General features: G+C 39.2%; 6 protein-coding genes and 1 pseudogene across 12 annotated transcripts; 2 read left to right on the forward strand and 5 right to left on the reverse strand.

Annotated features, from left to right (window-relative positions):
- Nucleotides 1-3,635: 3,635 nt before the first annotated feature.
- HS6ST3 (heparan sulfate 6-O-sulfotransferase 3) lies at nt 3,636-669,101 on the reverse strand (the record flags this gene model as incomplete). Its single annotated transcript, XM_079722118.1, has 2 exons — nt 3,636-4,344; nt 668,395-669,101. The coding sequence occupies 2 exons, from the start codon at nt 669,099-669,101 to the stop codon at nt 3,636-3,638; spliced, it is 1,416 nt and encodes a 471-aa protein (XP_079578244.1).
- Nucleotides 189,608-189,808, reverse strand: LOC307065282 (guanine nucleotide-binding protein G(I)/G(S)/G(O) subunit gamma-5-like; the record flags this gene model as incomplete). Its single annotated transcript, XM_079722119.1, has 1 exon — nt 189,608-189,808. The coding sequence occupies one exon, from the start codon at nt 189,806-189,808 to the stop codon at nt 189,608-189,610; it is 201 nt and encodes a 66-aa protein (XP_079578245.1).
- LOC307065281 (putative palmitoyltransferase ZDHHC24) lies at nt 199,387-200,242 on the reverse strand (annotated as a pseudogene). Its single transcript has one exon. The product of its transcript is annotated as a putative palmitoyltransferase ZDHHC24 (transcript).
- A 46,439-nt stretch (nt 669,102-715,540) lies between the features above and the next one.
- Nucleotides 715,541-883,061, forward strand: UGGT2 (UDP-glucose glycoprotein glucosyltransferase 2; the record flags this gene model as incomplete). Its single annotated transcript, XM_079721667.1, has 39 exons — nt 715,541-715,692; nt 722,865-722,947; nt 727,223-727,353; nt 728,053-728,165; nt 737,466-737,640; nt 743,090-743,186; nt 745,776-745,848; nt 748,008-748,108; nt 752,544-752,643; nt 755,029-755,089; nt 767,948-768,039; nt 772,195-772,345; nt 781,748-781,867; nt 782,734-782,819; nt 783,367-783,502; nt 795,576-795,707; nt 802,923-803,087; nt 803,441-803,564; nt 803,661-803,759; nt 805,921-806,012; nt 813,909-814,115; nt 817,475-817,606; nt 822,995-823,116; nt 824,900-824,995; nt 829,851-829,953; nt 833,356-833,435; nt 835,540-835,723; nt 839,740-839,898; nt 840,249-840,334; nt 848,427-848,511; nt 853,617-853,699; nt 856,141-856,239; nt 857,336-857,420; nt 860,645-860,827; nt 863,134-863,294; nt 863,938-864,052; nt 871,362-871,478; nt 874,816-874,942; nt 883,039-883,061. The coding sequence occupies 39 exons, from the start codon at nt 715,541-715,543 to the stop codon at nt 883,059-883,061; spliced, it is 4,530 nt and encodes a 1,509-aa protein (XP_079577793.1).
- An 8,062-nt stretch (nt 883,062-891,123) lies between these two features.
- Nucleotides 891,124-976,504, reverse strand: DNAJC3 (DnaJ heat shock protein family (Hsp40) member C3; the record flags this gene model as incomplete). Its single annotated transcript, XM_079721817.1, has 12 exons — nt 891,124-891,300; nt 893,014-893,162; nt 894,043-894,175; nt 917,128-917,248; nt 917,332-917,437; nt 922,627-922,746; nt 923,212-923,393; nt 925,281-925,433; nt 944,625-944,699; nt 946,881-947,005; nt 957,100-957,210; nt 976,423-976,504. 12 exons carry the CDS (start codon nt 976,502-976,504, stop codon nt 891,143-891,145), a joined length of 1,515 nt encoding a protein of 504 aa, XP_079577943.1. The 3' UTR covers nt 891,124-891,142.
- A 24,925-nt stretch (nt 976,505-1,001,429) lies between these two features.
- On the forward strand, nt 1,001,430-1,051,062 carry DZIP1 (DAZ interacting zinc finger protein 1; the record flags this gene model as incomplete). The annotated part of the gene is made up of 20 exons (XM_079721939.1): nt 1,001,430-1,001,465; nt 1,001,578-1,002,132; nt 1,007,899-1,007,983; nt 1,010,799-1,010,923; nt 1,013,525-1,013,686; nt 1,017,508-1,017,645; nt 1,019,372-1,019,434; nt 1,026,965-1,027,105; nt 1,027,779-1,027,827; nt 1,029,319-1,029,375; nt 1,031,686-1,031,742; nt 1,035,727-1,035,786; nt 1,040,345-1,040,484; nt 1,043,618-1,043,780; nt 1,044,074-1,044,203; nt 1,044,782-1,044,835; nt 1,046,182-1,046,372; nt 1,047,511-1,047,641; nt 1,048,851-1,049,025; nt 1,050,986-1,051,062. The coding sequence occupies 20 exons, from the start codon at nt 1,001,430-1,001,432 to the stop codon at nt 1,051,060-1,051,062; spliced, it is 2,589 nt and encodes an 862-aa protein (XP_079578065.1).
- A 3,332-nt stretch (nt 1,051,063-1,054,394) lies between these two features.
- CLDN10 (claudin 10) lies at nt 1,054,395-1,145,767 on the reverse strand (the record flags this gene model as incomplete). 6 transcript variants are annotated; one of them, XM_079722014.1, is made up of 5 exons in its annotated part: nt 1,054,395-1,054,515; nt 1,055,479-1,055,586; nt 1,069,090-1,069,171; nt 1,069,260-1,069,421; nt 1,145,611-1,145,767. In XM_079722014.1, 5 exons carry the CDS (start codon nt 1,145,765-1,145,767, stop codon nt 1,054,395-1,054,397), a joined length of 630 nt encoding a protein of 209 aa, XP_079578140.1. The 6 variants fall into 6 exon arrangements, with proteins under 6 accessions (XP_079578140.1, XP_079578139.1, XP_079578138.1 ...); XM_079722013.1 differs by having other exon boundaries at nt 1,145,554-1,145,767; XM_079722012.1 differs by lacking the exon at nt 1,145,611-1,145,767 and adding an exon at nt 1,075,856-1,076,075.
- Between the last annotated feature and the right edge of the window lie 7,666 nt (nt 1,145,768-1,153,433).

Raw genomic sequence — 1,153,433 nt, forward strand, 5'->3', positions numbered from 1 at the left:
AAGAGAAATGAGAGGGCCTGGGATTCTGGAGAGATCACACACCAGACCAGTGTGTCTTTTAACTGAGCAAGCAATTGCTTCAATCTTTCGAAGTCACTATTATTTTGAGTTTCTCTGTTAAAGCAGCCAAATAGGAATCCTACTAAATGGACCTGTATTTATTGTTTAATGATCTTTGCTCACCTCCTTGCTAGGTCTATCTGGTAGATCTTCTCCCCCATATTCATATGACCTCTAGTCAGACTTTTGAACAAGTCCTTATATTTCAAACCCTTGATCAAACCATTTCTGACAAAGTTACCTCCTTTAGAGGATAAGGAACAGATTTTTATAATTTTTAATTACATCCACGATAACCTTAACTGTTACCTAACACTGATTGCTAATGTTTGCAATTATTAGAAAGAGTATTCAAATAATTCTCAGCGCAGGTTTTCTCTATTTGTCAGAAGTAGGTTGCCAAAAATTTAAAAGGAGACAGAATATATAGTATGTATCTTAGTCCTTAATAATAATTTAAACACAGACATCTTATCCCAGTGTGGTTACCGGAATTGCCATTGCCAGAGAAGGAAAGGAAGGTCTATCTGGGAATGGTAGGAGCTGATAGGACATGGAACTTAGGGATTATTTATTTATTTATGTATTTATGTATGTATGTATGTATGTATTTATTTATTTATTGCCTCTTCTTGGCTTTTAACACTAATGTATCTGGAATTGTTTTGCTTTGGGGTCTTAAGGCTGCTGGCTTCCCATGGATCCTTAGGCCCAGAGGCCTTCTGCTGACTGACATCCCTTCCCTGAGCTGAGCATCACTTGGCATGTAGGTGTGCAGCTGATTTTCAGAGAACAAACTGCATCCCCACCTCTTCATTTCTATCAACATAGGACCCCAGGGAGAGGATGAGTGTGCTGCTTTAGAATGAAATGGTACAAGGGAGGAAGCTCGTGTCTGTCTCTTTAATTTGCTCAGCACTGGCCTTGGGCCAATACAAAGAGATGGTTTCTCCCCTGAACATCCTGATATCGGGTCTCCAGTGGAGCCCCATATATCACACCTTCAGCAGCAAGGCCGAGGAAAGCCTTCTGATATAAATCCCGAGGTGCCTAAGGAACAGCGTGAAGTTAGCAGAGGCTGCCGCCAAGTCTCAGCTATGCATAAATTCTCTGCCAAAAATGTAAAGTGAGTTTAAAGGAAACACTCTGAACGCTTTCTAACTTGTTTTGATTTTCCACATGACAAAACACTGGATTGTTATTGTGCATGTGTGTATGCGTGTGTATGTATTCGTGTGTCTGTTTCTCAGTGGCAGTCAGAACGATAATTTGCAGCCCTGCCATTCTAAGCAGCATTAGATCCTAGCATCGAAATGGGAAGACGGAGAAAAAGCTGCTCATGAATCCCAGCTGCAATCCTCCTTCCCCCACTACCTTAGGAACAAATCATCAGGAAGGGAAACGCTAATATTTTGTGAGCCTAATCTCTACCAACTAACAAGCGATAGTTACTCAGCCCCTTTAACTCACCCCATCTGTGGCTCAAAAAGTACAATTGCCTATAACATCATCAGTGTCTCAGCTCCTTGATGGGTCAGTGATTTGGAAGGGGCTGGACTCACCCAAGGCAACATGGCTCTGGGTCCCTGCTGGCTTGGTGCTGTCACACCCACATGGGTTAGAGACAAACCCTTCTGGGCAATAAGAGGGGGCTTCTAGCATGATTGGCAGGAAGCTTTTATCCCATATGGAAAACACGATGGAGAAAAAAAGAGCTCGCCCTTTGCCGTCAGCCAGACCTAGCTCACAACCCTTGAGGAAGCTATTTATTGTCTGTGGTCTCACTTTCCTCATCTAACTGGGACTAATACTACCTACCTTCTTGTGACTAGATCTGAGGTATAAAAAGGGTCTCCCAAAGTTTCTGGCACAAGGGAGGCCCCAGTGATGCCTTTTCCCCCATGACAGATGAAGCCAAGGGTAGTGTAAGAAGTATCTAAGCCTCTTCTCCAGATCTCTCTTTGATGGAGACACTGGGTTCCCCTCTGTGCAGGCGAGCGTTCCGTGAACACTTGTGAGTTGATTAACTCTCAACCCCAGAGAGAGTATTCTGGAGGCTGAGACGAGGCTTATGTAAAGCTGGCTTAAACATCAAACATGTTAGAAATCAATGAAATAGGCTTTTCAATCTCATTTAAGGGTTTCACTCATTTTGACTTCAGCTCCTTGAAGGGATTGATCAGATCAATCTGTTGTGAAACTTTCTGCTCACTCTGATCTCCTACTAAATGCTAGGCAAGGATCTTCTATTCCCTCTGCCATAGGTCTCCCCTTATTACTCAAAAATTTTGTGTTATTGTAGTTGCGACTGGGAAAAGGTGAGAATAAGAAGCACTTAGCGATGCACCACATTTTTCGGTCCTGTTGTAGCCACGCTCTCACAACAGATAGAGATCATGTGAGGAGAAAGTGTTATCAGGCCAGAGATATTCGAGATATCGGGAGGTAGAGTCTTTCTAAACTCCTGGGATAAACACTCTGCTGGGTTCCATGTCTCATGGCCTAAATCAGTTATTTTTTAATTTCGTGACCTTGACTATATTTTGTATACATGCTAGCTGAGTTCCTGTTCTTCAGGCCAAATTCTTTTTAAACATCTTTTCCTCTGTGACAGAAGTGTTTCAAACGTGGTGGTCCTGTACCAAAGAAGATGACTGCTCCACAGAGGTAAAACTCTGAAAGAGTCCTTAAAAAACGAAGGTTCTGTAGCCAGATTGGCAATGCTAGACGTGTCGTTATCCTCCTGCTTTCCCCGCCCCCCTTAATTTATCATTCATTCCTTACGCTGAAAATAAAAATTGGTAAATGGTGATCTCCGTACGCATTCGTTAATAAGCACATTTTCTCCCGAATGCTCCTACCAATGTTCATTTCTCTGAGGCATGCCTGTCCTGAATCTACTAGCCTTTCCTTAAAAGATGGGGAAGGAAGCATGGCTCAGGGCTAAGATGCAGGGGCTGTGAGTCTCCGGTGATGGTCAGTAGCAGGGGAACCTTGTTGAAAAACAGCCGTAACAACAAAACATGTTTACACTACTTATGATTTAACCCACATTCAAATAGAGTTCAAAGATGACAGCCAAGAGCTAAGAGAGAATTGGCGTTAAACCTCATCTAAAGGCTGAAAAATCCTTCTCTTCCTCTCTCTTTAAACGCAGTATTTCCATGAAAGAGGCAGTATGAACAGATCAGTTTCAGCAGAACCTGCAAGCCATAGTTTGGCTTTTCACGTGTGCCTTGGTGGATTCCAGTTGCCCAAACTACAACCTATGCCGCCGCAAAAAAAAGATCCCAAGGACTCCTTCTTTTTTGGTGCTTCTCCCCTTGACCTTATAAAGTGGTCTATTATTGGATGCGTTCCTACCCTACTTAATATCACAGACTGAAAAATGTCAGGAGAAAAAGAAGAAGGATCATCTCCAGCTGGATAAAGGTGAAGACAAAGAGGAAGCAGGGGCCCCAGTCAAGCCACCTACAGCCAGCCAGACGTCCTCAGCGTGGTCTCACATTCTCCAAGGTACGGCAGTGCCCCCGCTCATCCTCCCCCTCCCGTGGAGGGGAGGGGAGGGCAGGGGGTCACCATCTCACCACCTGGCTGTTGTAGTCCTCCGTGACTGCCCCCTCTGGGTTCCCGTCCTGTCTGGGCCACCGGCGGCCCCTGTGCTCCCGCTGCAGCCTCCGCTCCCCGCGCCTCTTGGGCCGGTCCCTCTGGCGCTCCAGCTGCTTGGTACGGTGGTAGCGCTGCTGGAAGAGATCCTTCGCGTACGCGTACAGCTGCACGTCCAATAAGTTGAGCTCCTCGATGCGCTGGCGGGCGCCCTCGTTGATGTCCACGTTGGAAGCCCGCGTGACGTTGAACTGCGTGAAGGGGGAGATGAACTTGAGGTTGAATGTCCTCTCAAAGAGAAATTGCGTCTTCCGCTGGAACTCCGTGAGCCCGAAGAAAGCCATGTTCTTCAGGTTGCTCTTGGCGCTCTGCAGCAGGATGGCGTTCCTCTCGCTCTCGTTCATGAAAGTCAAGTTGTAGCAGCCCACCAGGCTGAGGTCGGCCAGCATGCGCACCTGGCGGTTGTTAGCCAGGTTGTAGGTGCAATCCATGAACTCCCGTAGGCTGACCCCAGACCAGTCGTCCCCGGGGTAGCAGGTAGGCAGCTCATCGGGGGTGGGGCTCCTCCCATCACACACGTGGAGGGAGGTTTTCCATGTGGCCCCTCTCTGCACGTGTTTCCACTCGCTCAGGTACCGGGACACCGGATCCCGCAACATGGTGATGTAATAGAAATTCCTGGAAGAGATTAGATGAAGAGCGTCAGTCCGCCGTAACTATAACCCTGGGACCCCGCGCCTCTGCAGCGTCTGTATCAGCATTGACTCAATGGGTTTTTCTGCCAGATGGTCACGTGAGAATATCTGCCTGGATTTGCACCTGTTGGGCCATGTTCCCCTATGTGCGTGTTTCTATAATACAAACACGCATGAATCGGCTTTCAGTACTATTTGCTGGGTTTTTTCTTTCTGCTCCAGGGTGGGGAGGGGAGGGGTTGAGGGAATCGATCAGCAATAATTCATTAAAAAAAATAATAATTCATTCAGCAATCATTCACTGTTCAATCACTACCAGCAATAACAAAACCTTACATTAAGAGAGCACGCCATGTTTATCGAACGTTATCACCCATCTGATATTTTATTTGATCCTTAAAAGGAACTTTTGTAGTAGACACGGGGGACTATTTGATAGGGAAACAGTGCAAGGGGGTTAGAGTGATTTACCCAAAGTCATGTGACTAGATAGAGCAAAGCTGGAAGCCAGGCCTCCTTAATCTTTCCTGTTCACAGGGGTGGTCTGGGTTAAGAGGTGGGTGGGGTAGGGGAAGGATGTGTTGTGTTTGGAGACTAATATTTACTGAGCACTTACTGTGTGCTAGAAACTGGGCTAGGTACTTTATGGATACTGGCACAGATAACCTTCAACATAACTTTGTAAAATGGGTTTTATCATGACTTTTTTTTTAAAAAAGCTGAGAACACAGAGACTGGGAAAGGTGAAAAATACAGCCCAAGATCCCAGAGCAAATTAATACTTGATGCAATAAAATTTAGGCCTATTTGATTTCAAAGCTTCTGTGCTTTCCTGGGCACCATATTGATATTTTAAAAACAAAAATGTAACTAATATTTATTGAATGCCTATTAATTGTCAGGTGTTGTGGTTATTATAATCACAGGTCTCATCTCATCTAATGGAATCTATTGGAACATTGAGAAGAGATACATTTTATAAATGGCGAGCTTCAGAATGATCAGGTAAAGATCAGGGCACCACTGGCTCAAAAGGGCAAGAGAGGTGTGAAGAGGCCAGAAGAGATTTGGAAAAGTCGACAGATAAAGACACAGCAGTATATATGTGTTAGCATATGGTATTTGTTTTTCTCTTTCTGACTTACTTCACTCTGTATGACAGACTCTAGGTCCATCCACCTCACTACAAATAACTCAATTTCGTTTCTTTCTATGGCTGAGTAATATTCCATTGTATATATGTGCCACATCTTCTTTATCCATTCATCTGTCGATGGACACTTAGTTTGCTTCCATGTCCTGGCTATTGTAAATAGAGCTGCAATGAACACTGTGGTACATGACTCTTTTCGAATTATAGTTTTCTCAGGGTATATGCCCAGTAGTGGGATTGCTGGGCCATATGGTAGTTCTATTTTTAGTTTTTTAAGGAACCTCCATACTGTTCTCCGTAGTGGCTGTATCAATTTACATTCCCACCAACAGTGCAGGAAGGTTCCCTTTTCTCCACACCCTCTCCAGCATTTGTTGTTTGTAGATTTTTTGATGATGGCCATTCTGGCTGGTGTGAGGTGATACCTCATTATGCTAACACATATATATGGAATCTAAAAAAAAAAAAAAAGGTCTGAAGAACCTAGGGGCAGGACAGGAATAAAGATGCAGACATAGAGAATGGACTTGAGGACACGGGGAGGGGGAAGGGTAAGCTGGGACGAAGTGAGAGAGTGGCATGGACATATATACACTACCAAATGTAAAACAGATAGCTAGCGGGAAGCAGCCACATAGCACAGGGAGATCAGCTCGTTGCTTTGTGACCACCTAGAGGGGTGGGATAGGGAGGGTGGGAGGGAGATGCAAGTGGGAGGGGATATGGGGATATATGTGTACGTATAGCTGATTCACTTTGTTATACAGCAGAAACTAACACAACAATGTAAAGCAATTATATTCCAATAAAGATGTTTAAAAAAAAAAAAGACACAACAGTAGGCATTAGATGAAAGCAAACATTGATTCCAAGTAAGGAAAATCTTTCTCATCATTTGAGCAGCTGCCAATGGAATGGGCTGCCCACCCCATCTTTATCACCAGGAGTGACACTCAGGGTGCCCTGGGCAGACAAAAACGATCCTGAAAAGCTCTGAAAAGACCAGTTTTCCCTTGACAGCCTAAACTGGAACTAAGAAAAAATGTATAGCTAGTAAAAGCAATGGCAAAAAAAAGGTATTTAAGGGTACACTCTTTTTCATGCTGCTTTAAAAAAGGAATTGATGAACTATAATATTTAAAACAATACATTTACTGTATTGAGTTATTTTGAATGTCTAGCCAGTTTTGAAATGTGCTAAAGAAAATTCAAAATCTTAAGCACTTGCTTCCCTTTAAATCAAGAGGAGGAATGTACTGAAACCGCCACAGAAAGGCCAGCCTGAGCCCTTGCTTTTGCCAGTCATCATTTTACATTACTCTGTTGTCTTTCCCTGTGACAGAATGACAATTCCATCAGTGAAAGAAAATTTCCCAAAAGGTCAGTAGGGAAAGCAGAAAATGACGGACATATTTCTGGGTTCCGTAAGGAAATGTTGACAATAAAGTTTTTCTCAGAGTGGATATTACCATGGTTGAATATTATATGACATGTCATTATTAATCCTGCTTTGGTCCTATGTTGAAACTTGTTCACATTTCAATTCTACAGGCAGAGACCGATTTTTATTCCACAAAACAATTACATAATAAATATATAAACAGTGATGATGATGATGATGGCTATAACATAACTTAGGTGGGTTAAGGATGACAAACACATCAGGACAGAATAATTTAAATCAGACAGATTTTTGAATGCTCAGATAAGATCACAGATGGGAAATCTGTAAGTTCCCTTGTTAATTGGACAAAATGGAAAACACAAAAGAGAATTTAAACAAAAAAGATGATGACTATCGATTGATAAGACTCAACCCCATTTGTGTGTCTCAAATTTAGACACAATCCAGATTTTTAAAATAATCATAAGAGCTGGAGGATTTTAGGGCTGGGAATTACAACAGTTTGTGACAAAAAGGGTTAACTGGAACTTGCTGCTGGAACCTGAGAGGCTTTGGTCTCACTTGGGAAAATTAATAGGCCATAGAGTTCCCTGTGCTTTCTTTGCGTTGGAATACACATGGTCTCAAAGCTAACTGAAACTAGCTTACACTTTAAAATGATCTTGGTTTCAAATTTAACTTTATTCAATGTTAACACCGCATTTAACAAAGACTAGCTAAGTTGTAGAGTGCTGTTTACATGAGTAAAATAAGCCCCAAATGTCCGCAAGTTCTACTAGCCAAATAGGTCAGAATGAAACGTTCTGTAACGAAAACTAACTCTGACATTAAGACACAAAAATGGACTAGGGCAACATTCATATTGATGAAGTACAAAGTTGTCCCATCCCATGGTTCTGGAACCAAGTGCCTAATAGCATTTGGGTATTGCTTTAGTCAGACATATTCTCATGTATGTTTTATTTGTTTGTCTCAATCTTGCAAAACAGTCAAAATAGAGAGCTAGAATAATAGTAAAAAGAGGGTTGAAGAACACCTAATTATTGAAGAAAACACAATTTGATTCATTAAAAGCATTTTTTCTCATCTCTATTTTTTTCTCTACTTTCATTTGCTCCTCTACTATCAGACAGAAAACTGCCAAAGTCATTGATGAAATGATGTCTACCTCCAGGCCACACGCCCAACCTTCATTGTGTACAAGCTTCACTCCAGTTTCATGACTCTCTTCCCTGCTCCCAAACAACGGAAACTCATTTTCTTCTGCTCCCATAACTCCCAATTTAGTTTCTAAGGAAAATTCTTTTTCTTTTTTTTTTTAGAAAATACAAAATATTTTATTTAAAAAAATTTTTATTTTACATTGGGTTATAGTTGATTAACAGTGTTGTGTTAGTTTCAGGTATACGGCAAGGTGATCCAGTTATACGTATACATGTGTCTATTCTTTTTCAAATTCTTTTTCCATTTACGTAATTACAGAATATTGAACAGAGTTCCCTGTGCTATACAGTCCTTGTTGATGATCTGTTTTGAACACAGCAGTGTGTACATGTCAATCCCAAACTCCCGATCTATCCCAATCTAAGGAAAATTCTTAAAAATACTCTGAAGGGCTTCCCTGGTGGCGCAGTGGTTGAGAGTCCGCCTGCCGATGCAGGGGACGCGGGTTCGTGCCCTGGTCCAGGAAGATCCCACATGCCGCAGAGCGGCTGGGCCCGTGAGGCATGGACACTGAGCCTGCGCGTCCGGAGCCTGTGCTCCGCAAGGGGAGAGGCCACAACAGTGAGAGGCCCGCGTAACGCACAAAAAAAAAAAAAAAAAAAAAAACTCTGAAATCTGCAACTTGCCTTTTCAAACGTTAATTGTTCAACAGCACAATGGGGGTTAAAACAGAGACCAGAGAAGAAGGACAAGCAGCTCCCAAGCAAAGGCCATGTGGCCACATGCAGAGGCTCTCATCAACACCGGCCCCTTTTAACTCAACCTCCTAAGCTGAGGCAGAGTCTCATCTGTTCCAACACTTGTCCTGGCTGTTAAACTTTCCCCAGATTTTGGAAACATTAATAAGCAAACTATTATTTCCTCCTTTCATCCATCCATTCACTCACCTGGTAATTCTCCAAACATTCATTGAGCCCCTGGTATTTGCCACACACTGGGGCTGGGCAGTGGGGACCCCGAGGTCACTAAGACATTGTCCTCAAGGAGATCTCAGGCATCCAGTGATTTTGGTAAAGTGGGAGAAATGCTAACCACCAAGTTAAGGGACTGTTCTGCCTGGACCTGAACGATCCCAAAGGGGATAACTTTTTCTGTCTCAGGGACAGCATGCTGCCAGCACATCTTCCATTTGCCACCTGCTTCATTGAGAGTTTGGGCGAATTCATTTACGAATGTCTGAAAAACAATTACAGCTCTTTAGAATTGTTATTCTTGTGGCCTCAGGGTAATGATGGCAAAGCCTGGTGCACTCAGGGGCATTAGGGGACGGACGGGGCACCTCAGTTAGTTCAATGATTATTTTAACTGATGATTATCATAGGGACCATCATGGCTTACGAAAGCACAAATACACGGAACACACACTTTTCAGTCTCTTGCTCTGCAGTAAGGTAATCCTATTAAAAAATTCTAAACACAGCACAAGGACATGACTGCCTTCCCTCAGTCTTTGCCTTTTCCTTCACTCACTTGCATCCTGCTCGTCTTTCCTGGCCCAGCTCAAGCCTCATCTCCATCTCCTCTGACCTTTCTGCCCTCGAGGATTTCCTGCATCACTTACTGCGCTTTTAATGTGCGTATGAAAGTCCTGGTCACATCTACCCTTTAAGTTCCTCTTTGACCACTGGACCTTAGGCCTGGTGTCCCGTGGCACCTCCACAAATCCTGCTCTCTGCAGGCATTCAATAAACGATGCCGTGGAAAAGAAGTGACCTTCATACGAGATAAGTGTATTTTAATGACTAAGGTTAATATTGCCTTTGATAAATAGACCCTTCTTTTCTCCCCTAAAAACTAATCTGACATTATTTTTGAATGTTCAAAATGTGTGAAAAGAATCAAAATACATATAATCTTCTAATACATCCATCATTCGATTGTGATGGTTGATAGGCAGAGAGAGAGAGAAAGATAGAGAGAGAGAGAGAGAGAGACAGTCAATACAGACTTTGGATAAAAAGCAGAATATTTCATACACCAGATAATTAATAGAAATGAGTTTTTTTTAATGTTAAACTTAGTAGTTTTCTTCCCCTCTGCTTCAAGAACCTGTATTTCACCAAGCAGTTTATTATGTAGTTGCTCATTACTCTAATTAGCAAGTCAGTTAATTAACACATGCTTATTGAGGGTTTCTTGTATGTAAGGAGCTGCTCTAGGAAATGTGGAGAATAGAAAAAAAATAGAACGTACTCAAGTATTGTAGGTGTAAAAGTGGTAGATTAGAAAAAGAGGCATGGATTAGCAAGTCATGGAGGTAAGCAGTAGACAAAGAATATTTAAGAGAATATTTCAGAAGGTACAGAGAACAGAGTGGCCTAATGAGACCAGGAAGTTCATGTTGTGCATTTCGCTGAATGTTTGGTCAATAAATGAATGAATGAAAAGAGGGACATAAGCTAGAACAGGAGGCTGAGGCCAAACTGTCACGGGCTCTACATGCACCTGTGAATTGCTAAAATAGGAAAAGTGTTGATTTAGGACGATTCACGGAGCAATAGAGTTTAGGATGGATAAAAGTAGGCAGAGACCAGGAGAGACATTGGACAGCCGTGGCGAGAGACCAGCAGGAAAGAACCCAGAACCGTGGGTACTGATGAGAAAGAATCAGAACTGAAGAACTATCACACGCCCAACCTTCACCGTTTGTTCCTCTTCCTCACTGTCCGCTTCCTCTAAACTACCTTTTCCTCCTCCGTATTCCCTTCTTCCTTCTATCTACTCCTTCCCTTTCAATTCTGTGATGTAAAAGAGGCAGTGCTGGTATGCGCATCAAAATGGTGGTAAAACAGTGAAACAAGGCGTAGAAGTCCCTGGAATCACCGTGCCGGTGGTGATTAAAAGATATTCACTTCCATGAGGCTATGACATGCCTGTCTAGTGAGAACATATTTGAAGGAACCTATAAGATGCCAGGTTCACAGGGAGGGTTAATAAGTATATTCCTTCTACCACCAGCTTACCTCTTGTAAAGTCAAGTGACACAGTTAACATCTCCACAATCCACAGTTCGAAGCATTCCTAAAAACCAGTTCAGGGCTTCCCTGGTGGCGCAGAGGTTGAGAGTCCGCCTGCCGATGCAGGGGACGCGGGTTCGTACCCCGGTCTGCGAGGATCCCACGTGCCGCGGAGCGGCTGGGCCCGTGAGCTATGGCCGCTGAGCCTGCGCATCCGGAGCCTGTGCTCCACAACGGGAAAGGCCACAACAGTGAGAGGCCCACATACCACAAAAAAAAAAAAAAAAAAAAAAAAAAAAAAAAAAACCAGTTCAGCTAGAAACTCCTCCCATCAGCCTCCTTGGATGTCCTCGGCAGAAGGGATCCTCTCCCTCATCCCCACCTGCTGAAACACGTGCCGCTCATGCTTTTAACTTCATTCCGGGACCAGTGAATATCTTATCCCTTGAACTGGCTTTATGTCTTACTCATCCTTCAGCCTCCAGAGCATATGATACATCACCTTGTACATCGTGGATGTTCAGTTGTCCAATGTTCATGGAATTAATAAATAGATACATTTTATCAGCCACTGTTTTAGGAATTCTCGTGATGATTGTCCCCAGGAAACTTCTGTTGGTGCCTTAGCCAACAGAATTAGCCCAGGCTAATGATTTCCCTTAGCCTAGACCTTGTGAAATGTATAGGAAATAATCCCTCCTCCTTCCTCTTGCCCTGCAGTCTTTGAAATGAGTTTTCTCTACATATAATCAAGTTTTGCCAAAGCTCAGCGTCTCACAAAAGAACACCACGAGTGACTGTAAGGTGGCCTTGGGGACATCTGAAGGAGCTCTTTGGTCCTCACCAGGGAGTAGGCACAGTCCATCTTAAACACAAGCTGATGTGCGCATTTTAAAAAGTGAAACTTAGCTCTCCCTCCACCCTGCTGTATTGTGTGCAGGAGTCATTTTCCAAATTCTCAGAATGGAATTAATTTCTTGACTCTCTCTAGAGCTGCACACTCATTATGGGCTGCCCATTCTTCATTATCTCAGTAGAGTATTATCTGCACTATTCTGTATCTGATAGGGGGAATCACGGCACTTAGAGCTTGGCAATCAGACTGAACTTTGACAGAGTGATGAAAGGGCCCTTTATTCGAGCCTTGAAAACAAATTAAGGAATTTAAGAATGATGTTCTAAGCAAATGGGAAATTGGGGACGATGATTGTTAAGTGTTGTAATAAAGAACTTTCAGGGGCTGACAATGGTGTGTGTCAGAGCAATTGGTCCCAAGGATGTCGGGCATTGTGATGAGAAAATGGAAACATTCACACGTCCTTATCTCCTTCATCCAGAAACCCTGGTCCCCTACCAGGCTGCCATCACCTCCTCCCTGACAGTGACTGACTTACAAAGCAGCCAGACCCTTTTGACTAAGACATATTTTATCTTACTTATTACCCAGAGATCTTGACACTTTTCAGTTGGTAAGATATTGGGGAGAGGAAAGCCCATTGTGCTTCCCTCAAGACGGGAGGGGCTCTGCATCCCTTTTCTTCCCTGTGTACCTGGTAACATTAAAGGGAGAATACTTTGGTTGTAGCTGGTCTTTTTTTTTTTAATCATTAATCCCCACCCCCAAACCCCAGTGAGAAATGCAACACACTGTCATTATGGAACATATGAGCAATGCAGAACCGTAAAAAAAGAAGATGAAAATTACTTATAATTACTTCACTTGGATATAACCACAGTTAAATATCTATTTCTTTCTTTGACAGATTTGAGATCATACTGTACATTATATTTTTAACATGTATTTTAAACTTAAAAATACAAGGGGGATATATTTTCCATTTTATTTAATGTTCTTCCTTAAGAGTATACTATTCCAATTATGGATGTCCCGGAATTGATGTGACCAATCTCCCAGTTTTGGACAATTTAGCTGATTCTTTTTGCAGTGGGGGCTACTATAAACAATAATCTGATAAACATCCTAAGCCATAAATATTTGTGCAGTGAATAAATTGCTAGGAAGAGAATTTCTGAGTCAAGAGCATTGCCCTCATTTCATCATCACAATGCCGAAATATAGCCTACCACGGTCAGCATAGGTGAGGACAGGGCCCTTCCATGAGGCCTGACATCTTCGGGTGCCAGGAAACAAGTCTACTTGAAAGTCAAGGGAAGGCCATGAAACAGACTCCTGGCTCTCCTTCCTCCCAGCTGGACCAGGAAGATGCCCTGTTCAGATCATGACCCTAAGATGGACAATTCCAGGACAGCCAGGTGGGGTTTGTGACATGGTGGCGAGGAAACATACTTCCTAAAAGATTTGTTTATTTTACACTTAATGAGTAGCTGGAATATCAAATTAGAGGCTAAACATTTGTGGAATCAAATCCCACTCATCAACACTGCAGCTAGATTAAAGCTGACATCTAGATCAGAAAGAGGGAAGTGCCTCACCTGATTATATTCAGGGCCGGTCCTCACAGAAACAGCCTCTTGAGATGGAGCTTTTCTGCAAGTCTAGGTATCAGCTAACTTTAATAATGGGAAGCTGCCCATGTTACTAAACCAACCAAACAAAAGCAAGAAATAGAGGTTTCTGGACGATACTGGTCATTTCTCCATGAGGGTCAGTCCACCCCCCAAATTCCCCAGAGGAAGAAGTAGTATTTATCAATAAGATAACATTTTAAATCTTGTCACATTGCTTCTTAATATTGACACAAATCCTAGGGGCCTCAGACTCACAAAAATGCCATGATTTTCGGGTGGTTGTCATGTTTGCTTTCAGTTTCCCCCAAACGGCTGCTACACGAATAAATTTCAGGCAGTGCATGTTCCAGGGACATGTTTCTGCTAGCTTGCTGAGTACAGTTCCTCCCAGTACAGTTTCAAATGTGCCAGGGAGGGTCCTGCTCTCATGCATTATTCAGGGACTTCTGTGATTATTTGGTTCAGAGGCGCCCTGCTTTGCGTTGCCGCGCTGGGACTTGGGCACGAGGACGTTTCCAGGCACTCTGCTCTGCAAAGCTATGGTTTATGCATGCAGGCATCCACCTGAAGCCTGGAGCCGCCCCAGAGTGAGATAAGGCCCAATTCAATCTCACTCACAGTTCTACTCCCAGTCAGGCAAAGCAGAACACCAGATTGTACACTCAGATTGTGTTATTAGGCCATGCGTGTTCAGTCGTGCTCACTCTTTAGCTAATTTCTCAGGCGCTGCTTTTCGGGAATGTGAGAATCATAGAAGCGAGGAGGTGTCTTCATTGCCATTGTTTTGTAGTAGCCAAGTTGGAAAGGAAAAGAAGTCAATCAAGGTATTCAAGGACAAGGCACATGTTTTGATATTTAGGCTTATACCTGACAGCTTTGATACAGGTTTTCCTAAAACATCACAAAACTGAAAAATAAATCTTCTGTGTCCAGATTTTGCCATATTCTTCCATGAAAGATTCTTTTGTGTTAGGATTTTCCTAGATTCTGCTATCAGGACTGGGCAATCGTTTTAGCATATTCAACAAAATACTTAAGAGATTCCCCACCTGATTCCATCCCTTGCCAGTTCTCAAAGAAAGAATGCCTTGAAGGTCATCCCCAAGCAATGATTAAAAAGCAAGCTAACTTAAAACATGGAAAGTTCCATGTGAAAGAAAAATGGATATTAATAGCGATAATAATAATGGCTAACATTTATTGAGTACATACTGTGTCCAAGTACAGTTCTAAATGCTTTACTTATTAAAACAAAAATTGAAATTTTTATTGAATTTTTAAATTCAGTGTATTTATTGAAAGAAAAATTGGTACTAATAGCAATAATAATAATGGCTAACATTTACTGAGTGCATATTATGTCCAAGTACAGTTCTAAGTACTCCCACTAATCAATTTGGTCATCAAAATAACCCTTTGAGTTACACAGGCTTTTAGATGGTATCTGAAATTTCACAAAGTGACGAGAGTCCCCACAGTCTCTTCCATCATCTTGGAAGTGGCAGGCTGTCTTAGAGATACTTTGCCACTTACTGCTGCAGTGGTCCAGGCTATTGTTGAAGTCAAAGCTCCAGAAGCAAAATAAGCACGTCAGGGTGAGGGATTTGTGTTTGCCTGTGGGTCGATGGGAGTGAGGCAGCACGTTGCAGGGGCTGGGGTGGCAGGGGTACCTGTCCCCTCTCAGGGTCAGAGGCTCTCTTAGACACTTAGAACTTGGAAAAAGTCCTAAACACAGTTTTCCTGAGCTCCCTCACAACTACATAACAAATCCACACTTGAGGAAACGGTGTTAGAGACAAGTGGGAATTACTGCAGTTCCATGCGTTTTTAACACTCCCAAGTAACCTGGAAGCCAAAAGCTGTAGTCATATCAGGACAACAAAGGGTGATTAGAAATAGCGATGCAAGGGAATTCAGATAAAGCCAAACCTCGCGCAATGCCATAATTCTGTTTCTGGTTTTAAAATAGGTCTTTTTAAACACAATGCTACAAAGACTCAGAAGTGTGTCCCAGAAAGGTTACTGGATCCTGAAGTTGGCTATTCTGATGCCTTTATTCAGGAAGAGAAGATTCAAGGAAAGTGCAAGTCAAGCTCTACCATTCGAATGGAGCATGAGCACAAAACTTCAGACATGTTGGGAACATCACCTAAGGTGCTGTGGAAAGAAAGTAAGTTTAAAGTGAGAAAGATCTGGGTTTCAATGTCAGGTCCATCTCACATTTGGTGTGAGTTGGTTAGCTTATATGACCTCTGGGAGCCTTAAGTTTCCTCATCTAAATAGCCAGGGTATAAATGCTTACTTCATAGGGTTGTGGGAGATAATGACTAAACTAATGACCATAAAGGGTCCAGCAGTAGCTGAGAAGCAGACCCTCAAGACAGTGCACACCCTCCACTTCAAAGATTTCCCTTTCTCCATGAATGTCAGAGCCTCAGAAACTACCCAATACAGTGAAATTTTAAATATTAAACAAGCTGTGTGAACAATTAAAAAAACAGCTGATAGTGCTTTTCTATTTGTATAACGTACTTATGGGTTTCAAAACACTTTCCTCATCCATTATTTCACTTGGTTCTCAGTACAACATCATATCAGAGGCAGAATTCACAGATGAAGGCACTGATGCTCACAGATATGAAAGGATATTCCTGAGATCAAACAACTAGTGAAGCTGAGACTTTTCTCTTTCTTCTTCAGCTACCAGACTAGTTTATTTGTTTATCTAAAAATATCTGTTGATTATGTATTTGATGCCAAACGCTATGTTAGATTCTCGGGGTATAATGGTTCACAAGACACAGCCTGACCTCAAGAGCTGACTGTGGAGTCATCTTATTTTGCCCAAATGTAGTTAAGAGTTAGAAAGAAAACATGCCCTTAGCTCATTATTCTACATTTGGGGTTTCACTGGTTTGTACATTAGCTCATTTTCTCCTTGAAATCCACTGAAAAGGGGGACCCAGAAGAAATAGCCAGAAATGCCAGGATATGGATACACCTTCAGGTAGCGTTTAAAATTGTGGAAAATAATCATTCTGAAATAATAAGCTCTTGTTTCTACAGAGGCAGTGCTGTGGACTTCAATCTGGAGCACGAATATCTGGTGGTTTGTCCTTTTGTGGCGCCATAGCCATTGGTGATCATTTGTTAGAGGACTGCAAGATGGTGACAGTCTAATACCATCCTTGCTTCTTCAGTTATCAGCTGCCATGCTTCTATGAAGACAAACTTCCCCCTATCAACTATCTGATACTCCAAGGTAGATGAATGCTTGACTCATTCTATTTACTGGTTTTCAAAATAACAATTTGCTTTCCTAGAATCCTCCAAAGGGGTTTTTGTTGATGTTTGTTTGCTTGTTTGTTTTTATATCATTACGAGCTCATGCATCTAAACATATAGGATGAGTTTCAATTCATTGCAGTCATTATCCCTAATGATGTTCAAATTATCTAATTTTTGGCCAGTAGGAGCTTATTTAGATGGAACCTGGGTCCTTTTGATGCAATCCTTGTAGATTTATGCATATTCTTTCTTTCTTTATTATTATTTTTTTTTGCGGTACGTGGGCCTCTCACTGTTGTGGCCTCTCCCGTTGCAGAGCACAGGCTCCGGACGCGCAGGCTCAGCGGCCATGGCTCACGGGCCCAGCCGCTCCGCAGCATGTGGGATCTTCCCGGACCGGGGCACGAACCCGTGTCCCCTGCATCGGCAGGCGGACTCTCAACCACTGCGCCACCAGGGAAGCCCTATGCATATTCTTAAAGGATCTTGCCCAAAAGATCAAGAAAGATGGTGTTAGAGCTTGAAATTTTCTTCAGTTCCTTAAGAATAAAGTGATTTCTTGGCCAGTGTTACCTGCACACCACAGTCTTCTTTTTCACTCCTACCAAGCCATGTAACTGCAGTTTGTGCTAATTACACCTGTGCATTGAAGGGGAAACAGACTAGACACCATCTTTAACTTTCATAGGTTCTATCGAGGCCCAAACACCAGAGGTTTTCTCTTTCCTTTTTCCTTTTCTTTTTCTTCTTGAGCTCACATGCATGACATTTTCCTTGGTGGTAGGAATAAAAGGCAGGGCTAGTGATTCATCTGTGACCAGATGCCAATGTCTCTCCACAAACTAATCTAGGAGAAACCAAATTATGCTGGAAGTAACTCAGAGCCCTAATCAGGTTCTCTCCAAAATCCACTTATTCACAATAAGAGCCTGAGTTCCTTCCAGAAGCCCAGCTTACCACATGGACACTCAATGACATCTTTCAGCTGCAGTGGGTTCCGAAGCACAGCTGTAATTTTGCCTAATTAATAATGCAATGACAGAAATTTAGAAAAATATATGCTCAATAGTTTAAATCTCTCAGAAAAAAAATCAATCCGTTGTGTCTGAACTTTGCCTTGGGTGTGCCCTTCATCAATTCAAGTGTGGAGTACAGTGACCTGAAGTTGCAAATATTTTTCTTGAGGCGTGATTGAAGCATCAGAGAAATAATAGCTTTCCGTATTCATAGAGATTTTAAAACACTCAAACAAGGATACTTATTTTCCCACTTTCCTCTGCTATATGTAAACCAGAGACAATAAGCTTTAAGATGTTCAAAATAATGTAGCTTGGGGCTGTGCTAGAGATGGCATCTACCTTTGGGCAATCAATACCTGGATTAAAAATAAAGAGGAGGCATCTCTTAAGAAATGGAATAATGCAGCTGCAATTCCCTTGTTTTGTGAACTTTCCCAAACATGTCCCCTCTGCGTTTATTATTTCTCTTGGTGATAAGAATCTAAGTTTAATAATCATAAAAGAGAAGTAGCCTGTCCTTTTAAAATTGACACCAGCTATCATCTCTGAGTCCTCCATTGAAATGACGTGGACTATGCTGATGTTAATCTAAAATTAAAAACATTCAAAACCCTAAAGCAAGCAAACAAATGTAACCGAGAAGAAAGGGGAAAAAATGAACAAAAACAAAACGGCAACAAAAAACCAGCTCAAAGCTTTTCAGCTGTTTTCAGGTTAGGTTTATGGTAGCCACAAGGGGGCCCTCAAATCGTTCCAAGCACAAGGTACGTGCAAGGTAAGTGCAAGAGCTGTTTTCCTAGTAATTAATTTCCACAAATCAATATTACCTATTAATGTACATTACAGAGACAAGCTATAGACTTCTGACACTTTACACTCAAGTTAAAGAGAGACTTTCTTATAAAAATTCTAGGTGCCCCGCAGTGATCGTAAGTCAAAACCAAAATGAGTTGCACCTGTGATTTCCTGTGTCTGCTCTAGCATAAAAATTTCCAACACTGCAAATTTCATCAAAGGTTAAAACTGAATTTGAAGCACTATGTATATAATGGAATACATTGACCTCCAATGGATTTTAAAGGCTATTCTGCCTCCATCTGCCACATCACGCACCCCCAAAACAGCCGTGGAGGCTGACACACAGAAGTTAAAATGCAGTGACCCTCTCTTGGGGCAGTGGGAAGTTGCTGGAGCCATTAGCTCTGGAGGTTTTCAACTCACGCTGAGAGCTTGATGGTGTTGATGGTGTTTACAGCTTGTACCACAAAAGACACTTGGAAGAAAGAAGGGATTTTAATTTTCTGTTCAAGCTAGAAGATAGGGCAGAATAGTATAGTATATATAATAGATAGTGCTGCACACAGGCAGAATGGAAGGTTTCAGCAATTAAGGACAGACTGGAAACGTAGCTTTCTCCAAAGCTCCAGCAGAAGAGAGAATACCACCCGTCACCCCCTACCACAGCGAAACTACGGAACAGAACAGAAACACCCCCAGAACATTCCATCAGGTTAGCTAGCTATCAAAATCACCTTGTACAAACCCAGAAAGCTCCTCTGAGCTTTGACATGAAATGACTCTTTGCTGATTGCCTTTTCTCTAATGGTAAAATAATCCCAACGAAAGGTAAGGATTGCTAACTGTTCTATTGTCATAGGGCAGGAGTGCTCCCGTGGCATTGCGGGGATGTGGTCTTTCTTTTAGACAGCTTGCTGTCTTGGACCTCAGCACCAGGAGGAGGGCTGAGGACCCATACATCATGCTCTCACATTCACTCGTTTCTGAAATTAAGAATTAGCATAGAGTAAACTCCTGGTTCAGAAAGGTCAGTGTTCTGCCTCTGACTCAGGCACTCAGGAGAGGTGTTTTGGAAAATGAAGTTCTCTCTTATGAAACCCTACCCTGCTTGACATGTGCCCCCAGTACAAATGGAACCCGACCTTGGTGCAAATTGTGTGGATGTTTAACTTACATTTTTAGAGCTGGTGGTTCCCCAAGTTTAATTTTCCATTTGAATAGCAGTAGTCCCTCTTACTGTGCCTTAATCATTCTTTTTTGAGAATTTCAAAGGGTGCCTTCTAGGAAGCATCATGTTTTTTTCAGATCTAATCCAGACTTCCGCTTAAATGTTTCCTCTTCGATACTCTGCAAGTGACTTTTGTGCTTTCCCGCATTCATCCCATCTGCCCCATATACTTTTGCTCATTCACGTACCCTTGGAATATTGCCCTTCTAGTGGGACAACCCTTGTTAAAGCATTCTGGCCATGACCTGGGATTTACGTTTAGTCTAAGGATACTGTGCACAGACAAGAGCCCTCAGCTGGGTCCTGACTCAGAGTCCTGCCCTGCCAGAAGGGCAGGTAGGACTAAGGCAGACCCTATGAAGGAGGGGGAATCAAGCACTGAGCAGGTAGAAACATCCAGATCCTTAACAAATCACGGGGCATTTTGGTTTTGGACAAAACACATCTAGTCAAGTTTATATATGTATCTTTGAAATACATTTTGATCTGTGTGCTTAAAGTAACTCAAATGAAGAGAAGGAATTTCCCACCTCTAAATGGAAGCCAAATAAATGTTATAGGCTGCATGTTTGTGTCCCCCCAACATTCATATGTTGAAACCCTAACTCATAATGGATGGTATTAGGACATGGGTCCCTTGGGAGGTGATTAGAGTTAGATGAGGTCTTAAGGGTAGAGCCCCACGTTGGGATTAGTGTTTTCACAAGAAGAAAAAGAGACCAGATCTTACTCCCTCTGCCATGTGAGGAAACCAGAAGACAGCTGTCTGCAAACCAGGAAGAAGGTCCTCACCACACATAGAATCTGCTGGCACCCTGACCTTGAGCTTCCCAGACTCTAGAACTATGAGAAATACATTCCTGTCGTTTAGCTCCCCAGTATGTGGTATCTTGTTATAACACCTGAATTGATTATGATAGCAAAGGTGGGTGTTTTAGAGAAAATAAGGGAACCCTTTCTCCTCCATCCTTCCTCTCTCATCTGGTTACAATAGTATGTGACCACCAGCTCTCTAAAGAAATTAATTGACTAAATAATCCGCTGAGATGAGGGAGGTTGGGAGTGAGGCTTTGGAGGACTAGTTTTTCTCAACTAGTCTTTCTCAATTCACCAGACCAACTGCCAATCTTTACTAATCAACACAAAACCCATTACTGATCTCCCACTGAGAGGTGTTATGGGTTGAATTGTTTCCCCTAAAAGATGCTGAAGTCTTAGCTCCCAGTACTTGTGAATGTGACTCATTTGGAAATTGGATCTTTGTAGAGGATGAGGTTAAGATGAGGTCATTAGGGTGGGCCCTAATCGAATATGACTGGTGTCCTTATACAGAGGGGAAATTTGGACACAGAGACAGACAATGTGAAGACACAAGAAGATGGCCATCGACAAGCCCAGGCATGTCTGAGACTACCAAAAGCTAGGAGATAGGCGTGGAATAGACTCTCCCTCGAAGCCCTCAGAAGAACCAACCTTGCCTGCACCTTGCTGTGGACTTCTAGCCTCCAGAGGTGTGAGAGAATAAATTTCTGTTATTTAAGTTTTGTGGTACTTTAACCACAGCAGCCCTGGAAAACTAATGCAAAGGGAGATACTTATTGGAGAAACAGATGAACATAAAGGCAGAGGAATTCTCCCTAGCTGCCTGCAATAATAAGACTAGTTTTTATCTATAAATATGAATGGAACATTAAGGATTATTAAACATTTGAGAAAAAATGAATAAACAGAATAACTGCCTAGAAGAAATCCACAATTTAAGAAACAAAAATATTATTACGACTATCCTGAGAAGTTACCATATCCACTAAATAAGAATAGGAGAGTAGGAAACAAAACATGGAGTTCTTAGAAATTAATTTATATTCATATATATGTTGGAATAAGTAGTAGTCGGAATAAACCTGCCAGATATGATGGGGAGGGGGAAGATGTGGAAAATATGAGAAATTCAGTTAAGACACAAGGAGATGGATTCTATAAGTCTAATGCCCATTTAGAAAAGATTCCCAATAGAGAGTAAAGAAAAACAAGAAATCACTGGGGAAAAATAATAAAAGTAAAAATAGAATATTTCTTAAGCCTGAAAATAGATGACTTTTCAAATTGAAGAAGCCTGTGAAATTCAAAGAGTGTGGATAAAATTTTAGAACTTTAAAGATAAAGACCAAAAAGCTTCCAGAGAGGAGGGACCTAAAAAGAGTTAAGATGGAATAAAAAGCAAACTGCCAACAATTTTTTAAATCAGAATTCTGAAAGCTAGAAACATTGGATCAGTGACTTCAAACTCCTGTGGGAAAATGATTTTAAATGCTGAATCTTCTACCTAGTCAAATTATCAATTAAGTGTAGAATCAAAAATATTGATATGCCCAGAAAATTTACCTCCTCTACATTTTCTGGAAAAAGAGAATTGTAGTCGAGAAAACATCCCAACATAAGTAAAAAGGAATCCATGAAAAAAGGGTGGGCTGTAAGACACTGGCATTAATGTCTGCAAGGGAAAGATCTATGAGGATGACAACTCAGATATCTCCAAGAGGAACTTACGTGAGAGAAAAGGGGTTCACTTTCCACAAATGCCAGGATTCTTAAATTGAATATTTTGGATAACAATGATGAAAGAGGCATAGAATTCTTCTCTCCACAAGATAAAAGAAAGGCAATGAGCAATTCCAAGAGAAAAAAGCTGAAAGAGAAAGTTACAAACAGAGGTGAAGCAAGCTAAAACATGGCAGTATTTTAAGGACTAAATTGAATGTTATGAGAGGAGAATCCACTCGACTTTGGTGGAGGTTGGAGGAACCAGTGTATGTTTCCTTTTTTGTGTGAATCTGATCACACCACTTGTGAATATTTTACACAGCCACATTAAGCATCTTGTTTATTGGCTTTTTAATTTTTCGGTTTTGGAATCATCCCATAGAACAAGTCCAGAAGCCTATGTTACATCGAAGGCTACAGTGCAAATGAACTCTAGCCTTACAGGATGAAGGTGAGGCCAACAGGTGCTAGAGGTGGAGTGAATTGAACGGGGATGGAGGGAACAAAATGTGCATGAATTTCCTCATTTTCCATAGTGGAGAGTCAAGACATCTCTGGGTGATGGAGAAATAGATAAGGCATTTATTCCTTGAATACAAGTACTTGTGGAGCCCTACAAAGCAGAGGCAAGAGGAGAAGCAGCACACTAGTCAACAGGCTGTGGTTCAGGGGTCTCAGTCTCATTGGACAGTGACAATATCCATGACAGAGTCTAGATGGAGTAGCTCCTTCTCAAGATGGAAGGTTGCAGGTTGATGCCTTTTACTACCCTTGCATTCAGCCCAAATTACATGACATGGGACAGACTCTCCTAACGCTGAATGTAGAGTTCATACCATACCCCTCTTCTGTATTTTTGACACTTTTTTACACTTCTGTATTTTTAACACTTATTTTTGCTTTTATTCCTTTTTATCAGATCCTAGAATGGCTGTGGGGCAGGTAAACCTGCACGTATGCTTCAATCTTCCTGGAAGTAAATTGCAAAATTTATCTGGAGAGCCAACTAGCCTCAGAAGCAAGGAATGTATATATAGCTACTCTGCCAGACCAGAAAAAAGATAAAAGAGCTGGCAGAGCTGATCTCACAGTACTGAGATCAGAGAAGAGGCACAGAGGAATCAGGCCCCGCTATCACCTGAATCCTAAGAAGCTGATAACCCTATATCAGATTCCTTCAGGCTCAAATCTGCAGGAGCCACTGACAACATGGAACCTTCCAGCAAACCCTAAGTCAGATATCAAAGATATGTCTCCAGTGTCCAACACCAATATCTCCCGGGTGTGTGTGTGTGTGTGTGTTCATTTTTAAATACAAAGGTAAGTCCTCATATTCAGAAGGAGAAAAGACACCATGATTGGTTGACAACTTTATAATGATCAGAGCTTCAGCTAATAGTTGGAGTAAGCAGTATCTCAAAGCTTAAAGAATGAAATGGAAAGGTTAGCAAGCTAACAATTGTTAGCAGGAAAACCGCCCTTCAGTGTAGATCTTCATTGTCTTCATGTGCTCGCGAGGAGGGAAAACAATGTCGAAAGGTTATCTTAAGGGTCAACTTCAGAATTCTTTTCAGGAGGAGAACTGAATTTGCTGAGCAACTTACCTGCATTGGCATGTATTTTTATATAGCAGAAGCTCTGTGCTCAGCACGGAGGGGCTGGGGCCAGATAAAGTGAGGACTAGGACACTTTCTAGAAGAAGCTAACTTGAATTTGGAGTAAAGGGAAGTAGGAAGGAAAAAGAAGTTTCAAGAAAGAGAAAGACAGTGATAGGTCATGCATCAAGGTGGAGGCATGTGGGGAAATATTAGCCAGCAGGAAGCTTCTGGTGGCACAGTGCTTGAAAGATTTGCAAAAGAGATGACTAATATTAACTTTTAAATTTATTTGTGTGTGATTCTGTCTTGGAAGTCCTCTTTGCTACCCCAAACCATCAGTAAATTCTGCTATACTAATATCTTGCGTGGGTGGTAGATTGGGGCAATCAAAGAAAAGAATTTTTGATCTGGGCCAGAGCTGGGATGCCACTGAATTCAGACTGTCAGCCAAAGGTGACCTTGAAAAGGAATGAAGTCCTCCCTCACAGGGCATAGAAAATCTGGAGAAGGATATGTGTGCCTTGCCTGTCCCCCAGGCCCTGATTCCAACTCTAAGACCCCAGCCCATCTGGTCGATCCCAGCCTCATCCCAGCAGGTACATGCACTCTCTGGCCAAGACTCCTCCATTACCTAAGTCTGTTCTAAACATGTTCTTTCTGATCTAATAAAAATTGAATTTGTTAGCTTAGCTGTGACTTGGCCTTGAGACCCAGATATTCCTGGTTCTTTCATACCTCCATCTTGAATTTCAAGCCTCAATATTCTTTGCATTTTAAACAAGGCTTTCTTTTGGTGGTAAAAGACTAAATTACAAAGGTAGATACTATATGTGTTCAACTTTCTAATTTGTTTTTTTTTTTGTTGTTGTTGTTGTTTTTTTGCGGTACGCGGGCCTCTCACTGTTGTGGCCTCTCCCATTGCGGAGCACAGGCTCCAGACGCACAGGCCCAGCGGCCATGGCTCACGGGTCCAGCCGCTCCGCAGCACATGGGATCCTCCCGGACAAGGGCACGAACCCACGTCCCCTGCATCGGCAGGCGAACTCCCAACCACCGCGCCACCAGGGAAGCCCTCTAATTTGTTTTTAATGAGGTCTCCTAGTCATATTTTTTATTCATTAATTCATTCAACAGATACTTAGAAACCTACTATGTTGCAGCCAGTGTATGTTCTATTCCATGAAGTAATTCCACCTTTTTTGTACACTGTAATAAATGTATTTGCTTCCTAATATAGAAAAAGTTGAATAATATTAAGCTTTTCTTTGATATCCTTTTTACAAATAACTTCATTTTTCCTGTTTACATAGAGCTCAAGACATTTATTGAACATTTTCCAAAGATCCTTTAACACTCCAGCCAAGTGGGAAAAAAAGAATTGCTATTCTGATTCAAAGATGATTTAGGAAAAGGGCCCAAATTGTATCAGAAGTAGAAAAGCCCTTTAAAAATAGGACCATTTCTTCTGGGTCTCTGTGCCAAAGCAGCACAGGGCACGTCTCCTGATGAGGCCTTATCACTTCCTAGCTCACACACTGAATGGATATTTCCTTTGCAGCACGGAGGTCAGTTAACAAAAACGGCTTTTCATTTCTGCTGTTGGTCTTACACGAGTAAAAATGTTCACTTTACTTTATTAATAAGAAAAAAGATTCACACTGTCTAGGAACCTGCTGCTCCTTCATATAGAACATTGTTTTCTTATCACTTGTCCTAAACAGACCCAAGGGAGTTGGGAGGTCTCTAGAGAATTTGGTTCTGGATGGTCCCTATTATTAGTACTTAGTGTACTGTGCACAGCACAGAGGCCTATAATTAAGCCGCAGGAGAACTTGAATTGTAATTTCTTCTTTTTGCGTAACACAAGTCATAGAAAAATTAACTAAGCTCTTTAGCTCTATTTTTTCTTGTTGTTTTGTTTTGCATCTCATGGACCGTTTTTCGTTAGACAAAGGCAAAACAGAGTCTCTCACCCCATGACATACACCCAAGCTTTAAGTTGGGAGCAAATTCCCTAAATTCAGGGAAACTCAAGTTTTCCTTCTATTTCAATTTAATTACTAATGCATGTTTAACATTGTCCTACATTTGCTCATTAGACAGAATCCAAGTTTTGACACCACTTACTTGAACAAATTATTTAACCTCTCCAAGGGTTACTTTCCCTGTGTCCAAATGGTGATATAAATAGTACCAACCTGGCTTCCCTGGTGGCACAGTGGTTGAGAGTCTGCCTGCTGATGCAGGGAACACGGGTTCGTGCCCGGGTCTGGGAAGATGCCACATGCCGCGGAGCAGCTGGGCCCGTGAGCCATGGCCGCTGGGCCTGCGCATCTGGAGCCTGTGCTCCGCAACAGGAGAGGCCACAGCAGTGAGAGGCCCGCGTGCCACAAAAAAAACAAAAAAACAAAAAAACAAAAAAACAGTACCAACCTCACAGGGCTTCCTGTGAGGATTTGGTGAGACACAATAGGAAGAAATCTCAGCGCGGTCAACCACACAGTAAGCACTAAATAAAGATCAGCTACTCTCATCATTCACAAAGTTTTGTGTCAATAATAATAATAAATGATAACAACCCAAACAAATACCTTTCATGGGGAGGGGTCCTTCCATTGTGCCTGGTGAGGGGAAGAGATTGGTCTGCTTCCTCCTTCTCTCTTTACCTCTTTGTCTCCCTTCCTCATGGAAGGAAGAAGAAGGAATTTCTAATAATATTGGATAAAGTCCAGAATGGGACGGAGCTACATGTTTTTGATAGGAAAGGCTACCGAACTGTCAAAGTAAGCCTCCATGGTAAGACCACCTTGTACTTGCTTTTCTCGTGTTAGGGAGTCAGGATGCCTCACTGGGTCATCCAGGTCTATATCACTTTCTCCAAATTAGCTTTTGCCTGATTTCAGCCTTGTGGTGTACTGGATGCAGTCTCAGCCCTGGATGAAGAGGAACTTTGATTCTATTGGACAGTTCTTCCTTGGTCAGGAACCCCAATGGTAGCAGTTTTGTATGCTGGTCATAATAGCATCATTAGAGTACCAAGATTTCACTCCAAATCCCTTGCCCCAGGCACTGTGCCAAGCTCTGTGGAAACATAGCCTCGTTGAAGCTCCGTAATCCTTAGGGAGGCAGATGTCACTGTATTCAACATTCAGAGGACCAAGCCAGGTCTAGAGAGGTACAGCCCCTATCCCAGAGCTAATAAGTCTTGCAGCCAGCATGTAAATCCAGGTCTATCCGACTGCTGGTGTCTGTAAGTCTTATATAGCTCTGCCTTGAATGTGCTAGGAATTATAATAAGTTCAGGGATACCAAGATAATGAAAACACAGCCCTCCCTTCATTGAACTCATGGTAGAGTCTAGAAGCCCAGGATCAATATTGTGTCCCTCCAAGTGAGGTCTGCAGATGCCCTGAACACAAGACCTGAGCTATTTCTTAATATGTAGGCTCCTACCTCCCTTGTCTTAGACTATTAGGGCTGCTATAACAACAATAACAACAAAAACAACATAGACTTGGTGGCTTAAACAACAAGCATTTATTTCTCACAGTTTTGGAGGCTGGGAAGTCCAAGATCAAGGCACTGGCAGCTTTGGTGTCTGGTGAGGACCCACTTCCTGGTTCAGAGAGGGCCATTTCTTGATGAGTCCTCACATAGTAGAAGGGGTGAGAGAACTCTTTGGGGTCTCTCTTATGAAGGCACTAATCCCATTCATGAGTGTTCCACCCTCATGACCTACTCACCTCCCAAAGGCTCTACCCATACCATTCCCATTCAAGATTAGGATTTCAACAAATGAATTTGGTGAGACTCAGGCATTTAGTCTGTAACACCCTTCTTCCCCTATTTATGCTAAATCAGAATCCTTCTGAGGTGGGCCTGAGAAGCATTTTTTAATGTGTCTTCAGGTGATTCTTCAAGTAATTAAAAGTTGAAAACTACTAGTTTCAAGTTTAAAAGTAAAAGACAAGACAGAATAAGGTATATTCTCAGGAAATCCTCCTAAAACATTCATCTATAACAGTGCTCTTTTCACCAAACATATCTTTCTAAAATCTTAGCCTGAATATTTTTCTGAGGTTGCTTAAATCCACCAAACATGATTCTTAGAAAGAATCGTGTTAGCATTGGATTACAATAAAAATTTTATTACTACACTTAACTTTAGAAAAAAAGAGGACATTATTATAGGGCTAAAAAGAAGCATTACTCAAATGTGATGAATGCAAAATCAGAGGTCCCAAGAGCTCTTTCCTTGAGTCTAAAATATTAAGCCAATAGCTCAAATGGTTAGAGGTGAATCTATAAATTCTCCCCATATTAGCATGTATTTTGTATTTTTTAAGTATTAAAAAAATTTTTTTTAATTTAATTTTTGGCTGCTTTGGGTCTTCGTTGCTGTACACTGGCTTTCTCTGGTTGCGGCAAGAGGGGGCTACCCTAATTTGCAGTGCACGGGCTTCTCATTGCGGTGGCTTCTCTTGTTGCAGAGCTTGGGCTCTAGGTGCACGGGCTTCAGTAGTTGTGCCACGCAGCCTCAGTAGTTGTGGCACGTGGGCTCAGCAGCTGTGGCTCGCGGGCTCTAGAGCGCAGGCTCAATAGTTGTGGTGCACGGGCTTAGGTGCTCTGTGGCATGTGGGATCTTCCCAGACCAGGGATCGAACCCTTGTCCCCTGCATTGGCAGGTGGATTCTTAACCACTGCACCACCAGGGAAGCCCTAGCATGTATTTTGTTTTGTTCTATTTTGTGACTTGAAGGAGAGTAATGCCACCAATTTAGGAAAACTTTTATCTACTCACATCTCATCTGCACCCTGCAGTAGTCAGACTGGGCTCCCTTCTTTAATTCCCATGGACCACTGCCTTCTTATGAATCATCAGATTAACTTCTCACATCTAGCCTCTATTCAAAACCAGTAATAGACTCCTGAAAGAAGTCCCCGCTTCTTACTCTGACATGCACAATTCTCTGCAATCTGGGCTCTCTTTTCTTTATTTTACAATCCACTTCTTTTCAAAATTAAGTTTTTTCAAAGAGTTAACCTACTTAAGATTCTACATTCCCATATCTATGCTTTCTCTTTTGCCTTTTCTCCTACAAGTGCTGAATCAGTAAGAATAGGCTGGGTTATCTGTAGTAACAAAACAACCCCTAACTCTCAATGGCTCAAAACGACAAAGGCTTATTTTTTGCTTAGGTCGCATGTCTGTTCTAAGTTAGCATGGGCTGGCCTCATCTTTCACACTACAGACTCAGGGGATGAAGCAGCCATTTTGGGCATCGCTGGTTGCCATATCAGAGAATGAAGACAGCTCAGCAAGACTCAGACTGGCAATAAATGCTTTGCCCTGGAAGAGACACATGTCACTTTCACTGTCCACTCATTCATCAGAAATAGCCATGGGGCCCCACCCAACTACAATAGAGTCAGGATGTACAATGCCACCAGTGGCTGAAATGGGAAAAAATAGTGGTATATAGCATTTATGAGAGTACTGGTTCAAATTCTATCAGTACTAAAGGCTAAGGTAAAAAATCTCTCCTCTGTTGCTTTTCCCACAGAGCCCAGGTGGATGGCAGTGGTGTTTTTTTCCCTTCACTTTTAGAAACTTTATTTTTTTGTTCCATTTATTTAGCGCTGTCATATTTAAACATATTTTAAGTTATTATTTCACGCACATGTCTTATCTCCTCTGAGACCAGAAACTCTGTCATTTTGGAAATCATTCACCTGATCTACCACAGTTAAGAGCACATGATAGATGTTTAGTAGCATATTGAGGCATTGATTACCTTTCCAAATTTCATTGAAAATACAGCATCTATCACACTACACTTTGATTTTGTACCACTATACATTAGAGCTTTGAACTCCTTGTTTAACCAGTTTAATTTTTATGATAATCATTTCAAATACTATATCCTTAGTTGTTTTATCAAGCACTTATATTTTATCAAACACTTATTAAGTATTTTTTGATGTTTTACATTGTATCCCAAACACATAGGATAGTGCCTGACAAATAATAATCACCCAATAAATATCTCATTGAATAATTCATCTTGTGTTCAAAATGACCCTATGAGAAACTATCCTCATTTTACAGATGAAGAAATTGATTGAGGTTTAGGGAAGTCTGGCAAATAATGCAGGATAGTATTCTGATACAAAATAAAATTTTCAAGCTTTGTTCTTGATGGCAATCGAGAGAAGCCAACTTAGCTAACTTCGGCAGAAAAGGCATTTTTGGGGGGGTGGTAAAGGAGAGCTTGTAGAGTTGATGAACTGGTTAAATAATGGGTTGGGAAAGGAAAAGCAGGATTGAAGAGCAGCAAGGCCCAGCGGCACTTCCACAGCAGGACGTCTGTTGAGGAAGCCCGCCCTGGTGCCCTTCCCACTGGACCCTGGCTCCACTACTGCTGGACTTCACACTCTGCTGTAACCCTCTGTCTGTCTTCCACTCACCTTGAACCTGTGAGCCACTTCCTCAAGAACTGAGGGGCTGGTACAAGCCTGGTGGAGCCTTTGTACATGTTTGTACCATAGATGCTCAATTATGCAAGATGGGGCCCTACCTCTCTGCCATCTTGGGAGAGGTAAGAACAGCAGCAAATGAACCAAAATGGCAAATTTCCAATGCAGTTATGTGGGGTTAATTAGACCCCATGAGCCGGATTGGCATTCCTGATCTCAAATCAAAAAACTACAGGGCTTCCCTGGTGGTGCAGTGGTTGAGAGTCCGCCTGCCGATGCAGGGGACGTGGGTTTGTGCCCCGGTCCGGGGAGATCCCACACACCGCGGAGCGGCTGGGCCCGTGAGCCATGGCCGCTGAGCCTGCGCGTCCGGAGTCTGTGCTCCGCAACGGGAGAGGCCCCAACAGTGAGAGGCCTGTGTACCGCAAAAAAAAAAAAAAAAAAAAAAAAAACCCAAAAAAACTACAATCACCATACTACTATATATAAAATAGATAAACAACAAGGACCTACTGTATAGCACAGGAAACTATATTCAATATCCTATAATAATGAAAAAGAATCTGAAAAAGAATATATATATATTCTGTGTGTGTGTGTATATATATATACACACAACATATATATACATGTATAACTTCCCATATAGATAGATAGATAGATAGATCTGATTCACTTTGCTGTACACCTGAAACTAACACAACATTGTAAATCAACAACAATAAGAAAAAACAAAAAACTATCATAAACCGTTGTATCAGACATGAGAGTGCAGAAAGTGTTTCCACATAAATGATCCCTTAGGGGTAGGGAGAACTGCTGTTATCTTTTCACAGTGGGAAAACCGAGACATCTCAGGTTGCCTGACTAACAGCACAGTAAGTTAGTGGAGGCTGAGCCTAAGCTTATGTCTTCCTCTACTGAGACACTGTGTTCATTTTACCACATAAGACTATACTTCAATCTATACTGGAATTCAGGGAAGATAAAATGTTTATTTATAAGAGATAGAACCAAATTTTCTTTAGTGAGAACACTGCTCCCAAATTCCTTCATGTAATGGCACATGTAGAAAATGAGCATTATGTTACAGCCCTCTGGGATAAATGGATGAGGCTGCTCAGAGCTAACTCCAGTGAAATCCAGACCCTATCAGGCTCCACAGAAAGCTGAGGGCATCAATATTTTAGATTATACAATGTGGGAAGCTCTGATTTATAAAATAGCTACATGAAAACAATTGTAGAAAACATTTTCTAACCAAATGATACAGCCCATGACCAGGGATAATCCCCCAAACACTGATTTCATATCTACTATGGGTGAAACTGAGTGGCCAGGGCAGAGAAGACAGGTTCATACACATGAAGAGCTCAGATTTTCAAAGGAAGCAGAAAATTTCTGTGCAGTGTGGAGTGGCCACAAGTCAAGGAGTGCTAGCAGCCACCAGAAGCTGGAAGAGGCAAGGAACAGATTCTCCCCTAGAGACTCTAGAAGGAGCATGGTCCTGCCAACACCTTGATTTTGGCCCAGGGATACTGATTTCAGACTTCTGCCCCCTGGATCTGCCAGAGAATTAGGCAAGCTAATTAGGAGCAGAGGTAGACTTTGAACCAAGATATTCAGATCCAGAACCCTTGCTCTTAAACTTTATGACATTCCTTCTGCAGGGAAGTCCATGTAAGAGGGGATCTGAGAGGCAATTGTATCAGGTGAGGATACAGATTTGGCAAATATCAGCTTAGAAGAAGTGTGGACATTCTAGAATCTGTCCAAATCTAAGAATATATGAAACTCACCTGCAATTAAATAGTCAACATTAACCTGATTCATAGTTATCTTATCCTATGTGCACATCAACCCACTCAATTAAGACTACACTTCACAGTCTGACAACCAGGAAGACTGAAGGTGCAGTGGGTGCTTTACTGGCACTGATTATTTTTTTGGTAAAGATTTCATCATATTTACTTTAATATGTTTTCTCCTAAACTGAGATTGTGTGCCCATAAGCTGACTAAATCCTAATATTCTCTTCAATTTCAGCTGAAATGCCATTTCCTCAGGAAAGTCTTCTCTCACCCGCTCCCACAATAAAGCAAACACCTGTTAAGGATGCTCCCAGTTTGTGCACCACAAATCTATCTGATCACGGTTCTGCTGGGCTTTATTTTAATCATTTATTTAGTTATCAGTATCTGTTAGTAGACTGTATGCTCAGTGATGAGAAAGGCTGGATCATTTTGTTTCCATGATGCCTCTAATACCTGCACGTCTCAGTAAAATTTCTCTGAGTGCATGAATACACGAATTGATTGAACTTTGATTATTCATTATTCTGGGACTTGGAAAAATTTCAAAGTTGTTTAATGAGGTATGTTCTGGCTCCACCCAGGGATATTCTCTGGGGGAATTTACAGTGACCTATTTGCTTATGTGTCTGTATTGGTCTCTACCACATTTATAAGATGGAATCAATCCCACCTCTAGCTATGGGTGTGGGATTTAACAAGTGTTATAGATATCTACTATTCCAGGGGCTTGTCAGGGAGCATATTTTAAAAAGTTTGAAATAGAATTTGTGGGACATTGCTTTGATGCTAGAACTATTCATGCTTCTAGGTACCCTAAAATATATCCTTGGGTTAGACAAAAGCGTTAGAGCCCTGCGTACCTGGAACAAAGGTGTATAGTTTTCTTATAGAACTTCTTTAACAAACTTGCACTTGGATAACTGTAGCACTGTAGCAACTTTATAGCTTTTCTAACGCTATCAAACTCGCTTAGATTCACCAGGAGAATATATTTGAGGAAACTGGTCACTATAGTTCATTGTGACCTCTTGTTGGTGACTCAAGTTCCATACTCTACTTCCTTTGGAAAATCTATTTATTTTTATCATATCATCAAGTCTTGGTTTCCTTACCTGAAAGATGAGGACAATAATAGTATCTACCTCAGAGAGTTTGGGACAAGATAAAATGGGGTAACACCAACAAAATGCTTACTTAGCCCAGTACTGGGTGCATGGTAAGCAATTAATCAGTCTTGTCATCATCATCATTGTCGTCATCCTGGTCACCATCACCATCACACTACTTTCTTGGCATCTATGATTAGAAAGCACCAACTCAACCAAGTAAAATTTACTTCATGGACAAAATAACCTTAACTTCATTCTTCCAGTCCTACTTTTCCCTTGAACTACTTTTTCATTTACATATTTCTAAGTGCACTTTTGTTCATACTCTTAGATGCTGGCTTACAATCTTTGTGGAACAAAGTGAGTTATTAGTACATACAGACGTACACATAGTGGTTTTCAAAGGGCAATGATGTACCACAGAGAGGTGAAATGACTTGATTCAAAGTAGCAAAGCAGGAAGCATTCCTGTATTCCAAATCTTAGCTTTAGGCCTTTTTTGGCTAGAGGGACACAAGTTTCCCTATGGCTGAATTTCTACGCAATCCCTTCCAAGAGTTTGATGTGGTTTTTGCCACATTCCAGGCTACTTATTGTTGAAATGAGAGCTTTCCCTCTTATTTGGTGCAGAAACTGCATAGAGAAGGACCCTGAGAGAACGGATCACAATAGCTGGAAAGGAAGAAAGGATTCCTGGAGTGTTGTGTACTGCCTAGGTAACCTAAATATCAAGTAGTGAACTGACATAAGCAGGGATTTCAATATTATTAACATGAATCCAGCCAGACACAGAGCCCTTGAGGATTTATGGCTATGTGCACGTGATGAACATAAGTTTATAAATACATTTGTAATCCCCAAGTTCTACCTTTCAATACTGAAAGCATCGCCCTCTTCTCTCTTGATACCACGTGGCCTTGGAAGCCGCATGAAGGACACTGGGGGCTGCCACCTGCCCTAAGTTTCTTTACAGAGATTGACTTTGTTCTGACCACTTCAGCTGCGTATCTGTCCTCCCTCCACCACTATCACTCCCATCTCTGGCCTTTATGCTTGTATCTTCTCCATGTGGATTTGGTAACTTGACTCCAAAGTATTTGCCTTGGCACAGAGAACCAGAAACCCCATGTGGAACACTGACACAAGCAACTGCTCCACTGCTCAGCCTTCAAGTTTATAAGCGCACATCTTGGCCTTCAAGTTTATAATCCCAGGTTCCCAGGATTTGCCAGTAAGCATGTCCAGTCTCCTGCAGAGTCAGAGGGAGAGATGGTCCTAGATGTGTTTCCTTCCGATAAGCTGCAGGTTTTTGAAGGCGGGGCCCACTTCACTCCCACAGTCTGTAGGTTCTGCAGAGCAGGAATCTTGTTAAAATACCTTTTTTTTTTTTTGGTATGTTCTGCCCCCCACAAAGCCATTTAGGGTTATATTCCACATGACCTGGAAGTGTTTATTTAAGCAGATTATAGGCTAGAAACAAAATCACAATTTCCCACTCCTGTTGTCAAAGGCTCCAGATACTAGAATTACACTCCACCTACCAACACACACAAAACTACTTGTCTTATCCATTCTCAACCGTAAACAAATAAACAAATTCAGGCAAGAGTTCAAATTTGAATATAGGCTGTATGCCAGAAAATACTGAGTTCCAATCTTGGTTTTAACTCAGAGCCTCTTTTTGGTCTTAAGAGAGAAAAACAAAACAAAACACATTTTCTCATCAGTTTGTGCAAAGTCATTCTCACCTGCCCCTGCCGGCACAGTGAGGATTAATGACTTCTATTTCCTAACGATACCCCAGTCCCTCCCTGGTAGTAGGTTAGGGATATGGGCCCATTAACTGCAAATGTTGCTCTAGTGGCCTTAAAGGATTAATGTACCTCCCAAAGCCCTTAACTTACTGAGACAAATCTGGCTCAATGAGTTAATGGGCTAATTAGTTAATTGTCAACTCTGCAAAGATGAGAAGTATTGTTATTTTGCACTTTATTAAATTCTCAAGGATTAACAAGTATGGGGGGAGATGTTAAGAGGATTTGAAAGAGGCTGGATGATCGTGACACACCACAAACTCTTGTCCAGCCTCTACTGGGGGAGGGAGGGGACAACGCCATTAATTATATCCCATGGGTATATGACCCAGAGTGGCTGGACATTCCCATCTCATGCCAAAGAGATTGGAATCCATCATATAAAAATCCTGTTGATGTGAGAATGCCTCTCCTAAAGTAAAACGAAGCATTAGCATAGTAGAATAATTGTCAGCTTCTATGCTGTTGAGTGAGAGAGACATTATGTAGTGATGTGTCAAGTGAGGCAAGGTGTGGCCGGCAGCATAACTGGATATGCAGAATGGCGAGGTGCTTTATAGGGAGGCTTTTTCATGCCACGTGAAAATACAGTTTACTTTAGAGCCAAAGAAAAGAGCATGGGGAAAGTATTTGAAAATGTGAATATTCTCTAAATAAGAATGAGGTGAGAGCAGCACAGGGCATCTGAGTCACAGATACTATTAACAAGGGAAAGTCACTGGAAGACGTTCAAATGGTGAGTTATGACCAGAGATTATATAGCTCAGGTGAATTGTTTCTAAGGAGAAAACTTGAAAATTGCATGAGTCTCTGGATGATTTGGGAATGTGTTCAATCCTTTTGCATACCAGTACATTTTGAAAAATTGGAAGTCCTACACATAACAGTCACAGACCAAATAATGGATAATTAAGCATTCCTGGTACCATGGGAAGCATGTTTTATTTAAGGCTCTTGCCAGAAAAGTAGCTCATTAGACGTTTGGAACAAAAGTATGTACAAAGAACAGCTGAAAATTTTTTCTCGTCAAAGTGAAGTTTTGTTCAAAGGGAAAAATGGAACATACACAAACCCAAATGTGCAGTCACAGATACTGTGCCTGAAGCACTCCTTGAGAGATGGAGTAGGCTGTCTGTGCAATAGCCATCTTCCCCCTTTCATGATGCCCAAGTCCTGATCTTCTGGTTTGCAATCCAGTCCCCTTACCCATGAATCAGGTAGATTTAGATAAGTCTAAGGCATTAGTGATGGTTCCACTGCTACAAAGGTAGGCAGTTTATAGGTAGGCATGTAGCCAGTTTTGTCAACAAGATGTGAGAAGATGTATACTGGAGAGCTTCTGAAAGTTTTCCTTCATAACAAATTTCATAGGTAAAAATTATCTCCTTTTCTACTGATGGATGGTGTTGTATGTTGGTGTGATTCTGTAACTACTTCAGCCATCTTGCATTTATAAGAAAACACAGCCTTTAGACAAAACCAACACAGAGAACAGCAAAACAGAGAGCTGGAAGGAGCTTGGAGGCTCCTTCTGATCTCACTGTGACATAAGTAATAAGTGCATTGAGATGATAAGTTCCATTATTGATTCTAGTTAACCTTTCTCTGTAGCTTACAGCCAAAGGCACTCTACAAATCCAAAAGGAATTGCCAACTCCTGACCCCAAATTCCTGTTTGCTCTAGAAATGCTAAATGTAACATTGTACATGTATTGAGAGTACCAGCAATAGAGTCAGACACAGGGATGGATCCTGGCTCTGCCAGTGACTGTATGAACTTGGATAAGTCACTTAAACTCTCTACACCTCAAGTTTCTGTCAATGAAGGGACAATAACCACGATGTTATATAGCACTTGGAAAGATTATGTAAGAGAAGGCATGCAAAGTGCACTCAAGAAATAATAACCAACCAACATACAAACACACATACATTCCAGCTGTTTTCAAATAGGAAACATATCAAGTAAGAAAATAAACACCATTCAAGCAGCAGGATTAAATAAAACTAGAAAGGCATATGGGATTATCAGACAGCATCTGAGTATAGGACTTAAAGCCTATTTTTTTGACACCTCGTGCAAGATGAAGTACAAAAATATTTGTATTTTTTTCTGATCCCTTAGGAACCTAGAATCTGAGGGGAGGATCCCTTAGGAACATGGGATCTGAGAGGTATTCAGTGTTTTAGGGCTTTGAGATTGTCAGAGAAGGATCACACAATGAGGCTGAGATGGAATAGCCAGGGATATAAGTAGGGCAACAAAAACTGAACATACTGATGCAGAAGCCAAGAGAAGACAGTGTTCCTAAAAGATGGAGTGGGCAACAGTGTGGAATGCAGCTAAGACACCAAGTACAGTGAGAATACAGAAGGGAACATAGGGATTTCCAAGGAGGAAGATGATGAAAAGACGAGTGGAGTGGATTGAGGAATCAATGAGGGTTGAGAGTTTGGAGAGAATGACCATACATACATTTTGTATCATATTAGGGCAGGATAAAAATAAATAGGGCAGTAACTGCAGGCCACCAAAGGTGTTTTTCCTTTCTTTCTTTTAGGGTGAGAGATGATAGGACATGCCTGTATGCTGATGCAAATGATGCACTAAAGGGGGAGAAACTGACAGAGTCAAGAGAAGAGGGATGATCACAAGAATAAAGTTCTTGAGGAAAGATAATGATGAAAAATCTGGCCTTAAGTAGGAACTGGGAAACTTTATATGTTACAGTGAGGTAGGAGGTATGATGTTTGCAGATGGATGCAGGTTCTTTGGTGGATTTGGGAAGATTTCCATCTGTTGGCTTCTATCTTAGACAATGGACAACATGATATAAAAGTCAAAAGATAAAGAACTTCCCAGAAACAGAAAAGTGTTACACATTTACCTTGTTCTGGATTTCAAAGTTTTGACCTTGGGTTAAAATTCAGAATTCTGAGAAAGAAGAGGAGAATTCACCTCTAACTGGAGACCACTCTAATGATTCAGACGCTGAGCTGCTCGGATGAAGAGCTTCTTTGGAGTAGGTACAGTACAAATGCTTTGGGATAGGGTAGTCATGAATTTAGCAGGAAAACTATTTCTCTGACTGTTGTCTAACTACTTGGTGGCAGCACAGTGTAGTAGAAAGAAAACAATTTGGGGTCAGAAGAAATGAGGTGCCCTCTCAACGTTAAATCTAACACATATCGAATAATATTGGGCCAGTGTTTTACCTTCTCTGCACTTCAGTTTCTCTAACTACATCGAAAATTATTATGATGATTATTTGTCTCTGACAGATTTGATATGAAAATAAAATCATATGAAAATAATACGAAGAATGTCCCTAATAGTAATAGGGACTATTGCAGTAATTCTAGGATGCAGTAATTCTAAACTCTGCTCTCTCTATATATACTGTTATGGACTGAATCCTGTCCCCCGCAAATTCATTTGTTAACAACCTAATGCCCAGTGTCTCAGAATGTGACTGTATTTGGACATAAGGCCTGCACGGAGGTGATTAAGTTAAGATAAGGCTGTTAGGGTGGACCCTAATCCAATCTGTCCATTCGGACTGGTGTTCTCATAAGAAGAGAAAATTGGACACACAGAGATATGCCAGGGGTGCACACACACAGAGAAAAAGCCATGTGAAGACACAGTGAGAAGGTGGTCATCTGCAAGCCAAGGAGAGAGGCCTCAGAGGAAACCCATTCTGCGGACACCTTGACCTTGAACTTCCAGCCTCCACAACTGTGAGAAAATAAATTTCTGTTGTTTAAGCCACCTAGTCTGCGGTATTTTGTTATAGCAGCCCTAGCAAACTAATACATAGTATAGATAGATAGATAGATAGATAGATAGATAGATAGATAGATATAGATATATGTATATATATGTATAATCTCTTAGTCTCACCTTAACTCTACAAGGTAGGCATTATTATCCTCATGTTATAAATGAAGACACTGAATATCCTATAATAAACCATAATGGAAAAGAATATGAAAAAGAATGTTTATATATGTATAACTGAATCACTTTGCTGTACAGCAGGAATTAACACAAAATTGTAAATCAACTATACATCAATAAAATCCGTTAAAAAAATAAATGAAGACACTGAGATTTAGAGAGATTAAGTGACTTCCTCAAGGTCACATATGACAGGTAATTTCTTACAAAGTGCATATTGACTATAGGATCCCTCTTAAAGGTAATTATAAAAACTGAAGTCATAGAAACAGAAATTAAAAAAAAAACTTTTTATCTGTTTCCCATAACCACTCTCTTAGATTCCTGGCTTATATGCTATGATTTCATAGCTTTTGTTCCGTCGTTATTTTCAGAGGTCCAACTCCACTCTCTCTTCAAGGTTATTAGAATTTTTAAGCATCCTTCTTATTGTACCTTTTATTGGCCCCTTGCTGCGATTCTATCACTCAAACTCAATCAACCAGATTGTTTATTCCCTCGGCCTTTGTTTCCATCTCAGCTGGATCACTCCAGGGGATTGCAGCTTGCCAGTTCTGCAAAGAGGTGCTTAGATCAGAACCCTGAGCTGGACCCCGTTTTCTGGGACAGCGTTGCAATCAGATGGCACCTATGTCAGTGCAGCCTGGACCTCGTAGCTTGGCCAAACATCTGCGCTCTCTGCTCTCCCCTGCAGCATTTTACTCCCATTAAAAGTGGAGCTTCAAATCTCCCTTGTGCATCCAGGCCTGGGCACTGGGTGACTTCCAGTTAAAGGGTCAATAAATATAATTAAAAGGCTCATCCAACTGGATCTCATGCTCTGAATATCTTCCCTTGGAGGGCCAACTCTCTCCCTCTCATAAATGGATTTTTTAAAAACAGGAGGGCTGTGAAAGGTTGCAGATGTCCTCAGCCTACGGAGTTGCATGGCTTTGTGTCTGGCAAGTTGTCTTCGGGGTCCTCAGACTCACAAGAACACATCCGTATGTGCAGAAAGTTAACAGACAGTGTTCACTGCATTATTGTCTGTCTAATGGTCCCCTGATGAAGAAATGGTCATCCGCTCAGACCTCCTCATAGACAGACAAGTAATAGTGCCATGACCCATCAGGAAATATCAGTGAGACAAAAATGGTCACAGCCAGTTTCTTGAGCAACTAATGTATGACAGAGCATTTCTTTGTATTCTGATATACCTTAGTCCTATTCCTTACCATAACCAGGCAAGCTGTCAATTATTACTTCTCTCTCATTAATAAGGAGACCAGGGGGAATTCCCCCCCTGGTGGTCCAGTGGTAAAGAATCCACCTTCCAATGCAAGGGAGGGGGTTTCGATCCCTGGTCACGGAACTAAGATCCCACATGCCATGGGGCAACTAAGCCCACATGCCACAACTACAGAGCCCACGCGCCCTGGAGAGAGAAAACCCGCATGCCACAACTAGAGAGAAGCCCGCACACCACAACGAAGAGCCTGCATGCCTCAACGAAGATCCTGCGTGCTGCAACTAAGACCCGACACAGCCAAAAATAAATAAAATAAATACATAATAAGTAAATTAAAAAAAAATAAGGAGACCAAAGCTTGGTGAATGTAACTAATGTATCCAAGGCCTCATAATTATGTGTCTGAGATGGTCTCTCCATCTCCAAAGCTCATGTCTTTTCACTCTATTAAACTTTCTCTCAACCAACCATCACTGACACTCCCCAAATATGAGTTTTCTTTAAAAGTTACCCTTTGAAAATTCATTAAGTTGAATGGTGCTTTCTTATACCAACTGTCTGAGCTGCTCTCCTGTTTTAGAAGTCTAGATGTTCAGTGATCCTTTGAATTATTGGTTTATTGCCATATCATTCAAAAGAAATGACAGTATGGTTCATTTTAAAAATTTCTTTTGCGTCTGAGGCTTTGCCAAGATCTGTTTATTGCTGTCATGTGGAAAAGGAAAACACGATGAGGCTTGAGACGTTCAAATGTGAAGTTTCCCTTTTCCCATTCAAATAAGGGCCGGCAACAAATCAAAAGGCAAGCTTTCATTTTCAGTGATTGACTTAGACAAACTAAAGGCGGAATAAATGTCAGATGAATTAGATGTGGTGACTGCTGCTTAAAATATGTGACTCTTGATACTTTTGAAAGGTAACAGACAGATTGGAAATAGATCTTCTATCAATACTAATGGTGGCATCAAGGATCATAATGATGGTAATTTGGCTTTGTGTTGCTTTTTCCTTTGCACCATCTCAAAGCTGTCAACAGATGTATCAGGAAGCAAAGACCACAAATGGACACATAGAGTGAGCACCACTGGGCTGGATTACTATGCCTCATCTCCAACAAATGACAGCCCCTCTAGGATGTGCAGCTCCTTGCTATTTGATGGAGATGGCAAAGGAGAATTCAATCAGATATTTGTTGCTATGGGGATAAGAGTTAGGAAATGACCTTTTCAATGAAAACTTGTCTCCCAACATAAAACCCTTCCCTTTAGATATGATTCTCTTTGGGTTGTCTGGGGGCCAAGCTGAAAATAATTTGCAAAAAAAGTCAGAAACTTGAATAAGTAAGAGCATAATCTTTAAAAATATTTTTTATACTTACATTTCTATTGCATTTTTTAAAAGTTTTAATTTTATATTGGAGTATAGTTGATTACTGATGTTGTGATAGTTTCAGGTGTACAGCAAAGTGATTCAGTTATACATATACATGTATCTATTCTTTTTCAAATTCTTTTCCCATTTAGGTTGTTATATAATATTGGGCAGAGTTCCCTGTGCTCTACAGTAGGTCCTTGTTGGTTATCCATTCTAAATATAGTGGTGCGTACCTGTCAATCCCAAACTCCCTAACTATCCCTTCCCCCCACTCTTCCCCCAGGTAACCATAAGTTCGTTGCATTTTTGTTTGAAGAATGTAAGGCAGATATTAATGAATGAGGAACAGAATCATCGTTTATACAATTTTGATAGCTTAGCAGTCAAGATAATGAGATTGGGATTCAAAGAGTCTAGCTTCAAATCCTGCTGCTGCCACGTGTTAGTTATGTGGCCTTGGAGAATTTCCTTAACCCCTTTTGTCTTTAGTCTTCTCAAGTATGTGAGGGAAACAATGTTTTACTTATAGAGCTGGTGGAAGACTTAAGAGCCAGAATGAATATCAAGCATATTTCAAGTACCTGGCACAAAGATATTAAAAATAGCAGATTTTAATATTAAAATTGATTATTAATATCATTACAGTACTGTGATGACAAGGCTGGGTAATAATGTCATCAGTTAGTTAAAAAGGTAGGTTTATAATATGCACTTCCAAAGCTAATAAAGAGGATGAAAAAGAGTGAATGGTTTGAGAGATAATGAAAGGATTTGGGCTGGAATGACTTCGCTATAAATAGATTTTTTTGGAGGGTAGGCTATTTTAAAAGAAACTAAGCTGCACATTTTTAAAAACCACACAGTAGGGTACTAAGGTGGAAATCACAGAAGAAAATCAATATGCTTTGCCAAAAATATAAATAAGAAAATTCATCAGCTGGAAGAAGCATTGCTACAATGCGCATGTTGCTTCCATCTGAAAGAAAAATGCCAGAAAGAAACTTAATATTCATGACTGACACATTTTCTTTGTATTGTCAGTCAGCTGGAACCAAAATACACAGCTGGTTAGAAAGCCCATCTCTACTTCATGTTTCATCTGATGACCTTATACATCAAGTCAACAACTGTGGGCTGAAACAACACTCTTCATTCTCGTTTATTTTTTTTCAGAGGATGGTACAGTGACCAAAATCTGCCACAATGTAGCCTGCTTCCTTTCTTCACCTTTCAAGTTCTTATCAGAAATCAACACCAGAATTCAAAAATAGATGTCCACTTAATAAACCCCTAAAATAACTGAGAAAAAAACACACACTTGGTCAAATATCTTCTTCACAGGCAAAGTAATTTGTCAAATAGAAGATTCATTTTTGTTTTCAGAGCACTGAAGTTATGTAGTGATATCTTAAATACATTTTTGGAGGAAACTTGGCCATAAATATTCAGGAAATCTACATGTTGGAAAGATCTTCATTGTTAAAATACATCTATTTTTTATAGACTGTAAATTTCTGGCATCAGATTCAACCTTTTATTACACAATTTCCTGGATCTGTAATCTGCATGGAGTATTTATCAGAGAACTTTGCACAAAGTACAAATAACTCATTTACCAAATTATATAAGTTCGGGGCTATACATTTTCACATTGAAAGGGCGTGTCAAAAGTTTTACTGTTTAATCTGTCATCAGGGATGGAAAGAAGCAAATTGACACATAAAAGATGACACTGAAGCATCTGGTCTCCTCAGAAGAAAATCATTGCCATTTGTCTGAGTGGAAGATGTCATAATTGCAAAATCAGTAGAAACAAAAGTAGTCCGCTAAATGCGCACCTAAATCTTCCTCCAGAATTCCATTCTTTCTTACCATGTCATTGTAACCAATCAATAAGAAAATATTTGGGTGATGATGAAAAACTAAAATACATTATTATCTTTAAATAATATTTTAGGCAGGAGGTAATTCTTAGAACCATAATAATATCCTTATTCCCTTTCCAGGGATTACTTAAAACTAGCACAGAAGTCCCAGAGCACTGTAGTGGAAATAAATTCCTAGCACTCTGGCCTTCTGAGAATTGACTGCAGATTTATATATATTTTTGCTTGCTATGGTATGGAGCAGACTGTAAGATCCCAAGATGACAGAGTGTGGTTGTGATTCTGCGGTCTGAGAGATTTAGTCATCAAATGTGCATTGTCTAATGATGGTTGTTTAAATGATCAAGGCACACACTGTAATTCTCATGCCCACATGCCGGAAGGATGCATGAGGTAAAAATCCAGTGAATTCCCCTTTGACATAATGGGATGCAGGGAAATACCATGTGACCACTGGCAGGCTCACAACTCACCAACTCTCCTTCGCTAATGTCTGGGCTGCTTTGTATTTCACAGGTGATTGCTGCTTATTGTCTGTCTCCCAACTACCATGTTTGCTCACCATCATATGGGGCAATTTCGTACTTTGGCTAATTTCACCCTAGAATAATGCTTCTGTTTATGGAAGCCTAGCTTCTGTGGCAAGCAACAAATACCCAGGAGTTTCCAGGGAAGCAATGATAACAGATGCTGGAATGATGAGGAGAGCCTCCCCAATCAGAAACCAGCCCCCACTTCTACGCCCTGTCAGTCCTCACCATCCACCGAGAAGTGGTGATTAGAACCCTGCTGTGTGCAGCTGTACTTCTCAGGACAGCCTGTTGGAGGGTGGGTACAGAGAGGGCACTTCATTACCATGACTTTCAGACTGTAAGGTAAAGAATAATGTAAAATGAATCCTTTCAGCTAAAGGTCAGGCAAGGCACAAACTCACTTACTTCTCAGGACTAAGCAATGTGCCTTATTTCCCCCCATCCCTCTCATGTAGAAGGCGTGGACCACACATGATGGAAGAGAAGCGACGCTTGGCCCTCGCAATAAACTGGTGTGGTGCCAGGAGGGAAGGAATACTTGATGATTAGAGAAGGATTGATGACTGCAAGTGTTTTCCAGCCATAAACCATCTAGGCAGGTGTCTTTTTGTGTGTGTGTGATATGCAGGCCTCTCACCGTTGTGGCCTCTCCCGTTGTGGAGCACAGGCTCCGGACGTGCAAGCTCAGTGGCCATGGCTCACGGGCCCAGCCGCTCCGCAGCATGTGGGATCTTCCCGGACCAGGGAACGAACCCATGTCCCCTGCATTGGCAGGCAGACTCTCAACCACTGTGCCACCAGGGAAGCCCTAGGCACGTGTCTTTTAACTAAGATTAATAAACATATGTCACCAGCAAGTTTCTCATTACAAGACGCATGATAATGGAGAATCAAAATTTTCAAGTTGCCAAGCTGCCACAGAGTAAAATCTCTCCAGATAAACAAAGCCGTGCCAGCTCGAATAGGAAAAACTGCCTTTCTGCACCTGGAATATTTTATGCCCAAGGTAAACAGTCCCCTTTCCTTCTGGAAAAAGTGAACTTGGACCAGAGGTCTCTCTGTTCAGGCCAAAACACAGGTTATAAAATTTCCTCTCAACTGGCAGTCTGTGCTCATACAGACCAAGGCAACATCCTGGCCTCTAAATTAATGCCTGAAGCCAAGTAAGGGACTATTTTAGAGACTGTCATTGAAATTGGTAGCCAGGGGGCTGGAGAGAGCAACAATTTCCCAGGACAACTACACAAAATGTGAAGATGATGGTGACAGGTGTCGGAAATGTTCCATGGAACACCAGAGGGGAACACAAGTGGCCAATTCAAAATTTAGTTTCTCTCAGAATGTCAAAATGGGCCAGGGCTGTGAGTTCTCAGGGAGCCATCTGAGCCATGGTTTGTGTTACAAATTCAGGATCAAAGTGTATTTCCATTCTACAGCTCATGTGTGTAAATCTATCAGTGAACATTAGTTTGAATCTTGCTGTGAAACTCTGGGCAAACTCTTTTCAGAGAGATAGTTAAGTGCTTTGAAAACAGCGTATCTAAGCTCCTTGTCTACAAAAGATAATTTTGCATTCTTCCACTTCCTTGAACTTGTAGTGGAATGGCAATCCATTTTTCACTTGAGACTCAGGGTAATGTGTATATAATATATAATATAATATATTATGTAATATATAATAATAGTAATATATTATATATTCACATGTATATATGTATATAAAATATCTGTATACATATACATGTACATATATAAATGCAATATATATGTTACCATATACATGGTGAAGTATATATGTGTATACTATTTATATATAAAAATATATACATAGAGAAATAATAACCATATTATTTTGTCTATAAAACTATTTTGTTGATGAGAAGTAGACAGGCAAACCCTTAACAAAAACTTATGGGGGCTTCACTGGTGGTGCAGTGGTTGAGAGTCCGCCTGCCAATGCAGGGGACGCGGGTTCGTAACCCGGTCCGGGAAGATCCCACATGCCGTGGAGCCGCTGGGCCCGTGAGCCGTGGCCACTGAGCCTGTGCGTCCAGAGCCTGTGCTCCGCAACGGGAGAGGCCACAACAGTGAGAGGCCCGCGTACCACAAAACAATTAAAAAAAAAAAAAAACTTACGGGAAGTCATCCTTAATTTAAAAGTTATCTTGTTATTTTCCCAGATTACACACATTATTGCCTTTTATAGCCTGGCATAGTTATGGCAACTAAGTTTCACTGCATGCATCAAGTCTGATGGCTTGCTATGGCTGCCTGGACCCCCTGTGTTGAGAAGGATTCTGAAGATGCATCTGGGCTCAAGAAGACAAGGGATAATCAACAAATAATATCTGCTCTGGCAGATGGTGAGTACATAATATATACTTGAAATGATTCACTCCGTACCTACTAGGTGCTTGTTAAATGTTTATTATTGATAATAAAGAATGGAATGTTAGCATGCAAGATGCCAAAACACCAAAAGTCAGAAGTTAGAGGATGGTGAAAATCAGCACAGCAAGGAGAAGCTTCCTCATGAAATAGAGGTTTAACAAGGTTCAATAACTTGAAGAAATGGACTGCGGCCCGAGGAAGTCATCTTCCAATGCAAAAATAATCTATTTCACATTGCAAAACTTGAGGACCTGGTACTAGAAACAGTTACCAGGAGCTAAATGAAGAAGCTTCTTCAGAACTGCATCTAATATCAGTGGGGATAACAGGGAGGAAAAGACCTTTAAAAACACTCTTTCATAATAACAATTATGATATTGTTACCTGAATAACAATTCAGGTAATCAAAATGTATATGTTCTTTTGTAATATTACAGAAATGTGTTTAAGGGGAGGAAATGGTATATTCAAGGGAAAGTTAGATAATCATTTATCAGAATTTTGTGAGGGAATTAATTCATGAGATAGCCAAAGTCACTCTGAATCAAGGTGGGGCAACAGAACCACCTGTGGAGACAGCTATCGAGCCATATTATAAAAACCTCAGTGCCTGGGACCCAGGAATATGTGTTTTATGATGTCCTCAAGAGATTCTGACACATCCTAAATTTGGTAGAAAATAAACTTACAGATTTAAGAAGCTCATAAATCCCAAACAAGATAAACTCAAAGAAGTCCATACCCAGACACATCATAATCAGACTGCTGAAAACTAAAGGCAAAGCAACCAGGGAAAAGTGTTGTACTATATACAGAGGAAGAATGATTCAAATGGCTATGAGTTTCTCATCAGAAACCAAGGAGGCCAGGGGGCAGTGCATTGTTTATTTAATATTTAAAGAAAAGAACCGTCAACTTAGAATTCTATATCCAGCAAAATTATGCTTCAGGAATAAAGGGGAAATGAAGACATTCTCAGAAGGAAAACTAAGAGACTCCATCAGCAGCAGCAGACCTGTTCTAAAAGACAAAAGTTCTTCAAAAGAAAGAGAAATGATATCGGTGGGAAATGTGGAACTTCAGGAATGAAGAAAAACAGAAATGGTAGATATTTGGTTGATATGGTAGACTATTTTTTCTCATATTAGTCTTTAAATATGAATGATGGTTGAAGGCAAAAATTATAATATTGTCTGACTGGGGCTTCAAGGTATAGAGATTATGACTACAATGCAATGAATGATGATGATAACATAAAGGGAGAAGGACTAAAGGACTCCTTTAGTGGTAAAGTTTCCACTAGAAGTGATAAAATATTAATTATAACTAGACTACAGAAAGGGAAGTATGTACATTGTAATCTCTAGCCAAGCACTAAGCATTAATGCAAATAGAAATATTTAAAAATTCAGTAGATAAACTAAAGTGGAATAATAAAAAATTCAAACAATCTAGAAGAAGGCAAGACTATAGGGAAAGAGAAGAATGTTAAACCAAGGGAACAAATGAACCAAAGCAAATAATAAAACGGCAGACCTAAATCTGAGCATATCAATAATTACATCAAATGTAAACAGTTCATGCAGCAATTACAAGTGAAAGATTATCAGAATGGCCAAAAACAAAAGACTGAATTATATGCTGTCTAAAACGACCCACTTTAAATATTACCAGGGATAAAGAAGGAATTACAAAATGATATGTGGGTCAATTCATCAAAAATATATAACAATCTTAAGGGTGTATGCACCCAACAGTAGAACTTCAAAAATCATGAAGCAAAAAATACTGATAGAGCTGAAAGGAAACATGGACAATCCACAATTAAACTCTTTTGAATAGAACTGAACAACATCATCAACCAATGGATCTAAGTGACATTTAAAGAACACTCCAAATAGAGCAGGAAAACTATATGTGAAAACTACAAAAGGCTGATGAAAGAAATCAAAGAACTAATAACTGACCTGACATACTCTGTTCACAGATTAGATGACTCAATATAGTTAAGATACAAATTCTCCTCAAATTGATCTATGCATTTAATGCAACTCCAATCACAATCCCAGGAGGATGTCTTACAGATATAAGCAGGCTGATTCTAAAATTTAAATGGAAAGGCAAAATAGTATAACAAACACAATTTGGAAAAAGAAGATTAATGTTGGAGGGATCACACTATTTGATTTTAAGACATTATAAAGCTATATTAATCAAAACGGTGTAATTTTGGCAAAGGGATAGACATATAGATCAATGGAACAGAAAAAGAGCCCAGAAATAGACACATCCAAGTATACTAAACTGAATTTTGAAAAAGCTACAAAAGTGTTTCAAAGGAGGAAGAAAAGTGTTTTCAACAAATGGTGCTGGAGCAATTGGATACCTATAGGCAAAAAAAGAAACTTGACCTCAACCTGACTCCTTATACAAAAATTAAAAATGGATCATCAACCTAAACATAAATGTAAAGCTATAAATTTATAGGAGAAAACATAGGTGAAAACCTTTCTGATGTTGGGTTAGGTAAAGAGTCCTCAGATAAAATACTGAAAGCATGATCCATAAGAGAAAATTGGAAAACATCAAAACTGAAACATTTTGACAGCGCAAACAACACTCAAGAGAAAGAATGGACAGGCTACAATCTGGGAGAAAATATTTGCAAATTACATGCCATAAAAAGAACTTGATTGCAAAATATATAAAGAACACTTACAATGCAATAATAAGACACAGAACTCAATTTTTTAAATGGGCAAAAATATTTGAACAGGCATTTCTGTGAAGAAGATATACAGATGAAAATAAGCATACAAAAAGATTCCCAACATTATTACCCATTGAGGAAATGCAAATTAAAACTAAATGAGATACCACTACACACCTGGTAAAATGGCTAAAATAAATTAGTACAAATAAATATGTATGTACATACATTGATGCATAAATGATAGAGCCAAGAGCTTTAGGAATGAGGAACCACTGTAATTCTCATGCACTGATGGTGAGAATGAAAACTGGTACAGCCACTCTGGGAAACACTTTGGCAGTTTCTTAAGCTAAACATGCATTTTCCAATCTTGTGGTAAGAATGACCTGACCCAGCCATCCTACTGCTGGGTATTTATGCCAGAGAAATAAAAACTTATCTTCACACAGAAGACTGCGCACCATGTTTATAGCTGCTCAATCTATAATTATCAAAAAATTGGAAACAACCCAAATATCATCAACAGGTGAAGAGATAAACTGTGTTACAGTCATACAATGGAATATTACTCATTAACAACACAGAACAATCAATACGTACAACAAATTGGATGGCTCTCCATGGAGTTATGCTAAGTGAATAAAAGCCCATCTTAAAAGGTTACACATTGTATGATTCCATTTATGACATTCTGAAAAGACAAAACTCTAGTGATGGAGAACAGATAAGTAGTTATCAGCGGTTGAAGTAGGGGAGGATTTAACTGAAAAAGAGCACCTTGAGGATGTTTTCATTCTGTGCCCTAGTTGTAGAGATTGTTTCAAGAATCTACACACGTGCTAAAACTCACAGAATTGCACATCTAAAAAAAGTTAATTTTACTATATGTAAATTTAAAAAATAAAAAAATTAGAAGTCTCTTTTGATCATATGTCAAATATTCCTGTTTGTAACGTTTTCATGCAAGTGTGTGTGTTTCATTGTGTGTTTTGCCTCTGTGTGTAACTCTCTATTTATCTACATACCCACCAACTGGAGAGCCTTTCAGTCTAATGGAAGAAACACATGCTTTAGGGGCAAATCTGACTTTAAATTCTTGCCCCCAAACTTTATCCATATATATACTGAGCACCTACTGTATGCCAGGTATGTGTTAGGTTCTTGAAATTGAAGGATAAATAAAACAGAGGTTTAGATATCAAGGAACTTACAGTCTTGTGGGGGAAACAAACAATAAACAGAAAAACACTAGAATAGGTAATTCAAGATGATTATAGACTGTGGTGAGTGCTACCCAGAAAATAAACAGGGTGATGAGCTACAGCAGAATGAAGGAGGGGCTGAGGGGACATTTGAGGTCTGAAGGATGACAATGAACCGCCCACGGAAAGGGCTAGGAGAAGAGGCATTGCTGCTGCAGGGAAGAGGGAGGCTAAGGCAGCAGAGGTGAGAAAGGGCTGGTGCATTCTGGGAACAACAAAGATGCTGGTGGGGCTGGGGTGTTGCGAGGGGAAAAGAAAGAGATGAAGTAGCCACATCACAGAGGCTTGTAAGCCATGGCATGAAGTCTGGTTGATTTGAAGAGCAATGGGAAGCCACTGGGTTTTGTTGTGTTTTTGTTTTTTTTTAAGCAAGGGAGTGGCCATGGTCTTCTTTATATTATCAATGTGACCTTTGGAAAGTTCTTTTAACTTTGCATCTCAGTCTCCACATATGCTAAGTGGCGATCAGCACACACCGAGCAAAATTTTTGCGAGATTACATATATTGGTGTCTAGAATTGTGCAGGTTATACTGGGTGCTCAATAAAATTTGAGTTTCTCTTCTTCCATTGTGTGTGTGTGTGTCCTTTTATTGCTTTTGTGTGTGTGAACCTCTCAGTTCTGTCTCTTTTTTCCTGCCACTCCATCTTTTGCTTATTCTGTCTGACCTCCAGCACAAGCACAGCCAAAGCCTCTGGTGTCTGCTGTCACTACCCACTTGCGAGAGTGGGCTGGGAGACAGGCAGCTTTGATTCTGTGTGGTTGAACCATACGAAATGGCTATTTGGTAGATCACAACTGATTAAATTAGGGTGAGCCAATTTCACATGATTCAGCTTTGTAGCACACTTCAATGTGACCATCACCATTCCGAGGTGTTTCTTCATCTGCTACAAATTAGATGATTTTTGAGACCCATTTGTTGTCCTAAATTCTGTGACTCTAATCAAGCCCATGTTCATCAAAGACATACCCTATCAGGAGCCTCAGAGGCCAGATGGCATGGGTTAATCTACTTGAAGTGTTGAAGGAAAGAAGCTGTCAACCGAGAATCCTGTATTTAGCAAAACTGTCCTTCAAAAGTGAGGGAGAAATTAAGACATTCCCAGTCAATAGAGAGTTGAGAGAGTTCTTAACCACCAGAGCTGCCTGCATCGGGGAGTCCTTCAGGCTAGGGTGAGGGACCCTGGACAGTAACTCAAAGCCTTATGAAGAAATAAAGATCTCTGGTAAAAGTAGATAGGCGGGCGATTAGAAAAGCTAGTACTATTGTAACTTTGGTTTGTAGCTCCACTTTCTGGTTTCTGTTTGATTTAAGAGACTAATATATAATTTAAAACAACAACAACAACAAAAAGACATAGCCTTTCTCACTAGTATAAGTGAGCATCCATCTGTCTGGCTCACTGTCTTAGTGACCAACAGATTGCTGGGTTCTCTTTACAGTCAAAACATTAATATACAAAAGAGTTTTCCCAAGCACTGCCTTCTGTATCAGAAGTGTTCAATCCTTGTCATCTTTTTATTAGGCAAACTTCATGGTTTCATTGCATGAAACATTATTGCCATCTCTTCCTTGAGAAGGACCCTGATAGAAGGTACAATCAAATGAGAAAATCAAGACTAACACAGTCAGTTGATAAGTCCTAGTTTGCATGTTCTATTTGAGGCACCCAATTTATAATTCCTTGAGGATGATACGTAACATCTGTAAAATGCAGTTTGTACAATGCTTCTTAAGCTAATTTTCGTTTGAAAGAGGAATCCATTCTCTACTGCTTTTTAAACAAAGCCGAGTCATTTTATCTGTCCACAAGCAGGAATAGCATTCTGACCCCTACCTGAACACTGTCCCACAAGATTATGTGTGTGCCACATATTAGATTTCAGCATAGGACATTTGATCCTTGACAAGAGATCCTTGCCTCTCCCTTGACAAAAAATAAATAGATAAACATTTAAAAGTTACAAACCCTACAAGCTCATTTCCTGAAAAGCAGATTGCAACTCCTTCCCTTTTCTGCCCTCCTTTGCTGCATCTGCTGACTCCACGTTTTCAAGCACTGGCTTTCACCAGAATGGTCCGTTACCCAGGTCATGTTAATTTCCATAAGGGTTTTCATTCCCACCGTTAATCTTTCCCCAGATCCTCATGAGGAGATAAAGCAGATATTGATACACATAAACATGCAACTTATTTATTCATATCAGATCTCCTTGCTTCTCAGCAGGAAATGAATTTCAGCCTCAGTCTCCAATCTCCCAATAGTGATGAATCAAAAGGTTAACAGCCAGAAGGACTTGAAAATATCAAGATGAAGAGAGGCCTTCAGGGTCTGGCTCTCCTCCGCGCTCGCTCTTTCTACTGAGTCTTTCTTCGGGGTGTTGTCATTAAGATCCTTGGTAAGTGCTGAGAAGCAGCGTGGTGGGAGTTTCTGAAGATCCATGATGCACCACATATGACGGTTTTAAGGCACCGTCTTCTCGACCCAATCAATAACAGCTTTGCTGCGATCTCGTGATGCAAAGTTCTTATACACGTTGCTGCCAGGTTCCTTCTAATCACATCTCATGTTCCTATTCAAGAGTTCCTACTGCTGAGAACTGCATTGCTCATCTCCCAGTAAAAGGAATCGGTTTATACTGGCTCAAATTGCCCGACAAAACTTCATTGGTTCCATCCTGTCCATAAACCAAGGTATTGATGCCTAAGCCTCTGGAAGACTTTTTTCCTTTCACAAGAGAGAAGAAATACCTTTATTTTTCTAATACCCCATAGTTGTGGGCGGCGGTGGTGGAATTTACAATTTCTTAATAGAAAAAAACAACTATTTTGAATTTCAAACTCAGAGACAGAAAGGGAGAGAGTTGGAAATTATCAGAGATTGCTACAGCCTGCAGCACGCTAAAATTGGATAAAAAATGAAAAATTCAGCCAGCCTTCTTGATGTCTAGCTGGTAGGCTATCAATGCCCTAAGGGGACAAGAAGTAAAGAAAGCAGAGTCATGACCCAGTATGGGGACAAATAGCCAAGTTCAGGAGTACAAAGACCAACTAAAGCTGTTGATGCCTAAGGAATGGTCCCAACACAAAGCCTTCCTGCACTAAGTGTCAGGGCTCATTCAGTGCCATATACTCTGTTATTATATTCTGGGGGTCATATCCATGTATCCACCTAAGACTCTTAATTCCTGAGACTCTTTGTTCCTTCAATAAATAATATGCTCCGTTTCATTTGATCACGTGGTTTGAAATAACTTACTCAACTTAGGAATTATTTCAGGTCTGGGGCCTCTGCCTAGTCTTACAGACCAGAATTCCTGGCCTCTCAGAGTTCATCTTTCCTGCCATAGACGGTATCTGCCCATTTCTTCTCTCCCGTCCTACTAGGGACCCAGAAATTCCAGCTTGAGTTATTTGGAGGGCTTCTCCTCTCTCTACTTAAAAATGACTGATTTTAGGGCTTCCCTGGTGGCGCAGTGGTTGAGAGTCCGCCTGCCGATGCAGGGGACATGGGTTCGTGCCCCGGTCCGGGAGGATCCCACGTGCCACGGAGCGGCTGGGCCCTTGAGCCGTGGCTGCTGAGCTTGCGTGTCCAGAGCCTGTGCTCCGCAACGGGAGAGGCCGCAACAGTGAGAGGCCCGCGTGCCGCAAAAAAAAAAAAAAAAAAAAGGCTGATTTTAAATGAACATCAGACACGCCTGTTTAAAGAAGCCTCTCAAATTCTAAAATTCCCTTTGTATGTTCACCATTTTAGAGCTGGCTTATGGCCACTTAGCGGTTCGCTGCCACACATCCATGTGCAAGGAAAGACACGAAAGCTGAATAGGAACAAAGAAAATTCATTCTATCTGGCAGTGATGTGACATGTTCATGGCAACCATTTTGGAGACTCTGGAGAAAACTGGCAATCCTTAACTCTGGGATAATTTTACTGTCTTCAGTTTCCTAAATAATTCAATGGCCTTCTTTGTTTGACCATTAACATATATAACCCGTGGAAACTGGGGGCAGCATCAGAGCTAGATGGGTAAATTGATTATATTCTCTGAAGAAAAGCATCAGACTCTGGGAAAAAAAGAAAGAGGAGCTGAGACAAGCTTGAAATTTCATAATCAATATGGATGCTAATATATCACAAAATATTTCTATGCATTTTCCTAATAGATTTCTAAGTTACCCACAACCATTCCTGTTTCACAGGAAAAATGTATATTAAGGCTAAGTGGCTATTGGACATGAGATAATTATTTGGGAATGTATTTATGAAAATAAGATTACTTTTTCAGGGTTTTAGTCTGTGATTTTCCCTTCAAGGTTTGACAACTAACTAACAATAAGGCCAATGAACACCAGCAATAACATATTTGTCATTCCACTATCACAGCTAAGTGGAAGCAATTTTAGCTAAACAGGATCATCTCTTGCAAACAAGATTTGGATTCACAAGGAGTGAAAAAAGGGTTCATGTTTTCCATAATAATGGAAAAGAGATTATTTTTGAGGCCCAAAGACAACATACGTTGCTTTGAATTGGGCTTCATCTCATTATTGATATATTTTCATTTGTTGAACTGCAGCAGAGTTATGATCTGCCCTGGATTCCTGTTGAGAGTTTTATCTTTCAATTTTTATAGTACATGCTTTTTCAAAAGAGTAAACTTCCAGAGCAATTTATTTAAGAAGATACAGCTACTGAATATCAAGATCACTGAGCAACTGTCATGAATACACTACAGCTTTTCCTGAGCACAAAGCTTTGTCCTTGGCTCTTCATCTCTGATAGCATTTTAAAAAACGTGGCTCCAGGCTGCTGTGTAGAGTTGGGCAGGTTGTTCACTGCACAAGAGCATCTAGCCAAGGGGTAAGCGGATGGAAATTCAGCCCATGCTCTGCTTGTTCAGCCGTGTGCCCTGGCATTGGGCTGCCTCCACTTGGAAGGAGGGCCTTTTACTAATTTTCACAGAGGCATTTACATGCTAGTGGAGGCCCTTATTTAGCCTGGCAGCTGACATCGAATAGAAAAACTCCAACATGTTAAGATTAATTTTTGCTCTGCAAAGGGCAGAAGGGAGGGTCTCCACAAGCAAGAGGGAGGAATCGGAGATACGGAAGGAAGAATTCCTCAGAGTCAGAAAGATATAGTTATCTGCCTCTGGATAAGTCAAAATGAACTCCTTCTAGCCTCAGTTTCCTCATCAGTCAATTAGGTGTAATAATGTATACGTGGCAAGGTAAAGTGTACCATACAGTGGCTGCTACTTAATAGGCCTACCTTGCTGGGTGGTAGCTGTTGCCACTGCTACTGTTTTATTGTGCTATGATTAATATCTCTTCCTTCCCCCTACTCCTAGGAAGACTATCTCTCCACCAAGATCAGCTCATTCATACTTACGTGTGCAACGAGGAATAACCAAGAGGCAGGGACATAGCTCAGCTGTACTCTGTCTTCTGCCGGCCCCCCACATATAAGGGGTAGGCAGAGCCTTTAACTTTGCTCCAGAAGCCAGATGTGCTGCGGGGGAGCTGACTTATCCTCATCCTGCACTAGCATTCTTAGCAGAGGGCCGAGAGCAGTCTATGAATCCTATAATTACAGGAAACATTTGAGGGTCCGTGGGTCCTAGCAAGTCTCTGCTGAGTGAGTCTGTAGCATTCACTCAATTCTGAAAGTGCCTTCAACACAAAGTTTAAGGAGCTCTAGACTAAGGAAAGAGAGAGGGAAGGAATTAAGGAAGATTATTTCTCCCTTTCTCCAGGAAATAGAGTTCTTCTCTGGAATGAATGTGTCAAGAATTGCCTTGTCCAGCTCTTTGCATCCTATTTATCTCTTTCTGTAAGACTTGGGCTGTCCACTGAAGGCTGCTGGTTCTTACTAATGCAGGACAATCACTCCTAACTTGAGCTGAAGCAAATACTTGGCATAGTATCAAGGGTCTCTCCTCTTGCTTTCTATGGATGCTGTCAGTCTCTCTGCAGGGATCCTTCATCCCAACCATCCACCTTCTCTTGCCAGCTTCTTAGTTCTTGATGCCTACTTATGTTTTCTTTCGGTATTCCATTCTCCCCAGTTCTAACTTTCACAGTTCCAGATCTGAGTCCTGCCTTAGGGATTGAGTTCCATGCCTGCCACTGAGACCCGTCTCCCCCATGCTTGCCTTCTACCTGCTCTGCTTTTTGATCTCCTGGTCCTAGTTGCCTGCCCTAGTGTCCTGTTCTACTCACACTGATAGAATCAAGCACAGACTTTTAAAATTAATCATGTTATTCGGCAATACATTCCAATAACTGCATTTCCACTCTGGGACTGAACAAAAGATCGCTGAGGTCTGCAATTTATGATTCATCTTGGCTTCTTTCCAGACCCTCAACTTGAATCACAATCTTGGTGAGCCAGACAAGGATTCAAATTCCCCTGCAGAAAGCAGTGTAAGTAAGATCAGAAGTTTTAATAAAGCAAATATACCTGCTTGATCTTGGGGCAAGTCCAAAAGTCAAAGAGCCATGAGTTATCTCCCCTGTGTTCATTGATCTGAGCCCATGTTTACTCTTGCACGGTGTGTGGTCCACTCCACAACTTTGTATTTTCATCTACTCTCTTTTTGCATCCTGTATTTTCAACAGCTATCACATCCATCCACACATGGATGTTCTGTTAGCTACTCCATATTCAAAATGTCCAAACCCTCAATCCACTGTTTTCTCCCCAAATGACCTCCAAACTCAGATGCTTTTTTTTTTTTTTTTTTTTTTTTTTTTTTGCGGTACGCGGGCCTCTCACTGTTGTGGCCTCTCCCGTTGCGGAGCACAGGCTCCGGACGCGCAGGCTCAGCGGCCATGGCTCGCGGGCCCAGCCGCTCCGCAGCATGTGGGATCTTCCTGGAACGGGGCACGAACCCGTGTCCCCTGCATCCGCAGGCGGACTCTCAACCACTGCACCACCAGGGAAGCCCCTCAGATGCATTTTTAACACTATAGTCGTAATGATCTTTCCAACATGCAGCTCTGATGTAGTTGTTGGCTACCTCAGAAAGTTCCAATAACATCCCATTCCCATAGAACAAATTCCAATAGGAGGAATCTATGAGGAATTCTCATAGAACAAATTCCAAACTTCTTCCATTCCTACAGGACAAATTCCAAAGATGACATTCAAGACTATAGTCTACATGAGGGGGAAGGACCATGCTTTAGCCAACATTACAATAACTTGGAAGGGATGCTCTTCTTATTGAATGTTCATTCTGCACCCACTTATAAACATTGATATACCTCCTTAACTTGACCTGTATAACTTGGTGCTCCTGATGCTATGCCTGACTCAGTGAAGATGCTTAATAAATATTGTTTTATTTCCTCATACCTGTGCTCTTAGGACAAGAAATATTTAACTCTAATATTTCTCCCTATATAATGTTTATTATAAACATATGTATATTACAATATTCCGAGTATTTGATGAGTATTTGATGACTGTGGCCCAACAACCAGATGGCTTTTTTTTTTTTTTTTTTTTTTTTTGTGGTATGTGGGCCTCTCACTGTTGTGGCCTCTCCCGTTGTGGAGCACAGGCTCTGGATGTGCAGGCCCAGCGGCCATGGCCCACGGGCCCAGCCGCTCCGCGGCATGTGGGATCCTCCCAGACCGGGACGCAAACCCGCGTCCCCTGCATTGGCAGGCAGACTCTCAACCACTGCGCCACCAAGGAAGCCCCCAGATGGCTTTTTTCTTTTGGCATCCATTTTCTTGCTCTGTCCAACATAACATTGCTCTTTTTGTTTTTCTTTAACTGGATGTGCTTAAGAGTATAGAATAGTGCTGCTGCAATCTACCATCCATGTTCCTGGTAGGCACTGAAATTAGGCATATCACAAACTCTATTAAAATAAGGTGAACCTTTACCTCTGGAAGGTAAATTGGGGATTGGCAGGGAACCAGCAACTGGTAGTCTCAGTAGCACCAATTCTGATGGCCTTGTTGAGTTTCACATCCCCCTTGGGTCTCGCCCACCTTGGTCAGTATAGGCCGTGCCAACATCTTGGCCGCCAGATGTGTGCTATTGTCCATATAAATGCTGGCCTGTGCATGAACCCAAATACCTTCCCTCATTAACCCTTAGCAAAGCTGGAACACTGTGGAATAAAAAAAGAAAAAACAGACTTCTCCAAATACGAAAGCAGAACACAAAAACAACAAAGAAAGAATAAGCAGTGTAAACTCGGTCATGATTATACCATATAGATTTGTGATATTTCATAGCTAGTATTTCACTGTCACTATCCATTGCTCATGCTTGTTAGAACTAGAAGCTAGGGGAAGACGGTCTCCTTGCAAAACACTATATATATTTAGTATCTCCTGGTAGTCTTGCTTCAAGTTGATGCCTGATCAGTTGAGGATTTTTTCCGTCGGGATGTAATTATGAGTATCAAAAGCAGGCATGCCAAGATCTTCTCTAACTGCCTGGGAGAGAATGGAACGCCTGCTGTGTAACAGGACATAGCTGCCAAAATCTTGGAAGGCTTGGCACCTTGATAGAGGAAACAGTGAACATTTGTTTACTGCAACCTTCCTGAAATGTACGTATGCTCTCTCAACTGGGGGCTGGAATGATTAGGCTTCTCCTCTTGTAACCCCTCAGCTATTTGTGATCTGCTTATGTTATAGCTCTATGAATAGTTGAGCCATTACATCATTAGAATGTTTATTGAGATTACCTGAATTATTTCAAAAGATGACTTGCTTTCGATAGATCATCAAATTTGCTGATCCAGCAGAAGTCATTCTGCCAATGGATTAATTACCTACTACAGCACTACCCTCCTTTCAGAGACAATAACTGTTGAAACATGTGTAACCTCACCAAGACTACTTTTGATAGGGTGCCCTAAACACCCCAAAAGTCCCCTAAAGGATGACCACAGACTGCAGATCCCAATTCAAGCTTGATAAAAGTGAGTACTGTTTTAAACTCTTCTATCGACTTCTGACAATTACTACCCAATAATTAATCAATCTATAATTTAATACCAATCTACTGAGTACTCACAGTGCCATAAAATCTACGATTTTTTCCTCAACATCTCCTTCTATTTCATCCCCACCAAGAAACTTAAGTATGCTTTGTTTTGCATCATGGTTTTCTATATATTGTGGCAAGCAAATTTTTGCCTTACAAAACCACTATTCATATGATATATAATATTCAATTAAGAATCACTTGGTTCTTTAAGGCAGGCATGTACATAAAACATGAAAGTGTTAGGTCTCACTTATATTCGCCTAAGTTCCTGGTCATTTAAAAAATGAGAACATGTCTGCATTAAAGTTACACTCAAGAGAAATTATTGGAGAAGTGCTAAATGGTAAAAATCACAACCAGCATCCATTTTCAATTCCGTTCATCCACAGGAGCTCCAGTCTGGTGTCTATAAATAACTGAACTGCATTGGGCAAGGAAGCCAATATTTAGAGCCAATAGCTGTGCACACACATAGTTCTGGATAATTTATTATTCTGTACAGTAAATGGCTGGCCCATAATTCACAAGCTGAGAGTTAATGAGAATATCTGTCCCTAATACCCATAAGAAAGATAAGGACTGGTATAATGTGGTTTATCTAGGACTTCTGAGCCTTTCAAGGGCAGAAGTGAAAGCCTTTGACAGCAAAATGCAACAAGAAATATTGCACTGACCCACAACCTTCCTGTTCTTCCATCAAACCAATCCATGTGTACATGCATTAAGGAGTAATTCATTCTGAATAACTCTTCCCAAATAACTTGATCCTTTTTAATCACTGGTATAATTAACTTAATGATATAATTGTGTAGCTCCAAATAAGAAAGGGGTAGAATAGGGATAGTAATTTATTTCTTCCTCATAACTCAGCAAGCAAAACTAGAAAAAAAATATATATATATATACACACACACACACATATATATACACATACATATATATAATACATATTATATACATTTAAAACTATATATAAAAAACATATATTCTATATATATATTAATTCAAAACTATCTATCTAATCTACATGGGGGTATATAGGGGTGAGAAACAAATTAAACAGGGAAAAAGTCCCCCAAATGACTAATTGTTTATCAGTATAAGTGCTTTTATTACAAACCTTTAGAAAGTAAATATACGCTGGGGGTTTCATCAGAGTGGTAATAAATATTAATAATTACCAATTGACTAGAGGTTTTAAATGGCCCTTCTAAAGCAATGTGTCAGTAATGCTGTGTTCCTAGGAAACACAGAATGGATGTCTGCATTCATGGCTTCTCCTCTGTTTGGGGTTTTAAAGTCAGGGATGTGCTCAATGGTCTATCCTAATGGCCTTCTAACTCTTTCGGCTATTTCCTTGAAGGTAGTTGAAATGTAAAGAAGATGTGTTACCACTCTATCCTGAAATGAACCTACTAAATCCCCTGCCTTAAATAAAAGCAGATTTTGTGTGTGTGTTTGTGTGTGTTGTCTTAGGTACCTAACAGTAAGGGGTTCGCAGTGTGGGCCCTTTGGCCAGGAGCAGTGCTCCCCCAAGTGGCTCATGGGCCAGCAGTATCAGCATCACCTCAGAAATTGTTCGAGCTGAAAATTCTCAGGCCCCTCCCATGGTCGACTTATTACATTTCTAGAGCAGAGCCCAGGAATCTGTGTTTACAAGCTCTGCAGGTGATGTGTTTGCTCCCTAGAGTTTCTGAAGTATTGGTCTAGCATTTTCCTGTGCTGTGAATAAAGTGGGTATAAGCAAGCAGATATTAGAGTCTAAATAATGTGATTGCTGGCATTTTAGATTTTATATAAATGGCTCATAGGATCAATGGCATTGCTTGTACGTTCACTGGAGAGTGTGGATGTTGCTTTTTAGGAAGGGCGTGTTTATGGAATCCAAAAAAGTCGTATTAAAAATCTTTTTTCCCCCACCTGTATTGTGGCTTACGTAGCAGGAAAGAATCCATTTTATTCTGAGTTTAAACATGCTTCCGTCCGAATAGAAGAAATGGAGTTTCAGTATTTATGTTAAAATTCTAGCCCCTTGAACAACTGTGTCTGAGGAGAAATGAAGGAAAAGCTAGATAAGAATGCAAAACTGACATAGTTGGAATTCGGGATCATTTGTTAAGAAAGTCTTGCGTATGTACTCAAATGTTCTGCTTGCAGAAGGCAGGCCCCGAATCACTGTTGGCAATTACTTTGCTACATGGTCAACTAGCTGAGGGAGTGACGCTAAGCATCTGTCTCTTTCATAGACAGTGTGCATTCCTCTTTCCCCTTAATCTATTGCCTCAAAGGCAGTTAAGAGTGGTGTCTGTATGCCGAGCCAGTGTGACCTACCTTCCAAGCATAAGCGAGGTAAACAAAGAGAGGAGGACGCTGCCGCTAGTGATTGGAAAAATAATGAAAGCGTTCTTCCCAGGTCCTCAGAAAGACTGTGAGTCTCTAAGGCTCTACTGTGCCTGCCTGAATGAGAAGAGAAAAAAGAAAACAAGGTATAGGATGACCTCCAGGAGGTTTTCCTTCCCAGTCTCTGCCTCATTCTTCTTAGCTAAAACAAGAAAGCAAAAATACTGTGGCTTCCAATGGGGTAAGAAGAACAAGGAAGTTACCTGATTTTCATATTAGCTCCTTCCAAGGACTCAAGGCATTCCTGGCCCTTAACCAGGCCAGGGTGATGGGTACCTCATTCGATAAAGTGGTGTTGATGCTTTTTTTTTTTTTTTCACTTTTAATTCAGGGCATGTCCAATTTTTTGACCACTTAATAATTAATTTCTAGGCTGATTGAGATTTGGGCAATATATGAAACTGGCTGGCTTCATGACTCAGCCTGCATTCCTCAATTCCCAGACTAATTTCTTCATCCTGATCCATTTCACATGGCTTTAGGCGCTATTTATCACCAAATACCACCCAGACCTCCCACAAGCAGAAATTTTGTCAAAATCCTATCCGCCACCACGTGCATACACCCAGCTTTATTTCAGGGTTGCAGTTCAAGAGGTTCTCAGACAAACACGGAAGCAGTGTACAAGATGTGTAACAGGTTACACAAACAGGCAACATTTTTAACGTTTTTGTATTCCCTCCCACATTTCCCCCCAAAGTCATAATTTCTCAATATTACACACAGATTGAGACACATCTGACCTTCATTTTCTTAAACCTTACCGTGGGGTGCCTATGTGTTAGTGTGTGCATATATGCATGTGTGTTAATCACAGTGTGTCACATGTCCTGCAGTAGATGTGAAACAAAAAGGCCATGGAGAGGATTTTCATGTGGGTCTGAGGATTCCAGGCCTGATGGCCTCACTGCAAGTTTCATAATTAATGGTTATTTATTAACTACAACATAGGAAACTAGCTCAAAGAGTTTGATGGATAGATTGCTGAAAAAATGTAGGGTAATAATTATACTCTGCACAAAAATACACTAAAGTTACAAATACTTGAGACACTCCACTCAGAGATTGGCTCCATTCAAAAGCAAGAGATCCGTTGTGCAACACTGTGCCTAGGTTAACAACACTGTGTTGTACATTTAATTTGCTAAGAGGGTAGATCTCATGTTAAGTGTTCTTACGACACTAAATAAAAATAAATACATGAATAAATGTATGTTATTCATAACAATATTTTTTTTTTTAAAGCAAGCTATCCCCGGAGTGAATTTGTTAAGAATGTTAACCCTTTCAGATTAGTAGGGTTCTGACAGGACAAAGTTAGTGCTATGTAATTTCTTGTATGAACCAGAAGAAGTCTCAAATAATCTTGTTGAAGGGCAAACATCCTAGCTGGGGATGGTCTTATAGCTATAAACTATATTTTGGTGACAAAGGGGGGATTGTTTTCATCAGAAAATAAACAGACTGAAGCGGATGCAAGGTTACTCAGAAATATTTCTCTGTGACACCCCAAAGGAAGTTTATCCTTAGAGAAAACTGCAGTTCTTCTGCTGGGTTGCAAGTGAAAGGATTCCCTTTAAAGATGTTAGAGAGGCTCCAAGTCCCTCAAGCAGTGAGCTGCAGTCATGTAATCAGTCATCTCCAAATGTTATCCCACCTAGGCTCATAAAACTTCTACTTAATGATTTTCTCAGGCATCTCCCTCCCAAGGGAACTTCTGCCTGAGGGAAGGAGGGGGAAAAATAGACATATGCTAAGAATCTTCCTAGTTAAGGGGTTGAAATAGCAAGCAAAAGACAATTAGCACATATAATCAGCACATAGGAAATTGGCTGCATTCAAGGATTTAAAATTCCCCCTTTTATGATGATTAACACCATATTGTCACAGTTACTTTTCCAAGGGATGTAAACAGAAACTTGGCCTTACATGATTGTTTTAATCATTTGCTTTAGTTTATAAACTGAGGGTCATAAATATTTCTTCCTGGATAATGAAATGTTGCCCTTTCACTGGAAGTACTGAGGAAAAAAAGGGAAATTCTAGTCTCTACTGTTTTAACCCTCTATGTTTCTTGCTTTTTTTTCTTTACTACCTCAGGGTGACAAAGAAGAATGGAACAGGGACCAGCTTGATTGACAAGAGGCTCTACTGCCAGTTTATGATCTGAATGTGTACATGGAAATCTGGAAGAATTTGCCTTGTACAATCCAGTAAAAATCAGCTGCTACCTGATTTCATTAACTGTAATAGCATTTATTACAGTGTCATTCCTACATCTCAGATGAAGCTTTTATCTCAAAATAGAAGGTGTCCTCACCTCTTTCTGAGACCTGGTTCATAGTAAAACAGCTGCCAACACTCATAAAAGAAAAAAAAAGCTCTTTAAAATGCTGAGGCTATATTTAGTACACAAAGCTTTTGTTGAATACATTACCATATTCTTTGTCAAGCACTTGGTTCCAACATACAAGGTGAATATAAGAGAGGTGCATTTTGCAAAATGGAGAGAGAGAGAGAGAGAGAGAGAGAGAGAGAGAGAGAGAGAGAGAGAGCTTGGGAGGGAGAGCCTCTGCTCACAGAATCCAAGGCAGTACTGCCAAACCCAAGAAAAGTCCCTGGAAAAATCACAGAACGCTAGTGCCAGAGGGATCCTACCGTCATCTAATCCAATCTCTCCACTCTAGAGATGCGTAGGCTGAGGCTGAAGCTGGGGGAGATAATATATAGTGCCTGAAGTAAGGCTAGTGCAACTCAGGGACTGAATTTTTAATTTTGTTTACTTTGAGTTCCGGCTTCAAGTTCAATATGCTCTTATGGCTAGTGGCCACCCTATTGGACGACCCTATACTGGCTATTCCTATGTCCTTCTCTACAACTAGGTTTAAAGACATGGACGATGGGTTAAAACTTGAAAGGATTAAAAAGACAAAAGTCACTCACAATTAATGAAATCCCCAAAGCTTTCTGAAATCAACCACAAACAGGACAGGCATTCCAGGTGGAAGTGATCCATAAAACAAAGACCCAGGAAAACCAAAACACTTGTGAGGACTTACAACCTTCCTCCGGAGCTGAAAGGATGAGAAAGAGTGAAAGTGGCACAAGAGAACAGGCAGGGCACACACTTGTCCCTCTGACGTCTTAACTAGTAAGAATCCTGCCTGAACAGAAATGGTGTGAAGGAAAGCTTGCAGAGATGCAATCAATGATTAATAAGAGGGGAACCACTGAGCAAGATGGCAGGGTTGGAAAGACGGAGAAGATCATCCTGCCCATCTCCTCTCCTCATCATGCACAAAATCGATGCCGAGAGGATGAGTAGGCAGCGGACACTAATCAAGTATATTGGATTTTTATCACTATGTTAGCAAGTTGGAGTGTGACCTTGAGAAGCACACTTAACTGGCTATCTCCCTTGCTTCACCTATTTAAAGAAATGATAATGAGACTTGGTTTCAGGTACCTTGGGAAGCCTAAGATGAAAGTGTAAGATATAATCATCACTTGTTCCTTTTCCATCAGGCCATACTTCTCTCTCCAGTTAATAAGACCAATCACTTTCAAACCACAGTCCTAGTTTCTTGTTATAGAAGCCTTCTTTGAAAACAGTCAGGCTTAACACTTTTTTTAGCTTCTTTCAAAATATAACAATCGGGGCTAAAATTAGTGTTGTTCATGTACTCAATAGAAAAGGCTTTAAAATATTTAAAGATGGAGCAAAACCATGTGAGGAAGTCCCTAGAATCTAAAGAAGTGGAGGTGAGTAAACATTGTTCTTACACCATGAACTATTTTTAATTAAAGTACAAATGGTTGTCATTCTGTAGGTATAACTGCCGGTCATTGTAATTTCTTTCATTTCTACTGTTTTCCTGCACACCACATTTTCCTTTGGAAATCAGCTTATTTTCTAACTTCAAGGTTCACCAAGAATAATTGTCTTCAAAAAAGCATATCAATGCAATAACGCTTGTAACCCTCTTGTCCAATTTTTTCCCATTTATTTATTTTTTTATTTTATCTACTGAGGAAACTATATAGTGCTTGCTATATGTCCAACATTATGCTAAGCACTTTACAAATATTACCTCATTTAATCAAGTTACCACTATTACCTCCAATTTATAGAGGAGAAAAATGATGCAAAAGGAGGTTAAAAATCTTGTCCAAGCCATGCAGCTCCTAAAGGTGGAGCCAGAGTTTGAACCCTGCCAGTCTGGGTCTCTTAACCTTTAGGTCGTGTTACTTCATTTTAGATATATACTTATGTTAAATTTTAAAATAACCTTGGTAAAATTAACTGGCTTGGAAAACTTTTTAGTAAGCCACCTACCCCCACCCCCACCCCCCGCAATGCTGTTTACCCACAACCTGTTTCCTCACTTACACTTTACTTCCAAAGAATCTAAATGGGCAATGTGCTACATCATCTCACATTTGCAAATCATTTCTCTCGAAAGGAACTAAATCACCACTTGGACAAGGACCATATTAGGACAGAACATCTATTCCTGTATCTCGTTTTTTTGTGTGTGTTGTTGTGTTTTTTAAGTTTATTGTATTTTTTCTAAAACTTAAAGGACTGAAATGGAGAGAAGGCAGTCTAATGGAAAAGAAAGAGGTGGAGGGGATAAGTAAAAGAGAAGAAAGAACAGTGGAAGGAATGGGGGAACATAGGAAAGATGCAAAACCTCTCAGCTTTGCCAAGCCTTGTAAAATGTTCAGTTCACACAAGATAAATATAGTAAGTGCTAATTATTTACAATCAGTGACTTGAGTGGTTAAAGAACAGGTTGGACTTCAAATAAAAATATCTTATTCTCCCAAAAAGAAGCAGTCTTGAAGAAGGCCGTTGAGCCAATGAATAATTCTTTGTTAATTTTATTCACAGGGCGACAAGAACAACCTGAAGAAAGAGAATAAGGTTCCAGTTGGAGTCTATACAGAACCAGCTTGCACGACTGTAAACATCACCTTCTATTGCTAAGTAAACCCAAGGTAAAAGGTTTAGAATTTGTGTCCTAACAACTCTCAATATTTAGAACATTTATAAGTAACTCTTCTACTCTGATTTGATGGTATATATTTAAATATCTACATATTTCAATTCAAGCAATGTTACTTTAATCTCATATATACACACACCTTATTTTTTCCGGTTTAATTGAGATATAACTGATATACATTACTGTGTAAGTTTAAGGTGTATAGCATGACAGTTTAACTTACATATATTGTGAAATGATTACCACGATAAGTTTATTTAGCAACCAGCAACTCATACAGATGCAATAAAAAAGAGAAAAACAAGAAAAAGAAACAAATATTTTCTTCCTTGTGATGAGAAATCTTAGCATTTACTGTCTTAACAGCTTTCCTATATATCATACAGCAGTGTTAACTATAATCATTGTGTCATACATTACATCCCTAGTACTTATTTATCTTATAACTGGAAGTCTGTGCCTTTTGACCACCTTCCTCCAATTCCCCAACTCCCCTGACCCCATCATTAGCCTCTCTCTGGTAACCACAATTCTGATCTCTCTTTCTATGAGCTTGTTTTTTTGCTGCTGTCATTGTTTTTTTGCTTTGTTTTCATTTTAGTTTCCAAATATAAGTGATAGTGACTCTATAATATATAAAAAAAGATAATACATCATGGACACATATGGTTTGTCAGGGAATGGAAGATTTGTCTAGCGTATGAAAATGAATCAATATAATTCACAATATTCACTAAAGCAAGAGAAAAATTATATTATCTCAGGTGAAGAAAAGAAGTGACAGTATTTAGTACCATTCACCATTTAAAAATTCCCAAAATTACAAAGGGGTTTGACAGTAGAAGTCTCTGCAGACAATTCACCACATTAATAGGTAAAAGGAGAAAAAAAAGTCATATATCCTCTCAGTACATGAAGAAAAATTCATAATAAAATTGCTTTACTCCTAATAAATATCATGAGTAAGCTGGAAATAAAAAAAGAACTTCTTTGGGGCTTCCCTGGTGGCGCAGTGGTTGAGAGTCCACCTGCTGATGCAGGGGACGCGGGTTCGTGCCCTGGTCCGGGAAGATCCCACATGCCGCGGAGCGGCTGGGCCCGTGAGCTATGGCCGCTGATCCTGAGTGTCCAGAGCCTGTGCTCTGCAACAGGAGAGGCCACAGCAGTCAGAGGCCCACGTACCACAAAAAAAAAAAAAAAAAAAAAGAACTTCTTGAACCCAATAAAGAGTAGTTCCAACAACCTAGATCTAAAACATCCTTTACAGTAAAATGTTAGAAGCAATCACTTTAAAATCAAGAGCAAGAGAAGTATGTCCACTATCTGCTTCTATGCAATTGGTATTATGGGTCCTTGCTTGCATATTAACAAAGGAAAACTAAAATTTAAAATATAAGAACTAGAATGGAAAAAACAAAAATGTCATTTTTCACAGATGATATAATTATATACACAGAAAATCCAAATTAATTATTAAATTAATAACAGAGTTTAGCAATCTGGCTAGAAATAAGATGAATACACAATCGCTATACCATCAATAGCAATTTTAAAAATGCAGATTTTTTAAGGTATCATTTAAAATAGCAACAGAAATATAAAGTATTTTAAAAATCTAACAAAAGATTTATAAGACCATTATGGACATAATTTTACAGCTTTCCTGAAAGACATTAAAGAAGTCATAACTAAATAAAGAGATTTAGCATGTTCAGGGGAAGGAAGGCTTACTATCATAAAAGGTACATTCCTCTCCAAATTTATCTAAAGATCCAAATCCCATCAGGGTTGTTTTTTGTTTGTTTGTTTGTTTTTAAAGAAATTTGCCCAGGTGTTTGTAACATGTATATTAAAAAGCAAAATGGCAAAGGCTATTGAAAAAGAAAAACAGGTGGTGAAGACTTGCCCTACAAGATCAATTTAAGGCTCCAGCAATTAAAACACTGTAGGATAATTACAGGGATAGGTTAGGGAAAAAAAAACAATAAAACTGAATAGACACAACAGACTTATGACAGAGATGGCAACACAAATCTCTCGGAAAATAAATGCTTCTTCAAGAATGTGCCCTGGGACAACTGGTGAATGACACGAGAAAGAAATTAAATTTGAACACTACCTCTCACACCATTCACAAAAATCAATGCCAAATGTTTTAACTATAAAAGGCAAAATTTTGCAGCTTTTTGAAGAAAATATAAGAAAACATCTTTATATTCCTGGAGGTTAGAAACAGTTTTAAAAGGACACAAACAAAAATTTAAAAATTAATAGATGCATTGAATTCCATTACATTAAGCTTTCATCATCAAGAGATATTATAAAGATGGTGAAAGACAAGACACAAACTGAGAGAAGATATTTACAACATATGTAACTGACAAGATATCTAGAATACATATAGAAATCTTAAATATCAATATGAAAAGACATGATTCAGTAGGAAAATGAGCAAAAGACATGAATAAATATCTCACACAGTGGGAAACACAAATGGTCTAAAAACTTATTTTAACATGCTTGACCAATGATCAATCAAAAAAATGCAAAATAAGATCATAAGATCCCATTTTGCATTTACTAGATTGGCAAAATAAAAGAGTTACACTACCAAGTTTTGGAAAGTACATGGAGCAACAGAAAACATTCCTACACCACTGGCAGGCGTGTTAATTGGTGTCAACACATTGGAAAAACAACTTGGCATCATTCTCTACACCTAAACTTGTGCACATCCTGAGAATTCGCAAGTCCAGTACGCAGTGGTACACGCACAGGCATGTTACTTAATAGCAAATAGTAGCAAATGCTGCAAACAGCTCCAGTACCCATCAGTAGAAAAACAGATGCACAAACAATGAATGTAGCACATGGATCAACTGTAGAAACGTTCATTGAGTGAAGAAAGCATCTCTGAAATGACTACATTGACTGTGATACCATTACATAAACTCAAAATAAAAGCAATATAGTATTTAGGGAAACCTGGCTTTAAAACTTTAAAAAAGAAGAATTGATTTTAAGTCAGAGTAGTTACATCTGTAAGCTATTCAGGGGCATGAGGGAGGCAGAGGACCACATAAGGAGCTTCATCTGTATTAGTAATAATCCTGTTCTTAAATTTGGTGGTCAGTTAATGAGTCTTTGCTTTTAAATTATTTGCTTCAAAATTGTTCTATTTGCATGAATTCCCTGGCCGTCCAGTGGTTAGGACTCAGCACTTCCACTGTCGGGGCCTGGTTTCACTCCCTGGTCGGGGAACTAAGATCCCGCAAGCCGCTCGGCACAGTCAAAAAAAAAAATTCTATTTGCAAGTTATGCAAATGATTATAATCTAAATAATTATATATAATTCAATATATATCTTAGATTATGTGTGTATATATGCAGTATATGTATGTATTATATGTATTATGTATATACATCACATTTTTTTAAGAGGGGACTTACAGTATAATCTCTCTCTCTCTCTCTCTCTCTCTCTCTATATATATATATATATATATATACACACACACAATATACAATTATACAATATATACCTCTGTCCTGGAAATCAGCTTTCCTTTTTTTTAAACACCATATTCAAGAGAAATCATTGCATTAGCTATGATTAGTTATATACTTACTCTTTTTGAACTATTGGAAATCCAGGCTCCACTTAAACATGTACCCAAATGTATCAATTTCCATGTGTACACAGGTATATTCATTTTCTAGGGCTGATATAACAAATTACCACAAACTTTTGGGCTTAAAACAACAGAAATTTATTCTCTCACAGCTCTGGTGGTCAGAGCCCCAAATCAAGATGGTGCTGGGTCTGTGCTCCTTCTAGGGACTCTGGGGCAGGTTCTGTTCCTTTCCTCTTCAGCTTCCAGGGGTTCCTTGTCAGGTTTCCTGGGCTACATCACTCCAATCTTCACCTCTATCTCATCCAGCCCTCTCTCTGTGTCTTTTTCATATCCCTCTGCCTTCCTGGTATAATGACAAAATTGGATTTATGGCCTACCCAGACAGGCTAGGATGACCTCATCTCAACATTTTTTTTTTTTTTTTTTTTTTTGGCGGTACGCGGGCCTCTCACTGCTGTGGCCTCTCCCGTTGCGGAGCACAGGCTCTGGATGCGCAGGCTCAGCGGCCATGGCTCACGGGCCCAGCTGCTCCATGGCATGTGGGATCCTCCCGGACCGGGGCACGAACCCATGTCCCCTGCATCGGCAGGCGGACTCTCAACCACTGCACCACCAGGGAAGCCATCTCAACATCTTTAACTTAATTACATCTGCAAACACCTTATTTCCAAATAAAGTCATAGTCATAGGTTCCAATGGGTATATCTTGTGGGGAGGGGCATCATTCAACCCACGACAGTAGGTATATCCACATACATTTTATTTTAAATATTATTTATAAATCTGAGATAATATTCAGAACATATTATGAGGGGGAAGAAAAAACAGTTGTATGATTCCCTTAATACAAATATACATAGATAGATATGTGAAAAAAGTTATGGGCCAGATTATGATTCTCTCCAGGTGGTAGATAATAGGCAATTTTAATTTTACATTTTTCTATATTGTTTGAAAAGGTGTTTCAATGAACCTGTAATTTTTTGTAAACAAAAAAGTAAGCTCTTTTCACTTTGGGACTAAAATGCTATTGACATGTTTCTTTTTTATATTTTAAAACCTTCACCTACATTTCAACTTAGGTTGACAGAATTTTAAAGGAAGCTAATGATATTTCACAGTAGGCTATGTCATGGCTGATCTCCTGCCTGTTGGGCAAAGTTTCCTGTCTCTCTTGAATGTCTTCATGGTTAATCGCTCTCTCTCAAAAGAAGGCACACAGGTCAGACTCAGATCTGAGTTCAAGGCCAGCAGAGCAATTCCTCTTTTAAAAATAGCTTCTTCTTCTTCTTCTTCTTCTTTTTTTTTTCTTTTTTTTTGCCAAAGGCATACAAAGCATTTTGAAAGCATTATCTCATTAACAATAACATTCCTGTTGATATAATGAAAGAGTCACAGGAAGGAGGTATGTGTCATGTACCTTTATCTTCATGTCACTGTCAAAGACAGACGGGCTTGTTGAAGATGGGATGTGGCTTCCCAGTGAGGAAGGGGAGGTCTAGGACTGCACCCAGGGTCATTCCTGTATAGGCTGTAGCTGTAGAATATTGCATCTCTTATAATCCCTGATTTTCCCCAGGGCTGGTACAGAACTAGGCAGCATGTATAGAAGCAATTTCAAAAGATGGTAGTTTTAGTTGGGCCATGTAACTATCACTGTGTTATTTTTTTTTTTAACTACTGCCTGCCTTGCAATGCCTGGTAACTGGTACAAGTCTCTTCAATGGTACCAGGGTAATTTAAATATGTAATTGAGGGAATTTGAAACATCTGATTATTGTCTTCTAGTTATTATGGGCAAAACACTTGTGGGAGATTTCTGCAGTTATTAAGAACCCTTTACACAAAATAATATCTTCTTCCATTTAATTATAGAAGAGTAGACTGAGATCCAAGGATTTTAAGTTTGATGTGTTCTTATGCCCATGGAGTAGGGTAATTGATAAATCCATTTAGTTATTAACTCTGGATTATTATACCTAGGGATATTTTGAATTAAATGACAAGTAAAATGCAGCAAAATAAAGCTGAAGAGAGCATAGAGGTAAACTTATAAAAGATAAAAGTAGAAATTAATTAACTAAAAAACTAAGAGACAATAGAGCTTAGTAAATATAAGTGTGAAATACACAAAGTTTTGACCAATCTGATAAAGCAGGAAATAAAAATAACATTAGAAAAGGGGCATTTCTGTAGACACAAAGATGATTTTAAAAGTTATGTGAGAGAACTAAGTACAAACGTATGCAACTTTTGAAAATATACATGAGAGGAGCAATTTTTAATGAAAATATAAATTACCAAAATTGACTCAAAAAGATTTAAAATTCTTGGACAAATGACCATAGATGAAATTAAAATTTAGTTGAATTTCTATCCCTAATTTAAAGTACCAACCCAGATTATTTTACAAATGAATACCAAAAAAGAAAATAATGGCAATGAAGAATACCGGTCTTATTTAAACTATTCCAAAGCTTAGAAAAAGCTGGGAAGTTTCATGCTCATTCTACAATGATCATATAATATTGACCCCAAACTATAAACTAAATGTGAGAATATTAACAAATTAAATCTAGTGGCGTATTGGAAACTTAATATACACATGCATTTATACATATATTTGCCTATATGTATAATTATATGTAATTACATATTTATATATATATAAAACAAGACAGATTATATATATTGTGCTTTTTTCACTTAAAATGTAAAAGAAAAATCTTGACTTCTTATCATCTTCAACAATGGTACTTCATCAGTTGCATAGAATTCCATCAAAATCACCATTTTAAGGCAAAATAAAGAAATAAGTTACTCGTGTTAATCACAGAGCATTTTTACAGTGATACTAGGGAAAAAACAAACACCTGACAGTTACTCATTTTATACTAGTCTCAGGAACTCCCCAAGTAACTGTGGCATCAACTGTTAATTTTCTATTTTAGTGAGATTAACACGGCAGAAAGAGAAGGTGGGCAGTGAGAGGTAATTCTAAAGATCTGGTGAACTAAAAGTAGTTCAATGTCTGGGCTATTAATTTCCTAAACTAAAAGGTAATAAGGGAGCCAGGGGGGTAGGAGAGAGAAGGATTTTGAGGGAGGCTACCAAGTGCCAACTCAAATAAAGGCAATTTGAAAACAGCAAGAACTTACACTGTTACACAGCACCTAGTGCCAGACTCTACCAGTCTCTCTACAAAGGGAAGAAAAAAGCATGATAATTCATTTCGCAGACATTTTTGAGGTTCTACCATAAGCCAGGCAGAGCAATATGCAAGACACAATCATTTAATGAAGCCTGAAAATGTACATTGTAATGGATGAAACCAGGCAAAAGATTTATGAAAAGAAGGCAGGCATACAAGGAGAGTATGTAAGGATGGCATGTGAGACCTTTGCAAGCTAGCTCAGCTCTGAGTAGCTAAATATAATGGCATGAGCTATATTGCTCGATTCTGCATAGGATTAGTCATGGTTAATTAATTCGCCAGGACCAAGAGCTCTTCCTCTGTATTAATTGAGGACTTTTGCTTTTGGCTTGTGGTCTTCTTTTCCAACCGTATTACAAGTTTTGCCCCAGTGATTTCCCTTTTCATAAGACATTGCACCTCCAGGTCACAGGGGTGCACAGCCCTGACCCAAACAAGCACTGCATCTCTATTTCTCCATCCATAGTTATTGGACCAAGAGAGGATACAAGATCCAAGCAGGGCTACCGAAAGTCTTGTCCTGGGAGTTGTATATGGGCTTTGTAAGACACAAGTTCTCTTTATACTTCTTTGCTGAACAAGGAAGTTGGAAATCTGGGGATACCCATGGCCATCTTTCATGCCATATGGAGAACACATGTTTGCAACAGCAGAGGTTGAAGTAAACATAAGGGTAAGAGAGACAAGCTAAGATGAGAGATAGATCAAGAAAAATGACCTACATGTATGAAGTGAGATTCACCTCCAGCCTTCCCACTTGTGTGAGCTAATGAATTTGTTTTTTACATTAGTTAAAATTTCTGACACTTTAAATTAAATGTTTCCTGAATGTATCTTCTTATTATCTACCCTGCTTCTAAGAGATTTCCATATGTGAATGATTCTTGTGATACCCCCAGCATCACCATGTTTTGATTATACTGTCTCCATGGCCCTGAATCTCAATCTAGTTCAAACACCATCGGGCCCTTGTCATTACTCAGAACTGCCACACTATGAAGGGCTATCCTCTAATAATTAGAGAGATACACATATTCATTAGTATCTGGATTATGAAAAATCAGTAGCAACAGATTGCTTAATATAATTAGGTGCTATAAAGTTTTTAAAAGATTCTTTCCTATTTGGGGTAGTAATATTAAAAAAAAAAAAGCTCAAGTGTTCTATCTAATTTCTAGCTAAGCATATGGCACATAAAAGAATAGATCTTGTTAATGATTTTCATGGCCCCTATTTTAAAACACATGGTATTCTTATATATTGATTGGTCTTTAACCAAAATAGACAAAAAGGGAAAACTGTATCATTCCCATCCTGCTGAAAGCTAAATATAATTGATCTTTTTTTCTTCACATTTCTTTTAGCCTTATGGTGCATTTTTAGAAAGCATATAGAATTAATTGAATGTGATGAGCAACTGAAGTGTTCTGAGATAGCATTAGGATAATAGAGAGGTAAGGAGCTGGGCCATGGTTAATCATTACAACATCCCACTTAAAAACTGGAATGCATCAGCAATCTGTGGTTGCCATATTGATTTCACTTAGCCCTTCTGGATGGAATATCAGGGAGGTTTTCCAATGCAGAATCAAGACAGATGGTAGGGAGGTTGGGGAAAAAAATAGTCTCGCAGTGTAATGGGAGTCAAAGCAAAGCTTTCTGAAAAATATTATTATAATTCCTTGACAAACAACTGACATCAAACTAAAAACATCTATTAGTACCATGGCAAGAATCAATGGTGTAAGAACCTTCCAGTCTTCAGCGATGTTCACTAGCTTTTTACTTTTTATCAGTGAAGTTAGACTTTACAGGGCTATCAGTATGACACTCTTATAGGTGAGTTCTTCAGATCATTTAAAAAATCAAATGACATAATGCCATTAATTAGACTGGAGTTTCAGGGGAAATCTTGACCTGAAAATGGAATTTTCAAAATGACATTTAATTACAGAGCAAGTGTTTAAATGTTATATCTTTAATAAAAAGATCATATTCATGAATCAAACATTAATGTTGATGGCTCATGATTTCCTATGAGATCAATATAGAAGCCCAAGTCATGTTACTCTTGTGATGCAAAAAAGATGGAAGTCCACTCTTATGTAGGAAGTGCCCAGTTTTCTTCATGTTATCCAAAGCTTTGGAAGTGACTACTTTAAACTAGTTACCTCTATATAGTTACTATACTCTATCTTCCTTAGATATATCTTTCACCTACTATCACTTTTTTGATCTTTAGTATTTGAGAGGAACCAAGGTAATTATTATTCTATGTACTTGCAAAAAGAGATAGCCTGGTAAAAAAAATAGAATTTTGGGGTCAAGGGTTTTAATCCAATCCTACCACATATTAAGTTTTTGACCTCAGACAGTTTACTTAACCTTTTAAACCTTCAATTCCTCAATGCAAAATTGGAATGATATCAAATAATGCTAAACGTTATTAAGAAGATTAGATACATAATTATATAAAAGTGCCTGGATTAGTCCCCTTACTTTCCCTCATTCTTGGCAAGGAAATCTACTCTCTCTTTAAAGTGAGAGTGGGGCTGGATAATTTTCAAGTGGAATTTCTTGCCTCTTCAATGAGTCTAATGCATTGCTTGGGTCTAGTCGTGATACTGCAGACTGACTCCCTACTTTTTTCTAGAGCTGACAACTTATGGCTGTAAGGAAAGCCAGTTCAACCAGAAATTGCTGCTCCAACTCATTGCTTGGGCTTCATCTTTCTGCAGCAGTGGAAAAAGCTGAAGATACAAGTGAGGCACCAGGACCAAGGCCAAAGGAGTAGAATCCAAGTTTCAAGGGAAGTTTGCTTCTGCATCGGGCCAACTGCCAGGGGGCTGCAAGAGCAATACTGGAGTCAAAGCAGAAAGTTCCAGGGGTGCGTATCCAATGACCTCAAGTGTTGGTCAAGCCAGAGACCTAACTAACTGAACGCACTGGAATCGGTTCTGAGAGATTAAATATACGCTAACTGTAACAGACCTGCGCTGGAAACTCTTTGCTCTCCACAAGGAGATGGCCTTGCCCTCGGCCTCCAAGCTGAAGCCAGTTCACTGAAGGAACTAAGGTGACTTGCACCTCTTTTGGTGCATTGCCAAAACATAGCTGTCTCCAGCTCTGCTCTGATACCTGGCTCCTAGAGAGATTTGACTCATCTTTTTGAAAGGCCCTGGAGTCACGCATGTCTCCTGAGACGAGGTCATCACTTTTATGACTCGGCTGGGCACTGCCTTAAATCCTAGCACATGTTGTCACAACCACTGTTTTGCAGTTTATTTGTTCTCTTTTTGCCTTTTGATCTCCTCCTTCTTCCTCTAGAGGTAGGAAGGCAAGTTCAATTAAGTTAATCGAGGACATAATGCTTGAGCTGGAAGGTGCATTAGAAAATATGTACTTAAATTTCCTCATTTTTACAAAGGCCAGGAGGTCAGGTGACTTGCAGTGGTCATATGATGAGTGGTAGAGACAAGAGTAGAACTCAGATGTTTTTTGTTTTGTTTTGTTTTTTAACTCAGATGTTTTGAGTGATGTTTTGTTCTTATGAAACAACATATCTTCTCTTGGATACAAATCATGGAATTTGTTGGACGCTTAGTAGGCCTTCAACTATAAATGTTGAATAAGTAGTTGCTTAACCAGTAATTGCCATGTAAGACATGTGAGCAGTAACTAGATTCCTCTGTGAAGTTGACGTAAAGTAGAAAATCCGATTTATGTGTTTCCATTTTCTCCCTGTTTCTTTAGATTTGAGAATTGTAAAACACAGTACGAGCGAGTGGAAAGAGCTTAAGTAAACCGTGCTGGCAAATGCACAGTCAACAGATTTGGTTTTGATGGGCAAATATGGTCATGTTTTCCCCTGTCATCTTGGCTACCTTGCTGCCTCCGAAAGTTCTGCCCTCTGGACTACAGTGCATTTGCTTATGTGAAGTTGATGTTAAAAATCTGGTTCATCAAAAGAGGAAAAAAAGATGATTGTCACAAGGGGAAGGCTTTTTAGAACTGAAGACAAGCTGCTCCTTTCCAACTGAAAATGTCAAACACTTATTCATATGGTTCTTACCAGACTTGATTTATATGAGCAACTGCCAATCCTCAACTTCCCCCTCATGCAAGTGCAAATGGGAAGGCTGTTCATTCAGCCATTAATATCATGTTAGTTTTGTTTGATATCCTGAAGAGAAAATCATTTCCCTCTTCCATGTAGGAGTTATTGATTTACCCTGTCATTCGCTTTAAAACTCTCCTAGTTTCTAAATATGTTTGTTGTTTACCTGCAGTGTTGTAAAAATCAGGATTATTTTTCTTATAGTTTTCTAGAAGTTTGGCTTTAAAAATATAAATGTTGCTTACAACATGACTTGTAAGTTAAATTCATATTCTCCAAGCCCAGTGAAAATTATACTCTTTATAGGAAGAGAAGAAAATCAAAAGAAGATAAAATTTAATTTATACCATCTTTCCCAGAAATAATATGGCTTATATACTGAAATCTATGCATTTTCTTAAGGACTCAAATATTTTAAATTTTTTACTTCTTGCATTTCTTAGATGAGATATGACTTTTATAGAAATAGTCTTTAAATGAACATTCCCAGATAGTGAGAGAATTAACAGGAAAAATGACATGTACACGATTGGGATAGATGAAAACAAGGTTCTCAGTGAAAATAATAACAAAAAAATAAAGAAGTAAAAAGAAAAAGGAGCAAGCTTGGCCCTACAGAATGAGTCACTTATTTCAGAAAGAGAAGAGGGAATCAGAAAGCATGATTTATAGTACCATGGTCTAATAAATCATAGCCAGGAAAAAGAGTTGTAAGGTACAAAACATTTCCTGTGATATGCCTCTTCGAGCACCAGATTGACAAATCTTCAAAAATTAGTCCCTACCCCCAAATGTATATTACAACAGAGAACTCTCTTGAAATCTCCCGATTCACAACACCCTCATTGTCAAACTAACAAAGACGGGACCACAAGCTGTGTTTTGGTTTTATTTCATACAGCACAAGGACTAAGAGCTCCAGAAAAACTGTAAAGAAACATGCCCCCGTTTCCCCACTTCAAAAAGAATAGAAAGATCAGTTATTCACTGAGCAGGATTTCCACTATTATGGGATTTTACTCACAGTATGTAGCACTCCTACAAGAGAAGAACAGAGGGTGTTTAATGGCCATGTTCTCCAGGTAAAGCTGGGTCATCACAGAAGTTTTCTCTCCCAGTACAAATGCTCAGTCCAAAGACTGCTAAAGAGGCGTCAGTATCAGGATCACCCGAGTGACTGTTCGATCTCCTTGATATTTTTAAAGCACGAATTTTGAGCCTCTCCACTTTTTTCAAACTCACTTTTTCCACATTAAATGACTTTCTTTTGAGACATGCCTGATGCATAACTCAGAACAAAGAATGACTTGAGACAGCATAACTTAACCACTGGTTGGACCATAAGGAAATAAACCACCTCCTACAGGATTAATGAAATCAGACCTGATCATCCAAGGTTGGCAGTGAAGCATGGGAAGGATTGGAGGTCACTTTGGACATCTCATACTTATTACTGCAGCCCTATGAGGAAATGTATTACCACGTAAAAAAACCAACCATGTTTCTCTGTAAGTCCTGGAGGATAAGAAAAAGGTTAAGGGGGACACTACGTATTTCCCGAGGAGATTCTCCCTCCACCCCAACATTGGCAATCTGAACTGGGTCTTATCAAGGAAATTGCCAGTCATTCCCTCAATTAGCAAGACAGGATGCAATTTCCTACTGAAATCTGTTTCATATTGAGCGTGTCTTCTTCTTTATCTATAGCATTATAATAAGAAAATGAAATGAATATCGCCAACCATAGGAATGTAACTCTATTTTATGAACATAAACTTAGAAATTAGCATTTTCTAGGAAAAAGATAACCCAGAATTTAAAAGAAGCCTGAATATTCAGCTGAAATATCATGCACCTGAAACTGTGGTATTTAATTATGTGTTCTTATTCCTTCAAGATGTGTAGGAGCTGGAAATCTTACAGCTACAGGTAACAGAATAATATGACTGCAGTGGCCTCAAATACATTTATTGTTAACATCCACCTGGTATATCTTTTTTCCTCCTCTCACTTGCAATATTTCTCTGTCCTTATATTTTCTCTGTGTCATTGTATGTGTGTCACTTATAAACAGAATATAGTGAATTTCAGTTTTGTTTTATTCAAACTAATATCTTTGCATTTTAAACTAGAGAGTTTGTTCCTCTTATAGCAACTGAGACTATTGATATATTTGGAATGAGTTCTAATCATCTTATTTTATTGTTCCCATTTGTCCTGATTTTATCTAGGTTTATTTTTTTCTCTTTTCTGCCATATTTTGGAATCAAATTTTAAAATTTCACTTCTCTGCTTTCTGCCACTGGCTAGGACGTGACACACTATTTCCATTCTCTAGTAGTCATTTATATTAACTAGGATTTGTTCAGAGTAAGTGAAGCCCTTTGTACTTTTTAACATTATCATAACTACTGGCTTCATACACCCTCTTTTAGTGGGATGTTGGTATAACTTCAAAGCTGACAAGACCTAATCTTGCTTACAGAGACATGGGATATTTTGTTAAACTTGTGAACCACATGAAGGCAGAGCAGCACAGGAGAAAAGCAAGTATATCCACCAAGCTCCCACACTTGGTCTGTGCTGAATTCATTCATCCACTCAGCCATGTACGTAGTCAAAGATCAGATCTTTGTTGCATGGCCTCATACTGTTGGTATATTACTTGATAATAAAACCAAATCGCTTTATATGCAAGGAGTTTGTCTTCACTGACTATATTGTGCATTTCAAAGAAACAAAGACACGGTCTTCTATTTATTTTCCATCTTTTCATTCAGTAGTTCTCAAACCTCAGTGAGCATCAGACCCACAGGGGAAGTCTGAGAGTCATGGGGGAGATCTAGGGATCTGCATTTTTAACCAGCGCTTTCTCAGATGGAGATGAAGCACAATCACATGGTCTGTCCAGTCAATTCTGCACTTAGTGGTGATCCATAAACGTTTGCCACTGGGAGGTAGATTGTTGCACTAGAATTGGGGGAGGTAGGAGTCTACATTTCTATAAAACAGTAGTTCAGGTATTAGTTGACAAGGTCTTGATAGTGTGGTGTGCAGACTAAAAGTTAATCAAGAGTGATAATAACCATGGTTACATTTTATCTTTATATTAGTCTGACCCATTTAATTCTCTAAAGTTGTACCAAGAACCTGACTCATCCTTGGCTGAGAAGCTCTCAAAATAGATGGGGCCATGTATGATGTCAAGGGAATCTTTGGGATTGCGAAAATGTTGCTCTGTGGCCAGAAAAAAGATGCACATTAAGAGAATTTCAAGACTTCAATAATGCCACATAATGTCAAATGGCAGCCAATTATACACTTTTCTAAAAGAAGACATATTTCTGGTGGCAGTGAATTGTCTTCCAGACTGAAAGTTACTTTGAAAAATAATAAAGGATGGATTTTTCCCCTTGTAAGTGTATATTTCAGTTGAAGGTGAAAATGCTTAATGTTAACAAGGTGACTTTGCTTAGCGACATCATAATCATAAACACTACTTCTAACTCTTTACAATTACGTGCTAGCTGGTATCTGGCAACTGTTTGATCAAGCATTGTTTCCGTCCCAGTCTTGTTGCCAGAGACACTGGGTGAGTCCATTTTGTGAGCAGCTATCCATCTGCCACCCTAAGGTTGGCCTTTGTCTTCCTCTTAGAAGAAATAATTTTGCTGTGGCTCAAGCTAATTTGATTTTGATCTCAAGAGCCCTGGCAAATTCTCTTAAAAAGTGGGGCAATGAAATGAGAAAGAAGGAACTAGTGATGGAGAATATCACCAACACTCCTCCTTACTGACTTGTATTAAAGTACCATGTAACTAGCCCAGAGCAAAAAGAGCGATGCGTGACCCCAAATGGGGAGGGAATATTTTACACTCCTGGCTCGAAATCTGTTACTCCATCCCAATTTTCAGTTGAGATTAGAGCCTTTATCTAGTATTTTAAAATTGTTTGTAAATGATCTAATTTGATTGTTTTAAATATGTAACATGGCATACAATTCAAAGTTTGAAAATAAATAGATTGTCCATTTGTCCCCCAGAAATCCAATTCCCTTCCACAGAGAAGCCTTTGTCATCATTTGCTTGTGTATGTCTCCAGAACTATGCAATGCCCATATAAGGAATTAATAACCCTTTCAGTAAATATTTATTGAGCACTCAATATATGTCAGGCATTGAATATGTGCCTATATATATATGAACAAAAGAGTCAATATTCCTTGCCCTCAAGGAGTCTACATTCTAGTGTGGGGAGACAGGCAATCAAATAAGATAAATGTGCTAATTTGGTAGCCTATTAGAACATGATAATTGCTATGGAGAAAATTCAAACAAGGAATGGGGGAAGAAAGTCTTGGGAAGATGTAGAAATGGGGGGTCAGAATAAAGCTTTACAGAGCGACACCTGAGCAGACTTAAAGGAGGACAGATAGTGAGTTCTGTGGTTATCAGGGAAGAGCATCCAGGAAGAGTGAGTTTGGAAGCAAAGAATGAGAAATGAGATCAAGGTACACAGTGGACTACATCAGGCTGAGATGTGTCACTATAATAAACTTGGCTTTGATTCTGAAGGAAATAGAGAGCGAATGGTGGGGGATGGAGTTTGAGCAAGGAGTGACATGATCTGACTTACATTTTAGCAGGATATCCTGGATGCTCTGTTGAGAGAGCCTGAAGAGAAGCAAGACTTATGAGGACGCTAAGAAGCACTTGGCAAGAATATAGTCAAAAGATGATGACTGGTGGCTTGGACTAGAAGGCAGCAATGGAGGTGGTGAGGAAAGGTCAGATTCTGGATAGACTTTGAAGGCAGAGTCAACAAGAATAGACTATGGCTTGGAAGTGGGCTGAGAAAGGAAGTCGAGAATCAAGAGCGACTCTAGGGATTTTAGCCGGAACAACTGAGAAAACGGTGGTGTCATTACTGAGATAGGAAGCCTGAGGGGGAGTAGGCTTTGAGGGGAAAACGAGAAGTTCAGTCTTAGCTACCTTAAGCCCAAGATGCTTATTAGACATCAAACTGGAGATGCTAAGCAAACAGTTGGATATATGAGTATGAAATCGCAGAACAGACCTGAGCTGGAGATACAAATTTGAAAGTCAAGGGCAAATTGATGGTGTTCAAAGCTGTGAGTTTGGAGGAGACCCCGATAGAAGTGAATGCAGGGAGGAAGGGAACAGGGTGGAGCCTTGGGATTCTCCCACAGTTAGTAGTGAAAATGATAAGGAGGAAAAAGCAAACTGACTGAGAAGAAGCAGCAACGGAGAGGAGCAAAGCAGTGTAAGATGTCCTGGAAGCCATGGGAAGGAACATATTTCAAGGAGGAGGCATGACAATTGTACCTAATGCCGCTAAACGATTTATCAAGACCAAGGTCAATGGCAATATTGATGAGAAGAGTTTTAGTGGGATCAAAACAAATTAGAATGGATTTAGAAGTTAGGAGCAGAAGAGAAACTTGAGAAAATGTGTATAGATTAAGTCTCTTGAGGAGATTTGCTGTAAAAGGAAGCCAAGAAGAGAGGTAATAACTGGAGGGAGAAAATGTGATCAAAAGGAGATTTTTTTTTAGTGGGATAAATAAAAAGCCTGTTTGAATGCTGATGGGAATGATCTAATAACAAGGGGGAGTGTGTGCGTGTTTACACATATTCATTCTGTTACACATGATATTGGGTTGGCCAAAAAGCTCCTTAAAACCCAAACAAACTTTTTGGCCACCCCAATACATAGTTACACACAAATCTGACCTTTTCTTCCCGCACTTAATGACCGTATTCCATCAAGTTCAAGTTCTCACTGACCAGAAGACACACCATTATTATTTTACCACTCTGAAAGAAACAAATATTCTGCCATTTAAATATGACAGGGCATTATTTGAAAGACACATCCTGATTCCAGAGATGTTAAAATGGGAAAAAATTTAAAAAAAGCACCTCTCATAAACAATGACATATGATCTGCATCTTGGTGATTTTTTCCATCTCAATTCAAAGAGAAAAGCATCTTTCATGAAAGCCTGAAGAATATTCCTTTTTATCAGTGTACCCTAGCTTATTTAACCAGTTCTTTTTGATGATGATTTACTTATTTTCAATTCTTTGATGTCATAAAAATGCTGCAGTGAGTACCCTAATATATACAGTCTTCTTTACCCTGTCTAGGTGAATCTGTTAAAGAAATTTCTGGAAGTGCAACTGTCATCTTATGGAGAATCCAAATGGCTGTGTATGAATGTTTTACCAGCCTTCAGCAATGTCTGAGCGTGCCTTCTGACCCACCACCAGCCAACATATGGTGCTGTCAAATATATTAATCTTTGGCAATATTGTGTGGGAGACAGAATAGTGGCCTCCCACAGATGCCTACATACGAATCCACAGAACCTATGACTATATTCCCTTACATGGCAAAGGCGACTTGGTGATTCATATAAGGATCTTAAAATGGGGAGATTCTCCTGGATTATTTGTGTGGGTCCCACGTAATCACAGGGGTTCTTATAAGTGAAGGAGGGAAGCAGGAGTGCCAGAGAAAGGGATGTGAAGAGATGTCAGAAAAGCAGAGGCAAGCAATATGATTGGTGGCTTTTTGAAGATGGAAGGGGCCACAGGACAAAGATGAATTCCTCTAGAAACTGGAAAGACAAGGAAACAGGCTCTCCCTTAGAAATGAGAGCTTCATTAAAATAACCTAGAAACTTTACTCCACTGCTCTGTACTCTGAAACAGAACAGCACTGGAGTTATCTATTATTTAACATTTCAGTAGAATGGTGCTTTGAAATAATTTGTTATAGAAGTTGGTCTGTATAAATTTTCTACATATTCTATTCTATTTACAAAGTCATCCTCTTCATCCATATTCTTTATTATGTTTGTATAGAGCTGAGCAAAATAAACTCTTATGATTCTTTCAGTTTCTACTGCATTTGTACTCATCAAAATTTTTTTTTTTGTATTTTGCTTTCTCCCTTTTCTCTAAGTCAGCTAATAATTTATCTTTTTTTCCTGTTACCTAGCTTTTAGATTTATTTATTAGTTCTATAATTTTTCAATTGTCCCATTCATTAAAATCTGTTTTTATCATTCTTCACTATTCCTTTGCTTTTCTAAGTTGGAAGTTTAAATTATTTTTCTTGTTCATTATTAAATTATTTAGTGCTATGACTTTCTCTGAGCATGACTTTAGATGTATGCTATAAGTGCCGGCATGTCATGCTTTCATCAATCCTTCTAGATGTATTACAATTTGAGTTTTGATTTCTTTATGTCTCAAGGATTAAGAGAAAAGTTTGAAATTTCCACACGACTGTGTTTTTGGTTGTTTTTAAGTAGTTATATTTTCAAATTTCTCCTTTTATTGCAATCGATCAAAAAATGGTTTTGAATCTATTCCAGCTTTCGTGAATTTGCTGAAGTTTCATTTATGACCAATATATAAATTTTTTTGCAAAATTAATTAAATTAATTACATTTCCTGAGCATCTAAGAAAGAAGTATTCTCTATTTTCAGGGTAGTGTGTCTGATATATATGTGTGTGTGTATATATATATATATATATATATATATATATATACACACACACATATATATGTATATATATATTCCATCTTATAAACTGTTCTTTAGGCTTTCTTAATCCCTTAATTATTTTTTGTCCATTTGGTCTATTGATGACTGTAATAAGTAGCTTAAAGTCTCCAATTTTGCCTTATATTTCTGCTGATTCTTATAATGATTTTTTTTTTTTTTTTTTTTTTTTTTTTTTTTGCGGTATGCGGGCCTCTCACTGTTGTGGCCTCTCCCGTTGTGGAGCACAGGCTCCAGATGTGCAGGCTCAGCAGCCATGGCTCACGGGCCCAGCCACTCCACGGCATGTGGGATCTTCCCAGACCGGGGCATGAACCCGTGTCCCCTGCATTGGCAGGCAGACTCTCAACCACTGCGCCACCAGGGAAGCCCTCTTATAATGATCTTGATGTTATATTATTTGGTGACTGGATAGTCACATTGTTTGAGCTTCATTGTGAGCTATACTCTATATCCTTATAAAGGGCCATTCTTTGTCTAGATTTTTTCCGGATTCAGATTCATCTGATAACAACATTGCAGTCAATGCTTTATTTTTGTTCCCATCTGCCTGGGATGTCCTTGTTTATCCTGTGACTTCCTCCCCTTGTTGGTCACTTGGTTTTAGGAGTCTGCCTTTTAAACAGAATATAGGTGGGTTCTGTGTTGCATGTCTGAGAGTCTTTCTCTTAGATGAGTTTGACCAGTTTAAATTTAATTATATGATAGATATAATTATTTCATTGTTTACAGCTTTTACTTTTAAAAAAATTACTCAGAATATGGTAGGAGAGAATACAGGTTCCATTTATTTAGTGCAGGGAATTTAAGAAGTCTGGAGAAAGGGAGACTCTTAAATGCCAGAAATGAAGGTCTTGGTTCTGTCTACCATTTGTTCCTCAGATACAAGGCAGTGTTCTGACTCAATATCCTTTCTATGTTCTGAATACAGTTTTCACATTTTGTATTTAATATCGTTCCTCATATATGTCAACACTTCTTTTATAGTGAATGCTTACAATGAATAAGAATTATTTAATTGGCAATAAGTATAGGTAACACCTATGATGAGTTATCGATGTGTTTCTTGATAACTTTCCATTGATTCTCAGCATTTCTAAACCTGCATGGTTTCCTTCCCATAGCTGTGTCCCACCTCTAACACACAAGACACATCAACCATTCTCTGATTTTTTTAAATAAAAATAAATTTGCCTTTAGAGATCCTGTGTGTTCCTCTGTTTTCTTCTGTAGGTGATTTTCATCATGCATTATCCTGGCCTCTTAAAAAAAAATTGTGCAGGTAAATAACACATTAGAACTTATCAGCTAATGAAATGCACCCAGCTGAGCAGTCTACTGAGTTGTTCAACTGAAGGCCCGATGACTTTACTTTGTCAACTTAACATATTATCTTCCTAATTTGAGTGAATAATAACTGTCAAAATCCTACATCCAAAATAGCCCTGCAGCATCTCAACCTTCAGCTTTTGGGGAGAATGCCAGAGTTTGTTCTTTAAGATGATTCTTAACTGCTAATGATTAACACCTCAAAGCCTGGAGGCACTCATGACTCCTCACTGGAAAAAAATACCCAATAGCATAAGATGCACGGGTGTGTGTGAATGAAGAAAAACAAATTTCTCCAGACACAGTGTCCTGAAGAGAGAATCAAATGGTGGGTGAGCTGTCACTTGATCATTCTCTGTGTTAATGCTGCTGCAGGCATTGCACATTTTAGTTTTCCATTAGCAAATAATCTTATTAAAAAGATGGTCATGATAACGCTGATTGAAGGAGAGGAAGCATGCCTGGTTTAAAATACTCACAATTTATAATCAACTGTGCTTTAACAATGTAAAAATGTCATTTAAAATGCTGTGTATATTTAATCTATTTCTGAGGGAGCAATTACATCTATACGAAATTCTAATGATTTGAATATAATGTTCATCAAAGGATTCTCCATTTTCATTCCAGTCCCCTTCTCTTTAACAAATAGTTACTTTCATCTATAAGAACTGCATTCTTGAATACTTCAATGATTATTAAATGTCAGTGTCTGGGTAATGAAGGTGGGACCAATGTAGGAGCAATCATAGTTTCACCATTTCTCACCGCTAGATGTCTGAGAAGTCTATTTTAGAACACTGACTTAGAAGTGAAGGATATGATCAAGTTGGGAGAAAAGACTTTTTCCCTCACAGCAACAGTACAGAGTACTCCTTCATCCAGCAAACATTTGTGAGTGCCCCCTGTGTATTAGGTAATGTGCCAGACAGTACCAGGAACGTGTTGAAATGACTGGTTGGTTCCTGTCCTCTTAGAGCTTGTGGTCTGAGGGAAGCAGTAAGATCATAAGTAAATAAGGGGGTTGCCTCCTTAGGTAGGTTTATTCTTAGGTATTTTATTCTTTCTGTTGCAATGGTAAATGTGAGTGTTTCCTTAATTTCTCTTTCTGATTTTTCATCATTAGTGTATAAGAATGCAAGAGATTTTTGTGCATTAATTTTGTATCCTGCTACTTTATCAAATTCATTGATTAGCTCTAGTAGTTTTCTGGTGGCATCTTTAGGATTTTCTATATATAGTATCATGTAATCTGCAAACAGTGACAGTTTTACTTCTTCTTTTCCAATTTGGATTCCTTTCATTTCTTTTTCTCTCTGATTGCCGTGGCTAAAACTTCCAAAACTATATTGAATAATAGTGGTGAGAGTGGGCACCCTCCCTAATCTTAGAGGAAATGGTGTCAGTTTTTCACCATTGAGAATGATGTTGTCTGTGGGTGTGTCATGTATGGCTTTTACTATGTTGAGGTAGATCCCCTTTATGCCCACTTTCTGGAGAGTTTTTGTGTAAATGGGTGCTGAATTTTGTCAAAAGCTTTTTCTGCATCTGTTGAGATTATCATAAGTTTTTTATCCTACAGTTTGTTAATATGGTGTATCACACTGATTGATTTGCATATATTGAAGAATCCTTTTATTCCTGGGATGAAAGAAATCAAAGAAAATACAAACAGATGGAAAGATATACCATGTTCTTGGATTGGAAGAATCAAAATTGTGAAAATGACTATACTACCCAAAGCAATCTACAGGTTCAATGCAATCCCTATCAAATTACCAATGACATTTTTCACAGAACTAGAACAATAAATTTACAATTTGTATGGAAACACAAAAGACCCTGAAGAGCCAAAGCAAACTTGAGAAAGAAAAATGGAGCTGGAGGAATCAGGCTCCCTGGCTGCAGACTATACTACAAAGCTACAGTAATCAAGACAGTATGGTACTGGCACAAAAAAAGAAATATAGATCAATGGAACAGGATAGAAAGCCCAGAGATAAAACCACACACATATGGTTACCCTATCTGTGATAAAGGAGGCAAGAGTATACAATGGAGAAAAGACAGCCTCTTCAATAAGTGGTGCTGGGAAAACTGGACAGCTACATGTGAAAGAATGAAATTAGAATACGTCCTAACACCATACAGAAAAATAAACTCAAAATGGATTAAAGACCTAAATGTAAGGCCAGACACTATAAAACTCTTAGAGGAAAACATAGGCAGAACACTCTATGACATAAATCACAGCAAGATTCTTTTTGACCCACCTCCTAGAGAAATGGAAATAAAAGCAAAAATAAACAAATGGGACCTAATTAAACTTAAAAGCTTTTGCACAGCAAAGGAAACCATAAACAAGATGAAAAGACAACCCTCAGAATGGGAGAAAATATTTGCAAACAAGTCAACAGACAAAGGATTAATCTCCAAAATATACAAGCAGCTCATGCAGCTCAATATCAAAAAAACAAACAACCCAATCCAAAAATGGGTGGAATATCTAAATAGACATTTCTCCAAAGTAGACATACAGATTGCCAACAAACACATGAAAAGATGCTCAACATCACTAATCATTAGAGAAATGCAAATCAAAACCACAATGAGGTATCACCTCACACTGGTCAGAATGGCCATCAGCAAAAAATCTACAAAAATAAATGCTGGAGAGGATGTGGAGAAAAGGGAACTCTCCTGCACTGTTGGTGGGAATATAAATTTATACAGCCACTATGGAGAACAGTATGGAGGTTCCTTAAAAATCTAAAAACAGGGCTTCCCTGTCTCAACCCCTGCAGTGGTTAAGAGTCCGCCTGCTGATGCAGAGGACATGGGTACGTGCCCTGGTCCGGGAGGATCCCACATTCCGCGGAGCAGCTGGGCCTGTGAGCCATGGCCGCTGGGCCTGTGCGTCCAGAGCCTGTGCTCCGCAACAGGAGAGGCCGCAGCAGTGAGAGGCCCGCATACCGCAAAAACAAAAGAAAACAAAACAAAAAAATCTAAAAACAGCACTACCATGTGACCCAGCAATCCCACTACTGGGCACATACCGAGAAAACCATAATTCAAAAAGATACATGTATCACAATGTTCACTGCAGCACTATTTACAATAGCCAGGACATGGAAGCAACCTAAATGTCCATCAACAGATGAATGGATAAAGAAGATGTGGCACATATATACAATGGAATATTACTCATCCATGAAAAGGAACGAAGTTGAGTTATTTGTAATGAGGTGGATGGACCTAGAGTCTGTCATACAGAGTGAAGCAAGTCAGAAAGAGAAAAACAAATACCGTATGCTAATGCACATATATGGAATCTAAAAAAACGGTACTGATGAACCTAGTGGCCGGGCAGAAATAAAGACGCAGACATAAAGAATGGACTTGAGGACACAAGGGGGTGAAGGGGAAGCTGGGATGAAGTGAGAGAGTAGCATTGACATATATACACACCAAATGTAAAATAGATAGCTAGTGGGAAGCTACTGCATAGCACAAGGTGATCAGCTCGATTCTTTGTGATGACCTAGAGGGGTGGGATAGGGAGGGTGGGAAGGAGGCTCAAGAGGGAGGGGATATGGGGATATAAGTATACATATAGCTGATTCACTTTGTTGTACAGCAACAAATAGAGACTAACACAACATTGTAAAGCAATTATATGTCAATAAAGATATAAAAAATAAATTAAAAAATTTAAAAAATTGGACTAAAATAAATAAACAGGGAGTTGGATTTTATTTAAAGTCAGGGAGAAGTCCCTGCAAGGTTTAAGCAATGGAGTGTCAGGATCTAACTTGCACTTTTAAAAGGTTAAATCCAGCTTCAGCCTTAACTAAAGGAAGGCTGAGTTGAACCAAGGAGACTTCAAGTCCTTTGCAGTGACCAGGGGCCCCACAGTGAGGTGGCAGTGGGTAAATCTGAGAAAGTGGTAGTGGGACTAGCTGTTGTTTGGATGTAGAGGTGAAAGAGGAGGCCTATCACAGGTCTCTTCTAAATTTCATGCTTGTGCTATGTGGCAGAGGGACCATATACTGCAATCAAGGAAAGGGGGTGGGGATAGGTCCAGAGCCCAACATATGCCAAGAGTTTTCCTAGTGCCTTATTATATTCACAAAACCTCATATGGTTAAACATGAGCATCCCCATATCCTTGATGAAGACACCGAGGCTGAAAGGGGTCACGTTACTTGCTTGAAGCCACGTATCTCATGAGTAATGGAGTCAGAATTCAACCTTATTCTAGCTTCTCCTCTCTTCTCTCTCCTGCCACTCTTGACATAGTTTAGAAGAACTTTAAAGGTATGTTTTCTTCCTTTCTTTCTCTTTTAATTGTGTCCTCTTTTGTCCTATGATGATTTGTTTTCATCTTACAGTAAATCCAGATTTATTATAAGCTATCTCAAATCTTATTAGAGGAATTCAGTCCAGTTACAAGGACTTCTTTAAAACTGATTAATGGTAAAGTTACTATAGAATATATATATATGTATATATATGTGTGTATAAATATATACATATATACACATATGTATATGGTATTTGGATATCTCCCTTGTTAATTATCTATATCAGTACCTGGATTAAGTTAGCATCTAAACTATAAAAAGAAATGGAGCATTCTTAATTATTTAAAAGGACTAGAAAAGTGCTAAAAGCTGTCTTAAAAAATCTGTTAAAAAAAGATTTATGTTCTTTTTTCTTTTTTTCTACTTTGGTAGGGGTGGGGAGACCCAAACACACTGAATAAATCAAATAGCTGGCCTAGTGACCCAATTTACTTCTACTAATGTTTATCTAGTGCTTATTTTCTTCAAGGTACTCTACTAGATTCTGAAACAGTCACAAAATTAATTTAAAATGACTGGGTATAAGCAATATCTGGAGGATTGGAAAGTGGCTGGCGAATCCTCAAAAAAAAAAAAAAAAAAAACCCTGTTAAAAGGCAACATGATGAACTGCAAAAAGATGACCAGAGGGAGGCAGGGAAATGAATGTCTGCTGCAGTTTGAGCTACAACTTTATTAATCCTCTGGAAGGCAACGTACATTAATGAAATTTCCAGATGATGCTAAATAGGGAATTGTCAAACACACCAGTGAAAACAGAGAAAGAATATAATGTGCAAAGGCTAATAAGAGCAAGAAATAAAGGTTAGGCATACAGAAAAGATGTCACTGCCTGCCATTCTACATTAAGAACCACTGTATTCTACATAAAGAACAAAGATTCAAATAAATAAATAAATAAATGCTAATTGGATTTAGAATGTACCAGAGGTGACAGAGACAAGTAAAACAGTAAAATCCAAAGAGAGCAAGGTGTTATATACACAGAAGACAACGAGGAAGCTGGAAAAGCAATTGCTAACCAAATGGACTAAAAATATTTTGGATGTTTTGCATATAGAAAGTATAAACGATTTTTAAAAACCTCAAACAAGCAGTGAAACAAAAGGCAACCCTGAAAAAGTTTACTGTCTGGAGCATCTTAGGCCATGCAGGTTCTGCCTCCAGCCTCTTGCTTTTCCTAGTTCAGGGTGCAGGATGGCTCACACCTTCTCTCTACTCCTTTGAAGGCAGAGTCTCTTTTTGCATCCTATCAGCTGAAATGATGGAAGAACAGCACTACTTTTTTAAGTCAGTGAAGGCTCTGTGTCCAAAGCACCTCTGGAGGGCTTCCCTGGTGGCTCAGTGGTTAAGAATCCACCTGCCAATGCAGGGGACACAGGTTCGAGCCCTGATCCAGGAAGATCTCACATGCCGTAGAGCAACTAAGCCTGTGCACCACAACTACTGAGCCTGAGCTCTAGAGCCTGCAAGGAACAGCTACTGAAGCCCATGTACCTAGAGCCTGTGCTCTGCAGCAAGAGAAGCCACTGCAATGAGAAGCCTGCACACCGCAACGAAGAGTAGCCCCGACTCGCCACAACTAGAGAAAGCCCGCACATAGTAACAAAGACCCAATGCAGCCAAAAATAAATAAATAAAATAAATAAATTAAAAAAAAAAAGCACCTCTGGAGGTTGGAATTCTAGCCCAGAGTGTGCATTCTATTTATTACCCTAGAGGAGAGATGCCCTGCCCACAACTCACCCCACCCCACCATGGACACTGTCATTAACTACTAAAACTAGAAACCTCTTCTTGTTATCTCCTTCTCGTTCTCAGATATACTAATTTTATCTACGGTTGTCTTTGGATTAGACAGTGAAAGGAGACCTCAAGCCTCGTTCCTCAAGCACGCAATGTGAATTCTCACAGATGAGTCACAGTGCTTAATAAGGCATGTATTGCTCACCTAAAGATGAAAACTCGCATGTTGATATTAAGCAAATATCTAGCTCTTTTGCTCTCTCTCTCTTTCCCATTTACACCAAATGAAGGAGGTAACTTCCACTACCACTACTACTCTGTTTTATAGTTTGGTTGTAGGTTGAATGGTAGAAAATACTTTTTTTGAAAGCAGAACTAGCTTTCATTTGGCAATAACTATATGCCAGGCTGCTGGCACACATTAGCTCTTTTATGCTCCATAACAATCCTATGACCTAAAGATCACCAACTCCATTTTTAGAAAGCACTTCTTTTAACAAGATCCAGAAAAAAATGTGGCTCTTCTTTGAACATGATTATTTTTCATGTATCCGACCAGGAATGGTTGATTAAAATCATGATTGTAGAAAGGTGCAAGTTTCATTAGGTTCCCAGATAAAACTTTTCAACATTTGAGCCTGTCATACTGTGAATATGGTGACAAAAAAGGTGAAATCATCGACTCTATAACACTGAAAAGGACTCACTATTATATTCATATTTAGCATAATTCAATAGCTAGAAAAATATTCAAGCAATGGGTGGCCTCTTCCTTCCAGGAGAAGACAATGTTAAACATTAGAAAAAATAACATTGTCTATATAAATATTTAAGGCATTCCCTGAGTTACATTTAATCTCAATTCTAGGGTATCTCTCTATTTTATCTACATTTTAGGAATACAGAATGATGCCATGTAAACGTGAACAGTGAATTTTAGACATAAGTTTAACACAAATTTGATAAATAGATATAACACTGGGCTTCCTTATTCTTTCAGTAAATATTTACTGAGCACCAACTGGAAGTAATCTCACATCTGAATTTATATACTGAAAGTATATCTCAGTTATTTATCTGTATTTTTGGTATTTATGTCCTTGTCCTTTCTACTTTATTTTATTTATTTTTTTAACAAGTATTTATTGAGTGGATAAATTTTGTTAGGCTAAGTGCTATGTGGGACTGTTTTTGCCTTCAAGAAGTTTACAATCAGTGGAGGAGACAGAGAAGAAAATAGACAATTACACAACTGGAGTTATGGAGAGGACAATATATGTAAGGAAACTGTCCAAGACCAAGGAGAGAACCACTCTACAAGATTAGAGAAGACATCATTTGGCTTCTCACTCAGGGCTGGGGATTCTACCTGTTCCCAGTAGTCAAACTAGATAAACTCAAAATTCACAGGCTATTGAATAAAGCACTATTTTTCTGGCCCCACTTCAAAAAATTAGATGAAAGACTTAATGAATCTATTTCCAAGTAACGTAACTGAATCCAGGTAGAAAGTTTAAGAATATTTATAGGAATACAAAAATATCCAGTCCAACAAAGTAAAAATGACAATGTCTGGAAGACACTCAAAACTTATCAGACATGCAAAGAAGTAACAAAATACCACCCATAATGAGGAGGAAAATCAATCTAACAGAACCAATACTGAGCCAGATATTAGGATTAGCAGACAAGTATACTAAAACTATATTCAGGATACTATCACTGTATTCCACATGTTAAAAAACTTAAGTAGAGACATTGAAATTATAAAAATAACCCCAAATGAAAACGATTTACTGGATGAGATTAATCACAACTGATAAAATATATACTGGATGGGATTAACCACAGATTAGAGACTGCAAAAAAAAAAAAAAGGATTATCAAACTGGAAGATATAGCAATCGAAACTATCTAAATAAAACAATCCTTCCTTTTTTTTTCTTTTTTTCAGTGAGAAGAGTACCACTGAGCTATGAGACAACCACAGGAGGCTTAACATGTATGTAATTACAGAGCCTCAGGGAGAAGGAGGAGAAGGGGGAACAAAAAATACATTTGAAGAAATATTGGCTGAAACTTTAAACACACAGATCCAAGAAGCTCGAGGAGTACCAACCAAAACAAAAACAAAAACAGAAACAAAATGAAGAAAATGACACCAAAGCGTATCACAATCAAATTGCTCAAAGCAAGTGATAAAGAAGAAATCTTCAAAGAAAAGACAAACACATAAAACATACAGAGGGTAAAGAAAACAATGACCCTAGATTTCTCTTTGGAAACTATGCAAATGAGAATATAATGGAACTGCAACCTTAAGGTACTGAAAGGAAAAAGATAAATAAATAAAAGTGAAATTTTTTTCAGTCATACTAAAGGTACAATAATTCATCACCAGCAGACCCTCACTCCAAGAAATGTTAAAGGATGTCTTCCAGACATAAGGAAAATGATACTAGAGGGCAATATGGATTAAGAATTAAGACGTAAGAAGTAAAGTTGTCTTTATTCTCAGATGACATTATTGTCTACACAGAAAATCTAATAGATTTCCCAATGGATCCAATGGAATCTGAAAGAAAAACTACAAGAATAAATGAGCTTATAGCAAGGTTACCTGATAAAAGTTCAATATTCAAAAATTCATTACTATCCATATATTAGCAACAAACACTGAGGATTCGAAATTTAAAAACATCACCATTTACAATAATATCAAAATATGAAATACTTGGGCACGAATCTGACCAAAGATGTGCAAGACTACTACCCTGAAAACTGCCAAGTATTTATGAGAGAAATTAAATGCGTTATGCCATGTTCATGAATAAGAATAATCAGTATTATTAAGATTTCAATTCTCCCCCAACTGAGCTATAGATTTAAAACAATTCAAATTAAAATTCCAGCAGGAATTTTTGTAGAAATTTTAAAGTTTTCTAAAATTCATATGGAAATGCAGTGGACCTAGAAGAGCCAAAACAGTTTTGGATTAAAAAACAATTTGAAAGAGTAGCATCACTTGAACTAACAATGAATGAATCTCAAAATAATTATGCTCAGAGATAGAAGCCAGACCAAAAAAAAAGAAACATCTATAGTTACAGATAGCAGATCAGTATTTTGTCTGGATGAGAGTGGCAGGGAGGGGTGGAGTTAGGGCCAATGGAATAATTTACAAAAGGGCACAAGGAGACTCTTGGAGTGAGGAATATGCTCACTATCTTGATTGTGGTGATGGGTTCATGATGCATGCATATGTCAACATTTATCAAATTGTATATTTTAAATATGTATAGTTTCTTTTATGTCAATTACATCTCAATTAAACTGCCTAAAAAGTTACAGATCGAACCAAAGTCTCCTATCTTACGCCATTTCCCTCCCTGCTTCCACATATGTAATCACTATTAAAGTCAATTTCTTATGTACTCAGTGCATTTTTTCTTACTTTTTCCACATTGCTGTGTACCCATACAATTTATACTACTGTTTTTTGTGTTTTAAGCATAATAAATGTTAATATAATGTGCACATTATATTTTATTGGCTTTAATCTCTCCAGAGTGTTGTGAAGGATATATGAGCTTCACTTCTGAAGCTGTACTGCCTTCTGGGAAGAAACCAATATAATCCCGAGAGGAATAAAGCAATGAAGAGGAAACTTTTTCTGAAATGGAAAAATGAGACTGAAAAAAAAAAACAAAACAAAGAAAAGATGTGATGAAAAGTTTTGGAAGAGAAGGGGCAAAGAGAAAGCCTAAAAAAAGTATTTCACAATGAAACGTCAAAAGAGTTCTAGAATCATAAAATAGGAATTAAAAGAATTTAAGATGAAACCATTAAAAAAGATCTTTAAGAGGCTGCAGGAAACGAAAGTAGGATAAAGCAGAAATGGCATGGAAAATGCCTTATGTAACAAACTGCTGGTTAAATCAAGATCCCATTGAAGTGTTGGGGAAAGAAGGCACCTGACAGCCCAGGATATGGGGAGGAGGGACCCACAGCCGGGCTGTGAATGCACCGTAGGAATTAACCAGTAAGCCCAAACTGGTGGGTTCCAAAGACCTGCAAAGAGTTTATGAGTGCCAATAAAAAGCGGACTGTGGGTACAGCTCAAGAGAACCAACATCTATTGAAAGCTTTATCAGTTAGAGTTAGGTTCAGCTGTAAGCATCAGAAATTCCACAATAACAGTGATTGAATAAGATGGATCTTGGCCTCTCTCTTGCATGAAAAAATTCAAGGGGCTAGAAGGGCTGTTTCACAGAGTTGTGAGGAGCTGCCCAGGTATGTTCATTAGGCCATCATCCCTAGGGTGGAGTCCTCCATCATGGTCCAGGGATGCCTGCTGGAGGCACACTGTGGGGATTCCAGGGTAGAGGAAGGAACAAAGGAGAAAGAACAAAGGGTACACCAGTTTCCTCTGGTTTCCTGGAAGGTTCCACCCAGCACTTCTGCTTTCATTTCATTGGCTGAGATTTTGTGTCATGGCCATACTCAGCTTCAAGGAAGGCTGGGAGATGGAGTCATTATTTATAGTGGCTATAAACCAGCTAAAAATTAAGGTTCTGCCATTAAGCAGAAGAGAACAGGGGGACTGGGCACAGAGTTAGCAGTCTTTATCACAAACTCCTTTAGGTTAAGTGCTTTTATACACATAGATTTTTAACTTTCATATAAACGCTACAAGATAAATATTATTACTCCCACTTTACAGGTGAATAAAATGAGGAATCAAGAGTTCAAGTAAATTATAGAAAAGTCACAATAGGATTAAAATCTATATCTATCGGGCTCCACAGCATATATACTTTTCACAGTTAAAAATGGGAAATTTAAGAGTCAATCCTGGGGGAAAGAGTCCTGGGAAGAGCATAAATGTAAATGCAAAAATGAGGCAGAAGACCCAAGCGGAATGATTAAAATTTTATAAAAAACAGGACAATGTATTGATAATTTGGGGAAATTGTTCTATGTGATGTCTATGGAACGTTTTTTGTTTTTGTTAGCGAAAACTTGGGCCTTTAATGTATATTTTGTATAGGTTCACAATCTCTTATTTATATGCCAAATGCTCAATTTCTGAAAACCAAATTTTTCCCCCCAAATCATTTGTTGGCAAAATATGACTTAAACTGATGTGAGATTCGTTATATTTGTTATTTTGTGTGACTATTCATAAGTTTCACTGCAGCAGTATCAATGAGCTTGACTATAGGGACTGCTATACATCCCTGGGTAATAATGGTATATGTACAATATTACCTTTCAAAGTCTGAAACTTTGTGTAAGAAATATACCTGGCCCCTAGGGTTCAGCTAAGGGAATGTAGACTCTATAAAAACCTTTCTAACTATTGAAAATCAGATAAGGTAATATCTGTGAAAGTGCATAAGGATGACTTGAGAAATTCATAAACGTGTAATATATTATTATTAGCTCATGGCCAGATTGGCTCATTTACCTTTGGCTCAGCAGGTCAATACCTGAGGTATATTTTCCTCCATAAAAAAGAATGTGTCTGTAAATTTACTTTGAATATAAATTTCTTAGACATTATTATTATTAGATAAATATTGTGATTTATGCTATTCTAATTAGCCTGGTTCAATTTGGTTGTGGCAATATCTTCCTCAGAGACAACACTTTATGTGTGGTTAATCCCTGAAGGCTCCTGACTAGAACACAAATCAGCTGCAGAGGCAAATATGAGGTCATTAAGTTGATAAAGATATAAAAATGCAGTGTCATGTTCTAAGAAAACATGCCTGGGCACCTTGCACTCAGGTGATATGCACCATAAAAACACATAAACAGCTTGTTTTTCAACAAGAGGAATTATCATGAGCCTCAGAATATAGGCAATCAGCATGAGAGGGTTTTGAAGAATTTAAAACTTTGCTGCAGTCTGCTTGTTAATTCGCAGCTTCTAGATCTCTACTCTCTGCTCACCATGTGTCTTTCTACAAATGGTATGACTTTTCTTCAGTTTCCGCAGTGGTTATCATTACGTTATCTTTCATTGAGTGCTTCTGAAGAGATGCAATGAAGACAGAACAGGAAGATGTGCTAATGTGGATTGTTCTTTTAATGACAACCTTAAACATGCGAGACGAATGACATAAATACTATTTCCTAAGTGAGCAGCGAACTTCCAGATACCACAAGGCACATCCACGTCATCAACTTAGGAGCCAGAGGCCTATCAAGATACAGGGATTATGAACAAAAGGAGAAAATCTTTATTTCCATATGGCTTTTCATCAGTAGAAGAGATTTCCTTTTGCAGCAGATATTGCCTTTTTACTTTTTTTTTTTTTTTTTTTTTGCCATTTCAGGATGAGGATAAAAGCAAAGGATAGTGAAATAGCAACAAAACAGGAATAGCAGTGGTTCAGTCAGGTTCAAGAACCATAGCTAACCAGCTATGTTAGCTCACCTAAAAGTCAATTAGTGAGTACACAGAAGACCATGTCACTGAAAATCTTTCTTAGTTCATTCTTTTCCTGACCTCCTAAACTCCAAGAGGTAAAAGAAAGCTAGTGGCAAACCCTCGGAAGGTAGGAGAATGGACAGTTGCTTCTCCAGGATTTCAGAGCTGCTTCAGGCCAAGCAGAAGCATCCTGCAGGGTTACTCTCTCCTTTCTGTATTTCATTACCACCTACTACTATGAGTAATACAAAAGGAAGGAAGATCACCGTAGACCTTGTGGAGCTCGTAACCTATTTTTCTGAGATAAAAGTACAAGAAAAAACAACTTCTATGGAAGGCAGTGCCCGTAAGTGACGGCTGGGTCTTAGAACCACTATACACTCTAGGCATTGAAAGGAGAGAGAGATTATTTAGGACTTCCCCAGAAGCCAAGTGACTTCTTTTATCATTGTCTCCAGTGTCCCAGTGACCTAAAGAGGCAGGCAGGAAGGAGAAGGGGTGGGGAGAAACAGGTGACACAGAACGGATGCTGTGGCATCTGGGGCCCCAAGGACACACACCTCCAATGTGTCAGCACCTTGTCAGTAAGGATGAGAGAGTGTCCCCTTGAATGCAGGGAGAAATGTGGCTGCCCGTGGAGGTATGAGGTCGGCAGCAGAGAGGGGAGAAGGAATAGAGAGAGAGGATGTTAGGAAGACTGGGATCTCAAGGTAGTGAGGGTTGTGTGGGTACTCTTGTTCGGGGCTTAACCAAAGACTCTCGAGAACAACTTTGTGGACGTAGATTCACAGTAATAGGTAACGGTGTAGGTGATAAATTATTTAACCACATTTTCTTTAGTCCTGCAAGCAAGAGCACCAGTAAACCTGTAGAAAAACTGATTCACCAAAAAAGCCGAGTGCAGATCGCATAATGTAAAACAGTAATTATGCTGGCAATTACTCATTTTAAAGTCTAAGCAAGCTGGCTTTAATGAACCACAAACCACATATCACCAATATTCTCCTTTTTATTACAATAAAATAGCACTTTCAAGCTTGTAATTGCTTTATAGACCTAGAAATAGAATGTTGATGAGATTATTTCCACAGGGTTCAAATATTTGTGAAAATCCTAATAATTTTAAAAGTCAAAACACAAACATTACCAAAAAAAACCTCATAAAATAAGACAGCCTCTCTGCTGCATTTTCTGTTGTCTTTAAACCAAGAATTAACATTGGTCTTACATTTTCTGGCTTCTCCAAGTAGGAGCTTCTTAGTTACCATTTCAAAGAAAAGGTTTCATAGAGAAATTTGGATGGTATATGTCTGGGTTATTTCTAAAGGAACAAGCTTCTTTATAAAGGTGCACCTTTACTAAAGCTTTTTACTGAAAAGCTTTATTACTTAAAGAAAGGTTTATAGGTAAGAGAAAAGAGGGGATAAAAAGTGAAAGACAGAGGAGGTCCAGAGATGGCCGATGAGTGAAGTGGAAATTAATGGCCATAGTTGCTAATGTGGGCATTTACCAAATGGGCTGTTATAACAAACTGCCATAGACTGGGTGGCTTATAAATAGCAGACAACTATTTTTCATAGATCTGGAGGCTGGAAGTTCAAGATCAGGGTCAGGTGCAGCTACTAAACTCTGCTTATGTCTTCAAATGGTAGAGAGCAGAGAGGAAGCAAGCTCTCATGACTTTTATAAGGGCACTAATCCCATTCATTAGGGCTCCACCCTCATGACCTCATCTAACCCTAAATACCTCCCAAAGGCCCCACCTCCCAATACCATCACACTGGGCCCTGAGTTTCAACATTTGAATTTTAGAGTATGCACAGATATTCGGTCCATAATACCAAATATAGCATTCATTCATTCATTTGTTCACTCACTTAATTCACCTAATTAAAACAGGTTTTAATTAGGGCCCCTTATGTTACCAGCACTATTTTTTGGAAGTTATATCAGTAATTATTCAATATTTTTTCAAATTAAATCTCACATTACATCTTATTATACAAAATAGATTGAAGGGGTATTTTATGAAGCTGGATTGTCATGTCATGAACTCAAGTTTATAATCTTTATTTTCTATGGTTAATCACCAAATAATATGGCTATTTTGATAAGCCCCCCAATTTGACATTGGCAGTTATAGCAGTCAGCATCCAATTTATTTTTTGCTCTTCCCTTTTTGTTGTTGTTGGTTCCATTAAAAATCTTGATTCATGCCAGAAAGGAGTCACAGTTGGTAAGAGTTCCCTAACAGCATGACAGCATGTGTCCCGTAATCTCAGGGTACTCTTCAATTAAATAGAGATGAAAGAAAGGCTTTGATCTGAGGTCTGCACAAAAATGATTTAACCTGGTATTTATTTATAGACTCAATAAGTCACTGCTAGAGATATAGTGGTGAGAAACTATCTTTGTCAGTCTTGTGAAATTTAGATCTGGCAGGGGAGGTAGACATTAAACAAAATTAATTATACAAGTCATTATTTAATAATCATTGTAATAAATGCTACAGAGTGCTCTCTGAGTATGTGGCTGGGATGCTCACTCTGACTGGGGATCCAGGAAATCTCAGGACTGGATGATTGGTTGGGTGTGGAAGGCTGGAATGAGGGAGGTGCCAAGGACTGTTGAGTGGAATCTGAGTCAGGGACCTCCAAGGTGGAGCAGGTTTGTTACTCTCATTTTATTTTGCAGGGCAGGGGGAGTCATACGTGGTGATCTCCAATGTGTTAAAATTTGGATATCGTACCTCTGAGTGTATTTTATTATATTTTTAATATACAACTGCCCCCCACACATGTGGAACATAGAAAGCACCTCTCTAGGATCCTCATGCCGCCCTCACATCAGAGTAGTTTTGAGGACATAACGCCAGGATTAAGTACAAGTTCACCACCTCTAGCTTGACAGCTGGAAAGTTCTGTCCCATTTCTGAGTGTTGATTTCCTCAGCTGTGAAATGAAAGCAATAGGCCTACCTTATGGAGTTGTGAGGAATAAATAAATTTAAGTATCAAGGGCCCCTTGAACAGTCCTTAGTAACTAATAGTCATGTAACACGTTAATATCAATTTCTTTATCTCTCTTCTTTATCCCTCTGCAAAACGGGAATGAGGATACACACTTACCAGGGTTAAAATGAGAATTAAATGCCATGCTCTATGTGGAAGCATGTGGTACACGGTATACGCTCAAAAAGTATCAGGAAGGAAAAAAAAACTGGGAAAAGCATGAGAAATACGGTACGTCACACTTGGGACTACACACTGTTACTCTTCCCAGAACCTACTCCCTCTCAGCACATAATCTATCAGCTATAGAAGAGCCAATATATTCCCCGTTACCTACCTAAACACTAGTCCCTGGGATGCATCCTTGGAGATTTGCTTCATGCATGTGGACAGCAAAAATCATATGATCTGCCACACGAGTATCCCTACTCTACAAAACTACACTTTTTTTCCCTTTCTGGACTACATCTCGTTCAGATTTATGGGTTAAAAAACTGAGTGATGTACACTGTTCACAAATTACTCCTGGAAGTTTACTGACATCCCAGACAGAGAGACTAGAGGTCCTCAGGCTGCCCGGCTTCTGTGCAATTTCCCATCAGAGCTCCACACTTCGGACTTTGTGATTTGAGGCTGGACCCCAACGTCCGGCTCGCCCGTATGGAGGTAAGTGACACCAGGTATTCTTCCATCACGGTCTGTGTTAGTTCACTACCTTAGAGGCTAATGGCTGCTCCTCTATGTGGCCCACTTCCCTGCATTAATGAGGGAGTCAGAGCATATTCTATCTTTACACATGCTCTTCTTCTTCTTTTGCTTGACTTTTACTGTATGCTGTTTTTTAAAAGTCTGAAAACCCCAGGAACAGAAATAAATGGCATAGATATAGGCATATATTTAGATAGATGGGTGGCTAGATAGGTGCTAGATGGAGAGATGAAAAATAGATTAGGTAGGTAGGTAGATAGGTAGAGAGATAGATAGGAAGGAAGGTGAGAGAGCTGTGGACAGAATTCTAAAGGTGCCCCCACCTCTAAGAGTCTCCAAACCTCGTTTATTCAATCAACCACTAATCTAGGTGCTGCTTTGAAGGAATGTTTACAGATGTAATGAAAGCCCCAGGTGGTCTGATCTCATCACTGAAGCTCTTCAAAGCAGAGAGCTTTCTTTAGCCGAGAGCAGAAGTCAGAGTTTTGAAGTTGGAAGATAGGAAGACATGCAGGCAGCCACTAGGAGCAGAGAGCAACCCTGGCTGACAACCAGCAGGGAAATGGGACCTCATTTCTAAAACCACTGGAAAGAATTCTGTTGACCATCTGAATAACTTGGAAGCAGATTCTTTCTCAGAGCCTCTAGACAACAGCCCAGCCCGGCTCACATCCTAATTTAGGTCTTGTGAGACCCTAAGTTGATAACCCATCTAAGTCCACCCATGCTTCTGACCTACAAATCTATGAGCTAAATTTGTGGTAATTTGTTATGCAGTAACATAGAAATAATACAGATAGGCAGACAAATAGATATCACTGCCAGCATATTGCATTAATTAAAATATTGGAGAGTTGAAATTACTCAGTGACATGTCATGGGAGGATTATTTGGTGGTAAGTCTAGATCAAGTATACCCTCTTGGTTATTACTAGATCACAGAATTTACATTGTGCCCTTGGTTGCTATTTCTTCCAGAAAGATTTTAACCCCAGTTTAATATAAAACCAAAGATCCAAAAATTCATTTAACATGTCATTTAACAATTATGGGTTATTCTTTCAAGTAGTAAGCTTTAGATTTCTAGTAGGCTACTTTAGTCATTTGTCCAGATTCATTTTTACTTAAAAAAAAACTTTCCTAATGGTATCAGCCCCTCAAATGGAATGCTTGATATTATGGGACATTTGAACAATTTTCAGAAATAATAATGGTAGCTAATTCAAGAAATAAAGGCAATTAAAATTCCAAGGAAAAGCCAAAAGCAATATAGGAAAAGAAATAAAACCATGATTCACTGTTTGGATCTATTTAAAACTGCATAAAATAATCACAGTAATATAAATATTCCTTATTGATTTTGATCTTTTAGAATTAGGTCAAAGCATGGAGATTTAATTATGATTGTGAAACAGAATGCAGAGGTTATTAATCTGAATAATGTGAAAGCACAAAAGAAAAAGTCTCAAAGGTGGAAGGGGAGGAAAACAGTAAGAAGAACCCATCTTAGGAAGGAAAGGAGCAAGAAACACCATCTGTAATTGATGGAACATGAAATGTAAGATTTAAGCATAAACATTTCTTAAAACTCAATATGAACCAATAAAGGAACTAAACATCTCGATATAAATATGTTTAAAAATTGTGGAGGGAAGGTAGGAAGTGGTATAAGTTAGTACAATCATTAACTTTCATCATGGGAAATAGGTAATGTTTCAACTGGTAGGATTTTCATCTTAACTAGAGATAGAGCAGTAACTGCTAGAAGAAATAGCTAAAGGTAGTTAATAATGGTTGCCTCTGGGAAGTGGCACAAGGAATGGAAGGGAGTCTGGATGAGAACCATTGTGTGTGTGTGTCTTGTTGTTGTTGTTTTGTTTGGGTTTTGGCCACACTGTGCGGCATGTGGGACCTTAGTTCCTGGACCAGGGATTGAACCCACGCCCCCTGGATTGGAAGCGCAGAGTCTTAACCACTGGACTGCCAGGGAAGTCCCGTGTATGTGTTTTAATTAGAAATAGTTCAAGAATTCAAAAAAAAGAATAGATAATAACAGAATAAACATCAAAGTAAACCCAGTTTTATCAAATTCAGTATTTTCCCACATTTGCTCCAGATTTTTTCTAATTTAAAAAGTGTTTTAAAAGTGTTTAATTAAAAGAAAAAAAGTAAGATATAATCAAAGAACCTGATGTACCTCTGTAATCTGTCATCTACCTTCCCTCCCCAGAGTTAAAAACTAATTGGAGGTGAGTGTTTTATTCCCTTGAATGTTTTGTTTTTCCCTTCACATGAATAAATCCATAGCATACACAGTATTATTTTGCATGTTTTTAAACTTGAAATTTCCAGTTTGCCATTTTTTCTCCAACATTACTTCTTGAAGATGTACCCCTGTTTTCCATGCTCTACTGCATTCAAGATGTTTGTTTTTGCTATTTAGTATATTTAGCAAAATGCTATTTGCATTTTATGACTGCTCTACAATTTTTAAAATAATCCTTCCATCAATGGACAGTTGGGCTGTTTCCAAATCCTCACCATTATAAGCAATCATGAATATCCTTATACATCCACTTGTGTGTTGATTCACCCATGCAAGGGCTCTTCTAGGCTGTAGCTAGCAGTGAGTCCTTAGAGAGTAGGGAAGGCACTCTTTCAACATTATCACATCTTGCCAAATTAATACATCAAAAGTAGTGATGCCAATTAAAATTTCTACCAGCAATGCATGAGTGCTCCTGTTGCTTCACAATCTTTCTAACTCTTGGTATTCCCAAACATTTCAATTTTGCATACTTGATAAAGTAAAGTGGCATTGCTTTGCTTCATTCTGCTTTTACCTGGTCATTAGTGAGGGAGAGCATCATTTTTTTTTAAATTGGGGTATAGTTGCTTTACAATGTTGTGTTAGCTTCTGCTATACAACGAAGTGAATCAGCTATATGTATACATGTATCCCCTCTGCTTGGACCTCCCGCCCCCACCATCCCACCCATCTAGGTCACCCCAGAGCACTGAGCTGAGGTCCCTGTACTATACAGCAGGTTCCCACTAGCTATCTGTTTTACACATGGTAGTGTATATACATCAATCCCAATCTCCAAATTCATCCCATCCCCCCCAAAAAGGAGAGCATCTTTTGACATATTTGTTGACATTTGGGTTTCCTCCTTTGTGATTATCCTACTCTACCCTTTCCCCAATTTTCCATTCCATTGTTTGTTTTTTCTTGGTAATATGTAGAAGTGACCTATAGACTCAGGATGCTAACCCTCTGTTATACCTAACATATATTTTTATAGTCTTTCCACTTCGTGTATGGTGCATTTTATATAGACGTTACACATTTTAATATAGCTTAATTTATCCATCTTTTCCTTTAAAGTTCGTGGGGTTTTGTGCCTTAAGAAATCTCTCCCTGAGCCAAGTTCAGGACATTGGACCACCAGAGACCTCCCGGCCCCACCTAATATCAATCAGCGAGAGCTCTCCCAGAGATCTCCGTCTCAATGCTAAGACCAAGCTCCACTCAATGACCAGCAAGTTCCAGTACTGGACACCCCATGCCAAATAACTGGCAAGACAGGAACACAACCCTAACAATTAGCAAGGAGGCTCCCTAAAATCATAATAAGTTCACAGACACCCCAAAACACACCACAGAATGTGGTCCTGCCCACCAGAAAGACAAATTCCAGCCTCATCCATCAGAACAAAGGCACCAGTTCCCTCCACCAGGAAGCCTACACAACCCACTGAACCAACCTTACCCACTTGGGGCAGACACCAAAAACAACAGGAACTATGAACCTACAGCCTATGAAAAGGAGACCCTAAACACAGTAGGTTAAGCAAACTGAGAAGACAGAGAAATACGCAGCAGGTGAAGGAGCAAGGTAAAAACCCACCAGACCAAACAAATGAAGAGGAAATAGGCAGTCTACCTGAAAAAAAATTCCGAGTAATGATAGTAAAGATGATCCAAAATCTTGGAAATAGAATGTAGAAAATACAAGAAACGTTTAACAAGGACCTAGAAGAACTAAAGAGCAAAAAACAAGGATGAACAACACAATAAATGAAATTAAAAATTCTCTAGAAGTAATCAATAGCAGAATAACTGAGGCAGAAGAACGGATAAGTGACCTGGAAGATAAAATAGTGGAAATAACTATTGCAGAGCAGAATAAAGAAAAAAGAATGAAAAGAATTGAGGACAGCCTCAGAGACATCTGGGACAACATTAAATGCACCAACATTCGAATTATAGGGGTCTCAGAAGAAGAAGAGAAAAAGAAAGGGATGGAGAAAATATTTGAAGAGATTATCATTGAAAACTTCCCTAATATGGGAAAGGAAATATTCAATCAAGTCCAGGAAGCACAGAGAGTCCCATACAGGATAAATCCAAAGAGAAACACGCCAAGAAACATATTAATCAAACTATCAAAAATTAGATACAAAGAAAAAATATTAAAATCAGCAAGAAAAAAGCAACAAATAACATACAAGGGAAATCCCATAAGGTAAACAGCTGAACTTTCAGCAGAAACTCTGCAAGCCAGAAGGGTGTGGCAGGACATATTTAAAGTGATGAAAGGGAAAAACCTACAACCAAGATTACTCTACCCAGCAAGGATCTCACTCAGATTTGATGGAGAAATTAAAACCTTTAGAGACAAGCAAAAGCTAAGAGAATTCAGTACCACCAAACAAGCTTTACAACAAAGCTAAAGGAACTTCTCTAGGCAGGAAACACAAGAGAAGGAAAAGAGCTACAATAACAAACCCAAAATAATTAAATGGATTAAATGCTCCAACCAAAAGACATAGACTGACTGAATGGATACAGAAACAAGACCTGTATATATGCTGTCTACAAGAGACCCACTTCAGACCTAGGGACACATACAGACTAAAAGTGAGGGGATGGAAAATGATATTCCATACAAATGGAAATCAAAAGAAAGCTGGAGTAGCAATTCTCATATCAGACAAAACAGATTTTAAAATAAAGACTATTAGAAGAGACAAAGAAGGACGCTACATAATGGTCAAGGGATCAATCCAAGAAGAAGATATAACAATTGTAAATATTTATGCACCCAACCTAAGAGCACCTCAATACATAAGGCAAGTACTAACAGCCATAAAAGGGGAAATCAACAGTAACACAATAACAGTAGGGAACTTAAATACCCCACTTTCACCAATGGACACATCAAACAAAATGAAAATAAATAAGGAAACAAAAGCTTTAAAGGACACATTAAACAAGATGGACTTAACTGATATTTATAGGACATTCCATACAAAAACAGCAGAATAAACTTTCCTCTCAAGTTCTCATGGAACATTCGCCAGGATAGATCATATCTTGGGTCACAAATCAAGCCTTGGGAAATTTAAGAAAATTGAAATTGTATCAGGTATCTTTTCTGACCACAATGCTATGAGACTAGATATCAATTACAGGAAAAAAAAACTGTAAAAAATACAAAAACATGGAGGCTAAGCAATACGCTACTAAATAACCAAGAGATCACTGAAGAAATCAAAGAGGAAATTTTTAAAAAAACCTAGAAAAAAATGACAATGAAAACACAACAACCCAAAACCTATGGGATGCAACAAAAGTAGTTTTAAGAGGGAAGTTTATAGCAATAGAGTCCTACCTCAAGAAACAAGAAAAATCAAATAAGCAACCTAAACTTACACTTAAAGCAATTAGCGAAAGAAGAATTAAAAAACAAACAAAGTTAGCAAAGAAGAATTTAAAAACCCCAAAGTTAGCAGAAGGAAAGAAACCATAAATATCAGATCAGAAATAAATGAAAAAAGAAATGAAGGAAATGATAGCAAATATCAATAAAACTACAAGTTGGTTCTTTGAGAAACTAAACAAATTGATAAACCATTAGCCAGACTCATGAAGAAAAAAAGGGAGAAGACTCAAATCAACAGAATTAGAAATGAAAAACGAGAAGTAACAACTGACACTGCAGAAATACAAAGGATCATGAGAGATTACTACAAGCAACTATATGCCAATAAAATGGACAACCTGGAAGAAATGGACAAATTCGTAGAAAAGCACAACCTTCCGAGACTGAACCAGGATGAAATAGAAAACATAAAGAAACCAATCACAAGCAATGAAATTGAAACTGTGATCAAAAATCTTCCAACAAACAAAAGCCCAGGACAAGATGGCTTCACAGGCAAATTCTATCAAATATTTAGAGAAGAGCTAACACCTAACCTTCTCAAACTCTTCCAAAATATAGCAGAGGGAGGAACACTCCCAAACTCATTCTATGAGGCCACCATCCCCTGATACCAAAACCAGTCAAAGATGTCACAAAGAAAGAAAACTATAGGCCCATATCACTGATGAACATAGATGCAAAAATCCTCAGCAAAATACTAGCAAACAGAATCCAAGAGCACGTTAAAAGGATCATTAAAAAGATCATACACCATGATCAAGTGGGGGAATGCAAGGATTCTTCAATATACGCAAATCAATCAATGTGATACACCATATTAACAAATTAAGGAGAAAAACCATAGGATCATCTCAATAGACACAGAAAAAGCTTTTGACAAAATTCAACACCCATTTATAATAAAAGCTCTCCATAAAGTAGGTATAGATGGAACTTACCTCAACATAATAAAGGCCATATATGACAAACCCACAGCCAACATCATTCTCAATGGTGAAAAACTGAAACCATTTCCACAAAGATCAGGAACAAGACAAGGTTGCCCACTCTCACCACTATAATTCAGCAGAGTTTTGGAAGTTTTAGCCACAGCAATCAGAGAAGAAAGAAATAAAAGGAATCCAAACTGGAAAAGAAGAAGTAAAATTGTCACTGTTTGAAGATGACATGACACTACACATAGAGAATCCCAAAGAGGTAACCAGAAAACTACTAGAGCTAATTAATGAATTTGGTAAAGTAGCAGGATACAAAATTAATGCACAGAAATCTTTTGCATTCCTATACACCTATGTTGTAAAGTCTGAAAGAGAAATTAAGGAAACACTCCCATTTACCATTGCAACAAAAAGAATAAAATTCCTAGGAATAAGCCTACCTAAGGAGACAAAAACCTGTACTCAGAAAAGTATAAGACACTGATGAAAGAAATTAAAGATGATACAAATAGATGGAGAGATATACCATGTTCTTGGATTGAAAGAATCAGCAATGTGAAAATGGCTATACTACCCAAAGCAATCTACAGATTCAATGCAATCCCTATGAAACTTCCAATGGCATTTTTCACAGAACTAGAACAAAAAATTTCACAATTTGTATGGAAACACTAAAGACCCCGAACAGCCAAGGCAATCTTGAGAAAGAAAAACGTAGCTGGAGAAATCAGGCTCCCTGACTTCTGACTATACTACAAAGCTACAGTAATCTAGACAGTGTGGTACGTTCACAAAAACAGAAATATAGATTGATGGAAAAGGATAGAAAGCCCAGAGTTTAACCCACGCACATATGGTCACCTTATCTTTGATAAAGGAGGCAAGAGTATATAATGTAGAAAAGACAGTCTCTTCAATAAGTGGTGCTGGGAAAACTGGACAGCTATATGTGAAAGAATGAAATTAGAACACTTCCTAACACCATACACAAAAATAAACTCAAAATGGATTAAAGACCTAAATGTAAGGCTAGACACTCTAAAACTCTTAGAGGAAAACATACACAGAACACTCTATGACATAAATCACAGCAAGATCCTTTCTGACCCACCTCCTAGAGAAATGTAAGTAAAAACAAAAATAAACAAATGGGACCTAATGAAACTTAAAAGCTTTTGCACAGCAAAGGAGACCAGAAACAAGACCAAAAGACAACCCTCAGAATGGGAGAAAATATTTGCAAAGGAGTCAACAAGTTATCTCCTTGTGGATAACCAATTATCCCAGCATCATTTGTTGACTTGTCCATTCTTTCTCCACTGGTTTATATGCTACCCCATCATACCACATTTCCATACATGTGCAGGAGCTTTCTAAGGAGCTTTGTTCTGTTCCAGGGATCATCTATGTTTCATCACCAGGTCTTCTGAAATATTTATTTTAACCATATATGTATATTAACTTCAAAATAATAAATATTAATAAAATAGAAAATCTAAGGTTTTCTTTACTGCAAAGGTAGAGAATTTTCCCTTTTCTTTTGAGCCTGTATTTTTTTTAAAAGTGCTTTCAGTAAAACCATGGATGGCTGCTTCTATAAAAGCACCACTCAAAGCAAATTACTTTTACAAATAGTCACAAAATTGTTGAACGCACATGCTTTGGAAAATATATTTTATTTAAAACATTGACTAAATTACTCAGCAGTGTAATCTCCTCTCTTGGTATAAAATAAAATTCATATATGGGAGGTGATCAGGACCTACTCTTGGAGAGGAGTTATAAACCGGCTCTAATGCATCTTCTGGAGCCATTAAGCCTTGCCAGGTAAATACTGTGTGTTTTAAACATCCCTGAATCTATGTTTACAGTCATATGATAAATGGTAATGGGTCCAAAGAGAAACCTTAAGATCTAATGGGCATTTAAAACAGCCCTTCAATATGTATTTATGCAGGGAATTCAAAGAGACTCAAAAGTGGTTTAGTTCTATTTGATCAATGGAGATCAATGGTTTTGAAAAATGTAGAATGTTTAGAGTCCATATTTAAAACTTCTATAACAAGCAGGCCTACGAGCTTATGGTTATAAATCCTTCTTTGTAGCTTGGGGCAGATGTGGAATTTTGAAAATATCCCAGTAACATCACACCAAAAAAAGGCCAAGAAAATTTAGCACAGAAAAAGATGACATTTCACAATAGTGAAGTTGTAGCACCAAACAAGAAAAGCTGGCTCATCCTTTTTATATCCTCAATTGGATTTTCGTTTGATGTTACTCAGTAGGAGTCATTTTGAAGACAATTTCTCCTGAAAATAAGCTTTGAAGCTTTATTGTTTTTAAAAATCTCATTTGATTCAGTTTTCACAGGCCTTGGTTTCTATTTCCGTTCTCTTCTCCCTTTAGAATCACTTACTTTTCCATTGTATTCTTTGAATCACACTTACTGAATCCTTTCAGTGCTCTGGGTGTGTGGGGGAGGGAGAGGATGTCCCAGAAGGAGAATTTGCATCAGATTCTTAGAAAGCCTTTATTGGCTAAACAAAGAGTGTCAGGAAAATGTGAGGGACATTTGGAAGCTACCCAACAGTTGCTTATCAACATATCACCTTGATTGATTTGGATGGTAAGCCAACACTTCTTACTCTAGAAAAATGGCTATTTGACATCTGTAAAGCATTAAGGTGCAGTCCTGGCAGCTAGCTCATTCTTTCATTGTCTCACCACACACCACCCCTCAACCCTCACCCTGGAGTAACAGAAACCATATGCTTTTGCTTGCGTGAGTTTGATATCTCATTGAGTTCAACATATGGAATTCCAATCCAACACAGCCTATCACCATGAAACTTGAATTCCATAGCTCCAAATCATCAAGTGATGTCCAATCCACCTGTTCCCTGCTTTATTGGTATTCCAAGTTCTTACAAGGCTGTCACATCAGGAAGTATCTACAGAAATCCTGGTGTCAAGAAAGATATATTTGTACTTCTTAGTGTTCATGCCCTAAAACTCTGTTTAATTCTCTCTACCATTCACCTTAGTTCAATTTGGTTCAATTTAGCCATTTTTCACAAATCTAGGCAGCCCTTACACAATCCCTAAGCTATAGGTCATGGAAGAAAAATCAGAACTGGTTCACACAATAGACAAGAAATGAACTCAGACCATTCCTGGCCTGTAACTTTCGACAAATATTCCATATTAGAGTATAGCATCTGTTATCCCAGAAAACTAGAGTTCCACATAAGTTATATATTTTATATTCTACTGGGGCAGAGAATCACAATAAAAAATCTTAGCTTCACATATAGAATACTAACTGGTCTGCTCAATCTATTACAATTATATTAGATACCATTCTTTATAAGGGATATAACTGAGATTATAAAAAATTCAGATTGATCACAATCTGGATTATAAAATCACAGGTAGGGATATAAATAAGTATGAAGTCATAAAGAAAACCCACAGAGAGAGTGTGGCACAAAATATATTGGGAAACACATGGAAAGTCTGGAATGAGACATGCAATGACACATAAATAGAAAATATGTGGGAAGGCAGCCCCTGAAAAAAGTCCTATGGATACGCAGGTGCTTAACTGATGCTTTAGATGGTGGCTTAATAAGGAGACATCCTTAGAAGTTAGGAGAAAAAATATATGTATGCAAAGTAGAAACTAAGAGGTTCATGCAAAGTAGAAACTAAGAGGTTCATAGAAGGACATGAAGTAACAAAACCAGAGAGAATGAAGACAGGCAAAGATGAGGACTATCTTGTCATAATTGCTCATATTCTATTTTCCTACAGAGAATTACTGAATAAACTTATGTATTTCTCACATAAAAATTACTCATCTCAATGTTAAAGAGTTTATTTCTTCTTCTTATTTTATTACTACTTATTAATAAATTATACACATATTTGGGAATCATTAGAGTGCCCAGTTACTTTATTTTCACCATGTAATTATATGACTGATGGGTGTTCTGGCTGGTCAGGCTCTGAGAACTTGAGAGAGTGGGTCATTCAGCCTGGGTTATGAGGGGATACAGGCTGAGGTGTGGCCAACCAGCGGGAAGACAGGTCAGCCTGAGTTTACTGGCCTGTGCAGGTAACGGTCAAAGAAAGATGCCCAAGCTGGGAATGGAAAAGCTCAGTTGCTACGGTTTGCTCACCTCCCTTTGGACTGGGCAGTTTACACCCAAGGCAGGTTACATCTTATGTAGGACAGACTCAGGACAAAAGGTAGATTTTTGTTGATGAGACCAGCGAATGCCGAAAGTGTGGAATTGTTGAGAAGTCTGAGAAAAACGTGCTATTCTGATACCAGCATAGTTCATTCAGGTCCCGCTGGCTACGTGCCCTCTGAGATAACCCCCATTTCATCTTCAAGGGTTGGGACAGTTCTCTAGGCCTGGTTTCCCCAGGGCACAGATAGATTCAGCTTCCATCCAGAATTCTCCAGCAGGTCCTCCTCGCCCCTGGGCGAGACATTTCTCTGCACACAGAGAGAATCTTATGCCTCATCGGGGGTCTCTCAGTCTGCATTTGGGAGAGGCAGTTGCCTGGGAGGCAGTGCCTGCCAGGAGATGGAAAGATGATGCGGGACCCACTGCAGTGGGGTCAGCCTGGCAAGACGAGGCTGCGGGTTGGGACTGTGCCTGGCTTAGAAGGTATTTGATAGACATGTGTTGTGTAACAAATGAAAGAATGAGTTATCTGCCTAATCTGTGCATTTCCTTACAGAGAGAATCCCCTCTGTTATTTGCATTCACCTACTAAATGCCAAGACCTCATAGAGCCCAGTTTTATCACTTTAGTCTCTGGGACCTGAAGCAGCCAGCTCTGGGTGGGCTGTGCTCCCAAAGCCTTGCTGGTGGGTGTGGGGTTCTGGGGAACCCAGAGTCAGCTGCCTTCAGGCAGAACTCTGCTGAGTCAGCCCCCAAATGAACATGGCCAGTTCAGGTTGGGACCTGCATTATGGTTTAATTTCTAAATTTATTGTTAAATGATACTGTTTAATATTTCATCCTACATCTTTTGGCTGTGTTCTTAGCCTTTTTCAAAATCTTAAGCTGTACATTTAGTAGGCTAATTATACATAGCAGGAGCATTAGAATAATAGTCATTGCAATAGACATTAATAGCACAAAGTGATTATTTACTCTGTACCAGAATTGTTTCAGCTACTGTGCCTCCCTTATATCTTGCAGTGATTGAGAAAGGGCACAGAGTTGCATTTAAGGACAGGGACTGCAGACACGGGTTCAAATATAGCTCTGCCACTTAGAGCCCTTTGTTTGAATTCTAAATTATTTTCTTTACATCTTCTCCAAGTTACAAAATGGTAATCATAATAAGGAAGATGGAGCTATTTCAATTTACCGCTTCACATAGATATTAAAATTAAACAGTATCTTAAAATGCTTCACCTTGAGTCACCTATTTGACATTTATTTATTGCTTACTATCTTAGCTCAGGCTGCTATAACAAAATACCATAGAGTGGGTGGCTTAGACAACAAACATTTATTTCTCACAGTTCTGGAGGCTGGAAGTCTGAGATCAGGGTGCCAGCATGGTCAAGGTCTTGGTGAGAACCCTCGTCCTAGTTTACAAATAGCCACCTTCTTCCTGTATGCTTACATAAAATCCATCTCTCTCCTTTCCCTTCTTTTTTTTTTTTTCTTCTTTAATTTCTTTTTTTTATTAGTTTCTGCTTTATAACAAAGTGAATCAGTCATACATATACATCTGTTCCCACATCCCTTCCCTCATGCATCTCCCACCCTCCCACCCTCCCCATCCCACCCCTCCAGGCGGTCACAAAGCACCGAGCTGATCTCCCTGTGCTCTGCGGCTGCTTCCCACTATCTATCTACCTTATGTTTGGTAGTGTATATATGTCCATGCCTCTCTTTCGCTTTATCACAGCTTACCCTTCCCCCTCCCCATATCCTCAAGTCCATTCTCAAGTAGGTCTGTGTCTTTATTCCCGTTTTACCCCTAGGTTCTTCATGACATTTTTTTTTTAAATTCCATATATATGTGTTAGCATACGGTATTTGTCTTTCTCTTTCTGACTTACTTCACCCTGTATGACAGACTCTAGGTCTATCCACCTCATTACAAATAACTCAGTTTCATTTCTTTTTATGGCTGAGTAGTATTCCATTGTATATATGTGCCACATCTTCTTTATCCATTCATCCGATGATGGACACTTAGGTTGTTTCCAGCTCCGGGCTATTGTGAATAGAGCTGCAATGAACATTTTGGTGCATGTCTCTTTTTGAATTATGGTTTTCTCAGGGTATATGCCTAGTAGTGGGATTGCTGGATCATATGGTAGTTCTATTTTTAGTTTTTTAAGGAACCTCCATACTGTTCTCCATAGTGGCTGTGCCAATTCACATTCCCACCAGCAGTGCAAGAGTGTTCCCTTTTCTCCACACCCTCTCCAGCATTTATTGTTTCTAGATTTCTTGATGATGGCCATTCTGACTGGTGTGAGATGATATCTCACTGTAGTTTTGATTTGCATTTCTCTAATGATTAATGATGTTGAGCATTCTTTCATGTGTTGGTCATCCTTTCTCTTCTTATAAGGGCACAAATTGCATTCCTGAGGGTTCCACCCTCATGACCTATTTAACTCCCAGAAACCCCATCTCCAAATACCATCACACTGGGGGTTAAGGCCTCAAAAAACAAAATTTGGGGGAATCACAAACATCTAGTCTATAGCACTTACCATTGGGAAAGTTTCCAGGGATACAAAGATGAATAAGATAAAATGCTTTCACTGAAAGAAACTGTACACATGTGCATGTGTGATTGTATGTGTGAGTTTGAGAAAGAGAGAAAGTAAGAGGGAGACACACAGAAAGAGGGTGGTGATGAAAAGACGGTTTTTAGGAAAAGGGTGGGGGGATGGGTAGTCAAACATTATTTTTTCTCCTATCCTTTCTTTCATCCTATCAACAACTGAACAGCATCTACTTTGTAAAACTGCCTTTCCATTCCCTTGTCCCTCATTGATAGGCATATCATTTTGCATCTTTGTGGCAATGCTGGAGAACTGCTCCACAAATGAGTTGAAGGAGTGATCACATTCCCCCAGCTCAGTTGGTGTGGTCTGACCAGGACCCTTGGGTCCCACACCACTGGGTTATTCTCCCTTGGAGACCCACATTTCTCTGAAGAGAATCAGTCTCCGGGCTGTGTATGAGAGCTGCTTAGTTAAATAAAAGCCTGACCTATGTGTATAGAGAGGGCAGGGGCCGTCTGAAGAAGGAAAAGAGAGAGGATAGTGTTATTGGCGATAAGAAAATAAGTGAAGGATATATTAGCAAATTGAACATTACTGCATCATTGCTTTTCTGACCTTCCTCAGTGAGACAGTTAGCCTAACAGAGGCCAGAGAAAGACACTGGTGCATTCTCAAATTAGACTGACCATGCCTTGGGAAGTCAGAATACTATTATTGAAAATTTCATGTTACGTGCTGCAAATACGAGGTCCAGACTTTTACATGGCCTCATGTTTTTCAGAAACTTAATCCAGTCATGAGCTGGTCTCAGATAATTATGGAAAAAAATGTAAAGTGACTTCTAAGTGCAATGTTTATTCATTTTCCACAAACATACTGTGAAGTAGGGAACAGGTCAATGATTTCTGACTGCTGTTTTCTTGAACTCATGACACCAGCGCTTAGTGTTTTTCTGCAGGCTGGCTGAAAGGTTCACAAATCCAATATCCCCAGGAGTTATTTCATTAGATTTCCTGACTTTAAAGCCCATCTGGAATGCCCTTATTCCTTTGCAGCTCTTATTGACTGATGCTGATTATGCCAGCAGCAAACCTCACTAACTCAACTTCTTCATTTAGATCATTAATGGTCAATAGAGGGCCTGAGATGGTTTACTATCAACTGTTTTGCATTCAGAGGACCTTTCATTCAGAGGACTTTCCTTTGTTTTTCACTGCCTGCTGAGGTTGGCTCTCTACAGGGAGAGGAGAAGAGAGTGAAATAAACAAATCCTGGATTCTTCCAACATCCTTCCTATGTGGACATGAGCCCTGGGATTGTCAGGGCTCCTCACATGAGCTGAACATGCAGAGTGCAAAGGAGGAGGAAGCATCCAGGGTGTCTGGCTCCCAGGGCATGTATGTAGAAGCCAGAGGAGGCATGGCCAACATGAAGCACTGCCACAGTCGGCTGCAGTAGTTCTCCAGTGTCAGCTTTTTGGCTCAGGCCTGGCTGGATGCATCCCAATGTCATGGAAAGGCTTGAAAACTGCAGATTCCTGGGTCCCACCTCTAGAGATACTGATATAGTAGAACTGAAGTGGAGCTCAGGAATCATTTTTTTTTTTTTTTTTCTTTAAAGCTACTCTGGTGGTTCTAATGCAAAGTGAAGTTTGGGAACTGCTGCTCAGGGAAGCTTTCAGCATCTCTCCACTGCCTAAAAGTGGCAAGGGTGGGAGAGAGAAGGAAGATTATCTGTTGGCGCTGCCAGAACTACACAGCCACGTGGGTACTCTGAGCAGGTTAATAACTTCCTACTCCTCTAAACTAACTTTTTTTTTTTTTTTTTTTTTTGCGGTACACGGGCCTCTCACTGTTGCGGCCTCGCCCGTTGCAGAGCACAGGCTCCGGACGCACAGGCTCAGCGGCCATAGCTCACGGGCCCAGTTGCTCCGCGGCATGTGGGATCTTCCCGGACCGGGGCACGAACCCGCGTCCCCTGCATCGGCAGGCGGACCCCCAACCACTGCGCCACCAGGGAAGCCCCTCTAAACTAACTTAAAGCCCATCTGGAATGCCCTTCATCGGGCATTGCCCCCAAAACTGCCCCAAGAAAACAATTAAAAAATATTTTTTGTGCGTGGGAGAGACAGACTGTTGCATAAGAAGGGGCAGGATTCTTGGAAACCATCCTTGTCCTCCTGAGGCTTCAACTCTGGTCCTAGGCTCATAGCAGCCACCCCCAGCCCTGGAAAACAAAAGCCCCCCAGTCACATGGACCCACTGTCCTGAGAAGAAATTTGCTTGACCACTAGTTGTTATCAAAGCCTGCCTCTTGAGAGCCTCAGTATCACCCCATTTAACTCAGCACCTATATTTCTTAACATACACAGTATCTTGCCTGCTAAATATAAGATATTTCCTTGCTATTATATATGCACTGATGTTTTAGCTCCCAGAGATTTTTTTTTTCACACCTTTTTGTTTGAAGACCCAGGTTGCTAACAGCTCTGCCTGTCCCTCAGTCCAGGTCTGGGTGTAACACATGAGCCGAACACAGCTTCCAGGGGCTGCCTGCTCAGTTTCTGGGGGGATGATCCTGGGTGAAGAGAAACGTGCTCATTTCCTTTTTGCTCTGTGGGGACGGATGTACTACAAAGAAGTACATTTCCTTATTTGTAAAGAGTTAAAAAGACGACTCATTATATTTTGTGGAAAAGTGCCACAAGGAAAGGAACCAATGGATTATTTCAAAAAGAAAAAAGATACCTAGATGAGCCTGGATTTGGCAAACACTTGTACTAAAAGTAGAGAACTAACCAGATATCTATGAATAAAAGAGGAAAAAGAGGCAGGAGCCAGTGAGAAGTTACTGTCATCTTCCTTTGGGTGAAGTAAGCAAGAGTTTAATGATGGCACCTCCAGCTGGAGATCTGATGAGATCGTGGTCACCTGGGCAGGTGTGCAGATCACAGGTAGATGGAGAGAGAGGGGCTGGAGTGAATCGTTGGAGCCCATGCTGGCTGCTTTTCTGCCCACCTGTTAGGTTCCTCATGTGCTGCAGGCAAAGGCTTGCTTTGGGGAAAGAATGCACAAAGCAGATCCCTGAGGACGTGAGTCATGGAGAGGATTATGAGGCTTGAGCCAGAAGCCACCCACCTTTGGGTTTCAGATGTGGGCCCGTGGAAGGGCCATCAAGATCTGGGTGCAAGAGGGGAGCTGTGAGAGGCTGGGATGGCCAAGTGGGCTCTAGTGTCTTTTTGTGGCACCCTATGGAACTTCTGATTCCAAACATGAAAAATTTGCTAAATTGCACAGATCCCATGAACGATATCACCTGGAAGAATTTGAGTAAAACAATCACACTGACAGAAGAGTTAACCTGAGTCATTATTTTGGCTACTTTTGTCTTTCCAAAAGTTATACTTACATTGGTTCATATGCAATTTAAAAAAATCCTAAGAAGTTGGGGGGAAGGCGGGATAAATAGGCAAAGCACAGAGGATTTTAGGGCAGTGAGACTATTCTGTATGATACTGTAATAGTGGGTACATGACATTATACATTTGTCCAAACTCATAGAATATACAACACCAAGAGTGAATGCTAATGTAAACCATGGACTTCAGGGGATAATGACGTGGTGATGTAGGTTCATCTGTCGTAATAAACGTCCCACCCTGGTGGGTGATGTTGATAGTGGGGGGAGCTATGCATGTGTGTGGGCAGGGGTTACATGGGAAATGCCTGTTCTTTTCATTTAATTTTTTTATGAACCTAAAATTGCTTTAAAAACATAATGTCTATTGTATAATGCCCTAAGAGAGTCTTTTAACAAATTTATTTGCTTTAACAGTTTCTGAAAAAAGGTCAGACAGCACCCATATGGGATCCCAGGCAACCTGGACCCTTAACAGCTCCCTTCCCATCTCTGATAGAGACCTCAGGGTGCCTATCAAGCTTAGTTGCAGGTTCAGATATTTAGGAACTTGGGAGAATTTCTCACTCGTCCAGTCTTGTGACTCAAATCTCCCTGAGGCCCTGGTGTCCCAGTTCTCAGAGTGTCCACCCTGCTTCCTCATATCTGGCTGCTTCTCTGCTAAGTGCCATGAGATTGACGCTTCAGATGGCCTGGATCTGCTTTCCTTCTCAGCCTGCTTGTAAGCCCAGGCCCCAGAGCATTCAACTCATGAGCAGTATCTTAATTCCAATACAGGAATTTAAGTTTACTGCTTCTAGATAGATTCAATAATTTTAATGTCTGGTCTTTGCTCTTGATCAAATGATAGCATTAATCTATAACTATCTTTCCACTTGAGACGTCCACATCCATTTGCCCCATCTAACTGCTGACGTTTGTCCTTGGCAAGATGGTTAGGGCAGGTCAGCTTGGGAATGAGTCCTGTAAACCATCCAGACAAGATCCAGATCCTGCATAGAGAACCAAAAGACTTTCAGGTTGGGATTTAGTCTCGAAAATACCTGGTGCATAATCCCATCCTATCTGTGTAATGTTGACCAGAGACAGAGCTTGCTGTCTGCTGATATTAGAACCCACTGACCTCTATTTGCTTCAGGGCAGGTTGTGGAGTTGCCTGAGATACTCAGGGCTAATTAGAAGTGCCACCTTAGAACTACTGTGAGGACAAGGACTGACACCAACATGTTTAAGCCAAGTTTTTGTTTGTTTGTTTGTTTGTCTTAATAACAGAAGACATCTAGCATCCTTTGTTAAGTGCCCCAGTAGTGAAGTAAGTAATCCCAACAAATCCAGCAAACAGAACATAAGAGAGAGATGATCAGTAAGTAGTGCTAACACAGATGCCTATGAATTTGCTGCATTTTCTTTGTTATCCCCATTTAGACACGTGAAAATATTTGCAGCAATTTTATGCAGAACAAAAAGCATGCGCTCAATCAGGCTAAGTGCCTCTGATGATAGCACACCATTATTTTCATTCTCCATTTTTAATTAGGATGCACCAGAAAATTACAGGTTGGTTACTCTTCTCACAACCTTAACAAATGCAGAGGAGAAGAGCTGCTTTCTGGGTTAATGCTAAAACTTGTCAATGCCATTTGTTAAATACAGTTCTTAAGCCCAGGGAAAGCCTCAACGATAGGCAATGCCAATGTCAACAGATCAGTTAGGAAAGTTAGTCTTTAGTGGAAGCTATCTCATACATATACATGGCTTGCTATTTGGAAGCAGAAACTCTTCCTGGTAACAGAATTACGCCCAGTATTACAACTGGATTTTAACATTAATGGAAGCAATTCAGAGAGCAAATATGTCCAACATACATGAATGTTTTAAACCAGGACTTGGAGATCCTCTAGTTCAACCATTTTATTGGACAAAGAAAGAAGTCTCAGGATAGTTGAATGAGGTAGCTCAAAGTTATAGAGCAGAAAATAACCACAAAAGAGCACCTAATGCTTTATTAAATTGTATAGTTTAAAAACACTTTCCAGTATACCATTCCTACTGTGCAAACTGAGGCTCAGAGAATTTGATCGACTTGCCCCGGTCACTTACCCCCTTCATCTCTCAGTCCCTTTGTTCCATGTCCAGCTAGAATGTCTTGTGAACTCAAATACTCATGGTAATTCTTGGGAGATATTTAAAAGCCCCTTAAAGAGACGTAAATCCAATGATCTTAGTATTTTTTCTCTTGGGACACTTTTCTGAAATTAAAACGCTGAACCCTCCAAAGCTTCTTTGTTCTGTATATATAAGCAAGTGATTTGTTTTGTAGGTTTTCAGTAGAGAATTGGGCAGTAGGTTTGATATAGCCATGCTGATGCCCAGGCTGGTATCATCAAGAAAGGTGTGGGCAATTCTCATTGCACCCTCATGGTTCCAACATTAGACTTTAAAAGTAAGGTAGGGGGGCTTCCCTGGTGGTGCAGTGGTTGAGAGTCCGCCTGCCAATGCAGGGGACATGGGTTCATGCCCTGGTCGGGGAAGATCCCACATGCCGCGGAGCGGCTGGGCCCGTGAGCCATGGCCTCTGAGCCTGCGCGTCCAGAGCCTGTGCTCCGCAACAGGAGGGGCCACAACAGTGAGAGCCCCGCGTACCACAAAAAAAAAAAAGTAAGGTAGGAATATGTCTAATTGGTTAATATTATTGATTTGGCTCGTTTGTACATACATTGACAGTATTTCCTTTAAAAAGTGCCAACTGAACTACATGGGAATATTGTCCCCAAAGGGCCATTCTGGATATGAAAACACCAGAATAGTCTGTCTAAAAGGCCCTAAAGACTATGAATAAAGGCAGAAAAATCCCTATCAGATGCCTTTTGCATCATCTTACTGGGATGATTGCAGACAGCTTTTGACCAAAGAGGAATGGACCACATGTTCTTTCATGGTCTCATCTGCAACTATGATTCTTCCCCACAACTAATGTGGAGCAAACAACAAATATTGTCTCTAATTGACTTTACCTAGATACTGAATTCCACAGGTTCTGCACAGCCATGCTTACTGTTCATCTCATCTCACTCATCACATCCTCTTTCCATCCCCTGTGAATTCCACTGATCACCTTGATCCAGCCTCTGCCGTTCCATCCATTGTCTATGCTATGTATTGTTTTCTTAATTTGCTTAATTTCTTAATTTCCTTTTGCTTATATGTAATTCTTACTTTATTTTTTGTCTTCCTCATTAAATTATAAACAATTGGATCATGGAGACTCCTTTTTAAGTCCACCACGTACCCAGAATACAGTAACGTGTTTGAGTATTAAATTTTGACTGACTTTTCTTCCCAGCTCTGTGAGTTCTGTACTGTTGGATTTTATTTTTGTGCCCAGAAAAAAAAAAATTAAGACAAGTTAAATATGTTTATTTAACCCTTTCCAATAGTTATTTAAAATCCAGCCTCTTCTAATTTTATTCTTACTACCATAATTGGGATTTGTCTATACATAATGTAGAATCTCAGTGAGCTACCATGGTATTTGATTAGTCATTCTCTACATCTTCAGACCAGTAATTAACATTTCACCTGTCTCAAATTGCACAAGTGTCGTAGATGAAATGAAAACAAAGTGAAAGGCTGGCTTTAATAATACGCCATGCCGGTTGTCCTAATAGAAATGTTGTGACTTTGGTAACTGAGGCTCCAGAATTTAATTGACAAAAGAAGAATAGTACTTCTTTTGTTAGATGGTAATTTTGATTGATAGATCAACCAGCTATTTAAAACAGCTGATTATTATCCAACATGTTTCTTCTCCCCAAATCAGCTAAAATAAAATTGTTCTGCTTATTATGATGATCAAAACAACTCTGTGAGTAAATAATTCCCCCCTTAAATCGTGACCATGTCATTCCAGGAGGCGAATTTCCACTGGTTGGATTGTTTCTTTGGATGAACTAAATGAGACCCAGATGTCCCAGGGCCCTTGCCATATACAAATAAGGAGTTTACACTCATTAAGTCATTATCTAGCTTAACGATTAAACCCAATGAAATAAGAGTGAACCATTCGCTCTATGGGAAGTATGTCACCTATTTTAGGCCAAAAAGAAACGATTTTGCAAATGACCTTTTCCAGTGTGACAAGCAGTCCCTATGGAGCCAGGAAGAAGCCAAAAGAAGGCTTCTTCTTCTCTACAGTGGATAATTTTTCCTCCTCTCCTACACAGATCCAGATATAGTAGGATGACAAGCAAAATATTCAAGTTCTTTCTTTAGCTTTAGGAATAACAGATTTATTAGTTTAGGTTTCATAGGTTAAGATAAAAATCATCATCTGCAAAAATGTTGACAACGTACATGACGGGCTTGTTCGAATAAAAAGAATTGAAAAGGGATAATGCAAAGCTTTGGACATAACTACAAACAAACAAATAAGAAATAAATGCTGAGGTCCTGAGCAAGGGAGATATGTTTTAAGGATACAGAAATGAAAAATAATTTAGGGGCTTAAACCGCCAATAAGTTCGATAGGATTTCACAAAAACTATTGTCACCAAAAGGGCTAATGCAATCTTAGTCCACTGCTCAGGAGAAGTAAAGTATTTAAAAGGAGTTATGTAATAAACCTGCACTATTAATCAATGATTAGTCTGTATCTGGTATTTTGTGTTTGCTTCTATGCATCACATCTTTAAATGTATAAAAATATATTATGCCAGTCTCTGGAGAATATTAGATTAGAATATAAAAATACTCCCCAAACAAATGAAATGACCCATCACTCCACCATTCAAAAATAACCCCTGGCTGGTAGAATTCTGTGATCAAAACTATTTCCCCTTACAGTTTTAGTTTAAAGACACTGTACCATTGTCTTCAAGCATGCATTGCTGCTCAGGACACTTCTTTAAGAGGTTGGATTTATTTTGTTTAAATTTTCTCTTTTTCTGGAAACTTTAAGGATATTTTCTTTACTTTTGGTGTTCTAAAATTTCACATGGATGTGTCTAACTCTGGTGTTATCTTCCCAGCTATCATTTGTCCTATTCAACACTCAGTGGAAACTTTTAAATGGAAGAATCTTGTCTTCCCTTAGCTCTAAAAATGTTCTTGCACTGGCTCTTTTCTAGTTTCTCTGGCTGTATTTTCTCTTCTCTTTTGGTGGAACTTTTAATTGTCATATGTTGGAATGCATGGGTTGACTTTAATGTCTGTAATATTTTAGCTCATATTTTCCTATTACTATTACTTTTATTGTTGCCGTATATTTTCCTCTTGTTTACACACATACACACATATTAATTTCTGAGGGACTGTTTTTGGTCTCTTTATCTTGTTCATGTTATCTTCTTCTTATTTTATGAATGTATCATCTTCTCAAATCTCTCTGAATAGTTATACATTATCATCTGTTTCTTGAATACTATGTTTTTTTCTGGGGCAGTTTTTCCATTGTGTTTTTTTCCCTTTTCTCTTTTTTTAAATGCTGCATTCTTCCTCAAGTGCCTAAAGATTTTGACGGGCCATTTATATTTAAGGACGAGGAAACAGAGGGGCTGCCTGAGAGGTGTGTCTGCGTCCGTGGACTGCACTTGTTCATTATGTTTTGGTTTGATGTGAGCAGATCTTGAGCTCACTGTCAGGCTGGGGCCTCTTCTCAACGCCCAATGATGCAGGCTTTCCTCTCGTCTGCCAACACCTATGTCCTAATTCTTCCCAGATGTTAGTTCTGCTTCCTTAGAGAAAAACTCTGCAATTTTTCACTCAGCTTTAAAGGTTAGTTGGATGATATCGTACAAGAGCACAAGGAAGAAAGATGTGGGGAAATCAATAGACGTTCGGTAAATATCTACTTTTCTGCCTCACTTCCCAGTCCTGCCTAAAAACTGTCCCTGGGGTTCTGCCAGGCTCCCTCCTCTGCTGTAGCCCTGCCAGTGTATTCTACATGCTGGGACTTCTTCCTCTCTGATTTATCAGAAAACATTCTGCCATGCATTGTCTATCTTCTCGGTGTGATAGTCAGCTTTATGGGTCAATTTGGCTTGGCTACGCTTCCCAGTTATTCAATCAAACACTAATAGAGCAGTTGCTTCTGAAGGTGTTTGTGGATGAGATTTAAAGTCCCCAATCAGTTGACTTTAAATAAGGCAGATTATCCCAGATAATCTGGGTGGTCCCAATTCAATTAGTTGAAAGGCCTATGGCAAAGCCGGGGCTTCTTTGAGAAGGAAGGTATTCCACCTGTTGACAGCTGCTCAGTCCCTACCTGAGAGTTCCATCCGCCCTTCCTGGCAGCCTGGCCTGTGGATTTTGCAGCTGCCTAGTGAGCCTGGACAGTCATGTAAGCCAAAATCTTGCACTAAAGCTCTTAATATATACTTCCTACTATTTCTCTGTTTGGACCCTGATGGATACATTTAGAAATTTGTTAAGCTCTTTCAACCATTCAGAGACTCCTCCCTACTGTATAGTTCTGCTGTTATGGATTTATATTTTAATAAATTATTATGAAGAAGGTATGAACATATATTCTCAGTCTACCCCTTGGTGCCATTAACCCCTGATGATTTAATTCACTTGTTAGTTTTGGATAATTCAGTTTTTCCAAGTTTTCATTATTATTATGATTGGTGTTATTATTAATGTGTTCCATATCATGTGTATGAACCTTGTACCTCTCAATATTTTTCTACACTAAGTTCCTACAAGAGAAATTGCTGAATCAAAGAGTAAGCACATTTTAAAATCTTTTTGTTATATATTGCTGAATTTTCCTCCAGGAATTTTATGCCTATTTCCCTATCCCACCTGCAGTGTGTGAGAGTGACTATCAAACTTTCTGAGGGGCCATGGAACTGGAAAACCTTCAAATGAGATTGTCCATTATGAAGGAGAGAATCAGAAGTTGTCTTATATTCAAAAGAACTAGGGATGATTGACCTAGAGAAGACTTTGATGGTACAGGAGAACCGTCAATATCTTGTCTCAAAGGAGTAAACTAGGACCAATGAGTAGAATCTAAAAAGAGAGAGTTTTTTTTTTCTGGGCAACATTAGAAAGAACATTAAATTTAAAAATTTAAAAATGATAATAATTAAAAAATAATTTTAAAAAGAACTACAATAGTACCCTTAGATGAAATGGGTTTTCTCATCACCCATCCTGTTCAAGCATTTAGATGGATGTTATCAGTCATCACATCGCTGGGAGTTTGAACCAAAAGATTTTTAAGGATAATTTTAAGCTGGAGTTTCTAGGTGTCTGTGTTTCTGGGCAGATGCGCGCGCGTGTGTGTGTATGTGTGTGAGAGTGTGTATGTGTGTCCCTTATTTTGATACATCAAGTTGGTTTTATTTTCATAAGATTTAATACTATGGACAGGGAAAGAAGAATGGCTGCCTGCAGAGAAGGATATTACTGCTTAAGCTCAGTTGCTTTTAGAATCTTAGGTCTGTAGGTTACAAACCGTTGCTGAGAACAGCATGAATTTAAGGGTCAAATCGGGGCCTGTGTTACTTTAATTTAAAGAAGAGTCTCTGTGACAGGGCTAGAGCCAAGTTCCAAATGAAAGATGTTTAGAGATTTAGAATGTGAATATGAAAGCAGTCACTTCTGGCTTTAACCTTCCTGAGGGATGGTCTCACACTAGCTCTGCCTAATTCTCCCCAAATTCTGCTTAGAGCCAATCATCATTTTACCATGAGAATAAATAGCTGAAACAATTTGGATTATGCAGTAACTCCAATGCAACTCTAAAGAATCTAGCTAAATTTTTTTAAATGGCATAACAAAGTCACATATATCTGACATTAGAGAAGGTTGTTCTATATTCAATAATGAAGATGGGATCTGTTTTCATCATTTTATTTTATTTATTTATTTATTTTTATTTTTTGGCCATGCTGTGTGGCTTGCGGGATCTTAGTTCCTCAACCAGGGATCGAACCCGGGCCCCCTGCAGTGAAAGTGTGGAGTCCTAACCACTGGACCACCAAGGAATTCCCCATATTTTTATTAAAAACAGGTGAAACAGAACAATAAGCTTTCTGTCTGTAACCTATAGAGAAAGCAGCCTTACCTGCATAAAAGCAGATAATAGATGAAGGGTGAATTCCATCTTAGAGAACTAAAATGAAATTGTAAATTGGGACTGTAGATGGACATCCACCTTTGGGAGTCACTGCAACTGAGTATGAAGCTTAATTTTTCCAATGGGGATTATCATTTGGCCACAAATGCCCTTTTCAAGCAAAAATTCCAAGATGAGCTTGGTAAAATATAGACCAGACCATGTTCTTCAAATAGCACGTTAAAAAATGCACCAAACAACAACATATTTTCTCTTACACAGTGATTTCTGAGACTAGTAATTGGATTTGTATAATTCTGAACACAAGATATAGATAAATAAAACACAAAAGAAGGGGCTTCCCTGGTGGCGCAGTGGTTGAGAGTCTGCCTGCCGATGCAGGGGACACGGGTTCGTGCCCCGGTCCAGGAAGATCCCACATGCTACGGAGCGGCTAGGCCCATGAGCCATGGCCACTGAGCCTGCGTTTCCGGAGCCTGTGCTCCACAAAACGGGAGAGGCCACAACAGTGAGAGGCCTGCGTACCACAAAAAAAAATACAAAAGAATTAACAGGAGACCAAAATTAGTAAATAAGCAAATGGAAAACTATACATTTTTGTTTACTAATTTGACCAATAATAACTATGCCAGAAAAAATGTGAAAAATGAACATGTTATTCCATGAAACATTATTAATATTCATATAGAAGTAGATGCTGCTGAGTCATTCAGTATGGAATCTTAATGCAGTTTAATTATTTTCATCTTCAGGATTTGTACAAGCTCCCTGAAAGCAATCTGTGATTAAAGTTCCCAACAGATTCGGGAATCTGTAGCTGCCTTACAGTATCAAGTGTCCTTGAATACACTATGAAATCAGTGAGGCACCCAAGGCTACATAATTCTGAAGAAATGAAGAAATGATTTCCCAGAAATATTTGTTGTTTGAATGAATCTGAAAATTTCAATCTGAGCTGATTACTGAATGATCAATTTTCATTGTTCTAAGTATTAGTCTTTCTCTGACTCACAGTAAACATGATTTAGTTCAGTTAGGGCTGTTGTAGTAAAAGGACACTGTATTTAGGCTTAGGCTCAAGTTTGAATGCCATTTCTCTCACGTGCAAATTGTCTGACCTTGAGCATACATTGTTTAACTTCTGCCACTGCTTTTTCTTCTGTAGAGCTGGAATATTAATATGTACCTAATGGTGATTAATTGGGGTAAGAGTTAAATGAGATGAAATAGTGTCTTGATTAAGAATTAGTTAAGAGTTAATTTCTTTAGGGCACACATCCACCAAATTTGCTATTTTTCTTTAAACTCTTCTCTCTGCTGAGTTGGTGTTCAGGTTGTTTTTATGATATAGGATGAGGAAAAAGAAAAAGAAAAGAAAAGAGAAAAGAACTTTTTAAAAAGCATAAAAAAAAGAAAGATAAAAAGAAAAGAAAGAAAAGGAAAGAAAAAGAAAAACTAAGCAGAGTTACCTGAGCTGGCTGTCAAACTCTCAAAAGACCAAATTTGCCATCCTACAAAGTCAAAAACTTAAACTATAATATGTTTATTTAAATTCCAACTAATTGTTCGTTTCTTCAGTTCTTTCTATATGACTACCAGTAGTAAGAAAAGATACAATGGGCTTCTTTCATTGGCCAACAAGTTGAGAGATTATGAAGATCAAATGAGCCAGGAGAGGGGCATAGGGAAGCCGGCTACCAGTCTTAGATTTAACAGCTCACTTTAAATCCCTTATCTTCAGTAGCCTGTCACCAGTGCAATCATTTACACATGGCCCTCTGACAACGTATCAATCATGAGACAGCTGCAAATTAAATATTTTGGCTGAAAACACCCCCTCCTTATGTCAGGACACATTAATCTGAAATAAACATTTTGCTGAGATGTGAAATGAAGCAGATCCATTAAAGGCGACTAGTCATGTGTTTTGATTTATTACTTTCTGATGTAGGATTTGCAGTTGTGCAGACACAGTAACTGTTGACCAATGTGAAGGACTTTCCATGGGACAGGAAGGGAACTGCAAATTATAGGAGGCATGCTGCATGCCAAGGACAGTGTTAGACACTTTATTTTCCTATTTCCCAATAATAATCTATTAGGTAGGCACTTATTCCCAATTTAGGAGTTGAAACATTTGAAACCTATCACAGCTGAACAGTGACAATGAGAAGAATAAAAGCCTTATTCAGATTTTTTTTTCTTATATCTCTTGTGGGCATTCATTTCCCAAGGAACAAGATCTTCCCATGTGTTCTGAATGGAGTTTCTTGTTTCCCTATCCCTGAGAGTTTCCATGCAGAGTAATGGTCTCTGTACAGAGGCACTTTGAAAGTGATCTAAACATGAATTTCCACAATTTCAGAAGTCCTTGACAGTGCTTGAAGGGTAATCTCTATCCAGGTAAACGGAGGTAAACATTACCAGATGCCAAAGCCAAGAGTACTTCTTCTTCATTCCCTCCTGGCCTGGGAGATGACTTTCATTTCAGATCATCTATGAAGGTCCCCGAGAGCACACTAGAGAAGTCTGTGTTGTATTTATAAGATATCCCACTTTCTGGTTTCAAATACCAAGTCGGAAGGGAGCCATGCATTAGCACCTAGAAAAGCTTTTGTTATGAAAACTCAAAATACCAATCTATCAAACAAAGATGACTTGATTGCATTTTGAACAGTAAACCATACACAGTGTACTGGCTGCATATAAATTATAACCTAAGTAATGAAACTAAATGCTCTAGTATTCTTGTACTTTTGCCCAATGTTTGGAGTTCGTCTATTCTTTGTTTCCAGTTTTTTTAAGGATAATTCTCTCCTTTGAATTTCTATTTCATTTAATTCAAAGGTTCATTCATGATTTTAAATCTAATATTTTAAGATGGGATGGTATGAACTTCCTTTGTAAGGACTGAGTCAAATATCTGAAATCTAGGATGCAACAAAGAGGTGATTTCTGTCCATAGTATCCATCACAGGTTTTCTTCACTGTAATTCAAAACATGAGCAATTAAAGGACACCCAGGGCCTTTCTCAAAATGGGCCAATTTTCCCTGCTTATACCTTCTCCTCTGTGAATCTTCAACCTATCACTTTATGATATGGCTAAATTATTAACATTGAAACAAAACCAAAACTGGAAGCTGCATATTATAATAAAGAAGAAGGTGTCTGTGGCCAGCATGATCTGAAGTTAATAATATATTTCTCGATAAACATCTATTGACAAATAAACTTCTGGATGCTAAATAAAGAAGAATAACCAAGGAAGCAGCCTTCTTCTTTCTAGGAGGAAGGTGAACCAAAATTTGTACTGCATTTATTTCATACTTATAAAGTAGGTGTACTTATGTATTTATTTCTATATGTCAATCAACCACACAATTACCAAAAAAAAAACAAAAAACCAAAAAAAAATACCCCTACAAACACAAATCCTGATGACTAAGCAACAAATTAATTCATTTTTTTGGAAACCCTTTTACTAGGGATAAACTACAAAATTGTGCCTATTCTTATATCACTGGCAATATAGTTGGGGATACAGGGCATACATGTAAATTACACCAGAATATAGTTTAGAATAAAGCTAAATTTGCTACAGATCAGTATTTTAGGAACTTAGATGAGGGAAAGATATGGGAAATAAAGAAGAGCCTGGATTTTATTGCCCAACAAATTTCAATCTAATTTCCAGTTCCTCCACCTACTAGCTGCCAAAGACAGTAGTGATTTCTACCTTCCAGGGACCCCTCTGAGGATTGGGAGTGATAAACATTTGCCTGGTGCTGACTATGTATACTCAGCAAACCCTTACAGATGCCATTTTATTTAACCCTCAGAACAATTCTAAAGGGTTGTAGAAAGTTGTATTTTGATTATCTCCATTTTACATAAGATAAAACTAGGACTCAGAGAAAGTAAATAACTTGCCCAGTCAGACTCATGAATCGATATCCACTGCTCTATACTGTCTCATAACCAGCTTTCTTGCAGGGAGTACAAGGACCTAACACAGGTGGAGATTATTGGCATTCTCTAAACGGTGGCTCTTTGGACCAGGGTGAGAGGAAAGGCTTCAAGGACAGAATTTCAGCTGGACTTGGAAGCATAAGTAGGGTTCAAATAAACAGGCAGCAATAGGAGGATGCTTAAAATGGGGGGGTCTTGCTAATAAGGACCTACTGTCTAGCACAGGGAACTCTACTCAATACTCTGTAATGTCTTATATGGGAAACAAATATTAAAAAGAGTGGATATATGTATATATATAACTGATTCACTTTACTGTACAGCAAAAACTAATACAACATTGTAAATCAACTATACTCCAATAAAAATTAATTTAAAAAATGGGGGGTCTTGGGTAAATAAGAATTGGTGGGCTTCCCTGGTGGCCCAGTGGTTGAGAATCTGCCTGCTAATGCAGGGGACACGGGTTTGAGCCCTGGTCTGGGAAGATCCCACATGCCGCAGAGCAACTGGGCCCGTGAGCCACAACTACTGAGCCTGCATGTCTGGAGCCTGTGCTCTGCAACAACAGAGGCCGCGATAGTGAGAGGCCTGTGCACCGCGATGAAGAGCGGCCCCCACTTGCCACAACTAGAGAAAGCCCTCGCACAGAAAAGAAAGACCCAACGAAGGCCCAACGAAGAAAAGAAACGAAGACCCAACACAGCCAAAAATAAATAAATAAATAAATAAAGCCAAGCATTTGAAGCCCTTAAAAAAAAAAAAAATAGAATTGGCAAAGCATCCTTGGTAGGTCCTAAGCTGACCACCGTGGCTAGGCAAAACATATATGCCAGGGACTAGTGGGGCCCTTTACATGGTGATGGACAACTTATTTAATGAAGATCATACATATATTTTATCACACTAAAGAGGTCACTGAAGAAGAGAGAGAGTTCATAGACAACTGACAGATTCACAGGTTCAAGAAAAACTCATTAACAAAAGCACACTTAAATTCCGAGATTGTGAATTTGACAGCTGATAGGGTTAGAATCAACCTCTCTATCAAGTGAGCATCTCTTCTCTATTACTCCTTCAGCCATACCCTTCAAGATCTGAAAAGGTGGAGCAGTAATTAAAAACAGAAGGAAGAAAATACCTTCGATCTACCGTCCTTTGGATCCGCACCAAACTAATCCTATCTCTTCATGCCACCAGCTGAAGGAAGTCACGTCAATCACAAAGAACAAAATCCATTAAAAAATTAAAGCAAATTTTATTTGCGCATAAAAGCATAGCGTCCAGCTGAGCTCCGCAGCCTAGCTTAGTACCACCAGGGGGAGAATTGAAAGGTTTTGGTTGACAGAATTGGAGCCAGAGAGAGTCAATTCATTTCAGAGGTCTATTATCCAAATGACGCAAATGAGGACTAACCTGGTGTTCGACTGTCTCATTCATTGTTTTAGCCAGTTTTTAATGAGAAATTGCACTGTGTCAGTCAGTCACTGTGCCTCACCGGCTTTTTCTTCTTCATCCATTGCCCATCCCCCTAAAAAGACCCTGGGACTCAATCCTTCCCAGCTTTCCTAACCTTTTACTACTCTGCTTCCAGGGCCACCAATCAACAAGCCTGCCCTCGTCCAGGGTAATAGTTAGACCCATCCAGCCCATTGTGGGAACTCCCTCTTGGATTGACATACACACTACAAGATCATTTTAGAGATAGAAAGTGTTTCACATTTTTCAGAGATTGGCTGATACGTGAGTTGGAAATATATAATCATTTCTGTCCTTCATTTCCTGCAAATCTAAAATACCAAAGTGAGCTCAAGTGAGCATGTTGAGAGACATTCTGCATATTGTAGTCATTTTTAAAATTCACCCTGTCTAGATGTGTTACAAACATAAGTTGCCTAAATTCAAAGTAATTGACTTTCAGCCAACTGCGACCAAATCAAAAAAAAAAAAAAAAGAACACGCTGTGTGTTACACCACGAAAACGCACCCCAGACTCAGAGCTTTCCACCCCAAAGGAAACTTTTAATAGTCTGCCTTGAAATCACACACATATTCTACAGTGAATAAAAATAATGTATTCACTGGGGGTGGGGCATGTAAATTTGTCTCACTGCACAGATTATTTTTTAACAGAATTATTTTGTCTATTTGTTATACTGAAAATATTCACAAAAGGAACATTTTACCGCCATGTTTGTAAAAAAAAAAAAAAGATAAATAAAGCCTCTTCTGTCTGTTTCAGAATAAATTTGGTATTTACTCCATGTTTCTTTAACTAAAAGGAGAAAAGAGCCTGGAGGAAAGAAAGCAGTAAGCATGCATAAATTAAATTGCACTTTTATCTCTGGTGAATATTAAATACCAAAACCCACATTTTAATATATCTGATTATCACATGCATTGGACTCCACAATGGGGAATAGTGTGAAAAGTACCTATAGACAATAGATACCATATAAAATGTATCTATAACATATGGCTATGAATCCCATTCCTCAACACCAATGTTATACACAGTCATCTTCTAAGTTGGTTTCCATGACGGAAAAATTAAGCGCTGGAGCTATAATTTTACATAGGGACAATGATTAGAGGACTGGAACAAACATGTGGCATTTTAACTTTCCTTGACTGTTAGCATGCTTGCTTTATCAAGGAGCCTTTTCTATTTTAGTATTTAGTTGCACAGATCATGAGCTTCTTGATGGAAGGGGCTGTCTTGTACATTCATTGTCTAAGGAATGGAAGTTATTAGATGCACTAAATTAAAACAACAACAACAGCAATAAAAATGACTATCAATCCTTCTCAGATGTGTCTAGACATTAAACCTGAATAGGTTCAGTTACCTTGCATTCGTTTGAAAACTACAATAACTCAAGACATTTTTTAGATGGCTTTGGCCTCTGAGCTGGATGTACTAAGCACCATTTCAGCACTATTTACACAGGTAATAAAATATAATTATTAAAAGGGAAGAAATGCAGTGCTGTGGGCTAAACCACAATCTGGTCTTCACATCAATAAAAATGCCTTTTCACTATGACAGTTATTTTCTTGGCTCAAAAGGTCATCATTTGCTGGAATAAATAGGCGAAGAGGAAGGTTTTCAAGCTGTGTTTGTAAGGAAAATGAGACCCCAAATTGGAGGAGACCTGTATGGTAATGAGAAAGTGTGATGATGAGTTGTGTGTAACTGCAGGCAAACACTTTCCTCCTTGTATGAAAATTTAATGATGGGTTACTTTTCCAATGGGAAAGTAATAACTTAGGTGAGTAACGTTGTACACTCCAAAAATGAAATTATTTTCAGTTTTTAAATATAACCCAATGCCATATACCTGCAACTTTGTCTGCTACTGTCATTAACCGAGAATCTAAAATGAACATCTCATTCTCTGAATTACCCTCTGGATTTGGCAGGGAGTTAGGTAACATGACGTGGACGTGGATCACGTCTCTCTGCTCCTTGGAAGTTCTGGGAAATTATTCTGGGCAAATGAGTGAAAACAGGAATGAAATGCAGTAGTTGACATCTTTCCCATGGTGTGTCTGTGTTTAAGAGGTGCTATTTTATCTACTTGGGGTATAATTCTACTTCTTTTCCCTTCGAACCCCATCATGGAGCAGGCACACTATAAGATGGGAAGGGGACAAAATTCATACATGGCACACACCTACGGAGTGGAAGATTTCAAACGCATAATAATACTTCAAATATTGCTGATGCTCAGCATACGTTGATTGAATTAGTGAATGACTGCCATGTTTATTCTCTATGTAGTATCTAACGCAAATATTATGTGCTGGTTGTATGGAACTCACTACATAAAATGATTAGAAACATACATTTGTGACGATGTAAACTTGTGTAAAGATACAAAATACAATATGGCCTTTGCTCGTCCACAGTCTTACGCCAGATATTTAAGAATTCTTTCCGCAACCACAAGCATTTGTCCTATTTCCATCTCTTTTATGACCAAAAAAACCCCTAAAAGAATGAGGTAATGAGAAGTAAACTATCCACATATAAACCCTATTGACCTAAGTAAAATAATCAATTTCTGGTCTACTTAGTGCCAAAGTGATTGGCTTGACCTGCATTATCTTTTCATTGGTTTGTTTTGGAATCACAGCAGAGAGAATAATGGTTAAATGATATTTCTCTATTAAAAATAGAAGACTGTCAGATTAAGAAACCAGTCCCCCTGCCAAATAAATCGATTCCGTGTGCTGTGTGCTGAATGCTCATTTTATGTACTGATCAGTCTTTTTCACCCATATGTTTTTGTTGAAAGCTAAAGAACCAAATAAAAAATGCTGTATAAGTATGTTTTTGTTGCATATGTGCATAATACACACACATATATGTACATATATATGTATATACACACATATATACATACACACACAGAGCATTTTTCTACTGTAACTGTCCTGGTAAGCAGCTCTTAAATGCACCTAGTAACTTCTTGCTTGGCTGGGTCTTCTGCTGGCATCCTTGCTGTCATGTGCCACTGTGGAGTGCATTGTAATTAGCTGTACATTTCATGTCATGGAGCTGCACTATCAAGTGATAACAGGTTAGGGCTGTCAGTTCAAGCATCAAGAGTATGAACGGATATTAAGTGCAGAGATGACAACACAATGAGAAGATTTCAAACCCAGGAGTCACTCAAAATTTAGGCCTCTATCGAGCAACAGGCTACCTTTGCAAGAGAATTTATTTGTAGCATCAACTGGTCCTCTTCACGCCCCTCACCGATATGTGCATACTGAGAACTTTGATCTCTGGCTTGAGTTTTGGAGAAGCCTCTAAAATTATACACACAAGTCTCTCAGTCCTATTTCCACTTATATTTCTGACTGCAAGTAAAGACTTCATTGCAAAAGTATTGGCTGCTATCAAATATTAACAGGAACATTTAATTCAACTACTTAAGATAGCTCAAAAATTAGAAATCCATTGGTCCTGCACATGGTGTCTCTGGATATACAGAAATGCAGTTTAAAACAGACTACCTTTTGGAGCATCCATGTAGAAACAAACAAAAAGGTACGTTAAGGGAAAAAAAAACTACAAAAGAGAGGTGAAGAGAAAAGATAATTATTTTACCCAGGTTCCTAGAAGTTTTATACCATAGAAAATACAGAACTTTTTACTCTGAGCAAAATAGTTTAGTTATTGGGGCAACAAATGTATGTGTGAGTTCAGCGTTTAACCTGTGCTACCCAGACCTATTGTCTCCAAAATCACACCTGCTTAACTATTTCTAGGTAAGTAAATATTAATGGGCTTGTAGAAAGTGACTTAGCTCTCTGCTTAACCTTTCAGATTCCCCAGTATATAAAGATCGTTTCAATTAGAGAGGTATGCAGAGTAATGCGTCAGAGAAATGCCTACTTCTATTAAAAACAAACACTAGGGCTTCCCTGGTGGCGCAGTGGTTAAGAGTCCGCCTGCCGATGCAGGGGACACGGGTTCGTGCCCTGGTCCGGGAAGATCCCACATGCCGCGGAGCGGCTGGGCCCGTGAGCCATGGACGCTGAGCCTGCGCGTCCGGAGCCTGTGCTCCGCAACGGGAGAGGCCACAACAGTGAGAGGCCCGCGTAGTGAGAGGCCCGCGTACCGCAAAAAAAACAAAACAAAACAAAACACTAGGTTTCAAATCCATCCACCCACATTTCAGTTGTTTTCAGAGTCTGTGTGGTTGGTAATGCTTATACTACAAAGTTTTAATAAACTGAAGATAGCACTAATTGTGTTCTGTTATGCTAAACGACTTGGGAATTGTTTACATCTTGTTATTATTATTACTGAAGATTTTTCCCCTACAGAAAAATGTTAAGACTCTTTCTTATGCAAGCAAATAATAGTCCAGTAACACCAACAGAAATGACACATACGATAAAAGGGTATTTCCCCCAAACTGAAGACTGTTTAACAACAATGCAATGACTTAGCCAAATAAACCAAGATCTGTTAGTACGAACGGCTACCAATCTCTTTTCCGCAGTGCTTGGCTAGCACTTGCTTCGAACAAAGTGATGACAATAAAGGAATTATGAACATATTCAGCCAATGATGAAATATCTGCTAGGATTCATGTTCCTACAATGTCTTAATGAACATGCAATAAAAAAGAGAGTGCTTTAGGCAACTGTCTCCATCAGTAAAAATTCTGCTAAGGCACACCAAGGTTTAATTAAAACATCAAAATGCGAGGGAGAAACAATTTGACAGATAAATGTGAATATCATGGCATTGTCACTGAGCTTTTCTAATGAGATTAGATTCTTCTTTAATTGACATTTCCAATTGAGGCACAGACAAAACAGATTTAATGGGAGCAGTTATATATAGCTGGACTCTAGCTGGATGAACAAGTGTTTGACATTTAAATACTGTAAACGATATATTATACGCTCCCCTCACTAATACACTGTCAATATTAAGAAGGATAAACAGATATGTTAAATACATAAGGCACAGAGAATAGCACAAGTGATGCAAATAAACCTTATGATGACACCATTGCATCAAACAAACTTGCATGAAATCAGTTTCATTCCGTGCATGTAGGGTCTTCTGTAAGAAATGAAAAAGCCTCACAAAGAATCACTAAAAGTAATTTAATCTTGTGTTTATAAAAAGGACTGGGAGGATATAAAGTTTCTTCTGAAAGTGTATCAAGGATTTTTTTTTTAAAAAGAACGCTCATCAGGTGCTTTTCTGGAATTGTTTTCATTTAGTGCTAACAAAAGACATAGGCAAAATCCATCAACTAATGCAAGGTTGCATCATGATCAAAACAAAAGAAATAAACCCATCATTTATTTTAAAATATCAATACAAGAGCTTCTTCCTTTACTGGCCTTTAACCAGCGTTCCACCATGAATGCACCTGAAGCACTTTAGCTTAATGAACAAAATGTGCCCTTATGAGGTCTCTTTTGTATCAGGCCTAGCATCCAAGTACTGCAGCTCCAGAATCTATGTGTGATCCACTACACTCAGTAATCCAAGAGTCACTGGTGGCCTCTGGAGCCAAAGTCATTCTCCTCCACTTGGCCAGTTTCTAGCTGGAGTTCCTCTGATAATTCAGCATGCATCAAAGCATCACTGTGTTTCTACAAATCCTTAACCGTAACTACACAAGAACAAATGATAGACTGAACATAGAAGACGAATAAAACATTCAGCCACAGGAGGTAAGGTTTTCCTAAGCATAGTGAATATAAAGAGAACATAAATGATATGAAGGTTGTAAAAAAGTTATTATGCCACCTAAATATTTCTGCACGAGCACAATTTCAGTGAGCTTAATACATATTTGTGAATATGAAGAGGTCATATATTCATGTATAAAGACATAAATGTTTGCATATGGACAGGTATCCTTAACATCCAGGCTAAGCCTTGTGTATTAATTAATGTTCTTAGAGAGGAATAATAATAATTACGTTTATACATTTTAGTTTTTTAGTTCCCCGAATATTTATGAAGCACCCGCTATGGTCTAGACACACAGATGAATAATACATATCATTGGTCTCCAGAAGCTCAGTCTATGGAATAGATAAGAATATACCCAAACAAATATAATAAACAGACCCTTGGTTTTGCTGGGGTAGTCAGCACAGGTTCTGCGGAGGTGGGGGAGGATGCCAGATGGAACCCTGTACTAATGGATGAGGAGGTATTTTTCACACAAAAGGAGATTTCTCGATGAGGCATGAGAACAAGGATTATTCAAAAAAAGGCCACAAGTTAGCAAGCCTAGACTGAGACAGTGTTTAAAAAGTGGGCTACACAGAATCTCTTGGTGCAGGAGGAAAGGAAGAGGGGAGGACATGGAAGAATGAGTGTTGGGGGCTCCTGACCCCGACCCACAGATCGAATAAAGCAGTCTCATTTCATTCATTTTTCATATCATGCTTGAAATTGGATTTCCTTTGAAGAAGTAGTCTGCTGCTAAGAAAATATATTTGAAAATTAATTCATTAAAAGTACATGTCCACAGTGGGATGTACAGGGGGAATACTAAAAAGAATCTAGGTTAATTAAGCACCTTGCATGAACATCCAAGGGGTTTGGACTTTAATCTTGGACAATGAGGAAAATGAATGCTGTAATAGGGTTACTGATAGGATCAGTTTTGCTTTTTTTGGAAGGTAAGTGTAGCGGCAACAGGATGGAGAATAGTTCCCAGTGGGGGTAGAATTACAGAAGCTAAGAGACCCATGAGAGTCTACAGCAAAGGAAACTGGGGTGGAGAAAAGGTATTGTCAAGCATTGTGTAGATGAAAGAACAGTCTACAACAATATCCCAGATTTGACAAAGGTGACTGGTTGAAAACAGGTGTCATAATTCCTTATTTCACAAAATATTCTTACCTTGGACAACATAAAACATACTTTTTGTGCCTAGTTTTATTTCAAATAGTCATACATCTAATCAATTCAAACAAAATGTATACAATCAAGTGTTATTATTCTTGTTGGGGCCGAAATTGTGGAGAACCCTATTAAGTGGAGCCCAGTATCCCAACTATGCGAAGGAGGCAACTACTTTTATGGCACATTTTGACGATTTGAGGAAAAAAACTAATGATGGCAAGTAGTTTCCCCCCATTTTACAGATTTTAAACTGAGGCCCAGAAAACTTAAATGCCTTACCCAAAGTCATATAGCTAGTTAGTGGTGAAGCCAGCATTCCAAATCACAGTTACGTAGCCCCCAATTCATCACACACTCTCTCTACCTTCTCCCACCCTACATGTTCCCAACTCTTTGCTATTATTTTTTTATGATGCCTGGGATTCCAGTGATGACTTTTATGAAGTATGGAATCTTCTAGAAATTTACATGTCCCTGGAGTGGGAAGAAAAATATGCCCAGGACTGGAGGATGGGACAGTTGAACCAAGATGATGGGTCATCTCCTGGTGCAAGAGTCTTCTTGACAAGTTGTTCATGACAGCCCATGCAGATATGACCAAGAGCTGTGGTCTAAACTCTTAGGAGGATGGTGGTGCTAGAACCTTGCTCAGCAGTGCTAGCATACTCTCTATACCTCTGCGGAAAGACATTTTACTGCATCTACATAAAGGAAGTGTCCTCTTCCCTGTGTCTCCAAACTGGTGTGCACTAAAGGGGTCTTATTTCATCACAGGGTAGGGGTCCTTAAGCGTTTCACTGCCTGGCTTCTAATAGCATTTAGTCCAAACCCACTCTCTCTACCCTCTCACAAACCTTAAAAATGTGCAGGAGATTTGCCAGGTTACACTTATCCATATTGTAGGGCTCTAACGTGGTACAATATCTCTTGGGTTCAAGGAGGGGTTGCTGATGCAATGTAGTGAAGAGATGACAAGATTCAGGGATGCCATCAAAAAGTGCAGAAATCACTCAGAGGTCAAGGGCTGTGTGGCAGTCTGCTTGGGTCAATTGTCCTTCAGAAAGAGTTGCTAAGATGGGCCTAGGGCCTTTCATAGAAATTTTTCCCATCCATAAACACTGGCATCTCCCAGGCAGCAAATCCATCCTGGAGGTCTGTGCTGGGATGGGCTCAGGGTGTCTTTCTTCACAACCCAGGGCTGTATTCTATTTCCCTTTCTTGTACTCCTTCCCCATGTTTCTACCACCTCTGCTTTCAAGCTAAGAATAGGGCCTTTGGGGTCTCAGGAACCCCATTTCTTATTATGCCCAAACTATCCCCATGACTTCTAATGCTCTCTAGGCCAGGACCTAGTCCCTTGGACCTTTTGATCCTGTTATTGGATCCCAGCAAATACCAGATCCTTAAATGTTTGATGAATGAATGTCTGACGTCTACCTCAAAGAAAGAAATGGCAAAAAAAAATCTGCTGCGTACAGCACGGTTGCCACAGTAACCAGTGGTTGACCTCCATGAAAGAAGGGGTCTGTGGAGGCAGAAAACAAGGGGAGAGCAACATTTCAAGTGTGCTACTCACAGGAGAACAAAAAGAAATCACGCTACAGAGACTAGTGAGCTGTATAAGCTAAAGGATTAACCGTCTTTGGCTGTGTCTTGCAGCGACTGCTGGGACAGGCTGGGGTCTGAAGGTTCCAGTGGGCGTGGGTGGTAGGCGGGATGAAGAATGGGGGAGTAAATAAAGGTACTCAAATATACACGTGTGAATGTGTCTGCGCAATTGTTTTACATTAAGCATTTGTGTGGTTGCTGCGGGGCAGGGTGATGAGGAGTTTCATGTCCTATCTCCTGGGGTGAGGTAGGCAGAGATGCTGCTGTGGGCCTTGAACAAACCTGCTCAGAGTTTTTTAAGGAGATGCTCATGTTTCTTATCATTAATTGATTAATTAGTTAACTAGTTCAGCCATCAGTCAACTTTTGACTGTTATGTTAAGATGCTGGAATGTGAGCATCTTGTAGATAATATTAAGATGCTCAGAACCCAGAGATAAGTGCTGGCCCTACCCAATAGTCTAATATGGGAACAGGTTGGATATCTGAAGATGATATTGCCTCGTGGAAGTGAAATAAGCACAGAGGAACCTGCCAGATGGATGAGGGTGCTGCACTAACTCCCTTTGTCCTAACAGGAGTGACTTCTTTGTCCTATGACCAGTTGAGAAAATACATGTAATTTTCCGATCTTCTCTGCACTCAGGGTGAATTTTGAGTTGACATTTCAATAAATGGTTTATAAATAATAAAAGCACCCATTTGAAATTCTGCTTTCTTTGTTCCTTCTTCCTAATGCTGTGCAGGCTGCATGAATAGCTGAATTGATAAGAAAAATAAATAAATGACAAAGTGCATAATGTGGTAATTAGTAGGTGCACAGTTAATGAGGTAAATCAGAATCTGAATCAAAGAGACTTGATTCAGAATTATTGTCAATTCTTCACATTGCTTTTGAGTTCAGAAGACCAATCTTTCTTTTATCTGGTTTTCAATATTAGCCAGAAAGCTATAATAATGTATTATAAATAGGAGTATTACCAAATATTGTAGGCCCACGTCCTAAAAAATATTTCTCTACATTAAAGAACTCAGTGTGAAACAATAAATAAATAAACGTTTTGACCAAGTACAATATTCACTTAAATTTGAAATGAGATTTATGTGAGTCTAGTATGACTCAAGTTCCCGAGGAGAGAAAAGAGATGTAATCAAATATTTACAACACAATGTCATAAGACGTATAAGAGAATTGAGTGCAAAGTGACATGGGCACAGATTTGCTAATAATATCCTGAAAATAAATCTCTTTTAAAAAGAAATACAGCATGGGGTATGAAAATGATATGTAACCTTCTCTTTCACTTTAATTTTTCTTGAACAACAACAAAATATGTTTGATATATATGCACGTACACACACACACACACACACACACACACACACACACACACACACGTATATGCCTAAGTGAAATTTAAAATGCTGAGAAACGTTCATGACCATCGTAGGAAGACCAGCCCACTCACGTCCTATTTAATAGAGAGGCTTTCAATCCATCTAGATGCCACAGCTGCTGGCAAAAGTAGGGGGAACCACAAAGCCAGCCAAATGTAATCAACATAAATCAGACTCATTCACCTCCCCTTTTAATGGTATTTCTCTTTTTACATTTTATTTCATCTTTATTGATAGAGACCAGGTATACTATCATAATGCAAACCAACCCAAACAACCTGCTTTAATACAGAAAACTCTGACCCTCAAGACAAGAACACAGATAGATGTTCTTGTACTTTACCTCCATATAATGTAATTTAAGACTCAATTAATGTGATGAGCAATTTTTTCCTTTAATTTGAAAATTTCTCCGACCATCCATAAAGATGACCCATGCTCTACCTCAGAGATCTCCTGCACATATCATGATGCAGTATTTGACAAAAGGCAAATAGAAAGCCACCTTGTCTCTACTGACAATGACCATGACCCCTCTTCCATTTCTAGTTCACTTGGAGAGATTTTCTAACTAAGAATACCTGCTGATCACCACCCCCAAGGAGAGGGTGCTGGAAGAACCAAAATAACTTTTTGAGGAACAAATCACAGCCGTCTAAATTACTCCTCTGACAGAGTAATGGATCTTACAGATGAAAGGGAACAGAAGGTGTCATTTATTGTGACTTCACAAGACTTGTCAAATTTTCTTGGTCTTTTCTGAAGAACACAATCATAAATAATTTAGAAAATTATGACTTAGACCTCAAAAACTTTGAGCTAGACAACCACAACCTGGGAATGGGGACTTTCAAAAACATAGTTGTCTACGTCTCTTAGGGGAGGAATGGGAAACATGAAGCAATTTATCAGGGAAATGTATTTATCCTGGCACTACCTACAATTGATAGGAGGGTCTCCTGTCTTGAATAATTCAACTTCATTTAATTCAGTAAGCATACATTTGTTTAATGGAGCTGTGATGAAGTTGAACATCGCACTGGGCATGTCAGTTATAGTGTCTGCACCTTAAGAGTTGGTTTCTGGTTCAAGCAGCTCTGCCCCCATAGACCCTGTTAAGAGTTGAATTCTGTCCCCCCAAAAGTTCAGAATTTGAATGCCTAACCCCCAGTAGCTAAGAATGTGACCATACTTTGGATATAAGAGTCTTTAAAGAAGTAATTAAAGTATAATGAGGTACACTCTAATCCAATATGACTGGTGTCCTTCTAGGAAATTAGAACACAGACACAAAGAGAGGGAAGACGATGTGAAAACAAAAGGAGAAGATGGCCATCTACAAGCCAAGGAGAGAGGCCTGGAATAGATCCATTTCCTTATAGTTCTCTGAAGGAACTAACCCTACCAACACCTTGGTCTTGGATTTCTAGCCTCTACAATTGTGAGGAAATAAATTTCTGTCATTTAAGCCACCCAGTCTGTGGTACTTTAGTACAGCAGCCCTAGCAAATTAATACAAAGCCCTGTGCCAATAAGCAGCTCTGAGTTCCCTGCAGTGCACAGGTGGCTCTTACTGGACCAGGGATTAGCAAGTGACACAAGGGTAACTCATATATAGGCTGACTGACCCTGTGAGGTAGCCAAGAGCAGAGCTTTCTGCCCAGTTGGACAATGATAGAGAGCTACCCAACCAGGCTGGCTTGTACCCGAGTTCACATGTTGGATACAGTGGACTTAGAGTCAAAGTCTAAAGACGGTGTGGATGCACACGGAGAAAAGCGACAGCATGGGGAGAGACCATGAGGGCGACTAGTGAAAACTGGAGAGAGGTTACTCCTTCAAGCTGCTTCAGGCTGATGGTTGTTCTTTCTCTAATTACTTTAGGTGTAAGTTTTGGTTGTTTATTTGATTTTTCTTGTTTCTTGAGGTAGGACTGTATTGCTATAGACTTCCCTCTTAGAACTGCTTTTGCTGCATCCCATAGGTTTTGGGTCATTGTGTTTTCATTGTCATTTGTTTCTAGGTTTTTTTAAATTTCCTCTTTGATTTCTTCAGTGATCTCTTGGTTATTTAGTAGTGTATTGTTTAGCCTCCCTGTGTTTGTATTTTTTACAGTTTTTTTTTCCTGTAATTGATATCTAGTCTTATAGCATTGTGGTCAGAAGAGATACTTGATACGATTTCAATTTTCTTAAATTTACCATGGCTTGATTTGTGACCCAAGATATGATCTATCCTGGAGAATATTCCATGAGCACTTGAGAAGAAAGTTTATTCTGTTGTTTTTGGATGGAATGTCCTATAAATATCAATTAAGTACGTCCTCTTTAATGTGTCCTTTAAAGCTTGTGTTTCCTTATTTATTTTCATTTTGCTTGATCTGCCCATTGGTAAAAGTGGGGTGTTAAATCCCCTAGTATGATTGTGTTACTGTTGATTTCCCAAATGGCTGTTAGCATTTGCCTTATGTATTGAGGTGCTCCTATGTTGGTGCATAAATATTTACAACTGTTATATCTTCTTCTTGGATTGATCCCTTGATCATTATGTAGTGTCCTTCTTTGTCTCTTGTAATAGTCTTTATTTTAAAGTCTATTTTGTCTGATATGAGAATTGCTACTCCAGCTTTCTTTTGATTTCCATTTGCATGGAATATCTTTCTCCATCCCCTCACTTTCAGTCTGTATGTGTCCCTAGGTCTGAAGTGGGTCTCTTGTACAGAGCATATATATGGGTCTTATTTTTGTATCCATTCAGCCAGTGTATGTGTTTGGTTGGAGCATTTAATCCATTTACATTTAAGGTAATTATCGATATATATGTTCCTATTACCATTTTCTTAATCGTTTTGGGTTTGTTATTGTAGGTCTTTTCCTTCTCTTGTGTTTCCTGCCTAGAGAAGTTCCTTTAGCATTTGTTATAAAGCTGGTGTGGTGATGCTGAATTCTCTTAGCCTTTGCTTGTCTGTAAAGGTTTTAATTTCTCTGTCAAATCTGAATGAGATCCTTGCTGGGTAGAGTAATCTTGGTTGTAGGTTCTTCCCATTCATCACTTTAAATATGTCCTGCCACACCCTTCTGGCTTGCAGAGTTTCTGCTGAAAGATCAGCTGTTAATCTTATGGGGATTCCCTTGTATGTTATTTGTTGCTTTTCCCTTGCTGCTTTTAATATTTTTTCTTTGTATTTAATGTTTGACAGTTTGATTAATATGTGTCTTGGTGTGTTTCTCCTTGGATTTATCCTGTATGGGACTCTCTGCACTTCCTGGATTTGATTGGCTATTTCCTTTCCCATATTAGGGAAGTTTTCAACTATAATCTCTTCAAATATTTTCTCCATCCCTTTCTTTTTCTCTTCTTCTTCTGGGACACCTATAATACGAATGTTGGCACATTTAATGTTGCCCCAGAGGTCTCTGAGAGTGTCCTCAATTCTTTTCATTCTTTTTATTCTGCTCTGTGTTAGTTATTTCCACTATTTTATCTTCCAGGTCACTTATCCATTCTTCTGCCTCAGTTATTCTGCTATTGATTCCTTCTAGAGAATTTGTAATTTCATTTATTGTGTTGTTCATCATTGTTTGTTTGCTCTTTAGTTCTTCTAGCTCCTTGTTAAATGTTTCTTGTATTTTCTCCATTCTATTTCCAAGATTTTGGATCATCTTTACTATCATTACTCTGAATTCTTTCTCAGTTAGACTGCCTATTTCCTCTTCATTAGTTTGATCTACTTCTTCATCTGCTGTGTATTTCTCTGTCTTCTCATTTTGGTTAACATACTGTGTTTGGGGTCTCCTTTTTCAGGCTGCAGGTTCATAGTTCCTGTTGTTTTTGGTGTGTGCTCAAGTGGGTAAGGTTGGTTCAGTGGGTTGTGTAGGCTTCCTGGTGGAGGGAACTGGTGCCTGTGTTCTGGTGGATGAGGCTGGATCTTGTCTTTCTGTTGGGCAGGACTGTATCCAGTGGTGTTTTTCTGGGGTGTCTGTGAACTTATTATGATTTTAGGCAGCCTCTCTGCTAATGGGTGGGGTTGTGTTCCTGTCTTGCTAGTTGTTTGGCATGGGGTGTCCAGCACTAGAGACTGCTGGTCGTTGAGTGGAGCTGGGTCTTGGTGTTGAGATGGAGAAGGAGAGCTCTTGCTGATTGATATTACGTGTGGCCAGGAGGTCTCTGGTGGCCCAATGTCCTGAACTCGGCTTTCCCACCTCAGAGGCTCAGGCCTGACAGCTGGCCAGAGCACTAAGCCGGCTGTCAGCCACACAGTCAGGTATGTGGGGAGTTTCTTGTTTTTTGGGAAGTCTGAGTTCTTCTGCCAGCATTCAGTCGGTGTTCTGTAGGAGTTCTTTCACATGTAGATGTATTTTTGATATATTTTTGGGGAGGAAGGTGATCTCCAAGTCTTATTCCTCTGCCATCTTGAAGGTCAGTGACCATTTTATTCTTGTGGAAGACCTATATTCAGTGAAATAACCCAAATGCCCTTTTTTTTAGAATGAAATAAAAATGTATCTTTTAGTATTGGAAGTTGAGTATAGAGAATATATATATAATATTTATTTATAATAGCATATAAATATATATATATATAGATAGATAGATAGATAGATAGATAGATGAATTATTCCCCCTCAAAATTGGAAAATACTGTTCTTGATTTTCTCAAATCTGGATTTAGCTTTAGATTTAGGAAGATCTAAATTTATAGAATTACATTTATACTTAAATTTTCAGTTTATACCAGTGTGTGTGTATGTGTGTTGATCTTTTGTTTGCATTCTTGTCCAAGCAGTGGCTTCCCAAAGATCAGGCGTGGAAACTGAACTCCTGCAGTAAAGGCATGCAAGCCTGAACTTCTCTCCATCTTACCTTGGAAGAAAGGCTGGGCATGGTGCAGCCAAACCTGGAATAGATTATGTGGATGCTACATTTACTGTTATTTTGCACTAAGGTTAAACATGGTAAGCTGAATCCATGCATTTATATTTGCCTTCTCCTGAACCATGACTTTTTCAATTAAAAAAGAAAAAAAGTAAAGAAGAAAAGGGCATACATTCACAAGGATATTTCTCTTGAGAATGGAAGAGGAGACAGAATCAAGTAAGAGACATCAAGAAAAATGTCTGAAGCAGAGCTGAAATAGAAGTCTACAGTGCATGGGGCTTGGGGAGGGATGGAGATGGGGGCTGGACCAAGAAGAAATGAGCCAGTGAGCACTTCTGAACCAGGCTCAGAAAACTGGAAGCCATGTGCTTCCAAGGCTCTCCCCCATCTCGAAGAAGGACTGTTTACTTCTGCTGAGGCGAAATCAGAGTAAGTGAACTCAGGAACAGTGAGTCCACTTGAGGACCATGGAAGACAGGCCGAATGGAGGGACTCAGTGAAAGTCTGCTCATGAGTGGTGAGAAGCCTGGGCCCTTTCCCCAGTCAGCTCCCACAATGCTAGCAGCCTGGCTCAACCTCCTCAGGAGGATGTTAGAGGGTTTCTCTCTCAGAAAAAGGACCACCTGTATGAAAAAAAAAAAGAGAGAGAGAGAAATTGACACTTGGAAGTCACCCAGTAAAAAAAGCTGACATACTTGGTGATCATCTTATAAAATTTTATTATCTCACTATTAAGTATGAGCAAATATCCAGACATTTGAAAAAAATCTTCCCACGTGAAGAGGGAGGTAAAAGCAGACCATTATTTTTAAAGCGCTTGGAAGAAAAAGAGATGATACAAGAAGTTTAAAAAAAACTAATTAAAAAATTCTAAGGGATGAGAAAATATCGTGATCATGAAACAAGAATTGGATGCTATAAAAAGGAGGAACATGATACTAGATATTAAAATTTTAATATCAGACATGTAAAATATCAATAGGAGAATCAGAAAACACAAGTTGAAGAAATCTCCCAGGAACTGGAAGAAAAAGTTCAAGAAACAGAAAACACAAGAGAAAATATAAGTAAATCAGAGGATTCACCTAGAAGGACTTAGGAGTGTCAACAATTGACAAGTAGGGATTCTTGCAAAAAAACAGGTAGGATACAGGAGAAATACATTCAAAGAATCAATAAAGAAAATATTCCTGTTATAAAGGACATGAGTTTCTAGATGAAATTGCCCACAAAGTGCCTACAAAGCAAAATAATTGACAAAAACTAACACCAAAACTCATCAGAAGTAAATTCCTGTTGTTTAAATCACCCAGTCTGTGGTTCTTTGTTATGGCAACTCTAACAAACTAATACGCTTGGGAACTGCGTCATGCCATTTGTTCTATCAAGGGCATGAATCCAGGACACATCCTTGCAGCTAGGCAGAGATTCAGTTGAAGGGAATTGCCACTGTCAGTCATCTTGGGAAGAGGGTAAATCCTGGTGCAGGAAATGAGCAGCCCTTGAAACACATAAGGGAGAAGAGACTTCTTCTGATTTGAGTTCTAAAGGATTTGGGAGACCGGGGAAATGATGGCATTCGGGCCTGGACCCTTAAGTTCTGAAAACACGTGCAGTATTCCTAGTAATGAAGTGAGCTACCCGCCGTCAATCCATGTGGAAGCAGAAAAGGAGTTGACCCAGTAGAAATTCTCAGATTTGGAGACAGGGGGTCCCTTCTTTTCAAAGTTACAAGCTACTCTCTGGCAGTGTACTTTCATTTTCCCTAAGCATTCAGTAAACTGCTCCTGAAGTTCATAGCTGTTCTTGTTGCAAACAGAGGTCTGATCTCAGGTATAGTAGGTCCAGCCAAGGGACAGTCACAGAGTGGAGCATCAGTGGTCGACCCCCAAGGAAGACAGCTATGCTCAGCAGAAAGCACTTATAAGATCTTTGGCTGCATAAACAACACATTTTCCATGTCTGTTAGCTGCTCTTTACCCACTTGGTACAACAGGTTTACAAGCATCAGTGGATTATTCAAAGGCTTGAGAAAATATTTGATTACCTGAAACAAAAATCTGATTCAAATACATACATAGAGCAGTTCAATATTTTATTTAATGAGCCAGATCTCTAAACCTCCTCCATCTGTACCCATATATGTGACTTCTACCCAGCAACCATAGACAGCTCTCCCTAGATGGATCTAGGATCAATACTCCACTTGTGTACTGGATACGATTCCCTGTCTGGAAGTTCCTCTCTCTCTCGGATCACCACTTCTCTCATTTCTCTCTTCTATGGAATTATTTCCACCAGTATATTGTCTTGCTGTAAGATCTCATTGCTTAAAAAAATGTACACTTGATATCACAGTCCCCTCTGCTATCACCCAGTTCTCTGTTCCTCTTTATATTAAACTCCTGGAAAAAGATGTCTATATTCACTAATTTGGCTTTTCATTCACCATTCTCTCTTGAATTTACCTCAAATGGACTTTGTCCCTATTACACCACTAAAAATGACTTTGCCAGGGTCAACAAGGACCTCTTCTTGCTCAACCTCTAAGCAGCATTAAACATGGCGGTTCCCATGTTTTTAAAGCTTTTCCTTTTTCTTTTTCTTTTTTTTTTTTTTTGCGGTACGCAGGCCTCTCTCTGTTGTGGCCTCTCCCGTTGCGGAGCACAGGCTCCGGACACGCAGGCTCAGCGGCCATGGCTCACGGGCCCAGTCGCTCCGTGGCATGTGGGATCTTCCCGGACTGGGGCACGAACCTGTGTCCCCTGCATCGGCAGGCAGACTCTCAACCACTGTGCCACCAGGGAAGCCCCAAAGCATTTTCTTTATTTGGTTTCCGGGACACCACATTCTCCCAATATTTTCTATTTCACCTCTGACCTCACTTCTTCTGAGTCTTCTTTGCTGGCTCATTCCCCTCCTTTCAGACCTCAAAATGCCAGAGTGCCCCAAGGGCTCAGTCCTTTCTATATTAACTTCACTTTCTACATTTACTCATTAGTTGATCTCATACAATCCCATAGCTTTGAAAATAATCCCTAAAGTGATGGCTCTTAAATTTAAATCTCTAGCCTCAATTTGTCTTCCCAACCCCACATTGGTGTACTCTATGATACTTAAGGCTCAAATTTCTATTCCTCCTCCCAGCCCCACTCCACTCGCATATCTTAAGTTACTGCAGCACCATTGGCCAAGTCAATAGAATGGCTATGATGACAATTTCTTACTACTTTTGTCTTAAAACGAAAGGTCTTTATTATGTACCTCTCTTATTAGAGAATTTTTAATATTTTTAAAATAATATCACTTTCAGGGCAGGATCCAGAGCAAAATAGTGATATGAATATCATTTTTTAAGTGTTAATTAGAAGACAAAATGTTACTTCTATCCAAGTATAGCAAAGTTGAAGAACCATCAAATCATGCATATCCTCTGGTTACCAACTCTTCAGAAATGAAATAAGAAGATATAGGCTTAAACCACCCCTGGAGAGACTAAGAGAGGCATGAGAGAGGGCTTTCTGGATATGAGCCCAGATGGGTCCTGGCTAGAAATGGGCCACTAGAAAAGGGAGGCACATTATCCCTCCCAAGTCCCCATCTGGAGCTTTCTTGGCCTAGGCAAACTCAGTAGCCATACAGGGTTTACACCCAAGGAGGTATTCACATATGTGTGCCTCCAGCATAGCTTATTTTATTTTATTTATTTTAATACATAATGCCCTTCAAGTTTCCTTTGAAGTCTACCACAAATAACAGGTTTTAGCACATCAGATGATATTTTGCCTCCTGAAGCATTTAAATTAATTTTCTATTACCAATGCAAATGTGTACCTTCCAATTTACCCACTGCACAATAAAACCTAATTTAAAGCAATTAATGTTCATTAATGGCCCCATCTGCATGTTTATCACTTTATCCTTAAATACTTGAGACATGGTATCCATATTTTATAGCTCACTTCTTATCAGCAAGAATTCTTATCCTCAAGGGTAAATGTAAAACTAATGTGCCAGTATCTCATATCTTTATAAGAAAACCACATTGCCTTTTTTTCCCCCCTGGAAAAAACTAGATGAACAAGGTAAATGTGCATTATACCAAATGTAGCTAATAAAAAAAAAAAAAAAAGAGGGTTTGTAATTGTGTGCTTAGCTCCCTCCATTATGTTTTATTTTTTTTCCCTAGAATGGGTGTGGCACAGCAGTACAGTAAGTGCGCTCAGGCCAGTCCTGACAGGATTTTGCCAGGAATGGGTGGAATGCAGCAGCAGCGCTATGAGGTTTTCCTGCCCCGCCCCCTTCAGTAGATCGATGCCTTGTAGAGAAAGGGAAGGTAGGGGGATCTTCTGACATCACAGAGCATTCTGAGCATGAGCGTTAGCATCAGCCAGGCCTTGCTTTGCCACTTGTTAGTTGCTTTAGTTGTGTACACTGGAGGACACTAAATAAACTTTCTGAACATCTGTTTTCTCAGCCTGACTGGTCAGGTTTTTCTCAGGACTGAATAAGATAGTATGCTAAAGAATAAAATCATATCGTGATTAAGAGGGTAGTCTCCACCGGTCCAGACTTCCTGAGTTCATATACTGGCTTTACCTCTCTCCTGCCTCGGTTTTCTCATCTACAAAATGGGCATCATAACAGTATCTATCTTAAAGGGTTCCTGTAAAAATTAAAATGAGTTAATACCTATAAATAGCTTAAAATAGAGCTTGGCAAATAGTAAAGACTTGGTGAACATTAGGAAAAAACAAAAACTGTAGGTACTTTGGAAACCACAGCTATTTTTATTAAAGGCTTTTCCCTAAAGTCACAGTCTGTGGTGCTAAAATGTGACTTCTGGGCTTAGAGACAAGAATCCTGGCACAAGGAAACATGCAGGTGGCTGGTCTCACACCCCACCCAGTCTTAGAGGAAGACAGGGTAAGTACCTCTTCTGTGACGCTATTATGTCTTAAAGCCCTGACAGCCAATTCCATATATAATTCTTAAAAGAGAGAGAGAAGGAAAAAACAGAAAAAAAGTTAAAAGTAAATAATATGTTTACACCATTGTAAGAGAAAAAGCAAATGAGTTTGGATGGGATTTTTTTTTAATCATGTTGCTTAACCAAGATAACCCATCTGATTTCTTTATTCTTAAAAAAAAAAAAAGAAAGAAAGAAAAGTTAATAAATGTTTCCACACATGTGATTTCAATGCAATTTACATTTACGAGTCATTATCATTTTGGTGGAAGGCAAAAAAATGATGCTCGGCTTCTACTGGAGGGGCAGATGGAGATGGAGTTTAGGAAGTTGACACACTAGCTGACAGAAATGAGTAAAATTTACGTTCCAACCCACCTAATGGCAAGCAATTATCTCTGAACTAGGATAACAAATGTGCTTTTTTATCCTCAAAAAGTTGACATGCATTATAGAAATTTCCAGAAGGCATATTTTCTGTAAAGAAGCAACTGCTTCTGTATTCAGCATTTAGTACAAGAGTTTAATTGGATGCTGACCCTTTCAGAAGATTTTATTAAAAGTTAAAGTTAGATATTAAGAGAATAGAAAAATCTACCTGAAGTTGTCTGCTACTTTGTATTATCTATTCCTCTGTTTAAATATTGCCTTACAAATGTACTTTTACTTCATATTCAATACCATTGATAGATTTTTCCTTTAGCAAAATACAATTGCTTTATGCACAATACATAGTCATACTATTTTATGCATATCATAAATAAAACAAATAAAAGTGTGAATTTGGTGTTTATCTTGGTTTAAAAGACCATCTTAGCATGAGAAAGACATTTTTGATTCCATGATTAGTTGACATCCTACATAACAAAAAAATTGGCAAATACAGTGGTATAAGTTATCATAAGTGACATTATATAATTAAAATGTATTGATATAAACATTAAGACAATTTAAATGTCTTATAGTGTGAATTTTGAATGTTTTGACTCATAAGTTTATTCTACATAAAAAAGCAACCAAAGTAGATGCAGTGTCCTATCTACAAATTACATATCTTGAAACAGGATGAAATGACTTTCATTTACTTTTTTTCATGAAGGCATAAAATATAGCTACTACATGATAAAAAGTAAAATTTTGAAAATTAAGTTACACAGAAAGACCAGAAATATGCATCCACAGGCTGTTAGAAATGGAAATGACCATAGTTATTATCTAGTTCAAATCCCTTATATTAAAAATAAGGAAGCTGAAGCTAAAAATATTGCCGTAACATTATAACTGTGGTATTAAATAACAGCGATGGTGAAGAAAAAATGAAAATATCTTCAGCCCTTTGAAAATTAACCATAGCTCTATTTTAACAGTATTAAAATCTTAATTTAGCAAAAATATGGAAAGAAAGGCATACCAGAAAAAACAAATCAGCATGAATGTGATATAGTTCAATGAACTGATGATAGCCCTGTCAGATCAAAGGAAAGGGTGAAAGAAAGGAATAGGAAGAAAAGAAATAACATTGAGTACCTGCTATATAACAATATCACATTAACATAACTTACTCAAAAGACTTAGCTTAAAATGTCTTAACACTTACTAGTCGGTGTCCTTGAGTGATTCAAGCCCTATCAATCTCTGATCCCACATTTCAAAGTGAAGGAAATAATACCTAGAACTATGTGAGGACTAAACAAGAGAGTGTATGCTAAGCATTAAATTATCCATGCAGTGTAGAAAGACTATCCTGTACTCTTGGATCTTCAGAATGGTTCTATCACTTAACGCTCATAACCACACCATGGCATAAAGTCAGTGGCAGAAGTGGGATTCAAATCAGTCCTGTCTAGTCCCAAAGCCAAGCAATATTCATATATCTGGCCTCAAGATATCTGTACATTTCTCTGCTGGGAATTCTTTCTCCACACCCCTCTCCTAAATCTTCAACTGCCTGTTAAATCCTATTCATCCTTTACAATTCATTTTAAATATAACTTTTTCAGTAAACTATGCCTGGAGCTTCTATTACGTGTTCTCTTAGTATTCTCTCATTTTTCCTTTGTTGTATTAATTAAAAATTAAAGTTGTTAATTCGTCTTCCAATTATTTTTAACTACTGTTTCTCTACTAGATCGTAAGCTCAAGCAGGGGCCGTTTCTTTCTTTCCGACCATCATGTCTCCCATCCCTAGGAGGGAACCTGGCACAATGTAGGCTTTCAATACAAATTTGTTGGATACATCAATTAATGATAAGTGAAGACTGAAAAAGAGGTTTGGGTTGGCAAATATTTTTGTTTGGTTTTATTTACGGCCGTGCTTCACGGCTTGCAGAATCTCAGTTCCCTGACCAGGGACTGAACCCAGGCCGCAGCGATGAAAGCCTGGAATACTAACCACTAGGCCGCCAGAGATCTCCCTGGTTTTATTTGTTAAAGACAATGTTAATAAGATCCCTGAGGATTTCAAAGAACTTGATCCAGGGCACGGAAGCAAGAGCTGCCCAAGAAAAGGAGGAGGAACAGTTCTGACACTGTGATAGGAAAGACAATTGTAAGATCATTGTAGATGCAGAAATATTTTCAAAGGAGATCCCTTCATAGACTTTCTACCCTGTAGAGTGTGGTATTCACATGTGAGAATGAGTGACTGAAAGGAGATGGGGTTCTGAAGGGCTTAGTGAAGAGAATGGAAGAAGGTAATAAATGAGAGTCCAGAGCTTCCAGAAAGCATCGAGCGTTCAGCCAAAGTTAGATTATGAATGCTTAGCCTTCCCAATCTACACTGACTCGGGTGGCATTTCCTGCTGCATGGCTCAGCAACTAGGGTCTTGAAGACAGATGGTTAGACTCAGTGTAAAGATGATGATGATGATGATGACAACACTGATTCACTATTAACTCCATCAAGCACCGTGTAAAGCAGTTTCTATGAATTGCTTCATTTCTTACACAAAGAATGGTGTGTATATCCATTTTTTTTACAAGTGAGAATGCTGAGACTTCTTTTTTACACAGCTTTATTAAGGTATTTTTACATGCTATAAAATTCACCCATTGCATATTAAATAATTAAATAATTAAATGATTTTATATAAATTTATACAGTGGGCAATTATCACCACAAGGCAGTTTTAGACCATTTCCATAACTCCAAAAAATTCCCTTGAGCCTATTTGCACTCAATCCTGCTTTAACCCCCAAACACAGGCAAACACTGATGCACTATCTGTCTCAATAAATTTGCCTTTTCTGGACATCTCATATAAATGGAATCAAAGAATATAGAGATTTGTTTTTTGTGTGGCTTCTTTCACTTAGGATAATGATTTTGTGGTTCATTCATGCTGTAGTATGTATTGGTATTTTGTTCCTTTTTTATTGCTGAATAGCATTTAATTATATGGCTACACCACATTTTGAAATTCACAGGCATTTTAATTGTTTCCAGTTTTGGACCATTATGAATAATACTGCTGTGAACATTCACTTACAATTCTTTGTGTGAACATATATTTTTACTTCTCTTGTGTAGATTCCTAGGAGTGGAATTTGGAATTACAACGCTGTGTGATAAGGTTATGTAAGGTTTTAGGAAACTGCCAAAATGTTTTTCAAAGTAGATGTACCATTGTATATCCCCACCAGAAAGGTAAGTGTCAAATGTGTTTTCTGTGTCTATTGAGATGGTCACGTGGTTTCTGTTGTTGATTCTATTTATGTGGTTATTACATTGGCTGATATTCAGATGTAAAACCAACTTTGCATTCCTAAGATAAATCCCACATGCTCATGGTACATAATCCTTTTTATATGCTGCTGAATTTGTTTTGTTAATATTTGTTAAGGAGTTTGCATCTATCTTTTTTTTTTTTGCGGTACGCGGGCCTCTCACTGTTGTGGCCTCTCCCGTTGCGGAGCACAGGCCCCGGATGCGCAGGCTCAGTGGCCATGGCTCACGGGCCCCGCCGCTCCGCGGCATATGGGATCCTCCCAGACTGGGGCACGAACCCATATCCCCTGCATCGGCAGGCGGACTCTCAACCACTGTGCCACCAGGGAGGCCCACAATTTACATTTTTGAAAGCACTTCCATGTCCATTAGTAGGCTTTATTCTTATAATAATTCTGGAGGTAAGTGTTATTATACCCAAATTACAGCTGAGACCTATTCTGCACAGTTAATAAGGGGCAGAATCTTGATTGGAATTCAGTTCTTCTGACGCTGTATTAATATACTTCACACTATACAATAGAGGTTCTCTTCATTAAAAATTTAATTCCCTTGCTAGCTTTACTGCGCTTGTATGGAACAAGGGTACATAATGGTTCAGTACATGTAAGAAAAAAAATGTAATAATTGAGTTCAAAAGCCATAAGGAATTAAGTAAATTTCAGAGCATCTATAAATTAAATCCTGTCCACTGAAAGGTACTGTGTTGAATATCATTATCAAGAGAATATAACCATAATATACAAGCAGAAAAAATTTACAAAAGACTGTGTGTAAACAGACTAGATAGTCCAGAAATAGATGCACACATATAGAGTAAACTGCTTTATGACAAAGATGCCAAATATTCAGTAGGAAAAGAATTTATTTTCAATAAATGGTTATGGAGCAACTGGATATCTCTATGAGAAAAAAATGAACTTTGTATCAGTATTTCACATCATACTTAAAAATTAACATGAAATGGACCTTGAATCTAAGTATGAAAGAAAAAACCCACAAAATTTCTAGAAGAAAACAAAGAATATTTTCATACTTTAGGGTAGAAAATTATTTCTTAATTAATACAAAAATTAATATACATCAAAGAAAAATGATAAATTGTATTTCATTAAATTTAAGGACTAATTTCTCAAAAGACACCAGGAAGAGAATGAAGAAAGTAATCCAAGAATGAGAGGAGATAGTTATACAGTTGGTCCTTGGTATCCACAGGGGATCTGTATCAGGACCCTCCGCAGATATCAGAGTCAGCAGATGCTCAAGTCCGTTAAACAGCCAAAGAACAGTCAGCGTTCCGTACCTCGTGGATATGGAGGGCCAACTCTAATACATATATCCAACAAAAAAGCTTATACATAGTATAACTCAGAAATTCCTTCACACTAATAAGGAAAAGACAAACAAACCAATTTTTCAAATTGAACCAAAGCTTTAAACAGGCACTATATAAAATGGAATACCTAAGTGACAAATTAGCAAAAATCAATAGAATCATCAGTGTAATGCAAATTAAAATAACTATGCAATACCACTACATCCTCTTTAGAATAGCTAAACCCAAAAGACCGATAATACCACTTGTTGTCAAGAATGTGGAGTAACTGGAACATTCATATCTTGCTGAAGGAAAACTAAACTGGTGCAACAACTTTAGAAAACTGTTGCCATTATCTACTAAAGCAACATATACCTTTACCCTATGATCCAACCATCACACCCCTAGGCATACACCCAAGAGAAATAAGTATATATATCTATCAAAAGACATATGCAAGAATATCCACAGAAGCCTTATTCATAATGGCCAGAAACTGGAAACAACCCAAATAATATCAATAGAAGAAGAGATAAGTAAATCGTGGTATAGAATAGAATAGTAGACAGGACTAAAATTTAACAAGTTAATGATGGATGAAATAATAAGCATAAATCTCATAGACATTTTGTTGAGGAGCCAGATGCCAAAAAAGGTTCATACGGTATGATTCCATTTATATGAACATCAGGAACAGGCATACTATTGATAATGTTGATATGTATGTGGGTGACAGTGATATGTAACTACAAAGTCAGGTGTCGCTTCAGTTTCAATGTACTTCCTTACGGCCAGTGCCTCTTAATTTTTATTCTGTTAAAGTCTGACTTCAGCTACTAGCTAAGGTGTGCTGGTTTTCCTTCACAATTGCTTTGATGGTAATTTTGAACAGAACTTTCCCATCTTCCTCCCTTCACGTCTTTTTTCACATTTACAGACAGGTAAGAGTCTAAAAGATTACACTGAATACTTTTGGTGTTGGCATGACCATTGCCAGGCGGCTTCTTCACGAAAGCTCTTTCTGCAAAAGTCACCAAGAGCATCTTTAAACCTCCAGCACTCACAGCAAAACATTTTTCAAACTTCTAAGACATTTCTTTTGAAATAATGATAACAGGATACATCTGGGCACACTGTTCCTGTCTTAACATCCTAAAAGTGAGAGTTCTAGATAATGTCTGTCTTTTTCTTTTTAACATAATCCTTATTATGTTTGTAACTTTGCTTTGCAATAACTAAAAATAAGGGAAGAACATGTCTTTTTGTTTGTGCTGAATAAACATTAGAGCTGGTTGGGGTCTACTTTTCTTCTTTTCTTGGCCACACTAATGCAAGTAGTGTGGCCACTTGAGGCATGTCTCAAAAAAACACAGAGACACATGCATTTTTCTCTCCCTCTCTGTCTCTCTCTCACACTCACACACACACACACACACACACACACACACACACAACTGAAGGAAGTCAGAATAATCCATTTTGCCATGAAACATCTAGGTTTTGACAACTGGCACCCAGCGGAAAGGCCTCCCAAATGTGGCTTTAAAGCAACCATGAGACTGTTTTAGGCATAATATCCACAGAACCAATCTGTTTGCTCTGAAATTTAAGGTTTAGAACTCACATAAAGCTTGAGGCACAGACATCAGTCCTAGTTTCTCAGTACATCCAGTTATTTGGAGAATCTAACCAGGATTTGTGATTGAAATAAAATGACATTTCCCTTTTTTTTTTTTTTTACATCTTTATTGGAGTATAACTGCTTTACAATGGTGTGTTAGTTTCTGCTTTATAACAAAGTGCATCAGTTATACATATACATATATCCCCATATCTCTTCCCTCTTGCATCTCCCTCCCTCCCACCCTCCCTATCCCACCCCTCTAGGTGGTCACAAAGCACTGAGCTGATCTCCCTGTGCTATGCAGCTGTTTCCCGCTAGCTATCTCTTTTACGTTTGGTAGTGTATATATGTCCATGCCTCTCTCTCGCTTTGTCACAGCTTACCTTTCCCCCTCCCCATATCCTCAAGTCCATTCTCCAGTAGGTCTGTGTTTTTATTCCTGTCTTACCCCTAGGTTCTTCATGACATTTTTTTTCTTAAATTCCATATATATGTGTTAGCCTATGGTATTTGTCTTTCTCTTTCTGACTTACTTCACTCTGTATGACAGACTGTAGGTCCATCCACCTCATTACAAATAGCTCAATTTCGTTTCTTTTTACGGCTGAGTAATATTCCATTGTATATATGAGCCACATCTTCTTTATCCATTCATCCGATGATGGACACTTAGGTTGACATTTCCCTTAATAAAGGAAAGGGTATGTGACATAATTGGGATACTGTAGAACATCCTGAGAAATCACGGATGGAAAGCATTACTGGGGAATAAATTATTAATTGCATTAGTGTCCTGCTCTGCTCAACTTAGCATATAACTTTAAACTATACCTGGCATCTAGGTCCATGACTGTAATTTACCTTCCTTGCATTTAAAAAATATTCACATGAATTATTTTTAACAATACTTTTTTCAGAGGTTCAAAGACAATCTTCATAATTCCCTTAGTTTATGAATAAAGACACAGAAGTACTAGTCTAAATTGGAAGCTCTTGAGGGAATGATATCCCTTGCTATGTTTTATACATTATCTGATTTTCTCTCAGCAACCAAAGTTCCTGAATTATAATTGTGGTCATCCTTGTAACAACAAAGATGAGGGAGATCTTTTACTACCATAAACTATGCTCAGCCCACTCCTTTGTTCTTGAGATGCAGGATCTCCTCTCAGAAGATGCAGAGAGACCTGAGCAGCCCGACAGAAGGCTGACAAGCACACAAGTTTAGGAGACACATCTCTACTCTTTATCACACTGTGGTCTGACTGTCTCGCCGTTTTTCCCCAGCCATCCCCACCCAACTTCCAGGGACAAAACGCACATCTGTTCAGTATGGAAGGAGCAAGATCTGTGGGGTTTTGGTAGAGTTTCATTTTACTCTTTATCACCAATGTCTGGCTTTCCACAGCACTAGGTGTAGTAGTATTCTTCAGCACACAATCAGAATTTTCTTCTTGGAGAAGGCTCATCACAGATATATCAGAGGGTCTTTGAACAATCTTGTAAATGAAAGGAGTAGTTCTTTTATATAGGCTTCCAGTAAGACTGACTATTTGGGCATAGATACGAATGAAAAAACCTAAGCAAAAATCAGCAGTCCTCCCATTGACAGCTCCTTCACAAGTTTTGAGTAAGAATTCAAAATGATGGTGTCTTCTATTGCATTCATCCTCCTGGAGATAAGCCATAATCATGTGCATTCCAAGCACTTTGGTATTCCCCGTTGAACTTGACTTTGAAGCACATTTTCTAACACATGTGAAATGTCCCCTGATTTAGCCTCCTTAAGAAAAGTTGATCACCCATCCATTGTCAGGGGTGGGGTCACAGTTTCTCGAGTCCCTGCCATTATGAGTGAGTTAGATTGAGAAATTCAGTTGAACTGAAAAGCAAGAAGTAAAGAACTAAGATGGTCATTTTGCTCTCCCCTGACAGATACTGGCAGAGAGAAAATATAAACGTAACAAGGTCCTAAGGGCTCAGGTGATCTTTTCCTTCCACTGATACACACCTCAAAAAATAACAAAAATTGCTAGTAAGCCAACCAAGAAGTTCCCTGAACTCCTGATGGGGAAAATTTGGTACTGACCTTGTCAAATTGAATAACCACTTCAAACAGGTTAACTCTAGTTTTTTTTTTTTTCTAATAACGATGGCTTTCAGAATAGGCACATCTAGGATGTGTAAAAGATAAAGATGAGATGTCTGTTCTTACACTAATGATTAAAAATAAACCATAGAGAGTCTGGTTCACTACAGACTTCATTAGTTTCCATTAGGATATTTATTTTTTGCCAGTGGTACTTCTAAAAACAAAAATTTCAAAAGATTTTATACATTGCCCACTATCCAACCTCTGTTTCTTTGGGATTGAGTGGAAGATAAGAATCAAATCCACAGTGAACAGACAATTGTGTTTTCTAATCCTCTTGGTTCAAGACCGGTATGAATAAAAAAGTGAAGCTCCCCTGCCTTTGCATTCACCTCAGAAAAGATTTTAGCAAACACAAGACACCAAATAGTACTGGCATTAGAAAAATTGTTTAAAGCATTTCTATTTTCTTGCAGAGCAAACAGTCAACCATCAGAGTTTGGTCATCAATTCATTGACAACTACTATGATGTGACTGGAATTTTGGAGCACCATAAGAAAATCCTCCCCATTTCCTTTATCAGTGCTGCATTTTTTAATGGCATTTCTAAAAAACAGGCAAATAGGAGGGTGATGATAGCCCAGCAATGCCTTTTTAAATGTACAGTTTTAGAGTAATTACGAGCGTTATTGCTGACGACAGCAATATTTTCAGAACCCGTATCCCCACAAAGTTCCTCAAAGACTGGATGCATAATTCGCATCAAAAGTTACTAAGCATCTGTTTGACTGCATTTAGTCTTCCCTTCAAAGAAACATAGAAAACAGTTTGCTCTAAGGCACTGTACAGTCAAGAACAAACAGGTGAGATGTTTTCAAATCTTAAGGCTGTACACCAACAATTCAATGCAAAGTGACGATGGTTACTTTAATCATCAGCTCCTTTTACTGTGTGTACCAAGTACATTGAAGCAGAGTCATACCTTAAAAATAAAGAGTGAGAAAGCAACAAACAGACAAACAGAAGGGGGAAGGAAAGGAGGGAAGGGAGGGAGAGAAAAGGGTAGACAAGAGATGGACTAGAACGGGAAAGGCAAGGAAGCAAAAAGTGTGTTTGAGCATCTCTTCCATAGATACTCAGACCATAGATGGAGACTTGATGATGTGAAGACTGATTGGCAGGGAGTGGATTATCTGTGTTTGAAAGAGGGGGCTTAGATTCATACTCAGAGAAGTGGGTTTCTCACACAGAAGAGCATCCAGCATGCCCCAGCCCTACCTTTCCCAACACTCCAGAAGGTCTGATCTCTTCCTGGAGAGACAGCTACTCCCAAGATGCAAAGAGAGTTAGGAACGAGTAAGGGGACCCACCCAAGAGGCACAGCATCAGGACATCTGTGGCAAAAGGATGGAGGTAGCAACTGGAAAAACGCCATGTTTCTGGTCCCCACTGGGGAGGTCAATGGGACACTCTCACAGCTCACAGCATGTTTCCTGCGCCAAGAGGAGTCCAAGGGGCCTGTGCTGACACCACTCATGTGTCACTGCTTTCACACACGTGACCCACATCCTGCACTTGATGGCCATGACACCGTCTTGCCTGTACTTCCTGCTAGTTAATGAGAGAGCTTCCTCGATACGTTTAGCCCAAGGGAAGGTGATGGTATTAAGCTTCTGTTATTGGATTGCATACCAAATTATATATATATATATATATATATATATATATATATATATATTGGACTGCATACCAAATATATAATTTTATCCATTTTATATAATTATATACATAAAATATATACACACACATGCAAATATGCATGTATATATCTATTATATATATACCAATTATATACATACAAATGTGTTTACATATATATAAATATAGATATATAGATATATAGAGAGAGACTATAATATATGACTACATTATATATACTAGTAGAATTTAATTAGATATATGTAATTAAATATATATATGTATTCCTGAGACTATACACCAGGTATTAAGCTTCTACATATCTGATGTGTGTCATGACAGTAATATATGGAGCAAAATATGTATGCATTCCTTCATTCCACAAAAATTTACTCAAGACTTTGTTATGAACAAAGAATCGGACCACATGCTGTTAGGGAAAGAGAGCCAAGGAGAACCTGGTTTCCAGAGTCCAAATGAGTTTCAAGCTGCATAAAGGAAAAGACACGTAGACAACTCATTGAATACCCAACAGTATGAAGCAAGTGCCCTAATAGAGATAAAACCAGATGCTGAGAAGACCTGAAGGAAGGAGGGATTATTATTGTATGGTCTGAGGGTAGAAGGAGACAAGGAAATGTTTCTTGAAGGAGATGCTTTTTAGCTCATTTTAATAGCTGGAGAAGGTGTAAGAATTCTGCAAGCCATTAGAGAAATGTGAGCCAGGCCTGACAGAAGGGAGGAATAACATGCTGAGGAATCACAGGGAGGTTCACCCACCTGGAGAAGAGGGTGCAGCAAGGAAGCTGTGCCAGGGACAGCAGGAGGGACAAGGTGGTCTATGATGTGGACACCGTGCTGAGTCTAGGTCAGAAGACAGGGCAATTCCTAATTCAGTCAGGGATGATAATGGGGAAGACAAGGCATTTTAACTAAGTATTGAAAGATAAATATGACTTCTACGTCAGAAGTGGGATGAAGGGACTTCCCTGATGGTGCAGTGCTTAAGAATCCACCTGCCAGTGCAGGGGACATGGGTCCGATCCCTGGTCCGGGAAGATCCCACATGCTGCAGAGCAACTAAGCCCGTGCGCCACAACTACTGAGTCTGCTTGCCACAACTACTGAAGCCCGCGTGCCTAGAGCCTGTGCACCGCAACGAAGAGTATCCCCCGCTCGCTGCAACTAGAGAAAGCCCACACACAGCAACAAAGATCCAATGCAACCAAAAATAAATAAATAAATAAATAAATAAATAAAAGAAGTGGGATGAAAAAGAACACTCCAGAAAAACAAGATGGCATTAGGAAAGAACTGGGGATAAGAACATATAATGTTGACTTAGGGGATGGTGAATGTACACTTAGGATAAAACACTTTTGCTCATTCCTGACACATGCTAGGAGTTCAATAAATATGTGTTGAATGAATAAATAAATGATTGATCATAGGGAACTAAGGGAGAAAGAGGTTTCAAAATATGGGTTGGAGTTGAACCTTGAATTCCAGACTAAAATGTTGGGACTTAATCCAGTCGCCAATGGGAGGCGCTCAAGGAATTTCAAGGGAAGGAGTGACAGGATCAGTGCTGTGAGTCCAGAACTGAGACAAAGGATGGACTAGAGAGGGAGCAGCGGAAAGAACAGCCTGTCCCTGTATAGCAGACTCAAGACAACAGGGATTTAGGTAACAGTAGGAATTGAACGGATAGAGATAGAATGAATTTAAGACACATCAGAAAGGTGGAGCTATCTACCGCTGTTACATAGCTTTCTCAGACTTACCCACTCACAACAGCACGGCTTTGCAGGCCAATAAATACACACCACCGGCCCTTCAGGCTTATTTTGGCCACGGTTTGGGTCTTTACATTTTGCTTCCCCTCCAGCATCACTCTCGTATTTCAGTCTTCTGCCCCATTCGTTCAATTGCCTGTTTCCACACAAGCATCCATATCGCTCTTGGACTTAAAGTAAGTTCTACTTCCCTGATTTGTGATTCAGCGTTCATTCTTGTACCCTTTTTGTTCCTGGTTGTTTCAGGTATCCCTCACCCCAGCCTCAGCCTTTGGACCAAACGCCTAATGGTGACCCACTTGTTCAGAACGTTAAAATAAAAGGTTCCTTAAAATAAAATGTCACCAGGATATCTGAATACTCCAACACATATACCATTGGACTTTCCAAATGGTCAATGTGGTTTCCGAGATGTGCTCAAAAACATTTTTTTTAAGGTCATTTGACATTTGGTACAAGGCATTGCACCAACAGCCAATAGGCCTATTACACTGATTAATACTAAGAAAACGCACTAGAAAAAAGGTGGTACCGAGATAATTTATTTTTTGTGTGTGTGCAATTAACTTCATTAAAGAAGAACAGAATCAAAAGATGATGGCTAATTCTTAATTACTTAGAAAGAAATCATGCTATAGATAACTAGACATATGTTATATCAATCAGACGTATGATACGACTTTTTAAAAGCTCTATTTAGCTTTGAGGTACAGCATATGTGTGCTAATCCCATTTCTAAAAATTTTCAGGACAATCTCACTGTCCTCATAAATGTGTTTGTAATTGTCAAGCCGTGTATTCTAATTTTTTTCGTTTGAAAAACATGAACACTGTTAGCAGATTTGCTTTGGGCGAAATTAAATTTAGATTCCACCCCCAGTGTCTGCCGGAGGGTGGAGAGAAGCTTACCCAAATCTAAGAATCCCACTATCTAGGGGAAAACACACCAGAAGCCTAACCCACGTGCTCTTTGGGTCTACACTCTTAGGAAAGTTCAGCTAGTCCCTGCTTGCTATAATGCTAAATGTTTTCTCAAATTGCTGTTGAATGTTTGCTCTAGTTCTTAGCAGCTGCTCTGATTCAAAAGGGCTCTATGTTCTCAGGACATTAAAATTATGACTTGAAAAACAAAACAAAGCCCGTTATTGCATTTTTCCTGATTTGAAAAATCAAGTTGAAGACAGTGACCCTCTTCCAAAAGGCAAGAGCATTGCCTCACGGTTTGGGGTCCTTGAGCAAGGTCCCTCAAGGCCTATACATGAAATGAGGACAATACGGAGACCCGAGCGTTCACATAATTGATCCACTTTCATCCGCGTAAAGGGATGAGAAAGTCTCAAATTATTAACAGTCCAGTGCTTTTACAGCTCCCACCTACCACACGCTTACTGCTTTCAGATTCCTCCTAATTGAATTACTGAGAGAAGACCAAATGACCTTAGTTGTCCAAGCAGTATTTATCACATTTTAAATGAATTCCATTATTAAAAGGAAACATTCTCTTAATTCATTTTCCATCTTATAGTAATTATATCTGTGGTGTCCTAAGTTTTCTGTGACTTTTCTTTTCAAGAAACAACTCTTAACCTTCCACAGAGTCAGTGACCTTGTTTGGATGACTCTTCCCCTCAGGTGACCTTGAGGCAAAAATTATAGAAGCATCAATTGGCAAGTTTGCGAGCATTCAGCAAATCATGAAAAGGGTAAGAGCTCTTCATTTCCCAGCACTGGTATTCATCATGGAAAGACACATAAAAAGAAAGGGCAAATTCCAATGACACGCATCCAGTAAATTGGAGACTCTTGTCACAGTAAATGCCAATTCAGCAGTTTATAATCACAATGCATAACATGATACATTACTTATTTTTTAACCCTCTAAATTGGGCATGTTATTACTGTTCCTCTGTGTCACCCTTTGTATCATTGAAAATCCTAAGTTTCTTCTGCTATGAGATCCTCTTTCTGAGTCTGTTGAATTTCATCTTGGTTATTAGTAACAAGTCCTCTTCACAATGGCATTCAATCAAGAATCACAGATTTTGAAGAAATCTGAAAGGTCACTTAGTTCCACGTAGACCATTGTACAAAATAAACTAGAAGGGAATAAACTGTAAAATTGTTTCTAAACTATTTGCAAATACAACAAACCACAGAACTTCTCTTAACAATTTGCCTGGCATTTCATCCATTTTAAGCAGGTAAATGGAGTCCAAATTCTCTTGCCTGCATTGGAGTTAATTTCAAAACCAACAATCAAGGTGAATCATCATTCCTAAATATATTTATTTATGAACTAAAGGAGAGGAGTTCAATACAGATTGCAATGGTGTCAACAGAGTGTCCACAGTAAGTGATGTTCTCTATTAGATGTGCTTGAATTTTTTCACATGGTAAGAATACTATAACCAAAGTGCAGTTAATAAGGTCAAACACATTTCTGGAGATTTCCACACATGTTCAGGGATTCTCACCTCAATATTACATTTCACCTAAGTGGAATATGTGAGGAAGAGCAGTAACATGGAACAAACACTGGACAAGAGGTATCACGGGTATGGAGTTAAGGTCCAGCTCTCTGACTTATGAATTCCATTAGACAGTCACCCAAACTCCCTAGGCCTTAGTTTCCTCATTCATGAAACTATTTCTGAAGTCATACGATTCTATAGGTCTATGTCAAATACTAGATTAACAGCAGGCTTTTGATGTTTTCTCCTAAACCAAAACAAAGCAAAGCAAAAACAAAACAAAACAAAAAACACAGAAAAGGCAACAAGAACACACCTGGCATTAGTTTATACCTAGGTGGTGTTGAATTTCCACCTTTGCAGTATTACCACCCCAAGCACAGTGAGAGTATTTAGTATTTAGCAGCGGAGTTATTAACCCATGCTCAGATGTGTCACGATGTTGCTTTAATCCTATTAAACAATATATTTCTTTAAAAAAAAGTCTCAGGTTTCTGAATCTCTTCACAGTTTATCTCTAGTGACTGAGCACATATATTAGAATTGAACAGTTAGTATTTTTGGTATAGGACTGATCCAGGTTATAAGGCAGAATCTTTCCTCTACCTAAAACAGAATCTTTGAGATCATCTTTCAAATGACTGCCATTTATGGAAGTATGTCATCTCTGCAGAAAGAGCCATAGAGGAAAACCAATTCCAGAGATTTCTTTTCTGAAGCATGTTTTGTCTATTTGCTATATCAACAAGCAAACAAGGTGTTTGAAAATTTTGTTTTCTTGAGGAAGGTGCTCCTATGACATTACTGATCCTAAGGTACAGCCATGGGTTTCTGCTATTGATTTTAGCATCCTATTTGGAGTATGCTAGCTACCTGTTACAAAGCCAGTCCTCACCACATCCCACCAAGAATGCCAATCAGCTTTCCATGCTGCTTCTGCTCTTTGCACACCACTCCCCTGAGGCAGTGCCCTAAATCATCCCACATAAGCCCTGGCAGATCTCCAGGCCCACGGGCAATGGCGGACTCCAAACTAGAGCCACTAAAATGATTAACGTCTCCTGCCCATATGATGCTGTTTCAGGTATCTCAAGGCCTTCCGTGCCTTAAAATCAAAATTCCACTTTTCTCACTGATGCTTCAAATTCCTTTAAAAGAATAAAGAGATGCTTTGACTCGGTACACATTTTCTTGGGAGAGGAAACATATGACCTGAAATCCATATAATTGATTAATCTGACAAAATTGATTAATATAAAATCCTTTTCTGAGGACAGACATTGATGAGGAGCCTTACTGGCAGGTGAAATGGGAAAAGTACAGCAAAAAGAGATGGAAGACACCAAATATTTTGCTTGCTTTTTGCTTCATAATCATTTGTAACGTAATAATAATGATATTCATCCCATGAGGTTGTTGAGCTAATAATTGATAACAATAAACACCATTTATCGAGCCTTTCAATAGTGAGAGGTAGCATCAGTGAAAATGCTGGTCAGGACATCCAAAAAGCCTCTCCTCTTTATAAAAACAATGAGAACACTGCCAAAAATTGTCAAAATTGACATTTTTATAACTCCGAAAATTAGCCAAACTCTTGCATCCATTCATAGAGCATTTTTTTTAAAAAAGGATAAATTTCATTAAGAAAAGCAAGCTTCATGGTGTTTTAACTTGCCCTATTCCCACCCCCCCACCCCCAGATCTGCAGTACCCCTGAAAACCAAGAGCCACAATCACAGCTAAAGCCAGCAGTCTGGCAGCCTTTGGAAGGGGCAGAATGGGGTTGGAGCATCTTCAAAGCCCCATTCCTAGAGAATCGGTCACTGTTTGACCTGTCTTTCGGTTCCCGGAAAGATCCCACTTGCAAGACTGTCTTTAAATGAGCTGACTTGAAGCTCACCCTATGCAAAAAAGCCTTTTCCCAGGGTTGTTGGAAATAAATCAGAGGCAATTGTTTAGCACTGCAACTCCCTGAAGCAGTGGGTAACAGTTAATACAATAGGCTAAACAAAAGCTTAAAAGGAAAAGATGGGGAATGAGATGGCCACAGGAGGCTTTGAAAATCCCTAGTATATGCCCGGTAATCTAGAAGCCCGTGCCTGTGTGTCGGGCTGTGCATCTGGCCAGGACTGTGTGCGTGCTCAGGTGGGCCTGAAACACACTAACCTCTTGCTAAACCTGAGGTTCTAGGCAAGCAGAAAATGAAGGCTAAGAAGCAACAGCCCAGCTGAGTGCTGAAGGTATTCTCTAGTACACACACAGAGCCCTTGGCAAAGACTGGGGGACTTATTAATCACAGGCTTTTAAGAAAGTCTTTGTTGAATAATTAGCTGACCATTAAGATAATTGAGCAGACTTCAGTGGCCACACACAAAAAAGAATACAGAATTTACAGAATTTGTTCAGAAAAGTCACTAAACAAACATCCAAGAGCAACAGCAACAAACCCTGTGGAGGATGGAGAATCTGATTTCCAGAGTTGCCGTATTATATTAACTAAAATGTTTAGTTTTCAACAAAAAGTAGGAGACATACAAAGAAACAAGAAAAGGTGGCCCATACACACAATCAATAGGAAAACTGTTCCTGAGGCAGGCCAAACGCTGGCACTTAAAATAATGCATTTAAATTAGCTATTCTAAATATGGTCAAGGACGGGCCCGGAGCCAACATCTGCACCCGGGGCGGTCCCAGCATCCTGCCCCCGCCCCCGGCCGCGACACAGTTTCCACAAACGGACACACATGGAGCCCGCACGGGGGCGAGGCGCGATGGCTTCCCTGTCGGGTCCCCCGGAGGCCGGTCCCCCGCAAGACAAGCACGCGAAAGGGCGCCCGCTGCGCTTTCCCTCCCGAAAGCGGGCTGTGGGGCCCAAGCGTGGACCCTGAGACACGAACACGCGCACCACGCCGCCACGGGGGACTAGAGGCCGGGTGCCCTGCATTTCTGGAATCACCGGGATGCCTGTGTAAATTTCCGTTTGGCCTGACATTTTCCAAAGGTCACTCAAGATCAGGGGACAGAATGCCTCCGTTCCAAGGGTCCTGCCAGCCCACCCACTGAAATAAATAAATAAATAAATAAATAAATAAATAAATAGGGTCAAGGAACTAAAGAAATTATAAAAAGGAACCAAATAGAAATTCTGGAGATTAAAAGTACAATAAATGAAATGAAAAATTCGCTACAAGAGTTCAACAGCAGATTTGAGCAGGCAGAATTAAAAATGAGTGAACTTGAAGATAGACCAACTGAGATTACCTAGTCTAGGGAACAGAAAGGAAAAAGAATAAAGGAAAATAAACATAGCCTAAGAGCATCATGCAGGCTAATATGTTTATAATGGGAGTCCCAGAGAGAGAGAAGAGGACAGGAGAAAAGGGCAGAAAGAGAATTTGAAGAATTAACGGCTGAAACTTCCCAAATTTAAGGAAAACTATCAATCTACATATCTAATAAGCCAAATAAAGTCCAAGTAAGATAAACTCAAAAAGATCCACAGCTGGACACTTCATAATCAAATAGTTGAAGCCCAAGGCCAAGAGAGACTCTTGAAAATATCAAGAGAGAAGTGACTCATCATATACAAGAATCCTCCATAAGACTAACCAATAAGCTGATTTCTCATCAGAAGCCATGGAGGCCAGAATGCAGTGATATGACATAATCAAAATGTTGAAAGAAAAAGAATGTCAACTAAGAATTCTAAATCCAGCAAAACTATCCTTCAAAACTAAAGTAGAAATTAAGATATTCACAGATGAAAACAGTGAAGAATTTATTGCTTGCTGAGAGCATTTATTTGTTTGCTTTTCTGCCCTACAAGAAATACTAAAGGAAGCCCTTCAGGCTGAAATAAAAAGATGCTAGATAGTAACTTGAATCCACATAAAGACATAAAAAAGCACTAGTAAAGGTACCTATATAGGTAAATACAAAAGATGGTATAAATTTTTGTTTTTTTGGCTTGTAACTCATTTTTCCTCCTATTTTATTTAAAAGACAACTGTGTAAAGTAATACTTGTAAATATGTGTTGATGGGCACAAAATGGATAAGGATATCATTTCTATAAAAATAATAGCACAAAGCAGGGTGAAGAAATGGAGCTATAGGAAAAAAGATTTGTATACTATTGATATTATATTGGTATAAATCCAAAGTAGATTATTATATATTAAAGTGTTAATTGTAATCCCCAGGGCAGTCACTAAGACAATCACTCAAAGAAAACATAATAAGAGAAATAACAAAGGAATTAAAATAATACACTAGAAAATATCTGTGTAATACAAAAGAAGGTTGTAATGAGAAAAACATTAAAGACATTAGACATATAGAAAACAAATAGCAAAATGGCAGATGTAAATCATATCTTATCAGTAATTTTATTTAACATAAATGAATTGAACATTCCAATTAAGAGAAAGAGATTGGCAGAATAGATAAGAAAAAAAAAAGATCCCATTATATGCTGTCTGCAAAAGACACACTTTTAAAGGCACAAATAGATTGGAAGTATAAAAGATATATCATGCAAACAGTAAAAGAGAACTTCAGTGCTTATACTAATATTAGGCAAAATAGACCTTAAAACAAAAATTGTTACTAGAAACAAATAAGAACATTTTATAATGATAAAAGGGTAAATCCATCAAAAAGATATGGTCATTATAAACATATATACACCTAACAACAGAGTCCCAAAATACATGTGCCAAAAACTGACAGAATTGAATAGAGAAATAGACAATTCAACAATAATAGGTGGAAATTTCAATAACTCATTTTCAATAATGGATAAAACAACTGGTAGATGATCTCAAGGAAATGCAAATCTTGAACAACACTATAAACCTATAGACCTAACAGATATTTTTTAAACACTCTACTCAACACCAGAGGAATACATAGTCTTCTCAAGTGCACATGGAACATTCTCCAGGATATGCCATATGTTAGGCCAAAAAACAAGCCTCAATAATTTTACATGTATATTACTAAAATGTAATGAATTAAAAATCAATGGCCAGGGAATCTTTTAAGTGATTTACAAGCATTATTTTATTTAATTCTCAAAAGTATCCTATGATGTATGATATGATTAGGTATAAGAAGTATGATTAGGTATGGTGATTATCCACTTATTGCAGATGAAGAAACTATAGTAAAGAGGGTTATATACCTTGCCTAAGATTGAACAGTTAATAGGAAACAAAGGTAGGAGCTACAATTAATGTTCTTCTCATGTTTGAGGTCTCAGGGTAAACGTTTCCACCCAATCTCTACAAGGTCCCTTCTATAATTCACTCTGACAGCATCCTATTCTCTTTCTTCATAAAACTTTTCACAATGTGAAATTATAATTCTGGGTCTGAAGATAGACAAATGGATAATATAAGTAGTGTGAGCAACTTGTTCTTGTTTGCCTGAGACTTTCCTGGGGTTGACACTGATAGTCCCAAGCACTGGGATTCTCTCAGTCCTGAGAAAATCCGGGTGGTTGGTCACACAAAGAAATAAATAAGCTACAAGTGTTAGCTCACTGATGCCACACTAGGTGTTCCCTTCATAAGTCATAAGAGCAATCACCCAGGAGATAAGTGTGCTGCAGCCAATCTTCTTTCCCCCAACAGCCCTAAGTGTCTTATAAACCACAGGAGGGTCTCTGTTTACCCACTACAAGGCACCCTTCTCAGTCACCATGGAAACACCATACAGAAACTAAACAAAGATGAGATTTTTAACCCAGCCTTTGAAAAAAAAAAAAAAAAAGAGGCTCTCCAAGAAAGCACTACCATTTTGGAAGGAAGGGAGACTCCATTATTGTTTCTTTACTTGTTTATTCTGCTTCTTTCCAGAAGCTATTTACTCCATAAGAGCAGGGGACTCACATTTTCACTCACCATCAAACATTCAGCATCTAGCAAATGCCTGACATCTGGTGCATATTCAATAAATAGTTGAGCCAGTGGTCATGTAACTTCTAAGTCTTGCTCTTAATCACCATCTATTACCTGCCTTGATTTAATACTTTAATTTTCCTGCCTTAGTAGAAATACAAACTAATAGTATGAACTGTTCACAACATCACAGGCATGATGTTATCCTAGTAAATTGACAGAATAAGCTTTTGAGGTAATTATCCCCATTTTCCAGATGAAGGAACTGAGGATAGGAGAGATGAAAGAACTTGTCCAAGACCTCAAAGTTAATCTGTATTTGTTCCACAAATGTGTGCTATAATTTCTCAATTCTATCATCCTTCTGGCAAGAAGTATTTCTGTACCCCCACAATGGAAAACACAGAATATCAGGTGTTTGATATATGCTCCTTATAGAGACCACTCCATGCCTCTGATACTGTTTATCATACCAATCTGGTAAGCTAAATATTTTTCATATCTGACATAAAGGCAGTCCAGCCGGGCCCCTCTTCTATTAATAAAGTGCAAATTGACACAAAATTATGTAAGGCTACAGTAGTTGTAATAATAACCTCTGAATTCATGAAGCACTGGCAAATTTTGAGTCCGCCATCATAACTTGCCAACATTTTTTTCTTCTTCTAGTTTTTAGGAGGCAACCAAAAAAATATAATTTCATTCATTATTTTATTTCTTATTTTATTTTATTGTCCATAACCAATATGGCTCTAAAACCTCTCCTTTGTTCTTCTTTTTTAAAGAGAATCCTCCAGTGTGCATGCATGCTATTTAAACTAAGCTCCCTAAAGCTGAATACAATTTATCTTCAAACAGCAGAGAGGAAGGAGGGCAGAAATCTTCAAATATATATAAATTCATAGCCAGCTTCTATCGAACTCCAGCCCTTGTCAACTTGTTTAGAACACAATTTTCCAAATGCCACTGCTTTCTGGGATTCAGGAGAGGGTAAGAGAGCTCTTTCATTTCATTAGATTTCTGTCAACTCCATCCTGAGTTTCTAGCAATAGGGACTCTCAGAAAAATATGCTGAGCTTCCCTTCAGGTCTGGGATGCTGTGATTCTGGCATCGCAAAGCGCCAAAAGTAAATAAAATGGCTCACATTGTGTTCCAGGCACAAGGGGGCCCAAGAGATAGGATAAGAAATCCCGCTGATGTGCCCAAGACCCTACCTCCAATTGCATGCTGCTGTTTTCTCAATATTCAGAGCTGCAGCCATGGCCAAATTGCACACTTGGAGCCAAATTCTCCCCTCAGTTCTGTGTACGCAACTTCATCTAAAGTCACTAGATGTAGAGCGCGTATCTAAAAGTGACATTTGCCAATAGCGCCATGGAGTTCTCTTATCTGCCACGTACTAACTATGCAATAAGTGTCTTTCTACCAATTTCTGCACAAACGTGAGCCCGTTTGCTACTCTCAGATGGCGGCACTTGCTGTACAATTTCCTCACTTTTTAAAGATTTTTGTGTTTTGCCAGTCAGGAACACATTTTGCAAGTCCCTGGCAAACACAAGTGTACTTTCTTCTTGGCTTCAACACTTGCGGAAGCCAGATGAAAGGAACAGCTCGCAGGGAAAGCTTTGGATTTCATCAGCCCATCGATGAAGCAGTCCTCTGCCTCCCAGTCAGGTTTTTAAAGGATTGTGTTTCCTTAACTGAAGAAGTAAAAGTGCAGAAGAGGATAAGTGAAGAAAAGAGTTAAAGGTTTGCCTCATTTGAGGAGTATTTTTGGATCCTTCCCTCTACTCTCCCCGCTCCAGGCTAAGTTGGTGGTTTCCACATCCCATGTGCATCTCATATCTTATTGTGTGTGTGTGTGTGTGTGTGTGGATTTGCTAGGTATTGTCTGATGTGGGCTCTCTGAGTCAGAGCCAATATCTTGTTTATCTCCATATTTCTAGCCTAGAGCAAGGAGTCTGGCAGTCAGGTCAAGACACATTTATTGTCCACCTACTCTGTGCTAGGCACCGAGCCTCCTCCAGAGATAGAATGTCCTCCCCTTGAGGAACTTAGAGTCTAGTCAGGACATGCATGCATCAGCATAACATTTATGCACAAGGCAACTAGAAGTTACATAGACTATGACCAAGATGCCAAAGGGAACACAGCAGATGGGTTCGTAATCCTGGTGGTAGAGTCAAGGGGACCGCTGGGAGAAGACTATGCCAGAGCTGAGCCCTGAAAAGAAATAGGAATTAAGTCAAGAGTTAGCAGGGAGGGGAGGGAGCTCCAGGCATGGGCAGCAGCATGAACAGAGGCAAGAGGGCATAGAACACTATGCAGTTTGCCCTGCAAACTTCAAGGCCCAGGCTGGGAATAGCAGGCCATTAAGACCAGAGAGGTGGGCAGTATCCAGGTAACCAAGGATTTTTTTTAACCTTATCATTTTTGAGAAGGTAGACATTGAAAGAGTTCAACCCTAAGGGAAACAGGCTCATATCTATGCTTTAAACTGTTCAAACTGGGAAATTAATAAAGGGGCTGGCTTTTCTTTGTGAAAGATTGAAAACAAAGAGTCCAGCTGGGAGGCAATTTTAATCATCTTGGTGAAAGACCGTGGGAGCCTGTATTAGGGCTGAGAGTAAGGCTACGCAAGGCATATTGAAAAGGCAGAATGGGAAGGACATTGTGCTGGGTTAGAGGCAGGAAGTGAGTGGCTTGAGGTACTCATTAGACCTTGAGATATATGAGCTTGAAGCTCAGAGAAGTGTCAGGGATTAAGATTAAACAATGTGACTCCTAATTTTATAGGAGCTGAAATTATCCTTGAAAGTAGATGAGATTTCCCATGAAGAACTCTTGTTAAAAGCGAGACCCAGTAGCTGGGAACCTCTGGGGAAAAACTATCATTTAAGGGGTGAGCTGGGGAGTGGGTGCCCCTGAAGGTGAGGAGGAGACATTTCAGAGACCTGCATGTGAGGCAAAGAGAGTGTGAGGTCCTGGAGGCTCAGGGACTTGCAAAATGTGTAAAGATTTTCATAGAAAGGCAGAAAACAGTGTCAATGCCCCATTGTGGTAAAGTCAATATAGAGTCAAGTCCAATAGCTTTGGCAATAAGGAAGTCTTTGAAGACCTTTTCTGTGTCAGAGACACATATGCATATTGTTTAATAAATACATGAATGAATAAATTAATGAATAGACAAGACCATGTTTTCAGAGACTCTCTTCCCTTAGGATATAAAAAGTGAGGCTTAATTTGTTGGGTGAAGGTTGATTTACAAAGGAGCCCAAATCTCTAGCCTTAAAAACTCTTAATTAGTATTGGTGACACAAAACAAGTCATTCTGTTTCAAGCTTTTTCTTATTGACTTTTCTTCTCCATACCCTTTGCCGTGCATTTTAATAATGATAGATGAAGCAAGTCTTAAGGTGAAAATGCAGAATCCAAGGATACTCTCCCTTCATCACTTGCCACGAATAGGACCCACATCCACATTTACACGTACATTTGGGGTCACAGGTCAGCAGAGGTGTTTGGAAGCATGGAAAACTAGATGCTACAGGGTCAGAATTTTAACACCAGCCCTTTCTTGGAGCAGCCCAGTGTCTTGATTTGAAGTAATAGATTCATGGGCTTCAAAATTTTCTTCCACTTTAAAGTTTTTGTCTAGAGTCTTCACTCTCAAATGCTATTGGAGCATCCTAGATTCACTCAGTAAGTGCTCAACAAAGATTTTGGTTGTTAATTCAGTCCTTTGAGACTAAAAGTCTTATTCTTTAGCAAACAGAGCTGTTTGCTGTTTGTTCCAGAACCAAGCTGAGATTTATTTTGCTTTCTGCAGTTGCTCTTCATTTCTGCTTTCCCTGTTTGTACATATGCCTTCACTTTATATTCCTGCCTTTCTCTCTGGATGTTTGAGAAACACTGGTCTCTGCCAATGCGTACACCCATGCTGACTGATCCATGGACTGGTACCAAAATCCACTCCTCCATATTTTGACTCACTGCAGAGAGGAGGCACACTGCCAACTTTGTAGCTTCCTGTGTTCGAAGAGTGACAGGAAAGCAAGATGAAGGAGTAAGAAAAGAAAGAGAAGTGTGGTTACAGCTGATGAAAGTGTGGTTCCCAGCACAGTGAGAGGAGAAACACAAACAAATCACCTGGCTGATTTCACCATAAACATGCACATCTCCTTCACGTATTCCCAGATTTTTACATCTACTGATGTCTTGCCTGGTGTATTCAGACGATGCACCATATGGACAGAGGCAATGTTTTCCTTAATTCTTAGTGTAGCGTACAGCCTGAACTATCAAAGTTCCACCACCAACACTAACAATAAAAAGAAATGGTATTGCTACTGCAAAACAGTGATTCGCTTTCAGTATGGAAGCTGCTGAGGGCAGGACTCCTGTTTACGTTATGTACCATTCTCAGAGCTCAGCAGGCAGTGACTAAATGGCAAAATGAGGGAGCCCACCTTCTTTCACTGATATCATACATTTCAGCCCTTAACGATCACCTAAATTCCCCGTGCTTCCGAGGGCTGGTGCTTTGGAACTGCTTTGCAAAGGTATTTTAAAAGATTTAATTGAAGTTCAGAAATCAAGTTTTATTAGCTAACATTCTGGGGCCCCAAAGAAGCAACTGTCCACCAGTTGATATTCTAGAAAGAAAAGAACTCTCTGTTAGGTTCAGTCAATGGGACAGTCCCTCACTCCTGTCTCAATAAACCTGAGCTGTAACTTGCATGGATGTTCAGATACATCTCTACTGAATTTGTCAAACGGCAGCCCTTTCCACTCCGGTTTGGCATGCAGAGTCCCTTGGTTTTCTTTCAAGGAGATTTTCAGGAGTCCCAGAGTAGTGATTCTGACATCCTACCATTGCAAGAAATGCTTAAGAAATATATAAAATCTCTACCAATGTGAATTAAAATTAATTGCCTTTTTGAGAAATTTGCAATATTATCTGGATATATCTAGAAAAAACCCTTGAGTTGATGTTTAAGAAATAAGATGAACAACCCAAGAATACTGATGTTAATTGCATTTTAGGAGTTTTGCAACATGTCTGGGATATCAGTAGATAACTGTAAGATGTTACAGACTGGAGCTGACAACCAGTCCATAATCATGACCAAATCTCCCAATAGAATTACTGGTAGTAAGGTTTGATGCAGAGAAGAAGAAAAATGGAATAAGTAGCTATTTCTTTTTCCAAATAAACAACATTGTTTACTCTTAGAACTTTCTTGTTTACCTCATTAAATTTTAAGACTGTTGGACAAAGTCAGTGTCTTATGTTATCAGTCTTTGAGAATGAAATTTACAGCATTCATAGCTGTTACTTCATGATAAAAACATTTATTATTGCTATGCCTTTTGATCTAAATAGGGCCATGGGCTGCTAAGCCATTATTTTTAGAAATAGAGAGGAATTAAAAGATGACACCCAGGCACAAAGGAAAGAAAAGGTCCATCATATATGCGAGAATAAAAGCGCTCTGAAGAAATGTTCAAGAAAAGATGAGCTGTTTTGTATACGCCTGACCCTGCCCTTGAAACTAAAGGAGGCTGCCTGACATATTGCCTCCACCTCACAGCTCCTTTGATTACAGCCCAATTCTGTAGACCTTTATTTCCTCAGAGGAAATTAGCAACAAGCTCTATCTCATATGCATTTGCACTCTCACATTTAGAATGTTTCTGCCTTGAATTTACATTTAAGAGTACTAAAAACCATTGATTTCTAATTATAATGGTGAGCTGCATTTCTAAAAAATGTAAAACTCAATAACATGAATGTCATTCATATCCCTTATCCCAATGGGCACTATTAAAAAAAAAAAAGGGCCCATGTAGAGAGGACTTCCCATTTCTAAAAGCATGGCAGGCTGAATTTTCTGTTTACCTTTGAAAGCTCCCAAAATGAATGAAAAAAATCATTTTTAAAGCATAGCTTTTTTTTTTAACATCTTTATTGGAGTATAATTGCTTTACAATGGTGTGTTAGTTTCTGCTTTATAACGAAGTGAATCATTTATACATATACATATATCCCCATATCTCCTCCCTCTTGTGTCTCACTCAGCCATCTTGGAAGTCTTGAGGAAAAAAGGAACCCCAGATGAACTGAATCCCCAAAATGAAGTAAAAGCCAGACCCCAGAGAGGTAAGGTAGCATCAAAGCCTCGATTGTCTTGAGGGTATTGGCCAAATCTTGTGACCTTGACTCTCTTTTTGGATGGATTGTCAGGGCATAGCAGGTAAGAGATAAGAGTCAAGGTCTGCAAAGAAAAAATTTAATAGAGTTCTAAATAAAGCTGAGATTCCAAAGTGGAAGAGTAAATAATAAACAACCCTCATCCCAGGAAAGGAGAGTAAGGGAACTTAAAAGGCAGTGCCTGCCATAACTTGACACTCGGTATGAGAAAAAATAAATCTCTCTGAGAATTCATCATCACAAGTCAATCCTTATGGACACTATGGAGTTTGTGACCCACATTTATGCTTTCTGTATGTATTGAAAAACCACAGCATAGAAAATAATTAAATATGCATCCAGGTTGGTAGTAAGCTTGGACAGCTTCTCTAGAGGAATTCAACATCAAGTTGGAGCTCTAAGAGTTCTCACAGATAATTCTAAGAAAAACAAGGCAATCACAATAAAAAAAGATCACCACACACAAGAAAAAGCACACCAAGAATGAGAGATGGCAGAATCATCTAAAAATTTCTCAGATACTGAACATATAATATTCTTAATATAAAAGAATTATGTTTAATATGATCTAAGAAATAAAAGATTCAGAAGCATGGAAAACAAGATATTTTTAAAAATAAATCAATGTTTAAAAGAATCCATTGGATTAAATTTTTTAAATGAAATTTAAAACTCAGTAAGATAAATTAGCAAATTCAACACAGCTGAAGAGAGAGAATGAATAAACTTAAAGATAAATCTGAAGTAATCTAACCAGAGAGAAAATTATTAAAAGTAGAAAAAATGTTGAAAAGATATAGAGAGGATAGGCTGAGAAGGTTTGGAGTACATCTAAATGGAGTTTCAGGGGGACGTAATGAATAAAATTGGGATAAGGAACTATTCAAAAAAATAACAACTAATACTCTCAACAATTTTTGGAAGATACTGAGCTCATATCCAAAAAGCTCAATGATTTCCAAGCAGACTAAATAAAAAGAGATTCACACCTAGACATACTGAAAGTAAAATTATATAACAATAAAAATAAAGACCAGATATTTAAAGGAAGCAGAGGAAAAAAAGAATATCATTTATAAAGGAACAATTATACTGATGACTGACTTCTCAGCACAGCAATAGAGACCAGAAGATATAATGCAATACATTGAGCCAAAACAACCATCACTCTAGAATTTCACACGCAGTACAACTAACCTTCAAGAACAAAGACAAGAGCATTTTAGAAAAGTAAAATCTGTAAGTATTCATCACATACATGCCATCCCTAACTGAAACTCTAACGGATATGTTTCAGGAAGAAAATTAGTCCAAATGGAAGGTCTAAAATACAAGATAGGATTCTGAGCAAAGATATTAGTAAATATATGATAAAGACAAACACTGATATACAAAACAGTTTATTGGTGAAGATTTAAAAATATAGAAATAATAAGTGGAAAAGAACAGTATGTAAGTTGAGAGGGCGGTGATGAAACCTAAGACATTCAAAGGTTTTTTTACCATTTGAGATGAGAGTAAGGTTATTATTAATTTTAAACTGTGCTAATTAAGCATGTTAAAATATCTACAGTAGCCACTAAAAAAAAAAGCACAGAGAGTAAACATCAAAAATAAGTACAGAGATAAAGTTCAAAAGGAAGGAAAAATGTTAAATAAATCAAGACATAAATTGAACAAGAAAATGTAAAATAAAATTCCAAAGAAATAACCTAGCCAGTATTTTTTTAAGATTATTAGAGTAGGCATACACACGATCATTATATAAATACACACACACACACACACACACACACACATTCTAACAGCTGAGGATGCAAAAGGATTAGTTATGTCAAATACTAACTGAAAATAGCACAAAGAGAATAGATTTTAAGGTGAAAAAAGTATGAGCAGAGATAAATAAGGTCTCTTCCTAATGACGAAAAGTTTAACTTACCAGTCAGTTATAACAACTTTAGACTTATGTGAAACATACTAATGTATCTTGAATTACATACATTGAAAATTTACAGGTACATAAGGAGAAATTGAAAAATTCACAGGATATTGGAATCCTTTAATACCATCTCTCATAAATTGTTAGCTCCAATAAACAAAAAATACCAGTAAGCAGATGAAGGTTTGGACAGCATAAACTTGATTTAAATGGACATATATAATATAGAACACTGCGCCAAACAATTTCAGCATAAACTTGATATAAAAGGACATATATAATATAGAACACTGCGCCAAACAACTTCAGAATATACCATCCTTTTAAGAACACATGAGCTATTTTTGAAAATCGTCCACGTAAGAGGCCATAAAATGGGACATCCCTGGTGGCGCAGTGGTTAAGAATCCGCCTGCCAATGCAGGGGACACAGGTTCAAGCCCTGGTCCGGGAAGATCCCACATGCCGCGGAGCAACTAAGCCCGTGCACCACAACTGCTGAGCCTGTGCTCTAGAGCCTGCAAGCCACAATTACTGAAGCCCACGTGCCTAGAGCCCGTGCTCTGCAACAAGAGAAGCCACCGCAATGAGAAGCCTTCGCACCGCAACGAAGAGTAGCCCCCGCACCCTGCAACTAGAGAAAAGCCTGCGGGCAGCAACAAGACCCAAAGCAGCCAAGAATAAAATTTTTAAATAATTAAATAATTTAAAAAATGCTTTAAAAAAAGAGGCCATAAAATACATCTCAATGTATTTCAAAAGTTGGTATCATATAGATCATATTCTGTAACATAAATTAAGTTAAAAATCAAAAACAAAAAGATGTCTAGAGCAAGAACTGTATTTCGAAATAAAACACATGCTTCTGAAAAACACATGGATCAAAGAAGAAATCATGATGGAAAATTTTAAATACATTGCTGAATAATAATTAAAGTATACACACACACACACACACACACACACACACACACACAATGGAATACTCCTCAGCCATAGAAAAGAATGAAATTTTGCCATTTGCAACACCATGGATGGACTTGGAGGGCATCATGCTTAGTGGAATGTCAGACAGAGAAAGACAAATACTGTATGATATCACTTATATGTGAAATCTAAGAAATAAAACAAACTAGTGAATATAACAAAAGAGAAGCAGACTCACAGATATAGAGAACAAGCTGGTGGTTACCAGTGGGGGAGGGGAAGGGGGAGGTGCAATACAGGGGTAGGGGATAAAGAGGTACACATTTTTATGTATAAAATAAGCTACAAAGATATTGTACAAAACAGGGTATATGCCAAAATTTTATAATAACTATAAATGGAGTCTAACTTTTAAAAATTGTGAATCACTATATTGTATGAAACTTTCATACAGTACTGCTGGGAAGGTAAACTGGTATAGTCATTTCAGTAAATGATTTGTTATACCTTGTGAAGCTGGACATGTGCATGCCTTAAAACCAGCAATTCTATTCCTTAATATAGACCCAAAGAACCTTCTGTACACATGCACCAAAATACTGGTTCGAAAATGTCCACAGACCCATTGTTTGATAGACCGAACTGGAAACAACCTAACATAAATTAACAACAGAAAACCAAAATTGTGTTATAGTCATTCAATAGTATATGTTTGCATAAATAAATAATACAGCAGCTGCCTACACCAGCATGGGTGAATATTAAAAGCAATACTGATGAAATAAAAGCAAATTAGAAAAAATATTGTATTATTCCATTTATATAAAATCCAAAATCAAGCAAAACTAAAAGAAATGTATTGCCTATGGTTACATATATGTGTGGAGGTGTAAAGAAACCCAATGGTATTAATAAATACAAAAATCAGCAGTGTTACCTCTGAAAGAAGTATGAGTTCTGAGATGTGATAAGTAGAGAGGGCTTCTAAGGAACTGATACTATATTATTATTATTATTATTTTTGCTTATTGTAGTTTTTTTAACATCTTTATTGGAGTATAATTGCTTTACAATGTTGTGTTAGTTTCTGCTGTATAAAAAAGTGAATCAGCTGTATGTATACATATACCCCCATATCCCCTCCTTCTTGCATCTCCCTCCCACCCTCCCTATCCCACCCCTCTAGGTGGTCACACAGCACCGAGCTGATCTCCCTGCGCGATGCAGCTGCTTCCCACTAGCTACCTATTTTACATTTGGTAGTGTATATATGTCCATGCCACTCTCTCACTTCGTCCCAGCTTACCCTTCCGCCTCCCCGGGTCCTCAAGTCCATTCTCTATGTCTGCGTCTTTATTCCAAGCTAGGTAATGGTACACAGTTTTTTATTTCCTTATTATTCTTTAAGCTGTATATATATGTATATATGTGTGTGTGGGTGAATACATATATCCATATACATTATGCATGTATGTCTATATATTACATTCTTTTTATATTTGATCTATTTCAACAGTCAAAAAAAAGATTTCACCAAAAATAACACATCACAAAAAAAGCCAACTCTTCCGTTTTTCAGGTACCTAATAAAATTTGACCTAAGATAAATACTTAGTGAAGGTGTGGTCTTTCCGATTTAAAAAAAATGATAATTGGGCTTCCCTGGTGGCGCAGTGGTTGAGAGTCCGCCTGCCGATGCAGGGGACATGGGTTCGTGCCCCAGTCTGGGAAGATCCCACATGCCACGGAGCAGCTAGGCCCGTGAGCCATGGCCGCTGAGCCTGCGCGTCTGGAGTCTGTGCTCCACAACATGAGAGGCCACAACAGTGAAGGGCCCGCGTACCGCAAAAAAAAAAAAAAAAAAGATAATTATGTGATCTCCACAAGCCCCGGGCTGTTTCCTGTCACAGAAAAAATAGCACTAAATAAATGTTTGTTGAATTGAACTAAATTAAAATGTGCATAATACAAGGGGCAAATATGTGACACCAGCTATTTTGGATTGTCCATCTCAGCCTTTCTTTGTAACAGAGCTCCAATTTTCACTGTATACTTATCCCTCAACCACACAGTCTATATGCTACTGGGGAAAGTGACCCCACTCTTAGCAACCAAGGTGGACTCTGATTGGCTTAAGTTATTTAGTATCTTCCAATTCTTGACAGCAGTGTTTGGTTCAAAACAGTTAACAAAATACGAGCCAATGAGAGACAAGAAATGAGATACAAGAAAATATTTATGAGAGGTTTGGTGTGTGTGTGTGTGTGTGTATGTGCGTGTGTGTGTGTGAGTGCGTGTGTGTGTGTGATTTGTGGGGGTGAGGAATCCTCCTAGGTCTTCTGAAAGATACTCAGAGAGGCACTCGCTGTGTTTATTGAACACATGAACAAGACTGGCAACCAATCCCTGCCCCGAGAAGCTGCTAGAGCCACCTATGTGGCATCTGAGGATTTAACCTTAAATTAAGCCCCAGGTAGGTCAGGGCCAGCCCTTCTGGTAATATGGTTGACTAGGTAACTACACCAGTTGCTACAGAACACTTAGAAATGCCAAATAAAACACAACAAACATCCTTTTAAGTGCATGGCTGAGCCCAAAAGAAAGTAAGGGAAATCTCTCAGCCAGGCCAGTTGATGAGAGTAGGGTCACCTTCCCCAGCAGTATATAGGCTGCATAGGTGAGAAATGAAAATCCAAATGAAAAATAAAGTGGGAACTGAAGACCAGACAAGGAAGGGTAGACTGGACAAGGGGCAGAGATTGGTTGCCACTTTCTATGACCAAGAAGCTTGCATTTTACAGCCCATGTGGGGACAGGAGATGGTGGCTTAGGTCTGCAAAATGTCAGAGAGCTGCAACTGGGACCATATGTAAACTTTAAGGTCTAACCCTCAGAAAAATGGTCGATTAAATATATATATATGTCCTCACCCCCTGTAAAAAAAAAATACACACACACACACACACACTCACACACACATACCAGCAGCACAGGGTGATACACTGGTGAATGAAAGTTTATACAGGGTTTGTAAAAGTTTCGTCCGAGAATATATACTCACAAACGTGCTCTCACGTAGATTTGGAGTATGCATCTTTCATACACCATGATACAGGAACCTACAACCTGAAAATTTAACATACAATATTCTTGCCAGTAAGTCTCCTGAGAGTCATGCCTCCCATCTCCACCCTAAAGCTTAACCCAGGAGGCATGAGATTCCAACAAATAAACTCCTAAGAAAAATATGTTCACCACCCCAAATTACCAAATAACCCCCCCAAAATTCATCATGTAAAAGTCAACAGATATATAAAACAGATGTCTGAAAATAGATTTCAGATAATAGGACTACAAGATATAGAATAAAAATTTAGTATATTTTAAATTATTGAGGACATAAAAAGAGAAATTAAAAATATCTTAAAATTATGATCACTATCACAAAGCCAGGGAGATTTGAAAAATTACCACCTGGAATTTCCAGGAGTAAAATAATTGAAATACAAAACCCAAAAGACAGATTAACAGCTAAATAAGACCTAGATGAAGACAAAATCAGTGAACTAAAATATAGAGATAATAAAATTATTAATAAAGCAGGACTAAAAAAAGTATAAAATATGAAAGTCATGAAAGATAGAATATGAAGGCCAACATTTATTCATTTCAAGTTCCAAAAGAGCTATATATTTAAGATGTGGGCAAGGCAGACAATATAGAGACCAATGGGAAGAGAGAGAAATAAGATATTTAGTGATTGTTAAAAGATGCTTGATCAAACCTTGCCTGAAGCCCTTTCCATTCCTCAGCTTTTATATTGTTAGCCTATACATTTTAAAAATTATTTTATCCCATTTATGTTGAGCATTTTGTTCTTTGCAAGCTAAGTTTTCCTAGCTGATATTGGAAGAAAATAAAGATTAGACTAAGAAAGTTTAAAAAAAAAGTACCTGACCATTAAACATCTGGAAAAATAGACTCAGACAAATCCAGCTAAAAGTTAACAGGGAACAACACTTCTCCCATATTGCAGCTGTAAAGTATCATAACGATCACCTCTTCGGGTGACTACTGCTTTTTTACTAAGATGCTTTGGTTTCTAAAATCATTAACTATCAAAAACTGTTTGTTAGAAATTATATCAGTAAAAATGAAACATCCCTCTCTTGCTTAGAGGATCTAAGCCCCTCTGATACAGAGGCAGCCTCAATTTCCAACCCAAGTGCAGAGCTTCTAATAAGGGGTTTCTGGATACAATATTCCACATTTACCTTAACTTTGTAGTTCCCAAGGAGACAGGACCTTAGATCCACTTCACAGTCCAGAGTTGATGTTAAACCCTTTGCACACAGCCCAGCTTTTCTCTGAGCCTATCCAAACACTGCTTTATTTAAATTTAACCTAAACTCCTAAACTCCATTATCCTTCAAAATCCTGGGCTTCCCTGGTGGCGCAGTGGTTAAGAATCTGCCTGCCAATGCAGGGGACACGTGTTTGAGTCCTGGTCCGGAAAGATCTCACATGCTGCAGAGCAGCTGGGCCCCTGCACCACAACTACTGAGCCTGTGCTCTACAGCCCGCGAGCCACAACTACTGAAGCCCACGCGCCTGGAGCCTATGCTCTGCAGTGGAGAGGCCACCGCAATGGGAAGCCCGAGCGCCACAACGAAGAGTAGCCCCCGCTCACTGCAACTAGAGAAAGCCTGTGCGCAGCAACAAAGACCCAACGCAGCCAAAAATAAATAAATAAAATAAATAAATTTATTTTAAAAAATCCTATAATAACCTTTGTCTTTTCCTTTATTGGGTGAGATGCCCCACAGTTCCCCTGGCATGCAGTCTCCCTCATTGCATTGGTGCAATAGAACTGACTGCTGAATAAAAGGTCATTTCTGGTGATCTTAGGCTGATTAAGCTGGGACAGGAGACAGGGTGAAGCAAACCAAATAAACCAAAATATAAAATTATATTTTTAGCATTTGCCTAAAGATAGTCATATAGAGAGGAACGGAAAAGAGAGGAACAGAAAAGGTAAAGGCTAGTTAGAATCATTTGGTTGGACTGAAACTAGAGAGGGTTTTCATTGATGATAGCTTCTTAGAGAAGGCCAGCCTTGAAGAGAGAGAGAGAGAAAGAAGTTCCTTCATGTTCCATTAAGAACATGGAACTAGTGGCAGAAGTGCTTAAAGAAAAAAAGCCCCTTTTCTTCTCTTCGCAGCTGCACATACCCTTCCAGACTGGGACACTTCCTTGTTCCATGCGGGCGGCCCACGGGGCTCCCAGAAAATTGAGTGCAGCCTAAAACAAGTGCCAAAGCACACTCTGGGATCCAGCTGCCTCCCAGGTCTAGGGCTGAGCTCCTGGGCTGTATTTTCATCAGTGAACTGGCAGTCATAAATGTCAAGCCCTGATCAGCATAATCCCCTTAGCTCTTCCAGCTTAGTTCACAGCAAGGAAAGGTGGCACCAAGATTTCCTATTTTGGAAAAAAAAAAAAAACTGCTGAACTTGGGCTGGCATAATATTAGCAGTGTCAACGTTCTATATCGCTTTTATCTCCAGTAAGTTCAAGATTACTTAAGCATTTGTGGGAATTAGATTTCTTTGTCATCAAGACAAAGCACAACATTTTGGTACCTTCTCTGGTTGCTAAGCATGGCTGTTTTTCAGGTGGAGGAACTAAGCAGAGCATATCTGGTGTAACACTGCAGTAAAAATAAAGTAAAAAGTGAAGCATCATGAAGATGTAGCTCTCTGGTAGCCTCTGTTTCAAGAAACCCCTGCTACCCTCTCTTGCCTTCTTCAGGTCCTATGGCTTCAACCTTGAAAAATAAAGGTCATCCCCATCCTCACAATGCCTAGGTAGGCAGCTCAGAGTGCCTGGAACTCAGAGTATTAGTACAAATAAACACAGAGGAAAACTACACAAAAACCAAGCACAACTGCATTTTTAATAGCTTGAAAACTTTTCTATCCCTAACTAGTCAAATTTAGATTACTGTAGCCTCCTGGGCTCTCCCAGTTCATGTGTATGCTTTCCTTGTTTTCTTTTTTTGTGTGGTACGCGGGCCTCTCACTGCTGTGGCCTCTCCCGTTGCGGAGCACAGGCTCCGGACGCGCAGGCTCAGCGGCCATGGCTCACGGGCCCAGCCGCTCCGCGGCATGTGGGATCTTCCCGGGCCGGGACACGAACCCGTGTCCCCTGCAGCGGCAGGCGGACTCTCAACCACTGCGCCACCAGGGAAGCCCTTGTTTTCTTTTTTATACTAAGTATTTTATTGTATGCTGCTGCCAGTTTATATAAAACAATTACCCTTGTGAAACAGAAATTCATGAATATTCAGAGACGTAGATGTTAAGGACTGACAAAAGTCTGTAGAGTACGGCACGTGTTATAGAGACAGGCTTTTGTACTGGCTTCAAATTCAGCTTTCCTTTGAATATTCACCGGTTTATGAAAAGTGGTTTAGAAAACCTTGCAAAGATCCATTTTACTACAAAAAGGAACAGACTTTCTGAGGTCTGAAGGGATTTGAAGATACTCCAGTCAGCAGCCGGTCATGTTGAGCATTCTGCAGACAGAATTGTTTCAAATCTGCAGCTGCCTGGGAAACCTTCACAGGGTTGAGCCTGGCCTCCAGCCCGACCTGTTGACCCACTTTCTTCATAGCAGCGACGGTGGAAGGACCAGACATGGCGCACGCGACAGCTGGGCAGATCAGCATGCCCACGTGTATGCTTTCCTAAGCAATTTTTAATGCCAAATATGTTGATTTTCTTGACTAAAAGCATACTGAAGAAAAAGCATTGTAAAGGTGTGTGTGTGCACGTGTGTGTGTGCATGCGTGTGCGTGTGTGTTGGGGGGAGAAGGGTGTTGATTCTAAACTGAACACTGAGAGATTGTTTGAGGACACAACTTTATTTTATAGCAATAGTTTTTGGCATTTTAAATAACTCAGATAGGTCATGCATGGATACCCTCTATCCCCAATGGAAAGCATCATCACCCAATTCCATCAGCTTTGCAGAAGGTGCAAAGCTCACCTCACCTGCCAGTCTCTACGGGTGTCAGCCTTGCATGAAAACATGACAGCCAGCATTTCAGAAAGGAAAGAGATCTGCCAATTCACCTACCTTGTATGTTTCACAGACAGGAAATTTGAAAAGGTTTCAAGTCCCAAAAGTTTGGTTGTTTACACTGATCCTGCCTCTGATATGCTGCCGGGGCCTGCCACCTGTCAATTTTGTCCAACCTACCCAAAAAAGGAAGCTGGAAGGGTGCATGTGCCATTACTGTAGAATATGGGATATTAAAATAAAAAATATTCCAGCTCTTTGATTTCCTTTGATTTTGTGGGTAATACAATAACCAGAATGAGATAGCTGAAACCAATAAAATCTGATTTATAGCATTAAAGGCAATCTTTATAGCACTTATTTATGGTACATTACATCTAAAATCCAATTTCACAGGCTGCTGTTTGAAACTTTCTTTCAATCATAAATACACTACATACACTGTACCTCAGTGCCATAGAGTTAGATTATATAAATGTCTGTACCCCCAGAAGGTATTAAAATTTGGTTACTATGGTGGTGAATGAGATTGACAGTAATTTTCCTAACCAAGTCTTCAACCAAAAAGATCCAGTCAGCACTTGATAAATACTGAAACTGCTAGCACTCCTATCATTAAACCAAAAAAAAAAAAGAAAAAGAAAAAAAGAAAAAAATCACTGCTCAGATAACTCTATATTCTGGAATGAAATTAACTGAAAAGAAGTCGTATAGAAATGTGATCATTGGTGATGCTGAAGGATACTTGCGTTAACGTTGCAGGGTATATTTTCAAGCCAATGAGCAAAAGTACTTTCTTGCACGACATCATCGGTATTAAGAAAAGACACATGGCTAGGTCTATACATGCTACTTTGGAAATATAACCTGAAGTGTCTACATTCATACACTTGAATGTTGAAGACTACATTCTGTTCAATTACTATAATCATTGTCAAAGAGAGGGCAAAGAATACATGTTGACTTTCAGAGAACTGTCATTTGAATCTTAAGCAACTTCCCGTTGATTTAAAAAGGGTTTTATCTTTAAAAAAATTCAACTCTCCACACACTTTGCTTGCCATGCATCAGATAAACGTAAAGAGAGGCTGGGATCCTCGCCTGGTCTGATGAGCAAGCGAACTCTTGCTCTGTGAGAGATCACATCCCTCAGCACTGAAGTTTTGTTTCCTAAATACATTTCAGCCTCATTGTCATCCAGAAATATGTACCATGCACCCATCATCTGGCTTATGTGCTATGCTGATAAGTCATTCGAGAATAAAATTCAGGACTCAAATATATCAATAAATGACAAAAAGTGGCAGAAATAGTGAATAGATTCAATACCCAAATAACTGCCAAGCGTTGTCCTATGCCAGGAGTGCATTGGGATACTGTGGGGCTTGAAGCTAATACAATTTGAAGTCCTCCTTAAAAAAAAAGAATACCTGGGCTTCCCTGATGGCACAGTGGTTGAGAATCTGCCTGCTAATGCAGGGGACACGGGTTCGAGCCCTGGTCTGGGAGGATCCCACATGCTGCAGAGCAACTAGGCCCATGAGCCACAACTACTGATCCTGCACGTCTGGAGCCTGTGCTCCCCAACAAGAGAGGCCGCGATAGTGAGAGGCCCGTGCATTGCAATGAAGAGTAGCCCCCGCTTGCCACAACTAGAGAAAGCCCTGGCACAGAAACGAAGACCCAACACTGCAAAAAAAAAAAAAAAAAAGAATACCAACTTCAAAACTTAATATTATTTATAAGGGACTTGTATATGTGAAAACCAGACACTTAAGCCTCATTAGTGACAAAGTAAAAGTATTTCTGGATCTTGCTTTTCCCATATCATTTCTGATCCTCACACAAGCCCAGCAAGGACAGCATTATTCTTCAGATGAGGACGTGAGGCTCAGATGTGTTGCCCCAGAGGACTCTGTTAGGAATCCGTTCATTAGGATGCAAGCTCAAGTTTGTCTCTCTTGAAACCCATGCATACTGTTGCGTTTCAGTTTAAGTTAATGGAGGTTTGGGTTGTTATCACCTGTAGTTCCCCGAGATGGGGTGGTGTTCTTGTTTTAGCCCCCAGAGAATCCTCTACAGCAAGTGAAGGCTTAAGCGTGAATCACAGTCACCTGGAAGTCTTGTGAAGTCACAGATTGTGAGCCCCACCTCCAGGGTTTCTCAATCAGTAGGTCTGGGTGGGGTCTGAGAATTTCCCAGGTGATGTTGATGCTGCTCGGCCAGCACCATGCATTTAGCTGCTGACCTTGAGAAACTGAGCTAATTCCAGCATTCTGCCCATCTATCTTCTTCCTCCAGTGAAACCACAGTTACTGTAGTTCAGGAGTACTCAACCAGCTCAGCTAAAATGGAGCTAAACCCCAACCCTTCATGAAAGATTTCAGCTGGACTAACAGTAGTCGGAATACAAAATATGCTGAGAAGGAAAAATGTTAGTGAAGAATTATGTTGGAAGAAAAGATAGTATTAAGATGCAATTCAACAATGAGAAACTCAGTATATTTAAATTAGCCTCACTATAGCACAAGTTAAAACTGTTATGTAATGGTAGTTAATGAAAGCTCATATAAATACCCTAATTTTTCTGTAAACTAATAGAAAAATAGAATCAATGAATATGGTGAGAAGCCAAGGAAAGAGAATCACCAGGTGGGGGTGGGGGGAAACTAAGGGACTAAGGGCATGAAATGTCATTTGAAATTGAGTTAGTAGGGTTTAATCAAGGTATTTAAATGCATTCTACAAGAGAGTACAACCTACATTCTGTATTTAAGTGATATTCAATATAATGATGATGGACTTTTATTACAGGAAAGCTATTCAGTGATGCTTATGAAACGACTGTAGACAAATTATCTCTATGACATACTACAAAAGTCACATCCATAAATTAGTTTAAGATGTCAGCACTAAGTATATTCAGGTTTGAAGGACTTTAGTTCACTCTGAACTCTTAATGACCCTTGAATATGTTTACGGAGAGAAAAGGTGATCCTTTTGCCATTAGTATCTCATGGATTATTCTGCAGTAAACATCCTGTGTATTTGCTCTTTGGTTGGAAGCCTAGGGGGCTCTTGGTTTATTCAACAAAGAATTATTGACACTAGGTACCAAGGATACACAAATTAATAAGATACTTATTCAAAGAATTAGCCAACTACATTATCCTCTTTCTATTCTACTTGAAGAAAGGAAATAGAATTAATACAACTATCTAGTAATTCATCTCAGAGAAAGAAAAATAACTTGAGCTTTGGGTTTATGGACTTCTTCTTCTGATAGGTGTACAATCTATAGGAATGGATGGTCAGAGATTCCATAGTTTTCTCACATAGTGATCTTTGTATTGGATAAAAGACTAGGTTTTAAGAAATAATGTGAAGGTGGGCCCCTTGTTATAATATTTTCTGCTTCCAGGAGCAGAGGTTCTTGGGCAGGGTTTGTGTGCAGTGGAGTTTACACAGGAATTGTTCAAAGAGTGGGAATTGGTGGCGATTCTGATAATGAGAAGAAATCAAGAGTTTTTCCAAATAGGATCACAGATTTTCAGAAAAGGAACCAGTGATTTTCTGAGGAGCTGGTAATAAAATTTGCCTTTGATCTAAAATCATACAAAAGAAAGTTCCGCATTTTCCTAGAAAATGTACCATCAGTGGCAATAAATCTTAGCTCTAACCTCCTGTCAATTATCTACCTTATGGATCAGTGCACAAGAAAACAATGAATTCTCAACAATTATCATGGGATACAGATACCTTCACATAAGAGAGATTTCATAAGAAAATAAATATATGCTCTATAATATCATTTAATACCACTCTTGCTTTCTAAAAATGACTTCTATAAATTTATTTTTCACTCCACATTTCATAGGCAGATGGTTGAAAAAAATACTCTTTAGCAAAAAAAAAAAACCCCAAAACAAAAAAGCCAGTTTTTCTTCCCAGTGTCAACTGTGTTTCCATTAATTTACAATATCTGAAAATAATTATTTTCATTCTCTTTAACGTTGTTAGCAGAAAAACAACAATTTTTGTGTAGTATAATTAGGGAAATAAAAAATTCCTATTAGAAGCAGATCATTTAAATGATGCAACTGCCTTACCAAGTAAATTTCAGGTCACATATATCAAATGGTGCCACGGCCAACATGAAACCAGCTTTTGGTACATTCCATCTGAGGAGATGCTGCCCATTTGCAGAATGCCTAGGATAACATGTCCAAATGCACTTCACACGTGTCACAAGGTCTTAAAACTTTCATGCTTCACTGAAATCTTCTAACCGATTCCTCTAATGGTTGTGTTTATTCTGCTTCATTTACTTTCAAGTTCACATCAAGTCTCAGAACTCTGAACTAGGAGAGACCATGGAGATGATTTAGTCTCTTCCCTTCCAAATCATCTTCAGGTGTGATTAACTGAGACCCAAAAAATCTAGTGAGATGTCCAGTGTCTACGTCTGGGTGATGAAAGGGCCAAGATTGATCGAAACTCTGGTCACATGATTCACTGTCCATCGACGTTGCTCTCACTGTGCCATTTGATCAATGATCTTCACAGAGCCCTGATACCTTCTTTGGAATTACATGTTCTCAACAGCAATCTGAGTGCAACGCATTTGAAGAGCCAGTAAAAAGAGAAGCAGGAATTTGTACATGGAATTCTTGAAGTAGCTACCCTTTGTCTAACCCACAGAACTGTTACTAGGATCAATTAATATAATGTAGGTAAAGTGATAAAGTGACAGGCTTTGTACACCAGAAAGCATGATACCGATAAAAGGAATTTTCAAGATCATGAAACCTAAGACGTTATTCTGTGAAAGTTTTGTAAAGAAAAACTAGATGTCTTGCCCAAGATGTATGGAATATCACAAAATATCTATGGCAAATTGTACCCACAAATAAAATAACTGGATACATTTTAAAGATATAAACAAATGTTAAGAATAATCTTATTACAAAAATGTATCTGAGATGGAAACAAATCTGAAATTCAGCAAAAATTTAACCAGTGTTTGTAGAACTTTGGTTGCTTTCTAAAACTGTAACAAAATGTCAATTCTCAGAGGAAGAAGTTAAAAATAAAACCATAATCTCACATTTTCATAATTAAAAGGAAATGCATTTTCAACTGCCTATAACATGATAACATCATTTCCTGTCAGCAATTTTTATACAGATGCAGTTCTGAGCCTTCAATAGTCTTAAAGCTATTTATAGCGCTAATAAGAAATGGGATTCTCACAAATTAACAGACCTTTTTCCCCCGTGAAAGATGAAACTGAACAAAGATTTACAACGTGGGAAGTTTCTATTATTCATGCTTTTTTTCTGTCTGGAAAGCCTGTAACCCACTATCATCACCAATACCCACCCCCGACGTCGCTCCCAGACCTGAGTCAGCCTTGCAAATACTCGCTAGCCTCTTAAGACACCTAACTTCCTCTCCTCCATCGAGCCTTCCTTGTCACCTCTCTGTCTTTGCCTGGTTCTCCAAACACATAACTCTATGTTCCTGCTGTCCCCTGCTAATAATCTTTGTACTTACTTACTAGTCTATCACAGTTCCCTGGACTTTGAACTCCATAGATGTAGGAGTACCTTATGGATATGTGTACTCACAGCACAGCACAGTGCCTGGCACTTGTGATGATCAAGATAAGCTTGCTCACTTTGATAAAGCTAACCTTCCTCATCAAACAGCTTTTTATTGACTATTTCCCACAGTGAAATTAAAAAGAGGAACTTTTAGAGACAAGCTTTCTTTTGATGAATTTGCTCAACTCAGTACATGACCATAAAAAAGCAGTCAAGTATTGAATATTTAGTATTTACTGCTGAGTTTACAATAACAGTGTTCTAACAGAAAATGGCATCATGCAGGCAGATTAAAAAAAATCCAGAAAGCACACACAAAAAAAGTTGTGTATTCTCAAAATAAATAGTATATGGTGATTGAACAGAAACAAACTTTCTGATTTTTATCTTTCTGTATTTCCACTGGTTTCTAACACAAGAGAGATTCTGTACTACCACCTCAACGTAATGTGGTCAAAGTTTATTTATTCATTGAACACTGAGCCAGGCCACATCCTAGGTACCAGCTCAACAGTGGACAAAACAAAGTCCCTGCTTTCAAAACACAGCACAACTTAGTAGTGGTGAGGGATGCAGACCACCTGGGTTTGAGTTCAAGCTCCATCACATACGAGCTGTGACATCTTATGTAAGTTACTTAACCTCTCTGGCTGCAATTTCCTAGTCTATAAAAATGGGAACAATATTACCTACGTCATGGGTTGTTATGAGTATTCAGTGAGTTAATATTTGTAAAGTTCTTTAAAGAGTGCCTGGAATGTATGATATAAGTAAATGCTTGACAACATTTCAAGGTGCTTCAATTCTACCAAAAAGAGACAGACACTGGGAGGGAGGGAGAGGCAAGAGGGAAGGGATGTGGGAACAGATGTATATGTATGACTGATTCACTTTGTTATAAAGCAGAAACTAATAAAAAAAAAAAAGAGACAGACACAAAACACATACATATGTAATTGGTCACGTGGTGATTACTGCTGTGAAGACAGTAAGAGGGGCAAGGGAAGAGAGGATGGAGGTCCTTGCTCGCTCACACAAGGTGGTCTCCCCCAGAAGGCCTCTCTGATAATGTGACTTTTGAGCAGAAACCTTAATAAGTGAGGAAGGAGCTCTGGAAATCTTGGAGGAGTGTCACAGGCAGAGGAACCAAGTGAACTAGCTCTGAGGACGAAGACAGCTTGGAGCATTGACAGAACCACAGGGGACTAAGGAGAGGTGCTGAAGCAAAGCCAGTGAGGAGGAGAATGGCCAGGGGCCAGGTCAGAGCAGGAACAGAGAGAGGAACCCCGTAGGGCCTTGCAGCTCACAGGAAGGAGCACACATTTTAACGAAAAACCACTGGAGGATTTAGAATGGAAGGGCAATGCTACTGGATTTTTTTTTTTATGAGAAAAAGTATATAACTTTATTGAAAACATTAAATAGAGAGATACACCATGTTCACGAACTGGAAAATTCAATTTCATGTTGATGTTGATTTTCCCCAAATTGATCTATAGATTCAGTTGGGGTCCATTCACTATGGTGATTTTTGTTGGTGGAACTTGACAAGCTGATTCTAAAATTTATATGGAAGAGCAAGGGCCAAGTATAGATCTTAGGAGATCATACACAGGGGTAGATAAAATGATCAGTGGGACAAGAGAGAAAAATAAATTGTGGTATATTCAATGGATCACTATACAGCAAGGAAAAAGAATGCTCTACAGCCACACACATTAATTTGGATAAATCTTAGAAACATAATATTGAAGGAAAAAGCAAATCACAGAAGAATAAACATGGTATGGCTCCATTTATATAAAGGTGAAAAACATGCAAAACCAGTACAAACATATGTAATAAAATCACAAAGCAAAGCAAGGGGATGTTTAAGACAGCACAGTGTTTCCTCTACCAGGGAGGGGCACAGCAGGGACTTCAAAGGAAACAGCATCCATTTCTTAAATGGGGGTGGGGAGAGTGCTGTTTCTCTTTATTTTATAAATATTTCCTTGTATCTTTTCACTATTAAAAAACAACAACAAGAAAAGATATTCTGGAGGGTGAGGGGTGAACTAGTGGCGGACACAGGAAGTCGGCCAATGCTCAAGGCGGGCACAAAGTGACAGGTGCATCAAGCTCCCAACAGAGTTAAAAAATCGTAACAGAGCACGATGCTTAGAAAAACAAAGGAGTCCTAGAAGCTCAAACCTTTGTGGGCATGCGCAGGGCCTGTCGGAAGGATGGGCTTCTCTGAGGGCTCTTGGAAGGCAAGCCCGCCACGTCAGTGGAGGACTACCGCCCTCCCCCAGCAGCACGTGTAGATGTTCACTTAACCCCATTTTTGGTCCAGTCCCTCACCCTCACCCCAGCGGGGTAGCTGCTTGGCTACAAGGGGTCAGGGGGGTCCTGGGGGGGAGGGGCAACCTAGCTGCTTCTCATAGAGACCTTGAATCAGCCCCTACTCTCTGCCCCAAACCTTGCCTTCCACCGTGCTGGTGGAATTCCTGAACCTCTCCAGGGCTCCTGGGGGCAATCGGGCTGCCTCTCGGCCCCTCCAAGAGGGGAACGCTTAATTTCAACTTCTGATTCTCTAAGAGTAGATGGGCCTCTACCCACTTTCCATCTTTCAGAATGTTGTCAGGCTCTTTGGTCTACTGCTGTCTCCCTATTTTCTTTGTCTTTGTAAATTTACAACACTTTTAATTTCTTTACTATCATTTTAGATTTTTAAGAGGAAACAAACTCACATGTTTAAACCTGCCACATTTAACTGGAAGTGTCTATTTACTATATTTAAATAAACGTGTTCAACAAGCAGCTCCTGAAGAGGCCAGAGAGGAGGAGGTTAGCAGTCTCAGCACCAGCCAGCACAGATGCTTGAACATCCCCACCTGATTTCTCTGCCTCGATTTTTTCGGCTGTTCAAGGGTAAAGGAGAAAGAACAAAGATCTGGGTTCAAATCCGGACTCCTCCATTTACTACCCTGTGGTCTTAGCACATCAAGTCTCAGAGCTTGATCACCTGCATCATTGCTGCCAGCTCACTGAAATTGTTGCTGTGAAATGCTCCGAACTTATTATAAAGCACTGAACCTGGGAAGGAACTCTGGACTCTCATACCCCGGATCACTACATTCTGCCTTAACCTGCTGGCCACCCCCCGCCCCAAGGCCGCAGAAGGCAGAGCCCTGGCTCCTGACACCCTCAGGCATTCTGTGGTTCCCAGGCCTGCCAATCAGAGGAACCAAAAACAGCAGCCCGGGCAACAGTGAAGGCCCACAAACCCACAAAGACGGAGGGAGTCCGAGAACCAAGTGGGCACTTTATTAACCTGGCAAAGGGGCAGCTGGGCAGGCCGAGCAGCCCCCTGCCAGACCCTTCGCTGTGCTCAGGGGCCACGGATAGAGGCAGAGCCGCAGGGCCCAAGCCCTGGACACTAGGAGTCCAAGCTGGGCAAGGTCAAGGCTACGGGTGGGGCCGGAGTTGCCGAAAGCAGGCGTCCAGTACCAGCCTGCCGCCCTTCCTGAGGCTGGGGGTGGGTCTGACATGAGTCCCCTCCCTCTTCCGTTCCCCACTCCTTGTACAGCTCACGCTGTTCCTGGAGTCAGGAAGCCACGAGTCCCACATCAGCTGTGGTCTGGAAGGTGATGCCGTCCCCCCGGCAACGGGGTGGCCCGGAAGGGCCAGAGCCCGACAAGGACCCAGCGGGGCCCCAGGGCCGCCTGCAGGTTGCGGGAGGGGCCCAGCTCGTAAGGGTGCCGCCCCGAGCCCACTCCCACGTGGTCTGGCCCCTCAGCAGCAACATCCCACGGAAGAGCAGTCCAGCCGCGCACATCGGTGCACACGCCACACACGTGTCGGTCACGAAGGCCAGCGCAAATGGGGCCGGAGACACTGCCTGCGAGCAGCCTGCGCGCCGGGGCAGCGGGAGGAGGGTGGCGGTGTGCAGGGGTGTGTGGGCTCGCAGCAGGGCTGATGGGTCAGGGCCCGGCAGCACACAGACGTGCAGCAGGACGCCTGCCGCGTGAAGCATCAGACACACGCAGGGCCGGTAGTTGTGGAAGCCCACGCGGCGGCCCAGCGGGCGGCCGTGGTGGCCCCGGCGCAGGATGCAGTGGCGCCAGGCGGAGCAATGCCCACTGCACGGTGGCCTCGGGCTTTGGCACTGGTAGCAGTAAGCCCAGCCCTGGCCCAGACCACGGCCGGCCAGCATCACAGCCCGGATGCTGGGTCCGAGCGCAGGAAGAGCCCCCCGCATTGCCCAGTAGGTTGAGCAGCTGGAAGGTTGCCGGCGCAAGCTGCAAGGTCCGGGCCAAGAGTCCCAGTGGGGGCGGCCCGGGACCCAGCACCAGCACGTAGGCCAGTTCCTGGCCCACGGCCGCGGCTCACAGCGCGGTGGGCCCAAGAGGCAGCCGCGCGGACGCTGCCTCCGCGCTCCCCACCGCTCAGGGCTGCCCCATGGCCTGGACCCACTAGCGGTGGATCCCGGGGACCCCGCCGCTTCCCGCTGCTGGATTTTTGTAGTATAAGGATCACCGTGGTTGCTGTGTAGAGAAGAAACTCTAAGGCAAGGAGTTAAGAGTAAACACAGGAGGATCTGTGAGGAAACAGCAGGCTAGGTGAGTGATGACGTATCTTGATGAAGATGGAGGGGAACATAAGATGTGGCCAGGTTCGGGTTATTTTCTAGGTTAGTCCCCAGCACTTCCTGACTGAGGGATGTTGAGTGAGAGAGAGAGGAGTCCAGGATGACTCCAAGATTTGGGGTCCAAGCTTCTGCAGGGATGAAGCTGCCACCGACTGAGATGCGCAAACTAAGGGGAAGCGTTATCCGTCATAGGTCAGATGATTTTCCTCCTCAGAAATCCTCAGTGGTCCCCGCTTACTTTGTAAAGTAAGTCCCCTGGGCCTTCCATTCAAGGCCCTGTTGACACCACATGCATTTCTCTATGCTGTTTCTGCTCCAGCCAAGCTCGACCCATTGTCTGGTCCCCAAACCTTCACAATTGGATGACTTTTTCATGATACTCCCTTTCCTGGAAGTACTTCCTCTTCTTGTATGCCTAAGAAAAGGTCACTTAATCCTTCCGTGACTAACTTGGATTTCCAATTCTCTGATGAAGGCTTCTCTGGTATTTCTTGGCAGGTGGCTTTGGGCTTTGTACTTTTGTCACACATATTCCATTTCACCTTAAGTTATTTTATATAGTTGTTTGTTTCATCAAATAGACCGAAACCTCTTGGAAGGTAGAGATCATATCTTATTTATGTCAGTGGGTCTACAGTTCCTAACACACTACTTGCATTAAATAAAAATATTTCTGTCCAGATGAAATTAACATGTGTATCACTTCAAATCTTTTGATATGAAAACAATCAAGTGCTCTCTTTACAATATGTTAATCTTAAAATTTTATTTTTCATCTCATCAAATGAAGTGAAATGTCTATGTAAAAATTTTTCTTCATTTATAAAATGTTGATAGGTAAATCAGAACAGAACAGAAAAGAAAAGAAAGTTATAATGAAAGGGAGAATTGATGTGTCTCCAGTTTTTTGCTTTTGTTTTTAAGCCTGATAACGTTTCTTTGGCTGATCATGAAGGTAATACCCTTGAGCTTTACATGATAAGCTTAAAAATGTCTCTATGATATCCCAGTATATAGTTCAGGCAATATGCCTTAAGATTTTCTTTTTCCTTTTTTTTTTTTTTTTTAGCACAGCTACAAGCTTCTCTGGGGAACCGGCTATAACACAAAGATTTGGTACTATCTGTCTCTTCCATTTCAGAAAACTAGAAATTATGTGCTTTGAGATACAAGGCAGTAAAATATTGATTGCACAGGACATTTCAGTAGAGTAGAAGGTATTCTAATTAACATGATAATCAACATAGGCTTTTTCATGGAACAGATTGTATAAATCGAAAATTTTTATGGATTTTGATAAACATACTTCACTCTCAGAGGGATTTCAAGCTTCCGGTGTTATTTCTCCTTTCTGGACACCATGGTACACAATTAAGGCAAAGGAACAAAGGAAGAACCCAACATTAACTTATAAATCAGCTATCAGTGACCGACTACGCAAGGGAGTAACGCCAGTCCCTGGCATTTCTGAGAGCTATATCATATTGGGGGTGCTGGAAATCACTAATGCCCTGAGAGATTCTCTAGTATTTTTGATATTCATGCATAAGTCTCGTTCTCCATCCAAAATTTTTGCTTAAAAATAAATAATTCTACCTGGGGCAGGAAGAGCTCAAGCTTTAGTATATGACATAGTTACCTTTTTTTTTGGAGCACAAATTCTGCAACTTATGGAACTGAATATTTTATATATAAAATCTTAATTTTCACAATAACCTAGGAGGTCATTAACTTTATCCCCAAAGGCACAAACTGAAGCTTGGAGAGATTAAGTCATTTCCCCCAAGGCTACAGAAGCCATTAACTGTAGGATCTGGGATTTGAACCCAGGCTATCTGATGCCAGAATCCATGCCCAGAGTCATTCCTTTATGTTACTGTCTGTGTCCTGAGATCCGCCTATAGGCCTATGTGCCCTTTACTGTGTTCTCACTAGGGATATGTTGGTGAAGAACAGCACAAAATCTGCTGTCATGCAGTTTACCTAAGAGCTCTGTAGCAGAGAAAGGAAAAGAACTTCTATCGTGTATGCTTTCTTGAAGATTTAAGGAGAAGGCTGTATTGCCCTTCCTAGAACATTTTCTATCAACATAATTTATTAGAAACATTAAAGTGTTGTATATTTCAAATTAAAGTATGTTTGAATGGAATTATTTCCATTAACCTCATGGGAAAATTTTCATAGAACATAATGATTTTTCCTCTGTTATATTCCTTCTTTGTCATTGAAGAAAATGTCCCTATGATCTTGAAAATACATAACTGTGTCAGACATGACCTACTGAGGAATCTACTGGCACATACTGGGAGGCAGTGTCAGCTGAGTTCTGTTCCTGGCATTGCCATGATGGACTCAGTTCTCTACCATAAGATGCACATCATATGCATTTGCATTATATTGGATTGTTGTCAATAAACACCCATCTATTATTTATGCTTTGTAGCTCATAGAAACATTTTGCACTGTCATCTCTCTGACCACAGGTTCTCAGAAACATACATAGTCTATTTTGAAACTAAATTTTACAAGGATATTAAAAATGAAAAATAAAAATCCCCCAAGGCATAACCCACGGAGAAGTCCTCTCTTTACAATTTGGTGCTATCCGTCTAAACATTTTTATATTCATATTCCTCCATACAGAAATCCTTGACTTCTTATATTGAATCATTTAAAACACTGACTCATTTAATTTTTGTTTCTTTTTTGCCTGGTCTTTAAATTTTAATGGAACCTTCTCTTGAAAAACTTCATAATATATCATTTACTTTATGCATTGGAATACAATAGTGCCAATTTTACTAGATACTCTGGTTAGTAATATGGGGAAAAAGTGGCTGTGGGAGATCATATGAACAATATGTGAGGCCCAAGAGACTTACGAAAATATAAGTATGTAATATTTCATAGACAGGTCTAAGGAGTAAATAAAAAGCTATAGCTTTAATCCATTCTGCTCGGGAGAAAGAAGCTATAAGTGAAATATGGTGGGACTAAAATGTGTGCTTCTAAGATGGTTCACCTACTTTAGACCTGGTGATTGGTATGTTGTCATGATTTTCAGAATTTAGTCATTATTTCAAAATAATATGAATGTAGAAGAGGCTCCTATAATCCACAGGAACATTGTTTCTAAGTATTTTCCATTCCCTCTGTACAAAATACCCCTTATCTTTAAAGGGAATAATATATCTCTACTGATAGGTAAGAAGACCCTCAGGTCCCCAAACCTATAAGAACTAGAGTAGAGGCTTTTAAAAATCTGTTGATAAATTATTTAAAACTGATTGAGCTAGAAAACCACCAGAAGAGAAAATATTTGGTAAATGATGTAGAAATGTTAAAAATCATCAATACTGGATTATTTTAAAGCTCTTTCCCTGTTCTTCTCCACCTCTCACCTCATCCATCAATTCTCCAAATGTCAGCTTGAACCCTCTGGCCAAATCCTGTTTCAGGGAATTTACTTGTGGACGTGGCACAGCAGGCATTAAAGATGCCATTAAGCTGACATCTGCTCCAGGACACGGGAACCTTAAGTGGCCTGAAAGCATCTAATGTGCCATGCCAACTCAAGAGAAATCAAAAGAAAAGGCAAAAACAAACAAAACAAAACAAAACCCAGCAACAAATTTAAAATATACTGAAATGAAATTTTAATTTAAGTGTGTGCCTTTGCGTGCAGTCACACATACATATATACACATTCATATGCTCCACTTGCTTTAGATTCGTAGCATTGAGTACAGAATTGGAATGCCATAAGCTCCGTTCCGATAGTGACATATGTTTTACATTATTTTTAAAGAACTAATCCTTACACTCTTTTTGCCAAAGTGTTATATTATCATTGATGCCATTTCCATCTCAGCAACCTTTGGCTATACAGAGAAAGGTTCTCTCTATGTTCTTTTCAAATAAGCTCAAACATATATAGCTTATAAAACAAAGATATGCATCACCCAATATGAATTGTGATCTCAAAGAACGGAAGTTCTTTCCCCAGCACCCTGACCCAAAAGATGCTCAGTTAGCTCCATCTCTAAGACGCACTCGAAATTAATGGAAAGTTGAATTACACACACTGCCTCTATTTTTTAAAATATTTTTACAAAGTAACAAATTGTTTCCACTCAGTAAAAATGATGGATTATTGTATAGTTTGAAAAAATTAATGAACAGATGGAATATCAACCCATTATTCATTAAAATATTTCACTGGGTTAATTCAGCAAATAAAAATGGAGAAGAGAGCAGATGGCCATTTATAGTTCTCTTGATTTCTTAAACTACTTCTTTACAGCCAGAACTGCTCCTATATTTAACTTGAAATGCACAGCTCTCACCATATGCACAGTAAGGAAGCATTCATGTGACCTCATAAACTTTTCATATAACACAGCAATGATTTTTATGATTTAGTTAAAGGAACACTATACACTTACAAAGTAAGTTATTCCCATAGCCCCAATATTCTGGGGATAATTTGAATTTCCTAGACTCAGTAGATACTTACCATCATTATCTGGTCTGAAGTAGGTTCAAGTAGGCACATGGGTAAAATTTCACAAAAGGAAGTGATCAGCTTTGTTACAAATGCTGAAGTATGCCAAGCATGCATAAAATTATTACAGAGTAGACAGTGTTTCTCTTAAGGCAATACTTTTTTTTTCATCGTATCCTACTCCTGTAAGTTACTGCCTTTTAAAAAATTCTATCCTCATGTAGAGCAAATGGGACTCTCACATATGTAAGTGGAATCAACCACTCTGGAAAACTGCTTGACTGTATCTATTACAGCTGAACATATACATACTCTATGGCCCAACAATTCCACTCCTAGGTATACGCCCCACAGAAATGCATAAATATACTCACAAAAGACACTGATATGAATACTCATAGATGCACTATTTGTAAAAGCTCAAACCAGGAAGCAATCCAGACAGAATCAATAAATAAGTTGTGACATATTTATACAATGGTATAATAAAGACAATGGAAATCAACAAACTTCTGCTATAAAAACAACAGGAGTGAATATTACAAACATAAAGTTGAGCAAAAGAAGGCAAACACAATAGCATATACTCTGCAATTCCATTTATGTAAATGTCAAAGGTTGACAAAATCACTGTGGTGACAGAAATCAGCATAGTGGTTGCTTTGGAGGAAAAGTGGGGAACAGTGACGGAGTCAGGCAGGGGCCGGTTTGGGGTGCTGGCCACGTTCTTTTTCCTGAACTGGGTGGTTGTTACATGGGTAGTTTCCTATTGTGAAAATGTACTGCATTGCACACTTATGATTTGTGAACTTCTTAATATGTATGATAGACTTCAAATTTTTTAAGTTTACTTTAGAAGATAAACACTATGAATAAAGAAAAAAGTCCTCTGTAGCAGTGCCAAGTGCAGTACAGAAATTATACCATAATGAATAGCGAGAATTCTATTTCATCAGAGTTAACCCAAGTGACATAATGCAAAAATATTCTCTAAATATTATTTTCATAAAGTTCTCCCACCTCCACATTCGAAGTCCTTGGTAGCCTCCCACTGATAGCTTTCCCCTGTGATAGAAGACGTGTGTTTCTCCCAAGCACTGGACCTTCCTCCTTCGGCTGAGTATTCTTTCACCTGTGAAACTCCTTTCCCCAATTCTCCTCCACATGGTCTGTGCCCCATGACACTCTTCCCAGCTCTGCAGGTGAGGCATGGATGGTTCAAGCCTGAGTTTCTCTCAGACACAAAGTTCTCATTCTGGTAGGACAATTCTTTGTTTTATGGGATTGACCCAGGCACTGTCACAAGGTTAGCTTCCCTGAATCTGAACCCAAGATGCCTGTAGCCTGTAGGGCCTGTAATTCTTATTACATATAGCATGGAGTTCATGATTGGGCTTCTCTCTAAGACATCAGAGACAAGAGATCTGGCATAATGTCCTGTTCATTGTTATTCCACCTAAGCCCAACAGTGCCTGGGTGTGATATCTTTTCAATAAAGGTCATTTGAAGTTATTTGGCATGTGTTCAGTAAATGTTTACTGAGCACCTTGATGTGCCAGGCATGGTTCTCAACAATAGGGATAGAGTGGTGAATAAAACAGACCAAATCTTACACAGATTGTTTCTCTTCTAGTGAGAGAGAAAGAGATGATAAACAAGGAACAAACAAATACAAACAGAAAAACAGCAGATAGCGATAAGTGCTAAGAAGTTAGGAAAATAAGATAATGTGATAGCAATCAAGGGAAAGGGGGCTGGTTACTTCAGTGGTTCTCAACCAGGCGTGATTTTGTTTTGAGACACTGGATAAGACATTTGTAATTGTCACAACTGAGGGACTCTAGTGGGTAGAGGTCTAGGATGCTGCTAAACATCTTACAATGCACAGGACAACCCCTCTCCACAAAGAATTATCCAACCCCTAATGTCAATAGTACCAAGACTTTCTCATCCTACTTTAGATGGGGATGAGGGGTGGGCTCCCTGAGGAGGTCCCATTGGAGCCACGACCTGAATGACGATAGAGAAAGCCAGGTGAGCAAAGTTTTGGAGAAAGGGCTTCCAAGCCAAGGGAATAGGCTGCAAGGTGCAAATCAGTTTGGGTGGTCTGAAGAAAATAAAGAAGAGTAAAGGGGCTCAACTTAGCTAGGAGGAAGGACAGTACCTTCAAGTTTGGGCAGGTAGTGGTGCATTCAAGATAACACTTGGGACGAGGGGTGGTCCAAATCATTTAGAGCCTTAAAAGTCATGGTAAGGAGTTTGAATTTTATTCTAAGTACAAAGGGAATCTCCTAAAACATTTAAAGGAAAGAGATGACATAATCAGATTGTAAGAAATCGCCCTGCCTGTTGTGTGGAGAATGAATTGTCAGAAGGGCAAAAGTGAGGCCAATGGGATGAGTGAGAAGACTACAGCCGTGGTCCAACAGAAATAGGGTGATGGCCTGGATGTATAAGTGGGTAGAGTTGCCAAATAAAATACAGGATATCAAGCTAAACTTGGCTTTCAAGTCAACAAAGAATGATTTAATTTTTTTTTGTATAACAAGTCCCCTGCAGTATTTGGCACATACTTATATAAAAAGTGATTTGTTGTTTCTCTGAAATCCAAATTTAACTGGGCATCCTTTATTTTTATTTGTAAAATCTGGCAACTCTATGCATGCCTGAATGGACAGATATCTGCATAGGTAGACATAGAATCATATGTACTTGGGAAATGAGCCAACCTGCTGTATTTCTCAAATGCAAAAATACAAGGTTGTGCATGAATGGTTTCTATATGTGAAAGAGGCATGTGTTCAAATATATATTGGTTATACAGGAGATCAATTAAGTATCTAATCAATGTTGACCTTTATCTCTCTCTCTCTCATTAGTTTAAAATCTCCAACCAGCTTCAGGTTATCCCTCTAGTATCTTACTAAAAGAAGGAACATATATTATACATTGGTTCTCATTGCTCCCTAAGCTGTTTTCTGTCCCCATCAACCAGGAACCCCACGTTCAAAATCTTGGGATAGGCTTCTTGCATGACTTTTATCTTCAAATGTGAGCTAATAAAATATACAAGCTCTGTCACTTCTTTTGCATTGATCTTCAACTAGATTCTCCTTAGGAGTATCAAAGAAAAGGGGGGATTGGAACCAAGCAGAACCCTGCAGCACCCCCCAACCACGAAGTCCCCTCCATGTCCCCTGCCCCTTGTTTATAGAAAAGCTGAAGTCTCCCAGGGTCCCCTGAGTCACGAAGTGCAGGCTCAAGCAGCTAATGATTAGCACAATAGAGTCACAGACTCAGTGTCTGATGCACATGCCAGAGTTGTTTTCCAGATACTGCAACTGCCACCAGAGGGAAAATGCTAACTGCATGATGACCAGGCTGCAGCCATGACATAAGCTGCTCCATCTTGATCAGTACTGAGTCTACGGCTAGCACAATGCCAAGAAGAGCCTTAAGAGAATGGCATTAGCGCTATTCCTCATAATAATCTATATCTTTGTGGGCATCAAAATAATTGTGGCTTATTCTGCTCGTATATGTAAACGGACAACTAAATTGTCAGCAAAGATATGTTACAGACCCATGTAGACATCTTCCACTCTAAGAATACAGCTCCCTATATCAGCAGGAAGAAGTTACAGAAGACGGACCTTCGCCCATAATCCCATAGAAACAGAAAGATGTTCTGACAGGTGGGGATTTGTAAGCAGCTTTTGGCAGGAAAGAGCTCTCCACAGGGCAGGGGTGGGCGGCGGGCCTTTTGTCTTGTTAGTAACCTTAAACAAGTCACACCCATGCTCCACTGATCTCCAGCCCTAGCACACCTTTCAAGTCTTTTGATCACACAATACCTTGCCTAATCTGTTGGTTCTTTCCATAGATCAAAGAAGTAGAAATGAAGAATAAGTAATCAACAGATGACCAGATCTCTTCCCTAGCTTCCCTTGCAGTAATCTCGCGAACAAACTGTGTGAACAAGACAGCATCTAAGGAAAGGCCAGGAGGAGTCGGGAGTTGACAAGTCTGCGCACAGTGGGGCATGTCAAGGACTCTGACCCCCTATCTCAATGGTTAACTGCGATTACTTCCCTTTTTCCCTTTAAAAACTTTCATGGCCGAGCAGAATCTTCAGAGGTGGTTTTTGAGGGACACTGAGTCCACCATCTCCCCCGATTGTTGGCATTCTGATTAAAAGCAACTTTCCTTTCTACCAAAACCTGCCTGTCGGTTATTGATCTTCGAGTGGCGAGCACCGGACCTGAGTTCAGTAACACTCTCAGGTTTAAACCTTCCAGTGTTTTTTATCATTGTAAAGAATTGTAAATTGGTCATTCTTAGGCTGTGTCAGGCCAGCAGATATTTTTAATTCGGCTCACATTGTAGTAAAAAAGAGTCAATATTTAAAGTTAAGAGCATTTTCTTTAAAATCTGGGTGTCTGACTGCCTCTGAAAGATCTGAAGATCTGGCCGCACTGGATCTGCATTTACCCTTGGCTATAACAGCTGGAGTTGAATAGAAACTTTCTTCTTTACACAGAACATGTAAGTCCTCACCTGCTTAGGTGACTTGATTGGCATCTAACAGTGTCACCAAAATTGGATTACATGCAAACACCTCTGTAGCAAACATCAGAGACCTTTCAAAGCTCTTTCCCTGTTCCCCACTTCAGTCCTATGTCCCAGTTAGGCCAACAGCCCCAAAAGTCTCATTTTTGTTTCCTGCTTCTTCACCACATTTTCTCTTCTTCAATCCAGATAGTTTTTTCTTTAATTTGACTTCCTATTTAAATTGTTTCTGTACATCTCACCAACGTTGTTCATTACCTTGGTTTTCTTTCTGAAAGTTAACATGCATATATTCTCTAGGTGTTTTGGGGCACTTGTCTTATCTCACCAAGACTCCTGTGTCAGCTCCCTAAGGACAAGAGCCTTCCTTGATACCTCTTTTAGTAATTCTGGGCATCCCCAAAGCGCTCAAAAATTAGTGGTTGCATGAAATGACTACACTGCAATCTAATCAGCATATAAAGAGAAAAGTGGACCTGATCTTATTCCTTTTTTGAACAGTATACTAGTATGGTTTGCAACTGTTTATTTTTCCTGAAATCCACTATTTTTAAAAAATAGCATGTAAGAAATAGAAACTAAGCAAGCTCTTTTAAAGTTCTGTTTAAGGTAATTTAATAAAGCCCCTCAATTAAACCACACTATCTCATTTTATTCCATAGATATATTTGATTCTATGACCAATAAAGACTAAAAATTTCACTCATTTTGTCCTTACTTCTTATGAGATTATTAAAACTCAAAGACCCAATTTTCCATCATTTTAAGGAGGCTGATTATTTAAATATTAAAACTTGAAATGAGAAAATAAAGTATTCTCTGTGTATGTATCTATTAAAACATAAGGGAATAGATGAGAAGCCTGAATTCTAAGAAAAATTTTCTAACTATACGAGCAGATACCAAAATCTATTTAAACAGCTTTGTAAAAAACAGTGAGTTTTAAATAATTTACTTTAGTTACATACCTTAAAAAAGAATAAGATTTAAAGAGAGAGGTCCAAAAAGCTAATATTTCCTCAATCAAAAAAAATTCTTTCCACACAATAATTACCTTTAAAGAAAATTTTAGGAAGGTTCAAAGGGAAAAAATAATTAGTAAGAAATCCACTCACAGTAGGAATTAGCAAACAATCTGTGTTTTCCTAAATCACCTCCTCTTGATGCCAGGACCACAAGGCATGACAAATTTTAAGTGGGCTTTTGCTGCTGAGAACTAATCCATAAGGTACAACCATTTCATACACACACACACACATATACACACACTGCAAAGTGGTGAATAAAGTAGCAAACATGGATTAACTGCTTCCATTATAGCCAGTTAGTGAAGATGAAAATAATATTATAGACAAATCTTTTAGAAAAGGCTCATATGCCAATATGCTTTGCAAAATATGGATTGCATTGTTCATAAATGTGTGTGTATATATATATATATATATATATATATATACACACACACACACACACACACATATATATTGCTTGGAAGATGCTTATGCACTAATAAATAAGAAAAAAAATCATTTCCCAGTCAAATTGAATCTTTGGAGGCAGTAAAAAAGAATTTGGAAGGAAAAAATATATAAGGACATTAGTTTCTAATTCAATTATATCATATAGTGAATCAAAATTGAAAAAAATGTGAAAAATCACTCAACAGAGAAAATTCATTATCAACTCAAATATAAGATAGCAGTCCTCAATTATCCAAGGGAGATTATATTGTTCCTAACCCAGCACCTGACTTACTGATAACAGAGCATTTGCATAGAATCATATCATATTACATTAGCACTTGGCATCTTAATGAGTGCCTAAGACCTGTCACTCAAGAAATACCACCAGGGAGACCCCTACAGTGCCTCGTGCAAGGTTGCTTAATTTGTCAGTGACAGAGGAAGGGCTAAAACGTGGGCTTCTTGCTTTAGAAAAAATACTGATGTTTTTTGAATTAGCTGAGTTAATGATTTGCCCCACTGAGATCTTGCCTGTTGTTTGTTGATTTCCTTGTTTGTTTGTTTAAACGAGAAACTAAATATTCTAGCTGTTATATGAAAGTTTGAGAAAGGTGTAAAAGGCTCTCTGGTGAGGGATATGAAAGCATTATTCCCATCAAGAGCCGGGAGGGCTTCCCTGATGGCACAGTGGTTGGGAGTGCACCTGCCGATGCAGGGGACACGGGTTCGTGCCCCGGTCCGGGAGGATCCCACGTGCCACGGAGCGGCTGGGCCCATGAGCCATGGCCACTGAGCCTGCACGTCCGGAGCCTGTGCTCCGCAACGGGAGAGGCCACAGCAGTGAGGGGCCCACGTACCGTAAAAAAAAAAAAAAAAAAAGAGTAAACTGGGAGATAGGACTGGAAAGTGACTCTGAGAGATTCTCACGTTCAACCTTATATCTATGGGCAACGTGAGGTCCAGAGAGGTGATGCAGCTTTCTCCGCACTAGCTGGTGGCAGGAATCGGACTGAACTCTATACCCATATAGTCTAGGGTTCTTTCTTCTGCACCTTGACCTTGAGTTGTGTCTTCAAGGTAAGGCATCACTATAACATTGAAAAGGAATTCATCGAGCAAGATAATCACATTAAATGTAAATGCAAACACCACAGTTGAAAATCTGCAATAGATGACGGTTTTTATTATATGTTGATTTGTTCAACATATCTATTATTGCTCCTTGTAATTATAATGGATAAACAGTCATTGCCTTGGGGTGTTGCTCATGTGTCTGTAATGTTCATCACAGGCCGACAGGGACCCAGGCACCACCAACAGCTCACAGACTGTAGAATTAAAAGCTGTGTCAAGCACTGGCTGAACCGGTGCACTAAAGCTTCATCGATTCGGACCATTTTGGGGAGAATGGGGTACAAGGTGGGGACAAGCGAATTGATAAAAAATAAAGTCAGAAATTAACTATTTTTGAAGAAATACATAACGATTATTTTTAAGTAAGTGAAAGCAACCACTTACATACTGTCAAATGTAAGTCCTGTAGGGCTTATTTTAATAACTGAATAACTCATCTGTAATTAGCAGATAAATTGTTTACATGAAAATGGCATCAGAAAGCATTTGAAAATACTTCTGCACATCAAAAATGTGCCATCAAATCTTATTTATTCCAAATTTTGCATGGAAAACATTTGACTACAGAGAGAAGAGAGGTAAATTTTAGTCGAGTTCTAGTTAAATGATCAAGAATTCTCATAGTCATAATGCTCTTAGTGAAGTGATAATGATAGTATAATGATTCCTCTCCACTCCTCACAGGGAGTTCATATGTATTTTCTAATTTGTGCCGAACAGACTTCTGTGATGTGAGGGCAAACAGAGGTGAAGGAACTTGCCCAAGATATAGTAGCAACTAAGTTCTACATCCTGGACCAGAACCCAGGGGTCCTCTGACCCCTGCTAAGTACCCTTTCACTCTTCCACATGCTCTCCGGGAAGAGTACAGCATTCTGGGTTAGGCTAGATGAGCTCTAATGTCATTTTTCTTTCATTCCCAGGGTCTATATTTCTTTACGTGCAGTGACCTCAAAGAGAAAAGTATCCATTACACATATGTGCGATTGGGGCTTAAATTTACTGGATTCCAGGGACTCTGCATTTCCCTTCAGTGGGTTGTTTCAGTATCTCATGGATCAGTACGTGTGTTCAATACCTTAAATCCTTGTTGATATGAGATGAGCATAAATACTCAAACTATCTTTGGTTTCTCCACCTCTTTTTCCTAAACACTAGGTTTAATGTATAAATGGAACTGAGTCAAATATCCCTTAGTCATTCTAATGGCAAGAAAAATGACAGCTCCTTTTCTACCATTAACATTACCAAGACCTAAACTCATGGATAATCTTCTCTTCTCAGGCAACAATTACTGTGAGCCTCACTTTGGTGGGGAAAGCAGAGACACCAGAAGAAAGAATCTTGGAGATTAATTTGTTAAATGGAGAAATACATGCATAATAAATGACTCTATGCTATAAACTTATTAATAAAGAGGAAGCTGAAATAAACATGCACTTATGTTCAACTGTAGAGTCTCTTTCACCTTACCCTACATGTATGGCAATATCATGTTTATTATTGACCTTACATAGCTATAAATACGAGCTTCAACACAGCTCAGTTTGGAGCTTCTTAGTGGTGAAATGTCACCTCTTAGTCTTTGTATATAATACAAGGGAGATCTTTTTTGACTGATGTGCGTGCACATGTATAACTGCCCAGTGACAGCAGATTAGGATGACCAGATGACTTATGACTGATCAATATGTAGAGCTGAGCAATGTACATGGAGAGGAGGAAAGAAGCCTTGAGCTTTAAATACTGCTGTGAACGGATTAAGTGAGCATTCCTGCCACCACTCTATCAGCCCTTTATCATTTAGAATATTCAGTTAGATTTCTCACCATGCATATCCTCCACCCCCAGACCTCCCGAACTACTTACTCATGGTTACTTCAACAACAATTTTCTGGCTAGTATTCCTTTGCAAATTATGTTTTCTTGGTTGAAATAGTCCCTTTCTCCCTTCGTTTCTCCACCTACAGAATTCTACTCATCTTTAAATACCCAGCTTATATGTCACTTTCTCAGAGAAGACCTAAGTAAATGTACAGTGGTCCCTCGCTATCTGCAGGGACCCCTGGGGATACCCAAATCCACAGGTGCTCAAATTCTTTGTATAAAATGGCATAGTATTTTCATATAACCTATGAACATCCTCCTGTATACTTTAAATCATCGCTAGAGTACTTATAATACCTAATACAATGTAAATACAATGTAAATGCTGTGTAAACAGTTTCCAGCTTGTGGCAAATTTAAATTCTACTTTCTGGAACTTTTTGAAAATTTTTTTCAAATACTTTCAGTTGAAGTTGGTTGAATCCACAGATACGGAACCCACGGATACGGATATGGAGGCCAACTGTACACTCATCTACATTCAAAAGTACTTTGGTCAAGCCATTCCTATATCACCGACCATAATATGCTGTAATGACTTGATTAGCTACCTCACCCATTAGATTGCACACCCTTCATGGCCAGGGCTGCTGTGTTATTCCTTGTTATATTTCCGCCACCCCTTGGTCCCCTGCCCCTTACACCTGCCAAGATGCTCCCCAGTTTCTTGCATACTGTGGGCATAGATTAAGTTCTATAAATGTTTATTGACTGAACTAGTGTGGGAGTGGCCAGTGGATAGTCAGGATCTAATGGGTCGTTAGATTTGTGGGTGATGAAAACCCTCCTAAACATAATGTGTTGACCCAAAGGCTCAACTCCCTGACCTTTCATTTAGGCTGCGAACCAGAGTGCACAAATCTTTGTTCATCCTTTTAATGTGCTATCCACTTAAGATTTCAGCCTTACATTAATCTGGGATATTAATTCCACCAGCACTTCTGATGGAAGCTATAATTTATATCACTGAAAAACCTTTCTGTAGCTTAATATCCAGAGGTGTAAGAATACAAGTGACATTAAACATTAACTAGGCAGAGAGGTATGAGTGCAGAAACCATGCTGTGTGAAAACTCAGAGCCAAAATGCAGGCTAAAACATCTCACAATTAAAATAGGATGAAATGAGCAAGTGTCACAGGTCCTCCTGCATTAATCAGAAAGCATGTAAACCAAACCAGAGGCATATTTATTGCTTAAAAAAATCCTGAAACCCCTGAAGTACCTATAATGATTAATTATGAATAAACAACACTGGAAGTATTGACATTGTACATTCCTATAAAATGAAACATAAAATAATAATGCCTCAATCTTATACAATCCTTTCAAGTTAATGTCAAGTTGAAAAGGGATTCTATGAAGTTCTAGGTGGGCAAGCGCTCATGACCACCCAGAAATGGAATCTGTTGTGTTAATACCTAGGTCAGCACTCTTAATAACACACGCTCTCTCTCTGACACTAACACCATATAGAGAGAGTATGAGGTGGCTGATCCAGCCCTGAGATCTAATCTCAATATGCCACAAACTTGCTGAGTAACCCTGAGCAACGTTTGTATTTCCTTGGGCCTAAAGTTCCCCATTTAAAGAAAAGGGCTAGAATAGGGTACCATTATGTCATTTCAATTTGAATATTCAATCATTCCTATTTCTAAGGTTTATTTGATTTGTGATCCCTGCTCTTACTCTTCTGTTAGAGGAAAATGTCGGTGGCTTGATAAAACTTGTGCCATTTTTAGCATATTTGAGAACTGCAAAGTGAGCTTATTCTAAAATGCTATCCATTGTGATGCTTCCAGCCTCAAGTAATACAATAGAAAGTCCAACATCATGCAAAAGTATTATTTCACAAATAGGATATCTAGAGTGTGGATGGGCTCAGGGCTGGGTGAAAGATATCAGCAAGGACCCAGGTTTTTCCCATCTTTCTGCTCTGACTTCCTGGGTGTCAGTCTCCCCTTCAGATTTGTAGCAAGGTGCTTGTCCTAGGGTACAACAGAGAATATGAAGACCAGACTTATAACGTCAAATCTCCGGGGAAGATGTCATCATCTTTCTCCAAGCTAAAAGCCAACAGCTCAGCAAAGCATCTTCTCCTCTCTGTCATATTATTAAAGTAGTTTGGGAAGTAGCTGTTGAACACCAGTACAATGCTAGAAATTGTTCGTGATACAATAAAAAGATGTATAAAGGAAAAGCCATTCAGTCTTTCATTGTGGTATCATGACTAATTCAGAAAATGAAGCACAGTTGCTCCACTATTTGGATACCAAAATCTGAGGATGCTCAAGTCCCTTATATAAAATGGCATAGCATTCACATAGTGTCTATGCACATCCTCCCTAGGCTTTAAATCATCTCTAGGTTACTTATAATACCTAATACAATTGCTATGTATATAGCTGCCCTTGCATGGCAAATTCAAGTTTTGCTTTTTGAAACTTTCTGGAATTTTTTTTCTTTTTTTTTTGCATATTTTCCATCTGAGGTTGGTTGAATTCATGGATGCAGAACCCGCAGATACGGTGAATCAACTGTAAATCTGTTTTAGAACCTTAAACCAGGACAGAAATACTCTTTCCATGAGGTTAACCCAGCCCTAGCAGAATCTCCAGGTGTGGTTAGACAGTGTGACCCTATTCTTACTTCTGAAGAAAACAAATTCCTTACTTAAGGATGATTTTTCAAAGGAATTTATCATAGACTACACTGACCTTACTTTTTTTTTTTTTTCCGGTACGCGGGCCTCTTACTGTTGTGGCCTCTTCCATTGCGGAGCACAGGCTCTGGACGCGAAGGCTCAGTGGCCATGGCTCACGGGCCCAGCCGCTCCGTGGCATGTGGGATCCTCCTGGACCGGGGCACGAACCCATGTCCCCTGCATCGGCAGGCGGACTCTCAACCACTGCACCACCAGGGAAGCCCCTGACCTTACTTTTGAAGTGACTAAAGCTCGGCAAAGCAGAATGCATTTCAGATCGCAGTGGATTGCAGCCAAGGGTTATTTGAGGTATTTAGACTAAGGTTTTCAGCAAGATAAGCATAGTGTAACAGTAAAACATAATCATAGCTGCTATAAATTAAAATATATGGCATATGGTATGTACAATGCATTCCTAAATCCACCATTCTCAGATATATCCTGTTTTTGTACTGGTAATACTATACTGTGGTCTAAAGTTGGACTGTGTGATGAAATAGTAATAGTAATAGTAATAGTAATAGTAATAGTAATAGTAATAGTATCCAGATACTTGAATTTAGAGATTCACAGAGTCAAATGGTAGAATTTGTTAAAAGCACTGTAGTATGAATATATTACAGAATACCTAATTGTGTCCCTATTTTATATTTCCAACAATATTGTGGTAATGCCTTCTGCAGCATATGAGTGACAGTTTCTCTGTGCTGGAGACCTGGTAGTGGAACTCCTTCTGGGTCACAGAGTATATGCACATTTTTCATTTTCATGAATGCTGCCAAATTGCTTCCAAAATGGTTGTACATATTCCCACCAGCTGTATATGAGAGTTTTTGTTTCACTACATTCTCATAAACACATGATATAAGACATTTTAATTTTTACCAATCTGGTGGGCGAGAAATGGCATCTCATTTTTCTCCTCATTTGCACTTCTCAGATTCCCAATGAGATTAAACTTAAACACTTTCTTCCATGTTCATTAGCCACGATAAGCCTTTCTTCTTCTGAAAAATGCCTATTTGTTCTGTTTGCTCATTTTCTATTGGGATGTTTTCTATTTCATATTGACATAATTTTTCTATATATGTTGGTTCTTGTGGGTTAATGTTTCTTTTACTCCTTTACTCTAATTTTCTTTCTTTCTTTCTTTCTCTCTCTCCCTTTTTCTTTCTCTTTCTTTCTTTCTTTCCTTCCTTCCTTTTCTCTCTCCCTCCCTCCCTCCCCCCTTTCCTTCCTTCCTTCCTTCCTTTTTGGCTGTGTTGCATCTTCGTTGCTGCATACGGGCTTTCTCTAGTTGCAATGAGTGGGGGCTACTCCATTGCGGTGCGCAGGCTTCTCATTGCGGTGGCTTCTCTTGCTGTGGAGCACGAGCTCTAGGAGCATGGGCTTCAGTAGTTGTGGTGCATGGGCTCAGCAGTTGTGGCTCACGGGCTCTAGAGTGCAGGCTCAGCAGTTGTGGCGCACAGGCTTAGTTGCTCCGTGGGATCTTCCTGGACCAGGGCTCCTTCTCATGTCCCCTGCATTGGCAGGAGGATTCTTAACCCCTAAGCCACCAGGGAAGTCCGTCTCATTTTATTTTTCCCAACTTTATTGAAATATGAGTCACAAATAAAAATTGCATATATATTTAGGTTGTACAACGTGATTTTTAAAGGGGTATGACATGATGATTTTATATATATACATATATATATAGTGAAATGACTACCACAATCAAATTAATTCACACATCCATTGTCTCACAAAGGAGTACTGATATTCCTTTGCCATACTGATTTCATTTCCTTTGGATATATACCCAGAAGTGAGATTGCTGAAATATGGTAATAGTTTGATTTTTTTAAATTTTGAGGGGAAACTTCATACTGTTTTTCATGATGGCTGTACCAATTTACATTTACACCAATGATGTACAAGGGTGCCCTTTCCTCTACACCCTGACCAATACTTGTTATCTCTTGTCTTTTTGATGATAAGCATTCTAACAGGTGAGAGATGATTATCTCATTCTGGTTTTGATTTGCATTTCACTGATGGCTGGTGATGTTGAGCACCTTTTCATATACCTGCTGACCATATGTATGGCTCTTTTGGAAAAATATCTGTTCAGGTCCTTGTCCATTTTTTAGTCAGGTTACTTGTTTTATTGCAATTGATTTATAGGAGATCCTTATATATTATGGATATTAAACTTTTATCAGATGTATGGATTATAAATATTTCCCCCCCTTCTGTAGGTTGCACTTTTACTCTGTTGATTGTTTCCTTTGCTGTGCAGAAACTTTTTAGTTTGATGTAGTCTAACTTATTTATTGTTGCTTTTGTTGCCTGCACTTTTATAGTCATAGCCAAAAAAATCATTGCCAGTGTCAAGGAGATTTTCCCCTATGTTTTCTTCCAGGAGTTTTACATTTTCAGGTCTTAATTTAAATTCTTTTGCATGTGATTGATGAGTTGTCTCAATATCATTTTGAAGAGACTATTCTTTCCACATTGTGTATCTTGGAACCACTGACCAAGGTTAGTTGGACATGTATGTGTGGGTTTATTTCTGGGCCCTCTATTCTGTTCCATTGGTTTATGTGCCTATTTCCATACCAGTACCCTGCTGTTCTGATTTCTGTAGTTTTGGAATAAAGAAATAAAAGATATCCAAATAAGAAAGGAAGAAGTTAAATAGACATGATAAATCTCACATACAGAAAACCCTAAATACCCCAACAAAAAACTGTTAGAACTAATAAACGAATTCAGTAAGGTTGCAAGATGCAAAATCAATATACAAAAATCAGTTGTTTCTATACACTAACAAGGAACTATCTGAAAAATAAATGAAGAAAGCAATCTCATTTACAATAGCAACAAAAATCACTTAGGAATAAATTTAACCAAGGAGGTGAAAAATCTATACACTGAAAACTATAAGACATTGATAAAAACAAGTGAAGAAGACACAAATAAATGGAACGATATCTCATGTTCATGGATTGGAAGAATTAAAATTGTTAAAATGTCCATCTACTGAAGGCAATCTACAGATACAATACAATCTCTGTCAAAATTCCAATGGCCTTTTTCACAGAAATAGAAAAATAATTCTAATATTCATATGGAACCACAATAGACACCAAATAGTCAAAGCAATCCTGAGAAAGAAGAACAAAGCTGGAGGCATCATACTTCATGATTTCCTTTATTCTCATTTTATAAGTGTTTTGGAAGAGGAAAGAGATAAATGTATGTGGCCAACCCACGATGTCAACCAGAAGTCCTGAGCTCTCCACACTTTAGACCCTTCACTCTGTCATACATGCTGGTTTAGGCACTGTAGCTGCAGCTTGCAATGTCACCATGGCCTCTGACCATGTCCTTCTAATATAACACCCACCACAGCACTTCTAATTTCTTCTCTCATCAAAGAGACAGGTGGAGAGAATGCTTTTATTCTGCAAGTACACATGAAAAATGGGTATTTTCCCATGGATTTTAGTAGAAAGTTTAATTACTATGAGTTCTTTAAATAATTTGGGTTTTGTGTTTGTTTTATTCTTGATATGTTTGAGCACTATCCCAGAAGTTAATTGAGTAATTATTTAGGGTCATGAGGAATAGCTTGCTTATTTTAAAACTCAGGATGGGGATGAGGGAAGATTCGGTGTAATGAGATAGTCTGTTATTTCTGTGAATTTAATTAAGAGCTCTTTATTTTAGATTTGCCCAGATCTTTTCTTAGAGAAAGTATCCCCACACAAATTCTCATGACCTTGTGCTTTCTTTTCCTTTTATTTTCATGTGTATTTGCTATGGTTTTAAAGAGTCACTCCTAGTCCAATAGGGAATTTCTTCTGGTTTCATGACTAAATGGTGCTTAAGCAGTATGCCAACAAGACATTCATTATGCAAGGTACTAAGGCAAAGCACCCAATGATCTGTGAAGGAAACAGAACTTCATCTTTGATTTTTTAAAAGTACTTTCCAAGACAGATTAGAACAGTTCACCATAAAGGGAAAAAAAAATAATCTCAAGTAATTTTATAAGACAAAAGAATAGTAAGTATGTACTTTCTTGACTTAAAAACACATAAACTGCATGCAGTCTGAGGTTTTTCCCAAAGAGTTCCTGAATAGATAGAAGAAAAGTTCTACAAAATGCATCAGCCAGAAGTACTGTGCTAAATTCTCCAATTACTCATGCTCTAAAGAAACTTTCAAGATGCAGTTCACACCTCTTGCTGAACTTTTTAGTTCATTTTCAATTGCAAGGAACAACAAAGTAGTTTCTTTTTCCTATTTCTGGGCGGTGAGAAATGAGTAAGGTCCTAAACTAGATACGTACCATTATCATTTATATCTGAAGAAGCTACAGCCAATTATATTATTTTCTGTGTTATCTGCAGGGCAATAAATAGAGGCAGGAGAAAAGTCAAGATGTTGTTTGCACACAGGCTGGCCGTACAGATATGGCACAGACCTCACACTTGGGACCAAAGCAATGGGAAGGGAGCGAGTGGGGGGCATGCGTTAACGTCTCCTTGGGCTTACTTATCTTACAGAAGCCCATCATCTCAGAAAGAGGCTGTGTCATAAAGGAAGGTGATGAGTTTTGGCATCAGGCTTGGCTCCCCAAAACACGGCATTAGCAAGTCACTTAACATTACAAGAAAAAAAGGTATGCTCATACTTTGGAGGCACTCCATGAAGACATGGCCAAGGTTGTACTGCACCTAACAGATGCACAATTAAGTTCTTTCAAATCGCTCCTTGCATATGCCGTCCCAATCATTAAACTGGTGTCATTACCATGCTGGGATGCTACACTAAAGAGCGGGGCACAGTTTCAAAACTGTTGAGCAGCTACATAAAGTGACATACCTGTACACCCCCTAGAGCATCTGCTGGTCAGGTCTGTGGATTATTACCTGTCCTCCTTTACCTTTCTTATATACTTCAGTTTCTTCCTCCCAAATGTAACTTGAAGCGTTTTTTTTCCCCCACTGCTTTAAGACTTCTTCAAGCATAAAAGTAAATATTTGAAAATGGAGCAGCTTTAAAGAAATTTTTTTAAGACTAATGGTTGTTCATTCTAAAGGAGCAGGGATCAAAAATAATAATAACTTTCAAAGCCAAACAAATGCTGTTGCTCTGTCACTATCTGAGACACCTGGGGTTTGATTTCTTTTTAAGGATTTTTTTCAGGCCTTTATAATACACGTAAGTGTGATAGGTTCACCCTTTAATCAGGAACGGATCTGAAACAATGTGATAGAAAGAAATCCCTTGCCTAAGCCATGGCCAGACCTGTGTCATGGGATGCTTTTTATTAAAAGCTCTATGTAAGATCATCACAAATTTGATTTATTAAAAAAATTAAATTGAGATCAAAAGAAAACATTTTATTGGTTGAATTGCCGACTAGCTTTCCATCTTGAGGCGCCTTTTTCGTTTTGTCTAGTTGAATCATGGCTCAGTACAGCTCCTGCTTTCTCTTTCTTAACCAGGAAACCTGAGTTTCTGTCTGGATCCCAGAGCTCCGCTTTTGGGGCTTTCTCTCTCTGCTCCCCTCCTGACCATCTGTGAACCTAAAACAAGGCACCTCTTGCAGTTTCCAGAACTATAATATCTCTGGAACTATAAGACTTCCCTGGTGGTGCAGTGGTTAAGACTCTGTGCTCCCAATGCACGGGGCCCAGGTTTGATCCCTGGTCAGGGAACTAGATCCCACATGCATGCTGCAACTAAGAGTTCACATGCCGCAACTAAGTGTTCACATGCCACAACTAAGGAGCCTGCCTGCTGCAACTAAGGAGCCCACCTGCCGCAACTAAGGAGCCCGCCTGCCGCAACAAAGACCCAGTGCAACCAAACAAATAAATATTTAAAAAAAGACTCCTGGATACAAGATCAATATGCAAAACAATTAACAACAAAATCACGAAGAAAGGTATTTTTAAAAAAAACAACTATAAGATCTCTTCTGCCTGAATACCACCTACTGCATAGAGAGCGCCTAGCTCCTTCCCTCTGGGTGAAAGATGCTGAGCCCAGTCACACTGTCCTCCTGCCTGTTGTGTGTATACAGTGCAACACAAGCCACAGAGGACCCTGTCTGTAAAACATGTATCTGGAATAATATTGGGAGGAAAGTAAATAATTTTTTCAAAACGAAATAAAAATTACTTTACTGAAATTCATTTGCTCCAAGTTTTTTTTTTTTTCTGTTATAATTCTGAAAGAAAGAGATTCAACTCACCTGGTCAGACCTTTGACTCTATATTTTTTAAAAATCTGAATGTCAAGAACAGCGTAATAAAGACTGTTTAGAAATTGTGTGGGAAACAAATCTAAATTTCCTGGTTCAACATCATCTGTAATGTTCAGCATCGTACATATAAAAAGCTACCATTTATTAGGTACTTGCTAAGGGCTCAACGCTAAGGGTTTACTTAATACAAATCATCTCATTTAATTCTCACAAGGTCACATTGTTCTCAGAGGCGATTAAGTAACATGCCCAAACAGGTAGCCTAGTACTAAGTGCACTGCACATCTTTGAACCCAAGCAAGCACACTCAGGAGCCCACACTCAAACTCTCACACCAACATCTACAATGAACAATGTATCTGTCCTTCATTTACTAGATTAGATAAACTTCAGGGTTGTTTCCAGGTATAAGCTTATGGAGGGCCTGCGCTGAAACTCTCCTAGATCTCAACCCTGGAATATGCACAAAGGAATCTTGAATACATGCTTTTTGATTAGGATGATAATAATTAAAAATAAAATTATATGAATGATCATAGGCAATACTGACTAGACCAATTTAATAAAATCTGCATCACCATTCCACTAAAGATACATTTTAGCGTCTTGATGATTTAATAGAAGATTGCTACACTGCAATTCCCAGCTGTACAAAACCTATTCTCAAGCATGATCATTATAATCTTGTGCTTTATTAAACATCTGAAAGGAATGGCATAATGGTCCTTCAAGGACAGCTCCATTAGGGAAAAAAAATAGAATAATTTACAGTATAATGTGTTTAAAATGCTTTTTAAAATAGTGTTGTCATTAAGGTGATCAGCACCTGGGTTATTCTCATTGAAACAGCCTGAGGTCTGCTGATTAAAGAGAGAGCTACACCCCCTTTTCCTGGCTCATTAAGTGAACCAAAGATATAATCCACACACCTCTTCCTGTAGTCTAGTTTCATTAGGATGAAAATCCGCAAAAACCAGTTAGATATCAGTGCAATAAACTAGGTTGAGAAAAGAGGAATGGAATGACACATAGCTTTATTGACCAATGAGATTTAATTGACTGTCTATATTCTCACTTAGAAATTGGTCAAAATGCCCCCAAATTCAGTTTGATACTAATAGAGCTTCCTTTTAAAGTCAGAACATGCTTTTCCAAAAGCACAAGCCTACCATTCTTCATCTTTCCTTGGCCAAAATTATATCAGGTATTCAGAATGCATCTTGTCTAAGAATTAATTAATATTCCCCAATCTACATCTTAAATTGCAGGTGGAACCTACTGGTCTGAAAAATGATAATAAGATTAATAAAACTTACATATCTATTGTAACATAAAGTCTACAATTTTCATGTCTGTTTCCATTTTTAAATTCTCACATCAACAATATTGATTCCCATTTTCCAGATGAGGAAAATGAAGCTCAAAAAGATTACATGACTTGGGCTTCCCTGGTGGTGCAGTGGTTGAGAGTCCGCCTGCCGATGCAGGGGACATGGGTTCGTGCCCTGGTCCGGGAGGATCCCACATGCCGCGGAGCGGCTGGGCCCGTGAGCCATGGCCGCTGGGCCTGCGCGTCCGGAGACTGTGCTCCGCAGCGGGAGAGGCCACAACAGTGAGAGGCCCACGTACCGCAAAAAAAAAAAAAAAAAAAAAGATTACATGACTTGCCTGAGCTGACATTTATCTTAAACGGCTAAAAGAGGATTCCAAGCCAGAACTTCCAACTGGCCCTGGGCTCTTTATAGGACTTGGTCTTTTTAAGTTAAAAATTTCCCCTTACCTGGCCCTTGCCATACAGCACAAATTCTCCAGAACATTATTATACTCTTTGTAAATGAATCTGTAAATGGTTTGTGAAAAATGAACCTCTTACGCTCAGCAGGCAGCAGACAGTGATAACTGTTACCTGCCTGCTGGGAAGCTGAAGGCAAGTTAGTAAATCTCTCTGAAACTTAACTTTCTCTTCTTAATATCAAAATAATAACATACATGCCTTTGAGAGAAATCAACAAAAGAGCGTGTCAGAGGAACTCAGAACTCGGCAGAGAGTGAGTTTGCGAATCCTATTTAATATGCATCTCAGGTTGAGCATTATTAGAACCTACGTGATAATTAAAGCTGTGAATGTAGTTTATTTCTTTCCAAAGATGGAACTGTTGGAGGTTAAGTAAGTGGAGAGTAGACTTGATGGTTTGGTCATTTGTAAAATAGGAAATAAAAGAGCATTGGGAGGAGATTGAGATGGGAAAAGAGCAAAAAAGGTAAACGCTGAGGTTAGTAAAAAAGAAGAATTTAAAGAAAAATGATACTTACACATATATGCACATATCAGCCTCTGGATAATAACTGAATGACCCAAAGCAGGTATAGCATTTATATCCTTATTGAATCTCACTAACCCAACGAGATTATTATTATTATTTTTGTCCCCATTTTACAGAAGAGTCACTTGAGGGACAGAGAGGTTAGGTATCTTACCCAAGGTCACACAGCTGAGATTCAAACCCTGGCTCTCTGACTCCAAAGTCTGCACTCTTATTCCATGCTGTTCTGCTCCTGGTCTGAGCTGGGAGTCAAAAGCAGCAGAGGGGTAGAGTGGATGCTGAAAATACTCAATTACTCAACTACAGGACATCTGTGTTGAAGGCAGAACCCACCTGAGTGTGCTCTGGTTTGGACAGACCTGGCCCAGTGCAGCAGGTCACTAGGGGCTTGGGATGATGAGACATAAAGCAGACACTGTTGTTTGTGCACTTGCCAAGACTGTTGAGGGATCACTTAAATTGAGAGGTTGTGGTTGAAAGACAGTAAATTTTCCCAGCAATCCATTCTAAACGTTGAGCTTGTGAAGACTGTCCTTTCGCTAAAAGCTCAGGGAGGGCTGGGCTTCCCCCTCGGTGTGGCATCCTCAGGGCTTTTCTTAGGCTCCTCCCTTCCCTCCTTACTCATAAACACAGCCACTTGAGCTCATCCCTCAGTGGCTCCTTTGCCACACAGACCCTACCAGCAGACACCCTTCAGTACCAGCTCTGCAGTCAGAGGCAGCCCAGGCCAGGCGGTACCATTGCTAGTTGTGTGACCTTTAATCTCCTTGAGTACATCTCCATCTACAAAAAAATGGTACAACAGGATCTAACTCCCAGGGTAGGTGCAAAGGTACATCAAGATTATGCCTGTAAAAATAATCTGGTGTTCTATAAATATGTACTGAATATGGATGTCAGTAGCAAATATTACTTATGAACAGCGGGACTGACTGTTTCGAGACCCTCACTGTTGGTGAATCCATCTCAACTTTAAAGATGACCTACAAATCACCTGGATTAAGTAGTTTAAGGAATTGGATGTGACATCAGATATAGGGCCACCTCTTTCCAGCACACCCAACAACGGTGCTTTGCTGTAGCTGCTGCTGTCGACATAACCGCATGCAGCCAAAATATCCTGAGCCATTATTATATATCATTAATGTCACTTTTAGCATTGGAAAACTGCTTTTCTGCCATTTTTATGAGTAATGACTCACCTGTGCCTGGGACACAGTTACTATTGTTAGCTCTTCTCATAGAAGTGGATGGTTTGGAACACACAAAAGAGTTGGTATCAGAATCAGGATAAAAGCTGCCTCACTTGCATTGCAGAGTCCAATCCTCATTGCCCAGGATTAAAATACACTCATATTTTCAAAGCAAATAATTTTCTCAATTAACCCAAAAGTACACCCAAGTAGAATTTTTTTTTTTTTAAACTGGAGTAATTCCAGTTGACAAATTTAGGGATAATGAGTTCTGGCCAAATCTGAGAGTGATTATGGAAATTTGAAGGATGCCAATTTAGGTTTCAATTTCTAGGAATGGATACGTAAGAATAATGGTAAAACTTAAATAAAATATTGCTTATGCTGGAAAGGAACTTTATTTTAAAGCTAAGGAAATGGAGGCCATAACTCAAACGACCTAGTTATACACCTAGTTAGTACAAGAACTAGCGTTAAAACCAAAGTCTCTTTCCTCCAAGCCCAGTGTTATTTTTTATAAAGCATTATAAATATACGGGCATGAAAACCTAAGGCATTCCTATTACTTTATGAGCAACTAGGGCCCTCTTAGTCTAATACTGGGAAAGCCCAGATGTATTTCTCTCTAAATTTAAGAATAGCCTAGGGAGGGCATATGGTCCAGTGGTGGTTGATCGTACGGTCAAGATCCATTTCCATTGTACGAAGAATGGTCTAGTTGCAAGGGGTAAAGGCATAGAGCCACCTTGACCTTCAGGCCCTTCCTGAAATTTTCCATTTCTCCTTAATTATATAAATAAGGAGATCAAGATATAATAATCTATGGTACTAACTTAAGGTGGCTGAGATACTGGGCAAATAAATTGTTTGAAGCAATTTTACTGCTAAAAAATTGAGAATTTATTGTCTCTGGCATTTAGTGTCATTGACATCTGTGAAGATTTTCAGACAAGAATGTATTGTCTTCCACATCTCACTTCAGTTCAGTGCACTGTATTCCATTCAGGACTTTTTTTTTAAGAACCATCTGTTTAAAATGACTTTATTAATTCCTTTTGGTGTGTTTTTTGACATGTCTACAAATTACAGATCATAAATTTTCCAATAACAAATCGTTCATAGAGCTCTAGGCAGAACCTAAGATGAGAATCTAAACATAGAATTGGTATTCACCTAGGCACCCAAGTAACTCTTACATGATGGAAGCCATGTTTGCTAACACTGAGGTCATCAGTAGACAAACTCCAATAACACAGAATATAGTGCAGTGGGACAGTTTCTCTTAGGTCTAGTGAACTCTGCAGGAAGGCTGTAATTTTACTCTCATTATAGTCTCTATCTTGTCTCATTGTTTTCTTAAAAAATATCATATTTAGGAATTCCCTGGTGGTCCAGTGGTTAAGACTTTGCCTTCCAATGCAGCGGGTGCAGGTTCGATCCCTGGTTGGGGAGAGAAGATCCCACATGCCTCGCAGCCAAAAAGCCAAAACATAAAACGGAAGTAATATTGTAACAAATTTAATAAAGTTTGCACTCAGACCATTATTCCTTCATTATGAATTACTGGATCACTGGCCCACTATCCACTGGTGTTCAGAAGAGCAGAAGGAGAATTCGGTGTAATACTGTTTGTTTACAAACATCTACACAGCATCTCACTTTATTCTGCAGACTGCAAAACTCTTCGACCATCACCCGCCATTAAATCCCACAGTGCCTTTTCCCAGCTCATGACGGGAAGTAGCCAAGGGAGGCTGGGACTCCAATGCTGGGCTATGAGCCTGCAAAAGTGTATGGCTGCTGCTGAAAGGACAAGGGCTTGCATGCCTAGCAGCCGAGGAGAAAGGGCTTTGCTGCCACCCTAAAGGGTTCCTTCCTCGACCCAAGGCCCACATATAAGGAGACTGTGCCCAGACTCTTCCCCAGAGAACCCAAATAAAAAGTAATGTGTGCAGTGAATGCTGGTTTTGTTGTCGCAGAAACAGGGAACTTCAGGCAGCTATTTTTTAGCTATTTACATTCTGAAAATGGATATTAATGGATGTATGTACTTGTTTGGCTATGATACTCTTATTCATTTTTTTTTTTTTTTTTTTTTTTTTTTTTTGCAGTATTCAGGCTTCTCACTTCTGTGGCCTCTCCCGTTGCGGAGCACAGGCTCCAGACGCGCAGGCTCAGCGGCCATGGCTCACGGGCCCAGCCGCTCTGCGGCATGTGGGATCTTCCCGGGCTGGGGCACGAACCCGTGTCCCCCGCACCGGCAGGCGGACTCTCAACCACTGCATCACCAGGGAAGCCCTCTTAGTCATCTTAATTGTTGACTTTTACTGTTCTGTCTATACCCCATTGCAGTTAATTACCCAAACACGTTTGTCATTAAAAAAAAATTTTTTTTAATCAAGAGCAAGCTATGGGGCTTCCCTGGTGGTGCAGTGGTTGAGAGTCCGCCTGCCGATGCAGGGGACACGGGTTCGTGCCCCGGTTCGGGAGGATCCCACATGCCACGGAGCGGCTGGGCCCGTGAGCCATGGCCACTGAGCCTGCGTGTCCGGAGCCTGTGCTCCGCAACGGGAGAGGCCACAACAGTGAGAGGCCCGCATACCGCAAAAAAAAAAAAAAAAAAAAAAAAAAAAAGAGCAAGCTATGATACCTTTTCCATGAAACTCTTATCTCTTGGCTTGGTGACACTTCTCCTTTCCTGCTCTCATCTATTCTGAATTGTCCTTTCTGTTTCTTTCTCTTCTCCCTCATTTCTCTTCTATCCCTTGAATGAGTATGAATGCCAAGGTTCCGAGCTCTCTTCTGTCTTAATCCCTAACACATCCCCTGAGCTGTGGCACTACATTCTAATTACTGAGCATGTTTACATCTATTTCCAGCTAACTGCCTCATCAGGCTATTTGTATTTCAGCTCTCGGCATTCATTCCCTAGCCTAGTCAAGTGCACATACACACACACACACACACACACACACACACAGGACCAACTCCTTCTTCTAATTTCCCTAATGCTATTTATTGTACCAATATTCTCTGAGTCCATCAGATTCAGACCTGCAGCCATTCTCGATTCTTTTCTCTCCATCATGAAATTGTACCCACCACGGGTGCTTCGTGCTGGAATCAGGGTTGCCCAAGCTTCCTGACATGGCTTTCTTCTTTGAGTCAACATTTAATTTACTTTGGATGAAACCATGCACCTCTTTGGTTGTATTCATCTTATGCATAAAATACTCTGGAACGACCCCATGAAGCTTCAATGTAATTTAGTGCAATTACAGGCAGACCTCATTTTATTGCACTTCACTTTACAGTGCTTCGCAGAAACTGAGTGTCCTACAAATTGACGTTTTTGTGGCAACCCTGCATCAAGCAAGTTTATTGGCATCATTTTTCCAACAGTATTTGCTCACTTCCTCTCTCTTCTGTCACGTTTTGGTAATTCTCACAAGATTTCAAGCTTTTTCATTATTATTTGTCCCAGTGATCAGTGATCTCTGATGTTACTATGGTAATTGTTTGGGGGTGCGTGTAAGACGGCAAACTTCATTGAGAAATGTGTGTCTTCTGACTGCTCCGTGGACTGGCCGTTCCTCCACCTCCCTCCCTCTCCTGGAGCCTCCCTATTCCCTGAGACAGAACAATACTGAAATCAGTTAATAACCCTACAATGGCCTCCATGTGTCCTAGTGAAAGGAAGAATCAATCAATTCAGCAAACGTCACTGTTGTCTTATTTTAATAAATTGCCAAGCCACCCCCGCCATCAGCAACCACTGCCCTGATCAGGCAGCAGCTGTCAAGATCGAGGTGAGACCCTCTGACAACCAGAAAATTACATCTTGCTGAAGGCTCAGATGTTGGTTAGCATTTTTTAGCAATATTTTTAATTAAGGTATGTATATATTTTTAGACATGATGCTATTGTACACTTAGACTGCAGAATAGTGTAAACATAACTTTTCTATGCACTGGAAAACCCCAATATTCGTGTGACTTGCTTTATTGTCATATCCTGTAATATTCACACCATGTGGCGGTCTGGAACCAAACCCACACTATCTCTGAGGTCTGCCTGTAATCTGACACTTAAGACTCTGTCAAATGTAGGCATGACGCATGTCTGTGCAAGCTTACCTTCCCATTCTAACCTTTTGTGTCCTGTTCTCCTAAATGCCCAAGCCTTCCTATCTGAACACCTGCTCTTTCCTTAGCCTTATCTCTTTCCTCTCCAGCTACTGAAATGTTACCCTCTTACAAGGCTCAGCTCAAAGGAGATTTCCTCTGAGAAGCCTTCTGTACCTACTCCTGGGAACCCCTTTTTCTGTCCCTGAACTGCTGCAGCACTGTGGACCACTCCCACTACATCTATGCCCTGACTTGTCCCATCTGCATCCGTGTCATAACTCACTACCTTTGCGTCAGCATCTTGACACTGCACCTATTTGACCACTGTAGCTCCCAGGGCATCCAGCACATGGCCTTGTACACGTAAGGAAAGCATATGTTGAACCTTGAACAATGGGTATTTGAGCTCCCAGGAAGAGGGAAGAGGTGCTATAAACCAAGGAATAGAGGGATCACAATGTAGAACTGACCGGGAATAAGGAAAATAAACTGTGTGTGTGGGAGCTGCATGGACCTCTTCAAATGCACTTTGAGTTTCATGAAGTCCGGTACTTTCAGTGACCCAAATGTCCACACCCCGCGGAGGACTCTCAGGCCCCTAATGTCAGGCGATCCTTTCCCAGCCCCTTCCTCACTCCTGTCCCTGTGCCTGGACACCTCAAACCCCTACCAGATTCCAAGGGCCTTTGCTGCAAGTTTTGCTCTGAATCTTTATTCCAGCCATTAAAACTGGGCTTACCTCTCCTTCCACCTATTACTCCAGGATGGCAGCTGGATTCTTTGCTTTATGCTGTGGCTACACCTTGTTAATCTTCCCTGTCCCCTGAGTTTTGGATTTTAGTCTGGGTTTCTCAGTACTGTCCTCGTGCCTCCTCCAACATAAACCCCTACGTTTGAACCTCAGGAGGAGCTGCCTACCTGCTGAAGTAGCTTTTGATACCAAGTGCCTACCTCCTGCAAAGCCACTGCCAAGCTCCAGCCACTGGTCCACGTGCCCCTACTGGTCCTACGGTAAACTCTCCCTTGCACTGGCTCTTGCTGCCCTGGATATTTACTTCGGCAGCCCCACTAGATCTGCTCCAAGAGTAGGCAACTGGATATCCATCCACAGTGCCCAGAGCAGCCAGGTGAGAAGGTCTGAATTAGGCCCCTGGACCCTTGCTCTCTGGCCCTTTCTGCTCTAGTTGACCTGGATCTGACCACAGATGTGACAAGTTGACAGGAGGCCAGCTGCAGAGAACCTAGAAACACAGAGCACAAACACCATGCCACCTTCAGAGCAGTCGGGATCCGCTGTTGCCTCCAGCTGCTTCTGCCCTTGGGTGACCCTGTAAGGCTGTGGTCACAAATATATAAAGGAACCTACTTCAGAAAAGCGGAACATTTTTAAGAGGAAAGACATTGAAAATATCATCCTAAGCTGCTATACTTCTGTAATAGATATATAGCATGCATCTGAGCAATAAATACAAGCACTTGGAATTGCTCCAAAACCATGGAAATAAACCAAATTTCATTTTTAATGCATGCAATAAACTTTTTCCCTAGGATATCAGTTAAGAGTACTCTAACTTTAAAAAAAAAAAAAAAACTGACTTGTTCTGTATTCCTATGGCTCAGAATAAATAGATCAACTAACTTTAAAGCTGGCAGGTTTACAGTTCTCACAGAGAAGGGAAATTAAAGCCAAACTGAAGATAAAAAGTAAGTATTTTTTATATTTATGAAGTCTTAAAATTACAGAGCTGAACATATAAGGTCAATACAGAGCTGGCAGAGAGCTGCAGTTAGACAGCTCCTACATTAGCTTTCTTTCCTAAAGTGAGAAAGTGTGATCTAGGGGGTGGAGATGTGGGCTGAGCAGAGACAAACGATGAGCTTTGGTTCCAGTGCTCCAGGCAAACTCTTCATCCTGAATAAACGTTTACAGGTAAATCCCCAACTCTAGGCTCTGGCTAAATCCCTTCCCAAAGATATGTCAAAATATGAATTGTGGGGCTTCCCTGGTGGCGCAGTGGTTGAGAGTCCACCTGCTGATGTGGGGGACACGGGTTCGTGCCCCGGTCCGGGAAGATCCCACATGCCGTGGAGTGGCTGGGCCCGTGAGCCATGGCCGCTGAGCCTGCGCATCTGGAGCCTGTGCTCCGCAACGGGAGAGGCCACAACAGTGAGAGGCCTGCGTACCACAAAAAAAAAAAAAAAAAAAAAAAAGAATTGTGAAATGTAACGCTCTCTAGAGTATTTGCAAATTATCATCATGTCTTTATTTTGCAATTATTTTGTGTTTATTTTCCTAGGTATTTGCATTTCCTCACCCACCAGCAGTAAGTTCCACAGGACAAGATTTCTGAATGCTGAGAATAAAGCCTGACACATGGCCATTTCTCAATAAAAATTTGTTGAATGAATACATTTTTATTCTTACTATGACCCCCTCAAAAGAGCTCACTAACCTTAGCACCTATTCAATGCCCCCAAAAAGAAAAAATTTGCTTGTTCACTAAATATATAAGGGCCATAGAAGCACTGTAATTTAAGGTGTCACTTTCAAAGGTAACATTTTATTTTATCACTTTGAGAGCCTGTCTCTAAAGCATGAGAAAGAATATTAATCTTCCTTGTGTTTATCTCTCTGATCACTAGACGTTTATTAACATTTAATTGTCTTGAATTTGAATTTGTTTTCCAGGAAGCTTCAAAGAAATAGAACACTCTGAGTAAATCCTTGTAAGATATTAGTTTTTGATCTTAAAGGATAGTTAATTTAGCTTGTTTACATGACAGATTTGGACAGAGTTAAAGGTTAAATTCTACTTTGGAAGTCTAAATATAACTGACAGTTGATATTAATAATTTTATAATTAATGAAACTATGATTAGAATTGTCTAAATATCTTGTGCTAGTAAAAAGTGTCACGATTCTGACTCATCCTCCTGGGATATGACCTGACTTTTGAATTTTCATTACCCCTAGAATTATCAGCTTCAAAACAGCATTTATGAAAAGAAATTAACATAGACCTTTAAATGAGGTTTTTCTGAAAAGCTACTTGCACGTATAAAATTGAAAGTCAACAATGAAATTACTTAAATTAATCATTCCTGCATTCACTCAACACATAATTATTGAGTGCCCGGAGTGTGTTGTTTACTCTGCTAAGTTCTAAGGAATGCAAAACTAAAACCAAAACCAAAGCCCAAACCATAAGATACTCTCCTTATTCTTCAGGAGTCTAGAGGAGGAGTCACTTTTTATTTGTTGATTTCATAAGCATTGGCATTTACAAATACAACATGGCTTGGGTTCACATGAGGCTGGAAGCTCCATGAGGGCAGGAGCTAGTCTGTGCTGCTCACCATTGAATCTCTAATGTCAGGAGTATCAATAAGTATGTATTTCTTTGTGGCGCTTTCCAAGGTGCTGGTGCATTAGAAAGACAGATGTGAAAACAGAGAACAACATACAATGTGACAAGTGAGATCATAAAAGAATGCACAGGGAGCTTTACGGCTTGATGGGATACCTTAGTTGGCCTCCTGGGGGCAAAGAAATACACACTGTTGGGCTGAAGCCCCACTGGGATGAAGCATGATCATGCCAGGCATGAGAGGGTGATCCAGGCAGATAGAGCAGCAAGTACCAAGGCATGGGAGCGGGAAAGAACACGGCACACTCTAAACCCACAAATGTTCTGTTACAGCTAACAAGGAAATTTGAAGAGTACTGTGGACATAATAAGAATTTTTCTCAGGTTTCCTTATAAACTGTAACCTAAGCAAAAACAATGCTTTTGCAAGTAATCAAAATGAAAAATTATTATTGATTTATTATAATTATTCAATCAAAGGATAAAGAATCTTTCACTATATCATTTACAAAGTTGAAGAGTTTTCTCTTCAAATATTAGTATTTTTGATGACTCTCACAAAACGAGTTCAACAATTTTTATATAAGTCTGAAATTAAATCAGAGTTGCAGCCATTCCTGATGCAATGAGGATTTAATATTCTAATCTTCTATACTCTGAATAAGCCAGCAGTAAAACCTCAAACCCCACACCACCATTTCCCCCAGTCTGATGAACTATCTCAACGGTGTATTGAAAAACACAAATAAATGAATACATGCATCCAACCAACAAATAAATGATGATTCTTGGAGGCTGGAGAGTTTCTTTATTCTGTGTGCACACCCAGGAATAACTTCTCCTGAATGCCTTAGGAGAATAAAGCCAAAAACACAAGTGAGGCTGGTCACCCTTGGAGAAATGGAGAAGGAAAAACAGCTCTGGTCCTTTGGGATAGGTCTTCGGGGATGAGGGAGGGTAGGGACAAGACATAGTGCAATGCACAGGAGGGCAACCAGGGTGCTAGTGTATCTGAAACTCAGCTGTATGAGGAATGACTGAAGGTCTAGGGTATTTACGTTGAAGAACTGCATATTGAAGGGAATAATGAACTGTCTTCAAACGGGGTAGGGAAAGTGTGATGGTTAATTTTATGTGTCAGCTTCACTGGGCCATAGGGTGCTCAGGTATTTACCAGCTCAAACATTATTCTGGGTGTTTCTGTAAAGGTATTTTGGATGAGATGAGCATTTAAATCAGTAGACTGAGTAAAGCAGATTGCCCTCTCTTGTGTGGGTGGGCCTCATCCAATCAGTTGAAGGCCTGAATAGAACACAATACTGACCATCCCGCAATTAAGAGAGAATTCTCTGGCCTGACAGCCTTCAGACTGAAAAATATGCTCTTCCTGAATCTACAGCAGCTTCCAGCCTTTGGACTTGAGCTGGGATACCAGCTCTGCAGATTTTGGACATGCCAGCATCCATAATCATGTGAACCAATTCCTTATAATAAATCTAGATAGATAGATAGATAGAGAGAGAGAGAGAGAGAGAGAGAGAGAGAGAGAGAGAGAGAGAGATGGGGAGGGGGGGAGAGAGATAAATGTATCTCCTCCTGGTTCTGTTTCTCTGGAGAACTCTAATATAGAAGATAATAATGAAGGGGGAACAGCATGAGAAAACATGAAGAGTTAAGTTAGTATAAGACATTTTGGGGTGACAGTGGATAGGACAGTTTATATAAGCAGAGTTCTTATAGCGGCATTGTGGAGAAGAAGATGGAACAGTTAAATTGGAACCATAAGCTTGATTCTTGCAGGTGTCCACATGACTGGATGTCTTTGAGGGGGTGGGGATATAATTAGCACAATGTTTCAGGAAGATGTGTCTGGATACAGGGCAGAACCTCCTGGAAGAGGAAGCGTCTGGAGGCCCTGGGTCTAGTCACATGCTGAGGAAGAGTAAGCTCCTCTCCAGAAACCTAGTTTTCAATCAAAAGAACTGGAAAATATTTTCAGTTAAAACCTGGGCTGGCCAGGGAGGGAAGGGGGAACCACAGTGCAATGAAAACAAACTCTTTGAACAAAATGTAAGAAGACTGGGTTTGTCCTTCTCTAAACACTACAGTTTTGTGATTTTTGTACTTTTCTGCCATTTCCCCTAAATAAAGCTTCACAGTGGAAGAGAACTGTCATGAATTCCTTGGGTGCTTCTGTGACAGCTTCATCTTTCAAACAAATCTCTAGGATAAAAAAAGGATTCACAGGCCTTAAAACACCCCATGGTCTTTTAAACCAAAAGCAAACTACAGACCAAGCAACACTAAGACCTAAAACTGGAACCTTCCCCATTGCAGCAGATCAACACAACTACTCATAGGAAACACTGGCCAAATCCCAAAAAACCCAGACTACAAATGAAGACAAGGCAGAAATAATCATGGCGACAGAAAACGCAGTGAGACTGTATAAAGGGTAGAGTTGATTAAAACACCTAAGTTGAGGGCTTCCCTGGTGGCGCAGTGGTTGAGAGTCCGCCTGCCGATGGAGGGGACATAGGTTCGTGCCCCGGTCCAGGAAGATCCCACATGCCGCGGGGCAGCTGGGCCCGTGAGCCATGGCCACTGAGCCTGCACGTCCGGAGCCTGCACGTCTGGAGCCTGTGCTCCGCGACGAGAGAGGCCACAACAGTGAGAGGCCCGTGTACCACAAAAAAAAAAAAAAAAAAAAAAGGCCTAAGTTGAATTCTTTCTTTCTCTCTCTCTCTCAGCCTTTCACTTTTTTGACGACAAGGGAACCACTAAGGTTAATCTTAAGGAAAACTATTCTATTATATTTAAGTTTCAAAAGCAATACTAAGAAAGTATTAAATATCTCATTCATATAGTACCTTTAGTTTGTCTCTAATGAAAGATATCTACTGATGGTAGGCTCTGTTTCCAGTGGCTTTTAAGGAATAAAAAATACTAGATAGAGGGGCTGGGCAAACCCCAAAAGGAGGAAAGAGATCCTAGAATTGCTGGTGGATTTACTCTGAGCTGACTTTGGCACCAAGTTGACATCCTGATGTTAATAGCTGCCTGAGCCATAGGGGACCTTCCCTGAACCTTCACCCATGCCCTGAACCCCCAGCTGTTCCCTCCAGGGTTAATTTCTTCTAGAGGATATTTACTGTACCCCTACTGATAGAAGCTCTCTCCAGTATCTCCTCATCTCCCCTCTGCACCCACAGAGCTTGTTAGTAACAGCAAGCTTTCATCTATTTATTCCCATAAAATAGCCCAACTGTTGCCAGGGACAACAATGCCACAGGCTTTAAGAACCCAGACCACTGTAACTTTTCACTTCTGTAACTTACCATTTTCTCTCTGGCATCAGCCTTGGGCTACCCAGATCATATTCTCCTCCTACTATTACCTGTAAAGGAATAGGCTGGAACAAATGTGGACATTGCTGGCCCTCTAGGAATTTTCCTTACTTGGTCTCAGGCCATTGCTGAAATATGTATTCTAGGGTAAATGCCCATTGTGACTTGAGAGTTTATTTTAAATTGAATCCTTAATAGGCAAATGTCAGATTCACCTGGGGCACCATAAGAATGAAGTCTATCGTCCATCCTGTCCTGCGCTCTTATATTAAAGGGAAGAAGAGTAGTTTTTAACACACCCTTACGATGGTTTTATGCAAATTCTTCAAGCTAGGCAAATTATTTTTGTGTTAAAAGTTTTCAACGCCATAAAAACAGGAGTTAATTTACGTGGCATTTTAAAGCAATGTTAGGCACATTGTAAAGCTATTTCATCTCATTTATAAAGAAGAGTGAACATAAAAACAGGCATGGCATAATTAACAGTGAAATGATTTATGGCACCAACTCTTTCTCCATACATATTTATGCATTTTCTGTAGGTGGTGCAAGTTCCTCCCCTCCAGACCCCAATCCCTGCCCTTACCACAGGAGAGAAATGGTATTAGGCAAAATTCACAATATGGGGCTTAAACTCTCTAACACACCTGCACACATGTACACACACACACCTGCATGCACACCATATCCTATAATAATTTTTCAAACTTAGCTGCACACTAGAATTTCCTGGAGAGCTCTAAAAATACTGATACCTGGGTTCCACTCCCAGAGGGTCTGCTTTAATTGGCTTGGTGAGCAGCCTGGGGCATTGAGATTTTTAAAAGTGCCCAGGTGAGGCTAATGTAAAGTCCAGATTGAGATTTATTACATTAAAGAATTCTAAGAGTATTAGGCAAAGCTACAATATGGAATTTAAATCCCCCCAAGTGAAATAACTTGAAAAGTAAACTCAAAGGTTGTTCCATTTCTAATTCACCCTACAATTTATTATAGCAAGTTCAACAAATATTTCATGAGCACCTACTATGTGCCAGGCACTGCAGAGGGCCCTGGAGATACAAGAACAAATAAGACAGAAGTGCCCTGTCTTCACAGAGTGTAGGGTTCAGCAGATATCTGTGGGCAGCGTTTTCTACTTCCTGTACTCCAGCCCAATGTTCTACCTGTTCTTGATATTTAAACTGGATCAGGTGATCCAAGTAGGTATTGGATTTTTCTACTTGGAACTTCTGTTTTTAAATTTCTTATGAATACAGATGAAAACTAGTGAACTCACTTATCTTTATAACAGCAATAAGAACACAGGTCATAACATGGAAACTAATGAGCACTTCAAAGAATCACCCGAAAGATAAATAGGAAACACTATCTCTTTATGAAGATTTGATCCTCTATTGTGACGTTTGTAAGAGAAGCACAACTGTACCTCCCACTCTTGATAATAATGGTCTGATCTCCATCAGAAGTACAGTACTGAGTTGCATCACTCTTCTCCTTCCTGTGATTACTGATGTGGGTTTGAACATAATTTTAAATAAGCTCTAAAATATTTCCTAAACTTTTCAAAAGAGTAGTTTGGGGCTTCCCTGGTGGCACACTGGTTGAGAGTCCGCCTGCCGATGCAGGGGACACAGGTTCGTGCCCCGGTCTGGGAGGATCCCATGTGCCGCGGAGCGGGTGGGCCCGTGAGCCATGGCCGCTGAGCCTGCGTGTCCGGAGCCTGTACTCCGCAATGGGAGAGGCCACAACAGTGAGAGGCCCGCGTACCGCAAAAAAAAAAAAAAAAAAAGAGTAGTTTGGGCTATAAAGGGAGCACAGGACAGTAAATATGCCAGCATCATTTGTAGAATGTCATTTGATTTCTCTTGACTGTGTTCAGCTGAGAAGTCAGCTCACAGCAGTTGGATGAGGTGAATTGAAATAACTGCTTCATTCTTACATGGGAGAACGTGAGCACAATGAGCTGAGTTATCAAATTCATAATCCAAACCCAGAGCAGAAATTCGAGCAGGAATTGATTCAAAAGTAAAACAAATTTTATTCCTGCATAGAACCCACCACAACTTTCTACACAGGCTGCATAAATAATGCCAGCGAGACTTCGAAAGCAGTATCCAGAGATGTCCTCAAACATTTCTATTACATATTCACCAGACAAGGAGTGCATTTTCCATTTTGTAATTATCAAAGATTCGTATGATTCTCTCTAGAATACCAATTTTGAAAGAAGTTTCTTCACTGTTATAATTTCCAGATATTCCTCTTAGTACAAGCTTCATTGCAAAGCAATACATGTGTGAATTTCTAACAAGGTTCATTTTAAAATAGTATAATGAGCTGAAGTCACTCCCTGGTAGACCGCTGTGCCTTCCAGGCCATTAGGGGCCCACTTATCACATTGCATCAGACATCCACTCGCGAAGATGGTATCGCAGAATTTGATGCAAACGTCATGCATGCACAAGAAAGCAGAAAGATGAGGGACTCAAAGCTGGAAAATATTCCTATTTTGGATTTTTTCATTTTGTGGGTCAAGAATGAAGACTAACAGAAGAAAGTCTTGAAGATCATAACTAAAACAAAATAAAGATTCCTAACAGTTATTTACATCTGCTCAAGCCCCTACTTGGTCATTTTCAGGGACAAAACACTCAATCACTTCATTAGGAAGCTTATTCCACGGTTAGGCTATTGCAGTGAAGAATTCCATCTATCCACTATCAGTGCTCTGGTATAACACAGTTTCTATCTACCCGTTCTGCTACATGCTAGCCATATAAATATTTAAAGAAACTTACCATGTTTATTATAAGCCTTTTCTTTCTGAGTTCAGTTCCTCAGTTCCAGAAACAGTTCCCTGTGTTACACAGCTTCAGATGTCCTTCCATTGGATTCAACCTATTTTGAATGCTCTGTGCTTTGTAGTTACCCCCGTTAGTGAGTTAGTCTCCAAATTAGATACAATATTCCAGATTTGAGTTTACCAGGGCAGATGTCTATGAGGATATATTCCCTGTTCTGCCCTTTTGTTGCTATGCCATGCTGTGGACATGGGGTAAGTTCACGGTCTGCTGAAGTTCTCAGGGTCTATTTTAACGTTAACTGTTGTCAAGTCATGTTGGGTCTCCCCAACCCTGAACTAATACAGATACGGTTTTGAATTCAGTACTTTATAGTTATTTCTGTCATATTTCATAACCATGGTTGAAATACATCATTCCATTCTGTTAAGAAAACGTTTTGATTCTGTCATCTATTCTTGGCCTTGGCCTGTTCAACATTTTTTTTTCTAAATAACTTCTATGAAGACCTGTTTTAAAATGTATTTGCCATCCTTCATACTTTGTGTCTTACACAAAATTCAGAAGTGGTTTTCCATGTGTAACTGAAGCACAATTTACCCACACTTTCCTAAGATGTTACTTAGACAGAAAAAGAATAGATCCTGAAATTGGTTCCTTTTATACAATGATTATAGGAGAATGTCCTGGTCAAGAAATTGGGTTGGCTCTAAATTTAAGGGAAACTATATTAATTGCAAAGTTTTTGCTCAATATAGCTAAGAGGTAAGTGTTGGCCCATAGGGAAGAGGTGGGCCATTTTTTTTATATCATTATAGATTTCAGTACAAAGAACAAACATCTGCAAATCAATAATGATCTTTCATGGGCAGAGGCAACTGTAAAGGTTATGCTTCTCTTTCTCAACATGTGTTTTGTCTTGTCTCTGAGACAAGGTTCTTGAGTTTGGGTGCCACTACCCAATGGATGAATACCAAAATGAGTGGACCTATTACACCGCATGCCGGCAAGCAGACTTTGAACCAACCAGACCTGGGAGAGGAGGCTAGCTAAAGTCTCCCAGGGAGTTATTCTAGACTGAATAAATCAGGTATTGAGTAATGCACTGCTACGCCCCAGATTATCTGGAGGGGAGATGGGAAGAGAGACAGAATCCTGTGTGAAGATACGCATATGGGCATGTAAAGAATTAAAAACCATTGTGTCTTTTCCTTCATAGCACTAGTTTCTAACTGAAAGCATCGTGTTTATTTGATATTTTTTGCGTAGGATTATCCATCATATTTTTTTCACTTGTGTCCTGGCACCTAGAACAATGCCTGGAGAGCCTCTCAATGACTATGTGAGGCTATAGGGACATATTGAAAGACAGATCGGGATGGGGGGGGACTTGAAATTAGCAGAGCAAGAGCCTAGACTGTGTCCCCAAGAGAAAATCCCTATTAAAGATTAACCTTATTAGTCCTTTTCCCTTTAGTGCACACCTGAAGAGGTCAAGTGAGCAGTAAAGGGATAGAGAGGTAGAGGTGAATGTAGTCACCTCCATGTTTACCACTCTGCTAAGTTCACAGGAAGGAAGACAGAACAAATATAGGGGACCGGGGTCAGGAGGTCAGAAAGGGACCAGGAATGAAGTGAATGCCCCTGATTGCATTAGCAATATGACATCAAACTCCGCTTTCCCAAATATGCCCCAAAAAGTTGACTCTTGAAAGAGTGGGAAACAGTTACTTTGTTTAATTATGTATTTGCATAACCATGAACAAAAACACCAAATGGGACTCCAGATTACCTTTCAGATGACATGAATCTAATACTTTGCATATAGGTCTTCAATAAGAGTCCATCTGACTCTGTTATCATGACATCCAATTTCTCCCCACTCACCACGAGCACATCCATATCAGTAGAAAAGCAGCAGGATATTGTAATAAAATAAAGATACACTGTATCCATGCTTTATGATTTTTTTTCCTCCTTCTGCCAGTCCAGTAATCCTAACCACAAATGTGAGAAAGTAACTTTGTCATATCTTGTTCTTAATGAGCCAGGAACCATCTTTTTCTTATGTAAGTGTTCAACATAATTTGTTAAGTATTTGTTCCAGAGGTTTTGTGCCCCTGGGGATCCTTGAATCAAAAAGGTTTTAGATCTATAAATATGCATAACGAATCCACAGGAGGTAAAAAATATTTTGATCCAATAAGACTGAGAAAAAAAGTAAAAACAAAAAAAACTATCAGGAAATGCACACCATGTCAAATTTTATTCCTATAGTGTTATACTGGATTTCAACTGACATAAGAAGAACACTTTGTAAATTGTGGAAATGCCTCTAAATCAAATAATACAATGAGTTACAGTCTACCAAGAAAATCACTTCATGCATAATTTAGCACTGATGATGCTACCTTATGTGCCAGGCCCCTGGGTGACTATTTTGGGCATCACAGTTGCAAGCCATGACTAATGGACAAACATTACTAGAGGTTCCACGAGGTCACACAGCATCAGTTGATTTGAAGAGGCACCTCCCATCTGGCCCTGGGCAGACATCATATCATCCCATTTTCAGAGTTTTCTCAGTAAAGTTATCATTCCCATTACATTTTGTATTTTCACAGCCCCTGTAATCATAGCTCCCAGGCACTATCCATTGTTAATTTATTATAGTCATTTCAATTTTGCTAGTTAGCTCTCGGGTCTCCTTACGTGTGAAGCCCCAAAATCGGTAGGAAGAACTGAAACTCTTAGGCACTCCATCCAGGGTACTTTCTCAGGAACCAGGAGTCCTGGTTTCTAATGCTGGATTTTCAACACATTGTCTCTGTGGCTAAGAGAAGTCACTTCTGATTTCTAGACCTCAGTCTTCTCATGGATAAAATATCAGGCTTGGACTAAATAGCCTCTGATACCCTCTTCAGCTCTAAGATTTTCTGGTTTTGTACATCAGCGCTCTCAGGAAGATGTAGCTGACACATATCTATGCATAGACATAGATTAGTCTGTTCCTGGGGTCACTCTTACTCTACACTCCTTAAGTGTGTTATCCATCCTGGTGCTTGTCGGTTGACAGCTCCCTGTGGAGGGCTCCATGTCAAATCTAATTCCTTAAGGTCCTCAGAACCAGAAATAAATAGGAATGCCTAGGGCTAATTTAGATGTCCCAAGCTAAGCAAAGAGAAGTGATTCCTTCACGAGATCTATTTTAGAACAAAAATGGTTTGCAGAGTGAAGTGAGGGAATGGCATTACATTACAAGAGCATCTCAGTCACTGATGACATAACTTAAAATGTCAATGTCAGAGGCTGTCCTCAGAGAGGGATCCAATAACCAAACTTAAACACCATTGACGAGGTCCCTTTGGCTGAGGAGGAATTGGGGAGGCTGGGTTAGATAGTACGGATCAGATAATGTCCCTAAATACTTCTAGACCTTTACGTGCTTATAATTTAGTAGCTAAAATGAATCAAACATTTAAGTGAAGGGACAAGTTAAAAAAGAAAAGAGAGAAATGTATGAACTTACAGCACACGATAAATAGTTGGGAAAACTTGAATAAGTTTTATACCTAAGTACGGTGACGACCTTAGGATGGGCATTCAGAGAAAGTTAGAATTCATTCTGGAAAAGTGGCTTAGAAGAAGAATAACTACAAATCATACATTGGAAAGTACCTGGGAAGAAATGCAATCAAGTTGAACTCACCAAAGAGTCCATTGTGTATTAAGGTCTAGAGCAGTGCTCACCACACAGCAAGACTCAACCTGCCAGAAGATTTCAGAACTCTGCTTGGCCAGCCCAAAGTTAGTTTTCAATGTTATGTCCCCATAAAGGAATCCTCCACAACCACTGGGTTTTTAGCCAACAGGAACGACCCCCTTGTATGGCCCATCAGTGACCTATACTCAACACTCTGCTCTTGTTATCCATCAGAGAGACCCAGGGAATGAAGGAATAAAGCAGATTCTCATATGGAGAAGGTCCAGTCCCTGGGCTACAGGAAAATAGCAAGCACATTGATGGTGTAGGCCGCAAGGGAGAGGGTAGAAGTAGGAGGTGGGTAATGCAAACTCACAGCACTAGTTAAGGATATTCAACCAGGGAACCAGGTGAACAAGCAGACATGTCAAGATACAACAGGGAACCACTGTGGCTTTCTGAACCCAGGAGCAGTTACATGAGGGAACTCAACATCTCTTATTCATCAGTTGATTATCCATCGTAGGGTTTCCCTTTTCAACTCCAGGAATACATTCAAATGGCAGGAAAACAATGAAGAGCCACCTGGAGATAAACAGACTTTAAAATGACCACCCAAACCAAGTTGGGCAAATACCTTCATTGGTTTGGATTTTATAGTCTTTGTAGTCATGTGATAGATACAAATTTGGGCTCAGATTACAGTTTATAGAGAAAACTAGTAAAACAATACAATGAATGCTAGAACAGGACATAAACTGATAGGGACATTTTTAAATGTATAATTTCCCTATTTCCCAACGAGTCTGCCCAAAGTATAAAGAACCTATGTTGTGTCAACCATTCTTTTTTCTAGATGGCCTGGGCATGAGAAAGACCTTCTGAGAAACCTCGGGGAATAAACCACTCTCATGCCTTGATGATACCACAACCTACAGAGACACTGGGGAAGGCAAAATGTTCAGATCATGCAAAAAACACAGAACAAGAGACCTGCCCAAATAGGACTCACAGACCAGCTGGAGATGCAGGATCTCCTCTGTCCCAAGTCCTCTGTAACCTACCTTCACCAAGAAACAGTGAACTGGTTTAAGAAAAATCTTCTGAAAATGTGGAGCTGGTAAAAATTTAGAGATAAGAGTTTTGGTAATTTAAGTCTTTATGGTCTAAATATTGCTAAAATCAATTTCCACGTATTCAAATATTACACTAGGACATCTCATACTATTTTTAAACAAAACTATTTTCCTCTCAAATTGTTACTAAATTTATAATGCAAATGATCTCTATAATTAATATATAAGGCATGGAGAGAGGCATGACCACTGTCTTTTTCTTTTTTTTTTCTTCAAAGTGTGATTAGAATTACCTCATAAATTATTCACATATTCTGCTAGAATAATAAAACAGCATCTCTTTCTACATAAATCACATCACTTATTTGGAGTGCGTAGTAAAATTAGCTCAAAATGTTGTTCTGATAACACAACAGCATCCTACCAGTCATTAGATAAAGACAGGGCACCTCGGGCTTCCCTGGTGGTGGTGGCGCAGTGTTTGAGAGTCCGCCTGCCGATGCAGGGAACATGGGTTCGTGCCCCGGTCCGGGAAGAGCCCACATGCCACAGAGCGGCTGGGCCCGTGAGCCATGGCCACTGAGCCTGCGCGTCCGGAGCCTGTGCTCTGCAACGGGAGAGGCCACAACAGTGAGAGGCCCACGTACTGCAAAAAAAAAAAAAAAAAAAAAGACAAGGCACCTCAAGCTATGATCAGCGTTTTGTTCCTCCTATTTTGAAGTCCACACTGTGAGCATCACACTTGCATTAGCAACTATTTCATCTGCAGCTGTTATACTTGGAGCATAACCTTTAAGGTACGCCAAGCTTCCAGCAGAATTGTGAGGTTGGGGGGAAGAGTCTCTTTGTCTCCCTCCACTGTTTCTGGAACCCTCTTTCCCCTTTGAAAGCATCACTACCCACACACGCTTCCCACCATGCCATACCTGGATCTTAAAATAAACCTCTGCAAATGGAAGCAAACCTCTCTCTCTCTCTTGCTCATTTATAAAATATATCTGCCATCCAACCTACTATCAAAAATGTATCAGTTCTACCTAGAGATTATCATACTAAGTAAGTCAGAAAGAGAAAGACAAATACCGTATGATATCACTTATATGTGGAATCTAAAATATGACATAAATGAACTTATCCACGGAGCAGAAACAGACTCACAGACATAGAGAACAGACTTGTGGTTGCCAAGGGGGAGGGAGAGTAGGGGAGGGATGGACTGGGAGTTTGGGGTTAGCAGATGCAAACTAGTATATACAGGATGGATAAACAACAAGGTCCTACTGCAGAGCACAGGAAGCTATATTCAATATCCTGTGATAAACCATAATGGAAAAGAATATAAAAAAGAATATGTATGTATATGTGTGTATATATATATGTCTGTATATATATGTATATATATATATGTAAAGCTGAATCATTTTGCTGTATAGCAGAAACTAACACAACATTATAAATCAACTATACTTCAATGAAATACATTTTTTAAAATGTATCAGTCCTAGCATTGGTTTATGTATTAGTGCCCTGGCTTGAGAGACATTAATGAAATTAACTGATCCAGGCTAAGATGATTTTTTTCTGTTGTATTATAATGAACACTTAACGATGTGAATAGCATCCTACCGGTCATTAGATACGTCAGTGATATAAGGTGTATAAAACATGTTCCCTGTCCTAAGAAAAGCTTATGATTTTATGATCTATAGGGAAGGAAACACACATGTATAAGTAATGGAATGAATGGTTTGAATGAGGGACCAGCACAGAGAAATAAATGCTCAATACAGGATGAACATGGAACAGGGGGTGGGAAGCTCTTTTCATCAAGGTTAGTAATAGAGAGCGTTACTCATGGTCTCGGTGGCAAGACAGAAGTGCTTTAGTCTCACTTCCAGGGTATAAGCTTCTCAACAGCTCCTCACATCATACAGAGAGCAAAGGGCCTACAGATGTTTAAAGAATAATTTTTCAAGTGAGAAGAGGCTAAAAGGGAGGACCATCAAGTATAGGTAAATGGAAGAGTCTCTCCCCAGAAGTAGGCCATTAGCATCCTTCTAAAACCACACAACTTAGGTAGCATCCACATGGGATGGACAGTTTTTACATAATCATTCATGCAGAAAGTATTGCTCATCACAGACTCTTTGAGACCCCTAGGACCACATTTTACCTGGCTGTTTCAGATTTTCCTAAAAGGAGGATGGCAAGTACCAGCTTGTCCCTTGGAGACCATAGTTTTCTACTTTGCTCAGCCAGCCAAAGACAGCATTGCAGGCACCTTTTTGCCTCTCCTCCCCCCAGGCACAGATGGAGAAGGGCCACAATTCCCAGCTGTCTAGAAAGAAACTAATGCCCTCAGCTAAGAATGCCCTTTACATTTGATCATTCAGGATCTGTACAGAGTTTTTCTCTAAGCATCCCTGTGTGTGTCACGCATGTGGATAGGGAGCATCTTGTTTTTATGTTGTGTCTCTAATAAATTATAAGTGTAACAGCGGGAGCTTTTTCAATACTCTTTGTAAATGCAGCCAGAGGCTATTAAGCGATTGGTGTATCAAATAAATATAATTAGTAAATAGCAAAATAACATGTTTGTAAACTGCCTTTGGAAATATGTGATTAGACCAAAGACAACAATTTCTGCCAAAGCTTCTAAGTGTTTCCAAGAGATATCAGAAAAAAATGCCTTAACAATTTCATAACAACTTTGAAAAATTTCTATGTAAATCTGCTAAGAAGGTAGACAGTACATTTACTTAGTCCAAATGATTTTTGAATGCTTCATGTTGAAAATTTAAGTGCAGGGGTATACTTAAGTGCACCATACTTTTTTTCAGGGGAGTTAAGATGTGCTTGATTATTGACTCTAAGTTTTTAAATTGGCATTTGATGAGGTTAAAAAGAGTTATAAATATACCTCCACATGCAGAGTGCTCTCAGGCTGTAGAGTTATTCTCAATTACTAACACTTCAAATTATTCCAGCAAGTCAATCAGTTTGGAGTGAGGGGAACTCATCCTGCCTTTCTCTCTTATCAACTTTACAAACGGGAGTTTGTTCCCTACCAGCAATGGGCTTCTCACTGTTGGGCAATGGAAACTGAAGAGTCATCCAGACCCATTTCTTCTTCCTCAGAGAAACGCAGAGAGATGCTCACGTGTGTCCCTCACTCATCTTCCCTTATCTCACCCCTGGTTTCTGCTGCAAACCCTGCCTCTTGCCCCCCAATCCACATTCATTACTCTTTCAAGAACCTCATTTCTCTATGTGACTTCCTGGTAAAGAACCTAAAACAGATCTCTATGCATACATATCAGGCCACAAGTTAAAACCCTACCTCACTTTCAAAGCTCTCCAAAATTTAGCTCCACCCATATCCATACAATTTAATTATCTACTAACCCCCAATCAAACCTTCTACTCAAGTTAGGCTGGTCTCCTTAATATCTCCCGGGACCCACCCACTCCCAGGTACATCTCCGTTCCCATGTCATTCAGGACTCTCTGCTGCAGTGACTTGCCCTCTAAGACCCAGATCCTTTCCTACTAACGCAGATTTCTCTATACACAGCTGAGCAGGCACTATGTTGAAATTCTATGCGTTTATGGTCTGTTCCACATTTCCCTGGTATGTTGTTCCAGTATATGTCTTTTCTTTTTCTGTCTTCCCAGGCACTTAGAAATCTCTTCTAGGAAAAGAGTAGATTTTACAAGTCTCTTACCTCCTCTACAACACCAAGACTGAGTTGAGCAAAGAGCATGTAAATAATCATAACCGTGATGAGGATCACTTTGACCGTGATGGCAACTAATGTATATTGAGTCTTTGCTTATGTGGCAGGCCCTGTGCTACCCAATGTTAATAAATGATTGCATTTAAATCTCATAACAACCACATGGGATAGATATGGTTAAATACTTCATTTAAAACGTGAGAAAACAGGGCTTCCCTGGTGGCACAGTGGTTGAGAGTCCGCCTGCTGATGCAGGGGACACGGGTTCGTGCCCCTGTATGGGAAGATCCCACATGCCGCAGAGTGGCTGGGCCCATGAGCCATGGCCGCTGAGCCTGCGCGTCCGGAGCCTGTGCTCCACAATGGGAGAGGCCACAACAGTGAGAGGCCCGCATACCGCAAAAAAAAAAAAAAGAGAAAAAAAGAGGCATATAAAGGCCAGTTTGATTAGCTAGTCAGTTAATTAAACTGAATTTCAAAGAGGCAGGTATACACAATTCTTCCTGAGACATTGAGTAATACAATCAGCATATACACCTGGATCAAATTCAGAAATATACGGCTCTTAATCAGAGTATTCTGCTGAGTTTCATAAGCATTTATTTACTATTTACTCATTCATTCAATATACATTAATCAAGCCACCTCCATGTGCCATATGCTAATTTCTAAGTTCTGGTGATTTAAAAAAATCAATAAAATATAGTTCCTGCCCTCAAACAGCTCACAGTTTTGGCATTCCACAAAATTACATCTCTAGTCTTATTTCCCATGGGTTGCAGCCTGGGGGGGAGAATACTGTGAAATGCTAGAGAAGGAGCATTTTAAAAAGCTATCAAGGTCCGACAGTCATTTTAGGGCCTAGATGATCGGTGCCTGGTGGGGTAAAGAATAATGAGAAAGGAAAGAGGTATATAAGGAAAAGACACATTGGGTAAGTGACTGGGAGAGCTGTGATAGAAACTTCTAGAAAAGCAAAGACCAAGTAAAGATTTCTAGAAAAATTATCTCTGGACCCCTGGGGCAGTGCGCTAAAGCCCGTATTTATCTGTCCATAGCAGAGGTGTGAATGTGTGCAAAGACCTCAAGGCCAGATCAAATGAGACTGCACTTCTTTCCAGGTTGGGGGCCTCTGGGGACTTTAATACTGAGCACTTAGTCACCATGTGTGATGGCTCTGGCAGCCTCATTTATCAAGGATCTATAGTTAAATTTAATTTGCCTGTGAGTGGAGGACAGCCATGGCAGCCAGACTCCTTGTCGCAGATCTGTCCCCGGTGATGCCTTCTGAAGTGGAAATGATGGATTCCACAAGTTCTGGCTGTGATTAAATTTGCTTTGACAAAGCAGCATGGAAATCTGATTTGCAATAGACTTCTGCATTTCACCCAGTGCTGAGTAAACAGATATAGAACATAATGCTTACATGGCTGTCAGGCCAATAGCTAATTCATTGTGCCCATCTAATCAGGCTGTTCATTAAATTATTATTTTTCAATAACACGCAGGATCATTTTTGAAGCTCTTGAGGAATGCGAAGCTTGTTTTTTTTTTTGTTTTGTTTTTTTGCAGTACATGGGCCTCTCACTGTTGTGGCCTCTCCCGTTGCGGAGCACAGGCTCCGGACGCGCAGGCTCAGCGGCCGGCTCACGGGCCCAGCCGCTCCGTGGCATGTGGGATCTTCCCGGACCGGGGCACGAACCCGTGTCCCCTGCATCGGCAGGCGGACTCTCAACCACTGCGCCACCAGGGAAGCCCCGGGAAGCTTGTTTTTAAGTAAATAAACTTGGAGGTCTTGACAACGTCCGGGGATTTTCCGAGGACGGGCCAAATAACTCATCAGTCTCCATGGCCCCTCTCCCCAGAAGAATCAAAGCACCATTTAAGAAGTTTTTAGTTTCACTTCACTTAGCTCCCATTTCAAATGCAAACAACATCATCCAATTACAACAGAGAAAGAAGCTACAAACATTGACACTTTAGCTCCCCAGTTTATCTTTAAAGGAGACTGAAGCAGAAAATCACATTAAGTATGCTTCTTATGTTAGAGCTTTTAACCTCCAGCCTAGCAGTGCTGCAGTGCAGACCACCTCCTAGAAGAGCCTTCTAGTTTGGGGGAAACACTGGGGAGAGCTGTCTCATCAGGCCAGTAAAAGTGGAAGAAAGTGTGATTGTTAATCCTTGGTTTTTCCTCCAATCAGTGGGGTAAGTATAAAATCTGGGTTCCTTGGAATATTCAGAAAGGTCCTCTTTTTATCCTAGCACAACTTTTTCCCCTCCAGCCCTGTTCCCACTCAGACCTCTGCACTTTTAGTACTTTTTGACCTACGAAAATTCAGGCCAAGCATTTTCTCCCTCTTCCGTGAGCCCTTCTTAGAACGTTGGGGCCTCCATTAACACCCTCCTTTTAAAATGACTCCTTGGGGCTTCCCTGGTGGTGCAGTGGTTAAGAATCTGCCTGCCAATGCAGGGGACACGGGTTCAAGCCATGGTACAGGAATATCCCATATGCCGCGGAGCAACTAAGCCCGTGCACCACAACCACTGAGCCTGCGCTCTAGAGCCTGTGAGCCACAACTACTGAGCCCACACGCCACAACATCTGAGCCCGCGAGCCACAACTACTGAAGCCCATGTGCCTAGAGACCGTGCTCCGCAACAAGAGAAGCCACCGCAATGAGAAGCCCATGCACCGCAACGAAGAGTAGCCCCCTCTCGCCGCAAGTAGAGAAAGCCCGCACACAGCAACGAAGACCCAATGCAGCAAAAGTAAATAAATAAGATAAATAAATAAATAAATAAATAAATAAATAAAATAAAATTACTCTTTGCCAACCACACCCATCTTCCTGAAATATATTTGCTGCTGGAACCCACAGACCTCATACCTTTCATATTACTAAAGGGCTAAAAGTGTGCAGCACACTTGCAAATCCACACTAGCTGAAAGGACTTGAGCAAGTTTCCTAAGTTCTCTAAGTGTTACATTTCTCATTGGAAAAATAATACGTATATTAAAGTGCAGTGGCAAGGGTTAAATGGAATAGTGTATATGTAGAAGGAGTCATTTTTTCCCTCATTAGTTACTCCTCGTGACCCATCAAATAGGAATTCCCCTCTCTCAGAAGTCCTGGGGAACTAGCTATCAGCCTCACAGTCATTGTTGCCTTTCCACAGAGAAGGGGTGACTGCAGAGTGAGGTCTGGCTGTTCTCTGGATTCAGCTGGGGCAGGTCCTACCTCATAAGGCTGGGGTTTCTGCAACAGACTGCAGTCACCTATCTGACTCACGGACTTTGGGAGGCAGGAACTTTTAATTCAGGTGAGAAGAAGAGATGAAACACTGGCCTTGTGTCCAAGTTGTGTTTTTCCAGCCAGCTTTACTTGTAATAAAACTGACATCCATAAGTTGTGTTTATTTCTCAAAGGGGAACGGACTCAGGAGAGAGGCAGCACGAACTATGAGGTACACATATTGCCCCGACGATGAAGACTGGTACACAGCAGCTACTCCATTCCCAGTGGCTTTACTAATAAACAGGTCGTTCTAGGCTATACAGAATTACGGTCATGCTTCTTGTCTCATTTAGCCCTCATGACACCCCAGGTAGGCAGGTAGGGCAAATAAAATCTTCATTTCCCATGTGAGGAGACTGAGTTTCCTAGATGTCTGGTGATTTGCCTACGTTCACAAAAGTAGTAGGATCCAGAACAAGAACAACCAAGCTTCATAATGCATAGAGGGACGGAATCCAGGCAGCAGTCCTCTGGGTTCTGAAGGAACCTTGGATCTCTCAGTGTAAGCTTTCTTCACAGTTTCCACGACCTCGGGCCACTGTGTTACTTTCCTTTCTCAAAAGCATTTTGTTGCCAAAATACTTGCACCCTCTAGGAAGCTGGCATTTCCATACCTCTTGAGGTAAAGATGGCCATGGATTAGCTGACGATCCTCTCTTAGCCAGAAGGATGGTTCTAGCTGCAACAGCACTAACAGTTCACAGCCCACCCTCTGCCCTGCTGACCTGCACTGCGAGAGCAATAAATATAAGAAACAGCGCAGGCTTTGACGTAATTATCATGAATTGAAATTTATGCTGATTAACACACCGTGAACACTGAGATGTTCCCACAACACTCTTCTGAAGTTTGGGCTTGTAATGATCTCAAAGCAACTACTTGGAAAACAATCAAATCCCACTTTGGGACTTCCCTGGAGGTCCAGTGGTTAAGACTTTGCCTTCCAGTGCAGGGGTTGCGGGTTCAATCCCTGGTTGGGGAGCTAAGATCCCACGGGCCTTGCGGTCAAAATACCAAAACATAAAACAGAAGCAATATTGTAACAAATTCAATAAAAACTTTAAAAAAATGATGTACAGTCAAAAAAATCTTAAAAAAAAAATCTACAGTTTGTCTGAAAGGCAATGAAGGGACATCTGTAAAACCATGTGGTTTTTTCCATTTTCTTTTTTTTTTTTACCATGTGTATTTGTTTTTTATGAGTTTTTTTTTAGTGAAGTATAGTTGATTTACAATGTTGTGTTAGTTTCTGGTATACAGCAAAGTGATTCAGTTGTATACACACACACACAGATATATATATATTATATATATTCTTTTTCATATTCTTTTCCATTATAGTTTATTACACGATATTGAGTATAGTTCCCTGTGCTATTCAGTAGATCCTTGCTGTTTATCTATTTTAGATATATAGTAGTTTGTATCTGCTAATCCCAAACTCCTAATTTATCCCTCTCCCCACCCTTTCCCCTTTGGTAACCATAAGATTGTTTTTTTATATCTGTGAGTCTGTTTCTGTTTTGGAAATAAGTTCTTTTGTAACATATTTTAGATTCCACATATAAGTGATATCATATGATATTTGTCTTTCTCTTTCTGACTTACTTCACTTAGTATGATCATCTCTAGGTCCATCCATGTTGCTGCAAATGGCATTATTTCATTCTTTCTTATGGCTGAGTAAGTATTCCATTGTATATATTAATATATACCACAGCTTCTTTATCAATTCATCTGTTGATGGACATTTACGTTGATTCCATGTCTTGGCTATTGTAAATAGTGCTGCTATGAACATAAGGGTGCATATATCTTTTCCAATTATAGCTCTGTCCAGATATATGCCCAGGAGTGGGATTGCTGGACCATATGGCAACTCTGTTTTTAGTTTTTTTAAGGAAGCTCCATACTGTTTTCCACAGTGGCTGCCCCAATTTACATTCCCACCAACAGTGTAGGAGGACTCCATTTTCTCCACACCCTCTCCAGCATTAATTATTTGTAGACTTTTTGATGATGGTCATTCTCACTGTTATGAGGTGATACCTCATTGTGGTTTTGATTAGTGATGTTGAGCATCTTTTCATGTGCCTGTTGGCCATCTGTATGTCTTCTTTGGAGAAATGTCTATTTAGGTCTTCTGCTCATTTTTCAATGTGGGTTGTTTGTTTTGTTGTTGTTGAGTTGTATGATCTGTTTGTATATCTCAGAAATTGAACCCTCATCAGTCGCATCATTTGCAAATATTTTCTCCCAGTCAGTAGATTATCTTTTAGTTTTGTTTATGGTTTCCTTTGATGTGCAACAGCTTGTAAGTTGGATTAGGTCCTATTTGTTTATTTTTCCTTTTATTTCTATTGCCTTGGGGGACTGACCTAAGAAAACATTGCCACTAGCAAACAAAATCCAACAGCACATTAAAAGAATCATACACTATGATTAAGTGGGGTTTATACCAGGAATGCAAGGATTCTTCAATATACGCAAATCAATCAACGTGATACACCACATTAACAAGTTGAAGGAGAAAAACCATATGATCATCTCAATAGATGTAGAGAAACTTTTGACAAAATTCAACACCCATTTATGATAAAAACACTCCAGAAAGTAGGCATAGAGGGAACTTTCCTCAACATAATAAAGGTCATATATGACAAACTCACAGCCAACATCGTCCTCAATGGTGAAAAACTGGAAACATTTCCACTAAAACCAGGACCAAGACAAGGTTGCCCACTTTCACCACTATAATTCAACATAGTTTTGGAAGTTTTAGCCACAGCAATCAGAGAAGAAAAAAAAATAAAAGGAATCCAAATTGGAAAAGAAGAAGTAAAGCTGTCACTGTTTGCAGATGACATGATACTATACATAGAGAATCCTAAAGATGCTACCAGAAAACTACTAGAGCCAATCAATGAATTTGGTAAAGTAGCAGGATACAAAATTAATGCCCAGAAATCTCTTGCATTCCTATACACTAATGATGAAAAATCTGAAAGTGAAATTAAGAAAACACTCCCATTTACCATTGCAACAAAAAGAATAAAATATCTAGGAATAAACCCACCTAAGGAGACAAAAGACCTGCATGCAGAAAATTATAAGACACTGAAGAAAGAAATTAAAGATGATACAAATAGATGGAGAGACATACCATGTTCTTGGATTGGAAGTATCAACATTGTGAAAATGACTGTACTACCCAAAGCAAACTACAGATTCAGTGCAATCCCTATCAAACTACCAATGGCATTTTTCACACAACTAGAACAAAAAATGCCACAAGTTGTATGGAAACACAAAAGACCCCGAATAGCCAAAGCAATCTTGAGAAAGAAAAATGGAGCTGGAGGAAACAGGCTCCCTGACTTCAGACTATACTACAAAGCTACAGTAATCAAGACAGTATGGTACTGGCACAAAAACAAAAATATAGATCAATGGAACAGGATAGAAAGCCCAGAGATAAACCCACACATATATGGTCACCTTATCTTTGATAAAGGAGGCAAGAATATAGAGTGGAGAAAAGACAGCCTGTTCAATAAGTGGTGCTAGGAAAACTGGACAGCTACATGTAAAAGAATGAAATTAGAACACTCCCTAACACCATACACAAAAATAAACTCAAAATGGATTAAAGACCTAAATGTAAGGCCAGACACTATAAAACTCTTAGAGGAAAACATAGGCAGAATACTCTATGACATAAATCACAGCAAGATCCTTTTTGACCCACCTCCTAGAGAAATGGAAATAAAAACAAAAATAAACAAATGGGACCTAATGAAACTTAAAAGCTTTTGCACAGCAAAGGAAACCAGAAACAAGACCAAAAGACAACCCTCAGAATGGGAGAAAATATTTGCAAGTGAAGCAAGTGACAAAGGATTAATCTCCAAAACATACAAGCAACTCATGCAGCTCAATATCAAAAAAACAAACAACCCAATCCAAAAATGGTCAGAAGACCTAAATAGACATTTCTCCAAAGAAGATATACAGGTTGCCAACAAACACATGAAAGAATGCTCAACATCATTAATCATTAGAGAAATGCAAATCAAAACTACAATGAAATATCATCTCACACCGGTCAGAATGGCCATCATAAAAAAATCTAGAAACAATAAATGCTGGAGAGGGTGTGGAGAAAAGGGAACCCTCTTACACTGTTGATGGTAATGTAAATTGATACAGCCACTATGGAGAACAGTATGGAGGTTCCTTAAAAAATGACAAATAGAACTACCACACGACCCAGCAATCCCACTACTGGGCATATACCCTGAGAAAACCATAATTCAAAAAGAGTCATGTACCAAAATGTTCAATGCAGCTCTATTTACAATAGCGAGGACATGGAAGCAACCTAAGTGTCCATCAACAGATGAATGGATAAAGAAGATGTGGCACATATATACAAGGGAACATTACTCAGCCATAAAAAGGAATGAAACTGAGTTATTTGTAGTGAGGTGGATGGACCTAGAGACTGTCATACAGAGTGAAGTAAGTCAGAAAGAGAAAGACAAATACTGTATGCTAACACATATATATGGAATTTTTTAAAAAAAGAAAATGCTCAGAAGAACCTAGGGGCAAGATGGGAATAAAGACACAGACCTACTAGAGAATGGACTTGAGGATACGGGGAGGGGGAAGGGTAAGCTGGGACAAAGTGACAGAGTGGCATGGACATATATACACTACCAAACATAAAATACATAGCTAGTGGGAAGCAGCCACATAGCACAGGGAGATCAGCTTGGTGCTTTGTGACCACCTAGAGGGGTGGGATAGGGAGGGTGGGAGGGAGGGAGATGCAAGAGGGAAGAGATATGGGGACATATATATATGTATAACTGATTCACTTTGTTATAAAGCAGAAACTGACACACCATTGTAAAGCAATTATACTCTAATAAAGATGTTAAAAAAAACATTGCTACAATTTATGGCAGAGAATGTTTTGCCTCTGTTCTCTTCTAGGAGTTTTATGGTGTCATGTCTTATGTTTAAGACCTTTGTAAAACATGGTTTAATCTAAGGAAAATCTTATTTTTCCAAATATCAGTTTGTCACCAAGCAGGATAATTTGAATCTCTCAGAGCCCAGTTGTGTGGACAAGGTTGGGGGAAGGGAAGCTTGCAAACTTTTACTTTGTCTCAAATAAATTTACTGTTCATCAGAATAATAACTAGAACAATGATGAGGCCAGAGAGGAGGGAGAAAGTGAAAAGAGCTATGGCTAGCAGTAGAGATTGGAGAGTTTCAGATTAGCACTGAATGCCACTGTGAAGATGTGCCATTTATAAACCATGTGGAGTGACCTAAACACTTGCTACTCATTGTGGTCCATGGACCAGCAGCATAGTGTTCATGTGAAAGTTGTTAGAAATGCAGAATCATCAGATCTACTAAATCAGAATCTGCGTTTTCATAAGACCCCAGGTGATTCTAACGCACATTAAAATTTAAGAAGCACTCACTGGTTATGGCTTTTTGGATTTTAAAATAGGGATTGACAGCATCAGTTCTGTCTTTCAAATCACAGGGGAACAACAAAAGTAGGGGGATAAATTATTAATAAAGAAATACCACACCAGGGCAGCCAATTGGGATTCTACTGTGATAGTACAAGTGAGGGATGATAAAGACCAAACTGATGTTGGAAATAGAATGGAGCGAATAGATTTTTTCAGAAGACATATCAGAAATACAAAGAATGGATTTGGAGACTGATCAGATGAAGCACACCTGTGTAAAGGAAGAATTAAGATGAAGTTCTAAGGCTTCCATCTTGGGTCATTTGTCAAATAAGGACTTGTTCACCTGGCACAGAGAAGATATGCATTTCATATGAGTTGGATGACTGCATGCACTACCTATGGATTTCAAATCATGTTCCACAAACACCTGGGGATCTGAAGAGGTGTTTCAGGAACCATCATGGTGGGGAGAAGGAAAGGTGGGAAGTTCTCCAAGTCCTTACTCCCCAAATTTATCTGTGAAACACACAACAACAACAACATATCTATCATGTTTTTCATAATTATCTTACAAATCTTTGAACCATGTAATTTGAGGATCAGTACCAACTCTAATGTCTGGACTATTACCCTCTGTATTCTTGGATTCATGTTATGTTTTGAGGTATTGAGACAAATAAAACTTAGACAGGCTCGGCCTTATTATTAGCAATCTCCAGAATGACAGAGGGGAGAAGTAAACATTGTTTAACATGGCAATTTCCTCTTGTTAACTTGATAACTAAAAGGTAAGGGTGATTCTATCTGAATTTATACTAAAGAAATAATTTGCTAGAAGAAAGCAATTGTTAATGTAAATATATTCAATGTGATTTATCTATAATATTAAAAAAATAAAATCACCTCAATGTTTTACAAGCAAAAATCATGAAAGTTATGAACATCAGGCCTCTACTTGGAAAAAAGTTTATAATAAAATGATAACCAAATAATGAAGAATATAAAGTGTAAGATTACTATGGTTGCAATTATATAAATTCATGTATGCATATGGTTAAAAGGTAGAAAGGCATATGGATAAATAAGGATGAGGTAGAGTATTATAGACATCTGAATCATCACTAAATGCCACAGGTTCTACCTTCAAAGTATACTCTAAATCCAGTATATTCTTACCACATGTACCATCACTACTCTGATCCAAGACTCCATCTCTCCCAACTGGCCTCCATACCCCCTCTTTCAATCTATTCTGATCTCTAGTAGTTACAATAATATTTTCATATAAATTAGATCTTACACTTAGAATATAATCCAAATTTCTAACTCTGGATCAGCTGTTCTCAAATTGGCCTCAGGAGCTCAAAATTTATCATTAGCAGCAATTAAATTCCTAAAAATTATTGAGTACCTCAAGGAGCTTTTGAGGTAATATCTACTGATATCTATTGTATTTTACATTAAAAGTAAGAAATATTAAAAATATTAATTTACTAATATGTTTATAAATAGCAATAATAAATCCATTACATGTTAATATAAATAATGCATTTTTATGGAAACAAAGATACTAACCTACCTCCCAAAAAAATCAGTGAGAGGAATGGCATTGTTTTATATTTTGCACCTTTTTAATGGCTGGCTTAAAAAAGACAGTTAAATTCTCATTTTTGCTTCTGGGTTGATATATTATTTTGGTTGAAGGAGATGAGAAAATCTGGCTTCCCACAATATGTAGTTGGAAAAGGGAGAAATATTTTAATGTCATTTTCAGATAATTCTGGACATTTGTCTTTGGTACCACATGCAAACTTGATGAGTGGTAGTATCTTCATGTTTAGTTACAACATAGAATCTGAAGCTTTACCAGTGAACTTTTGTAAGGTATCATGGTAAAATATACTGGTCTATCTTGCACTTTGAATGAATCTTCTTCTCAGGTATGATTTTTGACATTACACATTGGTCACTGGAAACTATCAGTTCATTGAGTTATGTAGACCATCCAAATGTTGACATATTTCATTACATAATATTTTAAAAGTCACATTTGTTAATATTACTACCAATCTCATCAGTAAAGTCTTAAAAGACTTCAAGTATTGGGTACCTGTCTTGAAGACTGATACAGGTTTTCCAAAAATTCTAATTTTCTCCTGAGAGCTCAAAGTTTATCATTAGCACATAATGGTCTTTGTTTTTTTCAAATGATAGACTCACTTTCAAAGTGATAGGTTCATTCTTGAGAAAATGTCTGCCAAATACCCAAGTCAGAATAACCGTAAGTTGAAGACATTATATCAAGCAAAAAATGATGTTCCATGAGAAACATTACCAGTTCTGCTCACCATCAAGTGCACCAGTGCTTTTCCTTGGGACAACCATCATATTTGGATCTGTGGCAAAATTCTTTAAAGTGTACTTCCCATTTCATGACAAAGAATGTTAAAGAGATGTGTGCTCACAGCTCAATATAATTAATAATTGCAGTGCTTTAGCAAGCTCATTCTTAAGTGAATTTGATACTATGTGCACTGGTCTTGAATGGCAATGAAGTATACAGTGACTAGTACAGTTTAGTGCTCCTGCCTTGATAGACATGAGGGCACCACCCATTGCCTTTCCATCAGGAGTGCAAATATTTACACATTAAATAGTTTTGACCTTGCAGAGGTCCCTGAAAGGTCTTGGGATCCCCAAGGGTCTATGAATCACACTTTGGGAACAACGCAGCCTACCTCTCTAAGGTATCTCTTAACCACTCTCCCACCTTACGCGGCCCAGCCAGACAGGCTTTCTTGCTATTTCTTAAACACTCTGAGCTTGTTTCTGCCTCAGGGCTTCTACATTTGCTATTTCCTCTGCCGGTGAGGCTCCCACTGTGGTTGGCCCAGCTGGTTCCTCCTCCTCACATCCGGTTTCTATTTCAGTGATAGCTCCTCCAAGATGTTTTTCCTGATGCTCCTATCCATGTTAGGCTCCATCTTCCCCAACAGAGCCTCAAGAAAGTCTCTTACACTGTCCAAGTTCTTCATATCACTCAACACTAAGTAGAATTCCATTATGCAACTACTTGCTTACTTGTTGTTTGTGTGCCTCCCCAACTAAATTATAAGCTCCATGAGAGCTAGGATTTTGTTTTATTCACCACTACAGCCCTAATGCCTAGGAAAGTGTTTAAATATCATACTCAACAAATACTTGCTTGATTAAGAAATTAATTTACATTTTTAAAAATCCCTTAAATGCTCTTCCTGTGTTATTTTTCAGTGAATAAAGGAAAGTCTTCTGAGTCATTGCTGTCTAACAAAAATATAATATGAGTCACAGATATAATTTTATATTTTCTGGAAGCCACATTAAAAACGTAAAAAGAAACATGAAAATAATTTAATAATCTACTTTGTTTAACCTAATAGATTAAAATTATTATGATCTAAACATGTAATCAATATACAGTTATTAATATGTTATACTTTATTTTTCTTACTAAATCTTTCAAATCTGGTGTCTATTTTATATTTATAGACCATTTGCACTCAGATTAGCTACATTTCAAGTGCTCAGTAGCCACTTGTGACTACAGGCTACTGTATTGGAGAACACAACCTAAGGAAAGATGGGGAGAAACCAAGTCAAAGAACTTTCTTTCTCCCAAGCCTAACAGAATGAAGAAAAATATTATAAACAGTAGCAAATAATAATAATAATTACCAAAAGCAATCAAATAAAGGAAGAGTCCAAGTTCATACTATGAGTTTTGCAAAATGGTGGCCATGAATGAGGTAAAAATTTTGTCATCGTTCCACACTTCTAATCATCCCCACCTCAATCCCCAGAAATGGAACTAGGCAAAGAAGATGAATTACCAGTTTGTTGAGAATTTTCACGAATGCCTCCTGATTTGGAAAGAATTAAATGGAAGAGGTGAGCAGGCAGCCCTTAACTATCACTGCCAGATCTCAGCAGAAATAAAATAAATCCTCCACAGCACCACACTGATTCAAGGGCAGAATTCTAAGTCACCACACAGCATCCAGAGTGACCTTTCTAAAATTCAGTCCTGATCATGACACTCACCTATTTTAAATCCTTCTGTTGTGTACCTCATTCTTTGGAGAAGTTCCAGGATCGTCAGCACATCTCTCAAGTTCATTGTGGTTGAGCTCCTGGGTCTCCCCGGTTCTTCATCCACTTTCATCTTAACCTTCCCATCTGCATGACACACTTTCACTATACCAAACAAGTGGCAGTTCTGCAAATCAGGAACGTCTGTGCCTTTCGCTGAGCTACTCCATTTGCCCAGAATATATTCTACCTTCCCTTTCCCTGGCTAACTTCAAAACCCCTGCAAATTCAACTCAGCAACTTACCAACAACCCTTCCGCATCCCCAAGGTTAAAACTAATCACGGGTCCCTGTGTTTACACGGTGTCCTAGGAAGCCTCTGGATTAGTGCACACACAGCACTATAATTGTGGCTCTGCATGTACATCTTGCTGACTGAAGCACAAAATCCTTGAGCTCAGGAATGACATGTCTCATTGCTTTGTCACCAGAGCCTAACACAATGCCTGGTTCATGGTTTACACAATATATAGTTGTAGAAAAAGTGAATTAATATGTTTAGACTTGCTGTCATTTACTGGTTCTCATCACACTTATAATAGGTACATTACAAAAGAAAATTGATAATGAAACAAAAACATTCTAACTAGGCAGAATAATAATTCCAGTTGAAGTTCTTTCAGAGTCACAGATTATATATGATATCATTGATAGCAAAACAGATCATTAAAGACCCCAAATTGAGTTTGGTGTGTGTGTGTGTGTGTGTGTGTGTGTGTGTGTGTGTAGGAGTGAGAGAGAGAGTATGTGTGTTTAGTGCTGAAACATTAGGAACATGTTCAAAGCTTCTGTGTCAGTATATTTTCAGTAGCTGGTGTGCTCTGTTGCCTGTAGAGGCAAGAGTCAATATTCCTGGTGAATCCCCAGGTTTAGAGACCACTGGTGACTGGGAGGGGTGGGGAGTGAAACAGAAAATGATGTGGGTAATTTAAAAAACACATTCGTTCCCTAATATCCCATCTCCACCCTAGCAGGTACTGAGAGTGAGAAGCTCAGAATTCACCTCAAGGCAAAACAAGCTAAAGACATCCTTTGTGACAGAAATTAATTTGCCTGTGGAAAACCAGTATGGGTTGAGAGAGCAATTGAGGGTCAATTTGCTAGCCTATTTCATACCCAAACACTCTCAATTAAATTGATGCTCAAGAAACATAATTCAGACAACAAAAGACAACTTTCAAAAGTGTCTTTTGAAAGTGAATATTCATTCAAAAAATGAATATTATTCTTATAGATATTTAAGAAGATATTGCCACCATAAAATAAAAACAGAATGCTATGAGAAAGAAACATATGTGAAAAGAAAAAGAATATAATTGTCTTTTATAATTATAATTATCAAAATAAAAATCCAAATAAAGAATTACAAATTATTTTTCTAGGAAATCTTCCAGAACAAAGAAGAAAAGCACACAGAAAACATGAGATGAAATTTAAGAGAGAAAAAGATTCAATCTAGGAGAGTCAACATTGAACCAATGGGAGTTCCAAGAAGAGAGAACACCCAAAATGGAGGGAAGCATATAATCAAATAAAGAACAGAAGAAAAAATTTAAGACCAGAATGAAAATAAAAAGATTCTGCACCTTGGCACATGCTTGTGAAATTTCAGAACAATCAAGAATAGCAGAAAATCCTGAGTATCTAGAGGAAAATTAAACATGAAGATTATCTACAAAGTACTGAGTGCTCCACTTTTCACTATCAACACTAGATGCTAAAAGGCAATGGAACAGGGCAAGCAAAACCCTGGAGGGACATTCCATTATCCTAGAGAACTACGCCAACACAAACTGTCAGTTAAGGATGTGGATAAAACACTCACATGCTTGGGCACTCAAGAACTCAGAAAATCTCCCTCCCAGGTACCTTTTCATAAGAAGTTATTAGAGTATATGCTCCCACAAAGTGACCTGCATTGCGTGCCCAATTAAAAATCGCAACCCTCAGTAAACATAAATGAGCTATCAAGCTACAAAAAGACATGGAGGGGCTTCCCTGGTGGCGCAGTGGTTGATAGTCCTCCTGCCGATGCAGGGGACATGGGTTCGTGCCCCGGTCCGGGGGGATCCCACATGCCGTGGAGCGGCTGGGCCCGTGAGCCATGGCCGCTGGGCCTGCGCGTCCGGAGCCTGTGCTCCGCAGTGGGAGGGGCCACAACAGTGAGAGGCCCGCGTACCGCAAAAAAAAGAAAAAAAAAAGGAAAAAAAAAGACATGGAGGAACCTTAAATGCATATTTCTACCTGAAAGAAGCCAGTCTGAAAAGGCTACCTGCTGTATGATTCCAACCATATGACATTCTGGAAAAGGCAAAACTGCAGAGATGGTAAAAAGATCAGTAGTCTCTGTGGGTTTGGGGCAAGGGAGAAAGGATAAATAGATGGAGCACAGGGAAGTTTTTGGCTGAAACTGTGTGATACCCTAATAATGAGTAAGGGACACCATATGTTTATCAAAATCCACAGAATGTTGGACAAGAAGAGTGAACTTTAATGTAAACTAAGGACTTTAGTTAATAATAATATAAAAATATCCATTCATCAACTGTAACACTAACTAATGCAAGATCAAACGGTAAGTCCCCTACGTATGAATGAGTTCTGTTCTGAGAGCATGTCCATAAGTCCAATCTGTTCGTTAAGTCCAACAAAGTTAGCCCAGGTACCCAACTAACACAATCGGCTCTATAGTACTGTGATAGTTTTATAATACTTTTCACACAAATAATACACAAAAAACAAACACAAGAAATAAAGAAGATATTTTTAATCTTATAGTACAGTACCTTGAAAAGTACAGTAGTACAGTACAACAGCTGGCATACAGGGGCTGGCATTGAGTGAACAGGCAAGAAGAGTTACTGACTGGAGGAGGGAGAGGAGGTGAGAGACAGTAGAGCTGAAGGATCATCAGCAGCAGGAGACGGAGGGCAAGCTGCAATGTCACTCACACCTGACGTTGATGGCACAGGTTCTGGTTCCTTGCTGGATTCAGTTCTATCTACCCTCTTGAAAAAATGATCCAGTGATGTCTGGGTAGTAGCTCTTTTTTTTCTCATCATAGATGACATGGTAGCACTGGATTGCATTATGAATGGCTGCTGCAACCTTCGTGTACCATTCTACGTTCGGATCCTGTGCCTCAGAATCTCACAGTGCCTCCTCAAATAAAGAAAATCCCTTTGCCATTTCCTGCATCGTGAATCTCTTTGGTTCTTTAGTTACTTCTTCTTTCTCTTGTCTCTCTTTGTCCTTTCTCTGGGCCTCCAATTCCATCAGGCCTTCATTCGTAAGCTCCTCGTGTTGCATGGCAAGGAGTTCAGTGAAGTCGTCCTCTTGCAGATCTAGCTCCAGCTTCTCGCTGAGGGTCACTAAGTTGCTGAAGACCTCTTTGGACTCCTCATCCACCTCCTCAAATCCACGAAAATCGTGAGCAAACTGTGGGCAGAGGTTCTTCCAAACCCCATTCATGGTGATGGCCATAACCTCATGCTAAGCAAAGTCAATATTTTTTATGGCCTTGTAGATGTTATAGTCCTTCCAAAATTATCACAAGGCTGCTCCTGATTCGTCACTCATCTTTACTGCCTGACGAAAAGTGTGATGTAAATAATATTTCTTGAAAGTCGCTGTAACTTCCCGGTCCATAGGTTGGATCAGCAACATAGTATTCAGTGGCAGATGCACTCCTTTGACGTTGGGATGAAAGTCATCCATGGATGGGGGGTGGCCCGGAGCACTGTTGAGCAGCAAAAGAATGTTGAATGGGACGTCCTTCTCCAAGCATTATTTCTCCACCTCTGGGACCAAGTGGTAGAAAAATCAGTCCTGGAACATAGCCTGTGTAACCCAGGCTTTGGGGTTACTCTTCCACACAACAGGAAGAGAGCCCTTGGCTATGATTTCAAGGGCTCTTGGGTTCTCAGAATGAGAAACTAAGAAAGGCTTCAGCTTCATGTCACCAGAAGCATTGCCACCAAACAACAGAGTTAGCCTATTGTTTGTTGCTTTATATATAACCTGGCATCAACTTTTCCTCCTTACTGATGTAACCTCGGTCTGGCAGCCTCTTCCAGTACAGTCCTATCTCACCCACATTAAAAACCTGCTCGGGTCAATACACGCCTTCATCAATAATTTCTCGAAGCATGTCAGGAAACTCCCAGGCATCTACCGTATCTGCACTCGCTGCCTCGCCACTTAGTTTTACGTTGTGAAGGTTGGCTCTAGCCTTGAACCGATGAAACCAGCCATGGCTGGCATTAAAAGATGTGCGCTCTAATTCTTTGCCGTGTTTCTTCTTCAAGTCTTCATAAAGGCTTTTAGCTTTCTCTTGAATCAGCATTAAGCTGAGCGGGACTCGACACTGATGCTGACCCTGCATCCACATACTGAGAAGTTTCTCCATCTCCTCCATCACTTTTCCACGCTTCTTCACTTTATTGTTGACATCATCGGCAGATTTCACATGTTCCACGATCTTGTCCTTGTCCTTTAGAATCGTGCCAATGGTTGCACGATGCATGGTATAAGAACGAGCGACGTCTACCATCTTTTCACCTCGCTCCACTCTCAATTATTTTCACTTTTGTTTCCATCGTTGTCGCTTGGCACTTCTTAGTCCCAGCTACATCACCGCTGCTTTTACATTTGCTTCTGGACATCCTGGGCTTGAAATAAAGATACTGTACTACTGTACTCTATACAGTACTGCACAGTAAAGTACACAAAAGCTCAACCACTTGTAGAGGATGTGCACACGTGACAATGTACGCCAGACACGTGAGCTAACTTAAGTGACTGGACATGAGAACGCAGTTCGCATCTTTGAAAGTTCACAACGTGAAGGTTCGTATGTAGGGGACTTACTGTAGTAGTAAGGGAAACTGTGGCGGGAGATGGTATATCTACTTGCTTGGTATCTCTCTACTTGCTGCTCAGGTTTTTTACAAACCTAAAAAACTGCTCTAAAGAGAAAGTCTGTTAATTAAAACAATAAATTGCAGCTCTGATCCTCACAGGTCCTTCTAGCCTCCTTTACCCTGATCTACATTGTCTATTTTTTTCCCAAAGCACTCACCACCTTCTAACATACCTATATAAGTTAGCTTTTTTTATTGTTTATTTTCTGTTTTCCTGGCTACAATGAAAGTTCCACAAAGACAGGGATTTTATATGTTTAATACACCAGTATATCAAAAGTACTCGGAAGAGTGCCTGGCATGGAGGAAGTACTCAAAAAGTACTTGTTGAATAAATATAAAAACAAAGTAAAACAAACAAAAAAAAGGAAAGAAAACTAAGAACAGGGATTCCTGGAAACAAGAGACATTACCCGGCATATCAGTGAAAGCTGCACCCTGCGTGACCTTGGGCTGCAGACCTGGAGAGAATCCCATCTACACAGGGGCAGAGGGTGGACAGGCCTTAAGAGAATGTCTTAAGGTATAAAGTAGATTCAGGAAGAGGTTTAAAGTTTCACAGCTAATAACTTGCATAAGTGAGATATAAGCTCATTTGGCCTGACTCCAAAGCTGTGCTTGCATCCATTATACCATACTGCCTGCCTCCTAAGCTATAAATCGACAGATCAATGTTGTCTCCCCAAGTAAGTTTAGACTGCCCAAGGGCAGAACTAATTGTTACTCATACTTATACACTTTCTGTGGCCAGCTCACCACTGATCACATCGTCAGACCCTGCCCAGAAATATTCATTCATTTCCTCCTCTGTCCCCAGTGGTAGGTCAGCACAGGTAAGAGTTTAGTTTAGATGCAGTCATTCAAAGCACAGGCACAAGAGCTACCTAAAAATAGCCAATCTCTGTCCCACAGTTTATGTGGAGTGTATACACATCACTGACTGAAGTCATAGTTCTTATCTAGCAGACAGACTATCAAGCACTGCCAATTTCCTACCAGCCAACTAGGAACAGTCACTAACATCAACAGTTCAAGGAGAACTGGGACCACCAGTCATTAACAAAGCAATTCAAATATGGCATTAACCATGTTTAAGCCCCAGAAGATTCTCCAGGTTTTCTCTGCCCAGCCCACTAAGAACACATCTTCTGAAAGCCAGGGAGAATGAACTCCATTACCTTGTGCTAAGTAAATAGCTTTTAAACAAGGGTTTTATCATTTTAGACAACTTACCAATAAAAAATAAAACAGAATGCACATATGTGGATCATAAACTCTCTATCTATTCTAAAGTCATTTTCAGTCAAAATGTGAAAATAAATGTTTTCTAAAGGCGTGTACATAGGAAGGATAGGAATAACGTTCCAGAACACAGAAACCTGTCCTTTTTAGAAATAAGTGAAATGATCTGAGCATGAACACCACTTCGTAAAACCACCTGAAAACTGTAAGATGACTCTGAATGAAGGATAGGCATTATAAAATGTAGCCTAATAAATAAGAAGTTCAAAAATGCTATTAGACATTTCCTTTTCACAAGATAGTTTCTTTTAATAGGAACACAATATAGAGGAATAATTATATTATTGCTGCCTTAATGCAGACATTCTAATTTCTATGACTTAAATATCTAGGTAACTACTCATTTAAGATAAATAGTTACTTACACCAAGCAAGTAATACAAAAGAATATTTGCAGACTTTATTTTTACCATCTGAGGGGGAGGAGAGGTAGTGGTGATGTACACAGGATAATATTGTCTTGTGTACTTTTTATAAATAGTTTCAAAAGTTGCATATAACATACCTAATATACTACATAGATTAAATAAATAGTACTGCTTCTCTAAATATCATGCTCTAAGCAACTGAATTAACTAGTACTATTCTTCTTCCCACAAAAAAAGGAAATAAGAATTAATTTGCAGTCATGCCCACTGCCTCGTGTAGGACATATTCAATTAATATTTGAATGGTCTTAATCAGAAAGAAATTCATAATGGTCTAGGTCTCATTGCTGTTCCTTCAATAAAAATCTGTTTAGGAGATGGTGTCTTCATCACGGAAAAGGAAGAGTTTCAAGGCCACCCAAAATGACTAGAGAAAGGAGAGGCTTTAACAAAAGTCCATGGGTCAAAACCATTATCTAAATTTCTTCATCAAGGAAAATTTAAAAGTCCAATGTGGTAGATTTAATTATTGCCCCTCTGTTCTGGTCCCCAATCCCAGCTCTGACCTCTATGGGTGGCACACACTTCTCTGCCCCACTGTTATTGGGTTGGCCATAAGATTTGCTTTGGCCAATGGAATGTAGGAGGAAGTGATGGTATGCCAGTTCAGAGCAAGGCCTCTTACCCCTCTGGTTGCTTCCAATCACTGCCATAAAAAAAGCATACCACTGGTAACCACTGGTCACAGAAGAAGGACAAATATGTGGAGATGACCTGGACTTCACCATGGCTTTGAACCAAGACCAGCTAAACCCAGATCTGATCACTGAACTCCAGAAAACCCATAGATCCATTAGTGTGAAAACAAAATGCTATTGTTGCATGCCCCTAGACTTGGGGGTAGTTTGTCACACCACCTTATTGTGACAACAGTTAAGGTTAACACCTAATAATTTTGAAAACTATTTAGGTTGTCAATCCACCAAGACTAGAATAAATGCAATTCTTTTCAATGTGTCCATTGAGGTCCTAATGTAAGTGATTATACTGAACAAAATAAGGGTTTTTCAATTTTTTCTTAGGCATAGAAAAAATACTGAAAATATAAATTAAACCTTTTTTCAAAAAATATGCAAAATCAAGAACATTTAAATTTCATCAAAATATATCAGAGATGGAAAATGTTGTGCTATTGAATAGATATTTATTGAGTATCTATTAAGTGCTCAATAGATGTGAATACAGAGATGAGAAGTACAGGTTATGTAAGTAGAGTAGTGTCAGTCACATAGTAAGTATGTCATAAATATTAATGCTGTTATTATCTTCATCATCACCATCTAGACAAAAAATAACATATATTATAATAACAATGCAATACAATAATTTCTAAATGGAACTCCACATAGCATTGAAACAGGAGTATAGAGCACAAACAGCCTCCATCTGCTTTAAGGAATCTGACAGTCTCTTAGAGTAGGCAGCATTTAAGGTGAAAGGAGGAAGATGCCTAAGAGTTTGCAAATTCAAGAGCAAGAAAAGGCATTTGAGCACATATAAAGGCACAAAGCATGCATGTACTCAGCATATGCAGAATGAATAAAGCAGAAGTGACTCTACTAGAAGGTAAACAAGGCCATCCCTTCAGGTCTACCATTAGCAAGGACCTCACAAGCTCAATGCCTCAAACGATAGCCTGATCCCTACAATTTGGACTAAGGGAACATTCCTATTGGGCTGCATGCCTATTAATTCAATAAATAGAATTGCCTTTTTCAATTCTTATAAAGGCACAAGAAATTCTATGGATCTTATTTTTATTAGAGCTGCATGTTAGTGATTTACTCAAGTTTACCAATATTTGGTATTCAAAAACAAACGCTCTATTATTCCTAAAGTTAATGGGAACCCAAGTGAAGAAGTATAGCAAGGAGGCCAGCCGCCACACCAACTGCAAAGCTCCTTCCTAGGAGGCCAAGGAGTACATAAAGATAGATCGAATTCTTAACAGTTTTAGAAGGACGCTTTGTTTTTAGTGTACAATCACTATTGCCTTGAGGTAGCTCTGACTTTCAATTGCTATTCTAGGTTTTTTATCATAAATTACTGTTCATTTACCTTCATCATTATTAATACTTTCCCCTGAACTGCTTGCTACTAGACAACATCACTTGCATGTCTAATAGAATCTCAAATTTAACTTGTCAAAAATCGAACTCTTTATCAATACCACATCAAAATACCTAAGTAAATTAATAAAAGGGACTTCATTCAGAGTTATGTTTTTAGTCTGCTCGGGCTGCTGTAACAAAAACGCCACAGATTGGGTAGCTTAAAAGCCAGAAATTTACTTCTTACAGTTCTGAAGGTTGGGAGTCCAAAATCAAGGTGCTGGAAGGGTTAGTTTCTTTCTGAGACCTCTCCTCCTGGCTTGTCAGTGGCCACCATGTGCTTCTTTGCTCACATGACTTCTTCTTTATACTCTAGTAGAGAGATCTCTTTCTCTTCCTCTTCTTATAAGGCCACCAATCCTGTTACACTAGGGCCCCACTCTTATGACCTCACTTAACTTTGATAGCTCCTAAAGGCCCCATCTCTAAATACAGTCCCATTGGGGGTTAGGGTTTCAACATATGAATTTTGGGGAGACACAATTCTTTCCATAGCAGTTACGTATGGTAAATTGCATCACCATTCACTCCAATGATCAGGCCAAGAAAAACCTTGAAAGTAAACTCCTTTCAAACTTTTTATATCTCATACTGCAATTTATCACCAAATCCTGCTGGCTCTACCTTCAATATAAAGCCCAAATCCTGTAAAGTCTACCCTATAAATCTACTGAACTGGGTGTCATCTAGTCTCAGAATTATTACAATGGCTTCTTATCTGTACCCCACTCCCCAAATTCCACCCCTGCCCTCCCAAAAGCTATTCTCTACACAGCAGCCAGAGTGATCCTTTGAAAAACAAGTTATGACCTATCACTACCCTGCTCAGATCCTCACTAGCTTTGCATCCCACTGAGAATGAAATCCAAATCCTGACCACATCCCACAGGCTCATGAGCAGATTCCGGATCAACCGCCTCCTCCCACTAGCTACTCACTGGCCTAAATACAACCACACCATCCTCACTCTCCCCTGCACACTTCAAGAACATTCCTGTCTCACGGTTTCTGTACTTACTTGTCCCCCTGCTTGGGAATCTCTCCCCCAGAGCATGGCTCTGTTTCTCATTTTATCTTACTCAATTTAGGTCTCTGCTCAAAGATGGCCTCCTAAGAGATCACTTCCCTCTTCACCCTGTTTAAAACGTCTGCATACCTTAGTTTTTTCCCACAGTACTTTTCCCATAGTACTTTGATGTTTATGTTTATGTGTGCATTTGTTTATTATGTATCTATGCCCATGAGAATGAAAGCTTTACAAGGCATAAAAGTTCTCCTTTCTCTTTTCCTCCACCCTTTCCTCTACTTCCTCCTTTTTCCCACTGTATTCCCTCACGTAGAAGAGTACCTAGACTATACTGTCTATTTAAATAATATATATTGGATAAACTAATGGATTTGGTTGTTATGGTTTCTTAGTTTGCCTTACAATATGTGGTGATACATATTCTATCAACAATATTTTAACCTATAATTTTTCAGTAAGTAGACTTTAAGATATCTATGAGCTATGATTCAAGTGTAAACCATCCCATTCTTCAAACCTACACTAAAGATGCCAACCTAACACTCCAAATTTGCTTGTAACTTATCACTGTATTTTTGTTGTTGTTTTTCCACTGGAAAATAGAACCTGAGAGCATAGACCACAGATAAAATGTCTGAGAACCATTGTACTAACCAGTAACAAACAAACTCTCAGCAAAAATGTATGAATAATACTTAACAGTTGCATGTAAATGTGTCCTTATTTACACACATGTCATTTGTATAGAGTATGTAAGTATGCAGTATACTTTATGAACACATCAATAATGCAAAATCCCTACCAAGATGCAGATGCATACTTCCTCAGACCTCACGCAGGACACAGATATTCTCCAATTTACCTGTACAGTCTTGAAAGAAATATTCAGGGATCCTTGGATTAAAGTCATGAGAGAGATCTAGAGTCATGGCCATACACATGAAAGGTGGGTGAAGATTCTATAAATCACAATTAGAGACTCTGGAAAATCAGGGAAAGATTGCAAAAGGAGACATATCTGTTTCTATTGTTTACTATCTAGCTTTTCTTCAGGGAGACCATGGCATATAAAGCAGAGGGAATGAAGACGAGAGATATGCAAGAGCCACGTGACAACAGTAAGATATCATAACCTCAAGAGTGTTGCTCTGAGCCATGGAGGCCTCTTGAAGGCCCAGTTTGAGACAGATGCCCTAGTGAGGCTGAGTGACAAGAGTTTTCAGATTGTTTCATCTCCCTAAAACACCCAGCTTTCATGTTCCACATGTGCTTTCCTTCAGTAAATAGCCATCCCCGTTACTACAGAAGCAATCCCTTAAAAGGCTCCAGTAACACAATTACACATAAAGCCTGGGAGAACAGAGGAATAAAGAAACATATACATACATTACAAGAGGCAATACCCAAGGAAACATGGGCAAAGTTCAGATAGCTCTCTGTTGACTCAAAGAAATTATTAACAGCATGACGGCTCTAAAGAAAAGAGCTCAGGAAAGAGATACAAGAGTTCAAAGAATAGTTAAGACAACATAAGAAAATAAAATAAGCCGGTAGAGCTCAGACAAGAAGTGTAAAGGAAAGAAACATAAAAATTCTAACACAAAAATGAGGGTTCATACACATAAAAAAGTCAGAATCATGGTGAAAATCACACAAAACAAAATAGAAATTAGCAAAGATATTTAAATGTTGATGGCAATGAGCACAGACATGAAAACAAAGTAAACTCCAAATGAGTATTATTGGTATTTAGAAAGAAAAAAACAGGGCAAAAATAAATGAAAACAAAAAAGTGTTCAATGATACAAAAAAAAAAAAAAAAATTCCTAAAATAAAGACTTGAATCTTTACATCTTATCCCGGGGTGAAAAAAAAAAATGCACAGAAAGATCAAGTCCAAAATATACTGTGAACAGTCATTGAACTTCAAGAATAAGAAGAGATATTATACAGATATCTTTATAATATAGATATTATTATATCCAATAAAGAGTGGTGGGGGGAGAATACATTTAAAAGGGAAAAAATACAGTTTGATCTCAGATTTATCCAAAGCAACACATAATGCTGTGTAATAACAGCCCACAGAATTTCAAGGGGAAAGAAGATTTTACAACAATGTTAGAATCGTCCAACTGGAGTAGCAGAAAGATAGTCTAAAGCTTACAAGAACAAAGGGAAAACAACTTCCATGAAGCCTTTCTTAAAACCACTGAGTAGTATTATCACTGTTTCTAGTGGAACTTCTGCCCATACTCTAAGAAACAAACAACAAAAAACCCCCACAAAAAACAAACAAACAAAAAAGAAATGAGAGCTTTAAGTTCAGGAAAACGAGAGAAAAAGAAAAGATACATTATTTATAGATGACGTAATTGTCCACACAGATAAAACCAATAGAATAATCCAACTGCTAGAATTAATAAGAGGGTTCTGTGAGGTTGACAGACACAAGATCAACTTTACAAAACCAGTAGCATTTTTCTACCGCAATGATGAACTACTAGAAAACATAGTTAAGAATCAAGATACAATGACAATAAACTTATGAAATGTCTAGGAATTTTAAAAGAATTAATAAGTCCTTTATAGAGAGAAATGTTAAACCTACTGCAGGACTTAAAGAAGACATAACAGATGAACAGTTTATACTCTTAGGAACACAATATTAACAAGAAGTCAATCAATCTTCCCCTCATCAATCTAAAATTCAATACAATCAAAATAAAAATTCGAGCTGAAATTTTGGGGGATTTTGATAAACTCAATATAAAACTTTTTTTTTAATTTCAATAAAAATTCCAAGAATAGCCAGTTCAACATTGCAAAAGAAAAGCAGAGATGGGGGACTTGCCCTAAGAGATATTCTTAAAACACACTAAAGTCACAGTAATAAATACAATATGATACTGGGGCAAGACAAAGAGACTAAATGTATAATCATATATCTTTGTATACCTTTGGTACCTTAAATATACTGATGGAAATTAGTCTGCATAGTCAGTAATGTTGAGAAGACTGATCCACTATATGGATGAAAGAAAACCTGTATTCCCATCTAACAGTGTGTACAAAAGTCGATTTCATACCAAAATGTGGAAATTAAAGCAATAAAGTTAACAGTCAATGAAGTAGAAGAAAACTTCATAACCTAGGGATACAGAAGGAATTCTTGAGAATAAGCCTCAAAGCACTGACATAAAACAATACTGATGGACTTGATTAACTAAAAAGTGAGAATTTCTGTTCAACTAAGGATACCATGTACAAAGTTAGCCACAACAAAATGACAGAGTGGGAGATGTGTGCAATCTAACTTCAGTAAGGGAATCATGTCGAGAATGCCCAACAAATCAAAATCAAACAAACAAAATCAAAAAACACAATAAAAAATGGGCTGTGCAGATGTGCAGGCAATCCAATGGAACGAGAAACTCAGAGGCTAGGAAGCTCAAACTCATTCGTATTTAGAGAAATTCTAAATAAAAAAAACATTAAGCCACTACTTTAAAGCCACTGAATTCATAAAAACTGGAAAGCTGCAGAATGTCAGCCATTGGAGGGATGTGAGAATCTGACCATCCTCCAGCACTACTGATAGTTTACACAGCTGCAGTCATTCTGGAGCACACACTGGCAAGTCAAGCAAATCGGTCATATGTATATTTCTGACCCAGCAACCCCTAAGTGTAAATTCCTGAGAAATTCTCACGTAGTTGCATGAGGGACGCATATAAGCATATCCACCTCAGCATGGTCTGTGGTGGCAGAAAGCTGGATACAATCTAAGTTTCCATGAATACAACTCTGAAAGTATAAAATGTGGAGAAGGTACACTAAGGATAAGGTGACCATGCATCTCGGTGGCCTGTGTCAATCCCATTGTATGTCTATTGTGCTGGTATAATTTCTAATAGGGTCTTTTTTAGCCTCAAAAGTGTCCCATTTCGAACAATAAATTACACATAATACTATGCAGAGATAAAGCAACTAACTAGAATATAGACACAGAAACACGGATAAAACCTAAAAATATCATGTTGAGTGAAGAAGCTAATTCAATGCCATTAGCACAATATCACTTATGTAAAATACAACAGTACATGTTTGACAAGGAAGCAAACTCATATGCATCAAACACATGGGATATTCATCAAATACATCAGAATGATTATCTATGAGGTAGGGTGAGCAGAATTAAATTAGGGAATAAAAGAGAATAAATAACAATGACAACAATAATAAAATAAAGATAATAATTTTTTTTAAAAAGAGAGATTATGTCCCATGAACAAAGGAACAGGATTAACTCATCCTCTAGAACCAAAGTCCAAAATGACAGCAGTGGAGGGATGGCTACTGCTTAATGGATTCAGCCAATTATGAAATGAATCAAAGCAAAAGATTAAAAATCAGTAGTAGAAAGGCTTGAGGTGAGCATTCTATTAATTTAAATATCCCCTTACAATTATGAAACCATGGGCATCGCTATTACCCAGCAAAAGGTTAATGTTATAAACCTCAATAATGTAAAACCTAATCATATAACTAATAAAAATAGTGGGTGGTAGGGATAAAAGGGGAAAAGTGTGCTAATTTCCTCATCTTTCATAGCAGGGAGTGTATAGATAAAGTCTAACTTTTGAACATGTCAGTCTAATAAGCATTTTAATTTGAACTTAGCAAGTTCTTCATTAACTCTTATTCTTAACTTTGGATTCCTTCAGGTTCCAATGTTGCTTTTGAAGGACTTGCCTGAATTTCAATTCCTTTAGGTTCATTCAGCTTCTTTTGTTAACTTCACATAAAATTCAACTGCAGAGTTAATATTAAAATAGTTTATATGGTATAATGCAGTCTAAAGTTATTTCCATTTTATTTTTATCAATCTATCTGCTTAGAGCAATATCTGGAATGATGCTCACCAAATGTTAGTGATGATTATACCTGAATGTTTATGTTCATTTCCTTGTCTTTTTTAATTGCTTAAAATTTTAAGATGCTTGTAACAGTTTTACCCGAACAATAAAGTTATTATTAATAAAATAGAGGAAAATAGTGAAGTGGTGATACTGACTACAACCCTTCTTATTAGCTATTAGGTTATAAAACTATATGGATGGAAAGAGAATCAAGCTCTATGTACCAAGATTTTCCGGCACCGTATACTAATTGTAGAAAATTGAAGGCAACAACATGTTATTTTGAGTGAGATCTTAGTTGTAAAACTACTCCCCTTCCAGAGATCAGATCCATCTTCTTAGGATTTCAGAAAGGCAGAGCCCAGTCAGAGTCTGGCCTTCCTCCACTTTTCATTACTGGAAACGCACAACCCCAAAGGAGAGTGAACAGCAACGTTGTCAGATTTGTCACTGACAACCAACCATTCTCTATTCTTCTCAGGATACACATCATTACAATTTACATTAAAAGGTTAACCAAAACAGTGCCCAGAACTGATGCACCAAATTGCCACACAGAATTCTCCAAGAGCGGCTGTGGTGTAGTTGTCCTTAATATCCATAGTTGAGTTAAATGAACTCTGACATATTCCCACGTGGAAATAGCAAGGAGAAACAGTTTTCAGTCTAATAAATTTAATTCATTGTGTACATTTTCCTTCTTTATCAGCAGTTCAAATTAATTTTTCTCATTGTCAACAGGCTGACAGTCTCCCACACCTTTAAATCCAAGCACACAGTATTTACTAAGACTATCTATACCCAGGGGCGTGGAAAACATGTTCATTCCATTAGGTCTTAGCAAGGCTCTAACAATTACACAAAATAATTTATCCCTCGATGAGCAGGTACAGCTATATCTAACTCCTCCTTTCAATTTCCATTTCAGCAGCAGAAACTGTGATATTCTTGGGAGTGGCTGGTTTTCAGTTACACACAGCTACAGGTGGAAGTCATCTGAAAACCATAATGCCCGCATATGGATAGCCTGTGTGGCAGCATAATGACATTGGTACAAACCTTACAAGGGCTTATCCAGGACTATAACAATGTGATCAGTTGCACAGGGGGCAGAAATAACCCGGATCTCTCTGTTCACTGATTGCATTGAGCACTGAAAAAAGGAACACCATCTAAATGGAAGGGCAACATTCAATAGGAAAAGAAGTGATACATGCAAAGAAAGATTCCTTATCCTATTGAAGAGATGAATTAATGATGGACACCACTTGTAGAGACAGGCTTCGTGAGAAGTTTGCCCAGTCCTCTAGAGCTTGTGGTGGCAATGCGTTTGCCATTATGCAATCAAGAAAAGCTCCTGGGGGCTTCCTTGGTGGTGCAGTGGTTGAGAGTCTGCCTGCCGATGCAGGGGACGCGGGTTCGTGCCCCGGTCCGGGAAGATCCCACATGCCGCGGAACAGCTGGGCCCATGAGTCATGGCCACTGGGCCTGCACGTCCGGAGCCTGTGCTCCACAGCGGGAGAGGCCACAATAGTGAGAGGCCTGCATACCACAAAAAAAAAAAAAGAAAAAAAGAAAAAAAAGAAAAGCTCCTGGAATCAGAAATACTGTTTCTGAAAATTAGTACTCATTCCAGCACCTCTCTGCTTCGTTTTTTCACCTGCAAGATGAGAAAGCTGATACATTCTCATTCTTACCTCTAAAGGGTGTTTAGAGGACAAATGGAAGAATAATATAAAAGTGGTTAGAGCTTTTGGAAGAAAAGTTCTCTGTTAATCCAAGCTATTATTATTATTGTCACTGCCAGCTACAGAGTGGTTTCAAATCCTAAACCTAAAAGCTTTTTCAGACATCTATTATTCAAATCTTATAAAAAAAATCCTGCATTATTTAGCTCCTTATTAGAGGTGGGTAAACTGAGACCCGAAAAGAATAAGAAACATCCTCAAGGTCACACAGTGGCAGAGCAGGTAAAGAAAGCAATATTGATTCTGTGCACAACACCCCACAGATGCAGCGGCAAAGTGAAACTTAGAACCATTAATATCAGAAAGAGCCTGAAGCAGCAGCTTTTAAATTAAAAAAAAAAATCCAATTAAAAGCACTAGTCCAGCAAAAATCTCAGAGAAACCTTTATAAAAAGAATATGCAAAGCCACTTTTTTCCCTGCCATTTCCTTAGTTATATTTCTTTTTTTGTGTGTGTGGTACGCGGGCCTCTCACTGTTGTGGCCTCTCCCGTTGTGGAGCACAGGCTCCGGACACGCAGGCTCAGCGGCCATGGCTCACGGGCCCAACCGCTCCGCGGCATGTGGGATCTTCCCAGACCGGGGCACGAACCCGCGTCTCCTGCATCGGCAGGCGGACTCTCAACCACTAGCGCCACCAGGGAAGCCCCTCAGTTATATTTCTTGATGTGACATATACTTTATCGAGAGCAAACAACAGAGGTGCACTTCTATGCATGTGGTTTTTCTGTGTGCTTAGGAAAGGGTTTTTTAAAAGAGCTCTCAAAAGTTCTTCATTGAATACCTCGAGGTCTAACCAGGTGAAGTTGTGTTGATTTGCAATGTGTATCCGGAACAGACGAACTCAAGTAAATATCTTCCTGCAAGTCTATTTCCCTCAGTTCATTTAAAGTCACGTGTTTCCAGAGTGCTCAGCACATGTCAGTATCCTCTGGGTGATGGAGAGGGCTGTCAGGGATGTATGGCCACCAGGCATGTTTAAGCTGGACAGCTCCATGGCACAAACTAGACAACACTCAGCCCTACTCCCATGGAGCACTCCAACTTGCAGCCCGAGTTGCACTGTGAGAATTCTTAGAAATGTCTTCCAAATGCAGCGTTCCGCCCCAAAGGGCTGATTACTGGGAAGAACAGTCCTAAAAAGGGGCTCCCTTTCATGATCCACTTGCTGTTCTTACTGTGCTTTTTCATTCTAGTGGACGTGTGCCTGCTCATATTTTTCTCGCATGTTTTTGATGGATATAAACTGCAGCCTGTCAACCTTTTGAGAATTCTCCCACATGATTACACGGGATGTAAAGTGGCAATTACAGGGGAATACATTTGTCCCACATTGAAGATATTTTCAGCTGTTTGGGGAGATCATTTAGAAAATTTTGAAAACATTTCCATCATGTTGGATAAACATTATTGACACCCTCATAGGGAGGATGTCACCAAAATTTAGTCCTTGAGTAGATAATACAATACTTTGGGTCAGAGTTTTCTCATTTGGGGAAATAATTCCCAAAACCGGCAGGCAGAAAAGTTGGACTTTTAGTCATTTATTATTTTGAATTTTATTTGTAAATTTTGCAGTTTCACCTTGAAGTTCTGGCATTATTTTATTATTGTTGCATAAGAATTATAGAACAGAATTATATATATTCCATACATTTTCGTAAGCCATTCTATCATGATTGAACTCTTTTGAAGTTGTGGTCTGACATTGTAACATGCTCAAAAGAAACAGACTGAAAGCAAAAAATAAAAAATGAGCCCATTTTCTTTTTTTTCCATTGAAGTATAGTCGCTGTACAATATTGTATAAGTTACAGGTGTACAATATAGTGATTCACAATTTTAAAGGTTATACTCCATTTACAGTTATTATAAAATATTGGCTATATTCCCCATGTTGTACAATATATCCTTATAGCTTATTTTATACCTAATAGTTTGTACCGCTTAATCCCCTACCCCTACATTGCCCCTCCCCACTTCCCTCTCCCCATTGGTAACCCCTAGCTTGTTCTCTATACCTGAGTCTGCTTCTTTTTTGTCATATTCACTAGTTTGTTGTATTTTTTTAGATGCCACATATAAGTGGTATCATACAGTATTTCTCTCTCTCTTTCTGACTTATTTCACTTAGCATAATACCCTCCAAGTCCATCCATGCTGTTGCAACTTGAGCCCCATTTTCTAAGGGGGAAAGGTCGTATTTAATTGTGTCAGGTACTTTGGGACTATGTTAAGGCAACAGAGAACAAGAATGCCACTGAGTGTCACTGAGGTGAAGGTTTGTGCCTCCCCACCATTCTGTGGCAAGGGCTCTAAGCACTCTTCTCCCCTTTTCCCTCTCTGTTAACTTACCTTCTCTGTGTGCTTTCTTATTTCTGACTCTGTCTCCCTCTGTCTCTGGATGTTTCCTTCTCCTGTCTACATCCCAAGCCTTACTGAACTCTGCTGGCAACACACACTGCTAAGCAATTCCTAACACATGTTCAGAATCCGCTTCAGATATCTGCGGTGTCCAAGACTCCCACAGCACCACCAGCTGCCATAGCCACTGGCCATCCGAGAGGCAAAACCAGGTAGCAGTCACAGGAGTGAGTGTTCCGAGTCACGTTGCCCCGGTTCAAATCCCACCTCTGTAGCTCTGTGACCCTTGCGCAAGTTACTTAACTCTGCCATGCCTTACTTCATCTTCTGTAAATTGGGAATAATAGTAGCGACTACTTCGTAAGGTTTGGAATCCGTAAACGTACTCAGAGATATTCAGCACGTGGCATGACACATAATAAGTGCTCAATAAATGTGAACTATTACTGTTAGTCCGAACCCCCTCTAGTGCCCCTTTCAGGTTGGTTTCTTTGCTGTTCCAGAACCTACACTATCCACATACACACACCCTCCTCCACAGGGAACACGTATCCCACCAGGCTGGAATGCCTTCCCACATCTTTCCAGTCATAAAGCCTGCATTTCCTGTTAGGCTTATTTTCACCATGAGCTGCTCTTGGCATATGTCGTATCCCAGTGATTTCCCCCTACTTCTTCCGTATCATTGACACTGTCATGTCCTTTCATTGTGAAATACTCTCGTGTGTGATTTTCTTATTGTTTTCCGTGTATTCTTGTTATCTTCACAGCTAAAGGCCAGCACAGGCACTGCCCTGACCTACGTCTCATGCAGCAGATGCTGACCAATGGGTAGCTCCAAACAGGTGTAGATTTGGTCCTTTGTGAAGATCCTAGAGGAGTGTAACCACAAAAAAAAGAAGCTTTCCAAATTTTCTCTTTCTTTTCATTTCATTCTATGTTAGCATTTAGAAAACAAGCTCTATATGCAGGAGGAATTCTAGTCCTCACACAGAATGAAGCTCACTGAAAGGACAGTTACTATAAAAAGCTCTTTTGTGTACAGCATAGATAGTAGGTGGATAGAATGGATGCGATTTCGTTAAGGTACACTCAGTTGTAGGCAACTGACCAAATCAGGAATTCTCACCCCTGGGATGGTAGCTCACACCAGTCCACCCACCCTATAGAAGAGATTCTGTTATCTGTACCTGAATCAACAGCAGAAGCTTTGCTAATTAGTATAATGAATGTCAGAAATGGGTTTTCGTTGGTGAAATTCATGGTTTGGTCACCCACATTAAGGATGTTAGAAGTGAGTTCTCATTGGTGTTTAAGATATGGGTGTGGCTAAAATATTTTAGAAATACACTTGACCCTTGAACAACCTGGGGGTCAATCCTCAAATAACTTACAGTTAGCCTTTTGTATTCCTCCGCATCTGCAGATTCAACCAAATGTGGACCGTGTAGCCCTGTAATATTTACTGTTGAAAAATATCCACGTATAAGTGGACCCAGGCAGTTCAAATCTGCATTGTTCAAGGGTCAACTGTATTCTCATCTTTGACTGAATAAGGTGTAAAAAGTACTGAGGCTCCTAATATGCTCTATGAGCAGCAGTGCCTGTTCCTGTTTGCAGACCTGGCATTGGAAGACTTCCAGTTGCATAAAGCCACCTACAGAAACTTCTAGAGAATCCTGACTTTGGAATATTGTAATCTGACTCCAGTGACTATTTCTGGCAAGGTCATGGCTGCAGCCCTTAAAGGACTGAGAGCTGGGACTTCATCAAAATTACAGAGTAGACTGTATGTCTTCTTTGTCCCTGCTTGCTAATAAATAGGTTCTTTAATAATATTTCAGAAGCTCATTTGTGAGAAAATGTCAGGAAGAAACGAGTACTTTAAACCATTTCCCTCTTCATGTTGAAACTTCTGATCCATTCCCACTTAGAGTGTCCAAAACAGCCAAAGGAAAGAAAAGAAGGTGATATAAATGTGCACACACACAGACAATGTAGGATATGCTGGCACGTTCCTAACCAGAAAGCTGTGGAAATCAAACCAATCAGTCAACCAATATTTACTGAGTGTCTGCTAGGTGGCCAGAACCATGAAACTACAAGATATGAGAGACTGGCATTTCAGATACAACCTAAAATAAATCTCCAATCTGGTCAGGGATAGTAAGCTAACCAAACACTGCAGTCTACACAGTAAGGTTAGGGTACCTGAGGGCTGCTAGAACATTTTTATTTATCAGTCCAGCTTTCCTTGAGGGGGAGAAGTTAGATATCTGTCATACAGAGGCTTAACAAATGGTCATGATTTATGGTCCACATATTTGGCTACTGGCCTAAGGAGAGAAGGAAAGAGTAGAACAAATGTAAGTAAGAATAAAAGGAGCAGCGAGAATTGTCTCATTTTCCTTGAAATTTTGCTTCGTTCACCATTACAGTTTTTTGCTAGATTACAAAAGTCCTGTGGTATATGTCAAAGGTCAAGTTCACAAATTGGCTCCTCAACCAACAGATCCAATTAGACTTATTTGAGGCTTTATAGACTGTAGGTTCCTACATGCATCAGGATTTCTTGGCATATCAGGAGTATAACGGATAAATTAGGAAAGCAATATATCATGTGTAATGTGCTGTTCTTAGATGTGTTAGGAAGAGGAAGCATGCGAGGCAGATGGAAGGAACCTGGGAATGAACTTAGTTCATATTTGGGTTCATGAAGCCAGGTCCTGCTCTAAGCGCTTTGATCGTATTAATCCTCACAACTGCCCTATGTGTAGCTTATTGGTATCACTCCCATTCACAGGTCAGGAAACAGAGCACAACACAGTTACCTAATGTGCCCAACGTGGAATTTGAAGCCAGGGAGTTTGGCCCCAGAATCCTTTCTCTTAACCACGCTCAAAGGATGTAATGAAGGTTAACGCGGAAAAGTATACAAAGTAGTAGGCACTCAACACATTTTACTTGACTTTCCCTTATATAGAAGCCAACTGTATATGCTGTGGGTGCTCAAAGAATAGACACCCTTCTGTTAAGCTGACCATTAGGTTCTAAATAGCAGCACAGCCACAGTATACTAAAGATCCATCAACCTCGGCATCGGAACTCAGCAGATGTGGGTTGTGAAACCTCTCTCATCACCTCCAGGAGACAGTTTATCATCAGAAGATGTGTCAAAGAATAGGTGGCTCTATTTTTTCCTGTCTTTCTCCATCTCCTCCTATAATTCCTTCCACTCAAACTTTCACTTTACCAAAGAAAAATAGAGATTGCCAAGATGTGTCATAGGTTGTAACGCATTTCATAGCTGAAGAAGACTACAATTGGCAAAAGCATGTAAAAAATGGCCACAAATTTATTCTTTGCAAGCCAACTACAGTTATGTTTTATGGCTCTATTATTGGACTATTGTATTTTAATACATTTCATGTTGGCCCAGTACAATATCATTGGATCGATGAACAGAAAATCTCTCTAGAAAACTACAGAGTGCTAATCCATTAAATATGGGGCTTTTCACACCATTTCCAGGATGGCAGGCAGACTTGCTGATGTGTTGGGATGGCATTCATCCCGAGCAGTGGCTGTCACTAGGGGTCCATGGATCAGTCATATCCTCGGACTTGTGGTTGGTCGACAACAGTTTATCCTGCAATAACCATCCTCTCTCACCTGATTACTGCCATAGCCTCTATCTTTGACTCTCTTCAGTCTATTTTCAACAGAGTAGACAGAGTGATACTTTTTTTAAATTTTTAAAAAATTTATTATTTATTTATAAATTTATTTATTTTTGGCTGTACTGGGTCTTTATTGCTGTGCACGGGCTTTCTCTAGTTGCAGCGAGCGGGGGCTACTCTTTGTTGCGGTGTGGGGGCTTCTCATTGCGGTGGCTTCTCTTGTTGCGGACCATGGGCTCTAGGTGCGCAGGCTTCAGTGGTTGTGCCATGTGGGCTCAGTAGTTGTGGCGCACGGGCTTAGTTGCTCTGCGGCCTGTGGGATCTTCCTGGACCGGGGCTTGAACCCATGTGCCCTGCATTGGCAGGCAGATTCTTAACCACTGTGCCACCAGGGAAGCCCAGAGAGTGATACTTTTAAAACAGAAGTCATCAGTTCACAGGTATATATCCAAGAAAACTGAAAACATACATTCATACAAAAACTTGTACATTAATGTTCACAGTATTATTCATAATAGCCAAAAGGTGGAAATAACCCAAATGTTCATCAGCTGATGAATGGCTAAACAAATTATGGTATATCCTTACAATGAAATATTATTTGACAATAAAAGAAATGAAGTACTGATATAAGCTGCAGCATGGATGGACCCTGAAAACCTGCAACATGGATGCTAAATGAAAGAATCCAGTCACATAGGACTATATACTGTATGATTCCATTTATATGGAACATCCAGAATAGGCAAATCTATTGAGACATTCAACACCAGAAGACACCACATGGAGCAGAGAGTGCACAACCCAGCTGAGCCCATCCTGGATTTTTATTCACGTGTTTGGCATCTCACCTGCGATGATTGGAAAAGTTGGAGAGGGGTGTCGGAGCAGGCATATCTTTTTCTGCGTGGCCTCTCCATGAGACTCATTTGGGCATCACAGTCTCAAGTAATCAGATCTCTTACTTGACAGCTAGCTTCCAAGAGGGAAGAAGACCCAGAATGTCACAGCTGCCACATTCTACTGGTCAAAGTCAGTCAGAAGGCTAGCCCATTCAAGAAGGCAGAAAACAGACCTGCCCCCCTCATGAGGGGTAAAGCGGCAAGAGTGTACCAGGGGAAAAGAGCTGACAGTGGCATCTTTGGAAACAAGCTCTCAAAGCTTCAGAGTAATTTCTAGGAATTTCAAAGGTTCTCTCCCCACAGTCTACAACTCCATTCCCAGGAAGAATGAAATCTGCCCAAAGGCAAAGATGAAATGTATTACCAGGGATAAACGTGGCCACCGGAATCAGGGGTAGAATATTTAGGAAAGGGATAAAATGGATTTTAGGTGAAATTAGGTTGGAGCCCAGCCCTGTCTTTGGAAATTTCTTTGGAAAGTTTCCTTGGAACTCACTGCAGTGAGTGCTCTTTGGCTCACTGCCCTTTCTTCTCGCCCTCTTCCTGCTGTGTCCACCTCCCACTCAGGAATCCTTCTGCCTGTTCCCATGGCCCACTGACAAGCCAGGTAACCTGGGTGGTCCAGCCAAGGATGTCTTGGACTCGGACCATACAGCTCACGTGTACCCTGTGTCCGGGCCTCGTGCTGAAGGGATGAAAGGAACCACTGCCTGTTCATGAGGGTAGCAGGTATGTGAGAAGTCCAAACCTTAATGAGTTTTCTAAAAAGCATGCTTTGCTCCATATGTATATTTTTCACAAATTGAGTGTTAGTGGTATACAAAGGGATGTATTCAAAATTACTAAGATTCAGGTCTTGACCACACAGGTACACAACTAACAATGTGTGGCCCTATGAAGTCATACCAATTACACTCCCCCTGCCCCAGGCTGGAATGATATTAGAGTCTTCATTAAATGGCTCTTTAAGTAAAGAGGCAATATGCTCTTTTCATGAAGCTGTTAATAATCTTAGCTTGAACAGGACTAAAGAAATCACTAAAAGAAGGCATCAACAAAACACATACAATCTCTCCACTTACTCTGTGGCTATTTTCCTCATCCACTCTTTCCAGCTAAGATGGAAAACCACAAGCTCTCCGTGTTGAAGGCACTGTTATAATTCTAAGGAGTAATGGTAAAGTAAACGCGTTTTCTCTTAATGAAGCCTATTAAAAAATACTGGCAATAGGGGAACTGCTAACTAGCAAAAAAATAAAAAGAAGAAGGGTGGGCTATTTCTTACAAGTCGCTACAGCTCTCCAAACAAAAATCCTCATGACATAGCATCCTCGATACTAGTGTTGAAAGAGAAGGAATTTCTCATTCCATTAACAGACTCTGCACCAATAAATTCTTAAATCTATTTAACAAGAACTAGGTGTTATAAATGGGATGCGGAAAAACATAAAAATCTCCCCCAGGGTGATTGTGGAAAAGGAAACAGTATAACATCAGTCAGGAGGAGAGAAAGAGAGATCAACACAGAGGAAGAAGAAAAGCAGGAGGCCAGCTAGGAGAAGGAAGAAGCAGGGTGAAAACATGAGACAAGGAAGGGCTGGAGTAAAGTAACCTGGCCCACTACTGTACACAGTCCAACTCCATTTGTCCTTACTGCAAAAATATTCCTAACTGTTCTTCATATCGCTATAGCATGCAACAAAGAGAGGGCTCAAAGAAAGGTCTCCCGACAATACTAGCTACATTGCAGCACAGCTTATTAGCGGGACCAGTAACAATATGGCAGTCAGTTTTATGCCATTACTTCTCTGTGAATATCCCACACTAATGGATTCCTCCAGTACAGGCGCTCGCGCACGTGCTCAAAAACACACTTTCTCTTTTTCTTACCCCTTCCCCCATGGGTGTGTATGTGTGTTGGTGATTCTGAAACTTGATATTGCAAAACTCCCAATGGAGTTTGATAAAAGTACTAATTTCCGGATCCTATCTTCAGAGAATGTGATTTAGTAAATATACGGCAATTCCCGGCATCTCTAATTGTAATAAGCTCCAGAGGCTATTCTGCTACATCACAAAGACTAAAACTCATTAGCGCAGTAGAAAGACGTGCACAGGAATTAATTAAGGATATTATGTTTGAGTCCTGACTCTGAACTAATTGCTTTTAAGTAATGACCATGAGATCTTAGGTGATTAATTATTATGCAAAATTATAATATTTAGTCCCTATGTTAGTTTAAAAATGTGAGATATTGACATTCATATTTTAATAAATCATACTATTTATCTCATAACTTTTGCATACCTGTCTCTTTTTATCATTCTGCAACTCTGTCACTTCCAGCACATGGCATTTAAGTTTAAAAGACATGACCAGGGCTTCCATGGTGGCACAGTGGTTGAGAGTCCGCCTGCCGATGCAGGGGACACGGGTTCGTGCCCCGGTCCGGGAAGATCCCACATGCCACGGAGCGGCTGGGCCTGTGAGCCATGGCCGCTGAGCCTGCGCGTCTGGAGCCTGTGCTCCGCAGCGGGAGAGGCCACAACAGTGAGAGGCCCGCGTATGGCAAAAAAAAAAAAAAAAAAAAAGACATGACCATAAGAAAAAATAAACAACAGCAACAAAGAGAAAACTTACTCTTTTTTCAGAGCTTTTTGACAAAGAAAAACCAGAACACATTTCATATTTTGCTATTGAGGAAACATGTAGTTCAGTTCATAGGTTGGGATGTTAACTTTTTCCCCCTGATATATAAAAGTCAAGAAGGTAACATTAACTTATTTAAACTATTGGCACAGAGAGAAAAACAACCTCACACTGTGCCACATCCTGTCACAAAGAAATACGATAACACTGATCTTGAGAATGGTTGTGAAGAATAAAATAATGAGTCCTCATTTAATAACATTAAACCCTGTAAAACATTCCAAAACCAAAATGATTATCATTATTAGGTATATATGTAGCAAAGTGCTCTGTTGTGATTTTTTATCTATGTATTCTATCGAGAAAGGTGTCAGAGAATTACTTTGAACCCTTGAGGGAAACCTTCAGAAGGATGAATGAGAGACACCCAGAGTCGTTTAGGTAACCTCCCTTAGAATGATGAACTGTCTGGGAAATGGGTATAGACAGATGTTTTGTGTTTTCAGAACAGAAAGAGAAAAGCTGCCCAACTTCTAGGTACAGGTCTCCAGGGGCAGTAAGAAAACAGTGGTTCTAGTTCTGAAAAGGGAGGAACTTAACTGACTATCGAGAACCATGACCTTGGGAAGCCAAGCAAAGAGCGACCTTGTCTGAGCGGGGCTCTGAGAAATTAAAGCTGTCCTCGCTCAAAAGTCAACACTGGCAGAGTGCCCTTGGCCAGTGTAGAGATGTGAATTAGCAACATCTGTCAGAGCAGGGAGCATGATTTTGTCGACAGCCACCGGACTTGGCAGCTGCAAGCAATACCATTAACAAACTGAAGAGGATTCAATCTCTCCTCTCTTCTAATGGAAATTGAACTGAACTTTCAGCCCCATCTGGATTGGCTAAGCCCTCAGGTTTCATGGAAATTTTAAGAGAGGGAGGCTCCCTGAAAGGGTAGCTACTGCACTCCTGTCACTATACAAGACTCAGATCAATTTTCATTTAAATTGAAAAGTCATGGAGGAGTTCAAATTCAGTTATATACTCACATAGATGTATTTGGGTCTCAGTAGAGGCCATTCTTTAAAAAAAAATTCCCTGTTAGAAATGGTGAAGATGTCTTAGGACTGATCATCTCTCTGTAGACACTAAGACTAAAATGCTACAAGGAAGAAGAGAGGTATAGAATGCCCAGAAAGGCAAAGTACCCACTAGGGTGGAGTTAAGGGATATACACCCTAGCATCAGAGCAGGTCAGGATCAGGGAGGAAGATGGACCTCGGACACAGAGTAGTCTCACACAATCACCCTCAGGCCAGCCTCTGGACAGCTGGTGCACTTTGCTTAACAGAACAAGTTTTTTTGTTTTTGATTTTTTTTGCGGTGCGTGGGCCACTCACTGCTGTGGCCTCTCCCATTGCGGAGCACAGGCTCCGGACACGCAGGCTCAGCGGCCATGGCTCACGGGCCCAGCTGCTCCGTGGCATGTGGGATCTTCCCGGACAAGGGCACGAACCCACGTCCCCTGCATCGGCAGGCGGACTCTCAACCACTGTGCCCCCAGGGAAGCCCCCAGAACAAGTTTTGAAGTAAAATGAGAAGTTAACCTCTCTAAAGGTGGCTGAAAGAACTGTGATCCTGTCCAGTTACTGTAGAAGGAGTGTCACTGCCTGGGAACGTGTGGCTTTAGCAACAAAAGCAGTGAGAATGAGCCAAGCCCCTGGAGAGTGTGGACCAACAACAAAATGGTACCATCTGCGAAACAGGGGTTGAGATGCGGTGGCCGGACTGGGCAGAACACCACCAAAAGCAACCTGACCGGGCTTCCCTGGTGGCACAGTGGTTGAGAGTCTGTCTGCCGATGCAGGGGACACAGGTTCGTGCCCCGGTCCAGGAAGATCCCACAGGCCGCAGAGCGGCTGGGCCTGTGAGCCATGGCCGCTGAGCCTGCGCATCCGGAGCCTGTGCTCTGCGGCGGGAGAGGCCACGGCAGTGAGAGGCCCACGTACCGCAAAAAAAAAAAAAAAAAAAAAAAAGCAACCTGACCTATGCAGGGTCCACAGGTAAGAGACGAAGAAGGAACTCGGAGGTTTTATCCTCTAGACTGTAAATACAGCCTTGAGAAGGATAAATGGAGAAGTTCCAGAGTCATCGATGAAAACTCTCTTATCAGGGGAGCCAGAACTGGAGTCCCAGTAACAAAATGCGGGTTGAGACTAGATCTGCTCACTCATTCTTCCACCAGCTTTTCATTTTTCTGTTTGGTATAGACATAGGAAATCAGAGGTTCATAAGAAACCTGTCTTACCTGGGAGAAATAAAGCACTGGTGATGACGATGTCTACTGAGCTATTGTGAAGATTAACATAAATGACCCAACAAGACAGTAGCCTTCATTCCCGAGGACAGACCTTCACAGTTTTAGGTATCCAGGCAAATACAATGAAATACTCACTAAATATGACATATTTACTCACAATGTGTTATCAAGCCTCTATGGATCACACACTAGCTATGAGGAAAGCAGAAGGGCAGTACAAGGGTATCCAGTGACAGTCATCAAGAGGAGTGAGATTTCTAGTGCTGGACCAGAAAATGTATGAAATTTTCAATTTAGTTGAACTCCTTTGGAAGTCAAGTCATTGTTATGTGCCAGGCACATAAAACTAACTATGGACCAAGTACTTTCAAAGGAGGCACAGACAAGGAAGAAAGACAAGGTGAGATTATAACTCAGGTGAATGTTGAACCCGATAGCCAATTATTGGGTAGAAGTGAGAGTGAGGCGTGACTCTAAGGAAATGTAAGTTGTGTAGTTGTTTATATTGATTACCTGGATAAGGAGAATATTGGGGAAGTAGCATGGAAGAATCTATTAATAAACATTAATTCGTATTGTACAATAAATTAATTCTCTGGGAGGGAGGCAAATGAAAGATAACAAAGGTGTCCTGGAGATGACTGAGACTCATCTATTAGCAAGAGTGACTGGAATTGAAAGGTCTAGAAGTGAGATCAAAATGAGCGCAGGTACTGTAACCAGGGTCTCACTGAAGGGTTAGCATATGACTGAGTCCAGAAGAGGCCATGTATATATGGGTTGTCTGATAGGAAATAACACCAACAGCTAAAGTAAAACTTATTGCCAGAACTGTCCCAGTGGGGCTCACAACATAGTAGTATACAAGCAGATGGTGGCAGATAATCCATACACAAACGATGTCATATTCTGTGGCAGACAGCAGGGAACCCCCAGTATATCACCACGTTCTTTTCAAAGTCTCACAACTACACAGCTGTACTGTTCTGGGTGTCTTATGCACGTTAATACTACAATGATAACGTTAGTGATAACTCTGTACTAGGACAATTCCCTTCCTCCCTTTGAAAACATAGTTTTTTCCTCTACTTTTCCTGCTCTTTTATTAATGGCATTCAGAAATGTGTCCCTGAGTCCCTCCAGCCAGCCACAGAGTACTGAAACAATGACCATGGGAAGAAATACCAAATAGTATGCATGTGGCTTTGGGAACAAATTTCATCAATAGTCACTCTGGGTTTTGGGGGGTTTTGTTAGCTTTTCAAAATGTGTTTAGTTAGCAAAAAATAATAGGATAATTCCCTCAAAGAACTGAAATCTCCCTTGAACTTAATTAGCTAGAGTATGATACTCAGATGAATGCGGGTCATCTTCGGAACTGGTCCAAGAAAGTAAGTTATGTTAAGAACTAACTTATACCTTATGGTCCCCTGGCATGATTATCAAGGACGTCATTATGGCAAGTACTCAGAATGGCTCGCAAGCAGTCACAAGTCACATGCTCATGTTCTAAATACACAGCAGCAGTAAGGGCCTTTGTGTGGTTCAGCATAGATAGTTCAGCCAGGCTGTCTAGATGTGACTCAACATTGACTGTTAGGACAACAAATAGTACAGTATGCTCCAGGGTGTGAAGCAGCACAGCCTGACTGTGTTAGTACAATAATAGAAACAGAGAGTGGGGTTATCAACGAGCTTGCCTACTACCCTGTAAATGCTGTGAGAAGACCTATATTTAATAAGTTACCACTCTGTAGATATTCTGGGGAGTTCTATTTATAGACCAGATGATACAGGCAAGCCGACAAAATATGTCTCTCAAGTGACACCGTGACCATGAAATGCAATTGTCTGGTATTTGAAAAGACAGAGACTGTAACCATGTCATTTAAATATCCTCAGCATTTTCAGCACTGTAATACATGTATTAATATTTTAAATGCATTTGTAGACTGGTCAATGCAACATAGTCATCTCATAAACCTTTCAGCATTATAAGACTGTTTTCATTTTAATCATATTAATACCCTTAAAATTCTGCCCTGCACTTTTATTTTTATTTATGACCCTAAAAAACACATTGAAAATATTTATTTATGGTAAACGACTTGTGACAATTCAGACTTCAGTTCATTCTCTGAGGTTTAGATTCATATACAAATGTTCTATTTTCCTCTTTAGGATTCTACCATGAAAACAGATGCCCTTATTCCGTTGTACACCATAAATATGTAACAGTTCTAGAATTAAGATTCTGGGTCTAAACTAATTATGGATGTTTTCCTATTGAGTTAAGCTCAGCTGCAGCTAAATCCAAATATGTTTTAAAGGATCTAACTCCATGAAATTATATGATTGATTATAATTATTGCCTATATAACTGAAAGACCTACTCCTCAGAAATTTAACATATTTGTCCCTATATGAAGCTATTGAATGCAGCACTAGGGTCCTTTAATATGCAAAGGAAGTCTTAGAGCTGAGTGTGAGGGGAAGGATGGGCTGGAACTAATTCGCTCTACACAAGAAAAGAGAATGAAATGTATTTCTGTACATGTGAAGGAAGGAGCAGGAATGAGAAGAAGAGAGAAAAAAGATTGGCTGAGCTACATGGAGGAAGTCATTTTAAGAACAGTATTATTTGATATGTTATGATATAAATGTACTCTTTCCCCCAGACGTTAACAAAATGTGCTCCAAACACATAAGAAGTATAGGAGTACGTGCGTGTGTGTGCGTGCATGTGTGATTTAAACAAGTTAACACCAGTGCCTGGTGCTTGGGAAACTCAAAGAATGTTAGCTCTTATTATGATTCATATTAATATCATTTACCACTTAAAACGTTGCTTAAAGATAGCGACGCAAATATTACAACACACATAAGCAGTGCTGTTAAAGGATGGGTTTTTTAGAAAACATGGAAAAATATTGGGAAAAAAATTTCACCAGGAGCTACAATGAGCTAGTTACTATAATTAAGAACAAAATTTAATTCTAAGTTTCTTAGCTGGTAGTCAAAAATAGAAACACATTTTTTTGGTTAGTATCTTTTACTAATTTGGGAAAGAACATATATGTTTATATATTCAGAAAAAAATTCCCGGCACAAAATCTTGTGAGTTTATTGTGCGTCTTGATGAATTAAGAGCCACTGAGTAACATGAAGTGCTATTTACTCACTGTACCTTGTTCTGTAAGTAGTCATTTTACAAAAAAAAAAAAAAAAGCCCGGATAAAAGCTGATGGTATAACATTAAATCATAACTTCAAAGGCAGTTCTTTGGGGACAAAAAGCTAATAGAAGCTAGAAATGCTATTTCCTTTACTTTGATAATATAAAGATATATCTTAGAGAACGTAAAGGAATGGTTTGGTTAACATGCCTACTGTAATATAATTTATAATTTGCTATGTTCATGAATATTTCTGAGTATCACATACTTTATTAATGTGCCTCCTTGGTAAATAAACCACATACCCTTCAAAGACCACACATACTGTATTAGAAGTATAGTGCCATTATACATGTTTTCTTGAAATCTTTTTGTATATATTTTCCCCAAGAAGTAAAGGAAAAAATGCTTTTTAAGGATTCCAAAATTCTGGGGGGGAGTGGTGTGACACATATTCTCATGTGCCAAAAGTAAGACTGATATGGAAGCATTCAAAGTAACCAAGAATATTATTTTAATTACATGTGTGTTCTATTTGAAAAAGGAAAACTACCATACAGATGGTGAGATTATTCACGGTATAAAAGATGATTTGATGAACAAAACTTTTCATGGTCACATTCTTACTCACCAAATGCATTTTTCTGATCTTTATAAACAGCCATTACTTGATGGAGATAAAGCTACGGAACAAAGGAAGCTCAGCTTTGAAAACATAAGGAAGTGTTGCCAATGGACATTCAATCAGACGTTACAACAGAAGTCAACAGGGAATGATGAATCAGCTCAGTCTAATTTTCAGGAACTCATCCTTCTTACTAAAAATGCCTTGATATACAAATACCAACACATGATCTAATAACACTGGATAGTGTATAGCATCAGTAATTTAAAGATTTCATCTTAGAGGCATCCTAAGAGGTATCAGATTTCAAGTTTATGAAGATATTCTCAGCATATTAAAATACAGCAATGGAATGGATAAGTAATCTTTTGCACTAAATACAACTGAAGCACAGAAGAAAATAAAAGCAGCAAAATTGTCATTTCTTACCTGTTACAGGAGAGAAGAAGCCAAGTTAACAGGGTCCATACACATCCAAAGAGAGGAAGCCGAAGGGGGAGAAAAAAAGAAAAGAAAGATCATTTGGGGTAAAACTAAAGTGTGGGTAACAATAAAAATGAAACATTTTGCAAAGAAAACCATTCTCCTCCTATTCAAAAAGCACCTGATTGCCTGGATTTGTTCAGTTAAATCATTTTTTTTTTCTGCCAAGTAAACTGAAATAATTTGTCTGTAATGTGGCTGATCTCTTACACCAGACACTCTCAGGTGGCATCCAGCTGTGTCTACTCACAGTGAGAGATGTACAGAACCAGTATCATTTATAACATAATTCTACAATACAGAAAACCCTAACAAAAACACTGAACATGACTTATGATATCAATGTGTACTCATTCAGTTGCAGAAATTCTGCAATCATGTTCAAAATCACAATGAAATGGGATTCTGAGTCAAATGTGAATACGGTCATACATCAGAGACATTGCGTGTTTAGGTTCCAGATGACAGCAATAAAACAAATATCACAATAAAGTGAGTCACACAGTTTTTAGTTTCCCAGTGCATATAAAAGCTATGTTTACACTGTATTGTAGTCTATTAAGTGTGCAATAGCATTATGTCTAAAAAACAATGTACTTACCTTAATTTAAAAATACTTTACTGATAAAAAAACACTGAGAGTTCAGTGAGCCATAACATTTTTGTGATAGTACCATCAAAGACCATTCATCACAAATCATCAGAACAAATATAATAATAATGAAAATGTTGGAAATATTGCGAGAATTACCAAAATGTGACACAGAGACACAAGGTGTGCAAATGCTGTTGGAAAATTTGATGTGAAAAGATTTGCTTGACACCAGGTTGCCACAAACCTTCAATTTGTAAAAAGCACTATTATCTGCAAAGCACAATAGAGCAAAGTGCAATAAAAGGAGGTATGCCTGCAGCTTGAATGTGACCCAGGATTTAATTATTTGCTCCACTTTTTAAAAATACTGATTGTACCTCTGAAATACTCTAGAAGCCAAGACTAGGAGCCATGACATCTAGACTCCAAACCCCTTTGCTCCTTAACGTCCAATATTCTACATGAACATGATGTTCATATAATATAAATAGGAATAACCGGAGACCATCCATGAGTCCTAGATTTGACATCACCAAAAGGCTCCCCCAATATCTGCCCTGCCAGAAAGCATCAGTCCCTGTTAAAATTCATTTTTTACTCTACAGGAATACCACATTTGGAAACGAAATTTAAGCACAGAGCATATTCTAAGATTATTTAATGGTCACCTATCAACCTCTTAGACAGTGAGGTGCCACTCACAACCCCAAGCCAACATCATCTCAACATTGCTCTAGGAAACCTCAAGCATGCCCATGCAATTTTATCTTTCAACATAGTTCTATTAGAATTTTCTTTTTTTCTCCATTTTCTTAATTACTTTGTGATATTTGGGGGGAGAATAGGAAAGTCCACATGTAAAAAGTCAGATCTTCCTTTAAGAACACCGAATGCAACTCCGGTGTATTTGAGATACTTCACAACAAACTGATCTTAATTAACAGGGTCCAATCTTATCCACCTTATCCCTATTCACCTTATATGGATCCTTTCCAAATAATGTCTCACTTTTTAAGTTCCCAGTCACCCTGTCCCTTTATCCAACTTTTGCCAGAATTTGCATTCCTAAACTGGAAATTCTGTCTACTTGTGGAGTCTGATTCAGTGGCATCTTTGCAACTGAAAAATACTAGTCATCCCAGTTTACTGCCTTTGTACTTGAGAATGTCATATATCAGATGAAGGCTGCTCTAATTCCAGGTTCCCAGTCACTGATATGAATCACTCTGTATATCTAATCTATTTAAAGGCTCCTACTAAACAGAGAATTCACAAGGAAGTATCAATACATACACTTTGAAAAAGAATCTGATAGCTATGAAGTACCTTAGACTATTTGAGCTAGGTCAAACAATTCCATACGTGTTCATAACACTAATGTTTATTCATTCATTCAAACCCCTCCCCCCATCCATTCATTTACTCAACAATTTAACGATCACCAATGTGTTGCAGGCACTGGGTGTTAGGTGCTAATGTATAAAAAGATACGAGACTAAAAAATCCTTCTCTCGGGGTGCTCATTTGTTGAGTGAGACAAACACCCTCAAAGATACAAAATAATATAATGTGATAAATGATATGATCGTGAGACAAAGAACCACATACTCCAAACTTCTCAAAATGAATATATTTCCTAATTATGAGAGAATACTCTATCCTTCTTTCACTACGAACAAGGACATCTTTTTTTAAAATTAAAAATCTGATTGTGTCATAGTCCTATTTAAAATGCTTTAGCCGACTCACATGACCTCCCATGGTTGGTCTATCTGTCATCAGATGCACTGGCTTTATCCACCCCTCTCATCTCATCCCAAACCACTGCCCCCTTGCTCTCCGAGCTCTAAACACGCTGTCCGGCCTTCAGTTCCTCAAAGATGACAGACTCTTTCTACCAATGGGCCTTTGCACCTACTGTTCCCTCTTAGAGGAACACTCTCCTCACAAGCTCCAGCTTTCATCTGAGTAATTCCTACTCACCTTCACATCTCTAGGATCACTTCCCTGATGCCATCCCCTCAAAATCTGGTCATTGCCATGGTTAAATGCATTCATAAAACCATATCCTTCTCCTTCAGAACTCAGATCTCAGTTTGCTTTCATATTTTCATTAGTGTAATTAACCCTTTAATGACTAAGTTCTGTGAAATAGAGATTACATCCGCTTTTGCTTATTAATCTTACCTTCGGTGCCTAGTATCTGGCATGAAGTAACTGCTCAATAAACACTACTTATTATCAAACCTGTTGATGGATTAAGACATTCTTTCGTCTATGGCATACTTAAAGTAATACTAGGGGAAACAAAAGAATATTTGTTGGGGACATTACAGAAGCCAGAAAAAAGTAATCAGTACTTAAGTAATGGCCATACCTATACATTTTGTTCTATTTAAAAATTTTGCTTAGGCTCTCCTTTGAATATAATGATATCAACAACCAAAAGGAACATACACATGTGGATTAATCTCTCTGTTTAGTTTTATACTTTCCTATAGATTTCTATTTCACCTACATCCTTATATGTAATGTTTGATTGAACTTGAAATGGGGCAAGACAATTGCTGTACCGGACTGAAGGAAAGTCATTTTGAAAGCTGCTCAGGATATAGACAGCCTAAGCTTCCTCAGCCCAGGAAATGACCTTAATCAAGTCATTGGATTGTTACCAGCTTCTAACAGAGCTGGCAAGGAGACCAAATAAAAAGTTAGTCCCCATAGGATAGACAGTGCTATATCCAAGCTGAGCTTTATGGAAAATAAAAAAGCAGGAATGTGAATCCTACGATATTGAAAAATATTGTCATGTGAGCAGAAAATACATTCTGCTTGGTTTCAAGGAGCCAGATTTGAAAGCTAATGATCTCAGTATCATAACCAGCCTCCCAGTCTCTACTGGGAGGTATGGGAAAGAAAGTAGATTGACAGACCATCATAATGAGCCTACATTTGCCCCTGGAGAAAAGACCCTGAAGATCAGTGTTATAGGTAACTAGTAAATATTATCGCTGGTATAGAAATAGATCACTCTCTGGGTTATTATTAATAGGAATATTTATAAAGCATCCACAGAGTATGAGAAGCCCTGCGAATAACATACTTGAGGAGAAGAAGGGAAAAAGAGAAAAGAGCATTTTGCTGAAACTTTCAGCAGTAGTAAGAGATTTTTCCCCATTTGTATTCTTTTATTTGGGGAGTTGATGAAACACAGAGGGTGAAGATCTAAGAGCGAGGAAGTAAGCTTGTTGGGAAGAGGACAGAGGTGAGTAGGACACAGAGAGAACAAAGAAAGGAAGAAAGAAACAAAGGTGAGTAGGGTGAGAGCACGGCCAGAGAAAGAGAATTTTGAAAAATAATTAGTTTCCCTTTAGAGCTTGTCACATAGTGCTTTCCAGTTTCCAAAGCACTTCACGCACACGACTCTACCCTGCCTCACGTCAAGCCTGTGAGACAGGCCCGGCAGGGATCACCACCATGGTTCTTCTTTTTTTAGTTGATTACCCAAGGCTCGGAGACGATGCAAGTGACCCAAAGTCTCAGGACCAGTGAGGAGGGGAGTGGGATGGATCTGCTTGGTGTTTCTGATAGCAGAACGCATCTGGGGAGGGAGAAAAGAAACTCCACATTTTGAGGTTGGTAAAGCGTGAGCCTGGGTGACTGCTGGTATTACACCAGTCCAGGAGTTAAGCAGAGATGCTTCTGGAAAAGGAGAAACCTTTTAAATCTTGTTTTTCTACTCTTAACTCATTCTACAAATGTTTGCTCCAAACCTACTCTGGAAAAAAGTGGGTCCTGAATCTTCCCGAAAAGGAATACACCACTTCCTTCTCTGCTTATGCAAGAGGAAAAGCAAGAAGCACAGCTCTTGTTATGATTGCCTTCTGTAATCAACAGAAACATTTAAATTCTCCCTTTACATCCTAAGCTTTCCTCAACAGCCCTGACGAGAATTCTAGATCATGTGCCCTTAGATTTCAGAAAGTTCGTCTGACTTTGACTGAATTGGTGACTAAGCGTAGGACAGAAATGTGCATGATATACTTGGTTGACTCAGATCCTGAAATTCATTATGTAAAGAAAATAAAGAAATTCTAAGTCCTGCTAAAACCCTGAATTCCATATTCTAAAATAGAAAATAAGGGTTTTTAGGTAGAGAAGATATTGTTGTGATTAATCAGTCTCATTTATGGTTTGGAATGAATCTAAACAAAAGGCATCTAATTCAGTTAGTTTCTCTTCAGCATGATGCCCTTTTCAAGTGCATGTAAACACTTCACAAGCACTGGACACTGTGGTCTCCAGAGTACACTGTGGCCACACTCAGACGAATCCACAATCTGGGGCAGTTAACACGAAGACTGAGGATTGATGATGATCTAATACTGCACTAAACTTCCCCATAAAACATTTTTAAAGGGAGACGTACACCATGATGGCAGCGGGTGGGCAGGAGTGGAGTTAGGAGTAGCGAGGTGGAGAAGGCAAGCCCCAGAAGCCTCAAGGACCCAGTAATGGGTCCTCGAATAAACAATGATCGCCTTTAAAACAAAGCAGCCAAATTTGTGAAAGCCGCTGAGATCCGTACCCTGGCTCACTGAGCATGTAAGACAATTACCTGCGAAAGTTGCCTCGACCTACAAGGGACTCTGTATGAAAGAGAGATAAGCTTTTGTTATGCTAAGGAGAGTTGGGTGCTGCTTTTTATAGCAGTGTAACTTAGTTTAGCCTGACTAATTCAGTCCACTTGTCCATATTATTAATCACCAAGTTCTCTTTATTCCACCTCATCAATATTTCTCAAATCCATCTAATTCTAACCATTGTCACTACCTTACATCAGGTTATCATTCCCTCTTGGCTGTATTAATGGAACAGGTCTCCCTGCCTGTGGTCTTGATCCATTCTAATCCATTTCCTGCACAGCCAGAGTCATCATTCTAAAGTGCCAGAGCTTTTGTTTCTTTCCCTAAAACCATTCAATGGTTGCCCATTGCTCCCAGGATAAAATAAGAATTCCTTCAAAGCCCTCCATAATCGGACCTCTGTTTACTTCTCCAGTCTCGTCTCTTGACATTTCTCTCTCTCTGCTTCAGTCCCATACCTATCTAATCTCCTTGGAACTACCAAGGTATAGATTCATTGTTTCTTCTTCCTAGCACACTGTTGTCCACCCTGCTCAACTTTCTCTAGTGAATCCCTTAGAAACCTGTTCAGATAATACCTCCTTTCTTGACGTCTTAAGGCTGGATTGAGTGTTCCAGAGTCAACCTCTGCTCACCCCATTAGTGGTCACTTCTTCAGGGTACATAATTGCCTGTCTCCTTGACACTCTTCTGCTAGAATGAGAGCTCCTTGACACAGGGACTGTTTTCTAGTCATCACTGCATCCTCAGGGCTTAGCACACAATAGACCTTTAACAAGCATTTTCAAATGGAAAATGAATGAATGAAGGCTTAAACCTAAGATGCCTCTCTCCCAGCTTCCTTTCCCAGTTATCTCAGGCATAGTACAAAAGCAAAGAGAAGGGACTTCAAGTCTGATCGATCTGGCTTCAGATTCTTCCTCTACCACTTGGAAACTATGTGAACCCAGGCAAATAACTTAATCTTTCTTGGTCCCCAAATCTCCATTTGGGAAATGGGAGTAATCACATCTCCATTACAGAGTTGTGAAAATCAGAGTTGTGAACATAAAACAGCCACAGAGTGAGAGGCACAAAACAAATGCTAAATATAAAGGGTAGGTATAATATTATTCTTGTTATTATTATTATTGATCACATAAAAACTAGTCCGATGCCAGCGATGGAAATGCACTTACTTGGAAGTGAGATCGGCTTTCATTTCAAGCAGGAACGAAGAGTAAACAGCTAGGCTGGAAATGAGTCCAGAGAACCGCATGGGGGATAATGGACCTCTACTCAACTCCCCTGCCAGCTTCCTCTGTCCTCAGCATCCTTCATATTTTTCTAAAAACATTAATTTTTAAGCTCCTCCCAATGTTCCTTCCTTTCTTGTCTCTTAGGACTCCTGTCATTACTCTCTGCATTCTCCATGTTCTCTTCCTCTGTCATCCTTAAAACTCCTCTCTGCAAATTTCCCTTTTTATATCCCTGGCCAAGAAGATGCGGGCTGTTAAAGAGCACAACTGAGACTGAGTAATCCATCCTCACTTAAAATATTAAGTCTTAATCCCAAGTCTTCAAAAGTCCACATCAGTCATTCACTCAACAGATATTGCTCGAGTACCCACAGATCGAGGCCCGAGCCACTGAGCTGGGCGCTATTTTTTTTTCTCTATACAAACATTAATTAGTTACAAACTACTGGCTATATCTAATTAGAATAAAATTTCTTGGAGAAAAGCCAGTCACCTTCCATACTGAGGCCTCCTTGGTGCTCAAGTAGAGAGAGGGTGTTTATTTTGCCATTGTGGTTGTTTTTAATAAATCATGTAGCAAATTGGTAGTACATATGGTATTTCATTTTGGCATGTATGGAAATTGGTAATTATTCATGAAAATTAGGCACTCCTTTGATTGAACCAAAGACATAGGGACACGCATGACTGGATACTGGTGCTGCTACTCTAAGAATCTGAACATAACAATACCTAAATGCATTTATCTCTTTAACCTAAAGGTGCCAGAGGTGTCAATAAAGCAAAGAGCACTGTCATATATTAAAGGGCATGGTAATGTTTTTAAGTTTTATATTGATTATATTTTGAAATAATATTTGAATATATTCGGTAAAATATATTACTTAAATTAATTTCATTTCGTTTTTCTCTTTTTTTATTGAAGTAGAGTTGATTTACAATGCTGTGTTACTTTTAGATGTATAGTAAAGTGGTTCAGTTATTCATATATGTGTGTGTATATATATATATTCTTTTTCATATTATTTTCCATTATAGGTTTCTATAAGATATTGAATATAGTTCCCTGTGCTATACAGTAGGTCCTTGTTGTTTATCTGTCTTCTATATAGTAGTGTGCATATGTTAATCCCAAGCTCCTAATTTATCCCTCCTCCCCCATCCCCTTTGGTAACCATAAGTTTGTTTTCTATGTGTGTGAGTCTATTTCTGTTTTGTAAATAAGTTCATTTGTACCATTTTTTTCAATTCCACATATAAGTGATATCATAGGATATTTATCTTTCTCTGTGTGACTTACTTCACTTACTATGATAATCACTAGATAAGGACATGGTAATTTTTTAACTTTTTATTTTGTGTAACTTGAGGTTGTCATTGCTAACAAGGTCTGATGAACGAAATAAAAAGTCATGGTTATACTGCTCTCTTCTTCCCCCTACCCCATCCCCCCACACTGCCTTCTGTACAAACTAAATGAGGCCATAGCATCATGGAGAGTATGCTGGTCAGGAATTCCAAAGGCTTACCTTTCTGTACTGCTAGTTAGAGTGTGACATATGGGGGGAAATTGGCCTCTGTTAGTCTCAGGGTCCTCATGAGGAAAATGAAAAGAAATGCTCGTTTTCCTAAAAGGGGTTTAATACGACGACAACAACACACACAGGAAGTTGATGAGTTACAAACCTTTCTCAGTAACTCATGTCCAATATCAAACAGCCCTGAGTTTCAGGAGATTTCCTCCTTACAACTTATTCCAACCCTCAGTATGTGTGAAATGCTCTGAATGATTTAAAGGGACTCAAGAACATTATCAAAGCAAGGTACTGTCATTGTAAGCACCAATCCACCATCCTTTGAAATGAACTCTTCCTCAGAGATTGGTTTCCCATCATTGACTGCACAGATACATTTCTCTTTCCATGATTCCAGAAACTACACCACAAACGTACCCTATCCAGTGAACCACATTGGCGACATTCACAAGATCTAACAATCTCAAGGAATGATTCATGTCTTAGTTCTCTCTCTCCTTGGGCAACCCATCCATCAGATCTATCTAGGGAGCCTAAGTAGCTGTGGAAGGAAATTAACCTAATTATCTGTGTTCTTGGAGTGTTAAGGTTCCAGCAAAGATGAAGACAGACTCTTCCTTTCATGTCCATGTCAGATGTATTCCTTAAATTTAAGAGTTTTCACTAGCTATGACAAAGCACCACTCGTCCCTTTCAACAAAAGGATAGTTACCTGTTGTGTTCAGATGGTGATTGTTTCCTTCAAGTAAAAATCTACCAGCTGCCAAGGCCACTGTGCATCTCAGCAGATGAGGGTATGTTCTTCTAAAGCAGTTTGAATATGAGGGCTGAGAGACCAGAATGGGGTTTCTTTGTTTGTTTTATTTCATGGTTCTTCCTTCCGTTTTTGGATGAGGATTTTTAGATGAGATTAAGCTAATTATCATTAAGTTCCATTTCAACTTCTGGATTCCTCATTTTGGAATATGACCACAGATGTCTTTGTGCCTTACCAGGTTTACCAAGGGACAAAGTTAGAATGATTTCATCAGATTTTTTTTCCCGTGACTATGGTTGGATGAGTGAAGTCCCTAATTAACTAGCACATACCATTAGCAAAACAAATTCAGGAGGGTTTTTTTTTTTTAAATTCTGCATAATACTGGTTGATGGGTAATGCCACTATTTTCTTAGGGCTATATGCTAGCCAAATCGCTTCTGCTGACATGTGCCTTAAGACTGCTGATGGTCAAGGAGCAGACAGAGGTTTCCAGGGAAATAAAAGAAAACTTGTGAAAACTCGCTTGAAGAACACATTCCACATTTATTATCAGGGAACTAAACATTTGTATTAGGTTTGTATTAGTGCCCAAGGCCTTAAGGAAAACGTGGAACCCATTTTAATAACTGCTATCAACCTCCTGTCATCCCTGCGGTGTGTGCACAGAGCTACATGAGCACAGACTGTCCTGTGAAGAGGCATTGCTTAGACCAGGGAGCAGGCTTTTAAGTCACTGCCCACCTTCTTGGTCCAAAAGCGAAAAAGTATAAGACTGAAGAGTAATGATGGCTCAGAGAATTAAACACATTCTAAACCCAAGAATGTTCATGACACTTTGGTACTAGATATCGGAGCAAAAGTTTCCAAATGCAAAATATAAATTAAAGGTCCTATGTAGACCTTAAAGGTCTATATAGGAACAAAATAAATAGCCTCACTGGTGAGAAGACAGAGTTGAATTTTAGCTTTGAACCTTGCCTTTCCCTACTTGGGAAAATTCCAATAAATGTCAACTGCCTCCCTAGAAGGTAATAGCCAATCAATAGACAAAACGTATAGGATTTTGACTTCTTATCCAACCCTCGCATTTAGCTTCTATTTGATATTATGCAATTTTAAAAAATATCCTGTGCCTCAGTTTCTCATCTGAGAGTTAAAAATATGAAGAGTGATTCAATGATTATTTGAAAGAAATAACTAAAACAAATTCTAGCCAGAGACAATAACTGTATGTACTAAAATTTTCTTTTCATCCTTTTTGTATTAATTTGAACAAGTCTCCCTTGGGCAAATACTCCAAAGAGATCATGATTTCTGGGTTTCTGATTTCTCTTCATTATGGGCAAATGATTCTTCTACATAGCGTGGTGACCAAAAATATGCCAAGAACTCCAAATGATTAACTTAATATATTAAACTTACATTACTGTAGACCAAATGCTTTTTTTTTTTTTAGCATTCTCACAAAAACATCAGTGCAGTAACTTTGTGTTAAACCAAAGATACCTTCTAAGTCCTATAACTCGCCCCACTACTCACTTCTCTGGGCCCTATATTTGTTCTTCATCAATAGGAGCTGTTACCAGTCCTTCTTTTTTTTTCTTTTAAATGTTTCCTATCCATTTCAATGCAATCCCTCCGGTCTCTAAGCTAATCTACTCAACCCTAATACCATGGCCCCTCATGCGTCCATTGTATCAGACACTCTCTAATAAGAAAGGCAAGCATCATCTTCCCCAAGTCCCAGCTTCATCTCTGTGCTGCGCACCAAACTTAGCATGCTGCCGTCACTAACAAACCCCTGTGATCCAAGGAACTGTCAGTCTTAGTACCATGCTGGATGGAGGGCGGTACATTATGACATGTCCTACAGGGGAAAAAAATTGAAGGAGGCGGGTATATAAAATGAAGATGACTCATTGACTAGCAAAAACCAATGAAGCAAAAATGGACCATTTTCCTCTCACTGATTTTCACTGCTCATCGTATGCTGACAGCCATCTCTGCAACTTTCCACTCCTCTTGTAGCTCCTGGGGAGGCCATGCAAGGACACAGGAACACTCACAACACTTGGCCAGGCCCTTCCCATTCCACCGAGTTATAGCAACATACTGGAAAGTAATTCACACTGAGAAACTACAGTTTCTCACGTACGAGTAAATTGCAGCCAACACGTTTGTGAACAACGCTGTCCTCACTGGATTCTGATGAAGTCACAGCAGGGCCTTCGCTCAGTGGCCTCTTGACTTTGCCTGGCCATGTTCTCAGTTATGCTTTCCTGTGAGAATAAAGACCTACCCTCTTCCGGACTCAACCTCCTAATGTTCTAGAGAAATCGCATTTTACAAAAAGTGCCATCCATCATCTGTGAAAGCCAGGCAGTTTAAGTCCCTGCCAAGAGCAGGGGCAGATACTCTGAGTAATTGGATGCTGTCTCTGTAATCTAACTGCTGCCAGCAGCTGGAGACCAGAGGTGAGGTGAGGAGAAACCTTCCCCCCGGAAGAGGCTGCGAGCAAGGCCAGACACTTCAGATGCCACTTCTGAAGCATTCAGGTGTGTGTCAAACTCCCTACCTATTTTTAAACAGCACATGCATTCTAAAACAAGTCAGCATGTACTTTTTTAAGGAGTTATTTACCATGAGTTGTCACGCAGTCACTTAGGCTCTAGAGAAGCTCAGATAAAGATAAACTCCTTTTTTTTTTTAACATCTTTATTAGACTATAATTGCTTTACAATGGTGTGTTACTTTCTGTTTTATAACAAAGTGAATCAGTTATACATATACATACGTTCCCGTATCTCTTCCCTCTTGCGTCTCCCTCCCTCCCACCCTCCCTATCCCACCCCTCTAGGTGGTCACACACCACCGAGCTGATCTCCCTGTGCTATGCAGCTGCTTCCCACTAGCTATCTATTTTACTTTTGGTAGTGTATATATGTTCATGCCACTCTCTCACTTTGTCACAACTTACCCTTCCCCCTCCCCATATCCTCAAGTCCATTCTCTAGTAGGTCTGTGTCTTTATTCCCGTCTTACTCCTAGGTTCTTCATGACCTTTTTTTTTTTTTCCTTAGATTCCATATATATGTGTTAGCATATGGTATTTGTTTTCCTTTCTGACTTACTTCACTCTGTATGACAGACTCTAGGTCCATCCACCTCACTACAAATAACTCAATTTTGTTTCTTTTTATGGCTGAGTAATATTCCATTGAATATATGTGCCACATCTTCTTTATCCGTTCATCTGTCGATGGACACTTAGGTTGCTTCCATGTCCTGGCTACTGTAAATAGAGCTGCAATGAACATTTTGGTACATGACTCTTTTTGAATTATGGTTTTCTCAGGGTATATGCCCAGTAGTGGGATTGCTGGGTCATATGGTAGTTCTATGTGTAGTTTTTTAAGGAACCTCCGTACTGTTCTCCATAGTGGCTGTATCAATTTACATTTCCACCAACAGTGCAAGAGTGTTCCCTTTTCTCCACACCCTCTCCAGCATTTATTGTTTCTAGATTTTTTGATGATGGCCATTCTGACCGGTATGAGATGATATCTCATTGTAGTTTTGATTTGCATTTCTCTAATGATTAATGATGTTGAGCATTCTTTCATGTGTTTGTTGGCAATCTGTATATCTTCTTTGGAAAAATGTCTATTTAGGTCTTCTGCCCATTTTCGGATTGGGTTGTTTGTTTTTTGTTATTGAGTTGCATGAGCTGCTTGTATATTTTGGAGATTAATCCTTTGTCAGTTGCTTCATTTGCAAATATTTTCTCCCATTCTGAGGGTTGTCTTTTGGTCTTGTTTATGGTTTCCTTTGCTGTGCAAAAGCTTTTAAGTTTCATTAGGTCCCACTTGTTTATTTTTGTCTTTATTTCCATTACTCTAGGAGGTGGGTCAAAAAGGATCTTGCTGTGATTTATGTCATAGAGTGTTCTGCCTATGTTTTCCTTTAAGAGTTTTATAGTGTCTGGCCTTACATTTAGGTCTTTAATCCATTTTGAGTTTATTTTTGTGTATGGTGTTAGGGAGTGTTCTAATTTCATACTTTTACACGTACCTGTCCAGTTTCCCCAGCACCACTTATTGAAGAGGCTGTCTTTTCTCTACTGTATATTCTTGCCTACTTTATCAAAGATAAGGTGACCATATATGTGTGGGTTTATCTCTGGGCTTTCTATCCTGTTCCATTGATCTATATTTCTGTTTTTGTGCCAGTACCATACTGTCTTGATTACTGTAGCTTTGTAGTATAGTCTGAAGTCAGGGAGCCTGTTTCCTCCCGCTCCATTTTTCATTCTCAAGATTGCTTTGGCTATTCGGGGTCTTTTGTGTTTCCATACAAATTGTGAAATTTTTTTGTTCTCGTTCTGTGAAAAATGCCAGTGGTAGTTTGATAGGGATTGCATTGAATCTGTAGATTGCTTTGGGTAGTAGAGTCATTGTCACAATGCTGATTCTTCCAATCCGAGAACATGGTATATCTTTCCATCTATTTGTATCATCTTTAATTTCTTTCATCAGTGTCTTATAATTTTCTGCATACAGGTCTTTTGTCTCCTTAGGTGGGTTTATTCCTAGATATTTTATTCTTTTTGTTGCAATGGTAAATGGGAGTGTTTTCTTAATTTCACTTTCAGATTTTTCATCATTAGTGTATAGGAATGCAAGAGATTTCTGGGCATTAATTTTGTATCCTGCTACTTTACCAAATTCATTGATTGGCTCTAGTAGTTTTCTGGTAGCATCTTTAGGATTCTCTATGTATAGTATCATGTCATCTGCAAACAGTGACAGCTTTACTTCTTTTCCGATTTGGATTCCTTTTATTTCTTTTTCTTCTCTGATTGCTGTGGCTAAAACTTCCAAAACTATGTTGAATAAGAGTGGTGAGAGTGGGCAACCTTGTCTTGTTCCTGATCTTAGTGGAAATAGTTTCAGGTTTTCACCATTGAGGACGATGTTGGCTGTGGGTTTGTGATATATGGCCTTTGTTATGTTGAGGAAAGTTCCCTCTATGCCTACTTTCTGCAGGGTTTTTATCATAAATGGGTGTTGAATTTTGTCAAAAGCTTTCTCTATATCTATTGAGATGATCATATGGTTTTTCTCCTTCAATTTGTTAATATGGTGTATCATATTGATTGATTTGCATATATTGAAGAATAAAGATAAACTCCTTTTGACACATGCCTAGCATATGTGGGAGCTCAGCCTTGGCTACATTCCTCACCCTTTGTTTTTCCAATAAGAAAATGACCTAAGAACAACTAAGTCCCCATTTCCTTATTAGCATTCCACCAGGGGTACTCAAGACCATGCACCTAACTACGTATCAGTCAAACTGATATCAAGTAAACTCACCCACACTCACGCAGACATCGCTACGCAAGGTAGGACTCACAAAATACTCACAGGAAAGTAAGTAGGGCACAAACTTGGCTTTGGGAAGAGACTTATGGTCTAAGCATGTGCTTACAGTATTAAATATCTAGATGCTCTCAATGGGAGAACAGTGCCTGCAAAATTGAGCTAACTATGCTATATTGTTAAGGTCCAGCATCTCTCAATTATAAAAATAAGATATTCGTAACATAAGCTCACTGGATGAACCCAGTGAATGAGCGGAGCCACAAGTAACCAGCCACCACTTTCCCTTCCTTCCGTCTTTCCCCTCCGCCCTCTCCCTTCCACCTTCTGGCCTTTTCATTCTTCTCTTTTCCTTTCACAGCTTTGACTGAATGCCTTTAAGTGTGAGGCACTGTGCTAGTCCCTAGGGACACAAATTGATTAAGGTGTTACCATAGTCCCTGAGGGACTTTCAGTTCTGCCTAGAGGATCAGAGGGTTACAGCAAAGTTATGGCACGGGGTGGGGGGCGGGTAAGGACAATGAGAGAGGGAAACACCGGATGATAAGCACAGAGAAGGGGCCTCAATGCCAGCTTAAGGCAATCATGGGTAGCTTCTAGGAGGAAGTCTTTCCTTGACCTTAGCTTTAAAGTTTAAATAGGAGTTAGCTGATAAAGAAGGGGAGGGAAGTCTGAAAGAATAGCCTATGAGAAGGTGTGAAATATGCCAGGTTCAATAGTGATCCTAATTGGCTTGAGCCACACTGTACATATATGAGGACAAATGAGAGAGAAATGAGGCTCGTGACATCAACCAGAGGCAGTTATAGTAGGCCTAGCAATCTAGCACACTGAGCTAAGGAATTGGAACTTTCCCTTAAAAACTGAAAATACATTGAAATCGTTTAGGCAATTTAAGACTACGGTAGATGATTGCCTTGTCTCTGGCTTTAAACAATAGGACAGTTGGCACATCTGAGCCCAGGCCTGCAGAAGCATCCCTTACTCTTACTCAGGATCCCTCCCAGGAGGAGCAAACCCCATGTAGCCTGCGTCCCTTCAGCCCAGGTCCTGAAATGAGCAGACCCAAATGTGTTCAGCCAAGATCAGCCAGACCTCAGCTCCTACAGATCCCCAAGCAAAAAGAAACCCTAACGCCTGTGGTGGTAAGCCCTAGAGAGTTGGGTCATTGTTCATCACACTCCATTATTGTAGCAATAACTAACTCATATAAGTACTGAATCCCATGTTTCCCATTTTTTTAACCAAAGTAAGAAGGTGATGGTCAACTCAGGCTCCAGAAGGAACTCATTTTAGATAAAAATAGCCCTTTTGGATAAGGACAGTATATGCCACCGTGGGAATAAGAGGAGTGTAGAGGAAGGTTGTAGCTCTGCTGGGTAAAATCACTTTCTTGTCAGTGAGAAATATTAGTGTTTTGAGAGTTTAGATTGCTTAAGGAAATGAGAGAAGACTGGGAGACAGATGTTTAATCATTCACCCGATTTTTAAGTGAGAGCTGAAATGGGCACATTGGAGTGTCTGCCCAGCTCGTGTGAGCAGCCCACACACCCTCAGGGGGTTTCTTCCACTCATTCCCACTTCTCTGGCACAGAGGACAGGAGCTGAGGACGTGTAAACTCAGAGGAGCGAAAGGGAAGCCGATAAGCAGGAAAAAAATGGGACCAAAACAGAGAAAGAAGCAGAAGCTCATAGTTACTTGGCCCCAGAGGGCAGGGTACATCTGAGGTAAATTGTCTTGGTTCCTGCAGTTGTCTCTTCCTGTTCTCAGCCCCCACAAGGTCTGGTGGCACTTCCTTCTTTTTGACCCAAGATGTAACCCCAAATCACAATAATAAATCCTTCGTTTGCTTAAGCTCAAGAAAAGATGTGCTACTGAAATCAAAAGAAATTTGAGGAAAATAGGTATCTGTTATGTGTCATACATGTGCTAGGCATGGGGGGTACAAAGGAGGCAGGACAGATAAATGAACAGACTTTTTCGAACAGTTCCTAAGTTATGATGGAAATGCAGATGCTACGGAAGTACTTTCACAGACTCGGAAGAGTCCAGCAAGTCATCTTGGAGGAACTGGTATTTAAGCTGAATATGAGTTGGATAGTTTACCAGAGAGGGCGTAATCAACAAGATCAAATGCCATCTAGGTGGCCAAGAGTAGTCTGAGAAATGGCCTCTCAGCTGAGCAATAAAGGTCATTGGCTAATATTGAGAGAAATTTTGTGAAGTGGTGAGGACAACAGCCAGACTGCAGTGAATTGAAGAGATGAGAAAGTAGAAACAAGGGAAGACAACTCCACACACCACTTTCAAGAACCATGGCAATGGATGAGGCAGGGTGTTAGGTGGAGCGGTAAACAGGATGGATTGAGAAGCTATTTGTTGTTGTTTGTTGTTGTCTAAGGCAGAAAGGCTTCACACCCCAGATGTGAGTCATAGGTGTCACAGGCTGCAACTCTAGAAGAGGAAATCTTTTGTGGGAAACAATGAGCACAAGGAACAATACAATGAAACTGGGAAATGATGTGTCAAGAAGATAAAGACAGTCCACTCAGAATCTGTGAGTTTAGTCAAACTAAACTCTTCTTACTATAAACCAACTGCTTGGGAGGAAATTATTTGGGGGAAAAATGCATTGCCATCCTCAAATGGAATGTCTGAAAACGAATTACTGTTCCTAACTTATTCATCCCCAATGCCTCACCAACATGATCCTTCTGTAATAGACTCATATTTCAAAGTGTGGAATGAAAAAAATGTGCCAACTAGCAATGACACAGAGACAATACCCTCAGGTATAACAGCAATTGGAAAAGTGAATATGGGGAGATTTTTAACACTGCTAAATATACAGGGTTGGTTTCCTTTTTATAACTCTCATTCCTCAAGGGTACTACTAAATGGGTACCAAACAAATAATTGAAATTTTATTGTGCTGACTTTGAAGAATCTTCTATACATATATAGCATATTTGATAAAGACTTCCCTTGTGAAAATTAATTGTATTTTTAAATACGGAAAAATATTAGCATAGAAAGAGGACGACCTGTTGTGAATTGAGCACAGCATAGAAACAGTGTTGCAGCAACCGTATTTCTTAGAACCTTAATTGGGGTGCTTTTAAGTCACTGCCATACCTCCGCCACTACCAGAATCACTACCATTACTATCAACACCACCATCACCATCCCCACCATCACTGACACCATCACCACCACCACCACCACTACAATCCCATCACCACCTTCATTGCTTCCACCAGCCATCTGAACGATCATTCCTACCACCACTTCCATCACCCTCACCACCATCACCTCCTCTATCAATATCATCACCACCAGCTAGTTTCCCAGTATAATTTCTGAACCATGGGTTGCTATTTGAATCAGTAATTTTAGATATGGCTCATCCAGTTGCAACAAGGGTCTGTGCCACTCTTTCTCCTGAAGCTCCTTTCCTTCTCTATAATTACACAAATGCAAGCCAGTGGCCGGGGCAGAAGTGGAGAATGAAGCCTCAGGATGAGAGGAGGAGCAAGATACCCAGTAACCAGGCTGCAACAATGACTTGGCTCTCAACACACGCTGATGGATTTGGGTTAGGAACTTACAAAAATAGCATGTGCAGCCAGGGCTTTATTTTAAATGTCCCAGCATTGATCAGAAAAAAAAAGGGATTCAACTAAGCCAATGATGGAGAAAACTAATTTCATGGTAAAATAATTCTAGAATGTATTTAAGGTGCACTGGCAAGACCATTTTCAAAGAAATCTGCATTACAAAACATGCATGGGAATTGAAGACTCCATTCAGACAGCCTCCAGCTGCTAAAGAAAAACTGTTATTCTTTAGCTCTTTCCCACTGTTTCCTGTAAACAATTTTATGGGGGAGAAAAAGCTTCCTTACCACATCTGCCCTTGTCAAAAGAAAGGCACAGCATGGTGTAAATATTTTGTTCTGTTTCTTCCATTAGCAAATATTTCTTTTCTCTAGTGAAAGACATGAATAAACAAGAAGAAAACAGTGGTGCTGAAATTGTTTACTAGCTTCCTTGAAGGAGATCAATATGGAAAAGTGATCAAAAATGGACTTTTTTAGATCTTGCCAAAGAGAGGAACTCAGTGAAGGCACCTCTTCCTGCAAACTGTTGTATTTTACATTTAATGCCCAAAGATCCAAGATAAATATTTTACCTCTTAAAAACATCTAAAATTCTAAATTATCACTTCATAGCCTCTATAAACAGGGCGCTATAGTACATACACAGATTTTTCTTTTTAAGATGATAGCACCTTGACCCAGCATGTGTGTGTTGGGTAGACTTAAACTTTCAGTGGGAACTATCACTTAAAGCAGCTTTGTGTTAGCATGTCTTTTACTTTCAGTTTTCCTATTTTCCTTGCAGAAAAAAGAGATGTGATTGACCACATAATGATGGGTGTGTGTGTGTGTGTGTGTGTGTGTGTGTGTGTGTGTAGCCTGTTAAAATTCAAATGATCACACAAAATCACTCATTTAAATGACCAGAGAACCAAATAAATGTTCCATCCGTTCAATTTCTGTGTTCTTACTCACACTTATTTTCAGTTTAAAGACATCCAATTTCTTGCTTTCCGTACTTTCTCATAATTTGTGAGAATTGCCCATTCAAGATGTCTAGCATATCATTCCATACATTGTTTGTACATTTGTTTCTAAGTCTGATTGGTCATTCTTTTAAACTTAAGGCATGAAGTTTTCATTTAGAATTGTGTGCAGCAATTTCTGACATTTTGAAGTGCACATAGTTGCTGGGAAAAGTCAATATTAAGGTATGTTTAAAGAAAACAGAAGTTTTAATCATTAGGAAGACACAGACCTTGGATGTCAACATAAAGAAACACGGGACTGAATAACACTGACTACACCACTCCAGGAATGGGTCTTTAGTGAAGTCAGTTCCAAATTCCTAGGTTTCAGTTGGAATCTTGACACTGACTAGTACTGTTCTCAGTCCATACCTAGTCCTTGTACCAAGCTTGTTCTTTGCTTTATTTTGCAGTGAACTTGAACACCATGTGTGTAGTGGGTACAGACAGTGGGTCTACAGTCAGGCTACTTGGTTTTTAAATTTTGACTACCCTTCAGTAGTACTATAATTTAGGGCCCGTGATTTGACTTCCCTGTCTCAATTTCCTCATCTACAAAATGGTACCAAATTGCAACCAGGTGATATAGTTGTTTGAAGACTAGATGACTTAATATATAAAGACTGCTTATATAGGAAATGCTAAATTAATTCTGTGGTTGTTATTCTCATCATTTATTATAACAATTATTATTATTATTTTAAATAAATATTGTATATATTTGAGGTGAACAACAGGATGTTTGGGTAAATATATACACAGTGACATGATTAGTAGAGTCAAACTAACCTTGGCTACTATGAAGGATGCTATAATGGTACCAAAAGCTCGGGCACCAAAAGCAAAAATAAACAAAAAGAACTACATTAAGCTAAAAAGCTCCTGCACAACAAAGGAAACAATCAACAAAATGAAAAGGCAATGTATGAATTGGGAGAAAATATCTGATAAAACCTAAAATCTGATAAAAAGTTTAATTCAAAATATATTTCCAAAATATATAAGGAACTCCTATAACTCAACAGCACATACACACCAAAAAAACTCAATTAAAGAATGGGCAAAGGTCCTGATTAAACATTTTTCCAAAGAAGACATACAAATGGCCAACAAGTACATGCAAGGGTGCTCAACATCACTAATCATCAGGGAAATACAAATCAAACCCACAGTGAGATATCACCTCACACCTCTTAAAATGGTTATTATCAAAAAGATAACAGATGGCACATGCTGGCCCTGGCAAAGATGTGAAGAAAAGGGAACCACAGTACGCTGTTTGTGGGAATGTAGACTGGTGCAGCCACTATGGAAAGCAGTATGGAGGTTCCTTAAAAAATTAAAATTAGAACTACCAAGTGACCCAGCAATCCCACTTCTGGGTATATACCTAAAGGAAATGAAATCAGTACCTCAAAGAGATATCTGTGCTCCCAAGTTCATTGCAGCATTATTCACATTAATTACTATTATTAACATGGCTGCCCATCCGTTTAGATCATAGATTCCTTGAGGAAAAGGAACAGGCCCTATATATTTGTATAGTTTGAACAATGCCTTGTATGAGGCAGGTGCTCCATTACCTGTCCAGTCTCTGTTTTTTGCCAGAAACTCTACTGAGGTAAATATAAAAAATGACCAGGGGTGCAATTATAAAAGAATAATGAGAATTCCAAAAATGTCCCATTTTGCAACATGATCTCACTTCTCTTTTCCCATGAGACTAATTAAAGGAAAATGGGACTAAGGAGAGATTTAAGCAGAGGATGGTGCCAACTGCTAATATGGCATTCCTGCAAGCAGTCCTGCAGTCCTTTTCCCTCACATCATATCAAATGGCCATGTTTTGAGAAAGACCTTTCCATTTAAAGATGCAGACATAGAGAATGGACTTGAGGACACAGCAGGGGAAGGGGAAGCTGGGACGCAGTGACAGAGTAGCACTGACATATATACACTACCAAATGTAAAATGGATGGCTAGTGGGAAGCTGCTGCATAGCACAGGGAGATCAGCTCGGTGCTTTGTGACCACCTAGAGGGGTGGGATAGGGAGGGTTGGAGGGAGGCTCAAGAGGGAGGGGATATGGGGATATATGTATACATACAGCTGATTCACTTTGTTGTACAACAGAAACTAACAAAACATTGTGAAGCAAGTATATTCCAATAAAGATATAAAAAAAATAAAGGCAAATAGAACAACACAAGGAGAGTTCAAAGTACAATCACATTTTGAAACTTACCATAAACAGCAAGGATGAGATCCATATGTGAGATACATTGAATTCTAGCAAACATAGTGGACTCAGAGTTAGAAGACAAGTTGGTAAGTACAACCACTAATGTGCAAACAACCCCTTAGACAGACCACTTGATGTCTACCTACCCAAAATGAAAAGCATGATGTCAAGTTGAGGGAGAAAAAGCAAAAAGCCCAGAAAACAATCTCACTCCCAGTTCGATAAGCTTGTCTTCCCTTTAACTTGCAAATGGGAGTAAGAAAGAAGAAACTGAAAATATACATGTAAAGGTGAAATAATTGAAGCAGAGGAAACGAGCTTCAAGTGATACTGCATATTTTTTCTAACCTTTTTCCCTAACATGTCTTGCTAAGAAGTATAGAAAAATCAAATTCTACTCAGGGGCACCACCCTTTTCTTCTATGACCAGGAAGTTTTCATACGTGATGCATGTGGCCCCTCTCATCAAATAACTTTTTTCCAGTTTAAAAAATGATAACATGATATGTGTCATTTCTTTTTTTTTTAAGTTTTTTTTCATGTGGACTATTTTTAAAGTCTTTATTGAATTTGTTACAATATTGCTTCTATTTTATGTTTTGGTTTCTTGGCCAGGAGGCATGTGGGATCTTAGCTCCCTGACCAGGGATTGAACCCACACTCCCTGCACTGGAAGGTGAAGTCTTAACCACTGGACTGCCAGGGAAGTCCCAGTGTCATTTCTTTTGATTATCATTTTCACTTGAAAATTTTAAGAAAAAGAAACACTCAAAGAAAAAAATCAAAATTATCTGTAATTCTATAGCTCAGGGCGGAGTATTGTTAATATTTTGGTTTATTGTTTCATTTAAACATTTTTATTATTGCAAAATTGATCACGATATATAGATCACAATTTAGAGAGAACATATGAAGATTTAAAAAAATTGTAACAAAGTAAGCACCTGTGTAAGCACCATCCAGATTCAAAAGTAGCAAATTGTACCATGCTTTAGAAATTCCTAGCTGCTCCAATCCCAGTCACCCTACCCCATGCTTCCTCATCACCCGCATCCTCTCTCCCTGAGCCTAGCATTTGTTTTACCACCTGTGGGTTGCATCCCTAAATAAAGTATTAAAAGTTTTGTTTGGTAAGGATAAATTGTACAGCACAGGGAATTATAGCCATTATCATGCAGTAACATTTAATGGAGTATAATCTGTAAAAATACTGAATCACTATGCTCTGTACACCTGAAACTAATATAATATTGTAAATCAACTATACTTTAATAAAAAAATAAAAGTTTTGTTTGTTAACTTGACAGAAATGAAATTATACACTATGCATTATCAGAGGCTTGCTTCTCTTCATTCATCATTACGTCTGTGCAAAACTCGTCCATATTCAGTTATTTTTAGTGCTGTGTAGTATCCCACTGAATGAGTAAGCCCCCATGTAGATTTCGATTCTAATACTGGTGGCCATTTGGGTTGTTTCTATGTTTTGATGTTAAGAATATTTTTATGCATGTGTCCTGGTGAAAATATGCCAATATTCTCGAGGGTTTCCACCTAATAATGAGTTTGCTGGGTTCATAGGTTATGTGCAGATTCAAATTTACTAAGTAATACCAAAGTGTTTTCCAGAGTAGTTATACCAGTTTCTACTCCCAATGAAGTGGATGAGAGTCCCCATCTACAACCTAACACTTAGTGTTACTAGCTTCTTAACTTTTGCCAATCTGGTGGGTATGTATAGTTTAAATACTTAATACTACTGAGTTGGAGCATCTTTTTCTATCAGTTTTGCCATTTGAGTTCCTGCATGTGTGTATATGTGTGTGTGTGTGTGTGCGCACAATTGTGTGAAGTGTCTTGCCAATATCACAGTATATTTATAATGGATACTATGGATAACCACTTGCTGTTTTCAAATTAAGAGAGACAGGAAGCACTTCTCTGGCCATTTATGCCTTTAAAACTTAAAATAAATATAGAAATTATTAGAAAAAATATCAATGGCACCACTATTGACATAACTGCTCAAATTAGAACTAGAAATCACTCACCCCTTATTTTCCATTACTCCACCTTCCTTCCAGAAAGTACGTTCTCCACTACGTTCTGGTAGGTGATCAAATTCTACTGAGACTACTTCTAAACTACACACTTAGTTCTAGAAAACCTATGGTTCCTCTCTTTCCATGATATAAACATATATGTACTTATTCACAAGCTCTACTTTTGTCTCTAGAGTAGCTATTACAATCTATGATGCTAGGAACATTTTTGTACAACAGTGTGTAAGCATTTCTCTAACATGTATATTAAAAAGTGGTATTTAGAATTATGAGAGTGTGTGAATGTTTAATTTACTAAGAAATGCCAAAAGTGAATGAGGGTTATCCACTGCTATCACAACTTCACAACACTTTTTTTAGTTTGGTAGGTGTAGTGAGTGGGTAATGGTATTTCACTGTGTTTTTAAGTTTCATTTCCCTGAGTAATAATGCTATTTTACACCCTGTCATATGTTTGTGAGTGTTTCAATTTTCTCTTCCTTTTAAAAATCTTTTTTATTTTTTCTATTGGACTGTCTTTTTCTTACCGATTTGAGGAAGTTCATTTTGTTATCTGGGTATTAGTTATTTGCCAGTTGTAATGGTTTGTGGCTTGTCTTTTCACTCTGTTTACCAGTGTCTTTTGATAAAGAATAACAATTTCAATATGGTCAAATTAAATCCTCCCTTTACAGTTTGCATTTTTGTGTCTTGCTTTATTTGTGTCTGTTTTAGAAATCCCTTTCTACCCCATGGTCATAAAAACATACTCGTATATTTTTTTCTAAATGTTTTATAGTTCTCTCTTTCATTTCTAAAATTTTAATCACTTTTATTTTTTGTAAGGAGATAGGCACCCAATTTCAATCCTGTCGTACAATTAACTAATCATCTGCCCCATTACTATTTACATTTACCCCCCTTCTGCAATGCTACCTCTATAAATAAAGTTTTCACATATGCCTGAGTCTCCATTTTACTCCATATTTCTACATATCCAAACCTGTACATTGTCTAAATACGGACAATGGAATATAAACTTGAATAACCCTGATTATTTAAAAGAATATGACTCGCCTTGTTCTTCTTCATGGGTGTCTTGGTATTCCTTGTACTTTCTTTTTTCAAATAATTTTATCTATTGATAGTTACACAAATATACACAACTCTGTTGAGGTGTTTCCTAAATTGACATTGAATCTATAAATCAACTAGGGAAAAATTAATGTCTTCTGACCTAGGACTCTAATATATGGCTCTCTTTATTGAGACTTTCTTTAATTTTTTTGCAATAAAATTTATAATTGTCTGTATTTGTTCCTTGGTTCTATTTGTCTAACCTCACACATTGTTTAAATAGGAACACTGTATTACAAAACTGCTGTCAGATTTATTTCTTGTTACTTTACATATATTGTTATACTAACTTCTCCAGTGTTAGCATATAGAAATGCAACTCACTTTCATATAGATTTTATATCCAGCAACTTGTTAAACCGTCTTATTAATTCTAGTAATTTATTAATATATCTTTTTGAGGTTCCTACATATATAAGCTTTGAACAATGACAGTTTTGCTTCGTTTCCAATTCTTATTTTTTGTCATATTACACCAGCAAAACCCTCCAGTACAATATTGAATAGAAGTGGTGACAGTAGGCATTCTTAACTTGTTCTTGACCTTAAAAAGAGCGCTTTCAGGGCTTCCCTGGTGGTGCAGTGGTTGAGAGTCCACCTGCCGATGCAGGAGACACAGGTTCCTGCCCCAGTCTGGGAAGATCCCACATGCCGTGGAGTGGCTGGGCCCATGAGCCATGGTCGCTGAGCCTGTGCTCCCCAACGGGAGAGGCCATAACAGTGAGAGGCCAGCGTACCGCAAAAAAAAAAGAAAAAGAGAGCGCTTTCAGTATGTCACTATTAGGTGGATATTTGCTGTAGGTTTTGTATAGATTCCTTTTACTAGAATAATGAAGTTTCATTATTCTCTTAGTTTGCCAAGAATTATTCTTCTAAAGTCAAAAATAGGTGCTAAAGTTTATAAAATTCTATTTTCCTGAATCCACTGGGAGTTTAAAAAGATTCTTTATTGTGTTTTGTGTGATATATTACATTAATCAATTTGTTAATATTAACATAATTAATATTAATATAAACTTTGTATTCCTGAGGTAACATTACATATACACTATCTCTTTCAGATGTATCTGGATTTTTCATGCTACAAGTTTAGACATTTGCATATATTTTCATGAGGAGAGTAGCCTAAAATTTTTCTTCTAATCTACTTGCCTCCTTGCCAGGTTTCTGTATCAAGGTTATGTTTGCTTCATACAAGAAGTTTGGGACTGCCCTCTCTTCCTTCTTCTCAGAAAGAGTTTATGCAACATTGGCATTACCCTTCCCTGACTATCTGGAGAGACACTTGGCCCTGGTGTGAAAGTTCAAGGTCTTACAGATTTGGCAGAAACCTCTGGGGTGTAAGCCAGCTTTGGAGCTCACCCAACTTGCAGAATTCCAGCTCTCGCTTGAGTTTTGGTCTCTTCAGTTTCCTTGTCTTGTGTTAGCTCAGCAATACATTTTAAAAAGATTTTAAACTATTTTTTCACCAGCCTGTGGTTATCTTAATCCGGTGGTCTTTCATACCATCAGAAATGGATATGCCAGTGGCTACATTCTTCTAATAACATTTGACCTGTCCTTACTTCTGAGACCAGGTCTACTCAAGCCCACCTACTATACGCCATGTCCACCCTGGCACATAGTAGAGGTTCAAGTAATATTGATTAAATGAGCACATGAATATTCCAGCTGTGTTCCACATACTTTGTTATTGTCCTTTTCCCAATACATTATTATTTTTACTTACATGTTTATCACCCAGGCAGAACTGCCAGCTTTTGAAGAATATGAAGCTGTTTCTATCTGTTTATATGTGTTCTTATCCCCAATGTTTAGCACATAAATTTACTGAATAAATGAGTGAATAAATATACAGATAAATCAATCACTGTAGTTAATTCAAATATATGTAGGCTAAATTTTACCCAGATGCTTTTTAATCTGCTAACAAATAGGTAATTAATGCAATGCAGGGAAACCAAGATGTAAATCATTGAATTCTGCAGCCACGTAAATTCACTGTCATTTAATTGGGTGTATCTCCCATTTCGTACAGTTGCTTATGTAAATCTCAGATAATGAAAAGCCTACAGTGAGCTGTTCAATAGCACTCATGATGCTTTTTTCGTTTTTGCCCCCAGGCAGCTTGTTTTTGGCAGTAGATGTCCAGCCCACATGCATTATTTGAACAGAAGTTATACTTCTTGACAAGATGCTCTGAACCTCATCGTTGAAAGAGAAGGGATACAAGTAGATGGTGCAGAGTAGGCCAGACTTATTTCCTTAACTGAAAACTACCTGCAAATACCAGTTAGAGTCATATGAGCTGCCTAAGCCTTAAAGCCTCTGTTATGTGAAGTAATGGCCTCCTACAGTTTCCACTAAGTATAAAGATATGAAAAATCAATATCAATGCACATATAGTTCTCTGAAGAAAAGCAAATTCTCCTGCAATAACTGACAGCATCCAGTCTTGAACTGTGTAAAGACCAAGTCAATGGCTGATTGACCCTGCTGCATTCCGAGTTGGAAAACAGCAACCTGCTTCCTAAACCTGAAGTTCAGAGAATATAAAACAACTAAATATATGTTTAGAAAACATTATGGAGTCTTACAGAAAAGTCTATGAGCCCTGAGAAGGAAACTGTTCCAGGCTGAGGCTTAGTTACCAAACTAAAAGAAACTTCTTTCCTGTACACAAAGCCAACAACAACTTAAATAACAAGTGGAAGAATTCCAAAGAAATCAACTTACTTTCACAGTTAAACTCCTTTCATTTGTTTAAGTTCTTGTTAAATGTCTGAGAGTCTGAAGCCAGCTGTGGAAAATAACACCGTTTCACAGAAATTATTTTTTTGGCTCTTGTGTCATGTACAATATCTTGGCTCTATCCTGAGCTCCAATTAAAAGAATCTAATGAAACCCTTGCCTTTAATAACTGCAATATAGTGAATTTAGCTACTCGAAAGTATTTAAAATAAACCAATTTGCTCATTAATCATCATTACAGTTACAAAGAGAATCACGTAAATAACTTTTTAAAATGTTTCTCGGGTTGAACTTCAAATCACTCCTGCAATTTTCAAACACTGAATTACAAAGATGGTTAATAAATATATGCACGTATTATAACCAGTTAATTAAAGCAGATCTTAATTATGCCATTATCAATTAATCATTTTTAATTTGCAAAAGCAAAGTGAACACCAATCCATCCCTTTACAGTTGGGAGGGCATCATTCTCAGGATGAAGTTATAGTCGTTTGTGTGCCTAAAGCTAGGAAAAGAACATACTCTGCGATCTTACCAAGAATTGTTGGAAACAAGAGGAAAATTAAAATCACCCTTTTACCTCAGTTAATATGCAGGAATGAACACATTGCAACACTACGTCAATGGACACATCAGAGTTCATCTTTATTCCAAAACTACATGCCTAGTCCTGACATCAGGGATATAAACTGACCTACTTAGAATTGTACCTGTATTTTTAGATATACCCAGTGTTTCTCCTTATTGTGTTATACTCTACCCTGAAAGCAGTATGACTTCGCAGTTTGCTGGACTTTTCCAGTGCAATGACCAAGATGATCTTCATTACAGGCAACTCGGTAATGATCTTGACTTCCCTTTCTCAAGATCATTCATGTCTGTCGGGTTCAGAACAAGATAAAATGTATATCTTTTCTTCCTTTGCTTGATGACTACTTGAGAAATTTATTTGTTTTTTCTTCCTTATTTATCATAAAATTAATAAAAATCAAAAGAGTATGAATTATAATCTCACAAGAGCACTGACGACAAGGTTCCAGTGTCTCTCCTGTCAAGACCAATTACAAGCCATGAATATTCTCCCCCTTTGCACAGCACCTCTTTCTTAAAAACCTCTTCATTTTTATCAGTGTCTACTGCAGTCTTGACTTCCCTGATGATTTTTTTTTTTGACTGCATCACACGGCATGCGGGATTTTAGTTCCCCGACCAGGGATCGAACCCTCATCCCCTGCATTGGAAGCATGGAGCCCTAACCACTGGAACACCAGGGGAGTCCCAATTTCCTGATGACTTTGATAATGTCCCAGCTCCCTCGGAATACGTATAGCAGGAAATGGAAATATGATCTGGGAATTTTAAATCTCAAACTGCAATTCAAAGATAATTTTTTTTTTTCTGTCTTGAGAACCTGACAAATGTAACAGATTGGGGAGCCCAGTCTCTTAGACTGTTTTCCAACTGCTAAAAAAGAAAGTTACATCAGAGCCAGAGCACCTTGGGTCTGAAACGCAGGTGCTTGCCAAGGCTTTCTCCCTTCCTGATCACTCCCTACTCCTTTGAGTGAGTCTGAACTCTAGCTCAGCACTCAGAGAAATGACTCCATTAGAAGAACTGAGCAGAAAACATCTAGAAAAACGTCTTTGGGTGTTTTGTTATAAGATGGAAGTATCATAAATCAGAAGTCACATAGCCAATCCATATACCTTATACAATTTTGTTACTGCAAGTGCGATTATATGAATAAATGCTTAAAATAGAAAAATATAATTTGGCATTCCTAATATGCAATGTATTCTTGATTCCAAGTTATCAACCAGTTACCCCTGAGCATAGTAAGGCTCAGTAAATGGGTTTTGAATGAATAAAGGTAAGATGGAAGTATGAGAATACAGAATACAAAACAGAAGTGTGTTAACTGGATAACAATAAAAGAGAAAAACACTATCATGCTATTAGCCAAATGGTTCTTTTCTTTTAAAATTTGATTTTCTCCCAGTTCCTAAAACTATATGCAATACTACAGAAAAAAAAAAAAATGTTTCCATCCTAGCAGAATAGGGTGGAACAGGAGTATTATACACTAGTTAAGGCCTTCTTAGCACTTTTATTCAGGAAAAAAAAAACCCTCAAAGAATCACCTGACATCTTAAAAAAAAAAAGAAGAAGAAGTAGATTAAAAAAATTTACTGGTAAAAATGCCTAAATGCAATTTATATCTTAACTAAAACATTTTAAATCTTCTTACTCAAGAGCATCTAATGATGAGATTTCCAGGCCTAAATTAACAGAGCTACTTCTCCTTGATACAGAAATAGGTTCCTATTGATCAAATTCAGCAGAGGGCAAACTAAGCAATCTTGTCTGCCCATCTGTATGTGTTTTGCCAGCTCAGACTGTCCCTAAAGAGGAACAGAAGTGCTTGGAATCAATACTGTCCAATCCAATTTTTTTTCATGGCTATCAAAAAGAGTTCTGTAATTAAGAAGCAATTCCATTAAAATGTCCAGCACCTATACTATAATCAACAGGGACTTAGATGATTCTCTGTTTCTGAAATACTGTTTATGTGTTCACTTTGTACATCACATTTATGGAATGTTGGCCGTATTGTCACCAAGCAAATAACTGTTTTCTGTTTCTGCCACCTGAGCTGCCAGAAGTTGCAAGTTAAGGGAAATCATCCTTTATTGTTTGAGGTTTGAGATTTTTTTAAAGAGGCCCACCCTGGGATTATAAAGCTTGTGATGTTAAGCATTTTTGCAACTTAAGCTAAGGTTTCCACTACCTGTTTTAAAGATAAATCTCAATTGGGCCACATTCAAATGACAAAAATTTCCCATTAAAAGAATAAATAAGTGTTTGACCCTTGAAATATATGTCAGAACAAGGACAAAACAAGAGGAGAGATTCTAACTAGGGCCATTAAACTAATTGTATTCAGCCTCCATGAAATTATTAGAATTTAAAGTTATACCCATCAATATGTTTTTGCCTATTATTTTGCTACTTTATTAAAATATTGCAATTATAAATTCTAAAGATGAAAACTATTTGCATATACTAAGGACAGCTCTGGTAATAATTCAAAAAGATTAATTTATTTCATAAATATGCAGTCATTATAACTATATACATTGGCTGCAGTTTCCAAAGAAAAGCTCTAGACAGCAACCAAATACTTAACCTGAGACTGAAAAAAAATATTAAAAATCAGGACTGCACAGTAAAATCTATGATTTATGCCCAAAGATGAGTTGTAAATATAAGTAAAGTTTTAGAATTTCATATGAACTAAGTTATAGGGAAAAGCAGATTAATCCAAGAAAACCTCAGTTTAAATACCACCATCACTAGGGCAAAAAAAGCCTTCACAAGTCTCTAATGGTTACTTTCTCAGATGACTTTAAAATAAATGAGACAGAACTGAAACTGTCTTCTAGGAACTTAAAATCTAAGACCACCAGAGCTGACAAAATTGAGGACATGTATAACAGATATACATAATAAATATATACTGATAAATAAGATTAAATATTGTATAACTCATCACTAAGAAAAATACATTTGCTTTTCACTTACAAAAAACATAATGTGTGTAATTGGAGGGGAGGGCTGCTGGACATTCAAACCTGGATATAGTGGGCCACTGTGCCTCATCTGTAAACTGATTACAAATGGATAATGCATGTTCTGATTAATCTACTCGTCTTTATTTTTACACAGCAGAAATGATTTATAACAAAGAGTCAAAATGCTGATTATATAGCTACATCAATCTAGTATCTTCAGTTTCACATAGCAGTAATCATAACAAAAGGATCAAAACACTGATTATACAGTCACTATATACATGTTATCCTTACTGTATTCATCCCAACCATATCTAGATAATAAGAAAGAAAATGAATTTGTTCTTTCAAAAATTTACCTATATTTCAACTACTGAATACTTTAATAAAAAATAAATTAAAAAAAATTTACCTATTGATAGAAAAGCCAAGGTTGTATAATTCCATTGAAGTCTCAGAATCCAACTAAACATACACATAATAAAAAGCGTTCAGAGAAGTTGACTCTTCCACAAAAGATAATGCAGTCTCATTACTCTGCCAGGAATAACTCAGAGATTATACTTAACTCAAGAGGCCGAGGTTTAGCCATCAGCTTTAAAAAGATATTTTTCTACAGTAATTCCACTGGCCTGGTTACTTCTGTTTCACAGAAGTACAGGATTTCTGTTTCCACTATAAAACCAAAATTAAAGAGCTTTAAAACGGACCTAAAATCCAAGGGATAGCCTGATGGGTAAACAGTTCCCACTGGTTTATAATACAGACAAAGTTCACAATGATCTAACCACTAAAATTTTATTTCAAAACTATACTGAAAGTATTAAAAGGAGCCAGTTATTCGAGTTCAAACCCTACAAACACCCAATTTCTTTCAATCTTGTTTCATCCATCAAGTGCAGGGGACTCAAATGTGTCACCTGTACATTTGACACTCAGTAAGTATTTAAGAGACTGGTGGTCAGTCATTCCCTTTCAGTGGTGAAGACATTATTCTTTGGAGCTAGTACTTATTGGGGGTCCTCTTACCCTGTTAAGATGCACTTGCTTTGTTTTACTTCATTTTAACTCGATGCCACATTAATAAATTTTAAAGCAAAGTAGTCTTGGTTAATATACATTGGTAATATTGGTAGTCAGACTGACAAAAATGTAAAGAAGGATACTAAGTCCTGACTCACAAAGCAGGAAAGAGGGAATTTATATCACTCATCCTCCCACACACAGTTAATTCCTTGAACTTCAATTTATTTCAGCATATCAAGGATATCGTATACTTCTCTGCTTGGCCGGCAGGAAGGTAGACATCATATTTTTTAGGGTTCAATAATATCGTTCCCCAGTAATAACAGAAGGGGCAGAAAGAAAACAAGAGGAGGACTACATAATTAGCTACTAGACTGAAAGTCTTAAAATGCCAGCTACCCTGCTATTCCTAACCACTGTCCTCAAGTTCTGAGGATTCTACTGTCCATAGTGACCCACAGTCAAACTGTCTACAGACATCTTTTCCAATGCAAATGAGTCTCTCCATCCATTAAAAGACCCCAAAGGGGACTTCCCTGGTGGCGCAGTGGTTGGGAGTCCACCTGCCAATGCAGGGGACATGGGTTCGAGCCCTGGTCTGGGAAGATCCCACATGCCGTGGAGCAGCTAGGCCCGTGCACCACAACTGTTGAGCCTGCACTCTAGAGCCCATGAGCCACAACTGCTGAGCCCACGTGCCACAACTACTGAGACCTGTGCTCCTGGAGTCCGTGCTCCGCCACGGGAGAGGCCACTGCGATGAGAAGCCCGTGCACTGCAGTGAAGTGTGGCCCCCGCTCGCCTCAACTAGAGGAAGGCCTGGCGCAACAACAAAGACCCAGTGCAGCCAAAAATAAATAAATAAATAAAAAGACCCCAAATGTTTTAGGTTGTAAGCAGAAAGCCCTGCTACTTACTTTAGTAGGTGCCCATCCAAATGAAGATGGAGCATCATGCAGAGCAGATTTTAGTGTGATAATCAATGCAACTTAAAAACATTGATCTGACACATATTTAACATTATGAATAATCATTGTGCTCCCTGGTAATTAGGGATAAATGCTAAGTCAGTCACATAAATGACCAAAATTAATGTTAGGTTTACACAGCAAAATCAAATTTTCACAGTACTACAATTTTCATTAAAGTATCCCCAAAATCAACATCTGCTATCACATACAGTAGCTCTCATACCCACATTGAAAGGGCGAGGATCTCAAATCCTGGTTCCTCATCTACGGTGGACACCTCCACCCTGCATCACCATAGATCCCACTGTGATTTCCTTAATGGCCCAGAGCTGAGGCACATTCATTCCCTAACACACGCCCTAACCTCCAGACCCTTGATCCACCTTGAAAGCACCTAGTGTAACACAGTCAACTCTTGACAGCACCTACTGGCCAAAGAGCTCAGCATAGTGGTGTCCATGGTGAGGCAGGGTGGAAATATCCACCAGCCACAAGGAACCAGGGCAGAAAGCCTGAGCTCAGAAGGTCAAGAGTGAGCTGGCCGGGGGTCAGAGAGTAGGAGTGAGAGTAAAGAAGAGACTCCCCCACTTTCCTGTCATCATATTTTCAAATATCTTATACAGTTCTTTCCAATAATACCCAACAGGGTAAGATAAAATAATACCCAACAGGGTAAGATAAAAAATAAAAGTAAGGGGAGGAGACCCAGAAGGGAAGTGTAGTTATCCTTAAGACACTCACTTCTATATTAATGTTTCCTGTTGTTGATTCCCAGGTGTGTGATGACTTTTGAGGCCTTTCAAATGAGCAAAGTAACCAATGGCCAATGAGATGACTTGTGACTGAAATAAAAATATTCTACTAGAACCAGTTTTCTTCTATCTCCTTGCGCCACTAAAAGAACTCCACTGATACACTCTTTGTGGAGCAGTGGATGCACGCAAGGCCCGGACATGATCCCTTGGTAGTGTTGAGAGACAATTCTCCAAGGTGTTTCTGTACATGTTGTACCAGCTTTTGTCCAGCCTAACTTTGCAAGGGTGTTTGTATGGCAAATAGCCCTAGAAGATAAAAATAATGCTTCCCTCCAGGGCAAAGATTGGGGTGGTTTACACACAGTGCATCATAAAATATTGGATTCCCTATACTCAAGGGTCCTCAGCTGTGCCACAAACCCACTGTGTACACAGCACCTACCTGGTCAGCTCCCCATCACCCCCATGGGGAGACTTGGAGCCGAAGAGGTGGGTGGAGGAGGGGAACAGAAAGAGGGGAACCAAAGGAACCATGAAGCTCATGCCTCTTGCTGTGCTGTAATCAAGTCCTGTGTCTCTGAGCCAAGGGTCTCACATCTTTGGCCAGCATCCATGAAACTGTGGCAGGCTCACTTGTTAGCATGCAAGTAAAGTAAAATCTCATCCCTATCAGAGGAAAGTCTTACCCATGGGAAGAAGAGATTATCCTCCCAGGTATCATGGTAGGTAGGCAACTGCTATGGATTCTCAAACGTCCCTGGGAAAAAAATATAGGAGTATGTCTTATCCCAACATAGGTAGTTCTGGTGCTAAAGGGAGAAGAAAGAGCCAGGTAAAAAAGAACTTCTCCAAGACCTGAGAGACAGTCACATTGCTTGCCCCAAATAATCAAACAATTTCCTTTATTGTACATTAGAAAAATGGATATTATTTTAAGACACAGGACACCTGTTTTGATACCTGATAGAATTAGAATAGTAGGTAATTCAAATAAAATTAAGACACATCCAGAAAACAAAGGATAATCTTCTTAAAACTCATTTTAAAAAGAAAACTACAATAGCACTAAAATCAGATATTTTTATTGCCCTATATTATTTGCAGCCTTCCCACAAAACATTAACCTTAAGTTCAGTCATTTTTCTGTCTCTGTTTTTTGATAATCTTTTGAAGTAGAAAAGAGGAACCTTTATAATGCCCTGGAATATGAAAAAATGTCTCCTTCAACACTTGGGTTTCTGCTGTTCAGCTGTGTCATTTGGTTGGAGTACAAACTCAATGATATTATTTCAAAACACGGCTATTTTACCCTCAGGTTCTGAGCCTCTATGAATTTCACAGGTTTACTATATAGATTCTGCTGATGATTATAGTTCTCCTTGGTTAATTAATGCTCTGCAACATTTAATTTTGCATTACATAAATACCAGTAAAGAGACTGAAAAATAAAACTAGATGCAAATTTTATGCTCATTGCAATGCACAAATTAGGCCATAGAAAAATCCCTGGCTGGATTCAGAATTTTCTTGTGCCAGCTAGTGCCTTGAAAAAAAATCTTAAATTATTTTTCGCCAATTCAACAGAGGTAAAAACGATCAAATAAAAATCAGGCTAAACAAAAACAAGGCAATGAGGCTGCTACACATAAAGCTTTATACAAATGAAGTACTGTCAAAACATTTCAAAATGTCAGAAATTCATTTAGAAATTTGTCCTTAAAAAAAAAACCCTCCTGGTATAAATTTGCTTTTCTGTAAATTTAGTCCCATCCTCTCATTAGCACAAAAATATCTGTCTTCTCAATTTCTAGAACCGCATCTATAATGTTAATTTGCAGAGTACAAGCGGTCTGCCAGTTTTATGTCCCAAAGGTGGCCTCCTTGATCAGAGTATTTAAAGAAGATGGCCTAGGGCTTCCCTGGTGGCGCAGTGGTTGGGAGTCCACCTGCCGATGCAGGGGACACGGGTTCGTGCCCCGGTCCGGGATGATCCCACATGCCGCGGAGCGGCTGGGCCCGTGAGCCATGGCCGCTGAGCCTGCGTGTCCGGAGCCTGTGCTCCGCAACGGGAGAGGCCACAACAGTGAGAGGCCCGGGTACCGCAAAAAAAAAAAAAAAAAAAAAAGAAGATGGCCTAGAAGGACAAAACCGTACACAAAAACAATCAACCCTGCACAAGATGGCTTTTCAGAATCATTTTTAGACATGCATAAATCAGAGATGCATTTGTGTCACCTAATCACGACTAATGAAGCTTGAACAGACAATTCAAACTTCAATATTTAGCTAAAATTTCAAAGTGCGGCATCTGAATTAAACTAATACCATTGACTGGAAAGCTAAGATAAGGTATTCTTACATTTTCTAGACAAACACTCAGAGCTGGATAATAGGACCATGTGTGTTACTTTTTAGACTAGAACAAAACTAAAACACAAAGAGATATAAAACCAGCTTTGCTTAATTTGGAAATTCAAAATAAAAAGATATTTTGGCTTTTTTAAATTAAGGATAAAATTATGTTATCTACATCAACAACATTGAGGTTTTTGTTTTTTAATTGTAGAAAAATGGGTAATGTGACTACCATCTATCCCCCTTTTCCCCCCCACTAAAACATCAGGTGATTTTTGATATGTTGGAGATAATCATGTCTATGAAACATGAAAAAGAGCCAGAAATAAAACTGCATACGTATAGTTGCAGCCACAAGAGACTAAATCTGCTTTCATAATGCTGGTGGGTCTTTTGACGGGGCAAAAACTGGCTGTTGGTTCCAGTTGGGTCCTTCACATGGGGTTTGAAGGGTCCCCATTATGACTTCACAAGCCACAACCGAGTGTTTGTCTAGCGCCAGCATACTTGATACCTGCCCAGACTGTTTTGCCAATAACATAATTTTACCTCTTTAGCAGAGATGCCAAATGCTCCATGACAGTCTACAACTGCACTTTTGGTCACATCTATTTCATAATGAGCAAGAACCGTCACTGCCTTTCCCTCAGCAGAGAAAATATTGCTAGAGCATAATTTCTCATTAATCACAGGCACTGTTTCTAAGGACAAGTTAGCCAGAAACCTCTTGGGAAATTTGTATGCTCAAGACAATCATCTCAACTTCTTGTGGAATTGGTAAATATTTGTACTGAAGAATGAAAGATAGATGGCTAGCCTCCAGGGTATGGAAAAAAATACTCAATAGTCATTCCAATCCAGCCAGAAAAAAAAAAATAAAAAAGCTTAGAGGTAGGCAGGCAGTGGTCTCTATTCAACACAAAATGTTTAAAGACATCTTTATCTAAAAATAAGCAGATCTCACAATAATTCTATAAATAGGCAACTATGGTGAGATATTTCACAAACATCAATGTTGTGTTGAGATGAATAGACAAGTTTTTAAGTGCCTCAAAACAAATCATAAAAGTTCCTATGGCAAATACCAGTAGGAAAACAAGAAAGTAACAGTCTATCAAAAAGCCTCATAAAACTGATAAAAAGTCAATCGTACACCCCCCAAAATATGCTTTTGATATATGACAGATATAAACATTTTTTATGTATTATACACACACAGGAGTATGGTCTTCTGAAGATAAATAAATATATGCATGTGTGTATTTACATATTTATCTATTTCGGATTTAACACAGGCCCATCCTATAAGGAGGTCTGTTTAGTGTTGGTATTTGGTAACAACAGAGCCTTGTCCACGAAGTGGAGTTGAGTAAGGGAGCCAGAAGACTGAGTCACAAGAAGCATCCTCTCTCATAGAAACTCTACAAGAACAGGAATCATGCAGACTCATAGCAGAGGCATAATTTTTATTTCCCCTAGCTTGCCATGGTAGGTGCCATAAAGAGCATTAGCAGTGTCTCCCTGGGGTGAAAGGGAAAAGAGAATCTTTTTGTACAATAGTTCATACTCAGCATGACCTTTCTAAAGGCTTCCAGACTATACCCATTCATCCCAATGTTGGGGAAAAAAGACATAAAATTATACATCATCCAAAAATTATGCTCATCCCCTACCTGCTAAATTGCTGGGCATGACATATCATATAAAGATGAACAAAACAAATATTCTCATAGTCTAACAGAGACAGGCAATTAAACTGAATTGCAATACAACCTAAGTGCTACAGTAGAGCTGGAAATAACAAGGAAGGGCACTCTGTTGGGGAGGGCTTGGGCATTGGGTGGGAAGGTTCCCCAGGGGAGACCCTCTAGAGTTGAGTCTAGAAAGTCAAGAGGATGGGGAGGAAGAAAAGCTGCAGGAGCATTAGATGTAGGGGAAAAGGCACAGGAGTGAAAAAGAACATGATTCATCAGAAGCTCAAGTGATTTATTTAGGATGGATAAGAACACGGTTAGTATTTCTTAGGTACCATGCCTTGCAACAGACATGGAAATATCCAGAACAAAGCTGTGCTCAAGAGACCAATGTGAAATAAGGACTGAAAGTTAAGCCAGAGGTACAGTGGGATGAGCACTAGATGCCATTCTAAGTATTTGGTCTTTAGTGTAGGTGATTAAAAATCCATTGACACATTTTAAGCAAGGGGGAAACATGATCATATTTGCATTGGAAAGAGACATTCTGGTGGCATATATGGGGATGGTGACAATGGTTGATTATCTAAGAAATACATACAAGTAAGTGGGTCTATCTAAGAAGCACAGAACTTAAGACTGTAAAATGCATGTTTAGGGCTTCCCTGGTGGCGCAGTGGTTGAGAGTCCGCCTGCTGATGCAGGGGACGTGGGTTCGTGCCCTGGTCCGGGAAGATCCCACATGCCGCGGAGTGGCTGGTCCCGTGAGCCATGGCCGCTGAGCCTGCGCGTCCGGAGCCTGTGCTCCACAATGGGAGAGGCCACAACAGTGAGAGGCCCGTGTACCGCAAAAAAAAAAAAACAAAAAAGACTGTAAAATGCATGTTTAGTGAGCTGATTTGTAAAGGTAACCCAGAAGCTTTGTGCCAAGAGAGAAAATAAGTTCTATAATCCTCAAGTTTTTAGGCCAGAACTAAAGATAAGAGGATGTGGGAAGAGCAATAGCTCTGGTTCAACCAGCTGCATTTCCTGTACTGTGGGCGTTTCCATGGTGGGAAACTGGATCTTCAGGACGAACAGCACTCTCCCTCCTCATAGGATAATTAGACGGAAATGAAGATAACACTTTGGAGATAGGAGTGCACAAGGGAAGGCCTTCTGAGCTGAGAATTGAGACACAAAAGGGAAGAATGGGGGAGAGAGAAGAGGTGGAAAGGCAGTCGGGGCGTTATAGGCAGTTCTGAATGAGGAGAATGCGGGAAAGCTGAGGACCCTGTCATGTCAGTGATACCTCCAGGTCTCCCTCAGCTGGTAAACTTGTTCAGTGGGAATACAGTAGAAGTTGGTGTTTTCCTGAGCATCCTTATCTAGGGACCAGGGGAGGCCCATTATGGAGTACAGAGTATGGAGAATGGAACGTACGATCATTGCAAGAAGACATGACGAGTGACTACTGCAATAGTCCAGATATTGAGGGCTGTAGTGAGGAAATGGACAAGTAGGAGATGAAAGAGGTAGAAGAAGAGAGGACCTGAGCAACACCTAGAAAAAGACGTGTGGAAATGACAAAGGACTTCTAGGTTTCTGGCTAAATATGAGGTCCATACTAGTCTCACTAACTGAACTAAGGAATGCAGAAGGCCATATCTAGAGGGCAAACTGCTTGCCTTTCTGGACCTCGGTGTCCTTCCCACATCTGTAGAATAACAGCATGGTCCTAGTGGACCCTAATGTCCACACCAGCATTGGCTGTCTCTGCAAATAAGAATTCATCAAGAACATTCCACTTTCAAATAATAGATCTCACCCACACAACCTCTTATGGATCTATGAAAATGCTTACTCTTTTCCACTGCCAAAGCTACAGTATGACTGTATGACTTCAGTATAAAAGAAACGCCTGGAATAGAAATAATGAAGCCCAGTTCTAGGTAGTTGGGAGTGCCAAGTATTCATTTTTAAGAGGGAGGTCATACACAGACCTTGTCAATCATGTTCCATTACCATTATGAAAGGAGAAAAATACTCCCTCTTGTAACCTTGCACCAGCCTTCTCCCACATAGAGAATTCTTTTATTATTAAATAGCAGCTATCATAGAAAAGCATACATATTTGAAGGTGTTCCTGTTGGATAGGTCAATATGCATAGTAAGATGTTGCTGATTTAACTTAGCTTCAGTTCACTGGTCTAAAAACGAATCCTAAACATAAAAAAAAAAAAACTTCCTCTGGAACTCATTTTTTATAAAAGGTATAGATATTAAGATTGATAGCCATTTTGCATGAATTCCATAAACAAAATATTTTTTAATTAAGAAAATCTAACATCATAATTTTTAAACTATTATTTCTACCAAAGTGATATGAAGGAAAACATAAAACAGAGTACTCTTACAGGGTTAATTTTCAGTGTTTAATAAGTAATGTTTTGGTAATAATGGATTTTAGTTGCCCATTAAAAAAGCCATTTTAGATTTAACAAAATATAATATACAAGATTTCAAGCTATTTTTTAAAAAACCATAAATATTAAATATAAGCGAACTAAACTTACTTGGTTGTCATAAACTCTGGTTACCAACACTGATGTCAAGCATCCCTCTGACATACTTTTTGCCCAACTGATTGTTTTATTTCATAAAAAAAATAATTTTCTTCTTCAGTAAACACTGAGTGACAGTGGTTCAATGCTTTTCAGCACAAAATTACACCAAAGAAAGGCCAATGTAATAGGTTTGACCTATTATTTTTACCTATTTCTTTCCAGTTTCCACAACCTATTGTAGCATCCAGCATCCCTAATGCAGGGTGATTCGTTTCTGACTCCACAATTGATCCCTAACTGTGCTGAGGTCATTCACTACATTTGATACCCCCTTTTTTTTTTTTTTTTTTTTTACAATTTCTCCTTATATTTAGATTATGCTTCCATTTAGACAGAGTAGAGTATGCTCTAAATCTTCTGGTCTTCAAAGGACATGTTTACAAGCTTCAAGTGCAGTTTGAAACGAGGGAAAAAAATCCTTAAAATGTTGTTTCAGCGGACACCATCCATTCGGTCTATTTTTAAGAAATTACCAGATGAAACCCTTGGTCTCACATCACTATTCTGAGAGATGTCACCTATCTAAATAGCAGAGTAACAATATCTGTTTTATATACCATATAATTGTATACTTGATCATGTTCAAATCCTTTTATTGCCCATAAAAAGGTGAAGTCTACTAAATATATTCCTACATAAGAAGCCGTATCATTCAGGTGTCATACTGAACCCAGAAAGTACAGTTTAAAATGTCACTTATATACAAACCTATGTATTCTATATGAAAATTAAAATTTCAAGATTTTAGCATTAAGAAATTAATACTGATAATCATTAGGCTGTTCTTGATACTTAAATGTTGTTCAGTTCACAAACACAAGAGTGAGACCTCACTGTTGAATCAATTTTAATTAAACATGTAAATGGCCATTAGTGGGAAGGCCTCGTTGTAATACAACTTCCTTTTTGGCCTATTCCCATCTCAGGACCCATTCCAGAATAACTGGTTAGTGTTCTGAAATCTACATGCCTTGCGATATAGGCTATCATTTTGGTGATTCCCAAGAATCCACATGGTCTAACTGCATCAAACTGTTTAGCACTTCCCTTCATACACCCCAACCCCATGTACCCACTGCATTAGGTAATTCACTTTTCAACTTTGGTCAAAGTGCACACGCCCATGTCTTAAAAAGCAAGCAGCTCAGAAGGATCTATAATATAAAGAAGAGACCCCTGCCCCCAACTCTATTCTTTTCTCCACCTCTCCTCATTTGATTCTCCCAGCTGTTATGGAAATCTGTAATGTGAGAATAATTACAGAGCAACTAGTTCAGAGTGAGGGGTAAATGAGTTTATATACGTAACTACCTAGAGCAGGGTCAGGATCATAGTACATACTGATTAAATATAATCTGTAATGATGATGACTTTTTCAGTATCAGGACTGACGACGTCAAGATCTACAACAGTTATATTCTGTCCTATAACTAGAAGTAAGTCTTTGGCTACAGGTTCACTCCAGAAGCTGAACGCTAGTAAAGAGCACTTACTTTATGATAACTATGGGGAGATTGTTTTCTTTTCCATTCAAGCTGCACATATTTTCTGACTCCCTACTATGGGCCAGACACTCTTCTACCTACTGGTGAACTAGACCAACACATGGTGCTTGCATCCTAGTTAGGAAGAACAATAAATAAGTAAACAAATAAATAACACAATTTTAAATGGTTATTTATTTAAATAATGGTTCCCCATCATGCCTTGTGACTTTTGAAAGATGTTCAAAGAGTTATTCTTTTTCTTTTAACAGTCCACGATTGCTCAAAATTAGCCAACATTCTAGTTTGCTTCACATTTGCACGTGCTTTCCTCAATATTTTTCCATTCTTTGTGGGTTTTTGTAACAACTGATTACCAATTTATTAAAAAGCTTGATTTAAGCATCTGCAATGGTGACTTCAAGCCCAACTCCTGGCTCAGTACTGATGGAAGCGATCTGCTTCACAGTCTCAGAAGGACTGGGCAAGTCAGTGAATCACTGAGGATCCTCATCTGAAAACCACTTCAAGTCTTAGAACCTTTGCCTCACCCCTTCCTCTTAAAGTCTCTAAGGCTACAGTCTTGCTGGGGCGCTTTAGGTCAAACCACTGTCACCTCTGCTGTTCTAGAGGCTACATATAATCACAATACTTTACATCAGGAAAGGCAGCAGAATTCTGAACCACCGGACTGACCATACAGATGATTTCTCAAGATTCTTGAGAAGTCTCATTAGAATCACCTACAGGCATTACTGGTCTGGAACAATCATGAGGTCTTTGAATGGAGTCAATATATTTTTATTGAAGTGGTGCTCACGGTAAGCCAACTCCTCCGATTAAGAAATGGGAATAACATTGGAAATGCCCAAGGAGCTACTCTATGATGAGCTAAAGGAGGTCAAACAAAAGCCAAATAAGAAAATGAGAGAGAGAGAAAGGAAAAAGAAATCACAAGACTAGAAGTTACGAGATCTGGAAGTGGATTCTAGTTCCATCCCTAAGAGATGAGATCTTAAATAAGTCACTTCACCTTTCCGGACCTTATCTGTAAAATAAGAACTTCACATGAGAAAAAGCAGTATGATGAAATACCAAGTCACGCTCCAAGATTTTTGTCAGAACATGGTTAAAACTTATGCATATATTAATCCTTAAAATGTGCTTGTTCTATATACCTAAGGTGAAGGAGGAAGGAACTCAAATTATTATAGAATAAATAGAGTGTATTGATACACAAGAACCAGCTTGAAGTGAAAACAGACACCAGTCCCTCGACACTATGGAGTATGTATTGAATGAATGAACAAGTGGCAAGAAACAGACTTTTAGGGCAGTGACACTCTTAAAAGATGGATGTTGCTGACCTTTGCAAAGAGTAAAAAGTCATGACATCATAACAGAGTGTCCCCCGGCGAGTTCACTCTTAAGTGTTACTCCTCCCTAAGATGGGTTGGAGATTTCCAACGACATTTGTCTGTGCCTCTGACTGTCAAAGGAATTTATTGTGTATTTACACAAGCAAGAAGGAAAAATTAGAAAAGAGCCTAATTCTCATACTTTTTAACGTGAGAAGTATCCCCACTAGAGTTACTGGGAAAACAAAAGTTCCCCTTAAACAATTTAAGCACCTTTTCATCAGATGCATTGAAGCATCAATAGCAGTTTTCTTTCCCCTAGCATATCATGAACTGACTACAGCAAGAAAGATCCTGAGCAAGAAAAGGCAAAGGTTCAGTCTAGCATAATAAATCTATCTTTGCATTCAAACATTCCATCATTTCTCAGATGTTGATAATTCCTACCAGCCTTGTTTCTGATCACTTGTTTCCACCCTAAACAGTCACGAGGAATCAGAGTTGTCAAATCCTCTGAACTTAATTAAAGAATTTAAAATAGATAACCAACAAGGACCTACTGTATAACACAGGGAACTCTGCTCAATATTCTGTAATAACTTAAATGGAAAAAGAATTTGAAAAAGGATAGATACACGTACATGTAAAAACGGAATCATTTTGCTGTACACCTGAAACTAACAGAACACTGTTAATCAACTATATTCCAATATAAAATAAAAATTAAAAAAAAGAATTAAGCATCCCCCCTGTGTTCAGTGGTACACTAGCTCCTTTGGGATGTGGACATGGCAGAGATGGTGGGAAAGAGTAGAAATGAGAAAGAAATGATAGCACTTTCCTTGCCTCCAAAATATAAAAAGTCTTCACAGCAAAGTGGATAAAACATTGAAGAGGTAGAGAAAGGAAATGAAACTGACAATGATCTTCAGCCACTGATGAGCAACCTCAGTGAATAACATGAATAACAAGGAACAGAGGACGAGAAGGAAGAGATCAGTGATGACCCAGACTGGGTAGTCGGGGCGATCTCCAGAAAAGAGGGTAAATTCACGTCATGCAGGAGAACGAGCCTGGGTTTCATGTGTGTGAAGAAGCGTGAAGGCAACTTGAGTTGGTAAACTCAGCACTGAAAGAGCAGAACCTTAGATTAGTAAAGGGACACAGAGGGAATGGACCACAGGGTGGGTTAAGTCACTTGAGAAACACTCATGGCATAGTTGGTAACTATGTTGGCCTTCTAGACCACTGCCCTGAGGACTGTTCCCACAGAGAATCTGAGGACAACAAGAAGAGCTAAAAGAGAAAAAAAGAGGCCCTTTTCCCCTCTTTAGTATCCTCCGACTTTATCAGTAAGTATATTTGAGTGTTTACTTTTGCTACTGGGTTGTTATTAGTTTGCTAGGGCTGCCATAACAAAATACAACAAACTGGGTGGATTAAGCAACAGAAACTTATTTTCTCACAGTTCTGGAGGCTGGACATCCAAGATCAAGGTGTCAGCAGGTTAGTTTCTCCTGAGGCCCTTTCTCCTTGGCTTGCAGACAGCCACCTTCTCGCTGTGTTCTCACATGGCCTTTCCTCTCTGTGCCCACATCCCTAGCAGCTCTTTGTGTGTCCAAATTTCCTCCTCTTATAAGGACCCCAGTCTGATTGAATTAGGGCCTTTCCCAAAGGACTCATTTTGACAACTAAGCTCTTTAAAGACCCCATCTCCCAATACACTCACATTCTAAAATACTGGGGGTTAGGGCTCCAACATATGAATTTAGGGAAAAACAACTCAGCCAATAACATTTATAACTTACAAACATTTTTGTAAGTTTTTTAATCATCAGATAAATGACACTGATACCTATACAGAGTACTATAAACACAGCATGATAAAATGGGCACAGTTATAAATGTGAAATGTAATTTAAAAATACAGATTTATATAAAAGTACAGATAAATACATTACAATTTAAACAGTTAAACTCCAAAATCTTGCACGATATGGGAGTCACAAATTTAGACCAGGAAATGATAACACTGACCTTTGATTTCCCTTCCTTTGGACTGACAAAATATCTCAATAGCTACATTTGGTAGTAAGGCTTTTTGATAAAACAAATGACTGTGTCCTAGAAAAATGTAGGGCAGGAGTAAGTAATGCAGTAGAAAGAGCCATAGATTAGGATTTTGGGCATTCTGGATTCCAGTTCAAGAAAGAAAAGGCATCCAAAGAGAATGATAAAGGGAAAAAAGAGGAATTAGGAAAGAGCTACATTTTAGAAGCAAAGAAAAGAAAAATTGTAAGAAGTCAGCAAGAGTCCACTGCTGTGAACAGATCAGACAAATAAGGCCCAAGAAGACTCTATTGACATTGCACTTTGGAGTTCACTCATGACCTTCGGAAGAGCAATGCCAGTAAAGTTGAGACAGTTAAAGGCAGATTTAATGGATTGAGAAGTGAATGGGAAATAAAGTATAGAAAATTCGTGATTTCTCTTTTTATACCCGGCTTTTTTTGAAGCCCGACAACTGGAGAAATATGGTGGTGGTTTAGGGGAAAAACAGACAAAAGGAGTATTTCCTTTTTTTCTTCCTTTTTTCTGCTTTTTTATTCTTTCTTTCTTTTTTTGGTTTTAAAGATGAAACTAGGTTTGTTTACAAGTTTAAGGAAAGGGCTCTGCTTAGAAGTACGGTTTAGGGGATCAAAGGAGGGAGGAATTCTCCATGTATTCCTTTAACCCACGTGTGAGAAATCCTAGTACTGTGTTTATCATTCTCTGCCTTCAGAAGCTTTTGGATTAGCTGGGATACAGATAATTACCCTGAGTTGTGTGTTTTAATGGCCATATGTCCAACTTTGAAGAGGACACAGAAAAAGGAGCATCTAAGTGTCAGGCAGGAGTCTGGGAAGAGTTCTCAAAGAAGGAAAATTAGAGCTGACGTTTACCAGGTGGTCAGTGTGTCAGGTTATCACAAGAGAGGGGGCATTTCACACAAAAGAGTCTGTGCGAAATCAGAGTCATGGAAAACTCAGACAGACTCCAAGGACGGGTTCACCTTGAAAAGGAATGGAGACACTTCTCTCTTACAGAGGAAGGAAAAAAGGGAACATGGAAATCCATATGGTCAAGTTTTGAGAATGACTGGAGGGAAAATGAGGGCCGCCATTTTCTCAGTTGTCTTCTCAAACAATATTAGCTGTTGGTCAAATTTAACCACCACATTTTGAACTTTCACTTTTAAAACTACCAAAGTGCTTCAAGGCATTGTTTAGCATCGAATATTGACACCCCCTGAAACAGAGAAAATAAGATGGACTGAGGTTGAGGGTAGGTTTGAGAATTTACCTAGAAAGAAAGGCAAAAAACTCAAGGCAGGCAGACAAAATGGTTCTGTCCATCAAGACAAACAGCTCAGTTACAGGTATAAAAAGGCATTATTTGATCAAGAAGGGAGGCTTCATGGGCTTCCCTGGTGGCGCAGTGGTTGAGAGTCCGCCTGCCGATGCAGGGGACGCGGGTTCGTGCCCCAGTCTGGGAAGATCCCACATGTCACAGAGTGGCTGGGCCCATGAGCCATGGCCGCTGAACCTGCACATCCGGAGCCTGTGCTCTGCAATGGGAGAGGCCACAACAGTGAGAGGCCCGCGTACCGCAAAAAAAAAAAAAGGGAGGCTTCAAATCTAGAATTCTTTCAATTAACCTTTTTTATAATTCATAAAGAGAATTAGTTAAGGGACTAATAATCTTACAGGGCAGATAAAACATAAGCAAAAAATGTTGGTGTAGAAATTGGAATATGATAAGTACGTAAAAGATAAGGAATGTTCAGTCTTCATAAAAGCAATCAAAGTAAAGTTAATTCTATTTAGAGGCAAGGTCACCCAAAAAAGCTCAAGAGGAAGTGTGGAAAGCTTGGGGAAAAAATCATAGATCTTGGTAAAGCTGGTAAGGTCAAGACCTGGTAATGTTAGAGGCAGGGCCACCAGCAACAGGGAGAACTGTGATATGGAGCCATCTGGAACACTTCCAGGCACCCTTCGGGACTAGTTTTCAAGTCTGGTGTTGGAAGGGTGGGTTTCTTCTGAGACATCTCTCCGTGGACTGTAGATGGCCATCTACTCCCTGTACCTTCACATCATCTTCCCTCTGTGTATGTCTATGTGTTCAAATTTTCTCTTCTTGTAAGGATACCAGTCATATTGGATTAAGACCCACCCTAATGACCTTATTTTAATTTAATTACCTCTTTATAGACTATGTTCAGTCACATTCTGAGGTACTTGGGATTAGGACTTAAACAAATGAATATGGAAGAGGGACAACTCAGCCCGTAACGGGTGTTAATTATAAAGTTCTTTTAAAAATGCACCTCGGGGCTTCCCTGGTGGCACAGTGGTTGAGAGTCTGCCTGCCGATGCAGGGGACACGGGTTCGTGCCCCAGTCCGGGAAGATCCCACATGCCGCGAAGTGGTTAGGCCCGTGTGCCATGGCCGCTGAGCCTGCGCGTCCGGAGCCTGTGCTCCACAACGGGAGAGGCCACAACAGTGAGAGGCCCGCATACCGCAAAAAAAAAAAAAAAAATGCACCTGGTTATCAGTCTCCTGGGCAAAATTTAGTCATAAGTACACTTGCCTAGCTTTGGAAAACACAGCAATATTTGGATGACATTCTCCACTACATAAAGATGTCAACCTTGCTTGGTTGAGGTACTAGAACACTAAGTACAACACTGTTAAAGACTTTTTCTTATCAGAACTGAAAATTTTATTATCATCAAATTATTTTACCTCAAATAAAAACAGAATACAGAATTAGTGGAAAATGCTTTTAAAAAATTTGAATAGTCTGTGGCTTTGGATAGTTCCCAAATTCATTTTTCTTATCATTTATTAGCCAAATAAGACTACTTAGGATTTAAAGTCAAAAAAAGGAAGGGAAATTGCCATGCACTCTTCACTTATGATTTTCAATGTTTTAAAAAGAACTTAAAGACCTTTTATTTTATACAATTGCCAGTAATTGTCTTTATAGTTTTATTGGTATTAATTTCATACAGCTCATTTAGAATGTCAAGCCACATATGCAACATAGTAATAAAGTTATTATTACTGCATAGAGTAATAATAACTGCATAATTATAAGTAATTTTGATTCTCTCACTTTTGTCCTCTCACATTCTTTTCACTTCTGCCCATGTTTTATAAGAATGAAGATGAGTTTGCTGACCTTTTGCTAAAGAACATTCAGTATGAAGAAACTGATGATTTCATCCTGACTGAGGAGGGCAAAACTTTTATTTTCTAGCTCCATTAGCTTTTTCAGAGTAAGTCTCATTATAATATTGCTGCATTACAAATAAACTTCTAAATTCGGAGGACAATGCAAATGCTACAAAACAGTAAATAATTCAAATAATATGGAGTCTTTTAGCCAATGAACCATAATTCAATACAATGGTTTTCTCCCTTATTAACAAGATACTAGAGAAGATATTATTTAAAAGAAAAGAACAAAGGGGTAAGAGGAAAAATAAAATTTCTCGTTATGTGTTAAAGATGTGATAACATACATCAGGAAATATAATAAAGTCTCTCAGTATCTGGTCAGTAATTTAAAATGTGTAGTAAATGTAATCTACGCCCACTGAGGCAATTTGCATAGTTCTACAGGCTTCATTAGCCATAATTTTGAAGGGCTTTGTGGATCCATTAATTCTTACACAAAAGAGCACACTAGCTGGCCAGAGGTAGGGCTAAGGTATCATTTGGGCAAATATTTTAGTCCCAAATGTAAAGGCAAAAAGAAATGGAAAGTCCTTATTTCCAGGCCATGTGCTGGGGACGGGGCAGAGTACTGCTGCCTTCTGGGTAGAGGGGTTAGAACCTGGAACCTTAAGGGGGGAAAAACCCCACTAATTTCAAAGCTTGTACCAAGGCGGAATGAAATGGGATGAGTGGAATGTACTTTAGTGCCGACCATGCCTTTGTTCTGAGAAAGACACAGGTGTAGACCATTAAGTTATGCAAATGTAAAACGAAGGACGTTGCACAGTGGAAGGTTTGAGAAGCTGGGGCTATGAGAAACACAGTTGACCAGCGAGAGATGGTTCTGTAATAGGCAGGAGTTGAATCTCTATGCACAGTCTTCTAATTGGAGAAATAGTGCTTGCCAAGCATTGTTCGTTCTTGTGGGCAAGTATATGTTTTATTCAAGCTGTTTGCTCCCAGGTTAGCAGAGCCCGAGAACGTTCAGATGCTGGAAGATCTTTGAAAAGGAGCGGAACTAGGCTTGACAAAACTCAGCCTAGAAGTCCAACGCATGGTGTATGTAAAAATGAAATCCACAGACACTGAGGCATTTCTAAATTAAAGGACCTGTCTTTGTGCTTGTAACTTAGAAGGAGAAGATATAAGGAAGAAGTTTAGTATTATAGGACTCTAGCCTTCTGGCGTGTGACTGTCTTTGAGGAGGGAAAGGGTAAAGCCATACCCCTGTGACTAGAAGGTGGGATGGGGAGGGATTGGGCACTTCTGCTGTCAATCACCCTGGAGAGACAGACGGTGAAACCTGGAGGGTGGGACCAAGCTGGTAAGAGGGGAATTCCATCCTCTCTCGGTATGATTTTCTTAGGCCTGGACCCCAAGTAAGGTTCCTCAAGGGTAGAAATAAATAGTGGAGGAACTATGCCTTTGAAAGATGGAGAAAGGCGGGGTGGGGGGGTTTGGGGGGGTGGGGTTTGGCAAAAGAGCAACCTGTGGTCAAGCAGGGCAGTATGATGTGGCTGAGCAGGGAAGAAGCATCAGATGGAATGGTTGGATAGACCTGTAAGCTATGAGAGAAGCCATAGCGAGTGGCCAATGAGAAGTCTGTCTGGGTGGTATACTTCCCCTGGGCCATCTCTGAGCCACTGCTGGAGGGAATGTCTGGATGTCCAAGGTGGTAAAGAGAAGTGCAGGGCCCTCTGAGACCACCATAGGGGGCAGCAGGAGCCCAGGTGCCAACACAAGCAGATATCTGGGATGGAGGCTCTCATCATGGCAATGGTGAGGACAAGGACCATAGCCCCAGGAGAGCCTGAAGTCATCTCTCTTCAGTGAAGCAAAGGGCCATACAGTGCCCAGTCTGGCATCACAGGCTTACAGAGGGACTGTCCGGGAAAAATACTAGACAAAGGAGATAATCCTGAAGAATCCAGAAGGAAGAGATTTCACCTACTGCAATTTCCTAGGCAAAGGGAGCAGTGTGAATCTAACTTAAATGGGACATCCGTTGTATTCCTCAAGCTGGTGAGACCCGGGAGACATCTGAATACACTTAAAATCAATAACTCCTATGAAGCCAGAAATTAGGGCTATTCTAAATTCATACATGGGAAATTGAAAGACTGTGAGATTTTCTCAAACTCAAAAGTGTAATACCCCAAATTAGAGCCCAAAGCTAAGCTGAAACACTAGCTGCAATGTTGTCTTGGAGAGTGAATACACAGCAGGCAAACTGCAGCAAATTGTGAAGGCACAGTGATCATCATCAATTTGGATTCTATGAATGAGTGCCTAGATTTTACCATGCCTTTCTGTCAGGGTTTATTATCTGTTAAAGGGTTTAAATCTACAATAGAAAAATATTTCTGTGAAATCCAGTAATACACAGTGGTTAACCATAACTGAATTTCGTAAACTATGATTTGTCAAATAATTTATGCTTTTTCCCAAACACAAGCCCCTGCATGATTCTAACAGCAAAAGGAGTTTACCTAGTCCCTATAATTTTGCATTGAACTGACAGCCTGTCTGTTTTACCTGGATTCTTAGAGGGTTAGGCATTTAAGCCTCAAAATCACTTGTGATAGAAAATGTAAAGTCTTATAACTAAAAGGACCGGAAATATCATTTCCTTGGACTTCAAATAATATCATACATGCCAGTTTAGGCTGAGCAGAGAACAGTGGCTGCACTCTTTAGACATGTCTAAGAAATGAAATTATACATGGGAGTAACAATCAGTCAAACTAACAATTACTGAGTGGCAAGCTCTCTTCTCCATCTGCTAAATTTACATTAAATCTGCTAAAGTTATTTATAGTAGCTCATTTCGTCCTTAAAAATAATGAGTCTGATAGTGTTATCATAGGGGTTAAGTTCTTTGTCCAAGATCTTAAAGCTGAATGGGGGAGCTCGTAGTTAAAACAGAGGTATCTAACTCCAAATCAATGTTCTTTTTATAATATCATGCTTCTTCCATCTGTAAACTTTCTGGTATTTAACCATTGTTTCCTTATGAAAAATTTTATTCTACTCTCATCTAACTCTCATTCATTGCCATTCAAGCCTGTTTACTTGAAATCTGTTCTTGTAAAGTTTTGAAACAGCTGGCCACTGTCCTTGGTTTAAGAACTCCCTCACACTCAGTACTCGGAGATAATTAAATCCCCTATCAGCAATTTCTTCTTTTGGCTGAATAAGCCCTTTTCAATGTTTCCTTAAAAAGATTTCTGTCCCTTTAAATATCTTGCAGCATCCCCATATCATGTTGACTTTTACAGCTGGAATACTGGCACATGGGTTTTTTTTAGACTCATTTATAACTCCAAGGACCAACTCTTCCTCCCATCCCCATAATGTTCTTTAACCAACTGTCTTCTATTTAATGCTTAAGCAGCTTGGTTCTCCCATTGAGCGTTTTGTCCTCATTGAGTTTCATTATGTTTGCTGTGACTTTCCTCCAATTTGCCAAGAAGCTGCTTCTATTTCGAAGGAGTACTGCAGATCATTTACCATTCTGGCGAAATCCTTCGCCTCTTCTATTTCAGTGTATGTCCCTGCTTGAGAGGTGCCTGTTATGGGCTAAAATGTGTCATTCCCCCCATCTCGGAAATTCCATATGTTGAAGTTCTAACCCGCAGTAGCTCAGAATATGACTGTGTTTCGAATTAGAGCATTTAAACGTAATTAAGGTTAACTGAAGTCATTGGGATGGGCTCTAATCCAATATGACTGGTGTCCTTATAGGAAGAGATTAGGACACAGACAGGCATAGAGTTAAGACCATGTGAAGACAATAAAAAAGCCACCTACAAGTCAAGGAGAAAGGCCTCAAAAGAAACCAACCCTGCCAACACCTCAATCTCAGACTTCTAGCATCCAGAATTGTGACACAAATTTTTGTTGTTTAAACCACCCGGTCTGTGGTAGTTACTATGACAGCCCTAGGAAACCAATACAGCTCCCTCTAATGTCTCATTTCACTAACTGTATTATTAATTATGTAAAGAGCCCTATATATACCCATATCATGTGCCCCTAACACTGATAGGGGCCGATCACTTTGGCGGTATTCATGCCAAAAATGCATCAACTCTACCCATAAGTAGGCATAAGACAATCTTAAATTGTGAGGCATTCTCCAAAATAACTGACCAGTGCTCTTCAAAATGTCAAAGCCATGAAAGTAAGGAAAAATCAAGAACTGCCACAGAATGTCCCAGAATGGGAAAAACTAAGGAACTATGACAATTAAATGCAACGTGGGATCCTGGATTGGATCCTGGCAGAGAAAAAGGATGTTAGTGGAAAACTGGTGAAATTGCAATAAAGCCTATTCTTTAGTTGATAGCATTTTACCTATGTTGATCTCTTACTTTTGATAAAAGTATTATTGTTGTGCAAAATGTTAACATTAGGAAAAGCTGAGCAAAGCGTATATGAAAATGCTCAGTTCTATCTTTGTACTATTTTGGCAATCCTAAAATTGTCTCCAAATGTTTTAAAGTAAAATATAAATTCATAATAATAATATATAATATAAATAATGCAAATCATAAATGTTTCATAATATTTTATAAAATTACATATTATAAATATATTATAAAATGATACCTATTACAAATAATAATATAAATAAATAAAATATATGAAGCACTAAGTAACCACCAGGAAAGAAAAAACACATTTAATCACTGAAGTATCCTCTGAAATAAACTCTATATTAAAGAAGGGAGGAGAGAAAGAAGAAGCTAATAATCATTGAGATCTGTTGGATGATAGGCCCAAGCACTTAATCCTCACAACAACACTGTCACCTGTGAACTGTGACAACTGATGAAACAGAAGCTCAGAAGTATTTGAGTAACTCATCCAAGGTCACATACCAAGTGAGAGGCCTGGATTTCAGACCCAAGACCATTTAAATCCAACATACCATGCTTGTTCTACGGGTTGGGTAATAATTTATGTCCTCACCCACTAAACATTTATCTAGTTATCTGTTCTAACTCCGTGGTTCCCATTCTTGGCCACACATTAGGAATCACCAGGGGAGGTTTTAAAACTCTTGAGGTCCAGATCCCACCCCAGGAGATTCTGATGTAATTGTTTTGGGGTTCAACCTGATCTCGGGATCTTAAAAATCTCCCCAGATGATTCAACAAGTAGAGAATAGTAACTCTACTAGCTTTTCAATGTTATGGTCATACAGAATAGAACTGAAATCTTCCCAAAGATAGGGCTGTCATATCTATCATTTGTCTAGGAGTAAGCACATAACATCAATATCAATTAAATTCGACTTGTGCAACATATTCCTTATGGTAACAACAAGAGAAGAAGAAATTATTTTAAAAACACATGGAGAACAGGGACCAGCTGTAGAAGTGCTATCATCAGCAAACTCACATAGTGCCAAGAATTTAGAGGCAGCTGACTTAAGAGAGAAATCTCAAAACTCTTACAAATACAGAGAAGAAAGTAGCAATCTTTTGACTAGGAGTCAAATGACTTATGTCCCTGATTTTAATTTCCTCGGGTCCCTTTAAAATGGCAGAGGGAAAGTATCAAGCTATGTAAGACTCTAATTGAAAATAAACATTTTCGGGCTTCCCTGGTGGTGCAGTGGTTGAGAGTCCGCCTGCCGATGCAGGGGACATGGGTTCGTGCCCCGGTCTGGGAGGATCCCGCATGCCGCGGAGCGGCTGGGCCCGTGGGCCATGGCCGCTGGGCCTGCGCGTCCGGAGCCTGTGCTCCACAATGGGAGAGGCCACAACAGTGAGAGGCTCGCGTACCGCAAAAAAAAAAAAAAAAAAAAAAAAAAAAAAAAAAAAAAAAGAAAATAAACATTTTCCTACTTTTGAGCGGAATTAAAGCTGGAAAAAACTGAATAGCTTCAAGGTGAGGAATGAAATGGGAACGCACCATCAAGAAGGCTGCAATGAAGGTATTTGGAAACCATTCCTTTTGCTGAATTGTCAGCCAGGCAAGCACTTATAGACAATTACAACCTTAGAAAACAAATAAAGAGTGTGTTAGTAGGCACTTTGATACTTCTTCCTAATTATAGGGTTTAGGAGCTGGATTCTAAAAATACAAATAGAAGCAATGCAAACAATAGTAACCCTGAAATGAGGTTATGAAGCTTATTAGCTGTACATAATTACACAGCTGTGACACATTGAAGAGACCCCAGCCTGAAGCACAGTTCCTCCCCTCTTCACTATGGGGTCTTAGAGCAAGGGTGCCACCTTTTCATTTTAGCAGAATTTTTGTACTTTTAAAAAATACAATTTAGGTTCAATCATATGGGACTGCCAATATTTGACCTGCGAAAATGGCAATTCCTTTATTTTGAGTGCCAGTATGAAGATCTCCTTCATCTCCCTTGGTTTTCTCAGGGGCACAGACTTATTTTTCTAGAGCCTTTGAAACATCCATAGCACCAACCAACCACAGACCTGTGAATCCTAGAGCGTGCTTACCTAGGAAAGGCATATGCCATAAATGAAAGGAACTCATCTACCTGAAGAGAAAAGCTGTATTTTCTAAAATCTAATCGATTGAAAAGCCCTGGAAACCACTATTTGTGATATTTAGGCCAAATAAAGTTTCATTCTGGTAACTGGCCTGGATACCAAATTGCACTGGCAAATCAGCTGACTGTCTGGGGTTCGTAGAGAATGGTTATTTACTGTCCGTCCTGATTTTTTTGTACAAAGCTTTGGAAAGTCGTTGGGTTAGAGTTCTCTCCCTCTCTCTTCCCCCTGCTTCAATCTCTGTCACGCACATGCACACACAAAAGAAGGCCTGTAATTAACAATTTTACATACCATAACTTACAAAGGCTAATGATTGACTTCTTCTTTTTTTTTAGATATAAGAAAAAGGAATCTCAGAAAAAAAGAAGAGCAATCCACAAGAAAGGCACAAACTAATTCTGAGTTGTCTATTTTTTTGTTCTTTAGTAATGAAAACCTGTGTATGAACTCCTATGTCACATAAGCATTTTATCTTTGAAAAGTCAAATATGGGCTTGGCAGGTTTTTATCATATATGCCAAAGAGGGATTTACCTAGGAGGTTTCATTCGAAAGAAGAACTGCAAAGTTCTTCAAGACTTCGGGCAGCAAACTGCAGGATAGAATAATAAAAGCTCACATTTGTTTCCTGTTTGCCATGTTTGCTGTTCTAGTGCTTTAAACATATTACCTATTTAATCCTCACTACGATCTTAGGACGCTGGTACCATGTTTATTCCATTCAGTGGAGACATGAGAGGCGTCAATAGGTTACTTGCCCAAAACTACATGCTTCTTAAAAAAAACACACCCTGGGCTCTGTCCCAGGTGGCCTCTCCCCAGGACAAGTGTTCAGACTCATGACTCTCCTGCCTAACTTGGGTAGCTTATGGCAGCCAACCTGCTGCCATGCATCCACAACAATATGCCAGAATCACATAACCCATTTGTGTACTACTTTGATGCATATAGTAAGTTATTAGCATCTATCTTAAGTATTGTTCAATGAAAAAAAAATGAGCAGCATTAATCTTCCAAAGAGGCACACATTAGAAGTTTCTTTTATTATGTTTATGGCAAGTTCATTGTGTAAAAGAATGCTGGTCAAAAACACGAGGATGTGCCCAATGCATTTGTACTGTATTTCTAAATGAAACGCTAGCAAACAACTTTAGACTTTATAATTATTGTAATTTATTAAACAATTTTATTGTTTTGTGTTTGGACACCAATTAATTGAAATCACTTGTAAGTATAATCGTTAAATAAGAATTGGTTGGACTCATGTTTTATCAAAATAAGAGTGAATATAAAGTGAGACGTCTTCATTTTAATTGGAAATATTCCATTGTCCTGGAATTCATTTGTTGGGTAATGTCAACAATGCGAAAAAAATTTATCTGTAATAAATGTGGTCAGTGTAATTGGATTTCACAATACTGAACTAGCTGGAGAATGATGATGCTTTATGGGCAACATACTCTTGTAATATGAACATGAGTAGCCCCTGTGGTAGCTTTGAATCTAGTCTTCACAAAGTGCAAAATTGGGACAACAGGCTTAGAGTATTTAATGCATGTGAATAATTTGGATTATGGCAGCCAAGATACAACTGCATGTTTGGGAATGAAGTAAGTTTGGAAGCCCACAGGTTCTGTTATCCTGCAGTCACCTGGAGGGCTGCAGCAGCCTCCTAATTAGTTTCCCTAATTCCATGTTGTTCACCCTCTGTAGCCAACTCTCAACACAACAGCCAGCAAAATGCAAGTTACTCTCTTGAAGTGTACCATCACAGGAAGAACACAATATAACATCCCCGGGCTCCCCTGGTGGCACAGTGGTTGAGAGTCCGCCTGCCAATGCAGGGGACACAAGTTCGTGCCCTGGTCTGGGAAGATTCCACATGCCGCGGAGCAGCTGGGCCCGTGGGCCATGGCCGCTGAGCCTGCGCGTCCGGAGTCTGTGCTCCACAACGGGAGAGGCCACAGCAGTGAGAGGCCCGTGTACAGCAAAAAAAAAAAAAAAATCCCGACCATGGCCAACAAGGTCCAGCCTCCTTTCTGCTCCACCCACACTGGCCTCTTTGTCATTGGTCCTCACACTTGCCTCGTGGGCTCCCACGAGGAACAGCAGCCTTTGCACCTGCTGTTCCTTCTGCCTGGCATGCTTTTTCAGAAGAATTTCAAATGGCTGGACTCCCACTTCATCTGGGTGCTCAAATGTCACCTCCTCAGAGGCCCTGCCATTCACCCCATCTCAGAGTTTGCGTCACCCACCCCAGCATACTCTCCAGGAAGTTAACTCATTTTATTTCTCACTTACTTTTCACCACCCGAGGGCATGGACCATTTGTTTGTTTGTTTGTTTGTTTCCTATCTTTCCCACTAGGAAATGAATCCACTGAGAGCAAGGACTTTTTTCTCGACCCAGGACCCAGAACAGTGCGAGGTATGTAACAGGCACTCTCTAAAAATTTTTGAATAAACAAATGAATCTAAAAAATTGAGTGAAAACCTATGAATGAACAGCCCATTTTGATTCAAAGTGAAATATCAGAATTAGAATAAAGATGGGGGCCTCATCCCTAAAAGAAAGCAGAGTTTGCAAATTCATGGATTCTATATGGATACCCACTTTCCAAAAACCTATAAAACCTTGGACAATATATGTGTTCCTAAAACATAAGGGAGATTTTTTCTATTTTCTCTATGAATCATTGGTGATTTTTGTTTCAATTATACACTTATTTCATTTTAGTGCTACTACTTACTGTTAAGTATGTATGCTTCTCTCAATGTCCACAGTAGCCATGTATTACCTATGATGTTATGATAGTATTGTATAAGCTAGGTGGTAGGACCAGATGCTTAAGAAAGCAAGTAAAAAGGAAAAAACATGCTTTAAAAATAAAAGATAAATGGGAGTGTTACCTTCTATTATTACTTCTTGCTAGTTTGTTATTTTGGGTCCCTCCTATCATACACTTTACTGGCTTGCACTTGATTCCAAGAGTACACACACCTCATTTGGAGGATATAAGTGGGGGGATGGTGTGTGCATTCCTAGGTAGGGCTCAAAGAGAATCAGCAGTAATGCAAGTCACATGACAGGACGTCCCCATGGAGATGCCTCACACAGTGGCAGTTGCTCCTTCACCCTCCTCAAAACTCTCCTGGAGCCATGAAACACTTTCCTCTGTAGATTTTCCTCCAGATGACATTCTCAACTGTTGAACATCCTGCCCCGTCTGCAGTGACACACATGGACCCTTCCTAATATCAAAGGACTTCTACCAATCCCTAACTTACTGATAAATAATATCTTTTTATTTTCTAGAACAACACTTGGAGGACTCTCATGCCACTTTTATAAAACCCACATTTCAACATCCAAAAGAAGCTCCTGTTTTGCAGAAAAGTTCTCCAAAGTACAAAACATGTGACAAAGACACTGCAGATCAAAGTTCATGCATTGCAGAACCCACAACTCAGAACAGCACGGGGGGCTCACTGGCTGGGAGTCTGTAGTGTGATGCGCTAATGCAGCCTGGCCAGGAGCGTACGGTACAGTCTGCCGTAGCTCTCAGAGCACATGGCAAAGAGCACATATTAAGAGTGTGCTGTAATTTTGTTTTAATTACAAAAATACTTCTAAGATAAATAGTGCTAAAAGAAATCAGTGTTAGGCAGGGAAGCATGAAACGTGCAACATACTTAGAAGAAGGTGATAATTATTTCACAAATGATGAAACAAATTATGTAAAGATATGAAAAACTGAATTGTGGAGAAAATGAGCAATGCACAAAAACATGCATTCATTCAATAAACATTTACTTATCTTTGTGCCAGAGGGGGGCACTCAGCCAATACCTGAATTTATAAACTAGACGTATAAAAACATCTGTAAAACCTTGGGGAAAATATATGTGTTCCTAAAATATAAGTAAGGGAGATTTTTTTGTATTGTTTTCTATTACTCATTGATTATTTTTGTTCTTGACCTTGAACAGCTTGCAATCTAGCCTGTTAAGACGCATATGCAAACAAACAACGTGTTGATTGTTTTACTAGAGCTGTTTGCAAAATATTATGGGAACATGAAGGTGGGAGACATCAAATTCCCTTTGGTGAGTCAAGAACACCTTTACTAAAGATTACTAAGCCAGAACCTAAGGAAATGAGTGCAAGCAATTGGGCAAATCAGGCACAGAAATCTTTCCAGGTAGGAGAAGCAGCACGTACAAAGGTGAGAAAGAAAATGGTGCATACATGTGACCGCATGCCATTGAATGTAGCAGAGGTCAGGTCATTAAAGGTCTTATGTACCATGCTAAGGAGGAGCTTGGTCTTTATCTTGAGTAAAATGGAGAGTCACCGAAAAATTTTAAATAATGGAGTATTATGATCAGATTTTCAATGTAACTCTAACAGACTATAAAGCAGTACGGTACTCTTCCTTTCACTGAGAATTTGGGACGTTGACAATACCCTAAAGTTCTCCACCAAGGAGAGAGGAAGTCATGAATGAATGGAGGACTTAGTATTTTACAAATCTCTGTTCTCTTCTGCTGTAACAAAGCAATCCTAATTTTATAGCTAACCTATACAAAGGGTGTTTTGTGCAATAATTAAAAAAACTGAGGTTTTAATAATTCAGTGGTAATTAATATTAACATTTGTTATTAGCTTTCTGATGTAACTCTAATTTCCACCCATAAATAACCTCCAGGGCAGTTAACATAACAGAGTCTAGCATCTGTCAGGAACTCTCAGTAAAGCATCACAAAGAGTAAATTATATGGGGCTAAATTTCCTTAAAAGTGGCAGAAAAACAAGGGTTAAATTGCATGAAAGGTGCTAGTTTCTACTGTACAGCAAAGTGAATCAGCTATACGTATACATATATCCCCTCTTTTTTGGATTTCCTTCCCGTTTAGGTCACCACAGAGCACCGAGTAGAGTTCCCTGAGCTATACCGTAGGTTCTCATTAGTTATCTGTTTTATACATAGTATTGTAAAGCAACTATACTCCAATAAAAATTAATTTTAAAAAATAATAAGGTCCCAAAACATGCTGGACACTAGAAATGCACTTTGCATTGCATTGTGGAATCTGAAATAAAAATTGCACGAAAGGTGATCGTGGGGTGGAAGGGAAGGCCAAACTGGAACTGAAATACCTGAGGTTCAGAACACAATCTCATTCACTAAGTGTGGAAACCTCAGCAAGGGGTTCACACCGACTTGACCTCGCTCCATCCAGCCAAAGTGGGAATAACAACACTACTCTCCGACTGTCCAGAACTGTTTCCTAGACCAAATGAAAGGCATGCTGATTGGTCAAAAGCACCACATATCCATCTATATGGCCTTCCTAGTCTAGGTTATGAAGACCTGCTTATCACATCCGTGTACAGAACCAAGGCGGCATAAAGAGGGCAAATATGGTCTCTGCTGTGATGAAACCATCAGAAATCCAATACTAGTGCATATTTGATCATCAAGTATGAGCTATTTTTAAATATTTAAGATGCGTATTTGTTGGTTTAAAGATAGCTCTTCCTCAAATAGTCACCTACTGGCAAAAGAAATAAAATAAAATTTTCAAATACAATTCCTTAGCCAGCAGAGTCCTTCTAAGTGTTATATTACAGTGCATTCAGTACATTTCTCATGAATCAGATAAAGAGACAGGATGGGGAATAATGAAGAGGAAGGTATACAAAGATCCCCAGGAAAGTAGACATAACACAGGGACCTTTTCAAATTCAAAAATTTGACTTTTTTTTTTCACTTAAAGATGTATCATGAATCCCTTTATGTAAATGCAAGTACTCATCAGGTAGTTTCCAGCACCCTTCCCCTGCCCAGACAGAATGAAGTTGATGAGAGTATAAAGTTCCAGGGCAGGCAGATGTCAGCTCTGTGTGTGGATAGCTGCTGGTGGCTGGAGGACTTGAGGAAAACCCCCAGCAAGAGAGGAATGGAGAAGCCGGTCACAGACAAGCTGATGGTGCCCCAAAGTTATATACAAGATTGTCATGAATGATACAGCAACCCCTCTGATATCGGTTGATTTGTGTCCCTCAGAAGATATATTGATGTCCTAACCCCTGGTACCTGTGAATGTGACCTCATTTGGAAATAGAGTCTTTGCAAATGTCATCAAGTTAAGATGAGATCATTAGAGTGGCCCCTAATCCAACATGACTGGTGTCATAAGAAGAGGGAAATGCCACGTGGGCACAGAGACACAGGAGGCAAAGACAGCCATGTGACAATGAGGCAGAGGTTGGAGTGATGCCTCTACAAGCCAAGGAACGCCAAGGGTTGTTGGCAAACACCAGAAGCTAAAGGAGGCAAGGAAGGATTCTCCCCTACACATTTCAGAGGGAGCCTGGCCCTGCTGACACCTTGACTTTGGACATCTGCACTCGAGGCCTGTGAGATAATAAAATTCTGTTGTTTTAAGTCACCCAGTTTGTGGTACTTTGTTAAGCAGCCTTGGGAAACTAACACACCCTCATATACAAATTCATCTATCTAGCGATCTATCTCTCTACGTATTTATCTATCTACCATCATCAAAATGCCATGCCAAGTACAGCTGGTGCTTTTGTAAATACTATACCACAGAACCCAGCTATTCTCGGTCCAGGCCCAATCCAGTGCAAACTGATCAAATTTACTTATATTTTACATTGGTTGTTCCATTTTCTCCCTCTACTTTTATGCAGTTTTAGTATTAAGGTCTCCTCCTGCTACAAACACTTGAAGGATGATTTCACATCAAAATGGAAAAAGAACTCATAATTAGTAATTTACATTTGTTGATTCATTACATTTTAACTGAAAAGCATTCACGCTAAATTGTTACAACTGAATATTTTTATGATCTTTTCCTTGTCTCCATAATTACAGAATGAAAGGCTCTTCTCCTCAATAAAGGAATTTCAGCATCTGCCTATTCAACTGACACTTGAAAAAAAGTCTGATTTAAAATCTGTAAAAAACCTCAAGATAGTTAATCCATCAAGAAGGCATTTATGGGGGCCCTCTGTGCCCTGGTGCTAAGCTTTAGGCTTCCAGAGATGCAGACCAGGGTCTTTCAAGGCACTCCTGCCTTGAAAGGATTGCCAGTCAGCTGGGAAGAGTATGGTCTCCAGGAGGCTGGGCCAGCAGGATTCTGAAGCGTGTGATGACTCAGTGAAGCCTGGAGTTGCAGCTGAGAAACAGGAATCTGACCCAAAACAGACAGCAAGGCCCTGCTGCTGCCTGAGAGTTCAAACAGTAGATTTTCTCGAGTTTCCACACACTGTCACTGCTTGCATCCTCTCTTCAAGCCATTTCTTCTCCACTTCAGAATTCAGGGCTCCTGGGAAGTGGTTGGGAGTCACCAAACCATTCGCATCTCTTGGGGCGCTTACCGGGATACAGGCAGAGAGGTCTGGATTGCTGAGCCCTACACTTGGAGAGAGAGGGGCTTATCTTTCGTCCCGGCTCTGAGCCTGAAACTGCATTCCCAGCTTTGGATTACTATTCATCCAGAGCTAAAGCCACAGTTCAGAACTCACCAAGAAAGACAGAAGATGCAATTTAATGTATATCTCTCTATATAATCAGTCCTCATTATTTGCAGATTCCATATTTGCAAAATCACCCACTCGCTAAAATTTATTTGTAATGCCAAAATCAATACTCCTGGTGCTCTTGTGATCCATTCATACTGAATGCTCAGAGCAGCAAAAATTCTGAGTCACCCAATGGGCATGTTCCCAGCTGAGGTTGAACAGGCGACATTGCCTTTTTAGTTCAGCTCTCATACTGCAAATAAGCGTCTTTTTCATGCTTTATTGAATGCCATTTTTTTTGTTTTCTGGTTTTTGTTTTTACAGTTTTGTGCTTTTTCTTGGTAATTTTGCTGCTTAAAATGGTCCCCAAGTGTAGCGCTGAAGTGCTGTCTAGTATCCTAAGCACAAGAAGCACAAAAAGGCTGTGATGTGCCTTATGGAGAAAATATGTGTGTTAGATAAATTTCCTTTCAGGTATGAGTTATAGAGCTGTTGGCTGTGACTTCAATGTTAATGAATCCACGATAGATATTAAATAAAAGTGTCTCTAAATAGAAACTTACATAAAACAAGGCTGTGTACTGATCAGCTGATGAAAATGCTGTGATCAGAGATTTGCAGGCATCTAAACTTGCAATTAGTATTCACTAATTCTACGAGGAATTAGCATTCACTAATTCAGCGCTCACAGCAACTTTACAGAACTACCACAACTAATGAGAATAGACTGTCTCTAAACATATGCATACATATATATGTGAAATTGACTCTATATACACATATGAACATACTTATATGTGTATATATTTATACTGTTATATATTACACATCATATATAGGTTATGTTATGTTCTATGATGTTATTTTTTTCACTACACTGGGCCCTATATAGATGGTGGCCAACAAAACAGATATGGCTCCACCTCTCACGGACCTTAAAGTCTAATAACGGAGTAAAATATTAATTAGCAAGGCCCTTTGGGCTGCCAAATTGAAAGACATATTCACTAATCAGCTTCATCAGTAGTAAAAGTTGATGTGTTTATCTTCACTGTTTGATTCCTCTCCCTCTCTCCACTGGCTGTGAGGTAGGGCAAGAAAGAACAGTGTACATGAGGATGTAAGCTCAGTGTGGCAGGGATCTTTGTTCATTTTGCTCTGAACGCCCAGCTCCTAACACAGGTATCTTGTACATAGTGGTCACTCAATAAATGAATAATATTATTGGCCCACCAAACACACCAACTGTAAGAAGGAGCAGAAGTGAACTGCAAAATAAAACTACAAAACAGGGCTTCCCTGGTGGCGCAGTGGTTGACAGTCCACCTGCCGATGCAGGGGACACGGGTTCGTGTCCCGGTCTGGGAGGATCCCACATGCCGCCGAGCGGCTGGGCCCGTGAACCATGGCCACTGAGCCTGCGCGTCTGGAGCCTGTGCTCCACAACGGGAGAGGCCACAACAGTGAGAGGCCCGCGTACCACAAAAAAAAAAAACAACTACAAAACATATTCACGGATCTGATAATAATTCTATTAATTCCTGTCTCTTTCTAAGAATTTATGAATGTGAGCTGGCAGAAGAAAAGTAGCCCCACGCCTCTGCTAATGAGCAAGCAGGGCTGCCCTCTAAGGACAGTGGAAATCAGTAAATGAACTATCCAAAAACACACTTGGCGAGTTTACTCTTCTAAAAGAGGATTCTTCTTTGTGACTACCTAATACCTTTATGTTTTCCAATCAAGTTATTGAGTTCAGTTGCTCAATAAATTTGGCCTGCATAACCGGCAATGAAAATGCTTTAAGCACTTCAGAGATGATTGATAATGGTAAATGCCATTAATGAAAAAAAACCATCCATAAGTTGTTTTTGTTGTTTTTTTCAATCATAACCCTCTGCTTATTGACTGCAAAATTTGTACCATTCCAGCTATTAATCTTAGTATTATGCTAAACAGGGTATCCCCCAATCCAACTCTGAAAATGATTAAAAAATTTAAGAAAGAAAAATATTTTTTTCAGTTGACTGCAAATGTATTTTAATGCATGCATCCCAAGATATTGGCAACACCAACTGGATGAAAAGAGGCAGTTTGTCAGGTGTCATTTTGCCAGTAACTAAAAAAGCCAAGGACTGCTTTGCAAATCTCCTAAATAAAAAAGCAATCTAGTTTCTGGCAAGGAGATCAGCAACGGCCATTTCATATAAATGAATCTGTCGTGATTTCATTTGCGCACAAGCTCGATCATCCAAACTAGCGGAAACAACAGGCGGTGGTGTGGCTTTTCTTTATCTGTTTTTGATAGATGGCATCTCCCTCTCCTGCCCCAAGTGATGACTGTCATCAATGAAAAACTGTCCTGTGAAGTTGCACGAAAATTATTCTCAATTTTAATAGTCAACTGACTTATTAGCAAAGAGAAACTGTCCCTTTTGTTAGTGCTTTACAGATTCCTAACACAAGATCAAGTACAAATGAGATCTTCTCTTTATACATCTTCATCAAAATAAGAAAAGTGGAGTATGACAGACTCTAAAGCACATTCTTCGCTTATTGGTATGCCCACCTGTTCCAGATCATTTGCAGGGCTGCCAGTAACAGGAGAAGTGGCGTAAATGAAACATGTCTTTTATCAGCAAGAGTCTCTTGCAAGATCCATACAGAACATCAACCACTATTTTCTAAAGCCAATCAGAGGTCTTCTGTGCCCATATGCGCATCTCGACAGCTATGCAAGCTGGTCTTATTTTCCCCAACTCAGGCTATTCCAGTCACGTGGTACCTAAGCTGCTTCATTAGGCAGAACCAGCAAAGACAGTGTTCGGGAAACGGTGTGCCCCTCATTCCAAATCAAAGCAGACCACTTTATTTTTTCTTTCCTTTAAAAGGCAATGAAAATTGCTGTAGCTTAGCAAGAGGATAACGGATGTGCGTCACTGGGCTATGGGAGGCTTAAGAGTTGTATTATACTGTGTCCTTTTCATCAACGTGACTTGGGAGCTCCTCACCAACTCCTGAGATTTCCCAGGCAAAGGAAGCAGATGACACTGCCCCCTCCTCATCGGCTCCCACCCATCTGTACTGAACATCATGTTCCCAGACAACTTTCCTAAGGAGCTGTAATTTTCTGATGGATATTACACCGCGAGAAGATTCAGAATGGTTGAGCAGGTCACCCCATTCCCTAAAGAACCATAACTGCAAGACAGAAATGTCCCAGCCTGAGTTTTTTAAGTTATGTATAAAATATTCTATTTTTAAATCTACCTTTCTGAGTAGTTAATTATTTATAACTATGAAGGCTCAGTTAAGAAAAATAAAATTTGTTGAATCCTCAAGTAATGTTTGAGGTTGTGTGTGTATTTTTTTTAAGGGAGGGGGAGTTTAATTTCTTGCTCAAATATCACAGGGTTCTAAGAAAGGCTCCATCACTTCTTAGTAAGTCAGAAAGAGAAAGACAAATACCGTATGCTAAAACATATATATGGAATTTAAGAAAAAAAATGTCATGAAGAACCTAGGGGTAAGACAGGAATAAAGACACAGAACTACTAGAGAATGGACTTGAGGATATGGGGAGGGGGAAGGGTAAGCTGGGATGAAGTGTATATATGGCATGGACATATATACACAACTAAATGTAAAATAGATAGCTAGTGGGAAGCAGCCGCATAGCACAGGGAGATCAGCTCGGTGCTTTGTGACCACCTAGAGGGGTGGGATAGGGAGAGTGGGAGGGAGGGAGACGCAAGAGGGAAGAGATATGGGAACATATGTATATGTATAACTGATTCACTTTGTTATAAAGCAGAAACCAACACACCATTGTAAAGCAATTGTACTCCAATAAAGATGAAAAAAAAAAAAGAAAAAAAAACACAATATTTTTTTTGGAACACCTGAGTCAATTCTGTGCAAAATGAAAACAAGCCCATATTTACTCAGCAAGAAGTAGCACTGGGTTGAGAAAGAATACTGAAACATGAATCAAGGGATTTGAGTTGAAATTGAAATCATGAAAGTAGCTAAAATTTGGCTTTGTGTAAATATACCCTTTGGGACCCTGTATTTTGCATATACACAAATTAAAGGGTCAGACTAAATGATGTTGAGATCCCTTCCAACTCTAAAATTCCACTACTCTAACCAATTAAGGAGAAAAATGATTTAAAATCATGTCCTAATTTGCTATATTTAACACTTGGTAAGCCACAATGAAATAAATTTTCTCTCTGAAAAAAATGATCTATGTGAAAATTTTATTTTTTTAAATGTATCTCCTTAATACATATTATTAAAATACCTTATCTCTTAAAGGTAGGACTAGGATTAAATAAGGCCATTAGTGGAGAATTAGACGAACTGTAACAAAATAAGCAAAACTAAGTCTCTTTCTTATTTTTTGACTTTGCCATCCTCTGAAGGAAATTTGGCTATTGTCCAGTTTAATTTATGTAACACTTTGTTGCTGTGTTTAACATAATTGCAAACATGATATGCATTCATAATTGAAACCTAAGCTCTAACAGTCTATTTTTCATCTAATCAAAAGCTAGCTGTTAGAAGAAAGGCATTCCACCATGGATTTTGGTAAATCAAATGCTAGTCAGCAACAGGATCCAAAATATTCAAAGGACAGCTATATGGGGCATCAACAGCAGATAAGGTTCTAGTCTGATGATGTTTACAAATCTTAAGAGATGCATTTAGACCCAAAACACAAATCATAACAGTTATCCCATGACATATATTCAGGCTTTCAATATCCACCAAATACGATATCATCTGCACAACTGTAACCTTCATAAGCCAATTCAAGAAGGATTTGAGAAGTAAAACAAAACCAAACATGCAGTGAATACCCGAATGCTATTGAAATTAAATAGTAAAGATTCCTTCCGAAAATTAAGTTTTGCTGCAATATCCTCTATAAATTCTCAAAATTAAAATTCTGCAAGAATTAATGGATGGTTTGAAAATTCTTCAGTGATATTGTACAAGATAATGCATTGGTTTTTCCATCTCTTTCACACCCAATTTTCTCTGACCACATTTACTAAGATTATCCTTCATGCCCCGTGGTACCAGGTTTTTTGCTGCTCATTCTAAAGATAAAATTGTATGCTTTCACCTATTGAAGTTCATACTGTGCATACCCATTTGCTTTATTTCCAGATGACTTTATTTTCAGAAGTGTTCAAGATACTGTTATTCATAAATTTAAGAAACACTTTGCCTAATCAGTGAATAATATTCATGAAGAGATGAAGCAATATTGAGTCCGAGGCTGGAATCTCAAATTCCAGTTAAAAACAATGTCAGCTGATGGTGAGAGTGAAACACAGAGAACATCCCTTCAAAAGGCCCTTCAAATAAGAGTGGGCTCACATAACATGCTCATGTGTCCATGTCTCCACAGTGCATGGATGGACATGTTCTCTGGGCCTGAAACAAAGATAGTCCATTTTCACTCTCAGTAAGAGAGAGAGAGAGGGACTTGGAAAAAGGTGGGAAGAGGGGATACTGCATTTTTTGTACTTTCTTTCTTCAATTGTTTATTCAGTAAATATTTATTAAACACTATGTCTAAGGCTTATATTTACATATATACATATAATTTACATGTGAAAAACATATTCTGAATTGGAAATTTGAAGGATTTAATGGATTTAATTTAATTTATTATTATTTTTTAATTGATCTATATCTCATCTTGTGCCAGTGCACAATGACAAACGCATTTTGAAGTTTACAATATGCTCTGACATATCAGCCATGGGAAAACTCTGACATGTTTACTTACCACATAAGCCTAATTATCAACACCCTGCACCGAGCAGTCATATATTTAACAAATATTTGGGCACTTACAATGTGCAAAAAACACTGTTTTAGGCACCGTAGGGGCTACAAAGATAAATGAGAACTAGCAGTTACTGTTCAGTATTTTTCTAACCTCAGTATGCTCTGTCATGCACAATATAAATGCAATATTTATTTATTCAACCAAATATTTATTAGCCCCCGCTATAATAAGACAGTGCTAGGAGCTGAATAATAAAGCATAGAGTATTCTGTGCAGGATTCCCCATATAAATCTGCACATATCAGATGTGAACAAGCATCTCCAATTTGGGGAATTCATTGAGATAATCTCCCAACAATATTCAACTTGAATACCGTCTCCTTCATGAAGTCTTCCCTGATTTCCCCATTACAGGTCATTACTGTTCACTCAGAATCCTCTTGTTTCTCTTTTATGGAAGCTCATGTATCACATTCCTCTGGCTTCCCAGAGTTTTGTTTTTTTTTTGTTTTTTTTGTGTTTTTTTGGCTGCATTGGGTCTTCATTGCTGTGCGCCAGCTTTCTCTAGTTGCTGCGAGCAGGGGCCACTCTTCCTTGCGGTGTGCGGGCTTCTCATTGCGGTGGCTTCTCTTGTTGTAGAGCACCGGCTCTAGGTGTGCAGGCTTCAGTAGTCGCGGTGCACGGGCTTAACTGCTCCATGGCATGTGGGATCTTCCCAGACCAGGGATCGAACCCATGTCCCCTGCATTGGCAGGCGGATTCTTAACCATTGTGCCACCAGGGACTCTCTCCTCCTTGAGGTCAGATCTATATCTTTTTCACCTTTGCATCCTTAGCAAACACACTGCCCATTCAGTAACGAACACATACAAATGATGCTCAGTTTCTTTCCTTACTTAGTATATGTTAGTTGAATGAACTTATACTGCATCTCATAGTTAAGTTACGTGCATATTTGTACAATATGCTCCAGGTTAGGGAACACTTTTCATTCATTTTTGTGTATCCAATAGGCCATGTTGGTCCTCATATAGTGAAACATAAATATTGCACTTTATTTATACACTATATACTTTGAAATATGAATACTGGGGGGGAGGATAGAACATACTTACTATTATCAGTATTAAAAAATGCATAAAATCCCAAATGTTATCAATATTGAAGTTCTGAGTTGTAACTAAATCTTCCCTGAATTCTGAGGCTTGAAATTTCATTTAGCTCCTAAGATTCTCATTATCTCCAGCACTTACTAGAATCTTTTTTTCAAATCATTTTCATTAATCATTCAACTGTTATTTAATTCAATATTACTCTTAAACTTTTCAAACATTCAGGTATTTTCCTCCACACCTAGAAAGTAACGTAAGTTCCTTACAGACAAGGACAGCTTCTTACTTTGCTGTACATGCCCCACGGTGTCTTGATCTTGCTATGTCATCAAAAATCTTATTTACTGATTTAAGTAATTAGCACTTTACTCACGAATACATTTAATAGATTACCAAAGCGAATATAACTTATCCAGCCAGGTGTTTCAGAATCAATTTTGTTCTCAGAACCCCAAAGGACTTATTTATTCAATAAATAATTTGAGCATGTGCAAGACACTGTGCTAGGTCTGAGATATAAAATATGAACGTTTATTGAGCTCCTAATACGTGCTTGATACGGGGCACTTCACACCCCGTCCTGTTCATTGAAGCAATACAACTCTCTCAGGTGGATATTATTATGATTCTCATTCCACCAGTTTAAAACAAACAAACAAACAAACAAGGTTTTATAAAGCTGCCTAAATATAAACAGGTAGTGAACAGCTGAGCAAAGATATGATCCCAATCTATCCAAGAGCCAAGACTAATGTCTTAACCACTGTGCTACACTCCCTGGAGAAGTATATAAGGATTTAGCGCTGAAGAGAAAAATTATGGCTTATCTTTGATCACGTGAAATTGATAGAAACTTTATAAACAGCTCTTCCCTTTTAAGCTCAAAATTTCACAAAGAATATTTTGTTTCAATATTAACAAATTATTGCAGTGAGTTTCAATATTAACACATATATCCATTTTAAAGATATTCCTAGATTTAAAATCAAACACTTCAAAATAACATCACTTTTTCAATTCACTACATTGTAGAATGTTTATACAAATATCTAGAGGCTGAAGTGAAGAATAATTATTAGGATGCAACTTCCATTGAGAACAAGAAAACTCTACTTCAAGTACAGTTGTATATGTATCTTGTCTACAGAAAAGGCTTAATAAGTGTTGACCTAATGAGTCAATCTGAGAACACAGGGGACTTCCTGTCCATTTTTGTCTCTCCTCCACACATCCCAAGAAAACAGTATGGATGGTCCAAATCAAAAGTCTATTTAGAGTAACCTCTGACAACAAAGATTCTAAATACCTGAGATGCACTTCTGTCTGACTCAGAGGTCTGCACTGTCCCCACCCCCTGATTCAGGAAAACACACTAGGCTTGAATAAGTTGTAGTGCTGCTCTCTTATATTGTATGTTCTTTTACCTGAAAAGAACACATGCCTTTTTAAAACTGATAAAACATTCCAAAGAAAATTGAGAATAAATATAGAGCCAATGCCTACCTTCCTGTTAGATTTATGTAGGTTGAACATCTCCCTGGCTGTGAAGTGCAAATGATAGCTAAAACATTCTGATCCCAAGGTTCCAAAGCCAGATGGATCCACATTGCACTTTTGTGTTCCAGTTTATAGCTAATGAACAGCACTGGTATTTTCACCAATATGAAAACAAAGTACTATAATTTCATGAACCTAATCAAAATGTACAGGAATAAGTAATGGTTGTATTCACTAGTATTTGAGAATAAAGAAATCAGTATCACTGAGCCTGAGAATTATGTTACAAAGTCTTACACTCTTCAAAGTATTAGTTGAATTTTTTTTCATGTTAAGGAGTGTCATAATTATCTGGGTGTAATACCAGATTAATGGCTGAATAAAAATATAAAACGGATTAGAACAGGCTGAGATTATAATTAAACTGAACTAATCCAAAATAAACACAACAGTTTAATGCCATTAGTATTCCAGCTCTTTAAACAGTTGTGGAACCTAGCGTAAAAGGATTACAAATTTCAAGAAAACTAAATTAATCACATAGCTGAAAAGTGAATTGGGAAAATATTTCCCAGTCTTTTTTTTTTTTTAATTTATTTTTATATTTATTTTTGGCTGTGTTGGGTCTTCGTTTCCATGCAAGGGCTTTTCTCTAGTTGTGGCAAGCGGGGGCCACTCTTCACCGCAGTGCGCGGGCCTCTCACTATCGCGGCCTCTCTTGTTGAGGAGCACAGTCTCCAGACCCGCAGGCTCAGTAGTTGTGGCTCACAGGCCTAGTTGCTCCGCGGCATGTGGGATCTTCCCAGACCAGGGCTCGAACCCGTGTCCCCTGCACTGGCAGGCAGATTCTTAACCACTGCGTCACCAGGGAAGCCCCCAATATTTCCCAGTCTTATTGAACAGACTTGAGAATTTTATTTTCTATTGTTTTTAAATATTTTTTATTGACATATAGTTAATTTACAATGCTGTGTTAGTTTCAAGGTAAAGCAAAGTGATTGTTATACATTTATTTTCTATTGTTTTAAGTTTCTCAAGTTGGAAGGTTTCCTTTCTTGCTGGAAAAGTAAATTGATTCAAAACTCACCTGAGAGTTTATGAAGGTGAATGACTCTTTTTTGAAAAGTAAAGATCACATCAAAGGCACTTGCAAGAAAATGTAAATAATATTCTGAAATTCTACTGTTCTTCCTAACTTGTCCCGTTCTGTACTGCCAGGCCATTTAATACCAGTAGGTGGAAACAAGCATTCCAAAGACATTCCAAAGTCTTGCTATGCCATAGGTAATCTTTTTGCATTAGAAAAGCAATTTACAGCAGCAAAGGAGGTAGACAAATGTAGCAACACTGTGGATGCACTTAGAATTTCAGAAAAAGGATTTACTGCATTCTATCAAGAAAAATCACTATTAATAATAATTATAATTATAATGTCATAATTATTATACTTATAAATATTATTATAAGTACAATTATAAATATAATAATTATAGTAAGATATAATACTTATCATTATAATAAGTACTAGGGATGTAATGTACAACATGATTAAAATAATTAACTCTGCTGTATTTTATATACAAAAATTGTTGAGCTCCCATCACAATGAAAAAACATTTTTTTCTTTTATTTTGTATACTTATGAGATGATGGGTGTTCACTAAACTTATTGTGGTCATCATTTTATGATGTATGTAGGTCAAATCATTATGCTGCGCACCTTAGACCTTTCAGTAGTATATGTCAATTACATCTCAATAAAGCCAGAAGAGAAAAGAGAAGCTCATTATTAAGAAGTAGCCAAGTCAAGTAGAAGGGTCCTGAATCTGAATTTATTTCATCAACAGATGTTCCTCGTGTATCTAGAAGCAAGGATGGCATCAGACCCAAAAAATACAAAAATGAAGAGATACGGCTCCTTCTTCCAGGAGCGCCCATCAACCATGACCAAACATGGTCACATCATTTTTCCACATAAAACAGAAAAAATACACTGAAAATAGAACATTAACATTTGTTAACATTACAAAGGCTAATCAATTAAAAATTTGTACAGGGCTTCCCTGGTGGCACAGTGGTTGACAGTCCGCCTGCCGATGCAGGGGACAGGGGTTCATGCCCTGGTCCGGGAAGATCCCACATGCCGCGGAGCGGCTGGACCCGTGAGCCATGGCCGCTGAGCCTGCATGTCCGGAGCCTGTGCTCCGCAACGGGAGAGGCCACAAGAGTGAGAGGCTCACGTACCGAAAAAAAAAAAAATTTTTTTTTGCACAGTTGTCTGCATGAACTGTTTTCAAATGCTTATACAAATGATGGTATATATGGGCATAAAATATAGAAAGATCCTGTGGACAAAGAATGTTATCTGCCGCATCAGTAAACAAAGCATGTTTGGACCATCAAGTCATCAGCCTCTGCAGACACCCACAAAGGTGCACCCTGAGGGGATTCAGGATGGAGGAAAACAGGCTATACTGGCCCTAACTGGCCCATTTAAGGTACATATCAAAGAAATTATTTCATTAAATCCAGACTCTTGCACCTTCCCATACATAGAAAAGCACCAAATTCATTCACTTGAAATGTCTGTTTTTCCTTCAATTAGCAGCAATCTTTTGATGATCCACTACCTGTCTTTTTTTATTTGCAAAAATTCCTATATATCCTGGCTTCTCCCTTACCTTTTCAGAACAGTCCCTCAAAGCTATCTGAGAGGCTTTCTCCTGGGCTTAAGTCCTCAGTAAGTCCACCAAATAAGACATAATTCTCAACTTTTAGGTTGTGCATTCTTTTCAGCCTCTTGGGGAAAAAATATATATACGTAATTTGGCTACTCAGATGTTCCCTGCCCTGGGGTCTCTGTGGACATGGTACCACATTTTATGACCTGACCTCCTTGCCCCCAGTCCCCACTGTCCTTCTCACATTCACTGTGGCTTTACTGTGAGGTACTGGCTGCATTGTCAGTTTTTAAGGTGCTGACCTTTTGTGAGCTTCTTGTCTTGTTGGCCCCATTTGGTACTGAAGAACTCCCCAACGTTTTTTCCAAACTTTTCTTCCTAAATTGCTCTAAAAAATGTCTCCCATGTCTCTCCTGCCACAATTCTCACTTGCTCTAATTTTTTTTCCCAATCCTTCATCACACTGACAGATGAGAGACAGCAACAAAAGGTTCAGAAATATATCAGCCCACTCTTTAAAATGTTAAGTAATCTCTCTCACTGTCATCAAGTAAAGAGAAATATTGAGCCGGGTCTTTCCAGGACAGGTGTTGCCTCTTGAGAGCATATTAGGCTCTTCTGGAAACTACCTTAAAATTTGGGGGTCATGGTAGAACACTAAATTGTATCCTGGGGCATAGAAGGCACAGAGCAGCCTCAAAGGAATTCATCTTCTTCCTAGGGAATAGCTTTTTTTTTCCTTAAAAAATTAATGTTATTTAAAATGAAATCATTGGAGGATGACTTCTGCAGTCCTTCATATGGGATTTGGAAACAGAGTTGACTGTTAAAAGGTATGGACTTTAAAAAATGTTTTATGATTGCAAACTTTCTCATATGAACAACAGATCCTGAAAAAAAATCACTGTTCTGCACAGTTTCTTTTCAAATAAATCAATTAGAAGACGTTACTGAAGACAAATAAAAATATTGAGATATTTCTCATTTATATTCAAAGCTAAGGATTAGAAGAACAACCCAATTACTCATCCAATCTGCCCATTTAAACACCTGTCAACTAAAGGGATTAACGTGCTTTATGTTTATGGAATTAGGGGCAGCTCTGTCGCATTCTTTGCCTAAGAACCATTACCAAACACATTTTCTAAGTATGTATTAACATTTCTTAGCTATCACTACCGTAATGACCCGATACAAGCTAACGAAAGCATTCAAATTTCAGTTACCTTATTGTACATAGAAGGTAATGCACTCTCCCCACCCCGGCAAAAAAGAGACAGTTGCTCTCCCTACCTAAAAAAAGGGTATGTTTCAAATACCCAATTCATAGAAACTAATTATTCTCATATTCTCACAGGGATTTTTTTTTCTCCTTAAACAGACAAATTAAAACAAGTGTAGAAAGGGGATGATTAAGTCACAAAAGCGTAAAAATGGAGAGAACTACATACTGTAGAATCTGAGGCACTAGAGATACCATATGTAGCATCTGCAAATGATTATCACTCTCAGATGGTAACAACACCTGCTTTGGCTCTGGTTTTGGTGTGAAACTCTGCAACAAAGGTACTGATACTTTACTGAGTCTATTTGAGGATAAGTAAACCACTCTGGCAGTGATTTCCTCCCATTGACAAATGGATTAAATACATAATTAATGTGCTGGACATATACAAATAATTTGTTATATAAGTATTCAAATTACAATAAAATAATTAATAATGAAAGCAAATGAATTCAGCATTGGCAAAAGAGTTGAATAGACACCTCACAAAGTTAGATGTATGAATGGCCGACAAGCACATGAAAAGAAGCTCTTCTTCATTTGTCAACAGGGAAACAATGGAAATGAAAACTATAACGAGATCCTCTTCACACCCATGAGGACGGCTGAAATGACAGGTGGAGATCAGTAAACGCATGGAACCACTGGGAATCTCGCACACTACTGGAAAGAATATGAAAATGGTAAAAACCATCTTAGAAAATGTTAGCTTCTTTAAGAGCTGACATGTGCCTACCCTGCGATCCAGGGATTCCACTCCTACGTGTTACCCAAGAGAAGTGGAAACATATCCACAAAAAGATGTATATCAGAATAGGCACTGCAGCTTCATTAAGAGCCCCCAACTGGAAACAACCCAAATGTTCATCAATAGAAAAGTGGATAAACAAATGATATATTCATATAATGAAATGCCACTCAGCACAGGTAACACCACAGGTGAATGTCCAAAATATGACACAGAAAAGCAGCAAGACACAAAAGAGTACATATGCTGTAATTCCATTCATCTGAAGTTCTATGACAGACAAAACTAATCTTTGATGATAGAAATCAGAATGATTTTGTTTTCTGGGAGATGTGATTCACTGTAAAGAGGCACAAGGAATTTTCTGGGGTGATTCAAGTTCTATATCTTAATTGGAATGTGAATTGCGTGAGTGTATACAGTTGTCAAAAGTCATCAAACTGCACATATAAAATTATCCATTTTATCGTATATAAATTATGCCTCAATAAACAAATACAGACCTAAAAATGATCAGTCACATTTACGTTGACCACTTCAAGTCGCCTCATGATAAAAAATTAAAACTTACATAGCATGCATATATGCCAGGGTGTTCTAAGCAGTGTATGTACATGATCTCACTTAATGCACCTAACAATCTTAAGAGCTAAATGCTATTTGGTATCCCCATTACACAGATGAGAACCTGAGGGACTAATAGGCAGTACATCCATCCATATCTTATATAGACAGTTAATAAGCCTAATCATATCTTGCATCAGCTCTAAAGAGTCCTAAGTAGTTCAGAGTTCGAGTTGATGAGCTCTTTAATTCACGAACTACTGAGTTATTTCACAAGGTTATATGGTAAGTAAAAAAGGTCGTTATACAGCATTTCTGATTCATGAATATGTATGCTTATGACAGCTATAACATTTAAATAAAGATATGGGAAACTGAGAAAGGATAATATTTTACCAAGATTCACTGAGTACATTCAGGCACTATCACCTTATAGGGGCAGGACAGATGGGCACAGCTCTGGGAAAGTTATCAGTTTACTGAGGGGCATCCAATGAGGTTTTCTGGGGCCTGATACAGCCGGTATTCTGAAGGGTAACTTGGATGATGAGAAAACAAAGAATGCTTATTAAGGCTGTATTGACATCCAACTTGAGGGCTTAGAGGGTCGGACACAGTTTCAAACAACCCCTACAAGTTGGAATTAAAAACAGAATGATTTTCAATAGTAACACAGGTAGGTCATCTCAATTAGGAAAAGAAAGACAAAAAGTGCAAAAGAAAAGGAAAGTCTTCTGTTGAAGATTCCCAGTACTCAGAGGGCGCAGCCTCTTATGTACTCTCCCAGTCGCCGCACCATTTTAATTACTCTGATGTCTTCCCTATACTTGCTTAACATAAACATTTAATAGTCAACATATTTTAAATTAGGGGTATTCAGTCTCACATTCAAATAACTTCATTCCAGAAAGGTAAGCTTAAAATAATTTTTTCTAGATTTTAGGTCTTTACACAGTCCATTTCTCCTTCATTATCTTCAAATTAACACTCTGCATGTAGAAACCAGGGGGTAAGGCTACTCTTAGGAAGAGGACTATAAATGCTCTATAATCTTGATGGAGTATATCTCAGGGATATTATAGTGATAGATAGATAGATAGATAGATGATAGATAAAGGGAGAGAGAGACACACACACACACAGATAGACACACAGATATATAGATACTTGCATAGATACATACAGATAGATGTGAGGGAAGAAACAAATCATATACAAACCACAACACATTTTTCTGCTGCTGAGGTTGTCAGAGAAACATCCTACTCTCCCAATTCCAAAACCACAAAGCCCTAAACCATTGGTGAGATATTTCTTCAGCCCTTCAGCCTCAATGCCTCTTCTCTGGTCAGTTCTTCCCTGTGGCCTCATCTTCCCATCAGCATCCCTTTCCTTATATGCTCCTGTTACTAGGTCTCTAATTACAGCTATTACCAACTTCCCACTTCCCATCAACTGTGATACGTTCCTGTTATCAGCCCTCTAATTATATCCAATACCCACTTCCTATCCATACTAACCAATTAATTAATTAATTTAACATCAAATTAATACCTATCAAGGCACATTACTAGATACAGTGGGGGATAAAAATTGGTATAGGACACTCTTCCCTAAACTCAAGGAACGTACAGTCTATTTAGGGAGCCAAGAGTAAAAGAGTGTGTGTGTGTGTGTGTGTGTGTGTGTGTGTGTGTGGTTGTTTGATCAGCACTAAATCAAATGGAGCATGCCAGTGTGTTGATATGAGTGGAGACGGAGCGATGGAGAACTCGAGCTTCCCTGTCTGACGGAAGAGCAGAGTTTAAACTTGTAGTGAGTTGTGTGAAAAAAACCCAGAGGTGGAAATTTTAAGGCCAATCTCCCTTGGAAAGAAAGTTTGAGTCCTGCAGCAGAGGGTCACAGAACTGAAGCAGTAGATTAGGCCTGATCACTGAGGAAAGACCTTACATAGCAAGGTGTAGAGTTTTTACTTATGCTACAGGCATAGTGAGTCATCGACTCAACCAAATACTGCATCCTCTACAGTACACACCAAATAAACGTATTAAACTTGGGTCTCCCAGGCCTACATCAGAAGCCAGTTTATTGAGAGCCCATGAGAAGAGGGATGGCATGACCGAGGGCTCCAGACAGTGAATACGGATGATCCTCTGCTAAGTCTAGGCCTGTATCCACTCTGGCAACTATCGGTGACCTTCTGTGATGGGCAGGGCTCTGGAGAACATTAAAGTTTGTTTTCTATTTGTACAATGCCATTTGGGGCATTTCCTCATTTCTATAAATAAACAATAAGAAGAATAGTATAAAAATCTCAGTGAAAATTTCATAATGCACAGAGGCAATGGAAGGTAGGGTAAAGGTGATTCAGTTTTCTCGTCCATAAAAGAAAAGGGTTAAACTAACGTGTCTTTGATTCCAAAAGTTTCTGTTTTAGCTCTGTAGTCTCACCTTTAAATCAGTAATTAAAAATTATTACTACCCTTTAAAATGTGAAAAAGCTAGCTTTTATTTTGCTCTAACTACAAATGAAATTTAAAATATACATTAATGTTGAATTCTAATGTGGCAAAAATGAATCAGTTAAACATGTATTCAGAAACTTGAACAGATGTGTGTATTTCATATCAACTGCTGCGTAACGAAATATCACAAATGTGGCAATACATGGGGCTTAAAACAACACAGTTTGGGCACAGCCTATTGGGTCCTCTGCTCAAATCCTCACAAGGCTGTCATGGTATCAGCCAGTCTGCATTCATTCCTGGAGCTTGGGGTCCTCTCCCAAGTTCATGTAGTAGTGGGAACATCCAGTTCCTGAGGTCCCTATCCACTTGCTGAATAGCATGTGGGGGTCACCATCAGGTCTTAGAGGTTTCTGCACCTCCATGCCATGTGGTGGTCTTCTCTGTTGCCCAACGTGACAACTCGCTTCTTCAGGGCCAGCATGAGAATATGGTATTCCTGTCCACTAAGAGAGTCTTACATAATATAACATAATCCACAGGAGGGATAAACCATCACCTCTACCAAGTCTTATTCACTAGAAGCAAGTCACACTTCCACTCACTGCTCAAGGGTGGTAGATGATACACGGGCACGACTCACTGAAGGTCATCTTAGGGTGTGTTTCCAAAATGTGGAATGCAAAACAATTGTGTTATTACAGCAACCTAACTTCCTTCCATCAATTAAAAGCTTTTTTTAATGGATGGTTAAGAACTAAAATGAGAAAAGAAAGACACTACTGGAAAACCTTCTTATAATAGCAACCATGACAATTACAAGGGTAGAAAGCTTATGTGCAGCACTTCTAAGTAATGGGCATTGTACACATGCTATTACATTTAACAGTCACATAAGCCTATGAGGTAGATTATTACTCTCAACACACAGTAAGAAAAGTGAGACAGGCTAAGTGGCTTGCACAAGTCCACACATCTAGAAAGAAGCAGAACATGTTCAGAACCCATAATTCAGTTCCATGTACAGCAGCAAAGGGATTGTCTGGTAGTTTTGTAAATCTAGTAACTAGATTACTCGGCAAATCATAAAAGCCTTAGGCCTCAGTTTTCTCATCTGTCAAATGGGGAGGATGATACCTGCTGTAGAAATTTCCAAAGGATGTTGTGAGAATAAAATGATAATAGAATATGTAAAGCACTTCACTCAAAAACTGACACTTGCTAAGTGTTTAATATGTGGTATCATTTCTGTTCTGTTGTAAGCCTTGTATAAACCCTAACGTTTTATATGTATGAAAGTACAGGCAAGAATGATGAACTTAATGGATTTTTTTATGTTTTATTTGTTTCTATTGGCAGGAAATTTTCAGGTTCTTCAGTAATCAGCCCACTACTTTTCTATGGTTAAAAGGCCCTCAAGGAATAAAGAGGAATTCCATCTATCTTTCTATAGAAAAAGCAATAAAACTCTCTTATCCACAAATAAATTGAAATGTAAAAGACCTTTTTTAACAATTCATTTTGGTGGGTCAAAGACATGGACTGACTACATGCTTGTTAAGAATAGTTGAGTTAGCCTTTGTTAAAATATAAAGTATTAAGACAGACAAAGAGGGAATATTCAAAAGAATGAGTGGATCAAAGAAAAAAACAAGATATTCAGAAATATTTAATGATGATAATAGCATTATAGGACATTATATAAAGTAAGTCATTCTTAATAAATCTACAATGTGCTTAAAAATTAGATACCCATATTGTTAATTATCTAGTCTAAAAAGGTAATTATTTCTGAGACATGGGATGACATATTTCTCCTTGAATTCCTTGGCTTTGTCTTTGCCATATATTTCCCTTGATTTTTCATTTTTACTGTCAGATCACTGTTGTCAACATGTACAATGTTGAATTAACATAAGAGATATTCACAAATAGGACACACAGTGCCCATGCCCAAGAGCCACCTATAGGACAGAGGCAGGAAAGACAAGAGTAGTGCTGTGCTGGTAAATATCTAACATCCAATCTCTGGGAGGAAAACATGTTGGTCAATTTCTAAGCCAATTTCAATCTACCAATAGGATGTCACTGATCAGGAGATGGGAAAAGGTGGCTCCGGCATACCACATGGCCCTCGTGGAAAGATCAGAAGGAAGCCATCAAGAGAACATTAAAATTCAGTCTAAAGTAGTATAACCTACATATTTACATGCTGAAGCCTTGGAATTTTCAAACTGGGCTGGGCAGGATACATTTGGGAAAACTTCTAGAGGACATACAGGATTTTTCAAAGGGGAAGGATTGGAAAGAAAATAATGAACCATACTGGATATTCTACAAAGGTTCTCTCAGGTACTCCCTGATTAACCACAAAAGGTAGGTGTCATTTCCCCCATTTGACAGATAGGAAAACAGAGGCTCAGGCAAACAACCCCATGGCTAGTAACTGGCAGACCCGTCCATCCTTTCGTCCCTTCCATACCTCTCCCTTACTTTTCTTCCTTTCTTTCTCCTTCCATTCTTCCCTCCCTCCCTCTCTCTCTCCTCTCTCATGGCCCTCCTTTACTAAACACTCATCTAGCATTTACTATGCCCAAGACAGTGTGCCTAGAACTAAGTATATAAAAATAAACAAGTAAATATTTTAAAAGTTCTATCCTCAAGGAGTCAGCACTATTGAGACCAGGAGACGGCAGGGGTCAAGACAGATAGAAAAATACAGTTTTAATGAGATAGGTGCCATGATAGCAATGTGAATAGGCACACTGGGGTAAAGCCCAGGAGGTGGGAGTCACTACCTAAGTCAGTATGCAAAGTCTGGTCCCTGAATGCTTTATGTTGATGTGGTGATGAGGGTAGTTTGACACGCTGGGAGGAAAGAGCCATGTGGGACCCAAAAGAGACAAAACATATTCGCGTTATAAGAGCAGACTTGGCACTGGATGGCCTACTTAGAACTGAGAATAGATTTCACTCTGCTATTAGAGATAAATTTTACTTAACTAGTTTGTTTTTTTACAAAATTGGGACGATTAGAGCTGCTACAAACTTCACAGGGATGCTAAGAAACGCTCCTCTTTGTTGTTCTCCAGAAGTACTATAAAAACTCTACAGTAGTATTATTTTTACAAAAACACCATTTATCTTTAAACTCAGATGCTGGAAAAAGGAATAGAGTCAATCCAACACCCCCTGGCGCAAACAGAAATCTTCCAAACTATGTAACTGCATTAGCCAAAAGTTTTCCTTTTGAGAAGACCACAAAGCAGTAAATGAACAAAGGAAGACATAATAGAAAGATCTTCTTAGTACAAATAGGAAGACACAGTGATATTTTAATGTTTTTGTCACTTTCACCACTTAATTCTTTTCCTACAGTTAGTAAAATAAAATAATAAAATATGTCCATTAGTTTTCACACAGTATATAAAACTGAATGATTCTGAGTATTTGATATTACAATTTTCTCACCTTTGTGTACGTTTCTTCTCTAAAAGATCTAAGCCTCACTTTGTCCAAAAATGAGTTTGAATTTGTAGTATGCTTATACTATTCTGTAGCATAGTACTAAACAATGTATCATAAGGCAAGGAAAATTCAAATAATAGGATCACATTCTAAGCTCCTTATTACAAAGATTATTTGCAAAAATCTATATTTATCCCTTTCTTCATGTTCTACACAATGAGGATTATACAATTTTATACAAACCATATTTCTACCAGACATGCATGGTGTCACCTCTAAAGTTAATTCATCAAACTTCAGGCATAGCTTTACAAAAATGATACCATGCTGATTTAAAACTGAGACCACAAAAGATAGAAGAACCCCTTCCCTGTCAAGAGAGTTCAGATGAAAGCAGGGCAGGAGTTAAGACTGGAAGATAAGCTTAATCTCTTGGTAGAGCCTGAAACAGGGGCCATACCCCTTGCCCCAAGATGCGTTGGAGCTCTAAATACTACTGAACTCCATTACCAGCTGTGGCCACTGCATTCTAGAACAAATCAGGAAGACTGGCTGAGCCTGTCACCAACTAAAGCACTCCTCTCAGCAGGCATTAAGGATCACAAGAACAGCTGTGGAGAAGCTGAAGCAATAAAGGAGCCACAACTACAACCAGACATCTGGTATACCCTGCTTCCTCTGTGCTGACAGTAGAGACAGGAAGCTAAGAACACAGAGATTACAATCTACCAAGACAGGCTGAGAATAGCGGAAAAAAGCATATTTCGCTACATTTGCCTAATCATTTAAAATTGATACCTTATTAAAAAAAAACTTCATAGGATGTAGGACTGAGATCAAACTCTAAATGGTTAGCAGCATCTGGGATGCTAACATGCTGGCCTGATCCACTAAGAAGAAATCTTGGCCTGTTTAAACTCTGTCCAGTTCATTTTCCTCACCCCAACCCTAAAAATGTATTTTTAACTTGGAAGGTCACTACTAATATTTTATAAGGGATGACAGGAGATTCTAGTCTTGCTGTCTCTCTAAACAAGCCCATCTCCCTTCCTTATCACAGGTTCTGCAGGCTGAGCTCTTTTTCCAAAAGAGTAACTTCAAATTCACTATCACAACCAAAAGGAGCCACAAATTTTAAATTCTTAAGTGCTTAGCTTTTCCATCTTTAAAAAATGGAATTATCAAGAATTTTACTGGCAAGCAAGCAACCTTTTAATACACTTCAGGTATTACCAAACATACATACTTGTCTATGAGCATTATTTCAAAATTTATAGCATCAGTGTGAAGGTAATAATTATTAACTCAGCTTTTGAAATTTAAGGTAAGAAATTGTAACTTTATTTGAACCACTCACTTCCTAAGTTATTATAAATTTTAGAGCAAATCCTGACACATTTAGTAGTTTCCTGGATGATTACAATAGCCTCCTATGTGAGGTCACCTGTAGGTTACTCCAACCCTCTAAGATCCAGTCTCCACCTGGAGGCTGAGTGATCCTTTCAGAACCCAAGTACATTTATGTAACTCCCATGTTTAAATCCCCTGAATGGCTTCCTACTGCTTGTAGGATAATGACCAAAACCGTCAACATTGTCTTCGAGACCCTGTGGATCTGCTTCCTCCTGTATCTCCAGCTTCTTCACCTATCAATCTCCCATGTACTTACAGCTCTTTGGCCATACCAGTTATTTTCAGTTCCTTAAATGTGTCATGTTCCATCCTGCCACTGGGCCTTTGCACAGGCTGTACACCCATTTGAGACACTCAAAACTCTCTCCTCTCTCCATTGCAACTTCATTCACCAAGTTAGCTCCCACTAATCCTCTTTGGATTTCAGATCACGTGTCACTTCTTCAGGACATCATCACCTCCTTCAAGCCCACTTCTAGGTAAGGTGTCTTTCCTCTCCTTCACTTCCTATATGTTTCATAATCATGGCTAATTATTGAGTCCACCCCTGCTGTGGATTAGGACGGGGGCTTCACTCTCTCCCTGCTCATCACTCCATCTCCATCACTGACCATCATGCCTGGCACAGAGGAGATGTTCAATAAGTATTTATGGAATGGATTAGTGAGTCAATCTGTCTTTTCTTGTGTAGTTGGACCCAGGTCAAAGGATAATGTAATAGTAGAGCTCCAATGGAAATCTGTAAGGCAGTCAGCCTATCAGTATGAATTGAAGTAAACTGTTTACACCACACACAAAATGCTTAATGAAGTACTGTTTCTATGAGGGTAGTCCTTCTTCTTCTTTTTTTAACATCTTTATTGGAGTATAACTGCATTACACTGTTGTGTTAGTTTCTGCTGTATAACAAAGTGAATCAGCTATATGTATACATATATCCCCATATCCCCTCCCTCTTGCGTCTCCCTCCCACCCTCCCTATCCCACCTCTCTAGGTGGTCACAGAGCACCGAGCTGATCTCCCCAGAAGATGCAGCTGCTTCCCACTAGCTGTCTATTTTACATTTGGTAGTGTATATATGTCCATGCCACTCTCTCACTTCGTCCCAGCTTACCCTTCCCCGTCCCCGTGTCCTCAAGTCCATTCTCTACGTCTGCGTCTTTATTCCTGTCGTGCCCCCAATTTTTTTTTTAGATTCCATATATATGTGTTAGCATACGGCATTTGTTTTTCTCTTTCTGACTTACTTCACTCTGTATGACAGACTCTAGGTCCACCCACCTCACTACAAATAACTCAGTTTCGTTTCCTTTTATGGCTGAGTGATATTCCATTGTATATATGTGCCACATCTTCTTTATCCATTCATCTGTCGTTGGACACTTAGTAGTCCTTCTTCTTAAGTAGAGAGTGTGAATAAAGATGTCAGAAAAAGAACAATGAAGGGAGAGGAATGAGCAAAGTTGGAAAAGCAGTTGCTGTACCAAAGACTGGGACTAATTCATTCCAGTCAAGCTGTGAATATGTGGTATAATGTGTCTTCACATGTATGCAACATAGTTCAAGTTACACGTCAGTTATTTCACTTTTCACTCTTTCTTCTCAACAGTATGGTAAGTGGGGCAGGGTAGGTATTATTCACATCCATTTTATGAGTGATTAAACAATCTTAAAGAATGATTTATCCAAGGGAAGAGATGCAGGGCTTGAACCAGGTCTTCAATGCCTGGTTCCCTTCTCTTCCCATGCACTATGTTAATTCACAAGTGTGTCTTGTTACTTAATCCGAGAAAAATGTAAAACGACTATCAGTATTTGCAAAAAGGAGTTTTAACAGGTTTCCTCACTGAGATTGTTAGAATGAAACTTGTCCTCTCATGAACCACTAAACTTGGAGGGAGGAGAGCTATGGATGAGACTCATTTATTCATTTGGACTTCCACCAAATATCCAGAGAGTTCTCATTATTCACAGTTCTGTTATATAGTCATTACAAACACTGAAATAGCAAATATTGAATCATTGTTCCTAGGAAAAATACAGGGTTAAGTTCCTATAAGCTCCAGGCACAACATTTTCAACTAAACTACACATAACTTTGTTTTATGTGTGTTTCTGTTTAAAGCCACCTCATTTTAATATATATTCTTGATTTGTTAACACATGAATTCACAGCTAACAGCACTATAGATCCTGCCTGAACAAAGCTTATTTTAACACACATATTTTTCCATAAGGCACATCATAGCCTTCTTGTGCTAGAAACATTAGGTTGCACTTCAGCATTATGTTTTGTGGGCCATTTTAAACAGCAAGATTGCCAAGAAAATGCACAAAAATGTGAAAAGGGTGGCACTAAATAGACTGTTAAAAGGACATGTGTTTACAGTATGAGAGCTGAACCAAGAATGCAGAGTGTCCCCTTATTCATACCCAGCTGGGGATATGCACTTCAGGCCACTCACATTTTTGCCACTTTGCGCATATCTGTGAATGACCGTGAAAGCACCGTATTTGTTTTGCAGTTTCAAATAAATTCCTGTGAGTAGGTGAATTCTCAAATACAGAATCCACGAATAATGAAGATCCACTGCATTTGAGCTCCTCAAAATACAAGATGATGAGGATACATAGGCAAAAAAATAAGTTCCTGAATTTATATATATTGAGAGAAAAATGTAACAAATAAGAATGCAATTATACTAAGTGAACAAAGAGGAAGATGTGCATCTTAAAGATGAAGGCATTTGCTGCTTCCCTGGTGGGAATGAGGAAGAGGGGGAATTGGAAAGAAAGTCCAAAGGTCACAGGAACAGAGATGCAGCGGGGGGCTGGTGTGTTAGATATTGAGGATCAGGTTGGGGGAAAAGGTAGAACAGGGAGTTAAAGAAGCAAAGAATGTTGTGAGTGGATGTAGCCTCTCGATAGTGGGAGCAAATGACAGATTTTAAGTCATGCAGTGATTGGAAATTTAAAAAAATAACTCAGTGATGTTAAGAAAGCTGGATTGCATGGGATTAAAAGAAGAGCACAGAGACTGGTGGTCAGTTAAAAAGCTGTTGCAAAAGTCAGCCCAGAGGTGATACAGCCTGAATTATAGCAGTCTGGGGAAAAGCGTAAGGAGGGGGGTATATATTGCCAAATACTTAAGAGGTAAAAACCAACAGAGTTTGGTGACAGATTGAGTGTGCTCGATGAGAGAAAAGGAAGCATGATCTAAACATACTGCATGGTACCTTTGACGATCTACAAATATTTTTAACACCTATGAGCCCTTGTAAGTAGATTGTGAGCTTCTCATGGTGGAAGATCATTCAATTCATCCTTATTGGACTGAATTAAATATCCTATGCAGTATTTTGACTAATACTAAAGTTACAGATAACCTTAGATCAATCTTTAAATAAAGTTTGTATCAATACTAAATACATTCTTACATTTCACTGAATTTAAAATGACAAAGAAAAATACATTGCTTCAGCGCTGAAGAAATACTGTTATCCATCCTACAACAAAGGGCAGGAAGCGAGAAAAGATATTATATTATAAGCCAAGTTCGAAAGTGACCGTTTGGCTTTGGTGAGCTCTACCTGTCTCCTTGCTGAGTTGGTCCTCGGGAAGGATAAAATTATTTAAAATGTTCTGTTATCTCCTGGAATGTGGAAAGAATAATTGCCTAAGTGACAGGAAACCGGAGTTCAAGTCTCAGCTCTGTCACTGTTAAAATCTTGGGCAAGTCCCTTCAGCTACCTAGTCCTGAGTTTCCTCACCTATAAAATAAAGGGTTTCAGGCAGATGGTTTTTAAGATCCCTTCCATTGCTAAGAGTCTTTGTGCTACTTTAGAGCTTAAATATTATATACTCATATTCTCATACATAGTGGCTTTTTGTAGAGAAAAGGTGAGTTTAGGGGACTAAAATTCACTAATTACCTACTAAATAAATGTCTGAATAGATGTATTTTTAATGCTAGGTATCCATATCAATGTGTTCCATACAGGGGGAATAAATCCTATATATATCCCCTGGGGCAGGTTTTTAAAATAATTAACCATTATTTATATCAATTTGGTATACATGTTTATTTCTAACCTCCAAGCTTATTGAATATTCAACAAATACATAAGATTTCTGCAAATCTTTCTCAGCTATATTAGGTTAAGGATGTAGCCAATTGTAAAAAGAAATCAGATTTGTGGTTATCAGAGGTGGGGAGTGGAGGGAGGGGGATTGGAGGAAGGTGGTCAAGAGGTACAAACTTCCAATTATAAGTACTAGAGATGCAATGTACAGCATGATAATTATAGTTACCACTGTTGTATATGAAAGTTGTTAACAGTAAATCCTGAGCGTTCTCATCACAAAGAGAAATTTCTTTTCCTTCTTTCTTCTATTTCTTTGTATTGTATCCTTAGAGGTGATGTTAACCAAATTTACTGGGGTAATAATTTATATATATATATGAAAGTCAAACCTTATGCTGTACACTTGAAACTTACACGGTTATGTATGTCTACTATATATCAATAAAACTGAGGGCTTCCCTGGTGGCGCAGTGGTTGAGAATCTGCCTGCCAATGCAGGGGACATGGGTTCGAGCCCTGGTCTGGGAAGATCCCACATGCCGCGGAGCAACTAGGCCCGTGAGCCACAACTACTGAGCCTGCGCGTCTGGAGCCTGTGCTCCGCAACAAGAGAGGCCACGACAGTGAGAGGCTCGCGCACCGCGATGAAGAGTGGCCCCCACTTGCCGCAACTAGAGAAAGTCCTTGCACAGAAACGAAGACCCAACACAGCCAAAAATTAATTAATTAATTAATTAATTAATTAATTTAGAAAATAAAATAAAACTGAGGAAAAAAAGGGCTGTAGCCAATGGTAAGAAGTTTTAGAAACTTTTAAAAGGTATAAGATGAGGGGCCTCCCTCGTGGCACAGTGGTTGGGAGTCTGCCTGCCAATTCAGGGAACACGGGTTTGAGCCCTGGTTCATAAAGATCCCACATGCCGCAGAGCAGCTAAGCCCGTGTGCCATGGCTGCTGAGCCTGCACTCTAGAGCCCGTGAGCCACAACTACTGAAGCCTGTGTGCCACAACTACTGAGGCCCGCATGCCTACAGCCCATGCTCTGCAACAAGAGAAGCCACCGCAATGAGAAGCCCACGCACCACAAGGAAGAGTAGCCCCCGCTCGCCGCAACTAGAGAAAGTGCACGCGCAGCAATGAAGACCCAACGCAGCCAAAAATAAAATTTAAAAATTAATTAATTAAAATACAATACAATAAAATAAAGGGTACAAGACGAATGACATTTTTTCTTTTTCTATTGTCAGAAATTTTAGATATGATCATGTTTTTCATCATCTCTAGGCCTATGGGCCCATTCTAGTTCAAAGATTTGTTTATACAGTGTGCTTTCTTTGCAGAAGCCTTTGAAATCATTGTAGTTAATTGTTCTTCACAACCACCATCTCATTTAGTAAATTAATATTGCCTTAGCCTATTCATGAAGAATGTATTTATTAGGCATACATGTGATGGCAATCCTTCAGAAACTATATGCCACACCATCCTTGTGAATATTAAACTCTTCTAATTACAATCCATGGACTCACTGCTCTTAAAACCATGTCTAACTTATTACTCAAATAACATGGCTATTTTGACTCATTCTGAATATCCACATAGAATATTTTCACACTTGCTCCATGATTAAGCTCCATAAATGCAACTGCAACACTTACTGTTTGGATGTAACCAAAAGTATATGATTAAATACCTTGAAGTTTATTTTCCAGCAAACAAACCACAGATGAATTTGTGGCAATCAAGGCAGACCAGAGGGTAGTTGACAGTTTAAAGACCATCAAAGTTGGCCAAATGGTTGTTTTATACCAGAATGGGTGTTAAATTCACTGCTGGGGGCTCTGTGGCTCTAAGACTCAGAAGCCAAGGCTGTACCAGATGGCCAGCAATAGAGAGACCTGGCACAATCACCTGCAAATGGCCCCTAATGCACAAAGTGGGAGAAAATACAGACCTTATGGAACTCCCTGTTCAGAGCACCATGCAAAGCTTCTGTGCATTGATGAATCCAAAATAAATAAATAAATGAATAAACAAACAAGCAAACAAACAGTAAAGCATGAACGTTTCACTTTTAGTAATTGATTAATTCTGCATGGAGCAGACCATATTGGGGCCTTGGGGTAACTGGAGTGATCCAGTTGGCCCATGACTATAAACATGTTTTTCCCCCAATGTAGAATAATAAAGTACAATACAAAATTTAAGAACCCTTTATAAAAATACCAGCCTCTCCACTGGATTCAATGTTCAATGTGGATTGTGGCAATATTATAATTCTCTGCATTCTGAGCTGCCTTTTTGATTTCCAAAAGAAAATGTGTTAACCAACATGCCCAGACAGATGATAAATAGCTCCATGAGAAGAATGATTCCTGTACAGAATAGCATAACGATTCAACCATCTAATCTTACATGTAGACAAAGGGTTTAAATGATTAATTTTGCAGGTGTGGATTATTTGCTTTGATGACCACCCACGGTTAATTTAAAAATCTGAATCACTCAGCACACTTCTGATTATCTTTCCACAGTGTTCAAATGTATACTCGAGGAACACAAACTGATCAGGGTCTTAGGCAAACATAATAAGGATGATACAAAAGGATGATTTTTCAAGAGTCATGTCATGCATTCCAAAGCTATATATTAATGCATTATCTATGCCACAGCTTCTTTTCAATGCAGAACACTGCTAAGAATTACCTTCATTTGAAAAGGAGGCAAAAGGCTTTCAAATGAAGAAGGCATTAGAAAAACAGAATCAACTCACAAATGATTCTTAAGCACTTGCCTTTGGTCTATCACAGTGCTGAGTTCTGTAACTGACAAGGAAAAATGGCAAAAGGCATACATCTGCCTTAAGGGAACTTAGAATCTTATTGGACAAGAAGACTTGTTCAATACATTCATATACACTAACACGTTATACCGTATTACAAGGCTGAACATTAGTAATCAAAGTAAGCTTACAGTTTATAGACCATAGTGCTATAGAAATTCAGGAAGATAAGATCATTGTAAACAGGATTAATCAAAGATTCCTGGGAGGGTGTGGATCATAAGGCTTCCCTGGAAGGACACTCTTCTGCTTCCTTCATACACCCAGATCACCTAGCACAGTACGAGGATCACATAACAATTTTCTGAATTTAACTAAAGAGAGTAATAGGGTTTGCAATAACAAAATGGAAATAGCAGAACTTTCAAGACAAGAGAGCAACATGAGGAGAGAAGAAGTGAAAAAAGTAACAAGTCACTATCACATATATAGTATTTTTGCTAAAATGTTTAACTGGAACATAATCATAAGGAAACCATCAGACAAATCAAAAGAGAGGGACATTCTACAAAACACTTCATGTATACTCTTCAAAAATACGAATGTCACAAAACATCATCCAGGAGTGTCCTATATTAAAGGATACTAAAGAGACATAGCAACCTAACACAGTGCAATTTTTTGATTAGATTCTGGAGAGGCGGACAAACAGACTTTTCCCCCCCAAAATTGGAGAAATGTGAATATATACTGTATTTTAGATAATATTATAGATCAGTGCTAAATTCTTAGATGTGATAATGGTTATGTAAGAGAACATCCTTATTTTTAAGAGATTCAGCTGAAGTATTTAAAGGTGATGTATCATGTCTGCAATTTAGTCTCAAATGGTTCAGTAAAAAAAAAAGAGAGAAATCTATAAATAAACACATGCCCAAGAAGAGAGAGAGAGAAAGCAAATGTGGCTTTGGTGAATCTCAGTGAAATAAATAGTTGTGGAGAGAGAAATAATGAGTCAGATGGGAGCAGATTAGGTGGATGGATGGTACTGTGAAGTGATGGAACTGGGGCTCAGATCTGTGACTAGGGAAAGAGTAAACAACTGATAGAGATCTTTGAATTATGAATTGAGGAACTTGGCCTTGACTTGGAAAAACAATAGGGACCAATACTCAGTAGTCTTTGGCTGAAAAGTAAAACGATGACTTTTACATGTCAGGAAAATAAATACGGCAGCATTTGGCAGAAAGCACTAAAAAAAGAAACGATTTGAAGGCCATTTAGAAGAGTCTCTCATAATAATCAAAGAAAACATAACGAGAGCTTGGACTCCATGGAAGCAGATGAATGAAAAGGCAAGGATAGATCTAAGAGCCAGTAGGAAATATTGGTTGTAGATGGACTGCTTACATGGATGATGAATTCCTCTAGGATTGTTTTCACTACCAGCCTCCCCTCAATTCTCAAGGCAGACCTCATTGCCTCTCCTGATTCCACTAGAATTTGACATCACCTCTCCTGATTCCACTAGAATTTGACAATAGCAAGACCCCACTCTGGCTAAGATTGTTCTCACAGCATTCACAGCCTCAGCCCAAAGTAACCCCCAATAAACAGCAAGCTCCAGGAGACAAGGTCTGTGTCCATCTGGTTCAACTTTGATGCCCAGCATCTACACAAGAATAAAAAGGAAAGTGACAGGGCTTCCCTGGTGGCGCAGTGGTTGAGAGTCCGCCTGCCGATGCAGGGGACACGGGTTCGTGCCCCTGGTCCGGGAAGATCCCACATGCCGCGGAGCGGCTGGGCCCGTGAGCCATGGCCGCTGAGCCTGCGCGTCCAGAGGCTGTGCTCTGCAACGGGAGAGATCACAACAGTGAGAGGCCCGCGTACCACATAAAAAATTTAAAAAAAAGGAAAGTGACAAACAGGAATCAAAGGAGAGAAGGGGGTCAAAAATGCCTGTGAGATATCCAACACTGTAGCTGGGAGAAATGGAGACATTTGGAAGGAGAACTTCTTGGGGAGAAGGTGTCATTCTCTGTTATTTCAGAGGCGAGAGTATCTCAGTGGACTGGAGAAGTCCCAAGTTACATCAGGAACTACCTGCAGTAGCAGTTTTCTTCCCAGCTTGTTTTTGGTGCTGCTTTGCTTAAAATACAGTAGATATACTTACCCACATAATTAGTTTGTCTGACTTCCTGTCAAATCAATATTTATTCATACAAATCAATTTTGTTGCTGTGTCCCTGAAGGCATTTGGTCAATCTGTGTCACTAGAAAGCAACTTGCCAGGGATTTTTCAATGGATCTTTTTTCCTTTTCTACACAATGTATTCCTGTTCTTCTCTACCTATTACCTAATTCATTTTTGTTTAGATTTCAGTTTCTTAACAGCCAAATCATGCTAGAACTTTGGTTTGTGTATTTTTCTGCATGCACTATATGTACATGAAAAGAGATAGATAAATGTCTTAATTTACTTAGTCTCCTGTTAAAGACAAGTTACTTAACTTCCACAAAATGGATATACCAACACACACCTCATAAAAACCTTAATTAAATAAGATAATTCATGTAAATTACAGTAACATTGAAAAAATAATTATTGTTATTATTATAGTTGCCATTAGTATTAATTATACCTCACTATATAAGATAATAATCCTGTGACCAACAATAGCATTATTATACATTTACAAATTAAGAGATGGACAAAGAATTTCAAAGAATAAATTTTGAGGACCATTGTCCAAACCCTCTAATTCCATAAATGTCCATAGAGATTAAGTAACCTCTCTGTAGTCACACAGCTTATAAGCGGTAAGATTCAGTCCACCCAGCGTCTTCTGTCTTCCAAGCCAATTGAGTGCTTTATCCACTTTCTCACAATGCTATCTGGATGGTTAAAAGCTGGAATTACTACCCAATGTCCACTATGATTTTAACATATTCGTACAACTAACGCTGTGCTGCAGTGTGAACAAGGCAGCAAAGAGGAATGTTAATTGAGGTCTTATAGACATGAAATAGTTGCTGGAGCAGAAGAAGACTTTATTTTTTTTAAGCGTAGTGAAATGTCTTTTGACAAATACCGACACATTCTTTTTTGGAGCTAGAGCTTCTCCTTAGGGACAACATTTTAATTTTGAAAGAACCACTTTAAGAGACCTTTTTAATTATACGAATCCAGAGCAAGTTCCCAATGCTTTATCTCTGGGGTCTACAACAGGACTTAAACTTAACGAGAATCTGAGCTTGAGTACTAAGTTCATGGAAGTGCTCACCCACAGCCTTCGGTATATGAAGACTAGAGGCTGCTGGAAAGGGGTTGTACATATCTGCATCTTAGGAGTCTTCTGGGATGGAAGGTATTGAGCCTTCTCCCTGATGCTCTGTCGAGTTAGCCCTGACTAAAGCCAAGTTGGAGAAGTCCCTGAGATCAAATTCACCGTCAGAAAGATGAACACCTCTGGCACGGCTTAACACCAGGGTAGGGAAGGCTCATTCCCACCCATAGCCACAGCCATAGCCACAGCAATGGACAGGGTTGCTTAGCAATAGCCAAAATTCTCATTGGCAAAGGAAACAACACTCCTAACTTCCTGGACTCAGGAGAAGACAAGACTAATGAAGACTGGCCTTTGGTTTTCAGTTACCACCCTTGATGGTCTTGGATATAACATCGGAGGAGTTCCTGAGGAGAAGCAACGTTAGACTTAACTGAAAGTAACGTAGGAGCTCAGAGTTATCATTTGAATATTAAAATAAATGTAACTTTACTTGTAGTCACAGGTTGAAAGACTCAGCACACCCCACTGTAACACCATGCAAGGTTATATTAATAAACCCAATGATGGCTCAGGCAGAGAACGCTTCCCACAAATATTTCCAGAAAATTCTTCTTCCAGGATGGATTCCTGTAGTCTCCTTCGTAGTTGGGCTCTCCTGAGTCCCTCTCTCCCATCCTCACTCCATCCATCACCTCTCAGACTTGCGTCTATGTGGGCCCCTTAGCCCACAAATCAGTTGGTACTAATTTACATCACAGTGTAGGGGTGGATTGTTAGCCTTTCATACCTAGGCTGTATTCATCAAGGATACGCTATTACATAGGCAAACCCAAACACACAGCAAAAATTTTTTAAATATATGTATGTATTATTTCACTTTTGTCTGACTATTCATTCCCACTAATACAATGTATCAAAAAAGAAAAAAAAATCAAGTTATAAATTCATCCTAGTTTGAGGGAGGTAGATAAGTAGAGAGGAGAAATGCCCTTAATTACATAGCTCTTCATAACTGTGACATTATTTGTCAGATGCAAATATTGATCTGAGAAGTAAACCAGCATGATCAGCTGGAAACATTAATGGATGTCTGCTAGCTACAAGGTAAATGTTATTAAACTCACCCTTTTCTAGAAGTGCATGGTCCTTGAGCTGCAATTACTAAAGTGATCTGACTAAGTTTGACAGTTATGTTAGTTACATTATCATGAATCTTACTAAAACTCATTAATTTTCTATCTTGAAACATAGTCCTTGACTCTAAAAGAAAGAAAGGAAGTTTCAGTAAGAATGTCAGAAAAACCTTGACTTATGAGTGGAGTTTACCAAGATATTTTTTTCAAAGCATTATAATCAGAATACAGGCAATACCTTCTAAACCATATTCAGTGATAGCTTATTTAATAACACTGCATATTTGTGGAGGGCGTAGTTAATAAGACACATTCATTTTAAGTCATATCTCTTTTACGGAGAGAGAAACATAGTTACAATGAGATGAAAGTGAATTTCTCGAGTCAGAGTGTGGCGTAAGACCTAAAATTAAGGTTCAATATCACATGCTGCCTTGTCATCTGGTAAAATCAAGAGGGGCTTGAACGGCTTCACTGCAACTTCCCCTCTCCTCTCTGCGTCCATAGAAAACTTCCTCTAGCCAAACAGCCCTCCTTATCAAAGGGACCAAGCACAGTTCTTGCTTCTCTCTGAGTAGCAAGTTTCAGTTCCCTGCCAGCCCATAAAATTACTCAAAAAAGCCTATCACATCCTCCATAGGAGACAGGAGACACCCCACTCTGTTGATACTACAAAGCCTGTCTCCCAGAGTTCCTGACTGTTCATTCTGTCCCTGAGTGCAACCTTGTGTGACTCTGCAGAGTGCACTATCCTCCTCCTTGGGCTGTGAGTATATGTAACTAGAGAACTGCTCTCTGTCTCATCTGTCCAGTGTCAGGTGTCCTGTGTTCAGCCACCCCAACAGCCCTGGTTGAGGGGTCCTTCACTCACCAACAGGGTGAAGCAGAAGGTGATCAAAACACAGAGCAAGCACATGGCAGGGAGGAGGCTCCAAGTCAGTCTTTCTGACTCCACAACCACTGCTCTTCCACACCCTCAGAGCTTTCCCTACCATATAATGACCATTAGCCCTGAGGGAGAAATTTCTACGTGTCCCTCTCTTTCTAGCCTTTTTACATGTATTGTCTCATCTGAGCCTCACAACTCTCCTGCACGGTAGGTACCATTATTCTTCCCACTTTACAGACGATGAGACTGAAGCACAGAGAAGCTAAGTAACCAGCTAGTGAGTGATGGAGCCGAGATCCCACTGTCACTGCCAAACCAATTACCAAAGAACTCTTGGCCTCAGAATGAATGAATCCTCTGATGAAAGGATTTTATAGAAATAGGCTGTCATCAGATGAAAACAGCTGAAAAATATAAGCTTATGAACACAAAATTGAGTTTACAAAAGTCCCTCTGATTTCAGTCCTGTTAACCATCACTAAGTAAACAGTGGTGTCTATTGAGTGTACAAACTGGAGGATAGGTTTGCTTCAAGCATGGTTAAGAAACTGCAGCACACCAGATATTATTATCCTCTACAGTAAAAATTTTTATTAAGAACTTGAAAATAGCTTAGTATATTTTAGGTCCTCTCTATTTCTTACACTATACTCATTTTCAAAAATAGATAATTATACACAATGACATCTCTAGCACAAGCTACCTCTGCTGAGATTTCTTGATCCAGCTTCTATCCTTCCATCTACCTGCTGAACATCTCAGGATAACATAGTACATTTCATTATGGCCTATCTTTCTCCCCAAACTAGACTATGATCTGCTTATTAGTAGTAACCAAGTCTTATGCATTTCCTTTTTACATGGCCAAAATCTAGCTCAGTCCCTCCATGTTTTTTGAAAATAAACAGATAAAAGAATATAAAAGTAAATACAGTCAAGTACGGAACCATTTATTTTAAAAATGTCAAAATGTTAGTAGCTACTTTATTTTGTCCAAAACTAGTTCTTACACTTAAAGGTCGATATTTTTCTGGACATTTTGACAAATGTTTTGAATAGAATTTACAGTTTTCATACAAAGTGATAAAGTAGTTCCCTAAAAATAATTTTTTGAAAACTTGTCATCTTTTAAAAAAGCGTGATAGTTTGGAACTAATATTTATTATACAATTCATATGTCGTTTATGAACACAAACACATGCACATAGGCACATGCATGGTCGAACTGTCGATGACCAACATTGAAACAGAATCGTCTAGGGGGACTTCCCTGGTGGTGCAGTGGTTAGGAGTCCGCCTGCCAACGCAGGGGACACGGGTTCGATCCCTGGTCCAGGAAGATCCCACATGCCGTGGAGCAACTAAGCCTGTGCGCCACTACTACCGAGCCTGCGCTCTAGAGCCCGTGAGCCACAACTACGGAGCCCGAGTGCCACAGGTACTGAAGCCCATGTGCCTAGAGCCTGTGCTCCACAACAGAGAGAAGCCACCACAATGGGAAGCCCATGCACAGCAACGAAGAGTAGTCCCTGCTCGCCACAACTAGAGAAAGCCTGCACACAGCAACGAAGACCCAAGGCAGCCAAAAAATGAAAATAAACAAAATTAAAAAAAAGAATCGTCTAGAAAGTACCGAGCTCTGAAAATAAAGTGCTCAATGACCACTCATCAAGGATGTGGAAAAGAACATTTCTGCCTGAGTAAAGGTTGAACCAAATCTCTCTCAAAGCAGTTTTAATCACAAGACCATGGTTTTAAAGAAACCACAAACATCTCATTATTCTAATATAAACGGGTTTTAGAATATTTTCCTTCTTTCCCCTTGATTACCTGTTCAAAAAAAAGATTTGTCCTTTTATGTACTGTGCTGTGTCCGAAAATTCTAGAAACTTTCCTTGCAAACTTTTTAATAAATTATAAATTCATTTTAGGCAATAATTACCCTAAGTTTGTAAGAATCCCCTAGGGAAGTTATTAAAATGCAGATCCTAAATCTCACTACAGCCCCCCACATACCTCATACCAGAGATTGTAATTCAGTAGATCTGAATGTGGTGAAGAAATCTGCATTTTATTGGGTACTGCCTGATTGGGTGGGAAGGGGGCTGTATCAACTACATTTGGAAAAACGCTGCTTTAGAAAATGTGAAGTCAGTTTGAACAGCAAACTTAAATTTAAGATTTTATGGTGATGTGGAGAATGATTTCAGGGGAAAGAAGCTGCAGTCAAGAAAACCTGTTACAATAATCCAGATGAAAAATTTATGTGGGGTTGAAGAAGAGCATAGGATGGAAGGAGGATGGTAAGAATAATATTTAAGAGGTTCAATATTCGTAAACTAAATCAACAAGACTTGGTGATTCAACAGTTAGGCACAGTGGGGTGCAGAGAGTTGGGGTGAGGGACCAGGAACAGTGAAGGACAAATTAACTTCTAAAATTCAAGCTCTGGAGATGGAAGATCTGGAGGTGCCACTGAGACAGTTTCTTATCATCAGATTATCAGTCAAGTTTGGAACTTGTGCAAGCCAGCAGGCGTACTGCCAGCTCGTACAGTATCTTCGAAAAAATTAGAAAAATTCATCACTTTCTATGTAGAAGTACACCTCTGGGTGCAGCTTGGTAAGTGGAAAACTCCTTTGGGCAAATTAGAAGGTGCTCTTGTCTGTGAGCAGACATAGCCCTGTGCCAGGACCCACATCTGGAGAACCATAACAAAGACTGGATTTAAGCTCCCACTCATCTCTCAACCAAGGACCCTCATGCAAATCATAATGTGCCCAGGGAGACACTAACAAGATTCAGGATGTGGCCTTGGGAATGGACAGTAAAGTCACTGGATGGAACAGTTCCCAGGAATCATGAGGTTAATTGATGGAGGGTTGCCTACATGCATGAGTTCTTCTAGGATTGTTTCCCTAAAAGGCCCCCTAAAGCCTCATGGAAACCCTCACCACCTCAGCTGATACTGGGTCAGATATTACTGAAGTGAGGATCCATTTGGGGGGAAAGAGGGGTCTTCGCTGTGGGATTCACAGTAGTAGCCACAGGTAACTCCCACTAGACTGCAAGACGGAACAGGGCAGAGATGGTGGCTCACTCACTGCTGTACCCCCAGCACCTTGGACAGCACCTAGTACATTGTTACCATGATGCCTAAAATCCATCCTTCAATAATATTCTTCATCTCATTTGTGGAAACACGACTTGAGGTTCTCTGTTCTTATTCTAACCTTCCCCAAGGCTGTAAAATGGCATGCACAAGACTACCTTTATAAGTGACAATTCAGTCTATCAAGCCCATCAAAACTCAACAAATAAAGTAAAAGAGGTTTCCTTTGGAGATTTCCCAACTGTAAATTCTACCAAGCATTTTATTGTATGTCTCTTTCTGTTAACCCAGGTTGCATGTTATTCTATAATAAAACGTTTGTCCAGTGTTGACTACCTTTGGTCCTGTAACATTGTGTTGCTTTGTGTACCTGTTCTGGATTTTCTCTTGCTCTTTAACAGTGTCACTTTTTTTTTGTCACATTCAATTTCCTTCTTTTTATAACAATGCTTAAATTGTTTTGCCTGAAGATGTGCATCAGATGGAAACAGCACAGATGTCAGCAGGTGTATGCTAAGTCTGTGCCTTAATGTATCATTTGGTTCATTATTTTATAGATTGTACATCCATAGTAGGAAGTGTTGCTTCTTTATTGAGAGAAAATATCTCAGGAAATACTGCTTTCATTCCTTTTATAGGACTTCTACTATTTGTTAGTGCTCATACTCTACACCTAGGAGGTCTCATTAAATCTAGCAAAAATACCTGAGATCTACCACCAATAATTATTTATGTACATGTGTGCTGTTTTTTTTTTCTTTTAAAGTTAAGCTCCCTTTTCTTAGGAAGAACAAATCCTTAATTTTCAAAAGTCAAAGTTTCTAGGGAAAGGGAAAAGAGAAAAGAGGGAAAAAATAAGCATTTATGTACCATATTCCAGGAATTTACAATACTTCTCAAAATATTCTCACAATAATTCCACTATAAAATGTTCTCCCTATTTTATAGATAAGGAACTTCATAAGGGCTAAGGAACTTGCTGAAGATCACAGATAATGTCATAAACTATAAATGTCAAAGATGTTGGTAAAAGGCAGATCGAGAATTTAATCCCTGATATGTCAGGCTCTTGCCGGGTTACCAGTCTTGGACATTTTTGAAGCAATGCAATTTTCCCTAACAAAACATTACAGTCCATTTTGAAAACATGACATATCAGTGTCACGTGAATTTAACACTAAAGAACAAATTTATCTCTGGGTTAAATTACTTTGCTATCTGACCCTTGACATGAAGGATAACACAATGGTTCCCAAGCATTTGTCTATTTACCAAGAGTCTCTTACAGGAGATAACAGTAACATATTAGCATCTGTAGTTAATAACCCCAAAACAATTTTAGATATCAATCCATAAAAAAGCACAAATGGTACTTGTAGCATATTTGCACATTATATTCTATAAAAGATAAAATACACTGTATCTTAGGCCATGAAGGTAAGTTTATTTTTCTTTACTTAGCTTAGTCTCTAGGATATTATTATTCACCCTTTTTAACTCCATCTGCTCTTGACTTGAGTCACACCACCTACTTGGTGGAAGCCTAGATTATGTTGATCATTCGAGGTTCCAGATGCTTCTGAGGGCATGGTTACCATATTGCCTGACTTGCAAAGCTCAGAAAACAGAGAATTGAGGAAATTAAATTCCAGGAACTCAAAATACTGAAAACAAAATATGTAAATAAATCCAGAGAGAAATGTTGGCTGAAATTATCATTTAAATATAGCCTTAAAAATATATACAGAGAGAAGCTTTTATCTTCCCAGGGCTTCTGGCATCACTAATTAGATGCTAGTGCAACAAACAGTAATATTCATTAAAAAAATCTTTACCAGTAACATCTAAGTTGTTTAAGTCCATAGGATATATTTTCCACATCAAGTAAATACCACCATTCAATTTTCACTCAAGGTCAAGCATGGTTACTATATTACAATTTTCTAGAGTTTAGGTGGCACATGTTAATTGGCTTTTATCTCGTGTTGAGAGATAGCAATAAGCAACAAGGACAAATAATTGAGAACCAAAATAAACACCCTGCTATACACACTGACCCAGGTCACAGGCTTGAAGATAGAGATTCTTAGAGAGATCATGATAATTTATTAAATGTGCTTTATTCAACAGCAATTTAATCTACTCAGGAAAATTAATTCATTCAATGAATTTTTTTTTTCTGGATACCTATCCATATACTCTTCTAGGCATTGGGATACAGCAGAAATAACCCAGAGAAGATTTCTACCCTTAAAGTACTTATATGTTTGTATGTAGAGTAGAGGTAGACAATAAAAAGGAAACAAGGAAGCACGATCATTGCAGATCATGATAAAGGCTATAAAGAAAATTAGCAAAGTGATGGGAAGCAACTAGGAGTCGGAGGTAAGTGGATGAAGGGGCAGGTCTTTACAGAGAGGTCAGGCAATGACCACGAGAAGGCGGCGTATTTGCCAAGTCTTGTAGAAAGAGAAGAAAAAACGCAGGATAACAGCCAAAGAACAGTGTGTCGAGCAGAGGAAAGCACAAGTGCAAAGACTCTGAAGCAAGAAAGGGTCTTCTGGGCTTCCCTGGTGGCGCAGTGGTTAAGAATCCGCCTGCCAACGCAGGGGACACGGGTTCGAGCCCTGGTCTGGGAAGATCCCACATGCCGCGGAGCAGCTAAGCCTGTACGCCACAACTACTGAGCCTGCACTCTAGAGCCCACAAGCCACAACTACTGAGCCTGTGTGCCACAACTACTGAGTCCGTGTGCCACAACTACTGAGCCTGCTCTCTAGAGCCCGCGAGCCACAACTACTGAGCCCGCGTGCCACAACTACTGAAGCCCACGCGCCTGGAGCCCGTGCTCCGCAACAGGAGAAGCCACCGCAATGAGAAGCCCGCACACCGCAATGAAGAGTAGCCCCCACTTGCTGCAACTAGAGAAAGCCTGCACCCAGCAACGAAGACCCAATGCAGCCAAAATTAAAAACAAATAAAATAAATAAATTTTAAAAAAAGAAAGGGTCTTCTATGTTAAAAGAAAACAGCGGGGATCAGGGGGCCTAGAGTGTGATGAGCAAGGAGGAGTTTGGCCCATGATGAAGTGGAAGAGGTGGGCAGGGCAGAGCTTCCTGGTGTGACAGGAGACTTGGACATGGTAAAGAGAAGTAAAAGGTCCTTGTGACTTAGCTCACCATATAAAATTAATTCAGTCTACCTGGGATAGCTAGTGGGCTAGAAGAAAATAATAATAATAATAAAATTTTAGAATTGGAGGGGAATTTATAGATTATCTGTGCCACTCCTTGTTTCATAGATGTTGACCATGAGGCCCCGTGGGGTCAGTGAAAAGGGGAGCCAGAACTCCACATTCTTTCACATCTAGTGACCTTTACATGTTGTCTGCAGGCTCCCATAGCAAGCATCTGGTGAAGAACACAGCTACTCTGTGTTCTTCTTCTCTGAAGATGGAAATTAAAAAGAACAAGAGAGTGGTTCTATGTGCTTACAGGAGGAATGTCTTGAAGGCCCTTGTGATTTGCTCTTTCTTAGACAAACTACATCTTTGAGTAGGGTCTATAGAAAGAGACAGGGACAAAGATTCAGCCAGTGCCACAAGAAGGAGAAAACTGATGAAATTACAGAGAATGGGGAACCCCACAAGGTGAAATAGGCTAAAGTAGTAGATACCAATACATAAAGCTGGAAAGGACATGAAGTTTGCCAGAGAAGTAAAACAGACATAAAAAACCCATTAAATAATAACCTTAAAAATTCAATATTAAAAAAATCTCCAATTATTGAGTGTCACTTAGGTCAGATTCTCTTCCCAATATATTTTAAAATTCTTTTCAGTTCTTTTCTTTTTTTGTGACTAAACAAAATAAACAAATAAAAAAACTATACAGAGTAAAATGATAATATAATAATATAAGGACATATGATAGGATACATACTTGAGGAATAGCCTAATAACGATTAAGACTGGCCCTCTCTTTCTGGAGAGACAATGCTTGGACGGGCCTGGTCAAGGTGTTTGCCTGCTTGGGGACAGAAAGCTACACTAAATAACTTTGTAATTAATGCTCTCCTAACAAAATTGAATCATTTTGTTCTCCCTAAACGCACAGCATGATTAACAGGGTCAAAATTCTAGAAGGTGTGGAGAAAAGGGAACCCTCATACACTGTTGGTAGGAATGTAAACTGATATAGCCACTATGGAAAACAGTATGAAGATTCCTCAACAAATTAAAAACAGAACTACCATGTGATTCAGCTATTCCACTTCTGAAGAATACAAAAACACACACACATACAATGCAATGCTACTCAGCCAAAAAATAGATGAAATCTTGCCATTTGCGACAACATGGATGGAACTTGAGGGTATTATACTAAGTGAAATAAGTCATATGGAGAAAGACAAATACTGTATGATCTCACTCATATGTGGAATATAAAAAAACAAACTCAAAGACAAAATAAATGAACAAACCAAACCAAACAAAAACACATTTAGATATAGAGAACAGAGTAATGGTTACCAGAGGGGAAGGGGGAGGGAAGAGAGAAACGGGTAAAAGGGGTCAACTGTATGGTGGCAGATAGAAACTAAGCTTTTCCTGGCGAACACACTGTAGTATGTACAGAGGGAGAAATACAGTGTTGTACATGTGAAATTTAAACAATGTTACAAACCAACATTACCACAATAAATTTTTTTAATGTTTTTAATTCTGTAAGAGAGAAGGAAAGCAGATTTAAATTAACATCACGACAAAATAAGATAACTGCAACTTAGAAGTTGTGATAGACATAGCAGTGTTTTTAATGTCGATAACCGTGTGTCAGGCAAACTGTGATTTGTATACCTCCAGGATTACATTGGGAAAAACCCCGTCACTTATTCCAATCAAATTGATGAGAACAGACATGATTGAAATAAGCAGAGGTGCTTGAGGAAGATCCTGCTTAACATTCACAGCTTCACATAAAAGAGTCCTCTTTCATCTCCTTAAATCATATATTTGTTAACAACATGAACAAAAATCTAAATGGTCCTGCTTTTCAAACTGGTAAGGAATGCAAGTAAAGAGACAACAGAAAATAGAAAGCTTATCCTTCATATCAATGTTGGACTTATAAATTAAGGCACAATTTCTATTTATAATCATTCTTGTCCTTCTAATAAAAATAATACACTGTCAAAATTCTTTTTTAAATATGTTGTCTTAAATGTATATATAGCGCTATTCAATTTATGTGTACACTATGCATGATCTCCAAATACTGAAATATTTCAAGATATTGTACTTTAGTTTCAGGAAGGTACGTGTCTTTAGTGGGTTGAATGGTGACCCTCAAAATGATATGTCCACATCCTAACCTCTAGGAACCAGTGAATATGATCTTATCTGGAAAGAAGATCTTTGCAGACATAATTAAGGTAAGGATCTCAGGATGAGATCATCTTGGATTATTCAAATGGGACCTAAATCCAATGACAAGTGTCTTTAGAAAAAATACATGGAGGTAAAATATGGGGAGAAGAGAATGCCATGTGAAGATGGAAACAGAGACTGGAGTGAAGCAGCCCGGAGCCAATGAACATCTGGAGCCACCAGAAGCTGGAAGAAACAAGGAAAGATCCTCCCCCTCTTCGGAGCCTTCAGAGGAAACATAGCTCTACCGACACCTTGATTTTGGACTTCTGGGCTCCAGAATCAACTGTGAGAGGATAAATTCCTTTTTTTTAAGCCACCAAGTTTGTGGTAATCTATTACAGTAGCTCTAGAAAACTCATACAGCATCTTTCTTCTCTTTTCTTTAATGACTATAAAAGTATGGCAGCATTAAAGAAAGGTTTGACCAGGAGATGAAGACAAATCATCTATATGCTCAATAATCTAATTAACAGATATGTTCGTTTTGGCATGCTCCTATTGACTTTTTGTCCATATTGTACTCAAACTGAATACATGATATTTTATTGTCCTTTATTCCCTAATAGCCTTCAAATATATTTTAATTCTGTATAAATTCCACTGAATTAATACACCACATATTACTTAAACATTTTGCAAGTTTTAAAGATCTGGGCTGATACTTATATTACTAATAAATGACTTTCTACTAGAGTCAGACATGGCCCTAGATATTTTTGATGCCATATATATTGCTTGAATCATGCTTAGGGAACCATCATTCAATCCCCCAAAGAGTATTTCTTGAGCAACTACTAAATACCAGGCACTGTTCCACATCTTAGGAATGCTGCAGTAAACATGAAGAAAGTATATGGGCTTTTTGTTTATATCACAGGCAAAAGGTAAACTGATAAAACATGGCCAACGTGTTTTATAAACATGGTAAAATGATAAATCAGATCAACAAAGAAAGAAAGAACTCTTAGAAAACTAGAAAGGGAAAGGAATTTCCCTAATTTAATAGAAAGCATCTCTCAGAACTCTATAGCAAACATCATGCTTCACTGATGAAATGTCAGGAGTTTTTCCTTTAAAACTGGTGACAAGAAAAGGATGCTATGTGTCACCACTTCTATTTAACATCGTACCAGCAGCCCAAAAAGCACTAAAAGACAAGGAGAAGAAAATACAAGAAAATGTAGGGGAAAAGGAATAAAACTATCATAATTTGCAAATGATATGACTATCTATATAGGAAAAACTCCAAAATACCTACAGACAAATCATTAGAATTAATGAATTTAGCAAGATGACTGGATGTAGGGTATCAGGGTACAGGACAATTTCTTTCTTTTTTTCCTGCTCTTTATTTTTATTATTTTTAAATTAATTTTTATTGGAATATAGTTGATTTATGATGTTGTATTAGTTTCTGCTGTACAGCAAAGTGAATCAGTTATACATATATATATCTCCACTCTTTTGTACATTCTTTTCCCATATAGGTCATTACAGGGTATTGAGTAGAGTTCCTATGCTATACAGTAGATTCTTACTAGTTATCTATTTTATATGTAGTTGTGTGTATATGTCAATCCCAATCTCCTAATTCATCCCCTCCTTCCCCCCTTGGTAACGATCTGAACAATTTCTTAAAGTACAGAAAGCATAGTTAGAAAAGATTGATGATTTTGACTGTTAAAATGAATCATTGCTCATCAAGACACCATAGAATGATATTTGCAACATACAAAATTGATATTTCCACATATATTGCTTGCTAGGAATTAATATTAGAAAATGGGTAAAGAAGTAATAGCCATGGATAAGGAAATAAAAACAACCGTTAGCAAAATGGGCAAAAAACTTGAACTGAACTTTCATGGAAATAAAAACTCAAACAGTAAATAAACATGTTAAAAGATGTTTAGTAATCAGGGAAATGCCAATTAAGACCATCCTGAAATACCAATTTATACACGTCAGATTGGCAAAAATTCTAAAGGCTTACAATACCATGTGTCCATGATGTTCAGTGGAATAGGGTAACATGTTACCCAATATTCATCGCCAGGAGGATGACTTACAAAACTGTGCTATGTTCACACAAATGGAATATGACACAGCAAAGAAAATGAATGAAATACAGCTATGCACAGCAGGAATGACTCAAAAACAACTTCAAGAGAAAAAAAATGCATAAGATAACAGAGTATAATATCATTTTTATAATGCTGAAAATCCAGCCAAAGTCAACGATACAGATATTATTAGATATTGTTTAGAAATACATGCATAGAGTAATAATAATAAACATTTTTAAAATAGAAATGAGGAAGACAAAATTCACAACACTAATTGCCGTTGAGTGAATCCGGAGATATAAGGATTTGGAGGAACATATAAGCAAGTTCAAAACTAATGTTGGGACTCTAGTTTTGTTTCTGTTTTTTGGGTTTTTTGGCTGCCATGGCTTGTGGGATCTTAGTTCCCCAACCAGGGATTGAACCTGCACCCTCGGCAGTGAAAGCACAGAGTCCTAACCACTGACTGGACCACCAGGGAATTCCTGGGACTCTAGTTCTTCAGTTGGATAATTTGTTCATGGGTTTTCATATTACTGTATGCTTTGTAACTTACACATGTTACAAAAAATTTTCATATATTACAAATATTATACAGAAAACTTTCTAAAGAAAATGTAGGAATAAACAAAAGAACTGACAAAATTGTATTATTCTCAGGGGAGAAAGAAAGGTTGAAAATAAACAATTGCAAAACACTGCAGTTGGAAATAACTTTAACTATATGTCTCTGGTTTTCAACCCTAGCCGTACATTAGCATCACACGGGGTGGTGGACATTTTTAAAAAGAGCAATGCCTGAACCTTATCTGAGATCAAGGAAATCAAAATGTACAGGGCTAGAAATCAGTCATCAATTTTTTGGTTGGTTTTCTTCTGTGTTTGCCTTCACCATTTGCCAGATGATTCTAAGATGCAGCCAGGATGATAGATCACTGATCTAGACCAAGCCTCCTATTTCCTGTTGAGAAACTGAGGCCAGAGAGAAGTGACTTGCTATATTAGTATTACTGGAAACCCCAAGTTTCAAACCATGCATTAACTCATCAACATAATTATACTGTCAGGAAATTTTTACCAAACTTCTAAAAAAAAATTTTTGAGAGGTGGAAAGAGGACAACATTTTAAAAAATCTCATTCTGAAAATAGTCACCAGGGCCCTGGCATACTAGCTCTCCCCACACATTTTCTCCAGGCAAAAATTATATAAAACCTCATCTTTTTTCCTTCCCTTTCAATGAGTGGGAGTGGGGAACCCACCCTGCTTTATATCCTTTGCTCCACTTTGTACTTATGGAAGTGCAGCAAAGCCCTAGAAATCACCCTCAAGAGGTGTCTAACAGCCTCATCCCTGCACTCATGTCTTCTTGTGCATCCACTGCCCAGATGACAGAGGCCAGTGAGGTGCTGACAAATGTGCAGGGCTGGCTGGAAGGAGAATAGATTTTAAAAATTAACTTTCAGCATCTTCCTTCCCCAGGCTTTGCCCAGAAAGGCTTTCGTGTCAGCTCAAACGATGGTCATATTGCAGGATCCCAGATTATACTCAGGCGGAGTCATCAGACATCTGTTAACAAGACCTAAGGCAACTGGGTATGCTAAGGTGTCTGCTTTCTGCTTCACTGTGCAGAAAACTGGGCAAGGAGGGGTGATCTTTTGATTCAATCACCACATATCCTTCTGTGCTCTCCCCTGCAGTTGGTTCTGACCAGGAATCAGCCAGTCTCTGCTTGGTAATTTTGCTCAAAGAACTTTCGGTTCCTTTCTCTAATATGCTGCAAGAGGGATAGCTCCTGCTAACGGAGGATTTGGGTTTTGTTCTAGAGGAAGGGATAACCGTGCTGAAATGCCCTGGGTCCTTACCCTTCATGATTATGAGTGACACACACCCCCACTCCCACATGCCCTGCTTCAAAAGCATAATTTCAGGAGGCACCATTTTTCTTTCACAGATTTAATCCTCCTAAATCCAAACACAGTACGCTGTGATGGAATTGTATACCTCTCCTAGATCCCAGTGATATCAAGATCAATGTTTCCTTGGGGTGAAACGTGTCCTTTACACATGTACACCAAGAAATGGAATTAGGGAGTTCATAAAGACTTAGATTGTTAGTAAGGATAAACACTGGCGTGTCTCAACGGTTTTGACGCATCCTGCTCTTGAACTTTTATGCAACCCTTACAATATCATAACTTACTCATTATTTCGTCTCCTTTCAGTTCCTTGGCAAATTCAGAATGCTTTGTCTAAACTCAAAAATAAAAGAGGAAGAGGAAAATGGATGGAACAATCCCTAACACAGACGAACTCTAACTAATTGATAGTTGACTAAGACAAGAAAATGCATAAATATGACTGGCAGAAATCGAATTTTTACTCAGTTTTATTATGTTTCTGTTAAAATGAAGAATTATACTGTAGATCCTGAATTATACCATGTAATTTAAAACAAAAGAGTAAATTATGGTTTTTTAAAAGCTCTGAACATCAGGCTTTCTGGCTCGAGTCTGGATTAATTCTTATGGTGTAAGAAGTCCTTTTTTCATTGGAACATGTCTACCAGCTGGATGGAAAACACATCTTCTTCAAATAAAGCATAATCTAATAGGCATTCACAGAAAACATTCTTTGATACAAAGCTGCCATTCTCTTATTACTGAGTCCTGAAAATTTTGTTATTTATAAGCACCACATCTTCAGTCCAAATAGGGTAGCCCTCTAACTGGAGAGCCCTGGATTTTGGAGTGGGTTATAGGTTTCAGCCTGCAAGTGTAGAAGAAGAACCTCAATTTAATGAACTACTGATATTATGCATAATAAAGTAGAGAAAGGTGTGTCCGAGGAAAGTGAAAAAGACGGAGCAAGCAATGTGGGGTGGGATGGGCACGCAGGGGTTGTTGAACAAAATCATGTGGGAAATGTAGGAGTTTGGAGTGAAATATTGTGCTCTGTGCACTCTCCCTTTGACCTCATACATTTACGGGGGAAAGAACTAAAATTCATGGCACGAGTTTTCAATGAATTACCAATAGAAATTTGCTCAGTATGGAATGGATGTAGTCAGAACAGTTATCAGGGGAAAATAAATGAATTATCAATAGAAATTTGCTCAGTATGGAATGGATGTAGGCAGAACAGTTATCAGGGGAAAATAAAAGAGGGGAGTGGGCCAGTGGTAAAGGGATTAGAGTACAAAGCAGATCTCAAAACAAGCCCTGTTAATCAAGCCAGATATTAGCAGCTTCTCCTCCTCTGTACTTTTTTTTTTTTTTGTGGTACGCGGGCCTCTCACTGTTGTGGCCTCTCCCGTTGCGGAGCACAGGCTCCGGACGCGCAGGCTCAGCGGCCATGGCCCAGCCGCTCCGCGGCATGTGGGATCCTCCCGGACCGGGGCACGAACCCGCGTCCCCTGCATCAGCAGGCGGACTCTGAACCACTGCGCCACCAGGGAAGCCCCTCCTCTGTACTTTAATGTGACCGAGTCCTAGAACATTCCGAGTTGTTTGCATCAACAATAATAATGAGTGATGTGGTTTTGTTCTTACATTTTGCAAAGAACTATAATGTTATCTCACTTACATCCCTTTCATTTTCATCATTGTTAACGTCTACGAAGTAGACAGGTCTTAAAAAATAGGAAAAAGGGCCAGTAAGAACTGAGAAGCAGGAAATTAAGAGTTTATCTCAGAAAATAAGCATAGCAAGATTGTACCAGCATCACAGTCAACAGCTATGACTTTAGTAAAGTGGAGATCAATATTTAATTAAACACATTAAGCACAGGGAACAAAACATGCAGACATCCGATTTGCAAAAATATATTTGAATCCTATCATCCTATAACCAAAAGGTTTTAAAATGCAAATATTTTTATTATTCATTTCTCAATACATATTGCTTTTAGAATATCACCATTGTCTAAGAATATAATCTTAGAGTTATATAAAGTTTTGCCATACAGAATTAGGATATTTATTTTACTTCAGCTTTTCTTTTAAAAGTACTTTTAAATATTGCTATTAAATCTATATTATAACAAGTATGTTCTTTTACACAGCAGGAAAATACACATTGTAATTATTTGAAGGTCAATTTAGCAACTTATTCTTTAAAGCTATGTTTCTTAAATGATGGTTCTTAGACCACCCACATCGGAATCACCTGGGGTACTGATGCCTGGGTCTCAGCCCCAGAATTCTGACATAATAGGTCTGGGGTGCAGCCTGGGTGTGGGGAATTTTTTAAACTCCATACATGATCTTGATGTGCATTCAAGATTGAGAACTACTACCCTAGACTCACCAAAGAAGAACTTCTGGGCATGGGCCCTGGAATTCAAGGACCCAGGTGATTCTTAAACACAATAAATTATAAGAATATGAAAAAATGTTTTTGATTCACATGTACCTGAAAAGTGTTCAAAGATATTCAAGTGTATAACAAAATTCAATCTCCTAGAGAAGGAGCAAAACTAATTCAGTAATAAATAAGATCATTTTAAAATAAGCATAGTAAAGCTAATGCCTCTTTAAAGTACATTAGTGATTTCAAAGGCTCTCTTTGTAATTTATCTCATTTAAGGTGATAACAACCTTGTGAGGTAGTCATATTAAGATCCTCACTTTGAAATAATAGCAAATTTAGGTTCAAGTCTTTTGACTCACCCAGATTGAATAGCTAAACAGTTGTCAAACTGAAACACAAAAATCACAATTTTTCCTGAAATACCTGCTCTTTCCTCTGTAGGCATGATGACCATATTTTTTAAAAGGAAATTATACTTTCTGGCCTGATAAAGATACGAAACTTGATGGAATTCCCCAGAAGTCCAGTGGTTAACACTCCAAGCTTCCAATGCAGGGGGTGTGGGTTCGATCACTGGTCAGGGAACTAAGAGCCCACATACCATGTGTGAAGCGTGGCCAATAAATAAATAAATAAAAGATATGAAACTTGAAAATACACTTCACACTCATGGCCTCTCCTTAATCTTCTTATTTAGGTAATTACAAATATTAGTTTTAGAAACAATAGCATTAGATAATGTATGCTACATGTCACAGTTGACAAGAGAGTTTTACAGGAGAAATAGAATAGTGCAACAAGTATGATTTTGAACTCCTTATTACATGCCTCTTGTTTTTACCTATAACTCTCCAATGCCTAATATAGAGCAGAAAAAGAGAGACAACCCAATCAATACTTGTTAAATGAGGTCAGGCCTAATACTGGTACCCCTACCTCACACCCTTCCTGTGCCAATGTGACAGGCTGGCATGGAATATTTGAATAGAACACTATGAGAATGTTCATGCCCACAAACCACATCCTTTTAGATTAAACCACACCCAGAATCTCCATGTTCACTGTCTCATGTGGGACAGGAGTGGACTATCTGAGGGTCAAGCAAGAGGGAGTTCCGCCTCCTAGCCCCAGCAAACTACATATAAAATAGCTCTGCCCAGACTTCTGTCATTCCACAGTGGACATTCTGACCCAAAACTTGACCTAAACTTGACCAAGCAAAAGAGAGTGCCTAGCCCAACCCTGCTGGATCACTTTGGGTGGAAAGGAAGAATCTATTTCAAAGAATTTGAAGCATGTCCCTTTAAATAGGCACTTATAACATTTAAAATCATAGTTATTCAGTCCTTGGCAATTCTGCAGTATGCAATGTTTACTACCCAGAATGGAGATTATGAATGACTTTTTAAATAAATGGAGATAATCTATTCTTTCCTCTTGATCTGACAAAATCCTGTGTTACATATAGGATGAGCACAAAGAGTCATTGACTCAAAGTCTTAAAATACTTTCCTTCCAATGTTTTTCATCCTATTTTTTTATTGTGGTAAAATATACATAATGTAAAATTTACCATTTTAACCATTTTTAACCGTACAATTCAGTGGCATTAAGTATATTCACAATGTTGTACAACCATCGCCCTATCCATTTCCAGAACTTATCATCTCAAACAGAAACTCTGTATCCATTAAGCAATAACTCAGCCCCCTCTCTCTCAACCCCTTGTAACTTATACTTTCTGTCTTTATGAATTTGCCTATTCTAGGTACCTCATAGAAGGGGAATCATACAATATTTGTCCTTCTGTGTCTGGATTCTTTCATGTAGCATAATGTTTTCAAGGTTCACCCATGTTGTAGTATTTTTCAGAATTTTTTTCCTTTTTAAGGCTGAATAATATTCCATTGTATGTACATACCACATTTTGTTCATCCATTCATTTGCAGATGAACATTTAGTTTTTTCCAGCTTTTGGCTATTATGAATAATTCTACTAGGAACATGGCATATAAGTATCTCTTTGGGTTCCTAAATTCAATTCTTTTGGGTATATGATTATAAGTGGAACTACTGGATCATATGGTAGTTCTATGTTTACTCTATGTCGCCAAATTGTTTTCCATGGCAGCTACTCTATATTGCATTCCCACCAGCAACGCACTAGCATTACAGTTTCTCCACATCCTTCCCAACATTTGTTATTTTCCAGTTTTTTTAATAATAGCCATCCTATATTTTTATAAATTATTTTATTATTTCCAGCATGATGAGTAAAATAAATTCTTGACTCATTTAACTTATCCACTAGTCACCAAAATAAAAATTTTAAGGGTTATTTTATGAAGGTGGATTTTCTTTTCATATATATATGGGTTGTATTACCAACCCCTACACTAAAGGATCCCCAAACAGAATGGCTCATCTGATTTCTGTGTTTCACATCTGTCTTCTTCTAATACGCATTACTCTTCCACTAGATTTAATGTGCAGCTTCTGCTCTCCTATTACCTAGCAGAGCGTTCTCAAACTTAAGCTGTATCAGGATCACCTTGAGGGCTTGTTACAACCAGGCTTCTGGTCCCCACCCCCAGAGTCTCTGATTCTCATTTGCATTTTCAACAAGTTTCCCTGGTGATACCGACGCTGTTGGCCTGGGAACCACATTTTGAGAACCACTGACCTAGAAAATCAGGAAAAGAAACTTCCGATGTTTTTCCAGAAAGAGCAGCAAGACCCTGCAAGACTAGATGAGTGTGTCTCTAAGGAGTGAGGAAGTTGCATTAAGCAGCCAGACTTCGCAGCATCTACTCTGGCTTCAGAGGAACTGGGTTTTGTTGTTCCTGTTTGTTTTGTTTTTCACTTGCTTCCAACTCCTCATGGAATCCTGGTGGTCAGACCTCAAAGGTTATCTAGCTTAACCACTTCCCAAAGCAAGAAACTCCTTTACATCCAAAACAAATGAGCAGCCCCACTCTGTTTTTAGCACTTCCAGGGATGGGTAACTCACCCTTGCATTGTTTTCAAGTACAGTTGGCCCTTGAACAATGTGCCGACCCTCCGTGCACTGGAAAACCCTTCTAACTTCTAGGTGGCCCTCCACACAGAGGAGGTTCCTCATCTGGGGATTTAACCAACTTCGGATGCTATAATACTGTACTATTTACTACTGGGAAAAAGTCCCTGTATAAATGGACCTTGGAATTTCAAACGCCTGTTGTTCAAGGGTCAACTCTAATTGAGACTGTCAGATAAGAAAAGGCTAGTGAGGTGTTACTTTAAAATTATATGACTTGGGATCCAAACTCAGACACGGGAGGATGAAACCATCATAGCTTTCCCTAACAACTTTTTTAAAGGAATCTTTAAAAATTTCTTACTAACATTTTTTTTTCTATTCCACATCATTCAGAATAAGAGGAAGTAAAGAAAGTCATTTAAAAAAGAGCCAAAACCATTTTTTAATAGTAGGATCAGCAGAGCCTTGTGATAAAGTAAGGCATCACAAGATTAGACTGGAATCATAGTCTTCTCCTGATAAGTCATGACATTTAATTACTGTTAGCCCAAACCTCTTCACTTGCAATATGGAGATAAAAGTGTACCCCTTTACTACTCACAGGTGCACCACATCTAATAATGTACAGCAAAGCACTCTCTAAACTGGGATAATCCACTCATTAGCTATTCATAGCCTAATTATTCATATTATCTACTTTTATTTAACTAATATACCATTCTTACATAGTATTTCCAATAATATTTTAGTCCCTTGGTTAAGCACTCATAAATATCTGGTATATAAATGCCCTTTTGCTTCCTCTTGCATTTTTTAATTATACAAACACATCATAAATCAAGGCTGCCTCTGTCTCCTGGGAATTTCAAAATAATCATGACATTCCCTACCTCTTTGGACCTCCTCACAGCTGTGCATAATGATGGCTGTCCCCATCTTAAGCAACCTTGGTTCAATAGAAGCCGAACCTGACAGGATATTGGCAGCTCTCTTTCTGATAGCAGGTGATTGACATTTTCTCAGCGCCCTCCCCTGGCTCCTCCTACCTGTATTAGTATCAGAGTTTTGCCTTGCTTCTCTGCTCCTTTCCCACAACGAGCTTGAAAGTCTGATCATTCCCAAAGCCCTAGAGGGCATTCAACATTAATCCCACTTGTCCTGCACCCAACAAAGGAGCAATGAATGAGACACTGCCCCCTCCCCTATTTTTGTCAATATGTCCTACCAAATACCCAAAGGGTACCCACACTTTTGGCCCAGAAGCTAAGATACACTGGGTGTTTATGTTCTCTCCCTACAAAGTGGAGTCTCTTTTAACCTGAAACATCAAACTTCTTTTAACTTCAAAGTGGAGTCTATTTTAACCTCCCCAGGAAAGTCCCCAGCTGCTTCTCTTCTTGGACTGTGCCAGCACCCAGTCCTTCAACAATGGGTCCAGCTCCTACTCTCCCAAACTCTGTTTGCTTAGGAGCAACTCTGAGCTGGCCAAGCACACTGTACACTTCGCCTCTGCCCTGTCCTCCTGAAGTGTGTCCTCACTTTCTCTCTGGATGACCCAGCCTAGGTCCCTTTCCACACTGGCCCCTGGCCCCTGATCAATGGTGGGATGGGATGGCTCTAGTGTGTCCCTGTCCCTCCATCCCCATGCCCACTCCTCCTTTACTGCTGGCTACTCCTCTAGCAAATCTTCTCTTGGCCCAGGTTGGAGGGGCTTTACCAACCCCTGCTGGGATAGAAAATGGGCAGAATTTTTTGGCAACCTATTATCTTCGGAGTTTTTAATCCACTTTCTGCTGTTCTACCTTATTAGGCCAAGCCTCCCAGAATTTTTCAGTGCTTTCGGCATGTTCAGACCAATGGTATGAAGGATCCCAAAATCTGTGTGATGTCCCCCCTCCCTCTCCACAGCAGCAGGACCACTGGTGGCCATTCCTGACAACCTATGTGTCAATAAGGGGACCTGTCAACTTCATTCACTGAAGGCTTATAAAGCCAGATTGCAGGACCCCACTTCCAATTTCTGACTCATCTGCATTTCTAACAAGTTTCCCAGGTGATACTGAAGCTGCTGATCTGAGAACCACATTTTTAGAACCAGTTACTAGTGGTTAAAAAAATTAAAACTTTAATGAGGAAGCAAGGTTTTCTAAAAGTGTACTGATTAATCAATTTGCCCATATAACTAGACAGTTTTCCATATTCCTACACAGAAATCCAATCCAAAAAAATTTAAAGCAAATATGTTTATGATAAGCTGTTCAACACTCTGACTGCCAGTCAGTTATGGAGCACAGATAACCCATCAAATGTAGAAGCGGTTTTAGGAAGAAAAAGGTGACCCTGGGTAAAGCTGCCACGGAACTACATTTATTCACGTTAACAATCGTCATTTGTTTCTAGTGAAAATAACAGTCCCACTCACCTTGCCTCATTAGGTCCTTCCCAAGCACCCTCTCCAAACACTGTAATTTCACCCCGAAGGCAAAGATGAAGTTGGCATTAAGGACCTACTATGGCATCCATCAGAAATAGCGCAAGCCACTAGGCCATTTTTGCAAAGTTTCAAACCTAGAGAATATTATAATAAATAACAGTGTACCCTTTCCCGAGATTCATCTATTATTATTTTACCACATTTGCTTCCTCTCTCTATATATACAGTTGACCCTTGAACAACTCGACTTTGACTTGCGCGGGTCCATTTACACGTGGATATGTTTCAATAGTAAATACTACAGTACTACATGGTCTGTGGTTGGTTGAATCTGCGGATTGGGAGGAAGCACAGACACAGAGGGCTGCGGACTATAAATTATATTTGGATTAACACCTTCATTGTTTAAGGGTCAACTGTATAGTTTTTCTCCTTCCTACTGCATATTCTAAGAATAAAAATTTTTTTCCTAAGTAACTACAGTACCATTATTATACCTAAGAAACTAACATTAGTTCAATTTATGATCCATTATATAGCCTATATTCAAACTGTTCCAATTGCTCTCAAAGCCCCAAAATAGTTTTTGTTGTTTTCTCTCCTTTTTATTTTTAATCCAGCATCCAAATTCCATGCATTGCATCTGGTTGTTAGGTCTCTCTAAATCTTTTTAACTTAAATATTCCCTATGCTTTTTTTTATGAATCATAATATTAACTATTTAAAGAATCCAGGCTAGCTGTCTGTCACAATGTCCCACTTTCTGGATCTGTCTAATTGTTTCTTCATGATTAGATCCAGTTTAACATATATGGCATGGATATTACTTAGGTGACATTAACATCAAATCAGGAGACATATAATGTCAGATTGTTCTACTACTGGCAATACTTGGTTTGATGACATGGATAGGGTAGCTTCTACGGTACAGGTACATTTTTCACTTTGCAAGAGGTAAGTAATCTGGGAGACGACACCTTGAGACCATGTGAATATCCTGTTCCCAACCACCTTTCTCCAAAAGGTTTAGTATCCACTGATGATCCTCAACCGATCAATTACTGAACTAAGGATTGTAACACTGATTTTCTTATTCTATCTTTTCTTCTGTAATTATTAGTTAGCATTCTTCTGTTAAAAATGGATCTCTCTTTGTACACTATATATGTAAACACATATATATATACATATATATCACAATGGACTTATGCTTTTACTTTTTATTTAATGTGTTATGATTCATTATTATAATTATTTTTTTGATGTTCATATTGTACAAAATTGCCCTGTTATATCTACTTCATGCCAATTCCCAGAGGTGGACACTTTCTCATTTTGGTAAGTTTTTTGTGGAGTTGCTTAAAATTTTCAATGGACGCTCATTTTAAATGGATTTTAACATTTTCTCTGAGAAAATAGTTACATATTTTAGATGGGTGGGTAAATTATTGATCATCTTAAGGTAGCTTGAATCATTATATAGTCATCCCTCGGTATCCAAGGGGTATTGGTTCCAGGACACCACACAGATACCGAAGTCCAAGAATGTTCAAGTCCCTTATATAAAATGGTACAGTATTTACATATAACCTATGCAATATCCTCCTATATACTTTAAATCATCTCCAGACTACTTAGAATACCTAATATACTGTAAATACTATGGAATGGAAATAGTTGCCAGTGCATGGCAAATTCAAGTTTTGATTTTTGGAGCTTTCTGGAATTTTTTTTCCCAAATATTTTCAATCCTCGGTTGGTTGAATCTGCAGATGTGGAACCCTCAGATACAGACGAGTGACTGTAGTCTGGGTTAGTACACTTGGAAATATTGACATATAATATGGTTGTATATTTGATAGCAATAGTTCTCTCATTCGATTTTAACAGGTTTTTTTTTTCAGAGTACTTTACTTAAATAAAACTACAAATGCTAATAGTAAAGTGGTATTAAAAATTAAAATTTAATCAGAATCTCACAATCACTACATTACCTTTTCTCTTCCATTTTAAGTCACCTTTATGCATTTTACATTGTGGTAATAATAAAACCTGTATTATTATTTGTTGTTTTCCCCTAAAAAACAGTAACATTATTTAATTTTTCAAAGGAACCAGCCATAAACTTGAAGATATATGGAGCTTCACATCATGTATCATAAAACTAAACCCTATCACAGACCAACTTTTTAAATTATTAATTTTTATTAAAAAAATAATATAGACACAACCAAAAAGGAAAGTCAAAAAGTACAAGATGGAATATAATGAAATAATGTTTTCCTTCTACTCAAAACCCTGTCTCTGCCCCCTCAAAATCATCCACTTTCACATCTTGTTGAGGAAGGAATTCCAGAAATTTTAAATTCATAAAAGTAAACGTAGGTGACTCCTTTGTGGTCAGTGCTGCTAAACAAAGGGAATTTGTAACAATCAGCCCTCTGCATTTGACTGGTTCCCTAAACTGAATCTGAGAAAGTTTTCACATCAGGACACCACTGTCACCTAACTCTCTTTCATGGATATATGCCTAGTTTTTCACTGTGTACTTATACCATCATTTATTTTTAACCAGTTCCATATCTGTCAACAGTTTTCATTTCTTTATTTGCATACTTTTTACTGTTTCAAGGAATGGTGCAACAGACATAACTGTGCATATATCTTTTGGCACATGTAAGAGGACGCATTTAGAATAAATACTAGTAGTAAAATTACTGGGTCAAAAGATCAGAGTATACAGTTGACCTTTGAACAACATGGGGGTTCGTGTATGAAAGTTACTTCTCCCTCTACATCCTTAGTAATACTGTAAAGTAGTAAAATTTTAATCTCTGACATATGCCAATATGATAGGTAAAAATTATTTCATTTATTTAAATAGCAGGATGAGCATTTTTCTTGTTTATAAACCCTCAATATTTCTTGCCCATCACCATTTCTCAAAAGGCAAGAAACTCCCCACGTACCTGGGTAGGGCAAAAGAAAAAAGAAAAAACAGAGACAAAAGAATAGGGACAGGACCTGCATCTCTGGGAGGGAGCTGTGAAGGAGGAAAGGTTTCCACACACTAGAAGCCCCTTCACTGGCGGAGACGGGGGTTGGCAGGGGGGAAGCTTCGGAGCCACGGAGGAGAGTGCAGCAACAGGGGTGCAGAGGGCAAAGCAGAGAGGTTCCCACCCAGAGGATTGGTGCCAACCAGCACTCACCAGCCCAAGAGGCTTGTCTGCTCACCTGCCAGGGCGGGTGGGGGCTGGAAGCTGAGGCTCGGGCTTCGGAGGTCAGACCCCAGGGAGAGGACTGGGGTTGGCTGCGTGAACACAGCTTGAAGGGGGATAGTGCACCACAGCTAGCCGGGAGGGAGTCCGGGAAAAAGTCTGGACCTGCCTAAGAGGCAAGAGTCCATTGTTTTGGGGTGCATGAAGAGAGGGGATTCAGAGCACCACTTAAATGAGCTCCAGAGAAAGGCGCAAGCCGCGGCTATCAGTGCGTAAATGAGAGACGGGCATGAGATGCTAAGGCTGCTGCTGCAGCCACCAAGAATCCTGTGTGCAAGCACAGGTCACTATCCACACCTCCCCTCCCAGAGGACTGTGCAGCCCACCACTGCCAGGGTCCCATGATTCAGGGACAATATCCCTGGAGCACACACAGCACACCTCACGATGTTGCAATGTCACACTGCCTCACACAGGCTCTCCCCACATTCCATACCCCTCACTGCCCCAGCCTGAGTGAGGAGGGGCCCCTAATCACCTGTTACTTAAACCCCCTCCTCTCTGGAAGAAGAACAGACACCAAAGGGTGACCTACACACAGAGGCAGGGCCAACTCCAAAGTTGAAACCCAGGAGCTGTGCGAACAAAGAAGAGAAAGGGAAAGTTCTCCATGTAGCCTCGGGAGCAGTAGATTAAATCTCCACAATCAACTTGATGTACCCTGCATCTGTGGAATACGTGAATAGACAACGAATCAAACCAAATTTGAAGCAGTGGATTTTGGGAACAACTGTAGACTTGGGGTTTCCTGTATGAGACTGACTAGTTTCTGATTTTTATGTTTATCTTAGTATAGTTTTTACCACTTGCTAACATTGGTGGATTTGTTTAATGGTTTGGTTGCTCTCTTCTTTTTTAAAAAAATTTTTTATTTAACAATTTTTAAATTTTTAATTAATAATTTTATTTTATCTTTTTCTTTCTTTCTTTTTTTCTTCCTTTCCTTCTGAGCCGTGTGGCTGACAGGGTCTTGGTGCTCTGACCAGGTGTCAGGCCTGAGCCTCTGAAGTGGGAGAGCCAAGTTCAGGACATTGGACCACCAGAGACCTCCTGGCCCGATGAAACATCAATCACCGAGAGGTGTCCCAGAGATCTCCATCTCAACACTAAGACCCAGTTCCAGTGAACAACCAGCAAACTCCAGTGCTGGACACCCCATGCCAAACAACTAGCAAGACAGAAACACAACCCCACCCATTGGCAGAGAGGCTGCCTAAAATCATAATAAGGTCACAGACACACCAAAACACACCACCGGACGCAGTCCTGCCCACCAGAAAGACAAGATCCAGGCTCATCTACGAAAACAGAAGCACCATTCCCCTCCACCAGGAAGCCTACACAACCCATTGAACCAACCTTACCCACTGAGGGCAGACACCAGAAACAATGGGAACTACACACCTGCAACCTGAGAAAAGAGGATTCCAAATGGAGTAAGTTAAGCAAAATGAGAAGACAGGGAAATACGAAGCAGATGAAGGAGCAAAGTAAAAACCCACCAGACCAAACAAATGAAGAGGAAATAGGCAGTCTGCCTGAAAAAGAATTCAGAGTAATGACAATAAATCTGATCCAAAATCTTGGAAATAGAATGGAGAAAATACAAGAAACATTTAGCAAGGACCTAGAAGAATAAAGAGCAAACACACAATGATGAACAACACAATAAATGAAATGAAAAATTCTCTAGAAGGAATCAATAGCAGAATAACTGAGGGAGAGGAAAAAATAAGTGACATAGAAGATAAAATACTGGAAATAACTAACACAGAGCAGAATAAAGAAAAAAAGAATGAAAAGAATTGAGGACAGTCTCAGAGACTTCTGGGACAACAGTAACTGCACCAATATTCGAATTATAGGGGTCTCAGAAGAAGAAGAGAAAAAGAAAGGGACTGAGAAAATATTTGAAGAAATTATAGTTGAAAACTTCCCTAATATGGGAAAGGAAAGAGGCAATAAAGTCCAGTAAGCACAGAGAGTCTCATACAGGATAAACCCAAAGAGAAACACACCAAGACACATATTAAACAAACTATCAAACATTAAATACAAAGAAAAAATATTAAAAGCAGCAAGGGAAAAACAACAAATAACCTACAAGGGAATCCCCATAAGGTTAACAGCTGATCTTTCAGCAGAAACTCTGCAAGCCATAAGGTAGTAGCAGGACATATTTAAAGTGATGAAAGGGAAAAACCTACAACCAAGATTACTCTACCCAGCAAGGATCTCATTCAGATTAGACAGCAAAATTAAAAGCTTTGCAGACAAACGAAAGCTAAGAGAATTCAGCACCACCAAACCAGCTTTACAACAAATGCTAAAGGAACTTGTCTATGCAGGAAACACAAGAGAAGGAAAAGACCCACAATAACAAACCTAAAACAATTAAGAAAATGGTAATAGGAACATACATATCAATAATTACGTTAAATGTAAATGGATTAAATGCTCCAACCAAAAGACACAGACTGACTGAATGGATAGAGAAACAAGGCCCGTATATATGCTGTCTACAGGAGACCCACTTCAGACCTAGGGACACAGACAGACTGAAAGTGAGGGGATGGAAAATGATATTCCATGCAAATGGAAATCAAAAGAAAGCTGGAGTAGCAATTCTCATATCAGACAAAACTGACTATAAAATAAAGACTATTACAAGAGACAAAGAAGGACACTACATAATGATCAAGGGTCCAATCAAAAAAGAACATATAACAACTGTAAATGTTTATGCACCCCGCATAAAAGCACCTCAATACATAAGGCAAATGCTAACAGCCATAAAAAGGGAAAGTGACAGTAACACAATCATACTAGGGGATTTTAACACCCCACTTTCACCAATGGACAGATCATCCAAAATGAAAATAAACAAAGAAACACAAGCTTTAAAGGACACATTAAACAACATGGATTTAATTGATATTTATATGACATTCCATCCAAAAACAACAGAATACACTTTCTTCTCAAATGCTCAAGGAATTCTCCAGATAGATCATATGTTGGGCCACAAATCAAGTCTTGGTAAATTTAAGAAAATTTAAATTGTATCAAGTATCTTTTCCGACCACAATGCTATGAGACTAGATATCAATTACAGGGGAAAAAAACTGTAAAAAATACAAACACATGGAGGCTAAACAATACACTACTGAATAACCAACAGATCGCTGAAGAAATCAAAGAGGAAATCAAAAAATACCTAGAAACAAATGACAATGGAGACACGACGACCCAAAACCTATGGGATGCAGCAAAAGCAGTTCTAACAGGGACGTTTATAGCAATACAATCTTACCTCAAGAAACAAGAAAAATCAAATAAACAACCTAACCTTACACCTAAAGCAATTAGAGAAAGAAGAATTTAAAAAACCTGAAGTTAGCAGAAGGAAAGAAATCATAAAGATCAGATCAGAAATAAATGAAAAAGAAATGAAGGAAATGATAGCAAAGATCAATAAAACTAAAAGCTGATTCTCTGCGAAGCTAAACAAAATTGATAAACCATTAGCCAGACTCATCAAGAAAAAAAGGGAGAAGACTCAAATCAATAGAATTAGAAATGAAAAAGAAGTAACAACTGACACTGCAGAAATACAAAGGATCATGAGAGATTACTACAAGCAACTCTATGCCAATAAAATGGACAACCTGGAAGAAATGGACAAATTCATAGAAAAGCACAACCTTCCGAGATGGAACCAGGAAGAAATAGAAAATATAAATTGACCAATCACAAGCACTGAAATTGAAACTGTGATGAAAAATCTTACAACAAACAAAAGCCCAGGACCAGATGGCTTCACAGGCAAATTCTATCAAACATTTAGAGAAGAGCTAACACCTATCCTTCTCAAACTCTTCCAAAATATAGCAGAGAGAGGAACACTCTCAAACTCATTCTACGAGGCCAGCATCACCCTGATACCAAAACCAGACAAAGATGTCACAAAAAAAGCAAACTACAGGCCAATATCACTGATGAACATAGATGCAAAAAACCTCAGCAAAATACTAGCAAACAGAATCCAACAGCACATTAAAAGGATCATACACCATGATCAAGTGGGGTTCTCCCAGGAACACAAGGATTCTTCAATATATGCAAATCAATCAATGTGATAAACCACATTAACAAATTGAAGGATAAAAAGGATATGATCATCTCAAGAAGAAAAACAAAGTTCAACACCCATTTATAATAAAAGCCCTCCAGAAAGTAGGCACAGAGGGAACTTACCTCAACATAATAAAGGCCCTACGTGACAAACCCACAGTTAACATCACTCTCAATGGTGAAAAACTGAAACCATTTCCACTAAGATCAGGAATGAGACAAGGTTGCCCACTCTCACCACTCTTATTCAACACAGTTTTGGAAGTTTTAGTGACAGCAATCAGAGAAGAAAAATAAATAAAAGGAATCCAAATCAGAAAAGAAGAAGTAAATCTGTCACAGTTTGCAAATGACATGATACTATACATAGAGACTTATAAAGATGCTACCAGAAAATTACTAGAGCTAATCAATGAATTTGGTAAAGTAGCAGGATACAAAATTATTGAACAGAAATCTCTTGCATTCCTTTACACTAATGACAAAAGATCTGAAAGAGAAATTAAGGAAACACTTCCATTTACCACTGCAACAAAAAGAATAAAATACCTGGGAATAAACCTACCTAAGGAGACAAAAGACCTGTATGCAGAAAACTGTAAGACACTGATGAAAGAAATTAAAGATGATACAAACAGATGGAGAGATATACCATGTTCTTGGATTGGAAGAATCAGCATTGTGAAAATGACTATACTACCCAAAGCAATCTACAGATCATGCAATCCCTATCAAACTACCAATGGCATTTTTCACAGAACTAGAACAAAAAATTTCACAATTTGTGTGGAAACACAAAAGACCCTGAATATCCAAAGCAGTCCTGAGAAAGAAAAACATAGCTGGAGGAATTAGGCTCCCTGACTGCAGACTATACTACAAAGCTACAACAATCAAGATAGTATGGTACTGGCACAAAAACAGAAATATAGATCAATGGAACAGGAAAGAAAGCCCAGAGGTAAACCCATGCACATATGGTCACCTTATCTTTGATAAAGGAGGCAAGGATACACAATGGAGAAAAGACAGACTCTTCAATGAGTGGTGCTGGGAAAACTGGACAGCTACATGAAAAAGAATGAAATTAGAACACTCCCTAACACCATACACAAAAATAAACTCAAAATGGATTAAAGACCTAAATGTAAGGCCAGACACTATCAAACTCTTAGAGGAAAACATAGGCAGAACACTCTATGACATAAATCACAGCAAGATCCTTTTTGACCCACCTCCTAGAGAAACGCAAATAAAAGCAAAAATAAACAAATGGGACCGAATGAAACTTCAAAGCTTTTGCACAGCAAAGGAAACCAAAAACAAGATGAAAAGACAACCCTCAGAATGGGAGAAAATATTTGCAAATGAAGCAACTGACAAAGGATTAATCTCCAAAATATACAAGCAGTTCATGTAGCTCAATATCAAAAAAACAAACAATCCAATCCAAAAATTAGCAGAAGACCTAAATAGACATTTCTCCAAAGAAGATATACAGATTGCCAACAAACACATGAAAGGTTGCTTAACACCACTAATCATTAGAGAAATGCAAATCAAAACTACAATGAGTATATACACTACCAAACGTAAAATAGATAGCTAGTGGGAAGCAGCTGCATAGCACAGGGAGATCAGCTCGGTGGTTTGTGACCACCTAGAGGGGTGGGATAGGAAGGGTGGGAGGGAGGGAGATGCAAGAGGGAAGAGATATGGGAACATATGTATATGTATAACTGATTCACTTTGTTATAAAGCAGAAACTAACACACCATTGTAAAGCAATTATACTCCAATAAAGATGTTAAAAAAAAACTACAATGAGGTATCACCTCACACCAGTCAGAATGGCCATCATCAAAAAATCTACAAACAATAAATACTGGACAGGGTGTGGAGAAAAGGGAACCCTCTTGCACTGTTGGTGGGAATGTAAATTGATACAGCCACTATGGAGAAGAGTATGGAGGTTCCTTAGAAAACTAAAAATAGAGCTACCATATGACCCAGCAATCCCACTACTGGGCATATACCCTGAGAAAACCGTAATTCAAAAAGAGTCAGGTACCACAATGTTCATTGCAGCAGTATTTACAGTAGCCAGGACATGGAAGCAACCTAAGTGTCCATCGACAGATGAATGGATAAAGAAGATGTGGCACATATATACAATGGAATATTACTCAGCCATAAAAAGAAATGAAATTGAGTTATTTGTAGTCAGGTGGATGGACCTAGAGACTGTCATACAGAGTGAAGTAAGTCATAAAGAGAAAAACAAATACCATATGCTAACACATATATGTGGAATATAATTTTTTTTAAAAAGGTTCTAAAAACCTAGGGGCACGACAGGAATAAAGACACAGAACTAGAGAATGGACCTGAGGACACGGGGAGGGGGAAGGGTAAGCTGGGATGAAGTGAGAGAGTGGCATGGACATATATACACTACCAAATGTAAAATAGCTAGCTAGTGGGAAGCAGCCGCATAGCACAGGGAGATCAGCTCAGTGCTTTGTGACCACCTAGAGGGGTGGGATAGGGAGGGTGGTAGGGAGACACAAGAGGGAGGGGATATGGGGATATATGTATACGTATAGCTGATTCACTTCGTTATACAGCAGAAACTAACACAACATTGTAAAGCAATTATACTCCAATAAAGATGTTAAAAAAAATACCCCTTTCTCACATTAAATAGGACTGACCTGTGTAACTAAGAGGATATTGCAGAAATGACACTGTGTGACATTCGAAACTAGGTCTTAAAAATACATTGAGGCTTCCATGCTATCCTGTCTCTTGGAGTGCTCACTCTGGTAGAAGCCAACTACCACGTTGTGAAGACATTTAAGGAGCCTCTGGAGAGACTCACATGGAAAGAACTGAGGCTTCCTGATGACAACCATGGCCGTGAGGATGAACCATCCTGGAAGCAAATCTTCCAGCCCAAGGCTCCCCTTCAAATGACTGGAGCCTCATGAAGGACTCCAGCCCCAAACCATCCAACTAAGCTGCTCCCAAGTTCCTGACACACTGAAACTGTGTGAATTAATAAACATTTATTGTTGTTTTAAGTCATTAAGTTTGGGTTAATTGGTTATGCAGCAATATATAACTAAAAAATCTTCCAACTAACAATTTTATTGGGAAGGCATTGACTTTATAGACTCATTTATAAAGAACTGACCTCTTCACAATGTTGAACATTTCTACCCATGTAGAACTTCTTTCTTTCCATCAAGTCAAGATTTTTTTTTAAAAAAAAGGTAGATATTTAAAGTCTTGATCATCGATGTCTGGCACATTTCTCTTATTCACTTTGTTGCTATACCTCTATTTTATTCTCTAAATTGTACTGATACTATCAATTTTAATGCTATTACTCTTCTATTAATTTTGTAACCAGCCAACTCGCTTAATATCATTTTTCTAGTAGCCAGACAACTGATTATTTTGGATTTTTCAGATGTGTAATTATTATCATCTACAAATAATGATAATTTTGCCTCATATTTTCCTTTTTATAGCCATTATTTCTCTACAGCTATTATTATTTTATAGCTATTATTTTGTACTTACATTGGCTGAAGTAATAAATATTAGCTCTAAAAACATATGATGGCTGAAGATATTATATACCTGCAATATTTATCAGTTTGATTTCTTCCATTATTCTGAATATCCTTGTAGCTGTAGACTGCCATATCCCCCAATTTGGCTGAAATGATTAATATTTTTAGTCTATAAAATCTCATTTTTAATAGAAATATTAACAATTTTTAAATTATGCCAAATCAAACCTTGTTTTCAAGTTTTTATCAATATGATAAAAAATACTTTAAAATGACTAAAAGATGACAATCACTGTTGTCATGGTTCACTGTCTTTCATTTACTATCTTTAATACTCCTTGACCTTTAACCAAAAGACTTAATTATCTTCCTAACCCAAGGAAAGTGGAAATCAAAACTACATAAATAAATAAAAACATGCTTCTAAATGACAAAGGTTAAAATTGAGAAGGAACAAATCTTGATATTGCTTAGGAAAATAAAACCTCCCCCAATAAATTTTCCTTTTAATAACTTTCAAAAGAAATGCAATTTTTGAAATGTTTAAGTTTTAAAAAAATTTTCAAGATGAAACAGGTAGGAAGGAAGCAGTGGGGAGTATTTTTGAGGCCCAGGAAAATGAGAACACTACAAGGTAACTGATAAATTGATTTTTAATAATGTTAGACACTTGCAAACCCTCTCTCTTCATTGTGCTGCAGGAAGAGAATACACTAGCAGGTGTTATAACACCCTCCAAGGATTTTCAATTTCATTATTATATCCATGTGAAGTAAAGGAAAGCCAAAATAACACCTAGGTAAGTAAAATTCATTATTACCTTGAGTTGTTTAGTGTCCAGTTTTTTCCTTATCTATGTCCAACAGAAGAACATCTAGCAATTGATTCAGAAGGCAAAATGAACATACAAGTTTAGAGTTGGACTGCTCACATTTTACAGATTCTAATTCTAGAAACATTATCTTGCATATAAATCATAATTCTGCTCCAGAAGACCCTTTTCTGTGCTTTTCAGATGAAGCTTATGCCAAGACTTTCCAACGTGACGTATCACAATGCCAGATTGATAAGCAAGTTTGATCAACACTAGCAGAATCATCTCACACCAAACATTACAGGATTTACCAGAGTACAGACCGTGACGGTAACATGGAAGCTGGCTTTTTCTGTGCTTAACTTGGAACGGCAGACGTGTTCAGCTCCAACCTTTTCAAGTCTTAACATCTGTTGTGAGCATGATGAAAAACAATAGACTTGGGAAATTGCATTTATTTCAATACTAATTTCAGTGGCCTGACTCAATGTAGCTACAGGATTGACATGAATTATGGCAAAACCAAGAAAGACTATTTAATCAGGACAAGGAAATCTGGGATTGTTGGGACTCTGCAGATTTGGATCCACACTTAGGATGCTGCAAAATACTGTTTTCAAATACTCCCTTCAGAAGCACAGTGTAAGATGTGTTACAACAGCCTAGACAACAACCAGGGAGAAAGGGTTTCATCTTTACTTCCTGTACCATCTGAACTGGGGTTATATGATTTCCCTTGAAATAAATACTTTGTTGATTTTCTGTATCCTTTATTACAACTCCAGTCATCAACAACATGATTTGGTTTTTATGTATAATTGATTCTCCTTAGTCTTTGCTGAACAAACGCATCAAGATCTTGGCATTAAAAATTCAACCACATTTTCTTTGTAAAATTTTCTCTTCCTCTTTTACTTCTACTGAACTGAAATGAACAAGGTGGTTTAAACAGTTGTCTTATGTTGCAGTAAAGTCCAACAACACATATTCAAAACCTAAACTTGCTTTAAAGAAAGATGACGGGCAAGCTAAAGCTTGCACTAAGCTACACCATCAAAATACTCTCAGAGGTGGAGTGAATCTCAGTCTTCATGGGGTTGAAATATAAAACCGCTGGATATTTCCTTTTTCAGGAGGTGTGACATTCCATTTATATTTTTGAAAATGGTATATAGCACTTTTGGAGAGGGTTGTTTGGAAAAGGAGAGAAATAAACTTAATCAAAGAAAAATATGATTCAAAAACAAACACCACCACAATAAGTTCCTTAAATGTCTAATATAGAATATATAACACACCTGACTCTTGACTTACTTATCTCAAATATAGAGAAAAGCTAAAATCCTGAGGACAGATTGTTTTACTTTTTTAACTTAGCAGACCAATGCCCTTCAACAGGAGCAAACAGCTGAATATTGTATTAATATTTTAAGAGTATGGCAAATTCAGAAAAAAATTAAAATCAAACACTGGATTGCATGTGAAATCAAATCTTTCATTTAAGTCTACAAATTTCTATCTATAGGGAGCATAACACTTAGGGTATCGGTAATCAGTCAAGGACAGATTGTTGCAGGATATAAATTGTCATGAAATTTTAATTTTGTAAACCCTACATTTGTTAAACCTCTTTCCCTGTGTTGCCTGTATTCAAAACATCCCTGACTTTTATCTATAACATAATCAGTAAAAACCAACTGCCACATGTGACAAAGGACACTTTGATTAGTTATCAGGCTTTTCTTCATTTGTATTCCTCTCTGAGCAAAAACTCTGATCTTCAAGAGCATGTGTGACCAAAAGAGGTCTAGACATGAAGAGACTGGCTGTTACTATAAGTGCCCATCACTTGAAGTGCGCCTTAGGAAATCAGTTAAGACCTTTCTGAAGCTGGGCTATTCTAACTGCCGAGGATGCAGGTTCTCTGGATGACAAAACAGATGCCTGCAGTCCTTGTGAAGACAAGTGGAGGTCCCTCTGTGAGAGAACTTTGCACAGCCCAACATTTAGCCATTGTTTATTGAATCCACAAGTTGGTTTCAGTATCTTGACAAATAGTTCTTTATGAAAAAATGATATGGAAGGCGTATTTGCCAATTATGTCACAATCAGAGTTACGTTTCATCTTACATGGTTAGTCATTGATTAGTATGATTTCCAAAGCTGAAGTACTTTCAGGCACATTCCTCAGATCCTCTAAATATGATACAACCACGGCTCTCATTGTTATGTGAATAGCCAATACCTCCTGATGCTGTGTAACTGGAACTACAGTAATAGGTCCTCAACCTGACTCTAATGGATTTTGAATGTTATACCTCCTTAGATGGCTTTCTCTTTGCAAAATCTATATCCAAATTTCTTGAATTTTCCAGTAGAGTGCTGCTACAATACTGCAGAAAAGCAAGAGTTAGTGGTTCTCCATGACCTGTAGATTTTCTGGGACAAGTACCTCCTCCCACATTTTTGATGATTCCACTGGTAAAAATTCTCTGATTGCATATTATAGATATGTATTTCTTCAATAAATACTTACTGAGTGCTTACTCTATACCAGAGAGGATGCCAGGTGCTAGAGATATGGAATGGATAAGAGCTGTATGCTCCTTGCCTTATGGGGCCAGAAGCCTATTGAGAGATACCAACAATTAAACAATAGCTCTTCAGCAAAAGCACTTTAGAATAGAAGGCACATAGTGGGGGCACCTAGCCTAGTCATGAGGAAGGGGAAGTGAATAAGGGAGCCAGGGAAGGTTTTTGGAAAAGGTGTCATTTAATTGGGATCTAAAAGATGATTGGAAAAAAGATAGCAAAAAGAGGCAGAGGATAGGAGTGGAATTTTTCCTAATCACGGAACACGTATAATATGTTCTGTTCCTCTGAATTCTAAGACCAAAAACAATGTGGTATCACTGTCCAGCATCTATTCTGATTGTATTATAGATTCCAAATATTAGGCAATCCTGCAGTATAAAATTCTTAAATTCCCCCAAACTGCACAGTTGAAATATGTACACAGGGACACTTTGATCAGGCTATCGGTTTCGCTTATGAGATTTAATTTTCTGAACAATGACTGATGAAACAAAGATAATTTCCTCAAGCCTGAGTCTTAGGAAAAGAGATAGCAAAAGAATGTAATGAGGCATGAATATGGTTGGGATGTACGGTCAACCATTACATGCTTGTGTTGGCAATGCCATCTTATGTTTCATGACAGAATGGAAGTGTGAGCAAATAAATCCAGGGAAGCAGGCTTTTTCAGTTATCTATTTCTGCACAAAAAGTACCACAAAACTTAACAGCTTAAAACAACAATGCACACTTATTATCTCATAGCTTCTGTGGATCATGAATCTAGGCACAGCTTATCTGGGTCCTAGGCTTCAGGATCACTCGCAAGCTGTAATGAAGGCATCAATGTTGAGTCTCATCTATAGACTTGACTTAAGAAGAACTCACTTCGAGCTTATGTAGTTGTTTACAGGATTGACTTCTTTGCTGATTATTGTCTGGAAGCCACCCTCAGCTCCTTACCATGGGGACCTCTCCACTATGATAGCTTGTTTCATCAAAGCATACAAGCAAAGAAACCAATAGAGTTCATTATCAAGATAGAAGTCATGAGCTCTTGAAAATGACATTCCTTCAATGTTACCATATTCTATATGTTAGAAGAAAGTTACTCAAATGTAGGGGATTATACAAGGTCACTAATACCAGGAGGCTGGGATCACTGGCAGCCATCCAAAAGGCTGTCTGCCTTACAGGCTGACTGATGGTCCATGTTTGGTATGTCTCTGGTCAGTGTAAAATGTGTTCAAGTTTTAGCATATTTCCAATTTTCTAGCAATAAAGTATCTGTTTTTCTTAACTCTATTTTTTTAAATTAATTTATATTTATTGTATAAGTCAAGCTCAGATCCAGAGACAGAAATTACATATTTAACTTTGCTGTGTAGAAGAAACTAACACAACATTGTAAATCAACCATACGTCAGTAAAATAAACTTTATTTTTATTTATTTTTCTTACTTTTTAATTAATTTTTATTGGAGTACAGTTGCTTTACAATGTTTAAAATAAATTTAAAAAAAAGAAATCACACGATTTATTTGACCAGAGAGAATTTGACATAAATAATTGTTAAGTATAAAGTTGTTAACCTGGTAACTAAAAGGTTAAAAAGAGAGAGCAAGAACTTTAAGGGATCATGGAGGTAGCAACTGCAGAATGTAGCTACCAGCCCAAGGGCTGGGGGAGAAAAGGGAAGAGCTTGGAATTATAAAAACGTAGAAATTGAGAGAAGGGACCCCATTCAGGTGAAGCTCAGACCTCTGAAGAGGGGAGCTTGTTCAGCTGGTGTCAGTGTCTTGGGGGCTGGGGGACAGAGTTGCCCAATGAAGCTGGTCCTGCCAGTGCTGGAAAAACCACAAAATGGAGAGGAAAGAATTGCCACTGCTGGGGTGAGGTAGAGTTCCCAGAGTGAGGCTCATGAGAACAGCTAGAAGGCAGGAAGGAGCAAGTCCTTTCTTCCTCATCCAGCCTCAAAGCATCTCTCTTGGGTCCCCGTTAACAGACACTAAGAGGGTACCAGCTGAAAAAGCAGAAATGGGGCTGGGGAGTCCCAGGTTCAAAATGGCAACAAAGCAGAGAACGGAAGGACCGAATTGGAGCTGAGAGACAATAGCTTAATAACCAGCACAGGCGGGTTATCGATATGGGAGGAAAATAAGGAAATGTGTGTGGCAGGGTGGCTTGGGAAGGGGCTGGGTTGTCCAATCAAAAGAAGAATTTCATATTAATGTCAATAAATTGTTTGGCTCTATTTTTTTAAGTAATATTTAGTATGGTCACAAGCATAGCTGGTTCCAACAGAACATTTTATTATAGATAAGGAATCAAAAATACCTTACTCTTTCCATATAGGATTCAAATGAATGACATGGTAAACAAGGTCCTCTAGTAGACATGAAGGAAACAGGAGGAAATGCAAATGGTAAATATGGGTATGGCCAAAATGGATTCTACTGGCCAAATAAACTTCTTGCTCACCTAGTGGTTTTTGAAATCCACTGGCAACATAACATTCTCATACTGCTCCAGTAAATAATACTGGGCACTAGATATATGCACACTCACTTAAAAATTAATCTAGTCACTGAGACAAACCTTTAGAAAAAAAGCTATCTAGCCTGATAACAACAAAGCTCTGAAACAACAATATGAATAGGAATATTTCAGGTAAAATTGCTAGAGGCTATATTTTGTTTTCTAAGTAATTGCATTTCTCAAGGATTGATGATAGCCTTATGAAAAACAAGGCACTGTGAGCTCACTTTAGGGAAGATTTCTCCTGAAGGCTGCCTAAGTCAATGCAAATATATCTCTAAAACAAAACAAATGGCAAAATGCCTCTTATCCCTCATTCTATTGTGTTTCTCAAATTCTGCCTTAATCCGAGTGGTGGGGTGAGATTATTACTAACCCAAATGTTTCTTCAACATGAAACCTAAAGATAATTTTACTAGAAAATGTGACTGTGTCCTGTCACTTTTGTTCAAGTCTGATCTTCACACAACTGAAAAACGATTTTCCTGCCCTTATTATTTACATGTGGACAAGCAAATAATAAGAAAGAAAGCCAAAAGATAATGTCATAAGACTCCTCATCTATCTAAGGGCAAAACAGGTGTTTGTATAAGACCTCAATCAGCAGGCTCAGCACACTGATTCTTAGGGTAGTGCTCTAGAAGATCAATGACATTGTTCACAAGCAATGACCTTCACACATTTCATGTGAAAGTAACATCAAAAGGAGGATGTGGAATACAAAGCAAACACTTCTTTATGGTAGAGGATAGTTCAAGGTCAGTGTATGTTACTAACCACCACAGGAGAGAGTACAAATTTGATAAACATACCCAAATGCAATATGCCTATCACCATGTTGTTTTGTTTTGTTTTGTTTTGTTTTGTTTTGCGGTTCACGGGCCTCTCACTGTTGTGGTCTCTCCCGTTGCGGAGCACAGGCTCCGGACGCGCAGGCTCAGCGGCCATGGCTCACAGGCCCAGCCGCTCCGCGGCATGTGGGATCTTCCTGGACCAGGACACGAACCCATGTCCCCTGCATTGGCAGGCGGACTCTCAACCACTGCACCACCAGGGAAGCCCCTATCACCATGTTTTAAAAGTAGCCATCAATAACAAAGATAAAGAGCAGTGGCAATGCATAACCAAATCTATAAATACTCATTAGGCAGGAGAGTGTCATATGATACAAAGATCATAAGCCTGGCATCCCAAGTACCTGTAAACTACCAACTGTCTGTCCTTGGGCAAGCCTTAATTCTGAGACTCACTCTACGAAATGACAATTATACCTACCCCTCAGTAGCATCCCTTTCTTCCTGATTATTTCTATGGATTTTTCTTTTTCTTTTTCAAAAGTAAAATATATAAATAACAAAGGATTATACTGATTATTGAAGAATTTGTTAGACAAACTGCTATTTTATTTAAGTCCCAATTTCCTCATCAATAAAATAGGGATGAAAATAGTGACTGTCATAGGACAGCTTTGTAGAGTCCTTATGAAAATTAAAATGTTAATATTTTTAAAAAAACTTCATCTACCTATATACACACACCTATATAATATATACTATATAGGTGTATGTTAAATAAAGTAAAAATAAATAAAACATAATAGATGGGTGAATAAAAGCTACTATGAATAAGGAGTGACAAGGAAGAAATAAGGGGAGTGGAAAGATAATTAAAAGTTTAAGGGGCTTCCCTGGTGGCACAGTGGTTATGAATCCACCTGCCAATGCAGGGGACACGGGTTCAATCCCTGGTCCGAGAAGATCCCACATGCCTTGGAGCAACTAAGCCCATGTGCCACAACTACTGAGCCTGCACTCTAGAGCCTGCGAGCCACAACTACTGAGCCTACACACTGCAGCTACTGAAACCTGCGTGCCTAGAGCCCGTGCTCCACAACAAGAGAAGCCACTGCAATGAGAAGCCCGTGCACCACAACGAAGAGTAGCCCCCACTCTCCACAACTAGAAAAAGCCTGCTCACAGCAATGAAGACCCAATGCAGCCAAAACATAAATTAAAAAAAAAAAAAAAGTTTAAGAGTTAGAAGGAAAAGAGAATGGGAGGCATGGTCATGAAGATAATAACCCTGCCCCCTTCCCCAGCAAAGATGTCAATGTCCTATCTCTGGAACCTATATGAATATGTTATGTGATATGGCAAAGGAAAAGTAATGTTGCTAATCAGCTGACCTTAAAAGAGAGATTATTCGGGATTATCCAGGTGGGTCCAATGTAATCACAAGGGTCCTTAAACTGGAAGAAAGAGGCATTAGAGGAAGTCAAAGTCATGCAGTGTGAAAAGGACTGGACCGTCCGTCCATTGCTGGCTTTGAAGATGGAAGGCAGCCACAAGCCAAGGAATGCAGGCCATTTCTAGAAGCTGGAAAAGACAACAAAAATGGATTCTCTCCTTGAGCCCCAAGAAAAGAATGCAGACTTGCTGACACCTCGATTTAGCCCAGTGAGACAAGTATTGGACTTTGACCTGTTTTGTTTTAAGCCATTAAATCTGTAGTAATTTTGTACAGCAGAAATAGGAAACTAATACAGGAAGGGTGGGGAATAGCAAGATAGCATCTCTCTCAGGCAGAAAAGAAACAGACTAACGAGTCTGGTTGTCATTGGTGCTGAAAAGTAAGAAACTCCTTCTATTAGGACATAATTCCTTTCAGATGAAGGGAAAGTTTCCATGACTCTTTGATTAGTTTGGCTATTATGACTAGTCTCTTTAAGAGAAGTGAGAAGCAGTATAATATTGAATACAGAATAGAGATGTGGAGTCAGAAGACATGGCATTTAGCCCTGAACACTTAGAAACCCTTTCTGAAATATATCAGTGATCTCTAAATTAGAGTCACAGATGGAAGCATTTCTTCTTGAATAACACAAAACCCAACAATAGTGAGAAGAACAGAAATGTACCCAGATAAATGATCTGCACTTGACACAGCATGGCTTCTCTCTAGATAGGGTAAAAAATTTAGCTGATAATTAAGCACCAAATGAACCGTTTGAAAATTTCAGTGCCATGAGCAGAAGAAAATTAAATTAAATCAAAATTAACATATTAGGTCCGGGTTGAGTAAAGAGATTATTGCTGTGTCTGGATTCTGTCTTGTTAAGGAGAAGCTATTCTTTAAAACATCCAAGTCTAAAATACAATGATACTTTACTTGCATTAGCAAGTAAACACGATAGCTGAATCATCTAAGTTCAAACTAATGTGCAACACAATGTTCTATTGGTTACAAGGGCAGTGCTTCAGAGGAACTATATGAATATGTTTGTTATCCAGTTCAACCCCACACCTACTGTTGAGCCAGGCATAGTATTAAATGCTTAGACTTTAAAGCTAATAAGACACAGTCCTTACCCTTCATGGAATTCATAGTCTAGAGGACTGAGATGTGGGTGGTAAACAAGTAACTAAACTATAACCACATGCAGAGAAATATAAACTGCCATTGGATCTCAATGAGTCAAAATATCAAAAGTAACCATTTGCTTATAGAGGCCCCATTCTTTGAATGACAAAGTTAAAAAAAATTTAATCAATAAGTTCTTAATATTATTTTTACCATCAATCCTTTCATAAATCTGATGAAAATCATGGACCTTTTTTGGTTGGAAGACTAAGGAGTCTGATTGGCATTGATGCTGAAGAGTAAGAAATTCCTTCTATTAGTACATAATTCCCTTTAGATAAAAGAAAAATTCAGTGGTGGAGAGAGGGTAACAAATACAAATGTACTTACGCATGGATGTGTTCAATTTCAGGAAGTTCATCTGAACTCCTGATTTAGAGCAAAATATATCAACTAAGACATGTAAATTACAAATCCCTTGCAGGACATTTGGTCCTGTGCAAAATGTCCCTAAGACATTTGGTCCACGCTAAAAGGTCCTTGATATCTGCAGGACCATCTGGTCCTGTCCAAAACGTTCATAAAATGTTTCGTCCACTCCAAAAGGTCCTTGATATTTGGTCATATTTGGTCCTGTTCAAAATGTCCATGGAGACATTTGGTCCACACCAAAAGGTCTTTGATATTTGGTCCTGTCCAAAACCATTTGGCATGGAACAAATATGCTCATGGCTGTTTTGAACAGGATCAAATTTCAAGGGCCTTTTGGCATGGACCAAATGTCTTATGGACATTTTGGACAGGACCAAATATCTGCTAACCTACAAATCACTTCTACATATGGTAATTAAAATAGACATATTAAATAATTATTTTTAGCAAAGTTGACTAAAAATTTTATAGTAATCATGAGGAGAATGAAAAATGCATCTCCTAGAGTTTGGGGACCCTACTCTTAGCAAGCAAGACATATTCTCTAAGTCTCCATTTTTAGTTTTAAAAGTCCATAGAATTTTAATCCAATTCCACAATGTATCTACTTTTTTATTATAAAAATATTTTAATTACTTACCATTGAAGAAACACTTAATATAGCCCTTCAACCTCCATTTCTTAGCCTCTATCTCTCTCAAAAAAAAAAATTCCAGTAAAGATGATACCCCAGGTAGATATGCCAAGTGTCATGTTCATCCTAGGGCTTCACAATAGCCCAGGGCACATTACAGTATATCCCCAGGGTAAGCGTACCTCAGTTTGAAAAGCACCACAAAGAACTTGCTAGTTATCTCTTCATTGAAAGGAATTTGTACATAATATAATTTATAAAATATAATAGATTTATATATGGGCTGCTTCTGATATATTGAAAACTATCCACATATAGATATGCACATATATTTATAAATTTCTTCAACATTCACATAGTGCAAGGCTGCCCACAATGAAGAAAAAGTAGCCCTACAGAATGAAATAAGAGCCCTTCCCAAATAGCAGACAAGTATACCCAAGAAAAGTATGCCTCAAGTTTAAAATAAAGTGATTTTTAATTGGTCTACATTTAAACATTTTATTGTTTTAACCTGTCCACTGAAAATGCCATTTAAAAATTAATGCCACTAATATTTTAAACCACTTTTTAAACATAGTAAATGCTTTTCAAAACAATGCTTCAGATTTTCTCTTCCCCATTTGAAAACAGGCCAAATTCTGTGCACAGATCTAAATAAAAAGAACATTTTATAGATTATTTTTATTCCATAGAAAATGAATGCTATTCCCCCCCACCCCGAGCTGTAGAAACTTACTTGGGAATAAATGGTTGATTTTCCCATATAGACCCAAAAAAAGCTTAATTTCAAAGACCTATTTTATTTTCGTTACTTTAGCCATTATATCTGAGAATAATAAAACATCCAACACTTCTCTAAAAAATAAGCGGGAAGCTAAGAAAATCCAAAACATTTTTTTTTGGCAAATATTGATTTAAGAATGGAATTAGTGATAAATTGATATTTATTCAAAAACCATGTACTGAACATCTGTTATATAGCACTGTATTCTGCCCTGAGACTAGAGCTCAGAAAGGCTTGGTGATGCACAAAGCAGAGTACAGGGTTTGATAGAAACAGACACAGACAGGAAAGGACACCATGGCAGAAGAGCTGACATGCTTAGGAAACCTTAGGCTGATTCCTAGGACTCCCAAGCACGCCCACCTAGCTCTTTATATCTCAGTACCTAGCAAGCACAGCAGCGTGCCTGCCTCTGCGGCGAGATTGTGGTCAGCATCTGATCGGATTGAGGTAGCTGACACGGACTTCATGCTCCCTCTATGCCAGACACGCTGCGAAGCGCTTCAGGTACACTACTTCATGGAATCTTTACATCAACCCTGTGAGGTAGGGATTATTATCATCCCCTCTTTATCTGAAGAAAATGCAATTTAGAGAGGTTAACGTGCCTAAGGGCACACAGTGTAAATGACTGAGATTAGATTTGCATCCTGGTCCATCTAACTCCAAATCCTTGGCCCTGAGTCAACCACCAACTGCCCCTGATAGGGAAGGTGACCTTCGGGTTGTGTTGCTTTTGGTTTTCCCACATTGAATTCATTTCTGCAACCTGCTCCAAGTCCAGGACCTCTGGGTGACATGTTATCCACTTTTTAGACCATAAGAAAGTTCTCTACGATTTGAGAACACACCAACATAGCTCATACACAATCGTCAGTAAGGACCCAAAAGCAGCAGCTAAGAAAAAAACTAGTTCAGGAAAGGGGAGACTGGGAAACACTGCACCGGGCTCCCTGGTTCACATTATAAAACATACCCAGCTGGACAGAAAGAGCCAGGACTCTGTCCTGGATGTGAGAGTTAGTTCTTCATCAGCAAACTTGTCAACCCCTGTTCTGCTCTCTGGAAAGACTTTCTTGGGCCCCTGCCTCCCAAAGTCTGTGGTTATGCCCACAAGGAACGTCATCCTTTTCCATTGTCCTCCAAATCCACACACAGATGATGATTAAGAAGCCCCTTCTCCAACCCCTCCTACACTGTTGGTGGGAATCTACATTGGTGCAGCCTCTATGGAAAACAGTATAGAGGTACCTCAAAAAATTAAAAACAGAGTTGCCATATGATTCAGCAATCCCACTCCTGGGCATATATCTGGAGAAAACCATAATTTGAAAAGATACATGCACCCCAATGTTCATAGCAGCACTATTCACAATAGCCAAGACATGGAAACAACCTAAATGTCCATCGACAGATGAATGCATAAAGAAGATGTGGTATATATACACAATGGAATACTACTCAGCCATAAAAAGAATGAAACAATGCCATTTGCAGCAACATGGATGGACCTAGAGATTATCACGCTAAGCGAAGTGCGTCAGAAAGACAAAGACAAATACCATATGATATCACTTATATGTGGAATCTAAAATAAGACACAAATGAACTTAGCTACAAAACAGAAACAGACTCACAGATATAGAGAACAGACTTGTGGGTGCCAAGGGGGAGGAGTGTTTATATAGAATGGATAAACAACAAAGTCCTACTGTAGAGCACAGGGAACTATATTCAATATCTGGTAATAAACCATAATGGAAAAGAATATGAAAAAGAATATATGAATATGTATAACTGACTCACTGTGCCATACAGCAGAAATTAACACAACACTGTAAATCAACTATACTTCAATAAAATAAATGTAAAAAATAACATAAAATAAAATAAACAAACAACAACAAAAACAGAAACCCCTTCTCAAGATCTGAATAACAACAGTAACACATTGTTCAGTTTGAGGAGAGGTTGGGAAGGGAGGGCTGAGGATTGTTACAGGAGATGAATACTCATAGGCTATGTGTAATCTACTAATTTGAGTTTCTTTGGCAATCAATTCACTTCTTCAGTTACTTAATAAACTCATGGTCTCTTTGATTCCTGGATAGTCCTTGCTTCTGGAAACTGCAGTCTCCCTGCCCCAGAGCTCTGGGCCCTGCCCACGCTTGGCTTTCAGTTTAAAGGCCTCTGCTTCTAGGTAGTTACAAACCAGAGCCTTGGGCAAGGAAGCACTACCCATAATGCATTCTCTCTCTCTGGTCTGATCACTTTGCAGGTCCAAAAGCTTAAAAGGAATTTGGGAGGTCCTGACAGCTCAGGCTCAGTTTTTGGCCCCATTTCATCTTCTGTTAAGCAACCACCGCCTTACCTCTGCTTGCTTTAGGGAGGGAATTTGGCTTTTTAATCAACTGACACAGATTTCAGGCCCTAGCCAAAGTCGGTATCTTTTAGGAAAACTAATTATTCTTGTGCCTCTCTTTTTTTTTTTTTTAAATAGACCATTTTCAGCTCAGTCTTTTGTCTTTCTTGTAAGTTATCACCACAGGCTTCACGGAGGAGCCAGCATGCTCCACAATCTAAATTTTCCCTACTATTCCCCTAAATACTAACTTTGATAGACATGACATCAATATATCCCCAGGTGGAACAGGCAGCAGTTTGACTGACTTTTGCAAACACATAACAAGACCACCAATTTTTGACTTACCCTTGACTATCCAAGACCCTAAAAGCAAGGAGCCTGGTTTTGAAAAAAGAATTTCAGTATAACATGGTCCCTCCAAAAATATAGATGGAACTTCAGTGGTATCACCACTCTCTCCTGAGTCCCACAAAATGACGAGAAAGGGGTACCAGTGGTATAGCCCTGCCACTACAAAGAGTGGGGAAGAAACACGCCAGCTTAACTGACAGCTGAGGAAGCCGACACCTAAGCTGGCAGGACGCAGCCCCGAAGTTGGAGATGCCATACCCTCAAACCCTAGGAATTAGAGGCACCAGAGTCTCTGAAAGCTGGGACCATCTAGACAGCTGACAGCCATTGGTAATATCGGTTGAAGGAAACACTCAGGTCTCCAGATCATTGCTCCAACTTTTCCAAGCCTCTCTCATGCTTCAGCAGAAAACTGGAAGGTTATACTGGGGCCAGTGAAAGAGAAGGACTCTTAGCTCAGGTAAGTACTGTCCCCTGAAAGCCAGAGATACGTGAAACTCTACAGAGAACTCTAAGCAGCCCCAGACTAGCTCCCCTCACTAGCTCCCGAACACTGCCGTCAGGCACACACCTACCCTGTGAACTGACAACCTGGGAGAAAAAGACCTATACATCCTGAATGTTGAAGTCCCACAATTCCATGGCTCATCAATCATTTTTAAAGTTTCTGATTAGCTTTTCATGCCTTGCCCTTAGACTGCAATTTCAGCCAAAGACCATCAGAAATTTGAGGAATGCCTCTAGAAAAACTGAGGCCCAAAGCAATCAAAATGAAATAGGAACCTAGAGGTGGCAAAGACAGTGGAGAATAAATCTTTAAAATTCTATGATAAATATCCTCAGAGAGATTTTAAAAAGGGTATCACATCTATAAAATCGAAAAAGGTAATAAAAATATTTGGGAAACAAGTGTTCCCAGTGTCCTGATGTCCACAACAGAAAAGAATTCTCAAAAAGTAAAATGTGATAGCACAAATGAAAAACTTACTTTAAGGTTTGAAGGATAAAGTTAAGAAAATCCTCCAGAAAGGAAGTCAAGCCAAAAACTTGGAAAATAGCGGAGAAATCATAAGGAAATTAGGTAATCAATGCAGGAATTCTACTTCCAAATGACAGCTGCTCCGGAAAAAAAGAAGAGAGAAAGCGGAGGAGGAAGAAATTAACAAACAAAAACAAAAACAAGATTTTTAAAGATTGTTCCAGATTTTGGAAGATGAATTTTCAAAGTAGGAGAACTCAATGCACATCATTGTGAAATATCAGAACACCAAGAACTATAAAGTTTCAAGTGAGAAGATATAGCCAAATTCACAACATAGGCTCAGAAATGAAAGTTTCCTCACATATCTCAATAGCAATAATAGAAACATGTCTTCCAAGCCAGAATCGATTGTAGCAGTAGAAGAAAATCTTATATACCATGAACCCGTTCTAAGGATGATACTAGAGGATTTGTTCCACCAAAACGAGGAAGTAAGCCTAGAAAAAGGAATCCAGAAAACAAGGGATTCAAGATAAGTGATAGGTCATGGGCATTGCTGGCATCATGGAAAACAAAGACTGCAGTATGAAGCTGACAGCAAAATCCAGAAGAAATTTTTTCAAGAGAAAAACAAAACTGATCAATTATTTCATATATATGGATGTATTGAAGAAAGATGCATATTTCTGTCAGAGGTGAGAATGAAGTAGTGACCAGTCATAGCAAACTGCTCAAATAAGAAATGAGACATTTATTAATTTCAGGAAGAACAAAATATTATATATTTCTTGGTTGACCTGTGAATAGTAGCTCTTATAATCCCAAACACTGACTTCATCATATTATAACAATATAATAATTTGATTTGTATACATAAATTTAGGATGGGGGTATAATGCTAAAATCTTATCTTTCTTTTATACAAGTATACAGATTGATTTGCTAGGGCTGTGTGAAATAATAGAGGAAAAAAGTATATAGACAGATCGATCGATTGATCTATATCTATATATCTGCCCCTATCCTGGCAGAGCGCCTAAAACGCTTGTAATTTCCTACTGGGAGCATCTTTTGTTCTAATATTTGGTCTCTGACCCTGGTTCCTGACAGAGAACTTCTGAACCCCTTGGAATTCCCTGAGTGATAGGAGGGTCCTTTATTCTTATGAGCTCAGGATGGAGGCTGGTCCCCAGAAAGACCAAGCCATGATTAGAAACTTGGAGCTTTCCATCCTACCCTTCATCCTCCAGGAAGGAGAGAGGGACTGGAGATTGAGTTAATGATCAATCATGCCTGCAGGATAGTCTCCATAAAAATCCTGGAAGTACGGGGTTCAGAGGGCTTCCAGGTTGGTGAACACACCCATGTACTGGGAGGGTGATGCACCCCCAACTCCACTGCGACAGAAGCTCCTGCTCTTGGTACCCTTCCAGACTTCACCCTATGTATCTCCTCATCTGGCTGTTCATCTGTATCCTCGATCGTATCCTGTATTATATAATGAACTGGTAAATGTAAGTAAGTGTTTCCCTGATTTCTGGGAGCTGTTCAAGCAAATAATTGAATCCAAGGAGGGGGTTCATGGGAACCTCTGATTTGTAGCACAGGAGGAGTATGTTTTTCCTACTCAGGCTGCCTTAACAAATACCACAGACTGGGGGGCTTAAACAACAGAAATGTATTCCCTCACAGTTCTGGAGGCTAGAAGTCTAGGATCAAGGTGTTGGCAGGGTTGGTTTTGTTCTGAAGCTTCTCTCCTCACCTTGTAGATGGCTATCTTCTTCCAGTGTCTTCACATGATCTTCCCCCTGCGAAAGTTCATGCCCTAATCTGTTCTTATAAGGACACCAGCCAGATTGAATTACGGCCCATCCTAATGGTATCATTTTAACTTAATTACCTCTTTAAAGACCCTATCTCTAAATACAGTCACACTTTGAGGTACTGGGGTTAGGGTTTCAGTACATGAATTTTGGAAGGGCATAATTCATCCCAAAACAACCCACAGGTCAGTAGATAATAACTTAAAACTGAAAAATTACGTTATTAGAAACATGAAAGTAAAGAGTAAAACTTCAAATAATTTACAGTAGTTGTCTCTGCAGAGAGAGGCAAACAGAGGACAGAAGCGAACTTTTCTGTTTTAAGTCTTATAGACCCAATTGTGTTTTTTAAAAGCACTATCTAAATACGATAAAAATAAACAAATCGGAGCTTTTCACTATAAAATAATTTTGAAAATATGAATAATAATTTTAAAATGTTATTACCAATTAGTCAAAACTTTCCGTTTATTACCAGGTGCTTGAGGGTGCAACAATTTATGACATTTAAAGCCTAAATAACTAAGGGAAATGGTGATAAACTAACCAGAATTCACAGTGCTTTAAAATGTCAAACACTTAGGTTTATTACTTCCCAGGCACCAATAATCTAAAGAAAGGCCACATTCATAAGACATCGTGAGCCTGATCACAGAAGAGATTATTCTACCACTGACACATACAAGGAGTACTTTTCTTTGTTTTCTATACATCTTTTGAAAAAAAACAAGAGTGAATTATGCAAGCCCTTAATACCCTATCAAAGGGGACTCTATCCAACGGGCTGGAGAAAATAAATCTAGAGAAGAGCATTACACCAATCCCCCTGTGATTTATAAAACTATGCTCCACAGGCAGCAGTTCAGTCAACTGGGACCATGGGGACCAGCCCAAACTGCCCCCACCTCGATGCCTTATTCCAGAAGTTAGAATCACCATGGAAATCTTTACCCCAGCTACAGCTAAAGGAGAGCTGGTGTGGGCAGTAAGTAGAGTCCTATTTACAGTGGTACCAGCAAACCAAAGACACAAGGCATAGAAAGAGAGGCCAGTGCTATTAGGACAAGCTGTTGTGCTGCTCAGTTGGCAAAGCCAGCAGTCAAGCACGTCACTGGGCCCACAACACCACCCAAGCTGATCACTGAGGTCTGTGCAAACCATTGAATGACTGGTAAAGCATTTATGCTAAATACACCATCACTTGGGACATGCCTTTGGTCAAGAAGAGGCTTGGGTGAATCCAGAGACTTCTCAACCCCTTTCAACCTGCAAGTATTCCAGCAATGGTTTACCCCGAATATGGTTTCTACTCTATCCATTGGCATGGTCCCAAGGCTCTCCTGCTTATGTAGATGGCCCTCAATAAGCACGTGACACCTCCTGCTCCCCCAGCCACCCCCAATTAGCAACAACCAGACCCCTCCCATGTCACCAAGATCCTCAGCCTCCATGGGATGGCAAGATGCCCAAGGGCCAATTCACACACGAGTTTTGAGTGGTGTTGGCTGGTGCTCTCTAAGGTGTTTCAGTTCCCTGAATACCTGTCCTCCCCTGACACCCACTAACCCATGGCAGAGCTGAGAAGCATCAGCTAGGTACTCAAACAATTATAAAGGCCCTACACCTACTGTAATAGAGTTTCTTTCTTTCTTTCTCTCTCTCTTTTTTTTTTTTTTAGTGCCATCTTGATCTTTTTGAGGTCCTGGCTAGAGGCCAGGCAGCTCTCATTCTTGCCCAGCTAATTAAGTCCACATTCCCCCACCATTTCCCTCATCAGACTCTCATGCCATGGGCTCCAATACACCTGCCCTAATTGCTCAAAAGCCAGGTACCAGACCACTAAGGACAGACCCCATGCCCTGGAGCCCGCAGAACTGTTCGAATTATCAAATCCCCAAAGGACCCCTGACATCTAGCTAACCCCATCCCAGATGTCATCCTGCAGCTCCAGCCTGCTGCTCTTCTGTGCCTGGGAACAGCCTCTCTTGTGGCCCTGCCTGGCAGCCTGATTTTTCTGGGAGCTGTAAGCAACAAAGAGTTCTGCCTTCCTCTATCCGAGGGTCAACGGGCTGGGTCCCACCGTCAAAAGAAACTTTAAATCTTACAAAACACCTACCCCAAAATCCACATCTTGCAGAATTTGCTTATAATGGCATGCTGTATCTTTCTACCCTGGATACAACTAGGGCTTCCACATTTGTCAATTACTCCTAAAATCCCAGAACCACTGTTACTCCAAAAGCTTATCAGCAGCTGGAGGATGCTACAAGTTTCCCCAAAGCCCTCAGTACCATCCAGCACTGCAGGACTCCAAAAAGAGAGGAGGCGCTTGACACCCAGATGGCTCCCCCTGCAGCCCCGTCACCTTTCCTTTGCTAGTACCTGACGTTTACCACAAGTCCTAACAGCACACAACTCTAAAGAGTTATCACCTTAGGTTGATGATCTGCCAAGAAAGGACCTGAGTGTGGAAGCCGCCCTGCACTCTGGACCCAGAATTATAAACATGGACTCTCTGCAGAGAACCTCCTCTGCTGTTTCTGAGCTCAGCTGTCATACATGCAGTTATGCTCCTAAATATCAGCCTGTGACCCAAAATGTGCTATGGCCCTGCATTTCCATTTCCTTTCCTCAGGCAGATGTTGTCAAATGCATGTTTACCCCTGTGTTACTGCCGGAACATTTAAACAGGCACTTTGCAAGTCAATGCATATTTTAGACACCAAGCAACCCCCTGTGCAAAATGTGAAGGGCCAGCAAGTGTGTTTCTTTGCAATCCCTTAAGTCACAACAGCAGTCTCCAAATTCTCACAGATCGAGCAGTACTTGCTCAAATGAGATGTCCTAAGAGGGCCTCTGCTAATGAAGGGACACTAAAGCCAGTAGCAGAGCAAGACACAGCGCCCACCTAAACCAAGAGAACATTTCAAAACAGTGCCATGCAGACTCTAAATTCTCGGGAGAAAGAGCCACATACCTAAACTTTGTCAGGCTCCACAAAGACGTCAAGAGGCAAATTAAACAGATTGTTAGAGTTTTATAGATGCCAAAAACGAAATCAAAAAGGTGAAGAGACTTTCCCAAGGTCACCAGTTAGCTGGTAGTAAAGCTAAAGCTAGAACTGGGATCCAAACTTTACAAGGCCTACAAGAGTCATATATACTCACACCTTCGGTGCTTTTATGTATTACACAAAACTGTCAAGTATCTTTAAGTGTAACAAAATTTAAAACTGTGATATAAAAATTGGAGAAAATAAACATGAAAGAAAGTAATCGAATGTATCAGATATGCTTAAAATTATGGATCTTCACACATGGAGCCAATTGGATAATATTCAAAATTATTACTTGAGTACATTTTTCCCATTGTCTCTAGCCTACAATTCACTTAGTATACAAGGTTCCCTCCAAGTTCATTATCACTATGGAATTTTAAGCCACTGTTCTCTTCTTAGATCTTTTCTCTCTTACAATAATTTCAAACTAAATTAAGTATTTAAAAAACATAGTTCTATGTATATATTACCATATCTTAAGATGCATAATGAATACAGGAGGGAAAAGATTTTAACATAGAAAACCACTTCCTACTAACATTAAAGTCTGTCAATTTAAATGAATTTCACAATGTCTTAAAAATTTTCTCAACCAATTTAAATGACAAAATTTAGCCCCTCAAAGAGTAACCCTTTCTTCCAGACTCCACTCAGTCCCAATAGTTAATGTTAAATGTTTAAAATTATGTGAAAACATTACCTTACCTCAGAAAACTCTGAAGGGGTATCATTTTTTATGAATTGCAGTATTTATTAAAAGCAGTATTTATTAAAAATACTTCTTAGTGTCTAGCATTAAATAGTTAAACATAACATGTCCTTTTATTTATAAAGTCAGCCCTCTAAATGTTGCATTGAAAAAGCAGTAAAATTATACTTCTTTTCATTAAATGTCTGAGAATGTTACCATACACACTATGATTTTACCAGTGAGTAAGTGATAGATGGAAATTTTCTCTAGATAATTAAAATCTAAAGCTCTGGGATTTAAATAAATTATCAGTCCTAAAATAGTATGTCCAAGCTATATACAGTAATAAAACAAAAATAATGTATTATTGATAGTTTCCTAGGGCTGCCATAACAAAGTACCACCAACCAGGTGGCTTAAACGACAGAAATTCATTGTCTTACAGTTCTAGAGTCTAGAAATCTGAATAAAGGTGTTGGCAGGGTTAGTTCCTTCTGAGGGCTGAGGGGAAATCTATTCCAGCCCCTTTTCCTAGTTTCTTGTGGCCTCAGTATTCCTTGGCTTGTAGATGATGCTCTCCCTGTGTCTTCACATCATTATCCCTCTGTATATGTCTGTGTTCAAATTTCCCCTTTCTAAAAAGACATAGTCCTAATGTCTCATCTTAACCTGATCATCTGCAAAAAAGAACTGTATTTCCAAATAAGGTTCCATTCACAGGAACTGCGGATCAAGACTCCAGTACCTTCTTTGGAAGGGGACATCATTCAACCCATAGCAGGACTAACTATCCTGCTATGGATAGATACTATCACTCAGCATTGTCAAGCAATTCCCTTAGAATTTCTTACTTTACTAAAGTTAAAATTAGTAAAGAGGAAGGGTACTTTATGCCCCTATCCTGAAGCTATTTATAAGGCCCTCAACCCTACTGGTGAAGCAGATAGCCACACGATAAAGTTTCTGAAGATGTCTAGAGAAGGAGTTTATGCAACTTCTGCCAGCCCATCAGTGCTTAGAAGCTGCCTCTGTCAGCCTGGAGTCTAGTTTTCTACCTTCTAGCGCTGCAAATCTCCATGGCTAGCATAAAGGCACAGGGGACTGATAAAGTATCCTTCAGTGTCTCAGTGTGGTTCATTTAAAGGAGTTGTCACCTTGTATCGTTTGTGAAAAGAAGTAAGTTATAATAAGAAAGAAGGCCCAATTTAAATCCACATGGTATTCATATAGCAAATATTTATCGAGTTCTTTTTATACCAGGCACTGTTCTTGGCATTGAATGAAATGGACAAAAATCCCTGCCCTTATGAAGCTTATTTTCTACTAAGGGAGTGGAGAGAAAATAAACGAGCTGCAAAATATACAGCATGTTAGATGGTTATAAATGTTATACAAAATAAAGAAGAAAGGAAAATAGAAAGTGCCAGAAGGCAGCAGATTGCAACTTTAAATAGGTTCTTTAGAGAAGATGATGCCATGCAAAGAAGGGAAGGAGGTATGGGAACACAAGGTAGCAAAAACAAGTAACAGGGGCGAGCTGGTCCCTTACGTGGGCTGAAGGCAGAGGCGGATCGGTGGGTCAGGCCAGAACGGTAGCTTCGGTGGTCTGCTCACCCCCTTGGTGTGAGCAAGGATCACGCACGGTACCCTGCTTTTGCTCCTGACACCTCCCTCAGAAGTGGCAGCTCATTTTTGGTCTTTTTGCATTGTATTCTTCATAATTTGCCCCAACTGCACAGGCATTCAGTTATTTTTAGTCCCTGATAGTTTCTTTGTCTTTTGTTGCTTGAGGAGACGTTTGTCCAGGTTCAAGTGCAAGCACCCTGGTAAAGGGTTCCAGGTCCCAGCCCATCTCTTAAGGAGTAATGGAAGGATGTGCAGGCTGGAGATGCTGATTTGGACATGTAAGCCACAGATGGCATTTAAAGTCATGAGCCTAGATGAGACCACCAGTGGGAGGAATAGAGGAGAGGTCCAAGGACTGAGCCTTGCAATGTGCCAATAAAAGGAGGTGGAAGAGGTGGAGGGGAACTAGCAGGGGAGACCGAAAAGAATCAACTGGGAGGCACGAGGAAAGCCATAAGAGTATGGTGTCCCGGAAGCCAAGTGAAGACAGTGATTCAAAACCGAGCAAGCGATTGACTATGTCAACTGCACTGATATGGCCAGAGGAGAACTGGCAAATGACCGCTGGATCTAGCTAGACAGAGGTCATCAATGGCCTTAACAAAGCAATTTCAACAGAGTGGTAGAAAGAAAGACTGACTGTAGTGGCTTCATGAAAGAATGGAAGGAGTGGAATGGAGACAGTCAATTCAGGCAACACGTTTTGGGAGTTTTGCTATAATGTAGAAAACAGAAGAAGAGCAGAAGCTTGAAAGACAGGCTGAGTCAAGGGAGGGTTTCTGTTTTTCAATAGGTAAAATAAACAGTATTTTTATCTGTTGATGGAGATGACCAAACAGAGAGGGAAAATTGCTTATGCACGTCAGAAATTCCTGGAGTTCTTGAATAGACAAAGCATTAGAAACTACTAAATAGGTTGAGAGATTGGCTTGGTTTAGGTACTAAAGAGTTTGCCTATGGTCGTTGTTATAAAAGCAGAGTATGTGAGTAGGTAGATGAGATGATGGGAATCTGGAAGTCCTTTTCTGATTGCTTCCATTTTTTTTTCAGTTAAGTAGAAATAAAGTCATCAGCTAAGAATGAGGATGGGAGGAAAGGTATTAGGGGTTTGGGGGGAAAGGTATGAAAGTTGAGAAGGAAAGTAGAAATTGAATGGACTAGGGAAGCATGGTACATGCACATCTGAGGTTCATGGTCATGACTTAAAGTGAAACTTATGAAAGTTGAGAAGGAAAGTAGAAATTGAATGGACTAGGGAAGCATGGTACATGCACATCTGAAGTTCATGGTCATGACTTAAAGTGAAACTTCCCAGAATGATTGTTTTTCCCTGGTCACATTCACCTGCATGGGTACAGATGCAGAGAAGTGAATATACCCAGGATTGTGGTTTTACCAAGCAAGTACAATGAAGTGACACAGGAGCCAGATATTGAGGCAAAGGGCAAGGGAAAAAATACAATAACTGATCATGGAATTTACTCAAGAGTATTAGAGGGAAGGAGAGGCATGAGGCGGGTGAGAGTCAGTGAACAGACGGTGGTCGATGGATTGTTGTTCCTGAGAGGTTGAAGAATTACTGGAGTCATGTTACAGAGAAAATAAGTTGGAAACGTAGGACATGGTGATCAGAAAATGGGATTCTTAAAATTAAGATGCGGAGGAGTTGAAATTAACAGTAATAATGAGATCCAGGCTGAACCAGCTGACGAAGACTAGAGGAAAAAATCATCATCATCGGAGGAGGAGTGGCAATGGAAGTGAGAGGCAAGAATATAGAAAGAATCATCCTCGTGGATACAGAGATCACCAGAAAACATGACAGCAGTAGTGTTGTCAAGACAGACAGTGAGGTAGAGGCTCAGTCTTCAAGGATTGAAGAGAAATAATCTGGGGATAGGGAGACAACTTCAACATGGGCAGATCATGAATGATTTAGTCTAAGAGCATGAGATTCAAAGTAGAGAGATTAGAGAACATTTTTCCTTAGTATTTTATGTATTAAATAAGAAAGCCAAAAGAACACTGGCCTGTGTTTCTTTGCTTAAAGGTTGAATTTATTAGACAGAGTCAAAAAGAAAGTATACCAATTATCCATCATAGCCAGGAAGGCATGAAAAGAGTAATTGTGGAAAACAATAGGACCTGGACCAAGGAAATCACCCTTGCTGCACAGCCCAGCCCTAGGTAGGGGGCAGAAATCCACATTATAAAATCCAAAGACATGAGGCAAATGTCGGTCTGATCTGGACCACCATCAATACCAAACCCGACCTACCATGATGGGCCTTGGCACAAAGGCAGCAGTCTCTGCAAAGAAGCAAACTCACCAAGGCATCAAAGGCTTTAGACCAGATTGATGCAAGACCCCATTCACTATGAGAAATTGGGGTCCCAGCATCTGTTCCCTGACTCAGGGATGCTGAGGGCCACCCGGAAGCCCTCCAACCAGCTGCAGGGCTGCGCTGCGGCTACTGGCTGCTGACGGTGTTGAAGTCAGCTAAATGCTGTCCTGAACAGAAATAAGTAAGACACACTCTCATGTCAGAGAAAACTTAAAATGGTAAATAGCACTGTGATAAATCTCACCCCAATCTCAAAGACAGCAAAGTTCATTTTCAAACCTTCTGTGTTTCTTTGTCAGTTTTCTGTACACATTTATGCCTCAACACAGTCTATTTCCATAACAACAGTGCTATGCACAATTGTGAGGAGTGTGGAAAAGTTATTTGAAATGAATGTTGTCACATCTCAATGCAAACTTCAGGACTGGAGACAATATAACACCAGAGGCATTGTGAAGTTTTGTGAGCTCTTCCTCCAACGTTCAATTTTGGGTCAAGAAACATACTCCAATGTACTTGGAGCTTTGAATGAGAAATAAACAACAATTTCAGAATCCAAATGGGGAAGAGCATAAGACAAGCATCTTGCTAAGAAAACAGTGAGTAAAAGATCACAGTGTTCACTTAGGCATAAGAATGACTTTTCAGGACAAAATAAGGAGGATTTCACATGAAGCTGAATATTCATTCTCCAATACACAGACCCAAGGCACTATGTCAGGGAGTGCTCTGACCGATTATTTTTCTTTTGTTTTTTTTTGAAAGGAGTCATTTGAGGAGTAATCAAAAACCCCACTGCCATTAAAGCCCTCAGTGGCAAACCTCATCAGAAGCCCTAACCACAGACTCATATCTGATGTCCTCAGAGAACAAAGAAAAGCAATTTCTGGGGTAGCACTCATTTTTCCAGTGTTCAGAGAACTCTAGTACCGGTAACGTTTCTGACTCCTAGCAAAGAGCTCTAGGAAGACCATTCTCAAGTTATGTACAGCCAAATCTTAAAATGTACCTGCAGAAGTCTAACGAGTTTGATAAATATTGGCTCTGGTGTTGACATTGTACTGTTGAGGCTAAGCATAGACTTTTATTCTAATGTGCCTCAACAACAAAAAACAATTAAAAGCTCAGGACAAGGAGCCCCTGGAACCCTCATACACTGCTGGGGGGAATGGAAAATGTTGCAACAGCCTTGGGAGACAGTTTGGCAGTTCCTCAAAAGGTTACACATAGAATTACCATGTGACTCAGCAATTCTATTCCCAGGTATAGCCCCAAGAGGAATGAAAACACAACACCCCCACAAAAACTGGTACATAAATGCTCATGGCAGCATTATTCATAATGGCCAAAAACATGGAAACAACCTAAATGTCTACCAGTTGATGAATGGATAAATAAACTGTGGTATATCCATACAGAGGAATATTATTCAGCAATAAAATAAAGCATCAATATACACTACAACATAGGTGAGCCTTGAAAACACTGATAAATTAAAGAAGCTAGTTACAAAAAATTTCATATTTTCATTCCATTTAGATGAAATGTCTAGAATTGGCAAATCTATAGAGACACAAAGTAGATTGGTGGTTGCCAGGTGCTGGGGGAGGTTGGAGGGAAACTGGGAGTGACTGCTAATGGGCACAGGGTTTCTTTTGGGGCTGATGAAAATGTTCTATTTGTGGTTATCGCTGTAAAACTCTGTGAATATACTAAAAATCATTGAGTTGTAAACTTGAAATGGATGAAATGTATGATGAGTGAATTATATCTCAGTAAAACTATTATTTTAAAAAGCTAAGGACAAATATTAAGCCAGTATTAACATCTTCCTTTATGAATATCTCTATGCCAAATATTTTTCTTTGTCATCGTTAGAATTTGGAATTCACAGGTGACCAACATCTAAAGAGTGATTCTTTGTGATTTAAGAATGCCTGTCCATTTTTTCCATGTTGCTTTATATAGAATATAGAAAGTTGTGAAAAAAGAGAAAAGGGGTAGGTGTGTTTGTTCCTATGAGGAGGAGAAATGTCCAGGAGCCAGAAAAGTAGCATCTGCTCCTGCTGCCTGTGACTAAAATTAAGCTCTAATTTAGCTTTCAACTAAAATTATCATAATTGAAATAAAACTAACAAACTAGATGTGACTTGCAATTTTCTCATCATTTAGGCGAGAAGAGGCCAAATGGTAACCTGATAGTGGGCTTCTCCCCTGCAGGGTGACCGTATGGCTTTGGATGGACGAAGACCACTGATAGAACTGTATTTCTTCCCAGGTCCTCCCAATACATGATAAATAAGTTGTATATGAAGAAAACCAAAGGAGGCAATGGAGATGAACACCTTGAAATTGCTTGGAACTTAGGGAATTTACAGGGGCTCTTTTCTTTATTTGACTGTTCTTCGGTTCTTTCTTAAAGAGAGACTTTCACACACTCACAATCACACACACACACACTACACACACCTGGGGGTAGGGGGGTATGTGAGTGTATATAATCTTACACCTATAGTGGTCCACAAGTACTGATTAAAGAAAACAAAACAGCATTTACCGCAAATATGTGCTCCAAATATGTGTTGAATACAAACTGTAAATATTAACACAATGAAGATAATTTAAAAAATACAACCAGAAATGAGCACTCCAGGGTTCTGGGAAGAAGCCAAGTGCTGAAGTATGTCTGGTTTGCTCCGTAATAATGTCAACTCCTGTCTTTCTCACAAAAGGAAAAAAGGGAACATGGTCTTGTTATAAAGAAAACCCACTGACTTCATGCACAACTTAGGAGAAGTCACATCTCCGTTGGGTATCTATTTTACCTATTCAAAGGACTAGCAAGCTTCTATTGAAAATACAGAGGGATAGAAATATCCTCAGCTGAAAGGTACCAAGTCTGAGAAAATACGTATGACTGCATGACTAACACAAACAGTCCTTTATAAACAAAATGGCATTTTCATTTGTTATATTGGTCGACAAGGAGAATCAAGTAAAAAGAAAAGATGCTAATATATACAAATGGGGAAATTACATTCCATATTATATAAAGCAGTAGTTTCACCATGAGCTTTGACACATTCTGTATAGAAAGATTTATCAGATTTTTCTCATTTTAGATCTCTGAAAGGGGATCCTATCAAAAACCTAAATGTAAATGGTGGCAGTTATTGTTCTGAATGTAAAGATCGTGTTTAAAAGCATATTCTTGCACTTCAAGTAATAGATTCCTAGCTATCAGGTTAAATAATGTGTTATGTTTATCCTTATTTATTCTGCAACTATTAATAATAATTGGCTATATTTTAACTTTTCTATTTCCACAGAAATGATGATGGTCTACTTTTTTCTGTTTCTCTGTAATGGCTTGGGTCATAACCAACCAATATCAGTTGTCAAGATCTTAGAGAAATATGTCTGAACCTCCCAAGAATAATTAATCTAAATTCTTTGTGCAGACACTGGGTGCAGTGTGATATGAGTCACTGATTTTCTCCTCTACAGTTGCTATATTCAGCAAGAAAAAAGACTTTTTGTTTAGTAGCAACTGTATTTTTTCCCAAGGTCAAATACATTTAGGTAAGATTTGTGCATCCACAGATGGACCTAATGCCAAACTTTGGAAATTTAAGAATTTCTGATACAATCTGATTTGTTGATATAGGTGTGTTGGTGCATTTTATTTGTTTTATGCTTCTGTTGTCTAATTTATATATTTTGTGTACTTTGAAGTACAACATACATACAAAAGAGTATGAAATGTATAAATGTAATTGTATAGTTTAAGAAACAGTAATAAAATACTTGCATCTGGGGCCTCCCTGGTGGCGCAGTGGTTGAGAGTCCGCCTGCCGATGCAGGGGATACGGGTTCGTGCCCCAGTCTGGGAGGATCCCATACGCCGTGGAGCGGCTGGGCCCGTGAGCCATGGCCGCTGAGCCTGTGCATCCGGAGCCTGTGCTCCACAACGGGAGAGGCCACAACAGTGAGAGGCCCGCATACCGCAAAAAAAAAAAAAACAAACTTGCGTCTGACTCTCAGACCAATAAGTAGAATATTCCCATACATTCCCAAATTATATTTCTACTTTTATATGTAACCTTAAACAATTCATAGTTTGGTTTTACCTATTTTTATACTTTACTTAAATTGAATAATACTAAATATATTCTCTTCTGAGATTTGTTTCTTTCACAGTATGTTTTTGAAATTCATCCATGTTGATGAATATAGCTATTGTTCATGATGTTGGTTTATTTTTCACACAAATATCTACCCCTTCCAAAGACATATAGACTGATTTGCCTCTTTGGAATAGAATAAGCATTAGATGAATGGGCCTAGTCTGTTGAGTTACATAATTTCAAAGACAGGAAGCATATAATTCTCCATTTCTTTCTTTCTTCCTCTTCCTCTGCACCCCACCCTCAGATTCCCCCTCCAAAAAAAAAAAGCCACTTTTGCAGCACTATTCCAGTTTTTACCTTGGAAAGTTTAGAACAAAAGGTACAGCACCAGGATTCAGAAAACAGGTAGAGTCAACTGAGAAAACGCTGAAAACATTTTTGCTGCATAGTTCTTTCCTTCTGCTCAATCATGCTGCCAGAAATAGCTAGCAACAGCTGCATCTTGCCACCTGGGTTCTTACCTCCTAGCGACCACATAGCCAAAGGAGGGCTTGCAAGAAAGCACAAAGCTAGCCTCGAGCTGCTAGAAGAAGATAGGTTTGAGTTGCTAAGGCAGAAGTGAATGAAAATGCTATCATCTTAACAGCTGCTCCAGAGATTTGGGTTTAGAAAAATACATTGGTAGTTTACTTGATGAATTAGTTAGAACCTTAGAGTGTGGACCTACAGAAGTAAAGGGGAATTTTTTTCTACTACTTAGCATTAGAAACAACCAGAAATTTGGAGCATTAGAAGAGTTGGGGAAAAGAGAGAAGCCAGAATGTTGATGTAAGGCTGCAGCAACATTTGGGGTGCAGGTAATCAGGAAACTTACTCCTGATGATGGGATATATGAGTGATTTTTAAGAAAAGATATGGAAAATAATAAAGTTTAACTGATTTAACTTTATTTTTAAAATAACGTTAAAATAATAAATTGCCTTGCATTGCTGGATACAAATCTCCCAATCTCTAGTAAAGTGTACTGCAGACAATAACTGCCTTTATGTGAGTGGGTTTCCTTGTAGAAATTAAGAGAATGAATTTCATATCTGGATTGATGTGGGGAGAACAAAAGCAGCAAGTAGGGCATGTTAATATGACCCATAAACAGATAAACCTGTGAGAACAGGAAACTGAAGACAGAGGTGAACTGAAGAACCACACTTCTACTCCAGCCTGGGAAAGGAAGACAGCTTGGGGAGGGTTTTGGACATAGGCTCAGTGTGTGGTGGTGATTCAAGTCCATCTTACCTACGATTCAAGAGGCAAGGAGGCTCCAACCATCTGACAGGGTAGGACAAGAATATATTAACCTCCTTCTGGTTTCTATCTGGGAACATCACAAAATTAGAGAATAAAGCAAGATATGAACCATAATGTGCTATTTCTGTGACATAAGGTAAGAAGGTAATAGGAGTTCAGTAATGAAATACATCAGCAAGGATTAGAGTATTTGAAACCATCATGTGGGATATGAAATTTGTACCACACTTGGGAAGAGTCTATGGCATTTAGGAAGATGGGGGGCAGACAGGGGGAAGACCTTGTTGGAGGGAAGTGGGGAAGAATTGCATGAGCTAAGATATATAAATGAGAATTGACTACAACTGAATGAAACCACTGCTAAGTGAAGGTATAAATAATATGGGGGAATTCAGAGAAAGGATGGTTAATTTTGTCTGATGCCGAAAAGCTCTCTAAAGAGGAAGCTTTAGAGACTTTAAGAATAAGGATTTTTTTTAATAGATCTTTATTGGAGTATAATTGCTTCACAATACCATGTTAGTTTCTGTTGCAAAACAAAGCAAATCAGCCAAATGCTCACACGTGTCCCCGTATCCCTTCCCTCTTAAGCATCCCTCCCATCCTCCCTATCCCACCCGCTAGGTCATCGCAAAGCACCAAGCCGATCTCCCTGTGCTATGCGGCTGCTTCCCACTAGCCAACTATTTTACATTCGGTAGTGTATATATGTCGATGCTACTCTCACTTTGCCCCAGCTTCCCCCTCCCACCCCATGTCATCAAGTCCATTCTCTATGCCTACCTCTTTATTCCTGCCCTGCAACTAGGTTCATCAGTACATTTTTTTTTCTTGGATTCCATATATATGCGTTAGCATACGGTATTTGTTTTTCTCTTTCTGACTTACTTCACTATGTATGACAGACTCTAGGTCCATCCACCTCACTACAAATAACCCAATTTCGTTTCTTTTTATGGCTGAGTAATATTCCATTGTATATATGTGCCACATCTTCTTTATCCATTCATCTGTCAATGGACATTTAGGTTGGTTCCATGTCCTGGCTATGTAAACAGTGCTACAATGAATATTGTGGTGCATGTCTCTTTTTGAATTATGGCTTTCTCAGGGTATATGCCCAGTAGTGGGATTGCTGGGTCATATGGTAGTTCTATTTTTAGGTTTTTAAGGAACCTCCATACTGTTTTCCATAGTGGTTGTATCAATATACATTCTCTTTTCACCACAACCTTTCCAGCAATTATTGTTTCTAGCTTTTTTGATAATGGCCATTCTGACTGGTGTGAGGTGATACCTCATTGTAGTTTAGATTTGCATTTCTCTAATAATTAGTGATGTTGAGCATCCTTTCATGTGCCTCTTGGCCATCTGTATGTCTCCCTTGGTGAAATGTCTATTTAGGTCTTGTGCCTATTTTTTAAATGGATTGTTTGTTTTTTTGATACTGAGCTCCATGAGCTGTTTGTATATTTTGGAGAGTAATCCTTTGTTTGCTGTTTCATTTGCAAATATTTTCTCCCATTCTGAGGGTTGTCTTTTTGTCTTGTTTTTGGTTTCCTTTGCTGTGCAAAAGCTTTTAACTTTAATTAAGTCCAATTTGTTTATTTTTGTTTTTATTTCTGTTACTCTAGGACATGGGTCAAAAAAGATCTTGCTGTGCTTTACGTAAGAGTGTCTTTCCTATGCTTTCCTCTAAAAGTTTTATAGCGTCTGATCTTACATTTAAGTCTTCAATCCATTTTGAGTTTATTTTTGTGTATGGTGTTAGGGAGTTTTCTACTTTCATTCTTTTACATGTAGCTGTACAGTTTTCCCAGCACCACTTATTGAAGAGGCTGTATTTTCTCCACTGTATGTTCTTGCTTCCTTTGTCGTCAGTTAGGTGTCCATATGTGCATGGGTTTAAGTTTGTTATTGTAGGTCTTTTCCTTCTCTTGTGTTTCCCTTTAGAGAAGTTTCTTTAGCATTTGTTGTAAGCTCGTTTGGTGGTGCTGAATTCTCTTAGCTTTTGTTCGTCTGAAAACCTTTTGACTTCTCCATCGGGTCTGAATGAGATCCTTGCTGGGTAGAGTAATCTTGGTTGTAGGTTTTTCTCTTTCATTACTTTAAGTATGTCCTGCCACTCCCTTCTGGCCTGCAGAGTTTCCACTGAAAACTCAGCTGATAACTTTATGGGGATTCCTTTGTATGTTATTTTTTTGTTTTTCCCTTACTGCTTTTAATATTTTTTCTTTGAATTTAATTTTTGTTAGTTTGATTAATATGTGTCTTGGTGTGTTTTTCCTAGGGTTTATCCTGTATGGGACCCTCTGTGCTTCTTGGACTTGGGTAACTATTTCCTTTCCCATGTTAGGGAAGTTTTCCACTATAATCTCTTCAAATATTTTTTCAGACCCTTTCTTTTTCTCTTCTTCTTCTGGGACCCCTATAATTCGAATATTGGTGCATTTAGTGTTGTCCCAGAGGTCTCTGAGATTGTCTTCAATTCTTTTCATTCTTTTTCCTTTATTCTGCTTCTCAGCAGTTATTTCCATCATTTTGTCTTCCAGCTCACTTATTCGTTCTTCTGTCTCAGTTATTCTGTTATTGATTCCTTCTAGTGTATTTTTCACTTCAGTTATTGTGTTGTTCATCTCTGTTTGTTTGTTCTTTAGTTCTTCTAGATCTTTGTTAAACATTTCTTGTATTTTCTCAATCCGTGCTACCACTATATTTCCGAGATTCTGGATCATCTTTACTATCATTACTCTGAATTCTTTTTCAGGTAGATTGCCTATTTCCTCTTCATTTATTTGGTCTTGTGGGTTTTTACCTTGCTCCTTCATCTGTGACATATTTTTTTTGCTGTCTCTTTTTTTTTTTTTTTTTTTTATGAGTGCGATTGTGTTCCTGTTTTACTGGTTGTTTGGCCTGAGGCTTCCAACACTGGAGTTTGTAGGCTATTGGGTAGAGCTGGGTCTCGGTGCTGAGATGAGGAACTCTGTGAGACCTCACTCCAATGAATATTGCCTGGGGCCTGAGGTTCTCTGTTAGTCCAGTGGTTCGGACTTGGAACTCCCACAGCAGGAGCTTCTGCTTGACCTCAGGCTCGCAAATCAAGATCCCACAAGCCGTATGGGGTGGCAAGAACAAAAACAAAAAAAGAACAATAACAAAGTAAAACATAAAATTAGACTAGGAAACTAACAGATATGTTAGAAAGAATGTAAAAATAAAAATACAGATGAATCAACAACCAGAAGGTAAATCAGTACCACAACAGTAAAAAAGAGGAGGAGTGAAAGGAAAAAAAAAAAAAAGGAAGGGGGGGAAAGGCCTTGGCTGTGGAGGGCGGGGCCTAAGCAGGGCGAGGTTTGGGTGGTGGGCGGGGCCCCTGCTCAGGACGCACAGGGCTGGAAAGGGCCCTGGGGGCCATGGGGGGCGGGGCTTAGGCTCAAGGAACAGACGGGGCCCAGGCGTGCCCCCCACCCCTGGTCTCTGAGGGCAGGGGACCGCAGCTGGGAGCCCAGCAGGCTTCCTGGGCTCGAGTTGGGGGGCAGATGCCCTCCTCTCCTCTCCTGCTCCTGTGGTCTGGGGTCTGGGAGGACCCCTCCCACCTGCCTCTCCTGATCTCTCTGGCCTCCCTCCTATGCCCCCAAAGACCCATGCCGCCTGGAGGGGGCTTGGAGGGCAGGGGATCGGCCTGGAAGCTCAGCAGGCTCCCCAGCCCGAGTGGGCCAGGCGATCGCCCTCCACTCCTCTCCCTCTCTTCTCAGAGAGTCCCTCTCACCTGCCTCTTCTGATCTCTCTGGCCTCAGGGGTGCCGATCTTGTCTGGCTTCCACTTCTCCTCCCCCCCTCGGTCCCCCTATGTCCTAGCGGTTCACTCTGGGGTTCCTCCCATCCCCTTGGGGGTCAGAGTCCCCCACCAGCGGCCAGCAGGCACCCTAATTGTAGGGAGATGCTAACTCTGTGTCTTCCCACACCCAGAATGATAAGGATTTAAATGGGCAGATAATGGAGGAGAATTTCTGTTTCTCACAAGATAGCAGATAAAATAAACTTCCTAAAAATGGTAAATACAATTATTTTTTTAAAAATCTATTCTAGTGCACGGCTGAGCTTGCAAGACCATAAGAAAATAAAGGAAATCCTAAAAAGATAACACAAAGAAAGTACAAGAATCCAAGTTGGCAAGCAGTCTCTCAATCCAGCAACTCCCTAAGGCACTTGCTAATTCCCAGTAATCCAGATAGAAAGCAATCTATAGGCAAACATTACCCAAAAGGAAAGTGATATTGCTGTTTATATTAACTTAAAATGCATTTACATTCAAAGGCAATAAGAATTTTTATTGAAAAATAATATAAATACCTAATGCTAAAAGATTCAGTCCTCCAAGAAGATGTAATAATTCTAAACTTGTATACAGATAATAACAAAAATTCCAAATAAATAAACCAAATTTGACAGAACTAATAAGCAAACTTGAAAGACTCACTATAATATTTGGAGGTTTTTTTTTTTTTTTTTTTTTTTTTGCAATACATGGGCCTCTCACTGTTGTGGCCTCTCCCGTTGCGGAGCACAGGCTCCAGACGCGCAGGCTCAGCGGCCATGGCTCATAGGCCCAGCCGCTCCGCGGCATGTGGGATCTTCCCGGACCGGGGCACGAACCCGTGTCTCCTGCATCGGCAGGCGGACTCTCAACCACTGCGCCACCAGGGAAGCCCCTGGAGATTTTTTAACAGAGAGCTTTCAGTAACTATCTGATGACACAGGACAACAACAGCAACAAGTAAACTAAAAGAGATATAAAACAACTTTAGAGGAATTAACAAACAATATAAATTATAGTTATAATTTATACACACACTTTCATCTGTGGCACATTTATAAATATTGACCATACAGCAGACCATAAAAGGCGTCCATACATATTTCAAATGATAGATATCATACGTATCACATTCTCTGACCATAATGATTCAGTAAAGTGAGAAACAAAGAAAATTAGATTAAAATATCATGATTGGTGATTCTTTAAATATATATATAAATAACTCATGGGTCAAAAAATGAACCATAATGGAAATTGGAAAACGTTACATATCAAATCCTGGGAAGCCCACGGAATTCCCTGGTGGTCCAATGGTTAAGACTCTGCACTTTTACTGCCAAGGGCCCTGGTTCAATCCCTGGTCAGGGAACTAAGATCCCACAAGCTGTGTGGAGCAGCCAAAAAAAAAAACAAACAAACAAACAAAAAAAAAAAACCTAGGAAATCCAACTAAATCATTACTTAGAAAGAAATGTGTAAATTTAAACGTTTGTATTTGAAAAGAAAGGCTGAACATTATTGGGCTAAGCATCAATTTAAGAATTTAGAAGCTTAACAAGAAAAATTCCGAAGAAGCTGAAAGGCAGCATTGGGTCAGATTCTGCAGTGCTGCTATGGAACATGAGTCTACCGTCCAACTAAGATAGAGTCTGTGCACTTTTTAGGAAAGAACAGGTATTGTATTCATTAGGAAAATTTGTGTTGTATATGACAAAAAAAATTTCAAAGTGGATTAAACAAAAAAGGAACTTAGTGGCTGATGAAAATGAAAAAGCTAACAGAGATTTACTTAGGAGTTCAAACAATGTCCCCAGAACCCACTCTCTCTCCATCTTGAAACCCACCCTTCTCCACACTGGATTTATTCGCAAGCTTCTGTTGGTGGCTAGACTGTTGCCAGGAGCTACAGACCCACATCTCCTGTGGATTTACCCAGCCCCAGAAAAACTGCATTGCATCTCATGTGCCATCTCTGAATCAATTTCTCTGCACGGGACATTACAAAATGTTCTATTTGTGTAGGCAGGAATCATGTCCACCTCAAATATACGATATATGTGCAGAAGAGTCTGGTTTCTCAAAGGAAATCTAGTTTACTTTTACAAGACGAGGGACGAACACCTTCCAGCCAAAAAATGAACCACCATTTCAATCTGCTCTCAACCCGTGTTTCCTGGGACAAGTCTGGTGTTAGAGGCAGAGAGGGGTTGAGCCCATGGCCTCCCTGCTCTGGCTAACACCATCTCCTACCTGCCCTCTTCAGTTAAGACTTCCGGAAAGTGTCTCCCCCCATCCTCACCCAGCCAAGTGCCGAAGTTTAAATTTCATGTGCTTTGATGACTTGATATATATACACTGCCGCTCCACTGTTCCAGGGGCTGTGGGCAGTGAAATGAGAGGGCAGAAATGAAAGAGCACATAGGATATCAACATTACCAAGGTGCTTCATTAAGCCTTATACATCTGTCTTCCCTGATGACACTCTGACAATGGGGTGGAGTTCCACCAAGCGCTTACCTGGCCATGTAGATACTTAGATTCCTTTTACAAATATGGTACATAATATGGTGGCATTTTACAGTTTAACGTCAAATTCATTCATTAGGATACTTTTTGTTCATTTGTGCTCTCGGTTTCATTAGAGTTATCTGGATCCGAGGTAATAATATGTTTGAACTTCTACTTATAAATCTGATTCCAGGGCTTCCCTGGTGGCGCAGTGGTTGAGAGTCCGCCTGCAGATGCAGGGGACGTGGGTTCGTGCCCCAGTCCGGGAAGATCCCACATGCCGCAGAGCGGCTGGGCCCCTGAGCCATGGCCACTGAGCCTGCGCGTCCGGAGCCTGTGCTCCGCAACGGGAGAGGCCACAACAGTGAGAGGCCCGCGTACCGCAAAAAAAAAAAAAAAAAAAAAAAATCTGATTCCATGATTTTGAGAGGGCTTTTCTGGGTTTTTCTGGTTTTTTTGTTTTTGGTGGGCACTGCTCAGAGGGATCCATTTGACTCATACTGGGAAGCTGGGAAGGGCAGGTATAGCACAAAGCAACATAATATTTGCTGGGAACTCTCTAGCTTCCAAAAAAACAAAAATATTTTTAAAATTAAACTATAGTTAAATGAATATCCAGGGTAACCCTGTAAGGGAAAAAAGACAGGAAGAACTCTAAAAAGTGTTCATGCAATGTTGAAGGATGTGGAGCGTGTCCTTGCTAATTGTATGGATAATACGGGAACCTCTCATTTCATCATTGGCTGGTAAAGTTAACTTACTTTGTCCAGCCCATCTATTTTCTGAATTCTTGCAACTTCCAAACTGTGCCCCCAAAGTTGAGACATCCCTTCAGCCTGATGCAAACCTAGGACTTTTAGGCAAAGGATAGATTCATTGACAATGGAAGCATAGGGTTCTCAAAACACAGTGATAAATAAAATTTTGTTTCAATGATGTTTAAATTATTCTAATGTCATTGAAGAAGATTCCTCCTCTATTTGGTTACATGTATATGTATATATATGTATATGCATACATGTTTGTGTATAAGTACATGTTTTTATTTTCAAATATTTAAAGAAAAATAATTAGCCTGACAAAATGCAGAGAACAACTTCTAAGAGAAAGACCTTCTAAGAGAAAGACCTAGTCACTATATATATTTTTTGGTGGTGAGGTGCTTATAAACAACAAAAATTTATTTCTCAGAGTTCTGGAGGCCAGAAGTTCAAGATCAGAGGGTCAGCATAGCCAGTTCTGGTAAAGGCCCTGTTTCAGATTACAGACTGACAAATTCTCTCTGTGTCCTTACATGGTAGAAGGGGTATATTTTTTAATGAGATCTGAAGAGCAGATTTTAAAATACAGATTTTAATAGCCAAAAGAAAAAAATTAAATCCTACAAGATTCAGCACCTAGGGGGACTTCCATGGTGGTCCAGTGGGTAAGACTTCGCCTTCCAATGCAGGGGGTGTGGGTTCGATCCCTAGTGTGGGAGCAAAGATCCCACATGCCTCTGTGGCCAAAAACATAAAACAGAAGCAATATTGTAACACATTCAATAAAGACTTTAAGAAAAAAGATTCACCACCCAGGAATAATCACTACAGATCTTCTGAGGATATCTTCCTTTTCTTTACACATCTAGACACATATTTCATTTATGTGAAGTCTATTTAATTATATACTATATACCTACTGTACATAAGTTTTGTAACATACTTTCCCCCTTAATATTTTTAGCTGTTGATTTTCTCTACCAATATTCCTCTGGTTTAAAGTCGCTTCTTATGGTTAAAAGTAAGGGCATTAATGTGTTTTTAAACTTTAAAACACTGAATGCAGTGTTGAACAGGAACATATGTTTTAAATTTTTTATCGAAATTTAATTCAATGATAAAGCACAGAGAGAACATGTGATAGCTGACAAAATCTGGACTGTTCACCGAAACAACTACTCTTTTAACTCAGTCATTTTTAATCTTGTTTAAGTCACAGACTTCTTTAAGAATCTAATAAAAGCTTTGATCCTCTCTGCATAAAAATGGACATGAATGCAACATTTGCAAATTATTTCAAAGAGTTTCTATTAATATTAAACCCATCCGTAGAGCCCCAGTGGACTACAGAACTTGGCTTAAATACCCTGATATTTGTGAAATTTTTGCTGCTAAAGAAACTAACCTTACTCAGAACAGGAATTCAATTAAATGTTTCTAATAAACAAATTAGCACCAAGCTCTTAAAATATTATATTTACATTCTTATCACAATACAAATGAAGACTCCTATCATTTTGATCATCACTGATGTTTACTATCATCTTTCAATTAAACAGTATTTATCAAGCACGATCTATGTGCCATGCTCAGCATGGAACCAAACAGATGCTAAAATAAATGCCCTCTCCCTCCAAAATGTATGACTAAGTGAGAAAAATAAATAATGAAAACCAGAAGGTGATAAATGCTAAGCTAAGAGTAGATCAAAGTACTATAGCATCCCAGTGCCTAACCTAGAACAATATAAGAATAAAGTTTGAGGAAAATAAGTATTTGCAAACCATGCTATGTATATATTTGATCAGAAAATTCACTTAGAAAATATTTTAAATCAGTTTCTCACAGTGGAAGACAGTGTAAATATTTTGTACAAATAGAAGAGGAACATGCCAAATATAATGTTTCTTTCTTTCCCTCTAGACAAAGGTTAATTTTCCTAATCTTCTCCGGCAATTCTTACATTCCTATCAGTAAAACTCTCTTCAGTCAACATGTGTATGCAATTTCCCCATTGTAACAGGCTATATCATGCGTGCCACAAGACAGCAAATTGTCATGGACAGAATCTTTGCTTCCCAGAATAGCATGCATATTTATGAAGCTGTGAACTTGAAAGGAACAAGCTAATCTTAACCAAACACGGCTGTTGAGAGGGGTTCTTGCTGGATCCCAGAATTAAGAGTGTACAGGAAGAAAGGAATAGAATGGAATGGATGTGAAACATAAATGAAAATGGCACCTCAGAAGTTACTTTCACCCCTAACTTCCCAGAGTTAATAACACAGACTTAAATAAATCTTGCTATCTTTTACATAAGTCTGATGTAATACCTACTAATTAATTATAGAGAAGAGGAAATAGTTGATTATTTTAATGACCTTTATTTCTAATTTTTAGACTGTCTACAACTCAGGGGCTTATTTTGGATATTGTGCTGCACGTACTTTCTGTTTTCCTAATGCTTCACATCTACAGCATTGTCTTGGTACCAGCAATAAATATTTTCTGTCTCATTATAATTATATGACTAAGAAGAACTGAAATGAATCTCAATTACTTTTCTAAGTAGGATAATGAATACCAAATTCAAAGATCATCACAAATGCTTTCAAGGAAGCAGTACATAAGGAATCAATTGTGTTCCTTTTAATGTAACGTCTAATGTTGTCAGTTAAATCAAATGAAGATCATCTAAGAAACCGGTCCTCTAAATATAAGAATAACTATTTTCTTAAAGATTGAGAAGTATCTACAAAGTGACATACTAACATTTTAATAAATGCTTTCTCTCATCTTACTGATCACCACATTAGAGTAGTAGTTAAATGTCATTACTTCTCCATATTGATGCCCTCAACTCTTCATCTTATCTCTCTCTTTAAAATAAATTACTTCTTCATTTCTCAACAACTGATGGAAGTAATGTAAATCCAAAAAAGCAGCAATTATGCAAAAACTAAACTCAAAACCGTTTTCTTTCCCCTGCCCCACCCCCCCGCCCTGCAACAGCTTGTAAGCATAATTAATCAAATCAAGCTTCCCTCTCATCCTGGAGAGCTGTAATTTCAAAAAGCAAATTGCAGCATTCTTGCAGCAGTACATATAAAGTATATTAATAAAATATGTATATGAAGTAGGAGTGTGTTCTTGGTGATAAATTTAATTTTATTAAATCTCACTCTGTATCATGAATTCATATTCATATTATATATACTGCCCATTGAAGGAGCTATCTTACTATTAGGAATTTTGAATAATTCAATATACAGTAAATTAAAGTATTTCCTATGCCACAATAAATCAGTCAAAAGAATATAATTAATGGACACTTCATCCTCAGGAATAATGTCAAACATATGTAACCAATTATATTGATAAGTACACCTTGGCAGTTCAATTTTTAACAGACTCATCACACACATCTAGAAAATTAAAAAGTAGCATTTTTTAAACTGTCTATAGTGTTCCAAAATGTCCACAATTAGGATATTACCCACTTCTAGTGAGATAAGTATTTTTTTTCAATTTTTCCAGGAAACTGCCTTTAGAAAGAATAGAAACTCCTATTTTTTGCAGAAATGTATGGCTATTACTCGTTTTGAAGATTCACTATGCCTGTGTATCTAAATAACTGCCCACGATTATGAATGCAAGCAAAACACTGAAACAGTAATTTCCTACCCAAGATATGATATTAGAAGGAGCACGTTCTTTCACTGAAACATATCTTAAAATCCTTCCTCTTTCTTAAAGCTTCCCTAGACTAAATGAATGTACAAGACTAACAGAAATTTCATGGCTTACTTTCATCCTTTCATATATAATTATTTCATATATATATTATTCTTTCATATATAATTATTTCCCTGGGAATTATAATGTTATTAAATCACCTATTTGATGTACACGTTTTTTATTTTAACATTGATTGAGCTGCCTGCCTCTTCCTTGTATTTATTTGAATCAACATTGTCCATCAACTTTGCACCCAACCCAGGACCCACTCCAGATAAGGCACTTTCAAAGACTGCTTGGTATAAATGGTGACAAAAATTATTTGTTAGAATCAAGATTTCTTATCAACTGGAATCCAGTTGTAGAAGGAAGGAAATGCATTTTCTCTTAAAAGTTAAAAGGTTATTTATTTGGTTAAACACTTCCTGTTGGAAGTCCTGGAACATAAAAAGAAGCTATCGACTTGCACACTGAAACAAGAAGGGCATATGTGCAGAGCAAGCACCCAGGCTTCCTGACCTGAGAAACTGACTCAGTCAATGGGACTCTTCTGGTCCTCCTGGAAAGGAAAAACTACTAACTAGCACTTTCACTCTAAGAGGGACAGTATTTAACTCACCTTCATACAGATCATTTGAAGCAAAAATAATGTGGGCTCACTTTAACTAAGGGGGATCAGTAAACCGTGAACCTGACAACAGTTCATATGAAGGCAAATAACAAACTGATCTTGAGCCAGGCATGTATATCCAAGGTATATTATGTATATTCTTGTGAGATACACGTAGATTGCAGTACAAATCACTGATAATTATGTATAACAATTGCTAAGGATATTAAACTATTAATGATTTACATGGGATTTGGTGTTAGATACTAAAATTAGTTATATATCATTTTATATAAATATGATCACGTGAAAGAACGTATTTTAAAATTTTTCATGTATATTAGAAATTCTATATGCAATATATATACTTACAAGTAGAATCTGTACAGATTCTAAAGCATAAACTGTATAATTTGTGTAAATACTGAGCTGTCTAAAATTTGACAAGAAGAATAAAGAATAATGCAAGTTAGAAAACTCCATAAATGATGCTTTTTATATGTTGTTTGTAGTTCAAGAAAAATTTGCTATCAAAGTATATCATCTATCAAAGAATATAAAAATTAAAACATTCATGAAGTACTTTAAAACTAAATGTTTACTTAGGAGATAAATGTGGATTTTCCAGAAATATTTATAAATATATCAAGCAAATATGAATGAGAATACTTGACATCCACATTTATCACTGTCAACAGTTTTCCCATAAATTTATTTTTTCCAAATAAAAATGCCATTAGATTTTCCAGCCATAAAAATGCCCACAATCTAGAGATGGGAATGAATTTCAGAGGAGTTATTAGAAACCTCTGTTCTCTTGATAAATAAGTAAACGTGGAAGGATAGAAATATGGAATAGTCAGAGCAGGAAAATCATTATAAAAACACCCAGTAGTGACTCTCATGTGGCTGAGCTTTGAAGCCTTCCAACATATACACTGTATACATGTTATTCTCTCTCCTCTTCCCTAGGCAATCAATGAATTCACAGTGCCTTCCAAAGACATCTCTTGCTCCAAAATGATCAACCTTCCACTCTCCCACCATCATCATTCCCATTAACTAAGGCAGATCTTCATTAGATGGTCACTTGCTCAGACGTTTTCACTAATGTATAACAAATAATTTAACGTTCCTTAGGTCTAATCACATCTAAACTTCTCTGACTCTTCAATATGAGTCAAGTTGGATCTTGATCTTTCCTGGCCTTGTGAGTTTAACATTCACAAAATTATTTAAATAATGTACAGATCCTTATAGAATTTTAGGCATCAATATTTACCTGAAATAATAATATTAAACTATGTTTTAACTGAGTTAGTTTTTTAAAATGATGGTAATGTCTGATGCAACATTGTAGAAAACAGGTCAGAAAACTTTCTGTAAAGGGCCAGAAAATAAATATTTTAGGCTTTGTGCATCATACAGTCTCTCCAACTCTACCATTGTAGCAGGAAAATAGCCACAAGTAATATGTAAACGAATGGGCAGGGTCATGTTCCAATAAAACTTTATTTACAAAATCAAGTAGCAAGTCTGAGGGCATAGTTTTCCAACATCTGTTCTAAAACAAAATTATAGGATTCTAGAACCTTAGAACAAGAGCTAGCACTATAAATTATTTAGTTTAGCGACTTTTTTATAATCAAAATTATTACACAACAATTATTGTCCTTTGTAAAATACATAAACAACAATTCATTTTAGATAATTTCTAACTGCAAGGAATAAAGAAGAAAGCGAAAGTCACCTCTACTCTCATGACACTGAGATACCTACTGTTAACATTTTGGTGTTTATTCTTCTAGTCATTATGTATAAATCTCATATGTATAAATTTCATATTTTTCATATTATATATGTACTTTCTTGCAAAGTAATTATCATACTGTACATGCAATTTTGTGAACCACTTATCTATTTAACAACTTTACATAAGCATTTAGTCATGTCCTTAAATATTCTTCAAGAGTGTAATTTGAAAGGGCTACATAATTTTATCATTAGCTGCATGTGCCATAAGCTATTTAATCAGTCCCTGAATACTAGACATTTCTTTCCAGTTGCTATGCTATTATAAATAACTAGACAATGGATCTTGTTGTGCATAAATCTCTGTATGATAATCTGATTACTTCCCTATGGCAAATTCCTAGAAAGGGAATTCTGAATCAAAAAGCATAAAAACATTTTTTTAGGTTTTGTGACTTTTGATACATATTGCCAGACTGCCTTCCTGAGTGGATTTATCAATTTACACCTCCATCATCAGTAAATTGCAATACCCCCTGCCATGCAATCTTGTGATGTTCTCTCTTCTTCTTCTATTTGCCACCTTGATGACCTTAAAATGCTATCAATAGTTCAACATGCATTTCTCACATTAGTGAAAAGACTGGGCATTTTTCCTAACTTTGGAAAATTATTTTCTTATTTTGTGAACTTCGGCACTCGTTTGAAAGACAAGAAGGATACTGCGGTTCAGAGAGGTTATGTATTGTCTCATGGTCACAAAGCTAGAGAGAGTCCTTCCCACTGACTGCGGTATTTCCACGTTACCCACCTATAACCTTCACATTTGGATCAGGCTAATAGGGCTCACAAATTACTTCTGGTTCATTTTATTACCTAGAGAGTTTACGGGCAAGATAACCCATAAACTTTCTTTTTCCTTTGCTCTTTCCGCTTGCCGAAGCGTTTCAGACCAAGTTCTTACTGTAAAGGCAAAGTTTATAGTGTGCTGTTTAATATTTTGTTTTGTTTAATTTGTACATTGGAGAAGGATTAAAAGCTACCATTGTGAAGCCCAAATATATCAAATAAAATGTATATTTCCAATGCTATATGGGTTGTTCTTAGAGGTGAGAATACGTCTTGGTTTGGCCAGGAACTACCTCAGTTAACACCTCGTATCCAGCATAATAATTAACAGGATCCTCTGTCACTCTCAAAAATGTTCTCATTTGGAAAAGAATGCTAATCATAGGGGCACTTGGGAACCACTCCACAGAAATAGCAAGTGTCTCTTTCTTCTAGAACACCAGACTTTAACGAGTTCTTTCTAAGGGTGCTCCTGGTATTTTTCAACATCTATGCAAAGTGTAGTCCAGTCAACTTTCTAAAAAATATTTCTCATGAAGTCATTATCGTTTTACAATTACTAAAAATCTTTCAAAGTAAATTAAAGGACGCATTGTTATCATTAAATAATTTTTAGTTTTACAACCTAATAGAGCAACTACAACTATTTTGTGAACATACTGAGGTGCGTATGTATGAATATACTTATATACATTTTTTAATATAACACCATAAGTGACTTCTTAAAATGACCCCAGATAAATAGTCAATAAATATGTGTCTTGTCTAAGTTTTTCTTTCATGAAAGAAAGACTAATCTGTTCTACTGAATTAGGAGTTCTGGAAATTTTATCTCTGTAGGTGAGACTTCTTCATATCACAATTTAGAATATTTTAGTTGTCTGGTCTGCATTATCCCATTATCATCTTCCTTCAAAATATCAATGTCACAGTGATGTTTTTTCTTCAGTGCAAACCTGAGTATGTCACGCTGCTAAAAATACTTCATGGACTCCTGGTAGCCTTCATACCAAAGTGCAATCTCTAGCTTATCTTCTAAGTCCTTCTATAATTTGGACTTGCTGCCACTACAGTCTTATCCTGGGACACTCCATCTGACACAACCATTGCAGCTTTCTCATGCTATTGTGTTTTCCCATTCTGTTTGGTCATCCAGGTATGCCCTTCAAAATCAGTCCCAACTGGTGGCTATTTTTTCTATGCACGGTGACATTTACATATCCTTCTAGACTCCACTCAAGTAGCACCATCTGTGGGAAGCTCTCTATGAACTGGATTAAGCACCACTTCTCCAAGTACTTCCTCTGCAAAATACCCAAAAATATCTAACATATTTATTCAGCTTCTGTCACATACGAGTCATTGTGCTAGATGCCAAGGAAAGCAGCAGTGAATGCAACAGACACTACTCTACCTCTATGGAGTTTTACATCCAAAGCTTACATTATTCTCATCGTTGCTTTATTTGGTTACCTTCGTCAAAAGATTGCAAATTCCATGTAAGTAGAGACTGTCTTATGTGTCTTTGGATTTTCCAAGGTCTGCATTAAGGCTTGGAATTTAGTAGGAGTTCAACCTACCATGAGAAATACCCCAAAGAAACATGACATCTGGATTTCTAGTTTTTCTAGGGTAACGGATTCAGAAACGATCATTAAAACATGAGAGTTCGATGAATTAAGTACACTGAAATTTCTAGCTTACTTTAAAAATTAAATATTTTCAAAATATATTTTTCTCTACCACTATTAAACTTATGATTCAATAGATTGAAAATGTATATTATTTTCCCCTGTCTCCAATAGGTATTGCTAATCTTCATTTTTTTCCTACAATATGAAATTTCTTCCACTTAATTTCAGGTGTTTGATAGAAGTGAAAACTGCCACGACAAAGAACAGGTATGGAGCCTCCCTTCTGTTGAGCTGTTAGTTCCTGCCCTTAAAATAGGCATAGGACACAAAGGTCACGCACCGTAACCTCACTAATATCTATAAATTTGAAATGGAGTTCAGGAATAAAAAAATTTTTGCAATTGCTGTAGAACAATTTGGGTGCTGCTTTATCTTGATTTAGGTAGCAGGCTATTAGAGATGTCTCTGGATTCAAAGAATGTGCACAAGAAGCGGGCAAAGTGCCCAGCCTTAGAGGACCCCCTGTGAAATGAAAAAATACAAACCCATGTGTTTGATCTCAGAGCCAGTGTTCTTTGCCATTGAGCCTAAGGAGAAAACTTACGTTGTAATACTCATCTTAGCACCAAGCTTCTAATAACCTGTAACTATATTTTTTAATGTCTTTCCCATTTCTCCATTTCCTTCCTTCCACCATGCACTATGTGTTTTGTCCGTGTACATGCAAAACCATTGTTGTATAAGTGCAAACGTACCTCTGTTTACCTCATCATAAATCCTGACATCTTAGCATTTAAGCACACCAAAGAATTCATGAAATAACCACTGTTAAAACAAGATGTCTCCTTATGTTTAAATCTAACAAACTTGAGCCCTTCAATAATTGTCTAAACCCACCATATCCAACCAGCTAAAACAAGAAACTAATCACTTCCCCATCCTAATCCAGAGTTCATTAATGCAGCAGCCAAAATAGCAGGTTTCTCTATGAAATTTTCATTTAAAATAGATATAGCTTTGTAAATAACACTTAATAAAATGTTTAGGCTTGGCAATAAGTGATTCAATTCATTTATTCATTCAAAATACATTTTGGATCATGCACTGAATACCAGGTTATGTGGTGGGCATTATGGGGAACTGGAAAAGATAAGTCAGTAATAAATTGTTACCAAGGAGCTTTTCTCCAGTAGGCGAGATTATGAACGTCAGTGGAAGTGATGATAAAGTGTTCTAGGAAGGCAGATAGGTGTGAGCATTGCACACTGGGGGAATCAGAAATGCCTTCGTCTGGGACACAGCTTTTGTCTGGATGCTTAAAAATCATTATAGATGAGGGAGAAAAACACGACATTTAGAAGAAAAAGCATCAGACAAGGCAAGGGAGTAAGCAAAGGAAGGCACAGAGAATTAATTCCATCTACAAAAACCACTGCGAGGACTAACCCTGGCAAAGTAGGTTTGAGCCAAATCATGTTGTACCTTGAATGCCAAGCAAAGAGCTTTATTTACTTTAATCTACACTCCATGGGGCAACCACTGAAGTAAGGATTCAGAGTTTGGCTTTAGTTCAGTTATTTGGATAAAAGAAGAGATATTTCTTCCTCTGAGAAGAGAGAAAGGAAAAGAAAACAGACAAAATATAGAGAAATTTAGAGGTAGAAAAGAAGCAAGTCAAGAAAACAGTCTCAATTTTTACAGTAAAACAATATTCATTGCAGAGAGCAAGTAGACGCAGATGAGGTTGGGAACCTATGCAGAAAAAGGGAAAAGAGAAACGCTGACTATAAAGACCTTTGCATTGATTTAAAAAATGTTAGAATAAGAGGGAAGTTTTTAAAAAAAAAAGAGTTTGTTGGAAATGTAATTAGGAGGTAGATGAGAGCCAGGCTGTGACAGGCCACTGGACAAGTGCTAAGGACTCTGACTCTCATTCAGCCAGCCATGGGAGTACAGCAGAACATGATCGAATGTGCATTTCAGAAAGACAATCCTAATAGCAGCCTTGAGGATCCACCGGAGGGGGGATAAACAGGGGACAACAAACCACTCTGTAGGCTAATGCAATAAACTAGGTGTGAGATGAGGCTATGCAATTAATTGTGTTAATAAAGCAAAGCATAATCAATTCAGAATATGGAGAAGGGTAGATCCAGCCCAAGGAGTGAAAGTGTACCTTGTAAAACATTTCAATGAAACTATATAACTTTATAACTTCATATTATAAAAGCAATGCAAGTTGGAAAGTTAGAAAATACTTGAACCCATTTACTCAAAGTAGGTTTAAAAAAGTGAATTTCAGGGTAAAGTGATCATGATCTCATCCATTTAAGTCATTTTAATAGCTATGTAAATAGAATATTATTAATTAAATAACGTACGAAAAAAGCCTAGAAAACTGTGGTATTTTCTGAACACTGGCAATTTGGGGCCAGTTTTTCTCCCCACAGTTCTGCAGGGCACAAAGACATGCAGACCACCATCACCTCAGGAGTCCCTTGTTGAGGGCTGTCCAAGTTTCTAAAAAAAAAATTAGCTATTCCAAGAATTCATTCTTAAATCTCTTAGTATAAACTCTCATCCAAGGATTGAAATATTAAGCTAAAAGAAGTGGGAGCTGATCATTCCTCTAGGGAAAAGCTGATACTTTTGATTTTAATACTATAAATTTAAAGGAAACACAAACCCATTGAAGAAGTCTTTTTAAGGATACAGAGTATAAATGGAAATTCTGTAGCATATGGGTCAGTCAGGTATTTAAAGGTCAGAGCAATGTTGCCCAGTAGAATCTTTTGCAATAATGGAAATGTTCTATGTTTGCATTACCAATACAGTAGCCATTTGCCATAGGTAGTTACTGAGTACTTGAAATGTGACCAGTGTGACTAAGAAACTGAATTTTGAATTTTATTTAATTTTTAGTTAAATTTAAAGAACTACTTTTGGCCAGTGGGTCCTGTGTGGAGGAGTCAGAGCTAGACTAGAGTATGGACACATACTTGGAAACCCAATCCCAACAATTTGATAATAGCAGAAAATTCTATTAACACGTCTCCAAAGGAAGCAAAGTAGGTCCTCCATCAGCAACTTGTTTATGGAAATCAGAGCCCCTCTTATTTGTGTAACTACTATTATTCTTTCATGACAATCAGCTAATCAAACCATGATGGTTCCCATTTCAAACTTAAGTCAGCAGCAAACATCAGACGTCCTTGTTAGTGTAAGCTAATGCTTTCCATTTTCTACTTGCTAGGCACCAAAACTGCCCATAGAACACAAAGTATAAACACAAGGTTCAATAAAGCCTGGCAGGCTTTTAATAAGACACATGGGAACATACTAATCCAGATATCTATAGGCAGATACTTCATAAAAAGTTAATCAAAGTGCTGGGCAATGTGGGAACATCTGTATCAGGCTCAGCACTATTTTTTTTTTTAAAGAGAACTCAACATCTGCAATCGGCCAGGATCACTCCTTGGGGAAAACCCTGAGCCTTAAAACGGAAAGATTTGCAACTGCATCAACTGTTGGTATGTTAACATGGCTTCTCTTCAGCAATAACTTCTAAATCACACTGACACCTGGGGGGAAAAAAATGAAAACACCTCGACATTCTTATATTGAATATTTTTCTTTGTAAAAATAATAAATAACTTCAGTGAGCATAACCTATTAAATACTAAAGATACATTATCACTGTTAAACTAAAAAAGGAAAATATTTGAGAAATTATCATCAACTTAATAAGGTCTAAATGGAAGTATTTTCATTCTATTATATGTATCCTGTTTAAAAGGTACAAAATACCTGGCTGTGGCCATCTGGTGAGACAGCTGGAGAGTAAAACCTGCCCAGTGATCATCCTCTTGCGATTGTTACCACATCCTAGTTTTAACCACAGACTAGTTATTTTTTAAAATTGATTATAAAAATCCAATTGTTTTGTTTCTTGCTAGGACTCCTTTGAAATAACTTTCATTTTATTCATACAACTGACAAAGGGAGTTTTAAATTACAGAGGATTAACAGCAATGCTCTTAAGAACCAGGTACGGCTTCTATCACATGCCTTCATTCTATGTGGTATTTATATAAATGCACACTCCTCATTCAGAAAAAAAAAGCCCATTTTCATTACCAACATTCACATTTTACAACCTAAAACATACAGTACATATTTAAAGAATCTGAAGAGTAGATTAACCCTTCCGGTCACAGAATGAAACAACCTCATTTAGGCTATTTTATATAAGAATCTAAGCTTACAGTTGCAGTATTCTTTCACAAACTCTAATATGAATACTATTTCCACCAATTTTTTCACCCATCTATATTCTTCTATTGAGGTTAACTCTACTGGGACAAGAAAATGGTTTTATTTTTTTTCTTTTAACTTAAGGTATTTCTTGTGAACTAAGAAATAACAGTGTAGTAACTTCCGCCCCCTTGAATTATTACTTTATACCATAAATTAGGAAAATAAATGCACAGACGTATTGCCTGAACTATCAACAGAAGGAGCTCAAGATACATAGGAACTGTTCTGAAACTAACCTAAATGCTGTATTAGTAACAAATAATTATCATAATATCAGTTTCCTAAACAACCATTCACGTTAGAACAATGTAAGTATATAAGTAATTCCCTGGATAGAATTCTCACTGTATAGAATCTTGCCTACAGAGAAGCAGGACAAAATGCCAAAACAGCATTACCAAATCCGTCTAAGTTTGAAACCCCAAGAAAGGTAATGTCACTCCTCTAGACATTACTCGTCCTTAAGCCACAATAGGTCTTCTGTCTTGAACAATAAAATTATTATTATTAAAGATACTGCCCCTTCATGGAACCTCAAGAGTCCTGAAAATGCCAAGAAAAGTGTATGGACAAGCAATATCCTCTATCGCCATCTTTTCTCAACCTGGGGAATTTCTAGTGGAGATGATGTGGGCATCATTTTCCTGTGAACACCTTACATCTCGGCTTCCCCCTTTCTGCATCACAGAGACTGGTTTCTGGACAACTTCCAGTTTATTTATCAATACGCTCCAGCAGTGATGCCAAAATTAACCCTTAACTGCTTAAGAGCCGGTTGTGACATAAATATCTGAGAATCATGTCCCCGTAATATTGTTAAAGGAAAACCATTTAATATTTATTGAATATTATATGAATGACAAAATAGTGACCCTGGATAAATACCTCTATATAGGCAAACATGTGAGTGGGGAGTATATATGTGTATGTGTGCATTAGTGGCTGATTTGAGCTTATATGCCTTATATGTATATATGTATCTGTGCACATATATGAAAGGTTCTTATAAGAGTCATCTAGAGATAGTTCACCTGAGATCACTATAGGTAAATATCATGCTCTCTCTCTCGCTCTCTCTCTACCCGAAGGAGTCCCTGAAAAGGTAAATTGGATATAACCAACTGTTAAGTGCTGAAATCTATAATGACCCTTGCTCTGAGCTTCAAAAATAAGGCATAAAATTATAGACAAGCTCTAAAGCACCAGTACTGGAGTAGAAAACCATCAGTAGCCCTGACCTTTAGAAACTGTTATTAGAGTTGCTATTTTTTTCTGAAAACATATCAAATAATTGTTAGATAAAATCCCCAAAATACAGTGAATGGTTAAGCTCCTAATTGAACTTAAGTGTTTTATAATTTTACAAGTTGTTCTTGCTCCATTTCAAGGCACTATTGTTTCATAAAATACCTGCATTACCTTTTATTAATCATAAAAATCTTGACTGGAGGGAACGGTTTCATACCACCTTAACAGCTCTACGTTCTCCCAGTTTTAGAGAGAAACTGCAGGGTTCATTATTACTGAAGGTCATCATACATCAGTTGTAAGATAAATCTGTGGCTTGAAAATTAGAACATGATAATACAGCATATAAAAGCAGCAATCCGCATTTAGTGTAAATTACTTTGTCTAAGAAACATTTTAAGTAATTTAGAATTTTCATTTTAAAATTTGGAATCATTTGAAATGGAACAAAACAGAAAACTTGTTTTTCTATTATAGCTAATAATTATGAAGAATATTAAAGTTATTCTAATAATCTTGCTATTTATTCACCAAGATGAATTCTGCATTAGAATGAATTCACCTTGGGGACAGAGATTTTCTCTTTCTTCTTCCCCAGTGCCTATATGGTACCTGGCACAGTGGCAAGCTAAGTAAATATTTGCCACTCTATTGACTATTAGCTGAAGTACTGTATATATAATTTCGTACCTTTAACATAAATTTAACTGAAATTATGAATTTGACATATATCTATTTCTTTCTATAGATTAAAAAATGTCCTGAATAATGAAAAGTGGTTTGGCTTTAATAAAGCATTTTGAATTTAAATGGGCTTTTTAAATAACAAACATATGAACAGACATAGCACCCCGTCCCGAAATCCATGACGAATCATCCTATTGTTTGGACGAGGATGAAAATTAAAATTACTTAACCAAAACTTAGTTTGCTAAAAGAAAATAATCAGACTCCACTGTCTTTTAGAATGGTCCTAAACTGACTTGCATAGAATACCATTCTCAAATAAGTTAAGTGTTATATAATAAAAGTGTACCATGATATGGGAATTATAACATATTTTAAAAGCCCTCTTAGATATTTCAATCTCAGAAGTAAACGTTTTCTAAACATGCATAATCATAGAAAAAAATTTTTTTGCAGCACAGCTCTTAGCTTCTTGCAATACAGCTTTCCACAGAACACCAGTTTGACAAGTGAGACAAAGGGTATGTACTCAGTACTCCACGGTAGGAACTAGAATGTGTTTTTTGCAAAAAAAGAAAAAAAAATCATTAGCATCTTTCCTGGATACTGAATCAGATCATTATTTTATATGGGTTTCATGTGAATGGAATCCTGCCTAGATAAGCTTTCCAAAATCAATCACGTTTTTGTTTTGGTTTTGCTAGCAGCACTTATCTTTTTAAGTCATTAACAGAAAGCTCTGTTAAAGCACAAAACGGTATTTCAGTAACTCTTCATGTCATCAGATCAAGAAAGTTTTTTCTCTTCGGAGAATATAATTTTTTAAATAAATACATTTATCTTATTTGCTTGTCAGGACCATCGATATTTTTATTAAAAACGAAAGTTTATTATCAAACTAAATCCCAATCAGACACTTTATCTTCCCAACAAGATTTTCCCCACCTTCCCCCAACACATAGATTTTCCTTGTTGCCTAGTACATACCTAAGAAGATAACAGGTCCTATCATATCGCAAAACATGGGCCACACCAGGGATGCTGAGAAGTCAGGGGTGCCTCTTCACACAACCACCAATCCTTGCCACCATAACTTTGTCAGACTTCTTCGATTATTATTATGATTATTGTTTACATGCCATATACATTGGAAATAACTTCTCAAGCTATGGCCTGTCTATTGCCTTTGAGGCGTCTGCAATATTCAAATTGTTCATCTTTATGTAGCCAAAAGCCCTTTAGTAGCTTCTAGATATCTTGTCTCGGTTAGAAAGGTCTTCACAACCTGTATGTTACTATATGAGCTATTAATTTTCTTCTAGAATTTTATTTTTAAACTTAAGGCTTTTACTCAGCTGAAATTAATTTATATATGTATGAAGAAGTGATAGCCATTTATTGTGATTTCCAGTTGTGTGAGCACAGTTTATTAAACAAACCATTCTTTTCATAGTTAAATAAAATGTTAGCTTTATCACATATTAAATTTCCCCATCCATTCCCACCCCATATTGTTCTTATTAAGGTTGTTTTTTAGCATGTTTTGGTATCTGATAAGAAAAACAGCTCTGTATTATTCTTTTTCATATTCTAATTTTTCTCAGATATTCATTTTTCCTAAACTTGAATTTTAAAATTAAATTCCAAAAATAGTTTGAGATTTTAAAGGAAATTATATCCAATTTATATATTATGATTAGGATATTAGTCCTTCTATTTATTTATGTTTTGCTTTATATCCTTCAATACTGCTTTGTAATTTCATTTATACGAATTATGTGATTTTCTTATTAAAAATTGTACTTAAGTATTTTACATTTTTGGCCATTCCTGTGATTGAGATACTTTTACTATTTCCATTTCTAAGTGGCTATTAGTAGTATAAAATTTTTTAATTATTTTTCTTATAATTAGACTCCTTATAAAGTTCCCTTATCAATTCTAGCCATTTTTGCTAGTGTATCTTGGGGTTTCTAGGTACAGAAAAAATATCTTCAGCAAAAAAAGACATTGCTTTTTCTTTATATTTATAGCTATTATTTTGTTTTCCTAACTTTTTGCACTTACTTCAACCTACAAAGCAATGTTAAATAATAAAAGCAATAGAAGACATCTTTTTCTCTGTTCTGATTTCAGTGGATATGGATTTAGTGTTTTATAATACTATTTAGGATGATGTTTGCTATTGGGCTTAGTAAATAGTCTTTATCATACTGTAGTTCCTTTATTCCCATTTTGCTTAATTTTTTATGAGGGCTGGCTGCAAAATTTGTCAAAAACTTTTTCACTGCATGTATGATTTTTTCTCCTTTAGATTGTCAATGCAGTAAATTATATTAATAGTTTTCTAGATACTGATCCATCCTTATATTCCTCAAATTAACCATAATTGGTCATAGTGTGTATTTTTTAAAATACATTACTAGCTGGATTCTAGCTGGTAACATTTTGAGTAATCTAGTCCAAAAATACAATATAATTTCTTAAATAATCACAGGAATAAACTATAAGGAATCTATTTAAACCCAAGAGTTTTCAATAATTTTTTAAGAGGTAAAATAAAATGTAAAACAAACTGCAGGAACAAATTCAAACATGTATACTTATAACAAAGGGTAAGCATGGATGAAAATCACTGAAAGGACTTGTTAGAACAAAAATTGGCAGGTCCCACCCCCCAAAGTTTCTCATTCTGTAAATCTAGGGTGATGCCTAAGAATCTGTGTTTCTAGTAAGTTCCTAAGTGATGCCCATGCTGCTGGTGCAGGGACTACCTTTGGAGAACCGCTGCAGCACAGCACTCTAGCCTTTAAACTTTGAAGCTTCAACCTCAACCTCCGATAACCAGCATTCCTCATAGATTACTGTGAGAATTAAGTAATCTAGGGTAGGCAAAGGATTTAAATGGAGCCTAGAACTTGGTAAACATTAAGTAAACTTTAGTTGTTATTTTTCATTAAGAAAGGAATAAAGAATAAAAAGAGAGAGGGAACAAATAAGAGTTAAAAAGGCAGACAAACACAACACCCAATACCTGTTAACCACTGCCATTTTATGTCTATATCTACCACACGAAATTAATGGCAAAATAATTAAATTAAGAAGAAGAGTTGGAACACTCATCCCTGTATGCAGTGAGGATAAGAAATATTGTTCTGACTTTCAGCCACTGACCCTTAAATGCCCTGAAAAGAAAAATAAAATAAAACATCAATGTTACTTTAAATTTGATGTTAGGCATTATTCCATTTTGAAATTTTCACTAAATTGCTTTTCACACATAGCTCGATATTAAGTAATGACACATGGAGCTGTATGTGGATAATGCTCTTTAACGATCTTAAAATATCTCTAAAGAGATAATGCTGGGCTTCCCTGGTGGCGCAGTGGTTGAGAGTCCGCCTGCCGATGCAGGGGACACGGGTTCGTGCCCCGGTCTGGGAAGATCCCACATGCCGCGGAGCGGCTGGGCCCGTGAGCCATGGCCACTGAGCCTGTGCTCCGGAGCCTGTGCTCCGCAAGGGGAGAGGCCACAACAGTGAGAGGCCCGCCTAACCGCAAAAAAAAAAAAAAAAAAGAGATAATGCTCCTTAAGGATCTTAAAATAGACAAATATTCAAATATTTCAAAGTACTATATAAAAATTTCCTGTATATTTTTATGCTTGAAACTACTTAAAATGAAGTAACTCAGATTTACTTCCTAGATATTAAACATTTGGAAGTCTACCTTAATAAAAAAGATTCATTTAGATTTTTAATTAGGAATTGGACAGGAACTTGTAGGACGTTATACAGACGCTCATCTGATTTACTTTTCTGAGAAACATCGGGGATTAGGGAATATGACCACTGGAGTCAATTTCTACTACATTGTACCCTGGCAACAAAGATCTCTGTGTTCTAAGGCCCTCCAGAGAAGAGGCTTGGCCCTGGGGAGCTGTCAGAGGGGCTGGGAAATTCGATTTCTCTCCCAGATCTCTGTCCCCGCTTTGCACAGTTCAGCCTGGCACTTCCTCCCACATACATGCACGCACGCACGCACACACATGCACACACATGCATGCACACGCACATACCCATCTCTCTTCAGGCAGAGTTAAGGGCAGGTGCTTGTACCATCCTGAAATCAGAAGCATTAAGTGAAAGTTTACATACCCAGTATTAAAACCCCCAGTCTTCCTCTCCACTCAGCTCCTAGGGTAATGGAACCAAATATACAAGCATATCTTCCACTAAGAGAGTGAAGAGACCTTTTCTGGGAAGTGTGAACTGTTCCAGAGAAAACACTTATGGCCACTAAGCTAAATTTTTGGAATTAACATTTACTTGGCTATAATCAGTGTTAACTCTTTAGAGTATATCCTACTGGATATCTTTGCTGTTATTTATATATCATTATGCCTATACATCTAGATATTCTACTTGTGTTTTAAAAGATATCACAGTCTATAGCTATTTGGGAATCAGCTTTTTTACTTATAAATTGTGAACATTTTTACGATATTATATACTATTATATAATAGTATGTTAAATGGCTACATCAACACACACTATCTCTCCCTACCCACACACACATCCAGAGCTTTCAACCATCTTAGGTACACAGAGAAAGAGAGGGAGTAATTAAGGAAGGAAACAGAAAGACATTGTAAATGAGAGTGATTTAAGGTTAAAGGATTAAGAGTTAAATAGTTAAAGGAGAAGAAGAGAAGAGGTTACAACAAAGGATAAGAAGGAAAGCACTGGGCCTCCCTGGTGGCGCAGTGGTTGAGAGTCCGCCTGCCGATGCAGGGGATACGGGTTCGTGTCCCGGTCTGGGAGGATCCCATATGCCGCGGAGCGGCTGGGCCCGTGAGCCATGGCCGCTGAGCCTGCGCGTCCGGAGCCTGTGCTCCGCAACGGGAGAGGCCACAACAGTGAGAGGCCCGCGTACCGCAAAAAAAAAAAAAAAAAAAAAAAAAAAAAAAAAAAAAGAAGGAAAGCACTAACTGGTTAAGCTACTCGGAAAGCAGCTCACTCTGCTCTCCGAGGCTGGCACTTCACAGACAATGCCAGGCTCAAGCTGTAGATGGCCAGCTTGGCCACTCCCTGGGAAGAAGGAAGCCAACACCAAGGAAAATAGAACTGAGCTTCTGAGAGAGAGCGCTGATAACTTGATTAAGCCCTGGATCTATCTATCCCTAAAGCTGGAGAACCATAAGAATTTACCAGTCATATGAGCTGAGACATTCCCTTTTTGGCTTTTGATTTGAGATGGGTTTCTGTCACTTGCAATAAAAAGACACCTTGTCCTTTCATTAAACTTCAACTCTTGTATCTCTAAACAAGCTACAAAGACCCTCAAAACCCTTTTCAAATTCATCATTATTTAGAATAATGGTAAATACTGTGTGAAGTAATTCATGACTTTTTCATCAAAACACTAATTTCTCTCACCAAGGCAGACACCCATTAGAGCCAAAGAGCCCAATTCCCTATTCTCTACCACTTAAGTAACATGAAATATGTGCCCATACTTCCCATTTCTCAAAGGCTCAATGGCTCTTCTGAAAGTGGAAGGTGATTGTAGTTTTATAGTCTAACATTGTGAATTCAGAAGCAGAATAAATAGCACTAAGTAACAAGAATCTTTTCATCTCTCTGAAAGTAAAATTATTGCTAAATAGTATATCTTTAAGAGGATCAGAAGTGGCAGCTGCTCCTTGAAATTTGTGCACTGGGGAATACAAGGGTGATCAATCATCTGCCTATCAGCACTGTGGATCTTTCAGCTGAATCACATTGAAGAGGGGCTCAAAGTTGTGTCACACGGCTTTCTGTTCCTCCCTCCCAGGTTGATTGTCTTATACTATTAGGACCTCACCAAAGCCAAAGATTCATGAGGTGAGTGCATGACTAACAAGTAAAAACATACCTTCGGTCCTAAAGCCCTTATATATCAAGCCATACATAGCCAGCACACATTATAATTGCCTGAAAATCCCAGCTTTCAAAAAAATGATGAAAAGTATTCTCCCTATACGACCTGTGATAGAAAAGCATCCAAGCAAGCAACCACAGGGGGAAACTTAGTTTAATGTTACCCAAGTGGTTTTTAGACAAGGCCATTGTTCATCATTGTTCTTAGCTCAAAAGGAGCCAGCCCCATAATTCTTTTCACAATATCCATCTTTCCACTAAGGTTTGGGGGAGAAATAAATGTAACGAAAGTGTATGTTTTCAGAAGGGTATGCCTAACCTTATTTAGAGTAAGGCACCATCTATTAACTGGGAATATTCTGTGCCTTCTATAACTTTGTTGATCAAAGTGTAACACAAACCAGCAGCATGAACAAGACCTGGTAGCCTGTTAGAAATGCAGAGCCTCAGGTCCCTCTGTGAATGTACTGAATCAGGACTCTGATGCTAACATGCTCCCAAGGTGAGCTGTGTGCACGTCAAAAAGCCCTGCTCTATAAGGAGCAAATCATGGAGGTTTCTTAGAAACATAATTTTGTTTAAGAAATAAGCAAACCATAGAAATTACATGCATCAATATCCATTTTGAGATTATATAATAAATGAAACTAAATGGTATATTGTTTAGAGATTCAGACTTATGCGATAAAAATAAATAAATTACAAAGCAATTTAGGACATTAGCTACCTCTGGAGGTAGAGGAGGTACAGAGGTAGAGTAGAAAAGGAGGACAAGATAAGACAAAACAGGGTCGTTCTAGTTCATAATTGAAAGGGTGGATTTACAGGTGTTTTTTTATTATTATGCTACATATATTTTGTATATTCAAATATTACATAATAAACACTTCCTGAAGTGAGAAAACATAACCTCAATTAGAATGAAAATAATGTTTTGCAGTCATAAAATAACAGCTTTTGCACAGGCCAGGTCTATGGAGAACTGAAAAGGACTTACTTAACAGCGTCGTAGGGCATTATGGAGCAAGAACAATGATTTAATCCAGGTGCGCAATAAAGAATGCTTTATTACTGAAGAACGGAAAGGTAACAATGTAAACTGATAGATCAAACATTTGTTTGTATTCTTCTTAAAAAAAACCCATCCTCCATCACTAACATCTCTCTGAAACATGAGAAGCAAATGGCGCGTCTGGAACAGCAGATGCTTGGAGCACAGTGAGAAAGAGATATTCAAGAGATGCTGAGCCAGGTTATCCATCACGGGCTTTTGGAACCAGGGACAGCTGTGGAGCAAATGGATTTTTCCAGCCAACAATGATGCCCTCAGGTAACCAGGCATGTGTTCCTTATTTGTGATTTTGCGTTAAACAATAACACATTTTAAAAATTCATGCTCATAACAGCCCTTCATGCAAACCCTGAATTCTAACACTCTGCTTGCGAGGAAAGCAACCTGAGTAAGCAAACATGCAGCCTCGGGTTTTCATGATACACATCTTAACGTGTACGTTGCTTCACAACACTTGCTTTCAGCTCTGGTGTCTCATGAGAAAGTGAATCTTCAAACCATGGATCCCAAGGTCCTCATAAAAACTTTACATGAGAATTTACATATTCTTTAACATCCATAGAGTACCCTAATCCTGACAGTGAGAGGTAGAGGAGAAACTAAATAGACACTGTACTCAAAAGATGTAGGTTTAATTCTTGGCATCCCATTTCATGGGGAAGAACACCCTTGGGTAAGTTGGTTGACCCCACTAACCCTCATGTGTTCCTGATTGGTTAACTGAGTAAAGCCAGCTTTTTTTGAACATGTGGACTCCACATTCCTTAGTCATAGGTATATCTACCAAAACGTCTTCTCTGATCTTCATCTGCTTCACTATTTCTTGATCTCTTGGATATCGACCTTCACCTGTTGTTAGTTTTTGCTTCTGCCAAAGCACACACAGCTGGACTCCTTCTGGCTGTCTCACCTTGGCTGGACTTCTTGACCACTGACCTTCTTTCTCTCCATGGGAGACTGACTCCAGAAGAGTGACCTCATCCTTCCACCCATATTCACATCTCCCATGACTAGGTAGAACTGGCTCCAGGTGAGGACTCATGGCATCCTTTATTCCCAGACTCATTTGTGCAGACTGAAGTAGACGCTAGGTGTGAAGGCATTTTGAAAAATTTAGAATGGGTACTGAGAAGAATTAGGAGATTAAAATACAGCAAGGATTAACCTGTCCATAGCATTCATAAAATGTATTTAAATAAATGACTTTCCTAACTGTGACAGAATTTTAGAACTTCACATAAGTATTATCATGACCAGAGGCCCTAAGTCCAGTTATGTCACCAAGTGGAAGATTCTTATTGCAAATTATCTAATTTTTCCCTGGAGCATTGATTGGATATAATATTAACTGTTGTGAGAACAACAGGCAGTTATGCAAAATACAATGACCAGAGTTATCTGATGCTTCATAAGGGAAATCCAAAAGAACTCACAGGTCTAATTAACCTTGGAGAGAATCCAATATAACTCCCCTGTTTTCCATTTTGGAAATATACCTACGATTATATACCAGAACCAAAAGTAGAATCTAGGTCTCAGTCTAAAAATAATTCCAGTAATTTTATGATGTCTAGCAAATACATCTGAATACAGGTAATTTAACCACTTCAGACTTGTGACACTATGCTACTTTTAATGCCATCAGAACAAAACTTCCACAATATCCCTCTGAATTCTGTTGTAGTGCTAGAGTGCTATTACTACTGGTCTTTCTCCTCACTTTCTCTAAATCAATCTTATTGCAATGTTACCTATTTATTTCTGTTAGTACTGAAAAAAGCATGCACCTTTGTTTTTATTCTCACCCATGCAATACTCAGATTTATGAGAAATTGGCTGGTTTTCCTCTCAGAACTCAAGGCAATAACCACCCTTAAAGATATAAACTTCTGGGCTTCCCTGGTGGCACAGTGCTTGAGAGTCCGCCTGCCGATGCAGGGGACATGGGTTCGTGCCCCGGTCCGGGAAGATCCCACATGCAGCAGAGCAGCTAGGCCCATGAGCCATGGCCGCTGAGCCTGCGCATCCGGAGCCTGTGCTCCGCAACGGGAGAGGCCACAACAGCGAGAGGCCCGTGTACCGCAAATAAATAAATAAATAAATAAATAAATAAATAAATAAAATAAAATAAAGTTGAAATTAAGACATTTGCAGATAAACAAAAACTGGAAGGATTCATCACTTGCAGATTTGCCTTCCAAGAAACACTAAACACTTCAGGCTGAAATAAAAGAAGGAGTAACTCACATCAACATAACTAAATAAAGAATACTGGTAAAGGAAACTACATAAGTAAATATAAAAGCAGAAATGTATTTTTGTTGGCGACACATTTTTTCTTATCTGATTTAAAAGTCAAATACATAAAGCAACGGTTATAAACCTGTGTTAATGGGTACAAAATGTGTGTGTGTGCATGTGTATATATATGGAGAACTGCAGAAAAAAGGGAGTGGGAAATGGAGCTATATAGGAATAATAGGAGTAAAGTTGTTTTACAATATTGAAATTAAGTTGGTATTAATCCAAATTAGATTGTTATAAATTATGATTTTATAAGTGTAATCCCCAGGCCAACCACTAAGAAAGTAATTCAAAAATATACAGTAAAAGAAATGACAAGGGAATTAAAATGGTACACTAGAAAAATACTTAACACAAAAGAAGGCAGTAATGCAGGAACAGAGAAACAAAAATAACAAGGCATATAGAAAACTAAAAACTAGAAACAATCTTTGCCTTTATTTGGAGGATTCAATCCTCTTACATTTAACATAATTACTCATGTGGTAGGGTTTAAATCAAAAGAAAGCTGGAATGACTATACTAATATCAAGTAAAATAGATTTAAAACAAAAACTGTTAGTAGAAACAATGCATGATATTTTATAATGGTAAAAGGGTCAATCCATGAAGAAAATATAAGAAATTACAATATATAAATATATGAGAAATTATAAACATATATGAACTTAACAGAGCTTCAAAACACATGAAGCAAAACCTGACAGAAGTGAAGGGAGAAATAGACAATTCAGCAATAACAGCTGGAGAACTCAATATCCCATTTTCAATAATGGATAGAACTAGACAAAAGATAAAGAAACAGAAAATTTTGAACAATACTGTAAACAAACTAGACCAAGCAGACTCTACAGAACACTCCAGAAAACAACAGCAGAATACACACTTTTCCCCAGTACAGAAGGATAGACCATATGTTAGAACATAAAGCAAGTCTCAATAAATTTTAAAGGATTCAAATTATACAAAGTGTATTCTCTGACCACAATGAAGATAAATAAGTAATACTTATAACTTTCTTCACTCTTTAACGTATGTAAAGACACTCTGAGGTAGAAAATAATCCCCATCCAGGGTCTCTGTTCCTGCTGTTTCCTTACATGAAATGTGCCCTCTATTGTTCTGATGATCTACATTCTATCCATCTATATTGGGATATAGGGTTGGCTACTCTAATAGGGAGACCCAAAATAATAATGGCTTAAACAAGATATTCATTTATTTCTCTTACATATAAAATTCCGAGCTTACTTGACAACACTGTTTGATGAGGGTGACATGGGCTCAGGCTCCATCTTGTTCTCTACCATATTCACATGACTCTAATATCATGGCCCAAGATGGCTGCTCCAGCTCTAGCTATTTTATCTGTGTCCCTCCCTGTAAGATGGACAAAAAGCAGTAACAGGTGGACATACTTCTTGCCTTAATGGCATGATCTAAAATTTACATGCTGTTCTGCTTACAACTCACTGCACAGAACTTGGACCCATGGCCACACATATATACAAGAAGCCTAAGTGTAGCCTTCCTGGCCAGCTAGGTTCTCTTCCTATCTAGGAGGGAAGAACAGATATTGGGGAAAACTAGCCGTCTCAGTCACACTATCCCTCAAGTATCCACTCAAGTTCCATGTCCTCCAAGGAACTCTAAGACTACTCCAGCTTCCTTACTTTTCTGAAATTATTTTATCTACTATCAGTTAACATGACAGTTTGAAAGTCAGTTATTCTCTGATTATTTTGTATATGTCCAGTCTGTCTGTTCCTCCATTTATATTGTATGGTCTTTGAGAATAGGTTCCACACCCTGTGATGCTTTTGACTCACTTCTCTGCCTCCATGGTATCTGGAAATACACTGGGTACTACTATTTTATTCCTTGACGGTTAAAATAAAACAGGTAAAATACCTGAAGAACACAAAATTACATTAACATTTCAATAAAAATGTTCTGCAAAGGTATTGAAAATGTGATTGCTGAAACTCATGAGTAAATTGATAAGTTGGAGTTTCTCCAAAATACAGCTAAAATCATTTACAAGGCTTTGAATCAGGTTAGATAACCAATTACTTATATCACTGTAGCTATTTTTTTAAAAACTAAGGTTAAAATTACAGTTGATTCATTATATTCACAGATGATTAATTATGAGTTGATCAAAATTAATCAATGTGAAACTTCAAAAGAAATTATTGATTCTTCTCATGAGCAACCACCAATTAAAACAGTAAGGTGTAAGACTGCTCCAGTTCTTAGTAGTCTAATTCTGGATTTTTTCTCTTCATATTTTTAAACAAAGAACATTATATAAAGACTTCAAATTAGCTCTTGGCTTTTCCTATTCAATATCAACCACTTACCAAGTGCCAATCATTTTGCTGAACCTTCTTAAAAAAAGAGTTTTGCCAGTGGCACCACACATGAAAAGAGATGATGAGATAATCATAGCAAAATCTTACTCCAGTGTGCTGCCTTTTCTTCCCTGTTGAAAACCCCATAGGATATTGTTATGTGGGGAAAGAACATGATGATTCAAACACTGGAAACTGTTTCTTGTCACACAAACAAAATACAAGAGTCCTAAAAATATGGGTATCTTGAACAAGAGAAGTTGAGGTAATTAAGATTGTCATAGGTCTTGAATTTCAGATATCTTACTGGCAGTTCTACTTTTGGGGGGAAATTGAAATTGGAGTTATTATATAAATGGCAGGATTACAAAATGGATCTCCTAAGACATGGTAACCATGTCTTTAAAATATTTCCTATATTGAGTGTTCATTATTGGTTAAGATAAAAACTAAAGCACAAGGCTATCAGAATTAGCTCATGCATTGAAGGCTCTTGAAGTCTCTATATAACTCATTTTATTTTCCATTTCCAGAAACTGAGTATTTTTTCTCCATAGCTGTCCACAATCCAAACTGTCTATCACTGTATGTTTTTTTAGTTATTATGAAAATAGCATCCCAGTATTAAAAGAAAGTAATTTATCCATTAATCTATCACCTAAATATAACTGTCTTCATATTTGCATTCTCTCTCAGCCTTTATTCACGTTTTTCCATAGCTGTAACTGTAGTATAAATATAATTTTATGTACTATATTCTTCATTTAAAATTAAAATAGAATCTGTGAAATTTTCATGTTAATATATAATCATCATGCTTATAACTTTAATGAATGCATATATTCCATTTTATTAGTACAATCTACTTAATCCTCAGTCTTTTCCCAGGACACTTGGAAAATCTGTCACCTTCCTGAAGACTTCAGTTCTTTGAAAGATGGTGTTTGCTGAGCACCTAATATAGGCTCCACATTATAACAGAAGTGGTGAGAAGTACCCAAAAGCCTAACACATGATCCCTGATTGCAACCAATTTATAATACAGCAGACGAGATAAGACAAAAGCAGAGGATAAAACACAACCAAGACTTCAGGGGGAAGCTAGACCCCTTGAGCTAGTAAAGAAAGGCTTCGCTGGGTAGGTTGAAGTTGTGTGGAGCCTGGAAATATGAAGAGAGTGTGTTTGGATGCGTAGAGAGATATAGGAAGGGCATTCCAGAAGGGGAAAAGGTTATTTGAATATGTCAAGACAGGGGCCTTGGCAAGAGTGGTGAAATCTGTCCCAGGCTGAAGCAGAATTGGACTTGTAAGTGGGCATTTCACCCTTTCCAGCTGTGAGGGTTAATGAGACTCAGGAACAGAAAACTGGGTTGGTGAGTAAACCCACTCTCTTGGCAATGTTTGTCCAACAAGAGTGGGCAGGGAGGTAAAGACTCACGAACAATTCCTCCCGTACCAACTCCTCAGGTCTTTCCCTTCATTGTGTAGTTTCATTACAAACACTGCAATACATAGGCATAACTCACAACATAATTAGGGTACAACCACCTGATGGTCTATTTTTTAGGCATTAAAATATGAAGAATACCACAACATGGAAAATATTCATCATATATTGTTAAGTAGAACACAAAGTATAAAATGGTGTATAAACTGCTACCACATAAAAGTAAAAATAGACATAAAAATCAAAATGATTATGTTTGGGTCTTGGGTTATGACCTAACCTAAGGAAGGGGGTGAAATAAGGAGAGAGCCCTTTCTCTTGGAGAGCTGCCCCCATCTAGTTTGATTCTTCCCCAGTTCTCCTGTCCTCCTCCCATTCTGTAGGACCTACATCTCTTCTGAGGCAGGAAAAACTTGGTTTTATATCATAACACATTTTTTCAAATCTATTGTTTCTTTCATATATTTACAGACAAGTCTTTCTAATTATTATATCTTCCATGATTTTCCAATGCCTATGTGTCATCTCTCCTCAACTGTAACAGCCCTCTTCTGAGGCACCCAGCTAGAAGGCTCTAGTTACTTGGCCTAGGTAGGGCCATAGCGTGTGAGGTGGTACATAAGGAGAAACACTTAGGGTATGTTTTAGGTTGAATTATGTCCCCTCAAAATTCATATAATGAAGTCCAAATTTCATATGTTGAAGTCTGTGAGTACCTCAGAAGGTGACATTAACTGGAAATAGAGTCTATGCAGATGAAGTTAAGAAAGGTCATTTCTATTTTAAAAAAACAACTCTGGAATCTATGTGGCATACAGATTATCAGATAAAAAGAGTCATAGAGGGGGAACAATTTGAAGGTTAATAATATGGTCTAGAAGAGAGATATTGGTGGCCTAGACAAGTTGAGCTGATGAAGATCATGGTTGATAGGAAAGATAGGGTTCATGGATCAGACCAAGGATTTCTGTTCTGAGCAGCTTGGTGAATGGTGGTGGCATTTTCTGCTATGTGGACATTGAAGAAAGCCTGTTTGAGTTTGGGGGTTGACAATGAAATATCATAACCATCCTGTTATGTGTCATGGTACTCCTTTTTTTTTACATACAGATGAAAGGTGGCATAGAGATGTTATGAAGACTGACAAACAAATACCACATGATCTCATTTATGTGTGGAATCTAAAAAACAAAACAAATAAACAAAAGAAAAACAGATTCACAAATACAGAGAACAAATGGGTGGTTACCAAAGGGGAGGGGAGTGGGGGTAGGCAAAATATATATAGAGGATTAAGAGGTACAAACCTCCAGTTATATAATAAATAAGTCACAGGGATGTAATATACAGCATGAGGAATATGGTCAATGATATTGTAATAACTTTGTATGGGGACAGATGGTTACTAGACTTATTGTGGTGATCATTTCATAATGTATATAAATGTCCAGATATTATGTAGTACACCCGAAACTAACATAATATTCTATGTCAAGTGTATTTCAAGAAAAGAAAGAAAGATCATTAGGAGGAGCCCTAATCCAATATGACTGTGTCCTTATAAAAAGAGGAAATTTGGAGACACGTGCACATCAGGAGAATGCCACGTGAACAGGAAGATGGAGATTGGGGTGATACATCTGCAAGCCAAGGAACACCAAAGATTGCCAGCAAAGCACCAGAAGCCAGAGAAGAGGCCTGGAACAGATTCTCTCTCACAGCCCTGAGAAGGAACCAACCCTACCAACACCTTGGTCTGGGAACTTCTTGACTTCAGACTGTGAGACAATAAATTTCTGTTGTTCAAACCACCCAGTTCATGCTACCTTGTTGTGGTAAACACAACAGGAAAGAAATCTCCATGGTGCTTGTTAAAAATTCATGTTCCTGAGCCCCAAAGCAAACCTAAAACTAGAATCTCTGGGCATGGGACACTGGGATTTACCTCTATAAAGCACCCCAGATGATGCTGCTATGCATAAAAGCATAAGAACCTTCTATATAACGTATGCCAAATGTTAAACTATAACACCAATATACAATTTTCTAGGAGAAATTAGCTGATCAAGATTAGAGATATTATTTTTCAACAGAAATCTAGATGTATACCTCCGATGAAACAAAATACTAACCTCTATACAGCAGCTTATACAAGATATTTTCACATGGTCTACTGTTTGAGTCCTTACAACATTTGTTGTGAGGTAGATAAGGTGAATGTTTATATTAGTCCCATTTTCTAAATGTGAAAATTAAGGTTTAATTTGCTGAGCATTACACAGCCAGTAAGGTGCTAAGCCAGAGCTCCTAGCCAGGTTTGGGTACATGCTTAATAAATGTTTGCTGGGTGTTGAAGGTCAGAGCTAGTCAGTGGGAAAAATTAGGTGATGGGATCAGAGAGTGGCATTATGGTTCCTGATAACTGACCTCTTGGGAGTAAGGTACCAGTCAGGGTAGTTTTCTGGGTCCTGTCAGCAACTGAGGGCATCAAGGCATGATGGAACCAGTGGGCTGATCCTATCAGAACCAGTCCAACTCGCTCCTACCCCACACCCACAAGGCTATATCTAGGCTGTGTTTAACAGGCATAAAGAAACTTTGCAGATCTAATTTTATGTATGTTTGAGAATTAATTCAGAACCACCACCACCAAAAAAAAAAAAAAAAAAAGAGAAGAAGAAGAAGAAGAAAAATGTTACTGGCATTTAGGTTATTTAACTTCACAGCTACTGACATTGCAGAAAAGCCATGATTGTCACCTTGAGCCTCACATAAAAGCTAGGGAAAACAAAGGAACAAGACTTCAGTAAACAAAGATTTCAAAGACGAATGCTTTTAACCAAAATGATAGCTTCTGGATGTGTGTTTCAGTCCTTTTACATATTGAATTTTTACTCTAGATACATAATCCATTCTTATCATGTAGATAACTAGAGAAAGTACGATGTAATACTTTTACTTGAGAAACATTATTCTATTGATTAGAAATTTTAATGGAAATGGAGGGAAATGAATACACAAAATACTCTGAAAATTAGAATGAAAATGCACTGCCTCTTGCTGTATGGCTCAAATTCCCCAAATAATTATTGGTAGGGTCCATTGCCATCTAGTTGTATAAACATAAATGAGCCCAAGATAACACCCAAAGCTCAAAGAGTAATGACAAAGGTGGAAGAGATGGTCTAGTCAGGCATGAAATTAATTTTATAATAACAAATATCCATTACCTTCCATGTGCTTAAGTAAATAATTCTGAAACAGGGGGTTAAGATAATAAAAACAAAATCATTAACTGCTTCCACTAAATCAAACACAGAAAGAAACCCATTGTCATGTTGACCCTGGAGCCTGTTTAATGGCTAATTAAAGCAATTATTTTCATCATGACACAGACCTTAATCATAGGTACCTTCAGAGACATAGGAGACTTTGGCTGGTAACTTTGTTGGGAGTAGGCTTTCTACTGTATGCCTCAAATTTACGTTGAAAATATGAATGTCACTGCTCAGATGAGGCAGAAGAGGAGGACAGTAGGTCATGAACCCAGTGCTGGAGCTTTCAACTGAATCATAAACCCCATAATCTAACCTTTGAAGGCAGACTTAAGATGATGTAATCTAACTCTTTAGTTTTTTTTCCTTTTTGTTTTTTAAGGACTAAGTTAGCTAATTGTAGATAATAGAAGTTTATGATCAGTGACCACCTAAAGGGGTGGGATAGGGAGGGTGGGAGGGAGGGAGATGCAAGAGGGAGGAGATATGGGGACATATGTATATGTATAACTGATTCACTTTGTTATAAAGCAGAAACTAACACACCACTGTAAAGCAATTATACTCCAATAAAGATGTTTTTTTAAAAAAAAAAGGTGATCTCAAAAGTTTAGAGAAAAAAAGAAAGTCACTTTGAATGTCACTATGTCATTTATGTTCCCACAGCTCAGCTTGGTTGATTAGAATATAATTCTACGAAGAGCAGAACTTCTGGTTCAGTGCCCAGGTGGGTCAGTTAGCTTGACTCAGTCCCTTGGCCCTACAACTCATCATTTTTCCACCCAGCTATTTTCAAATGTGAGGCTTTTATCTAAAAGGAATCACAGAAGAGAGGAGGGGAGGAATGTCAAAATTTTTTTACAAGTTTCGGCAATAACCCTAGGAAAGCTCTGAGCATGTGCCTTACTAATGGCGTCTACCCACAGCCATGAGTACAATGAAGCAGATATCTGGTGTGTTTTGTCTTCCTAGCACCTCGTTCTTCTTCTCAAAGCTGTTCTCTCCTTATCCCAATGTAGTTCTCAGGGATACTGCCCTGGTCCTACCTGACTCAACTTTCTGGTCTCAGCTGATTGGTTAAAAGGCTGACACCTTCCCAAATCTGAGCCAAACAGAAGTCCTTGCTTGGGATTTTTGAAACTGGCTTCAGAGAACATTTGTAAGTCTTTCCCTCTTGATGATGGAAGCAGTCAGATTTAGAATTTAGCAGTTGCTGGTGGCCATGGTTTGCCCTGCAATGGAAGAAATTTGGCTTCAGTGAAAAGCAGGTAGGCTCCACACACAGAGAAGTAGAAACAGAAGGTGGAGGTGAAGGGCCTGACAGCATCCCATCCCATCCCCCACTCTGGCTGTGGCTGAAGCTCAGCTCCATTTGTACCCTAGTACTGTTTTATTTTTCAGTCTTTCTTGGATTTCGAGTGCTACAAAATTCCTTTGCTTTGCCTCAATGAGTTTCAGTTTCTGTCACTTGCAATCCAAATAACACACATATACTCATTCAAAGGCAACAAATCAAAAATGAGATTGTCATTTTCAGTTCTGGCATTGACTCCATGTATCATTATGCTGCAGTAACAAACAACCCCAATCTCAGGAGCTTAAGATAACAGAGAATTAGTTCTAAGGGATTATGTGTCTCTGTTTGCTTAGGACAGTCCTAGTTTATGTGTCTTGTCTCAGCCAAATTATTAACAGAGCCTCCTCTAAGTCTCGAAAGTGATCTGGTTTGAATGAAAAATTCTGTGGTCACATTATTTATTTCTCATTTATTTTATTTACCCATCACATAAGACCCAGGCTGATAGAATGGTCACTATCTGGAACATTGTCAGTCAACACAGTAGAAGGAAAAGAAATTTCTAGTATCTTAAACCGGACTAGAAGCATCAACTAGAAATGTCATGTCTCCTAGCAACTCATTGGCCAGAGCTAGGCACAGCCCCACCTCATGGCCTGGGGCCAAGAATTCAACTCTTGTGGTGAAGAGCATTAATTACACCCAAGTTCTAACTCTGTCCTTATTGTAAATCAGTTTTCCTATTTGTAAATCTACAATTCTTACTCATTTTTTTCTGATGGTCTATTACATGGGTCCTGAGATTAGATTAGATTATTTTAATTTATGCTTCCTTTTCTAAATGTATCTCTCTGACAACCTGCACTATTTCATTTGACAATCATTGTATGCCTGTTTGTTAAACATAGTGCTAACTCTTGAAGGATAACACAGTGATTAAGACATGATCCCTGCTGCCAGAAACTTAAAGCACTTTTATGTATTCTTTAGAGTATATTTTCGTTCATCATACTAGTAATTTACTAAGTGATTTCTTTAAGAACTGCCAGAGTTAATAACCCCAAGGTATGGTTCACTCACCTGTTAAGACCTACTATAGAAAATCTCTATGCAAATTTCATATAGCTTATTCTTCCAACTTAATTTTAATATAGCTTATATTCTTTTGCAATGAAAACTCTGATTTTAATTAAATAAGCATAATACAGAAAATCCTAATATAAAGCACTTGCTTTGCTCTATGTAATATCATAGTTCTACGTAAAGTCCCTTACATAGAATTTACTTTTCCATTATAGCCGCTAGAACTCTCTCCTCCACACAGAATTTCTATCTCTTATGACTAGGAACTCAACACTTAACTTTCCTTGTCATGACTAAAGCTGAATGTACATCAAGATCTTCCTATTCCTATTGCTTAAAGTCTAAAAAGGAATTGGAGACGAGTAATTCCTATACTTGTTGCCAGAAATGCAAAAGCAGAAAATGTGGGTCTGGGCACCATAACTGGAACTTGAAGTACATTTTCTCACAGAATATTCTATAAGGTGGTGAGCTATTATATTATTAGTGTTACATTTCAGCAACATTATGAGTGAAATGGGCTTTTATGGACCAGTCTAGTGACCTCAGCACCATTTATAGGCAGAAATCTGCTTTAAATTTCAAGCAACTAAGTTATACTTTAACTTTCAGAATACTATTTCATAAGTTAGTTTACAGGTACTAGGGGAGTATAATTGAATGAGATGTCCAAACCCTCTGCTTTAAAGTCAAATATTTTTTATTGGAGTATAATTGCTTTTCAATGTTCCATTAGTTTCTGCTGTACAATGAAGTGAATTAGCTATATGTATACATATATCCCCTCCCTCTTGGACCTCTCTCCCACCTGCCCCCCATCCCACCCATGTAGGTCATCACAGAGCACGAAGCTGAGCTTCCTGTGCTTTATAGCAGGTTCCCACTAGCTATCTATTTTACACATGGTAGTGTATATATGTCAATCCTAATCTCCCAATTTGCCCCACCATCCCCTTCCCCCACTGTGTCCACATTCCATTCTCTACGTCTACATCTCTATTCCTGCCATGGAAATAGGTTCATCTGTACCATTTTTCTGGATTCCACATATATGCATTGATATACAATGTCTGTTTTTCTCTTTCTGACTTACTTCACTCTGTATGACAGACTCTAGGTCCATCCACATCTCTACAAATGACCCAATCACATTCTTTTTTATGGCTAAGTAATATTCCATTGTATATATGTACTACATCTTCTTTATCCATTCATATGTCATTGGACATTTGGGTTGTTTCCATGTCCTGGCTATTGTAAACAGTGCTGGAATGAACATTGTGGTACATGTCTCTTTTTGAATTATGGTTTTCTCAGGGTATATGCCCATCAGTGGGATTGCTAGGTCATACTGTAGTTCTATTTTTAGTTTTTTAAGGAACCTCCATACTGTTCTCCATAGTAGATGTATCAATTTACATTCCCACCAACAGTGCAAGAGGATTCCCTTTTCTCCACACCCTCTCCAGCATTTATTGTTTGAAGATTTTGTGATGATGGCCACTCTGACAGGTGTGAGGTGATACCCCATTGTAGTTTTGATTTGCATTTCTCTAACAATTAGTGATGTTGAGCATCTTTTCATTTGTCTCTTGGCCATCTGTATATCTTCTCTGGAGAGATGTCTGTTTATGTCTTCTGCCCATTTTTTGATTGGGTTGTTTGGTTTTTTTCATGTTGAGCTACATGAGCTGTTTTTATACTTTGGAGATTAATCCTTTGTCCATTGCTTCATTCACAAATATTTTCTCCCATTCTGAGGATTGTCTTTTCATCTTATTTATGGTTTCCTTTGCTGTGCAAAAGCTTTGAAGTTTAATTAGGTCCCATTTGTTTATTTTTGTTTTTGTTCTCATTACTCTAGGAGGTGGGTCAAAAAAGATCTTGCTTTGACCTATGTCAAAGAGTGTTTTTCCTATGTTTTCCTCCAAGAGTTTTATAGTGTCCAGTCTTACATTTAGGTCTTTAATCCATTTTGAGTTTATTTTTGTGTACAGTGTTAGGGAGTATTCTAATTTCATTCTTTTCATGTAGCTGTCCAGTTTTCCCAGCACCACTTATTGAAGAGGCTGTCTTTTCTCCATTGTATATTTTTGCCTCCTTTGTCATAAACTAGGTGACCATAGGTGGGTGGGTTTATCTCTGGGCTTTCTATCCTGTTCCATTGATCTATATTTCTGTTTTTGTGCCAGTACCATACTGTCTTGATTACTGTAGCTTTGTAGTATAGTCTGAAGTCAGGGAGCCTGATTCCTTCAGCTCCGTTTTTCTTTCTCAAGATCGCTTTGGCTATTCAGGGTCTTTTGTATTTCCATACAAATTGTAAAATTTTTTGTTCTAATTATGTGAAGAATGGCATTGCTAATTTGATAGGGATTACATTGCATCTGTAGACTTCTTTAGGTAGTATAGTAATTTATCATGGTTATGTTATATACTTTCAACACCTGGGAGTTAATCATTTAGCCAACACATACTGAGTACCTCCTAGGCATAAGAGAATAATCTACGTGCTGGTGATGTGCAGTGAGCAAGAGAGAAAGATAGAGCAACTTGGTGTCCTCTCTGCTCCCTTCTGCAGATTCTCTGCATTGCAGAGGAGAACCCTGAGGCCAGATTCTTCAGCCCTTCCCAGCAAGGCACCAGGTTAGAGTCATCCAATGAGAGAAGCCCACATGGGATTTGGTCATTTCTGCTGGAAGCTGCAGGAAGACTCATGGGCAAAAGGCTAGTTCTTGAGAATCCCTAGGATCAGCAGTAGCAGTTCCCACTGAGACTGGGAGAAATTGAGATAGCTTCTGTGTCGGTTCCTGAAAGTCAACTACACCCAACCATCTGCTTCCATGACCTTCCAAGGTGGTGTATGCCTCTAGTTCCTTGCATAAAGCCCTTCCTATTTGGATTCCTAGGTGGCTTTTGTTGTCCCTTCCCCAAATTATTGATAGAGCAAGGCAAACACAGTCCCTTGCCTTTACATGCTTACATTCTCATGGAGAAGACAGACATTTAAGCAACTGATTACACACATAACTATGTAATGGTCAGTGGTGTGCAGGAGCCATCTTCTGCCAGTTGTCAGAGCTGTTTGTTAAATTTTTAGAATTGTGCAAGCCAGTCATTGAACACAGTCAATATTAAAAATTAAACTACATAAACTTTCAATTAATTATATGAAAAACAAAAGTAATAAATTCTTTAAGCTCACCATTTTCTAACTTACTGCTTTCTACACTCTTGAAATTACTTAAATATATATTTTCACCTTTCTCATGGAAATTCTACATCACGGTTTGCTACTGCACATCTTCTCAACTCCACTTTCAACAACATCGCAGTGGTAGCTTGATATAGCTGAACTGAGAGCATTGACATCACTGAAATCAGCAAACACTACAAATCAAAGCATCCCCTATCCCACAGAGCTGGTTGTTAAACATTTACCAAAACACCACTAGTAACTGTGATAAGTACCAGAAATATAAGTACATATTAGCACAGAACTGGAAGACTCCACCATAACCAGGGGTTTCAAGGAAACGTCCACAAGGAAGTGATACCTGAGTTGAGCTCTACCAGTCGGTTAGGTGAAGGAGAGGGGAAGAGCACTGCAGGGAAAGGAAAAGCATGTCTGGACTCTGTGAGGAGGGAAAGATCTTGGTCCTGGCAAACGGCTGAAAAGCTGATGGAGAGAGAATGCAAAGAGAGAGGGTCTGTCATTTAGCTCCATTCTCTCCAGACTTCCTTCCTTGCCAGTCACCATGGTCTGCCATATGCTGCTGTTACTTGTGCATTTCTTTTCCCTGTCACCCAGCAGACAATTTTGTTGAAGACAGAGACCATGTCTTCTTCATTTTGCCATTGCCAGGTGCCTACCTCAGCTTCTTATATCCCCTGAGCATATTTCTAAGTGAGTGACTGGCTGAATCCTCATAACGCTAAATTCAGTAAGCATGAATAAATTCCCAGAAATGAAGACAAAATTCATAATTCAACTTTTTAAATTAAACAAAAAGAATAGGTTTTAAGTGAAAAGAGACAATCAAATATATATAAGCAGTAATTATTTATGTTAGAAAAATTAAAACTGAACTAATAACTTAAGCATATTTAATGTCAAAGGACGATATGTACTTTAGTCTGCTTGGGCTGCCATAACAAAATACCATAGCCCAGAGGGGCTTAAACAACAGAAATCTACTTCTCACAATTCTGGAGGCTGGGAAGTCCAAGATCAAGGTGCTGAAAGGTAGGTTTCATTTTGAGGCCTCTTCTCTTGGCTTGTAGGCAGCCACCTTCTCATCATGTGCTCACAAGACCTCTTCTTAGTGTTTGTGCACAAGTGGAGAGAGAGAGGGATCTCTGGTATCTCATCCTCTTTTATAAAGACACCAGCCCTGTCCACTGGGTCATGGCTTCACCCTCATGATCTCATTTAATCTTAATCACCTTCTTAAAGGCCCTATTTCCAATACAGTCACATCGAGGGTTAGGACTTCAACATGTGGATACTGGCGAGTGGGGGGGACATAATATAAGAACAGATTATTGGTTCAACAATAGAAAGAGATTGCTTCTAAAATTACATCAATAATCATGATAGCTATTACTGGATATAGATATAAGACATTCTTTATTACACAAAACTGAAATATGCCAGCTTGAAATGTTATAATTTAGTTTTTATATTATATATACATCTTTTATATTATATATAACATGAAAATTTTGAAGTAATACAACCCTACACACACACACAAACACACACACACACATACACACACACACTTTAAAAACATCACTGAATCACGTCCCTTCAAAGCTGGCAGTAGGCTGACCACAAACAGCATCTCTTTCATTCCCACAAGGCAGCAGCACTTTGGCTGGTAAGCAGAAATATCAGAAATAAAAGTACCCCATGTACAACACTGGGATTTATAGCCTGGGGACATTCCTGGATTTATTTTGTGACTACTGTACTATTCTTTTAATGTTCAGTGCTATTATAATTTATAATTGTTTTTATATCCCATAACAGCATCCCAGAATGCATTCAATGCTGATGCTGTTAAATGCACCCCTCAAATCAAAAGCCATGGAGTGGGAACTTCCCTGGTGGTGCAGTGGTTAAGAATCCACCTGCCAGTGCAGATGACATGGGTTCAATCCCTGGTCCAGGAAGATCCCACATGCCACAGAGCAACTAAGCCCGTGCACCACAACTACTGAGTCTGCACTCTAGAGCCCGCGCACCACAACTACTGAAGCACACATGCCAAACTACTGAAGCCCGTGTGCCTAGAGCCCGTGCACTGCAACGAAGAGTAGCCCTCGCTTGACACAACTAGAGAATGCCCGCACGCAGCAACGAAGACCCAACGCAGCCATAAATAAGTAAGTAAATAAATAAATAAATACATAAATAAATAAAATTAAAACAAAAGCTATGGAGTGAAAGTAGATGTGATAAAAAGCTATGAAAAGGGTCAAGGTTTCATAGTTTTCTTTATTCATGTGTTTTTATGTTATTTGATATACATAAAAAGTATATTTAAAAGTAAAATTACACTAGAAATGTCGTTGATTTATGAAGTCTGGGAACATATCCCCCCACATTACACATTTATTACAATAGGAAAATTAGCATTGAATTACGTGTGTTTTGAAAAACGCAAGGTCTTTATGAACCTATTCCTCACGTAAGATATGACTGCCTTGTGCACGCGTACAGCTGAGAAGCATGGACCTCTTGTTAACCCAGAGACAGGGCGGGGGGAGTCACTGTGCCTCTTTTCATGAAACAATTGTACCTGCCTGTTCAAAAGTGTACACCTCTGTGATTATTTTAAAAATCTATAATAGAAAAATTGTGTCCATTTCCTTGAAGTAGCACCAGGATGGAATCGACAAAATGATATAGGAAATACAGACCCAAAGGAAAGTTGTCTTTAGCTCTAGCTGAGCTTTTGTTCTAAAGTCATCTGATATGTGAGACACACCTCCTTCCAGAATCATTAATGTGCAATTTTTTGCCAAGAGGCAAGAGGATAAGCGAGATGATCTGATGTACTTTGCAGTCTGATAAATGAAGGTAATTCTTGGCAGTTCAACACATAGCTCTGTTAGATTTTATCTTTTGTTGAGCTACCCCCTCTGCTCTAATCAGCTACCTCAGCCACTCAGAGAATCACTTGATAAGCCTTGTTGGTCTCTGGCTCCCTGTACACAATCCCCTCCTCCCAGCAAGATTTATCAAAATGCAGCCAAGGGCAACCAGACTGTGTTCTTAGGTCAATGGTGGGAACCCAGCTATACCTGGTTATCTGTCTTAAAGCCTGATTCTCTCTCTACTCTCACCCTGTCTCTTGATAAGCCCATTCCCTTTGACTCTTGGACCCAGAATCTGCTTCATCTCCATTCCTTCCTATCAGTAAGGTCCTCACATGATCTTTGCAAAAGTAACCAATCTCCTAGCAGGGACACACACACACACACACACACACACACACAGTTCTTGATGTTTCAGCCTACACAATTTCTCACACTAACTTTCCTAACATCTTTCAAATGTTACAATATAGCACTCACAAAATCAGTCTCATACTCTAAATTTTATAAAACTGTTTACATTAGCATGAAGAAAATTAAAAGATGCAACCTAATAGTTGAGTTCATTCTGGTACTTAAGGTAATCACATGGTATTACACAGTGCAGTGCCTTGACAAAGCCTGACAGATTTTTACTAACATAAAAGATATTCATGTAGTCAGAAGAGCAGATTTTCTCCTTTCCCTCTGAGAAAAAGCAGAAAGAAAATTACTTAAGTAGAAACCAGAGGAGTTTTAGTTAGATTTAAAGATTTAGAAACTGTTATATAGGATTAGATGAAGAAATCTAAAATATCCTGTTGATGTGTAAGAGACATGCCTGTCTATCAGAAATGCTTAGGAAATATAACTCAGGACAGCCAGACTGACAATTCCTTTGAGGCAGGCACCATATTTACTTTGTTCACTTTTGATTTATCAGTAACTGGAATGTATGTGGCAGACAGACATTTACTGAACAGACATACAATAAACATTTGTTGAATGAATAAAGGCCTATTCAAAATCTAAAGTCAAATATGTTGGTTACAGTGTATCCATTTTAGCCAATCCTCATAATTATTGAAAGTGAGAAAGATCTTAGAAATCTCAAGTGATGTGCCCATAGTCAAACAGAGAGATAGAGGCAGACTTGAAACTTGAGTCTCCCAGTCCTAAGTTCTGTAAATTAAACAACCATGGAGCTCTGTCCAAGGAAGAAGAATTAACAACTTATATTTTCTCTAGAATATCAGATGAATCAACATATGAGTGCCCTGAGTCCCAATAATTGGCAGTGGATTCAGACCAACCAAACTAAAACACTTTGTGTCCAGTATTAGCCAAGCATTACTGTGATGTTCTTGCATACATGCTTATTATGTAAATATCTGGACTATTCTATGAGGTAGGGATTGTTATCTCCATTTTAGAGATAAAGAAAAAGCCACAGAGAATTTAAGCAAACTGCCTCATGTCCCTCAGTAGAGATTAGAAGCCAGACAGTTTGATTCTACTTCAGTTCTCCTTGTGAAATCATGGAATTCATTGAACAATTAAACGGGACAACCATCTTTTGGGCTGGCCAAAAAGTTTGTTCGGATTTTTCTGTAACATCTTATGGAAAAACCCAAACAAACTTTTTAGCCAGCCCAGTATTTCATCACCCAAATGAGGACACTTTTTGAGAATGAAAGAACTGTGACAACAAGCTTCAGCTGGCTCTGTCCTGGGCAAAACTGGAAGAAGATCACCCTGGTCCTGCCCCTGGATCCCTCCCTCCAAATCACTCAATCATAAAGCTTTACTGCTTTTGGATCAGGCTATATCTCTGTAATTCTTAAGATTCCTAGGTACAAAATTTCACACTGCATACTATAAAAGTAGCTGGAGTGTTTCAAGGGATTCTAAGTGAATTAGAGTCAACAGTGTTGTGGTGTATTAATTAAATTAGAATTGCTGAAAGAAAGTCAATTTCTATTTAAAATTTCCAAGAAACGGTAAACCCTTTTTCTATTTAGGGTGATATCAATAGTGATCTGCAGGTGGACTAAGAGAGGGGTGGGAATAGGTTAGATGCTAAGACCCCGATTTCCTACCCGGCACCATAATGCCATTCTATATTTATATAGTGGCTTTAGATTGGGAATTTGAAAAGAGGAGGTTATTAGCTGGGTAACTTCTCAGTGAATGGTAGAAAATGTCAATTCCCATTTATTATTGCTTAATTAGAAATTTTTAAAAGTTATTTTCAAATTTCAGCATTTTGAAATGTCAACTTGTAACACTTGCAAATAATTTCATTGAAGCTTTGCAAACTTCAAAGCCTTATATCTTCACCTTTTAGAAATAACCCATGGTGACACTGGTTGGCTTTGGAGAACTGGAAAGTCTCTCATCTCCCCAGAGCTCACCTCCCTGTACTGTAAAATAAAGCTGAGAAAAGGGCTTGAACTGGAGTTCCACTGGTTTGAGCTCAGAGTTCATCAGTTTACTTTGTTTCCAGCCATCCATGAGGGTCAAGCTCTCCTTTACAGATAGGGTGTCTTTAAAGAGAGACCAGGTTGTTCATTATGTGGTAGGACAAGAAGTAGAAGTACTCTAATTGACTGTGATCTATGTGCTTTGTGAATTGCCCCTCAGGTGTGGACAAGCCAGGAGTAGTAGAAACACTTCCCTAGAAGTCTGAGGGTTTTCTGTAGTTAGGGAGAAGCTGGCATTTTGATGTACAGCCTTGGGAGCACCTTTCAGTGAAAGTGAGTTTTAAAAAATGTCTGTGCATGACAGAAGGCACATTTCCTTCCATGATCTTTATTCTGGAGATCTCACCCATCTCCTCACCTCCACGCCTCTTTCAGTATTTGTACAGCCAGTTCATGGAGCGATAATGATATTGGTATGAATGTGGAAGGTGGATTCTTAACATTCTTTACTAGGAGAAACTGCATTATTTGAGATTTTAAAAAATTATCATAGGCATGGGTTTGTGTTCCAGGTATGATGTCCACCCAACTACCCCTCATCCAACCACCCAGATGAAGCCACTAACTCCCCAACATTCGCAAACGGCTAGAGGTGAGGAGGAGAATGGAGATGCATCTTCCACCCTGGCTGGCTCCTAGTCCCATGAGGTGGCCCACAAAGTGGTTCTCACTCCACAGGACACCAGGCTCCATCCTGAGCCCTGACATGTGGCTGTCACCACAGGGAATTCCCCAATCCTTCACCGACTAGGAGCTCTTTGTCAAGGAATACATTCCCCTTGGGAACATATTAATCAAGACAACATTGTAAATCAGAATGAAGTATCCAGACCTGGACCTGGGTCAGTGGCTGCTCTGTTCTTGTAGAGATCTGTTGTCTGTAAGCCAATAGTCTACTCCATGTAATTAATGTCTGAATTAATGTCTGAATTAATGTTGGCTCCTGACATCTAGAGTCTATATCAAGTCTTTTGTGATTCATTAAATATTTAAGAACTATCCATCAAATGTAAGAAAAAAATCCACATTTTCTGAAAGTTTGTCCACAGTTTTTTTAATAGCCCAAGCTATACTGATGGTCTTGTATCTTAATGAGAATGTTAGGAATAAAGAGGTATACCTAACCACATCAACATTTTCTGTCAGGGTCTAGTATTCTCATTATAATAAATAGTAACGAATTGGGCTTCCCTTGTGGCGCAGTGGTTAAGAATCCGCCTGCCAATGCAGGGGAAGCAGGTTCAAGCCCTGGTCCGGGAAGATCCCACATGCTGTGGAGCAACAGAGCCCGTGCGCCATAACTACCAAGCCTGTGCTCCAGAGCCCACAAGCCACAACTACTGAAGCTCACACACCACAACTACTGAAGCCTGCATGCCTAGAGCCCATGCTCTGCAACAAGAAAAGCCACTGCAATGAGAAGCCCTCACACCACAATGAAGAGTAACCCCCGCTTGCTACAACTAGAGAAAGCCCACACACAGCAACGAAGACCCAATGCAGCCATAAATAAATAAATAAATTTATTTCTAAAAAATAGTCAAGGATTGATTTACTTTCTACTTATTTTATTAATGTGGGCATTTATACCCACTTTCCCCTCTTCTGTGAAAGTTAAGTCAACTGTAGAGTACAGACTGGGCAATCTTCTAGGTGAATGGTTCTTAACTTGGGGTCCTTGAATTCTCAAGGGGTACAGGGATAGAAACCAGGAAATCCATTGATTTGGATAAGAAAAAAAAATTACATCTTTATTTTCTCTACCTCCGGTGGAAATTTAACATTCCTTTCAATTATAAATGTAGGCAACACATCAGCACAGTGTTAGTCAATCCTATAACTGTGTCACCAGTAGAATTCATGTATATTTTCATAACACATTAGGTTGTAACAGCTGTCTCACAATATCAATTATATTATCATTACTTCAAAATCATGGTACTTAAAAGACATCTACCCCATATCACATTTTTATTTTGTACAACATTTTTCATTTATAAATTATTACTTTATAAAAATAATTTTTAAATTTGCATTTTTATTAAGGTGTAATTAGCATATAACATTATATTAGTTTCTGGTATAAAATATAATGATTTGATATTTATTTATATAGATAAATGATCACCACAATAAGTCTAGTTAACATCCATTACTACACCTAGTTACAAATTTTTTTGTGATGAAAACTTTTAAGATCTACTCTCTTAGCAATTTTCAAATATTCACTATAGTATTATTAAATTTAGTTGCTTGTTTTGTACATTTTGAAAACAATATTTTAATATGTAATGATTTCTTTTGTTATCCTGTGTTTTTATTTTATGCCCTTGAAAACATTACTCTGAGACATCTATAGACCAACGCAGAGATCCAAGGTACAGAACAGGTTAAGAATACTGTTAAACACTCATATTTAATAACATAAATAAATGCAGGGAGATAATGCACAAAAAAACTTTCTGTACTCAAATGTTTAAATTAACAATATTTGATAATACCTTGGGACCCATTATGAGTTAATTGCAGATTTCAATTCTCTTTAGTTCTAGTTCTTTTCAGAAGTATTCTCTCTTGAAAGTTGAAGAGAGAGGGACCTTCCCATCTCTCTGGTGGATGCATGGTACAAGTTAGGTGGGTTGGATAAGGATAAATTTCTGCCATGATAAACTCAGGATGGGTAAATGAATACATAACTGACCATCCTGCTCATAAAGACTATGTGCAGAGAACCTTCCCCTTGTATTCTTTGCTGCCTGATTTTTCATTTCATTAAAGCTGGTTGAGGACCAAATCACTTATTGTGTAAAGGAACAATTACAATCAAGGTTTGGTCATAATTTCCTTGATTTTTCCCCAATGAAGCACCTGCTATCCTCAGACTCAGAAGTCACAGAGGGCAAAAATATGCACCTTGACTCTCCATGGGTATCAGAATTACCCAGACACTTAAAAGCCTGTGTCTGATTGTTCAACCCAAAATTCCAGACTAGGACAAAAGGTCCTTCTGCCCTAAGAGTTAAAAAAAAAAAAAAAAAAAGAAAGAAAAAAAGAAAATGTTTGCCTTCTGTTAATCCTATTTTTCTATTTTTCACCTACTAAAAATTTCATTTTTCTTCCTCACCTTCATTTCAGTAGAGCCAAATAGTTAAATGGCCCTAATGTCCTGGGAATGAAGGTACCTAGTTGTGAATGTTGACATCTTACTTCTGAAACATGCCTGAATGACAGTTGTGCTTCACCATTCTGATGACCTCCATTCACCCCAAATAAACATATCAAGGGATAAATCTCACTGTCATGGTAATGTACACTTACTTTCTAAGATGATTCTAGGACTTCCAATAAAGCTTTATAAATGCAGTTGATCCTTCTCCCAGTTTCTTCTATGAGATATTTGGTTCAAGTGACCTCTGTACCTGCTGTAAATTCCTAACACATTTACCAGCCCTAGCTGAAGTGGATTAGTCTAGTACCATAAAATACCTCCTTTTTTCATATTTCAGTGTCAAAAAAAACCCACCAGGAAACATTTTCCATACAGATCCAAAGCCTCTACATATTTCTATCTTCACACCACTTACCAAGCTTTGAAGAACAACATTTTTAAAGACCTTAAAGTTCAACTGTTTCATTCTCCTGATTTCATGGACAAGAAAGGTCGCTCTAAACAGCTTGAGTGACTCATGCAAAATCAATCAGCTCCCAGAGCTAAGGAAAACACATTTCTGTGCTTTTTCCACTTCACCATGCCATCTCCTCGCCCTCAACTTAGAACCACTGTGTTTTCTTGTGTTCGTGCACATTTAATACAGAAATGATAAGAGTGGTGGCTTCCAGACGTTAAAACACTATCTTGATAGTTAAATTAGAAAGTCTCAGATATAAAATATTTTCCATGGCTCTTACAGTATAGAAGGATCTCTACTTGGCACAATTCAAACCACAACTGGACTTCTCTAGATGTTACATGCAATCAGTCCCCAAATCCTATCATTCTCACACCCTAAGATCTTTTGACTCCTACCCCAATGCTCCTCCCAGAGCCACTGCAGCTCCCATAAGCTCCTCCATCTCACGTGGAAAACCACAACTGTCACCTAGCTGACCCTCCGTGTGGCAGCCAGAGGGCCCTTTCTAAATCTGGTCCTGTCCGTCCTGGCTTGAAATCCTCTGAAGGCTCTCTCCATCACCTTTAGGATAAGGTGTTCAGGTGCCTGAACATATCTTATAAGAGCTGTCATGACTTGCCCCCCTGCCTAGCTTTCACCCCAGATTCCACCACGTTCCCACCTTCCCCAGCCCCCAAACACACACACACTCTCTCTCTCCTTTCCAGATAAGTGAAAACACTTGCAGTTCACAGAACACAGCATGCTCTTTCCTCCCCCTGAGTTCTTGCACGTGCAGTTCCCTCTGTGTAAAGCACCTCTCTGTATCTGCTTGGTGGACTTAGGTCAAATATCTTATCTTCTGTGAAACTTTCCCAGACTCCCCGTGTTAGAGTGGGGTGCCTCCTCATTCATACACCCATAGCACCTTATACAAACTCTGCAACGCACTCACGACAATGTACATTCTCTTTCCAGCCAATAAGCCCCTGTGGGGAGGGGACCACACCATGTCCATCTCTGTTTCCCAAGTCCTTAGCATAGTCACTAACACAGAATGGTTACTCAATTAATGGTTGATAAATTAATGGATTTAGTTAGACCATTATTCATTCAGTATTGAATATATATACGTTTAAGATCTACTATATGCAGATATTGTGTGGGATGTTGGAGATTACTAATAAAAAGTCATGATCTCTATGATAAAGAAATAGTCTAGTGAATGGTAGGGAAAAAGAAAATGCCTAAACCAAGTGCCACTAAGAACAGCTGCTTTGACGTATATGATCTCATTTAATCCTTCCTCTGACTATATGAGGAAGGGTCAATCCCATTTCAGAGATAGGCTCTAAATGCTTAACAAGTTATTTAGGCCCATACAATCGATCCCAAAGCCAGAATCTGAATACAATTTTACCTCATGACAAAGCTCACAGCCCTTTCTTCTGTGTCTTTGTATCTTTCTAACATTTAAACTTCTTGGGTTCTTTGCTGTTGATTTTTTTTAATCTGACATGAGAACTGGGAACTTGATAATAAGATGCCCTTGAAGTGAAGTGGATAGCTAGTGGGAAGCAGCTGCATAGCACAAGGAGATCAGCTCGGTGCTTTGTGACCACCTGGAGGGGTGGGATAGCGAGGGTGGGAGGGAGGGAGACGCAAGAGGGAGGAGATGTGGGAACATATGTATATGTATAGCTGATTCACTTTGTTATAGAGCAGAAACTAACACACTATTGTAAAGCAATTATACTCCAATAAAGATGTAAAAAAAAAAAAAAAAAGATGCCCTTGTTCAGCTCCCTCTGAAGCAATGGTTCTCAGATCATTCTATCCAGGATTTAGAAGCAGTCCATTGCCAGATTTTGTGCTGTGCTGTCATACCTATGAATGTTCCATTTTCTTGTTTCATTCAGAGAACTCAACAACAGACATACTAAATCCACTATGGTCTCATCCAGACTTCAATAAAGAACTATCATTTCAAAACCTCTGAGTGCTGAGGCTGGACCACTGTATTTAAATGACATAGTGGATTGCCAAAATCAAATAAAGTTTAATATTTTATAACTGATTAAAATATTGATGATGAAAATACGAACAATAACAAAAATGATTTCAGTGGCATCCCTGCAAAACTCAATGGCACCCAAAGAATAAAGCAAAGGAAAAATGACATTTGATTCTCAGGTTCATTTTGCCCAATAATATACTGGATCTTATAAGAGAGACATTTCCAACCTTAAATCTCCTGAGGAATGTATTTCCTACTGTTCTTCTCTCAATTACCCCAGTGCTATCTACAGCCCCCCACTTACTTTTGTTCTTTCCTTTACTCCTATATTTATACCTGTGAGCATCTCAAGCTTAGTATCACCAGCACTGGATTACATGTAGAAGTTTTACTTACATTTTTTGCTTACAAACATTTATATAGTTCTTGCTCGGTATCACACTGTTATAAGCATTTTACAAGTATTAATTCATTTAATCCCTGCCACAGTGCTATGAGGTAAGTACTATTATTATCCCCATATGATTAATGAAGAAACTGAAATTGAAGGGGAGAAATTAAGTCACTTGCCAAGGGTCACAAAATTGATGTGGGCAGAGCAAGGGTTCAAACCCAGGCCATCTGGCAGCTAGAGTCTTGGCTCGAACCACCAGGCTAGTCTATCGCTCGGATAAATATGCTAATCCATATAGCAGTCCTGGAAAGGAATATTAATATGGATCATTGGAAAACTGCAAATAATATCTGAATAATCTTTGGCTTTGAATCATAGAGCTTTATATTCCAGGTGCTACTGCAAGACTAATCAACACCTCTAGTGGATACACAGGAGGTAGATGAGGAAGGCTCTTCAGGGACCAGGGGTATTAGGACTAGGAGAGGGGAATCCTCTGATCTCCTGATAAACTCATTAATCTCAAGGTCCTGGTACCATGGCTCAATTAAGAACAGTCAAGCAGTGCTAAACATCTGCCTCCAGAAAGGTCACAAACACTTCTGAGAAACACCATCCTCAGGAAGATGTCCACTCATGCTTAGAATGTAGTTATGACATGAATTCAATGGAAGCAGGAGGTGCTTTGGAGAACCGCTCCACCTTAAATTAAACAAGATTCCAAATGAAGAAGATCAGCCACAAATAGAGTGACCATCTATCTATCTCTGTTTGCCTGGGACAATTCCTGATTTCAACAGCAATCCAGGAGTAAATATCTATAGCACACTCTTTCACTCTGAAAAGCATACCGGTTTGGGTGATAAAACACATTGCAACCCTCACCAAGAATAACCAAGGGTTGGTTGTAACTCAACACATCCACACAAAAATTATCTCTGCAGATGAAGATGTACAGCATACTTAAAAATCCCTAAACTTACCATATCTGTTTCACAACTCTTCATCGAAAATTCAGTTCAACTGCTAAGTCACCTTACATATCCTGACCATGGAAAATAATAATAAAAAATACTTCTTAACTATGTAACAACCTGTACAAAGCCCCATAAAGAGATGAAAGATGTGGCACCTGCTCTACAGGTGTGCAACACCCTCTGGTTGAGAAGAGGCTGCAGTTCCATTGCTGCTCGCCCCACACAGCCAGTACTGTCTAAACCCTGTAGCACACTACTCAGTCCTCACAGCAACTCTGAGAGATAGCAATCAGTACTCTCTTTTTAGAAAAAGAGAAAAACTGAGGTTCAGAGGTCACTGTTGAACTGATAAAGTAAGTTAATAATTTGGACACAGTTGAAATAACATGAAATTTTTAGCTCCCATCCCTACTGTACTGTTGAGATGATAGAATACTTTAATATACACATGACAAGAGTCTTCAAGATTCATACCAACCTTTACTTTCATTTACTATACAACGAAATTCCATTCCCTCTCTAGTACCAATTCCATATATAGATCACCTGATGAAACACCAGGCAAAGATATGACCTGATGGCACCACCATTGTCTGTACAGGAGCATTCGTGTATCTGAATATTTAGTTGCTTTCTTCTTTTCTGTTTTTATCCAGTAGACAGAAAGACAGAAAAACGAAAATTCTGATCCTGGTACTAATACAGTTTATAAAATCTGTGTTATCATTAAGCAAGCCAAAAGCAATACATCAAAAGCTCACAAGACATGAACTGGTCAATTATGAGTTTATTTGTGAAGGAAACAGCAGTTATTCAAAGACATACATAAAACGATGCAAGTTAGGTCAAACACTGTGTCTACAATTTGAGGTGCCGGGGTGAAGAAAATGGAGATATTTGTAAATTTGTGGATTACGAATCAATACCAGGAAAGCATTTAAGCGATTCAGAAATTGCTAGAGCTGTTGATATGGATAAAGTTTTCTACAGATTTCTTATCAAGGGAAGAAAAAGGCTAGTTTTAACCTTTCTTTGAGCAAATTTTGTACAAAAGTTGGTAAATCCTCAGTAAAGGCAGTATCATAATTGCCTGTTGAATCCCCCGACAAATTACAACCAAAAAGCTTGTCCCACTGTTAAAATACATTTCCTCTATCTTCTAAAGCCATGCTAAGTAAGTTGAAAGACCCAAAGCCTTAGGTAGAAAATTATTTTTTAAATACATTCACATACATGTACTCAATATTAATACAATTCTTAGTATATTTGACAAACACATATACATCGTAAAATTAAAAATTTTTTTAATTTAAATTTAAATTTAAAAAGAAAAACATATACCATACTTGATGCCATAGTTAGGGATTTTATAACACTTTCCCTTCTATGGGACTGTTCTCCACAACTCCTAACTCTTAACCAGTCTGTGTTACTCAGCTTTTTTACATGATTTCCATCCATGTTTTCAGAAGACATTCTGTAATAAAATAGGATAAAATGAAAACTGTTTTGCTTTCACAGCAATACTGTGGTAGGGGAGGTCCCATCACCCTAATTTTGACCATAACTCCCTGTGGGTGGAGATTCGCTTATCTCTCAGCATCTCGCCCGTTCCAGCTAGGTGGCAGATATTAATTGCTTCTTGAATAAATTTTTTTAAAGTCTAAAAAGTTAAGAATCTTTACAAAAGTAAGAAAAATAAAACGTCTTTTCTAACCTAACTTTCACCATTTACTTTGACTCACTCTTCTCGCAGCTGGTTTTTAAAAAGCTGAAATCCACTTATAATTCTCACTGAAAGTTGGCTTTCTATTCACTCTATAGAGAAAGCTACAAGGTCAGGAATCAACGTAGTCAGCTTTTTTCTTTAGGTCTTCAGAACATACAACCTTCGCTTTTCTAGAACAACTTGAAGTTCCTTCTTGCAATTTTTCTTTTCCTTTGAGGCAAAAAAGTCTCCTTTCTTTGGTTCCTCTGAGCTAGACAGTTTCTGAGCTTTTCTCCGGAGTCTGTCCATCCCTTTGAGCTTTTCCACATCTTTATACCTTAGAGGCCCAAAATGACATCACCTTCTTAGGCAGATCCCAGCTGAGCTCTTCCGGCAGGAACTGTGCAGATTAACTACAAATTGTAAAGGGCCAGGATTTTGGGAAATCATAAGGTAGACCGCAGGACTAATCAGGAGGGCTGTCTGTGGTGTATTTAAAAGGAAAAAGTATAGTGCAGAGTAATGTGCCCTTTTGTGGAAAAAAGTATGTTTATAATAATCTATATACATCCAAAAAATGGAAGGATATATTCCAAATGACGGAATTAAGGGCAAAACTTGCCCTTTTCACTTTCTATGCTCATGCAATGTTTGAAATTTTAATAATAAACACAATTTTTGTAATTAAAACAATAAAGAAGAATGGTTAGGTTTTTCCAGCATGCGATGTCTTCTTTACAAAGGCCCTGCCCTAGAGATCAGAGATACAGGGATAAATTAAACGTGGGTCCCCCAGGAAGAGCTCAAGATCTCAAGGAAACAGACACACACACAATTAGCAACACAATCATCATTTTGGTCTGGAACCCAAAGAGTAAATAAATATTAGCTATTTAAGACCTAGAAAGAAAATAATTCATTCACTAGTGCCACTGAACCCTATAAAGGAATTTAGAGTGAAAAGAGAGATGAAGGGCTTCCCTGGTGGCGCAGTGGTTGAGAGTCCACCTGCCTATGCAGGGAACATGGGTTCGTGCCCCGGTCCGGGAAGATCCCACATGCCGCGGAGCGTCTGGGCCTGTGAGCCATGGCCGCTGAGCCTGCGCATCCGGAGCCTGTGCTCCACAACGGGAGAGGCCACAACAGTGAGAGGCCCGCGTACAGCAAAAAACACCTGCCAATCAGGGGACACAGGTTTGAGCCCTGGTCCGGGAACATCCCACATGCCGTGGAGCAACTAAGCCCGTGCGCCACAACTACAGAGCCTGCGCTCTAGAGCACACGAGCCACAACTACTGAGCCCGTGTGCCACAACCACTACTGAAACCCACGCGCCTAGAGTCTGTGCTCCGTAACAAGAGAAGCCACCGCAATGAGAAGCCCGTGAACCACAAGGAAGAGTAGCCCCCGTTCACCGCAACTAGAGAAAACCCGCACGCAGCAACAAAGGCCCAATGCAGCCATAAATAAATAAATAAATTTACAATAAAAAAATAAATAAATTTAAAAAATAAAAATAATTGTATCTGCAAGTACTCTTTATCCAAATATGATCACATCCATAGGTTCCAGAGGTTAGGCCATGGACATATCTTTTGGGGGCATCATTCAACCCACTACAGGGGTTTTGGGGTTTTTTCTCTCTCTCTGGTTCTGTAACCTGACCTCTGCTGAGGTCATTTAGCTTCTAAATCATCTTTCGTCCTGCACAAACAGGGCCCCTGTAGGGCCCCTGACATAGCATACAGCCTCTATCTCCATATTAAAAAAAAATGTTTTCCCTGTAAAAATATATTTTACAGTAAAATATTCATAATATAAAATTCACCATATTAGCTACTTTCAAGTGTACAGCTCAGTGGCATTAAGTGCATTCACAATTGTTGTGCAAACATCACCACCATCCATCTCCAGAATTTTTCCACCATCCCAAACTTAACTCCTTAAACATCTGTAGTTCTTTTTTTTCCTTTTTTTTTTTTTTTTTTTGCGGTACGCGGGCCTCTCTCTGTGTAGCCTCTCCCGTTTTGGAGCACAGGCTCTGGACGCGCAGGCTCCGGACGCGCAGGCTCAGCGTCCATGGCTCACCGACCCAGCCGCTCCGGGGCACGTGGGATCTTCCCGGATGGGGGCACGAACCCGTGTCCCCTGCATCGGCAGGCGGACTCTCAACCACTGCGCCACCAGGGAAGCCCACATCTGTACTTCTTAAACATTAACCCCACTCTTCACCCTCCTCCCACCTCCTGGTAACCTATAATCTAGTTTCTGTCTCTATGAATTTGACTACTTTAGGTACCTCATATAAATGGAATCATACAATATTTGTCCTTTTCTGTCTGGCCTCTTTCACTCAGCATGTCTTCAAGATTCATCATGTATAAGAATTGTATAAGAATGTATAGGAATTGTATTGTTGTAATATGTATAAGAATTTCATTCCTTTATAAGCTGAATAATATTCCATTGTACGCCTGTACCACATTTTGTTTATCCATTCATCTGCTGATGGACAGTTTGGGTTGTTTCCCCCTTTTGGCTATTGTGAATAATGCTGCTCTAATTTGTCTCTAGATTTTGACATGGAAAAATTCGCCCATAGAAGGCTGTTGTGTGTGTAGCAGATTGTACTGGAGAGATGAAGACATTTATACTGCAAAGAATATAAATAAACTAAATTTGACTATCAAACCAACCTGTCCTTTCAAAGTCCTTTTCTACTTCTCTGTAAGTTTTCCAGCCTTTCCCTCTCTTTACTCTCTCCTACTATTCCTTTTCTCTCCTTCCCTTCTGACCTCAAATTCCTGTTCACTATGTATCCAGGGTGATTCAGCTACCTTTTCGCACCTTGTCATCTACTAACCTTTTCTTTCAGGGTCTCAATTTGCAGCATCAGTTGGCTTACAGGGCATTTTTCTAGACAAAGTCCATTGCCTCCCAAATGGAATTTCTGGGGCCCACTGTTAGGTTCATATATTTCCTCCCTGCTATGTTATATTTGAAATGGCATTGGGACACAAATGTAGAAAAGCCACTAGTTTTTGAAAATCGGAGACAGGAGGATGAGAAAGAGAACAGGGCTCAAGATGAAGAGTTCAGCAGAGGAATGAGATCAAAAGTTGTCTTCAGGGGACAGAGGAAAGAGAAGACCCCAGGGCTCTGACCCTTTAGAACACAGGTGGAGGGAACACAGCCAGAAATCAAGGAAATTTTCAAGAAATACACAAAAGGTTATAAATGTATTGTTTGATAGAATCGGAAGCCACATGAATTAAACTAGATGACAAATGTGAGGATTTGTCATGCAAAAGGTTTCAAGATATAGAAAGTATATGCGTGTCTGCTTGGAACAGAAATACAGGCACCCCTCAGCTGAATCAATTCTTTTCTGAAAACATGTTACATAGCAGTTTTCAGGTGGTGCAAGCCTATCACTCTATTATTTTAATCGGGAAAATTAATATGTTCTCAACCCACCCAAACACCCATCAGTTTCCCCAAATATCAATAAAACACTTGTAAACATCTATAGAGCAATCCAAATCCACCCAGGATTTCTGAATGATATAAATTAAATCATTTGAAACACCAATTATCCAATTCTTTAACACATAATGAAGTGTTTGGAGGCTATGTTTGTATGCAGTACATAAGGAATCCCTTCTTACAATATCAAACAGGAATTATATTTTCCTTTTACATGTGCAAAGATATATACCGTAATGTAAGTAGACAATGACATAACATGTTAGAGATAGTAAAGATCCTGTCTAAATTAGACCCTGGTTAGAAGTGCTCCCAGATCCTGGCAGAAAGGAACTGAGACTCAGGAAGGGGCTAATATTCAGGCAAAAGGATGAGGAAGATGGTTAGAGACAATGCGAACACTTTTAAACAACCTGAGCAAAGGACTTAAGACTGCAGCCCACTCACGCTCCATCCTCCCGCCCGATCTCAACAACGACAAATGGATTTTTATTATACACATAGGCATATTGATTGTGGTGAGATGTTGATTTTGATGGTAAGTTTAGGGTAAAAGTGTCTACAAATCCTCACGGCAAATATTTGAATAATGAGAGTTTACATACACTTGTATACTTTAAAAGGAAAACAAGGGCTTCCCTGGTGGCGCAGTGGTTGAGAGTCCGCCTGCCGATGCAGGGGACACGGGTTCGTGCCCCGGTCCAGGAAGATCCCACATGCCACGGAGCGACTGGGCCCGTGAGCCATGGCCGCTGAGCCTGAGCGTCCGGAGCCTGTGCTCCACAACGGGAGAGGCCACAACAGTGAGAGGCCCGCGTACCGCAAAAAAAATAAATAAATAAAGGAAAACAAGACTCTAGGGAATGAGGTGATACTTGTAACTGTTCTCATCTTATATCAATTCTGAATGAAATCCAAATTTCAGGTTCTGTCTCTAAAGGATTAATGTTACAGAGCTGACAAAGACTGAGAACACAGCTGGAAGTTATATTAGAAACACAACTATTCCTATTACTATAACCTTAAGAGATTACATAAAATTAAAAGTTCCCTCAAATTAGCTAAATATACTGAAATATGAAGCTATAGTATGCAGTATGTACTTTAGATCCCCAAATTCAATAAAATTATGTATTGTAGATTCCCAGATTCAACCATATTAAAAATAATTTCTGTTACAAATGAATGGATAAAGAAAATGTGAGGATATGGGGAGGGGGAAGGGTAAGCTGTGACAAACTGAGAGAGTGGCATGGACATATATACACGACCAAACATAAAATAGGTAGCTAGTGGGAAGCAGCCACATAGCACAGGGAGATCAGCTCGGTGCTGTGTGACCACCGAGAGGGGTGGGATAGGGAGGGTGGGAGGGAGGGAGATGCAAGAGGGAAGAGATATGGGAACATATGTATAAGTGATTCACTTTGTTATAAAGCAGAAACTAACACACCATTGTAAAGCAATTATGCTCCAATAAAGATGTTTAAAAAAAAAGAAAATGTGATACACACACACACACACACACACACACACACACAGAGAAAACCGGAATATTATTCAACCATAAAAAAGAAGGAAATCTTGGCATTTGGGACAACATGAATGGACCGTGAGGGCATTATGCTAAGCGAAATAAGTTAAGAGAAAGGCAAATACTGTATTATCTCACCTCTTATATGTAAAATCTATTAAGCTGAACTCATAGAAACAGAGAGTAGAATGGTGGCTGCCGAGGGCTAGGGGGGTGGGGGAAATGGGGGAGATGTTGATCAAAGGGTACAGACTTCCAAGCATATGTTGAATAAGTTCTGGGATGTAATATACAGCGTGGTAACTATAGTTAGCAATACTGTATTGTATACGTGAAAGTTGCTAAGAGAGCAGATCTTAAATGTTCTCACTACAAAAAAAAAAAGGTAATTATGTGAGTTGATGTGTGATGTATATGTTAACTAACCTTATTGGCAATAATCATTTTGCAGTATATATGTGCATCCAATCATCACACTGTACACCTTAAATTTATACAACGTTATATGTCATTTATATCTCAACAAAGCTGGGGAGGGGAATAGGCTGTATTATGATATCATGTTATTTGATGTTGGCAGTTCAAAGTCATTCACTTCAAAACAGGAAGGAAAGGATGGAGAGAGGGAGGGATGGAGGGAAGGAGGAAGAGAGGGAGGGAGGAAGGGCTTGGCTGCATTCAAACAGGTGCTTCCCCTACCAAAAAAAAAAAAATCCTGTTAAATAGATATACTGCCACCAAAAGGAAAGGAGCCAAGAAGTGGGGAGGTGTCCTGGGGTGCCGAAAGAGAAAGAAAAGTTCTTCTGGAAGATTTTTCTTGAAAGCTAAGATTTTAAATATTACCATAGGAAAAAGGAAGTGCCTGATTGGCTTTCCAAAATGTATCTCACTCCACCAGGGAGTAATGAAAGACAAAATAATCTCTCTCAAATCTGTGTAAATCTCTACACATCCTCACAAAAATGTGAATACTTTGCTCTAGATTTTTCTTTTTTATGCAACTCAGTCTTCCAGGTTTGTTTTTAGCAGACACTAAGCAAAATCAATTACCACTGCCAAGAAACAGTCCCACTGAAAAATTATTTTTGAAACCTGTCACATCTTTTACACTACTTGGCCCATAAAGTTATAAATCCTCTCCCAAAGCAGCCCAATCTTCTCCAGGGATCTGAAGACAATTTCACTCTTCTGTTTTTAAACATCTTGAAAAATCCTTACATTTGCTTGAAAAGGCAGATTGATGTTCCCTACACACACACACACATACACACACACACACACACACAGAGGAAATAAACACAGTGAGTTTGGAGAAACTGCAGGGGCAGCTTCTGTGGTAAATATTTCAATCAAGTCTATATTTATAAACCTTTTCTGAAGTATCTGCCTTAAAGTCATGTAATCTAAAAACCAGGGTAAGGAAATTGACATCAGTAAGCCACATCATCTCTGATTCCACAGGACTGTCCCCAGGCCAGAGCAAAAATGTAGCTGCCTAACGATTTTTTAAAATAACCACTGCAAATGTCCTTGATAATGTATTTCTGTGTTTCAACCTATTAGTATCAAAAAGTTCATCCTGATAGCTAAGCCAATTTTCTTCAGTTGCAAAGTAATATCATTCTCGGGCAAGGAGTAAAGAAATGAGCAAAGATTGAGTCAGAGGAAATGGCTTCACATCCTGTATTTGCTGTGTGGCTTCATGCTAGTTGTGGGTCTCTGTTTCCTAACTGTGAAAAGAAATTACCTCACTAGATCATATTTACAGATATGGTGCTGCTCTAAGAGACAGTAACTAACTGGTTAGCGCAAGCCAAACAAAACAGTCATTCATATATGTATTATGACATATATAATTCATATTTTAGACAGCTCTCTTTTACTCAGATTGACTAATCATAATCTTTTTTTTTAACATTTCCTAAACTCTATTCATTGTGTTTGTTCTTGTAGAGAACAATATTTTTGACATATTAACTGATGCAGTATTTCCCTCTCTACAGTTGATCCTTCAACAACAGGGGTTTGAACTGTATAGGTCCACTTATATGCAGACTTTTTTTCAGTAGTAAATACTACAGTACTACACAATCCCCTGTTGGTTGAATCCAAGGATGCAGAATCCAAGGAATACACAGGAACCATGGGTAAGGAGACTGACTATAAGTCATACGTGGATTTTCAACTGCATAGAGGATCAGCACCTCTATACTCTCCCCACCCCACTGTTTTCAAGGTTCAGCTGTATTTCCTATTAGCCCAGGACACTCCCCCACTCCCATGTTATTGCAGTCTAGGAGACAGGTAGGCATTTGGGAGTTTCTATTTTAGAGAAGAGCCAAAGAGGCAAATTCTTGACTTTTGCATACAAAATGCCAAGGACCTAGCATGGACAAGAGACTTACCTGAAAAAAAAAAATGCTGTTTTCCAAACCAACCAGGAGACTCACACAGTTTGCATGGGGTTTTTAGGAACCCTAGATAAGCCCAGGGAGCACTGGACGGGTGAGGAAATGGGAGACCTAGACCCTATATTCCTTACAATCAAAACAAAGAAGGTTTGCAGCAAACTCTAAGGACCAACACATACGGCCCACAGAGAGGACCAGAATGGATCCTCCTGTCTTGGCATCTGTAAGGTTGCTAGAAATTACTTGGAACATATGAGAAAGCAGAAACCATAGACAGACTGGGGAAACTCTTAATTGACAGCTATTACCCTGAATTGTCAAAAGACTTCAAATGGAAAAAAATTAAGTTACCTCTATTGGAGACCCTAAGGTTGGGGTCTTAATGCCATACCGGGTACACTCTTCTCTGATAGATTCAATTCTCTGAATCTTGCATAAGTAGTAAGGTGCAAACTAGACATGATGACCAAGGGGCTGGCTCTAAGACGAGTCCAAGAATCACTTCATTGTTTGCAATGTTATGTGTTGATTCCAAATCAGCACTGAAAGCCTGATTTCAATCATCTGAGATGATTTAGCAATAGCACACAAAATTAGTGCCCCAGTAGCTGATCTCATTCATCTAAGTGGCTTCTGAAGTAAAATGTTACTGCTGCTGGAAGAGATTACAATTAATGCTCAGTACATGCGGTGACTTCCTAGCATAGACAAGTGAATAACATTTAAAGTTAATAAGTATTAGCAGCAACAACAGTTACACCTACCGTAGAGAGAAAATGCAATATATCCAGATTTCCCTTGAAGAAAACTGACAACAGTTCATTATCCATGTATGGGATATATCATATATGGCAGACTTCTGTTATGGGCCACTCACAGACTTCAATCCCTAGCAGAATGCACCTCAATAATGAGCGCCAGAGGCTTCAAATTTCAATTCAATTTCTTCTGGTAAAAGTTTAAAACTAGGGCTTCCCTGGTGGCGCAGTGGTTGAGAGTCCACCTGCTGATGCGGGGGACATGGGTTCGTGCCCCGGTCCGGGAGGATCCCACATGCCATGGAGCGGCTGGGCCCGTGAGCCATGGCCACTGAGCCTGCGCGTCCGGAGCCTGTGCTCCACAACGGGAGAGGCCAGTTTAAAACTAGCTTATATAATCCGCTTCCCATCTGTCAATTACCTAGAACTAGATGAAGAACACAGTAGGCTTTTTTCCCCTTTGATTAATACCACAATAGATGGAATGCATAACAACTCAATTTGCTTTGTACTGTGATAGGATTAAGCATTTCTGATTAATCACAATGACATCTCCTATCGCGCCCACCCTCACCCCCCCCAGTAAAACTTTTAGGAAATCAATTACATCAGTTAGAAGTAAATCAGCACACCTTCTTGATTGTTTTAACACAGTGGTCATAATTACAAAAATAAAAATCCTTTTTCATGCAGAAGATCTACACTCTGCAATTGCTACAAGGATTTCTATTACAAAACTGATTTTGAGATCATAAGTTTATTTTAGCATAAAGTTACTGGAACAAAGTGATCACTCTTGTCAACCCTCCTCCCTACGCAGTACCCCTCAAAGGTTTTCTAATGTCATAGAGCTGCAGTTCAAAAATTTGCAAGACTGAATTCATATCACTGCAATCACAATGGTGGAGGCTGAAAAAAAATTCCTGCCACTCGGAATAATTACTGTTTTTTCACTGACCCTGCATGTAAGGGTGATGTAATTTCCCTGAAGGAATAGTTAAAGTACTATGCTAAAGTTCAGACTAGCTTTTTTTTTTTTTTTTAATTTTTTATTAGTTTCTGCTTTATAACAAAGTGAATCAGTCATACATATACATCTGTTCCCACATCCCTTCCCTCATGCATCTCCCTCCCTCCCACCTTCCCCATCCCACCCCTCCAGGCAGTCACAAAGCACCGAGCTGATCTCCCTGTGCTCTGCGGCTGCTTCCCACTATCTATCTACCTTACGTTTGGTAGTGTATATATGTCCATGCCTCTCTTTCGCTTTGTCACAGCTTACACTTCCCCCTCCCCATATCTTCAAGTCCATTCTCAAGTAGGTCTGTGTCTTTATTCCCGTTTTACCCCTAGGTTCTTCATGACTTTTTTTTTTTTAATTCCATATATATGTGCTAGCATACGGTATTTGTCTTTCTCTTTCTGACTTACTTCACTCTGTATGACAGACTCTAGGTCTATCCACCTCATTACAAATAGCTCAGTTTCGTTTCTTTTTATGGCTGAGTAATATTCCATTGTATATATGTGCCACATCTTCTTTATCCATTCATCCGATGATGGACACTTAGGTTGTTTCCAGCTCCGGGCTATTGTGAATAGAGCTGCAATGAACATTTTGGTACATGTCTCTTTTTGAATTATGGTTTTCTCAGGGTATATGCCTAGTAGTGGGATTGCTGGGTCATATGGTAGTTCTATTTTTAGTTTTTTAAGGAACCTCCATACTCTTCTCCATAGTGGCTGTACCAATTCACATTCCCACCAGCAGTGCAAGAGAGTTCCCTTTTCTCCACACTCTCTCCAGCATTTATTGTTTCTAGATTTCTTGATGATGGCCATTCTGACTGGTGTGAGATGATATCTCATTGTAGTTTTGATTTGCATTTCTCTAATGATTAATGATGTTGAGCATTCTTTCATGTGTTTGTTGGCAGACTGTATATCTTCTTTGGAGAAATGCCTATTTAAGTCTTCTGCCCATTTTTGGATTGGGTTGTTTGTTTTTTTGCTATTGAGCTGCATGAGCTGTTTATAAATTTTGGAGATTAATCCTTTGTCAGTTGCTTCATTTGCAAATATTTCCTCCCATTCTGAGGGTTGTCTTTTGGTCTTGTTTATGGTTTCCTTTGCTGTGCAAAAGCTTTGAAGTTTCATTAGGTCCCATTTGTTTATCTTTGTTTTTAGTTCCATTTCTCTAGGAGGTGGGTCCAAAAGGATCTTGTTGTGATTTATGTCATAGAGTGTTCTGCCTATGTTTTCCTCTAAGAGTTTGATAGTTTCTGGCCTTACATTTAGGTCTTTAATCCATTTTGAGCTTATTTTTGTGTATGGTGTTAGGGAATGATCTAATCTCATACTTTTACATGTCCCTGTCCAGTTTTCCCAGCACCACTTATTGAAGAGGCTGTCCTTTCTCCACTGTACATTCCTGCCTCCTTTATCAAAGATAAGTTGACCATATGTGCGTGGGTTTATCTCTGGGTTTTCTATCCTGTTCCATTGATCTATATTTCTGTTTTTGTGCCAGTACCACACTGTCTTGATTACTGTAGCTTTGTAGTATAGTTTGAAGTCAGGGAGCCTGATTCCTCCAGCTCCGTTTTTCTTTCTCAAGATTGCTTTGGCTATTTGGGGTCTTTTGTTTTTCCAAACAAATTTTGAAATTTTTTGTTCTAGTTCTGTGAAAAATGCCAGTGGTAGTTTCATAGGGATTGCATTGAATCTGTAGATTGCTTTGGGTAGTAGAGTCATTTTCACAATATTGATTCTTCCAATCCAGGAGCATGGTATATCTCTCCATCTATTTGTATCACCTTTAATTTCTTTCATCAGTGTCTTATAATTTTCTGCATACAGGTCTTTTGTCTCCTTAGGTAGGTTTATTCCTAGATATTTTATTCTTTTTGTTGCAGTGGTAAATGGGAGTGTTTTCTTGATTTCATTTTCAGATTTTTCATCATTAGTGTACAGGAATGCCAGAGATTTCTGTGCATTAATTTTGTATCCTGCTACTTTACCAAATTCATTGATTAGCTCTAGTAGTTTTCTGGTAGCATCTTTAGGATTCTCTACGTATAGTATCACGTCATCTGCAAACGGTGACAGCTTTACTTCTTCTTTTCCGATTTGGATTCCTTTTATTTCCTTTTCTTCTCTGATTGCTGTGGCTAAAACTTCCAAACCTAGGTTGAATAAGAGTGGTGAGAGTGGGCAGCCTTGTCTTGTTCCTGATCTTAGTGGAAATGGTTTCACTTTTTCATCATTGAGGACAATGTTGGCTGTGGGTTTGTCATATATGGCCTTTATTATGTTGAGGTAAGTTCCCTCTGTGCCTACTTTCTGGAGGGCTTTTATTATAAATGGGTGTTGAACTTTGTTTTTCTTCTTGCTTTTTAAAACAGCTTTATTATCTTCCTACATTCATTTTCGTTTGAACAAATTAAGATTCTCAAGGGGCTCTTTTTCACTTTGTTTATCCTGAAGGCCATAGCTCTCAATATAAAGGCTTATTGGAAGGAGATGACATTTCCAGAATCTAGGCAAACCCTTCTACTCCACCTCCCCTAAGAAAAATGAAAACTTTCTAAGGGACTAGTTGGTATAGCTAAGCCAATTTATTTTTAACCTAGGTTCTCAGAGAAGTCAAATATAAGCATGATAATATTAACCAACTTGGCAAGTACCCCAGGGAATATTTACACTCAATTTTTTTAAAGAGCATCTAATACCTTCCAAAGAACTATTAATTTGCATGTAAAGATGTTCGTACCTAAAATAAAAGCTGTTGTGACTGGATGTAGCTTAAAACACACCACAGTCCCGCCACCAGGATGCTCACAAATTTAAATGATTATCTAATTACACAAGCAACATCTATTAGCAGCCTCGTCAATTATTTAAAACTCTGACAGCTTTGTTTTCCAAAAAGAGCTATCCTATTCCCAAAGGGCCAGTCAACAGACTGGTATCGTCAGAGTGGTTTAACAAAAACTTTCATTAGTCAAAATAATTCAACAAATGTGGTAGATGGAGATATCGTACTATGGCTGAGCTTAACAGCTGAGTACCTTAAGGATATCAAAGAAATGTGAAATATGATCTCTGCCCTTAAGGATCTTACAGTCTGCTAAGGAAACCAAAAACATCCAAGAAAGAATCAGCAAGGAAAAATGGAATTTTTAGCACTAATATTTGTCGTATAGATTTTCACTATCCAATACAATAGCCACTAGCTACATATGGTTGAAATGTGCCTAATTCAAATTGAGATGTGCTGTAAGTATAAGATACACACTGGGTTTTGAAGACAGTGCCCAAAAAAACCCAGGATATAAAATATCTTTTATAATTTTTGTATTGATCACATGTTAAAATGACAATATCTTAGATATAATTGGTTAAATAAAGCATATTAAGATTAATTCCAACTGGGTTTTTTTTCTACTTTTGTAAATGTGGCTACTAGAAAAATAAAAATTATATAAGTGACTTGCATTTGTCATTTGTATTCTTTTTCTCCTGGGCAGGGTTGGTATAGGGGATAAGTGGCATACTTGTACCTGTTCGAAAAATTCACAGAGGGGCTGGCCTTTAAAGAATCCAGAGGACTTTGAAGGTGGAGTTAGGAGGGAGACATGTGCCAGGCGGGAGCTGGAATATTTAATTCTAGGGGTAGAAGAGAGATTGGCCTGGAAGTGCATTTGGGGGGTTTAGACATCTGGGTTGAGATCGAGTTCTGAAGTCAGACAGGGACACACACACACTTTTCCTAACTTTTCATCTCACTTCTGCTGTGCTTTATAAGCAAACACGGTGAAAGAGATACCACAGGGAAGTTCAAGGTAAGTTTATAAAATCTTCAGTGGGAAAGCAAGAAGCTGAGATTCCATTTGCCATTCCTGAAAGTAACCTTGGGTAAACGATTTATCGTCTCTGCCTTGGATTATCCTTATTGTCTCTTATTACGTAATTTCTAGTTTTTTTTTTAATGTTTATGTTATCTATTGACTTTAAGAATTTCTTACCAATAAGTGCTTGAGTAATATCACATACCAAAGAGATTGATATTACTCTAGGATCGTGATCAGCCATCCTCCACACTAACTTCTCAACCACTGATTGAAGCTCCCATTCTCCACAACAGCTAATTCAAACCATAAACTCTCTTTGGACATCTTCCCGCACCCAGCCTGTGCTCTCAGAGATGGCTTAATCCCAATCCTATAGAGACAACCTACACATTTACACTTAGCAAGCCTTTTCTTGCTTCCTTTCCTTGCTACACTGGTGAAGGTAGAAGGATCTCTGAATAATGATGCTTCTGGGGACCTAATCTCCTTTCTCTTTTCACCCTAGACCAAGCGGTCCTCCAAACTTTATTCTCAGATACCCGCTAAAATGATTTTGAAAAACCTCTCTCATATTTTTAAGTTGACATCCAAAAGTTACCATCTAATTTGGTATAGGATATCACTGGCAAAGGATATAACTGCCTCTATTTTGTAAATTTTGTAACAACATTTAAAAATATAACTGTTACTTCATTCTTTAAATATGCCCAACATTTAAAACGTGTGAAATCACTACTGATTTTATTCCTACCTTCATCCAGTTAAAAAAATACATGAATAAGCTCTTCCTTAACATCAGAAAATGTCATATCGTTCCTTCTACTCTTGGAACTCATTATTCTGTTCTATTTCTCCAACAAAATTTCAAGCCAATGTAATATATTTTATGCTTGGAAGTCTTTTATTGTTCGCCTTATCATACCTCTCTGCAAAAAAAAGTCAGTAAATTTAATTTTTTTAATCTCCTGTGTCCATAAGTTTCTAAGTGATAACATTTTTCTTCTGGATTGAGTTCTCATTAAATTACCATTACATTCAATTGATAAACACAATGTAACATATTTTATATTTTGACAGATATTTATTAATTATAACAAACAGTATTTAGATGGAACTATTAATTAATTAAAATGAGTTTTTTTAAATTATTCCATGGGTCCATGGATAATATAACTTATTGCCAAAATTAGACAATATTCCGCATCAAGTTTATTTCTGTATTTCATTTTTTAATGTAAGTACCTAGAACATTCTTTACATAAATAGGTAGATAGAACTGGAAGGATTTATCATAACAATGTCACTCAATTCTTTAAACTTCTGAGTTACATGCCAAAAGTCAAATAGTTATCTAGCAACCAAAAATTATTTTTAGTGACCTATCAGCTGACAGCTCTATTAGGCATTTCTTTCATTTCATAAAAAGCAAAAAAAAAAAAAATTACTTGAGTTGCAAAAGGATTTATAACCTTTATTACCCATTTGGGTCGTTCGCTTTCTCCACATAAATGCTACTGCGTTTGTGTGGGGCTCACGGAGGCACCATGGCGAGTAAGAATAAATTGCTGGTCTGCCCTTCTTTTGTCATTGGGAGAAGAACTCTGTGAAAGGAGATGGATGGAAGAAGAATCTATTTGACCACAGAAGGATTCTCAGGAATACTGATTTTAGGAAGACAACATATGGAACTTGAGGACCTAACAACTGGATTCCCTTAAAATTACATTATTTGTGTGCTCACAGAAACCTTGGGAGTCTTTATGTGCCTACACAAGTACAGGTACCTTGGCTTGAAGACCACAGTTGTAGGCCTTTCATTGATTCCCATAACTTCAACTACAATGTGTCTAAATGCTGGTAACTGTCAAACATACATCAGGTCAGCCCACACTCCTGAGATTCAGAACCACCTACCTACCAACCTACTTGCCATTCTAACCCATCAGCACTTCCTGAATCTATCCACTTGCCTTTATCTCCCCCTGGCCTTGCCCAAGAAAGCCACCGTGCTTTCTTGACTGGATGCCATATTAACATCCTGCCTCACGCATCTCCCTGCATCCGGTCTTATTTCCTTCCCACCCATGCTCCACACTATAGCTAGAATAGTTTAAAGGATAAAAATAAAAGTGAATCACATTCTGACCCTCCTTAAAATCTTTAGTGGCCTCCCAGCATTTAGAGTAAAGTAAGAACTCCTTTATTATGACTCATAGGGCAATCCAAGTCCATTCTCAATCCATCTCCTGGGCATATCTCTGCCACTTTTCCTCACAGTCTAAGCTCCAGCCAGTCTGGACTTCTTTCCATTTTTCAAAGGCTCCAGGACCTAAACCTACATACGTGTTGTTTCCTCTGTGCCCTCTGCCTAACTCCTACTTAAATGAAAGGCTTAATTTAACTGTTACTTCCTCCAGGAAGCCTTTCCTGATCTCTGTGAGGCTGGACGCTCACAGACGAATGCTCCCCCGGTACTCCTAATTCCTCTAAACAGCACAGATCACATGTCACTGGAGGAACTTGTTTATCCTTTGCTTCACCTTGAGATTATCAACTTTATACTGCAAGGACCATATCTATCTTATGTACCTAGTACTGACCCTGAAATATTTTCTATATCTAGTACTGAGCCTGAAATATTGTAAGTGCTACATAACTGGTTGGTGAATAAAAAATGTCTCCTTATTAATTCATAACCATAATTTTTTATAGGTATAGTCATCATTCCCTGACCCAAAATTTGTTTGAAATATGTCATTCTCCATTATCACTTGAAGGCAAGTTCATAGTTCCTTTCTGATGACTCATAAAAGCATAAAATATTCCAAAGTGACTAAACATAGAGATCTAAGTACCAAGAGTTTGTCTATTGTGTTAAAGACGCTGTTAAGGAAAAAGTCAGCTTTCTTGAGAGGACCCTGATTGTAACTTTCATCACTATTCCATTTAGATAGAATCATGTCAGCCATCGACATGGACCCAGGTAGGAATTTCATTAATTTAAAGGTTTTCCTTCCCTGAATGCTCTAAAGAGACTTAAAATAGAAATTATTAATTTCTGACAAATTTCTATAGGCTATATTCATGTCTGCCTTGCCTCTTGTATATAAACTTTGTGTGATAACATTCATTATTTTTATCTGCATGCTCACAGTTAATTAATTGACTATTAAGTATTTTAAATTTCTTTTGTACAGTAAAAATGAGCAAAAACAAATGTATAATTGGCCTTAATAAAACAAATGAGTGCATTGAAAGAAGTATTGTATTTGCTAAGAATACAGTTACATTGTATTCTTTAGCAGTGTTTGCCTTATTAAACCACCCATTACAATTGCCTTTATGGATAGCATCTCTCGTATAAAGTAGTGCAATATGATAAGCCAACTGCTGCTAAATGATCGATTTCATTTATGTAGCCAGATGAAGGGATGTCTTTCATACCAACACTCTTTAAGGCAGAAGACAATCACCAAGGGAATTCTCTGATAATCAATAAGCATCAGTCATGAAAATAACCTTCCTCTTAACCACTTCCTTAGTGTGCTTTCACGTACTCACTGGTATGTGTGTAGATACCGAGGACCTAATATCCACACGACCTTTCTCAAGTTTAATGTCTTCGTGGTTTCTGTTCTGTATTCTATCCTGGATAGTTTCGTGAATTCTATTTTTGAGTCAGGTCGCCTGAAGAGATTTTTTAAGTATAAGATCTCCCACAAAAGGTAGAGAATACCAAGCTCCCAGCGTTTTTTCCTCAGACCTTTCCACTGTCCTATTTCCTCATCCCCCAAAAGATATAATCATTTTGTCATTTTTCAAGTTCTAAACCTTGCTGTTATATTTTTCATTTTGTGCTGTCAATCCTTACCACTTATCCTGTGTCACCTAGGTATCACAGTAATCATCTTACAATCTGGATCACTTTTATCCTTTCTTTTCACATCAGCACCAACTAGAATCAACACTTGGCAAACATTCCATCTATTAATTCTGTTCACAAATACCTATTGAAAGCACACTATCTACTATGCACAAGGACTGTGCCAGGTTCTGGGGTTAAAGAGGGACCAGAGGAGACTTCAGTTTTGACCTCAGGGGGCTTCCAGCCTAGCAGACGAGACACACAACAAACATGTAAATATACATAATTAGAGATCATAAGTGTTATTAAGAAAACTAAAATAGTTCTGTGCTGGAGAATAATAATGGAGACAAGGTCTACTTTTATCAGGAGGTGGAGGAAAGCCTCTTGGAATTAACTACATTTGATCTGAGGTCTCAGTAGCAAAGGGGATAGAGGCACAAAATGAGTTAGGAATGATAGACCAAAGAGCCTTATCGCCCACAGTGAGGAGTTCACAGTTCATCCAAGAGGCAAAATCAGATTTAACTTAAAAAAAAAGAGATGAATCAGTCAATAAAAGACGGAAATTTACTCAGCCATAAAAAGGAATGAAGTACTGATTTATGCTATAACATGGATGAACAATAAAAACATTATGCTAAGTGAATGAAGCCAGTCACAAAAGACTATGATTCCAACTATACGAAATGTCCAGAATAGGGAAATACACATAAACAGAGAGTAGATTAGTGCTTGCCAGGGACTGAGAGGATGTGGGATGCAGAGTGACTGCTAATGGGGATGGGGTTTCTTTTCAGGGTAATAAAAATGTTATGATATTAGATAATGATGATGCACAACTTTGTGAATATACTAAAACCCACTGAATTATATGCTTTAAAAGGTGGATTTTATGGTATATGAATTATATATTAATAAAGCTATTAGTAAAAAAAACTTAAAAAAGAAAGCACTTTCAGCTGAAGAATGAGTAAAAGGTGCTAACACTGGAAGCGGGGAGAGTTAGGGGGCTGCGGGAGTGGTCCAAGTCAGGGACTATGTGATGTGGCTTAGAAAGTGGACAATAAAAATGGACAGGAGTAGACGGTTTTGAGATACATAGAAGGTGAAAGCTATAGATTTTGGTGATACATTGGATGTGAAAGTGAAAGGGACAAATTAAGGATGACTCTCAGTGTTTATCTCCAACAACTGGGTAGATGGTGGTAGTCCTTGTGGAGATAAGGAATACTGAAAGAGGGACAGATTTGGAGGAGGATGAAATCCAGGATTCCATTTCAGACATGATAAGCTTGACAAGCCTGTAAGACAATCAACTAGAGGCTTCAAAACGGCAGTTGGAGACAATATCAAACTCATGGGTAGAGACTGAGATCTGTAAAAGAGAGAAAGCAGAGAGAGAAAGGAAGGGAGAGAGGCCCATGTTTAGTTGAGAGGAACATAAAAACTTTGTAGCAGAGGAGTGAAAAAACATCAAGGGGGATAAGAATACACCAGAAAAAAGTCCAAGGTTAGAGAAATCAAAATGAGATCATATTTCAAAAAAGGAAGTGGTCCATGGAATCCAGTGCTGAGTGAAGTCTAAGATCAAAAAGAGCGAAGCTGTGGCCACTGAATTAGGCCAAGTGAAGGTCATTCGTGACCTTGACAAGAGCAGTTTCAGCTGAGTGTTGGGTTGAAAACAAGGCTGGAGGTAAAGCGTTAGAGACAGTAGGTGTAGACAATTTTTTAAAGAGGGTGATTACCAAGAAGACAGGAATGGAGCAAATGATCAAGAGAAATTTGGGGACAAGATTTTCGGTTTGATCTTATACACTGATTGGGGACTGAGGAAAAGATCAATGAGGCACAGTGAAGGAATAAGTTAGAGAAGAAAGTCCTGCAGAAGGCAGAAAATTAGGACTAGGATCCAGTGGAAAGGAAAAGAACTGGAGTTGATAGGAGAAGGAGGGTATTTCCTCTATCATACTAAGAGGAATATATGCATGTGTGTTTATATATTTGGTAATGAAGACAAATAAGTGTCTTCCTGATGGCTTCTATCTTTTCAGTGATGTAAGAAACAAGGTCACCAACTACAAGAGACGCAGGAAGTGTTCTGAGAGATTTGAGGAAGGCAGGTAATAGGAAATAGCCATTTCAGGAAGTGGGAAACTGAGTCTGCTAGAGAAATACAGTAGGATAGCAGCTGAGCACTGACTGGCTATTTGAGATTTGTGATCGTGCGTTTAAAATTAAACCAGGCTGGGACTTCCCTGGTGGCACAGTGGTTAGGAATCCGCCTGTCAACGCAGGGACACAGGTTCGAGCCCTGGTCCGGGAAGATCCCACATGCCGCAGAGCGACTAAGCCTGTGCACCACAACTACTGAGCCTGCGCTCTAGAGCCCGTGAGCCACAACTACTGAGCCCGCGAGCCACCACTAGTGAGCCCGCAAGCCACCACTACTGAGCCCGTGTGCTGCAACTACTGAAGCCCATGTGCCTAGAGTCCGTGCTCCGCAACAAGAGAAGCCACCACAATAAGAAGCCCGCGCACCGCAACGAAGAGTAGCCCCCGCTCACTGCAACTAGAGAAAGCCCGCACACAGCAACGAAGACCCAACACAGCCATAAATAAATAAATAAATAAATAAATAAATTTACTTAAAAAAATTAAACCAGGCTGCCCTCCTGTGTGCTTTTTAATCTAGGAATATTCAGCTGCTTGGGCACCGGCAAGGAGACAGTGAATGGCATATTCATAGCATCAGAGTTTTTCTAGAGATAAATACCAGAGGGAGAAAGGTAAAAGAAGTTGAGGGATTTTTTCAAGAGAGTTATTCGGGTACACAACCATGGAATCTAAGCTGAGTGAGGAGGAAAACGAAGAGAGTTTGGTGGAGGTGATGAGTGGATAGTGAGAATGCATTCAAACAAGAGATGACTGTTTGAGAAGGTAGAGGAACCAAGCTGGATGAGCGGATGGGTGTTCAGTCACTGAGGAGAAACTAATGACAGGGTTCAGGGAGGGGAAATAAGGCTATGAATTAGGAGCTGAAACTTTCAATGAATGGAGAAGGGTGACCAGGGGATCAATAGACGACAGCATGGGCTTGGGGTGAAGGCGATATATCTATTTTGTGTAACACAAAGGATCAGGGGTTTTGACGTAGGGAAAGGGAAGGATCAGTCTAAAAACAGTAAGAGAACAAGGGAAAAAAACAACGCATGCCTCCCCATACTTTTTTTTTTTTTTTTTTTTTACATTTTATTGAAAAATATTCTTTGGTCTTTAGATAGAAACAGGAATTTATTTGCCCCAAAGGATGATCTCATCATACCTCTGCTGGAACCAGGACATGGCCTCCTCTTTCCTGATTCTGTGTTTGGCCCCAAAGCTGCCTGTCCTGCATTTGAGGTACTTGGACTATGAGTGAAAAAGCAGTTTCTGCTTGATGGGGCTGTAGCCCACCTTCAAACATCAACTGAATGTCTACCCTACAAAGGATGAATGCTTGTTATCTTCCAGCTCAACCATAGGACTTTTTAAAAGCCAGATTTCCAGACAGTCCTCTAATATACATTTTTCTATTGGTAACCATAATGACAAAATATTCAGTATCCATCCATACATTCAGATATATATTTTTTTGCTATATTGTACAAACAGTATAGGTTTGGGAAACTACTTCTTTTCCACTTGATAGCCTATCATAAAGATTTTCTAACAACATTATATATTTTTCTACATGATATTAATAAATGCATTGTATTACATTGGATAAATCAGTTGAGATTTATTTAAGCAACATGCTATTCTTATATGTCTAGGTTGTTTCCAAATTTGGGATACTATAAATAATGCTGTAATGAACATCCATAGGCATAAATCTTTGAAGACATCTCTATCATTGCCTATAATCAATCCCTTGAAGTAGTATAATTTGGTCATAGAAAATGGATGTTTTTAGGAGTTTTGAGATATATCATTCAATCATCTTCAAAGAAAGTTTGTATTACAAGCAGCATCTAAGACTTCCCTTGTACCTTGTCAAGCCTGTCTATATTCTTTGTTTCCTTTCTTTCTTTTTTCTTTTTTCTTTTTTACTGTAATATGTATTTTTTAATTATTATTGAAATATAGTTGATTTACAATGTTGTGTTAGTTTCAGGCATACAGTAAAGTGATTCAGTTATACATATATATGTATATATTCATTTTTTACATTCTCTTCCATTGTAGGTTATAACAGATACTGACTATAGTTCCCTGTGCTATACAGTACGTCCTTATTGGTTATCTATTTTATACATAGTAGTATGTATATTTTAATCCCAAACACTTAATTTATCACTCTCCCTCCCTCCCCCCCTTGGTAACCATAAGTTTGTTTTCTACGTCTGTGAGTCTAATTCTGTTTTGTAAATAAGTTTGTTTGTATCCTTTTTTTAGATTCCACATAAAAGCGATATCATAAGTTTTTGCACAGCAAAGGAAACCATAAACAAAACAAAAAGACAATCTACAGAATAGGAAAAAATTTTTGCAAACGATGTGACTGACAAAGGATTAATCTCCAAAATATACAAACAGCTCATGTAGCTCAATATCTAAAAACCAAAAAACCCAATCCAAAAATGGGCAGAAGATACAAAGACATTTCTCCAAAGAAGACACACAGATGGCCAAAAGGCACATGAAAAGATGTTCAACATCGCTAATTATTAGAGAAATGCAAATCAAAACTACAATGAGGTATCACCTCACACCAGTCAGAATGGCCATCATCAAAAAGCCTACAAATAATAAATGCTAGAGAGGGTCTAGAGAAAAAGGAACCCTCCTACACGGTTGGTGGGAATGTAAATTGGTATAGCTACTATGGAGAACAGTATGGAGGACCTTTAAAAACTAAAAATAGAGTTACCATATGATCCAGCAATCCCATTCCTGGGCATATATCCAGAGAAAAACATAATTCAAAAAGATACATGCACCCCAATGTTCACAGCAGCACAATTCACAATAGCTAGGACATGGAAGCAACCTAAATGTCCATCAGCAGAGGAATGAATAAAGAAGATGTGGTACAAATATACAATGGAATATTATTCAGCCATAAAAAAATGAAATAATGCCATTTGCAGCAACATGGATGGACCTAGAAATTATCATACTAAGTGAAGTAAGCCAGACAGAGAAGGACAAATATCATATGATATCTTTCTTTTTAATACATGAATAAATAAGGACCCAAAAGGAAGGGTCTTGTTCATGAGTCAGAACCTGGAGTGCTGATGTGCCAAGGCCTTTCGGTTCCAACATGCAGTAGGTAACATCTCCCGTACTCACCTCCCCTAAGATGCCTTTCTCCAGCCTTTTCCTGCTCCTGTACCCTGAATGCTAATTATCTTCCCTGCTGTTATTTTGACCAGACCAGTCCTTTGCACAAAATCCCCCCAAAGCTCCCTGGATTAAATTTAAGTTTCTTCCCAATTTTTATTTCCTATTTACAGACTTGCTTAGACCCCATCCCTAACCTCCTAGATCCAAGTCATTATTAGCTTGTTCCCAGCCTCTCCAAATCCCCCACTCCTATCAAATTTAATTTCTGGATGAAAACTTCCAGGTAAACACAAATTGCTATCATTTTATCTTTTTCTATTGGGTTTCATTATCTCTTTTATTCTTTTCCCAATTTCCTTTTGTGTTTTCCCTCTTCCTCATAACTGGTTTTATTTTGATTCGTTAGGTATGTTTTCCAGACCTCATCACTGAATCTCTATTTCAGATTTATTGTGCTGGAGTTCTTCAAGCTATAGCTTCTTTCTTAGGTGTTTCAAATGCTGGATAATAAAATGAATGCTCTATATTTGTCAAGTGCAAAATTACATTTCTCACTGGCTATTGCTTTCAATAGGACAATAATGGTTACTACACAAAACTAAAGGAATAAAAAGAACAGAGAACTAATATTGCAAATTGCAATATTCTACCCATTCTGTAGACATGGCAAGCCTTTTGCATGTGGTATGTTTTATAGTTGCAAAAGAAAAGGGCCTTTTTCTGGATGGAAATTCAACTCTTGATAGCCTGACAGTGGTCCCACTTAGGGCAGGAAGTTAGAACTTCATTCTACTGTAATTTTCTCTTTTCCAGTTTGTAGGAAAAAGAAATATTTCCACACCACAAATCAAAGAGAACACATTATCTAAAAACAAGACAAAACCAAAAAACCAATGCTTCAATAAGGGAAAACAGATGTATCAATCAAGCAATAGAGTGTTTTGCATTTTCATGCAAAAAATGCATAATATCCTTGTCAAAATTATGGAATTTGTCCTTTACAGCTTTCTTGCTTGTTACACATAAAATAAACAGACCTCTTCTTTATCCAACCAAGACCTCACACAGTATGGAAGATACTGGACCTACACAGCCCAACACATCTGCCTTGGGATCAGGTTCGCAGATGCCCTTCCAAGCAACTTTTTTTACCCCAAGTCTCAGTCAGAACCCCAAGACCAGTCAACGGCATCTCTGTCCCTTTTCCTTGTTGTCATCTTTCAGCACTGCCCCCAGGTAATTGTCTTTAGGTACCAATCATTTCTCCCGTTCTCATCTTCTTAAGGCTCCTTCCTTCCTTATAATTCCTGCTGATTCTTCCCACAGCCAATGCCCCTACAATCTTTTTCTCTGGGTTCTCTGGAAACACCCCAGTCCCTCCTACACACTCCCATTCCTGTATTCTCAAGCTCATGTCAGAATGCTCAGATTCTTCCTTACCCTAAATAGATCCCGGTTTCTGAGGATTTGTTTTCCCTTTTTAGCCCTCTCTAGGGGAGCCTGCTCATTTTCTCACACCCATCCACAAGCATCCTTGAGTAGCTTTTTCTCTGCCATTTCTAAACCATGACTTCTCCGCCCTTGTACCACACTGCTCCTCTTCAGAGGCTCGTGGCATCTGCCTGTCCCAGCCCCAGCCCCTTTACCTCATTACTGTGATCCTGTGATCGCTCTCACAACCGATGAGGGTGTTGGCAAGTGTCTTTCTCTGGTCCTCAGTTCTGCCACACCCCTCTGAACGATTCTTTAACAACCACCCTGAGCGCCACTCTTGGATGTTGTCATCTTTCAGGCTACCCCGCCTCTGTCACACCGCACTGCGAATTCATACAGAACACAATCCCCTGGCATTCCATCTTCTCACTCTTACACCTTTACCTCCGTCCCCAGGCTCTGTGCTCTATATTTTTCCAAATCAAGAATACATCAACCTGGCATATTTCTTCAAATGTCCTACCTCACCTGCCCCCTTGGGTCCAACTATCTATATTCACCCTACTTACACCCAAGAAGACAAACTGCTGGATACAGCAGGCATTCCCATTACCATGATTCCCACGGGTAATTTCCAGCTTTAGGGAGAAAAACAGCTTTTATGTGCCCTTTATGACTGGGTCGAGGTTGGTTTTAGAGGGCCTTAATCCTCCTATATTCTCTAACAGCATTCCTCATCAAAGCCCATACCCCACATAAACACATGATCTAAGTAAAAACAAGTGCAGCTTCGAGAAAATGCCCAACTTTCCTTCTACTCAAAGTTTGGTGTGTGGACATGTTGCATCAGCATCACATGGGGCTTGGGAGCTTGAGAGAAATTCCTTGACTTCCACGTAGTTCCTCTGCTCATCCCTGGATACCCACCTTCACCAAGGTTTTATCCTTGGACCTCATCTTCTCACATGACTCACCCTCCCACATGACTCACCCTCCCTGCATAGTTTCTTCAGCTCTAAATGCTTCATCTATAATTTCACGCTCCCCAAATCTACATCTCCAGACCCCTATTTCACCCAGGTGGCAGGATACTCAGAACCTCGAAGGCAACATCTCCAAAATCTGAATTTACCTTTTTCCCACCAAATCAATCCACTGATCCCCATCTGGTTGATAGCACATCATCTACACCGTTACCCAAACCAGTACTTCGAGAGCTTTCTAAGAATCCTCAGTCCCCTCCTGCTACCCTCTCCATTCCTATTCTCACTGCCTATTTAACTTCGCATCACTTTTCACATGGATCAAAACAATGGATTCTTAACGTGTTTCCCTTACCCACAGGATAAAGTTCAAACTCCTCACTATGAAAGGAAAGGCCTTTCAGAATCCTAAGCTCAGATACCTTCTTAGACTCTTTTCCTGCCAATCCAACCATTCTTCCCATGCTCTAGCCACGTTGAGTTTCTTGCATTGCCTGAATGTGAACATACCATATGCTTTCCCAACTCTGCCCCTGATGCTGAGAACATTCTCTCCCACCTGGGTAACTTGTACTCATCATTTGAGACACGTTCCAAATGTTGTCTCTTCTATGAATTGTGTCCTTGTCCTGGCCTCCCAAACACTTTTCCCTATGTGCTTCCCTTGCAAATTATATGTCCCTTTATTTTAGCACTTATCATTCCATGGTACTAAGAGCCTAAGTGGGGTCTCCCCTTGAGACAGGAGCTAAAATTACATTATATTCTACTCTTTATGTTCCTAGTAGCCAGTTATTATGGACTGAATTGTACCCCTTAATCATGTTAAAGCCCTACCTCCTCCCCTGTATGATGGTATTTGGAGATGAGGCCTTTGGGGGTAATTAGACTTAGATGAGGTCACAAGGGTGGTGCCCTCGCGATGAGATTAGTAACATTACAAAAAGGGGTATCAGCGCCCGTGCGCGCGCACGCACACACGCTCTCTCGCTCTCTCGCTTTCTCTCCTCTCTCTCCCTCTCTCTCCCCATCTCCCCCTCCCTCCCCCACTCTCTCCCTCTCTCTCCCTCTCTCTCTCTGCCGTGTGAGAACAGGGTACTCACCAGGAACCAATCTACTGGCACCTTGATCCTGGACTTCCCAGCTTCCAGAACTATGAGAAATAAATGTCTGTTGCTCAATCCACTCAGGCTATGAGCCGCTGTGGGATTTTGTGGCAGCAGCCTGAGCTGACTAGCACACCAACAGCTCTTAGCTCACAGAAGGTAGTGTAATGAGTGATTACTGAATGGCCAAATTACACACAGGACTGGAACACCGCATGTGCTGCCCAACAAAAAAAAAATGAAAAGCCTTACAAAATCAGAGGGGAAATCAGGATCTCTCCTGGATTTTACAGCATAGATCACAGCACACAAAGTGAACTTATAATTAATCTTACCTTTTGGTACATTTGCTGCTATAGAAAGGAGCAAAACTAAACTTTGAAGTCGCTTAAATTCTGGTTCTCTCACTGTAACCTCCTGAAACTCTTCCTAAGTTCAAAAAGCATCTTCTACCAGTCCTTGTCTGAGCTGCATGTGTCTTAGGACCTCTGCCTTCTCAAGGTTCCCTCTCCACCCACACTGCTCCCCTCACACCCACTGCCATACTCCCCTGTGACAATGGTTTCTCCTTAACTCATCCTCTCCCTCCCCTGGTCCTCTTCCTCCTTCCTGGGCTGGCTAAAGAACTACTATGGTTTGGAGTCCAGCCTCTAATTACTTTCTGTTTTATAACATTGATATGTTTTTAAGCAGTTGACGTTTTCTCCATCTGAATGAAAAGTTCCTTGAAGGCAAAGACAACACAGTATTTTCTGTGTGACCACTCCAGCACTAAACACAGCACTAGTTTCACGAAATGCATTACAACAGGGTTGACAAGCGGGCCCGTGGGCCAAAACTGGCCCACTGCCTATTTTCATAAGACCCACAAGCTAAGAATATTTTTTACATTTCTAATTGGTTGCAAAAAATAAAAAGAAAAGAAAAGAAGAAGAATACTCATGGTCTGTGAAAATTATATGAAATTCAAACTTCAGCATTTATAAATAAAGTCATATTGGAACACAGCCATGCTTATTCATGTATGTACTGTCTATGGCTGCTTTCATGTCACAACAGCAGTTAAGTACGTAGTTGAGACAGGGACCATATGGCCCACAAAGCCTGATATATTTACTATTTGATCCTTTATGGAAAAAGTTTTCTGAACTCTGCATTAGAAAGTTGAAGCAATTGAATTAAGTTCACTGGATTATTGAAATATTCCCCCAAAATACCTCCCCATCAAAAAAAAAAAACCAAAATGAGTAAGTAAGAAAAAAATAAAATCACAAGTCTTCTCTTGGAGTCCCCAATTGCAAAACTGTCCATGGCATAATCTGATATTGTGAGATAACAAAGCAACATGAATTCGGGAGATAAGGCCAGGTCCCTGTATCATTTTGCACCAAAAGTCTTTCTAAATGGGAGGCAGTGAGCAGTGAGGGCATCCTGCACACTCTTTACCTGGACAATCTATACCGAAATTAATGTAAGAAGACATAAAAGAGCTTTGTTTCCAGCTTTTCAAACCCATGTTGTGCAGAAGGAATATGAATCATGGATTGGAAACAATGAGGCTTCTTGTCTAATTAATCATGTTTATGCACCTGTCTCTCACTGCAGGATAGGGATCAGGAAAAAAATGACCTGAAAGAGTGGAAACTTCCGTAGCTGCCTTTTTCTCGCACAATACTGCAAATAAATGAACGTTAAAGCCAGTGGTGTCACAGTACAGAGATGCTTCGATCAAACGATGGGCAATGCACAACTTGGAGGCTTGACTACGTTAATGAAGTGCCGTCTTTACCCTGTTGTAACATCTGTACATGTCGGGTCATGGCCACATAGGTGCCAACGCATTAACTCAATTGGCTTCCCACCTGAAGTCTCGGCTTAATTAGGACCATTTATCAAAATGACACCTGTTTCAGAGGCCAGATCAAATTGATTACTGGTGTTCAGCTGGAACCCCACAAATGCTGTTAAGTACCTATTTTTACAGCAAAGATGGGTAAATATTTATCCCAAAGACTGTAGTAAATACAGTATGTTGACAAGAAGAAATATATCTGATACGTGAAGAACAGCCACACTTAAAAGAGTAAAACCATATTTTTACTCTTGCATGGAGCCTGCAAAACACGGGGTCCTGCAAAATCGATGTTTTAGGGCTTTTCTTTCAAAGAGATCAGCTAAAAACATTTCTGGTTTGTATCAAGGTAAAGGGACTAATCCCAACAACCAGGGATTTAACTAGACACAATGTTCAATATAATAAAAATATTTATGCAGAACACTAGCCAGATAAAGTCACCATGGAGCACCAGGAAGCTACTGACCCTCTAAAGATTAATCAGTTAATGTGAATGACGTCAAGATGAGTTGGCTCCTACAGTAATATCCATTGTTAAAAGGCTTTGCCTATGATGTACCTAGCAAAAATATCCCTTCATATCTTGGTTTAATATTTCATTTTACTTTATGTATGTGTCACTTTGGTGGGGGATAAATGTGCATTCACACCAAGATGTGTAACAAAGATTAAGGCCTCCAAGCCCATAACTGTGCCACTATATTTCTTTAAACAGAAAAATATTGCAGTATATATGACAAATATTGAAACTATAAAATGTGTTGTTCCATTTAAATAGTATGTGTTTAGAAGAGAGTTCACTTTTTGACAAAAATATAAAAAACAACCAAACAAAAGATAATGTCTTAATTTCTTCATCTAAATTCTGAAACTGTTCAAGGTATTTCCCCTATGAAATAGATATAAGTCCAGTTGTTAGTTGTTTTTAAATGCTCTAAATTCTTTGGGTTAGTCCACCTAATCCATTTTTAAGAGTGTCATTCCCTCTTCAAAACTAGTCATCCTCCACCAAAGTGACACTTTTGGTTGTGTCTTCACTTAAAGCTCATTCCCAGTACCAATGAGGGGGCAACAGAAGCCCAGAGACTCAACAAAAAGCACTTACCAAGATCAGCCAGGTAGTGGCAAGACAATAAACCAAATTTTCTAAGACATTATCTCAGGATTTGCCACAATTAATGATTACATGCTTATTAGGTACTTTTCTACAAAGTCTCCTTGCTCTTTTAATTTTTTTCCCCAGCTGAAGTACATTTTCTCCTCTTTCTTAAATCTTAAGATACTTAATAATCATTTAATAATAACAGTATTATAATAATATATAAGAAAAATATAAGTAAATACATAAGTAAAATAATTTAAAATGTAAAAACATAAGTAAAAATAATGTATAGGTAAAAATGACACAATAATAATTTTAGTTGTTCACAAAGACAAGATAGAGACATGAAAACCAAAACATCTGGGTAAATAGAATTGCCAGGCAAAGAGCTAAAATGAAAGAAAAGTACCAATCAATTCATAAACTGATCAGTTATTAAAACAGGGAAGTAAAGTTCTTCGAATGAAATGTTCTATCAGTGATATCCTGTTGCAAGTAGGAATGGATGTATAAGAACTTTAAGATATAGTGGGACTTACCTGGTGGAGCAGTGGTTAAGAGTACGCCTACCGATGCAGAAGACATGGGTTCGAGCCCTGGTCTGGGAAGATCCCACATGCCGTGGAGCAGCTAAGCCCGTGCGCCACAACTACTGAGCCTGCGCTCTAGAGCCTGCGAGCCACAACTACTGAAGCCCGTGTGCCACAACTACTGAGCCTGTGCTCTAGAGCCTGCGCACCACAACTACTGAGCCCACATGCCACAACTGCTGAAGGCTGCACGCCTACAGCCCATGCTCCACAACAAGAGAAGCCACCTCAATGAGAAGCCCGCACACCACAACGAAGAGTAGCCCCCACTCAGCACAACTAGAGAAAGCCCGTGTGCAGCAGCGAAGACCCAATGCAGCCAAAAATTTTAAAGTAAATAAATAAATCTATTCTTTTTCAAACAAGATATATTACTTTGCCTTTTCCCAATATTGCTCCTTCTGTTAAAAAATTAAAGGCGAACACAACTAACATGATTACCTAAAATAATCCTATCTATGCAGTGAGGAAAATATTAAAAAGTATTGATGTTCATCTCCAGTAAAACTGTTCCACTTGTGGAAGAAAAAGGTTAAGTCTGCTGTTTCTTAATGTGTGAACTTTCGAAATTATTTGATAATTCATGAAGAGGTTTCCAAGTCCCAGAATAACTCATTGTTTGCACCTCCTAGTATAAATAATTTGTAATGACAGCATCAGTATTTCCACATATGTATGTCCCCTGGATAATTTAGTTAGGCCAAACTCGATTTGGTACACATTCACTTTTTTTTTTTTTGTGGTACGCAGGCCTCTCACTGTTGTGGCCTCTCCCATTGCGGAGCACAGGCTCCGGACACGCAGGTTCAGAGGCCATGGCTCACGGGACTAGCCGCTCCATGGCATGTGGGATCTTCCCGGACCGGGGCATGAACCCGTGTCCCTGGCATGGGCAGGCAAACTCTCAACCACTGCGCCACCAGGGAAGCCCCACATTCACTTCTTAAATAGCCTTGTATATGGGTATATTTGTCAGGTACGAGCAATTAAATCTCCTGTCTACATAGGATGTCTGTGATGAAAAATCACATTTTAAGCTCCCAAAATACTTATGATGCTTGGAGGAAATGTTTTATTCTCAGTGACTCCCTCAACTGCCAACTTACAAGCTAATATATTGCTGTGCATAAACCATGCATTCAACTTGAGAATACTCCAGTTACCCTTTGGAAAAATTAAACTCACTTCCAGTAATAAGGCAAACATGCTCCACTTAAACAAACATAAAAGTCTGCCCAAATTATTTAAGAATAGTCTAAAAGAAATCTAAGTAATGGATGACGGAGAAGATATTCATCTTTAGAGAGTGTAAGATTCTCACCAGAAGAACCCTGTAGGAAGATCACCAGTCTAGGAAATCAGGAAACAATTACCTGGTCCTGCAAGCTTGGGTCAAGCTAACCCTATCTGGCTATCTCTAACCCTATATTCTTTTATCCTAAAATGAAGATGATTTATATTCTGCCTAGAACATAAGACTGTGAACATATATAAAAAGACAAGGTTGTTTTCTTAATTTCTAATAAATGCCAAACAGCTAATCTCAAGTTTTTCATGTTAAAATTTGGTGCAAGCTTCAAAGTTTTACTCTTCCTTGTCCAAACCAGCAGTGCTCACATTGATGGGGCTCTGGAGTATCATTTGCAATCATTAGCCTTAAGAAACACAGCATAACTGAAAGCACCACAGAAGCTAATATCCTGACATAGAAATTAGAACATCTTGAAAACCCACAGGTAAAATGTAAAGGGAGTTATGTGTATGTCACTAGGATACACAGCTTGCTGCTATTGGGCTAAGTCACGCTCTTACACAGTCAGTTAATTTATATTCTGCCAAGAAGGAGACTAGGAAAGGAGAAGAGAGGAGAAGGGAGGGGAGGAGAAAGAAGAATGAAAGTGATTGGAATATTCTGCTTGAGATTGTATAGGAAACTAGCTTCCAACTGAAAAAAATTGCCATGGCTCAGAGAGAGTGGAGACCTGGACCAGTTATCCAAGGATAGCATTTTTTAAGTATTTTAAGGAACCTCCATACCGTCCCCTATAGTGGCTGTATCAATTTACATTCCCACCAGCAGTGCAAGAGGGTTCCCTTTTCTCCACACCCTCTCCAGCATTTATTGTTTCTAGATTTTTTGATGATGGCCATTCTGACCGGTGTGAGGTGATACTTCATTGTACTTTTTAATTTGCATTTCTCTAATGATTAGTGATGTTGAGCATCCTTTCATGTGTTTGTTGGCAATCTGTATATCTTCTTTGGAGAAATGTCTGTTTAGGTCTTCTGCCCATTTTTGGGTTGGGTTGCTTTTCTTTTGTTCTTGAGCTGCATGAGCTACTTGTAAATTTGGGAGATTAATCCTTTGTCACTTGCTTCATTTGCAAATATTTTCTCCCATTCTGAGGGTTGTCTTCTAGTCTTATTTATGGTTTCCTTTGCTGTGCAAAAGACTTTAAGTTTCATTAGGTCCCATTTGTTTAGTTTTGTTTTTATTTCCATTACTCTAGGAGGTGGGTCAAAAGGATCTTGCTGTGATTTATGTCATAGAGTGTTCTGCCTATGTTTTCCTCTAAGAGTTTGATAGTGTCTGGCCTTACATTTAGGTCTTTAATCCATTTTGAGTTTATTTTTGTGTATGGGGTCAAGGACTGTTCTAATTTCATTCTTTTACATGTAGCTGTCCAGTTTTCCCAGCACCACTTACTGAAGAGGCTGTCTTTTCTTCATTGTGAATTCTTGCCTCCTTTATCAAACATAGGTGACCATATGTGCATGGGTGTATCTCTGGGCTTTCTATCCTGTTCCATTGCTCTATATTTCTGTTTTTGTGCCAGTACCATACTGTCTTGATTACTGTAGCTTTGTAGTATAGTCTGAAGTCAGGGAGACGGATTCCTCCAGCTCCATTTTTCTTTTTCAAGATTGCTTTGGCTATTCGGGGTCTTTTGTATTTCCATACAAATTGTGCAATTTTTTGTTCTAGTTCTGTGAAAAATGCCATTGGTAGTTTGATAGGGATTGCACTGAATCTGTAGATTGCTTTTGGTAGTATAGTCATTTTCACAGTGTTGATTCTTCCAATCCAAGAACATGGTATATCTTTCCATCTGTTTGTATCATCTGTAATTTCTATCCTAAGTGTCTTACAGTTTTCTGAGTACAGGTTTTTGTCTCCTTAGGTAGGCTTATTCCTAGGTATTTTATTCTTTTTGTTGCAATGGTAAATGAGAGTGTTTCCTTAATTTCTCTTTCAGACTTTTCATCATTAGGGTATAAGAATGCAAGAGATTTCTGTGCATTAATTTTGTATCCTGCTACTTTACCAAATTCATTGATTAGCTCTAGCAGCATCTTTAGGATTCCCTATGTATAGTATCATGTCATCTGCAAACAGTGACAGCTTTACGTCGTCTTTTCTGATTTGGATTCCTTTTATTTCCTTTTCTTCTCTGATTGCTGTCGCCAGAACTTCCAAAACTATGTTGAATAACACTGGTGAGAGTGGGCAACCTTGTCTTGTTCCTGATCTTAGTGGAAATGGTTTCACTTTTTCATCATTGAGAACAATGTTGGCTGTGGGTTTGTCATATATGGCCTTTATTATGTTGAGGTAAGTTCCCTCTGTGCTTACTTTCTAGAGGGTTTTTATCATAAATGAGTGTTGAATTTTGTCAAAATCTTTTTCTACATCTATTGAGATGATCATATGGTTTTTATACTTCAATTTGTTAATACGGTGTATAACATTGATTTGCATATATTGAAGAATCCTTGCATTCCTGGAATAAACCTCACTTGATCATGGTGTATGATCCTTTTAACGTGCTGTTGGATTCTGTTTGCTAATATTTAGTTGAGGATTTTTGCATCTATGTTATTCAGTGATATTGGCCTGTAGCTTTCTTTCTTTATGACATGTTTGTCTGGTTTTGGTATCAGGGTGATGGTGGCCTCGTAGAATTAGTTTGGGAGTGTTCCTCCCTCTGCCATATTTTGGAAGAGTTTGAGAAAGAGAGGTGTTAGCTCTTCTCTAAATGTTTGATAGAATTTGCCTGCGAAGCCATCTGGTCCTAGCCTTTTGTTTGTTGGAAGATTTTTAATCAGTTTCAATTTCAGTGCTTGTTATTCGTCTGCTTATATTTTCTATTTCCTCCCGGTTTGGTCTCGGAAGGTTGTGCTTTTTTAAGAATTTGTCCATTTCTTCCAGGTTGTCCATTTTATTGGTGTATAGTTGCTTTTAGTAATTTCTCATGATCCCTTGTATTTCTGCAGTGTCAGTTGTTACTTCTCCTTTTTCATTTCTAATTCTGTTGATTTGAGTCTTCTCCCTTTTTTTTTTTTGATGAGTCTGGCTAGTGGTTTATCAATTTTCTTTATCTTCTCAGACAACCAGCTTTTAGTTTTATTAATCTTTGCTATCTTTCCTTCATTTCTTTTTCATTTATTTCTGATCTGATCTTTATGATTTCTTTCCTTCTGCTAACTTTGGGGCTTCTTTTGTTCTTCTTTCTCTAATTGCTTTAGGTGTAAGTTTAAGTTGTTTATTTGAGATTTTTCTTATTTCTTGAGGTAGGATTGTATTGCTATAACCTTCCTTCTTAGAACTGCTTTTGCTGCATCCCATAGGTTTTGGGTTGCCGTGTTTTCACTGTCATTTGTTTCTAGGTATTTTTGATTTCCTCTTTGATTTCTGCAGTGATCTCTTGGTTATTATGTAGTGTATTGTTTAGCCTCCATGTGTTTGTATTTTTTACAGATTTTTTTTCCTGTAATTGATATCTAGTCTCATAGTGTTGTGGTCAGAAAAGATACTTGATACAATTTCAATTTTCTTAAATTTACCAAGGCTTGATTTGTAATCCAAGAAAAGATCTATTCTGGAGAATGTTCCATGAGCACTTGAGAAGAAAGTGTATTCTGTTGTTTTTGGATGGAACATCGTATAAGTATCAATTAAATCCATGTTGGTTAATGTATCATGTAAAGCTTGTGTTTCCTTACTCATAATCATTTTGGTTGATCTGTCCATTGGTGAAAGTGGGATGTTAAAGTCCCTTACTATTATTGTGTTGCTGTCGATTTCCCCTTTTATGGCTGTTAGCATTTGCCTTATGTATTGAGGTGCTCCTATATTGGGTGCATAAATATTTACAATTGTTATATCTTCTTCTTGGATTGATCCCTTGATCATTATGTAATATTCTTCTTTGTCTCTTGTAACAGTTTTTATTTTAACGTCTATTTTGTCTGATATGAGAATTGCTACTCCAGCTTTCTTTTGATTTCCATTTGCATGGAGTATCTTTTTTCAGCCCCACACTTTCAGTCTGCATGTGTTCCTAGGTCTGAAGTAGGTCTCTTGTAGACAGTATATGTACGGGTCTTGTTTTTGTATCCATTCAGCCAGTCTATGTCTTTTGGTTGGAGCATTTAATCCATTTACATTTAAGGTAATTATCGATATGTATGTTCCTATTACCATTTTCTTAATTGTTTGGGGTTTGTTATTGTAGGTCTTTTCCTTCTCTTGAGTTTCCTGCCTAGATAATGTCCTTTAGCATTTCTTGTAAAGCTGGTTTGGTAGTGCTGAATTCTCTTAGCTTTTGCTTCTCTGTAAAGGTTTTAATTTCTCTGTCAATACTGAATGAGATCCTTGATGGGTAGAGGAATCTTGGTTGTAAGTTTTTCCCTTTCATCACTTTAAGTATGTCCTGCCACTCCCTTCAGGCTTGCAGAGTTTCTGCTGAAAGATCAGCTGTTAACCTTATGGGGATTCCTTTATATATTATTTGTTGCTTTTCCCTTGCTGCTTTCAGTATTTATTCTTTGTATTTAATATTTGATAGTTTGATTAATATGTGTCTTGGCGTGTTTCTCTTTGGGTTTATCCTGATGGGACTCTCTGCGTTTCCTGGACTTGATTGAGTATTTCCTTTCTCGTATTAGGGAAGTTTTCAACTATAATCTCTTCAAATATTTTCTCAGTCCCTTTCTTTTTCTCTCCTTCTTCTTCTGGGACCCCTATAATTCAAATGTTGATGTGGTTAATGTTGTCCCAGAGATCTCTGAGACTGCCCTCAATGATTTTCATTCTTTTTTCTTTGTTCTGCTCTGTGGTAGTTATTTCCACTATTTTATTTTCCAGGTCACTTATACGTTCTTCTGCCTCAGTTATTCTGCTATTGATTCCTTGTAGAGAATTTTAAATTTCATTTATTTTGTTGTTCATCATTGTTTTTTGCTCTTTATTTCTTCTAGGTTCTTGTTAAACGTTTCTTGTATTTTCTCCATTCTATTTCCAAGATTTTGGATCATCTTTACTATCATTACTCTGAATTCTTTTTCAGGTAGACTGCCTATTTCCTCTTCATTTGTTTGGTCTGGTGGGTTTTCATCTTGCTCCTTCATCTGCTGCATATTTCTCTGTCTTCTCATTTTGCTTAACTTACTGTGTTTGGGGTCTCCTTTTCGCAGGCTGCAGATTCGTAGTTCCCGTTGTTTTTGGTGTCTGCCCCCAGTGGCTAAGGTTGGTTCATTGGGTTGTGTAGGCTTCCTCGTAGAGGGGACTGGTGCCTGTGTTCTGGTGGATGAGGCTGGATCTTGTTTTCCTGGTGGGCAGGACTGTGTCCGGTGGTGTGTTTTGGGGTGCCTGTGAACTTATAATGATTTTAGGCAGCCTCTCTGCTAATGGGTTGGATTGTGTTCCTGTCTTGCTAGTTGTTTGGCATGGGTGTCCAGCACTGGAGCTCTCTGGTCTTTGAGTGGAGCTGGGTCTTAGTGTTGAGACGGAGATCTCTGGGAGAGCTCTTGTCAACTGATATTACGTCTGGTCAGGAGGTCTCTGGTGGTCCAATGTCCTGAACTTGGCTCTCCCACATCAGAGGCTCAGGCCTGACAGCTGGCCAGAGCACCAAGACCCTGTCAGCAACATGGCCAGGTACGCAGGAAGTTTCTTGCCTTTTGGGATGTCTGAGGTCTTCTGCCAGTATTCAGTAGGTGTTCTGTAGGAGTGGTTCCACACGGAGATGTATTTTTGATGTATTTGTGGGGAGGCGGGTGATCACCACATCTTACGCCTCTGCAATTTGAAGGTCCCACCATCACATTTCCGATGGCAAAAGAAGGGTGATTCACCATCCTCTTCATCTCTACTTCCCTCCTCCAACTTCATTCATGATTTATCCCATTCTTGTCCTGATTGGATTTCACATTTAACATACTAACACTAAACATTCCACCAGGAAAACAATTTTTATTCTTTGAGGAAATAAAATATTTCAAAACAAGTCTGGCTTACAACAATAAGTGGCTACTTAACACACGAAAGCATCCTATAGATCATAAACAAATAAAGGGCATATTACATGGTTATACTCCATTTCTACATCAAAACACAGCATGCATTCAATTTTGCCTTTTCAAGACATAACAGTGTCACAGAAGTTCCTGGTTTGACACCTTTTACCAAGCTCATATCCATAAACCCACTGAAATAGATACACAGGAAGAACTAAAGGAAGAGATGTCCCCTGCACAAAAGAGTCCTATTATTAAACTCTGTGAGCTAAAGCATGCTTCAGATAAATGAGAAATTTCTGAAAAGAAGGGATGGAAATACAAGAAATTCATGACATGGAGGTCCTAAGTTTTAAGCTGCCTAATTATTCATCTAAAATTCACTAACACAGGGACTTCCCTGGTGGCACAGTGGTTAAGAATCCACCTGCCAATGCAGGGGACATGGGTTTAAGCCCTGGTGGGGGAAGATCCCCCATGTCGCAGAGCAACTAAGCCTGTGTGCCACATCTATTGAGCCTGTGCTCTAGAACCCACAAGCCACAACTACTGAGCCCGTGTGCTGCAACTACTGAAGCCCGTGCTCCACAAAAAGAGAAGTCAACGCAATGAGAAGCCCACGCATTGCAACGAAGAGTAGCCCCCACTCACCACAGCTAGAGAACACCTGTGCGCAGCAACGAACCCCAATGCAGCCAATAAATAAATAAATATATAAATAAATTTTAAAAAATAAAATAAAATTCACTAACACACACAGTAATTCTCTGTAAATACATTCATTTTGATTATTCCGTTACTGATTCAGCCATTGGGACAAATACTAATTGTTAAGCCTGAATAGCATACTCCTGTTTAAATGTTAGTGCTCTAAGAGTTAACTCCTCCAAGAATGAGGTAAAAACTACCAAGCCCATTTACCTGGTAGGAGTTCAGTGGGTGATTTTCATTAATAATACCTAGGCACTGGTGTTAGCTATCACTGATCTTGTTAACTCCTTGCTTAAATATTAACCTTGCTTCAGCTATTTTGCCTCTGGTTTTCTCTGAGCTTTACTACACTTTTTAATTTCCTGTGTTACTAATTTTCAGCCCAAGGAAAATGAAGCTGATGTACCACAAGAAATGTTGCTCATCACCTTTCCATGCAGACATTTGTACCATCTTCTAAGGCCTGGAAATTATTAAAGTCCATTTCAAGGCCGTTACTCCTTTGTCTTATGTGATTTGTGCCTTCTTAGAAAGGAAATCAATTTATTGCCTGTTACATCATAAAGTGCTAAGAGGAAAATCATATTTACTTCAGCATCTCCAGATTGTCTTAGGAAGTTCTAAATAAAGAATTGAGATGGGTGTTTTACGGTTGCCCATGGAAAAATAACCTTGATTTTATCCCATCATACTGTCAATTTCACCATCTGTATTTCAGAATTTGAGCAATTTTAAAGTTGATGTGCTGCAGTTTATAGTGCAACCATCTAGAATCAATTATAAAATTAAGGATAACAGTTTATTATCCTAAAAGGAAATTTAATATTATAACTAAAGTTGATTTTTTTTCCATTTTGAGGGACAGACACAGGTTTGAACTGCACAGGTACACTTAGATGTGAAGTTTTTCAATAATAAATACTACAGTACTGCACGATCCACAGCTGGTTGAATCCTTGGATGAGGAACTACAGATACGGAGGAATCACAGACAGGAAGACACAACTATCAGTTGTGCTCAGAATTTCGACTGTGTGGAGAATCAACATCCCTAACCCCCTCTTGTTCAAGGATCAACTGTAATAATTTTTTTCAGTCATCCATGCTAACGAGACAAATAGCCGAATATAAGGGGCTATGCCATATCACCTGTATATCGCATCACCCCAGTACCTGTAATCTGCCAGGTTGCTTACATCTTACAACCTGCTGATAGACGTTCCAGCTGTCTAGAGTTCCAGGCGGGCAAATGTCTATGGCCTCTTTCCCTCTGGCCCATGAGATTTTCGGAACCACCTCTTACTTTGCTAGACTCTGAGCCACAGGTTACCCAGGCCACTCCTTGCTATCTGCACCATATCTCCCCTCTACTGTTTGCTGCCTGTTAGATGAACTTTATTTAGTGCATTCACCTGAGTCTGTTCCCCCATATCCCGACTCCCACTATAATACTGCGGTTCAACAGAAGGTGGATAACAAATTCACTTGACAAATTGAATTTATTGGAAGCTATCATGAGCATTATTCTCTGTGTCTGGAATACTATACTATTTAAGACCATCACAATCCCTAGCTTGAACTCTACAGATGGGAATAAGGCACAAGCAATGAAACTAATAAACAAGTGACAATTTCAGCGAGTAGTGATCACCTAGCAATGTTCTGGGATTGGTACTGCTTTGCCCTGACCAGTGATTTGAGTAAGAGTTATATCTGCCTTGCACAGAGAGATGGTAATTTAATTATTATTTCCCCAAAAGACTTCCGCTGACCCTAACTGCTTTCCAATCAATCAAAAGGGAAGAGTGTCACAAACTGGTTTCCCATCCACAAAGTGGCTCCTATTTTCCCCCATTAAAAAAAAAAATGAAGTTTTTGTTTTTCTTTTTGTTTTTTTTATGGTGGTGGGAGGAGGGCAGGAGGAGGATTTGAGATGCAGGGAAGGTAAATTTTCTTATTAGCTATTTCTGTCTGTTCATGTCAATCTAATACATAATAATATTTAAAACGTTCAAATGTTAAAAGGTTTTAAATTAAGTGTATCGCTCAGGATTGTAGCAGGTAATAGAAGAAATAATGTGAGGGAAGTTGAGAAAAGGAATTTCTTCCAAAAATGAATCAGGGCGTGGGGCAAACAGGGAAAGCACAGGGATTGCAGTATCCTGAGACCAGTAACTGCAGGACTGTCACCACCACTAGGCCTGAAGGGAAGGAGATGCAGTGGTTACAACAACTGAAGTGAAAGGATGCGTGGAGAGGGCTGACTGACAGGCTATGTGACCTTGGGTCAAGGGGCACAGCAAGCCCATGACAACCCTTGACTTCATTTATCTCCCTCTCTCTATCTCCTCCTGATGCTCCCCATTGGCCAAACTCAACAGTAAGCCAGAGGCAAGGAACACCTTGATGTGGGCTGTACAGCTTCCCACCTCAATTCATATGTGAAACCCTACTCCCAATGTGATGGTATTTGAAGACGGGGTCTTGGGGAGGAAATTAGGTTTTCATGAGGTTATGCGGGCAGTGTCCTCACTATGGGATTAGTGCCCTTATGAGAGGACACACTAGAGAGTCTGGTCTCGCTCTCCATACACACGCACCAAGAAAAGGCCATGTGAACACACATTGAGAAGGCTGCCATCTGCAAGCCAGGAAAAGAGCTCTCACCATACACCAAACCCTGCTGGACCCTGATCTTGACTTTCCAGACTCCAGACTGTGAGAAAATAAATCTCTGTTGTTTACACCACCCAGTCTACTTTATTTTGTTATGCAGCCCAAGATGAGTAATACACCAGGAGATAGAGCAGCTGGAGGAGGGGAGAAAGGAGACCTTGAGAGGCAAGCAGACAATACTCAGCATGCTCAGGTAGGTTTTATAAATTAAAAGTTATCCATAGCATTTCTCAAAGAATGGGTTGGTTGATACTTAAATTATTAATTCAGTCAGATAACATCTTATTGCTAATATGTTCTGTACTGAGTTTCTTTTAGCCACCTAAAAACTAAAGGCCTCAAAATTTTTTGGCCAGCTTTCAAACACCAGTAATGGTCAAGTAAAAATTTTTAGAGGAGTTGACAAAACAAATGTTCATTTGTGCTCTATTAAGAATATTTTTTGATGTTTAATTTCTTAATGAGATTAGTGTCTTGTAGTGGACTGTCATGGTTTCAGTAACAATACATTTACCCTGAACAGAAGGCTTCAACCCTGAGGCATGAAAAATAGGAAAATCATGACATTGTCAGGCCACATTAATATCAACAATTACAGAATTAAATTCATGAAGCCAGTGGAACAGTCTTAAATTTTTACATCATATGGCTTATTTATCTAATACATGAATTTATAGAATCCTTGGGCCAGATGAATGTCACAGATTTATTAGGGGATATAAAATTATGAGATGGGAAAGAAGTTAAAGTAGAGTTTCATTAAAGTTTGGGGTTTTTTTTTAAGATAAAGTGTCTGCATAAAGCAGATCATCACAAACAACCTAGCTAGGTCGAATAAGCCGATGGTTGAGAGGAAGGAAAAATCACCATTTCTAATTAAAGCTCTTTAAGTGGCAGAAAAAAGAAAGGTGACTTTAGATGTCTGTGAGATAACTCCTCTACCTTACACCCTTAAAAAAATGTGTCTTACTTTACAACTTAAAAGCTAAGAAAACAAATCAGAAAATTTAAAGCTTTAGTGATGCTTTAAAATCTTCTATTTTAAAAAGTCTTTCAAAAATGTTTTCCCTCCAGATGATCTTTTGCAAGAATCCTAAAACTGTATCTAATATCAAGTTTATTATCTGCAGGGAAAGGATCACAAATGAGATTTATGAAGCAACTACTGTGTGCGAACTTCCATGCTGGTTGCTTTACATATATCGTCTCATCCTACCAACCACCCTCTAAGATAGACATTATTTTCATTATCTCATAAAGGTATCTGCAGTCTGCTTTGTCTATCTCCAATTCGCCAAAGCCTAAAGAAAAGTGCATGGCACTTAAGAGGCATTCAGTAAATGTTGTTGGAATGAATGAATGGTGCTACTATGCTAATGTGAGCTCAGGTCTATCTACCTCCACTATACATGCTTTTATTAACATGCTATGTTGAAAGAATAGCGTTCAAAATACAGTTACAGGAAATAATCACCACAAAGTAGTACTCTCGGGAAATGCAACCTCTATCACACACAGCAATTCATTCATATTATTTAGATGATGTTCCACCTTTAAAATATGGTCACAAGGATGATAAAACTATATTGGAAGTTAAAATGGACAAGAGAGAAGGAAAGAAAAATGCCAAGAATCTAACAGGGTGATTATCCAAGGTGGGAACTTTATGCGAAGGTGAAAGAGAATAAGACCACCTATGAGCCAGGTAAGCCATCCAAGATCTGAACACATATACTTGTATGTAAGGGTCTTAATTTAGGTAGACTATTCAAGGGGAAGATGTACAGGAACCTTCCAGAGGTCACAGCTGGTCCCCAGGGCACCTTCGTGTGAAAAGATACAGTCCTGTAAGGGGAAAGCTTAGGGAGTCATTGGTGCCTTTGTGGAAAAAGAAAATGGCGCACCAGACCCAACCATGAGCAACAGCTCTAAGCTCTTCACTAAAAATGTCTCCTGAGAAGTAGCGTGGGCTCGGGACTGGAGGGAAAAACAAAATTGGTGATAAAGACCACTCCTGCCAAGAGCAGCCAGAGCTGATGAAGAAAGAATGGTGCATATTCAGGTTTGGTTCAGCACCAGGAAAGCCCATCTGTCAAGTGATGGACAGCAGTAAATAATATCAGATGGCACAAGACAAAACTACTCAGAAGCTCTTAATCCACAGCCCTTTCTTTAACAGATGCCTTCCTAATGAAGTGGGACCATGCTGCATTTCTTCCTTGAAGTCTCCATCACTGGCCAGTTCCTGACTTATGCTTTTAAACAGATCCCAAATGCCTGTCTTCTCCCCACAAGGCAACAGGTGGCTTGGGTATCTGATATTCAATACCTGGCATGTCCCTGGAGGAAACACGAGGTCCTAGAAATAGCCTGATTAGTAGAGAGAAAGACACGGTACACAGCCATTCTCAGCCAGATCTCATTCCTTGGCCCGTCCAGGTCTTTCCCCGTTTCTCCACCTTGCTCTCTGTCCTGGAGGCTCACCTGTGTGGACTACAGCAAGGAGGCCCCCTCCCCTGACTTCCACTTGGCCTTGGCAGGTGAGGAGCCCCGGCAAAACACTAGAGAAAAGGGAGCAGAGAGAGGCCTGGGGATTTATCCTCCTGACTCCTTCCCTGCAGGGTCCCCTCTAGCTGCTGTGTTCCTCACCTGACAGTCATTGGTTCTCTCAAGTTGGCCTGCTCTGTGCAGCTCTCTCTCCTCTGTCTCAGTAAACCCTTTCCTCCCATCCCTCCACCCTCCCTACCTGGCTTCTTATCACAGTGGACACAGAGATGGAGAAGAGCATGGCTGCTGCCAGTCCTGAATCCCCAGATAATCCATGGCTCTTCTATCCTGTATCTTTATAATGAGTCATTTCTTTTCTTTTCTTTTCTTTTCTTTCTTTCTTTCTTTCTTTCTTTCTTTCTTTCTTTCTTTCTTTCTTTCTTTCTTTCTTTCTTTCTTTCTTTCCTTGCTTTCTTTCTTCCTTCCTTCCTTTCTTTCTTTCCTTTTCTTTCTTTCTTCCTTCCTTTTTTTCTTTCTTTCCTTCTTTCTTTCTTTCTTTCTTTATTTATTTTTGGCTGCATTGCGTCTTCATTGCTGCACACAAGCTTTCTCTAGCCTCAGCAAGCAGGGGCTACTCTTTGCTGCAATGCCCGGGCTTCTCATTGCAGTGGCTTCTCTTGTTGCGGAACACGGACTTTAGGCATGTAGGCTTCAGTAGCTGTGGCATGCGGGCTCAGTAGTTGTGGCTCACAGGCTCTAGAGTGCAGGCTCAGTAGTTGTGGTGCATGGGCTTAGTTGCTCCACAGCACGTGGGATCTTTCCGGACCAGGGCTCGAACCCGTGTCCCCTGCAATGGCAGGCGGATTCTTAACCACTGTGCCACCAGGGAAGTCCCAATAATGAGTCATTTCATAAATAAATTCACCTCCAATTATTTTAATTTGAGAGCACCGTCCCCTTCATATCCTTCCTACTGAGACCTTGACTTACATAAATGTATTCATTCATTCAACAAATATTTATTAAATACCTACTGTGTGGCAGGCATTATCGTATGTGCTGTAAATTCAGCAGTACATAAAATGGGCAAAGAAATATATATATACATGTATATATTAATATATATTCATATATCCACGCATACACAAATATAGTCACACACACATGCATACATACTGCTTCTCTACAATATAACAGTTATTAATCAACTGTACAGACTCTGAAGTTAAACTAACTGATTTCCAATTCCTGCCCTACTCTTGACCAACTGTAAGATTCTGTGAGAATTTGCTTAACCTCTCCATGCCTCAGTTTATTCACGTGTGTAATAAATAGATAGATAGATTGATTGACAGACAGATAGATCATAGGATCTACTTCCTTAGATTGCTGACAGGATTAAGATAACACAAGTGATGTCCTTAGCAATAAGTGCTCAATAAGCTGGGAATAAACACAAACATTTTTTATTGTCTCCTGGAGCTTTCACTCTTTTTTTTTTTTTTTGGCCTCATATAGTTAAAATTTTATTTGTTCTTTTTTTTGGTGAGGATGCTTAAGATCTGCTTTCCTAGCAAATCTCAATTATGCAATACAGTATTATTAATTATATTAGTCATGCTGAACATTAGACCCTCATAATTTATTCATCTAATAACAAAATTTGTACCTGTTGACTGACATCTCTCCATTTTCCCCATCCCCTAACCCCTGCATTCTATTCCACTATTTCACTAACCACTATTCCACTCTCACTTTCTATGAGTTTCACCTTTTTGTCTATGCTTCTGTTTGCATTTTCTTTTAAATTTTTTTATTACGGAAAATTTCAAACATACACAGAAGTGGAAGGAGTAGTGTAATAAATCCCCATGAATCTATCAATTAGCTTCAAGAATTATCAACACATGGCCAGTTTCATCACATCTAGGGGACAAGAGAATGATCTAGATGAGATGAGATTGGAGCGTTCATTCTGATGGAGAGGGACAAATAAAATAGCCTTGGTTACACTATAAACAGGTAATGGTGACTCTGAGCACAGTACCTTAATTCTCTGAGATTCCGTTTTCTCATCCATCAAATGAGGAAAATAAACCCCATCTTGCAGTTTGTGTAAGAATTAAATTAGATTGTATAAATAACACACCAAGTACCATATGTGCTCCTCTTCTATCTCTTTACTTCTTAATTCAGATCTCTTGCTTCTTAAACTAGATACAATGTTCAAAATCAGCTTCTCCTGAACTGACCCCTGAAACACGCTGCCATCCGTGTTGCTCCCTTACACCCCACAACTGCACCAGCTGAGTAGGGTTCCAGAAACACATCCTAGCATTGCAGGGGAGCCCAGAATTCCAGAGAGGACAGAGTGGAGGCACAGGTGACTGTCGGCAGAGGGGACCAGGGGAGCCAGGGCCCAGGGGCAGGAGCGTGGAGGGCAGGGAAAGCAAGGAAGCACTGACAGAAAATCAGGCTTTGCTTCTTGTGTTTTCTTTTCCTTCCCCCTTTTTTCCCCTTTATTTTTAGTAAAATTGCCTTTGAGAATTGTAACCCGTTTTCGTGTGCTAAGAAAAAACAGAAAATGGCAGACCATCCATGCTCAGACCAGGATAATATACAGTGAGAGAGGGAGTGGGGAGGGAACTGGGATGGAGGCAAACCTGCAATCTTTCGAAGAGGAACTGTTGCCAAATTGTGTCCGCCCCCAGCCCCCCAATTCTTTCTTCCTCTTCCACCCCATAACGACAGAGTATTCCCTAGCAAAGGAAAAATCTGAAATTTAAATGGTAACCCATTAGCTTGTGTTAATGATTGTTGAGTCATGGCTGTCTCATATTATTTTCTATACGTGTTTGTATATATTAAGTCTTGTAAAAATTAAGACAAAACATCCTCGAAAAAGAATCAGAATTTTCAACAAATCGTAAGCACAATAATATGTCTCTAATTATTGTTTAACCGTGAGGGAAAAGAAAAGGAAAGAAATCTTAAGCGATCAACATTAAGGCTCAGTGAATCATGGTGCACCCATTCAGTAGAATGTTATACAGTCGTTAAAAGAATCAAGTTCATAGTGTGGATTATATGGGGAAAGCAGAGAAAAAAAATTTACATGCAATACAAACAAATAAAATATACTAAGACATCAGTACTGATTGCCCAGAAACTGTACAATAATGATAACATTTACTTACTATGCATATGTTTATGTATGTTAACTTATTTAATTCTCAAAACAGCTCTATGATTAAATACTACTATTATTCCCATTTATGGATGAGAAAATTGAGAAGTTAAAGAACTTGTCAAAGGTTATACAACTAGCAAGCTGCAGAAATGGGATTTGAGCCCAGGCAGTTAGCTCTGGTAACATGCTCTTAACTACTCTGCTACACTACCTCCCATAAATAGGCTGATAATAACAATAGCTATCAATTGTTAAGGGCAGCAATCATCTCAGCTAATCCTCACAACAACCCTGTGTGTAGATATTATTAACCTCATTAACAAGATGAAGAACTCAGCATTGGAGCGGGGCTAAGTGATTCACCTCAAAAACACAAGGCTGGGCTTCCCTGGTGGCGCAGTGGTTGAGAGTCCGCCTGCCAATGCAGGGCACACGGGTTCGTGCCCCGGTCCGGGAAGATCCCACATGCCGCGTAGCGGCTGGGCCCGTGAACCATGGCCGCTGAGCCTGCGCGTCCGGAGCCTGTGCTCCGCAGCGGGAGAGGCCACAACAGTGAGAGGCCCGTGTACCGCAAAAAGAAAAACAAAAAAAAACAAGGCTACAAACTGAGAAATCAAATCTCACTCCATAGGTCATGTCCTCATCATGACACTATATGTTAATTCTTCTTTGCACTATTTGCTAAATTTTCTACAATAAGTATATATTACTTTGATAAAAAATAAAAGAACAAACTAAGTCCAAAGAGAAAGCTACTTTTAACAATGAAAACAATTTAAACTTCAAAGTTCTCTGCCCTTAATAACTTACCTCCACAGTATTTACTAAACTCCTTTAAAATAATGGTTTGGGGGGATAGGTAGCCCACCTTAGAGACTAATCTAGTTAATACAGACTCAATAAGCAGTAAAGCTTTTTTTGAAAATTGTAATAATATGGTAAATTTTACTTATCAGAACCTCAAGGGGCTGGAGGAAACGGACCACCATGGCAGGACTACTCTTCAAGAGAGACGTGCTCAGAGATGAGGTGAGATTATACTTCCTGGGGGCTTGGTAGGGTATATGAGCAACTGTATCTCCATGTAATTCCTCCCTCCCACCTCCAAAATGAAATCTTGCAAAAGTCATTATTCACTCACAAAAATGCTGAGTGTGAGTAGATTTCTTATAGAAATGGTCCATGGATGGAATTCTGGATCCTGGCCTGACCAGTGCAGACTTATATACTGGTGACACACGATTCATATTATAAAAGTACAACATCATCACCAAAAAAAATACAAAAACTTCAGAAAAGAAAGTGCAGAGAGTAAAGTTCTAGGAAAGTTTCTTAATGTCCATGTGTTAGGGAGTGATTTCTTAAACAAGAAACTAAAAGGAAATGACTGATAAAATAGATGAATAAAATGTAAAAATTACAGTTCATTCTTTAAAACTGAAGAGAGAAGCTAGAGGTGAGGGAAAGGGTCTTTGCCATACATGTAACAAAGGATTAGACCCAGAATATATAACAAAGTCTTACAAAGCGATAAGACAAAGATCACCTGAATGGAGTGAATACTTGTGCCTCCCCACCAAAAAAATTCATTTGTTGAAATCCTAACCCCCAATGGGATAGTAGTGGGTGGTAGAGTCCTCGGGAGGTAATTAGGTCAAGAAGGTAGAGGCTTCATGAACGGAGTTGTGCCCTTTCAAATTAACCCCAGAGAGCTCTCTAGTTCTCTCTCCACCAGCGCAGGACAAAATGAGAAGTCAGTAGTCTTCAACCCAGAAGAGAATCCTCACCAGAATCCGACCATGCTAGCACCCTGACCTCAGACTTCCAGCCTCCAGAAGTAGGACAGATAAATTTCTATTGTTTATAAACCACCCAGTCTATGGTATATTTGTTATAGCAGCTTGACCTAAGACAACCACCAAAAAAAGAAAAGGCTATTAAAAAATAATTCACTGAAGAAAAAACTTAAATGGCCTTTATGGAAAGATGCTTAACTTTATTAGTTGTCAGGGAAGAGTGAATAAAAAACACAATAAAATATTATTTTATATGCACCAGATGGACAACTAAAATTAAAATTTTTAAGTCTGACAATACCATTGCTGGTGAGGATACGGAGCAACTAGAGTTCTTATACACTCTGCTGATACAAGCATAAATTGGAGAGCAATTTGGCAATATCTAGTAAAGTTAAAGTTATGTATGCCTTACGACACAACAATTCTACTCCTACGTAGATGCCCTAGAGAAAATCTCAGACTTGTGCACATGGAAATATACAATGCATCAACTGCCTGCATTGGGAAAATCTAAAGGCCCATCAACAAGGGAAAGGATAAATAAAATCTGGTAAATTCATACAATGCAAGTGCATAGTGCAATAAAAATAAACTATAGCTATATGTATTAATGTGACGAATCTCTAAAACACAATGTTAAGCTAAAAACCAAATTGTGACAGTATAGCAGGCATCATGATACCTTTTCTATAAAGTTTTTTAAATATGTAAATCATCTCACTTTTGTTTATATATGCATGCAAGCGTAATACAAGTATAAAAATATGCAAAAATGATCACACCACCTTAAGCCAGTGACTGCAAACAGGAAAAAGATCATGAGACCTGGGAGAATCCACAGGGATCTTCAACTGTATTTGTTAGGTATTATTTCTTAAACCCAGGATTTAAGGAAAATGCTATGTTATTCTCTGTACTTTTTTATAAGTATAAAATATTTCACAATAAAAATCAGACAGCAAAAGAACCCCACCAATCAAGGTAGGTATAATGAGTGAAACAAGGACATAAAGGTCTATGACACACATACTCTGTAATAATATTTCAGTATCAGAATATCCAAACTTAGCATTTGGGATCCATCTGCAAAAGTGAATACATATTGCTTCTCTAGGAAAACAACTAAATGTACATAACTTGAACACATATGCACTAGATCTACATACAAAAGTGATTCCAGGAATTTTCCTAAGTTCCTATTCTTTTTAAACAGGTATTGTTTTTGAGAGAGACAGATACACACTAGGATCCACTATTCACTGGTATCAAAATGCCCTGCACTGAGGCAGGAGTCAGTGGGGACATTATTTCATCCACCCTGGTCTTCACCTCACCAGTCACAGGTAGGAGAGAGGAGACCCCACAGAAGCACAGTACACAGAATCTTTAGGTCTGGATGGAAGACATGGATAAGAATATATCCCCAGCAAATGCAAAGAAAACAGCAAAGGAACACAGGGACCACAGAATGAGTAATATGCGTGGACACAGCAGTGGTAGATTCCAGTACTGAACTGTGCCCTTTTTATGGCTACATGATGGAAAATAAATGACAAGTACATGTACAAGGTGGCCAAAATTTTAAGGAAAATCTGTGACTGTGTTATGAAAACCACAATGGGTTAAATTAGATTTTTTCTTCCTTTTGAAAAGTCAATATTTGGATTTGTAAAGTCCAAGGTAAAGCCAGTACAAAATAGTATAAAAATCCCTTGACCTAAATCACAGTTTATACATTAAGTCAAACTGAAAATAAGTTAACAGCTGCTCTGTCAGTATAGAAAAATCAATATTTCCTATCATACCATCTGCTTTAGCGGTGCAAGTTAATAAATTTAGCTGGTGAAATTTTCTTCTCTCTTTGAATTTTGGAGAGAGAAAATATATTTTCAATAGTTAATCTAGTCACTTACTGCATAGAGCAATGAAAAATGAAATACTATTATTCCAACATGTGAGTTTGCCATGTTCAGTAATAGAATTCTTCACTGAAATTCCTCACCTGTATTACATGTACGATTCAGTGCAACCTAACCTGGTCCTCCTGCTTCCCAGCTTCTTGACCTCTTTGCCCTAAAAAAGGGAATCAACCAGTCGAAATAATAAAATAATCCAAACTCCAGAAAGTAACTTAGCATTGGGACCCGTTTTCAAACCTGAATATATTTTGGTTTTTCTCTGAAAATACAAAATTGACTACCTTTATATAACTTGCACACACATGGACTAGACCTACAAACAGATTCAGAGAATTTCCCAAATTTTCTCAAATTTTGTAGGGAGACATTGTTATTGAAAGACACAGACATACGCTGAGATTCATTATGCCCTAATAATACATATCTTTGAAAGAAAATAAGTTAAATATGACTTCAACTTTTAAACAACAGTGAAATACTGCAAAATAGAAATAGGCTTTCAAAGTAATTTTCAAAACAATGAAATACATATTTAGTACCTACTACATGTCTAGGAGGTATAATGACTTCATGTTTTCTTCTTTGTATTGCTATAATACCCATGCATTAAAACCAATGCCAGCATTTCAATTCAATTCTTCTTTTATAATATTCCAAAAATTCTACAAAAAGCCTTCTTCTAATTTTTACCCTAGAGATATTTTCCTATTAATGTGCCTGGCAGCAATTGACCAGTCAGATAAAAGCTCCTTTTGATGTACGTTTTTAAGTTGGTAGGATACTTCCAAATTGGTAGAAATGCTAATTAGGAAATACTCTGGTTTGAGAACTTGTGAAATTAATAAAACTTTCTTGCTTCTGATAAACTCTATGATGTCAGGAAAACTGTCTATCTCTTCTGTAACTTTCTTCCCAGTTGCCATTTATCTCATCCTCTGGGGTTGTAGAGAATTAATATCTGTAAAAGGTTTTGTGTTTTCTTGACCAAAAGAGGGTAAGTGAAAGAAAGGCAGCAGTATTATCACTGCAATGTGTAGACATTTAGGTGAGTTCCAGGCAACCGGGATGAAAAAAAAAAATTTTTTTTTTTGAATCACCTTAATAAGCATTTATTTATTTATTTATTTATTTTTAAACATCTTTATTGCAGTATAATTGCTTTACAATGGTGTGTTAGTTTCTGCTTTATAACAAATTGAATCATTTATACATATACATACGTCCTCATATCTCTTCCCTCTTGTGTCTCCCTCCCTCCCACCCTCCCTATCCCACCCATCTAGGTGGTCACACAGCACCAAGCTGATCTCCCTGTGCTATGTGGCTGCTTCCCACTAGCTATCTAGTTTACGTTTGGTAGTGTACATATGTCCATGCCACTCTCTCACTTTGTCCCAGCTTACCCATCCCCCTCCCTGTATCCTCAAGTCCATTCTCTAGTAGGTCTGTGTCTTTGTTCCCGTCTTGCCCCTAGGTTCTTCATGACCATTTTTTTCTTCTCTTTTTGTTAGATTCCATATATATGTGTTAGCATATGGTATTTGTTTTTCTCTTTCTGACTTACTTCACTCTGTATGACACACTCTAGGTCCATCCACCTCACTACAAATAACTCAATTTCGTTTCTTTTTATGGCTGAGTAATAATATTCCATTGGATATATGTGCCACATCTTCTTTATCCATTCATCTGTTGATGGACATGTAGGTTACTTCCATGTCCTGGCTATTGTAAATAGAGCTGCAATGAACATTTTGGTACATGACTCTTTTTGAATTATGGTTTTCTCAGGGTGTATGCCCAGTAGTGGGATTGCTGGGTCGTATGGTAGTTCTATTTTCAGTTTTTTAAGAAACCTCCATACTGTTCTCCATAGGAATCAGGCTCCCTGACTTCAGACTATACTACAAAGCTACAGTAATCAAGACAGTATGGTACTGGCACAAAAACAGAAATATAGAGCAATGGAACAGGATACATAGCCCAGAGATAAACCCATGCACATATGGTCACCTTATCTTTGATAAAGGAGGCAAGAATTCACAATGGAGAAAAGAGAGCCTCTTCAATAAGTGGTGCTGGGAAAACTGGACAGCTACATGAAAAAGAATGAAATTAGAACACTCCCTAACACCATACACAAAAATAAACTCAAAATGGATTAAAGACCTAATAGAAGGCCAGACACTATCAAACTCTTAGAGGAAAACATAGGCAGAACACTCTATGACATAAATCACAGCAAGATCCTTTTGGACCCACCTCCTAGAGAAATGGAAATAAAAACAAAAATAAACAAATGGGACCTAATGAAACTTCAAAGCTTTTGCACAGCAAAGGAAACCATGAACAAGATGAGAAGACAACCCTCAGAATGGGAGAAAATATTTGCAAATGAAGCAACTGACAAAGGATTAATCTCCAAAATTTACAAGCAGCTCATGCAACTCAATATCAAAAACACAAACAACCCAATCCAAAAATGGGCAGAAGACCTAAATAGACATTTCTCCAAAGAAGATATACAGATTGCCAACAAACACATGAAAGAATGCTCAACATCATTAATCATTAGAAAAATGCAAATCAAAACTACAATGAGATATCATCTCACACTTGTCAGAATGGCCATCATCAAAAAATCTACAAACAATAAATGCTGGAGAGGGTGTGGAGAAAAGGGAACCCTCTTGCACTGTTGGTGGGAATGTAAATTGATACGGGATGAAAAATTTTAAGTTTCCCAGAAACACAATATAAAGAAAGCCACCTCCAGTGTCAAACTTCCACAAGAAAATAGCATCCTCTTTATTATCTTTTGTTTCTCCTATAGGAGAAGAAATAAAGATTTTTGGAGTAAGAAAGTATCTAATAAAATAACAGAAAACAATAAATTTAAAGGGTTTCAACATTCTCGCAATACGAAAGACATTTAGACAATACATAACTCTGTTCTCTGAAAATTGGCGTAGCTAATTCAGTCCTGCAAAGTACTGAACTGGGATTCAACAAGTCTGTTATACAGCTATTTATACAAACATAAAAGAGTAAGCTGAGAATTGTAACCATGGTGTAGTCACTAGGAGTGGACACCGGTAACCTAACTCCAGATGGACCGTGGACCATGGTTTGAAGTGGGGTAGGTGAGGAACACAGGACTGGCTGAGGATTGCTAGTGGTAAGGTTTCCAGAAGCCTAAGGGTCAGAAGTCTGTCTCACCAACCAAATAATAACCATAATAATAAAAATAGAAATAAAAACAGCAATAAGGATAATGATGATATCAACAGGCAATTAAGTTGGTGTCACAGAAGAAAAAAATATACAGGAAGACAACATTTGTTCACCTTGACTTCTACTAAGGCTAAGGGTATGTGAGCAGGGAAACTGGTGAATCATCCTGGGACCAAAAGCACACCTCAGGACATGCCAAAGATGGCAAAGTTGACTGTGACTCCACAGTGGCTAGCCGTGAGGTGCACTCCCAGGAAATTTCTAAGGAAAAGTCACTTCTCTTCCCGGTAACCACAAGCTGGGTGAAGGACATTCAACATCTGAAAGTTTAACAACATAAAAATAGTTTGAAATAGAAGCATTCTGGCTTACATTTCTCACTTCCTTCATTCCTAATATAAACTACTTTCTGCTTTGGAAACCTTTTCTGAAAACTTGTCCCGAGTATTAGCAAGGGTTTAGCATATCATTTGTGACCTGCATAGCAAAACAGTACGTGTAGAGGCAGAGTGCTATCCCAACCAAAGCAGTATTCCATTAAGACCATTCGTTCAACCAAAATTTGTTGAGCACCTACTGTTTTCTACAGCAGTAAACAATACCAACAAGGGCTGCTCTCACAGAGGTACAACCTACTAAGAAAAGGCAGACAATTAACAAACAAATAAACAGACCTGATATTTTTAGTCAGTAATAATTCAACAGAAGAATTTAAGAAGAATAATGTGATTGAGTCTGGTAGGAGGAAATGTCACTGTTACAGTATATAGGGTGGTCACAAATGCCCCTTTACATTGGAACCAAGACCTGAATATTGAGGAGGTGGCAGCCATGCTGCCTCTGGGGCAGAGTATGGCTGGAAGTAGTAACAGCAAGTACCATATCCCTAAGCTGGGTCAAGGTCGGGGTATTTGAGGACATAAAAGCCTGTGTGGGTGAGCGGCACGAGAAGAGGTCAGGGAGGTGGCATGAACCACATGGAAAACTGTAGAAGAGCCTGCTGACACCCCTATAGCCAGTGTCACTTATTTGCTACAAATTCTCCCCCAAAGAAATCAACTACTTTCAGTACTATCAGACCCGCTATTCCTAAATCCATCTATTCTCCTGGATTTTTGTCCATAACAGACGATGGGCTTGGGGACAGTCTAGGGATAAACAAGAACCAAGTAATTTTTTTCTCAAAGGCAACCAGAAAATAGTTGGAAAGCATCAACCACATGTTACACAATGGTGCCCTAATGTAGCATGAATTCAATGGCCTCAGGCCTTCCCTTCGAAATCCAACATGGTTGGGTGGCAAGAACACTGCCTTAGGAGTCAGAGACATGGTTCTCGTATGACCTCCACCATTGCTAACTCATGATTTCCATAAACTACTTAACGCCTCATGTTCTCAGTTCCCTCACTTATAAGATCAAGGGATTATATAAATAATCTGTCTTTCCATCTTTATTACTATATTGACTTCGCCATTACATCTCTATTGCTACAGTCAACTCCATACCCAAAACTTACTTATTTAGAGTTGAAAGTCTATGGTAGTATGGTATCCCCAGCCAAACGAAAAAAAATCAAAAATGATCTGTTTTATAATTCTGGAGAGTGCGTAAACTCATGAATTTATTAAGGCACTCAGTGAAGCAGTAATTTAAAAAACGGTAGTTTCACTTCCCAAAAAGGTTTCTTGCTAATTTCCCTACATGTACTATATTTCCAAGAAGATGCCTGTACATGGAAAAACTCTGCCTTATTGTCTGTGGTATAAACAACTAATCTCAAAATAATGGGAATAAACAAAGGACAATGATAATTCTCATTGTGCCCTAGTGCCCTTTTAGCTGAGGATATCAAAATACGTTATTTATAATAATAGCAAATAAAAGGATTGCCGCCACTTAACACTGGCTAATCTTGTGTTTTGAGTAAAACATCAAATGAAAATTGCATACTATCCTTATACAGTGGTTCCTCCCAAACTCAACCACATTAAATAAAAAATACAATTACCCATCTTAGGCCTCAACAATAATCAGCCTAATCATCAAAAGGAAAGAAAATATGTCCTAAAATTCTTGAAACTACTTAGTCTCTGAAGAATCAGTTGAACCCTAGGAAATTAGGAAGGATATTAAATGTTAAATGTACATTTCTAACAATCCCATTTCTGATACTTCATCTTACAGAAATAATTGTTTAGATATGTGCAAATCTAGAGACAATGATGCTTCGTGCAGCACTGCAAATGCCAGCAGAAATTTAAAAATGGCCTGAAAGTCCATCAATAGCAAAATGATTCAATAAAGTGTGACACACACATATAAGAGATCCTTTGTAGCCAGGAAAAGAATGGTTTTTAAGGGGAAGATGTCTATGACATATTAAATGAAAAATGCAAGTTGAGAACCAATATATTTAGCATGGCTGAGTGTTGGAGGAAAATAAAAAAGAATATGTGGAAGAGGGTGCTTTAATATTTCATTATTTTAGAATTATAAAAGTAATATATACTTTTGAAATATTCAAAAAAAGCAACAGATAAAACTATAGCAGTGGTTTGGTGTGTCTCATCTATTCTTTTTTATTAATGATTTGAATTATATGCACATTTTTAACCAAAATTAAATCTTATGACATGTTAATCTGAAACTTGCTTTTAAGCCTTAATACTACCCTATTTCTTTCCATTTAATTTTTTTTTATTGAGGTATAGTTGATTTACAATATTCTGTTAGTTTCAGGTGTACAGCAAAGTGATTCCGTTATATATATTTCTCAGACTATTTTCCATTATAGGTTATTATAAGATATTGAATATTGTTCCCTGTTTTATACAGTAAATCCTGGTTGCTTATCTATTTTATGTATAGTAGTTTGTATAATACCACCCTCTTTTAATAATCACATAACATTTCATAGTAAGAATGTACTCAAACTTACTCAACTGGTCTCCTTTTGATAGATATGAATATCTAGCTTGCTTCCTTTTTTATGCCTTACAATCATATGTAACATTATAAGATATGGGTATGAATATAAATACTATAGATAGTATATATAAAATATAAATACTATATATTAAATATAAATACTATATTACTATGTATTCATAAATACTATACACAGTAATCTCCCGAGATGTGAGATTAGAGGGATGTATAGGAACCCTGGCTTATTTCATTTCTTTATATAATACCAAAAAAGAGGTGGAATTCTGTGTAGTATTTCCTACTTTTATGTATTTTGCAGATACCTTAAATTTGAACCCTACTTTGAACTCAGCTTCACTAGGAAAGTAAGAAAGACTAAATCCACTGCCCGTGTTTTCCTCTAAGCGTCATCCAAGGTATTTGACATACATGGCTTCCAGCACCCTTCTCACATCAGCAAGTTAGCTCCCAAGAAAGGAGTCCCAGTAAGAAGGGGTATGAGACTCTAATTTGGAAATATAGAAAGCAGATGGTAGAAATGAATTAATTTTAAAATAGACTAAATCTAGTCTAAGATAGTGTAATAGGATTGGGGTTTACATTAAAAGAAAGGATCAAGCCCAAAATGCCTGTATAAGGGGAAATGTGGCTGGCACCATAAGTAAGAGACACACGGTAAATGAATGAATAAAGGAGTGAATGAATGAATGGAATGAATGAATTGGGTGAATGAATTGGATGAATGGGAAGAGAGCTTTATCATTGATCAGTCTCTTGAGTCTTCTCCCTAACCCACAGTGAATTTGCCTCCTAATTTCATCTTGGAGCTTATTACATGCCAAAAAGATCTCTGAAAAGTCAGAGGCACAACAATAAAGAGAACTGAGTATTCTCCAGAAACTGTTCCAGGCTTTCTATTCTGGTGACCTGAGTAATTCCCACAACAGGCAAGTCAGTTCTAAGTCCCCAGCAAATCAAGCAGGATTAGACCACCTAACCTTTGAAATTGGTTCCTAAAATTCTGAAAGGTGAAAACTTCCTGAGAACTCTTGGGATGGAAAAGATGATGGAAAGAAAGTAACACATTTCAGAGTTATCTGCCTCTTAGGGGAATCCTGGAAGGAGCAGTTGTAGATGAATGGGAACGGTTGCTCCCAATTCAATAGCATAGGGTCGTATCAGGGATGCTGAAGCACAAATTATCATAAGGCAGTGAGCAAGGTGCCATAGCGCCACGGGATGGAGGAGATGACATATAACATCATTTAGAGATGGGACACTGGTGTTGATGGTTGCAGATGATGAGGGTAGGGAATAAGGACTGAGGCATTTGAAGAAATCAGTGCAGTTACATACAGAAGTGGATTGCAGAGAGGATAGTAGGTAGAAAGCATTAAAACCTTTGATCAGGAACTTCAAATGGATGTGAGAAGTACCTGAATAGGGAACATGCATTTCCCCTTCACCCCCTCTAATCGTTTCATGGGCATCACGGCATTAAAATGCAGCTTTCTGATGTGATTCATTATAACAGATTTCATTAGTGTCAGATCAATTCATTTTTTAAATGACATTAAAAAGAGGATTTAGGGGATGAAACAATCTTTTATAGCCACTGCAATGTGTCTTAGTAACCCAGCAATATGCAGGTGTTCATCTTAGAGGGCTTATTTTAAAATGGATCTATATTGAGATGGTTTGGATGTTTAAACTCATCACAATTTTAATTTTAACTAAACGCTTCGCTTTATTTCACAACATACAAATTCTTAATTTGAAGGTCACAATCCCTTTGATACAAGCATGCAGTATTTGGCACAAATAATCTATTTGATAGATAGATAGATAGATAGATAGATGTGTATATACACATACATATTCAAACAAGTATTTCAGTGCATTTACAGTTCAATGAGTATATAGATAGAAACCTATTTTATACTGAAACCTGAAATGAGACTGTGCTACTCTTATTACCTAATAAATATTAAATATCCACCCTCATCAGTTTCATGAAAAAGCATTCGTATAGTTTCCACATGGTGCTTGCCAAGTGCTATAAAAGCAAGTGATACAGAGAGTCCTCAGCTCATTATTTAGTAGCTTTCCATTCATATCTGAAGCTCACACTCTAAGAACAGTGCTAACACCAATGTACTCTACAGTTCATAGAGCCATGTACCTTGAGCACTGGAGGGGTCCTGTGCAACAGGAATTACAAATTAATGCAGCATTATTCATGCAACGGCCCCAAAACACATCTCTCCGCAAAAATGATGGATTTTCACTTTCCATATCAATTTCTAAATGTTTCTATTTTGCTAAATTTCTAGTAGATTTCACAAGTGAAGACCAATATTAGTCACAGAAACCTGGGGTGGAAGATATCATTATTCCAACCAGCCCAATCTGGGATGGCTTCCGCCATGCGAGGGATTTAGAAATTTGAAATGGAAACTAATTGGAAAGCAGATCAGCTCTAATCTGAAATTCTGATGATGCCATTTTACAGGCCAAGCTTCCTTTTAGACAAGGAATTTTGCCCCTTACATCAGGTCCCAAATCGCTCCATCTATTTAGCTACCATCATCAGAAATTCTGAGACACGCCAGAGCTCAGAGTGAAACAGGTGCATCTGCACAGAGCCGTCTGACGGATGCACACCCAGCCCCATGCACAGCTGGGATGTAGTAATAGATGCTTGGCAGGCTGTCATTTATCAACTGTGTCTCTAGCCTCAGAGATACCCAGGCAGAATACCATGGCCACCTGCCATGAACTCACAGCCATAAGTTTTCTGGCCTAGGCTTTGTCCTCACAGACCCATGGGTAGCCCCAGAACACACACAAAAAGGGGATCATGGGGTTAAGCTGGGAATAAATGAAGGTTAGAGTCCAAAGCAAAGTCAGATCACATATCAAAACAAAAGGTAACTTGTGATGAATTCAAAAGTGAGGCATCGTGGATGGGATATGAAGTATACTTTATAGTCTTCCATTCAGTAAATACAGCCAGGTGATCTAGGTACCTGAGATATATTAGTGAGCAAACCAAAGATCTTTGCCCTCATGTAGCTTGGGGAAAACATATAAAAGCAGGAGATATAATAAATAGGAAAATAATATAGTTATAATATGGTAAGTAATATGGCAAAATGAAATCGTAAAGCAGAATAAGGAAGATTGGGTTTGGCAGGGCTTGGAGAGAGGGGAGAAAGATGGCAAGATGTAACTATAGGTAGGAGAGTCAGGGTCAGGGTAGGCCTTACTGTGAGAATGTGACATTTGAGCACAGACTTAAGGAGGACTTAAGAGAATTAGCCATGTGACTTTGAAGGGGGAAAGCTTTCCAGGTGGAGGGAGATGCCACTGCAAAGTCCTAAGGCAGGAGCATGCCAGGACTGTTGAAAGAAACAAGGAGGCCTGGGTGGCTACAGTCAAGAAAGTAGGCAGTAGAGTGGTGGAAGACGAGGTCCCATAGGTAACAGGAGTCAGATCAGGTGGGCCTTGGGAACCATAGTAGGGGTGTTGGATTTTACTGTGAGGGAGATGCGGGGCCACTACCGAGTTGACTCTACACTGTGTCCCAGTGGTTAAGTCTTCTTGTTGGCTCCAACCTCCCCCCAAATATGGGAGACATTTTGGGGACACTGGGGCACAGAGATGAAACATCTGTGCAAACTCCAGTTCTCATATTTTACCTTAAGGGAAATGGATTTTAAGTGAAAGTATGGAACTAAGCATGGTCTGTAGTTCTCAAAGATGTTTTATTGGGAGACTTGAAACACGTGGATGTAATTCATTATCAGTGTCAGAAATATGTTTGCACTCCTACAAGGGGAACAGAAGTCTGCTACTCTGAGAAAGCTTAATTTTAATCCTATTCTCATTCAACCTATTGCAAGCTATTCCAATAATCAGAGGAAACCAGAATCTGCATGTCTTTTGACTCCAACACTGACCAATGGGTATTCCTAGGCTTTTCTCTACCAAAAATGAATAAGACTGTCAACAGGTTGTTTCCTGGTAAGCCTAGCTTCTACACATCAAGTAATGTATATTACAATTTACGCAAGCCTCAGCCTTGTCTTAGATCAAGTTATAGTCCAGCTCTTAAAATTAAAAATAAAATGATACACACAGAAGCAATGCAGAAATCAGAAGCCAAATAATCCATAGATGTTAATGATTCTCATTTCTTTATAGCTATATAGCTTCAGTTATGAAAATGAATTAATGCTGACTAGGCATTTGGCTACATAATAGCTCACTAATTCCCATCCAGTGAGCTTATAATTAATTTTTAAAATAATATAATTGAGATCCCAGGGAAAATACATAACTATCAAGAGATTCTCTGTGGTTGTTTCTTTTTCAAGTAAAGCAATCTCTACCCTACATACAAAATCTCACCTTCACTATAATTGTTCAGCAATTATAGTGAATACATGAATACATTTTCCTGTTGCCAAAGCCCTATTTTAACTCAATAAAGTAAATTAATTTATATACTGTTTGTATTTAGATGTACTTTAGCCCTAAAAGCCAAAGGTAGTTTATATCCTCTACTTATCAAATATATTAGATTACCTGTCATATTGTTGTCAATGAACCAGTCCTGCATGAATCATATAGATCCACCTGGAGGTCACACAGAGAAAGAGTTAACAGAGCCAGTGACATGAGCCTCAGGACAGTGCAGAAACACTGGTCAGAAAGTTGCATTTTGGAGCAAAGAAGGCACTTCCTAACCCTGAGAAATAAAGGCTGTGAGATGACTGGCAGCTGACCATTGAGAGGGCTGCAGAGAAGCCATGACCTTGGGGACCAGCCAGCTTTCAGTTCAAGTCAAGGAGATGAGGAAAACATCTGGAGAAGGAAAAGGAATAAGGAGAGAAAAGAGTGGAGGGTTGGTTCATGAAGATGATAGCTTGGTCATGGCACGTGACCAGAAGGCCTCAGGTTTGTACCTCTGATCAAAGGAAAATAGGACTGTGCAGCATGAAAAAACTTAGCCCCATAGTGTTTGGAACTGCTGGACAGTCAGACTTGAAGGGACTCCACTGTGGCCCACACTGGGTGCCCACCCAGTGGCCACAGTGCAAAGCGGGGCTTTGGTTTTCCTAGTGTCCATGGCAAAGATGGTCAGTAGCAATGAGCAGATATAAGCCACAGGGCCCTTTGCCCAAAATGTAGGTCGTTTGCACACCTGGTTGGCACTTTCCAAAGCTGGGCCAGCTACTGTCACTCTCAGTGGTCTCAGGAATCAGACAATGAATGGGTGAGCCTCTAGCCTAGAGTTGATGCCTATGTCCTGAGTACAGTGGTGGCGGGTACAAGAAGCCTGCTCGCCCATCCCCTTTATGTCTAGGACTCCTGAGTGGCCAGAGCTCCTCTGTCCTTTCCTCAGGACCCTCGGTCCTTGGGCAGATTATCTGGTGTTTCTTTGGCCTTTCATGCCTGTTTGCACTGTCCCTTGTGCCTTTTCTCTCCTAGCTTATATTTTTATAGTTTTCTTCTAGATGCTATTTTACGTAACTGTAGTCTTAACACAGACTTAACTGTGTTTTGCTATGTATATTTAGTGACAGAAAAGACGGAAGTGTCCTTCTTTCTTACATAAAAGTAGTCCAGAGAAGCAGTTCAGGGCTGGTAGGACAGCTTCATGGTGTCACCAGAAACCCAGTTTCCTAGGGCAAGGCTTTCACCCTCAAGATCATCACAGGGGCTTCCCTGGTTGAGCAGTGGTTGAGAATCCACCTGCCAATGCATGGGACACGTGTTCAAGCCTTGGTCCGGGAAGATCCCAAATGCTGCAGAGCAACTAAGCCTGTGCACCACAACTACTGAGCCTGCACTCTAGAGCCCGCGAGCCACAACTACTGAGCCCACATGCCGCAGCTACTGAAGCCCGCACGCTTAGAGCCCGTGCTCTGCAAGAAGAGAAGCCATCGCAATGAGAAGCCCGCACACGCAACAAAGAGTAGCCCTCGCTCACCACAACTAGAGGAAGCCCACACGCAGCAACAAAGAAAGACCCAACGCAGCCAAAAATAAATAAATAAAATAAATAACATACCAAATGTAAAATAGATAGCTAGTGGGAAGCAGCCGCATAGCACAGGGAGATTACCTCAGGGCTTTGTGACCACCTAGAGGGGTGGGATAGGGAGGGTGGGAGGGAGATGCAAGAGCGAGGAGATATGGGGATAGATGTATACATATAGCTGATTCACTTTGTTATACAGCAGAAGCTAACACACCATTGTAAAGCAATTACACTCCAATAAAGATGTTAATTAATAAATGCATAAATAATAAAAATGTTTAAATCCATGCTACATCATAAAAATAATTAATTTTTTAAAAAAAGATCATCAATCTGAGTTGCAGGCCAGGAGGAGGGACATCAGAAAGGAGAAAGGCATCCTGTTCAGTCAGGTACCCTTAGACAACGTTCTCAACAGCCTCACACAACCCTTCACTCACAACTCACCAACCAAATTGTGACATGGCCACATCTAGCTGCAAGGAAGGCTGAGAAAAGCCGTCTGTCTCAGATGGGAAAATGAGTAACTAAAAATTGGGATCCTATAACAAAGAAAGGAGGAGAAATGATTACTGGGTAGGAACCAGCTGTGTTGCCTCATCTGTGGAGCTCCGCTTCACTTGTGTTCCTCTTCTGAAAGGTCCCTTCGAGATCTCTGGGGCCCACCCAGGACAGCTCTCCCCTGACTGGCACCACCATGTTGTGAGGGAACCTTCACATCATTGTCTTCCTAAGTCCCTGCTCTGAGCTGTACAGTTACCAATCACCAACCCTCATCAATATGGCCCTCAAGACCCAGCAAAATCATTCATCAGTCCTGTGGCCGTGGGAAGTTATTTATTCTCTCTATGCCATTTAGCATCAGCTGTACAAGACGATAATAAATGCCTACAGCATAGGACTGTTGATGGGATTCTGGTCAACACAGTGCCTTTCCCCTTCCGGTCTGACCTACCTTCCTGACAACAGAGAGCCTAACGGACATTCTGAGGAGGGTTTTAGGGAGATGCCAATCAAAAACCCAACAGACGATAAACATATACATGGGCCATAATCCAAAATAGGTGAGGCAAAGAGGGACAGAGAAGCTAAGAAACCAAATGGATGAGGACAGCAAGAGACCAGATAAGGGACAGATTTGAATACAAGCGTGGGTGGGTGGCCCTAGCAATTTTGTGAGCCCCTCGTGGTGGCGTTCTCAGCCTTCTACAGGGATCGCAGAGAGGACGCGGTTAATGTGCTGACCCAGCGTGACACTCCATACCAAATCACTCTTCACTTTCACATCTATGCTCTCGGAAACGTACTGGAAGACACGAAAATTACGCCTTCTACTTCAGGAAAAAGCACACAAGTAAAAGCAGATCTAAAATAGAAAGAAATCATCTGGTTCCTGAGATTGATGAACTCAAGCCTATTCTTAAGAGCAAAGAAAAAAATTGCTTTAAACTAACATTTGGGAGCGTATTTTATTATGTGCCATGCACTGCTCAAGATGTTCTGGGTGCTTTATTTCATTTAATCTCATAATAACTTTATGTGAGAGATACAATAATATCCATGTTTGGCAAAGGAGGAAACCAAGGCACAGAGGTTAAATTACTGTATGCTGTCTATGAACCCTTGGAGTGATTGGGGAGTGGAGGAAAATTTATGGAAATGGACCAAGGGATGCTTTTCAGGCACCAGCTCTACAACGAACATTCAGTGATGTTTACCAGCTGGGCAAGGAGTTCACACAGAACCTTATAACCCTAAAAAGCTAAGTACAGAGCGATCATCCAGGGCCATGTTTTACATCAAACCCCACAAACAGTGCTGCTCACAGTTATTCACAATGAGGTTGTAGTTCCTTCCTGACAGAATTTAGGCACACACTTGAAGGTATGTAGGGCTGTGAAGATGGATTAAGCCTGCCACTGGGAGTGCACTTATGCACAGAGACGAGAGGATGTTCTGGAAAGGATGAACTATTTCTGCAAAGAGTTGGTTTTTTTTTTTTAAACCTTCGAAGCTCTACAGTAGTTCCTTTTTATCAAGCAGAAGCTCAAAGATGGCATTAAAGATTTTCTCTGGTATTCATTGCTATTTTCAGGAGGCAGGGAAGTCTGCAAAAAAACATGTGCCATCTTCCAATTTGACATCCTCAAATAATATAATTTCCTACGTGGGTCTGTTAATGTTATTTTTGTTTCCCTTTTTAGTTTTGACATTTCAAAAAGAAAATCCTTGAAACCGGCAGGCAAATCTTGAACTAGTAACAGTGAAGGCATCATTTTTCACCCAGCACATTGCTCTCTTGAAGGAAGAAATGGTTTTATATCTGAAATCAATAAAATTGAATTTTAAAATAACCATCACACACAATATTCACATTAATTCCATGAGTAGCACATGACCTCTAAGTTTGATCAATAACACACTGTTAATTAAAGTTTGGAAATGGGATCAATTTACCTAATAGGAATGATAGATAAGTGTTATAAGAAAGGCTAAGGGGAATTAAAAGAAATAAGAGGAACATAATAAGATTAATTTTCTGGGCGAAAAGATAAGTATAGAAAATAAAGATCTCCATCCTTCCCTGGGTTTATAATTGACAAAATACATCAAAGGAATTGTTTGAAAAATTCAGAGACCAGGACTAAATATCTTCAAATGTATTCTGTCTTTTCTACCTCTCACTTTCTGGTTTGGTTTCATGGCCACTGGGTTTAGGCAGACACAATACACAATTTCCTGCAAGCAGATTTCTGGGTCCTCTTCGTTTTACAATTTCATATACATAATGAGATGAGGACACCAGGGAAACAGATGCAATATGTCTGCAGCAAAATGGCAGCAAATAAGGGGAACAAGGCTTTGGCAATGGGCTGGGGAAATCTTCCAAATAAGATTGTTGTGCGGATTAATGGGGAATTGTATAAAGCTCTGAGCACAGTACCTAGCACATTGGAAATGTCAATAGCTCATGTGTACTGTTATTATTACTGAAAAGCAACAAAATTATTCCTAGAATGCACATTTTGAAGCTTCGGGGGCTCCTCCAGTATTTCCACTTAATGAAGTAGCAGATTACCAAGTGTATTAATTAGCTCTGGTGTCCTGAAAGAGCTTATTCAATTTCCAAAATAATAAGATGGCTAGGAAGGGGCTTAATGAAATCCCATAAGAAACTCCACTACCCTTCTGTCTAAATGCCCTGTGCACTCAGTACAATGCACACTCAGGAAGTACCAAAGCACCAAAGCAACTACCAACTCAAAGACATGGTCTTGGTCATTATCGTTTTCAGCTTTTGTTCACTCGCCTCTCTCTCTCTCTCCCCCACCCTTTTAAAAATCTGTAATATCTTCTCCAGTTTTGAAGAGTATGCCCATACTCAGTACCAGCTTACCTTCTGACATACCCACAACACAGTCTCTGACCTCTTTCAATCAATTGCCATTCAGAGAGTTCAGCACTTTTTTTTACCCTTAGCTCCACCACTTGTTTCACAGCTCTCTTAGAAAACTTACACCAAAGCTCCCTTCACTTTTTGTACCCTCTGCTTTCACTAAACCACTTTTTCCCTCCCATGCTTTAGTTATTTACACGAGCTTACTGACATCTGCAAGAAATACTGAATCAAGTTCCCAATGGGAACTTAAAAATGCTGGAATGGAATTGAACTGTCAAGCAATGTTCCTTCTGATTTCTGTAAACTCTGAGTAGATGATTCTACTCCAGCAATAAAATCCTGAGCATCTTGACAGAATAGAGGTGGGAAAATCCATGGGGTTCACGTAAAACCTAAATAGAGAGATCTCTGGGCCACGGCAACCTCGATTTCTCTTGTTTGTCTCTAAACAGAAACCTGGAGCCAAAGGCATCAGAAGGACGAATGGGTTACTAGACACAGGGCTGGAGTGGAGAAAGTAATGGGCTTAGCATTTCTGCAATCTGCTGGAGAGAGAAGCAGCACTGGAGGAGGCAGGAGGAAGCTCAAGGCTTCCCAGAAGACTCTTGAGTGCCATAATACTTCTAGGAGAGCTCAGAAACACCTTCCTTCAACCTTGCCATGTGTTGTCCCATTCTTTACTTCTTCCCAACCTTACACTCATTCTAACTGAATGTATTTCTATACGAATTTACTATCACCACTGCCTTTTTATGAGGTGGATAGACCTAGAGTCTGTCATACAGAGTGAAGTAAGTCAGAAAGAGAAAGACAAATACCATATGCTAACACATATATATGGAATTTAAGAAAAAAAAAAAAAGGTCATGAAGAACCTAGGAGCAAGACGGGAATAAAGACACAGACCTACTAGAGAACGGACTTGAGGATATAGGGAGGGGGAAGGGTAAGCTGGGACAAAGTGAGAGAGTGGCATGGACATATATACACTACCAAGCGTAAAATAGATAGCTAGTGGGAAGCAGCCACATAGCACAGGGAGATCAGCTTGGTGCTGTGTGACCACCTAGATGGGTGGGATAGGGAGGGTGGGAGGGAGGGAGACACAAGAGGGAAGAGATATGGGAACATATGTATATGTATAGCTGATTCACTTTGTTATAAAGCAGAAACTAACACACCATTGTAAAGCAATTATACTCCAATAAAGATGTAAAAAAAAAATCATCATATTTGGTCGACATTCTAACCCTTGATGAAAATATTCAAATCTCTATTTTTACTAATGATAATAGTAGTAATCATTATCAGGCACTTTTCTAAGCACTTTCATTATCTCATTTAATCCTCACAGCAACGCTAAAGTGAAATAAGCCAGACAACAGAGAGACAAATACTACATGGCATCGTTTATATGTAGAATCTAAGAAAGAAAAAAAAAAAGTCAAATTTATAGAAACAGAGAGTAGAAAAGTGGTTGCCAGGGGCTGGGGGTGGGGGAAATTGAGAGGCTGGTAAAGGGTATGAACTTTCAGCTATGAGATGAATATGGTCTGAGGATCTAATGTAAAAGCATGGGGACTATAGTTGACAACACTGTATTGTATAACTGAAATCTGCTCAGAGAGTACAACATAAATGTTCCCACCAAAAATAAATAGATAGACAGATACATAGATAGATAGATAGATAGATAGATAGATAGATAGATTAATGAAGTTAAAATGGAAAGGAATAACACAAAAGGCCATAAGCACGCATAAGAGAGATAATTAACCCAGACTGAGCTGTCAGGGAAACTAGGACTTGGAGGGTGAATTGAAGTCATTCAGGTATGGGAACGTGGATAAAAACAGAATGCACAGGTTCTAACTGTACCTAGTCATGGAGGTTAAGAGAGACTGTGATACCTTCAGTGAAGGAGTCTGCAGTAGGGTGAAAGATACAGCTCCTGAGCGTATACGCAGGGTGCGGGTGGCGGTAAAGCATAAGACAGTGGAAGCACTGAAGGCCTTTATGCTGGGATTGACTTGACTCAAGTTGCATTTTAGAAAGATCATGCTAGCAGTGAGAGGGATGCAGGGCTAGCTCTCAAGAGCTGTCTGGTATGGAATTTGTCTAGGAAGTCCTTGTCTTTGAGGTCCATGTTCCTTCACTCTCATTCCAGAAGCATATATATTCCCTTTCGTCAACTATATCTAAATAAGAAGCATGTATATTATTTCTGTTTTAATTATAAGGAAAATGACTCAAAAAAGATTAAGAAACTTGACTAAGAAACTTTCCTTAATTTTCTAGAAATTTTACCTTGATTTTGAAACAAACACCATGTTATATATAAATTATAACAAAGACTGATATTCAACTTTATCTGAAAATTCCTATGAACATCATACTTACTAAACTGTAGCCCTATATAACACACTGTGTCACATTCTCTAGTTTGTTAGATGAAATAGAATATGTGGTAAGCAGCACTTAGGATAGGTGATCACCCCAGGGATGTGGACCAGATGCGACTCCCATGACCCGGTGCTACAGAGGGAAAAGGGGACACCAGGAAATTGGTATATACTTGTTTTCTACCATATATACGGTAAGTGATGCACTGTATAACCAGCAGCACTCTACAAACGAAATGATCAGAACTTGACGTGCTAAAAGCTGGCGGTTGCCAGAAGAAAATCAACATAGATACCAACCTCTGCTTAGGAGAATGTAAACTCATTTACAGGTGTTCATTATCAATGGAAAGAAAGAAATTGTCACTGAATTCTGCTACCTAGGGAACAAGCTCTTTGACAGCAGCTTGACAGATAAAGAAGTAGCCAGCCAAATCAGAAATGTCAACATGTCCTTCAGCAGACTGGCAGACAGACCAGGGCACCAACATGGCATGGCTCTACCAATCAAAGGGCACTTCCTGGTGTCAAATCCAGGATGCATCAAGGAGGTGGAGATCTGCCATAAATAACACATTTAGTCTTGCAAACTGGTCGTGCTTAACTGAACAGAGTCATATAGCCAAAAATCAAGGGCCAGAACCTATCATGTAACCCATAAGCCATAGGGCACTGTCACCATGGAAAATCTGGGCCCTGGCACCTGATAGATCTGGGTCCTGGACTGGCTTTGTAAGTATAAGTGTACTAACTGGAAAATGTTGAGCAAACTGACACTAAAAGTCTCAATTTCCTCATCTGTAAAATGGGGATAATGCCTTGCCTTTCTGGCAAAGAATAAATGAGATAGCATAGGTAAGATGCCTGGCATTTAGAAAGTACTCAGTAGATGACAGTTATTTATGTTCTTAATCATTTGATCAGCTTGGAAGTGGTGTTCTCAGCAGTCTACTTACTCTTCACCAGATATGGGATAGAAATGTGATATCACAAAAGTTGCTGCAAGGTGAACAGAATTCAGGCATGTACGAAAGACAGCAGAAAAGTGTTTTAAAAGCACACTGAAGTACAACCTCAAAAAATATGCTTTTCCCTGCAAACCACTGATAAGCAGCCACTGCCACCATCACCAAGCCAGAGGACGTGTTAGGATGCCTCCCCTGCAGCGACGGTACTGGATAGACCGTGAGAATGAAAGCCAGGGCCCCCAGTAAATCAGATCTGCCCATAGCTAAGAGAGCCCTGCGCCACAAATCGAGAAACAGTTTTCATAGCAAATTACATCACAGAAACTGTTAATCACAGCGGCCTCTTCAATCACATCCACCCCCACCATGAGCATCATCACAGACAGCAGCATCCTTGAACCTGAAGGACAATAAACTAAAAAATGCTCCATTGGTCCAGTGTGAATAAAGGTGAAGAACACATGCTGACAGTCATGAGTATTCACACTTAGACCTAAAAAGCAGTAAAAGGGACTTATCTATCAGAGAGGCTGATTAGAAATAGATATTTGAAGAAACATTCAGGGGGGGGAAAAGGTAGCTTTCCTCAGAAAAGTATTTTACACATTGGCCCTCCTCAGAGTCAAAAATTAGTAGAAAATAGTGAGTCTAATGTGCACAATTTACTTGGATTTTCAAATATCTTTAGATAACGCTCTAAGTCTGAGGGTGTTTTATACCCACACACAAACGTCTCCAGAGTGGACAGCATGCAGGCATTACTTTGAATCACATCAAACTTTCAAGACCTAGGCACATACAACCACTGGGTGCATGATAATGTAAAGCCAACGTTGGAACTTGTGGACGTGTGCCATGGGGCTAAGCAGGAGAAAAGTCACCAGAGACAGGTTAGAGAAACATTCAATCATTGTCTACAATCACACGAGCTGTCTCACTCAGGATCCCTGCTGGTCTAGGAGACCCAATAGGGCAAATTCTAATGAAATCCCTGGAGCTTCACCTTTCTTAGACTGAGAACCTTAGATTATGGAGCTCGTATTCTTTGTGCTCTAAGCCCTCTTACTTTTCTTCTTTCACTTTTCACAAAGGAAACACACTTTGGAGGACCTCGTCTGTTTTCACTGCACATAAGAAAGGTGATGCCTCAAGAAAAATAGCAAGCCTAGGAGCTTCCCTGGTGGCACAGTGGTTGAGAGTCCGCCTGCTGATGCAGGGGACACAGGTTCGTGCCCCGGTCTGGGAAGATCCCACATGCCGCGAAGTGGCTGGGCCCATGGGCCATGGCCGCTGAGCCTGCGCTTCCGAAGCCTGTGCTCCGCAACGGGAGAGGCCACAACAGTGAGAGGCCCGCGTACCAGAAAAAAAAAAAAAAATAGCAAGCCTAGTTTGTTCATTGTCACGAGGAAAACTATGTATATATATATGTTGTATATGTATATGGGTGTACACACATACATACATGCACATATATCCATATACACATATATATGCACATGTTTGTGTGTGTATTTGTATATATACATACACATATTATATACATATATACAATATATACATGTAAAATATATATGCACACATGTGTATATGTATATTTGTGTATATCATATACACACAGTATATGCATATATACAGTACATACACATAAATATATACACGTATACGCATATACACACACTCATATACATACATACACATAGTATATGACTTCATTGAGAACTACTCCACTTTTTTAGCATCTCTGCCCATTTGGGGAGGAACAGATGGACTATATATGTGAATAAATGTTTCCAATCGTTAGGATCACATGGCAAATACCTTTACATGGCCAAAAGCATGTGCAGTAAAATCAAACAGAAAGAGATGTAGAGTCAAATTCAGAAAGTTAAATGATTTCAAGTGTCTTTTTCTCTTTATTTTTCTCTAAATTCAAGCAAAGTATACAATTCGGCAGTTGAACAACTCCTGTTGAAGAAATTAGATAGAGCCTATATTTGTGTGTTTTTGTATACTGCTCAGGTGCTTAACCATTTAACACACTGTAAGAAAACACAGCCAACTTAGGCAGGCAAAACTCACCAAGATTAAAAACCCTAATGATACGACTCCATGTGTTTATAGCACTTCCGAATGGTCTCCATCCCTCAGCTGGGGTACAGAGAGCAGGCAGCTGTCGTGCCAAAGACAGAATAACAGACAGGCAGCCGGCCAATGGGCCTCGGCTTGAGCCCATCCTTGCCACTCGCTAGCTCTGGAATTTCAGAAATGAAGTTCCTCTTCTTTAAAAGGCAGATAATGATACCTACTTCACCTAGTTGCTATGAGGCATAAATAAGAAAACACTTTATAAATGTTAAAGCACTCTACAAATAAGAAATAGAAAAACATAAAATAATCTTTATAACTACCTTAAAGTGGATGGGATAGGTATCATTATCCAAATTTCACAGTAAAGAGACTCAGTGTGGTCGCTCATGTGCCAGACAAACCTAACGACCTGCAACATCCAAACGGGTGATTGGCGGAGCGCACTTTGCTTCTCTGAAAGCACAATTTCTCGTTTCTATAGTTATTAGTTATTAAGGTCACATATTTTAAATACCTTTGAAACAAACTACAAACATGATTTCTTCAAATCCATGATATCACGAACTACGTAATATATCTCAAACATTTAAGGAAATTATTTTTAATCTGTGAAAGTGAGAAACGTACAAATAGACATTGTTGTTCATTCATTCAATAAATTCATGGACTATCTGCCATGTTCTGTACCCTGTACTGGGGCTCTGGGTGTTTAGTAGAGAAGATGAGATCCCTGCGCTCACAGAGCTTATAGTCTTCTGGAAAAGATAGTCAATAATCAACCAAAGAAGCAAGAAAAGGACATCATGTGATAAGTGTGCTGAATAAAATAAACAGGGGTTAAGAGAGCAGCTAGGGAAGAAGGCGAGAGAGGAAGGACATGTAGAAGGGATGGGGAGAGAGGCCCTCTGTGCGATGTGACCTTTGCAGGAAGACCTGAAAGGCCAGCCTAATGAAATGATGGAGGGAGAACATTTCATGCAGAAGGAGCACCCAAAAGGGGCCGGAAAAGACTTAGCTGGAGACCAGTTAGGAGGCTGTAGCAGGAGCCCAGGGGAGAGAGGACAGTATCTAGTAATAGGACCATTGTGACACAGACCAAAAGCAGTTGACAGAACAGAGATAGATATATTTCAGGAGTAAAAAAATCACCTGGACTTGGGGATGGACTGGATGTGTGGGGTGACAGAAAGGGAGGATACAGGGGCTTCCCTGGTGGCGCAGTGGTTGAGAGTCCGCCTGCCGATGCAGGGGACGTGGGTTCGTGCCCCAGTCCGGGAGGATCCCACATGCCGCAGAGTGGCTGGGCCTGTGAGCCATGGCCGCTGGGCCTGTGCGTCCGGAGCCTGTGCTCCGCAACGGGAGAGGCCACAGCAGTGAGAGGCCCACGTACCACAAAAAAAAAAGAAAGGGAGCATACAAACCCTGCATTTGAGTACCTGGGTGCATGTTTTGTAGGTAACAATTAGAAAAGGTGAGTTTATCTAGTTGAGAGAAATTCTAGATACAATAGATGGCATGATGGAAGATTTTTTTATTATTTTTAATTGTGGTAAAATACACGTAACATACAACTTATGATCTTAACCCTTTTTAAGTATACAGTTCACTGCCATTAAGTACATGCACGTGGCTGTGCAAACATCACCACCTTCCATCTCCAAAACTCTTTTCATCTTGCAAAACTGAAACCTTGTACCAATTAAACACCTCCCATCTCCTTCCCCCCTGCCCTGACAACCACCATTCTCCTTTCTGTCTCTATGAATTTGCCTACTCTAGGCACCTTATAGAAGTGGAATCAGACAGTTTTTGTCCTTTTGTGACTGGCTTCTTTCACTGCAAATAATGCCCTCAAATTTCATCCATGCTGTAGCATGTGGCACAATTTTCTTTCGAAGATATTTTTATGATGTGGACATAGAAAGAGTAATGGAGCCTGCAGCACAGTCTACCTGGGTCTCAAACTGGGAATTTAATGGGAGGAGGATGGGGGCTAATACATAACCCTTAGGACAGGGGAGAAGAATTGAAAAACATCTCCAGGTATCCACAGTAATTTCTCCTAAGACACAGTGAGTAAGGTGAAGATCATTCAAAGATTTTTTTCCACCCGAACCATCTAAGTTTCTCTTGGTCACTGACACTGGGGTGGGACCCTGTGGAAATCAACATGCTTCACTTTAGTCTCTCCCACCAAACATGAAACTGGACCCACACAATAGCAAAGGTGAAGAAAAATCAACTTCTATACAAGTTCCCCCCCAAAGGCTATAATATAGCCCTCTGTAATATCCAAGCTTATATTTTCAATTCAATCATTTTTCAAGAAAATGGAGGTTATCAAAATGATTATTATCCACAACATTCCGTAACAGAAAAACAACAGGGCCACGTCCCATGCGAGTCTCTATTGGCATCTAGAATCAGCTCTCAAACAATTTCTATCACTTCTTTAATTCACCCAGGAGGAGCCTCCTGACCACAGCTCTCCTCCACGAAATGGAAATCCTTAATCTCCAAATACTGGATACAGAAAGAAATTGCAGAAGACTTTGAAAGGAAGCTAATAATTTAGGTTTGAATGACTGGGCTGGCTATTTTTCTGCTACTCTATTTCATTTGATTCCTAATCTCACAGAGTTCTGTAGTTCAGATGAGAGCCTTCAGAGATAAGAAGGTAAGACTATGACGCTACTTTGCAACTACTAGTAAGAGGAATTTTGTTAAGGATTTTATTTGCTTACTCACAACAGGTATATTACATTTGATGTTACATCAGGGGCAGAGTGCAAAGAATTCTATGCCTTTATTCACAACAGCTACCAAACAAGAAGAAAAGGCAAAGTAAAAATATCAAGTGCTGGGCTTCCCTGGTGGTGCAGTGGTTGAGAGTCCGCCTGCTGATGCAGGGGACACGGGTTCGTGCCCTGGTCCGGGAAGATCCCACATGCCGCGGAGCGGCTAGGCTCGTGAGCCATAGCCGCTGAGCCTGCGCATCCGGAGCCTGTGCTCCGCAACGGGAGAGGCCACAACAGTGAGAGGCCCATGTACCGCAAAAAAAAAAAAATAAAAAAAATCAAGTGCTTTACAATCTGCAGCAGATATAACAGCAAATGTAGTATAATTAAAGTAAAATAAAATCAATACCCCTCCTCATTAACATTCTACTTCACAAAATTACGAATATTACCTATGAATATCTAGTTGCAGTTTTCCCTCATGAAGTTCTATTTTGAAACCTCTGTCAAACTGAAATTGAGCTCCCTGATCACATTAGTGAGCAGAATTATTTTAGGAATAAAGGATTCTTGTCTTAGATGATTAAGACACTGTCTTTATGGCCAAGCATACTTTTAGAAACTGCTGGAATCACTGTGCCCTAGAAGCCATAATGAATTGCAGGGTTCGACATCATTTTAGCAAAAGTCAAGGGGTTGACAATACAGCAAAGCCTCAGAAACTCAAATTAATTGAACGGATCAATTTACAAAAACTGTTATTCTGCAAGTGTTTTATATCAACAGCGTGGTCTAGTCTCAAGACCAACAGTTACAAATTCTAACTTCCTTCACCAACTAGTGTGTCATTACATGAGTCCCTGAAGTTCTTCCAGGTTGTAGTTTCTCATCTAGTAGAATTTCTTCTACTAACTCACAGGCTTATGGAGCAGATAAAACAAAATAGGGTAGGTGTAGGTGCTTTTAAATCTAGAAATTACTGAACCTATGAGGTATTATTAAGTAAAAATAACTACTGGGTAAAAATCATCAAGTAAAAAAATCATATGATAGCCTGTGTAAGATTAAACAGATGAACTGAAACAAAGCAGGAGAGAGGTGTGGGTATAAATCTAGAGGTTGTTTTTAGTCTAGAGAAACAGCTTTCAAGGTGTAGGAGTTCTAGCCAACCCCCAGTCATTCTCAGTCTGATAGAACCTAAGGTCGGTTCAGAGGTGTGGATTCTGTTCAAGGAGAGGGTTGGGTGGTCTCCAGAGCTCTGAAATGGAAGTGAACATCTCCCTCTAGGACCAGCCATCCAGAGCATATCTCGCCTCCTGGGACGGGGATTGCCAGCAAGAGGTTCTGAAAAGCAGACCGTCTGCTAAAGAAGGTCTGTGAGGAAGCTGAAGGACAGCGATATAACCTGGAAGCTTCGGGCTACTGAGCTCAAGCAAGGCAGAAAAAAGTCTCTTCTTTCCTAAGGAAAATATTTGGAGGGAAGTTCTTCCAGTCATTGCTAACTAGGATAATTGCATTTGACATTTTAGGAGCACGACTCAGTAGCTAAAACATGGAAATGGAAATGACTTGCAGTAAGAAATATAAATGGGCGTACATTCAAAACCCAACTGCTCCTCCTCTGAGGAAATGTGCTTCCAAAGTTTCTCATGGTTGCAAGTTAAAAAAATTAAGTTAATATATCATGAATTTTGAGTACGAAAATTTTTTGGAATTTTATTAAGTGTATTATGAAAAATAAAATCTCTAAATTCAATTGTGTTGAGTAACTTATGTAATACAATAATGGATGTATTTCTTTACTACATGCAGAGTAAAATTTAGCACCAGAAATCCAGTCAGCTACTATTGTTCACTGAATAATAAATGCATGGGATAATATTGATAGAATATTAATATTATTACCTTAATCTGAATGTTATTTTTTTAAATTAAGTATGTCATGGTAAATGTACTCTCCATAACACCAGAAGGAGGAAAGGGAGGGAGGAAGTGAGTTAGGGAAGGAAGGAAGGAAGGAAGGAAGGAAGGAAGGAAGGAAGGAAGGAAGGAAGGAAGGAAGGAAGGAAGGAAGGAGGGAGGGAGGGTTATATGTGATACAATTGTTATGGTTAGTTCAAATGTCAGACTCACCACTTGATAGCTATGACCATATTATTTAATGTCTTTAAGCTTCAGAGTCTTAATCTGCAGTCAAATGGAGATAGGAAAGGTACCTGCCTCACAGAATTGTCCTGAGGACTAAATAAGGTACACCATATAAAGGACTTGGCTCGGTGCCAGGTACATACAAGTACTCAATCATGCTTATTGTTCACATGTCAGATGCTACAAAGCAATTAATCTCATGGTTTTCAAGATTCTACTGATATCATTTAGAACAGGTGAAACTTTTTTATAAATATTTATTAACCCTTTCTGGTTTCTGTCTTTCCAAAAGGAACCCCTAAAGTTTTATGAATAAAAGCATTCAAAAGCAAAAAAAAAAAAAATTGTAATTTAGGTGGAAGTGTTCTAACAATAACACTCAGTATAAGAGAAGGGAGACAGACATCATTTTCACTCCCCTCCGGGTAGGAGGCTGACAAATATGGAAGCAGGCAACAAGCTGCCAGCTGAGGGACCCACAATGTAGCGTAGGCATCTGGCCACCTGCTTTGGAGCCCCTCACTACTGCACATGACAGGGTTCTGTTGGTTGGCTGGTGTGGGATGTGTGTGTGTGTGTGTGTGTGTGTGTGTGTAGCTAAGAAGTCACATAATTGCATCCTAATACCAGGAAACATAAAACATATAAACAAGCATTTGGAAGGTGGCAAAGAATAATACGTAATCAATTAATTCTACTCCTAACCTAATGGAAGAGATAGACACCTAACTGTAACCTAAGACAGACTTTGATAAGTACTATTCTAGACGAGCCAAGTAAAAAGCGATAAGATTGAGAGAGACTGACTTAGTAGAAGTCGCCTGTCCAATGACCCAAGAGAGAAGAAGGGCCATGGTGGTCCCCGCAAGCTCTTTATTCCATGAGCGCAAAGACCTGGTTTAGCTCATTTACCACAGTGACTCAGCACCTAGCATAGAGCCTGGTAGATGTAGGCAGTGACAAATATATGTTGAACAAATGAGTGAATATATAAATTATTTCAAGATGATGAGCCCAAGGTGTGAAAAGACCGCATTACCGGGAACTTCAATGGAAAATACAAACACGATGCTAGTTTGCAGCAGGGAGAATGGAAAAGATAGATTTCAGTTATTGATGCAGCAAGTTTCCTAATGTTTTTGCAGAATATAGAGTTAATGAGACCTTCAACAGTACCGTCTTACAGTGCGGTGACAGAATCCAGATTAAATGGGATTCAGAATATTAAAATATAGTCTGGATTTCTTGTTTTTAGCTCAACTCACACTTTTCTAACCACTCCCATTAAGACTTTCTCCACCTTATCATTTTACTACTTACTGGAGACTGTCATTTCCCAACCTGAAATTCCACTGTTCAAACTGTTTCTTGATTGCCTTTGTGGAAATCTAAGAAACTCTGCATTCATATTTTATTAATCTGTTAACCTCATCCACTGAAAGACTCATTTATTTCCTCAGTGTTACCCACTATCACCATTTCTTAATATTTGACCCGAAGCCAATATAATTCAGCTTTTAAAATATTCCTCTATATTAAAAGCTGGTCAATACCTTTCAGAAATCCAAATAAAAGATCCAGCTTTAGTTTTAACTTCATCAGACATGTACTTCATGAGACAACAGTGTCTTTTCCCAGAGAATTCCAACCTTCCCTGTTCTCTGCTCCTGCCCGTAAAGAAGTATTCCTGGTCTGTAAAAGAGCAAGGGCAAAGCCACTTACCAGCTGTCTTGTGGAATGATGCTTGGAAACAGAAAGATTCACTCCAAACTAAGAGATCTCAAGTAGAGTGCATCCCCAGTGAGCTATATAATGGTAATCAAGCTAACTCACTGAAAGACTTATTTTCAGAACACTCCCACCCTCACCTAGAGACCTACAGCCAGGATATTTGCTCCAAAATGAAACCTAAGATCTTCTCTGCAAGGAATTTACCAAGGCAGACTATAGTTCCAGGGCAGGAGTGGGGGCCCCCAAAGTGAAACCCTCCTTCTTTTGGCCTTTGCATATGCCATACACCCTCAAGTGCAGTTTGCCAATTAAAACTCCCCACCCACCTACATGGAGCTCAAAGTCAGCCCACCTCACAGGGAAGACATCTGATGGCTAACACATACCAATCAATCACCAAAGAAATCCATGCAGCTACCTATTTTTAACCCAAACAAGTTTTCCATTCTCTCTTCTTTTATACTTGTAGTTATAAAAACTTCCAAACATACAAAGGTAGAGGATAGTATAACGCACCCCTCCATGCACCCGACACCCAGCTTCAAAAGTATTAATTCACGAATTCATAGCTAATCTTGTTTTCTTTATAACCCAACCTACTTCCCCAGTCCACACAATTGTTTAAAAATTCCCAGACATTATGTTAGTCCATCATTAAACATTTAGGTATGTATCTCTAAAAGACAAAGATTCCCTTTTCAAATCATAACCACAGTATCTAAATCACAGCCTCCAGAAAACAACAATTCCTTGATGTCATGACTCAGTGTTCATATACTTGGTTGTTCTAAAAATGATGTTTTTAGGGGCTTCCCGGGTGGCACAGTGGTTGGGAATCTGCCTGCCAGTGCAGGGAACACGGGTTCGAGCCCTGGTCCCAGAAGGTCCCACATGCCGCGAAGCAACTGGGCCCGTGCACCACAGCTACTGGGCCTGCGCTCTAGAGCTCGCGAGCCACAACTACTGAGCCCGTGTGCCACAACTACGGAGCCCACACGCCTAGAGCCGGTGCTCTGCAACAAGAAAAGCCACCACAATGAGAGGCCCATGCACCGCAACGAGGAGTGGCCCCCGCTCACCACAACTAGAGAAAGCCCGCGCATAGCAACAAGGACCCAATGCAGCCAAAATTAATAAAATAAAATAAAATATTTTAAAAATGATATTTTGAAAAATGCAATTTGTTTATTTGAATCAGTACCAAAACAAGGAGTATACACTATGATTGGTTGACAAGTCTCTTCGTTTCTTATAGTCTATAGATTTCCTATTTTTGTTTCTTCCCTGCCATTTAAATTTGTTGACAAAATCACACTGTTTGTCCTGTAGAGTTTTTCAAAGTCTAGATTTTACTGACTGCCTCCCCCCATGGAGTCACTTAACATGGTCCTTTATTGTCGGTATTTCTTGTACATTGATAGATTTGTTGAAAGCTTGATCTGTTACTGGTTCTTTTGTTCTGTGGGGTTTTTTTTTCTGTTTTTTTTTTTTTTCTTGGCAAGACCACTTCAAACATGGTGTGTATGCTTTCATCAGGAGGTATAAAATGTCTGGTTGTCTCCTTTTACAAAGTTAGCAACCATTGATAATCACTGCCTAAACCAACTCATTCATTAGAGTTGCATAAAGATGATATTCTCATTCTAGCATTCTTTCTTCACTTATTATCTGGAATACATCTATAAAGATAAGCTTCCTCTCATCAAATATTTGATTATCGTGGTGTACTTTCTATATAAGAAAGTCAAGATAAATGCTAAATTCTTTCCTTTACTCATCAGTTTCCAAAAAAAAAAAAAAGAGTTTTGCATCTTACAAAGGTGATCCATGAATTTGGGGGATTTTTGGTGGGGAGAGTGTTTGTTTTATTATGAATCCATGGATTTAAACATATGTGATGTATTTAAATTCCTTGCAGCTATTCTTTTTGATGCGTAAACCACCCCAGCTTTGTCCACCAGGAGCCTATACAAGTTGGCTCATAAACCCTTTTGATGGTCTTTGATAGTTTCCTTGCTTTCTAGAATGACAAGATATTGTAGGTTGTCTTGTACATTTCTTACCCTTGACCAGGAATCAAGCTTTTTTTCAAGGAATTCTTTCATTTTAGTGAAAGATGGTATTTAGAAACAACAAGCTAGGCGCTGAGGTTGTTCATTGCTCTTGGGTTGGTCCTTGTTTCTGCAGTTTTTCACAGAAGAGGGCTAGTAATACATATATACATACACACATGCATACATACACTTAATACATGCATATACATACACACAAAATACCTCAGAGTTCATAATGATACTTCCACTTCAAAATCAGGGCCACAGAGCTTTAATTTAATCGCATTGAACTTATATGTCTCCACAGCCATCCTCCATGTCAAAAATCCCAGTCCTTAAAAACACCAACATAATTACTACTTTTCCTAATTGTATATTACATAAACAGCAATCTCAGAATACACATTTGGAGGCTACCATCAACAATATAATCAGTATAATTGCTGAAACAGTTTAGGATTTTTTACAATTATTTTTTTCCTTGGGGCACATCTCTCTGAGGATATACAAATCACTGTGTTTTAAAGCACTTGGAATAGTTCATCCCTGTTTGGTTATATTGCTAACTGAATATACAATCAGATTCATTTATTTGGTTTTACTACTGATGTGGGAGGATTCTCTTTTAAAATTTAATTTTTTATTATAATCATGTAAATCATGTACATGATGCAAAGTCAAATTTACAATTAGTATAACCTTATTTCCTCTCTGCCCAAAAGTTAACATTCTTTTTTTTTAGATTTCATGGTTTACCCTTCCATTTCTTAAAATATAAGCACATGTGTATATATTTATATTTTTATCTCCCCTTTCACAGTATATAGTATCATACTATACATACTTTTATCCACCTTGCTTTTTTTTACCTAACAATATACCCTATAGATCACTACATAAATATATATAGATCTTCCTAACATCTTTATAGTATCATATAGTATCCATTCTGAAGATACTTCATTGTTATTCAACCAATCCCTTATTGAGAGACATTTGGGTTATTTCCAATGTTTTTCTACTACAAACAGTGCTGTAAACAATAGCGTTGATAATACATACTTCCAGAACTTTGTCATTTCCTACAAGTGGGTAGCCCTCTGTTTTAAAAGGTAAACAGAGAAATAAATGTCATCAAAAAAATTGAAAATAAAAAAACGAAACACAAGAACACTGAGGGACAGGGAGAAAAACTGGCTCCAGTGGAAGTGAAAATAATATGAAAACCTAATTAGTATCCTCAGAGAAATCGAGTGAATACTGCAGTCAGAAAATAAGAATAAACTGCTTTTAAAATGTGAGAAATGAGAGAAAAGAGTAAAATACAACCAGAAGGATGCATGAGAAAAATTCCTCTTTCATGATTGGGATTCAATAGATACTGCCTAAAGTTGATAAACTAGAGGACAAACAAGTAACCCATTACATACCTACAATATTAATGTATAAACAGAAAAATCTGGAAGCGATTGCCTCTGGGCAGTCGTACTGGAATTAGGAAATTATGTACTTTTCATTTACTCTCATTCTGCATGCTTAGAATTTTTTCATAATAATATTTTAATTAAACATAAAATATGAGAATAAGTAAATAAATGTGAACCAGTATTTATATGCTTTAATTTGCAACGTTTCCCAGAGCACTGAGGAACTGAAGACTATTCTTATCTGCTGGAAATCTTCCAAGAGTAGTGTTAACAGGTGATAATTTATTCTGATGCCCAAAACACGGTGTGACAAGTGTGATTTACCTATAGCTAACACGTTTCCCTTGGAGCTTTCTCAGTCTCCTTCTGTCCATCACTCTCTTGCTCTCTTTTCCATTTTACTGGTCAGAAAAACAATAAGTAAAAAATACATTACTATCCCTTATAAGTTGTCTTTCTTATATGGTCCCTTTTCTATACTGAAAAATTCAGGTGAATGGAATATTTTACTTTTCTTTCACAGAAAATGAAATTAAGTTGTTTAATTTCAAATGTGATTCCCAATTGATGTTTCTCTTATTACTAGCCACCAATCAAAATGAAAATGCTCTCTCTCTCGAACTAAATAAATATTATTTTCCTCCAGACCCCATTTTTTTCCCCACCCTGAGAATTTACCTCTTCAAAGAAGCCAAGTCTTGTTTGTCCTCAGAGAAGTCATTTTGCAGTATCACACCAGGCAATGTTTGCTTGTATTCAACGGTTCCACCCTCACGATAATAGGTTTTATCTCCTTGATCAGTATGTAAATGAGACTAATATTTCTGTAGTCCTCAGTTCTCTACAGGTGGGAGTTAATGTTAGGCTATCTCAGGTGGTGTTAATGTGAGGCTATCTCAGGCACTTATTGATACAATGATACATCAACTCACACATTTCGACAAGAATGTTAATAATTTTATCTTTGAATTCATCCAAGACCCTTGGCTTCATTGTCTCAATTCCTTGATTAGACATATTTGATTCCCAGCTAAAGTCTTTATAGCTGTGCTACCATAGACAAGTCACTTAACCTCTCTGAGATTCGGTTTCATTCTCCCTAAAATGAGGATAATACCACCTATTTCATGGTTATATCCCTGACCACTCTATCTAAAATAGCATCTCCATCATTCTCTTTCCCCTTTATCTGATTTATTTTTCTTAACCATTGACCTTATCTCTACATGCTATTACTCTATCTATCTATTCTTTCCTTTGTTTATTACCTGTCTCCCATACTAGACTGTAAGTTTCTTAAGGATAGAGTTCCACCTGCTTCGTTCACACCTATAACTGTAGCACCTAAAACAATGCTTAGCACACAGCAGCTGCTCAATGAATGTTGTCGAATGAATACCTGAATAAAGTGTATTGCTGAATGATTAAAATGAAATAATGTATGTAAAATGCTTGGCACTTTGGCAAAAAGTAACTACCTAATGAAAGGTAGCATTAATTTTTTTAAATAGTCACAATTGCTAGGACATAAATACTCATTAAGTTGTCTGAACCTAACTACTTAAACAGAATCATTAAGTTTGTTTATTTGGTTGTTTTTGCCTAAGGGCTCCAGGAACCAATGAAGTTTGGGAACCTCTGCTATATGAGTTACAAGCAAACCACATTATCGCATGTAGAAAACAAAAGGTGTAATATGCCAAGAAGTTCGAATATACTGTGAGGTTGGCTGGAGGCCCACTAAGAGAAGAATACTGTCAAAGAAAAGATATCCAAGTAACCAGAGAGGCCTGAGCAAGCTTTTTGGATGCTGAATCACAGTGTGCAAATGAAACTCTCAGAGGGTATTTATGTTCCATAAGAACAGCCCCTGCAGCTCAGGCTGGGTTTCCCTAAGACCAAAGAAAGAAAGAAAAAACATTTGAACACACCGTGCCAGCTCTGAACTGTGAAACTGATACTCATGCAGGACAGATGCAAGGGGTGGGAGATGAGAAGATATAAATGGAGGAAGGGGGAGGGAGGAGGCTGATAATAAATTTGTGGAAATTCAGGATTTCGTGTTCATTGCTACTTTGCCCTCAACTACCTTCTGTAAGGTTTCCTATTAATGAAATAATACTGGCTCTTTAATTTGACATCGGGGCATTTCCTGTCATACTCAATCCTAAAACTGTGAGTTAGTGGTCTTAACCAAAAATCTAAGTCCTACATTTCTTCATTAAAAGGTATTCATCTAATCTATACTTAAAGTCCCGTTATTACAGCATGGGCTGAGATTAAAGCTCTCACAATCTTTTTTTTTTTTTTAATAATTTCAATAAATCTCATTGGCCTCTGTGCGGGGTGTGTGTGTGTGTGTGTGTGTGTGTGTGTGTGTGTGTGTGTGTGTGTGTGTGTTTTAAATAATATAAACCCCTTAGTTTATCATTCCTATTTTCAGAAATTCAAGAGTTCCCTCTACCTAGTTTCTGTGCTACATCAAGGCCTCACTTTCTGTCAACTGTCCGATTATTCATTTTGGGGGTTTTAGGCTTCCGGAAGACCAAATCCTTTCTGCCACTTCCCACACTTATCAGATATGCAGCTCAATGGTTGCACTACTTTCTCATCCCAATTTTCCATCCCCATCTTCCTCATCCAGAGCACTGAGTTCCCCCTGACAGTGCCAGTGAGGCCTTTATCAATCTGCATCTTAAGTTTTTCCTCACTCATCGGCTTTTCTAAAAAGTTGTTAGCTTTTTTATAAAACCCACTCTCCCACCACTTTTAAACTTTAAGAGATCTGAAAACTTAAGAAAATTCCTTAGCTGCATCTTTGCTTTGGCAGGAACAGCTCGCTAAAAGGATCACATGAAATGACCGACTTTTAGGCAAGAGGAAGAAAATGTACGTAGGCTGAACTGCACGGATACCAAGTTGCTCTTCTGTTTGACGTCTTCTCCACAGACCTGGAGGCAGCAGGCCAGGATCAAATCCTGCCACCACCATTTATTAATCTTTCCACCTTAAGAAGAACACAAAACTTCCTGATTCTCAGTGTCCTCATCTGTAAGATGGTGACAATAATACCTTTTTCACCTGATGGTGAAGATTGAATATAAGTGACCCACAGATAGAACACAGCACACAGTGTCATTCTTCCCTTTTCCCGTCTTGTGCTGTTTACTCTTGATACTGTTAATAACTGCTAATCAATTCAATACTTAAGTTATCAATATGGGTTTTGTGATGGATTATGTGCAACAATAAGAGTGGAAAGACTAAAATACAAGCCAGATGCTTTCACTTTTATCACGAGCAAGTGCTCATTCTTCCTCATAGCCATGCTCCCATCCTTCAAAAATACCATGGGCGGGCTTCCCTGGTGACGCAGTGGTTGAGAGTCCGCCTGCCGATGCAGGGGACACGGGTTCGTGCCCCGGTCCGGGAAGATCCCACATGCTGCAGAGCGGCTGGGCCCGTGAGCCATGGCCGCTAAGCCCGCGCGTCCGGAGCCTGTGCTCCGCAACGGGAGAGGTCACAACAGTGAGAGGCCCGCGTACCGCAAAAAGAAAAAAAAAGAGCACTCCTGTTGGAGCCTGGAGCCAGTGTGATGGATTATATACTTGTTCAAGGTTCCTTTCCACTCTGTGATTCCATAACCCTACCAAGACAACTTCTAAAATTCCAACGCTACCAAATAATTTTCCGACAGCGGTGGTATTTAAATAAGGGACTCTGATTTACATGGAAAAGGCAGGATTGTCTTCAGTCGCCACCGGAATGAGAGAAAAACAACTACACTGGAAATCAGACACTCAGAACTGAAATGCCACTTCTCTCATCATCGGTCACGTGATCTGAAAAATGTGGGCTGAGCTCAGCAAACACTTACGTTTCATTTCAGCTTTGAAATTCTGATTCTGGGATAAGGCTGCCGCCCACCGCCGGGGTAGGTCCAGCAGCAGGCCTTAAATAAACATGTGGGAACCGCTACCTTTTCAGACGTGATCTGTGACCATTGCCACTTTCAGCAGGTTATCTCTGAGAAAGGGGTGAGAGTGGAGAATGATAATTAAAGAACAAATTCACAGGCGTGGATGAGGATCATTGGGTGCTCCCTGCACTATTCTAAAATAACTTTAAATAACTGGTCAAAGATGTGCCTTTGTGCCCCAGAAACATTCAGAAAAGGACTCATGTATGTCAAAGATAATGACCCTCCATAGCAATGATGCTACTGTCTTTTGGGCTCAGAAATTAACCAAACTGCTGGCTGCCACAGCCATCCTTCCTTCTAGACAGCACGTGCATTTCCTCCTCACCTGCCCTAGAGAGTGGTTAATTAGTACCATCATGGGCCAGAAATAAGTAGGAGACTAGTCCTCACTATCTAAAGGCCCAGATTATTTTAATATTCCCAGAGTAACCAAGGCAACCAGAGTTTAAGAAACAATATTACTGCCAATAAAACTTTCCAATTTGTTCAATTTTGTAAGACAGTTATTCTTTAAAACTGAAAAAAAAAATGGTGCTAAGTTTTAATGACACTTGGAAAAATTTTTGGTATTAACTTCCAGCTTTATAATCTAACTAAACCCACACCAATAAAATCTTAATCATCATCAAGTGCTTCTCACACACACACACACACACACACACACACACAGTATATTTATATATCAGAGATACCATATCTTTAGGCATATATTTATAAATAGCGCCAAAGAGAAATTTTCATAGAAATGTTAATAATTTCCATAAAAACCTTCACATACTGCATGACACTTGCATATAACAGTTTAATTAATTACCTATTCATGAACCACTTGGGTACTTGCACAATTCAGATGATTAACAAGCACGAGTGTGAGGACACAGTAAAGATTGTCTAATAAACCCTTCCTCAAGATGCTTCCTATTTGCAAAGCACTGTGGCTCAGTAAATGACCCAGTGGCCTGGCAGAAATGCTCCAAAATGTTCTGCCCAAGATCCGGCCTCTTCTGGTCCTATTTGATTGAGGCCAGGCGAGTGGCCAGGGAGATCCTTGGGCTATAAGGAAAGATTGAACAAGAGCACATGGCATTCTGCAGCCCCCAGAAGCCAATTCAAAAATAGACCTGTGTTCCTTCCTCCTGAACAAATACTGGAAATGTGACTGCTATGGGGAAATAACTCTGGCAGAGGGAAAAGAAGAAGAGTTAGAGATGCCCCTTTCCTAATAATCATTACCATTTATTCATTCCTACTAGGTGCTAGCGCTGTGCACTCTATAGACATTATCCGACATGTTCTCTAAAACTCCTTGCAAAACATGCATGAAAACCCCATTTATCTGATGGGAACCTGGAGCTCAGGTAGAAAAGGGAAGGAGATCTGTGCCCTCTCCTTTAAAGGAACTGTTATAAAAATCTCTCTTAAGAGTACAGACTTCCTATTTGTAGCTGATAAACATGAGACATTTTGCAAACCTCAGCCATACATTCATTCCATCTTAGTACCAGGAGCTTAGAGGAGAGAGAGCTCTCTCCACAGGGTATTAGAAGAGCATTCAGAGACCTGCGAGGCTGCCCTAGTAAGCCAGGGGGCTCGAGCAGGAATTGGGTGGTCAGAGCAGTCTAGTGGTTTGCTGGCCATCAGAGGTCCCACAGAAGAGATAGGAAAGAAGTGGGGAAACAGTTGCCCCAACTTTCTTCACAACCACACCATCCTTCAGGTGGTGGACATTAGTGGTTACATGTTTCTTCTGGGTTTGGTTTTGCTTTGCTTTGTTTTCTTTTGTTTTGTCCATCCAACCTTCCCTTTGGGTGGGTGGGAAGGAGGTTATCTCCAGTTATGTTCAGTCTTGGTGGAACTCCTTACCCTATTTCCCATTATCAAAGCCCACGTTGGGGCTCCCTCCCTCCCCATCACTCAGGGGCCAAGGCCAGGGTGTGTGAGAGAGATAACCCCCTCCTCGTTACCCAGGGTGTGTGGCCTTGGCTCTGCCAATCAGATATTCCAAGCCAGACTTGGCTCTGGACCAAAACTGAAGGAGTGCCCAGCCTTGATTTCCAGCAGCTACAGCAGTGAATGGTGGTGGTCACATCTTTGCCCAGTGGTGGCAAAGTTCTGGCTGTATCGTCCCTGCCAAAAGATGGAGGGCTACCATCTCATGATCTGCCATGCATGTTTTTCAGATCTGGTTCTTCAACTCCCATCAATTCTGTGAGCCCCCAATGGTTTATTTAAAAAAGGCATTTTTCTGCTTATGGCAGTTAGTATTGATTCCTGTTGTTTACCATCAAGCAAATCACACACACACACACACACACACACACACACACGCTCTACACTAAGATAGACTGTGTTATTGTTCTTAAATGTTCACCAAGATGGCCTTAACATTCTCCTCAGCTTCAATAAACTTTACACAGGCTTCTTACTGATTCTAGGCCCCTGACCTCCCGTTACTTACACACATTTAGTTTAGAAAACTTGTAACTGTAAGTCCTTTCTCTGCCCCTTTGAGATGTAAACCTTTCTAAAAGCCTCCTGCCAGTTTTGAAACCCAGGAATGTTTCCTCCAGGACCTGGGAGCCAGCTCTTTGAAATGTAATCATGAGGGAAGACAGGGCCCCTTCTCCCAGTCTCTGGGGGAGGGTAGAGGCTAAAGTCAGTGAGTGCATTGCTCCTCTTGTAAAACGATCTCCTGTCATGAAGATATGGGAAAACTGACTTCTCCTTTTGTAAGACCAGTTAACAAACACAGCTGGCCAATGATCCCCTACCCACAACTCCAGCTCTTAAAAACCCTCCTGCCCTTTGTTTCAGTGGAATTGCCTGCAGACTGTGTTCGGGTCTCTTTCTCCTATTGCAATAGCCTTGAATAAAGTTTTCCCTGCCTGTTTAACTCTGCCCAGTGTAAATTTTGCTTTGATAATATTGGCCGGCCCTCCCTAAGAAAGGACCATAGTCTTCATCCCCACTGACACCAGGTTTGGCCCATGAACTTGCTCTGATCAATGAAAAGTGAGTTGAAGGGCATGCCACCCCACGCAAAGGCTCTGGGACCTAACCTGTGGTTGGCCTCCTCCCCTCTTTCCCAGACAGAGGCTGATCCATCTACCTGAATTCTCAAGTGAAGATAATAGAAACACAATCACAGCCGACCCATATGTGCACATGAAGAATGGGCAAGAAATACATCTTGGCTGTTGTAAGCCACTAAGATATTGGTATCATTTGTTACCAGGGCACAACCAGCAGTCTTGACTAGTCACATACCCTTTCTGGAACTTGGCACCACAAAAGAGAAGCTCTGGAAAGAACCAACTGTCTCTGGGAAGGCTGCCCTCTGACACTGCCTTCCATCAACTAGCAGTGAGCTTCAGAAGTCCTCCTGGATGAGATATCCCAGAGGAAACACAGGGTGAACAGTGGGGCTTTAAAAGCAGCAAGAATAATCCACCAGAAGAGGTAAGATTGTATGAACAATGGGCCAACTGAGGCCTCTGGAGAATCCCAGGTGATGTTCAAGGAGACCTTTTTTCAGTGTTATTCAAAATACTCTGCTTGCATTCCCCTTACACAAATTGTGAAAAAAATATGCACCTTCTTTACACATTTTTAAACTGTCACCCCAAAGTTTTCATCATAAGTTTAAAAATTAATTTTTTGTTAGGAGGAGATATGAAATATTAAATGTTTTATAAGACAAAATAAGATGAGGATCGACTTTGAAATCTAATTTCATGACATGCTTTGATAAAATAGGTTTTAACTATCATATTGAAAGCTGCACTGAATCCAAAAGAACCACATGAAATATATATTTGTGGTTTTAGCCAATGTATCTTTAAAACCTTGGTAGTCCTGGAAAACACAGATTTTTAAAAGAACCAGCCCCACTCACCTATGCTGCAAGGCCCAGCTTATCCCTATCAGAATTATAGGTAAGATGCAGAAAGGCAAGAAATCCACCAGGTTTAAGTTTCCTTGATTAATCATGAAAGGAGTCCTCCTTCAAAATGAATATTTCTAATTATCCCCCTTTTATTTTTTTTTTTTTTTGAGGCATGGGAGGTTTCTAATGCTGGAGTAAATGTACTATATTTACACATCAGAGGGCCTTTCTCTGTAAAGTGAGGGAAGAAATGTGCAAAGCAGACACTTTCTCAGGCAATTTTAGGAAAGAATACATGTGGAAGTTGTATGTGGCATGTAAATCCTGAAAACTATCCATGCATTAGTACCCCTGGAAGGCGTGCCTCCCTCTGTTGCAAGAGTATGTTTCACGCGCATATAAAACACAGTTGGGGTGCGTGTGACAAAGAAGTAGATGGGAAGGCTAATTCTCCTGGGTGCTTTCTGGATTCACAAAGCGAGTCTGAGCAGAAAGCCTAATCCCAGGCGAAGTTACTTTTCCCCAAGACCAGGGGACAATGCCTCAACGTGCAGCAGTTACAGGAAAACACTGGGAATCATTCCTAGGGCACTGCGGAAGACTAAGAACTGTGTTCCCCAGTACCCAAACCATGTATCTTAGAAGGCCAACCAGACCATAAAATGTTTTCCTGGTTTTATGCATATTTAAGAACTCGTGGGTAATATATCTAAACGCTTCTCCTAAAAGGACCCCTGCTAGCAACTACACTTTGGAATAAAGAACTGTCAACACTGGCAGATTCAGAACTTCTGCTGAGAAGAATTTACCACAGTAGAATGATCTAAGTACATCTAAGTACATCATGTCATGCAGTGGTAGTTTAATAATGATATATTCCAAGGCTAGAGGGGCAAAAAGGTTTTTTTATTAAGCTATGGACACATTAAATGTCCTTATAAGTTAATCCTCTACTATTATTTCAATGGCATTTTTGGAACATACCACCTGAGGAGCCACCAAAAAAACAAAAATACTGTGTACTGGTCTGGTTTTTTAAAAAACTATCTCAGAAAGACTTACATACCAAATGCATTGAAATGACACAGAAAACAATTTATATATGCCCACTGTCCCATGAAAGCAGCCTTTTACTCGAAACCCCAAAGGGCAACTTCATAAAATCAATATCTCTCCTGTTTTCTTTAGAATTGATGACTATGAGGATCCTAGCCTTGTTAGAAGTGTGGGGTGAAATCCTAAAATTAGGTTGTATATGTGTTATATACATCAGATGTGGGGGTAAGAACTCTTATTTGAGCAATTTAGTAGCTGTGGTGATTTAAACACATTTCTTTTGGAAAGGAAGTGGGGTAGAACAAGACAAGCCATATTACTGTATATATGGAAAACCATTCATAAAAATCAAACATAATGGTTAATTAACATATCAAACATAAACCAAACAACATAATCCAAACACAAAATATGAAAAAGAACTGCCAGATAACAAAACACATTGCCTTTCATCTTCCCTGGGATAAATTTTTGATGAGACAGACCTCTCTGTACCACAATCAACTTTGATTTAATAAAGTAAAACCACATAGTACAACAATTGTATATCAAATAGCACATTTTAGCGCATTTTCCATTATATTATGCATTTGAATTCCTTCAAGTACTGCCTCTGCGATCTTTTCCCTACCTCTCCTCTGAGCTTCCAGACTTAGTTTCTAGTACTGGGTGAGCATGTCCACAGAGTTATTTTTCCTGAATTTCCAAACCAAAAGAATCCAAACCTAATTGAAATATAATTTACCCACAACTTTTGTTCTTCCTAAATTCAGTAGCATCATCACCTGTTTACTCCCCTTAGGAGCCTCTTCAACTCTTCCAGCTTCACACTCTATATCCAAACATTTGACAAGTGCTCCAAGTTTCTCATATATTCAACCATTCAATACAATGATTCAGTTCATTCTTTTGTATTCCCATAGTCCACTTTTCCTCCTTTTTTTGTCTTTTTACCTTCCGTAACTTCATACCATTATATGGATGTTGGAGTTCATGAATTCATCCTCCATGTCTCCTAAATTTTAAATTTTCTATCATTTTTCCATATCTTTATCTCTGCTGTATGCTGGGGAAATTCTTTAGGTTTATCTTCTAAATCACTACTATTAAGCTGCGTCCAAGCTATTATGTAGTCTACCAGCTATGATTTCATTTTAATAATTTTATTGTTTATTTCCAAGATAGCTGAATGTCTATTCTTATTTTACAAATACTTGTTTTGGTTTTATAAGTGTGAAGACATTTATCACCCTAAAGATGTTCAATATTTTCATTTTACCATCTTTTTCAGACTATTCAATTTTCTCTATTTCCTCAGGAGCAAATCCTGTGTGTGTTAAGTAATTGTGAATTCTTTCAGGATGGAATTCTTTCCCAGGTCTTTATAATTCCCTACTGACTTCATCTTTTATGTGAGATAATCTTCCCTTGTGCTCTTACACTTAACCTCATCTACTTTCTTCTTTTAGCAGAGATATATAATTATTGGTTTTATAATATCTTCTCTTTTACATATTTCTCTGAGTTTTGTGTGGGAAGGGAAGATTTCAATATCTGCTTTCTTCATCAATCTTGAATTAAAAGTCTCTTATCACCCATTCAGGGTATTTGGGCAGTTGCCTCCTATCTCATCTCTCCTCCCCAGGCTTTCAAATCACACTGCAACCAGTGCTATTCTTAAAGGTTCTGCTAAGGACCTGATCATTGAGTCTGGTGTTAGTCTTCTATCTAAAGTACAGTAAAACAGCTTTTTAGATCCTTCATTCTCAAGAGAAAAAAGAACTCTAGAGTAGAGATCTTAGCAGAGCCTACAAAGGGTAAAACCCCTAAATTTTAGCCCCATCTCCTTTGCCAATCTACTCCCCCACTTCATCTTTTCAAAATCACTGCCCTCTAGTCATCCCTACTACTCAGAGAATCTATGCAATTTCATGCTTCCCTGCCTTTGCTGAAGCTCAATTCACTTCTATGTCCCATTCACTTGCAAAGATCCAGATAAAATCCTACTATCTATTCTATGAAACCTCACATATGCTATGGACATTTCATTATCTCAGCCTCATATAGATATTACCCATATCCCTATAGGAGTACTTATCTCATTCTTCCTTAATGCATTAGAATCCCTAACTAGGCCATAACTTCTTAAGGGCAAATATTATTAACCACTTCTTTCCATATTTCAAGCAGCACCCAACATAATGTTCAGCATATAATAGACACTCAACAACATTTTTGAAATGAAAGATTATGTGACCCTTGTTCCAGTGACTAGAAGTGCTATTTGGCAAATATATATTCATAAAATTAAATTCAAGGAATTAAGGAATTAAACTTAAAGGAAATGAAGACATTCAAGCTAGGATTCGGTATCATAGCTTTAGATTGTAGGAAAAAGAAATTTCTGCTTCTTGAAATTCTGAACGTATACCAGCCTCAAGTACCACGTCCCTTTCTAAAAAGCCCCCAGTGATAGCCCAGTCCTCTGGGTTCTATTGCATGCCTGTGTGTCCCTTTCATTGTATTTACCACCCAAAGTTCAACTGTCTGTGTATCCGTCTACCCTACTAGATTATACGCCCTCTGAGAACAGAAAACAGATACAGTGTTTATCAGAGAATAAATTTAAAAGTGTTGACTAAATAAATGCTTAAATACCACATTTTCCCCTTATTTGTCCTCAGAATAGTCTCAAGCTAGAAGGAAAGCTGTCATTCTCATTTTCCAATAAATAACCAAAGTAAATGAATGTTAAATGAACTCATGGTCACAGGAGAAAGGAACCTGGTAGCAGAATTTAGGTCTTCTTGAAATTAATCACCACATTTCTAAATATTCCTATATAATATGAAGCATCCATGGTCAGGAATATAAGAAAATGGACAATTTGGAGCTCTTTAAATAAAGGAAATAGCCCTCAATAACACAGTAAGTAAAACCAACATTTAAATAACCCCCAGAGCTCTGTTCGGAGAGCTTCTGGCACATAACTAATGTTATAAACAAAGTCGTCATCCACACACTGATCAGCACAGCAGCATTATTTCTAGGTGCCCAGGGCAACCGTATTAATTTAACCTGTTCAGAAGGACTTTAAAAAGCTATAAATATCACCATATTTAGTGTATGTTAATTTCTACCAATTCAGCATTTTCATTACACACAATATCCTCTACTACAGACAAGCTGCTCTTACTAAAATTTCATATAGCTACATAGATTCATTTTATTAGCTGTTTATTGAGTGTTTTCTACGTGTCAGGCATGTTGCTAAGAGCTGCATAAATTATCTCATTTACTCCTCATAAAAACATTACGCATTAGGTACTATCATGATCACATTTTAAAAATGGAAACGAGGGCTTCCCTGGTGGTGCAGTGGTTAAGAATCTGCCTACCAATGCAGGGGACAAGGGTTCGATCCCTGGTCCAGGAAGATCCCACATGCTGCGGAGCAACTAAGCTCGTGCACCACAACTACTGAGCCCGCGCTCTAGAGCCCACGCGCCACAACTACGGAAGCCTGTGCGCCTAGAGCCCGTGCTCTGCCACAGGAGAAGCCACCACAATAAGAACCCTGCACATCACAACAAAGAGTAGCCCCCGCTCACCACAACTAGAGAAAGCTCGTGCGCAACAACAAAGACCCAATGCAGCCAAAAATAAATAAATAAATAAATAAATTTATTTTTTTTAAATGGAAATGAGAGCTCAAAGATATGAAATAATGTGCCCCAGGTCATGCAGCTAGTAAGAGATGGAGGTCGGAACAGTTCCTGGTCCTTTCTGGGGCCACAGTCCTGGCTCCTCCCACTATGGAGACTGACTCACATTAGTGTCCATTGGAAGGATATATTTGTTCAGATATTCTCATAAGTTTGACATTATCATCACACTGAATTGTATGAAATTGCTACTTCTGTAGACCAAAAATGGTCAAATGGTTCAACCTAGTAGACTGTTAATATTCTATTCTAATATTAATATCTGCAGCTTTTTGTTCCTTGCTAATGTACTATTTTCTCTTTATTTTGTATAGTACATATATTTAATGACTCCTAAAATTATTATTATTACAAATTTTGGTATAACCAATAAGATACAAACACCAGTCAATCCCTTAAGTAATCCCTCAATTCTGATCGAAGGTTGATTGTATGAGAAACATATTGAAAAGATGTGGCCAGGAACTCACCCACTAAGTAAACCATTTCCAGATAAGCACATTCTAGAGCTTGGACGATGTATGATTTCTGCAAACCTGCAAGATTTATTGGTATGATATCTCCATTTCCTTTAAAATGCAAACAAACCAAAAAACCTAAACAATTCCAATAAAAGAGAATAAAATAAAATAAATGCTAGCAAACGCTAACATCTGGGAGCAAATGCTCCCTTTGGTAAGAGAGTCTAGAAAGCAGGGCACTTACAGAATCCACTCTCCTCCTTTTCACCTTCATTGGTCTCTGTGTCTTTCCTTCTTGTCTTAGAGGAAAATGTGTCCTGCTTCAAGAACTAATCCTCCCATGTGTGCTCTTGACCCCAGCCTCTGTCACCTCTTCTGGAAACTTCCTCTGTAAATTTCTCCCTCTCTGTATCCTCACCTGCTCCCTTCCTGGCTGCAGCTCTCAGATCAAACACAAACATGTGCAAATCTTCTGTATCTACTGCACTCCACACCGTCCCCGCAGAACTCTCTCGCCCTCCTTTCTTCTCTCCTCTGCCAAAGGACCAGCAAAGGGATGTGTTCTTCCTCCACTTCCTCACCTCCCACCCACTCAGCATTCCAAAGTAGCCTGGCTTTCGAGAAGTCATTCTCGGCAATGTCACCAGTGACCCCGACCTACTGGACACTCAGTTCTCATCCCACTTAATCTCCCCCTAGTTTGTGCTAATGTCACCAGCTCCCTCCTCAAACGCTCTCTCTGGGATTCATTCATGCTACACTTTCCCGGTTCTCTTCCCACCTCTGTGTTGGTTCCTCTCCAGTCCCTCCTACTTTCTCTGCCTTATTCACAGGTTTTGTCCTTGGCCTTTCCTTCCAAGAGTTCAAGCTTCTCATTTTTCTTCTTGCTCTGCTCTTCCCAATACATACTTCAAGCTACTCAAAGCCATGTTAGCTTTTCTCTCCTCAAACCCACTCCTTCTTCTTTTCGCCCAAACCTAGATCCACTCCATCTCCCAAACAGAAACCACCCATTTTGAAAGCCTTTCCACACCTTCTTCTGCAGCCTCATCCCTTATTACTCTTCACATGCAGTCAAGCAACCACAGAGACATACCAGAGTCCTAGTCCTCATGCTGGATGGCCAATATATTTCTTTTTTTTTTTTTTGAAAGGAGGTCATTTTTATTTTCATAGATTGTCATATTCCACAAAATCAGGGAAATTTAAAAGGGTTCGGAGAAAAGGGCCAAAACCATTGTCCAATCTGCCACAGCTCCAGGAACATCCAGACTTGTTTAACGTAGACAAGATGGAAAAAGCAGTAAGAATTACATGATGATTCTTTCCAAAGGTTTGTAAGAAAAACAGTGTCCATGTTTGTCAAGAACCAGCCTAGAGAAAAATGAATTTAAGCTTCAGCCAACTCTTCATCTTCTACCCCTTGACCATTAGGGCAGTGGCAGTTGTGGGAACGAAAAGATTGGTTCTGGAGTTCTTTCCAAAGAGGAGAGTAAATAGAGCAGATATTGTTCTGAGCTTCTGATACCATCGCCTGCCTGAGAAAAAAAGACATGCACCAAAATTTTGCTACTCTTGCCATGCGAGTCTCAGTTTTTTATTCTGATAGCTTTTATACCCTTATACAAATTGTTTCCTTCACTTGATATAGCCTTGAGCCTTCAGGTTTCTGCTCACGTGTCACATACTCTGTTCTTCCTAAGAATATCCAGTTCTTCCTCGATGTTCCCAGAGCACTTTGTATAAACCAGTAATTTATAGTAGTTACCGCTTTGGTACCATGATAACTTTGTAAGATCCCATCCCCCTTTACTCCTGTTCCTGTCTTCATTGTTCCTAGAAAGAAAGGACTGTGCTGTCTTCCCCTCTGTACCTCATACACTGCTGATCAAGTGCCTGGCTCACAGTAGGTCTTCGAAGATGTCTGTTTCATTAAGTTGATCCATCCATCAGGTCAGGTTCATATATAATCCTATTCAAGGGTAAGGGCTTTTATTAAGTGATTTTTTGAGTCTCTTTGCACTCTAATAATTCATCATGTAAGACACCAAGAAAAATTCAAGCGGTAATGAACATTGTTTTCCTCCTGAAATAAAAATGTTGTCACAAAATATGACCCTTTAAGGTTCTTGTTAAGAGAAGGTCACCTCCACTGAACAAAGAAAACAGATTCTCTGAGAACACCAATCAGTTTCCCAAGTCAGCCAACTGCTCACTTGTGCTTTTTTAAGTCCTACTTCAAAAGTCCAAAATGACAAATTATCTCACAGGTCTCTGGGCAAATACTTCATTGCTTTCTGAAATGTCAGTGCTGATGCTTATTTCTACTCAGTTTTGCCTCATTTTAAAACAATGGAAATATCTCTTCCTGCCAGCTTACATTCTGTTTTATAATCCTTTTTCTCCTCTCTTATTTTTCAGGATATCATTTCTTTGATAAACTTCCCCTCATTTCTAAACTTTGGGGAGTTAAAATCTCTATAATTTCATGATCCCATTGAATGGCAGAAAAGAAACTGAGCTCCAGGTAAGATGGCCATAAAATGAAAACTGGAAAAATTCACAGCCCAAGACCTTTCCATAACATTTACTAACATTTACTAAACTGCTTCAAATACTAAAGAAATAAGAAAGTAGGTTAGCGATTAAAGAGATTATCATCTAACTTTAATCTTCATCAAAGTAAATGTCATTACCCTTGTTTAACAGATCAATAAACTGAGGCTCAGAGAGGTTCAATTACTAAGGTTACCCAGATAATAAGTGGAAGCCTTTGTGCCATATGTTGGAGTGACATGAAGGAATTTTCTCAGGAAAAACTGACCTGCTTGAAGGTCCCTGCCTCTGTTCCTGGTCAGTCACCATTATTTCCATGAGAGAACATCAATTCTATACTTTGCCTGCATTTACGCTGTGTACTGTGCTAAGAGCCTTTATACGTTTTTCATTTAAGTACTGAATGAGTTATGAGTGGGACAGTACGATGTATCACCTTGTAAGCAAATGAAGGCCAGGACCTGAAGTTCAGAAACAAACCCAGTGTCTCCTAGTTAGTGAAGCTGACTATCCGTGCTCTCAAAACCAACTCTGCTGTCTCCTTTGACCGTCACATGCCCTAAATCAGCAGGACCTTGTCTGGGAACAGCACCAGGAATTCGGCTCTCCCATTCTGAAATTTAGTTGTAAAAAGTCATACTCGATCCTATGGGTCTTCCAGGGGTTCTAAAAACGTATCTTCCTATCACGTCACCCAATCAAAGAGCCGTGTACCTTTCACTCTCTGGGTTTCTCATAGCAATGCCTCCCCTCGCTGAGCCACCTCTGGGTTTTCAGCCACTGAGGGGCACTGTTAAGAAACAGGGTGCAGTGGTAAAGCACCAGGCTCTGAAACCAGGGGACCGGGTTCCAATCCCAGGTCTCCCTCTTACTGTGTAACTTGGGTTAGTCACTTAGCCTCTCTGTGTCTCAGTTTACTCACTGTAAAACAGGGACAAAGACCCTACCTACCTCAAAGTCTTCTGTGATTATTTAGAATAGTACTTTCTACATAAAAAAGTTCACTAGGTATGTGTTAGATATTTTACAGATTGTTAGATGACTCCATATTGTGAGAAGACAGAAACAGAAGGAAAATCATGAGAATGTAGCTTCGTGGAAGCTGAAAGGAAGGCATAGTTAAAGGAAGGAGAAATTATGTGCCTGATCCTTTCAAAGGTCACTGTATTAGTCTGCTTGAGCTGCTATAACAAAATGCCACACACTGAAATTTATTTTCTCGCAGTTCTGGAGGCTGGAAAGTCCAAGATAGAGGTGCCAGCAGGGCTGGTGGCTGAAGTCAGCCACCTTCTCTCTATGTGTTCCCATGGCCTTCCTTTCAGTGCGTTAGTGCAAGGAGAGAGAGTTCCAGTTCTCTGTGTCTCCCCTTATAACACTAATCCTATCAGACCAGGACCCCACCCCTATGACTTCATATAACCTTAATTACTTCCTCAGAGCCCCCATCTCCAAATATAGCCACACTGGGAATTAGAGCTTCAATTTATGAATTTTGGGAAGACACAAACATTCAGTCCATAACTGAAAAAGTAAGTAACTGAAAAAGCAACCTTTGCGTTTGGATTAGAGGAGGTCTTCGGTGAACAGAAAAAAAAGTTTTCATGACTCAATGACTTATTCACCAAACAATGTAGTATGTTTACAATTCTATTTATGCAGGGGAACATTGTTGGAAGATTAAATGCAATCCTAAGTCTCATATGTTTTGATAAAAAAGTAGTATGATAAATTACAGACCAAGATAAACTAACTGTACTTATGTTGTTGGCCATGGAAAATAGAAGTACTTGGTATATACAGAAACCCTTTTTCTGTTGTCAGTTTTTCATTATTAAAAATTACTACCATTCTTAGCTTTAAAAAAACATCCTCAAACTTTTTTGAAGGAAAAGTTGCCAGAATAGCATGGACATGAATTTTCATTGTATACATCACCCCAGTCAAGATGTGTATTAACCTCTGACATCTTCATCCTCGCCTACTGCTGAATCTAGGGCTCATTAATACCTATTTAAGCATTCAGCTTTTGCCCTGGAGGCCAAGATGAATGTGTCCACAAGGCAAGAATATATCTGCTCAACAGTCAATGTCTTTTTTTTTAATTTCATAAAACATTTGTATAAAATATAAGTACTACAGCAAAGAAAATTTGGAGACTATACAAAGGGAAAAAATTCATGATACCACCTCTATTAGGTAATCACAACTGTAATTTGGGTTTTTCCTTCAAGTTTTTTTATGCATATTTTTATAAAACTTTAATTATGGTGTACATGTAACTTTATATTCTGTTCTTCTCAATTAACACAACTATTGGAATATATATATGTATATAAGTAATACACGTGTTGACTACACAATATATAACTTAAATATTAATTTAACCATGGTAGCTGACATTAACATTGTTCCAGTCTTCACAATTTTAAATAACATTTTGATGAACATTTCCTGCATATACCTTTTCCCAACTTTGTATTATTTTCTAGGTTTAATTTCCAAAGGTAGAATTGGGGGTCTACAGGTGTAAATATTTATAAGGCCCTTGATACATATTCTCAAACTGAGAGAAAATGGTTGCACCAATTTTACTGCCATCAATACTCTAGGTGACTAATTAATGTCACTAGATCCCAATTCTCTGTAGCAAAAAGTTTTCCTATCACAATAGGCAAGAAATAAAATAGACACTTTGCTGTATTAATTTCTACTTCCCTTCTACAGAGAACATTTTTCTTCTCATGGTTATTTTCCAATTTTACTTTTCCTTTGTGAGTCATCTATTCATTATCTTTATCTGTTCATCTATTAGAACACTCAGTTTTTTTTCATTGATTTGTATGAGGCCATCTCCTTTACTCATAAAATTATTTAATACTACAGGTAAGAATATTAGAAGGATCCTTGACATTTTGCTGATGTTACAGTAAGCCAAGTAGTGAAATCACAGTCACTAATAAATGAAAATTAAAGTATTTTAGGAACACTTTACCATCAAGTTGACATTACTTGAGGGACAATTTGAAGGCTTTAAAAGTCTTTACTTTCTCTGACACTTACCTGTTGTACTTATCTTTTGAAATTAAAATAAAGGGTTTTTTCCCAAACATGGCACACCAGCCAATTAAAGACAAATTGTCTCATTCCCTATCCTTCCCTTGACCTTTTAATGCATTGTTGAATCAATGAATGCAAATAAAACGGATGGTTCTGCCACTCTAAAACTGATGCTTACCCTAAATCTCAAATTATCTGACATTGTTTAATACTAACATTATTATTGATCACCTCCCTTCACTGAAAAATTACTAAGCACCAGATAGTATGCAAAGTGGTTTAGATAAATTATCTCATTTTATTCTCAAAATAAACCTTTCAGATGGGTATTAGCCGCTCCACTTTACAGTTGAGAAACACGCGTTCAGAATGGCTACCCACCTGGCCAAGACCAGTAAGCTAGCAGGTGATGGAGTGGAATGCAAACCCAGGACCTGTTCCTCTCACCACTAAGCATGTGGCCTTATATTCATGCAGCCCTTACCATGGCAATATTGTGTACTCACTAATACAGATGACAAGAAACTTAGACATTTTATCAAGTGCATTTAGTCTATGTATTCTGGTTGGAAATTCCTCAAGCGATAACTCCATTAATAAGGGTCAACACCACTGATTATATTTTTAAAGTTGAGTATATATAACTTACTAAAATTTAAAACAGGATTTTTTTTTTTTTTTTTTTGGCGGGGGGCTGCATCAGGTCTTAGTTGCGGCATGCAGGATCTTCGTTGTGGCGCACGGGCTTCTCTCTAGTTGTGGCCCACAGGTTCTGGAGCACGCGGGCTTAGTTGCCCTGTGGCATGTAGGATGTTAGTTCCCCGATCAGGGATGGAACCCGCGTCCCCTGCATTGGAAGGCGGATTCTTAACCACTGGACCACCAGAGAAGACCCAAAACAGAATTTTTTAATACTAGTGGTTATCATAGTAGAACTAAAATTTATGTAAATATTATAAAATTCTCAAAGTTAAATACTTTGCTTGTTTTCGACACAGGATGGCTAGCAAACGCCAGAACCCAGAAGAGGCAAAGGAGTATTCTCCCCTACAGGTTTCAGAGAGAGATCACAGCCCTTGGACACCCTGATTTCAGACTTCTGACCTTAGAACTGTGAGACAATATGGTTCTGATGTTGCAAGCCACTCACTTTGTAGTAATTTGTTACAGTAGCCCTAGAAAACTAATAGGTGATTTTTTAAAAAATATTTACTGGGTTTTTTTCCCTAAGTGCAAAAATAGTCACCTATAATATCTCCATCAAAGGATAGCCACTGTTGACACTGGGTACAAATTCACCCAGACCCTGTGTGTGTGCATGTGTGTGTGTGTAATTTTTAAAATGGAATGTGCATTGCTCACATTATCTTGTGTCCAGATATTCTTTATTTAGCAGACTGGCTATCACAAGGATGTCCCATAACTTAACCAATTTCCTACTGATGGACATCTTCAGTGTCTGAGGCATCTACTTAGAAATATGTTCAAACCATTAACCTACGTGCCAAAAGAAAATGGTAATAGATCTGCTATCCACATTTCCTCATTCAACTTCCCCTTAAGAATATGGAGATAGATAATACACACACACACACAAAGGTTGGTACATTTAGATCTTTTATGTACATTCTTTACCACAAATTTTCAAAGAGAGAATTCAAAAGAGAATCAGAGTGCCTGAGAGAGTCCTTCATGGGCACCTAGCCTAGGGCAACATGAGGACAGAAAGTTGGAGTGTCCTGGCCAAAGTCACGGGGAGAACCACCCGGACAGGAATGCAGTCTGGTTTCCAGTGCTGTTACTTCTCAATGCACTGCTTTTATGGCATAGGAACTACTTTAAAAACCAGTGTGAACCTTCCTCTAGAGCTTCTAGATAAAGTGTAGACCTTTACCAGAAATTTATTTCTGTTTTACTAATTTTTTTTTAAAAAGCTAAATATATTCAATCAAACTTCCACCACTAGCAGTTTCACTGCTAGTGAAACTAGTTGCCTTCAGGTAACTAGTTGTCTTCAGGTAACATGTGTTATCCTCCACGAGACTGATTCATTCTCAGACATCTTAAGGGCAAATACATATCAATATTAAATTACACATATAGGCATTATTCAGCTACTGATGAGTAATCTTTGCAGCTTTTCATGGAAGCTTGCCAGGTTCTTCAAATCCCTGTAATTGTAAAATATAAAGTTGTACATTGTATTCTGTCATGGACATAATAAAAAGCTGTCTTTAGAAGGGAGGATTATATAATTTTTTTAAATAGCATATATTATATATTTTCTTTAACTGATCCAAATAAGGCGTTTGCTTTTTAAAAATAAGACTGGAGTGCGAGCCATTATCTTGTAATAATTTATAATGGAGTATAATCTGCAAAAATACTGCATCACTATACTGTACGCCTAAAAGTAATATAATATTGTAAATCAACTATAATTTAAAAAAATGTTTTTAAAGACGGGGGCTGTCCCGGGTTCATCTTTTGGTCCACTCCTCTCTGATGCCCTGGCAGTTTTGGGACACACAGATTGGCTTTTCTCACTTGAGACCGATCTATAATGCTTACTGTGAACAGAAATCACTTTAAATGAGGTGAGCTTTTGTCCCATAGTATGCTGATACAGGAAAATGGGGAGTCACACTAGGTCACAAAGAAAAAAGCTATAAAAATAAGGCACTTTAAAAAAAGATCACGTACTACGTTCATGATAAAAAATAAAATTTCATTTGTGTCCTTCGACATAAAGCATAATGAAGCAGGCACTAACAGTTCACAGTGATCTAAAAATCACTATGAATAGTTTTCTACTGTAACAAAAAGGTGTTCTTTTTAGCACCTCAGAGCCAGAATCATCAATAATTGGCGTTCTCATTTGAATGTCATCAGGATCTGTTTAACGGACCTTTGACCACTCCCTGCCAAGTCTAGTTTGTTTCCCTGCCCTTCAACCACAGTTTCCGATGCCATTTTCCAAATTTTACACTATATTTTATCACGAAGGTTAAATTTTCCTAAATAACAACGGAATTCTGCTTTCTATTTTGGTACCGTATCTCTTTTTCTTTGCATCTAATAGAGGATATGTTTTTCTCAGTCTTCCCTGCACCTCATACATACCTAAAGAATATTTTTTGGTCAATTTTGGTGTATTTCAGTTCTATTCACCATAGGTTTCCTGGCTTTATTCTTACACGCCATTACTGATATGCCCTGTTTCTGGTCTAATACTCCTTTCTGATCCTGACTCTTTGGCGCCTTTTAAATCTGCAGCTCTGCGTAGCTACCCACGTTCCATCCTGCTTTCCTGTCCTCTTGCTACTTTTACCAGTGATGCTTTCAGAAATAATCTCGTTTACGTGGATTCTTCCACTTAAGGATCCTTTTCTTATCATTTATTTAAGTTTACTTAAGTTGACTTTCCTGAAATTCATTTTCTTTACATTGCTGTTTTCACTTCTTTGAAGTTTGCACAAAGATTACCAAACTTTAGTCTTTTTTTTTTTTTTTTTCTGTACGCGGGCCTCTCACTGTTGTGGCCTCTCCCGTTGCGGGGCACAGGCTCCGGATGCACAGGCTCAGTGGCCATGGCTCACGGGCCCAGCCGCCCTGCAGCATGTGGGATCTTCCCGGACCGGGGCACGAACCCGTGTCCCCTGCATCGGCAGGCGGACTCTCAACCACTGCACCACCAGGGAAGCCCAGATTACCAAACTTTAAATGAAGTTTCTTAATTAACTGAAATGCTCATTAAAGAAATAGCTTTAGTATTCAGGCCAAAAATCAAGAATAGCTAAATACAGCACAGTCTCACCTCTCTTTCTGCTCTCTCTCCCCAGAGCCTACTCAGAGGTGTTTCTACCTGACCATGTTCCAGATATACTCTTCTGCCATTAATCCACTGAATGTGCTATAATTCTCTTGTTAAATAAACAGTTATGTCCAATGTGCACTTAGGATGATGGTGAGTCTTCAATCTCACTATGACTCATCCATCCAGCTGAAACGTGGCAACATTTGTAAGAGATAGTTAATAAACTGGTCAAAGCGTCAGTAAGTGATTTTCTTTCAGTAACCTGAAAAATACAGGGTAAAATGGGGAAAGCACACAACTTTAGTGAAAGTGGATTATTTATGAATGACACTCCCTACAGTGATCAATAATTAAGCTAATCCTTCATATGTGCTCAGTTGATCACTATCAAGAATGATAAAACACATTTGCCCTTTTATTAAATTAAAATAGGGGGTGTATGTACAGTAATTTGAGAAAACAAAAGTTTTACTTTAAAAAGGTCCCTCAACCACACTGAGTCACTCCATTGGCTTTTCTGTGTCTCTCAGCATCTCAATTCCTTATCTGGAAAATACAATGAACTCTCCTTGTGTTGTTGATGATAGATGGTAGAGGAACCTTCTCCTGAAGCATGATTCTCCCAGTCAACACCACCTCCTGCCTGATTCACGGTTCAACTCCATTTAACAATTCAACACTAGCTAATGCAGTTGTGTCCTTTACATTAAAGGAACTAAGCCCTGTGTTCTCTGTTTTTTTTAAATAACTTTAAATAAACTATAACACACTTAAGCCCATGTGCCACAACTACGGAGCCTGTGCTCTAGAGCCCGCGAGCCACAACTACTGAGCCCACGTGCCACAACTACCGAGCCCACGCACTACAACTATTGAAGTCTGTGTGCTTACAGCCCGCGTGCTCTGCAGCAAGAGAAGCCACCACAGTGAGAAGCCCACGCACAGCAACAAAGAGTAGCCCCCGCTCGCTGCAACTAGAGAAATCCTGTGCACAGCAAGGAAGACCCAACGCAGCCAAAAATAAATAAAATTTTTTAAAAACTATAACACACGTGAAAGACAATTTTTCCGACAGATTTCTTCACAAAGTAATTACACCTGGATATGAATTAGTTTATGAAATTGCTTCGATCCCAGGCAAGCATGAGAGGCCTGGGAAGCAGAGCCTGGCAGGAATGGGAAGAATAAGACGTAAACGCTGTGACATGATTTATAACTGCATCTTGAAGAAACCCAAAAATATACTCAGGAGCATCTATCAGATGTTTCTGATTTCTCTGAACATCAGTGTTTTCTAATATATTTAAACTTCTTCTTTTTAAAAGGAATTTTATATATAACCAATTCCAGGATCACATCTAGTCCATAAGGTACATAAAGTGAGATCTTTTTATACATGTCTATTTGACAGTGAACACAACCTGAGGAATAACTGAGGTCTCTAGCATTGTCAATTTGAACGTCCTGTTCTGTGTTTGTCTAATTCGTGAAGATCTTCTATACATAAAATAAAACTGGTGCGTGCTTTTCTATGACTTAGAACTGCCATCTTCATAGGATTACGTTAAAAATGGGTCATTACGTTTATGTATTAAAACTTTGGTCAATGATATTTCTGCTAACCACATTTCACAATATAGTTGGCAATCTTAATATAATCAAGTAATGGGCCTCTGGTATTGAATCTGCTCTAATAAACTGAGAAACACAACAGGTAAAATTGTGAATATGTTACGTACCAGTTTTTAACATAAATGATTAATAATTCTCAAAACAGGTCTCTATGACAGCTATCTCATCCTCCATGAAATGATGAAGAAATAGAGGCTAATAAATTAAATTATCTTACCATGGTTATTAATGGCCAAACTGGGATTTGAATCCCACTGTGTCTGATTTCAAAGCTTTTCACTGTATCGTGCTGCTGTTATTTTTCCATTAAGTTTAGGATTCCCTAAGTTAATGAAAGACACATATACCATAAAATAAAATCAACAGTACATGGAAAACCTGATTTTAACTAACAGCTCTTGGGAAAAGCATTTTGCTAAAGTTAAGAAGAAAAACACCATGCACGTATGGTCACCTTATTTTTTATAAGGGAGACAAGAATATACAATGGAGAAAAGACAGCCTCTTCAATAAATGGTGCTGGGAAAACTGGACAGCTACATGTGAAAGAATGAAATTAGAACACTCCCTAACACCATACACAAAAATAAACTCAAAATGGATTAAAGACCTAATAGAAGGCCAGACACTATCAAACTCTTAGAGGAAAACATAGGCAGAACACTCTATGACATAAATCACAAAGACCCTTTTTGACCCACCTCCTAGAGAAATGGAAATAAAAACAAAAATAAACAAATGGGACCTAATGAAACTTCAAAGCTTTTGCACAGCAAAGGAAACCATAAACAAGACAAAAAGACAACCCTCAGAATGGGAAAAAATATTTGCAAACAAAGCAACTGATAAAGGATTAATCTCCAAAATATACAGGTGGCTCATGCAGCTCAATATCACAAAAACAAACAACCCAATCCAAAAATGCACAGAAGACCTAAACAGACATTTCTCCAAAGAAGATATACAGATTGCCAACAAACACATGAAAGAATGCTCAACATCATTAATCATTAGAAAAATGCAAATCAAAACTACAATGAAGTATCACCTCACAGCAGTCAGAATGGCCATCATCAAAAAATCTACAAACAATAAATGCTGGAGAGGGTATGGAGAAAAGGGAACCCTCTTGCACTGTTGGTGGGAATGTAAATCAATACAGCCACTAATGAGAACAGTATGGATGTTCCTTAAAAAACTAAAAATAGAGCTACCATACAACCCAGCAATCCCACTACTGGGCATATACCCCGAGAAAACCATAATTCAAAAAGAGTCATGTACCACAGTGTTCATTTCAGCTCTATTTACAATAGCCAGGACATGGAAGCAACCTAAGTATCCATCGACAGATGAATGGATAAAGAAAATGTGGCACATATATACAATGGAATATTACTCAGCCATAAAAAGAAATGAAATTGAATTATTTGTAGTCAGGTGGATGGACCTAGAGTCTGTCATACAGAGTGAAGTAAGTCAGAAAGAGAAAAACAGAATACCATATGTTAACACATATATATGGAATCTAAAAAAAAAAAATGGTTCTGAAGAACCTAGGAGCAGGACAGGAATAAAGATGCAGACGTAGAGAACGGACTTGAGGACACGGGGAGGGGGAAGGGTAAGCTGGGATGAAGTGAGAGAGTGGCATGGACATATATACACTACCAAATGTAAAATAGATAGCTAGTGGGAAGCAGCCGCATAGCACAGGGAGACCAGCTCGGTGCTTTGTGACCACCTAGAGGGGTGGGATAGGGAGGGTGGGAGGGAGACACAAGAGGGAGGAGATATGGAGTTATATGTATATGTATAGCTGATTCACTTTGTTATAAAGCAGAAACTAACACACCATTGTAAAGCAACTATACTCCAATAAAGATGTTTTAAAAAAAGAAGAAGAAGAAAAACACTGACACCTAACTTGTTTCTTTAGGCATTTCGCCTCTATCACCCAACCCCATTAGGATGGTGTAAACACTAATATGAACAGAAGGTTGAAAGCAGACAGAAAAAGAAGAGAAATAGAGGATCTGAATAACCTACAAACTGGGTAAGCACCTTGCAATCAGGAGTAAACTGCATTAAATGGTTTGTGCAGAGTGTGTCTAGAAAGGGAAAACAACTCATTTTCAATGCAAAGCAGTCTTCATTATTTTTTCAGCAAATTGTACTCATTTTGAAAGTGAAAAATGACCTCCAGTAGTTTTTAAATCCTACTAAGTATTTTTTATACATCTCTTCAACTTAAATAATTTAGGGATTCAATTCTAGTCACTTGGCAGTAAACCACATCCAAGTATTTAAGGTTGTTCTTGAAACTACCCTGTCCGTTAACATATACATATAGGATCATCTGCGTAAAGATAAAGCAGTTAAGGAACACTGATGTATCACCATTTTTACTCCAAGTTTTTGTTTTGACCTGTGAAAAGTTTGTGGGAGCTCTCTACATTCTGAAAGCTCATTACCTTATTTCATAGTGATATTAGCTCCATTATGCAATCAGAGTGAAGCATTCAGTCGTTGCTATCAATAGGATCTGTGTTCATCCATACAGACATTTCAAATGAAGTGAAAAACATTTGCAGACTACATTATGTTATGATAGTGAATGATTTTAAAAGATGTCAAGTTCTGCTTAAGGAGTTTTATATGAAATAGCATTTACATTAGAGAAAGGTTTGGGGGAGGTGGAAGATGTAAGTCATCAGATTTCATTTATTTTTAAATACAATTAAGCTCTCAGAGAGCATCAGCACTTTAACTCTGAAATATCTTTTTTTAAAGACATTACTGAAATATCGTATTCCTGTTTCTTGATTTTCTAATGCATCCTTCAAAATGAGTTCCGTTTAATAAGTGGGAGGACTTGTGAAGAAAACCAGACCAGAAACACAAAGGAAGGATAAAATGTTTAATTGCATTAACTGTACTTTCATGCTATGCCTTTGTTTCTGACATATATCTTTACCACACTTATAAACTTCCAGAACAATTCTATGATAAGATGTGATCATTTGCATCAGAATCGCCCATAGTCATGATTCACACACCTTACTGCCACAGGTAAGGGGAAGTACAACACATATCCTTCCGATTGTGCGAAGTATCAGCCATTTCCTTGTGTGTATTACATTGTGTGTAATATTGGTTTACACTTTGGTTGAGGACTGAAATAACTGCCTTAGGAGTTCCTGACCTGATCCCAGATTCAGTCTTGGTTTACCTATACTAATCTGGAATTTGGATGCAAAACAATAAATTATTACTCCTTTGGTAAAAGTGTTTTCCAGGAGAATGACTTACCCAAAGTAGTAAATAATAACACTATTAAAATAAGTGAGAAAAAAAGTGTTGTGATTTTCATTTTTTTATAGAATACAGTCTTTTTTAATGACCTAAACACAAAATTTTAATAGAAATTGATAACTGTATTGATCTATGCTGTCACTTTCACTTCCTTCTGGTATACTAATGGATGAAAATAAGACTTGTAAATACTCATTTTCTTCAAGCTCAAAATAGATACTTGGCTTAAAGCCTAAGTATGACACCCAAAAGAATACACTAAATTTTATGTGTCTTGTGACCAGGGATACTAGTTGCTCATCTTTGTAATTTTCATAGCACTGAGCAGAAGCCTACCAGCACTTGATAGGTAATTACTAGTTTGTTAAATTGAGAAGTAAAAATAAATATACAAACTTTATAATTTTTATTTATGTTACACATGCTATAAGCCCTATGGAAAATTAAAGAGGAAAAATTACTCTTTACTACAAACATTATTTATAAAAAAATGATAATTTGCTTATGTCTAACAACTTATTTTAATTTATATGTGCTTTTTTTGCTGAATCTTTCAGGATTTCAGGAAAAAAGTTTTTATTCCCAACTGACAATCAGAAACAGCAGCTCATAATTAATTCATTAAGTGCCATTTTTTACCTGCTTACATTTGTCAAATTATAGGATTCATTATAACAGGGATGTAGAGTTATGGCTTTAGCTCTTTTTCTTCTAATCCTTTTTTCATGTATTCTTTCTTTTGATTTGTGACCTTCATTACCAAAAGAGCTCACTTAATGCTTTCAGTTCACTTCCAGGAGGATAAGCAGTCAGGTACTGTAGGAATTATTTTACATACCATATTTATTAACATGATTACTCAGAGAAATTATATTAATATGCAAGGCACTCCAATACTTCCAGGAAAAAGAAAATGCTCTTTACCAGAATTTTTCCTTTAGCATAGAGAACACAATTTCAACTATTTACAGTTAATATCCCTAAGTAAAAGCTTATTCAGCCAAGCAGAAATGCATTATAGAGTTCACTGGAGACTCAGATCACCTTGTTCATAGATTTCTTTATTTTGACTTTATTCTCATTGTAAAATAATGTATTCTGATTATACTAAATTTAGAAAGTAGACAAATAGTATACAAATAGTATAAATTAAATAAAATCACCTGTAATCCCACACACCCAGAAATAACCATCTCATTTTAATGTTTCCTTCATCCTTTTTCTATTCATGTTAAAGGTATTTTGGGTGTGTAAATTTAAGATGATTTTATATAATTTTATATCATTTTATCACCTAGTTTATGAGTACTTCCCCTATAATTAAATATTCTTCAAAACCATTATTTTTACAGAATATAAATGTACCATAACTTATTTTAACAACCTCTTACTAAAACTCTCTCAAAGGCAAATTAATATGTAGTGACAGAAAGCTAATCAGTAGTTACTGAGGGTAGGAGAAAGATAGGGCAATAGAGAAAAATTTTAAAGGGGCACAGGGAAACTTTTGTAGATAATAGATATGTTCATTATCTTGGTTGTGGTGATGGTTTCATGTTGCAAACATATGTAAAAATGTATCAAATTCCACAGTTATTCACAGAACTAAATATATTCACAGAACTAAATATTCACAGTTATTGTATGTCAACCATGCTCAATAAAGCTGATAAAAATAATTTTTATAAATTCTCTTATTGCACAGTAGGTTGGTTCCATTGTTTAGCAATTATAAATAAAGTGGTAACAAATATAATTCACCACTTTATTTCAAAGAGAACATAACTTTGTATATTTAAAGCTTATTCATGGATTTGCTGAAGAGATTTCAATTCCTGTGCAATTCGCAACAGATTTTATTAAACTTTTCTGAGACTTATTTTACTAACATATTTACTACACCATTAAAGTTTAGGACTAAAAAGTATTCGGGGCAAAATTAGATAAACTGCTAATTGCTGTCACTAGAACTCACATTCATTGAAGACTTTCCATAAGCTAGAGACTATATTAGCATTTTATATTACACAACAATTATCTTAATTGTTTCTTTCAATCAAAATAGGCAAAATGAAGTAAAAATATGACAATATTAAGTAATGAGGTCAGGAGGAAGCTTACCTACAGAATGCAAAGTCTTTTGGAAATGTTCAACATTGTTCCTCCAAGTTTCAAAAAACAGAATCTCCAGAGGAGCAAATGGTCAATGAAATACAATAAAAAGGAACTATTGATCCTGTATTAACACGAATGATGAACCTCCAAAACATTATGGTGAGTCAAGAAAGCCAGACACAAATGGTAAAGGTTCTACGATCCATTTATATGAAGCCCTAGAAGAGGCAAAACTACAGCTACGAAAGTCAGAGAATGGTTGATCTATGGGAGTGAGGATGGGGAAGAAATCAATTAAAAACGGACATGAAGGAATTTCCAGGAAGTGGCTACACAGATGTATACAATTGTCAAAATTCATCACACTAAACATTTAAAATCATACGTTTTATCATATGTTACTTACCCTTCTTAAAGAAAATTAAGACAAAATAAATCTCCAGATAGCTAAAGATTAGCTCTAAAATTATTCCAATCCAATGTTAGTATCTTTTGCCTAGTATGACCTGAACTTAAATTCAATGCACCCTACTGGACATCAGGACAACGACCACCACCTTGGTGGCATAGAGCCAGTGATGATGCTGAGAAGAAAGATTTCCTCCTCACTAACAAAAGAAATAAAATTAGATGAGGAGGGACTTCCCTGGTGGCAGAGTGGTTAAGAATCTACCTGCCGAGGACTTCCGGGTAAGATGGCGGAAGAGTAAGACGCGGAGATCACCTTCCTCCTCACGGATACACCAGAAATACAGCTACACGTGGAACAACTCCTACAGAACACCTACTGAACGCTGGCAGAAGACCCCAGACCTCCCAAAAGGCAAGAAACTCCCCACATACCTGGGTAGGGCAAAGCGGAGAGATTCCCGCACAGAGGATCGGTGCCGAGCGGCACTCACCAGCCCGAGAGGCTTGTCTGCTCGCCCGCCGGGGCGGGCGGCGCTGGAAGCTGAGGCTCGGGCTTCGGTCAGAGCGCAGGGAGAGGACTGGGGCTGGCGGCGAGAACTCAGCCTGAAGGGGGCTAATGTGCCACAGCTAGCCGGGAGGGAGTCCGGGAAAACTCTGGAGCTGCCGAAGAGGCAAGAGACTTGTTCTTCCCTCTTGGTTTCCTGCTGCGCGAGGAGAGGGGATTAAGAGCGCTGCTTAAAGGGGCTCCACAGACGGGCGCGAGTCGCGACTGAAAGCGCGGAGCCCAGTGACGGGCGTGGGACGCTGGGGCTGCTGCTGCCGCCGCCAAGAAGCCCGTGTGCGAGCGCAGGTCACTGTCCACACCGCCCTTCCGGGAGCCTGAGCAGCCCGCCACTGCCGGGGTCCCGGGATCCAGGGGCGGCTTCCCTGGGAGAACGCACGGCGCGCCTCGGGCTGGTGCAACGTCACGCCGACCTCTGCCGCTGCAGGCTCGCCCCGCACTCCGTGCCCCTCCCTCCCGCCCGGCCTGAGTGAGCCAGAGTTCCCGAAGAGGCTGCTCCTTTAACCCTTTCCTGTCTGAGCGAAGAACAGACGCCCTCCGGCGACCTACACGCAGAGGCGGGGCCAAATCCAAAGCTGAGACCCGGGAGCTGTGAGAACAAAGAAGAGAAAGGGAAACCTCTCCCAGCAGCCTCAGAAGCAGCGGATTAAAGCTCCACAATCAACTTGATGTACCCTGCATCTGTGGAATACATGAATAGACAACAAATCATCCCAAATTGAGGAGCCAGGAGTCAGTACTGTGCCTCTGAGGTGGGAGAGCCAACTTCAGGACACTGGTCCACAAGAGACCTCCCAGCTCCACATAATATCAAACGGCGAAAATCTTCCAGAGATCTCCATCTCAACACCAGCACCCAGCTTCACTCAACGACCAGCAAGCTACAGTGCTGGACACCCTATGCCAAACAACTAGCAAGACAGGAACACAACGCCACCCATTAGCAGAGAGGTGGCCTAAAATCATAAAAAGTCTGCAGACACCCCAAAACACACCACCAGACGTGGACCTGCCCACCAGAAAGACAAGATCCAGCCTCATCCACCAGAACACAGGCACTAGTCCCCTCGACCAGGAAACCTACACAACCCACTAAACCAACCTTAGCCACTGGGGACAGACACCAAAAACAACAGGAACTACGAACCTGCAGCCGGCAAAAAGGAGACCCCAAACACAGTAACATAAGCAAAATGAGAAGACAGAAAAACACACAGCAGGAGAAGGAGCAAGATAAAAACCCACCAGACCTAACAAATGAAGAGGTAATAGGCAGTCTATCTGAAAAAGAATTCAGAATAATGATAGTAAAGATGATCCAAAATCTTGGAAATAGAATAGACAAAATGCAAGAAACAGTTAACAAGGACCTAGTAGAACTAAAGATGAATCAAGCATCGATTAAAAACACAATAAATGAAATGAAAAATACTCTAGATGGGATCAATAGCAGAATAACTGAGGCAGAAGAACGGATAAGTGAGGTGGAAGATAAAATAGTGGAAATAACTAATGCAGAGCAAAATAAAGAGAAAAGAATGAAAAGAACAGAGGACAATATCAGAGACCTCTGGGACAACATTAAACGCACCAACATTCGAATTATAGGGGTTCCAGAAGAAGAAGAGAAAAAGAAAGGGACTGAGAAAATATTTGAAGAGATTATAGTTGAAAACTTCCCTAATATGGGAAAGGAAATAGTTAATCAAGTCCAAGAAGCACAGAGAGTCCCATACAGAATAAATCCAAGGAGAAATACACCAAGACACATATTAATCAAACTGTCAAAAATTAAACACAAAGAAATCATATTAAAAGCAGCAAGGCAAAAACAACAAATAACACACAAGGGAATCCCCATCAGGATAACAGCTGATCTCTCAGCAGAAACTCTACAAGCCAGAAGGGAGTGGCAGGACATAATTAAAGTGATGAAGGAGAGAAACCTGCAACCAAGATTACTCTACCCAGCAAGGATCTCATTCAGATTTGATGGAGAAATTAAAACGTTTACAGACAAGCAAAAGCTGAGAGAGTTCAGCACCACCAAACCAGCTTTACAACAAATGCTAAAGGAACTTCTCTAGGCAAGAAACACAACAGAAGGAAAAGACCTACAATAACGAACCCAAAACAATTAAGAAAATGGGAATAGGAACATACATATCGATAATTACCTTAAATGTAAATGGACTAAACGCTCCCACCAAAAGACACAGATTGGCTGAATGGATACAAAAACAAGACCCATATATATGCTGTCTACAAGAGACCCACTTCAGACCTAGAGACACATACAGACTGAAAGTAAGGGGATGGAAAAAGATATTCCATGCAAATGGAAACCAAAAGAAAGCTGGAGTAGCAATTCTCATATCAGACAAAATAGACTTTAAAATAAAGACTACTAGAAGAGACAAAGAAGGACACTACATAATGATCAAGGGATCGATCCAAGAAGAAGATATAACAATTGTAAATATTTATGCACCCAACATAGGAGCACCTCAATACATAAGGCAAACACTAACAGCCATAAAAGGAGAAATCGACAGTAACACAATCATAGTAGGGGACTTTAACACCCCACTTTCACCAATGGACAGATCATCCAAAATGAAAATAAATAAGGAAACACAAGCTTTAAATGATACATTAAACAAGATGGACTTAATTGATATTTATAGGACATTCCATCCAAAAACAACAGAATACACATTTTTCTCAAGTGCTCATGGAACATTCTCCAGGATAGATCATATCTTGGGTCACAAATCAAGCCTTGGTAAATTTAAGAAAATTGAAATTGTATCAAGTATCTTTTCCGACCACAATGCTATGAGACTAGATATCAATTACAGGAAAAGAGCTATAAAAAATAAAAACACATGGAGGCTAAACAATACATTACTTAATAACGAAGTGATCACTGAAGAAATCAAAGAGGAAATAAAAAAATACCTAGAAACAAATGACAATGGAGACACGACGACCCAAAACCTATGGGATGCAGCAAAAGCAGTTCTAAGAGGGAAGTTTATAGCAATACAATCCCACCTTAAGAAACAGGAAATATCTCGACTAAACAACCTAACCTTGCACCTAAAGCAATTAGAGAAAGAAGAACAAAAACATCCCAAAGTTAGCAGAAGGAAAGAAATCATAAAAATCAGATCAGAAATAAATGAAAAAGAAATGAAGGAAACAATAGCAAAGATCAATAAAACTAAAAGCTGGTTCTTTGAGAAGATAAACAAAATTGATAAACCATTAGCCAGACTCATCAAGAAAAAAAGGGAGAAGACTCAAATCAATAGAATTAGAAATGAAAAAGGAGAAGTAACAACTGACACTGCAGAAATACAAAAGATCGTGAGAGATTACTATAAGCAACTCTATGCCAATAAAATGGACAACCTGGAAGAAATGGACAAATTCTTAGAAATGCACAACCTGCCAAGACTGAATCAGGAAGAAATAGAACATATGAACAGACCAATCACAAGCACTGAAATTGAAACTGTAATAAAAAATCTTCCAACAAACAAAAGCCCAGGACCAGATGGCTTCACAGGCGAATTCTATCAAGCATTTAGAGAAGAGCTAACGCCTATCCTTCTCAAACTCTTCCAAAATATAGCAGAGGGAGGAACACTCCCAAACTCATTCTACGAGGCCACCATCACCTTGATACCAAAACCAGACAAGGATGTCACAAAGAAAGAAAACTACAGGCCAATATCACTGATGAACATAGATGCAAAAATCCTCAACAAAATACTAGCAAACAGAATCCAACAGCACATTAAAAGGATCATACACCATGATCAAGTGGGGTTTATCCCAGGAATGCAAGGATTCTTCAATATACGCAAATCAATCAACGTGATACACCATATTAACAAATTGAAGGAGAAAAACCATATGATCATCTCAATAGATGCAGAGAAAGCTTTCGACAAAATTCAACACCCATTCATGATAAAAACCCTGCAGAAAGTAGGCATAGAGGGAACTTTCCTCAACGTAATAAAGGCCATATATGACAAACCCACAGCCAGCATCGTCCTCAATGGTGAAAAACTGAAACCATTTCCACTAAGATCAGGAACAAGACAAGGTTGCCCACTCTCACCACTCTTATTCAACATAGTTTTGGAAGTTTTAGCCACAGCAATCAGAGAAGAAAAGGAAATAAAAGGAATCCAAATTGGAAAAGAAGAAGTAAAGCTGTCACTGTTTGCAGATGACATGATACTATACATAGAGAATCCTAAAGATGCTACCAGAAAACTACTAGAGCTAATCAATGAATTTGGTAAAGTTGCAGGATACAAAATTAATGCACAGAAATCTCTGGCATTCCTATATACTAATGATGAAAAATCTGAAAGTGAAATCAAGGAAACACTCCCATTTACCATTGCAACAAAAAGAATAAAATATCTAGGAATAAACCTACCTAAGGAGACAAAAGACCTGTATGCAGAAAATTATAAGACACTGATGAAAGAAATTAAAGATGATACAAATAGATGGAGAGATGTACCATGTTCTTGGATTGGAAGAATCAACATTGTGAAAATGACTCTACTACCCAAAGCAATCTACAGATTCAATGCAATCCCTATCAAAATACCACTGGCATTTTTCACAGAACTAGAACAAAAAATTTCACAATTTGTATGGAAACACAAAAGACCCCGAATAGCCAAAGCAATCTTGAGAACGAAAAATGGAGCTGGAGGAATCAGGCTCCCTGACTTCAGACTATACTACAAAGCTGCAGTAATCAAGACAGTATGGTACTGGCACAGAAACAGAAAGATAGATCAATGGAACAGGATAGAAAGCCCAGAGATAAACCCACGGACATATGGTCACCTTATCTTTGATAAAGGAGGCAGGAATGTACAGTGGAGAAAGGACAGTCTCTTCAATAAGTGGTGTTGGGAAAACTGGAGAGGGACATGTAAAAGTATGAGATTCGATCACTCCCTAACACCATACACAAAAATAAGCTCAAAATGGATTAAAGACCTAAATGTAAGGCCAGACACTATCAAACTCTTAGAGGACAACATAGGCAGAACACTCTATGACATAAATCACAGCAAGATCCTTTTTGACCCACCTCCTAGAGAAATGGAAATAAAGACAAAAATAAACACATGGGACCTAATGAAACTTAAAAGCTTTTGCACAGCAAAGGAAACCATAAACAAGACCAAAAGACAACCCTCAGAATGGGAGAAAATATTTGCAAATGAAGCAACTGACAAAGGATTAATCTCCAAAATTTATAAGCAGCTCATGCAGCTCAATAACAAAAAAACAAACAACCCAATCCAAAAATGGGCAGAAGACCTAAATAGACATTTCTCCACAGAAGATATACAGACTGCCAACAAACACATGAAAGGATGCTCAACATCTTTACTAATTAGAGAAATGCAAATCAAAACTACAATGAGATATCATCTCACACCAGTCAGAATGGCCATCATCAAAAAATCTAGAAACAATAAATGCTGGAGAGGGTGTGGAAAAAAGGGAACACTCTTGCACTGCTGGTGGGAATGTGAATTGGTACAGCCACTATGGAGAACGGTATGGAGGTTCCTTAAAAAACTACAAATAGAACTACCATATGACCCTGCAATCCCACTACTGGGCATATACCCTGAGAAAACCATAATTCAAAAAGAGACATGTACCAAAATGTTCATAGCAGCCCTATTTACAATAGCCCGGAGATGGAAACAACCTAAGTGTCCATCATCGGATGAATGGGTAAAGAAGATGTGGCACATACATACAATGGAATATTACTCAGCCATAAAAAGAAATGAAATTGAACTATTTGTAATGAGGTGGATGGACCTAGAGTCTGTCATACAGAGTGAAGTAAGTCAGAAAGAGAAAGACAAATACTGTATGCTGACACATATATATGGAATTTAAGAAAAAAAAAGGTCATGAAGAACATAGGGGTAAGACAGGAATAAAGACACAGACCTACTAGAGAATGGACTTGAGGATATGGGGAGGGGGAAGGGTAAGCTGTGACAAAGTGAAAGAGCAGCATGGACATATATACACTACCAAACGTAAGGTAGATAGCTAGTGGGAAGCAGCCGCATAGCACAGGGAGATCAGCTCGGTGCTTTGTGACCGCCTGGAGGGGTGGGATAGGGAGGGTGGGAGGGAGACGCAAAAGGGAGGGGATATGGGAACATATGTATACATATAACTGATTAAATTTGTGATAAAGCAAAAAATAAAAATAAAAAAATAAAATAAAAAAAAAAAAAAAAAAAAGAATCTACCTGCCAATGCAGGGGACACAGGTTCGAGCCCTGGTCCAGGAAGATCCCACATGCCGCGGAGCAACAAAGCCCATGTGCCACAACTACTGAGCCTGAGTTCTACAGCCCACAAGCCACAACTACTGAGCCCACATGTTGCAACTACTGAAGCCCACACGCTCTAGGGCCTGTGCTCCGCAACAAGAGAAGCCACCACAAGGAGAAGCCTGCGCACCGCAACGAAGAGTAGCCCCCTCTCGCCACAACTACAGAAAACCCGCGGCCAGCAACAAAGACCCAACACAGCCAAAAAAAAAAAAAAAAATCAGATGAAGAAACCTATTTCAAATTCGAATAATGTGTTTGAAATAAGCTAATCAGATCATTTAAAATCTAATTTAAGGCCAGAGGTAAAAAATGAACATAAGGCCAAAGAGTCACAGAACCTTCTAACTTCCCTCTCAAATTAACCTATCATGATCCATTTTGAAGCAGTATGGTGTGTGGTTGAACAGTTTCCATATTTAATTTGTTTTTCTTCCACAAACACAGTCAAAGCTGGCTCCCTGTAAATTTCACCAACTGCATCTAGTTCTGCCCTAGTTAGCAACCCCCTCTTCCATGGCAGCCCAGGGCTATCTGCCAATAGCAGGCAAATCTCCTTTAAGTTCCTATTATAATTAAACTAAACAACTCCCTCAACTATTCCTCATGCAGCATGCTTTTTAAGTCACCTCACCATTCTATTTAAAGTATATGTCCCAGACCAGATTTATGATTCCATATATGGTCTAATCAGAACATAGAGCAGTAGAGTTCTATGAGACTATCCAGCTCCTTCATAAACAATTGGCCAATATGAGATTCAAGGAAAGAAAAACTTACTAATTTTAATGTAAAATGAGCCTCTTCCATAAGAAGGATCATAACTGCCTTTGGATAATAAATTTATCATATGCAATTCTTTAGGTATCAAGGATAATATTATTTTTCCTGGAGTATCAACACTGAAGGGAAATGGGGAGATATTCTACAAAGGCAAAGGAGCCACTATTAGGGACAGTCAGAAGAACAACATCCAAACTCTGATTACCAAGAAAAATTTCTTAGAATTTTTGTCTCCAACAAAATGCTTATGTGTCTGTAATTTTTAAAAAATAATAATAAAAGAAATTAAAGTACTATAATAGGAAAATAAGACAAATAATGTGAAAGGATTTGGAAGATTACAATGCAAAGAATTGCTAAAATTAAAATCTATAAAATAGATAAAATCAAAACCTCAAAATAAACAGAGAAAGAAATATTACACTGCTAAAAATATAAATGGGTAAAAAATAATAATAATCAGGAGAAAAGAGCAAAAGAAAAAATATCAAAGATACAAAATTAAAGGAAGATAAATGACAAAAAAACAACAGAGCACCAAGAAAAGAGGGGTAAAAAATAGGACAAGTGAAAAATAATAATTATATAGAGAATATTGAAAGAATTTAAAAAAGAAATTCAAACATTAAAAATACATAAAACCATAAGCGGAGGCATTTAAGAGTATAAACGTGCTAAGCTAAATATAAAAGAGATTTTGACTTTTTAAAAATTAATATGATAAAACTCTCAACAAACTAAGTATAGAAGGAATGTACTTCAACTTCAATAATAAAGGGCATACATGAGAAGCCCACAGCTAACATTATACTCAATGGTGAAAAACTGAAAAGTTTTTCCCTTAGATCAGGAAAAAGGCAAGGATGCTCACTCTCACTACTTCATCATTGTATTGGAAGTCCTAGCCAGAACAATTAAGTAAGAAAAAGGAATAAAAGGCATTTAAATTAAAAGGAAGTAAAATTGTAAAAAAGTAAAATATACATATGTATCATATGATATGTTATACATAAGACATATGATATATATGATATGTACAATGGAATACTAATCAGCCTTAAAAAATGAAAAGTCTCCAATATGTGATAATATGTATGAACCTTGAGGACATTATGCTAAGTGAAAATAAGCCCATCAGAGGAAGACAAATACTGCATGACTCCACTTACATAAGGTATCCAAAATTGTCAAATTCATAGAATCACAGAGCAGAATGGTGGTTTCCAGAGGCTGAGGGGAGGAGAAATGGGGAGTTACTAATCAATAGGCATAGTTTCAGTCAAACAAGAGGAATAAGCTCTAGAGACCTGCTGTCCAACATTGCACCTATACTCACCAGTAATATATTGTACACCTAAAATTTGTTAAAAGAGGGTGGATCTCATGTTAAGTGTTCTTTCTACAATAAAATAAAATAACAAAAAATTAATATGATAAAGAAATAAAAAATAACAAAATTAAATGGCAAGAAGATTTTTTAAGTTAAACTAGGAAGTTTTTTTTTAATTTTTAAAGAGAAAACATCATAAGCATTAAGTGGAATAATAAACTAAGACAAACAATGCTAAGGAGAATAAACAGAAACAGTTGAAACAAATAGAAGAGGCTCTTTACTAAAGTAAGATATACACTTCTCTTGGATGCAGTTTAGAACATGTTTTGAGTTCAATGCAGAGGCAGCAGGTCTCCTACAGATTTGACCTTCCAAGACTTACAATCCCTGGCAAAGGATTTCAAGATGGTTTCAAGGGAAAGCTGAGGTCAGTGAGCTGATGAAGCATAGAAAGATCAGAAACAACACACTTTTCATGGCAGATGCTGATCCAGGCCCCGACATCATCTGCCCCTGAAATACCCTGCTTGGGGATAAGAAGAGGGAAATGAAGGAATGACTTTTAAAATTCAGGGAGCTGAGATGGGCTGCAGGGAAGGTGTTTTGGGGTTTGGTAAACTTGGTAAAGCTTGGACATTTTAAGTAACTACAGGGAATAGGGCACCAGAGAGGAGAAGGTTGAAAATCTGACAGCAGTGATAATTGAAGGAGGAAGTTCCAGACTAGATTGGATAGAATAAAGAGCTCAGAGAAAGCTGCAGAGAAATTCATTAAATGTAAATCCTTTTATAAGCAGTTTTTAATGCAATACTACAGAGCTCACTGAAAAGCACAAGGCTTAACCAATAGGGCCAATAATGAATGAAGATTTGGGGATATACGTGCTCCTGGCATAACTTCAAGAAAAAGGAATCAAAGAAAGACAAGTTCACAATTATCAGTTAGTTATTTCTCCCCATGATATTCACCCCATGTTTCAAAGACCCTAAAAGCTTCCCCAACTAGGATCTGGTAACCCCTCCCCCATTATAGCATATATAATGAATCGCTTTCCCAGAAATAATATTTTGCCTATAGGACAATATAACTTGTTTTAATGGCAGCAAATCCTAACCCATGCAAAGAGTCTAATTAACCCCTCAGGCAGGGTTCCTTCTGGGTCAATTTAAAGTAATAGCCAAGTGTAGTCCCACTGTTTCCTAAAAGGCCCAGGGTTCCAGACTGCTTAACGGGGAGAGTGGAGTCGGCGGGGTGGGGCGGGGGGGGAAGCAGTGGGGGGATCACAACCAACCAGCTCCCCCCCATACACACACATGCCCTTTCAACCAAAGCTAAGCAGTTCTGCTATTATATCTCCTTTAAAACTCTTTTTAAAAAAAAGAGATTCTCTGCCAAATAAACTTTAGAAAATCCTAGGATAAGTTACTGAATTTACCAAAATTTTTCCAGCCTTCTCCCCCAAATTACATACCCTTCATTTTTGGTGGAAGTAGTTTTAAAACTTTGGTTTTTTCCCCCTCTCAAACTACAGAGCTAGATTAGGCCATCGAACATTCTGCGTAAGGAACCGTAATTTCAGCCATCCTCTGTTAGTTTGTTAGGGCTGTCATAACAAAGTACCAAAAACTAGGTGGCTTAAACAACAGAAATCTATTGCCTCACAGTTCTGGAGGCTTGAAGTCTGAGATCAAGGTGTAGGCAGGGTTGGTTCTTTCTGAGGGCTGTGAGGGAAGGACCTGTTCCAGGCCTCTCTCCTTGGCTGGCAGATGGCCGTCTTCATGATCCCATGGTGTTCTTCCTGTATGCAAGTCTATCTCCAAATTTCCACTAATTATAAGGACACCAATCCTACTGGATTAGGGCCCACCATAAAATAACCTCATTTTAACTTAGAAAAGACCCTATCTCCAAATAAGGCCACATTCTGAGTCTTAACTGCAGGGTAAGAATTGCAGTATCTGAATTCTGGGGGAGACACAGTTCAACCCGTAACTATTGTACATATGACTATTACTACTACTCATGATATTAATTCAGGTGATTTTTTTAAAGATAGAACTAAATGCTCCACATTAATTTTGATGCTCGGTTCCCAGTCATTCTTGGTTTCATACGCACTAACGAAGATACAGACCACAGGGACTTTACATGATTTTACTGTAATATAACCACAAGAATCAGAATAGACTGTGTTTCGACAAATCAAACTCCAAATTATGTAAAGCCAAACTTTATGCTGCAGTTTCCACCCTCTGTAATTTAGTCATTAGATTATCTGGATGCATGTTTGCCTGCCATAGCATCCTCCTTGAGAAGTAAAAAATGAACTTCCTGCAGAAATGGAACAATCATGGCCAGAATAAACCACTCACAATATTGGCTATAACACCACTACAGTTGTCATGTTTAAGAAACAGTTCTGAAGGAGATGTCTTAGAAAGTGAGAGAGAGAACATGTTATTTCCAGAATTCCTCTTAGAAAGAGAACAGGGAAAAAAAAACTCTGAAAAGCCTTTTAGGATGAAGGGAAAGTCCCAAGCATACTCAGATTTTTAAATGACCATTATTAAGCTGCATTGAACAAGGAGGCGAATGTGTAAAGCTCTTAGCAGATAGACGAAACAGGATTAGGGGAAGACAAGGAAGGGAGAGAAGCAGGGAAAGGGGAGAACTGGGAGATTAGAAAGGCTGCAGGGCACAAGATGGAATTCCCACTTGAACCCCCAAATCACCAGTGAACTCGCAAAAGCTAGCAGGGGCTCTGGAGCTTGAAAGGAGCTGAGCTTTGCACCCACGTGGGGCAAAACCATTCAGCACTTTCCCGGAGGAGCCAGGGAGGTCAGAGTTATTCAGCTGACTTCTGGGTTATGGGAAATAACCATCTAGTTATCTCTGAATGCGCTTTAAGGCTAACCTACCCTGGGTGCATCATGATCCAGCACTGCTCCAAGTCAGTGATTGTCCGTGAGAGGACATCTATGGGACAATCAGAAAATCCCTGTCCTCGAAATATTCTGGGACACCACACTGCTAGTGCCTCATGAGATAGAATCTAAGACTTAATCAACTCTACTAGTTATAAACACATTCGAAACTGGAAATGGGAAGAAAGGGGGATAACCTTGATGGACCTGATTTTCTTGATGCAGCAATAAAACAATGTCATTTACTGAGAGGGAGAGGGAGAGGTTGAAAGGGGAGCCTGAAGGGAGAGGTAAGACTTTGGGCTCATGATAAATGAGAGAACAAGTATGGATGATTTGATAACACAGAGGCTCAGCTGAGCCAGAATCCCAGGATAATATCATGGCAACAGCCTACACAGTTGTGCGGTTTTCTCTAACAGGGCTCAGCATCAACTGTAGCATCAATCCTGATTCCAGATTTTGCAGAGCTGAGTAAGTCTAAGTCTACTTATACATTTTGCAGAAGGATAAGGATAGCACAGCTAAAGTTGCTGGTGAAAGAATAGTTTGGATGACAGAATACTTGGCTCGTACTTAGCTGGAAAGGAATAGAGGTCAAGAGGGAACTGATTGGTAGGTGCAGAGAAAGGAGAGAAGCTAAGAGATCAGTGGTCTACTTGAAGTCAAGGAGCAGGCACAGTGGGAGTGGAATTATGAGAGATCAGGAAGGAAGGGAGTACATGCCCTTTCAGAGCTAAAAATAAATAGCCATGGTCATTGGCCAAAATGGCCTCACAGAACCTTGACCACATGCTGTTACTTGTGTAATTTTATAGTCAATTATAAATGACCACATTAAATGATTCTGCATATATTAGAAAAACTGCCACTGAAGACCCTTCCATCATGTTGCTTATCTTTATTTTGTTTACACTGTACCTTATGCTATGAGGGATTTGGATGGTTTACAAAGTTATAAAAAGCATAATAGAATAACTTTAAGATAAGTAACAGAGATAATAGCCACTGGACCTTTACTTAAAACGGCCACCTTCAGGGCTTCCCTGGTGGTGCAGTGGTTGAGAGTCCGCCTGCTGATGCAGGGGACACGGGTTCGTGCCCCGGTCCGGGAAGATCCCACATGCCGCGGAGCGGCTGGGCCCGTGAGCCATGGCCGCTGAACCTGCGCATCCGGAGCCTGTGCTCCGCAACGGGAAAGGCCACAACAGTGAGAGGCCCGCGTACCGCAAAAAAAAAAAAAAAACACAAAAAAACAAAAAAACTGCCACCTCCATAAATAATTTCATACACTAAAAATCATTTCTCAATTTATCCTATTCTAAAATCTTTTTTCTTACCTTTCTACATACAGCAGAATGTGACATGGTGAAATACCCTGCATGAGTTTAGTTTGGCATATCACTACATTTATCAGTTTATTTTCAGAAGTGTAGTATCATTGACAACATACTATACATTAGACCTACAATAAGTTGTGCTGCTTACCAGCACTCTATACTACCTGCCACTATTTATTTGTATCCTGTCATCAAAAGCAAGAATCTTTAATAACTGGTAGTAAGACAGGTGAGTTAGGAAAGGAAACTGCTTATTTATACCATCTCTTAATATGGATGACTCATCAGATAAGCAAAACATGTTCTTTACCTGGTTATGCCCCCAGCATGTAACCCATGGGCCTCTGGCTCAACAGCAGAACTCCAAGGTAACCCCCAATACTATACCAAAGGATTATCCATCATCACTGCCGTTAGATGCTTATAGGCCTTGTAAGTCTAAGTTCCTTACACATTCCATTATTAAAAGGGAATAAAACAATAGCTACTTTATTTTTTCTCTTTATCTAATTTTAGTTATTTTATTTTAGTAATTTTAATGAGTCAATAACAAATGACCACATTAAGTGATTCTGCATTTGTTATGAAAACTGCAGTTGAAAACCCTACCATCATGTTGCTTACTTTTATTTTGTTTACACTGCATCTTATGCTGTGGAGGATTTGGATGGTTTTCACATATATTCAATTAAACAAGAAATGAGAAATGTCAAAGTTAGGAAGCAGACTGGTGGGGCCCGTCTGCCAAAGAAGCCTGGCTAGATGATACTGTCCACTGGGACCTTTCATGCGTGAAACCAGTTCTCCAATTCACGTCCCCAGTGGTCTCCTTGTCCTAAAGGATAGCCCTCTCGAGATGGTTAATAACTTCACACCTAAAATCGCTGTTCCTGGCAATTCAGTGGAACAACGGGCTAGAAATGGCCATCAAGGGGGCAATAAGCTCCACTTCTAAAAACTGTTAAGGAAAGCTCCTGAACATTTTACTTTCTTTTCTTTTTAATATCTGGGATGATTCAGTCCCTACGTGACAAATATGAGAGCTTAAATCCATGATCTTCAACAGGCTTAACCTTATGGTATCAGCCAAACCTCCTAATCAGCCCAGGTGTGCAACAACTAATATTCTGATAAGCTCTGCATTTTTAATTTTCTAAAACAACCAGGTGGTCCTTTTCTATAATGTTTCCAAGAGGGAGGCACAATAAAGGATCCTTACCCACACTATTTTGAATTCTCAGTAAACCAGCTTTTCTGGAATAAGCTTCAAAAGGATTTTTCCATATAAATCTTTTATCTGCATCCTTCACTCATGAAAGTTAAGAGATAGCTAGGTATAAAGGCAATCAAAGCCCTGACTTTGCCCTTTTCATAAAAACTATCATGCCAAAACTCCTTTGGTCATAAAACCCAGTTGATAATTCCAGACCCCTTCAAGGGGAGAGAATTTATATGTACTCTAGTTATACTCAATGCCAGATTTCCAGAAATGTTTCTCCTCAACAATGAAAACTAGTTGAGAAATTTCTTTACCAGTTGTATAGCTTTCAATAAGGGAGACAGAAGTTTTTCATGAGTTGACATGAAGCAGTTCAAAACAAACTAACCAGTCTGAAGAGCCTAAGCATCGGCTCCAATTCTCCTTTTGCAAAACCTTTTCTGATATTTCCACCAAAAACACCATTCATTCACAAGACCATTTGTCTAATGTTCACTCTGTTCAAAGTACTTTTTACTCACCAGCTGATGGTAGGAGAGAAAATCTATTGCACTTGAAGAATACGTGCTTGCCCTATTATTTAAGAATACTCAATTCTTCCAAAAAAGACAAGCAGAACGTATGGAACTCAAGAAATGTTATGCATAGAAAATAAGCTAATAGCATAAGTGAAAAGGCAAAATTCAGAGGATGCACTAAATATAGATAATGAGGCGCTTATGAGACACAGGCATATGATGATATAAACCGGAAGTTAGTAACCTGTAAGACATGCTAAAGATAGAATAAATGGAACATATGATGGAACAAACAAGAGTGTTGCTTTTGTATTGGAAGGTTCAGAAAGCCCAAGTCTTAAGGTAAAAACACACCATTCTGGTCTAACAACTATGTTATCCTTAAATCAGCTGTCTAATATGGTTCAATTCTAGCCCCACAAGTGTTCTCTCCAAAAGAACACAGATAAAACCCAACACTGTTTAGCAGGCTAATTGGCGAGCAAAGTTGTTTGCAGGTATACTTGCCCTTGTGTCTTTTGACAGAGCAAGTGTGTGCCCCCAGGCACCTTCCATCTGTCTGTCAGGGCCCCTTTCTCAAAACACACTCTCATCCTCATTAACACACCACCAGTTTGGAGGCTGATTCAGCAAAGAAAGAGATAAGATATATGAACATGGTGTAGCCCCGAATTCAGGTTGTGGATTTCCTTTCACCCCAATTGAATACTATCCTAAGTGCATTAACTTACCCCACCTTTTTCCTCTTGATTCTCATTATTTATTTTATTTTATTAAAATTTTTATTTATTTTATTTATTTATTTTTGGCTGCATTGGGTCTTCGTTGCTGCACGTGGGCTTTCTCTAGTTGCAGCAAGCAGGGGCTACTCTTCGTTGCGGTGCGTGGGCTTCTCATTGTGGTGGCTTCTCTTGTTGTGGAGCATGGGCTCTAGGCGCGTGGGCTTCAGTAGTTGCGGCATGCGGGCTCAGTAATGGTGGCTCACGGGCTCTAGAGCGCAGGCTCAGTAGTTGTGGTGCACGGGCTTAGTTGCTCCGCGGCATGTGGGATCTTCCCGGACCAGGGCTCGAACCCATGTCCCCTGCATTGGCAGGCGGATTCTTCACCACTGCACCACCAGGAAAGCCCTGATTATTTATTTTAAATTGATTTAATAAACCATGTGATTGCATCATCTTAATTTTTATCCATGAACCTTTCTGTTCAGTGGTCTCTGCAGTGTATTGAGAGGCTACAGTGTAATTTCTCATACAACAATGTGAGGGGGGAAATAGTGAGGTTAAGCAGAAAATATACATAATATATTTGGCTACAGGGTTTGTAAAAGTATAATCATTAGATTATGTTAGTAGAAATATAATATACTATAATAATAGATTTAGAAGAATATGTCTGTATCTTGTAACATCAGAAGATGATGGTCAAAGACATAATTGGATAGAAACAAATACATATAGCTAAGTTTCTGGGCTATTAAGATGAAACACAATTGCATATAGGTAAATGTACAGGCTCCTAAGATCAAATGCTGGCTTCACCACTTCCTATCTTTTATGGCCTCGGGAAAATTTCCTCTCTGTGCCTCAATTTCCACACCTGCAAAATAGGGACAATGATAGTAAAGAAATAAATAATAGTAACCCTACCTGAAAGGATTATATTGATGATTAAAGGAATTACCAGCATGGAAGTCTCTTACAATAGCCAGATCATGGGAAATGCTTTGAATTTTTTAACTATTGAAAACGAAAGGGTGAAAGTTAGAGTGTGACCAAAAGGAACAAAATCTTGGGTGACAATGGGTTGCACAAACATTACTTCCCATTGACAAGACCCTCTTCTCATGCTAATGTCATTGTAATGAGTACAAATCACAGCATATAAAGCAATAGTAAGTAATCAATACAGAGTAACATGTAGTCTTGTGAGTTCCTCTTCAGAGTTGGGTTGAATTTGGGGAGAGCATGAGTACCGGACAAACAGTAAGTTCATTTGAGGGAAAGCTTGGGTGGTAAATGAAAGGTGATTCAGAGAGTCCAGCATCTGGAAAATTTGGGGGCCCAGGGCCAGGTGCTTCTCCAAATAGAGTGGCTGCAGCCAATAAAAATAAGCCAAGTTTTCATGAATATGTAATGTCCTACTCATAACCATTGCTACCAGGAAGGGACCTTGGACTGGAGGAGAACTGAGCTCACTCTTTAGGTGGCTGTTATGAACTGGCCTGCACCACCAGCAATCGTGGCCACCGGCTGCCTCATTTGCTTTCTCCATTTCTTGGTGGCATCAAAGAGGTTCTAGCTGCCCAAAGGGAAGTAGAGTGGCCACAGATGTCACCGTTACATTGTAACTGAATAACAACAATAAGAGTATGCCTTTTCTACAGACATCTCCGTTCTGTACCCCTCAGGGCGACACCTCACATATCTTAGCCTCTCTTTGCATCTGCTTGACTCCTTAATGAACCTCTTATAAACTGTACCAGGAAGTCCATAAAACCTACCTACTTGGAGATATCTCAATTCAGCTAAATTAAATGGGTCCAAATTCAAAATGTTAGTAAATCAGTAGCTCTGAAATGGCATACATTTAAAACCCCAAAGGGAAATGAAGGCATTTTTAAAACCTTAGGGTGGTTGGGAACACACTTAACAAATAACTAAAAATATTCTTCAGATAGGTGTGCAAACGAATTTAAATCCTCTGTGACCAGTTTTAACTGTCTATTTTTAAAAGGTCTGGGATTTGGAAAACGAAATTCTTGGTGCCCAAGTTTTATTAGGCACTTTTCCTATCCAGCCCAGGCCGGATCATTTCATTACAGGCCAATCAATCTCCATTAGTTTCAGAACCTCCCATATTCATCCCAAACTTACCCAGTTTCCAGACAAGACTGACCTGCTATGTCTTAATGTATAACTTTCTAACTTTTTTTGTAATACATGTTCTTTAGATATGTCAGCTTCCTATATTTTATACATTCTAAATGATTTGTTAGTGTTAGGCCTCCTGCATGCCTGAGCTGGTAATGGCTCTGCTGAGCTCTATGCATAGAAATTTAAAGTTTAAAGATTGCTTATAGTTGTGTATTTTTCATGAGAGAGCATAGTTGCCTAAGTCACAGAAAGAAAATACCAAGTAAAAACACATTTTTCTTCAAAAAATTAACACGTACAGATTCTTCTCTCCTTATAAAATCTGAAAAATTCAGAAAACTGTAATGAAAAAAAATTGTCCTAAATGCCCCTTATCAGAGAAAACAAGTTTTAACAATATGATGCATAGACTACAAACTGGAGGAATATACATAAGTCCATTTATGTATTTTTTAGATAATAGGAGTTAGAGCACACAGAATATTTTATAAACTGCCTTTTCAGTGATTAATATATTGTGATCATTTTTTTCATAGCTTTAAAATATTCAAGAATACGCTTTAAATGACTTCAAAAACTAGTCCTTGAATTTGTTTCCTAGGGCTGCTGTAACAAAATATCACAAACTAAGGTGGCTTAAAACAATAGAAATCTATTCTCTCTCAGTTTTGGAGGCTAGAAATCTGAAATCAAGGTGTCAGGAAGGCCATGCTCCCTCTAAAACCTCCAGGGGAATCCTCCCTTGCCCTATCCTTAGTTTCTGGTGTTGCTGGGAATCTTTGCCATCCCTTGGCCTGTAGCAGTGTAACTCCAATCTTTCCCTTTGCTGTCACATGTGTGTCTGTCTTCACCCAGCCATGCTCTCATAAGTACACCAGTTACACTGGATTAGGGTCCCACCCTCTTCCAGTATGACCTCATCTTAACTAACTGCATCTGCAACCACCATATTTCCAAATAAAGTCACATTTTGAGGTACTAGGGGTTAAGACTTCAAAATATTTCCCAGGAGAGAGGACACGACTCAAACTTTTAAAGTCTGTTATGGTAGAACATAATTTCCTTTTTTTTTTCCCGCTATTATATTTAATGCAGCTAATAGTCTGTGAAAGTAATTTTAATCATGATGTAATATTTCAGGGCTCTTTAGTCCTCACAACAACCTCATCGCCATTTCATAGAGTGAAAACTGAGCAGAAATATTAAATAACTGCCCAAGGGCATCCAGATAATACATGGAAGAGCTGCCAGGCTCTCTGGTTCCACAGACTTTGGGATTAATCACCCTGTACAGTAGGGAATGGAATAGATCCAATGCAGATCTCATTTAATCAAGGAGTCAAAATAATTGATCAGTGAGCAATCAGGCTTTCTTTTTTTTTTTTTTTTAGATTATCTAGGAATCATAGTGTGGTTTTTTTTTTATTAAATTGGCGTATAGTTGCTTTACAATGTTGCATTAATTTCTGCTGTACAGCAAAATGAATCAGCTATACATATACATATATCCCTCTTTTTTGGATTTCCTTCCCATTTAGGTCACCAGAGTGCCTTAAGTAGAGTTCCCTGTGCTATACAGTATGTTTTCATTAGTTATCTATTTTATACATAGTATCAAGAGTGTATATGCATCAATCCCAATCTTTCAATTCCTCCTACACTGCCCCCCCCCCCGGCTTGGTATCCAAACATTTGTTCTCTACATCTGTGTCTCTATTTCTGCTGTGCAAATAAGATCACCTATACCATTTTTCTAGATTCCGCATATATGCGTTAATATACAACATTTGTTTTTCTCTTTCTGACTTAACTTCACTCTGTATGACACTCTCTACGTCCATCCATGTCTCTACAAATGACCCAGTTTTGTTCCTTTTTATGTCTGAGTAATATTCCATTATATATTTGTACCACATCTTCTTTATCCATTCCTGTTGATGGACATTTAGGTTGCTTCCATGTCCTGACTATTGTAAATAGTGCTATGAACATTGGGGTGCGTGTGTCTTTTTAATTATGGTTTTCTCCAGGTATATGCCCAGTAGTGGGATTTCTGGGACAGCCACTATAGAAAGCAGTATGGAGGTTCCTTAAAAAACTAAAAATAGAACTACCATATGACCCAGCAATCACGCATTCTTTATTTATTTCAATCCTTAAGTATTTTAGGCCATTTTAAAATCTACTTTCCCCTAAAAGTTGTCTTAAGTCTCAATTTTGATATCCTAAATTCTAATGATAAAAGAATATCTAGCATCCAAATCTTTATAATTTATAAAGTGCACCAATATCTATGACTATATTTAATTCTATTTAATAAAGAGATATTACAATCATTAGCATACTTAGTAAGATCATTCTGGAGTAAAATATTACTCTTTTCTCCCCAGTTTTTTAAATGTTTCCCATTATTTTAAATTCCTTTAAATAGCTTTCATATCCTGGATTAAATTGATAGTTATTTAATCCAATTTTACTATTTATAAAATGATTAATTTTTACCACATTTCATAGGTGTATAAAGCATTAAAATCTATGGATTTATTTTATGTTATAATTATACTGAACTCTTATTACTATAACAGTTATTAGTTGATTTCTATATATACAATGATATCTATATTTAGCAACATGAGTTATTCATCTGGTCCTTCATATTTTTTCCACTCATAGTCCTGTGGCAAGCATCTCTAAACACTGTTAATTAGGAGTATTGATAGAAGGCAGTTCAACACTTTTCCTAGTTCTCCTTTCATAATTTCTCCTTTGCCAGGTTAGAAGAAGTCTCTACTTCCTTCCTATGGTTTTCATCATCACTTTTCTTTTGGTGTCTGTATTGGTTTGCTAGGGCTGCCAGAACAAAGTACCACAGACTAGGTGAATTAAACAACAGAAATTTATTTCTTCACAGATCTGGAGGCTAGAAGTCCAAGATCAACATGTTGGCAGGGTTGATTTCATCCTATGGCCTTTCTCTTTAGCTTGTAGATGGCCATCTTCTCCCTTTGTCTTCACATTGTCTTCTCTCTGTGTGTATCTGTGTCCCAATCTCTTTTATAAGGACACCAGTCATATTGAGTTAGAGCTCTCCCAATGACCTCACTTAACCTTAATTACATCTTTAAAGGCCCTATCTCAAAATACAATCACACTTTTAAGTACCAGGATTAGGACCTCAACATATGAATTTTGGGGGGGACACAATGCAGCCCATAACAGTGTCCCTATTCTTTACAGATTTATCTCCATCTATTTTCTAGATTCATGCAGTCTGCTACATATTTTTAATTCAATCACATAGTGTTACCATTTATAACTAATGTAATCTTTACTCCAGTGCTCTAAGCCTATCCTTTGCATCCTGTCTTGTTTTTTTGTTTTTTTTTTTGGTATTTCTGCAGCATTTCCATGTGCTGCAGTCATTCATCATCACTACATGTTTTTATAGATATTATACCTTCTTTCCTGTCTTCTCAAGTGGATATCATCATTCAATCTTGTCTCCTTGTAATTTTTAATATTTGTTTTCCACCTCTACCAGTGCAAATACCTGATCCTGCAAATGTGTTCTTCCTCTATGGTGTTAAAATATTTTCACAGTGAGATCTGGTTGTTTTTTAAATTTTATTTTAAATTTTCATTTATTGTTTTCAAAGGTTATTTTCCCTCCATGATACTTGTTATGATTTTTGTAATTCTTTTGCTATTATTTTGATATGTTTAGACCACAGGGGGCATCTTACCATGTTAATCCTTTTAGCATTTTCCTGCAAGTCCTTGTCTTATGAAATATTCAGGCCAAAACCATCTCTTTCATGCTACAGAAATCAAGACTCTTAAGCCTCCTTTGATAACTCTCAAAGCACTTAAGAAGGTAAGAAGCAAGGAGAGAGAAAGGGAAGGGAATTAAATTACTAACACCTACTACATCGTAGAAAATTCATTTCACAATCTCATTTAACATTCAATCCTAAAAATTGGATTAAATTATCTATTTCATTTTACAGATGAGTAAATTGAGGCTCAGAGAACTTAGTGACCTTCTCAAGTACATATATGTAGTAAATGATAAAGCTCAGGTCAAAATTAATTTGTATACTCCAAAACCCATGCTTTTCCCATGACTTCATACAAACTCCCTTTGATCCCTAAATACATTTTGACCTACCTCCAAGTTCCCCTAAGCCTTTCTGCATAAGGGGTATGATCAGAACACAAGTCAGGTGCACCAAAATCACAACAGGACAGGGGTTCTGCCACCTGCACCTCTCTAGCTTTCCTTTTTAATCAAGTTTAAAATAGTGGTGTGCAGGCATTCACTGGAAAATTTACTGCAATTTAGTACTTGCTATGATGAATGAACTGCAGATATTTGAAAGTTCAGTTCAATAAATGTACACTGAGCACTTTCTGCATGCCAGAGACCACACCAGCGGTTTAGGATACATGGATGAATAAGACACCCATTCCCCATTGAAAAACTTGTGATTTGGGAATTGAGTGGGGAGGGGAGATGGCTACACGTTAAACGTGTTTGGAGATGTTTTCCGTGCTACTGTTCCCTTCTCAAGGAATCTGCCCCAGGCTCCATCTCTGCTGATTAGGAGACAGCCACGTGTACCTCGTCACCATACGACCCCTTCCCACTACCCCCACACTCCAGGTGGGTCAGGTGAGGTGGGCCCGTCAGATTTCTCAGCTGAAAATTTATAATTAGGGCTATGAGAAGCAAGCCAGGTAGTAGCAGTATAAAAGAAGCCAACAAATGAAGAGAATACGTAGTCATGTCAATGAAGGAGAACTAGGCTTCAGGCATTCCTGCTGCCTAGTTCCCAAACTTAACCAGATTCTTAAGAATCCTCCTGACACCTGTCACACATCCAAAAAACTATTGTTTTATTGTCTTCTCTCCAGAGATGTTACTGTGGTCTGCCAGCAACTTAAACAAATATCACTTTTTGTAGGAACTAGTTAGATTAATGTCACTTGGAAGCAGGTGAGCCCCAACTAATGCAAAAACGGAACTCTAATGTGATAAATGTTGTAACGGACATATTAACAGAGTTGCATGTTTGCCAAGAAAGAATTCTTGACCAAGCCTCAACAGATGACACCTGAAATGAATCCTGAAAAACTAGTAGGGTGAACAAAGGCACAGAAGTAAATAGAGAGACATGAGGCTAAAGGTAGGCATGAGGTCAAGGAGGAACAACTCCTATGGTTGCCTAACTATTAAGCCAGATGGTCAAAAAGCCACATATCTGGGCAATTCAGTCAAAACGCATTTACTGATTGCCTACTGTGACCCAGCATGTTACAGAAATGGGTAAAATCAGAGTCCTTACACTAGAAGAAGTCACAGTCCAGTGCCAAAGGCTTTGCTCTCTACACGAAGATTTATGAGAAGTCAATGCCTACTTATTAGGCCCTGGGTGATGGTGTTTTGTGAGAACAGTATTTTGTTTTGGGGGGGATTTACACCCTTTTATATCTTATTAGAATCAACAGTGTACTAACAGCTAATACTCACACAGACCTTTATATATGCCTGGCACTTTTCTAAACACTTTACAAGTATAGACTCATGTAATTCTCACAACTCTATAACATAGGTCCTATTACATATTTTCCCCATTTAACAGATGAGAAAACTGAGGCACAAAAATGGTAACTTTCCCCACAACTAGTAAGTAGAACGGGGTTATGTACCCAGAAATCAGAGAAAACACATTTTTAACCAGTACTCCACACTGCATTTAATAATAATAAAGAAAAAAATACGAATGAAATTAAAATTCCCTACCCTTTCACAATTTTTTTCATTTTATGATGTTCCCTTGTAGAACTGGACAGTAGAGATACAAAACTCATCACTGACAATGAGGTATCACCTCACACCAGTCAGAATGGCCATCATCAAAAAATCTACAAACAATAAATGCTGGACAGAGTGTGGAGAAAAGGGAACCCTCTTGCACTGTTGGTGGGAATGCAAACTGATACAGCCAGTAAGGAGAACAGTATGGAGGTTCCTTAAAAAACTAAAAATAGGGCGACACAAGAGGGAAGGGATACGGGAACAGATGTATATGTATAAATGATTCACTTTGTTATAAAGCAGAAACTAATACACCATTGTGAAGCAATTATACTCCAATAAAGTTGTAAAAAAAAAAAAAAACTAAAAATAGAACTACCATATGACCCAGCAATCCCACTACTGGGCATACACCTTGAGAAAACCATAATTCACAAACAGTCATGTACCACAATGTTCACTGCAGCACTATTTACATAGCCAGGACATGGAAGCAACCTAAGTGTCCATCAACAGATGAATGGATAAAGAAGATGTGGCACATATATACTGCCATAAAAAGAAACGAAATTGAATGATTCGTAGTGAGGTGGATGGACCTAGAGTGTGTCATACAGAGTGAAGTAAGTCAGAAAGAGAAAGACAAATACCATATGTTAACACATATATATGGAATCTAAAAAAAAAAATTGTTCTGAAGAACCTAGGGGCAGGACAGGAATAAAGACACAGACGTAGAGAATGGACCTGAGGACACAGGGAGGGGGAAGGGTAAACTGGGACGAAGTGAGAGAGTGGGATGGACATATATACACTATGAAATGTAAAATAGATAGCTAGTGGGAAGCAGCCGCATAGAACAGGGAGATCAGCTCGGTGCTTTGTGACCCCCCAGAGGGGTGGGATAGGGAGGGTGGGAGGCAAACGCAAGAGGGAGGGGATATGGGGATGTATGTATATGTATAGCTGATTCACTTTGTTATAAAGCAGAAACTAACACAACATTGTAAAGCAATTATACTCCAATTAAAAAAAAACCTCATCACTGAATAGATACTATTTTGTGTCCTAATTTAATAATGCCTCAAATTTCCCTAATATGCTGATCTTCATAATTATCATTTTAATGGGCATTATATTCCATCAATTTTTGTCCACAGCTTAACCATTCCCCTACCGTGCAGAGTCCTAGGTGTTCCCCGGCTTTCCATTTCTCTGCCCAAAGGTGATAACCCTGGTATACACGTCCATGGGCAGTTTTTTGATTCCTGATATTTAGTCAGACTATTTTCCAAATATCAGCAATGGAAGGTTGCAAACCTGCAAACGAACCCATTTCACCACAATTTCACGAAGAATGGATATTATGTCTACATTTTTAAATGTTTACTAATGTTGTAGGTGTAAGTTGTGTTATTTTTTTAAATTTATATCTTAGTTGCTTTGTTTACTGATGAGGTTAGTATTTTCCTAATTGTTTTTTTTAATTTATTTTATTTTACTTTATTTTATTTTGATTCCTGTCTTTTATTTATTTATTTATTTTTGGCTGTGTTGGGTCTTCGCTGCTGTGCACGGGCCCTTTCCAGTTGCAGAGAGCGGGAGCCACTCCTTGCTGAGGCGTGTGGGCCTCTCACTGCGGCAGCCTCTCCCGTTGTGGAGCACGGGCTCTAGGCACGTGAGCTTCAGCAGTTGCGGTTCGCGGGCTCTAGAGCGCAGGCTCAGTAGTTGTGGTGCACAGGCCTAGCTGCTCCGCAGCATGTGGGATCCTCCTGGACCAGGGCTTGAACCCGTGTCTCCACTGACTGGCAGGTGGATTCCCAACCACTGAGCCCCCAGGGAAGCCCCCAGCCCCCAATTGTTTACTTACTGAGGCTGTTAATGAGAAGACTGTACTTAAGTTTTGCCCAATTATCTATTGATAATATAATAGTTTTTCTACCCATCTGAATGCCTTTAAGATAGTCATTAATTCTTTCCTGTCATACTTTGTATGTTTTTCCTCAATCTGTTCACTGGGAAAGCGAGCTTTCTAGGGTCCTGAAAAGCCAGGTGCTAAGACGCTGCTCACTGACAACTGGGCTCTGAGTCGGCTATCGGCTCATAAAAGAAGCTGTGACACTGAGGACATTGAGTTTGGCTCAAGAACCAGGAAAACTTGGTATTTGTAAATGCCTCCTTAAATTTATGAGAATCAATTTTTTTAATTTAATTTTTTTTCAATAACCATTTTTTATTGAAGTATAGTTAATTTACAATGTTGTATTAGCTTCAGATGTACATCAAAGTGATTCAGCTTTGTATATATACATGTATTCTTTTTCAGATTCTTTTCTGTTACAGGTTATTACAAGACATTGAATATAGCTCCTTTTGCTATACAGTAGGTCCTTGTTGCTCATCTATTTTATTTTTAATTAATTTTTACTGGAGTATAGTTGCTTTACAATGCTGTGTTATTTTCTGCTATACAGCACAGTAAATCAGCTATACGTATACATATATCCCTTCTTTTTTGGGATTTCCTTTCCATTTAGGTCACCACAGAGCACTGAGTAGAGTTCCCTGTGCTATACAGTAGGTTCTCATTAGTTATCTATTTTATACATAGTATCAATAGTGTATATATGTCAATCCCGTTCTCCCAGTTGATCCTCCCCTTCCCCGTACCCCAGTATCTCATACGTTTGTTCTCTATGTCTGTGTCTCCATTTCTGCTTTGCAAATAAGTTCATCTGTATCGTTTTTCTAGGTTCCACATATAAGCAATATTATACAATATTTTTCTCTTTTTGACTTACTTCAAAAAGTAAGTCAAGGGGGCTTCCCTGGTGGTGCAGTGGTTGAGAATCTGCCTGCTAATGCAGGGGACACGGGTTCGAGCCCTTGTCTGGGAAGATCCCACATGCCACGGAGCAACTAGGCCCATGAGCCACAACTACTGAGCCTGTGTGTCTGGAGCCTATGCTCCGCAACAAGAGAGGCCGCGATAGTGAGAGGCCCACGCACCGCGATGAGGAGTGGCCCCCACTTGCCACAACTAGAGAAAGCCCTCACACAGAAATGAAGACCCAACACAGCCCAAAATTAATTAATTAATTAATTAATTTTTTTTAAAAAAAGTAAGTCAAGGGCTTCCCTGGTGGCACAGTGGTTGAGAGTCCGCCTGCCGATGCAGGGGACACGGGTTCGTGCCCCGGTCCGGGAAGATCCCACATGCCGCGGAGCGGCTAGGCCTGTGAGCCATGGCCGCTGAGCCTGCGCATCCAGAGCCTGTGCTCCGCAACAGGAGAGGCCACAACAGTGAGAGGCCCATGTACCGCAAAAAAAAAAAAAAAAAAAAGTAAAAAAGAGAGACTCTGTATGACAGTCTCTAGGTCTATCCACGTCTCTGTAAATTGCACAATTTTGTTCCTGTTTATGGCTGAGTACTATTCCATTGTATATAGGTACCACATCTTCTTTGTCCATTCTTCTGCTCATGGACATTTAGGTTGCTTCCATGTCCTGGCTATTGTAAATAGTGCTGCAGTGAACATTGGGGTGCATATATCTTTTTGAATTATGGTTTTCTCCAGGGATCAGCCCCTGTTTCACTATTTTACACATGGTATTGTGTATATGTTAATCCCAAACTTCTAAGTTATCTCCCTCCACTGCCCCCCGCTATCCCCTCTGGTAACCATAAGTTTGTTTTCTACATCTGTGAGTCTATTTCTGTTTTGTAAATAAGTTGATTTCTATCATTTTTTAGATTCCACATATAAGTGATATCATATGATGTTTGTCTTCATCCGACTTACTTCACTTAGTATGATAATCTCTAGGTCCATCCATGTTGCTGCAAATGACATTATTTCATTCTTTTTTATGGCTGAGTATTATTCCTCTGTATATATGTACCACATCTTTATCCATTCATCTACTGATGAACACTTAGGTAGCTTCTATGTCTTGGCTATTATAAATTGTGCTGCTGTGAGCATTGGGGTTCACATGTATCTTTTCAAATTAGAGTTTTCTCTAGATATATGCCCAGGATTGGGATTGCTGGATCATATGGTAACTCTATGAGAATCAGTTTTTGTGTAATTTATTCCTGGATGGTGATTTAATCCCTGATGATAAAAGATCTGAGAGGAAGCAAGACTGGAGCTTCTCAGATCTGGGGGGACCCCATAGGGTCCACCAGTGCCACCAACACTCACACCTCACTAGAAGCTCCAAAGACAGAAGACAGCTGTTGGAATCCACTGCATCTGCTCCTCATCACAATAAAACCCTGTATCCTTGGCTAGATAAAAATCTAATCTTCCACTGTGTATGTATATCTATGGTACTCCTACCAACCCATACCCATGGAAATTCAGCCCTCTTCTTTCCCATTTTAATTCAGTTCTGTTGTTTTCACTGTACACATTTCACATTTTTAACAGAGATAAATCGCTTAGGCTTTTTCTTGTGCTTTCCTTTATCCCTTCATATTTTGGAAAGGATCACTCTTTCCAAGGCACTCAAATATGCCCAACTTTATATTACCCCAAAGCTTATATTATATTACTTTTTTATGGTTAACTATTGAGTTCATCCAGAAGATAATTTGTTATGTCATATGTAACACGGATCTGAAAGAGTCTGCTGTGTTTCTATATGTTGTTGGGAAACTGGTTATGAAATGACTATTCCTTTCCCTATTGTCCTGTGATAATTACTACATCACACATTCAATTCATAAACATAATTGTATTAATTTCTGGGGCTTTCCATCCTATTTATGTATATTTCTAGCTATGCATCAGTAGATGCAGTTTTAATGATTGTTTCTAACATGGGTTATATCTGGGAGTAACTCCACCCCATCATTCTTCTTTACTAATATTGCTGGTATCCTGTGAGTTTTTTTTTTGAAACTGTTTTAAAATGATTTTATCAAGAAAAGGCCTAGTAGTTTTTTTTTGTTTTTTTTTTTGTGTGGTACGCGGGCCTCTCACTGTTGTGGCCTCTTCCGTTGCGGAGCACAGGCTCTGGACGCGCAGGCTCGGCGGCCATGGCTCACGGGCCCAGCCGCTCCACAGCATGTGGGATCTTCCCAGACCGGGGCATGAACCCGTGTCCCCTGCATCGGCAGGCAGACTCTCAACCACTGAGCCACCAGGGAAGCCCAGATTTTTTTATTTTTAAACTTATTAATTAATTTGATAAAAAACTTACAATATTTACGATATTCATTCTTCCATTCAGGAAACATTTCTCCATTCATGTTCAAGTATATCTCCAATGAAGTGCTGTAGTTTGCTTCACATGGTTCACAGGGATCCCTAATAAAGCTAATTCCTAAGTATTTTATGTTTTTGTCAATACAGTGAATAAGATTTTTTCATTATATTCTTCAGCCACTTACTGCTGATATACCAAAATCTTTGTTTTATAGAGTTGATGTAAGTAACGGCCTTTTGAAGACTGTTCTGTATCTTCTGCAAAACTGTTGTGAAAACATTGTTCTTGGTGTCATCACATGTCCCTTTAAGCAATAAGTTCCTTCCAGAGGTCAGAAAGAAAGGTTTTTATCCCTGAGACAAACTTAACCCAATGACAAAAGCTCTCTAAGTATTTTGTTTTTTGTCTTAGCAGGCAAGATATTAAAAGCTTAAGTTCATGTTTAACTGCACAAGTGAACTAAACTTACATACCTGACACACACATTTTTCTGCTCCTCTTAAATTGTTTTGGTTTTACTCATATTTTTAATTGTCCTATTTTAATTCTGTAATCCACCTTAAATTGTCTTCGGAGGTAGGCAGTGGCCTAGGAAGGTTATGCACCTTAATATTCACATTCAAAAGTAATTAAGCTATATGCTAATTGAATAGTATTGTTCATCTGTTCCTAACTATATATGCTAAAAACGGAGTAATCAACCTTTTTCCTTCAGGACACACTATAAATCTACCCCTTTATATTCTGCTCAAGAAAGTATTACAGAACACGAGAGTAATCCCACGGGTCACCTTAGGTCCTTTGTAATTTAAAAGAAAAATATAATCATTTTTCATAAACTTTGGTACTTCCAACATTTTGGGTAATAAATCACTTATGTAACTGGTCGAAGTGCAGCAAACAGCATGTCATCAAGACACATCTGGCCACAAATGGGTGAAGAATGGTGAGAAAATGATTTTGGAGAAGTTCCTTGACAAGGTTAAGTAAGCCATGTGCAGTTCCTGAATCATAACTTGTGAAGTCTTTGCCGTCTCCTTTAGGCAAAATCATCCACTCTTTATTGAGTTCTGATGACTCTTTATAGTTACTCCATTCCCTCCAGGGAAGCCTTTCCTGCCCGCGCAGGCTGTGCCTGATCCCTTTACTGTGCTTGCACTGCACCTACCTTACAGCCCATCCCTCGTTATATGACAATTGCCCACCTTTTAGTCTGTCCACGGTAAGGTCCTTGAGAACAGGGACCGTGTCTCAGTCATCCTTTATCTCCAGTGCCCAGCACAGGGCCTAGCACTTCCCACCTCCTCACACTGTATCCTAGTTGGTCATACTGTTGTCTTCCATCAGGAAAGAAAGAAAGAGAGCTTTTTTTTTTTTATCAGCAGGGCCTTAGCCACTTCTGCATGCCCAAACCTGTCATATTACTAAACATCAAGGGGAAGGGTTTAATAAACACTGAGTGCTGTACCCCTCCGCCATTTCTACCTTCCTATTCAAGCTTTCTTGGGCCATTTTTGGATCTTATTCCTAGGTCCGTCCTTGGTCCCTCTAAACCTTTCTGATGCCTCAAAGTCATTAACACCAGTGTAACTATTGTACCACCTCCATCCCTTCTCCAAAAGAGAACAAGAGGATATCAGACTCTGAACAAATGTTGGTAGTTCTCCAAATGGGGAAAGAATCAAGCTTTAGACAAAACACAAGCCAATATATCTATGAACAAGGCCCCTTCCATGTATAAGCAATGCGTGATCTTTTGGAAACCATAATAATCATCCCTTAATGCACCCTTCTCCCAGTGCATCTCATCAGAACAACAAGTGGGGGCTTCCCTGGTGGCACAGTGGTTGAGAGTCCGCCTGCTGATGCAGGGGACACGGGTTCGGGCCCTGGTCCGGGAAGATCCCACATGCCGCGGAATGGCCGGGAGCCATGGCCGCTGAGCCTGCGCGTCCGGAGCCCGTGCTCCGCAACGGGAGAGGCCACAACAGTGACAGGGCCGTGTACCGTGAAAAAACCACAAGTGGTTTGAAATAGTCTGACCCTCCTTTATGAATGCGAGTTGTCTCCTCAAGAAAACTTTATTTCTCAGAAAACTATCTAAAAACTATCTACTCAGATACTGACATATGATCTGCTGAGTCATAGTTTGTCTCTGGCTTCTAGGGCCCAGCTCACATCCACGGTCAGATTTTACATCCTCTGAAGTTATCTGTCCAGTGGAAAATCTCATGTATCCGGCAATATAGGGACAGAACTGTGCCTCACAAGGGACATAACAGATTCTCAGGCCCTCTGGCACCAAGGCGTAAAATAAAAAGTGTTTTTAGACAGAAAACTTTACAAATAGCGTTCACATTTCCGCTCATAAAGAGAGAATGCCAGACAAAACTGTTTTTTGATAACTGTGATTAATTGACATATATAAAGGTAGTGGAAGTCATAGAGTTAAGCTTTCCTGAAATGCTCTCTGAACTTATGGTCCTGCAGTTCCTATGACCCTAGTGGGATACTGAAGGAGGAGGAGGTTTGCGCTTCTCGACAGCAATATCCGGGTTCTTCCACCTCTTTTTTAACTTCCTATCTCTACTTCTTTTCTATCTTATTTCTATTCTCTGCTCTCTCCTTTGTCCCTTTCCTTCTTGATTCATCACAGTCCTGAGAAACTCAACAGCTTAGCAGTCTGACTTGAGGATTACATGCCCACGTGTCATTCTTCATCGCCTTTTACCCACAGTGCTATCACCATGGACCTCCTGACCTCCCTCGCCAGGCTCCCTACTTTCCTCTCCTACTGGTTTTTTTTTTTTTTTTTTTTTTTTTTGCAGTACGCGGGCCTCTCACTGTTGTGGCCTCTCCCGTTGCGGAGCACAGGCTCTGGATGCGCAGGCTCAGCGGCCATGGCTCACGGGCCCAGCCGCTCCGCGGCATGTGGGATCTTCCCGGACCAGGGCACGAACCCGTGTCCCCTGCATCGGCAGGCGGACTCTCAACCACTGCGCCACCAGGCAAGCCCTCCTCCTCGACTTTTATCATCATTCTTGACTTCAACATGCACATGAATAATCCACTCAACATCTTGACCCCGCCATTCTTCAACCTCCTTAACTCCCAGGATCACTTCCTGCCGCACTTCAGGTCCCCATTCACCTGGATCATACAAGTCATAGCCCTCCCTCCAGCATCTCAAGTTCACACACGCTGCTCTCTGACCACCTCTCCTCTCATCCAGCTCTCCTATCACAACCCCCCACACGGAAGTCTACTATCAATCCTACCAAACACTGCGGGCCCTACCACTTTTCTTCCTATCCATCGCCCACCCTTACAGCCTCACTTCTCTCCTAACCAGCCTAAATTACACCATCTGGCACTATAAATGCCTCCAGGCAAACAGCCATAACCCTCCTGCCCCTCCCTTGGTAAAACCTCAATCCTGGTTAAACCCAACTGTGTCCTTACTCCATGCCTCCACCAGAGCAGCTTCATGCTGCTAAAGAAAATCACAGAACCCTGCCAAATGGACTGGTTTCAAATTTATAATCACAGGTCTTAAAGCTGTCAGACAGCTTACTTCCCTAGGAAATTTGTTTCCCCAACTTCCGAGATAATTATTCATACGTTCTCTGTTCTCCTCAAATTTCCAATATTCCTTCCTCTCCTCCCCACTCTCAGCTAATGACCTTGCTTCGTGCCTCATAGAGAAAAGAGATGCAACCAGTTTAGAACGACCTCATCCTTCAACTATCCGTTCACCAACCTTCCTGTATCTGGTACTCAAATGCTCGGCCTTCATTTCTGTTAAAAAGGGAAGAAGATAGATGAGATCCTGTGTCCTGTGATCAGATAATCTCTCATCTTCTTAAAAACCTCTCTCCTACCATCACCCCTCTTTGCTTTATCATTCCTGTGAGCATTCAAACAGGGCTCAGGGTCCCTCGCAAAGCTGCAGTCGAGCAGCTGGCCAAGGCTGCAGTCTCTGAAGACTAGAGGGGGGCTGAATGACCCCCTGCCAAGCTCACTCACAGGAGGTTTTAGTTCTTTGCCATGTGGGCCTCCCCATAAGGCTGCACAGAACACAGCTTCACCCAGGACAAGGGATCCGAAACAGAGAAAGAGGAACACCTAAACAGAAGCCACAGTCCTTCTACAACCAAACCTCAGAAGTGGCATCTCACCCTTTCAGTTGTATATGATTCCTTAGGATCAAGTTACTGAAGTCAATACTGGGGGTGAAGACAGGAATTAGGCTTCACCTCTCGAAGAGAAGAGTATCCGAATTTACAGACGTCTTTGCAAAACCATCACTGTTTATGAATTCAAAGTTATTCTAAATTTGATACTAAATCAAAATCATTTCCTCAGTCTAGTGTATATTCAGGGCTTTCCATAAACTGCCATTCAACCATTCCAGTATCACTCAGCTCTTCAGCCAATTCAAACTCTTTATTCTGTGCCTTCTTCACTCCTGCAAACAGTCACACTCTTTCTTTTAGCACAGCTTCTTCAGAATTTCTATGTCTAGTTCTAATTATAATACCATGAATTGACTTAAATGTGGTGATGTAAATATTTCCAGTTCATTTTATCTATGACTTACATACACTATGATTTCACTCCTTGAGAGCCAGGACCAAGTCTTCTCCTCAATCTGCATCCTCTACAGTGCCTGGTATTAGGCTATGTATAACCATGAATCAACCAATCAATCAAGCTACCTAGGTATAGAAAGAAAATGACTTCAAAATAAAATTAGATATGTTATATCTCTCTTGTGAACCAGGCAATGTTTTTACAACATTGTTTAAATTATAAGGGATTGGCTGTCTCAGGTTTTGCTCGGTGTTGCAGCTCTGCAACCCTTCCCTTCTCTCCCTGCCTCTGCCTACATCCGTGTCCTCCCAAAGCTTAGAACCATTTGGCTTGAAGACTTGCTCCCATCTCTATAACCAATCCATGATCCTGACCATGGATGTGCGGGCACTGATTAGTTTAATCCTGGACCTCGTCTCAACTTGACCTTGCACCTGTACTCTGACAACTGGTTTCTACACTGATTTGGAATCCACTTTTTATCACTTTTGTGCTTCTGATTAACTAGATTCATTGTCCTGTGTTTGAGTTCCATTCTTGGTGACTGTTTTAAGGATACCTGGGATTTGTTTAATCAGGTATGGTAGGACAAGCAGACACAGAAATGACCGTCATGAAGAAGTTGTTTATACTCACAGACACCTAGAAATAGGAGGCACAGCATGCCACACAGGGCCACACAGGGAAGCAGCAGGGTCATTCAGGAGGCAGAGGAAGCAAGGGGGAAATGTGGGCAAGAGCCTTTATTGTGGATTCCGAAGGAAAGCACAAGTGTAGCAGGTAAACGGGTTAAGGACTGGCTGGTCTGAATAATTTCATTGGGCTCTGGGGAATAGGGGTTGTCCCAAGTTGTCTGATACCTGGCCTGGGGTGATTAGGGCAAGAGGGAGAGTGGTCTGGAGTATAAGAGCTTGAAAAAGGAAATAGTTGGACGTATGGGCTCTGGATTGGTTGGTTTGCATAGGAAGGCACGCTCACAGCCATGCTCATGTACTATCGTAAAAAATTAGCTCACCCTGGGAGGAGCAATCCCTCAAGCATCAGCAAGGCCCCAGATGTCAAAGCACGAAATACAAAAACTAGAAAACGAGGCTATTATAATAGTAACCCACCTAGGTCGACCTTGGTCCTGCCTTTCTCCTGCTGATACTCTTACTACCTACCCAGACAGCTGTCAAATACACACAGTATCAGCACAACCTAGGGATAAGAGAGATGGTCCTAAAATCAGATACGCCTGGGTTAAAATACCTGACTGCTCCACAAGTGATTAGTTCTGCAACCATGCAAGTCACTTAATATCCTAAACTTCATCTTCTCATCTGTACAATGGAGATGACAGTAGTACCTACTTAATGCAGGTACTTACATCCATAAAGCACTTTGCCTAGAGCAGAGTAAGCAATCAAAATGCGTCAGCAATAATTACTATTTCTTCTCCCTCTGATTTCCCTAAAACTGTAGTGTGATGCATACATAGTAGATACTCCATAAATGTATGTTGAAGTTGACTGAACCAACCAAAGAATGAAAAAAAATCAATAAATAATCCTAGTTCTTGAACCAATCATAGAAATGCAACACTTTTAGCAGACATAGGTTAGAATACTCGACAGGCTAGAACTTGGAAGTGAGACCTGGGTTGGAAGTCTAGCTTTCATATTTAATCCCATGTGACTTTCTAGGACAGGATGGAGATGCTACTGGTAGCCTCTCCAACATCCATCCCTCCTTTCCCTTGCTGGGAGAGCCCCCATTTTGTTCTGCTGTCCACATGTGACTCGGGAGGGCAATCCTATCCCCATATTCAGGGACGAATCCTGGAGGGTCCATTGTTAATGCCAGTGATTGGTTTCCAGATGGGAATGTGACCCTTTCCACTGTAGTCATTGTTCATTTGGCAAGGAAATTCTGTCTGTGTAGCTGTAGCCTTCTCACAACCATGAGGGAGGCATCCTATGGCCCAAGTCAGCAAGCTCAGGGTGGCAGAATAAAGATGTAAAACCACCTGGGTCCTCAGTAAATAACATTTAATAGGGGCTTACTATGCTTCAGCTATTCTCCTAAATGTCTGTGTGCATTAACTCATACGATCCTCATCACTAATACCTGGCAGGAATGTTTTTATTACTGTTTTACACAATGATAAACCTGAAGAATTTAGCAATTTGTGCAAAGTCTCATAGTAATACATGGTAGAGTTGGGATTTAACCTATAGTTGGCCTTCAGGATTTATGTTTTTGCTTACCTGGATCTGGAAAATGTTACTAAGACAGAATCAACCAATTCCCTCTGGGCTTGTTATGAGATTTTAAATGTCTTATTAAGGCAATTTGAATTTGAGTTTTTGCTAAATGCAGCTGATGGCATCCTAATAAATAGATTCAGATTCTTCATCTTTAAAATGGAAATACTTCTCTATGTCTCCTAGGGTTGCTGTTAAGATTAAGAAGAGTTCAATAAATGAAAATGCCATCCTCAGTTCTTCTGAGGACTCCGACCACAGTCATCACACCTCTCGCGGTTGTCCATAGGTTTACTGAATGGAAAGTCTTATTCCAAGACTCCACCCTAGCCCAGGAGCTATATGTGCTTCTAGGTCTCTGCCCATGCTAATGTATATATCCTCCTGGAAGTGGCCAGGCATTGCCTCATGTATAAAAACTAACTCATTACCAAGGAAAAATATTCTCCTAACAGATATGTATTATAATGCAAACTCTAGACTCAGGAAGATTTTATTTTCTATTCTCTTTTCATAATTAGCTGCAAAATCAAGTTATGTAGTGAAGAGCTCAGTGGATTATCACATCCTAAATCAGCTCAAATGAAGAAGAGTTACATTCTGAGCTCACTATCATGACATATTATTAACTGAGAGCTATAAGTCATAGCCATCATATGAAAATAATGAAAAAGTATGAATACAAAATTTAAAATATTAACTCCTGGATAACTTTCCCAAAAGGGTAAAGCAATGGAAAAGAAGGAAAACTTTCATACCTTGATCTGTGCCAAATCCCTGGAGAAAAAAGGTCTCCTGATGGTCTAAGGAAAAGACTTATACCTTTTGACAAGTCTTTTAAGATATATTATGTCCTGTTCTAAAGGAAACTGCTCATTACTTTAACAAGTTGTTGAGCCGAATGTGTACTCTGCATATTTTTCAACTGCCTCTTTGTCATTCCCGATTTTTGAAGATCTCTATAAAAGGTGAATTATCTATGCACTGCACTTTCAAAATCCAACTTCCCTTCCTTTTCCATTCTATGTCGAAAGAATTCTCACTGTCAATGTAAATTTAAATTTGTATAGTACTTTATACTTTACGAAGTGCCTTCACAGTCATTTCCTTCATCCACAACAACTCTAAAAAGAGAGATAGGACATATATTCTTATCCAAATTGTCCAATAAATTTGTGAATTTATTTATGCCTGTTTTCATTTATTCATTTATTTGACAGCCATTATGTATCAGGTACTATGCTAGGCACCGAGGATGCAGAAGGAAACAAAACACTCACCGTCGTCAGGAAACTTACATTGTGGCAGGAAAGCCACACAACAAACAAGTAAACAAATCAATGAGGAAGCCTAGATTCAAACCCTGGCTGCTTGATCAAAACTGTAGAGCTCTTTACGGGATACCAAGCTGCCTCCCTGGTCCAAATTCACTGATGCAAATGTTCTCTTTGCCATGAACTTTGGCAGTTTGATTTCTTGGACTTGAATCCCTTCGGGTTTCCAAAAGGTCTCATATTTCCACTCCCCTAAAGTCATCCAATGGGCAACAGCCAAAATGGCATTTAATAACCAACACATTCAGAGCACTATTATATTCCCCCAAACAAGAGAATCGTGGAGGGAGTTAAAATTGAATTAAAAAAGAAACATACGGGGGCTTCCCTGGTGGCGCAGTGGTTGAGAGTCCGCCTGACGTTGCAGGGGACACGGGTTCGTGCCCCGGTCCGGGAAGATCCCACAGGCTGCAGAGAGGCTGGGCCTGTGAGCCAGGGCCGCTGAGCCTGCACGTCCGGAGCCTGTGCTCCGCAACAGGAGAGGCCACAGCAGTGAGAGGCCCGCATACCGCAAAAAAAAAAAAAAAAAGAAAAGAAACATGCACACGTAATTGTCTGTGTGCATTAACTCATATTATCTTCATCACTAATCCTTGGAGGAGGTCATCTAAAGGATGCAACAGCTGGCTGACCCAAAAGTGGACTCGGGCAATCGGAGGCTCCTGCCCCACTCCCCTTGGAATGAATGCTCCATCTACCATTCCCACACTAGAAGCTGTTTCAAGAACGTAGCCTTGAGAGAATAGGGTGCTGTTGAGACCACCTGGACAGCCTACATGCCTGAACCTTGTTAAAACCTCTATATAAACTCCTAAGATTCTAGCAGGTGGGTGCAGAGGTCTACCTTCACGTGTAAGTTCCCTTGTTTATTACACCTGCCACCTACCCACTTGGACTGATCTGCGTCTTTCTTCCGTCCCTCCCTGCCCTCTGCGTACGGAGCCACTTTCAGATTTCACCAGGGAAGTCCCCAAGGTTGCAAACCCACACTAACACCAGGTAGGAATGTTTTATCACCATTTTACAGATCAAGAACTGAGACCTTGGAGAATGCACGCAATGTGTGCGAGGTCACGTAGTAATACATGGTAGAGTCAGGACTTAAACCCAAAGCTGGGTTTCAGAACTTAGGTTCTTTGCCTCTATGCTTTACTGGATCTAGAAAATGCTGTTGAGACAGAATCAGCCAATGCTAAGACCATTTTTTACCTGGAAAAATAGGTTCACATTAAGTTTTGAAGTACAAATTAATATCCTGCAAGAGTCTGCTCATTTAGTTATCAGCAGTTGCCTGGCTACACAGGGTTTCTATAGGACAGCATCTCAAATGACTGCCCTTGCCTGTTTTCCATCTCACAGCACTCACGAGCAGGTTAACTTGTCCCATGTATCATTAGTAATTCATGACTTATTTGTGAAAGTGCAGGGACAGCACTACTACAGGCCTAATACAATGAATATCTTATTAGGAAGAAATTAACAAATGAATTGTTGCTGATCAATAAGTGTTGAAGAGAAAATTACAATGATAGTAAAGCCTAAATAATTTATACACGATATTGATTTTTTCATTACATTAATTATTCTTTACAGCACACATAAGGAACTAGGAGAATAAAACTTTCAAAGCAAAGAAATTTATCTACCGTGGTGTATTGTAGGCTTAAGTCTGAATTTAAAAGACAAAGAATGGACCGGGATAGTTGACAAATATTTTTAGACTAAAAATGCATCGGGTGATAAATTTGACACTTCCAATGTAGCTAAGTTCCTTTGTGTTGTCCAACGTTTTTATACACAATACTTTTAATAGTTATTTATCAAGAGAAGTATAGATAGAAATGTTTATAAATAGAAATATTAGAAATAGAACAATCCATTAATCCACCTCTTTCATGGCTTATATGAAAGGCATAATGACAAATTCGCTGAAGCCACATGGGAAAGAAAACGTTCTCTGAAACCTCTCCCAGAATCTTTAAGTTAACTGGACTTAAATCCAGTTGAACAGAGTGCAGGTTCCTTATTGCTAATACCTTTCATAGCCAGCAGAAAACAATTCTCTAAGGCCATTTTCTCACAGCAAGTAACTTTCATACGGAGGTAAGGGCCTGAAGATGATCCTCCTGTTTACACACTATTGCTGACTTTAACCTTGTCACAAAATGCTGTCCCAGAGAACAACAAAAAAGTATTGTGCATAAGAAGGGCTGTGAAAGAGGATGGAGGTTGGTGGGTTCTTCATGGATGACGGTGTTCCCAGCAACTCAAAATCCCCTCCTACAGATGGGAGAAACGAATTCAACACATGTGCACCAATCCCAATGGATGTTCTAGGTACAGACCTTGCACTGAAAATTGCTTTTGTCATTCTTATGTTGAATAGCATCTTGCTCATGGCGTTTTGACTCTAGAAATTAAAGCAGTGAATCGATGGTTCTTTTCTTATCTTTTCTATTGGAGTTTTCTCAGATACCAACTTTACTTAACTATTTTTCAGTATCTAATATTAGGAGATTCCAGGTTCATAACGTTGTATACAGAGTTGCATGAATATATACTTTCAAGGACATCCTATCTCCCCCCAAATAAAGATGGAAATAGTGTTTCAAAAGTCCTTTAAAATTAAAACTAAAAACATTAGAATAGTTTCAAGTGTGATATAATTTTTTTCTTCCCTCACCTGTTACCTTCAGTGACTTAAAACCACATTAATATTATTTTTAATGTGCTTAATGTTCTTGGAAGAAAATCTAAGCAACAGAAAGCGTCTCATGTCATGAATATGCTTTTGCAAACTAGAGCCAGTTTTGCAAAGTATTTTGTCATGTCTTAACTAATATTGTTACATAACTTCAAATTTATAAAGTACCTCACACAGATATAATACATTGACAAAATGTATATTATCCACTCTGTATCATAATACAGATCCAACTGTCCAAATGTGTCACGATCACCAGTCAATTCTGGAGGACTACGGGGACAAAACACCCAAATCTAAGATCATTTTTATTACTCAGTGAAAAGTCCCTTGTTATGGTGATGGCTCCCCTGCTGAGTGTCCTTTGCTGCATCCACCATTCTCTGGGTGGAGACAAATGGTCCATACAGAAAATATGTGGTACAGGTACTAAAAGAAAGGGTATCTGTTCTTAGTCTCATATGTAGAATTGAACTGGGCATTCATAAAATGAACTAGAAGAAACTTCAAACTATTTTAAGTCACTGTGCAAGTTCTTCTCCATTTTCCTCCCTTCTTCCCCTGCAACCCCAAATCCATTCTCCACCTTTCTCTGCCTTGGTGAGCCATGTGGAATGAGGAGCTCGCTTGTCCTTTAGCTTCCAGCTAAATCCAGCCACTGGAAGACAATGGGAGGAGACGGACAGGTGGGAGGAGAAAGGAGTCAAGATATTTCCTTCCCCCCGCCCCCCTCAGCTCCTTACTGCTGGCAGTGGCTGCCTTCTACAAACAGCTCCTACGGGGAAGCCCATCCTACCTCCAAGACTGTAGCTCCTGTCAGGTGCCTGCAGACGTGGGAGGCTGACACTGCCTGCCTGGCTCCACCACTTCATGCCCAGGGTGGTTAACTGCTTCCCTTGTTACTAGTTGTAAGGAACCTCATGTCCAATGTCGGTGCCCTTACTCGGTCCGTACCTCTGTAACTAGTCCATAGGCAACACCAGAGGTGGTACCTCTGCTTGCTGCCAGGACCTACAATACAGCTACTAATGATTGAAACAGCAACCTGATACAGAAGAATAATGTATAAGTAAATAAAAGAACATCAGCCACATTCAAATACACCAGCACTGCGAATCAGATAGCCTCTTAGACAGGTGATTACTTCCCATAAACGTACTAATGAGACAAACCACTGCACACAAGATGCATTTCTGACCTCAACTCTCAATATCACCATCTTTCTGATTCAGTTCTTTAAGGATTTCATTCGTCACCTTGACTACTCTTGTCCTTCTCCTCTTCCTCCTCCGTAGCATCCTTCTAATTTACTCTCTGCGTTATCACTGTCTGTTCTCTCTTCCTTAACATGTCACCTTGTTCTTTACTGTGTTATATGGAACCTACCTGCAGATTTCCACACACAGGCCAAGTTACCACATACCTATGTTTAAAGTCATGTTTACTTTTCCTTCTGGGTCTATGTTTTCATTTTTTTAAGTAAATCTATACAATTCTACAAGTTCCTAATTAGAGTCCAAAAAATACAGAAGCTATCATCCAGGTTTACACTCATACATCCATAACCTTGAATTCTTTGAAAGAAATACTCTGTAAAATATAATAAATAAATATGGAGGACATCAAGGTGCTTAGCTTTTCTACCCTCTTATGTTTATTGAAAAAACTAGAATGCAGGGGCAACTGTGAACATACGGTGTTAAATGCAAGCTTCTGACAATAAATGACCCAGTACTTACCAATAAAGCATGGTAGTATATTAATAATAGCAATGAACTACAAATATTTATTGCCCACAGGCGACTAATTCACTTTCACTGCAGGATAGCTTCATTTATGAATTTAATTGTATGCGTTTAAACATTTCTGTTGCTGTTTCATTAATATCCCATAAAAAATAAAATGACATGCTGAAGAAAAGAAAGAGCGCAAGTTTCTATTCACAGCATTAATTAAGTGCCCATTGAGTGCCCATGGTATCCCGAGAATTAACATTTACTTTTATCATTTATGGCTTTTCTTTTGCATCACACCTTGCACACCTTCTTTGCAGTTCCATTTTTGCATTGTTCAGGATGAAAAGTTCCAGATTCAAAGAGGGCAGTATAGCTTTACATATCATTTTATTTTCACACAAAACAATGCAGATGTGTAAGACGACTCCCATGAGAGAATTAAAATAGTGACTTTGTCTGTGTCAGGCTCTGTCTGAAGAGTGCCACATGCATTCTTAGCACTCACCATGAGATAGTACTCTTATTCCTCCCATTTTCCAGAGAAGGAAACTGAAGTACAGAGCAGGTAACTGACTTATTCAGGGTTATGTGACAGCAAGTGGTTGAACTGGATTAAAATCGAGCTACCTTGACTTCACAGCCCATGCTGTAAACATGACCCTAATCACATTCACAAACTGGGAATCAGCACGATTTTCAGGAATATTCAGGGGCTGATATATTTGTCATTTTCTCCAATTTCTGTTGAGGACTTTTTTCCTTACTCGGGGTCTCCTTCCACTACTCGCCAATATCACAATCCTTAACCACAACCGCCTCAACCATCGGGCTTTGACCAGTAATAATCCAGAGTCTACGTTACTGGTACTTTTCTCATCCTCCCATCCTACATCAGAGTTCTCATGCTCTTGGTTTAGGCTGATTTTTCCCTGAAATGAGAATGAATGATGAGATTAACCTTCCCAAGAGGCAAGAACATCTGTTTGTACCCAAATGAATGTCTGATCTGTGGCATACTAAGAGAAGAAAGCTTCTAGAATGTTCTAATAAGCCTTGGGCTTGATACTTACTTCGACTCTTCTTCTAGCGAACAAGGGGAGTTGATATCTTGTTAATTATGAAAGGCAATTATTAACAATTCGAAATTGCATGACAAAAGAAGAGAGGGATGACACCAAATGCTTGATAATCCCATCTTTCAAAGAACCAAAGTCTTGTCAAGTTATGACAATATTTTTTTAAAGGTAATCTAGAACATAGAGCATACTTTTAGCTGACATTGATTGAACATCTATACGTCAGTCTCTGTACTGGGAACTTTACATATGTTTACTGAATAACTGTATTTGCTAGAGGAATATATAAACAAATAACACCTGTCTAGGTTCAACAAGTATTTAGGATAATTCCCAACACATAGTCAAATGCTTAGTTATAATTAAAACAGTTATATTAGCCAATTAAAATCAACAGAGACTTATCTATGATACCCATAATTTAACAAACTCAAAAACAAGATAATTGATTACTACAAAATATTAATTTGGGTTCCGCATTTACTTGTTTTCATACTAAACCTATTTCTTGGCCTAATAATTTATTTCATGACTCTTAAAATCACATTAGGATTTGCCAGTCTCAATTAAACCTGTTTAATTCATTATCAAGCATAAATAACTTTCAAGTGGCATAAGCTTCTGATTGTCCTTAGTCAAAATGAGATGATAATAATTAGCTTTGGGGAATAATAAGAGTCTAAGATTAAGCAAATCCATATCGCTAGTGGCTAAATTTACCTGCCTTCCAATTATTACATGAACATTTATATTTCTCTGAAGTCAACCCTTTCAAAAATCCCAAGGTAACCAGCAAGAAAAATGCAGAAAAATAAATCATCTCTTACCATTTACCACTTCCAGTTTTATCTTCACAACTCAAAAAAAAAAAAAAAAAACCGAATGGGTTTAGTTCAACCTCCTTCTGATTTATAGCAAATATCAGTGGTTTGAACCAGAAGCAATACTTTAAGAGACACTGTAATGAACATATAAGTGGATATGGCATATAGACAGAATAATCTCTTATCTCCTTGGTTTTATACTGCACACAAACCTGATGGTGAAAATTAACCTTCTTTGCAGTTCCACATTTCTAATTAGAAGAGACATCAAAAAGATTATCCCTTAGAAAGCAGTATGGGCCATAATATTCTGGATAGCCTTGAAACAGAGCTCTGCAGCCTCCTTATATATTTTAGCCTGCTGTCTAAAGGAAAAGCAATAACCAGATGGTGTTCCAAAGTGGTTATGGCTTTTTTGTGGCAAGCTGTGTTATATTTTCTCACCCTACCTTTTTATACTTATTATGAAGAAGCAGATGTTCTAGTATACAGGACCTATTTATTGCTTTTGGCCTTAAATGTGTAAAATAGTCTATACCATCAGACTGTGCTATACCAAAAGTTTCCTTGGTAGAAATGCTTACAAATCTTTGAGAATTAACTAGTCCACTTATAATCCTTTTGTGTGTGTGTGGTGGAGGTTGTTTTGTTTTCTCTGTACAGGGCAAGAAAGAGGAGAAGAAAGATACTGTGAACTCAGCTTAGATTAGAACACAGAACCTTAAAATAAAAGGCTGCACAGGCTAAGCCCTTCCCCAGGAAGAAATTCCTTCTACAACATCAATGGTTACTTAGCTACATCTAAAATGTTTACTACTGGGGAGCACGCCACTTCACAAAAGAGTTCATTCTCATTGTAGACAGTTAAAAATTTTAAGAAATTCTTTCTTACTCTGAGTTGAAATCCTTATCCCATCACTTCTATCCCACTTGTCCTAATTCTATCCTTTGGAGAAATACAGAACAAATCTCCTGCACTTTCCACATCTTCCTTCTTTGAGTATTTGAAAGCAATTTTTATGTCTCTCCTATTTTTCCCATCTCCATATTAAATATTACCAGCTCCTTCAATTACTCCTCATATGACATGATTTCCAGATGCTGCGAATAAACTGGAGTAATAGCTTGACTCAAAATTTTTCTCAAAAGTTCTGTGAAAGAGATTTGAAGGCTTATTTACAACTATAATCGACACAGTTACAAGGACTATCCAGAACCCAGTGGTCTTCCAGAAGCTGTATGCTAGCTCTCCTTCTTGTGATACACACACACACACACATACACACTACCGATGGGATGGTTCTGTGATACAAAGTGGGTCAGAGACCCTCATTTCCCTGGCCACATTGATTGGCTGAAAGAATAGTCACAAGTTCCAAGCTGGACTAATCTGAGTCATTCCCCAAGGTTTTAAGTTGGAACTCAGAGAAGGCCTGCTTTCCTCTTAGCTGGTGGAGCTATTAGATTTGATAGCCATTTACTCATTTCATGGAATAAGCCAATTTGATATAATAAGTTCAATATGAAAAGGGGTGTGGAGAGAAAGTTCCCAAATCTCCAGTTCCAACCATTCTTAAAACCAACTCTACCCCTATCTTTCCTGTGTTCTGGTTATTAAGTCAATAATTCCCCTCTGCCTGAATTGAGCTTGAGTCAGGTTTGTATCATCTGCAACACAGAGGGTCCGATCTAACAGAATGTTCATAAGGTTCCAAGCACTCTAACAGGACCAACAGAATGCGGTCATAAAAGGAAACAATTGCCATCCTACCCTACAAAAGATATGGATGGAATCTCTTTCCATCATTTTAAGAATGAGAGCGATACCCACTTATTGAAGAAGATCAAGGTCCATCTTGCCTAATGGCCCAAGCTCCGAGGGCTGACACTATTTGTTCAAAACTGTATTCCGAGACCTATCACACAGTAGGTGCACACAGTAGGTGCTTAAAACACTCTCCACTATAGTTGTCATAGTGAACAGAAGAAACAGTAGGCAAAATATTGAATATAAATTATCAAAATGAAGACACGAGTTCCCTGGGGAAACTTTAGACATATTTCACCTCCTCAGTATTAGATAACCCATTTGCCATATAAATTATGGAACTAGATTATCTCTTCAGTCTTTTTTAGCCATAAAATGCTATGATTTTATCCACACTCAACAATGGTAAAGAAGAGTCTTCCAAAGACCTGGGTATGCAGACAAAAAGGGGAAACATACTGCAATAATGAAGGAAGTATAAAGATAATGAGAAAGAATATCCTACCAAATAAATCATAGAGAAAAGAAAGAAAAAGAATGGGAAGAAATCATCACTAATATGATAAAAGAGGTCATTCAGATAAGCCATCTTCCTCTTAGCTTCCTATCTTATTCTAACCAGTTTCTGTGGTCAGAAATGCCCTCTGTACTGGATCCAAACTGCCAGCCCCAGAGCCTTGCCCCTTCCTGGCCCCTTATAACCCATATGACAGTTCCTTCCACTCTACCACAAATCTCCTTCCAGAGTTGGCTCCCTGCTTCTGCCTTTGGTCCTAAATGTTCCCAACTCCTCTCTCACCATTCCAACCAGTTTTTCTTGTCACCAACAGAATGTGTACTCAATTATATTGTGGCCTCCCACCCCTGTTTCCCATCCTGTCCTCTGCAATGACTGATGCCCAAATGGCCATCCATAATTTTCAATTTATTGCTTAATGTTTTGAACTTAGAATTCTGTCTCTATACAAATAATCATAAAATGGCATCTCTACAAATTAAGGTGACCCATTTACACTGAGCTGCTCTAAGGAATTGACCTCCCATCCTTTCGTGAAAGGCCTTGATTAGGGGAAATACTGCTATTACAATTAGCAACTAATATTTAAGTATTACTATATACCTGCAGAGTAAGTATTGAGTGCTGTGTACCAGCATACTATACTATGCACAGATACTATACCAAGTATTTTACATGCATTTGCTCATTTAATTCTCATAACACCTCTAAGAGGAAAGTACCAATATTATCCATATTTAAAGATGAAGCATCTGAGGCTCAGAAAGAGCAACTTACTACCTTACACAGCTGGTAAGCACAAGAGCCATGTCCATCTGACTCGATAATCCTTGCTCTTACATACAACATGACCCACAAGGACACTGATCCCTGTGAGAAGTGGGGAAGGAGGGGACACTGGGGGAACCAAAAGCAAAGAGACTAGGGCACCAAAGTCAACATGATCTACTTCTTGATTTTGCTCAGAGTCAGCCCTATTTGAAGTAGAACCTTGTTCCCATTACGTAGCAATAGATTATCTGTCATTTTGCATTGTGGAAATGGGCCCTCCATTATCCAAGCTCATCTAGTTGACTGTAGAATGCTGTACACAGACATTCGCATGACAGACAACTAATTCAATCTTCTCTGTGAGAAAGGTGCAGCTGAACATCTCTTCAACTTTTTCCCTATCGCTTTTGATGCAGGGCACTTCGCATAAACTACAGCTATTCCTTCCTAAAGTATCCAGAGAAGAAAAGTAACTGAGAATACCGGGGAAGAAAGAGACGGTGAGGACGAAGAGAAGGAAGGATTATAAAAAATGATACCAAAAAAAATACTACCACAAAATTTTAAAAATTTTTAAGAAAGCAAACCAGCGCAGGTGATTATCTGATAACTTCTGATTCTGAGAGAAATGAGTCCATCACTAAACAAAGAAAAGCACTTGACTGTGCAATAGAAACCGTTTGTTCAAATAGCCAAGGTGGCATTTTCCTACATCACACAGTAGAGAGATATTGAGTATTTCCTATAGAAGTAAGACCTCACTGCTGTAATCTGCGCAGGGTCTGTAGCAGCAGCATTTCATCACTAAGCAAAAACCCAATTATTTTTAGATTCCATAATCTCTAATTCCTCTAAAATCTTCATCTATTCACTAACAGTTTTATATACATTGATAGAAAATAATGCCAGTCCCTACTGAAGAATCACTAGATGTTTCTATGTGATCATCAGTCTCTAGTTTAAGTGAAATGGAAGCTGGAAATCAGACTAGTAAACTCTTTGGGGTCATTCAGGAATTAATACATAAAGGCGTAAATACAAAAAGTACAATTTGGGGTGAAATGTAGCAGAGACTCTCTCTCATGAAATAATAATGTCTTTTGGTAGAAAGTTTGTAAGTAATTATCAATTGAAAAATTGTCTTAAGCTAAAATAGAAGGGCGGGATCTAAAACACTACACAAGTAGAAATCTTTAAAAGTAAAAGGTCCTTAAAACCTAAGGAAGGAGCCTAATGCTTTCATTCCAAGTCCAACTAGTTTCTTATTCTAAGCAATTTCCATTAAACAGGGAAAAGAGCAGGGAGGAGAGAAAGTATTTGAAAAACTGCCAGAGTAAAAAAAATCCCATAATGAAATTTTGCTCATTCTTGGAGAAATGAAGTAGAATTAGATGCTTCAGTGGTGGTGAATTCCAGAATCTGGGTAGCTTCCAGTAAATGAAGCTTTTCCATAATGTCAGGTGCAAAAGCTATCTGATATCAACATACTGAGCTTGAGTTTTTAAAGTCCTATTTCCTTGCACCAAATTGTTGGAAACCTTTGAGACAAAAACCTCAATAAACTAGTATTCCAAGCGTTTAATATTTTAGTCCCTTGAGCAAGCATGTCAGATTAATCTTCAAATTGCAATGGGCAGAAAGAACATTCAACCAAAATTCTTAAGCCCATGCCTCTCTCAGAGGATGTTAATAAGGTATGCAGTTTCATTGGCTATTAAGATTTCAAACTTCCCTAATTCTCAGCAGCATTACTATTTAAAAGCGGGTGTGGGTGGGGGTGGGAGAGGAAGCTAATCTATCCTGAAAGGAAGGAATTTTACTTATTAAATCTTTGAATCCACCTAGCATTTCCCACACTGCCAGGCACACAGTAGGCATTTAACACATACTTTCAGAATGAGTTGATGGACCGGCCTGGGGGACAGTGGAAATCTTTCTGAGAACAGCATGAGTCCAAACCCTGGCATTGCTCAGCAACAAAGCCCATCTCCAGAATTAGGGTTACAGAGGTAGAGCAGGAATTTGAACGTGTGTCTTCAAAGTGGCATCAAGAGGACTGTTTCCTGAGCTGGAGAGCAGCCACCCAAGAGCCACTAGACTCGTCTCTGGCTTCCCCAGGCCTGGAAAACTCCTGCCTTGCCTCTCTACCTCCAGCTCCCCCTGCCTTTTACCGGGTTTGAGTTTCCACTCACAGCACTTAGGTACACGATTCGACCTCGCTAGTCTAACCCAGGCCCCCTGGCCATTCCGCGGTTCTCCGAGCATCGGCTGGGAGGGAGGCCACACCGTGCTAGGCAAAAGGAAGGACATACACACGACGATGGTTCCCATCACCTTTGGGGGACGGGGGCGGGAATCGACGGGGGTGGGGGGGGAGCGAGTTCAAGGCCAGGGCACTATCCAAAGCTTCCTTATCCCCCTCCTAGAGCCTCTGGCCGAACCGCTGGAAGATGCTGGGGAACCAGCAGCACGCCGCCCAGTGAGCGCGGGGCCGCCGGGGTCGGGACTTGGGGAAGCTGGGAGGGGGGTGGCAGTTGGCAGGAAGCGAGACGCGGCAGGGAACAATACCTGGTATGGCTGTGGTTGCGGGGACAGTCTTTCTTCTCCATGATGGCCGGCACACAGTTGGTGAGCTCCGTCCAGTCGGCGTGCAGCCCGCAGCTCCAGCCGGTGGAGAAGCGGGAGAAGAGCCACGTCTCCTTCTTGCCGGGCCGGTGGCAGGTGCACTTCTTCTGGCCGGCTTTGCAGCTGCACGGCTGCTCCAGCCGGATGTTCTTCACCAGGTGCCGCCCGAACGTGGTGCCCCCGGTCTTCTGGATGTGCAGGAACACGATCACGTCGCGCCCCTTGATGTTGAAATCCACGAAGCGGGTCAGGTCCTTCAGGGTGAAGTTGAAGCGCGGCACGAACCGGGGCAGCGATCCGTTCTCGGGGGCCTCGGGATCCGGCTCTTCTTCCTCCTCCTCTGCCTCCTCCTCCTCCGGGTCCCCCGGCTCCTCGTCCTCGTCCTCCGGCGCCGCGGCCCCCCGAGGCCCCTCGGGCGGCCCCCGGGGTGGCGGGGGCAGCTGGGGCCGTCGCTCCCAGTCCTCGAGCGGCGCCTGTGCCGGGCGGGCGGGACCCGGGGCGGCAGGCTGGCTGGCCTCCCCGGCGCGAGGCTGCTCCCCGAAGTTGGCGCAGGAGCTGGTGCAGGAGGGGGACACGTACTGGTACATGATGACCACGAAGAGAAGAGTGAGCACCGGCGTCAGCAGCCACTTGTTGAACCTTTCATCCATGGTCCCGCTCTCAGGCCGGCAGGCTAAGCGGCGGCGGCAGCAGCGACGCTGTCGGGCTCCCGCTCGGAAGTTTCGGGGGCTCCGGGGCGCGGCTCCGAGCCCGCCGCTCCTCCATGCCCCTGACGCCGAGGCGTGCGGCTGGCTGGCGGCCCCGCGGCACACCGGCGCTCCGGGCTGACAGAGCCGGGCCTGCGAGTCTAGCGGGGAGGCGGGCGCCGGCGGCGGCTGCGGCGCGGGGCACCCTGCGCTCCCGGGGGCGCCCGGCTCCGCCGGCTCCCTGCTCCCGCCCGGGCGCGGCGCGCGCTCTCAGGCGGCGCGGGGCACCCCGCCGCCGGCGCTCAGGCGCTGGGGAGCGCGGCTCGGGTCCTGGACCTGCCCCGGGGCAGCCGGGCAGCCGGGCAGCTGCGGCCGCGAGCTCGGGGGCTGCATGAGGCTCTCCAGGGTTCCGGCCAAGGGCGAAGGCGCGGCCCGGCCGCCCGCGGGCCCTGCGCCCCGCACGCGCGCCCGGCGCTTCTGCCCTCAGGTCGCGAGGCGCCGGAACCGCGAGGACGGACGGCGCCCGCCGCAAGTTAGCTGAGGAGCTTCCCGCCCCGGCCCCGCCCCGCCCCGCCCCGCCCGCAGCTGCTGCGGACCAGGCGCCGGTGCGAAGCCGCCTCCCCGGGCGAGGCACACTGCTGCTCCGGGTCGGTCCGCCCAGGCGCGGGCACGCAGACACACTCGCACACACTGGCTGGCGCCGCCACAACCCGCCAGCCGGTGTGACAGGAGCCTTGCTACCCGGAGCGAAAAACCTGCCCTAGGTACGGAGCATGCGCCAAAGCCTTCCCCAGCCCCCGAAGAGTTTCCAGGGGAGGAGTCCGCGGCTCCGCGGGGCTCGGAGCAGGCAACTGTGGGGTGGGAATCTCTTCAGCTTAGAGCCAGGAGAGATTCGGGAGAAAGGCAAAGGCGGAGCGAGGAGAGGATCCGAGGAGATCGTCGCTGGCGCTGATCCGAGACCTCCAAATCCGCAGCTTTCTCAAACTGAGAGTGGACAGAAATCTGCCCAGTCTGTCTGCAAGGATAACACCTGCCCACTGCTGGGCAGACTTACCTAGGCAGGACTTTGCAGGAGTTGGCTGGTCCCTCGCCGGCAGGGCATGTTGGCTCTAAACTGCTTTTAATCTCGACACAAGACGTTGTAACTGGTGCTCAAGTTTTATTCTGGTCCTTCCGCACGTACACACTTGGTGTGTTCAACTCTATAACATTATTCAACCAGCATCCATTCATCAATTACCCATGAGGCGCCTACTGTCTATCGGGCTCTGTATTCGATGCACACTTCGTTTCTTCCAGTACCAGATAAGTCCAGCCCACAACCATGCAGCACTTAGATCATAAGAGGAGTTTAGGGGTCGCCTCGTAAAATTCATCCTACTAACACACGCTGAGCTCCTAGATGTGCGAGATTCACCCCCGCTCCCCGCCCCATTGCGGACGATAAGACCTCTACTTACCTGTATTTCACAAGCTAAAAAACTCTTGATTATGTGCAGATTTTAACTTTATTTTTCACACATCTAAATTTTGCATTTTTCTGAGAAACAAATCTTTAACAACAGTTTCTCCTCTTCAGATAATGAATGGAGTAAAAAATCGGAGTAGCTACCCCTCCACAACTCCTGGACTTGCTTGACCCAGGTTGAGAGTGGCAGTGTATTGAAGATGGACACAATGCAGTTTGATTCCCTGACTCAGGGAATGTCTGACTCAGGTCAACATGTCCCTCCTGGGTACCCTGCCAGTCCTAGTTTCCCACACCCAACATCCCAGTCTTCGTAGCATCCAGCCTTCCCACCTGGCCTCTTTATGGATCTATGCGGTATTTGTCTCTGAAATAAATAAATAAATAAATAAATAAATAAATAAATAAATAAATAAATCACTGTGCTGATTTATTTCATTTGTCAGACTGTCCCCTTCACAGCCATTAGTTAAGATCCAGATTTCTTTCAAGGATGCTAACGCTTGTCCAAAGGAAGTTATTTTTATTGTTCTAGGCAGGTTGGATTCTTCTAAGAAAACGTCCCTCCTCTGCTTTCCTCTTTTCAACTCTATAAACAACCACCGTGTCCTTCCTGAAACTGTATGAGACTATATTAGTAAGAAAGGTGCTGGGTAAGATAAATCAGTTTCCTTAAGGCTTACTTGATTCTATTTCTCTTTTTCTCACTTAATGTTTAAAATCCTATTAATGGCATCACATCACTCTCCAAAGCAGGAAACTGTAATAGAACAAAATCCAATAAAATCCAACAATTATTTCCTGAATGCATCTAGTTAATGGTGTTACTTATTTTTTTAAATATGCCTTTGCTTTAGCAAAGTAAAAATCTATTATACCTTTTTGTATTACTTTATTTGAGAAGTTTCTTGTTTTCTATAAAGTCACTTGATATCAAATGGATAAATACGACCTCATTAGCTACCCAAATGTATAACCTGAGTACTGACGGCAATTTGTATAGTGGAAAGCACTTTCCTAGCCGTTATCTCATTTGCTCCTCAGAACAACACTCTAAGGAGATAAGAGAAGTACAGTCCTCCCTTTTTTATGGCTGGGGGGAAAGGGACTGGTTTTAAGATCCCTCTCCCAAATCCTGGGATGCTCAAGTCTTTTATATAAAATGGTGTAGTAGTTGCATATAACCTATGCACATCTTCCCATATACCTTTAAATCTCTCTAGATTACTTATAAAACCTAATACAATGTAAATGCTAGGTAAATAGTTGCTGGCACACAGAAAATTCAAGTTTTGCTTTTTGGAACTTTCCGGAATTTTTTCTCAAATATTTTCTGTCCTTGGTTGAATCTGTGGATGCAGAACCTGGGATACAGAAGGCCAACTGAATAGTATCTCATTTCAAAGATGAGGAAACTTAACCAAGGAAAACTAGGTGAAAGCAGAGACAATTAGAAACCACTTACATCCCTGAAATACATTCAAATCGCCATTTAAGAAATCCAGTGAACATCAACACAGAGCCCATAATTTCCGCTCTCCTCTCTTGAGATCCTTTGAGTCAAGAGGCAGGAAGAGACACAGAATTGCAATAGAACAATTAAATTATTTTCCCTCTCCCTCTGGCTTTACAGGCAAAGCTGAGAAATCTCTACATCCTGCATTGTTTTGGAACCTAGTCTGTGACTTTCCAGATAAACAGGGGAAAGAAAATGACAATGTCAATCTTAACATGATTATAATATCATTGTTAAATTATTTAGGAGAATTTCAGGAGAAGATATTATAGCAAACAAATATATCAGCTATGTTGCTAACAAAATGTATGTTTCCATAAATAAGTGCACTTTTAACTTTTTTCAAAGAACACTATCCCAGAAGATCTGTTTCTGCTTTCAGTAAAATAACTAATGGAATGCCATAATTTCCTCGAGGTAAACACAAGGAAAGCAATTCATAGAATCAAGCAATTACGTAGATAATTCAGGGATATACCCAAATATTCGTTTTTTTTAATAATAGGTAACTTTGGTTGTGTCAACGGTCTGCCTCAGGTGTGCTCTTCCTATTATAGTTGTGGAACTTGGTGTGAACCTAATCAAAGCTCTTAAATCACATGCAATAAACATGCTTCCTTATCTACAAGGGCAGACCTCACGTTCAGGTGAAAATGAATAGAAAGTTTCTAAAATTGAATGCTCTCCAGGTAAAAGGAAAAACATGTTTGCATTCAGCTCACTACAGTTACTCCACAATGACACCAGCTGGCAATTGTTTCTGGCTAATAGATTGCAGCTACTATGATTCCTACACAAATTATCAAAATAATAAAAATAATGGTTTCAAAGAGCTTTCTTCCACTTCCTTTGCCAGTCTTGCGATGAGGTTGACACTATCTGCAAAGCAATTTCTTCACCTAATTTTATGCCTTAATAAGCTGTACTACAATTACGTTCTTGCCTGAGTCCTTCTCTGCCTTAACTTTAGTACTCTTCCTCCCTGTTCTTCTCAGATATTCTCAAACGCATTAACAACTTTGCACTCCCCTAGGATTCAAACTTCTGATTAGAACAGTCCCCATTTAATCAAGTTCAGTTGGGAGATGAAATTGCATCTCAACTTCTCCACTTTCCCTTTGGTGCCAGAAACTGCCTTTGAGAATGCTGAGGAAACCCTGGAGAGATTAACAATCCAAACAATCACAGAGAATAGTTTCAGATCCCCTACATTTGCACACAGGAGTATATGGATATGAATGCCCTTCAATACAGATGAAAAACAAACTAGATTGTGTCGGTCATTGGCAGCGTAAATCTCTCCTTCAAGGATACAAAGTGCTCTTATACACTGAAATGACTTTTTGTTTTCATTTCTGTAAACAAACAAAAAATAAAAAGCCCCCCAGGGTAAGCAGTTTTGCAAATAACCAGCAAAACAGTAGCTTTCTTTTTCCAGAGGAAGTTAAGCAGAAGAGTTTGCATAGACAGGGCAAACTGCAGAAAGAATGGTGATATTTACTGAGTGTATTCCAGTTCACTACATGATTGTAACTTTGGGGCAACCATAATCCTACGTACTGCTTCCCATAAAGTTCTATTTATATGAACAGTTCATTCTTTGCTTTATTGTATGATACTCTTCATCCACCACTGATAGCCATCTAAAAGTGATGAATGGAAGCTATGCTACCTGTATGCACAATGTATTCATTAAGTCAGTATTGTGTAAACAGATGCAATAGTCTTTTCATAGTAGATATTCACTTATTCCTTTAACAAGAACTTGTTAAGCACTTACTGTATACCAGGTGCTCTTCTGAGTGCTTTGGATATTGCATTAAACAAGACCAATAAGGTCCCTGCCTTCGTGTAGCTTACATTCCAACGGTGGAAAAATAAACGATGAAAAAGGAAACAAGATTCATCCATTTACTTCAAGGATATTTATTGAGCCCCTACTATGTTACCAGGTACTTCTAGGTACTTGGGATAATTTAGTGAACACTAGAGACTATAATTTTTGCCCTCAAGGGTTTAAATGTAAGCAGGGTAAGATAGTTGGGCCTTGTGGGCTACTGTACGACATTTACTATGAAAGAAATGGGGAGCCACTGGAGGTTTTTAACAGTTTTTACAGAGAATATAAAACAAACAGTTTTTGTTGAGAATAGACTGTAGGAGGGTCAACATAGAAGCAGGAAAACCAGTTAAGTGGTGTTCCATAACCAAGAGAGACAATATGGCTCAGACCAAGACAGGAGGCACAGGAGACACTGGGAAGTGGTCAGATTCCGTCCATTTTCAGGACGGAGCCATCGGTGCTTCCTGCTGAATTGAACGTGGGGTGTTAGAGGAAGGCAGAGCCAAGGACGATGCCAAGGTTTGGGGCCCTTGCCGTCAGAAGGATGGAGCAGCCATCAGCCGGGATGCCAGCTGGGACCATTGCAAGTGCTATCAGGGTAAATAAGGAGAGTGATGTTCAAAGCATAGACGACAGGGATGGAGAGAAGGAGGCAGTCATTTCCACTGGGCAGTCAGAACAGACTGTTGCTCTGCAGAGACCAAGGGGCTGAGCCCTGAAGGATTAGAAGGAACGAGCCATGCCAAGCGTCCTGGAGAAGAGCTTTCTGTGCACAACAACATGTGCAAAGGTCTGGAGTGGGAAAGACGTTGGCAGGCTCAAGGAAGAAATGGGACTTTAGGAACAGCGGTCGGGGCAGATCATTCAGAGCCATGACAACGGTGCAAAGGAGCCATCAGGGAAATTTTACAGTAAGGAAATGATATGACTGATGGATGTTAAAAGCTCACTCAGTGTAGTTTTCCAAGCAAGAGATGATGGGGACTTGGAAGAGGATGGAAGCAGTGGAGGAAATAATTTACAGTCATGAGTCCACAAACTCAGTGTGAAAAGAAGTAACGTTTTTCATTTTTTAATAATAGAAAGAAATTTCGCCTAAAAGATTCCATTTCCTGAGATAGAGGAAAATGAAAGCATCCAACTTAACTCAGTCACTGCTCAGTTACCCTCTGTCTCTTTACGGTAAACAGTGAAGTTGGTGCTTCTCCCCTTCCCTTTCTCTTTGCCTCTCTCTAGGGTGGTCTGAGCTAAGGGAGTTTATGTAGCATCTTCACACTGGCTGCAGGAGATGTGGTCTGTGGGGAGTATCCTGTTTCCACAGCCTTTCCTGACAATGTATAGTTAGTCTCTCCTGGACAAAGTGTAGGTCTTGATTTCTGCTTGGTCTCCTGCTGCCCTTTTATGACCTCAGCTGTCATGTCCACACGATCTGCATCTTACTCAGCTGTACTATGGGGCCCTTTCTGTCTGTCAGCCCCTTTGGCTCTTCTATGGCCTTTTCTCAGGGACACATTTGCATCTAAATCGGTGGTTTTCAACCCCACCAGACCCAGCACTCATTTTTATTGAACAGATATTTTTAAATAATCCCTTTAATAATCCAAACTTAAATATCATAGATAATAGAATCTACCCACACACATAATTAACCAAACTAACCTAAAATGCCCTAACTGTAATGTTGAGATACAAAAAGAAAGTACTTAATAATAGAACACTGTATATTTTAACATGGAAATGCTCAGACCTGACTACAGTAGACAACATAAAGGAGTAGTCAGATGCTTGTGTCTCTTAAGTATCTTGTTTGAATACAAGAGAAGTAAAATCAGAAGCCATCCCTTTCAAGAAGAATTTGAAAGAGCAGAGATGTTAGTGGATACTAGAATTTAAAATAGTGTTAGAGGGGCTTCCCTGGTGGCGCAGTGGTTGGGAGTCCGCCTGCCGGTGCAGGGGACACGGGTTCGTGTCCTGGTCCGGGAGGATCCCACGTGCCGCGGAGCGGCTGGGCCCGTGAGCCATGGCCGCTGAGCCTGCGCGTCCGGAGCCTGTGCTCCGCAGCGGGAGAGGCCGCAGCAGTGAGAGGCCCACGTACTGCAAAAAAAAACAAATAAATAAGTAAAATAAAATAAAATAAAATAGTGTTAGAATAAGTAAGAATAGTCGTGATTTATAAATACACATACGAAAAGAAAAAGAAGCAAAGATGATACACCAAGACAAACTGCAGATTTTGGGAGTGAGGAAAATAGGGAAGTATGGTTTTCATAAATGAGCTAGCTTTTCTTTTTCAATGTTGGGTCAAAATACTTCTCTATAATATCAAATATCTCAAAATAACACACTTTCTATCTTGAAGTCATGCTACACATCAAGGCTAATCCGATTTCTGAATGTAGTGGAATATTTAAAAGTCATGTGGAAGCAAGACAGTTCTATCACTGCAACCACCAAATAAATGCAGTAGTCTCCCCATCATTGTGAGAAGCCCAAACACCCCCCTAAGCCTTATTACTGCTCCCACTGAGAATCTAGTAACTCCCTTTTCTTTCCCCTAACAATATGAATCAGTTTGGGGGAGATAAAGAGACCAAATCAGCACTCATTTTTTCCTCACTCAGTCAGACTTTGGTTCTTGATAGGTAAAGCCACACTTTTAGAATTTTTTTGAAATGATAACTATTTTTTCTTCAGAAAGTATGGTTTTGCATTTGAAACCAAAACTTGCAGACATTAATTACCCAAGGTCGCATAGTTAGTAAGTGATGGTACTTGGATTTGAACCAGGTGGTTTGCTTCAGATGGAGAAAGTGACTGCATTCCAGATGGATGCTGGAAGCCAAATCAATAGGACTTGCTGATAGATTGGATAAGGGGGAGTGGACAAGGGGCAACTCAGAGATGACTCTGAGGTTTTTCATTGGAGCTACTAGAATGCTGACATTCTATTTATTAAAAGGCCAGAAATTAAGGAGAAACCAGTTGGGAGGCTGGGGATTCCGGAAAGGTGAATTCTAATTTCAGCTTTGGATAAGTAAAGTGTAAAGTACTAATGAGACAGCCAAATGGAGATATTAAATAAATGGCTGTATATAGGATCTGGAGCTCAGCTATGATTGGACAGGAGATAAAATTGTGGTGGTTTTAATAACATAGGTAGCACATAGCCATGTGTGCTCTGTAAATATTTGTTGAAGGAATCTGTGAAAGACTAAGTAAGCAATTACTATAGTCCAAGAGAGAATTGAGACACAAACAAAAGGAATGGTAGTGGAACAAAAGAGCAGAAATTTGAGAAACATTTCACAGGTAGAATCAACAGGATCTAGTGACTAAGTCTGAAGGCATGTGAGAGGAGGAAATTAAGGATGACTGAAAGTATCCTAGCTTGGAAAGCTACAAGGATGGTAATACCATTACTATGAGAGCAGAAATAGATAAAGGATTGGGAGTGAAATCAGTGTAGATAATTATTAATTCCTTCAGCAAATTTAAGTGTTTGCATTTTTCAAAAGGGTTTGAGCCTCAAAACATTTACATTCCATTTTAAGGAAGAAGGCTTTAAAAATTTACTTTCATTTGTCTGCAGTAAGCCAGATAAACTTAGTTTAATTACTAGCTTTGGAAACTAAAGTCTAGATAGAAGTGTATTTTGTAAAGACTGTTTTCTCTTTCCTAATGTTTCATATGATGAATCAGGATGCAATGCTCCTTTTTTCCACATTGGCAATGAATTATTATCTTCAGGGAATTTTCTTAAAACTTTCAGTTCTTCTCATTATTGTTTTAGTTTTATATTTCGTCAAGAAAGCATATTCTAAGTGCAAAAACCAACTGTTTAACATAGCTACAAACCTGCCTACCGAAACCCAAGTCAAGGTCTTACACACAACCTCAGAAGTGCATATCTATTTTTATTCAGTTAAAAATATAAGTATTTGTTTTTAAAATCATGCTATGAAATGCATGGGGTTTTATCAATTAATTCTTAATTGTGCTCCAGACACCCAAATTCAATATACTTTTTTTGCAGAAAAAGCCATTTCAAAACAGTTGCTCTTTCATTTTCCTCCCTCCACGGAGTGGAGCTGTCTACTGATACTGATGATTCTTTCCAGTGAATTGCTCTTAAGCATTTAATGCTAATTCTTCCGAATCATTGTTAGTTAAACGTTGTTCTTGTGATTTTATAAGGCAATAATGCATCATTTAAGTGTCTAACACTGAAGTGCTGTCCTATGTCCTAATGTAGCAAATGCAGAAACATCTCATTCCCCTGAAAAAAAACAAAATTAAAATATCTGTCTTTCTGGGTCTTTGTTGTGAGAAGTTCTATTTGCTAAAAGCACAAAATGGCAGAGCAAGGTAAAACGATCATGTGCTTCACACGATAGCTCCTTATCCAAACCAAGTGCCTCACCCACGCTTGGAGGGGAGTGGGCTGGGAGCTTTGTTTGCTGTGGAGAGTGAAAACAAACACTAGCTCTTTGACTGGGGCTCTTCCCTGGGTCTGCTTTACCAGCTCCTGTTCTAGCACTTATGTGTTCACGTTATCTGTCTAGACTGGACCATCATCTCCCTTGTCTCACCTCCCCATCACACACACACACACACACACACACACACTTCCTGGCAAAGGTCGATCAGGAATACTCTTGCAACTCAGGATCCATCTCACCCTTCCACATTCAGCTGAAACATCTCTTCCATAAAGCAATTTGGACGCTCCACAAGCCTTCTGTTGCAGGTGAAATTAATTGTCCCTTCCTCTTTTCTACCTCACTACAATTTTGTCGCTCTAGTATTGTACCATTCTGTATTTAAATTATGTTTATATGACTGACTTTTAAGTGAGATCGTGAACTCCTTGTAGGCAGGCACTATTGATTACTGATCACTCTATCTATCTAGTTGGGGTAGGCAGAATTCCAAGGTGACCGCCAACGACCATTGCCCTTGTATAATCCAGTCCTGTTGAGTGTGGGCAGAAGCTGTGATTCTGTTATGTTATACGGCAAAAGGGAGATATTTCGAGTTAGACCTGAGTCCTCTAAAAGCAGAAAGTTTTCTCCAGCTGGTTGCAGAGGAAGAAGTCAGAAAACCTCATTCCCACTGACCTGGAGGAAGCAGCAGTAATCATGTTGTGAATTGTCCGTGAGGAACCATGTGGAAAGGAATTGCAGGCAGCCTCCGAGAGCTGAGAGGGTCCCTGACCAATAGCCAGGGAGAAAACAGGGACCTCAGTCCCACAGCCTTAAGGAACCTGATTCTGTCAAAACCTGAATGAGCTTGAAAGCAGATTCTTCCTCGGTCAGGACCTCGACCTAGCTGACACCTTGATATTAGCATTGTGAGACGCTAAGTGCAGAATCCAACCTGGACTTGTTACCTACAGAACTATGACCTACAAAACTGTTTTGTTTTAGGCCAGTATGTTTGTGCTAATTTGTTACATTGCAACAGAAAAGTAATACACTAGCCCAGTGCCTAGTACATAATAAAATATTGGCTGGTTAGTTATTAGGTGGATGGTTTCAATTAATGAATGAGGTTATGGAAGGAAGGAAGGAAGGGAGGAAGGGAGGGAGGGAGGGTAAGGAAGGGAAGAGAAAGAAATATACTAATTAGAAAAAGGGCTTGTAGGGGCTTCCCTGGTGGCACAGTGGTTAAGGATCCACCTGCCAATGCAGGGAACACGGGTTCGAGCCCTGGTCTGGGAAGATCTCACATGCCGTGGAGCAACTAAGCCTGTGAGCCACAACTACTGAGCCTGTGCTCTAGAGCCCGCGAGCCACAACTACTGAGCCCACGTGCCACAACTACTGAAGCCCGTGCACCTAGAGCCTGTGCTCTGCAACAAGAGAAGCCACCACGATGAGAAGCCTGCACAGCACAACGAAGAGTAGCCCACACTCGCCACAACTAGAGAAAGTCCGCGCACGGCAACAAAGACCCGATGCGGCAAAAAAGAAAATTAATTAATTAATTAATTAATTTTAAAAAGGGCTTGCATTGTGGCCCATTCAAGGACAAGTGAATTTTCAGAGAATGAATAAAGGAATTTCTTAGAATGATTGATGGGCCTTTCTGAGCCGAACAAGTGTGGCAGACATATTATGTCTGTTTAGATTAGATTTTTTTTCTATTTGTGTTTCCTGACTTCCATCCCATTCTTCATCCTTAATCTATCCTTGACCATTTTGTCATCCCTACCCTGACCTGACCCCAACTTGTCTGGTGAGAAAGAAAAACAGCGCTGAAACCTGTCAGCCGGTAGCTGGCTTAATTGCTACAAGCTAGGCCATGGTGTGTTCCTGTTTTATATAAACAGCTTCCCATAATATCATCATCAGGTGAGGACTCCATGATTACAAGCAAGACAAAAACAAGACCACCCTGTAAACAAGCCTGAACAGAGATCAAAACAAAGACACCATGCAACCACAAAATGACCAAACATCTCCTTCTCCCAGAAAATACAAATGACAGCTGCTTCTTTTCCAGTGACAACTCTCCCCTCAACTGCACCAGCATGTAGCCACTGCCTTCTCAATATTTCTATTTGGTAGTTTTACTAATATCTCCAGCTCAACATATCTATAACCAAATTCATGATCATTCCCTTATGGGTGCCCCAGGTCAGTGGCACAATCACCTCAAGCCAGAAACCTGAGAGTCATCCCTGATAATTCTTCTTTCTCACCCCTGATATTCAATCCATTTTCAAGCCCTATAGCTTTTACCTTTCAAATATTTCTCAGAACATTTTTATTTCCATTAGCATAATAAGGTAAGGTACTATTATCCACTCCTTTGGTTCACAGTTCATCGTAAATGGTTTTCCTGTTTCTGTATCTATCTATTCTTTACCCTGAAGTCATAATATTCTCCTCATATATCTGATCATATCATTCCCCTGTGTACAGTGCTTCGATGGTTTCTCATTGCTTTTAGGATAATGACCTAAATCTTTAAAATAGCCCTCAAGGCCCTTCTCATGCCCACCTCACTCACCCCCCTCATTATTTGCACTATAGTCACACTGGTCTTCTTTCATTTTCTAGAATGTACCATGGATATTGTATTTTGCCTCAGGACATTTGCATATATGGTGTCTCTTCTAGAACATGGCACCCCACCCCCAATTCAGCAAGTTAATTTCTGCTTATTCTTCAGATCTCACTTCAAGTGTCACTTCTTCAGAGAAGTTCTTCTGGATTCATTCCACCACCATATCTTCTAGCACCTCCTCTTCTAGCACCATGTATCTTCATTCCACAGCATTTTAGCTGCTTTTAATTGTACATTTATTTGTATGTCACTCGATTAATTTCCCTTTTCTTTACTAGACATATGTTCCAAAGGGCAGTGATGATGCTTTTACTCATCACTGTAACTCCGTTGGCTAGCATAGTGGACACTCAATAAATATTTGCAGGGGCTTCCCTGGTGGCGCAGTGGTTGAGAGTCCGCCTGCCGATGCAGGGGACACGGGTTCGTGCCCTGGTTCGGGAAGATCCCACATGCCGCGGAGCGGCTGGGCCCATGAGCCATGGCCGCTGAGCCTGCGCGCCTGGAGCCTGTGCTCCGCAACGGGAGAGGCCACAACAGTGAGAGGCCCGCATACCGCAAAAATAAATAAATAAATAAATAAATATTTGCAGAATGATTGAATCTAGACTTTCTGAATATCCTTACCCTGCTAGTCTAGAGAGACAACTTTTACTCTGTCTTGATGTACATACATTAGGAAGACTGACATTCCCTTTTTTGGCAAGAGACAGCTCAATTCACATTTGGATGAAGGACTTTAACAAAGTCTTTCTGCATTTTAAGGATGAATGTTTCTTGCGTCCTAAAGTCTCCTTTTCCTTGCTGATGGCTCTTGTGTCTTAGGTGTGTTATCTGCCCCTATAAACTCTCTAGAATCCCTCACTCACTCTGCTAGAAGTGTCACTAGTATGTCACTTGAGAACTAGAGGCTGATTTATTACTGTATGCCCAGTAACCTCTAGGGGGCACCAAAAATTATAGCTATTTCAGCAAAGAACTCTAAAGCAATTTGCTCAGTGTTCTCTAAAATAGCAAAAAGGAAGCCAGCTTGTGTACCACCATATGCTACAGGGTTATATTTATAAATACCCCTTTGCTGTGTTCTGAGACAAGTCACGAGTCTATTCTCCCTGCTGGCTCAGGGGACACACCTCTCTTTGACTGCTTGGGACTTCCCAGATTGTTCCCCTGCACCATCCAACACCATAGAGGACAATGAATGAGCATCTCACCTAGTGTGGATGGCTCACTGCACACAATGACTTTCTTGGCAAGACTTGTATTTTATCTTTGAAACCTCATGCAAATGCTTTGTTTTGTTCCATAAAATATTCCAGTATACTTTCATTTGAAAATGTTTTGCCCGTAACACTTTGACTAAAAGTGATATTGCCAAATGCTATGTCGACCTTGTACTCCTGCATAACCCTTAACACAACTCTCTACCAAGCTGCTATATATACACCAATTTTGCAACAGGGCTGTGAAGTTACAATATGTATTTATATTTAAACATTAATAATATCATATACACAAAAGTGTACATAACATATAAGTATAGTTTTACAAAGCCACCCCCCAGCTTAAGAAAGAAAATATTATCTGTATCTTTGAAGCCCCCTGTTATTCCCTCCTAAATTTACCTTCCCTTCCATCCCTTCAAAAAGGTATAAGTTTCACTTCTTCAACTTTGCATTCACATTCCTTATTTTCTAAGTTTTAACACTATAAATACATTTCTCAACAACATATTGTTTTGTTTGATCTGCTTTCTAACTTTGTGTAGGGGACTCATCCTGCCCATTTTCTTCTGTGATTTGCTTTTTCACTAATCAATGTGTTTTTGGAATTCATTTGTGTTGATATATATGGCTGTCATGCATTCATTTTTTCTGAAATCCTATTATTTCTTCCAAGCAGTGTCTCAAGTCAGAATTTCTCTTCTTACTTTTTGCCAGAGGGCACAGGGACAATATGAAAACTGAGAAATGTGCACAGCCATAAGCATCCATTCTTTCCACAAGGGAAATATGAAAACCACCTCTAATTATCACCTCAGGTTACTTACATTTTCTGACTCTGGAGTAATTTGCATTTTACAGTTCTTCTTTTAATTTAAGACAAAGATAGATAACAGCATAAACTCCCTTCCATTCTCATAAAAATCTTTAGAATGACAGTTTTGCTGTCTTTCACTTCCACACAATTTTACTTTGTAAATACATTTCCCAAATGGATGAACACCTATTATAATTTAGTTATTGAAATACAAATAGTATCGTCTAAAGGATTTCTTGATTATTTTTTCATCTTGCCTGTTTCAGAACCATATTGACTATTGCCATTTGCTATTGCCAATGTTACCTTTCAGGGTTGTACTCTGGGAAGGAAATTTTACCCGCAAAAGAGCTTTTAAAAAATACCCATATAGGGGCTTCCCTGGTGGTGCAGTGGTTGAGGGTCCGCCTGCCAATGCAGGGGATGCGGGTTCGTGCCCCGGTCTGGGAGGGTCCCACGTGCCGCGGAGCGGCTGGGCCCGTGAGCCATGGCCACTGGGCTTGCGCGTCCAGAGCCTGTGCTCCGTGACGGGAGAGGCCACAGCAGTGAGAGGCCCGTGTACCAAAAAAAAAAAAAAAAAAAAACAATAAATTTAAAAAATACCCATATATTATAAAAGAAGATGCAGGCAAAAAACTATAGTTGGTGAACCAGGCATGTATTCTTTTATAGATGTTCACTGAGCATCTGCTAAGTGTGCTGATCCAGGATCTAGGTGGGACGTGGATGCATGGAACAGGATCCCTTCGTAGGAGGGGTTCACATGCTCAGCAGAGAAAAGACCCACCCGTGTGGCTGTAATACAAGGCAATGGATGATGAGGGAGTTAAAAGAGCTGCAAACAAAGGACAGGAATTAAAGAGGAAAATAATTTCCAGCCATGGGGTTAGAGAAGGCTTTAAGGGAAAGAAGCTATTTAAACTTGGTTAAGTTTAGTAGGATTTTGACAGCCTACTGGAACGGAAGTGACAGGATATTAAGGCTGAGAGCACCAGCACCAAGAGTGCAGAGGTACGAAGTGGCAAAAAGTTCAGGAAGCAGTGAGTAGTCTCACTTGACTGTAGTAGGTAATTTAGAGCAGCGGTCCCCAACCTTTCTGACACCAGGGACCAGTTTCGTGGAAGACACTTCTTCCACGGATGCGGGGGGCGGTGGCGTTCGGGTGGTAACGCGGGTGATGGGGAGCGTTGGGGAGCGGCAGATGAAGCTTCTCTCCCTTGCGCGCCGCTCACCTCCTGCTGTGCGGCCCCGTTCCTAACAGGCTGCGGACCTGTACTGCTCTGCGGCCCAGGGGCTGGGGACCCCCGATTTAGAGGACAGTAAAGGAAGTGATTCCTATTTTTAAATAACTTTTTCACACCGTTTCTTCCTTGGGTCTTAGTGGGTCAGCTCTCCTTTTACCTAATGTCTGGCCTTATGTACTGACATAACAGATACACACACACACACACACACACACACACTCTTCTCTCTCTCTCTCTCTCTCTCTCTCACACACACACACACACACGCTCACACACAAGCAAAATTCAGTAGTTTGGCTGGATATACAGATACGGAGATTACATCACGCATCCCATAGCAACAAATCTTTACCATGTATTTCCCTTCCCCCCAGAAGTCCTGTCTGCCATTTAGCTCCACACTTCTGTAGACCTCTGCACCTGAACCCACCTCTTCTCCCCTCTCCCTGCCTCCTGTTGGCCATCTCTCCTCTAGCCTTCAACCCCTGAACTAGATTTTCCCTTCTGAATATCTCCTTCCCTTTTTATCACGAAGACCCATCTGGCTTTCATTTTCTCCAGGTTTTCTTCCCACCCAGCAGCAAAGAAGGCCTCGTAGCTTTCAGAAAAAGAAGAGGAAGATAAGTAGAAAAAAGAGGAGGAGATGGAGAAGGAAGAGAAAAGGAAGTAAGGAAAAAAGAAAGAAAAAGAGAGACAAGAAAGCTAAGTAATGTCTTGCCTAGAAAGATGATAGAACAAGAATACAAAAACTTACACTTTATATTTTCTCTGAACAGTCACAAAACTTGGTTTCATCTCCAGCGTCCAGACAATGTAGATGAATTGGAGGTCATCAGGGTCCTCCAAGTATCCAAGAGCACTCATTGATATAACTTCGACATTGGTATCAAGATTTCATTTTGTAAAGGCAAGATTTCATTTTGTCTCTACCATTATTCTGGTTTGTCTATGCTTAATTCCTACCACTCCATTTGCAATAGCCTTTGCTGCCCATTGCTTTCTACCACGTATGTCTCTTCTTGCTGATTTTTCCCATGGGTGGCATTGTTGGGCAGACCATGTTTTGAATATTCATGGCTCAACCTCTGCAATGAAAACATAGAACAAGGAAAACAGCTGTCAAGAACTCTACAAAATTCTGTTTCTTGGATTAAGACCACAGGATGCACCTGCAGATAAATGTTATTACATCTGTTTTTTCCTTTGTGTACATCTATTAAGCAAAGACATATTGTAGTCATTGATTCCACAAACTCTGTTAATAACCGACAGCATCAGGTTCACGTAAGTAAAAGGTAGTTAAGCACAACCTGCTCCTGCCATCAACAGTCCCCTGGAGCCCCTCCTGCCTAATCGTTAACTCCTACAAACACATGAGACAAGAAAGTCAGAGCAGAACTAATGTAAAACCCAGGGGGTGGAAAGTAATAGGAAACTCAACTGCTTAAGCTTCCTGGATCGCTGGAGAAAATCACTTCTAAACAATTACAGTATATTTGGTTAGCATCAACTCCTCCAAGCCAGGAAACAGAATCGTTTTTGATTAATAAGCAAAAGGAAAAGCGCATACGGTAAAATTAAAATAGCGAAGTTGGCACTATATCTGTTGATTAAATAATGATCTAGTCCTTTTTTCTATGATCAGCTTACTAAGATTTTCCAAATTCAAAGGGAGTGCTTCGTATAATATCAAATTTTAGATAGCCTCCATGGGGTCCTTTTCATGATTGGTAATCATCGTTTCAAAATACGTATCATCCAGCTGCTATGCCTAAAAAGGCATTCATTGGCATAAGCTGACTTATTAAGAATATCAAAGGCACCTAGGAAAGTTGGAAATCACCAATTAGCAGATTGTTATCACTTTTATGACTTGTGTGTGGGAGGGTGTGCGTGCATGCGTGAGCATGTGTAACTATTCTAAGGAAAGGGGTCTTAGCTGTTGCAAGATCTGAAGGGAGCAGGATATTTATGGAAATTGTTAAACAAAAATCATTTTATCCCTGAATAAATATTCTCTTAATATGAGAGTCTGGGTGATGTAGTAGAAAAAGCAACTGGCTTGGAGTCAGACAGAACAAGCTCTGTCACTGGCTGAGTGATCCTGACTGAGTAAACACCTTCGCTTCTGTAACATGGAGATAGTCCTACTCCCTATATATCACAGTGGGATTGAAAGAATTAGAAGAATTGACCTTTGAAAAATATCTGTTCCCCTTCTTCCCTCTCTTGCCTATCCTTGACCAGTCATGCGCATTTCCTTGGTGAAGAATGAAAACCTTGTCTCTAGAGTGGGACTAATCTCTGCATAATGTGAGAAGATGCTCAGACGAGCACAGGAGCATTCAGTGTAAGAATTTGTGTTTGTTGGCTTGTTGGTTGGTTTGTCTGATATGGGGGCAAAGGTTACAGGTTGGTGCGATTTTTACTCTACCAAAAGAAAACTAGAGGATCCTTTATCTTCCCTTCTCCTCATTCAGGAATCAAGCTTATGTCTAATATTCAATTATATTTAAGTGAATGGGACATTCAGAGAATGGGACAAAGACAGTTCGTGGCAACACTGAGGTTTCCACCTTTGTTTTGAATCCTCTATTTAAGGAACAGACTGGCACCAGGGATACATAGGATATACATAGGCTAGAAAAGTTAGATTCTTTGCTCATATTTCAGGTAAACGGACTGCATATTTCAGGTAAACATTATGGAACTGAATTCTGTGAGTTCTTTTAGGCAAAGTATTAAAAAGTAAATAAGTACTTGATCATTATCTCCTTACGTCTTTTTTTTTTTGTTGTTGTTGTTGTTGTTGTTGTTGCTGTACGCGGGCCTCTCACTGTTGCGGCCCCTCCCGTTGCGGAGCACAGGCTCCGGACGCGCAGGCTCAGCGGCCATGGCCCACGGGCCCAGCCGCTCCGCGGCATGCGGGATCTTCCCAGACGGGGGCACGAACGCACGTCCCCTGCATCGGCAGGCGGACTCTCAACCACCGCACCACCAGGGAAGCCCTCCTTACGTCTTTTATAATTTTATTTCCCCCAATATTTCCAAAGTATTAGATATAGTAAGACACTCTCCATTTTTTGAGCTATTCTATAAAGATCATAAAGATTAGATTATCCTAAATTTTGTTCCATTCCCTACTAGGACATTTCAGCAAAACATGCATACTACAGTAATAAAACTTCCATAGAGACAAGTCCTTCATTGGTCCAACAGATCACATTCAATGGAGAATATGAGGTCTTTGGCACAGATCTTGTTCCAAATTCAGCCTTAAATATTCACACATATAATCCTCAATACATCCTTCTGCATTTCAAATAATTGTTTTTCTTTACTTTTTTTTTTTGCCTGACTCATGATAAGCTGTGCTTTTATTTATTTTTTTTAATTGTGGTCAAATGCACATAACATAAAATTAATGCAACTTGAGCAACTCATTTAATCTCTTCTATTTCTCAGATTTTCTCATTATGTGGATTCCAAATTCTGCCACTTATGCCCTAAATTCTTACATGGAGATATGAACTAATCAGGAATTCAGCTGACCTTGCAATTCTAGAGGCCTTTGGGACCTAGTCTTTGGAGTTACAAAAGCCCTCAAAGACTTCCCTTTGGTGTACATATTATCTAAGTATCTAGAGACAGCAGGTTATGGCTTAGTGAATTCTTCCATCACCACAGAGCGCAGGCTACCAGCACTTCATCCACGATATGGAGGGAACTCTCACTGCCGTTACCATCCCTCTTCACCATAACCAGTTCCACGTGTCCTTTGTTTCCCATCAGCCTCTGTTGCACACAGCCCTATTCCTGATTCCAACTTATACTCATATTTTAGTTGCAAGGAACTTAGAGCCATGTTTGATGGGATTCAGAAGTCAGACAACCAGTCTTCGTGAGAGGACAGGAAACTTGGCCCAGGTGACTCAAAGAGACGGATTGGTTTCCTAGGGCTGCCAGAACAAAGCATCACAAACCGAGTGGCTTAAAGCAGCAGAAATGTATCACCTCATAGTTCTGGAGACTAGAAGTCAGAAATCTAGGTGTCTGAAACCTGTAAGGGAGAATCCTTCCTTGCTTCTTCCCAGCTTCTGTTTGTTTGCTGGCCATTCCTGGCATTCCTTGGCTTGCAGCTGCAGCATTTCAATCTCTGCCTACATCTTCACAAGGCAATCTTCCCTTCCTGTGAGGGCACCAGTAATATTAGATTAGGGCCCACCCTGATGACCTCATCTTAACTTGATGACACCTGCAAAGACCCTTTTCCAAATAAGGTCACAATCGTAGGTACTGGGTGTTAGGACTTCAACCTATGTTTTGTGGGGGGAACACAATTCAACTCATCACAGGGTCTAACCTAGAAAGTTGGGTAGGACCAGCTTTAGCAACTAGCTTACCTTGATGCCACCTCAGGGAACAAAATTTTATGGACCCCCTTGCAGTATTCCACTATTGACATGTTTCACTTCTTTATTCTCATGGTTTTAATAATTTTATTCCACCTACCAACTGCTCCGCTTTCTCTGAATCTCACATTCAAAATCAATGAGAGAATATGATTATTCTAATGAGTTACCTGCTCTTCTCTTGTGCAAAACCCTCAATTCTAATCACCGCTCAGGCCTTTGACAAGTCGATTCATTGTGGAAAGCTGGGTAGGGTGCCCACCCACCCTTTATCTCACCTGCGGCCAAGGGAACAGGGTCGAGAGATGTCGCTATAGCCATTTAAACTTATGCAGTCATCTAGGGTTACTCTGCTTGGCAGGGGACCCTGTGCAGGAAATGATTGGCTGTCTAGGACACAAAGAAAGCCTGTAAATATAGAATAGAATTATTAAACATAGAAATCTATGCCTAATACTTTAAGAATGTAAGTTATGAAATTTAAAGAATTCACCACCTACACCATAAATCCACCTTGCCACAGAAATGTACTGTGATATAAATTTAACAAACAATGCAGTGATTCATAACTATCTGTATGTTAATGCTGCTTAGGGAATCATAATTTTTAATTACCTGAATTTTACACGTTTAAATTTGCATATATATTGTTACATTATTTCAGCTTTAAAGACTATATATGTACTATATGTATATGTGAAACATTATAATGTGTATGTGTCTAATTATAATTGAACTCAAGGGATCCCTATAATGATTCAATATCAGAGAGGGAAGAAAATCAAAGCCAAAAGCAATAAATCCATTTTAATTATATGTTTAATAGCTTGTGGCTGCAGTTTTTTTATACTTATTCATGTGTAACTTTTATATTTTGCATTGATTTTAAAGCTGTTTCTTGGCCCCATGACCCCATGTAAATCAACTCAGTCAAAAATTTTACATATTCACATTAATGGGAAAAGATATGACATGTTCATTTACATTACTGAAAAGTAATTTTTACATGTTCACCATAGTTATGCTCAGTATAAGTGATTGCATGGATTCAATGATTAAATGACTGTAACTTAAATGCTATGTTTAGAATCATGAAAATAAGTTGTTATATAGACTCAATGTTTTTCAGAAGGAAGTATTTCACTCAAAACAGACTCTTCAGTCTACCAATTTGAAACATTATAATCAGAGTGTGATTTACTGTATTTCCCAAAGCATGAATCATATATCCTGATTGCCTGATAATGTTTTGGTCTTAGTTATCAGTATATTTTTTGGTTTTATCTTACTGCATTTGAAATATATGAGGATTTGATTTTAATAGGGGTATGAGCCTCAATCCTCATTTAGTTAAAGCTGAATATAATACATGAACTGGGGCAATATGTCTTACTTATACTCACTGGAAATTCAGCACCCAGAAATCGCAGTGGTGAATTGAATAGAAGCAAATGGAGAATAATGTTATTGCTTGTTTTTGCTTGAGTCTGGTTTAGTCTCCATTTATACATGGCATGAGAGAGCCATCTACAGAAAGTTAAGAAAAGAACTGTCTCCTACAATAAGACCAGAAAGTCTGAGGATATCTGTTAGAGACATTACCTTGTGGTGACATGTTAAACATTCTGTCACACAGTGGACGTAGAATTGGAGCCTGGAATGGGCTCAGACGGTATTAGGTGGCTCTTAGAAGGATTTAAAACCACCATGTCTTAGTAATACAGGTCAACATTCACGCTGGTCTAAAGTCCAGAAAGATCTGATGTCAGGCCAGGGAGAGCAGGCAGTCACAAGGAGTCTGGGATAGTAAAATCAGGAAACAAGTCATAGGTTTGACACAGGAAGCCCTGGGCAAGCATGAAAAGGACTGTTTAAGACTCCATCTTATCTTTGAAGCAGTATCCTTCCAAGATCAGGAAGCCCAACATTCTGAGGCAGTGCCACTTTGTTTTGGTGGAAATGTGAGTACAACTTCCTCGGAATGATGGTAGCTTCTCTGTAATGTATTACCTGCTGTCAGCAGCTCTCTCCTGGATCCCTGAGACATTCAGTTAGGTCTTGGAGAAGTGACTCTGATCACATTTGCTTTATTAGTTATTTTGATCACTGGGTATCTATCTTTTACCCCAGCTGGACTGAACTCCCTGAAGGGAAGAGTTTCTGTATTTGTTTTTCATTTGGTTTGGTTGTTAGTTTGTTTATATATGTGGTTAGTTGGTTAGTTGGTTGATCATTGAATCCCCATGGGTTTGCTCAGGGTTTGTAGTAGGGGCTCAGTAAATTCTGAATGAATGAATCCTTGCAGCACACGATGGAGGTGGCTCCCTATTATGCTTAAATCTCGAGTGATCCAGGACCTAGACAATTTGACAGGGTAGGCATGACGGCAGTGCCAGATAAACTAAGAGCTAAACACAAACAATGCCTGCTCTGTAAATTCATCTTCATGTCCCCTAGTTCTGCTTCCAGCCAGATTGCTGTCCGTCTGCCCCGTCTATGTAGAAATTCTAGAGGGGCAGAACTAATCAGAATGATGCTATTTATTGTGAATGATAGTGAACACTTACTGAGGTTTATGTGCTTGAGGTAGCAACTATTATTTTGCCTATTCTACAGATTCACTCATTTGAAAAGTATTATTTGATGTAGATTATGTGTTTTTCAATGTGATTTACCTGGTTTTGATCATTGTGCTATGGTTTAAGAAGAGGTTAACGTTTAAGGATTCTTGGTGAAAGGGTAAATGGAACCCTATTATTTTTGCAACTGCTTTGTAAGTCTGAAAATTTTTCAAAATTAAAAGTATTTTAAGTATTATTTGAGCACTCTCTATGGGCCAGGTGTGTTCTAAGCCCAGGGGACACAGTAGTGAAAAGAACAAAGTCCTTGTTCATGGAATTTAGAAACGAAACAGAAAACGTACTCCAGAGCCCGCATGCATGGTCATTAAGCTACAGTGCACTCATAATACCGTATAAGAAAAATTTAGTATGCCTGTGCAGGAAAATTAAGTTGTGCAAATAGAATTCAAGAAATAACTGGTATGGATAGATGTTATGGTTCATTTATAAACATAATGAGACAGAAATGGCACCAAAATGATTTTGTTAGGATCAAATATCATTTTAAGCTCTCTCCTAGTTAATAATATTTAAAATTTTTATTTTGAAAAATTTAATCATACAGAAAACTTGAAAGAATAGTGCGATGAACTCCTATAAACCCTCAATTTCATTTCAACAGTTTTGCCAAATATATACACCTTCTTTTGTTGAATCATTTGAAAGTGTGTCACAGACATTTTAAACGTCATGCATCTCCAAAGAATAAACATATTATCCTATATAACCACAGTTTCCTTATCACAACTAAGAAAATTAACTATTTTACAATATAACTAAATATCCAGTTTATATTCAAATTTACTCCCAGTTTTCCCCAAAATGTGCTTAATAATATTTGGTTTTTTTAACAGGGATCCAATCAAGGCTCACACATTGTATTTTGTTGCTGTCTCTCTTGAGCATCTCTTTTAATCTAGGACAGTCCCATCATTTTTCCCCAGAAGGCATTAACCTACAAAAGTTCAGGCCAGTTTTATTGCAGAATTCATCCTTGTCCTGAACTTGTTTGATTGTTTCTCACAACATTGTTTAACTTGTTCCTCTCTTCCCTGTACTTTCTATAAAGTGGAAATTAGGTTGAGAGGTTTGAATAGGTTCAGGTTTAACATTTTGGCCAAAAATACTCCATAAGTGATGTTGTGTACATCTGATTGCACCTCATCAGAAGGCACATGACATCACATTGTCTCACTCTGTGAGATGCTAAGTGTGATCACTCAGTTAAGGCAGTGTCCCCAGATCACTCTTATAAAGATACACTTTTCCCTTTGTAATTGATAAGTAAACTCTGGGGTGATACTTTGGCACTGTTCAAATACCACATTCTCCAAAATCATTTTATGCAGTGGCTTTAGCACCTCTTCATGAGTTGTGTCTGAATGGAATATTACACTGGGGGTTTAAAATGTTGGTTTTCTGATGTTACCATTCCTTTTACATTTTATAGCTTTCTTTCCCCCACCACTTCCACTCCTACCTCTTTTCCCCTTCTCTCTTACTTAAGAATCACTGTGAAGCTGAGGGTATTTTTTATTGAATCTACTACTCTTAATTGCTGTCATCTTTTACCTCAGGTTATCATAAATCTGTCTGGTAGGAGCCTCTCCAAGCTTTCCTGCCTATTTGAATTCCAACTCATCTCTCTACCCTTATTTCATACCATTTTATCTGTCACGTGTTCTTTACTGGGAGTGTTACATGCCCTCTTCTTCTGTTCTCCTATTGTATGTTGCTTATATCTCCGTTAACATAACTGATACTTTTGCATGGTAATTATTTATAGGTTTGTCTCTCCACTAATGTATATGGACCTGAGCGAAGAGACATATTTATACTCAGCATAGTCTCTAGGAATATGAATTCTGACTGGTGGAATGAATCAGTGGTTTCTCTTGTTCAGTTTATCATTCCTCTCCAAGTTTTTTCTTTTTTTTCCTTTTCTTTTTTGCTATTTCTTTTATTTTACTTTTATTGAGGTATAACTGACACAGGAAATTATAAGATATTTAAAGTGTACATCATGGTAATTTGATATATGTATACATTGCCAAAGGATTTGCCCCATCTACTTAATTAACACATACATCACCTCACATATTTATCTCTTTTCTTTTGGTGAGAACATTTAGGTTCTACTCTCTTAGCAAATTTCAATTATACAATACAGTGTTAAACTATAGTCACTATGTTATACATTAGATCCTCAGACCTTATTCATCTTATAGCTGAAAGTTTGTACTGTTTTACCAACCTCTCCCTATTTCTTGCACCTTTTGGCAACAACTTTTCTCCTCTCTGTTTCTATGAGTTTGACTTTCTTTTTCTTTTCTTTTCTTTTTTTAGATTCCACATACAAGTGATACCATGCAGTATTTGTTTTTCTCTGTCTGGCTTATTTCACTTAGCATAATGCCCTCAAGTTCCATCTATGTTGTTGCAAATGGCAGGATTTTCTTCTTTCTCATAACTGAATTTTATACATATATATATATATGTATATATATGTACACATATATCCTATATAGAAATATCCTATACATACACTTGAGGTCAGTCTAAAACAACTAATGATGTTCTTACAGAGATTTTTCAGATTGTTCTATTTAGTCCAAGCACTTCAAACTCAAGCACTACACTGCTTTCTTATTGATGCTTCCCTGGTTTCCAGGTCAATCACCAGGATCAGAAAATGAAGGCGACAACAATGTCCTATTCTTAGTTTTTTGTGACATAGCAAAAACTTTTTTTTAATAACAGAGATTTTCACTCTGGACTATAGAAGAATCCTCAGTTCCAACAACTTACTGGCTCAACTACAGGCATTTTTTAGTGCCACAGTTGATGGTAACAAATTTTAAAGAATAAATTAGTATCCCTTTCTTACAGAAATGAATTGCCTCACAGTTAAAATTTAGGTGAATAATTTCTGACGAACACTGGCTAAAATGGCTTTTAAGACTGGCATGATGCCATTGTTATTGGTGACAAAATGCTGATGTCTTCTTTTACCTCCACAAAACCACAAATGATGTTTCTCTTCCAGCAATTAATCATGGACTGGACTAGTTGGATATCACATTCAGAGCCGTTTTAAACTGAGTCAACAAAAAATAATAGCTAATAGTAGTCTCTGGTGCACTCTACTTTCCAGAGTGGTTTAAAATATCTTATTTTAATCTTCAAAAAATAATCCATGTTTTGAGCCCAGATCTATATACCCAACTACCCATATCCTATCTCTATTTGGATTCCTCACAAATCCCTCAAACTCAGTATGTCCAAAACTCATCAGTTCTCCTGGCTCAGTGATTGTCAACTTGCCCAAGTCAGAGTCCTGAGGCTCAGCACTCACATAGTTATTTCTTTAACGTGTTCTCCTCCACACATTCAACCAACAAAGATTTTACATTCTAACATCCTAATATCTTGAATCCTACACACCTCCTTGCCACATTCCACTTCAAATTCAACATGTCCAATACTGAACTCGCCTCTTGCCCCCTAAAACCTGCTCCATCTTCTCAGGTGACGAGAAACCCGTCCATCTAGTTGTCAGAGCTAGAAAACTGTAGGTCAGTCTGGATCCCTCATGCTCCACACAAACTAGACACCCATGTGTTTCTTCTTTTCCAGCCCTACTCTACCGCCTTGTTGACCCTTCATCCTCTCGTACCTGCACTATTTCAATCATCTTTTTCCTGATCTTTGGGGCTCAAGTTTGTTCTTCATATTGCTGCAGAATAACCTTTCTATTACATATGTCTGATAATATACTCTCCACTTTAAACCACTCTCAAAAGTGGCATAGAATTATGTTCAAAAACAAATGAGGGCTTCCCTGATGGCGCAGTGGTTGAGAGTCTGCCTGCCGATGCAGGGGACATGGGTTCGTGCCCCGGTCCAGGAAGATCCCACATGCCACGGAGCAGCTAGGCCCGTGAGCCATGGCCACTGAGCCTGTGCGTCTGGAGCCTGTGCTCCACAACGGGAGAAGCCACAACAGTGAGAGGCCCGAGTACCGCAAAAGCAAAAAACAAAACAAAACAAACAAACAAAAGAAAAACAAATGAAACTAATGTAGTGTGCAAAAATTCAGGTTAGTGGCTACCTTTGGAGAGAAAGCTGTGGGTAATGAGTGTTAGGAGGCAGGAGGGCTATTGCCAATATGTACTATTTTTTGACCCTGGTGGAGGTTCCATGAATGTGACAGACATATGAAAATTCATCGACCTGTACAAGTATGATGGGGGCACTTTTCTGTACATATGTTTTCCTTCAATTAAAAGTTAATAAAATTAAAAAATAATTAATTAGCCAGTTACCTCCCTGTTACGGTTGAGCAATAGTTTCAGTTTTTTACAAACACCTTCATCACGGTGAGTTTCCGTTTTAATCACACTCAAAATCAAAAGTGTTCTTCTCTCGATAGTTAATCATCAATGACCAGCAGAAAGTCAAATGCTCAGTTATTATAGATAGTTGGGATCTACTGATTTGTTTCATGTCATTGTGATAATGCACCACCTCACCGTGAAACATTCTTTCTTCCAACGGGCAACTGTGCATCCACTCTACGGGATGACTCTTATCCACTCCCTTTTGTCACCACACTGTTTAATGCCGATGTGTGGCAGTTTTGTGAGACAGAGAGACATGTTGGTGTCACTAGCATCAATATGCTGACGCAGGAACATCAATATGCTGATACAGGCTCAACTCTATGCCAGCTGGTATTACTATTCTACTCTTCCAGCCTGGCTGAACTCGAGATAAAAATGAAAGCCAAATGCTTAAACATAAATCCAGACAAAACAGCAGAAAAACTGGTGGGCAAAGAGACACCTTCTGAGTCAATGACAGACATTATTCTGACATGTTGAATTATAGGAACTTGGAACATAAATTTTAGGTGAAGGTATGACTTAAAATTCTCAATAGGATTTAATAAAAATCCACACTAATGTGACCACTGATTAGGGTAATGTGTGAATAGAAAACTCTGCTATGGGAACACGAAGTTATAACAATAAGAAACTGAAAGTCTCATAAAGCACCTATTAATGATGAAGTAATATAATTCATTATAACATGATATAATTGTAATATAATATGATATATAATAGGATAATATGTTTACTTATATATTTGCATTTTAGTGTCTGCCATGTGCTAGGCATGCACAAGGCATTTCATAGAGATTATTTTATTTAATGAAGTTTTACACATACTTCTTGTGATGCATTACAATGAGGTAAAAAATGGTGAGAAGTTCTCCCAAGTCAATGCCATTGTTCTTAGAGTTTTTATCCACTCTTTATTGTTTTTTGAGTACCCATAAAGTGTTCACATTGGTAGTTTAATCTTCACTATAATCACATAAGTTAACGTATTAACATAATGCACAAAAATACCTAAGTCCCCAGTAGCCAACTGTCGGGAAATTTTGCCACACATGACTGATGGTCTCCACCCAGCCAGGGTGTACCCTGTGATCCGTATTTACCTACTGCCTAACGCCCTCTTAGATGTTTCTGAGAAGTACATTCATATGCATCTCACCTCTCTTTAGAAGTCCCAGCCCCACATGTTCTGGATGCAAAACGATTCAAAATAAAAAAAGATTCTGGGGCAAAAGACAAAAGTGCTAGTCTACTGGGTGTTTATACAGTTTGTGAGGAGGAAGCGGGACCACTGAGCTAAAGGTGTTGATGTGAGGAGAGAAGCCTGAACTACAGGGAAAAGCATATAGAAGCCAAGGATGGATAAAGCGGGGACCCTGTAAAGCAGAATAACCTGTGCCCTCTCAGTTTGTGTCCAGGTCCCTTTTTCTTCCAGCATAGCCATGAGCAGGAGCAGTGAATGACCTTCGAACACACCGAACAGCTCTTCCAAATAGCCCTCTGGCAACTCTAGCTTAGGTTTGGAAATACATTCACACTAAATTAAAAATGAGTAATATCAGATTAATAGTAGAAGGGAAATGAAAAGAGGGAAGAGGAAAAAAAGACACGGGGCCCCAAAGTGGAATGGAGGTAAAAATGAAAATAAATATAAAGGTTAACAAGCTGAAAAGACAACCCTCAGAATGGGAGAAAATATTTGCAAATGAAGCAACTGACAAAGGATTTATCTCCAAAATATAAAAGCAGCTCATGCAGCTCAATATCAATAAAACAAACAACCCAATCCAAAAATGGGCAGAAGACCTAAATCGACATTTCTCCAAAAGATATACAGATTGCTAACAAACACATGAAAGGATGCTCAACGTCACTAATCATTAGAGAAATGCAAATCAAAACAACAGTGAGGTATCACCTCACACCAGTCAGAATGGCCATCATCAAAAAATCTACAAATAATAAATGCTGGACAGGGTGTGGAGAAAAGGGAACACTCTTGCACTGATGGTGGGAATGTAAATCGATACAGCCACTATGGAGGACAGTATGGAGGTTCCTTAAAAAGCTAAAAATAGAACTACCATACGACCCAGCAATCCCACTACTGGGCATATATCCTGAGAAAACCATAATTCAAAAAGAGTCATGTACCACAGTGTTCATTGCAGCACTATTTACAATAGCCAGGACATGGAAGCAACTTAAGTGTCCATCAACAGATGAATGAATGTATAAAGAAGATATGGCACATATATACAATGGAATATTACTCAGCCATAAAAGGAAACAAAATTGAGTTATTTGTAGTGAGGTGGATGGACCTAGAGTCTGTCATGCAGAGTGAAGTAAGTCAGAAAGAGAAAAACAAATACCGTACGCTAACATATATATATGGAATCTAAAAAAAAAAAAAAAGAAAAACAGGTTCTGAAGAACCTAAGGGCAGGACAGGAATAAAGACACAGATGTAAAGAGTGGACTTGCGGACACGGGGAGGGGGAAGGGTAAGCTGGGATGAAGTGAGAGAGTGGCATGGACATATATACACTACCAAACGTAAAATAGATAGCTAGTGGGAAGCAGCCGCATAGCACAGGGAGATCAGCTCTATGCTTTGTGTCCACCTAGAGGGGTGGGATAGGGAGGGTGGGAGGGAGACGCAAGAGGGAGGAGATATGGGGATATATGTATACATATAGCTGATTCACTTTGTTATAAAGCAGAAACTAACACACAATTGTAAAGCAATTATACTCCAATAAAGATGTTAAATAAATAAATTAATTAATTAATTAATTAATAATAAAAAGGTTTACCAAGTCGGCTCATATTGTAAAATCTCCTCTCACTTTCTTTCCATCCCTGTTTCCCTCTCAGTATCTCCACTGGACACAATATACACATAATATAAATCCCCTATTTGTTGTGCTATTGGAAGTACCTCCATGCTTCTTTCTTTAATTTTCAAAATCCTTCCTTCCTAATTCTAGAGCTGAATTATGCACTCAGAATCAGATGAGAAAGTAAATGGGAAGAATGAATTTCTCTGGTCTTCCTTTAGCTAGGCAAAAATAACCGTTTTGGCTTTTGAAATAAAACAAATTGTTATTTAGTTATATCTAGATTAGTTGCTGGGTCAGGAGGATTTTCAACCAAAATAACACAAATGACGTAAGTTTTCTTGGCTCATGATACTTGATACAACTAATTTTAGACAAAATGATTTTTTAGCACTTGCAGCTGCAAATATAACCAATTCAAGATAACAACACTAAATTTTGATATTTTGTTACTTTTCAATTGTAGTATTTTTTAAATAAAGGCATGCCTTAACTTACTGCATTTGACTTTCAAGTGTTTCTTCAACAAATTAAACCCCCATTATGGTACTTATATTAGGCTAGAAGGTATTTACTTATGGCAGACCGTCCATTTCCTGATGTTGCCTTACAACTTGTCCTTTGGCTTCTAGAATCTAATTCCCCATAGTTTCCAGGTTAACCATTGCCTCAAAATGAAAACACTGAAAACAGAAGGGATACATGGTGTAGCAAACACAGCCAGCCGTCGACCGGATACACATGATGTTCTGGTTCCGGTTCCTTTGTAACAGAATCCTGATTTAGTTGGGAGAAATAGGGAAAATGTGCCCAGCATTTCCGACACCAAGATGTGACCAGGTGGCAGAGAACTAGTTAATGGAGGTCAGAGAAAGTCATTTGCTAGGGCTTCCAGGAAAGTTTATTAAATATAGCCAATTCGGTTGGCATCCAGGTTTTACGTTTTGTCCTTTCTCTTTCTCCTTCCTCCTGCCAAGAAAATATAAGTGATGCCTGGAGATATAGGAGTCATCTATGACGGGTTAAAATCCACACATTAAAAATGGCAGAACTGGGCTTCCCTGGTGGCGCAGTGGTTGAGAGTCCGCCTGCCGATGCAGGGGACACGGGTTCGTGCCCCGGTCCGGGAAGATCCCACATGCCGCGGAGCAGCTGGGCCCGTGGGCCATGGCCGCTGAGCCTGCGCGTCTGGAGCCTGTGCTCTGCAACGGGAGAGGCCACAACAGTGAGAGGCCCGCGTACCGCAAAAAAAAAAAAAAAAAAAAAGGCAGAACAAAAAGACACAAAAGATTGGGCACCTTTCAGCTGTCAAGTAGCTCTAGATTGCCTACTGCCAGTTTTACGAGAAAAAATATGATCTCTTACTGGCTTAAGCTACTCTTTGGGGGTTGTTGATACTGTCAGCCTAACTCAGTCTCTTAGGTGATACATTGAGAGATAATCTGAGTGAAGCATTGACAGAGGGACAAAAACAAAGGAGAGTGTCTTGTGCTCACACAATTATGGAAGTTACTTACTTGGGTATTCCTAAATTAGCTCTCGAATTAGTGTCAAAACTTATATTTTAAAAATACTTTGGGACCCGGAGGAAGATGGTGGAAGAGTAAGACGCGGAGATCACCTTCCTCCCCACAGATACATCAGAAATTCATCTACACGTGGAACAACTCCAACAGAACACCTACTGAACGCTGACAGAAGACCTCAGACCCCCCAAAAGGCAAGAAACTCCCCACATACCTGGGTAGGGCAAAAGAAAAAAAGAATAAACAGAGACAATAGGATAGGGACGGGACCTGCACCAGTGGGAGGGAGCCGTGGAGGAGGAAAGGTTTCCACACACTAGAAGCCCCTTCGCGGGCGGAGACTGCAGGTGGCGGAGGGGGAAAGCTTCGGAGTAGCGGAGGAGAGCACAGCAACAGGGGTGTGGAGGGCAAAGCGGAGAGATTCCGGCACAGAGGATCGGTGCCCTCAGGCACACACCAGCCCGAGAGGCTTGTCTGCTCGGCCGCCAGGGCGGGCGGGGCTGGGAGCTGAGGCTCGGGTATCGGCTTTCAGTCGGAGCGCAGGGAGAGGACTGGGGCTGGCGGCAGGAAGAGAGCCTGAAGGGGTTAGTGCACCACGGCTAGCCCGGAGGGAGTCCGGGGAAAAAGTCTGGAGCTGCCGAAGAGGCAAGAGACTTTTTTCCCTTTTGTTTCCTGGTACGCGAGGAGAGGGCATTAAGAGGGCTGCTTGGGGAAGCGCCGGAGACAGGCGCGGACCTCGGAGACGGGCGTGGGACGCTGGGGCCGCCGCCGCCGCCGCCGCCGCCGCCGCCGCCGCCGCCGCCGCGGGGCCTGTGTGCGAGCGCGGGTCACTGTCCGCCCCGCCTTCCGGGGGGCCTGTGCACCCCGCCACTGCCGGGGTCCCGGGACCTGGGGACGGCTTTCCCGGGAAAGCGCACGGAGCGCCACGGGCTACTGCAACGTCACGCCGGCCTCTGCCGCCGCAGGCCCGCCCCACACTGCGCGACCCTCCCTCCCCTCTGCCTGAGTGAGCCAGAGCCCCCGAATCAGCGGCTCCTTTAAACCCGTCCTGTCTGAGCGAAGAACGGACGCCCTCCGGCGACCTACGCGCAGAGGCGGGGCCAGGTCCAAGGCTGACACCCGGGAGCTGTGAGAGCAGAGACAGGGAAATCTCTCTGTGCAGCCTCGGAGGCAGCGGATTAAAGCTCCACGGTCCATTTGATGTGCCCTGCGTCTGTGGAGTGCATGAATGGACAGCGAATCATCCCAAATTGAGGAAGTGGACTTTGAGGACAAGATTTAAGACTTTCCCCCCTTTTTCCTCTTTTTACAACGAATTATCCCAAATTAAGGAGGTGGACTTAGCAAGATTTCAGACTTCTCGCCCTTTTCCTCTTTTTACAACGAATTATCCCAAATTAAGGAGGTGGACTTAGAGAGCAAGATTTCAGACTTCTCGCCCTTTTCCTCTTTTTACAACGAATTATCCGAAATTGAGGAGGTGGACTTGGAGAGCAAGATTTTTGATTTTTCCCCCTGCTCTCTTTTTGTGAATGTGTATGTGTAATCTTCTGTGTAAGATTCTCTCTGTATAGCTTTGCTTCCACCATATGTCCCAGGGTTCTATCGGTCCGTGTTTTTTTTCAATAATTACTTTTTAATTTTAATAATGCTACTATATTTCATACTTTATTCTATTTTACTTTACCTGCTCTTTCTTTTTTCCTACCTTCCCTTCCTCCCTCCCTCCCTCCGCTCCTCCTTTCCTTCTTTCTTTTTCTTTCCTCCCTCCCTCCCTCCCACCCTTCTTCTTTCCACTTTCTTTTTCTTTCCTTCCTCCCTCCCTCCCTCCTGTCTTTCTTTCTTTCTTTCCTTCCTCCCTCCCTCCCTTCTTCCATTCACTCTTCCTTTTGCTTTCATTCCTCCTTCCCTCCCTCCTTTCTTTCTTTCTTTCTTTCCATCCTTCCTCCCTCCCTCCCTCCTTTCTTTCTTTCTTCCTTCCTTCCTTTCTGCCCTTCTTCCTTTCTTTCCCTCTCTCTTTCTTTCTTCTACTAATTCTTTCTTTCTACTTTTTCTCCCTGTTATTCTGAGCCGGGTGGATGAAAGGCTCTTGGTGCTGCAGCCAGGAGTCAGTGCTGTGCCTCTGAAGTGGGAGAGCCAACTTCAGGACATGGGTCCACAAGAGACCTCCCAGCTCCACATAATATCAAGCAGCGAAAATCTCCCAGAGATCTCCATCTCAACACCAGCACCCAGCTTCAGTCAATGACCAGCAAGCTACAGTGCTGGTCACCCTATGCCAAGCAACTAGCAAGGCAGGAACACAACCCCACCCATTAGCAGAGAGGCTACCTAAAAACATAATGAGGCCATAGGCACCCCAAAACACACCACCAGACGTGGACCTGTCCACCAGAAAGACAAGACCGAGCCTCAACCACCAGAACACAGGAATTAGCCCCCCCCACCAGGAAGCCTACACAACCAACTGAAACAACCTTAGCCACTGGGGACAGACACCAAAAACAACGGGAACTACGAATCTGCAGCCTGCAAAAAGGAGACCCCAAACACAGTAACATAAGCAAAATGAGAAGACAGAAAAACACACAACAGGTGAAGGAGCAAGATAAAAACCTACCAGACCTAACAAATGAAGAGGTAATAGGCAGTCTACCTGAAAAAGAATTCAGAATAATGATAGTAAAGCTGATCCAAGATTCTATTTCCAAGATCCAAAATCTCGGAAATAGAATAGACAAAATGCAAGAAACAGTTAACAAGGACCTAGAAGAACTAAAGATGAATCAAGCATCGATTAAAAACACAATAAATGAAATGAAAAATACTCTAGATGGGATCAATAGCAGAATAACTGAGGCAGAAGAACGGATAAGTGAGGTGGAAGATAAAATAGTGGAACTAACTGATGCAGAGCAAAATAAAGAAAAAAGAATGAAAAGAACAGAGGACAGTCTCAGAGACCTCTGGGACAACATTAAACGCACCAACATTCAAATTATAGGGGTTCCAGAAGAAGAAGACAAAAAAAAAGGGACTGAGAAAATATTTGAAGAGATTATAGTTGAAAACTTCCCTAATATGGGAAAGGAAATAGTTAATCAAGTCCAGGAGGCACAGAGAGTCCCATACAGAATAAATCCAAGGAGAAATACGCCAAGACACATATTAATCAAACTGTCAAAAATTAAACACAAAGAAATCATATTAAAAGCAGCAAGGGAAAAACAACAAATAACACACAAGGGAATCCCCATCAGGTTAACAGCTGATCTCTCAGCAGAAACTCTACAAGCCAGAAGGGAGTGGCAGGACATAATTAAAGTGATGAAGGAGAAAAACCTGCAACCAAGATTCCTCTACCCAGCAAGGATCTCATTCAGATTTGATGGAGAAATTAAAACGTTTACAGACAAGCAAAAGCTGAGAGAGTTCAGCACCACCAAACCAGCTTTACAACAAATGCTAAAGGAACTTCTCTAGGCAAGAAACACAGCAGAAGGAATATACCTACAATAACGTACCCAAAGCAATTAAGGAAATGGGAATAGGAACATACATATCAATAATTACCTTAAATGTAAATGGACTAAATGCTCCCACCAAAAGACACAGAGTGGCTGAATGGATACAAAAACAAGACCCATATATATGCTGTCTACAAGAGACCCACTTCAGACCTAGAGACACATACAGATTGAAAGTAAGGGGATGGAAAAAGATATTCCATGCAAATGGAAATCAAAAGAAAGCTGGAGTAGCAATTCTCATATCAGACAAAACTGACTATAAAATAAAGACTATTAGAAGAGACAAAGAAGGACACTACATAACGATAAAGGGATCGATCCAAGAAGAAGATATAACAATTGTAAATATTTATGCACCCAACATAGGAGCACCTCAATACATAAGGCAAATACTAACAGCCATAAAAGGGGAAATCGACAGTAACACAATCATAGTAGGGGACTTTAACACCCCACTTTCACCAATGGACAGATCATCCAAAATGAAAATAAATAAGGAAACACAAGCTTTAAATGATACATTAAACAAGATGGACTTAGTTGATATTTATAGGACATTCCATCCAAAAACAACACAATACACATTTTTCTCAAGTGCTCATGGAACATTCTCCAGGATCATATCTTGGGTCACAAATCAAGCCTTGGTAAATTTAAGAAAATTGAAATTGTATCAAGTATCTTTTCCGACCACAATACTATGAGACTAGACATCAATTACAGGAAAAGATCTGTAAAAAATACAAACACATGGAGGCTAAACAATACACTACTCAATAACGAAGTGATCACTGAAGAAATCAAAGAGGAAATTAAAAAATACCTAGAAACAAATGACAATGGAGACACGACGACCCAAAACCTATGGGACGCAGCAAAAGCAGTTCTAAGGGGGGCGTTTATAGCAATACAATCCCACCTTAAGAAACAGGAAACATCTCGAGTAAACAACCTGACCCTGCACCTAAAGCAATTAGAGAAAGAAGAACAAAAACCCCCAAAGTTAGCAGAAGGAAAGAAATCATAAAGATCAGATCAGAAATAAATGAAAAAGAAATGAAGGAAACGATAGCAAAGATCAACCAAACTAAAAGCTGGTTCTTTGAGAAGATAAACAAAATTGACAAACCATTAGCCAGACTCATCAAGAAAAGAAGGGAGAAGACTCAAATCAATAGAATTAGAAATGAAAAAGGAGAAGTAACAACTGACACTGCAGAAATACAAAAGATCATGAGAGATTACTATAAGCAACTCTATGCCAATAAAATGGACAACCTGGAAGAAAAGGACAAATTCTTAGAAATGCACAACCTGCCAAGACTGACTCAGGAAGAAATAGAAAATATGAATAGACCAATCACAAGCACTGAAATTGAAACTGTGATTAAAAATCTTCCATCAAACAAAAGCCCAGGACCAGATGGCTTCACAGGCGAATTCTATCAAACATTTAGAGAAGAGCTAACACCCATCCTTCTCAAACTCTTCCAAACAATATCAGAGGAAGGAACACTCCCAAACTCATTCTACGAGGCCACCATCACCTTGATACCAAAACCAGGCAAGGATGTCACAAAGAAAGAAAACTACAGGCCAATATCACTGATGAACATAGATGCAAAAATCCTCAACAAAATACTAGCAAACAGAATCCAACAGCACATTAAAAGGATCATACACCATGATCAAGTGGGGTTTATTCCAGGAATGCAAGGATTCTTCAATATACGCAAATCAATCAATGTGATACACCATATTAACAAGTTGAAGGAGAAAAATCATATGATCATCTCAATAGATGCAGAGAAAGCTTTCGACAAAATTCAACACCCATTTATGATAAAAACCCTGCAGAAAGTAGGCATGGAGGGAACTTTCCTCAACATAATAAAGGCCATATATGACAAACCCACAGCCAACATTGTCCTCAATGGTGAAAAACTGAAACCATTTCCACTAAGATCAGGAACAAGACAAGGCTGCCCACTCTCACCACTCTTATTCAACATAGTTTTGGAAGTTTTAGCCACAGCAATCAGAGAAGAAAAGGAAATAAAAGGAATCCAAATTGGAAAAGAAGAAGTAAAGCTGTCACTGTTTGCAGATGACATGATACTATACATAGAGAATCCTAAAGATGCTACCGAAAAACTACTAGAGCTAATCAATGAATTTGGTAAAGTAGCAGGATACAAAATTAATGTACAGAAATCTCTGGCATTCCTGTACACTAATGATGAAAAATCTGAAAATGAAATCAAGAAAACACTCCCATTTACCATTGCAACAAAAAGAATAAAATATCTAGGAATAAACCTACCTAAGGAGACAAAAGACCTGTATGCAGAAAATTATAAGACACTGATGAAAGAAATTAAAGATGATATAAATAGATGGAGAGATATACCATGCTCCTGGATTGGAAGAATCAATATTGTGAAAATGACTCTACTACCCAAAGCAATCTACAGATTCAATGCAATCCCTATGAAACTACCACTGGCATTTTTCACAGAACTAGAACAAAAAATTTCAAAATTTGTTTGGAGAAACAAAAGACCCCGAATAGCCAAAACAATCTTGAGAACGAAAAACGGAGCTGGAGGAATCAGGCTCCCTGACTTCAGACTATACTACAAAGCTACAGTAATTAAGACAGTGTGGTACTGGCATAAAAACAGAAAGATAGATCAGTGGATCAGGATAGAAAGCCCAGAGATAAACCCACGCACATATGGCCAACTTATCTTTGATAAAGGAGGCAGGAATGTACCGTGGAGAAAGGACAGCCTCTTCAATAAGTGGTGCTGGGAAAACTGGACAGGGACATGTAAAAGTTTGAGATTAGATCATTCCCTAACACCATACACAAAAATAAGCTCAAAATGGATTAAAGACTTAAATGTAAGGCCAGAAACTATCAAACTCTTAGAGGAAAACATAGGCAGAACACTCTATGACATAAATCACAACAAGATCCTTTTGGACCCACCTCCTAGAGAAATGGAAATAAAAACAAAGATAAACAAATGGGACCTAATGAAACTTCAAAGCTTTTGCACAGCAAAGGAAGCCATAAACAAGACCAAAAGACAACCCTCAGAATGGGAGAAAATATTTGCAAATGAAGCAACTGACAAAGGATTAATCTCCAAAATTTATAAACAGCTCATGCAGCTCAATAGCAAAAAAACAAACAACCCAATCCAAAAATGGGCAGAAGACTTAAATAGGCATTTCTCCAAAGAAGATATACAGACTGCCAACAAACACATGAAAGAATGCTCAACATCATTAATCATTAGAGAAATGCAAATCAAAACTACAATGAGATATCATCTCACACCAGTCAGAATGGCCATCATCAAGAAATCTAGAAACAATAAATGCTGGAGAGGGTGTGGAGAAAAGGGAACACTCTTGCACTGCTGGTGGGAATGTGAATTGGTACAGCCACTATGGAGAACGGTATGGAGGTTCCTTAAAAAACTACAAATAGAACTACCATATGACCCTGCAATCCCACTACTAGGCATATACCCTGAGAAAACCATAATTCAAAAAGAGACCTGTACCAAAATGTTCATTGCAGCTCTATTCACAATAGCCCAGAGCTGGAAACAACCTAAGTGTCCATCATCGGATGAATGGATAAAGAAGATGTGGCACATATATACAATGGAATATTACTCAGCCATAAAAAGAAACGAAACTGAGCTATTTGTAATGAGGTGGATAGACCTAGAGTCTGTCATACAGAGTGAAGTAAGTCAGAAAGAGAAAGACAAATACCGTATGCTAACACATTTATATGGAATTTAAAAAAAAATGTCATGAAGAACCTAGGGGTAAAACGGGAATAAAGACACAGACCTACTTGAGAATGGACTTGAGGATATGGGGAGGGGGAAGTGTAAGCTGTGACAAAGCGAAAGAGAGGCATGGACATGTATACACTACCAAACGTGAGGTAGATAGATAGTGGGAAGCAGCCGCAGAGCACGGGGAGATCAGCTCGGTGCTTTGTGACCGCCTGGAGGGGTGGGATGGGGAGGGTGGGAGGGAGGGAGATGCATGAGGGAAGGGATGTGGGAACAGATGTATATGTATGACTGATTCACTTTGTTATAAAGCAGAAACTAATAAAAAAAAAAGCTCTTTAAAAAAAAATACTTTGACCAGTTAGTGAAATGTAAATCAAAACCTCAGTGAGTTATCACCTCATCCCCGTTAGGATGGCTACTATAAAAAACTAAACAATCAAACAAGCAAAAACCCAGAAACCTTTGCGCACTGTTGGTGGAAATGTAAAATAGTTCAGCCACTATGGAAAAGAGTATCAGTTCCTAAAAAATTTTTAAATAGAATTTCCATATGATCCAGTTATTCCACTTTTGGGTAATCATTTATATGTTCAAAAAAATTAAAAGCAGTGCATCCAAGAGACACTCATCTTCGTAGCAGCACTACTCACAATAGCCAAAAGATGAAAGCCTCCCAAGTATCCAACAGATGAAAGGGTAAACAAATGTTGCATGTAAACACAACGGAATATTATTCAGACTTTAAAAGGTAGGAAATGTTGACACATGCTACAATATGGATGAACCTTGAGTACCTTAATGTAAACCAAGTAAGCCAGCCATAAAATGACAAATACTACATGATTCCACTTATATTAGGTATCTAGAGTAGTCAAATTCACACAGACAGAAGTAGAATGGTAGTTGAGAGGACCTGAGGTGGGGGAGAAATGGTGAGTTGTGTTTTAATGGATAAAGAGTTTTGGTTTTCCAAGATGAAAAAGTTCTGGAAATGGGCTATACAACAATGTGACTATACTTACTACTGAACTGCACACTTAAAAATGGTTGAGAGGATTAATTTTATGTATGTGTATTTTACCACAATTAAAAAAAATACTTTTACCAGTTGTAGCATCTGATAATGTACATATCCACTGAAGTGGACTTTCTAGGAGGTTTGTTTAAATAGGAAAATTCTGGAATGTTTGTCTGAAAAATTAATTTAATTGCTTTATAGTCATTTTGTGTAGTTATTTCATTGAAAGCACTGAAAATAATTGACCGAAAGAAAACTGAAATATTCTAGAGAAGTTACAATTCTAATCCATTCCTCACTTAATATTCAGGATATATTAGTTGAGCACTTATTATCAGCTAAACCCCACGCAAGGAACTGGAGATACATGGTGACTAAGACATTATCTCTACATCCTGGTATAATAGAAAAGGCATGGGCTTTGCTGTTACACCAGATGCAAAAGAATGAAAGTGAATTCTAGCTAAAAGGTATAACATTCACATTAAACAGAGTACACAAAAGGGCCTAGTAAGCTAAGGAAAGGGAAAATAATTTTAAGAATAAGGAACATGGTAATAAGATTGAGGACAAAGGTGTATGGGTACATGGGATCAGAGTGTTAAATATTTTTAAATGTTTGTTTGCTTTTTAAACACAAGGAAAATAAATTAGCCATAGAAAGATTATCTAAAAACTTAGCCATTCCAACAGAGGGTATTTCTAAACAACACTGTAAAATTTAGAACATCAGCAGAGGGTCTTCCAGGAAATGAAGTAACCATAGCCAATATTCAATTAAACATTATAAAAATCTAAAGTGTTTCTAGCAGTATATACATAAGGAATTTCATCTTAATTTTGTAGGCAGTGGAGAAGTGTCAGGGTTTTTTAAGGAAGACATGGACATAATTCATTTTGTGGCTTTTTATTTCACTTTGTAAAAATTATGAACCACATCACCGGCAAGTAAGCTCCATGTACCCACTACCTTTCCTAAGACTTAGACTACTACCAATATCTTTGAAGCTCTCTGTGGGTCCATCTTTGATCTCATCTTTTTTCCTTACCCAGAGATAATAAATATACTGAATTTTGTGTTAATCATTCCCTTATTTTCATTAGAGTTTATACGTATCCCTAAAGTTTATTTCATTTGGTACTAACTGTTTTTGAACCCCGTGTAATAGATTCCTAGTACATGTATGCTTTTGTGACTTGCTTTTTCACTGACATGTTTTTGAGATTCATCTATGTTTATCTATATAGCTGTGACTATTGTCACTGCTGTTAGTATTCTATTGAACGAATAAACCACAATTTATTTTGTTATTCTATTTCAATGGATATTTGAGTATTTTGTTATTCTACTTCAATGGATATTTGAGCTGCACCTAGTTTTGTTGTTGGTGTTATTATTATAAACAATAATTCTATGAGCTTTCTTGCATAGATTTCCTGCAAAACTTTCTTAAAAGCAAAGGTTGGCATACTATAGCTCAAGGGCCAAATATGTATAGCCCGAGAGTTAAGAATGGTTTTTTTTAATTTTAAAAAAAGCAAAAGAAGATTTCATGATATGTGAAAATAGGGAATTTGGTGTCCTTAAGTAATGTTCTTTGGAACACATTCACATCCATTTCTTTACATATTGTCTATGGCTGCATTCATGCTGCAATGACAGCGCTGACACCTAAGTCATCTATACTTTCCTCAAAGTGTAGTCACACTACCTATTCTTTGAGGCTTTTCTTAAGACAGTCTCCTCCTTTAATTCCTCTCACAGTTACTGTAATGTGACAGACATTCAGATCTTGTCACATAAAACTTATGTACTTTTTATGTACTGTACTATCTTCCTAACCAAATGACAGTGTCACTTAGGGTTTGAGACCGTGTTTCATGACATAAATGTAAAGTAGCTGCTTTACACATGACTATTTTTGTCGTCGATAATCATGACACTATTTTTCAGATGCTTCCCTAGGGATTGAAAGAATTTGTACAGCTTCTCAAAGTGCTAGATTTAAACTCAGGAAATAATTTTAATGAGAAAAATTTGCTTTTCATTGGTTTATTGGTTCAACAAGATTTCTTAAAAATGTGTCTTCTTCTGGACTTTCAGAGAACTTTATTAACTTTTCTCTGTAATAATATATTGATATAAGTTCTTATGTTCTTACTACACTCTAAGGCCTTTGAAGACACTAACCATTTTATCTCAGTATTTTTCCCAATTTTTGATACAGTCTTCTTCCCATAGATGATATACAATATATTTTGAAGAAAATAATGTTTGTGCACATAACTATACAAACTTCTACTAGAAGATGTAAACGCAGAATATACTTTTCTTTGTCTTCCACTAACACATTTCAATCCTGGGTGTTTTGCTGAAGAAATAAAACAAATAATAGAAGCAGCAGAATAGTGACTTAGCAACATTTGAATGCATAATTATAAAATACTGACCACGTATATAAGAACAGAAGGTTGTTATATAGCAGATTTAAAGTTCTAATATCATCCCAAATGATTAATTTAAAAATTACGTATTTCACGTACTTAATTTGCTATTTGAAAATTCCATCAAACATACCGGGAATTAAAGATTTGTGAGGCATTTGTAATCTATTTTAAATAAAATACACAAACCTAAAAAATCAAGTTTATTGCTGATACTTAAAGGAAACTAAACCATTACTCTTTGGTTATGATTTTGGGGTAATCTGGCTAAGGGAGGAAAAGCATAACAAATTACTTAAGCCTATAAATTCTTCCCACGTGGAATGAAGAGCAGGATTTTCGTGTCCAGTAGCCCCCTCTTATCTGTGGTTTCACCTTCCGAGCTTTCAGTTACCTGCAATCAACTGTGGTCCAAAATATTAAATGGAAAATTCTAGAAATAAGCAATTCCTAAGTTTAAAATCATACTCCGTTCCCAACGGAGGGATGAAATCTTGAGCCATCCCACTGGGGAGGTGAATCATCCTTTGTTCAGTGCATCCACTGAACAAAGTCACTTAGTAACCATCTGTCTGGGTTATCAGATCAACTGTTGGGATATCGCAGTGCTTTGTGTTCAAGTAACCCTTAGCTTACTTCACAATGGCCCCAAAGCACAAGAGTAGTGATGCTGGCAAATCAGGTATGCCAAAGAGAAGCCATAAAGTTATTTTTTTAAGTGGAAAAGTGAAAGTTCTTGCCCTAACAAGGAAAAAAAATCATATGCTGAGGTTGCTAAGATCTACGGTAAGAACGAATCTTCTATCTGTGAAATTGTGAAGAAGGAAAGAGAAATTTATGCTCGTTTTGCTGTCGTACCTCAAGCTGCAAAAGTTATGGCCACAGTGCGTGGTAAACAGTCAAGATGCAAAAGGCTTTATATTTGTACAATAAGGTATTTTGAGAGGGAGAGAGAGACCACCTTCACGTAACTTTTATCATAATATGTTGTTATAATTGTTCTATTTTATTATTAGTTATTGCTGTCAATCTCTGTGTCTCATTTATCATAGGTGCGTGTGTATAGGAAAAAAATATTATAGACAGGGTACTATCTGTGATTTCAGGCATTCACTGGGGGTCTTGGAACATATCCCCCGAGGATAAGGGGAAATTGTTGTGTTTAAGATACTCAAATTAAAAAATGAGAATAGGGTCTTTCTTAATAAGGGATATCTGGAAGACTTAGGGGTGATACTTTTTAAAAGCCATTGCAGCTGTGAGACTTTATTTAGGTGGAGAAAATTAAAGTTTTATTCTACTGCATGATAATTTGGCAGTAACAGTAACCACTATTTTCATTAAATAGTCTATGCTGTGCCTAAAAATAATTCAAGATGATTTATTCTATTAAACACAATATTCTTATTATAAAGCATTCATTAATCACTTCTTCCACCTACAGTGAAAACTGCTATCCTCATCAGTTTCCATTCATATTATCCCGATGTGAATAACTTTGAATAACATTTTGCTAAGAAATCTTAAAGTGCAATTGTGTCCCTGAACTACATTCAGTTCGCAGCCAATCTGTGCCAAAGGATTATGGATAATAGAGGTTGGAATAGTTGGTTGCTCCACTAACTTGAGTGACTTTTATTGAGTCACTTAATTTTTGCGTTTTAGTTTTTCTATCTGTCCTTAGAAATGACATATAGAAGAGACCTTAATGTTGGTTCACAGCCTCAGGAGTTCCCCAGGTGAAATTAGAATCTGGCCCCCATATACAGATGGCAAAGAGAGACCAGAGAATTAGGAAGATTACTCCAGATTGGCAGGTGGCAGTTTTCATCAGCAAGGGAAACTTATATACGAGGCTTGTTATAAGGGGCTACAAGAATAATAGAGTTCTGCACCCACCTGCCAGAATCTTCAAAGTTCATATAGAGCACTTAATGGGGTTCAGGCATGTATACAGTCCAGATGGTCTCAATAACATTATTCTCTCAGGCTGCTTCCTTGAAGTGGTTCCTAGTGCAGAAGCCGTGAGTGAAATGTATATTCCAAGGAGGGAGTAAGGAGTCTCTGATGGCCCAGGTTCTGCTCAAGGGTCAGCCTGTGGTCATGTCCTCGCACTGACCTCTTCCAACACTTAAATATCATTCAGTCCTACTCTTTCTTTTGTTCTGCAGTAGAGGATTATGCCCAGGGATGACCAGTCTGAGGAATATTTCAAACCCATTTAAATTTCTAGAAAAATACTATATAAGCTAAAATGTGTAATAATTATGTAAACAAATAGCCCTGCATTAGATTAATTTCATTATATTTAAAAGAGAAATGTATTCCTCACTATTCTGAACTCAAATGTACTGGAATGTATAATAATATACGTTTTAGTAGTGTCCTTTAATAGTGTATTTCATGTGACTTTTTAAATGGCAAATCAACCCATCAGATATGCTGACATTTAAGACATTCAGTGCTAATAGTTAATTTCCTTCATCCCACAAGCTCAGTCAAAAATTCAGTCCAGGGCTTCCCTGGTGGCGCAGTGGTTGGGAGTCCGCCTGCCGATGCAGGGGACACGGGTTCGTGCCCCGGTCCGGGAAGATCCCATATGCCGCGGAGCGGCTGGGCCCGTGAGCCATGGCCGCTGAGCCTGCGTGTCCGGAGCCTGTGCTCCGCAACGGGAGAGGCCACAACAGTGAGAGGCCCACGTACCGAAAAAAAAAAAAAATTCAGTCCAAAAATAAGTGGAAATGGGGAGTTAATTAAAGTAAATACCTATGAAGGATTCATAATATGTTCTTTCTTATGCTCTATGGATAGGAATGAAGCTCCTTACTCATCTGCCTTAGGTTGCTGCCTACCAATCCATAAAACAAGGGCTCTTTAATATTTATTGAGCCTCAGTAACATGAACTGTGCTAGGTACTGCAAGGGATGCTAAAAATGAATAAGGCATGAGCCCTCAGGGAATATATCATCTCTAGTAGAATAAATAAACACTGTGTTCAAATTCTAAAGTGAGAATTATAAGCGGTATATGACAGTTAAAACCAAGAGCTTATGGGAATTTAAAGGAGGGATAGATCATACCAAGTGGGAGCAATCAGGAAATGAAGGTTAACCTCAGGAAGTGAGACCTGAGTAGAATTTCCAGAGCAACGTCTTCCAGGAAAATGTATATACTTACTAAGCAAATGAGGGGAAAAGAAAAAGTATAGTGGTCACGTTTCAGCAATTTGGAGAGACCCAGATTCCCTACAGATCAAGGGAGTAATGGGGGAAAAAAGGAATAGATCAGTGCATACCCTATACTAGTTTCCCCAGCTGCTGCATCTCTTTACCATATATTTTAATATTTACAATAAATTTCCTCTCTTCTGAATAGAAAAAGAATCATTCCTGACTAGCAGCCAGAATCTTGAGGCTTCACCACTGCCCAGTTAAATAAAACTGAGTATTTTGAGTTGATGAGTCATATGTACTGGGAAGCCAGTTAACTCTGTTCCAAGGTTTTGTTTTTGAACCTGATGAGTTTTCGGGTCAGAGAGTCCTTGGTTGAAATCGAGGCCCAATCACAGCTGTGTCATTTTGGCTGATAATGACAAAAACAACTATCACTTTTCTACGCATTTTCACCTGTAACCTTCTAAAATAGCTCTTCTCAAAACTTTAACGAGCAAAGCTATCACGTGGGGTGCCTGTTAATCTAGGGGCTTGGAGTCAGTAGGGCGGGGGTGGGGCTTGAGATTCTGCATTTCTAATAAGCTCACCGGTGATGCTGAAGCTTCTGGTCTGTGGACCACTTTTGAGGACAAAGGCTAAAATCATAGTTCCCAGCCAGCAGTATCAGCATCACCTGGGAACTTGATGGATGTGAAATGCAAATTATCAGCCCCCACACCAAACCTACTTAATCAGAAACACCGGGATGAGGCCCAGCATCCTGGGTTTTAACAAGCCCTCCAGGTGATGTCACTGGTTTTCGCATACTCGAAGTACCTGGGGGGAAGGGCGGATTAAATACTATTGATGACTGAATCTCACCCCCAGATATTCCCCTGTAATTGATGAGTGGTGTGGTCTCGGCATAGGGCTTTTTAAAAGATCTAACAGGTGACCCGAATATGCAGTAAAATTTGAGAATCCCACGAGGTAGGTATCTGAACTTGATAGGCCTTATTTTCCGCCTGTGCAATGTGGATAATAACCACGCTGGTTCGTGCCTTCGCTTCCAGATTTTGCCATCTCCAGCCAGCCTTAGTCGGCCAAAATCCCACTTCAGTCTCCTGGCCGCGTGCCCCAGAGCCTCTCTCTGTCCGAGAACCGGAGGTCCCAGTTGTGGACCCGCCGGAGCATCAGCCACACTCCGCATTCCGGCGCCGCCCGCACCTACGTGGCTCAGGGCTCAGTCCTCTGCGGCTCAAGGGATGGCGCCAGAGCGCTCGGCGCATGCGCTCGGCCCAAGCCAGGCCCCGGTCCGAGTAACGGACTCGGGCTCCCTCCACCGGAAGTGGGCGGCCGCGCTGCGGGAGGAGCCGGCGGTAGCTTAGTGGCTGTGGGCTGTGGGCGCCGGGTCCGAGGGGATCGCGCTTCCTCCTCCGCGCCATGGCGAAGGCCGGCGACGTGGTGCGGCTGCTCCTAGGCTCCACCGCGCTCTGGCTCTCGCTGCTCGGCGCGCGGACCGCCTCCGCGTCCAAGGCGGTGACTGCCAACTTGGCCGCGAAGTGGCCGGAGACCCCGCTGCTGCTGGAGGCCAGGTGAGTGCGGGCCGGACCATCTGCCGACCCGGCGCGGAGGGAGGGTCCGGTGGGGCCGGGACGCACCGGGCGCCCGGGACCCCGACGGCGCCTGGGACGCCGTCTCTTAGCCTGCCGGCAGTCAGCTTCTTGCACCGCCGCTGGTGCTTTAACCCTCAGAGCATCACCTCCTCCCCTGCTACCCTGTGCGTCGCACTCACTTGCAATTCCTTTCCCCCGCCTTCGTACTTTGCCTCACCCACGGGTTTTAAAACTTTGTTTAATTCGTTTGGATTTTCTTAGCATTTACGAAAGAGGAAAGGAAGAATGGGAGGTAGCCTGTGGCGTTTAGTGCAAGCCCTTCAATTGATGTAGGCAGTTCTTTTTAGGAACCGGTATTTGAAGCACCTGGTTTCAAGAAGCTAACATTATTCGGTCAGCTCCTAGGCTTCCTGTGGAGAAGACAGCTTCTCAAAGCTGTTACTTCTTTCTGAATCTCATTCACTGGGGTTAGTGCATAAGGTTTCATTTATTGTGGAGAAACAAAACTTGGAGCTATTGAATTTTGCTCTTACTATTCCAGTAGTTAAACAAAATTGGAAAGTTTTTTCCTTTTTTAACCGGCATGAAATTTTAATGCCGGTTGCATTTGTAGTTCACCAAAGCAACAGCTTTTGCTTCTAAAAAGAGTCTTTGTCACCCTACGTGACATTACATATGTAAGTTTTTTGGTTTTTGGGGTTTTTTCTTTTTTGCGGTACGCGGGTCCCCCACCGCCGCGGCCCCTCCCGTCGCGGAGCACGGGCTCCGGACGCGCAGGCTCAGCGGCCATGGCTCACGGGCCCAGCCACTCCGCGGCATGTGGGATCCTCCCGGACCGGGGCACGAACCCGCGCCCCCCCTCACCGGCAGGCGGACCCCCAACCACTGCGCCACCAGGGAAGCCCCATATGTAAGATATTGATACTAAAACAGATTTTTTAATTGAGCTATAATTGATGTAGCATATTAGTTTCAGGTGTACAACATAATGATCTGATGTATTTACATGTGAAATTATCACCACATAAGTCCAGTTAACGTCTGTCACCACACGTAGTTACAAAAGTTTCTTTTCTTGTGATGAGAACCTTTAAGATCTTTCTTGGCAGCTTTACAATCTACAGTACAGTATTAAAACTATAGTCATCATGCTGTACGTTACATCCCCATGACCTATTTATTTTGTAGCAGAAAATTTGTACTGTTTGACCACCTTCACCCATTTCACCTGCCTTCCTGCTTCTGGCACCCAATCTGTTCTCTGTATATGAGCTCATTTGTTTATTGTTTTTGTGTTTGTTTTAAGATTTCATAGGGTATTTGTTTTGTCTGCTATTTCACTGAGCAAAATGCCCTCAGGTCCGTCCGCGTTCTCACAAATAGCAGGATTTCCTTTCTTATGGCTGAATGATATTCGTGTGTGTGTACCACATTTTCTGTATTCATTCATCATTCAGTGGATTCTTAGGTTGTTTCCATATCTTGGCCATTGTAAATAATGCTGCACTGAACATAGGAGTGCTTACATTTTTTCCAGTCATAGTGTTTTCACTTCCTTTGCATAAATACCCAGAAGTGGAATTGCTGGATCATGTGATAGTTGTTTTTAAAATTTTTTGACGAACCTCCATACTATTTTCCATAGTGGCTGCACCAATTTACATTCCCCACAACAGTCAACAAGGGCTCCTTTTTCTCCACATCTTCTCCAACACTTGTTATCTCTTGGCTTTTTGATAATAGCCATTATTCTAACAGGTGTGAGGTGATATCTCACTGTGGTTTTGATTTGCATTTTCCTGATGATTAGTGATGTTGAGCACCTTTTCATGTACCTGTTGGCATTTGTATGTCTTCTTTAGAAAAATGTCTATTCAAATTCTGTCCAGTTTTTAATTGGATTGTTTGGTGTTTTTTTTTCCTATTGAGTTGTATGAGTTCTTTACATATTTTGATTATTAACCCCTTATCAGATATATGATGTTCAGATATTTTCTCCCATTCAGTAGTTGCTTTTTCATCTTGGTAATGATTTCCTTTGCTGTGCAGAGGCTTTTTAGTTTGATATAGTCCCACTTGTTTATTTTTGCATTCGTTGCCTTTGGTTTTGCTGTCAAATACAAAAATATCATCGCCAAGACTGATGTCAAGGAGCTACTGCCTATGTTTTCTTCTAGGAGTTTTATGGTTTCAGGTCTTATGTTCAAGTCTTTAATCTATTTTGAGTTACTTTTTGTGTAGGTGTAAGATAGTGGTCTAGTTTCATTTTTTGCACAAAGCTATCTGGTTTTCCCAAAACCATTTATTGAAGAGACTGGCCTTTCCCCGTTGTATATTCTTGGCTCCTTCATCATAAATTTCCCCGTTGTATATTCTTGGCTTCTTCATCATAAATTAATTGACTGTATATGCGTGGATTTGTTTCTGGGCTCTCTATTCTGTCCCATTGATCTATGTGTGCCAATACCATACTGTTTTCATTGTATAGCTTTGTAATATAGTTTGAAGTCAAGGAGAATGATGCCTCTAGCTTTTCTTAAGATTATTTTGAATTTTAGAGGTCTTTGTGGTTCCATACAAATTTTAGGATTGTTTGTTCTATGTGAAAAATGGCATTGAAATTTTGATAGGGGTTGTGTTGACTCTGGATATTGCTTTGCATTGTATGGAGACTTTAACAATATTCTTCCAATCCATGGACATAGAATATCTTTCCATTTATTTGTCTTGTCTTCATTTATTTGTGTTGTCTTCAATTTCTTTCATCATTGTCTTATAGTTTTCAGTGTACAGGTCTTTCACTGCCTTGGTTAAATTTATTCCTAGGTATTTTTTTGATGCAATTGTAAACAGGATTGTTTTTTAAATTTCATTTTCTGATAGTTCATTATTAGTGTATAGAAACCCAGCAGGCTTTTGTATACTGATTTTTGTATCCAGTAACTTTACTGAATTCATATATTCTCACAGTTTTTTTTGGTGGAGTCTTTAGGATTTTCTATATATAATGTCATGTCATCTGTAAATAGTGACAGTTTAGTTTCTTCCTTTCTGATTTGGATGCCTTTAATTTCTTTTTCTTGCCTAATTGCTCTGGCTAAGACTTCAAGTACTAAACTGAATAAAAGTGGTGAGAGTGGGCATCCTTCCTTGTCTTTTTCCTGATCTTGTGCCTGACTATGATTTTAGCTGTGGGCTTGTTATATATGACCTTTATTATGTTGAGGTACATTCCCTTTATACCCACTTCAAGTTTTTACTCTTAATGGATGTTGAAATTTTTCAAATGCTTTTTTTTGCATCTATTGAGCTGATCATATGATTTTTATCCTTAATTTGTTAATGTGGTGTTTCACATTTATTGATTTGTGGGTGTTGAACCATCCTTGCATCCCTGGAATAACTTGATTATGGTGTATGATCCTTTTAATGTATTACTGTATTCAGTTTGTTAATATTTTGTTGAGGATTTTTGCATTTATGTTCATCAGGAATATTGACCAGTAATTTTCTTGTGGTGTCCTTTTCTGGTTTTGGTATCAGGATGATGTTGGTCTTGTAAAATGAGTTTGGGAGTGTTCCTTCCTCTTCTCTTTTTGGAAGAGTGTGAGGATTGGTATTAATTCTACTTTAAATGTTTGGTAGAATTCACCAATAAAGCTGTCTGGTTCTGGATTTTTATTTGTTGGGAAGCTTTTGATTACTGATTCAGTCTCCTTACTAGTAATAAATCTGTTTGGATTTTTCTATTTCATGGGTCAGTCTTGATAGTTTGTATATTCCTAGGAGTTTATTCATTTCTTCTAGACTGCCCAATTTGTTGTTGTATAATTGTTCATAGTAGTCTCTTATGATCCATTGTACTTCTGTGGTATCAGATGTAATAAAACAGTTTTTATTAAATAAAGTATTCTAGTTTAAAATATGTCCCCTTCCTCTACCTTTTCCCCAGTTTCTCCCATAGCTTGCATGGATCTTATCTCATACTCAGTTTCAAATCAGTCTAACTTCTCCCAGTATTAGGCTGATAGTTGCAGTGTTTCAATTTCTGCTTGCCTCAGGAGTCTTAGAACTGGAACTCCTGTAGGATGCTCATCAAGGCCCTTCACAATCTAGCCACACTCTGATGTACCAACCCCATTACTTGTAGTGGGTTGAATGGTGGCTCCCAAAAAGATATGTCCATATCCTAAACCCTGGAACCTGTGAATGTTACCTTATTTGGAAAAAGGATCTTTGCTGATGTAATTAAGTTAAGGGTCTTGAGACAAGATTGTTATGGATCTGGATGGGTGCTAAATCCAATTTCCTTATAAGATACAGAAGAGGAGAAGACACATACAAGGAGGAGGAGGACATATGAATAGAGACAGAGACTGGATTGGTGTAGCCACAAGCCAAGGAACACCTTAAGCCTCCGGAAGCTGGAAGAGGCAAGGAAAGGTTCTCCCCTAGAGCCCTTGGAGGGAGTGTAACCCTACCAATACCTTGATTTTGGACTTTTCCAGAACTGAGACAGTTTCTGTTGCTTTAAGTCACCAAATTTTTGATAATTTATTACAGCAGCAATAGGAAACTAATTTGATTTTGTACCTTGAAGTGGGGATACTGCTGTAACAAATACCTTAAAATGTAGAAATACCTGTTGAATCTGGCAGGAGCTGGAAGAGTTTTGAGAAACGTGGTAGAAAAAGCCTAGATTGCCTTGAGGAGACTGTTGACATAAATATGGACATTAAAGGTGATTCTGTTAAGGACTTAGAAGAAAGCGTGGAGCATGATAGGAAAAAGCTTCTGTCATCTTAGAGAATACTTACATGATTATGAATAAAATGTTGGTAGAAATATGAACATTAAAGGCACTTTTGGCAAGGGCTTAGAAGGAACTGAGGGATGTGTTATTGGAAATAAAGAAAGATGACCCTTGTTATATAGGCAGAAATCTGGCTGAATTAGATTCTACCGTTGTGTGGAAAACAGAACATGTAAGCGATGAACTTGGATAGTTAAGAGGATTTCCAAGCAAAGTGTTAAAGGATTTCCAAGCAAAGTATCATCTGGTTTCTCCTTGTTGCTGTAAAATGCAAGAGGAAAGAGAGGAATTGAAAAAGGAACTGTTAAGGAAAAAGGAAGCAGCCTTTGGTAATTTGGGAGGCTCTCAGCCTATCCAGATTACAAAGGATGCTAAAATTAGGAAACTCAGTGTTGGAATGCGTGCTCTGTAAAGAAGGCCAAATGTGTGGCTGGATATCTTTTGTTGTATAGGTTAGGTGTGCGACTTGTGGATCCACTCAGCTATCTCGACAGATGCCAGGAATAAAGAGGGGCTTAGCCAGCAGAAAGATCTGGGGAGGATCCTTGTGTAATGGCATGGCCCTGGTGAGATGCGTAGAAGAACCCCAAGGATTTTGACTGTTGCATCAATAGAAACACTGTCTGCTTGGATCAGAAGGGACAGAGACAGGATGAAATGAGAGAAGGCTGCCAGACTTCCAAAATTCTATAGGCAGGAAGTTGGCTGATAGGACTACATGGCTGCAAATGTGTGCTACACTTCAAGAAAAAGGGAGGAGGACACTGAGGGCAAAGCCGTGGCAGGCAGCACAGAGGGTGGAGCAATAAGCCGCGGAGAGTTATGCTCAAGTCTTAAAAACCTAACAGAATCTTGTGCTGCAGTTTGAACTTGCTTGGGATTGATGACTCCTTTACTTTCTACTTTCTCCCTTTTGGAATTGGAATGTCTATCTTTGGAATTTGGAACACCTATCTCACCATTGCATTTTGGAAGCATATAATTTTTTAGTTCTACAGGTCCACGTATGGAGAAGAAGTTTGCCTCTGGATGGATCATACAGGGCCTCACTCATACATAGTTTAGATAATTCACGCGATGAGATTTGAGACATCTGATGATATTTACTCATATGTATAACTTCTGCCATATGGAAGAAGTCTTTTACCTGTGATTGCACAATAAATGAGCATGTCAGTAGTTGTTTGGTCAAGTCAATTAGGGAATAAGTGTCACGCTTTACTTTTCTCAAGGTTTTGTACCATCCCTGTCCTTTTCAGGTCACATCCTATTTAGTGTTCCCCATAGTTTCCTCTGCTTTTAGCCTGTTTGTTTGTTTGTTTTAATGCCATTAAGTTGGACGCCATTTATAGCAAGAGTTGCTTTGAAGTTGCTTATTGCTTTAAATTCCTATGTCTGTCATGTTTATGTTGATTAATTAATCAGTTTTTCTCACCTCCTTTTCCCCCTTTAGTGACCATCTCAGACTCACAGAATTTATCACTCTGCGTGTGTCTGGATGTCCTCAATACTTCCCGTTTATATTAAGCATTAGTTTAGGTTTTCTGAGGCTAAAAAGAAAGATAAGGTGGGCAATAACAGAGTCTGTACTGTCTGTTTGGTGGTTGTGTCTCTTCTGGTTTAAATAGTTAAATCTACTTGTTTTAGTTGTCTTGCACTTTGTTTCATACAGCACTGAATAATCTTTCACTTATTTCATTATTTCCAAAAGGCTTTATATTGTTTTGGTTATTTTTTTTATTACTTACACTCTGTGGATAAATGGAAGTTTCTTTGGGCTTCAAGACCAAAGACCTAATGCAATACACCAATTTTCTGTTAATTTTTTGATTAAGATATTTTCTGTTTTAAATAATAAAAATATTGTCTACACAAATACGTAGCTAAATGAAAATAATCGATAATATGACTTTAAAAAAAATGTTTATAAAACCAGGTTTTGGTTGTGAAGAAATAGGCAGTCTGTTTTTTAACTTTTTCCTTTTATATAACACTCTCTTTATTGCCGTTAAATTATACTTCTCAGTGGCATTTCACATGGAGACACAAAATAAATTATCCATTTTTTAGCTGTAGCTAATAAAGAGGAAAAGCCAAAAGTAATTTCTCATGTAGTCTTTTCCAGTCATGATTATATGCTTGTAGTTAAGAATGATACCTCAGGTAAGAATCAAGTTGTTCTCTTTTTGCATTATAGTAAATGGAAATCAGTAACTTTTATTTGAGGAGGTTTTTGTTTTTACCAGAAGTTGTAATTTGGCTCTAAAATATAGTTTATAGTATTGAAACCATTTTTTATTTCCATCGATTAACTGATTACTTTTATTTTTTTTAATAGTGAATTTATGGCAGAAGAAAGTAATGAAAAATTTTGGCAGTTTTTGGAAACTGTACAAGAATTAGCAATTTATAAACAAAGAGGTAGGTGATGTACATATTTCAACTTTCAAGATATGTATCAATATTTATGTGCCTATATTAGATATGTTTATTGTTTTTAATGGTAAAGTTTAAGTGTAAATGCTTAATATGGTTAGTAAGTCTGAATATTAAATTTGAAAAAATGTTTTAATGGAAACTATTCCAAGCATCCATTTCCAAAAATATAAGGCTCTAATACTTTGTTATAAAAAAACTCATATAATTAACAGTGTTTGCATATTTCATTATAATCAAGCAGAAATAGAAATTGTTGAATTATGGTTTTCTTTTTACCTAGATTTCTTTGAAATAGTATTAGTTTTGCATCTAGTAATACTAAAAATTTTTTGCCAGAATACATTTACTCCTGAACTCTTAGAGAGATTTTTAATACTTGCTCTTATCAAGTTAGGTAACCTGTGTGCTTTCATTTCATTATTTAGAAAATGGACTTAGTTATTCCTACTTTTTAAAATATATATGAGAGTATATATCTATGTATACATACATATATTTTTAGAATGAACTAATGTTTATTAATGTGTTTCTTAAGGAAGATCAGATGCTGAAATTAGGTTTTCACGGCAGAGGCTAAAAGGTTAATTACTAATTATTATAAAGAAAGGTTAAAGAAAAAGGTTAGTTTCCTATCTCTACAGAGAATAGAATAAATGATATTAACATGGAATCTCTCAAGAGGGGATTCTTTAGCCTTTTAACTTAGAGAAAACTTCTTACTATGGTGATTAAATAGTTTATGATTTTATTCCTGAGTGTAAATGTAAGATGAACAATGGTTTTGAGTGTTTTAAGTGTTCATTTGCTAGAGCCTGTTTGGCTGAAGTAGCTTTGAAGTTCAACAGTTTTATGATTTTATGAGATAGGTTTAAGATAAAGGGAGCAGACATGCCTTTAATGATATTTTAAACTGAAATATTTCTAAAAACAAGTAATTTGCTCTTTGAAAAAACTTTTACTAAGAAGCTTCATTATTCATTAATTATTATTTGAGTCACGAGAGACAGTATGCACTGCTTTAGATACTGAGAATACAAAGATGAATAACTGTGATCTGTGTTCTCCAGACCTTATAACAAGATGGAGACAGCAGAACAGCTACATGTATTATTAGGTGATCAGAACTTCAATAGGGAGGGATAGGTATAACACAGACATGCGTTAAGAGGCACCTGTCAGTATTTCAGAGAGGGCAGGACAGCCTTTCCAGTGGTGAAGGCTGGAGGTGAGTTTTGGATGGTAGGATTTAACGAGGCCGTAGGGGAAGGAGATGAGCAGAAGACACCACAGGAATAGATTATGTGGAGAAACTGTGACCACTTAGGAGTCTACTTGTAAAGCAATGGGTGATTGTTGTTCGTTGGTTTTGTATTTGTCCTGGTAATTTTGGTTTTGGTATTTGAGGTAAAAATAAGGTAGATTAATATGTCAGGTTTTCATGAGAGTTAAAAAATCCAACACCAGATTTCCTGGCTCTCACCTAAAATCCTGACTGTACCTTTACCAGATCTGTTGTTCTCAGTACATGCTTTATGGCCTTATTTGGTGCCATTTTTATTGGAGAAGCAATCTTGAAAATTACTCTTATAAATTTGGAACCCTTTAAGTTGCTCAAATTTGTCAGCATATTTTATACCTAAATAAAACAGCATGTCTGGACAAACTGGTGGCAGGTCATCAAGTTGGAATATAAGCTCAGGAGTACCTAAACTCTACTTTAAGCATAGGAGTTGTATGTGTTTCAGGGTTGAACCTAAAATGAATTGTATTAAATAAGAATTACTAACACAAGACTATAATTCTGTTGAGCTTGTTCATAATGGTGAGAGCCAAATGCATATTGCTGCCTCATTGCTGACCTTGTTAGGTGTAGGAAGAAATGGTATATATGAGGAATTAAATATGACACAAGCTATCAGATTTTACTGAATTTGTTTTCAAGACATTATCCTAGAGGAAACATTTAAAATGCTTAGTTACTTGTAATTTTCTAGGTTGTTGAATCTCCATGAGACCCTCTAAATACTCTCCACTGAAAAATAATTTCAGTGATCTACTTGCCTAAAAAAATTGTAAAAGTTGAACATTAACTCTTTGAATTCAGGTGCTAGTTTCCTGCCATTTCGTGAGGACAGTTTACATTATGTGCCAGCACATTCAGACCTTTTAAACATTGAATTGCCTGTTTTTAAATCATTTCGTATGGGTCTGCCACAGAGTTATATATTTATTGATGTCTCAAGATTCAAGTGGCATGATATTAGCTAAGCTTTGTAGTTTTGTGTGGTGAATCAGAAATATCAAGCAAGGTTTATCTGACTCCAGAGCCCCTATTTATTTCCCCTTCTCCATGTTCTCAGCATATAAAATCTCATTCTCAAAGTCCTTCAAGATCTTAATGGTTTCTACACAAGTAAAGTTGCTCGTATATTTTAATGGAGAGATTTTTAGAAAATGCTATGACATTTTTAACTCAGTTACTTATCATTGAGAACCAGGTTTGGGGTAGGAAGATTGCCATCTGGACGTGTCACATTTGAAATGCTTGTGGAATATCCAAGTGAGGATATCCAGTAAGCTGATGTAACTGAGAGATTTAGGTAAAAAAAAAATCTAACCAAAAGGTAGAATTTGGGGGTTATCAACATCAAGAAGGTAATTGCAGTTATAGGGAAAAGAGATAGCATGAGAAGAAAATAAAGAACACCAGTATTTAAGAGATAACCAGAGGAAGAACATGCAGTAGAGACTAGGGAGCACCAGTGGAGGTGGGTGAAAACCTAGAGAGTGTGATGTCATGAAAGCCAGGGGAATATTAAGTGCTAAGTGATAGACATTATCAAATACTAAAGAAGAACCAAGTAATATAAATACTAAGCTTTTAACAAAAGAAAAATTAGTGGTGACTTTGAGAGCACTTTTACTGGTATAGTAATAAAAACTACAGTAGGTTGAGGAAGTAGAGATAACTATTGTTAAGTCTTTCAAGATTGACTATGAAGCAAATAAGGTGAAGCAGTATGTGACTCATCACGTACTGCTGCCGCTCTTTTTTTTTTTTTAAAGATGAGAGTGATTTTTGTATATTAAATGCCAATAGGTAAAAAATCAAGTGAAAGGTGAAAGAAATTGAAAGGGCAAAATCATTATCAGCAGGTTAGTTGGTAAGCGTGGATTTAGTTCTTTTTAAACATTAGCTAAAATAGTCCAATGCATCCATGATTATCTTGCAAGTTAAGCCTAAAAATACATAGGTTTACTTTCTGTAACCCCTGGATCCTATATCCATTACTACATTAGAGACAGCCTTAACAGTGACCTTGACAAATTTTGATGTCTGTGGTCAGGCACTGCTCACATTTGTTCCTGTTGACCCTCTTCTCTGTTTTCATGGAAAACCAATGCCCTTTTGACTGATGTAGTCTTTGTTTTTGTTTATATTATTGCATTAATTTTGACTGTTTTGTTGACCCTATAGCTATTATGTCTTCTTTAAGATCCATTTTTAAGATAACATCTCTTCTCTAGTTGCTTTTGTGTTGCTTTTACTACTGAAGACAAGTTTTGCCTTACTTTTTGATTCTTGGGGGAAACTCACCATAACTTCCTGAGAAAATCACCTATAGTTTGTTAAAGTAGAAGTGAATGAGCACACCTACTCTCATATGATGGCTCTTTGAAATTACTGGATTAGGAAAGTATTATTGGCCTAGAATGAGGAGGTCTATTCACTTCTTAAATATTAATTCCAGAAATGTATTAGATGCCTGTATTGTGTGCCAAGAGTAGAAAGGTATAATTGAAAGGCTAGAAAAGATTCTTGCCTTAACAGTTTATAGCTTAATAGGAAAGACAGCATTAAACAAATAATTATACAAATAATTTTTAATTACTGTTTGAGAATTGATCTAGAGAGTCCTTTGCTATTCTTAGTCTCCTCTTAAATTGTAAGTAGGGCCTATATCTTATCTATGTATTATAACTCTGTAACCTTGGAGTGAATTGGTCTATGTTGGCATCTTCCAAATAGATTTTAATGGCAAGATTATTTTCATCTGGACTTGTATTGATTGCCTGGACTTCACTGGAAGATAAAAATGAATAATAAACTGGAGATCTTGATTTTCCCTTTTGCTCTAACATCTTCTATTCCAAACTTAAAATATGACATCAATTTAATTAGCTATACAGTGAGAGATGTGCCAATGTGTTGAATACAAAATACTAACATCCTTTTCTTTTGAATTCTTTTTGTAGAATCAGATTATTCTTACTACAACTTAATCCTGAGGAAAGCTGGACAGTTTTTAGACAATTTACATATCAATCTCTTAAAGTTTGCTTTCTCTATAAGGGCATACTCTCCAACTATTCAGATGTTTCAACAGGTATGTAAAAACACCCAAACTGGGCTTCCCTGGTGGCGCAGTGGTTGAGAGTCCGCCTGCCGATGCAGGGGACACGGGTTCGTGCCCCGGTCTGGGAAGATCCCACATGCCACGGAGAGGCTTGGCCCGTGAGCCATGGCCGCTGAGCCTGCGCGTCCAGAGCCTGTGCTCCGCAATGGGAGAGGCCACAACAGTGAGAGGCCCGCATTCCGCAAAACCAAAAAACAAACAAACAAAAACACCCAAACTATATTTGACAAAGAAGCATGCTAGCAATGTACACACATCTATCTTAATGTGAATATCTTTAGCTAAAAATCTCCAAACTTGTAATACCTGGTTCCATAGCCTATCATTGATTATATTTTCATTGTTACTGTTGATTATAGTATAATTGAGTATTTTAGGTAATTTTGTAGTTATTTGGGATAAGGCAGTTACGAAGACTAATCACCAATGAAGTGAACTGTAGTGACAATTTTAATTTAATGGGATGTTTTCAACAATTTCAAAGCATGTTTTCCTACTATACAGTTGATTTTGTTAAAATGTTTGATTCTGTCTATGTATTTTTACTTTAATTAGAGCAATAACTTAATAGTAGTTGGTAAGCTATTTTAATCAAAGTAATGTGTAAGTTTTAAAAATGATATTGTAATTATCAACTACTGTAGCTAAGTGTAATCTTTGAAATCTTAGATTGCAGCTGATGAGCCTCCACCAGATGGCTGTGATGCATTTGTGGTTATCCATGAGAAACACACGTGTAAAGTTAATGAGATTAAAAAGCTGCTGAAGAAGGCTACTTCAAGGTAAATTAATGATCGGCTATAGTGAAAGAAGTGGTTTATAAAAAGAGATGAGGGGTGAAGTAGAAACTTCTTATAATAAAAATTTTCAATATTCCAAGACATTGTATATTAAAGAATGTGCTCTCAATATATCTAAGTCCTTCTCTAAAGTATATAAGTACTTTCAATATTCTATCTTGATTATCTTTTGATTTTAGAATACAAAAATACTATAAAATATATGAGAGATGTATTTTATGTAACGTAAGTTGTCTTTTCAAATACAGGCAGACCTCAAAGATATTGTGGGTTCACTTCCAGACCACCTCAATAAAGTGAATACTGCAATAATTCACACAAATTTTTTGGTATCCCAGCGCATATAAAAGTTATGTCTACACTATATAGTAGTCTGTTGAGTGCCCAACAGCATTATGTCTAAAAAAATGTATACCTTAATTTTAAAATACTTTATTGCTAAAAACTGCTAACCATCATCTGAGCCTTCAGTGAATCTTAATCTTTTTGCTGATGGAGAGTGTGAAATATTGCAAGAATTACAAAAATGTGACACAGAGACAGGAAGTGAGCAAATGCTGTTGGAAAAATGGTGACCATAGACTTGCTGGACATGATTGCCAAAAATCTTCAATGTGTTAAAAATGAAATATCTGTGAAGCACAATAAAGCAAAGCACAATAAATGAGGTATGCCTGTAAACATACAAAGCTGTGGATTTATCTAAGCTATAACTCTTTAAATATAAACTGAATGTATACCTTGGGAGTAAAAAATTAATAACAAAAACAGTAGTATAGAATTGCTTTTTTATAATGCATTATTCAAAACCTTTTTCTTCTTCCAAGTATTTAATACAAATGAATATGAGAAGTAGGAAGGAGATTATTAATTTAGTAGTGATTTTTACAGAGTAATGCCTGCCAGTATATGTTTTACTGCCTGATTGTTTATACTTTAAGATGTATTAAAGTTGTTTCTCTAATTTTGAAAGAGTTCTTTATATATTAAACAGTAACTTCTTTTATTTGTTGGAAACTTTTTCTAATATTTATATTAATTTTCATATAGACAAGCTTTTATTTTTATGTAGCCAAATTTGTCCTTTATGTATGTATGTTTTTATACTTACACAGTTTTTCCCAAACCTGAGTGAGAGATTTTACTAATATTTCCCAGTAGCTTTCTTAAAGTTTTTGTTTTACCTTAAACTTTTAAACTATCTATAATTTATTTTCTTTGGAAGGCAAGGATCCAGTCAGATCTTTTTCACCTCAGGTGGCTAGTCAATTATTATATTCATTATATTTATATTATGGTCTATTTTATAACTTTGTTCTATACTGTTATGTTTCTTGTAACAGTACCATGTTGTTAGTATTTATTGCTTTACAATTTATTCCGATATCTCACAGGACAGTTTCCTCTTCATTGCTGCTTTTTTTTCCTCCAGAATTTCTTAGCTCTTTGCGCTTGTTGATGCTTTCAAACTAACATTAGAGTCCTTTTTCTCCTACCAAATTGCCTCCCGAAAAAGCCTTGGTTGGGTTTTAATTAGAATTATTTTAAACCTATTAGTTAATTTTAAAAGAATTTAAATGTTTATTATGTTGAATCTCTCAACAGATAACACAGTATGTTTTCTGTTCATTCCTTCTTTTAAAACTTTAAAGTTTTATAATTTACTGTGTTTTTAAAATCAGAAATAACTTGTTTTATCAGTTGTTTTTCATCTACTAAGATTAATTCGAAGTTTTTCTCTTTGGACGTACTGTGTATTATGGTAATATATTTTAAACTATTATACCTTTTCATTTCTAGGGAGAACTATTTGTTAATGGTGTGGGATTATCTTAATTTTTGTTGAAGTAAGATTGCTTATATCTTTATTAAGATTCATTTTTCTACTTTAATGAGATTAGCTATTATTTAAACTATTTATGCCATTTTTTAATGTTATTCTAGCTTCGTATAGTGAATTAGGCAGCCATGTTATTTTGTAAGAATTGGTGTAGCATAGCAATTACCTATTCCTCTAAAGCATTAATAGACTATGAAGTTGTCAGCCCTAATGTGTTTTTCTTTTCCTAGTGCATTTTTTAAAGTTAACTTTGGTAACTTTATTTTTTAATTTTTAATTTAATTTTAATTTATTTTTGGCTGCATTGGGTGTTCGTTGCTGTGCACAGGCTTTCTGTAGTTGCGGCGAGCGGGGGCTACTCTTCATTGCGGTGCGGTGGCTTCTCTTGTTGCGGAGCGCGGGCTCTAGGCACGCAGGCTTCAGTAGTTGTGGCACGTGGGCTCAGTAGTTGTGGCTTGCAGGCTCTAGAGCACAGGCTCAGTAGTTGTGGCACACAGGCTTAGTTGCTCCGCGGCATTTGTGATCTTCCCGGACCAGGGATCGAACCCGCGTCCCCTGTGTTGGCAGGTGGATTCTTAACCACTGCGCCAACAGGGAAGTCTGGTAACTTTTAAAGTTTATTATTGTTACTGTTTTCTGGCATCTGATGTCTGATGTTATAATTTTCTTAGAGAAACTAATATTAAAGTTAAATATTTAATATTTAGATATTTAATCTAAAATTAAGATTAAAAAAAGGTTAACATCAAGCCGTTTGGGAGAGCAACCTGCCATGGGCGCTGTGAGTCCTTGCATGTCCTTGCCTGGTCTGACCAGTAAAAAATGGAAGACCTGAACTGCTCTGTACCTGAACCACTTCTCAGGGCTGTGTTTGTAGTGAGCAACCTTGAGGAACTAGGTGACGTTTCCTTCTGGAAAGAAGAATGAACTTGTTTACTGCTTGTTATAAAACCGTGGTTCCCCAAGCACAATGATCCTCAGCGGCAACGTACAGCCACTGTGTAGTATCCATTTAGCTCCATATTTTGTCCCACAGCCCGCCTTGTGGAACTTGGGGAGCAAGTATAATGCTCATGCTGCTTGCTATGCTTTGAGCAATAAAAGTCCTTTCTCTTTGACCCAGGACTCTCAGGTCTTCTGCCAGAATCCATAAAATGACAAAAGCCTAACTTATTACTTTGTAAGTAGGCTAAAACCAAGCCTTAGACCTTTTATAGTTCTTGAAACAAGAGTGGGATGTTGACAGACACATGGCTTTCTGAAAAAGGAAGGACAAAGGCCCCCTGGGGTGGGGAGACAGACGCTCAACACTTGGATTTCTTTCCTACTGCTCTCCTCTCGTCCCCCTGCCATTCTGCACTCCCTGTGCTCCTGGCTGGATGACGGCGGTCTTCTGATAACTGCTACTGTAGCTGCTCATACAGGATTTTTGATCTTTGTTCCTATAGGAAAAGGCACCTAAACTCAATTGGTGGGCTTTGGAAGGTGCTCATAATGGGAAAGGGAATTAAAATGATCTCTCGACCAGTTCATTGTACTTCTATTTTTATTGTTTTGGCTCCCACATCTAAATCTGTAACTGGTATTGATATTGTATGTGTATATACTTTGAATGCCGTGAATGCTCATGAAGTCTAAAGCGAGATACTCTCACTGGGAGACTACATATATACTATCTACTCTCAGGTGGTCCAGCAGACTCAACATAGAATCCCAGGAGGAGAAGGGGGAAATCACAACTTTAGTTAGACTGAATGGCTGCTTGAATGTCCAGAGAGGTAGTTTCCAAGTACAATGACGCCACCTGCCTGACTCAGCCATCAAGTACACCCGTTTTTAAAAAGAGAAACTTAAAATTGCTGAGCTTTAGTTGAAACTGAACACCTGACTCAGGCAGTCTTGTGACTCTACTGCCTGATGTTTACATTTTGGCACAGGTCAACTAGGATTCAATGACTAACAGGGAAGAAGGGAGTCAGTGAGTCTCTCTGGTCAAGTGGAAATAGTATATTCAAGAGTTACTTAAACCTTGTGTGATCTTAGGGTTACATGATGACATGGCAGCAGTTCCCCTTTGGGACAAACCCAATGCCCCATTCCATTACCTGAAGTAGAATTTCTGACTCAGTGGGGCCCTCAATTCTCAATTGTTTCCTTTAATGCCTGGATCAAGTTACTGGTACACTCAGCTAAGTTACAGTCTGGTGGTGACTTAGGGCTGCTGTTGCAGTTCATCCAGGCTGCAGCTATGAAAAACCAAAAGCAGATGTGGTCAGTCCATTCAGTGGGCAGAATTCGAGGTAGTCCTCTTATCCTTGACAAATCCCTGACTCCTTAATGAAACTTGCTATGTTTATCCTGACCCCTGTGCTGTTGCCAGTGGCCTACCTATCTGGTCTGACATTTGAAGACTACCAGATTAGAGGCACCACTCTTTGGGGCTGTGAGAATAAACTGCACCTGCCCATCTGACAGTCTGGGTTACTTCTGTAGATACACACAGTCCACACCCATTATCCAATGAGTCTGAGTGGAGTCAAGCTGCATGTCAAGACTGCAGCATCCAAATTGCTGCCGTTGCTACCTGGCTCCACCATTGCATGGAAGATGCACCATTATAGACAGGAGCACAATAAAGGACTACATGCTTCTGATGTAAGATCTACCACAGCATACCTGACTGTGACTTCTGCCCAGAGATGGTTTCTTTGTCTTGTGGTAAAGGCGTCCTCATTGCACTGGGCCACCACTTGCTTCTGGCAAACTGACTGTGTCAGATGTTTGATCCTGCTCTTGGTGCTACCTTTGGTGCCTCATCCCTGTTGAGACTTCTTTACGTTATGGTTTTGCTACTTAAGTCCAATCAGCCAACTCTGGCTGCACCACTGTAGCCCTTGAATCTAAACTGTTATTTTTCTGGCTTTCCAGATCATCTGTAGTCTGACAGCTATGCACCTTATTTCACAGAGGCCACCAACACTAGATCAGTAGTCAAAAGTATTCACTGAACATTCCACATTCTCTACCACCCACGGGCATCTGGTTTCTGAGCATACTAGAGTGGCCTCCTCAAAAATTAATTTGAAAAGTTTTGACTCTACCTTTCTCACCCTCTGATCCATAGGCTTTAGTAAGGCTGTATGATCTCTGGATGTGACCATGCTCGGAAAGGTTCCATCTCTTGGCCACCTCCTGTGAAATGGCTAGGATGAAAGAGGTAGGAGGTTGTATGGATTGGTTCAGGATTCCACCGTGACCATTGCTGGGTGTCATGTATCTTTCCTTTGGTCAACAGCAGCCTCAGATCATCCTGGTTGGTATGGCCTCCATGTGGTAGACCAGCCAGAGGGGGCTTGAAGAATTCAAACTTTAATTTTGGTTTAGCCCCCTGGATTGTTTTGTTGCAAAGATGTGGTCCTAGATCATGAAGATAACCAGTCGGTTGAGTCCACTGCTTGCCAAGTCTTTCTCCAGTGACCACAGGGGCCTAGCTGGGGGCCTATAATGGGTCTTCATAAGTTTCTTAAAAATGCTCTTGTCTCACTTGAACCTGATTCTTCCAGATGAAAGGTGTGGGTATAAATAGAGGATGATTCGAAAATAGGTAAAATTGTAGGCATTGGGATGGGACACATTGATTTCATGGCTACTGAGGTGGAACTGCAAGTCTAGCACCTGACCTTAGGCTCTGAAGGTGTGGGAAGGGGAAAAATTGTTTTCTTTGATCCTGGATCCAGCACAGCAGCCGTCAAAATAGACATACAGTCTGCCTGAGTCGGCCAGCAGCCATGGCTGACAATCTGACCTGCTGTGGGCTTTGTCATTCCTCTACATGCTGTGTGAACATGGCCAGTCCTGGGTCTGACTTGTGCCTGACTCCCATCAAAGGCAGCTCCTAAGCGTAGATTCCTCCCTCCCCCAAATTCATGTGTAAACATGTGGGCTGGACAGCCTTCTTTTAATCTTAATGATACAAATGTATATATACACTTCCATCTCCTGAGCAGCCTGGGGTTAGGCCACATTATGGTGGTTGATGCTGCAGCTACTAGGTGCAAGTTTAACAATTTTGGAACTGGAGTGACATGTCCTATTTTGGGATTAAATGTTTGTATTTCTAGAAAGCAGGCACAGAATGTTTTCATTGGGGGTAGAGGTTGCTTTCTTATTATCGGGTGGTGGGGGACTCTGCCATAGCCCCGAGTGTCTTTCTGGGTATGGTAAGGCTGTGAGGACTTGAATGGTCTGTGCCCAGCCATTTCTCAGGGTTGTGTGCGGCAGGTGACTTTGAGGGGTGAGTTAATGTCTGCCTCTGGGACAAACAGCAGGTTGTTTACTGCTTCTTATAGGATGAGGGGCTCCCTGCACTCAGTGCTTCTTAGCTGTGGTGCATACAGCTAAGCATTCCTGTGTAGCATTCTTGCGGGTCCATTTCCACCCTAATGGAATGCAGGGGCCATAGGGAACTGATGCAAACATGCTAAATAATGCTCATGCTGCTTATGTGCCAGGAGTGGTAAAGTTCTTTGTTTTTGACCTAAGAGTTTGTCTTCTGCCAGGATCCATGAAACAACAAAAGGCAAGCTTATTAGCTTGTAAACGGGGTAAAATCAATTCCCTAACCTGACAGAAACTAAATGGGTATACATAGATATATATAGTGTCTTTTATATGTATATATATACACACACACACACACAGTTGTTATATATGTGGTATATGTGTGTATGTATATGTGTATATGTATGTATGTAGTGTTAATTTTTTTTCTTTTTTGTGAACCTTACGCACATAATCCTTGGTTTATGTCATACTATCAACATTGGTCCATGGTGGTTGTTTTTTCTCATTTAAGCAAATAATGCATTTACATACACACACACACACACACACACACACACACACACAGAGTAATAGGAACATTTTAATTTTTTCCCTCTCTGTAGATGTTTCTCATTCCTAAGTTTTCTTCAGTTTTCATTTTCTTTCAGTTTTTCCAGATTAGATTTATATTTTTTAAAGAAATAACTGATACACTTATTATACTTTTTTTTGTTCTAATGTATTACCATTTGCATTCATATTGTTTCTTATTTTGCCTTTGGTTGAGTTAGGAACGTTTTTTTTTTTTTTTCTTTTAATCATAACACATTTAGGGCATCAAAGTTATCTTTCTTTACTATATGGTATTCTTGTCCCAATTTCCTAAAAAACTCCTTTTATTTCCTTGTTGGGGGCAGGAGAGGAGAGAAAGTTATACTCATTTAGGACGGTGACGATTGCTGTCACTTTCTCCCAAATAAATAAATGACATTTTAGTGTAATATCTGTCAAGTTTGGGGCAGATTCAGACCATGGATCTTTGAACCATGGAACAGGAAGTAGAGAGAAAAAGAATTACACTATCTTTCTTTTTGGCTAGTACATTGTTGTATTTCAAGTGGTAAGGTGTATTATGTTTTAAGTAGGAAGACATCAGTTATGATTCTAAGTTAAATGGCGTAGATTTTATAATTACTGGGTTTTTCTCCCAAATTATAGTATAAAGTTATTAGTTTTCAGCTTCATTAAGAGTTTTCGTCTTTTTCTGTGTCTTTGAAAATATCATTGGAGATTCTGGGAAATGTAGCATTAAGGTCTGCTCTCCAAATGCCACTTCAAATCTGTGTTACCCTCCTTTTTTTGTCCAAAATGGAAAGCTGCATTTAAAAAAAATTTTTAATTAAAAAAAATTTTTATTGGAGTATAGTTGATTTACAAAAGCTGCATTTTAAAAGTTAAAAATATTATATGTGGTCATTATTTTAAAAATTCAAATAATTCAGAAAAAATACAAAGTAGAAAGGGAAAATGACACATAATTCTGTTAAGTTTGGTACATTTTTTTCTTTTTAAATACATATATTCACATGCAGATATATTCTTTTTTTTAAAACCTACATGGGATTGTACTATAAAGGATGTCTTAGAACCTTCCCCCACTGAATTATACATCCCTACATGTCTTGCATATAAATAAATATAAATATAGGTCTATGCTTTGTCATTGTGAAGCAGGACCCATTTATATAGTGTTGTATTTCCACCTGACACATAGTAGATGCTCAGGTATTTATCAAATGAATGATACTGTGATTAAATGAACAAGTACATTTAATTATCCCACCCCTTGTGATAGATATAAGGTATTTTACATTTTTCCTCTATTATAAACAATATCTAGTTGAACGTCCATATATTTTTATGTACATGTATTGTTATACTGTTATCTTGATATTATCTTAGATAAATTTCTAGAACTAGAATCACAAGGTAAATAAGTGTATGCATTTAAAATTGGTACATATTTCAAAATTTTTCTTCAGAAAGCTGGTTATGTTTCATACTCCATTTCTAACATTTTCACTAATGCTAATTTGTATGATTTCCCTTTATAATCTTAGTCAATTCAAGAAATGTAATTGTCTATTTTTAAATGTAATCTAGTCGATTTTTAAAAGCTGTTTTCCCTCTTACAGAGTAATTCTCCATACATGTAGTATAATTTTTTATTACCTATGATATATCCATGTGACTCCTGAATTAATTAAAAAAGCAGACTTTGAGAGGCATGTGTTTTAGGGTATAAGAAGGCACTCACCATTACAGACTCATGAACAAATGTTATATTAGCCTTTATCTTTGTCTCTGGAAAATCTATTTCATTTCTTCTAATATTTTTCTTTTATATTCAACCTCAAGATTTATCTAATAGCATTAGCAGCCTTTCCAATTACCAACATTTGAAAATATTTATCTTTAATACTAATATTAATTTCATTGTGAAGATAGAATTTACTAATATGTATAAAGAATCTTGTATAGTGCCTGGAAAATAAGATGTCAAAGTCTGTTTATGATGGTAGGGCCAGACCATAGGACTGCTCTGTTTGTTTGATTATCCTTCGGGATATAATGAGTTGTTATTCATATTAAGAACTGATAATCTTTGCACGACATAGTACCTTTATTTTGTTTTTTAAAGATTTGGAGCCCATTTTCAGGGAATGTGAGCTATAATGAAAGGTTATATTCTTCTAATTGAAGAAAATATAAATTTTATTTCATCGAAAAATATGTTGCCATTTATATTTTATTTTTAAAGATAGCAAACATTGATTGAAAATAAAATATTTTTAATATTCAGTGTTGGACTAACCAAATTTATTTTTTGTCTTTTCTGTCGTTCAGAAGTTCTGTTCACAAAGTCACCACAGGAAATCTAAATTCTTTTTCTGTGATTTTATGTATGTGTCTGTGTATACATATATATACACAGACACACACAAATGCATATACATACATTCCTATAAGTTTGATAAGTAAAAATTATAAAGTCTCATGATATGTTTCTCATATGCTCTGTACTTTCAGTTCTTGTTTGTGTTTTGTTTTCATTTTAGGCCCAGACCTTATCTGTTTAAAGGAGACCACAAATTTCCTACAAACAAAGAGAACTTACCAGTGATTATCCTCTATGCAGAAGTGGGTACCAGAGCATTTCGTAAATTTCACACAGTGTTGTCTGAAAAAGCTCAAAATGGGGAAATTCTTTATGTTCTTCGGCATTATGTTCAGGTACATGTTTGTTTTGTCCAAGATTATTTTGGCTGTGAAAAATACATTTTATAATAATTTCTTTACTAGATTTTACATGATAATTTCCTCTAGAATAGTTATTTAAAGATTTTTCTAAATTAACACAACTATCACATGTGAATTTTATGTGGAAAAATATATTGAGATTCTGTGTCTTTTCTGGAAGTATCATGTTTATATTTCTTTCCTTTATAATATATTTGGAACAGATTTAAAACTTGGATAAAGAACAAAACCGTACAACAATAGCATGCATAATATTTGCTAGGATTCATAAATATAGTTATTTTTAATGAAAATGTATTATGATGAGGAAGTCTAATTTACTTGGTATTTTGATAGTATATATTAGTTCAAAGTGCTAAGCTTGATATGCGAATGCTCTCAAACCTATTTGTTTGATAGGCTGATTACTTTCTTATTCAAGTTTCAGATCAAATATGTTGTGTTATTCCCCCAGTCTCCCGAGCTCTTGTTGCAGTCACACCCTATCACATTATTCTGTTTTAATGACTTCGTAGCACTTATTACTGTGCTATCTCTAATTTTATTTCTTTAACACCTCCACACACACACACACAAACACACAAACACAACCAAACTCTCACATCACACTTTAAAATATAATGGCCATTAGAGGAAGGACTTTGTTTTTTACTTCTATATTCTGAACATGGAAAGAGTGTTTTAATTTGCATTTCCCAAAATATTCATGATGAATTTAATGTTTAAAGTAATAAAAGCATTACAAATATACTTAATTGCCTATCCATATCTTTTGCCTGTTTTTATATTGGATTCTTTGGGGCTTTTCTCCCACATTTACAGATTTTTAAAAACATATTCTGAATACTGGTCTTCTACACTCTGCAAACATCTGTGTATTTCTGGTCTCCTGGTAATAAAAAATATGTCATATTTCATTTAGTGCAAGTATTAATTGCAGTTGTACTAAAATTTATCCAACTTTTCCTTAATGGTTTCCTTCATGATGCCATAAAGACATTTTCTTATATTTTCTTGTGAGAATTAAAGTGCTCTTCTTTATGTTTTGCTCTTTATTTCATCTGGATATATTTGAATTTGCTCTGAGGTAGAGACATAATTTTAGTTCCATGGAAATTCATTGGTCTCCACATAATTCATTGGACAGTTAACTCTTTATACTAATCCATCATATGCCAAGTTTTCATAGGCATATATGTTTTTAGACTCTATTCTGTTCCAATAATATATCTATTCTGTACAAATATAGCATCATTTTAATTGTAGTAGCTTTAAAATTTAAAGCAATATTGGAAAAGAGGAATGAAGCTGGAGGCATCACACGTCCTGATTTCAAACTATATTAGAAAACTGTAGTGATTAAGACAGTATGGTATTGGCATAAAACAGATACATAGAGCAATGGAACAGAACAGAGAGCTGAGAAATAAACCTATGCATATATGATCAACTAATATTTAACAAGAGAGCCAAGAATACTCAATGGCGGATAGATAGTCTCTTCAATAAACGGTGCTGGGAAAACTGACAGCCACATGAAAAAAATGAAACTGGACCCCTATCATATACCACTCAAAAAAATTAAGTCAAAATGGATTAATAACTTAATCATAAAATCTGAAGCCATAAAACGCCTAGAAGAAAACATAAGGAAAAAGCTTCTTGACATTGGTCTTGGCAGAGAGTTTTTGGATTTGACCCTAAAAGCAAAGGCAATAGAAGCAAAAATAAACAAGTGGGACTACATCCAACTATAAAAGCCTCTGCATAACTAAGGAAACCATCAACAAAATGAAAAGGCAACTTACTGAATTGGAGGAAATATTTGCAAATCATATATATGATAAGGGGTTAATATCCAAAATACATGAGGAACTCATACAACTGAAGAGCAAATGAAAAGAAACAGTTCAATTAAAAAATGGGCAAATGACCTGAATAAACATTTTTCTAAAGAAGACATGCAAATAACCACCAGGTATATGAAAAGGTGCTCAGTGTCACTAATTGTCAGGGAAATGCAAATCAAAACCACAGTGAGATGCCATCTCACACCTGTTAGAATAGCTATATGTCAAAAAGACAAGAGTTAACAAGCATTGGTAAGGATGTGGAGAAAAGGAAACCCTAGTGCACTGTTGGTGGGAATGTAAAATGGTACAGCCTCTATGGAAAACAGTATAGAGGTTCCTCAAAAAGTTAAAAATAGAACTAGCATATGATACAGCAATTCCACTGATGGGTATATATCTCGAGGAAATGGAATCACCATCTTGAAAAGCTATCTGCACCCCCATACTTGTTGCAGCATTACTTATATAGGAGTAACCTATGTGTCCAGTGATGGATGAATAGATAAATGTGGTGTGTGTGTATATATATACACACACGCACAATGAGATATTATTTGGCCTTAAAAAATAAGGAAATCCTGCCATTTGTAACAATACGGAAGGACTTTGAGGGCATTATGCTAAGTCAGACAGAATAAGGCAAATATCATATGATCTCATATTTGGAATGTGAAAAAAACCAAATGCATAGAGACAGAGAACTGATTGGTGGTTGCTGAAATTGAGGGGTGGGGAGGGTTGATGGGTGAAGGTGGTCAAAAGGTACAAGTTTCCAGATGTAAAATAAACAAGTTCTGGGGATGTAACGTACAGCATGATGACTATACTTAACAGTACTCTATTGAATATTTGAAAGTTGCTAAGAGAGTGGATCTTAAAGTTCTCATTACAAGAAAAAGAAAACTGTAGCTATGCGAGGTATGGACATCAACTAAATTTACTGTGGTAATCATTTCATAATACAATTGACCCTGAACGACTTGGAAGTTAAGAGCTCCAACACTCTGCGCGTTCACAAATCTTTGTATAGCTTATAGCTGGCCCTCCGTATATACGCCATTCCTCTGTATCCATGGTTCAGCATATGTAGATTCAACCAGCCATGGATTATGCAATAGTGTAGTATTTACTATTGAAAAAAATCCATGTGTAAGTGGACCAGTGCAGTTTATGCAGTTCAAACCCATGCTGTTCAAGGGTTTGATTTAAATTGATATCAAATCATTTTGTTGCACACCTTAAACTAATACAATGTTATATGTCAATTATCAGAAAAGGAATGGGAGATCAAAGTATATGTTTATCTTTTTAAAAAAAGTTCCCCAAGTGATTTTAATATGCACCCCACCCCCGGATGGTATAGTCATCTATTGGGAATCAGTGTCCCAAGCTATTATTTGGAGAATGTTACCATTAAATATACTTCTGTGAAAGCATATTCACCAGCTATCTGGGTACTTTGTAGCATCAAATTATGGCCTTCTATTTAATTAATGACATATTGTACATCCAAAATAGTTATACTGTAAATCTAGTCAGCATGTAATCCTAATAAAAATAGACTTATTTGTGCTACTTTTTTAAAAAATTAATTTATTATTATTTTTTTAATTGCATTGGGTTTTCATTGCTGGTGCATGGGCTTCTCATTGGGGTGGCTTCTCTTGTTGCGGAGCGCGGCCTCTAGGCACACAGGCTTCAGTAGTTGTGGCACACGGGCTCAGTAGTTGTGGCTCGTGGGCTCTAGAGTGCAGGTTCAGTAGTTGTGGTGCACGGCCTTTGTTGCTCCGCAGCATGTGGGATCTTCCCAGACCAGGGCTCAAACCCCCGTGTACCCTGCATTGGCAGGCGGATTCTTAACCACTGCACCACCAGGGAAGTCCCTGTGCTACCTTCTGAACAGATGCTTTTTTGTGGGGAAAGAAGAAATAGGATAATGAAGAAAGATTCTTTTCACCAGTTGATTTAGCCTACGAGCATTTTTGGTTTGCAAATCCAAAATTATTAAACTACAATTCAAATTTTATATCAATACCTTTCAAAAGGAGAAAGTAAATATGAAATTAATAACATTTATCTTTATCACTGAGGAGCTGGTAACATTCCAGAACTGATCATGGAAATTGGTTATGTGAAATTGCATTTCTTTTATGAACTATAACAAGATATGTAGACTTAGAGGTTCAGTTTGCCTAGCCACCAACTGACTGTCTTTTGAGTGGATAGTCAAAATATGTTTTTAAATTGAGCTGGATGAAATTGAAAACTCTAAAAGATTTTCAACTTTGTCAGATTACTATAATTATAAACAACCCAGTTTCCTCATGCTATCTTTCATTATAGCATGTGCCTGAGAAATTAGCAAATTAAATTTTAGTGTGGGCAGCAATGTTAAACCCTTGTCTGCATATCTGAAACTAATTCTTACATCATCTTGTTTAGAAATAGAACAGTCCAGGAATAGTCACTGTGGTCGTATACTTATTTTGAAGGCTGAGGGACAAGTTTAGGGAGGAAAGAAGAGTCAACTAAAGAAAACTTAAGGTTTTCTTTCTGTTTGTCCTGTACCTCTTCCTCTATCATGTTTAGAATTGCAAAACTGCCCTCCTGCAAACGTTAGTTAAGCAAAGACACATAACATCTTCACAGGAGTTTGCTGAGTGCTAGGTTAATTGCGTTTTCTAACCCATGAAAGAATATGCCAAATGGTAATGATTGTAGCACAACTGCTAAGAATTTCAGTCTGGAAGCTAGAAAGAACCTTAGACATCTTCTAAAATATTACATATATTCATCCAGGTTCCTTACTTTTTTGAAAAAATGTGATGACTTCTCTTCCTTCACAGAGTGGTCTCTAGAAGTATGTTTTATATTTGCACTGTTGGAAAGGTGAAAGAAAAGGTACCAAATGCTGATCATAAATACTTCAGACAACTCAGTTTTAGGCAAATTGTTACCTCTCACTGCAAGAATAGGTATTAATTTGTGGCACTTGGTATATTTTAATCATTGAGAAACATGAAGAAAGACTTAAATAGGTTGTTCAAGGCACTGAGCTTTTTTGTTTCCTTTGCCTTTACTTTCTAGTATTTGCTTTTGGGGACACTCTGGATGTCCTACATGCAGACAACTAGCAAATGAATAGCATTTACTGGTTTAGCAAATCTTGTGTAGTTCCCCTAAAAGAGCACAGTTTTGTTGAAACTCGATTGTATGGGATCCTCTGTTAATTAATTCATGGGAAAGATGGCAAAGTTACCATGGTATAACAGAAAAAGATCAGATATTTTTTTCATTGTAAAAAAGTAATTAAAACATCAGAGTCATGACAAGGGTTTTAGAAAGTAAAGAAGTGGTAATCAACCAAATTCTAGTTCCTTGATAGACTGTCTAGAGAGAGTATAAATATCCCCCAAATAACAATATTTCACAGTGATTACTTCAATATTAGTAATTTACCCTAATGTCCTAATACACAGTCATTCTGAATTCAAAAGCAGATGTTTGACTAAATATTTTCTCTCTCTCTCTCTTTTTTTTTTTTTTTTTAAATAAATGTGTTTGAACAGAAACCAGCCTCACAGAAAATGTACTTATCTGGCTATGGTGTGGAGCTAGCGATTAAGAGTACAGAATACAAAGCGTTGGATGATACCCAAGTCAAAAGTAAGTTTATTCTCTGTATTTGAGTAGAATGAAAATTTGGAGGCTTACACACTTCATTTGAAAAAAGAAAATGATTGTAATCCTACACACGTTAATTTGAGGCTGGAGACAGGGTAGACATGTTCCTCCTTAGTTGGAATTTAAACTAAAAGAAATACATTTCATATTGTGCTCTCAAAAACTTCAAAAAGTGGAAGTAGCATATTTGCTTTTACTCAATGGCTTCCCAACCATTTTCCGCAACATATAAAAATTGATAATATATGTAGGGTACCTAGAAGCAATCGATGAGGCTGCTTATGGCTAGAGGTGACTGACCCAGGAGCTCAGATTGGCCCATGATGTGCCCAGTCACCCCCTGGGAGCAAGGGTGGGGGTGCTCTAAGGGGATCAGTATCTCAGTAAACCTAAAACTCATTGGTAGCACTGTCTTACAAGTCTTGGTCTGAAGTATTTATATATAATGAAGTTAGGATGATGGTCTTGTGTTTTTGCTTTTGTTTTTGTTTTGAAGTGGGATGGAGAGGGCTGTGAGTTGATTGGTTAGATGAAGTAGATTGATTAGATTTGTGATCTACCAGTCCAGTGTCTATGTTCTGTGTACTGAATGCATGCTCTAGATGAAGGATTCTGGAGACCTAAAAACACTAAAGAACTTTTCAGATTCTTATGGAAATCTTTTGTTACCTGGCTCATTGGAAATGTATTTGTACCTGATTCTTGGTTAAGAGTTTCTAATTCATTCTTTTATATGGTCTCAGATGTTGCTTCTGCTGCAATTTTGTGTTTCTATTCAAGATCTGGTCCTGGCAGCCTTACCCTGATCACAGCTTAGCTCTAGCCCTCCTATTGAATGTGCTACAAATCAACATCCGTATTATTGTGATTGAAAATCCTGCTGGTTAAAGAGTTACTGAAAAAGTATAGTAGAAATAATAATGCCCAGATTTTATATATTTCCATATAGCTTGTATATAGCTCTACAATGCTTTATAATTTAGTATCTTGTTTAACAGTCATGGTAGTAACATAAGGCATTTTCTAGCCAGCCTTGGGCTTGTAGAATTTTTTTTTAAAGTCATGTGATCACATGTATTTCTATATTACAAATTGCACATTAAATTTTTTCATACATTCGGAATATATTTTCTCTCCATTCTAGTTGCCCCTCCTTTAGTTCACTTCTTTTTTTCCCTCTGTATGTGGGTATCAGGCTTGTAACTGACCTTCTCTTCAGTACCCCTAGTCCCCTCATCCCCCAAATAGAATAATCCATCTGTTCTCCACAGTGCTTTCTGACTGCACTTCTTATGATGAAAATCTGACTTTATGATTCCACCAGTTAAAATCCCGGACTGGTTCCCTGTCACCTCCTCATAAATTCGAGTACTATATATAGCATCACAGAGAAAGCTTTCCACATTCTGGCCTCTTTCTGCCTAATCACTGTCCCTCAGCCCTCTCATTTGTACACTGTGGTCCTGTAACACTAAACTACTCTACAGAATAAGTTTCTGTTCCCTGGATGCCTCCATGTGTGGCTCCATGCCCAGCCTTCGTGACCTCTGTAGAGTACTCTCATCCCTTAGCATATGCTGTTCCTTCTGCCTGAAACCTTCCTCCTTTCTCCCACCTCTTTTATTCATCTAAGGCCGATTCATCTTTTAAGAATCATGTATATCAGTCAGTACCTCTGAGATGGCTGCCCATCTTCCTTCTCTGTCAGAGGAAGGTTTTCCCTTTTCTGTATTCCACATATTTTGTGCTTTCTTTTGGAAAAGTTTTAAACAGTCTGTTAAAATTGTCTGTTTGTCTCCTTTTCCACCAACTGAGGTTTGTGTCTTTTGCGTCTCTCTTCCTGGTGTCTGTCTGGCAGGCATCGGGTGTCATAGAAAGCAGTCGATAAATATTTGCCTGATGAATGAATGAAAGGGAGGGAAAGGAAGACTGGATCAAAGCACCCAGTGTTTTTAGTTGCGATCCTAGAGGTCCAGACTCTCAGATGAGTGAGAAGGGAGAAGTGTACTTGATGAGCTCTGATGGAGCGTAGCCCATACTGCTTACAGTCACAGATTCTTAGAACCCCAGAGTACCTTCACACATACCACTTACCACACTGTATGCTATAATTATTGGTAAGTAAAGGAGAGGGGAAGAGAAACGAACATAAAATATATCCTTATTCTTTGAGGCCATGAGTTTTGGTGTCTTTCTAAAGATTTCTTGATTATGTCTAAAGGTGTCAGAAATAATGTGAGAACTCCTGTATCTGTTAGGGTTTGGATTTCTTGCTAGCTTAAGAGCTAAGCCCAGGGTTTGTTGCAGACTCCTTGGTTTATCATTCTGGTATAAAATAGAACGTGACTACGAAATGATCTATAGAGCATTTATGATGGTTTTTAAATATTTAATAATCAAGCTTGTTTAAAAAGAGAGAGCACACTCATGTCTCATTCAGCTGATCCATGAAAGAAAAACAAGGTAAAACAAATGGAATTTGATTTTATTTTGAGTTCTTCTAATTTTTTATTACATATTTTCCAGTCTGAAATCTTTTCATTTTATTTTGTTTTTGTTTCCAAAATATAGCTGTGACTAATACTACTGTAGAAGATATTACTGAAACAAATGAAGTTCAAGGATTTCTCTTTGGGAAATTAAAGTAAGTCTGAATTGAAATGAAACTATTACTATATTCTTAAGTTTGTTTTTAAAGGAATCGATTCAATATGCTGGGTTGGCATATGTTTCACATTTTTAAAATATACATACTATTGTTTTTATTACAAAAGTAACACATGGTTAATGCAGAAAAGCACAAAATTGAAAAATAATCACTAATTCCACAGGATAATGAGTATGGTTAGAGATACTGGAATTGAAAGTGATCAGAGTTATCTCTGGCTAAAAACTAAAACAAAAATTTATGGAATCTTTTACAGATCTAATGGGTTACAAAAATCATAGTTAATATTGGATTTTTAGCATGAAAAAAATTAAAAATTTCATGTCTCAAAAGAAGAGAAAATATTTACTTCCCTAAATTTCTGTGCCATATATTGCCATATTAAATACCTTTTAACTTCTGGTCTTAATTTCATATACACATGTAAGTAACCTTTCAAAAAATTGAAGTTCTGTCCCGCTTTTTTTTTTCCTGCATCACTGATTGAAGACACGGAATAGGATGGTGAGTGCTCTCTGAATGTTAATGGATGGGGATTGTTGTCGTTTTATGTGTGGTTTCTCTTATTTACAAGCAGGGAAAGTTTATGATTCTATTATAAAGACAACATTAATTAAAAATAAAGAACCATTTTTATTAATATCTTTAGTTCTTATTTAGTATTACAAATATTTATAAAGGACACTTAGGTCCATTCTCCTGGTGAGTAGATAACTGTACAGAGTGAGGGGAACATTTTTGGACACTATGCTCCTTCATACAGATGACTGAGTTATATTTCTACGGTTTACTGGACAAGTTGTATACTAGTGGCCTTAAAAAGTTAATGCATCTTGTAAAATGGATTTAAGTAAGACTTTTATTTAGTAGATAACATTTTTATTCCATTTCCAGCTGTGTCTTGCATCTTAGAATCCATAGTTCTGTTTTTTTTTAAAACATAACTATTTATGGGAATAAATTGCATGTCTTCCAGAAAGCCTTTGGAACCCTGGGATATTAGTTTTTTTAGAGAGGAAATACTCAAAGTTAGTTTTTACACAATTAATTGATTTAGGCAAAAACCTTCTGTTTTGAGGTATTGTATGAATAATGTGTTTTTGCCTGAATTACATAAATAATTTTAGCTGTGAAAATTATCGTTAAGCTTATGATTAAACATGAAAAACGATATAACAGCTCTTACAAACTTAGTATTACTATGTAACTTAAAATATTGAGAAAGGAGTGGTTAATTTAATTCATAGTGAACTTCTTTTCAAAGAAGTTCTATTGCTTTCTCACTGTAAGAGCAGACTTGATTCATTTTCAAAATGTGGTCCCACATTGTAATAAAATTGCAAGATATGAAATTTTAGTACATTTATTACTGTTAACTATAAGATTAATCTTTCTGTATATTTATTTTTCATCTCACGTTTTAAAATATTTATTTCTCTTTACTGTTGAAAATATGTATTTGTTTATAAATTGTGCTGATAGCTACATAAAGTTTTTTTAAAACAGTTCTGTCTAATAATATGAAATGGTACTGTGTTTTGATTTCATGAGAGATGGAAGAATGAAGATTATAGTTTTTATTATATGTATAGTAAAATATCATGCTGCATTATTATTTGGCACTCTAAAAAATACCTAGATATGTTTAATTAGGCAGAATTATCTTATTTAAGTTTTTTATAAGTTTCAAAGATGGAACTTTTCAGAAATAGAGTAAACTCTAAAATTGTATAGGAAGCATTAATGTCTTTCCTTATAAAATAGTTTTCATTTTTAATTATAAAAGCAAGACTTGTAATTTGTAAAATGTTAAATAAAAAGTGTATAACATAAAGACTAATAATTCTGCCCTCACACTTGGATCCCTTACAGGTAATGTTAACAAATGAGAGCACATCCTTCCAGATTTTGTTTTCTTTTGTTTTGTTTTATACATTGAAAAAAGTAGACATGCATATCTCCCTCATTTTTTTTAAGTTCTGTGGATATAGCTGCATCACTATTTATTATTATCTTGATGAACAGTTAGTTTGTGTCTAAATATTTGGAAAAGTTAATTTCAAAAATATACTGCTTGTATAGTAGTAATTTGTGGTAGGTGATGATAATTAACATTACTTAATATTCTAATACAGAGAAAGATATTCAGATCTTAGAGATAATCTGACAACATTCCAAAAGTACCTGATTGAGAGTAATAAAGAAATGATGCCTTTGAAAGTCTGGGAACTACAAGGTATAGTATTTCAGTCCACATTAACATAGCATATTGGTAACTTATCTCTGTTTTGTTAAATAGGCTTTTATATAACATGATATATATTATTTCATAGGCAATAATAATTACTAATGATGTGACTAATATACATTACTTTTGTGGAAATACAAATTTAATTTAAAGGTTATTCATCAAGCAAACCATATTTTTATGTTTGTAAGATTTAAAATTGTATAAAGTACAGTTATTTGATATCATCTAATCATTTTTAAAGTATACATGAGTTATAGATTCATCTCAGGTATTAAATCACATTTCAGAGAATCTATAGCATTGATTAGAAATCCTGATTAGTAAGTCAGGAGAAATCAAAACTAAATCTTAGTTTTCTTCTCTTTAAAATTTTGATCTTAACAGACCATTGCATGTTTCATTGTGAACTTAGAATAGCTCCCGTACTGACATCCTATAAGCAGATATTTTGAGACTGAACCAAAATTTGAGAATGAACCAAAATTCCTTTTCAGTTTGTAATTTTCTTTTTTATTATTTGTAATATTTAGTGGGTCATGGGAATATGTCACTTTTCTGTGGAATCTATAACTTTTATCACATCTCTCATCAACTTTTTAAAAATATAACAGCTTACTGAAATATACTTGATATGCAGTTCACTCATTTAAAGAGTACAATTCAGTGGGGTTTAGTATATTTTTAGAGCTTTTTAACTGTCAGCACAGTCAATTTCAGAGACCCATAATTTAGAAAATTGTAAGTGATAGGGCGCTTCTGAAGGCTGGTAAACAGAGAACATGCAAAGTTAGCTTACTTGTAATTAACCTCACTGATGTCTGTGGATGGTATATTTGAATGGACTAGAACCAGGAAATCTAGTTAAGACATCATTGAATCAGTGTAGCGAGAGATAGAACTATGACTGTGGTAAAAAGGCATAGAGAGGAAGGCCAGATTTAGCAAATATTTAGGAGATGAAAAGAGTCAAAGATGAATTTAAAATTTCCAGCTTGGAGCCTGAGTAGAGAGAATATAAAACATGTAAATGGGTTTGGGGGTTGAATACGGGGCCCAGAAATAATGAGACTGGCATTTAAAAAGATAGACTTAAAGTGATGGTGACATATCCAGATGATCAGTTCCAGTGGTGGGATGAATATAAAGTCCTTATACTAAAAGGAGAGGATTTAAAAGTTGAAAATATTAGCATAGAGGTTTTTTAAAGGTGGGGGGGGGCTCTAACTGAAAGTGTAGGGTGCCCAAATCAGTGTCCAAGGGAGTGTCCGCGTGCTCGTCCACGTGGGGAAAGTAGACACAGTGGAATGATGAGAGAGCTAGAAGAAAGAGCACATTACAGAAGCCAAGGAAGCAGATTCAGGAGAGGGTAAGCGATCAGGACCTTTTCCTTTTTTGATTGATTTAACAAGTGTTTATTGAATTTCTGCTAGGAGTCAGTCATGTCCCTACAACCATGGTTTTATAATTTTTGGCTGAGACCTGGAGTAGGAAGTATATTTTACATCAAGACCCATATACAAGTGTATAATGTGTGAATACACAGATATGCTTAAAACTAAAAAGAAAGCTTCAGCATAGATATGTATGTTTACCACATTTTATTAATTCTATAAGACTTTAAAAAAAAATGTATTTATTTATTTTTGGCTGTGCTGGGTCTTCGTTGCTGCACGCAGGCTTTCTCTAGTTGTGGCGAGCAGGGACTACTCTTTGCTGTGGTGCGCGGGCTTCTCATTGTGGTGGCTTCTCTTGTTGCAGAGCACGGGCTCTAGGGTGCACGGGCTTAGTTGTTCCACGGCACGTGGGATCTTCCCGGACCAGGGCTCGAACCCTTGTCTCCTGAATTGGCAGGTGGATTCTTAACCACTGCGCCACTAGGGAAGCCCAAGACTTTCTTTTACTCTACCCTATTTCGTTTGAGAAAAAAGCCCTTCACATTATCCACTAATGTGATTTCACTACTAACTAATGGGTTCCAACTGACACTTTGAAAAAGTGCTGTATTCTGAAGATAAGAGTTAAAGCAGACACCACGTTTATTCAAAGGATCTTGGACAAACATAAACAACTTTAAAAACCAATGTAAAAATAAGCATTGTAATTGCTGCAAAGTAAAGGGACATAAGATGAAGAAGGGCATATGCCAGGAAGATCTGACTGGTGAGATGGGGGCAGGGAAGGGGTAACGGAAAGGGGAGGGTTCCTCAAGAAGTGGTGATTGAATTGAGATCTGAGGAAGGACTAGAATAAATTTGAGGGTGGGTTATTTAGGGAGAATATCAACGACCCTTTCAAGGGGCTGCAAGTGGAGTGTGAGGGAGAGGAGATATGAGGAACAACTACTGGATTCATGGTTTCCCCAGCTGGATGGACAGTGGTGGATGTTCTGGAAAGAGAAGACTAAAGAGGACCAGATTTGGGCAAAGATGGGTGGGAATATCACAAATTTGTTATTGAACGTGCTGCTTTTGAAGTACCCAAGTGGTAAAACCAGGAAGACAGTTAAATATGGGAATCTGGATTTCAGAGGCAAAGTGAAGGACTTAAATAATTTATGAGTCATCTAGGTATGGAATAGTTTAGAAAAAAGCAAAAGATGTTAATAGACTATGCTAATATTATATTCATTTACTTGTTATTTACAGTTTCTCTGATTTCATGAGTGAATTTTCAGGGGCTTTTGAACAGCATATGTGAAGCAAAGTTCCATTCATGTTGTAAAAAGTTTTAAAAGACTAGTTATGCTATCAGACCTGAGTAAAATACAGCTGTCCATGGTCGTGATGATGATGGTGATTGGCGGTGATAAAAATATTAGCTAATACTATTTGTCTGGCACAGTATTAGGCTCTTTATATGCATCATCCTAATTAATTTTTTAAAAAGAACTCATGGGGTATTGATAGATATCCTGCTTTTACAGATGAGGAAACTGAGAAACATACACACAAAATAATTAGTCTGAGGTCACCAGTCTCATAAAGCACAAATCAGCGATACCCAAAATCAGCAGGTCTCTCTCATTTTATAGCCTAAATTCTTCCTTTACCTCTATGCTGTACTGTTTTTAAGTATAACATCATGCAGCCAAATGCTCTCAGGCAAGGTCTTTCATCATATACTATCCTCAAAAGAAATACTCTTTTGAAATGCAAATCAAAACTACAGTGAGGTACTACCTCACACTGGTCAGAATGGCCATCATTAAAAAGTCTAAAAGTAACAAATGCTGGAGAGGGTGTGGAGAAAAGGGGAACCCTCCTACACTGTTGGTGGGAATGTAAGTTGGTGCAGACACTATGGAAAACAGTATGGAGGTTCCAGAAACCTAAAAATAGAATTGCCATATGATCCAGCAATCCCACTCCTGGGCATATACTCCAACAAGACTGTAATTCGAAAAGATACATGCACCCCTGTGTTCATAGCAGCACTATTCACAATAGCCAAAACGTGGAAACAGCCTAAATGTCCATTGACAGATGAATTAATAAAGAAGATGCAGTACAGGTATACAATGGAATACTACTCAGCCATAAAAAGAATGAAATAATGCCATTTGCAGCAACATGGATGCAACTGGAGATTCTCATACTAAGTAAGTCAGAAAGAGAAAGACAAATAGCAAATGATATCACTTGTATATGGAATCTAAAGTATGGCACAAATGAACTTATCTACAAAATAGAAGCAGACTCACAGACAGAGATCAGACTTGTGGTTGCCAAGGGTGGGGGAAGAGAGATGGAATGGGAGTTTGGGGTTGGTAGGTGCAAACTACTACATTTAGAATGGATAAGCAACAAGGTCCTACTGTATAGCACAGGGAACTATACTCACTATACTGTGATAAACCATAATGGAAAAGAATACCCAAAAAAAGGATGTACCTGTGTGGATATCTGAGTCACTTTGCTGTACAGCAGAGATGGGCACAACATTGTAAATCAACTCTACTTCAATTTAAAAAGATACATAGGGCTTCCCTGGTGGCGCAGTGGTTGAGAGTCCGCCTGCCGATGCAGGGGACATGGGTTCGTGCCCCAGTCCGGGAAGATCCCACATGCCTCGGAGCGGCTGGGCCCGTGAGCCATGGCCGCTGAGCCTGTGCGTCCGGAGCCTGTGCTCTGCAACGGGAGAGGCCACAACAGTGAGAGGCCCACATACAGCCAAAAAAATATATATATATATATAGGTATTTAATGACGATTACTCATTCATAAAAGTGTAAAACTTACCTTATTGGATGTAAGTGATAGCTTTCCATTTCATTTAAAACTTTTGAATAATGCTAAATATGAGTGTTTGTTAATGTGTCTATAATGAATATATGGCAAGAAGGGTTATTTCAGTTACATGGAAATGTCTGTTAAGGTCTAACATTATGCTAGATTCCTTAATGATATTGTTTTCCTTCCAGATCTTAGTTTTCAAGCAGCTTCTCAAATAATGTCCACTCCAGTTTATGATGCCATAAAATTAATGAAGGACATTTCGCAGAACTTCCCCATAAAAGCCAGGTATATTAAAGTTTATTGATTTCATTATAGTCAGAACTCTTTCCATTAAATAAATTTTATGAAAATAGCTGATTTCATTTAGCATAATGATATCAGTTAATTCTGTTATATCTAGTGTTTATGAGATCAGGGCCTCTTTTCATTATGTATATTGGGTTTTTTTTTTTTTAACTGGAGCAAGATATTGGCTTGTGCATGCATATGTATACATACTACAAAATAGAACTCTTGAATTAGAGGCAAATGGAAAGGAAAAATAATGTACTTAAAAAATTATTTAAACGTAAACAGTGAGAGATGCTAATCCAAGAAAAAACTGATTTAAGCAGTATATAATAAGGGGATATTTTTCTCTTTACCCTACAGAGGATGATGAAAAGTATTACTCTAAATAGACCTATGCCCAATGTATGGCCAAATCATGTTCCTGCCCTTTCAGATTCCAAGCAGTTAGTAATGTCTTAATTGTATAGAATATTTTGTGGAATACTTTTTTGCCAATAAGATACCTAATTGAACTGCTTTCAGAAATACTAATATTACATTAAACGCATCTTCCAGTTCAATAGATAATACATTTCCATATCTAGAAGTAACCAGTAGATACAATTCTGGTTACCATGTTTTATAAGGATTTACAAAATAACAAGACTTTGATGCATTTGTAGGAATAATAGTATAAAATTATAAGCAACCAGTAAAATATAAGCTAGGTTAGCTTATATTGAAGATATACAACATGTGACAGGTGCAGCGATAGTGTTTCACTGAGAGGAACTGGAGAGCATCCTGTGCCCTCAGCATCCCTTCTTAAGCAGTGGATAATCACTACTCCTCTATTTGTTTCAGACGCTTTGGTACATTTATCCACAGCACAAATTACTGAATCCTGAATCTAGACAGTCAATACCTTTGTAAGACAAATAAGTAGTACATGTTTGGCCACAGGATAACCAAGAACCTTTTCATGATACCCTGAAAATAGAGAGGTTTGTCACCTTATTTACATATTAAAAATGAATATATTGACATGACTCTCAGTTTTAGTTTAAGCAAAATCAAGAATTTGAGAAGTCAGTATATGTATATTAAAACATGAAATATGTATGTGTGTATAAACATAGATGTTTAGCCACACTGCTGTTAACTAACAGTAGCTTTTGACATTACTCGATCAAATAAAGGGAAATAATTTTAGTTTTAGGAAGATAGTTGATTAGCTGTTTTGACGGTAAGTCATTAAAACTATTCAGGGGTTTTGTGGCTAAACTCTGCTCTTAATTTGTGGTTGGTCATTAAAAAAAAAATTTGCCAACTATGCTAACACTGCTTAATGGCTGAATTGTAGGCTTAAGTATATCTCTACAGTTACTCTGATAAGTTATTACTCCATGAACTTGTGGATGCTTCCTGAATCTTGGGATGAAGCGAGTTGAATTGGTTTCCTCCAGACTCCATCAATGGTGCAACCATAATTGATACCCAAGGCTAAAAATCTTGCCTCCATATATGTTCAGACTTAATAAATGGTTTTTATTTTTCATCAAAAAAAAAAGTCACTCTGTAGACAGCCAGTAAATGTTCACTGAAATGAAATACTTGATAAATGAATGAAAAATTTGCATTATCAGATTTTCAGTTGCAATTAATCTCAAATGCTGCCAGATTTTAGGAGGTAATACACACTTATTTTGGGTTGTTTTAAGATACACCCTTCTGCTTGAGTTTTACTTAATGCCAAACTTTGCATTAACAATCTTTTAATTCTTAAATCATTTTCTTCTATGCATAAAATTGACAGATAAATAGCTAATTAAGCATTCTTAGTACTTACTAGGTCAAATAAATATAATTAATAGACTTTTTTTAAAAGACATTTTGCTCTGTTTTTAAATTATAAGGGAGTTATAAGCTCCCTTATACAGTGAATATATGAAGTCAACATTATCAGTATTTTAGAACTTACATACTGTGGTAAAGATCTCAGGTTAACCAAAATTCTTTATATACACATATTCCAAAAATTGCCTATTTGCAGCGATACATATAATGACATTGGTAATTTCATATAGAATTTCTCCCTATGGGCAAAACAACACAAAATAGCATTTTCAATCAAGTATTCTTGAAAAATGCGACAGCATGTAATGCGTACAGTTTGTGCACATGAACTTTTGACAGTCTCTATTCCACCTGAATCAAATCCCCTTGTCAAATGAAAGCCGTAGTACCACCTGTCAAATAGGCTATGTGGAAATGTACACTTCTCAGTCATGATGCCTTTAGAGTTTTTAGTTTCTCGTACAAAGTATTATATTGCATTGAATCACAGATTAGTCCAAACATTTAAGGAAGAATGAATTGTATCTGTATTTATGTTCCCAGATCTCTGACCAGAATTGCTGTAAATCAACGTATGAGGGAGGAAATACAGGAAAATCAAAAGGTTTGTTTGAATTTCTTTTTTAAAAAATTTACTACACTAATAACACTATATTTTACGCTTTGGATCTTCCATTTTCATACAAAAAAGAAAACGTTAACTTGTACTTTTTGATTATTAAAACAGTTCAGGTTTTTCCATTTTTATATTGTCTACTTTATATAGCATACAGTTTGTGATCCTAGCCAGTCTTTCCTGACATAGATCCTACTTACTTTCTCATTAACCTTATATACGCCAGATTTTCTGCCCATGCTGTATGGTTTTCTTCACAAAATAGAGAATAAAGGCTATGAGATAATTCTTCCGTTTCTCATTAGTTTTGCTTAAAAGCTTGTGAGGACCAAGCCAAGTTTAGACCACCGGTACATTACTAGAATCCTATAACATATAGTACACAGTTGATCACTAGTTTGATAAGATTCTGCTAAATGGTCTCCTAAATTACCTTAAGACCGCAAATGATTCTAACTGTGTTAATACTTAGGAAGTGCTTGAGAACAGTTCCTGGCTTTATTACATAGGACTGGTTTGGCTTTAAGTAATGTTAATCCCAGGCACACAGGGCCTTAAACAGTAGGAGTTCATTTTTCTCACGTAAAAAGAAGTCCCTTCCCTGGTGGCGCAGTGGTTAAGAATCCGCCTGCCAGACAGGAATAAAGATGCAGATGTAGAGAATGGACATGAGGACATAGGGAGGGGGAAGGGTAAGCTGGGACGAAGTGAGAGACTGGCGTGGACATATATACACTACCAAACGTAAAATAGCTAGTGGGAAGCAGCCGCATAGCACAGGAAGATCAGCTCGGTGCTTTGTGACCACCTAGAGGGGTGGGATAGGGAGGGTGGGAGGGAGGGAGACTCAAGAGGGAAGAGATATGGGAACATATGTATATGTACAGCTGATTCACTTTGTTATACAGCAGAAACTAACACACCATAGTAAGCAATTATACTCCAATAAAGATGTTTAAAAAAAAAAAATCTGCCTGCCAGTGCAGGGGACACGGGTTCGAGCCCCGGTCCAGGAAGATCCCACATGCCGTGGAGCAACTAAGCCCATGCACCCCAACTACTGAAGCCCGCACACCCTAGAGCCCATGCGCCGCAACAAGAGAAGCCACCACAATGAGAAGCCGGCTCACCACAACTAGAGAAAGCCCGTGCACAGCAACGAAGACCCAATGCAGCCAAAAATAAATAAAATTTTAAATATTAAAAAAAACAGAAGTCTCGAAGTAGGTTTCCACAGACATGTTTTTTTCTTTTACGGTTGCAGAATGGCTGCCACAGCTCCAGACTACTTGTCTGGATTCAAAGCAGAAAGAGGCAGGAAGATCAAACCACATTCATCCTGACTGAAGCCTTTCTGGAACACCTCAGCCATCTTTGACTTCTGTCTCATTGGCCAAAATTTTGTAATGTGGATATTCCTAGCCGCGAGGGAGACTAGAAAAGTTAGTGTTTACTTCCCTAGTGATTGAGGGGGGCAGAGGAGAAATGGCTTAGGGATAGTGCCAGGTTAGCCCATCCACAGTGCCTGTTACACTGAGACAGGAAGCTCTCAGTAAATACCAGCTGTTTTGCTGATGACAGACAACTACAGTGATGATAATGAAGTAGATGCACAGTTCATGGGAGACTGAGTGATAGGAGCCACAACACATCATTCCTACCTGGGATGTTCTTTGCCTCATTGACCACCTAACAAATTCTTGCTTATCCATCACAACTGAGCACTACATCTTTCTGTAATTTTCCTAATTGTTCTTACCATTCTTCAAGCAGAATGCATTTTTTTCTTATAAGAATTTTTGTATTTGTTTGTTTGAATAATGCCACTTGCAGTGAGAAAGGAAGAGAGGTTGGGAAAGAAAAAGGAGGGAAAAGAAAGGAATGCCAAAGTATCAGTGGCATCACATAATCCAGTTTATTTTTTGCTCCGTTAATAGTCCAAAGGGAGTGTTCCTGGTCATCAGAGCTTTGCTCTATGTGATGATTTTGATTCCAGCGGCTGAAGAATTTCATGAGGTTAAAGAGGAGATATTGTGGGAATAAAAGAGATAATTGGAAGGGCCAAATAGGATAGTTCCAAAGCTGAACCACTGTGATGACATAATCACAGGATGACAGTCAAAGCTAGCTGCTGAAGTAGAGTGGGAATGAAAGTTAGTGGAAATGAGTAAATCAGGAAACTCTGAACCTAGGGGTTTGAATGAGCACCGTACCTGGCACAGAGCATTCCGTCAGAAATATTCGTCGAATTGAAAACTTTTGAATATTTAAATGTTACCTATAATACATTCTATATTTAGCAATGTGTAGTTGTTAAGATGTTCTGTGTATTGTAGCAGTTGTTAATATCCTAATGTATAGACTGAGATCCAGTGATTTCTTCTGGGTCACAGAATTGGTACAAGATGGAACCAGAATTTGTGCCGTGGTTTACAGCTCATTTCAGAACAATTTAATAAGAATTGTGAGTTTTTCTATTGCCAGTCACCTTGCTAGGTGATTGGAAAGATATTTGATGAAATTAAGAAATTTGATCTAGTCTTCTAAAAAACATTCTTCAGTGACTCCTATTTCTAGGAGAACAGCATACAAAGGGCTAGACAGATGTATTTAAATAAAACCAGGTGGGAAGGGGGAGTCTGGTGTAGACTGTCAGCTCCCCAACAAAAACCCGCCAGGGAAACTTGTTACTCAGGCAAAGCTGAGTTTAATAAACTTGCTGCAATGAGGGAGAGCAACACCTTGATAGTCTCTCGTTAGTGTCTCAAAAGGGGGACATTAGGGTAGATCAATTAGAAGATTGGAGAGGGTCTCTGTTTAGGTGGTTTAAGGTGGGTCTTTCAAGGTGGGGAATTGTTTGGGTTGGGTAGACTTTGTAACAATCATTTACATTGTGTTGGTGAACATTAAAGTGATGGATTTGATGAGCAACAACAAGGGAATGTGAAACTAGAACTGGAAGGACTTTGCAAAGGTGTGGAAAGTAAAGATAAAACCATTTCTGAAATAAAAACTAAAGTTATAAAGTGGCACAAAGGAGAACTGACCATATAGAAAACACAGCAGAAGACATAGTGGATAGAAATAATAAATGCAGAGATAGTAAAAAAAAAAAAAAAAAAGAAATAGAAAGGACTCAGGAGAAGATGACAAAGTAAAGCCAGGTAAAGGAAATCCAATATACCTAGACTCGAGTCCATGAAATAGAAGAATAAAACAAATGGACAGAACGAATGCTTAACACTACAATCAGAAAATTTTCTGAAATACAAGAAGTTCCAAATCCACAAATAAAAAGGGTGCCCTGTGCAACTTGGGAAAATTGACCAAGAGTGGTCAAACATAAGCCTTTGAACTTTATAGGGAACAAAGGAAATTAATTACTTATGCATTTAATAAAAAAGATAAGGAAAGAAAATCACATTGGCATCAGACTTCTCAAAAACAAATTCAGCACCAAGAAACAGTGAAGCTCCATCTACAAGACACTCAAGGAAAGAAAAACTGTCCTTCAAGAAGATATGTATATACAGGCTACAAAAATGCTGAACATGGAAAAATTCAGGGTATATTGCTCCCAAGAACACTTTCTGAGGAATTTCTCCGACCAAGAACTGATTGAAGATTCTTGGGCAGGACGACTGCCTGTTGGGCATTGAATATGTTTATGTGTAGAACTAAAGGTAAAAAGTGAGGGACAGGGTGATAGTATAGTATGTAAACAGTACCTACTCTGACAACGATAAAATATTGCAACTAATAAATATGGCGGGGGGTAGAAAATAGAATGAACTTGCTGATTGCCTTAACTGTAATACTCAGGAATCAAAGATATAATTAAAGCTGAAAAGTCAAGCAGTGGAAGCCTGAACTTATTTAAAATTATATAGTTAACCACTAATGAATATAAAACTATTGAATAAAATTGGGCTGTGCAAGAGGAAAGGCAGCAGAAAGAGGTTAAAAGCTAATTTTATTATTTTTTGTAACAGAAATCATTAGTTGTTGGTTAAAGAAAGAGACGACTGAGGGTGTTAAATGAACATACATGTTTAATAGTAACCAGAGGAACAGAAGTCTAAATCTTCCAAACTGTGAAAAGAACTGAATGCACAAGAAAAGAAAGAGACATTTAAAAAATACATCTAGAAAGAGTAAATACAGCGTGAAAGAATCATATTTGAGGCTAACCAGGTCTGTGATATCAATAAATGTAAATAAGCTTAACTAACATATTAGCAAAAATGTTCAGCTTGTTTCATTAGGCGTGTACAATGTATGTAAAATAAAAACTCCTAAAGTAATTTAGAAATGTCAAAAATTAAAGGACGTGCCAAGGTATACCAAGCAAATACTGTGTTTTAAGGGTAGTGACTTTAAAATGCCATGAAGCCAAATTCAGTTCTAAAAATATTAATGAGCAAAAAATGGCCATTTATAATACTAAGGGCTATAATTCACAAGGCTACAATAGCAGTTTAAAATATTTTTACATCAAAACACTGCAGCAACATTCCTGAAACAGACTACAGGAGATGGAAGGAGAAATATAATTTACCGCTCTAATACTAGTGAAATGGTAAGTAAAGATATAGAAGACCAAATGACATTATGATTGTATAGATAATAGGTCTTCTGGCTTTGTAACAAATTTTGTACCCTGATAATAGAAAAAATATGCCTTTCTTCAAGTTTTTATGACGTAGTAATGGCAAAAAATCCAGAAAGTGGGTAAAATAGAAAAAAAAATTCTCAATATCAATGCAAACTAGAAATCAATAACATTTTTAAAAAAGGGTTTATTCTCTTGGAAGTTAAAAACTATTTACTCTTAAGTAGAAGGGAAAATAAAATACACATCAAGGGACTCCCTTGGTGGTGCAGTGGTAAAAAATCCACCTGCCAATGCAGGGGACCAGGTTCGATCCCTGGTCAGGGAACTAAGATCCCACATGCAGTGGGGCAACGAAGCCCGTGTGCCACAACCATTGAGCTCATGCATCTCAACGAGAGACCCCGCATTCCACAACTACAGAGCCCACGCGCTCTGAAGCCCATGTGCCACAACTAGAGAGAGAAAATCCGCACACCGCAACTAGAGAGAAACCCGAGGAGACCTCGCACCATAACGAAAAAGATCCCACATGCCTCAACAAAGATCCCATGTGCCACAACTAAGACCCGATTCAGCCAAAAAAATAAATAAGGAAAATAAGTAAATAAAATAAACATTTAAAAAAATAAATACACATCATAACTGCAACAGTTCTTGATAACAACATTTGAAAACATAAGATATTAGAATCTTTGGGACCCCAATAAAACAAAGTTCAGAGAAAAGCCTTGAAGTCTTACATCAATAAAATGAAAAAATGTAAATGAATTAAATATCAGACTTAAAATGTTAAGAACAGTAAAGAAAAAAGCAGAAGAAATTAATACAGGTAAAAATTAATGAGTTAAAAGGTAAAAATAGTAAAACTAATGAAATGATAATATATCATAATTGAATGGAGCTTGAGGGATGCAAGAATGGTCAATAGATTAGGAAATCTATTCATATACTATCGTTAGATCTAAGTGGTAAAATTGTATGATTATCTTTGTACATGCCAAAAAAGCATTTTATAAAATTCAAGACCTATTCCTGAATATAAAAAAAGCTTTATAAGGAAATTGATTATACTTCCTTAACATGATTAAAAGTCTGCATGTGCATATGTATTTGTGTTTATCTCAGCTTAAAAGTCAGCATCTTACTAATAGAAAATTACTAGAGGTATATTTACCAAAATCAGGAACAAGACAATGAAGCACATTATCGTCACTGTAATTATTATTGTATTAGTTATTAGCCCACATCATTAGTCAAGAGAAGTATATTGGAAGTATACAAATTGGGGAAAGGTGAGGAATATATAAGAGAATCAACTAAAAACAAAAATTAGTCGTAGAAAGGTGTGTTGGTCTGCTTGGGCCACCATAACAAAGTACCACAGACTGGGTGGCTTACACCACAAAATTTTATTTTCTCTCAGTTCTGGAGGCTGGAAGTCCCAGATCAGAGTTTCAGCAAATTCTGTATTTGATATGGACTCTTCCTGGCTTGTCAACAGCTGCCTTTTTGCTGTGTCTTCACATGGCCTTTCCTCTGTGTGCACACAGTGTGCCACCCTTATGACCTCATTTAACCTTAATTACCTCCTTAAGCCCCATCTCCAAATACAGTCTCATGGGGGTTTAGGGCTTCAACATATGGATTTGGTGTGGGGCAACACAATTCAGTCCATAGCAAAAGATAATAGAATGCACAATTAAAATATATAAATCAATAGGCTCCTAATGAAACTTAAAAGCTTTTGAACAGCAAAGGAAACAAGAGGAAAAGACAACCCTCAAAATGGGAGAAAATATTTGCAAATGAAGCAACTCACAAAGGATTAATCTCCAAAATTTACAAGCAGCTCATGCAACTCAATATCAAAAAAACAAACAACCCAGTCCAAAAATGGGCAGGAGACCTAAATCGACATTTCTCCAAAGAAGATATACAGATTGCCAACAAACACATGAAAGAATGCTCAACATCATTAATCATTAGAGAAATGCAAATCAAAACTACAGGGGGATATCATCTCACACCAGTCAGAATGGCCATCATCAAAAAATCTACAAACAATAAATGCTGGAGAGGGTGTGGAGAAAAGGCAACCCTCTTGCACTGTTGGTGGGAATGTAAATGGATACAGCCACTATGGAGAACAGTATGGAGGTTACTTAAAAAACTAAAAATAGAACTACCATACGACCCAGCAATCCCACTACTGGGCATGTACCCTGAGAAAACCATAATTCAAAAAGAGTCATGTACCCCAATGTTCATTGCAGCTCTGTTTATAATAGCTAGGACATGGAAGCAACCTAAGTGTCCATCAACAGATGAATGAATAAAGAAGATATGGCACATATATACAATGGAATACTACTCAGCCATAAAAGGAAACAAAATTGAGTTATTTGTAGTGAGGTGGATGGACCTAGAGTCTGTCATACAGAGTGAAGGAAGTCAGAAAAAGAAAAATAACATATGGTAACACATATATATGGAATCTAAAAAAAAAAAATGGTTCTAATGAACCTGGGGCAGGACAGGAATAAAGATGCAGACCTGCTAGAGAATGGACTTGAGGACACGGGGAGGGGGAAGGGTAAGCTGGGACAAAGTGAGAGAGTGGCATGGACATATATACACTACCAAATGTAAAACCAGTAGATAGTGGGAAGCAGCCGCATAGCACAGGGAGATCAGCTTGGTGCTTTGTGACCACCTAGAGGGGTGGGATAGTGAGGGTGGGAGGGAGGGAGATGTAAGAGGGAAGAGATATGGGGATAAATGTATATGTATAGCTGATTCACTTTGTTATAAAGCAGAAAGTGACACACCATTGTAAAGCAATTATACTCCAATAAAGATGCTGAAAAAAAAAAGACAGATAATTTTTGAAAAGAACTCTTTGTAACATGAATAAAAGCTAATCAGTTCTATGCATCCAAAAAAAAGGAAAAAAGAATAGTACCTATTTCACTGGATTATTAGGAGGATTAAATGAGAATATAAAGTGACTTAGCACAGTGTCCGCCTCAGTAACTGTGGCCCTCTGCTAAGTGTTCACATATTTATATGCACATATACATAAACCCACATTTTTATATATACACACACACACATAGAGAAGAATACATCGTACATAAATATCTATGTATATTTACATATGTAAGACAGTTGGAGTATGTCAGAAAGAGGGAGAGAATATCATAACCTACTAGACTGATATTAGTGACTTTAACTTTAAGGGAAAATAATTCTCAATATTTTAAACTATGTCTATCATTTTGTTAAATTATTACTTTACTTGGAGTTATCATCAATTTATGGTAATAATAAAGTTTTACACTTACATTTTGAAAGACTGTTATATAAACAAAATAGTATTAAGTTCTTTTATAATGTTGTTTCTGTAGTTCCAATTTTCACAGCAGTGAAGTTGCCCGACTTTTCTATAATTCTGACAGTCTAGAATGTACTGTGTAGTATCAGAGGAATGGCACAAAGTTTAACAATGCAAAAATGAAAAAAAATCTCCAAAATAGACTTTTGGACAAGATGGTGAAATGTGAACTAGAGAAATGCCCTCAAACTTTTATACCTGGTACTGATTTCTCCATTAAAGAACCTTGGTAAAAAAAAAAAAAAAAAAAAAAAAAAAAAAAAAAAAAAAATCAGTAGGCTCCATATATTGCAAGAAACTAGTTAAAAGTTATAATGTAAGAACAGACTCTATTTACACTAGCAACACAAAAAGTATATAGGAATAAACTGAACAAGTAGGTAAAGCCTATATAAAGAAAAAATTGGCAGTCTACTTAAGGGCATGTAGAAGGACGTATCTTGTATTGGAAGATTACAATGAAGTCAGTTCTAAGTTAATTTGTAAATATAATCAGAACGTGGAGTGTTTTTTTTTTCCCTCTGAAACTTGACAAGATGAGCCTAAAAATTCATGTGGAAAAAGTAGACAAGGAATAATAGCCAGGATTACTCTGAAAAATTAAAGGAGCAGTGGGGACCTCTGCCCTGTGTGTGCAGCAGCACAGACTGTACCTCCTGTATCTATGCTGGCCACCAGGTGCTCCAGCCTGCTCAGGGATGCTGGGGCCACCCACTGCTGTCACCTTGGCCACTTCTTCTCATCTGCTTGGAATTAGCCGTGAAACTGTTTTGAAACAAGCTTTGATGACTGAGCAAGGAACCTTGAATTTAGTCAGTGAGTGAATCTTGACGCTGTATGTGGCCGTCTTGTGTACTGCCCCTTTCGGAACACACTGAGAGAAAGACGAGGGAATAATGGCTTTCACGTCACTAATCCCAGGCACAGGTGTTTGGGCTCGTAGTCCATGTTGCCCACTAACACGTGGAGTGTGTGGGAGGTAGCTAAACTGGGAGTTCCAGCCTTGGAGAAGAAAGGGATGATTGTGATCGGAAAGTCAAAAAATTGTGGAATGTCCCTTGCAGTGTTAATGTAGGCAACATGGATGGGCCACACGAACACCCTGGAAATACGTCACTGTTCCAACATCTTATCCATACGTACCAAATAGTACAGTTCCTGTAAAACATGTCACTGTTGCAAAACGTGTAAACAAAGGGTTTACACAGAAAAAAGAAATAATAGTGGTCTTTAAATATACAGAAAGATGATTCATCTTTCTATAATTAGAGAAATGCAGATCAGAGTTAGACTGAGAAAGCAGATTTCAAAAATTCATATGTATGATAATGCACTCTATTGGGGAGTCTTATTTTGCATAAGAAAACAGGGAAAACAAGATATGTGTTTGTATTATGTTTGTATAAAGAAACACCAGAAGGATAAACCAGAAACTTTGGGGGAAAAATTTGTTACCTCTATGGGCCAAGGGTAGGGGCTGGTGAACAGGGTGGAAGGTACTGGAATGAGAACAAAAATTCTTTGTGAATAGTTTTTACATAGTTTTGACTTTGGACTCATGCAAAGATTATCCCCAAAATATCATGACTATGCTGAAGTTGCATAAGTGAATTTGAGTTTGGTTTTATTCAGGAAGCAATTGATTCACCTCCAAAGTACAGCGTTTCCCTTTGAAGTTCATAATTGTTGTTTTGCTCAGAGACTGGGCAGAATCTACTTCAGATGATTTAAAATTCAATGTCAATGCAATATGTATCGCCTATTGTTTACCATAAGAGCTGTTAAATATATTAATTAAATTTCATGACACTTATTTGTTTTGGTTGGGGGGAAATGGGGAGGGGTGTCAGGTGGTCAGGTAACTTCTTTTGTGTCAGTATTGTGAAACAGATTGTTTCAATTTTATAATTACTTAATAAACCAGATGCAGATATTTAAGTACAAAATCCAATTAAAAGATTACACCTAATTCAGATGAAAGCTCACACTTTTCTAATTATGTCAACTAACTACTTAGAATGTGTGAAAATTTTACGGAGTTCTAGAGAAAATTCCTAGGTTAGCATATCTTCTCCAACAGTTCTTCTGTAAAATATATTTTTTCGGAATCTTTGTTCTCTCATCACTCATCCAGAAAAAAGCAAAACCCTTCCTATATTAGATTTACATCTGATTGGACTTCAAATTTTAAGTTCAGAATACATGTAGTTCCAGCATAGGGACCTCCAGACAAGTTTATAAACCAATTTACCATTATAATGCTCAACCAGTCTCCTGCAATCCAATCAATTGGAATTTTTTTAGTTTCAACTAATGGCACAGCTCCATTGATTGTTGAAGGGATACATTTCTGTACATTGTTCCCTCTTTTCTTTAATGAGGTCATATTTGTCCATGGAGATTTGAATTTGTTTCTGCTCAAAGCTCATGAGCACTCCCAACTTAATTCCACTTTTTTAAAAAAATTTTTTAATTTTTTTGCCGTGCCGCAGGGCATGTGGGATCTTTGTTCCCTGACCATGGATCGAACATATGCCCCCTGCAGTGGAAGCACGGAGTCCTAACCACTGGACCACCAGGGAATTCCCCTAATTCCACTTTAAATTAAAAGTCTGTTTATATTTTTTGGACCTTCAAAATAGTGTGAAATTGGGCCTCAAACTCGTGAAGATAAGCCAGAAGCCATGAATTCTTATGGAAGACTGTTCTTCCTCCATTAAGAACCATGGCGAACTCAGCAAGTTTCTATGCTGTTTCTGCAGGACATTTTGTTTTCTAGGTCACCTTTTCACTTCACTGTGAGTGTAGCACTTCCTTATGTGCACAAGGATATCTCTGACCCTGCTGCCTGCCCTTGGTGGGCCCAAGGCTCTGCCTCCTGTCCTTCTGAGACTGACCTTTAAAAACTCAACACTTTAGGCCACCTAGGATGAGGATGCTTGAGATTTCCTCAGGGCAGGGCCTTCAGTGTTTGTTATATCCTTGGACTCTTATTCACACTTCTTCTCTACTCTTAAGTGAAATCTTTAATTTAAAAAGTTAAACCATTCTTTTAGAGAGCAATATTAATATTTTAATCTAGCATTTCAAATATTTTCTTTTAGTAGAAGGATTTCAGGATCTCTGGTTCATCATATTGCTAGAAACTAAATTCTTACTCCTTGATTTGAGAACAGCTGCCTTTAATCATACACTTGGGGTAGTTTGCTGGGATTTAAGGCTACCCCCTTTGAGGGGAAAAGAAAGAATTTGTCACCACCAGTTCCAATACACATACCTCTCTTTGACATTGTTTCAGCATCAAGTTTACTGAGTTTAACTTATTACCCTTGTTTTGAGCATCTTTTTTGTTCAAGACTTTGTGCTTGGCATAAAAATTCTTGAGGGAATTAGCATAGAGGGAATAGTTTAGTATAGATCAGTGTTTGATATGCTTTCTACTTTTAGTTGTGATGCCTAAAACAAAGGAGGTGCTGGAGAGAGCTTGAGACAATGTGTATGATGGTTCAATGCAAATTTTGGGAAAACAGGCAATGGATTCACTAGACATCTATAGACTTTGAAGTTTGAATGCAAGTTTCCTAGCAAAAAGTAACTATTTGATAGAAAGACACAGAAGTAGCTAAAGACAAATCAGAATTTCACCTTTGAATCTCTCATGTTAATCTCTTGCCAGTATTCTGCATAAAGCAAATGGAGATATTTTCTGTACTGTTACAAATTTAGTTCCTCCTCTCCTCTCTCTATATGTAGCTCACCTGTCATGGTGAGTGATAACCATACAGAAAAATTCACCTCTGTAAAGCCTCCTCTGAACTTCTTCAAGTTAGTTGCTTCATCTGTCTTTCCAGAATAATTTATACAAATCTCTCTTAGGTCACTTATTGTGTGATGTCATTGAAATGCACTGTTTTGAAATTGTTTTTCTTCCTAAATCAATTTGCCTACTCTGGTAATAGTCATAATGAAAGCTTGATTTGTGAGTACTTTATATGTGACTAGACACATAAATATTACATTAAAACTTTATAACAAACTTGTGAGTATTCCATTTTACAGATGAGGAAACTGAGACTTATGGAAGATACTAAGTAAATTTGCCTAAATCTTACCACGAGTAAGTAGCAAGACTAGGGTTTTTACCAGATCTGACTCCCTCACCGTGATCTTGCTAACTATGCTGTATGGCTAGGACATTCCCTTTTTTTCTAGTGCCTGGAGTTGTTTCTAGCACTGAGTAGGCACTTGGGAAATATTTACTTAATAAAAAGTTAGCGAACATTGAAACACTGCTTTAATGAAAACTTATGAATTCATAAATGATTGCTAAATATTTACACATACACCAAGGTTTTGAGTTCTGGGATATCAAACAATAGGATTGTGCCAGCTATCAAATTCTAAGTGTTTGTGTGCACGCACACACACACACACACACACAGTATAAAATGTAATAGGTAAGTAATTGTTGTAGCATTAGAAATTTAATATCATATACTGCAAAATCAAAATACTCAGGTATTGTGTCTTTAATCTGTTTAAAGATTCCCACCACTTGGATCATGATATGGGCAGTACTACCCACATATAGGCCAAATGTGGCCTGCTGCCTGTCTTTATACATATAAAAGTTTTATTGGAACATAATCATGCTCATTTGTTAATTATCTGTGACTGCTTTTGTGCTACAAGGGCAGAGTTGAGTGGTTCAACAGAGATGATATAGCTGGCAAAGCCTAAAATATTTACTATCTGACTCAATAGAAATAGTTGGCCAACTCCTGACATAGATCAGCTATTGTTATATCACTTGGTTAACTATGTTCTGTATTTCCAGCATCTTCAAGAAAAATTTGAAATTCAGCCAGGTGATGCTGGTCTATATATAAATGGACTTCATGTTGATATGGATTCTTATGATCCTTTTAAGTAAGTACTGAATTATTGATACAAACTATGGTTTATATATGAAGGTACACTTTTGTCCTGACTTTAGTATTTGTTAAAATGCAAATAATCACTTTAAAGGTAAAGCAAATTTTTCTTTTTTCTTTTTTTTTTTTGCCGTACACCGGCCTCTCACTGTTGTGGCCTCTCCCGTTGCGGAGCACAGGCTCCGGATGTGCAGGCTCAGAGGCCATGGCTCACGGGCCTAGCCGCTCCGCAGCATGTGGGATCTTCCCGGACCAGGGCACGAACCCGTGTCCCCTGCATCGGCAGGCGGACTCTCAACCACTGCGTCACCAGGGAAGCCCTATTTTACTTTTAAAGAGAGTCATAAAACTACTTTAAAATTCATATTTAGAATATAAAATGAATTTAGTAAACACAACACTTTAGTTCAGATATTCAGTTTTAATTGAATTCAATTTGCTTTTATTGAACTTAAATTAATTGTTCATTTGTTTCATTTTCTTAGCACCTTGGAAGTATATAGGAAAACACAGGGAAGCGTGAGAAGTAGGGTTCAAGTGGGGCTTTTATCTTTATTTAGTTGAATTTTTGGACCTAATCTTGGGAAAATACTAATCTGAGATATAAAGGCTAAATACTACACATAGAGAAGAGCAGTTGTTAGCTCCTGGCAGTAAACTTTAGAGTACAGAAATTACATTTGTGCTCAGGAACAGTGAAAATAGATTTAAAAGGGGGCAGAAATGATAGGTAGATTTTGGAAAGTTCTCTGTGGCAGTGTATGGGGAAATTTTCGTAACAGGAACATTGTGACGTGTAACTTGGAAAGGCTACAGGTTATTCAAGAGATAGAGCCCCCTCGGCTCCTCCACCTGGTAATTAGTGATCTGCAGGGCGTGTGATACATTTTTGTTCCTCGTTGATCGGGTCACTAGTTAAAACTACTATAATTCCCTTAAAGGAGAAAAAAGAAAATATGTGAGGATATTTATATCTTCTGACATTTTTAGCACAAAATAAACAATCAAAGAAGTTCTCAGGAAGGATCAGAGCATGTAGAATAAAAAGTATGAAAAGGTTGATGAATGAAAGAAAATGATTCAGGAAAGAGGAGAGGAAGGAAATGTCCTATGAAGTTATATCCTGGATCTGGAGAGAGGTGCTTTGCAACCAGTACTTTAACATTGTCGATTTGGGGAAAGAAAGTGAAGGGGGAATTCTTTTTCTCTTTCTTCCTGTCTCCTACCCTTGTCGCGTTTTGGGTTGTAGAGCTGGTACCACGCCCACGCCCTAACCCTTCTTCCGCTGATCCCTGAGGAGCCAGAGCCTCTGTGCCTCAGTGTCAGGTCGGCCCAGGTTCACACAGGCTGTGTCCAAGCCCAGCTGTCACCCCCAGGGAGACTAGGACAGTAGGAGGAGTGGCAGTGATCAGGGAAAAAGGCAGGTAGGACCGAGGAAATTTGAGGAGTTCCATAAATGTGTTTTATGTATCTACCTTAGATGCATTTGCCTTAGAGCTACTTAATAGTCACCCCAGCCACAGAATGGACCAGACTCTGGTCAGGTCCACGTGGTCAAGAAACTGACTCTGATACATACTGGATGTTACTCATTTTGATAGCCAGCCTGTTCCTGCTTGAGTAATATCACTACAGTATAACTACCAGAAAGATAGAGGTAACAAAGGTGTCTTGATATTCGCACCTGTGGAGTTTTTCTATATCTTAATAAAGTTGTCTGGCTCACAGTTCTTTTGCACTCTGGATTAAATATGTATTTGTAATGCAAGCAACATTAAAATTCAATATTATAAAATCAATTCAATATTAAAATTCGATTTGGTTAATATCTGAATGCCTACTATGCTGTAGAGACTGCTAAATATCAGGGGTGTAGTGGTGAACAAGACAGAAACATCTTGCTTAAGCAAAATTTACAGTCTAGGAGGATAACTGATATTAAATAATTGTATTATGATAAGGTTTGTAAAAGATAAAGTGCAGTGCTTTGAGAGCTTTTAACTCCAGGGATTTAAACTTGTTCTTGATGGAACATGGGGACAGTGCATATCAGATTTCTTCAAGGAAGTGATATTTAAGGATGAATCAGGCAAAGTGGGGAGTTGAGGTTCTGCAAGCATGACATATTTGAGAAAATGCATTGTCTAGCATGGCCAGACTCTGCAGTGAGGAAGAATTAGAAGTAGCTTAGGTCACACAGGTGGGCAAAGATCAGATTGTGAAACCAGGTTCTGGGTTTTGGCCTTTTTTCTCAAGGGCAGGAGAAGCCAGTGAAGGGTTCTAAGCAAATGTAAAGATAGTGACTATTTAAAAGAAGAAGCATGAGAGGTTATTTAACAATCCAGAGATATAAGTTTTCCTGATAAATAAACCTAGCATATTTCAAGAACTGGTTTTTTTCAATTGATATCCAAAATTCAAGATTTGAGAAGAGCAAGGAAGAAACTAGTGCTTGTTGAGGGCAACTGTGTGCTCAGTAGTAAATTCATTTAATCGTAATACCCTTTCAAGTGATTATTACTATTCTCTTTTTTATTGATGGGGAAACAAAGACTCAGATCTCACATAAAGATAGGGACATAGCTATCAAAGAGTTGCAGGATTTGAAATTTCATGCCCTTTTCAATGTACCACAGTATGTAACTCTATCTGGTTTTTCTATTGGTGGTTTTCCCTGGAAATTAGGTTGTGATAACAAAGATGATAGTTACAAAAGCTATGAGGAATATTATAATTCTGTCACACAAAAGTCAATAAGATCAATAAGCATCATAAAATTTTTTAAATGAAGAGAACATTGGCAATACCATCCAAAATTCTTATTTTACAAATGAGAAGATTTAGACTAAAGGAATTAAGAACTTCAAGAAGCCCCACATGAAGAAGTAGTGTTATAGCTCCGACTAAATCTTATTATCGGTGATTTATGATATTCAACCTAGTGCTCTTTTTATCACGCTCATCTTCTAATAGATTTGGGGGGAGGGGCTAAAAACTCTCCTTTGTAAAGCAGTGGTCAGAACTGTCTAGGATACAGACATGCTGAGGTGATGTCATACAGACCAGCTTGAAATACTTCTAAAACAGCCTTCTTAAGAGTTTAGATATTAGATCTCTGCTTTTTAAATGTAGATCTCTGTAGTCCTCCACGAGAGCTGTACTCTAAAGCCCATATATTGCTTTATTCTAATTCTTTTCATTTCTGAAAGGTGAAGTGATTTCCATGAATGGATTTTTCAATGAAACACTTAGGTTAAATAAAATAAATATAAATTTTAACACTTGGTTTCAAAAAGTAATAATCAAAATTCCTCCTTGCCTAGTAGATTTTTACCGTCTCAAACATGAACATGAACATGCTTTACCATAGTCTATACAGCCTTACCTATCTTTGCAGATACAGGGAAGCACTGCGTTCCTATAGCCTTCACGTCCCAGCTCTTCCACTCGACTGTCTGAGTGACTGGGCAGGAGGCTTCACCTCTCTGAGCCTCATTGGTGTCGCTTGAGACTTCCTGAGGTTGTTTTGAGACACAGAATGAACTCGATAAGTAGTAGTTTAAAGAATCAAACTGCCCTAACTTTTTGTCAGTAGGGTTATTTATTGATGTTGTTACTTTTAGCAGTAATACTTTCTAACATGTTTAAGAGCTATCAAATTATTATTATACATGTAATTGGAAATTTTAGTATGTATTCTCAACAGATGTGAACTTTCATACTTTAATGGGGTTTCCCCTGCATTAAAATTTTATATTTTAGGTCATGTTTGATTTTACCTTGTTTTTGTAGTAGCTTTATCAAAAGAGTGACCTACTGTATTTTTTCCTTTCATTTTTGACCTGCTCAGTGGTGAGTATATCCTCACTTCTTTAGTGAAGAGTATAATAAATATACCTTGTTGTCTTATCCTTTAAATAAGAAGATTTTGTTACCACTTTAAAAAAAACCTTAGCATAAGTTTACTCTGGATAACTAGTTAGACTCCTTGTATTATTTGTTAATGAGTTTAATAGTGTATTTTCCTGCTATTAATAAAAATACCAGTGAAACTTGTTTCTAATGTTTTGAGAAATTTATAAACTTTACAGGATTTAATGAAAAATTTTGGCAAATCAAAACAAAACATTTCTTTTCTTTAAACATAAAGTCTTTTGGATATGCTGAAACTAGAAGGAAAAGTGATGAATGGCCTTCGCAATCTTGGGATCAAAGAAGAAGATATGAACAAATTTTTAAAGTTAAGCTCACATGATTGGGACAATACCTATGCATTAGATATTAGACATCCTTCCATAATGGTAAGTATGCATGTAATTCCTCGCTTTAAAACCTTTAGTAGACTTCAGAGTTAACATAAAACCAAATATTGGCAGGCTTTAGAGTAAATTTAAGCATTTTGAAAGATGTTGTAGGAGAACTCAGTGAGAAGAAAAAGTAAAACTACAGACTCATCCCCTCTCAGCCTTATATCTCCTTTCCCTTTCCTCGTATTCTCTGTACTTCCTCACGAGAATATCTACTCGGCTCATTCACTATCCTTTCCAGCTTTAAAGATAAAAACAAATGAGAACAACATAATAACCACATGAGCAACAGCAACAACAAAATACCAAATGGTTAAAACCTGAGGAATGTAAGAATACCACCTTAATATAATGAAAATCTTGTCTAACAATTTGCAGTGGCCTCCTAACGTTCTGGTCCATGTATTATAGCCTAAGTGGATTTTTTTTTGAAATCTGATCACATCACTTTCCCTTGCTTAAAGCACAAAAATAGTCCATCATATGGCCTAATAGGTGTAAATGGCCTACTTCCTCCTTTCATATCTTAAACTATGATATATTCTTTTTTACCACTATCCCTTATCCCGTACTTGGAAAGCAGTTCTTCCTCTCTTTATCCAATTAACGCCTACTCTTTTTTCAGACTTCAGCTCCAAAAAGTACTTCCTGAGAGAAGCTTTCCTTAACTATCCAAAATAGGCAATTATTTCATATACGCATTGTGTCAAGGAATCCTCAGGTTCACCCTCAGGTTCAGTGGGTTTGCTAAAAGGACTGACAAGGCCTGGAAGTTGTTATACTCATGGTTACAATTTATTAGAGCAAAAGAATACCAAGCAGTATCAGAAGCAGAAAGGGCGTGGGGTAAAGTCCAGAGGAAACCAAGTACAGGCTTCCAGGAGTTCCTCCTAGTGGAGCTCTACAGGACATGCTGAATTTGATGCGTGACAATCCGTGCAAAGTGCTGCCTACTAGGGAAGCTGACTTGAGCCTAAGAGTTCAGGGTTTTTAAAAGAGGTCTGGCATTTAAGCATATAATGGCCATGTGACTGATGTTAGTCGCTGAAACTCCAGACCCTGAGAGAAAAAGCAGGTATTCATTATAAATCATATTGTTTGTAAAATCTCTATACAAACTGCTAGAGCATGCAGCAGGCCTTCAGTGTGCAAAACACTCTTTATCAGTCAGAACATTCCAAGAGCTCAATTCCCAGGAGCCACCCTAGAGAACCTTTATCAGGAACACAGGCCCTTCTTGGGAATGTGGAAGGTGTGGGCAACCCAGGCTTGCTGACTTAATCCTCTCTCTCTCTCTCTCTCTCTCTCTCTCTCTCTCTCTCTCTCTCTCTCTCACACACACACACACACACACACACACACACACACACGTGTGTATGTATGTATGTATCTATATTTATTATGTTATAGAACTACCAATCGCTCTGTATACTTAGAACAGTTATAATTTTACATTTATCCTGTGGTTCTTTGTGATGTCTTTGTTTCTTACTTGACTATATAAACTTCATGAAGGTAGGAATTTTTTCCATTTTTTCTCTCACCATTATATCCCTGGCTGTAGTAGGTACTCAATAAATATAAATATTCCTTGAATGAATAAGTAAATACTTATCTCAAACCAACATAAAACATAATTTTAACAGTGAAACTCTGGAAGCATTCCAGTTAGAACATAATATAAGTATGTTCATGTCACTGATATGATTTAACATTATTATAAAAAGTATAACTATTAGAAATGAGAAAATAAAAATGTTGCATGACAGAAGATTATGTAACTAAAACTTAAGGGAAGCATTTATAATTAATAAAAGATTTTAGTAATATGGGTTTGAAGTAACTGTAAACAGATGAAAAGCTTTTTTTCCAAAAACCATTTGGAAGACATAATGATTTGTTCATAATAACATAAAAATTTAAATACCCTGATAATATCTTAATAACTACTATGTGATAAAATAGTCTTAATAACTAATAATAAAAACTACAACTTAACTGATGAGTTATAAAAGAAGGATAAAAGGACACATGGAGAGTGTTAATTGGCATAGTCCTTTAAAAAATTATGGCTGCGGTGCGGTGCTATTAAAAAAATGTTCATATATACTTGAGCTAGTAATTTCACTGGAAACTTCCGTAAAGAAGTAGGAAATGGAGAAAAATCGTTATATCCAAAGATATGATCATTACTGCATATTTTTGAAACAAATAGAAATGAGTTAGCTATAAACAGAAATGTTGTAAATTGTATAACCACACTATTATTCAGAGATCAAAATTATGTTTACAGATATGTTTTAATAACCAGGGATAATGACTATGTCCTCATGTAAAGTAAAAAATATTGATTTATATGATATCATCATGTGAAAAGATGGACAGAGGATCAGAAGGAAATCTATCAAAATATTAAGTTACTAATGGGTGATGTGGTTTGGTCGGTATTTTTTTTCATGCTTTTCTGTAAATTTCAGATTTTAACAATGGGCATTATAATATGATCAGGAAAACAAGTTTTTAAGGGAAAAAAACATAACTTCACTGGACATCATACTGTTCGTTTTCCTGTAAAAATTTAAGGGATTCCCTCTGAAGTATTGCAGTTGTTACAGTTACTTTTGTCCTATGGGAACAGCCGTCCCACTTATAGACTTAGTCCACCATCCAAGAATCATGGAACAATAACAGCACCAAAGAACTACCATATTCCCTGAACATCAGAGACCTCAGACTGAGGACAAACCACATATGTTATTAATTAGTTACCATCGTATTTTCTAGAACAATTTTCTAAATGATTTGTTTGTTGGTACTGTTTTTTTACTACTCTTTAGACCATATTCTCTCATTAGCTAGATTTTACTCTTTCTTGGATATCTTTAAACTCAATAGCAGATATCTTTTCTAATAATGTTTTATCAGGAAAAGGAATGACCATGTTAGTAATCTTAATACTTTGTGCCTTTTATTTTAAGCATTTATGCTTTTGATCATTTTTAGAAGAACGCTGAGAGTAAGTCACACTGATAAAATGAGGGAAGTAATAATTTTCAAGGCTATTCTGGACATAAGAAATAGTCCTGTAAAGAAACTGTCCAGCTCCATTTATAAAGTAACATCCTGTTCCTCTAAGGTTGGCCGTGGAAGACAGTCACTCACATGGGGGGAGCAGCCCTGATGCTGTTCCCATTGCCTCCACCGCCCACAGAGTCACAAAGTCTCCTCCTATACTGCTATAAAGTCTCCTTTCTTGCCCAACTCTTCGACACGTTCGAGAGGCTTTCTTTTACAAGGAACTTCTATCTGAGAGTGTCATGAAGTAATTTTTATTGAGGTAAAATATACATAAGATAATGCTTTTTAACCATTTTAAGTGTGTAATCCATTGGCATTAAGTAGATTCACAGTCTCGTCCAACCATCACCATTATCCATTTCCAGAACTTTTTCGTTATTTCAAATAGAAACCCATTCCCTTCTCCTCTAAGTCCCCAGTAACCTCTGTTCTACTTTTTGTCTCTATGAATTTGCCTATTCTAAGTACTTCATGTAAGGGTAATCATACAGTATTTGTCCATTTATGCCTGGCTTATTTCACTAGGCATAATGTTTTCAGGGTTCATCCGTATTGTAACATGTATCAGAATTTCATTCCTTTTTAAGACTAATAATTTTTAAAGTATCTTTTTTACATACTATTAAGGGAAGCTTCATGTCTCAATTAAATGCTTCTATTTTTCCACTTGGAAAGTGCCTGGCTGAGTAGAAAATTATTTCTGAGGCTTTATTCTCTAGATACCTTAGAAAAATCAACTGGCACAAATGCAGAGCTCTGAGGTCTCAGTACTCTTCAGCTTGGTCTGTCAGAGTAGCAAAATTAGTTCACACATCAGCTTTATTTTTGTTTCATAGCATTTGCTACCACCCAATATGATATGTATTTGTTTATAATAATCTTCCAGTGGAATGTAAGTGCCACAAAAACCAGGACTTTTTAAAATATCTTCAACATACATCAGGTCCTATTGAATAGGAAGCACTCCAAAAAAAATCATTGACTATCTTAATATCAAAACAGAGTTATTCATGAATGAAAGCAATACTTTGCTTTTAATTCTTTTTCCCCTGGATCTGTCTCCCCACTTACTTTTTATCTTTACAGAGAAAGCTGAGGCCCTGAGTTAAATCACTTCTGACCTCTGTGTTTATACCCTCCCCCTCAAAAAATCTTGGTGGTATATTTCTTAGAAGTCTATTTGACAGTTAAGTAAGAATTTGAGGTTCATTGGTATTCTTCCATCCCTGATTTACCATTCCAGCTTTCTCTATCTCAGACATCAGGAATCACCTCAGGTGTCACTGGAGTTTTGTTAAGAGTCAGTAAAAACAAACATAGGATTATATGTTTGGCTCCTTCGGATTGTAATTTCAGTTCACTGTGCCAGACCACGAACAGTGACAGAGGCTTTGGTCATATTCTAGCAAAACTACCCCTGCAACTATTTTCTGTACTGTGATGTTGATGATGTAGCCATATTCCTGGGGCGTTTATTATAACTTTCTTTAATTTTCTCTTCTTTAATGTTCCTAAGTCACTCTAGCCACTTGTCATTATATAAAAACAATTCTAATTTTTTGTTATTGTCACCAAGATGATAGTGATACGATTTTTTTTAAAAAGGCACCAGTAGGCACAGGCAGAGCTTATAAGTTCTTTAGCTAAGAGTATAACTTGCCAACCACAGTGGATCCCATAGTCATAAAGGCAAGTTTCCCTGTCCACGCCCAGTAATGATGTTGTAAATCAGTTGACTATAGACATATGGGTTTATTTCTGGACTTTTAGTTCAATTCTGTTGATCTGTATCTTATCCTTATGCCAGCACCACACTGTTTTTGTTTTTTTTTTTTACTGTAGCTTTGTAGTAACTTTAAAAATTGGGAATTTTGAGTCCTCCAACTTTATTCTTCTTTTTTAAGATTGTCTTGGCATCCTTGCACCTTTTCCTTTCATTATGAATTATGGAATCAGCTTGTCCATTTCTGTTAAAAAGAAAAAAAAGACAGCTGGAATTTTTATTGAGATTTTGTTGAATCTATAGATCAATTTAAGGAATATTGCTATTGAAATATATTACATCTTCCAATCCATGAACATGGGATGCCTTTCCATTTATTTAGGTCTTCTTTAATTTCTTGCAACAATGTTTTGTAGCTTTCAGTGTAAGTCTCAGACTTGTTAAATTATTTCTAAGTATTTTACCCTTTTTTATGTCCCTATAAATGGAATTGTTTTCTTATGTTTAATTTAGGATTTTTCATTGCCTTTTTTGTTGTTGTTGAAAACTGGACCTCTTGAATATTGTATTGTGGCACTTCTGGAAGTCAGATTCTCACCCCTCCCCAGGGTTTGTTATTGCTGTTTGCTGTTGTTTTTGTTATTTGTTTAGTGACTAATTTTATAAAGTCTGTATCCTTTTTCATGTGTGGCCACAGAAGTGTCTGTTATGTTAGCCTAGTCATCTGCTAAGTATTGGACAGAGATTTACTTACACGCCTCGAACCAGAAAATCTCCCAGTCTTTGCACAGGGGCTCTGTGTGTGTGGCACATGGAGGGAGGGGGAGCAGCACACGCTAAACATTCAATCAGGCGGTCTGCATCTCTGCATTAGCCTTCAATTCTTGTCTGCATAGAGCTTGGAAGTCAGCCAGGGGTGAGAAGAATGTAGGGCCTTCTCAGGTCTTTCCTGAGCATGCACGTGTTCCTGGGCATGCACATGGCCTTGTAGATCTCCAGGAATACGTCAGAACTTCTCAAAGCCCTGTTTCCCAAAACATCTCATTCCCAGCCTTTCCTCACTAAGTTTGTGGTTACTCTATTGTGTGTTCCAGCTATTTTCTCTTGTCTCAGGAGTGACTAAAACATTTGCCTGTAAATGTTTTCCATAAATTAGAGTAGCAGCTTTAACACTAGGCAAATCACAAGTTAGGCAGGATAAAGGCAAGACTTTTCAAAAGGTTTTCTAGGGAGTCACCAGAGAGTTCAAACAAAAAGTTACAATTCATTCAGAATAAAGTCCATTCTACTGCTTCCAGTAATATTGGTACTGGAATGTGAGCTGTCATTTTCAAGGCTACTGATTAGCTTGGGAGCAAGAGACGGGACTAAGGTAAGTTATAATGCCACACATCTCAGTGTTCTTACTGAGATGCAACCATTTTTCTTGAATAAACACTCTCAGTGTTGCTGCAAGCTTTTGGTTAGTTTTCATGGTTCTGAAAATGTTCATTCCCCCAGATTTTCTAGTTTTTCCATTTTTTGTATAAGGACAGAGTTTTGGAGTTCCTTACTCAGCCATTTTAGCTAGTGTCACTCCCCAAAGAGAGCCCAGAAGATGTGAACTGTAAGTCCTTTAAGTTCTTTGCTTCTCTCAGAGAGTCAGCCTCTAACAACATGACCCATTATGTGATTATTTGTTGACCTGTATAGCTCCTTGGATGTTCAGGAAATTGTCTTCCAGGTTCTAATCTATAAATGACAGTATCTTTTTTTCAGTATCTTGGAAGCCTAGTAGATAGAAAGGCCCAAGTTATGACCAACAGAATGGATGGAGGTAGATCACTGGAGTGTCAGTGCCAGTTCTGCATGCGAGTTTGTGAGGTGCTCTTCCAGTTACTGTTGCTGCTTTTCTGTATTCACCTGAGACTAAGGAAAGGGGCAGTTCAGTGTCTGTGGGCCTAGTCAATGTGATTTCCAGTGTTGTCTCAGTAGTTCTCCAAAATGGATCCACGTATTAGCTCAGTTACTTCACCCAACACCCATGGCTGTAAATTAGGCCATTTCTCTAGCTTTCTAACTTTAGTATTTGTGATAAGAATCACGTAGGGCTCTTGTTTCAAATGGGGATGATTTAGTAGGCCTGAAGTGGCACCAAGGAATCTGCATATTAAATAAACACATGCAGCTGTTTTGATCCACATTAGAAGTGACTCTATCTCCAGTCAGTAATTCAAGTTCAGTGGGACTGATACATAAAGCATAATGCCAGTTTCTCATTTGAAGTAAAAAATACAACTCACCACCAAGAGGATTGGATATTCACATCCTCTGCATGGTGCCGCCTTCTCCTCTGACCTAGGATTCCCGCAGGAGAACAGTTAACTAATCTAGACATTGCTGACTGAGTCTACAGCGAGTTCCAGTTCTCACAGGATCCCTGGCCTATTGTGAGGATCTTTAGAACCGTTCCCATTACCTTCACATCTTGGCAAGAATTACCTCAGAAACATAAATAAGAGACGGTACTACTGATTTTTCCAGGGAGACTAAAGTTCTCCCTTCTATCTCAGTACCACCAAGACAAATTTTAGTGCAAAAAAACTAATCCCAGAACCCATCATACTTGTTAACCACTAAAATAGACATTGTTACAACTGTCAACTGTCATCCCCCCTCAGATGTCTTATAGATAAGGATGTCTGAAACCGAGTTAACTCCTTCTCTGCTTGCCTGTCCTCTCCCCTGGAAAAGCCTACTTCTTAGAGCTCAGTGTCTCTGTGCTGATACAGTGTTCCTCTCTGAAAGCCATGAATTACCCTAGATTTCTCCCTCCTCTTCATCCCTCTTTGTGTGTGTCTCTTAATTGCGCCTTCTCTCTAAAACCACTGCCTCTGGCTTAGGTAAGCCCTCCAGAAATTCATGTCTAGGTTATTGCAAAAGCCTGCTCATTTCTTCAGGTATTGTGTTGTCCCATTTGTCCTCTCCTCTCTGACTTTGAGCTCCAGGAATGTTAGACCTTTTGCCTGTGTCACTCATCTCTCTTACACTTTGTTTTGATTTTGCATTATTTTTTTGTTTGCTTTAGTTAATATACATTCTGTTGATCTGTCACCCTGTTTCCTAATCCCTGTCTCTTCTTTTGTGTCCGGTCTGCAATTAAAACCACCTGATAAGTTTGTCCATTTCTTAATTACAGACACTGTTTTAAATTCTAAAATATCCCTGTGGTTCTTTTTTTTTTTTAAATAGGTTTTAGTTCTCTGTTAAAAGTTTCCATCTTTCCATCTATTTTTGTTCTTTTTAAAATGTATATGAATTGTTATTTTAAAGTCCTTGCCTAAGTCCCTTTCTAATGTCTGGTTTTTTCTCCTGCATTTTGATATTTGGTCCTTTTCTTTTTGCATGACAGTTTTTGGTGAGAACCAGAAATTGCTGATGAAAAGTTATAGAAGCAAAGAATTGTAAGGTCTGTTCTGGCAGTCCAGGTACCAGACGCTTACTTGATTCTGTTGAGGCTTGATTTTAGGCTTTGTGAGAGTTCTTCTATTTTGTGTCTTACTCCTAGCGTCTGGCCCTACTGGGTCTCAAATGAAAGTGCAGTGTTTTGCAAAGTCCTTCCACCTTGAACTCCAACCTCTGTCTCTTCAGTAACATGTTATGCCTGCAGCTTCAACCTCCCCGTTTCTGTTTTCTCCTGGCCTTTTTTTGTGGGGGGAGGCGTGTTGCCATGTGTATGTGTAGATTAGTAGTCAGCAAATGAGAGGAGTTTCTGCGGAGATTTCTTTGGTTTTTTCTCTGCAGTTTCCTCCTCTGCTGGACTTGCCCCCATCTCAAATCTCATCAGTTTCGCAGCCCTAACTTTCACTTCTGTCTTTCCCAATATGTAGGAAATATATCTTCCCCACACAGGGATAGCGCAATATGACTGTCACTCTCTGTTGGAATTCTCAATATGACTGTCACTCTCTGTTGGAATTCTCTTCCTCCAGGCTGCAATTTGGAAAATGCCCCCAGGGACAGAGTTGAGGAGCTTGCCTTGTCTGCCTCCTGCTTTCAATGATTGTAACTCCTCAGTTGTTGATTGTTGGTTGACCACTACCTCCATGCCTCTAGAGAGTGCTTTTCTCTACCTTTTGTCATTGTTTCGGGGGGGCGGGGGAAGGCTAGTCTAATATAAGCTATTCCATCTTTATTAGAACTGGACGTCCAAAATGTCGGTTTTAAACATTTAACTTTTGTAAGTTGTTTTATTTTCCTTATGTCCAAGCTTTTAAATTTTAGAGGAAAGGCAAATGACCTCATTGCCTCCTGTACCTTAAATGGTTTATCAGAGTAATTTTTATACAGTTTTATTTTTTAGTATGAAAAACAAACATATGAGTAAATGGAGTCAATTGTTTCGGAAGGGGAAGGTTTAATGTAAAAGGCTATGGGAATATAAAATTTTTGCACATATATGTTCCTTAAAGAATATTCAACTAGCTTCTTATACTTAATCAGAAATAAAGAAAATCTTGTGTATATTTCACTTGCTGTTTGACAGAGTGAAATCCGGCTTTGAAAATGATTTAAGTATTAATATAGCTTTCACAGATTTCTGGATTCTTTTCTAGTGGATTAATGACTTAGAAACTGATGATTTGTATGTTATGTGGCCTTCAAGTTGCCAGGAACTCTTGAAGCCAGTGTCCCCTGGAAGTATACCTTTCATAAGGCGTAATTTTCATAATTTGGTAAGTTTTATACTTTGAAATTTTGTATACATCTTTTATAAAGATATCACCATTCTTTTTGGACTACCCTGCTCTTGGTAAATAGGCATCTGAGTAATGAGGAAGGAAGTATTTGCCTGATGCAACAAGCTTGAGGTGGCATGGCTTACTAGGTATCAAAAGCTAGCAGTGTCACATAACCTGCCTTTTATTATTTAACCCTCATGTGCTTTTATAATACCAACATTAAATTGATGGGTTACTGTTATATTTTCTAAAAGCAATTTATGATCAAACTTTTCTTCCTTCTTTATTATAGAGAACGAATTTAAGTACATTTCAGGGAAAAATACATAAATACTACTATGTCATCTGTGATATAAATGTTCATTATTACAATGTTAAATAACCTTATAGAACTTTGTAGTGTGGAGAAAACACCTAGGGCTTTATATATTTTTCACATAGGAAGTGAATATCTTAGTTCCTACAGCAGATGTTAATGCTGTTATTTTTTGGATCAAAATTCAATTTCTATTTCCTTTTTTAAAAAATTCATCACAGAAAATCCAACGAACACTTAGAATAAGGTATTTCACTTCTTGTAAAAAATATTTACTTTGTGCTGTGCTTCAAAAAGAAGATGAATAACCTGATTAAATTTCGTGTATTATTATATTTTGGTGTGTAGCTTTTAGAAATTTGTAAACTGTGAAATTCTTTCTTATATACATTCCTCAAAATTCTTTAAAATTGCTAGAAAATTTTAAAAACTGTACCTTGAATTTCATGTTTTTAGCTACAGAAATTAGATTAAATTTCAATTTCATGAAAATTATGAAGTGTTAAAACAAAATGGTGATTATAGTCTCTCTGCTTTTTTTTAGGTTCTGTTTCTTGATCCGGCTCAAGAATATACTGTGGACTTTATAAAACTTGCTGAACTTTTCTTTTATCATAAAATTCCTCTTAGGTAGTTGTCAATTTATAACAGACTGTTAACTGAAGGAAATCCAGTGATGTTCATGTTGTGTCACACGGAGTGTCAATGTTGAGTTCAAAGTGATGGTCATCTCTAGTGCCTGACACAACATAGCTGTGTGCTGTGAAAAATCATACACCTTTATGGTCGACTCCATTAATCAGAGCTGCTTGGTAGTCTTGTTTACCCTGTTACCTTCCTGAGAGAATGATTGTCACTTGGGTACTTAAGGATGGGTCCATTTTCCATCGTTGTGGTGGAGTACACTTCCCTCCACTTTTTCTTTCTGGAAAAAGATAGCTATTTGATAATGTCACCACCAGAGAGAGTTTTACATTTTGGAGGAATCCAACAGAGATGAGGATTTTGGTGAAAAGGCATTACAAATCAAAGCTTTTCAAATAATAATACTCCCCTTTACCCCAGCTACTAACACATTCCCTCCATCTAGATGTTCTAGTCTAATAATATTTAAAAATCATGGTTTATTGTGGTTCAAGAGGTAGTTGTAACATCTCTCATTCATCTTCTTTCCTAGAATTGGTTTTGTGTTCATTGTTAATACAGATGATGAGGTTGATGGAAAAAATGATGCTGGAGTTGCTCTTTGGCGAGCTTTCAACTATATTGCAGAAGAGCATGATGTATCACAAGCATTTATTTCCATAGTACACGTGAGTTGATGTACTACATATAATTTCTTTAGGATGTATAGTGGTTTTTGCATTACTATAATTATTTATTATTTTAACATTTCAAAGTTTATAAAAACTATCCTGGTGTACACATGATGAATTTGATTCTTGCATCTCCCAACTGAAGTACATAATATTGTCCCCATTTTATAAATGAGGCTCTGCCCAAATCTATGAATTTATTTAGGTTTACCCAACCAATAAAGGAACTTAAATTGTATATATAAATTTAGAGGAAGCATATTAATAGAAAATAATTAGTAAGGGAAGAATTCTTGAGCTGGGTTTGGAATAAAATCATGAATAGAAAAGATTATTTCAAACTTAAACGTTCTAAATGACAAAGTACATAGAGACTTCCTAGAGAATTTCATAGGAGGAAGAAAACTTCACAACAGCAAATTGGTGTCAAAATGGTAAGATTGATGCTGAGTCCGACAAAGAGACTATAAGAAATGTCAGAAATTGGTAAGAACCTTATTCAGGAAAAACGAGAGGTAGGAAGATTATTTTATAATGGAGGGTTTGAAACTCTTATGGCTCATAATGGAATTATAAATGTATTAAAGAGCTATATTGTTGTTATTAAGAAAGTCAGGTTATAGCTTTAAACAGCTATTCATTTTTATATTTATTATTCTTCGGCTTGTCAACCATGATTGTAAGAGGGAATGGTTCTTCTTCAAACTGAAAATGAAATTACCAAAGCAGTGTAAATTTCCTGCCCTGTTTCTGGAGCTCCCACGAAAACCACTAAATACTTCACTGAGTCATTGTCCTGAGGTATAGAAACTACCTACACTTCAGTGACTTGGGGATACACTGTATTCTGTAAAATAGTACCATGGAATAAGTGTCAGTATTATATCTCAGTATATTAGTTTTACTGATTGGTGTAAGAGTTTATAACGGATTCAGTCAAATTGACTTAAATCTTTTATTAAAGTCCACCTACCTCACTGTGAAAGGATCAGTATGATATTCAACACTAAGAAACTTCAAAACCTTCCAAAATTATCTTTACCTTAATTATTTATAATTGAGTCCTAACTTACCTTAATTATCTCTATTGAATCTCTCTTCTGTGAGTATTTTGTATTAGACATTAATTTGCACATGATGGCATATTTGTCAGTACCTTGCCTTTTGAGTTATCTACTGTGATGTTCAGCACAGTACTATAATCTCTTGGAAAACTGAATTACACTAGAAACCATATGATTCAGTACAAAGCAGCATAAAAGTAAGTATTGAATATGTGCAATAGCCTATAAGTTGTGCTAAACAAAGGAAGAAGAAGAAGGAAAAATCAGTGAGGAAGAGATATTTAGAGAAAGCAGTTAGAATCCACTGGGGTCTGAAGTGTCAGATTGTTCATAGTTTTTCAAACTGTATATGCTTGTGACCACCAAATTTTTATATCCCATAGAAAGGTAAAACATTGTTGAGTTAACATTCTGCTGGGAGAGTATTATGTCCATTAGATCACTTAGCTTCACTAATTTAGAAAAATTTGAGCAAAATCTTGTCTTTTAGTAAAATACGTGAATTATAAAAATCTCTTTAATACTGTTTCATTACTTTCAGTGAGCAAATTATTATATTTAAATTAATTTGAAAATACAGTATCAGGAGAGAGGAAGAATATAACAGAAGGCCAAAGTCATAATAACAGTGTATGAAAGTTATTGAAATATATTGGAGAATTATGGTAGAGTAAGTACATTATTTGTAGTAAATGATCTTACTTTGTATCTCAGCTCTACTGCATAGTGACTATACAGACATACAAGTAGTTTAATTTTCTCTCCCTACCTTACAACATTCAGATTCAAAAATGTATGTTACATACTTAATGAATATTTGATGACCTCAGTTAGAGAATGTAAAAGCACTTTAAGACTTTAACTTTTGGCCACAATGGAGTAACAAGCAATAGATTAGCCATCCTACAGTAAGCACTTATAAAATGGAACAAAGTACATAAGTCTGTTTTCAGATGTTCAACAAGAAGCAACAGGGCCTGTGATCCTTGGAAAAAGGTAAAATAATGATATTCACAGAAAAAGAATTTCTGGCCACCTAAAAAGAAACACTAAAAGGAAATGACACTAGATGGTAACTCACATCTACGGGAAGAAATGAAATGGTAACTGTAAATAAAATGTAAATATCTAGATAAATACAGAAGGCTGTATGAATATATTTTTCTCTTTAAATTACACAAGATTTAATGAAACATAAATTCTAACTTACATAGAGGTAGTACATGTGACAATAGTTGTACAAAGTAGAATGAAATGGATCTATTTTAAATTCTGTATTTTGTAATTAGGATTAATAGGAAGTAGATTGTGGTAAGTTCCAATGTATATATATATTTTTTTTATTAGTTTCTGCTTTATAACAAAGTGAATCAGTCATACATATACATCTGTTCCCACATCCCCTCCCTCATGCATCTCCCTCCCTCCCACCCTCCCCATCCCACCCCTCCAGGCGGTCACAAAGCACCGAGCTGATCTCCCTGTGCTCTGCGGCTGCTTCCCACTATCTATCTACCTTACGTTTGGTAGTATATATATGTCCATGCCTCTCTTTCCCTTTGTCACAGCTTACCCTTCCCCTTCCCCATATCCTCAAGTCCATTCTCAAGTAGGTCTGTGTCTTTATTCCCGTTTTACCCCTAGGTTCTTCATGACATTTTTTTTTTAATTCCATATATATGTGTTAGCATACGGTATTTGTCTTTCTCTTTCTGACTTACTTCACTCTGTATGACAGACTCTAGGTCTATCCACCTCATTACAAATAGCTCAGTTTCGTTTCTTTTTATGGCTGAGTAATATTCCATTGTATATATGTGCCACATCTTCTTTATCCATTCATCCGATGATGGACACTTAGGTTGTTTCCATGTCCTGGCTATTGTGAATAGAGCTGCAATGAATATTTTGGTACATGACTCTTTTTGAATTATGGTTTTCTCAGGGTATATGCCTAGTAGTGGGATTGCTGGGTCATATGGTAGTTCTATTTGTAGTTTTTTAAGGAACCTCCATACTGTTCTCCATAGTGGCTGTACCAATTCACATTCCCACCAGCAGTGCAAGAGTGTTCCCTTTTCTGCACACTCTCTCCAGCATTTATTGTTTCTAGATTTCTTGATGATGGCCATTCTGACTGGTGTGAGATGATATCTCATTGTAGTTTTGATTTGCATTTCTCTAATGATTAATGATGTTGAGCATTCTTTCATGTGTTTGTTGGCAGTCTGTATATCTTCTTTGGAGAAATGCCTATTTAAGTCTTCTGCCCATTTTTGGATTGGGTTGTTTGTTTTTTTGCTATTGAGCTGCATGAGCTGTTTATAAATTTTGGAGATTAATCCTTTGTCAGTTGCTTCATTTGCAAATATTTTCTCCCATTCTGAGGGTTGTCTTTTCGTCTTGTTTATGGTTTCCTTTGCTGTGCAAAAGCTTTGAAGTTTCATTAGGTCCCATTTGTTTATCTTTGTTTTTATTTCCATTTCTCTAGGAGGTGGGTCCAAAAGGATCTTGCTGTGATTTATGTCATAGAGTGTTCTACCTATGTTTTCCTCTAAGAGTTTGATAGTTTCTGGCCTTACATTTAGGTCTTTAATCCATTTTGAGCTTATTTTTGTGTATGGTGTTAGGGAATGATCTAATCTCATACTTTTACATGTCCCTGTCCAGTTTTCCCAGCACCACTTATTGAAGAGGCTGTCCTTTCTCCACTGTACATTCCTGCCTCCTTTATCAAAGATAAGTTGGCCATATGTGCGTGGGTTTATCTCTGGGCTTTCTATCCTGATCCACTGATCTATCTTTCTGTTTTTATGCCAGTACCACACTGTCTTAATTACTGTAGCTTTGTAGTATAGTCTGAAGTCAGGCAGCCTGATTCCTCCAGCTCCGTTTTTCGTTCTCAAGATTGCTTTGGCTATTCGGGGTCTTTTGTTTTTCCAAACAAATTTTGAAATTTTTTGTTCTAGTTCTGTGAAAAATGCCAGTGGTAGTTTCATAGGGATTGCATTGAATCTGTAGATTGCTTTGGGTAGTAGAGTCATTTTCACAATATTGATTCTTCCAATCCAGGAGCATGGTATATCTCTCCATCTATTTATATCATCTTTAATTTCTTTCATCAGTGTCTTATAATTTTCTGCATACAGGTCTTTTGTCTCCTTAGGTAGGTTTATTCCTAGATATTTTATTCTTTTTGTTGCAATGGTAAATGGGAGTGTTTTCTTGATTTCATTTTCAGATTTTTCATCATTAGTGTACAGGAATGCCAGAGATTTCTGTGCATTAATTTTGTATCCTGCTACTTTACCAAATTCATTGATTAGCTCTAGTAGTTTTTCGGTAGCATCTTTAGGATTCTCTATGTATAGTATCATGTCATCTGCAAACAGTGACAGCTTTACTTCTTCTTTTCCAATTTGGATTCCTTTTATTTCCTTTTCTTCTCTGATTGCTGTGGCTAAAACTTCCAAAACTATGTTGAATAAGAGTGGTGAGAGTGGGCAGCCTTGTCTTGTTCCTGATCTTAGTGGAAATGGTTTCAGTTTTTCACCATTGAGGACGATGTTGGCTGTGGGTTTGTCATATATGGCCTTTATTATGTTGAGGAAAGTTCCCTCTATGCCTACTTTCTGCAGGGTTTTTATCATAAATGGGTGTTGAATTTTGTCGAAAGCTTTCTCTGCATCTATTGAGATGATCATATGGTTTTTCTCCTTCAACTTGTTAATATGATGTATCACATTGATTGATTTGCGTATATTGAAGAATCCTTGCATTCCTGGAATAAACCCCACTTGATCATGGTGTATGATCCTTTTAATGTGCTGTTGGATTCTGTTTGCTAGTATTTTGTTGAGGATTTTTGCATCTATGTTCATCAGTGATATTGGCCTGTAGTTTTCTTTCTTTGTGACATCCTTGCCTGGTTTTGGTATCAAGGTGATGGTGGCCTCGTAGAATGAGTTTGGGAGTGTTCCTTCCTCTGATATTGTTTGGAAGAGTTTGAGAAGGATGGGTGTTAGCTCTTCTCTAAATGTTTGATAGAATTCGCCTGTGAAGCCATCTGGTCCTGGGCTTTTGTTTGATGGAAGATTTTTAATCACAGTTTCAATTTCAGTGCTTGTGATTGGTCTATTCATATTTTCTATTTCTTCCTGAGTCAGTCTTGGTAGGTTGTGCATTTCTAAGAATTTGTCCATTTCTTCCAGGTTGTCCATTTTATTGGCATAGAGTTGCTTATAGTAATCTCTCATGATCTTTTGTATTTCTGCAGTGTCAGTTGTTACTTCTCCTTTTTCATTTCTAATTCTATTGATTTGAGTCTTCTCCCTTCTTTTCTTGATGAGTCTGGCTAATGGTTTGTCAATTTTGTTTATCTTCTCAAAGAACCAGCTTTTAGTTTGGTTGATCTTTGCTATCGTTTCCTTCATTTCTTTTTCATTTATTTCTGATCTGATCTTTATGATTTCTTTCCTTCTGCTAACTTTGGGGGTTTTTTTGTTCTTCTTTCTCTAATTGCTTTAGGTGCAGGGTCAGGTTGTTTACTCGAAATGTTTCCTGTTTCTTAAGGTGGGATTGTATTGCTATAAACTTCCCCCTTAGAACTGCTTTTGCTGCGTCCCATAGGTTTTGGGTCGTCGTGTCTCCATTGTCATTTGTTTCTAAGTATTTCTTAATTTCCTCTTTGATTTCTTCAGTGATCACTTCATTATTGAGTAGTGTATTGTTTAGCCTCCATGTGTTTGTATTTTTTACAGATCTTTTCCTGTAATTGATGTCTAGTCTCATAGTATTGTGGTCGGAAAAGATACTTGATACAATTTCAATTTTCTTAAATTTACCAAGGCTTGATTTGTGACCCAAGATATGATCTATCCTGGAGAATGTTCCATGAGCACTTGAGAAAACTGTGTATTCTGTTGTTTTTGGGTGGAATGTCCTATAAATATCAATTAAGTCCATCTTGTTTAATGTATCATTTAAAGCTTGTGTTTCCTTATTTATTTTCATTTTGGATGATCTGTCCATTGGTGAAAGTGGGGTGTTAAAGTCCCCTACTATGATTGTGTTACTGTCGATTTCCCCTTTTATGGCTGTTAGTATTTGCCTTATGTATTGAGGTGCTCCTATGTTGGGTGCATAAATATTTACAATTGTTATATCTTCTTCTTGGATCGATCCCTTTATCGTTATGTAGTGTCCTTCTTTGTCTCTTCTAATAGTCTTTATTTTAAAGTCTATTTTGTCTGATATAAGAATTGCTACTCCAGCTTTCTTTTGATTTCCATTTGCATGGAATATCTTTTTCCATCCCCTTACTTTCAATGTGTATGTGTCTCTAGGTCTGAAGTGGGTCTCTTGTAGACAGCATATATATGGGTCTTGTTTTTGTATCCATTCAGCCACTCTGCGTCTTTTGGTGGGAGCATTTAGTCCATTTACATTTAAGGTAATTATTGATATGTATGTTCCTATTCCCATTTCCTTAATGGCTTTGGGTTCGTTATTGTAGGTATAGTCCTTCTGTTGTGTTTCTTGCCTAGAGAAGTTCCTTTAGCATTTGTTGTAAAGCTGGTTTGGTGGTGCTGAACTCTCTCAGCTTTTGCTTGTCTGTAAACGTTTTAATTTCTCCATCAAATCTGAATGAGATCCTTGCTGGGTAGAGTAATCTTGGTTGCAGGTTTTTCTCCTTCATCACTTTAATTATGTCCTGCCACTCCCTTCTGGCTTGTAGAGTTTCTGCTGAGAGATCAGCTGTTAACCTGATGGGGATTCCCTTGTGTGTTATTTGTTGTTTTTCCCTTGCTGCTTTTAATATGATTTCCTTGTGTTTAATTTTTGATAGTTTGATTAATATGTGTCTTGGCGTATTTCTTCTTGGATTTATTCTGTATGGGACTCTCTGTGCCTCCTGGACTTGATTAACTATTTCCTTTCCCATATTAGGGAAGTTTTCAACTATAATCTCTTCAAATATTTTCTCAGTCCCTTTCTTTTTCTCTTCTTCTTCTGGAACCCCTATAATTCGAATGTTGGTGCGTTTAATGTTGTCCCAGAGGTCTCTGAGACTGTCCTCTGTTCTTTTCATTCTTTTTTCTTTATTTTTCTCTGCATCAGTTATTTCCACTATTTTATCTTCCACCTCACTTATCCGTTCTTCTGCCTCAGTTATTCTGCTATTGATCCCATCTAGAGTATTTTTCATTTCATTTATTGTGTTTTTAATCGATGCTTGATTCATCTTTAGTTCTTCTAGGTCCTTGTTAACTGTTTCTTGCATATTGTCTATTCTGTTTCCAAGATTTTGGATCTGGGAAACAGAATCTTGGATCAGCTTTACTATCATTATTCTGAATTCTTTTTCAGGTAGACTGCCTATTACCTCTTCATTTGTTAGGTCTGGTAGGTTTTTATCTTGCTCCTTCACCTGCTGTGTGTTTTTCTGCTTTCTCATTTTGCTTATGTTACTGTGTTTGGGGTCTCCTTTTTGCAGGCTGCAGATTCGTAGTTCCCGTTGTTTTTGGTGTCTGTCCCCCGTGGCTAAGGTTGTTTCAGTAGGTTGTGTAGGCTTCCTGGTGGGGGGGACTAATGCCTGTGTTCTGGTGGTTGAGGCTCGATCTTGTCTTTCTGGTGGACAGGTCCACGTCTGGTGGTGTGTTTTGGGGTGCCTGTGGCCTTATTATGTTTTTAGGTATCCTCTCTGCTAATGGGTGGGGTTGTGTTCCTGCCTTGCTAGTTGCTTGGCATAGGGTGACCAGCACTGTAGCTTGCTGGTCGTTGACTGAAGCTGGGTGCTGGTGTTGAGATGGAGATCCCTGGGAGATTTTCGCTGCTTGATATTATGTGGAGCTGGGAGGTCTCTTGTGGACCCGTGTCCTGAAGTTGGCTCTCCCACTTCAGAGGCACAGCACTGACTCCTGGCTGCAGCACCAAGAGCCTTTCATCCACCCGGCTCAGAATAACAGTGAGAAAAAGTAGAAAGAAATAATTAGTAGAAGAAAGAAAGAGAGATTGAAAGAAAGGAAGAAGGGAAGTAAGGAAGGAAGGAAGGAAGAAAGAAAGAAAGAAAGGAGGGAGGGAGGAAGGATGGAAAGAAAGGAAAGAAAGGAGGGAGGGAGGGAGGAATGAAAGCAAAAGGAAGAGTGAATGGAAGAAGAGAGGGAGGGAGGGAGGAAGGAAAGAAAGAAAGAAAGACAGGAGGGAGGGAGGGAGGGAGGAAGGAAAGAAAAAGAAAGTGGAAAGAAGAAGGGTGGGAGGGAGGGAGGGATGGAGGAAAGAAAAAGAAAGAAGGAAAGGAGGAGCGGAGGGAGGGAGGGAGGAAGGGAAGGGAGGAAAAAAAGAAAGAGCAGGTAAAGTAAAATAGAATAAAGTATGAAATATAGTAGCGTTATTAAAATTAAAAAGTAATTATTGAAAAAAAACACGGACCGAAAGAACCCTGGGACATATGGTGGAAGCAAAGCTATACAGAGAGAATCTTACACAGAAGATTACACATACACATTCACAAAAAGAGAGCAGGGGGAAAAATCAAAAATCTTGCTCTCCAAGTCCACCTCCTCGATTTGGGATAATTCGTTGTAAAAAGAGGAAAAGGGCGAAAAGCCTGAAATCTTGCTAAGTCCACCTCCTTAATTTGAGATAATTCGTTGTAAAAAGAGGGAAAAAAAAGGGGGGAAAGTCTTAAATCTTGTCCTCAAGGTCCACTTCCTCAATTTGGGATGATTCGCTGTCCATTCATGCACTCCACAGACGCAGGGCACATCAAATGGACCGTGGAGCTTTAATCCGCTGCCTCGGAGTCTGCACAGAGAGATTTCCCTGTCTCTGCTCTCACAGCTCCCGGGTCTCAGCCTTGGACCTGGCCCCGCCTCTGCGCGTAGGTCGCCGGCGGGCGTCCGTTCTTCGCTCAGACAGGACGGGTTTAAAGGAGCCGCTGATTCGGGGGCTCTGGCTCACTCAGGCAGAGGGGAGGGAGGGGAATGCCCTCTCCTCGCGCAGCAGGCAACAAAAGGGAAAAAAGTCTCTTGCCTCTCCGGTAGCTCCAGACCCTTTCCCCGGACTCCCTCCGGGCTAGCACTAACCCCTTCAGGGTCTCTTCCTGCCGCCAGCCCCAGTCCTCTCCCTGCGCTCCGACTGAAAGCCGATACCCGAGCCTCAGCGCCCAGCCCCGCCCGCCCTGGCGGCCGAGCAGACAAGTCTCTCGGGCTGGTTTGTGCCTGAGGGCACCGATCCTCTGTGCCAAAATCTCTCTGCTTTGCCCTCCACACCCCTGTTGCTGTGCTCTCCTCCGCTACTCCGAAGCTTTCCCCCTCCGCCACCTGCAGTCTCCCCCCTCGAAGGGGCTTGTAGTGTGTAGAAACCTTCCCTCCTTCACGGCTCCCTCCCACTGGTGCAGGTCCCGTCCCTATCCTATTGTCTCTGTTTATTCTTTTTTCCTTTTGACCTACCCAGGTATGTGGGGAGTTTCTTGCCTTTTGGGGGGTCTGAGGTCTTCTGTCAGCGTTCAGTAGGTGTTCTGTTGGAGTTGTTCCACGTGTAGATGAATTTCTGATGTATCTGTGGGGAGGAAGGTGATCTCCGCGTCTTACTCTTCCGCCATCTTCCTCCGGCCCCAATGTATATTGTAATTACTGGAGTAACCACAAAGAAAATGAATTTAAAAATCGTTTAAAAATCAAAAGAATCAAAACGGCACTCTAAGAATTATCTCTTAAGCACAAAAGAAGACAGTAAAGGAAAAATCAGTAAACAAAAGACACATATATAGAAAACAAGTAGCAAAATGGCACAAGTTAATCCAACCATAACAATAATTATGTTAAGTATGAGTAAATTAAACTTAAGCATACTAGAAGAATGGATAAAGAAAGGTGGAAAATAAATATACATTAATGGTAAATTGAAATTTATTGAAATTAATAAATAAGTATTTATTACAGTTAGTGGTGAACAAGATAATTGTCTCAAAAATCAGAAAAAATGCAAGTAAAGCTTACCCTGAGCTCTATCTTATATCCTGTAATTTGGCAGTAATTAAGAAAGCTGGTAATATCATATGTTAATGAAAATGGAGAACAGTGGGAACTCCTTTACACTGTTACACTGCCTCTAAGGATATGAATTGGTACAATCACTTTGAAACCAATTGGAGTGCTTCAGAATTTGGAGTTAAATTTGCATAATCCCTACACACACACACACATACACGTGCGCGCGAGCACGCACACACACACTTTGAGAGAAACCTGTAGGAGACTATTATTAGCAGAATCATCCACAATAGCAACAAACCGGAAACTACATATGTATGGTATACTGATATATATATATATATACACATATATAGGTATATATTTATATCAGTACAGATGGATAAAATTTAATCATTTCACATGATGGAGCATGATATGCCAAGAGCATGGCTATATTAGAAGCCTAATGAAAGTATAGAAGGCCAGCGTATTACCACGTACTGTTTAAAGCTCAAAAGCAAACAAAACTAAATATCATAATGCATGGATATACATTCAGATAAAACTCCAGAACTTGAAAGATAAGGGAATGGTAAACACAAACAAAATGATGCTTGCTTCTGGGGAACAGAGGGAGATGGGACTGGGAGGAAAGTTTTGCCTTACCAGCATTGTAATTCACAGTGATGTTCATTTTTTAGTGTTATGTGGTTTGTCATGGAGATTGCTCATTTTGTTATTTATATTTCATAACGTATATGTTCCATAGTTTCTTTTTTGCTTACCAAGTTACATAACAGTTTTTAAAATTAAAATAATGTGTAAGAAACTTGGATTGTTATATATCTAAAGTAGCTTATGCAAGACATTCTGACTACCTTAGCTACCTTAGGAGTACCTAATATTTTAAAATTACAAATTAGTAAAATGACTGATCTCAAAGACTTTTCATATAAAACTTTTGCTTTATTCAAAACTTCATTTTCTAATCCCTGTTTATGTTTTACAGAAGGCTGAACTTTCTCCCTTTTTTTTGAGTTACTAAGATCATAGTATGTCCTGCTTTGATATAAGGAGAAAACTTGCCCATAAATTGAGATGCTCATAAAACTAAACTCAGATCTACTTATAGATCTGTGTCACATTTTAAAGGGATAGGTTACAAAGTTTATAGTGATGAAATCAAAGAATGCTGATTCCTTACTATGAGGAATAATATGAGAATTCTGTCAGCCATAATATGAGGATTGTCTCTGAAAATAATAATTTAAGTGAATTGGGACTAAAAATAATATTCTTAATTGATATATCAGAATGCTACCTAATGGTGTTTGTACTTAAGTAGTTGTTCCCTCTGCTTGGTAGGCTCTTTCCCCATAACATAAGCATATTTATGTTTCAGTGAGTCATCTGCTCAGAGATACCTTCTCTCTTGAGGCAGAGCTGTCATTTTCCCCATGTGGAACAGTGCCTGGGTCATAGCAGAGGATCTGTAATGAAGGGAGAAATGAAAAAAAAACCAAAACCCTAAATAAAGGAGTAACAGCTTACGTTATGCCAGTATGATTAGAATATTGGAGACTGGGGGAAGAATGGAGGTACAGAGAAAATCTAGTTAAGATATTTACTAAAGAGCAATTGGAAATGAAAATAAAACATTTCTTAAATAAGTCATTTAAAATATTTTATACATATCTTTTTAAATAAAGTTAACCATTATTTTATTAAGAGTCATAGCATCTGGTTTGACCAAAATAGAATATAATATACAAATATGATATTGTATTTTGAAAGCTAAAGAATATTCACAAAACCATTTTTACTATAGGATAATAGATTGTATTCTTAAAATGGTTTATTTGTGTATGTGTGGGGATCATGTGTGTATATATATGTATGTATATAGTATGCTTAGAACTTATAAAATATAAAATATGTTCTTTATTTTATAAATATGCATGCTAAGGGAAAGAAAGAAAACTAATTACTGTAGGGTGGAAATTAATGATAATATCTTTATTTTCACAGATGTACCAAAAAGTAGAGAATCACAGTATACTCACTGTGGACAATGTGAAGGATGTTCTCCAAAATGAATTTCCTCATGCTAATATTTGGGATATTTTGGGAATTTATTCTAAATATGATGGTGAAAGAAAGGTAAGCTGGAATGCAAATTTTAAAAAATGTGATCAAGAAACTTTTACTATAATCTCATGAATAAATGATCTCAGTGTAATTAACTCATGATTTAGATTTTAGACCCTCAGAAAAAAGGGGAATTTATACCTTTGAATGACACAAGTTGTATACAGTATTTAAGTTGCCACTATTGGCTTTTTTAAAAGTACCAAAACACATACTTCTCAGAATTTACAGTGCAGAAAATTACAAAAACAACCTTAAAACAATTAAAAAGTGGCAACAAGTACATACCTATCAATAATTACTTTAAACATAAATGGACTAAGTGCTCCAATCAAAAGAGTGGCTGAATGGCTCTACAAACAAGACTCTAACTTTTATGTGGAAATAAATGAATTCATTTATTCATATGTATTCTAGGTAAAGGCAACAGCAACATATGATGTGATACAAGTGAATTTTTAAGTCGAGATAATTTTATATAGCCAAAACATACTATTTATATCAGTTGCCGTGAAAATATCTAACACCATGTTATCCTCAGATATTGGTGTTCACAACCCCATATTACTGTTTCCTATTAACTACCTTTTTATACATAATATATTTGGCTGTAAATTTTATTTCCAACTGTATTATAAGTACTTTAAGGAAAGGAATCTTGTCTTCTTATTCTTTTGTATTCCTCAAGTTTGCACGTTTTAATTTTTAGATATTACTTGTTGAGTCTTACAGTAATTGAAGGTTGAGCTCTCTTCCACCTCCTGACCTTCACTTAGTCTCCTCCAGTCCCAGTGGTAGTACTTAAAATATTTTAAACCTGTTGTGGCTTCAAGAGCAAACAATCAGAAAGAATCAATCAAAGCACATCCTCGAACTGGAATGGAGTCTTGGAAGCCCTCATGCTGAGGCTGATACTGACTTGCTTATAGCTGAATCATGTTGACATGGATGGTCTGGGAAAGCGGTCAAGGTAGTTCTCATGTGGGGAATCGCCATCCCAAGACAGGTGCAAAAGTATTTCAGTACAATAAGAATTGGAAAGTCCTGTGCAGTTGCAAACCAGCTGATTATCAGATCTGTTTTTAACACATTTTGGTTAAATGAATATTCAGTGTGAGTGTGACTTTCTAAGTGTTCCTTGTTAGTAAGTCAAGTACTATGGTTGTTTTTTAACAACTTTTCTTTTTTTCTCTAGCTTTAAGGGTTACTCCATTTTTACTCATTCACGTAGTTTTCTACCTATTACAAATATATCGAGATAGTCAAGAGATTGGTCAGATAACCTATCTAGAATTCTCCTTACACAAACAAACATAGCCATTAACAAGCCAGCAGTTTGCCCCACACACACCAGCCCCAAGAATGCCCTTCTGCAGCCACTCTGCATTTTGTCTAAACTGAACGTCCTCTGCACCTGAAGCACAGCTGTCATTTCTGGATCTGCCTTTGCTGCTTTCCTTCATTGGATCTCTGCTTTTTCTCCAGCTTCATGAACACTGTGCCTCTCCTCTTTTTTATTTATTTTGCTTTTACTTCTCTCTCAAGCAAGTATGCCTGAAAAAAATTCTTTGATCTCTTTTATATAAAAGATTTTTATTTTATATTTGCATTTTATTGATTGTTGGACTGGGTAATCATTTTTCGTATGGATTTTGAAGGCTTTCTTTTACTCTCTCCTAGCTCCTAATAAGCTACTGAAACGAATGATACCGATCTGATTTTGACTCCTTTGTCTTTCTTTGATCTATTTATTTATATTTCCTGTTTGAAAGTTTTTAGGATCTTTTTATCCCTGTTGCTTGGAAATTTCATGGTATGTCTTTGTCTTGATCCTGTTTCATTTAACACATTGGGTGTTTGGTGGGTCCCTTCTAATGGAGATACATGTCCATCAATTGTGGGAATTTCTTTGTGTTATTTTTTAATACTTTCCTTTCCTGTATTTTCTCTGTTCTTTCTGAATCTTCTGGATTGAGCAATTATTTACTTTTTCTTCTTCTTTTATTCCTTCTTGTAGTGTCCAGTTTTTCTTTCATGAGCACAGTTTTTTAATCTAAGAATGTTAGCTTTTTGATGTGCTGTTCTTTGCCCTGCACTATCTCTGCCTTCTGTAGCTTCATCCAGTTTGATTTCTTTTTTTGTGTTTGAAGCATTTGTCAAATGTATTACGATGTCTGGTTGTCTTTGACATGTAAGTATGAAACCGTAAAAAGCTGCTTACAAATAAACGGGTCTTTTCGGTTGGCGGGCCTCACTTGGGGAGTGAGTCGGGTTTTTCAGTTAGATGACCAACAAATAAGTGTCTTTTCGAATGCTGGCATTCTGTTGCAGCGTTTGATTTCTTCAAATGAGAATTCTTTATTTTCCTCTTAGAAGGAGTATATGTGGCAAATGAAAGGGTGCAGATGTGGGAAACGAGGGGATAGGATATGTCTAGAAATAGGATGTGGTAATAGGCTGGGTTGAAAGAATGTGAACTTTCCTCAGTCTTCTGTCTTGTTTCCATCCCCTTTCTCAGCCTTCCACTATACCTGGAATCCCCAAATCTAGAGCCTTTGTGATTCAATTTCAACAGAGAGTAAAGGGAAGCAGAATAGCTTAGCTTGTCAGGATTGAGAGAGGGGCCTTGGTGTACAACTTCTCTGCATACAGACTCTCAACAAGTTTCCACACTTCATGCTCTGCTCTTTACCTTCTCCTTCTAAGATAATCTAGGTTTTTAGCCCTCAGGGGTTCTGAAAATGTTGACGTCCCTTTCTGTCTGCACGGGAGTGACTTCCCTTTCTACTTTGGTCATCTACTCTTTACCTTTTCTCCCATTTTTCTTTGTGGGCTCATATCTTGTTATTGTTGTTATCATCATCGTTGTCATCATGATTTTTATTATTATACTCTCATTTTAGTTGTCGACTTAAAAAAATGCACATGAGAGTCACGAGTTAAGTTTTCTTTGGGGCAAAATGAGGACTATAGCCCGGGAGACGGCATTTCAGATAGCTCCGAGAAACTGCTCCTAATAGGCAGGGGGGAAGGTTAGAATACATGTGATTTTGGTGACAGGGGGAATACATGCAATTAAGCACATGTTTTTTGCAGAGGTTTCTGCTAGTCTCGTGAAGGTTACTGCTAGTCACGAGGAGCAGACATCACCATGAAGGATTTTAGTGCTTTTCTAGATACGAGGAGATATAAGAATTGGGCTCATAAAATTGGCTCCTGAAAATATCCACCTGAAGACCTGTTCTGCCAGTTTTTCTCAGAGCACAGAGGGCCTCATCTCTGCTCTCCACCTGAACTCCTTTCAGGGGGTGTTGAAGGTCAACAGCTGCAGCAGCACATGATTTAATCCTTGTAGAGGTAGGTGGCAAGTGCCAATTTGTAGTTGGCATAGTGAAACTTGCAGAATGGAGATGAGCATGTGTGATAAATCTACCATATTTATCAGAAATCCACTTTTACTCTTTAGCAAGTTAAGCTGCGAAATGAATATTTTTATGGTGTTGCCAGTTTTAAGATACCTGTAGTCATATTCTCCTGGAATTATGAAAAACATTAAGGATTTTTGTGAAGATGAAGGATTCAGTACACTCCTCAGAAATATTGAATCCCATTTTTTGTGTGTGAGTTCAGTCTTCTGTTTGCTCCTTTTTTACTCCTCTCTCCCTGTAAGACTGTCTTGTAATGATATCTTCATTTCTTAATTTCTGCATTTTTCTCAAGCCTACTTAATCTCCAGTTTCAATTGGACTCTGTGTTACTTACAATCCTTTAGTTGTGCCTGGTTTTATTCCTTACCTATTCCTCCCAAGAGTTATTCTAAACATTCATCAGTCCTATAAACCCCTTTTCACCTTTCTCTTCAATACCTCAAAAATCATTCTGATTACTGTATCACAAAGAAAATAAATGTTTTAGGCCTTTATTCCCTAAACTCATATTCCTGTAGTTTTCTCTCTATATCCAAACTTTATTTTTTCTTTCAACAAACATTTATTGAGTACTTACAGTATTCTGTACACAAGAGGTCAAAGAATAGAGTACAAGGAAGATCTTTTGAAAATTAAAAATAAAATAAAAATTTAATGGGACAGAGATAAAAAAAAAGACACATGAGAAGTAAGAAGGTAAACAGTCTTCAATTCACAAGATTCAGGAAGAACAGAGAAAACAAAGGAAAGCATTAGAGAAATACCACAAAGAAATTCCCCAAATTGATGGACATGAGTCTTTATTAGAAGGGGCCCACCCAATATGCAATACATAGAATAAAAGAGGAGCTTTGGGGGGGCGGGGTGGAGGTGGATAAGAATATTTCCCTGAAGCAGTGACATTAAAGCCGAGTGCAGAAGTAGGAGGACAGTTGGACAAAAGAAGACAAAGAAGTGGTAGGTAGTCAGCATTCCAGAGAAAAACGTTAGGATGTCCTGAATGTGAAGGAATGAAGAAATTTGGTGTTACTACTGAGTAGATGTAGCAAGTATGTGTTGTTTGTGTTGTAGAGGGAAGTCTCTAAGATGAGGCTGGAGGTGTAAGCAAGGGGCCTGATTACAGAGAGTGTGGTGAGCCGTAGTTAATTAACAAGCTTGTGAACTCAAAACAGTAGACTACCTTTGCAACAGTGAAAAACCTGAGAAGATATTAAGCAGTGAAGCGACAGTGACATGCATTTTCTCCAAAGAGCATTCTCCGTTGTTGAGAATAGATTGTCAGAGGGTAGAAGTGTACATAGTAAGATGGATTAGGAAGCATTTAGGTGAGAGATGAGAGATGGGCTAGTAGGTTTTTGGAAGAGTAGAGGCAGAGAAAAACGGACACAATTGAGGTATTTGGGAAATACAATCCAGGACCTGCTGCTGGATTGGAAAGGGGAGAGAGGAGAAGAGAAATTGTCAAGGACGGCTCCCAGGGTTCAGCTAACTCACTGGGATGGTGGTAATGCCATTGCCAAGATGGAAAGAGGTGGAAGAGAAACCAAGTGGGAAATAAGAACAGAAGTTCAGTTTTTCACATACTGAATTTGAGGTGCCTGTGAGAGTTCCATAGGAGATGTGAAGTGTGATTGGATATTTGTGTCTACAGCTCAGAATAGACATGTAGGCTAAAAGTACAGAATTCAGTGTTATGGCTTATTTGTGGTAATTAAAGCTTTTGTAATAGACAGGTTGCCTAACTGAAAAATCACAGGGGAAAACTGCTGTATTTCTAGCAGCAATATCCTTCTTAAGGTCCAAAACCATGTATTCAGCTGCCTGGGGGATTGCCCATAAGCGTCTTAAATGAATTTAAAACCATGCCCATCGTCTTTCTTGTTACCCCAAACCTTTTTTTTTCTTTTTTGTGCCTTATCCTAGAGGGTAGCGCCATCATTCTCCCAGGGCACTCAGGCTACTAGAAGCCTGATAGTTGTCCAACTTCTTTTCCCTCATACCCTCCCAAACAGTAGGTCATCAAGTTCTGTCAGTTTTGTCAACTAAATATTTCAGAAACTGCCTCATTCTCTCCTTGCTTCTCACCACTGATTTTTGTCTGGCTCTTGCTTTTTCTTTCCTGTATTTTTGCAGTAGCCCCTGACCCACCGCCCCCAGTGCATGTTCTCCCACCCTCTTCCTTCTGTTTGTCACCACTATATTCTTTTTTAAAGAGCAAATCTGATTGTATTTCTTGTCATGAGCCCTCTTCCTAGGTAGAATTGACCATGCCCTCCCTAGTACCCTTGGATATCTATTCACACCTTTTTTTTTTTTTTTTTTTTTTGCGGTACACGGGCCTCTCACTGTTGTGGCCTCTCCTGTTGCGGAGCACAGGCTCCGGACACGCAGGCTCAGCGGCCATGGCTCACGGGCCCAGCCACTCGGTGGCATGTGGGATCCTCCCGGACCGGGGCACGAACCCGTGCCCCCTGCATCAGCAGGCGGACTCTCAACCACTGCACCACCAGGGAAGCCACACACTTATTTTTAATGTATCCATCTCTCCCCCTGTTAAACTATGTTTTCTTAGGACAGAGTTTGAATATCATTCTTATGCATTCATTGCCTAATACACAGTAAATGTCCAATAAATGCAGAGATAATATAGTTCAGTGGTTAAGAGTTCAGACTCTTGGTCAAACAGATGTAAGTACAAAGTCTGTTTCCAAAGTGTAGTCATTATGTGGCATTGGAAGTGACTGTTTTATCATCTGTAAAGTGGATATAATAGTAGTCCTTAGCTTCATAGGGTAATTGTGAATATGTTGGCTATAATGACAGTTTTAATCATTTGAAGTGTTGAGTAGTGAATGAATTAATTGTTTAGTGATGCTTTATCACTCACAAGATAAAATCCAGATGTTGAGGACCGTCATGATCTGTCTTCTCTCCCCATCCCCTCTGACTCCATATCTTCTCCCTGTGTAACTCCTCCCACTGTAAACACAGAAAAGTACTTGCCGTTACCTAAATATACCATATGTCTCTTCCCTTCTATTCCTTGCAGTGCTGTCTCTTCTCACTGGGAATGTCTTTCTCCACTTTATCTCCCTAGCATATTTTTGCTCATCCTTTAAGACTTTTAGTGTCCCTCCCCAACAGAGGCCTTCTGTGATCCCTCCCCTCCACACTCAAGCTTAGTCATTCCTTTTCTGGGCTCCTGTACAATCTGGTATATGCCTCAGTTTTGCTTGTATATATGTGAGCCCCTTGAAGGCAGATTTTTCAGCTGTGTATTCACAAAGTCTAGCCAAATGCTTGAATTCAATAAATGTTAACTAAACGAATGAATATAGTGATAAATGAATCTCTTATGCAGGTAAATGCATTTTTTAAAGTAATGTCATACTCTCTATCAGGGGTCAGCAAACTACAGCCCCTGAGCCAAATCCAGCCTTTCTACCACCTGTTTTTATAAATACAGGTTTTTGGAGACACAGCCACGTTCACTCATTCGTGTGTTGTGTGTCACTGCTTTTGCACTATAACATCACGATTGAGTAGTTGTGTCAGAGACCAGATGGCTCACAAAGCCTAAAATATGTATCTGGCCCTTTACAGAAAAAGTTTTCTGACTTGTTCTATGTAGGTAAATTACTTTCCTTTAAATAATGTTTGGAAAGGACAGATAAAATTAGCAAAATTAACATTTTTTAATGACATACAAAAATGTGGCCGTGTCCCTTTCTTTGTTTATGTGTTTCTTTTTCAGACAAACATATTCTGTTTAACTCTCTGGTATTTTTTAATTGCATAGGCAGGAGCAAGCTATTACAGGATGACTGGCCTGGGTCCTTTGCCTCAAGCTCTTTATAATGGTGAATCCTTTGACCATGAAGAGCTGAATATTAGGGAACTAGAAATGGCTGTTCTTCACAGAATGATGGATGAAACTGCATATTTACAAAAGGAAGTTTTTATGGTAGGTAAGCATGTATGAGAAAATATCTGATGAATGATATTTATAGAGGACTTTTATATTAAAAATATCTTTTAATAGCAAAAGTTAATTGTGTAAAAATTTCCATTCTGATCATTTAGTAATGATTTTTAAAGTAGTAATTAAATTTATCTGTGCATAATTGCATCTAAAAATTGCTTAATTGGAAAGAAACTTCACAGTTTTATAGGAAAATTTATTATAAGAATCCTAAATTGCATATTACTTATTGACTTATTTTAGATTCAGTAGTCTTTAAATGTATTCTCTGCATAATTTTAAAACATCTGCATATAAATCACATATATTACCTAAATAATATTTTATTATTTTAGGGTACATTAAATGATCGAACAAATGCAATTGACTTCCTTATGGATAGAGATAATGTTGTGCCCCGTATAAATCCTTTGATTTTGCACAATCAATGGCAGTACCTTAATTTAATATCTACATCAGGTAATATAATCCTTCCATATACTTTCCTATAAATGTTTATTGAGTTGTGAATGTTTTATTAATTCATTATTTAACATTTAATATTAAAATTTTTAGTAACTGCTGATGTTGAAGATTTCTCTACTTTCTCCTTCTTGGATTCACAAGATAAGAGTGCTGTAATTGCAGAGAACATGTATTATGTAACCCAGGAAGGTAATAAGCATATTTTATTTTTCTGAATTTATTCCTAAATAGCAAAAACTTGTAATTTTATTAAATGCTTGCATAATACGTTTCTAGATGTTGATATTTGACTGGAGACCTGGTTTTCAATTTGAGGATTTGAAAATTATTAGAATATAAGGACTGTGATGAGAAAATGTGATGCCTCCTATCTTAGCTAATTGTGTATGCAGAGGGGTTAATCTTGAGGGTTTCTTGCCTTTTTTTTTTTTAAAGCAAGCTATTCCATTTTTCTCCTTTTTAGGAAGGTAGTAAAAACCCTTTCAAGATTAAATAAACTGATAATCTTATCAGGCATGAATAAAAGTGTAATTCCCCGATGAGAGGAGAATAGTTCTGTATTCTGATTAAACAACGTCTGGATGTTTTGCTTAAGTTAAGGGTCATAACCAAAGGAAAGGGAGCCAAGACAGGAACATCTTTGGAAATAAGGACTTAGCCTAGATAGGAAAGTCTTCAGTGTGACCACAGTTCTGTTAGAGACCATGAACTATTCAGACAGATGAAGATAATTGGAGTTTGGTTGGTTTTGGTTTCACTTTGTTTTGTTTGACCTGCTTTGCTCTAGAGAGAACAAAAAGAGCGAATGCATGAAACATAAAAGAAAGCTGATTGTTATTTCAGTATATAAAGCAGTAACTTTCTAACAATGAGTGATCTAAAGATGGAATTACTATGTAATAAGGGGTAAATTTTTATATATGAGAGAGATTTAAGCAGACAGCTAGTTTTTGAGAATGCTGTGGAGTGAATCCAAATTAGGACTATATGGCCCTTGAATTACTTTGGAACAGATCTATGATTTTATGTTCATAGAGTGGTCTGTCTACAAGATAACCAACAAATAATAAAATATAATTAATTCAGTTCCATATTATGGCAGGCTAAGGTCCTGAATGTGTCAAGTGAAGGGAAAAGGAGGCAGAGAAACAGGGAATAAAAAATAGGGGAAATATATTTATCAGGTTCTGGGTTATATTTCAAAAATTGCTTCTGAGCATCAGAATAAGTTAGGCCATAATTAATGCCCTTTGGTTAAATTTCTTGCAATTTAAAAGAAGACTTTATTAACTGAGAAACACCCGATTTCTTTATTTGCATTTATGTAAATATGTAAAGAAATAAAAGAGTTGGGAGAAATTTACTTAGCACTTTTGAAATAGTTCTCAGTTTACTAGTCGTAATGGTAAAAGTGATGACATTAAAAAGGCATGAGAATTCTTTACCTTTCTTCTTTGAAAAGAATGTGCCACTACCTTACTCTCAAATTGCTTCTGAAGGATTGCAAGTAGAATCGATGTTATCCTTCTTTTTGTTATATTTTTTTCATTAACCAAAACCAGTTTTTGCATAGTTATATATTACTGGGTATGGTAATAACTGTAGCTTCACATCTATTCAGGTGTAGGTTTTTGGTGTAGCACACATTTTACAGTTGTTTTAAGTGGGTCATAAGATCTAAGGGACTGATTTTTCTATAGGTTTTAATGATGGCCAGACAAGGTATTATTTCAGGTGTTATATGCTGAGGCTGGATGAAATTAAACCCATTTAACTGTGACTGCAGAATTAAAAATTATTTCTTCCTGTGGCTTCCAAATTTTCAGATGTTTCTGAAACAAGAATTGCATTGATTTTGACATAAGATGATGTGAATTAGGCCAAGTTAGTAATAGCCAGAATTTTTGAAATACATGAATCATAAACTAATAAATATTGCTGTTTTCAATATCTGCTAATAATATATTGTATCCAGTTTTACATATATGTGAGGTATAAATATCATTATTTTTTACAAGTGTAGCTGGAAGGCACTTTTGCTTGGCAACAGTAGAACTTTGATAAGCATGATACAGTTTTCCCTATTGGCAAGAGTATCTCACAGATGTGTTTCCTGGGGACTATTCTTTCTTTTTGGTATCTGAGTTTATATAAAGCTTATTACTCTTTTAACATTTTTATGTGTATTTCACTCTGTGTGTATGTAATTTTTACCAATATTTGCTTATTTTCAGAAAGATTCATTTTAAAAATTGTTATTATTTTTATATATTTTGTTAACTGGAAATGTCCCTGTCTTTAGTTTGATTTTAAGAAGAATTAGTTTGACCAAACTGTTTGAAACTTTCAGATGATGTAATTTCTTCAGTTACTTTCTGGATTATTGCTGATTTTGACAAACCATCTGGGAGAAAACTGCTTTTTAATGCATTAAATCACCTGGTGAGTATTTAGACACTCTTACTACAAAAATTCTAATTTGTTGTAATTTCGAGAAAGCAATATGAAGAACATGCATTAAATCTTTATTTCCCTTCATGTTAACATTTTCAGTACCTTGACATGGTTAGAACATGGTGCTAAGGAGATTAAGACAGGAATTCAAATTCTTTCTCCATGTAGAATGGGTAACCTTGCCCAGGAAAAGAAAAACCTACATGTCTTCTGTGACTCATGACCTATATATTCTTTGCTAGTCCTTGCAGTTGGACATACATTTACAGGTCTAATAGTGTGTATGTACTGAATGTTTGTGTCCCCCCAAAATTTATGTGTTCAAATCTAATCCTCAATGTGATGATATTTGGAGGTGGGGCCTTTAGGAGGTAATTAGGTCAAAAGGGTGGAGTCCTCATAAATGGGATTATTGCTCTTACAAGAAGAGGTCAAAGAGGTAGCGCACTCTCTTTCTGTCATGTGAGGATACAAGGAGAAATCGGCAGAATATAGAGCAGAAGAGGGTCCTCAACAGCACCTGACCATGCTGGCACACTGATCTTGGACTACCAGCCCCCAGTTTGTACTATTTTTTTACATACCTCTCTCAATAACAAGTAAACCAAGTACACAGAAAATAAGTAGGGATGTATAGAGTATTTGAATAATAAAATAATCAAACCTGACCTAATGGATATTGATAGAAAAGTACACATTGCTTAGTATATGTTCTTGCAAAGCACAAATGTAACATTTAAAAAACATTTGTAGATGCTAGGCTATAAAGCAAATCTCATGAAATTTTCTTTTTCTTTTCTGCATCAGTAATAACTATTTTTAAAAAAATTTTTATTGGAATATAGTTGCTTTACAATGTTGTGTTAGTTTCTACTGTACAGCAAAGTGAATCAGCTATACGTATACATATATCCCCTCTTTTATGGATTTCCTTCCCACTTAGGTCACCACAGAGCATTGAGTAGAGTCCCCTGTGCTATACAGTAGGTCCTCATTAGTTATCTATTTTATATATAGTATCAATAGTGTATATATGTCAATCCCAATCTCCCAATTCATCCCACCTCCCCCTTCCCCCTTGATATCCATATTTTTGTTCTCTACGTCTGTCTCTATTTCTGCTTTGTAAATAAGATTATCTATACCAATTTTTTCAGATTCCACATATATGCATTAATATACGATATTTGTTTTTCTCTTTCTGACTTACTTCACTCTGTATGACAGTCTCTAGGTCCATCCACATCTCTACAAATGACCCAGTTTCATTCCTTTTTATGACTGAGTAATATTCCATTGCATGTATGTACCACATCTTCTTTATCCATTCTTCTGTCGATGGACATTTAGGTTGTTTCCATGTCTTGGCTATTGTAAACAGTGCTGCAGTGAACATTGGGGTGCATGTATCTTTTTGAATTATGGTTTGCTCAGGGTATATGCCCAGTAGTGGGATTGCTGGGTCATATGGTAGTTCTATTTTTAGTTTTTTAGGGAACCTCCATACTGTTCTTCACAGTGGCTGTATCAATTTACATTTCCACCAACAGTGAAAGAGGGTTCCCTTTTCTCCACACCCTCTCCAGCATTTATTGTTTGTAGATTTTGTGATGATGGCCATTCTGACCTGTGTGAGGTGATAGTTCATTGTACTTTTGATTTGCATTTGTCTAATAATTAGTAATGTTGAGCATCTTTTCATGTGTTTGTTGGCCATCTGTATGTCTTCTTTGGAGAAATGTCTATTTAGGTCTTCCACCCATTTTTTGATTGGGTTGTTTGTGGGGTTTTTTTGATATTGAGCTACATGTGCTGCTGTTTGTATATTTTGGTGATTAATCCTTTCTCAGTTGCTTCATTTGCAAATATTTTCTCCCATCTAAGGGTTGTCTTTTCATCTTGTTTATGGTTTCCTTTGCTGTGCAAAAGCTTTAAGTTTCATTAGGTCCCATTTGTTTATTTTTGTTTTTATTCTCATTATTCTAGGAGGTGGGTCAAAAAAGATCTTGCTGTGATTTATGTCAAAGAGTGTTCTTCCTATGTTTTCCTCTAAGAGTTTTACAGCGTCTGGCCTTATATTTAGGTCTCGAATCCATTTTGAGTTTATTTTTGTGTATGGTGTTAGGGAATGTTCTAACTTCATTCTTTTACGTGTAGCTGTCCAGTTTTCCCAGCACCACTTTTTGAAGAGGCTGTCTTTGCTCCATTATATATCCTTGCCTCCTTTGTCATAGATTAGGTGACCATAGATGTATGGGTTTATCTCTGGGCTTTCTGGCCTATTCCATTGATTTATATTTCTGTTTTTGTGCCAGTACCATACTGTCTTGATTACTGTAGCCCTGTAGTATAGTCTGAAGTCAGGGAGCCTGATTCCTCCAGCTCTGTTTTTTTCCCTCAATATTGCTTTTGCTATTCGAGGTCTTTTGTGTTTCCATACAAATTGTAAAATTTTTGTTCCAGTTCTGTGAAAAATGCCACTGGTAATTTGTTAAGGATTGCACTGAATCTGTAGATTGCTTTGGGTGGTATAGTCATTTTCACAATATTGATTCTTCTAGTCCAAGAACATGGTATATCTCTCCATCTGTTTGTATCATCTTTGATTTCTTTCATCAGTATCTTACACTTTTCTGCATACAGGTCTTTTGCCTCCTTAGGTAGGATTATTCCTAGGTATTTTATTCTTTTTGTTGCAGCGGTAAATGGGACTGTTTCCTTAATTTCTTTTTCTGATCTTTCATTGTCAGTGTATAGGAATGCAAGAGATTCCTGTGTATTAATTTTGTATCCTGTGACTTTACTAAATTCATTGATTAGCTCCAGTAGTTTTCTGGTGTATCTTTAGGATTTTCTGTGGATGGTATCATGTCATCTGCAAACAGTGACAGTTTTACATCTTCTTTTCTGATTTGGATTCCTTTTATTTCTTTTCCTTCTCTGATTGCTGTGACTGAAACTTCCTAAACTGTGTTGAATAGTGGTGAGAGTGGGCAACTTTGTCTGGTTCCTGATCTTAGTGGAAGCGGTTCAAGTTTTCACCATTGAGAACGATGTTGGCTGTGGGTTTGTCAAATGTGGCCTTTATTATGTTGAGGTAAGTTCCCTCTATGCCTACTTTCTGGAGGGTTTTTATCATAAATGGGTGTTGAATTTTGTCAAAAGCTTTTTCTGCATCCATTGAGATGATCATATGGTTTTTCTCCTTCAGTTTGTTAGTATGGTGTATCACATTGATTGATTTATGTATATTGAAGAATCCTTGCATTCCTAGGATAAACCCCACTTGATCATGGTGTATGACCCCCCCCCTTTTTTTTTCTGGTACGCGGGCCTCTCACTGCCGTGGCCTCTCCCGTTGCGGAGCACAGGCTGCGGATGCGCAGGCTCAGCGGCCATGGCTCACGGGCCCAGCCGCTCCACAGCATGTGGGATCCTCCCAGACCGGGGCACGAACCTGTGTCCCGTGCATCGGCAGGCAGACTCCCAACCACTGCGCCACCAGGGAAGCCTGGTGTATGACCCTTTTAATGTGCTGTTGGATTCTGTTTCCTAGTATTTTGTTGAGGATTTTTGCACATATGTTCATCAGTGATATTGGCCTGTAATTTTCCTTTTTTGTGATATCTTTGTCTAGTTTTCATATCAGGTGGCTTTGTAGAATGAGTTTGGGAGTGTTCCTCCCTCTGCAATTTTTTGCAAGAGTTTGAGAAGGATAGGTGTTAGCTCTTCTCTGAATGTTTGATAGAATTCACCTGTGAAGCCATCTGGTCCTGGACTTTTGTTGGTTGGAAGATTTTTAATCACAGTTTCAATTTCATTACTTGTGATTGGTCTGTTTATATTTTCTATTTCTTCCTGGTTCAGTCCTAGAAGGGTGTACCTTTCTAAGAATTTGTCCATTTCTTCCACATTGTCCATTTTATTGGCATATAGTTGCTTGTAGTAGTCTCATGATCCTTTGTATTTCTGCGGTGTCAGTTGTGACTTCTCCTTTTTCATTCCTAATTTTATTCATTTGAGTCCTCTCCCTTTTTTCCTTGTTGAGTTTGTCTAAAGGTTTATCAGTTTTGTTTATCTTCTCAAAGAACCAGCTTTTAGTTTTATTGATCTTTGCTATTGTTTTCTTTGTTTCTATTTCATTTATATCTGATCTGATCTTTATGATTTCTTTCCTTCTACTAACTTTGGGTTTTGTTTGTTCTTTCTGGTTGCTTTAGGTGTCAGTTTAGGTTGTTTGAGATTTTTCTTTTTCCTTGAGGTAGGATTGTATTGCTATAAACTTCCCTCTTAGAACTTCTTTTGCTGCATCCCATAGGTTTTGGGTCATCATGTTTTCTTGTCATTTGTTTCTAGGTATTTTTTTATTTCTCTTTGATTTCTTCAGTAGTCTCTTGGTTATTTAGTAGCATATTGTTTAGCCTCCATGTGTTTGTGTTTTTCGCAGTTTTTTTTCCTGTAATTCATTTCTAATCTCATAGCGTTGTGGTCCGAAAAGATGCTTGATACGATTTCAATTTGCTTAAGTTTACTGAGGCTTGATTTGTGACCCAAGATATGATCTATCCTGGAGAATGTTCCCTGTGCACTTGAGAAGAAAGTGTATTCTGCTGCTTCGTGTGGAATGTCCTATAAATATGAATTAAGTCTGTCTGGTCTAATGTGTCATTTAAGGCTTGTGTTTCCTTATTAATTTTCAGTCTGGATGATCTATCCATTGGTGTAAGTGTAGCGTTAAAATCCCCCACGATTATTGTGTTACTCTCAATTTCCCCTTTTATGACTATTAGCATTTGCTTTATGTATTGAGGTGCTCCTATGTTGGGTGCATAAATATTCACAATTGTTATATCTTCTTCAATTATACAAAGTACAGTTGACCCTTGAACAATGCAGGGGTTAGGGACACTGACCCTCTGAGCAGTCAGAAATCCACTTATAACTTATAGTCAGCCCTCTGTATTCAAGGTTCCACATCTGCAGATTCAATCAACCACAGATCATGTAATATTGTCATATTTATCACTGAAAAAAATTGTTTTTAAGTGGACCTATGCTGTTCAAACCTGTGTTGTTGAAAGATCAACTGTATATTCTTTGACCACAGTGTAATTAAGTTAGAAATCAATCACCAAAAGAAAACTAGAATATCTCTGTATATTTGGAAATTAAGAAATGCTTCGGTGTAACCTGTTGATACACAAATGCACATTTGAAAATATTTTTTGGAAGAATTAAGATTTGAATGACTTTAAAACTTGACAGATACAACTAAAACTATGTTATATCTGAAAAAAAGAAAGGTTGAACAGTCAGTCATCTAAGCACAAATCTTAAAATTTAAAAACAGCAACTTAAACTTTTATCGAAGAAAGTAAAAGAAAAGGAAGATAAAGATAAGAACAAAAAGTAATGAAATACAGTAGTTAAGGTCCACAAAGCCAAAATTTGGTTCTTTGAAAAGACTAATAGAATTGATAGAAACACATGGTAAAACCGGTCAAGAAATATGGAGAAGTAGACCCAATCAGTCAGTGCTCTGATAGAAAGAGGGGATGTTACTCAAGATTCTGTGGACATGACAGAGGTAGGAAGAAGGCATTTTTAGTTATCAAAGGAATTAAATCTGTAATTTAAGATATTCAAAAGAGAAAACCCCATACTTATATGACCATACTAGTAAACTGTACCAAGCATCAATCTAACACAAATTTTTTTCCAGAGAATAGAAAAATAAGCAATACATTTCAACTCATTGTATAAGGTCAGCATTACTTCAAAACCAAATGCATAAAAGGGCATTATATAAGAAGGGAAAACTGTAGGCCACTCTTACTCATGGACATAGGTGCAAAAATTGTAAACAAGTGAATAAAGGAATAAACAGTATAAAAATCAAAAAGGAAAAATTAAAATTGTCATTTTTCCAAATTGTTTATACAGAAAATACATATAAATCCACAAAAAATTATTAGAATTCATTTTTTAGTTTAACCAGGTTGCTGCCTAACAGGTCAGTATACCAGAATTAAGTCTAAGCCTTGCAACAAATAAGAAATACATTTTAAATAAAAATATCACTTATAATATTATCAAAAATATCAAATGCTAGGAATAAATGTAACATAATATGTTTAAGACTTTTACACAATAAAATATTGAGAGAAAATTCAGAAGTCTTACATGAATGGAGAGATATACCATAATCATGAATCGAAAGAGTCAGTATTTTAAAGGTGTTCTCCCCAAATTGATGTATAGGTTAGGTGCAATTCCAATATGAATCTGAGTGTGTTTTATGGAAATTGTCAAGCTGATTCTCAAATTTATATAGAGATTCAAAGGACCAAGAATAACTAAGTTACTCTTCAAGAAGAGGAAGGTAGGATAATTGCTCCACTGGGTATCAAGATCTTTCATAAAGCTGTATAACTGAAAACAATTTGGATAGAAAAATAGAGCAGTGAAAGAAGAATAGAGAATGCAGAAACACACCCATGTATATACTACACGTGCTTTATGATAGAGTTGACCTTAAAGAGCAGTAAGGGTGGTCTCTTAAACTCTCTCCTTTTCACATCACACTCAGAAATCAATTCCAAATGGATAGAGATCTAAACATAGAAAGCAAAATAATAAAGGTTCTCAAAGGTAACAAAGGTTATCTTTCGGACTTGAGAGAAGGGAAAGATTTGTAAAACAGAACACAAAACCCAGTAGCAATGAAGAAAAATACCAGTAAATTCAACTACATTGAAATTAGGGACTGTTTTTTTGTCAGAACACACCAGCAAGAGAACAAAAGAGCAAGCCACAGAGTAGCAGAAGTTATCTGCATACGGATAACCAAGAAAGCACTCAAGTCTTAGAAATGAAACCCTTATAACTCAGTACATAAAAGGTAATTATCTCCAATGAAATACTGGCAAAAGATTCAACAGACAAATCAGAAAAGAGGCCAATGAACATGTTAAAGAATGTTTAATATCATTAGTGATGAGAAAAAGCAAATTAAACCTAATGAGATATCTTTACACATCCACCAGAATGACTTAAAAAATCTGACAATACAAAATGTTTATGAGGCTCTGGGGTAGTGGGACTTTCACATGTTGCTGGTGGGAGTAAAAATTAGTCCAACTATCCTGAAAAACTCTTTAACATCTTCTGAAGTTGAAGATATGTATATTGTGTTTGTAGAGTGCCAAAGTGAAAAAAATTCAAAGGTCTAGCGTCAGTAGAGTGGATAAAGGAGAGTATATTCATATGGAATTCTCTATGGTACCAAAAAAAAGTAACTATAGCTACTCAAAACTGTGTTGGTGAATCTCACAATCAAGTGGAGTGGAAAAAGAGCACAAAAGAATATGTAGTGTACGATTACATTCATATGATGTTCAAAATAGATTAAATGTTTAATGATGAAAACATAGGTGGTAAAATATAAAGAAAAGCAAGAATGTTATTACTATGAATGACAAGATAGTGGTTGTCTTTAGGAAAGTGGGAAAGTGAAGTAATTGGCAGGGGATATGAAAGTTGTCTGGGTTGCTGGCAGTGCTCTATTTCTTGACCTGGGCAATATTTTGTGGGTTAATTGACTGAGCTCTACAGCTTTATTTTGTGCATTTTTATGTGTGTTAGTTTACACACACACATACAAAAAGAGGCCAAAAAAATCATGATGCAAAGAGGAGAGAATTAGTTAATAAAATGATTGTTTTTAGACTATTTCAGTGGTATACCGCATTCAATACATCCAACAGGAAGACAGTGAAAGATGTTGTATGGTAAAGCGAGCAAACTTAATTGGAAAGAAGAAAGTTCCGTTGTAAAAGGATAGGTAAGATACTGATATTTTTCACCTATAAATGTGTTTTGCAGGAAATAAGTGTTCATGGTCGGTTGGGAGTTATTTATAATCCTACATCAAAAATAGATGAAGATAACACAGCTATTTCCAGAGGAATTCTGGCAGCTTTTCTTACGCTGAAAAACAGCTTTTTGAGAAACTTTCTCAGGAAACTGGCAGAGGAAGAAACTGCTACAGCTATTTACTCTGGAGATAAAATTAAAACATTCCTTACTGAGGTCAGTAGCTATTTGTTTGAAATAATAAATAAGTATCTTGCATATTTCAAAAGTATAAGTCAGTGTGCTTGGAGATGTCATGTTAAAAAATCATTAAGTATAATCAAACGGGGATAATAAACTTTCCTTTACAGTGGGAAAAGATGCATGTTACATGATACAGCTTTGCATAGAGGCACTTAACAAATCAAATTTCATATATTTCAACTACTGCTTCATGATCCTTAAAGTTAAAGGCATTCTAGTTAGGATATGGACTTATGTGAAGAATTAGGGGTTAAAGGATTATGTGAATAATCCTCAGTTATTTCACTCAAGGGGTCCAGTACAGGGAAAATTCTAAAGACAGAAGCTGATCCTCTGGAAGAAAGATTCATTAATCCATTCAAAAAATATTGATTGATTGTCTACCAGACAATGGAGATAATACTTATGAACAAGGCAGATAGAGTCCCAGTTCTTATGGAGCTTACATTTTAATGGGAAAGACCAGGTAAGTGGTATTGGAAAGATATAAAGAAATATATGAAAGTAAACAGTTTGAGGGATGCTCTTTTAGCTGGAGTGGTCAAGGGAAGTCATCTCTAAAGAGCTGATGTTTAAGCAGAGCTCTGAATGAAATGAGAAGTCAAGCCATGGAAAGTCTACAGACTTTCTTACAGAGAAGAATATACCAGGTTCAGAACACAGCAGGTCTAAAGGCCTGACACAGAGATAGTCTTGCCAGGTTTGAGGTATAGGCAGAAGGTCATCATGACCAAAATAGAGTGATGGGGAGACTAGTAGGAAATGAGTTCACAAACATAATCCCAGATATTTCAAGCACTCATAGGCCATAGTAAGGAATTGAAATTTTTTCTGAGTATAATGGAAAGTCATTGAGGAATCTTGTGAGATAAATAATCTTGAAAAAGATGACTCTGGGTGCCATGTGAAGATTTGATAGTATGTAAACAAGAGTGGAAATAGGATGAACAATTAGGATGCTATTGCAACAATCCAGGTAAGAAATAATGGTGTCTTGGAGTAGATATTGGTGGTGGACATGGTGAGATGGTATATACATAATATTTGTTACAACTGTAGTCAGCTTGATGAGCTGACAATTGTGTGTGACATGTGAAAGTAATACTCAAGGATTTTGGCTTGAACAGCTAGAATTGTGGTGTGTTTTTTTTTGAGATGGGGAAGTCTTGATGAAGAGAAGATTTGGATACATAGGGGATCAAGAGTTAAGTTTTGTATGTTTTAAGTTGGAGATGCCTGTTGGACATTCAAGTGGAGATGTTGAGTTGACAATTTAGTAAATAAGTGTAGGAATCAGTGGAGGGTATAATGTTTTGTTTTGTTTTGAGAGTCATCAACATTATATATAATTTAAAGCTAAGAAACTGGATGAAATACCTTGGACGTGAGTGGGGCAGGGGTTGGAGAACAGAGGGACTGAAAAAGAGCTCTGGAACATTCCAACATGTAGAGGAACCCAAGAAAAGGATGATCCAGTAGAGGGGACAGATGGAACAGCCACTGAGTTAGGAAGATAACCAGGAGAGTGTGATATCCTAGAAGCCACCTGGAGCAAGTATTTCAAGGAGGACATGATAAACTATGCCATATTTCTTGAAATTAGGCTTCATAATGGACCATTTTATTTGTTAAGGTGGTCATTGGTGGCTTTGATAAGAACAGTTTCAGCGAAGTGATAGGTATAAATGTGAACTGGATTCAAGAGAGAATAGGAAATCAGGAAACAAAGACAGCAAGTATAGGTAGCTTTTTAAAGGGATTTTCCTATATGGGGGACAGAGAAATATTCTGTAGCTAGAATAGGACTTGAGGTCATGGAATGATTTCATTTATTTTTGGTATGCTGATGGAAACAGTCCATCCAGAAAATGAGGAAAGATGATATGGAGCGGAGCAAAGTGGGAGGATAGTTTTTGCGTAGGTAAGAGCTGCTGGGATCCAGTGCACAAGCTGTAAATATTGGCCGAAGAATGGGGTAGATTTATTTGGTGGTAGCAAGATGAGTACTTTACTTCTGATTGATTTTGTTCTCAAAAGAAGGTCAAGTCATTAGCTAAGTATTAGAATAGGAGTAGGTGCTCTTAGAGGTTCGAGGGTAGAGGAGAAAATGTCAAATATTTTTCTATTATTCTGCGAGTGAGAAAGTGAGTTAAAAACATTATAGTAAGATTTCTGAGGGCGCACTTGAGGTTAATGACCATAAATTGAAAGTGAGATCAATGTTGGCTGCATGTTTTTCTCCAACTGTCGTAAAGCTGTTTGGATCCAGTTGCAGAGTAAGCAGAGTTGTGTTTAACCAGAGTTGCGGTTTTGCCAGGTGAATATAACTGAGGGGAAGCATCCGAGGGAGGTGAGCATGGACTGTTTTTGTTATAGTAAAGGGCTCTGGGGTATAACTTGGTTAGGAGGAAAATGATAATATGGGAAGTGTGATGGACAGTAAATAAGTGATAGGGTCAGTGGACTAAAGGGTTGAGTAATGGTTGGTCTGGTGACACTGGGATGAATGAGCTGGAAGGTCAGCAGCTTGTGGTCAGAGAGGGGTTGACTGAGACAGAGGTTTTGGAAATAAAGATCTAGAGCTACACTGTCTGACACTGTAGCCACTAGCTTCATGTGGCTATTTTAAACTTAAATTAAATTAAATTTAAATTCAGTTTCTCAGTCATACTAGCCACATTTCAAGCACTCAGTACCCATCTGTGGCTGTGTGTTGGACAGCACAGGGGAACATTTCTGACCTTGCAGGAGTACAAGGAACGTGATAGAAAGTCAGAATGTAAAGCCCTCCCGGATCTACACCCAGGTGATTTGTATGCATATGAAAGTTTGATACACACTGAGATGGAGAAGATTACTTTTGTATTTCAGAGTTTAAATGCACTATTACTAAATTGGTTTCATGGGATTGGTATAATGGAATGAGCAGAGTATTTCTATTTTAAACAGTATTTTTTTTTAATTGAACACACCAAAATGGAGGTACTGAATTCAGAATTTAATAAACATTGTATTTCATTGTTTAATGTTAAATTTTATTTAAATTGATGTTTCCAAGCATTTTACTAATCAGTAATCCACCCAAAAGTCTCAAAGAATGAGTAGCAAACTCTTATCTACTCGTAACAGGATTTACAGATATTGTAATTGCCTTGCCAAAGAAAGATTCTTTTTTTAAATGTGGTTTCAGAACAAAATAGTACTTTTTAAAATCACAAGTTAATATAATTTTAAATTTTATACTAATATATTAAAGTAGGCTATGTTTAAAAAATTATTTAATGTATTTACTGTTCTCTTACTGGTTTTATCATTCTTAACTTCTACCTTAGGGAATGGATAAAAATGCTTTTGAAAAAAAATATAATACCATTGGAGTGAATATTTTTCGAACTCACCAGTTGTTCTGTCAAGATGTACTTAAATTGCATCCTGGAGAAATAGCTGTTGTCAGCAATGGGAAAGTAAGTAAAAAAAAGCAATTGCTCACTTTTCTCGATGACACTGTGATACAGGGGTGTCAAACGTTTTCTGTCACAGCACACCTGATGCAACACACACAGAGGACGATGCTCATGTGCTAGACACGCCAGACAGGTCTCAGCGTAAATAAAATGGCCACTGAGATGTCCACTTCGTGGCACAGTACCTGTTTCTTCACCCCTCCCTCCCATTGGTGATAACCTCGAATGCGGCTGAGGGTGTTCTTAGGGGATAGCTTTTATTTTATTTTATTTTATTTTATTTTATTTATTTATTTTTGCTGTACACGGGCCTCTCACTGTTGTGGCCTCTCCCATTGTGGAGCACAGGCTCCGGACGCGCAGGCTCAGCGGCCATGGCTCACGAGCCCAGCCACTCCACAGCATGTGGGATCTTCCCAGACCGGGGCACGAACCTGTATCCGCTGCATCGGCAGGCGGACTCTCGACCACTGCGCCACCAGGGAAGCCCGGGATAGCTTTTATAATATAAATATTAGAACAAACAATTTTGTATACATTACAACACTGTGATTGATCACTGTTGTAAGTAGGTGTAAAAAGTACATTTTGACATCTTTTTCTTCTTGTAGATTTTTTCTACAATTGATTATGTTAAATAACAATACTGCAAGTTTTGAACTATAAAGTAATATTAATATAATCTTTTAAAATCTATAGTAAAAATCACTCTTACTCCCACCATCCTAATGAAATTTATTATTAATAGTTTATTGTTTTACCATCTAACCCTTTTTTCTACTCTACATAGCCATGTCTGTCTTTTTAAATACATAACTATAATGCTATTATATATATATAATTTTATATTACACTTTTTTCTCTTAGTATATCACACGTGTGTTTCTGATTAATTAGGGAGTTTTAATAGATACATACAAAATTAGTGGATGATAGCTACTTATTAATATTTTTTTTGTATGATAGTCTGGTTTTCTTTCTCAGGAATGGTTTAAGTTTTTAAAAATTGAATCTGGTGCTTAGGTATATTTAGAAATCAACTAATGCAGTGTGTTTGACATTATCTCTGCTTGAAGCATCCAATTATGTATCCCTAAATCATCTTTAAAGCTGTAGTGTTTTCTCTGTTTTCTACATTTTTATGAGTTCTATTCACCTGTGTGCTTCATTCCTGTATCATCATTCCCTTAAAGTTATGCTTATTTATTCCTTCTTATCTGAATCTATAAATAATAGAAACTGGAGAATAGTGAGGGACTCATCCACAAGCATCCACAAATCACATATTTCCGCTTCAGTGTAACAGTTCTTGAGCTAATTGTGTTAGCTCCTAAAAATAGTTAGACGTGGGTTCATCTGTGTACAGTGCTATTTTACAATTGGTGACAACAGTTGCCATTTATTATTACAAAAATATAAAATATTAGTGAATTTTGATAATGAGCTGTGCGAAAGCCATTGCTTTTTTTTTTTTTCCAACAGTTGCTTTGGGAAGAAATCTAACTTTTTAGAACAGTTTTAAAGTATATGGCTACCTTCAGCTCTGTCAGGCATTTTAAGAGATAAAAAGAAAAAATTACAGCCTGCTATATCTGTTATCTTGCCTTTTGGTTATGTTGATACATTATAGAAAAGCTAACCTATGTTTTTCTTGTCATTGTTTAATATAATTCAGATATTGTTATCAATATTAGTGATAACAAATATAGTTATGTTCAACTTATTTCTCTTAGAACTGTTTTCGTCTCACTTTCCTTGAAATTGACAAAAGCATTTAGGTATAATTTTGCGTCTGCCATGAACCAAACATTCTTCTAGAATCTGAGAGTATAGTAATGAACAAACATGTTTCTGTGGCGTTTACACTTTGGTGGGCAGGGACCGAAAAAAAATAGTGTCCTTACTGATAAACTGTTATTTGGACAGAGAACCAAAGGAGGTGGGGGAGCGAGCCATGTTGCATATCTGGAAGGGGAACGTTCTAGGTAGAGGGAACAGTGAGTACAGAGGTCCTGAGACGAGCTCACATCTGTGTGTTCTAGGAATAGCAGATATGAAGAGAACAGGAGAGAAGTACCTGGGGGCCAGGTCAGGTAGGGTTTTACTCTGAATGAGTTGAGAAGCCCATGGTTCTCGGCAGGGGATTGGCATGAACTGACGTTCCATTTGGATCACTAGTGGCTGTTACATCAAGGGTAGACTGTAGGTGTTAGGAAACCAGTTAGGAGCTATTACAGTAGTCCAAGTGAGATGTGATGGTGGGCTGGACCAGAATGGCTGTATTGGAATTAGGGAGAAGTAGACGTGAGATGTATTTTGGAGGATGACCAGGAATTGCTGACAGACTCACAGTGGGATGTAAGAGAACTACATGACTGGCAGAATTGAGCTGCCGCTGTTTTAAGGAAAGTAAGACTGCAGGAGGAGTGGGCTTGTTCAGAAGCAGTGGAAAGGGCAGATAGAGAATTCAGTTCTGGACATATTAAGAGTTCAGTGTTCAGTTCTGGACCTCTGAGTAGACTGGTTGAGTTGACAGCTGAACGTATGAGTTAAATTCGGGGAGAGGTTGGGGCTAGAGATAGATATTAAGTCAGATTACATTGACTTTTTGTGTCCACTAATGGAAAATTGTAATTTTGATTATGCTTTCATTTGTAGGACTGTGGTTTGAATACAAAAGTATGATATATTTGAAAATAAGTACTAGGGTTTATGAACTATAATGTAATATTATACTGTGTCTCAGAGTAATGCTATGAAACACAATAATCATAACAATTGTAACAGATAGTTATAATTCTGAACCAGATAGTTTAATGATTAAAATAATTCTGACATTTTAGAATCAATCTTCATTTTGAACCTGTCCAAATGTTTACGTTAGAATGGAAACATATTCCAAGTTAAAGTTGTTTATAAATGATCAAAACTGGGGTGTAATCATGATCTCATACTTTCTTACTGCCATGCTAAAGAATTAAAAATCTATATATTTTAAGATGAAACAAAACCCTAAATAATGCTATGCTATAATTATATTTATTTTTATCATGTTACATATTTACAAATTGATGAAAGATGTGGTGTGGAAGAGAGAAGGGAAACAAACAAGGCCTGTTTGTTTTAGCTAGGCGAATCTGGATTTAAATTCTGGTTGCACCATTAATTGTATAACCTTTGCAAGACTTGGTTTCCTCATGTGCACAATGGAAAAGGTAATAGTCTGTTTTAAAGTTGCCAGAGAGATTAAATATACTTTTACACATAAAACACATAGAATAGCCCCAGACACAGAGTAAATTTTCAGTAAATATTAACTTCTGTTTTCTCTTTAAATATTTGAAGGCTATCATGGGAAATATGGGTACATGTATAGATTTGATTTGTGTTGTATTCATTGAGACTCAGTATAGAATCAAGCCCAGTTGATCCAACTTCCACGAGTGGGGAGAGATTTTTAGCTCAGTATGTGGAAGAACATTCTAACAGAGTTTTCTAAAATTATAATGATCTGTCAAATGAGGTAATGCATTTCTGTTATAGCAGTTATTCTGTATAACTGAAAAATCACATTTCCAAAACATTGTAAAGAAGATTTAAGCTCCAGATAGGTTTTATTGTACTATTACGTGATTTTCAAATTTAATGTTCCATTTTCCAATTTGGCCATTATGTGATTTTATACTATTTAAGTCGCTTTGTTCCACAAACATCATATTCATCTTTAAGTAGAAGAACTAAGACACAGAAGAACCAAGTTTCTCCTAGCTGTTTGACACTGAACTTACATAGGTGCAATAGAGCCAGTTTTCTGGTGAATTTTATCAGTAAAGATACCCAATCTTGTTCATCCCTTAGGAAAATAATTTGAGATTTTAGTTCCTTATTCTAAGTTATTAACAAAACTACTCAAGTCACTAGAAGTGGTATAGATAAAATTCAGCTATTTCCCAGGCCTCTCCTATTCACAGTCAAAAAAATACAGCATTAAAAGTGCTTTGAAAGTTACCTTAAAAATGATAGCATATCTTAAGGAAATGAAATGTTTATATGTGTACTTTTAGTATTTCAGTGCCCATTTTTTGTACTTTTAAGAGCCCAGGTTTTATGTTTAAAGTGAACATGGTATTTATTTAGCTGGATGCCAACATTCCAACTAATATCACCTTTGATGTGAGCAAATGAGAAAAGATTCAAGAACTATACTTCATTAATTTTTAGAAAATATTAATTGCAGAAGCATATGAAGGGGAAGTAAGAAAATGCACTGCAGGGCTTCCCTGGTGGCCCAGTGGTTAAGAATCCGCCTGCCAATGCAGGGACACACGTTCGAGCCCTGGTCCAGGAAGACCCCACATGCTGCAGAGCAACTAAGCCTGTGCGCCACAGCTACTGAGCCTGCGCTCTAGAGCCTGCGAGCCACAACTACTGAGCCCGCGTGCTACAGCTACTGAAGCCCGCGTGCCTAGAGACCGCAACGAAGAATAGCCAGCTCCCACTTGCTGCAGCTAGAGAAAGCCCGCGTGCAGCTACGAAGACCCAACACAGCCAAAAATAAATAAATTTAATTAATTAATTAATTTAAAAAAATCCACCCCAACCATTTCATTCTGGTTGACATGTTTTCTAGTTGTTTGTCATTAAGTCTAATTGTTTAGTGCATAAGACTATGTCAGGGCTCACCTTCTACATCAGGCTTATGTTAATAATATTATGATGATGCACGTATTAGCTTTTCAAGAAAATGATAATGGTAGTAGAGTTGGAGTGGTTGTGGTGGGATAGCCATCCTGAGAAATTCAGGTATCTGGTAATTTTACAGCTTCCCCGCTCTGTAGTTACTGGTTTAAAGCTAACCTACAAGACCTTGCTGTGCTCCAAACAGTTTATACAGCATCAGTTAGATGAAGATTGGTTGGTATTATTAAGTAATTATGGGATTTGTTTCTTGGTTTTTGCTCTTTTATGCCTTGTTTATATATTAATTCATATCTACATAGTGTTGACTACAATTTACAGATTAAATAGGAAAATACTGAAATTAAAAGACTTATGGAATATAGACAGTTGCTTTCATAACTTACTTTAGAATGAAAAGCTTTAGGTTTTTGGAAGCTTTATGTCTCAAAGTAAAACTTTCAAATGGAAATAATTTGGTGATTTTTTTGCCACATTGATTTTGGTATTGATGCAAATGTTATTTATAATATCAAAGTGAGGAAATAGTTTTCTCTTGTTTCCCAGGGGACTTAGTAAATGGTGGGATTAATAGCCACCATCTGTTTAATCTAATCAATATTTGCTTAAAGAAATGTCTATTTGATAAGAAAATACTTGTCCCAAATTGGTATCTTATAGAAGATATACAATAATATAACTGCTTTTAAGTTCTTAGGGCCTTTAGATGAAGATTTCTGTGCAGAAGATTTTTACTTGTTGGAAAAGATAACATTGACTAATTTAGTAGAGAAAATTGAAGACATTGTTGAAAATACAGAAGACAACTCGAAGTAAGTATTCAAAATTGTAAAAGCAAATCATTTTGGAGTTTGGTATTTTGTATCCGATTTTTTCTTTTTAAGATTAGAAAATGTTTCAAATACACACAGAAGATATAATAAAAGACATGTAGAGAATATAAAGAAACAGCGGACGATAACCACTTGCTTACCACTACCAAACTGTAGATGTTAATATTTCGTTTTATTTGTCTTGACTGTCCCATTCTCCTCCCTCCCTAAGAGGTAACGGTTTTCTCAAATGTTGTGTGCATGATTCCCATATATGTGTTTATACTTTTGCTTCATATGTAAATATCTATTATTAGTGTTTATTGTGTTAAAGTCTTGACTTTTTTAGAGATATGCTATTATACATAGGCTCCTTTTGCAGTCTGCCTCCATAAGAGCTTTATCCATGTTCATGTATATAGAGCGAGCTTATTCATTTCAGTTTCTTTTTAGTATTTCATTTTGTGAATATACTGCAGTTCATTTATATACTCCATTACTGAAGTACAGTTAACTTGGCTTTAGTTTTTTACTATTATGTAAATGCTATCATGAACCTGGTTTACATGTGTCCTTGTACAGTGTGAGTTTCTCTAGAGTAGAGGAGTGTTGTTATTGGGCTGTAGGATAGATGTACCTCTGGCTTTACCAGATGTTGCTAAATTCTATCCTTCAAAGGAGTTGCAACAATTAACACTGCCACCAGAAATGTATAAGAGTTCGTTTCCCCAAGTCGTCACCAATACTTGGTGTTACGCAGCCTGTTAGTTTTTCCTATCTGATGGATGTGAAATTGCATCTTGTTTTAATTTGCACTTCCTTGACTTCTAGTAAAGTTGAGTATCTTTTCATATGATTGTTTTAATTTATGTTTGCTCTTCCTCCAACGTGCCTACAATTTTACGTATTAGAGAGTGTGTGGCCAATAAATAAATACCTTAAGAAAGTTTAGGAGTAGATGATGGTTTGGATTAACCCATTTATTTTATGTTTATTAAGTGGCCATTAAATGTAATGCTCTGTGAAATATATGGTAGGTATTACAAATAAAAATAATATACAGTGTACAGGACCTATAGTCCAGCAAAACATGTTATAGTAGAGAGATGCTGACAGTACTGACAAGGTTCTCAACCACTCTGACTCTCAATTTCTTTGTTTATAAAATGGAGATGCCTATCTTTTCTCTCTTTCTATCTTTTTTTTTTCAGTGGAGGGGGACATTTCTTAAAGTTCAGCTAATATTTTCTGTTCCAGCATATCATTGAACATATACATTTTCTCTATTATGGATTTTTTAATTTGGTTATATTTAATCCAGGTATTTATTTTGTACAATTTTAGTTTTCAAACGAATTTGAAACCAAAGAAATCTGGGCTTCTTAACTATATTAAAAGTTCTTTGAAAATAGTTATTCTATCATTTAATTTTTGTTCTTCCTGCTCTTCTTTCTTTCCTACATGTGTCCCAGTGCTTGGATATATAACCAGCACTCAGCAAATATTGACTTGAATTGAATGATTCTCCATATTCTTATAGACACTATTAGGAACACTTATGTGTTTAAATATCATTTCAATGATAAGAAAAAATAGGATGACCTTAAAAGCAGCAGTCATTTTACTTTGACAAATTATACAAGTTTGGAAGAAAGGTCGTTTATATACAGTTTGTCTATTGGAGATATTTTACATTAAATTCCCCTTTCTTGAGACGTTAATTGTGACATGAAATATGGACCTTTCTTCCCCCCCCCAAAACTCATTTATCTTGTTTCTCCAGCCTGAGTGACCTTGTTATGAAAATCGATGCCCTTGTTTCCTCTTTACCTAAACATGCATCTCGGTATGATGTCACATTTCTTGAGGAGAATCACAGGTAAGATGTATTAGTGCTGTGTTTTTTTCTGTCACTGCATCCTATACTGAATTATGGTTACCATATGTATTCACAATATAACAAAAGTTAAAGTAGAGTTAAAAGTTGTTAGAGAAGAAATGTATTTGACAAGATAGGGAAAAGAAATTTTAGTTAATTATATTCTAGTAAATAAATGACATATATATATATATACACACAGATATATATATAGGATATGAAGTTTCAAGTAAGTTAAATCTAGTATGATTTGTCTTATTCTCATCTTTCTTCCACATTCAAGATCATTTGGAATTTTTGCAGTATAATCTTTATAAATAATAATATCTTTATATTCGCAATGTATAAAAGGCTCAGTTACTGAAGAATTCTGCTTCATAAAGTGTAGACATGTACAACAGAATGTCCCAAACTGTGTTTCATGGAACATTACTCTGAGATGTTGACAGATATCTTCTGAGGGAAAAACTGTAGTCAAGTAAATTTAGAGAATACTGAATCTTTTGGGGTGGAGGAGTGAGATTTTCAGTGTGCATCAACATATTGACGATTATGAGATGTGGTGTGGTTAAAAGAAAACAAAAGAAAAGTTCATTTTTGGTAAACTCAGCAGTTGGGTAACTTATTCATGGAACTCTTTTTTTGTTAAAAATTTATTATTTCATAAAAATTAGGTTTCCACAAAGAGCCATCAGAGAAATACTGTTTTAGAATAATAAACTAGTTTATAATTTTACTGTATAATACTTCTCCTCTAAGATATTTGAAATAAAATTCATCAAGCTCTATCTACATACATAAAATAATCTGAGTCCCCAGCAGGAACTTTTTTTTTTTTAATTTAAAAATTAAGGACCACTTAGAATGGGAAAAAATAATCAGTTAGACATTATGTAACTAAACTATAGACATGTTTTATTATCTTTTTCTAATCACTGCTCTTATAAAACTAAAATGAGACTAATTACTTTATCGTAAACTTAAAATGGCTGGCACTTCCTTCTAAGTTTTCTAAAATGGCTGGCACTTCCTTCTAAGTTTTCTGATTTTATGGTAGATGCGATCTTATATTGCTTCTGTTTACTGTATTACAAGATAACACGTTCTTTGGCTGTAGAAGGTCTATCTTTTGAGGTGTCTTCACACATGTATAGTAGTATCATTCTTAGGAAAAATTACTTTCTAAAGAGAAATTATCTAGCACTATTGGGAGTGAAGTTTTTATTTTTTTCAGATAACTGAACTGAGATTCAATACTTGTAATTTTAAGTATTTTAAACACATTTAGTGGAATTCTTTTTGCAAACGTCTTTGATTTCTTAAATACCATATGCTGAAATAATTTAACACAAATTATTCACAACTATCATTGCAAACATTAATCACTATACTGTTACATGGTTATGTTATATTTAGGAATTTTGATATGTTTGGAACTGTTTACTCCCACATTAAATGTCTGAAACATTTGATCTTTCATAGGTTATTGTTGTAGTCTCTGCTTTCTTTCTTTAGCTCTCACATCAATCAACGTGTCCTGCTGCTTTTAAGCCTTCTTTTATATAGAAGGATATGATGTGACTTTATGACAGTGGTTTACAATTCTCCAGTTTTTTTCTATTTATTTCTGGGGCATTGTTACAAATATTTATAAATGGATATGTAGTATATGTGTATTGGTATGCATCTATGTTTATACAATAATACATACTCATCTAACGCCTGCCTTTTTTAAAATGCAAAGTCAGTAATCTTCCATTTTTCTGAGTTCATGTGTATAATTTAGGTATTTAACTTTTCCTTCTGTGTGTTTACACATTTGGTATGATCTATTTATCCATATCAACTTTGGTTGTATGGCATAGCATGAGCTTTCTTGTCAAAAAAAAAAACCCAGCTTTTTGATCCCAGTCTACCACTTACCTAGCTATGTGACCTCTCTTAGCCTCAGTTTCTTAGTCTATAAAATATAGATGATGATCCCTACCCTTCAGGGGTTTTATGAGATTCAGGTCTACTGTCTTAAGTATAGTAGATATTTATTTAATGCATTGTAGCTATGTGTATTTGTTACACAAATAACAAGGTGCTTCTCACAACTTGGAAATAAGAGAAATAAGATTGAACCTGAAAGTTAAGCCATAAAATCAACTTGTATTAATCAGGGGAGAAATGTGAATACTTACCTTAAAGGTAGGATCCATGTCAGCAAGACTTAATGATAATCTGATTGAAGGTCTTAATTTATTGAAGAAACAATGACTTTGTTGGATTTCATTTGTGTTGGAAGCCTAGAAAAAGAGAGAAACACATTAGCAATGCTGGGCTGTGTAGTCTGGGTCAATCAGAGCAGTAGAATCACTGTTGCACACACACGTGCATGTGTGGTATATATGTATGCATATGTATATTGGGAAGTGTATAGATAAGAATTTATGTACGTATGTATGTGTGAATGAATGAATTGTTATAGGATTTGACGTTACACAATTGTGGGAGCTGGTTAAGTAGTCTCTGTAAGGCTGTTGACTTCTGATACTGGAACTTTAAGTTCTGATACTGGAAATTTACGGCAATTAGGAAGAGAGGTAGTTGTCAAGAGGGGAGAGAGCAAGAGAGAGTTGTCAAGAGCAGGTTGGAATCCCACAAGTATGGACTGAAACCTGTGTCAGTTCTTGTTGCCTCTGACCTTCGTACACAGCAGGTGTCCTGCAGAAGATGGGAGCCCTATCACAATGCTAAACACACATACATGACCTAGGAGTCAGAGAGTAGAAGGCGGATCCTGGGGAAGGTAGAACCAGTGGGGGCCTCCTGCCAACGACGTTGAGTGAGCAGATCAGTAACAAAGTGCGTGAGCTAGAGAATGGAGGCCGCCCCCTCCTGCCCTCCAGATATCCTGGGAATCTCTCTGTGGCCCACCCACCAGAACCGTGAAGGAAAGGGAATTCTGGAAAATGTCGTGCAGCCGAACCAACACACATACTACATAGGTGATGGGAACTACGGGATGCTGATTCATGGAACCTCACAGAGTTGGTAGTAGTCTGGGGGGAAAAGCTTAAAGTAGCTGTAAACAGATGCCTACTTTAGCCATAGTAATGTCTCATGAAGCATCTAGAAAACAACCAGTTTTGACTAGTGCTACAAGTATAACAGTAATTTGTAAAATTTTCACCAAGAAAACTAAAGGAATTAACCATTGTAGATAGTCTCTTTAATTTAAAACATCTGATTTGTAGCCCTTGTTTCTAGCAGCAATTATCTACCAGGATTTGTTGTCTGATTCTGACACTCCTGTTTAAACATTATTAAATCTTATCAACTGCATATAAAATAAAATGTCTTTCATCTCTCTATGTCAGAAGACCCGTATTTGAAGTGAATTTTATATTAGCTTTTATTTGATTGCTGAGAAATTATTTCACTGAAGAAGTCTAGATATTTATAGTCTTCTTGTACCAAAGAAGACTAAGATCCCTGTAATCTTACAGGGGTACAGTTTGATTTGGTAATCTTTTTACCTTTGTAATATGTAAGATATTTAATTTATACATCTCCAAAAAAACTGATTTCCTATGTTATTGTAAGTGTTAAAACAGTAATCAGTTGGACTGTTCTGTACTTTTAATTAAATATATCCTTTAAACTTTTCATTAAATTAAATATAGAATGGATTATCTCCTACTGGCCTTTTCTGTGCTTTTAATGATTTTCCCAACATTTTCCTTTAAAGATTGGTCCATCTTCTAACTTAGATCGGTGAAAGGCAAAATGGAAAGGTCAGAGGGGAGGAGGTGTGGAGAGGATGACTTAGGTCAAAATAATATGAAAAATTTGGGTGTTTTTCCCCTGAGCTTTCCTGTTATAATATGTTGGGTTTTTAAAACTAGTAAATTTTTTTTTTTTTTTTTTTTTTTTTTTTTTTTTTTTTTTTTTGCTGTACGTGGGCATCTACTGTTGTGGCCTCTCCCATTGTGGAGCACAGGCTCCGGACGTGCAGGCTCAGCGGCCATGGCTCACAGGCCCAGCCGCTCCGCGGCATGTGGGATCTTCCCGGACCGGGGCACGAACCAGTGTCCTCTGCATCAGCAGGCAGACTCTCAACCACTGTGCCACCAGGGAAGCCCCAAAACTAGTAAATTTAATAGAAGTACTGAATAGTTAATTCTGTCATTCTCAAATCTGAGAAAATATATTTAACACAAAAGCATCTTTGTTTTATTATTTTTTTAATTTATTTACTTATTTATTTTTGGCTGTGTTGGGTCCTCGTTTCTTGGCGAGGGCTTTCTCTAGTTGCGGCGGGCGGGGGCCACTCTTCATCGTGGTGCGCGGGCCTCTCACTATCGCAGTCTCTCTTGTTGCGGAGCACAGGCTCCAGATTGGCAGGCTCAGTAGTTGTGGCTCACGGGCCCAGTTGCTCCGCAGCATGTGGGATCTTCCCAGACCAGGGCTCGAAGCCGTGTCCCCTGCATTGGCAGGCAGATTCTCAACTGCTGTGCCACCAGGGAAGCCCCTGTTTTATTTTTTTTCATTGTATGATCCATGAGAATTTGGGGAGCTTAAAATTATAAAGAGTTTTTTCACTATAATAGTATTGTTCTTTGAAGAGTTTTTAAAAAATCATTCGTCCATAATTTCTTACTTTCATTTTCTCTAATTCTTTGCAGTTTTCTAATTTATTGAACACAAACATTAAACTTTTCAATTTGCATTTTCTTCTGTGAAATAACCAGGATTTTTTAATCCAGTGAGAAAGAAAGAAATTTATAAGAATGTACGTAGCTAAGATTAATTAGGCAATTGAATAAACTTAACTGATCATTGTTCATCTTATTTTTTATTTTTCTAGCATTATAAAGGTAAATTCTCAGGAGAATGATATGTCCTTTGATGTCATTGCTATTGTTGATCCATTGACAAGAGAAGCACAGAAGATGGCACACTTATTGATTGTAAGATATCATATTTTATTAAATATTATATATATTTATTATATGATATATACTACTTTTATTTTGAAATTTATAATCTTTTCAGGTCGTTTTCAAGTATAATCAAATGTTTGCTCTTGATTCTTTCATACAACATTCTAAATAAATTGTCATATTTCAGTGTAGAAAATGAAATGATAGAGGTATGCCTATGGTGTTATGGCAGTACCAGGTTAGGTGTTAATGTGGACATAATTGCTTTCCCCATCGCCCCCAAAATTCATATGTTAAAGCCGTATCCCCAGTGTGACTGTATTTAGAAATAGGGCCTTGGGGAAGTAGTTAAGGTTAAATGAAGTCCTATGGGTTGGGCTGTAATGCAGTAGGATCAATAGCCTTATAAGAAGAGGAGAAGAGAGATCTTTCTCTCCTCACAAACATAAAAAAGAGTTCATGTGAGTACAACACCACCTGGCAGCCATCTACAAGCCAGGAAAAGAACCCTCTCCAGAAACAGTATGCCAGCACCCTGACATGAAATAAATTTCTGTTGTTCAAGCCACCCAGTGTTTTGTTATGGCAGCCTGAGCTAACTAATACAAGCATGTTCCCATCATCATCTTTCTTACCCCAGGTGTGGAGAATGGCTTCTGGAGAAGCTGATGTCTAAGTGTAATGAGTATAATAAGCTTAAAGTATAATAAGTAACATTAGCCAAACAGGTGAAGCTAGTGGAAGAAGGAACATGAAGGCTATGTTCAAGAGGTTTGGCCACTGTAACAAAAGCAAAGTAACAGTACGTTCAAGTCTGAAGTTGATTTCTGTCATCTCCCCATCCAAGTGTAAGCTACCTGGAGTTGCCAAGGCAGCTCTACACATGAGGGACTCAAGACATCTTCTGTACTGTTCAGCCATCCTCATGAAGCAGCTTGTTTCCAGCAGTCTAAGATCACAACATCATCTCTGTATTTCTGCAGCGGGAAGGGGAGAACAAGGGCCCAACCCCAAACATATTCCATCCAGTTGCATCCCTCTGACCAGAATGTAGCCAGCCAGCCAGCCAGCCAGCCAGCTGCACCTAGTCACAAGATTCTTCCCCTAGGAAAGTAGAGGAGAATGAATCTTAGGAGACAGATAGCAGACTCTGAAAGGACGTTATGTGGCTTATCCTTGTACTGAAAATTTTAAAAATTCAAATTGTGATGCAGCTTTCAGTAGTTAAATTTGAATAAGCTAGTTATGTTGGAAGGCTATATATTTTTTTCTGATGATGTTTGAAATTTTGGGATACTTCTGTTTGAAATTACTCAATACTTTTTTTTTTAAGACACATCAAAAAATATTCTCAGAAGAGGAAACTATTTGTTCTTTGACAGTTTACTTTTGGAAACAGGCAAAAGTAATTAGATATTAAGTGAAAATGTAAATGAGCAAGCTGGGTCATACTGGTGTATATTCTATCAAAATTTCAAAATGTTTCTCTCAGAAATTAGTTTGCCTTTTCAAATCAAATAGGAAAAATGGGTAATAGATATCTGTTATAAATGCATTTATTAATGTGTACAAATAATTTTGGAAACCCGTTGCCATTCTACCTATTCAGTGCATAATCAGGGCAAACTTAATTCCACAGCTGATTTACTTGCCTCATTCTTTCTTTCTGCATTTGTATACCTTCAAGCTTTAACTTCTTTAGACACACTATTCATATTATTCTTTAGAAAACAGAAATCAGTAATCATACCTATGAGGAATGGAGGTAGTATGATTCCCTATTCCTATGGGGATTCATTATTCAAAAAAATTGCGTACCTCTGAAGCTTTTATGTAAACATAGAATTTAGGAATAAGAAGTATGGGTTATACAGAAATATAAAATATGGAACTGCATTCCAGTTTACATCATTGGTAATAGTAGCATACTTTGTTTCTGAGCAACTCAGAACTTCACATAGCGTATTATTTCTTACTATAGAGAAAAATTATGCTGTAAATTTGTGCTATAAAGCATAAATTAATTTACTGGAAAAAATGGTTAGTGTCTCATTTAACACTTGGAAGAAACAGTGGCTCAGCAGCCTCCATTGTAGCTAATAGGGGTGATAGAATGGGAATTAAAACTCAAAGCTCTTAAATCCTTGGTCTGTACATTCTAATTTCTCCTCAAACTTGTAGCCTTTCCTTTCCATATGTCTGTTTTATTCTTCTCCTTTTACGTATGTCCTTTGTTGTCTAATATCTTTCAAATCTTCACTGATTTGTTGCCTGTATGGAGGTGGGGACTATCAAAATTAATAAGTCTCCTACTTCAATGCTCTAGGACAGGGGTCCCCAACCCCGGGCCATGGACCAGTAGCGGTCCATGGCCTGTTAGGAACCAGGCCACACAGCAGGGGGTGAGCAGCGGGTGAGCAAGCGAAGCTTCCTCTGTATTTACAGCCGCTCCCCATCGCTCACGTTACCACCTGAGCTCCGCCTCCTGTCAGGTCAGTGGTGGTATTAGATTCTCAGGAGCACGAACCCTACCGTGAACTGTGCATGAGAGGGGTCTAGGTTGCGCACACCTTATGAGAATCTAATGCCTGATGATTTGAGGTGGAGCTGAAGTGGTGATGCTAGCACTGGGGAGTGGCTGCAAATACAGATTATCACTATCAGAAAGGTTTGACTGCACAGAGACCATAATAAATCAGTTGCTTGCAGACTCATATCAGAACCCTATCAGTGAGTGGCAAGTGACAACAAGCTCAGGGCTCCCACTGATTCTGCATTATGGTGAGTTGTATAGTTATTTCACTATATATTATAATGTAATAATAATAGAAATAAAGTGACAGTGAATGCAATGCACTTGGATCATTCCAAAACTACCCCCCACCCCAGTGTGTGGAAAAATTGTCTTCCATGAAACCAGTCCCCGTTGCCAAAAAAGGTTGGCGACCGCTGCTCTAGGGAAATAGAAAAGAGTATTTTATCTGTATGTAGCCAAGACCTTCCTACATCTTTTACAATGTAGATGAAATTCCAAAAGGATCGGGGCACCCTTGCCATCGTTGTTGTGAGGTCACCACTTTGTCTTTGAAGTCAAGGTTCTAATAATTATTTTACTTGTTCTTCAGTAGTAAGGAAATTTGGGTACCAATAAAGAAAGTCACACTAGGCAAAAGGTAGGCAGCATAACCTTTGGGCAATGAACTCAACTGTGTGGATTCAAATCTTACTTCTGCCATGACTTACTGTGTGATCTTGGGCAAATTACCACACCTGTCTGTGCCTCAGCTGTGTCAAAGTAGCTGCCTCAAAAGGATGTTGTGTGAATCAGATGCGATAATGGATGTCAAGTATTAATGTAGTAGCTGGTAGATAGTAAATGCTCAGTAAGTGTTAGCTATTAAGTTCAAATATGGAAATTTTTTCTCATAGGTACTTGGCAAGATTATCAACATGAAGATAAAATTATTCATGAACTGTAGGGGTAAGCTTTCAGAAGCCCCTTTAAAGAGGTGGGTCTACGTGAACATAATTTCATTTTGAAAAATTTGGAAATGCTATAAGGAAAAAAAGGAACATAATTACTGCATCTGTTGTTTTTTTCTTCACAAAATGTTTAACTGAAATAGATCAGAAGATCAGAGATAACTTATTAACCTTAACTGATATAAAACTAAAGTAACCTAACCAGTAAAATTGACCCAATCTAATTACAGAATTTACATGGTTTTATGTTCATCTGTGGGTGTTTTTAAAAATGTGATCTAGGAATACCTATTTAGAAATATACAGTGGGTTCAGCAACATGGATGGACTTAGAGATTATCATACTAAGTGAAGTAAGTCAGAAAGAGAAAGACAAGTACCATATGATATCATTTATATGTGGGATCTAACATATGATACAAATGAACCTATCTACAAAACATAAACAGACTCACAGATATAGAGAACAGACTTGTGGTTTTCAAGGAGGAGGAGTTGGGGGAGGGATGGATTGGGAGTTCGGGGTTAGCAGATACAAATTATTGTATATGGAATGGATAAACAACAAGGTCCTACTGTGTAGCACAGGGAGCTATATTTAATATCCTGTGATAAACCATAATGGAAAAGAATATAAAAAGAATATATATACAATATATGCATAACTGAATCACTTTCCTCTCCCATTTGTTCTGGATCCTTGCTTTATCACATAGTTCCTGGTTCTGTATCTCTAACCTCTCTACTAGCCCTCTTCTTTCAGTCTTAAGAGTTATTCAATTTTTAAAAAGAAATGAACGGCTCCCTTAACTTCCTCTCCTCTGGAGCCCTGGCTTTTCCTCCTCTTCTCCAGTCTTTGTCATCTCAGCTTTGCACAGGTGTGGCCAATCCCCATCTTCATCTCTCATTCACCGGTACCTCCCACTGAAGTTGGGCTTTAACTGAATCACAAAGAAATTGCTGTTAGCAACATCCATGGGATACTTCTTATTTAATGATGTTTCTGCTGCATTTGACAGTACCAGCTACTTGGTTTGGACTGCGTTCTCTCCAGGGTCTCCTCTTACCCACTCTTCTTTTTTTGACTCTGCTGCCCTGCCTGCCATAGGCAGCTTCACGGCTGCCAGTGATGACCGCCCCTGGGGTCACACTCAGCGTAGATTCTCCTTGAGTGCGGGCTGCACCTGGTGATTTGCTTTCAGTTAACAGAATATGGCAAAAGTGATGGAATGTCTCCTCTGCAATTAGGTTGTAAGAGGCTGTGACTTTTGTCTTGCTGGCATTCTCTCTTGCTTGCTCTTGTGTGCTTCTCTACGCTTGCTGGAGATGCCCTTGTGGCAAGGACTGAAGGAGGTCTCCAGCCAACCACTAGTGAGGAACTACTGCCCTCATGCCAGTGGACCTTGAGGAACTGCAGGAGCCTAGGAGTGGCTCCTTCCCCCATGGAGCCTTGAGATAACCACCGCACAGCGGACACCTTGATCGTAGTCCCAGATAGTGAAAGTCAATGTTCTTAGTATTATAACTATTTCTTATTATGTAAGATACTAGGGGGTGAGGCTAAATACATTAAGATTGCTGGTACTTCTAAAAGCTCTATTAATAAGCAGCTGCTTTAAACTCACTCCTGTTTGTTTTTAATTGCACTTTTTAAATTAGTACCAGAATTTTAGCTTAAATTTTACTTGCTTTCTGGTTATCATTTCTCTTCATGTTCTTAATGGTGCTAAGAGCTAATAAAAATCACTAAAAATAGACCATGCTCAAACTTTGAAGTAGGATCAGTGAGTGAATACAGATCATAAACTACTGGAACCTGCATAAGTCAGTATATCTTAAAGGGATTCTAATCATGTTTGTTAAGAAATAATTAACAAGGGTATATAATATACACAGTATTATAATAGATAACAGTGTCAACAAAATAATGATTGCCTACCATTTACATAAGCATTAACTTCAGTATAGTGTGTTTTTAGTCTTTAAGACTTTAGTGTGTTTTAAGTCTTTAGCATGTTTTTAACTTAAGACTTTCTGGTCATGTTTTTAAGCCATTTTCAGTTTTAAAATATTTTAGAAGAAATCTAAGTTTTGGTCACACTATGTATTTTATTTATGTTCTACCAACAGCTTTTACCGTTTTGTTCTGCAACCGGAACTGATGTTACCACCTAATGATGTTACTGGACCAGTGGCAAAGTTCTTGGATATCCCTGAATCACCCCTTCTAACCCTCAACATGATTACTCCTGAGAGCTGGTTGGTTGAAATAGTACACAGCAACTGTGACCTTGATAATATTCATTTAAAGGATGTAAGTTATAAAGAAAGAGGAATAGGATAAATTCTTATGAGCTATTATTCCTGTACCAAGTGCATACTCACTGCTCACCAGAATTTTCTCCTTAATGATTCTAGGTCCTGATCCAGTCTTTCCTTTGATTTTCGAGTTTCCCTGACTTCCAAATTCAGCTTCTCTGGTTTTATGGGTTCTTAAATGCCCTCACTGTTTTTGTTGCTTCAGAAGTGCTACCCTAAGATGAACAATATAGAAACTATGGAGACAGATGAATGGCAGTTTAGGACAAAACCATTAAGTACCTTTGCCCTTCAGGTGTTGTTTTTAACTCAGAGAAGAACAGTTTCATCTGAAATTCTTTTTTGCCCCTCAGCTCATAGCCAGAGAAAGCAGTTCTAATGAGATTAGGGTAGAAAGCAGGAAAGAGTTTGCTCATATACTTTGGTCTGAGTGCATTCTTTCCCACCACCTCCAATGTGACCCTTGTCCAGTAAATGACCAGACTTCTCTTCCCCACCTGTAGTCATTCAATCCACAGCACACACACACAAAAAACAAAACCACCGACAGGAGACTATTTTATAATATTCGGAGTCTTTCCAAACATTCTATTCAAAATTGGAAAGGCATTCAGAAAGCCCAAAAAAAACAGAAGCATTTTAGGAGAGTTTACCTAGAAGACAGGTATCTAGAAACTGGGGGGCTGGGGGCAATACTTCCTTCTCACTGTCCTCCCCCTTGCCTGGTTCTGCACAGCCTCTGACCTATTTCCATTTCTGCATTTGACAGCTCCTTCAGAAGGTAGCCATTACCTTGATCCAGGCATAAACATTTTACCTCTAATAATTTGGTTAAGGTTGTTCATTATTTGTTTCTCATGCTTTTCATGTGTCACCTTTTGTCTAAAGATTTTCCTTCTAGGCAGCTTTCTTCTGATTCACTCATGTGTAGATTCTGTGGGATCCTGAGTCACTTCCCAGGAACATACTCACGTATACAACCAACTTTACCCACCCGGTGAAGAACCTAAAACTCAGTCATAGCAATCATCTGAAATCGGTCCTTCAAATTGAGGGAAAAAATAGAAAGAGAGCAAAATAATGAAATCCATGAGGGAAAGTTCAGAAGTGAATTTGGCATGAAGTAAAAAGAATCCTGTTTCCTCCATGATTAGTTGGATCTCTGTTGGTCTACTGGTTCTTCATTAAGAGAGTTCAGCAATATATATCAGTAAATAACTTTAAAGATTCTAACCAAAAAGGTAAAAAGTTTGCAGTGGGAGAATTAATGCAGCTTAAAGATTTTAAATTGAGTCTGCTGGTAAAAAAATTTTTAGTTTCTGTTAAACAGTTAATAGAGATTAAACATTTTGTTGTGAGTGGCAAACATAGCAATGCCTTTTTAGAACCTATTTAAATGAACAGTATTTTAGGAGACTAAAATAAACAGAAATAATTTCCCCTATCATCGTAGATTATATGAGTAAACAAAAGGAAATTACAAATTCTAGCAGCTGTAAAAGTTAACTACCTCTAAGGCTCTTCTCTTCCACTCTGTGCTCTACATACTTACAGTATTACCTGCAACTATCCTAGAAAAATATGAAATAACAAAGACATGCGCTCAAGTAGAAAGAAGGAGTTGTAGGTAAAAGAAAAAAGTGAGACTAATAATGAGAGATGTGTCACTACACACTAGCTTGTATAGTCAGTACTCCTTGCTACATCTAATTCCCGAACATTATATAACCACCTGAAAAACGCTTGATCTAGAAAGATTCTTCCTTCCCAGGTCTTTGTTCACATGGTTTATTGCACAGCCGGCATTAACGCCATTATTAAAGGTGACAAAAGTGGTTCTAGGAAAGCTTAAAGTGTGACAGTTACTTTTACCTGGAGTTCAGAGGTGGTTCTCAGAGCTTGTAACTAGAACTGCATTCAAAGGCTCTCTGGTTATATTTCATCATAGCCTTTATCTGACAGATGTCAAAACCTGAAACAATAGTGATTGTTTACCCAGTAAAGAGGAAGTGAGTAAATAAAAGATTGCTGAAGGAAAATGGTATGTGGCTATGTTAAAAGGAATTCACAGAAAAATGCATTAGCCCCTTTTGAAATATAAATAATTTAGACATCCGTTTTATTGACAAGGCATTCATTACCAATGTAATTGTCAAAGAATTCCTATTTGAATGCCATAGATAATGTTAATAAACCCAAATGTTAATCTTTATAATCAAACTTATACTTTTATTAGAGGAGGAAGCTAAATTCTTAACTATTCAGTCACAGAACAATACAATAAACACTTCTATTTAGAAATACTAATATGCACCAAAGTTATATTGGAAAGATATTAAATTCATGTCTCATGTCAATAGTTAATATTTAGAACAGATAAATAAAAATATAAAGGAGATGTAAACATCAAAAAAGATCACTAGCTTTCCTATTCTTGCTAAAAATAAACCTTGATGATAGGAACTAATTTAACTCAAATCACCTTTATGAAATTATTATAAAACTTTAAATATTCACAAAATTTTAAATATTCACTAGAAAGTACTCTTTGAAAAATGAATTTGCTATTTTTAGTGTTGTGGTTTGAATAAGTCAACACAATTGATGTCTGTTATACAAATATATAAGGAAGAGAAATTTTCACATTAATGTATTGTAAATGAAGATATTATTTAGTCACAAACTGATTGAATGTATTTGAACTCTGCCCTGGTATCTAATTCATAATTTAAAATAGTTAAGCTTTACTTCATAATCACTCTGGGGTAGTTTCCTTGTCTGTAAAGTGAAGGAGTTAAGCTAGATGATCTCTAGGATTTCTCATATTCTGAGACTATCCCATAGAAATCTTTGTATCCAAAATGCTATAAGGATGGTGCATACAGGTTAATGAAGTATATGAAGTTCATCACTAGAGTAGTAATAATTCAACAACTAATTCAGAACTCAACTAAAGTCATTGAAACAAATGCTATTTTCAAAGAAGTTACTTATTTCATGTTCTTAAAAACAGTAAAATTATAAGAACAGGGCTCAAGAAAGAAATACTGTACACAAGTGCTATAATTATTTCTGTAGTAATTATAGTCAAAGAAAAACAACTATACAGTACAGAATATTTTCAAATACTCTGTATGCTAAACACCATTAAAAGTAGTATCAAAAACCTTGTAGTGTGAAATAAAATTAGAGATAGATAGCATCATTGTCTTATCTGCTCAACAAAATTTGCCAGACTATATAAAACTCACTTACCACTTGATTTATTTTTATGTTTGGTTATGTTTTTCATGTGATGTAGAGAAAAAACTTTCTTCCTAAAATATTTATTATAACATTTGCAATAGAGTAAAATCTGGAAACATTTGGAATGTCCAGCCATTCAAAAGGATGTTTTAAAAAAAGGACATGTTCTTAGAAAACTATATTTAATGAAAAGGGTTATAATTTTTAGAAAAAAAATTATGGAGAAAAAGTAGAAATCAGTGCATCGATGTGTATATGAATGTTTAGTCTGTAGGTAGTTTCTATTTTTTCCCTTTTACACTTTCTTATATTTGCTAAATTTTCTTTAACGAGCATACGTTATTTTGAGAGCAAAACAATTCACCGTTAATTTTTTTTAATTGCAAGAGAGGTGATAATGATGACAAGTTGGCCTTCTTGCCAGGTCTGAAGCAGGAGATCTAGGACGCAGCCAACGAAGCAGATTCTTTGAGTGCTACAACTTAGCGAGCCACCCATCCATTCTCACGTCTCTCCTGCTTGTGATTTGGGTGCATGTATCATGATGTTGGAGTAGAGCTGATGTCATGGCAAAGGAAGAAAATTCATCCTGAGCTTTAATGTTCAAGAAATTGATTCAGCTATCAGGTTCACTTGTCTAAAAGGAAGACTTGAGGTTGCCCCCGAAAATAAATTGCCTAGTATTAAAATAATCACATATATTTATTACAGAATTTACATTATGAGAATTACTAACACCAAATCAATGACATATTTCCTCCGTAGATTGAGAAAACTGTCACAGCAGAATATGAACTAGAATATCTACTGCTCGAAGGACATTGCTTTGACATAGTCACGGAAGAACCTCCTTGGGGTCTGCAGTTTACACTGGGCACAAAAAATAAACCTGTTGTGGTTGATACAATAGTGATGGCCAATCTTGTAAGTATTATACATACTCAATGGATGATACTTAATTAGATGTTTTAGTGAAATCCTCCAAGTTTTCCTAATAATATGAAATAATTTGTATTCTACTGTTACTAAACAGCTCCCAGAAAAAAAATCCTTGAATAAGGTAATTAAATAAAACAAAAATGAAGGGAGTCATACTTTCAGAATGTGCTTTTAAGGTTATTGCAAAGTCTTCTTCCTTGGAATTCATTTATAGAAATCATTCATTCCACAGTTAGTAAACACTTATCTTGGAGTATTCATGAATAATCTTTCTTGAACAGTTGGACCTCATTTTCATTCATATAACTATGATCATGTTTTTCTCATCTTAAAAGGGATATTTTCAATTAAAAGCAAACCCAGGTGCTTGGATACTGAAATTACGCCAAGGAAAATCTGAAGACATCTATCAAATAGTTGGGTGAGTTATATAAACCACTTTCAAATTTTTATATATAAATAAGTTTTTAGTGTGATATGACCAAGATCATCAAAACAACTAAAATACTCACAAATACCATTAGTATAAAACAAAAACTTCTTATAAAACTGTGACATTTGTTCCTATCATTGTTTTATTTCAAAATATAAAAGGTATGGCTAAAGTATACATCTTGTTCTTTACTCCATCTCCTAATTTTCTATAGACTTTTCCATGTGTTAACATAATGAACATATTTATCATTTAATGACTATATAGTATGTATAGTATCTTATATAGCAAAGCCATTAGCTGTGAGTTATGTTCAGTTTTTCATTTTTATGAATAAGAATTGGTTTCTTTTGTAGTGAATTTCCTACTCATTAATGAGTCTAGTATAAAGCAGGGATCATCAAACTTTTTCTATTAGGAGCCAATAGTAAATATTTAATGTTCGAGGGCACATATGATTTTTGTCAGTATTTTCTTTTTCAACAACCATTTTAGAATGTAAAAATCATTTTTAGCACAGGGGCCATACGAAAATAAGCCACCAACTTGATATTGCTCACCAGCCATCGTTTGCCAGCACCTGGTAAACTCTTTTTTGTACCCCTTAATATCTGTAGTGTTCATTTATTTCAATAAGTATTTATTGGGCACCTATGATTATAACAAGCAGTGTGCTTAACAAACATAATATATGGGCAGGGGTTATTGTACCTTTTTTTCAATGCTTTTCCCCCTTTTCCTTATAGTGCCTAAAACATAGTGTCATTCAACAAACATGCTTAATAATAGAAGCATACAAAGCTGGGAATGCTGAATTCTTCTTTTTAAATCTTTTTTTTTTATTGAATGAGAGATTCTTTACATTCTATAGGCTTTACAATTTTCAAACGTTTCACACACACTATTTCATGTAATCCCATAATAACCCTTTTCTTCCCTATCCCTATAGTGCCCCCCTTTTCCTCTCCCCACTGGTAACCACTAGTTTGTTCTCTATATTTGTCAGTCTGCTTTTTAAAAATATTATTCACTAGTTTATTGTATTTTTTAGATGCCACATATAAGTGATATCATACAATATTTGTCTTTCTCTGACTACTTCACTTAGCATAATGCTCTCCAAGTCCATCCATGTGGCTGCAAATGGCAAAATTTTATTTGTTTTTAAAGGCTGAATAGTATATGTGTGTGTGTGTGTGTGTGTGTGTGTCTGTATACACACACACAACACAGCTTCTTTATCCATTCATCCGTTGATGGACGCACAGGTTGCTTCCATGTCTTGGCTATTATAAATAATGCTGCTATGAACACTGGGGTGCCAGGACTGGAATTGCTGGATCATATGGTAATTCTATTTTTAGTTGTTTGAGAAACCTCCATACGGTTTTCCACAGTTGGCTGCACAAATTTACTTTCCCCCCAACAGTGTAGGAGAGTTCCTTTTTCTCCACATCCTTGCCAACATTTGTTATTTGTGTTCTTTTTGATGATAGCCGTTCTGACAGGTGTGAGGTGATATCTCGTTGTGGTTTTGATTTGCATTTCCCTGGTGACAAGCGATGTTGAGCATCTTTTCATGTGCCTGTAGGCCATCTGCATTTCCTCTTCAGGAAATGTCTATTCAGTTCCTCTGCCCATTTTTTAATCGGGTTGTTTGTTTATTTGATGCTGAGTTGTATGAGCTGTTTATATATGTAGGATATTAACCCCTTATTGGTCATATCATTTGCAAATGTTTTCTCCCATTCAGTAGGTTGTCTTGGTTTTGTTGATGGTTTCCTTTGCTGTTCAAAAGCTTTTAAGTTTAATCAGGTCTCATTTGTTTATTTTTGCATTTGTTTCCTTTGCTTTAGCAGACAGATCCAAAAATTACTGCTGCAATTTATGTCAAAGAGTGTCCTGCCTGTTTTCTTCTAGGAGTTTTATAACATCTGGCCTACATTTAGGTCTTTAATCCATTTTGAGGTTATTTTTATATATGGTATTAGAGAATGTTCTAATTTCATTCCTTTACAAGTAGCTGTGCAGTTTTCCCAGCACCACTTATTGAAGAGACTGTCTTTTCTTTGTTGTATACTTTTGCCACCCTTGTTATAGATTACGTGACCATAAGTGTGTGGTTTTATTTCTGGAGTCTCTGTTCCATTGATCTATGTGTCTGTTTTTGTGCTAGTACCATACTGTTTTGATTACTGTAACTTTGTAGTATAGTCTGAAGTCAGGGAGCATGGGGAATGCTTAATTCTGTGATAGGGTGAAAGGTATGGGGAAGTCAGTATTGACATTAGAAATGAGATAATACCTCAAGAGAGTTTTGAAGAATTACAGGAAATTACTGCTAGTCATATGACAGCCAGAACATTCCAGGAAGAGGGTGGAGGTACAGATCTCTCATGTAAAACTCTTAGGGCCATATGTGTTTTAGAATGTAGCATTTTCCCAATTTTAGGAAGTTAGTATAGTACACTATCATATATTATGATGTATTGAGCAGGATCTAAGAAAGCACTTCATTAAATATCATTTCTGTCACAAACGTGTGAAATTCACACTAAAGGAATATATAATGATTGTAAAAGAAAACAAAAAGACAAGACACAGGTGGAGAAAATATTTGCAAAGCATTACTCAACAAAGAATTATATATAACATACATAAAGAACTATCAAGATTCAACAATAAGAAAACTTGATTAAAAGTGTGCAAAAAACTTGAGCAGGCTCTTCTCCAAAGAAGATACATGGATGTCAAATAAGCACATAAAAAAGATGTTCAACATTGTTAGTTATAAGGAAAGTGCACATTAAAACCAAAGTGAGATACTGCCACACATCTATTAGAATGTGTAACATTAAAAAGACTGACACTAACAAGTGCTGATGAAAATATGGAGCAACAGGAACTGTCATACACTATCATTAGGAATGTAGAATAGTACAGCCACTTTGGTACAGTTTAGCAGGTCCATAAAAATTTAAATACACACTTACCATATGATCCAGGCATTTCACTCATAGGTATTCACCCAACATAAAAGGACATATATGTTCATACAAAGACTTGCACATTAATGTTTATAGCAGCTTTATTTGTAATTGTGAGACCCTGGAAAGAACCCAGATGCTAACAAGTGAAGGAATTATCAAAATGTGGTATATCCATCCAATGGAATACTACCCAGCAATATGAAGGAATCAACTATTGATACATGCAGTGACATAGATGAATCTCAAAATAATTAATGCTGAGTAAAAGAAGTGAGGCAAAAGAAAAAAAGAGAGCCTATACTGTATGATTCCTTTTATAAGTTGTAAAACGGTAGGTATTTAAGACAAACTATGGTGACGGAAGTCAGATCACTTGTTGCTTGGAGATGGAGGGCAGGTGGGGTGGGGAAGGGGCAGGTAAGCAGACCAAGCGTTGGAGATAAACAGGTGAATAAAACACAGTTCCTACCCTTCCACAGTTCATCCCAGTAGGAAAGACAGTTAAGGAAATGAATGACAGCAAAACGTTTTAAGTGCTACAAAAGAGTGCTGTGGTGGTACAGAAAATAAGCAAAATACACTGTGACTTTTATATGGACTCTTCTTATAAAAATCATGGTTTCAAAGGATAAATTTGCTTTGTCTTCTTTGGTCTTTGCAAACTGTACTGCCAAGAACTCTGTGTTTCTAAATCTGCCACTATTGTTTCACTGTTGTTTTTTGCAAACAATTAGGTAAACTGTGATTCAAATTCCTTCTCTGCCACCAACTCTCTGTATGAGTTTGCAAAAGTTTCTGAAGTCTTTATTTCCTCATAACAAGAGGGGATAATCCTACCTATCTTATGGGGTCTTGGTAAAGACTACATGAGATTAGTGTCTCATGTCCTGAGTAAATGTCCATTTCCTCCTCACTTACTCTTTCTTTCTTCTTTACAATTACATATATTATTGTATATTGTATATGTATATTGTATAATATATATGCAATATGTATTATATATAATATGCATAGTATATATTATGTAAAACAGTTACTATATTGGTTCTATTTTATCTTCTTTACATTATTTGTTATTACACACAGCCTATAAATGGATGGTTTAGGGAGAAAATGGCCCCTGATTTTATATTTAAGTACCACTAACAAATTAGTGCAAAACTGATTTTTCTCATTCACAGTTAGCCACCTCTTGGTGATGGAAGGAATTTCAAATTTGTTTATGTTCCTTATAAATGATAATATCATAAATTTCTCTCAGTCATAATTTACTTAACTCCAAATATGATTAATATGTCACTAGATAGCCAGAGTGGAAAAAACATAAATGATGCTACTCTTTGATTTTTTTGAAATTAAAGTTTCAGTAATGAAAAACAGGTCAATATGAAATATGACAAAAATGGAAATTCTGTTTATCCCAATTTATGATTTAGTTCTAATTGATATTACATTTATATTTAAGGAAAGTATTCTTGAAATATGCTGAAGAGCTGAGCTAAAGTAATATTGACATGAGTTTCTAAGTTCAGATGTTAAAACCATGACTAAATAATTTGATATTTTTAAATTTGCCTTTTTGTTTATTAGGCTTAATCCTCACATATGTACTTTTTATGTCTATCCATGTTTTTATAATCTTTAACTGCAAATCATCTACCCATACTCTGTGTTGACTATAATTTACCTTGAATTCAAAAATACTCAATAAAATTATTCTCTCCTAGAAAATTTTTGTAGCTCTACTAAAATCAGACAAATGCTTCTCAGATTTTCCTAATTACAGAGAATAGCAGATGCTTTACATATACATATATATTTTTATATATGCCTTCAACATGCTAAATTATTTTGCTAGTCTTTTTCACTTGAAATCTTCAGGAAAACAGATTACCTAATTAGTAGTTATACATAATTTTAGTTTTACACCTTTGAAACTGATCTGCTTCTCCTGTGCTTTATATAGAAGGCAAGAGAGGTTTCAGAGCTCTGCCCACTGGCCCTGGCGGTGGTTATAGGTCACTCTTTGTGAAGCCCTTCTGTGAGCTCTTAGAAGGTCTCTAATTGCTGCACCTCACTCTCTTGATTCCCTGGTCCCAGTTGGTGCATCTCTTTTCCAGGTGGCTTCTTTATCATCTTCCTCAGTCTCTGGACATCCTATGCTATACCCACAGCGTATTTTTGCTGAGGTCTCCTCATATCTCCAGGTTGCTATTTTGGCAGGATGCATGACTACCCCATGATAACAAAACCAGATCTCTCCTACTTGGCTACTTCTGATCCATGAGAAGCACTTACACATCACTTGCCTAGCAAACTCTAGGAGTGCAGGCCAGTGTCAAAGGCAGTAAGAGGGGTAATAGGTCAGTCCTCAAATATCAGTCCGTGGTCCATTTTAGCTTTCCCAGACAAGAGCCAAATGCAGTCCTCTGTGTCTCACAACTTCAGGAAAGTGCATTGCAAAGTGCTTTCCCCTTAAAGCATCTACCTTACTGAGTTTAGGCTTAGAAGGTCATGCTCCCCACACTTCCCCAGGGGGCGTGTAGAGGTGCACACTCACAGCCCGGCAACAGCTTTCTCCAGAGATGCTCTTCAGCCTTCATCTCACACACTCCTTTCCTCCTTTCAAGTGCCTCAGTTGAAGCATTTTAGAATCTTTTTAGTACCCCACCCTCCAAACGTTTAGTTCTTTACCATCACATTGCCGTTAGTTAAATATAAGCTTGACCAAATTCACTATTGAACCTAGGTTTTATATGTTTCTTTCATCTTTCACATTCATTTTTTGTTTGGGTGGCTGACTTTCCATATCAGAGATGGAGTTAACACAGGGAAATGGATTCTTGACTGGATTAGGAAGGATTGGAGGAGCTAGCTCTCCAGGAGACCTGGCTCCCAGGACCAGCCAAGGAACTCAGCAGCCAGAAAGACTGCTACCTCTCCCATTATCAGAAGAGTGAGAAAGCATGAAGCTGCTCCACCAACACGTCAACTCCCTGTCAGTCCCCAGAAAGCTGAGTTTGCACACTGGAACCCTGGCATAGACAACCTCTAGGTCTCCATGATGTTGCTTGCCCCAAGGAAACAGGCATCACTGCATTGACCCTCCCTTACTTGTAAATTCCAAATCACATGCACATGTATGTTTAGTAGAATCTAATTATTAACCAGAACCATAGCTGTAAAAGAATCTACAAACAAAAAAGAGTTTTTAGCTTTCTAACCTCTGCAGTATATGCTAAAAGGTGGAATGGATATTGCCTGCCATATCATGATATGCACCAGATTTCTACAAATATTTTCTATAGAAACATTAGGGTTATACTCTTGATTTTAAAGGCCTGAAAATGTTTTTGCCTTTCTTTTGCTTATTTTCTAAGTACTGATAATAGTCCTGATTATAATTCTCCTCAGAATGCTTGAAACAAGACTTCATCATCATATTCTGCCATCCAGTGTTTTGGATTCGAAATGAGAGGCAGTGTGATTAACTTTTCCTTTACAAAAAATTAAATGATATTTATAGTTAGAACTCCAGGAAAAATATGTGTGCGTCCTTTTTTTTAAAGGAATACTTCCTGATGTGTAATGAATCCTTTCATTTTGAAGTAAATGGCTTTTACTGAGAAATATTCTCTCACATCTCTTATTGAGAATATAAATTATTTGAATGCTCCCTTTTTTCCCCCTGTATTAATTCCTTATCAATGAAGCCCATGTCCTCTGACTTCTTGGCTTGTTCCCTTCATTTCAGTGGCTGACTGTCTTCAGGTATCCAGTGATTTTTAGTTGCTTAGTGTTACTTATAAAGGTGTAATAGTGCAGTCGTGAAGAGCCAGGCTACTTGGGCTTAGTTTGGATCTAGGATAATTATTGTACCTTCCTCAGAGGATGGGTGTGTGGATTAAATGAGTTAATATCTATAAAGTGCTTAAAATAGTGCCTGAAGTAAAACAAGAATCCTCATCACTACTACCTCTACCATCTGGGATGGAGGAAGTTGCTTTAGATCTTGTACGGGCCTAACTGCAGTGTTGTGCTGCCTCTGTTCTGGTCTCAGTGGATGGTGGATCCGAGGGCTAAAGTTGCTGATGTCCTTGAGCAACATTTGGGACTGGAAGCTCTTGCAAGTTTTTAAGAGATTTGACATTTCTACTACATAAGTTGGAATACTTTCTTTTTTCTAGTGGTAAATGTTGGCAGGGGCTGTGCCTCCTGCTGCGGGTTAGGCACCTCATCTGAGGAACTGCGAGTGAGAGTCAGAGACGTGTTAGTGGGCACAGCCCTAGAATCCCCAGGTTTTTATTTTAGAAAAATTTTCAAGCGTATGTTATGTCTGACTGAGTGCAAAGTATCTACTAATTTGACATCTGATTGCTTTCCCTCTTTGAAAAAATTCAGTTTTAATGGTAAATGCTTTTTACAGTAGCATTTTTCAGTTCGTAGTGAAAATAGTATCAAAAAATTTTTGAGCAAAGCTGTCATATTTGATTTATTTATGCAGTGTTGAAAATTAGACTATGAACTACATAATGTGTAATATAAAATAGATCCAAGTGATGCAGATGGACATGACAGACACATTTTCAGTCTTATAAGTTTAATGATATACTTCAAATTTTGGCATTTGAAAATGGCTAGTAGATAATGAAAAGTAGTTGTATGGTATAGATTTCCTTTGATTATGCTATATAGACAACTTATTTTAAAGTCTAGAAAATGTTTCATATTTTAATTATCATTATAATATATGAAAGATATGAAAGATCTGACTTTTGTGATAATTTTAGTATACAGTAATAAAGATAAGCTATAATCTGTGCTTTCTGAGTGACTAGGTGATATCAAATTTACTGAGTTATTTTTGTATGATCTTAATTTATATTAAGTTAAAATTGGATAATTTTGAAAATTGTAGTGTATTGCAGCATATCTTAATTGACTGTAGAAACAGCAGATATGACATATACACAAATGATATTATACTTATGTCTATTACAAAATGAATTTATTGTGTTATTTGTACCATCATAATTGTATGTCTTTTCTTAAATTGATTATAGATATTTACATGTTTTTTCTGCTTCTAGGCATGAAGAAACTGACTCTCAACCAGATCTAGGAGATGTCATTGTTGTGCTAAACAGCTTCAAAAGCAAAATACTGGAAGTACAAGTGTGTGAGGCCAAAGCTCTTTATAGGCTTTGTTCTTAATATTAAGAATTATTTTTTGGTCCTTAATTAATTTTTATTTTACGACTGATTTCACAGTTTTAGTACCTAAAATGTCATATTGGAACTCTGGCAATGAAAGGAAGAAGAGGATTAAATCATTAAGGGAAAGCAGAGAGCTTGAAGACAGAAGAGAAGAGATGATTTTTTTTAAGTTATGATGTATCTACTGTATCTACTATATTTGTAACCAAATTATGTTATATAAATTAGGCTTCAGAGATGAGATCAGGAATGCAGGTTGAAAAGTTACCCCTTTCAACAGGAAAAAAAAAAAGTGATGTTTCAAAAACCAGAAAAGTTTTTAATGATGGCAGGTTTAGTTCTTTTGGACAAACTCACCTACTTAAAATCAGTAAAAATGCTGGGCGAAATGTTTTTTTTTAATTTTAAAAGCACTGAGGAGCTGACAATAATAATAATAAGGAAATACAAAACAAAAATTAAAGGGAAAATGAGAGCCTAGTGAAGTAAGCAAGCACCGAAGCTTCTCTTATCCCAGGAAAGCTGTTGTTGCCCTAAAACATTTGTTCATCCTGGTACACTTGAACTATCATTTTGATTTAATTTGCAAGGTGATGGGGACAGAAATTAAAACCCTAGACCCACATAAAGTGGGTAATCTATTAGAAGACCCTCTCTGCAATAAGCTGGCTATAGCTTCAGGGTAAGGATGAACCATAGTAAAGTATACCACGCAGTCTTTTAGCCCAAATTGGTATTACCTAAGAAATCAAAGGAACCCTGAGCCTTGAATTTGCACTAAAATGGCTCCAGATTAATAAGGTTTTACAGGCATCTGATAGAAACATCCATATATCTCTGGAATAAGACTACTATATCCAAATAAACAAAGAAAACCAACAGAAACGGCAAATAACAGAGAGCAGATGCACAAACGCTCCATATGTTCGAATTATTGACACAGACACTGACACAACTATGCCTAAAGTGTTTAAAGAAATAAAAGACAGGCTTGAAAACAATTGCAGGGAACAAAAAACTATAAAAAGTGCATATCTGATTTTTTTTAAAGTAGAACTTCTAAAACTGAGCAATACAATGACCAAAGAATTCAGTGGGTGGCTTTAACAGGCCTCAAGAGAGAACTAGTGAGTTGGAAGATAGACCAAAAGACATATCCCAAACGCAACTGACCTTAAAAAAGAGGAAACTACAGCAGAGAGTATATAAAAGGCATAGAGAATAGAGTGAGAAATCTAAGATACCAGGATTACATTTAAACGTGGCTCTGCCACTCATTAGCTGTGTGACCTTGGGCAGATTACTTAACCTCTTTCTATCTCATTTTCCTTATCTATATAATAGCAGTTAATGATGAAACCCTCCTTATAGGTCTACTATAAGGATAAGATAATTTAGCTTTATGAAGTACTTTATGAGTGTTTAAAAATAAAATCCATTTAAATGGAGTTCCAGAAGGTGATGAAAGACAGAATGAGGTACAGGTATTATTTGAAGCAATAATAGCTGAGAATTTTCATGAGTGATGAAAGGTACTAATTTGCATATTCAGGAAGTCGGGTGATTCCCAAGCAAGATAATGAAAAGGAAATCTACACCTAGACTCTTGTTAATAAAACTGCAGAAAACAAAAGACAAAGAGAAATCTTGAGAGTAACCAGAAGAAAAAAGAAAAATTACCTTCAAAGAACTATATTTAGCCTGACAGTTGGTTTCTCAGCAGTAATAATGGAAGCCAGAAGATAATGATATCTAAAAGCACTGACAGAAAAAAGGAATGCCAACCTCGTATAATTTACCCTGAAAAGTATTTTTCAAGAAAAAACATAAGGTATTTTCAGACAAATAAAATACTGAATTTGCCACCAGCATGCTCACACTAAAGGAAATTCTAAATGGTATACTTCAGGCAGAAAAAGAATTATCTCAGATGGAAGATCTGAGTTTGAAAAAAGAATGAAGAGAAAAGAAAATGGCAACTATGCGGATGAATCTGTGAACAGCGAATATATAAAACAACAGTAATGTCTTAGGATCTTAAAAATCCATTAAAAAACAACAATAACATTTAAGGCATTATATAAATAGGGGTGTGTATAACAACATATAAGGTTCTTATATTGACCAGGACAAGGATTATGATTACATTTAGACTTTAGGGCAAATCTGAATGCTTTACATTTCTAAGATAACCACTAAAAGAATAGAAACAAGGCATAATGTCATAGTGAAGAGGAAAATGGAATGAAGCAAATTAATATAAATGGACTAAGAAATAAAGCAGAATACATGCGCCATTGAAGAAGCACAAAATAGTAAGTTAGAATTTAACCCAATTACATTAAATGTAAATGGACTACATGTTCCAGTCCAAAGACTAAGATTGTCAGACTGGATTTTTTTTTAAATCCCAACTCTATGTTTGCAAGAAGGAACACCTAATATATAACAATACAGTTTCAGGGTACAGATTAACATAAAAGTGTGGCAAAAGTATACTAGGCCAAAACTAACCTAAACAAAGCTTGTATGGCTATACTAATATCAGATATTAAGACAACATTATTAAAGGTTAAGAAGGTTACTTTATATGTGTATATAAGGCAGAAATAGAATTACCAAGAGAAACTGGCAATTCTCTATAATATTGGGAGATTTTTAACATACATCTCTCAGTACTTGTTATAACAGGCAGACCAAAAACTCATTAGAGATGGAGATTTGAGCAGTGTGATTATAAATCTTGACCTAATAGATGTATAGAGAACACAATAGCCAATAACACCAAATGAACAATCTTTCAGACACAGAAGACATTGATAAAAATTAGCTTTACGTTTAGTTGAAAAGCAAGTTTCAACAGATTTCAGAAGAATGAACTCATACAGAGTATGTTCTCCATCTACAATGCAGTAGAATAGAAATTAATATGCAAAGATAACTAGAAAACACCCATTTTGCCAGAATCTCTATGATCTAATAATGGTAGGCTACCAGAACTCTCGCCTTACATACTGCATAGATTCTAAACTACCAAATCATCAAAATTTACCTTGCATCTCACATCATAACCTGTTTCTTATCACCTCTGCTCTTTATCCTGTCATCAGTTATACATGTTTATACTCATCTTTGATACTGTTTTTCCTCTACTGACTTTGGCTTCCTTTCTCAGGAAGAAAAACTTATACTCTGTCCTTGATACATTTCCTCTGGCCATTCCAGATGAAAAACCCCACAAACTCAGACCAGCTGCTTAAGTTACTAACTCATCTCAAGCCTTTTAGGACCAGCATTCCAGCTAGTTTTATCCTAGCCCTACAAACAAGAGAGAAAAATATTATTTCTGCTGGGAGACTGGGGATTTCTTATCTTTGAGGAATTTTGATCATTGAAAAATTATTTTCTTTTTCTTGAGCTGATTTTTTTTCACTCTCTGTATTGGCTCTAATTTTACCTGTTGGTCTCTGGTATAGAAGAGGTCTGACTCTCAAAAAGCCACCAAATCTTTGAGGGTGATAATCATGCCTTACCTGAAACAAATGTTCTACAGCCTAACCTTACCTAGGTGCTTCAGTTGTTTTTTAGTAACAGTTTTATCTGCTCACCTTCCATCTCTCAAAATTACACAAAAGGACAGGAAAAAAGGAGGAGAAAAGATAAGCCCATGAACTCCAGTAACCCACTAATAGGAATTCCAGGAAGGAAGAATAGAAAATGGAGGAGGGAAAGTATCCCACAGATAGAGAAATATAAACACATTCATGTCAAGAGGTCCACAAATGAGTGAAAAATGGCCCACACAAGATCCTAAAAACTACCAAGGAGAAAAGGCAGGTCACTGCAATAGAATGACACTAACACTAGCATCAGATGTTTCATTTTCAAGACAACAAAACAAAGATATCAGTGTTTTGAGGAAAATTACTTTGAATCTAGGATTCTTCGGGCAAATATTCTCTGAAGGGTGAAGATTTAGAAAAATTATCTTTCACACCCCTTCTTGAAGGTGTTTGCCAGCACAATGAAGATGAAGCATAAGAAAGAGGAAAATAGGTATTTTAAGAAATGGTGAAATCAGTGTGAAAACCAATGCAAAGAAAGCTTGAAAGAGGCAGTTAATTGTTAAGCCCCAAGAAAAATGTCTTCAAGAAGACAGGAATTCCAGACAGTTAAGTAACAAGAATAATAAACTGGAAAATATTAGGTATATGGTAAAGAAGAAGTATATCTCACCACAAGAAAAAATAAATACAATAAAATTCCAAGAAAAATACACTTCTGTATTGGTGAAATGTGAGAAAACAGAATCCATGCGAAGCAGGAGGCGTCTCCTAGGAGGGCATGGTGGTCACATGGAGGAAATGTAACTGTAGTAGCCTTTCAGCTCTTCAGTGCGTTGTATTTACAGTGTCACAATAAGCACTTTTTACTGATTTTCAAGTTTTAGAATAAACATAGCATAGTGCAAAAGATACAGTTATGTTTACCAAGCTAAATGTAAATATTATCCATACTTACAATGCTAAAGTTTTAGCTAATGTAAGTTGGGAGGCAGAGGGAAAAGGTAGAGATATTAGTGTCCTTATAACAGGCCATGCAAGAGAAACTTGAATTTGTTGGAATAAAAAATACAGATTTAAGCATTATTTAAAGTTACAAAAATACTCAGTAGAAGAACTAATGATATAGTATTACCAAAACCTCCAGACAGAGGGGAAGGGAAGGGTGCTATAAGTAAGCTGCTCATCTTTTGTTACAAAGAATGAATAATGCCTAAACTCTATGAATCAGATATACAGTAGATAACATCCACAGTTGACAATTCAGTAAATATAAGTATAAGCACATTATTTAGCAGTATGGAGGTAGCCACTAAAAACAAGAGGCTGAACTGATAGTTGAAATCAGATTGTGTCTATAATATACTAAGATCTTTCTTGGCTTCATTTACTACAACTATCTTAGATTTACCAGAGTCACCTTGTCCATATATTTCTAACCGTGCAGCATAATATTTAAATCTACAAAATTCTAAACTTTTTCTTTACCATGCTATCTAGGTACAAAAAAAGCCAGACAGAATTCAGGAAGATATCCTTTCTGATAAAGATGAAAAGAAAGGAGTGTGCGATTCCATTAAAAGGTGATTACTAATGAATATTTTAACTATAGACCCATCAGGAGTCTAGTTTGTGGAAGCCCTGCAGATGGTAAACATTTAAGTCAAGCACAGATCTTCTCTAGAAAGGATAAGACAAATACATAAATGTTACTGATGTTAAGACAGGAAACGAGCTATAAGACAACTGAACATACGGGGCTGTTCAAACCAGGGAAGAGAAAATCTATATCCAGTTAGGAGGAACCTCAGAAAAGACTCTGGAGGAGTGTGTGGCTAAGATACGTTCTAAAGGATGGACAGGAGACAGAGTGAAGGTACCTGATTACGTGAAGTCAAAAAGATTGGGTATGTTTCTCAAGGAACAGGAAGTAGCCCACGTTAGCTGGGAAATTGAATATAAGGGGGAATCTTTAAGTTAGGTTGGGACCTATATTAGTTAATCAAAAAAGGAATATTTTGGCTCACGTATCTAAAGAGTCCAGGAGTAGAACTGACTTTGGGCATTCAGGTGATATAGTCCAGAAACTCTTTCTCCAACGCCTAGTTCTATTATCTGTGCTTCCTTCATTTTCAGACAAACTTTTACAAGAAAGAGCTTGCCATCTATCTCCCATGGGAAGAAATTGCCTCTTTCCAGATAGTTACCAGCACAAGTTCCAAGTCTGAGTCATTGGCCCAGCTGTTGCCTTGTATACCAGACTGAACTGATCCCTGTGACTTACTAACTAAGCTTGGATCGTGTGGCTACCTCTAGAGCCAGCAAGAAGGCCTATCCTGCCTAAACCTCATAGAATGAAATTAGAGGAGGAATATCTACTCACCCGCCCACCTGCCCACAATACCAAGTTACTGTGACTAGAAGTGTAAAGGGCGTTAGGTGGGCAAACACAGAAGTGGGCTGCTGTAGATCCACATTGTAGACAACTCTGAAAGTCCATTTTAGAGATTTGAATTTAATTTGAATTATGATAGAGAACTGTTGATCATTTTTATCAAAGATAAGAAATAGAAACTTCAGGCCAAATAGCTTCAACAACCTAAGCAGATTTTGTTATACTAATCCCGTCACTTTGGATTTTGCCCAGTTTAGGCCTCTTTTTCTATAGTTGACTCCTTGTTTGATAGGAGGAATCATGTTACTGTCCCAGTATGTGCATTGAACTGGTTACTGATCAAGAAAGGCTCGAACTCACTACTTTGAGAGGACTTCAGAGCAGGTTTGTTTGACAGGGGATAATGTAACAGGATCTGGGCATTTTAAAGAGTATCTGTTCATGAGCTTCCATTAAAACCAGAAGGTAGAGACAAGAAGGAGTAAAGATAACTGTTAGACTATGGCTTAGCCACTTATTACACAGTGAGGATACCAAAACAAAATGCTGCTTTGTTAGAAAGAGAGAAGGTAAGTTTGGGGGATGGTAACTCCTCCAGATACATAAGTGTATGTTACAGTGTTTTCACTTTTTTATCTTAGTTTTAATCCTAACTTCAAGTGATTTTTTTTTTCCTCCCTGAATCAACTGTGTATTTTTCTTATTTGGAGAATTACAATGAGAAAACATTTCAAGAATACATCTGCCATAATAATTCTTATTTGGCAAAATATATTCCATGTCAATTGTGAGGTGTTTAGTTTTCTAAAATCAGTCATTTTAAATATCTGTGCGTATAAAAATGAGATTTCTAATTAAATAAAAATTTTAAATAGGAAAAAGAAGAAACGATACATTATGAATACCCCAGATAAGATTCAGTCACTTTTATATATGAGGTGGGGTATATCAAAGGCTGGTCTGGGTCCAGAAAGTGGTGACAGTGACAGCTGGGCCCAGATGAAGCTGTGGCGATGTAAACCACATTGTGAATGGACGTGGCTCCCCAGTGCTCTCTTATCCCTCCTGGAGACACGCCCAAGGCACAGAGGTCCCCGCAGCCTGTGGGGAGGCTGTCCCTGGCCAGACGAGCTCTAAGCTGTGGGCGCCTCTTATAGCATCTTGTCCTGGGAAGCCACATCCACAGCACTCAGGGGCCTCCCCTGTTAGCACAGACGGAAGTTCTGGTGTGCCACTGTTAACACTTGCACATTCTGTTTCTTTGCTCACGATTGGCCTTCCTAAAGCCTCAGTATGTTGCATATAGCCCTGGCATGCCACAGTTCATTCTCTGCTCTTAAAACAACTTTTGTAACTCACAAAGATTCAAAGGTATTATCTCATTAACCTAGAGAAAATATAATTGCATTCTATGTTGTCCAATTTTAAAAAATCATAAAACTTCAAGTTACATTGTCACATGTTTAAATAATTCATAATTTTTAGGATAAGTACTTGTTTACAATGTAATCATTCATTTTGAAAAGCCTTCCTATTTTTATTTCTTATCAAATTTAATATTTTATTTAAATATGTAAAGTTTGCAGATGTGTATTAAGAAAATGACAGTCACTTCTTTTTCATTCAAAGTTTCGCAAGGAGTCTGCATAAAAAAGAAGACAATAAGGAAATAGACGTTCTAAACATTTTTTCAGTTGCTTCTGGCCATTTATATGAACGTTTTTTAAGGTAGGTATATATTTTTATTTAATGTTTTCAAAAGTAATACATTTACATGGTCCAAAAAGAATTTTTAAAGTTTAAAAAAATAAAAGAAATTACAGTGGAAAAAAAAAATCTCCCACCTCTTGTTTCCTTGATACCCAGTTCCCTTTCCCACAGGAAACCAATGTTATTATTTTCAGAGCCTGCCAAATATATGTATAGACAAGCCCAAATATGTATTTTTTCTTTTTTTTAACTCCCTTTTACCCAAATAGTAACAAAGTACATAGTGCTTTTGCACCTTGCTTTTTTTTTTTTACCTAAAATTATGAGGGAAGTATATTTTCTAAATACAGTGAAATTCCATGTGTTTGATTTGAAATATTGTTATTCTTTAAGGTTAGAAAGTGGACATATTTTGTAGTAAGATGTGTGAGGAAAAAAAAGAATATATAGTAAATTTTCCTTTCCTGGTGAAGAAATACCATGTTTTATAAAAAGGGGGAGGAGTCTGAGAGGAGGAAAGCAATATTTATAAACTACAAAGGGCTATTTTTTAACTGCTTCTATAGAAGGATCACAGAGAACGCCTCAAAAATGTTTGAATATGTGTTGATATTTTAAGATGTACTTTAGATACATCTGTATCTTCTGCAGTCAGAGGTCTAGGATAGCAAAACAAGTGGCCTGTCCAGTGACTTTATCAAAATAGACATGTTGTTCAGCCCTTCAAGGTTTACACACCTGCTATTAATGACACAGTAACAGAGCCAAGATTAGATGCTAGTTTAATTAAACAAGACTGTTTCAGACTAGCTTCTTTCTCTTGTCAGCTGGACCAAACAAAAAGCAATCAATTTAGTCTATACCAGGTGTATATATATATATATGTATATATATACACATACTTACGTATATACAATATATGTGTATATATACATATATTCTTATACATTACAAACTTGCTGAGCAGCCATAATATTTGAAGATACGTTACTGTTTCTCCATAATTCATAGTGAAAACTACCAACTAATATCTTTAAATATTTAAAAGCCTTAAGAGAAGTAGGATGAACCTCTATTAATGTTAATTTATTGAGTTTATTGTTGTTTTATGCAGAATTATGATGCTTTCTGTTTTACGGAACACCAAAACACCAGTGAAGTTCTGGTTTCTTAAAAATTATCTCTCACCAACATTTAAAGTAAGTACATTAATTTTTTAAATAGAATAGTTAATATTTCAGAAGTAAATTCTTTATATCATTGTAAGTTCTCATAACATTTCTCTTTTCAGAATGAGTCTTTTGAAATGTATATTTACTCAAATTACTATATGTAATCAATTTAAAACCTTGGTATTCAGTATTTTTTAATCTAGCTTAAGAAAAATTCTCTGCAGCTTTTATTTAAAGAAGTGATTAAAAACACAGCAGGAGCTGGTTTATGTTTAAGTAAACTCAAAATCAGGATTAGTGGGTTTTCATAACAATAAGTAAATAAAAGTTGGCAATGAAAAATATGCACAGATTGTTAATTAAAAGAATTAGATTCTGTCATATTTTGACAAAGAAAGGCAGGAACAGTAGAAAATATGAAAACTGTACCACAGAGTATAGTCTGATAGGACCAAGAAGAGTGGGGCTCTGGTATCACATGCAGTGCATCGGTTGGTGTGGTAATGTGGGCACTGTAGGTAGTGTCTCCAGCATTTTGTATTTAGAAGTTTTTCGACGGCCAACGTCTGTTACCCTTTACTCAGCCCTACACTCTTGCCACAGAGTGTACCCCGTTTCTTCCTGTTAATCAGATTCCAGGCAAGTTAGGGTCTCCTTGAACAGCAGTTCAGAGAAGTTCTCTTTCTAGACCAAAACCAGCTGTGAAAGCAGAAATATAAACAGGCCACCATGCTTTTATTCCTTGGTGTTGCCAGGCACATTGCTAAGTGCTTTACCTGCATTATTCAGTTGCTCTTCATAAACTCCTATTCCCAGAAAACCACGACTCAGAAGTTACATAACTGGCTTGCACAGTTGGGAGGTATCCAGGACCACTCTTAAGTTTCGAAACCCACTACAAGGACACACAGAACTCAGAAAAGCAATTATACTCACAATTACAGTTGATTACAGCAAAAGGATACAGATTAAAATCAGCAAAGCAAAGAGATGCATAGGGCAGAATCCAGGGGACACCAGACCGAGCTTCCAGTTGTCCTTTCCCAGTGGAGTCATGTGGACAGAGCTTTTACCTCCCAGCAAAACTGTGACGGTACCCATGGAGTGTTGCCAATTAGGGGAGCCCACTCAGACCTGCTGTCCAGAGTTTTTATTGGGAGTTGGGTACATAGACCCACCTGACAGCCACCATGACTGACCTTAGCATCTAGCCCCTCCAGAGCCTGAGCTGATATCTTGTGGCCCAAGGTCTCCATCATAAATCACATTGTTAGCACAGACTATCTGGTGTGGCCCTAGGTCCCCAGGTAAATACAGACGTTCTCCTCAGGCAGGATATTCCAAGGTTAGCATTTACTTCCCAGGAGCAAAGGGCAAAGGGCCCAACCATTCTTTGAGCAAGATTTGTCCTTTATGGCACAGGCCTTGGATCAAATAGCTAATTAGTAGCTGAGATTTGAGCCCAAGTGTTCCGACCTCAAAGCCCAGGTGCTTAACCCTTATGAAAGCTCCTCTACCCTCCCCACCACCACCAAGAGTGCCGCCTCCTGTACTTACTTGTAAACTGAAAAAGAACCCATAAATACAGACAAGCAGTCTTACTAGTTTGTTACTAAACTTTTAACACGTGATGCAACACTGCATCGGGGGATTTAACTCTGCATATACTGAGATAATACAATGTGAAGATTCTCTTAACAGGAAATTATATCATTCACTAGAAACACAGTGCTATGTGAGGAAAAAAGTCTTGTTCTGCTGCATGGCCAAAAGTGATACCATATCTGAAATAATATTTTCCTTCTTTTTGTAATTTGTTCTGTTTGCTCGAAATTTTTACCTTTTATATTTTTTTCAGGGAAATATAACGTGTACAAACGGTATATGTGCAACTTTGATGAATTTTTACAAATTTAAAACACCTGTGTAACCAGCAGCCAGATGTGGAAACAGAAATTGCTAGTACCCTAGATCTTTTCCCTTCAATTTTAAAAGCATACCTCCTTTCTTCCTTCAGATCTTCGCTGAATTATACCTACTTTGGGAATAATCCTTTCCTGACTACGCTATGTAAAATGACAGTCCCTTCTGATCTTTCATTTTATTTCCCTTCCCCTTTTATTTTTCTCCATAGCATTAACTTCTATAGATAACTTACTAATTTCATTTATTTTATCTAAAATGTAAGCCTCATGAGAGCCATGATTTGTGTCTGTTTTGTTTCATTACTGTATCCCTAGGGCCTAGAATAGGGCCTGGCACATAGTGCATTCTCAGTGAACATATTTTAATACATATTCGTTGAATAAAGAAAAGTTTTTGTAATTTATCCTAGTTTTTTTTTTTAAGTTTGAAATGAAAGCAGTGACTCCTGGTAACTGTTCTAGCCATAATTTCAACATTTTGCAACTCACAGATAAAACCAATGCTTACAGTAAGGAACATAATTTAAATCTACATCGTTCTTACAAGAGCAGGGAGAAAATTAAACTAAGCATATAACCAGCAACTAGCTACAAGTGAGAATTGAGGAGATGAATGCAAATTCTACATTTGCTAACCCGTCTTTACCCACTCCTTTACCATCATCCCTCTCAATATTTGGGCTCTTGAGCCAAAGTGAACTAACAGTGTACATATTTAATTAACTGCTCTGTTTTAAACAGAATAATATACTCTAAGCCTATAAGACACTGAATCAAATATCGAATATTCATGCCACAATAACTACCTTGTATTTTTAATCCTTGAATTAAATAGTCATAAATCTCAAACATGAAACTCATATGGAGAATATAATTTGTCAATTTACTACTCATTTTGTGTTTTTTTGTACACCCTTTTCATCTTCCTATCTCTCTGACCAACCAGCATGTTGACATGTGCATAAAGTGTTTGATGCACAGGTGTTCCACGATCCAGAGGCTTTCCTTTCTACCATCAAGTTTTCTTAGGTCAAACATTAGTAGTAAAAGTAGAGGAACAATTATCTTATTTAATAAGCCTGCAAGTGTACCTATTTTTAATGCCTTTAAACTACAAAGTTTTATGTATACTTACATCTTTATGTTTGTCAGCATTGTCATATTTCTGATTAATAGGTGTAAGTTGTAGAAGTACTGTTTAGACATTTTACCGATTCATTTGTAACAACTTGTAAACTCTAACTTTTAAAATGTTAATTTTTTCTCCAAAACAAAAACTGCTTTCTGTTCCTTGAACATAATCTTTGATTTATGTGTGTATTTTAGGAGGTGATCCCTCACATGGCTGAGGAGTATGGATTCCAATATGAACTGGTCCAGTATAGGTGGCCCCGGTGGCTTCATCAACAGACGGAAAAACAAAGGATTATTTGGGGTTATAAGATTCTTTTCCTTGATGTCCTTTTTCCTCTTGCAGTGGACAAAATCATTTTTGTTGATGCTGACCAGGTAATAAGATTAACTATTGTTTTTAAGAGTACTTAAAACTTTTTTACACTTCTGAGTATAGGGATGCAATTTATGTTGCTGCTTCTTATTACTGTCTTTGTTGACACGCTATGTAAACATAAGACATAATTTTGACATATAAGCAAAGTATCTTTTTTTTTAAAAAGTCAGCATTGCAGGGGAAAATCAAAGGTGTTGCCAGAAGTACCATTTATTCCTTAGGACGTGGCAGTTTTTTCCTCTGAAGTAGTAGTATTTTGTTTTGGGGGGGGGTTTTGGTAATTAAAAATAAAAGAAATACTTATATTAGTCATAATAAAAGTAGCTATGTGAGTTCCTATGGATATGAGCTGAAATTTGTTTAAAATGAACTATTTCTTCTTGCTGGAAAAGTTAGCAGTTACACACACTCTCCTCTCATTTTTCCACCTTCGGCCACATTCTTTGGCAATTAGCCAATAACCAAATCCCATCATTCTGCCACTTAAAGAAAAGAGTCCTAAATTTGGCCAGAAAAAATTATGGTCCTCAGCTTTCAAAATTTATATATCCAGAAGTTTTTATGACTTTTCCCCTTTTCTCCTTGCATGCCTTTGTAATCACTAATGGTAAAAAATATTTTTAAAATACACAGAATTTCTCTTAAAAATTTTTAAAAATACACAGAATTTCTAAGAACAATAATATATAAATAATACATAAACAAATGCATAAGTTAGTATTTTTATTTAGGACCAAAAGTATATTTTCAAATCCTACTTTATAATTTACTTGTATTCTAAATTCTATTATTTTTGTATTATTTTTCAAATTGATAAATATGAACCATTATAATTAAAAAGTAAAAAAATAGGCAAAAGTGTAATGAAGTAAGCATTTCCAAACATACTGTCTAACATAAAATTTATTCCTCCTATTTTCCCCCAATATATACAATAATATTTTTCCAGCAGGCTAGAGTCTATTAAAAAATGAAACATACTAACATTATGTCATTGAAGCCACTGAGAATAATTAAGAGATTTTTCTTTATGATTCAAACTAATATTTGCCAATATATAATAATGGAGATATATCATAGAAATCATTTTGAATTATTAATCTATACCTTGAGAAATTAAGAGCTATGTACTTGTATATTTAATTCCTTACCAAAATATATTTTGTTCAAAATACCTTGATTACAAATCAAAACCACAGTGAGATATCACCTCACACCTGTCAGAATGGCCATCATCAAAAAGAACACAAATAACAAACATTGTCAGGTATGTGGAGGAAAGGGAGCCCTCCAGCACTGTTGGTGGGAGTGTAAACTGGTGCAGCCACTGTGGGAAACAGTAGGGAGGCTCCTCAAAAAACTAAAAATAGAACTAGCATATGACCCAGCAATTCCAGTCCTGGGTATATATCTGAAAGAAACAAAAACACTAATTCAAAAACATACACGCACCCCAGTGTTCATAGCAGCATTATTTATAATTACCAAGATATGGAAGCAACCTAAGTGTCCATCCGCAGATGAATGGATAAAGAAGATGTAGGGTGTGTGTGTATATATATATAATGGAATACTACTCAGCCTATAAAATAAAAGAATAAAAAAAAAAGGATAAAATGTTGCCATTTGGAGCAACATGGATGGACTTGGAGGGCACTATGCTAAGTGAAATAAGTCAGACAGAAAGACAAATACTGTATGATATCACTTATATATGGCATCTAAAAAAATACAACAAACTAGTGAATAAAACAAAAAGGGGGCAGACTCATAGAGAACAAACTAGTGGTTACCACTGGGAAGAGGGAAGGAGGGAGGGGCAGTATAGGGGTAGGAGATTAAGAGATACAAACTATGAGGTATAAAATAAGCTACAAGGATATACTGTGCAACACGAGGAATATAGCCAATATTTTATAATAGCTATAAATGGAGTATAACCTTTAAAATTGTGAGTCACTATATTGTACATCTGTAACATATACTACAGGTATATATCAACTGTACTTTAATTTAAAAAAGAATATTAAAAAATACCTTGATTAAAAATGATGGAACAAGCTATTCTTATTAATGAGTAAGACCACTGTCATACAGACAAGGTATGTAAATTTTAGGCTTCTTTTAATCTGTAAGGGCAAAAGGAAAAAATAGAAATTTGGTAAACTAGTGGTACATGACAGAGCTGTGCGGAAAACTCAGTTCTCTATCTTTCTACAACAAGGTGATGATGATTTGAGATTCATATTAAAGGGGCTTCTATTATTTTATAGTCTTCATCAGAGAAACTATTCTGATTATTTAGATTGTGAGACATGACCTCAAAGAACTTCGAGATTTTGATCTGGATGGAGCTCCTTATGGGTATACGCCCTTCTGTGATAGCCGCACGGAGATGGATGGATATCGTTTCTGGAAAACGGGATACTGGGCATCACATCTTTTAAGAAGGAAATACCATATCAGGTAAGAAAAGTCATACTCTTAACCTTTGAGTGAATAAATAACTTGTTGAATTACAATACTCAGTTTTCTTGGAAAATAGCCAATAATGGCAACCGATTATATAGTGCTTATTACATGCCAGTCACTCTTACAAGACTTTACATATATTAACTCATAAAATCTCTATGGCAACTTTTTGAGATATTGCTATCATCTCTATTTTATAGATGTGGAAACCGAGGCATACAGCATTGGTGTACCTTGCCCAGGCTTATGCTGCTAGTACATAGCTGAGCCTGGAGTCAAACCCAAGTAATATGGCTCAGCTGTATGTTCCTAACTACTATAGAAGATTTAAACTTGGTTTGTCGCATAACAAAATGAAGATTGTCTTCAAAGCTGTTACTGTTTTGTAGGCCCATGAGTTTCAGGAGATCTTGGAAAAACTTAAGGTGACCTTAAGAGGATGTGGATCCTAAAAGCATCATATCAAACTTCAAACTCCTTGGAAACAGTGTTAGACGTCAGGAGCAAACTATGAAAGGATTCATTATTATTAGACCCAGGGATACCTAAAGTTAATGCCAACACTGTAGACAGTCACTGGAGGAAAGTAAATATATGTAAACAACGTAGGCTCTCAAGGAGTCTTCATTTCTTGCAGTGCCTTATACGTGGTGGATCTCAAGAAGTTCAGGAGAATCGCAGCAGGTGACAGGCTCCGGGGCCAGTACCAAACTCTCAGTCAAGATCCCAACAGTCTTTCAAACCTAGATCAGGTAAGTAAAATATTCATGGAATAATTTTCAATACATAGACATAGACTGTTCTATCTCCCTGTTTATAGATGTCAAAATCTTGTATTGTTAGCCTCTTTCTTCCTTTTATGCAATTTTGTATTAGCTATCTTGACTTACATATTTTTTCACTTCAAGCCTAACATTTTCAGAATAGCGTTTGATCTTCACCTTTCCATGCTTAAACCTCTTCTTTCCACTATGTGCCCTATCTCACTTGGTTACCCTAAATTTTTCTTACTTGCTTCCATCATCATTGAAACATGTCTGTCTCCCTCCCTCCCTCCCTTTCTCCCATTTCTCTTTCTCGGTGATTTTTTTTTTTTTTTTTTTTTTTTTTTTGCGGTACGTGGGCCTCTCACTGTTGTGGCCTCTCCCGTTGCGGAGCACAGGCTCCAGACTCGCAGGCTCAGCGGCCATGGCTCACAGGCCCAGCCGCTCCGCGGCATGTGGGGTCTTCGCGGACCGGGGCACAAACCCGCGTCCCCTGCATTGGCAGGCGGACTCTCAACCACTGCGCCACCAGGGAAGCCCTCTCTGTGATTTTCAAGATAAACCCCCTTCATCCTCTGCCCTCCCTGACAACTGCGTTACATTTTGTTTTTCTTCACAAATACTTTTTTTCTCAAATCCCATTATTTCCTCATTATTGTATCCTGCTAATTTCCTCATTTTAACAAGTTAAACAGAAGAAAAAGACCCTGTAGCCCATAATTCCCATTATTCCCTCTTTCCAGTGACTAAAGAATATAGGTTCTGGACTTCCCTGGTGGCACAGTGGTTAAGAATCTGCCTGCCAATGCAGGAGACACAGGTTCGGATCCCTGGTCCAGGAAGATCCCACATGCCATGAAGCAACTAAGTCCGTGCACCACAACTACTGAGCCTGTGCTCTAGAGCCCGCGAGCCACAACTACTGAAGCCCGCGTGCCTAGAGCCCGTGCTCCACAACAAGAGAAACCACCGCAATGAGAAGCCCGTGTACCACAACGAAGAGTAGCCCCCACTCTCTGCAACTAGAGAAAGCCCGCACGCAGCAACGAAGACCCAACGCAGCCAAAAATAAATAAGTAAATTAAGAATGTAGGTTCTTACTAGAACCTTACATGTTTGTTAATTCAGGAAGTATCTGTTGAATACTTACTATGTGTCAGATACTCTCGTAAGCCCTGGGACATCAGAAAACAAAACAGAGATCCTTAGTTCATGGTGCTTTCATTCTAGTGGGAAAATAACTAATAAATTAATGAACAATATTTAAAGGTAATAAGTGCTTTAGAGAAAAAATAAAACACGAAAACATGATAGAGCTCAGAATGGTGAATAGGGGTTAGAGTTTGCTGTTGTCAACTGAGCGGCCATATGTCTATACGCAGGTGACGTCCAGATGGAGGCTTAAGAGCTGAGCACGCGGATATCTGTGAGAATCCCAAGCAGAGAGAATATCGAATGCACAGGTCCCAAGGTGGGAGTGGACCTTACGTGTTTGAGGAACAGTACAGAGGGGAAAAAAGTCTGGCATGGGGAAGAGAGGTGACAGAGGGTCTAGATAATATAGAAATTTGAGGCTGTTTGTTTAAAAATCAAGCAAATGGAATATTATAGGTCAAAATACTAATGATTGATTCAGGAGCACACTGATGAAGGACTGATTTAAAAAAATCATTCTCGAAAGTTGAGAGAACTCCAAATATGTATGTGTGCAAATGCAAGGTAGCGTCTTTGCAATATTGCCAATTAGTAAAAAACAGATGCAGAGTCCTCAGTAGACCCCAGTAACATTCCAGATTTAAATTATGAATATCACATTTTTATAATTCTTAGTCATTTCCCCAATGGATTATTCATAAGGAACCCTACTGGTTATCTGCCTGTGGGTAACTAAGGAAAGGACCCATTTTTCAAGCAGACCAGCAAACATCTGAGGGACTCTCCCAGCACTACATCACCACATTTGGGGGATGGTTGGACGCATTTGGCTACCATTCCCGCCAGTCCACTAAACACTTCTCACTAAAGTCAAAGTGATATCCTCTTATCCAGTGAACACTTCTTGTTTCTTCTTATTTTCCTTTTTTGTGATGTGGGTGTTTTTGACCTCTCCTTTCTTGAAACTCCCTTGGCTTTCATAATATCAAATCTTCCTGGTTCTTCTCTGATGTCCGTGACTTTCCCAGCACAGTTTATTTGAGAACTGCTCTTTTTCTACCTCTTATTTAAATGTTGCTGTCCTCTTAAGTTTCTGCCCATGGCCCACTTCTCATTCTGTACCCGCTCTATTGGCTTCTGACATACACTGGCTTTAATTTCCAGCTTTTCTACCAAGAATTCCCAAACCTTTATCTCGCTCTTCTCTCTCCTCTGAATGCCTAACTCATATGTTAAATCTACTGAAATAGACCCAGTAATGCCCAGAACTTTTCTCAAATTAAAAGTCAAAAACCCGAGCTATATTCCTCCTCCACTGTTCTTTACATCAGCAGCTACTGCTCAGCTGCCTGTTACATGTTGGGTTATCCAGGAAACGAACTGACTCTAAAGTGGAAATTAGCCTGCAGGAAGTTTACTAGGAAGTGCTCTCAGGACTAACAGCTGTTGGAGAAGGAAAGTAAGCAGAATTAGGTGAATTCTACAAATTCAGCAAAGGCCTCAGACAACCCCCACAGGGAGTTCTGAAGCTGAGATGGCCTTTCCTGGTTGTCACAGTTTGTCGAGGGGCCCAGGTCTTTTTTCCTTCACCTAGATTCCCCTAACCTAGTGATACGACCCAGAACCTCCCAGAGTTATGGGGATGATAAGCACAAGTTCCCCAAGAAGGTCACTGGGAGGGATAAGCAGGGTCACTTCTACTTTGCCCCCTTGGACCCATGCCCTTGTCCTTAATCTTCTTTCTGGGCCCCTGATCAATCAACCAAGCCATTCACCATTTCATATGAATTTATATATATTTTAGCCTTAGGCTGCTTCTCTTCTGTATACAAAGTGAATGGTAGGGTACATCATCTGAAGCAGTTAAAACAGTTCTTAGAAAATTCATAGCATAAGTACATATTAGAAAAGAAAAAGGGTCTCAACCTCAGCTTCTACCTAGAAACTAGAAAAAAAAAGAGCAAATTTAAAACCAAAGTAAGTAGAAAAGAGAGAATAATTAAGAATAGAGTGGAAATCAATGAAATGAAAAAAAATGGAAAAATAGTATGTTTCCATAGATTTTCTGTGAACCAAAGCTGGTTCTTTGATAAAATTAAGAAAACATAAACCTCTAGCCAGACTGATCAGAAAAAAGATAAAAGACACAAATTACTAATATAGAAATGAGAGACATGACAGCACAATATCTACAGATATTGAAAGAATAATGAGAAACTATTACAAACAACTTTATGGTAATAAATTCAACAACCTCGATGAAATGGACAAATTACTTAAAAGACACAAACTACCAAAATGCACTCAAAATGAAATAGATAACCTGAATAGCCGTATAACAATTGAAGAAATTGAAATTAGTTTAAATCTCCAGGCCCAGATAGCTTCTAAATTCTACCAAACTTATGTGAATTCTACCCAACATTAAAGAAAGAAATAGTATCAATTCTACACAAGCTCTTCCAGAAAATTGACATCACATTACTTTTGCCATATTCTGTTGTTAGAAGGAAGTCACTAGGTCCAGCCACACTCCAGGAGAAATAATTGCAGAAAAGAATGAATACTGGGAGGCACGGATCACCAGGAGCCGTATCAGAAACTGCCTCCCACAAACCCAGATATCTATCAAAATGAGATTGGACAGAAAGATTGTGGTATATTTACTCAACAGTAAAAAGGAATGAATTATTCATACATATAACAACATCAATGAATCTAAAAACAATTATGCTGATCTAAAGAAGCCAAGCCAAAAATATACATATCATATGATTCTATTTATACAAAATTCTAGAAAATGCAAATCAATCTACATGGACAAAAAGCAGTTCGTGTTTGCCCAGGAACTAACTTGCTTAGGTGAATGTAGAAAGGACAGGCAAGAAGGATTGCAAAAATGCACAAGAAAACTTGAGAGTGATGGATATATTCAATGAGCTTGATTGTGGTCGTTGTATCACAGGAATATTTGTATGTAAAACTTATCAAACTGTACCCTTTAAATATGAACAGTGAATGGACTGGCATAAGGTTATACATATATAGATCAATGGTATAGAACTGAGAGCCCAGAAATAAACCCATGCATCTGTGGTCACTGGATTTTTGACAAGCATGCCAGGATAATTTAATGGAGAAAGAATAGCTTTTTCAGCAAAAGTGCTGGAACAACAGCATATCCACATGTAAAGAATGGATTGGACCCCTTCCTAACACCATATATAAAAACTAACTCAAAAAAAAAAAAAAAAAACTAAAGATGGATCAAAGGCCTGAATGTAAGAGGGTAAAGTATAAAACTCCTAGAAAATATTGGTGTACATCTTTGTAACTTTGGATTAGGCAATGGTTTCTTAGATATGAAACAAAAAGTACCAGCAGCTAAAGAAAAAATAGGACTGCATCAAAATTAAAAACTTTGTGCATTAAAGGACACAAGAAAGTGAAAAGACAACCCACAGAATGGGAGAAAATATTTGCAAATCATATACCTGATAAGAGACTAGTATCCAGAACATATAAAGAACTCTTAGAATTTAATAACAAAAAAAGAACCAATTTTTAAATGCTCAAAGGATTTTATTTTTGTTTTTGGGTGTGCTGGGTCTTAGTTGCTGCATGCAGGCGTTCTCTAGTTGCAGCGAGTGGTGGTTTCTCTCATTGCAGAGCACGGGCTCTGGGTGTGCAGTCTTCATTGGTTGCAGCATGCGGGCTCAGTAGTTGTGGCGCACAGGCTCAGTAGTTGTGGTACACGGGCTTAGTTGCTCTGCAGCATGTGGGATCTTCCTGGACCAGGGGTCGAACCTGTGTCCCCTGCATTGGCAGGTGGATTCTTATCCACTGCACCACCAAGGAAGTCCTGCTCAAAGGATTTAAATAGATATTTTACCAAAGAAGATATACAAATGGCCAATAAATACGTGAAAAGATGCTCAGCATCACTGGTCATTAGGAACTTCAAGTCAAAACTACAATGAGATACCACATCATACTCACTGGGATGGCTATTTTTATTTAAAAAGACAGTAAAAGCTTTGGCAAGGATATGGAGAATTTGGAACCATCATACACTGCTGATGGGAACATAAAATAGTATAGTGTAGTGTATGTGTCTGTGTGTTTCGCCAGCCATGTTTAGTTGCATGGAGGCAGTTGCAGAGTTTGGATTTAACCAGGACTATAATTTTGCCAAGCGAGTACAACTAAATGCAAGAATGGTAAGACAATTGAGAATATATTCAAGGGATTAAATATAATGATTAACCATGGAAATTAAGGAAGTGGGGGGAGTGAAGACATCAGGGGGTAAAGAACAGTGAAATAGTGGTAGGATCAGTTGATTGGAGGTCCCAATGGGGGTCAAAAGATACTGATACCTGAGTACTTGATGGAGTAAGCTGCAAATCAAGAGGTTGTCAGAGAGTGGAAGCATGAAACTGAAATTATAGAGGACTTGGCTAGGACATGGCCATGGGAGAAAGTGGCTGAGATAAGATGACAGACCAGGTTGTTTAAGGATTTAAAGAATGGATTCCCAGGAAAAGGGTGTTGGAAGAGGGAACAGTTAACTAGCTTTTTTTTTTTTTTAATTAATAGACTATTTTTTTAGATCAGTGTTAGAATTACAGGAAAAAATTGAGCAGAAAATACAAAGAAGTCTCATATTTCTGGGCTCTCTATTCTGTTCCATTGCTGTATTTGTCTGTTCTTTTGCCATTACCAATCTCTTAATTACTATAGAATTTATATGAAGACTTCAAATTCAGTAGTATCGGTCCTCTGACTTTGTTATTCTTCTTCAACACTGTATTGGCTATTCTGGGTCTTCTGCCTTTCATATAAACTTGAGAATGAGTTGGTTGATACCCACAAAATAATTTTCTGGGACTTTTATTGGGATTGCGTTGAATCTATAAATTGAGTTGGGAAGAATTGACATCTTAACAATATTAAGTCTATCTGTGAACATGAAATATCTCTCCATTTATATAGATGTTCCTAGATTTCTTTCATCAGAATTTTATAGTTTTCCTCATGTAGAGGAACATATTTTGTTAGATTTTTTTTACCTAGGTTTATTTGGAGTTTTTTGTTTTTTTTGTTTTTTTTGAGGGGGTTGGTGCTAATGTAAATGATGGTGTGCTTTTAATTTCAAATTCCAATTGTTTGTTGCTGGTATATAGCAGTTGACCTTTGTATGTTAACCTTGTATCCTGAAACCTTGCTATCATTGCTTATTAGTTCCAGGAGTTTTTTTTTTTTTACTGATTCTTAGGATTTTCTGCATAAACAATCCTGTCATCCTCAAAGAAAGACAGTTTTATTGCTTCCTTTCCAATCTTTATACCATTTATTTCTTTTTCCTGTCTTGCTGCATTGGCTAGAACTTCCAGTATGATGATTAATAGGAGTGTTGAGAGAAGAACCCTAAAATTATGAATCTTGAAACTTAGATGGGACAGCTAACACAAGTACTGCTGGTGCCCTCCGGGAGAGAGAGGAAATATGCCCTTTGCTCTGGAATGTAAACAAATATTCTCTGGGAAGGGCTCTGCAATCCCTGGCATATATAAGCAGGTATCTCTGGGAAAGATGTCTCTAAATCTCTGCAGAGGTCTCTGTCATTAACTTACTAGGCTCATTTGCCATTTAAACATCCTTTTTACCCAGGTGCCAGCAATCTTTGCTTAGAAAGCTCTGTGTATGCAGAAATGTGAAAATATTTGTGGAGCATAGTTTGCTGATAGGGAAATGAAAAGTCACCTCAGAATCTGGAGAGTGTGGTGTTGACTATATAAACAGTAATAGCAGACACGGTATAAGTGATTAATCCTGGTGTTTCAAGGCAGATAAGAGGTAGAGAGGTCATGCGGAATGGTGGGTTTCTGGGCCTCTCTCTCCACCTCGGATTCTAGGGGTGAAGCCCAGGGCAGGTGTGGTCTTTGTTCCAGTGCACAGGTTCATTCATGACACAAGACTATTGGGTCAAATTAAGTATTTAAAGCTTCAAAATATAGACACACCTCAGATTTGCATGTTTTTTTAGGATCTGTTTATAATCTAAATGACATCTTCAACTTCTTTCACTCTGACTCTAATTTCTATACCTCTGTGTTTAAATCATTCTTTTTTTCGGTAGGATCTTCCCAATAATATGATTTACCAAGTTGCCATTAAGTCTCTTCCCCAAGACTGGTTGTGGTGTGAAACCTGGTGTGATGATGAATCCAAACAAAGAGCCAAAACAATTGATCTGGTGAGTGTTTGCATTTTCCTTTGTATAAGCAGATATGGAAATGTTCCAGTAGAAATATTTTCTGTTTTACAAATGGAATGGCACACATAGGGCACCCTACTGCTCAGTCTGTTATTTACTGTTCTATTTACCTAGGTTGGCAAGTATAGGGCTGTGTTGGGGGCCCCCAAGACCACCCCCAGGTTTGATGATTCAATAAGAGGACTCATAGGACTCAGAATCATGGCTGTGAAGATATTACAGTGAGAGAATGCAAAGCAAAATCAGTAAAAGGAAAAGGCGCATGGGGTGAAGTCCAGAGAAAACCAGGTTCAAGCTTCCGAGAGTCCTCTCCCTGTGAAGTTACCCAGGACAACCCTAATTCCTTAAGCTACGAGAAGTACAACAACCCATGTGAAATGTGGTCTATCAGGGACGCTTACCAGAAACCCAATGCCCAGGATTCTTATTGGGGGCCTGGTCATGGCAAGCACCCCCTCTGCCTGGCACGTGCCAAAATTCCCAACATCCAGAAGGAAGGCAGGTGGTCAGCATAAACCGCACGTTTGCACAGTTTAGGCACAGTAAGCCCTTCTTAGCAGGGAGTGGTGGGAACCCTCCTGAAACCCAAGTTCTCAGGTGCCAGCCAAGGGCCAGCCTTGCAGGCACGGGCCTAAGAGTAGCAGTCTCAGGCCTGCCGTGTTCATTCTTTTCTGCACAAGGCCTTTTGAAAGAAAGGCCATGAGCTGGCTGAAATGTTTATGGATTAGCTATCATCTTAACATATCATCAGTTTAGTTGCCCTGCCAATAATTTTCCCAAATAAAGACAACCAAAATAACTCTGTCTACTTAAATTATCCTACACATGTCTATTTTTCTTCATTATTTTTGAGAAGTTTTTTTCTTAGATTTTCATTTTAAGCAGTTTATGCTACACAGTTTAAATCTAGACATGGAATATTTTAAGTTGTAAGAGGAGCTAAGGATCGTCATTCCTTGATGGGCAGCCACTTCCTAGCACTAGGTCTACATAGAAGAAGAAGGATCAGTGACATAAATTTTGGAGGACAGCATCGTCTCTCCCACAGAAACATTTAAAATAAAAATGGAAGAACATGCTATTTTTGGTCATCTTCTTGGGGAAAAAGTTATCAAGAAAAATCCCAAGGAAATGGCCTAATGGAGAGGAAAAAGCATGATTCCTGGTATTGAAGGTGAGGATGAGAGTGTTTGTGAATGTCATGATACTATCTCAACTCCCTTTCAATCAAGGTTTCTCAACTGGGGCATTATTTACATCTGGGACCAAGTAATTTCCTGTTGTGGAGGTGGACCTGTGCGCTGTACAGGAGAGTGTTTAGCAGCATCCCTGGCCTCCACCCATTAGGTGGCTGTAGGCCGCCCCCCATTACGACAATCAGAAATAACTCCAGGCCTGGCCACAGCTCCCCTGTGGGGCGTGGTCACCCCACTTAAGCACCGCTGATAGAGTTTGTAGCGGGGGGGAATTGTAGCATAAACTAAGGACAAACATAGTATTTTTGTTTTGATAGTTTCTGACATAGTTAGAAAATAGTTCCATTGTCTTCTTTATAGAACACATCGCCTGTGAAATTAATTTCTACAAAGAAAATCCTGTTTTCCAGTTACTTCAGAAATATATTACTTTAGAAAAAAATCCACAATGCAATGAACTGAAAATGTTGGATGAGGAAGGGATTAAGACAGCAGGCTCAGGCTTCCCTGGTGGCGCAGTGGTTAAGAATCCGCCTGGCAGTGCAGGGGACACACGTTCGAGCCCTGGTCCGGGAAGATCCCACATTGCCACGGAGCAACTAAGCCTGTGCACCACAACTACTAAACCTGTGTTCTAGAGCCCGCGAGCCACAACTACTGAGCCTGCAAGCCACAACTACTAAAGCCTGCACACCTAGAGCCCGTGCTCCACAACAAGAGAAACCACTGCAATGAGAAGCCCACGCACCGCAACAAAAACCCAATGCAGCCATAAATAAATAAATAAGACAACAGGCTCTTGGTTCATAACTTAGCTCTCCCATAAGGCATGAAGGATGAAGGGGAAAGCAAGTTGTGGCAGCTATAAGAAAACGCCGCGTAGAAGTGAGCTTCAGGACACATTCTTTGTTAGTGCTGCGTGAAGAGCAGACAGGATGCTTGTGTAACTCTGTGAAGTTTATGCTCCTCCCGTAGTCTTTCCTGTCTCAGTCAATGGCATCTCCATTCTTTACGTTGCTCAAGCCAAAGACACGAGGGTCATATTTGATGCCTCCCTTTTCTCACAATTCACATCCAGCCCATGAGCAAGTCTTGTCAGCGGTACCTTCAACTACATCCAGAGTCAGAACCTTCTTAAACTCCTCCTCTACTTTTTGCCTTTTAACCTTGATTTAATTTCCCAAGAAACTCTATAATAGGACCAACTGCTAATTAAAATTGATCAAATATCAGAGGAACTTTGTAGATGATCTTGTTTTAATTTCGTCCTTTGCAGATGAAAAAAACTAAGATTCTGCCACTGCCCACACCCCCGCCACCACACACACACACACAGTTTAGTGACTAGGTCTTACTACCAGTAAGTGTGGACCGTCCAAACCTTACTACCAGTAAGTGTGTCTACTACTACTAGTCTTACTACTAGTAAAAACTGGAACCATGAGGACTGAGGATCCAAGTCCATTGTTTTTCCACTGTGTTTATTAAGCAGGCTAGTTAAATATTTTTAAGGTGTGGAGATTTATGAGCTACTCTGAATTTCACAACTGTCAGTGTTTTGACAAGTGAGTTCCAGTTAACTGATTTTTAATATCATAACTGCTAATGAGAACAGAGGCATGTGAAAGAGGATGAATGCTTTTGCCAAAGAAACTCAAGATGTTTCTAAAGGCTGCTAAATAGTTTTGCGTATGAAAAACATAAAGTATAAAAAACCAGGTTTTAGTCTGAAGAAAAGGCAATCAAATATTTATCAATATAGTCTTCTATGTTCTTTTACAGGATGGTCATATAATTGGATGTTTTGTGCAAACATTTTACAGAATTGTTTGACAGACTTCTTATGAACCATCAAAAAGTCTTTAAACAATTTTTGTTTAAAGTTCTGATTGAGGTGTTTGCATTAAACACTTACTGCTTATGTAAACTATGATTGGTCATTTCACTTGATCCTTTCTCTATTAAACTAATTCTGGTATTTCAAGTACTTAGTACCTAGGGCCCTGCTTTTTATAAAATGCATTTTGTTTGCTCTAGTGACATAGCAGTGTCCTCAAATATTTCCTTTATGTTTCCTCAAACATGGTTTTTTATTAACAAAGCTTTATTTAAACTTTCAGTGCAATAACCCCAAAACAAAAGAACCTAAACTAAAAGCTGCTGCCAGGATTGTCCCAGAATGGGTGGAGTATGATACTGAGATACGACAATTATTAGATCACCTTGAAAACAAGAAGAAAAATGCAAGTAAGTTATTCTGCAGTGGTGTATGAACCATATGTTGCATTAAGTGAAATTAGAATAGATTACAGACTCAGTTCTTAGTGAAGTTATCAAATAATTAGGTCAGAAGTTCTTTACCAAAGTCCATGACTTGATTACAAATTTCATTTTTATGTGGACTAAGCTCACAAATTTAAAACATGGATAGAGAATCTATTCCCCCATGGATATAGCTTTAGATCATCACATAGTCAGTATAGTATTAACCTCGTGACATAATGTAGAGGTGAAAAACGTAAAAGAAACACTTGTCTTTAAGACACACTGAATTTCCTAAATATGAAAATCCAAGCCCTGAAGTTTAATAAAAGCCTTACATAGCTAACTAAAATATTACCTCCTGTCTCCTAAATTAATCTGGTACATGGTATAGGTTTCCCCATGAAAAGTTGGTTCCTGGATCTAGTAGCCTTAGTCATGACTAGAGGGTGATTTGGATTAATTTGTTTACATTTCTTAGACTTAAAAAACTGAAAAAAAAAAAAAGAAGTAAAATAAAAAACTGAGGTTACCTTAGCATTTCATCACCCTACATAAATCCTCAACACCAATAAATATGTGTTGAATATTCTTTTAAAGCTGATATTAACTTCTTGATTCCTTCATAATTCCCTTTCCTGGTCAGTGCCTGTCTCTATTGTCCTTTGCTCTCTTTTAAAAGTAGTACTGAGCTTCTGTTGTGTTCCAGTCAGTATGTTAGAGACTTTCACAGGTCAGACTAGTTAATCCTCACAACAATTCTTTCTAGTAGTTCCGAATATAATTCTTATTTTCCTCAGCTTTACTTTTTAGGGAGGCTGAAATGATTATATATAAAATTTCTCATATAAGCATGAAATTCTGTTTCATCTGGACTCTGTTTTCCTTAACAAAATCAGTGTGTGTTGTCTGAGAAGTTCAGTATTTAAAACACACCCAAGCATTTTTAATAATGTAGTATAAAGGTGCCATTTCAATTCAGAAGAAGAAAGATTATTCTCTAAGTGGTGTAACTGTTTTCAAAGGGAGAGAAGGAAAGAAGGCAAAAAAGGAAGGAAGAAAGGAAAATTCACATAATTACCTCACAAGCAATTTTAAATGTATAAAACATTGAGATGAAATGTTTCTCTTATCAACTTGGAAAGAGTTAAAGGATTAATAATACCCAGCATTAGCAAGGGTATTGACAAGTAAGCACTCTCGTACATATAGTAGCTGTATAAATTAAGGAACTTTTATAATATGCATAAAAAATTAAAATATATACCCTTTGACCCAGCAATTCACAAGAAACTTATATTTAAATGGGAAAAATTATGCATATATATACGTTTGTTACAGCATTGTTTTTAATAATGAAATAGAATCTATCCATCAGTAGAGGATCGATTGCATAAACACTGATACATACAATGAAATATAATGTAGCCTTTCAAGAGAATTGAGACAGATTTGTGCTGACAGCAAATTTTTAAGTTAAAAAATAGGTTATAGAATATTTATAATGTTATTGACCCATATCTTAATTAAAGAAAAATTGCATGTCTGTGTATATATGTTTTTGTATGGTTATATGTATAAATAAGAGAGGTTTTACAAAAGAGATTTTTGGGTTTTTTGCTTAATTTTTAATTACAAATTTAAGACATGTTCATTATAAACATTAAAACCATTGTATATCCTATATACTTCCACACTTGGAAGTATTAATGTACAGAATAAAATCAGAAGCCCTCTTTTACTTACTCAAACCCAAAGAGGCAACCAGTTTTTAATAAATTTTTTATTTGATATTGGAATATAGCCTGTTAACAATGTTGTGAGTTCAGGTGCACAGCAAAGGGACTCAGCCATACATGTATCCATTCTCCCCCAAACTCCCCTCCCATCCAGGCTGCCACATAACATTGAGCAGAGTCCCTTGTGCTATACAGTAGGTCCTTGTTGGTTATCCATTTTAAATGTAGCAGTGTGTACATGTCGATCCCATACTCCCTAAATAAAGGCAACCATTTTTTAAGGTTATGATATATCTTCTTTCATAAAATTTTCATTTCTCTTGTTGTAAATTGTGTTAGTTTGCTGGGGTTGCTGTAACATAGCACCACAACCTAGGTGGCTTAAGCAAAAGTCATTTTCGTCCCACAGTTCTGGAAGCTGGAAGTCCAAGATCAAAGTGCAGTCAGGGTTATTTCCCTCTGAGGGCTGTGAGGGAAGGATCTGTTGCAGGCCTCTCTCCTTGGCTTGTAAACGGCCGTCTTCTTCCTATGCCTCTTCACATTGTCTTCCCTCTGTACATGTTTGTGTCCAAATTTCCTTGTCCTATAACAACACCAGTCATGTTGGAGTAGGGTCCACCCTAATGACCGCGTTTTAACTTGAATACCTCTGCATAGACCCTGTCTCCAGATAAGGTCACACTCTGAGGTACTGGAGGTTAGGACTCCAACATATGAATTTTGAGGGGAAAATAATTCAACCCATAACTTGAATGGAATTTGAGAATCGTGTCATATGTTTAAGGGCCATTTGTATTTCTTCTGATTTTCAACTGTTCTTGTCCTTTGCCTGTTTTTTTCTGGAGCATTGCTGCCCAACACTGGGAAAAATTAATAATCTTTATTCCACATATTTGTGTTGCCACCTTTAGCATATGCTAAATTCCTGTATTACGTATGTCTCATTTGGCACTTTTTTTTTTCTGTTCCATTGGTCTCTGTCTCTACGTGTGTCTATTACACACTACTTTAATCATTGAATGTTTACAGTATGTTTAAATATCAAGTAGGGCTCATTGCTCTTTGTTGTTGTATTCCTGGGTGTTCTTGTCTGCTTATTTGTCCGTACAAGCTTTAGAATCAGCTTATCTATTTCCAAAAATTTTTCTGTTTTTTTTTTTTTTCCTTTTGTGGTAGAGGAAGGATTATATTAAATTTATTAGTTAACTTAGGGAGTACTGACATCTTCGTGAAAACTATCCTATCTAGGAACATGTTGTGTCTTTCTGTACGTTCAGGTCCAGTTTTATGTTTGTCAGGAGTTACAACATTTTAATCATATAGGTTTTATACATATATTTTAAAGCTTATTCCTAGATACTTTATCTTTTGTTACTATTAAAAATGGAATTTTCTCTTCCAGTATATCTTACTCGTGGTAGCTTGTCCATAGAAGGACTACTATTTTCCTTATATGAATTTTTATTTCCTATGATCATATTGAATTCTCATATTGTTTATAGTAATGTTTCAGTTGATTCTCTTGAGTTTTTTCCAGGAATATGTACATCTTACCTGCAACCAAAGATGGTTTTTCCTCTTCCTTTCTAATACTTTTTTTTTTTACCCTCACATTGCTTTTTCTTATCTAATTGTTTTGGCTTATATATCTAATACAATATTAAATAGCAGTGGTAGTGGTAGGCATCTTTTCTTTTTCTCACATTGCCTAGCCAACCTCCTGTGTTTCCCCATTAAGTAAGATAATAGCTTTGGACTAAAGCTATTTTTTCATGTATTTTTATCACGCTGAGGAAATATCCATTGATTCTTAGTTTAATAAGTGTTTTTATCAAAATGGGTTGTATTTTATCAACTGCCTCTTCAAAAGTAGAAGTTACTATATGATTTTTTTACTTGGATATATTGGTATGATAAACTATATTAATAGATTTTCTAATATTGAATCATTATTCCTAATATTGAATCATCCTTGTATTCCTAGAATAAATTCTACTTGGTCATGACCTATTTTTCCTTTTTTTTCCATTTTTTAAATGAGATACAGTTGACATATAACACTATATTAGCTCCAGGTGTACAACTTAATGATTTGATACTTGTAAATATTGCAAAATAATCACCACAATAAGGTTAATTAACATTCATTACCATACATAGTTAAGAAGTTTTTTTCTTATGAAACAAACAGTTGCTCTCTTAGCAACTTTCAAGTATACTAGACAGTATTATTAACTTCAGTCACTGTGCTGTACATTACATCCCTATGACTAATTTATTTTATAACTGGAAGTCGGTACCTTTCAACCCCCTTCACCCATTTCATCCATCCCCCATCCCCACCTCTGGCAACCACCAACCTGTTCTTTGTTGCTGTGAGCTTGGTTGGTTGCTTTTGTTTTTGTTTTTAGGTTCCACGTAAAAGTGATATCTTATGGCATTTGTCTTTCTTTGTGTGACTTAATTCCCTTAGTGTAATACTCTCAAGGTCCATCTATGGTATCGCATATGACAGGACTTCCTTCTTTTTTATGGCTGAATAATATTTCTGTGTGTATGTGTGTGTGTGTGTGTGTGTGTGTGTATACCACATTTTCTTTATCCATTCATTTATTGACGGATGCTTAGGTTGCTTCCATATCTTGGCTATTGTAAATAATGCTGCAGTGAACATGGAAGTACATATATCTTTTTGAACTGGGGTTTTTTTGTTTGTTTTCTTCAGGTAAATACTCAAAAGTGCAATTGCTGGATCATATGGCAGTTCAATTTTTAATTTTGTGAGGAACCATCACATTGATTTCCATAGTGGCTGCACCAATTTACATTTCCACCCACAGTGTACAAGGGTTCCCTTTTATCCACATTCCTTGCCAACACTTATGTTATTTTTTTGTCTTTTTGATAGTAGACATTCTAACAGGTATGAGGTGATATCTTGTGGTTTTGATTTGCATTTCCCTAATTATTAGTGACTACTGACATTGGAACCTTTTCATGTACCTGTTGGCTATCTGTATATTTTCTTTAGAAAAATATCTACTTAGATCCTTTGCCCAGTTTTTAATCAGATTGTTTGTTTTTCTGCTATTGAGTTTTAGGAGTTCTGTATAAATTTTGGATAATAACCCCTTAACAGATATATAATTTACAAATATTTTCTACCCTTTCATAGGTTGCCTTTTTATTTTCTTGGTGGTTTCCCTTACTGTGCAGCTTTTTAATTTGATATAATCCCATTTATTTACTTTAGCTTTTGTTGCCTTTGCTTTTGATGTCAAATCCAAAAAATCATTGCCTAGACCAGTGTCAGGGAGGTCATCACCTATGTTTTCTTATAGGAGTTTTATGGTTTCAGGTCTTCTGTTCAAATTTTTAATACATTTTGAGTTAATTTTTGTACATGGTGTAAGACAGCAGTCAAGTTTTATTCTTTTGCATGTGGCTGTCCAGTTTTCTCAGCACCATTTATTGAAGAAACTGTCCTTTTCCCATTGCATGTTCTTGGCTCCTTTGTCATAAACTAATATATATATATATTATATGTTTTATATATATATATATATATATATATATACACATATATATATATACATATATATATAATGTTTATTTCTGGGCTCCCTATTCTGTTCCATTGATCTATTTGTCTCTTTTTATGCCAGTACCATACTGCTTTGATTACTGTGATACAGCTTGAAATGAGGATTTTTGATGCCTCCAGCTTTGTTCTTCTTTCTCAGGATTGCTTTAGCCATTCAGTTTTGTGGTTCCATACAAATTTTAGGATTCTGTGTTCTATATCTGTGAAAAATATCATTGGAATTTTGATAGGGATTGTATTGAATCTGTACATTGCTTTGAGTAATATGGACATTTTAATAATATTGATTCTTCAAACCCACAAGCACAGAATATCTTTCCATTTATTTTTGTGTCTTCAGTTTCTTTCATCAGTGTCTTACAGTTTTCAGTGAATAGGTCTTTCACCCACTTGGTTAAATATATTTCTTCTTGGTTAAACTGGTCTTAATGCAATTGTAAATGGGATTGTTTCAGGGTGTCATTGTCTGATTTTGTTATCATGGTAATACTGGCCTTGTAAAATGAGTTTGGGAGTGTTCCCACCCCTTACAGTTTTTGGAAGAGCTTGAGAAGGATTAGTATTAATTCTTCTTTAAATATTTAGTAGAATTCACCAGTGAAGCCATCTCATCCTGGGCTTTCGTTTATTCGGAGGTTTTTGATTACTGATTCAGTCTCCTTACTAGTAATTGGTCTGTTCAGATTTTCTGTCTCCTCATGATTCAGTCTTGGTAGACTGTAAGTGTCTAGAGATTTATCCATTTCTTTTTGGTTGTCCAATTTGTTGGCATGTAATTGATCATAGTAGTCTCTTATGATCTTTGTATTTCTGTTTTTAATATTTTATTTTTATATTCCCTAATCTTCCCTCTGTGTTCTGGGAAACTTTTTTACTTTATCTTCAATCCTTCTATTGATCTTTCTTTTTAAGAGGGCAATCACATTTTTTTTAACATCTTTATTGTAGTACACTTGCTTTACAATGGTGTGTTAGTTTCTGCTTTATAACAAAGTGAATCAGCTATACATATACACACATCCCCATATCTCCTCCCTCTTGTGTCTCCCTCCCACCCTCCCTATCCCACCCCTCTAGGTGGTCACAAAGCACCAAGCTGATCTCCCTGTGCTATGTGGCTGCTTCTAAGAGGGCAGTCACATTTTACTTTCCAGCGAATCTTTCTTTTCCCTGCTTGTTTTCTTTTAATTTCAATTTGTTCTTGTTCTGTGGCTTTACTGACTTTTCAGATATCTCTGGAAAACATTAATTACAATTATTTTAAGAGTCTCTTTGGTTCTCTTGGTTATCTTTGTTTCCTTTGGTTGAATCATTTGTGTGTTCATCTTGGTCCTTTTTTTTACTGTTGATTATCTTCAAACGCCTGGAGATTCTTGGCTGTTAGTGTACATTTAAGAATAAAAAATGAGATTAATCAGTATACATAGCTGGCTTGAGTTTCCTCTGTGATGGTGTAAATGGTGTTTGTTTCTCCAATAGGCTTCTTCCCTGAACGGGGGGGTTAATTGGTAACTTTAGGTATATTAGCACGGTGTAGAACTGGCAGGCTTCTCTCTAGATCTGTGGGCCTGGAACAGAACAAGCCCATCCCACACACCACCCTGGCCTAAAGTTACAAAGAGGGGACTTCACTCAAGAGCATCAATACCTACACAAAAATCTCTCTCTCTCTCTCTCTCTCTCTCTCATTCTCATTCTCTCACTCTCACTCACTTTCTCTCTTTATCTTTCTCTCAATAAACTGTTCTATTTTTAGCCTTACACTTTTTATCTTGGAATAAACACCAGGCTGTTTCTTTCTGCAATGCAGAAGAAGGAGTGAGAGTGGAGAGCTGACGTGCACAGATTTTCCATACAGTCCTTCAGTTAATTGCTTCACTGGGTGATGTACTCCCCACCAGTGTTTTCTGTTAGGAGGCTTTCCCAGGCTTCTCTGTCAAGAAAATCAACTCATCATCTCAGCTGTGTATTCTGTTTTCCCCGTTTAGAAATTCGTTGATATCTCTGCTCCGGTGTTGTCTCATACCCACTTCTCCCATTGTCTTTATTGCTATTCCTTTTTATATTTCTTACCTTTCCAGTGGAGTTTAGTGGAGAGATATAGTCTGCCATCTTGAATTATGGAACAGGATCCATTTAAAATGTATATTAATTAATTTCTGCCTGAAAATATCATTTTCAGTGTTCTTAAATCAGTATGTGACAGCTCAATGATGCAGAGGTGAGGAAACCATTTTGATCTCGAAGGGTCTTCACTGGTACTGATTCTCACATTTGTATAGTATTTGTGTCTGTGTTTGAATGCTCTGTCCTCCCATCTTAGATGAGGACCATATATGTCTTCTGCTTTTTGTTGTTCCATTACATTAATAACAGGATACTTTGTACATGGTGAGTAATCTGTTAGTACTGTTCAAGGCCTCTATTGCCAGGCAGGGTGCTAGGTCCTGAAGATAACAAAGGTAAATAAGGTATGGTCCTTGTTCTCATAGACTCATGGGACCTGGCTTCTAGATGGGTAAAGAGGCAAGTAGTTATGATACAATGTAATAGATACCATAACAGACAAAGAGCTATTCTTATGGCACATAATGAAGCAAGTAGGTACTGAACTAACAAACAAGAGGATCCTCAGGGAGCACCTATGCTTTTTATTATATTAATCCATACCTCAGTCAGGTTTAAGCTAATGTGATGTTTGAGATTTCAGGAGCTAAATAAACTTTCCTCCCCTACAGTTTTGACACATGATGAACTCTAGCACGGGCCTGTGTAAGAAGATGAGAAAGTATGACGAGAAATCTGCCACCTGCTGGGGAAATGTGGAACTACTGCTAAGACTTTTGCAAGTTTCATTAAGGATCAGTGACATATTCTTCAATTTAAATTATTTAAAAATACATGTGTTTAATGTATTGAATAAGTTTAAGTTATATAAGAAATGGCCATTGAGTATTTAAAACTAGATTGTTCCTCTTTCTTGATTGCTTAAAACACTGTGTTTTCACCAGTTAAAGTGATAATTTTGCCAGATAATCAAGTAGAAGAACATATCTGACTAGCTGGTCCTCATGGGGAATTAGCAAACCATCTACATGTTTGGATATTCCAGCTCTATGTGCATTCATATTTCTTCATTCAAAAGATGCTTTTAAATTAGAGAAATCTATTTTGTGTTTCTTCTTCTGAGAAAGGACTCATGGTTATCTCCGAATAATTTTTTTTAAAGTAAGCCCATTTATACCTTAACTGTTGTTTTAAAATGGAAGTAGTGTCACACTGTAATTATTTTGTTTATCGTAAACCATATGATGTTTTAATCCTATGCAGTATTTGTATTTTTTTAATGTTTCTAATTTTTATTTCATAAAATGATATTCATGGGCTTATGGGGTATATATGTATTCTTTTTAAAAAAGAACTGGCTAGTTTTATAGAAACTTAGTTAAGAGTGTAAACAGTTTGTTTTCCTGTTTTATATTAATAATAGGTGAATAGGAATAGTAAATGTTCAAAAACTATCCAACTATTCTAGAATCATAGGATCTTGGGACTGGAGAAGACCTCAATGTCATTTGGACCCTGTCCCCTGAAGAAGCTGATTGAATGGGGCTGAGGTGAGCATGGGACATCATGATTGTCTAAGAAGCTCTCCAGATGACTCCGGTGATAAGTGAAGTTTGAGGAACAGCCCCCCTTACAAGGCCCTGCCAGGTGGACCCTCAAGCCATCTTGGAACCTTCCAGGGCCACATGGAACTGTCTGCCTCTGGAGACTGGCTGGTCCATCTTTGGACACCTCCGTACAGAGTTCCACAGTGAGCCCGAAGCTGTCTACTGGCAGTCTCTACTCTCGCTCCTTTGAGCCCTTCTGAACGAATCTAATCCTTCTCTATTGGATGGCACAGCCCACAGAGCATTTGAAAATAATTACTTTGCCCCCAGCAGCTTCATTCTTCCTAATGAGAGATCACAAGGCCTCTCCCTCTCCCTGTAACCTTCCCTTTGTTACTTGTTTGGGTTTGTCTGTGATAAAATGGAGTGCTCCAGGTGTGGCCTGGAAGTAGATTGTTCCTGTGGGTTCCCAGGGTCCTAAGGGATGCTGTCAAAAGCTTGAGTGGTAACTTGGCCTGGGGTGAAGACCCCAGTTCCATGGGGTCTCTGGCTCACTCCTCTTTGGAGTCGGGGCTTGGTGAGAGGTAAGAGTCTCTGTAAGCTTCTAGCTTAGGCCAGATGCTCCAACCCAGCTACCTCAGGTCTGCTGTGGTGCTTTAGGCAGAAGTCCCAGCTGACTGTGAGATGGTACTTCACTAGGTAATGGCACCTGATTTCCACACTTATTACTAACTACCATCTCCAATATGCTAGATTCTGTACCTCATAGAATATAAGCTAAATTGCAGAATGTAGTTTGTAGCTTATGATTTGAATGGCTAAATTTACGTTTCGTTTCCAGATGAATGATACCTTATATCTAAAAATCCAGACTTATAAATATTTCTTTACAGGGAGATTCTTTTATAAAATGGCTAATTTTTACGTCAAGTGCATGTAGAGCGCAGCGCCACACAGAGCTCTCCCCTCCTCGGGGACGCGCTAGGGGAACTGAACCGCAGCCCATCTTGGAGCACAGGGCAGCACTCGCAGAGAAGGCCACCAGCTCCGCTGCCCTGAGGGTGCTGGAAGGTAGCCCGAGGCCTCCCACATGCATTCCTGACCCTGAATTCTGGTGTTCAGGTGCAGGCCCTAGAGCAAATTTTAACAAAAATCAAATCCTAGGAGAGAGCAAAGACAAACGGTATTGCCCATTTTGAGAAGTTACAGTCCACTTCTCCTTCCTCCTTCTCAGAGGAAAGCCGGAACAGAGCATATCTGAGAATTAGGAGATTTTGAGTTTTAACCATGAAAAGACATTTAAGTTTGGAGTATAAGTTTTGGTATAAGGTAAACCCAGAATATAAGACTGAAGACAGTCCGAAGTCTTCATGCCTCCCAGGTGCTTTGGTTGTAACAAGTGGTTAAAGGTTGGAAGTGCCCATCCTTCGGCTCCAGTTATCCTCAAGTTCAGGGAACAATGAAGCTCCTAGAGGGAGAGAATAGAATACTTCCAGGAAGCACCACAGGCTGTCATCCCTTGTAAACAAAAGTCAGCAAACCCACCACTGGTGTGTAGGCTTTCCTTTGTTTTCCCACAGTCTGCTTCCGCCAGAAAAATGTTTCGAGTTTCGTCCGAAGGCCAATAATCCAGGTCTTCCTAACCTGAACAAATCCAACAAATATTTAAGTACCTACAGTGCGCAAGGCTGTCCTTTTGAAGTTACTAGGCCAGTTTAAGTGGCATTCACTATCCAAATGAAAATGCTGGGCAGGGAAAGTGTCTGGAAGGCGTGAGAAAGTGACATTTAGGATGCAAAGGGAAGCAGGAGGAAGTGCACTGGGCACAGACTAGCAAGGGGGTAGTTTTGTTCCTTTGAGGACGAGGAGGAGAGGACGGGGTGGGGAGGTTGGAGCCAGGTGCACAAGGTGACGTAGGGGAGTTTGTCAAGTACGTGGAGAGCTTTGGTGATCGGACCCTAAAGTGCAGTGAAGGGCTCTCACATTCATCAGTGTTAATCCAGAATCTCTCCGGGAGTTATTTCTATGCCTGCATTGTTTCCTAATAGTTGTATTTATTCATAACATCATTCCTGACTATATCGGGTAAAAGCTCTTGGATAAGGACAAATAGCCTTATTTGGGATCTGATGATGTGATTTTTCTTCATTGCACAGCGTCCGAGACAAAATTCCCCTGGCCTAAGGCCATGTTGTACAGAGCATTCACTGCATGTTGACCTACCAAGAGGAAGAGAAGCTAGTTTGCCTGCACTAAAATCGTGCCACTGGAGAATGAGGTCTTCCCACTTTTATGAGGTTTTAGTAACCTGAAGCAACAAAAGTATAAACACTGCAGGAAATGCAACAGGTGGTACGTGTGAAGGAGTATTAATAAAATCCTAAGAAAACTGTAATACAGTGAAGGATTGTTAGAAGAGTTATCCTGTGCTATCTTTAAACAATCTTTCACAGAGAGAAAAATCACATCCATTTAGGGCAACCAGTCTTAAAAAATCCATTACATAGATAAATACATACATACAAATGAGACACTATTCTTATAGAAATCTCCTGTAAGAGCAGGGAAACATGCAAATAACACAGACTTAAATCCGCCAAGAAATGCTGCAAGCGGTGGTTTCTCCTTCGTGCTTTTTAACAATGTTCAATTCCAATTTCCTCAGGGAAGACCTTGGAACTCCTTTTGCCAGTGGCCCTTCCACATCCAGCTGCTCGGTCCCTCGTGATATTAGAACTGGAGGAGATGCTTCTCCCAGTAGACTGACCTTAGTGACAGTTGGAAATGTATTCAGAACAAGACTGCAACCTCGGAGTTGTCACCTGGAGGCCTCCTTGTTAGAAACTGAATCCTAGTGTAAGGCAGTGACAGGTGACTGTGCATCTCACGCTTCTGTTGATCACCTGTTGATCTCCAAGGAAGGACTGACTCGGTGGATAGAGGTCTGCAGAGCTCAGGGTCTCTGGGGTGTGACCTATGTGCCTTAAGATTGAAGTGACTGGATTTCTTGGGCGTGAGGGTAGGAGGGGGAGAGGATCAGGGCTTACAACCTGAGGGCCTGGTGGACTCGGCTCTCCCCTCCTGTGCGCAGGCAGGCGGCCCCCAGGCCTGGTGCAGGCACTTGCAGTATCTTCAGACGAAGGCTGACTGATGATGTGTTGTTAAGGTGGGTATCATGATTATTAAGAATGTGGAAACTGCTTTCTAGGAAAGTTCTCTAAGTATTCTAGCTGTCCCATAGTTTTAGGACACGCAGAATACACAAAGAAAGCTCCTTTTGTTTGTAGTTAGAGATCTGACTGAGATAAGCCGCAGTGTCCCCACCACCCCTTTCAGAACTTTTAACAGAAATGTGCGTGTTATGATATAAAAGGGAAAGTCCTCAGAGCCAACCTAAGTGTTAGATTTTAATGGTACCGAAAGTGAAGAACCGGCCACCTGTTGAGGCCTCGCTGTCCTAGGACCTCGGGGGGCTGGGTGACGAGTCTGTGATCATTTCTGCTTTTTGCGCTCTTCCTGCAGCTCGTGTCAAGCAGGAACCCTGTCACCTCAGTAGCTGATTACGTGTAAAGCAAAGTTGGAAAACAGACTTCTCCAAAAGACTGAAAGCAAGAAGGTACTCATTTGACCATAAATATTTTTATTAAATGTGAAAATACACGGGCATAAAAATAGTACCCATATTTGTAGACATGTCTGAGACCCATTTCAGTTAATGTTCGGTGGTGTTTTTACTAAGACACTAAATTGAGATGGATTAAGTTACTTCGTCTTGTCTCGTTCAAACCAACCACAGTAGGAGTAACAGCCTAACTCATCAGACATCTCCAGTTCTTCCCTCCCCTGTGCTCTGCTTTCCACTGCATGGAAGAGGTTCAACCCACAGAGGCACGAAACAAAGTCTGTTTACTATACACAAAGCCACGCAGTGGCTAATTTTACTCTTAAATCATTCAGCAAATGAGATCATTAAACAAAACTCATTATCCCCACCTATTAACATCATTTGCAATTACAGAATAAACTCTGCTACTAACAAAAAAAGGAATGAACTGATTTAGAATAAGGATAATTGTTGGTAAGTCAGCATTTGCCTTCCTCCTTCCTTTATAAACATGGAAAAGTCAGCTACATTCAACGTAGCTGCGTGGATTTCTCTAGGTTAACCATTGGTGTGTACTCGATGAAAACTGCACAGGGCCTGTCACCGGTGCCCTGTCCCTCTAAGGAGGCACAAGCCTGACTGAGGAGACATTTTTAACTAAGCATCTTGTGCCCTTTTTTCATGGTAAATGTCACATACAACTTCTGACCAATGTCATGCTTTAAAGGTGAAATCTTTCATTTTCCACCATGAATAGAAAATGGTGCCAACTTAAAACTGCGATTCTTTTAGCTTTTTTCCCTCATACTTGGTTATCAGTAGTAGTTTTCTCTTAAGCTGTGGGTAGTTTTTACACTCCATTATCAGAGTCCCAAAAAGTTCTGTTTTCATACTGATACTTAAACTTTTAATACTGCCTAAAGAGAAAAATGTTTTAAAATTAGTATTGTTATATCCAATTCACATTAGTAAACTATTGAAGTCGTTTTCCAGTTTTCATTTATCCATGTTAAGAAAGCACAAACTTTCAGAAGTGGGCATTAATTTATCCTCTCTTTTTAGAACTTTTTCAGGTTTATAGGCTGATGTGTTGAATACTTGTTGCTGTGGGAAAATATCCATTTACAGGCCAGCGATACTTCACTTCCGGCGCTCACTGAAAAGGGAGGGAGGAGTTTAACAGGGAACGTAATACAGCCAAGGCTGGGCGCCCCGCTCATTTGGCTTTTCCAGAGAGCGCCACACGGGTTACCCGGCACCCGCAGGAGCGGTGGCGACCTCCTGCGTCAGGCCGCCAGGACGGACGAGTGTCCCTTCGCACTCCCAGCGCTCTCCTCGGTCACTCTGAAGGAAGCGTGGAGTGACCACCTTCCCAGTCACGCGGACGCCAGAAGACCGCAGATGACCCTCACGGCTGGAAATTAAAGGTCGTTCTTTTCTTCGTTCATTAGCGGAACAGCAGAGCCCAGAGGATTGCTGTTCGCGGCGTTGGCGCTTGGCACCACACCTGCTTCTCCGTCTTCACTGAAAACAAGTGACTCTGCACATTTCCACTGCGATGACTAAAGTCCATCCATGGTAAGGCTTTAGGAACAGGATTTACAGTTATTACAGGTGGAGAAAAAAGTGAAGCAAACAGCCCTCTCGGCGGCGGGGTGGCAGTCGGCGAGGTGGCAGGTGCCCAGGACGTGTGGCCCGCCTCCAGCCCTGCGGACTCCTTCCGGCTCCTCCTCGCTGGCAGCCTTGCACCCTCTCCTCCGGATAGAACGGCAAGTGGTTTGATATTTCCCTCGTTCTGATTCTGTGTGAAAACTCTTACTTGTACAAGTCGGTAGAGGCCGTCGCTAGATTTCAGAGAGTTCACAGTGACATCATATATGAAAGAACCAGATTGAAAAAAAATTGCTGATGTAACTAATGAAGTAACAAGATTAAACAAAAATGAATTTCCCTTGTAAATTACTTTCACACTGGCTTGAATTTTGAGACATTAAAACAAAATGAGAGCTGCAAGCTGTTTGCTAGTTTTCAAAATGCAATCTTAAGTTTATTGGTAAGAAACTTCTAAATAGATGCAGAAAGCACTCACGTGTTTTGTTCATCTCAACTATATGTTCTGTCTCAGTTTAAACAACTTTTTTCCACGCATGTTTCAGGATGACTGTAGAAGAAAACGATTTGTGCTTGGTTGGCTGTTGTGGATATTAGCAGTCAGGACGGTCCCCACAACTCAAAGAAAATGCTTGATTTCCTAAAAACAATATATTAAGCCTTTCCTGCTTAAATTGCTTCAGAATGCTCTGAGGCAAAAACAAAAACCTTTCCAGAAAGTAATAATTTTTATCTAAAGTAATTTTCTTAGATTTTAAATGCAGCATCATAATTCCATAAACATTTCATGTTCTTGATTAAAGTAACACTCTTTTTTTTTTTTAGGGAAAAAATTATCCAGTATATAAAGAAAGACTGAATAGTTCATTCATTTCTCTTAAGAAGAAGGTATCCCAAGAAGAGATGCCATCTTGATAGTGGACATACAGCTGGAGCTAACTAGATCTGTAAACCTGTTTTTTGTTGTTTTTTTTCTGGCAGAGAACATCCAGAGGCATCAAGGTCTGAAAAAGGGGGCAGGCCTGCTATTTAATGCCCACCTCAGAACAGTCCCACACGGGCACCCACGGGCCAGGTAGGCCAGGGCCTAAGAGATACTGTCGGCTGTATTTACTAAAAGTGGGAAACATGGCGTTCTGTTTGTTTATGTTGACTGAGCGACTTTACATTTCTAAGCCAATCCTGTTACAGGAAATGCTGTTTAACTCACAACTTCAGTTGTTGTTAAAGTATTTCATTCTGCACTACAGCAATATTATTTTAAATACCACTGCTATATTATCTGAACCTATTTTACATATTACTTTTTCGTTTGTTGTGTTTCATAGTAAAAGGGCCAGTAGGATTTACAATTAATTCTATTTCAGTGATTTTCAGTACTCCCCTGCAGGTACTGAACAAAAAAACATACATGCTTAACATCAGTCCAAATCTAACCCTGGCTCCAGCGACTATCATTTGGTAGCAGGTTTTCTAAAAGACAGGCTCTGCCCACCTTCCATGACAGCCACATTCATGCTCGAAGAGAGATGGGAATGCATGTGGAAATCTAACATATTTACAAGTGACTGGACTGACCAGAATCTAAGCAAAGTTGTCCCTAAGAACATACAGCTCAGGACGTTCATTCCTCTGGGAGAATCCTGACACCACAGCTCCGCCTCACAAACGCAGGCACTGACAGACACGTAAGCAAGGATGTGAAGAAAAGAATTTCCACGTGCTCCAGTGTAGAAAAATACAAACTCTGCGCGCCTGTCTCAGACTCCTTCGTCCCGACGTTCACAGCCCAAATGCAGGCTCTGCCAGACACACAGCACCGTCCCCCTGCCTCCCTGCCCTCACAAACCCATCAACCTCAAGTCTAAAACGGGTAAGAACAGATATTTCCTGTGAAAACAACTCTTTGGTCATGGACAAACTGAAAGACTGAAATTTTTTTTCATTAAGATCCTGGAACAAGGTTTTTTTGTGTTTAATCTTTAAAAAATGAAGAGCAGAAAAACAGCTGGTTTAATTGAAGTGGAATTTAAATCTAAAAGGTCCGCCTGAGCTGAAGGGATTGAACCCTTGCCATGAGTTCCAGCTCCTGTGGAAAGGGTTGCCGCCCCCTCCTTGTTGGCTTTCTGCATCCAGGGGGTCTTCTCCGTCGTCAAACTTCTTCCTCATCTCTGTAAAAGAAACCAGCGAGCTAAGAGCCAGGCGCTGCCAGAGGTGTGGGCTGAGGCGGGGTCTGAGGACCACACCCCTCGGTTACCGAGACAACCGTGACCGACTGATGCTCAAATCCAGCCTCCCGCTCCCACCCAGACCACAGACTCGGTTTCAGCAGAAACCAGTCACGGAGAAGGCAGTGAGGTTCAGGGTTGAACATGGACATTCACGCAAGTCCGGACGCCCTAAAGCTTCTCTCCTCACAAGAAGCCACCCAAGGGAATTCTTCTCTGGGAAAGCCGAGGAGTGGCAGGGAAGGAGCCCTCAAAGTCACGCACGCTCTTCTGATCACACGGCTGTGTTCACCGTCCTAACCCCGAGCATCAAGTCAACCCAGGAAGCGTCTGGGGCCTCGCTATTAAATCTAAACAGAAGGAAGGCTCCCCAGACCTGAGGGAGGGAGGCGCCCTATCGTACAGGCCGGGAGGCCACCTCCACTGCTGTGCCCGTCAGCCCGGAGCGAAGCCCGTGATGAGACAGAGGCCGGTGCAGACACGTGGGAGAAAGGGACGCTGCAGGCAGCAGACGAGGAAGCTAATATCCTCAGAGATGAGGAGCAGCTGTCATCTTCACAGTAAGGACAGGCGCTGAGAAAAAGGCGCGGAGGACAGAAAGGAGCTCCTAGTAATCCAGAGTGCAGCTCCCTTCTCGAGGCACGCGGCTCTGCCCGCAGGCCCCCGCTCCCCTCAGGGCTCGGCTCCAGAGCGCCTCACCTGCCCGCTGCACACGCGGAGAGCACAGAGCCATTCACGGGCATCGACATGTGCAGAACAAAAGAACAAACAGTATGTATCCTCCTGTACTCGTTAAGTAACTCCTCCCTCTCTCACTGGATTATAAATTACTTCAGAACAAACATCATTTACTTTCAATTCCATAGCATAAGTAGTTCAGAAACTTGTCAAATGGGCATAAGATGCGATTTCCTTCTATTTTGTTAAATTTGTCTAGCTCAAGTCATAGTTTCTGCTCCCACTGACACGGAAAGCCACAAAAAAGCAGTGGGTAATAGCTTAACATGAAATTCCCTCTGGAAATGTCAAAGCATTGCTCAGTATTACCTAAATTCTTAAACTGTCTCCCTCTTATTTTCCAGGTCATTTTAGCTTACGTGAAATAACATTTATATCAACCAGTAAATCGAATGACCATCAGAGTTAGAGCACGATCCCTAGGGAGCCACCCTCAGAGGGCAGGGCAGGCCCTGGGCTGGGTATCTGCCCCTGTGCCACCGCTGCACACTCCTGCCTGGCAGTCCATATCCTAATCAAGCTCCTGTAAGTTTGGTATAAAAATCCACATTGATCTGTGAAGTTGGAAGGAACGAACCTAAGAGGATCCCTCTTGTTGTACTTGCATATCATTGGTGGAAAAACCTGAGGCCCAAAAAAGTTCTAGGAACTTATTCAAAGAGAGGTAAGAGTCACCCTCAGGCCTTCTGATTCCACACTTGGTGGCGTCTCCACTGCACTGTGCACATCAGGGTCCCTAGAGTCTGACAAGGGTAGTCATGAAAATGGGCTTCAGGGACCATCGCCAGCTCCCGAGGTCAGCCCCAGGGGGCCCACTCGTGACACGGCCTCTAAGACGGGCAAAGGAATAGAGGTAAGAAGTTGCCAGTCACTGACTCGGCCATTTCAAGAGAACAGAAACATTAAAGCAAACAATACCTGGATCGGAGAGGACTTCTTTAGCAGCTGCTATGTCAATAAACTTTTTCTCGGCTTTTTTCTTTTCTTCTTCATTCTGGAAGTTATCTGGGTGCCACTGCAGTGCTAATTTTCGGTATGCTTTAATGATTTCTTGTTTTTTGGCATTTCTGAAGGGTGGTAAAATTAATTCATAATCATTAGTTAAGAAGTGTCCAACATACTGCCAGGAGGAGCCAAAAGGGGCAGTGAGGGAGATCCCACTGGCAGGTCAGCTGCCCGGTTTTCTGAATACGCATCGTAACCGGCTGAGCGTCATCCCCAGCGCTCCGCGTGACCCTTACGGTCGCCAGGCTTCCTGATGTCAGAATCTCACCAGGAACAAATTTAAGTGCTCCTGAGCTTTACAATTCTCCCTTAAGAAAACTGCATTGATGCATTTTTAAACTTTCTGAATTTCCAAACTACCATGACTCGATTCTTGGCATTAAAAGAGACAGTGACTCTTTGAAGCCCACTTTGTATTTTGCTCCTGGGTTATTAGCTTACTCAGAAAGAACAAAGTTTCAGACTGTTGATTGAAAGATTGATGGTTCCCCTGTTCAGGGAAGGTGGGTCTAATATAAAAGCAGGTATTGAGTAGATTACACTCTCCCTGTGCCTTCAAGGTCATTCTGAAAGTGCCACTTTATTTAAAGAAGTTATCTTTTCCCCAGCCTCTCTCTCCCTCCTGTCCCCACCAAAAGAAAGCTCACTCCCACCTCTTTACCCTTCTTAAAAAATCTAGGCCCAGGACCTATTCATGCCATAGTGTCCTTTCTTGGTCACCAACTACTAATTCTCCACCGTTGTTGCATGACTAGTCTCTATCAAAGAAATTTATCTGTAATATATTCAAAACAGCTTTATGATATTCAAGATGGTTAGGGTTTCATCTATGACTGAAATTACCTAAGAAAAGGAAATGAATCAGAGGGAAAAAAAGAGCAACAATTAGCTTTAAAACAGTTGATTAAAAATAACAATGTGAATTTTAGATTTATAACTCACCTTTTTACTCCCAAGATTTTATAATAATCTCGTTTCTGCGACTGTTTCAGTAGCCTCTGTGCTTTCTCTAGACCTTCTCGAATCTGCTGGTCATTCTCATTGTGTTCCTGAGCAGTTTCATAGTCCTGGATGGCTGTCAAAATATGTTGAAGACAATGCTGTTAAAATGAATTAAATGCTTGTGACCTTTACATACCCTGCAAATGTGACACTAAAGCCACCATCCTCAGCCCCTCCCTTTGCCATTACTAAGAGCCTAAGAAGTGGTACCACCTTCATCATTTTGTTCAAAACCACGAAAGGCAGAATTAAGGCTGAATTAGGTAGCCTACTGCTCCCGTTCAGTAAAAGCCACGCTGCTCGTTTACCTGCCCGCCCTCCCACATTATCTTCCCCACAACTGTAAGGTGTCTTAATATCAGCACTTTACGCAAAGCAATGAAGTGCCTGTTGCACAGGAAAATAAGACAGCAGCAAAGAAAAGCTCCGTGGGTAGCTATGGGGCCACGGCTCAGAAGGGTGAGAGGCTCAGAGACCTGGAGAAACCCTCAGCAGTCAGAATGAGCAGTTCACCCACAGGTTTCAACACAAACTATTACAAACCTGATTTTTTTTTTTAAGTATCAATCAAAACAGAAAGACACATACAGTCCTGGTATGGGAAGTCTGATGACAATTCACATGGCATCTTTCTTTTCATATTATTTTAAATATTTAGAAACTACAAGGCCTCTGGATATCTAACGTCATGCAGAGCAGAGGCCTCTCCTTAGAAGGACCTGCTGGCAAGCCTGGGTTTCAGCAGTGGATTTCACCCTTCCCTGATAAGACTGGCTGGCCTACCTAAACGGCTTGTATAAACAATGTGGCTTATGCTAAACATCTCGCCTTGTGGGCATTCTGGTATGGGCTAGGCAGAAGGTGCCTACCTGGCCAGCCCCCAGTAAAGACCCTGGGCAGGCCCTGGTTCTCCGAGGAATTAAGCTTGTCTTGCTTGATTTCACAGACTCTTGGAATCTTCCACCCGGTTTCCTCTGGATTTCACCCATGTGCCTTTTCCCTCTGCTGATCTTGTTTGTATCCTTTCATTAGGATAAATCTTAGCCCTGAGAACAACTGTGTGCTGAGTCCCAGTGTCCTCCTCCTGAATCACCTAATCTGGGGGTAGTAATTTTTCTCACTGTCCTCCTTGGACAGAGAACTTAAATAATGGATTGTTGGGTTCAAATTCTCATTTTTTATGGAAGTGCATTTCACTGTGGGAAAGCCATCTCTCTGGACAACAGGCCTGAGCATTCATCTTGGCAACTGCTAATCCTGGAAGGGGTTTAAGAAGGCACCTTGGGCAGGTTTAAAATGAGAAAGATATTAAAATAAGGTGGACAAATTTAGTTAGCCTGCACTACATAGAAAAATGAACCAGTACTACCTTCGGCCCATGGGGGACGGGGGGACGCTTCAAGCTATTATCCTAATTCCTGCCTCAAAGCATTAATATTAAATATTAACATGAAACATTAATATTACTGTCACTCAACCAACAGTGACATCATAAAATACCTTTCCAATTTAGCACACAGACACAAAGCCATTATAAATAGTAGTGAGGTTTAACTTGCAATACGCAGAGCACTTGATACCACAACCTAGTACGGAAATACACTTGAAATTTAGCACAAGGGGAAAATGTTTCAATATACTCAATTTTTCTACTTATGCAAACCCTACATTTAAAACATGTTTTCATTCTTAAATGTTCAGAGTATCTTCCCCAAAGCAGTCTTCTGTCTCCTATCTTTCATTAACACTTAAGGTAGATACATTTTTCCCAATACAGGAAAGATATAAAATTATAAGTTGTTTCCTAAAATTCACGATTACAGGTAGTTAACTAATCAGGAACTTAATATGGATGATGTAAGACTTTCCATGGACATAAACTAGACAGATCATTCTTAGTTATATTTTCTCATAGTCCACTCTCTAAGGGGGTATCTTCAAAAAGAAAAAAGTAAATGATACCCAATTATGTTCCATATTATATGTCCCATATAACTGAACAGCTGTAAAGATTACAATAAGCCAGAAATATTAAGTATGAATAGTATGTTAATGAATAGTATGTTACGTATCAGCCAAATCATTTTCTAACCTCTGAACCTAAAAACTCTGGTCCTTCCCAAATTCTCTTTCTTCTGTGTGTCCCTCACCCAGTTCTTCAGGAGCAGTGCAAACAGCCAGGGCAAGACGGCAGACAGTAAGTACAGGAATTTCCTCTCTTCCACCCCACTATCCCACAAAAATGACAAAAAATAAAAAATAATATAACCATGGCAGCCCTGAAAACTACAGCAGACCAGAAATTGTGACAAATTTCTGGAAGAGAGAAGGCAAATAGGATCACATTAATAACGAATAAACCTAATAGAACCACAATCCAAATACGCACTGAAAAGAGGCCCTAGCAGATTTGGAAGCTGTTCTTTTTGGCCAAGGGTTCTGAGTTTAGCAAGCGGGAGGACCTTTAAGGCAATCATCAGCTTACTTCGCGAGATGACTAAGCAGTGGCTGGGCAGCCTCTGCCCCCGTATGTGGAGCAGCTGGCTGCAGCATTAACCCCAAGCAGGGCCCAAGAACTCTCGTCTCTAAGCAGACTAGAAAATGCGCATATGGAAGGCCCCTGACGTGTGCTGCTGGGCCCAGGAAGAGAAGCAGGGCTGAGCCCACGGGTACCCAAGACCTCCACAACAGGTCTGCAATAAACACAGGAAAAGCAGTTGCACCCAGAATTTAAACACCAAAGGACTCCACCTGGTAAGTTACCTGTGTCAAGTCCTGCTCATTTGGGCGACTGGGCAGGATGACAGGCACGTAGGGAACGTCTTCCTGTGAACAGGTGCCACCCACTTAAAGCCAGCGTGAGCTCCCCAATACGGAGGAGCATTCGAAAAGACAGAGACACACAATACGCGCAGCTGCAAATGGCTCCCCTCTCTCTCACACTCCATTACTCCACTAGCAAGCCCCAACTCAGCTTCCCTTCAACATCCATCCAGACTTAACCGTTCCTCACCACTTCCACACTTACCACTGTGATGCAGTCCACCATTAACACACCTGAACAGCTATAACAGCTTCATAAGGTGTGCCCAGCTTCCACCTTACTCCCCTAAAAGTCTGTTCTCAAAACAGGGACCTTAGAGGCCCTTTTAAAGAGTTCATCAGACCTCCAATATAATAGGCCCCGTGGAGCACCAGTTTTCTCCTCCCGCCTATCACACAAAACAAGGTAAATGGCGGGGTGACGTATGGGGGGACACAGCATTCTCAGCACAATACAAGGAGACTGTTCAAAGGCTGCTACAATTAGCTAATAGCAGCCATGAATCTAAGATGGGAGGAAGAGCAAACAGTGAGAGAGCCCTAAGAGAAAAGATCACAGAAAATGCCAGCAAAATACACTATGAGTATGGACTCACCCTGAAGTGAGTGACAACCTACATCCTGTACCTAGTACAAGAAGCATGAAATCTGGAGCAGACACGGTGGAGATCACGCAGAGGCCTTGCTGGGGAGAAGACAAGAAAGGGAGAATACAATGAGTGACAAGAGCAAAGAGCCCTGGGCAACACATCCCAGGCAACTTGGAGACCGTGTGCTCTCTGCAAGTGACGGGCTCACCCAGAAGTGCAAAAGATACACCCCTTTGGTGTAGCAAAGGAAGTGGGCAGAGGGGCAACAGGGCTGGCAGCAGACGACCTCCTGGACACAGTTTGGTTCAGAGAAACAGAGAGGGCAGGGCTATAGAGAAAGGCCATTTTAAGCAGGAAGCAGAATGTCTGTGGAAACACTGAAGCAGAAAGTACTGCAACTGTTAAGTATAGAAGCTGCCTGTCCCCAGCACCCCTTTACACACACACACACACACACACACACACACACACCAGAGGACTGTCCCACAGATAGCCAGGGCAAGGTAATTCAAGTCATTTTATGCTGAGCAATAATGTTTTTTATATGGCACAGTCTCAATTAAAAGCCGTTTAAATTTTAAATTAAAAACAGGAAAAGAACACCAAAACTTACCTGATGAACATGCATCAAAACAAGATAGCCAAAGAATATATGAAAATTCTAAGCAAACGTTATGGCATAAATTTTTAAAACTTAATCCAATCATCTCTATTAAGGGTAATCACAAAGCACAATAAGAACTCAGCAAAGAGTGAGACAAGGAAGAGGTAAAAATGTGAGTAATCAGAACTCAAGAAAAATAAGAACAAATTAAAACTATCATGGAAGTGAAGATGAAATGAGAAGAAGCACAAGGGAGAAGAAGCATATGGGGAAAAAATAAGGACCTAATAAAATGAAATGGAAATAGAGTTTAAAAAACTAGAGAAAAAAATTATGGCTATAGATGATGAGCAAAGAGAATACAACCAGTACTTAACTGAATCTTTGAAGGAGAAAACCAAACCAATATAACAAAACAATTCAGATTAAATTTAAGAAAACTTTCCTGAAATAAAAGATGAATCTACGTATTGAAAAGTGCACAATAGGTGCACCAGGGCAAAGTGGCTGAGATGGTCAACTCTGAGATATATCCTAGTAAAATCAACACACCCAAAAGATAAGGGCTTTTTGGATAGCCAGACCAAAACCAAAAAATCTGGCCCCAGATTTTCCATAGCAATATTCAGTGCAGAAGAAAATGGGAAAATAACTACAAGATATGTGGAAAAGGTGTGAACAAAGGATTTTATCATCTAGCCAAGCCATCCTTCAAGTATAAAAGGTACAAACAGCTTTGAACATAGAAGAAATCAGAAAATTTTCCCAGGAGCCCCTCAAGGAAACTACTATTGGATGAATTCACCAAGAAAAGGCTAGAGAAAGCATGGTCAAAGGAATGATGGTACACATTAAATATATTTAATGTAGAACTGAGACTAAAACAAACCAGGGAATTACAGTGACAGGGTAGAGTGTATGCCCTGCCAATGCAGAAGGGATACAGCTAACAAAAAGTGAGAAAATAAAGGGGAGAAAAGATGAGAAAGTAAGTTCATTAATTCCCACCAATCACAGCTAAAGCAATCAGGAAACATCACCCACTAATGAGCAACAGGCAAATAATTAGAATTTCATTAACAAGTCTTAAGTGGTAGGGGAAAGGGAAAGAAGAGGAAGAAACATGCTGATATTGTTCCCTGCTGTAGGAAACTAATATATATTGCCCAAAGAAAGAGAGCTAAGTTAATAAACCTATAAAAACAACCAAGAATAAAAATACAAACCTTCTAAAATATTAGAATAGTATATACAAAATAATACAGGCCAAATAACAAAAATTCTCTGAAAAACAGAATAAGAGTACTCAGACCAAATATATTTGTCACACCAATAAGTATAAATGTGCTTATTAACTCACCTATTTAAAAGAATTTCATACTGGATCACAAAGCAAAACCCAACTCTATGCAAGAAACACACCTGAAATGAAGTGATTCCAAAAAGTTGAAACTAAAAGTATGGTCAAAGTTTCACCAGGCAAATGCAAATAAAATTTGGTTCACTATCTTAACATCAGATAATTAGAATTTAGGTTAAAAACATTAAACAGAGGGAATTCCCTGGCGGTCCAGTGGTTAGGACTCAGCACTTTCACTGCCGTAGTCCTGGATGCAATCCCTGTTCGGTGAACTAAGATCACATAAGCCACTCAGCATGGCCAAAAAAAAAGCATTAAACAGAGCAAAAAAGGGGGAGTGTAGAAATATAGTGAAGACATATTATGAATATCTGTGCATCAAATAAAAAAGCAGCAACCATTTATAAAGCAGAAATTATAAGAGACACTACAGAGATGTAAGGACACTAGTAGTGGAAGACTTCAACCTCTGTTCATATCAGATCAAGTGGCCCAAAAAAAAGGCAAGAAAAGGAAGACCACAATATAAGGTGGATCTGATTGATATGCCAAACTCTGTCCCAGAAACAAAAGAGTACATCTATTTTCAAGTCCCTGACTCATGAAGTCAGCCATTTTAGGCCAAAAATAAGACAGTAATAAATTCCAAAAAATGGAAGTAGTAAAAACATTCTTTGATCAAAATGTTTTAACACTGGAAATTAATAGTAAGTCAGAAAATAGGGCTTTTCCACCTAGGCTCTGTGCACCATTTTTTTTTTTTTTTTTTTTTTTTTAGCGGTACGTGGGCCTCTCACCCCCGCGGCCTCTCCCGCTGCAGAGCACAGGCTCCGGACGCGCAGGCCCAGCAGCCACGGCTCACGGGCCCAGCCACTCCGCGGCACGTGGGATCCTCCCAGACCGGGGCACGAACCCGCGTCTCCTGCATCAGCAGGCGGACTCTCAACCACTGCGCCACCAGGGAAGCCCTGTGCACCATTTTTAAACCCTCCAACAACTCTTATGACGAAGAAATATAAAAATAAGAATTGCAAAATATCTAGAAAATAATAATACTGAAAACACTACCATTCAGAACCTACAGGACATAGCTCAAGCAGTGCTAAGAGGACAATTCATAACCTTAGTGGTTCAATAAAGATTAAAGATGAAAAATGAATTAATTATGAGATTCAAAGTTAGAAAAAAAATTGTAGGACAAAAATAGAAATTAATGAAACCAAAAAAGATCAAAATCGTTAAGTCAAGCTTACTTCTTAGCAGAAATGAATAAAAACCTCTAACCTAGTCAAGAAAAGGAAACAAGCTCAAATACAAAAAGCAGTAAGTGAAAAATAATCAAAGAGATAGAAGAAATTAAATTGAGACTACTTTGCTAAATTCTCTTCAAATAAATTTGAAAACTCAAGAGAGTAACTCAAACCCAGTCCGAAAGAGACAGAAAATCTAAACAGAACAATTTTCATAGAGAAAGTTGCCAAAACCCCACCTCCCAATAAAGCAGTGGGCTCTCCATGGAGATTCCATAACACTGAAACAGGAAACTTTCCAAATAATTACAAAAAACTACCCTAACAGTTTTCTATATATGAAAGTCCAGGTTAAAAATCATTTTTCCTCAGAATTTTTTGAGAATATTGCAATACTCCTTTCTGGAATTGATAGAAGGACAGGGAGAGGGCATCATCAGGAGAATTTAACAGTCATAAATGTGCAGGCTGCTAACAGCAGAGCTTCAAAATACATAAAGGAAAAAAAGGACAATATTAAAGGGAAAGGTAGGAAAGTCTGCAATTTCCACACCAGGTAAAGTTCCCTCTCAGTAACTGATGAGAAAACTAACAGAAACATTACACCCAGCAACTGCAGAATACACATTATTTTCAAGTGCACATAGAACATTCAGCAAGATAGAGCCTATGCTGGGTTACAAAACAAGTCTACATAAATTCAAAAGGAAACAAATCTAAATAAATTTAAAAGGACAGAACTCATACAGAGTATGCTCCCTGTGCACAATGGAATTAAATTAGAAATCAATAATAAGGTACTAAGGAAACCGTGAAATATTTTAAAATTAAACAAAACATCTAAATCATCCATGCATCAAAGAAGTAGCCAGAAGGAAAGTTAGAATACATTTCAAATCAAATGACAATGAAAATAAAACAATGTGAGAAGTGCAGCTTTAAATACTTATATTAAAAAAGAAAAGAGGCCTAAAATCATTGATAGTTTAAAATTAAGAGGCTGGAAAAGTAAAAAATGAACCCAAAGGAAGTCAAAAGAAAGAAAGAGAAGAAATCAATGAAATAATAAAGAAAAATCATGGAAAACATGAACAATTCCATAAGTTGGTTCCTTCGAAAGACCAACAAATTTGACCAAACTCTAACTATACTGATCAAGAGGAAAAACAACAACAAAAAATTGTCACTATTAGAAATGAAGAAGGAATCATCATTTCAGACCTTACAGACATTAAAAGAATAATAATATTATAAACTTCATAGAACCAAAATCAGCAACGTAGGTAAAATGGATGAATTCATTGATGGACACAACTTACAAAAACTAAAACAAGATGAAACAAACAAAAAATATGAATAGCCCTAATTTTTTTTTTTTTTTTTGCCACACTGCATGGCATGCAGAGCTTCCCCAACCAGGGATCAAACCCACAACCCCTGCAGTGGAAGCACAGACTCTTAACCACTGGACCACCACGGAAGTCCTGAATAGCCCTGTATTGATGAAAGACACTGAATTAATCATCAAAAACCTTCCTACTAAGAAAACTCTGGGACCCAAGATGGTTTCACTGGTGAATTCTCCCAAACGTTAAAGAAGAAATCACACCAATTTTATACAATTCTTGCAGACAATGCAGGAGGCCGGAACAATTTCTAACTAATTGAGTTCAGTACAACCTTAACACTAAAATCTGACAACGATATTACAAAAAAGAAGTTACAGAGCAATGAACACAGATGCACACTCTTAAAATACTAGCAAATCAAATCCAGCAATATCTAAAAAAGGATAATACATCATGTCCAAGAAAAGTTTATCCCAATAATTCCAGGTTGATTTAACTTCAGAATATCAATGTAATTTTTCACATTAACAGAATAAAGGAGAAAAACAAATATATACATAACACTTCTATAACTCTAACAAAAAGAAACAACAAATTTTAAGTGGGTAAATATTTGAACACTTCACAAAGAAAGGTATTTGAATAAACAAGCAGCACATGAAAAAGTATTAAACAACCTTAGTCATCAAAGAAACACGTATTAAAGCCACAATGAGATACTACTAACACATACCAAAACGTATAAAATTAAAAAGACTCACAACACCAAACGTTTGCAAGGATGTAGCAACTGGAACTCTCATACTTTACTGATGAAAGTGTAAATTTTACATTACTTTTTAGAAAAGGGTCTAGCAGTTTCTTTTAAAACTAAGCATACACCTTACCCTGTGACTCAGCAATTCCATTCCTAGATATTTAGACAAGGTAAGTGAAAACACGTCTAAAAAAAGCCTTGCAGAATAATGTTCACAGCAGCTTTTTTCATGCTAACTAAAATCAGCCCAGGTGTCCATTAATATGAGAATGGATAAAGTATGGTATACCCATAAATTGGAATATTCTTCAGGGATAGGATTAATGATGAAATATTGAATGCTTTCCCCTCTTTTACAGTAGAAAGAGAAAGTCACAGCCTTCCAGCCCACTACCTGTCTTTAAAATAAATCTTCATTGGAGTACAGTCTCGTCTACGTGTTTGTGTTTTGTCTATGGCTGCTCTTGCACTGCAGTGGCAGAGCTGAGCAGGAGCAACAGAGACTACACGGCTCACAGAGCCTGTAATTTTTACTCTCTGGACCTTTACAGAAAAAGTTTGCCAACTTCTGCTCTTCAGCAATGAAAAGGAATGAACTGCCAATGACTATAACAACATGAATAAATCTCAAAAACATGCCGAATGAAAGAAGCCTTATACAAAAGAGGACATACTATATGGTTCTGTTGATATGAAGATCTAGCGTTGGTAAAACTAATCTATGACAGAGAGAATCTGCATAACGGCTGCCTGTAGGGGTAGGATCGGGACCGCCTGGTAAGGGACAAGAGGATGATGTCCAGTTCTGCATCTTGACAGGAGTTTGGCTTTGACAAAGACTCTCTTATACCAAAACTTCAGACTGGCTCCTCGGAGTAAATCTTCTTTCTGACTAAGGCCCAGTCTTGGGCTTCCCTCTCTGTCCTTGCAGAATCCAGGTTGAGCAAGAATCCTGCTAAGATTCCCCACCCTTGGTATCTGACCAAATTTGAGTTTGATATCTCATCGAATTCCCCCTCCCCTACTCTGGCCTGCCTTCAGCAAGAACTCAGCTGAGTCCCTCTAGCAAGAACCTCCTCTCTTCCTAACGCTTCCTCTTTGTAATTTCGCATCCAGGGACCACGCGCCAACTCGGCTCCTTGGTTAGAAATCCCACTTGTCAGACTTGAGCCCAAACTTTCTCTCTCTCACTCTCTCACTGCCAGAGCCCAGGGCAGTGCCCCCTACACCTACCGTGACAGCCGCCCCCCCCGAATAAAGTCCTCCTTAAGGTCTTTAACAAGGGTCATGAGCAATTTTTCTCTTTAACAGGCTGCATGGATATCAGAACTCAGGACTGGTATCCCTAAGATCTATACCTTTCATTTTATCTATTGGGCTGGCCAAAAAGTTCATTTGGGTTTCTCCGTAAGATGTTACAGAAAAACCCAAAAGGACTTTTTGGCCAACCCAATACGATTACCTCCTAGTTAATAATAGGCAAGGTGAAGTATCTGGGAAAAAGTAAACCAAAATCTACAACTTTTTTTTGAAATGCATCTAAAAAAGATAAACTGATGGATACATGGAAGGACAGAGACAGATAAATGTGATAAAACATAGTAAAATGTTAATTTTAGAATCTAGACAGGGAGGACATGATTGTTCACCGTAAAATTCTTTCAACTGCTATCTTTGAAATTTCTCGTAATAAAATGTTTGGGGTAATGCTTACCTGCTGTGAGACTGTCATAACATAGACGATGAAAATAACTCTTCTACCACTGTGTTTTACACATATTCATCCTTAGACTACAAAGGGGAAGTTTTATCCAAGTAACCTTACAATAAGATTCACTATTAGCACAGAAGTATGAGAGAACCGTGAGATATTTCTGACATTACAAAGGGCTGAACAATTTTAAGTCAAACTTTCATCGATGGAACTACCTCCTACAAAAGACCACATTCTAGCACTGGACTCTGAGGGCAAGCCTAACCATTATACTTAAACAGTGAAGAGACGAACTATTTTTAATTCTGTACACAGGGGTGTAAGGTGGCCTGCACCCTAACTGAACCTGATACATTACTGTGCTTTATACATGTGTTTTGTTGAAATTTTTATAGTGGAAAAGAGATAATAGTGCTAACAGTAACATACCAAAAGAGAATTCCAGTTCCTGTCAGATTATAAAATTTTAACTCTTGTGCAATAATTTCTCTATCAACAGTTAAGAAATATCACCAACTGTACTCAAAGCACTGGAGTACACAGACACAAATATAGACCATGTACATAGTCTGTTTCAATTTAAGATGGTAAGAGATTCTTGGGGTTTTTTTCACTTTTAAAGAAGCCACTTCACTGTTTGAGGTCACACCTGTTTGTCACAGGTAATCACTTTCTTGTTAACCGGCAAATAAAAAGCCAAAACAGAAACATACCCATGGCCTACTTCCTCCTCGCTAAAGCTACCCGCTGTCCTAGTCAAATGCTGTCACCTTTGGGAAAGGCAAAACACCCTTTCAATTCCCCTGCCTTCTGGGCTTCCATTCTGACTACATCTTCTCCCACACCGGCAGTGTCCTTCCCTAATATTTCCTGAATATTTTTTTTTATTTCCAATACTTTAAGCTCTTGACCATTCAGAAATCAGCCTTGTAACATTATCTTTTTCTGCTGAATAATACTGCTTCACTCCTGTGAATGTTTTCTATTTCCCTATCTACATATTAAATTCATGGATTCCTTGGTATTTCCTACAGGAAGTGATAGGGTTGGCACTATAGGGGGTGCAATGTTTTCCGACTGGCATGCTAGGCAAGTGTGTTGAATCTAAGCTAACTGGTAGATGTGCAAATCCCCACAGAGCAGGTACCTCTGCAATCTTCCCTGTAACCATGCACTTTTCAAAAGAAAAGAGGCTGCAGCTGTGGCTAAACAGACTGGCTGTGAATAAAAACAGAGGCAGGACGTACAGTCATGAAATTTACAGCCAAAGGAATTAAGCAACCCACATACAGTATCTTACCCTAGTTGTCTTTGCAAAAGAGTAGCCATTTTTCTGTTCTAACTACCTGCTTCCAACTCCTTAGGTGAAGCTAAACTAGGATGCACCTAAGGCAAAATTCGAGTTTCAGAAATAACTGCTTTCAAGATTCTGATTACACTTGTGCATGGTTATGACTGGTGTGTAAAAATATCAATATATAAGCAGCCCCCAAACTTTAGGTATGATCCTAAATAGAGCCAGCATTTTCCAATAAAGACCAACCTCTTCTACTTCTCCTCCCTAAATCAGGAGCCAAGGACCCCTGGCCGACAAACTTGAAAAAAGAAGCAGCCATGAGAAATCTGATCCACTCAGAAAAACATGGTCTCCTTCCTGCCTGGGGATGAGCCCCATAGCCCCATACCTGACTGCCATGCTGCACAATGTGTGTGCTGTCATAGACACTTGCCTGAAATTCCATTAATCTGATATTCTTTAGGGTGAAAAATTCTTATATCACAAGGAATAGAAATCTACCAGTGTTCTATACAAATATCTTAAATTTGGCCACTTTTCCTAAAATACAGCTGTTTTGGGGGCATAAGAATGCTGACGCGAGGAGGTGGTATGAACTTTGAACACAGAATACTTTTGTGGACTAGAGAGGACTTAGCATCATTAGGCAGAGTCCTAGAATAAGCAAGAAGGCACAAGAATCTGGTTACAGAACATCACAGGATGTCAAAGATAAAATACGTCTATTTCACAATTTGGCCTAGGCTGGCCCTTCATCCAGAAAAAAAATGCTAGCTGGTTCCTATTCTCAGAATTCTGGATACTATTAGTAATACTAAAATAACAGCCATGTCAAATGGAGTTAACACAGCAGTCATAGGTCAGACCTAGAAGCTAGCTACCCCAGTAAGTACCATGTGTATAGAAAAGTCAATGCAAGTTCCAAACAACTATCTAAAAATGAGTACAATGGAAACCATGTACTAGGAGCACTGTACTAATAAGCATCACTTTCTGAGCGTCATCTTCTTTAACTGTCACAACAGTCCTATGTAATAGGTACTATTCTCATTCCTATCTTACAGATAAGGAAAGTAAAACATAACAGGCTAAGTTACTTGATTGAAATCACATGGCAAAAATAAACGGCACACTCCAAAGATATACAGATGGCCAACAAACATATGAAAAGATGTTCAACATCACTAATCATTAGGGAAATGCAAATCAAAACCACTAGATATCACTTCACATCCATTAGAATGCCTACAATTAAAAAAAAAAAACAAAAAATGTGTTGAGGAGAACAGAGAGAAATTGGAACCCTTGCAACACTGCTGATGGGAATGCAAAATAGTACAACCACTACGGATAAAGCAATGTGGTGGTTCTTCAAAAAATTAAAATTACTTTATGATCCAGCAATTTCACTTCTGGGTATACATCCAGAAGAACTGAAAGGTAGGTTGAAGAGGTATTTGTACAGTCATGTTCTAGTAAGTAGAATCCCCTAATATCTTTCCTGATCATTCTATCATAAGCCCCAAATTAATAAATCTCCATGTTCCATTATTCACTAATCTAAACCTATTTTTTCTTCATTCATTATATACCTACCATCATTTTAAACTGCTGATTGAAAAAAGAGTAAAACCAGCAAACATAATACAGAAAGGCTTCATATATTAACTCAGGATTTCAACATATTATTTTACCTTTAAGTAAGGTTACTACTCGGTTACATCATTTACTAAACCTCTGATTCAAATCCAAACAAGTCAAGTAACGCCTTTCAGTTTCAACTATACAAACTTACACCCTACCCAGCCCCCAACCCAAAATAAAAGACCTAGCAACCCAATGTCTCTCTCTCCATGAGGTTGCTTGATTTTCACAGTTGCGACTAAACAACCATTTTATTCTTCTAAAACCATAATTCAGAAAGATCCTGCAATGCACAATATAAACTCCCCCAAAAAGACAAAGAATAAACTCCTATGTTTTTAAAAATTTTAAACGCTAAAATAGACTTCAAAGATAGACCTATTCTATTAAATTAGTATTAAGCATATTTTTCTTCAAGAATTAAGCTGTCAACTTTCTCTAAAAACTAAAGTTGTTTTAATATTCAAGAAACAAAGGCATCTTTCAACTTATATTTAGCAGCCTACAAGTTTTATTTTTTAATTTATTTATTTATTTATTTTTGGCTGCATTGGGTCTTCGTTGCTGCGCACGGGCTTTCTCTAGTTGCGGCAAGCAGGGGCTACTCTTCGCTGCAGTGTGCAGGCTTCTCATTGCGGTGGCTTCTCTTGCGGAACACAGGCTCTAGGCACACGGGCTTCAGTAGTTGTGGCACGCAGGCTCAGTAGTTGTGGCTCGTGGGCTCTAGAGCGCAGGCTCAGTAGTTGGCGCACGGGCTTAGCTGCTCTGTGGCATGTGGGATCTTCCCAGACCAGGGCTCAAACCCCTGTCTCCTGCATTGGCAAGCGGATTCTTAACCACTGTGCCAACAGGGAAGTCCCTTAACCCTTTTCTCTTAACAGCTAAGCTTAAATTCTTCTACAGCGTCGCTGATTTCACAGTTAGAGCTGAGGGTTCACATACAGATAAGAAAAGTACACTATGATGAAGCATTCCAATAACTAACTGGAATGCAAAATCCTAGAATATAGCCATCTAGGAGCTCAGAAGTGAAAAGAGCAAGTATGCGAAAGGGATCTATGTAGACCACATGCCTTACTGATGCATTCTTATGACTCTTAAAACTCATCATTTTGATCGCATACATTTCAAGCCTCAAGCCTCAATCAGACCTCAAAGACTATAGTATACAAATGTCCCACAGTGTAACCAGAGTTGTCAACACTCCCAGGAAACCATTTAGAAGCAAGATTCTTTTTAAATTAAAGAAAGCAGGAAAAAAGTAAATGATCAGTTTGCCTTAAAAATGAGTACCACAAACCTTTCTCAATTATAAGTGTAGTTATCCATTTCTTAGTATAGGTTTTATCATTGCTGCAATGCATTCTTACTACATTTAAAATAGCTGCACAGAAGTTGAGACACAGATGTAGAGAACAAACGTATGGACACCAAGGGGGGAAAACCATGGTGGGGTGGGGATGCTGGTGTGCTGAACTGGGCGACTGGGATTGACATATATACACTGATGTGTATAAAATTGATGACTAATAAGAACCTGCAGTATAAAAAAAAACAAACAAAAAAACACAGGGCTTCCCTGGTGGCACAATGGTTGAGAGTCCGCCTGCCGATGCAGGGGACACGGGTTCGTGCCCCGGTCCGGGAAGATCCCACATGCCACAGAGCGGCTGGGCCCATGAGCCATGGCCGCTGAGCCTGCACATCTGGAGCCTGTGCTCCACAAAGGGAGAGGCCACAACAGTGAAAGGCCCACGTACCGCCAAAAAAAAAAAAAACACAACTAATACTAAACTTTCTTTGGGGTATTTGTATAGAAATATGTTAATATAAATGTTTCAGACATTACATGAAATTTCTAAAAATCTTACATGTTCTGGTATAATGCTGTAAGTCATAATTCTAGTTATTACTTTAAAATGTATATCTCAGAAATAACTAAATTTCCTTGTCAATTGCATTATTATGAACTTTCATCAAATCTTTAACCGTGGTCATTTTTAAGTCTTTTGTCATTTACAGAGTTCTGGGTGTACTCTGATGCTTTTGCAAAAATGTTCCTATAAAAGGGTTTCATCTTCAAGGAATTCATGGAAAAGACTGACAAGTACAGGTTTCTGGTAACTGACTATACTGCTGAACTGAATGAATAAGCATTTTCAGAACTCTAATGGAAAACTGATGAATTCATAAAAGTGCTAACAAAAGGTCAAGATGAAAAAAAATTAATTACATGGACCTGAGTGAACTGATAAGGATGATTATAATTTTTGTGACTTTCTGTTTGAATAAAAAAAAAAATCCCACAAGGACTCAGAGGCAAAAAATATACAACTCAATTTTCACTGCAAAGTAAAAGAGCTGTTACAGTGGAGGACTACTGGACTGAATGTCAATATTATGACACAGTATGAGTGTGTTTCGTGTTTGGTAACTGCAATCATTGTTTCTTTTGTTGTGGTCATCCGTTTACAATGCTTGGTGTCAGTTTACCTCTTGTAAAAATAAAATACAGTGTGTGTGTGTGTGAGAAAAAATACAAACATTGCCAATGTTGTACCTCTTCTCATAGAAATTAATAAAATATTAAATGTGGGTTTCCCTGGTGGCGCAGTGGTTGAGAGTCCGCCTGCTGATGCAGGGGACGCGGGTTCGTGCCCTGGTCCGGGAAGATCCCACATGCCGTGGAGCGGCTGGGCCCGTGAGCCATGGCTGCTGAGGCTGCATGTCTGGAGCCTGTGCTCCGCAATGGGAGAGGCCACAACAGTGAGAGGCCCACGTACCACACACACACAAAAAAAAATTGTGAAAAAAATGAAATAAAATAAAATAAAATAGCTGCACACTTCATTAAATAAATATGCAGCAATTAATTGGAGGGAAAAAAAGAGTATCACAAACCAAGTTTCACCAGAAAAATACTCTTACTGGTTTTGATTTAAAATGCTTTACTTGCTCTCTAACCCCTGCTCTGGCACTGCCACCAATACACGCACTCGGCTCTGGGTCACCCCTTACCCGTCTCCCTTCAAGCAAAATCTGGCTACCATGCTGTGATAGCAGCATGCACTCAAGCAGCCCTATGGAGTGGTCTAAGAGGAACTGAGGCCACCTGCCAACAGTTAGTACCAACTTGCCAGCAATCCGTGTGGCTGACAGGGTCTTCGTGTTCCGGCCAGGTCTTCATGCTCCGGCCAGGTGTCAGGCCTGTGCCTCTGAGGTGGGAGAGCCAAGTTCAGGACACTGGTCAACGAGAGACCTCCCAGCTCCACGTAATATCAAACAGAAAAAGCTCTCCAAGAGATCTCCATCTCACAGCTAAGACCCAGCTCCACTCAACGACCAGCAAGCTCCAGTGCTGGATACCCTATGCCAAACAACTAGCAAGACAGAAACAAAACCCCACCCACTGGCAGAGAGGCTGCCTAAAATCATAATAAGTTCACAGACACCCCAAAACACACCACTGGACGTGGTCCTGCCCACGAGAAAGACAAGATCCAGCTCATCCACCAGAACGCAAGAACCAGTCCCCTCCACCAGGAAGCCTACAAAACCCACTGAACCAACCTTAGCCACTGGGGGCAGACACCAAAAAAAACCAGGAACTACGAACCTGCAGCCTGTGAAAAGGAAACCCCCAAACACAGTAAGTTAAGCAAAATGAGAAGACAGAGGAACACACAGCAGATAAAGAAGAAGAGTAAAAACCCACCAGACCTAACAAATGAACAAGAAATAGGCAGTCTACCTGAAAAAGAATTCAGAGTAATGACAGTAAAGATGATCCAAAATCTTGGAAATAGAAAGGAGAAAATATAAAAAACATTTAACAAGGACCTAGAAGAACTAGAGAGCAAACAAACACTGATGAACAACATAATAAATGAAATTTAAAATTCTCTAGAAGGAATCAAGAGCAGAACAACTGAGGCAGAAGAACGGAAAACTGACCTGGAAGATAAAATAGTGGAAATAACTACTGCAGAGCAGAATAAAGAAACAAGAATGAAAAGAATTGAGGAGAGTCTCAGAGATCTCTGGGACAACAATAAATGCACCAACGTTTGAATTATAGGGGTCCCAGAAGAAGAAGAGAAAAAGAAAGGGACTGAGAAAATATCTGAAGAGATTATAGTTGAAAACTTCCCTAATACGAGAAAGGAAATAGTCAATCAAGTCCAGGAAGTGCAGAGAGTCCCATACAGGATAAATCCAAGGGGAAACACTCCAAGACACATATTAGTCAAACTATCAAAAACTAAATACAAAGAAAACATATTAAAAGCAGCAAGGGAAAAGCAACAAATAACATACAAGGGAATCCCCATATGGTTAACAGCTGATCTTTCAGCAGAAACTCTGCAAGCCATAAAGGAGTGGAAGGACATATTAAAAGTGATGAAATGGAAAAACCTACAACCAACATTACTCTACCCAGCAAGGATGTCATTCAGATTCAACAGAAAACTTAAAACCTTTATTGACAAGCAAAAGCTAAGAGAATTCAGCACCACCACACCAGCTTTACAACAAATGCTAAAGTAACTTCTCTAGGTAGGAAACACAAGAGAAGGAAGAGACCTACAATAACAAACCAAAAACAATTGAGAAAATGGTAATAGGAATATACATATCGATAACTACCTTAAATGTACATGGATTAAATGCTCCAACCAAAAGACACAGGCTGGCTGAATGGATACAAAAACAAGACCCATATATATGCTGTCTACAAGAGACCCACGTCAGACCTAGGGACACATATAGACTGAAAGCGAGGGGATGGAAAAGGATATTCCATGCAAATGGAAATCAAAAGAAAGCTGGAGTAGCAATTCTCATATCAGACAAAATAGACTTTAAAATAAAGACTATTATGAGAGACAAAGAAGGACACTTTGGGATCAATTTAAGAAAGGATCAATTCAAGAAGAAGATATAACAATTGTAAGCATTTATGCACCCAATATAAGAGCACCTCAATACATAAGGCAAATGCTAACAGCCATAAAAGGGGAAATCAACAGTAACACAATAATAGTAGGGGAATTTAACATCCCATTTTCACCAATGGACAGATCATCCAAAATAAAAATAAATAAGGAAACACAAACTTTAAATGATACATTAAAAAAAGATGGACTTAATTGATATTTATAGGACATTCCATCCAAAAACAACAGAATACACTTTCTTCTCAAGTGCTCATGGAACATTCTCCAGGACAGATCATATCTTGGGTCACAAATCAAGCCTTGGTAAATTTAAGAAAACTGAAATCGTATCAAGTATCTTCTCTGTACACAACGCTATGAGACTAGATATCAATTACAGGAAAAAATCTCTAAAAAAAAATACAAATACATGGAGGCTAAACAATACACTACTAAATAACCAAGAGATCACTGAAGAAATCAAAGGGGAAATCAAAATATACCTAGAAACAAATGACAATGAAAGCATGATGACCCAAAACCCATAAAATGCAGCAAAAGCAGTTCTAAGAGGAAAGTTTATAGCAATAAAATCCTACCTCAAGAAAACAAGAAACATCTCAAATAAACAACCTAACCTTACACCTAAAGCAATTAGAGAAATAAGAACAAAAAACCGCCAAAGTTAGCAGAAGGAAAGAAATCATAAAGATCAGATCAGAAATAAATGACAAAGAAATGAAGGAAACAATAGCAAAGATCAATAAAAGTAAAAGCTGGTTCATTGAGAAGATCAATAAAATTGATAAACCATTAGCCAGATTCATCAAGAAAAAAAGGGAGAAGACTCAAGTCACTAGAATTAGAAATAAAAAAAGAGAAGTAACAACTGACACCGCAGAAATACAAAGGATCATGAGAGTTTAATACAAGCAACTATATGCCAATAAAATGGATAACCTGGAAGAAATGGAATTTCTTAGAAAAGCACAACCTTCCGAGACTGAACCAGGAAAAATAGAAAATATAAACAGACATATCACAAGCACTGAAACTGAAACTGTGATTAAAAATCTTCCAACAAACAAAAGCCCAGGACCAGATGGCTTCACAGGCGAACTCTATCAAACATTTAGAGAAGAGCTAACACCTATCCTTCTCAAACTCTCCCAAAATATAGCTGAGGGAGGAACAATCCCAAACTCATTCTATGAGGCCACCATCACCCTGATACCAAAACCAGACAAAGATGTCACAAAGAAAGAAAACTACAGGCCAATATCACTCATGAACACAGATGCAGAAATCCTCAACAAAATACTAGCAAACGGAATGCAGCAGCACGTGAAAAGGCTCACACTCCATGATCAAGTGGGGTTTATCCCAGGAGTGCAAGGATTCTTCAATATATGCAAATCAATCAATGTGATACACCATATTAACAAACTGAAGGAGAAAAACCATATGATCATCTCAATAGATGCAGAAAAAGCTTTTGGCAAAATTCAACACCCATTTATGATAAAACCCCTCCAGAAAGTAGGCATACAGGGAATTTACCTCAACATAATAAAGGCCATATATGACAAACCCACAGCAAACATCATTCTCAATGGTGAAAAACTGAAACCATTTCCTCTAAGATCAGGAACCAGACAAGGTTGTCCAGTCTCACCACTATTATTCAACATTGTTTTGGAAGTTTTAGCCACAGCAATCTGAGAAGAAAAAGAAATAAAAGGAATCCAAATCAGAAAAGAAGATGTAAAGCTGTCACTGTTTGCAGATGACATGATACTATACATAGAGAATCCTAAAGATGCTACCAGAAAACTACTGGAGCTAATCAATGAATTCGGTAAAGTAGCAGGATACAAAATTAATGCTCAGAAATCTCTTGCATTCCTATACACTAATGATGAAAAATCTGAAAGAGAAATTAAGGGAACACTCCCATTTACTACTGCAACAAAAAGATTAAAATACCTAGGAATACAGCTACCTAAGGAGACAAAAGACCTGTATGCAGAAAATTATAAGACACTGGTGAAAGAAATTAAAGAGGATACAAACAGATGGAGAGATATACCATGTTCTTGGACTGGAAGAATCAACATTCTGAAAATGAATATACTACCCAAAGTAATCTACAGACTCAATGCAATCCCTATCAAACTAACAATGGCATTTTTCACAGAACTAGAACAGAAAATCTCACAATTTGTATGGAAATACAAAAGACCCCAAATAGCCAAAGCAATCTTGAGAAAGAAAAAACGGAGCTGGAGGAATCAGGCTCCCGGACTGCAGACTATACTACAAAGCTACAGTAATCAAGACAGTATGGTACTAGCACAAAAACAGAAATATAGATCAATGGAACAGGATAGAAAGCCCAGAGATAAACCCATGCACATACGGTCACCTTATCTTTGATAAATGACGCAAGAATATGCAATGGAGAAAAGGTAGCCTCTTCAGTAAGTGGTGCTGGGCAAACTGGACAGCTACATGTAAAAGAATGAAATTAGAACACTCCCTCACACCATACATGAAAATAAACTCAAAATGCATTAAAGACCTTAATGTAAGGCCAGACACTATAAAACTCTTAGAGGAAAACATAGGCAGAACACTCTATGACATAAATCACAGCAAGATCCTTTTTGACCCACCTCCTAGAAAAATGGAAAAAAAACAAAAATAGACAAATGGAACCTAATGAAACTTAAAAGTTTTTGCACAGCAAAGGAAACCATAAACGAGATGCAAGGCAACCCTCAGAATGGGAGAAAATATTTGCAAATGAAGCAACTGACAGAGGATTATCTCCAAAATTTACAAGCAGCTCATGCAGCTAAATATCAAAAAAAACAATCAACCCAATCCAAAAATGGGCAGAAGACCTAAATAGACATTTCTCCAAAGAAGATATACAGATTGCCAACAAACACATGAAAGGATGCTCAACATCACTAATCATTAGAGAAATGAAAATCAAAACTACAGTGAGGTATCACCTCACACCAATCAGAATGGCCATCAAAAAATCCACAAACAATACATGTTGGAGAGGGTGTGGAGAAAAGGGAATCCTCTTACACTGTTGGTGGGAATGTAAACTGATACAGCCACTATGGAGAACAGTATGGAGGTTCCTTAAAAAAACTAAAAATAGAACTACCATGCAACCCAGCAATCCTACTACTGGGCATATACCCTGAGTAAACCATAATTCAAAAAGAGTCATGTACCACAATGTTCATTGCAGCACTGTTTACAATAGCCAGGACTTGGAAGTAACCTAAGTGTCCATCAACAGATGAATGGATAAAGAAGATGTGGCACATATATACAATGGAATATTACTCAGCCATAGAAAGAAATGAAACTGAGTTATTTGTAGTGAGGTGGATGGACCTAGAGACTGTCATACAGAGTGAAGTTAAGTCAGAAAGAGAAAAACAAATACCGTATGCTAATACATATATATGGAAATTTTTAAAAAAATCCAAAATGGTTCTGAAGAACCTAGGGGCAGGACAGGAATAAAGACACAGACATAGAGAATGGACCTGAGGACACGGGGAGGGGGAAGGGTAAGCTGGGACAAAGTGAGAGAGTGGCAGGGACATATATACACTACCAAATGTAAAATAGATAGCTAGTGGGAAGCAGCTGCATAGCACATTGAGATCAGCTTGGTGCTTTGTGACCACCTCGAGGGGTGGGATAGGGAGGGTGGGAGGGAGATGCAAGAGGGAGGAGATATGGGGATATATGTATAGCCGATTCACTTTGTCATAAAGCAGAAACTAACACACCATTGTAAACCAATTATACTCCAATAAAGATGCTAAAAATAAATAAAGAAAAGAAAAGAAAATGCTTTACTTGATTTGAAACAAAAACTTTTCATTAAGGGCTCTAAGGCTCACTTTTCAAAATCATCTCATTTAAATGTTTATAGCATAATGTCACATGAAAAAGATCACAAAATACATGAAAGGAGAAAGAAAAAAATATATATATATATGAAAGGATTCTATACAATTACTGTATTTCCCTTAGTTATCTTCCAACAATAGGGCACTGCCTTTACGCAAGGTCCTTACAACATCTAGCAGGAATCTCTCTCTCTGCTACTTCAACCTGAACAAAGTTGGGTAAGCAGGTATCCTAACATTTTCTAAACAGCTTAGGGGTCACAGAGGATCATTTTATATTTAGCCATATATGTCACATGTATGTCTGCTGTAGGTAGAATATATATACTGCATACATGCATAGAATATAATATGTATGCATAAAATACACACTCATACATATGCATAGATAAAAGTCTGAAAGGTGTAAATCCAAAACAAGCAGTGATCACCTCTGCATGATATGAGATCTATAATTTAAATTTTCTACCTTGTTATTTATCTTTTCTAACTTGTCTCCAACAAAGAAAGTTAATTTTTTTATTTTTATATTCCACTGTACTGGCGTCAACAGCAGAACTCTTTCCTTATATGGTATAGTTTTCATGTTCTACCAAGAAAGAATAATTTTCAGGTTCTCTGCCATTTTTCTAAAATTGCCAACATTTCCAGGTACTCTGGTAAACTTGTTCTAAACAAAAGGATGTTAAACAGGTGCTAACGGCACATATAACAACTTTTAGGTATCGCAAATCAACTTCCTTAAAGATTTACCTTCATCGTACATCTCTTCTATTAAATAGGCCTCTGCTCGGTCTTTCAGAGCGTTCACATTGTCAGGTTCCATCTGTAAAACTTCTGAACACACTCGAATAGCTTCAACAGGCTTCTCATCCTAAAAGTAAGTGTGAGAAAGGAATTTATGGTTGTTTTCCACATGTCAAGTTTTTACAATTCTGGGAGTGAGTCAACAGTTACCTTCGAAAAGCAGTGGCAAATCCTTTCTTTTGAACGAATTGTATACTCAGAAACACTTGGCTCTGTTTTCATGACAGATTCATATTTGCTGGTCGCATCTGTGTATCTGTTAAATGAGCAAATCATGATGAGTAAAAAATGAAATTCTAGGGCTTCCCTGGTGGCGCAGTGGTTGAGAGTCCACCTGCCGATGCAGGGGACACGGGTTCGTGCCCTGGTCTGGGAAGATCCCACATGCCACGGAGCGGCTGGGCCCGTGAGCCATGGCCGCTGAGCCTGTGCGTCCAGAGCCTGTGCTCCGCAACAGGAGAGGCCACAACAGTGAGAGGCCCGCGTACCGCAAAAAAAAAAAAAAAAAAAAAAAAGAAATTCTATTTCCAGAGCTAAAGAAACGACCCTCTACTCTTCACTATATGTTACTTAATCAGTTGACCTGAATGAGCACACCCCTTCAAATACTGCTTCTACCTTATTAATCTACAGTAGCAAGGAAGGTTCTCTCTGCAATTAAGAGTTGGGAGGTAAAACACATGACCACAGAAAATGTATATGGATAAATCAAAGCATACCTGTGAGTACCCATCAAATCAAATGATGAATTCTCTACAGAAAAGTGCTCATAATTTTGAAACAGAGGAAAACACTTTGTTGAAGTCTGACTATACAAGGCACTTTCAGCAAAACAGAGATCAGGTTTTCTTTCTTAGTTACTACACACTGTGATGAAATAACAGCGTCCATTACATGTTATTTTATATAACAAATATCAATATTCAAATCTAAGCACATTGTAATTCCTTGCAGAAGAAACCTGTTTTTTATTTATTTATTTATTTTTTGGAGATTTCAACAGTTTTCTACTCACTTAGTTGTGTGTATATGTATGTGTGTGTGTGAGTATACGTAGTTTTATATAGTTTTATCACGTGTAGATTCATGTAACCTTCACCACAATGAAGATACAGCACTACTCCACCTCTGTAAGGTTCCTTCATACCATCCCTTTATAGTTACACATCATCCTGCTCCCTAACCCTCAGCAATTTCTCATCTGTTTACCATCTCTATAATTTTATTTCATGAATGCTATCTAAATGTAATCATACAGTAGGTAACCTTTTTTTTTTTAATTTTATTTATTTTTGGCTGCATTGGGTCTTCATTGCTGCACGCAGGCTTTTCTCTAGTTGTGGCGAGCGGGGTCTGTTCTTCGTTGCAGTGCGCGGGCTTCTCATTGCAGTGGCTTCTCTTGTTGAGGAGCACAGGCTCTAGGCGCACGGGCTTCAGTAGTTGTGGCACGCGGGCTCAGTAGTTGTGGCACACGGGCTTAGTTGCTCCACGGAGAAGAAACCTGCTTAAATTCCCAACATTACTAGCTTTCTAAGGACAATAAAAGCTATTTCAGCATTTTTTTAAACCGGTGAAAAGTACTAGTCATGTTATGCATTGTCACTCTCCTCATTAATGGCAAACTGTTGGGTTGCCAAAAGGTTCGTTCATTTTTTTCCATAAGATGGCTCTAGTAGCACTTAGTTGTCTTTAACTTCATTCGAAAAAATTACGTTAGACTGTATGTGACAGCTGTCATCAGTGTGCATTTAAAAAAAGATCAAAATTGGTGAATTTTTGTGTAGCCATTTTAATGTTGAAGATGGAAGAAAAAAGCAACATTTTCAGCATATTATGCTTTATTATTTCAAGAAAGGTAAAAACGCAACTGAAATGAACAAAAAGATCAGTGCAGTGTATGGAGAAGGTGCTGTGACCGACTGAACATGTCAAAAGTGGTTTGCGAAGTTTCATGCTGGAGATTTCTCAGTGGATGATGCTCCACGGTCGGGTAGACCAGTTGAAGTTGATAGCAATCAAATAGAAACAATAACTGAGAACAATCAACATTATACCACGCGGGAGATAGCCAACATACTCAAAATATCCAAATCAAATGTTGAAAATGGTTTGCGCCAGCTTGGTCATTTGAATCACTTTGATGTTTCGGTTTCACATAAGTTAAGCGAAAAAAAACCTTCTTGACCATATTTCCACATGCAATTCTCAACTGAAACGTAATGAAAACGTTCCGTTTTTAAAACAAATTGTGACGGGCGATGAAAAGTGGATGCTGTACAGTAATGTGGAATGGAAGAGATCGTGGGGCAAGCGAAATGCACCACCACCAACTACACCAAAGGCCGGTCTTCATCCAAAGAAGATGATGTTGTGTATACGGTGAGATTGGAAGGGAGTCCTCTATTATGAGCTCCTTCTGGAAAACCAAACGATTAATTCCAACAAGTACTGCTCCCAATTAGACCAACCGAAAGCAGCACTCGACGAAAAGCATCCAGAATTAATCAACAGAAAACGCATAATCTTCCATCAGGATAACACAAGACCGCATATGTTTCTTTGATGACTGGGCAAAAACTGTTACAGCTTGGCTGGGAAGTCCTGATTCATCCGCCATATTCACCAGACATTGCACCTTCAGATTTTCATTTACTCCAGTCTTTACAAAATTCTGTTAACAGAAAAAATTTTAATTCCCTAGAAGACTGTAATAGGCACCTGGAACAGTTCTTTGCTCAAAAACATAAAAAGTTTTTGGTAGATGGAATTATGACGTTGCCTGAAAAATGGCAGAAGGTAGTGGAACAAAAGGGTGAATACGTTGTTCTTGGTGAAAATGAAAAATGTGTCTTTTATTTTTAGTTAAAAAATGGAAGGCACTTTTTGGCCCACCCAATGCAAGCTATATTTACATGCCATTGTGGCACATTATTCCCAAAGTGCTGCAATCTTCAAATTTAAATGCCACTGTATTAAAATATAGGTTTAAATGCAAAACTTAAAGCAAAAGCTAGACATCAATGTCAAAATCCTAGTTGGGATACTGTTCTATAGATTTCCAAGACGGTACAACTGTAGGAAACTATACAGAGTATGTGAGACCTCACTCTATTTCTTAAAACTACGTGTGAAACTACAATTAGAAATTAAAAGATCCATTAGAAAATACTGCACTTCACTTTAAAAAAAAAAAAAAAAAGGTAGCTTCTGGAAAGGTGGAGTACATCAACCTTCCCCAATTCCTCTAGCCAGATACCTGTGTAAAGACCCTGGACATTATATGTACTTTTTTTTTAATATGAAAAGACTTAGAAAGGGGGAGATAAGAAAATTATGGTCCCACCCCCACCAATATCAGCAGGTCAACTGGAGAGCCTAGACTTCTTCCCTGGTGAGCCTGTCATGAGGTGTGTCCACACCCAACCAAGGTGGTGTCAGAGAATGCCACGTTGGGAGCCAGAACTTTCATCCATGGCCAGAACTGAGTCCCCAAAACTCTTACCCACACCAAGCAGTAGTGAGAATCCCACACCTCGAATAGCAATGAAGGCCAAGTGGGAAACTTCTACCTCAATGTGGCAGTTAACGAGGTGGTGCCTACCCCCCAGCCCCTCATGCTCACTTTGCTGGAACAATGTCAGGAAAAGCTACCCCAAAAAGAAGATTTAAATAAAAAACAGTATCTTATAAAATGAACATATCCAGGTTTCAATTAAAAACTAATCATCAGGGCTTCCCTGGTGGCGCAGTGGTTGGGGGTCCGCCTGTCGATGCAGGGGACACGGGTTCGTGCCCCGGTCCGGGAAGATCCCACATGCTGCAGAGCGGCTGGGCCCGTAAGCCATGGCCACTGAGCCTGCGCGTCCGGAGCCTGTGCTCCGCAACGGGAGAGGCCACAACAGTGAGAGAGGTCCGTGTACCGCAAAACAAACAAACAAACAAACAAAAAAACTAATCATCATACCAAGAAACAGGAAGATCTCAAACCAACACCAAGAGGACAGAGATGTTAAAGCAACCATGAAAAAAGCAGCAATTAACAAACATGCTTAAAGCAAATGAAAAAACAGAACGCCTCAGCAAAGAAATGGAAAGTCTCAGCGAAGAAATAGAAGATATAAACATTCCAAATAGAATTTTTATAACTGAAAAGTATAAAAACTGAAATAAGTTGCTCACCACATGTGCTCAAGAGCAGAATGGAGGGGACAGACAAAAGAATAAGTGAATTGGAACCATAGAAATTACCACATCTGAACAACAGAGAAAATTAACTGAAAAAGAAAAATAAACAGAGCCTCGGGGACTGTAGGGCTAAAACAAAAACTCTAACATTTATGTTAATCAGAGTCTAAGAAGGAAAACAGAGAGAGGGCATGGCTGAAAAAGTATTCCCAGAAATAATGGCTGGAAACTTCCCAAAATTTGACAAGAGACATAAACCTACATATTCTAGAAGCTAAGGATACGCCAAACAGGATAAACACAAAGAAATCCATGCTGCGATATATCATAATTAAACTTCTGAAAACTAAAGACAAGGAAATAATCTGAAAAGCAGTCAGAGGAAAATAACTCCTTATCTTTAGGGAAAAAAACAATTAGAATCACAATGGATTTCTCATCAGGAACCATGTAAGCCAGAAAGAAATGGCACAATATTTTTCAGCTGCTGTAACAAAAGAACTGTTAACCCAGAATCCTGTACTGAGAAGAAATGTCTGCATACTCTGTATACATCACTATCACTCTAGATATATATTACCTTTTAATAATCAATTTATGTGCCTGTATCCCACACTAAACTACCAGCGTCTTAAAACCAAACACTACTATTCATATTCATTTCTGTACCCCCAGTACATAGTCAGTGCCTGATACAAGAGAAATTCAGTAAATAGTTGGTGAAATATAAAATAAATCTGCTGGTAAGAATACTACGCAGGGACTTCCCTGGTGGCACAGTGGTTAAGAATACACCTGCCAGTGCAGGGGACACGGGTTCGAGCCCTGGTTCTGGAAGATCCCACATGCCGCGGAGCAACTAAGCCTGCGTGCCACAACTACTGAGGCCACGCACCTAGAGCCCGTGCTCTGCAACAAGAGAAGCCACCGCAATGAGAAGCCCGCGCACCGCAACAACCCCGCTGGCTGCAACTAGAGAAAACCCACACGCATCAACGAAGACCCAACACAGCCGAAAATAAACAAACAAACAAATTGTAAATAAACAAATAGAAAAAAGAATACTACGCAGTTACCATTATTTATATTCTGCCTTATTCAAAAAGTGTACAGTTGTGGTAGTTTTGCTAAGGCCCAATGCCATCTAAGATACTCCACTCTCAACGGCAAGGAGTAAGAGCAAGCAGTTCAGTTGTTCTTTTGTGGCCACAACCAGACATATGAGGGAAGGTGAGATCCTCTACACGAGCATAGTCTTACCTGCCTTCTTTGATGAGCTCTTCAGCTGAGTTAATCAGCTTATTAAGTTTCTTGACTTGCTTATAGTGTGCAAAACATCTTTTATGATCCTGGTCAAGTTTAAGACATTCACGAACTTCACTGTTCATGTATTAAAAAAAAGGAAAATACTCCAAGTCAAAATAATCAATAAATGGTTTTTCATACTAAATATAGAAATCACAACAAAAGGTATTTTTGTCTGTAACAATTAAAATATACTGACAATAATTTATCATACACTGTTATATACGACATTGTATTATGCACACACATTTATTAATTCAAGTTCAAATGACTTAAGTGGAGATATATATCACAAATACTATTTTGCTTCTGCAAATGTAATACCCTCTTATTTATTATTTCATGAAGTATGAAAAGAACTTCATGAGAAGAACTAATGTGGAAGCAGAATAACTTAGAGATAACACAAAATTATAGATATATAAAAAAGCCTTAACCATAACTTTATTAATTTAAAGTTAAATTTAAAAAGAAAATGGGAGTATTCTCTTACTGCAAACAATAAAAAGATGAGGAGATGTGTGTGTGACTAGAACTGACCTGAGAGACAGTTCATGGTCTCCTAGCTCATAGTACAGTGTGCTGATTTTATAAAATGCCTCAGTATTATCATTCTTCAATTTTGATGCAGCTTTTAAGTCACTTATCGCTTTCCTAGGTTCCCCTTCTTTTATAAAACATTCAGCTCGAAGTTCCCGTAGTTCTGCATCCCAAACACAAACCTTGAGAAACAAAAGAACTAGACTTAAAGAAACAGTAAATTATGCACATTCATACTTGCACCTGATATATGTTATCTACATATTTATCAACATAAAACATCCTCAATTAATGTGATGACTCCTATACTGTAAGTAATATTAAAAAGTCTAATACAATTTAGATGTGACAAAAATAATGAGATGTGACAAAATAATTTCTCCAAAGATGTCTTAAATAAATTCTAATGGGGTAAGGGATGTATGTACTAACAAGGCCCTTTTCCTACCCCTTTCAGTTATATAATTCTAAAACACTGAAAGTAAGAAAACATGGTATTTACTATAAGAAGGTGGTCCCCAGTGAAGTATATTTGATTTTTTTATATAAATTTATTTATTTTATTTAATTTTTTATTTTTGGCTGTGTTGGGTCTTCGTTGCTGCACATGGGCTTTTCTCTAGTTGCGGCAAGCTGGACCACTCTTCACTGCGGTGTGCGGGCTTCTCATTGTGGTGGTCTCTCCTCTCCTAATGCGAAGCACGGACTCTAGGCACGTGGGCTTCAGTAGTTGTGGCACGCGGGCTCTAGAGCGCAGGCTCAGCAGTTGCACACGGGCTCAGCTGCTCTGCAGCACGTGGGATCTTCCCAGACCAGGGCTCGAACACGTGTCCCCTGCATTGGCAGGTGGATTCTTAACCACTGCGCCACCACGGAAGCCCTACTGTATTTGATTTTGAAGAGAATATTTTCTAACTGGATTTTTGTACTTAACAATTCTAATTTCTAGTCTCAAAAAATAAAATCTAGGCTGTAAATTCACACCATATTTTTATTCTACCAGTAACTATATTAAATGATCTTTTACAAAATGTTACCGCCTTGAAATTAAATCTGCATATCACAAAAATAAAGAGAAAAACAATGTGAGAAGGCTGAAGCTTCACTGTTTCCATTTTATCAAAAAGTTGACAATGTTTAGTATACCACTAGTATTCTTCAAAGTGTAAAACCAAATGCTCACCAATAAGACCTGTGTAAGTGTCTTTATATATTTCTTAGAGCTGTATTAAAGTCATGTCAACTTTTCACATAGAGTAAGGTATCAAAATCAACATTGTATATAAACTAAATACAACAAGCTAGGTCAAGATGGATAGTCTAATTACTGGAAGGTGAAAAGCGTAACTTTATATTTCCTTGATAAAGCATTAACAAAATAATTTAGTAAACCGTGAATTCCACTGGACCACATCACACGATTTCCTCTATAAAACTATCAAAAAGTGGCCATTCTACATACATCGAATTTATTGCCAAGATTAGACTACACAAAGTGCTATGAAAATGATAAATATGAATTATAACTGCTTCCATTTGAATATTCTTTTAGACTTCCTTCTGAAACCATTACATCCTTTGTCATTAAGTCCTTGCTGAGGCAGACTTAGATTTCCCTATCTAGAACCCTCTGGATCCTATCAACTCTTCATCTGCCTTCTTCCCTAGAAACTTCTCACTCTAGACACTCATCTTTCCTCCCAAACATCATTTTTCCTTTTTCTTCAACCAACTCTTTCATCTTTTACCCCATTAACTAACCTCTAGAGTTTTCTTGCCCTGCCCCCCAAAACTACAAAATCAAACAAAAACAGCAAAGCAGGCAATGTATAAAGATATGCAACTCCCACTCCATAGCACCTTCGGTATATTTACTGAAAATTTCAGCCCCAAATTTTGTTCTGTATAAACACCATCTTTCAATTAAGAGCTGAAAACCCCAGGGTCAATCTGATTTTATGCTATCTAGGTTTTATGTGGTATATAACATGTCAAAGTATATACGTATACCTTATAGTAAAAAGCAGTAAGTGTTAGGCATGTCAGCTGCAAGAGCAAAAACAACTTACCTCTAAAATCTTATCAAGGAAGGTTATAGCAGCAATATAATCTGAGCTTTCAAAAGCATCAAGTGCTTGTGAACGCAAACGCTGCATTTCATCAGATTTGATAAGTTGGGACTGGGCTTCTTTTTCTTCATTTTCACTTGGATTTGATTTGAGCTATAACAATAGTAAGAAATTAAACAGGGTTTTTAATCTCTTGAGTGTAACACCCATAGTATACAATGATCCGACCCTTCCAAACACTCAAGTTCATCGGGGGAAAGGGTTGTTAAGGAGACACTGGCACAAGTGGCTTCTCCAATGACTTGCCCCCTGGTGCTGATCACTGTGGGAAGCAGCAGCAAAGGCATCCTTAGTCCCACCGATATGGTGCACGAGAGCAAGCAGTGGAGCTGGAGTCAAAAGAGCTGGGTCGCCAAAACTTCCCAGGAAGCAAATATATTTAGGAATGTGAAAAGGTAGAGAAGAATGAAGGAAAGCACCTTTCTCACTTTCTTACATATAGCTCTGCAGAAAAACTTGAGTTTTATGTGTTTTGCCTTCTAATTATATTTCTTAAGTATTTATTTTTAAGTATAAAAAAATTTTATCACAATAATGAAGAGCACAGGGAAACTGAAGGAGAGGGCAGTTTTTTAGAGGTTATAAGATAAAAAAAGATTTGATACCAGAGGGTTTGAGGTATAGTAAGAGAGGAAGACTTTACAGGGAAAAATAAGAGAGTAATATCTTATTAAAAAGGCTTATGACATGGTTTTAGGAGGTTTGCACATTGACTCTTTTTTTAAACATCTTTATCAAGGTATACTTTATGTACCATAAAATTCACTCATTTTGACTGTGCAATTCCATGATTTTTAATAAACTTACAAAGTATGCAACCATTACCACAGTTTTAGACCATTTCTGCCACCTCAATAAGATCCCTTGTGTCTGCTTACAGTTCATTCCTGCCCCCAGGAATGGCCTCATATGTACAGTCAACCCTTAACAATTTCTTCCTCCAGATGGAAAAATCTTAAGCCTAACGGCGCAGAAAAATTGAGTGCCTACATTAAAAAGCTACTGATTTTTTGGAAAGGTTTTTCTTTAAGATTACAGTTTTTATGTAATAATTCCTGAAATCTAATGTTCTTACTAAGATGGGAATTGTAGTTAATAGGTTCCCCCTTTTGGGTGAAGTACAGACACCAGTAGGTTATTCTAGAAATACCTCCCCTTCGGTTGATCCATCACACTGCTTCCCCTTCAGTGGACTCGTGTTTTAAAAACACCGCCACTAGCTACCTGGTAGGAGAGAATACTCCGAATGAGAAAACTTAGAAATATTAATTCTTGGTAAACGGACTGTATTTCTCCATTTTGTTTTTTGGATATTTTAGGTATTCTTTTCTGTCTGTTTAATCTTTGGCTTTTGAAGGAATGGCTAGGACTCCAAGCATTCATAGGTAACCGGGAAGTGGTAACCTTAGCTCACTATGGAGGAGGATTTTCCCTGCATGACTAAATTTACAAGTTGAAGGAAGCTACTTTGGGCTATGGAATGCTTGTCTTTGTTTTATCATCCTCGGGGTATTCTTGAATATTTCTAATAAACCACACTGGAAGGAGTATAAGTGTATATGTGCTGTCACTCTGCTCTGGGTAAAAGTAGATGTTTAGTGATAACTTGTTTCCACGATGATGATGATGATGATGATGATGATGATGATGATGTGTCAGGTATCCAGCATTAAAATTCAACATCTGTATACACTACAAAGTGATCACGCCCACAAGTCTAGTTACCATATTCATCATTATACAGCTGACCGCCTTCACCCATTATACCCAACTCCCAACCCCCTTCCCCTCCAGTAACCACCAATCTATTCTCTGCAACTATGAATAAATTTCATTTTGTTTGTTCATTTGTTTTTTTAGATTCCACATATGAGTGAAATCATACAGTATTTGTCTTTCTCCATCTGATTTATTTTACTTAGCCTAATACACTCAAGATCCATCCATATTGTCACAAATGGAAGGATTTCTTTTTTATAGCTGAATAGTATTCCACTGCGTATACATACTACATCTTCTTTATTTGTTCATCCATCAATGGACACTTAGGTTGTTTTTGTGTAAATAATGCTGCAGTGGACATAGAGGGGGGCATATATATTGGTAACTTGTTTCCTATACGTACACTACTGCCCCCTTTTGGACTGAATGTATTAGAGACTGCCTCTTCTGGATGGAATCTGCATCTTTTCTCTCCCAAACTTTTACAGTCTATTCTCTTCAACACAATCTTTCTTGTAGGAAGGTGAGGGAGGGGAAGGCCCTTAAACCTCAAGGGTGAGGATGGAGGGCTCAGCCTCACTCCATGGTCAAATAATGGGAACGGGAAAGAAGGAGTGAGCTCTGGTCATCTGGGCTTCTTTGGGGCTGGGAGGGAAAAGGAGAAGAGGGAGGTAAGAAAGGAGTCTGAGGAACAAACTAAGGACATACAACTCGGGAGAGTTTCAAAGAGGGTTAAGTGAGATGAAGCTTTTCACTCTTATCCCAAGGTTGCTGACTCCTCCCAACTGCCCTCTCATGTTCCGGGATACTTACCCATGGAGAGTGAACCCTACTGATATTTCCCTCCCTCCTTTTGTCATGTTTCTTGATATCCCTTCTTTTCTTTGGTGCTTTACATTTTTGACTCTTTCAGCCAAACCTCTATCTGTAACAGTACTTTATTTCTTATTTACCATGGTCACTATCTTTTGGAGAAAAAAATCATAATAATGAACATAGATGCAAAAATCATCCACAAAAGGCTAGCAAACTGATTCCAGCAACACACTGAAAGGCTCATACACCATGATCAAGTGGGGTTTATTCCAGGGATGCAAGGAGTTTTCAACATCTGCAAATCAACACAATATACCACACTGACAAGTTAAAGAATAAAAACTATATGATCATCTCAATAGATACAGAAAAGACTTTTGATAAAATTCAACATCCACTTGTGGTTAAAAAAAAACTCTTCAGAAAGTGGGCAGAGAGGGAACATACCTCAACATAATAAAGGTCACACATAACAAACCCACAGCCAACATCACACGCAATGGTGAAAAGCTGAAAGCGTTTCCTCTCATATCAGGAACAAGACAAGGATGTCCACTCTCACCACTTTTATTCAAGTCCTAGCCACAGCAATCAGAGAAGAAAAACAAATAAAAGGAATCCAAAGTGGAAAAGAACAAGTAAAACTGTCACTGTTTGCAGATGACATGAGGCTATACATAGAAAATCCTACAGATGCTACCAGAAAACTACTAAGCTCATCAATGAATTTGGTAAAGTTGCTGGATACAAAATTAATATAAATAAACCTGTTGAATTTCTATATACTAGCAATGAAATATCAGAAACAGAAATTAAAGAAACAATCCCATTAACTATCACATCAAAAAGAATAAAATATCTAGGAATAAACCTACCTAAAGAGGCAACAGACCTGTACTCTGAAAACTGTAAGATTTAATGAAAGAAACTGAAGACAACATAGATGGAAATATACACCATGTTCTTGGATTGGAAGAATTAACATGGTTAAAACAACCACAGAACCCAAGGCAATCTACAGATTCAATGCAATCCCTATCAAATTACCAATGGCATTTTTCACAGAACTAGAACAAAAATTTTTTTAATTTGTATAGAAACACAAAAAACCTCGAATAACCAAAACAATCTTGAGAGAGAACAGAGCTGGAGGAATCACACTCCCTAACTTCAGACTATACTACAAAACTACAGTAACTAAAACAGTAGGGTACTGGCACAAAAAAACAGAACTATAGATCGATGGAACAAGATAGAAAGCCCAGAAATAAACCCATGCACTTATGGTCAATTAATCTACAACAAAGGAGGCAAGAATATACAATGGAGAAAAGACAGCCTCGTCAATAAGTGGTGCTGGGAAAACTGGACAGTTACATGTAAAAGACTGAAATTAGAAATTGCCCTAACACTAAATACAAAAATAAATTCAAAATGGATTAAAGACCTAAATGTGAGACCGGATACTATAAAACTCCTGGAGGAAAATGGGAGGTAAAACACTCTTTGACATAAATTGCAGCAATACTTTTTGGATCCATCTCCTAGAGTAATGGTAATAAAAACAAAAATAAACAAAAGGAACTTAATTAAACTTAAAAGCTTTTGCACAGCAAAGGAAACCACAAACAAAATGAAGACAACCAGCGGACTGGAAGAAAATATTTGCAAATGATGCTACAGACAAGGTATTAATTTCTAAAATATACAAACAATTCATACAGCTTAATATCAAAAAAAACAAACCACCCAATGAAAAATGGGCAGAAGACCTAAACAGGTATTTCTCCAAAGAAGACATACAGATGGTCAACAGGCACGTGAAAGGATGCTCAACATCACTAATTATTAAAGAAATGCAAACCAAAACTACAATAAGGTATCACTTCACACCAGTCAGAATGGTCAACATTAAAAAGGCTACAGATAATAAATGCTGGAGAGGGTGTGGAGAAAAAGGAATCCTCCTACAAAGTTGGTGGGAATGCAAATTGGTGCAGCCCACTATGAAGAATAGTATGGAGGTTCCTTAAAAAACTAAAAACAGAGTTATCATATGATCCTGCAATCCCACTCCTGGGCATATACCCAGAGAAAACTCTACTCGAAAAGATACATGCACCCCAATATCCATAGCAGCACTATTTATAATAGCCAAGAAATGGAAGCAACCTAAATGTCCCTCAGCAGATGAATGGATAAAAAAGATGAGGTGTGGAGATACATACTCACACACATACACACACACACACACACACACACACACACACACACACACACACTAGAATATTACTCAGCCATTAAAAGGAATGAAATTGGGTCATTCGTAGAGACGTGGAAGGACCTAGAGACTGTCTTAGAGAGTGAAGTAAGTCAGAAAGAGAAAAATGAATATCGTCCATTAATGCATATATGTGGAATCTGAAAAAATTGGTATAGACGATCTTATTTATAAAGCAGAAATAGAGACAAAGACATAGAGAACAAACGTATGGATACCAAGGGGGAAGGGGGCGGGGTGAATTGGCAAATTGGGATTGACATATATACACTATTGATACTGCGTATAAAATAGATAACTAGGGGGCACCTTCAATATGGCGGAGGAGTAAGACGTGGAGATCACCTTCCTCCCCACAAGTACATCAAAACTACACCTACATGTGGAACAACTCGTACAGAACACCTACTGAACGCTGGCAGAAGACCTCAGACTTCCCAAAAGGCAAGAAACTCCCCACGTACCTGGGTAGGGCAAAAGAAAACAGAATAAACAGAGACAAAAGGATAGGAACGGTACCTGCACCAGTGGGAGGGAGCTGTTTAGGAGGAAAGGTTTCCACACACTAGGAAGCCTCTTCACTGGCAGAGACGGTGGGTGGGGGTCGGGGGGGAGGACAGGGGGAAGCTTCGGAGCCGCGGAGGAGCGCGCAGCCACAGGGGTGCAGAGGGCAAAGTGGAGAGGTTCTCGCACAGAGGATCGGTGCCGAGCGGCACTCACCAGCCTGAGAGGCTTGTCTGCTCACGCGCCGGGGTGGGCGGGGCTGGGAGCTGAGGCTCGGGCTTCAGTCGGATCCCAGGGAGAGGACTGGGGTTGGCAGCGTGAACACAGCCTGAAGGGGGCTAGTGTGCCACAGCTAGCCGGGAGGGAGTCCGGGAAAAAGCCTGGAAATGCCTAAGAGGCAAGAGACCATTGTTTCAGGGTACACGAGGAGAGGGGATTCAGAGCACCGCCTAAACGAGCTCCAGAGACGGGCGCGAGCCGCGGCTATCAGCGCGAACCACAGAGACGGGCATGAGACGCTAAAGCTGCTGCTGCAGCCACCAAGAAGCCTGTGTGAAGCACAGGTCACTATCCACACCTCCCGTCTCGGTAGCCTGTGCGGCCCGCCACTGCCAGGGTCCCGTGATCCAGGGACAACTTCCCCGGGAGAACACACGGTGCACCTCCGGCTGTTGCAACGTCAGTCTGGCCTCTGTTGCCGCAGGCTCACCCTGCATTCCGTACCCCTCCCCGCCCCCTCGGCCTGAGTGAGCCAGAGCCCCCTAATCAACCACTGCTTTAACCCCATCCTGTCTGGGTGGGGAACAAACACCCTCAGGCGACCTACAGGCAGAGGCAGGGCCAAATCCAAAGCTGAACCCCAGGAGCTGTGTCAACAAAGAAAAGGAAATTTCCCCATGGAGCCTCAGGAGCAGCGGATTAAATCTCCACAATCAACTTAACGTACCCTGCACCTGTGGAATACCTGAATAAACAACAAATCATCCCAAAATTGAGGCAGTGGACGTTGGGAGCAACTGTAGACTTGGGGTTTGCTTTCTGCATCAAATTTGTTTCTGGTTTTATGTTTATCTTATTTAGTATTTAGAGCTTATTATCATTGGTAGATATGTTTATTGATTTGGTTGCTCTCTTCCTTTTTTTATATATATATATATATATATATTTTGTCCTTTTTCTCTTTTTGTGAGACTGTATGGGTATACTTCTTTGTGTGATTTTTGTCTGTACAGCTTTGCTTTTGCCATTTGTCCTAGGGTTCTGACTGTCTGTTTTTTGTTGCTGTTGCATGAGTTTTTTTAGTATAGTTTTTAGCACTTGTTATCTTTGGTGGATTTGTTTTTTGGTTTTGTTGGTCACTTCTTTCTTTTCTTTTTTTTATTACCTTTCTATGTTTTTATTTTTATTAATTTTTCTCTATTTTAATATCTTTATTTATTTTTTCTTTCTTCCTTTCTTCTTTTTTCTCCCTTTTCTTCTGAGCCGTGTGGCTGACAGGGTCTTGATGCTCTGGCCAGGTGTCAGGCCTGAGCCTATGAGGTGGGAGAGCCGAGTTCAGAACACTGGACCACCAGAGACCTCCCAGACCCACATAATATCAAACAGCGAAAGACCTCCCAGAGATCTCCATCTCAACACTAAGACCCAGCTCCACTCAACGACCGGCAAGCTCCAGAGCTGGAAACCCTATGCCGAACAACTAGCAAGACAGGAACACAAGCCAACCATTAACAGAGAGGCTGCCTAAAATCATAAGTTCACAGACACCCCAAAACACACCACTGGACGTGGTCCTGCCCACCAGAAAGACAAGATCCAGCCTCACCCACCAGAACACAGGCACCAGTTTCCTCCACCAGAAACCCTACACAACCAACTGAACCAAACTTACCCACTGGGAGCAGACACCAAAAATAACAGGAACTACAAACCTGCAGCCTGTGAAAAGGAAACTCCAAACACATTAAGATAAACAAAATGAGAAGACAGAGAAATACACAGCAGGTGAAGGAGCAAGGTAAAAACCCACCAGACCAAACAAATGAAGAGGAAACAGTCAATCTACCTGAAAAAGAATTCAGAGTAATGACAGTAAAGATAATTCAAAATCTTGGAAATAGAAAGGAGAAAATACAAGAAATGTTTAACAAGGACCTAGAAGAACTAAAGAGCAAACAAACAATGATGAACAACACAATAAATGAAACTAAAAATTCTCTAGAAGGAATCAATAGCAGAATAACTGACGCTGAAGAATGGATGAGTGACCTGTAAGATAAAACAGTGGAATGAAAAGAATTGAGGACAGTATCAGAGACCTCTGGGACAACATGAAACACACCAATATTCGAATTATAGGGGTCCCCAGAAGAAGAAGGGGAAAAAAAAGGGACTCAGAAAATATTTGAAGAGATTATAGTTGAAAACTTCCCTAATATGGGTAAGGAAATAGTCAACAAGTCCAGGAAGCACAGAGAGTCCCATACAGGATAAATCCAAGGAGAAACATGCCAAGACACATATTAAACAAACTATCAAAAATTAAACACACAAAAAAATATTAAAAGCAGCAATGGAAAAGCAACAATTAACATACACGGGAATCCCCATAAGGTCAACAGCTGATCTTTCAGCAGAAACTCTGCAAGCCAGAAGGGACTGGCAAGACATATTTAAAGTGATGAAAGGGGAAAACCTACAACCAAGATTACTCTACCCAGCAAGGATCACATTCAGATTTGATGGAGAAATTAAAACATTTACAGACAAGCAAAAGCTAAGAGAATTCAGCACCACCAAACCAACTCTACAGTAAGTGCTAAAGGAACTCCTCTAAGCAGGAAACACAAGAAAAGGAAAAGACTTACAATAACAAACCCAAAACAATTAAGAAAATGTTATGGGCTTCCCTGGTGGCGCAGTGGTTGACAGTCCGCCTGCCAATGCAGGGGACACGGGTTCATGCCCCGGTCCAGGAAGATCCCACATGCCGTGGAGCGGCTGGGCCTGTGAGCCATGGCCTCAGGGCCTGCACGTCCAGAGCCTGCACTCCACAGCAGGAGAGGCCACATCAGTGAGAGGCCCACGTACCGCAAAAAAAAAAAAAAAAAAAAATGGTACAAGGAACATACATATCGATAAGCACCTTAAATGTAAATGGATTAAATGCTCAAACCAAAAGACACAGACTGCCTGAATGGATACAAAAATAAGGCCCATACATATGCTGTCTAAAAGAGACCCACTTCAGACCTAAGGACACATACAGACTGAAAGTGAGGGAATGGAAAATGATACTCCGTGCAAATGGAAATCAAAAGAAAGCTGGAATAGCAATTCTCGTATCAGACAAAATAGACTTTAAAATAAAGACTATTACAAGAGACAAAGAAGGACACTACATAATGATCAAGGGATCAATTCAAGAAGAAGATATAACAACTGTAGATATGTATGCGCCCAACATAGGAGTACCTCAATACATTAAAGCAGGTGCTAACAGCCATAAAAGGGGAAATCAACAGTAACACAATCATAATAGGGAACTTTAACACCCCACTTTCATCAATGGACAGGTCATCCAAAATGAAAATATGTAAGGACATACAGGCCTTAAATGATAAATTAAACAAGATGGACTTAATTGATATTTATAGGACATTCCATCCCAAAACTGCAGATTACACTTTCTTCTCAAGTGCTCATGGATTATTCTCCAGGATAGATCATATCTTGGGTCACAAATCAAGCCTTGGTAAATTTAAGAAAATTGAATCATATCAAGTATCTTTTCCAACTGCAACGCTATGAGAATAGATATCAATTACAGGAAAAAAACGGTAAAAAATACAAACACATGGAGGCTAAACAATACACTACTAAATAACCAAGAGATCACTGAAGAAATCAAAGAGGAAATCAAAAAATACCTACAAACAAATGACAATGAAAACACGACCCAAAACCTACGAGATACAGCAAAAGTAGTTCTAAGAGGGAAGTTTATAGCAATACAATCCTATCTCAAAAAACAAGAAACATCTTAAATAAAAAAACCTAACCTTACACCTAAAGCAGTTAGAGAAAGAAGAACAGAAAGCCCCCAAAGTTAGCAGAAGGAAAGAAATCATTAACTTCACGTCAGAAATAAGTGAAAAAGAAACGAAGGAAACGATAGCAAAGATTAATACTACAAAAAGCTGGTTCTTTGAGAAGATAAACAAAATTGATAAACCTTTAGCCAGACTCATCAAGAAAAAAAGGGAAAAGACTCAAATCAATAGAATTAGAAATGAAAAAGAAGTAACAACTGACACTGTAGAAATACAAACGATCATGAGAGATTACAAGCAACCATATGCCAATAAAATGGACAACCTGGAAGGAATGGACAAATTCTTAGAAATGCACAACCTTCCGAGACTGAACCAGGAAGAAATAGAAAATATGAACAGACCAATCACAAGCACTGAAACTGAAACTGTGATTAAAAATCTTCCAACAAACAAAAGCCCAGGACCAGATGGCTTCATAGGTGAATTCTATCAAACATTTAGAGAAGGGCAAACACCTATCCTTCTCAAACTCTTCCAAAATATAGCAGAGGGAGGAACACTCCCAAACTCATTCTACGAGGCCACCATCACCCTGATACCAAAACCAGACAAAGATCTCACAAAGAAAGGAAACTACAGGCCAATATCACTGATGAACATAGATGTAAAAATCCTCAACAAACTACTGGCAAACAGAATCCAACAGCACATTAAAAGGATCATACACCATGATCAAGTGGGGTTTATCCCATGAATGCAAGGATTCTTCAATGTATGCAAATCAATCAATGTGATACACCATATTAACAAATTGAAGGAGAAAAACCATATGATCATCTCAATAGATGCAGAAAAAGCTTTTGGCAAAATTCAACACCCATTTATGATAAAAACCTTCCAGAAAGTAGGCATAGAGGGAACTTACCTCAACATAATAAAGGCCATATATGACAAACCCACAGCCAACATCGTCCTCAATGGTGAAAAACTGAAACCATTTCCTCTAAGATCAGGAACAAGACAAGGTTGCCTACTCTGACCACTATTATTCAACATAGTTTTGGAAGTTTTAGCCACAGCAATCAGAGAAGAAAAAGAAATAAAAGGAATCCAAATCAGAAAAGAAGATGTAAAGCTTTCACTGTGTGCAGATGACATGATACTATACATAGAGAATCCTAAAGATGCTACCAGAAAACTACTGGAGCTAATCCATGAATTTGGTAAAGTAGCAGGATATAAAATTAATGCTCAGAAATCTCTTGCATTCCTATACACTAATGATGAAAAATCTGAAAGAGAAATTAAGAAAACACTCCCATTTACCATTGCAACAACAAAAATAAAATATCTAGGAATAAAGCTACCTAAGGAGACAAAAGACCTGTATGCAGAAAATTATAAGACACTAATGAAAGAAATGAAAGAGGATACAAACAGATGGAGAGATATACCATGTTCTTGGATTGGAAGAATCAACATTCTGAAAATGAATATACTACCCAAAGCAATCTACAGACTAAATGCAATCCCTATCAAACTACCAATGGCATTTTTCACAGAACTGGAATAGAAAATCTCACAATTTGTACGGAAACACAAAAGACCACGAATAGCCAAAGCAATCTTGAGAAAGAAAAACGGAGCTGGAGGAATCAGGCTCCCAGACTGCAGACTATACTACAAAGCTACAGTAATCAAGACAGTATGGTACTGGCACAAAAACAGAAATATGGATCAATGGAACAGGATAGAAAGCCCAGAGATAAGCCCATGCACCTATGGTCACCTTATCTTTGATAAAGGAGGCAGGAATGTACAGTGGAGAAAAGACAACCTCTTCAATAAGTGGTGCTGGGAAAACTGGACAGCTACATGTAAAAGTATGAAATTAGAACACTCCCTCACACCATACACAGAAATAAACTCAAAACAGATTAAAGACCTAAATGTAAGGCCAGACACTATAAAACTCTTAGAGGAAAGCATAGGCAGAACACTCCATGACATACATCACAGCAAGATCCTTTTTGACCCATGACCTAGAGAAATGGAAATAAAAACAAAAATAAATAAATGGGACCTAATGAAACTTAAAAGCTTTTGCACAGCAAAGGAAACCATAAACAAGACAAGAAGACAACCCTCAGAATGGGAGAAAATATTTGCAAATGAGGCAACTGACAAAGGATTAATCTCCAAAATTTATAAGCAGCTCATGCAGCTCAATATCAAAAAAACAAACAACCCAATCCAAAAATGGGCAGAAGACCTAAATAGACATTTCTCCAAAGAAGATACACAGATTGCCAACAAACACATGAAAGAATGCTCAGCATCATTAATCATCAGAGAAATGCAAATCAAAACTACAATGAGAGATCATCTCACAGTGGTCAGAATGGCCATCATCAAAAAATCTTCAAACAATAAATGCTGGAGAGGGTGTGGAGAAAAGGGAACCCTCTTACACTGTTGGTGGGAATGTAAATGGATACAGCCACTATGGAGAACAGTTTGGAGGTTCCTTAAAAAACTAAAATAGAACCACCATACGACCCAGCAATCCCACTACTGGGCATATACCCTAAGAAAACCATAATTCAAGAAGAGTCATGTGCGGCTTCCCTGGTGGCGCAGTGGTTGAGAATCTACCTGCCAATGCAGGGGACACGGGTTCGAGCCCTGGTCTGGGAGGATCCCACATGCCGCGGAGCGACTAGCCCCATGAGCCACAATTACTGAGCTTGCGCATCTGGAGCCTGTGCTCCGCAACGAGAGGCCGTGATAGTGAGAGGCCCGCGCGCCGCGATGAGGATTGGCCCCCACTTGCCACAACTAGAGAAAGCCCTCGCACAGAAACGAAGAGCCAACACAGCCATAAATAAATAAATAAATAAAATTAAAAAAAAAAAAAAGGCAAAATTCCTTTAAAAAAAAAAAAAAAAAAAGAGTCATGTACCACAATGTTCACTGCAGCTCTATTTACAACAGCCAGGTCATGGAAGCAACCTAAGTGTCCATCAACAGATGAATGGTAAAGAAGATGTGGCACATATACACAATGGAATATTACTGAGCCATAAAAAGAAAGGAAATTGAGTTATTTGTAGTGAGTGAGGCGGATGGACCTAGAGTCTGTCATACAGAGTGAAGTAAGTCAGAAAGAGAAAAACAAATACCGTATGCTAACACATATATATGGAATGTAAGGAAAAAAAAAAAAGGTCATGAAGAACCTAGGGGCAAGACGGGAATAAAGATGCAGACCTACTAGAGAATGGACTTCAGGATATGGGGAGGGAGAAGGGTAAGCTGGGACAAAGTGAGAGAGTGGCATGGACACATATACACTACCATATGTAAAATAGATAGCTAATAGGAGGCAGCCACATAGCACATAGCACCACATAGCACCGAGATCAGCTCGGTGCTTTGTGACCACCTACAGGGTGGGATAGGGACGGTGGGAAGGAGGGAGACACAAGAGGGAAGAGATATGGGGATATATGTATATGTATAACTGATTCATTTTGTTATAAAGCAGAAACTAACACACCATTGTAAAGCAATTATACTCCAAAAAAGATGTTAAAAATAATAAAAATAAATAAATGTATTAAAAATAAAAGAACTAAAAATAGAACTACCTACCATACAACCCAGCAATCCCACTACTGGGCATGTACCCTGAGAAAACTATAATTCAAAAAGAATCATGTACCACAATGTTCATCGCATTTACAATAGCCAGGACATGGAAGCAACCTAAGTGTACATCGGCAGATGAATGGATAAAGAAGATGTGGCACATATATACAATGGAATATTACTCAGCCATAAAAAAACCAAAATTGAGTTATTTGTAGTGAGGTGGATGGATCTAGAGACTGTCGTTCAGAGTGAAGTAAGTCAGAAAGAGAAAAAACAAATACCATATGCTAACACATATATATGGAATCTTAAAAAAAAAATGATTCTGAAGAACCTAGGGGCAGGACAGGAATAAAGACACAGAACATAAGAGAATGGACTTGAGTACACGGGGAGGGGGAAGCGTAAGCTGGGACGAAGAAAGAGAGTGGCATGGACATATATACACTACCAAATGTAAAATAGATAGCTAATGGGAAGCAGCCGCATAGCTCGGTGCTTTGTGTCCACCTAGAGGGGTGGGATAGGGAGGGTGGGAGGGAGATGCAAGAGGGAGGAGATACGGGGATGTATGTATGTGTATAGCTGATTCACTTTGTTATCCAGCAGAAACTAACAAACCATTGTAAAGCAATGATACTTCAATAAAGATGTTAAAAATAAATAAATAAAATAAAATAGATAACTAATGAGAACCTACTGTATAGCACAGGGAACTATACCAAGTGCTCTGTGGTGACCTAAATGGGATGGAAATCCAAAAAAGAGGGGATATCTGTATATGTATAGCTGATTCATTTTGCTGTACAGTATAAACACAACATTGTTAAGCAACTATACTGCAATAAAAATTAAAAAAAAACAAAAAAACAAAATGTGGTGTGGAGATATACATACACACACACACACACACAATGGAATATTACTCAGCGATAAAAAGAATGAAATAATGCCATCGGCAGCCACATGGATGGACCTAGAGGTTATCATACCAAGTGAAGTCAGAGAAAGACAAATATCATATGATACCACTTACATGTGGAATCTAAAAAACGGATACAAATGAACTTATTTAGAAGACAGAAATAGACTCATAGACATAGAAAACCAACTTATGGCTACCAAAGGGGATAGCAGTGGGAGGGGGGGATAAATTAGGAGTTTGGTATTCACATATACACACTACTATACATAAAACAGATAAACAACAAGGACCTACTGTACAGCACAGGGAACTATATTCAATATCTTGTAATAACTTATAATGGCAAATAATCTGAAAAAGAATAGATATACACGTGTATAACTGAATCACTTTGCTGTACACCTGAAACTAACATAATTTTGTAAATTAACTGTACTTCAATTTTAAAAATGGTTATAAAAAAAACAAAAACCTTGTAATAACTATGGGATGGGGACTTGAAAGAAGTAAGTTGCCCTCTAATCTACCCTACTCTAATCTAAATACACCCCTAATTTGGTACCTCAAGTGAAAACAGCAGGTTGTTTGACTTCTGAGATGCCCCCCTACTCCTGGAATTTATGCCTTTTTGTGTCATCCCCTCCCCTAGAGTCTGGGATAGAGCTGGTAACTCCTTTTAACAAACAGAACATGACAAAGGTGACAGGACATCACTTCCCTGATTATGTACAAAACACTGTGACTTCCATCTTGCTGGCATTCTCTCTCTTGCTGGTCATCTCTTGCCTTCTCACTTGCTCACTCTGATGATGCAAGCCTGCCAAGCAGTGAGATGCTTTATGAAGAGACCCAGGTAAGAAAGAATCGAGGGAAGCCTCTGGTCAATAGCTTGGAAGAAACCAAAGTCAGTCTAACAGCTCAAGAGGAACCAGCAGTGACCAGGCAGAGACCCAGCCCCCTCCTCAGGGGACTCCCACTCACACACATTTCCAAAGCACAAATGACCAATAAAGCTGATGCTCTTCAAAAAAAAAAAAAAAAAAATCATCCTGCCAACAACCAAGTGAGTTTGGAAGCAATTCCTTCACCAACTAAGCCTTCAGATAACACTACAGCCCTATCTGGCACTTTGTAGCCTGTGAGAGGGGCTAGAGCAGACGACCCAACTAACCCTGTCCAAATTCCTGACCCCATGAACTGTGAGAGCATAAATGCATGCTATTCCTCCTTTAGGAAAGCCCTTTTTGACCCCAGACCCCCAACTCCCAGCTCAGTTAGGTAACCCTGCTGGTATGCTCCCATGGGCTCAATCATAGTACTTATCATATGCTATCCTAAGAGACTAGTTTTCTGTCAGCAACCCTCTAACACCTACCACTCTGACTTGCAAATATGCACTAAAACACTCACTGAACTAAGGAATGACCGTAGGCACTGGTTACAAGAGTCACTGATACCTTGAAGACAAACTAAACCACCTAAGGTCCTTTTCAGGACTACAACCACCAGTATGGACCTGAGGCGACCCTGTTTACAGGAGACCCTCTGGCAGCAGAGTAACCTGTACACTTAACAAATATGAAATTCTCATTGTAGCCCAAAAAGAGAGTAAGCATATTCAAACTTCTGTTCCACGGTGTAAAATCTGTAACTGAATGTAGCTACCTGACTGTATATTGTTATTAGTAAGATGAAATCTTTATGGACTTTATAGACTGGTAAACTCTCTTAAATACCACAAAAAGCTCACTTAAGAACATAGAAAGAAAACAAATTATATATCATCTATATTCACAGATCATCAAAAAATAAAATATAAGAATTCTTTAATTGGCAAGGATAAAATATAGTCATAATATAAAATTTATCTTTTCAAACCATTTTATGGTACCAAACAATAAAGATTGGACCATGTCATCTCTTCAATTTCTATGCTTCACAATGAGGAAAATGAGGTAAATGAGGTCCTCAGAAAGTAAGAACTTCCCAAGGTCACTTCACAGTTCTCCTCCAAGAGGTAACCGATATTATCAGTTTCTTGCATATCTTTCCAAAGGCTTTTATCAATATACAAGTAAATACACGTTTTCTCACTCTTTCTAAGGCAAATATCAACAAATGTTCTACACCATGCAGAACATATACACACGTTTGAGACCTGTGCCTACATTCCACAGGAATAGCCTTCAAATGATGCATACTGTAAAAAATTAATAAACAGATCCTCAAAGCCAAGGAGGAAGAGCCTAAGGCTTCAGGAGCCATTTTATTTTTCTTTAATCATTTGTCTGCCTCAGTTAATCTTAAAATCTTACTTTGCAGAGAAGCAATTTTAGGCTTCTGAAAACATTAGGAAGCCTCAAAATACCAACTGAAATAGGCATTCCTTTCATTTCTGGATTTCAAAAGTTCTCCATAATGGCCACTGGTATTCTAAATGGTCTTTGGTCAGGTTGGTCCATTTAGTTAGAAATGCACATGAGGAAGGACCATAGTTTTTAAACATGGGGGGGACCCTCAAAATATTTGCGTATTGGGATCCCATTTCTCAGAGATTTTTTTCCTAGAGTAACGGAACAATTTTCAAACAGCTTAAACAGTTTACAGCTCAAACAGCTCAATTCAGACAGCTTGCAAGCTCATACCAGCCAATTCTAAGGAAATAGCTTGGTGTAGCTTGGTGTTGGAAGAGCCAGGCCAAAGGCTTTTTCCATCCAGTTTCCAGAGAACAGCCCCTATTCCAAAGCAATGGGCCAATCGCTAAACTGGTACAATTTCAGGAGAAACAGCCCCTGTCTCCAAAGGAATGCACAGAAGGCTAGCCAGCTTCAATAAAACAGTCTGATCTGAAAATCAGACCAAAATGCCAAATGAGTACTCTCATACAGAACAAGGCCTTAACCAGTAAGACGAAACCTTAAAACAGATCCCAAATAAAGCCTGGAGAGCTTCAAATGCAAAGAGGGCATGAGCTGGGATCCATGAGAAAGATGTACCTTCAAATTCCAGGGTCAGTGAGAAAAGCAGTGAGCAACAATGGGCTCATTTATGGATAATGCACCTGTTTGCTTGCCAGCTCTGGAGCCACTGGGAGTCTTCTCTGATCCCAAAACGTTGACCTAAAACAAACAGATTGCCAAATATTTCTCCAGCAAAGTTGTATTTATTCGGGATCAGCAAAGAACTGCAGTTTGGGGTCTGCGACCATGGCAAGCTATGTGCAAGTCCCCAGACAGCAAGGGAAGGAAAGCACTTTTATAGAGGGGAGGGGAAAGAAAGTTGGGAGGGCTGTAGTAAACAGAGTCCATGGCTTTTCATTCACTGAGTCCTTGCCAGGAAAGAAGAGAAAATAACCCAAATGTCTATCAACTGATGAATAGATGAATAAAATGCATCACACACATACCATGCAATACTCAGCAATTAAAAGAAATAGCTAAGTGATATATAATGCAACAGTCTGCATGAATCTCCAGGGAATTATGCTGAATAAGAAAATTCCAAAAGGTTACATAACGTTTGAGACCACGTATGTAACATTTTTCAAATGTCAAAATTTAAGAAACAAGTAACAAATTAGTGGTTGCCAGGAGTTATGAATGAGGGGCTGAAGCAGTATGGGAGGGAAGTGGGCGTGGTTATAAAAGGGCAACAGAAGGGATCCTTGTGGCAAGAGGACTGTTCAGTATCTTGACTGTGGTGATGGATACAGGAAAAAGTGTATAGAATTAAATACACATAGAGAAATGAATATTAGTAAGGCTGAGGAATCTGAATAGACTGGTAGATTATATCAATGTCAATATCCTGGCTGTAATGTCATACTATAGTTTTAAAAGATGCTATCATTGGGAGAAACTGGGTATTGAGTAAAGGGTACACAGAACCTCTATGTATGATTAATTACAATTACATGGGCATCTACAATTATCTCAATAAAGATTTCAATTAAAAGGAAAATATCATTCAATACAGATGCGCATTCTCATGGAAGAATCCTATAACAATAATAGCAAAGGTGGTTTTAAGAACACACTAGCAGAAGCACGACTCACAGAGGACAATCAAAAGTGTGAAGTTTCATGAAAGTCCCCTTCTTATTTCTGAGAGGTTTTAATATTGATTAACTCAAGACATATCCACACTTTTCCAAAAGGATATATCCAATACCCACCCAGTAAGGACTAATTTGTGATAAAGCTTTATTCTAAATTGTGGTATTTCTAAAAGGCTACTCTAGCCTTTGTAACTGGAAAAGAATTCTAAGTAATAGATTTAAGCATTTGTTTAAAAGAAGGAAATACATTCTTATGTTTTATCACTCATCCATTTAACAAATTTTTACACAACCCTTGCTGTGTACAAAGGACCGGGGCTAGGAAAAGGTCACTCCAGCACTTTCCCTCCCCATCACCTGTCCTTCAGCATCCTCTCTAACACAATCCCACGTAGCAGGGTAGATTAGACAAACAGAAAATGACATCGAATTTTATTAAGACCATGAGATAGTTTCTGATTCAATACAATTAACTTCTAATGTATTCTGGATTTGTCTGAATATTATGACAAAGGTTATGAAAACATTAAAAATTTTAGTTTTATTTTCATAGTGGTTATCATCACGGTAAGTAAGCATTTTGATAAACTACAAAAATGCAAATAATGAACAATGGGAGATACATATATATATACACATATATATATATATATATATATACACACACACACACATAGACACACCCTTTCTAGACCACTCCAGAATCAAATCCATGTGGAACAAAAAAGCAGGTCTTAAAACAGGTCCCATGAGGGCATAAAGACATTAGCTAGCTGTCTCTCTTCAAATCCTTTTTCAGGATATAACCCCTTCAATTACATGTAATCTGTAACACTTCCCCCAACAAACCCAAAACACTTTATACTTTGTAAAGTAGCCATGTGGGTGATTGCAAAATTTCCTTTTAAGATCTGTTTCGTTATTCCTTTCAAATCAAATAAAGGGTTTCCCAAGTCACTCAGGCAACTTTTAGAATAGCTCAGCTGACAGGTTTAGATTCCCATGGAGGACAAAGCAGAACATGAGCTATTTAAACGGAGTTAGGATTACTTATCTATTCCATACACCTTACCTTCCATCTGTTAAAATGATTCTTTGATGCCAGCCACTAAATATTAATTCAGGAACTATGGATCTTACACACATAAATAAAATGATTTTCCCTTTCAGGTATAAAATGATTATTAAATGTCTTAATATAAAAAAATAAGTTCAGTATGTTCACTCAAAGTATCTTCACAGAGCCATATACAAATTGAACTTAACTTACCACTTTTTTAAAATCATCTTCTGCTTCATCAAGTTTTCCTTGTTTGAGTAACAAGTGACCTCTCTGTAATCTCGCCTAGAAAAACAAAAAAAAAGAGTACACTGAGTACTATGCATTTCTAAATTTTCTTTAAACACAAAGAATAAAACTAAATAAGCTAATGAAATATTAATTTTTCCTATGCCCATTTGACTTCACACTCTGAGAATAATTCCTGGAACCAATGAATGTGTATAAATTTTGTTAAAGTATGCTTCCTTTAAATATACTTTTTACTATATCAAAAAAAAAAATAAATGAAAACATGTGTCCTCACAAAATCTTGGACATGAATGTTCATAGCAATAGCCAAAAAGTAGAAACAAACCAAACTCCCATCAACTAATAAATCAATAAGCAAATGTGATATGTCCATACAATGGAATATCATTCAGCCATAAAAAGGAAGGAACTACTGACACATACCACAGTATGGATGAAACTTGAAAACATTATGCTAAGTGAAAGAAGTCAGACACAAAAGGCTACATATTGTATGATTTCGTTTATATGAAATATCCAAGTCAGACAAATCCATAGAGACAGAAGGTGCCAGGGGCTAGGACAGAAATGGGAGGTGACTCCTAATGGGTACAGGGTTTCTTTGGGTGGGGGGGTGATAAAAATGCTCTGGAACTAGATAATGACGATGCTTGCAGAACCTTCTGAATATACTAAAAACTGCTGAATTGCACACTTTAAAAAGGGTGAGAGGACTTCCCTGGGGGTGCAGTGGACAAGACTCTGTGCTCCCAATGCAGGGGGCCCAGGTTCGATCCCTGGTCGGGGAACTAGATCCCATATGCATGCCGCAACTAAGAGTTAACATGCCGCAACTAAAGAGCACGCCTGCCGCCACCAAGGAGCCCACCTGCTGCAACTACGGAACCCACATGCCCCAACTAAGGAGCCCACGTGCCCCAACTGAGGAGCGAGTGAGCCGCAACTAAGACCTGATGCAACCAAATAAATAAATATTTTTAAATGGCCACATTCTTTGTTTAAAAAAAAGGGTGAATTTGATGATATGTGAGTTATATCTCACTTAAAAAGTACTTTAAGCAGGCATGATAACTTTTTACCACTATAATAAAAGTTGTTATAACTTGGGACTTTACCAATCAAAGCTCTGGAAATAGTTTTGTTTTGTTTTCTTTTTATTAACTCTTAATGCACATATTTACTCCACTATAACCAGAATAACAATGCCTCTTCCTTTGAACATCCATCATCTCTAATATTCCTCTTCTAATGCGCATAATCCCATCTCTTCCAAGAATACCAACTCTCTGATGATCAATGTCTACCATAAGACAGAAACCACACCAATATTCTACTAAAACTTATATATTACTTTTACAGTACTTAAAAATTTCCCTAATCCTCTGAAAAACATAAAGAGCAAGATTAAAGCCACTTCAACTAGCTAGTAAGTACTATAATACTAGGAAAATGAGCTACTTAACCTCTGTGGAAGGTTATGCTTAGCTGGGTAAAGTAATAAAGAAAAATTTGACACTTGTGAATTCCATCTTAAAATAATAGTAATATTTCAAACCAAATATTCACCCATATCTAATCAATCATCTTGAATACCTTCTGGATTATGGCAGGACATAAACAATAAGTGAATTACCAAATTAATTTTGAAACAATATAATTGGGTCCTATTATTTTAAGCTATTACAGTGACCTGCCAATTGTCAAGATATCCTATTAGACCGTAAATTCCTCTACTTCTGAAGCTTGGGTGTTGGTTCAGGGCAGGACTCTTGTCTAATTCAGCACTGTATTCTCATCACAAACCACTGCTTAATTAAGCTACCCCCTCTTCTTTATTCTTCCCACTACAGCCTTAATTGAAACTGTCATCAGTCACCTGACAGCCTCTTAGTTCAACAGTCTCTTAATTAGCTCATTTCTCAGCCTCACATCTTGCCCTACACTCCATCCTCCACATAGATATCTTTCTAAACCACAAAGCTAACATCACTACCAACCTTCTAAAAATCACTAATGTACCCACTCCACTGTGCCTCCTTCACACAGGCCTTTGATTCCAGGGACTGAGTTTCTCTTGTTGCCGGGTCCACTACATCAGAGTGGCTTTCTACATCCTCCAGCTATGCCTAGCATGCCAGTCTTCACCTTAAGAAACAAATCACCTCTTCCGAGTTTCCTTAAATTTTCCTTTAAAGAAAATTTAGATGAACTTACTGCAGTGAAATCCATCTTCAATTCAATCACTTTAGTTAAATCAGGAAGTGCTGCTTTTGATTTGCCCATAGCTAAGAAGACAGTAGCTCTCCGATAATAAGCAATATAGTTATCAGGGTCACCATCTGAAAATTAAAATAACAAATATTAACTCTCAGTACTTTATTCAAAAAACCAAGTCATCTGAACAGTATTAGAGTTTGCAATTCTACTAGGAAAGGCATTAAGAAAAGAATTTCTTCATCAATACTGGGTCATTTTGCCTAGCAAGATCACTGCAAATAAATCCAGAACAGGGGCTCAGCAAACTGTAGCCTCTGAGCCAAAAACAACCCACAGACTTCAAGTAAAGAATATTTTTTACATTTTTAAAGAGTTGTCAAAAAAAAATAGAAAAATATGCAACAGACACTACATGGCTACAAAGCCTAAAACATTTATTATCTGGTCCCTTAGGGAAAAAGTTTGCCTACCTTTGGTCTAGAATATTAACTATATTCAACTCTTAACTTTTATAAGTATCCAATTCTGTTTTCAATTGTTTGTCTTTGTTGAAATTTTCTTAAGTGAAATTCTGATTGAGAATATGGACTTTGCACTTACTCACAGGATTTTAGGAAATTAGACTTCCATTTAAACTGATATACTGAATGTGCAACTGCTCTCTCCCAAACGCCAACTAAAATGGCAGTGAAGAAATAAAGGTACAGACCATGGGACAAAGGAGAATGGAAAAGAGAGTGAGACCAGTGAGTAAGGTGAGAGTCGCTAACAATATCTGAAGGAAGGAAAGCAGACAGATGAGTTAAGTGCTTGAACTAACTCTACTCTGCTCAGCACCTACAAAATGGGGGAAGGAGTCAAGTCAATCAGAAGTAAACCTCAGGCTGCCAAACAATCCTTCTAAAAAAAAAAAAAATATATATATATATATATATATACACACACACATATATTTTTTTCTTAAAAATTATCTTGACCAAATCCAGTCATGCACCTTAAAAAAATAAATATTTATGCACACAGATATTCATTACCACAAGATTTACAACTAAAATTCCCTACAAGTTCTATCCCTGAAGGTCTTATCATTTGCAAAACATTACAATATGGAAACCTATATGGCAGGATAGTATATAATCATTCAAAATTATGATTTTAAGGAGTTGTTAACACCATTGAAAACTACCTGAAGTACTGCTGGGGGGAGATAAGGCAGGAAGAGAAAATAGGCTATAAAACCATATATGAAAGAAGATACACAAATGGCCAATAAGCACATGAAAAGATGCTCAACATCACTAATCATTAGGAAAATGCAAATTAAAACCACATTGAGATACCACTTCACACCCATTAGGATAAGAAAGGGGAGAAAAAGAAGACAGAAAGGGAGAAGGAAAGGAAAGAAAGAAAGAGAAAAAGAAAGGAAAGAAGAAGGAGAATGGGAGAAAGAAAGAAAAGAAAGAAGGAAGGAAGGAAGGGAGGGAGGGAGGATTAGAACTTGGAGCCCGTGTGCACTGCTGGAGGGAATGTCAACTGGTGTGGCTCCTGTGAAACACGATATGGAGGCTCCTTACACACTGAACACGGAATCACCCTATGAACCACCAATTCTACTTCTGAGTACACATATCCAAAAGAAATGAAAGCTGACTGCCAAGACATGGAAGCAACCTAAATGTCCATCAGCAGATGAATGGATAAAGAAGATGTCGTGTACATATATACAATGGGATATTAGCCATAAAAATGAATGAAATTTTGCCATTTATAGCAACATGGATGGACTTGGAGGGCATTATGCTAAGTGAAATAAGTCAGACGGAAAACGACAAATACTGTATGATATCACTTATATGTGGGATCTAAAAAATACAACAAACTAGTGAATATAACGAAAAAAAGAAGCAGACTCACAGATACAGAGAACAAGCTAGCGGTTACCAGTGGGGGGAGGGAAAAGGGGAGGGGCAATATGGGGTAGGGGATTAAGAGGCACAAAATATTGGGTATAAGTTGCAAGGATATATTGTACAATATGAGGAATATAGCCAATATTTTATAACTATAAATGAAGTATAACCTTTAAAAAGAAAAGGATTGAAAGCTGATACTTGTACACCCATATTCACAGTGACATTATTCACAATAGCCCAAAGGTGGAAACAACCTAAATGTCCACCGGTGGATGAGTGGATAAATAAAATGTGGTATACACATACAATGGAATATTATTCAGCCTTAAAAAAGGGATGGAATTCTGATAAATGCTACATTACAGATGAACCCTGAAGACATCACCCTAAATGAAATAAGCCAGACACAAAAAGACAAATATTGTACAATTCTACTTCTATGAGGTACCTAGAGTAGTCAAATTTATAGAGACAGAAATTAGAATGGTGGTTGCCAAGGAAGGACTGAGAAGGGACGGGGATCAGAAATGGGGAACATTGTTTAATGGGTATAGAGCTTCAGTCTGGGACGATGAAAAAGTTCAGGAGATGGATGGTGGTAATGGTTGCACAACAATGTGAATGCACTTAATGCCACTGAACTACATGCTTAAAAATGGTTAAAATGGTAAATTTTGTTATGTATATTTTACTACAATAAAAAAAGTAAAAGAATGAGGCAGTCAGGGGAAAAACAGGACTATTTTTGAAAAAATAAGAGAATTGGGCATTTTAACAATATAAGACTTCTTTTCCTTAAATCTAAAACAAAAAATCCATATATGTTTCCAGCTAAGCATCACTGAACTTTCTTCCCTGATCAATTTCCCTTGGAAGATAAGGAAAAAAGAACAAAGTCAGTAGCCTTTGCTACTGACTTTGTGGGAAATACAGGTTATTTCCCACAAAAATTGTAATTAGCTTGAAGAAACAGTAAGAAACAGAGGAACTATACTTAGAGCATACCAGCCAGATATATAATATTTTTGGTTCAGTTCATATTTGATTTAGAATGTGCAATAAATGTAAAATATATGGCACCTGGTCAGCATAACTGGCCATAAGAATGATTTGACATCTAAGAATTAATGAAACTTACAGTGACTGTGTCTGAAAGCAGAAGGAAATTCACTTCAGGTCAACAGTAGTTACGTGGGCAGAGACTGGATTTTCTTCTTTATATAGTTCATATACATATTCCAAAATGTTTCACAATGAACATGGATTACTTTTATATTCATTAATTTTAAAAAAGTTACTCACTCCTAGACATGTATCCGGAGAAAAACATGGTTCAAAAGGACACACGCACCCCAATGTTCACTGCAGCGCTGTTTACAATAGCCAAGACGTGGAAGCAACCTAAATGTCCATCGACAGATGAATGGATAAAGAAGATGTGGTACATATATACAATGGTATATTTCTCGGCCATTAAAAAGGATGAAATAATGCCATTTGCAGCAACATGGATGGACCTAGAGATTATCATACTAAGTGGAGTTAAGTCAGAGAGAGAAAGACAAATATATTATATTGCTTATATGAAGAATCTAAAAAAAAAAAAAGAATACAAATGAACTTATTTATGAAACAGAAAGAGACTCACAGTCTTAGAGAACAAACTTATGGTTACCAGGGGGCAGGAGTGGGGTGGGAGGAGGAGGGACAGATTGGGATTGAGATGTACACACTGCTACATGTAAACTAGATAACCAACAAGGAAGGACCTACTGTATAGCACAGGCAATTCTGCTCAATATTCTGTAATAACCTAAACGGGAAAAGAATTTGAAAAAGAATAGATACATGTGTATTTATAACTGAATCACCTTGCTGTACACCTTAAACTAACACAACATTGTTAATCAAGTATACTCCAATATAAAATAAAAATTTTAAAAGAAAAAAGAAAAGTTAAGTTCTCCATGACTTATGTACACTAATCGAAGAATACGAAATACTAGAAACGACATGATTTAAGGCCTATAGTTTACACCACACATCTTCATACGTCCAAAACCTACTCCATCTCTGAGGCACAGCTCAAATGACTTATTTGATTACACATGTGAAAATAAACCTTCCATTACTTCGGTTTCCATAACACTCTATAATATATATCTCCTACAGCACCTAACACTTATCACTACCTCCTGATATCAATTATTTATATGCTTACCTCACTCTAGAAAAAAATACATTCCCTGAGTGAATTCATTTTTCGTGTCTCTATAGCACCTTGTAATCAAATGAAAGGAAATGGAAACAAATTCCAGATAACTCCAACAAGGGACACTCCCACATCCACTCAACACTGAGACCTGCCAGGAATAGGCCAGGGACCCAGAGAAGTCAGCACAGACATGGCTCTCAAAGAGACGTGCCTCACCAGGACACTCATATCATCTCCCCCACGAAATGAGCAATGGCATTTTCAAAAACAGGTGTTGCTTATTTTGAATACAGTATGACCCTCTTTCAAGAAAAGAAGAATGCTTATTGCTGGCTTTGGGCATTTTATCAAGAAGGCACCTTCAGCAAAAATTGCAATGGACTTCTATTTGGAAAAAACCTGACCATTTCAGTCTATGTAGAAAAACCTCCAAAGATTAAGTATGACAACGCTTTTTAACAAGTATTTGATTATACATACATTAAAAATGTCTATATAAAGTATTTCTGGGGCACTCACTTTCACTTATTTTACTATTCAGTTTTTAGGTATTTTTAAGATATGAAATGGGATTGCAACCCCAATTTATAACACGGAACCTATAAAAATAAGGAATCAGATGTCAATGGTTCAACCTATGAATCAAGAATCAAAGTGCTTAGTGGTATAAGGTCACTTGGATGGCAAATATCAAAATAGCCTTCCCTTGCTCTTCATCTTAAAATACCATCAGTTCCCAGAACTAGTGTCCATTCCTATATCATTATGCAGGAAGTAGCAACTGAACAAGAATTGGTTTAAGAAACTCATGCTTAGTTTCTCACAATACAAGATTTGATAACCTTGAAAATAATCACTTTTCCTATTATCCATCCAAATATGATACAGTTCATTATTTAAATTATATGCAAGCCTACATCTGCAAACACTAGACTTCATTTGAAAACATGTCAGTCAAATTGTTATACTAGTTTATTCAAAATTTGAATATGAGAAATGAATTTAAGGTGTAATCCTAAAACTATCAGACAATTCAAATGTGAGAAAATTAGCCCTAATAAAGAAAATACAACTACTATCTGGAGGGAAACATCAGAAAGCCAGTTACGAATGATTCTGTAAATGGTGGCAGCGGGGTGAACACCACCTCTGCAGAGGTACAGAAAACTTTTCATTCTAGCTCCCAGCAAACCCATCTCTACCCCTTCTTTCATTCAGACTTTTACTGAGCACCACCAGAGACTAAAATAATAATAGTAATAACAATAATAAGATAGTACTTATCCTTAAGAAGTTCACAATCTTCTGAACTAGAATGTGACCTTTGAAGGTCACTAGAACACTCTGTGTCCTTTTCTGTAAATGTGAATAGTAATGTCCATCCCCATTTCACAAGTAAAGTTCAAATGTAATGAGAAAGCACCACGATGTGTTTAAGTACCAAATGAATGAAGCCGTGGATTTTTTTTTTGACTTAGCCAGATTATGTTAAGTGTGATACCGGTTATCTTACCAAGCAATTGGAGAAACCTATCATTTCATTCATGTCCACCATTTAATCCACCACTTTAGACATTCATTCATGCCAGATACACCTAAGACACTCTGTAAGGTCTACCAAAGAAATGTTTCAGACCCTAGGACTCTTTATCCCCATAAGACCATGCTGTAGAAATGAGAGGCATCCTCACACCTGCACCGTGGTTTTCTCTCATGATAAAATCTCTAAACAAAACCTGTGTCTGACTACATCATAATAGTGAAATAGATGCAGCTCTTTCAGAAGACTATTTAGGAAGTGATACCAACACTCTTCATTAAATCACTGTTTCCAACAGATCAAGAGTACTTAAGTTCCAAATCTTAAAATTCTTGTCAAAAAATATTTATATACCAGATGCAAAGAAATTTCAAACCAAATCACCAATAGATCTGTACTACAATTATTTGTGTTGCTATTGAGTTTTAATACATAAACCTTTTATTGTGTAAAAATGTAATTATCAAACATACCATGCCTAAGTAATATTCAAAATGTAACCAAGTAATTTTTCAAAAATGAAAATGGGAAAAGGGTGTCACAGCCATAAATAATGTCAGCTATAACATTATAATAAAAAATGAGTCATTGATGCGTCCAATGCCACTAGCCAAATTCTATTACAAACTCTAACATCAATTTCTAATCACAGGAAAAGTTAGAGATAAAGTACATTACAAAATTCAGAAGTTGGGAAGTATAAACATTTAATGAATTTTTTATAGTCAGTTTAAAGCAATGTACTAAAATATGGGTGACATTTTACCACAAAAAATTATTGTACATTTTACAGTAGCACAGCTCTTTGATCTAATGCAGTAACTAGAGTAACTGCATAACTTATTAGTCTAGAAGTTAGGAGACCTGGACTAATTCACTGTTAGCAAGAGGCTCTCACTAACTCACTGGGTTACCTGAAGCAGTAAACATGGCCATACTAAATTGGATGTTTGGTAAATGAGAAAATTGAAATAGAAGATCTACAGTTCTTTTCTGATAAACAAATATCTCATAAGAGACTCAGTAGGCCATGACACCACATCACCCATCACTACCTACTGTATACATCCATCAACTACAATTTAAACTCTATTTTCTATGGTTATTTTACATAAACTAAAATGATGAATATCTCAAACTACACAGGTCTTCCTCAAATTATAAGTGTACCATTTGAGAACCACTGTTACTTGCCAAACTACAATGAACAAAATGACATTGCTATTTGAATTCTGAAGGCACTAGCAGTGTCTCACTTTTCCCCTTTACTGAATTTCACAAATAAATTACCATGTTTTAGCTTTACTAATTTACATCTTTCAATGCAGATAATAATACACTATTGGTTATTTTTGGGGAAGAGCCATCTCTAGAATTCTTGTATGGCGGTGAAGCTAACAAAAAACAGGCATTTTAAACGATGTTAACAATATGCCACAGCCCTTAACGTTCTTATTAATTTGTGAGATTAAAGAAAGCAAACAATAGGGCTTCCCTGGTGGCGCAGTGGTTGAGAGTCCGCCTGCCTATGCAGGGGACGCAGGTTCGTGCCCCGGTCCAGGAAGATCCCACATGCCGCGGAGCAGCTGGGCCCGTGAGCCATGGCCGCTGAGCCTACGCGTCCGGAGCCTATGCTCCGCAACGCGAGAGGCCACAACAGTGAGAGGCCCGCGTACCGCAAAAAAAAAAAAAAAAAAGAAGAAGAAAGCAAATAATAAAGTATAAAATAAGTAGAAGGTATATGTTTCTGCAAATATTCTCATGGTAGCGAGGAAGAATCAGTTTTTTATTTTTTAAGACATGCTTTATCTAAGACAATAACTGAAAACAATGTTAATTACCGCACTGCAGCACTGAAGACAACTCAAATCACCAGAGAAAGTGTGGACTTAGGAATGACCCGGTCACACAGTATATGGTCTCTAGCAAAAAGTAACTACTGCAAATTGTGCCAATTAACTACAACTTTCCAAGGTGAGCTAGTCACTGAAATAAATGGAAAAACCTTCCTCTTAGAAGCTCCACATACTTAAGAAAACCCTATTAACATAGTAAATTTGCTTTTAGAAAAGTCTTAATTTTCGAAGATACAGTATTTCTATATACCTTACACATGTGACTGTCCCCTATTTTCTTTTTTTTTTTTTTCGGGTGGGGGGGCAAGGAACAGCGACTTTATTCGAAAAGCCAGCAGACCAAGAAGATGGTGAACTAGTGTCCAAAAGCCATCTGCCCTGAGTTAGAATTCAGGCTTCTTTTATACTAAAAAAGGAGAGGGTCAAGTTCTGGTTCTGTTCAGGCTCCGGAGGGGACTTGTTAATTTCTTTCTTCCTGCAGCCATTCACAGGTGGGCCTGGTCAGGAGGTTTCCTGGTTTCAGGACTTAATGAAGCTCAGGTTCTTGATGTCTCATGGCAGAAAGAATTCAGTGAGAGACAAAGTGATAGGTAAGAAGTGGATTTATTTAGAGAGAAACACACTCCACACACAGAGTGTGGGCCATCTCAGAAAGTGAGAAAGGCCTGTCCCCTATTTTCAAAGAAATCTTTATATACATTTCTCTCATCTAATCTTCACAGCAAGTCCTTTTTTGGGTGGCAGAGTGAAACTGCTGGGAATATGCAGGTCACTTCTTTAAGCCTACACTTTCTTACATAACTTGACCAATGTCACAGAATTATCAAGTGGCAAAGCCAAGATTAAAATCTAGGTTTCCTATTATTCCAGAGAGCTAGTAACATCAGTAATAAAAATCTAAGTTCAAGAAAAAGCATGAAGAAAAATATCACCAAACCAAAACCTAACTACTTTTTGCTTATATAGTAAGTTACAACAATAGGATAATTCTTCTGGTGAGCAGAACTATATCTTATTAAAAATACACTACTCAGGGCTTCCCTGGTGGCGCAGTGGTTGGGAGTCTGCCTGCCGATGCAGGGGACACGGGTCCGTGCCCCGGTCCGGGAAGATCCCACATGCCATGGAGCGGCTGGGCCCATGAGCAATGGCCGCTGAGCCTGCGCGTCTGGAGCCTGTGCTCCACAACGGGAGAGGCCACAACAGTGAGAGGCCCGCGTACCGCAAAAAAAAAAAAAAAAAACAAATACACTACTCATTACTCTGCAGGTTGACTTGTCACTCTTAACCATCCTAAATAAAGGTGAGTATACGTAAGTAAATAAAAAAGGAATGAGGAGGGCTTCCCTGGTGACGCAGTGGTTGAGAGTCCGCCTGCCGATGCAGGGGACATGGGTTCGTGCCCCGGTCCGGGAAGATCCCACATGCCGCAGAGCGGCTAGGCCCGTGAGCGTCCGGAGCCTATGCTCTGCAACGGGAGAGGCCACAACAGTGAGAGGCCCGCGTACCGCAAAAAATAAAAATAAAAAAAAGGAATGAGGAATATCGATATCAAAAAGATTTAGCAAAAAACTTTTATGTAGTGACTCATAAGAAAATCCTCTAAGACCTCATGCAGAACCTATTTACTCTGGTCATCTCGTTTCTCACAGTCCCAACAGATTACACACTGCAAAGATAGTTGATGCTACAGACAGACACAAGTGAGCAATAAAAAAAGCAACAGCCTAAGGGGTAGAGAGAGTCCGACCAACAATGAACAGGAGATGAACTGCTGGATCCCCCAAGGGCCTCAAAGTAACTATTATACTAATGATCTCAAATCATCAAGAAAATTAAAACTGTATTCAGTGAAATCTGCTTAAGGAGGCAGAAAAATATATACAGTCGGCCCGCTGTATCTACAGGCTCCGCAACCACAGATAGAAAATATTCGGGAAAAAATTCGCTGCGCAACTATTCACATAGCATTTGCATTACATTTACAACTATTTACATAGTATTTGCACTACATTATGTATTATAAGTAATCTAGAGATGATTTAAAGTATACGGGAGGATGTGTGTAGGTTACATGCAAATACTACACTATTTTATATAAGGGACTCGAGTAGCCACAGGTTTAAGCATCCGAGGGCGCCCTGGAACCAATCCTGTGAGGATATCTAGGGATGACTATAATACATTGAGAAAAGTGTCCTGTCAAAATTATCTTGAGGGCTTCCCTGGTGGCGCAGTGGTTGAGAGTCCGCCTGCCGATGCAGGGGACACGGGTCCGTGCCCCGGTCCGGGAAGATCCCACGTGCCGCGGAGCGGCTGGGCCCGTGAGCCATGGCTGCTGAGCCTGCGCGTCCGGAGCCTGTGCTCCGCAACGGGAGAGGCCACAACAGTGAGAGGCCCGCGTACCACAAAACAAACAAACAAACAAAAAAAAAAAAAAAATTATCTTGAATTTTTCTTAGTACTTAATAGTTTTAAGTCTCAATTACGTGGAAAAATCTTCTTATGTTAGATACGTATGTATTCAAATATTGTGCATTTATTAATCTATTTCACCCAGAACCCTGTAAATATTTTAAAATATTTTATTTAAACAATAAATATTTATTTTAAATGTTATCCCAAAAAAGGGTTATAAATTAGAATTCATTAAGATGGCCACTGAGTGTTTTGGTTCTGAGATACAAACCTACTGCAGCATGAAACTGAGATAAGGCATCAGCTAACTGTCCAGCTGCAAGAAGTTTCTTGCCCAATTCAAGATGTTTCTCAACATCTGCATTTACTCCACATTCAGCACCTAAAAACAAATAAAAATAATAATAAATTAACTTTCCACGAACGAAGACTTAATTCTAAAGAATAAAATGTTAAAAAAAATAGCTGTTTGCCTCCTTCATTTACTTAGATGAGAAAAGTCACAGAAGCTGAAAAGCGACCTAGAGAAAGTAACAATAAAGTACAAACAGGGCTTCATTTTACAGAGTAGAAGCCACCCAAAAATATACCCATATCGACCTAGTCAAAAGAATGTACCCAGTCTACAAAATGCAAGGAAAACTGCCTAACACGGTAACTAGCAAAAATATTTATAATTTGTTGTTCAACAACAAAATAAGAATGGCTTTGTTAAACTAGAATCTCACTTCAACGAATATTAGAGTCCACTACAATAATCAAGAACTTACTGAGCATCTGCAGGGCACCAGGCACTGTTCTAGATATTTGGGATAAGTGAGCAAAACAAAAACCTCTATCACTCATGGCACCTGACATTATAGTAGCAGGAGACAGACATAAGAAAGGAGCGAATTACAAAGTAAGGTAGGTAAAAAGTAGAGCTGCGTGAGAGGGGTCAGGAGTGGTGGGGCTTTCAGTATTAAATACGGTGGTCAAGGGCCTCATTGAGAAGTTGACATTTGAGCAAAGACCTACTTGAAGAAAGTGAGGACTCACCAGGCAGGTATCTACTAGAATAAGAGCTTGCCAAGGAGAAGGGCCAGCTAGTGCAAGGGCCCTGGGTCAGGAGCATGCCAGGTATGTCGTGGAAACAGCAGGGAGGTCAGGATGGCTACCACAGAGCCAACAAGGGAGATAACAAATAAGATGAGGTCAAAGTAGTAGAGGGTCCGACTAGGTACAGCTTTGGCTTCACTCTTAGCAAAATCGGGAGCTGGCGAGGAATCGTGAGTAGAATAATACGATCCGACTGACCAGGCCAATTTTCAACCAACGTGCCGCCTCTCGGCTCTGAATTCATCCTTCAGTTCTTGACTGTAATGATGGACCGGAGTGTGTAAGCATTCTTCTATACACTGAGCACAGTGTTAGGCTTTGTCAGTAAAGGGTGCTGAAGGGGCACTGCAGGAAGAACACCTCCTGGTCCCCACTGCTGCCTTTACTTTCTTCTGGCTCCTGCTGCGTGGTGTGCAAGGGGGGAGTACATCCAGTGGTGCCCTAGCCTAGCCGTACACGCAGGGATCCAGTCCCTCGGCCACCTGGAGCCTTGGTCACACACCCCCTCCCAAGCAGGGCACCATGTACTCCAGGCTTCACACCCACAGCAGCACCCCAACTCCCCCCACACCCAAGCCCACCAGCTGGGGCTCACCTACACCTGAGAAGGTGGTTTCTTGCTTCCCCAGCTACTGTGGACCAGCTCTATCCCCAGCAACTCAGCGCACTTTCCTACCAGCAACCTTAGCCTGCAACTATACTGTCTCCGATGAGGTCTGAACCCCAGCCTTGAGGAGAGGGTCCCCCTCCAAGTTGGCCCTTCCTTGGGGAGTGTCTCTCAGTCCTAGACTATCCTGTAGAGTTCTCTCTACATCATTATGGTCACCCTCCTATCATAACAATTCTTTATATTAAACTTCCCCCTTTAAAATCACCTGTGGTTTCTGTCTCCTGCAGGGACCCAGACTTTCATACACAAATGGTACTAGGAGTGGTTCTAAGAGACACAGCCACAAAAATGGGATTTAAGGATTGGTTTGGTCATGCCCTTGAGCTTGAGCGCAGGGCTGAGTTCCCTGTCAATGAGAAACAAGTTAGTAATCTGTAGCAGGTAGTAGAATCAATTAATGAAGATATCATTTGTGATTGACAGAAAATGAGTACTAACTGAGGCACATGCCTTGGAAACCCAAGTGGCTGCTGCACTTGACCATCATGGCAGTAATGATGAAAATAAGGACTGCGACGTGGGGTGGGTTCCTTTGAGCACACCAGAGCGCTTAACAGAGAGAAAACAACAAGCTCGGGGCTAACTCCTAGCTCCACTCAGTCTGAGAGATTCCATGCCAGCCTTGAAACCATCTCTCTCTCTCTCTTTATCTTTTTTGTAGCCACAGAGCTGATTTAGCTGAAAATCAGGCACAAAATTTAATTTTGAGGGCTGCTGAATTAAAACAATAGTTGAATTCAGAGTCTCGCCAAGTTTCTCCTGTGAAATTCAGGACGCGTATGAGTAAAGAATGGGATCCTCAAACTTAGAATGGAGACATCTGGTTGCACCTGGATGAAACTGACCAACTTAAACCTCCCAGCCCTTCTGAGCCTCCTTTACCAGTAGAAGCAGCTTGCCTTCCACTATCAGAGAAACCTAGCCTTCCACTGCTTACAATTCCTAGGACAACTATTTAGGGCAGATGTCATGAAAGGGGATGCTCACTCAGACCCACCCTAACCATTCCAGACGTCACTAGCAGGTATATACACTATGACCTAAGGAAAATAGTTTACACACCAAAAGAACTGCAAGAGTTTGCTGATAAACTAGCAGAAACCCATGGAACACGTGTGGGAATGGATTCTAAAGGTGTTAGAACAAGAAGAGTGGAATATGACACTGTATCTGGTCTCATTAATTGATGTTTGCCCACTCACTAGAGCAGAGCTCGGCGAACTGTTTTTGTAAATAAAATTTTACTGGAACACAGTCACGCCCCTTCATTACACACTGCCTAAGGCTGCTTTCATGCTACAATGGCAAAGTTGAGTAGTTTTGACAAAAACCATAGAGCCCGCAAAACCTAGGGATGACTATAATACACTGAGAAAAGTGTTCTGTCAAAATTATCTTGAGGGCTTCCCTGGTGGCGCAGTGGTTGGGGGTCCGCCTGCCGATGCGGGGGACACGGGTTCGTGCCCCAGTCTGGGAGGATCCCGCATGCCGCGGAGCGGCTGGGCCTGTGGGCCATGGCCGCTGAGCCTGTGCATCCGGAGCCTGTGCCCCGCAATGGAAGAGGCCACAACAGTGAGAGGCCCGCGTACCGCAAAAAACAAACAAAACAACAACAACAACAACAAATTATCTTGAATTTTTCCTGGTACTTACAGTTGTAACTTAAGTTACATGGAAAATTCTCTTATGTTGGATACACATGCATTTAAATGTTATGCATTTATTTTATTAATCTACTTCACCCAGAATCCTGTATATATTTTTAAATATTTTACTTAAACAGTAAATAATATTTATTTTAAATGTTATCCAAAAAAAAGAACTATAAATTAGAATTCACTAAGATGGCCACTGAGTGTTTTGGCTCCAAGATACAAACCTAATGCATCACGAAACTGAGATAAAGCATCAGCTAGCTGTCCAGCTGCAAGTAGTTGCTTATCAAGGAAAAATGGCGTTTGCTGCTATACAAGAGTGGCAAAGAGGGCTGCATCTGGAACCCAGGGGATTCTCTAGGGTGTGAGTACTTCCATGCCCAATACTAAAGGTTAATTAAAAACTACAGCAACCCAAAACAGAACAGTTAAGCACTCAGACCCTTCAGGAACAAAGGTTTGGGTTACTCCATCAGGTAAAGAAGCCAGAGTAGCTGAGGTTCCAGCCAAAGGCATGAGAAGTATGGAACAGGAAATTGACAAAGGATGCCATATATATCAACTCTGACCTCATGACTAATTACAGACTCAGGGATGTACTAGCTTTGCACATTTTCTCTTTGCTTATTTATACACGTTTATTTGTATATACAGTCAATCCTCACAATTCACAGATTCTGTATCTCAGAATTTGCCCACTCCCGAAAATTCATTTGTAACCCCCTCCAATTCATCTGTAATCCCCAAATTAATATTCAGGGCGCCTTGGCAGTCATTTGAGGACATGTGAATGTGCAGAATGGTGACACACTTGAGTCACTCAAAGTGCACGTTCCGAGCTGAAGTCAAACAAGGTGATACTTTTTCTTCCTGTGTGAGCTCTCATGTTATAAGCAAGTGTCCTTTCTACAGTGTATTTAGTGTCACGTTTTTTATTCTTGTGGGTTTTTTTTTTTTTTTTTTTGGTTATTTCACTGTTTAAAATGGCCCCCAAGCATAGTGCTGCCTAGTGTTACTAAGGGCAAGAGACTGTACTGTGCCTTTCAAAGAAAATATGTTTGGGGAATTCCCCGGCAGTCCAGTGGTTAGGACTCCGCGCTTCCATTGCAGGGGGCATGGGTTCGACCCCTGGTCGGGGAACTAAGATCCTGCAAGCCACGCAGAGCGGGCAAAAAACTAAAAAAAAATTTTGTAATTAAATAAAAGAAAATAAGTTTGTTAGATAAGTTTCATTCAGACATGAATGATAATACTGCTGGCCATGAGTTCAATGTTAGTCAATCAATAATATATATTAAATAAGATATTTTAAAACAGAAACACACACAAAACAAGGTTATGTTTTGATCTGCTGACAAAATGTAGTGACCTGAGGCCTTGCAGGATCCTAACCCTGAATTTCCTCCCAGGTACAATGGTTCAATATTTGCTAATTCAACGTTCATTAAGACATATGGAATATTAACCATATTTTCTCTAATTCCCATTTTTATTTTACAATATGCTGTTGGAATTAACTTTACAATTTCGTTTTTATGTAACTGAATACTGAACAGGACAGTGATGGACTAAGAGCAGTAATTAGTAATAGCCAGTAACGGACACAATGACTGTTGGAAACGTATCTTCTTAACCAGGGTACAGGTGAGAATTTCTTCGCTTATAAGAAGAGCTGTACCTTGTTAGGTAGGAAATAGAGTATTTTTGTTGTTCGGAAGTTCAAATGTGTGTAGAAGGTGCATATGGACACTAAGCAGCCAAAGCATTTCTCTTTTACAGGGAACATGATGCTACGTGTTTCAGTGTGCTAAAGGGACATTGCAGGAAAAAAAAAATCCCAAGTCACCCCTCAGGAAGGCGGGGGGATGCACGGGCAGGAGCTGGAGGGGCTCTCCGGGGCGCTGAGCGCTCAAGCCCTGGTGGAGGCCAGGGTTACACAGGCACACGCTGTTATCAAAGCCCAGCAGACTTATACTTGGACAAAGTGGACATTTTATTGTATATAAATTTTAATCCCCCCCAAAAACTACTGATGATATGCATGTTAAAGTATTTAGGGACCTGTGTATTGATGTTATTTTGAAAAACAGTTTTTAAAAAAGGATTAATGAATGGATGGATAGAGAAATGCCCAGATGGATATGTGTTAAAAACAAGCATACTGGACTTCCCTGGCGGTCCGGTGGTCAAGACTCTCCACGCTCCCAATGCAGGGGGCACAGGTTCGATCTCTGGTCGGGGAACTAAAATCCCGCATGCTGCACGACGCAGCCAAAAGAAAACAAAAACCAAGTATACTAATTACATTAATGGTAGAGTTTAGGTGATGGGTACAGGACTGAACAGTATAAAACTGTTTCAACTTTGCAAAATGTTTAGTAACAAAATGCTGGGAAAACATACACTACAGTAAGTGTTTGGATGGGAGGAATACACACAGGGTGCTGTGAGGGCACAAGTGAAGGCGCCTAACACCTGTAGTTTAAATTTAAAATTCAACTTCTCAGTCTCACTAGTCACAGTGTAAATGCTGGACAGCTAGTGGCTAGTGTGTGGGACAGCAGGATGATACAGAACATTTGCCACCATCACAGAAAGTTCTACGGGACAGCGCTGGGGGTGAGGTGGGGGATGCAGTCTCCCCGAGGTCCCCCCTGAACCCTGACGGACAAATGGGGAGGATGGACCTGTGGGAAAAGGCTGAAGAGAGAAACCAGCACTCCAAACACAAAGAACATCATACTTAGAAGCCCAGAGCTCAAGATTCATGAGGCTTCCAGAGAACTCAAAGTCCAGGATTTCAGCCAGCTCTCCTCTCCATCATGACTTCATTGCTCTGAGTGGGTCACTTTCACTGCTAGAGGATTCCAGTAAACAGCCAGAAGGGAAGAGGGAAACCAATAAACTCTCTGTTACAATAACCCAGGCGACATGACGCTGACCTGACCGTGGAGTAGTAGCAGTGGAAACAGAGAAGAATACACTGCTTAGAAAAATAAGAGAAAGAAAAAGACGACTACCTGCGACTTATGTCAACTGTCTGGATGCAGAGGTCAAGTGAAGAAAGAGCAGGAGTCCAGGAAGACACCCAGAGCAACTATTTGAGCAACTGCCTGCTATTTCAGTCATCAAAAGCTAGTGAATTCCAGATTTCATCGAATAGAGCAAAAAGCCAAATGAAATGCACTTTACCTTACTATTTACCCTAATAAACAAAGCAGCTTGCTTTTCCTATTCCTGGTCTGCAGTTTCTGTATAGTGTTTTATTACCTTGGCTGCCTGTTGGCGCCCTCTGTACAACAGAGGAAGGGAAAAAGGGAGGGGGGGAAGGAGGAAACTTTAACCTGGTGGTCTCAAACATTTGGAGCCCTAAAACTATAATTCAGAGATGAAATGCACCCCTTTGTTCACAGCAGCACTATGCACAACAGGCAAGACATGGAAACAATCTACTGAATGTCCATCAAAAGATGAATGGATAAAGATGTGGTACATATATACAATGGAATACTACTCTGCCATAAAAATGAATGGGATAATGCCATTTGCAGCAACATGGATGGACCTAGAGACTATCATACTAAGTGAAGTCAGTCAGAAAAAGACAAATACCATATGATATCACTTATATGTGCAATCTAAAATATGACACAAATGAACTTATCGACAAAGCAGAAACAGAGTCACAGACACAGAAAACAGACTTGTGGTTGCCAGTGGGGAAAAGGGGGTGGGGGGAGGAATGGATTGGGAGTTTGGGATTAGCAGGTGCAAACTGTTATATATAGAATGGATAAATAAAAAGGTCCTACTGTATAGCACAGGGAACTATATTCAATATCCTGTGATAAACCCTAAAAGAATATGAAAAAGAATGTATGTGTGTGTATATATATATATATGTATGTATAACTGAATCACTGTGCTGTACAGCAGAATTTAACACATTTTAAGTCAACTATATTTCAATAAAATTAATTAAAAAAAAAAACTCAGGGTCCTGCACAGCCCTATTTGTTTAGGGGAACAATGTGAAAATATCTAACCTATTTAAGAGCATGTGGGTAAAATTTGGAGAAATCAGTTGGGGGATTTCAGCGGGCTGGGAAAGTATTGTTATTTTTCCCACTTAAAATGAAGATATAGGCTCCTGCCCTGTGAAAATTCACTATGCAATATAGATTTAGAAACTGATTATATTCAGAATGTGAGGGTCACCTCTTTCCACCTATTCCATACTACATCCAAAAATATAACCTACTTCTCATAACGAAGATTATGGAAATTAATGTTTCATTTAAATAATGTTACTGAAATCTATACGTAAGACCGTGGCCATAACAGTAATGAATAAGGCAGTCTCTCCCAAAAAAGCAACGGGGAGAATCCAGCAGGCTTTAGCTTTATGAGAACTCCCTAGACAGCAGGTAATCATGGACTCTGAAGAGAGAGGCCATTTTCCAGCATTACATTGGAGTCTCTGCCACATACTGAAGTATTTACAGAATACATAATGTGAAGAATGGGACTGACTTCAAAATAGTCTTGGAGAGGAGGATAAAGATATAGATGAAATAGGAGCGACCCAGTGTTGGTAATTTTGGAAGCTGGGTGACAGACGGTACACAGTGGTAAATGATACTATTTTCTCTACTTTGGTATATTTTTAAGATTTTCCAAAAACAAAATTTTTAAATTTAAATCCTTTCAATGAGGAGAAGACTGGCTGATAAAAACTACCCCTTACATTAAAAAAAGTTTTTTTTGAAGAAAGTAGTTCATGGGGACTAGAGTAAGACAGTCACCTAAGCACATGAGCCTACCTCCCAACATGCTCAAATTCTAGAAATGACAGAATTCACTTAAAAAGATAAATGCACAACCTTTCTGGAAAAAAAATTTTTTTTTAAAGAAGAAGAGGGCCACCTAAAAAACAGAAATTTGGGGAAAATTCTCAAAACATAAAAAGGACAGGATTAGATTGGTGGGCAAAATCATATCCAAAGACCCTCTCAGGGGAAATGTACCATGGAGGTGGCTGCAGTTCTCTGAGGGATCCAAACTCTGACACAAGGAAAAGGAAGGGGCCCTGGGGATTTCTCAGCCTCCAGACAGGCAATCAGCCTTCGCCCACAATCAGAATTCAAAGATTAGCAATGAGCAATTCTGAAAAACAAAGATAATCATAAAATCAATCCATAAGAAACTAACACCAAATAAGAAAATTAAGGAACCAAACTTAGTGGAGCAAAAAGAAAAACAAAATCTAAAAATGAATACAATTGACATTCTTACAGATCCACAGGACGCCACACACATTAAAAAACAGACCAAATGTCTATGCACTGACTAATCCAGCAGTAGGGATGCAGTGGAGAAAAAGATGGATAAACAAGATCATTTCTGACAGAGGGAAGGAAGAGGAGTACTTAATATAGTCAAATAAGTCCTCCCTGAGAAGATGTTTGAGTTAAAGCATAAAAGGCGGGAGAGCAGTCCTGAATGACAAGAAGCCTCCAGCATGCCAGAACATGACCAGGCAAGGAGCAGAAAATAAGCTCAAAGGGCTTGGGTAGGACCAAGCTCAACTTTAAGGAATCAAAAGGAGGCTCCCAGCATGTTAAGAAGGATAGAGGATTCAGGCAATATAGATCACACTGGGCCTTGCAGGCTACGGTAAGAAATCTGGGTTTTATTCTAAGAGCGAAGGGAAGTCATTAGATAGCTTTTTAGCAAGGAACTGACTATCTGATTTACATTTTTAAAAGATCACTTTGGCTGCGGTGTGGAAAACAGATTAGAGGCGGGCAAGAATGGAAAGGACTGTGGTGGTGTGAACCAAGGATAGCAAGTTGCATTACAGTAAATATACTCAGATTTCATTTCTGCTTTAAAAAGAAGATATAGTATGTACTTCTGTACTGTTTAATTTTTTCTAGTAAGAATGTATTCATGCGCTTAAAAAGAAAGTAAACTGAGGAATGTGTTTTGTTAACAAGGTACTGATTAAATAATCACTTGCAGTTGAAAACTTTTAGAGAATATTTGTTAACACTAGAGACATATTTTATAATTAAGCAGCCAAATAAGTCAGGAAAGAAGAGCAAAATAACCCTGCCTTAAACGTTTTCATTAAACTGTAGTTCAAAGATAATAGCATTATAATCAGACACTGCGTGGAATATAGATGATACAGACTCTAAAATTTAAAAGTCCTTATCTTTCATAAATACTAAAATATTTATGAATGAAATGATGTCATGTGAAATGTTCCAAAATAATCCACAGGTATAGATGAAATAAGATTGCTCATGGGTTGAAAATTGTTAAAGCTGGGAGATTAGTACTTGGGGATTCATGATACCATTCCCCACCTTTGTAAATGTAGAAAATTTCACAAAATAAGGCTTTACTTTAAATCTTTTTAAGAGAGAGAGGTGGGGAAATTAAAACAATTAAAGATTGTTCATTTTGATCTTCTAAAGGTAAATTCTAATATAAACTCTACACCCATAAACATTTACAGATAGAGGTGGGGAAATTAAAACAATTAAAGATTGTTCATTTTGATCTTCTAAAGGTAAATTCTAATATAAACTCTACACCCATAAACATTTACAGTTCCTAGTGTAAAATATAAAGGATTGTGCATCACTTATGCAGACACATGTGTGCAGAAACCATGTTAAAATGATACTAGAGAATGAACTAGGGATGGAATAAGAATGGTGAAAATGCTGTGTGTGGGCTATGGAAGGATCCAGCCTGTTACAGTAAGAACAATTAATTACTAGGGCAAGTTGATGGGTTTATCTATGTGTTCTCAACATGTCGGGGAAAGGACGTAGTCTTCAAATTAGCAAGAAGATTTCAAACATCTCCCATTTACATTTTCTCAAAAGGGAAGATCAGATCAATGTACTGAATAGAAGATTCCAGATTGCTTGAGGAGGTAAGAAATTTGGATACGAGATAAACCATTAGTCACAGTACTTTCCTTATCCAGTCATGAAAATGTCTAACAGGAAAGATGTAACACAGAAAGAAATTAAGAACCTACTATATGGTGGATACTTTCAGTATATTTATTTCACTTAATTTTCACAACAATCCTAGAAAGTAAACATCTTTCATACTTTTATAACTGAGGAATCTGAGGCTCAAAGAAGTTACCCAACCTGCCTGAAGACTCACAGTAACTGTCACAATAAGATTCAATTCCAAAGCCTAGCTTTCTTTGCAGCACAGCTCAGGAAACTTTTCCCCATATAAACCAGGCTACGCTTGCTTTCCACAGCTACTAAGCCTTGTATGCTTCACTCACCGAACCCATCATTTAATGTAACATTTTAGCCACAATCCTTTCCAACCTCACAAGCGGAGCCTGAAGCCTAGTGGGAACCAAGAACACATGTGCGAAGTTCCCTGAAGTACTTTGTCCAGATGCCCCCAGCCAGACATTCTTCACGGAGAGCCACAGCGGTGTCCTGCCTCAACAGGGCTTGACAGAGCTTGGGTCAAACCGTCGCTGCAACACCTCCCCACAGCACCCCGGAGGCCCCTCCTCGGCCACCTGCCACCATGACCGAGGCCCCCTCGCGGGTGTGCCGGAGCGACCACCAGGACTCGGAGGCCCCCATCAACCACCAGACCCACCTGGAGCTCTACGCGTCCTCCGTCTACCTGGCCGTGTCTTGCTGCTTTGACCCCGATGGTGCGGCTGTGAAGGACACTGCCTAATATGTTCTTCAGCAGTGTCATGAGGAGAGAGAATACGCTGAGAAACGGATGGAGCTGCGGAACCAACGAGGTGGCTGAATCCCAGACTCTTCAGGATACCAAGAAACTAAACCAGGACGACTGAGCAAGCTGGCTGAACGCAACAGAACACGGGTTACACTGGGAAAACAGTGTGAGTCAGTCCCTACTGGAACGGCACAAACTGTTCACTGACAAATGGTACCCACTTGTGTGATTTCACCGAGACTCACTACCTGAACGAGCAGATGAAATCCGAAGAACTGGGTGACCATGACACCAGCCTGCACAAATGGGGGCCCACGAATCTGGCATGGCAAAGTATCTCTCTTACAAGCACACCCTGGGAGACAGGGACACTGAGAGCTGAGCCTCGGGCTGGCTTCCCATGGCCACAGGGTCACTTTCCTGGTCACCAAGGCAGTGCATGCACGTTGGGGTCACCTTTACCTCTTCTATAAGTTGCACCAGAACATCCACCTACACTCTTTCATTTATACGATTCCTTCAAATAAAGTAACGTGGTATCCCTCCAGAAAGTTATGTATACGGTCACCCCAAAGGTTGAGCTCCTCTCCAAACTAAGTTCCTCTTGCCTTCTATGGTTAAAAGGGGTATCCAGCATTTCTCTGTGACTTTTAAATAAAACTCAGATCTTTATTATGTTACAATTTTACCCAATATAATTTCTATTTAATAATGTGATAAGTAAATACCACTTCCTCTACAAAAATTTCAATCGTCCAGGGAGAATTATTATTCCTCCAGTGCACCTTGGTCACTTGTCCGTGACAGAACTTGCCATAGTGTACGCGGCGGTTGTGTAGGCCCCCTTCTCCCCGAAAGAGATGGTGTGCCTCCTAACTGGGATCTTCTCTCACCTTCCTCCAAATCCGGCCCCCATGCTACTGCAAGAGCAATCCTCCCAAGATGCACTCCTAGTAACAATTCCGCAGTATTTTCAGGTCGCTGGCTAGATTCAACCTAAGTCCCTTCAGATCTAAAGGCAAACAAGACCCTTCTTGATCAGGTCCCTTGATGTGGGTCCAGCCTTATCACCCCTCACTCCTTCACCTCTTACTTTATACTCCAATAACGTAATGAACTGGTTGAACTTTCCTGAACATACTAGTTCTTATGCTGCATCCCTTTAAACTTGCTATTCCATGAAAAGGCCTTCCCCACCTGCCCACCTGGAAAATTCCCACTCCTCCATCAGGACTCTGCCCTCAAATGCTGGTTCCTTTGTGAAACTTTCCCTAACTACCTCAGTGAGAAGGTGGGAGAAGTTCCTCCTGTGCTCTTGCTATACTGTGCATCCCTCCACTCACAAGTACATGACTTCACTTTGCAATACCACAGTCTCAATAAGCTGACCTTCACAGTTTGCCTGCCTCTCACAACCCCCATAGTGCCAAACCTGATCAAAAGCAAGTCGGAGAGAATGAACGGTCTTTTCTTCTTTTTATCACCTAGTTCAGTACCTTGCACAAAGCGGACACTCAGTATTTACTGAATGAATGTAACTAAATTCCTTCTCAAATGTATAATTCATCAGAATAATAGAAGCTAAGATATGTAATAACAATTAAAAAAATCAAACTGACACTACTACCGAAGACTCATAAAGACACTAATATGTTTCCTAAAAAATTGCACATGTGGTTGTTTTTGCAATATCTCAACTGTGTTATTTTGAGCCATGGATAATTTTTTATTCCATTGCCACATCCTGGGAGACAGTGACAATGAAAGCAGTCTCCTAATTCTGAGAGATCAGGCAACCAAACATCCTGCCATCTCCTGAACAGAATTAAACAATAGGTTTCTCCATAGACAAGCATCAACCAAAGGTCAGCAAAATATACAGGAAGGACAGGAAAAAAGGCGGAGTAGCTAAATCTTTCACTGAAGTTAGTATTAGAATCTGTCACATTTTAGAGAGCAAAATATAAAGAATTTTAAGAAACATAAAGTTGAGGGGTTAAAAGTATGATGTGCTGAGAGTCACAATCAAGACTGGAGCAACCAGACTGAAAAAGGCAAGAACAAAAGGTCAGAGGTGCTCAGGCTCCAGCCGAGGCCAGGTGGCAGAACGGAAGCAAGTTTAGGGTGGTTGTTCAGGTTGGAGCACTTCAATGTCAGGGAGGAGGAGAACCTTAAGATCATTCTAAAGAGGAACACGAGGGAAAAAAAAAAAGTACTGTCTGTAAAAGGTCCTATCTAAATCCAAGATCAAAGCAAGACGGGGCAGAGTCTGCAAAAAGTCTCATGGCAGAAACACAGAAAACAGTGGAATCTGGCCACAGAAAGAGCAAGAAGGTCATTATCTTAGCAATTCCACAGTCAGTGCGGACCAATGACGGAACAGTTTTAATAAAAATACACTGCGCTGGAAACCCTAGACCTTGTAAGCATCTCTTTCCAATTACTCTAACCTAAAAAGTGTTTTAGTATACAAGGCCAAACTGAAAGGAAGAAAAGGCTGAGTAGTTATGTAGCAAGTACATAGGAACAATGCCTGCAGGAAATCTTCCTGGATAAACTAGGAAAATAAAATCTACTGTAACCAAGTTTGCTCAGTCTCAATGGACATTAGTCTTTGTTTCAATTAACTATGGAGGCATAAATGTTGTGATGGGACTCCTTGTTCAAGGAATTTCAACTTGGAAAATAAGTGTGCGATGGTCCTTACCCCCCCCAAAAAAAAGTTGAAAGTCAACCTCACTCATCCATTCTAAAAATATTTATTGCACGTCTACTTCACGTCAACATGTTTTAGGTAGAGAGACAAGAGTGTTTTCCATAAAGCTTGTATTCTAGAGGAACGGACAGACAAGAAATACAAGTGAGGTCGTTCAAGACAATATTAAGTTTTAGGAAGAAACTACAAAAAGGTAAAGGGAGAGTATTAACTGACCTAGAGCGTGCTTCTTACATAATATGTCAGGACTGAAACATGAAGGCTCATTTGGCTGTTCTCTGAAATCTTCAGAGTATAGGAACAACAGGAATAAAGACACTTAGTCAAAAAATGAGCTCGGCATTTGGAAGTAAAGTTGATGTGGCAGGAGCCTAGTGATGGAGAAGATTAAGATGAAAAGAGACATAAGTAAATAGGAGTCAGATAAGTAAGGCTTTGCAGTATTAGTGAAGTACTAGGTTGAGAAGAGAACAGAAGATGGGAATAGAGCAGTAGCGACTACCAGCCACTCTTTAAAGTTCTGCTATCAAAACTTTGGAAACACTATAGTGGAAATACTATAGCATGTTGAAGTGCTGATGTCAATGACCCAGAAGAGGAAGAAAATGATGATACAGGAGAAAAACAGTAACTGTAGAAGCAATATCTTCAGAAGGCAAGAGGAAATGGAATCCAGGGCGTAAGTATAGGAATTGGATTTTGCCAGGAATAGGGATGCTTTAGCCATTAATATAAGAAAATTAGCAGAATGGGTAGAGATGCAAGTAGGCTAGTAAATTCAGAGGTAGAAAGAAGAGGAAATTGCCCTGTGATGGCTTTCATTTTCCCAGTAAAGATAAGGTCTGCAAGAATGAGGCAACAGAAGAAAGAAAAGGAGGGTTTAAATTGGAGATTTAAGGAAAGAGGAAGAGGCTTGAGACACTGATTTTCAATAGACATACTAGGGAATTGTAGGAATGTTAGCAGTACTGAGTGTGCATGTGAAATAGAGATTATATGCTCAAAATGAGACCAGTCAGCAAGGTTATCTTCATTTTTCTCCATCCATGTTCAGCTGTGAGGTTTGACAAACAAGTTGGCCAAGTTGGATTTAATCAGTTCAAAGTTTGCCAAGTGAGTAAAACAAAAGAGTACAGGGGCAAGAAAATTAAAGGATGTTTTCAGTGGAGTGACTACAAGATGGACCACTAAATCTACACTGAGAAAGTAGGGAAGAGGACATGGATGCTTCACAAAGCATGTTTTATATCCCCAAGTGGTCTGTAAACTCAAAGGCAAAAACCAAGAGTTCTATACTACACATACCTCACCAAAGGACTACGGTGACGCCTCTGCTAACTGATTAAATGAGTCTTCTCCATATTCCAGAACTCCATATAACATAAACTCATCAGACTTTTTAAACTTATTAAATTTTTTTTTAAAAAGCAGCATTCCAAAGATCTTGAAAAATCAATTTATGGTTGACATGATGTTTTTGTTCTTAAGAGTGGGTGATTGGGTTCCCATGATTATTTCCATAGAAACAAAGATTAATAGCTGGACAATAACCAAAGGAACACTATGGCAATAGAAATTAAACTTAACCACAATTAATTAACTTCATATGGGAAAGTAAAGCCTAATTACTACAGGGCACCCATCTCAGAACAACCCCCCCCGTCCCACAGAATCTAATCAACTGCATTTCTGGGCACTCAGCAATGCTAACTAGTCAAGTGAATTGGGACTTGGACACTATTGCTAACTATAGCCTATATCATTAAATGAATTTAAAATAATTCTAGAAGCAATCTGATCATCTGCTAAAATACTTAGTTTATAAGAATCTCCCCCTTATCCTCAGGGAATACATTCCAAGACTCCCAGTGGATACCAAAACCACAGACAGTACCGAACCCTATATATACACTATGTTTTTTCCTATACATACACACCTATGATAAAGTTTGATTTATAAATTAAACACAGTAAGAGATTGATAACAATAATAAAATAGAACAATTATAACAATACACTGTAATAAAAGATGTGAATGAGCTCCCCTCTTCTCAAAATATCTTACTGGACAAATATAATGCCTTTTCCATCTTAACTAAGCACTTACCGCACACTGTGGCCGCACCCTTTGCAGTCTGAGTTGCGACAGCCAAACTAGCACAAATTTCTTTTTCCTTTTTCACAGTTTTACGGATAGAAGATTCGTTCTTACCATGGATATCAGCAACCTCAGCATACAATTTTTTTCTTTCCTTACTAAGTCAAGGGCTTTCACTTTTTCACTTAAAGGAAGCACTTTACCACTTCTCTTTGGCATATCCAAATTTCCGAATTGTCAGCATCACTAGGCTTGCATTTTGGGGCCATTATTAAGTAAAATAAGGGTTACCTGAACACAAGCCCTGCGATACCGCTGATAATCCAGATAGCTACTAAGTGACTAACAGGCGGGATACATGGGACAACGGAATGATTCATGACCTAAGTGAGACAGCGCGAGATTTCATCATGCTACTCAGAAAAGTTTGCAATTTAAAACTTATGAATTGTTTATTTCTGGAATTTCCCATTTAATATTTTCAGACCACGGTTGACCACAAGTGACTGAAACCGAGAAAAGCGAAACCACAGATAAGGTGGGACTACTGTATATAAATTACTGAAAGTCCTTTGTTTTCCCTACTTTATTCTTTTCATATTTAAATAATGTCAAGAAAGTCCTAGAAAACACTAAACATACTTTTAGTAAGTTAGATTCATATAAAAAGTATCACCATCTTTTGTACTCAGGAGATTTCTAACTATTCTTTTCCCAATGTCCAAAATATATGGTTTAGTCAGATCAGTTCAGTGAAATAAAGAAAAATTGAGTCCTGAAAGAATGTTAAGGAAGAAAAAGAGATAAAAGAAGGTTTGGTTCCCAGGTTGTGTTCCTACTTAAATCACCAAATAGAACACACCATTAGCAGAGAATTAAAATAGCTTCCTTATCTGTAATATGAGAATACTAAAGTAGATACTTATACTAAAGTTTTCTTTCTGCTCCAAAAATTCTATTCCCAAACTAGTGCTTAGGACTTCCCTCTTTCAAAGGCCTTTTTGAAAAGGGATGCTAAAAGATTTAACCTTTCAATTCATGAGCCTATCACATATTTTCTTTCTCTGAATTACATTAACAGAAAAGCCTAGAAAAAAAAAGATGAATATTTTAAATCAGAAAAAACTAGGCCAGCTAAGCTAATTATTGGCGACAGCCTCCAACATATGCAAGTTCTTGCTTCTCATTCACTCTTCTCACACCCATTCTCATTTATTTCTTCTCTCCCCAAGCCTTAAGCCTAATAGTGGGATCACACAGTCCTGAATGACTCCAGAGGACATTTAGGTTACAGAACCCAGAGGCAGAACTTATTTGGGAAAACAGGAACTAACCATTTGCTAATGGAAGTCAGAGGTTCTTTCTTATCTTTATATCCCCGTCACCAAATAAAATAATAGATATGTAATAACAGATACCTAAGTTAGCTCCGCTATATAATTTATTACATCAGTGATTCTCACCAGTGATTTCTTTTTAGAAATGTAAAATTTCAGGTCCTACCTAGACTTACTGAATCAAAAATTTGGGGAGTAAGTTTCAGCACTCTGTTTAAAAAGCTCTCCAGGTGATGCACACTCAAGCTTGAGAACCACTGTATCAAACATGTCAGGAAATCACCTTCCCGTTCATTATTGCTGGTGGCAAGCAAACAAACAAAAATGCTGATTTTTCTCAACTGCCGCCACTTACAAATGCTTGGGCCCACATTGTGCTGTCAACCACTTAACTTCTGTTTCCAGCCCACACACAAGATGAACTTTGGAGTCAAATAACTTGAGTTAAACTTATGGCTCTTAGAGTTAACAGCTATGTGACCTTATCCAAGTTAATTAAACTCTTGGACCCTCAGTTCCCTCATCTGTAAAGCAGAAATAACATCACATACCTCCATGAATAAGAGACAGCTTACAGAAAGGTGTCTAGGACAGTGCCTGGCACACAGCAGACCTTCAATAAATGTAAGATCTTTTTCCTTTCTTCCCTACCACCTGTACCAAGTCCCTGCTACTTTACACAGACAACACCCTAAAGAAGACAGCACTTTAGCACCCCTCTGAGAAATGTTACCAATGCCTCCCATACAGAAAAGCTCTCTGGTGAGGTTTTTCTTCTGGAAAATACCACAGGAGAGACATGAAGTGTTATGAGTCCTACAGAATCATATACAGAACAGCGATTCTAAAAAGGTGGTCTACAAGCTAGTGGAAAAAGCAAATCATTCAAAAGTGTGTACCTGTGTAACTTAAAAAATAATTGATGTTAGCAGAATATAGGCAACTTTCTCTTTAGTGGCCATAATTAATTAATGACAACTGGGGATTAACGCTAAACTTCACCAGGCAGGAGGTGTCAACATCAGAAAACGCAAAAGAACTGGAATACATGACCTATATTAAAGTGGTCCAGGCATTCCAGTTTCACTGTCAAATTCTTTGTCCCAATGTTATCACACTATATATCTTGTTTTGGGGTTCCAAAAAATATATGGTCTCCAGGGGAACCCCCCTCCAAAAAAAAAAAAAACCACTGCCACTAAATGACACCTAAAAATTGGAGAGTATTACTCCTTTTTTTAAGTTTATAATTTTGAGGGGATTTTACCATAAACAATTCCCAACTTCAGCTCCGCACTCCCTCTAATATTAAGTCCAATATTAAAATGTTTAATCTGACTACTAGCCTATTCATGGGGACGAAAATAGGTCAGTGCACGTGGTATGTCATTATACTCGAATATTTCGCAGGGTAACCAAGTTAGGAGCGTCAGTTCAAGGGGCGCTTGCAGGTTTCACTCGTACTCCTCAAGCTGACAACTAAGAACGGACAGCCCTCTATTTTTGCTGTTCTGTTAGAGTAGCCAACATTCCCAACTGTAGGACCGTAGTGAAGCTGAAGCATTCGTATCTTCTTACGGGAACATTCTTCCAGAGAACTCGTAATAGGAAAGCTGAACCAACAACAGGCTGGGAACTGCAAAGCCACAAACTTAGTGCCCTGCCCGCCGGGAGCTTGATTGCCTGCACCGGCTCCTTAACGCTACAACCTAACAACTTCTAGACACAAGACAGAGCAGAGCGGGGTGATGGTTACTCACTTTTAACATTCAACACTGTTCCCCTCACCTTACTCAGCAGGACATCATCCCCACCGCCAACCCCCCGAAACTCCAAAGCCAAAGAAGCCTCCCCTTGGGCCACCTTTACCGCCTCCTCTCAGCACCACTGCCCAAGAGTCCCCAGGCGCCAAGCGAGGGTCCCGAGCGAGGCCGGGAGCCGACGGCTGCCCGGGTCTCCGCGTCCCGGGACGCCCCAGAAGCCGCTGCCCGGTGCCCCGCTTCCCCTCGACCCCATTGGCCCCACTCCTCACTCCAAACCCGCTGTCCCGGCCCCGCGGCCCGCCGGTCCCCGCACCTCTTCCCCAGACAAACCCGGAACCGGGAGCCGGCCCCAGCCCAGGGACGGGCTTAGGCCCAAGCCAGGCCGCGGAGTTCCCGGCTCCCGCCCCACCGCCCGGACCGCCCCGAGACTCGTGCCGGGACGGAGGCGGGGAAGCGCTGCGAGGCCTGGCCCGGGAGCCCGCTCCTCCGGCCGGGGCAGGACACGACTCACCTTCGTACTGTAGGTCCACCAGGACCAGCAGGAAGGGGAACACCGAGCCCAGCCGGCTGGTCACTGAGCCGGGGGCCACCATGTCCGAGGGCGCGGGCGCTGAGGAGAAGCAAAGGTGCGGGGCCCACCAGCTCCCGCCGGCGCTCACGCTGCAGCTACGCCCGCCCGCCGTCCGCTCTTGCTCGGGCCTAAGGCGGCTGGCGCCCCGCGGAGGAAGGCAGCGGTAGGCGGGGCCTGGGCGGGGCTACGCCCCGAGCGCCTCCGCCGCCCAATCGCCTTCTCCCTGGCCACTTTCCTACGGGGCTCGCCGGGATCGTGGTTCGCGCTGATAGGCTGTGGGGGCCGCCGCCCCCGCCCCTTCTCTGATAGGATAACGTGGAAGCACGAGACAAGACTGCGTCCGCCTGCGGTGGAGCTGTCAGGAGCTCCAAACCGCGGCGGCGGGCCGGAGGGAGGCGGCCGGGGAGCTGTGTGGCAGCCGCCGAGTCCGCATGCGCAGGCCGCGGAAGCCTTTTTGGGCCGGTCCCCGCGCACTGGGTCGGCGAGGAGGAGGATGTCAGCAATCCGAGGTTTTCCAGTGTACTATTTGGAGAAAGGTGAATCCGCCGCGTCCGCAGTGAGAAGCCAAACCTGGCCCCAGGAAGTCTGCGGGGGTGGATCGGGGAACAGGACAAGTAGCAGAGCCTGCTACCTCCCTCTGAGAGTCTCGGAACCTACACGGACCGCCCTGAAGAGCGGGGGAGAAACGATCAGGAGAAGCTCGGGCTCAATAAAGTAGGGTGAGCCGATGGAGCCGGGAGCATGTCAGGACAACCAGGTACATTAGGGACCTAAGGGAGGTAAGTGAGAATGACATGGAAGATTAGGACCCATTCCCCGACTGTCCAGTGGACCAGCGTGTCCAGAAAAAGAGCAATTCTGGAAGATTCTGTGCAGAAGAAACCAGGGAAGCACAGCAGCTAAGAGAGCAAAGGGCTCTTGAGAGTGCAACCAACGTCAACTATAAGGAAAAAAAGAGAGACCTGTTAGGACGGATCTTCTATCTTGTGCTCTCAATAGAGGAAACTCAACAAGGTGAAAGTCAAGTTACACAATTTGGCGTTAAACTTGTTCACCGCCACTTCCTCCGGCGTCCTCAACACAACGCACACTATGCACCAGTGATGTTGCACATGGGATGAAACAGTAATGCCTTTCTGTGTTAAGCGCTGTCACGTGCAAACTTATCACTTTACCAGTGAGTATGCATTTGCTACCTTGGTGCTACTGCACACTTTAGAACTCATGAATGATAAATGGCATAGTGAATTCGTTATTTCCTAAAAATACACTCAGGAGGGTAAAAGCTTTCTAAGCTTTTATTCCAGAGGGAACTAAGCAAAGGAAATGGTTTGGAGAAAGGGAAAACAAACAAAAAACTGAGTCCCTTAGTAGTTGTGGTGGAAAGCAGTGTAACATAATGTGAAGAGCGGAGGATTCAGATCCAAGAAATGTAGTTCCCCACCACACCTCTTATCTAGGTTATCTTCATCTGTAAAGTGGATATGATACTGATGGCCTCAAAGGTTTGTTTTGAGGTTTCATGAAGTGGGTAAAAATTCTTGTAAATTATAAAGTATTATACAAATGTTACTTATCCTTCTAACAAGAACGAATCATGAGACCCCTCTTTGGATTTTTTTTTTTTTTTTTTTGGTTTGTCCTTTTCCTTATCGACCATCACAAAGTGGTGTTAGTGAAAAAAACAGCATTGATTTCAGTGTCTACAAGTAGTGAAGACATCATCCAGATGAGGTACCGTTGCCAAGGCAGCCAACATTGCTGATCAAAATGGAGAAAGTTTTGTAAACAAATAATACTACACCATGAATTATCAGCAGAATGCTGCCTGTGATTCTGGTCTTAAGGAAGAAGCAGTGCTAAAGAAGTTCTAAGGATGGAAATTAAAAATGATTAACGAGAGGACAGACCTTGTGCTATAGATAATAAAAATAACAAGGGCCTTCATTGTTGAGTGATTTTGGAAATTCATTGATCAAATTGCATAGCCATGAATCCTAAAGTCTTAAAACTAAGATTTACAAAGTATCTCTTGAAAGAGATAATTTTACAACAAAGAAGGAAACATTTTAAACAGCAATAAGTGTACAGTGCTAAAATTATCCTTATATGTATAAAATGCTTAGGAATGTTTTCTCCAATGTTCATCTGGGCATAGTTTTCACCTGATCACTCTTGCCAATAAAACCAGTGTAATCCAGTGATTGTAGAGAAAATTATAAATATTGTTTGCATTTATCAACATTTATGCCATCCTTTTTATTTTTATTTATTTATTTTTAAAATATTTTATGTATGTATGTATTTATTTATTTGGCTGCACCGGGTCATAGTTGCAGCACACGGGATCTTTAGTTGTGGCATGTGTGTGAGATCTACTTCCCTGACCAGGGATCAAACCCAGGCCCCCTGCATTGGGAGCACAGAGTCTTAGCCATTGGACCACCAGGGAAGTCCTGCAGTCCTTTTAAAATTAAGCATAAACACCATACTGTAATTGATAGAACCTATTCATTATGATAGTAAAAGACAAAATAATGGTAGAATATTTAAATTGCACTATATGCAAAACCAGCAATATTATATAATTTCTAATATATAAAAATATATTGATCTGTTTATTGACCAGAAAAATAATTTTTTTTCTTTTAATTAATTTATTTATTTTTTTGTTTGGCTGTGTTGGGTCTTTGTTTCTGTGCAAGGGCTTTCTCTAGTTGTGGCAAGCGGAGGCCACTCTTCATCGCGGTGCGCGGGCCTCTCACTGTCGTGGCCTCTCTTGTTGCGGAGCACAGGCTCCAGACGCGCAGGCTCAGTAGTTGTGGCTCACGGGCCCAGTTGGTCCGTGGCATGTGGGATCTTCCCAGACCAGGGCTCGAACCCGTGTCCCCTGCATTAGCAGGGAGATTCTCAACCACTGCGCCACCAGGGAAGCCCCAGAAAAATAATTTTGGTAGAGAGTAGTGGACAGATCTAGAACACATTTTTTGGAGGAAAGGAGATCAGATTTGCTGATGGATTAGCTCTGGGGAGAAGTAAATGTTCAAAAGCAAATATGATACTTATAACATCTTTTTACACCACATTAAAAACAAAATAGGCAACATTATAATGAACATAATGAATGCTGAAGTATACATCCTTCTGCATTTATCTTTATGAACTTGTGCTTTCATTTCTATAAAAGGAATCTCTAAAAGTGGGATTGCTTTGTCAAAGAATGCGTACACTTAAAAATTGAAGATGAGGACGTCCCTGGCGGTCCAGTGGTTAAGACTCCGTGCTTCCACTGAAGGGGGCACGGTTGGATCCCTGATCGGGGAACTAAGATCCCCCCATGCCGTGCGATGCGTTCAAAAAATTAAAAATAAATAAATAAAAATTTAAGATTATTGTCAGGGTAATTTGTATTCCCAACAACTATTTATGTCCCCACATACTCACCATCACTAGATATAATTGATTTTCATAGTTCTTGACAAGCTGATGGTAAAAAATTACCCTTCTAAGTCAAGTGTACTACTTGATTGCAGGGATTTGGGGACTCTGATCAAACTTTGGTGTTCTCATGTAAAAATTTGGCTTTAAAACCCTGTCCTGTCTTCTGTCTGCTCGTCCACCCTCTTTTATGTTAGTAGGCTTCTGGCCACATCAGCCTCTGCTTCCTTCATCACATCATCTTCTCTTGCTTTTGACCTTCTTGCTTCTGTCTTGTAAGGATCTTTGTAATTAATTATTTAGGGCCCACTTGGATAATCCAGGATATTCTCTCCCTGCAAGATCCTCAATTTAGTCACATCTGCAAAATCCCTTTTGCCATAAAAGATAACATTGTTGGGGGATCAGAACGTTGATACCTTCAGCGGGAACACTATTCAGCTTAACATGATACTCCCCCCACTTCAGGAGATAGACCTTAAGTCCCCCCTCCCTTGAATGTGGGCTGGACTTAATGACTAACTTTTAAAGACTGGAGTGTGGAAAGGGGAGAGTGGAGAAACTGGCAAACACTACCTTGGCCTGGTGGTCAAGGTAAACATTACCAATATTAAGTTATATTGATCCCATATAACCCCCTGATATGAGGTCATGAGAAGGACACTTCACTTCTGTGATATTCTTTCCATTCTATAACCTAGTCTAAATATGAAAAACATTCACATAAACCAAAATTGAGGGACAGTCTATAAATACCTGATCAGTACTCCTCAAAACTAACAGACCAGAGGAAACTAAGGAGACATGATGACTGACAGGTCTGTCTTAAACCACATCCAGAAATAGAAAATGGATGTTACTGGGAAAACTACTGAAGTCCAGATAAAGTCTCAAGTTTAGTTAATAGTAATGGGCCATTATTAACTTTCTTAGTTTTGACACATGCACAGTGATTGTATGTAAGATGCTGGCAATAGGAGAAAGTAAATGAGGAGTGTTTAGGACTACTCTGTAGTATCCTTGCAGCTTTAGTCTAAAATTATTTCAAAAATAAAAGTTTACTTAATTGTGAAGGGCCTGAGTATTTTTAAATCAACTGTAATGAGTTTTTCTGCATCTAAACTTCCTTTTCCTTGAAGAAGGAAGAGAATTAGTACTTTTGAAAAATAGTTTCTTAGTTGTCTGAAACCAGCTCCTCTCTTTTCTTTCCTGTTTTTCCTCTTTTCCCTTCACTTGGGAAATTGTTGATTACTTGATTTAAAATCTGTTATGTACACACTCTAGGAATATTCTAGTCCAGATAATCAAAATATCTATAAGAAAAAGTTCATTAACTGTACTTTTTGTTTTTAAAATATGAACAAATACATGTAAATGATAGCCTGTGTTAAAATAATTATTAGATAAATTTTTGAAGCATAACTTTAAGATTCTTTAACATTGATCCTGGAAAACAAGGTTTTAAACTGTATTTTTTTTTTTTTTTTTTTTTTGCGGCACGCGGGCCTCTCACTGTTGTGGCCTCTCCCGCTGCGGAGCACAGGCTCCGGACATGCAGGCCCAGCGGCCATGGCCCACGGGCCCAGCCGCTCCACGGCATGCGGGATCCTCCCGGACCGGGGCACAAACCCGTGTCCCCTGCATCAGCAGGCAGACCCTCAACCACTGCGCCACCAGGGAAGCCCTAAGTTGTATTTTTAAAGGTTCATGTACTATTTGTGATAAATAGGTGAATCTTTGGACAATTGGGATGAGTTAATATTGATTTAAAGACAGCTCTATGTCCACCCTCATGTTCACTGCAGCATTATTTACAATAGTCAAGACATGGAAGCAACCTAAGTGTCCATCAGCAGATGAATGGATAAAGAAAATGTGGTATGTATATACACACACAATCGACTAGTATTCATCTATGAAAAAGAAGGAAATGCTGCCATTTGAGACAACATGAATGGACCCTGAGGTCATTATGTTAAGTGAAATGTCAGACAGAAAAAGACAAATACTATACAATCTCACTTATATATGGAATCTAAAAAACTGAACTCATAGATACAAAGAACAGGGAATTCCCTAGTGGTCCAGTGGTTAGGACTCCTCGATTCCACTGCTGGGGGCCCAGGTTCCATCCCTGTTCAGGAACTAAGATCCCGCAAGCCACGTGGTATGGCCAAAAAAAAAAAAAAGAACAAAGAACAAACTAGTGGTTGCCAGAGATGTGGGAAGGGGAGAGTTGCGAAATAGGTGAAGGTGGTCAAAAGGTACAAACTTCCAGTTACAAGATAAATAAGTCCTGGGGATGTAATGTACAGCATGGTGACTATAGTTAACAACACTGTATTGTATATTTGAAATCTGCTAAGAGAGTAGACCTTAAAAGTTCTCATTATAAAGAAGAAAATTGTAAATATATGTGGTGATGAAAGTTAACTAAACTTACTGTGGTAATCATTTTGCAACATACATATATACCAAATCATTATGTTGAACACCTAAAACTAATACAATGTTATATGTCAAATTATATCTCAATTAAAAAAGAGACAGGGACTTCCCTGGTGTCGCGGTGTTGAGAATCCACCTGCCAATGCAGGGGACACGTGTTCAAGCCCTGGTCCGTGAAGATCCCACATGCCGCAGAGCAACTAAGCCCATGAGCCACAACTACTGAGCCTGCACGCCACAACTACTGAGCCTGCACTCTAGAGCCCACGAGCCACAACTACTGAAGCCCACGCACCTAGAGCCCGGGCTCCACAACAAGAGAAGCCACCTCAATGAGAAGCCCGTGAACCACAATGAAGAGTAGTCCCCACTTGCCACAACTAGAGAAAGCCTATGCACAGCAACGAAGACCCAATGCAGTCAAAAAATAAATAAATGAATAAAATTTTTTAAATGCCAACCAAAAAGTACTAAACTAGGTTATCAGGTTTGATGCATTTAAAAAAAAAAGAGAGAGAGAGAGCTCTATGTCTTCTCCAGATTTTATTTTTAAATATTTATTTATTTATTTATTTGGCTGCACCAGGTCTTAGTTGCAGCATACGGGATCTTTTTTCAGTTGTGGCATGTGGGCTCTTAGTGGCAGCATGTGGGATCTAGTTCCCTGACCAGGGATTGAACCTGGGCCCCCTGCATTGGGAGTGTGGAGTCAACCACTGGACCACCAGAGAAGTCCCTGTCTTCTCGAGATTTTACTACAATATTATATTTTATATACAATGGGTAAACTCTTCAAAACTTAAACCTTCTAAATTTCTAAGTTAACTAAATGAAATTATAATAACCAGTCTTGAAAAAGATTTCTTATGAAATTTCAGTAACATAAATCATAAGGGCTTAGTCCTTATTTTCCAGATTCTTACATCTAAATCCAAATATATAAATAATTGCATTAAATTTAAATGTTATAAACACAGTAATTAAAAGAGTGTCAAAATGGATACTAAAAAAAGTAACATGAATCAACTATAAACGGTCTACAACAAAGGTAAAACTTCACACTGTGGTCAATTAATTTCAACAAGGATGCCAAGACAGTTTAATGGAAAAAATGTAGTCACTCCAACAAATGGTGTTGGGACAACTGGATATCTACATGCAAAAGAGTTAAATTGGACCCTTTCCTTAGACCATATACAAAGAATAACTCAAATTACATACACCTAAATTTAAAATCTAAAGCTGTAAAACTCTTACAAGAAAACAGGAGTAAATCTTCATAATCTTGGGTTGAATAAAACCTTCTTAAATACAACACCAAAAGCACAAGCACAGAGGAAAAATTAAAGTGAATTCCATGAAAATTTAGAAATTTTGTGCTTCAAAGGACACCATCAAGAAAATGAAGACAATGCACAGAATTGGAGATAACTTGCAAATCATATTTGGTAAGGGACTTTATCCAGAATATATAAAGAACTCTTAGAACTCAGGAGTAAAAAGACAACCCAATTTTAAAAATGGGCAAAGGATCTGAATAGGCATTTTTTCCAAAGAAGATATAAAAATGACCAATAAGTACATGGTTAGCCACTAGGGAAATGCAAATCATCATGACAACTTCATACCCACTAGGATGGCTGTAATAAAGATGAGAATTAGCAAGAGTTGGTGAGGGTATGGAAAAATGGGAACACTCACATATTGCTATAGGGAATGTAAAATGGTACAGCCACTTTTAGAAAAGAGTTTGACATCAAAATGTTAAACACAGAGTTACCATGTGACCCAGCAATTCCACTCCTAGGTATATAGTTTAGGGAAATGAAAACATGTTCACACAAAACGTATACAAACATTCCTAGCTATTATATGTTCATAATAGTCAAAACGTGGAAACAGTCCAGGTGTCCAACAAGAGAATAGGCAAACTGTACCAAAAATCATAAAATATTATTTGGCTATAAAAAAGGAATGAAGTATTGAAGCATGCTACAACCTGGATTAACCTTGAAAAAGATTATGCTCAGTGAAGGAAGCTGGTCACAAAAGGCCACAAATTGTATGCTTCCATGTATGTGAAGTGCCCAGGATAGGTAATTCCATACAGGCAGAAAAATGAGTGGTAGCCTGGGGCTTGGAGTAAGTATGAATATTAATGGGTATAGGGTTTCTTCTTGGGATGATGAAATCCTAAAATTAGGTAGTGGTAAAGTTTCCACATATCTGTGAATATACCAAAAGCCACTGAGTTACAGACTTTTCAGTGGGTGAATTTTATCTCACGTGAATTATCACTTAAAAAAAATTTTTAAGGACTTCCCTGGTGGCACAGTGGTTAAGAATCCGCCTGCCAATGCAGGGGACACGGGTGTGAATCCTAGTCTGGGAAGAACCCACACGCCGCAGAGCAACTAAGCCCGTGCGCCACAACTACTGAGCCTGCGCTCTAGAGCCCGCGAGCCACAACTACTTAAGCCCGCACACCCAGAGCCCATGCTCCGCAAAAAGAGAAGCCCGCGCACCGCAGCAAAGAGTAGCCCCCGCTCGCCACAACTAGAAAAAGCCTGCGTGCAGCAACGAAGACCCAACGCAGCCTAAAATAAATAAATAAATGAATTTTTAAAAATTACATTCGATGCTTAAAAAAATATTTTTCAAGTAAAGGAATGGAAAAACATTTATCATGCAGACAGTAATCAAAAGAAAGCTGGAGTAGGTACCTAAAATAATCAAACTTATAGAAATGGAAGGTAGAATAGTGGTTGCCAAGGGCATGGGGGAGGAAGAAGTGGGGAGCTGTCCAAGAGGTATAGAGTTTCAGTTTTACTTGATGAAAAAGTTCTAGAGATCTGTTGCACAACAATGTGAATATACTTGACACTACTGAACTACACACTTAAAAAACGGTTAAGATGGTAAATTTTTTACCACAATTTAAAACTTTTTTTTAGATCTCAGCACAGCTGCAGAAAAACACATCTAGAAAAAGAAAGAAAGCTGGAGTGACCGATTACATTAGTATCAAAGTAGAATTCAAAGCAAAGAAAGGAAAATTATCAGGGATAAAAAGGGACATTACAAAATGATGAAAGGAAAATAGATAACTAATGAGAACCTGCTATATAGCACAGGGAACTCCACTCAGCACTCTGTGGTGACCTAAACGGGAAGGAAATCCAAAAAAGAGTGGATATAGGTATACATATAGCTGATTCACTTTGCTGTACAGCAGAAACTAACATAACATTGTAAAGCAACTATACTCCAATTTTTTTTTAAAAAGTGATGAAGGGATTGATTCACCAAGAAGACATAACAATTCTACATGAAATAGTCCTAACAACAGAGCTTCAAAATATATAAGCAAAAACTAGCAGAACTGAAAGGAGAAAGAGACATTCACAATTTTAGTTGGAGAGGTCAATATTCTCAGTAATACATAGAATGAGTAGACAAAATCAGAAAGGAAAAATCAGTATACAAACTGATCATTAGGCAACTAAATTTAATTGACATTTATAGAACACCTCACCCAATACACTTTCTTTAAGTGCACATGAAACATTCACCAAGATAAGTCATAAAACAAAGCTTAACCAATTTAAAAGAATTGAAATTATAAAAGAATTAGAAGAATTTAAATTACGTAAGGTATGTTCTCTGATCCACGATACAATTAACCTAGAAATCAATGAACAGAAAAGTAGTAGGAAAATCTCCAAATACTTGGAAACAACATACTTTTAAGTACTCCACGGGTCAAAAAGGAAGTCTCAAGGGAAACTAGAAAATATTTTGAGTCAAATAAGAATGAAAATACAACATACCAAACTTTCTGGGTAACAGTTAAAGCACACAAAGTCCAGTGCAGGTCCTGTACAGCTTTCTACAAGTAGTGAGCAATGTATCCAAGCTGTTGTAACTTGCCACAGCATACTAGGTTTTGTGTTTGTCCAGGGTTGGAAAGAAAGAACTTGAATCCAGACGTGACGTGTTATTTACATCTCCATTGGCTACAGCTAGTGACATGACTCCATATAACTTGAAAGGGATGCCAAAGTTTGTTGGGGCACCCAGATAATCAATGAGTCCTAATATACCCATTACATGAGCAAGATTAACAAGGTTACATGGACCAGGGCGGTAACGGCAAAGGTTGAAGGAAGTGGTAGGATTTGGAATATATTTTGGAGGAAGAGCCAATAGGACTCCTGATAGATGTCGGGGTGTAAGAAGGGGGGAAGGCAGGAAGGAGGCCTAATTTATGAAAACGAGTAAGTCACTTTAGGAGCCTGACAGAGGAAATAGCAAGTGCAAGGGCTTTGAAATGGAAACAATCTTACGGTGTTTTAGGAATAGAATGTTGAAATGTAGTAAACTTAGGGGACAGTAGTATGACATGAGGTCAGGAGGTAGGCAGGAACCAGATCATATAGTGCCATTTTGGCTGTTAAGGGAGTTTCTTATCTTATCCCATTGTAAATAGGAAGTCACTGGATGATTTTAAACAAAGCGCTGACATTATTAGATTTAGATTTAAGAGCAATCATGCCAGCTCCTGTATGAACAAAAAGATCTTAAAGGGGGCTTCCCTGGTGGCGCAGTGGTTGAGAGTCTGCCTGCCGATGCAGGGGACACGGGTTCGTGCCCCGGTCCGGGAAGATCCCACATGCCGCGGAGCGGCTGGGCCCGTGAGCCATGGCCGCTGAGCCTGCGCGTCCGGAGCCTGTGCTCCGCAACGGGAGAGGCCACAACAGTGAGAGACCCGCGTACCGCAAAAAAAAAAAAAAGTAAGTACAGTTGACCCTTGAACAACGTGAGTTTAAACTGCCTGGGTCCTCTTATACGTGGGTATTTTTCAATAATAAATATTACAGTACTACTTGACCCGTGGTCGGTTGAATCTGCAGAAGTGGAGATTAGTCAAGGCCAGCTGCAAGTTGTACTCAGATTAAGTCCCTTCATTGTTCAAAGGTCAACTGTAATCAAAAACAACAGAATCAAATAGCCAATAAGCACCAGAAAAGATACTCAACACAACTGGTCATCAGGGAAATGCAGATTAAAACTATAATGAGATCCCACTACACACCCACCAGAAGGGCTTACAATGAAAAACGATTGACAATACCGAGTGTTGCAAGCATTTGGAACAACTGAAACTCTCATACATTGCTGGTGGGACTATGAAATGGTACCACTTTGAAAACTGTTTGGTAATGTGTTAAAAAGCTAAACCTGTATCTACTTGATGACCTAGCAATTCTACTCCTAGGTATTGATCTTAGAGAAATGAAAACATATGTCCACAAAAAGCCTTGTACAATAATGTTCATTGCAACTTTATTTATAATAGCCACAAATTGAAAATACCTCCTCCATCAAAAGGACAGTGGATTAAAAAAAGCTGCGATAAATTCATTCATATCGATTTAATGATTTTTTTTTTGAGGTGTGTGAGCCTCTCACTGTTGTGGCCTCTCCCTTTGCGGAGCACAGGCTCCGAACACGCAGGGCCAGTGGCCATGGCTCACGGGCCCAGCCGCTCCATGGCATGTGGGATCCTCCCGGACCGGGGCACGAACCCATGTCCCCTGCATCGGCAGGCGGACTCTCAACCACTGCGCCACCAGGGAAGCCCCGACTTAATGATTTTTAAAATGCAAACACATTGTATACTATGTGCATTTTTTTCTGATACCAGGAGCATTCTTTTAATATTCAGTTTCAAGTCCTCCTTTATTCTTGGAAAATTTTCTTATACGCTGATTCATTTGTGCTTTTCCCTTATTTTCATTTTCTACCATGGGAACTCTGAAATGTGTACATTAATTGCATATTTTTGCCTGTCCTTCACATCAGTTCTTTTTCTGCCAATCCTTATTTTAATAAACATTTAGAAGGGGTCAGTCATTTCTAAACGTTCAATGCCATAAGACAATTGAGCAAAACTTACTTAAGAATAAAGGCCACAGATCAGCAGTTTTAGATATGCAAGAACACTAGAATATTGTTCCTATTGGTCATTTCTGAAGTAGTTTTTTTCTGGATCCATATATCATTATATTTGCCTCCAAGAAAAATAGTCTCATGGGGGCTGCACTTATAATTAAATCTTTTCCCACCTCCTTTGTCACAATCCTAAATTTCAAACCCTCTACCAGATCTGGGTGGATTCATCACTATCAGGGCCCCAGTATAATGATCAAAATTTCATTTAAAAAGAAATGTTTTTAAACATATTTGTTTTTTCAAACTTTTTATTTTAACATACATTTACACTTAAATGTTACAAGGATATTTTCCCCTTCCTCCACAGCCTCTAGAATTATTTTAAATTCTTTTAATGAGACCTGGTTCTGGGAACTGCAGCACCCAACTTCCACAATAAGGAGGTAGTTGAGCAGGAAGAAACTGGTGCTTGATGACTTTGTGGGCCCACCAAAACAGACCCAAACTGCCTCTCTCTGGATTTCCTTTAAATAAGACAAATTTATATTCTATTTTTTAAAAAGTTACAAAGCTAGTACAAAATATCCTCATAGACGCTTCACCCAGGGTCCCCAACTTGTATATTTGCTTCATCGTTCTCCCATTCTCTGTCTCTCCTTCTGTCTCTCTCTCTCTTCTGATCTATTTGGAAGTTGCAGGCATGATGCCCTGTTTCCCTAAATACTTCAGTGTGTATTTCCTAAAAACGAAAACATTCTCTTACATAACACAATACAGCTATCAAAACTGGGAAAATGATATTGATACAATATTCACTACTTTGGGTATCAGATTCTATTAAAATTTTGCCATTTGCCCTAATAATATCCTTAATAGAAAAGGAAAGTCCTAGATCATGAATTATATTCCATTGTCATATCTTTTAAATTCCCTTAATTTGGAACAGTACCTCAGTCTTTCCTTGTCTTTTTTGACCTTGTCACTTTTTACCAGTACAGGCCAGCTATTTTGCAGAACATCCCTCAATTTGGGTTTGCAAATCACTTACAGCAATTTTTTTTGTACTTGATCTTCCATAAAAGAGGGACATTTTCATTTTCTTAATGAACTTAAAAGGATATTTTAACACATTGGGACACAATTACTAGACCCTTTCAGAACAGCAACACAGAATGCCTTCTTGGACTGGTTGTTCCATGTCCTACCAAAAATTCAGGTAATCTTATCTCGTCCAGGCTATCCTTGGCTTTCTTCAGGGTGTTCTGATTTGTTTTGTTTCGTTTTTCATCACCTCTTCCCCTGATGGTCTATTGGATCTATTACTGTCATCTCTATAATTGAGCTCAAAGGGCAGCCTGATATGGCCATACATCTTAGCTTGGGCGTGGGCAAAATTTTTACCCAGTTAGGTCATCTAAAAAACACCGAATTTGTTATAAAGGCTCTTTCTTGGAAAGCTAGGAAGAAAAGCAAACATTTCCCCCCAAAAGACAGAAAATACATCAACCTAGACATGCTGAAATATGTTGAGCAATCTCATTCTTGCATAATTAAAGTATAGCCATAGATTGGTCTGGATGATAGAAGTTATCCATCAAACAACTGTGTCCCTTCTCTTTGCCTTAGTGCTATGATGGATGAGTTGCCATATCAAGCTGCTCCTATGCAAAATTTTAAATTTTATCCTTCTTTGTAGATCCCAAGTAGTTCTTCCCATCCCTGGTTAACCTTATAGTTCTATAGTAAATTGGATTATTGTTCCCATTATTTGCTTTCCTATAAAAGGATTTACATTCCTGTCTGTAGCCCTGTGACTTTGTGACCTTCTTTGAGTAGAGTATACTTCCCTGCCCTATTCTCATTGGGTTTTATAATGTGATTTTCTTCGGCTAATTGAATGTGAGTAAAAGTGATGTGCTTCCCAGCAGAGATTTCAAGAGCCAATGTATGACTTGGCTATTCTGGCAAAAGAAAAGCATGTCCCAGCTAGGGACGTGGGTCCTGTAAGGAGGCCACATGGAGCAAAACCACAACAAACATACAACTCATATGAAACATAAACAGTAGACCTTTCTATCATGAATATGATATTTTGGGGTTGTTTCTTTCTTCAGCATAATCTGGTGAAAGCCAGCTGATACCACTTCTGCTTGCCAGCCACTCTGGTATTACTAGACCATATATTGGTTCCTGAGATCCATCTTGCCCATTTGGAAAAAAGATTTGATGTGTATGCCGGAGAAAGAGAGAGTCTTTTAAAGGGGTCAGGGCTAAGGATCAGAACCAGTTCTTGAATCCTGCTTCCCCTTACCGTTCCACGTGAAGATAAGACTAGAAGGCAGGAGGAAAAGAGAAGGTAAAAGTGAGCAATGGCATGTATCCCTTTAAGGATAGAGAAATTCCTGTGCAACTGTTTGGTTTTCTATCCTGTTCTAAGCAACAATGACTGTCCTGTCTTATGGAGCTGGTTAGGATCCTAGAATCTGAATGAAGGAAGCTAAGATCCCAGAATCCAGATGGAGGAACTATAGGTGAGAGGCAAAGTACCTCCCTGGGAGAGAGAAATCCAGATTATTCAAAGGGCTATAAAGGTGCTGTCTTTTGTTCTGCCTTGTATGTATCTTCAAATCTTGAATCTTTAGGGAGAGAGAACATTTTGAAGACAGCATCAGGATACCCTTCCTAAAGGCCGGATCAGAGAGTAGGTAATAAAGGGGGAGAGTTGATGTTCTTCATACTAGATACGTGTATCTTTCACTCTTCCTCTCGGAATAGCTTCCTTTGGGAATTGACACTCCCCGCTCCTGGCAGTTTTGTACCACTGATGGGTTTCTCCATCACAGCTCCTTTTGCTGCCACCTCCACCAGAGGGACCCATCAGAAACATGACCCAAGCTAAGTAGGTCCATCACATTGTCTCTCACAGGAATTTGAATCTTGAGCAGAATTTCAAAGGGCTCAAAGTAGAGGGGGCTGAATTTTCTTTGTGGCAGTGAGATTGCCCTGAGTTACGTAGAACCCTGGTCCGGCGTTACCCCATGGCTGAGTTACATAGAACCCTGGAGCTCAGCTGGTTACTGTCTTTCATGAGGGCTGATTGTTCACTTTCTCCTTTGATATTATGAGCTATCCAATATCCTGTCAATAACCCCACCCCTTTCAGTTAACAGAATCATTTTCTGTTGCTGACAAGCAAAGAAACTTAACTAATATGGAAATTGGTGCCTGAGAACAAGCACTCTTGGGAAAATGTGGCATGTTTGGAATTACTTATTTGGCTAATATGAGGTAAAAGAATCTGAGACTCCCATTAACATTCACTGGAACAGTTGGTCCACTAAGGTTGGGGCTAAGGAGTGGTTGCCACTGATCAATTTAAAGGGATGAAGAATGCTGGACAACTAGGCATACTGAACTTTTTTCATCTTATGTATAACTTAAAACAAGAGAAAAAGATCAAATCTCAAAACTTCACCTTGGCAATATTCCAGTTCTTTCTGTGACTTTGAAGAAAAGAATCAATTTTTATCTAAAGCTGTAAGACTGTGGACACACAAAACCAAACCCAGAAACGGATTTTGTGAGTTGGGTTCACAGTTGTCCTAAGTCTTTTCCTGTGAAGTTTGGAGAACTGACCAGAAGACAGTGGATGCTGACAAATGGAAAGGGTAACATCTAAGAGGATATGTAAGACTGAATGCAGTGGTTCTCAAAGTGGGGTCCCCAGACTAGTGGCATCAACTGGGAACTTGTTAGAAATGCAAAATTTCTAGCTTCAGCCCAGACATACTAAATCATAACTCTAGGAGTGGGCACAGCTATCTGTGTTCTATCTTCCAGCAGACTCTGATGGAAGTTTGAGAGCAATTGAGGTGGAGGATTTGAAGTCCTCAAACCAGCCTGAAATAACTCCTCCCTCTGCTTTCTTTGGCCAAGGAAGCTTTATCACCTTTGTAGGTGAGAACTGATTAGTCCCCTCTCAGGAGCCAAGCCACACTATTGCTATGGCAACTAGAATACAAATTTAGCATGGCCTGCGGTGTGGGGAGCATGGGTGAGACAATCCCGAACATTGGAATGGAAGAGTTAGAAACCTAGACATTGTAGGAATTTACTAATGTATATCTGCCCCAAATTGGGAGAATATGCGTGGGAATAGATTTTTAAAATAAATTTATTTATTTTATTTATTTATTTTTGTCTGTGTTGGGTCTTTGTTGCGGTGCACGGGCTTCTCATTGCGGTGGCTTCTCTTGTTGCGGAGCACGGGCTCTAGGTGTGCAGGCTTCAGTAGTTGTGGAACGTGGGCTCAGTGATGGTGGCTCACGGGCTCTAGAGTGCAGGCTCAGTAGTTGTGGCGCACGGGCTTAGTTGCTCCACGGCATGTGGGATCCTCCCGGACCAGGGCTCGAACCCGTGTCCCCTGCATTGGTAGGCGGATTCTTAACCACTGTGCCACCAAGGAAGCCCTGTGGGAATAGATTTTGAGGTTTCGAGATCAAGGAGCACGGTCCCTATTTTGGATCAGGATGAATGTATAGGTAGATGTGGACCCTTCCCAGAGGTTGTGTATGCAGTGTATGACAAGTTGGGGGAAAGACTTCAACGTAAATGTTCACTGAACTTTGTCCCACAATCCATTATATTCTCAAAGTCAGAAATCCCTTAACAAGTAGAGGAAGGAATTCAAAGACTTCAGGAAAAGGGAATAAAGGATTGGATAGTTTATGCTCATCTAGTCCTCCTCACCACATCTTTGATATAAATGTTTATTTTAATAATAAAAAGGGTATCAGTAATGGTTTTACTGTAGGAAGTCGAAGCCACTCTAGGTAGTTAAAGCTGCAAGGTATTTGCACCCAATTAGATACTTGCAAAATCATGCAAAGGGCTAGAGCAGTGTGGGGTGGGGAGTGGCAGCACTGGGACTGTTAAGCTCAGGAGTTTGATCCTCTGATAAAAAAGGCAGTGCAGTCACTGCTCTTTCAATAGCCACTTGACATGTTGAAAGTGATGAGACATGGAATTCAGCTGCTGCCTTTACCCACTGACACTCTGATGCTCATGACCTTGCTTGCCAGCAAAAATTACAGCAGGAAAATCTCTTCTGTCTCTTTTCTGTCGTTCAAATCATTCAAGAGTGTGTCTTGGACTTCCCTGGTGTCACAGTGGTTAGGAATCTGCCTGCCAATGCAGGGGACACAGGTTCGAGCCCTGGTCGGGGAAGATCCCATATGCCGTGGAGCAACTAAGTCCGTGAGCCACAACTACTGAGCCTGCGTGCCACAACTACTGAAGCCCGTACGCCTAGAGCCCATGCTCCACAACGGGAAACCCGCGCACCACAATGAAGAGTAGCCCCCGCTCACCGCAACTAGAGAAAGCCCGCGCGCAGCAACAAAGACCCAATGCAGCCAAAAATAAATTAATTAATTTTTTTAAAAAAGTGTGTCTAATTGGCAGAAACCAATTTGCTTCCAGAATATGAGCTGGAAAGGAGTCTGGTTAGCACGGTTGTTAGCTTCCTCGCTTCTGCAGAGCAGGAAGACACATTAAAGGAAGAGGGCTTGAAAGCGTAGTGAACTAAAATTCTGTATCCATCTCCTAAGGGAAGTGACTGCTCTTTACAAAAAGCCCTCTCTAGACTTGGAACGCTGGGTGCAAGAGCTGCCATTGAAATGGACTCCCAGATCTCAGGGGGAACGGGAGGAGCCCAAGATGCTTGGGCCCATGTAGAGTCTGTTAACTACCAGAGGTAAAGCCAGCTTGGTAATCCTACCATGGTCATATCAATCAGATTCTGACAAAAATAGTCTGACTCTCCCCCATAAATTAATCAGGGGCTTCAAGTGTGGCATTTCATCAAACCACAAGTTCTTATCTGGTTTGTAGGGCCCCTCCCATCCTACTACAAACACCAGGACTGAGCCACCTTCCATGAGAGTTAGGTTTGGGTTTTGGTTTTTGTTTTTGAACCCATCTTCCAGACCCTAGTCAGTTCAAGGCAACAAATAAATGGTTCAGTTGAATTGTAAATTGAAACTGTCATCAAGTCATTTTCTCTACTTAAGCCACCACGGAACAATCAAAGAAAGGGAGGTTCTGGTACTGGTTGCGGTGTAGTTTCAAAATATGGCCTCAAAATCTTTGATGCATCCTGACTTCAAAAGGCAAACCTGATTCCCCTCCCCTTGGGTGTCGGTCAAACTTAGGGACTCACTTCTAATGAGCAAATTTCCCTCTAGGCCCCATTTTCACTGCATCCCACAAATTTTAATAAGTTGTATTATTATTTAGTTCCAAATATTTTAAAATTTCTCTTGAGAGTTCTTCTCTGACCCACGTATTATATAGAAGTGTGTTGGTTAATCTCCAAATATTTGGGGATTTTCCAGCTATCTTTCTGCTACTGATTTCTAGTTTAATTTTGCTGTGGTCTGAGAACATATGTTGTATGATTTCTATTCTTTTACATTTGTCAAGGTGTGTTTGATGGCCCAGAATGTGGTCTATCTTTCTGAACGTTCCATGCAAGTTTGAGAAGAACGTGTATTCTCCTGTTGTTGGATGGAGGATTCTATAATTATCAATTAGATCAGGTTGATTGATAGTACTATTTGGGTCAATTTTGTCCTAACTGATCTATTAATTGTTAAAGAGGGATGTTGAAGTGTCCAAGTATAATTGTGGATTTGTCTATTTCTCTTTCCAGTTCTGTTTTGCCTCATTTATTTTCATACTCCTTTCTTGAGTACATACATGTTAAGGATTATGCCTTCTTGGAGCATTGACCCCTTCAACATGATACAGTATTCCTCTTACTTCCTAACCATTTTCCTTGTTCTGAGGTCTGCTTTGTCTGAAACTAATACAGCTGCTCCAGATTTCCTTTGATTAGTGATGTATCTTTTTCTATCCCTTTTAAACCATCTAAGTCTTTATATTTGAAGTGAGTTTCTTATATGTAACATACTGTTGGGTCTAATTTTTTTTTAATCCACTCTGACAACCTTTTAATTGGTTTATTTAGACCATTCACGTCTAAAATGATTATTGATATAATTGGGCTAAAGGCTTCCATGTTTGTAACTGTTTTCTATTCATTCTTCTTTCTTCCTTCCTTTCTTTCTTTTCTTTTCTTTTCACCCTCTTTTCCTGCCTTTTCTGGTTTTAATGGAGCAATTTATAACATTCCATTTATCTCCTCTCTTAACATATTAATCATACTCCTCTTTTTAATTTTTTAATGGTTGCCCTAGGGTTTGCAATATACATTTACAACCGCCTGCCAGCAGCATCCTATTTTAAGTTACTCAAAGGAAGCTGAGGCTGCAAAGCCAGGTTTGAATTTAGAATTCTTGGACTCAGCCAAGCTCCCAGGCAGCAACTCTTCTCTTTTGTATCCTGGCACCATCCCGACCAGAGAGAGGCCTTGTGCGCCTTAGGGTTATATTTGCCAATCCATATACCTGCGCTATTTAGTACTTCTAAATAGTCTGCTGACTGCGGCCACCCCATGTGGCTAACCATAAGCAATACAGTCCGTCTTTGAGAAGACGGACTTGGAGAAGCAGCCCATACAGGCTCTGAAAGTTGGCGTGGACGGTTCGTGCAGGAAATTCCAAGGTTCTGTGAAGTATGGTCTAGAATGGGAGAGCACAGGCTATGGGAGGACCAGGTCCATTAGCTTCTTGGGCTTTTCTAAAGGGCCAGGCTAGGGGGGAAGCCCTCTTGCCTTAAAAGGTAGTATGGACCCTGACACTCATCTGACTCATCTTTACACAATTTGTGCTTGCTACTCAAGGTTTCAAAAGTAAATAATATACTGTCTATATAATATGTAAACCATATAATGTGTAAACTGTACGAAAAAGGGAATGATTTAACCCAAAAGTTAGGACAACTGTTAAGTAGGAGGATGGAAAGGGATATGATTGCGGAGGTACAAAGAGGAGTTTCTAAAATGCTAGGAATGGTTTAAACTGGGGGGTGGGTATACAAATGTTCATTTGATTATTCTTTAAACTGTACATATATATCTTACACGCTTTTCTGTATACTATATATGATATTATAATTATAACTAAAAGACATTGGCCAGGTGATCAAAACGAAGGGCCGAAACAACATGTATTGTCTGATTTAATACCTTTTAATTACTTTGATTCAAAGTCCACTTTGAATATCTAATCTTTGTTTTACTCCTATAAGACCTGGTAATGTTTAATAATAAATAGATACCATGCTAGCCGCCATCCCCAGCTGCCTGCCTCAAGGTAATTTTCATTTTGTCACACTTGCTGTTTTCAAACAGGAGAAATGAAAACAAAAATTTGAAATAAATTCAGATATAACACTTTAATTTACTAACTATACAAAATGATCAATAGTAACCAATACTTCTATTTTCCTTTTTTAGGATCATTTCTGTCTTCAAAAACCACATATTTTTTGAGCACTTACTATGTGCTCCGTGTGCTAGAACATGTCAGGTTCTCATAGTCTGATGCAGGAGACAGATACCTAAATAATTTAAAATTTTTAAATTATTTAATTACCACAGCAACACCCTGCTCAGCTGTGATAACTGGTAGAAGAGGTTTGAAAGGATCAAGAATGTATGTATGATTGGGCTTCCCTGGTGGCCCAGTGGTTAAGAATCTGCCTGCTAATGCAAGGGACACAGGTTCGAGCCCTGGTCCGGGAAGATCCCACATGCCGCGGAGCAACTAAGCTTGTGCTCCACAACTACGGAGCCTGAGCTGTAGAGCCCGCAAGCCACCACTACTGAGCCCACGTGCCACAGCTACTGAAGCCCGAGAGCCTAGAGCCCGTGCTCCGCAACGAGAAGCCTCGACAATGAGAAGCCCGTGCACTGCAACAGAGTAGCCCCCGCTCACCGCAACTAGAGAAAGCCCGTGTGCCGCAACGAAGACCCAACCCAGCCAAAAATAAATAAATAAATTAAATTAAAAAAAAAAAAAAATGTATGATTGCTGCTATGCCATGCCAAGGTCAACTGGTTCATCTTATTTCTTCCAATTCTGCATATGTGCCGTAATATGCTGAAAGTTGGGGATGGGCATGCTGGTAACACAAATGGTGTATTGTCAAATAACGTTAATTAAGCAATTATCCTCTAAGGCACGCACACACACACCACAAAGGGCTACAGAGTATATAGATTTTGCAAAGCAGTGGCCATATCTCCTTCACATTGCCTGAAATTTCTATCTAGAAATCTTTACCCATACTACTTTAGAGCATTTTTATGGGATCCTGGATCTTTCAAATTTAAGCATTAAATTGAAATTGGACAAATTTTTAAAAACCGGTTAAGGTTGTCCTAGGTCTTATGATTTTAAGTAAAAACTAAAACAAGAAAGGAATTCAACATAAACACTTGTTGAGCTATTACTATTTTTGATGCCTTGTGCTAAATAAAGTAGCCGATAAAGTTAATTCAGTCAAAGAGAAACACAAGGAAAGGCATTTTACAGTAACACGTTGTCATCCAACAACAATTCTGAAGTTACTCCTTTCTAACTGAAGAACTATTTTTCTACAGCAGACAGTAAGATTTTGCAAAAGATGCACTCAAATTTCTCAATCTGGGTCAACCTCATGGTTGTTAAAATATGTGCATACTCTCTGGATTACGCATTATATGGAATTTTGCCCCATTGTTAGACCAAGTGTTCCAATTTTAGGTTAAAACAGTCACCTTACTCTTGACCCCGGACGTCCCCTCTCCCCCACCGACAAACTTTCTGCCAACAGAGATCCACGCCTTTCGTCCTAAAATGGGCATAACCAAAAGAGACGCGGAATCTAGATGGGTTTAAATCCTTGTGTGCTTCGGCACATGGTCTTTAATCCTGTTTTCCCCGTCACTCAGGTGCAAGGCTGCATGAGATAGTCCTACAAGGTCTCTTGCATCTGCAGACTTCTGCGATTAAAATGCATCTCTTCTTAGAAGGAATTCACAAAAAGCCCCTGCCTCTATGGGAAATTAGCTAGCTGGGCGTTAGGCTAACCGCAGGGTAGGAGTGAATCTGGTTTCTCTTTGAAAAGTAGCATCCCACGCCAGCAACAGAGCGCGCCCAGGCACCACGTGTCTGCACCAACAGCGGGATTGGCGGAGCGCATTTTCGCGCGGCGGTCTAGACGCGCACAGTCCCGCCCAGCTGCCGGAGGACCCGGGAGGCAGAGAGAAAAGGCCGGAGGGAGATCGCAGAGGGGAGGGGGCGGGAGGGGGCGGGAGGGGGCGGGAGGGGGGTGGGGGATCCCGAGGCTCCCGTGGCTCCCGTGGCCGGGAATCTGGGAGGGCCTGGAGAGGCGCCAGGCGGCTAGCCTCGCCACAACTTGCCCAGAACAGACAGGCCTCATCCTACGTCCTGGAAGAAGGAGCTGGCCCGCCGCTTCCCGCCCGGCTGCTCCTCGGCCTCCACGGGCCCGCCCGTGCCAGCAGCGCCCCTGGAGTCTGCGTCCCCAGCCTCGCCCCTGTCCGCCTGCAGCGCCCGGCGCCCGCCCAGGAGCGCGCAGCTGGGGTGAGTCGAGGTCAGGGATGCGCCAGGCGCCCAGGGGAGGCCGGGGCCTCTGGGTGTCCGCGAAGCCGGGTCCTCCTTCCTCTTTTCCCGCTGCGAGCCGAGGCGCTGCAGACCCCGCTGGCCTGGCTGCCGCAGCCCCCCACTCCCCGTTTGCTTGCCTTCTAAGGGTCGGCGCCGGGGCCCCACTGGAGCCCGCGTTCCCCGGCCTTTGTCTTTGTGGGTTCGGCGGGTCGTCCCCATGGTGCGCCCGGGGCAGGAGGCGCTGCGCCCGGCTGGCGGCCCTGCAGAGGGAACGGGGAAGTGTGCCCCCTTCTTTCCTGTTCCGGCCATCTTGCGACTCAGATTCAGCCGAGGGGCGAGGGTGGCCAGCGGCGCGGTGCTCGGGGCCGGAGTGGTGGCGGGGAACGGAGATGGGCGCCTCGAGCCCCGCGCGCCTCCTCTCCCGAATGCAGTGGGAGCGCGCGGATAGACCCCCAAGTTTCAAGGGCTTGGACCCAGAGCCCGGGGGCACAGGAAGTATGAGGGACAGGGGCCGGGAGCTGACGTTTCCTAAGCGCCTAATTCGGATCATTCTTTTTTTTTTTTTTTTAATTTATTTATTTTTGTCTGGGTCTTTGTTGCTGTCTCTAGTTGCGGCCCTCGGGGGCTAGTCTTCCTTGTGGTGCGCGGGCTTCTCATTGCGATGGCTTCTCTTGTTGCAGAGCACGGGCTCTAGGCACTCGGGCTTCAGTAGTTGCAGCATGCGGGCCCAGTAGTTGTGGCTCACGGGCTCTAGAGCGCAGGCTAAGTAGTTGTGGAGCACGGGCTCAGTTGCTCCGCGGAATGTGGGATCTTCCCGGACCAGGGCTTGAACCTACGTCCCCTGCATTGGCAGGCGGATTCTTAACCACTGAGCCACAGGGGAAGCCCCTCATTCGGATCATTCTTTATCCACGTGTCCTTTTGGCAAATTCTTAACGCGCCTCTCCGTGCCTGATCTATGCCAGGTGCTGGGGATATAACGGTGAGCAAGAGAGACCACGGCCCTAGTTCCCGCTGATCCTGCAGCCCAGTGGATGGAGGCCAGGGTACATAGACCTGCCAGGTCGGTATCCTGACGTCTATTTAACAGACTGGGAAACTGAAGCCTAGGGCTGCTGTAACTTGTAGGTCAGGCAGCAAGTAAATGGAAGAATCAGACTTTGAAGCTAGATCTTTAAGACTGTCATGCTGGCTGTGGTTAATCGATAATAGCTCTTTTTCTTTCAAAATCCCGTTCAAAATTATTTGGATGCACGGCTTCTATGAAGTCTTATGAAGTGTATGCTTAGTTTCTGGATGCTTTCCTGTGGGCTTATTTCTAGTTCTCAGTGTCTAGAAAGGGCTAGAAATGTTTGACATTACAAGTTTGCTTCCAGTTACTCTGAACTGTATTTTCGTTCCATCTGTTCTTTGGCTGTTAGGAGAGACAAAAATTTTCCTGATGGTTGGTCCAAGCAGGGACTCCCCGGTGGACTGAGGAATGGCTGGCTTTTCCTCAGTTCATCCATCTCTATGGTAACCACAGGCAGCTCCCAGAAGACCTCGAGAATGAGAGGCCTGAGGTCTACGAATTGCTGCTAGAAATAGTTCAGCCTCTCCAGAAAACAGAATGCAGCTGCCACACAAGTTTGTAAGGTAAATACCAGGGCCCTGTAAAGTTCCCCCTCCATATAATTGTCTTTATCTTCACATTTTGAAAAAAGTATCCTTTTGGAAAGACAAGTAAGGTATTACATATTTGGGGAAGTTATTTGGTTTGAAATTCTATCCGAATGTTATATCTAGGTGGCCAACCCAGAGAGGAAGAAAGACTCCATTTAAAAAAGTATCTTGAATGTAAGAAATTTAGGAAGACGTCCATCAAATATAATTAACTACACTACAAATTTAATTTTTAAAACAACTTTATTGAAGTATAATGTACAAAATGCACCGTTAATTTTCAGTGTACCATTCAGTGAGTTTTGAAACATGTATATGCCCAGGTAATCAACAAGACAATCAAAACAGAGAACATTTTTTTATTATACCCCAAAGTGTCTTCGTGCCCTTTCGCAGCTAGGCCCCCCTCCATCCCATTTAATTTTACATAGATTTGTTGCTTCACGTTTTCTGAGCTGTGCGTGAAAGAGGAGGATGAATGATTCTTTCTAATCTCAAAAACCTAAGGCGAGGATCAGAGGCTGGCAGCTAGGATGTGGCTCCCCACGCCTTAGAGACTTGCAAGGTGGTGCCCCGCGAGCCGGATCTCAGGAAGTGTGCCCTCTCGAGGTGGACCGGTGTGTCCTCGGCTGGCCCACGACGAGTTCTTCTTTGGTCCCTCAGGGCCCTGGGCGCACGCTGACCGCGAGCTGGCCGGCTCGCGCTTTGCTCCAGGTGCACGCGCCGGGCGTTGCCATTAACAACGGCCTAGACGCCCAGGCCTTAGCCCGCCGCCACCGCCCGGAACCCGGCCTTCTCCCAGCTCCGAGGGGTGAGGCGGCGGCGTCCCGGGAGGCGGCCCGGCCCGGGTAGACGGGACTGCCCCCACCTCCGATGCCGGCAGAGGCGGCGGATTTGCTTCCAAGCATGGTAAGAGGCGGCAAGCCGGGGATGCCCGCCTGCCGATGCCGGGCTGGGGAGGCGGGGACTCCACAGAACTCCCAGCCCCCTCCGCCTCCCCCATTCTCTGTCCTTCCCGCAGCCCTTTCAGAATCACGTCTACTGCTCGCTCGCCGACGGCCTGAAGAGACCCGCCTCCGCAGCCGTCGCGTTGGGCGGGGCCGCCATGGCCTGCGGCCCCGCCACCGCGGCTTCGGGCCCCCTGCCGTTCTTCCAGTTCCGCCCGCGGCTGGAGAGCCTGGACTGGCGGCGGCTGAGCGCCATCGACGTGGACAAGGTGGTAGGAGCCGTGGACGTGCTCACGCTGCAGGAGAACATCATGAACATCACCTTCTGCAAGCTGGAGGACGAGAAGTGCCCGCAATGCCAGTCGGGGGTGGACCCGGTGCTGCTGAAGCTCATCCGCCTGGCGCAGCTCACCATCGAGTACCTGCTGTATTCGCAGCAGTTGCTCACCTCGCAGCTGCACAGCCTGGAGGAGCGGCTGCGCCTGAGCCGGGCCGAGTGTGAGCAGAGCAAGAAGCTCCACACCAAGCAGGCCGGCGAGATCAAGTTACTCAAGGAAGAGTGTAAACGGAGGAAAAAGTTGATCTCCACCCAGCAGCTGATGATTGAGGCCAAAGCCAGCTATTACCAGGTGGGAAGCTGCCTTGTGATTACCCAATAAAACCCTCAATTCCTACTGGCTGGGATATTGAGAGTCCTTTCCTATAGCACTGACTTTTTTTTTTTTTCCCCCAATATGTACTCTAAATTAGAAGAAACAGCATATATTTAAGCGAAAGAGTAATTTTAACCAACAGATAACATGGTTCATTACCTTGTGTAGACTAACATAGGGTTAATAATTAAGTAACGTTGACTGAAGTGATTTATTGAATTATCTGAAAGCTGGTTGTTTAAGAAACTGTTTCTTCCTCCTAATCGGAGTAATGAAAAATAAACCAGGTACAAATTGCTGTTGAGCTCCGGCCCCAAATGATATGGAATGCTTAAATTTGTGGATTTTTTTCCTCATTTTAAAATTTTGAAATATTTTTAAATTTACAGAAAGATTACAAGATCAGTGCAAAAACTTCCTTACACCAATTATTAACATTTGCCACATTGGCTTTATTTTCTCTGTCTCTATATCATACTATTACTTTTGAACCATTTGGCAGTGAGTTGCAGACTCTTAAGTATTTCAATGTGTATATTTCCTAAGCAGGAGAATACTTGCTGATATAACAATACTACTTAAAAAATTTTTTAATTTTGCCTTTTTGTTCTTAATCTCCCAACTGTTAGGGGTTAGACATTGAACCCAAGATAAATATTGTAATTTTTGTGTGTAACAGAAATCAGCATATTTATCTTTTTTATTGGTGAGGTGGAAGAAGCAAAGAATGTTTGATGAAGATATCAAAGTAAGCAATAGACTGACAAGATTGATTTCACACCCCTACATTCCAGTCATTTTGGCTAAATAGGACTTAAAAGGCCTCAGTGGATTTAGGTAATGGTGGAGCCAAAGCAGGAGTGAGTGTGGAGAACTGGGAGTAGGACTCAGAAACCAGTGAGGTTGATAGGGCTTAGGACTGACCTAACGGGAGCCTTGAGAGAAGTGTACTTAAACTAGGTGAACAGTTGGGAAAGAATGCTGTTAGAAAGTCTTAATGTTTGGGTATACAACCTTTAGGTATAGTCATCCAATGATACCTGATGTCTCTAATTGCCTATTTGTTTCATAAATGCTATTTAAAAACTAAATATTTATAAATAGTACTGAGATGGCTCTTTAAATGTATTTATCGTAAAATGGATAGAATAGGTTCTGTTTAAAACATTAAAAAAAGTTTACCTGGCTTTGCTATTATTCAGTGAAACATTAAAACCTGTAACATAAAAATTTTATGTTTATAAACTTCGTTTTCGTTCTTTTGGTTATCATAAAAATAGCTGTTCATAAGTAAAGATTTTCAAATGTGAATGATAATATGAGGATAAAAAAGTAATGGCTCACTTTTATCAAATGAGTGACACCTGCCAACTCTTGGCCACTCAAACTTTGAATGGCGGTGGTAGCTGTATGGTGTGCCCAGGTGTGGCCAAGAAGAGATAGGAATGACCACACCACCTTTTCCTACTTAGTGTAGTACACGTATACTCTGCCCTCTAGTAAGTGACTTGCCATTGTCTCTTTATGGAGTTCTTGAGCAGTGAGAGCCTTTAGGGTGACAGCTCCGGAGTTAGATTACCTGGGTTTGGATTCCACCTATTCCCCTGTGCAAGTCTTTTAACTTCTAAACCTCAGTTTCCTCATCTGGAAAATGAGAACATTAGTAGTAGGGTTGCTCTGAGAATCCCGTGAGATAATGCATGTATAGCACGAGGAAAGCTCAGTAAATAGCATCCAACAAGTGGATGTTGATTTCTGCAGTGGCTTCCCTGTAGTGAGCTGTGGCTACCTGTGACCTATCTCTTTATGAATCCTCAGACCAGAAGGCCAGAGGTCACAGTGCTGAGATGCTGTGAGAGTCAGTGTTTCAGGGAGGGCTAGTCAAAGACTGCTGCTAAGAATAGTTGGCATGTAAGCTAGCAGGGATTCCACGGTGTTATGATCTTTGTTACAGATTCGTAAGCTAGGGATATTTGGCCTATAGTAAAATTTATGGGAAGTCAATTGATTTTGTTTAAATAGTTATTTGACTTTAGTCTGCAGTGTGAATTTTTATTTAAATAGAAACCTCCAACAGCCGGGGAAGTTTGATGGCCATGTGTAAAGGCCAGTGTGTACCAGTGATCTGGCTATCAAATTATTTTTAAAACTTTAAAAATTAAAAATTTCCAGTGGATTATAATAGGACTTAGACTCTAAGAAGACCTTTCATTTTCACAGCTGGAAGACTCAGATTCCTCCCCACACTTCAGAAACACAGATAGATTTTGGAATCTGTCAGTGAATTTCTGTCCCTTGTTCCAATTATTGAGCCCCTTGGAGTTGGATATGAGTGTTGAGGAGTAGAAAAAGCATGCATTTTGCTGTCAGAGAGACATGGGTCAAACTGTGCAACCAATAAGGCTGCAACCAACTTAACTTTCCTGAGCTTTGATTTCTTCATGGATAAAGTGGTTGCCATGGAAATTTTAAAAGACAGTGATGTAACAGGGCCTAGCTCTTAGTGGGCATAGTGAAAATCTTTATTTCCTATTCTCTGTCATTGTCTTTGAGAGGTCTTAAAAAACATCTGGAGGAATCAAAAGCCTCCATCCTACTCATTTAGATAAAGGAATCCTGAATTCTTGTGTTAATTCCATTATACTAAGTATTTTTAAATTTTTAATGATTTTGGATAGAAGTGGTATTAAGACATTTCCATGTTTTATATAGCATACAACCTACATGTAGTCAACATTCTGAAACCAATTACCCTGAACATAATTTAACATATTATATCCCTGGGGTTGTCATGGAAAGAGTATCTGATTCCTTTCTATGAATAGTTTATAGTACCTAATTTTTCTTAATGTATTATGTCACTTTCTGTCCTAAAGATGCTTTAAGGGAACTCCTTTGAAATAGAAGTTTATATCATTCATCTGTATATCGAACATATTTATCATATATTTAAAACTATTTTTTTAAGAAAAGGCAAAGGGTTATAGGATAAAGTTTTTACAGCATTTTTTAAAGTTTTATAATTATCTTATTAATGGAGAAATTTGATTCTACGTGATGTAGAATTCCTTCCCACCTTCTTACCCTGAAAGGGAACTTTATTATTTCTAAGGCAGAATCTTTGTGCAATAAGTAGGATTCCTGAACCTCCTGCTGCTTTTCATTGTAAAGAATGATCTTTTATTAAGTTTCTAATTACTGTAAGATCTATTATAAAGTATGTTTTAATCCCAGTGATGGTAGATCAGATAATTTTGGCTTTGGGGCCTGATAGACCAGTTGTTTCAGGTATCACTAATCCATTCATTTTTAAAAAACTGACTAGTATTCCATGGTGTACATGAATCAGAGTCTGTTAACCTTTTACTTTTGTAGGATATCTTGCCTGAAACCCGTATCTGGCTATTATGAATAATGCTGCTGTAAACATTCACTTGCAGGTTTTTGTGTGAACTTAAGTTTTTTCTTTTAGAGCAATTTTAGTTTCATTGAGGGGAAGGTACAAAAAGTTTCCATATATCTCCTGCCCCTACACATGCAGAGCTTCCCCCATTATCAACAGACCTAAGTATTTCATTTTGGGGGGGTGCTAATGTAAATGTTATTACATTTTAAATTTCAGATTCCACTTGTTCATTACTGGTATATAGGAAAGCAGTTGACTTTTGTATATTAACCTCGTATCCTGAAACTTTGCTATACCTAGTTATTAGTTCCAGGGGTTTTTTGGCAATTCTTTTGGATTTTTTACATAGACGATCATGTCATCTGCAAACAAAGACAGTTCTGTGTCTTCCTTCCCAGTCTGTATATCTTTTAATTTTTTTCTTGCCTTATTACATTAGCAAGGACTTAAAATGCAATGTTGAAAAGCACACTCAGGGGCAGTGGTTTGCCCTGTAGCCTCCCCTCTCTTACAGATCCAAGAAGAGTTGTGGATTTTTCAGTCTGTTCAGCTTTTTCCCTTGTTGTTAGGATGGAGTGGCGATTTTCAAGCTCCTTACCTGCAGATCCAGAAACCAGAGGTCTATTAACTTTGTTTTGGTATTTTTGTCATAGAAGTTTTTCATGTTGATGTAGTCAAAATGTCAGTCTTTTCTTTTTGGAGTATGAACCCCTTCTTACCCTGAGCTCATGAGTCTTCTGTATTATTGCAATAGTTAAAACACATATTTTCTATTTTGAGAAATTAAAAGTTACACTTCCATGTTTCCTCTTCTTTTCCTTTCTCCAGTGTTGTGTGTAGCCCAAGAGCCACACTTACACCCGAGCCAGTGTGGGCAGTCCCTAAACTGTTGTGAGGAAACCAGAACAGTCCTCATGAGCAGAGAAGTCGTAAAAGATGCTGTAAAGATCCTCTGATATGTAATGCTGAGAAATATGCCATAATGTTAATTTTCTGGGAAATTAGAACCTAAAGTTTTCTGATGCAATTATACTCATTAAGAGTAAGGCAAAAGCTGAATAGGAGAACATGTAAATAGCACAATAGAGATGAAACAGCAAAATCCAGACTGAGAGTAACTCTGCAGGACAAATGTTCAGTTTCTTCAGCAAAAGAATTATAAGGAAAAGGAGCTTGGAGGCTCAGCCTATAGACAAAAACAGAATTAAGAGACAAAACAACCAGTTGCAGGATATGACTTTATTTGGATCCTGATTCACAACAAACTGCAAAAATGTTTTCTAAGACAATGTGTGAAATATTGGGGAAAAAATAAACAAATGGTTGGATATTTGTTAATAATTAAGAAATTACTTTTCACATTTTAAAATGTGGGATAATAATATTATGATTGTGTTAAAAGAAAGTCCTTTTGGAGATAGATTCTGAAATATTGACAAATGAAATATGCAGTATCCAAGATTTATTTTAGAGTAATCCAGGGGGGAGGATATAGATGAAACAAGTTGAATTTTTTGCTTAAAAATTGTGTTAAAGTAGAGAATAGAGATATTGGTAGGATTGATTTTTTTTTTTCCCAGTAAATTCATTTTAGGAGGCCAAATATTTCTAAGCATGTGCTCAATGATTTTTTAATGCTGGTCTCTGGGGATAAAGCTATGAATGAGAGAGAAAAGAGTTCATGCTCTCAGGAAGCTGACATTCTAGAACCTAGAGGGATTAGGCAGGAGACAATAAGCAAGTGAAGTATAGAAACCTGAAAATATTAACTGGTGAGATGTACAATGATGAAAACAAGACAGTGTGATGGGACAGTGCCTGTCAGGAGGCTCATCCAGGCAGATTTGCTGAGGACGCGCAGCTCAGCCCCAGCGTGGAAGATGCTCCGTAAATGACACCTTGAATGTCAAGAAGGAGCCAGTCATGGGAAGGTACGGGGAAGATTCGGGCAGGGGACCAGCCAATGCAAAGGGTCTGAAGCTGGCTTGCTTGAGGGACAGGAAGAGGCTGGCATGACTGGAGTGTCATGAACAACTTGATGCTGGCGGGCTGTGAACCACCAGACTTAACAGGGGCAGCATCAGGGGTTCCAGAAACCACCAAGATGGGCTACTTTAACTGTCAAGAGATGGCTTTCACTGTCCTGTGTTCAGTTTGGGAAGAACACCCTGGTCTTGTATGTCTTTTTAGTTATGCTTTCAGTATCACTTGCCAGGGTGGTAACTTTTGGGGGAAATCGCCCAAGAGATAGTGCTTCAGGTACCCAAATTTTAATTCAAATTAGGTGGAAGGGCACTTGTTACAGACACTTGGATTTGTTGCTCTCTCCTTTTCAGTGCTGTTTTTGTGACAAGACCTTTATGAACCAAGCTTTTCTACAAAGTCATATTCAGCGCCGCCACCCTGAAAATTCTCGTCTCGGTAAGTCGTGAGCGCTACTTCAAAGATCTGTTTTCTTTCTGGTACCTTTTTTTTTTTTTCAGTGAGACATGGTCCAAAGCATCTCTCAACCCTTTTAAAAGAAAGCGTCATAGTCCTTGTTCACTCATTTAGTTAATATTGATCCCCTACTATGTGCCATGCACTGCCTTAGGGGTCGGGGATACAGCCGTAAGCAAGACAGACCCTGTCTGGCTCTCCGACACCCTAATGGGAGGGATGGAGGATTCACATTTAAACAAATGAATGAGTGATTCTTTTCAAATGGTGGCCAGTGCAGTGAAGAACATAAAGTAGGAGAACGGGATGGAGAGTGATTCCTAGTGACTCCTCATTAAGGAGGCGTTATTGGATCAGAAACCAGAATGATGCTGGGGTCCCAGCCTGCGGGAAGTCTGGGAAGTGTATATCCCAGGCAAGGGGAACTCGTACTGTGAGGGTGTGTGAGGAAGAAGCAGGACACGGCGTGTTTGGGGAACAGATAGAAGGTTGGTGGGGCAGGGTGAACAAGGCAGTGGTGGGTTAGGAATGGACTAGGTCACGTAGGGCCTTGAACGCCCTGGGTGGGCATATGGGTGATATAATAAGCGTAATGGGAAGCCACTGGAGGATTTTAAGTTGCGGGGACACGATCTGATTTGTACCTTAAAATGACCCCTCTAGCTGCAGTTGGGGAACAGACTGTAGGGGCAGAGGTGGAAGCAGCTGGGAAGGTGAGGAGGCTGCATGATAGCCCAGGTGAGAGAAGGTGGCAGCTGGACCAGGACGGTGCCAGGGAAGGTGGGAGAAGTGGAGATGGAGAAGATTTATTCTGGACGCAGAGGCCACAGAGATGTGACTCAACATGAGAGCAAGAGATGAAGCAAAGATGATCCTGGGCTTTTGTCCTATACATTGGGGTGAATGGCTATCATGTTTCCTAAGGGACACACCAGGAGTGGAGCAGATTGAGGGAGGAAGGAGAATGGAGAACTTGTGTTGGCCACAGGTACAATTAAGTCACACGTACAGTTGCCATGCAAGTGGAGATGCTGGAGGTCTGGAGGTCAAATTGAAGGCCCAGGCTGGAGATAAAACCTGGGAGTCGTTAGCAGAACTGGGCTGGATGAGATCACTTAGAGAAGAGAAGATGGCTAGGGCCAGCCCCACACTAGGAGCTCAGGAGGGGCAGCTGAGGAGAGTGAGAAATCACCGTGATGGAGGCAGGAGGGAAGCTGGGAAGTGTGTTGTCATGGAAACCAAGGGGCGTGAGTGTTTCAAGAAGGAGACAGTTACACCGAATGATCTTGAGGCACAGAGTAAGAGGAAGACCTAGAATTGACCATTATTGTCACAGTGACTGTTGGTGACCTTGACATGTGACATAATTCAGTGAATTATTGGGGATGAAAGCTGGATTGGAGTGAGCTGGGAATCAGGCAAGGAAGTGGTCATGTCCATTACAGACACTTATTTCAGTAACGTTTGCTGGGAAGGAAAACCAGGACAGGAGGCAGTGCCTGGAGGGAAGTATGATGAGACCAAGGGAAAATTTTTGTCTTGTTTGAAGTGGGAGATACTAAGATGTGTTTGGGTGCCAGTGTGAATTAACCAGTGTATAGAGGGGGAAAACTGAAGTAGCAGGAGGTGGGAGGCTTACCATGGAACCAGGTTTCCTACTAATTTAAATGTTCTCAGGAGCAAAGAATGCAAGGTCTGTTTCTCCATGAGCAGATGAAAGCATTCTGCTGATTGCCACAGTAATTCACAGAAGTTCTCATTACAATCTTAAATGTTCTCGGTATCTAGACGTGTGTACTTCTAGCTTGTTACTCAGTGCCTGCTTTCCCCTCCCTTTTGGGCCAGTTTGTTTCCATTCTTGCCTATTTCAGATAAATAGATTTATTTAGGAAACAGATAAACTTTGCATAAACAATATGAACAGCATAAAATTCCACTTATAAGCCATGGACCGCTGATACAATTTAGCAATGTATTGGAGAAATAGGGAAGATGAAGTATTTTAATTAACCTACCACTCTTCAGTGTGAAACTGACCTTCTTTCTCTTCTGTTTCAGTATCTTATTCTATCTCATACTCGTTTCAGAGAGTATTTCAGACTCTGAAATGAGTATTATTTCTTCAGGTCATCTTTGAGATTCTGACTTTCTACCTTGGTTTCCATACCTTTCATGTCTACACTCACAGACACATGTATATCCATTCAGTCATGTGTACATCTGCATGTAAGTACATGTACATAAGTATTCTTCCCTTCACTTCTTGCTCCCTTTAATGACTTTTCAGTAGTTCCTTTTTGCCCCATGGATGGGTTATGGCCCAAGTTTGCATTTTGAGTGCCAGCCTCTGCTTATCTTAGCACAGATGAGGTTCTCAGGAGAGTACGGTGGGAGCCAGAAGGATGGTGACCACAGAGATTTCAATAGTGTGGTACCTGCCATGGAAGCTATTGCTTTCCTTCTCTAAGACAGGCATCTTGACGAAGAGCCCAGGATTATTCCTTGTACCATTTTTGCTCCCTGAATGGCCTCTCGCCCTATCTATGTAGGACAATCCAACCTCAATCTCGTGGCTGAAAGAATCTGCTAAAAATAATTCAGCACTCAATAATATGAAGGACTGAAAATAAATATTGAATAGTAGAGAGTAAAAGTTGGCTCATGCGGCGTAAAAAAGTAATATCCCAAGTAAAAGCAGTTTCCTTTGTCTTTGTCTTATCAATAGGATGTACCCCAAAAGTTTTCAGATAGGTTTTCTAAGAGATGGTATTTTAACGAGGTATTTCTGTTGCAGCAGAGTATAAGACAAGGGCACAGACTGACAAGCTCCAGAATGAGGTCGACATATTGCAGGAGCAGCTGCAGCTCACCAGGTCTCAGCTAGAGGCTGCACAGCGTGCCCGTGCAGTCAGATTCTCTAAGGTATGCTAAACTCAGAAACAGTTATATGTTGGGAAGGATTGGGGTTAATTCCTTTTAAATGTTTGGTAGAATTCACTAATGAAACCGTCTGGTCCTGAGCTTTTCTTTTTTGGGAGTTTTTTGATTACTGATTCAATCTCCTTACTCATTATTCATCTGTTCAGATTTTCTCTTTCTTCATAATTCAATCTTGGTAGGTTGTATGTCTCTAGGAATTTATTTCTTCTAGATTGTCCAATTTGTTGGCATGCAATTGTTCATAGTAGGCTATCATGATCCTGTGTAATTCTGTAGTATCAGTTGTAATGTCTCCTCTTTCATTTATAATTTTATTTATTTGAGTCCTCTTTCTTTTCTTTGTTAGTCTAGCTAAAGGTTTGTCAATTTTGTTTATCTTTTCAAAAAAATCAACTCTTAGTTTTTTTAATCTTTTCTATTGTCTTCTTATCCTGTATTTCATTTATTTCTTCTCTAACCTTTATCATTTCCTTCCTTCTGCTAACTTGGTATTTGGTTTGTTCTTTTTTTCTGGTTCTTTGAGGTATAATGTTAGGTTGCTTATTTGAGATCTTTCTTTTTTCTTCATGTAGGCGTTTATAGCTATAAACTTTCCTTTTAGAGCTGCTTTTAATGCATCCCATAAGCTTCGGTATGTTGTGTTTCCATTTTATTTGTCTTGAGATTTTTTTTTTTTTTTTTTTTTGCGGTATGCAGGCCTCTCTCTGTTGTGGCCTCTCCCTTTGTGGAGCACAGGCTCCGGACGCGCAGGCTCAGCGGCCATGGCTCACGGGCCCAGCCGCTCCGCGGCATGTGGGATCTTCCCGAACCGGGGCACGAACCCGTGTCCCCTGCATCGGCAGGCGGACTCTCAACCACTGCGCCACCAGGGAAGCCCCAGTGTCTCAAGATGTTTTTGATTCCCCTTTTGATTTTTCCTTTGATCCATTAGTCATTCAGGAGTGTGTTGTTTACTTTCCAGTTATTTGTGAATTTCAATTTTTCCTTCTGTTACTGTTTTCTAGTTTCATAACATTGTGGTCAGAAAAAATACTTGATATAAAGTCAGTCTTCCTGAATTTGTTAATACTTGTTTTATGACCTAATATATGATCTATCCTGGAGAATATTCTGTATGTACTTGAAATGGATGTGTATTCTGCTGTTATTGGATAGGATGTTCTGCATATCTCTTTTAGGTCCATTTCGTCTATAGTGTTGTTCAACTCCTGTGTTTCCGTATTGATTTTCTGTCTGGATGACCCATTGTTGAGAGTTGGGTATTAAAATCCCCCTACTATTATTGTATTGTTGTTTATTTCTCCTTCTCATTCTGTTGGTATTTGCTTTATATATTTTAGGTGCTCCAATGCTTCATGCATATATATTTACAATTGTTATAGTTTCTTGATGAATTGACCTCTTTATCATTATGTAATGACCTTTTTTTGCCACTTGAGAACTTCCTTTTTTGTGTGTGTGTGTGGTATGCGGGCTTCTCACTGTTGTGGCCATTCCTGTTGCGGAGCACAGGCTCCAGACGCGCAGGCTCAGCGGCCATGGCTCACAGGCCTAGCCGCTCCACGGCATGTGGGATCTTCCTGGACCGGGGCACAAACCCGTGTCCCCTGCATCGGCAGGTGGACTCTCAACCACTGCGCCACCAGGGAAACCCCTTCCTTTTTTAATGTAGGTGCTTACAGTTATAAATATCCCTCTGAGCACTGATTTGTCTGCTTCCCTTTTTTGGTATGTTGTGCTTTAATATTCATTCATCCTAAAGTATTTTTGAATTTCCCTAGTGAGGTTTTCTTTGACCCATTGGCTGTTTAAGAGTATATTGTTTAATTTTCATACATTTGTGAATTTTCCAGTTTTCCTTTTGTTAGTGATTTCTGGCCTCATTCTGTTGTGGTTGGAGGAGATACTTTGCATGATATCAACCTTTTAAAATTGAACATCATTTTAAGGCCTAACATATAGTCTATCCTGGTGAATCTTCCATGTGCATTTAACAAGAATGTATATTCTGCTGTTGTTGGGTGCAGTGTTCTGTATGTTTGCTAGGTGGAGTTTATTTGTAGTGTAGTTCAGTTCCCCAATTAGGTGAAAAAAAAAAACACAGCAGAAGGTCATCCAGAAATTAAAGGCTGATCGGACCAGACCTTGAATTTAGCTTATATAAAAATGTATTTGTGTTTATTAAGGGTGAGATGGGGCCACTCTACCCAAATTGGTATGGTATCAAGAAAGGTTCTTCTCAATAGACTTTTAAAGTATGTTTACATTTTACACACGATTGCATGTCTACTCTACAAGTTCACAGATCATAGAACTTTTGAGACTTTGGGCCTCTGTGTTTGTACTTTAAAGAATGTAAGGACAAAAGGATGCTGTGCTGCCTTTGGTTTAGAAAAATCATTGTGCACAGACCTGCCATTATATGCAGTGTTTTTGCAACCAAAACAAACTAACAGAAGAAGCCTAACTGAAATTTCCAAGTCTAGCTGACCCATTTAAGGTGAAGCTATGTCCATTTATTTAAATTTCTGCATACTTCCTGCATACCAGAGCTTTTAAAGCCATGTATTAAATCAATTTCAGGAATATGAAATGCAGAAAACAAAAGAGGAAGAATTTCTGAAGTTATTTGATAGATGGAAAGAAGAAGAAAAGGAGAAACTAGCTGATGAAATGGAAAAAGTCAAGGAAATGTGTATGAAGGAGTTTAAAGAACTAACTTCTAAGATTTCATCATTAGAATATGTAAGTGTTGGGAGTTCCCTGGTGGTCCAGTGGTTAGGACTCTGAGCTTCCAGTGCTGGGGGCACAGGTTTGATCACTGGTTGGGGAACTAAGATCCCACAAGCCACGTGGCTCCACCCGAAAATACCCACAAAAAACATTGAGAATATGTAAGTATTAAACCTCGGAGTCTTCATAGCATTGTTAGAGTTGTGGCCTTGAGAGGTGGCATTAGAGTGGCAATGTGGCCCGCGGATCCAGAAGTTCCTTTGTTGTGCCGTGGCCCAGACACCGCTCCTCCCAGAGTCTTGGGAGCTCGGGGCATATGGAAGAGAGAGCAAGTCAGAAAAGTCGTTTCCTTGAGAGTGGGAGCTTTGACCCCAAACCCCAGTGCAGAACACTTGGTACATTTTAGATGGATCAGAGAAGAAGGTCCCTCTTTCTTAGCTGGTTAGGTTTAGATAGCCCAAAACAATAACTCCCTCCCTGAGTTTTAGAGCTTTCCAAAGTTCCAAAGGAACTTTCCAGAAAGACTGACAGAGATTGCCAATGTGGGAGAAGGAAGCTAACCCGGAAAGACAGAGGGAGAGCCTTTGCCAGGCCCCTTCCTCACCCCAGGCCTAGGTGGTGAGGAGGACAGGGGTTTGAGGGAGCTGGATGTCGCTAAATGCAACCTCCACTTCCCCGTGGGAGCAGCGGAGGTCACAGTGAAGCAAAGGAGGCAAGGGAAGAGTCTGGAGCTCCCTCTAGGGGCCAACATGTTTATAAACTAAAAGAGAGGGAGAGTTTTGGAATACTGCTAAGATCCTTCTCTAAAACGGCCTGAACCCTCTCTCAGGGATTGGCAAACTATGACCTGTGACCCAGACCTGACAAACCACCTGATTTTGTATGGCTCTCAAGCTTAGAAAGCTTTTTACACTTTGGAGTGGTTGAAAAAAGTCAAAAGAAGAAATATTTCACGACACATGAAAATTATATGAAGTTTACCTTTCAGTGTCCACAAGTGCAGGTTTCTGGAACACAGCCATACTCTTTCCTCCACACTTTGTCTATGGAGCTTTTGTGCTGGAGCCATGGAGTTGAGTGGTTATGACCAAGATCTTACGTGTGTCCCAAAGTCAAATACTATCTGGCTCTTTACGGAAAAAGTTTGCCAGCCGCTGTCATATCTTTACAAAGCAAATGGGGCACGAGGTTAACAACTGGTGAAGGGGAAATGGGTGTTCATTATACTCTTCTTTCAACTTTTTCATAAGTTGTAATTTGCACATAAAAAGTTGAGGGGAAATGAACTTGGGATGGCTCATTGTGTCTTTTCTATAGGGCTTTCTTCAGTCAACTCCCTGTTGGTTCAACTATCCCCTATCACTTCGCTTGGTTCTAAGCATCAGAACCTGTGGGCAGTAGTAATTCTTGTACCACCCCTACTCCAGGGGCTTCTCCTGAACTCAGACCCTTGGCATCTTCTCAAAGTGGGATGTCGTATTACCTACAGTAGTGGATTCTGATAGTAACCAATTTAAGACTGGCTTTTTATGTCTTCTCCATCAAGGCCACACTCATTTTTTTTTTCCTTGTGATAAAGCTGCCAGTATGGCTCTTTTGCCTGAGATTCCCTCCATGATTATCCCTGCCCCCAGGATCATTGTAGAATTGGACTTTTCCCCACCTAGGACTTTTTACCATTCATATATATATATATTATTTTTTAATAAATACATTTATTTATTTATTTATCTCTAGTTGTGGCAAGCGGGGGCTACTCTTCACTGTGGTGCTCGGACTTCTCATTGCGGTGACTTCTCTTGTTGCGGAGCACAGGCTTTAGGCGCGCGGTCTTCAGTAGTTGTGGCTCGCAGGCTCTAGAGCACGGGCTCAGTAGTTGTGGCACATGGGCTTAGTTGCTCTGCAGCATGTGGGATCTTCCCGGACCAGGGCTCAAACCCCCGTCCCCTGCATTGGCAGGCGAATTCTTAACCACTGCGCCACTAGGGAAGCCCCATATATTTTTTTAAAACGGCTTTTTAAAGATGTTTACATATCATACAATTCACCCACTTAAACTGTATAGTTCAGTGGTTTTTATTATGTTCACAGAGTTATGCAACCATCATCACAGTCATTTTAGAACATTTCATCGCCCAAAGAAGAAGCCTTGTACCCATTGGCACTCCCTCCCACCCCTGGCAACCACAGCTCTACTTTCTGTCTCTATGCATCTGCCTGTTCTGGACATTTCATATAAATTGAATTATATAAAATGTGATCTTTTGTGAGTGGCTTCTTTTCACTTAGTATAATGTTTTCAAGATTCATCCACGGTGTAGTTATGTATCAATATTTTTTTTATTGCTGAATGATATTTCATTGTATGGATACACCATATTTTATTTATGCATTATTCGATGGACATTTGGGTTGTTCGCCCATTTTGGCTATAGAGGGTTTTAAAAATTATTATTAATAATAGACTTTATTTTTTAGAATAGTTTTAGGTTTACTGAGCAAATGGTACAGAAAGTTCCATATAAATACCCCTCTCCTACCCTGTACACAGTTTTCCACATTACTAACGTCTTAAATTAGTATCATACATTTGTTACAATTAATGAGCCAATACTGGTACATTAGTATTAACTAAAGACCATACTTCATTCAGATTTCTTTTGCTTTTTTTTTTTTAAATTTTATTTATTTATTTATGGCTGTGTTGGGTCTTCGTTTCTGTGCGAGGGCTTTCTCTAGTTGCGGCAAGTGGGGGCCACTCCTCATCGCGGTGCGCGGGCCTCACTATCGCGGCCTCTCTTGTTGCGGAGCACAGGCTCCAGACGCGCAGGCTCAGTAATTGTGGCTCACGGGGCTAGCTGCTCCGCGGCATGTGGGATCTTCCCAGACCAGGGCTCGAACCCATGTCCCCTGCATTGGCAGGCAGATTCTCAACCACTGCACCACCAGGGAAGCCCAAGATTTCTTTTGCTTTTACCTAACATCCTTTTTCTGCTCCAGGGTCCTATCCAGGATACCTAAGAACATTTAGTTGTCTTGTTTCTCTAGGCTCAGACTTGTTTTTGATGACCTTGACAGTTTTAAGGTGTAGTTTTCAGGTATATTGTAGGATGCCCCTCTGTTGGAATTTACCTGATATTCTTCTCATGGTTAGACAGGGTTTATGGGTTTTGGGGAAGAAGTCCTCAGAGATAAAGTACAATTTTCATCACGTCATTTCAAGGGTACATACCATCTACATGGTTTATGACTGTTGATGTTGACCTTGATCACCTGGCTGAGGTAGTATTTGTCAGGTTTCTCCCCACCCCACTGCCCCCCATCCCATACTGTGCTCTTTGGAACGAAGTTACCTTGTGCAGCCCAGACTTAAGCAGTAGGGGACAATGCTCGCCCATCCTTTTGTTTTTGAAGTTAACATATTACCTTCTGAGGGTATTTACTGCCAGTAACTTTGGGAATAACCTACAAGCAAAGGGTAAAATTAAAACCTTATGTCCCTAGTGGTCCCTGGATGACGCTGGCCTCCTCACTAAATCATCCTGAGAATCAGCTGCACCCAGTTCCTCTGTTTCTGGCACTGTTGCCTGCCTGTTAAAGTTTTAAAGATCGATTATCTAAGATTAGGAAGTTTAGGTTTTCCTTTCCCTTTCTCACCCAGTGCACGTTCTTTTGTTGGAGGTAGTGAAACGGGAAAACCACTGGGAATGAGAAACAGGAGAAGCACGATGAATGTCCAGGAGGATAGTCAGGTGCTCCCCAATTTTGTTCTCTGTGTCAGTCGTATAAAAGTATGAACATCTGTACCAGTGATTTTGAATTTTATTTTATAGCAATTGTCAGAAATCCAGAAGTCCTATATGGAGATCGAGTCTAACATAGGCACATTAAAAGATGCACATGAGTTTAAAGAAGAACGTCCTCAGCATCCCCAGGATTTCCAAAATGTGATGCAACTTCTTGGTAGTCAGGTAGGTAAAAGTGGGTGATTACTGCAGTAGAGGCCTGATCTTTCTTGGTGAGGTAATTTACAGTAAGCACCATCTACAAAAAAGTGCCTCTTTCAGTGACGATGAAGGTGACTAATTCTTTTTTCCTTATCTCCTAACACGTGTAATTCATAATAGGTGTTCATTAGATACTTACTGATTGACTGATAGATGTGGATACAGAACAGTTGGCAAAGTTGTTTAATTTTTCCTTGAATAATATCTATTTGAATTGGTTCATATTACCTTAGTAGTTATTTTTCATATTTCAGATGTAGACCCACTTTCAAAAGTCAGAGAAAGGCATATTGAAGCCCTGACTTATTTTAGAGCTTAAATATATGGCTGCATTGGCAAACTGATGGTCTTTTACATTTATCAAATAAATTACAATCATTTGGAAGTGAACCTCAGTAATCAGTACAGCCTTCGTCCTGGCTATTTTGGTCACACTGATATAGGGGAACTTTTTTTTTTTTTTTTTAGTCAGGAAACATAGAGATTAAAGCTTATGAATTCAGGATTTTTTCAAAAAGCAATATTATGTCATTTTAAAAGGTAAATGTGTTTTTGAACATGGACTACTGCCACTACTTCTTGTCTTGGCCTCTCTCCCCTCAATCTACCTTTCGTGTTATAGCCAGGGTGATCATGTCACCATCCTGTCTAGAATCCTTCAGTGGCTCCCCATCTTTCACAGAACAAAGTCTAGGACCCTTCACCAGCATTCAGAGTCCCTGGGCATCTGGTCCTGCCATCTCCCACCATCCTTGCCTTTACCTTGACACTCCAGTAGCCCCAAAGAGCTCCTGGTTCTGGGGACGAGGCAATCTGAGTTCTGCTTTTGCTTTTGCAGCTTTCTTTGTCATGCACCTCCCAGTTTTCAGGCCCTGACACTTATTCAGCTGGGATGGCATCTCTTCTGGAGAGTTCTCCTGGAGTTCTGGGTTACTGCACTGCCACAGTCCTCCAAGCTGGACCTGATCACGTGCACAAAATGTGGGAACCCTCCATTGTATGTCCACTGTTCTTCTGGGCAGGGCAAGCAGGGCCCGTCTCTTAGTTCTCTCCCAGCCTGCCCAGCGGCTGCCCCACGAGGTGCCTGGTATGCGGTAGGGGACCAGGAATTGGGTCCTGAACTGAACTGTTGGCATTTGCTCCCAGCAGGCTGCTGTCTCACTAGTTGAAGGACCCAGTTATGAAATCCTCAGGTCCCACCTAAATGTCTTTTGTCTCCTTCCTGTGAGCTCTATCAGTTCAGAACCTATGGACCCAGAAACCTTGATATTTCCTTTCAGCTTCTGAGGTTAACAAGCTAGCACCTGTTTTTTTAAATTAAGTTTTATTGGAACACAGCCGTACTATTATGTACCGTCTATGACTGTTCATTTACATATTACTTATGGCTGTTCTCCTACTTCTAGTAGTAGTGACTGAGTCATCTGGCCCCCAGAGTCTAATATATTTTCTATTAGCCCCTTAACAGAAAATGTTTGCTGAACCTTGCCTCAGAGGATAAGGTTAAAACCAAGTGCAAGTGTGTATAAACATTTTTGACTGTATTTATTTATTTTTTTAAATGCCTGCTAAAATGTTACCAAATAGATAGTTGGGTTTTGTAGGTACTCACTAAAAAGGAAGCTTCCATTTTGAGTAGATGTCATTGTTACAGTTACACTAAATTACTCTTGTTTTACTAATTTTGTAGGAAAGCAAGTGGGCAGCTCGAGTTCAGGCTCTTCATCAAGATCACAAGAAAGAGAAGAGGCAGGTAAGATTAAGAAATCAACGCCCTATAAAAAGTGGGTCTTTCTAAAAAGAATATTTGCTTTTCTCTATGATAAAGGTAATATTTATCCACTTAAGACATTTGTGGAGAAATATATAACAAAAATTTAAATTACTCATAATTCCAATACCATAGATAACCAGTGTTACTGCTTTGTTATAATTTCTTTCAGTCTTTTTTCTATGCAGTAAATGTTGCACTTCTATAAGTATAGAAACCCATGCACATAATATGTCTCACAGATTTTGAATTTTGCTTTATATCTATAACTTTATACATTTTTCATTTAATATATCATAAACAGTTTCCTATGTTTTAAAATATTATTCAAAATCATGATTTTTTTAATGGCTCCATGATGATCTTATGGCTGTATCATCAGTTATTTAATCATTTCTCCATTGTTGAATACATGTTTCTAATTTTTAAACATTACAGAGTGGCAGTCTAAATAAGTTTTGAATACAGGCATACCTTATTTTATTGCACTTTGCAGATAATTGCGTTTTTTACAAATTGAAGGTTTGTGGCAACCCTGCATTGTCAGATGATGCATTTTTTAGCAGTAAAGTTTATTTTTTTAATTTTTATTTATTTTATTTTTGGCTGTGTTGGATCTTTGTTGCTGCGCGTGGGCTTTTCTCTGGTTGCGGTGAGCGGGGGCTACTCTTTGTTGCGGTGTGCAGGCTTCTCATTGCGGTGGTTTCTCTTGTTGAGCGCCGGCTCTAGGCACATGGGCTTCAGTAGTTGTGGCTCACGGGCTCTAGAGTGTAGGCTCCGTAGTTGTGGTGCATGGGCTTAGTTGCTCCGCGACACATGGGATCTTCCCAGATCTTCCCGGACCAGGGCTTAAACCCGTGCCCCCTGCGTTGGCAGGTGGATTCTTAACTACTGAGCCACCAGGGAAGCCTGCAATAAAGTATTTTAAATTAAGATATATACATTGTTTTTTTTAAGACATATTGCACACTTAATAGACCACAGTGTAGTATAAACATAACTTTTGTATGCACTAGGAAACCAAAAAATTCACGTGATTCGCTTTATTGCTGTGATCTGGAACTGAACACACAGTATCTCTGAGGTCTGCCTATAAAAAGCAGGATTGTTCACATTAAAGTCATTTTAATGAAAACAAAAATGAATTGTAGCACTTATTCCTTTTCCACTGAGTATATCAGAAATTTAAGTGTTAAAATGCTTTTACAATAGTGCAAAAAATGTAAAGTAGATTTATTTGACATTTTAAGACAGGAAAACATCTGTTTATTTTTTCACTTTAAATTGTATGTGTTTTGTAGCCCTTTGTATCCCCTTTTGGGCAAACAACCTAGACTGGGTAGCTTATAAACAACAGAAATTTATTTCTCATAGTTCTGGTGCTCCAGGAATTGAACAGAGAACTTGTTAAAGGGGAGTAGTGGCTGGGCTATGTGTAGATATAACGCCCATGTTTCTTTCTCCAGTCTAAGCCACCCTTCTGGGCTCCAGATGAAATAGCCAGCTTTGTACTTGACATCTCCACTGCTTCTTAAATGTAACATGCCTAAAATGAAGTTCTTGGATTTGTTCCTAGAGGTGTCTTGCTTTTGGTTGATGGCATCCTAGTCCACTCAGATGCACTCCCTCAGCCCCCAGTTCCAAGCTATCGGCAGGTCCTGCCGAGTATCTCATATCCATGTTCTTCTGGACATTTCTGTTGCTTCAATCCTCCACTGAGCTCCCACCATTTCTAAAAGGGCCCAGTAACTGGTTTCCCAATTCCAACCTTTTCCTCTTGTAATCTGCTCTCTGCAGAGCAGCCAAAATAATCTGGCTGTCAGCCACCACTGTGGCCTCATCCTGAACCTACTCTTTTTAGCTACGGTGGCCTTCTGGTAATTTGTAGAACATGTGGCCTTTTTCTTCTTTTACACATGGTTTTCTCTGCTGGGAGGTCCTTCCACTTTTTTTTTTTTAATTTAATTTTTTTTTTATACAGCAGATTCTTATTAGTCATCAATTTTATACGCATCGGTGTATACATGTCAATCCCAATCGCCCAATTCATCACACCACCACCACCACCACCACCCCTGCCGCTTTCCCCCGCTTGGTGTCCATATGTTTATTCTCTACATCTGTGTCTCAATTTCTGCCCTGCAAACCAGTTCATCCATTTTTCTAGATTCCACATATATGCGTTAATATATGATATTTCTTTTTCTCTTTCTGACTTACTTCAATCTGTATGACAGTCTCTAGGTCCATCCACATCTCTACAAATGACCCAATTTCGTTCCTTTTTATGTCTGGGTAATATTCCATTGTATATATGTACCACATCTTCTTTATCCATGCATCTGTTGATGGGCATTTAGGTTGCTTCCATGACCTGGCTATTGTAAATAGTGCTGCAGTGAACATTGGGGTGCATGTGTCTTTTTGAATTATGGTTTTCTCAGGGTATATGCCCAGGAGTGGGATTGCTGGATCATATGGTAATTCTATTTTTAGTTTTTTTAAGGAACCGCCATACTGTTTCCACTTGTTCTTTATGTGGCTCTCTCCTTCCACTCTGATTTGGTTTTCTCTGCTGTGTAGCAAATTACCACAGATTTATTATCTCACAGTTTCCATGGGATAGGAGTCCAGGCACGGCTTGGCTGGGTTGTCTGCTCGGGGTCTCACACGCTGCATTCAAGGTGTCAGCTGAGCTGTGGTCTCATCTGGGGCTCCGGGGCCCCTCCCAAACCCGTTCAGATGATTGGCGATGTGCAATTCCTTACGGTTAGCCATGGGAGTGAGACCCTCAGCTCCGCAGTTCACAGGCTGGCTGTGACTTCTTCAAGGCCAGTAGGAGAGCATCTCTCCTGCCTTCATTCTCCTCCTTCACGAGACCTGAAGTCACCCCAAGACCACTCCATCCAGGGAGCTGGTCCCCTCCCGTTATTATCCTCATCGCTTCACAGGTGTAGCTCTCAACACTGTTTTGTTTGTTTGTTTGTTTGTTTGTTTTGCGGTACGCGGGCCTCTCACCGCAGCGGCCTCTCCTGCCGCGGAGCACAGGCTCCAGATGCGTAGGCTCAGTGGCCATGGCCCATGGGCCCAGCCGCTCCTCGGCATGCAGGATCCTCCCGGACCGGGGCACGAACCTGCACCCCCCGCATCGGCAGGCAGACTCCCAACCACTGTGCCACCAGGGAAGCCCCTCAACACTGTTTGAAATAGTTTGTTTACTTGTTTATTGTCTGTCTCTTCAACCAGATCACTAGCCCTGTGAGGGAAGGGCTCTGTTTACTCCCCCATTGTATTCTCAGCGTCCGACAATGTGTCTAAAATGTGGTTGGTGCTTATTAAATATTTGCTGAATGAATGCAGAAGGTCGATAGGTGGCCAACAAGGGGATCACACAGCCTTTTTTTGTGTGGATGGGGAGATGCTGACTGTACAGTTCAGAAGAACAGGGTGGAAAGAGCTGTGTGTCGGTGTGACGTGATATTTGAAGCAGGTCCTCTTAACCTCAGGGCCTGCTTGTCTGCCTCGCTGCCTTGCTCACCTTTCATGCTTTAGGCACTTAGCCAGGTGAGGAGGGGAACAGCCAGTGACAACTTAGAGCAGTTGCTTTTCTGTAAGAGTGTTGAATCTTTCCTTCGAGATGCTCTAAGGCAGTAGTTCCTAACCAGGGGCATCCTTCAGAATGACCCGAGTCTCTTCCAAAATACAGGTGTCCAGCTCTACTCGCTGAAGGTCTGATTCAGTAGCTAAGTCTGGGACATGCAGAGTTTGGAAACAACAATAAGAACACCACCAAACCCCAGACGATTGTGTTTTGGATCCATGGTTTGAACCACAGCTCTTACAATTTGAAGTTCTATTTTTATTCTTCAGGGTATTCTTAGAGCATTGGGGTTTAGGAACAGAGTTCGGGCTTCCTTATTAATAGGGGGTGATTTTAGTCCTCGTTCCTTTAAGCCTCTTGTGTTCCAGGCAACTGTGGGAATTTAAGTCGCCTTCTGGCTGGAACACAGTGTACAGTATAAGTTGTAGAGGTTTACACTTGGCCACTGTGGGTGGTGATACAGAGAGGAAGACCGACCGCCAGTGCTTTGGAGGAAGGAGAGACCTGACCTGCTTCTGAGTGAGGTGCCTCACCTCACGTGCTGGGACCGTGGAGTTTTTGTGCCACCGCCAGGCTACGCTGCTCCCTTGTCTGTTGGTTTTGCTTGTTCAGAAGCTGCTTGCTTCTTCCTTCATTTCTCTTAAACCCTGACAGAGAGGCAGATTCAATAAGGTTTAGTAATCTGTGCCTGAGACCAAACTATTAATTATTCCACATGATTGGTGCCTCCTGTTCCTACAATGCACATATTGTATTTCTCCGTTTAAGGGAAGTTGCGTTTGCCAACTTTTTATTGCTTTACCTAGATTCTTGGCAGTCTTTTTTTGGTTTTGTTTTTAAATAACATTGGTAGGAGTTCAAAGGGAACCACAGATAAATGATGGCATGCCCTTTTCCACCCAACAGAAGACTCTTAGAGCTTGGGAGGTTGTAGAATGGTCACGCAGTGAAAGGAGAGGAGGATGGGGTAATGTGGCTGGTAGAGAAAAAGTGTAAAACTTGAAATGGTAGAAGGTCACAAGAAATGAGCTCCAGGGCCACAAGCCTTTTGAAATAATTTCTGGCTCTCTCTTTCTTAGACTGTCACATTTTCTGGTCAATTCTCAATTCCAGTATCAAAATGATGCCATCCCTTAGTTTTCCTTATGTACCCTTTCTGCTTGGGCCCTGCAGTGAGTCCCCATATTGTTGATGCTCAGCCTCCACCCAGAGCCCTGTACGTTTTTATTGGCTTTTCCTTCTGTTTTCCAACTCCAGATTTCCCGAACTGTTTTTGGGGGTACTCTTGCAGTAGTCTGTAAAAATGTGGGGAAGGTTCTTGACAGTGTCCTCCTGGGGGAAGATTCTTAGCATCCACTGGGATATGTAGGGTTCTTTTTAGTCCGTACTCAGGAAACCCTTTTAACTTGGTTCAACGTATTGTTTGTCCGGCCTCATGTGAGCACAGAGCGCTTCAGAGGGAAGACCCTGCAGTGTATGGATTGAGAGCATTAACTTTTTTGTTGTTATTTTATTGTTTTTCTGTTCAATGTACATGGATTATTTTTAGAGTAATCTTACACGCACAGCAACGTTGAGGAGAAAATACACAGCGTTCCCAAATCCCCCCTGCCCACCCCGTATGCACAGCCTTCGCCATTATCAACATCCTGCACCAGAGTGGTACATTGGTAACAACTGATGAACCTACACTGACATGTCATTATCCCCCAGAGTCCACCGTTTACATTAGTGTTCCCTCTTGAGTTGTACCTTCTACGGATTTTGACAAATGTATAGTGACATGCAGCCATCACTATGGTCTCATACAGAATACTGACCTACAAATCCTCTGTGCTCTGCCTGTTCATCCCTCCCTCCCTCCTCTCAACCCCTCATTCTTTTTACTGTCTCCATAATTTTGCCTTTTGCAGAATGTCATATAGTTGGAATCATACCGTATGTAGCCTTTTCAGACTGGCTTCTTTCCCTCCACAGTATGCATTTAAGCTTCCTCCAAGTCTTTTCATGGTTTGGTAGCTCATTTCTTTATAATGTTGAATAACATTCCATTGTTTATATGGACCACAGCTTATTTCTCTCTTCACCTACTGAAGGACACCTTGGTGGCTTCCAGGTTTTGGCAGTTATGGATAAAGCTGCTATAAACATCCGTGTGCAGTTTTCGTGTGGAAATAGGTTTTTGGCTCCTTTGGGTAAATGCCAAGGAGTACAGTTGCTGGATCGTTTGGTAAAAGTATGTTTAGTTTTGTAAGAAACTGCCAAACTGCCTTCCACATGGCTGTACCGTTCTGCATTCCCACCAGCAACGGATGAGAGTTCTTGCTGCTCTGCATCCTCGTCAGCATTTGATATTGGCAAGCTCTGGATTTGGGCCATTCTGATAGGTACATTTTTGTTACTTTTTGATTTGGTGATTTCTTTCTTTCTCTTTTTTTTTAAAAAATTTATTTTATTTTTATTTATTTTTGGCTGTGTTGGGTCTTTGTTGCTGCATGCAGACTTTCTCTAGTTGTGGCGAGCGGGGGCTACTCTTCAATGTGGTGCCCGGGCTTCTCACTGCGGTGGCTTCTCTTGTTGCGGAGCATGGGCTCTAGGCACACGGGCTTCAGTAGTTGTGGCACGCGGGTTCAGTAGTTGTGGCTCGCCGGCTCTAGAACACAAGCTCAGTAGTTCTGGCGCACACGGGCTTAGTTGCTCCACGGCATGTGGGATCTTCCCGGACCAGGGCTCCAACCCGTGTCCCCTGCATTGGCAGGTGGATTCTCAACCACTGCGCCACCAGGGAAGCCCACAAGTACAATTCATTAATACGTTTCATGACATAGACAAAGTTTGAAAGCGTTGACTTTGAAGACAGGAAACTTCAAGGCTGAGCTCTTCCCGCTCAAGTTGTCTGCGTTTGGGTCAGCTACTTACCTCTCTAGACTTGAGTTTCCCCATCTGAACAACGAGGTCAAAACTTGGATCCATGAGGCTGTGGTGTGGATTCAACAAGAGGAAATGCTTAACGCAACCTCTACACGTGTTGAATGTTTGTTTAAAAAAAACCTCGCCGGTTAGGAAATGCTGCTCCAGGAACTCTCTGTGCTCCTCTCAGACACAGTTACCCCCCTCTGTTTGACCTGCACATCCCTGTCTCTGTTTCCAGGCCGTAGGCTTGGAATGTCCCTAGTGCCATTTACCAAGGGTATTTTCTCTTCTGTTTAAGCAACTTCCGAAGTTGTTTTAAGAATGTTTCCTTAAATTATTGAAAACAAATTCTTCTCGAATTCTTGTCCAGTATTTGATCTTCTCTGAGGTTAAGTCTCAAAAGATGAATATGTGCATCTCTGAATCTGTCTGTTCTCTGCTTCTCTTCCTTCTGTACCCTCCCTCCCCCTCCCCCTCCCTCCCTCCTCCCTCCCTCCCTTCCTCTTTTCCTCTACCCCCAACGCCCTCCACCTACCATTTCTCAGTAAATATTTATTGAGAACCTGCTAAGAGCCAGAGACCGTGCTAGTTGCTGGGTGTATAAAATAATTCAAGTGGGCTCTGCGGCCCAGGGAGTGCACTTTCCAGCTGGGATGATGCATGTGGATGTGTGAGAACAGTACTGTGTGGGGTTGGAGCTGCTCTGAGGAGAAGCCTTGATCCTTATCCTTGCTCGTCCCTGTGTGATTTCATGTAACGGCTCAGGTTCCCTCTGCTGTTCACATCATCAGTGTTGGCTTTCTTGGGCCATGAGGTCCCTGGGAACAGAGATGAAGCCCCGTGTGTAGCCAGGGCCTTCATACACGGTGATCAGAGAGTTATTCAGTGTGTAGATAACATAGGCCAGCAAGAAGGTACGGCATGTATATACAAACTGCCAAAAGAAGAAATTTACATGCAGTTTGCAGATGAATGCCTTTCTTCATTGGTTTTTCCAGCTCCTGTCACATGTAGAGAAACTTCGAGCCTTAATGATAGATGATCTAAACACAAGTAATGTATTCTACAAGAAAAGGATAAAAGAGCTAGGGCAGAGCCTCCAGGAGCAGAACGAGCTCATCATCACGCAGATACAACAGGTATTTTGGAGTATACATTGGCACCTTTTTTATGTAAACAGTGCAGTTTATCTAAGAACGTGTTTTTTGTTTGTTTTTTGTTTTTTTGCGGTACGCGGGCCTCTCACTGTTGTGGCCTCTCCCGTTGCGGAGCACAGGCTCCGGACGCGCAGGCTCAGCGGCCATGGCTCACGGGCCCAGCCGCTCCGCGGCATGTGGGATCTTCCCGGACCGGGGCACGAACCCGCATCCCCTGCATCGGCAGGCGGACTCTCAACCACTGCACCACCAGGGAAGCCCAAGAACGTGTGTTTTTATTTTAGAGCACTTGTAAGCTGGATAAGATAAAGGAGATAGAATATTTTTTTCCCTGTGGTTGTTTGTATAAGTAAATAAAATAATTTTTAAAGGTATTTTAAAATACTGTAGAGCAATCAGATTTATTCAGTTAGAATTCAGAATAAATGTGAAGGTAGCTAAAATTCCTTTTGGTAATTCCTTACCAAAAGAAGCAGCTGAATCCAAATGCTGCTTTTATAAAACGTTTGCCTCCATGTCATTAAAGTCCACGTGTCCTGTGTCTTTGGAGGATTTAGTGAAAAGGTTCATTTACTGAGTACGGTATCTGTCCATTATCCAGTATGTCCCTGTCTAGTTCAGACATGGATCACTGAAAAACTGTTCTTCTTTGCAGATTAAAGAGTTTACCAGTAAACCATTAAACGTTGTCAGTGAACCCAGAGGTAAGTGGACCAGGATCCCAGCGCTGGAGGCAAGGCGGGCCTCCCTAACCGTGCGCTGGACTTCAGAAGAATGCTGGGCCGTGATGGTTCATGAGTGCTAAGGTGTGCTAAGGTGTGCTAACCACAACCCAGAGAGTTGAAGAATTTTAAATACCTAAACTGTCATAGAATGGTCTCGTATCCTTTTTATCAGAATATCGTTATGCACATAATACATGCTTAGTAACTGTACCTCTGGATGGATGTGCAATAAGATGCCTTATGATTAAAAGTACAGAGTCTGGGGGCAGACCGGGTTCAACTCCCATCTCTGGCACTATGTAGCTTTGTGAGCCTCTGCCCCGGTTTCCTCAGCTCTAAAGCTGGAATATTAGTAGTAACTACATCATAGGCTTGTTACAAGGATGAAATGGGAGACCATGTATAAAGAGCACCTGTTAAACACTCATGAGTGTTGGCTATCGTTATTAATATTAAACTCTTAATTACCCTAAAGTGCTGTAGAGGCTTGCTGCATGATTCTGCATTGTGGTAGGCTGGGGTTAAGGGTTTGTTCTAAGTATAGTGGGGGGATATACAACCTACTGATGGTAGCAGTGATAGCCATCCATCTCCGTTTCATTCAAGAGCTCGTCCAAAAGGGGGGCTGGGAGCCAGAAGTGCAGGGTCTCCCAATACAGCGTAAAGCTTGCCTTTTGCCTGGTTTTCTTCCGAGTGATCCCAGTCTTGGTTCCTGTACATCTCAGGTTATTAAGGCATCTTTGTTTACTTGAGGGATGCCAACTGGGGATTGATAATGGGTGTTATGAGCTGGGTTTCCTCCCTGTCTCTGGGGGCCATGGGAGACACGGGCATATCTCGGAAGTATTGCAGGTTCAGTTCCAGACCACTGCAATAAAGCCAATAATCACAATAAAGTGAGTCACACAAATTTTTTTGGTTTCCCAGTGCATAATAAAAGTTATGTTTATACTATACTATAGTCTATTAAGCATACAATAGCATTATATCTAAAAAAAATACACATACCTTAATTAAAAAATACTGTATTGCTAAAAATGCTAACCATCACCTGACAACGCAGGGTTGCCACAAACCTTCAATTGGTAAAAAATGCAGCATCTTCGAAATACAATAAAGTGCAATAAAATGACATATGCCTGTACATTGACCTACACACTTGTTTCCCTCGTTTTGAGATAAAGGTTTGGGAAGGGTGGTGGTTCCCTATAACTTCTCTTGGAATAGTAAGAGTTCAGGTAGTGAGGAATAACTGTATAATTACTTAGACAGCATACACATTTGAAAAATAATTTTAGAAAAAAGTTAGCTTTAAAAGATGTATGTTAAACATCTTTTTTGGGTGAGTTGCTATATGTTGGTAAATATCATTGTTTTTTTGGGGGGGAAATATTAGGATATGCACTAGCAAAATATAACCCATAGCTTGTGATTTTTGTTATTAATTTACTTTTTTTGTTGTTATTTCAGGGAATCCTTTAACCTCGCAAACTTTTGAATCTAAGCCAACTACCCCAACTGTACCTAGTAAGTTTCTATAATAGTCTCGGGGTTCTAAAGATATTTTTAAAGTGCTAAACCCATACATAACTTCTACTTACTGTTTTTAGAGACATTTCTTTGAACATCAGTGTGTTTGGAGATTATATAATGATCTATTTTGGTTCCCAGATTTGACCTAGTTCTAAAACCCAATATTGTAAATATCCGTGTGATTTTGTGGTGATTTGGGTTAGCCATACCTATTACCTTACTATTACCTTATTACCTTACCTGTTAACCTTATTCGCCTAATAAAGGAACAACTAAAAATTCTTGGGCATCGCTGCAGTTTGTACTGTTGGATTTCCCAAGGTCATACGCTGTGACCACAACACTGTGTGTCGTGGCCACCACATTTTGGCATCACTGAGACCCAGTGCTGCAGGGTTTGACGCGATGGTCCCACCAGTCACTCACTTGAAGTCCGCTCAGCACAGCTGTCTTCCGGAGCTGTCAGGATTTGGCCAGAATCCAAAAAGACATAATCTGTACAGTTCAAAATGGACAGATTGTTTTCTTCATAATAAATAGTTGAAATATTTTTGTTTCCATTCAAGAAAACATGTGTACAGGATCTGAATAACTGGGGAGAGGGCCTGCACTGAGGCCAGGCACTGAACAACCTGTTCATAGGGGCCCAGGACTTGTGATGATGAAAGGACATTGATGAGCGTGTTTGGGAATTTGGCACAATTGACTGGAAAGGGCTGATTGTTTTAACTGCTTAGCTGCTTCTTGAGGCCTCTTGATGTTGCTTCTGGAAGCTGAAGAGGCTGAGAGGTGCTCAGGAGGAGAGGGTAGTTTAAGTGCCAGGAGGAGAGCTGAGGGGAGAACAGAAGCATTTCAGAGAAGTATGGAAATTTAAAAGACACTCAATTATTATGTTTATATTTTAATTATACTTAGCACAATATTGGAATGATAATGTGTTCCAATAAAACTTTATTTACAAAAACAGGTAGGGGCTGGTATGTCCCACAGGCTGTAGTTTACCAAACCTGGATCCAGATTAGCAAGTTGTAAATGGGTTTGAAGCCCATATTTCCAGAATTGTTAGCAGTTTACCCATAGTTAGGAGTTGAATACTTTCACACTAGCCATTGTAAAGACAAAATTGTATGCCTATAGGGTAGCTGAAGTTTGTGAACAGTATTTTTTAGAATAGGATTAGAACTAAAGATCTATTCTAATAAGCTAGGGAAAGAGTCAGTAAACTAATAGACAGATAAATAAATAGTTGAGAGAGGAACCTCAGATAGGAATTGTCAGATATTGGAAGAGAGGCTGTAGGATCTAATTTTCTGAGATATTTTGAAGTACAGGGTGTTCAGTCTTACTTGAATCAGGTATACTCCTCTCTGAAGGCTGTGGCTGAATTAATGCCTTCTCACCGTGTCTTCCAGCCCAGTGATTGGGGTAGTTTTTTAAATTGGTTTATTGTACATGAATATTCATAGCAGCATTATTCATAATAGCTAAAGAGTGGAAACAACCCAAATGTCCATCAACTAATGAAAAGATAAATAAAACGTTATCTGTCCATACAATGGAACATTATTTGGCCATAAAAATACATGCTGATGCTGACACATGCTACAACATGGATGAACCTTGAAAACATGATGCTAAGTTAAAGAAGCTGATCACAGAGGACCACATATTTAATTGTATGATTCCATTTACATGAAAGGACCAGGATAGGCAAATCCATAGAGACAGAAAGTAGATCAGTGGTTGCCAGGCGCTGGGAGGAGGGAGAGATGGGGCTAATAGATATGGGTATTTTTGGGAGGTGTACATGTGGTGAGAATGTTCAAGAATTAGATAGTGGTTACTGTTGTACGACTCTGTGACTGTATTTTTTTTAAGTTAATTGAAGTATAGTTGACTTACAATGTTGTGTTTAATTTCTGCTGTACAGCAAAGTTACTCAGTTATACATAAATATTCTTTTTCATATTCTTTTCCATTATGGATTATCACAGGGTATTGGATATAGTCAGTTCCCTGTGCTATACAGTACGACCTTGTTGTTTATCCATCCTATATATAATAGTTTGCCTCTTTGACTATGATAAAACCCACTGAATTGTATATTTTAAGCGGGTGAGTTATATTTCCATAGGCTGTTATTTAGAAATTGGTTTAGCTTAGTCGGTGATATCTTTTGTCTTTTGTCCCTCATCGTCTGTATATATCTTGACTGATTTGATAAATATTTGGTTATCATCATGTTCAGGTGCTGACGCTATAATTACAGAACACTGTGAGCTTTTTCTTTTTATGCTTTTTCAGTGAATGCCCCAGCCCCACAGACTTTGGATGCTAAGTCAAGTCTAACAATGGCACATGGTAAGTTTCAGCAAAGCTTCAGCGTTCTATGTACAGTTTCCACCCTGAGTTAGGTAACTTATTAACTGAAAGTGCTTCTGTGTGGGGTAATTATGCCAACAAAACATTTTGGTGAATGCAAAACAGTTAATAAAACTGCAGTCTTCCTATGTAAAGTTACTGTGAACTGATCATACCCACCAGTCATAAAGTATAAAATGTATCTATTGCTGGGCTCACAGGTACAGATTTTAACTCTGGGTAGTACTTGGATCATTTATGATATTTGGGAAAAAGTAGTAAGTATTGGGTGAGAGGATGACTTTCTACTAGACCAGCCAACCAGCACATGCCACAGGGCATATGTGACTGTTTTTGTAACTTTCAATGTGGCAGCAAGTCACCTTTTTTAAACAAACAGTTTCAGTGATTGGTTGGAAAAAAGCTAGAAAAGACATGTGATGGAAACCAAAAGAAAAAAGTAGGAACCACTGGATGAAACTGCTGCCAGGATCCAGTTCTTGGACCAGGCCACAGACTGATAATTATTATTAACATGATCCAGTAGACAGGGTGAATATTTATAGACATGTTTTATTTTTATACAGCTAAGGTGCTAACAGTTTTTATAGTATCTTTTTAATATATTGTTTTCCTAAAGTCTGCTGTATATTAAATGAATTAGGATGGGAGGGGGACCACCTTTTTCCTGTCTTACCTACAAATGCTTCTGGAATCTAATGATTACTTCATTCCACTTCTCTTTTTAGCCTGTTAGTTAGGACTTAAATCTGTGGTCAGTCGAGTTGGACTTTTTTGTCTTCATAAATATTTTGGTCCATATATCATGGCCTTTTGTAATTATCCTTTTTCCTCACTGACTGATTCATGAAGTGTTTATTGCCCCTTACTTTTTTCCTAAGATCATTTCAGGTGGATCGGTTCCCTTTGGCATGTGTTTTTAATACGTAATGCATAAATTCTTCACATATTGGATGTTATTATTTACAAGTGTTTAGAACATGCAGGGTTTTTTCCTTTGAACCAGTAACAGAGTTAAAATGTATGTTTGACCTATAGAAACTTTCTTTAATATTGAAGATATGAGAAAATTATCTCTGGCAATTATTCTCTATTCATTTTATTTATGTCAGGTCTAAAGTCTCTCTGTTGCCTCCTTCTTTAAGGTTGATTTTTTTCCACTCTTTTTTAGATTCTGTTCCCATATAGGTCCATTACAGAGTATTGAATAGAGTTCCCTGTGCTGTTCAGTAGTAGGGTTGATTTTTATAAGGCATTGCTGGCTACTTCTTTTTTGTACCTCAACACGTGTTTTAGTTTCTTTTGTTTCCCACCTTGTTCTTGTTAGCCTCCTATCTGGCATTACATGAGGGCCATATTTTCTTCGTTTTATATTTTTGGTACCCGATAAAGGACACATACAGTAGGCATGTAATGCTCTCTGGGGCTGATTCCAGGGTCCTGACAAATCTGTCAGTCCTAGAGCACTGTGTTCTGTGTGGACCCTGGCCTGAATCAGCCATGCCCCCTTGCTGGCATCTGTTGGGATTGAAGTGCTCATTTTAAATGCCAGCCAGACCTGGCACGAGGCCCACAACCCTTGGATTGGGATCAAAGCTGATTTGTGGGCATCTCAATGGGCAGGGGCAGGGGAAGAGGCTTGGTGGCGGCCCAGTGCCTGGCCACCCCCAGCTGTGGCAGCTTCCCCAGGTGCTGGGGGGCAGGGGCACAGGGAGGGTTGGTCACGTATCGCACAGCATTAATTAGCCCAACTTCCTCTCTGTCCTTCCTTTTGTTCTATCTCAAAGCTTGATGAGGTCCTTTACCATGAGAAATCTCACGATTACTCACCGGCTGAGGTTGGGTTCCCTGAGACGCAGACTCTGGGCTGGAGGTTTGCGGGTGCCATTTGGGCAGTGCTCTCAGACAACACCTATGAGAGAAGCAGGGTTGGGCGTTAAAGGGATGTTGATCCCACATGCAGCTGCAGCGGAGGCCTCAGCAAGTCTGACCAGGAGCTTTAGAGCTGGGGTGGGCACTTTGGAATTTTCCTGGATTGAGGCCGTCAGTTATAAGACATGGGTTGCCCCAGGGAGGGGGCACGCTCCTTTCAGCTGAGACAAAGCAAAAAGTAGGAGCAAAACGTGGCAGGAAAGCACTGGATGTGAGTTATTGGTGCAGACGAATTGTTTGGCTGAGCATAGAGTACGCAAAAGAGATTTGAGGGGCTTCCCTGGTGGCGCAGTGGTTGAGAGTCCGCCTGCCGATGCAGGGGACACGGGTTCGTGCCCCGGTCCGGGAAGATCCCACATGCCACGGAGCGGCTGGGCCCGTGAGCCATGGCCGCTGAGCCTGCGCGTCCGGAGCCCGTGCTCCGCAACAGGAGAGGCCACAACAGTGAGAGGCCCGCGTACCGCAAAAAAAAAAAAAAAAAAAAAAAAAAAGTCTAGTTAACATCCCTTGCCACACATAGGTACACATTTTTTTTCTTTATTTGTATAACTTTAAAATCTTGATGCTGAATAACAAATATGAAAGCATCTTTTTGATGTTCACCAGTTGTGTTACATGGATGGAATTACATGCTCCTTTGCAGGGCCATGTTTACATTTCAAAATTAAAGTGGACTCCTATTTACTAATAGGCTGTGTTCCGAAAGTTCATTTGAAAGTAGTTTAAAATGCATTTCTCCCATACAGTCAATGTCAGATATGTTGAGTAGATGGCTGAACAAGCTGTAAGAGCCTATTTTTAAACACCTAAATATAATACATATTTATTTGTATATTCCTATTATATGTATATGTGTGTATGTGTATATTTGTATATGCCTAAAATAGAGTATCAGAAACACCCTTTAGTAAATTAAAAGCCAGACCTTCAAAGTAGGAGGTAGTAAATCCGAGGTAATACATGCAAAGCTCTTAGCTCTGTGCCTGGCAGCCCGGTGAGCACTGAGGAATTGTTGCTATTATTAGCCTCGCCCACCCTGGGGTCTGGTGGCAGGATGAAATGACCCCCGTTTTGTGGAAGCAGGTGGAGAGCTCTCTGGGCAAGTGCCCCATGTCAGTCTCCAGGCTGAAGACGAGGGGCCCAGGCACCTCCTAAGTCAGACTTTCGGTTGCATTTCATTCTGTGCCTAATGCCTGACTGCTGTGGTTAGTTAGACCTTCAGCCAAAACCTGACCTTCTCCATGAAGGAGCTTTCCCTCTGTTGATCGGATGGGGTTTGCTTTATCCATGCTGCCTGCGGGTTTCCTTGTGTGTGGGCATAGTGACATTTCCCTGGGAAGTCACCCAGAGGCCTCATCTCCGCCGGCCACTGTTCTGGGGTGGGATTGGGAAAAGCCTGTCTTCTCTCTCATCTCCTCAGCTTCACCCTGGTGACTCTCTGGGAGCAGAACTAGGTCTTGAAACGTGGTTTAGGGACACGAAGGTGTATAAGAATGGGTCTCAGTCCTGCTGCTGACCCCAGGATACCTCTCCTTGCCCTTTTACCATTCTGGTCCTTCCACTTAAAGACCCTGGGGCTGGCAAGAAGTGGGAATCCCAAGGCCCTGGGAATTTTTTATGTTTTTATCTTTGGAAATTGAATATTTTCAATAATTTTCTATCTAGCCACCTGGTCAAGATACAAGGAAAATATTTTTAGGGATAAGTGAAGAAGATCTTTTGCAGTTGTGTTCTTGTGCCTTAAAAAAATCATGTCTGGCACTAAGTTGATGAGCAATAAATTTTAACTTTATTATTTAAAATGTAATTTCCTGAGAGTGGAGTTAACAGAAAACACGCAACAAGGGAAGATACTATGGAAAAGTGACCAGCTTTAACTGGCAGCCTTTATATTTTTTTCCCAGTAAATTCTTGCTATTTTAGGCATGATTAAAATACTGTGGAACGATATCTTTCAAAATTGTTTGAAAGGAACTAATTTTACTTTGCTGTTGACCTATTTGTACTATTCTTATTTTTCCTCATTAATAGAACAGGCAGTCTCATCGCACATACTGGAACCAATAGAAGAACTTTCAGAGGAAGAAAAAGGTAACAAAGAGCTTGATCAGGGTTTATATCTGCATCAATCACATTTCGATGCTAAAACCCAAGCCTTGGAAGTATGATTCAGTGGTTTTTATCGTAGTGTATCAAAATTAGGGAAGACATTTAGGTTTGGATTACATTTTCAATCTACATGTAGTATTCTGTCATCCTATTCCCCCAATGTGCTATTATATTTTTCCCCCGCTTTACTGTTTCTTAGCATATGAATAAGAAATTTCCTGTGTCAGTGAACTTGAAAAAATATTTTAAGCCTTTATGTCAATGCAGAGATTTTTTGATCAGATGACAAGTCGACACAGTTGTGTGCCAGATTATACAAAAATATTCATGTCACAGTAGTTATTTCTCATGCCCTGAATCTATGAAATGAATAGGTGAAGTGCCCATTTCAAAAATTGTTTTTAATAGCAAGGAAGGCGTAATGTCTAAGCTCTGAATGTGGACTGTTTACATGCAGAATATCTTAATGGCAGAATTTGGGAGCTGTTACAGGTTTGGGGAGATAATTAAAATTATTACTGCTTCCTCATTTTATTTGGTAGTAATAATAAAACTTATTTTCTATCAACTAATCTTTGAAGCTTATGAATATTTATTTACATTATTAAGAATATTTTCTAATGCTAGATTTATCCTGAAACAATTATGTTTGAATCAGTTTATCATAATTTTCTCCTTAGTAATAATAATGCTTTACCATATTTCACTTCTTTAGGAGAAAGCAAATTGTTAATATTTACGTGGGCTCTGGTTTTGTCATTTTTGTTAGGAAGAGAAGTAAAATTATATGTTCTAATATGTAAATTCTTGATATTTGTTATAACTTCTTATGTGTTCTCTAGACTTTTTCCAGTTTTTTTGTTTGTTTGTTTGTCAAGGCTACAAATTGAGAAGGGACTACATCAGGCATATCTATAACATCTACATGATGTGTATTTTCATTTTACTTGCTTGTAGCATGCTTTCTCTCTCCTACATAAGTATCATTTATTGATGTCTGAAACACAAAATCCCTTATTCTCAGAAGAATCTATGAAATGTGTCAGCAGGTTCATAGGTAGGGTCCAAATGTTTGAAACTGGAATCGCAAGTCATATAGTTCACACTCATTTAAAAATGAGTCACCTTGCTTCCAAGAGGAATCCTGATTTGCCCATCATCCCCATTTCAGTTCCAGGTTTCACCCACTGCATATTCTGCCTGTGTTTCTTTTAGAATTCTTCCTAGACCATGTAAGGCATGAGTTAGGGATCGTTGACAGCAAACACCATCATCGGCTGTTGCCACATTTAGGGAGCTGAATTGGGAAAGAAAATAATCTTTGCCACCCTCCACGTGTTCAGACACAGCTCTGGTGAGGGATGAGAAAGTGCTGAGGACCGCTGAGAACAGCCAAGTCCCAGCGCACTGCCACAGAAACCAGTGACCGCATCTTTCTAGTGCCTCCGTGGAGCCAGCATGCTGGCAGCAGATTAATTGCCATCAATAAATTCCTCAGCTTGTACTAACATTTGCAGACAAATGCCTGTGCAGATAAATCTTAGCAATGGTTTGCAAAAACAGTACAACTTTTTACCGAGAAGTAACTCATATGAGACTGTTTCTTCATCCTTACTTTCTGACAGTTGTGTCGAGGCAGACTTGATCTTGCTGTTCTGTAGGATGTTAGAATGTGAGGGCCAAGAGGAATCTTGGGGGCTATTTTATTTTTCAGAAACTTGAAATATGGGGGGATTAGGAGCTTGCTCCAGGTTGTCGAGTTTAATTAGTGACAGTGCTGGAACTAAAGTCTAGGTTTTCTGTTTTCCGTAGTTTAATGCAAAGAACAAAGAGATGGAGGAAGGCAAACTGTTCCAGCCTTTGCAGGACTGGCTGGGTGACCTTTGGGGAAGTCTCTTTACCTCTGGTTTTAGAGTCCTCGTGTGAATAATGAGGAGATTGAGTACTAGATGATCAAGTCCCCTCTAACTCAGAAATTCTGTTGTGTTTTGCTTCATTTTGCTTTTTGGGCGTTTGTTTGTTTTGTTTTTTTACTACTTGCTTTGCGCTACAATTATTTGCTTACCATAAATGGTGTGTTGTAAGTCTGATGTAACTGATCACACGTGTGCGTTAGTCTGGCCATCTGCTTGGGCATGCTTTAAAATTTTTAATTAGAGGAAATGCTGATCTCTAGAACATTTTGTCTTGTTGATCTTGGTGAGCAATACGCGCTTTATTTAAAATCTTCAGCTCTGATTGTCTTTCAAGTAATTCATTTCACCTTTACCTAAGAACTTTATTGTTATTTTTTCCTATCCACTCTACCTTCTTTCTCTCGCTTCTGTCGGCCAACCCCAGCTTTGTACGAGTTCTTCCTATTAAGGGTTTTCTAATTATTCACAAATGCTTTCCAAAGTGAGCACAAACATGTAAAGGGAATTTGAGGACAGAGGGAAATGTTTAATCTTCTGTCATTTGGGGGAACTTGGACCTCAAAATGAACTTGTCTTCAGGGGTTGAGGGTGAACCCAGACCCGTCAGCAAATGAATTCAGGTACTGCCATCAGAGGCCTTGCAACTATTCTAGACTGGCCAATCCATCTGGGCATCACTTGACCCCTGCATGTGGCCCCATGTCCCAGAGCCTCTCTTCAAGCTGTGCTTCTGTGTCATTCCTTATATCTGCGATGCTGGCCAAAGAATTTTCTTTGCCTAATTGGGGTGGGAGGCGCATCTATTTCAATGGTAGCTCCATAACTTCCAGGTTCTCTCCTGGTACGTCCTTTTACTTTTAGCCCCAGACAGTTGCAGACTTGCTGGCCAGCCAGCAGCCAAAGCCAGTGACAGCTGTGGCTGCAGCTAAGCCCTCTAGATTCTGATGGATTCAGTCCCTAGGACAGAAGTGTTTTTTGTGTGTGTGTGGTTTCAGAAGAGTGGAAAAACATTGGTGGGAAAACAACAGCATGAATGCTGGCAATATAAAGTTTAAGATTACTTCTGATTTTTATTCATATAGAATCACATAAAATTTCATAGTTTTGATTTAGCAAGCCACCGAAGCAAAGTATAGAAAAGCATCATCATGCAGGATTTTCCCTCCTATTTAATGTGCAAATAGTAATTTGACCAGTTTTGCCTTCAGCAAAACTGTTAAAATTAATGAACAGAAATATTCTTTACTACTGGACTTGACTAGTATTTAGAAAACATCTTAACCAAAAGGCATATTTTCAAGATCTTCTGCAAATCCACATGCCATCAGAACCTAAAAATTCCATCTGCTGAGGTGGATAAGACCACGGAACAATGGAGTATCTGTGAGGACCCGCCTGCAGCCCCAGACCTAGGCAGTGGCATTTGGTGCCCCCGTCTTTGGGCGAAATTCTTTTGTTAGGAGAATAGACTTCCAAATGATAATAGTACCATTGTCACAATCTCCCAGATCTGCCTTTGGATGTTCACGAAGGGTCTCAACTACCCAGCACTGAGTCTTTTTCCTTGAGGCTTTTTCCTTGAGTTTCCTTTGACATAAGGACTCAGTTCTTCAAGGTCGTTGTAATCATGCCCCTTTCTCCAAACCCTCTTAAACTAGACATTTTTTGGTAGGGAATAAAAGGAATAAGGAAGGAAACATTAGGAGAATCTGGCCTGTTATTTTTCTTTGTTTTTTTTTTTTTTTTTTTTTTGCGGTACGTGGGCCTCTCCATGCTGTGGCTTCTCCCGTTGCGGAGCACAGGCTCCAGATGCGCAGGCTCAGCGGCCATGGCTCACGGGTCTAGCCGCTCTGAGGCATGTGGGATCTTCCCGGACCGGGACACGAACCCGTGTCCCCTGCATCAGCAGGCGGACTCTCAACCACTGCGCCACCCGGGAAGCCCTTTCTTTGTTTTTAATTATAGGTGGTTTTAAGCAAAATATACTTTTCCTAAGACTTTTTTTAATTTCGTTTTCATTTTGGTAAGTATTTTGAGAGGGATAATAATCTTCACATTTTGAAATTTTATGTGAACTTAACCTCCACTAAATTTATTATATAAAAACTTAATTATTTAAAGGACATAGGGCTTTTTCTTCCTTAAATGATACCTAAACTCTAACTGAATTTAGGAGTAATGAATTCTTGAGGAAGTAGTACAAATAATTTTAGGATTAAACATTAAACTTCTAAATACGTTTTTTCAATTTTGCTTCTCTAGAGACGTATTTCTCACATTATTTATCTAGCTATAATTTGATTAAGTGATCAAGAGAAAGTCTTTAAAGATACTGAAGTTTTGAAGCAGACTTATTGGAGTATAATTGCTTTACAATGGTGTATTAGTTTCTGCTGTATAACAAAGTGAATCAGCTATACATATACATATATCCCCATAAGGTACTTTTAAAAGCTACAGTACTTAAGCATTATATATTGTGCTGAATGACGAAACTATTCAAAAACTTTAAAACATTATAAATGCTTGCTTGCTGTTTAGAAGTTGTGTTTTGCCATTTTCTGCTTAGAGGTTTAATGTATTTGTTTAATTCCTTTTTAATACGTTATAAAAACTTATTTCAGGAAAGGAAAATGAACAGAAATTAAATAACAAGATATGTTTAAGGAAAATTTTGAAGACTGACCCTTCCCTCATTAAGGAAGTAAGAACAGTCTTCAAGCAGCGTTTGGTGGAGAAACTGGAAACCTTGGGGATTAGTGCAGTAAGTTCACCCACTTTGGGAATATTTGCTGTTTTGTTTTGTCTTGTTTGGCTGCACCGCATGGCTTGCGGGATCTTAGTTCCCCAATCAGGGATCGAACCCGGGCCATGGCAGTGAAAGCGCGGAGTCCTAACCACTGGACTGCCAGGGAGTTCCCTATTTTGTTTTCTAAATAAGAAAGGATCAGAGAAGAGAAGAAGGCATGTCAGTTCTGTCACATATGGAGATCGGAGGGTAATGTGACATGATTCATTAAACACTTCAGCTGGCATTCACTGGGTGCCTGGCACCTTTCAGAGAGCTTTCCAGATAGTAACTCATTTAAACATAGAAACTAATCTCTTAGGTAGGTGACAATATCATCTGTATTTTACAGAGAGGTGAAGTAACTTGCTTCAGGTAACATGTTCGTGATGAAGGAGTCAGGGTTTGCATCCAGGCAGTTGCAGGGCTGCTTACATTCTGATGTTAACTCCGAATTACTGCCTGTTACAAAATCAGCACTCAAGCTACCCTTATTAAATGAATGGATGAATGAATTGTATTTCACATTGTTGCCAGATTGAATCGTTCTGTACATCATGTTATATATACTCTTTGCTTTTTACATTTTTCATTGCATACATAAAATACACAAACTTAATTGGACAACCTGAATTTATATACCTGTGTGTGTATGTGTATATACATCACATGTGCATATATGTATGTGTATACAAAAGTATGTGCATGGAATGTGCACAGATATGTGCACATGTACATGTGTGCATAACGTACATGCAATGCATGTATGTTTATGTGTGGCTGTGTGTAGTGTGTTTGTGTATGCAGGTTTGTGTGTATATGCACGTGTGTGGATATTGTGTATACGTGTGTGTGCATAAATCTGTGTGTGTATATATGTATACATGTATATACACGTGCATGCATTTGTGTGTATCTGAATGTGTGTATATACACATATACGTGTGTATACAGATTTGTATGTACATGTGGGGGGGGGGTTGTGTGTATGATCTGTAACCACCACCCAGATCAAGAAAGAGATCCATCATTGCCAACACCCTAGAAGACTCTCTTTTGCTTTCCTTAGTCAATATAACTCCGGACTCCCCAGCCAGAGGTAATGGCTATTCTGACTTAGTTTTTTTTGGTTCTTGAACCTCATAGGAGTGGCATCCTACACTGTGCTTTATTTTGTGTCACTTCTTTTGCTTATGATTTTTTCTGTAAGCTTCATACTTACTGTTTCACTTAGCAGTAGTTTGTGGTATAGTATTCCATTGTATGAATATACAACATTTTATCTATTCTCCTGTTGATGGACATTTGGATTTTCAGTTTTGGGCTCTTTTTGGCCATTACATTCTTGTGCATGTCTTTTGGTGGACATAGGCATTCCTTTCTCTTGGATGTATATTTAGCAATGACATTGCTGAGTCTAAGAGTATACATGTTTAGTGTTAATAGGTGTAGCCAAATAATTTTCCAAAGTGTAAAAGTTTACACTGTCCCTATCAGTGTGTGAGAGTTCCAGTTCCAGTCTGCATATGGTTTTTGGGTTATATATTTTATTGGGGACGTTTCCTTTTATCCTAAGATTATAAAAACACGCTATATTTTTTTCCTAATGCTTACATAGTTTTTTGTTTGTTTACTTTTTTTGTCTATCTGGGCTTTAACAAGTTTGGAAACAATGAGTTGGAGATCTAACCTTATTTCCAGTTGGATCAGTTGTCTCAATATCTTTCATTGAGTAATCCACACTTTCCTTGTTTGTTCAAAATAGCAGTTTTATCATATAGGACATTTTTACATACATCTGGATTTATTTTTGGACTTTCAACGGTTCTGCCCTTTCAACTATTTTTTGTATTCCTTTGCTAACACCATACTGGTTTAATTTTAGTAACTTTGTCCTGTACTTTAGTATCTGTTATAGGTCATGCCTTTTTCATTAGTCTTATTTCAAAAGTTTCTTGGCAGTTCTTCCATATTTTGTTTTACAATGAACTTTAGAAACAGCTGCTGCAGTTCCAGAATAACCCCTGTGGGGATTCTGATTGAAAATGCCTTAAATTTTGTGTACTATTTAGGAAGAACTGACATTTGTACAGTATTGGGTCTTTCCATCCAGCTGCAGGGTACAGGAAGACATAGTCAACACCTGCTCACACAAACAGGTGGTCGAATAATGACAGATGGTAGGATGTGAAATGAAGGAAAAGTAGAGGGGAATGAATAACTGAGGTCAGAGAAAACTTCTTCTTGGAGGTAGCAGTTGATCTGATGATGGAGATTTCTGTCCCCTGAGCAACTGGGAGGGTGGTGGAGCCACTTCCTGGGATGGGGAAGACTGAGGGGAATGGTGGAGAGGAGATGGGAGTGTGTGTGTGACACTGATACTGAATAAATGAATAAATAGCTCTTTAAGTGGTTTTCTTCTGTCTAGATACCCTTCAAATCCAAAAGAATTTTCTCAAATCACCTCTTAAATTATGGCATTTTCCTAATTGAAAAACCTCTGAGGATTTTCACTTACCTGTGGAATAACCAACCTTTAAGCTTTTCATTTTGGCATCAGTCTCCTTTTCTGCTCTCCTCACCCATTCCTCTGTAGCATTAGCCACTAGACATGCCTTGACTGTTTCTGTCCCATTGCCTGCCTTTCCCGCAAGGTGATCCCACCCATCTGGAACTCTCCCTCTTTCTACTTGTTTCACTCCACCCATCCTTCAGGCACAGCCCAGCCTCCCCCTGAAGGCTTCTTGGCCCAGTGGGGCCTCTGACAGCCCCTCTCCCTGAGTTCCTCTAGCCCTTGTGGACTCATTCGGTCCTTGTCACACACCTTGCACTGTTGGTTAATCAGTCACACACACGCCTTCCATGCATTTGGTCCTGGCCCCTACAGCCCCGTACCTTAGCCAGTCACGTACAATCATACACACACGTTATGTGTCCCACTGCCCCGTGAGCTCCTTTTGGGACCGGGACCGTGTGTTATACGTCAGGGCATCCCTCACCTTACATGCAGCAGTAAGGACGAAAGGTTGGCATGGTTAATGCAGACAAATGTCCATGAAATGAAAAACATTCCAGGATAATTGATTAACTTAACATTTTATTCCTTCAGGATACACGCAGTATTCCAAGTGACCACTTGAATAGAGTGCTAAGAACCGTAGAATCAGTAAGACATGAACGAGAAAGACAAATACCTAACCTTCAGCAAATTCGTGAATTCCTTGAACATCAGGTCAGCCGTAAAGCTGAGGAGAGAACACTACTGTCCACAAGTAAGCCTGCTACCAACTGCCATTTCATTTCTGCAGATGGGAGCAAAATAGAACAACCGTTTCATAATTTTAAATGGTTCACAAACCTTGGAACTTAATTGGCAACTCTATTATTGTTTGAACCATTAAATGTTGGGTCTTAGATTGTGGTTTTTACGTTAAAAACCCCCTGTAGTGTAGAGTCTAGACCCTAGAGACAGGCTTGTTCGTTTCAGTGCCAGCATAGACAGTATTGTAGTATTTTATTCTGCTTTTCATGTCATGGAGACTCACGAATGACACTACTATTCCAGACAGGTCCAGTGCTTCTCAAGTGGACACCCTTTCAACTGGAGAAGTACCCAAAGCAATACATCTTCCTCCCAAAAGCAGACAGTTGGTTAGACAAAGACCTGTTTTTACCGATAGCACATCTGTTCCAAAGTGAGTATTTTCAAGCCTAAAATTTTTTTATTAACGTTCGTCTCAGTCAGCTTGGGCTGCCATAACAAACTACCATAGACTGGGTGGCTTAAACAACAGAAATTTATTCTTTCACACTTCTGGAGGCTAGAAGTTTGAGATCAGGGTGCTGGCACTGTCAGGTTCTGGTAAGGTTTCTCTTCCAGGACTCACAGACGGCCACCCTCTCACTGTGTCCTCACATGCCAGGGAGAGCAAGAGAGCCCTGGTCTCTCTTTGTCTTCTTACAAGGACACTAAGTTCTTCATGTGGGCCCCATCCTCATAACCTCATCGAAACCTAATCACCCCATCTCCAGATACCATCACACTGAGGGTTAGGGCTTCAACATATGAATTTTAGGGGGCCACAAACATTCAGCCCACAGCAGTGTTTGACCCAACAGAGAATCACACTTGGAATGCTTACCCATCTCTCATTGTCTCAGGGAGAGTTGCTGCTGCTCACCCTTTAATAAAGCAAAAATCACCAATTCCATAGAAATCTATTTTAAATTACATTATTCACTTACACCAGAAATATTTTTCTCTTGCTTTTAGAGTTAAGAAAAATATCACAGAAGATCATTTTCCCCAAAAGTCTTCAACTATTGAGTGAGTACTGAGGGAGCAGGGGGTGGTGATGTTTAAAAATTCTTTTCACTGAACATTTCTTTCATTGTAAATTAGTATGTTCATTGTGGTTCACTAGAGCCATAATTAGTACACATCATATTAATCTGTGATTCCTTTGTTACATCTTTGTTTCTTTATCAGATATTACCTGGGTCAACAGCACTTATCCCATGTGACCTCCACTAACAAGTGGGACCACACCTGAGTCATTTCTGTTATTTTTTTTTTTTTTCCCCCAACTGCCCACCTCCTGCCCAGTGTCTAGTAATGTTCGATAAATGCGTGATGTTGCTTTTTAATGTCTGGATCCATGATAGTGTAGCCGGATGATATTTTAGTGTTCTAGCTCCTTGTGGAAGGTGATAATCTCTCTTAGGCTCTCTTATGATACAAGAACCCTAGCTCAGTCATTCCTTAACTGTGTGACACTGATTCAGTTGCTTGCCTATTAAAAAGGCTCTGTTTTCTTATCTGTAATATGGAATGATGCTACCTTTTTCACAGGATAGTTCTACAAATTAAATGAGAACATATGAAAAGGGCTCAGCCTCAGTACTTGGCACATGTGGGTACTCAATAAATTGTAGGTATATTATTGTTATTAATTGAGTAGAACTAATTTTATAATAATTGAATTCATCATCATTGACTTGTTCTGGCGATATTGATGCTTTATTTCTTCATTAAGGCATTTTGTATATACACTAGAGACAGAATAAATATATTAAAGACAGTATAAATAATAATTCACCCTTCAAAAGTACTTTTCATGTACATAATCTCATGGGAAGAGCCTTATTTCATGGGATGTAGTGTAACTGAACGTTGTGTGGAATTTAGGTGCTCAATGAATATTTTTTAAATGAGTAAATACCACTCTGAATTTCTGTTTCACTTTAAAATGGGGTGATAATTCACGTGATGATACAAATGAGATTACGTATTTATGTAAAAGTCCTTTGTAGGGTGCCGTGTAAAGGTAAGCTGTAAGTAATGACACTATTTTAAAAGATGACATAGTTTTATTGCAAAAATATTTTTTTCCATTGTGAAATATTTTTCTTAGGTGTGTGAAAACCAATATTAAGAATATACAAATTTGGGCTTCAAGGAGTAATGTCCTAACTTCAGCTCATTTTGGTAAATATGCCATGTGGCTGGCAGGTCTGGATTTGAAATGAGTCTTCGGCCTTTTGTGGCCCTGGCTGCCATCTTGTTCTGTGGCCACATGGGTGTCTGTTATGCTCTCTGGAGAAAATTCCCACTGCTTTAAATCCTGAAACTTAGGGAAACAGCGTCCCCCATTTGGGTTTTGATTTGTTTAGGACCTCTCCTTTCAGTTCAGAGGAAGAGCTGGATATTGAAGACCTCCAGGCCTGTGCCTCGCCAGACTTACTTCCTGTGCGGTCATCTAAAAGCAACAAGAATAGCTTTGGAAGGAACACCATCAAAAGTGACACTGACTGGACCGAGGGAAGTGAAGTGGGGGACTCTGCTATTTCTCCCAAGCCCACAGGTAAGCTTTTGTTCTTGAAAATCCCTCTGGAAATTTTGTTTAGGACAGTGGTTCTCACCTAGGGGCAACAAGCACTGGGAGTCTGAGCTGAGAAAGTGCCCGAGGAAAGGATGGGGCTAATCCAAAAGCTGCTGCTGCCTAAAGAAAATGGACAGAGCTTAGCAGGTCATTGATATTCAAGTGGAAGGAGAGGAAGGGGTTGGGGATGCCTGGATGTATTAGTAACAAATATAAGGGCTGCTGAAACAAACTACCACATACTGTGGGCTTAAACGACAGAAACTTACTGACAGGAGCTGGAAGGCCAAAATCAAGGTGGCTGAGGGCTGTGAGGAGAGGATCTAGTCTATGCCTCTGTCCTTGGCTTGTAGATGGCTATCTCCTCCCTGTGTCTGGTCACACTGACTTTCTCTGTGCATGCATCTATGTCCAAATTTTCTGCTTTTGTGAGGACATCAGTCGTATTGGATTAGGGTCCACCCTAGTGACCTCACCTTAACTTGATTATCTCTTTAAAGGCCCTACCTCCAAATAAGGTCACATTCTGAGGTAATGGGGGTAAGGACTTCAACATACGCATTTGGGACACGATTCAACCCCTAACACTGGGTGACCTTGAGAATAACTGTTCTAATACACTGTGCTGCCTTTTGGATATGAGGCAATCCTAAAAGAACATAAGGTCCAAGTCGGTAACTGCTGATAATTTGCTAAGGAGAAGTGACGCTGAAGGGTCATTTTTAAAAAAAAAAAAAAGAAATTCTGTTTAGTGCAATTTAAAAATTATATATTTTAAACACATCACATATAATTAGTTTATTGTATATAATTTGTATATACCATGTATTTATATAATTATGTAAAATATAACTAATCATTTAAAAACAACTGGTTTTGAAAATATATGAATATCCCATTCATGCAGGCTGCCTCACTGAAATTAAAGTTTCCGACCACGTACTTGAATGAGACCATCCTTCTTTGATTTAAAAATTTTATTCTTCTATTCTAGAGGAACATGATTTCTTTAAAGGAAGTATTTGCAAAGCTTAGACTCTCTCAAATTGTTTGTAAGGTTATTTTGGAACTGAAGATATGATTTTTTTTAAACTTCGCCTATTTTCTGTGGGTCCTATAGGAACCTCCATTAAAACATTAACTGGAAAAGTTGAAAAGACAGTTTCAAATCACAGAAGTGGGAATAAGCCAGTTGGTGGGCGTAATGTTGCTGAGACGTTCATCGAAAAAGCACAAAAAGAAGATCTAAAGGTAATAGCACTTTTACTTGCTAAGCATACACGAATTCATCTTTTAATGAATATACCTTAATAATTGTATTTTTTACAGTGAAATGTAAAACAAATATAATTATTTAGTATAGTAGAGGTTGAGATTTTTACATTGTCTTGTTTTCAGTATCGTATTTCTTCCTATTCCGTAGAGAATCAAAGATATTGAAAGGATAATGGTAATAATACATCCTATGCTTATCAAGTTTTACAGGTTTTCACAATCCTGTCACGTGTATTATTTGACGTTTGCAGATATTAGGTAGTTTGTTCACAGAAACTTGTGACTGATTAGAATCTGGGGACTTCAGATCTCAGTCTAGGAACCTTTCTGCCACCGTGGCGAGACCTGGAAGTGAAATAGGGACTTTCAGGGTTGGGTGCCAGAGTCGGTGGAGAGATGCTTCAGGTCCACGACCCAAGCATAGGGCAAAGCCAAGCTCCCCTCCGCGAGTGGAGGAGAGGCCCTGACACACTCCAAGGTTCCACACCAGGCACCGGAAGTGCTTCTGTGGACAGAGACCTGGGCAGGCTCGTCTGTGTTGATGGAGTCTGGCAGTAGTAGTTGCTCTTTTCTTAATTTTTCCCTTGCATTAGATTTCATTCCTCCCCTGCTCATCTGTGGAATCCAGAGCATTTGGTCAAACTATGTTCATAAGTTAGTGCCATTTGTGTTACACAGCCAAAAATGACAAAAAGTCACAAAAGGTCAAGAGAGAGCCACCACGTCTTCCTTAGAAGGGGCGCCGGAGAAACACGCGCTCCTTTAGGTCAGGGCCATTTCTGCAGGGCCCGCATGTGATGTCTCCTGCAGTTAAATGTCTTAGTATCACAGAGGTAAGAGCCCCAGAGCCAGCCTAGCTGCTCCTTGGGGAGCATCCTGACTTGACTTCTACAACGTAGTGTTCCTGGAATTTGCTAAATTCATGATTGCTGAGTAGGAAACGTTCATTTCCACAGCAAGGAACAGAAAAAGAGGTGATTCCCTCTGCTTTCAAAGCACAGATTTCCAAATCTGTTTCATTTCCCCTCCAGGGATGACCAAACGACCAGATTGGGGGGTCCTTTGAGGCTCCCAACTTCTCATCATTTAGTGTCAGTGGCTCTCTGGCCAACAAAGTGGTCAAGGGGCTCGAACACGCACAGTTTCTTTAGGAAACATTCATTATTCTCCACGTATTTTTTTCAGTGTGTAGATGCGGACGATGATGACTGGGACATATCATCCTTAGAGGAAGAGAAATCTTTGGGGAGAAGAATTGGAAGAGAACAGAAGGAACCTCCACCTGTGAAGAATGAGTCAAATTCTACTCAAGTGCCAATTGCCTGGGCTGAAACTAACCTGAAAGGGCCAAAGAGAGAAGGTTCGCTGCTTTGGTGTCTAGCAGAAGCTTCTATAAATATCTAAGCTATGCTAATATATTATCAGACAAAAACACTGTTGGCATAACAAAGATCTTGCTTTCCTTACATTATTTTAACAAGGACTGAATGTGAACAACTTACTGATTTGTATATATTTACTAATTTTCTAAAATTTAATTTTAGGTCTAATCCTTAGTCTTTACATTTCTAAAATATCTATTTTTGAAAACGCCCATATAAATAGTCTCTTCATGCAGATGCCTCATGGAAATTTTTCTGATCATATACCTAGATGAGGCCACTTTTTCTGACTGTCTTCTTGTATTCATCTGTCTACATGTTAAATATTTTTATTTTCTTCCAAGGAAGATTCTCCTTGTAGCACTGTAGCCAGTGGGATGAATGACAAGTGAAACCATCCACTGCTATTGTTCCTATTCACCCAGGCTAGAGTCTGGATAATAAGTCCAGTAACCTACCTCTCAACCCATTAAATTTTTTTATTTATTTATTATTATTATTATTTTTTTTTTTTTTTTGCGGTACGCGGGCCTCTCACTGTTGTGGCCTCTCCCGCTGCGGAGCACAGGCTCCGGACACGCAGGCCCAACGGCCATGGCTCACGGGCCCAGCCGCTCCGCGGCACGTGGGATCTTCCCGGACCGGGGCACGAACCCGTGTCCCCTGCGTCGGCAGGCGGACTCTCAACCACTGCGCCGCCAGGGAAGCCCCATTAAATTTTTAAAATCAGAAAATATAATTTGTATTTTTTCTATCAGAGTAATTCTTCTCCACGCCACCTCTCAGCCTTTCTTCATCTGTGGGTCCCATGAGCCGTGCCTCTGAGTAACGGGCTCAGACCCCTATTTCTAGGCTCACTGACTTTAGACGTGAACTGTCGAAGTTCTGCTAAGACAGAGGAGGATTGGGCTCCTTCCCCACTCCCTGCACCCCTCATGCCCCCTCTTCAGGACTTTTGTTCCCACATCTGTAATTTTAAACAAATACGTGCACATCTCTGTACTTGCTCTGTCTGTAGCAGGGCCTCCTGCCTCATCCCGCACCCACCCCCCACCGCCCTTTGTAAGACGAGCCATTGCTGCCTCTACCTTCATTTGACCTCTTTTCTCCACCAACGTGTCAGTCATAACACTGACCTTCTGTTCTGTCACCGTCATAAGTTTTCTGTGCTTTGTCTCAAGAGCCATCCTAATCTTTGAAAAAGCAAAAGACATGTTTAGGGCTTCCCTGGTGGCGCAGTGGTTGAGAGTCCGCCTGCCGATGCAGGGGACGCGAGTTCGTGCCCCGGTCCGGGAAGATCCCACATGGCGCGGAGCGTCTGGAGCCTGTGCTCCGCAACGGGAGAGGCCACAACAGTGAGAGGCCCGCGCACCGCAAAAAAAAAAAAAAAAAAAGACGTGTTTATGCTACGGCGACTCTGTGAGGACACAGGGCCAAGAGGATGCCCTGAGTACATTTCCTCCCTCCGCCCCAATGTCATGGCCCCACACCCCTTAAATATTTCTGGAGTCACATGCAAGTGGAATTCTCAGCCCGCTCCTGTTTCAGTGGCTCAAGGCACTTTTGAACTAACTTCATGTTTAAGCTCATCTACCCTAGAAAACCTGGGGTACCGTCTAATCCCTCCTTGGCTTGTTAATTTTATTCTCCTCTCTTTACCACTGCCAGCCTCCAGGCCCTGTGCTGAATGCTGGCAAGGAGAGGCTGGGCGGAAGCTTCCTTACGAGGGCCCCGTGAGGCTACCCCAGAGACCTGGCCATCCCGCGGGTGGGACTGTCCGCAGCCTCTTTCACAGTTTGTAGGAGCTAGGGGTGGGGTTGCGAGCAGACTCAGACACGAGTGATGACTTACCCTCTGAAGCTGCGGATTTTTTACAGGCTGGACAGCGTGCTTGTTTCATCACTGGGGCCTCCCCTCCCCGCCTCTCTCCCTCCACAGGACCTCAGGATGAATCCAGCCCATTGCAAAGCAGCCTAGTAGCCCTGACCGATTGGAGTGACTCTTCAGATGTGTAACTGTCACCCCACGCATCAGGAGGCCCTTCCAGACGCCAGCAGTATTGCAGGATCACAGTATTTCAGTACTGCCTACACGACTCTAACGCTTCTGCTTGGCAGCATCTCCTACAATAACAAGGAAGCTGACTCTCAAAGAACAAGAGTCCCTTTAGTGGCACCTAATGCAGTTATTACAAAACAAACTGTCAGCAGTATTTTGAAGCATATAAAGGTGTTTAAGACGGCTGCTGCTTAAAAACAACGTGTCACTGAAGTCATCAAAAGTTTTTTCTTCAGAACGGTACTCTAGTGTTGAAGTGTATTTTTTTTTCAACTAATCTTTAAGTGAATTTTTTTAAAACTTCTTATAGCAGGTTTTGGTTTGAATTAAAACCTTTTTTTATATCTTTCTTATGTATGTTGTCACGTTGGAAGTGTTTTATTATAAAGTTCTGTTAGTATTCTTAAAATTGAATTAGTGGAATCAGTGAAATCTTAAGAGTAGATTATTTATTTTTCATATAGAAGTAAGTTTAGCATTATAAAAATATAGCTAGGCCCACGTTAGATAACTCCATTTTCCAGAAGTACTTTTACCATATGCAGCTTTGAGCCATTGTAAGCATGTTGTTTTATTTTAGAACGTTAAATACCATTTCTGTGGCATCATCTTTACCTTGGATATTTTATGAATAAAATGTAGCCAGTTTAAATGTCAGTTAATTTATCGCACTATAAACAGAATAGATCGAGTCAATACTGAATTCATGTGTCTGTAGTTTTTTTCACTTTTTTAAAATGCCCAACCTGTATTCTAAAGTACCTCAAAACTTAGTTTTGTTCTTAACAATGACATTGTCAACATTCAAAAAGTTCATATAAACTGTTTTCTGCATTTTTTGTACTTTGTGGTACTATCTGTACTCTGTTTCCCAAAAAAAGTTACATTTTAACTAAATGGTTTTTTGGATTTTGGATCTTTCTTCATTTTGCCAACCTTTCAAGTAAAGCCCTCCATTACATCCTTGTGACTGTGGCTGAGTTATTAGAGCTGATTTCTGAGTCAGGCTCAGCTCGTTAGAGGATTTAAGCTTGCCTTGGTAGCTGTGCCATGTAAACACACTGACCTAAAAGTTAAAACAGTGTTTTTTATCTGTTTCTGCCCCACCAGAGAGTCCTTTTTACTTGTGGGCCACTCTCACCCTTTTAAAAACTTCCCACAAAGGCCAATTTTATGCAGATGTACTCACTTTATATATGTTTCTAAAAGCTCTAATAAATGCTGAGTCAAATCTTCACTGTAGTAGGACAGAGATAAGCAACCTACAACAACGCCTAAGAAGGAACCCAGGCCCTTACATTCACTCACTTATTCCACAGAGATCTGTTGAGCTCCTTGTTTGTTTGTTTTTAACATGCATTATTAGTTCACTTAATTAGAACAACCTTGAGACACAGTTATTATAATTTTCTTGAAGATGTGAGAAACAGTTATACAATAACTTGCCAAAGCCATACACTTAGAAAGTGACAAAAGTAGCCTTTAAACTGGGTCTCAAATCCAAGTCCTGGGTCTGCCAGGTCTTAATTCCTGAGCAGAAAGGGTTGGGGAAATATGATGAATGTCCGCTAAGGAAACCCAACAGTTATGTTGAAAAGACCGATCCTTTATCTGTTTAGTCCTGTCATTTTAGATTGCACTAGAATTGGCATGTTTGTTTTCCTTTGAGCTATCGCCTTATATTTCTCCTCACTGACACACAACTAATATGTTTCTGGCTACTGACACAGTGTTTCTGCACTTTGACCCCTTCTCTCCGTAAATTCTTCAGAAGCTAGAACAGTTCAGTACAATCAAAATATTGTCTTCACCGGTACAGCTCTGAAATTTTAAAATTTGTTTTAAACACACACTCACAAAACCCGGCCCCGCCACTGGCCTGTAGCACCTAACCTCCCTCCATGGCTTTCAGTTCATTTGTGTCCCTGGAAAAGGTATTCAAGTATTATTATGGTCTGGAAAAAAATCATATATATATATATATATATATATATATATATACACACACACACACATATATATATGTACATACATATATATATATGTGTGTGTAATAAACTTGTTCTTTTTCTTTCATTGAGCACTTCCAAACAATGTGATTTTCCTTTTTAAGTCTTTCACGCTTGAGGAAAATGAAAATGTTATGGTCACCCATGCTGTGATTAGTATTGGAAAGGGTCTGACTCATAGGTTTACACAGACAACCAATTCTTATCCAAAGCTTGAGACTGTATATTTCACACTAGACTGCCTCAGTTCAAAGTCTTGGTTTTGTCACTCGCCGCGGCAAGTCACTTCAACTCTCTGCTTTCATTTCATCCCCTGCCAGCTCAGGTTGCTACAGCACTTACCTCAGGGGGCAGCTGTGAGGATGGAGTGAGGGAGGGCACACGCAGACTGAGATAACTATCGCCCTTACGGGCAGGAGGTAAAAGGGCTGGAAATAAAACGGCATCTGGTCAGAGATCACTGGAGCAACTTAACACGTCTTGAAAAATGCTGTCTCTCCATTACCGGTTAGTTCCATGCACACGACCTGAGCGACACACTGGAACTTGGTCCGTTATTTCCGAGCGGGGCAGGTACAACGCGGCCCCAGGACTTCCTCTGTTGGCCCCAAAGTCGGCCATGACAGGCGTCTCCAGCTCTGCTCTTGCCGAGGCCCCACCCCAGGATCTGCTCTCTGTACTGGAGAAGCCGGAGCAGTTATTTAAAGCGGACGTGCCAGGTGATGGGCAATAGCATTTGGCCCTGTTAGCCCTTGCTGGAGCAGCCGTGGAGAAGTACGGGGGTGACAGACGGGGGTCAGAAACCAGAACTCAGCTCTACGCAGCCAGTACATGTTCGTTCAACCCAAACATCTGAGGAATAGTCTCAGATTGCCCCCATACTGTTGACAAGACACAACCCCTTAAACACCTTCTGTTTAATATACGAAGAAAAAGAAACATAAAAAATGGGGACAAAGACTGCAAGGTTTGAATGATTAAGAAGGCTACATTATGAATACTGGAATCTTTGGTGCTAAACACATATACATATTTTATGATGTATAAAATATATACAAATCCTGTAAATAGCCTGTTTATTTTTTTATAGAAAGCCACATCAGAAAATGATTAGTATGTAACTATGTAAGAACATTTACATCCGATAATCAACAAGTTCTTCAAATTTGTATTTTAAAAATAGTTTGAGTGTTAATTGTAGGAGGGCCTTGATGGCAGCATTCTGTGAACAGTTCACGTTTAAAACAAGCTCAAGACACGGCTTGCGGGCAGTGCTCTTTTTAGACGTAAGCGTTTTTATCAAACTGTTTTGAAGGGTTTGTGGTTTTAAAATCTTCTCCACCGTGATACTTTGTCCGAGAAGACATGACAGATGTGGCCCCATTGTATGTGTATCCCATTCTGCAAGGCAAAACACAGTTTGGTAGATTGTCTTTTACACGTAGGTCAAACAAAAATGGGAAGAAACCATTTTGCCCCTATTTCTCTCATAGCTAAGTTTGTCTTTCCCTTTTAGCTTTCTTCCCTTCTCTCTCTCCCCAAGAAATATTTCAATGTCATTTCTGAACAGCTGGTGTGACCAAGAGAATCTGCAGAAGAAACTCATGGCTTCTTAATTTGTTCAGTTACTCTCCTTCAAAACTTATTTGAGGACTTCCCTGGTGGCACTAGTGGTTAAGAATCCGCCTGCCAATGCAGGGGACACGGGTTCGAGCCCTGGTCTGGGAAGATCCCACATGCCGCGGAGCAACTGAGCCTGTGAGCCACAACTCCTGAGCCCACGTGCTACAACTACTGAAGCCCACGCGCCTACAGCCCGTGCTCCACAACAAGAGAAGCCACCGCAATGAGAAGCATGCGCACCGCAACGAAGAGTAGCCCCCGCTTGCCGCAAGGAGAGAAAGCCCACGCACAGCAACGAAAACCTAACACAGCCAAATAATAAATAAATAAGTAAATTTATAAAAAAAGAAAAATACTTATTTAAAACTCATCTTCCTGGAACCTAGGAGACTGTGGTGACCTTAATCAGCAATTTCTGCCTATGTGAAAATTCTGATGAGGCCAAAGTGAAGAATAGACCCCCAGAGTTAGACCCAGATTTCTACTTACATCAATAGCTTTGGAATGTAAGAATGTCAAGCTCTGGGGTTTTTTTTTTAATGAACCATAATTATATTTATTCTATTCAATATAATATTTACTATATTAAATGTCATATTTACTAGATATTCCTACCCTTTCCCAATTCTGGGTTTTTGAAGTTTCTAAGAATCATATGAACTATCTATAATTTGTCCCACATGTAACAATTTAGAATAGTACTGTGCTTTTTAACAGGTCGTTTTTGTCTCTTTTTCATACCTGGGTGCTTTGTTGTTGTCAGATATTGAAAAGCAAAATATGACACCACCAATTATGCAGAGTGAGGCTCCTGCCCATCCAATAAACAGAGCAGCTCCTAATTCATACCTGTGAAGAAGTATCACACGAGTATAAAAGCTTACTCATTGGGGAGTAAACAGCGCTTAACACTACTAGCCAACACTTATTAAATGCTCATAATACATTTTTGTTATTGGAGCTTGTACAGGAAGTAATAACATCTGTATGTGTATAATGCTTTAAACTTTTCTCAAAGCATTTTTATAGCCATCACTTGACTATATCTTCCCAACATCCCGAAAGGAAGATGAAAGCATCCCTGCGGGCAAAGCAGGAGCAGTCAACTCAAGCTGGGGCCTCCTAGCCTATCAGCATCTTTCCTCTGGGCTCTGCCTGAAGCTCACAAAGGTTTCCATCTATTTATGCTGTCACGCGGGCTAAACCATTAAGGCAGACTCCAGTTAGAAAAGGGAAAGTTGCCTTTGCTTTCATTTTAGTTCAACTCAGGGTTTATCAAGCACGTGCTGTGTGCAGTCATGTGCAAGGTACTGAAGGGTGGCAGAACATGCCACCCCAAATGTGCCACTTTGGCAACAAGGATTATTTTGAGCTGAAAGCAACTGAGAAGAAACAGGTACGGGGAAAGCTCTCTGCCTCCCCCCCCATTTGCCTAAAAGCAGGACATAAATTTGTAATGCTGTTCCCTATCCCCTCTCTGCCAGGAAGGACAGAGGTTAATTCCCAGAGACACTGTACACGCTGCTCAGCCCACAAATGGCACCAGAGCAATCTATGTAACAAACTTCACTAACTCTCATCTTCCATTAGTTCCCTCATCACATGCCTTCCCATAATCTGTGCCTCTAGAAGCTCAAAGTCCTTTTCCTTTGTCTTGCCACTTCTCTACAAATGTATTGTTCTTTTGTTAAGATGCTATATAACCCTTTGAGTTACGCATCACTGGGTACTCCCATGTGTATGTGTGACGCACATGTTAATGAACTCTGGTTTTCTCTTATTAATCTACCTTTTTTTCAGTCTAATTTACAGGGTCCCAGCAGAGAATCTAGGAGAGTAGAGGAAAAAATAGTTTTTCTTCTTCTACAGTGTCAATGAAAGGTCAGTGAAAGGTACAGCCTCATCTTATCACTACAATCTAGTAAGAGATGAATAAAAAACAACTATAATTTAGTGACAGATTGCTGTGAAGCATCTCCTAGATGGCAGACCATAGTACTCCGCTCATGACTAGAACAGATGCAAAGATAAGTAAGACAGCCCCTGCCTTGGAGAGGTCACCATGCAAATGTACAAATATCGCTACTGAGAACAACAAAGGAAATCACAGCTGAGTGCTGGAGGAAATCCTTTTAGGGGAGGAATATATATACATTATATATATATATATATATATATGTTTCAGAGAAACATATATATATAGAGAGATATATATAGATACGATATATATATGTTTCAGAGAAACAAATAAGGAATGAGGAAAGTATACCAAATCTCGGGCTGTAGTGTTCTCATGTCTGCCTATCCTTTTCCTGAAGAATAGGGTTTTTTTTTTTTTACCTTTTTTCTTTTTTTAAAATAAAGAAGTGATTCGCAAACTCTTTGAGCCCACAGACCGCCATCACAAGGCAAAAACTGATGGACGACATTCCCTACCTAATGGTGCTTTTCAGTGTCAAATGAAGTCAGAGTGGGAAGGGTCTGTTTTGATCATACAGAATCCACAGAGGGGCTGAGAACGGAAAGGAAGAGGTGAGAGTAAGAGGGGAAAGTCAGGGCCTAGGTCAGCCTGTCCCCCTGAACCAAGTGCAGGGCCAGGGCCAGGCTTAGGTGGCCAGCAGCCGGCGTGAGTGACCTGTGCCTGTCCTGAGCTTTGCCTCATCCTTTTCTACATGCTGTGGTGCTACATCTGAACTCCCATCTGGGCAGGCACAGGCAGCAGTGGTGGTGTGACAGTGTGGCCCCGGCCTCCAGCCAGCAGGAGCAGGAAGCAACATTTACACAAGATGAGGGCCTTGTGGTCCACGTGCCCATTTCCAGAGCCGGCTTCTGAGGTACTTCACAGCCTCCATTTGCAACTGGGAATGGGTGACGTACACAGTACACGCTGCCTTGTGATCCCTTCTTTTCTCACTCTTGTGTTGCCTTCCCTGGGAAATCAAATTGAGAGCTAAAGGAAGGAACAGCTGTCAGCACCTCATCCTGCCCTGGAGCACTGATTAGGCTCTGGGAACCAAGAAACTTCTTGAACTGTGCCAATCAGACACAGTAGCAGAAACAGGAGGTTGATGTAAGTGGGGAAAAACCCCTTCGGTCTGCACAAAAACCAGCTCAAAAGAGGACTGAAGAGTGAAGGGCACAGGTGAAAACAAAAGAGCTGTGGCAGATCAAGTGTTAAACTGGAAGTTTTATAAAGGATACCTTCATTAAATATCGTGTTACACATCTAAAAAGGATATCCTGGATGTCCACAATCAACCCTTCTTGTATGATGTTTGGATGAGATTACACAAATAAAACGAGCAGAGGGACTGCCAAGGTGTAGGTGCCTGTCACTGGACCTCTTTAAACATATGCAATTCCTACAGCAAGCTGGCATCAAGTCCGTCTGCTGTCATCCTTTTACTGCAGAGACAACTAAAGGATGAGCATAGTGAAAATTTCTACTTGGAGGACATGAATATAGGATTACAATCTAATGATACTTTCTATTTTTCTTTATTTTTCCCCCCAGAGCTTAGGCTGTTTTCTCTCCTGAAACTGTGCATTAGTATTTAACTCTCAATATAAATACTCCTGGAAGAAACAGTCTGAGATTTTTTCCAAAATATTTAGCTTTCTAAAATAGGATGCCAGTGCCAGGCATCATGGTTAAAAGTAAGTCTCTAATTATTAATAATAGTCCATTACGGGTTAGGGTGGTAGAAATCAAACCGCAGCTCGGCACTATCAATTCATTTAAGAAGAGCAGGGACTTCCCTGGTGGTCCAGTGGTTGAGAATCCAGGCTCCCAATGCAGGGGGCCCGGGTTTGATCCCTGGTTAGGGAACTAGACCCCGCATGCCACAACAAAGATCCTGCACACGGCAACAAAGATCCAGCGTGCCGCAACTAAGACCCGGAACAGCCAAATAAATAAATAAATATTAAAAAAATAAAAATAAAATAAAAAGAACATAAAAATGTGTAGAAATCAGAGGATAAATTACCCAAGCAGTTCAAATGTTGGAAACTATGTCTTTATATTCATTTAATCATCTTGAAACTTTCTGAGGGGATTTAAGAATCATGAGTTTGGCTCGTATCAAAAACTGGTTCACTTATTCCTGTTTTTAAATTTATTTTTAGATTTTCTTGAGGTCACTAAATATAGACTCTATTCCAAGGAGAATATCATTTCCTTTTGAACTTCTTATGAATTCTGTCAGAGACAAACATCTAATAAACAGAACCATTTCAGAGCTGAAGTCTCTAAGAGATTCCACGTCTATACCAATAATTTTTAACAATTTGGATGTGAGGGCTTTTGTGACTTGGTTCTTTCTCTTACAGAGACTTTTTCTTCTTCATTCTGTTGAAAGACACGTATAGCAGACTTATTCAACAGTGACTTGAATTCACACCCATCAGTGTACGTGATCTGGCAAAAATGGCCTTGTATTATTGAAAGACAGGATTGAAGGTGAGCCATGTACCATCCACTCGTTTGTTCTGGGCAACGCCTCCTTTAACATTTATCAGGAAACTCTGTCTCTGCCTGGAAATCTTTCTTCATTTTTGGTAACAGGAAGAAGCTGACTTCAACACCTCAGATGATTAGCCAAATTTCAGGTGATCTGTTGCCGGTCTGTCTTTTGTTAACAATATCCTCCTGGCCCTAGACCAGCTTTCCCACTAGGAGAGCGGCCTCTTTATTGAGCTGTTAAAATCGCCAAAGTTTCTTTATTATTCTGAAAGGCTATCAAATTGCTTAGCACCAGACAGATCCAGGACCATCAGGCTAGGGACATAACTTCGTTTTACAGATCAGAACACTGCTTTTGGAATATCTCTCAGACATTCTGCTCAATGGATAGGGCTCATCAAAGCTGCCTTATTACCTTAATTCATGTATATAATTGAATGTGAATCTAGTAAACAATAGGGAAAATTTTCTCTTCTATACAGAGAAAGTAAAACACAGATTGATCACTTATTATTTTCCCAAAAAAGAACCATAAAGATCTAAGGCATTAAAATGTACCCTGAATTACTAGATGAAGTTAATTCTTATTCACCTGGCTGTACCTGGGGCTCCCAGCTACTGGTCACATCTTCATTTCCTGTTGACGGAGCCAGAGCTAGAACCACACCTGGCCTAAATTCTGATGCATTTCATACTTTGCCTCCTATTTCAGCCTCGTAACCTGCACAGTAATCCTGAGGGAACGGATTGAGGGACACCTCTTATTTTCACCTACTCCCTCTGTCTTTCTTGCACCCAAATCCCTGTTGTGACTTGATTTGCCATCCACGGGGAGCTGGTGTGGCCTACCCTGGTCACCAGCACAGAAATAACAGGCCAGGCATTGTGCGAACCATGTGTTTCAGGATAGACGAGAGAACACAGCTATGTTCTTAAGGATCTTACAGTCTAGTGGGGATGGTCAGACATTAAGCAAATAATTATAGTAAGCTGTGATGAAACTTAACAATAGAAGCAGAAGAACATGTTTTTGTAAAGTAAACGTTAACTGTTCTCCCAAATCTGTAAAGATGTGATTCAAGTAACAGTCCACCACAACAATAGCTACTATTACTGTCAGCTCACTGTACTAGGATTTTGTTTTGTGTGCTAAGTTGTTTTGGCATGTATTATCATATTTGATCTTCATTACAATCCTGAGAGAGAGGTCTTCCTACAGTCATTCTACAAATGAAAAAACTGAAGCTGAGGGAGATTAAATTACTTTCCTCCCCATACCTCAGCTACGCAAATAGTAGAACCAGGATTTAAAACTCGTAACTATGATCCCAGTCCCCGAGCTCTTAACCAACACTCTTTCTCCCTTTTGTGTACACCTTAGCTAAGTAAAAGATGGGATCAATGCGAAAAAACACAATCAGTACAATGTGTTTTCAGCTGTCGTTTCAGAAAGATGTGTTGTGTCTCTCTCTGGCTCATTGGGTTCTCAGTGGCTCTAGGGTATGGAATTTTTTCAGAATTCCCTCAGGCTGTCTTTTCACCCAGCACAAAAAAGAGGTGAGCGTAATAATTAAAATCAGGGCTCGTTGGACTTGAAAAAAGAAAATGCAGCTCCTCCAAACACAAAACAAAAACTGTTTAACAAATGAAAAAACCCTCATCCTTTTAAGATCCCCAGAGAAAAGTGAGCTTGCTGAAGGCCACAGAGCTAGAAGCCGAGTCTTTTGACATCAAGGATAGTCTTTTTTCAAACATACTGTCCTACCCCTCATTTTAATCAAGGGTGGTAGCAGCCAAAACATTCCAGTTACCTTAAAACAACTAAACATGTTTAAAATAAGTTTAAAGTTTAGGAAGCACACCCATATATTATCAATGTTAACATTTTAAAATTGAAGTTCATTGGTATACCAATCTTTTAAAGATTACCATCAAAAAGAAACTTTCCTCAACTCATAGGCTTATATAACCCAAGGTCTATATAACTGCATGGATGGATTTTATGTAAACAAGCATTCTACAGGCATTATCTACAAACATACATTTCCCCCAAATACTCCACATTCTTTTGGGGTCCCAGGCACCGGAAGCAGGCTGTTTAGTGCCCACCGACCCGTGTACTTCCCGAGGCTGCTGCAGTCTCTCCTCTCCTTATGCAATTCACATCAGTTAACAGTTTGCTCAGCGGTCTGGAAGATGCCACAAGATTTCCTACCCAAAGCTTCCTACGGGACTATGAAATAGCAGAAGGTGCCTCGCAAATGGTGGCTAGAGTAGAATGGGATCATTTAAATAATAAGCACCTACTTGCATATGGAACCTTCACAGAGAATTCTCAAATTTAGGAAACTCAAAATAAAGACTGATTTTTCTGTGTGTGTCAATTCTAAATTGCTTTTCAATGTTCGTAACAGGCACACATTCTTTTCTCTGGTTTATAGTTTATAACAGACATGCGTGCATTACCTTTCCGTGTGTTATGAGTTATCATTAGGGTAGTTCAGAATTCTATAGACTGTATGTTAAGAACAGGTAATCACCTACCATGTGCCCCTGTCGGGGGTGCTGTCTATATGTTACTTTCTTTAATCCCCCTAACATTCAGAAGCAGCAGGTGCTATCCCCATTACCCAGAGGAAGCAAGTGCATCTTCCCTAAGATCACAGAGGATCCAGGGCCAGGGCCAGGAGCTGAGCAGAGAGTGAACTCGAAAACCCGCCTCTTAACCTCTCTGCCTCCTTCTCTCTCTAACCGTGTGTAAAGTGCACAGTGAGTGTCTTTACAGGAGTTCTGATTCTGGCCGATTACTCATGGAAATTTTATAAACCATCCACAGTATAACTTAATATAATATTAGTCAAAGTAAATTGTAATTTAAAAGGACCACCTCCTGTCCCCAAAATTACACAGTTCGATTCAAAAACAAATCTGTTACTGAGCAACATCCATGCCATTGATCTCCATTCGTGTGGATAACTGGGGGTTTACTGGGACTTGATTTTAAGTGGGAAATGATGTGCTGAGTCACAACACTCAAAGTAGGCACAGTAACGTGTTCTCACGCAAACTTCGAAGTCTGAATAAACTGACACTGCAGAGGGGGGCTGTGCTCCAAGATGGGAAATTCCTAAAACAACCAGGGCTGTCCTGTGACACCTGGGGCCATGACCAGCAAGAGTCTGTGGGTGTGAAGGTGGGTTTGCACATCTGTTTGTGTTGAAGGAAGAAAATACAGATGGATTTGCAGCAAAAAAGCATGGGTCAATTAAAAGCATACCCTAGGGCTTCCCTGGTGGCGCAGTGGTTGAGAGTCCGCCTGCCGATGCAGGGGACACGGGTTCGTGCCCCGGTCCGGGAAGATCCCACATGCCGCAGAGCAGCTGGGCCCGTGAGCCATGGCCACTGAGCCTGCGCGTCCGGAGCCTGTGCTCCGCAACAGGAGAGGCCACAACAGTGAGAGGCCTGTGTACCGCAAAAAAAAAAAACAAAAAAAAACAAAACAAAGCATACCCTACATGATCTTCCGAATCCTCAGCAGACTGCCTGAAAATAGTTTAGAATAGAGCCTGGAGTTGGGAAGATGAACATAGGATGAGTTCTCATGAGAAGGGTCTCAGGAGTATCTATCCGTTTGACAGTTTCAAATTGCTGCGTATCTCTAACTCAAAGCTGTGATGGAGATGATCAGAAATAAAGAGAAGGAATTACACAAGCCTTGTTTCTTTTAAATGCGTTCATGCTAGGTCCCTTACCTGCCTTCCACTTGAGAGTCAAGTGTCTTACAACAATTATCCTTTCCACTAGGCCTCCAACACTTCAATATACATTTCTCTGTGGCCACCCTTAATACAGCATATAAGATAATGACCTGCTACCTTAATATCCTCTGCTTAAGGGTCAGTACCCTTAAAATTAATTTACTAGCATTTACTGAGTGCTTACTATATGCTAGGCACATTCTAAGTAGCTGAAATGTACTATCTCATTTCATCCTCACAATAACCTCATAGTTCTCATTCTTCCCATTTTACAGATGAGGAACACAGGACACAGAAAGGAAAGTAATTTCTTCAAGGTTACACTACTGATAAATGGCAGAGCTGGGGCTCCCTCCCAGGCAGTCCTGATCCAGCGTCCTCATTTTTAACCAGTGTGTAGGCTGCCTTCCTTCCCCATTCCTTTAACCAAATCTCCCCAAGCATACTCAGTCTTTCCGCTCTAGGAGAGATACAGACAGACAGAGAGTGGTACACCACTGCTCACTGACCATCCCTGCTGGAAATGTCACGGAGTAGGGACTAGCTACAAGAGATGCCCAAATCAGCAAGACGTGGTCTTCGCTTCGAGATGCTCCTGATCTGGTTTGGAAGATGGACCGATAAGCAAGTGTCACTGCCCAGTAGGATTATAATCAGAGCACAAAGGGCAAAGGGAGCACCGAGGTGGGCACATTACGCAGAATGCAAGTCCTGCAGGACATGCAGGGGTTAGCTGGGATGTGAAAAAAGGGAAGGAACGGGGTGGTGGTGCTAAAAGCTGAGTCACCAGAAAGTCTGGCAAACTGGAAGGAGTCGTGACTTCATATACTGGTCAATGAAAACAAAACACAGTTGCCAAACACTTGATTTCCAAGTATATTTTTAAGTCCTGCCAGCGTGAACAAAAGCATCAGAGCAATTCTGATGACCTGAAGTGGCCAGTGCTACCACAGAACAAAGTGAAATCACAGAGTAACACCTTCTTAATATTTAACAGTCAACTTCTGTTTTGTTCTTAACACTTGGCACTTCTATGGAATCCCTTATCTGAGAATCTATGAGCCTTTTACCAACATTAATTCATTCTCCAAATAACCTCATGATTGCAATAAGCTTAAGTACACAAACATCTATAATTCATTAAATTATAATAAGGACAGAAGAGAGAAGTTAAATATCTAGGCAAGGTCACCCAGTGAGATCGATATTCCTTTCAACTTCACCCAGGAAAATGTGTGTAACCTAGAAACGTCCTTCTTGTATTGTCTATTATGCATTGAACTTGACAGATAACAAGAATGAAGGAATCTATCGGGAAGTAGACAGCTGTTTACTTCTCTAACTACTAAATAACCACAATGATGAAAAGATTTTACCAAAGTAAAACTTAGATTCTAAAGTAGAAACTAACTGAATGAAGAATGCTAGAGATAAATAACTCCATGGTTTTAAAAGCTCTCAAAATACAAAGGCTGGAGTATGATAAGACCCAAATATGAATATCTGAGCCAAAACGTTCATGATAAATCTCATTGACTACAAGAGAATAAATCTAAGATCACGATGTCTTGTTTCCTCAATTAAGGAAATTGGTTCAGTGCCCCAACTTTGCATGATTTGAAAAGAAGTTTCTTTATGCAGAACAACTCTTTAAGCCAATCAACTCTTCGGAACAGTCTATTTAAGAAAAAACAAAGCAAGACGCTCAGAAGTTAGTGGTTTGGACAACAAAGCCATGGTGGGGATATGTAATTATATTTCAACACAATGATACGGTGGTGAATCACGCTAAGGAGTGCTTGGGACCATAAGCTTGCAAGAGGATAGATTTTTTTATGTGGTAGGTTTTGCTTTAATAAAAAGGAGGAAGTTGGTTTGAAACAGCCCAAAGGGAAGAGTTGAGAAATAGTTTTAAAGGCTTTGCAGGAGCCCATCCTGGAGCCATAAAACATAATCACAACTTGAATGGACACAAGGAAGTAAAACAAAAGGAAAAAATGGAGAAATAGCAGAAACAGCCACAGTCAGGTGAAGCTCTTTAAAGATTGCAATTCTGTCAAATGATTGTAGGCTGGAAGAAAAATCTTCCCCTATGAGTTGTGGGAAGGGAAGGGTTTCAGAAATAATTAGCCACTGAACACAAAGCCTACTACTGTTTGCAGCACAACGGCCACAATCTTTATGCCAGCGATACACCAGAAGACACACATTCTGTTCCCTCATCAATAAAGCACCTAGAGTTCCCTGCACATAGTAGGAATGTGGTGGGAACTCTGTGGATGAGCTTAGTTGTGTGTTTCTAACTTAGGCAACCAAGGTGAGTCTTATATAGGGATGTCCTCGAAATCCACCAAGAAGATTCAATTTACATGTTAGAGAATCCTTAAGAAAAACAGCAACAAGACTAGGTTCTGAGGCCTGAACTGTATTCCAGTGCGTTTTGGGACAAGTATCTGCTCACCAGAAATTTTAACTAGAGCCTGTGGTGAGCAGGTGCGCCTCATTGCCCTGCCTAAGGGCCAAACACACGCATGCGTATGCCACAGCCAGGCCATCTAGGACCGGAGGGAGCCACGCTGCTGGAGAAAGATGAATGCATGATAAGGGCGCGAAGAGAAGGTTGAGCCTGCCTCCCAGCTCCGTCCTCTCTGAGGCTTCCTCAGTCTGCTGAGATAATAGAAGGCTTTTCTGCTCATCCTGAAAGGACCAGTTCTACAGATCAGGATTTCACATACAGGGCACTGTGCTAGGCAAGTAAGAGATGAAATAGATGTTTTCTGACCTCAAGGAACTTAGACTCATGCAGATCCATGAAGACACCAAAGAAAGAGTCAGAACCCCCCCTAGAGTGGGGCCCTTATCCCAACTCTTCCAGGGCTGGCCCTGCCTTTGGCAGTGATTCTCCAACATATTCCTCTGTGTGTTCACGCACAAACTACATCAGAGGCACCGCTTACTAAGTGCTAGCAAATGCCAGCTAGGAAGCCCTATCCCCTAGAATATGCCAAAATCAAAATCTCACTTTAAAAATTATGATATTTTTTAAGACCTACCAAGGGACTTCCCTGGTGGTGCAGTGGGTAAGACTCCGTGCTGCCAATGTAGGGAACACGGGTTCGATCCCTGGTCAGGGAACTAGATCCCACATGCTGCAACTAAGAGTTCGCATGCCACAACTAAGGAGCTCATGTGCCACAACTAAGGAGCCCTGGAGCCGCAACTAAGGAGCCTGCCTGCCACAACTAAGACCCGGTGCAACCAAATAAATAAATAATAAAATTAAAAAAAACTATGGAATCAGTCTACTTTGTGTTGATACCCAATTTGCAGCTTATTAATCTTCCTAATTTCCATCTCCTTCTCCTCCACTAGAGGCGTTGATAAAAGGAAAACAGATGACAGCAAGTTAGTCAACTGGTTGATTTTTATAGAAGTTTTATTTAAATAAAGTTTGTGAATTCCTGTAGGTGTCACATGTCATCTTCATGCCTCTTTTCTACCATTGTGGGTAATTAGCATCTGATCATATTTAACAATTCTCAACAGGCGTTGATCATTCCTTGTACATAAGCCATGGAGGGCCTTTCTTTGTGCCAGGCACTGCTGGGATAGAAATGTGAGTGAGCTCTGATCTCAAGGAGCTAAACATGTTCTCAATATGCAGGTTTTCTTTCTTTTTTTTTTTAATAAAGTCTGTATTTTTTGCTGTGAAGGACCTGTTATTTGCAAATATTACCAATTTGTAAGCCATGGTGTTTTTCATAATCCCTCACTCTTGTGTTTTTAATGACTTAAGGTAAATTGGCAAATTGTAGGTGTTATATTTTTAAGTCATTGAAGAAAAGAGCTAATAAAGACATCCATAAAGATAAGGTACATCTTAACTACTACACACAATTAAAAAGCAACCTTAATAATAGCTAACACAATACACTTATTAATACAAGGTTTTTGCTCTTTTCTAATCAGGTCTAAGGGTATATATACACACTCTCTTAACTCTCACAGCAACTCTATGATTATCCTGATTTTTCAGACGAGAAAACAGACAGAGAGAGTAGTCATAGACAGAAAGAGGGATGCTGGTAAGCTCACAGTCACAGTGGGAATGGAATAGTTCAAAGTAGCACCAAGAATGTAGAAAAGAGGAAAACCTCTCACAGTCCATAATTACTGAACTGAGTTTAAAGAAAATCTGAAAGAATAAGAAATTCCAGTGGTACTAAACTGAGTTAGGTGACTGAGCATGTAGCAAGCACAGAACACAAAGGAAAGGTTTAAGTTACTGTGCAGATACAGATACAGATATTAGCCTCAGCCTTGTGTGAAAAGGTGAAAATGATTTTTAAGAGTCTGACAAAGACATTATTAATGATTGTCAGGAAGACAGAACAGTGATGTATGAAAGATAATCCAGAAAAGTCGGCAATGTCTTTAATAAAATAAACTGTGAGAAATATGATTTTGTGGTATATTTGTGATATCAAACCCTGAAATAAAAATAACATTTAAATATAATATTTAAATGAAAACTGATACTTCATTTAAATATCATTAAAATGGTTCTAATCTTTAGGAAAACAGTCTTAGTTTTCATCTCAATGTTTGGTGCCATGCACATCAGTACAAATCTCATTATCAAAAATCAGGAGAAAGTTTACAAATCAGAACACATTTTCTAACATAGGTAGGGGAGTGAACATTATACTGGGGTCTGAAGCAGTCATTTTTGTTTTCCATTTAATAAAATTTCACAATAAACACTACTGCACAAAAGAAACTTCTTTGATGAAAAATATATGTGGCATACTGTCACAAAAATTACAATAGTAGAATATTGTATATCATGCATTTTAGAGTAAGTGTGCTAGAGTTTGGTTGCCTGGTTTGAATCACAGTTCAATCAGCCTATTAGCTTAGTCCAAGTTCCCTTGCACATATTCCTTGAATTCTTTCCCCAATTTAAAAAAAGGGGGTGCAGAGAGAACCTACTTCATAAGGATGTTGTAAGACTAAAATAATAAAATAATATTTGCAATGCTACATGGTAGGGGCTCAACATGTGTTAGCTATTATTTTCATTATATTTCATTATATATACATTTACTATTCATGCATAAACTAAAGACAGTACTAGAAAAATCATTTCCTAAAGATTCCTAAATCCACCAGAAAAAAGTAATGGACCCTGATCAGCCATTTTAGTAATTACTCTTTTAAAATTCCATAACATTTGATCTGAAGACTGAAAGAGAATCCCCAGCCTGGGTGACAGCAGTACACATGCAGCTTTCTACAGAAGTCCGTGGGAATATTCTCACAGAAGACAAAATATTTGATCTATTATTACTTCTAATTTGGTATTCCTTGGGTTTTCCCAATGCAAAGAAATAAGCCTAGAGAAACTATAAAAAGCAACAGCCCATAATTAAAAACCAACAACAACAAACAAACTGGTCTGTAAGTGCCAAACTGTTCACCCGCAGCTGAGACCGGTCACATCTGGGTGTCTGTGCCACTCTTACACCATTTTTTAAAGACCCTGCATCATGTACAATTTCTTTACAAAGGTTTATTAGGTGGAACGTGTTAACGCCGTGGTCAACAGAACAAATGTAAAAGGCTAACTAAAACTGAAACATAGTATTTCATTCAGTATCACGTAAACGTTTCTCATCCTCAGGATCACAGTCTCAGTTTTCATCTCAATGCCTGAGATGGAAGCTGGCCCAGAACATCCGGCAAATATCATTTTGGATGGACAACAATTGAGACAAGCTCTTAATTTTCTGCTGTCATACTTTAGCCTTCTTTCCTCCCCACCTTACACCTCTCTTGCACTTTTCCTCTACGTGACTTCGTACAGTAGATGACCTTCAGCATTCTAAATCCTATGCCTTGAGCTATTTAGAGACAAGACACTATGTAACCCTAATGCAGTGATTCAATGCATCTTTTGCCAACGTAGCATATAAAATGTTTTCTCTTGAATGATGTCATCAAACATCATTTATTAGTATGTCTCACTTTCATAAACCACGGAGGAAATTTATGTACCTTAATTTAGACGATGATTTTATAGCCATTTCCCGTGAGCCACAAGCATACAGACTTAAGAAGAGTACTTACTTTTGCTCCACGAAGAGGGGATCAAAGAACTCCGTTGTGATTTTGTTTGCATACAGGGAACACCCGGTCATTGAGCAGAGCCCTGAAGAGCATCAGAAGGAAAGTGCTATGATTACTGGTGTTTCATTAACATCCTGAAGCACCTCGTTTGGAAGAAAGTTACTATTTACCTGACAGTATGAATACAATCCCAGCCAAACAAGCAATTTTAGCTTTGGCTTTATCTGAGCCTCCGACTTTGGTACATTTCATTCCAAACAGGGCAAATATGGAACCAAAAAAGCCCAGGCTGACGGCGGCAATCATAAGTCCTCTACATGCCTGGATATAACCTGCAATTAGAGGAGGCCGTTTACATTAACATAAAACGTGTGGTTGTCCAGGAAGAAACTCTCATTTACACTGTCCTCATGAATGAGCGTTCTGCTTTCCGAAAACATAACCATAATGGTTAAAACATATGTTAAGACAAGCAAGAAAGAAAAGCAAGTTAAGCTGTATGGAGTGCCTATTTTATGTCACACACTTTTCAGTTTGGCCTGTGCATGATCCTCAGGATATATCTCTGGGTGTTATTATTCCCATATTCACAGATGAAGAAACTGAGGCACACAAAAGTTACATAATGTGCCAGAGACGAGTTAGTAAGGGGTTGAAATGGTTTCCATCCAGCTCTGACTACAAAACGCATGCAGTACTGCCTTTCACCCTGGGAAACCTCATCTGCCACTATCTCAACCCTGTTACTCCTTTGCACATCAGACCTTTAAAATAGATGTTTTAATGGTTTTGACGTTGTAATCTTTATAATCGAGCAGAGCTCCCACAAAGTCACATCTTCTAATATTAGTGAAAGATTATAAATGAGACTGACTGGAATGTCATCATGAACCACGAGAAGTCTAAATCAAGATGTGTTTTCATGACCTTTTAAAATTTTTCAGGGCACACGTAATAACATCGGGTTTAAATAAGCACTGGTTGGTTCCTAGAAGAATATTTTATAATCATGAAATTAACTGTTTGCATATAAATGGATGCTTTCAAAGTATCCTGAAAGCTTGTTCTGTTGGTTTGTTTGATCATTCCTCCTACACCATTCATTTTCTTAGTCATGTATTTTTATTTGCACAGCCAGGGTGATGGTAAACTTCAGTCTGGCTTTTGTCCAGACACTAACAGATTTTAAGTTAACAGAATTTAAACTAATACATTTTTACCACATGCCATCATTTTCATTTCAGACTGAAACAGTGCCATATTTCAGTTTGAAATAATGATGGCACATACTGGTGTGTTCATTTGTTAAGCAAATGAATGTACATATCTCTCAGGTTTACATTTGGCATTAAACTTTTTAATATGAAAAAACTCATAAGTGCCAAGATACACCAAGTCATTTATTATTGTGTTCAGGCAAAGTCAATGATAAATAATAATTCTAAGGCTACGATAATCATATATTCAGGGAATAATGGGGGAAGGTGGCCTCCAGTCTATGTTTCTCAGGGAAAGAATAAAATTTTAAGTTTTAGTCCTACCCCTAGGATCCATTTTGAAGAGTACCCAGAAGATGCTCTAATTAACTGAACAGATTTAGGCCCCTACAAATGCAGAATGCAATGACAATGATCTTCTATTTTATAGGGTGAACTACTTCCAGACAGAAAATAATTTCCCTGATGGTAAGGCTGTCAAAAACAGCAAAAGAAACTTATTTTTAGCAAAACAGGATAATGGAGGCTTTGGTAGCTATAGTAGTGCTGCAGGGCTATCTGTGTCTGCGGCTGAACAGTGACCCAGCTCTATTTTAAACTTCAACCCTCAAGTCCCCCAACCAGAACCCAGGGAGCAATAGAAGCATAGGGGGAGGAAGCCTGTTAGTTCCCTGCAAGATTAAAGACAGTCCTCCAGGATAACCACAACTGACTCATCATTTACCACCAGAGCTACTGGGACAGTGTGGTTTCATTATTTTTTGAGATTTGTTTTAACCTGTGGTTTTGAGGTGTTTTAGCTGACTCTTACTGCAATTCTAAACAGACAACAAAGTGTGTGTGTGATATAACCTCTATCCTATATTTAAAAAACTATTCTAGAAAACCTTATCATGCATCATAATTTGCATTTATTTTAGGAATCTTACAGGCTTTATGTACAGAAAACAAGAGTCTTGCAAAAGGTTAAGTCTATGGTCTGATCACTAACAACATGAAACACATTTTCCCAAATGGTACACAGTGGTCAGAATCCCAGGCTGATGAATTCAACCCTTAATGTGACTGGAAAAATAACAGTAGGCTTTAAACTTTAACCACTACTCATACCATTTTTTCCCCGAGTGTCTCACTCAGTTCTCCAGTCTCAGCCCTGGTACCTGCAGCAGGATCAGCTCTGCCCTCTCAGCACAAGAGGAGAGACAGAGAGCAGGTTCTGATGAGGTCAGGTCCTTCCTCAGAACCAACCAGAACCCTGATTTGGTGGGGAAGGTAACTCTCTCTGGTGTGGGAACAGTAGCAATAAATTGCTAACTCATCGCATACATAAAAGAAGGGTTTGGAGTTCCTGGGGATAAACTCCACTGTCAGCCATAGATGGAATCGAGTTGTTGGTAAGCCTGAGGTCTGTAAATTAGGGGCTACCAGTCCTTAAAACACTCACAGACTCAAGCCTTGGGTGACTTCCCACAAACCCTCTCAGAGTTTATCTTTTGCAAGGCAGACCTCTACAACCTTGCTTTTTTAACAGTTCCGGAGGTCAAAACTTATAAGTAACACCCTCAAGTGAAGTGGTGGTAAAAACCTAGTCAAGGAGGCCATTATTTTTGACAGGTCTAATTTACTGACACCGTTAATAGCTAATTAACACATTAAAGTGCTGAGGCATGAACATATTTGCTCAGAAGTTCTCTGAAGTATAATTTATAGTTAACTCCTTTGGAAGAAATGGCAAACATTCCCACTAACAAAAATAGATGGCATATACTAAACAAAAAAAACCTGGCTCAAAATGCTCAGCTGCAGTTCAAGTGGTGCTTTGAAAGGAATATGGGTTAGCAATAAACAGAAATCACCAGCTCATTCAACGGTGAGTTTTTCAATTAGTAAAATACTGTGACTTTAAATTAATGAATTCTGTTGGAGAAAACGTCAAGGTGTCCCTTAAAAGTTAAATGTTTTCCAAATGTACCTTATTTTCCATTTCCAGCTAGCAAAAATGAAAATATCCACTTGATGGAGACAATTCCCTAGCAGTACACTTGGTAGCTGTCGATTGAAGGAAGAAAAAAAGGATGTGCTTTCTTATGCTAGTAGCTTTGCATACTTTTTGCAAATCCTTTGAGAGAAGGGTGATACGAGGGTCAGACATGAACTCTGCATTTCACCTCTGATTCTTCTATTTACCTGCTGTGTATCCTCGATTGTATTACCTAATCTCTCCAAGCCTGTTTTCTCATCTGTAAAACCCAAGGATAACAGCACTTCCTTCACAAGAGGAATATGAACCAAGCGTCTGGTGAGTGGTAAGAAACACATCAAAGCTTCCCTTCCATAACACTAAGATTGACTCTAAGCAGAAATTAGAGTTGGAATCTTAACATGGCATAACATTAAACCTGCACATTTAGCTTTTTCCTTGTAGGGAGAACTGGGGTAACAATGATACCCCCTGATGATGAGGAATCAGAGCTTTGACCTCACATAGGAGATTCAGAATAATGACTCCATCATCTGTGTCCAAGAGGCATGTTCTTCCACTTAAGACTAGACGGTGAGAGCTGTGAGCCTTCTCTCTCCCTTCTTGGATTTTTCTGCTTGGTTTAAGGAGAGGACTGGCCTATTCAGGCCTGTGGTCACCACAGCCCCTGGCAACATGGCTTTCTCCCTCCACTTCAAGTGCAATAACCAGGAAATCCACATGCAGCGTGCTGTAGGCAGGGCCTGCCTTAGGCCCAGCAACCAGCAGGTGTGGCTGCCCAGAAAATACATGGCAGAGCGCGAACAAGCAGAGAGGCCTCGTCTTTGGGGGAACTGACTTCTCTCCACATGAAAATGAGGCTGTGTGGTTGAACCCCCCAAAATATTATTCGGAGAGATGATGAAAAGTAAGTTTATAACTTTGTGATAGGCAATGCTTTCTTAAGCCACAAAAGCCAAGCCAGCAGGAAGAGACTGATAAATGTGATTATAGTACACATTTCAATGTTTTGTATGAGAAAAGACATCACACATTTAAAAGACAAGCAATGGGCCAAGACTGCAACATATATAACAAATCAAGGACTGATATCCAGAATTTAAAAAAACACATCATTTAAACCAAGAGGAAACAAAAGAACCATGGGCATAAGATATGGACAGGCAAGTCACACACACACAAAAAAGGGTCAATAAATACACGCTAAGGCGGTCAAAATCACAGTGATCAGGGAATAAAATAATAACATGGTAGGACGTCACCCATTAAACTGGATGAAACACTTAGTGGTGAGAATGTGGAGACACAGATATTCTCATACACTGTTGGTGGAATGTAACTGGACAATTTAAACTGAATAATAAAATGAATATTCTACTGCTCTGACAATACTATTCCTCAGTATCTACACTACAGATACACATATATGCACAAAGAGGCAAATAGAAGGGTTTTCAGTAAAGTGCTAAGAACAGTGAAAAGCTAGGAAGGGTCCAATGTCCAACAATGGGGAAGTCGTTAAATAAACCAGTTTGTCCAGAGTAATGAATACCATGCAGTTGTTAAAAAACAGTTACTTCAGGGGCTTCCCTGGTGGTGCAGTGGTTGGGAGTCCACCTGCCGATGCAGGGGACACGGGTTCGTGCCCCAGTCCGGGAAGATCCCACATGCCGCGGAGTGGCTGGGCCCGTGAGCCATGGCCACTGAGCCTGCGCGTCCGGAGCCTGTGCTCCGCAACAGGAGAGGCCACAACAGCGAGAGGCCCACGTACCGCAAAACAAACAAACAAACAAAAAAAACAGTTACTTCTATATGTACTGACTCGTAAAGCTATGTTATTAATTTTAAAACAATGCAGAAGAAGAGGTGAAGTCATTTACGTCTTTTAAAGTCATTTTCTAGACACACAAGCACACGCGGAAGGCCATTTTGCGAGCTGGGTTGTATACAAATGTCACGCCTCCTCTCTAGGGCTGGATGGTTGAAGGCTACGCTCTCCTTCCTCCTCATTACCCCACCTGTCCCCAAATCTTGAGACCATGACGTCCATTCTCAGCTCAGACACATAAGGTGCACACTACTCTGCACCCAATAACCTTCATGGAGTATTCATCTCTCCAGCCTCTCCCTTGTCCCCCAGCTGTCCTATAGAAGGAAGCGTACCTATCTGGCAGGCTATCTCGGTGACAGTACAGTTACAACAGAAGAATGTGTTTAGGACAGTAACTGTCAATCCCATATTCCTGAATGCAAATCACAGAAACAAGAGCCTGCCTGTTCAAACATCTACCTGGATGTGTGCTCTGCAGGGCACAGGAAATTCAACCGCAATTCTAGGGAATCAAGAGTGTACCAGCTACTTACTGTACACACACCAGGACACAGACCCAGGTGTCACTCATCTAAAACCAGACACGTATTCCCTTCTACGGAGTTTCCATCAAATACCTCCATTCAGCAGCAGTTTGCTTGTCGTGGCAAGCACCGTCTTAGGGGGATTAAATCTTGTCCTTTATTTACTCAGTTATGCAAATAAAAGCTTGCAGAGCAGTAATAAAAGAAAAAGAAAACACCTCAAATCGAGAACTAATGTAAATGACTCTCAAGTTTCTGCGGGATCCATCTACTCATATGCTGTAAAATCCTGGAAGAAAGGAGCCTAGAACTTGAGCAATCAGTGTGACCGGGTTTGACATCCACTGTCAACTAAAAAGAGCCAGTCTGAAACTAAAAAGAGCCAGTTTTCTTCGCGAACACCTGTTGTTCTAATACAATACAGTATAGAGCGCCGCTAACAAGAACTATGTAGAAAACAATTAACAACGCTGAGGGAGACGCTGAGAACGGACTTGGGAGGCGCGACACAGAACTTGTCAGTCTCCCGCACAAGATTCCCGCTGGCCAGAATTCTCTACTCTCTGCGGCACAGGCTAGGGCTACTTATGTTCCTAACCTTTAGAGGCAGAGTTAAAGCCCAGCAGACTCATTTGTAGATGCGGGGCGCGGGGTTTGGAGCGGGTGCTCCTGCAATGTTTCCTTCCCCCCCCCACACACACACACTTTTAAAAGAACTAACGAAATGGCTAAAGGGAGTTCAGAGCAAGCAGATTTCGCTCTGACAAGTCCATTTTAATCAGAATCCAGCCCTTCTGGGTAGTGCTGGCTGGAGAAGACAAGCCCCCTCTCGTGACTCCGTGTCCTAACAGTCCCCAAGAGAGGGGGGGTCCCACTGCCCTGGCCTCGACTCTCGAGACAACAAAGCTGCTTCCCTCCATGCCCGTCGCCTGAGAGTCACCCACCCCACCCAGGCCTGTCTGCGAGCCCCTCTCTCCCGCCCCGGGGTTCCGGGCTCGGACAGGCGCCCCCCGCGAGACAGACGTCCGGGGAAGGCGGGCCACGGGCACCGGGGACTCTCCCCGGCTCCTTCAGGCACTGAGGGGGAAAGCGCGGCCGGGCTTCGGAGGAGTCCGGCCCGGGGGTCCCGCCGGGGGTCGTGGGGTCAGCGGGCGCCCCGCCGGCAGGCCGGGGAGGAGCGAGGGGCAGGGGCGGGGGGCGACGGGATGCAGACCGTCTAGCGCCAGCATGGAGGGGAAGTCCTTGCAGTTGGAGACGCCCGTGGAGTCGGTAACGCACATCTTCCAAAGGTTGGCCCAATAGGTGGCGGTGGTGATGACCGTGCCGTCGATGGTGGACACCTTCCAGTAGTCGGTGGGCAGCGTGGAGGACACCAGCACCCAGCCGGAGATGGAGACCATGAAGGCAATGATCTCCGACGCCGTGCTCGCCATGCCGCCCGCTGTAGCAGCGTTCGCTCTCGCGCACCTGCTCGGCGCCGCGACCCCCGCGCGCCCAGCCGGGCGGCTCCGCCCCCTCTGCCCCCGCCCACCCCGTCCCGCTCCGCCCCCTGCAGGCCCGGCGCAAGGGGGCGCGCGCGCGGACCCCGGGACGCGCCCTCTGGGGCAGAGAGGGCTCGCGGGGAGCTTTTACGGTCGTCACCTGGGTTCTCTCGAGCCAACTGGCCCGGCGCCCGCGGTCTGGAGGAACGCACGCCTGCGCGTCCCTGTGGCACCCCTACCCACCGCTCCCGCATCCCCGGGGCCGAGGCACAGCCGAGATCGGCTCTCCTGTTGGACAGACTGGCAGCCGGATGTGGACAACTTGCTGCGTTCGGACCCTCTCCCCTCCCCTCCCCTCCCTCCCCTCCCTCCCCTCCCCAGCCCCTACCCATTGGCAATAGCTTGGCTTCTAGGATACCTTGTAAAAGCAGAGCAGAAAAAGCCTTTTGTGTGTCCGGAAAGGACACCAACTGCTAACGCAGCCCTTGGCCCGCTGAACTCCAAAGGTTTAGGGCCACGCTCTTTTGGACGACCCAGTTCGGCTTGTCAAGGAGGGACCACTGCGGTTCTGGGCTCGAAGTCGGCTTTGCGCTAAAATTCTGCAGTTCCTTTTGACCCGGCGGTTTGCGGAAGGTCACTGTCAAGAGGTGCGTGGCACAAACCTAAGTTCAGAACAGCAGCCTATGGAGAGACAGGCTGCGTCGGGGCCTTCTTTACAGTCCTGGTCGTGACTGTTCCAGCCACAATGCTGGCCTGCTGATACCAACGTACTACATGTAGGAACACGTAGGACGTGCGTTTAAGACGTTTCTCCTGTGGGTCCGTTCCAGCTGCCAGTTCTGAGTCTCTTCTATGAGCCGATGGGCTGTCACAGCTGCTCTGTATCTTGTTTAACTTTTTTTTACCACCTCCACCTTTTGCACCTAATTGAGGAATAAGCTCATTCCTTCATTGCTGTTTCAAAGCAAACTTAAAGATCAGGGTGTACTTTTGGCTCCAGAGTTCACACAGTTGAGCATAAATGAGAGAACCAAGACTCTGACTTTATTATGGGTTTATTATTTGTCCGTTTAAAGGTCTTGCAGTTCGTGGCATGAACTTTCAGGATTTACTTCTTTCCCAAAGTAACCAATGTCTAAAACCTCTAAATCAGTTCTGCTATAATAACGCTAGTTGCTAACCCCCAAATTGCAGGGACACTTTGGTTCATTGTGAAGAGTTTCTCAATTCCCCTTTGTCACTTAAACAAAACAAAACAAAACAAAATTGGTACAGAATGAAATTAGAGGTGATTCAACATCTATGAAGAAGAGAGGAGGTTGAATTACAGAAACATCAAAACAGATTTGGGAGGACCATTGGAGATTGTATGGATATACTCCACACTCAACAAATCATCCTATTTCTTTTTGAAATTTTGAATTTTATTTTATTTTTTATACAGCAGGTTCTTATTAGTTATCTATTTTATACATATTAGTGTATACATGTCAATCCCAACCTCCCAACTCATCCCACCACCACCACCCGCCCCCTGCCACTTTCCCCCCTTGGTGTCCATACGTTTGTTCTCTACATCTGTGTCTCTATTTCTGCCCTGCAAACCCGTTCATCTGTACCATATTTCTAGGTTCCACCTATATGCGTTGATATACGATATTTGTTTTTCTCTTTCTGACTTACTTCACTCTGTATGACAGTCTCTAGATCCATCCATGTCTCTACGAATGACCCAATTTCGTTCCTTTTTATGGCTGAGTAATATTCCATTGTATATATGTATCACATCTTCTTTATCCATTTGTCTGTTGAAGGGCATTTAGGTTGCTTCCATGACCTGGCTATTGTAAATAGTGCTGCAATGAACATTGGGGTGCATGTGTCTTTTTGAATTATGGTAGTGGGATTGCTGGGTCATATGGTAATTCTATTTTTAGTTTTTTAAGGAACCTCCATGCTATTCTCCATAGTGGCTGTATCAATTGATATTCCCACCAACAGTGCAAGAGGGTTCCCTTTTCTCCACACCCTCTCCAGCATGTTGTTTGTAGATTTTCTGATGACGTCCATTCTAACTGGTGTGAGGTGATACCTCATTTTAGTTTCGATTTGCATTTCTCTAATAATTAGAGATGTTGAGCAGCTTTTCATGTGCTTCTTGGCCATATGTATGTCTTCTTTGGAGAAATGTCTTTTTAGGTCTCCTGACCATTTTTTGTTTGGGTTGTTTGTTTTTTTAATATTGAGCTGCATGAGCTGTTTATATATTTTGGAGATTAATCCTTTGTCCGTTGATTCATTTGCAAATATTTTCTCCCATTCTGAGGGTTGTCTTTTCGTCTTGTTTGTAGTTTCCTTTGTTGTGCAAAAGCTTTTAAGTTTCATTAGGTCCCATTTGTTTATTTTTATTTTTATTTCCATTACTCTAGGAGGTCAATCATCCTATTTCTAGAGATAATATTCCGTTCATGCTCTAACCTGCTGGACTTCAGATTCAGTGCATGACAAGGTGTGTGTTCTGGTTCTGTTTCATACTAACAGCCTTTTAGCAAGTTTTTGTTTCTACTGAGCCCAAATCTGGCTGTCTTTAATGTCCATCCAACTTCCATGATTTGCACTGAGATGACACAGGGTAAGTCCTACTTTTGGGCCATGCGGCAGCTCTTGGGAAGTGTGTTTGTGTGTGCATGGCCATCTCATGGCTTGTGTGAATAGGAATACGGGTGAAGACCCGTTTGCTTAGTGGGATGCAGACATAGTTCCACTACTGTGCTCCTCTTGGTCCCAGTTTGTCCTGTTGTGTCATGTTGGGTTCATGGGGGGGTCAAGCTTAACATTAGCTTGGGAAGCACCTACCTAACCTCATCCTTCTCATCTTCCCTTATATTCAAGTCAGTCACCTTTGAGTACTGACAACAAGTGTGCTCTATTCTTTTGTATGATTTGCCTTTATAAAGTGCTTTTATTGTCTTGGTTTCTTGTCCTCCAGCATATTTCCACTATTATTTCTGTGCCATATTTCTTTCTGAACGATATGCTTATTTCTAATCCAATTTACTATTCAGAAAACACAAGAACTCATGAACCAGGACATTCCTATGGAGTTTCCTAAAGTTAAAATTTGCACAAATGTTGGTTTTATACTTTATTTCCTGGTCTTGTTTGAGTGTCTTTGTTTGCTTGTCTTCTTCATGGTAGTTTCTCACTAAAATTGTTGATTCATTTTTTTGCAAGACAAAACCCTGACTTACTTTTGACACAAAAAAGTCTAGTGTTGTGACCTTGAAGACTCACGCAGCTCCTAATTTATCAACAGATTGGTTGTAAATTCCATTGTTTGGAACCAAAGGTGCATTGTTTTACAAAAAGAACTGTGAAGACTGATTCGGTGTTTCAGACCATTCCCCCCAAATTTAACAGATAATGTAGTTTTACCTATTGTACTTAAAATATCCACAAACCCACCATTGCAACATAGCTTCCAGAGGAAACAAATTCTGAATTCTAACTTGAACCTCCAAGAAAGACCCTCTCTCTGCTGCATCACCAGACCGTTTAAGCCAGGATCTCTGGAGGTGGCTCTGGTAGTGATTTTTCCAAAGCTTCTAAGGTACAGCCAGGTTGGAAACCATAGCACTGATCAGTTGAGATGCATGTATATGTGTATAAACAGTCAATTAAGCAAACCAGATGGTGTGTGTTATAGAGAAAAAGAATATTCATCTGTTGGTTGAAAAGTTTGAGAAAAGAAATATTCTTTTACTATAGAGATGGTAACACACAGCTTCAACTTAAAAAGGTTGAAAATATCACAAACAACCCATAAATTATGATCTGGGTGGCAGCACTATTAGTTCTTTTGCCAGCTGAAACAGACTAGGGTCGTTATGCCTGTGGACTTGATTAATTTTCTTTTATTCTCTGTCCTGTGAGGTTTGACAGCCCCAAACTTCTCTTCCCTGGCATATACTGCATATTAACTACAGAGGGTTACATTTAGAGCCCACAAGTGCCTGACCAAAGGATGAAAAAATGTTAAGTTTCTTTAATACCTAAAGATTATTATGTAAGGAATCAAGCATTTACTTTAGAATGTCTTATATCTTAAGCTTTTCAAAACTAGTATAGTCAGAAGAAACCACATAATCCAACATAAGAATGTCCAGAAAAGGAAAATAGACCGAATAGATTTTTTAAAAAGAAGTAATGAATAAATGGCCTGTTTCACTTTAAGATTCTAGAGTCCCAAATAACCTTTGCAGCTGATCTGCAAACCCATTTACAGAGTACCTTTCAACTGATAAATACCTCTTTATTTTCTTTAGGATTCAGTTCACTGAAATTTTTATTTAACTATTCATAACAAACCATTCTTAATTTAAATATAAAAGTGAATACAGTTAGAAAGTTACTTCTCCAAATTATTCAAAGTAACATCTTAATTAACAATAACTTGGCCTTTAAAAAAAACTGTAGTTTTTTTCCAATATGAAAAGTACTAATTTATTTATAATAAATTTGACATGAAGACATTTACTGTCCTGAAATATATTCTGAGCCTTTCCACTTTTGAGACCTAAACCACTGAGATTTAGTGATGGAAGTTATTTCTCTGGCATTATTATGGTTATCAAGGAAAAATAGAGGATTCCCTCCCCCCCATGGTTGTTCAAGAGTGAAACCAGTTTAGCCGACTAAACCAGAGATTTGCAGAAATTCTTTACTTGAGATTCAGCTCACCTGCCAAACAACACAGGTGTGCCTTTCAACAGCTCAAGAATTTTCTAAGCATCAAATTTGGTTTCACTATACATTAGCTCCTTCCTAGATTCCAGTGAGGTGGCATGCTGCTGATGAGGTGGGAAGAAACTAAAGTCCTGATAAATACAGTATTAACTAAAAAACAACTTCTCAGGATCCAAATATCATTAAAGAAGACATTAACACTGATACTAAAATAGTAAAATAGCATATCTGTATTCTTTTTCCTTCATTTTCCCTAACACTCTTAGTTTATCTTAATGCTCTACACTAATTCTATGATACTTGTAACTACTTAGCATGAAAGCTGCAGAGTGAGAGGAGTAGTTACGGGAATGGATACTCATGCTTATCATTGCATCATCGATCATATATGTGTGTGTATATTTATAAATTATTTTGAAAATTATAAGGAAATAAACAGTGTCTTATTTTGACATCTGGTACCCTTTGAGGCTGTACTGCATCAGAAGATGCCACATATATCTTATGAACTTGTCTTTCATACATTCATTTGGAACACACTCATTCCCTATTCTTGTGACCGAGCAGGACCCCCTCCCCAGAGCCTCTGCTGTAGCTCCTCTCTGAAGTACTCAGATAATAGTATCTCAGGCATCTTTCCTGAGTTTTTCAGATGCTAAAAACCACCACCAAATGGAATAAATTAACTATTTGATGAGCATGAGCCCGTAGACCTACTGGCGCTTAAGGATTGATTAGCCACTCTGTTGTTAGCCACTCTGTTACCTCACCATCAACCAATCAGAGAATTGTGCACGAGAGGATCACGTACCCTGTGACTCCACCCCCAACCTGGCCTTTAAAAATGCTTTGCTGAAACGCTTCTGAGGGTTTGGAGGTTTTTTGGGTGTGAGCTCTTCGTCTCATTGCATGGCTCTGCAATAAAACTTTCTCTGCTCCAAACTCCGACTTTTCCACGTTGTTCGGCCTCACTGTGCATTGGGCATATGAACTTGCACTTGGTGACATTCTGAGGTAGGTTAGGACTATCTAGATTCCTCCTGAGCACCTGGAGAGGTAAGTTTGGGGCCCCAGCAGCTCACAGCTGTCTTGGTGAATACTCCTCCAGCCTGGAAAGACTCTCACTCTGGGATGCTGGAACTTTCTAGGGCTTGCAGATGTGTTGGTTGTATTTTGCTGGTCAGTAAGCATCTTATGAGTATTAATTCAACCTACCCACCCAGGTTGGGCAGCAAGTAAACCTATGTGTTTTAGGCAAGTCATTTAATTGCTCTGAGTTGTACCTTCCTCATTTGAAAAGCGAAGGAGTTATTTTGGATGGTCTCCAAGACCACTTTGAACTCTAAGAATCTCTCACAAAAATCTCCCAGACAGGGGCTTCCCTGGTGGTGCAGTGGTTGAGAGTCCGCCTGCTGATGCAGGGGGCGCAGGTTCGTGCCCCGGTCCGGGAGGATCCCGCGTGCTGTGGAGCAGCTGGGCCTGTGAGCCATGGCTGCTGAGCCTGCGCGTTCGGAGCCTGTGCTCCGCAACGGGAGAGGCCCCAACAGTGAGAGGCCTGCGTACCGCAAAAAAAAAAAAAAAAAAAAAAGTGGGTACTATTCTGGTTCGCTCATGCTCTTTCATTTCCTTACCTCTCTTTAAAGTTATGAAATTACATTTTCCATAAAAGAGGTATTAGAGTTAGATTGACATGCAGTAAGTGAATAAGGGTGAACTGTATTGCAAATCTTAAAAATACAGAAAGTCTTCAGTAGGATGCCAACATGGTAGAGGTTGATGCTGAGAGCAGAGGAAGAGAAACCAGGCAGTGAGGGTGAGATTAGTTGGGGGTGGGGTGAGGTGTGTTCAAAGGGAAGTGAAGCAAAACTGAGAAATAAAACTAGAATAGCAGTTAAATGTAAAAGAGGCTGAACAACTACAAGACAAGAGGCTAAACAACTACAAGACAGGATAAGGGTAACAAATGCAAGGAGAAAGGAAAGGAACAAGATATAAAAAGATACAAAAGAGATGGGAAGCCCCGGGGTAGGGATGGGAAGGAAGAGGACCAACGGGGGAGGAAGGCAGCACTGAGGAAAGAAGACGGGTGAGCACTAAGGAGAAGTGGAGAGTGGTTTCCACAGCCTTCACCTCTCTATACTACTGCGTGCAAGGGGTGGGAAAGGCCACATTCTAGTGCCTGTTCCAAATGAAGAGACTTTCCCCTTCCCTGGGCCTCAGAATAGAGCTGGTGAGAACTTGATTCAAAGCACTCAGGAGTCCAGTGTTTACCATTTGGCTCATTTCATGGGAAAAATTTGTGGAAGTTTAAAATGAATAAGGGTCAAAAATGAAAGTTCTGGGCTTCCCTGGTGGCGCAGTGGTTGGGGGTCTGCCTGCTGATGCAGGGGACGCGGGTTCGTGCCCCGGTCCGGGAGGATCCCATGTGCCACAGAGCGGCTGGGCCCGTGAGCCATGGCCGCTGAGCCTGCGCGTCCGGAGCCTGTGCTCCGCAACGGGAGAGGCCACAACAGTGAGAGGCCCACGTACCGCAAAAAAAAAAAAAAAAAAAAAAAATCTTACACAAACATACCCATAAACAAATAATTAATTGTGAGGGTTTTTTTTCAAAATGTAGACTTTCTTCTATTGTCTAATTAAAATGTATATGGGTGCCTTTTAGGTACCACATCCTGCACTCTTAAGCACTGCACTCATTTAATCGCAACCCTATGAAGTAAGTACTATTTTCATTCCCACTGCGCAGCTGTGGAAACTGGACCACAAGGAGATGCAGTAACTGGCCCTGAGAAGTGATGGGGGCAGTTTCAGCTTAGCCAGTGTAGTTCTAGAGTCTGCACTCCTTTGTCATCAGTCATTTGCTTTCTACCAAGACAGCACTTTGTAGATCATGTACTCAGTTAATATTCACTGAGTATAAAAACGAGCACACACAAAAATAGAATAATTCTACATAATTTGTATTTATCTTTATTTTTTAGGAGAATGGTTTTTATAATCAGAAACATTTGAAAAGGGTACCTAATTTCCTCATTTAATTTCATTTTGTGACTATATCTTGTAATAGGTGAATTGAAGTTCATTAATATGCTGTTTAACAATGTCCTGAGCAATGCTAATTCATTATATCACAGTTTGTATCTAGAATATTTTTCTTAAACTGTATATATGTGTGCGCATATGTATGTATATAGATATGTGTGTATAAATATGTGTAGGCACACACACACAAAATAGGTCATTAGAGTATTCCTGTCTTCTCGTGCTTTAGGTCCTGTACTGGGCTCTCAGCCAGTCGGAGCTAACACAGCTGACTTCAGTATGAATGCTTTAATGAGCACCCATCCTTCTACCTTGCTAGCCTGAATTGAGGGAGTTCTGTGGTGTGTGTTGTTTACTGTGCATGGCCTATGCTTCTTATGTTTGTTTTCTGATTGAAGTTTTGACACATATTAGCTGACAAAAGGTGTCCCACAATTCAGATGTTAAAATGCAAGTTTTTTTTCCCCACTAGGTATTGCCATGTTGTTTCTGGAATGGCTGTACCCCATGGCATGCTCACAGCAGTGCAGGATGGTTCTAGTTTTCTCATATTCTCCCCAAACTCATTTTATCTAACTACATAATTGTTACATTACTGTAAAACTCAAGTTTATCTATCTCCAAAGTTCATGTTCTTCTATTTAAGTAACAGTCATCCAAGTTTTGAAGACATTCAAAGACATGTTTTTAAAGATTAAACATAGAAACACTATAAATTTGCAGACATTACTGTATCCAAAGTTAAAAGATAAGTCATTATTTGAATATTTTTTGGTCCATTACTATTTATTGTTCTCAGCCTCTTCTTACCTGATTATAAGAGAAAAATAGGGGTGTGGTAAGAGAGAAATTTGGCATATTGCACTGAGGTGTCAGAGAAACAGGTATATATGTGTGTACATGTGTTTGTGAGTGTGTGTGTATCACATACACAAACGGCTAAAGGAATAGAGGCTAAGAGATGAAAGTAGAAGGGAGACAAGAGTGACGTAATAACAAAGGAAGATGTTTTCTCTGTAAAACATTGATTGGAAGTGAAGGTGATATGGGTAGATGGCAAAGGGATTTTTAATATAAGCTTGTATGTCTGTGTGGAATGAGTGGGGAGGCGGGACCACTGACCAGCTCCTGCTTCATTGGGTCACTTTAGCCGTCTCCATATATAGGCATATATGTCTGAGCATTGGAGATTTAATGCATCTAAAGAGCAATATTAGTGCTGTTCTTGTGTGTTTGGGTTGATGAGGAAAAGGTAGAACACAATGACTGAATTAGGCATTTGGGTCATGTCAGCATGACCAACTTCTTTGCTTTTCTTGTTTCAAGTTAAATTGTCCAGGTGTTGGGAAAGAAACTTGTAACCACAATCTCCTCATCACCAAGGAGTGTGTGTTAATTGCTAGGTGTGCCCAAAATGCAAGCTTTCTTGCCCACTGATTTTTGCCTTCCCTTTCCTCTACCATATCCTTGAAGGCAACCCCAGCAGCCAGGGAACTTGCTGGAGGTGACTTTAAGGAAATGACTGAGAAAACAGAGGTGATCAGAGACGCTGAACATCACTGAAGCCTGGGATGAATGACCAATTACGGGAATAGTGGCCTAAAAAAGCGACAGCCAGGAAGTTGTTTTGACTTCTAGGGGTTTGAAGAGATTGGAGGAGCCAGTGTAAGAGGTTGGGATTCACTGCCGTGAGAAGATTAAACAGCCCGTAGAGTTCACCCAGGTTTTGCTCCTGTTTCGAAAACAGCATTATTCACTCGTTGAAACAAATCATAATGCAGTTATTGAGTGCCTGCTATGCTCCAGGCATCATTCCACACAATGTAGACACGGTGAACAAAACACACAAAATCTCTGCCCTAACACATCTGACATTCTACTGGAGGAAACAAATACAAGGTACAAAAACGATTTAGTATAGCAGATGATATACCCTAAAGAGAAAACGTAAGCCCGCAGGGAAAGGGGATGTTATGCAAAGTGTGTGGCGTGGGTAGGTGGGTTAAATTTGGGTTAGGCGGCCAGAGAAGCCCTCCTTGAGAAGACGACTTTTGGGTAAAGACCTGACAGAAATGAGGGAGTTAGCCGTGTGGATAGTTTCAGGCAGAGCATTTCTGGATAGCGAGCACATCTGACCTGAGCAACACGGGGGAGGCTGGAGTGGCTGCAGCAGAGGGAATGAAGGGGAGGGTAGTGGGAGATGAGGACAGAGAGGTAACAGGGTGTCTGCGTGTGTCCACGTGTGTGTGTCCACGTGTGTGTGTCCATGTGTCTCTGCGTGTCTGAGTGTGTGTGTGTCTGCTTGTGTGGGGGGGGCAGGGGTGTATGTACATCTGGGCAGCTCGTGGACAGCCCTGTAAGTCCTCATAACAACTCTGGCTTTTACACTGAGTGTGACGGGATGACATTGGCAGGTTTTGTGAAGAGAGGGGATATCAGACTTGGGTTTTAGGATCACTCTGAGAAGAGCCTGAAGGCAAGTCGGTGCAGAAGCAAGGACACCTGTTGGGAGGTGAGTTTATTAATAGTCCAGCTGAGTGATGATGGTGGCTTTGACCAGACTGGAAATGGGATGGTAGGAAACGTCAGATTTTGTCTTTTGGATCTATTTGGAGGGTAGAGTTGACAAGATTTTGCTGATGACTGGCTGAGATGTATGAATGAAAAGGAGAAGCCAAGGAAGACACCAGGGGTTTGACCGCAGCCATTGGAAGGACAGAGTAGTTTCCTGAGATGAGGAAAGCTCTAGATGAGCAGGTTTGAGGTGAATATCAAGAGTTCATTCAGTTTTAGACATGTTGAGTTTGGGGTGCCCAGTAGACATCCAGGAGGAGAAACCAAGTAGACAAATGAATCTACAAGTTCAGGGCAGAGGTTCAATCTTAAAACGTACACTTTGGAGTCTCCTGTGGTTAGGTGGTATTTAAACCATGGAACTAGCCAGATCCTCTCAGGCAGGAGTGTAGATAGAAAAGAAAGAGTCTAGGAGGCAGGGAAGAACCAACAAAGACTGAGATGGCACAGCCACCTAGGTCAGAGAAAAAACAGGAGAGACAGTTCTGGAAGGCATGTGAAGAAGCTGTTTAAAGAGGAAGAAATGGAGTGATGTCAGGCAATGCTGAGAATGCAAGCCACAGAAGACTGAAGAAGAAAGACCACGGAGGTCCTGGAGGTCCTTGATCGGACCTGATTTGTGGAGAACGTGGGGCTAAAACCAGATGGGAGGGGCTTCCCTGGTGGCGCAGTGGTTGAGAGTCCACCTGCCAATGCAGGGGACACGGGTTCGTGCCCCGGTCCGGGAAGATCCCACATGCCACGGAGTGGCTGGGCCTATGAGCCATGGCCGCAGAGCCCGTGCGTCCGGAGCCTGTGCTCCACAGCGGGAGAGGCCACGACAGTGAGAGGCCCGTGTACCACAAGGGAAAAAAAAAAAACAGATGGAAGTAGGATCAGTGAACGGTGGGAGGGAGAAATGCAACCAGGAAGAGGAAGCAGCTCTTTAGAGAGAGGAGAGAAACGGCGCAGGGACTGGAAGGAAAGTGGGATCATGAAAGGCTGTTCTCTTTTTAAATTTTGTATTTTTTAAGATGAGAGAAATAACCACATTTTAGAGCTTCCTGTTGGCCTGTAAGGTGCCTTTGCGTGAATTCAAAAAAGGTTCCCTTTCCCCTGTGTATCTGCAATCCCACACCAGGGCACGCAGCTGGGAGAGCAGAGTGTGGGCCTCAAGTCCCACACCATAAGCAGCCACTGTGCTGTCATGTGGTTAAACACTATACGAAATAGAATTCTATAAAAATAGTTCAGATGGAGCTTTTCCATCTATATTTATGTCTATTTGGCTTTGTACTAAAATACAAATTGGTTCCAGGACCGCAGATACCAAATCCGCGATCGCTCAAGTCTAGTAGTCTGCCCTCCGTATCCGTGGATGGGCAACCCACAGATCCCAAGGGCCAACTGTCTAAGTCTTAGTTTGATGTCATTTAAAAACAATATGGTACACATGTTCTACAGTTCTACAAAATGGGAGTTAGAAAGTACTTTGAAGATTATTTAATTCAACATTTTACAGATGAGGAGACTGGAGTCCATAAATGACTTCTTAATGTATCTTAAACTATAGAATGTATATTGGAATATTGTATCAATTGGAATAACATGTTGTGTGTGTTATTCTTCAAACATGTGAATTCAAAAAATGATCCAAGTTAAAAATCTGAATTATAATCAAGGTTTGAATACTTAAAAGTTGAAAACTATTGTATTTCCTACAGGTTCTCCTCAGTGATGTATTAGTGCCCATAAAATATTTAACAAGTATGTTACTAGGAGGGTTTTTTGTTTGTTTCAGGTTAATGCAGAGTCATCTCTACAAATGGTTTTTGAATAGTAACATAAAAAAAGGGAAATAACAATGGAATTGTATGCTGATAATAAGGTAGACAGATAGTAGACGCACCTCTTTCTGTGGTTCAAAGCCATAGCTGTTTCTCTGTTTGATTTGGGTTTGTGAAGAGTTAGTAAAAAGATGTAAAGAACAAAGTTGATGTCATGTTTTGCCTACAATTATTATAACTGCCACACCTCTAGGATTTCGGACATAAATCTTTCTCACAAACAAATATGCCCTCAGATGACTACTTCCCCACATATAATTCATCCATATATGTAATCCTATAGAATTAAGCAATGTTTTGTTTTCCAATCAAAACACTACATGAGGGCTTCCCTGGTGGCGCAGTGGTTGAGTCCGCCTGCCGATGCAGGGGACACGGGTTGGTGCCCTGGTCCGGGAAGATCCCACATGCCGCGGAGCGGCTGGGCCCGTGAGCCATGGCCGCTGAGCCTGCGCGTCCGGAGCCTGTGCTCCGCAGCAAGAGAGGCCTGCGTACCGCAAAAAAAAAAAAAAAAAAGACCTGGCAAGTAGTTGTAGCTCTGTCACTACTTTGTTAACTTACATGTACTGTACTTGGGCCCATTTTTCTATCTAAAAAGTGAGTGGATTAGAGAGAGTCTGTAAAATTCTGCACAGCTCCAACAGTGGAGGAAATTAAAAATGCTGTGGGAGAATATTGTTTCCGCCTCGTTTTCAGACAGTGCTGACAAGGCGAAAACAAGAAGGAATGGGAGAGACAGAACGAGAGAAATAGGGTTGAAAAGAAGGTTCAAATACGGAGCAATAATGGCTAGTGTGATGGCGTCATTGTACACATAAGGAACCAGCAGCAGTTAGAATCACCGAGAAATCTTTCTCACCACTCCAGAGATTTACCCTTCAGTTCTCAAATTCTGCTCAAGTTTTGTCCATCTTTACCCCCAACTGCCCCACTTCCTCCTAGTTATGTTCACTTGCTTCTGTTTGCCTCTTTTAACTGGAAGCCAAGAACAGTAACCTACAGCCTGGTCATTCCCTGTCCCCAGTAGTGTTAGAAAGAAAGGCAGGGTGGGTTTCGGTTTTATGTGTACACGGTCTGATTCCCTTGGGTCTATTCTAGGGTGTCAGTGCCTATGTTTATTTTCATGGCTGGAATTAAGCAATCTGTAGAAGGTCCCACAGAAGGTTAATGACGGAGGACCCAGGGTTAGCATGCACAGCTGCTGATTTCTCAGCGTGGGCCCTGGGCCTCCGGGCCCTGTGGCTGCTCCACACGGCGTTCCAACTCACGCATTTGTCAGCTGCAGGGAACTTCCTCTGCCCATTTTTGTGAACACATCCAAGAGAGCTTAAATACCAACACCTCGAAACTTTAGAAACACTACCTATCTCTTTCAGTTCTAAACAAGAAAGTGTCATAGGGTAGTAGACTGGTATTGTCTGTGTCGGTGGGGAGAAGCAAGCTTCCAACAAACATGAAACGTCTCTCCAGCTCTTAAGATAGAGACGTGATCATATTTTTACAGGTAACAAAGGGAGCCAACTCTAAAAATCAATATCATTTCTTGCAGCCACTAACCAGCATCTAATCTTTGTTTAGATTTCCCCCCCAAAGGCTTCATATATGCCATGTGTTTCTTATCTTATATAGACTAGCAATTAAAAGTAATCTTTTGTAATTTAATATACATCCTGCTAGATTTCAGTGGTAAACCGTTCTTAATGATAAATGTTTTTCAAAGGATCAAGAATATCCTTCGGAAGCTGGATAAGAACCAAAGGAATCATAGTCATTTGAGTTCAAAATAATGGGCATCTTCTTAGTTCCACAGTTTTTCTCAAAAAAAAAAAAAAAAAGAATGTAAATCTTGTCATGACAGTATTCTGGAACGGTAGAAAATGTAACTTCCATAAGAAATAGAACCATCCTGTAATTAGCTTTTATTCCCCATTTACCTTTATGTATAATTAATGCTCTTAAATAATGCAACAGCTTTCTTTCAGCTGCGCATTTCTAATTGAATATTATTTATTTATTTATTTATTTTTTTTTTTTGCGGTACACGGGCCTCTCACTGTTGTGGCCTCTCCCGTTGCGGAGCACAGGCTCCAGACGCGCAGGCTCAGCGGCCATGGCTCACGGGCCCAGCCGCTCCGCGGCATGTGGGATCTTCCCGGACCGGGGCACGAACCCATGTCCCCTGCATTGACAGGTGGACTCTCAACCACTGCACCACCAGGGAAGCCCTAACTGAATTTTTAAAAACTTTTATAAAGTCAGATTCATTTTATAAACAGATTGATTTTGCTCTCTGAGCTTTACACCAGTGAATGTGGCATACCTTTTAAAGTCATGTACCAACGAGAAAATGATCATTTCAGGGAAGATGTATTGAAAAATGCATATTCCCAAATGTCTCAATAGAAATACTGCATGTGAAAACAGATTCAAAGTCCAGTCCTATCACCAGGCTCCTCAACCTTTCTTCTGTTATTGTTGTAAGACGTACTTGTGTCTTAGATGCCTTTGTACCCTCCGTTTTCACGTAATTGTCCCCAAACATTTTTGGTGGTTGATTGATCTGGTTTTCATTGTTGAAGGGCGATGCAAAGTTTCAGAAATGTAACAAAGTTTGGCATGACTAAATGAGTATTTAAAAATCGCCTTGATAGTCTATAGGAATGAAATATAAGGGGGTTTGGGTGTTGCCATAAGAGGTAAAGCAGAACAAGGGTGTTGGCTGTGTCCGGGGCAGAGGAAGAGGAGGAGTCATGGGCCCCCAAAATCCAGAAAAGAGAATGTGGTAAAGCTGTGCCCTAGAGAAGATGAGTTTGGATCTTACGGTCAGAAAAGGAGGAAGCTGGACAAGATGCAGCATGGGAATTTCAAGGTGAACACACACAGACCTTGCAGTCAGATGGGGTGCATGATGAAGGGAAGTTTGGCCGGTCACAAGCAGAAATCAGCATGATGACTCAAATTATAGCACTCTATGATCATAAGGAGGATAGGTATGAGTGCTTAGTAATTCTTGGAAATAATCTGGCAATGGGTCGGAGATTTGTAATTAAATGAAAACTGGAAATAATGCTTGGTTATTGTTGCCATATTCTCTATCAAAAATGTATGCAGATCGGGCTTCCCTGGTGGCGCAGTGGTTGAGAGTCTGCTTGCCGACGCAGGGGACACGGTTTCGTGCCCCGGTCTGGGAAGATCCCACATGCCACGGAGCGGCTGGGCCCGTGAACCATGGCTACTGAGCCTGTGCATCCGGAGCCTGTGCTCCGCAACGAGAGAGGCCACAACAGTGAGAGGCCCGCGTACCGCAAAAAAAAAAAAAAAAAAAAAAAAAATGTATGCAGATCTTGGCAATGTCCTTTTAGACTGGTGCGTAAAGAGGGACTGAATTCGGCTCTTGTTCTCACTTAGCTATTTGTATGTTTCTACTAGAGGATAGAGTTGTGTCCGAAATAATAAAACCACCAGTGACTAATCAATTAGCAAATAAAGTTTCAATGATTCTCTACTGTCGTTGGTTTTCATTTTTAGGAGCTAGAAATCAATTAAAATGGTGGTGTTTTCCCTGGGTAAGTGTTCATTGTGAGCATGCACCAGCAAATTTTCTGGCCGTCAGGGGATCATAGAGATAGAGGCTGGAATTTGGAATCCAAGCCAGTTACAGAAGCAAGAATAAGCTGATAAATGCATAGGACCTTCAAGTTTGGAAGTGCACCGTTAAAGTTGTACCTTAATTTATACATTTTAAGTACAGGATCTGGTTAAACAGATTTCTGTTAAATAAGGGATGCCTATAGTACATTACCACCATTGCATTTTCCTTCTGTTTTTCTCCTTTTTTTTTTTTTTGGTGGGGGGGCCGCAACATGCATCATATGGGATCTTAGTTCCCTGACCAGGGATCAAACCCGCGTCCCCTGGATGAGGGGACACTTAACCGCTGGACCGCCAGGGAAGTGCCTTCTATTTCCATAACCTGAATTTATGAAGCCCACCAGTACTTCAGCACATTTGGCACATCATTCCCCTGAGAAAGTGTATACAAATCACAGACCCAACTTGAGGGAATAGCTGAGATCGGAAATCACATTATCCCTTGTTCACAGTCAGACTGCTTCTTGCATGTAAGAAGAGCTGTATATACCAAGTGTTCAAAATATGAACAATTCCAGCTATGGCCAAAGAACCCAAAACAACAACAAAGAAACCCCATGATTACCTAAGAACCACCCACACACAGGGTCTGAACTATATTGCTTCACAGTCATTCTTTTTTTAAATTTTTATTTATTTTTATTTTTTTTTTTTGGCCGCGCTTCACAGCGTATAGGATCTTAGTTCCCCGACCAGGGATCAAACCCGTGCCCTTTGCAGTGGAAGCACGGAGTCTCAAGCACTGGACCACCAGGGAAGCCCTTCACTGGTCATTCCTGAAGCCAGTGGTAGAATGGAAACACACCCTAAAATTAGAAGATTGCGAACAAACTTTTTTTAATCCCATTTAATGTTGAATTTGAAAATGTCAGCTTAATTTGATTTGGCTACCCCAAATAGAAAAACGTTAGCTTCAACTTATTTCTTTACTTCAGCAATAGTCTGGCTCTTCTCTGAAGCTACTCTGAAGAAGCAAAAGGCTCTTAATTAACACTCACACAATAGGACTTAATTCATATGCACATGCCACCGGAATAACCTTTCTGCATTAAATTACAGCAGGTGTGAAATTTAATTTTAATTTTGCTACTGGGAGCAAACGAATTTTGTGAACTACTGTACTGTATTTCATGAAAAATGTGCGCCCTCTTTTGGATAAAGAGTGTTAAGACATTTCAATATGAACTTTAAGTCAATGGCTTCAAAATAAACACAGTTTTGTTTTAAAGACTGTGGGAAAAGAGAAGAAAGAACAGATGTGACAGACACTGCAAAGACAGCACTAATGGGGCTGCAAGGCAAAGATTTTGCGACCGTAAGGCAAAAATGGTCATCTGGAGGACCCAGCATTAGAGGTTTTCTGATAATACTGCTACTATGACTAATAATTATTATAGTTATTACTGTGAATCCAGCATCGTACAAAATGCTTTATATAATGATCACTTTCTGAAGAATTGAGAATTGATTTGGTTTCAATTCTTCAACAGTTTGACATAAATAGTTCTTTTTAAAAAAATTTACTGAAGACGTTCATAAGATTGGCAGGAATATAATGAAACATGGGTGGACCGATTGACCTACCATGTCCCTTCCAGCCTAAGATTCTACGATCCTGTAAACATTTTCTTTCTTTTGACTTTAAAAAATATTTTCTGGAATTTATTAACAAGCTATCTTGGCAGTAGATTCATATTGTTATAACAGTGTGTGGGTTTTTTTCCTTTCCTATTGAGAGGAAAAACACAAAACCAATATTTTCTGTGTGTTTTCCTGTGTAGCCTTCTATGTAACAGATGCTGCTAATGGCTGGGGATATGATTGGAATTAAAAAGGGAAATACAGTTTATTTGTCATGGAGTTTAAAATCTAGGAGAGGAAACACAGTACTCAAAGGCTCCCTCCAGCGACCGTAGAATTATGAACTGAATCAGTGCTCTGGGATAAAGGACTACTGTCCTCTGAAGCTGTGTAACAAAGAATCTGATCTGTGCTCTGGGTCAGGGAGAAAGTTCCTGAGGAAACGGGCTGGAGCTAGGGCTTGATGAATGAGGTGGAAGGCTCCTGTGTGGTGTACAAGGAGAGCCCTGCAGACGGAGCCAACAGTCTGTGTAGGGACCCATGGTGGGAGGAAGTCAGAGCAAGACCAGTGTGGCGGGACCAGTCCCAGCTGGGGCAGCTGCCAGCACTGCTAGGCCTTGATGACTTTGCTGGGTATTTTGTGTATTTACCCTTCACCTGCATCGTCCCTAGGCCTGAACTTTGCTCCATTCTTCAGGGCTGCCCAATGAGAGTAAGGCCCCTGCAGGTAAGACCTAGGTCTTCCATATCTTCTCATCCCACAGGGTGTGCAGGTAGTGAATGCTTAATTTATCTGACCTAAGGGTTTTCCCTTCCACCTTCTTATACCTCTACAATTACTGGAAGACACTCAAAAATACCAACCTGAATTATCTTTTAATGGATTGAACAAATTCATCACTTATTTATTTATTTTTATAAATTTATTTATTTTATTTTTGGCTGCCTTGGGTCTTCGTTGCTGCACGTGGGCTTTCTCTAGTTGCGGCGAGCAGGGGCTACTCTCCGTTGCAGCGTGTGGGCTTCTCATTGCAGTGGCTTCTCTTGTTGTGGAGCACGGGCCCTAGGCACACGGGCTTCAGTAGTTGTGGCACATGGGCTCAGTAGTTGTGGCTCACGGGCTCTAGAACACAGGTTCAGTAGTTGTGGTGCACGGGCTTAGTTGCTCCGCAGCATGTGGGATCTTCCCGGACCAGGGCTCGAACCCGTGTCCCCTGCATTGGCAGGTGGATTCTTAACCACTGCACCACCAGGGAAGTCCCCATCACTTATTTATCGTCAAATAGTCTCAGCAGAAAGCAGTTCTGCAAAATAGTATTAGGAAGGTGGTATATCTAAAGACCACTGGAAGACCAAACCTTTTAAAAATCTACCTTCTTTTTTTCTCAACATTTTCTTATGAAAATACATAAATATATAGCAACATTGAAAGAATTTTACTGTGAACACCCACTGCTGTGGATTTTTTTTTTCTTCTTCTTTTTCAAGCTTCTATTTTTTTCTTTTTCACTGCTGTGGATTGAATTGTTTCCCCCCTCCCTCTAAATTTTATGTTAAAGCCCTAACCTGCAGTGTGACAGTATTTGGTTTTGGAGGAAGGGCTTCTAGGTGGTAATTACAGTTAAATGAGGTCATAAGGGTGGGCCCTAATCCGATAGAATTAATGGCCTTATCAGAAGAGGAAGCACAATCTCTCTGCCATGCCAGGACACACTGAGAAGGCATCTGAAACCCAAGGGGAGAGTCCTTGATAGACATCTACCAACGGTGCTGTCCCTTGATCTTGGACTTCCAATCTCCAGAACTGTGAGACAATAAATTTTGGTGGTTTAAGCCACCCAGTCTCTGGCATTTTGTTAAGGCAGCCTAAGCCGACTAATATACCTATATATTGTACCCACTACCTGGATGCTACCATTAAAATTTTACTTGCTTTTCTCCCTCTTTTTTCTCTCTCTTTTCCCACCCTTCTCTCCCTCTATCCGTCCTTCAATCCCTATTATTTTTTTTGGAGCAGTTAGAGTAAATTGTAGCTATCAGTACAATATCTTCTAAATACTTCAACATGCTTATCATTAGCTAGAGATTAAAAGGTGTTTTTCTTTTGCTGTAAAATTTAAATACAATGAAATGCATACATCTTAAGTGTACATTTACTGACTTTTGACACTGCACACATTTTGTAAGCAAAACAAGCCCCTACTGAGATGTAGAATACTACCTTCTCTCAGGAAAGTTCCCTCATACCTCTTCCCAGTCAGTCCCCACCCCACCATTTTTCTTATTTTTTTCCACAGTAGATTAGTTTTCTCTGTTCTAGAGCTTTATCTAAATTGAGTCAAATAGTATGTGTTCTTTTGTACAAGGCTTCTTTCATTCAGTATATTTTTAAGATTCATCTGTGTTGTAAGTTTAAGCCCTTCCTCCTTCCTTCCTTCCTTCCTCTCTTTCTCGCTTTCTTTCTCTGAACAGTATTCCATTATCTGGAGGTATCACAGTTTCTTTACACATTTTTTTTTCACAGATGAGCATTTGGGCTGTTTTCAGTTTTGAGTTATTACAAATAATGTGCTATGAATATTCTTGCACGAGTCTTTTTGTGAACATATGTTATCATGGGTAAATAGGATCAGAATTACTGGCTTATAGAGTAGGTATGTATTTACTTTTGTAAGAAATTACCTGACTTTTTTCCAAAGCATTGTACTATTTTACATTCCCACCAACAATGTATGGGAATTCCAGCAACGTTTGATGTTATCAGTATACAGTGATACATCATTGTGGTTTTAATTTTCATTTCCCTGATGACTAATGTTGTTGATCACACCTTTGTGTGCTTATTACCCTTCAAACCTTTCTTTTGTGAAGTCTCTGTGAAAATCTTTTGACCATTTTTTATTGGGTTATTTCTCTACTGTTGGAGTTCTTTATGTAGTCTTCGTACCAGCCCTTTGACAGATATATGTTTAGTGAATGTTTACTCTCAGTGTGTGGCTTATTAAAGTCATCTTGGATGAGCAGAAGTTTTAAATTTTGATGAAGTCTAGTACATGATATAGTATGTAATATAATGTATATCCCCCCTTCTCTATGACAGTTATTGCTTTTTGTGTGCTGTTTGAGACACCTTTGCCTCACCCCAAGTCATGAAGATGTGCTCCTATATTTTCCTCTAAAACTTTATGGTTTTAGCTTTTCTGTTTAAGCCTATGATCTACCTCTAATTAATATTTGTGTGTTTGGTGTGAGTTCGGGGCAAGGTTTATTTTTCATATGACTCTCCATTTACTTCACCATTTGTTTAAATTCCTATTGCTTTGGTGCCTTGGTTGAAAATCAAATGCTTGGGTCAATGTAGGTTTACTTACTATCTTTTTTTTTTTTTTTGGGGGGGGGTGTGTTGGGTCTTCGTTTCTGTGCAAGGGCTTTCTCTAGTTGTAGCAAGCGGGGGCCATTCTTCATCGCGGTGCGCGGGCCTCTCACTATCGCGCCTCTCTTGTTGTGGAGCACAGGCTCCAGACGCGCAGGCTCAGTAGTTGTGGCTCACGGACCTGGTTGCTCCGCGGCATGAGGGATCTTCCCAGACCAGGGCTCGAACCCATGTCCCCTGCATTAGCAGGCAGATTCTCAACCACTGCGCCACCAGGGAAGCCCTATTTACTATCTTTTTAAAAATGTAAATACTGAGCAATCAACATCCAGAAGTGTCTTTCTTAAAGATTATCTCTTTCCTTAACCTGTACATACCATAATCTGAATAAGAATTTCATAAGGAGGATATAATGACTTCTAATAGAGTATTAGGAAAATTGAGACCCTGTAACTTTAAAGTATGAATCAGCTTCTCTCTCTTTCAGGAATTTCACATTCATACTGATAATCAAATATATTGGAATCCTTATTTGAAAATAAAGAGGGCCTTACCATGCAAAATAAAGAACTAGGTTACTGCTATTATATCCTAATTTAAAGTTCACCATATTTTATTATTTAATCAAGATGATCCATTTTCTCTTATTAGAGTCTGATGCAGTTGAATGGCAAGGGATGTTTCTAAGAAATTAGTATATGAACTTAGGTAAGTGATTTCTTTTATTTTCTATTTTTAAAGAAATGTATGAAAGAAAAAGAAAACTATGTATGAGGTTGGATGTTCACTAGGTGTACTATGGTGATCATTTCACAATATACACAAATATTGAATCACTATGTTGTATATCTGAAATTATTATACCTCAAGAAAGAAAGAAAAAAGAAAGTAATTCTTAGTTCCTATTGCACTGGGACCCTGTAAAGATAAGGGAGTTCAGGGAAATACTGTAGTGAAACATATGGATAGAAAAGTCAAAAAATATATAGTATGAGATAGTTGAGAAAAAGAAGGTGTTTTCATAGAACATCCGTGTAGCAGGTATTCCCCTTTACAAGTGTAAAAGCTTGTAACCAGTGTATTAGCACCCTCCTTTATGTGAGAAGATAGAAACACACAGCTCCTTTAGACTGGAGGGAACAGACCGTCAGTCTTTCTTGGCAGCCTCTGCTAAGACCTGCCAACCCAGGTGGATTTGCCTGCTCTCGACTCCAGTAATTCAATAGCCTCTTTCCTTCCCGTAAGGATTGCCTGACCACTTACACCCTGCCGTGAGTCTTTGTCTCGTGTCACTCATAAATGCCATGGTTTAAGCACAAAGAGTTTTAACATCCTTCACATCCCAAAATAAACAGCAGCTCTGGAAATGTCATAAGGCTTTCATTGTACAGGAAGTGGATTTAAATAACGCACGGGGCACTGTGGAAACTCTCTGATCCTTCCCCCACCCTCCAGTTTTCAAGAACAGACCAATGTAAGTGATTGGAAATAACATACTTTCTAGTTGGGTGTTGATGGACATTAAACATCATTATATGAATGTGTCCTGATGTTTTAGTATATGAGATTTTTGCACTTCTTGTGTCTTTTTAAGTATAACAAACTCGGTGTTTTAAATAATGCAAGTGATCTTCCATAGCAATTACAGTGGATTTGACTCGAGGATAATTTACAATGTTTTCCTCACCCTAATTATCAAAAACAGTACCAAATGATCAGATCTAATAAGCTAGTTTTAAGGGAGAGCTATCTCTTGCTGAACCAAGAAATAACAATGTTAAACACAAAACTATTTGAAACGAATAACAGCACAGAATCCTAATTGTATCTATTACTTGTATACAAGCCCTGGATATGACCAGGGATTTTTGCACTCTTCATGCAGAGAAGTGGGGAAAGAAAAAAGATTATCAGTGTCCTACAAAAGACTTTTGAGGAAGGGAAAAGGACCACTTGTGCATGAATGTTGCCCTCATGAAGCCAAAAATAATAAAAGTTACAGGAAAGCCAGGTGACTAAATTATTCCAGCCTGGAGGCAGGCTCACCTAGAAGCTAAGAATTCTACTGTGAAGTACTAGAGTTCTCAGTGCCCTTGACAGTACCAAAAAATAACGTATTAATAAGGCTAATGTTCTTAACAATTCCTTTCAAGTCCTGTTTTCTGTGTAACATGGCACATTCTTTTGAAAGAAGCGTGTTTATTCACTTCAATTAGTTGGAAATCTCACTCGCCATGGAAGAAATATTTCACGAGATCTGATGGAAACATTCCCAATCATGGAAAAAGAAAGCACCCCCTAACTTACTGGGTGAAGAAATAAATCTATAAGGAAAGCAAGAAGAGATTTTAATAGTTTGAGTTTCCTTCTCCTGATTATTTTGAGGACTTTGTTTTTCAATTTAGAAATGTATAGGTATAGCATGTGTCCACAGAATCACATTCACACAAAAAGGAAAAAACTAGGTGTGGGCAGTAATATCTCACTGAATCAACCAGTTCTACATTTAAAAAAAAACTTTGTTTCCAGCTTTGTTTCAAAAAGAAATGTCCCGGGCTTCCCTGGTGGTGCAGTGGTTGAGAGTCCGCCTGCCGATGCAGGGGACGCGGGTTTGTGCCCCAGTCCGGGAAGATCCCACATGCCGCGGAGCAGCTGGGCCCGTGAGCCATGGCCGCTGAGCCTGTGCGTCCGGAGCCTGTGGGCCACAACGGGAGAGGCCACAGCAGTGAGAGGCCCGCGTACCACAAAAAAAAAAAAAAAAAAGAAATGTCCCAAAATGGCCACCAGTCATATCTGTTGGCACCTTTTAAAATTTTCTGTAGACACCAGTTCATGCTATATTCTAGCTCTGGAGATCAGTTTGTGTGTTGTCTGAATGACCTAGCTAATTCCTCTCTTTAACTTAGTGTTACCAACTTATTGAATGAACTTTTTTTTCTTGCCAACTATCCATTTAATAAAATGGCCCATTAATGCAGTCAAATCTCACTCACTAGTGTTGCTGTGGTGCCTGTTTTCGTTTCTACTGCAATGAGCTCTGTACTTGACTGGTGGGGACATGTTCCCTTTGTTCAGAGTTCCCTTCACTCAACTGTGCTGTCAGTCCTTTGGGAGAAGAAAATCATCGTATTCATTTCTATTTGATTCTACTTGTTACCAATATCTTTGAATTTAATCTTTAGCAGATGGTTTATTCATCCAGCTTCTGGCTTCCTTTAGCTGATATCCTTCTTTGCTATACTGTATGTGAAAACCAAGAAGTGTTTGACACCAAAATGTATGTTTCATCTGCATATGTTGCATTATAGAGATAGTCACACCATGGAAGAAAAAAGATTTTGAAAAAAGTATGCAAAGAAGTACTTCATGTAGCCCCCAGATACTTTCAGGTCATAGTACCCATCATAGAATCAGAAAGTCTTGGGCCTCCCTGGTGGCACAGTGGTTAAGAATCTGCCTGCCTATGCAGGTGACACGGGCCCGAGCCCTGGTCTGTGAAAATCCCACATGCCACGGAGCAACTAAACCCATGTGCCACAGATACTGAGCCTGCACTCTAGAGCCCACGAGCCACAACTACTGAGCCCACATGCCATAACTACTGAAGCCCATGCACCTAGAGCCCATGCTCTGCAACAAGAGGAGTCATTGCAATGAGAAGCCCGTGCACCACAAGTAAGAATAGCCCCCACTCACTGCAACTGGAGAAAGCCTGCACACAGCAACGAAGACCCAACACAGCCAAAAATAAATAAATAAAATTTATTTTTAAAAAGTTTCCAAGTTGCCACTGATCTTAGAGGGAAGTAGTTCAGCATACCTCCAATTCAACTACAGCAGTTGATGAGCAGAGAGCTTTACAGATGCCACATTCCTCTTAGAGTGAATGGCTGTAGCCAATACTGGATGAATGTATGCTTTGCCTTTGGATACACAGAATTCCATGTGGCCATAGCATGATATACATTGACCACAAACTTTTTTTTAGATCAGAACTTTGAAGAGAGAAGATAAACTTCTGGGTAAAGATGGTAGATGTACATATTTACATTTGTTTCCTCCTGAAACTCCACCCAAAAGTCAGCAAACAGATGTTTAAACAATTATTGCATGGGGGCTTCCCTGGTGGCACAGTGGTTGAGAGTCCGCCTGCTGATGCAGGGGACATGGGTTCCTGCCCTGGTCTGGGAAGATCCTACATGCCGCGGAGCGGCTGGGCCCATGAGCCATGGCCGCTAAGCCTGCACGTCTGGAGCCTGTGCTCCACAACGGGAGAGGCCACAGCAGTGAGAGGCCCGCGTACAAAAAAAAAAAAAAAAGTTAAACATAGAATTACTATATGACCCATCAGGCTCCTCTCTTAGTTATATATGCAAGAGAACTGAAACCATGTTCACACAAAAACTTACATACAAATGCTCTTAGCAGCATTGTTCATGATAGCCATATGGTGAAAATAAACCAAATTTCCATCAACTGATGAATGGATAGACAAAGTGTGAAACTGGGAAATTAGGAAGAAATGAAATTGTTGTTATTCATGGACTACATATGATAGTCTGTACAGAAAATCCAAGATAATCTACAGATAAGTTATCAGTATTACTAGAAAAGGTTAACAAGTTTGTGGAATCCAAAGTCAACATTTTAAAAATTAACTGAATTTCTATGTAAATGTAGCCAACAGTTAAAAAAAATGGAATTTCTCCATGGAAAAATAAAAACATCAAATAACTAGAAATAAAGTTTAAGATAAATTTCAAGATCTTTATGCAGAGAGCCTTAAAATATTATTGAATCAAATTAAAGATGAAAATAAAAGCATATGTCATCAGTCCTGCTGACTTTTCATGGGAACTGGGACAAGAATACAATGGAGGGCTGCATATCATATGTCTAAATATTTTAAAGTTATGAATGTAGCCAACAAATGGTTAAATAAAATATATTTGCCTGCATTGACAAATGTATGTTTACAACTACCTGGAAAGCCAGATAGTTTGGACTCTTCAGAATCCTTTGCTGGAATGTAGCCCCTCATTCACAGCCTACATGCTTTCCCCAGTCCCCCTTTCTCTTTGTACCCTGGCTCCATCTTATACCATACCAGGAAGGAGTTGCATGTGCATGTGTGGACACACCAACCCACACATCCAAGTTCCATCAACAGCACCTGCATCCCTTGACTACTACTTGACCATCCCTTAATCAATCCTTAGGTCTAAGGGGGTAATTGGTGCATTTCTCTGCCTTTGGGAGGACAGCCCCAGGGAAGAGGCCTGTGCATGTCCTGGAAGTGGGTTTGAGGCCCTTGGAACAGGAAAATCCAAGATCTTGATACCCAGATTATAGTCTAGAAGGAGGGAGTGATGGGTCTGAGTGACACATCCCACTGAGCCACTGGACTCTTGACTCCATGGGAAGGGGGCGCAATCCACAGAACGCCTGAAATTGGAGTCCAGGGTAGAGGCCCCATTTCTTTGAATCTGAGGATTACATTTATTTATATGTTGTGTTCATTAATGGGAAGAATCAATATTATAAAAATGGCAATTCTTTTCAGTTGTTCAATAAATGTAATGCTACCCCCAGTAAAAATTCTAACAGGTGGTTGGAATCGACTGACAAGTTGATTCTAAAATTTACATGGTAATGTTGAAGTCCCAAATAGCCAAGGTACTCTTAAAGAGGAACAAGTTGGACTCCTTACTTTACTATGTATCAAGACTTACTACAAATCTACAGGAATGAAGATGCAGTGATATTAGTCTAATGGAAAAGAATACAGAGCCCAGAAACAGTACTGCAAATACATAGATAGATAGATAGACATGATTTTGATTAGCAAATCTTGCAATAAATGCTATTGGGGCAACTGGGTATCCATATGGAAAAAAATTAAATAGCTCTCTACATCACGTGACACACAAAACAAATTCCAGGTGGATTGTATACTTTAAGTGAAGGGCAAAACAATCCAGAATGTGGGATATTCCACAAGACAAATGGCCTGGTCTTTTCAACAAATAAATGCCATTAAAAAAAAAAAGCAGAGGAAACTATTACAAATTCAAAAACATTTAAGAGAAATATCAACCAAATGCAATTTGTGGACTTGTTTGGCATCATGGTAAATATAAAAATTAACTTTTAGGGAATTCCCTGGTGGTCCAGTGCTTAAGGACTCCCCACTTCCACTGCAGGGGGCACGGGTTCGATCCCTGGTCTGGGAACTAATATCCTGCCTGGGATACTAATATCCTGCATGCTGTGTGGCGTGGCCAAAAATAAATAAGTAAATAAATAAATAACAACTTTTAAAAAAGCTAAAATAAGATGGTAGCACAATTCTGTTGTATTGAATCTTAATTGTATTAAATCAAGCCAAAACTAGGTCAAAATTAATTCCAAAAGACCTTACCCCCAGCTTGTCCAACTCTTCAGAGGCCTGAGGCCAACCTGTGGCACCCAGCTCCTTTCACAGAGGAAGATATCTTACAAAATAAGATGAATTTTGTTGCTGATAGTTCTTGAGGAATGAGTCTTTCATGTTTGAACTAAATGCTTCTGTAGTTCAGGAAACTTAAAGGTCTGAATGAGACATGCTGGGACCCGAAACCTGGGACCTGGGACCCTTTGGTGCAGTGCTTCCACCTGGACAAACATCTCCTCTCCTCGAGCTACAAAATACAAAGAAACTATAAGGGACTCAAAATAACTGTCTGCATTGCAGCAGCTGGGGCATATTATGAACAACAAGTTACAAAAAAAGACCAAAAACGCAACTGCAGCTTCTGAGGAGTGAGGAGCAAAGGCAGGGTACTGCGTGTGGTGTCTGCACTCAGCACCACCAAGGGGGTGGGCGGAGCACCTAAGTCACCCCTCCCTGCACCCGCCCCCTCCCCTCATCCTATAGAAGGGAGCAGCTCACCCCCACCCCCTCCAGAGAGCTAGCAAGGGCAACTGTTACTTGTTTTTGCGCCCTCCTGCTGACAATATGAGTGATTCTAGGTTTCTTATCTTATAAAAATGGACAGTGGAGTTTAAATGTCAAGGCCATTGTTGTAGCATTAAAATTAGTATAGTTTGAAACTTAGAGAAGTACTGTTGCACTTTAATTTTATAAAATGTGACCATGAAATTATTTCTAAGCCTAGCCATGTGATTAAGTAAGAAGGTATGCCTTTTGGAATTTTAACCTTCTTAAAAAATTTAATGCTTTAAAATAAAAATCCTAATGCCAGTATTTGAGAAGTTTTTGCCAATTCAATAAAGATAAGAAAAATCAAAATCCATTTACTGAAATAGGGAAATTTACTAATGTTGGATATTCTCTGTATGCCAGGCACTGTGCTAAGCACTTTATAAAAATTATTAAATCTAATTCTCAAAACAACTCTGTGAGGCAAATATCCCCATTTTACAGATGAGAAAACTGAGAGGAAACAAAAAATGGAACCATGACTTCGATCCAGGCAGCTCTCTTTGGTTACAATGTCCACCATTCTTTCTATTATGCTAGTTGTTTTTTGTCAGTGAAGAAATGCTTTCATTAAACTTTACTTTCTGGTAAGATTAATTTTTACAATAATTTCTAACTATGATAGTCCTCTTTTTTTAACCCTATTTTAAAATACACAAAAATGAGTTCTGTTACTATGGGGGCATTTCATAAAATATTTATTTAAATATTAAAAGTTGCTTAAATCATATCAAATGTAATGTACATGTACTATGCCATATGGAAAATCTATTATAGAATATTTTGCATAAAATCGATCTACATGGGCTGAAAGTTTTTATTAATCTAGAAAACTTAATCTGGTGTTATTTGTGATTTTATTAACATGGTTGTGTCTATTATCAGGCAGGTGGATGCACTCGAGCACATGGATGCACGTTCATCTATACACAGGTGCGCACACACACATACACATGCACACCATTCGTCAAACTGTATTTTGAAGGAAAATAGAGCCATAATTATAAGAACAACTCTTTCTTTGCACTTTAGATTTTCATCTGCTTTTCCTATCTGATTTTCATAGATTATTTCCATAGACGATTTTCATATATGATTCTTATTTACTTCCATCTTAATCTTTAAATTCTGCCCTTTTCTCTCCTCTTCACCTAGACCCTGAGATGCTTAGAGTATTTTACAGCACATTATCTTAATTTACATTTAATGATACTGTCTTCCACTAGCCCCTTTACTGTCTTAAGACTCATCCACGTGCCTATGACAAAGAATTGTCCCTTGTGGCAGTATGGTATGCTGGAAAGAGTTACAAAGAGCTAGGAGAATGGTAGCCTGAGTCAGAAGCCTATTTCTGCCACTCACTACTGTATGGCTTTGGTAAATTTCTTCACCTCTCTAGTCTCAGTCTCCACATCTGTAAAATGGAGATAATACCTCCTGTGTCTACCTCCATGGCTATTAGGAAGATTTGGTGTGATAAACTGCTAGATAATTAACAGCTACCTGAAGCAAAGACTGCCATATCAATTCTCCTTCTTTTTAAAAAACTAGCAGACCTCAGACTTTGATGTTCCTGCTTAAAGCTTGAAGCATAGATGCAATGGCTGTAGCAGGCATCTTGTGACCAGATGTGAGAGGAAGTCCCAGAGAGCCACAGAGACCTGGCTTCTGCCTTCTCAAGCCTCTGGACCAGCCCTGGGCCACCAACCTTCAGATTTCTTATTTGGTGAGAGAAAAACAAACCCCAGATGTTGAAGCCACCATTGCCTGAGCTTTCTGTTATGTGTAAGTAAACTCAATCCCTACCTGACACACTGACCTTGGATGAGCTTATATTGGGTCCTGGGCACTGTGCTAAGCACCTGGCATGTGTTATGCTCTTTGATCTCCAGGATAGCTCTCCCACAGGAGACTGAGAGCTAGAGAGGTTAAGCAATGCACCCAGTGTCACATGGCTTTGCTAATGGCTGTCACGTACTCACAGAGGCCTCAACAATTGATTCAGTTATTTAATTATTGTCAGAAATATACAAGATCACACCCTAAACCAAAACAGTATTTTCTGACCAACATCTCCCAACAATTCTATACCTCTGGTCATATCAACCTGATTGTGTTACCTGGGGCCGATTTCATGGCTGCTCTCTCTCACAGCAGTGTCATCAGGAAGTTGCACTCTGAAAATCACACATTCTATATATGGCATTTTTTCCCTTCATGGTTGCAATTGGTAAGTCTAGGTTTTGCAGATGTTTCCATGTAAATAACTAGGGACATGATCTATGACAGAACTTTGGGAACTAGCTCATCAATTTTTCGGGGCGTTAGAGTGGACCCAAAACTATCTGAGTAAAATCTTGGCCCTGCCCTCAAAGATTCTCTGTGAGGATGTGATAATGATAAAAATAATGATTTCTTGGGCTTTTCTGGTGGTGCAGTGCTTGAGAGTCCGCCTGCCGATGCAGGGGACATGGGTTCGTGCCCTGGTCCAGGAAGATCCCACATGCCGCAGAGCGGCTGGGCCCGTGAGCCATGGCCGCTGAGGCTGCGCATCCAGAGCCTGTGCTCCGTGATGGGAGAGGCCACAACAGTGAGAGGCCCGTGTACTGCAAAAAAAAAAAAAAAAAAAGGTTTCTAAACATTTTTTTGAGTGCTAAGTATGTGCTAGGCATGATTCAAACCACGTTACAACCACATTACATACTCATTTTGTCCTCACAACACCTCTGTGGCAGGTAATACAATCATGTCTATTTTTCAGGTGAGGAAACCAAGACCGAGAAATGTTACTTGTCCCACATTTCCTAAGTGGGACAAAGTGACATTAATAAGTGCCAGAAAAGGAATTTGAACCCTGGAAGGCTGACTCTAGGAGTACAGTTGTCCCGATATCTGAGGGGAATTTGTTCTAGGACCCACAGAGATACCCAAATCCAAGCATGCTCAAGATTCATATAAAATGGTGCAGTATTTGCATGTAACCTATGCACATCCTCTAGTATACTTCAAATCATCTCTAGATTACTTATAATACCTAATACAGTGTAAATACCGTGTAAATAGTTGTGGGTACCCAGCAAATTCAAGTTTTGCTTGAATTTGTTTTGCCTTTTAGAACTTTCTGGAATTGTTTTTTAATATTCTTGATCCGAGATTGGTAAGATCCGCAGGTGTAGAATCCACGAATATGGAGGGCCAACTGTGTGTCCTGTCTAATAAGAGACTATTCATTGGTTATCAAAGTATACATTCTATGTCTTAACTGGTAACATGGAATAGTTACAGTTCAGAGGCCCATCAGAAACTCTCACTGCATGTTATAATTGTGGTACCGAGATAGAGTATTCACTGAGAATTTTCTGAAGAATATGAAGTGTATCTATATTCTTGGCTCATGTCAGCAGCAGCATTTGGGACCATGTTGCTTTGGTTCCCTTTAGAACTGACTTTACTGTGCTTTGGTATTTTGCAATTGACTTGTGTTGAGGGCTGGTATGAGAAAGTTTTACAAAGCTTTTGTGGTTACTGTCATGATCTTTTTGGAAGTGTTTTCTGCTCCATCACATAATGTCATTATATGAGTGAAGGACAAACAATCCAACACAAACTGGCTAAAGCAAAATTGGAAATTATTGGCTAATGGAATTGAAAAGTCTAAATGTGCTTCATGGGCAGCTTGATCCATGCTCAAAGGATGTCAGTAGGATTTACATTCTCTCATCCCATCTCTCTTTATCTTGACCCCATTCTTGGACAAGCTGTGCTCTTGAGATCTCTCAATAGCGGCAGCAGCAGCTCAATGCTTTCTCACGTGCAAGTTCAGAATGTCTGTCCCAGAAGTCCAGGTGGTCTGATTAGCTCTGACTGGGTCATGTGCTTATCTCTGAACCGATCCCTGTAGCCAGGGGCGTGCATGCAGTGCATTCAGTGGTTTTGTCTGAGTCGCTATTCAACCTCTGGTCAAGGGGAAAGTTGGAGTCAAATCCAAAAGATGTACGTAGATCATGGGTGAGAAGAGGATGGCCCCCCAGAGGAAAATTGTGTTTAGTTATCAAAGTAAGAGTGGATGGGTGCAAGGCAGCAAAACCAGCACACTCCGTTATAGTCCTCTTTACGTATTTGTGGGAGAAATTCTGGCTTGATTTTACTTTATGGACACTGTGACCATTGTGCCTAATTGTGTTCATCATATGCTAAGAAGGAAACTTGACACTCTCTTTCCTGACCTCCTCCACTAACTGTAAAAGACCCATGGCATGCATGCTGTAAGCTTTATTTCATATTCCTAATATTTTCTCCTTATATTTCTTGCCTCATCTATTCATGTTTTCTTTTATATTATGTATTTTATAAGCTGCTTTGAAATTCTTTTGGAAAGAGAAAGCATGTAAAGACTTTAAAATGTTGGGGGTTTTTTGTTTTTGTTTTTTTGTTTGTTTTTTGTGGTACGTGGGCCTCTCACTGTTGTGGCCTCTCCCGTTGCGGAGCACAGGCTCCAGACGTACAGGCCCAGCGGCCATGGCTCACGAGCCCAGCCACTCCGCGGCATGTGGGATCTCCCCGGACCAGGGCACAAACCCGTGACCCCTGCATTGTCAGGTGGACTCTCAACCACTGCGCCACCAGGGAAGCCCTAAAATGTTATTTTTAATATTGGATAAGTTCATACTGTGTAAATGTCCAAGCTAAAGGTTCCCAATATCTTCCCAGGAAAGATTAGCACAGCTATTAATATGATTCCTATTTATAATTCTACCAGAAAAAAATAGAATATATTTTAGTCTCTGCCTAGACCAATTATTCTCCACTTGTCTTGCTGATAATTTTCTCTATATAACCTCTTAAGATTCAATGTAACTATCAACTTTTTCCCTTGGTTGCATCTTCTCCCATGGCCAGATCCCCAAGGTCAGTAGGTGTTCATGCTCCTGTTATTTGTTTGTCTGTGGAAAGAGCTCCCGGAGGACAAGGGCTGCCTCATTCATGTCTGTATCTCCAACTTCTAGCATAGCGCAGGAGTCAGTACTTAGTAAAAGTCCATGAAAGAAAAGAAGAGAAGAAGAAAGGAAGGAAGGGAGGAAGGAAGCAAGAAAGGAAGGGAGAAAATGACCTTTTTTTTTTTAAACATCTTTATTGGAGTATAATTGCTTCACGATACTGTGTTAGTTTCTGTTGTACAACAAAGTGAATCAGCCATGTGCATACATATATCCCCATATCCTCTCCCTCTTGCATCTCCTTCACACCCTCCCTATTCCACCCCTCTAGGTGATCGCAAAGCACTAAGCTGATCTCCCTGTGCTATGCGGCTGCTTCCCACTAGCTATCTATTTTACATTTGGTAGTGTATATATGTCAATGCCACTCTCTCACTTCGTCCCAGCTTACCCTTCCCCCTCCCTGTGTCCTCAAGTCCATTCTCTACATCTGCGTCTTTATTCCTGTCCTGCCCCTAGGTTCATCAGAACCATTTTTTTTTAGATTCCATATATATGTGTTAGCATACAGTATTTGTTTTTCTCTTTCTGACTTACTTCACTCTGTATGACAGACTCTAGGTCCATCCACCTCACTACAAATAACTCAATTTCATTTCCTTTTATGGCTGAGTAATATTCCATTGTATATATGTGCCACATCTGCTTTATCCATTTATCTGTTGATGGACACTTATGCTGCTTTCATGTCCTGACTATTGTAAATAGTGCTTCAATGAACACTGTGGTACATGACTCATTGAATTATGGTTTTCTCAGGGTATATGCCCAGTAATGGCGTTGCTGGGTCATATGGTAGTTCTATTTTTAGTAGAAAATTATCTTTTAACCTAGAGAATGGCTTCATCACAAATGACTCTATGGGTGAATACTGCCTACGGTTAGTAGACGTAGTTAGTCATTTATCTGGCAGAAAGAGATCTCCCCTAACCCCATCATAAATTCTGATTAATTTCTTAATTTATATAGTAAAGGATTCATAACACAAGTATGAAGACCATAAGAAGATAGGCTTCCCCTTGGCGCCCTTCTATGCCCACACAGAGATCCAAAGTTATTTTCTTAGCCGCCTGACAGGTTTTGTTGCCACCCCCAAAGAAGTCCTTGAGAATGGCAGAGGGATGAGAATCTCTGTATAGCATTTGTTTGCCTAATAATAGAGGCTTTAAGGGGTTTTTAGAAATTGGTTTTCTTTGGGAATCACTTAAGTTTCCCATTTCCTGGTAAATATTGTTGGTAAAAACATTATCCTCTTGGTTTTCAGAGGAAGTTAAAAAAAAAAAAAAGAAAGAGCTTGAAAGCACTCACAAAGTAATGGGCTCTCCTAACACAGCCATTCATTTGAAGGTATGTCTCTAGTCTAAATCCAAATCCTCCAGTCAACACAAGCTTGAAGTCTACCGTTCCTTCTCTGTGAATCCTTTCTGTCTCAAGCTATGATCTTCAAAGTTCTCAGAGGGTTGGACTTGCATGTTGTTTCTTATATTTTTATAATACTGTTTAGTCTGTCTGAAGATTTAGAATGTAATGATACTGTACAGACATCATGACGATGGGCCAACTGATACCGATGAGAAATATTCTATTATCATGACGTTCTAGTTCTTTCCCACGGTTTAGTCAATATACATTTATAGTAGTTAGTTATTTGATATCTTAGCACATTATCTTGAAGCTATAAAATAGATCTTCATTTTAAAAAACTAAAAAGCAAGCCAGCTTGGGATTCTATTTTCCCCAGGTAATAGGCATTAGGAATGCACTTATCGGACAGGTCAGTTCCTATTATTCCTGAGAGGAAAAGCTTTATATAAACACTGGTACAGACTCTTCCCCTAAATAGCCTGCCAACCCCTCCTTACCCAATACAGACAAACAACCAAAACAACCAACTCCAGGGACTTCCCTGGTGGTCCAGTGGTTAAGAATCCGCCTTCCAATGCAGGGAACGCAGGTTCAATTCATGGTCGGGGAACTAAGATCCCACATGCTGCCAGGCAACTACGCCCGTACGCCACAACTACTGAGCCCGTGCACTCTGGAGCCTGCGGGCCACAGCTAGAGAGCCCGTGCGCCACAATGAAGAGCCCATGTGCCGCAACTAAGACCCAACGCAGCCAAAAATAAATAACAAAAAACAAACAAACAAAACAAAACAAAAAACCCCACCAAATTGCAGACCCTCCTTTATGTATTTTTCTTCCGGTAAGTTGAATATTTGAAAAATGTGTCAAATAGCAATATTGGACCCATTGTCTGCGTTGTGGCCACCAAGGACCACAATAACTTTGGTTATTAGAACAAGGAACACAACATCATTTTCATAAGTAAGTTTCCTTACGTGAGAACTGAGTTCTCTCAGAAAAGTGGTACATACTAGAGGTAGACTTTCAAGTCAATTTAGAGCCAAAGAAGTACAAGTTCAGTGGAGGATTCTCAATGTGGGGATTTTGTAGCACTTAGTTTTAGTACTTAAATTTCTAAGGGAAAAAAAAGAACTGAACTCCCCTCAGAAAAGTTGTACATACTAGAAGTAGTCTTTTAAGTCAATTTAGAGCCAAAGAAGTACAAGTTTGGTAGAGAATTGGAAACTCTGTTCTCAAGCCAGTCAAGGTCCAGGGTTTCAGCAGGTGGCGCTTGTCCCTCTGGACCAGTGCTCCTCCAGCCGCCATCAAAGGAACCAAGCTGAAACTACCACTTCCCCAGTGTGTGGAAGCAAAAGGAGAAGTCTGGGTGATGGGACAAAGAGAAGGCAAGCTCTGAGGTTAACCCAAGGTGTCTCAATTACCCCAGCCACTCTTCCTTAGGGAGGGTGACTCATAGCCTCACTTTATGCAGCGGAAAGACTCACATTCATGCCACAAAAAGTAGTTATTCTGTCCGTGTGTGTAACATTTTTCTTTCTGAAAGAATACTAGTAATGATTGCAAGTTGCAGCCAAGTGTCTTGCCAGCTCTTCCTCCACGGTATCTCTCAAATCTGTCTACTCTTTTCTATCTTCACTGCCACCTCCACGTGAGTCCATGTGACATCACCTCACACCCGAGGTACTGCCTTGCCTCTGCTCTTGCCCCATCCATCACCTTAAAATTCATTCCCCCACCAAAAAAAAAATTAATTCCCCAAACAACTATACTCCAATAAAAATTAATTTAAAAAAAGTCATTGCCCACACCGTAGCCCAAGTGAGGCTCTTAACATAAACATCAAAACAGGTCACATACACCTCCTTACCTGCTTAAAACCCTTCAATGGCTTTCCATTTCTCTTCAAGTAATACTAGATGCTCTGCCGTGATTTACAAAGCCCCACATTATTTGATCCGTAGCTGATCTTGGCCTCTATCCCCCTCACTGCTCTCTAACCAGCCTCACCTACTCATAATTCCTAGAAGACCCTTTAGGTCGGTCACCTGTGTTACTTACTGCCTTGCACTTCTTGAACTTTCTGTCTGAAACACTTAACGGGACTCTCAACAGGTCTCCATTTAAATGTTAACTCCTTAGACAGGGCACCTTACATTTAAAAACTAGCTCAATTCCTCTACCCTGTTATCAGTGCTGTGCTGGTAAATGTTTAACAATTGGCTCTCGGGAATAGGAGGAATCCCTGACTGCTGGGGTTTGTTTATTTCTGTGGTGTAAATACTGCTACCATAGCCCATTTCAGGCTACCAATGTGAAGTCCTTGGGCCTGGTAAAACTTTTGAAATGTAACAATCGGCTCTTGCGAGCTGGATCCAGCCCACCACTGCATTATTCTCCCTCACACATGTCTGCTTATTTCCTTTATGGCACCCATGGAAACCCGCAACACTGTGTATTTGTACGTTTGTTTTTTGGTTTGTCTCTAAAGCTTGTAGACAGAGATTAGAATGTATGGTCTAGGAAGGAGGGTCTATTTCAGCCCTAGCCCAATTCTTATCAATTATAAGTTTTCAAAAAATATTTATGAATTAATGTTAAGTGCTCATTCCACACACAAGGGTTTGTGGGGTTTTTTTAAGCCTTTTCCTTTTCTTAGCTTTCTTAAAACAATTTTCTTATTTCAGAAAAAAAAAATGTTATTTTACTGCTTTTAAAATGCAGAAGGCCAGGGACTTCCCTGGTGGTCCAGTGGTTAAGACTTCGCCTTCCATTGCAGGGGGTGTGGGTTCGATCCCTGGTCAGTGAGCTAAGATCCCACATGTTTTGTGGTCAAAAAAACCGAAAAAAAACCCCACAAGAAACATAAAACAGAAGCAATATTGAAACAGATTCAATAAAGACTTTAAAAATGGTCCACATCAAAAAACAAATCTAAAATTCAAAAGGCCAAGAAGGAGCTAGGATGTCAGGCAAGGGGGTCATGGAGGAAGGGCTAAGAGTGTAACAGGAGTTACAGGGTGTCGCACGGAATGAAGTGGAACGAGTTTGTGGGTTGAAATTCTCAAGTGAGATGATTTTTAGTCTTTATGTTAGTTAGAAAACAAGCCTATCTTCAGTGTAGAGCACGTCTGCCTTTGTTATGTAAGATGTAAGTTTCTCCTTCGCACTGTTAGTCCATGCCCAGCACAGTGCCTGGCAGACAGTGGGTACTCACATATTTATTGAGCAATGAATAAGGTAAAAGCTCTTGATTTTGAACTGTAAGGGCCATTCTACAATGGTAGGAAAGTTCCCAATCAAGTTAATAAAACACTTATTGAGCGTGCATCAGATATCGTTAAAAAATTTTAGGCACTTTCTATGTGCAGAAAGCTAGAGTTTCTACGTTCTGGTTCAGCCCATTCTCCCAAGTAAGCCTGTAGGCTCACGAAGCCCAGACACAGAAGCACCTCCTTCCAGCTCACCTGAAAGCACAGGTGGTGGAGATGGCAGAGAAAAGATAGCACCTGGTGTCCAGGAGTGGATGGGCCCCTGGGGAATTCCCAGGACAGCATCCCCTGTGGCAGAAACTAAGCTCTTGTCCTCCAATGAAATCGCCTACCTCAAAGGGAGTTAAAACATTCACCACTGCTGCATTTGCCCATGTCTCTCTTCCAAGCTTTGTCCTGGGTTGGCCAAACATGTTGCTCCCATTTACATCAAAAACAGAAAGAAAGAAGGAGGGGAGGGAGGGAGAGAGAGGAAAGGGGTGGGAGGGAGAGAAAGAAACAGAGAGAGAGAGAAAGGAAGGAAGAGTGAATCTTTACATTAAACAGATTTTTCTGAGTCTGCTGTTGGCCTGGGTCTGAAACACCAAGAGGACTCCTCAGCTCTTTCACCTTTGCCTAGTGTAGAAAACTCTAGCACGAAGGAACACTTTTCTGTGAAACCAGTTCCCTTCACATCACCCAAGTTTCTCAATATTTGTTTTTGTTAATAAATAGACGTAGGTTTGAAAGGCCTCCTTGTTTCAGGCATCTTTGTTTCTCTTGCCTTTTTGTTCTCTGCCTTTCTGTCATCCATTTTGCTTTTTTCCACCTAAAGAAAATCCCACAATGGCTTGGACAAATGATACTAATCTGTATTTATAGTATCTCACTTCACTTAATGCTGCTGGAGGTTCTTACAGCTGACTGACTGTTGGATGTATGAAAAGATTGGACCAGGTTCTTGTAAAACTGGTTGTCAAATCCTACATTTTGTAGCTCTTCCAAGAATCACTGAGTTTTAAAAAATGATCCCTGCAGTGTGAAATGTTTTATTTTCTATAAGATTCTTATGTTTGACAAATATATTCATAGAGTACTTTAACACTAGAGTTCAACTACTATACATTTTTTAGCTGACATAACCTTTCCAACACCCTGAAAGTTTTCTTATTACCCTCTCCCTTTTTTTTTTTTTTTTACCTGCAGGCCTGAGGCCTGAATAACTTGCCCCAGGTAGCAAGCCAGTCAGTAATGGAGGGAAGTCTCCAATGAACCAGAATATCTTATCACTTTTATTTCTCTTCAACATAATTTATGAATTTACCAACATTGAATGATTTCTTTACTGTGCAAAGACATCTTACATGATTATAAAAATAGTTAAATTTTCATTGTATATAAAAGATTTATACATGTGGCTTAATATTAAGCTATGAAAATAATTTTTAAAGTCCAGGGCCTAGTAAAGATTAGGATAAGACAAATCAGGGAAGGGCTTAACAAATAAGTAGTCAATCAAATGTTCAAGAATCAATCGTGTGTAGAGATAAGATTCTTACTCTTAAGTTTACGATCAATCTGAGAAAACAGAGAATAAACATTCTGTAACTGATGCTAGCACAAAGAACTAGTGTCTGTGCAAAATACAAGGGTCTGGGCTTCCCTGGTGGCACAGTGGTTGAGAGTCTGCCTGCCAATGCAGGGGATACGGGTTCGTGCCCCGGTCCGGGAGGATCCCACATGCCGCGGAGCGGCTGGGCCCATGAGCCATGGCCGCTGAGGCTGCGCGTCCAGAGCCTGTGCTCCGCAGCGGGAGAGGCAACAGTGAGAGGCCCACGTATCGCAGAAAAAAAAAAAAAACCAAACAAGGGTCTGCAAAATGGCAAAATAAGGAAAGAATTCATAAACATTAAAGTGTGCTCAGAGGGGTCAGAAAAATCACAAAAGTTTTCCAAAAAGAGCGTGGTGAATATGCGCATTGATGGGGAAAGAGGAGATTGGTCAAGGCAAAACTCAAAGGTAGAAAATTTCAAATTTCAGGGGCTTCCCTGGCAGTCCAGTGGTTAAGACTTTGAGCTTCCACTGCAGGAGGCATGGGATCATTCCTGGCAGGGGAACTAAGATCCCCGTATGCCGCATGATGTGGCCAAAAAAAAAAAAAAATTTCAAATTTCATCCCCTGAGAACATCGTCACTTGTAAGCAAGACTATCCATTTCATTTCAGCTTCTCCCCCAGGAAGGGAAGGAGCATTACCGCATTCAACGTGACTCTTCTTCATTTCAGAAGCAGGAGGTGCGCTGGAACCCTCGCAGAGGGTTAGGAGCGCTTGCCCATTGTTAACATTCTAGGAATTTTGCGAGGCCATTGACAGCGTGTCATCAGAAGTTTGCAATCTGCCAAGGTGGGAGTGTTTACACCACGGAAATTGGCAAATGCTACACACCAGCCCCTCATGCCCATTCCACCCACCAGCTGTTAAACATGTACCAGCCCACCTTGAAGATTGGCATTTTACAGTCAGGGAGCTCTTAGTGTAGTTGTGTGAGGAAGAGAAAGGAGATCCATGGGAGGGAGCAGGAAAAACGAGTGAGGATTCAGAGGTGGGGGTAAAAAAGAAAAAGGGGGAGGAAACCACCTTCAGGAAGAGTGAGGGAGCGAGCTGGGCATCAACAGGACAGAGACGTGTCCAGAGGGTAGTGGAATCACCTACGGTATATCTTTAGGTTACAGTAGGGTTGCTTAGAGCTTTGTATTACGTGAGTGCTGAATTAAGTTTTTTTTTTTATAACATCTGGTTTTATTGTGCCCCACTCCTAGCATTTTTATGAAGCTAGAAGTATTGTGGCTTTGCTGTGCGGCCTGACCATTTGTTTCTCTGCCCACTGCAGCAGATCCAGAACAATTATTATTATTTTTTTTTTTTTTGCGGTACGTGGGCCTCTCACTGCTGTGGCCTCTCCCGTTGCGGAGCACAGGCTCCAGACGCGCAGGCTCAGCGGCCATGGCTCACGGGTCCAGCCGCTCCGCGGCATGTGGGATCTTCCCGAACCGGGGCACGAACCCGTGTCCCCTGCATCGGCAGGCAGACTCTCAACCATTGCGCCACCAGGGAAGCCCCAGAACAATTCTTAAAGAATTTGGGCCCCGCCTGCAAACACTCACTCTTCTCACCTCTGCATCAAGGTAGCAATGATTCATTACGCTCAGTTTTCTCGGGAGGACGTCAGCCCTGTCCCCAGATTCCCTGTGAGGCGTAGAGGTCCACAGTTGACTGGCCACATAGTGTTCTGACCCTCACATACTGGCCATAGCTGTACAGACCTAGCACGTTCAACACCACATCCATGGTCTCTCCACACTTGCCTCTTCTCCTACAATCCAAGGCTTGCTCATTGTTATCTAAGCAGTTACCCCAAATAAAAACTTGGGCATCATCTCAGGTTTCTCTTTCTCCCTTGTCACCCATGTCTGATGCAGCTGACAATACCTTTAGAATCTGTTTCCAATTGCCACTGAGGCTGCCTTACGTCAAGTCCTCATTGCTTGTTCCCTAGAGTCCCACAAAACCTTCCTAATTATCTGGGGTCTGTGCCCTTAGCCTCCCCACCCTTCAATCTATGCTCCATATTGGAGACATGTTTAGAAAGCACAAATCTGATCATGTCATTTCCCTGTTCCTCCAAAAGTGTTCTAGAATTTTCATGATAAAGTTCTAACTCCTCACATCAGCCCACGAGGCCTCATGAAACAAGACTTATCTCCTGCTCTGGTCTCATTCCTATGACTCCTCCAAAGCCACCCTTCAGTCCAGCTCCTCAGACCTCTTTAGATACGCCCTGCTGCTCCTACCTCAGGGCATCTGCACATTCTGTGTCTTCGCACTGGAGCTCCCATACGACTCCCCCAGTCCCTTCACCTACTTTGTTATTTAACTACCCCCTACCCATCCTGCAGAATACAGCTCAAAATCACCTCTAAAAGGAAATCTTTTATGACACCCAGATTGATTCACAGGTCTCTCTCCTGTGCTTTCTGATCCTATGGAACCTGAGTACATTTCAATGACTCTTCCTGTCACACAGTTGGGAAGCTATCTACTTCCCTTACTACATGGCAGGAATCACGTCCTCTTTGGCCTTGCGTCCCCTTTGCCCAGAACTTAGCTGATGCTTGACACAGGATTGCACAATTGTTAGTCGTGGACCTGATTTTCCTTGTAGCTGAGGCAGGTAGCTTGAGAATGCAGGGGTTAGATATGATGCAGGCAGTAACACGATATGGGGAGTCATATGTATTTGGCTCCAAAGTGTAAGGGTTGGAAAGACAAATGTTTCATGGCGGATTGCCTTATCGACCGTACTGATGCAGAGAAGAGATTTAGGGTGATGGAAAAGCTGGACTTGGCCACAAGGACATGAATGGAGGCCTTAGGTCAGGTCGCTACAGAGGAATAACATGCACGGCACAGAGGGATGGGAACTGGAGCAGAAACCTAACAAGCATTTGTTAGTTCTGGATGTTCCAGATGCTTTACATGCATCATTTCACATCATCCTCACAACCACTCTATGAAACAGATTTATCCCTGAGAAAACAAAAGTAAAAAATAAAAAGAATTACCAATAAGGAAGCTAAAACTCAAGGTTCAAATGACAGAGGCAGCCTTTTCAATGGTTGAGCTAGATTTAAACTGATTTACTCCCTCATAAAACCACACACTTCCCCCCGCCCCATCCTCCTTACTGAAGTGGAAAAGGACGTAGGAATAAAGGTGGTAGAATTTCACTTCAACTTCATTCTTCCCTCAACTCAGAAACATTTAGCCATGGAAGGTGGCAGGAAATTAGGATAAGAGCTAAAATTCCCAACTGGATCAATGGGGTATTTTTTTCCAACAGAGACACTTAGGTAATTTAAAAGGCAAACACATCTTTCTATATTTCTGTTTAATTTCCATGAAAAGTTGTGCTCACTGGGATAAGTCTAATACTGTGTTGAGGCTTTGCAAGTACATGTGACAGAATAGCATCAGGGGCGAAGGGCCAAGGTGAGAAAATAAAGAGCGAGGTCCCGCTGTTCTCTGTTCAGATTTGCCCCCATTCCTCACAAACGAAAGGGGGTGTTGTTATGGACTGAATGTTTGTGTCCCCTGTCAACTACAAACTGGCATTTTCCATTGGCACTTGCCATCTACCTCTACAAGGATTAAATCAGGAGCTGCTGCAGCCTCTGACCTTCAACACCCCCTGAAAGGAGTTCAGGTGGAGAACAGAAGTGAGGAACTCTGTGCGCTGGGAAAAACTGGCAGAACAGGTCTTCAGATAGTTAGATATTTTCAGAAGCCAAACTTATGAGCCCAATTCTTGTATCTCCTCATCTCTAGAAACACACTAAAATCCTTCATGGTGAAGTCTGCTCCTCGTAACCTTCATGAGACTAGCAGAAACCTTTTACAAAAAATATGTGCTTGATTGTATGTATTCCCCGTTCACCAAAATCACATATATACTGGCCTTCCCCCCGCCTCTTTGGAGCAGTTTCTCTGAGCTATCTGAAATGCTGTCTCCTGGGCTGCAGTCCTCATTTTGCCCCAAGTAAAACTTGACTCACGACTCTCAGGATGTGCGTTTTTTTAAGTCGACAGTTATTACGCTCAAATTCATATGTTGAAGCCCTAACCCTCAGTGGGATGATGTTTGGAGAGGGGTCTTTGGGAGGTAATTAGCTTTAGATGAGGCTTGTTTCTTCTCCCTCTGCCCTGTGAGAACACAGCAGGAAGGTGGTCGTCTACAAGCTGTGAAGAGGGCCCTCACCAGGAACCAAAATTGCCAGCACCTGGATTTTGAACTTCCCAACCTCCAGAATTGGAGGAAATAAATGTCGGTTGTTTAAGCCATCCGTCTATGGTTTTTTGGTTTTTTTTTTAATAGCGGCTCAAGCTAATACAGGAGGATGCTCTTTATTTTATTTTATTTATTTATTTTTGTGGTATACGGGCCTCTCACTGTTGTGGCCTCTCCAGTGCCGAGCACAGGCTCCGGACGTGCAGGCTCAGCAGCCATGGCTCACGGGCCCAGCCGCTCCGCGGCATATAGGATCTTCCTGGACTGGGACACGAACCCATGTCCCCTGTATCAGCAGGCGGACTCTCAACCACTGCGCCATCAGGGAAGCCCTAGGAGGATGCTCTTTAATCAAATCTATTTAGAAAATGCTCTGTACTCACTCCGTATCTTAAAGGACTCACAATGTCTATTAGGAAATCAAAGGCTGTGAAAAGTCCTGCAGTAAAGAAAGCTATTTAAATCTGTTTAACCAATTGCTTCTCAACCTTTTTTTGACTATGGAACACCCACACACACACTTATGAATCCTTCACAAAATACACTTGAAAGGGGCTACAGGTGAGACTGCATGCTTGTTTCCAGGTGGGAGTCAGAAGCTTGTGTAGGGGAGGCTTGGTAGGCGTGCCCAAGAGAAGTGAAGCGATGCAGGCGGAGCAGAGGGTTGCTTCCAAGAGGACGGTGAGAGGCGCTGCAGGCAGAAGAATAACCCGGATAGTGTAAAACACGGGGAAGATCTACGATGAGGAAGGTGGTCTTTGTGTAAATCCGGGGAGAGCTAACTGTCAAGGGGAAAGTTTAGGACCTGCCCTGCACAGAGGACTTGATTTTCAGAACAGAAAGGACATTCCAGTGTTGTGTTCATTTGAATATAGGAGGAGAGGATAACAAATGACACTCAGAATTAGTGTCATCCGCTGGAAAGAGCCGTATATGCTGTCCCTTAGAAATATAATGCAGGCTGATTTCCTAAAGTTATTTTAACTTCTTTCTAGGAAATTACAAGATGTGAACTCAAATGGAAGACCCAGCTGAGCAAGAACGCAAGATCTTGTTTGTCCATAGCAGGACCCAGTAAATCTTGGCTGAATATATTTAAAGGACAAAAGGGGAGGATTAACTGCACAATTTGGATTTTGTGCAAATAAAATACCTACACTAAATATTTCATGAAATATTGGCATATATCTCATAAATATAAAATATCTGCATTAAAATGAAATGTTTCATTATTATTGACTAGTTAGATATTTTTAATAGTTTACACTTATTGCAGGGTAGGGGTGGAGGGGAGAAGGGGTATCGCTGGCAGAAAGATGGCAAATTGCACAGAAAACCATCACTCTGCTGTGTGATTTCATACTGAGACTTCAGTCCGCTGTTAGCTGAGGGGGATCGACTAGATGGCCTTAACGATTCCATCCAAATCTCACATCCTGATTCCTTGTTCTTCAGAACAGGCTAGAGCAAGTTTGGAAAAGAAACTGTTTTATTCAGAGGTAGGAACACTTAATACAATTCAGATAGAATATCTGTAATGGGTATTTAACACATAGATCAACTGTGCAAATAGAATCGATTTGCGTTTTTCTTAAGCAGAAGAATATAAAGACATACAGGCCTCCATTATTTAACATTTAAAGTGTTGATATAGTAAACGTAAGCCTCCATACATGGGCTTCCTATGTTCTCTTAAAAAAAATTTGAAGTTTGGGCTTCCCTGGTGGCACAGTGGTTGAGAGTCCGCCTGCCGATGCAGGGGACACGGGTTCGTGCCCCGGTCTGGGAAGATCCCACATGCCGCAGAGCGGCTAGGCCCGTGAGCCATGGCCGCTGAGCCTGTGCTCCGGAGCCTGTGCTCCGGAGCCTGTGCTCCGCAAGGGGAGAGACCACAACAGTGAGAGGCCCGCATACTGCAAAAAAAAAAAAAAAAATTTGAAGTTTGTTTAACATAAATATTTTTTTCCGGAAATTGGAATGTATTGAGGTTTATCACATGTTACACAGAGGAAACAGGCTATTTTCAATTTTCGTGTTCATATATTCACCTATAATCGCAAATTGCATACAACTGATGTTTTCTCTTGTGTAAATGCTATGTGGAGTCAGCAAATGTCATGATTATAGTGCCATCTATTGGTGAAATGTATTACAACATCCATGGGGTGCAAGACAACTGAGCTGCTTGGGGACAGGGAAAGGATAAAAGGACAGATTAGACACTGATTATATAGTTAAGAATGGGGTTGAATCTACCATGAGACAATTAGAAATTCAAGCACTGAAAAGGTATTTGATGATATTAAAGAATTATTGCTAATTTTTGGTGTGATGTTGGTATTGTGGTTATGTTAAAGCATTCTTCACTTTTAAGAGATTTGGGCCCATGTCTGGTCCACTATCTGCTTCTTATGGCCCGTGAGCTAAGAACAGTTTTTACTTTTTTTTTTTTTTTTTGCGGTACGCGGGCCCCTCACTGTTGTGGCCTCTCCCGTTGCAGAGCACAGGCTCCAGATGCGCAGGCTCAGCGGCCATGGCTCACGGCCTAGCCACTCTGCGGCATGTGGGATCTTCCCGGACCGGGGCACGAACCCGTGTCCCCTGCATCGGCAGGCGGACTCTCAACCACTGCGCCACCAGGGAAGCCCAGTTTTTACATTTTTAAAAGGATGAAAGAATCCAAAGAAGAATATTTTGTGCCACAGGAGAATTATATGAAATTCGAGTTTCATTGTCCAGAAATAAGGTTTCACTGGAGCATAGCCACGCTCATTGACTGACATTTGTCTAAGGGCACGTTTGTGCTACACCAGCAGAGCTGAGGAGTTGCAGAGACCACAGTCCGGCAAAGCCTGGAAATGTACTGCCCGGCCCTTTGCAGAAAAACTCCGCCCACCGTGCCCTAGAGCTTGCCTATTCTAAGCGTGGCCTGTGGACCAGCAGCCTCGGCTTTGCCTGGGAGGCTGTTAGGAACGGGGAATCTTGGTCTCTACCCCAGACCTACTGACTCAGAATCTTCAGATCCCAGGTGAGTCCTACTCACATTAAACTTTGAGAAGCTCTGGTTTAGAGGGCCCTGCTCAGGTCATCCTCTGGTTGCACCCACCCCAAGGCAGGCAGCCAGAGAGGACAAGGGGGTACATCCACCTGGAGACCCCCCCAGGCCATGCTCTGAGCACCTAAACCCTAGAATCCCTGCTCCAAGCACCAATGCAGGCCTTCTCCCTCCCTGGGGCCCATCTCCTAACCCGACAGGTGGTCAAGACACAGCTGTTTATGGGGTGGGAAGAGGGTGGCCTGAGCTTGGACTTGAAGGCTGGGTGTGCTCTTGCTTGAGCAGCAGATTCCTCACGGCACAAAGCGGGTCAGAGTCGGGGGTGGGGGGAAGAGCAGGGGGAGGGCTGGGGGCTGGGGCAGTGCTCTCTCTGCTGTCCTACCTTCCGGCTTGGAGCTCCAGAGTCCAGGAATCCCAGCCTGCCAGGTAGTTACGAAGGTTCACTTGACAATTCGTTAGCTGGATTTATAACTTTTAAACATATGGGCTTTCATTTATACTCTTGACCCGGGGCCCACAGAGGTGAGTGGCAGGTCTGTTCAAAGTGTGTTCAGAGGACCCCTGCATCAGAAATCGCTGGGTTGTTTGTTAAAACTTCAAATTCCCAGGCCCCATGTGTGTGACCCCCTGGATCAGAATCCTTGGGGCTGGAGCCTAGGAATCTGCATTCTAACCACTCCCCTGGTGATTCGGACCCACAGCAGAGTTACAGGAGCACTTGTAACGGGGGAGCGTGGAGAGGCGCTGCCCCGAGCAGCAGGAAGCATCAGGGAGAAGAGAGGGAGGTCGCCCGGTCAGAGGAAGGCGCTGACCACGAGCTCACACTGCTTCCTGCTTCTGTCATGAGTTCTGCTTGTAACCTGGCCTGACCCCACCCCTGGGAGATGGCTGCAGGGAGAAGCTGCCAGAACAGGGCAAGGGTGTCCTCCTGCCAACGTGGGGCTCTCAGGGGCTACCCTGCAGAAGGAAGTATCCGAGTCAAGGCTCAATAGAGAGCAAAGGGGCTGCGGGGCCCTGGAGGGACCACACAGACTCAACCGGGGAGTCAAATCTCTGGGCAGGTGAGACCTCCTGGGCCCTGCAGGGGACATGGGAGGAGCCGGGACGGACTGTGTGGTCCCACCGGCCTGGGCTCAGAGGTTGCATCTGTCACTTACAAGTTGTGTGATCTTGAGCAATGTCATTAAGCTCTATAGGTTTGTTTCCTTTTCTATAAGATGGGGATCCTTTGGGCTTCCCTGGTGGCGCAGTGGCTGAGAGTCCGCCTGCCGATGCAGGGGACACGGGTTCGTGCCCCAGTCCGGGAGGATCCCACATGCCGCAGAGCGGCTGGGCCCGTGAGCCATGGCCGCTGAGCCTGCGCATCCGGAGCCTGTGCTCCGCAACGGGAGAGGCCACAACAGTGAGAGGCCCACATACCGCAAAAAAAAAAAAAAAGATGGGGATCCTAACACTGAATCCCACCATTGAATCTGTGTAAATGGTTTCAAAAACTGCTTAAAGATATGACTATTAGTCAAGGGTGCAAACTCAAATATTTCCACGGGTAACATAACTGAAGGAGGCCCTATGGGCTGTTGCAGAGAGAAGGGGGCCTGTCATCGGAGGGCATGCCCTGTCTAAAAGCATTTATGTTCAGAACATTTCAGAAACGCCAACCAGCCAAACAAACAGGTTGTGGAGGCCTCAGTCCTGCACAAGCAGCTTATAATCTCTGATCAGTGGAACAAGCATAAATTAGGTATTTCTCTTTTGTATCCCTGAACCCATAGGCGGTCTTTTTCCTTCCAATCAGATAAATACTTGGCAGGAACTGAACTGCTAAAAGCTCTGAATTGTAGCATCACGGAATCCTTAGAGTTGCTTGTCTTTTCCCCATTTCTGGTTGCTTCCAGTTCCCTTCACAAATTCTTCCCCCCCTCTTTTTTTTTCTAGCTAACACTCAGCTGCTATTTAGAATAAGATGGTATTTGACCAACATATATTTTTTTTTTTGGTCTTCTTTTCTAAGCACTTAATGCCTCAAACACTTCAATGTGTTCTGGCCTAAAAGCCCCCTCCTCTGTCAAGCAGTCACCAGGCCCTGATTCCTTTTCCCTTCCTCCTATCTTCTGAGTGGCTCCCAACCACCTGTGCAAAAGGGGCGCATGTGATAGAACCATCTCCAGTCCTTGGTGCTATTGACTACTCATCTGGAACTCTTGGTTTCCTTTGATAGCAAATCCTTTGCCTTTATGAAAGTTATTTACTTCTGAACAATATTCAGAGAATGGTCAAAGAAAATCAATTACAGTATTAATAAAATTTAAACACTTTTCTTTATAAGCTGAATGAACAAAGTAAGCAGAAGTGATATAGGGACTGTAATCTAAAAGCAACTCAGCAATGTAGCATTAGAGGGTAATTTTTAAAAAGGTAAAGTCATGACACTCATGCAAATAATAAATGGTCATTATTAATTCATGACATATTTATTATTAACTATTATTCATTCATGATGGAATCAGTAAGATATTACAATTAGTTTTTATAGTCTCTCCCTGACAAATTCCTTTCCATCGCGATCATTTGCACTGCTGTGAACAGGAATCATTTGTATCACTATTAGTTTTCTACAAGTTAACTTCTACCTTAACAGAGTTGTAAAATAGCTTAGTGAAAAACAAAGGTGCTCAGCTCTAGAGGATAAAACAACCCTGCAGAGATCATAATCTGGCATTCCACTGAAGAGATATTCTGTGGCCTCTCCTGCCCTTCCAGCATCTTTCACAGCTTTTCCCTTCAGTGGTGATCATTTTATTAACATCTCTCCATCTCGTCTTCATCCCTATCCCTTGATTCCTCCCCCAACCCACAAGGAATCCTAGGCTTGGATAAATGGTGTCTGTGTATTATGGACTGTGTGAAAATGTTGGGAAGCTTGTAAACATTTTACAAGGATGTGGAGAGGGAAAAAAAAAAAGGCTGACCTAGTAATACAGGTTTAGGGAGATGAGGCTGATAAACATTCATCCAGAAAGGATGGTTATTATATAAATGGCATTTGAGGGCTGTTCCCCAAGCCCCCGTGTCTTAGTCAGTTTGGGCTGCTATAAAAAAGTACCACAGACTGGGAGACTTATAAACAACAGAAATGTATTTCTCACAGTTCTGAAGGCTGGAAGTCTGAGATAGGGGCACCAGCATGGTCGGATTCTGGTGAGGACCCTCTTCATGGTAGTGGACTGTCAACTCCCCACTGTGTTCCAACATGGTGGAGACAGGGGGAGAGCTCTCTGGGGTCCCTTTTATAAAGGCACTAATCACCTCCCAAAGGCCCCGTCTCCTAACACAATCACATTGGGGGTTAGAATTTCAACATATGAATTTGGGTTGGGGGGGACACAAGCATTCAGTCCATTGTGCTCCCCATTTCCTCCTCTTCCCACTAGAACATAAGCTCCACGAGAGCAAGGACTTTTTTTTTTTTTTTTTTTTTTTTTTTTTTGCGGTACGCAGGCCTCTCACTCTTGTGGCCTCTCCTGTTGTGGAGCACAGGCTCCGGACGCGCAGGCCCAGCGGCCATGGCTCACGGGCCCAGCCGCTCTGCGGCATGTGGGATCTTCCCAGACCGGGTCACGAACCCGTGTCCCCTGCATTGGCAGATGGACTCTCAACCACTGAGCTACCAGGGAAGCCCCGTGAGCAAGGACTTTTTTTTGCCTCATTTTCTTTTTTTTTTTTAATTGAAGTACAGTTAATATACAATATTATGTAAGTTACAGGTGTACAATATAGTGATTCACAATTTTAAAGGTTATACTCCATTTATAGTTATTATAAAATATTGCCTATATTCCCTGTGTTGTGCAATATATCCTTGTAGCTTCTTTTATACATAATAGTTTGTACCTCTTAACCCCCTACCTCTATATCACCCCTCCCCGCTTCTCTCTCCCCACTGGTAACCACTAGTTTGTCCTCTCTATTTGTGAGTCTGTTTCTTTTTTGTTATATTCAATAGTTTGTTGTATTTTTAGATTCTATATATAAATGATATATAATATTTGTTTTTCTCAGTCTGACTTATTTCACTTAGCATAACGCCCTCCAAGTCCATCCATGTTGTTGCAAATGACAAATTTTCATTCTTTTTTATGGCTGAGTAGTATTCCATTTTGTGTATATATGTACCACATTTCCTTATCCATTCATCTGTTGATGGACACTTAGGTTGCTTTTATATCTTGGCAATTGTAAATAATGCTGCTATGAACATTGGGTGTGTGTGTGTGTTTGTTTCTTTCAGATGTATACTCAGGACTAGAATTGCTGGGTCATATGGTAGTTATAGTTTTAGTTTTTTGAGAAATCTCCATACTATTTTCCATAGTGTCTGCATCAAGTTACATTCCTGCCAACAGTGTAGAGGGTTCCCTTTTCTCCACATCCTCACCAACATTTATTGTGTTCTTTTTCGTGATCACCATTCTGACAGGTGTGAGGTGATATCTCATTGTCATTTTGATTTGCATTTCCCTGATGATTAGTGATGTTGAGCATCTTTTCATGTGCCTGTTGGCCATCTGCATGTACTCTTTGAAAAAATGTCTATTCATTTCTTCTGCTCCTTTTTTAATCTGGTTGTTTGTTTCTTTTTTTTTTTTTTTTTGATGTTGAGTTGTATGAGCTGTTTATGTATTTTAGATAGTAACCTCTTATCAGTCATATCATTTGCAATTATTTTCTCCCATTCAGTAGGTTGTCTTTTTGTTTGGTCCATGATATCCTTTGTTGTGCAAAAGCTTTTGAGTTTAATTAGGTCCCATTTGTTTATTTTTGCTTCTATTTCCTTGCTTTAGGAGACAGATCCAAAAAAATATTGCTATGATTTATGTCAAAGAGTGTGCTGCCTATGTTTTCCTCTAGGAGTTTTATGGTTTCCGGTCTTACATTTAGGTCTTTAATCCATTTTGAGCTTATTTTTACATATGGTGTTAGTGAATCTTTGCCTTGTTTTCTGTTGTGTCTCCAGTGCCTAAACAATGAATAGTACATGAAGGGGCTCCATTAGTATCTGTAGAGTGAATGAATGAGGAAATGAATGTTTCTCCTTCTCTGGATAAAAGAAATGTTGGCTCCAGTGCTAAAGACCAAAGAAAGAGAACTTCCTTGTTTCATCAGTGACTCTTGCAATCCCTAGCTTTCCTCTAATGTACTTCATTCATCCATCCAGCTAGTGTCTTTTACTGAATCTGCCTTGTTTTCCTAGTACTCAGCTACTTGTTGGTATTATAAAGATGAAAAGGATAAGATATGAGCTCTCAAAGACCATGCAATCTCAGTTCCAAGAGGAGATTTGGAGCAAAGGTAAGAGAAAGGAACCGATGCATATCAAATGTGAAAAGTAGAACTAGCAGGGTTTCTGAATAGGGAGGAATTAGAACAATAGTAAGTGAGGTGAATTACGACTGGACAAAGGTAAACTGTCCATCACAGGAAAGATCAAGGAATGGGGAGGTCTAATTATATGCCCTCACTCCCAAGAGTCCAGGACCATGGGTAAGTCTGAGTTCCCAGCTATAAGAAGCTAATATGTAACAGGAAAAATGAAACAAATGTGCAGGTTATAGTAAGAAACAAAGTAGTGAGAGGGAAAGTCTAATAACCTATGAGGTGGATCCAAAGGAGGAAACATTTTCTCTCTGTCTTCCACATCTTCATGTCATATCTGATACGTATAAGCTGCTGCTGTGAAAAAAAAGGCAACTGGATATTGGAGCCTGTCCTTCTAGATCTGTGGTCTAGCAGGGGAGATAGAGCCCATCCATCCATAACCAGTGCTGTGCCACGGCTGACTTACTCTGGCTCCTATCAGGTCTCGAGAGCCAATTGCTAAGCCAGTGTTTAAACACAGCCATTTAAAAAAGGTTAAATTTACAATTAAATAAATCATATTGAAAACAAAGGTAATAAATACTCAAAACATAACACATCCTAAATTATCTGTGCTCTTGAGGATCTTAGGTTGACTGTATCTGTATAATTGTGCGCTAGTGTGCATATTTTCCCAACTCCTCATTCAGTGACATAACATTAGTAGCTTGAAATTGCCATAGTAGAAGGGTTTACACCATTTACACCACAGAAACTGGCAAATGCTACAAATTGGGACTTTGCTCATCCTTTTGTTTTCTAGATTTAAGAAAATGATGTAGAAAATGTTTAAAATGTAGATTAAACTGAAAAGGATGTCATGTCTAAGCCATTACACTGTGAATAGCACAAAAAATTTGAGGAAATATTCTTCCAATCTTCAAAACTATTATCCAAAGAGGTCATTTGTGTCATTGACTATCAAGTGATATACCAACATGCTTCTTTGTTGTTTTGCTTTCACATGACTTGTTATGTATCAGGCAATGATCATGTAGGAATTACACTTGTTCATCAATTGCAACAATTAGCTGGCCATGAATACAAAAATTCAGCTAAAAGCATTCTTTGAGAATCAATTGGCTACATGTAATTTATGATAAAGAATACTGTGCATCTTATTACTATTTGTAAATTGTGTGCTATGTATTCTTTATATCAGTAAAAATAGCTCATAAACATACATATGTATTTACATGTGCATACATGTGCATATGTGTATATGCATCTATACCATTATATCTCTATTTATACTCACATTTTTTTTGGAGCACTGGTTGTTAACATTTACCAACACACCACTGTCCAAAACCAAAAAACAGAGTGGACAGTAACAAATGCCATAAGAGAGTTGCATGAGGCCGTGGAAGCAGATTCCCTGGGAAACGGGGAAGTTATCATGGGCTTCATGAAGGGGATGAGAACCAGTGGAGTCTGGAGGCAGAAGAACTCAAGGGAACCACTTTCTCGGAGGCCCTTGGTTTTGCTGGTCCCTGAGGGGAGAAGAGAGGTGCCTTTCTAGTAACAAGGGGGCCACTGCCTGCCTGCAGCTGTCACTGTTGTCTGTTTTCTGGAAACCAGAATGAGACACAGGCTCTGAGGACCACAAAAGGTTGTATAAGAAGACAGGATGAGCTTAGGAATCATCAAAGCCTCTAGAAATAGGAATGTTCATCTTCTTCTGTGGCTCCAGGGATTGGTCAGTACAGAGCAAACTGTAGAGAGAATGGCCTAGTCCCACTAGCAGAAAAAGTCCACTAGCCATTGATTTCTGTAAAGGGGCATTGTTCTTTAACTGGACTTGGAGGCTTGGAATTCAAACTTTATTGCAAAGTAGGGAGTAGAATTAGGCCCCCAAATGTCCTTTTGCATTACATGTAATTATTACATATCCTATAGAGTTGGACAGCATCTTTGCCCTCAACATCTATTCATATTCACAAGTTTTCATGGGAGTCAAATTTTCTGAAAGGCACTAAGACACTAACATCATCCCCCAGACCCCACTTCCATTTTTCCATCCTCACACACCACCTGCTCTACTACCATCTCCACTGAACCTCTAAGATGAGGCCAAAGTGTAGAAAGGACAGCACTTCCCTTCCCACCCTGCCATCAACCCCATAAAAGGGAGGAGAGAGAAGGAGGAGAGCCTGATCAGCAATATGGTCTCAGCATCAATTTTCTTCAAATTGTTGGAGGGGACAAGGTCTTGGTCCAATGTGGCACCAACATCAAAACGTATCCTGACTTGGCCATCCTGACTGTGGGTATTTTGTGGGAAACACCTATCCATAGGTGAATTGAAATTGTCTCTGTCTTGGGACCCTTGGGACAAGTGTATCTGCAGGTGACACAGGGAGGGAGGGAAAAGGAGACAGGGTGGACGCAGAGGCCAGCAATGGTGGAATATGACCTTGAGGAGAAATGAGGGCACTGGATTTCTAGGTGGGAGGAGATTGTACACAGTGGTGTTGTTGGGAGAGGTATGCCTAGGAGTCTTTTCTAGAAGATATGTTTGCATAGAAAACATTGCTTTTACTCTCCTTGTGTGTTTACTTAGAGGAAAGGCTGATGGAGTTTGAGGTGGAGCAGTGGTGGTGTCGGTGGTGGTGGGACTTGAGCCCTGTTGAGAAGAACCTGAGTTCTCCCCTGAGACAATAGCAAGTAAGAAATGAGATCATTACAAGCATTGCCAGGAAGCTCGGAGATATTTAGGGCAGGGGCCCGCGGAAAAGCCTGGAGTTTCTGCCTGGATTCCATTTGAACTGGGGCAGAAATGTAAAGATATAGCATTTGTTCACATAGACTGAGTAGTGTAGAGCATAACTTTTACGCATAGAAAAAAATAAAATAAAAAGTATAAGATATAAGACAGGATTGGATTATATCTTTTTTTTTTTTTTTTTTGTGGTACACGGGCCTCTCAGTTTTGTGGCCTCTCCCGTTGCAGAGCACAGGCTCCGGACACGCAGGCTCAGCGGCCATGGCTCACAGGCCCAGCCACTCCACGGCATGTGGGATCTTCCCAGACCAGGGCACGAACCCGTGTCACCTGCATCGGCAGGCGGACTCTCAAACCACTGCACCACCAGGGAAGCCCTGCATTAAATCTTATACTCAAAATGTATTAAAGACCTAAATGTAAGACCGGAAACCATAAAACTCTTGAGGAAAAACATAGGCAGAACACTCTTTGCAGATACTGAAAAATCCTTGCATCCCTGGGATAAATCCCACTTGATCATAGTTTATGATCCTTTTAATGTAATGTTGGATTCAGATTGCTAGTATTTTGTTGAGGATTTTTGTGTCTATGTTCATCAGTGATATTGGCCTGTAATTTTCTCTTTTTTGTGGTATTTTTATCTGCTTTTGGTATCAGGGTGATGCCATTTGCAGCAACATGGGTGGATCTAGAGATTGTCATACTGAGTGAAGTAAGTCAGAGAGAGAGAGACAGAATCATAGGGTATGGCTTATATGTGAAATCTAAAAAAAAAAAATACAAATGAACTTATTTAGAAACTGACTCACAGACTTAGAGAACGAACTTATGGTTAACAGAGGGGAAGGGTGTGGAGGAGGGAGGGACTGCGGGTTTGAATTGACATTTACACTCTGCTGTATTTATAATGGACAGCCAACAAGGACCTACTGTGCCGCACGCGGAACTCTACTCAATATTATGTGACAGCCTAAATGGGAAAATAATTTGAAGAATAATACATGTATAACTGAATCATTTTGCTGTACACCTGAAACTAAAACAACATTGTTAACCAACTATATTCCAATATAAAATAAAATGACAAGAAAAAAAACATTAAAAAAAAGTTTTAAAAAAAGATTGCAGGCTGATTAAGGGAAGAATCCAGATTTAGGATTCTTAGGAAGAGAAGGCCTGTCAATTAAGTTAATAATGAAAGATAATTACAAATATTTTAAGAAGCTAATGAAGCACAGTTGAGTTGTCGGGTGTGTGTGGTCAGGGAACAGGGAACAAAGGGAAAATCCTGACAGGAAAAATATTCAGGAAGGAAATAACTTACTGTTGGAAAATGATTTCCACTCCTCATCTCAACTATTTGAGTTAAAATAAAGACCCGTGAAAGAACAACTATTTCCAAAGCAGTTATCCTCAGACATGTTTTGTAACACAGATAACCCAAGTGGTACCAAGCTATCTTGAGAAGGTTATGGCGTGTAATTTGGTCTGTTTGCAGTGAATGGCGCTTTATGCTCACCCTGCCCTTTTTACCCAGCTGCTTATAACATGAAGAAAGTAAACCCTCACAGAAATGGCCACGCCGCCCAGCCCCTCTTCGGAGTCGATCGGATGAGGAGACGCAGAGCTCTATTTTCTGCTGGCTGTGGTCACGCATGGCTGGATGATTCACAGACAAGACCAACAGCTACATCTGTATCTCAGAGTCATTGATTACCAAGAGAAGGACTCAGCCCACAACCACGCAGAGGATAGAAAGTCCTCAGAGAGTGAGTCTGTTAGGGTAATCCGAACAATCAGAGCCATTCTTATCACATTCTGATTTCTCCATTGCCCCTTTCAAAGACAAGCCGTCTTCTAAGGCCCAAAGGGACCACTGTGAATGGTGCCTAAGATTTTTCATAATGTTAACATCTGAATGAAAGGGCCAGATGTGATCTTAGAATGAAGGCAGTGACCAGGGAGAAGGGCTGGGGTCAAGGAAATGCCCCAAATTTCAAAAGGGTACATTTCAGAAATTGCCATTAGTATGCTTGGAAGCAAACTCCAGATAAATTCTAGAATGGATCATTAAAGGGATGGTTGTATAGCTCTTAGTAAAGCAAGAAGCTCACAGTAGGAAGCAGCATGATTCCCTAAGAGCAAGAAACATCATTTTAGACAATTTCTCTTTTGACGAGGTTACTAGGATGCTTCAAAACTTCTATCATGCTGTGCTGCTGGACAAGAAGGAGAGACACGGGCCTGGTCACCATGCAGACAGGCTCAGTGATGGCACCACGGATAGTGAACCACGCCCTATGGTCCCATACTTGCTCCCATTCATTCATCTCAATAAAAAAACTCACTAATTCAACATACACCTTATAGAGCATGGGCTTCATGGATTTTATCTTCTGGGAAAGAGATAGGAAGAAATTGTTCAATCCCTGTCCTCACGGGGCTTATAACCTAGAGGTGGGAAAGGACAAGTACACAAGTAACCACAATCCAAGCCAGAAAAACAAAATCACAGAAAGAAAAGTACAAAGCGCTATGGGGGGAATCAATGGAGACAACGGTCCTATCTGGTTGGAAGGTTGAAAAGGCTTTGCAGCAGAGATGGCACTGGAGGTGGAGCTGGAAGGAGGAGAGAGATGGGGGTGCTGAAGAAAAGCATTTGCCCCACACGGTGTGAGCAGAGGTACAGACTAGGGAAGAGGTTCAGCACAAAGTCCAGGTTGCTGGAAGCAGGGGGACGAGAAAGGCAAGTCGGGACTGCTGCGATGCATTCCTCTCGCTGGGAAGCGGCCGCGGGGAGTCCTTCGATCAGGTGTTTGGATTCAGGAGTCACACCGTCTGTCATGAATCTTGCCATGGCCACCACCTTCACCAAGAAATTGAGCAAGTTACGAAACTCCTCCAAGCGCTGGTTACTCCACCTGTAGAACAGGCCTGGTTACAGCAGCGCCCCATGCAGAGGGTCACTGGGGAGGAGGCGAGATTCTGTGTCCAGTGGTGCCTGGTGCGGAGGGAGTGCTCTCTAAATGGGCTGAATAAAGCCCAGAATCAGGGACTTCCCTGGTGGTCCAATGGCTAAGACTCTGCACTCCCAATGCAGGGGACTCGGGTTCTATCCCTGGTTAGGGAACTAGATCCCACATGCTGCAACTAAGAGTTTGCACGCCACAACTAAAAATCCCACATGCTACAACTAAAGATCTCACATGCTGCAACGAAGATCGAAGATCCCACGTGGCACAAATAAGACACGGCGCAGCCCCCCCCCAAAAAAAAGCATAGAATTAAACTGGAGGAAGCTCTGTTTTGCAAGTGTGTTCTGGCAGTGCTGGATAGCCTTGATTAGAGCAAGTTCAAAGAGCGGAAAATGTCTTCCTGCTATTTGATCCCAATCTATGGTAAGCCATAGGCTGAGCCACAGGAAAGGCAGACCTCCCCGCAGGGAGAATGGGAGGCTGGGCAGGCAGATTCTGCAGGATTTGGCAGCTGAGAAGGTGTGGGCTCAGCAGTTTGGGAAAAGCAAGGAGGAGAAATGTGTGCAGCATCCTCTTGGATTTGGAGATCTGGGGACAAGTGTGCGACTGGGTGGAAGATGTCTTTACCTCTATAGGAGGAATTCCACAGAGATCACAGGGAGTTTGCTGAAGGCTTTTGGGTGATGCTAGACTGGGAGGTTGGTGAATACAAAGATGACCAAATCAGGATTCAAAACAGTCTTGAAGGCTAGAATTTGCATTGGAGAAAACAACCACAATAATTGCAAACTCATTTATTAGCTTATTTAATCTTTTTCATAAGGGAGATATTATTATCATGCTCATTTTACAGGTAGGGAAACTGTTGAAAGTCAGGTTTCAAGGTCTGCGCTCTAGAGGGAAGAAAGAAGGAAACTGATCTTTATGGAGTATTTACAGTGTGCCAGACACCAAGTTTCACCCAAGGGAATACTTAGGAAGTTGGAAGACCTGGAAGGAGGTCAGATGATTTAAAGTAGGACCTGGTAGATGAAGATGACATTGTGATGAAACGTTATTTCTAGGCGCTCCATAGGCCTGTGAGAGGCATTGGAGGATGAGGCAGGGAGCTAAATTTTCTGTGCTGACCCCCGATCCATGTGAATTATTTCCTACTATGGCGTGAGGAGCGGGGATCTTCAACTGTTTCTGTTCAGTGGGTCCACATTCCTGTCTGTGATAATCTTGGTCTCTAAGTCTGTCTTTTGACTCTGATGACTATGGTGTGGGAGATGTGGGAGATGTCTACGTGGTGAAGTTGCCCGTGTGGGTGTGATGTGTAGAGGCGTCTGCATGGTGAGAGTTTGTATGGACGTGTAGTTAGCTGTAGAACCAGCTGCGTCTGTGTACATGCGTGTGCCCACAGGGTGTGAACACTCTGGTGTGAATGTGTTTTATGATTGTAGTGTAATTGGAGCACAAGCTGCATGGCTCACCACCTTGGTCAAAGGCACACCTCACCCTCACCCCCAGCACTCCCAGGAGGGATTAACGAAGAAGCAGGAAGCAGAAGCAGAAAGAACCCTGCAAGGCAGAGGCTGGGGTACTGCTCACTGAGAACCTGCTGACCCCGCTACAGGACAGCGTAGGAGCTGCAGCTGGAACAGGAATTTCCCTGCGGAGGGCGCTAAGCTCTCTCAGGCTCCAAACCCTCCCAGTACTGACTTGAATCTGGGATAGAGGGAGTCAGTAGGATAACGTGGGTATTTTCCCAGATGATATAAATGGATTCCAGATAATTCTCTCATAGCGTCTGCGGGCTCCTCTCTGTGGCTCTGTCACCTACCAAGACCACCACCCACTGCATTCTCTTTATCAGTTGGGCTGTGGATGTGATTCCTGTTTCACTCCTTCCCTCGCCCTCTCCCGTCCCCCCCAGTTCTCACAGCTTGCAGAACAGTCCTTCCCAAGGCACAGGGTGGGAGAAGAGCATGTGCTGGTGAGGAAGCAGAATTCAGAGCAGAGGATGTGGGTGAGCCAGAGGGCAGACCAGCCAGGTCTGGAGCTCAGAGTTGAGAGCAGGCATTGGGTCAGGACTGAACGGCCAAGCAGGCTGGGATTAGCGAGTAGGACAGCCATAAGACAGATGTACTGCCTGGAGCCCAGACTTCAGCCGGCAGAACAAAGTGAGAGTCTGAGGTCCAGGTTTCAGCAGGAGAGTGGGCATCAGCTGATTTCCAGGAGCTAGGAGGCTGAGCAAAGCAGGAAGAGCACAGAGCCAGGGCACAGGGCCAAGGAAGGGTCCTGACCCCTGCAATAGAGAATCAGCTTCGTGGGGAGTCCTACAGGGCAGGCTGGAGTCCCCAGACACGACTGGCTGGAGGTTTGCTGGCTGGGCACAAATGAGAGCATCTGCTGAAGTCAGGGAGAAAATAGCCTCTGTTTCCCCTGCCCATCTTGCCAAACGTCACATTTTGTGTTCTGGAGAAAATCTGTCTCCCAGTAGGGTGACTGGTCTGCTTATGATACATGGACTATATTTGGTTTGTATAAATGAAAAATATTGATCCAAAGATATCCAGTTAAAGGCAGGATTTGTCCTCTCGTATTCGCCCCAGCCCAGCAGCACTTAGCTCTATGCCTGGATTTAGAAGCAGTCATTCCTTCCCTGGCAAGGGTTAGGGGGCACATCCCTTGGGTTTGCTTAGGACCTTTTAAAATATCAGTTCAAGATAGAGAATTGCATATTTACTACATTGATTCTAACATACATTAATATATTGATTTAAATATAATAACATTAATATAACATGTGTATTATGACTTTTACTACTTTAACTTCTAGCCTGTGAACATCTCCCGGGCGGAGACAGGTCTTTTTATTGCCTTGTTCCCAAGCAACCAGCATGGAGCCCATGAGTTGTCCAAAAATATTTAAGTCAATATGCAAATCAGGAATATTGATGTTTAAATATTTCTTTTTCTTTTTATATATTCACAGAATCTCAGATCTCAAACTGGATATGACTTTAGAGGTTACCTAGTCTGTCTTCCCGGCCAATGCGGGAATTATTTCTACCACCTTTTCAGCAGAGGATCATCAGCCTCCTCTAGATACTTCTAGTCAGTTCTTTGTGGGACAGCCTGTTCCATTGTTGGGCAACTCTGATAGAAATTCCTTCTTCAGAGAGCCCCTAAATCTGATTCCTTCGTAACGTCTACCCAGTGGTCCTACTCATCTTCTTCCCATTCCTCCATCCCTCTCACACCCTTACCCACCATATTCTTTTTCTTTTTTCCAGGTGAAACAATTGCCCATGTGAATTTATTTCAAGACCTCCCATCTTCCTAGTTACCCTCCTCTCACATCAATGAATGTGGTTTGTATTCATGTTCCTTCAAATATGGTGCCCAAACTAGCCTTATGGAATTTGACTACCGAATATGGGGAGCAGGGAGGTATTACCCTCCTAATTCGGATGTTCTTATGCTATTAATGGCACTTCAGATTGCATTAATCTTTATGGCGCCTACATTTTCCTGGTGTTTTTTATTAAACATCTAAAAAGCACAGTTTAAAAAAAATTAAATTCAGTCAAACTATCCAATTGATTTTTAAAGCCAAACATTAAGTTGAGAATCTGACTGCTTGAGATCTTGGTATGTACTGGAAAATACTGTCCTGGGAGAAGGGATGGAACTTAGGGTGGGACCTGCTCTGCAGCCAGCTTCCCCTTCCACTGCCCCCAAGTCTCTGGGCAGGAACCTTGGAGCATCCATGACCCTTTCATCCATCATGATTCACCAAGTTACTCCGTCTTATCAGTTCTACCTCTGAGTACCTTCCTTGTCTGTTCCCACTGTTGCCCTCACATGAGGTTCAGGTTCTCACATGAAATACTGCAGGATCTTTCTGAAATGCAAGTCCCATCAGGTATTCTCTGCTCAAAATGTTTCAACAGCTTTCCGGCTCCTCTAAGACAAAGTCGAAATCCCCTCATAGAGGTTACAGGTCCCTTTGCAAGTCCCCCTCTATGTGCACCTGCACCCCATCTTAACCTCCTCCCGCACATCCACGTGGCAGTCTTTCCAATGTGCTCGCTGGTCCCTGAGGCACTCGGCTCCTTCCCGCTTGGAGGTCTTTCCTCGTATGTGCCAGGCCCTGCTCTGAATGCTCTACACAAATTAACTCACTTCATCCTCACCACCACCCTCTGAAGTAGATAATATTACTCCCATTTTACAGACGGGGGAGCTCATATGTTAAGCATTTTGCCTGGTGTCACGCAGTTAATAAGTTGTAGAGCAGGATGAGTCCCGTGACCCGTAATGCCCTCCCTTTCTTTCTCCTGGGTGAACTTCTATCCATCTTTCAAGACAGTTCAAGCACTGGCTTTTCTGGGAAGTCTGCCTCTGCCCTGAACTTAACCCCAGATAGCACTTATCGCTCTGGGCTAATCGTTTGCTAAATGATCATCTCCCTCTAAGCAGCACATGCACGGAGATAGGCCCCTGTGCTTTCCTCACTGAGCCCCCAGAACCTATATTCTGTGCCGGGAATCTAATGACTGCTTTGATGAAAGGAGCTCATTAATGAATAAGTGAATTAACTACTTACACGGTTCCTTCTATAGTCATAATATGGTGTCATAGCCATTTGCCAAATTGTCAATTTTTTTTTTTTTTTGAGGTACGCGGGCCTCTCACTGCTGTGGCCTCTCCTGTTGCAGAGCACAGGCTCTGGACGCGCAGACTCAGCGGCCATGGCTCACGGGCCCAGCTGCTCCGCAGCATGTGGGATCTTCCCGGACCAGGGCACGAACCCGTGTCCCCTGCATTGGCAGGCAGACTCTCAACCACTGCGCCACCAGGGAAGCCCCAAATTGTCAATTTTTGATCATCAGTTTTTCCTATAATGCGTACAGAAATCTGGCCAAAACTTAATTGTACATCAATTCTTAATTTTCTTAAGAAAGAATTAAAGAATTTAAAAATTCTTAATTTTCTCCTGAAATCCAGATCAGTTATCCTGGCTTTGTCTAAGAGCAATACTGCTTTCTCAAGTGCTCTGGAATTACTTAAAAACGCACAGCGGCAGTAAGTTTTAAAACTACCAATCCCAGTATGCTCTTTGCTCAGGTGTCCCTTGACTTCATCCCCTTGAGGATGCGAGTTAGTCTGTAAGGGAATGCAGCGGAGGAGACTCAGGAGCGCCAGCTTGCCGCACGTGCGGTCGGACGTGCAATGAGCGAGAGAGGAGCCGTGGGCCCGGAGAGAAATACGCCTGAGCCTTTTCTACACAAAATATTCACCACGAGAAGACAAATATTGACAATCAGATAAGCATGAGAAGCCACAAAGGGGAGGTGGGACAGCCTTCCTGACCTCCCTACGCAAACACCACCAGAGGATCTCGTATTCATACTGCGCTCACTGCCTTTTCTTAGTTTCTGCATTCTCCATGCTCTGGCATCTAGGGCCTCGGGTGTGGCAGGTGAGTGGAGGGGAAGACTGCCCTCCCGGGGCCAGCAGATTCTTAGAAATAACACACAAGTGCAGCTTTCAGAGACAAATCAGCTAATCCAAAGCACACACCCCAGTGACGTCCTTTGTCAAGCTTTTGCACATCAAACCAATATTCCTCCACCTTAATCAACCCAGGGCCGGGTACCAGACAGCTCAGCAAAGCTCTCACGGTGCTTTCCTCTCACTCCTTCTGCCTTCTGACCAATTCTGGTGCTTCCCAGCAGGGTCCTGTGTGGGGAACCAGGCCTCCTACTTCTAGGGATCTGTGAGTGTAAAAACTTCTTCCTTCATGACAGCGTTTCACGTCTGTGTGTCTTACCATCCCTGATTAAAACAAAGTCCAGGCACATTTAAAAACATATACTAGTCTATTTCATGTAATAGGATTCTTTCCCTTGATCTTCCCACAAACTTGAAGTATGGAACTAGACATCATCATCATCTGATAGATAAGAAAGCGAAACAAAGTAAATTTAAGTGACTTATCCAAGGGCACACAAGAAATTCATAGCAGAGCTAGGACTTAAACGCAGGTTTTGGGCTAGTACTAAAGGCTGAACATTTCCCCAAAAGTTCTATAGACGACCATACAAAGTTATAAATACGTTCTCCTGTTGAGTCTCAGATTCTGTCTGTAAAATGGGGATTATACAATCTTTTGGATAAATATGATAATATATGTGAAAACACTTTGTAAAATGCAAATATGATTCAAGTCAATATATTAAACTGTCTGTCACAAAATTTTTCCCAGTTCTTAGGGCCAGAAATATTTGAGTAAACTTTGTCCGTTTTTGACCGCCCAGCATACAAACACCCCTTAGTTCTGGTGAAGCTCTATCTCCCACCATGGAGCCCGAAATGGGCCTTTTCTCCTCATCTCCAGCAGATGCAACATATGATTGACAAAATGAAGAGGCCCACGTCTGTGGTGAGAACCTGACTTCTAGGTGCAGTGTGGTCTTGCCTTATAAGGTACAGTAAATCCTAACCTGTAGAATAAGCATAAACTGTAGTCTAATGAGCACAATAGTTTTCGCTTTGTTATAAATATGACATAAGACATGCAACAAGGGATCAGAGTCATCCTTCTATTAGGTTTTGGATTCCAGGAAGCAGCTACTGCAGTCCTGGCTGGAAACAAATAGACGGAGCAGAAGTAACGGTCACCTTCCTACCACTGAGATGTGAGCTCTCCAGGCATTGAAATCTGTATTCATAAGAATGATTGCTACCCTTTATGGTGTGCGTCTCACCTATGTTATCTCGTTTCATCTCCATTTAACAAGTAAGAAGACTGAAGCACAGGGAGATTAAGACCCCTTAGTTAGTAAATGGTGAGTCCATCATACTCAAAGTCTAGACTCAAAGATTCAGACTCTAAGCAGAATTTCTCACCCTTTTATGTGCACGGGGGACACCTGGAGATGTTGTTAAAGTGCAGATTCTGATTCTATGGGGCTGTGGTGGGGCCTGAGAATCTGCATGTCTAGCAAGCTCCCAAGTGATATAGACGCTGCTGGTCTGAGGACCACACTTCAAGAAGCAAGGCTCTAAATCGTTCTTGAAAAGTGCACTTGAAGCACTTTGAAAAGTGCTTCTTGAATCTCATCATAAAAAACACTCATGGGGGACTTCCCTGGTGGCGCAGTGGTTGAGAGTCTGCCTGCCGATGCAGGGGACGCGGGTTCGTGCCCCGGTCTGGGAGGATCCCACATGCCGCGGAGCGGCTGGGCCCGTGAGCCATGGCCACTGAGCCTGCGCATCCAGAGCCTGTGCTCCGCAACGGGAGAAGCTACAACAGTGAGAGGCCCGTGTACTGCAAAAAAAACAAAAACAAAACAAAACAAAAAACACTCATGGCTCTTCAACTAAGCACTTCCCTAGGGCTTATCCCTTTGCCAGAGCTTGGTGACATGAGAGGAGAGTCCCTATGCATCTATTAAATGCTATGATTTAAATCAGTGAATGATTTCTTCTTCCATTTGTTCAATCCACAAATTTTATTGAGAGCCTACTAGGAGTCAGCCAAAATGGTGGGTGCTAAGGATACCAGGATAAGTAAGATAGGGTCCTGGCCCCTAAGAGAGGAGCTATTGATGAACACAGGCTGTCCTGAAAACCTCTGAACACCCTGCAGCAGACTGACTTAGGACCAAGTCCACTTGTGGGCTGCCTTGTCTCTGGCACCATCCTCACCACCACAAGGTGTGGGCGTGTTTCAGCATGTGGGTCCAATTCTCTTGGCACAGAGACAATTTTCTGGTGGCTCCTCCTGTCCAGAGTCTACTGTGAAAATACAATTCACCTACCTTGGGTCATTGATTGTGTCAGTAAACATAAAACTATGCCATTTTTTTGTTGGGATAAGAACGCACTGAATGTTTCTTACACTTCTTTTGGGGTGAGAACTGCCAAAGACAGAACTTGAGGTTTTCTACATGCTTTTAGATAACTTTACATGCATTTGGAACACAACAAGAAAATAAATCTGAATTAAAATTAACCTTAGGTTTATTTAACAAAATTAAGTCTCAGAAAGCAATCAGAATTTTAGCAAATGGACACCTATCTTGAGATTAAAGGTAAATGCCTTCTAAGGCTGCAGAGATCTATCAAATGTGTGATTTTGAAAATATTTTTGAAACATCTTAATTATTCAAGTCAATTTTCCCTCACTGAGGCTGTAATTAGTTTTCATTTATTATTACTGTTGTTTGAAATTTAAATTTACTACTGTTATTTAGTCATAGACTAAGGCACACATTTCAACTAGGAAGAAATCTAAAGTTATGACATCAGATGATTCCCACCTGTTCCCTATGTGAGAATAAACATCCACAGGAACCTCTTTTCTTTAGCAAATGCCATTCCTTTCCCCTATCTTTATGGCCTGGCTGATAAGGGGATGGGGAGAGAGGTGAAGGATAGGCAGGTGAGGAGAGGTCCACACTCCTACAGGCAGCCAGCATCCTGTGACCACCAGCTCCCAGAGTACCGTTTACCTTCATTCCACTGAAAAACCCTGAACCTTTACTAAGTGTCATATGGTCGTTCGAGATCATTCAGACCTATCTGCACTTAGATGCAGATAAGATTCTATACTGTCAGGATCCAGGAAGCCAGCAAGATAATAGGTAAGTGGAGAAAAAGAAGGACAATTCTCAGGAGAAATAATGTTAGAGGACCCTATTACAGTCATCATTCTTCAGTGAATTTCTGTGGCGAAGTGGTGAAGGATTGTAAAGCTCTTGAGTGAACTTCAAGTTGAAACAGGCTTTAAGGGACTCCTGGCATCCAGCTCTTTCAATATAAGGAGGAAGAAAGTTATGAATGAGGCCCAGAGAGTTTCATTACCAAAGTCAAGGTCTTAAGACTAGTTAATAAAAAAGTCAGAACTTGAAGCTCCATCTGCTGAGTTACAATCCAGTCATCTTCCTTTTTGTTGCCCGAGTATCCATCCTAAATCAGGCCAGCCTTCATCCAGGAATACAGTTTTGCCCTCATCACAAACTATCTGTCTCCTCATTATTTTGTTCATTCAGTCATTTTGCAAATATGTATCCAGAGCCCACTGTGTGCCTGGAGCACAAGGAGAACATCACAGACCAGGTCTCTGCCCTCCAGGCGACCATGATTCAGCTTTACTCTCTCCTTGGAGCAATGCTTTCTGGATCCAGCCTTCCCCGTCAGCAGTGACTGCTGCTCTCCCTGTGAGAGATGCTTTGCTTTCACAGTTAAAACTCTCTACTAACATCGAGAAGAGAGAAAAACAAAACACAACAAAACAAGAGACACAGCCTAGAGTGGATGTTGCATCTAAAGACAGTGAATTGCTTTTGAAATTGAGTCAAGAAGTTTTCAGTCCACGATGAGGATTGAATTACAAGTGTCCCTATGGTGTTGTCCTGAAATTGATTCCACAGAACTACAGTTGAAGGGGGCCTGTGTTTTTCACAACTGGAAATGCCCCTTGTCCAAAGAAATGCTGGCTTACATCAAATCTTTTAAGGTTGTAGTCACTACTAATGTAAATGAGTTCCTAAAAAGCTGTAGCTATACTGGGTCGTCTAAGAGGGTTAGTTAGCAACAAGAAGGTATGACTTTGCCAGTGAAGTTATGTAACCAGCAAGGGAAAAAAAAAATCTAGCAGTTTAAAAAGATTTCCTGTTTTTCTTTCTTAGAGGAGGCTTAATGTGGCCTAAGTCTAAGAAGATTTGTCTCAAATTGAGAATGCAGGCTTAAATCAATTTATTATTTTAAAACGCACTATAACCATTTTCATTCCTCTTTGGCTTCTGAGTTTTTTTTCTCAATTTGGAATTATTGTGATGATTGAGAGCCTACTGGCATAGAAAGCTTCCCAACACCCCACTGCTGTGTTTTCAAATAAGAATAAAGGAAAAGCAACCGGCCTCGTCAGCAATGACTCCGTGTGAATGAGGACATCTAAATTGGTGAGTGTCCATTTTCTTGGAAATATAAATCAGTGTTCCTGATGTTGAATATAGATTTCAGTAGTAACATGTATCTTTGATAAAGATTTTGATTCAGGACGAAGGAAGTAGAAAGATTATGTTAAATGAATTTTACAAATTCGAATTGAAGCATTATCAGTGGACAAGGTTTTCCAAATTACCTCTCGTGTGCAGGGTACACAGCAGACATAGAATACATTATTTTTACTACTGAGAAACAAAATCAAGAGGATAAAGTTTTAAGGTGGAAGGTTATTTGGGCCACTATCAACACTGTTCATTAATTAGCCCACTTTGGAGCTAAGGTTGAATGCCTATTTTTCACAATAACTCGGTTTCATTAAGGAATAGAGAATGAAGGGTAATAACACCACACATATATATAAATGTATATATAAATATATATATATATATATATATATATATATATATTTATAGAATGAACCCAGTGGAGAACAAAAAAATACACTTAGCCACATGACATAACTTCTACCTGCTGCCTCAAGGTGGGAATGGGCCAAGAGGTCTGTGGAATGACAACTGTGTCCCCATCATACTCTTCTCCTTTTACAATTTTCCCTGCACCTAGGGAAACCTTCCATAGTAGAATGAGAATTTTGAAATATCCTAAAATAAGTTTAGAAGCTGGGACTGAAGAGAGACTAGCATTGGTTCCTCTAATGGGTGCTCAGGAAAGTCCATGTTACTTGGAGGCCTAACTGAGGTGTCCAAGCTTGAACACTTCCCTTGACTGTCATTAGACTCTCCTGGATTTAACTAAATATCCTCTCTTCATCCTTTTGCACGCACTGTGGACTAATGACATGAATACTTGACCCAAAATCCCATAAAATATTATGCTTTAGTAACTTCCTAGTTAAAATTTGATTTCATTTTCTTTATTGGGGCCAAGGTACAGTGTTGCCATTTTATTGTGAAAAGTCTATATATTATAAAATACCAGGGGCAATTTTTAATATAATAAACCCACAACCTGTGGCTGACTTGTAAACATAATCAAATAGGCAGAAAGCAGGGGCAGGTAGTGATTCTTATAATGACATACAAGCAAATAGCAAATAATTGTTGCCCTGGAGGAATCCTGTTGTATGAAAATGCCTTTTTTTGAAGTATAGTTGATTTAAATATTATATTGGTTTCAGGTGCACAATATAATGATTTGATATTCTTATAGATTATACTGAAAATGCCCTTACATTTTTTTCCCTCTTTAAAATACACAGTTTCTAATAGTTTCTAGTATGCCTAACATTGAAAGCTTGTCTACATACATATTTTTGATAAAACCTACTAACAAAAAGTTCATGGGCATTTTATTTCTCAACTACTTTTTAAAATTTTCTTGCTCTGCTGTATTATCACTAAACATGATTTTTAAAAAAATATGGAAACCCCTTTAAAAACCCCTACATCTCTCAACACTGTCCATCTTCTCATATGTTTCTATCACTGTGAATATACATATGAATATACACACGTATGTGTATGGATTTCATGCTAGAATGGCCTGAGGAAGTACAGGGACTTAGGATAACGTATGATCAGGACTTCCCTGCCGGTCCACTAGTTAAGACTCTGTGCTTCCACTGCAGGGGGCTTGGATTCCATCCCTGGTCAGGAAACTAAGATCCTGCATGCTGCGCGGTGAGGCCAAAAAAACAAAACAGTACAACGTATGATCTACTGACGGCGTGCGTTTACTATATGTATATATATATGGTGTCCTCCACGACACAAGGCCAATCAAAACCTGTTTTAAAACAAGCCAGTCACTTCTGCCCTTTCCTTTGGAGTCGCTTATTCGCATTAGGTATTTCTAAAAGATCCATGCAGCTATTTGCCATATAAAAGACATGATTTAATTCTTTCAGTCAGCATTCATACACCCCGTCCCTCCTAGGCAAATCTTGGCACTTGGATTACGTACTCAGAGTTAACAGCCAACTGTATACGGACCCTTCAGCACAGTGAGGGGAAAAGTGACATTTTACTTCCACCCCAAACAAAGCTATTATATTTACCTTCTACTTTGAAGATAGTAAAGTGCGGTCGACAATGGAAAGTACCCAACGCGTTACCTGCGCAGTTCATCCACAGACCCTGGTAAACCCAAGTGGCCGTTATCACCGAGGATGCTCGCGTAGTCACTTTCCACTCATTGGACGCGGTGGCAGCGACGAGAGCACCAAAGCCCCCGACGCCAAACACCAGAGCCGAGATCTGTGCCCTGGACATGTCGCTCAGGTGTCTCCAGGGACACTGTCCAGACAGATCGCTGCGGTGGTCTAGGCATGCAGCGGACACAACCCGCTTGGACCAGTGTTGCAGCAAGTTAATGCGGGTAGGTGACAGTACTTCATGCTCGGGTGGCCTGAGAAGGACCGGAACTTAGGATAAAGTCTGATTTACCGATGGCATTTTAAACGTAGCCTAAGACGATCTTTCTAACTTCCTACACGGATATTTACTAAAAGTTTGTAGATGGATTCTAAAGGTTTTGAGTTCGCAGATTGTTTTCCTGCCACATAGTTAATGCTTAATTTTCTGTTAGCCTGAAGCTTAATGAACCATGCAGGGACCAGATATTACAAAGTACAAATTATACAGTAACAGTTAAGGCTTATTTGACCTATTGCTTTAGTCTTGCGTGCTTCTGAATCTTATATAAATGGAATCATAGTGCAGCTTTCTTCTGTAACCAATTTTTTCACACATTATGTTTGTGAAATTCATCTATGTTCAACAATGTAGCTATGGTTCATTAATTATTACAGCAGAATATAGCATTTCATTAAATGAATTTTGCTGGGTTACACATTCATTTCGAGTCAGTACTTTGAAGATATAATTCTATTTTTATTTGGCTTCCATTGTTGTTTTTGAGAAATCGAGAGTCTGATTTGGCATTTCTTTGTAGGTTGATCTGCATTTTCTCTTTGGCTGGTTTTAAGATTGTCTTTGTCTTTGGTTTTGGCAGTTTCACTAATTTTCTAAGTGTGGATTTTTAAAAAATCTTATTTGGGATTTACTGAACTTGTTGAAACTGATGATTCATTGCTTTCATCAATTCTGGAGAACCATTAGTCCCTTCCTTCTCCAGATATCACCTCTGTCCCTATCCTTTCTTTATCTTCTTCTGTGACTCTGACAAGCTCTATTTTTTTAGTTGGTCCTATGTCTCAAAATCTCTTTAACATTATTTACTTCTTTATTGCTCCATGATGAATTCTGGGAATTTTTTCAGACATATGTTCTAATTTTTATAATTTTTCTTCAACTATATATAATCTGCTGTTAACCCATCCAGAGTTTCTAGTTTCTATTACTCTCCTTTTTAAAATAATTCTGGAAGTTCCATTTTATCCTTTTTCAAATCTGCCTGTTTCTTTTTTCTAATTTCTTGTTCTTTAGTCATAATTCAAAGGCCATATTTTATTATATTTTTATTTTTAAATTTTTAAATTTTATTTACTTATTTTTAACATCTTTATTGGAGTAAAATTGCTCTACAATGGTGTGTTAGTTTCTGCTTTATAACAAAGTGAATCAGCCATACATATACATATATCCCCATATCTCCTCCCTCTTGCGTCTCCCTCCCACCCTCCCTATCCCACCCTTCTAAGTGGTCACAAAGCACTGAGCTGATCTCCCTGTGCTATGTGGCTTCTTTCCACTAGCTATTGATTTTACATTTGGTAGTGTATATATGTCCATGCCACTCTCTCACTTCATCCCAGCTTACCCTTCCCCCTCCCCGTGTCCTCAAGTCCATTCTCTACATCTGCGTCTTTATTCCTGTCCTGCCCCTAGGTTCTTCAGAACCATTTTCTTTCTCTCTCTCTTTTTTTTTTTTTTTTAGATTCCATATATATGTGTTAACATACAGTATTTGTTTTTCTCTTTCTGACTTACTTCACTCTGTATTACAGGCTCTAGGTCCATCCATCTCACTACAAATAACTCAATTTCATTTCTTTTTATGGCTGAGTAATATTCCATTGTATATATGTGCCACATCTTCTTTATCCATTCATCTGTCGATGGACACTTAGGTTGCTTCTATGTCCTGGCTAGTGTAAATAGAGCTGCAATGAACATTGTGGTACATGACTCTTTTTGAATTATGGTTTGCTCAGGGTACATGCCCAGTAGTGGGATTGCTGGGTCATATGGTAGTTCTATTTTTAGTTTTTTAAGGAACCTCCATACTGTTCTCCATAGTGGCTGTATCAATTTACATTCCCACCAAACAGTGCAAGAGGGTTGCCTTTTCTCCACACCCTCTCCAGCATTTATTGTTTGTAGATTTTTTGACGATGGCCATTCTGACTGGTGTGAGGTGATACCTCCTTATAGTTTTGATTTGCATTTCTCTAATGATTAATGATGTTGAGCATCCTTTCATGTGTTTGTTGGCAATCTGTATATCTTCTTTGGAGAAATGTCTATTTAGGTCTTCTGCCCATTTTTGGCTTAAGTTGTTTGTTTTTTTGATATTGAGCTGCATAAGCTGCTTATAAATTTTGGAGTTTAATCCTCTCTCAGTTGCTTTGTTTGCAAATATTTTCTCCCATTATGAGGGTTGTTTTTTCATCTTGTTTATGGTTTCCTTTGTTGTGCAAAAGCTTTTAAGTTTCATTAGGTCCCATTTGTTTATTTTTGTTTTTATTTCCATTCCTCTAGGAGGTGGGTCAAAAAGGATCTTGCTGTGATTTATGTCAAAGAGTGTTCTGGCTATGTTTTCCTCTAAGAGTTTTACAGTGTCTGGCCTTACATTTAGGTGTTTAATCCATTTTGAGTTTATTTTTATGTATGGTGTTAAGGTGTGTTCTAATTTCATTCTTGTACATGTAGCTGTCCAATATTCCCAGCACCACTTATTGAAGAGGCTGTCTTTTCTCCATGGTATATTCTTGCCTCCCTTATCAAAAATAAGGTGACCATATGTGCATGGGTTTATCTCTGGGCTCTCTATCCTGTTCCATTGACCTATATTTCTGTTTTTGTGCCAGTACCATACTGTCTCAATTACTGTAGCTTTGTAGTATAGTCTGAAGTCTGGGAGCCTGATTCCTCCAGCTCCGTTTTTCTTTCTCAGGATTGCTTTGGCTTTTGTGTTTCCATACAAATTGTGAAAATTTTTGTTCTAATTCTGTGAAAAATGCCATTGGTAGTTTGATAAGTATTGAATCTGTAGATTGCTTTGGGTAGTATAATCATTTTCACAGCATTGATTCTTCCAATCCAAGAACATAGTATATCTCTCCATTTGTTTGTATCGTCTTTAATTTCTTTCATCAGTGTCTTATAGTTTTCTGCATACAGGTCTTTTGTCTCCTTAGGTAGGTTTATTCCTAGGTATTTTATTCTTTTTTTTTTTTTGGTGGTATGCGGGCCTCTCTGTTGTGGCCTCTCCCGTTGCGGAGCACAGGCTCTGGACGCACAGGCTCAGCGGCCATGGCTCACGGGCCCAGCTGCTCCGCGGCATGTAGGATCTTCCCGGACCGGGGCATGAACCCGTGTCCCCTGCATCGGCAGGCGGACTCTCAACCACTGCGCCACCAGGGAAGCCCCTAGGTATTTTATTCTTTTTGTTGCAGTGGTCAGTGGGAGTGTTTCCTTAATTTCTCTTTAAGATTTTTCATCATTAGTGTGTAGGAATGCAAGAGATTTCTGAGCATTAATTTTGTATCCTGCTACTTTACCAAATTCATTGATTAGCTCTAGTACTTTTCTGGTAGCCTCTTTAGGATTCTCTATGTACAGTATCATGTCATCTGCAAACAGTGACAGCTTTACTCCTTTTCCAATTTGGATTCCTTTTATTTCTTTTTATTCTCTAATTACTGTGGCTAAAACTTCCAAAACTATGTTGAATAATAGTGGTGAGAGTGGACAGCCTTGTCTTGTTCCTGATCTTAGAGGAAATGGTTTCAGTTTTTCACCATTGAGAACAATGTTGGCTGTGGGTTTGTCATATATGGCCTTTATTATGTTGAGGTAAGTTCCCCCTATGCCTACTTTCTGGAGAGTTTTTGGGTGTTGAATTTTCTCAAAAGCTTTTTCTGAATCTATTGAGATGATCATATGGTTTTTCTCCTTCAGTTTGTTAATATGGTATATCACATTGATTGATTTGTGCATATTGAAGAATCCTTGCATTCCTGGGATAAACCCCACTTGATCATGGTGTATGATCCTTTTAATGTGCTGTTGGGTTTTGTTTGCTAGTATTTTGTTGAGGATTTTTGCATCTATGTTCATCAGTGATATTGGCCTGTAGTTTTCTTTCTTTGTGACATCTTTGTCTGGTTTTGGTATCAGGGTGATGGTGGCCTTGTAGAATGAGTTTGGGAATGTTTGTCCCTCTGCTATACTTTTGAAGAGTTTGAGAAGGATAGGTGTTAGCTCTTCTCTAAATGTTTGATAGAATTCGCCTGTGAAGCCATCTGTTCCTGGGCTTTTGTTCGTTGGAAGACTTTAAATCACAGTTTCAATTTCAGTGCTTGTGATTGGCCTGTTTATATTTTCTATTTCTTCCTGGTTTAGTCTTGGAAGGTTGTGCTTTTCTAAAACTTTGTCCATTTCTTCCAGGTTGTCCATTTTATTGGCACAGAGTTGCTTGTAGTAATCTCTCATCATCCTTTGTATTTCTGCAGTGTCAGTTGTTCCTTCTCCTTTTTCATTTCTAATTCTAATGATTTGAGTTTTCTCCCTTTTTTTTGCTGATGAGTCTGGCTAATGGTTTATCAATTTTGTTTATCTTCTCAAAGAACCAGCTTTCAGTTTTATTGATCTTTGCTATTTTTTTCTTCATTTCTTTTTCAGTTATTTCTGATCTGATCTTTATGATTGCTTTCCTTCTGCTAACTTTAGGGTTTTTCTGTTTTTCTTTCTCTAATTGCTTTAGGTGTAAGGTTAGGTTGTTTACTTGAGATGTTTCTTGTTTCTTGAGGTAGTATTGTTTTGCTATAATCTTCCCTCTTAGAACTGCTGTTGCTGCATCCCATAGGTTTTGGGTCATCATGTTTTCATTGTCATTTATTTCTAGGCAATTTTTGGTTTCCTCTTTGATTTCTTCAGTGATCTCTTGGTTATTAAGTAGTGTATTGTTTAGCATCCATGTGTTTGTACTTTTTACAGATTTTTTCCTGTAATTGATATCTAGTCTCATAGGGTTGTGGTCGGAAAAGATACTTGATATGATTTCAATTTTCTTATATTTATCAAGGCTTGATTTGTGACCCAAGATATGATCTGTCCTGGAGAATGTTCCATGAGCACTTGAGAAGAAAGTATATTATGTTGTTTTTGGATGGAATGTCCTATAAATATCAATTAAGTTCATCTTGTTTAATGCATCATTTAAAGCTTGTGTTTCCTTATTTATTTTCATTTTGGATGATCTGTCCATTGGTGAAAGTGGGGTATTAAAGTCCCCTGCTATGATTGTGTTACTGTTGATTTCCCCTTTTATGGCTGTTAGCATTTGCCTTATGTATTGTGGTGCTCCTATGTTGGGTGCATAAATATTTACAGTTGTTATAGCTTCTTCTTGGATTGATCCCTTGATCATTATGTAGTCTCCTTCTTTGTCTCTTGTAATAGTCTTTATTTTAAAGTCTATTTTGTCTGATATGAGAACTGCTACTCCAGCTTTCTTTTGGTTTCCATTTGCATGGAATATCTTTTTCCATTCCCTCACTTTCAGTCTGTATGTGTCCCTGGGTCTGAAGTGGGTCTCTTTTAGACAGCATATATATGGGTCTTGTGTTTGTATCCATTCAGCCAGTTTATGTCTTTTGGTTGGAGCATTTAATCCATTTACATTTAAGGTAATTATTGATATGTATGTTCCTATTACCATTTTCTTAATTGTTTTGGGTCTGTTATTGTAGGCCTTTTCCTTCTCTTGTGTTTCCTGCCTAGAGAAATTCCTTTAGCATTTGTTGTAAAGCTGGTTTGGTGGTGCTGAATTCTCTTAGCTTTTGCTTGTCTGCAAAGGTTTTAATTTCTCTATCGAATCTGAATGAGATAGTTGCTGGGTAGAGTAATCTTGGTTGTAGGTTTTCCCCTTTCATCGCTTTAAATATGTCCTGCCACTCCCTTTTGGCTTTCAGAGTTTCTGCTGAAAGATCAGTTGTTAACCTTATGGGGATTCCCTTGTATATTATTTGTTGCTTTTCCCTTGCCACTTTTAATATTCTTTCTCTGTATTTAATTTTTGATAGTTTGATTAATATGTGTCTTGTCATGTTTTTCCTTGGATTTATCCTGTATGGGACTCTCTGCACTTCCTGGACTTGATTAACTATTTCCTTTCCCATATTAAGGAAGTTTTCAACTATATAATCTCTTCAAATATTTTCTCAGTCCCTTTCTTTTTCTCTTCTGCTTCTGGGACCCCTATAATTAGAAATTTTGTGTGTTTTTAATGTTGTCCCAGAGGTCTCTGCGACCGTCCTCAAGTCTTTTCATTCTTTTTTCTTTATTCTGCTCTGGGGTAGTTATTTCCACTATTTTATTTTCCAGGTCACTTATCTGTTCTTCTGCCTCATTTATTCTGCTATTGATTCCTTCTAGAGAATTTTTAATTTTATTTATTGTGTTGTTCATCATTGTTTGTTTGCTCTTCAGTTCTTCTAGGTCCTTGTTAAACATTTCTTGTATTTTCTCCATATTATTTCCAAGATTTTGGATCATCTTTACTATCATTACTCTAAATTCTTTTTCAGGTAGACTGCCTATTTCCTCTTCAGTTGTTTGGTCTAGTGGGTTTTTGCCTTGCTCCTTCATCTGCTGTGTGTTTCTCTGTTTTCTCATTTTGCTTAACTTACTGTGTTTGGGGTCTCCTTTTCACGGGCTGTGGGTTTGTAGTTCCTGTTGTTTTTGGTGTCTGCCCCCAGTGGCTAAGCTTGGTTCAGTGGGTTGTGTGGGCTTTCTGGTAGAAGGGACTGGTGCCTGTGTTCTGGTGGATGAGGCTGGATCTTATCTTTCTGATGGGTAGGACCACGTCCGGTGGTGTGTTTTGCGGTGTCTGTGACCTTATTATGATTTTAGGCAGCCTCTCTGCTAATGGGTGGGGTTGTGTTCCTGTCTTGCTAGTTGTTTGGCATAGGGTGTCCAGCACTGGAGCTTGCTGGGCATTGAGTGGAGCTGGGTCTTAGTGTTGAGATGGAGATCTCTGAGAGAGCTTTTACTGTTTGATATTACGTGGAGCTGGGAGGTCTCTGGTGGACCAATGGTCCTGAACTTGGCTCTCCCACCTCAGAGGCACAGGCTTGACACCCAGCTGGAGCACCAAGACCCTGGCTCAGAAGAAAAGGGAGAAAGAAAGAAAGAAAGAAAGAAAGAAAGAAAGAAAGCCACATGTCAGCCACATGGCTCAGAAGAAAAGGGAGAAAGAAAGAAAGAAAGAAAGAAAGAAAGAAAGAAAGAAAGAAAGAAAAGAAAGTTATTTTAAAAATTATTAAAAATAAGAAGAATTTTTTTAAGTAATAAAAGAAAGAAAGAAGAGAGCAACCAAACAAAAAAACAAATCCACCAGTGATAACAAGTGCTAAAAGCTATACTAAAAAAAAAAAAAAAAAATGGACAGACAGAACCCTAGGACAAATGGTAAAAGCAAAGCTATATAGACAAACTCACACAAAGAAGCATACACATACACACTCACTGTATATATATATATTTATCTATATATAAAAATAAAAAGGAACAGAACAACCAAACCTATAAACAAATCTACCAGTGATAATAAACTCTAAATACTAAACTAAGATAATCATAAAACCAGAAACAAATTAGATGCAGAAAGGAAACCCCAAGTCTACAGTTACTCCCAAAGTCCACCGCCTCAATTTTGGGATGATTCGTTGCTATTCAGATATTCCACAGA

Source organism: Hyperoodon ampullatus (genome assembly GCF_949752795.1).
Source record: "Hyperoodon ampullatus genome assembly, chromosome: 16".
NCBI classification, from domain to species: domain Eukaryota; kingdom Metazoa; phylum Chordata; class Mammalia; order Artiodactyla; family Ziphiidae; genus Hyperoodon; species Hyperoodon ampullatus.